This window comes from Sinohyriopsis cumingii, chromosome 2, assembly GCF_028554795.1.
Source record: "Sinohyriopsis cumingii isolate HCF-2022 chromosome 2, ASM2855479v2, whole genome shotgun sequence".
Classification (NCBI taxonomy): domain Eukaryota; kingdom Metazoa; phylum Mollusca; class Bivalvia; order Unionida; family Unionidae; genus Sinohyriopsis; species Sinohyriopsis cumingii.
Genome location: NC_142962.1, coordinates 63,218,172 through 64,371,604, shown reverse-complemented (window position 1 = coordinate 64,371,604; position 1,153,433 = coordinate 63,218,172). Strand labels below are relative to the sequence as shown.

Below are 1,153,433 nucleotides of genomic sequence, written 5' to 3'. Positions count from 1 at the left end.
TTAATACTTTGCAGAGCTCGAGAACAAGATCGTCAGTTTTCTTGGGTTTCTTTGTTATTGATACAGTGGTCCTCAATCTGTCTTTCTAAATATTTTTCGTAACACTCAAGAAAGTGGTCATGGTCATTTTTTAATTTTACCTTTAATATGTAATTTCTCTCATCTAACTACATGCTATCATTTGCATGTGCTATTCCTGATTGACCAAATATTTCTTTTATAATTTATGTTCTTTCTTTGGTGCTTTTTGGTATTTTGTCAGTCATCGGCCGAGTTATGTTCTCCTTTATATATTTAGTACAGGTTTCCGTTTCGCCTCGGGAAATGTCATATCAATGATATTGGTCGTAACGTTTTCGTCGTCAGCAACATCAGCACTTATATTTTTGTGAATTTCAGTCCTAAACTTTCCTTCAGGTGTGCTAACAAAATCTGTTGTAAGAAGACGTCTCACAATCTCAATGTAATATTAAAGGACCCATTATTTTTGGTGGTTCCCGAGACTCTCTTCTGACAACCTTATGGCTTTTATAGACAAGTATTAAAGTTCGGTTGATTCCGATCACGCCCACGTTTGACTGCAGAAAGGACTGTAAGTCAGTAAGTTGTTCTTCGGTATATCAGATGATTAATGGTTTTGATAGATATGTGGCATGAATGATGCCGTAAAATATCTATGCAAAGTGAGTACATTATATGTAGGTGGTTAAGGTGTTAATCGTGTTAGCTTTCTCAAACCATTCTATGTCCTTTCAACACAAAGTAAATTATCTTTTTTCCACTTGAAAGCTAACAGTTACCTTAGTTTCGTGGATTTCTGGTCCAAACTAAGTCTTGCAAGTTCTCGACTTCTGGAACCATCACAGGTGCCACATTCGTCATGGTGATTGGGCAGCTTTCTATATCGATTGCCCGTGATATTTTCCTCGCCGTTTAGTACAATAAAGGCGTTATCCTTTTTCACAGATAGCACTGATTTCTCAGGTGGTATTTCGCTATTTAGAATATTCATAAGATCCTCAACTGCAAAAATTTGCCTCCTGGAAGAAAGTGTATCCCGGGTGCTTGTGCTGGCTTTGAAACGTTTTCTGGAACATTTTCTTTATAGATTGATTGAAGATCGGACATGTAATTATTTTGCTGAACGCTACTGTCCATAGAAGACGGATCTTGAACGATGCTCTTGGAGGTGTCTGTTGCTGTATTTTAAATCACCATATATGTAATAACGTGCCTCCATATGCTTATAATTTGTTTTATATAACAGCTGTACGTAATATCATTTGTTTTGATATGAGAACGTCTTTTATATAAAGTGGTACGTAATACCATGTGTTTTGATATATCCACGTCTTTTATATAACAGTGGTATGTAATATTATGTGTTTTGATACGAATACGTTCTTTATTTAACAGTGGTACGTAATATTATGTTTTGATATGCATCTATTTTTGTTTAACAGTTTAAACTAAGACAATAATGTCCTGAGTATGTGCGAACTATACAATGATTTGGCATGAGGTTTAAATCTTTTTATTACCAGATGACTAAAGTTGTAACAACCATCTAACTCTATTGTCTAGAACACCTTATTTAGCATGGTATAATTGTCGTTACATCCCGTATCCCTGAGCGGAATAAACATTGCAACAAGAAGCTTTTATCCAGTCTTTGCAGAATATGGCGAATAGAGATGTGCAAGACACCCATGTTTTAGTTCATTAAATAATTACTTGTTCCAGCCCAGTCGATGTAATCCATGGGGGCAGTCATAATCGACGACCCGATCATTACCGTGAAACAGTTTTTGCAAATATGTGGAACATCAGAATTATTGTAGATATGAGAGTCTTCGTCACACAAATGTTCACAATTTGAACAATATAACTCTTTGCAAGATTCACAAAAACGAATGCTAGCAGAAGTGCAATTTACGCGACAAGAACCGCCAAAATGCGGCCTTACTAGCTGCGGAAATTTTGCACTTTGCCGCATACATGTAGCATGATGTCCCACCCAGTCACATTATTCTGACAGCAGGCTGACAAGTCCTAACACTAATCTCTTAATGCTGAGCGCCTAACGAGCAGCTGTTAGTACCATTTTTATGTCTTTGGTATGACTCGGCCGGGGTTTCAACCCGCAGCCTCCCACATCCGAGGCGGACGCTCTAACCACTAGGCCACCGGAGCGGTCAGTATGATTTGATGACATTGATTTACAGATCATGCATAATGATTGTAAGTTTGCAACCAATTGTTCTCTTGTTAACAAACTTCATGAAAACAAGGCGCCAAATATGAACACACCAAACACCAATATGTATAGAAGCACAAGGGTGTTTGTCATGTTTACCCTGACCCAGAGTAGCCCAGTTTGAAACATGTATAATCAAGGCAATTCTGACGGGTCATTGTTTGATGTCGAACATTGCCGAAGGCTAGCACTAATCCGTTACGTAAGATTGTTGTGGCTAGAATCGAAGGACCGGACATTGGAGTTGCGAAGTCACAGACAGCCAATTATCACCTAGGTGTCGAAATGTTTCCAAGATCAAAAGAAATTGCCTGAAGAAGTGGGAGTGTCCTAACTTCTTTCCCCTGCAAACAGACAGACAGGTTGAACTGGCCGCTAAGACGATTGGACAGGGGCACAGCGCCACCCAATCAGAATCGAGATGGGGGGGGGGAGACCTTGATTTGGGTAGAATGATATCCCTGCGTTTTCCGGCAAAAGTTAGTTCGCTGAGAGAAATTACCCAGAGAAGAGGTTAGCGTAACTCCGAATAGCCATTCGTTATTGGCGGGAAGATCTTAGAGCGGGAAGGTCTAAGTAGAAAGCTTCAAAAGGTCAGTAGATATTTGTTCGGTCTTTGTGGAATGCGACTGCATTTTAATTGTAGGTCGTATGTATACTTTATTAGTACTAGAATCGTAGTACGAAGAATTACTTTGTTTTGTTAATATGTTTGCATATTTTGAAGAAATGAGTTGATATTTGTAAAGAATTATATAGCTTGCCAGCCGTCGTAAGAGTTAATATTGTAATTTACTATGTGGGTATTTTATAGTAGACTAACACATATGTTCATATGAAGCAGCAGGGAGGGCGAATCCTACAAAATACTTTTCCGAAATACCCCTTCCACGGAAACTATTCCCGATAGAGGGCTTATTTCGACGAAATAACACTTTTATTCAGAAAACGAGACAAAAAAAAATGTCCTTGAAAATGCTTTGTATTTCCGCTGATATAACGCGAGTTACTTCAATAAATCCGACTCGTATCCGACATAATTTCCACGGTGAGGTATCATCGAAAAATCAGGTGTAGTTTGCGCCCCCCTCTGCTGCTGTGAGAAAACATTTTTATGTTAACGGAATTAAATCATTGATAAATAAATAATGGCAAATATCGGAGAAGCACTCACAACTAGATTGGCACGACAACGACTAGCCGCGATTAAAAAATTTATTCCGGTCCATGATTCCGTTAAAGAAAAATTACGAGCAAGACAAGAAGCGCGAGTTGAGTTTGCAACATCTGCGGAGGAATTATTTAAGCCTATTACAGCAGCTACTGGTGAAGTTAAAACTGCAATTGTAGGAAAAACTGATCCTGCTGACCCTACCAAAACAAAACGAGGGTTACTTCAAGCAATAGAAGAACTTAAACAGCAACAGGCAGATGAAGGTGCTGTAGTTGATCCAGGTGCCGCCGGAGTAGTGACAGTTGCTAAGGAAACATTTATTAATAAATTTACCGAAGATGGTATTACTGAGATAAAAAATATTCCACTTACTAGCGTGGATGAACTTAAGGAGTTTTCTACTTGGATTGTCTTAAATTATCCTAACCGGCAAGAATTTCTAAAACCAGGAGCTGCCTCGGGTATGACCCAGGCTGATTGGAGGGATTATGTTTACAAAGTAAACCGAGGTATTTCTCGAATATCTAGCACTGATGATACCTATAATTTTATAAAAACTGGCGTAATTGGGGTTAATAAGGAACTAAGAGACCAACAAATGAAGGCAAAGGAAAAGGAAAAGCAGGCAAAAATTCAGGAAAAGGAAATGAAAAAGCAGGAAAGGGATGAAGAAAAGAAGAAAAAAATTCAGGAAAAGGAAATGAAAAAGCAGGCAAAAATACCGGCGAAGAAAACACAAGCTCAAATCCTGCAAATGACACTGCCTGATCCAGTGCCTGAAATTTCATCACCTGAACAAATGGGGGCTAGCGCTCCTGATGATGATTTTACCGTTCCTGTTTCGTTGCCCACTCCCCCCGATATATCAGAAGAGGAAAAACTGGAAAGGCGAATGAAAGAATTACAAAATGAATTAAAAAATTTAATGGAGGAAAGAGAAAAATTACAAAAAGAAATACCGAAAAAAAGTACCTACTCTAAGGTAGAAAAGATAAAAAAAAGGGAAAAATCTGTAGCTGATGAAATTACTAAAACATTAGCAGAACTAAATAAAATAGGAAAAGGATACACCGGTCGCGGATATAACAACCACATCTGCCCTGATAATATCATCAATGATGTGTCCAGACTAGAAGTTCTCATCGGAGGAAAACGTGCCGGAAACAACTCTCGGGAAATTATAAATGAAGCCGCAGATATCTGTCAGAGACTATTTCAGCGTGGCATTATGGATATCGGCGTTTACCGGGGACTCATTGATGAACTCGCAGACGGTTACCACAGCGACTAGCAAATTTAGTTAGAGAAACAATAATTAAATAAAATGATCGTGCACAATTCTCAACCTAGACACGCTAGCGTGTTACCAGTCCGCGTAGTGAACTCGCGATTACCAGTCTACAGAGCAACCTACGGAGATGGTCTCGGTGATACAGTTACTGGTTTGTTTTCAAGAATAGCCCCTAAGGTGTTACCGATTGCAAAACAATTGTCGATGAAAGCTATTGATGTTGTCAAGGATAAAGCCCTTGGATCTGTTGGTGATCTCGCCGGGAAGGCATTCGCGTCAATCAAGGATAGACTGTTACGGTTAACTCGTAGATCAAAAAAACCGCCACCGGTGAAACTGGCCAGTACTGAACTTATGCCCGCGGACGTCAGTAAAGTAATAAATCAGGCTGCCAATCAAAAACTTGCAGAGCTTGTAACCCAAACACCCGAACAAATAAATACAAGCCTGATATCAGGAAGCGGATTTCGTTTTAGAAGACAATAATTTTATATAATGTTCAAACCTATATCTGATCCAGCGTTCGACATGGATGCACCAACACTAAAAGATGAGTCCGTGCGCGATTATCAGTATTATTCTTATGAGGCAACAGTACCTAATCAACGCGGACGAATTGAATTACGAGTCCAGGATACAAGTAGATATTTCCTGCCCGCTGAAGCATTTCTTGAAGTCACGGGTGAACTTGTAACAAATGTTGACGCTAATACAGAATACGGAGCTAATGTTCGAGTTGGTTTTGTTAATAACGGTATCATGGCGCTGTTCAAAAGTGCTTCATACAGCATTGACGGAAGAGAAATTGAAATAATTCAGGATAATGTCGACGTTGCTACAACAATCCTGGGATTAGCGAGATACTCAGATGATTACACTAGATCAGCTGGTCCGACTATGATGTTCGCTAAGGATAATTCTGATCATCCTGAACACAGATCTACTATTCAAGTACAAACAGCACAAGGCACTGCTATGGACCCGCAACCGGCTGGATTTCCGGCCAGACCAGGTGCTGCATTTCCAATATTAAGGCCTAGTCCAGATTACAATTTAGGTTTTGCTACACGTAAATTAATGTTAAAAGGTGAACGTAGGAGATTTTCATGCGCAATTCCACTGTCTCACATCTTTGGATTTTGCAGACATGTCAGAAAGGTTATTTTTGGAGCCAATCATACAGTTGTACTTAACCGAAAAAGTGATGACGTTGACGCTATCTGGCGAGAAGACGGTGTTGCTGGCGGTAAAGTAATATTATTCAAGCTTGCTTTGTGGATGCCAGTGATGTCCCCATCGATCACTGAAGAGCAACGATTACTCTCTTTCATGGACACAGGTGGTAAATCACTGATATCGTGGTTAACAACATCAACAGATTCCATTCAAGGTGCCGGTGCTGGGCAGTTCACGTGGCACATAGCATCACAACAGGGAATATCAGCGCCGCGACATATTTTTGTTGCACTCCAGCAAAATGCGAGGTTGTCTTCCCAACTACAGAGTAATATGATATTTGACAAACTTGGTGTCTCTGAGGTTTCGCTGCGAATAAACGGGCATCAGGAACCATCCGAGGATATACTGATAGATTATGAGCGAAATGAAGTTGCACGGGCGTATCATCGTTTGATGACATTTATGGGACGTGATCAAAATATTGATACCGGGTTGCAGATATCACAACTGGATTTTACAACGCTGTATCCGATTTATTACTTTTCGCTGGAACATTTGGATCTAACAAAACAATCTGTCGTTGATATACACTTCAAAGCTCGTGTAGGTGAGTTTCCCCTCGGCCCGCCTGCTGGTTTTAGAGCGATCGCTGTCATACTCTCCGATAAAGCAATGCTGCTTGAAGGTGTTGGCGGACGAATGAGGGTCATCGACGCTCCAATCGAGAATATGTAACGCAATTAAAATCAAACTTAGGATATAATGTCATACAGTCATGTTAATGTCACCTTGACTTCCGGTCAAACGAAGAAATTGCAATCAAAGAACGCAAGCACGTGCGGGACATCAATAACACTAAAACGAGATCAGATTACTGGTGGTCCAAACAAGCTGTCGTTGACTAATACTCAGATTAAACATTTTAATAAGGCACTAACAGCAAAAACCGGTATCCGCCTTGATTTCTCTGCTGCAGCTATCAAGGACATGACTAAAACCGGTGGAATATTTCCCCTCATCCCAATACTAGCTGCTGCAATTCCAGGATTACTTGGCGCAGCGGCAAAAGCTGCAGCGTTAGGTGCAGTTGGAACCGCAGCTGGAATGGCACTAAAGAAGGCAACCGGAAACGGGTATAAGAAAAAAAAGGGGAGATCCACTCGCGGATCAGGGCTAAGACTACCAGGAACTCCACCATCATGGTATCCAAAAAAATTCTAACGCCGTTGAGCAATTTTGATTTACTCGATGCTGTTAAAAAATTGCGTATAAAACATTTCAGAGGAGTATTTATGCGAGATCAATTACCGACGCGGCCGAATAATCCAGAAACTGGCATTATCAATCTCGACAACAAAGATGGTCCTGGAACTCACTGGGTTGCTTACGCGATCGATCCACGTGGAATTATCTATTTCGATTCGTACGGTTTAGCACCGCCAACTGAGTTTCTCAGGTATGTCCGCGGAGTGCCTCGCACTCTCAACAGCAGATTTTTTAATATTCCAGTTTGGCAGTCGACGCTACCAACACAAACATTAATTGATCCGCCCATTTGTGGGAACGAGGTTTTAAATGTTCTTGATGCAATCTCAAGAAATCCAGCAACGTCTCCTCATAAAGTAGTGTATGAATATACCGCATCGAGAAATGCTTAGCATTTTTATGCTCGCATTTAAAAAACAGCAATAAGAATAATGGTGGATATTTACGGAAGACCTTTCACAAGAAAAGTAAAACCAGGCACAGATGTTGATCTCTCAAAATATGCGACCCGAGATGAAGTCGAAAATCTTTTGAATCTAGCCGGAGTTGACCCAGATGAAGTTGCTGTTTTTCAGGACAAGCAGGGAAAACTAAAAACGAGCAACATTAAGTTCAATGACATAATTCGCAGAGTTCTTGGAGCTACCAAGGATAACTTCGTTGCATTTAGTGACCACGGCCGGATCAAGGACTCGAATATATCAATCGCAAGCATCAAAGACAGTATTGATAAAGGTGTTGATAAATGTGTGAAAAAAACCGGCGACGTAATGACCGGCGAACTCAGCATGAACGGCAACAAAATAACCGTACTCAGAGATCCATCCTCGAACGACGATGCAGCAAACAAACAGTATGTGGACACAGCCGACAGCGTCATAGATACCAAATTATCCACGTTACGAGCTGAGTATGATGTTCATGTGACCCAGTTTGGAAGACTTCGCAGAAACGTTCTTAACACCGTAGATGAGTTCTTCGGGAAACCTAATGCCGTCAGTATGAAACTCACCGAAATTAAGGAAACATTAGATAACGTAGTAAATGGAATTCCGCAGATAATGGAAAAATTTAATTTAATTAAAATTCCTGCCGGAGTAACCCCAAAAAACCTTGTGTGTACGATAAAATCAGGAAGGGAAACATGGTCACAACAAAACAAGACTATTCCATATACTGCAGATGTTACTGGAATATACAGACTGACAGTACTCTCTGCTGTAGAATTTAAGATATCTACCAGACATGATTTAACTAACAAGTTTCCCCGAGTTGCGTCTGTGGTGATAAACAAAGGAACCAAAGAAACTTTTACGCTGGAAGCCGAAAATCCGGAAGGATTAGCCACAGTCAATTACTGGTATTGTCTGGAATTTGTCGCCGAAACACCTTAATTGGTCACCGGGTAAAGTAATAATGGAAGCATCCGCGTATAGATACAATCAAGTCCGTGAGTGGCAATCTGAGTTAAAAACTGTCATCGACGCGACGTCCCAAAAAGTAAAAAAATACCGCAGACGTATAACAGTGTTAGACGTTATGGTTTATTCAGTATCCGCCGTTGTTGCATCCGCGGGAGTAATACTATCAGCGGTCACTCCAGTGACTGCAGTAGTCGCTGCCACGATCTCTGTTTGTGCGACCACAACCACGGCAGGAGTTTTCGGCATCATAGCAAAAAAAATATCCTCGTGTGCTAACACAAAATTACACGATTACACGACAAAATTAAATACAGCCACGACCGCATATCAGAAATTATCATCGCTGATATCATCATCGTTAGACGCGCAATCCAGCGACGCCGCGTTGATATCAGATTCTGAATTCAAACTAATGTCAGATGCGTACAATGACTATTTGAAAACTAAACAAATAAATAATGTCACTGATGGCAACGCCACAGGAACTGCTTCAACAAATAGTCACAAACACAACACCGGTAAGGACCACAATGATCTCAGTGTCCTCGACGACACCAGAATTCAGCATTAATTTTCGAACTCCAATTGCCGTGAACGAAATCGCGTTGTCGAAGCTCAGTGCGTATCACAGCTGGCCTAATGTCAGAGCGGAATCATTTGGCGGTCAGCAGCCGAATAATTCGTTCGTGTTCGGGAAACCCAGCGCGGACCCACAACAACGTGAATTTGAATGGGATACAATTACGCTACCCACTGGGAGTTATCAGATCGAAGAAATCAACAATGAGATACAACGCCAAATAAAACGAATCACCGGCAAGGAAGCCAAAATATCTATAACAGCTCATGAACCAACGCTGTCTGCGGTCATTGAAATCTCAACACCGGAATACGCCGTGGATATTTATAGCAGCTCTCTTCGAACAGTATTAGGATGGCCACAAAAACAACCCGGGTTCGTGCCGGGTCCGGAACTGCCACCGAAGTCGGATTTCACGACCACGAAGGAAGAAGTACACGACCTTGTCGACAAGGTTGGCGACGATGGTTTTGTTTTATTTCGACCCCAACCACTAATAGAAAAAGTCGAATTCACTGCAATTCACGAAGATGGTTTGGGTTTAGGATTTAATCCGTCCGGGAATCATTATCTCAAGATTCTACATGTAACCGCGATAGAACCTCAGATATTTATTCCGATCAAACAAATGCATCAAGAACAGCTAAAACTGTTGCGGGCATATTTCCAAGATTATATCTCTGATACGACAAGTGGAAACGCTAGCAGTTCTCGCACGAACATTATCACGACCATAGAAAAACTAAACAAACTCGCAGCCGCAATGGAAAAAACAAATCAAATAGTAATTCAAAAATTTCTGGATGATCCCGACAAAGGAATAAAATTTGCGACGTTGTATAATATCCGCGTGGAAGATATTCCTAGTTTTAAATTTCCTGGGTATAACGCACCCGTGCTGCGAGAATCAGTCCGGGATCTCATCGAGGAATCCTACAAAGATATCACTGACGCGTACGCGCGAACAAAACCGCAGCCGGTTATTCTCAAGCACGACAACAGCACTACCGCGGACGGCAGACACATCTCACCCGGGATCGTAAATATCACAGATGTTATTGCGGTCAATCTTGTATGTGACGTCATCGACGGTAGCTACAGCGCTAGCGCTGACACTACTACGACGGCCCAACAGGGGTTTATCCTGTATACGTTCACACCAAAAGACCCCCCCGGTTTTCTGATTGTGCAAGAACCAATCAATGTGGTCTATCTGCGGTGTAATAATCCGTGGTTGTCAACGATAAATTTTAAACTCACCGACCAACGGGGGGGTTTGTTGGACCTGCGTGGCGAGACTGTCTCCGTGAACTTACTGGTGAAGTCCTGAAACTCTTCGAGTTTCCAAATTGGAAATGCAAAGCATTTCTGGAAGAGTTTCCACGCATAGCGTTTCTCTGGCGATGCTAGCATGAGAAACTCTTCGAGTTTCCACGCTCACGCATTTAAAAAAAAACGGTTGTGTATAATGTGTGAATACATTCACGCACGAGTTCATATTCATGATAAGCAAATTCTTCACGAGGCAATAAAAACCGCATTTGGAAACGCTAGCGTTTCTGGAAACTCAAAGAGTTTCTCTGGAAGTCCAAGGGACTTCTCGGAACAGTATTTCCCCGTTAAAATAATCGTTGACGTGTATGGTGACGAAGACTTCTTGTTAACGTCGTCACAATTAACACAGCTACAGCAAAATCATATGATCACAGCTTGGTGTCAACGAGAACAGATTATGAACTATTCTCATTGTTGTATTGATGTTGAAACGCTTAAGCAAATCCTGGAAGTCTAAGGACTTCTCATGTAAAACATTTCGAAAACTCTTTGAGTGGAAAACGCTATGCGTTTCACACACTCTGAAAACGCCCTTGAGAAGTCCTTTGGACTTCCAGAGAAACTCGAAGAGTTTCCACGCTCGGGCAAAAAAAAATAATACACTTTTTTTTTACCGTGGAAATGTGCTTTACACTTAAGCGGGGGGGGGGGGGGGGGCTAGCGTTTCTCAGGTTCTACTTTCACTTTGTGCTGTGAGTCACACGCGGCGGTTTATACTTCCTTGTCGGCCTCGTAGTCACAAATACTAGTATTTTCGTCAGAAATGCAAGGCATTTCCGTGTCTAGATTCTTTATATAACCTTTTAACCGTCTCACCCTGGTGCTAATTAATTTTCGAGTCTCATACTCGCTTGACAATACAAGACGAATCTTCTCAACTGCACGGCACAGTGGAATAAATTCAGATACCTGATTTTCAGTTATCCCGGCAAGTGATCTGTAAATGCGATCTTGCAAACCCTTAATGAACCTATAACACGCAGGGAGATTGTTCTTCCCCGATTGTGATAGCTCATTCAAGGATTCAAAATCTGACATAATTGTTTCAGTGTCTAGTAAAATATTAAAACCTCGCTGTTGTAATTCTTTAATTTCAACAAGTATGGTATTTATATTTTCGTGATTCATATTATTATATATTTTTATATTTTTAATAGAAACACTTTGCATGAGAAACGCTAGCTTTCCAAAACAAAACGAGACAGTCGGAAACATTTATCCCCTGCAAGGGCCTAGATCGTCAAATAACGTTCTAGAACCCCACGAGGACTGCTTCCGACATGACAATACAACATGTAACACGAAACACTTTATCCCCTGCAAGCCTCTAGATCGTCAAATAACGTTCTATAGGCTCAAGAAGACGTGTTTAGTGAATTGACAAGGACAAACATATAACACGTAACTTATCCTAAGGACGGACCCCTCTGACTGCCAAGTGACTCAGAGGCACATTTATTTACAAGACGAGACAGCCCTGGCTTCTAGGATCGAGTTCTCTAGCAGGCCCGGCAAACATTTATTTGACAACACAAACAACCTTTACCTCTGATTCGAGTATCACAGCAAGCAAAGGTACAATGAACATGTAATCTTATCCTAGGAGACGGTACAGAACAGACAACCTTTACCTCTGATTCGAGTATGACAGCAAGTAAAGGCACAATGAACATGTAATCTTATCCTAACTTATCCTAAGACCTTATCCTATGACGACACAAACATACAGGTGGGTCATTTTCTACGGTCAGCAGCAGAGCAAAACCATCCATTGAATCGACCATTGGATGGTGTAAAAACACCCGCCATTGGCGGATTAAATTTATGGTTTTGCTTGCGCTGCTGACTTTCGATCGACCCAAAGGTCTTAGGGAGCGATTTCGTATATAACCCAACTGTTACTTGCGAGTTGGAAATTCGCTCTAGCAGTGGGCGGGACTTGTTTAAAATATTTTAATTGTATGTTTTCTTAAGCGCGGTCATATAACAAGCACAGAAGAGCAAAACAGTCGGATATATTCAGTAAAACGAGGATATTGTTTGTAAAAAAATATATATTCTACGGTAAATAAATGATTACATGTTATGAACTCGATAAAATATTTTATCAAGGTGGCTTTCTCAGGGGAGCAAATCCTCTGATGACGACAACTCTGCAAAGCGTTACACACTCGTGGAGGAGTTATCGTCGTTTGTGTCAGCGATAAGAGTTATATAACAGAATGAAATCTTCTGTTTGAGCTTCTTTGAAAATGCTGTTTTGTGGATCCCGGTTGCGACATGCTGTACAGAAGGTGGACAAATACCGAAATACCTACCGGCGGCGTTTATTGACTGGAATACAATTTCTTCACCTGTAATTGCGTTTATAGATTTAATAGCTCTTCTTGCAACTGTTTTACAACGCCCTGTGTTACCCAGTAGGCAGTTCTTGCTCTGAGTGACCACGCGAAGATTGTTTATAGAGTTATCAAGTATGTTACCGTTAATGTGATCAATGACAAAACCCTTAGGGATCACTCCAAAGAAACATTCATAGACGAAACGATGACATAAATACCTCTTTGAGCACGTGGCAGTAAATCTTAAATAACCAGAATTATCAACTGTACCAACTTGTTTCCTCAGCCTGTAGTTTCTCACTATGCCATCTCGGTTTGCCTCATAATTTGGAATAGTTGGATGTGGAACAAATTCTTGTTCGGGGACGAATTCTTGATTCATTATACTATAAGCAAATCATTTGTCTAATTCATAATTTGTCTGAAAACTTATTTATGTAATCACGCTCCGAGAACGTGTTCGAGTCTGGATTTTTTTTATCATAATACCGTTTTAGTTCTCGATAGCGTTTCCCCCCACACGCTGAACATAATTGCGTTTTTCCTCGTACTCCAATGCCGCATCTGATACACGGTATCGGTCCTAGACTCCCACCGCGGACCTGTTGAGCATGTTGTCCACAGTATTCGCCTCTGCAACGTCTGTTACACGGCTCTGATGAATTTAGTTTGATCCACTTGCATGAGAAATGCTTTGCATGAGCGATGCTAGCATCGCCGGAGAAACTCTTTGAGTTTCCGTTCATTATATATAATATTTTTGTCTATTTAAATACTTGTCTTAATTATAATAATGAGTTTTGAAAGACTATCCAGAATAAAACCCGCAGGCGGTCGATTCGATCTTGACCGGTTAACCACTGATCGTCGACGAAGAGAGTTAAAGGAACTGCTTGGTGTTATCAAGAATGCCAAGGAAGAGTTTCGTCGTGATGGTGCCGCACATGTGTGGTCGACATATAAAATTATCCCCGACACGAGCGTTATCATTGATGCTACCATGAACGATACAATCGCGCGTAACATAATTGGGTATCTCGACGATAGAAGATATTTCATGCGGATAAAATTTATTGTCAAAGTGGTCAACGAAAACGACGATGACACGTGGATTATCCGTGATAAAAATGATCCTATCCTTGACATTAAAAGGAAAACTATTTTGTTGAGCAATAATTCTAGACCAGGAATGTTGACGGGGGTTGATATACCGTATTACGCCAGATCGTATCCAGTAACTGCAGTCGTTTACGGAATATATCCGATAAAGAAACCAAGTGTAGATAAACTCACGCCAATGAAAACATCAGTGGTGTTAAATTGTGTAGCTGAGCGAGTAATGGAACATTTTAAAAACGCAGCACGTGGAAATGGTCTAACTGAGATCAGAAAAAATAAAATAACAACATGGGCTAATCGAGTCAATGATGTAGGGGCCACAATTAAGGATGTTGCCGCGCTAGAAAAATTATTAAGATTTCCTATAACGGTATTATCGCTAACAGGCGAGGAATTGTATAAATCGAAATACAACCGTAGTGGAGCTTCAATAACAATTATTGATCATAACAGCCACGCCTGGACGGAATCAGTTAAAATATTTCCACGCGATCGTGTTATAAGGTATTATTCCGCGGGTATGTTTGATTGTATTTATCAAATGAGTAAAACCGATCCGGTATCGGTATGGTTGTTTAGAAGTTCTGAAGTTGGTGATTATGACCAGTTCGTGACCCCGAACGGAGAAATATATAGAACTGCGGAGTTACAAAATGAAATGAAAGCGCTCACAGAAAAATATTCAACTGAGCAAGTTGATCAATTACTAACTAATTGTTTTACTGTTCCAAGTGTTGCCGCACATATAGCACGACAAAAAAATAATTGGAAACCAACCATGAAGAGTTTTCTCGAGAATGTTCAGCAGAGTTGCATCGAATACGGACACGGCGGTTTATGGAATAGTGTATTTGTTAGTGATAATATGGTATCGGTGGATATGATTGCGTGCTATCCAGGAAGTTTTCTTGGCTATGGCGAATGCGCTGAATACTTTAAACGATTTGGACATCCCACAAATTTAATGACAAGAGTAGCTATTAACGGACCTTTACCTGATTTTGACCTGACTGGATTTGCTCGCGTGGAATCGTTCGAATTTGCAACACGGTTACATCCTATTAATTATGCTTGGTTTGGCAGACATTTCCACGAAAGGAAGTGGGTGCCGTTTCCGTTGTTGCGGTTTATGGTTGACAAAACAATACTAACATCTGTTGTTGTCAGTGAGGGGATTATTTGTTACTCAAAACAAACCTCAGTTTGGTTACCAACTCCAACTGATACTGCGTGTTATTCTGACTTAAAATTAAATTATCCTACAGCGTCTGAAGAAGAATTACGCACACTGGCGTATAAACATGATGAGCGCAACTGTAAAGATCTCGGCCGAAGATTGATAGGTAAATTTACTCAAGGTGGAGCATATGATCATAAACGACATCACAGTCGATTAATTATGGATGAAGAATAATTAAATTTCATTATCGCTGATACTACTGCGAAAGATACATTTTGTAGCCGCGAGGATATAATAATATCATTGCCGGGGATGCCTGGAAAACGATTAGGAACAGTTGTTAGTTATATCGACGGTGATTCAGCTCAGTACACTCATTTGAGGTCCTCTATGCTGGCTTATGTTTCTATAAATTTATTGTCGATGGTGAATAGAGTTCCCTTCGCGGTAAGGGTTGCAACAGATTCGTTTTATATTAACGAAGACGATTTAACAGCGTTAGATTTACCAACATCGGATGATCAATGGGGAACATGGCGAGTAAAAAAGGAAGAGTTGCACGCGTACTGTGAATCAGCTGATGTTGAAATTAAAGATGAATATCGTAAATCAACAACCTTGTCGTGGACAACTTTGTCGTTGCCTTCTGTGTACGATCCAATTGCTAGACACAGAACAGTTTATTTGAACGGACCTGGAGGCTGTGGTAAGACAACTCGTGCAATCGAACTATTTCGCGGTTCTGATTTGGTCGTGCTAACACCAACACACAGACTTGCCAGAGAAATGATACAACGCGGAGTAAAGGCCTGCACTTATCACGGCTTTTTCAAATACAGCGGCGGTACATGGACTCCTACGCGAATGGGAACGAAGTATATCCCGGAGAAAATCATCTGGGATGAAATAGACACTGTGCCGCTGGATACATTACAACGGTTCCTGACGTGGTTGTTAACGAAAAATACCGCAGTTGTGATGTGCGGCGATCATGGTCAACCACCACCATTTGTCGGCGAATCCCCCCACGAATGGTTGAGAACGTTTGTTGATTATTACGAGGAAATGCGTGATGACATCAGAGCGCTTGATGACACATTAAAGGAGTTTAAAAAACTAATTAGGCTACAAACCAATAAAGTCCAATGTGAAATAATGCGTGAAATAATTCCAGAGACTTCATTTGATAACTTTTTAACGGCGTGGAAACCAGATGATTTAATTGTTGCAAGTAGAAAATCAGTCAGAGATACACTTCAGCGGCGACTATTTCAGTTACAGCGGCAGAAATTTCCAACGTTGGAAGTGCCGTTATGTTATAGACCAGATGATACACGATTGCAGAATATTGATGTTGATATTCCCGGAAAACCAGAGAAACAAAATTTAGTATTGAATGATATAGTAACAGTTAACGTCGATGCGGTCGAAGATGCATTAGCAATAAATAAATCACCGTGGACACTAGGATATGCTATGACGATTCATTCAGCACAAGGATTAACTATTTCTGATACAACTGTTTGGATCGTTGATGACCGCATCGAATGGTCAAATTTAGTTTATTTAGCCGTGTCCAGAGTAAGAAAGATGGCTCAGTTACGAAGAATTGTATTAGATACGTCAACGAAGTCAGCCGTTGTTGAGTTAACGCAAAAAGATCAAATAAGAAAAAAATTAGACAGTTACCGACAAAGCGACAAGAAAAATAATAGAGAGTTTAACCTGGATATCAACGCTGTGTTGTCGTTACGTGAGCGTCAGAATAATCACTGTGCGAGTTGTAATTGTTTATTGCTGTGGCAGTATTCGAAAAACGACCCAAGACAATTTACCGTGGATAGAATAGACAGCAATCTCGGTCATACGCGTAAAAATGTAATGCTGACCTGTCTTGAGTGTAATCGACGCAGAGGTGTTGCTGCAGTTATTTAAGCGATCGAGGTGGTAATTGTGTATCCGTGGGAATCACCTGAAGTTGCTCGCGTGTGAATCCACGCTGAGGAGCAGTTGAATCTAATCTGTAGATTGCGTTTCTCCCAGTTGATCTGGTTATGCTGGATATCTTGTGTGTGGTAACACTCCATGTGGGATCGGTTGCTCTTTTTTTTCCTCCTTCTAGTTCGCCTGGTTCGTATAAATACCTAACGGTGACATTACCCAGCAACGGGGACGCTAGCGTCGTTGGCTGCGTTGAAACACGTTCACTGACGCGGGGTATATATTTTTTTGTGATTGCATTTACAGGTCTCATGTTTGTTGTTCTGGTAATTTCATTATTCAGTGCGGCTATCACGTTTGGCAGTCTTGCAACCCATTCACGAGATCTCGTATCGTAAATGAATTCCCTCGCGTACTGGTATCCGAATAATCTCTCAGCGAGTGTTCTATTAAATCGCTCAACAATTGCCTGATCCCGATGAATTTCAGTATGTCCTCGTCGTATGGTAACGTTATGCTGCTTTGTCAGTGATGACACCGCGCCCTGAAATTCCTTGCCAGGATCAACTTGTAATAATCGAGGCCAGCTTAGAGGTCCTCGCTGATAAATTCGTTTAAACGCAGAAGCAACTTCAGCGGCTGTTTTAGTCGCTAACGGTTCTGCTTCTTTGTATCTACTAGCAACATCAACTACTGTTAGCGCGTATTTGTATGTTTTTCTACGGACAGTATCATGAGGCAGGAATAGTATGTCAGCCTGATGAACTTCATTGGGGGTACTAACATCAAAATGTGCAAAGTTGATTTGTCGAGGTGGTGGTAAGTAGATTTGCCATATTGCTTGTTTTGACAGCCATTTTTTGGCAACCTTGCGTGTTACTGATGCCGCGTTGGCGAGTTTATTAATTGCTGCATTACCTCTCCAGTATCCGGCCGGGGAATAATAAATCGCTTCCATTGTTATTAATTATCCAGCGCCTAATGCTAATTTAGATTTCATCGCTGATCTTATTAACCAATTAGCGAGTGACTCCTTAAATGATTTATTTTTTATGGCGCTTAGTGCATGAATTAATTTCACATCCGCGATATGCCTGTCTTGCAGATCTTTACTTCGATAAGCAACATCATGCATGTGACACGCTGCGTCGATAGCGTTTATCGGATACTCTCCCGGTTTTGGTTTAGATTGTTCATCAAGTCTGATATCTAGTCGTGTCCCTGGACCGCAGTAATTGTATCCTGGGAGATGTTTTTCTCCGGGATATTTAGCCCAAGGGGTACCTGGAAGTCGTCCGAGGGTTGCTGCGATGTCACCTCCGCTGACTTTGTCAGGCTTTTTTTTTGAAATCTAAATTTTTTTGTGCCACATCGCGCACACTTACCAGAAAGTGCTTGTCTGTTATTTTTTGTTGTAATGGTTGTTAGATCATTCGTAGGGGTTTGTGCCTTACACTTCACACAATATAGATCCATAATTATTATTCCTTATATACAAATGGAGATCACTGATTTTTCTGCGACGCGAAGGAAAGAACCAGTCAAGCATAATTCAGTGCTACCAAATTCTATCAGAATGATCATCATGGGACCGTCAGGATCAGGTAAAACGCAACTGCTACTGAACATGATAATGAAGTGGATGAAATGGGACAAACTATACTTGATAGCTCCGTCTGTGGATGATCAACGTTGTTATGATGTTATAAAAGATTTTAATGAGAATGCAAAAGCGCTGAGTGAAGACGGCGAGGATGTTGTTGAATTTATAACTGATATTGAAGAAGCTCCGTCCGTGGAAGACCTCGACGGGGAAATAAATAACCTAGTAGTGTATGATGATGTGATGCTGGACAAGCAAAAAAATCCTGCAAGAATATTTTCACGAGGTCGTCATAAAAACACTGATGTGATTTATGTTACTCAGCGTTATACACAAATTCCAAAAGTAATCAGGGATAACTGTAATCTTCTTGCGGTGTTTAATGGAGTTGATGTTCACACGCTGAGAAATATTCATCAAACCTGGTGTAGCGGCGATATGGATATTAATAAATTCAAAAATTTCTTTAGTCGCGCTCAAAGAACCCCGCACGGATTTGTGACAATAAATTTACACGACCCGCGGACACGATACCGTATCGGACTTGATACATTGTATGGTTAACATAAAAATGTTTTTCCTTTGAAATCTTCGACTTCTCACAGCAGCAGAGGGGGGCGCAAACTACACCTGATTTTTCGATGATACCTCACCGTGGAAATTATGTCGGATACGAGTCGGATTTATTGAAGTAACTCGCGTTATATCAGCGGAAATACAAAGCATTTTCAAGGACATTTTTTTTTGTCTCGTTTTCTGAATAAAAGTGTTATTTCGTCGAAATAAGCCCTCTATCGGGAATAGTTTCCGTGGAAGGGGTATTTCGGAAAAGTATTTTGTAGGATTCGCCCTCCCTGCTGCTTATGATTATAGATTTTGCCATTGTTGAATATTTGTAATGTACAGACATGCGTCTGATTTTGTCAGATTGTAGTACGATGAGATTAAATATATATGTGTATATACTGACGTGACGCAATGTATTGATGTCTGTATAACAATTCGCTGATACTGTGTTATTACGCCATTGTTTACCCTGCAAGAAGTGTGTGGGAATTTCGATGTGTATGCATGCGTGGCCGAAACAGTGACAGCTATCTGATGGTTAATAGTCGTTATAGTGTGAGGTGAAGTTCGATAAAACATTTGTTAACGCTTTGTGGTTTTTCACAGGAAGCTTTGAGGGACAGATCAGTTAAAGTTTGGTCCCGTAGTCTCGGATAGAGAGACGGAGGAAAGGAGAAGAAAGGAGAGAAGAAAGGTGAAGTGAAGTCTGGAGCGAAGTTGGAGGAGGAGATAGTAGAGAGGGAAACAGACAAAGGAGGAGTTAGAGGAACGGAAAGAAGGAAGAATCAGCGGGAAGAAATAGATGAGTAGATGCAAGGACAGGGGGAAAATCGAACTCACACTGTAAATCACGGGATGAATTAGGCTGTCACTTGGTCGAGGGAAAGACGAGTGATTGGAAGTTATCGTTTTAAATTATCACATTTATTAAATTGTTATTGATTGAATTTCATCTTCGTGTTCTCTATAATTTAACCGTCGGCATTGCTGACTGGGGGCTCAGAGCTGTAAATCTACATCATCACTAATTTAACTTTCTAACCTAACGAGCCAGGGTGGAACTTTCAATTTAATTTAATTAAATTATATTGGGAGAACCCCACCCCAATACGACAGAACGTCACAGTGTTAGACAGGTATTGTTGCACTTTCTTTCCTTCCAATTATAAATAGGCTTTTAGAGACAGCCAAGAAGCACAAACTGTTCTAAGGGACCAGCCTGTACACCATAGCTGTCTTTAACATTCATATTCATACATATAGTATTTTTTAAGTACGTTTTACACAGAATGTGACCTGGAGATCTGAAAATTGTTTAAAAATTTCTTCGCGTTTCCTGTACATTAGCAATCAGCGATAAAAGTCACTTTTACGAGCTAATTTATATTGCCAAATGTATAATGTAAGCGACCTGGAAAGTGAACAGTGCGAATAATTCTTCACTAAAGTGTATAATTATTAGCATCAAAATGATGCAAAAAAATAAACTGTCTGTATGCATGTAATATTACAAAATTACCACCCATACATGTGCTATCATAGATCAGTTTGACCCACGTACTTCACTTCTGGAAAAACAGAACGTCAAGGTTATACACCAGCCGTCAGCGCTGTTGCTTTTGTTAGGGACTTCAATTCGGTTAAATTAATATATTGTGTTTTGTTGTTTATATTTTATAGTTAATGCACAGTTATTCTTTGTGTTGAGACTGGTGTATAACACTATACAAACAACAATAGAAACAATGTTGTATGACCATCAATTTATTCAGCTAAAGCAGCTTGAAAAAGACCAAGTCACCACAAAATACATGCTGAGTTAAACACAATCATGCACTCCCATTATCTGCATTTAATTTGCTAGTAATTGATAGTAATTGAAAGAGAGAGAGAATATTCATGCATTACACAACAAATACATTGCTCTTATTGTGAACAAAAATTATAATTGACGATCAGGCCAATTTTCTGCCATAAACGCTCAAGTCAAGCTAACTGGTGGGATCGCCAGAGCAGTGCCCTATTTCGAAACTTTTTATACGACACTTCAACCTAACTGCATGACAATCGATCAATCAATCGCAATAATGCAACTGTCGTAAAGAACTGAAGACTGTTATAAATAAAACCCTTGTGGAGGATACAGTTACTTAATCCTAGTATGTAGTATTAGGCATATGTGCCTAGCTGTACCTAATACGGTTTTTAAATTCGTTCGTTTTCTACGACAGAGTTTTTGCTGTCAATGCATTAATTTCGAAAAATTAAATTTTGGACGTTTTTGTGTATATATTTGTTTAACTCTTTCAATTTTTAAAATTAGCAATAAATGCGTACGGTACGTTTAAGATATTCATGCACAATGTTAGTGTTAGCTTGAGTTACAGATCTTGACAGTGGTCAAGGCATATCTCGGACCTTCTTTATTAAAATAAAACCGAATAAAAGTGTCAAATCGACAGACTATTTAAAATACACTGGCAGCGAGACTAATCAGAACATGCATTACTAAGACATTCCTAGCTACCACAGTGGATGCATTGCATATATTCATTGATGGTACACTGATATTGTGAAAGCATTACATAGCTGGAATTTATGCCACTCAAATACATTCTTATTCTAAACTAAAATCTGACCAAGTTTCGTTCAGTTTGGTGTTGCGTCCTCATAATAAACATGACAAAATGTATTATTAATGATTAATTAATTTGACTGCCTACTAATCCTATGTTATGTGAGGATCTTACAGACATGACTAATTAATTTATGCTCGTCGCTGTATGAAATTTTAGTGGATACAATCTGAGAAAGACGATTTCATATTTTTTATTATCTTGGATAAAACTTATAGATATTGAACAGACAAAGTCTACAAAGTTTATAACAAAATTTTCAAACATATATACTATAAAGTAGCCAAAATGATAATGTTTAATCAAATCAATTCGAAACCTTTCATCCGGTCTGCACGTAATGTTTATAGCTGAAAACTCTTTATATGGAGCCCTTTGATCCGTATAACTTTGTCAATTCAGTATCTATCCAGTTTTCCACGTTCACAATGAATTCAACATACACATTTAATTGCAGGTTCAACTGTACTGACTATCTTAATTTGTCCAGAGAAGAGATGCATACACATTTGAAAGGTTGCCTAACAAATTAATATATTCTTTTCCACTCTTCAAAGGGTCAACATATATGGTCATTTTTCGTAAAAAGAGCATAGGACACATTCTGCGTAATTTCACTTACAAAAGGTTTCCATCATATGTGCATTTAATGAACAAATTTTCCTTCACAGAATATAATCGATCTTTTGTTTCGATTTCACAAGAGGCAATGGTTTATTTAGAAATTAACTTCCCTTTGCATGTGAAAATAATTCAAAATTACCCGAGAGCTCTCAATATAGGATCAATTAATGTAATACTGGATAATAATCAATCTTTTCTAGGACATAGTTTTTCCACTTACGAGGAGGGAGGGACATGGTTTTTCCATTTACAAGGATGGAGGGGTTTATTCAGAAATTTACCTGCCTTTCCAGGTGAAATTAATTAAATTAGGATCAATCGAAATTAGGATCAATTACCGTAACCGTACAAATGTCCTTATAAAACGCGGGTCAACCAGTAATCATTTCCATCCAACTAATTGGCCAATTATACAGTTTTCCGGCCCGGATACGACTGAAATAAATCGTCTTTGTTCGACCATTAACATTTTTCATATGACCATAGTACTGACACGTAATAAAGGCTTTTGTTGAATATCTCTGACGATTTAGATGAAAAACTTTAGGATCATTGTTATATTGTTTATTACTGCAGCATATAAGTATCTGACCACATCACTTGCAAAAGGTTTACAGCATTTGTGCATTCAATGAACGCATTCTCCTTCACAGAATATAATCAATCTTTTGTTTCGATTTCACAAGAGGCAATGGTTTATTTAGAAATGAACTTCCCTTTGCGTGTGCAAATAATTCAAAATTGCATGAGAGCTCTCAATATAGAATCAATTAATGTAATATTGGATAATAATCAATCTTTTCGAGGACACTTACAAAGAGGGGGGATTTATTTCGAAATTTATCTGCCTTTCCAGGTGAAATTAATTTTAAAAAATTAAGCATTATCCCACATATTAGGATCAATTACCGTAACCGTACAAATGTCCTTACAAAACGCGGGTCAACCATTAATCATTTCCATACAACTAATTGACAACTTTTATAATTGAATATCTCTGACGATTTAGATGAAAAACTTTAGGATCATTGTTATATTGTTTATTACTACAGCATATAAGTATCTGACCACATCATTGATCACCTCTCATTTTTTACGAAAAGTTTTATTCTTAAGAAAACGTACCCCACTATATAAGTTCTTTGGAGAGACCGTTAGGTTTTCTACATACATTTTATAAAAATGAATGCTTTTTTATTTTGGGCGAGACTTCTTACTGGAATAATTAGTGAAATTTCAAACAAGTCATGCCATATTACGTTGCACTGTTCTTGTCATATTAAATGTATTTCCTTTACCAGACAAATTGTGTGTGATTTAGGACAGAATAATTGATGGTTACCTCAGTTATTCCATTTGTTGATTGCATGAAAAATAAATATGTACACCCTTGACATTCTAGTGTTTTCAATTATTTTAAAAGCAGAATGTATAGGATATTTAAAAAGTCTTTAACTTTTGATTCCCTTATTAACACTGTATAGACTGATTTTTACAAAGTTCCGCGTAATCAATGACAGATATCCAGCTGCAACCGGAAATGGCTAAATTTTTGGGATATATCTGAAAGTAAACGTGAACTGTGTGCCACACAACATATAACTGGTGAATTTTAGTATCTTTTTCAATGTCTTTAGTGAATTTTAGTATCTTTTTAAACGTCCTTAATGAATTTTAGTATTTTTTTCAATGTCCTTAATGAATTTTAGTATTTTTTTCTATGTCAATATGATGCTAAAATAGCACAATAATATATAGGTTAATGGAATCTAAAACATGCATATACATACAAATTTAGTCAATTGCTAAATAACACAAATGTTAATGCACAAATTAGATTAAATAAATTTATAAACTGATATATAAATCAATATGTTCCCGTGTAACTCAAAATAGTTATGCCCTTTACCGTTTCAATAGTAAACCTGCTGAATTTTCAATATGACCATGTCCTGAAAGTTCGCGACATTGTATACATTAGAACTATGAAAAATGATTGGTTTTATTTGCTGTGTTTTCAATAACTCTAAATTTTAATCTTAAATAAGAAAATTAAATTAACGTTTTTTTTACTTAATACCCCATCAAAGTTGTGTACTTCACATATATATGAATGTTCTGTAATGCCTTTAAGCATCTCTCTCGACCTCGAATTATTATTTTCATCCTGCTCCTTCCTATGTTTCTTAAGTACATGAAGCAGCGTTGGTGATCGTAAATGACTCATGCGCTCTGAATGATATGATCAGGTTTTATTACTGATTGTATTTATTTTCTTTTTTTTTTCTTTCTTGTTCTTCTTTGGTGTTGTATCATCTCCTTGCCTTCAATGTGACTTTATTTCATACCCGAACAAAATTACTCACCATCTCTGTTTGAGCAGTGTTTGTTAAAAACGTTTTTTAAAGTATTTTAAAATGTTAATAATGTTGGCTGTATCTGATGCCGAATAGGCATAATTTTTACAACATGAATGCTCCTGATCCTAACAGGCATCTCATGACTTATACTAAGCACTTTAGACTCCTCAGAATTGGCACACCTTGGTCTTTTGTGGTGGAAAAATCGGAGAATCCTAAGGAGATCACCATCAACCTTGGAAGGGAGACCATTTTACTCTCGCGCATACAAAACCAGTGAGAGAACCCAGGACAGTTTATTCCATAACATCTATATGCCAAAAGTAATTTTCTTGATTGGTTGATAAAGCGATATCCCTTGCACCAAACTGTTTTCCTTTCCACCCTTGCCCAAACCGAAAGAATTCTTGCATTTTCCTGCTGTTTTATTTTGTATACCATTTTTTAATGCTCTTTCTTTTGTACTTCATCTTCTGCGTCTCTCCTCTCTATTTATAGTCTTCTTTTACACTACAACATTGCGAAATTTCTCACGACCAAGCCTGCTCCAGCCGTATCATCTTCAACAGCCCTGGTAAAAGATGGACGGCTGGAAGGATACACGGCCTGCGTTTGTTGGGTATTACATAATTTATTTGGTTGAATAATACCCAGACAGTAAAATTATAGACTTCAAACCAAAACTAGGTTGATCAATGTATAAGGTAGTTCACATTACTGACTTAAAATCAGAGATTTTTAAGTAGGTTTTGATTATTTTGGTTTTATCTGATCAGTTGGAAAATAAAAGAGGAAGGGAAACACAGTTCAGTAGACATGGATACCTTTGGTTATATAGTATAGATGGAACAAATAAAACAATTGTTATAAATTTAAGGGGTAACTTATTTGTTAAACAGGGCCACAGTAGCAAAACACACGGGCAAAGGGTTCATTATGATCAAGCATGTCGCATCTGATTGGAAACAAGGTTTTGCTCATAATTTTGCTTTAAGGAGTGCTCTACGAGAACGATATAACACACCCAAGAAACTTGAATATTAGCTATTTATCTCGCACGATTTCTTGTCAAAGCGGCTCTGATTTTTCGATGAATTGTTTTGTTATTGCAAAGACATTAGTCAAGTATGAGTTTTACTTTTTTTCGTAATAGGTTTTACTTATCATGTGAAATATGAACAAACCACCAATCCATCAATCCATGTACCCAATGAACCACATGTACAAATTAACTAATCCCTTACCAAAGCCATGGCCGTAACATATTTGGTACAAAAATAAAACAGATAAAAAGAATACCATGTTCTAACTTGCTACCTGCTGAGCTGATTACCTTCAGGAGATTTGAAGAAAATAAAACATGGGAAGCTCAAAATCTGTCAAGAATATTGGGGCTACTGCATTCTCGCTGAGGCTCGTTACAGATAAATTTAAAACAATAGGTAAATGGATATAGCTATGGGGAGGAAGTGGGTTCCAAGACTAACATTATAACAACTGGACTCACAGTCCTACAAAGTAAGACCACAGGGTCAACCCGTGATATTTACGACATGGGGGATGGGATGGGAGATAAATCCCGCTGCTCCCCCATCGTAACGGTCTTGGTCGATTTCTTCCACTGTTTGACTGTTGGACCTCCATCACTATAACCATTTATCGATAGTCTTAATTTCATGTGTAAGTAGCCCCTGTTGGAAACACAAACTGTTAATGAACGCGAGTATAGATTTAAAGAAATGAGAATTGGTTATTCGCAGTAAAGATTCGGTCAAGTTACAATGAACTCGTGAAAGCATCCAATCCAAGAGTCATATATATGTCAAACCCAACGACACATCCTTTACTTTCAATACTGAGCTTCTACTCAGACCACATGTGCCTATTTAGATAAAGTATTAAAGCCATGCTGTGGAGATTTTCAAAACCTCAGATCGCCTTCCATTGGTAGAAGTATTGTTGGATGCTGATGTAGCTATTACGTTACAGATGGCGAACACCCTGTTTTATGCCTTTAAATAGCTACGTAGCATACGCCCTCGACAAGAATTAAAACGCTTAAAAAAGATTCGAATAGTGATAGGAAATATCTTTTTAACAAAGGACAATATAAAAATGAAAGAATAAAATTATAAAGAATTGCAATTGTAAAAGTTTGATGTTGTCATTTTCTGATTTTGTTTTGGTATAAACCACGATAAACTCATTAAGAAAAATATACCAAAAAAACACCAAACAACAGCAACATTAAACTCATAAATACACGTCAACATCTGAGCTAGGAAAGTATTTAGTACCACGTTGTGTTGTTTGGTTGTTTTCTAATAGCAACTTCAGCACTGTATTGGGTTTTATTAAGCCGAAGAAGTGGAGTCTGATGATTGAAAAGAAATCCACGTAACATTAATAAAGTTTAAATGTGGCCGTACCACGTTATTTAGCTCGATAACCATTCCGTTACATTGTATCAATAAACAAATATTAATATGTTATACTCTAGAGAGATATTATTCCTACAATGTTAGACCTGATATTTATGTTTTGGGCGTCGACGCCGAAAACATAAATATAAGGGTCGAGATCTTACATTGTAGGACCAGAGAGACATGCATAATAAAGTGCGCATATAAATATTTGAAGAAACAAAAACGAAAAAAATAAAAAGAATCACGTCGCGATGTACAAATAGGCACATAACCAAATTGAACCTGGCTAAACTATTTTTTAAGAAAATACGACTTTATAATTTCTTGGACAAAGTTTTAAGGAATTTAAATAAAATACACAAATTTGTGTATTTTATTATATGTACAAATGTTAACATTTGCATAGTGTACAAATTTTCACATGTGCCAATTTCCTTTTGCACTCCCTCAAGAGCTGGTTCAAATGTACTCACCATACAAGTGTTGATAGTCGTGTATATCCGTGGACATTACTAACTGTAAGTATGCAAAAACATGCATATGCAAATTTGGACACGTATGTTACGTGCCACATGCGATTGTAGTATTACATAACAATTACCTTTAAACCATAATATTACACGAAACAGATGGCCGAGTGGTCTAAAGCGCTCTCCGTTACGGATCACTGCCATCTCACCACTGTCTACGTGGGTTCGAGTCTCGGATTCAGCCAATGTGGGTATGTGAGAAAGCTTGCCAGTAGCTTCTCGTGGGTCGGTGGTTCTTTCTGGAGTTTTCCCGGGTTCTTCCTCCACCATTAATACTGGCCGCCATGTATAGCCTATCGTGTGCTCAAATATGGCGTTAAACCCTACAACAACAACAATTACACGAAACAAAATCTTGCCAATACATGTAATTTGATAACAACGTCAGGCATTTAACCACTTCGCTGCAGGGCCGGTGTAACAAGCAAAAGTATACCCCCAGTCCAGAGTATACCTGGGGTTAAAGCGGCCTAGGCTAGATTATACCCGGGTATATTATGGCCTGGGCCAATTTATACCCCTGGGGTATATTATGGCCTAGGCCAATTCATATCCCTCAGGCCAAATTATACCCCATCATATCAATAGTGTTGAGCGATACACAAGAATTACTTAATTTTTCAACATTTTATTGAGGATTCAGCTTTGTCAGGTAAGGTAAGTGACATGTTTCAGTCGTACTCGTAGTCTGTCAAGGTATATACATACAAGATAATATATATATATTATCGCAGTAATTTGTTACACTATCGTAGTAGTGACAATGCACAACAATTTGAGCTTTTTTTGTAGAAAACTTGAAGAAGGAATCAAGAATCATGATACAATATATACCTCACATTCTTCCAGTCCAATTGTAATGATTAACTATTATATTTCCAACACTCCCATCAATGTGTTCTAGTTTTTAAATCACAATGGTATTCTTATTTCTTTAAGCTGAAGCTAAAACATACCTCAGTAAGCTCAGAAAAGGCGGCGATGATTGTTGCTCATGTTTTCCTGCTACAAGTAAATACCAGAACGATAAGTAAATATTAATTTAATATACAAGTGGGGAATATTCTGGCCTGAAGGGGTATGGTCTGGCCCAGGCTATTTTACACCCCCGGGCATAGTTTAGCCTAGGACACTTTATCCCCCGGAGTATACTCTGGCCTGGGCCAAACTAAACCCGGGTTTAATCTGAGCAGGGGTTAATTTGGCCTGCTACACCTGATTGAGGTATACGCTAAAGAAGCTACAGCTTAGGGCCTCACAGTTTGAAGGGGCCTCACAGTCTCGCAGCTTTATTCTCTGTTGACACTTACCAAATAGGGCTTCTACAGCTTCCCAAAGCTTAGGGCCTCACTGTATCTAAACCTGGTTCTGTTTCGCTACCATTTTTTTAATAATAAATCATCAATCAACACGACTGTCATCATAAAAAATTAACAACAACAACAACGACGGCATCAACAGATCCTCGTTGCTTTGTCATTATTATTGTAACCGTCATTATCATTATCGTCGTAATCATCATTATCATTTTATAATTTTCTTTGAATAAGAAACGTAGGTACAAATACCTACTTTCGTATAATTTGACACAAATCGACTGAAAATCCCAAATCCAAAGATATGTATACTAATAATTTATATTCACAGTACATTTACCACCGCTTTTTTTAAACAAAAAATGCTTATTCTATGCAGGTGGTCGCTCAACAAGAGTGCAAAATGCCACATAATGACTAATTTGGTACACAAGATCTTACAAACAACAAAACAAAAACTACCTGGTGATTTAGAAAAGAAAGACACAATGTATGTTTCGCGACACCGTACCATAGGATGTTAAAAAAAGCCACGGTGATTATTTGCCAATTCAGTCAGTTGATCTGTTTACAATTCACCCAGTAAGATAGGAAAATTGGTAATTACTCTCTCTCTCTCTCTCTGGTACATATATTAAGGCAGTAAACATCAAGAATAAACGAGATTTTATTTACTACATCTATTTTTGGGCATCTATTTCTGATGCATACAAATATAAATTAAGGCAGTGTGTATTAAGGATAAATTCGAGTTTATTCTCTCTCCCCCTCTTCTCTCTGATACAAATATTAAGGCTGTGTGCATTATGAATAAATTCGATTTTATTTTCGAGTTGAACGATATTCATTATCTGTCAACGATTACTTTGTTCACAAGTTATTTGGATCACTTCTAAAAAAAATAACAACCCCTACCAACTTTTTCTGTACATAATTTGTCTTAGAAATTGTCTTATCGTGAGTATAAAGTAAGACAAGGAACAAATCTTGTATATATTAGCCATCCGGTCAAAATAGGTCCGGACGATTTGCGTCGAATATCTTAATTTTGTGAAAGGTAACCATATACATTCACCGAATATCTTGAAAAATATCTTCACTTCATGTTAAATAAATTATCCATTTATAAAGTTTTACCCCTGCTACTTAACGCTATATGGTACATTCTTAGTCTGTTTCTTTTTTCTTTACCGTCTTTTGAGTTTATGAAGAAAATATATGCAAAATTATTGAACCGAACAAGACCGAATTTGTATATAGGTACCTTAAAAGGGTTATTAGACCTAATCAGGTTTTGATGACCTTAAGCCCATTGTCACGGGCCACAATTAAGTATCGAGGAAAAGACTGCTGGTTCCGAGCAAAACAGTTCAATTATCACCCAGTAAATCTGATGGTTAAGGTCACAGGCGATAGATATATTGTATTACCATAAGGACGTCATATAGTGAACAGTAAATATCCAATATCTGAGAGACACAACTCTAACCTAATTTGATATGTAGGTCTTTTATGATATTTCAAAGACCTTGTTAAGATATGCATGAAGTAATCAACTTGAGTCAGGCCAACCCTAAAACATACTGACTAATACCCATGGACCGCAAACCAACTGTCGATGGTGTATGGTGTCCCAAAATAGTCCCAACTCATATCAACGGTTTTTGAGGGTGGCAAGTAAGGCGACCGCCCCAGACCCCGCTCCTGAGGGGGGCCCCGCGCTTCAGGCATTAAAAAACCCGTTCTCCACGACCACAAACAGGATTTTTTAAAATGAATAATGAAAAAACTAAATTCGTGCGCTAAATCGCGAAAGTTGATCTAGTCTAGACATAATCAGTGTTTGCAGTTAATCTAGTCTAGACATAATCAGTGTTTGCAGTAGCATGCCAACTGAGATACCGATACTCTGGCCCCTATGATCTTGTATTTATCTGGGGCTGTTCGTGAACATCGTAGAATTATGTGATACTGTATTTGGAAAAGGCATATTGTTTGCATAGTTTGCACTGAAACTATGATTCATATGAGATAAGCGCCAGTATACAATTATATGCTGTTATATCACCTGATATGTTAACAAGTAGGCGTGGTTGACTCCGTTCTCTGGGGATATGCCAGTTGCAAAGTCAAATTATGGCTAGCAGTGGCGAGTACTGTCTCTGCTCTGCCGATTGGTCAGTTAATATAGACAAATTAGAAGATCCAAATATCAATAATTATCACGACAACGTAATGCATGTCATCTTAAATGCAGCTAACCTAAGTATCCCTAAAGTAAAAAATAACCAAAACAAATAATACCATGGTGTAATGAGCAGTGCACAACAGCGCATAAGGCAAAAAAAAAAGCTCTAAATAAATTTAAACGTACCAAAAATTCATTAGACTAACGTCAATACAAAGATAAAGAAAAATTGCTGGAAAATACAATTAAATCAGCTAACGATAAAAACTGGCAAGCTTTCTGTTCTGAATTAAACCTAAATACTAACACAAAGCAAGTCTGGGATAATATCAAAGCAATTAGGGGGGAAACAAACCCATTCAACCCCCCACCCCACCCAAAAAAATTAAGACCGTAAACCGTATTATCTTCAAGCTTTTATAATAAGAAGGTGTCGTTACCTTAACGTACAAGTCTTTAATGCATGTAATGTGGTTCTCGTATGTCTTATAACAAAAATAAGTGTGTCCTCTCTTCTTCTTTAGCTGTATTAATTTGTTCATAAATGTACATCAACAAAGGGTTTTTGAAACAAAGGGTTTCAGCAAACTGGGTGGTACAAAAATGCTATAGTGAATGTATGGATTCAACACTAGGAAGTTACAGGTGTTATAATCCATGTTAAATCCTGAGCAGTTTTGAATCTATAGGACTTCCATTAAAATTTAAGTATGCTAGTCTTAAATTTCTATGTACCAGTCATAACTTAGCGACGGAGACTGGTCGACTTTTCGTGGTATGGCTGTATCTGATAGAATGTTTCCATGTTGTGAAAAGAATCATTCAGGACAAGATGACCACCATTTTATTTTCGTATATAACTAGCTAGATAGCTAGAACAATTGTCCTATATACGGGGTCCTCGATATGCATCAAATGCAAGAATGTGTGTGTGTGTGTGTGTGTGTGTGAGAGAGAGAGAGAGAGAGAGAGAGAGTAAAGAACTCAGCAGAGCAGTCTTACCGATATCTAGTCGAGCATCCCTGCCACCATCCTCCACAAGCTCGGTAACTGACACTTTCGGAGTAATATATTGTTATAACATTATATCTGAAATTTTAAAGAAACTTATTTAATGATATGTAAAAAGTATATTAAAGTAGATGAATGTTTTGATATATTTGACCATTCAATTTAAGTCAGTATGTGTAACCAGCAAATTAAAACAGGATTGTAATGCTCGATTGCAAAATACACTGACAATATCACAATAGCCACGAGGAAATGAAAATGAGCAAACATTTTTTAAACCACTGAAAGGAAAACATAAACCTAACAAATATTATTCTCCTTTACATAGCTACATGAGCAAGAAACACAAAAGTACAAGCACATACGTACAAACAAGAACGTGCACGCACATACATACATACTTTTGTCAATACCTTCCTTTAAAAAAATTATGTTTAACTACTTCTCAGCTTTTAGATATAAACGTAAGGACAGTTAGTACTAACCCTAAATTCTGATGATGCCAGTGGGCATATAATTGGAACTGCACGATGTTATTCCGAAACAATCTGTGAATATTTTTGGAGTTTGAGAATTCACATAATTCTATTAATTGGATTAAATCCATTAAAAGGTTACTCAAGTGTATGCTCTTCATTTATAATAAACACCATTAATATGCTTTATAATATAAAACTATAACTAGGTCATTAATTTTACTAGATTTCAACACATGATGCTGGTGTGAAATTCCTTATGCGTGTTTGTGTGTGTTATAAAGCTTGCCTGGGGCAAACTGACTAGAAATTTTAACTTGACCCTGGAAAATTTGAGTTGTCCTAAACATAATATCACATCATGAGTAAAACATAAGAAATCGTGTTATATTAAGAAAACTTTTATTTGCTTTGAATCTCTGTTGAGCAGCAGGGAAGTTCTACAGACCAGACGGTTCCGCCAAAATAAACCTTCCTACGAGAACTTTCTCCGTAGAAGCCTCAGAAAGCAGAAATAACGCTTCCTACGAAAATTAATTTGCGTAAATTCGTCACCGAGTGCAATTTTTGTGTGCAAAATCAATGATTCTGGACAAGTAAAAAACAAGGATTTTTAGGGGGGGGGGAATTTATTTGGTGTCGTGGACGTTGTCAAGGTTTGGCTGCAAATTTATGAATAAATTTGATCGAGACCGATTCGATACCTACTACGCGGATCATGAAGATTAATCGTAATAAAACCGTGCGGTGTTGCCTGAGCGCGACTGAAGAAATTTTTAAATTTGTTTATGTCCATGTCGCCGTTACACCAAGTCTGATGAATATTTCTCAGCGTGTGAGTATCGACGCCATTGAATACCGATAAGATATTGCAATTGTCCCTAATTACCTTTGGAATCTGCGTATATCGCTGCGTCACGTAAATAACATCGGTATTCTTGTGTCGGCCACGCGAGAATATCCTAGCCGGGTTGGTCTGCTTGTCCAGCATGACATCATCGAATACGACAAGATTATTAACATCGCCATCTAAATTTTCCACTGATGGAGCTTCATTGATGTCTGTGATAAATTCTATCGTGCCCTCGTCGGTATTGTCACTGAATTCCTTTAGCACTTGATAACATCGCTGATCATCAACGGACGGCGCAACCAAATACAACTTATCCCATTTCAGCCATCGCATTATCAAATTTAGCAACAACTGCGTCTTTCCAGAACCAGACGGGCCGATGATTATCATCCTTATAGAATTTGGTAATACCGCATTATGTTTCACTTGCTCGCGTCGCTTCGTGGCGGAAAAATCAATTACATTCATGTTACTAAAATATATGGATCTATATTGTGTTAAGTGTCGCACTCACACAGCTACGTTAAATCCAATCGAAATCGTCACACGCAACAACAGAAATGCAATCGCAGGAGAATGCGAAGTTTGCAAGACACGCAAGTTTAGATTTGTAAAAAAAAAAGTAGAACCGGAGGAGATATCGCAGCCTCCTTGTCAAATCTACCCGGAACTCCCTGGGCAAAATATCCAGGAGAGAAGCATCTGCCAGGGTACAATTACTGTGGACCCGGAACAAGACTCGATATAAGACTCGACGATAATAACCAACCAAAGCAAGGTGAAGATCCAGTAAACGCCATCGATAGCGCTTGTTACTACCACGATCTTGCGTATCGTAGTGGAGATCTACAACAAAGGCATCTCGCTGATATCAGGCTAATTCACGCACTAAACGCGATTCCTGACAAAAGTTTCAAAGAAAAATTGGCAACTTGGTTGATAAAAGGCGCAATGAAAGGTAAATTAGTATTCGGTGCTGGTAAATAATAATGGAGCAGATATATTATTCTCCGCGAGGATTCTGGCGAGGAAAATCAGCAATTGCCAAACTCGCTAAAGCCGCTAAAGTAAAACAATCCACCGCTGAATCGTGGTTATCGAAACAGGCAGTCTGGCAAATATATCTTCCTCCGCCTAAGAAAATACCATATGCAAGTTTCACCGTCAGTGTCCCTAATGAAGTCCATCAGGCTGATTTAATGTTTCTTCCTTACGATACCGTCGACGGAGTCACATATAAATATGTCTTGACAGTCGTTGATATCGCCAGCAGGTATAAGGAAGCCGAGCCGTTATCGAATAAAACAGCAACGGAGATCGCTAAGGCGTTTAGCGAAATTTATTCACGATCCCCGTTGACCTGGCCAAAGCTTCTCCAGGTTGATCCAGGTCGAGAATTTCTTGGCGCGGTTACTTCACTGATGAAAAAGAATAATGTTAAAATCCGTCGCGGTATTGTAGGTGTTCATCACAATCAAGCTATCGTTGAGAGATTCAACAAAACTCTTGCAGACCGATTATCCGGATACCAATACGCGCGTGAATTTATTCAAGATAATCGATCTCATGATTGGGTATCAAGATTGCCTCATGTGATTAACGCGTTAAATAACGAAGTAACTCGAACAATAGCAATGAAGCCTGCAATTGCAATTACAAAATCGAATATACCCCTAAAACGGGATTCTACGATTCCACCTGTGCTAGGTAGCGTCATGGTCAGGTATTTATATAAGCAAGGTGAGGCCGAGGGAGGCAGAAAAAGAGCAACCGATCCAAACTGGAGCGTAACAACACACAAAATATCAGCCGTAACAAGATCATCGGGAAGACCAGCAATTTATTTCCTAGATTCGCTAGCGCCACAACGCGGATTTACCAAAGAAGAATTACAAATAATACCGAAAGATACTCAACTACCGCCAGCGTCACTAATGTGATTTACTCGAATTCTACCTAACTGGGATAATTTTCTTACTCTCGACACGGCTAAATACACTAAATTTGACCAGGAAATTCTATCATCGACGATCCAGACCTGACCGTGCACTGTCAATCCCTGTGATGAATGTATCGTTGTTGCATATCCTAGTTTCCATGGCGATCTTTCTGCGTTTATCGCGTCATTAACAAGATTAATATCAACAAGAATAATATCGTTCAAGACCAAGATCTTTTCCTCTCCGCAGGGTAAAGTAACACTAATATTTTGTTTCCTGGTATCAGCGGGCCTGTAACACAACGGCACCTGCAACGTTGGAAATTTCTCGCAATGCAACTTGAATAACATCTCCTGAATAATATCGCGAACAATTTTCCTGCTAGCAACAATCAGATGATCGGGACGCCACAAATTTAGAAAAATATCCATCGGAGTCTCGTCGATTATTCTTCTCATCACCTCACATTGAAAATTATTCCGTTGTAATCGAATTATTTTTTTGAATTCGGTCAGTAAACTATCATCGGATCTATAATCGGCGTCGATTTCCTCATAATAGTCAACGAAGTTCCTGAGCCATTCATGAGGAGATTCACCATCAATAGGATCTGGCTGACCATGATCGCCGCACATTATCACGGCGGTATTTTTCTCCTCCAGCCAGGTCAGGAATGATTTTAACGTGACAAGACCTACTGTGCAAATTTCATCAAATATTATAATCTTGTTGATGTATTTGTTTCCCATGCGAGCCGAATCCCATAATCCACCGCTGTACTTGAAATAACTATGATACGTGCAAGAACCAACGCCACGTTGCCTTATTTCTCGCGCTAATCTGTGAGTCGGAGTCAGCACGATCATATCAGAGTTTGAAAATAAATTTATCGCTCGCGTTGTTTTACCGCTACCACCAGGACCATTCATGTAGACAAATTTGTTACGTGAAATTGGGTCAAATGCAGATGCAGCCGTCGAAGATTCTTCACATTTATCTCGATGAAATTTATCGCAATCTTCGACATCGGCGTCCTCGCAATAATCTAGGATATCCTCGTTTTTTATCCTCCAAGTTCCCCAAGAGCCATCGGTGATTAAATTTTCTAGCCTACACTGGTATTTCTTATCGATATAAAACGAATCCGTTGCGACCCTTACCGCGATATCAGAAAATTTATTTATCATCGACAGTAAATTTATGCTAACATAAGCGAGCATCGACGATCTTAAATGCGTATACTGCGCTGATTCTCCATCAAGGTAGCTAATTACGGTACCTAACTTTACTCCATCAATGATAATATTCTCTCTGTTGCAGAATATTCCTCGCGATACTGTATCGGCGATAATAAAATCCATCTCGGCGTCGTTGATAAATAACCTAGCGTGGCGATGTTTATGATCAACGGATCCTCCTTGAGTAAATTTACCAATTATTTTTCTTCCGATATCTTTCGCGTTGTCACAATCCGTTGGCAACCACACTTCGGTTTGTTTCCTATATGATATAATTGCCTCGCTCACTGTCAACGACACTAACATTGATGAATGCAGCATATATCTCAACAACACCGTGGGGACCCAACGGCGCTGCGATAAATGCCGACCAAACCAAATATAGCAAATCTTATGCAAATTTTCAGCAAACTCGAATGAAGTGATGCAAGCGAATCCGGTCATGACAAATTCAGGCAATGGCCCGTTAATTGCTACTCTTGTCATCTCGCTGGTAGGATGGCCAAATTTAGCAAAATAATCCGCACAATCGCCATATCCGAGGAAACTTCCAGGATAGCACGCGCTCATATCAACGGAGATCATATCTTCGAAATAATATTTGGTATTCCACAATCCGCCATGGCCGTACTCGATACAACTAAGTTGAATATCAGCGAGATATTCATTCCTCGTAGGTTTCCACGAATTTCTCTCTCTGGCAGCGTGAGCAGCAACAGACGGAACCGTAAAACAATTTGTCAGTAACTGATCAGGATTTGACGAATATTTCACGGCGAGATTTCTCATCGACTCGTGTAATTTTTCATCACGGTAAATATCTCCGCGCGGCAATATAAACTGATCATATTTTTCTTCACTCGAGAATAACCAAACTGATATTGGATCAGACGCGGATAATATTTTGATATATCTGAACATGGCATCGGAATTGTCTTTTGCGGCATCCGTGGAATTTTCCACGGGATAAAATTTAACAGCACGATCCCGCGGAAATATCATTACCGACTGCGACCACGCATGTGAATTATGATCAACAATCTCGATTGGTGCTCCTCGTGATCTGTACGGAGACGAGTATAATATTTCTCCCGATAGCGTTTTCACCGTGATAGGAAACTTAAGTTTCTTACTCAACGCAGCCACATCGTCAATCGATGCACCATCAGCAACTGTCTTCGCCCACGTGTTAATTTTACTCAACCTCAACTGGGTCAGACCAGATCCACGTCGAGCGTTTTTCATATGCTCGATAATGCGCTCAGCCACGCAATTTATCATCGGAGATTCTTTCATCGCAGGTAGATTTTTCATGTCAGGATTATTATTCAGCCGATAAATACCATAAACAACAGCGCTAGATGGATACGCCCTGGCATAATAAGGACCATCGATTCCCAATAACAATCCATGCTTAGAGTTTTTATCAAGAACGACGTTTTTCTTACCGCCACGCACTGGATCTCGTTTATCGCGAATAATCCAAGTGTCGTCCGGCATTTGTGCGATAAATTTTATTCCGAAGATAAATCGCTCTTCTTTATGCGAGTTTTTTATGTGCTCGATTATTTTCTTAGCTCGCTCCAGGTTCATCGTGGCATCAATAGAATTTGTTTTCCAAGTTGACCAAGTATGAACCGCTCCATCATCGAAGAATTCCTTCTTGGCTCGATCAACCTCAGGTATAATATATTCTGCCTCATCAAGATCAAATGCATCCATTATTATATTTTAGACAAATGTTTAAATTATAATGAATAAATGTTCGTGGATACCAATCGGATCAACAAAATCATGCGACAAATCCTGCAGAGGCGATTATTGTGGCGCTCACATATATGCAATTCGACGTGGCAGCAAAGGACCACAGCGATGTTTAGTTTGTCAAGTTGGCACCCGAGGAAAGACACGGTTGTGTTTATCCTGTGGAGGGAAAAATTATCGGGAATTACGAAGATATTACGAAAAGAAATCTTCCTCGGTAATAACATGCGAAGAAGATTATATTAATCGATTCAAGGCAAATTATGATTTAGACAGATAGAATATCATATATGGATCTGAAATCGACGATTCCTGAAACAATCACACACGAGTTTAGATTACATCCAACCATCGAGGGTTACGAGGCGTCATCGGATGGTATCGTCAGAAATGCAAGAATTAAAAAAAATGTTGGTAGGGTTAGCAATTCGGGTTATCTATTGCATAACTTTAGTGGAGTAAGTTATTTATGCCACAGATTTGTTTTCGAGTGTTTTCACGGACCTATCAAAGTCGATCTTGTCATCGATCATATCGACGGTGATAAGCTTAACAACAAACTGTCAAATCTCCGAGCGGTGACTCCGAGTGAAAATTCAAGATTTGGTAATACCGGTGGCGTACGGCGACCAGCTAAAGCGGTTAAATCGGTAAATCAAGAAACAGGAAAGGAGCTTGTATTTGAGTCAATGAGAGCCGCTGCAAAATATTATAATATTAGTCTAGCATCGGTGCATCGTGCGGCAGAAAGAATAATCAACGCGACATTTTCATATAATTCTGACGCTTGGATCGAGTTTTATTATATTTCGATAATATCAGACTCAGAAAGTGAGATCGAAGATTAATTGAATTACAGGATTGTATATATGAATGAGGAAAATATAAATAACATCATCGAAGCCATCGATGAACTGAGAAAAAAAATAAATCTTCCATCAGAGTTGGACGCGAATAAAATTCGATCCGAATTCGAGACGATTGTTCAGGGGGAGCTCGAATACAAATACACGCTACCATCCGAGTACAAACTAATAAAAAAGATCCAGATTGCGATGTACCAATCACTTGCGACAGTCAGCGATGATCAAATCGAGGATTTTGTTAAATTATCGACGCTGGTAGAAAAAGCTAGGTTGATTTTATCAGATGCATATGAGTCGAGAAAAATTACAAGCTCGCGTGTCAGACAACTGAAAAAGCTTGTCGATGAAAGTAAAGTTAGAATCGGAGATTCTTGAATCTTCCTGAAGATTTCCGCAAACAAAAAAAACAAAAATTAAAAAAATATATTAATTTTGAAAATTCCCCCGGATTTTATTTATTTTTTTTGGCCTGTTTTTCCCCGTGGACAGATTCAGGAATCGAGGATTCCCTAATTAAGAATCTGTGATTTTTACGATTTTACCAGCAGATTGATACTTATCGTTTCCCCGCGTATATCGAGCAGATTTCCGTTCTGATCCGTTAGTTTGAAATTTATCCTCGACAACAACCGATTATGACATCGCAGATAAAACGGATTCACTGGTTCTTTTATTATCAAATAACCAGGAGAAGCGCTAGGTGAAAACGAATACAAGATGAATCCCTGCTGCGCTTGATTTGACATTGACGAATCAACATTGTAGCTGCCCTCGACAACATCCGCGTGAAGATAAATCGCGATAACTTCCGTTATATTAACGATGCCAGGAGATATATGCCGTCCACCTTTGGTCGGATCGTTATTGTGTTTGAGAATCAATTCCGATTGTACTTTTTTAGTCCACGCGGCATGTAACTTCGGAAATAACTCATCGATGGTATCAGTGACGGATTTTCTCATGCCATCAAAGTCATAATTGGGGAATTTGAAATTTGGTAGCGTTTCCTCGGTTAATTCAAATACTCTCATGAATTTTTGTTTTTCTCCTGAATTTTTGATCAACTCGAATTTGCTAATAGGAAGAACATAATCGGCAATTGATATATCGTCGACTATCGCCCGAATGAACATACCATGATAATATTCAATATCATTCACAAGTTGATTTAAAATCTTCACTCGTCCGATAATTTCGCTACATGAACCTGATTTATTTAGGATGCATTCATGAAATAATCCCCGCAATAAATTTAATTGTAGTTCATGTTCTTGAATAAATTCGTCGATGGTTCTTCTTACCAAGATACCGTCTATGGGGGCTATTATCCTGTTAATGTTGGTAGCGTCGAAGATTTTCACACCGGGGGGAATTTTAGGAAGAGGCAACCACGAGAGAATTCTTTCGTTAATAAAAGTAAAAGCGAACATTACCAAGTCAAATTTGTGGTTATTCATGAGATTGATGGCGCTGTGGATCAGAGGCTTGTGTTTGTTATCTTCCCTCCATACCTCATCAGTAGTAAAATCTGATTTTTTTGGCTCCGGTTGCTCTGGAGGAGCTTCCTCGTGCCAACCTGGAATAATAAAATCTGGTTTTTCTGGTTTTGCCAGAGGTGCGATTTTGGGCCAACCTAGCACGGTCCTAATCGATGATTGGTAAATATCTACCATGTACGGCGATTTCACTTCTATCATCGACGATAGAGTTGGATCGTGCGAGGATATTTTTATTCCCGGAGTAGCATCGCCGGTTATATTTGATATTCTGGTGGTAAACTCCTTATCCAGCTGATCAATTTCGTAACTGCCTGTTGGTATGCCAACGACGATCCAATCGGGCGTTCCATCGGGTTTGTTTTTGTTGGCAAAAACAAGCGAATTATTTGATAATATTTTACCGAATGACGTCGATCTAACATTGGGCCAGCTGTTGTAGACACGCAGTTGTGTTAGTGCAATTTCTTTGACGCTGATTGGTGTTGAAAAATTTATGCTAAATTCTGGCTTGGTTGAACTTAGCGATATCAGTGTTGTTGTCGGCGGTGTCGTGTTTGTCACGATCTGGGCTAGTTCGGACATTATTAATATTCATTTGTTCAATCTCCGAGTAAATACTGATCATTGCCGAAAATTCTGGATCGGAGATAACGCCATCGTTGAGACTTTCAGAAAGAAACGATGATAATTTCGAGTACGCGTCGTTGACCTGGGATAATTTATTCTTGTACAATGATAACTTTTCACTTGTGCACGAGGATATCTTTTTTGCGATGATATTGAGAACACCAGCGATTGTCGTTGTTGATGAAATTATGATCGTTGCTACGATCGGCGCGATTGTTGTTACCGCGGATAAAATTATTCCAGCACCGGCGATAATTGCACTTACCGCGTACACAGCAACATCGATGGGAACTAATCTACGCTGGTATTTCTTTATTTTTGTTTGATATTCGTCGAGTAGCTTTTTTAGTGAATCCTGCCATGATCGCGCCTGATTGTAACGGTAGTCAGATGCGGTCATTTATGAATCTACGATAACAATTACGGAATTACCAATTATGTTTATATTGGAATACCAACTGTTTTCAATCCCGATAAATATTCGAAAATTACAAAATAATTCACCGGTCCTGTGGTGGTTCTGTCTGGCGGTTCTAGATCGCATAACATATCGCTACCTTTACTTAGCGAAATAATAAAAAATCCAGGGTAGAATTCATGAATTTTACTGCCACGTTCCACTATTATATTGAATTTTATCTCGGAAATCACATATATTCGATATATGCCAGTAATTGGCGTGTTGAAATAAAACCCGATACTGTTTCCAGGTTCCCAAGTATAATTGTATGTCCTAAACACAAATGGCACATTGCAGGGGAGATTTTTTGTTTCTACCTCCTCTGGCATCGAAATACGCGATAATCTTCCGAGGTTCATTGACGATATTTTTGTGTTGATATCGTTAACTTTTGTGGTTGCGTCGAGAAGTTTCGTGTTAATATCTAGAATTTCTCTATCGTGCACTGATGTTTCGACCCTTTTTAATATCATATTAGTTAATATGTTAGCGTCATTGTGATGATTATCCTCGATGATTTTTATTTCATCGTTGATTTTTTTTATTTTCTCATTTATCGATTCACGTATCGCGTTAACCCCCTTGGCAAATTCGGGAGCAACAACATCGCTGAGTTTATTAATTTCCTCGCTGATTTTTTTGTTGAGATCGTCGATTGATGTTTTCTGACCCATCGAGATATTTATTTTGGTAATTTCCTCGTTGATTTTTTTTACTCTCTCGATGAGATCGCTGTGTGTAGTTGAGGAGGCATCGATGAATGTTTTTATATCTTCCTCGAGTTTTTTACCGAATTTACTTGATGTGTCGTCGAGTTTTTTAAGATCATTATTTAGCTTGTTAAATCTTTTTGTTATTTTTTCCTGGAAATCGTCGGTTGATGCCTTATCGGACTTTAGAAGCATCGCCGCTGATAACTCGCTATTGTTTTGTTTTATATCCACGAGATCGGCCTTTGGTGGAAACTCCGCGATGATATCGTTAATATCAGCGATAGATTTTAATACCATCTCCGATTGGCGAGTAAATTGACTAATGTGATCATTATATTCTTCTCGCTTGATTATATCAGCTATTTTCACGTTGCTGGTGTGTAATCTTCCCTCGGTATTCTGAAAAACAGCAACTTCGCCAGGGTCCACCTCTGACAGCGATAGAAGATTGTTAATATCGCTCTTGGTTGCAAATTTTGATGTATCGATGTCGCCTGCTTCTGTTTTTTCCTTCCTGAAGAGGGATCTACCATAAATGTCAACCATGATATTTATCTACGGCGTATTCAAATACAATTTTGTGATAAGGACCGGATGATTTTGAAATTGCATCAAGAACATTAATTGACTCTGGGCCGCATATTGGTGGATCTGCTAATGTTTGTGTTGGAAGAGTCGAATACCAAACCGGAAGTCTCAGTGAAGACACATAGTTGATAAATTCGTTTGGTGGTGCTAATCCGTACGAATCAAAATAAACAACCTCGCGAGGATTAATCGCGTAGGCGACCCAGTGAGTGCCAGGACCGGTATTTGAATCAAGATTTATTATTCCTGTCTCGGTAGGGTTTGGTTTTTCTGGTAGTTGATCTCGCATAAATACGCCTCTGAAAAACTTTATTTTTTTTTTCTTTACTTCGCTGATTAGATCTAAATTTGAGGCTGGTAGGCTCGACTTAGGCCGGATCCGTACGGGGGTCGTCTTAGATAAAGGCCGGATCCCTTTTTTTTACGATATCTTCCTCCGGTAATTTTTCGCATTATTGTGGAGCCTAATTCAGAACCTACACCTCCGAGCGCGCCCAATCCTAGTGCCTTTCCAATCGCCGGAAGAGCTAGTTTCGCCAGAGGCAATAGGAAAGGAAGAAATCCGCCAGTTTTGACCATGTCTCTGATTGCGCCTATGGAAAGGCTCACATGAACGCCAGAATTTGCTGATTTGGCCTTGATAAATCGTTCACGTTGACTTTTGCTCAGCGATAGTTTGTTAGGCCCGCCTTGAATTTGATCGTTTTTCAGGGTTAATTTCATACCGCATCGCTTTGATATCGCTGATTGGAGCTTTTTCATCTGACCCGGGGTCAGAGTTACACTGACGTGTTCGTATGGCATATTAATAATCGCTTAATCTAAATTTGGAATTTGTCACATGTTCTCTACGGGTGCGTCAATAATTCTCATTCTACCACTGATGCCTTCCAGGATCATTGTTCTATCACCGAGAATCACCGCGATGGCTCTTGCTACTTGTCCACCTGTGTCAATTCTGGCTTTGAAATGGATATCAACGACGGATTGTTTTACCAGGTCGAGATGTTCCAAGGAAAAGTAATAGATGGGGTAGCGAGTATTAAAATCCATCTGTGATATTTGTAATCCTGTATCGATATTTTGATCGCGTCCCATGAAACTTAGCAAGCGATGATACGCGCGGGCTGTCGAAAAGGTGGGAAAATTAATTGATATTTCCTCGGATGGTTCTTGTTGGCCGTTTATTCTCAGTGATACGTTTGTTGCTGCGAAATTGTCAAATATCATATGACTGTGAGTTTGATCGTATCTATTTGTGTTTTGGAGAACTATAAAGATATGTCTAGGTGCCGAAAAGCCCTGCTGTGATGCAATTCGCCAGGTAAATATTCCGTTGATATTAATGTCGGTAAAGTCGGTTGTTGTTGTTAACCAGGACATAACGGATTTACCACCTTGATTCATAAATGACAATAATTTTTCTTCCACAAGTATCGATGGAGTTATTGCTGGCATCCACAAGGTAAATTTGTTTAGGATTACCTTGCCTGCATCAGGAACAGTAGCATTGTCTCTCCAGATAGCTCTATCATTACTCGCGGGGTCTCGAATAAACGAAATAGTATGTTTCGCTCCGTAGATAACTTTTCTGAAGTGTCTACAAAATCCAAAAATGTGGGATAGTGGAATTGCACAGGAGAATCTTAAACTAGGACCAACCAGCATAGTTTTCCGCGTGGCAAATCCGAGATTGTAATTGGGATTGGTGTCGATCATTACCGCCATCTGGGTGGCGGGACCGGCACCAGCTGCATCATTTGGTATAGCGATGTTATACTGGATATGATCGGCACTGTCGTTAGTATCCTTGGCGAACATCATACTAGGACCAGCTGACCTGGTAAAATCATTCGAGTATCTGGCCATACCTATCACCGTCGTTGCAACATCAGCGTTATCTGTAATTGATTCAATTTCTCTTCCATCAATCGTGTAGGTGACGCTCTTGAATAAAGCCATAATTCCGTTATTGACAAATCCAACTTTGGAATCTGCTGGATAATTGGTATCATTAGCTCTCCTTAATTCGCCACCAAATTCAATATATGCCTCTGATGGAAGAAAATATCTCGTTGTGTCGTGAACTTGAATTTCAATGCGATTAGGTGCATCTGGTGTCACTGCGTCGTATGAGAAATACTGGAAATCTCGCACGGATGTGTCTCTACCTACAGGCTCGTCCATGTCGAACACTTCGTTTGACACTTGTGCGAACATTTATTATTAAGAATATCATCTAAAACGAAGACCGCTGCCTGAAATAAAACTTGTATTTACAAGATTTGTTTTAGCAACTTCATTTGCGAGATTTGTCTTAGCAACTTCCTGCGCTATATTTGTCTTAGCAACTTCCTGCGCTAGGTCGTTTATTTTTTTATTTGCTGCGTCGTTTATGGCTTTGCTGATTTCGGGTGGCATTTCTCTGGTGCTAGGTAATTTGACGGGTTGTTTTTTGCGCATTAAATTTAATATTTTACTTTTGACAGCATTGAAACCTTTGCTGGCCAAATTGCCAATACCAGAAATGGCAGTCTCGCCGATCTTTCCTATTGCTTTTAATCCGAATTGTTTGATCGTGGGTCCGATTTTAGGTATTATTCGCGTAACGAGACTTCCAATGATATCGCCGAATCCATTGCCGTGGATATATTTGTATACGGGCAATCGAGAGTTTACTATGCGGACCTGTCTTGGTCTGCGTTGATGCTTGTGAACAATCATGTTATTTCAATTATGTTATTTTAATCGATGAGTTCATCAACGAAATCCTTATAAATTTTAGAGTTAATGATGCCACCGCGGAATAATCGCTGACAAATATCTGAGGCCTCGTTAATTATTTCACGAGAGTTATTTCCGGCTCGTTTTCCTCCGATTAATACCTCGAGGCGAGATACATCGTTGACAACACTGTCAGGACAAATGGTATATCCGCTTCCTGTCTTTGGTTCTGGAGATTTCGGTGGCAATGGAGGGGGGGAGGAGCGAAAAGACCGACCTTCGTCACCTTGAAAATAACGAGGTCCCAGATTAAAACGACGCCGCCTACCTTCGCGAAGCATATCCTCAGTACTATAAGTACTTGGTACCGGGGGGGGGGGGGGAGAATATTCCGTTCCTACATCTAATACCGTTCTTTTTGCCTCAGGTGATGGTTCTGAAGGGAGGTGGAAGGAAGGGGGGGGGGGGGAAACTGGGGGATTAATGTATCACTCGCCCTTGTAGATGATGGACTTGTCGGCATCTTTACTGATAATTTGTATTTACCAACATCCGATAAAAATTTTATAAAATTTTCATCAGAATAATCTATTGGTTTTCCTAAACTACCAAAATAAATTATCGCCCGCCAATCAATTTCTTCGACTTTATCAGCAATATCTTTTTTCAAAAATAATCTTTTATTTTCCGGAGAATTATCCGCAGCCATCATAATTCTTGAACCATCGTTACTAAGTAGATACAACATGTTCTTGTTCAAATAATTATCAGCGGATATTCTAGTATCAATTACTGACGAACCATTGTCCGCAGATGGTTTGAATTCGGGTGCAACTATCGGTTCGTCACTCTGATCTTTTTTCCTTCTTGATTTTCTCTCCTTTTTCTGAGGTGGAATTTTTTCTTTTGGTCTAGCTCCTAATTCCTGTGGTTGAATATCTTCTTCCTGTGGTTGAATTATTGGTTCCTGTGGTTGAATATCTTCCTGTGGTATTACTTTTCTCCTTCGTGTTTTAGCTTTTTCTTCCTTCTCCTGTTGTTTTCTTTCCTTCGCTTGCTGTTTTATATCTTCCGCTAGTTGCTTATTATAATTATATCTATCGTCTGCTGCTTCTAAAAATCTTCTAAAAAATGGATCCCTTTCGCTCGCCTGTGTTTTTTCCGCATAAACTTTATATAACATACCATACCAACTATTACGGGTTTTATATTTTCCCCTTCCTATTTCAGTCAAATATTCATTTCGAACACTAAACATATCTTCCGCAAATTGACCAATTCGATCTATGGTATACAGTGTCGAGAGCGGTCGTGATATATTTCCCATCCCTCATCGGTGAAATTTTCTCTTAAATTCTCGATATTAAACTTCCCTTTTTTTACTCCCGGTTTTCCTACTACGGTTTTTCCCTTACTACCTATTTTATAAGCAATTGCAGGTTGTCGCCCTTGTTGTGCTGCAATTGCTAATCGCTCGGGTAATGTTCGTGATTGTTCCTCAATACCTTTCAACATAGGAAAAATTCCCTTTTTCCTAGTTTCCTGATCTTTTTCGTCACCAAATACAACTTGTTCGATTGTTCCGGTCACTGGCTTCAACCATTTCGACGAAACCTCGGAAATTCCATGTTGTACATCTTCGTAACCACGAACATTTCTCTTAAATAATTGTTTTGTCGGAATAAGCTTCTTTAGTGCAGCTAATTGCTCTCGCGCTAATCTGGCAGAATGAGGCTCTCCAACTGTACTAGCTTTCGGACTCATATTATTTTCAAGTATATTGTTTTAATGCGAGGTAAAATTAGGATCCGCAGCCCAACTTTGACAGCACACACGACACCAAATAAATTCCCCCCCCCCCCTAAAAATCCTTGTTTTTTACTTGTCCAGAATCATTGATTTTGCACACAAAAATTGCACTCGGTGACGAATTTACGCAAATTAATTTTCGTAGGAAGCGTTATTTCTGCTTTCTGAGGCTTCTACGGAGAAAGTTCTCGTAGGAAGGTTTATTTTGGCGGAACCGTCTGGTCTGTAGAACTTCCCTGCTGCTCTGTTGGCACCTTAAAGCTGATAATTATAGTTATCCCAAAATATACATGTAAATATACATCAAGATATACATGTTGATTAGAGAGAGTTATAATGAAGATATAGATGAAACAGCAAAAGCAGACAAGTATATGCATATAGAAAGATATAGGGATTTGTAAAGTATTTGGAAATAGCTAGATTTTTGAGAGAGAGAGAGAGAGAGAGAGAGAAGGATCTGTTAGTAATGATATATTTATACTCAAAACTCAAGGACTTGTGATTACATATTTTATCCATTAATTTTACAGACACCTTCACATCAGCGACCTACAAATACTTGACAATACACCTTTTGAGACTGATTTGAGAACAGTTATTTTTGTCCATTTAATTGTCTTTAAAGCAGTATGTATTGAGGATCCTATAATTATCGTGTAAGCAACATCAGGGCCGACAAAGGGGGGGGGGGGGCGGGGATAAATCCACGGGGCAGGGCTAGTAAAGGGCACGGGCCGAACAACACTTTTTAACATCAATAAAAAGAAAATTGTTTGAACAAGAACTAGGAGAAAACAGGGTGTTTCTGACCCCAGGACCCGTGATCGCTCTCTACGGCCCTGAACAACACATAAATGCCACCTGTGGTACAACATTTTTCTAACATGAATCACGCTTTGAGCGAAATCCTCCAGGTAGTTAATAGTTGGAGAGGAGTGCCTTTTATTTCAAAACAAACGGCTATCAAAGAATTTTCACCAGTTGTATTTTAGCACTTAACACCTACTCGATATAGGCAGGAATCCGTGATACGTACAAATATTATCATTATAAAATAACTGATAAGTTAAAATATAAATATTTATTCCTTTTTCGTCAAAGCTTTCTTTAAATAGTAAATATTCACATAATCACGTAAATTTGAGACTGGCCTCAATGTTTTGATTTTTTTAAAATTGGAAAACAACATAATATCGGAACAAAACACATGAACACATAAAAGCCTTTAAGCGTTTCGGAAAAAGTCGTTGGGGGTTGGGGGCGACACACCCGAGGCCAATAGCTTATCACAGCTAAAGGACGAATGTGTATTCACAAATAATAAAATGGCTTTTGACATTGCTTACATGATGGAAATGAAACATACAATAGATGAAATAAACTGTAGTCAAGCGTGCAAAAGAAGGATGCGCTACATATAAACACTAAATAACGGTGCTGATATATGAATTTTGGCGTGATCGCATGGTATTAAACTTGCAGAACATGAAGCATTAAGAACTAAAAACGATCATTATTCGGTAAATTAGCTCACACAGAGTTACTGTATTTTATGCAGACCACAGACGTTAAAGAAATCTTTGGTATATTGTATCCCTCTCTCAGTTAGTTGCCCATGGGTAATTGCCTTATACATTTGAGCTTGTGCCGGAGTCAGGCAAGTGGATTTGTAAATATATATTGCCTTTTTTTCAGACAGAAAGTTCATATTATAATGATCAACATATTTTAAATTATGTAAACATTTGTTTATACCAAAAATATATGTTGTACATCAGTTGTGTGTGTTTATGCTTTAGACGAAGATTTGTGTTAAATATTTAGTATAGTTTTAAATATCTGATATCATTCATCTTTGATTGGAAATTTCAAGATATACAACACAGCAGATAAAGGATTAGAATGAAAGCCAATGGCTTAGAGTGCTCATCTCATTTGACAATACAAATATTTATAGTATATTTGAATATGGCGGATGATATTGAAGTGTAGACAGAGTTAATTCAGTTATATTTATTTTCTAAACAAATGTTGCTTACGTTAAGTGCAACTTGTACAAGGTCGAACATGAAGAATTTTACATCTACCGTACTTCAACCCAAATAAATGTGTCTGGGAGCATGACTGTCGTTATTATTTAATACCGTATTACAATCGTTTATGCAATTGTACAACGAGTCTCGATTGATAGTGCATTCCATTATCGACTGACGAAAGGAAGAAATGAGTTTTAGTTGCGACCTGTTCTAGCGTGTACTGCTGGGGAGTTCATTATAGTACTTAAATCACTACGAGCAATATTACTTAAGCTGCCGAAATCAGAGATATGAGATAGTGATGGCTTCAACCAGATGTATTTAGCATACAAGTATAAATTTGTGGATTCAAGACTTTCCCATCCTAGTTCTCGATGTAAAGCTTCAATAGATACCAAAATTATTTGCCAGCCACGATTTCGGTCTGATTCATGATGTATTTTTCCGAGTTCACTTTTGTAAAGTAAAGTATATTATCCTAAACCACATTGCTTTATTTCAGAATAGACCCTATAAAAGCGGTATATATCATTCCTAAAAAGATTCAATAAAGTTGAATTTTAAGTCTGCGCATTACAAAATGTCTTGACCATGTCTTTCTTTCATGATAGTGCACATTTGTTTGTGCCATCAGCAGTGTTTCGAGAGAAAACTTCAAGATGTATGCTTGAGCATATACATTGGTGGGGGGAAGTGTTTATCAACTTTCTTTAAAATTTTAATGAATTCTGTTTCAGAAATATTACAGGATACAAGTAAATTAGTTGCCCATTAAGAGATTTGTTCCAAGTCAGAGTTGAGGTTTTGAGCAGTTGCTATTGGATTATGTCAGAAAAAAGTGACTTGTATCATCTGCAAATAAAGTTATATTGGAGTGTAAATTCCCACACAATATCGTTCAAATATGTCCCAAAAAAAGAAAGCGACCGAAAATTAATTCTTGGATCTATGCAAGATTTAATATGTGTATGTGTGTTTTGGATTTTAAACGTAGTTTTAAAACATTTCAGTGATATTGATATCTGCACTGTTACAATTTTATAGAGATGTCTAGCACTGGGGCATCATGTAGCAGACATGTAGCATAATGTCCCACCCAGTCACATTATCCTGACACCAGGCCAACCAGTCCTAACACTAACATCTTAATGCTGAGCGCCTAGCGAGGCAGATGCTAGTACCATTTTTATAAGTCTTTGGTATGACTCGGCCAGGGTTCGAATCCGCATCCGAGGCGGACGCTCTAACCCCAAGGCCACGGGATCGGTGCAAGATTTAAGATACCTCCAGTTAGAAAGTAAGCCTGGAAATATCACTCGTTGTTCTAGATATTAAGATACCTCGAAAACCATTTTAAAAGCTTCCTTTGAGGCCTGTCGCTTTCAATTCATCGACGATTCCGTTTATGTCATACGTTATCAAAATCTTTACTTATATCACAACAGTACCATAAAATACAACGAAAATGTCCTTGCTGAAATCAACTGTTTGGCAAAACGTATAATTGAGGTATGTTAGTTGTTAACTATCGCATGTAATAAAGCCAGACTGGAATTGTGCATATTGGTCTGTAATTAGATACACACGTGTGTTTTCTTTCCAAAAATCTTGGAAAGGTGGCGTCCCTAAAAGACTGATTAAAAAATGAACAACAAAATGAGAGGGTGAATTAGTCACCATTGGGGACATAAGCATTACCTATCGAAAAGCTTTCGATAACATTCTGTACTTTTACTGGTGTTTGTTCCATAGAACTAAAACTGACGTCTTTATGTATAGGTAGATCTTTAAGATATACAGTTTGCTTCACACAACAAATTGTTAAATGTTTCAATGTGGTCAACTTCTTTGGTGTTTATGTAACCGTTGAGTTGACGTTATAGCATAGAACATGTACTGTGAGTACTGATGAAGACCTTAATGGCTTGTCGGATTATTGGGATTGTTTGGTTCCGCAGTGAAAGAAATTTAGTACAAAGAAAGCATGGCTCATAAATCTAATAATTTATGTGTCAAAATGAATCAGTGATATTAATACTTGACCTATGAGGTGTTCCAGTCGTAACTGGATAAGCATTATATTTCTAAACAAGACAGAAATGGCAAAACTGTGAAGCTCCAAAACTTGCATTGCATAAATAGTTATACATTGCACTACCAACCAAAACCCACCCGCCCCTACCCCATTATATCTTGTAGCAATGCATTTTCAAATTAAAGTATGCTGCATGACAGGAAAGTCGGTATAATCGAAAATGTCGAAACTTAATGGGAGACCAGGGAAGCTGACAAACATACAATTACTCCACTTATAGAAATGGCATGGGTAGTCTGGATGGACTGGGGTTTCTTCCTTTGCGGAGAAATCTTCAGGAAAGAGAAGCGGCAGCAGTAGAGACCGTCCGATTGAGAAAAATGGTGTGAAAATGAAGCAGATTGCAAGAATAAACGTACGAGCTAGATGTGTCGTATAAAGAGCTACTAAAAGAGACCGTAGAGTTTGTTTTCGGATATTTAAGAAAATGTTTCCAGTTTATAGGAACTAACTAAATGTTCTGTATCAGAGCTATCCTTTATTAATATCTGTAATTTGTGCGTAATAAATTTATAAATAATTGAGATCCCGATTTCGTTGAAGCAAAAAAGTGGAACTTAAGATGACTCAAAAGAAACAAGCATAGCTTATAGAAAAATAGCGCCGAGACAAACCTGGAGTTGCCGGGCATTTTGCGAACCCTCACTTTACATAGAACATATGCACTGACTGTCAAAGTTTACAAATTTGCTTCACCTCTAAGAGATAAATATACATTTCATCTTTATATCCTGCTTCATTACAGATTCTGTGCAGCACACATGGCCACTTAAACAGGGCATAACTTTAACCCAGTGAGGTACGAGTACATATAGCCGTGTTGGGCAGAGACCGTTGGTCTTCAAGAAATACTTTGAAGCTTAGATCCCTCAGATGTGAGAAAGGGGTTTCAAAATGACCGAAAACGACAAGGACGGTCTTTGTTTCTCATAGACCTCCATGGACAGAGGTGCAGCCCCCCCCCACCAAAAAACAAATATGCACATCAAGTCTGATTAGTACAATTCTTTTATTTGGTTTACTTTTCTTTTTCACACATGGCTATACTTTTGCATCACCAGAGATTATTCATAGATGATTTTACATGGATGCTCGTTTGTCGTGAAATGACAGAAATTCGTTAATAATAATATAACCTCGAGCTGTTGGCAACGTGTGATATATTTTAATATTCAACCAGTGTCATGACTAATTTCAAATGAACACGAGTTTTAGACTCTATTTATTACATAACGTAAACATTTAATCGCTTTATGGCGATATTATGTGACGTTGCTAAGTGTTACGACACTGTGGCAAACGACTTTTATGAGATAATATCATGAGGCCAATAAAGTCGGGAGTTGTGCGATATGCACAGATAAAAGCTGTGTCCCTGTGAATCAAAATCGTTGATTCGGGAGTTTGTATCTTTTCGAGACTATAAACATTGTACTGTACAGTCAGTAATCATAAAACTTTCTATATCTCTCAGAGTTACTAAAAAAAAGGGTTGACATGGAGATATATACACACATATAAATGCACGCATGCAGAAGAGAACATCAAGAAGACAGACAGATGGACAGAGATAAACAAATGCACATATTTACATACCCTCCTGGTCGCAGTGCTTCAGAAAGCGTGGACAAAATGGTTATTAGGCAAGAGGAAAAAAATCTATGGTTACCAAAGCCCATCTCTTCCCAAGAGCTACCACTAAAATGAGAAATATTTCTATTGATACATGTATGTCACATTCTCAATGGCTGATTGGTGTAGACGGATTCAATGGCACATAACGATAGAATTTTACTAGGAAGTCAAAATCGGTTCACCTGTACCAATATATTACACGCATTTACACAGAATGGAATTTTATTTTCACTTCGTGGTTGAAAATGTACTTATTCATGCAAAGTACTCAGTATTATTGCACAGTTCTTAATTTAAATTTTGCTAAGTATCAGTAAACGTCAAAGCGAGTTAACTAATAACATACACCAAGATTACAAGTCTCCACAAGTTTCCATATCATAGCACCATACACACAGGTTTAAACTGAGCACAACTCTCTCTCTCTCTCTTTCTCAATTGCAAGTAAGACGGTAACTGCTTGATAGTTAGTTATGCGTATTAAAGGCAGATATAGGAAGCAAATAAAATATACTCCTTGCTAATTCGAGTAAATATCCAGTGACATGGAAATATGTATTTATGGACCAACGTACAATCAGATTGAATAGAATTTCTCACTGAAGTTAGTAACCCATCTAATTCTGGTACACGTCTCACATATTTTTAAATTAAGCAATACTTTCTTCATATAATTTTAGGAGGTAAGACACTCAAGCACTCGGCAGCGAATTATGATTTTAAGGATTTCTTGGCGATCTACATTAAATATTCATCACTGCACTGCCTACTTTTAATGTCGCTCGGTCATTTATTTTTTAGCTATCAAGCTTCTGATAATCATGATATTCTTCGTGACGAAATTAGTGTTATTGTATAACAAGTATCATCACTTAATATTTCCTACAAATGTCACTGTTTAGCATCAGACTTTCAGAAAAGTGTGACCACTTTTAAACACTGTCGCCGAAACTTGTGTAAGCTACGTTTTAATGAACACTGGCCAGATGAAAACATTTTATTAAACATTATTAAATATAGTACTTCCCTTTATCTTCAAACTCTCGGACTAAATGCCTCGTGTGCTGCATAAATAGCAATTCTTCAGATGTAATAATTAGCACAGATTTAGTCCCAATTTCGCTGTATTAAACACGTACGATCAACATATGCCATATATTGTACAATCTTTAAACTTAACTGCAATTAAGATACTTGAGCCTATTTTCATGTCAAAGATAGCTTTCAAATATCTTAGGATTAAAAGAACGCAAATCACATGAGATAGTGACTAAAATAAATATCAAGTTGGAGTTATTTTCTTGGCAATAATTTTGAGCACTAAGGAAAAAAAAAATGATGTATAAGAGCTAGATATACCCCTCCCCCCTTCAGCGCAATGCTGACATTTCAGAGCTGTTGATGCTGGGATTTTTTATGTGCTCAATAAACGGATCAATTTAACTGTAGCACAAAGATTATCTCTAATGATTTTACTACGGTGACCTTTTAAAAAGAACTCAGACGAAAACATCATATTTACCAAAATCAAACAGTATACAATGTGAAATCTCTTAATTAGAATCAGGTAGTTGTGTAAATTCCATCTATCCTATAATCCGTCAGAATGTCAATCGAATTATTACATTACTCTCATGTTTCTTTCACTACGCGAAGGAAAATTATTCCAAACTTAATTATAATAATAACACAATCTCTGTTTTGTTTTTGCGGTGGGAGGTTAGTCATGTCGTCCGACCATTTTCACTTTCTATATTAACCGTGATTTAAGACAATGAAATATATAGTGGACAATCAAGGCCATGGTCATGTTCATTTATGTTATTTAAAAACTGTAGCGTGTCGTCCCCGCAAAACTGCTTGCCTGCAAGTGCACACCTCGTGATGGGTACACATATAAAATTATCGAATTGCACGGGTTTCAATATTGAATGAGAGTTATTTGAAAAAATCATTAACAATATAGAATTTTCAACACATCCCCCCCCCCTTCCAAACGGGACATCCGACACGAACTATTCATAATTTCACCTAATAATTTTATTTAAATTTATTTTTATGCGACCCGTGTAAATTCTATCCACAGCAGCACAAAAAAGTATTATATTATTACTCAGTGTTCTCATTTGCCTCTAAAGCTGAGACGAGTTCGGTACATGAAAGGAATATTTCTATCCCTTTTCAATTATACCTGTGATACGTTTTATGTTTTCAACAGTACACACTTGAATAAACAAGCACCATTCACCATGACACTGTTTATTCGATATTTGCTGAGTACGAATGTACTTTCTTTCTTTGGAAACATGTTTGAACAAATTGCTTCTCTCCGACAGCAAACTGTTGGGAAGGTCCAATACACAGTAGATAAATTTACTGATTGCATCTACCTGTGAATAAAAGTACTATGGCACTACTGTTGGACATAGTACACAATTAATTTTACTATATGTTCTCTACATTTGTTTCTCAGTACTGACCTTTCCACTGTGTGACAATCAATGCAAATCATATGTTAATCTAAAATACCTTCAAAGATGACTTCACGGTGAAGTTCTTGTCAAAGGTTGACCTGCTCTTTTTTTAGATCATTGACTCTCAACATAACAGCATGTAACCAGAACACGTATTTCACTTCCGGATCATCACCAAGGCCTTATTACTCACTGTGCACTGTCGCCAAAATACATACAGACAACAACACCCTGAGCTCATATTATCAAGAATAAACAGTTACCTTTAAATCCCTACCAAAACTGCATAAATAAAACTCTTCTATCACCATCAAAATGAGAGAGGAAAAAATGTTCTAAAAATAGACTAGAACTACATTCGTGGGTACTGAACTGGAAGTATTAATTGTGATGTAATTACTGTTTTGACAATTTCCTGTTCAAACATGACTCCTTTTTTGACAACGAACACATTGTACTTGTTTCGAAACATATTCAGTCAAATTGTTCTACCCGACAACACGTCTCTAGTAAGGTCAGGGGTTAGGTAATTTATTCATCCATACCTCGAATGGATAATTGTAGTTGCCATTTACTGCTGTGAGGACCACCTTGGATTTTTACGAATCAATGACGGAGTGAGAATTTGCTAATGCAAACTATTTCTTTAATTCGCATTTTTTGGATCAATCCAAAGGTTAATCAGCTCGTAGAAATAGTCAAGGTGGTCGGAATAAATCGCAGTTTCTTTTTTGTCAAAAAATTTTCTGCGGACAAAGTGTATAATTTTTCTGCGACAACATACAATCCAATGCATTAGCTGGACTAAGTGGTGTAAATGGAGTTGGTTTGTACCGTATATCAGTAGGTCGCTTTAAGTATATTCTCACATATATATAAATGTTCTACTCGACTAGCTCATTCCTTTCCCCTATAACATAAAGTGAGCAAGTAGAAAACCATGTTGTCTTGATTATGAAACAAAGTAAAATATACAAACACTTTTATCTACATAATCTACACAATACACTATTCGTATCATCTTTAACGTCGTTATATATTCGTGCTTGAATAGCACGTGCTTTATTGCCATTGCATTTTAAAGCCACACAGCAATCGCATTTTGTACATATGGATTAAACGGAAAATAAAAGCATGCCATAGTTCCCCCAAATTAATCATTCTCACAACTTTTGAATTAATTCAATCGGTAATAAAAAATATAAGGTTTCCATGGACGATTAAGATCAGCTTTTCTAAGAACCAGATAAAAAATATAACTGAGCGGTAAATAAATAGATATTAATTTCTAAAAGCGAGGTTAATGGGTTTCAAGTAAGGGATACGAAAAAGATGATAAGCCACAGACAACATTTTTAATTTAACAAGACATTTTTTCCCTTGTAAACCGTCAAAAGCATATGAGTTTAATTAGTAAACATTTCGGATATCATATAAGTATATTGTATAATTTTGTTGCCTTGCAACGGCTTTTGATTTTGTTATGTTGAGCCATAGCAAGACGAAATCATACAAGTTAAGTATAGAGAAAATTTTACAAGGAGTTATTGGATATTGGGACCATGATGAATTAAGACATTACATTTTTAGCACGTAGCAAGTATATGTACTCAAAGCGGGTGATCAAGAAGACGTAGCTTGATAACTTTGGAGGGGGGTTTTCGCCATAATTTATGCATTTTCTATTATTGTATGCTATATATTCTATCATGCAATATTCTATTTACATTTTGTATTAGTTATTTGCTGTAATTCCTAATTTTGCATTATTCTATTTTACATTTTTATGTGTTATGATGCACATTCTAGATGGCATCTTTACATCTGCCAATATATATTTCACTTCTGTCTGCGTGGGTTCCAGTCTCGGGCTCGGCCAACGTGGATATGTGAAAAAGCTTGCCAGTATATCTTCCCGTAGTTCGTTAGTTCTTTCCTGGTCCTTCCTCCACCAGATTTACTAAACAGTCAAGAATAGCCTGTCATGTGCTGGAAAATGGCGTCAAGCCCACACGAACAGCATATTGTGACCTTTCGATGTTTATGTGTATGAGATCGGGGTCGTATACTAGTGAGACACCCTTGCTGAGATAAATGATCAGCATTAAAACAGTACTAATAAAATGCATCTGACGCATTTTTAGGTCAGACACATACGGTTTATTTATTTTAGCTTATGCTAGCCTTACAAAACTGCCTTAAAATAATTAACCTTGCAGACAATAATATAGTCTAACAGCAGAAATAACAAAATATTATATATGACATATCACAACAGAATCAAAGAACAAACAAAAAACAAATATACATGGGCCAGGGGTTAGACCCCTCGAAGTAGGATATGATAACGGTGTGATGCCAATGCTATTGGGAGAAAACCAGCCGAAAGGTGCAGTGCCTAAAGAGGCGACTACGAACCCGAATACCTTTAGATCTGGAAACAGAACGGAAAGAATACTAGAAATGTAATTCAAACCATGTACATATCCATCTAGAAACAAAATAAAAGCTCTAATTCAAAATTATAAATAATTGTTCTTTTTTCTTTACGATTCTTTTTGAGTTTTTTCTCAGAATACCCCCATGAAAAGATCTGAGGGTGCGGAGGGACACGAGCATATAAAAAAGCTTTCATCTTTCGGCACCAGGGGTCACCGCAAGGATCAACAGTTTAACATAGCTGGTTTCCAAGTTGTGTCCACACAAAAACCTCACGGAGAACATAAAGAAAGAAATACTTCATAGATAAATTATTAATGTTAAACTAAATGTATGATCTTCAAAACAAGAATGTCAGCCAGAAAAATGCACGCTGTAAAAATGCAAACTATGAAATATTTTTTTAAATTTAAATATCTTAAATTAAATTTATGTGTAGATAACTACGTGAAATGTGACTTATGCCAGTCCAAACATATATACGGTGCGCACTATCGAACAATATAACAACACACGTATCAAACTTTGGACAGTAGGAAGATCTGTGGCAAGGAGGGAACTGCAATTCCCCTTAATTGTCAAATCTTAACCTGGGGATGGAACGTTAGTTTAACCGAGACCGGAAACCAGACAAGCACAGACCTATACAAATTTTAAACAGAGCAACCCAATTAAAAAATATATAAATTCATATCCAAATTCTTTTTTATTTCTCTTACGTGAAAACAAAATTTACAGACCGGGGGTGGGTGGGTAACACTCACATATAAAAGCCTTTAAAAACTTTAGGTCGAATGGAGAAACCACGACGGTTGCTAGCTTATATAGCCTAGAACTTGAGATGGTCCACATATAAAACACATATTTACTGTAATTCCACGCAGACCCTTGTCATTAAATAAGATTTCTTGTATCTTGTATCCAGTGTCGGATTACCCATTAAGCACACTAAACACGTGCTTAGGCACCAGTCCAACAGAGGCACCCCCCAAAAATAATTAAAAATAATTGTCGATGATAAAATTGGATTAATTATATATGACTCTTTCGATCTGCATGTACGAATATTTTAATTTGGAATGATCGCAACACTAGTAATGTTTCCACCTTTATAGCTTCTACTATTGCTTTTGGGGCTCCGAGTGGCCGAGAGGTCTAAAGCGCTCTCCGTTACGGATCACTGTCATCTCACCTCTGTCATGTGGGTTCGAGTCTCGGATTCAGCCAATGCGGGTATGTGAGAAAGCTTGCCAGTAGCTTCTCGTGGGTTGGTGGTACTTTCTGAGGTTTTCCCGGGTTCTTCCTCCACCATTAACACTGGCCGCCATGTATAGCCTATCGTGTGCTGAAAAATGGCGTTAAACCCTATAACAACAAAAACAACAACTATTGCTTTTATGAGTTTCACATCTTGTAGGAGGGGACAATCATACTATTTTCGGTGCTTAAGGCCCTGGAAGGATTCAGTCCGGCACTGCTTTTATCCCTCTCTCAATTTTGTTGGATTTGCCCATGGGGAAGTACTTTGCAAATTCGAGTTTGCCCGAACTGACTTTGAGTTTGTCGCGTGAGTCGGCAAGTGGATTTGTAAATCCCTGATAAACTCCTGTTATCTATCGATATATTCTTCTCCATGTATACAAATATAGTATACAAATTGTGTTTTGTTTAAGGAGTAAATTGTTCAATTAAAACGATCTGTCTTTTGCTTCTTTTTGCCTCATTTATCGTGCATGCTTATGAAGTCTTTTCCTCCAAACTTCCTGGAAAGGTAATCTGTTCACACCGAGTTCTAACTGCATTGTTGTTTTATGAACAAAGACGAGTATCTTGAAACTTTCTTAGACCATGCTGCTACACTATGAAGTAAGTTTCAATCGCATGTTGCATGACAAGACATTACATTTTCCAGATCGACATACCGTAGGATACGCAGACCTTTCTTTTCATGGCTATTTACGGCTAATATTGACAAAACTGAGAAACAGCGGTAGCTTTAAGTCAGAAGCATTATTTTACATTTCCTACAGCTACTTAACTGCACGTAGAAAATAAACCGCTGGCATCGTGTCGGTCCTTAAGATACGGTTAATACCATCTGAATTTGTGACTAACAACGCACCATCTTAAGGTTTACAGGTGACATCATTTATTGATTTATGTCCGACTTTAACTGCAACGTCTCTCTCTCTCTCTGAAAAGCATGGCTTTTGATTGTAAGAAATAAGTTTCGCAGGATATGTATGGTAATCGTTGTATTGAAGGTAGTTGTTGATGAAACATAGGTCTACTTTATAGACGGTGGTTGGTGGAAACGCTGGTTAAGTAATAAGCTGTGGGGTTTTGGGGTGGGATGGGGAAATTGTGTGTGTGTGTGTGTGTGTGTGAGTGTGTGGATTGTTCTTTCTTTGTAAATCAGATGCATAATAAACGTTACGGCTGCAGTAGTATCACAATAGTTTTTTGAGGCTGCGCTCACAGACCGTCCCTGCTCCCAAACCTTAAACTCCTTTTAGTTTCCCATGAACTGTGCCCCTCTGATAACTTTTTACATGCGCCTGCATCCGTAAAAGTAACTCACGTGTGCCCTGTCACAGAGCTTCTCAACCGCCACGCACTTGAAGGTTTCCAACGTATGGCAAATAGTTCAAAATGGATGATCTGGAGAGAGCGTAGGTTGACCTAGATTAACCGTAAGGTGTGCAGGAGAAGGCGAACAGGAGATATAGTAGGATTAACTGAAGTAATCGTAGGGTGAGCTGAAGTGAACGTATGGTGAGCTTGGAGAGATCGTAGGATGACATAAAGCAAACGTAGGGTGAGGTGAAAATAATATTAGGGTGAACTTGGAGAGACCGTCGTGTGAACATAAGCAATCACAGTGTGAGCTAATGTAGTCGTAGGGTGAGCTTGGAGGGATCATTTGGTGAACTGAATAATCGTAAGGTGATCTGAAGTAATCGTATGGTGAACAGGGAGAGATCGTAGGGTGAACTAAAGTAATCATAGGGTGAGCTGAAGTAATCATAGGGTGAACTTGGAGAGATCGCAGGTTGAACTTGGATAGATCGTAGGGTGAGCTGAAGTAACCATAGGGTCATCTGAAGTGATCACAGAGTGAGCTTGGAGAGATAGCAGGGAGAGGCATAAACTTAGAAAAAATATAATGTTAGTTAATATTAGATTCAAATGGCTGATCCATAAGGTCCTAATTTTTAAGAAATCCCAGCAACCAAACAGTGAAATAAGACTCGACCCTATGTGCAATATTGGAACCAATTTTCTTATTTACAAAAAAGTAATAAAAATTATTCTTGTCAAGTAAACCTTGGTATTTACGGCATGCACAAATAATTCTTCTGGGATTCCTTACGATGCAAAATCAAAGAATTGATAATAATGATGGTTTGGAGAGTTTAAGTGAGGCTAAGTTACAAAACTTATTCTTGGTGAATAGTAAACAAGTTACTGCAACTAGAGTCATCACATGTAACATAACCCTCAGCGTCCACTTATGTAATAACTTAACGTTTCATGTCTGTGCAGACAGTGGCTGACAAATGATGACAAATACATGAAATGGCAAAATATACATAATTGTTTCTATTTTTTCTTGTTCTTGGGGTGGTAGATTTGTAATGACATCATGAAAAATATTCAAAATGGGAAATATTAACCAAGAAAGGCACATCTGGACAACTTAGGTACCATGATTACCTGAATAAAAAATGTCCAAATTCGTTCTGTACAAAGTCAGATTACTTTGGTGATTACTTTTCTATTTGTAATAGGCATGATAAGGTTTATTAAGGCAAACTACCACCATCTTCTCCAAGGTCTCATCATAATTGAATGTAAACTTATGTCTCAATAGAAAAAAAATTTGTACATTTTTACTTTTTTTGGACAAGTCCATAACCATGCCCAGTGCCTACGAACTTTTGAATTAATTGACACAAATTACTCATAATCGGTACGCACATTCATCCGATAGCTACATTATTTGGTCATCATTTGCCCATTTGGGCTTTCTAGTGAACTCATTTTCAATTTGTTTTGATCTCTTCAGCTCACCATATGATGACTCCTGGTCACCTTACTATTACTTCAGCTACCCCTATGATTACATCAGCTCACCTTAAGATTACTTCAGCATACCCTGCGATCTATCCAAGTTCATCCTATAATTACATCAGCTCACCCAACAATTATTGCAGTTCAACCACCCAACGATTACTCCACCTCAGCCTATGATTATTTCAGTTCATCCTTTGATCGCTTCAGCACTCATCCATTTTGAACGATGTGGCTTACCACACCAAGGAATAAGCCCACGCTTGACGCGCCCAGCCTCAGCAGTTCAATATTGCGGCTGCAGTGCTGCGATCTGTGTATACAAAAACATATCCAAGGAGCATGATAATGACTTCCGTATGTATGACTATTCATGCATTCACAGCAATGGTAAATGTCAGGTACTAGTATGGCGGGATTACTGTGAAAAGTTATTGAATAGTAACGACATAGAAACCACAGTCAATATCGAAGCAGTGTGATGCGTTTGAAATCATTTGATACGAACGTACAATAGGCTGTCATTTACAAGTCGGTGTACGACTCTTTAATGACAAGTGTGCAGTGATCTGGCCAAACACCGGCTTGAAGACAATTCTGTTCGAGCAGGAAAGGCTATTTGATGATGATCTGCATTTTCTGCATCCTGATGAGAAGTTCAAAATGTTTTACGAGGCTCTGCCCTGATTTTCCGCCATACTATGATATGCGCAAAGCATTTTACGACTGAGGCTGGTATGATCAAAAACTATCTACTGCTGAATAATCTGGTGTACAAAGTACCTCCTTAAATTAGTAAAAGAGGATACGCCTAAAGTTACGCACACCATCGATTGAGAACATACATGAGTACTACTTTTAAATAAATACTACCCACGGGTACATGAAGAAACGTCGATGGCATTGGAACACAATAGATGCAATAACAAGTGCCTTAGAAAACGTAAACTTTGTAACAGAATATATCATAATGAATATTGTGAATCACACTTACTCACGTTACCAGTTGGAATCGGTGCTCGACCACTACTTAAATATCCTATCGGAGTCATTTCGCGTAATCCGCTTTGACGACCATGTAAATATTGCAGGATGCGGACACCTCTGGGTTCAAAATAAATATTGTTCTTTTTGTGGACTAAACTTTATGCCAATTAATGGTTCAAAAGCTGACTCGATTAAATCGCTTTGTGGTGATCGGTAATAATGTTAATAAGAAAACAAATTTGTATTCGCGATCTTATCCGTGCTACATCCTGCGTGGGGTCATACATACCAGCCTCCACAATACCAACAGTAAATGCATGAACTTTAATTCGGCAGAAAAAGAATATCTTCTTCAGGCTGCTCACATCAGTAAATTCGAACGACGCAACCCTGATATTGCAGTTTATGTATTAACTTTGAACAGTGGCCTTAGGCCGATTCGATTATTGGCACATAAACGCAAACGGACTAAACTTATTGATCTACTCTTGATGATCAACAAGAAGAAGGTGAATGCTTCTGGCGCGGCCAAGAATGCTGTCCCCACTGCGCGGTACCATTAAGTGTATAAAAAAGATTCTCTCCAAATGGTTTACCGGCATTGTAAATACTTTGGAAGTAAGTGCTATTGAAGAAAGTTTTCGTGTCGATGCTGCATGCATGTACTTATCACCGAACGGTTGCTTGACGACCATGAATTACAACTGGGACGGAGTAAGTGAGAAGTCAATGGTACAATTATGCCCAAACCTGGCAAGGTATTTTGAAATTGACAGTTGTGCGACTAAAGATGAAAGTCCTATATGTCATTTAAGCAGACTCCGCGGTTAGGTCAGATACATTACAAGTTGCTGAATAAATACCATGCGACTTTGCCAAACTGTTGTCAGATATGACGGATAAACTGAGCAACCAGTGTTATTTCGCGGACGGGTTTCGAGTCTTATTTAATCGCTGGAGGTTACAGCAAAATGGATACGACAAAAGCTTTGACATTCGTGAATTTTCAACCGCAACTAATTGTTGCATCTGTGTATGTCCCTTTATGATGGATATTTCCTCGAAGTCGACTTGGATTAATCGGACAAATAATGATTATCCACTGGCGCAGAATCGCCATTGGCTCCCCACAAGTGGTAGTCCCCGTGTCAGTGTACACTTGTGGACGATTCCGGTGGCATATTTGTCGAGTGCATAAAGCTAGTTTCGAATTAGCTCAACTATGGCCTATCGTATGTTGTATATGCTGTTGGGACGGCATGTGTCGCAAATCCATCGGGAGTTGCTACTTCGCCAGTGCGCGTTGATAGCCCATAATTTCCAGATGAACACGGATCTGTGAATGGCCCGCACAAAGGAATTTAAAAAGGATAACAAGCTGATGAACAATGCCGTGTTCGGGATAACCCTGGAAAATCTGCGACAGCAATTTCATGTCGACCTTCTCTAGGGCAATGACACTTTACCTCTAGATGAATACCGATCTGTAAAAGCCCCCCTCCTAAATTTGTAAAGGATTCAATCTGATGAACAATGCGTGTTCATGCAGAACCATGGCGATGCTGTACATGGATAATGACTTACGTATATCACAACTAATAACGTTTGCCAGGACGCGGGTGCTACATCATTCACCAACGAGTTTGACACCAGCGAGTACCCGAAGGACCGTCCCAAGCTCCGCACCGTCAATAAGAAATTTGTTAGGAAATTCAAAGACGAGTTCTAAGGAAAGCCCATTGAGGATTTTGTGGGATTGTGACCAAACATGAACTCGATTGCTGTTGGTTCTGGTCTCCCATGTGGCTAAAAGAGTTCATCGGGTTGTGTCCGTGAAATATCTTAAGCATAATAAATATGTGGAGTGCCTTGTGCGACGACATGATTTCACACGAGGCAAATCTTATTTAGTCAAACAGACATTACATGGTCGTATATCGTTGCATCGAAATACAATTGTTTTCACTAAATAACCAAAACCTTCAATTTTCCCTGATGGAATCACTAAATACGCTTACTTTGGCACGCAGATCCCAAAATTGATCTTGGTGATAATTCCGTTTTGTCGGGAATAACTTCTAATTCCCAGGCACAAATGTCCTACATAAAGACAAAGCCTCGCTTGGGCACGCTACTCGTGATAGTGATTTTTTTTCTCACACTGGTTCTAAAAAGTAGCTTGTTGGTTGCCACAGAACACCAATTCGAATATTTACTGCTGAGACAAGTGCGTGCACATGGGAAAACCTGTGAAAAGAGCTACATGTACCATGTTTACGACTCTACGATGCATCCCTTCTTGAATCACAGAACAGTGGTACAATATATACCGTATATACAACACGATGTGATAAATTTGGCTTGACACTAGAGAATTAAGTAATTCTAAAAATCAAAGTGTGAAGCCTGGGACATATGTATATGCATCAGTGAACACATAGCATATAAAATATAAAATAGCATCATATATTGAAAAGATAAGCATCAACCATATATATATATATATATATATATATATATATATATATATATATATATATATATATATATAGAGAGAGAGAGAGAGAGAGAGAGAGAGAGAGAGAGAGAGAGAGATGTGTAGAACTTAATGATGTGGGTTTCTACGTCACGTGACAGAGTATGATATTTCATGTCACTGCGATGAAGTGTGATCGAATTTATGTACCACATATATTTGCCATTCCACCATCCCATCTCTACCGTGGTATGTTAATTGCTCAATTAAGCCATACGACTTAGTTATAAATAAACAGGATGACCATCTGTGTGGATTCCTATGCAGTTTATACGCACTGCTCAATAAAGAATACGGATTTCGTTATAAGTTTTGAAATTGCATCATTAAACTTTATATATCGTTTAAAATACTGTATTTATGGTTTACCTTTTTTAAAGCAATATTTATTGAGTAAAAGAAAGTAATTCAGTGAGAGGGGAAGATTAAGGAAAAAAAAAAAAACTTTTAAATGTCTTGTTTGTTTTTTTAATCTGTTCCTAACTCGAAGTTTTAGAAAAGTGGATTGTCTTTCTAAGATGCGGCCATAAGGCTGGCTTTCTGCGAAAAATATATGTTGTCAGTCTGGATTAAATAACAAAGAAACACTTATTATATGACTTTAAACCAAAAGGATAATGACGTATGATTTTGCTCAAGATCCTATATCTAAACCATTCAGTGAGTACAATAAAGTTATATTCATTCTTACGTTGAAGTGGCGTGAATAAAAATATATTATGTTCGATGTTTGACACGCATTGAAAGTTATAATGGGTATTTACTAGGTGAATGGTTTTTAATGAGTATTTTGCACTTGGTCAGGACGACTTATTAATTTTACATTGCAGGGTAATATTTGCCAACTTCAAAACGGATAAAAGAGTGCATGTAGTGCTTATTCAAAAATCAGAAAAAAGTAGAATATATAATTATTAAATATTTAATGAATAATTTTGTTATCTGTATCCATAACTTCAGTTCGTAACTCCAACACAACTAGATAGTTATGTATGCATGACGGTGTGTAGGTAGGTATTTTATGCTTCACATTAGAGATACAATTAAAAACAGAGTGGAGAATGTCTGAACCTGTACTAAATAATAATTTGTAAAATAAAAAAGCAACAAAGTCCTTTACGTATTATTGATTGATTGACGAAGATGATAATGACGACGACGATAATAATAATTTTAATAATAATAATAATTTTTATTATTATTATTATTATTATTATTATTATTTCAAGAAAGCAAGTTTGGTCTTGTTCACTGTTTGAGAACAGCCTTGTCTTCTGTATATCGTGCGGGTGATCATCTAAACTTCGAACTAGGAAGTTACTCGTGCGAGTTTTTATTGGCTGCAGGCAATCGGTTTGCTTTCCATTCTCAGCGATACAAAACTATACAACCCGAACTAAGTCATTTTTCGCGGAAACGTGTTTGGGAAGATACGACGTGCCTCTGTGCAATTCATACGAAATTAATCATTTTGCTGGATTGAAATGGTGTAATGACGAAGACTGGAATGACAATGGATAGGGACAGGCATAATTTGTGCCTTCTTGTGTTGCTCGTTATGGCGACAGTGACTTCTTGGTGCAATGGCGAGAAAATGATCTTCAAAACCGGCTTTGAATATCAATACACCTTTGCTTCGACGGCTGAATTGGTCAACGTAGGAAAATTCTTGATTAAAGCAAAGGTGAAATTTTAATATAATTTAACGTTCGTATCTATTAGTCTTTCTTCCTTACTTTTATCTCTACTGTCAACTTTATCAAATTTATTTTGTTGGTAGAACAACACTAATATCATTTGTGAAAGATTTAAATATGTACATTTTTAATAGACTTGTATCAGTTATGAGTATGAGCAATGCAGTTTCATTCGTGTAGTTTTATTCACTGATACAATTATATATATATATATATATATATATATATATATATATATATATATATATATATATATATATATATATATATATATATATATAACACCTGTCTTGAAAGACCACCCTTCAGCCATAAAATTACGGTCATGGTCGGTCTCTCAAGACAGGTGGTCTCTCATAACAGGTCACAATGCTATATTATCAATGTGCATTGAGAATATGGTCTCTCAAGACAGGCGATCTTACAAAGCAGTGGTCTTTCAAGACGTGTTTCACTGTATATTTCCTTAACATGGATTGACAACTTCATTTGTAATACGGTTGATAACAAAATACGATATACGTGAGGTGTATTCTAATTATTTCTTATTAAATAAACAAATAAAGCCAGACTATCCTATTCCATTTGAGTAACGGCAAAACATTTCTTCCTTTATTCGGCAAATTGATTCGACATATTAGTAGTATACTCACAAGGAAAAATAAATTCATGCCACGGAGTATTTTATATCAAAAAAGCTAAACTGAATTGGCAATTTTGTCCACGTAATAAGTTCAGAAATGTACTTCCTGAATACTCACATAGCAGAATATATTCTAGAACATTTTTGGCTAAATCTAATACCTTAGATGTACGATGATTAATTCCATTGTAGTGCGTAAATGGGCAAAATGTCGTAAGGCAGCAAATTTTCTTCTTTGATCAAGACCTACCCCTCCCCCCTTCCGTAAGTCCCATTGGAGTAAGACAAATTCATACCACTGGTTGCGGGTTACATGAACGAATAAAACCCTTTCACTCGTACGATAATATCGTTAAATATATTTCAAAATATTTTCTGTAAACTTTATCAGCATAAGGTATCAAAATCGAATGCTGTGTATAACAATAGGTCCATTTACCCCTTCTTCAACCTAGCGGATGTGCAACCTACAATAATCCCCCACGCGTCCAATATAAAGGGACGCTCGCACACACATAAGCACACACAGGGAAATATTAAAAGTCACCATGTTGTATCGACTAAATAGAAGCAAATAATAGCTACCAGTTGCAAGTTTAATAATTCAATTAATTAAACAATGAAATAAATAAAGAAGCAATACATTAACGAACTACTTACTAATAAAGAAATAACTATCTAGTAAGCTTGCTTACTTATCGATCTGTGTAAAAGCTAATTCACCCACTCGTTGAAAACTAATTTTGATTCAAAGTTAGTGTGACAGGTAGAGTAGACATAAAGTATGTATCTTTCATTGTCATATTCACCATACTTTTTTTATTTCTGTTATACCATCGATTTTTCTGACGGCAACGTCCCCCTCCCCCCTCCTCTCTCTCTCTCTCTCTCCACGAAACAAATTACGGTACATACTGGCTCAGGATCCCCTCATTGGTGGTCCATAGGCGTGGGTCAATGGCAAAATATAATACAACTTAGATTGAAGTTTGATCGATTGATTGTTTTCTGTATTGCCTCCCTAGATTACGAAGAGTACAATCAATAGTACAGATAATACAGCAAACATAGAAAGTACAGTTAAAGGTGATAAATACGTTTACAAACAATCATGCTTAAATAAATGCATATGTGGTGAACATTCGCAATAAAACCGTGTGTATATTTCGGTCATAGTAAGTTTTAATAATTCTCCACCTACACAATATAACAGTAGGATTACTATTACATGAACACAGCCATCAGGGTTGCAAGGTAGCTTTAGAGATAAACAAATTATTCTTATTACAAGATTCGTTATCAACTGCAGTTATTGCTGCTTTCATATAAAATTATTGAAATGGTTATCCACTGTGATGATATAAATATTACCAACGATGAAACACACAGAATATATGGTTAATAAACTAAATTATATAGTTACTGGCAAAAATTTAACAAGGATTATGTGAATTATCATCATCGATCAGTCCAACGTTTGTTGTATATTATCTCCACATGAAAGAAACATTTAAAATACATTTGAGATGGAAATGCATCAGCTGTTCATTATTTAAAAGAGTATTCACAAAATCAGTACCGGACATTGAATCTAACTGCATGTACACATGCACCCCAAATTTATAAATAATAATCACACCAAAACATTTCACTGTTGGGTAAGAACGCTACATACAGACAGAAAATGAGAAAATGATCAAGCACTGAGGTGCAGACTGCTTCACAACGAGGAAAGTCAGATTCTTCCAGAGAAGAGAAAAGTTTTATCACAATATTGGCAAGGAGTCAACACGACTCTAGAGATCTCATACTTCCCATATTACCGAGGGAATCAAATCAACTTTAAGCAATAACAACTTAAATCGACTAAGAGAAATATCTTCATAAAGTCTAACTTTCAAAGCATTTCATGTATCATTATCCTCGTAATAGGTTGAACACTTAGTCGGGGAACACCAACCCAAGGTTAACTTACAATGAAACACTTCTAGTTATCAGATAATCTAGGGGCAATAGATATTATGCAAAGAAAAGAAAACACACACACACACATGCACACACGGATATAGCACGCAATCTCTTTAGACACTCATATTAGACTGACACAAGTTTACGGCGTCTAGGTGAAATAGATTTTGCGATATTACAGTATCGTGTTCACCAAATAGTACTAGTATATTTTCATTATTGGGGCCCGTTTTTGAAGAAAGTGGTCCTCTTGTTTTATTTAATTTTGCAGTATATTTTTCAATGTTCTCATGTGTTTCAAGCATTTGCTTAAAAGCTTATATGGAAGGATTTTGGATATTGAATCTGCAAGTGTAAATATAATATTTAGCCAAAAAGAGACTGTGCAAAATGTGCAATTAGTCACTTCCTACAAATAATTCTTTTTCGGACAAAAGTACAATATTCGGACAACAAGGTGCAAAACATTTAGCAAAACTATACCATAAACTTTGAAGTAATATTGCAGTCATAGAACAGATGTTCAATACTTTAGTTCTTACTCATACAGAAAGTGCATTTGTCGTCATCTATTATGTTAATTCTTTTCAAAAGTTTATTAGTGACTATTATTCTATAAATTAATTTAAAATTAAAAGAGGTAAATTTTATATCATTAGTACAAAGGTTCGCCCGGCTATAAATTTCAGACCATACTTATGTTTTTAAAAAAATACTTTTATCCATGTGTCTTGCTTAGCTATGTGTTGCCTCTTTGCCTTTTTAAAAACTCTGTAAATAAACTTCATAGATTTCTTAATTTTTTATCATCCTGATTATCAATCTTGTTTTGAACCAGAAATATTTTTTATTGCATCTTTCCATGATTTTGGAATTTTGGATACTAAGGAGATGTATTAAAAAATATCGTCGTATCCAGTTTTTCGTTTTATCATTTCAAAAGCTATTAAATTTCCATAATCATCAACTAAATCATTAAGAACGTCAATACCGGCTATATTCCAGGATTTGTATTGATAAAACATTCTAGGTGAGAATTTTTTTTTTAAAAACAAACTAAGGGATAAATACTCACTTGCACATTGCGATTTCTCTTTCCAATTCGATGCTGACAAAATGACATCTCTCCATAATAAGCTTATCAAATTCTTACAATTTCTTCCTCCAAAATTCCAAATATTCTTCATATTTCTGAATATAGTTGTATTGAATAGGTTCAGCCACGCCCCATCATCGTTTTCCAGTAATCTTTTAACCCATCTTATCATAACGTACCTAATGAATTAATAAATGTGCGTCATCTTAAATCCTCGCTCATTCTCCGGGGATACTAGTGTATCACGTTTAATCTCTAGCATACGACCCCATAAGCACTTAAATAAGGTACGATTTAGTTCTACTTTAATTTTTGCTGATGGATTTGGATGAGCTGAAAAAGATGTATGAATATGGACAGAACAAGAGTTTTTACAACAATTACTTTACAGTTTAAAGATGCCAAAATATTCTGTAAAATGGGTATAAAATTATAGTGAAATACTAAAATCCAGGAAGTTTTGTTTTAAATGTCACCGGAAAATTTTGTTAAATCTGTAACATTTTCTCTGTGGCGCACGAACAGAAAGCTTACTCAGCTAGTTGGCATTAACCACTTTTTTTTTATTTTTTAAAAAGTTATTATCTTTGGGCCACGTTATGATGTATAGTACTTGTAGACTGAATTGAAACATGAATTGTTATTCACATTCACAGGTCAGGGTGTTAATATTCCTATTGTTGCTTGTGGTCATATTTATTTATTTGAAGAATTTCCTTCAATTTGCTTGGTAAAAACATAAGAAAATCATATAAAATAATAAAACAAACTAAAATCAAAAACAGTAACAAATGCCCAAAAGAAACATAAATGGACTTCAATCCGCGGTTTTGTGACAAGTTGAGATTTTTTTCATTGGTATTTACCCAACAAAAGTAAATTGCGGCTTTTCGAGCAATCACACATTGTTAAATAGTGGCGCCCAAGTACTTTTGATGACTATTTTGCATGCAAAATGGTTATATATACAACTTCTGCTGAATCATGTTGTAGGATGAGTTCAAACGGATCAGCTTAATGTGTGCCTGCTGAAATTAAATGATAACCGAATCTCTGGTGGATGTTATGTGTGCTGTGTGTACAGTACATAACCTAAAATCTTGTCATAGCCAGTTTAGCAAGAAAACTAGACCATTGTAACTAGTTTACTTAGCAAACTGTAAAGATGTTGAACTTGCTTTACAATCAATCAACATGCTGAAGTTTATATGGCAAAGTTTAAATATAAACAAACAATGCAACTTTTGTTCAGTGCGCTGTATAAATCCACAACACAGTATTTTCTGTAACTACTTTACTCTGAGATCGGTACATATATCAGCATCTTTAGTTTGCTTTTATACGAACGGTATGCTTCTGATACATAACTCACACAGTTTAATTATTTCTATCGATTTTTTTTAAAAGTTTTGTACGGTGTTATTTCATCTCATCCAGACTAGATTGTAATCTTTTTATGACTTTTTTCGCCTGTTAATTGTTTTTCCCCAGGAAAAAGCGTGAAATTTTATCCGTTACTTTTTTCGTGTGATTTTTTTCCCCTTTTCCCATGCACGCAGGTCATACAAGCAATAGTGTCTAAGAAAACAAGTTGCATTCAATTAAAAGTTTTTGACCGCATGAAGTAAATCAATTATCTCTGTCTGTCTGTCTGTCTCTCTCTCTCTCTCTCTATATATATATAGAGAGAGAGAGAGAGAGAGAGAGAGAGAGGCGTCAAAATACACACATTTTTCATGGTCTACTATTTGCACTTCAGACGACATTTTGAGACATCAGATGACCATTTTACTTGTAATCAACTTTGCATTCGCAACTTTGAGGTCTATTCTACAGATATATTCGATATTAAGTATCATTTTCAATATCCATCCCGTTCAAGGACTCTTTTCTTCGAACATCTATTTTCAGACTCGCATTGGAAAGAGACGACACTTTTATGGGTTCCACATCAACTTTAACCTTACATAGAACGTTTCTGTGATTGCACAACACTAATTAATCCTTTTCATATTGTTACATTCTTCTGATTTCACACCAAGCTCATATCACCAATACCATATGGGCAAGTAAAATATAACTGATTTTAGGCTATGCTTAAGCACAGGTCTTACACGATTATTATACTATGAACAGTCATTTAATTATTGTTTCCTGTTTTCAAATATTTCTTTTTGCAACAGTATGCAACAGACGGAAAAATGTGGGCGTAAGAAAGCTGCATGGGATATGCACCCCACAAACCTTGCTAGTTACCAGTATAGAGACAGGTGTCTGTTCTATCGTTTTTGGTCAGACCAAGGATGGGACCTGACAGAATCTAGACAAACTTAAAAGGGGAGGAGGAAATGTCCTTCCTTTTCATCCTCTCCAGAGCATATGGAATCGTTCTCAGAGTTCCTCGAGACTCAAAAGACAAAGACAATTCCTAGATCCCAGCAGAATATGGAATTTCGACTTGGTCCTAAAGGCACATAAGAAGATTAGCTGCTTGGAGTATAAGAGCACTCATCAATGCCAGGAGGAGATGGGATCATTCTCTGCAAATAAAATGTAGGCCGTTGGACCCCTGATGTTCGTTCTAACCTAGTCAGTGTTGGATAGGTTATATGCGGGGTCACTCCCAGAGGAAGAAATAATAGGACGGAGAATTATTCCCCCCCCCCTCCACCCGCGAAGTGAGTGAAGGAGGTATGGCATACCATAGCCCGCGGATGTCAACAAGCAGATTAAGCCTCCCCATAAGCTCGTCGGACGGTTCTTTCTTTTGTCCAGAGCCACTTCACCGGTTACTGGCTAATGGACAATCATTGACTGGTTACCAGGCACTGGGCACGGGTCTTCAAGTAGCGGTCACTGATCATTAGATGTCCAATTGTACAGAGATAGGGATTGAGTTGAGCCCCGTCCGCAATTAAATCAAATGCTTCTGACCAAACTAGTTGGGATATGGTCTCTGGGTACTCACACCAGTTCAGGGAAGAGAATCATATCGGCATCCGCCCATCCCCAAGATCCATCTTAATCCTATGGGATGTGGGGGGTGGGAATGTGCATTCATTTTAGGAAAGTAAATTATTTTCCCCATTTATAGCGCTATAGATGTCCAGGCTTTGGTCTCAGTAATACTAGTGTTGTGAGTTGCTGACCCACATCACTTGCTTATGTAGAGTTGAAGAGGACGCAGGGGTGGCATTCTTTCCCCAATGTTGCAGTGCGTCTGAGATGTGCTCTCTTCCTCCTGTCAAGGTTGCTACTTGAGACAGACTCACAACTCTGCGTGACATGAATACTCCTATCTCTAGGTCATCTCCTCATAAGGGGGACATGGTTGGGAACGTCATGCCTCCAAGGGGAAAGAACACGATGAAGATGTCGATACCATTATGGTTGACCCGAGTGAGCTTGTGGAAGAAGAAGCAGATGGTGCTTTTTCCTACCGTTGCATTTTTCCTCTCACCTTCGACGACTCAGACGACGGAGGAGGATGTGATCTGGTCTTTCGATATAGCGGTGAAAGAAGTTTGCTGCCTTCTTTCATTGGATTCGTGTTCAAAGTGTTAGAGGGCAAGAAAATTATCTTCAGTTTGGAGAGACTCTCAGAACTGCCTTAACCCGAGACTTCCTGCTACTCACCCATTCCACTATCGTGAAGAAGCTCTGTCAAAGGTCTTGTAAGGGCCAGGGGTTTGCTAGGCTGTGTACGAGGTGGTATAGTTCTTCCTCTATGCTGGGACTTCAGGTCTCTGCTGCTAGCTATTGAGTGCACTCTGTATCTGGCTGCTTAAGCTTTACTCCTGGGACGCAGGGGCACTGCAAGTGGAAATTTTGACAAGAATTTGGGCTTCCTTTCCAGTTATGATGTTGGTAGCACTGAATCTCAAGGTCAGGATGCTCATCACCATAGCCTTACATGCCGATCTTTATTTTCAGCAGCCTCTTTATGTCTTGTGAAAGAGGAATCTCACTCTCTAGCTTCTCGACAATGCTTGCACTGTCTGTGGATCTGTTCCATCCCTATAGGGAAGTTACCCAGGACACTTCAAAAGTCTGACTGAATCAGAGTAAGAACCTACTTAGAGATGCTTTAATGAATAACGAGACCATCTTCGGACGTCTCATTCACTCTTTGGCATCCAATAGTACCGGTCCTTTGCATCTGATCCTGACCCTTTGAACTGTCCAGGAAGTGTTCCTAGCCTGACTGCCCCTCTGGATCTTTAGCAAAGTTCTTTAAAGGGATGCAGCCCAAGTTTAGGAAACAGCTTCCATTTAAGCATCCTTCTTGCCTGTCTGAAGGTAGACATGGTTGCCATTGAGGCCCATGGAGGACGTTTGCAAGCTCCATCACTATTTCATACGGTCCATGTTATTCCCTCTCTTGTCAAGCACCTCTCCTCCAAACATTCCCGTGGGTGCTTAACTAGCCATCATTAAAGAGGCCTGGTTGAGCTTAATGGGCGATTGGTGCGTCCTCTCTATAATTAAGGATGGATAATATCTTCAGTTCCAGGAGTACCTCCTCTGGCAAGGAACGCCATTTGTTTCCATCAGTAAAATCTGGTGTGATTAAGGGAAGAGGTGATGCCAATTAGCAGAATGGCAAAATAGAGAGTATGCTATATGACCAGTATCGTACCCTCTATTTTTAGATTTTCTTGGTGTCCAAAAAGAACGGAAAGTGTATGACGATTATCGATCATGGGGCCTTAAACAAGTTTCTTTACGATCAAGATAACAGTTCCAGACAAGAATCCAAAGTACTACTGGTTCTGTGACAGAGACCTATTAGAGTCCCTCAGACAACATCTTTCCTGCTGCTGATTCATGATGATCCGACTGGAACTCATTACAAACTGAGAGAAGTTCCATCTCCAGATTTTGTATAAATAAGGATGAATTTCCTCACCAAAAGGGATCAGGGTGTGTCCCACTAGACATAATGATTTTGCTTTTGGAGGCGCTACAAGCCAAGACTTTGTTACTGACCTTGAACTCCATGACAAATTTGTCTACCCAGGGAAGACTGCATTTGAGCCCCTTCTAGTTTCTCGTTCTGGCAAACTGAAAACTACATAGATCCCCTGACAGCGTGGATTTCTATAGGATTAGACTTTCACCACCACTTGAGTTGGTAAACAAATCGTAACTGATTTATGACCAGAGTTCCAAATAATGCCCTTGAAACCAACTTTTATCTGATAACGGATTCATCAGTTTAGGTCTACATCTTCAAGGTTAGTTGTCCATGGAGAAAAACTTCCCTCCTTCTGGTAATAAGAACCGTCTTATTAAACCTACAGCGGCATGTCAACCACGTAAGGAGTCATTGTGTGCTGGTCTCCACAGACAATTCATTGTAGTAGCATACATTAGATGACAAAGGGGCATACATGCTCCTTCTGTGTGTATGGAGGTTTTGAACCTCCTTCACTGGACAACCTCAGAGGAGATTACCCTTCAGGTTGCCTTCAGGTTGCCCATATTGTTGGCAAGAAGAATTTTCTGGCAGACAGTCTGCGAAGGGGAGTCACTCTAAATCTCAAAGAATGGTCTCAAAATCAATCGGTGGCAGAGTCCATTTCGGACTGTAATGAGAAAGTTTTGGTAGACTTGTTAATTTATGTCCCCCATGACCCAGATCATAGGGCATAGACAATGAATTGATCGTACGTGTGCAGGAGAAGAGTTAAGTTGATGACCAGGTGATGCTGTGGTGAATTAAAGAGATATCTCGGGACAGGAACGATCTCTTTTAGTGATGGATTTTGGTGGTCGCATACTACTTTTTCCTTTTTCTACCTTTCATCTTTGTGCAACAGAGCGAATGCAGATTTCCTTTGGGGTCAATAGTTGCAGCACAAAAAGTAGCCCAAGCTGATACCAGCATACAGTGGTAGGTATTCCTTCCATAAGGGTTAGTATATCCTGTGGTACCAGTTTTTGAGGCCATCAGCTTCCTACTGCACATGCTAAGTCAGCAGCATGCTGGTAACAGGAAACATATTACTGACATTAAATGTAGTTTATTGGGTAGGTTGGAATAAAACTAATTTTAATGATGCAATACTTACCTGTCACTATTGTCAAATTCAGTCCTCCCACCCACCACGGATATGCCACTTTTAATCTGTGTCCATAAGGAAGATGGCAGCTACTGCGCATGGGCCTATGATGTGTGGTCAGACTGAGTTTACCTTCTTTCCAGTTCTGAACTGTGTGTTTTGTTGTCCCAAGGGATTTCAGTGTACTCAACTCAAAGAGACTTGTCAAACAATCAAGCCAAATAAAAAAATCATGGTTCTGATTACAATGAAAACAAATCGGTCGGTAGATTGGTACAAATCTTTTTTGGTTGTTGTTAGTTTGGCCTGGATGGATTAAATTGAAGCGTAAAATAGAAAATAAGTTTGTCATTTGCATCCTAAATTAAACTTTGATCTTAGTTACATCCCTTTGTTAATTTGCTTTTTCCTGAATTTGCTTTTTTTCTTTTCCCCCATCTTTTTTTTTCAACACAAAACAATGTAGGGTCGGCAGGAAAAAATAGGGTTCGTCGGTAACAAGAACCAAACATATTTTTTTTTTGTAATTGGTCTTAAGAAAAGGTTATCTACTCGTACAAGCCAATATAAAATGACTGGAAATTCAAATTTTAATAAAAGATAAACAAATTAAGTTTTCTTGTTAAGCATTCAATACACTTTCAAACAGGACATGCTTTGCATTGTCAATAGCATAACCCCACATGCAAGTGTACACACTCACATAATCACAACCGCACTTGTATTTAATTTAAAAATAAATGCATTACCCTTCCAATTAAATGCTTGGAATGTTGCTCTGTTTGCACTCTAGAATGACTAATGTTGATATGTTGTTTGTAGAACAAATTGCTCCACATTGCCGATGAATTTCATAAAGTCAACAACCCTATCAACCAGGAGTTCTAAATGTTAGTTTTGCTTGACTTTGCTCAATTCATTCTTCTCTGAATCACAGCTGAGCTTCATTTTGACATTTTACATTAATAAATGAATTACACTTACATGCTATTACAACTACTATACAATAATATATGAAGTAAAATCCAACTTTACAGAAACGTTTTTGCTGATTATGAACCAGCCGATAGTCTTTAATAAAGAAAGCTTAAACATTATCATTCAAAGCAACAAAGAGTAACAACTTTCATTTCTTTGACATGCATCTCTTTGATTTGGCCGATCTTATTACAGCAGAGAATTTAACATAACTGAGATTGAACTGACGCGAACACAAGGTCATATTCTGCTGACATTTTCATATATAAATCAGGTTACACCGTTCACAATTCTGAAAGTGAAAAGCATTATTCAGAACATATTTTTCTCTAATGATAAATCTCTTGAACATGAAATACAAGGGTTTGTAAAGGGTTACTTAAAATAAGTAGACTACGAATTCCCCCGAAATATGAACCTTCATTATTATTAGTAGATCTTGATTTTAGTCTGAGAGATTGTTGATTAACCTAACCTCATATGATATGGGGTTTTCCACTGATGCAAATTAGTTGATGGGTTCTCTCACAAAGTAGTCTAAACATATCACCCTCGCTATAGCTAGGCTGGTATAAAATATGTGCATGGGTGATTGTTTATCTCTGACGAACTGGCCTTTTAATCAGTTCTAGGACAATCAAGCTGAATAAATTGCACTGAAATAATAGTCTTCCATGAGCATTAAACTGAAATAATAAATGCCAGTCTGCTATCTCATTCACAGCTTGGCTTTAGCAACATTCAGGACCTAGAGGATGGACAGGAGATTTTGCTGAAGGTCTACCAGTTTTCCTTTGCACCAGAGCAGGACCCAAGTGAGTTTATGCAAAATCATGTCAAGGACACACACACACACACACACACACACACACACACACAGTATTAATATTCAAATTGAGAAAAGTATCAATGGTAGGCTTGAAAGATCATGTCATAGGAGCATTCCTACCAAATATGATTGATACTAGCATGGCCATTCTGACAATAAATTGAAAATAGGTTTTCCATAAGGTTTCTATGGAAACCAGCACATTGCTAGAGACCCATATGAGATACAATTTTGATATAGTATGTCGGAAATAATCCAACCAATTTTAAATACAAATAGGCTCAACCGTTCTAGAGACGTTTCTAAATAGGTTTACCACCTGGTTGTGAAGAAAGCCACACCTATGCTAGTGAAAACATTCAAATCACAGATTAAATTAAAGATGTTTAGTTCTGTTCAAAGTCCGATATTTCTCCTATCTGAACACATTACGTCTGTTAGAGAATTTTTAGATGCTCAGAATCAAGTTTGAGTGTAGTTTGCCTGTATGTACCTTTATATTTAAAATACATTGTATGCCTTGTATTTTATATTCTTATCTTCAGGAACAATATTAGCTTGAAAATAATTTTTCCTATGTTCTCTTTGCATCTGAACCATTGAAATCATCTCTTTTCAGGTATAATTGGTCACAATTTAGACTTATCAAAATGGTGAGTTTATCGGCTCAGAGCATTTAATTTTTTCACCTTTCCTTTTTTCATGGATGAAACATTAAACTTGTACACATACAGACACACAGACACACACACACACACACACACACACACACAAGCTTGTCATTAGAATTATTTGCCAAGTGGGCATACTGTTTGTACATGTCTGACCATCCATAAGAATAAAGAATAAATAAGTATGCGTTATACGAATCATTCTGGTAAAATGCTTGCCTCAGTCTATTACAAAAGCTCATTCTAACTTGAGGCTTTCTGTGGACCAATGGTCCAAGGTGGCCATCTTTAGAGATTGCTGACCAGGGCTGTATTATCCAATAGGCGTACTAGGCACTCTGCCTAGGGTCTACAAACACCATATTACTGAAAAGTGTATGTCTATGGCCTTCGAACACCATGTTACTGAAAAGTGTATACCTGTATTTCTTGGGCCTTCAAGGACCATAATCCAGCCTTGTTACTGGCATCCCTGTCATAGGGTTGTCTTGGCTCTACCAATGTATGTGAGAAAGCTTGCCGGTAGCTTTTCATGGGCTGGTGCTTTCATTCTGAGATTTTCAGGGTTCTTCGTTCACCAAATATACCTGCTATCATGTATATCATATGCTGAAAAATGTCATTAAAACCACAAAACAAATCAAACATTGCATGTAAAAAGGTAATCACGATCATTAAGCTCATTGTTGTCAAGTATTCTATTACCCTGGTCAAGGCCTTAGTCAGATGTTTTTTACTCTCTTTGTTCAGTTTGTATAAACATGAATACTGTTGCTAAGTAGTGACTTGAATTGCTGCTAGCATTTGACAAACTAGGCAACAACAAAAGAATGCAATAATATTAAGTTAGTGATTCTTTAGTTGCAAAACAACATAGTTGGTGATTAGAAAATGAGAAGAGTGTACTTTTATATGCTGATTTTTGTAATAAAATTTTGAGGAAGTACAAAACAGTGTAGGGAACATAACAATTTAATAAAAAGACTTGCAGAAACTATTAAGAGACAACATACATTCATATAAACTTTGATTAAGTTAGAAAAACAAATCTCAATTGAAAGGGGGCAATTTACAAGAAAATGCTAAATTATTATGGGCAGTGACTAAAGTGGGAAAGAAGCCAGATATGGCTTGTTAATACAGTGCAGCCTTTTTTTCTGGTATACAATGACTGTGTAATCAAACGTATCAGACTTTTTCAGGGCAAAATATTGCATACTACAGGAAAACTGTTAGCACCAATATTAATTATATATTGATTTTGTACTGCACTAGTTACTATATAGCTCATTTTAAAATTGCAACCGTATTATTTCTTTGAAAATTCAATTTGGCTCACAGGTGAGGGGATGCAGTGTATGTACTCATAACTATAAAAGTGAGTGGGAATGATACGAAGTCCTTGAATTTGGTCTCAAGATCACTGTGAATTTTTACCGTGTGCCCTTCTTGCTTTCATTTGAGGGATTATATTTCCAGCAATTGTTTGTGGAAGAATATTTTTATTTGAAGAAGATTAACGTGTTTCCACACATGATTGATTTGCATATATTGAGCAGTCCTGTATTTTTGTGTGTGTGTAGGAATAGATCTGTATGTTTGGTCTCCTAAATCAGCCAGTGATTTTTTTGTAGTCAGGAAGGAAAATTCAGACAAAATCAACTATCAATTATTATTTTATTTGAAAGTCACTATTTCTTTTGGAAACCTTATTGGCAAAGAAAAACGTTATAAAAGCCATAGTTCTACGGCTTAGATGAAATGCTAGATTACAACAGATACTGTTGCACTTTATTTGTATGATCTGGTTTCAGGTTTTCCTTTGTGATGACTCATCGAGGAGAAATACTGCGAGTCTACCACCCATCTAATGAAGATAATGAGGTCCTGGCTGTAAAGAAAGGGTTTGCTGGTCTACTATCCTCAAAGATCTACACAGAAGAAGAGGTATGATGTAAAAGTTTGCTTTCAATTTTGTTCTTTTATAGAAGAGGGAAAAAAAGAATACTTGGTACGAGACAATAGGGATATATATATATATATATATATATATATATATATATATATATATATATATATATAAAATTAAAAAGTGTATATTTAGTCCCAGAATATTGTATTCAGCAATTTTAATTGGCACCATAGTCATTATTGTGCTGACATGCTGTAAATACTAATACATACATATATACCGGTACATCATATTCAAAGAAGGAAAGGATGCCACCTTAAAAAGTCAAATACGTTTATAAACTCCTCAGAGAATGCAAAATGATGATTTCATTATTTATCACTATTTAATTGCATAGTGAAACTCCACTATAGTAAAACTCCACAAAACGCAAAGGTATTTTTTATGCAAGCGATTATCATGCTGTGTAACTTTTTGTGAAATAGTGCAACAAGTCAGTTAAGTGAAGAAAATGATCCATTTGTATCCCCCCTCCCGGTTATACAGATTTTTTTTTTTTTTTGGTAGGGTATAGGTGGATGCAATGCTTACTGCGTCACTGACACAGTTACTCGGTTACCATCTGAAATCAATGCATGTTAAATATATAAAAAAAAATTATAGTAAAAACACAATGGCTACATATTTAATTTTGTTGCTATTGTTGGTTTTTATGTTATTTTTTAGCACATTATAGACTATACCTACGGCCAGTATAACAAATGGAGGAAGAACCTGGGAAAACCCCTGGAAAGAACCCCCGACCGACATAAAACTACTGGCAATCCCTCATATAAAAATTAGCCCGAGACAGAGGTGAAATGGTAGTGGTCAGTAAAAGCAAGCGCGTTTGACCACTCAACCACCCGTGGCCCCGATATTTAATTTTGAGCAGTCAAGCACGTGTTAGAACGTGTAAAGCATGATTAGTTAAGTGTGTGAGATGTTCCTGAAAATTTGACATCTCGTTCCGTTCTTAGTCGACATCGGATTACGCTACACAGCGCTGTTTTTAAGGCAGTACGACCTTGACCAACAAAACGTAAATATCAGGGTCGATGTGTTAAATTGTAGAATCTCTGGATTTGACCCTTCCTACCCTATTTTTGATATTTGGACATATATGTTAGGGTGCTATCCATGATGCTGTATTTACTGATTGAACATTTCTATGACACGACATGTCTACTTACTCTTAAGTGTACGCTATATTTTATAATTAAAACTATTTATAGTCAAATATTTGTATTTCAATCCAAGATTAGTTATATAGAGTTTCATGTTCGGGGTTTACATGCTGACGTCACTTAGCATAGTTAGTGCTCTATTTTCATTGGTCAATAAGTATTTATTGCCCGATGATCGTTGGTGCTAAATTCGGATTAGTTAATAATAACGGTATATAAAGGAGGTCAGCGTTCACGACCTTTAGGTTATACAAGTTGTACATAGCCGAATGGCCGAGTACGTCTATTATGTAAAGTCAGTCAGCCAGACGACCTTTATCACTCTCCAATCTTTGTCGAGGCGCGAAGTACGAATTGTTCCCTGTGGATACGCTATGACTCAACCAACTTTAAAGTAAGATATGAGTGCGGTAAAAATGCTACTGTAACGTTTTTTACTTTCCTTGCGCAAAATAACACTATTTGGATAGCAGTATTTTTATTTACGAGTTTTGTAAAATACTTGTTTTTGACATCTGAGAATTTCAGTAGAATTTGAATAATCTACATCTTCATCTAAAGTAAATAAGTAAACCCCAACTCTATTTATATTCATTGCGCCTATAATTTATAATGGTAAATGGATTAAAATTAAATTGATACTTTATTCCTGTTATAGAAGTAACAGTATTTGTGTGAAATTAATATAAATAAACATTGTATTCTGCTTGGGAGCAATAATTGCACAAAGATGGGTAAATCATAGAAGCTGTGAATGAGTCATGATTGGGTTGCGCCCGAACCAGAAGACGTGAACTAGGGAACCGCTTCACAAGACAATATATTCACGTGAGATTTTCTTAAGCTTTTACGTACGACATTCGTGCGTTATTACGGGTGTTTTATTAATGAGAATTACTGTACTTAAAATTTTACGTAACTTTAAGGCAAGCCCCATGCAGGCACAAGTGCAAATTTGTGGAGAGCGAGTCAGAGAGAGAGGGTTATTTTGAGATGCGCCCTGACATTCCAATGTAAACTGCACAGTGGGTCTTTGTTTAACAAAACTGTTTAGAACATATTGATAAACATTCTCCGAGAAAAAAACCTACATGTAAACATTAATATAAATATAATAATTGCTATTTTGTTGATTACCCTGAAAAATATAGACAGGTGAGACATTAAATAATCAGTTTTAATGAAATGCCTTCAAAATCATTGCCAAAAATTATCCTGTTATATAAAGTATGTCAGGGTCAGAAAGTGCTAATCACATATATTCCAGAGATAAATTAATATATGGAAAAATCTTAACCAGTAGACAGTTCTTTTTCATAGCTGTTAGCATTTTGTTTTTCATGTTTGCAATGGACAATGTAAACATTTCCACTTCTTATGGTAACAGCAGCTGTCTTTTAATGTTGTAATTGTTTTGGGTCCAACACCATTTTTCAGTGCATAGCAGGATATACATGGCAGTCAGAATAACTGGTGGTGAAAGAACCTGGGAAAACCCCTGTAAGAACCACCAATCCACAGGAAGCTGATGGCAAGCTTTATCAAATACCCACATTTTCTGAATCTGAGACTCAAACCCATGTTGACAGAGATGAGATGTCAGTGGTTGGCAAAGGCCAGTACTTTAGACCACTTGGCCACTGGGGGTCAAGATGTCTTTTAATAAATACAAATAAACCCAAATGAAACAGTTGCTACTGTAGATGATGATGATCATTGTCATCAACATCTTCATTATTACCATAATCTGTGAGATTAATAATAATAATATTATTATTATTATTGTTTTTTTTTGATAGCTGAATTACACTTTCTTCAGGCTTCTATTCTGAGTTTGTAGCTGTCTGCATAAGAAATTTGCAGTTCTCTTATATAATTGTCATATGCTTGCCTTATTTACTGAACAGATTTGAATCTTTTAGTATAAGTCTATATAATGTCTTTGTCTATAATTAAAATGTATAATTTTTAAACCAAGATATTCAGACGTCTTGAAACAGTAGCTCTTGACTCTTTCTTTGTTTTACAGAGCCTTGCTTTGGCATTTAATCTTAATATGCATTTTTTCTTCAAGTGCACTTGTTATAAAAGTAATACTAACAAAAAACACAAAAAGAAGGGAAAAAATGCATCATGTATCACATATCAAAATGACACACCTGGCATTCTTTATGAGCATTGGCATGTTGTTTAATAACATGACAGTAAAAATATCAGATTAATACAAATATGACTATTGACAATTTCTTTCCATCCAGATTAATAAAGGTGCTAATTTACTAGTGGCCAAGTTACTGAACAAAGATGTTTTCACAATAAAGTGAATTTTATGTTTAACTGGCTCATACTTATACAGGTATTTTGACACTTTAGGTGGATGGTAAAGCCTACTGTTTTATCATTATTTTTAATGATAACAAGCATTTGTACAAATATGCTGTTTGAAAATTTAACGAGTTGAAATAAATTTTTGTGACAGTAGTCATACCAGCTTAAATTGTCGACATGTATACCAGATGTCATTGACATGTACATTGACATCAATATGTATATAAAATTTTCGAAGAAAGGAAACCCGGTGAATTTGGATATAATGTTTTTTGCTTTAAAGCTACAAAAAATACAGTCCCCTGTGAAATAGTATAGACAGTCTTTACAGTATTACAAGGAATATTCAGATTGTAGGGAAAAAATGTGAAAACCAACAATTATCTTAGGTTTAGTAGACACCATTTCATTTGAGTATTGCTTATGGGATGAATACCACTGCCATGGGAATGTAAAAGCAAAGAATTATGTCACTAGAGATCTAGGAAGAGGCCATTGACCTCCATGGGTTTAGGAACAGAAGTTTATGAAACTTAACTTGAGGTCACTAAGATCTATGTAGAACCTTGGAGCTAATACAATATTGCCTTTGCTGCATCATATCATAACTGTGAACTTTTCAAATGCATGTTTTTCAATTTGACAATGGCAGTAGATGATATTTCATTACACTTTACTGAAAATTGGTCTTGAAAAAAATTATTGACTATTGTACTGAGATGATTTTGTATTTTTGTATATGTACGTGTACTGTTATACCCCGATTCATGAAACTTGCAGTGGTGATGCATCTTGATGCACTCTCATCACTTAAATGGATAAATTTTCTATCTTTCTTGCTTCACTGACTTTGGTATAATTTTAAAACAAAATAATTTCTCAAGTTCTGCTTATGTTAGAATCATGAAACTAGATGATTGTGTGCATCTTTAATAATACCAAACCCTTACCACAAAAGAATGTCACTGTGACTTATACTTTACAATTTACTGGCCTAGGTTATGTAACTTTGCATTTAGCTTATACCAAATAGGTATTTTGCATCCTTCATATATATTTGCTGAGAGAATGTATCTTGATGAATACTGTGCTCATAAAAGTCAGTTGTGAACACAATGGTATGAAGATAAATGCAGCCAAATTAAAAGCCATGATCATTATAGTAGTCAAGCAACAGTAAAAGTTAAGATAAATGATTTCAGAGTAATGATAAAAGGAATGGATATACAGCAGTCTGAAAATCAAAAACTACTTGGCATCATGATAGACAATATCTTGTGCTGGAAAATACAAGTTGATAAGGTCATTGAAACAGTTAACTGACTTTATCTACTGAACAGAATAAAATCTTTTCTCCCTCAAGAACAGAGAAAGATATTCTGCAATGCATATGTCATGCCACACTTGGAATATTGCTGTTCTGTTTGGGGTAATAGTGTTAGAGAAATTAGGAAAGATTACTGAAATTTAAAAAAAGAGCTAGAGTTATTCTTGATGCTGATTTAGATATACCATCAACAGATCTTTTTAAAACCCTAAAGTGGCTTCGATTTCAGCAGAGAACTCAGTATCAAAAGAGTTTACCTGTTTATAAATCTGTACCTGGTTTGTCTCCTGATTATCTGAAATGCAATTTTAAATTTGTTGAAAATGTACATGAGTATCAACTGAGATGCATCTCAAACAAATTATGTTTACCTAAACCAATTTTAGAGTTTTATAAGAAGAATTTTGCTTTTTTCTGGAACCAAACTATGGAACTCCATACCACCTTAAACAAAGTCAGCTGATGTGTGCCAAGCTTTCAAAAACGTTTTATTCAACATCTACAGAAACAACCATTTGTTTTATTTGTTAATTTAGTTCTACTACCTTTTACAACATTGTTATCATGTACTCACCTGTTTTATGCATGTTTGCTACTTCTGTTTTGTATGAATCCATTATTTACTCATCCTTGATGCCTTGTACATATTTTATTGAAGTAGTAGATCAATTATCTAGTTTTTAAATGCATTTGTTGGCCAATTTTGTATTATATATGTTTATATTTATACAAATGACATTGGAGAAGGCCTCATGGAAGAATGGTCATTGTTAAATGCTATATTAATACTCAGCTGGGGACCAAACCCACAATCTCCATCATCTGAGGTGGATGCTGTAACTGCTATGCCACTAGAGTGGTTGGTTATATTTTGTAATTGTAACTGAGGCTCATCATAACCTGTATTTGAGTCTTTATTAGAATTGGTCCAGTTTTTGCATTTACCTCATGACAACACACATTTTTGGCATGTTATATGACAGTTGGATGCATCCCAGGTACTAGTAAACCCTTGAAACAAAAGGTGATTGTGACCTACATTGTATGGTTAAGAATTTGTGTTTTTGGGCACAGTGATTCATCCATGCTTGACCTGGATACACCCTAGCCTATTCAGAAAGCCCACCCATTCAGACTAAAAATACAGTTAATAGCAGGAATAAATGTGTTAATTTTCTAGGATAAACTTCGATCTTAATTGACTATAGTTAAATATTGTGATATGTTACCCTCCCCAAGTTAGCAGTGTATTGTACATGTGAATGAGTATGGGAATTAGACAATGAACTGCATGCTGCATGTTTTTCATGTAGGCCTCTCTGTACAGGGTTAACCAATTTTATTATTAATGCATGAACTATGTACTGCTGGCTGTCACTTTTAAGTTGCTTAAAGTTTGTGGCTTCATCCAGTAAAGTGAGGCTTCTAGGGGTGGATAATGATAATACCTTTTCAAGCAGATTTTAAGAACCATGATTTAAAAAGAATTAATACAAAAACAATATTCTCAAATTTTATAAACTCATTTTGGTACATTAACATGATATGTCTTATTTAATTGTCTTATGTCTTTTATACCTTGTCACAGTAGGTTGGTAGCTGGTTTTACAATATGTCAGTGCAATACTGCAGGCTGTAAAGCAGCAATTTAAAGTTAAAAGTTTTAAATTAGGAAAAAGGTTAAAAATTTATAATGTAAAGATGAAAGATTGCAAAAGAGTCTTTAAGTAGAAACAATTATTTTAGTCTGAATTTATTTTCCATGTGATAATGTTTACAGTGGCTGTTGGAGATTTGTAAAAGTAGATTTAAGTTATGTAATCGTTGGTTACTTATTTGTTTTAAAAACAATCACCCATTTTGTCATATAGTTTAATGCAGTGTAATAAACAATCTCATTAGAGGAACTAGTCTTGTTGTTTCTGATGGATGGACTGCCATGAAACAGGTCAAACATTGTCTCCATTGAAAGCTACACATATTAACAAATTACTTTGCTCTGACAATTTTGGTGATAGTTATTGCTCTATAGTTTTGTAGGTCATGTAGTATATGAAATAATCTCATTATCAAAACTAGTCCTGCTGTTCATTTTATGGAGTTTTGGTTGTACTGGTCAGAAAAGGTTATGTAATGGCCTTTCATCCAGCATCCATTAGCAGAATTCTGAAATTGCTTTGCTGTTAAACTACTGAGAGCATAGTCACAAAACTTTACAGAAACATTCTTCCACTAAGTCCTCTGTGATATCCAATATGGCAACCATATTGAAAATCTTGTTATTGTTGCTATTTCTAAATGGTGGTCATAATGTCATGTGGTTTCCTCTAGAAGACTTTTGAAGATGTCTAGTTGGTCGTGAACAAAAATGGTGCTGATCTGGCATCTTATGTCAAGTTGGTCCTATATTAAAAATGGCACAGATCTGAAGGGCCCCCAAGGTAACCATCATGAAAATCTTGCTATCACTACTCATTCTGAATAAATGCTTGCATTAATATGGAGATTTAACTAAAAGTTTCTTAATATGTCTAGTTGGTCCGAAATGAAAATGGTGCCGATCTGAGATGCAGTATTGACTGCCTTAGTGGCCATTTTGAAAATCTCATTACTATTACTTCAGAATTGAAGCTCATATTGACAAGAGGTGTTCACTAAAAGACTTCTATTGATTTTTGGGGGGAACTGAAAATGATGCCAATCTGATTACAAGTATGGTTGTCATGGTGGCCATCTTGAAATTCTTATCATAGCTACTCCTAGATAGATGGTGATATATCAGCATGGAGTTTTTACCAAAAGTCTAATTATTATGTCTTGTTTGTCCTAAAATTGAAAATGGTACCAATCTGACATACAATTATGCCACAACACCAGCCACCAGGAAAATCTTGTTATTGCTACTCCTAAATGATAACTCGGCTTGATTGTTATTTTACCAGAAGACTTATTATGGTGTCTAGTTGGTCACGATTGAAAATGGTGCTGGTCTGACATCTGATATGGTCACCATGGCAGTCATTTTGAATATTGTTATTACTGCTTCACCTGAGTGGATGGTGATATTGACATCAGTTTTAAAGCAAAACATTTTTTATTATGTTTATTTGATCTTGTAAGGAAATGATGTCGATCTTACATTCAATAAGGTTTCCATGAGGAACAGTTGAAAATCTCGTTATTGCTACCAAAAATGAATGAATGATTTTTATCAAATTACATCTTATGATGTATAGTTGGTCCTAAAGGAAAATGTGCTGATCTTACATTTATTAGGCCACCAGTTGGTTTCAACACTTAGCATTAAAAAGAAGAAACGGTCTTGGCTGTCTGGAAAATCTTTTTGGCTATTAGAGCATCAGTCCCTTTTAGGGACTATTGTTTATGGATTTCTGTGATACTTGGGTCATATTGTGGTAATCAGCAAAAAATGAACAGATTGATTAACCTTTGTGCTCATGATTTATGTTAGGGTTATTGCCCTTTTTGACTTATGACTGGATGCAGTGTATGGTAGAATTTTTGAAAGCAGCTACCTTCTTAGTGCATATAATGATATCATTAGATACACTTGTTGACAAATCATTCTACGACCGCTTCGGTGGCCTAGTGGTTAGAGCGTCTGCCTTGGATGCGGGAGGCTGTGGATTCGATCCCCGGCCTCTCCACATTATGATTTATTTTTCCTTCATCTGCAATAATTTTTAAGAACAAATAGACCACTCCAGTGGCAGAAGAGGTTAGAGTGTCCACCTCGTATGCGGGAGGTTGTGGATTCGAATCCCGACCGAGTCATACCAAAGATGTATAAAAATGTACTAACAGCTGCCTCGCTTGGTGCTCAGCATTAAGAGGTTATTGTTAGGACTGGTTGGCCTGGTGTCAGGATAATGTGACTGGGTGGGACATCATGCTACATGTATGCGGCATGATGCCTCAGTGCTAGACATCACTATAAACTGTCACACTGCAGACATCATAGCGATACGGCTGAAACATTGTTAAAACTATGTTAAAAATCCAAATCACACACACAAATCATTCTACTCACACTATTTTGAGAAGAGTCAAATGAATTTTCTTCAGTAGATTCATCTTCATCATGGAGTAGTTGTGCAGTGTAGGAGGGGGAGGGGAAATTTACGTGAATAAATTGGGTACCATCCATCATGTTTTATCACTGAAACTGCTTTTATATTATAAAGTTAGGGCATTTATTTATGATTTCACTTACACAAATAGAGTATTTTAATTGAACAATATGTGTCTCTTTCATAAATGTTTTATTACACCAATAAAATATCCCATAACTTGATAAGTGAGGGATATTTTAGTTATTTTGCACTGTATGTTATGATAATATTGTTAATATTTCTTTTGTTCTAGATCAAGCAGAATAATCCTTCAGGCCAGTTGGAATATTCAGCAGAGGAATTTGGTCATGAAGGTAAGAGTGTTTCTGGATGAAGATGATGCTGAAATACAAATAACTTTTGTACCTATGTTAGGGACAAAGAAAACAGTAGCAGAGCTGTTTACTTCTACATTTTGAAAAAATATATATATGGGCTGTGGTTTGAAGTATTGATTTTATTGGTAGTCTTTTTTTGTAAAGAATCCACATGACAGGGTACTATTCATTTCATTTGTTACCCTTTTCAGCTGTAATACTGAAGCACTTGAAAGATTGATATACTGCACACAAAACTAGCATTGCATGTTTTATGAGTGGGGTCATGACATTAGAATCCTGTGAGTGTGATGTTGTGATGAACTTTATACAAATAAATTAATTTAATGGAAATTGATTCAAACTACTGGTGGTATGGAAAGAGGTGTGAACTGTCTGCTAATACTAGATGCTTACTTTGTAAGTTTCTTCTAACCTGTTCATGTTAGACCAGATGTCTTTATTGGCAGTGCTCAAAAAAATCTGATAACCTGATGCCCATGGCCCCTCTAATTTCAGATGGGCTTGTCCTGTATTCTAAGAGAGGTGCCCATTGGGCTTGTTGACAAAAAAATAATCCTATGTGCCTGAGAAGATGTTGACATACCTGCCAAAACACGGGGCATCACTGTCGTATGTGAAATGGGGATCTGATTTTCATCTAACTGTAACATGGCGTGTCTTACTGCAACACAATTTTGTAATACTCCCAAACCTGTAATCTTTGAAATTAGAAAAAAAGAACAATCCACTTTGTACATGCCTGTTACATGTAGCAAAAAAAAAAAAAGAAACACACCACTTTGTGTATGCCTGTTACATGTAACATGTATAAACACTAAACAGTCATGATTGGAGCTGATGTAAAACTATACTCTGGGCAGTTTAAATAGCAGCAATTAAAAAGGAAACTAGATCATGTATAATCCACCATTTCATTTATTACTTAATTGACTGACAATAATTAGTGAGATGAGTCTGAAGACTGCAGTGGGTGAGGCCATTCTGCTAATTTGCATAAGTACGATCAGGATGTGGAACAACCCACTATAGGTAAATCAAAGACATGTTAGATATGTGTACAAGAGTTTTTACATATCATTGCTATGAATTAGAATGTTTAAGCCATATGTATTATAGATTTTTGATAAGTTTGTGAACAGTGGTGATGTTTCTTTGAAGTAGAATTTTACTGCTTATATATAAAATGCAAAGCAATGATCATTTAAATTGTCATAATAGTGTTTAAGTATGATTCAGTTTTGATGCCAAAATAGGCAGCAATTAGCTATCAGCAAAGCTCAACAAAAATAAGTTCATAACTCCTAGTCAGTGGAGTTTTACTTGCAAAAATAAAAAATAAAAATAAAGGGGGAGGCCGGTTAATTCTATGCACATACTGCAAATATATCAACATCAGCTTGGTTCTGATCAGGATTCGTTCAGAGAATGCAGCAGAGCAGTTTGAATACCAGGACCATCCAGTGAGTGTAGTGATGAACACTAATGACACCTGCATTACCTTCAATGCCTATTGAACTTATATTTGAATTGTTGCGATTGCAGCACTTTGTGACAAATAATATGAAAAAAGGGGAAATTTTGGGCATATGGAATTGGAGTCTGGGCTTGTAGAACTTGAGCCAGGGCTTGTGAATTTTTTAAAGTCACTGGATGGTTGTCTAAAAAGATTTTTCTTTGAGCACTGGTTGACAACTACAGACTAGTAGGTAAGATTAACATACTGATTGGACTTTCAGGGTTATGAGTTCTGCTGTATTGGTTAAGCATCACTAAAGACTAGTAGGTAAGATTAACATACTGATTGGATTTTCAGGATTATGAGCTCTGCTGTATTGGTTAAGCATCACTAAAGACTAGTAGGTAAGATTAACATACTGATTGGACTTTCAGGGTTATGAGCTCTGCTGTATTGGTTAAGCATCACTAAAGACTAGTAGGTAAGATTAACATAGTGATTGGACTATCAGGGTTATGAGCTCTGCTGTATTTTTTAAGCATCACTAATTGGTAAGATAACTTTGCTAATACTTTATAAGTTAGTCTTCATTGTGTAAATGCTTCTTACATTGTTTTGCACCATGAAATAACTAACTAGTTAATAAGGTTTGTATTCAACAGGAATTCATTTATTATTTTAATTTTCTTTTAATGAAACACTGGCAAATCTAACATTGCAGTGAAACTGAACACCTGAAGAGTAAATATGGCTGTCAGCTCATCCAGTCTGGTCAAGAAGTGTCGTCAGTATTTTATAATAACAAAAACCCATGCATTATGGATTGATTTCACATGCTTGTAACCTTATAATGGGGACCTTTTGAGTGTATGATTGTTAGGTTGACAGATATTCTGAAATACACTGTTTATACACTTAAAAACTGCAAGAAAATTGGGCACTTGTTTCTTACTATCGACTTTTCTTGATCATGTTGTAGGGTGGGATGCAAGAGAGATGAGGGAGTATTTGAGCAAGCAAATTATTTGCCCTTCTCTCAAGTTTTCACTTGGGAGGCCTCTGCCCATCTCAACTGAGATTTCATCAGGAGAGTTATAGATGCTTGAAATGCCAATCCATGTGTGATCCTCAGTGTCTCATGGGTCCTCGTCCTGTCATATTACCCTCATTGGTTTTCTCAGGTAGCCCATGTGAAAATGGTTCAGCTCTTGGCATCTGTACACTGTCCAGGTTTTGCATTATACAGCAATGGTGGCAACACATTATCTTTGAAGACCTCATGTTGTTTTCAGACTTATTCTTCTCTGCTTCCACATATTTGCATGTAGTCTGCCAAAGCCACACTTGTTTTCACACATTGGTTTCATCATTGATGTGGACTGTATATATTAGTAAACCACCAAGATAGGTGAACTTGTCCATGACCTGGAGGCTTTGGCCATTGACTGTGATAGTAGGCCCTTTGTAATACTTTCCAGGTACAGGTTGGTGCATCACCTGTCTTCTTGATACTGATTTTGAGACTGAAATTGTCAGAATCTGAATAGAAATGGTCATACACTTGCATGGCAGGTGCAGATTTGGTGTTTATGGTACAGTTTTTAGCAGATAGGAGATCACAAACAGTCAGTTCCTGTAACTTTCTTCTTCACCCATAGTCTCCTCAGACTGAACAGCTTGCCATCAGTTTGGTATCAGATTTTGATACTTGTGTAATAGTTAACGAAGTCATCTGTAAGCATGACAGAGAAAATCATACTGAAGGTTGGGGCCAACACATAACTTTGCTTGACTCCATTTTAGTGACTAGGAGTGGTTTAGGTAACTAACCATTGTCCACAATATAAGTGGGCATGCAATCATTAAATTGCTTTTATGATGAATTTCTCTGAATCATATTTTGCCATGATATTCCAGAGGTTGCAATGACAGACTTTGTCAGAGGCTTTTGTTAGGTCAGTGAATGTTGTGAACAGGTTGGAGTTCTGTTCGTGGCACTTCTTTTGGTGTTGATGAGCAATAAACACCATTTTTGTGGTCCCTCATCCTTTCCTGAAGCCACATTGGATCTCAGCAGGATTCTTTGACTGATGTTATGCACAGTGTGATTTGGCAGAAATCTGGAAGGATTTTTCCAGCTATTGACAGCAAGGAGATGCCTTGATGGTTGTTGTAGGATTGTCTTTTGCTTTTCTGCTTGTGTAAGTGGATGATGGATGCATCATTGTACTTCAGGCATATAGTTGCTAGAGTCACATTGATTAGAAGTGTTGAGTCAGTTTATGAGACATGTGAGAGGCTTTGGCTTTGTAGACTTCTGATGGTATAGTTTCTGCTCCAGGTGTTTTGCCATTTGACAGAATGTCAGTTGTTTTCTCTGACTCATTTAGTGTTGAAGGATCAGCAAGAGATATGTTGATTTCCACTTGGGCAGTTGATCATTTGCCTCCTTATTGATAGGTGGTTCTTGATTGAGGATGTTGTTTTGAAGTTATTCTCCTTTGGGAAGTATATCATAACAGTAGATTTATGCACTGGTGCATTGAGATATAATAGATGGATACCTCGGGTATTGGTGTGTGGATTGGAAGTTAGCAGTGTTTCACAATTTTTGGAAGTTGGAGGCATAAAAGTATCCAGTAACACATCCAAGTCAGGGCACAGGTACCTGGATGACAAGGCCTTATGGACTGACAAATAATGCATATAACATTCTTGTACAAGTCCAACTATATTGAGTTATTTGTGGTCTCTGCTAATTTTTTTCTGATCCTGACTTTGTTTCTCTTAAGTTGGGTTCAGAAAAGTAAATTCTTCTATACCACCTTTGATTATCTCATTCAAATGTATCTGGTCACTCTTTTCATGTTTGCAAGTATCTGTTAGATCAGCTGTTAAAAATGCAGGACCCATGTTGCACAAACCTTTGTGGCATTGAAATGATTCCTCATTATATTGAAAACATCTGAAGAATGAATGCCTGTGATAATAGAAATATCTTCCACTGTGTATCATGCATCTTCATCATTTGCCTCTTTTACAGCAGCCATATTCCATAATTCACCAATCACAGACAATGGTTTCCAGAATGTAGGTCATCCACGGATTTGTGACCATCAATTAAACAATTCAACCACCTCAGAATTGTAGGATGTGACAGAGAATTACAATACATAAACATTGTTCAAACTGGCAAGGATATCAGCTGGAGAATATCATATGAGTACCCTGAGTTTACAATTCTCAGCAGCAGAATTGTTCTCCCTGACTGACATTTATCTGTGTTCATCATGCACATATATCAATATATCTTCAAGTCTGCCATGTGACACATGCAGCTGCTGAGCATTTTATGGAATGTTATTTATTCTACCAATTAGCATATTGACAGATTTAAAGAAACAAAGAACTTATAACAAAATATTCAGAATGTTTCAAATTCATTCTCATACTAGTGATAACTCTGTGTGTGTGTGTGTGTGTGTTTGCTATCCATGCAAGCCTTCAGTTCAATCCTAGTTTTTTTGGTATAAGGCATTTTGGTTGATCCATTTATATCCACTCAGAAGAATGGATATCCCTTTATTTTTACCCTAATGCCATCAACATCTAAAGAAGAAAAGGTTTGTTAAGAGTTGCTGATTTCTTTCTTAAAAGAAAACAAACTTCTTTTCATGCATGCCCAGAATGAATATGCTGTGTGAATGGAAATAAATACCAAACTTTTATTCAAATCCTCTTGACAATTTTAAAGATATGGTTAGATAATTTCAAAACATTCAAAGTTGCTTTGATAGCTGCGTTTTCGATGTTGCATATTTGTATCTGGTCTATTACTACTTATATGCATCTAGTCTGTTGCTGATCTACCAGTTCACTGTTGCTGTTCATTCTGGAGCTGTGAAAAAATGTCATTCACAGTTGTGACGTTAAACTACAGTATATGGTTATTAATCAAGATGAATTTATATTATAGAGACAAATGAAGAACGAGTTTAAAAGTCTCAGATTTGTGCAACATACCCTGAGAACTTTAGCATTTCACTATGGCAAGATAACCAAATGATTTGTTTGTAAACTTAAAGTTTTATCAGTCTGTTCTGTCATATGCTAATACACATACTTTTTCATATGCAATCATATTATATCCAGACTTAAATCCAAGCCTTCTAACAGTCAAAACTTAGTCATTTTCAACCAGATATCTTGTTGCATAAAATTGGAATGGACTAAGCACTGTTACAGGTATGTACAATTACTGCTTTCAAAGCTAAGAGCTTGCAAATATGATGATATTCTGTGCATCTGGAAAATCATATATTGTGGACAAAAAAACAGAAATTATCCCTTACAAAAGTCTTAAAAAGTCAAACTTTGATAATAAAAAAATAGAAGTTTTGATGCATTTTAAATTTAATTAAATAGGGTTGTCACAAGCAGTTTGCCTTCCTTTAATCTCCACCAATAATAGAATATCAGTAAGATGGTTCACAGGAATATCAACCTCTCCTGGTAGGTTTAAATTTAATAGGCAGAGATATTTTAGATGTCTTGCAGCTACAAAAAATATATGGTTTTCTAGTTACCACATTCTGCAGTGAAAATTTAGGGTACAATGAATTTTCCACCATTTAAATTTATTTTTGTACCGGGCACCTCTGTGACACGGGTATATAGAGATCCACATATCTGGCAATTCATCTTTTCGTGTAGCACACAATTTCATTAATGCAACTATGTTCTTTAGTTTTTAATGGATTGCCTGGTGCCAGAAAACTTTGTGATGCAGATATTGAGAATCACTTTGTGTTCACAATTTATTATAATATTTATCGCCTGTTCAAACTTGCAACTGAATGCAGTGTATGACAGAATCTTTTGATACAAGTAGTCTCACATTTTTAATGGATCATGAGGGACTTTGTAAAATGTTATGGTCATTTTCTGAATATGCGCATGTCAATAAATTGCTTTCCTCCCAAACAATATTACAAAAGTTATTTCATCTTTTGCATCCTGGTTGTAAATAAAGCTGATCTCACAGATATTCATAGATCGCCATGAAACATGGGAAATATGATCATCTAAATACAAATCACTATGCTCCAATAATTTTTGTTATAGTTATTGCTCTTTTTAATTTGGTGAAGTACCTGACAGAATATTTTTAACACGTGTAGTTGAACTTGTTTCAATGGATTCTTATGAAATTTGGTACATGTTATGACCATTATCTAAAGATGTGCATTTTGAAAAATCACTGCATTTGCAGTTTTAGTCATTGCCCTTTTTGCAGTTGAATGCATTGTACAAGAAATTTTTTGAATGTGTCTTGTATTGTAGTTTTTTTAATGGATTGCTATGAGAGTCAGTCAGGGTTTGCAAGGCACCTTGAAATGTACTTGAATTTTGATTCATACTTGAAAATTTTGTTTACCTTGATAAGTAGTTGAAAATAAGCTTCGGTCCTTGAAAATTATAAAATTAATCTACAAATGCATGTATGAAAATTTCTTTTCATACCATTACGTCATATAATCAAAATAACACTGTTTGCTATTGGGTGGTTAACAATATGTGACCAATCAGATATTTATAATTGCATGCTGTCGTGACCAATCAGATATTTATAATTGCATGAGTTTTATAGAGAGTTTTAAAAAGTGCATGATCTTTTCCAATGATCATTCTTCTTTGTTGATTTATTTTCTGCAGCAGCAGTAAACTTTTGTACTTTAAATCATGGTGAATCAGTTGTTCAAACTCTTGAATCAAAAGATGATGACAGATAGACACGAAGAAAATGGTGACAATTTGTTCTTAGTGTACGTCCAAGCTTCTGATTTTTGGCTTAACAAAAAGGCTGCTTTCCATGGAGTGTACTTATATTTATGTGTAAATGTACGTTAAAATTTTGATGAATGATCATTTAACAGCAGATATAAAAAATTACATGTGTCAACACTGCGGGCAATTTTAAGGTGCTGCGCAAATGCATGCTATCGTGCATCACAGTTATTCCAGAGATTGATTTTGTCTGCCTCGAACAACTTCAGATACTCAAAAATTATGCAAATTGCTATATATGAGGTCGGCCAATGTGTTTTCGTGAAGTATGTTGGAGAGAGAAGGTGGGCTTTGGCAATCTCCATAAACTCCTATCGCTACTGAATATTCAGGAGGCTGCATTCATACCTGCCAAAAGATAAACACATGTATGTGGCATTGAGAATATGGAAGATTTATCTGGGTATTTTTATGCAAGAGCTTACCCATTTCAAGGAAGCCCCTTATCAGGAAATGACAACATTTTCACTAATTCTATAAATGGCCATTGATAAATATACCTAAACTGCACTGGGCATCGAGGTCCTTGAAAAAAATGGATAAAGTCCTTTAATTTTTTTCACCCCAAAGGTGTATGAACCCTGTCAGTACATTATTCATGCTGTATGGATGGGCATAGACAAATCTTTGTTTTAATGATTGTTTTAAGAGTTATTGCCCTTTATGTCTTATAGCTGGATGCAATACATTGCTGAATTTTTTAATGAAACTACTTGCTTGCATATTGTGGTAGATTTTTGTGACACTTAGTACATATTATAGTCATTGTTAAAATATATGCATGTTGACCAGTGATTGTTCCTCCACTGTTTACAGAAGAGTTTATGCCACCTTTTTTTTTTACTATAGACTGTTCTTAATAATGTGATGTGTATGGTACATATGTGGGTGAGATGGTGAGGGTGTTACCTTGTTTTCTGCTTTGTTCATTCAACTTTGATATTCAGAAATTGGAGAAATTGATACACGGTCTTCTTTTCCCATTTACAGGTCCTCATTCAGCAAACTATACTGTCCAGAAGACAGACACTGGAAAGGTGTTCAAGAAAGTCCGTAGCAAATATGACCATCCTATTTCCCATGCTGTATCAAACTTTGAGAAGGTAAAATTAGTAAATGTGAAAAATCATGTTATGCTGTTTTCATTTTTCCATGCTTTATCTTGAATTAATTAGCTCTAGTACATTTTTTCAAGCTTCTACTTGCCACTTACATTTGGTGTTTTTTCTATCCCCTACTGCTATAGCTGAAGAGGATGTTGCTGCTGTACATCCTAATGTTTGTGTCCATCTTAAATAAATTTTAGCCCTGTAACACAAAAGCTATTTAAATTAGAACCATAAAGCACTTAATCAGGTCATAAAATGTAATGATTTAAAGATATTTTCAGGTCAGCAAAGCAGTTGGTAAATGTTTTACACATGGTAGAACTTTATTGGACCTGAACTTGTTTTGATATAACCTTTATAATGCTGTTAAGAGAAAACCATCTCATATGGACAAATTAATCTTGGTAGTTATACATGTATTTACACATTGATGTCTTGATTAGATTTTCAGGTCATTGCAGCCATATTTCAATTTTTTTTATGTACATTTTAAAACATTTTGGATTTTTTGTAACTAGGACCATACTTGGATGATAAAGCAAAAATCACTTGAGGTACACCAATGAAACTATGTAGGCATATTATTATTTTATATATTGATGGTCTGATGAGATTTACATGTCATTAAATATATCAGGGAATCAAAACAATCATAACATTTCATTATGCAAATAAAATTGCACAAGAGTGCAAATGAATATTTAGATATTCACTTTCTCCTAGAGTTGAAGCAATACATTTTGTTTTCACATGGAATTGATAGAAGATTTTACTTGAGTTGTCCTGACACAGACAGTTGTTTCATTAAATAGTATTTTTCAGTAAATATATAAAGAGCTAAGTCCAGATTAAGTTGATGTTGACTACCTGGTATGGTTAGATCTGATGATAAAATAGTTACAAGCACAAAGTGCTATGATTTCTCTGATCTTTTATGATTAATGAGACTTGTTATGCATGAGTGGACATAAGAGGTATTAATTATTTTATCATAAAATCTAACTAGAGTTGATATAACTTGACCCACTGAATTCCAGGAGTTGATAATTAGCATATTGCTTTGGCTCCCAGCGAAAGTAATTATCTAGATATTCATCTCTCGGGTGCACATTTTGGTATGAAAAATATCTTGTCTGTTGCAACACATTCTCTCATTTTTTATATGTTTAATTTACAGATGAAAGTAATTATAAAATATAACAGCACTGCATGTTTTGTTGTTAAAATTAGATGCTTGAACTCACAAATGGCAGTTACCATCAATACTTTATTTGTGACTTTGCCAGTTTTCTGCCATTACAGAGCAATTTTTTGTATCTATGTGAGGTATATATGCTTTATTAAAATAATGAAATTTAAATCTGAGTATGTACATAAGCTGTGAATTTGTTAAAAAATTTAAATTTGTGGTTTTTTCAGTGTTTCCAGTGTACAGATTATTTCCTAAAGGCAACTTTTCACTGATGCTAAGGCAGTTATTATTGGATAGCGAATTTGTGCACAATTTTTCAGCCATTGCTAACAAAAAAGCTGAATAGAGGTAGTTATTCCACATATTTTTGAAACTGTATATTGATACAAGATGCAGCAATATTTTTGCCAATAATATTTGATTTCTTCTGCAATGTAGACACTTCACTTCCATGACAACTGGGAAACAATCCATTCAGTGATGGTGAAAGAAGAGTTGCTGATTCCTGGGGCTTTGAAGTCAGGGTAAGAGAAAAAATCTACTCTGGTTATTATAATTTGTGCACTGCTCCAAAGCTGGCTTGAACTGGTGTGCACAAATTTGAAAATTTTGAGTGGGATGGATACAGAATTAAAGTACGAAAATGCTATAGGTGATAGATACTCTCTGTTGTTAAGAGAACCATTTAGAAGGCTCTTTCTGTTAATATTTTTAAAAGTTGAAATTGTTTTTATTGAATGTGGCAGAGCAAGGATAAATCAAAGTGGCAGAGGAAGGTAAAAAGTCAAGGAAGATGAGAATAGGGATTCTCGCATATTTTGCAGGTAATCAGGGTTAATTGTACTTGCAAATGAAGAATTCCATGAACTACATGATTTACCTTTAATACCATGTTCATCAACATAACATGTGAAACACCCATGACTTAGAGCATATTGAATACAAACAGTAAGCAGATGAATAAACAATGGCCCCAAAAGTCATCGCAGTGACTTATTCTGCATGGGTGACCACACCATAACATGGTAGTTGGGAGCCATAGAACCTGACCATGTTTTAGACTGAACTGTGTTATAAGCAACCAGGTCAGTTAGCTGAAGAAAATGATGCATATACTTCAGAATATTTGCATGGAGGAGGGGTTAGGTAATAAATGCAGGCTCATGTATAACATTAATTGAGTATCAACACTGTGTACTCACCCACAAATCTCATCATATACATTGAATCCACAATACAAGTAATTCCATTGAAATTATGCACACACACAGATTTAAAATATTCACTAATTTTGTCACAGGTCATATAGGTCTGAATTCAGTGGAAAAAAATAGCACAAACACGTAATGAATGATGAAGCACATTTACTTTTCAGTATGTCCCAAGTTGGTAAAAGTTAGTTTGTGTTTTAAGCCACCATTGGTAGTATTCATAAGCATAAACTTTTTCCTGCAAAAAGGTTCTTTGTTTTTTAGTAAAGATTGTAGTCAGTTTTCATTGATGAAGGGTGCATGCATTATTGAAATCACTGCTAAAGGACAGCATTGTGTGAGAAAAATACATATAAAGTTTCAGGAGCCACACCACAATTGTCTTTTATTATTCATACGTAATCTCTTCCATATAATGATAATAAACTTGTTATGTTGTTTTCGTAGTTTTAAGAAAGATTTTTTTTCTTGTACGAGAAAAATACTAGTGTATGAAATTTTGGGAGCCACACCATGACTGTGTTATAACTGAGTTTGTGTTATAATGGAGCACGCTATAGTGGGGTCACACTTTACCATGTTTTCTTCTTATTATTATTATTATTATTATTATTATGGACTACCTCATGACCATCTTCCCTGTGCTAATTGGTTTGACCTTCCTTGAGTATGTTGGCAGCCATATATTAATGTCACACATTGATGAAGTAAATAAATTTTACTGCTTCCGTGCTATATCATGCCCAGATAACTCATGCACTTGCTTATAGCACAGAAGCAGGCGTGGATCCTAAAAAAAATTGTATAGAAAATGCCCCCAAAATGGGCCCCAGCTTGTTGAATGTGAAAAAATCATGATCATGAGTGGTGACTAAAACCTTGTTTTTTAGTTGAAAACAGCAGTTACTGCTCAGAAATTTTAATCATCATTATGAAATTGTTCACAGTGATTCAGAATATCAAAGATGATTTCAACAATGAGTTATTAAAAAGAACAAATATCTTATCTTGAATTCATAGAAATTTTTCTTGCAAGTTTTGAAATTATGGATCAGATTCATATGAAACATAAGATTAATTTGTAATGGACATTTAGATTCTATAGCAACTGTTATAATAGTACATGATTGTTTTAATTTTATTTAATGCTGAGATTTATCTCACTCGTGCTTATGTACAAAGATGCACAATAACATATATTAAATGTTGTCAAAATATACTTATTTTAATTCTGTTTTCTCTACAGGAGAGTAATATTATTGTGCCTTAAGATAGATTTTTTTTTTCTTCACAAAAATTGACCAATAATAAATGCTTAACATAATTAACATGGATGAATCAGTAACTTGGATATTTAAAAGAAACAAATATATTAAAAGTTTTTGATTGATGTAGTTTTGTTGACAAAAAGGTCCTGTGGCAGAATACAAGTTTTAGCAAAACTAATGGCAAATTTGTTTTAATTCCAGACCAAGTCATGTGAATGAATGTATGTACTTTAAAAAATAATGTTATGCATGGACAAAAAGATTTTTGATAAATATGTTGAAGTATGGACTTAAGTTGGTTTTAAAGACTTGTGAGATTTTACCAGTGAGTGGGTCAGTTGCCATAAGTTGGTTAGTACAATATATTTCCTGAAGGTGAAAGTGTATAATGTTGTCTTTATTTTGTGACAAGTTTATCTATGAAAAGGAAAACTTAATTAGAAAAAAAAAATAGTTCATTCACCAGTGCATGTAGCAATTATATAACTAGGGAGGTTTGTAACTTGACAGATTTAATGAATGAATTACCTTGAATTATATCATCAGATGTCAGTTTTTATTCCAATTGCTGAAAATATGAAAAAGATCAAAATGTGTGTGAGTACATCCATCCATCCATCCATCCATCCATACATACATACATATTGCATACATACATACATACAATATGAAATCATGTGCAAATGTTAAATAGTGAGGCTTGACTGATAAGTTTAAGTTGTAAATTAAATTATTGATTGAAAAAGCTCTTCATGGTATTATTTCTAAAAACAGCATTGAGTGTTTGAATTATTACGATTTCTATATTGTAGAACAGGTGTTGATATTTGAATCCTGGCACTTTGAAAGTTTTCATTGCAAGTGGGAGGTTGATGAGAATTGCTTTTTTTTCAGGTTTGATCCATACTTCGCCATGAGGCCAGTGAAAGCTGTAAATGAATTTGAAAAGGAAGGTGTGTATATGTATGCCATTTGTACAGATCTCATTAGTTCCTAGGTCTTGGCCATTATATAAACAATTTTGTCTCAGTCACTAGCAAATTTGGAAGGTAATATAACTTTTTGCCCATTTTGTGTTTGTGCATTCATGTGTTTGTTCATTAATTATGTACTAACGATTTGAATTCTATTTCACATGTGAAAATTGGTATGTGGATGCATCTCATTATGTACATATATGCATGTAATGAGTTAATGGCATGTCAGCACAATACTGGCTATAGTTCAGTCTCACAGGTTGGAAGTCAGTGCAATCAATAAGAATGTGTTCCATTGTCATTGGTCACTGGTAAAGTGTACACTCTGGCTGAGGTTTAGGAGGTATGCATGAATCGCAGATATGTGTCCAATACCACCATATCTCTGCAGTCTGTTCTATATGATAGGTGCAGCTCATCAGTGATGGGTTTGATGTTCTGAAGTATGTTTGTAGAGCGTTTGTTATATTTCCAAATATATGCAACGGAACTGATTTATATAATTATTGAAGTCAATACAGCAAAAATCATTTAGTCTTGGAAAAAGTGCATTCCCAATGATGTTAATTTACAGTGGCCACTTTGGCAGCAAGATTAATCAAGTCAGCAATATATATAAAGCACAGTATCAGTTTCAGCACCTGGTTCTGCCTATTAGTTCCGATTATTCATGCTGGCCAAAGATTTAGATTTTTGTGACAAAAGTTTGCTTAGTGACTCTTTCATACAAATGAAACTTGTATTGGTGTTTGAAGTGCCAGAATAAAGAGAGAGTGAGAGTGTGTATGTGTGGTAGTTAAGGAAAAAAATGTTTTACATGTCAAAATTAGTTGGTATAATCCACAACACAAAAGTGTTACAATGTTGGGAAAGCAATTACCACATTTAAAATGCTTGCAAATTTTAATTTAAATAATGATTTGAAATTGTTTCATAAACTGAGTTTTAGACACATGGCAAAATAATAAGAGTTATAAGTGTAATAGAATTTAAATGTTCAGATAGCCCAGAACTTTAAAGTAATTCAGCAGGTCTGCTAGTGTAATTGGAATCACTGTAAAGGGGTGGGTTTTTTTTATTTTTCAAGGAAAAATTTTGCAGTCTCAGAAAGATTGAAAAAATACTCTTTATCTGGTTTTTCCGAACAAAAAAATTTACTTTTTATATTCTAATATATTAGCTGAATAAATTATATATGAGGAAGAAAATGAAAATAAAGTATTCCAGTTCAAAAGAAAATTCCAGCCCCTATTGTCAATTAAATGGTTTATCCCTTATAGTATCTGAAGGCGAGTTCATTCAACTTGTTAAGTTCAGGCAAGTAAACTGGAGTGAAATTATACTGAATGCCTTGATTCATAAAAGAATATGATAGAACTCAATCAGTTCAGTCAGTTTTGCCTGTCACCCCTGCCGGGATTTCTGTCCTGTGCCATCCCCTCGAGCTGACTCCAGGTGTGACCCATCTTAGTGATGTCTGCCTCAAGGTTGCATCACCAGGTGTTTCTTGGTCATTCCCTTCTCTACTTTTTGGTTGGCGGCTTATGAAGGGTGAGTCCTATCCAACTCCATCTTCTCTTCTTGATCTTGTCCTCTACCAGAAGCTGGGAGGTTCTCTGCCACAGGTTGGTGTTGCTGGTGATATCTGGCCATTGGATCTGGAGAATTTTTTGTAGGCAGGTGTTGATGAAGGTCTGAACCCTGTTTACGGTCATCTTGGTGGTTCTTCTTCAGGTCTCTGCTCCATACAGTAGGACTGACTTCACATTGGAGTTGAACAGTCCGATCTTGGTAGTCAAGGAAATTTCTTTGGAGCTCCAGATGCTTTCACCTTTCCTATCCTTGCCTTGACGTCTGCATCTGTGCCACCCTGCTGGTTGATAATGCTGCCCAGGTACGTGAAGGACTCTGCCTCTTCCAGGGGACTTCCCTGCAGTGTGACTTTGTTATTACTGGCGTAATTGATCTTGAGGATCTTGGTCTTGTCTTTCTGGATGTTGAGGCCAACCTGTGCTGATGTGGCTGCCAGTATGTTGGTCTTATTCTGCATTTACTGCTGACTGGGACAAGAGCGCTAGGTCATCAGCAAAGTCCAGGTCCTCAAGTTGACTCCACAATGTCCACTGGATCCCATTTCTCCGCCCATTGGTGGATGTCTTCATAATCAAGTCGATGGCAAGAAGGAAGAGAAACAGCGACAGCATGCATCCTTGCTTCACGCCAGTCTGCACTAGGAAGCGGTCTGTGTGCTGTCCTGCATGAATGACTCTGCAGGACATTCCATTGTAAGTGTTCTTGGTCAGGTTCACCAGCTTGGTTGGGATGCCGTAATGGCGAAGAAGTTTCCAGAGTGTCTCTTGGTTCATGCTGTCAAATGCCTTCTCATAATCGACAACGTTGATGTAGAGAAGAATTCCACTCCAACGATTGCTTGACTATGATGCAAAGAGTAGCTATTTGGTCCGTACACAATATGTTCTGCTGGAAGCCCACTTGCTTGTCACATAACTGGGGGTCAGTGGCCTCCTTCATCCTCTCCAAGAGGACATGGTTGAGGACTTTCCCTGGTACTGACAAGAATATGATTCCCCTGTAGCTGGAGCAGTTGCTGAGGTCACCTTTCTTTGGGATCTTGTTGAGGTGTCCCTCCTTCCAGTCAGTCGGTATTTCTTCATTGTCCCAAATCTTCTCAAAGAGTGGGTAAAGCATTTCCACTGAAGCCACTAGCACTGCACTGGGGGCTTCAGTTGGGTTGTCATCAGGTCCAGCTGACTTGTGTTCTTCAACTGGGTGATGGCTTTCCTGATCTTATCTCTGGTGGGATTGTCACAGCTTATGGGGAGATCTGCCACGGCTGGGTGGATTTCTGGGGGATTTAGTGGTGCTGGCCTGTTCAACAGTTCTTCAAAATGTTCTGCCCATCTATTCATTTGGCATTCTGTACTTGCTGTGGTATTTCCCTGCTTGTCCTTTATGGGTCTCTCTGTTTTTACTGTACTTGCCGGACAGCTTCTTGGTGATGTCGTACAGCTTCTTCATGTTTCCACTTTCGGCTGCTTCTTCTGCCTCTGCTGCCAGTCCTTCAACGTAGTTTCTCATGTCTATCTTGATGCTTCTTTTCACTTCTCTGTGGGCATCAGTGTCCTTTTTTGTACTTTTACCTCTTTAGGTCTTGTCCTACTGCTGTTTTCTTCTGTTTACGCTCCTGGATTTTGAGCAATGTTTCAGCTGAAATCCATTCTTTCTGCTGGTGCTTCATGGGGCCTAGTACTTCATGTCATGTTGATTTTACTGCCTTCTTAACTTTATGCCATATGTTGTTTGCATTGTCTTCCTCATTTTCAACAAGCTCTTGTAGCACTTGGTACATGTTGTTAAGCATCAGTCTGTATTCTTCTTTAGTTTTTGCATCTTTCAGCAGGCTGTTATACTTTGTTTTCTTCTCTCTTTAGCCCATACAGTTCTTCAGCTTAAGTTTTAGCCTTGTGACAACTAAGTGGTGGTCAGATGCCACATCTGCTTCCCTCTTCACCCTCACATCTTGCAGGGATCTTCTGAACTTCTTGGCTATGCAGATGTGGTCAATCGGATTTTCTGTTACATGGTCTGGTGATATCCATGTGTTCTTGTGGATTCTTTTGTGGGGAAAGATGGTACCCCCGATGACCAGCACTAAAGTCACCCATGAGGATGTTGATGTCTTTGTCTGGGAAGTTCTCTTCTATGTTCTGTAGTCTGTTGTAAAACTGGTCCTTATCTTTTTCTTCGCCATCATTTGTTGGAGTGTAGCACTGTATGATGTTCATCTTTATTTTCTCCTTGTTGGTCCTAAATGTTTCTGTGAGGATTCTGGACCCATGTGGTTCCCATCTTATCAGTGCTTGCTTTGACAGCATGAGGCCCACTCCCTGTGCATGAGGCGCATTATCTTCCTCATGTCCTGAATACAGTAGAATCTCTCATGTCATCATTCTTCTTTGTCCAGATTGAATCCATCTCATTTCACTAATGCCCAGTAGGGATAGGTAGTAGTTCCTCATCTCTGCTACTACCTGTGCCATTGTTCCTGCCTCATATATTGTCCCCACGTTCCATGTTGCGATGTTAATACCCCTGTTTGATTGACGGGTGGTCTCCTTTATGGCTCTGCAGGCTCACGGCTTTCACCACATAACATCATAAGTCTTCTAGAAAAAGACCCTTCCTCTCTCAGGCTTTCAGTTTCTGGTTTTTCTTCTGTTGGCATTTTTGTAGCAAGTTGGATTTTGCAGGGTTGGGTTGCTAGTCCCATACCCAACCCTCCTTTTATTCTTGGGCTTGGGACCAGTAATGGCGGAGTTGATAGAACTCAATCTTTTACCACAATTATGGTGAGTGGCACAGTTGTCAACAACAATGATATCTCCAGAACATAATGCAGGTTGAATGTTCTCTGTTAGAAAATTATCGCCCTGGTTGAAACACTCCAAATATTTGTTTGTATCTGTTGCTTCATGTACGTAAACAACACTACTGAGGCTGATCAAGTTTAGTGTGTAATGCATTGAGCCAGTTTTTCAACAATATCTGTTTCCGTCAGTGAAAAAATATTGCATCAGAAGTCCATGATCTGAGAAAATTCAGAGTAACAAGACTGCCATATTTTTTTTATGATGTGACATTTGATGATTACATCATTTTAAGAAAAATTGGATTTTTTTTGGTTGCTTCTTCACGTGCAGCGGAAAAGCACATTTGGCCATTCTAAACACAGTAAAGTACAATGTTAGTTATCACTGTAGCCTTCACGTTATTTGTTATTTGTTGATCATTTGAATATTCTTCCTGCCTTTTTGGGCATGGTAAATTTGCATTGTTGAGAATTCAACCAAGCCCAGATGAATTTTGCTATATATAATATCTTCCATTTAGGTGACTGGAGGGCTGCTTTATCTGCCCTTTCATTACCCTTAATACCATTGTGATTTGGCAGCCCATAGTACAGAACACTTCTACACTGAATACATTCCTTGGCTGCATTTATTTAATGTTAGGAAATAAGCTCTACTACCTGGAGAATCCAGCAATTCCAGAAGACTGAAATCATGTTTATATATCATGTGGGCAAAGGGGAAAAAACTCTTATCCATTACCTTCACTTATCACTGCTAGGTGTCTATCCATTGACTGGCTGTTTGCCGTTTTCAGTTTTCACTATGGTCTAATCAAACTTGTCCCACATTGCCTCCAAGAAGTATCATTTAAGAGCTTTTTTAAAAAAATTCATCTATACAGTTATGTAGCTGATACCATGTTCTGATGAATCTTTGGGGAAGAAGGTGACACTGGAACATCTCCCACAATACTCACAACAGAAGACAATTTTTTAAAACTTCATATTTCTCTCTCTTGCCTATTTTCTGCAGCAGCAAAAAGGAAGTCTAATCTAAGAACAACAAACAGTTTGTTTATCCCCTCCCCTCCCCTTTTGATGTTTTCTTTCAATGATGGAGATCTCAACAGATTCTATGAAGGCTGAGATCTTAACTCATTAACCCCTGAGCCAAACAGCTAGGCATTCCTCTACAGCATACTTGCAGAGAGATCACCTAGAGCAGTGTTAGCCTTAACAGTGCCTGTATCCCTGAGACTTGCTGATAGCACTTGGTTTATAGATTTTTACAGATGGAGCTACTTGCAATAAATGTTATCTTATTTATGTTCCTTTAATTAAGCTAAAATTTGGCACAGCAGTTCTCAATAAAATTATGTACATAATGGTATAAATTTCATGCTACATGTAGAAATAAAAATCATGCATAAAGATGAAATAAATGATTTTCTTACCAATTTGTTTCTCTTGCCATGAATAATCTATAAAATCCATTATGTACTAACATTGAATAATTAACACTATCAGCATGAAATTCATTCCATTTTATGTACACAGAAATTCTACTTGTCATCTCTCTAGCAAACCTAACTTCGCGTGAATACTCTGTGAGTCTGTTAAGTAAAAGTCTACTCCCAGCAGCTGATTCTCATAATTTTTATCATTTTCTAATCTAAATATTTCCACTATTTTTGCCGCTATCGAAGTCAAATATTTTTCCTTTGTTCAGCAGTGTTCACTCTATCTCTGTAAGCTAAAATTGTATTGGTTAAAATGCCTGCATAATTATGAAATGGCTTGAAATCAACCAATGGATTGTGCTGATTTAACTCATCGTGTGGGATACAGGCCTAGGCTAATACTGCCACTCAGACTCGTTCCTTTGATTCACATTCCATGAACAATTTACCAGCTTTTAGCTCTGTTTTTTATCCTCAGTTTCTGCCCATGGTCATTTATGAAAACAGTCTACCGTGTTAGTTTGTCTTTTTGTTCAGGATCACTTTGTTGACAGCAACTTTAGCTTGATATCCTTCAGAACCACATGGTAAATGAAGAGCCTTATGTCTTTTTTCACATATTCTTTTTTTAGTTATGTAGATCAGTAAGTTTCAGGACTCACGGTACTAATTCCACTCCAATGGTAAACATATGGAAACACTATCATGTTCAAAATTCAATAACTTAAAATTTATGGGTGCTGATAATGACACCTATAATTTTTCGTGCACATCTAACCTTGGTGCAAGCTTATGTGTGGAGAACACCATATGACCCGCGGCAATTTGTTTACATACATGTGCATGAAACACGTGTTATTGATTCTGCACCAAATGAATCAGGTGCTACTTTCAGTATTGAGTACTCCTGAGTCAAGCCTGTAAAAATGCTAAATTTGTATCAGTAGAAATTTGTCAATATTTTTGTTACATTACATATAGGATAAGCTCTCAAAAGATATTTTTCCTAAAATTTTAATTTTCATTATTAACCAATTATGGACCACCAATTCTGTAAATACTCTATTATTTCTTCACCCATTTCTAGACTGGTTCACAGTTCTTCCGTATAATTAGTACCGTGTGTCCTATAACCAGATTTAATTTTTTTTGAAAAAGTTGTATTTTACTCCTTGATATTAGAGCATAATTGTAAGAAAGAATTGGCCATGCTTGTGCATGGATAATAGTGCAATAGCATTATATGTGATACCAATATCTATAGTTAAATTGCATCTGCATTACATGTTGCTGTGTTGTATTGTACTTATTAATGGCTTATTCTTGTTATTAAAATAATTGTTTTCTGCCTTTGTATCTTCATGTTATCTTTCTATGGCATGCATGCTACACAAAAGAAACACAAGCATGCTGACATCAGCAAGTATGACATCACAGGGTATCAAATTACATGACACATTGTATTTTCATCTCTCACTGGCTATAAGACAAGTTTTAAATGTTTTAAATTTCAAAATTGCATTTCTTTTCTTGCTGACTCTCACAGAAATAAGATACAGTGCATCCCTATTCACATCAATCAAACAAAACAACTAAGTGTGCTACATGAGAGGTCAAAATGATAAGAGGCCATTGCCCTTTTGTGACTAAAACAAATACACACACCCATGAAGCATCAAGAGATGCTGATATTCCAAACTTATTTAAACTATCATCACATGTGATTCATGACCCCCAAATGTTAATAAAAAGGTATGAAAGCCAAGGAAGAGTTCCATAAGCTTTATTAAACTGAATAATTAAATAACATAGTGCTACTTTTTAGTATAAAACTATGGGGAAGGGTGAATAAGCAAAGAATAGACAGAGTAACTTCTTCAAGCCTGGTAATGTTCCCCACAACAAGGGGGGGGGGGGGAATGTGTATCAACCCAAATAACACATCAACATGAGGTATGTTACATAAGGACATCAAGAGACAAATTTGAAAAAGCTATCCCAAGTTCCTATAATGCTGACATTGATGTTGGAGACAGAAAGTGTATGCACAAACTGTTATGACTCAAGCTATTAAGTATGCTGGAGGTGGAGAAATGTGTTAAAAACTTTGCTATGCCAAGACAAGTTCATGTCTCTATGCAATATGCAGACACTGATAAAAATTGTCACTGAATACACTACTTGTTAAATTTAAGTAATAGAATTGAATTGCATATTGAAGTTGTCTAATACATAAATATATACCTACATTTACCCAAAGCTCATAAAAAGTTAAGAAAAAGTCTCAAAATCATTACTGTGGCTACTTTCCACTATAAGCAGTGTTAAATTACTTACTTTTTAATATAAAGCTGAAAAAATGCATACATTATTGAACAGAAGAGAAACAAAGCAAACATTGCAATCACTCAATTACAGTCAAAGGGGAGGTAATACACCTTGATTTGGCAAACCAAATAGCAAGCTCTAATTTACAGCTAAATGATTCCTTACTATTACTTGATGGTAAGAACAGAGCAATGTAGGTTTTATAAATAGCTTTTGTTTCAAATATAAAACCATATTTCTGACATGAAGCTTGTTTTCATTTATTCACAACAACATATATGGTGAACAAAACACATATCGCTTAGTGCACGCAGTAATCAAATGCTGAGATTTGGAATAATGTGTTCTTAGACCACAAGTTGCAACACCCTGAGTATGAAGGTTTTCTATCATGGGACTTGGTACATGAAGAAAAAAGAGATCTGGTTTGGTGGGAGAGAGCAGTATGTTCACCATGCAGTTATACATCAAGAATGTTTCAACTGTATGAAGAGAGGTTGGGGAAGAAAATCTGCCTGTGTAAAGAATGCAATACAGATAGGACTTTTGCAGACTTATATTGGGAATGAAGGGTTGAAAACTATTATTTTAAGTGAAAATATCCCTCCCTGCTCCCTCAACAAAAGGAATGCAGAAAAGTTCCAATACTGTTTGCCCAAAAATGTTATGTACCAATATGAGAAACATGCTGAACATAGAATAGGTGTCAAGGAGTTTAATTCTAGGATAAGAAATAAGACCTGTATAATTGATATTCAATGTGAGTTGACATATAATAATTCAATTTACAGGTTGAGGCAATGCAGCATGTGCAGTTTTGTGCACAGTCCTTATTTTTACAATGTTCTCTGCTTTGATCTGCTGAGTGTGTCTCTAAAGTTAAATGATCAGTACTGATACATAAGTGATTGTGAAATAAGTGGCTTACATATAAAATCTCCCCCACCCCCACCCCCTTTTGGGGAATTGTTGCATGTGTTAAATGGTATTTAACCATATAGGCCAATCTATGGGTACCATCATATGAAATTCTGCCATCAGGCCATACTATGCTCTTTTCCCTATGGCCTGAGCTATCTGCTTCCACTCTCCAGTGTATAAAACCATCCCCATCTGTCTTTTGTATAGAATTTTTCTCCAAAATCACATGCAAACCATGATAAAAAGACTCCATTATGATTGTCATATGTAAAAACCACCAAATTGATACCCTGTATGCACGTGGTAACCATGGAAACAACAAACTCCTATTATGGTATAGGTCGCATATAGGACTCACGGTACTAATTCCACTCCAATGGTAAACATATGGAAACACTATCATATTCAAAATTCAATAACTTAAAATTTATGGGTGCTGATAATGACACCTATAATTTTTCGTGCACATCTAACCTTGGTGCAAGCTTATGTGTGGAGAACACCATATGACCCGCGGCAATTTGTTTACATACATGTGCATGAAACACGTGTTATTGATTCTGCACCAAATGAATCAGGTGCTACTTTCAGTATTGAGTACTCCTGAGTCAAGCCTGTAAAAATGCTAAAATTGCATCAGTAGAAATTTGTCAATATTTTTGTTACATTACATATAGGATAAGCTCTCAAAAGATATTTTTCCTAAAATTTTAATTTTCATTATTAACCAATTATGGACCACCAATCCTGTAAATACTCTATTATTTCTTCACCCATTTCTAGACTGGTTCACAGTTCTTCCGTATAATTAGTACCGTGTGTCCTTCACTCTCAGCCAGGATAAGATAATTCATGCATCATTGGAAAGATGAGTAATGGTTCAGAGCAGAAATTCTCCAGTGGAAGCTTGAATCAGCTGTTAGGGCTTCTACACTTGACATTTGTTTGGCTGTAGAGCTCACCTGCTGCCTTGCTTCATTGTGGTATGTGGCAACTAGAGCTGAGAGGAGGGCATTTCATATTAAACCTCTTGCAATGAAAGCTATAACAAATACCTTTTCTTTACAAAAGAGATCAGCTGTGCAGGAAGGTGATCCTAGTAATTTCTAACAGTTCTGTAGTGGTTGTTTACGTCATCAAAGTGAGGGGGAGGGACAAACTGCATGACTTATATGTCCTGGTCTGGGAGTTTGTATGCCAGGGCTTCTGGCACAAGATCAAAGTTCAGATCAAACACATTTCCAGTAGACTCAATGATTTGGCTCATTTTCTGTTAAGAAGGGTCCAGACTCTTCACATGAGTCCTTTGATCTTTAAGTGGATTTGCATACTTGGGGGGCATCTGGCAATAGTTCTGTTGTGATGAGGTGATAGATATCTCCCAGGAAAATCCAGGCAAAATTCAATGTTCTCAAATGACCCTGCTTGCAGGTGTTTCATCCCTGCCCAGACAGACTTTTTCTTTTTTTACACTTGGCTTCTGCTCAGGAAAGACATTCAACCTTCAGTTGTGGAGATAGTCTCATGAGCCATAAAGATCTTCACTTTGAAGGCTTATGAGGGAAAGTGACTCTTTTTAGGGACTGGCAGGTGCAAATGTAACACTATTCCTTTCAGTGGAATGATATCTCAGCTACCTTTGTTCCCTGGCTTTCTGAGGAATAAATTGTAGCTCCTGTCATTACAAGAATATATTGCTCCATGATATTTAACACATTCAGACATCATGGTAGAATATGAAGCAAAAAGAGGCTATGCAGAAAGAATCATTATAATGAGACATTAGCAGGTAATTTTTTCCTTAATATGCATTTTAATCAATTTTCAGTTCCGAAATTCTATTTTACATATTGCAGAAAGCTTGAATTCCTTTTTTGATTCAGACTTTTCACATATGATCCTATCCATTATTACATGCATTAGTTATATGGATGTTAATAGACGTCTTCAGTAATCCATCAGGATAGAAAGGATTTGAAATCTTGTTATGGTAGTATGGATAGATGATTGGCCTACATACCAGTCCAATAATTCTGAGACATCTCCATAGTAATAGAACTTGGGGAGTAGGAATGATGTAGCAGGGTTGTAGGGAATGATAACTGAAAACTGGAGTAGGGTTTGGGCAAATATTCCTTTACTGCAGATTTTAAGTTTTGGTTTTGGTTTCTATGAGTTTTGATAAGTGATGAAGATCAGGGCTGAAAATGTGTTAAGTTTGTCAATCAATTATTCATCAAAGATGTAAGACTCATCATCATTATAATTGTTTCCATGCATGCATTAAACTTATCAGTTTGAAACATGTTACTGTGTGGTGTGGATCCATGCTTCTGCTTCCCCCATCTTGCAAAGCCACGGAGGCTGACTTTCACTGGTTTGTGTCTCAAGAAACTGGTCACTTTTACATCATACACTGTCTCAGAATGTTACAGACATGTTAGCTAATGACCATCACTGACCAGCTGAAACCTTCTCTAAGTGGAAGTTCCTATTAAAAATTTAGTAGCTCTGTGAGCAATTTGTTTACAAGTAAAGTCATTTTGCATAACTTATTCCCATTTAGATATATTTATAAGGAATGCAGGGTGAGTTTATATTTACAAGCAATGCAGTTGAGTTTATTTTTATATGATGCTGAATGGAATCTGCATTTTTGTAGATGTCCATCAATTCAGTTTACAATCATACTAAAATTATTTAAGCTTGAAGTAGGGATCTAAATATTTATATTTCCAGTATTCTGATATAAAGGGAGAGACATATTTCAAATTTCCAAAAATCTATACTAAAATTTATTTCTTATTCAATATTTTGCTGTATATTATTACTAGTGAGCAGTGGGGAAAAATCAGATGTTTTGGGAAGGTATTCAATGATGGCATAGATTGGCCAACTGAAACTCAGCAATGATTGGACAATGTGGCATAGTGAGTTTTTTTTTAAATCAACAGTATTTGATGTGTACAGTGAAGTCTAGTCCATTGAATATCATAAATTGAGGTTTTGTACCAAAGTTAACACTATTTCTTTGATGGATATAATGGGTAAAGTATTGTGAGTTATTTTTTGGGGGGGTGCCACAAAAATAATGATTTAGCCCCATATGGATAACCAGATTTTTTGTTGATGATATTTAATCAATACTTAATCATGAATTTTACTGGATTACAAGTACATTTTACTGTGACAAGTGAATAAACTTTAAAATGTCTTCCAGAATTCCCTGAAATTAGGGCCATTACAAATGGTGAGTTACAGTTCCTGACAAGGACAAGTGTGGATGATTCTCTTTTGAAACCGCTGATAGACTTGACCATTGGCACTATACAGATACAAGTAAAGGTTTGTATGAGGCCTACTCCATACATAGCTAAAGGAATCAATTAAGGGATTAAAAAGATAAAATCATATAGGAATGTTGTTATTTTGTAATTAACAACAGTAGGTAACAAACATGTTTGAATTACAAATGTAATCCTTGTAAGGAGATGTTTGAGGACTGTTTCATTTAAACATACATAGTACCTAGGGAAGACATTTAAAAAAAAAAATATGCCAGGGTACTCTGAGTACTCTTAGAGTTCTAATGGAAATGATACAAAGTTTTAAGTTGAATCTATGGATGACTGCTCCACATTAGTAGAGCTTTTTCTGGGGCTCAAGTGTAATTTTTAACTTTAACATCCCTAAAGTTAAAAGTGAAAGAAATTTGAAGATATATCCATAGATAAAGAAATACCCAATAAATGGTTGTATGGTTAAGAAACACATATCTTTTGTTATACTTGGAGCTATGATGGTGATATCAGAACCCATTATTACCTAGTATTTCATACATAATTCTCTTACTTATCGTATATATTTTTAAAAAAACTGAACAAGTTTAATTTCTTGCTTGATTTTGCCTCTCGGCATATTTCTTTGCTGAGAAATTTAGTTCTTTATATGATTTAAACAAATGTAAGAATGTATTACACTACCTGACATCAGCCATTTAAGGCAAAAATCTACAGACTATACAAATCCCCCAATTTCCACTTGGCAAATATATTTTTAGCTATACTTATCATACATTTGGTATGATGGAGTTTCTCAAGAATTTCTGAGATGGTTTCATTGCTTTAATAGCAGTTAAAAAGAATAATGAAACTAAAAATGAGATTTCTCATGGATTCCTGGAAATTCATTTTTGCCAGCAGAGCACAGATCCCATACCATATGAAAATTTTGATTGGCTTTGGCAATTTTGGTAATTTACAGTTCCAACATAGAAATATATGTCTATATAATTCTTTGCAGGTAAGGAAAGCTCCAGTGGAGAAGAATCTGACACAAGTCCTAGAGCATGTAAATGGAAACTTGAGCTGTGTTGTGAAACAACCGAAGGGAGGTAAATAATAATAATTTGTGAACTGAATGTCAAAAAGTAGCAATGGCAGAACTGTACCTTACTAGTCTCTACTACCAGTATAAATGTCTCAGATTTTTAAAGGCAAGGATGTGCACTTCCTCCTTACTTTTCATTCCAAGCACACATGTTAGGTTTTTTTTAAGGGAGAAGCCATCAGAACATGCAAAATTGACTGTTGTTTCTAGTAAAGTATAGTATAGTCTGTCTAGATGAATAATTTTAATAGAGCAAAAATATTCTTATTTTTTTTTTCCTTTTGGCAAAAGATTTAAATGCAAAAAGAATACAATTCACTTCTTACTGACTTTAAAGTTTAACATTTCATACTGATATGAAATTCATCGCAACCTTTCAAGCCATTAGAGATATATACTTGATGTGTCTCATTTACACCTCATATTAAAAAATTGCAAAAGTTGGAGTTTTCCTCCCATTATTAAAAAATATTACATTGCATTTGTCATGTTTATGCCCCTACCATTTTCCAAGAAGTATGGGGTATAATATTATCTCTGTATCTTGTAATCATGTATGACATGCATTTTATTGGTACCCATTAATTTTTGAAAGTCTTTATATCATTAGATTCAACACAGATTTGATCTGCAGCTTAGTATAAAATCTTGACTGAATTATGGCAGAAAAACAGAATTTTGAATTATAGTCCAATGTTGACCCAGAAGCTTGTCCTCGCATAACAAATTTATTTTGCTCAAAACATTTTGCAGCAGTAAAATTTTACGAAACTTGTCACAGGGCTTCAAGTAAAGAAATTGTACATCAAGTTAGATATTCCATGGCTATTCAACCAAGGTTTCTTTAATTCAGTTATATTTTGGGGGTATCTTGATACATTTATAGTTATGAATAGGTTGTAAATTGCATAGTTGATAGTTTGCTTTAACCTGGCTTATGTTTATTTGCTCATCTAATTTGTGCAAGGTAGTAATTGCAAATATGCATCACATTTCATTTTACAGCTTGTTCAGTTTATTTGAGAGATATTTATATCCACAATTTTAATGCAATTTTAATGTAAATTTTGAGATGAATAACACTCAGACTACATATAGAAATTCTCAGTTTTGAGACAGTAATGCAGCATCGTGTAGCCTGGATTCAGACACAAGTAAGTAGATTTCCAGAAGGATTTTTTATCTGGATGATCATAACATTCTCTTGAAAAAACTTTATGTATAAATGTACCTATACAAATTTGGTGAACAACAGGTAAAGCCAATTGAAGCCATTATCAGTTTTCACTAACATTGACCATGAATGCTTTGTTAAATTGGTCATCTGATTTGTCTGTGAATAAAAATTTACATTGATTTTACATAACTCAAACTTGTATAAAAGAAACCAAGCATTTTATCTAACTGTTTACAAATAGGACACACTTTTTTGACAATCTTTCTCCTTTCAAGTCCTTCAAAGCCCTTCTAGCTCTATATTTGACTGTGACAATAATTTACATTCTTGCTCCTGCCATGATAAAATTCTCTCTCTCTCATGAACCACATCCTGATTTTTTTCCTTCTAGTAATATCCTATTGTAATAGTTGTTTCCTGCTCCTGTATCACATTACAGAGAAACATTATCTTTTCGGTATGCTCTAAACTAGAGATCCATCTCTTTAAACTCTGTGTTTGTGTCTGCTTTCCAACCCAACTTCAAAACTTGATACAAAAATAAACCAAATATCATTGCTAACTTTCACATTAAAATATCTTCCAGTCTTGACAACACAAAAATTGACCTTACAGAAATCCAAAAGTCATTTGTGCCTGTAGCACATCCTTGGCTTATAAAACAACCCAAGGTACTTTTTATTTTGCATGAAGGAAAACATATCTGATACAAATCCTTATATTTTTCATAACTCTTATAAGGAACTTCTTTCTAAATTTAAAGAACAACTAAACAACAATTTATACTGATGGTTCAAAAGGATTTTGAATAGTTTCAGAGATTGGTTTAAATGACCACTTTGCAACTTTTCTTATACATAATGTCTAAGGCAAATAATAAAAAAACATAATATTCATAAATCCTTTAATTTAATAAGTTTGATACTGTTCAATTCTTGGAAGATCTGAAACAGATTCTATGGAATACAGTCCAGATCTTTGAAGATATTGATGATGTTTTATGTACTTGGATGGATCTTTTCATGGAACCAGTTAACAAACATGCCCCTTTAAAAACACACAAGATAAAGACCACAAGCCAGGCTGGGTCTCCCAAGAAATTTTAGATGCATAAAGAAAGAGACCATCTCAAATCTGTAGGAAATCAAGCTGAATATAAAATTTGGAGGTATTAAGCTAATGAAATGATATTTGAAGCCAATCGGACACACTAATAAGAAAATGCTGGATGAAAATAGAAAGAACCCGAAAGCTATCTGGGGAGTTTTTAGAGTTTGGTGAAGGGAAATGTAAGGATAAGATGGAAATTTTATTCCTCAAACATGAAGGCATTTATGCTGGTAATCCATGTGACATCTCAAATATATTTTATGACTTTTTATGTTAAAATTGCAGAAAATCTTAAAGAACCTAAAATTCAACTGATCATCTGGAACTCAAACAGTTTTGTACTAAACAGCTCCCAAACAATATAAAGTTTGAAATTCCTGAAGTGAGTTCTGAATTTGTGTTGAAATAAATTCAGTAAAATAATGATCATAAAGCTACAGGACTTGATATGACTGGACCATCCAGTGTAGCTGCCAGGGTGATTGTTTTGAAAATGTTGTTATTACTACTTCTCTTGATTTGATAGTTGGATTGACATTCTTATATCTAGTTGGTCCTAAATAAAAATGGTGCTGATCAGACCTTAACTATGGCTGCCATAGTAGCCTTCTTGAAAATGATTTTTTATCGCTTCTTCAGAACAGTTGGTCACATAGACATGGGATTTTCACAGAATGACTTCTAATGATACCATAGGGGCATCTAAAAAATCTTACATATCTTGAGACAGATAATTTCAGTTACTTTCTATCCATAACGGTTGAATGGTTAGAGACCAAAGCAAACAATTTGCACTGTAGTTAAATTTATATTTTGAATGTGTCAACTTACATGTGTAAGAAAATGGTGTTAACAAATTTGTTATGTTAGAGTTTCAGAATTATATCAGAGAGGGTTTAAAATCAGCAGTTTAAATGAAGACATGGACAGATGAAGCAGATATATTGTGGGTTTCTGGAAATTATTTATGGTCAGCAGAGCATTTTCCCCTTTGAGGGTCTCTTATGCCATTATGTGCAATGTGTTGCATGGTAGTTAAATGTCTCAAACAATGTTAGTGTTTTGCTGGGTTCGCTAATTTATTCAGAGACAAGCCACAAATCAGACAATGAAGTTACTTGATTTGGAATTCCCTAAGCAAAGGAAGGTGCCTTCATTACCAGCACAGTGTGGGAAACTTGATGTTTTAAAATAGAATAAAATAATAGTATTACTTGTGAAACATCGTTAGTATTGATAAATTTATGGCAGAATACTCTCAAAAGCAAATCATCTTATGTATTTTTTATCTCTATATAGGTTGTACCAGTAGTCAAGATGATTTACATTTAAAAGACTTTGGTTGAAAACAGAATTGTTTGATTTTGTTGCAAAAAAATAGCATTTTATCATCACATTTGCAAGTATCTGTAGAACCTTTAATGTTTTATATTTTTAGGCTCCCCAGAGTTTATTCACTGTTCCATGCATCTGGAGAGAGCATTGGGAAATCTACCCACATCTGAGCTGGAGAAACTTGCTGATTATCACTTTAGACGTCCAGGGTATATTAAATGTTTTCACACTATAGATTTATAAACAACAGTAACTTTTAACTGTCTTAAATCTCTGCACAAATTTTGGTATATGAAATGAATTAGCACACAAATTTGCATGTTTATAGATCAAGTTTCAATCAAAAGGTTCACATAATTGCCATGAAGGGAAAGACTACCTTTTTCTAATACAGAACAGTTATCTGAATAAGTTTGAAGCGTGTCATCATTCATCAATTATATAAAGTATTATATATATGTTTCCTGCTTTTTAGAGAAAAATGGGGTATTAAAGATTTTTTTCTTCTGCCCATACTTCCTTCATCTGTTACTATCACTTTCATGTCTTTACAGTAGCACTGTTAATTATATATTGACAAGATCTCAAATGTTACCTAAATTTGTGGACAGTTTGTACTTGGTAAAAGGAAAGAGATTATTGATTCTGGATTTAAAGTCCAAGATCACTTTTAATAGAAATTAAAAAAATGGTTTCTGCTCAATAACATTGATTCTACATGATGTACAGGTGCATCAGCCACATTTATGGATTGCCTGCATCTGGGATAAGGAAGAAGGACTATTTTGGTGTCAAAAGGCCAAAGGCCAAGGTCACCAACTGGAAGAATAAAATTAGTTTCTGCACAATAATATTAATTCTATTTTACAGACCTGGCTTAAAATTTCTTGTGGTGTATTGGGCATCACATTAAGAGTCATATATTCGTGTTCTAGGTCTCAAACCAAAGTACTGTTTTTTTTTTTCCTTCAGCTTTTTTGATTAGGAAGCCCTTTCAGATAGAGACATAAAACTTTGTACATACAGTTATCAATTCTAAGAGATGAGTGTCACATTTGGGGTTAAATTTTCAAGGTAAAGGCCAAAGTTTTCAGCAGGTGAGGCACAGGACATACATTTACTAAATTGGCTTGTTTGTTTCAGATGCATCTATTAATTGCCTTTTTGAAATTAGTCTAACAAATGAGAATTGTCAATGCGATAGGCAGTGATGTGTAACATCTTGATTTGAAAGCAATTTCTGAAGTTTGAAATAGTTTTTGCTAGCATGAAAACATATATAGCTATCATTTAGTGGTACAGTTGGTTTCAAATGGCATCATAAATTGGCATCTAATGCTGCATTTTAAAATATATTAATACATACAGGTTGAAAAATGCATAAAGAAAGTTTCTATTACATGGGTTGTGCTAATTCCACACCTTATTTGCATTAGTGCATCATTTAATGATCAAGACGTTTGTAATGTTAAAACTGCCTTCATGTTGTCCTAAGGTTTCTTCATGCAGTGGTAAGCAGGTTATAACTTTCCAGTTATTTTTAGTCATTTACTCTTTTAGCAATTGTTTTAAACATTTTATTTGGTATCAAAGAAAGTTCTTCTTTTCCTAAATAATCTTTTTATTAATACTTTTAGAGATTGCCAGTAATGCAGGTGACAGTAATATGTGATTGTTTAAGGTCATACTAATCTCTGGTCAATTTTTGGGGTGCTGAAAGTTTACATTATCAGAGCCTTGAACTTTTGAGGGTGAATTGTATGCATTTTGTTCTAATTAATGGAATAGGAAAAGGTAATATGAAGTTAATTGAAGTCTGTGTAAAACAAACTCAACGTTTTATATATTCTGTGAGTGATCCATATTAATTTCAGAGGCATAAACTGTCTAATGGGTAATACATGATAACACAGATAAACAAAAAATAACAGTGTCAAAAATATGACCAACGGTAAAATCTGTCTTGCGAGCCAACCTCTTTTAATAGCATAAATTGGTCTGTCAAAGAAAAGGTAGACTCTCTAAACAGGTATGTGCAAAAGGACCAGTTTCCAAGCTTGAAATTCAGCAAATATACGTGAATTGTGAAATGAACCAAGGCAGTATTCGTCCAGTGCTAGCATTGTTCTCTTTTTCAGTGGAGGTTCTGCCATAGTTTTATTAAGGTGTTAATGTTATTAGTGATCAGTTGTAATTATGACTTGCAGTTTTGATCAGGCTTTGGGGAAATGTGTCGTATATATATATATATATATATATATATATATATATATATATATAATATATACACACACACACAGAGAAGAATATTCTGCCCAGTGGGTGGTACATAATAACACAGTTAAACATTAAATAGCAGTGTATAAAATAAGTTATATATTGTAAGACAGATTTTCATGTAGACTTGTTTTAAAAAATTCAACTCCAGCTGACATTTATGGAATGGACATCTTATCTTTATTCCTCAAAGACAATAAGTGGAAATGAAATAAGAAAGAGAAATATTGTGGCTCAAACCTTTCAATGACATTGTGAAGAATATAAAAGAGGTTCTCATATTGTGAAGACTGTTAAAGAGATTTTAATATTGTTTGTATAGTTTATGATTGAACTTGTTTGTGACAATTCAGCAAAAATTTAATCTTAGTTTCTTACCTAAAAATGGAATTTTGGAAATTGGAAGGTTCTGTTGTATCAGAAATGTTGTTTTAAAAAAAAACAGATTTATTTTATCTCTGTGAATCAAACTACATCCTTCTCTGAGTCAGGGAGATGCTTTTCCATTTTAATTTTCAATTAATAGTTCATACTTTTATAGATTACATATCTATATTGGCAAACACTTTCTAGCTTTTCATTAATGCATACTGTTCAACAGTCTGTTTTCTTTACTGGTTGTTGCAATATTTATCCATATTTAGTATTTCAAAAAGTGTTTTCATTGGAAAATGAAGTATACACATTTCCTATGCAGCTGACATGGTATATATTTTATGGTCCATTTGCAGATGATCCTTTGCTGTGTACTTCATCATACTACAGTTGACCCACAATACAGGCCCTACTTTTGTTTATGTTAATATTGTTACAATTAAAAGAAAGATGTACCCTGACTTTGTCCTTACACTGCTGATAATAGCTGCTTTATTTCAGGATGGGTATATTTTTATATGTGTGAATAAATGCACTGTTGTAGAGTCTAATGTAAACTGTTAATTTCCCAACATTAGTCTCATAATAGAATTGAACATAAAATGTTAAAGCATTTTTTTATTCTTTATTTGTAAACAATGGTACATCTACTGATCTTCCTGTTAGTAATGGTATTATTTCTGTGATAAAATGACAAAGTTCACACATGTCAAGCAGCAAAATTGTATTTAATATTGTATTGCCTGTCAGTTACTGTTTACCTTTTTTACAAGACAAATTAATAAAATTGTTTAAAAACTAAGATTTATTGTGTTTGTGTGTACAATACTAGCAAGAATAAATGGAGACTGTAGAAACTGCAGTGCTGTTTCTTAATACATAGTGGTGACTGAACAAGAGGCAGAGTTGAACAGCAGCAAAATGCAAAAGCTATTTGGACAGTAAATCTTTTTTCATTTATAGTACCAGTTTAGCCTTGCTCTGTTGATTTGTTTTGTGAAACAGGCCTGTGTTCATAACATATTTTGAGTTTGAAAGTTACTATTTTGCAGTTTCTAACACCAAGGTTGTCCTCTGGTATGAAACAGAAATCTATATAGTTACATAAAATACATAAAAAGTTTCATTTGTTTTGTCAATAACACATTGTGACAAACTGTAATTAAATATATTAATATTCTTTTTCATAAATACAGGGTCAGAAAATGGTCCTTATTCAGTATTGTACTTTGCTATGACCATGTTTTAAAAGATTTGTCCTTATCTGAATTGGCTTACAGGGTTTTCAAATGTTTTGGTTCGATGTGTAAAAATGCAAGGCCAGGTCAACACAATCAGATCAGGTACATACATAAGCAAGCAGGTACATATTCTGAGGTCTACTGCCACTGTTTTATACCCCAGCTTATATAGTGCAATAAATTTTGGTGTAAACAAAAACCAACACATGCAGGTGTTGATTGACTTAATTTATTTTTAGGGTGTTATGTGGATATCATGGTTTGCTGTAGAGCACAAAATTGCAAAAAGCAAGGTAAACATGACAGGAAAATAGAACTTTATTTTTTTTATTGGGCATATTTTTGACCCACATGGTGTGACAAAAAAAATAATGATATCAGTGAAAAAAATAAACCCAGATTCTATGAAGTAGATTTTGAAGGGTACATGTATTTGGTTAAAGGAATGGACAAATTGTTTAAGCCATCAGCTTCTTCGACACTAGACTGTATTATCTATTTATGGCATTGCACATGTGTAGATCATTGCAATCCAGTAGGAAAAGAAATTTTTGTATTCTATAAAATTAGCAGTTGCCTTCAAAGCTTAAATACTTAGGAAACCTAAATGAGGTGTTGGCTTTAAACCACTGAAGTAACTCAAAATATTTTAAAGTCATATTAGATATTTGGCTGAGCAGTATATATTTGGTAGTAAATGTATAGAGTAGATCAGAGCATGTTGACTTTAATAGAATCACATGTTAGACTTTTGAAATCATAAATTAGGCAATATGAATATAAAGAAAGTTGTTATTGGAGAACTTACATTTTACTGTGAAATAGCTTTTTTTTGTGTCGTACCAATTTTTATGGGTTTTATGGTTGCTAGAAACTAAAATTAGGGACTCCATGAACCATGAACCTTCCAAGGAAAGAATAGAACACCTTTACAAATCCATGAATTAAGTTGCAATGGACATGTGATATATTTTCCGAAACCATAAAATTGATACTCATGAAAATATGTGAATTCACAGTATTTGCTCTCATGTTTGAGTTGGGTCATGACACTTTCCAATTCATATGATATAATTTAGGTTTTCATAAATTTCAAGTTATGAGTAAAAAGGAAAGGAGGGATTTGAACTTTCTTTGGATGCGATATTACTAGCCATTTTTTGTTTGTTTAATATTGATTATTGAGGTGAAGAAAAATGTAAAGTATGTACTTAAATTCCAGTAAGCAGTTTAGCTCCTACACAGCCCAGGCAGAGCAGGATGCCATGTTGGATGCTTTGGGCTCCCTTCAAACCAACGCCTCCCAAATGATCCTGTATAAGTACATATTTGATTCTGATAAAGTGGATGAAAGACTGGTACAGAGGCTGCTGGTCCATATCTCTGTCATGGATGAATTGCCAGATCAAGTAAGAGCCTGCTGATTTTTAAAAAATCCTATGTCTGGTTAGAAAGAAAGAAAGAAAATAATGTTTTTTTTTAAAGCTCATTTACATATATTTTTGTGCCCCCAACATACTCATTTTACAAAGCATGGTGCCACCCATGCCATCTGTCCATTCATCTGTCACAGTGTGTTTTCTGCTCATTATTTAGGGAAGTTTCAATAGACTGCAGCCAAATTTGGAATGGATCATTATATTACAAAAATCTTATGCCCCTCTCATCTCCTGCCACTGCTCTCCTGCCACTGCTTCTAATGCTAAGTATTACAAAGCATGAAGTCTTGTAAGTATAATAATATCAAGAAGACAGGAAAGTTCAGTTACAACTTTGGTCAAAATTTGAGTATTGTTGCCTTTGGACCCAAGGCATTACAAACTATATTTGTTTTAAATCAGTGACTTTTTAGGACTAAATGGATATATAAACTAACTTTTAATAGCTGCAATACATTATCTGCTACTATCGCATTGTGTACATTTTCCAAGAATCAAGCCCTCAGTGCAAGCTAAGTATTCCTTCCTCCAATTAGTATATTTAGGCCCAGAATTGGAAGGAATAATTCCAGTTTCATTCTTAGTCATAGTAAGCATATGGAATATCTTCCTCTTTTATCATGGACTTCATATGAGTAACACACGTGCCATGTTTGCTTATTGAAATATGCCTTGTTTGTGTTCTTAAAAGTCTTTTTGGAAAATCATATACACCTCTTCCTTGATAACTTTTGCACAGTTGGGTCCAAAAGCAAATTAGACCACAGTATAAGCGAGAGCATGAGTTACTGAAGTACTTCTGAAAAATTAAGAAAGTGATGCACATCAACAGTTAGAAGAGAACTGGAGAGGTTGGGGTGGGTGCAGGTAAATGGATGGGTGGTTATTTGCTTCATAATCATGTTGGGAATTATTCTTATTCTTTTCTAATGGACTTGTTTGCTTTTCTACATTTTCAAGATAACCAATCTTTGAAAGATTGTTGAAACATTACCGTAAGAGGTTTCAAGACACATTACACATGTATCAGCGTATTACATCACTGCTTTTTGCATGTGAATGTGGATACATTCAAGTCAATTGTTGATTCAGAACAAAACAAGATTCCTTTTTTCAGATGAATGAACAGTTATGTTGAGAACAACATTGAACTTGATTTTCTATTCTATCAGTAAAATATTTAAGCTGCAACTTCACTGCATGTAGTTCTGAAAATTCTGTTTATCCTTAAGGAAACCTCTGAATGACAATTTAAGACTTTTAAACCCACTTCAGACTTTGCCTCTTGCTTCTTCATAATTAACCCTATCTATGAAACTAGAGGATTAGGATGACTCACTGATTAATGTTGGATACTTTAATGATGTTGCTAACTTTAATATTTAAAATGGTATTTTGGTTGTCCAGTTGAAATGAGTTAACTTTGTTACATAGCTGTGATGACTAGCTCTGATGCAGGTAGGATTCCATTCTTTTAATGGTTTTTATTCAGCAACTTGATTTGATACAGTAGATGTAATTATTATGATAATTAAATTCTGTCTACTTTTAATTGATTGACATAAAGTAACAAACACGTTTGTTAGTTGCAGATTAGAACACAACTGGCACAATTAGGTTCTTATGAAAATGTTTTTGGGCATTGCTTCGATGGTCAGTTAGTGCTTTTCATGCTTGAATACAAGAGGGCACATCACATTTATGATGATTATACTGAAACTGAATTAAAAGATAAAACTGAAACATGAATTTCACTTGACAAGACTTGTTTAAATGATATCTATTTCTTAAAGTGTTGGTATCACTTGGCATTACAGACATTTGCACTGATCAATATTTCATTGTATATTTTTATTTATAGTACTGAGAATTTTAAAAAAGAAAATTTAACAAAATATATGACTTCTTGTTTCAAGTGGTAAATTTCAAGCTGTTGATTCTTGGCACTAACTGCCATTTTTGATGATAGAACAAGCATATATATATATATATATATATATATATATATATATATATATATATATATATATATATATATATATAAAGGTTTTGTGTATCAATTTTATTTATGAGTTTATTCATGTTCAGCAAATAGGGCCTACTGTTTTGGTATTTTCTATCAGAAAAAATGGAATCCACACATGCCTCTATGTTATAAGTGGGTTTGTGAGTTATCTGGGTGCACTGAAATGAGGAGAGCTGCATCTTTCTGTGACCATTGAGCATTTTTCTTGCATTATATGAGCTTTTTGGTTCCATTTGCTAATTTTGAAAGGGTTTGTGCCTTGTTTAGAAGTGGTGCTTCTGTTCATTGTCCAGCTTCTTAGTAACTGGTGTTCACGTAAGTATGACATACCCTTGCTTGGTTTCTGGTTATTTTGGTTTTTTGCAATTTTTTCTTGTCACAAGAAGACCACATGGGGTATACCCACCACCTATCTCTTGTGTACTGGTTATTTTAACTGGACTGATCAAGTGTTGGACTTAGCAGGAAGTTGCACACCTAAAGAGGAGGGTGGAAAGGCCCTACTTCCTCATCCTCATCACAAGACAACCCCCTCCATTCAAAGGAGGGCTCTGGATCCCTTCTCAGTTTAGGGAAATCAACTTCCCCTGTTGGGCTAAAACTAGGAGAGATTCTGTATAGTTTGGAGGTCACCAAAAGGCCAAGGTTCCTGGATGTTTAGGCCCATGCTGTGAGTGCTGGTGAAGGATGGATCCTTGGCTGCACAGAAGGTAAAGTGCCTGAAAGCGAGTTGCACTTTCCTTGCATGGATGAGCAGCATCATTTCAAGGTAGACATTGTGCCAGTGATCTTTATAAGCAAGTTATGTCTTCCCAATGACAGGAAAGAGTAGTGATTTTTCCCTTATATAACCAAGGGATTCTTATTTGTAAGATCTTTGTCATCTTATTGGTCTTTAACTGGTTACCTGGTCACCTTTTGCCAGCCACCAGGTGCCAATTACTGGCCACTGAACGCTGATCACCATTATCACTATCACCAGATACCAGCTGTGCCTTTTGAGCAACTGGATGCAGGGCTTTGATTGTTGTTCTGGGGACAGGAATCAGATTGATAACCCTTTGTATATTACTGTTCAGTCCCTTTGAAGTTAGATTGTTAGGTTGCTCACCCACATGGCGGAGGGAACAGATAAAAATCCATCCCTTCCTTATGTTCCTGTTTAATCCTTTGGGCTTTATGGACCCCACCCCCTTACTTGGTAGTGCATCATCTTTCCTGCAATGACATCGTGGATGTCATGACCATGGTTTCAAGGTTATGATGGATATGACTGGCCAAGGACCTGCTCAATCACCTCTTTGTCCAACAAAACGGAGGCAAGCTGACACTCTTTCTTCTTTAACTACATCACTCGATCATAATATCTTAGGAGAACTACTACTACCTCACAAATCCAGCTCTCCCAGCTGAAAGACTTGTTAAAAAGCTAAAAGTTATATATTCACCTAGGTGGTTATCAGGCAGAGTGATCTCCCCTTGTTACATGGATTGGTGCCAAATCCCCAAAATATCTCATTTACTACTTCTGCATGTGCCAAGAAGCATTCTCTCATCACAAGAGATCATGCAAATGCCAGAATCTGCTTAGAAGATATACCCTTACAAGTTTTTCACAAGCCAGAATCCACTTAGAAGATATACCATTACAAATTTTTCTCTTCAAAGGAAAGCATACTCCATCTATATTTCCAACTTTTTCTCTTCCTATGCTGACAAAGTTCTGCCTTTACAATTTTTATGTGCATGCAAGTCTCTACTACCTATAGAAAACTCTTAATACATGTGTAATTCCATTATGAATGGGTGCATACAGGTGAGTGTTTCAGCACCAAGGCATTCTTAGAGTCTGGATGCGCTTGTTCAATGATTTTACTTGATCAGGCCATCCTTGACCCTTCCTATAGGTAGTATTGTAATTATACCTGGACACTTAATTGCTTTATTAGCTTGTCTGCTATTACTAAATTCCAAGTAAAACATCATACACTATAGCATTGCATCACACCCCGAGTTCAAAGTAGGTGCACTGAACTGACCTGTACAGGCTATCATTGAGCCATCCTACAGGTAGTATTGTGAATTGACTTGAAAAATATATTTACTCTTCATTGCTTTCATTAGGACATCTACTTGCGTAATTCATAGTTGTATTCATGACACTTAATTGATTTTACCTGTATGGAATGTCATTGGGGCCTTTTCCTATGGGTAACATTTTCTTATAATGGATATTGTTGCACCTACACCTCTCCCTCGATAACTCATCCAAAATCAATAAAGAAATTGACGTAAAGGCAAAATATGGGGTGGGTGGGTTGGCAGGTTAAAGTGTTGAATACTCAATTTATAATCGTGCTGAGATTAACTGTGAACAAATATCTCTTCATAACGGTGTACTTTGTTTATTTTTTCATAGAGCAACATTAATTTCAGGATAAATTACAGTATATTGAGGAGATCATCAAAAACATTATTCCACATAGTTTCCGTTTGCTTAACACGTGTACCACTTCACACACTGTGTACTACATCACTAATTTGTGTGTTGAATTGGATACATTCTAGTTTTATTGTTTGATCCAAATTAGACAGGTTTTTTTAATACAAAAGATCGACACTCTTTTCGAGAAATGTTGTCGATCGAACGATAGATAGATTTGATTGTGGTAGAAGTAAATGAAAAAAAAATCACAAGATTTAATCATTACAAACATGAATTTAATGGGTCTACAAATTTAAAGCAATGTAAATTTGAACACGATAATACTTGCCGTTTGTGACATGCTTGACAAATATACAATGCTGTAGGGCATTTCTGTGCACTTAAGGTTTCCGTCTCCAATATTGAAGTAAAACGCATACCGAATTCGACCAATTGATGAAAATAAAATACAGCAATGCTTACCATTTGAAAAGAGGCAATTGTCACCAGAATTTTCTGTTTAAAATAATATTAATTTTGGACACAGGGGATACCACCCCTGTGTTTTTTTGACTCATGATATGTCGGCCTATTCTGTGCACAGCATTGAAAAGATGTAATGTTTATCCATCGGGCTATAGAAATGAAATACATTACTTTGGACTGTTTCTGTCAGCAGTTCAGTCGAGTAATCAGGTCAGGTTTATAGCTATTTTTACAAAATTAAAGATAAAAATTCCAATAAATGGCAAGAGATATTAAGCAAACTAAACCGTTCTTGTAAAAAAGTTAGTAAAGTTCAACGTTTTATAAAAAATAACTATTATGTGAAAGAGAAACAACAATGAGTAGGATGTAATATGTTTATGTCTTATTGATGGTGAAAAAATTACTAAAGAATTTATAAACAGACTATACACTGGGGAATTTCTTGAGAATTTATGTTCTAGCGGCAGGTTGACACGTTGGGTAGCAGATGATTTTGTACATGTGGGACAACTTCTTGCAAAATTGGAAACTTGGATTAAAATGCAGTATTGTTTAAAGGTTTACATTTCCCTCTTTTATATAATGTATTTATGGCTGTCACTACCATTTACTGCATATTGCTGTGAAAATTGCCACAAAGAAACTGATTTTTGTGGATACTTACTTTTATTTGAAGAAAGAATTAATGAAATTTCAAGAAGAGTATGGGACTCAGTTCTAAACATTTTAAAGCATGACCCCACAAGATAGTTTTCCCTCACAGAAAATATCAGGTGTTCACTGGAAACAGTGGGGAGCCACTTAAACTGATTCTGCACAAAAGTATCCCTTCATCCAATGGTCTTGCAAAAAATGTGACAAAGATAAACCAGTTTTTTGCTAGCAGCATGTCCAAACTATATTGCCTGTTTTTTTTACTCATACCAGTCATTACAAAAGCAAATCTTGCTCTTCAGAAAGATGCTTCAGTGATTCATATCCTCAAAGGAGACTACATGAGGTACTTGCAAATCTGTTTGCATGTTTCCTAAAACCTGAAGCTGTTACTTAGGCTTGCAGTTTCCTGATTGTGGACTATATGAAGTCAATTATAAGGAAGCTGAGTACTGGCTTGATGATTGTGCAAGAGTCAAGAAAGTACATGGCACTTGAGAAAGGAAAAGGAAGTCATACAACAGATCAAATTTTTTACATTTCATGCAGAGGTTAGGCATTTCTTTAGAGAGGCCTGTAATTTTGTGATTAAAAAATTCCCACTTGGCAGTGAGATTTTGATCCATGCAGAAGTTTTGCAAATCAGTGAAAGACTGCTGTCAGCTGTGGAAAATATTGATTACCAGCAAATTTCAAAATTTGGTGAAAGAAGAACATTTGGATGCACTGAAGACTGAATTCTTCAAATTCCAGATTGACTCATCATTGTCTTCTCTTGTTGATGCAGAGCCTAGGAATAATGTAGCTTGGGGATAAATATTGAAGATAAGAAAGAATAACCCAAACTAAAATTGCAAGCTTAATTTTAAGGTTGTGGCAAGCTTGCTATGTAAGCTTGTGGCAAGCTTAGATTTGAAACCATGGCAAGGTTGCCTAATTGCAAGCTTGTGCAAGCTAGTAATAGGGAAGCTTGCGCAAGTTTGTGTGTGTGTGTGTGTGATTTTGATTTTTAACGTAGCTTTAACACTTTTTCAGTCATATCGCTACGATGTCTGCCATGTGACAGTTTATAGTGATGTTCTTTGCACTGGGGTATCATGCCGCAGACATGTAGCATTATGTCCCACCCAGTCACATTATCCTGACACCAGGCCGACCAGTCCTAACACTAACCTCTTAATGCTGAGCGTCAAGTGAGGCAGCTGTTAGTACCATTTTTGTAAGTTTTTGGTATGACTTGACCGGGAATTGAACCCACAACCTCCCGCATCCAAGGCAGACACTCTAACCACTAGGCCACCGGAGCGCTCTAAAGAGAGAGAATAACCCAAACCAAAAAAAAGCAAGCTTAATTTTAAGGTTGTGGCAAGCTTGCTATGTAAGCTTGTGGCAAGCTTAGACATGAAACCATGGCAAGCTTGCCTAATTGCAAGCTTGTGCAAGCTAGTAATAGGGAAGCTAGCTCAAGTTTGTATTTGGTAAGCTTGCAATTAGCAAGCTTGCATGAGCTTGTCATGTAAGCTTGCTGCAAGCTCAGATTTGAAACCGAGCAAACTTACCAATTACAAGCTTGCAAGCAAAAGCTGACCAAGCTAGCTGCATCAGAAATTATTCTATACATGGTCATATACCTCCATTTTTCTAGCCCTTGATGTGCGAAAAGTATGATAATTTAATATCAAATATTAAAATTAAAATCTTAATATATGGTGAACATTAATTAGCATGAGATCTTTCTGTCACAATGAAAGAAAAGAATGAAGTCATCAAATCATTTAATATTTAATTTAAAAAAGATATAAGAGCATATCAATGGGATCTGTGTGAGGAAACTCTTATACTTTTGTTCTGTATGCCTTTGCAAATGTTCTATTAATTTACTTCCACATCAAAATCTATTTGGGGGAGGCTGGTGTCAGATGGTTAGTTTCCCTTTCTCATCTGTCAAAATGATAAACTATTAGGTGAAAACAAGAACTTTTGCCATTTTAATTACTCTGGACCACCTCTTCTAAAGAAAATCCTCAGAATAAAATTGTGCATCCTCCTCTGCTTCTGGTGTGATTCAAGTATCATCCACTGAAATGATTACAGCAACATGTACTATGTAACTATGTAATTTTTAGTTCAACATTCCAAAATCACTTATCAAGTCCAAAATATATCAGTAAGTGTTATTCAAGATCATCCTTTGATGAGCTCCTAAATTTAGTTTTACCATCCATTTTGAAAGGGCTATGACACATGTCAAACAAATGGCAGAGCTTTATACAAAAAATAAAAAAATAGGTTGAGACTGTTTAGGTACCTTAAGACATTTTGAAATGAAATAACTGTCATCTTCTTTGAAAATGAAAAGAATTAAATGTAACAGCCTCGGAACAATTGTGTAATTTGATATACAAGAGGAAAAAAAGACCCTAAGAATAACGGAAATGAGATTCACAAGGGCACATTTAATTTTATAATCTCGTTCCCCTTTTGTTGATATCTGACAGCACAACATCGATTACTGCAGTTTGGCAAGCGCAGCAATAAATAATAATGATCTTTAGAGTTGTCATATCAATCATTGGGTGAAGCAACATTACAGAGTTGTTGTTGTTGTGGGGTTTAATGCCATTTTTCAGCACACGATAGGCTATGCATGGCAGCCAGTATCAATGGTGGAGGAAGAACCAGGGAAAAACCACCAACCCACGAGAAGTTACTGGCAAGCTTTCTCACATACCCACATGTGCTGAATCCTAGACTTGAACCCACACAGACAGAGTGAGATGGCAGTGATCCGTAATGGAGAGCGCCTTAGTTTAGACCACTCGGCCCCTTGGGGCCCCTAACAATACAGAATCATTTTTTGATATATTTAAATTGTAACAGTGAAGGAGAATGCTGCCACCAATATACAGTCCCAAAAACTGGCAAAATACTACACACTCTTGAGTTTACTCACCAACAAAATAACTCCGTTACTTCTAATTATCTCTCGGGTTATAGGATTGTTTAATACACATACATTGGTTCTGTGTGCAATGAAATTTACAGCATTAAGGAGCTAAATTGTGATGGTTCAACTTTGAAAATTACGCCTAATTTTGTAACACGAGGCTTCAATGGTTGTTTTGCGTTCTTGCCACTCAGATATGTTGTGTGTGTATTTAGAGTTCGTAAACCAGTCTGCTGACTGTAAAAGGGGAAAGTAACCGCTTTTATGACTCTATACTGAATTAAGTCTCTGTCTCGGAAAACCACATCGCATCTTGCATGCTTTTATTTGATTTCTTTTTCAACAAGCGAAATTCACAAAGCTCAATTCTTTTTAGAATGTTGGCAGAATGGGATGCATCTCTCTCTCTCTCTCTCAAAGAAAAACAAAAATTGTAAATATATTTAAATTTTTATTTAGTAAGTAAATAACTGACAACTATTTTTTTTCTTCTCCTGGCAGCAGATTGTCATTGAAACAAATATATGACAATTCTTTCAAAAACTTAATGCCAGAAGTTAATATTACAAGAGTTATTGAGACTATATTTGATGGTGCATACATTGTTAGTAAATAACATTTACGAGTACTTGACATCAGGTATCATGCTGTATTAAATTAGTCTGTAAATAACTTTGCAGTCAGCAATTACTATCTATTTTGCAGGATTTTACTAAATGAAATTCTTTATTCAGTCTTCCATTCTATGACAAAATGACTGCATAGCTATTTAAAAAATTTCCTTAATGCAAAAAAACTCAGTTGTTTCTAACATGTATAATATTTGTAAAAATTTGAAAATGAGAAAAAAATACATATGTATGTAGAAAAAAAATTTCATAAATTGCCTAGGTCAAGAAATAATTCAGTTTGTTTTGAAATATATTAATAATGTTCATAGTTAATTTAAACATAGAGAAATGTTGGAATAATATATTTTATTTATGTATCAGCTAAGTACAAGTAATTAAAGTTTTTAGCATTTTGCAACACTGAAAATGTATGTTATTTAACTCAAGTGCATTATCAGATGCTATAAACAAAAACTAGATTACCACTAACATCTCTTAATTTGACAGTGTAGTTTCTGATACTGAGCGTGATCTAGTCACAACATATATTCTTCAATATTTCAGGAAGTACGGCATGATCTCATGCAGAACTGCCAACTTTAAACTTTCACAACTGATTATTGCAAGCTTGCGCAAGCTTACATCAAGTATTTTAGATTTTGCAAGCTTGCAGACTTGGACAAATTCCTTTGGCAAGCTTGTGCAAGCTTGAACTTAGATTTTGTAAACTTGCAGACTTGGAAAGATTCCTTTTGCAAGCTTGCACAAGCTTAAACTTTAAATTCTGCAAGCTTGCAGACTTCAAAAAATTCCTTTTGCAAGCTTGCTCAAGCTTATGCAAGCACCATTACTAGCTTGCACAACCTCAGCTAACTTGTTGTAAGCTTGCAACAAGCTTTGTCATAAGCATGCAGTTTGGTATGGGAAACATGCTGGCTAACATTGGTGATTGCCTTGAAATGGTATTGGAAAAAAGATTCTGGCAAAGCTGAAAAGAGCCAGAAGAAGTTTGCAGGACAATTAAAATAATACAAAGAGCTGTGTACTGTAAATAGTGTAATATAACGGCACATAGATATGTTTTGTAATGTTATTAATTGATTTTATTACTATTCTAATGTCCACATGGAATTTTAATTTTTCTTTGCTGTGTTGAGTGTACCTAATGTTTATATAGAATCACTCATTTTTTTCCCTCTTGTCCCTAACTTCCCTGGTGGGCAATGGGCATCTCTATATTTTTCATTAAAGTTCCAAGCTGTCAGATTCACAAATTTGAATTTCAGTTTTTTTATTTGGGTGTTAAATAAAGCATACTGTAAAAAGTATTTGTTAAATATTTGGACAATTGAAGATATTCAAGTTTTAAATGTTTTTTAAGGAGATTTTTCATGAAAAAAACTTAGTATATACATGTATGTTTATTGTACCATTACTAGGTTCTTATTAATGGCATGAAGCAGATTTGTGAGACTAGGTGTTTGGGTAAGCAGCAACTGTCCACAGAAACCTACCACAGAACTCTTCTATCACTTGGATCAGTAGCACGCAAACTGGACAAACATGGGCAGAAGGACCAAGCCAGAGAAATTGCTCAGTACCTACAGAATATGCTTGGTTTGCATGGTTAGTGGTATGATTAGAATATCTAAAATAATGATAATTCACTTTTTGTGTAAATGGTCACGTTCATTTGGCTGTATTTGTATATGATTGTTTATTATGTCAGCATTTAGTCTTGTTAGTATGACCAGTGTTTTCAGTAGATGTTTAGTTGCAGCTTGATGCAATATACTGAATGATTTTCATAGGCATCCATATTTGTTTATGTAAATAGATTTCATTGTTATATGAAATTCATGGATTGGTGAAGAGGTCTTCTTGTCTCCACTGGTGCATAATTACCATATATACTCACATATGAAAGAAATAATTTTGGAAAAAATAAAAGCCTGGAAGAATGGGGGTTGGCTTATCCGTGGGCCAAAAGTCTTGACTTTAACATTTTTAAGTTTGTTTGTTGACCACCATAATGGTTGTAAATCTTGGGACACAAGAAAATAATTTTTTCTGTGTCCTATGACTTACATGCATGCAAAAAATCCAATTTTGGTGTCTAATAGTTTGCATGTGCATATTTTCTGATTTCTCCTGCATGACATTAAATAAAGGTAAATAGAGACTTCATAATTCACAGGCTGGTTTGAGTTTACCCAGGGGACCAGGCTATAGTATATTGAATAGTACTGACACAGTGCAAATCATGCTTAGCGTCACTTAAATCCTTGTTTATTCCCAAAAATATTAGATGCAGATTTTGCTTTATTCATTGTTTCTAGTAAATTGCATTCTTCCAGATTTCATTTCAGCTAGATGTGCATTTCTGTTTCATTTATGTTGATCCATGCACACATGAGTTAGAATTTGTTAGTGATACAAAGATCCTAAAAATTGAGGTAATCTTTATGAAAAGGTACATGTGTTTAATTGTGCAAGGCATATAACTGTTATATATCCTTAATATAGATTCTCAAAGATCATCATTGATCTATTTTAGTTTTCTGTTTTGGCTGAACAAAATCATAATTTTCCACACACTGGAAAACTTGTTGTTTCAGCAGCTCCTTTGTTTATAATTGGCAGATTTTGTCTTTTGTTTTTGGACAGCAATGCAGGCCAGTTAATTGTTAAAACCCTGAAACTAACTTATGTTAAGAGGGAATTTTGACTCTAACATTATGACCAAGAATTTTGACCAGTGGCCTTGCCAGTACTTTGAAGTGTAATTGCCTTTTACTCCATAATATCAGCAAGATTACCATAGTTGCGTAAAACGGGGTGTAAGGTCGCTTACATCAAAGCAAACTCCAACTCAGATTAGAGTATTACCATAATTTTTGAAGCTTTACTTCTGAAACTTCGTTATTGTATTAATATTATTAAGTTTAGTGCAGTGGTGCCTATGATTCAAATATGAGGGATGTACTCAGTTCACTGTGATGTACTTCATTCAGCGCAAGTTCCAACCTTCAGTGTACATGTGGTGGCGCCCTGATGTAAATATGCTCACTAACCTAAATGCAATCATTCAACCAAACACTATTGTTGTTTGTTGTTGTCATGCAGAGCTCACATTTGAATGAGTTAGGTATTTACAGAAAACAGAGCATTAAATAAATTTTTTGGCTGTTAAAACAAATTATATTAACTTCCATGTAATAATCATACATGTCAACCTCGAGAGAGGTATATGCAAAATTTTGCTAATATTTTTGTCTCAATAAATGCATTTACAACTTACTATGTGCATCTTGTGATGTGATCTTGGACTTGTGGGTCGGCTTATGCATGGGTCATGCACTTTTTAATGTTTATGCCTATTCAGTTTGGGGGTTGGCATTTAATTACGCGAATGGGCTTATTCTAAAGTATATATGGTATTTGTTTTGTATACGGCTACAATTTTATGTTATGACCTTATATGTCCTTCCATCAATTGTTCTCCTACCAATTTTGATTTTGCACAATAATTTGAGTTGTCCATCAGCAACAGTTAACAAACTTTGTGGATGGCTTACATTTAGAGTAAGTTTTAGAGTGAACCCTATTGATTTCAGATACAGAAGATCAAAAGTCCGGAAAACTGTGGCGGGAGGAAATAAAATGGTTTCCACACAGTAACTAGAGTTTCCCACCATCAGCAGTTACTAAAAACATTATAGATGGCTTGCACTAGAGCTAAGAAAGCACTCTTTTGATTTTGGTGTCAAAAGGTCAAAATTGAGAAAATAGCAACTGAAAGAAAAAAATTATTGCTGCACAAAAATTTGAGTTCTGAGTTCTGCATAATTTACAGCTCCCTTGTGGTCATGATTCCAATGCCTTAATCACTGAGTCATAGTGGCTTCTGGAAGAAATACAGACTGTGGAGCATTATTGAATGGACAGAAAAATGTTCTGTACTTAAGAACAGAAACTTCCTGTGTCCAATTTGGGCATTTTATGGTGGATAAAAATGTATGACATACATTGACCATGGATTAATAAGAATGACAAATTTTTCTCAACCATCTTGTAGCAGAAATGATTGAAAATTTCATGACTGTGTGTATGAGTGTTGTGGAGGTTCTTGGGGGAGAAGAGAATACTGTTTTGGAATGGAAGTAAGGCTATAATACTATATTTCATAACATTTCATTCAACCCATATTGTCATACATTTGATAGGCTGATTCAAATACAATTGTTTATATTTGGTCATAGGTCCATAACCGTACCATGTTTTATTTTATACTAGGCCATGAAATGCAAGATTTTTTGAGAGATATAACTCTGAGATTTCACTGGAGTGAAATACGATAAATATTTTTACACTGCCTGTCAATAGACATTGATAGCATTATGACCAAGAAATTTTAAAACTTGTGAATGACAAGTGTTCTAGTGGTAAATATGACCACTTTGCACATGGACAACTCTGGTTCAAATCCAACAGTGAGAATGTTGCTTTTTTTTCTTCATTTAAAAGAAATTATATACTGTATGCTGTTTTACCTTGAATTTGTGAGGAGAATTATGTTTCTACTTACATTTTCTGTGTGAATATACACAAAACAAGGCGGAACATACTGGCAAACCATTGGCATTATCACAATGGATTCAGTAAGAAATCAGCTTCAGTTTATTGTACATATTGCCTGCCGATATGTTTGAGCAAAAAATAAGACTTTTCTTGCTCATAGTTACTAATGGATAGATTTCATTTTCATCTTGGTGGTGAAAAACTTTTCACCCACTTGGTGAAATATATCCATTATTCATTTGGAGCGAACAAATATCCTTTCTGTATCTCAACTGTGCATTAACAAAACTCATTATAATTGGGGAGAGCTGTATATATGGAATTTCATTATAACTCAGTTTGATGTAATCAGGTCTCTTTGTATGTCTGATAATCCCTTAAAATATGTTTATTCTTTTAATTTATTCCATTCAGACCCTTGGGTATATCGTCAGAAGAGGTCCATTATGACAGAAGAAGAATCCATTGAATATGATACGTTCAAGGTGACCCTTGTTGGAGCTCTTGGTAATGCAAGGCATGATGACTCCTACCAATACATTATATCGCATATGAATGATACTAACTCCCCCTGGATCAAGAGAGCTGCTGTCTATGCTCTGAGACATTACGAACATCAAGGAGTAAGTTTTCATTGTAACGACTTTTGTTATGATATTTTTGTTTAAGAAATACCATGTGAAATAAAAAATATATTTTTTTCAATATCAATTTTGTAGGTCATTTGTACATAAAAATAGTTACAAGAGTTCATGACTGTTTATCACAGTCTTGGTGTACCAGGATCCAATTCGTTGGGAAGTAGGTTTAAATGTGATGGCTTCTAAATTGAACACTATGAAAATGCTTATCAATTCTAGAGTGTGTGAAAAGTGAATATTACATGTAAGTACCACTTTTAACTTAAATAATCTGACCCTCCAGCTTATCTGACACCATATTTTAAAAATTTGTAATAACTTTATACAGTAGAAAAATTATTGGGACATCAAAATGCATACGTACCAGCCATTATGCTTATGGCGTATCATTACCTTTTTTCCCCCAAATTATGTTTTGACAGTTCCGGTGGCCTAGTGGTTAGAACATCTGCCTCGGAAGCGAGAGGTTGTGGGTTTGAACCCCGGCTGAGTCATATTAAGACTTACAAAAATGGTACTAACAGCTGCCTTGCTTGGCACTCAGCATTAAGAGGTTAGTGTTAGGACTGGTTGGCTTGGTGTCAGGATAATGTGACTAGGTGGGACATCATGCTACATGCCTGCATCATGATGCCCCAGTGCTAGACATCACTATAAACTGCCACACTGCAGACATCATAGTGATATGATTGAAAAATTGTTAAAGCTACATTAAAAATCCTAATCACACACACATACACCAAATTATGTTTTACACTAGACTGTATATGGATTAAGCTTTTTTGGGTACATTGAAAAATAAAATAAAAATAAAGCAATAATAAGCTTTTATCATTTTAATTATCATCTCTTTAATTCCAATCATATAAATTTGAGAATATTCTTAAAAAGGTGACTGATGCAGAAGAAAAGCATAAGAGTACTTTCCTTATTTGTTATTTATAGCAACTGTATATGACCCATTTCCAAGAAAACAGACGGGTTTCTTCAAATGTGACCTTTGCCTAACAGATTCATTTTTTTTATAAGCTAGTTACTGAACCAGTCTATCCTTTTAAAGAAAATCATGCCAGATATTAAAAAAGTAAAATGCTGTATGGTATGAGTTGTGGATGTTATGTGATAGAAAATGTTATAGCAGATGGATCTATTCAAACTTCAAAACATGTCAGATCACACAAAGAATTCAAATCAACACTTACAAATGTTCAAAAAGAATATGAGAGTAATGTAATAAAGCACTCTGAGCATCCGACCATGATCATTGCAGAATTCCAGTTCATGATCATTCAGTGAAAGTTACACATGTAGACTAGTTGAAATGAGTGCTGAAGATAAATAATTTTTTGGTATATTTTATGTCTGTACTCTAGTTCTAATCCATGTTGATTTTGCACTTTGTGACTAGAATTTTGACCAGTTGCAGAACCAGTTTAAAGCATAAATGTATCTTTTTATATATGCTGTAATTCTGGCATGTAATATATACAATACACTTTGTATTCCCAAATTATGCTCTTTTGTCACTTATAAGAGCATACTTATGTTATACCTCTCTGGGTGGGGTGGGATGGGGTTTGCACGTATGAAAATGGACACAGAATGAAATAATTAAAGTTGGAGCATAAGCTAAGAAATGCTTTACGTGTACTCAAAAAAATTGTGATTGAGTAGTCAACCCTCATACCGTGAGACTGCTCTCAGTACCAGAATTATTTGAAGGAGTTGTCAGTAGGTAGCAATATGTTCCACAACTTGTGATTGTGCAATTCTCTAAACAAAGTCACTTGCAAACTAGGTAAAGTTAATGATAAAGGAAACACTCTATTTCATCTAAGTACAATGGATGGCATTGCTAAATACAAAGTTAGACACATCAGTCATGTACATTAAATTGGAAAATTTTTGAGTAACATGAAATGAGACCATTAACAAGTGTTGTTAATTAATTGTAACTTTTTATGAATTTATCATTATTGTATATTTTAACCAATTAAAGTGGAGTTACTGATAAATAACTGTTGAATAACTTAAAAATACTGTGCATGTTGGTAAACTTTATCCAATGAAATATCTTGTTGCAATTGGTAGATACCCTCCTCCTTATCTATTGGTTGAAAACATAATTATGGGTAAAACCACTCTTAGGGTATATTAACAAAACTTAGTTTATTAGTTTATTATAAGCCATTTTTTCAAAACTACCATGACTGACACTCTTTAACTTCTTTTTGCCAATCACTGAGGGGAGCAGTCTGTATTCTGTTGCCAGAGAAGCCATTTTCATAACCATGAAAAAGAGGAAAATGTGGACTGAGTCAATCAAGAAAAGCCCCTGTGGCTGAAAATGACAGTGCCAACCCATTATAGCAGAGATATTTGTGATACAGAAGCATTACCCAAAATTGTGGATGTTAACACATATGGTGAAAATGCATAAAATAGACAATATGAGAGAAGTATGAGATTGTAAAGGAGGCGATGTTGGCTGGTATAAAACCAGAAGCTGCAAAGTAAAATATTGTCCAAAAGCAGCCACTGTGACTGGAAAAAACTGTTTATTTTTTTTCTTCTATCAATGAAAACAGTCATATAATGAATATATACCTTGGCTGGGTGCATGCTGAGCTATTCAATGGAAAATGAACAGGACATTTTTTTATGCCATGGATTCTAATCATATGGGATCACCATATTTCTATAACAAAAAAAATGGTGCAGGATTATGCTTTCACACTAAAGGCAGACTGTATGTTATGTTTGTGATACATTCTGTTGTCAAAAATAATCTTTATGTTATGAAACAATATTGATATTAGAACTGGGTCACACCTTCATAGAGAGGTTTATAGAGAGTCATATAAGTATCAAAAAATGGCTGTACATGTATTCAGTGATTAGAAAAACAAACACCAGCAATGCAGCAAAAGTCTTTTTATTTGACTATAATTATGTTGCAGATGTCTTTATTAGCAAGCAAGGATATGATGCAAACTAGTTTATCTACCTAGACCACTACCAACTAGCATCATATTTGCGTGGTACATCCATGCAGAATATGAAAAGAAAGATATTAATTTTCTGTACATAATGTTCATGGAAATTGATAATTTTCTTTAGTACATGAATTATCCTGACAGATAAAAGAAACTATTTTTTTTTTCATGCAGAATTTAGCTCAGGCCTAAGTGTTCAATAACTCATTTCATAATCATACTACAAAAAAGTAAACATTTGTTCTGAGTCTTCTGGGTGCGCAGATTTTCCTTCAGCAATATTTTGATATCTTATTTGAAGTTGGTAGTTTTTGTGGTATGTATTACTCAGATATGATTACTTAACTGACCAGCTTCGGTGCTTGCAACTCTCAACTAGTGTCTTATATTTTAAAGGCAGCAGATGCAATATTGACAGCAGCACTGACAGATGAAGATGAGAATGTGAGATATGAAGCTCTCTTGCAGTATCAGAGCCACCCTCTCTCTCGGATCATCATGCCATTATACACAAGGTAATCCCTGATTTGCCCTTGCAGTTTCAAAATACAGTCGTTTTTGCTTTTATACCCACACATTCCCCCTGTAAGCTTGAAAAGGTCACTTCTGTTAAAAGGAAGCTAAAGTCAATTCTTTGCTGCCATGTTTAATTTTACTGTTTATATTAATAAGTAGGGACTACAGAGTTCTAGATCGCATTACTTGATAGAGTTGATACTAATTTCAGTCCAATCAAAAACCCACTTCCCAATTTAGGTAATAAGGTCTACAATTAACAGGTAAGAAAATGTTTTAAGTTCCTGAGTTTTATATTTATCTTGTATAGTAGATTTTTTACTCTGCCAATGTCTGTGACTACTGAAGAGTTTGAATTGTAAATAATTTTAGTCACCTCTGCAGAAACAAAAGAGAGGGAGATATTAAGATTACTCTTTGCTGGGAGTTTTTACATCAATGATCAGTGTCACAACAGACAAATATAATTTATCTAAACAAAGTTTATAGCAGATACAACTATTTAACTTGTGAAGTGGAAACATTGTATTATAACAAGCACTGAAGCCACAAGTGACAATACAAAGTGCTTCCACTTCACAATTGAAATATTTCCTTATATCTACTAAACAAATGTAGATTTGGTTTTACTATATATATATATTTTAAGGCAAAAACCTTCAATTTGCATGGATTTGTTTTTCCATTCTGCGTAATGTGATTAGCATCTGTATAACTGAATTGATAAAAATAAGTTCCAGAATTTTACAACAATTTGAGGACAGCAACTTTTTATTACAAATTTAGATTGTACATGTAATTGTTTCAGATTGTGCATTATGTGAAATTAATAAAGGTTTTCATGTGAACAGGAAGAGATTTTTAATTTTGTTAACACATTTTTGGCACAGATTGATAGTGAACATTGTTTGGGTGGCAGTACAATAGCAACATGATAACACTCCAACAGACTTCAGAACATAACATCATTAAATAACAGATTTTAATGATCGTGAGTTAACTTGTAAGGATTTTGGCTGATATTTTGTATTATGTTTGCATTCAGTTGTAAATGTTGTGTGTTTGTAGGCTGGCAGTCTATTTTGGTAATAAACACTACTCTGAAATTACCATTATCACTTAACGTTTGTTTGCTGTTAACTCTCATTAATACCTGATTTCTTGGTTGTTCTCAGACTTGACTATGATTGTGGTGACAGTTAAAATTGCTACTTAAACAATTTTATTACTAGATGTGATCAGGATTTTTTTTTAAAAATGTGTACCATTTGTTGTTGAGTGTAATGTGTATATTATACTGTATGAGTGGCATAGAATATTGAATAGCAACAGGTCATGAACTTGCAGGATTCATATGGAAAATGAATAAAAAATTAATACTTGCTGCCTGCTTTTTGTTTTGGGGATCATTTGTATGCATTCATTGGCTATATAAATGTACAACAGCTATTGTTTACCCTGGACTAAGCACACAGGTTGCACTGAAGACAAACACAAAGAAGACGTAATAGCCTTATCCTTATTGTTGATCATTCAGTAATGATTAGATTAACAGTTATAAGCTTATAAGAGTTGACATGTTTCAAAAGTAAGCTAAGATCCGAGTGCAATATTGAATAGTGACACAATTGAAATAAACACTCACATATAGAAAACTTTTAACATCTTCATTCATAAAGAGAAAGATGCAGTGTTAACACATTTTCTTTTACTGCAAGAATCAACATATCTCGCCATATTATTAAATCAAGCTTTTGTTTATTTTGGCACTAAAACTTTGTACAACTTGATTAAATTGGTAAAATTACATTTAAACTTTTTGAAGCCATGCCATGATTGTGCTTCATCTGAATTCATGTTATATTAAAATTTGCTATAGCAGAGTTTCACTGCAGTAGGCAAAACAGAGTTAGGGTTTGCAAGTTATGCATGAGTGTTGTTGCATTGTTTAAATATTTGGTGTGATTATTGAGAAATTACAGTTGTACTCCTCTCATAAGAACACCCTTTCTGCAGCAGGAAAGTTATCTTATGAGAGGATTAGCTTTTCTAGGGAATGGGGATTACACAAATGTGAGAAATAATTACATATAAATTATGAAAAGTGGATCTACTTTTTTAATATTTCATATTTTCATTTTATAATCATGTTATAGAATCAGTATCTTAAATCTTAAATGAGTGTTATTTTAAAGAAAATTAAATCCATAATCATCAGTCATGGTGCAGAACTGTGTTGCCAATAAAATCAGGGTACAATCATCTGGCTGTATCTATCATGGTTCATCCTTTCCATTTTCCCAGTTCTGTACAATGTATAACTAACGATGTATATTTAAATCTTTCTGATCTCAAATTCCTCAGCAATGATCAAAGGATGTCCATCCATTCTTTTTATGAATGATAACATATAATTTATGTTTAAATCTTTCTGACATCAAATTTCTGAACAGTGATCAATGGAATCTTCCTCTTTTTGTTTAATCGAATTGCTTTCACTTTTCCTTTCTAGACCAATAATGTTTGATGATAATTTGCACTTTTTGCAACAACTTGTTCCTTCATTGTCAGTTTGTACTTATGACACATAATGCTGTGCAATTAGAAAGGAAGAGAATTTGTTATATGATTAACTGGTTTTAGTCTGGCTCCCTTTCAAGTACATTTCATAATCTATGAGAAGGAAGGAATTCACATTGGCTAACATCATCTTTGCATTTGGGCAACCAGATGACATGCAGACTTGAGCGGAACAATACTTTGCTTCTTAGCTGTTAGTTTTTCACATCTTGATAATTATCAAAGTGACAAAACCTAACACCTAAAGAACACACACTGTAGGGATAATCTGATTACTTTACGTCTTTGTATGGATTAATGTTACCCTAACGGCATGTGGGGGCAGATGTCAGTGTGTTGAATTTAGGAATTAACAATATTCATGAAATTTTTTTGTTTGTAAACCCCGTTATGTGGCTGTTCAGGATAGGTAAATTTGACAATCTTTGTCATCATTGGGAGGGGTTGACCTCTGATTGCCTGCCCTCCTGACTTTTATTTCTACAGATTAATTTTACTGATGATTGTAATATTTTTTACTTACTGCTCAATATTTTATAAGATTTTTATTGAGTGTGATTTCCTTTATATGGCACTATGTATAGAACTTATGCCCCTGATTGCACATACTCCTGACTTTGGTTTTTGCACCATGATTTTGCAAAGATATGTTGAATTTGAACCAAATTTGGCATATGCTGTTATATTAATGAAATATTGAGTTAAATTTATAGTGTTCCATGACATTTACATAATTTATCATATAAAGCTTTATATTGGTGAGACTCTGAATAAATTCAATTTCCAGCATTCCGTGATATAATTTGTCAGAGTTATGATCCCCGAATGCCTGATTTTCTGACATACATTTTTACAGCATAAATGTACCAAAATGGGTTGGATTTCAACCAGATTTTTTATGCAGTTTTATTAGACCTTGAATTTCATGGAATTATGCTCCCTGATTGTCCATCCTCCAGACTTTGGTTACTGCAGCATGGCTTTTCCAAGGATTGTTGGACATCAATCAAATTTGGTATGCAGTTTATTTTTATGAGAACCTTTAATGAAACTAATTTCTAATTTAATGAAACTAATTTCTAACTTTCCATGACATAATTTACAGCTGTTTTGTGTCATGATTGTTCACTTTCTGACTTTGATTTCTATAGCTCTAGTATTTGTTTGTGAAGTGTTTATTTTGTAAAAGTTAAACAGAAAAGGTATCTAAGTTGCTGAGTAATAGACTGCATCAAATAAGATAGCATAGCTATGCACATGTTAAACTGCACACTACAGTCTGCATAAACCTCATACTTTGGATACATTCAAAGAAGACTCATTTTTTATGTTGCTTTAAGTTCTGTAACAAAGCCTTTTTGATGCTCACTGGCTTTAAAATGCACTAAGAATATGGTTTCACTTCAGTTATAAAGTCAATATTTAGACTGAAGTTGGCTAGCATGCTTCATTCTGAATGGTCATATTCTTCCTTGTACATATAGTGCAGAAAGAAAGAAAAAAACCAAAGAAAACAATGAAAATGGTAAAAAATAAATTTTTCTACACCTTCATAGTAACCCTTACCAAATAATTCTTAGACTGAGCGTGAACAAAATGGATGATGCAGAAACAATAAAGTACCATGGCTGTTAATGAATGTAGATAAGGAGGGGCTGAAGTTTCTCATTCATTTTCTTGCACACCCTCCACATGGAATAATTAAAAACATATTTCAGTATATTGCATTTATATTTAAATTAAAACTTTTGTGAAAATATCAACTTTGTTGTTGTTTGTAGAGGTACGTGTAGTTGAAAAAGCAAAATACTTTTTGAAATATTTGGTGACCTCCTTTTGCCACCGAGCATATGCAGCTACATTTTTGCAACTCCAGCAGGATAAAAGATATTAACTGAAGGAAATAAAATCCTAAAGAATTTTCATACTTTAATGCAATTTATGCCATTTTCCACCCTATTATCCCTTGCCCCACTTGGCCCCATTTGTATAAAAGATTTTGATTTGTATGTACTAAAATCAGAAGCTCACTTTCCATGTAAATTCACATTTATATACAGTATTTGTAATAAAAATTATAAAGAACTTTCTTATTATAATGGGTTATGTAATATTGGCATTCTAATTTCAAATAATCAGTTTAGCAAATCTGGATGTTGTCAAGGTCTTGACATTTTGTAAAAAGCAAGCTTAACTCAGAAAGTAGAATTAAGCAGATCTAATTCAATACCATACTCCCTTGCTTGTAAGCTTTTATCCTCAAAGAAATTACCTGTTTTACCGTCTAGTGTTGTCTGTAACCCTTAATCTTATTCACTTTTGTTTTCAGATGCAGGAACATTTTGTATGGAAAAAAATTAATTTTAATTTTCATAAGTAGCTCAATTGCTTAAATTGCCAAATGAAGTTTAATGAATGAAAAAACTGAGGATAAAAAGACCTTCTGGATTGATGTATGAAAAATCAGAATGAACAAAGATTTGTTGTTGTTGTTCTAGGGTTTAACACCATTTTTCAGCACAATATAGGCTTTACATGGCAGCCAGTATAACTGGTGGAGGAAGAACCCTGGAAAACCCAGGGAAGAACCTCCGACCCACGAGAAGCTACTGAATGAACAAAGATGTACAGATGACAGATGATATGGTTGGTGGTCTAAGTTTGGTACCATTTATCAATATACATATATTCCATAAAGAATCAATATTTTTAACTTATATTCAAAATATCCAATATATTGTGATATTGAAAACATTGAGTATTACACATATTCACTGTTAATTACTTTCCTTATCAGGAAAGTACTTTCTTTGTAGTTGTTGTTGTTCTAGGGTTTAATGCCATTTTTCAGCACAAGATAGGCTATACATGGCAACCAGTATAACTGGTGGAGGAAGAACCCTGGAAAACCCAGGAAGAACCATCGACCCACGAGAAACTATTGGCAGGCTTTCCCACGTACCCATGCTAGCTGAGCCTTGGACTCAAACCCACGCAGACAGAGGTGAGATGACAGTGATCCATAATGGAGAGCACTTTAGACCACTCGGCCTCTCGGGGCCCCACTTTCTTTGTAAGGAATATGAAACCACACCCACTGGAATATAACTATAGGAACTTGCCATAAGCCATAACCCTCTTTCAGCATTTGACTTGAAGCTTCTCATGGAAGAACACATAAGGTTGAGCAGTATCCTTAGTGGAACAACAAATGTCTAGAAATTTAATTTACCCCTCAGCTGTGTAAAATGCCAATTCAAGATATATATATATATATATATATATATACATATATATATATATATATATATATATATATATATATATATATATATATATATATATATATATATATATATATATGTATGTATGTATGTATATATATATACATATATACATATATATATATATATATATGTATATATATATATATATATATATATATATATATATATATATATATATATATATATATATATATATATATATATATATATATACTTGCGTATAAACCCAACAAACTGAATATGTACAAACACTAAAATGTGCATGACCTGCATATAAGCAGACACACAACTCTGAGACATCACAAGATGCATGTGGTAAGTTCTAAATACATTAATTTAAGCTAAACTTATATTAATAAAAATTACACATACTTCTCTTGCGGTTGGCATGCATGATTATTGAAAAGAAATGGTATAAACTTGTATGAAAAGTAATTTATTTAATTTTCTGTTTTCTTAATGTTTCTGCCTAATTCAGGTTTGTGTATAACTTGATCGAACAATGACGACAAGAATTGAGCATTCGTAGGCTGCTGTAACACTACCTCTTCCTTTTCACTCAGTTATTGTTTGTTTATGTGTTATTGCATTAGACATTTTATATCAGTGCACCAATAATTATGTTTTTATTTTGCCTTAAAATTGTATATGCCAAACTCATTAAAATGTGATCCCAGTATGATAACACAATGAACAACAATATGGTTCGTATCACTGCTCGCAATTATGCTACTGAGTATATTTACATGATGGTGCCACCACATGTACATTGGAGGTTTGAACATGTGCTGAATGAAGTAAATTCCACTGAATGAAGCACATCCCTTGGAGTCAAATCATGGGAACCACTGCACTAAACTTTAATAATATCTCCGATGTACAATAATGAAGTTTCAGAAATAATGCTTCAAAAATTATACTTTGAAAATTATGCTAATACCATAAAACCTGAGTTGTAGTTTGCTTTGATGTAAGTGACCTTACTCACCATACCTGTCAACTCTCACGCCAGGAGGGAAAAAAAATTCAGATTTTTGGAATCATTCTACGCCTACCTCCTGATTTCATATCTCCTGATTTTTGCAGAGAACTCCCAATCATTACATTATGTCTTTGATTTTCATTTCTCCTAAAAAAGAAAAGTCCTACATAAGTAGCTATGTAATCCATGGAAGTCATGTTCCATCACTTGTGAATATTGTTGTGACAAAATAATTACTAGAAAGAATTGGCTTCTTCACCAAATAGAATGTTAAGTTTAAACATTATTCATGTAAATTTATTATTTTTTTCTTTACCTCTGTAACAATACAAAATTCAGCAGATAAACCAGAACAAAAAATAAGCCACAACAATAAAATTGCTGACAATTAGTTTCAATCCCAAGAATGATCACATGAATGCTGTAACTTCATATGCAATAGCTCCATTCCCACCAAAGAAACTTTCATGAGTGAACATCTGGCATTTTTATACTGTATATACAAACACTAATTACCATTGTTAAATTAAATGAAGGAATGAAAATATATATTATGTAGCATATGTGTCCTCAAAAAACTAATTTAGAATACATATGTTTTATAGTAAACAATACCATTATGAGTTGACAATAGGGAAATAAGGTTGGATATACGAGGGGAAAATAGTTGCAACATTTGGCGGAGTACCATGAGGCTGCCTATTTAGTTACCTTTTGTTCATTAAAATTTAGTATCCTTTATTCGCCAATCAATTGCTGGTGCTTGCATAACACAGTAGTGTATACCATGGTTTCTTTGAATTATGACAGAGGGCCAGTCGTTTTCACAAAATAGATGCATCGATAAGGATTAACTTTTAATTAGTCGTGCTGGCTTTGTTGCTTGTTCATTCAAGACTAACCTTGGGCTATTGTGCACTTTGGCCACAGCTGACCAGAATATGAAAATAGGGCATGTCCTGGAGAAATGGCATGTCCTTTGCAAATTTCATGCATATATGACCCAGAAGATTGGTCAATATTTAGTGAAAACAAGGCCTAAAAAATGCCATGAAACACCTCTCGAGTTTAGGTCCCAATCTCCCTATTTTTTTATTCAGTCTCCCTACTTGGCTTTTAAAAAGTTGAGAGATATGTGTTACACACCATTTTACAAAACTATGCTAATTGTGCTAATATTATGGAGTGAAAGGCAATTACACATCAATGTACTTCTATAATTGCTGGTCAAAATTCCATCTTAACCGAAGCTTGTTTCAGGGTTATAATGATTAACTGGCCTGTATTGCTGTTGGGAAACAAAAAACAAATCCACCAATTATTAACAAAGGAGAAGCCAAAACATCAAGCTTTCCATTGCATGAAAAGTTATGATGTTGTTTAGCCAAAACACAAAACTAAAATAGATTGATGATGATCTTAGTTGATCTATAGTGAGAATTTTAGTCTTTATTATTACCACTCTTCATGAACATGTAACAGTTATGTTGGTCATGTGCCTTATACAATTAAATGTGTGTACTTTTTCATAAATATTACCTCAGTTTGTAGGATCACTTATATCATTGAAAATGAGTAACTTGTGAGCATGTGATTCAACATAAATGAAACAGCTATTGACCCATTTTATCCTGAATACGCCTGTGGTTATATTATCCCATTTTGTCCTGAATACAACTACGGTCATACTCTACTACGTATGTGTGTAGTGTCTCGAGAAACATGTGTTATACATCACAAATATTTGTGTACTACTTCATCAACACAGGAAATGGTTAAAGCATGTGTGAAATTTAAAAAAAACATGGTTAGAAAAGAACTTGGCTTGAAAATCGATCGATAAAATGATGGACGACACCTCAGATGTAAACATGGATGTTTTTAGCAAGGTAAGCAACATTGAAGTTGACGATTTGGATGATTCTGATGATAATACTGACTTAAATGATAGGTTAGAATTGAATCAAGTTGATGAAAGAGATGATGCATGGCTTCAAGTACTTTTTGACAGTGATTTGGAGAATGAAGCTGACTTTGAAGGCTTTGAAGAGGAATGGGTCTGGGATGATTTTTCACCATGGCAATGTGATGTGGACATTTTTATTCACCATTAAAGTAATATTGTTATTACTCACATAGTGATGATGTGGACTTCAAAATTTGGACAAAAAGTGTTGTGATTAACTGCCTTTATCTTACTGAAAGATTTCTAGGATTAATTTGTGATACATTTTCATGAGAAACTGCACGTTGAAGTACATGTTCTAGAATGTGAAGCAAACAAATTGTTCCAGGTTTTTGTTGTCCAATTTTAGTAAAATTATTATAACTTCTGAACTAACAGTGCTAGAAACTTCAGATTTAGACCAAAATACTAGAAATAGAATTATCTTTATTTTATTCGCATACTATTAGGAGCATTTCATTCATCTTCATGAACAAAAGATTCATGGTAAGTTTTTTAATTTGTTTTTTTTCTTTCAAGTCATATTTCAAAATGCAGTTGTGAGAATGTACATTGGTAAATGATAATAAAACACACATCACTGTGTTGCAAATTTTATTACCTTTTCAGAGATACATATTTTTATGTACTTTAAATAAGAAATAACAATGTTACAACATGTTTAGTAAACATGGTGAAGGTCATCACAATTTCTGCTGCTGCTGCTGTATGAAGCTCCATTTTACCGCAATGTATTTAGAATTGCCTCTCAGGAATCAGGCACTGCAGTTGAAATTGGTAAACAGGATAAAATGTGTTAAGGACTTGCTGAAATGTTATCTGGAAGAATGCAATTTGGTTGAAACAATGAATAAAGCAAAATCTGCATCTGATATGTTTGGGAATAAGTGAGGATTTAAGTGACGCAGTGCATGATTTGCACTGTGTAAGTACTGTACATTATAGTTCAGCCTGGTCTCCCTGGTAAACTCAACCAGTCCACGAATTATGAAGTCTGTATTTGCCTTTATTTAATTTCATGTTGGAGAAATCAGAAAATATGCAAATGCAAAAAATAACTAAGTCAGTCAAAGTACTTTGTAACAGTAGAAAAAATGTTGGGACACAAAAATATTTTTTTTTGCATGCATATAAGTCTTAGGACACAGAAAATATGTTTTCATGTCCCAAGATTTACAGCCACAAAAAGACTTAAAAAGTGTCAAGTTTAGACACTGGCCTGCATATAAGCTGTCCCCCTCCTCTTATTCCAGGCCGTTTTTTTTCCCCAAAATTATTTGGCTTATGTGCGAATATATACAGTGTATATATATGTACTTGTACACACATACATACAGTTTGCCTACAACCATATTTCATACCATTTCCTTGTATCTATTTACAGCTTTTTCTGCCATGCAGTTTCATTCATTTATACATATGTGCATACAACAAGTTCTTCTTGTTTGTTTAATGGTTTTCAACACCATATATTTGCCATATTCTAATTTCATGGTGTTTGTTTTTGTAATCATATTACATGTTTTTTATCTTATAGGTGTTGTCTAATGTTGTAAAGCCCTTAGAGCTTCTAAAGATTAAGTGCTATACAAAGTCCCCATTATTATTATTATTATTATCTAACATGAATAGCATGTTATATTTTCATAGATCTGATGGCAATGGAAGTTACATAGCAGATCCATATGAATCTGGTATTGTTGATATCCAGAATCATCCAGTATCTAAGAGGGGAATTTTAGATGAGGGATTGAAATTTCGACTGGAGGCACCATCAGTTGACTGGCAGAAGCGACTAGGTACTAATGACATTGGAGCATCGTTTGGATTAATTATGGTCAATCTGTTTGACCTAAAAGTTGGTGAGTTTTAATGTTTATGAAATATGCACTGTAAAACAAATTCTAAACAACTATCATCCACTTGGAATGCCTAGGAAGAATAGTATTTTGAATAATTTTTGGAAAGATTCACAGGAAATGAGGCATCAAAATATCTCCACTCCCCGTGTAACAAATGTTGCACAGCACTGGATTAGCTCGGTCCAGGTACTTGTTGAGCTTTGTTTTGGACATGTGATTGAAGGCAAGAAGTGGAGCCTTTCAAACAGAAAAGTTCCTATTTTCATTGGCAAGAATTTGGAACTACCTTGGCTATTTCTGTGAGACAAAATTATTCCTCAGATGTATGCTGTTGCAGTAATTTACAGAAAAATCATACATTTTATTTACCCGAAATTTCTCCACGAAAAATGGAACACATTTTATTTGGATCACCTTGGCTATTTCTACAATTGGGTTGACTGTAGGACTGACCAAGAGGTTATGAATGAAAAAAATAGTTCTGTCATTCATAAGATCTAAGTAAATCCTTGTTTCATAATTAGCTGAAGCAGTCCAAATGACAGCTGTCAACATAAATTTGAGGTATGATCTATGTGATTGATCCCAAAGTTACAATTATAGTTCTTCCTTCACCATTAATACTGGCCGCCATGTATAGCCTATTGTGTGCTGAAAAATGGCGTTAAACCCAACAACAACAACTCTTGAACATCTTAGAGCAAAGTTTTGTTCTTGGTTGTATGAAGACTCTTTACCACTCAGATATTCATAGTATTATGTGTAGTTTCTTAGGATCTTAATAATAACAGACCAACAGACTTAATACAGAAGATTTAGACATGCTAGACAATAGTTGTCTTGTTACATCTGGCTCAGATCAAGAGACATGCTAATACATCAGGCTTATTCAACATTTATGTGAGCCCATGGGGGGATTTATTATGGAAATACTGAAATGTGTAGATTACTTCCATCTTCAAATTATGCTTGGCTTTCTTTGCAATCTCTTGAACATTCAATTCATTCCCAATCCATTTTTGTATTAATTATGCATAACAGAATAGGACTTGCATCAGCTGCAGTGATATTTAGTGAATTTACCATTATTATTTCTATACATGCTATGTGATTATATGACAATATAACAAGATAAATGTTTTTGGCATGCATCAAACATCAATAGACATCTTTCTTAAAGAATATATATATCTTCTTTATATCTTTATGTTGTAGTCCAGAGTTTGAATGTACATTATGCTGCAATTAAACTCTCACCCAAATCATGCATTTTTGCCTTCAACATGGAATTGCATGCTCATTGTCTTTTCCTGATAATACATGGTGTGTATTGTTGGTTTTGCAGGTCTGAAAATTCCAACTCTCATACTCACAAAATTATGTTTGCCTATAACAATTGGTGTTCTTGAAAAATATATGTTACTCTCCAGAATAAAAAACTTGGGTTGTACATTGACATTTAATGAGAGCTGCTTGTAATTTTGTTTGTACTCTTGAAAGTTTCTCATTCATAAATTGTGGAGAATTCACCTTTATAAGACACATTAGACACTTTTTATTCAGTCATGTGACATAGCATTCAGGATAGATGGACAGAGCTTTCAAGACACACCCTCAAATTTGCTAAGATGATTGATTACCTGTGTTCAAATTAAATAATTCACTAGTGTGTCTGGTCAAGGGAGTGACTACCTAAATGTTCCTACAAGAACAATATGGGGCCTCCAGAAAGGCCTTTTGTTCAGGACTCATGGTACTAATTCAGTTCCCATAGTAAATCTATGCAAACACCATGATATTAAAATTTCAATAACTTAAAATTTTTGAGTGCTCATAATCAAATCTATATTTATCAGTATAGATGAAACCTGGACGTCGGCTTCTATGTAGAGGAAAGGATATGAGCTGCAGCATTTTCTGGACCTGCATGTGTTTGAAACATGTGCTTTCAATTCTGCACCAAAGAGTCGGGTGCTAATTTTAGTAATGAGTGTTCCAAATTCAAGACTGTTAAAGGACTGAAATTCCATCAATAAAACAATGTCTCTATTTTTTCACTTACAACTAGGATAAGCTCTCAAAAGATTCTTTTTCCTAAAACATAACTTACATTATTAACCAATCCTGGTCAGCCAAACCCATATACACTCTATTTTATGTTCACCCATTTCCAGGCTGGTTCCCATTTTTCCATAACATTAAGATTGGCCATTGTGGGTATGTGAGAAAACTTGCCAATAGCTTCCTGTGTGTTGGTGGTTTTTCTTCCATCAATTATACTGGCCGCCATGAATAGCCTATCATGTGCTGAAAAATGGCATTAAACCAAAACACAACAGCAACAACAAGCCTTCAGTTTCAGTACTGTTTATGTTTTTGTCTCTCAATCCGTCTGACCATTATCCACATTTATTTCCATGGCAAAACTCCAAATTATGTCAAATAACTCTATGAAATTTTTAATTTGCCACATATTACATGGTGTTGTGGATGTACCTTTTCTCTCCACAATTCTTTAGTTTCAATATTTTTCATTTATCATCTGTTTGTTAATCCATATCTTTATGAAATTTGGTTCCCTTATTGGAATTGTGATATAGGTGTGCCTTTTGCTATTTTCAATTCCTGATTCAACAGTTTTAACATTTTTTGTGTCTGTTCATTCATCCCTCCATTATTCACACTTTGATTACAGAGCATAACAAAAAAAATTCTTCAAGCTACATCTTTGATTCCTAGTGCACATTTTAAACCATTGATCCAGATATGTCTCTTTTGCTTTTGAGAATTCTTCAGTTTAGTATTTTTAGTGTTTTTGTCCATCTATTAATTGTTCTTTCAATTGTACACACACTTTTGGTTCCAGGGAAATGCTACAAGACCTTTAAAGATATCTCTTGTAATTTTATAGCATATATTAGACTAGTGATTTAGATATGCCTTTTGCTGTTCAGAATTCTTTAGTTTCATAATTTTTGTAGTTTTTGTTTGTTTGTTCATTATCCTTGAACATGTGTTGGGTACCAAAAACTTGGATTACTTTATAGGATTATTAAACAAAGTTTAAGATCATGTCTAGGCTCTTAATTCCAATAGCTTTTCCCCTATTGCCACTAGCCTTAGAGTAAAGATACATCTTACCATTGTTATGAATTTACCTGAACATGATCATAAAAATATTGTTTTTAGTTGGTTTAAATGGCACTTGAACACATTATTCAGTTGTTCTGTGGAACATCACATATACATGTCTCTGACTAGCTTGTTAGCACAATTACAGTAAAATCAAACCAATTGACCTTGAGTGCAATTTTGTCAGCATATTTCTTCATTTAAATACAGTTATGTTTTTATTTATCAGTTTTTGCTTTTTTGGACCAAGACTTTATGATGAGCATTTACTATATTTTATTTATCATTATTTACAGTATCAGCCATAATAAGACCATGTGTATGGTATAATAAAGTTGTCAAAAGAGCTGGGGCTAGTCTTATGATCAATTATGTCCTTACTAAATAATATTCCAATATTCTTTGATAGGTTGAGTTTGGGGTCTGGAGTAGGCTTATTAAGCATTTGTTTATCATCAGTTAAATAGGTATTATTTGCACGGTTTGGCAGAAATTGTTGGACCTTGGTAGATGAAATTAGGAAGACATTTACATACATGGATGACCTGATTTGATTTTTCACCATTTTATTGGGGTTGTTGTTAATTTTGGAATTTCCTGGCTGCACTGCAAGCTGACAAGTCTTGCAAACACAAATTAATATGGTTTTTCTTTTCTTCTGTCTTAAATGAGTTATTTATCTGAAGACTCTTGAATACAACTTTATTGAACAAGTGTTTGATTCTTGGTTCATTCTTTCTAATTGCAGCCCTTTCCAGTGGACACATTAAAGTCAACATTCATGATGAGGCATATGCAAGAGTTCATCTTGGAATAATCAGGATGAACTATAATTTTTTTACAGCTAGATTATGCTTCAAAGGAGGTGCAAGTTATAAACTGAACATTTTAAAGGTATACTGATTAGATACGCCCCATTCATTTTAATATGGAATTCGCACAAAAATTATCTTTTATCATCTAGAACAGTTTCCAATAATATGGATCAAATTGTCATAGGTTACAAAAAAATTTTTCTCTCACATTACTAGGTATATGTTCTTTGAATGTAAGATAATGTATCAGAAATTGTATGTTTTTATAATTGAGGTTACCACATGAAAAGCTAATAGATTCAAACCATTTGAAATTTTTTGGCAATACATTGTCAGAATTGATTGAAATTATGAACAGTAGCTTCCAGTTCTATATTTTCAACATGGACATTTTAAGTTTTGTATCTAAAGCAAGTTTTGGGTTTAATTTATATGTCTAGTATGATCCTACTACAGCACAATGGTTGGGGTCCATAGTGCCTGACTTTGATATAATTTTCTAAACCAAACTGTTATAACCAACCAATCCAGTTAGGTGATGAAAATTATGCATATGCCAAAAATGATGGCCCCGGGGTAGTGTGGGGTGGGAGTGATAAAGGCAGACAGAAAAATATGAAATTTTGATGAAATAAAGACAAAACTAGTAGGAAATACACTTACATATTGACAACTTTCATTTGTGTAGTATTATATTATTGAGTCCATAATGTGTTAAGTACTGCACATGTGTATGAAAAATCCATGAATTTTGAGTATAAATCACATGTTATGACATTCATGTTTCTGTTGCATCCTGTTAGGAAACGAAAATAGCATATAAAAAATGTAATCCTCATTTGATCTATATAGCATAGTTAACAAACACATATCACTAAACAGTTCACTAGGATATTGTCGCCCGTAGCTCATGGCTCTAGTTGTTTACATACTACATGAACACCTACTTCAAATGGCATAGATTTGGGTCAGCTGTCATCTTGCCAAGGCTACCCAGGGGAGACTATCAACGTGAACAAATTAAAAAGTTACTTTTTTGATGGCCATATATATGGTGTCATGAAATTGAAAATTTAATTAGTGTTTTATGCTGCTGTTTATATATATATATATATATATATATATATATATATATATATATATATATATATATATATATATATATATATATGTATGTCATTGCTTACAGGATTTTGATCCAAAATTTGGATTCAACATTGTGAAGCAGTTCATAGGACAAATCCAGAAGATTGTAAGCGCTATTAAAAGTGGTGTAGATACATTCACTGCTTTGATAAATGGAGACTTGTCTATCCAAAGTATTGTGGAGGATTTCATTACAGCACTAAAAAATATTCCAGGCAGGGTGAGTAATACATGTTTAATTTAGCTATCCTTCATAAGCAGTAGGTATGCTTTCTCTTTGAATTTATTGTGAAAATAACTGGTTGTTTGAAGTCAAAAGCTCCCTTTAAGGAATTCCTTGACATTTGTTGACAAAAACAATATACGTAGAGATTAATTAGAATCATTTATTTGACCAATTTTACAGGGAAACTCTGTGATAAAAATGGTTGGGATCCACAGCATGCTATCATGTTAGATAATGTATCTTGCAATAATAAATAGCAACAAGTCATTTAACTGAAGAAAATATTGCATGCATAGACATTTGGCTCTCCATGATGGAGTATGGGTGTGGATGGGCACAAAACTATGGGCTTTAAAAATGCAATTACCAACTTAAATCGGTGCACATTAAACAAGAAATATTGAAAACAAAGTGCTTACATACTTAATATATGGTTTTCTGCAGAGAACTGTGCGTTGGTACATATATATTTAAGAAACTCAGAACATGACTGACACCCTGGAGAAAAAAAACAGATTTAAGACCATTAAAAAAATTAAACAATTTTATGTAACATCTGGAATGTTTATCACCACTCTTTCTTTATAAATGGTCATAGTGACATGGGGTTTTCACTAAAGGATTATGATGTCTGGTTTGTTGTAAATGAAAATAGTGCCGATTGAATCCCCAACATACCTGCCAAATCTTGTTATTGCTACATCTACTATAAACAGATTACTGTCATGGCATGGGTTTTCACAAAACTTCTTATCAAGTCTAAATGGTCTTAAGTGAAAATGGTGCCAATTTAACTCAAATATAGCTGTGAGGTGGCCTTCTTAAAAATCCCATGACTACTTTCTAACCAAATCATCATATAGACATGTTGTGTTTCCTAAAGACTTCTTATGATCTTTAGTTGGTCCTAAATAAAAATCTGAGCTGATCAGATGATGAACATGGTGGCTACCTTGAAGATCTTATCACTATTCCTGTTTAAGGAATAGTCATATGGGCGTAGGAATTTCACTAAAAGACTTTTCTTACTATATGTGGCTGGTTGTAAATGAAATTTATGGCAATGTGACTCCAAAAATGTAATAGTTCTCAGAATAGCTACTTCTGAGTGGATGTCCATACCAGCATATAATCAGAGATCCTGAAATTCTTATTCCCAAAAATTAACATAGTGGCCTTATATTTTTGAAATTTAATATAAAATCATTCAAAAGAAATATAATTGCTTACAAACTGTCTTGAGAAATTTTACCCAACAAGAGTATCTTATTCCAATCTTCTCTTTGAAATAAATGGTTATTAATGGAGAAGGTGATGTACTACACTGAAAATGCACAACATATAATTAATGGGTATTTCCTGTAAATTTGGATTATGAAGTTTTACTTGATCTTGTTGCCAAATAAGTCTTGTAGGATGATAATACAAGTTAGTTATTCATGCTAGTCTTCTTAATTTTGGCCTAAACTTCACATATTGTATTCTAAAGTTATCATGTGCTGAAACTGATAAAGCATTGATATGATTTTCATAAGTCATGGAGATAAATATTCACATTTCTTTTATCTTGTGTTTTGAGGCTACAGTGTTTAGATTATTGGGAACTATAATGATCAAATTTGCTTGGTCATCGACACATCTATTGATTGTCCAACAAAATATGACTGTAGTTAAGTTTTGAATTAAGCATTGTTCGCAACATTTTTATTGTTTTTTTTTTACAAAGAAACATCTGCAAATTTGACCTAAGACCACTGATTTTACTTTATTATTTGGCAGCATAATCGATAAACAAATCAAGGACAAGTTTACATAATGATGTTTGATAATCTGATGTCAGGTTGTTTAGAGTATGTGCTTGTCAAAACTATTGACCTACAAAATATGTCACTAAAACACAAGTATTTTTAAGGATCTCTGCTTGCAGTATATAATCATTTTTGTATTAAAATGATGCTGATCCAATCTCCAAAATGGCAATTTTGACAGTGATCTTGAAAATCTTTATATGGCTTCACTTGTGGATAATTGTATCAATATGAGGTTTTCAGCTGGTTCTGAATGAAATTGTGTTCATCAGATAAAGGCTGTCTTGATAATCTTGTTATCACTACTCCTCATGCATGAATAGTGGTATAGACATGGGTTTCTTCCTTAACCCATTACCTCATAGAGTGTATGGCTTTTTAGCCCTTCAATACACATGCGGCTAAGTTACCCAGTGTAGTGTGCTACAAATAGAACACCTTTTACCTATTTGACTCCATACACATGGGCCTGCCTGTTAGCTCTTAACACATGAACCCCTAGCCACGACTTAACAGGGCAGGAGGTAGTAGCCTACTGCCGAGCTCTGTAGCGTTATGGTCGTGCATGATACACTAAAGTGGATGGTATTATAGAAAGGTAGATATATGTAGCTCTACAATGATACCAAATAATCTGGAATATCTAGTTGCACTACAAATATTTAAGAGTCAAGTCCGATCGTTATAGCTGTGTAATTGTTTTCACAGAAGAATTTTTTATGTGCTTAAAATCTTGAGACAACTCAATCACTGTCAAGTCAGTGAAGCCGCGTGATCAACTATAGCTGCCATTTTTCATACTTGAAATTTACAAGTTCTTTTTCTGTGTCTACATCACTAAGTCATCTAAATTTGATAATTTATAAAAACTAATTGCTGCCTACGTCAATATCAGAGCCTTTACCTAAGTTATTGAAGCTTTCATAGTTGTGATTCTGGTCATGAAAACTCTGTAAGTACTGAAAGAAATCCACGACCTCCATTTTGGAGAGTGGAGATTATGATCCAGTTACTTTAAGTAGCAGATTTTGACCAGAGCATAAACAGCGACCACATAATCTGACAGATATGAATGTATTATCAAATAGGTGGTTTTGTCCGAAGATTGCGCTATAAAAACCCGCTCAAATGGTTCATGTTTACAGCGGGCATCAAAAAGGCACTTGTATGCAAATTGGTTATAGGTTCCCAAAGGCGCTTGTAGGTGTATTGGGTAGAGGTGTCCAAAGGTGCTTGTATGTGAATGGAGTAAAGGCATCAATGACGCCATCAATCTTGCAAATAGAAATCACTTAGGGAAATCAAGATAGTCCCTCATCTGCTCAAGCAACCAAGTTGGCAGGTGTTTCACCCCAACCCAGAGTTGCTTAACCTGCAAGTCTGGATCTTATTAAACAAACTCTTCTTTCAACTAGTGTTAGAGAAATCACTCAAGTGAGATGGTGCTCCAGTTTACACTTACAAAGGCAAATGGAAAATCTTCACACAATTTCATGCCCATGAACATATACCACTGCAGGCATCACTACCTCAAATAGCTAACTTCCTACTATGGCACTTTGATGAGTTGTTGTTGTTGTTGTAGGGTTTAATGCCATTTTCAGCACAAGATAGGCTATACATGGCAGCCAGTATAATTGGTGGAGGAAGAAGCCTGGAAAACCCCGGGAAGAACCACCGACCCATGATAAGCTACTGGCAGGCTTTCTCACGTATCAACGTTAGCCGAGGCTGAGACTCGAACTCACGCAGACAGAGGTGAGATGGCAGTGATCCATAACGGTGAGCGCTTTAGACCACTCAGCCACTCGGGGCCCCCACTTTGATGAGAAGCTTTTAGCACCAATGTGTCATCAAAGAAGAGAGGATAAAAACAAAGATCTATCAGATCTTCTGTCTAATTTTTTTTTACATACACGTGTCCAAGATGTTGGCATTTTGCTTAAAGAAGAATCTATAATGGAATACTAACCTGGCTGAACAAGACAACATCTGAACTGCTGTTGTTGTTGTTGTAGGGTTTAACGCCAATTTTCAGCACAAGATAGGCTATACATGGTGGCCAGTATAAATGGTGGAGGAAGAAACCGGGAAAACCCCAGGAAAGAACCACCGACCCACAAGAAGCTACTTGCAAGCTTTTTCACATACCATCATTAGCCGATTCCAAAACTCGAACCCACGCAGACAGAAGTGAGATGGTAGTGATTCTTAATGGTGAGTGCTTAAGACCACTCTGCCACTCAGGGCCCCTTATCTGAACTGCTCTCAACAACTTTGCTTTGCTTCTTGCTTAATGTTTCTTGGCTTATGAAATTAGGTCAGTTGCCATAAGCATTGCATTTGAGCAGAACTGTTCTCTGTCATTATCTGTGTCATGGAATCAGGAGTTCCCAGTCCACTTCTCTAGCTTTTATCTCAGAGATATTTCATCCTAAGAGATTCACCTTGATCTCAGGTGGACTTTTAGCTGTAGTGCAACAGGTTACCTTCCTTAGTAGTCTGACAGCTTCATAAGAATGCGGCTTTATGATTTCCACTGGATTTGCAGGGTAGGCAACCTTTCCTCTTGGAAACCTCTCCCAGACAGATGGAGTCTATTCTCCAGTTGTATTATTTTGAAGCTGTCTCAAATACCTTTGGGGAGGGGAGATGGTCTCTTTGTGATAACTGGATGTATCTCTCTCCATCTCTTACATGTTCTCCTAGGGTATTATCATCAGATAGCATATTTGAAGAAAGACCCATTTTTTTCTAGTTTAGTATGTTTCCTTAATAATTATAAGCAGATGTGCACCAAACAACAATACAGTTAAAACTATAGGATAAGTGACCATTTTGTTCTTATGGATGCACCCCATCCTCTTGCACACTTGACTGTTACCCCACAATAATACAATATACAAATGATTGACCAACTTTCAATGCATTCAACCTTAAAAACAAATCTCAGAGATTTAACATGGCAGTCCATTAAAACCTCCAGGTCTAGTTATGCAAACATTGTAATACACTGCATAAAGGTACATGAACAAATATGGCAGAACCAAAGCAGATTGTTGATATCTGCATCTTCAGTTGATGACCATAATGATTACAAAACTCATGGCATTTGAAGTTAAAAACCATTCTCAAAGAGTTTTCTACCATTCAGGCTTTTTCTTCCTAGAATCTCAGAAGTATAGCTGGTAGATTGTAGCCTTCATTGTCACCATTTCCTACTTTTATCAACAAGCTCTCAAATGCCAGCTTACTGTCTTTCAGATATAGCATAAGCTTAATGAACTCATGTTAGAGTTAGAGATTACTACTTCTATAACAGTTAACATTCACTGAGCAAATTCATCTACTCTAAGGTATTGACCATTTAATTTTCAGGATGGGGATTGGGCTGTGATTTTCTTTTGAGCTGAGAGGTTTTATTTTGTTTTATCTCAAGAGATTATTTTTAGTTATATACTGGATATAATAAGGTGTTATTTTGCTATAAATAAGAGCAGACTATATTTTCCACCTCTAAAACAGTTTGAAATATTTTTTAAAAAACGTCAGGCTTATTCCACAGAACACTAACTTGTTGGTCTATAATTTAATTGCAGTATACCGAGGTACATCTTGAAGTATGTATATTCATAAATATTCTGATACACTTGGAGGGGGGCACCCAGCTCTAATATAGTACATAAGTGGGTGGGTGGGTAGGTAGGTTGGTAAGAAGGTACAGTGGTCACTCTCATATACGGCCACCCCTTCCTTCTGCACTGGGAAAGTGGCCTTATAAGATGAGTGGCCTTTCCAGAAGGGGACTATATTTGTGAGATGTGTATGTGTATATAGTAGAAAAGCTACATATAACTTCAAGCAGTTTATATCTTCATTTTAAAAGTAGCATTAATTATTAAAATGGTCTTATCTTACAAACAGACTTATTTCAAGGTAACATAAATTAATAGTTCGTATTCTTAGGCATGAAATTTGAGTGGGGTATTGTTGGCATCCGCATTACAAAACCATTCAAAAACATTATTTGAGTCTTGGTACATATGCTGTTTCATATTTAAAATAATTATCTTTCCATTTACTCCATTTTCCCACTGCTACAGAATGTTCTCCTTATTTTTTACACTCTTGTTTATTTGAATCTTTCCAACACAAATTTTGAGCATGTGAACTCTTCCCATTGTCATCAAATCGAATAACTTTTATTTTTCTTCTAAAGTATTATTTCTTCATTTACATGCTGACATGTTAAATTTCTGTAATGATTTATTCCTATGTGGCTAATCATACAATACTGAAATTTAATTTTGCACATGAAACATTTGTAAATGAAATGCCATACAGGAAGTAATACATGAACTGTTACATGATTTTTCACTCTTTGTCTGGTACCCTGTTTTGTTTAATGTTAATTGTTTCTCTCTGTGTGTTTGTGTGTGCGCATGTCCACAAAATCTATTTTTAGCCTATCTGACCATGTTATGATCTTGACAATTATGTTGGTTGTAATCGTCAGTTAAAAAAACAATCAGCTGTGTGAAGCCCAATGCTTTTTCAAAACACTACTGACCCCATTTCGGGGGCCCTGAGTGGCTGAGTGGTGTAAAGTGTTCTCCATCACGGATCACTGCCATCACACCTCTGTCTGCATGGGTTCGAGTCTCGGGCTCGGCCAGTGTGGATATGTGAGAAAGCTTGCTGGTAGCTGCTCGTGGGTTGGTGGTTCTTTCCGGGGTTTTCCCGGGTTCTTCCTCCACCATTAATACTGGCCGCCATGTATAGCCTATCTTGTGCTGAAAAATGGCATTAAACCCTATAACAACAACAACAAAAACAACTGACCCCATTTCTATCTGACCATGTTATGATCTTGACAATTAAAAACATCTGTTCGTAATCGTCAATTAAAAAAAATCTGCTGTGTGAAGCCCAAAGCCTTATCAAAACATTGCTGACCCCATTTCCTGCAAATATTGCCATTCATGATATAATAATAACCTTAGTGGTATATGTACTTTACCCAACACTTCTTTCAGTAACGAAAAACTGATGCCCAGAAACAGACATCAGGAAAGATAATTGGATTACCTACCTCACCATAATTAAAAACAGTTCTGGACAAATTAATAATGAAATGTGGCCGGTTATGAGGGGTAAAATTTACATTTGTGCACTAATATGGTGGCTACTGGTCATGTTAGTGGGGTGGCCTTTCTTGAGGGATACTTTTTAACATAAACTCAACAGTGCCAAGGGATTCTGGCCATAAAGAGTGGGTGGACGCTGGTCAGGGGGGACGTTCATGAGGGGGACCACTGTATTGGTGGACGTATATATAGTTAGATTGGTAGGTAGGCTTAACAGTATGTCAGCACAGTATTGGCTATATAGTATTAGCTGGAAGTTAAAATGTTAAATTGTTAAAGGATAAAGAGACAAAATGCAAAATAAACAAGCTTGAATTAGAAAAGAAGACAGCTTCTTGTTAAGATCACTTTGGTCTAAACTTTGTATTGCTTGATAATTAATGATTGCATTGGATGCTGGAGACTTCAAAAAATGAAGCTGAACTATGTAATCATTGATTAAACACTGGTTGTATGACATCATGAATGTTTTGATTAAGTGTTGTAATGTATCAGCACCTATTAAGATCTTCCATCAATCTATTTTGTTTTGCTCATTTGACTGGACCTCGTGGATATTTTTAAAATATATACTCATCATTCTCTGTTTTGGGTCTTAAATTGTGATTTTTATAAACATGCTCTCCCAAGTTTTTCTGTTATCAATGTGTTGCTCTATAATTTCTCATGATAACCAAGAACAGCAGTGTCACAGCATTTAATTAATACATTTTGGTGTAGTTTCATGTTGGAAATACTAATCATGATTATTTTGTTGGGTGTTTTACTTGAGAACAGAGTTATTCCTCTTGTTATATTCAGTTCTTCATCAAAATGTTTTGAGATACATCACAAGTTTAAACATTTGTAGGAGTTAAATAAAATGACTGAGTGTAAACTTTTTGTTTGTTTTAGGTGATGGGCTTAGGATCCAGAATTAATCAAGTGGTAATGCGGCTGCAGCAGATAAGAATTGAGAAGTTGCCATCATTTGTACGGCCTCTTCAGAACCTGGTCAAACACGTCACTGGTTTCATTGACAACATTCAAATGGATGTTATGACATTCTACAATGTATGTCTTCACTGTATATGTATATTAATGCTAACACTTCTAGAAGAGAAGGATATTATTTTTATCCCTGTGTGTCTCTGGCAATCTGTCCATCTGAGTGTCAGTCCATCTGTCCATGACATTTATTTTTGCTTCCCACACTGCTTGCAGGATTTAGATTAAACTTTGTAGGCTGCATATGCTGTTGGTTACATATGTGCAAGAAATGTTTGGAAAACATTAAATTTGATGCATCTAAGATCTTTTATACAATCTGGAATGTGGTCTGTACTGTTAGCTGCCTAGTAACATTATTATTATGGGTAATGAAAGAGCCGATAAAGTAGCCAAACCTGCCCTGCAATCATCTCTTTCAGAAGGGAATATAGCTTGTTCTGACTTGAAATATGTTCTTCATACTTGGCATACTCCACAACTAGTTTTGGAACATCAGACCCACTATTGGAGAGGAGCATCCCTCGTGTAGAAATAATTTGCAGAAATGAGGTGGTATTGCACTAATTTTGTTTCAGACATACATATTCGACTCGTGTATACCTCCAGTATGGTGAACCTCAACTAGAGTGCATACCCTGTCAGTATCCATTGACAGTGGAATACATTCATGGCGAATGTGTTAACTTTGACACATTGAGACCGAAGTATTTTGAGTAAACTTTATGACAATATATCACTTGAGAAAATCATAGTCTTTTTGTGGGAATTTGGTTACAGCATTATTCTTGAACAGTTACAGAGATAAACATTCTAATCTTTCATTGTTCCAAAGCTCTTGCAAGAGGTGGAATGTATGTTATCATATTTATGTAATGTCTCTATGTATTAATTACTTCTTTATTAATCTGACACTGATAACAGCAGATTTAAGATTAAAATATTTTGGGTGAAAAGAAAATACTTTAAATTTAGACTTGAAAGACCAATGCTTTATGAGACCACCTATTATTTAATAGCACTGTAAATGAACACCATTTATGAACTTTGTAAGATTATATGAGAATTTAGTTTCTTCTCTCAATAGGATATTTTCAAATGTAAGATACATATACCACTTTAAGGCAGTGGGTTAGGTTTGACAAAAATGTGTGTTATATATTTTGGAAATACATTTGCCATATATACTTATGCATTCCAAAGGCAAGACTGTGTTCTGCAAAACTATTAATAAGAGAAGGGTTTGTTGTTTATTTTATTACCATTAAAATATTTTGACCTTTTTCTATCTTCAGAGAATAATTGAAACAGTCACAATTATCATACCTCAGTCTGCAACACAGATCTTCCAGTCTGCCAAGGACATAGTTACAAGTTTTGCAGGAATACTCAAAGATCCCAAAACAGCACTTGGAAATATTGGAAAAGCAGTTCTTAAGTAAGGAAAGTCTATTCAGTTAATTTTCATGACAGATAAAGCAACTTGGAAATTACTGCAAATTCTTAGTTATTTTGTAACAATTTAAGTTCGTTGTTTTGTTCAAACCATAAAATGGGTAATTTTGCCAGTGGAAAAAATGCACAGAATGTAGAACATATGAAATATCAGTGGAAAATAAAGGAAGAATGAATGTAGAAGGAATGCAAATAAAATAATGAATGCATTTTGAAGAAAATGGAGAATGCGAATGTAGAATATACAACATAAAATTGTGAATTATAAATGAAAATGAAATGAAACATAGATGCTTCTACTGACTGGATTGAAAAATTTATTACTTTTGAAGTTGCCATTGAACGTCCATGGTCAAAGACTCTTTCACGTAATATTCCATAATTATATTCTTGACATCCATTTAGCAATTTTTTCATTTAGAGGCAGACATTAACAATGGTCATTTATGTGATGACCTCATCACTGGTGATTCTATCTGTAAGGTGATTATTTGCATGAAATATTAAATAAAATCAACTTTGGGAAATAATCTAAATCTATATATTTTCATTCATTGCAGTTGTTTGTTTAGTATAAATTCAATTTTCTCTTCTGAATTTGATGCATTTTCTAGTTTTTTAAAGCACACTTTCAATAAGAGAAGCTAAAAAATTACTGGTTGTCTCCTTTGAATACCCAGAAATATAAAATCCAACTTAAGTAAATGCATTTTTGCTTTGTTCTAACTGAATTAAATTGAAAGAAAACAATGAATGGAAGCACAAAAAAGTGCATAGTCATGAAGCATTTATGAGGCACTAAATGTAAAATAATGCAAACATATCTGGAATGCAAATGAAACAGAAGTGAAATACATTCCACATGCATGTCAAATGCAATTGAAGTTTATATGAGCTGTAAATGGAATGTTGATTTGGTTAAATTACCCATTTTAGGATTTGTACAGCTCTGCATGGCATGCCATGTGTCCTAAATCTTCTACAATTATCAACAAAGAAAGATTTTTTCTTATACATCTTCTTTGCCAAACACTTGAGAATGAAAAAGGTCTTGACCTAGCAATATTTGGTTTTTCATAGTAGCCAATGTTGAAACATTTTTGTGTGAGCATGAATTTTCTATCTCAAGGTTTTGTCTCCCTCCCTAGCAGCTGTGTTAACTGTTTACATGTCTACAAACAATCCTCACATAAAGTCTCTTGATATATCAAGGTTTTTCATAATGTTAAGAGCTCATTTGTTGTTTTCCATAAGAAGAGTCCTCATTCATGGTGGGGAATGACATGGTCTTTACTGGTATACACAGCAGCCTTTTGACCAACAATTTAAGTCACTCTCCAGTTATTGTGTTGAATTTTTTTGAGAGAAAAAGATCGTCAATAATTTCTGTCCAACATTAAGTGTTTAACATGGTCAGTACTGCAATGAAAAATAAAGACCCAGTTTTTACAAATCACTTCAGAGTACCTTGATATAGAATCCTTATAGTACTGGGACTTGAATCCTTTGCTCATGTTGAATTTGTGAAAGAGAGAATTTTGAATTTATAGATATTTGTTTATCTCTGTTGTAGTCCTTTAGTTTCCAAGGCAGTTAGTGGTGTAAATGTTGTAGTTAGTGGCGTAAATGTTGTGCCCATCTACTTTTTGTTTTAAATCAGATTGTATTACATGGTTTAGATAAACCAAATGATTGTTAGGAGGCCTTTATAGTCAGTATACACAATATACTGCTGACATTAGATTCTTGGGGGAATGGAATGGAATGAAGTGAATGCTGGGTTTATTCTGTCAGTGGGTAATTTGGCAGTAACTAAAATGTAACAACAGGGCTGTAAAACTTCTGACATAATATTGTATATAACCCTTTAATTAAAGACTCTTTGGTGGTAACTGGCCATTGAAAGTTGGGGATGACATTGGTAACTGTGCAGACTTCTCTTATTGGGTTTAGTTTGAATATGTATTATATAGTGTCGACATTCAATTCATGGGTAAATAGATGAAATGGAATGAAGTGAATAATTAGCTTTTCTTTCTCAGAGAAAGTAGCATTAATAATCCCATGTCTATTAGTCACTGTAGGAATTGTGATGGAGATGGCAGCCATCAAGATAAATTTAATCAGTCTTCACTCTCACTACTTGAGAACAAAGAATTGTCAGACGAATGTCACTACACGTTATTTTTTTAATACTGAGCAGCATTACGTCCTTTTTTCCAATAAAACATGGTGAAACATAATTAAGGTGACATAATACTTTTGACATAGTCTGTCCATTACCTTTTGTTTACTACCTTTAGTTGCATTAAAGTTTTCGTATAAAATCTTTATTTTTCAGCTTTCTTTTGCAGCATCTCTATTTAAGCAGTGTGTGGGTAGGTGTAGCCACCCCACCCCACCCCAGTTGCATATCTTGTACAGGCTGCAAGAGGACAGATGATTGTCTCTTTTGCAGCATATTGTCCGACAAGGTCTGGGATCTTGCCAAGGATAGACATGCCTATCAATTGGGGAAGACACTTAGGGTTAGTAGGCCCCCTCCCAAGGGAGGTTATAAACAGGTGGAGAGTGAGTCATGTCCTTCCCCTCATCCCCAGTAGGGAAGAGCAATACCCTCCCCATTCTGTTATGTCAGAGAATGAGTTGCACCCTCCTGCATCGGAGGAGCAGCAACCTCTCTTTTCCACTAGTACAGAGAACGAGTTGCACCCTCCCTTCAGGGTGGAACAGCATCTTTTTTCATCCAGAAAGGCAGAGAGTGAATCTTGCACACACCTTCCCCATGAGGTAGAAGCAGAAACCTCTCTACTTGCCCACAGCCTGGTGTGGCAAACTGAAAGTGAGTTGAGCCTCCTGTAAGAGGGATGGTGGCATCACCCTTTTAGTCTGTGGGACCCATTGTTCCCAACAGGATCAAGCTATCCAGTACAGGGGCAAGCTGAGATCTAAGTCTGTCAGATCTGGGGAGGGCTCTTCCTACAGATCTGATTCTCCTGACTGGCCTGTGCCCAGTGACCAGTCATCAGTCACCAGGCACTGGCCATTGTATCCCCTATGGTATGGAGATATGGATCAAATCCCCCTTCTTTCTAGACTGCTGTTTCATCACATGGAACTGGGAATTGGCTTTCAGATGCCAGATTAGGCAAGGGGATTGGATCAGCATTCCACCTTTGCTAATGTCTCCTTAAATCCCTACAGGATATGGGGCCTTCCTCCACAGGGAAGAAATTGGTCCTTCTCTGTAGGCAGCCATGTACTTCTGGACCATGGCCATATGGTAGTGAAGCTGCTGTGAGCTGTGGACTCATCCCCAAACTCTCTAGGCAGGTAGAGAGTCACTCTCACCCATCTGCTGAGTCCCTTGCTAAGGACAGTTCATTATCTCCATGGGAGGAGTTACTGGTTCATGTTCCTCTTTCCCTCTTGCCCAGCAACTGGTGTCCCAAACATCATATTCTGGTGACTAACATTTTATCAAGTTAAACGTTCTGGAGCAAACTCTCAATCTCTTGTTGCTTGCTCACTTGTTTATGATTAAGGAGCTCAGTCAGAGGTTCAAAAGGGTTAAGACTTTACTAGTCCCCCAATCTACTTTGCAACACTTGGTATCTGCATCTAGCTATTATGTCCATACCCTACCTGGCCCAGTGTTGATTTCCACAGGGATGTGAAGTACTGTATTTCATTTAGTTTTTCCTACATAGAAAAATAATTATTAATTTCAGTATACAACAAATTATGTGTAAAACAAATAATTATTATTTTGCGGTACTGACCATGTACAAAAAATAAAGTGATCATACTGAACAAGTTCTATGGAACATATACTTCACTAGAACCTAACAATACATATGTACAAAATAAGCATGTATTTTCTCTCTTATTCTGCCAATTACAATAAAAATAAAAGGACTCAAAGATTTTTGTTGTTATTAGTGAGAGAGAGAGAGACAAGGAGACGGGGGGGGAAGCTTGTCTGCATTTAGAGCATGCTTCTTTGTAGCTGTTATGTTGTGTAATGTTGGCAAAATGATTGTGATGGTTCACACATGTATGACTTAAGGGTATTATTTATTGGTATTGTACGCAGCAATATATATGAGTCCAAATTGTCAAGAAATCAAGTGCAACTTGTATTCTGACAGCAGCAATAACCTCATTATCAAAATGCAATAAAAAATAAAAAAAGTTAGCTTGAAAACACATTTTAGGTAATGTGTGCAAGCATGTGTGTTTGTGTGTGTGTCTGTGAGAGAGAGAGAAGTAAGAAATTTTTTTCTGTGTACAAGACTGTATTTATTTAGGGCGGTTTTTATTTTGTAGCTTTTGCAAACAGAAAAGACTGTTTTCAGTTACTTGATGATTGTGATAATCCTTGAATTGCCACACTACTATATTCCATTTTCAATTAACACCTCTAAATCAACAATTCATTCTTGTTTTAATTACAATATACATTGTCACAACAACCATATGGCTATGCAGTGTTATTTACACGCTAATTAAATATGCTTAGAGCTGTGATTATTCCAGGTGAAACCACATAGAGGACAAGATTTGACAGAAGAGGTAAAATCAGCGAGGCTGCCAGTAGGGAAATGAGGCTTCCTTTAGGGAAATGAAAATCTGTCAATATGCTATCGATGCCATTGTCCATACAGCAGATGTTGTAAGGACAAGCGATCATATGCATTACTTGTAAATCAAACTTGCCAATAAAGATAACAATAGAGGGACATATCGTAGAATATATTTGCAATAAAATGTTAATTATATCCAGGTCAAAACAGTACAAGCACTTAAAAGATATTATCTATATATGAATCTTTTTAACAGAGTCCGTGACTTTCAAACTTATGATAGAAACTGGCAAGTTTTTTATATTTTATTTTTGTATGACTATAATGAAACAATAAGACTAGTTGATCAATGATCTGTGGTCTTCACTTTAGCATGTACCAAGATATGTGTTGTTTTGGATAAGAAAACATCAATGACCTTCCAAACTCATTTAAAAATGCATGTATTGTTTTTGTTATGGTGATGGACTTAATAAGGAGAACCAACTAATGATAATATTTAAGTTTATGTTCTGTGAAGGCCTTTGTCCATTTGTTAATAAACACCAGTAGGTATTGTAATGACAATAAAAGGGCTTATGTATCAATCATTGTATTTTTTCACCAACAATTATTAATTTTTGTAAAAACAAAATGGTAATACGGTATTTTTGATCTTTTTTGCAAACGTAAATCTTCTTAGTAGAAATTTTGTGTCCGATAATTTAAAGGATTTTTTGAAAAATACAAAGTGATATGTATGAAAAAAATATGATACATTTAAATAATTATTATTTTGATCACTGGATTGTGTATGAAAAATTAAAGGGTATGGAAATATACATGAAATTCAGTAGTTCATGTGATTTCCACAGGGACCTGGGCTCACCTTCAGGTCAAAACTCTGGAATCCATTGAGTGAAAATCTAGGTTACTAGCAACCATAGTCTCAAATACTGCCCTTTTTCAGGGCCTCTTTCAGCCTGATGAAAGAGGAATATGTCAACAATGACTTCATTGCTTATTGGAAGCAGTGGCAAAAACTTGTTGGCATGTGTTGTCCTTTTCCATGGCCTTGTCAGCTGAACTTGCACCTCAACATGGAAGTTGCTCTGGATGCTTGCAAGGCTATCAAGCAGTCCTTTCTAATACTCTCAAAAGGTTCTTTCATTGGGACAGATTCTCACTTATGTTCGGAGACTTGATCAAGTATTTTAAGTTACAAAGACCAGTGTCTTGCTCGCTAATGCCTATATGGAATCTTTCTTGTGTCTTGTGTTCTCTTAATAAACCACTCTCTGAACTGTTTGGTGAATCTTCCTTCAAAAACCTTACCTTCAAGATGGTTTTTGTGCTCTCCTTAGTGAAAAGCAATGGAGTGCACTTCATGCCCTGTTTTAGAGCAGGGCTATATCAGGTTCAATAGAAATTATGAAACAGTTTCTCTCTTTTGCCACCTGGTTTTCATTTTTTTTCTCAGCAGAAACCAGCTTCCATCAGTTGATCCACTCTCAGCTGAGATCCCAAGTTTCAGCTGTATCTGTACTGGGGATGATGAAGATAGACTTTTATGTCCAGTAAGGGTTTTGCATTTTTACTTGGCAGGCTCTAAAGGGAAAAGAAAGGGTAGGAAGTGTCATTTCCTCCCCACTAAATGTTCAACTGATATTTCAGCTTTCACCATTTCTGGGTGCATTGCATTAATTGTCAAGAGAGCTTATCAGTCCTTTGCCAATAGGAACCTGCCATTCATGAAAATTAAAGCCCACAAGGTATGAGCCATTGCTGCCTCATGGGCCTGTCTAATGCATTCGTCTTTGGAGGATGTGATGAAAACTGCCATTTGGCATTCTCACACTACTTTCTTCTCCTTTTATCTTTACTGGTTATCTATCCAAAATGAAGGCCTATTCTCCCAGGGCTTGATTGTCATAGCTTAGAAAATTACCCATACAGAATCCAGCCCGCAGTTGTCTCCTACTCTTTAATGAGAGTGTATATTGATTTTGTTTTTACCCGCCAGTTGTGGGACTTTCAGTCTCCCACCAAACTGACAAATTCTGTGCAACAGCGAAGGTATGGCAATGCTGATATTAAAATTTAGTTTTATGGAAGGATAAAACTAATTTTAATGATGTACTACTTATCTGTTCCTGTTGTCAGATTCCTTTTTTTTCCCCATGCTGATGTCTCACTAAGTTCTGCTGTGTCCTATAAAAATATGATAGACATTGTGCATGGGTAATATATCTGTGGGGTGTTCTTGTGATCCAGTGTCTCTGAATCATTTGGTTCACCCTGATGAGGAGATGAATTCTTGTTATGCATTTGGGGTATTTTCTGCCCAGAAAGGTACCAGCTAAGCAACAGCAACAGGAAAGTATTACATCATTAAAATTAGTTCCCACCCCTCAACAATTTTTATTTTTTTATAAATATTTTGGAATTGTTTGGGACTTTATATAAAAGCGATGCTAGCATAATTACTTGAAATCCACTTGATCCAAACAAATCTAATTTAGTAGACATGATTGTATGAATATACATATTAATTATTAGGTTTTTATGGCATTACATACAGTTTTGTCATTTTATATACACTTTATACACAGTTTCATGAAAACGTTTGTCTGTGCAATTTTGCAAAAACCACTTGGCTTAGACAATGATAATTACTGAAATTTAGTAGGTGTGTTTGTATGTATGTGTTAATGGCCTAATTATACTTTTTTTTACATTTAAGTATTGTTTTCTTTTGCAAAATAATTTTTTTTGTGCACTTTTGGGACTGAGAGTTTTTCTCTACATTTGGGACTTACATGTTTTGCAAATGCAGATCTTCAAATTATATTTCCTGTTGAAACAACATAGAGACAATTTCAGAGGTAATTTGGTTCACCATTAAAAGGAAAGTTTGATAATACAAGTAATGCTTGTCATATTAATACAATAATAGATTTATAAAACTCATCATAAAAGATATACATTTTTTTCAGCATCGTTCTGTCTGTAAAGCGATTATTAAGTGCCAAGGACAAATTGCTAGAAGTCATTCCTAAGAAAGGTAATTATATTTTTTAAATGATAAAATTCCTAACTTTAGGTTTTGTGTATGACTCATTTGAGTTATATCAATGAAATTCTTTTTTATGGGCACTATATAAATAGCTATGTATAAAGATTGTTAGTATCTACAAGGAAGAAAGGAAAACCAAAATGCACTTGAATGAAAAATTTAATCCATGTTTGGAAATAAGATTAATTTACCTGGATATAAATTTTACCCTATGTACTATTTGTAAAGAAAAAAAGGAATAGAAAGTGAAAGTGGGATGAAGAAGGGGTAGTTTGGAGAATCTGGTTCTGATTAGGTAAACTGAGAAACAACACAATTGTTCAGTTTATGGTGTCGGCATCACCAAAACCCTAACTCTTGTTATGTGCATTAATTCTGTAAGGACCAGTGTCAGATATGGCAGCATATATGTACTGAAATCTCTTGATTAGCAAGTTGAAGTAATTCATTAAGATTTATATCACACATCTCATTATTTAAACCATTTTTTAAATTTGTTAGATTTAAATTTTGTGTAAGTATATATAATTGATTTATTAACTGATTTTTGAATTGCAAAATACTGAAGTTTGCAGACTAGACTACCATAGTTACACATTGTAGTCATGAATAGAGGATACAGAGATGATCTTGTAAATCATGTACATATGCTGTCAAGATTTGTTCTGAGTAAATTTACATCTTGCTTCATTGATAATAAATTTTCTTTAATAAAATTTCACTGCATCATTTGACAAAAATGATCTATTTTAACATATACACTGTGCACAGTAATCATGCAAGGATATCAATGTACAAAATAAGCACCTTTAAGGGAACAGCAGCAAAGCAACATGAAGGTACAGGCCCCCCCATATAAAGGACATGTGTCTGTAAATTGATCTTTCTTTATATATAGATTTAGTTTTTCCTGGGCAAATACTGAAAATATCAGGTTTATCAGTGTAAAATATGTATCAATTATTGATCATTGATTCAGTAGTCTTTTTTGTGTTTTTACGTTTTTGAAGTACTGTACTTTTTTACTGAAATGTCTTTCAGGTGAATAAATATTTTGCTGGTTTTAAAAAAAAAACTAAACATTTTGTAAAGTCTGAAATATTATTGTTTACGCCAAAAATTTGAAGGAATGGTTTGTATCAAGCTTCTGGTTTATCTTGCATGTCTTATAGTAAATTGCAATACACTGAATTTGATGGATTAAAGCTTCAGAAAAGCATTTATCTTGAAGACTGGTAGCAAAGTTCACATTCTAGCTCATGACCTTCTGTTTAATTGATGTTTGCGTTAAAAAAAATGTTATATGATACTTTTTATTCCAGACCCTGTGTCTTATTGGATGAATATTAGTAATGTGAGAGATGAAGTATCAGAAAAGAGTGATGCTGCTCTTCAGGCTTTAGAGAACTCTGGAGAGGCATGGATTAAAGAGCAGCTCAACCCAGAAGATGACCTTATTAAGAAGTTTACCAATGGAAATTACTCTCAAGTAACTATTTGTTTTATATTAGTTTATATTAGTTATACAGAAATTTTAGCAACATTTTGAAAGTGGTTTTTTTTTTGGCATAGGTTGTGCAGTAATGATCACATTACACCACTCCCTTGATAACTCGTGCTCTGATAACTCACAAACCTGCTTATAATGTGAGGTCAGGCATGGATCCATTTTTTAAACAAGAAAATACCCCAAAAATTGATCCTTATTTGTTGAACTTGCAGAAAATCGCGATTAAAATTGGTAACAGAAACTTTGATGTATCACTCGTTTTATCATCAAAAACGGTAGATAGGACCTGGAAATTGTAATCAACACTATGAAATATCAAATTTAAAAATAGGTCATACAATATTTTACATTTTCTTTCCAAACAACATTCCTAGTACACTGCATTTAACGATATGTAAGGAAATTTCAATCAATGAAAATGTTACTCATGCCAAGTAGAGGCATTACTTTAATAAATAAATACAAATTAAAAAATTTCATTATCAATTGAAATTTGTGTTCTTGTTCTATGTATCTTTTAGTTCCTTTTAAGTGCAATCATCGTAAATCCTCTTGTAATTAAATGTAAAATGCATCAATCTACCATAACAGCTATGTCCGTGAGTGTTTCTCTAAGAACCTAATTAAGTGCTGACCGTGTTTTGATAACTCACTTGCAGAAGTATTTGTTGTATTGTTGCACTGATTTAAAAGCTGGCCTCCTTTGTATTATCATGTTAATTTTGTCTTTTGAATGAAATAAAGGAAATGGAATTAAAAAATTTTAAAAGCACAAAAACCCTACAAACTTAAAATCTAGCGGCCCCAGTCATATGTTAGGTGAACTCACTTCATTTGGTCAATCAAACACTTATAAATGTTATTGTGTATATAACATAAACTACCTTAAATTAACCAACTCTTTCATAGCTGTGATAAAAAATAACAAGACAGCCAAGCAAAACAAATACTTTGTAAAATAAAGAGTTTGATTTCACAGATATGGACCATTGTGGGCAAGTGAGTTTCAGAGAATTCTCGAACTGGCACTTAGACATATCCTCAAGGATGATAACAAGTTTCATTATTAATTCCAATTAATTAACTCATGACATCAATATTGTACTAATGTACTGATTGAGCATTACAAAAATTGAGTTTCAATGTAGATGATTGTCTCATGAAATAAATGTTATGTGTTTTTGAAAAAAAAGGAATCTTGTTTGGTGGTGAATCAAAAGTTAGTCTAGTTCCCTGCTCTGTGGACTCCCAATATAATATTAAACACCACTATGGGAACCAGACTCATCAAGAAAATAAAAAACAGTGATGTAATAAACAGAATTTTTTCTCTTCCCTACACGTGATGGTTGTTGAAACCAGTTGGAACAATCTTTCATATATTGGACATTTTGAAAATAAATGTTATTTAAACAGAATAACAACCAACTTCATTAGAAAAAGCATGCTATTAAAAATTATTATCGACGTTATTGTAAAATGAGGATTCAGTCAATAAACAGCCCAGTTCTCTAATGATTCTCTCCCCCCCCACGGTTTTCTCAATGTCAAAGCGATTTTTTTCAATTATTTTAGGTCCCTCAGTAACTCGTTCCTTGATTATATTGCAGACTATGTTTGTGGACCCTGTTGTGCATGAGTTATTGAGGAAGAGGTGTATTTTGAGCTGTTCAGTAAATGTTGATTTTTCAAAAGTAAAAATATCATGTATTGGAAAAGTTCACAGTTTTTCATAACTGAAAATACACAGTAGCAAATACATGTAGGAAATATGCTACCTGTTATATGGTTGTGCAGCCAGGTGAAAAATCTGGTGGAAAAAAGGAAAATGTATGCTGTTAAGAATTTTAAGAGAAAAAATGCCCCAGCAAAAATAGATTTGAATTTTACTGATAAAAAAAGAATCATTCCAACACCTTTATACTGAGAAGGTTTAATGTCAAAATTGCAAATGTATACCTCAAAATGAAAGTTAGTCAATTTGTTGTATATAATTCCTGGAATTATGAAAATGAGAAACAATAGAAGTTCATCATTTCCCTCTCAAATAAATCCCTGGCTCTTGATAACCTTGATGATGGGTCTAGAGGTACATTCATGTCAACCTGTGGGGAGATGCTAGTATTCAGAAGATGGAGACTCAAGAGTTGACTGTCAGAAGATACAATCAAGAAGTTTGAAGACAGCAGTAAATCAAGCAGAGACTTGTAGCCAGAGCATAGAAACAGTCTTCGGGAGAAATACAATGCAAAGAACAACGAAGTCAAGAGGAAAGATAAGTGGAACTTGCCAACAAACTTCCCAAGATGCAGAGAAAGCTGTAAAATAAATGACTTCTAGACCCTCTACAACATCACATGGTAATTATTAGGAAGATAAACCAATTCAAGCAAGTGTGTATGTGGAATGGATGAAAATATCCTTAGCAAATCAGCAAACAGCTTGACAGGTAGAAGGAACATTTCAGCAGCTTGCTTAGGGCCACCCATAATAGAAGAGGGAAACGATCTGGACATCAACGTAATGCCCATTACTAAGGAAGATGTCTTACAAACAGCCAGGAAAAGCCTTTAACGGTAAAGCCATTGACCCAGACATCATCCCACCAGAAGCATTAAAAGTAGAAACCACAGTTACAGCAGACACCTTGTTTGACCTTTTAAGGAAATATGGGACAAAGAAGAGGTGCCAATGAGTGGAAGAAGGGCTACATTGTCAAGATTCCCAAGAAAGGATACTATAGCAACTGCCAGAATTAGCTCTTTTCTTCCTCACTAGATTCCAGGCTAAGATAAACATGTAAGATTCTGGGCTGGGAAGTCATGTACATGCCAGATAGCTATGCTATGTATTATCCCTGAATATTCCTAGAATGATGTCAACCCTGCATGTAAATATATAGACTTCAGGAAAACATTTGACATGGTGAATGGAAGCACAATCGAGAAAATCCTGCAGTACTATGGCATTCCAGAGAAGATTATCAGGATTATCCACTGCAAAGACATAACCTGTCATGTCATACACAACAAAGGCTTTTGCAGATGACAGTGGACTGTGTCACACACTCCACCACAACCAAATATAGACAGGGATATCGTACCATAGTTCAAACTACCAGCCTGGAGAACAATGTCGGCAAGACAAAATGCCTGTGAGTCAATTCAAAATAGGATGCACAGATTCTCTTAGAGGCAAAGCATTGAGACTGTTGATAATTTTACATACATTAGCAGTATTGTGAACATGTTTTGTTAGAACAAATGATAACATCAAGGTCAGGATTGCCAAGGCATACTAAGACCAGTCTGGAGGAATAATATCATCAACCTGAAAGCAAAGCTCAGACTGTTCAACTCCAACATCAGATCAGCACTGCTTTATGGTGCAGATACCTAGAGATACGCAAAAAACTTGGAACATAAGCTACAGGTCTTTGTCAATACTTGTCACTGATGGATCCTGCACAGATGGTCACACCAAATCCCCAGCAAGGATTATTTTTTTATTGTATGCTTGCAAGAACACAAAAAAAAACATATCTGACACCATTAAGGAACACAGCTGGAAATGGATTGGACATGTATTGCAGAGAGACCAGCACAGCATTACTTCCCATGCCCTGGATTTAAACCTTCAAGGCAAATGTAGAAGAGGAAAACAAACTAGCCATGACTTAGGGAAGAACCATGGACACCAAATTTAAGGCCATCCACATATCCTGGAAGGGGCAGAACAGACAGCCCAAGATGATGACAAATGGAGAGCTGCAGCAAAGGTATTATGCTCCACTGGGGCAAAAAAAGGAATGATGATAATGATCATCATTATCAGATGACAGATGAAATTAGTACTGATTGAAAGCATCTGTAAAGCATGGATCAGTTGAATGCATGTGCAATTCATTGTTTTTCTGCCCAAATGTCATAGCAGACAGCATATTCCATATGAGTGAACTATAACATTATGGATATAAAAAAGTTTCTGATGCAGCAGAGGTCAGGTAAATATGTTGCCACTTGGTAAGCCATTTCCTATTGGATTTAAAGTGTGTAGCCAAAAAGTTGCTAGTACAAACACTGATTTTGGTAGAAGAATTCAGGCACATCTGCACTTTGATGAGATTCTACAAATTTTAAGTCATTTAACCAAGAAAAAGTATCATTCAGTTGATAGGTGATTTGTTGGCACTTCATTAAACTAATCTATGCAGAAAAAGGGGAGTTTTCCACCTACAAATGTTTATGTTTACTTGTTACCTAAACCCTAGTATAATTGATCAATCTAATAAGGTCAGAGCCCTCATTTTATGAATTAGGTAGTGCATACCAGTTAATGGCTTGTTTTTGATGGAATAGTTGATAGTGATCAGTCTTTTTGCTTTATCTTTTACATGTTTTATTTAGCTTATTATACACTATCCATCACATCTCAGCAAACAAAGTTTGGATCATCTAATACTCTTTTGTTTACTTATTGCTTCATGAACCCTTCAAAATATTTTTTGTATCAAGATTAGATATTGTATCTTTTTAAAAATATAGACTCTGACTGTATTTTTAAGACTTGTTCCATTTTTTTAATTACAAATGGTGTCTGTCAATCACATTCTTGTCTGATTATTTGCTCAAAAACTGAAATATCTTGATGAAACTTGTTCACAGCTTGAATTATTAAACCAATGTTCAGGGCCATAGAGAGTGATCACAGGCCCTTGGGTAAGAAAAACTGGGCCTTTCCTAGTTCTTGTTCAATTCAAACAAAAATTTTCTTTTAGAAAATTAGAAAGCTACATATCCTCAGTTCCCCCCACCCCTTTATTGTCAGCCCTGCCATTGTTGATAGGGTTTTTAATCAGATTTGGTATACCTTGCTCCATTAACAAATAGGTTTTTCTGTGAAACTCGAGTTATGCTTAAAGTATCTTTACCAAATGTTGTAGCTGGGTTGCTCAATAGTGGGACAAAGAATCCTTTTGATTTGGTGGAGTTTAAAAGGTCCAATAAAATGATCAATCTTCACATTGGATTGCCTTCATTTGATTTGGAACTCTAATGATTTTGGGGTCAAAAGGTCAAAGGTAAAGATCATTGTGACCAACAGTAGGATAATGGTTAGTGTGCCATAACTAGAGTTGTACCAGATGTACCTTTATCAAACTGTATACAAGTTGCCCTTTAACATTTAACTTAACCTGTTGATTTTGAGCGCCAAAGGTAAAAGGCCAAGACCACATAAACTGAGAAGGTAATGATTTCCATTCAATGTTCTTACATTCTATATTAACTTTGTACATATGCTGTCTTTGATGATACAAAGCAACATATTGATTAATTTTATAAGTCAAAGGTCCAGGTGACTACAATTTGATATAGGGAACAGTTATTATCATATTAATGTTTTTTGACATCACAACAACTTTATGAATCATCACTCTTACATGTAGAAGTTGTGGTTTAGGTCTGTTAAAACTGAGTTATTTCTTCAACTTGTTCTTTCAAAGGTTTCAGAAATGACACAAAAATTCACATTACATGTATTTCATCGATTGTTGAAATATCATTTAATGCTAATTGTGAAGTGTACTTTTTGTTATAAGGACTTTTTTGCATATTTAGTTCTTCCACCAAATTACCCAGTTTTAGAAATATCACTACTACTATATTATCTCAAAGTCCCTTTCTGTGAGTTGAGTATATACAGTGTTTCCCGGAAAGAGACATGGATGTTCTCTGTGAGAATTAACTGAATGATTTCAGGATTCAAATGTCAAAGCCATTATTTCATGACCCTTAGCAAGGCACGTATATGCATTTTTTATTTTACTCATGAAAATCTTTCCATAGAAAATTGCCAGCACAAGGACTTCTAATAAACAAAACCTGGGTAGGAATAAAACAACTCTTCAGTGTATAAAGTTTGATTGGTGTATGTTCTGAATATATACTTGAAATGACAAATATGTGTGCAAAGGTGATTCAAGACTTGTGCATCATTTTCAGTCCAAAATTGTAACTTTTAGTTAAAGAAAATGATGTAGTAGAATAAACCTTTAGCCATACCATATCAACATTTGCACTTCTCCTTGGACTACTATCTTATTGTTTATTTGATATCTTGGAGCATTTTTTAGTTGAAGTTGACATGGAGCTAAACAAAATGACACCTATCTGTTCAGTAGTAGACACTTATTTCTTTATATGTTGCACTCACACTATGATATGATTCACATCTTTTTTAATTAAATCAGCCTTTATCATCATTTATTTTCTCCTGATGAGTCTTTTTTATAGAGTCATGAGCTGGAAGTAGGTGATGTACACTCATCAATGTTGTATTGATCGAAAGTCATTCTAGGACTAAGGTAATCTTACTCCCTTCAAGGTTTATTGGAACATCATTTATTATTATTGCTCCAGGAATAAACTGGCTGTTAGTTTTTAAATTGGAAGTTAGGTTTCACACACAAGATAAAAGCTTTCATTGGAAAAATATTGTGTTGACAGATTTGGTGGTCTGAAATTATCATATTGTATAGTATGATTTGTTTTCTTTTATTAGTGAAACATGCAGCCATTTTAGTTTCTGAAATGATTTCACTGGAAATATTTGATATTGACAACTGGACACTCACACATATTTCCTTTTAGCTACTTGATTGGTTTGCATAATGTCTCCACCAAATCAACTGAGAATTCCTTTTCACTCTCAAAGCATTTTATCATGAACATCATGCAACTGAATTTGCTGAGATAAGTTCAAGTCACAAAAGTGTTTCCAAATGTGAGTGTCATTATTCTAATATTAAAAGTGAAACTCATGGATCTCCCAATACCAGGGATTCTTCTCAGGAAAGCAAATCTATCCACATAAACATCATGAAATTTCCATAAAACAGTGACTGCAGATAGTTGACTCAGTCATTAAATACAGTGGAAGAGGTCTTAAAAACCTTAGGTAATAGTCAAGTCATTACCTGTGGTGGTAACTCATCATATGCTTGACATGATCAGAAAAACAGACCTTTCTCAATTTGACAGTATCATCATCAGTGCTGGAGAAAATGATGCTAACAAGAACATTCATATTAAACAAATTGAAAACCCTTTTTAACATTTTTTGAATAACACCTAATTGGACAACCCAGCTTGTAAGGTTTTCATTTGCACAGTTTTTCCAAGAGTTGTCATTGATGTTTAAAACTTGAATACCTGAATAGAGCAACTATGCAGTGAACATGACCAATAAATGATTGACATTGAAAAAGCTAGTCTGGCTGGATGCTGGAACACTTGATGGTCTAAGGACAGAACCCATTTAAGCAAAATGAGACTTTGACACCTTCTGCATGCTGTAAATGAACATGTACCAATACTTGAAGGCAAATACATTAAATAAAAATATGACCGTGATACAGATAACACTTTCAGTGAACCAGACAAGCCGTTAGGTGTTAACATTTCTCTGAACCTGGTTATGGCAAAGATTCATGCAGACATAAAGGAAAGTTCAATGCATGACTATCTGGAATATGAACACAAGGCAAAATACCATGAAAGTTTATTGGAGCAAAAGATGCAGTAGGCTATTGGCTATAAAGATATTGCCCTGTTTATAACATAATTTCTCAGCTGTTTCAAGACAAGCCTTGGGAACTGTACTGGATGATGATGATGCCCATGTTGTTACTTTTGGGACCTTGGTTAAACATTTTATCTCTCAAACGGATAACTGTGATGGATCTTTTGAAAGTTGAGGTTCCTTATGTGATTGTGAATGTTTAAACAGTAACTACATTCATGTTTCAAGAAATTGTATAAATGTAAAGATGGAACTTAATTCCTTCTTTGACCCTTCTAGTAATATTTACATGAATGAAATATTAGATCTAGGAACTAAACAAAAATGTATATGTTGGAAAATTTCAACAGGGATGAAGAATTGGATCAACAGAAATTGGTTGAATGTCATAGAAACTTTTTGTCTGACCCAATTAATGAATCAACCAACATGAGAAACTGACCACTCAAGAACTTGTAATAAATACAAATATGGAAGAAAATGTGAAAAAATACATATTCCTTGAGTAGGTTCAGTGATCACTTCCCTATTTTCCTTACCTGAAAATCCAACTTAATAAAAGCTGTAAAATCCAAAACATATAGGTCATTTAAACATTATGATGAAGGCAAATGTCTGGAAGATCTCAGTATTGTTCCTTGGAGTAGAGTATCTACGTTAACTTTGATGATGTGGATGATGCTCTGGCTATATGGACCCAACTTTTTATGCAAGTGGCAGAGAAACCTGTACTTTTGGAAACACAGAATAAAATGGGACTTCATCCTGACCAGTTAGCTCTTGACTTTCTAGAGGCTAGGAAAACCCATGATTATTTGAAATCTGTCAACCAACAAGCAGATTACAAAACATGGAGAAATAAAGTCATTAAAATGTTAAATGGGGCAAAGAAAAATCACTATTAGTTAGTGCCAAAAAAATAATTGCAATAAGAATTCTATGTGGAAAGTTTAAACTTGCTAGGTGCAAATAAATATTCCACAAGTTCATCCAAACCCAACAACCTAGCATGGAAGGCCCAGTTATTGATGAGGATATTGAAATGCCGAATACATGCAATGAAGTTCATGTCACTATAGCTTCCAAAATTAAAGAACTCATGGTAATCTCCAGTCATGATGACCTAAGAAATTTCTGTTTAGAAAATATTCCAGCTGACACAAAAGAATTTGTTCACCACAATATCAGATGAAAAGTTATACAATTTTTGCAAACTATTGAGACAGTCATAGCAACAGACCAAGATAATAATGGAGGCCTGAGGGCCACTGGAAATAGCATAAATGACATATGTAATCAAAGCATATCCACCCCAGACATGGAAATTAGCAAAAGTTGCCTGCATTCACAAGTCAGTCAAGAAAGATGTCAATAACTACAGACCCATGCCTAACTTACCTTGTCCAAACTACCTGAAAACATGTTTACAACAATGGTTTAATATACCTGTCAACCTGCAAGTTAATTCCTGAAAACCAATTAGGGTTCACCAAACAAATCTGGGTTCCTGTGAGACAACTTTGGTCTTCCTAATAGATGGATTACTGCCTAATATGTCAAGGGAAATTAGTTGAATTCATGCTAGGTGATCTTAGGAAAGCCTTTGACCTTGTTGATCATGATATTCTTATAAACTGAACATTTATTAACATTACAATTTTACAATTGATTGATTTACATCAGATCTTACAAAGAGAAACTGTATATCAAAATAAATGGCAGTTTTTCTAAGTCACATGTCAAGTACCAAAGGGATCATTCCAAAGCCCACTACTCTTTCTCATTTTGACAAATATTTGGCTACAGAAAATTGGCAACTGTATTCATCTGCTGACCTATATGCAGAGGGCACCACTGCTTCAGATTTCACACAGCTAAAATCAGACTTAGTGATCTCCCTTTAGATATCTGTACTTGGAATAGGTTCTTGTTGTAAGGAAAAGAGAATGGAAGTAATCACAGACAAGGCTAAAATATTAATGATTAATACCCAACAAAAGAAATCAAAGCTTGGAAATAACCATTTGAATCTTAAGTAGAATGAAGTTTGTCTACAAATGGTTTCCCATGACAAAATCCATGGAGTGGTGGTGGACACAATTTGCAATGGAATGATGACATTCAGGTCATACCATATATACATGATTATATGTCAACCATTTTTACCTAAAAGTTTATAATTGCAGAGTAGGGTTCATCTTTTTAGTGAGATATACAAAAATTAAAATCTGATATTACTTTCTTAGCTTGCAAAAGGCAAACTTGTGTTGTTTTCTCAACTCAGAATGTTTTGATAGAGCTGCTAATTAGATAATTCCAGCCCTAATCTTTTTGCATGTAAAAGCAGCTCTGCTTTGTTTTCCACAGTGGACAATCAGTAGCACTCTTGTTTTTCTCTGCAAAGTCTATACCTCCCAAATGACACCTATTTTGTTGTGGTAGTTCTTTGATGTGATTTCAAATACTGTATGAGCAAAGTGTCACTTACAGACTACAACCTCAACCTCTACATAAATAATGGTCCAAGTTTATGAATAGTCATTGTTCTGTCAATTACAGTGTACTTTTATCACTTACATATAGATTCCATACTTCTAAACTTAGGTACTTTCACCAGTATGGGCAAAAGAAAATGTAATGTGTATGATGGTGCATTTAAGTTAAAGGTTATAGATTTTTCAGAGAAAGACAACAGTAGTGATGCAGAACATGAATTTGATGTGTCAAAGAATCAGGTGTGTGACTGGTGCAAAAAAAGTCAGTTCTAGCCGATTGTGCCAGACACCTAACAAAATTCAAATAATGGCAAGCCCTTATGCAAATTGGGAGTTTGGTTTGAACGAGTGGGTTTGATATCAGTGTGTTGCATTCACATCTGATGTCATCTGAAACAGAAGTAGTAGCAATATCAAACATGCTAAGCTTTGATCTCTGGTGGCACCATATCACTACTACAACCATGATATGTTTACCTAAACAAGCCATTCAAGACAAATGTTGCATAAATAGTGGCACAAATAGATTGTAGTTGGACCCAATGAATTTACAAAGGCAGGAAATGTTTAGTGTCAATGGGTTGAGTTTAACTTAGTATCTCAGTGGGTGTGTAATAAATGGGAGGAAAATCCAAATGAGATAGTGTCAGATTTAAGAAATGTGGTATTTCAAATGCAGTGGATAGGACGGAGGATAATGAACTTTTTAGTGATAATCAGGCGAGGAATTCTACTTGGATTATGTTTATGATGACTGGATGACATAGGATGAATTCAGAACTTGTTTTAGTAACTCTGATGATGACAATGAATTCTTGAGATTTGAACCAGAAGATATTAGACAGTGTGAATCACAAAAGTATGTACATTACTTTGTTTATTATCATACTTTTGGAATTAATATATTACATGATACAGTGAATTGCATTGTTCAAGATTACCATTTTTATACACTTATATGACAGATAATTAAATGTATGGATTTATTACATAACGATTTATTATATAAATACCATCATTACCATATATATTGAGACAGGATAAAATAATTATTTTTTCCTGTCCCGGAACTTATGGTGAAACCTTTTATCACCTAGGTCATATGTCCCAAGACTTAAGAAACAAACTAAATTTGTATTGCATTTGTGCCTCCCCCTGCCATGCACGTTGCAATAAAATAGATAAACAAAATGCTTATTTGATAATAAAAATAAAGAAACTAACCTTGTAGTGTAATCATTTATTCCTTTTTTTCAACATGAGCATTAAAGAATAAAATATATCCACATAATCCGTATATGTAGCTTAGGCTTCCTGCTGTAGTGTGCACTGCTTATGTCTGATAACACATGCCATGTTGTTCATTGGCATGAACATTGAGATACAAATTGTTTTTGATTGTGCTTAAAGGTTTGAATATGTTATCTGACTGAAAACTGGATCCAACAAAATTGCAAACAAGAAAACAAGAGGGAAATAATCAACTGATATTTTGAAGACAACTGTCATTCATGCATGGCATGGTGCTAGGTGGAAAATAATCAAGATTGAATTATATCCAGGTCTACTGTATGACAGTATCTCACAAATAAAAATCATTATTGAAAACACATTCGCTTGAGTATAAGTGACAATCTTTTCACCAGCATGGGTTACAAAAGTATAATTAATATTTACCCACAGACATCAATGCTCCTTTGTATTAATTAGTACTACAGATGCCATGTGAAAAAATCCTGGGTAGTGAATAAACACAACTGGCAGTGAGCAGTAAACTTCTTCTTTGAATTTACTGACAGGACATCAAAGACAAGTTTATTTTTATTACAAAGCAAGCCAACTTTGGTTGCTTTTCTTTAATTAAAGGATATCAATACAAAGGTTATTTATTGCAAAGCGAGCCAACATAGGAAGCTGACTATCGATTCTTTTAAGTGCACCGATCTTTTAATTTTTTTTCTTGAATATACAAAGATGGCAGAGATATGGAAATAAACTTTGGTTACTTTTCACCAGTGTTCATGGGAATTTCAGAAATAAATTGAAATAAATTTTAAAGTGACACAATATAGTGCTTCTTGCACGGATGTCCATGACCCAGCTTTTGCCCAGGATATTTGGAGAAAATAAAATCATGTGATGACTTCATGAAGAGAAGCAGATGATGTCACAAACAAAAGGGAAGCAATCAACTGATATATTGAAGACAACTGCTATTCATGCATGACATGGCTTTAGGTACAAAATAACCAAGATTGAATTATATCCAGGTCTACTGTATGACAGTATCTCACAAATAAAAATCATTATTGAAAACACATTCACTTGAGTGCAAGTGACAATCTTTTCACCAGCATGGGTTACAAAAGTATCATTACTATTTACCTACAGACATCAATACTCCTTTGTATTGATTATAACTACAGATGTCAAGCACATAGAAGCCTGGGTAGTGAATAAACACAACTGGCAGTGAGCAGTAAATTCCTTCTTTGAACTTACCAGGACATCGAAGACAAAAGTTATTTTTATTACAAAGCAAGCCAACCTTGGAAGCTGACTTTGGATACTCTGAAGCAATTTATTTTTTTAAGGATATCAATACAAAGGTTATTTTATTGCAAAGCAAGCTGATCTCGGAAGCCAACTATGGATTCTTTGAAGTGTGCTAATTTTTTTTTTTTGTTTTGATTTTTTTGTTGTTGAATATACAAAGATGGCCAAGATATGGAAGCTAACTTTGGTTCCTTTTCACTGGTATTCATGGTAATTTTGAAAATAAATTGAAACAATGGAACAATTTTTAAAGTGACATAATATAGTTCTTTGTCCTCTGACATCAATGAATTATTAGTGTTGCCCAGAAGATTTGGAGAAAATAAAATCATCTGATGAATTTGTGAAGTCCAGAAGAGAAGCAGATTATTTCACTGACAATATGATCATTAACATGGGTGAAATTCTAATGTACTTTGATCGCATTCTTGGATGGACTGACAAAGATGGGGAGGGGTCAAAAGTGTGAGAATTAGACTGGTACAGATTTTTAAAAATCTGACTTTAGTCCTTGCAGTTTCTGCTTCAGGTGATGTGTTGTCTCTAACAATTTTTCACGGTATGAGAAAGCCCCCCAAAAAACATTTATGCATTGAATGTGTGCAGGAGAAGGGTTGTGTTGATGAGATGCTGCTGCAGTGGATTAATGAGTTTTATCTCAAGCAGACAGTTTTTTTATATTTTTAAATAAACTTTAAGTTGGAGTGCATTTTCTGACATCTTATTTTCAAATGATTTAAAAGGTGTCCCACAACTTATGACTTGATAAAAAACGATGTGTTCCAGAACATATAGTGCACAATAAATTCACTTTTAAAATGAATTTATAGTGTCCCAACAAATACAGTGTCCCAACATATACTGTAAATATGGTAGATTAAAATATTAAGCATTATGGATTTCATTACATGAAGATGGACAAAATATGAGCTATTTGTACATATTCACCTCAATGATACATATGTATTTATTTTACATTAGCTTTTTATTTATTTGTCCTCTCTCTTTGTCTATCCATCTATCCAGTTTGACTTGTTTATTTTTCCCAAAGTGCAACTCCGACTGACTGACCATATGTCACCCCTTTCAGACAGATATGAATTGCAAAAAAGCATCTCAAAAAGGGTTATAGAGAAATTTGCTCTTTGTAGCCCTACAGTGGGGTGTCAAGTTATAGTCAAATCATCTTATAAGCAATTATATATGGTATGTCATAAAGTAAGTTTATGTCTGTGACTATTAAGCAAGATAAGGCCATATCTATCAATTAAACATATATTATAACAGCTATATACAATCTTACGTAGACTTTTGTAATGTTATTTGGAGAAACACTTCTGTCAAGAATGTTTGCAAATTAGTCCATTTGCAAAAAAAGAGCTTGCAGACTTGTCCTTCATAATGCTGAAAACATCCTAAGTGCAATGAATGATATTAAAATGTTAACAGTCAGTGAACACATATTTTGAAAAAGGATAGATGGTACTCATTTCAAACAATATAGCCCCATTACATGTCAAGGAACTATATCATATTAGAAATCAAGGCAACACTTCCATCTTAGATTAATTTCAGATGACCATCTTTCCACTTCAAAACCAAATAAATAACTCTTTAAGAAACATTTCAATATTAGTGGCCACTAATTTGGAATAGATTCCAAATGAAATTAGAGAAAGTACAAAATATAAATGTATTTAATTATAATCTAATTTAATGGATGAAGGGTGGAAATGGTTTGATTTGACAAAACCTTCGACTTTGTTATGTCACTAGTTTTGTACTGTATATATATACAACGTACCTAGTTTCAGCATGTTCTTAAAAAGATTTTTGTTTATTATGACCATGTAAGCTTTTTTAAAGTTGTGCATGAAAATATGCATATAATAAATAGAGGTTCACAAGGAGGATTAGTTCCATGCAACTAATTGTGCCACCATCTTTAAAAAAAGATTCTCATTATTATTTTTTTTATTGTTAATATTATTCATGAAGCCAGCAACACAGGTAGAAGTTACCAGGTCATATTCAAATTTAATGAGTCTTCTGAAATTTGTCTCATTATCCACTACAGGAGGACCTGAGGAGACAGATTATTCAAGAGCTAAAGTCCATCACATACGATATTTTGCATCCTTTTAATGATGTCCAGGACCTGGGTGGAGAATTCCTAAAGCAGTTTTTCAAGCTGTTTAATCTTGTGAAAGACATCAAGGAAGCCTGGTCACTCTTGAAGAATGGGTAAATCATCTTGACAGCTAACAAACTTTAACAACTTAAAATAAGTATTTACAAAGGCACAATTGTAGGCATAGTGTTTTTTTTATCTTTGGTTATGCAGAGAACATGGAATTTTGTGGCAATAAGACAATACTCATGCTGGCATGATGTTCCTTTTTTTACCATACTGTAGATCAAGGGGAAAGGCATGTGCTGTTCTTGTGCAGAGATGCCAACATCTCAGATTTTAGTAGAGTTTCTTCATTTTTGTTTTTACTGAAAATTAACACTTTCAATTATGATCTCTTTTTCTCTGATATTTGCTATGTGAGTCTTGCAGTAAAATATTTAAATGTGGTTTTCCATGGTAGGAAAACATTATCACAAGTTCTTTTCCTGGTAACTTGTACATTTATTATTCTTTGTCCCGCACTGCCAGATGCATTTGAAGAAAATGAGTACCTTTCTATATCTTAAAATCATATGGGAACATAGCAGCCAGTGGAACATCACTGGGGAAGAAAGAATAGATTCTGAGCCACAATCATCAATATTTCCTATGTTTGCAAAGTTCTATGACTCGAAGAACATTGCTCATTTAGCATGGTTTGTGTAGGTGACATAAATGAAGCACATAGGGGAAAGCCTGACCTAGCAAGACATCTAAACTTTAAAAAACATGCTGGCCTTGCAAAGGCATGTTAAGAGAAGATGGAAGTTTCATGCAGCACAATGATTTAAACACCCTGATATCAAACTCATATCTCCACATCTTTCTTTTTCCCCCATTTGAGTCCTTGAAAACATTATTCGGATGACTTCCAGCACCATAGGTGGAATAGTTTATAATACATCACATCAGTTTTCAGATAAGGGGAGGCTATCTACAAGTGAAACATTTGCGAGCTGTACATACCTGCAAATGCTGTATCAACATTAGTCATTTTGGAGTGTATGACATCCAGAATGTTTGACACTTCCTCACAGCAATGCAGACAAAGAAAGATTAATTTATGTGCTAAGATAAAGTCAGCATGATCTTCAATTAGGTTTGAAAAACAGTTCCATCCCGTCTCTAATGAGCACATGAATACAAATGATGCTTGCAGACTCTCTACTGAACTATTGAGAGCTGCAAAGACTGCATCTAATTAAGACTATATTCCACTGTCCAGGCGATTTAAAGACAGAAACCCAGTGTATTTTATTTATTTAATGCCTGTGTTGTTGTGCTTATGTGAGTGTGGGCACCTGTGCATGTTGTGATAATTTGGACACAAACTAAGCAATGCATACAAACTTTTTTGGTTTTTATTTTGTAAGATTATTAAATTTTTTAAAAGAAAACATTTATAATTTTAAATTTTAATTTACAGTAATTTGTATAGGCTTGTGTGATAAGGTAACATGTTTTCCATCGGACAATATTGCTTTTTGGGGGTAATGCACATTGTCTCGAGTCTCACCCCCGCCAAAACACTGTTTGGGAATATGGCAGGTATGCATGAGTTAAATTGGTACTATGTCTTTTGGTATCTATGAGTACATGTACTTTCAATGAAAAAGAGTTTTACATAAAAGAAGTGTAATGATGCTATTTACAGCATTGTAGGTGAAAAATGTACCATATAGATTACTCTTAGAATATATGCTGATTAAAACCTTGAATTTTTGGTCACATCTGGCAAACACATCTATTCAAGTCTTCTTGATATATACACAAGAAAGTATCAGATTTAATTGGGTTTTAGAACTGGTATGCTACCTTAACATTGTACATCTTTCAGATAGAAGCTTGACACAATAGCTTTGCATGGACTTAAAGAATAGCAGTTGTTACATATTTAGGCTCTAATAAACAGTAAGAAAGAGTGAAAACAACAAGCTTTGAAAAATTTAACAAATAATTTATTTCCCAGGAAAAAACAATGTAAAACTGAAAAAATAAGAACTTACAGTTTTAAGAATCAAATCCAAAAATAATCCAAGAATAATCCATGAATTAAATTTCAGAAGTCCTAGTAATGAAATGTTCTAATGAATTCAAGTTTGAGTCCCAATGAAAAATCGAAGATGGAAGGCGATGAGGTATACTGTAGTCAGTATGGTGCTGTAGTGTCTACAGTTTTTTGCTGATTCACAAAAAATATTCCAGTGTTTAAATTTCTGAATAAAATTTAAAGAAATGTCTTTGTCCAAGAATTCTGTATGGGCACTCAAATATTTCCAGGAAAAAGAATGAATCTTTTAGAATCCAAATAATTTGAATAAAAATTAAAATGTAACTCCAAACTGATCAAAACAAAATGAACACCTTACATCCCAGTGTTTAGAAGCCTAACTGAGATTATTTCTCTATAGACAGAGGTTATACAGACAAAAATGCACAAAACAGATACCCATATGAGAGTCACTTGATCACATTCCAGAACAATTTAAAAGTTATTCACATGTCTAAAGTCACATATTCCAGTACAGCCTCAATTTCACTTTTATCATTCACACATTAAAAATAAATTAAAAAAGAAGTTGTTTACTTGATTCTCAATCAAGGCCAGGAATTAGGTCAGCAAAAGATACAAAGTTTGGTGTTTATGACTAAACAGTCAAATCAAACTAATTTCTGGAAAATACCAAATTCCTAGTAAATAAAATTACATTACTTTGACATGTAATGAAATAAAATAAAAAAAAAAGATTGTAAAACTTACCAACAATTAAATTAAATCAAATATAAATTAAATTAAATATACATAACACAATGATAAATCCTGTTTCTTTGGCCAGACTCTCAAGTTTGGATGTAGTAGCCTCATTTCAATGAAATGTAAATTTCATGTAGAGTTATTTATTAAAAGAAAATTCTCTAAAGAAAAGTGTAAATTTGAAGGTTTAGTGTTGCTTCCTTTTTGTTATTTTGCACAGCAGCTCACTTGAAAATTTACCATGAATCCCTAAAGTACTTCACTAAATTTGTATGTGAGTTTCTGTGTCCATCTCTTTATTGTAGCTAAGCCAAGGTTACATTTTTGGTCTTGATCTTGTAATCATATGAGGTTCACCTGAAGATACTTAGTTGTGGTACATATTATGTCACTATAAGTGTGTATTATTTCACTTGAACTGTGAAAATAATTAGATGTTAATTTTGGATTTTTCTTATTGGCATGGCAGGTATAAGACAGACTAAATCAGTATCAGAAAATTCATGCTGTATTCCTTAAATCAGTGCCTTACTATCCATATTTGTAGGTATGAAGAAGCAAGGTCAATGGTGGATAAAATTTTTGGTCCAAAGTGTCACAAAGATTTTCCGCGAGACATACGAGTTAGTGGTGGTGGCTGCAGTAAGGATGGTACTTTTCCTGGTCTAGATCAATATGAGCATGGTGGAGTTGATGTAGAGATTGTGGAAGGAAGAGATGTAAGTATATACCATTATTTTCACCTTTGTCATCCTGGCCATAGAGCTTAACAGTGAACTCAAGACAGAATTTGTCTTCATTTCATTTTAGATTACTCACTTAATCCTGAATCAAGCTTTAGGAGATACAAACTTCAAACAAAATTTTGGATCTCACCAAGGAAAAATTTTAAACTTAGTTCAGTTAATTTTGGCAATATTTTTTATTTTGGTGTTATGGTCAGTATCACCACAGCAAAATATTATTCAAACTTTTGCTTAGTATCATCACAGGCCATAAGTTTGCATCCAGATGTGATTGGGAACCATTAATCACAGAAGTTTGACATATCCTGCATATTAATGGCAGACATTTATGTTTGAGGTCAATTGGGTGTAAAACCTCATTGTATCAAGCTTGATTTAAGTATTATCCCATTCAGTGAAATTAGCAGGTTTTATAGAGATGGGTGTTCATCATTCTCTTTGGCCATTACACTTTTTTCCGGTGCATACTATAACTCCAGAACTTTTCAGGATATCTCTCTAGCAGTTGATACACAGAATAAACTATTGGTTGAAATGTTCCTTTGGCTATTCACAGTTCTTAGGTTGTAGTATTTTTACTGTTTTATCTGAACATCCTAGAATAATTCATATGTTCATTTCTAGGTCAAAATGCAAAACTGTTTAAATATCTCCATAAAATTTGATACACATAATAGACTAATTGTGAAACTGTGCCTAATACTATTCACCAAATTATAATTGGTGATTTTTTAATGTTTTTATCACTTTGTATATTCATCCATCCGTCCATCATCATTTTTCACTCTTTTGTGTTCTGAATGAAATTCCAAAACTGTTAAAGATATCTCTTTGAAACTTATTATGCATGTTAGATAATCAGATCAGATATGTAAGGTTATGTCATTAAGATCATGAATGAGTTTAATTATGAGCAATAGCCATGCATGTTAATGAAGTATTCTTGTATTTGATTGGCTGAGCTTGTGAGCACTCCAAAGGCCATATTCTTATCAGATTTTGATCAGCTTTGATATGTAAGTTTATGTCAATGTAATCTTGGATGAGTTCGATTATAAACAACATTGGCACGTATTAATAAAATGATCTTTTATCTGATTGGCTGAGCTTAAGAACTCTCAAGAAAACAATATTTCTTACAAAAAATTTACCACAATTTTGAGAGTTAAGCTATATTATCAAGATCTCAGATGAGTTTGATTTTGATCTATCTTCACTCATATTAATGAGGCAATCTTTCATCCGATTGACAGAGCTTGTAAATACTTTAAAGACCATATTTCTGATGAGACTTTTATCAGATGATATCAGATGCACAACTTAAAATTCCATTTGGAATATGTTTATTTCTGAAATAGTCTGCAGCATGAACTTCCATCAGTGGACCCTGGATGTCTGAGTAGTCTAAGACACTTTCCCTTACAGATCATTTGCACATATCACCTTTGTGTGGGTTTCGAGTTTCAGGCTTGGCCATTCTGGGTATGTGATAAAGCTTGCTAGTGGCTTCCAATAGGTCAATGGTTATCAGATTCTTCCTGCACCAAATAATCTAGCCACCATGTGTAACCTGTCACATGCTGAAAAATAACATTAAAGCCACAAAAACAAAATAAAAATATATTTCCTGTTTATGAACTCTTCAACAGAGCTATCGATTTGAATATAAACAGATATTGTGGTGGTGGGGGGAACCATACTTTTCCTTCCACTCTATAACTTTTGAACCATTTGATATTGGGGGTGGGTGGGTGGATTTGATATACTTACAAATTGTCATTAGCATGTGTGTTTGTGTACCATATTGGTTGTACTATCTTCAAGGTCAAGGTTACAGCTTATTTTTTTAATTTTCCAAGACACTTCCTCTTGACTCTGTAACTTAACTGCTGGTTGAGATTTATAAATGCATCTTTATATACCAATATGTCATCATTTGCAACTCATGTTGAATTCCTTCTTTGGCCTTGTTATAATGTAATTTTTACTTTTTATGGACCTTAAATTTGGAGTACCATCAGCATCTCTTTGGTGAAAGATATTGCTTAGATAGACAGGAATGGCTTTTCTGGATACTTTATACATCAATTTGGCCTTTCTAAGAAATATTCTTTCATGTGTTGTTAAAACCTTTATATTATTCATTGCATCCTGGAAATTATCTATACATTCATCTAGAAGTAAATGGCAAGTCCTCTTTTGGAGTCCTAAAAATGTTGTTATGTTTGAATTAGAGGTACTACCCCAAATTACATTACAATAGTCTGGATATGGCTGAATATAACTTTTATAAAAGATGACCTAACACTGAAGAGAAATGTATGTTTTGATTTTCCTCAGTAGCCAAAGATAAGAATTAACCTTTTTTGAAACATGTTTACCAAGTAATATGAATAGACCAAGTAAGATTGTTATCTGCAAATATACCAAGAATTTTATCCAGAGAGGTCATATTAAGGCTCACATTGTCAAATAGAACTTGGATTTTTTGCTATCTAGCTTTGCTCATTTTTTTTGGCGTAACTATTAGGGCTTTGTTTTTTTTTTCTGTATTTATGATCATACTAATTTCCTTGCACCATACTTGAGATCTGTTGAGAGCATCTTGTAAGTTATTTTCAAGTACCGTTCTGGTTTTACCCATCTCAGACAGTGTAGTATCATCTGTGTAGAGGTTAGTGAAAGAAATTGAAGTTCCAATCTTAAGAGGTAAATCAATGATAAATATGATGAATAACAGAGGTCCAAGGATAGAGCCCTGTGGTACTCCGCAATTAATATTTTTACTTTGAGAAAGTTGACCATTTAAAGATACTTTTTGCACTCTATCAGTTAAGTAAGAAGTAAACCAGTTTAGGGGTTTTTCACTGCATTGATAGATTTTTAGTTTTTCTAGCAAAATTTCATGGTCTACAAGATCAAAAGCTTTACAAAAATGAACTATAATAGTGACTACCATTTCTCCTTGATCTAATGCTTTCAGCCATTTATCAATCAAAGATACAAGTGCAGTTTCACAGGAGTGATTCTGTTGAAAGCCAGACTGATTATCATGAATAAGCTCATAAGTGTTTAAATAGTTGAGGAAAGAATCATGTACATGTTTTTCTAGTAATTTGGAGAGACCAGCAAGGATAGAGATGGGTCTGTAGCTATTAACATCATCTTTTTATGCAATGGTATAACCTTGGCAGTTTTCCATGTTTGTGGAAATTTATTAGACCTAATACTTTCATTGCAAATGAAAGCTATACTCTCTACAATTGCAGGTGCAGCTACCTTTAGTAGCCTTGGTCCAATCATGTCAAGTCCTGTAACTTTACAATCATCCATTTTTTTTATATATTTCAACACCAATCCTGGACTCATTTCAGGAATTTCAAACTTTATATTGTTTGGTAGTTTTTTTAGCACAAAAATGTTCGAGTTCCAGATGATCAGATGAAGTTCTGGGTTCTTTAAGTTTTTCAGCAATTTGAACAAAAAAGTTGTTAAAAATATTTGAGATGTCAGTTGGATTATTGATATAAATGCCCTTACGAGTGAGGAATGAAATTTCAGCTTTACTCTTACATTTCCCTGCACCAAAACTCTGCAAACACTTTGTAGATAGCTTTCTATTTATTTTGGTTTTCATCCAGCACTGTTCTGTAGTGCACTTTTTGGGCTTGTCGTATCATTTTGTTAACTTTATTCCTCCAAACTCTATATTCAGTTTGATTTCCTACTGATTTTAGTTGGTCTTTTTGCTTTAATGTTTGTAAAATTTCTGGGGAGATCCAGCCTGTTTTGTGATCTTTCTTTATCCTGTGTGTTTTTAAATGGGCAAGCTTGTTCACTATACTGGTGAACAGATCTGTCCAAGTAGATAAAACATCATCAATATCTTCAAAGATCTGGACTGCATTCCATGGAATCTGTTTCAGATCTTTTAGGAATTTAACAGTATCAAAGTTTTAAAAGATCTACAAGTAATAGATTTATGGATATTATTTGTTAATTTGCCATTGACTTTACGTGTTAGAAAAAGTGCAAAGTGGTCACTTATACTAATCTTTGGAACCATTACTTCCAAAACATTTTCTTTTGTATTGGTATAAATATGATCTATAAGCATTTTAGAGGTAGATGTTACTCTGGTGGGTTCATTTACTAGTTGCTCCATACCTAACAAAGCAATAAAATTTATCCAATTCACTTTTATTTGATCATTGAGAAGATCTCTATTTATACTGCCTAGAACGTAAAATTCTTTCTCTTCATTTGAAATTTTATCTACTTGAAGTTCAAAATATTCACACCAATCAGTATGTGATGATGGGGGTCTGTACACAAAACCTATTAAATAGGGCTTAGCTTTTTCTGGAGTGATCTGTAGCCAAATGGATTCTATTTCCTGTATTTCTAGGTCTTCCTGTCTTTTAGAAATAGTACCAGCCTACACAGTCAAGACTTTATCTTTAGGCTTAAGGTCACTTTACCTTTGCTCTAATGCCATAATCTGAATTGTGTATGAAACATATTTGCTTTTCATGTTTATCCATCAACCTTTTTGCTAAGGTGTTCAAGACCTTAGTCACATTTCCCTATTGTGTATTTTATGACCTCATCAAGGTAGGCAGGGGTTATAATAACTTAATGAAACTTACTGAATTTGCTTGTTATTTTTATTTTACAGGTTGTTGCACCATTTTCTGGTGTAGCTATACTGTCAGAAAAACCAGATGAGATAAAGATTATAGATTCTCCAGACCTAGCTCTTGGTAGTGTCATTGTGTTGACAAATGTTGCCCCAGATGACAGAATTCAGCATCCAAATGATGCTTCCTACACAAAATTCTATGTAAGTGGTGGCTTACCACAAACAGCAGAGTAGGATGGTTAGATTCAAAATGATTAATTTTCAATTAATGGTAGAGGAGAGTAGTCTTTATGTGATGATTTGATACCCTCTGTTGAACTTGGCTCAAGTTAGGTCAGACGTTACAGAAAGTACATGAGTATGAAATAACATGGAGCCATGGTTTTGGTCAGAAAATAATTTCATATATGCACTTTTATTTCAACTATGTATTTATGAATGCACAGTAGATGAATGGATGACAACCTTTAAAGTCTGTCAGGATAAATAATAAAAAATGAATTGCACAATATCACTGTGCTTTGCTTGATTTTTTAATTATCTATTATGTCATTGACACTCAGAATATCAGGCAAATTTTCAATAAATTTTTTAGTTGTGATTATTAAGGATAGAAAGATGATGCAGACAAAAGTAAATGGAAATAATACAGATATTAGTTAAGTCAATTGAACACAAGGGATAGAACAGTATAATATGTCTTAAAATGTATCCTTCATGATTTTTTGATGATGATGATGGTGGTGTTGGTGTTGGCGATATTTATTTTATATTATCTAAATCTGTAATGATGTATAAAATAAATATAAATGAAAGGATTGATTAAAACATAAATACCAATAAAATCATTGCAAAATTATTATAATTGAGAAAGAGAACCATGATTAGTCATGTTAGCTAGCGTCTCAAGTTTACATGGTTATTGTTTTTGCCAGGACTTTTACACAATGAGCAAAGCCAGAATTCCTTGTCCTAAATATATCAAATACAATTATTCTCATTCCCAGTTTACAAAAGCTTTTTATGTTGTAATAATATCTGGATAAGCTGAAAATGAAATTCCGAATCAGCTTGTTTGTAGTGTCTTGTCATTTAAAGTTACATACCTCTCCCTTGATAACTCATGCACAATTGGGTCCACAGAGACCACACTATAAGTCAGGGTTTGAGTTACCGAGGGACCTCAACAAATTAAAAAAATCTGTTTATACATTGAGAAAACCGTGGGGGGGGGGGCAACTGGGCTGTTTAATGACTGAATCCTTGTTTTACAATCACATCAATAATAATTGTTAATAAAAATGCACTTTTTCTAATGAAGTTGTTTGTTATTCTGTATAAATAACATTTACTTCCAAAATGTCCAACATATGACAGATCATTCCAACTAATTTCAACAACCATCACGTGTACACAAAAACATCTGTGTCTTACGTCACTGCTTTTTGGTTTGTTGATTAGTCTGGTTCCTTGAGTGGTATATAATAGTATACTACCAAGTCTGAAGTAAAATTAGCTGGGAACTAGACTAATTGTTGATACACCACCAAACAAGATTCATTTTTTTTCATAAACTAGCGACATTTATTTCGAAAACTAATTTTATTTTCTATTTTGCAATACAAACAGATATGTAACATATGATGATTAAAAACTTCTTTTGATCTTCTTTTAAATTAAAAAATTAAAAACATTGAATAATTTCCATTGTTCTTTATTTCCATTGCATTCCATTTTCCATTGAGTATTTTGCTTTATTTTCATGTCGTTCATTTTCATTTTTCCATTGTGTAGTTTACTCCCAAAATCATAAATTATTAGGAATAATTTTCTTCAGCATCTTGATTTGTTAAATACTATTGATTTTAATTAGCAATATAAAACATCTAGCTGCATTAAAATCCATTATTCCTACAGGATTTTAGATTAATCAGATGATCTGAAATCAACCCAAATCCAAAGTAACATTTGGCAGAGATGCTAATTATCAAAAAAAGCTCACTGGCTGACAATTTTCTTGCATTATGTCCTCTTGCATCTCTTTGCATGGAAGTTCTATAAAATGCAATTATTACATTAATCAGATTTTCCACTTATTGACAAAGTGAACTAGAAATATGTGCTGACTCGTGTGCAAAAAATCCCTGCATAAATCCAGTTGAATTTATGTTGCTTCTCTGTTCTTTCTATGTTTAGTGTGTTTTTTTATAATGTCAGGAGCAGTTAATTATCACAGTGACTGAGTTGTGTATACATGATTTTGTCACTGTGAAAACTTTTACATATGCAATGCTTTGATCTTGATGGGAAAGCTAAATATCATCACAAAGTATTCTTGTTGACAATCATATTACTATACTCCAAAAACATCTATGTTTATTAACAACTTCATGAGAATCACTTTCAACTTGTAAAACTTAACAGTAAAGGGCAGGACCACTTGCTTTAATTGGGTTGGGTAGGTTTTTAATTTGGGTATGTTTTGACTTGAGTACAGTTTTACTTTTTGGTATGTTTTGGTTTGGGTAGATTTCAGTTTGGGTATGTTTTGGTTTGGTTATGTTTTAGCTTGAGTACATGTCAGTTAGGGTACATATTGATCTGTACTCAGTATTTGTAACAGAGTATCTATTATAGCATTTACTATTAGCCTCAAACTTGATAATTGAAAGCTAGTGTAGTTTTTGTATACTATTCAGGTTGGTAAAGGAGACAAAATAGGAACTGCAACAAAGTCACCCTGTACTGGAATGAATCACATTCATTTGGCAGTTGTGAGAGATGGAGGAGCTGTTGACCCTACAAACTTCCTTGAGTCTAAATTTGTTGAAGCACCTAAGTGGGTACAAGAATGTGATGACATGAAGCTTGTGTACAAGGTTGGTCAATCCTTTGTCTTGATAATATCAAGGTTGTTTCATTTGTTTGATCTGATAAAATTGCACAATACAGCTGTTCTTGGTAAGAGGCCTTCCAGTCCATTAACTGAGTACTATGCAGACTAATTTGAAAGAATAAATGGATGCAGTGGAGCCCTTTTAAACTGAGACAAGGATAGAAACAATTTCTGGTAAAAACAATGTTGATTTAAGTAAATATTTAAATCTATAGGTTTATTATTTCACATGCTTTAGTGTCTGTAATATATAGGTTTCATTATCATTGTATATGGTTTTTGTTAAAGTTTGTTTTTATTAAGTTCCAAATGCTTGTAGTGACAGTTATAATTTTTGGACTGTAAATTTAGTCAACACTGACCTTCTATATCCAAGTACTTGTATCCTCTCTATGACACTAGCTCAAGGTAAATATCATTTGGAAATATTGGTTAAATTTTTTTGAAAGGTGTTTCTGTATGGTTATATATGACCTAAACCCTGAAAAGGAAGCCTATCGGGTTGGTCTGTAAATTATGAAGCACTGTTCTTTTGTATCCAGTAACCCCTACCCTTCCTATGACTCAAAAGGCAAAGTAAGGTCTTTGAAAACTTTGGTTATGTTTTTGATAAAGTTTATTATACTTCTGATACACTTTTATTTACCTAATATCACCTGAACCTATTGAGATATCTTCATGAAACTTTGTATGTTTTTAGATAATGACTAGACATTGAGTCCTGTGAGAAAAAGGGGATCTGTCTGATTGGGATTTGTAGAATTATTGCCATTTATATTATAAATTGGTTCTGTCACATCATTTTCTAGTTAATATCTCCAGAACTGTTCAAGATAAAACTTGATATGTATTGTATCATGATAAGAGTTTTTGCCTCATTAAGAAATTAATCCTATTACATTAGCTGAGTATATTTAATTTATATTTTGTGTTTAACTTTTATTTATAGTTGTAAGTTGTAAACATGTGTCCATGATTGTTTGTTGTAAACATCATGTTTAGATAGCAAGAGTTCAAGGTCAGTCATGTTTACAGTCAGACTAGGTTTTTCCATTGGAAATCTTCACAGTCTGTTGCATTATAGTTGAAGTTTATGAGGTTATGGTTCAAGTGAAAATTTGTATAAATAAGGATTTGATAAATTAATAATTAAATCTTGATTTATATCAGGCTGTCAGATTTAGTTTGAGAGAAATTATTTATTTAAAATGCTCCTTGGAATTACTAAAGTGCTCATTAACTTTTAGATTTATCTACACTACTTTGGATTATTATGAACACATTCAAAGACATGCTGGATTGCATTGTTGCATTATATCAGGACATTTGAGACTATTGGAATTCATTCAGAACATTTGATACTTTTGGACTTATGATAGGACAATTAGGATTTTGGGGGATTTAATTCACAATACTGTAAGTGTCTCTTCAGTTTTCACTTTGTATTGTATAGAACTAAATAACTTGTTGATTTTACTGAAATTGATTGTTTCACTTCTTTCTGTTACTTATTTAAGAGGTGTAACACATTATGAATTCATAAAATGCATGTGTTTTTCCTTCTGTTCTCATTTATGGAAATTATTCCTTATTTTGTGCTCTCCATTTTCTTTAAAATGCATTAATTTCATTTGTGTTTATTCTGCATTTCATGTAAGGTTTTATTTGTTGCCCATTCTGTTTGCATCAATTCTCCATTCTGTTTGTATTTATTCTAAAATAAATTATTTGGTAACTTTATTCTTTTTAGGGTCTATTAGCATTTTCTTGACTGTAGACTCCATCATGGTACTCAACTCCATCATAGGGGTAGGGGCTGATGTGTGAGAGAAGGGGGTATATTTATGTGAGCATATTGTTCAGCATTTCCTCCAGTTTGAAAACTGTTCTTACACTTGATATCTTTTTGAATCTAATTTATTTGAAAATGAAAACGTCACTATTAGGAAAAGGATTTTGTGTGTGATGATTTTAAGAAATTTGTATAGTAAGTTCCTCGATCCTCAACTGTTAATGGAATGCAAAACCATTGACCATATTGTCGTTAAGTCAAGTTTTACTCAGTAATTAGATGAAATTATAACATCATTTTTTTATGATTTATTCTGCTAAGTAAAAAATAAGTAACATTATTTACTAGTCTGTTTCTTTTGTGTAGAATGAAGTTCTGGTTGACAGAGCCTTAATTGGAATAGGTGGAAAAAAAACTGAAGATAAAACACCAGATATTCCTGAAAGTGGAGACAAACCCAAGGAAGTAGATGAGGATAAAAGACCAGGGCAAGATCTGGATGGGTATAAGTGTTAGTATCATTCATCTGTTATTAGCAAATTCACACCTTTGACCACTTGGCAACCCAGGTTCAGGTCCCAACTGGAAACAGATTAACTACTGAAAATGTCAACAGAACAGTGCTAATATATGGTGGTTCATGTGAATATTTCAGTATTAGCATAGCACTGGATACATGGAAGGGAAAGGTGTTAAAGGTAAAAATTATACCACCATGTAATTTTCCTGATGCCCCCTTTATTTAGAAGCCATGGGGAAGATACTTCTCTCCTGCTAATTCTTGACAGCATCACTGCAGTGTCTTCCTTAGTATATGGAAAACATGTTTTCAACTTCTCCATAGCAGTAGAGTCAGTTTTAATCTATCATAGGAGGAATGTTTCTTGGGACAACATTTTATTTTGAGTGGGTCCCCTAACAACATTATTAAATCTTATAGAAACTCAAGGTTTTACTTTTCTTGTATGGCTGCTAAATTTTTCATCATACTTGGTAGGAATGTTTTTTGGGACATACTTTGTCAAAAAATCATCACCAGGGTTGCTCCCATAGCAATAGTGTGGCTTCTCTACCAACCATATAAAAACCTATTTTCAGCTTCTTGTCCCAAAAAGCAGAGCCAGTTTCAATAAATCTTAATAGGAGTCCTTTTTAGAACATGAGTGTGTAATAATTTTGACACTGTTGCTTCCAAGGTAATCAGGTGGGAAGACTATTTTTGATTTTGTCTTTGGAATGTTGAACCATAGGTATTTCAGAAGGGCAAATCTCTCTTCCAATGGGTCATGAAGTAGTTAATATTTTATCATGATATTTCAATAATTTCTGACCGAATTTTCATAAACAGTCTTATTCAGTTCTCTTTGTATTTTAAATAAAATATAATATACTTACTTCTCTAAGTGCCACTCATGTCCCAGGGCTTTGCTCTTGGCTGGGGTCATTTGGGTCAATAATGAGATTTGGTCTCACATTTTGGTTAGCCAATTAAGCCTACTTCCTCTCACCTTCACTGACAGTATGAACTGACCAATCACATATAAGCAGTATCTGCTGATTTTACCTAATTAACAGCACAAGTCTTGGACAAGAAGAACTGTCCATATTCAGTTGAATTATATAGTAACCTTGAACATAAATGCTTAAATAATTTAGTACAACATTTTGTGAAATTTATTGGTTATATTCAATGTCATCAGTACTATCATGCCTGAAAGTTTTCATTAATAAATTGTATCAGATAAGAAATGACTGCTAAAAATGTTGGAGTTGGAAGAGGTCTTCTGCAATTGTGTCACATCTATTCCTTTTTTTAATATAAGTTAGATTAACACATCCTTAACTTATTTTGTTACTACCCCTATGTCAAAACCCTTGGAGATGCCATGGAGTCAATATTCAAGGCGTTCTTTTGGTTAAAATTTCGATTTCATTTCTTATGTTTTAATGAACGTTTTATGAATGTTCAATACAAATTTGGGATATTATATGGCCATTTATAAAACTTTTATTTAAAACTGCAATTATTGCATTGCACTTCAGATACATTCATAAATTGATCTAAGTCTTCCAATCCTATACCACTGCAAACACAAGCTGACTCATCTACAATTTCCTATCACTAAAGGATCATTAAGACCTATTAATACAAGGTTCTTCAATTCCATCTGTAGTGCTACTGCTACTATGGTCAATACATTATCACATCCCAACCACTGCCATCAGAGCCACCCCACTCTGAGATGAACTGCTCAAATATCAAAAGTCATAACCCTATGACACCATATGCCTTGGAGCAGGGCATGACCCAAAGACAGGAATGTCACATAAGAAAAACATGACGTCATATATTCCATACAGAGTGCAAACTGGATGCACAAATAATTGTAAGCAACAAGTTATACTTTTTGACCCAAATGCCAAAACTAAGGACACAATCAAGATGTGGCACAAGGTGTCTGGTAAGATTGTGACTGTAGCATATCAAAACATGCTTTGATCTGGATACTGCTTTACTGAAATTAATAATAATAATAATAATAAGAAGAAGAAGTAATCTCATTGCCCCACCCAGGATATAACCCAGGGTAATGGTGGTATGTGGTTAAAGGGAAGATTCCATAATATAATATTCCAACTATGAACTGAGTGACAGGTAAATTAAATCTTAGAAGAAAACAAAATATAAGGTCACAAACCTACTGTTTGATCATTTAGCCCATCTAGTGATGTATCCCAGGGTACAACACAGTTTAGGGAGAAGACAGAATTTGGAATCAGATAATACTACAGCTTACTTGATGTTTCATTTCTCCAGCCATGGTAACCAGGGGCAGTTAATCCCTTTTATGCTTGCTCCATCTTCAAGCACCAATAGAAGGGTAAATACCTACCAACTCATCATTTCAGCTCCTAGGGACACATCTGTTACAGTGTGGTTGAGAGATTACAGACTGATATGCAGGTGAATGGCCAATGCATAAAGACCTGCACCCATGGAAAGACAGATGTTGAAGTGATTGAGAATTGGATAAAAAATGAATAATAGTCTTCATGTAGATTATACTTTGTATCTAATACATATGTTGTAATAGAACCAGGACATGAAATCCAGAGTTCAAAATTTTGTTGATAGATTCTAAATTTGGTTATGTCAATAAGACATAAATTTTATGTTTTAAAGGTATCAAAAACTACACAAGTGCATATCTGGCCATAATCTATATTCTCAATCTTCTGACTCCTGGACCTGTTTTTAGCTTCCCAGTCCCATTGGGGACCAGGACCTGAGTGACAATATGTGTTCTCTGTACCCTGGTATGAACATAATTGTGCAATCTCTTAGCCCGAAAACATAACTTTAACCAGTTTTATGAACTGTTTTGTGGTGATGGATGGTAAATTATGCTCTGCCACAAAATTTGAAAACAAAGTCTCAGCAAGTACACTTTATCCCATTTTGATCCAGTCCTTAACAAGGCCTTCAAAGTGGATGTGTTTGTTACAGAAATTCAGTTACAGTGTCCTCATGTGCTTGGTGACATCATTTCTTCTTTCTATATACTATATTAAAACTGACTTAATGAAACAAACTCAGGACCTACTTGCCTGCACACACTTAAACTCAGATTTCCAGGTATTGCTGAACTTTTAATATTTCTTGTCCATGTCTTTTAGCATTGGAGAGTTCAAAAATTTTATTAATAGATTCTAAACCTTATTGACATAAATTTTATATGTTTTAAGGGTATCAAAAACTAAACAAGTGTATTTTTGGCCATAATCTATATTCTCAATCTTCTGACTCCTGTACCTGTTTTTAGCTTCCCAGTCCCATTGGGGGACCAGGACCTGAGTGACAATATGTGTTCTCTGTACCCTGGTATGAACATAATTGTGCAGTCTCTTAGCCTGAAAACATAACTTTATCCAGTTTCATAAACTGTTTTGTGGTGATGGATGGTAAATTATGCTCTGCCACAAAATTTAAAAACAAAGTCTCAGCAAGTACACTTTATCCCATTTTGATCCAGTCCTAAACAAGGCCTTCAAAGTGGATGTGTTTGTTACAGAAATGCAGTTACAGTGTCTTCATGTGCTTGGTGACATCATTTCTTCTTTCTATATACTATATTAAAACTGACTTAATGAAACAAACTCAGGACCTACTTGCCTGCACACATTTAAACTCAGATTTCCAGGTATTGCTGAACTTGTAATATTTAGAGCATTGGAATTTTTATATATAAATAATTCCTTATTTGGTTTGGGAATTTTATACTGTTTGGTAGACATGGATTGCAGGTGGGGAGTATTGCCAGGTAGCCTATACTGGAATAGAGATTGTAAATATTCAGAAGCACTATTATTGGATATCCTGTACATTAATTTGGCTTTTCTCAACCATGTGCACTCCAACCATGACCTCACCTCTGTTGATGTTCTACAGATATCAAGGCTAATTAGCTGTTGTCAACATTTATAAAATGGTGAGTTAATTAGCAGCATCAAAAGATGATGTAATTTTCAGGTTCCAGCTTAAAGTTTTTGTTTAAATTGCATGAAACCATCTCACTTGAAGCATCATATTTGACAGCCCGAGTTATAGCTGTCCAGAAATTACCAGTGAAGTTTGCTAATTGTCTGTACAGTAAAACTTGTATTGAAAAACCACTGCTGTGCAAGACCACCTGTCTAGAGAAACTATATTCTCAGTGCACAAACTTATTGATTATATAGTATTATGACCTGTTATAAGAGACCACCTGTCTTGGGAGACCATCATTTTTGGGCAGAGGTATAGTCTTTCAAGATAGGTTCTACTATAGCAAGACCTCATTAAATTTATATTATGAAATTAATGAGTGGGAAAATTGTAATGATTTCAAAACTTAAAGCTCTCTATCCATCTCGGTGATGACTTCGTTGCAATCTAAGATGCTCAGATATATTTTGTTTTTTATTCTCTGACAAATAAGCAGAGGAGAAGAAACACATCATTTATAGCTCTGACTCCTGCATTTCTGTGATTAGGTCTAACATTACACAAGGTTGGTGACTATGATATAGCCCTCAGTGTCCTATATTCTCTCTCTCTCTCTCTTGCAGTAGAGCTTACTGATTCTGTAGGGTGTTTTTTAGATTATGTTAATTGCAGGAAAGATAATCTGTTATTTATGACAAGCTACTATATTTTGGAGTGTGAATAATGCTCAACAGTAAAATGTTATTATAGTCAACACTTTTTACACAGAAATAAGTAGGGTCAAAATATTATTTCAAACTATTATTTCAAATTTGCAAAATAAAAACAGACCTTTTTTGGCAATATTTAATTGCATTTAAAATTCAAAAATTATTTATTAAAAGTTCAGCATGGTTAAATTTCATACATATTTGCCCATTCTTGTAGCATTCAGATCAATTTTCAAGTTGGCTATGCCCTCTCCACAGCAATTCGGTAGCATGACATGAGGATACATATGTATGAGTCTATTTTCCTCCTTCAAATGCTGCAACTCTACAAGTTTGTAACATGGCAACATGAAGATTTTTAAAATTAGTAAAGAACTGAAAAACTTGCATCAGCTATACTGTATACAGTGTATTTTTTTATTTACTGAGCTTGAGCCAGTGACTCAACATGGTGCTATCATTCACAACTTGTTGTAACCAGTCAAATTTCATAAAGGGAGACAATTTATGAGCATATACTTCATCTTATCTAGAAAGATTAGATATGTTTCACAAACAGAATTACTAAATCATTTCAAAATATGACATATTCTATTCCATTGACTTGATAAAAAATCTACATCTCAACAAAATACACTCCTATATATGTGATTCAGTCCTCATCCTAAATCCACTGAAGTCGTCATCTTATCTGCCACAATTAAAGAGTTTGGCAATGTCTGTTGATAATAGTTCATTAGGATTGGCATTGGAGGTGTTAGTGCTTGGATTTTCCCTATCCATCTTTGTGCGATCATTGAGTCAGATCATTTTCCATACCGCTTAATCTGCAATTAATTGATTTTTCATCAGCTAAGAGTTTTTCCCTGAATATACAAATTGCAGCTTGTGTTGCAGACAAGAATGGTACATAGTGGCCATTTCTGGGTGCATAAGCTGTACCCTTTTATGAATTTCAAATGCATGTAATGGTGTAATTAGCAGCATGCAGATTGCTTTTTGATGGAGTCTGCTATTAGGCTTAGATCATCACCTCTTACAAACATAACAGTTGCGTGTTCATTAGTTGATGTGTCTTTTGATTTGCATACCTTGCAAACTATATTAGAACATATTTGATTGCAGTCATATGTACTGATTATGTAGTATCAACATCAGTCATTTGACCCTTGACAATACATTACAATCACCCTGATTGCTACATTATTGCAGGTAAGCTATACAACGAGTAATTGTATGAGAAACATGATATTCAATGTGGAGTTTACAGGTTAAAATTGTAATTTTGTTTGCCATATCCCAACCAATAAACTATCATATACTAGGGTGTGGCAGCCCTATCTCCCTCTTTTAGTCTTGTTCAGTGAGTAATTCATCTGTCCTGCATCAATTTTTGTTTGTGATGTTTTATGAAATTTCTTTTACAGCTGATGCCAACAGTTTGTACAGCAGGGTAAAATCCTCTTTATCGGAGTACAGCAGGAAAAAAAAATCTACGTCTGCTCTATCTGATGCATCTGACAGTGGAAGCAATGGTTTTGGTAAGGAGGAACCATTATTTATCAATAACATAAGCTTTGCATGAAACTGCAGATTATCTGGGATACTTGTGCTTGTTGTAGTTTTGAAATCTACAAGACAGAAGTGCATGATCCTTTAAAATTATGCAGTGCTTTTGAAAAGAAAACTAGCTCGCATGAACGATAATTTGTGTTAATGGTTACATGATGTAAAGTAACCATAAATTCCTTAAAAATGCAAACATTTATTAATTTTTCCTAAACTTCCTATAAAATAAATGTATATTTAAAAAAGAAACATTCTGGTCTGAAATTTTAAAATCGGCAAACTATTTGTTAATGTCTTTTAAAAAGCAATTTGGGTTCAAGAATGGAATGGTTCCACTTGAAAATTTTACTCTTTTGCCATATAGTATGCTTTTCTATATGTATCTTACCAAGAACTATCATCTAATGTAAGCAGATTAAACTATTCTTGATTTTGGAAGAGTCAGCCAAAATTGCCATGTTTCTAGATTCTTTGACAACTGTTCAAGTTTTCTTACATTTGATATTTATATTAAAATGAATTTGTAGCTAAAATAAGACATGGAATCTTGTTTGTAAGTACTGGTACATCGGACTTGGAGGAAGGCCAATATTTGTTGAACACATCATTGAAATGTAGTCAAAGATCTCAGATGTCTTGTTTTGTTGTTGTTGTTGTGGGGTTTAATGCCATTTTTCAGCACAATATAGGCTATACATGACAGCTGGTATTAATGGTAGAGTAAGAGCCCGGGAAAACCCCAGAAAGAACCACTGACACATGAGAAGCTACCAGCAAGCTTTCTCATATACCCACATAGGCCGAACCCGAGACTCAAACCCACGCAGACAGAGGTGAGATGGCAGTGATCTGTAATGGTGAGTGCTTTAGACCACTCGGTCAATTGGGGCCCCTATCTCGTTTTGTCAATCATAACATTTAAGTATTTTATAAAACTATTAATTTCATTGGCCTAGTCCTGTTTATAACACATTCAACTCAAATAGCTGGACCCACCAGATTTCCAGGCACTATATTTTCAAAATTTGTAATAATGTCAAATATTACAAACATTTTATTTGGACACTTACACATATTGTTTTAAAGCTGATAAATCAAAAAAACTTTTGGTTGAACAGTGAACCCTCAGGTAGTAAAGTTGCCTTGATTACATTAATTATCATGTGAATAAACTGAAGGTGTTATCAATAGGCAGCAATACAACATCGAAAACAGCTGACATGCCCCAACACATGATCAAGTGGATCCCTAAATGAGCCTGTTTAAAGGTATTGATAAAGGAAAAATGACTTTTTATCTTGAGACAGTTGGCAGAAGTAATTAATGACTCCTTTTTAACCATAAAATCAAAGGTCATCAGCATTACATGAAGCTAATATGTGATTGCAGGCTTCTTTTATATTAACTGCTGGGGATTATAAATCATGTGACAGTACAGAGAAGTCAGCTTAGGAGAAATCAGGAGGTTCAGTCAGTAGTTTTGACTTCAAAAGAATGAGAATCTTCAATGAGAATGGCAAATTTTTCATTCTGGCACATGTCTATAATTTTCTTATCGTCATGTGGACCCAAAGCTTGGGTCACAATGTGAATAGTTTTCCTCCATTTGTATGAAAATGTTTTGCATGATTTCCAAATCAAGGAACATTTTTACAGGACAGAAACTTGATCTGCAACCATTAATGGGATATTATGTTCAGCTATAAAGCAGGCAAACAGTATCTTGGTATGTATATCTTTATCCACATTTAATGCATATTCTGCAAACCTGGATTTCAGTGATGGCATGTTTGTTGTCATATTTAATATGCTTTTATGAGATGGGGTTTCAACATGACATGTAATGTCATTCTTACCTCCAGAGCAGATTTTAAAACCAGAATATACATGAATGGCAGATTGCATATTCATGTTCTATACAATTGATTCCAACTACTGAAATGTTTGTTTCCATCCATCAGGAGTTTTGCTTGATATTTTGATTACTTAGCAATGGGAGATAACACAAGTTTAGACATCTCTACAAACTTTAAACACCTAAACCAAACTAACCCTGTATTAAAACACTTAAGCTCTTTAGTAGGTCAGTGATAATTGCTACTTTTATTCCAGTCTGAACTATGATCACACACAGAGTATACTCTAATCCATCTGGACAACTTAAAGTACTGTTGTAGAACCTACAATATGGACAGAATCAAATTAATGTTAATTTCTTTATGCTAATTAATCTCTTTTATAATCCAAACATAATCAATTCATTTCTTTACTTTGTTTGGAATTACTACTGATCTCACTTAGTATAATCCATGTTGACAAACTTCAAATGCTGAATCTAACTGACCCTGCTGACAGATTCAGAGGTATGTTTATTGCTTTAGGCTGCTTGAAATTTGGAAGTAATGTAATGTATATCTAGTTTGCATTGTTTGTTATATTTTTAATTCATTATATGCTATGAGCAATGTAAAATTGTATCTAGTAGCTGGCCTTGTCCAAAATCGATGACAGTTTTGTAAATAACATTGTTTTTTTTAATATAATTTTTTATTGAAGGATATATATTAGGATCATTATCTTAAACTGAGTCAAGGGCATTGGTATTTTTTCACATAGCTAGGCCTGGTGTACATGGCATTTGTGGAATGCTTTATTTAAAATTTTGTAAATGACCTTCTAATTATAGCTTAGACTATTCTAGAATAATGAACGTTTGGTCCTCGTCTGGGTTTTCTTTTTATGTTTTATTTTTTTTATATAAATCACTTTTTATAAAAGAATTAGTCATTCATGTGATAACATCTGAGCAGAACCAGTTTTTTTTATTGTTGTGTTAGATTTGATTTGGGCTGAACATTTTTAATCCTGAATTATTCTTCTCTGGAAATGCAATGTACTCCATTATAATATTCTTGGACAGAGAGACTTGGAATTATAATGATATTTTAATAGCAGCAATAACATACCTGTCACTATTGCCTAGCTGTTTCTTTTTTGTGATAATAAGCTGATCCATTTGATCTGAATAATTCCTCATCCTTAGTGGAGAATCATCAGTCATCAATAAAATATGGTGAACTCATGCAGAACAGTCATCTTTTTTAAGGGGATAGGTCAGCCCTATGGACTCAAGCTCTCCACTGCCATTCTTCACACTCCCAAACATCCCCATAGGTACTCACTTGGACCTCTTTTCCTGGATATGGGTGACTCCTTTCCATTAGGAGCAAGAGTCACTGACTTTTGATGCCATTTTCAGAACAAACCTCTCTATCTCTGACCCACATGTTTTTTCACCTGTCTAATTGAGTGAACTTGAGAGAGGAGATACACACTCTTTTGCAGAAAGCGGCAGTCAAGAGGATCCTGAATGACAGTCTCTTGCATTTTACTGGGTTCGCTTGGACCAGGAAAGTTTCCAGTTTTGGGTTTTACCACTTGGAATTGCTTCTGCATCAGTATCACCTGAATCATGGGAATAGTAGTATCTTACCTCTTGTTACTGGGAACCAATTCTCCATTACTTTGACAACTGGTTGATCCACAATGTTCAGTCCCTCTATCAGGATCTGTTTGATTTTTGGTCCATAAGGAACTTGGTTGAGCATTGTACCCAGCCTCAAGAAGTCAGAGGTCATTCCATCTCAGGGCTTTGTTTACATGGGAATGAACTTCCTCATGAACGAGAACTTAGTAAGAGCCCCACAGGATTAAATCAGCACTTCAAGAGCCACAGTGAGCAAAAACATTGTTTACTCACCTTTATATGGATCTCCATGCCTCCACCCAACCCTCACTCCTATCTGTGCAAGAATACATCAGATTCCAGTTAGGGTGGACATTTAGAGTCAGAATGCTTAATTATCCAGGGTTACTGGATTAATAATGAATAATTCCTGCCCCCCCCCCCCCCGATCAGCATTCTTGAAATGAAAGCTGTATTTCCAGTTTTGCAAGGATACATCAACACAGTAAGGGGATGACCAACAGCAAGTCTATTGTAGTGTATCTCCAATGATCAGGAGACTTTCACCCTCCATTATCTTTGCAGTGAGGCATGGAACCTCCTTTGCTGGGTGCCTAGTAAGAGATTATGCTCTGAGCCAGCCACATTACTTGTAAAACAATATTTTAAAGGAAGAAGAAAATATTAGTGGACAGCATGTACTGTCTGGTCAAAATAGTCAACATGAATTAGTAACAGTTTTTAAATTACAACTTGGACAAAAATTGACATACTCATAGCGAATTTATCTATGGTAAGGTACTAACCATTTCATTTTGGGGAGGTGGGGCTGTGATTTTCTTTTGAGCTGAGTTATTTATTTTCTTTGACCTCAAGATAATTATTTTGTTTTCAGACAATGTAATGGATATGATATTGTGTTATATTGCAATAAATCAGGGCAGGATATTTTTTTCCAGTTATTTATAGATGGATTTTTTTTTAAAAAGTGACAGGCCCCTGTCTTAGAACATTAAATTGTTAAATTAAATTAAATCCCTAATATAATTGCAGCATACCATGGTACATATTGGTGTATGTTCAGAATTCACATGTAACAAAATAGTTTTGGGTACCCAACTCTAATGTGTGTGTATGTGTTTGTGGGTGTGTGTGTGTATATATATATATATATATATATATATATGATTCTGGATCCATGAAAGTTAACATTTTTGCTAAAAGAAATTTTTGTGAAGATTATTTTCTTTGATTTCTTCAGGTGCAACTGTAGGAAATTTAATAAAGCAGACTGCAGCATTCCTGGAGAGATTCTCTATTCGACGTCTCAAGATGGGTGAGATCATTTTCCTGCTGGACTCTCTGCAGATGACAGAGAGTCGAGATAAACTTGCTGAACTTTTAAAAAAGGTCAAGGTAACAATGAAAATATTAATTTACAAAGAAATACAGAATGAATTTACAAATTATATGATTGACAGAGCTGAGAGATGTTCCATCAGAAAAGCAAAGACCATTCAGTCACCAATATTAATACAATTCATTAAATTATGCATCATGGATGTACTATAATAATTTAGCACCTGCTTCATGAAGTTGACAGAGCCATATAATTATTACATCTGTCCATCTCTCACTCCATATGCCTGTTATCAATTTTGTTTCCATAAAGACAAATTAAAAACTTTAATGGGATTTGTTGGATTTTAACATAATTTTGTATGCAGCCTTATACTGATGCATAACTGAATGTGCCTCACATGAAAAACAAAATATTTTACTCCCATACCTCATGACTTGGTCATGTTTTGGAATACAGTATTTTCAGTAATTGTACTTTAAAAAAGTAGACTTTCTTGAAGTCAAGATACATGTCCTTAACCTGTGTAAACAGTAAACATTTGTACTTAATGCTTACAAAAAACTCACCTCAGGGCAATGTATACAGTTGACAGTCAGCCTAAAACAAACAACCAACCTTGGACACATTACTTTGTAGACTGACAATAGGTAGGGTGATGTTGTGATAAAAATCCTGTGGGGAAACAAATTTGCATAGGTATGTCAAAGAAAATGTAACAACTCAATTTATTTAGGTAGTAAATCAAGGAGATGCATTTTGAAGAAACCAAAATTATTACTCTTTCTGACCCTGAATGCTAACGTTTTGGCCATCTATATTAAGAGTACAATGTTTTGGCAAATTTATGATCACCAATGATGTTTTTTATGGTAGTTGGAAAATTGTTTAAGTGTGATTACTTTTTGTAAGGCAAAATGCTGAAACAAATGCAATTTAGGGAAGGATGAGTCATTGGCAAAATGAGCAAGCCTAGCAAAAATAAATTTGATTGCTCCTGGTTGAAGGAGTTTTAATTTGTGATGCATAGCAGTTGGGGTAGGGGGTTGGGCATTTTATTCTTTGCACATATTGCAAACACCATATTGAGATTAGATACAACATCCATTAGCATGTAACAACCAGCATCGGGACAATGCAAAATGCAGAGCTTAATTCCAAAAGAAACTAACATCTTTAAACATTCTAACTAGTGTGGCCATTCCTTTTTTCATACTCTCTCCCAGCAGTGTAGATGTAAAAGATTATTTTGCATGCTGAGAAAAAAAATCAAGATTGTTGGGGCCATTCGAATTACAGCACCATCCAGTCTCCAGTGTGTGCAGAGGTGAACTCTAATGACACTTGAATCACCTTCACCCCTCCCCCTAATGAACTGTTAAGAGCAGCAAAGACTGAAGACTATATTCCATTATCCAAGAAAGACAAAACTTGTTGTATCTGGTTTTTATTTAATGTCTTTGTGGTTGTGATTATGTGTGCATATGTGTGTGTGATGATTTTTGACATTGCTAAGTCTGCTGACTTGTCTGTTTCAAAGTATTGTTAATTCATCAGAAAAATCATATATTTTATTGTCTTTCATTCAAATATGAATTTCCAGTTATTTTCTGTTGGCTTTTATGAGTAGATAACTTGTTTTCAGTTCTTGTTTAAATATGACATTTTAGTTTATGAAACCCCCAACACTGTTGGAAGGTATGTTGATGAGACAGTTAGAAAGTTTAATTCCCACTCTTCTTTCTCATCATGTGCAGGAGTTACAGCTGCTGATTATTGATCCCCTGACAAAATTGGCACTTCCATATGCTTTAATTTTTTAATGATTTTTACAAATACTTTAATCAGATTTGGCTTCAAGTTCTATATTGATGGGAACTTGAAAGAATTAGATTTTTAGTGTTCTAGCATGTTCTTCATAAGAGTTATGTCCCTGATTGCCCATCTTCCTGACTTTGGTTTCCATCATAATAAAGTCTTTATTATTATTATTATTATTATTATTATTATTATTATTTTTAGTGTTCTAGCATGTTCTTCATAAGAGTTATGTCCCTGATTGCCCATCTTCCTGACTTTGGTTTCCATCATAATAAAGTCTTTATTATTATTATTATTATTATTATTATTATTATTATTTTTAGTGTTCTAGCATGTTCTTCATAAGAGTTATGTCCCTGATTGCCCATCTTCCTGACTTTGGTTTCTATCATTACCAAGGATTGTTAATTTGAATCACATTTGGTATACAGTTTGATACTGTTGAGACCTTGCATGAATTCATTTTCCAATTTTGCACACCATCATTTACAGGAGGCATTTTGGTTTCTGCAGCAACAACTTTACAGGTGAATTTTGTATTTTAACCAAATTTGGTATGGGTCTTTATATTGAAAAGAGCTTGAATCAGCCTGTTTCCCAGCATTCCATTAGATTATATACAGCATGTACATAGCTGCCAAGTGTTTTGTTTTTCTCATATTTGTCCTGTATTTTGGAGATGAATATGGCTGTACATTATTTTGTCAAAAATCTGTCTTTGTACTAAAACAAAATATTAAATTCAAAATTTCCTTGCACTTTTTTGTCTATAACGGGGACCCAGTGCCATTCTTAGGGTAAATAAATTGATGTTTATAGGGATATAGAGTTTGAAAATATGATTGGTTCATTCAAAATTGAGGCTTCCATGCCAGTCTTTAACAACCACATTCGATTGTGCAAAGCATGTTCTGCTTTCACCTATTTCATCTTCTTCATGTCAAAAAGGAAGAGGATTCAGAATTTTCTCCAGCAATGAAAATAAAACAGAAATGGAAGGACAATTATGCTGTCTTATTTAAATTTGTGAAACCATTGTGGTACCTATGAAATGAAACAGCATGAAAAGCTAATAAACATCAGCTTGCTGCTTCTTCATCAGCCTGAACTTATGTTTATAAATACTAGAGAGAACCTTGATGTGATTGGAAGTTTGTTTTACTAACTTTCTTTTCAAAGGAACCTTTTTATCAGTTGCTAGTGACATGGGAAATTTATTTTGCACACTTTACTTTTTTGAGGCAGTAAAATCACAAAGGATTACTCATGTGCAAGAATGAAAACAGTTTTCTGAATTATTTTATGTTAGGACTTTTTTCTTTACCACACTAGTAGTGAATAGGGCCACCTTACGTACAATGGAAATTAGCATTACAGAGACCCCTGGGCCACTTTACGTACAATGGAAATTTAACATGGCGAAAAATCGTGTACCACTTTACGTACAAGGGGAATTAACATGGGAATAAATTGTGGGTCATTTTACGTACAAGGGGAATTGAACATGGGATTTTTTTTTTTTTTTTTTTAAATTTTTTAAAAAAAGGGTAGGCAATTGAAAAGTCATTCTCTTTTCGAGAAATATGGCTGGCCCTGAAAAGGGCCTTTGGCTTTCTTCTGCTTCTTCTTCTATTTCCTCCATTTCCTCATCCATCCCCTAATCTTTCCCCAAATTCCTTTGTTCTTCCTTTTTTCTTTTTCAGGTAACCAGTCTGGGTGACCCATAGCCCTGAACTTCTCTTGTATCTTGATCCAATTGTTGTTGAGTTTGTCAAAGGCCTCTTTTTCCTTTAAGTTTTCCTTATCCTTTCATTCTTTATTCCACTTGTCTTTGATCTTTTTCACTTCTTCCTCCATTACTTTTCTCATAAGTTGTTCCGATTTCTTAAGCTGGTCTAGGCCTTTTTTGACAAAGGACCACTCTGTCCATTCCATTACGTCTTCCAAAAAGCACCTGACTTCTATCACATTATCCATGGCTTCCTTTAAGTGACCAATCTTTACATACTCTGGATCTGTAAAGCCTCTTAGTCTTTTTACTTCTTCTTCTATCATCTCTTTCACCAGATCCATAGATAATTTTAGGTTGGTCACTTGTCTTCTGATAAAATCTCGGGTAAGTTCATGCTTCCATTCTCGTTCAATCCTTTCCACTGCATAAGCTCCATCCACCATCCAATACCAAATGTCTTTCAACTGGTTAAACAATTCTGTTACAGCTACCATCTTCTTTGTCTTTATTCCGTAGAATGGTTCCAACGATGAACGTGGTGGGTTCTTATAGTGAAAGCGCGGATGTGATGGAAAACATCCCCCTAAAACATAAAATTGATCTTACCTAGATCATGACCAAACATTGCGCGGACGTGAAGGAAAACATCCCCTACTTTCTCATTTCATATAATAAAACCCTAACTATACTCTCCACATACGCTAAGAAATAGTTAAAAAACCCATAATCTACTATTCACACAAACGTACGCGAGCCGTTACAAACACAAACACATACACTCACACTATGAATAAAGAGTTAGTGTTTATATTCACACTACTCTACCTACACACATTGGCAAATGGATAGTTATTTCTTTTCTAGAGTATTGGGTAGCCCTGAAAAGGGCTGTTTTTTTTGGAACTTCATGGACACCTGGTTAATGGTGGCACCTTCCAGGCCTGGCGCCACATACACATCTTGTCCCCCAGTTACTTTTTACCTTTTGGGGGGAGAGAGCAGAGGCAGGATATCTGGCTTCAGAATCCCAATTTTCGCTCTCTGGGATTCTGAAATTTCTTCTTCTTCTCTCCTTTTCCTCCTCCTCTTCTTTGTTTCTTCTCTCCTCCTCCTCTTCTTTGTATTTTCTCTCCTCCTCTTCTCTGTTTCTTCTTTCCTCCTCCTCTCTCATCCTTCCATCTTCCACAATGGCTTCCGCGGCCAGTTCATTCAACAGGCGCCTGGCATATTCCAGATGCACATGAAGTTCCAACAGTTTCACCAGTCTCGTGTTCATTTTTGGTGTTGATCAATCAACAAGGTTAGCTGGACTGCCGAACGAGTTTCAATTTATAGTGAAAGCGCGGACGTGAAGGAAAACATCCCCTAAAAACATAAAATTGATCTTACCTAGATCATGACCAAAGAAACAACGCGCGGACCTAAAAGAAACACTGACTCACTTTTTTATGCTACCCATTCCTATTCTAAAAATTTTTTCATGAATCACTTCAATAGACTATTCACATACGCAAAGCAATCCAATCTAACCCAAAATATACACCTCAATCACCAAAAAAGACATCATTTTAATCTACTATCCATACCAACTTACGTTAGCACTTACAAACACACAATCTTATGCACAAACACACAAACACATACCCTCACATTTTTTAAAAAAGAGTTAGTGTTTATATTCACACTACTCTACCTACACACATTGGCAAATTGATGGTTATTTCTTTTCTAGAGTATTGGGGTAGCCCTGAAAAGGGCTGTTTTTTTTGTTTTTTTGTTTGCTATGGCAATCTTTTTTAGTTTCTAAGAATGCGATGTCCTCTGAGGATAGACTTTCTGGCGATAGGTCTGCTTCTTCGGAAAGAGAAGAAGAACTCTTTGGTGTCGATACGACAATCGACAAAGCCTCTGTCAGGTTCAGGTTGCTGCTGCTGTTGTTGTTGTTGTTGTTGCTGCTGTTGCTGCTGTCTCTGAAGTCTGTACTTCTCTGTCCATTCTTCTTTCTCCCTGTTCACTTCTTCTCTGAAGAGCTCTTCTATCAGGTCTTCAGTGACTTTTAACATTCTCACATTCTCTATCTCTTCTGGCTTCGGTATCAGACTGTGTCTGACCCTATGCAAATTCACGTAGGCTTCGTTGAGCTTAGCTAGTTTGGAGCACATCTTCGTAGGAGGATGAGTTGACAATGGATGGTTAGACTGGAAACAGCCCCGGTTCTTAAAGTCAAAGCGCGGATGTGAAGGAAAACATCCCCCACACGGTTTTCGAGTCGCAACGTTCAGTGAGTGTCATGAGAGGGATAGAGAGAAGTCAAAGAGCATCAATCAAACATTCTTATAGCTAAACAAAAGACAAAGGCATTTTTTTCAAAACACAACATTTTTTATTCAATAATCAATTAACACTAAACAACAACTCTAAAATTTTTTAAACAATAATCCAACATTATAACATCAAACATTTTTTTCTTCAAAACATCAAACATTTTTTTCTCAATTGACAATCTACTTTAAACAGGGCTGACAACGTTGTGAATGAAATTGTGATTTCCACTGTTGGAAATCATTAGGCCATTGATGGACACTACGTTTCCTAGCTTGAGACAAAAGATAAGCATAATGGTCACAAAACCATCGATCTACTTTCACATCGTTTCTCGAAGAAGAACGAGGATCAAAATGAGTCACTAAATGTTCTAAGGAATAGCCCAGGCTGCGATGATGCAGAAAATACACACAGTACTGTCCACACACCAAGGAATCTGTGCCTTGTAATTTCACATTATTGAATCGGGTGGTCTGAGCATTTCTTCTCATAAAGTCAATGATATCGTCTTCCAAAGGGGGCAATCCGTACGAATCGAAATATTCCACACATCCTTCTTGAGGAAAGTAGACGGCTACCCAGTGGGTTCCTGGGAGATGACTGTCGTCTGTGTTGATCACGTAAGCTAAATGGTCTTTAGGTTTGCGATGAGGGAGTTCATCTTTAGCACAGACGACAGGATTCCAAAAAGCTGTATACGAACTGTGGTTCAAAAGGTAATAAAGTTCCCAGGTATCCATGTTTTGTGTTTTTTTTCTTCTTCTTCACAGGTAATAATAAGTCGTCAATTTGATCCTGACTTTTTGCTTGAAAATGTCTGACAAATAACCGTTTCTTCGTTTCGTCTCCTCACTCTGATTCAGGAGAGCTTCGATACAATGGATCTCTTGAGTGGTTAATGGTGGACAAGAATGTTCACGCAAGTCTTTATACCACTGGTACAACACGTCGTTGTCTGAGATGAGACTCCAAGCTTCGTCCAGATACTCGTCCAATTTTTCTTCTTGACTCAACATCAGGCATTTATCGTGTTGAATTTGACTGGGATGATCGTTTTGACATCCATAACAATTTTTCTTGATCAATTCCGTCATTTTTTCCACCTAGTGTTTGGCAAAACAGGAGACTAAATGGGCTTCTTGTTCTGGCCATCTCGATTTCATCATGATCACTTCTTCTTCTTTTTCCACGGTCTCCTCACATTTCATCTTTAAAGTTTCTCCACTAGGTAAAGAGGGATAACAGTCTTCCATGGTTTCTAAAAATCTAGAATGACTTCTCTCAAACTGTTGATTTCTATGGTATTATCGAATTCGGCATACAGGATGACGTTCACTGTCTCGTCCAGTGGCTTTGCAAACTGAAGTTCCACACGAATCTGGCCTGATTTTATAGGGTGGAAATGTCCCTCGTCGCTGCCCTGGTCTGGAGTGAAATCGAAAGCCCACAAAGCATAGCCTCCTGCGTAATCGTCGTACGTAATGCCGTGACTGGTGTTGGTTCCTAACTGGCCGGTGGCTTCATACAGGGACAAGTACGATCTCAAGTAATTGTTCTTGGCAAAGTCAGGTTCGAAAGGTCGGGTACACAAGGTCTTGCCATCGCGACTGACTTCGATTTTCTTCACGTCGAAGTGTTGAAAGTTGAAAGGATTTTTAGCAAAGGCTCCGTTGAAGGCTGAATTCTCGACCATACCAAGGATTAAACATTTGGGTAACTGTCCTTGAAACAGATGATCTTCGGTCGTTCTGCTCAACGTTTGACTGATGTCGTTTCCCACTTTGGGTAGCACTTCCACGCGTCGTATGTAGAGTTTGGCCTCTTCGATTTTGCTTTTAGGAATGCCAGTCTTATCAGTATCAGCCAACAAATGGAAAGCGGTACTGCTGCGATTCAGTCTCAAGCGGACATTGACCCCATTCAGCAAATATTTCTCTTGCAACCACATGTCCAAATGCAAACGATCCATCAGTTCTAAACTCTTCTTATCTACGATTTTGCTTTCTCTTTGCTCAAAGCCGGAATTGCTTTCATCCAATTTGTCGAACTTGGTTGCTTCATCAGGTTCCCACAGCACACAGGCATTGAGATGAGTATCCTTGGCATCTATTCCGTACATCAAGAGATTTTCCAGGTAGGCACGGTAAGGGTATGTATCCATGCTGCTGCTGACTAGTTTGTTATTCAAGTACAAGTCCACTCCACTAAACAAGGAATGCATGAAATTGTTGACGGGAGCTATATTCTCAGTGTCTTCTACTCCATTACCATCCTTATCTAGAACTTTGACTTTCAGGTACAAGTAACTGCTATTCAGATCGATGTAATCTTTGGGCTGTCCTTTGATTTCAAACTCAATGGGAGCGGAATCGGTCAATGAGGAGACGGGGTGAAATTCCACCCACTGGGATTCTTGCATCGTCATCATGGTGGGGGGCATGGCAAACAGATCCAGTTCCATCTTGGAACAAGCGCAAGACTCTCGGTGCATTTTTTCTGTTTTTTTTTTTTGTTCTTTCTCAATAATCGAAAACGTCTAAGTCTCGAACGGTTCTTCTTTTCTTGGCCTTTCTAGCTTGAAGTCTGGTGAAAGGGTGTTTTCTTCTTCGTCGTCTCTTTCTGCCTTGTCCTTGCTGACTGCCTGACTCGGTAGCATGCAGGGCATTTATAGGTGTGTCTCGTCGGCCTAAAATGTCTTTGCCCGTTTGTAGCAAGACATTTTTGCCTGCCCTCATGAAGGCTTCTTTAGGGTTTTGTTTGTCGATGATGACATTTTGGAGAAATTCTTTGCCTTGCGTCAGTGCTGCATCTTTCAAGGCGTGCAATCCGCATGTCACCATCGGTTTCAACACTGGGGCCACCGAACGAAAGGCCGATTTCAGCATATCTCCTAAACCGTGTCCTCGCTGTCGAGCAACCCCTCGGTACACTGGATACATGACTTACGAGTCGTGAGAGAACCGTTTTCGAAAATGGAGTTTCACCGTGACTTTTCCTTTGGTGAATGGAATATTTTGTCCCAAATCTCCTTTTATAGTAATGTTGACCGTGTCCAAATACAACTTGCTGACCGGCAAATAGTGAGGATGGACAAATTCGCGGTGGATGTGGTAAGTGTTTCCACCTTCCTCGTCAGCGTTCACGGCAGAATCCACTTTGAAAGGAATGACACACAATAACGGTACGGAGGTGTGTCCCACCACGTTGTATTCCACCACATCGGAATACATGAACATCAAATTCAGTCCTTGGTTCAGTTCTACTGGGGTACGAAATAACTTGCTAAAAGACTCGTTGTCGTAAACGATGGGTAATTCGCTGTTATTGAGTATGGTCGTTCTCATGTTCATGTCTCCGCCCAACATGTCAAACAATTCAGGACAAAATAAACTGGACATGATTTTACTCCGCTCAAATTTCATCGAGAAGCGACGAGCTACTTTGTGGTACTCCATGGTGACACTTTTGTTGTTGGTTTGCTCCAAAGCTTTCCCATACACGCCATTAAACTTGGCAGCTATGGTGTTGACCAAATGTTGACCACTGAAATAATAGCCTGGGAGAATGGACAAGTGGTAGGTCCACTTTTGAGTTTTGTCATTATAGGTTTTAATGTCAGATATGGCTCTCTTATTCAATTCCTGTTGCAATTGCTCGTCATGAACTTCCACATGAAAAAAATTTTGATTGGGAAGGACATTGAGGACTTGGGTCGGGTGAATCATTTCTACTAAAGCCACTTCCCAATGGGCTTCGTGATCTAAGGGGATGGCCTGAGGTAATTTGGCCGTGTAACAGCACAACGTGTTGTGGGGAAACACCTCCATGGAACTGTCACTGGGTAAGGTTAAGTAAAATTGGTTTTGGTTACTCATAATTCCAGAGTTCTGTGGCTCTCTGAGGGGTTACTGGACGTCAGAGGCGTGTCTCCGTCTAAAATGGGGTTCTGATTGTGGTTGGAGTGGTGACTGACACTGGCACTGGACACAAGGTTCCCGTTCGAGGAGAATTTCAGGGAGGGATTGGGAAGCAGGTAACCGATGCAACTGCTCAATAAAATGGTCCACAATTGTTTGTCTCCTTGTTGCAAACTCAAATTGGCGATGGCTGCCCCGATGACACAATACACCACGAAGATTTGGCAGAAAAAGACGATTTGAGTTTTAGGCACACGTTCTCCGCACCACACCCACAAAGGTTGTTTTTGTAAATCTTGCACAGAAGAACTAGGTGAAGGAGGAGTGGTCGACGTAGCTGCGTCTGCTGTGTGAAAGGGCATGATGGTCACTTCTTTTTATAGTCGATGACTTGCGAAGTGTCGATCCAAGAATCAAAACTGGGTGGATATCCTTTCCAACGTACTTTGACTTCTTTGACACGTCGTTTGCCCACTTTACGGGTTCTGCGTTCGAGAATGCTTTCGATGTCGTACACGTCGTCTTCTTTTTTGGTGACACGTTGTAACTCGGGCAAATAAAACGTTCCTTTGAGCACTTCTGCGTTCATGTCTTCCAATTTATAGACGGCAGGATGACGGCTATGCACTCATCCAGTGACGCGAAACAATTCGGTCGTCCAGTTAGATAAGTAACCTTTGTCGAAAGTGCGTTTGGTTTTGCCAATGGGCACCCAATCTCCTACGGCCAACACTCCACTTTTCTTGGGGACAGCCCTCGTCGGGGACGTACCAAACAGGCGCTCAAACACCAACACTTCGTTCTCGGGAGTCACGTCTTGCGGGGCACATCCGATGCTTCAATGGTAAGATTGGTTGTACGCTTGCACCAGGTGCGGTAAGATGTCGATGTACTTCAGAGTGTGGTGATGCGTAAAATATTTCCACATGCGTTCTTTCAAAGTGCATTGAAAACGTTCCACGATGCTGGCTTTGGTTTCTGGATTCTCGGTGGTAAAAAAATGAATGTCACGTTTCTTTAATTCTTTTTGGAAAGCTTGGTTCAGAAATTCAGTGCCTTTGTCCGTTTGCCATCGAAGAGGGTGACGACCGCTTTGTTTCAACACCCGTTGCAGGGCTCGCACTAACTTGCTGCTGGATTTGGAAGTCAAGGGCACGACCCAGGCAAATTTGGAAAAGACGTCGATGACACAAAACAAATATTTGTAGCCATGATTGTAGCTGGCCAAATGAGAGACATCGGCTAAATCGGCTTGCCATTGATGATCGATGCCTTCCACTCGGGTGCGACTTCTGGCAAACTTGCGTCGAATGGGTTTGTGTAAAGTGTAGGTAGCTTGTTCTTGTAACCATCGTTGCACTTGAGGTAAACGGAGACTTTTCAGTCGCGTTTTGGCAGCACGATACAATTTTTGAACTCCTGCGTAACCTGCAGGATGGGAGGGATCATAGTAAATGCTAGCTAAGACTTTTTCCATTTTTGGTGTGTTTGTGCGTTAATAAGGCACCCACTCTTGGAGGATGCTACTTTTTTTCTCTTGGGGTATTTTCTTGGATTGCAATGCTTTGCGTGTGCGACCGGCAATAGGTGTTGAAGAGGAGGATGTCTGAGCGGGGGATATCGGTTCTTGTTTCACTTCTGTCTTCACTTTCTTTTTCTCTTGTGATGAAGAAGGGGTGGCCATCATCTTTTTAATCCATCCAATTCTGGAGGTAGGTGGTGTTGTTAACTTGCGTACTTTTTCTGGTGGAGTTTGAAACCCTTCTTCTTCTTCTTCTCTTTTTTCTGTCTTGGTCACTGGTAGTGGTGGTACTGGTACTGGTACTGGTGATGGTGCTGGACTTTTCATCAAGGTCTTAAAATCTTTCAGAGTGGGTAAAGCTGTTTCGTCTAAAGCTTTCTGGTGAAAGAGTTGCAGTCGTTGCAAGAGTTGACCGTACTTTTGCGATTTTTCTGTTTCGGACAAATCTTGGCGATCCATCAAGGACTGCAGTTCGTGTTGTAACTGGGACATCTCGCTCAAATTGGGATTGGGAGGTAAATGCGGGGTGCGTTGTTCTTGCCACCGATGGTATTCCATCCATCGTTTGTAAGGCACTAAAGCTAGTTTTCGTCCTTCCATGGGGTTTTCAGGGGTTGATTCTGAGATCTTGGGACTTCCGAGGGCCTTTTTATCTTGCTCCCACCAGTCCTCCCAACATGGTTCCCAAGACTCCTTTCAGTATGGGGCCTAACAAGAGAGGTAAAATACCTCCACATTGCACTAACATCTTCTTTTTTTGACGAATGGGAATTTTCTCTTGAACCATTTGGCGAAGAACGTGACGATGTTTGCCTAAGCATTGTTTCTGGTGTTTGGACAAAGGGATCGTGCCTTTCAAGACGTTCAAACAACATTCGCACACGGTATCGATGACCTCTTTGGAGGCCGATTGAATGAGTTTTTTTCGTAGGGGTGGAGAAGCTTTGGACAGGTCAGATAACATGTCCCCATGTTTGACTAAACGTGGTGGTAGTCCTTTCCTTTTCTTTCCTTGGGGTTTTCTGGAAGGTGACATCTTTGAGTCTTCAGGAGCACCAAAAAAACACTGATACCCTACTTGGTCACACACCTTTTTTTATACTGGAACGCGTCGCCACTGATTGTCTTTACGTCGTATTAGTTTGAGGACAGGCATGACACATCGTGCAGGGGTACGCAACGGACTAAATCGAGCCAGTTCTTGCTTGGACAAATCCAGTAAACTTTGTAACATGCCCGATCTTTCATGGACTTTGATTTTGGGAGAAGGTACTTTGTGAGCAGCAGCCACTGCCACTAAATTGGAGGGTCCTGCCACTGGGGAAGTTCTTTTTGGGGTCATCAACGGAGAAGTTCTTGGTGTGATCAACGTCTCCAAGTACTCTTCAGTTCCTGGTGTCATCAACGGAGAAGTGGACAAACGTGAGGATGCCGGAGACGCAGTCACTGCCGTGGCAGATCGTGGTTTGCGAGTGTAAGGTTGCATCCTGGCCGAAGTGCCTCTCTTGCGACTAGTTTTCTTCTGTGGGCTTTTCTTTTTCTGGGGACTTTTTCTCTGTTTCTTTTTCTGAGGGCTTCTTTTCTTTTTCCGGGGTGGTGGTGTCTGATCAGAGGAGGGTCCCGCCACTGGAGAAGTTCTTCTTCTCGGGGACCTGGTCTTTTTCTTCTTGGGGCTTCGTTGGACTTTTTTCTTGGGTATAACTTTGGGGGCATTAGGATCCCATCTTAAGAGAGAGCGAATGATGACCCCTCCTAGAGTACCGCTCCCTCCAGGTTTCAAAATGATTTGTTTTTTGGTTTGAGTGTCAATGCGGGGATTGGCCAGTTGGACCAAAGCGACTTTGTTTCGATCGAAAAAGTGTTTGGTTTGATGAGGAATCTGAATGATTCCTTGGAGTATTTGACGTGCCGTCACCGTGAACCATCGTAAGACTTCTTTGAGACTAGCTTCTAAGACACGAGCTCGTGTTTGTGGATTTTTTTCTCGACTGATGCCATACAAGGCACGAATCAATTTGACGGGAAGATGCAACTGAAGGGACGTCATGTTCACACTGTGTGTGAGACAGACGAAAAGGGTCTGAGGTTTTTATAGATTTTTTTATGGGGAGTGAAATGAAGTCGAGGACAGAGACGTGTACAGGACAGACCCTCCGTCTTGGCACCAGTGGTGAAACAAGTGAGTACGAAATCGCAAATCCTCGGGGGTCGTAGGTTTCAAATCGACGAGTAAATAGGCGTGTGGCGTTTGAGTGGCATCGTCGTACGCCTGAGTCAGCCAAGGCGTTCCTAACTGTTTGGCTAAGACTTGCACTTGCGATTTATCTCGAGGGCTTTTAAACAAGACCACGTAATGCGCATTGAGACTGATGGTGCGATGGGCTTTACTTTGTTGAAACAAATTTTGGGTGATGTAAACGACACTGGCATTACGGTGATGCCCTTTGCGCGTAAACCACAGTTTAATTTCTTCTTCGTCTTCTCCTAACATGTCGTCGAAAATGACCAAATGGGTTTGACGGGAGTCAGAGACGATGCCGTCGTCTTCTTTAGGAATGCCTTCCACAAACACGATGGAATCGCCTTGACTTTCTCGCAAGAGGCTGTACGCTGATTGCCACTCTTTGTAACACCACACGATTCATTGAGGTGGCCGATCGATCAAATGATGTTTATGTTCGATCAAACGTTTGACGAATTCGGTTTTGCCTGAACCGCTAGGTCCAGCAATGAGCATGTTAAAGGGATGGCAAAGATACAAAGCCTCCCAACTGGCATGATCTAAGTGTTCGTTGATGACTTTGACAGTAGAGGAAGAGGGAGCAGAGACAGCAGAGGTAGCCATAGTGTGAGAAATGTCACTTGTGACATGAAAACAAACAAGACAAGAGTTTATATACTTTTTTTCAGAACACGTTTATTGAATGTTTTCTTTTCAAACATGAATACGAAAGACAAAAATACATAAAAGCCAAAGGCTTAAGTACAAGGATAAAAGGCACATGATAACCATGAACGTGGAATAAAAACAAGTGTCTGTACAACAACATGTTTTGGGTAATGTTCTAACCAGTTCTATAGTAGGGGGTAAGGTCACACAAGTGTCCTCCCGAAAGGGTCTTTCAGGCCTGTCCACGACAGTCCCGTCCTGGGTGGCAGGTTCCTCTGGCACCGTCACTAACACGGGTTGAAAAGTAACTTTTTTCCTTGAACAACTCTCGTGCATACTGGGCCACTTCTTGGGTCCAAGCCTCAAAACCCCATTCTTTCCAGGCACGGACATCTGTCCAATGGGGATGTAAGTCACAAGCTACACACACATCGTCATACACGTCTTGGGTAGCTAAAAGTTGACGAATCTTTTTTTCCTGTTGAGGTCGAGAAGTATCCAGATGAAAACGCAAGGCTTTGAGCAAAAGGAGTTTTTCGTGACCATTTAAGGCCATTGAGGTGGTAAGTACTGATCGTAAAGAGTCCACAAAGAATCGGCTGGTAAACGAAATCCCAGAAAACAAGTCACTAAGACACACACCACTTGTCGTCCCAAATTGAATGGATACAGTTCTTGTAATAATTGGTGGTAATGATCCACGGTTTGAATATGGTCATTGAGTTCCTTCCACGGAATCTGTTCAATAATATGTGACATAATCCGTGGCATGGCAACTTGATTTTATAGTGTCTTTGTTTCGGAAGCAATAAAGGTAATTTCTAACTAAACATGTTCATTCTCCAGTAGGGAATTTAAATGTTACATACTGTAACTGAAACGTCAGAGTTTGTCTAGATGTTTCGTCTTTCTCTAAGCAGATTCCATGTAACAAATGTTGGTAATCCTTTAACTCGTCTTCCTCAATACGTTGCAGTAAGTGAATCTCGAAGTATCCAAAATTACGAACGTCTAGTTCATCATCATTCACACACTGAAAGTGTTCAACAAGGTCTGACCACTGAAAAAATTTCTGACGAATCAATCCTCTTATACCATTCAGGTACCAGTGGTTAAAGATCTGGTGACGTAACGGATGCAACTGTTCTTTACGTTTGACTTGTATTTTGACCAGCTCGCGGTAAATCCTTTCTCTCAACTCCACAGGCAAAGCACGAATGTTCTCTTGTAAAGTATTCATGAATAAGTCAGTCCGTACAAATCACAATCTTCTCATAGAGAGCAAAAGTAATCCACATAGTGAGTAATTTCTGACCACTGCCATTCAGGGTAACGTCCAAGAATGTCACTGAACTCTTTTGATGTAAACGGTCTAAAGCGATATAATAGGATGAATGCACCCTTGACCCAAAGAAATCTAACACACTGGTTGACTTTTTTCACTTTCCTCTTATGAATTTCTCGACACAAAAGTTCTACAGTGACCCATTGAGATTTCACTCTGGCAAACCCCTGCCAAACTTCTTTGTAAATCTTCTCTTGCAGTTCTTTAGGTAATGATTCAATATCGTTTTTGAAATGAAGTTTAAATACTGGTCTCGGTGATGTCCAACATTTGACTTCTAACCAATCTGGTTTCTTCTTTGTCAACGACATGGTAAGTTACTTCAATGTCTCGGTCCCACTAAGGGTAAGTAATGACAATTCGGTGACCATCGAGCATGTTCTACGTAGGCCGAATCTTGCGGTTCCCAGTGGTGAAGTGACACACCGCAACTGAAGCACTTGACTTTATCTCCTTCGCCCAAGTAGAAAAATCCGGCTCTGGCTAATTCTTCGGGGGTCGGTCCTCCCAGATACTTAGGCCATTTTCCTTTGAACGATTGAAGACGATTTTCAAAGTCACAGTATTCCGACAAACGCACAGGGAACGAATATTCGTCTTTCACAGGTTCGTTTCGATGTGGGTTGAGTGACATGGGCAGGAGTTTGCTCAGGGCTGGATGACATCCATAGGGGGGTAGACGTGAAGGTGAACATTCCCCTTTAAAATGAAACTCAGTAAAATGTCCAAGAGGACGAGCGGCATCACTTTCGCATCCCTCAGGTTTGACACGCACAGCATCCCTTTCCATGATAGGGGTAGGGACACTAAAGTTCCCATGATGCTTTACGGCATTGCTAAGGTCACAACATACAGCATCGTACCCATCGCAAGGCTCACAATCGCATTCCACTTCCGAAGCCTCACACTTGAATTGTGCCTTTCTAAACAACTTGTTTTGTGTTTCTCTGAAAGTATTCATCTTGTTCGCTCGGTCTTGGTAGTCACAATGAACTATCGATCTTGCCTAGGGTTCCTTTTTATATACAGACCAATACCGACGTGTCCATACGGTAAGGTGAAATGATTGGGAAGTCGAACTCGCTTCTGGTACACGATTTGATAGACTTTTTCCAAGGGCCAACTGACGATGTGGTGAGTGGGTAAATGTACAATCTTGTTCGGTTGATAGGTGGTCACTTTAAAGTTTGCATCCTCTCCCGATTGCAAGGCTTCTTTCAATACCCCAAAGTTGACCACTCGACTGGTACGATAATTCAGAGTCAGTCCTTTCACTTTGCACGTCGTGTGCACTTCTCCTTGTTTGTCACGGTATTCGTAGCCATAATTTTTGGGACCGCCACTGACGAAACTTAGAATCTTGTCGTCGGGATGCTCGTCTGTCCAGGCTCCTAAACGGTCTCCTTCAATGTCAGGGTGATGTTGAATCGGGTGATGGATGTAAATGCAACTGTCCGTGTCAAAGTACAGGACGCGTTCCCCTAACAGTTCTAAAGCTTCGTACAATTTTAAGCGAGCATGGGCTGTCACGTAAGCCGCAATGATGACATTTCCAAAAGGGTTGTCTTGTACAAAGTCCAGATCTTCTTCGTAATTGGCCAAGATCAAATTCTCTCAAACGATGTCCACGTGTTTCATGTATTTGGTTTTGTCGTGAATCATCTGGAAGTAGCGGGAAGGTTCTGTCAAATATTCCGTCTTGGGTAAACACGGTCGTTGTGCCATTTTACCCCACAAGCAATTTAACATCACTTTGGCAAACGATCGCCTGCCTTCGTTTTTCTTGATGTGGTCTAAAGAGATGACTTCTTGTTCATAGTATTTCTCTTTGAATTGTATTTGGTCTTCGGGAGTGTGACACCAGGAAGGATAGCCACTGGCTTCTTGTTTCAGTTTCAAAAAGGCATCCACGTAGTCGGCGAAAATGCCTTTCTGACTGGGATCACCCTTGTGGTATTGTTGTGTCTTGGGAAAGTGGCAAATTTCGTACACTTCTAACAGTTGGTATCCCATGTCCAGAGCTTTGAACAATTCTACGCTGACCCAGGTTCCCATCAAGGCACATTCTTCCTGGCTGTGATGGCAAGGCTGGTCTTGGTTGCACGTTTCGGCACAAGTACGGCACAAGGGAAACATCAGTTTGCCTTGACAATGGTGAGGTAAGACGGGATGGTATAGGTTCGTGGGAGGCAAAACTTTGCACTTGATCAAGCCTTCGTATTGTCGAATGTTTTTCAGGTCGATGTGTTCCGTCAGCAATTGTGGGTGCCCTACAGGAAAGCGACAATATTTGCACACGTAGAGATACAGCGAACACACATCCAAGTATTTGATTTCTTCTCCTTTCTCTTCGTCGGCTTGGTACAGCAAACAGGTGGCATTGGTCCTTCCTCCGTACAAACTATCCCTCGGGTTCAGCGGGTCCATGAACTGGTAACTTTCCACGAGGCATTTAAACTCGGGATCGGTTTTCATACGGTGATCGTACTCGTGTTCCCACATTTCCACCACTTGGTATCCTTGCTGTTCTAACTTTAGGCGCCGCTGACAAGTGTCCTGGTACAAGTCTTCCATGGTTCGTTGCAAAAACTGATTTCTAGTGCCACGGTCAGGGTAACAGATGGGACATCCGTGAAATAAGCAGCCGTTAAACTCGTACATGATCTTAGGGTTTTCTAAGTCCCAGCCATCAACCGAATACGTTCCGATGGTCTTTTCACCCCCTTCGTTGCAGGCATGCTGAATCCATTTGTCTTCCTTGTCGCACAAGTAATGTAACCAACGTAGGGCTTTGACTGAGTATTGACGCTTGACATAGTTGGTCGTTTGAGGGCTGATGACAGCTACGGTGTTTTCAGGCATGAATCGTTGTCGATACACTAAGGAACACGCTTTGGCAATGGTGCAAGCTTCTTTCAAAGGATCGACCCCTCCGTGTTCCATAAACAGTTCTCGAAATTTTCCACAGCAACGCCGTAAAATGTCCACGTCGGAACGACAATACTTTAGCATTTCTTCCTGAAAGTCGAAAGGGTCCGAGGCGTGAGCCTGGTACCAAGCGTAGAAAGCTTCTCGTTGTTCGGTACGCATGTTGTCGGGGTCGTAATAGTGAGCCTCAGGTAAATGGGGTAGAACAGCATGTTGATTGGCTTCCGTATTGAAAAAGTGTGGAAAGTACCCTTTAGCCATTTCTGTCATTCCAAACATTTTAGGCATTCGACTCAAAGGCATGGCCAAATAGCTCATCGAATCTTTAAACTGCACTTATCCCACTTGCATGAAAATGATTTTGGCTCTGTTCAAAGTGACTTTAGGACGTTCGGTGCCTTGTTCCGTATAGTATCTCAAAAGAAACTGTCCATCGTATCTGGAGAAATTGTGAGCCATCACCGTGGCATGACGATGACAATCTCCATAACGTTCGATGTCCTCTTGGCTCCACGTCTTGTCGATGGGGTCTAAGACCCATTGGGCAAAATCGGCTAACGTGTTCGGTCCCCGAAAGATTTTTTCACGCCCTCCAGGAATCTTGCTGCAGTGAGGGCAATGACTGAAGATAGGTTCTTGAATGCACTTCTCGCACGCTCGATGAGCCACGCAGAAATTAGGAATGTGAATGCCAGTCTCTTGCATGTATTCGAAATCGAAAAAGATGAAATTGCCTTTCTTCTTGTGACCGTCCTTTTTCTCTGGTGGGGGTTGGTATTTTTGCACGTAGCATTGGTGTTCCAAGTCCACGATGTGGTGACAAATGTGATATTTTTTCTTTCCTCGACATACGTGTGCCTTGGCAGTATTGGTACATATGCCTTGTCCACAGGTAGGGCACAATCTCAGGAGTTGACAAGCACATTTCTTCTGTGAACCTTGCGTTTTCAAATATTGTTGGTAACAGGTAGGGCTGACAAACGTGCGCAGACAAGTTGAACAAGGCACTGGTTCTTCGCTCAGACAGGGTGGAGAGGCCAAACATCCTGGGCATTTCATTCCACAATGCTTGTGTTGCTCTCGATTGTTATAACCATAATCACATTTCTCACAGTAATATCTGTATCCCAGGAATCCAGTGATGGTGGTAACGGTATCGAAATGGTCATCGTGATAATAAACATGAATGTATTTTCCGTCCTTAAAATCTTGGCCTCGAAACAACAGAGGCCCGCGCATTTCTTGAGGGTGCACTTTCAAGGTGTAGCGTGGAGCTAGGACATCTTGCAATGTTTGCATCTCAGTAATGCCACAGGGTGCGTCTTTAGACAGACCAGCTTGTTGCAACAGGAGTTCTGCTTCGTTTCGTTGTTTGGCTCGATGGGAACGTTGAATAGTGTTCCAGGTTCTTTTCCATTCTACCGTGTCGTTCTTGTTGGCATAGGTTCGTCCCACCACGATGGCACGAGCTAAACACATCTGGTCATGAGTGTTGTTAATTCGGACGAGACTCTTTTTGGTGTTGCGAAGGTCGTCCACCAATAACATCTTTTTGCGTCCAGTTCCTTGAGGAGGAGAGACGTTGGTCATGTCCAGTGTGGCTTTTCCATCGGTGATGTCAAACTGATCATTAGATTGTTGTACGTGTTGAATCTTGTCCATGACTTTGGAAGCAGTCAATTCTGCAGGGGTTCTAAACTCGATCCAAACAGGGGATTTCAAACCGTCGTGTTGTATGGAAAGTCTCAAGCGATCGTCTTCTTTGGGTTGACATTGTCGCTTGAGTGCAGTGAGCAAAGAATCCCACACCCCAGTGATAAACACTTCTGCTTTCTCTAACGGCACTTCAGCCTTGAAATCTTTAAACTTCACCGTGTATTTGTAAGCCATGGTTCTAAATTTTCTAGAGGAGCGCTTTTCCGTCTCTCGAATGGAATAATACTTTTCAGGGTTGACTAAGGGTGGTGAACTTGGTTTAGAGGTTTCAAATTCTGGTTCACTCATGTCCTCTTCAAAATCACTGGCATGAATTTGTGCCAATATTTCAGCCCTGGTACGAGGCGATAGATCACGTTTCTGCCTCTTACTTTCTTCTTCTTCTTTCTTCTCAAATGAATAGGATCGTTTCATCTTGAGTGCAAAACGTCAAATGACTCAAGTTTAAACACCAGAGACTAATTTATAGTCATGGCAGACCAGCGTATATAAAAGGGTGTGTGTCTTGTCCTTTCACTATTCATTTCACTCTCAAGCCGAGCACAACGATGGAAGAGACTAACCAAATCGAACATTTCGTCAGAGCTTTGCGAGGGGTCATTAGAAAATTCTCTTTAGACCAGCCCACGGACTACTCTCCTTCCTTTCGAGATAAAAGTCAAGATACTTGCTATATCTGTCAGAAGAAAGGGCATTGGTCTTCAGAGTGTCCAGACCGTCAAAAAAGAAAATAAACAGGGGCTAAAAAAGACAAAAGTCAAGATACCTGTTATTATTGTAAAGAAAAGGGACATTGGTCTCCAGATTGCCCAAAAAAGAAACAAGAGGAATCAGAAGAAAAGAGGAATTATTCAGAAGAAGAGAGGGATTCTTCAGAGGAAGAGAGGGATTCTTCTGAGGAAGAAAGAAGACAGGTGAAGAAAAAGAAACAGGAGAAGAAAAGAAGAAGGGAAGAAAGCGAGGAGGAAGAAGAGGAAAAGAGTGTGACGGTGAAGAAATTAAAAAAACAGAGAGACTAAACAAGGAGAAAGAAGAAGTCAATGAACTTTTAATTAAAGTGTTCTGTTGTGAATTGTGAATTGGATTGTAAAAAATGGAGAAAAGAATAAATTAATGATACAAGGTAAGTGTCTTTGAGTTTTGATTTTAAAATAAGAAGCTACACTCATGCACTCATACACAGACACGTACTATAAGGGTAAAATGGGTGGGTTTTTTTTTTTTGAGTTATTGGCAAATTGAAATTGTATTTCTTTTCGAGAAATGTGGGTGGCCCTGAAAAGGGCCTTTTTATTTTGGTGTAGGGGTAAGTTTAACTAATCAACTTTAACTGCCTTAAGCCTTTGCCACGGCCAAGGCCTACTTCTGGACTGCGTAATGTTGATGATGATGATGATGATGATTGGGTTGAAATCACTAAGGGTGGTACGGTAGGCTTAGTCACAGGGTTAACGTGTTTAGCTCGGGAAGGTCGTATTCTCTTCGGTCGTAATAAAGAAGTCTGATACATTTGTTTCAGACTTCTTAACTCCGCTAAAATGTCCAACAGTACCGTGACCATTTGATTTTCACCCTCTTGTTTCTTTGCTGCTACTTCTTCTTGCTGTTGTTGCTGTTGTTTTTTTCTTACCTCTTCTTCTTGCTGCTGCTGCTGTAGGAGAAAAGCTTGTTCCGCTTCCTTTTGTCGTTGTATAAATTTCTCCAATTCTTCTTTCTGTCTCTGTCTAAAATTCTCCACTTGCGGTAATGAAGAAGGTAACGAAGGTTCCGGAACAAATTCTTGCGAGGTAAGAAAATCCACAAAATCCCAATTCACCTCTTCTGAAAGTAAGTCCGGGTTCCCTTGGGCAGTCTCCCCTGCTGGTGCACCCCAATAAATCGTTTTCTGAGTTTCCGTCATGTTGAATCACTGTCGCATAGATTGACTGCACACAAGCGCTAACAAATCTATATAGACCACGTGACGTCACAGACTGCTCTCTTTGGATTGGATGCAGGCTGACTGAATTTTGTAACGCGTGTTCGGATTGGTGAATGAACTCAATCCGTTTCAATCCTACCTCTACCTATAAATAAGCGCAGTTCACTGCATTGATTCACCTGTTCTCGTCGCTTCAAGATGTGGACCACAGTTGAGTCATCCACCCTTGTGTCTTCCTTGATGTTTAGGACGGACATGCTCATGTATGTCCGATCCAAGTGGACCGTTGTCCACAGGACAAACACCAGTCTGTGGATACGTAGGATCTACGTTGAAAGACAAGGATGCCTGAAAAGAGTGCTGATTTATGGGCCAACAGTGAGACGCAGCCTAAGAACAAGAAGAAGACCAATGCGGTGCCATTTATGTTAATGAATACATTAACATAAACCCAAAGGCCCTTTTCAGGGCCAGCCATATTTCTTGAAAAGAGAATGACTTTTCAATTGCCTACCCTTTTTTTAAAAATTTTTAAAAAAAAAAAAAAAAAAAAATCCCATGTTCAATTCCCCTTGTACATAAAATGACCCACAATTTATTCCCATGTTAATTCCCCTTGTACATAAAGTGGTACACGATTTTTCGCCATCAGTTAAAGATGGTGCATTGAATCAATAATGATTGAAAAGACAAGGTGTGGAAAAAGTACCTATAAACCACCTGTGTTGGATGACTTACCTAGAAGGTGCAAGAGTGCAACACATTCATCTTGGACATTAAATAATTATCCAAGTTATTGTCCAGCTTTACTGATGGTTGTAGATGTTGTAAATAGTTACTTATGCATTAAAGTTTTAAAAATCAGTAGTTCTCCCGGAAAATCAGCATTTTTGTCATAAGCAATCAGTATTTTTGTACTCTGGGTTTGGCAGCTAAGCATTTATGTCTCCTGTTTGCTTGTCCTCTTGGTTCTTATCTTTGCAGCATAACTTTAACAGAATGTGTTGGTTTTCAAAAAAATTGGCATTGTGATTTATATTGATGAGACTTGAATGGGCTGGATTTCCAGCTTTTCATGTCATGATTTGCAGGACTTATACCCCTTGATCAACTATCCCTCTAACTTTGGTTTCAGAGGATTTATTTTTGAAGAATTGATGGATTTCAACAAATTTGGCTTGCAGCTTTATACATTTGAGACCTTGAATGAGTTTGATTCTAGCATTCCACATAATCATTAGAAGAGTTATGAGTCATTGGTTGCCTGTTTTTCTTTGGTTACCACGGTATAACTTGACTAAGAAATGTTGGATTTCAACCAAATTCATCAAACACCTTTATATCGATGAAGCCTTGAATGAGTTCCATTTCTAGCATTCCACATGATTATTATCAATGAGTTATGTTCCCCAATTACCCATTTTCCTAAGTTTGGATGGTCATCATAATTTCCTCTGTTTGAGGTTCATTCTGAAAAAATTGTCGTGAGTCGGTTCTTTGCAATGTTCCCATTACTAATAGCTCTTGATTTTACCTGGAATTGATTGAACATGACCTTGTTTTATCCTCACTTCTAGAAGATTGTCATTTTCTTAGGTGCCATAGTGATCATTTCCATATTTAAAACTTAAAAATCCAAAGCTCTAATGCTAGGTCAAAGATGGAAATTGAATTAGGCAGTTTGAGGAATGTTTTAGTTCATCTGTGAATCAAGTCTAAAAATTGATTTATTTAACCATATAGTGGATCCAATCTCCTTTTGTACATGTATATTCCAGGATGTTGCTATATTCCAGGATGTTGCTAGTGATATGATGGCAAGATCTTAAGTGATTCCTAAATGTGCCATCTTACAATGATTTCATAATGCATGCAAAGATGGTATCAGAGAATGTAAAAAGATGCTTACAAAAATCAGTGCCAATCCAGTAACTGAAAATAGGAATAACTATCATAAATATTGAGCTAAAGCTCATCATATCACAATAGAAAGCAAGATGATAACTGAGATTTTATGTGTTTAGGTTGAAATGTTACTCCTCTGTTAAATCAAAATGGAATATGGTTTGAAAAAGCACTGGCAAAAAGCAAAAGCTGTATCAAACACCAATAGAAATCTGATGAAATGTTCACAACCTCATCAGAAATCTAACATTCTCAAAAAAGAATCTGCACAAATGAATTATTCTGTTCTGTCAAAAAGCTGAAAGATAATGTTCTTTTTAAATTTATAATCTGCTAATGCTGAAGATTACAATAAACCTTTTACTCTGAGGGAACTATTTATCCGATGACACTTCATTTGGACCAGATGGTATCCAATGTCATCTTTTGAAACACCTGGTACAGCTCTTAACAAACTAATAACCATTTTCAGTAAAATCTGGGAAACTGTTTATATCTAGCCATCTTTTGAAACACCTGGTACAGCCCTTAACAAACTAATAACCATTTTCAGTAAAATCTGGGAAACTGTTTATATCTAGCCATCTTGGCCATAAGAAACAGTGATCCCAGTACATAAACCTGGAAAGGATCATACTCTCCTTTCTATCCATCATCCCATATCACTAACAAGATGTATTTCAGAATGATGGAATAAATGATAAATGACAGGCTTCTCTGATATCTTCAGTCCAACAAGCTATTATTAGACCTCAGGTATGAATTCAGATGCCAGATAATCACAGTAGACTATCTAGTCAGAATTATTAGAGACATTTTCATAAAGAAATAACTTATAGTTGCTATCTCATTTGACATTGAGAAAGTTTATGATACCACATGAGAGTGTGGCATAATGAATCATCTATTCATTCTAGGCCTAAGGGGCCTTCTACCAGACTTTATAACTAAATCTTGAAGGATCAAAATTTGAAAGTTGTGTCCACCCTATCTAAAAACTATCCTAAGGATATGTGTACCTAGGGGCAGCATATTTTCAGTCTGTCTATTCAGTATCAGAATTAACAGAATACAAAAATGCCTTAGACAAGCATGAACTTACTAGTCCCATTTAAAAAAACCCACTATTTTCTGCATTATGTGCCAACTGCATTTTCCCCCAGCAAATAATTGTATCCATTGACCATATTGTCTGGTGTTGTTTTATGGGTAAAATCTGTACCATTAATTCTTGTTGGGACAATGCCAGGGAAATGTTATAAACTGCTATCTCACTCAAGACAAAGTCTGCTTTCACAGATAAACAAAACAAGGAAAAGACATCGGGTGACTGTTTTCTTCCAGTGAAATGAAAGTATTTTTGACTGAAATGGTTAAGAAACTGAATGAGGACATTCCACCTGAGCAAGTCTTGGACTTTTTTTTTATGGAATGCAGTTTATACAACGAATTTTAATTATTTTTTTAAAAATAGGATTTTACAGTGTAAAATTATCTGGTAATTTATATACATTGCATAAATTTGAACATCTTTATCTTTTATATATTATTGAGTTACATATTTTAAATATTTACTTGGAAGCATTTTATATTTCAAATTTTTGTGCAGTTATATTTTATATTATCTGAGCTTAACTTTTTGTTGAAACTAGGTATCCACTTTTGTACTGAGGTGCCATTAAACAACACGTACACATGCACATGCATGCACATGCACATACACACAGACAGACAGACAGAAAGACACACACACACACACACACACACACATATGTTGATGCATGTCATAAACTCCAGAATGACTCATCTCAGGATGGTGTTTGTTGTATGTACAAGATATAAACTTCTTGCCTTTTCTGATGCACTGCATAAGATCAGACTCCATCAACCAGGAGTTCTAAAATTTAGTTGCTGGGCTGCTGGGCGCTGTGTTTTCTTCTCTCATGGTTCATCCTTCACAGAATGACTAGTTCATTTCATCATGGATTAAAAAAATGAGTTACATTTATGCACTCTATCATGTCCACTGTAAAATTCAGAAGGAAATGTTACTATCACAAACTATCCAATAATCCTGAACATTAAAATGGCTTAAATATTATTGTTGAAGGCAAGGAAGAGTAAAAAAGTTTTGTTTCTTCAACAGACATCTCTTACTTAACTTCAGTAGAATTGGGTTGTTCCACCTTGTATACTTTGCTAATGGAAATAAGCCATTAGGATTCTCCCTCAAAGAATCATTATACAGCATCACATAAGATACTGTTGGTCACTTAAGTAGTCTATGCAAGTATGGTTGTTTATCACTGACTGTTGTACATTTTAATCAACTCTGTGACTCTAAGCTGTACAAAACTGTCCTGAGCATTTAGCATGACTGTTTAATGTTTATACAGGTTCCTGGCACATATTGTGATGTCAAGAAATTTCTCTCACTCTATGTTTTGTTTTGTTGCTAAGCTGACTTGTCATCATTTTTTTCAAAACATGCTGATGTCAGTGGGGTTGAGAGTCAACAATCATGTTTATCATGTGACATGTCATGCTAAGGGAAATATGATGTACTTAGCTACTACTGTACATGTGTTATACATGGCTATGTAGGTAAAATAGATAAATCAATTATAGAAATTACCATACATAATCATTTCTGTACAAAATGCATGGAGAAATATCATAATGGGTTAGGACTATGTTAAATTAATACAAAGAGAGAGAAAGAGAGAAACAAGGAGAATAATTTTGACTAACAGACTATCCTTCCAAATAAATATAATTTATGTTATCAAGGGAATGTCTTTCACACCTTTAGGACTAGATGTTCATGGCAGTAATTTTTGCAATGCATTGTTTATGCCAACAGATATGAATCCATGAAATGGATTTTTCTTTTCCATACTAAAAGGATGCATTTTGTTGGTCATTTATTAAGTCTCTGATGCTTTTTCTAGCTTTTGGTGGACACCAAGCCATGTATGAATCCATACATCATGCCAGATGAAGATCTTCAGGTAGAATTAATGAACCGAGGTTTGGACACTGGAGGTTCACGAGAGCAACAGATCGAAAGACTTGCATCCATTAGCCACAGTAAGTCATATTAGGTGTTGTTTCATTTCTTTTTTATCCCATCACCATTTGTGGATTAGTTTGTAGCACACCAATATAATGTCACACCTCAACACCTTTTGTTTTGATTGAATCATTTGTAAAGATCACCGTGTAGGAGGGCTTGTTCTAAACTTACCCGAAAGTTTAGTCTGGTTACGGGTTTTATAAAACCTGCATTATTTGCTCTGAACTGTATACCAGACTAAAGTACATGTTACTAACCAAGATTGTAATTCTGAAGTCATGTAAATTTCTATTCTTCAAAGGGAGAAATGAAGGATATACGCAGTTAATTCAGTGATCCATACTGTTTCTTTATCTTTGCCAAAAACCACACAAACCCCAACAATGTCATTTATAGAAACTATCTTTAGCAATTCACTGAAGTGGTCAAGTACATTGTCATTGGAGTCAGTCTTTAGTGCATAGGGGAAATGAGGTCTCTTGTCTTTGTTTAAATAAATATTACCATCTTGAAGTTTTCATTGTAGAAATTTGTGTAAGTTGCTTCTTTGATCAGTTATTAAAACCTACAAACCTAGCCATCATCTGTTTGCCTTAGTGCAGTAGGTTACACCCTTTATTTATTGAGTTAATCTCTTTATGTTGTTCTTGAATTAAGCCTGTAACTTTTGTCTCAGTAAATTTATTTGGTCATCAGTGGGATTGATTATGTTTTATTTAAAATTTCATTCATTGGTAAATATATATTCAATATCCATATTTAAAGCCTGATCAAAGCTTCTAATTGGCATTCACAGGATGAGTAAGTATTATCATAGTTATATGTGTAGTTCCTATATTATCATTTAAGTAGCTCTGGAATGTATGGACCTGTGATAAATGGTACCTTATTAAATTGCAATTTATATACTAATACATGTAACATTTCCTCTTCAAATATAAATGTGAATGTTTTATGATGGCTGTATATCTTTATTGCTTTATAACATTTTGTAAAAATTGAATGCAATATTTTTTAAAAGATATGAATAAAAACAATTCATATGCATGTAATTGTGGGCATAAATATAATCAAATGAAGTTAACCTATGGACAGGATAAATAAATATTACCATAGTTAATTTTGCTATTCATATGCTAATACATGTACACTGAATCTTAAAGTGCAAATGCAAATGTTTTATGACAAATTTAAATATTTATTGCTGTATAAAATTATTTTGAAATGAAATGAATGCAATATGCTAACAAGAACTGTGAATAAAGAACAAAATAAATGTACAGTAATTGTTGGTATTTTTCCATCTTAAGCCATGTTGAATCTTGACTTTGAAAACTAATCATCTTGCCCAAACCTGTTATGAATGACCACATGTCTTGTTAGACTGTTTTGTTGGCAGAAGGGATGGTCTCTTGAGACAGGTTTTACTGTAATGTCAAGGTAGGTGGGGTCTGTAACTGTAGACTGCATTCAGTTCATGTGTCAGATGAGCTAATAAACAAAAAGCTACTAAAATGTATAGAAATAACATGGTAGTTGAGGCTTGTATTTGCAGACCATATTATGGACTCAACTGAGAATGATCCAAAGTTTGTTGACTGCATGTACACTGTATGTGGGATATGGGTGGGGGTGAGGTGAGTGAATAGTAAACAGAACCTGAAACATCAAGTAAGAATGTCAGTTTATGTAAATTAAATATATATTTGTTTCACTTCATGGGGTGGCCTTAGTGGTTACAGCATCCACTTTGGATGCAGGAGGTCAAAGGCTCAGACCACAGTTGAGTCATACCAAAGACTTATCAGAATGGTAATAGCAGCTGCCTTGCTTGATGCTCAGCATTATGAGGTTAGAGTTAGGACTGGTCAGCCTGGTGTCAGGATAATGTGACTAGTTGGGACATGATGCTACATGTCTGTGGCATTATGTCCCAGTGCAAGACATCACTATAAACTGCAAACTTTATAGCAATATGACTGGAAAATTGTTAAAGCTATGTTAAAACCCTAAATCAAACACACACCCATTACACCTGATGGTATTTGTGTATTTAATTTTGTAAACACCTTTCAACCAAGATTGTCATACATTTGTTAAAACCAATTTATTTACAGTAGTTTAATTTTTGACACAGTATCGAAGCCAGTATAACTGCAGATACAGAAATGTATTATAATAAATGGCATGATAACAATTACAATTTAAATTTAAAGAGAAATTTGAAAAAATTAGTGAAAATGGGGCCTGGATAGACTTCAGATTTAAATAAATGCAACCATATTCATATAGTTTGACATGATGGTCCATATGAAATACACTCCCCAGTGAACTTGGGGATCTACCAGTAGGCCTGATATGCCCTGTTGCATGTTGTCAGAGGTGACTAATGGAGGTAAAAGTTGTGGTTGAGTGGTTAACATGCTGGACTCAAAATCCTACCATCAGGTGGTAAGGCTCTTGACTCCCCCAGTTATCTTTATTGTCACTAAATAACCTTCTTTTGTAGATGTACCATTAAGTAACCAATCAAACAAACCAATTAATCTCAATATTTATCACTGGGCACCAATTTTTTGCATTTTATCACAAAATGTTAACACCCATTAAACAATGACCTATCTGTGGAAACAATTGGATCCCTTCCTCAGTCCACAGATTTAAGTACCAATCAAAATACAATACACTGTTTTGCCAAATGAACAAAAATTGATACCCACAAAAATAAATAAATCTGTTAGAATCAGATTATGAAGACTAAATGTAATCATAATTTAATGTTCAGTGCTGGATTATATACCTTTTCCGAACATGCAGCAACAAACATTTTTTTATTATGTAGTGCAGTGTGGACTGATAGCACATCCAACTTTAGTATCAGTTTGTTCACTACACACAACTAACATTCAGACACCAGTACATGTAGATGAGATCACTAACAATACTGGCATGTTATTCTATACTTGTAGATAGTTATTACAGATGATTCCTGTTTTATTAAGTTTACTAATAGCTGCATGTTTAAAATCTTCAGGTTGTCCCTTGATTTCCCTGTCCATGCCTGAGACAGACTTGATGTACTGTAGTCTAGATGAACAATGTCTAGGTTTGGAGTGCTGTATCACCATCAATGTCCTTGACTTGCTGCAGATGACAGTACGTGCCTTTGTTCGTTATGATCCTTGTGCCAGTCAAATTCATATGGGCTTCAGTGACTGGGAGAAGACATTTGATGTGTTAGAAGAAGGTATATTCCTATTATATGATACAAATGATTGCAACACTCATGAGTCTAGACTAACGGATGATTTAGCAAGAAAGAGACTCCATAGAATGAAAAGAAATGATGTTATCCTCAAATATATCAAAGTTGACCTCTTTACCCTTTTCCGTTTGCCACAGAATAGTTTTGCATTTTGAGTTCTATATCAACTCCCATGTCTTGTTTTTGTTGCAAGTTTGAAAAAAGGTATTTTAATGCTTTTTGATAATTTGTTTTTACCATTTAATGATTTTGTGTGCATTTGCATTTCAATCTACAAGATTTCCACTGAAAACTCACATGTGAAGCTAGCAGAAGTGAGTGAAATTCCATACATTTGTAGCCTAGCAACAACTATATTATTACTCTGTCAAAGTTTATAGAAAGTTAAACAAGTTTATTTCATATTTTATTCTGTAAATGTGGGATAAGAGCAATTAAACCTCAAGATCTATCAGTCATTTCCATTTAAAACCTATTTTCAAACTTAGACTTTTGTGAAAAACAAGTCATAAAACAATTATTTAAGATTAATTTGCAGAAAGTTCATTGATATTTCTTTTGTTTTTAATATTATTTTGCTCCAGTTTACTTAAACAGAAGTTTATTGTGACTGCTTTGCACTTTTTAAATTTTACCCTATCTACACTCATTTGTCCCAATTTTCCCTCCACTTTGCCATAATGTGATAGGGTACAGAAGTTACTTGTCAAAATTTGAATCTGAGATGGACCTTGGTAAGAGTTGTTTTTGCAGACTCATTTTTAGAGAGATAATACAAGATGATTCACTGTATAAATGATATAGTAAGTAATTTCAAATATCAACATGACCAAATATCTTTGCAGTAGTCAGCTGCCACATTTATTTATTTATCTTACCAACATTTTCTCTTGATGAGTCCATTTTCGTCTGTGAAGGGAAACATGTGCTTATATCTTGTAGAGGTGTTTCTTTGTTTTTTCAGCTGTAATTGATACAGAAATTCTCTTGAAAAGGGAAGAGTTTCAGGTACTTGGAACATGAAAAAAAAAAAAGATTGAAAAATTTAGCAAATAACTTCTGAAAGTTACCAACCAATTGTTGTGTAAATGATTTATATAACCTGAAGAAAACTTCATTAGTTTCAGAATAATGTCAGTTATATGGACAGATAATAATTTCTGATTTTAATGATTGAATAATGACTACACTTTGCTACAACCTTTTTTTCCTTTTGTTTATGACTAGGTTTCGAAGACACCATCATAACTGGAAGCCAGTTAAATTTCCTTGGTGGCTTACAGTTATTGATAAAGTAAGTAACATGAAAGTTAAAATGTTTCAGTCTTTCAGATTTAAAAAAATCTTCACCATTTTATGATATCTGTGAATGTTTTTTTTAAATATTAACTGTTTTATTGATCTGTTTAAGATACACCTAATAGTGAGAGGAGCAATTATAATTTTTGGCCCAAAATAAAATTGGAATGTCTTGAGGGATTGAGGTAAAATTGATTATAATTTGATATGTCCATCATAATTTCTTGTCTAGCCTTTGAGAGAATAAAATGCAGTACATAGTGATTTTGATTTCATTGTTTGGCAGCAGCTTTTTCTTAAAGTCTTGTTCAAGCTAATATTAAAGTTTTTGTGCAGGTCCATAGCACCAAAAACAGCAAGACATAGCATTCAGCTGACTGCCTGTCGACAAGATCAGTAGCATATAAGAATATGGCTAGTCTGCTTGACATAGTCATATATATTTTATGTAAGTGATTGCAATTTATTTATTGCTTTTATAGGTGTATTTTTGAAAGTTAATGTAAAGACAGTAAGGTCTTTTGTACTGATAGTGCACAAAATATGAAGATATTTGTTTAGATACTTGGGAAATACTTTAGGCTGAGCCATTTAATTGAAATCAAATCCTTAGTCATCCATAAGTAAAAGTTTGAAACACTTCATATTTAGTTTCACCGTAACAGGATGACATTTGCCCTATGACCATTTTACATTAAAATTATTATACATGTAGATATCAGATTCGGAAAACTGAAGCTGAAGTGGTTGCAACAGTCGGTGCGGGAGTTTGCAAGGATAGCAATACTAAAGATTGTCCAGTATTCTTCAACCTTCTGGAGGATGCTGTATTGCCAATCCCAGTGTGCAATCCAGATGGTTCTGTTACTTGGCCAAAAGGTTGGTCACATTTCTAATATTGTTATTGTTTTCCTAATTACAATAAACAATGTCAGTATGAAGAGGGTCAGTATTTAACAAAAGGCATGAATATATTTTAGTATAAACCATGAAGAATGATAAGTTGGGAAACAGTGTATTTAAAATTTCCTTCGGTGTTTAGGTCCTTTGAGTAGTCCAACATTGGAAGTCTTGGTATATAAAACCTGAAATTGTCTATTGCTGAAAGCTAATCCAAATGAACTAATTAAATTTTGTGTTGACAATGGAAAATAACCATGAGTAAGGCAATGATACAAGTTTACAAGTTATCACTTGTTTTTGTTACATTGGTTACAACAAGTTTAGTACACTGAACAAGATACAAGTTACACCTTACTAAATATTGATGTATCTTATGGAAAAATATTGACTGCCATATTGAGATCTCTACTGGGTTGGTAGGTTTATCATTGTGACTGAAAGAAGAAATGGTTTTTGCATAATAACTTTTAGTTCTAGATCATGAACCTCAATTTCAAGCTTGTATCAGTCTTGCACTTTACATATGGAAGAGGTCTACTGAGTTTGGATGAAAGGTTTAAGGCAACAGAGCTCCCACTTATGCATATTGTTGTGCAAATTACAGAGATGAGGCACAATATGCTTTCAATGTGTGTATTATTGATGAAGATAAACATGTAGGCAATAAGTGTTTTCAGCATGTAAATACATGTATCAGTATTTATAGGTTACTGCATTTGTATGGGAAAATATGAACGAGTTTTTTTTATGGAATACTGCACGACCTTGGGAGTGCAGTATATCCTTCCGACAAAATGAGTTTATATTTTCCCATACAAATGCAGTAACCTTTTTATTATATGCTCATTTTTTTTATTCTACCTAAGGCTTAATTATATATACAAAATACACTACAGGAAACAATGTAAATGAATGTATGCCATATTCCAAACTAAATATGCAAGTGCATATTTATCATTACACAAGAACTTTATTACTGTGCACATAACTCTGCCCAGATAAATTTGAACTTAGTCGCACACTTGACATAACTTTCGAAAAAAAAATGGTGTGTCTAGTTAAAATTGAAATTTGGAGTCATATTGTGAATGAATGTGCATTGCAACAACTTTTCCATTTGATCTGTAATGAATAGATTTTGGTATTTTTCTCGATTCTAGGAAATTTCATGATTATGGACTGGATTTGTATGTGACAACTCCACATGAAATACATGGGATTGAAGAAGCTAGGGAGAAGTGTGTTGACATCTGCAAATGTGTTTCTGTTTCTGTCATTGAATGTTTGAAATCATAATGTGGGAAAAATATGAAGTCTTTCAATTGCAATTATCAAAAAGATGCTATGGAATTTAATGCTTATTTCATTTTGAGTGCAGTAAGGAGGATGTAATTGCACTTATCATTGAAATTACAGTACAATTTCGAAATGTGTAATCAAGATTGAGAACCTATGGCATGGCTCATGTAATTCGGATTTGCAGAATTAAGAAAGTACATTTTTGTTGCCATTCTTATCATCAGCTAAAGAAGAGTATATAACTTGTCACTTGTATGTTATTTGTAAGGACCTTATCTTGCGTATCTTATATAATGTAGCTAGCCAAAATCCGAAACATCGTATCAATGCGGAATGTGCCATTGCAGCTGGTATGTGGCAGTCCATGAAACATCTGTTTTAGTTCATTCAGAAACAAATTTAAACAACCACAATGTAAAGCACCTCTTATGCGAGTGTACATGATTTGTTTGCAAATCAAAAGTGCTGGCATCTGCAACCATTGTTTATTTACAATTAAAAGTTTTTTCTTTATGCATGTGAATGCTATGTGTATTTGTGTGCGGGTTCAATATCGGGCAATACTGCATGATTCTGACAATGTAAAATTAAGGGGGAAAAAGTGAGTATACAGTAAGAAGTAATATCACAAACAATCCTAAGGATGTTTTACTCAATTATTCAGATATTTTCAAGAAGGCAATTATTCAACTGATTCCTCTTATATGGTAAAAGATGTAAAACAAATGAAAAAATGGTAAGGCTACAAAACAAAGTAGCACCTGCTATAGTAGAGAGTACAGCTAACCAAACTATTAGATCTAATAAATTTCCACTGACTTGCAAACTGCCAAGATAACAACATTGCATAAAGCTGGAACAAAAGATTATGTCAATAACTTTAGGCTTATCTCTGCCCTTCCTTGTCTTTTTCAGATTACTTGAAAAACATAGTTATAACTAAGTCTTAAAATGTGTAACAGAAACAAGTGAAATGAACAAGTTTAGTACAATTGAACAAACAATTTTTTTAAGGTAAAAAGTGAAAAATTAAGAGGAACTTACAGTATTGTGAAATAAATCCAAAATAATCAGAAACATCCTATCACAAGTCTAAAAGTATGGAACAAATTAAATTGATAAACTCTTTACTCTGTGGCAAATGTTATTTAAATTATAATTTAATTGGTTAAATGTAATTTAAGTAAGACAGTGCATCCTTCTCTGGCTCCCTGCTGGGCCCCTCTTTGTCTACTATGGTTCTCTGCCCAGACATGATGTCATTGCAGCCAATATATGTTAATAAGCTAGTAACTAAATTTAGATATGTTGTCATGTTGAACCAATCAGATGACTGAGTTGAAGCATGTGATCAAACATTGTCATTTAGGCATCATTCATCTAAGAATGACATTTTCCGTCAAGGTGTGGATATCATATTAATGATATGACGTATGTTGTCCTGGTTTGTCCTTTCCATGTGAAGAGGAAATTCCATCATATTCAGATATTAGCTGGAACTTGCCTTTGTGATTTACTGTTTCTCATGGACAATGCTCGCGCCTTAAGTAGAATTATTATCCTTATCACTACCATTGAGGCTGTTTTGCTCCGGTTAGGTTATGATTCACATCACTATAATGTACATACCTGCCACATTGTGGCAGATACCAGTGCTGCTGTGGCTGGAATTCAATACCATCTGATCCAACCTTGGGTCAATGGTCCTTTAACGTATGTATCTTGTAGATATATTCAGGTGGTGCCTCACTTTTCAGTGCACACTTGTGTCGATCAATGCCCTATTCCACTTCTTTACTTAGAGATACCATCATACAAATTGGAACACTTCAGAGACGTTGTATAGCTGTTCATGCCAGTCATTCATTTCCACATTCTTTGCTACATTGTCATTTCAGCTGTATCTTCTATTAGTGGGCATGTGAATTCCTAACTGGTTATCAAATACATATATCTAATATTGCTACCTTTAGGCACATCTGGATTATTATGCAGTTTGAAATCTAGTTCATGCATTTTCGACGTTATTGCATTATCAATCATTATTATCTTTATCCTTACATTTCCTTAAATTGGGGGCCTTCGTTAGAGTTACACTGTTCCATAGTCACAGAGCTTCCTTCACTTCCTTTGGGCCATTGCCAAATTTCATGAATTCACAACTTTGCTTTTGACCCCCAATTTGTGTCAGTACTTAAATGTACTCAACCATTATGCCCATATACTTAATACCTGCTTCCTATGGTGTATGTATGGAATATTGGCTGATGTTTGTTATCATAGCAATCCTCAGGATCAGACTTATCAAGTTTTGGTTATCAGTATCTCTATCTACCTCATATCATCCCCTTGCAGCTCCACATACAGGTGTCAGACTCTCTTCACAACCCTACAGACTCCCCCAAGTCTCTCTTCCTGAGGTATTCCTATAGAAACAATTCAGAGCTCGGCTGGTGCAGTGTGCTGTGACAGGATTTGCCCCCATTATGCCAAAGATTATTTATATTTACAATAAAGTTTATATTGAACCTATGTAATGTGTGTTATTTAGATTGATAGTTTAAGTTACCCAAATCAAAATAAATGTAGATATTATTATTATGTTTTGAATACCATAATAAAACAGATAAATGCACTACATACTATATAATATTTTACGAGTAGTTATTCCTCCAGAATTGACTGAAGTAAAGACTATAGTCTGAATATACCTCCTTGTTCATTTGTAACCCCCTCCCCAGCCAATTTAATAAAAGAAACACTTAAATGAGGTAAAAGATGCACAGAATTTAGTCAGTTCAGTCATTGATTTATAATTTCAAACCTGACTATGACCAGGTGGGCCCTAATGCTGTTAACATCTTCACATTTCATTTAAAATGGAAGTTTTCATTCTAAAAGATGACCTTGCTTGCCAGTCATTTCCAATTCATGGACAAGTGTCCATTATCAGTGAAGGAGTGGATGCACAACTACATGTGTATGTACATGAAAAATACTGCGTCATCTGCTTCCGGCAATTACAATGTCAAATCAAGCAAAGGAAGAGAATGACAGCTATAAATTTTTCTTTATGTGGATTTAACAATTGGTATAATTTCTGTGTATATGTACAGTTTCTGGACAAGTCCATTTTCAGTGAAGGAGTTGATGCATGACTACACATGTATGTACATGGAAAATACTATGTCATCGACTTCTGTTATTTACAATGTCGAATCAAGCAAGGAAGAGAATGACAACTATAAATTTGGCTTTACATGGATTTAACAAGTGGTGGAATTTCTATGTACATGTGTGCGAAGGGATATAACTCTTAACTCTCAACCTTATTGTAATTTATGGAATCATTCAGCAGTTAATGAATAGGATGAAATACGTCATTCTGTTGTTGGAGAAAAATGACTCACCTATAAGTATACACAGTATAGTGCTGTGTTAGTATGGAAACTCCATTAAGCATGAAAAGAGCAGACGATGCCAGTTTTTGGGTGCCTCTGGTCACAGTCAGGTTAGAAATTAAATATTAGTGATTGAATTGACTAAGTTATGTGCACCTTTCATCACATTAAAGATTTTCGCTATTAAAATCAGTAGGGGGTACAAACAAATGGGGATTTATGCAAAAACTATAATACTGCAGAGAAAAGTCATAATTTTAACACTAAAAGAATGCCTGATATCCTTTATATACTGGGCTTCTGTCTGGCATATATTGGAATGAAGAAAGCAACGAATTCACATTTTTTTCTTCAAAGTTTTGTTATGTTTTTTGAACTGTGTGATTTCTACATATCTGAAACTGTAGCATTACAGAGATCAAACTTAATAAGTTCACTTAACTGGAGGAGTATTCCTTTAAGCTGATTAAAGTAGGTCACAATGACCTATTTGTTATACTCCAGTGACTGTATAAAGGTTTTGCAGTTCACTCCATTTCTCATACATCATTGACTTAACAGTTAGATTCATCTAAACAGGTAGATTCATCTTAAATATATTTTTGTGTATATTTGCATGGAAATTTCAGCTGCTGCTTGATTGTTTTCTTTATCTTTGCATATGTGTGTGTCTGTTTTGTAGTTAGAACCAGGCCAACTCAGACTGGTGAGGGCAACATTCAAACCTGTACCATTCTGGTCTTAAGTCTGGCAAGCAAACTACTGCTTCTCAGTCGAACAATATACCAAAGACATTATCCTAACCATTTATTTAACCCTTTCCCCCACAGCACCTACCATAGAACTACAACTCAGAATACACTTCTCTTGTTATATAGTACAGGTGTACAATGTGTTATCAATAGAACACTGCCACAGCAGATAGTATCACAGTAAGGCTGCTGAGAAAAAAGTCATATCAATATATACATATTTAATGTTTTCATATTGAGTATTTAGTTCTTATTTTTTCTTTCTAAATAATAAAATTATAAATAGATACATTATTACTAATGTACATGAAGCAGTGTGAGTCCCAGGTTAATGTGCTGTAAATATATTACACTCGATTTTTGGACTTGTCTTGTTAATTCTTAAGATATGTGTTCCTCAGAAATCAATCAACTAGCATGGATTCAGTGGCTCTGTCAGCAAAGAGAATGGCAGGAATTTGCACTTTAGGGGAATTTCCATGTTCTCTTATCTCTAATTGGCTCTTTAGGATTCAAATATTACACTAGCATGTGCTCTTAAATCATGGAACTGTCTAGAAATCTTGTTTTACTTGAGGGATTATTTGCATCAGGTAGGGGATAACAATGCACTGTCTTTGATATGAAGTAGTCACATTCAGAGATGCACCTGTATGTGGGAAATGTTTAGCCAGTTGAGATGGGGGAATGTTTGATTGATGATTCTGTTTTTTTTTTAAATATGTGTTCTTTTAGTTTATTAATGACATTTTCGATCTTGCAACATATTCATTTCCTGTGTCTGTTATAGAAAACATGGTTGCATAACTGTCTTGGATTGTCATTTTAGTGGACTGGAGTACCTATTTTAGTAAAGAGGCAGTGCGTAAAAGACTTCAGGAAAGTGCAAAGAAGACACAAGAAAAACTTCAAGAAGAAGTAATTGCCAGTGTTTTGAAAACCCTAGGTCTGCCTGAGGTGGGTTAATGTAATAGTTAATATAAGGGCTTTACTTAAATTTGCAAAGAAAAGTATAAATTTTGTTGAGACTGGTAGCCATAACAGTGGATATTTCCAAGATCAAATGATAAGCTCCACCCACTTAGTTACTGCTGCTGCAACTCCCAAGCTATAGAGAAAATGGCGGATCCAGTAGTATCAGCAACAGATTCAGTGGACGATATTCTCGGCAGCATTTCTGAAACTTTTATTCCTGATTGCAAGATTCTGTTAGATCATGAGTTAAACTACTACACACAAAGATATATTCATCAAATTAGGATTTTTGATGGTGAAATTGAGTCAAAGTTGCAGCACTTTGCTGGCGATCTATGATGAAGAATGAACATCCTTACAAACTTCAAGAAGACATTTTGTTTGAAGAGGACAATATAAATAAAATTGTCTGTTCTTGCAAATTTAGGCATGCTTATTAATTATCCGAATTTCTTGTATGCCTTCATTTTTTATAATTTAAAAAAGCTTTCATTATCTATTTGTTAAATTTATATCATAAATATACAATTGTCATAAAAAATAAAGCAAGTACTGTTCATCTAATAATTTAATTATGTTTAAGAAAAGAAATATTATTGTTACAATATATAAATGAACAATTTATACAAATTTATCTGAGTGATTGAAGGGAATGTTTTATGTTCTTTATGCTGCATTAATGTGAATCCTCAGTTGAACAGATAAACATTTCGTAAGGATATCATACCAGTAAATTTAAATTAGAGTAATGTTAAACAATGATTTATCATAATCTCTTAAAAAAAGATGGAAATGATTGAAATATGCATGACAAAAATTTAAAATAAATGGCAGGATGTAGATTGCTGTTATTTATAGTCCCAAGCCTAATGAGGAAAAATGAAATATTTTATTACAGTTTCACTTCTTCATAAAGTTAAAATATTTGTTTATAAAAAAATTCATAATAAAATTTTTTGAAAATAATTCAGTTTAAAATTTGAAATAATTGGTGTCAAAATCCAATTTTGCTTATATATATATATATATATATATATATATATATATATATATATATATATATTGATTAGGATTAGGAACAAAAATCCAGAATTTAAAGTATAGAGTGGTGTTTTGTCAAGTTGGCACCAGTTTCAAGTGAAAAAAAAAATGCTCATTTTTAAAATTAAAAATAAAATAAAATCAGCATTATTGAAGCATGATGCAGAAGTCTAATATTCCAAATATAATTTTTTTTTTTAAGTAAGGTAATAAAAAAGACAAAAACAAACATCACATATACACACATTTTGTTTATTGCATCTTAATTTATGACTCCAATATGATATACAATTCAAACATAAGCATGCAATTAGCATACAATTGTATTCTACATTTTCACAAGCACAACAAATAATATCATTATTGTGTATCTGTATATGAAATATGATTAGATATAATGTATCACACACAATACGGATGTTTTTCCATGCTTGTATTTTTCAACCTATTTTTCAGGACAGCTGAATTAATTCTAATGAAACTTTTTATGAATGTTTCAAAGGACACTCTGCCAGAATTTCATTTGAGATGGTGCCCCTTGCAATGGTGTGTCTTCCATACTAGCCATATGGAAAACCAATTTATGATTTCTTTGTCCAGAATGGCTTTCCAGACACGTACTACAATGGATTTTTGTTGCAGAAGAGTCTTTCTGGGCAGATCCAAAGTTGCTTCTGTTGCTGCTTCCTCACTCGGTGATGTTGTAGGAGCAGAGTCAGCAATTGTCTAGTGACCAATAAGGGGCAAAACAGTAAAAGGGGTGGTGTGTCCACTCTTTTACGGTTTGGCCCCAATTGTCAGCTTGCCTGTTTATTCCCTTTGGCCTCAGTTTATTTACTTGGGTGCACCACTGAGAGGATTTTGGCCAAGATCTGTGCCCTTCTGTCCATCAAGACTTGCAGGGCTTTGGAACTGAAGTTGCATAAACTAGTTGCCATAGTCTCACCTGCCAATCTTTCTTGGTTTCCTTCAATCTGTTGAAGGAGTAATCATTTTCTCCAGCAGCATTGCAAGATTATTTGAGGCTTTTGCATAGATGTCATGAAGCATGCTCTCAATGTCCAAGGAACTCTATGCAGAGGTTCTTCACTTTCATAAGGAGGCTTCCTTGGAGACATAGAGGTCATGTTGGAACACATCCCTTCTTGATGTGGCCAATGTTATTTGGGGGGCTAATCCCAATAGTGGCCTTGGAAGAATTGTGCAGTCAGCAACACCAGTCTCTGGCGATCTTAATGGGCCAGCTAATCTGGTGAAGAAACACACACATCCCAAAAGGTCCAAGGCTTTACTCCTAAACAATTTAAACATGCCAATCATCAGAACCAGAATCAGTCCCAGTTTAAAAATCCTTTCTGCATGTCTTTCTCATGATCTGGCCTGATGGGCCAGGTGAGGAAGTCTATTGAATCCTACTCCATCCCTAAGGAGGAAGGGAGTCACACTCTCTTCAGCTGAGTCTCCATTTCAAGGACTTTCAGTTCCACCTGTCCCAACTGATATACAGGAAGATGTGTGCACCCTCTTCAGGAAGGGTGCAGTAGAGAGAGTGGACAACATGTAGAGTCCACTAAAATTTATTTGCAGATCTTCTTTGTTCCAAAAAGAGTTTTGATATTTCCCCTTGAACAAATTTCTTCTGGATGAACAGTTTAAGATGAAGACAACTGCTGCAGTCAGGAATACCTCCAGGCCAAACAACTAAATAGTCTTCATAGATCTTCAGGATGATTATCTTCATATAGTCATATTCCCTGCCCACTAGAAATTCCTTCAGTTTTGTCTATAACTGGACATTTTCTGGTTTGGGCCTCTTCCTTTCAGCTTAAATTCTGATCCCAGAGCCTTTACAAAGATGTTGGGTGTAATAGCAGTAATTTAAGGTACATAGAAGTTCCCATCCTGTAGTACTTAGACAACTGGTTGATGCACATCATCCTGCTGAGGGATATGTATCTCTGTTGGGAGACAGCAACTCGTCTAGGCTGGAGACGAATCTTTTTTTCATGACTGAACAGGAAGACTTTGTTGTCTACTTGTCTCTTCCTCACTCTCCTGGTGAATGTAGGGGATTTAGTTTTCCTAAGGCTTCATATTCTGTCCATCAAACTCTTGCTTCAAGCAAGCAGGAGACCACCCAAGGACCCCTATTCACAAGAATCCCTTCTGATCCAAGTTTCCTCACCATTTGAGATGGTCAAAAAATCAGAAAAGGTTTTGACCAGATAATGATTCATATTCTGGAATCTTTTTCCTTCATTTTCACCAACACCTCAGGCTTGTGGGGCTCATCTAGAGTAGAGTAGAGCAATGCTGCCATGTATGTGGTCTTGGGAATAAACATTCCTTCACATAAACAATCTAGCAATAAAAGTTGTTTTACTAACATTTGAACTGTGTGTCAAACACATAAGGCATCACTGCATCATGGTTTCTATAGACTGTATACATTGTTCCATTATTGTTTCAAACTTTTCATAGAAAATGTTAAATTGGGCCTTTCCATCTGTTCTTTTATCTGCCTGACACTTTCATTTCCATCAAATATCTCCCTTAATAATTATTTGATTGAAATCAAATGAAGTATGCAGCTAGATTTTAGTGAGACCTTGTCCAAGACAGATTGTTAGTATTTTGTCTTTATTTAACTGTGTTATAGCCTCTGGTTATCTGATTCACCTACTTTTGTTTCTACATAATAACTTGCACACTTGTTATCAAATATAATCAAATTTTGGTATGCAGCTGAATTGATGAGACCATGGCTGTGCCTAATTGTCAGTCTTTTTACATTATTGTTTAGCAGAATTATTACCTCACATTAATGGAATCACACACTTCAATTCTCCTCAGTACCTCCTTTAATTAATAATATGATCAAATTCACTATGCAGCCTGATACTTATAGGACCTTTGCTGAGTTCAATTGTCAGCTTTCTGCATTGCTGTTTAGCAGAATTAGGTCTGAATCTCAGACCCTTGGTGTTCACAAGAGTCATGGACCTGTTTGTGGCATGCTTCAATACTACCCGCATTATCCTTGATGCTAAATTTACCAGGATAACATTCTCCAAACATACATTGTTTGTATAAAGAAGAAATCCCATGTTTCTCTTTCTTCACCTTGAATTCCTTATCAGTGAGGTAGAATATAATTTTATTCTGTACAAATACTTCATTCATTTAGGCATTTAATTCAGAATCTGTTTAAATTGAGTTTGCCTTTCTTAGGAACGAGTCTTGAAGATTGTTTCTTCCGTCTCTTGGAAAGTTGAGGCCCTGCAGATCCTTCTGTTACAGTGGCAGATGAGACTTTACTAACTACACCAAATTTTCAAAGTTTAGATTTTGAGAGACACCAGCTCAGCAAATAAGAGGACCAAGAAATGAGTGGTGTTAGGTCCATTCAGGAGCAATCTATGGAAATAACCTTCTTTAGATGAATGCCATAGTGAATATATTTTAATTATGGCCTAAGTTGCTATCTTTTGTACAACTCTGTTGTCATCAATCATCATTAGAGGTAAGGGAAACCAAATCCTCAGATCTCTTCCTCTGTATTTAATATTTCTGAAGTGGTTTCATTGTAGACAAATCCACATTCTAGTCTGCCACAACATGGGCAGGCTGAAGGTCTTTTTGTACTTGCGCTCAGGCTAAATCAGCCAATTCATACAACAACTATCCATCTAATCTCCAGCTGAATTTGTGGCTGTTGGTGTTGACCTCATGTAGACCTCTTTGTAACTAGGTGGATTTCAAAGCTTCTAGTCTTTGTCTCCCCAGTCCTTGATCTGAAAGCCTGGGTACTTGACACTCTGAACTGGAATAGTCTTGATGCAGGCACCTTTCCCCAGACCCCTCTGATTCAGAAGATGAAGAAATTCAAGTATAGGCTAATCTATATTGCTCATCTTAGACCAGAGAAATCTTAGATAATTGACCTTTTAAATCTAGTGGCAGATATTGAAGGGAATTCCTGCCATATGACTTGAAGCTCTTCTAATACATTGGGAGGCTACAGCCATGCCAGCTTGAGGAACAAAAAATTAGGAACCAAAAATTTAAATCTCTCTGCCTATCATTTTTTTAGGAAACCAAGTTCTGCAGTAATAGTGTTCTTTGAGATAATTACCTGATCATAATACAGGTACTCCCTCCCAAACCCTTCCAGCATTTACATTCATGTAAGAACATGCACATTTGCTTCAGTTGCTGTACAGTTGTTGTTATGGGGTTTAACAACATTTTTCAGCACAACATAGGCTATATATGGCAGCTAGTATAAATGGGGGAAAACCCCAGAGGGAACCACCAACCCATGAGAAGCTACTGACAAGCTTTCTCATGTATCCACACTGGCTGAGCCTGAGACTCAAACCCATCCAGACAGAGGTGAGATGGCAGTGATTCATAATGGTGAGTGGTGTAGACCACTCAGCCACTCCTTTACTTCAGTAGTAACTGATGAACGAGTTTGATGTGAGTCCCTCTATTGAAGGCAAGACATCTCTTGTCTGATTTAATCTGTCAGTAAGCATTCACGTCAGCACGTACATTGCTAAAGCAAATAAAAACATGTGGTAAACATCTTTTTTTTTGTTCAGGAGGGCTGGATTTGCAAGGTATATGAAGGACTGCTTACATATTTTTAACTGAATGACATTTTATTTGAAAATGGCAAGATCACTTTTAAATTTGTTTTGGAAGACAGGTTTATTCTGGAAGTTCATTTTCATCTTATTGTTGTTTAGTATCCACCATATTTTTAGTTGATAGCATTTGTGAATCTTCCTGTCTATAATTCTTTTTGCTTTTCTACCTAATAACATATAAAGTGATGTATGGATCCAAAATACCTCAGTACTGAGATAGACATCCATGCTGTCATGGTTGAGCTTGATTTTAAACATTTTGCTATACATTTTTTATTTTTACCACGATCTTGCCCCAGCTTGACTTTTCTATTATTATGACTCTATGGTCTTTAATAGAAAAGAGCAAGAACCATCAAGTTTTGTAAAATTCAACAAATAATTTATTTCTCTAGAATACAAAGTGAAAATTTAAAAAAACTTACAGTAATACAAATTAAATCCCAAAATAGTCAAAACAATTATATCTCCAGTCTATGTGGTGTTTGAAATAGGATCCAGTGCTGAAGTTTCCTACCTTAAATATTCTCAGCATGTTTTTTAATGTTCTCTAATTTTATGGTGTTTGTTTTTGTAATCATATCATTATATATGTTTTTTTATGTTATAGGTGTTGTCTAATGTTGTAAAGCACTTAGAGCTTCTAAAGGTTAGGCACTATACAAAGTCCTCATTATTATTATTATTATTATGACTCGCATTCCTTTTGGAAGCACACATAACATGTATATTATCACATATATAAAAAAAAATTGGTCCCTCAATTTGATTCATATCCAATTTTTACTAAACAATTCACTACAACTATCACAAATAGCATGTGGCCATAGTGGCTTACATGCTTCATATACATGTACTTAAATTGCCCTAGATTTTGGTCAGCTGGAGACAGTATCATCTTGCCAAGGCTACTCAGGGGATGAGGCTATTCATAGGGAAATGAAAGCATGTGAACAAATTCAAAAGTTTAACAAACATATTTACAAGATACCCCATTTTCAATTAACTTGAAGGCAGATATCTGTAGTTTCAAAAGATTGGAAATTTAATTTGCATTTTATGCTGCTGTTGGGAGCAAAAATTAAAATTTCATGGCATAATAAATCTGTCCCAGTCATGTTGGGAAATGCAACAATCCATCAGATTCCATTGCTTTTATTTAAATTTGGTGCAAACTTCCTTTGATGAAAGTTTTTTTGTTGTTATTGAAGATTGTAGTCAGTTTTCTTTGATGAAGGGTACATGTTTTATTGATGTTACTGGTACAGGACAGTTTTGGAGGACCAAACATATGTCCATTTCTTATTGCGGTGGTAAAAGGAAATAACTGTTGAACATTGAGTGAGACTGATTTTTTTTCTTCCATTTGCTTGATATTTATACAGAATGATCAGTGCTTCAAAGAGAACAGTTTTGTTTGAAGTTCCAGCAAAACAAATTCTCTGTACATCTTAAAAACTGAAATTAGCCATCATTTGGTTGATTGTAGCAATTATTGTTTTTGCCTTCTAAAGATGGTTGATTGTAGCTAGTCTGGTAGCATGACTATTGAATAGACCAACAAGTGAGACCACTTAATTTTTACATTTCTGGTAACAGAGTGATGCTGCATTCCATGCTTGCATCAGAAATGTTTGAAAAAATTGTCCAAAAGGTTTTTGTTTTGACAGGGATTACTACAGAAAATGTGAATGTTCTGAATTTGTTCAATGAGTATCCACATATATATAAATTACTAGTGATTGACCAATAGTCTGACACTATTTTGTCTAAAAGACCCTTTATGAGATAGTGCCCAATCCAGTTGATCTTTGCTTCCAGAAATGTTAACAAAAAGTGTTTAGATCTCACAGCAAACAGTACTCAAACCAGATGTCAGAAAAAGGAGATTATGATATAACAATGCACTGTTAAGATGGTTTGTCAATATGGACAAAGAGTTTGTTTATCTAAAAATAAATTCTAGTGCATTTAATATCAAGTTTGCAAGTTCCTTTTATGGTGTGTATGAATTTCATCACTCCAAACTAAATGTTCTATTTACAAGTTTAAATGGCCAACAATGTTGCATTAAAACTTGCCAGATGGTATATTTGTTGCCAGGAAGGAAAATAAATTGCAATTTGCAACATTGGTGAAGCAAGTGTGATCCCTGAACAAACTTTTTACACATTATTTTTTGAACTTTTAAGAAGAAAAAGCTTCTTTTGTGTACAAGAAAAATACATGTACATGAATTGCACGAGCCATGCCATGATTATCTTAGAATTCATACACAATCTCTTCACTAAAATGATAATTAACTTTTTACCTGTTTTTGTACTGTTAAGAAAGAAAGAAAAAGTACATGCATATGAAATTTTGGGAGCTATGCCAAAATCATGTTATATCTGAATTCATGTTATAACAGAGTGTGCTATAGTGGGGTCACATTGTACCACTTTATATTCTGAGAGATCCTATATAGTTTCAGGCAGATGAGTGATTTGAGTACACAATCGTTTTTTCTTGGCTATTTATCTTCACTGAGTTTTTAATAAAATAAGTTTGATAAGCTGCACATTTTAGTCCTTGATGGATACTTTTGTATTTACCTTGGGAGATGATGCATTTATGCCTTTAGTATGTTTAGTTTATCATAATTTTTGATTAAATAGAGTATTAAATTTACCCTTTATGTCTTTCCATTCAGGATCTGCTTGCCGAAACCCCACCCTGTCCAAGGCCAGAGACTATGACCATGGCTGTTCTTTTAGAGGAACTAACTCTGCGGAATCTCTCAACAGATGGCACTAAAGAGGAGTTGATCCAGCGTTTGAAAAAGGATGATCTTTGTAAGATAGATGAGTTTTCAAACTTTCTAGTCAATAGTATGGTGTAGAAATTGTTCCATATTGTGTCATTTTTGCCCATGTGCTAAAACGCAACCTAAAAATTAGGTTTGACTGAAGCTTAGTGCATGTTGATGTAGTGCAAAATTTTCTGATTATTCTTTAATTTAGCTTCATCAGGTACATGTAGAATCAGATATTGAATATTTAGCAATTTCAGCACTTTGAATCTATAGACAATACAGCTGCATGGTGCAATATTGTACTTACCCATGTGTCTGTCAGTTAATATTACTTTCAGTCATATTTTGTATTTTACTAATTTGCTATTATGTAAAATCTGGTTTCTTGAATTTTGCTCTTTGACATCTTTGAATCACAACATTTATATGTCAAAAGGCTAAAAATTATGACCTGTTAGTATTTGTTTTGGTAATTTCTTGTCAGTTTACACTTGTTACCTTTATCTTTTTTTTATATATCTTTTACAGAATTTAATTTATTTATTGTTGATATATTCTGTTTGTTATATTGTATTTCATGCTTACATTTGTTTGGAAGGTTTTTCTTCCTGGGTTTTTGTGCACAGTTTTTAAAGTTTTACATGTGTCAAATTTTATTTCTGATTTTCCCCCTCTTGCCACTATTGGGCTGAGCTGCCATTAAATGCAACAGCAGATACATATTTACATTGTAATTTCTTTCAGCATGTGAACATAATGGAAAGATCCTGTTACTTCCAGAGATTACCAACTCGAGTTTGAATAAGTTGCTATACTACAAGATTGCCAGTGATTGTATGAAACTGACTGCCTGTTTAGAAATAACAATCCCAGCAGTGAACTTCACCAAGGCCCTTTCTACCTCCCTGGAGCTGGACCCATGCAACTTCATTCTCAAGGCTGCTTTTGAAAGCTTCTCCAAAACCTTTATCATGATTGATTATGAATGGGGTAAGCTAGTATAAATTTTAAAATAGAAGATTTAATACTAAAGAATGTATAACTTATTGAAATTGACATATCAGTGTGAACTTTCCTGGCAATTATCTCCTAACTTTTCAAACCTTTGTGGACTTTGACCTTTTTGACAAAAACCTTGTAGGCGAAATTGAACTAAAAGCACTTAAATATAAATGTCAAATCTGATAGGTATATTTATTTATTTTTCATTTGCTGGCCAACAGCCATCTTGTAAATCTTTTTATTGCTGCTCCTTCTAAATGGATTGTCAGATCAACATGGGATTTTCACTTCTTGGTACTAAATGATGATGGTGCTGAGTTTGCATCCAATATAGCAACTTTGGTAGCCATCTTAAAAATCTTGTTATTACTGCTCTTGAATCTAAAGACTTTTTAAGTTGTCTGGTTGGTTCTAAATGAAAATGGTCCTGATCTTACTTCCAATATGGCCACCATGGTAGCCATCTTCAAAATCTTATTGCTACTCCACCTGAATTGGGATTGATATAATAGTTTTTACCTGCAGACTTCTTACAATATCTTTTTGGTCCTGAATGAAAATGGTGCTGCTAGGACATACATTATGCAGGGTTTCCACACTACTGGAAGTCAGGAAAAGATCAAGAGAAAGAATAAAAGCTCTTCAAGATAGCAAATAAAGATCGGAGTTGGGAACAACCATGAATAATTTTCAGCTGCCACATGATTGCAGAAAAAATATGTAATTGTGTTGTAAAGGTGCTTGCATCAACATATTTTTATCGTCAGTCCAAGTACTGAGGCAATTACACTGGTCAAGTAGACTGATTACACTGTTGTCAGTGACATGTGAGCTCAACAAGTTTAAGAGAAAAATAACAAAGCTTATCTTTCCTATTTCCCCTTTTAATATGTAAGTTTAATGAAAATATATTAGGAAATTTGATTTGACATCCAGTGGTATCTCTACTCCACCTAAATGGAAAGTCATAATGACATGGTGATTTTCACCAAAAAGCTTCTTATTGGTGTTTTGTTGGTCAAAAAAAATATGCAAGTTTGACATCCAACATGTCATTATGGTAGTTATCTTGACAATCTTGTTATCACTACACCCTCTGAATAGATGACCATATTGACTTGTGGTTTTCACCAAAGGACTTCTTATGATCTCTTATTGATCCTAAATGAAAATGGTGTCAGTCTAACATCAGAGATGGTGGCTGTAGTCACTGATTTGAAAATCTTGTTATCATTCAAGAACATCAAAGATGGCTCAGTACTCAGCAGTTAAACATAAAATAATATCTTGAAGTCCTTGTCTTGAATTTTTGGCCAGTAGAATCATTTCTTTCCAGTGACTTCTGTTGCACTGAGACATCCTTCAGACTACCAGTATATGCATGCCTTTAGGGCTAACATTAATTGTTGCTTGATTACTAGAGGGAAATAAAAATAAGGTCAGGACAATTGAAAACTAAAAGCGTTTGTCCAATTGACAATTTATTTTCTTGTATTATTGATGAAAATAATAAGAGGAAGTACTTTGAGAAATGCTAACTAAATGTAAAGTTTTATTCCACAACTTTTCCACTGTGCTCTTCACAATCATTAAAAGACTTCTTCTGAAATATTCTATTCTTTGCTTAAAACAAATGCCTAATCTAAATACTCCCTGCTCTTTTAAGTTGTTTATCTTTTCTTGTTTATCATTTTTGTATTTGTTTATTGAAACAAGGTTGCCTGACACTGAGTTAACACAATCTACCTTAATAAATATAACACAAATAAATATCTCATACAAACACACACACTCTCTCTCTCAGACACATGTTGCCAAGCACAAAAGAATATACTCAAGTCCTAACACATAAACAAAATAGGGTGTTGCTCAGATTGGAAAATGTGACATAAAATTTCAATACTCAATAGTAGCTACAGGTTTAGTTGTTGTCTTCTACAAGCATTTACAGTTTTAAAAAGGGACCACTTTTTCTTAAACATAAACAATTTAGTATACAGCTTTACTATTTTGCCATTTGTTTTATTGTATGAAACATTCTTTTTCAAGGTGACTATCTTGATCCCTTCCAATCTGACTTACTCTCATATATCAGCTGTGTAATGTCAAGGTAATCATTAAATATGTTTGTGGAATTAAACTAGATATTTCAGTCATGATCTGTAATTCAGACTTGCAGATTTGCCATATTAGTGTGGATGTAGCCAAGTTATTTTCAGTCAAATCTCCAGTAATCCTATTTTATGACTTTAAGTTAGACTGAGATAAGTTAGACTGAGATAAGTTACACGTGGTAAACACAACAGTTAAATGTTAAATGTGGTTTTAGTATGACCTTTGTTGTTATTAGTCTTCCTTTCCAAATATACCTTAATCCATTAATAAAACAAATCATATTAGTATTTCATTAAAATAATAGACATCTCATAAATTGTATAAAATATATTATAAAATTGTTGATTAGCTTTGATATCTTGTTAATTTTATAAAATTTAAATACTTGATAAGATATTTTGTTTCAGTTACAAGATATTTTATCAGCTGTGTAAGATATCTTAAATAATAATTAAGACATCTGATCAAGTTTGTAAGATACCTTAAAGAAAATAATAAAAATATCTTACAAAGTGTAGAATATATGTATAGTTTTTAAGATATCTTGTACAGTTAATGAAATATCTCATACAATTTATAAAAGATCTCAATTCACTCTGTTTATAAGATATAATTTATCTTTAATACCTTATGAACTTAATCAGATATTTTGTGACCTTTATCAGATACCCTATGATATTTTATAGAATTTATTCCATACCTTTCAAACTTATGAAATATCTCACAAACTGAATAAATCTTATAAACTTTGGGAAATATCTTAAAAACTATTTATCTTATAAACAAAATAAAAGTAAGATATCTGATATAGTTTATCAGATATCATATAAAGTTTTTAATACATCTTAGAAACTTTCTTAGGTTTCTGTAATAAAATTACATATAAGATGTGATGTTTCTGAGATATCTCATTAAGTTTATACAGTAACCAGTTTTTGAATCATTTGATCTGTATGAGGTATCATATAAAATGTATGAGATATTTTAAATAAAATATCCTATTTAATTAATCAGATGCCCCATAATTTTATAATAATTTGTGAATTTTTCAAGATATCATATAATCTTGAAAAAATATCTTATATAATAAATAATACAAATGATTAAATGTTGAAGATATTTTAAAAACAGAATCAAGATATTATAAACTTTCTGATATATCTTCAGATCTGTATATGATATCTTATACAATTGATACAATAATACAAGATAAAATACTTAATCAAATATCCTAAATATTTGGTTGTAACTTGTAAAAATGTTATTATATAAGATATAATGTTCATTTTATAAAAAATCTGTTGTGTTTAATCTGGTATCCAATAAATTTGAAAACATAGGTGATAAAGTTAACGCTTTACCTCACAGTGTGTATGGCTTTGTGGTCAGTGATGTACATGTACCAAAGTTACACAGTGCAGTGTACTATAAATAGAACACCTGTTACCTATTTGACTACATACACTACTGCCTATTGACTGAGCAGTGTAGTATGTTGCATTCAACATCAGTTTTAACCAATTGCATTTTTGGTACACATGTATTATTCATACAAAGATTTAAGAGCAAGATCTGACTGTTCTAGCTGTATAATTATTTTTTATGGAAGAATATTTTATGTGCTTTAAAATCTTGAGAACTCATTCATTATCAAGCCAGTGAAGCCATGTGACCAACCATAGCTGCCATTTCTCATACTCGAAATTTACCAGCTCTTTGTCCATGTCTGCATCACTAAATCATCAGAATTTCAATAAATTATAAACATTCAGTGATGCCTACATCAATATCAGAGCCTTTATCTATGTTATTGGAGCTTTAGTAGTCATGCAAACTCCAGAAAGTACTGAATGAAATCTGTGGCCTCCATTTTGGAGAGTGGAAAATCTGACCCAAACAGTGACCATGTGATCTGACATAATGGTCATTCACATCAGTGAATGTAGTATGTAATAGGGGGTTTTCCTTGAAGATGGCACTACGAAAACCAGCTCAATATGGCTGATGTTTACAGTGGGCATGCAAACATGCTTCCATGAGAATGGTGTACTGTGGAGTCAAAACTCACTTCCATGCAAATTGGGTAGAGGCATCCAAAGGTACTTCCATGAGAGTTGGGTAGCGGCATCCAAAGGTGCTTGAATGAGGTAAAGGGTTAATGATTTTATAAAGTATCTTACATAGTAAATATACCCCAACTGTAGGAGAATTCATCCTACATTTAAGGTGAACTAGAAGATTCTAGAGCATAAGATCCTGCATGGTCCAACCTATAGACACCTTGCCCATGGGCAATGTCCTTATTCTTTTTCTAGTTGCAGTTATTATGGGCAGCTTACACTGATTACATTATGTGTCCCCACTATGGAACACTCCATTTTAATACGAATTCAGAGGAAATATGATTTTGGCATGGGTCCTGAAATTACATTTGTATTTTTCTCATACACATTTTTTTCTTTCTTAAAAGTTTTAAAAGTAACATGTACAAAGTTTCTTATCATTTTGGGCAAGAGATCATATATGAATACAAAACAATCATGGTGTGGCTCATGCAATATCATATACTTGTATTTTTCTTGTACATGGAAAAAGGTTTTTCTTCTTAAAATTACAAAAAATAACTTGCAAAAAGTTTATTCAGTGATCAATCTGGTTTCACTAATGTTGTAAATTGGAATTTATTTTCCTTCTACTGGCAAGAAAATATACTATCTAGTTATTTTGTTTTGAGGGGGCGACTTTATTAGCTGTTTAAACTTTTTTATAAAATCTTGGGTTTGGAGTAGGCAATATGAAAGGAACTCACAAAATTTTGACATAAAATGCACTGAAATGTATTTATTGTTAGATAAACAAATTTTCTGTTCATCTTGACAAACCATCTTAACAGTGCATTGTTATTTTATAATCCACTTATTTTGACATCTATGCTATGAAATCTCCGCAGTTTTAAAAAAGTATAATAGCAGAGATCAACCAGAAAATGCACTATCTTGTAATGGATCTTTCAGACAAATAGTGTCGAACTATCACCTGCTCATGAGTAATACAAATATTTATTTAGACTAACCTTTTGTATGTGGAGGATAAGTAAATTTCCTCTTCTTTTCACTCACTGAATAAAATTCTTCAGAACAATCACATTTTATGTAGTATTTTTAATTTCTGGCACATGCATGAAGGCAGCATCAATCTGCTACCAGAAATGTCACAAAAAACAAAAAAACACATAACCCAACAAAAAAAAAATAATAAAAAAAATATACTTGTTGGTCTATCCAATAGTTGTGCTACCAGGACTAGCTTCAATCAACCAACTTCTAAAGGCAGGAACAGTAACTGCTACAACCTACCAAATGACACCTAATTCATTTTGTTTTTAAAGTGTGTGCAGAAAAAAAGTTTTGCTGTTGTTGTTGTAGGGTTTAACACCATTTTTCAGCACAAGATAGGCTATACATGGTGGCCAGTATTAATGGTGGAGGAAGAACCCGGAAAACACCCGGAAAGAACCACCGACCCACGAGAAGCTACTGGCAAGCTTTCTCACATAACCACATTAGCCGAATCTGAGACTCGAACCAACGCAGACAGAGGTGAGATGGCAGTGATCCGTAATGGTGAGCGCCTTAGACCACTCAGCCACTCAGGGCCCCAAAAAAGTTTTGCTGAAACTTCAAAGAAATCTGATTACCATTGAAAGACCAATCATTCTGCATCAACACTAAGTAAACAAAAAAAAACAGTCACTCTCAATCAATGTTCTACAATTATTTGATGTTGCTGCTGCAATAAGAAATGACCGGTCTTATGCAGGAGGTCATGGGTTTGATCCCCTGCCAAGTCATACCAAAGTGTTACAAAAATGGTACTGACAGCTGCCTCGCTTGGCGCTCAGCATTGAGAGGTTAGTGTTAGGACTGGTTAGCCTGGTATGAGGATAATGTGACTGGGTGGAACATCATGCTATATGTATGTGGCATGATGTCCCAGTGTTAGACATCACTATAAGCTGTCACACTGTAGACATCATAGCAATATGATTGAAAAATTGTTGAAGCTATATTAAAAATCCAAATCACACACACACACACACACACACACACACACACACACACGTGTCAATAAAAATTGGACAAGTATTTGGTCCTTCAAAGCTGTCCTTTGTAATAACTTCAATAATACATGCACCATTCATCAAAGAATGGTGACTAAAACCTTCAGTAAAAAAACTGCCCAAAAATACTTTCATCAGAGGATGTCAGCACCAAATTTAAATAAAAGCAATGGAATCTGATGAATTGTTGCATTTTCTAAAGTGACTGGAACATGTTTATTGTGCTGTGAAAGTTTCATTTTTGCAGGAAAACATTATGCTTTTGATGGCTACCAATGGCGGCATAGGTATCTTGCAAAGATGTTTGTGAAACCTTTTAATTTTATTCACGTTTTCATTTTCTATCAATAGCATCATCCCCTGGGTAGCCTAGGCAAGATGACAGGCCACTTATGTTCATGTACATGTAGTATGTAAACAAGTATAGCTACATGCTATTTGTGACAGTTTTAGTGAATTGTTTAGTGACAATCGGATATAGATCAAAATGAGGACTATCAATTTTTTTTATATTTGTGCTATTTGTGTTTTCTAATTGGATGTGAATCATACTTGAATTTTATAATGTGATGTATCCTTGAATTGATATATTTTTTATGTATATGTACAGTACTTGACAGATTAATAATTTTACTACACAAATATAAGTTATCAATATACAAGTGTTTTTCAGAGTAGTTTATCTTCATTTTATGAAAAGCATGTATTTTTGCGTCCACTTTTTTTACACCCCCACCCCAACCCCTGGCTATAGTTAAGGTAAATGCATCATTTTCTTCATCTGATTGACTTGGTTGGTTATAACACGGTTTGGCCTCTAACACAGTTGTTTTCTATGGACCCCAACCACTGTGTTATAGCAGGGTCACACTATACATTGCAATTTGAGATTTCTTTTTATGTGTCTTTGATTTATTGTGATGGAATTGCCCTTGATCAAGGAATGTTTCTGCTTTTTTCAAACTCTCTAGAGAGCTGCAAGCATTTTTTTCCAGTTATATTAGGTATGGCCTTGGTGTTTTAGTTCTTACCCCACAGGGGTATTAATGTAGGTATTATTGCTGAGAACTTATTTCTAGCTTAGGTAGGTATTTAGCAAATATCCCTTTACTTGCCAAATTTAGTCTGTAGACTCATATTGATTCTGTTTATTGTCTTATTACAGTAAGGATTCTTCATATTACATATTTTTTTATATGTGAATTAGTGTCAGATAGTATTATTTTTTATTAGCAATCATATCAAAGTGTTCTTTTGTTAAATGATGCATTTGTTGCCAGTTCTCTGATAAGCTGCATGACCTCATTTATGTTGTATTCAGTATTATATGATGGCTTTATTATGTTCAGTAAATTTGGTCTGCAGAGTTGTGTTGATTCAGTTTATGTTTTATTACACTAACAAATCTTCATATTTCACATTTCTTGTGCTTTTTTTATCTCAGAAAAGCAGGTCACACACCATTTTTTCGTTTTACATTGTCTACTTCGTTATCAAACACCAGTGCATTCTTGTAATGAGTATTGGATACTGTTCCTTTTTATTATCTTCTAATCAGCAATGTTACCAAATTGGTTTTTCACTAGAGTAGTGACCACTTGTTCTGAAATAAGGTTTGTCAATGTAATTTTATTTATCATCAGTATCATTTGGTGGTTTTATTGCCTTAACTAAATTTGATGGATTTGCATTGATTCTGTTTATTGTTTATTGCAGTAACAAATAATATTCCACATTTTCTTTTAATGTGACTTACATAAGATTCAGCCAATGTGGGTATGTGAGAAAGCTTGCCAGTAGCTTCTCGAGGGTCGGTGGTTCTTTCCGGGGTTTTCCCGGGTTCTTCCTCCACCATTAATACTGGCTGCCATGTATAGCCTATCGTGTGCTGAAAAATGGCGTTAAACCCCACAACAACAACAACATAATTACCAAGCAGTAAGTAAGGTTTACTGTCTTTTGCTCAGTGATATATGTTCCAAGCTTTCAGACTCTGGTGACACTAAAAACAAATTACATTTTGGAGAAACATTCTGGGTCTAACTCTCAATGAGATCTCTTGTCACTCCTCATTCAGTGAAGATTAAGGTGCTTTCCCAAAGGTTTAGTAAGGGCCAGGACATTGTTCTCAACAAACGAGAAGTCTGTCAGAAAAGAAGAGAGAAACCCTCCCCATGGTGTTGAATCCCTTGGGGTATGCATCAAGCTATATGATTCATACCCATTCCTCAAAGAGATTTAAGTAGTTATTTTCAGTGAGATCTAGGCCTGCAATGCAAGCTTTAGGTCAAAAGGCTAGGTCTCTTGTAAACCTTTGCCTTGCATGCCAACCAGTTTTCAGTAGTGTCATTCAACCTGCTAAGGGTGTAATCTGTTGCCCATTACACTTCATTGTTTGTTAAGGAAGCAGAGGTGAGAACATCTTGGCATGTATTTTCCTTGTCCATATTTTGTCAGTGGAGATTGTTCACCTGCATAGAGATGTTGCTCTGGACACACCCAAGGTCTTAAGAACCTTCTGGGGGCCACTGCCATTTTTCCTTTGACTTATCTTAAATGATCTCAACAAGTTGCTAAGTTCATTATTTAGTCCAGGAAACATTTTGTGTCTGTGGTCTGTGAGGCCAAGTGGAGAATCTTTGGGGATTGATGCATTAAGAAATGTGTCAGTCCTAGCTATCCTTCTATGTGTGTAGTGACTGATTTTTTTCTTCCTTTTGAGGAGAATGCTCAAAACAAGTGTCTCATTAATGCCTAGGTGGAATCTTGCATCTTGTGGTCTAACTAAGCCCCTTATAAACCATTGGATTAAGCTTTCTTTGAGAACCTTACCCTCTGCTTGTTTTTGTGCTTCCTTAGCATGTACATGACAAGGGAGCAGCTTGATGGTGTATCCGTAGAATCATGTTGTATGAGGTTCAGTGGAATTATTAGTTGGCTTCTCTTTTTTGTGAAAAGGCTTTTAGCAAACATCAGCTTCCATTGGTTGTTTCACTTTCAGTTGTGATCCCCAGTCTCAGTCATATCTATGCTGGGGTTAATCCAGTTAGAGTTTATTGTCCAATTAGCACATTAAGGATTTGACAACTTTGAATGGGAGAAGAAAGGTAGAGAATGTTTTTTCCTCCACATAAACATGCCAACCTTTATGCTTTTTGCATAAACATTACACTTTTTGTAACCAAATTACATTTTACATTTGACTGTATATGGATTACACTTTGTTGGTACATGAAAAAATGTAATAAAACTAAAGCAAAAAAACTTGTTTTTGTCATTTTTATTTTCATCTCTTTAATTCCACTCAAGAATATTTGAAAATATTCTTAAAAATATTACTGTTGCACAAGACTAGTGTAAGAGTATTTTGCTTTTTTACTACTTCCAGCAAGTGTAATTGACCCATTTTCAAGAAAACAGACAAGTTTCTTCAAATATCAACTTTTTTCAGAGATTCTTTATAATGATAAGCTTGCTTGTTAGTGGACCAGTCTGTACTTTTAAACAAACTGGACCAGATGTGTAAAACGTGCTTTAATGTGAGTTTTGGATGTTATATGATTGAAAAATATGTTAGAGCATATGAATTTTTTACAACTTTAAAACATATCGGATCAAAAATAGGCTAAATCAACATGTCTTGACAAACTTTGAAAGAAGAATATGGGAGTAATATTGTGCTACAGCACTCTGAGCACATGATTGTGTTCATTGCAGAATTCCAGTTCATGATCATTCAGCAAAAGTTACACATGTAGACTAGTTAAAGTGAGTGCTAAACATAACTAATTTTTCAGTATATTTTGTGTTTGTATTCTGGTTCTAATCCATATGGATCTTGCCTTTTGTGACAAGAATTTTGATCAGTTGCAGACTGAACCTGGTTAGTAGCAAAAATAATTCTGGTATTTATTATATAGATAAATGCTATGGGTCATGAACCTTTCTGCCCAAGTTATTCTTTTTTTGCCAATTATGATAGCAATAATTATGATTATACTTCTTGGGGGATGGCATGTATGCATTAAGTGTTTGGCTGATCTTTCAGCTTCCACCCTTGATTGGATTGCTTTTCCTAATAGAAGAGCTTATCAGTCCCTTCTTGAATGTTCATTCATGAAATTAAGCTCCTGAGCTTTTAGACATTGCTAGTTTGGGACCTTGTTATTTCACCAAAGCAAAGGCATATTTTACTTTGGTCCAATTGTCATAGCTCAAAGAGTGACCCTTGTGGATACCATCCAGCAGTAGTCTTCTATTCTACAGGCCAATTGTGGGATCATGTCTCCATCCAAACTAACAAATTCAGTTACACATTAGCAACAGGTTTTGTATAACTGATATTAAAATGTATTTTTTTGGGGGGGGGGCTAACTTTAATGATGTAATACTTACCTGCTGCTAGTGCCTAATTCCCTGATACTGCCATTGTTGTTTTATAAACTGCAATTGCAGCTGAGTGTTGTGGCTATCATACATAAATGAAATGATTGTGCTAGATCAGATTGATAATACATATACTTTTATTAACTATTGTTGGCAATTGATTTAGTTGCATATCTGATAATACACGGTCTACTTTAAATTATGAATTTTTCTCTTCTTTTCCATAGGAGTTGAGAAAACAGTTGACATCTCAAGTAATTGGAAAGTCAGGTAATTTAATTTAACATGGATTCGAGAATATGAATGGTTGGGAATGAATTTGATGGATGGAAACATGGTCTTGAAAATTGCTACTTAATATGGCCAAGTGAAAAGTTAGGGCCATCATTAAGAAACAACCAGTGGACCAAGAATTTTTAATTTCAGTCTTTAAAAAGTAAATTTTGTGGATTTATTTGAATTTGAAAATTCTCTTTGCATTGATCCAAACATCAGTTTGTCATATTGTACCTGTAGAATAATATCTTGATATGTCATATATTGATTTCCTCAACTGGTTTGCTATTTTAAATATTTTAGGAGTGTTTCTGCAAGTATTTAAATGATATGTTAATTTCACAAAGATTGCAATTTTTCTTTTCCTATTGATTTTTAAAATGGTGACCTAATGGACCCAACTCTTTGTTAAATTTGGGGTTAAAAGTGCAGTTTTAAGAGTCAGAGTGAGAAGGTATCATTAAATATATATAGAACTTCAAAGAAAAAATCTTACAAAAAATGGGATTGACATTTTCAGCAGTTTTCCTTAAGCATGATTGCATCTGAAACTATTAACTGTTTCAGACTCTCAACATGTCCAATTTCTAAAGTTCGTGCATCTGGTTGTTTGACTGACCAGTTCTTATTTCTCAGCTCATTGCCTGTAACTCCAGTGTGGATGAGACTGTGCTAGGGGAAATAACCCTGTGTGAGATCTTCCCAACACTTTGGTCATTGTTTAAGTATTGCTAGGATAACACAAGAGAGTCTTTGAAGAGTTTCTTCCAACCTTCTTGTGATCATTTTCCCTTCTTCAGATTTACATATAAGATCTTGTTTGGTAGCCGGTGATCTGACATCTTGGTGATATGGCCTGCCCATCTCTGTGATTTCATCAGCAGAGATTGGATGCTTGTAGTGCCTACCTATGTTAGAACCTCAGTGTCAGGGACCTTGTCCTACTATCTTATTCTCAGGCAGCCCATGTGAAAATGGTTCAGCTTCATGGCATGGTGTCTATACACAAGAAAGATTTTGCATGCATACAGCAGAGTAAGCAATACAGTGACCCAGTAGAACTTGAGTTTGGTTTGCAGGCTGATGCCTCTGCATTCCCACACATTTGTGCATAGTCCTCCAAAGGTTACACTTGCATTGAAAATTCTGATATTGCTTTTGTCATTGACTGGGACTCCACATTACAGTGTATTGCTGAGGTAGGTGAACTTGTCCACTGCCTGGCATTTCTCTGCAAATCTCTTATATTTTCCTGATGCCACACTGATTCTCATCCATGAACCCTTTGTTGATTTGATGCACAAGGTAATTCAGCAAAATTCTGGTTAGAATTTTGGTGGCTATTGACAGTAAGGAGATGCTCTGATGGTTGTGTCAGGATAGTCTGTTGCCTTTCGGCTTGTATAAGTTCTGGTTAGAATTTTGGTGGCTATTGACAGTAAGGAGATGCTCTGATGGTTGTGTCAGGATAGTCTGCTGCCTTTCCGCTTGTATAAGTGGATGATATATTACTGGTATATAGTTCCTTGAGTATACATCAACTGGAAGAGTTCAGTCAGTTATAGACTTATGCTGGTGTAGCATCCAATCCAGGTTCTTTGCATTTGACAACAGATTAATTGCTTTCTCAGTTTCTCAGTTTTGGTCAGGATTGGATTATCAGTAAGTGATATGTTGCTTTCCACTTCAGGCTGTTGATCGACAACCTCCTCACTGATATATAATTGTTGAATCAGGATGTTGTTGAAGTGTTCTACCCATCGTTTTAGTAGCTTTTCTTTGTCAGTGAGTATTGTGGTGCTGTTAGAGCACACATTATTAGAGCTGTTCTTATTGTCTGTGGCATGACACTGTATCATCTTCAAAGCATATAAAAGTTCTTGATGTCATTCCTGTCTGTGTTGGAGTCTCTGAAGGATGTCTAGTTTTCTTTAACTTTTTCAGAGTTTGCCTCAGTTGTGTCTAGTTAGTATCACAGTTCTTCAACAAATGCCATTTTATGTTCTCGTGTTTCAATTTGGAGATGCTGAGGTTGTCTGCTAGCTGAATCTGTATATTGAACCTGGTGACTATGATCTTGTGGTTTCTCTAGCATTCTGCATTCCTGATAGCCTTTGTCACTCAGGCATCCTGCTTGTCTCTCCTCCTGATGACATAATAAGTGAGATGCCGTTGCTTGGAGTGTGGATGCATCCAAGATTTGTTGTGATTTGGCAGGCAAATGAATGTGTTGGTGAATAGAAGGTCATGTTCAGTGCACATCCTTTATTAGGAAAAGTTTGTTGTTATTGCAATTGCCAAAGTTATTTTTGCCATTGATGCCTGGCCATGTTTGGTGATCTGTGCCAGTTCTAGCATTGAAGTCACCAAGGATGATAAGCTTGTCTGCCTTTGATCTGTCAGCAATAAGAGACTATTACATTTACGACTATTCATGTCAAACAAAAAATCTTAATGCAGATCACACTAATGATCATTCCATGGACAGGGGTTTGAATATTCAAGATATTGAATTTAATGGCCAAACTGAGTGAACAAAATTGTTTTGAAAGTGAGCTCCAACACAGAAGATGATACAGTGGATTATAAAGAGCAAGCCTAGAATTCATTTTAAAACTCTTCTGGGATAAATGCCTGCCAATGGTAGCAGGTGTTAAAAACTGCAATAACTAAACAATAGAATTAACATTGAAAACACATTTTCATTGAGTGGTATGCATTATATGAAGACAAGCAAATTGCATAAATGTGCCTGTTGATGCTTATAATTATGTATATTTAATTTTCTTATGTTACCATGGAAATACAGTGTAGGATAAATTGTATATAAAGTTAGAAGATACTTTAGGGTACTAGCATAATTAGTATAAAACTGAGATTGCTGAATGATCCTAAAACATCTGCTTAAAGTTCAAAATCTTGATCTTACTTCTCACTATGGTCCCACAATTTCACTTTATTCTGGCTGGGGAAAGAAGTTACTTTGTCCTAAAATTTGAATCCAGTGTGAACCCAGAAAAGATAATTTAAACAGTGACTGGTGAATTATATATAATGATAATTTATTAAATTTTAGTTTATGCACAACTTGATGATCTCAAGTTATTTTAGGTACATGTTGCTGGTTTTATAATGGCATCCTCTTAGGGGCTTTCATTTGATATATTAATATCAAATTCAATTTGGCATTTTCCCCCCAATCGGACACTCATAAATTATCAGCCTAGCCTAGATTTCGTTAAGATTGGATCAGCCCATAATACATTAGCATGCTGGGATCAGTCTAGTACATAGTTTTCTTAAGCTGGGATCAGCCCAGAGTACACTTGAATGCTGGGATCAGCCTAGCACAGATTTTACTTGAGCAGGGATCAGCCTAGCACCAATTTTACTTAAGCTTGGATCATCCCAGTATGCACTGTAATGCTGGGATACGCCAAGCACCAATTGGGAATTAGTCTTTACATTCAGATTCTAGCCCATGAGTAGCCCCCACAGAGAGAGCCATATATTGTTTAAATATTTTAATTAAGTGTTGATGTTATTTTAGTTATGAGTTGATGTTATAGAATATTAGTAATAATGAAAAGTGGCATTTTTAAGAGAGAAAGAGATAGAGCGAGTGAGAGAAGAGAATAAATGCATGTATTTATGTATTCTATATTTCTTACAATGCCTGCATTAAATCACTTTTTTCATACACTTATTATAATTTTGTGCATAAACATATATATATATATTGCTCAAACTGTTAATAATGTTCTTATCGCCAAAGTCAAAACAGAATACATAGTTGGATGCCTGACTCTGTGCAAGGATACTGAACTTGTATTTCAATAAAACTTGTATACACATAAAAATGGATAACTGACTTGAATCTTTTCTTTGTACTGACAGGTTCATCATTGATAAAGACAATGATAAAAAAGTGTTTGAGGTTGACCTTGGCCTGAGGAGTCAGTACATTGATGCCATGTTTATTCAAAACATTGAGATACCCATTCCCGTGTGTAATGAGGACTTTTCAATAGGAGGTATATTGTTTTGTATGTGATTTCTTTCTTTCACTTGAAGGTAAAGTGATACCTCCCAGTCAGACTACAAGTCAAACTGGGGAAACTGGTCATAATTTTGAGGTGGTCTCATTTTGGAGGATAAGTTTGCTCTTTTACATATGAAATGGACATATATGGTTGTTGTTGTGTAGTTGTTTTTATGGTTGCTATGGTAGGTTTTGAGATGTATTTTTGTGTATGTAATTTGTCAGTTTGAAAGTTTCATTACATGACATTATTGGTTAAACGGTGTTTTAGCAAGGTGGATGTGAATTTCCAACTTGTTTGATTTCATTTCACCCTGAAGCAAAAGTGAAGAGTAAAATGGAATCATAAAAGTTGGAATATTCCCATCAAGACTTCTAAAACTACTATACAGCAATTTTATTTCCATTTTTACAAATTCTTGGCACAAGCAACAAAACATTACCAGTGTTTAACATTATTTATGCTTACGTAATATAGTCCTCTTGACTGAATACAAAAATAGCCATGCACTTGTGAAAGCAGTTAACAACAGTTCTGCATACAAGACACAGAAGTGTCTTCATGCATTTCTCAATTAAAATAAAACATATGGTTTGAATATTATTTCAAGTGGAGATATGAAGTAATGAGTTGATTTAAACCAGAAATTGTTCTGTGACTTACTTCTGAGAAACCATATTTTACATTAACCAGTAATGGTTGGACTCTGTTGAACTTGAACTTGGAATATTTGGATTTCAGGTGACTTACTTGCCAAATTCATTCCATTGGGCTGACATTGTATCCAGATGGAAAATATAATTCCTGAGATCTCTCAATTAATTATGCTGAATCTTTGAAATTTTGTTGTCAGATTCAACAACCTTTTAGTAAGGAGCTATTAAACATAGTAAACTCTTTATCAGTCATAAAGCCATATTTTTATGCAGAAAAACTTTTGTTAAATTCACAAAATAAATAATCACAAAATAAATAATCTGTATAGAGGAAGTACTTGCAGAACAATCTGCATCCTGAATATATAATAGAAGTTGGTGGAAACATTATATCCACGCAGTTATCTGTCACCCATTTACAGGGATGGGCTTGTTAGTATTGTGCTATTCTTGTTATACTTCCACAGGTTTGCTTTTAGGCTGTGTGTCATTGTGATTGCTCTTTTATTGTTCCTTAATCTTATTCACATTGGGAAAGTATATAAATTCCAAATTAGGTTCTTTTTGAAGTTCATCTCATATTTAATCCAAGAGCTACATCTTTTCTTCTGCTCTTAAGTATAATTGTGCTTCTTTAAAGTTAATATTATCTTGCCTTTTAGGGATGAAGAATTGGACCAGTTTGGCAGCAGCCCTTGGTGGGGAATTGAGCAATGAGGCATTCAATTTGCTTCTCAAACAGGCTGGACTTGATGTAAGAGACCCATAGAAAATAGAATACATTATCCGATGATAATAGAAAAAAAGATGTAACACTATTATTCCATTCATCATTCTATTTTAGAAGTTTTTTTGCAGCTTGATATATACTGACCTTATGTATCAAGAGGTACAATTTATCCATATTAGATGTTTGCTTTGATATCTTAGCTGAGTTCATAAAAAGTATGAAAAATAAGTTTTTATAGTATTTATATGTCCTAATTTGTTATTTCAACTTCAAGTTCTGAAGTAATCCTTAAATTTTGTTTGTTCCTTCCAGGTTATTCTCCATGACAGTTCCTGTGTTGCACAAACTGCATCAGATGGTAAGTAACAGTTCCAGTAGTAGACTCTTTATTCCTTTTCTCTGCTGTCTTCAGAAAATGTCATTTTTTCATGGCAGTTAATATAATTGGATAGAATATATGTAGGGAGTTTATTTCTTGACTGTTTTGATGGCTAGTACCCCCTGGCATGTTGTTGAGGTAATATTTCTCTCAGATAATTGTTGAATATTTTGTCTTACATTTTTTTGAATTAATATTTACATACTTTACAGGATCTTAATTTTCTTGATTAAACTAACAGATGTAACATAGCTATACCTGCACCAATGGATCTATTACAAAAATGTACCATTTCTATATTTTCAAAAAATTTGCTCTTTTTAAAACATTCCAGTGGTATCTATCTAGTGTGATCTGATTCTTTTGAATGTATTGAATGACTTACTTGTTTGATAAAAGAATTTGATTTCTAATAGCAGCCAATGAATTGCATTTGTTTTTAAAATTGTATAAAATGAAAGCAGCATCAAAACAGAGTTTTGAGTAATGTGAGTGACTGAATACTGGAATGGTATATATGGCACTTTAAATTAATTTTTTGTGAAATTACTATGCTGATACACACTGTAGCTAACATTTTAAATTATCAGTCTTGTACAAGTTGTGAATATCTTAAAGTCTATCATAAAAACCATTTTCATGAGATCTTTCATGTAACAGTCTTTAAGACAGAGATTTTACATAAGATCTTTGAGTGATCTTTGAGTGACTTTTTTCAAAGATATATTCATAAAAGTGTAAAATAAGGGCAATAACTCCTGACCTCTTGTACTTTATTAAGTAAATCTAGGGGAGGCAGATGGCAGATGGCATAGTTTGAATAAGAAATGGCAATATGGAATTCCCATCCTAATGTACACTTTGCATAGTAGAGTTCTTTTTATAGATACTGTACAGCTTATTTGCCTCTAGTTTCTCTGGGGATTCTATTAATGTAAATTAATTATTTCGACACTTCCTAAAATAAGATTTTCCTTGAATATCCATTGCTTTCTGAAGTCATGTATCTGTGCCAACTTAAAAGATTAAATGCTCAGTATTTTTACATGGGTCATTTCTAAATTGAATGTGGGCAGTGAATATTGTCCTGGTTCTTCAATGTTCCTTCATTGGTCACTTTGTCCTGCTCTTGTATTGAAATTACAGATGTTTTTAGATCACTTTATGATGACTTTACAGTCTCCAGGTTTGGAAGAATGAAATCATACTGTACAAAATCATTAGGCAAATAGATTGGTGCAGAGATCAGGAATGGCAGTGGTGGAATTATTAGTGTTGTTATTGATTAGTGCATTTTCAGTTTCATTATGGTCTCTTCAACTTTTCTATTTGGAAAGGTGTAATCAAGGTCACAACAAATATATTGTATAGATCATAATGGTGTTTAATTGAAGATCACTAACATGTGTAGAGTCTGCGTTGTCATTGATTTATACCTTTTTTTATTGCCAGCAGATAGCTACTTGCTATTGTTTAAGCTTTGTTTTCTCCCTTCTGTTGGTGGTTGCCAGATGATGTTTGCTTACTGTTTTTCCTGTAAGTTATTAAGAATTGAGAGTCAGTAGTTTCTTGTATGCTAGTTCTTTTGTACTTTCTACTGAGGTGTTTAAATAGATAGTAATTTCTGAGAAATGGTTGTCGGCATAATTTACAGTAGAATCACTTTACCATGTGTTTCCCAGAGTGTTGTCTCAAGTTGTGTGCTATGGAAAATTCCTCACTGCCCCCTGTACATTTAAACACCATTGTTCTTAAGTGAAGGTAGGTGATGTAATTTATTTTCTGTAGTGATCATATGGATTTTGTTTAATTTTACAGAGTGCTTGGGAGTTCTGAACATCACAGATATTTTGCCATCAGCCCTGAGTAAACTTGCTCGCTGTAAACTGACAGACAACTGTATTGGTCTGCAGTGCTGCTGGGGACTTAACTTCACTATTCCACTATCTTCCAAGAAGGTCTACTTTGATATTCCCTTTGGATTCAAGCTGGACCCTTGCAAATTCATGTTTGAGGCCTGGATAGGCAGTTATCATCACACAGAGAAACTATTGCAGTATGACTGGGGTATGTTTATACACTGTTATATAGATTCTGTATGATAAAATCTCTTCATTTATTAACTAATAAAACTGAGTGGAGCATGTTTTAATTTGATCTAGTTTCTTTCTTCCATCAACTTTTATATGCCTGTCATGGAAAGTCATACATACATAGCTGCCAAGTGTCCAGTTTTTCCTGTACTTGTCCTGCATTTTGGACCTGAATATGGGTGTAAGTTTATCTTGCTAAAAATAAGTTTTTTAATTATAAAAAAAAATGATGAAAAATTTCCTTGCAATTTTTTGTTAGAACTGGTGCTTGATATTGGTTCCTTTCAATAGAAATGTATTGCATGTATGTAGGAATAGAGTTCTAAAATATGACTGGTTCATTCAAAATCAAGGCTACCATGCCTGTCTTTATCCACCATATTTGATTGCACAAACTGTTGCTGCTATCACTGTATTTTATCTTTGTAATATTCAGCTTCTAATCATGTTGAAAAGGAAAGCAGAATATTCAAAATTTTCTGCACAAAAGATTAGAAAACAGAACTGGAAGGACAATTATGCCATCTTGCTTAGATTTGTGAAACCATCTATTAAGGAGAAAACTTTTTGTTTTTCAAATTGTGTAATGTGATCAAAAAGCTAATAAATATCAGTTTGCTGCTTCATGATCAACAACTCAGCCTGAACCTATGACATATATATAGACCACTCTGGTGGCCTAGTGGTTAGAGCGTCCACCTCAGATGTAAGAGGTCATGGGTTCGAACCCTGGTCGAGTTGTACCAAAGACTTATACAAAATGGTACTAACAGCTGCCTCGCTAGAAGCTCAGCATTAAGAGATTATTGTTAGGACTGGTTGCACTGGTGTCAGGATAATGTGACTGGGTGTAATATCATAGTGTATGTCTGCAGCATGATGCCCCAGTGCCAGACATCACTAAACTGCCACATTGCAGACATTGTAGCAATATGACTGAAAAATTGGTAAAGCTATTTTAAAAATCCAGATAACACACACATACAGAGATGACATATATAAATATCAGAGACAACCTTGATGTAATTTAATTGAAATTCAGTTTATTAAATTTCTTTAGAAATGAACCTACCTATTTCATTTACTGGTGTTGCTGGCAATTTTGTTTGCACACATTTTCCAGACAGTAAAATCATAATGGATTACTTGTGTGCTAGAACAAAAACAGTTCAGTAAAAAAATCAAACAGAATTCAGATCATCAATGAAAAATGGTACATTGGAATAGATAATGATTGGAAAAAAAAAAACACCAAGGTGTGGAAAAGGCTCATATAAACAGCCTGTGTCTGAGTGTGTGTTGCACTGTTGCAACTTCTAAATGGGTACCTGAATGGAACAGGGTGCCCATTCTGAAGGTGCAAGAGTGCAACACAGGCATCTTTAAAATTAAATAATTAAGTAAGGTACTGTCCTACTTTACTGTTGGTTGTAGATGTTTTAAATAGTTGCATTTGGATTAAAATTTTAAAAATCAGTATTTGTTCCTGAAAATCAGTATTTTTGTCATGAGCAGTCAGTACTTTTATACTCAGGGTTTGGCAGCTATGTAAATAATTATATGATCATGCTCTCTGTCCTAACTGTTATTCCATCAGTATTTTATGTTCAAATTTAAAAGCAGATGTTGTAAAATATCTATCCTGATATGTAAATACTATTATATATCCTAATAATTACACAGTAAGTTGGTCAGAGATTAAAAGCACCCTTGCACAAATTACTAAGTGACTGACAATAACTAGGATGGTCAAATGTTACGATTAAGCTAATTTTCATATGTAAAGTATACAAAGTTGAACAACCAAATTAGTTTGAAGTTAGGGAAATCAAAGAATTGTCTTGAAGAAACAAAAGTTACAAGTTGTCCAGAATAATAACCTTTAAGCCATCTTATTAAACATTGTTGGCTAGTTTATGATCACCAGCAATGTTTTTTTTAAAGTTTGATTTTTACTCCTTATATTTTGATTAATTATTTATGCTCAGTTTATTAAAACACAGTCTTGATTCAGAGAAGTATGATCCATTGGTGAAGCAACCAAATCCATACAAAATTTATTTTACAACTCCTGGTTGATGGAGTTTGATTTTGTGAAGTGCAGCAGCAAGGTGGACCATTTTGTGCTTTGTACATATTGCAACCATCATATCAGCATTTGAGATATTATGGTGGATATAACATCCTTAGCATGCAATATTGGGACAATGCAGGGATGTAGAGTTCAATCCAGAAAGTAACATGTTGAAACATTCTAGCTAGTGTGGCCATTGCATGTTTGACACTCTTCACAGTGATACAGATGCAGAAAGATCATTTTCTATGCTGTGAACAGTGATGTTCAGGAAAGTTTGAACAACAGTACAATCTAGTCTCTTATGGAAAAACCATATTTTCCAGGAGGGGAGTTTGAATTTTTGTTTATATATAATAAAAGATTTCCAGCCCTCAGTATCTTGGAAATATATTTTTGCTTTGATTTGTAAATAAAATGGAAAAAAGAACCTATTATATTCATTATATTAGTGAACAAGAAACGTTACTTGAGGTAAGTGAAAAAAAGACTACACTGGTTCCAAAGAAATCTTAGACCCCCCTTAAATGGTCAGTTCCATATCAGTAAGAGGGTGAACTCATAGAGAGGGGGGTGATGTTGGGAAGGTTATTGAAAACATGTTCGAGTCCTTGAATAGCTTGAAAAAGATTGCATCTAGATAAGACAGCTTTCCAAGGTCCATCATCATCATCATCATCATCAGTCTCATGACCTAGTGTGGTTGTTGAGGCACTGTGCTGCTGAACATCTGACCAGTTCCCTCCACTTGTCTCGATCATGTGCCAATGCGTGTGTCTCCGCAAAACTTTTCATGGTCCATTCTGTGATGTTGTCAGTCCACTTTTTTCTCTGTCTACCTCTCCTTCTGCCACCCTGGACACTGCCCTGTAGGACTGTTGTGGATAGACTGAGTGCTCTCGTGACATGGCCATACCATTTCAGCTTTCTCTTTTTGATGGTGGTGAGGAGGTCCTCATATTGGCCTACTTCATGCCTGATGGTGTTACGCACTTCTTCATTTGTGATGTGGTCCATGTAAGAGATGCCAAGGATGGTTCTGTAGCATCTCATTTCAAATGACTGGATTCTTTGTTGTAATTCTACTGTCAGGGTCCATGCCTCACATGAGTACAAAAAGAATGAGATGACTAGAGCTCGCAATAGTCTGATTTTAGTTTTCAGACAGATATTCTTGTCTCTCCAGATGGGTCTTAGCTTTGACATAGCTGCCATTGTTTGTGCTGCTCTTGACAAAACTTCTGTTTTTGATCCATCTTCAGTGAGTATGGAACCAAGATATTTGAACTGGCTCACTGTTTCCAATTCATGTCCTCTGACTTTAATCTTGGCTGAGATTTGTTTGCCACTATTTGTCATCAGTTTTGTCTTCTCAGCACTTATCTCCATGTCAAATCTGGAAGATGTTTCATCCAGGTTCTTCACTAAGGTGGCTAGCTTGTCTTCACTGCCTGCCAGCCCATCAATGTCGTCTGCAAAGCGGAGGTTGGTGATGTTATACCCTCCAATGCTGACTGTCCCACAGTGATTTTCCAGGGCTTCGCTCATGATGCACTCTAAGTAGATGTTGAAAAGCATGGGTGACAGGAGACAGCCTTGACGCACTCCCACTGTTGTCTGGAACCAGTCCCCCACAGCACCTTGGGCAATTACTGCACTGGTAGCCTTGGCATACAGCTGCTTGATGGATTGGTTAATTTTTGACCCATGTTATACTTCTTCATTGCGGCCCACAATGCCTCATGAAACACTCTGTAAAAGGCCTTTTTGAAATCTATGAACACATGACAGATGTCTTGTTGGTGTTGCGAGTACTTTTCGCACAGAACCCTGAGATTGAGTATTTGTTCTGTTGTGCTTCTTCCACTCCAGAACCCAGCCTGTTCTTCAGCGATTATTTCTTCTGCTTGTGGTTTCAGTCTGTTCAAGATGATCTTCAGCATTACCTTACTAGTATTACCTTACCTTCCAAGGTCCAGTGGATTTTAAAGACAGAAGCTTGATGTACTTTTTGTTTAATGTCTGGTTGTCATTATGTGTTTGTGTGTGTGATAATTTATGACAATACTAAGACTACCAACTATTTTTAATATTAAAAGCTTTAAAAAAACACCATTTTATTTCTTTTACTTAAATTCAAATTTCCAGTCCTATTAAAAAAATAACAATGTATATGAGGTTAGTAGGTATTAAAGAGCTTTCCATATTTAAATTAACACATAACACAAACACAAGCAATAGGCAGCTGACAAAAATACCTAGAAACTCTTAATTGTTTGGTGGATTTAATCTTTATGGAAAGGTAAATTATTTAAACAAAAGCTTTCAGTGAAAATTAAATTTGTTTAGTACAATCCAAGCACCAGGTAAATGGCAGACAACAATATCCCAATAACTTTTTTGACTCTCTCAGATACAAGTAACAATGGTGTATGTGAAAATGATACTAATTTTGCCATTGAAAAATATCTCCAACCAAACAATATAGATAAATGATCAGTTTTGATAAACCAATGATCTGTAATAAAATTTCTGCCAATTTCCAAGCCCCTACAGTCAATGTTTTTGAGATAATTTAATCATGTTTCTGCTACTTTGAACATTAGCTTCAAGATTGACAGATCATGGCTTACACCTATGTCTAAAGAAAAAAAATATTTATATTCTTTTGTAACATCAGTGGTTTAAGTAAAAGTTTATTTTATGTCAGTCTTTTAGTCCTTTAGCAAAGAATTGCATGTTGTTAGACACAGGTACTTTGGAGTTAATTTCAGTTCTTTTTTTTTTTAATTTTTGGCAAGTGTTCAATTTAAGAATGTTCTTGTGACCTTTCCAGGTAAACTAGGAGTTCTAAAGATTGGCAAGGGAGATCCAGCACCGATTGAGATCAGGCAAGTTAAGGGTTTGACTTTATATTTATACTGTGTAATAAGTTGATAGATATGAAATTTCCTTTGCAGTGATATCTTGTTTAAATGATACATTTATATTTAAACAAACGTCATGATTACAAGGTGTTTAAACAATCAGCTTGTATATTAAAGCAATGTCACTTAAATTTCCATCAGTCAGAATAGTTAATATGAAGAATACATGTGCATGATAGGCATTCTAAGAATAAATGTGTATGACTTGTTTTCAATGCAAGAATCACTGGTTAATTGGCATCATCCTTAACATATTTTGTTAAAGATTAAAGTTACAACTTTTGAGAAAGAAAGAGTTTTATACCTGATAGTTCACTGCAGATTTTTTAATAAAAGTTTCTGTTAAATACACAAATATTTTTTGTTTCCTTCACAAAATCACTGACTGGTAAACACTGTTGACATTCATTGTAATTATTTAGTTTCACACTTAACTTAATCTCAACAGTTTTCTGGTCCAAGCTTTCCTTGAATCACTTTTATTTGCCTCCGAAGTTGTTCAAACCAGTCTTCCTGTGGCTTGGGTTTTAAGACTGCTAACTGCTTTGCAATACTCATTCAAGTTCAACCCAAGGAGGTATTTCCTGAGCTGGACTTAAGATTGTATTCATGAGTCTCATATTTCTTAGCTGGTGATCTTTTAGCATTGGGAGAAAGTACATGTTTTGGAATTTCACTCCATCTAATCTCTGCCAAATGTTGGATGATTTTAATAAAAACTACTCAAAAGTCTTAATAGATTAACATGGATTTATTTTTATTATATCATCTCATAAAACACTGCAAATTTGGTCTTAAACTTTCCAGATTATTAAAAAAGTGAATTAATTAACAGTCTGTTGTGTACACATGTTAGTCCAATTATTCAGCCCACATCATTGCACTGGCATAACATTTATGGAGATTGCACACCTAAAAAAATTATTTAAAAAAAATTATTTAAATAAAAACTTTTTGTGTTAAAAAAGTGTTAGATTTCAACTATAAAACAGTAGGTGAGGTAGATGGCCATTAAAATGGTATTTTGTCCTATCACCAGTAGAATCATATTTATGCATGTTGGTGTCCATTTGTCATTAAAATGGTATTTTGTCCTATGACCAGTATAATCATATTTATGCATGTTGGTGTCCATTTGTGCATCTTTTCACTTTAGATTAATCTCAATGTTGTTTTTATTTTACCTCATTATCAAAGGTTGATAAAATTGGCCTTGTCCAGCTTCTCCTAACTTCATTGTTTGACAGTATGATTACAACTAATACACACTGTAGGTTTGAGAGGCTTTGTTGTTGTCTTTTCTTTTATTCCCATTTCATGAATATGTTTTAGCTATACTTTTTTATAATATGCTATATTTTTTAATATTATAAAATCAATTCTCTTACAGTTACATGGTGGACCAATATGCAGATGGCTTTATTGTTGATGTGGTCATTACCCTTTGTATTCCTGTGGATGGAAAAGCTTTTTGTTATCCCCAAGAAGGACTCCATGTACTGAATATGGCTAGACTACCTGCATGTAATCTGAAGCAAATCACCAGCATCATGAGTAAGATCTTTACATAAATCTGAGCTAAAATAAAATTATTCCAGTTATTACTATTCCAGTTATTACCACTGTGTATATCTATGCTTCATATCCAATGGAAATGAAAATAATTTTTCAGGTTTAAGCAAGACTTTTAAGACAGGACATACCTCATTTGCTAGATATACTATTTTGTAGAGTTAAAATTGTATACAAAAGGTTTCTTTTTCACTTTTTTATTCTTGCTCTTTTTCTTTCTATATGAATCTATTCCAAATGAAACATTTGCAATGTCAATATTTTAATTAGTTTGCTTATTTTCTGTGCTTAAATCTAAGACTGGAAACAATGAACAAAATTCTGTAGAATATAATACCATGTCAGAGCAAAAAAGTTTAATGTTGCGGAAAGTTGTATTGTATTATTCATTATTGTGACGATATGGTAGTCACCCAAATTTTCATGTCTTTCTGATGCTTTGTAAAACAAGAGAAACATTTATCAAATCAAAAATTTCATTCTTCCTGCCTCATGCATAAATAGCACCCAGTCAAATACCTTACAGCTGCTATCTGTAGTGGTGCAGTATTTTGAATAATTTACCAATCAAATTGTGAAAATACATCTTAGAGATCTTTACATCTCTAAATATACAATTGCAGAAATATAAGTGGCCAAATTTAAAACCCACATTTTTAGACAAAATGTTTTAAATATTTATTTTTAGTTTATTTAAATTTGGTAGAACAGGTTTATATTGGATATAGTAAATTTAGTGCACTTATGCACTTATTTTAGTAGCTAACTTGTGTTAGTAATTTGTCTCATTTGGTTGTAAATGTGCAAAATGTTGAGGTATCCTTCAGTTTGATTGATTTTTGGAGAATCTGTTGACTGTCTTTGGGACAAAATATGATCATAACTACAATTAGTTGACGTTGATAGTATCTTTATTTGGAACTAAAGGTGATAACTTTATGTTTTGAAATTTTTTTTATCTCAAATTACTGGTTTTCCATTATGTATGGTTAGGCAGGTTTAATGCTGGAAATTTTTAATCTAGTACACTTGTTAAAATAGCAAACTTTGTCAGTACCTGATATCACTGTGTCATTTGTGTGCTGAAATTTTGACGGTATCCTTCACTTTATAATTGAATTTGTTATAAAGTCTTCATTTTTGGAACTAAAAAAAATGAGATGTAACATTCTACTTGTAGGCTAGTGCAATTTTCAGAGGGACATCAGATCATTAATAAGTTATGGTTGTAACATATTTAGTTTGGACATCGATGATGTCTTCAATAAAATGTCTGTAAAGAGCCTACTTGATATTTAATCTTGTTTGAATCAATGGCATGTTTGGGCTGTGCATTTACGTAAAATGTATATATGAATCTTACAAATCCTGACGTTTTGTATGCAAGACTAAACTTTTGTGATGCATCACACAATTTGAACAGACTTTTCCTTGGCGGAATGGCTTGTTGACCAGAAGTTGAGTCTGGATGGACAGCTGGGAGAAGCTGGTCTAAAGCTTTTGCTGATGCAGTTGGGTCTGGACAGATACTTGCGTAAACCTTCCTGTGACAGAAAGCACACTCCTTATACACCCTCAGTCAGTGGATGGAACAATTGTAAGTTATCTTTTAAAAATTACTAATTTTGCAGTACCCAAAATTCTGTCTGAGGCAGATTCAATGCAACTATCTTGGATATATACTTAATGCAATATTTCTTAATGTAGTGAAACCTGCCTGTAATAGACACTCAGCATGGGCAGGTGTTTTGCATATTCTTTTCAAAGTTTCTTTGTATCAGTTGTGTAATCAGCCATGCATATAATTAACAGAGCTTTAGATAAGGTATGTATTTGTGTAATTTATTATGTTCATATGACATTGAAAAATCCTTGATTTTGTTGAAAAACTTTGAATTTGGTCAGAAATTTTTTGAATTAATTAGAGCTATACCAAAAGTTGAAACTGAACAAAAATATTACTTTTGAAAAAAAGAATCTTATAAAAATATTATAAAAGTCATAATAAATACATAAAATGGCATAAAACTTGATGGATCAAATGACACAACACTGGTAGTCAGCAGTATATGGGCAATGTTCAAGTTCTTTAAGACAAAAGACTTCTTGGCTGCTTGAAAATAAACTGTCCAGGGATGTATGAACTGGGTTTATGCATATAAAGTGGCTTTTCATAGTATGCAAAAATTTCAAGTTTTAGCATTTTGGCCATTGTTGTAGGCAATTTAACACATTCAAAATTTAATTATTACACACTTGATTAATATCAGATATGCATTTGGGAGAAATTCTGCATGATTCCATTCATGTTTGCATTGATAGTACTGATAACTTTGAGAACAGTCATTCAGCTATGACATATTCTTGAGTGCACATTGAGTTAGCCTTTGTCACTAAGCTGTTCTGTATTTTACCAAGGCATGAAACTTACCAAGATGATCTGTCTATAAATGCATACTTATGACAAAATGATGGTTGACAATCATTTGCATTTAAATGAATTGGGGTCCGAGTGGCTGAGTGGTCTAAAGCGCTCTCCGTTATGGATCACTGCCATCTCACCTCTGTCTGTGTAGGTTCGAGTCTCAGATTCGGCCAATGTGGGTATGTAAGAAAGCTTGCCAGTAGCTTCTCGAGGGTCAGTGGTTCTTTCCATGGTTTTCCCGGGTTCTTCCTCCAGAAATAATACTGGCCAACATGTATAGCCTATCGTGTGCTGAAAAATGGCGTTAAACCCTACAACAACAACAACAACATGAAATGAATATATTCAAGTCATGTGTCATAAAGTCGAGTAATTTCTATGGTTTTTAAGTAAGATAAGGCCATATTCATCAACTAATCATATTTTAATATATTGTTATGAGTCTATGTTCTTAAAATAAGTAACAGAAAAAATTGAAAAGCAACAAGCTTTGTAAAATTCAACAAATAATTTACTTCTCTGGAATACAAAGTGAAAATGAAAGAAGAAAAAAACTTGTGGTATTGTGAATTAAAATCCAAATTCTTTTAGAATTTCAATCACAAATCCTAATAATTTAAATAAACTTTAATGGAAATCCAAATTAAGTCCAATTTTGAAGGTGTTGATGTGCCTGTGGTGTCCAAGAATGCTATTATTCTTTTGATGAGCACTCTGTATTTCCAGAGAAAATGAACTTCTGGACTCAACTGTAATACAAAATTGATTCTGCTAGATCTTAAAGCATGAATGAATAATATTTTCAGTAGCAAGATTCCACTCGACCTCAGTTCACAATTAATCTAATGGGAAATAACCTTATGGAAAGTTCTTAATGTCATAAAATAAAAATGTTAGTTATTATTAGAAAGTCTGTAACTAAAAATTATCATATATTATCTGGAAAATATCAAGTATGCCAGGTATATTGTAGGGAAATTCCAATAACCTAAACCCAGAACCAAATAAACATGCTTATTTCTGCTAATAATGATCTTGATATTAAACTCATACATATAGATTTTTTTAGCTCTGTATTAGTTATTTACAGAATAAAATAAAAATATCAATAATTCAGGTCAAGTAGAAAATAAACTTGATTTTGGATAAGATTACATCCAACATACAATGTTACATTACAATAGCATATAATGAAATAAAATAATTAAAGAAAACAAAAATAACAAACAATGTGAATTAAATATACATAACAATATTTTAAAAGCTATATACAACTATATCTAGATTACTGTAATATTTTTTGGGGAAGCACATATGTCAAAAATATTTACAGAATAATTCATTTGCAAAAAAAGAGCCTGCAGACTCATCTTTGATAATACTGAAAACATCCCAAGTGCAATGAATAAATTAAAATGTTAACATTAAGTGAACTAATATTTTTTTAGAAAGGCCAGACTTATGCATCAAGTCTCAAACAATTTGATCCAATTATATCTAAAGGAACTATTTCATGCAAGAAAACAAATCAACGCTCCCAATTTCAAATCCAAAGAAATCAACGCTCCCAATTTAAAATCAATCTCAGCTAATCACCTTTCATTTCTGAAGCCAAATAAAGAATTCTTTGAGGAATGTTTTCAATATAATAATAATAATAATAATAATAATAATAATAAGGACTTTGTATAGCACCTAATCTTTAGAAGCTCTAAGTGCTTTACAACATTAGACAACACCTATAAGATAAAAAACATATAATAATATTTTTACAAAAACAAACACCATGAAATAAAAAAACATTAAGGCCACTAATTTTGGAACAGAATCCCAAAGGAATAGAGAAAGGAAAATAGAAATGCATTTAATTATAATCTTAATCAGTGGATGAAAATTGGAACCTGCTTGATTTGACAAATACATTACAACTAAAAGTATACATTCTCAAACATTCTACTTCACTGTCTCACTATTTTTGTACTGTCTGTACACGGTATGCCCATATATAAATGTAACTTCTTGTCAATGCTTTTCTTATTGTGTCTGAGACGATGTAATAAATATGTAACTATGCATATAATAAAGGGGCATGAGGATGATTGGTTAAATACAACTAAATTTGTTGCCCTCTTTAAATGAAGTTGTCAAAATTGTAACTGTAGTTCATTCTACAAAGCATAAAGAATTTTATCCTGTCATTAGCTCGGTAAATTTTCAGGTCAGCATCATGAAATGTAGCTAAATTTATCTAATTTATTTCACACATATTTAAAATGAATTAGGTACGTTTAACTACATTTAATAATGCTGACCAGAAAAATGTACTGAGATACAAATGGGATAAAATCTGCTATGCTGTGTGGAATACATTTTATAGTTCTGTCAAACCACTGAGCTAAATACTCTTTTTAAATCTTAATATACAGTATGGTGAATTAGCAGCTTATTTTTAATTAAAGGTGACTTCATTTGGTAGCTGGTGAGCTAACTAAAGGCTAGATTTAAAGTTCAAATTGTCTTAGTTGATTATTGAAATAATATAGTCATCAGTTAATTTAGGCATGAGAAATATGGTCTGTGGGAAGTAGCTCTGAAAAACAAAATTGTTTTCTGATATGATTTTACCATATTTAATAAGAAAGTTCTCTGAAAATATGGGCCAAGGTTGTTGGAGTAGATTTTATCAGCAGCCCTTTTCCAAATAGATACAACTTTTCAGCTCAGTCCATATTTTAATGTCATTAAAACTATCAATAAAATGTTTAATATTGTATAAAGTCCTAAATATTATCAAGGCATCTATATGACTTTGAGAAAAGATATGTGCCAAGTCTATGGTGTTTGAGTTGTGATGACAGGGCTTCCTGTCTGAATATTCAGCTTTATTATAAGGCTGGAAACATTGAAATTTCATTGAACCTTTCATCCCGTCAAGGACTCATTGAGCTGACAGTATATAAGTGATGGTCAGTTTGTGGATTTGCTACCAATGAAGTTTATTTGTAATGTGTCCTGGCGTTTAAAGGTTTTTCTTGTGTTTTAAATACACATGTTAAAGACAATAAAATACTGATTATTGACTGTTTCCTTTTATTGGCCTGACTTGGTTTGATTCCTTCCTAGAGTAATATTTGATGACATTGTTCATGCATGCAGCCATAATGTTGGATAATGTGCTGCTTGTAAACAAAACTATAGGGTCTGTCTCCTGTTGAATAAGGACTTTTGCAATAAATTATGGACATCTGTGCATGGTTACAGATGAACAAAGAGTTTTTTTCAGGTAGAAGGCCCACTGCAATCATATCTAGTATCAGTATGGTTGATAACACCAAGGTTGAGCATGTTGCCAATGCTCAGAATTTCAGAATAGCCATATCTGCAGTCATTTCTGACGTTTTTCCAGTGCTAGGATGACCCTCTATGTTTTGAGTGGCATGATAAGTGAATCACATGACAATAAATAACCAATGCACTGTAAACAAACAGTTGTGGCAGCAACAAGCTCATCTCCAACAAAAGTTATTTAGTAATTTTGCATTTTTTATAAGCCAAATGTTGGCAAAAACATAATCCAAAAATGCACAAGCAGGCTTTTGATGAGGCCAAACTTGATCATAGTAACAAAGTGACCTTGGTCCCCCTTAGCAATGATGATGACTTGCTCACTCAAGCACCATAAGGGATGAATTATAAGGCCTCTTTGCAGAAAGTAATGCAAGATCTCTGAAAGCACTTTTACAAACCTCAGATATATCTCCAAATTAAGCTCAGCAAAATGTTGATTTACTGAAAAATATGTAAATGAGACCAAAGGGAATTTCAAGTGAGAATATAGGAACTCTTTAGATAATATCCACAAAAAATTAGATAACCTAGTATATAAACATTTTAACCTTCCTGACCACAATTTAGATTGTGTTCAGCATCAAATCACAGTAATTGTTTCTTCTAACACAGACTCACATAGTCACACCATTAGGTATAAACATAGAAAACATAATTTTCCTCCCATGATAACTTGGATCTTTAGGTCAGATTTCTTTTCATGGAATTGTCCACTCTCATGAAGGAGCCACAATCCTCCAATAACTGAAATCTCCTTTCTAGGCTAATGCCAAATACAATGACATCACTCATTTTTATGTAGGTAAGTCAAGCAAAGGTTTACATTTTTCTGTAATTAAGTTTCATACTATTTTGTTTTATAAAATACCCTTCTTTTTGCTTACTTTACCTCTACATTTTCATAAAGGGTGGCTAGAAATTCTCAGTTTTACATCCTATATGGCCATAAGATGAATTCAACACATAACAATTAAAAAGCAGAAACAATGATATTTTTCAGCAAGTATACCTTTTGAGTCACTCATTTAAGAAAAAACAAAAGTATGATAAACTGATTCATTTTGGGGGGAATTTGAATTACTTATACAAATTTTGTAGAGACAGGATTTATTATGCAGACTTGACATTATTCATATTTTTCTCCATTATTTTATAGTATGTCCACTGAATTTTGTGAATCTGCCATCTCTGCCAGATAAGTATGTGACGTGCCACATTCCGGATTACTGTACTGGCATTGACTGTTGTGTGGATGTCAAACAGTTGGGGTTGTCATTCAACATCAAGCTAGATATCAACACTTGTGACTACTATGTTGCTGGCTACATTGAAACATATGGATTTAATTTCAGCTTGTTTGATTATGAGTGGGGTATGTTACATCTGTGTATTCCACAAGTGAATGTTAGTTTGATTTAGTTTGGTAGAAAAGGATTTTCAAAGTTTCATCATTGACTTGAAAAATAGATGTAGTACAAAATAAAAATATTATTGAACATAACATTCATTTTTTTATGACTTTAATCATGAGAGTATTGTTTAATCAGATACAATCTGACACCATTTTGTTATAAATGTGATAGTTACATCAATGAGTATTTTAAAGTATCAGTTTTTAAAGGACATTGCAGATTATCTCTTTAATAAGAATTCATACATTTTTATTTTTGTCATTACACTTGTGTATGTGTGTTTATATATGTGGTTGGATGGATTAGAGTGTTCTGTATGAGAACTAGGTGATTGGTGTCATTATTCAGAGCTTGGGTTTGAGTCTGTTTAGAAGAGATCATAGCTTTCTAACTGGTTTGATTTTTCTGTACGTATACCATCCTGCCTAGATACATTAGGCTTGAAAAGTACATAAATCTTGATAAGTTCTACATCCTTTTTGTAAGAAGAGGTCTCTGTGAGGTATGTCTTCAGCTTCATTGCCTTTCGTGTAATTATGTGTTTAAAGTTCATTTCATGGGTGCTGCTGATATTCAGTAATAAAACTTGATAATAGCATCTCATATTACTTTACTCTTAAAACAAATAGGTCACTGTCACTGTAACCTACATTTTATGCTTTACTGACATTGGTTAAGTATTTGTCATTATGATCACATGATAATTCATGACAGACCTATATTCACACAAGCCTTATGAGAAGGCCCTTTCTGACCAGTGCAGCTGGAAGTTGGAATAATATATGTTTACTGAGTGATAAGCTCTCCATATTGATTACAGTACAATATATGTAGTGATATTTTAACAGGTTATATGTGTATTGTACATATGAATGAGCATGAATTATATGCTCCATGATCTTCATGTGAAGCCTCAGCTATATTGGATATCCACTAATTATTGTTGCATGAACTATACTGTTTCTGCTGGCTGTCACTCCAAGATTACTCACAGTCTGTGACTTTCATCAAGGGTTCTTGGGTTGGAAAATGATAATAGCTTCCCAAGCAGATTTTAAGAACAATGATTTTAAAAATGTACATATAAACATTAATATATAATTTTATCAATTAAGCTACCTCTGCTTTGATATCACAGAAAAATGTTCTTTTCTATTGTTTTATATCATTTATAATCATGAAAATTGATTATCTTCTGTTTGTTTGTACATTTCCTTGTTGTTCAAACATATAAACTGGTTTTCTCTTGGTGCTTGTGTCATGTGTTTCTTTTGTTTTTGTAAAGAGCTAAAGAGTTGGATTGCCTTGAAACATTGGGAAACTGATTTTATAACTGCACTGTTATAAGTAAAAACTTAAAATCCTTCTCAACATGTGTGTTTGTATGTGTTAAATCTATCATGCTTGAGTGGATGATTACAATACATAATGATTTATTCTGTCATATTGTGTGTCCCTCGAAACAAGAGTCGACACAATCTTTGTAAAATCCATTTTTTGCACAAAAGCACAAAAAAACATTATACACAGTATTATGGCCGTGGGCAGATGACCTGATTAGATTTTCAATCCAACACAGCAATTTCCAATTTTTATTTATTGATGGGTTTTAAACTTTTTAGTCTACAACTTTTTTGACAGAACCCCTGTACATTCTAATACAGTTAAGCAAAAAACATGTGAGGCAGAGGAATAAAAAATTTGGTAGGAATAAATTTGCATTTATATATAGATCACTTGATTAGATTTTCAAACTATTACAACAGTTTGTATGCACCCATCATAATACAGAGCATATCATGTGACATCTGTCCATCTCTATTCTCTATTTTGTTTCCACACCGCAAATTCTTCCCCATCTACTATTACCAAACTTTGTCACTTATTTAAATGTACCATTGTTTTTACTTAGGTTTGTCCTTTCCAGAATCATATTTAGCATATGTGTCCATGTTATATTGGTACATTTCTAGTTATCTTCTATATTTACACAATATTAAAAGATGGACTGATGGACAGGTGGACTGTGAACTGAACCCACTAATTCACTCAATACATGTACAGCTAGATGGACTGATGGACAGGTGAACTTTAGATATGATACATTATAGCATAAGAAGTAACAGAAAAGTAGTGCACAAAATTTTTAATTAGACAACTATTATGTGATTAATGAACAGTACATATGTATATATCTTTGGCATTCCATGGGTCTCACCTTACACAGCATGAGGTTAGCTGCGGTAAGATGGTAAGATAAAGAAGCATGCCATATCTATGAGGTGGAATCACTAGTATATGACTGAATGACAGCATTGTCAAGACCTAATTGCTGATATGCAGTAACTAACAGGTACAATCACAAGTATGAACGAATGTCAGAATTGTCCAAGCAGCTTTACCTGCAGTATTTGTGAGGTGTTATTGTTAGTATGACTGAATGACAGAATTGTCAGTGTTTTTTGGTGGATTTGCTAGTATGACTGACAAAAATGTATTGAATTGCTGCTGTTCTAAATTGGAGTTGCCTCAGGTTGTTGTGTCAGTAGAGTGATCTGTGGACTGGATACCCAAATGACACTGCATGCTGGGTAGGGAAGAACTGTGTAGCATGCAGAGAGACATTAGGAACAACTTGTATGGGAGAAGTACCTATATTACTATTAGCATGAAAATTACACAATATAAACAAACCAGGAAATATGAATTAATACCAGCTGTATATGTTTTATTTTGATTTGAGTTACTTATACATTTTTCCTGTAATTTCAGGTAAAACAGAGGTTAAGACCATTCTTGGAATTTTTAAATTGAGGTATGCTTTGGTTGATAAATCATTATGTAACAAATTTAAAGTATTTGCTTAATGAAAATTATGTAATACATGTTTTACAAAATACAGTGGAATGTGGTTCTAAATATACATAGACCATGGTATATACTAAATAATGCAAAATCCTTGATAGGTGTGTAACAAACTTTTAAAGTGCCTTTTGCAGATATAAAATATAAAATAGTTTGATGGAAAGGCCTTAATTGTGGGCAGTCCTTATACAATTTAATTCAAATAATTGTTTGAAAATGAAGTGAGGGAAAAGTTACCTCCTCCAAAGTACTTTATACAGTACTTCTTTATGACACAGCCCATGGGAACCATTCAAATGACTCATTTTAAATATGAAGAAGCCTTATGTTGAGGGATGTTTTAACAAATCTGTGTCATAATATTGCATTAAACCACAAAAATACAGCACTTAATGGTGCAAAATGACATTATTTAATTGGCCATAATGAGGCAAGAACTAAAAGAAAGTGAAAGAAATAAAGTAGTAATGATAACAGAAACCTTGATTTATTAAATGGGATCCATGAGAATATGATGTTATAATAGGGGCACCAGTATAGTGGAAGGTTTTTTTATTGTGGGGACCACTTTACTGATCAGCACTGCATGTTGGGATAAAGAACTTTCAAATGTCAACAATTGATGACAGTAAAACGCTATTTTCTTCTTTTTCTGAAAATTCACAAATCTGAGAGTTGGAGTATACTAAGAGCAGTTTCATCTGGTAGGCCAATTGTTTCAGGTTGTTAAAATTAGCATAATGCCATATTGAAAGATTTTTATTTAAACCCTTTGGCTAGAAACAATTTTCATGTGTTAAAAATACAAATAATTTTCTGGGAAAAAAACACAGCAAAATTAAACCTCCTAAAACGAATATTCTGGCTACAGAAGACATTGATGGCCTTTCTACAAACATCAAGCATGGTCATGATTTTGCTGCTTCAAGAAAGGTCCTGCATGATAATCTGGGTCCAGATTGACCAAATGAGGAAATATTAAATTTACTAAACATTTTTCTTGAAAAGACACTTTTTTGTGAAAAAAATTGTCTCCATAGAGGGGAAGAAGTTTTCTTTGGCTTATGCAAATATTTAATATGTAGTTTAATCAGAACAAGAAATATTTACCTAGGCCCAAAAGTTACCTTTTTATGTCAAGTATATTGATTAATATTTTTCATTTGGACCTATTGAAAAGAAGAAATAAATGAGTTTGTTGACTGGATGTATAACTGCCATTCATCATATTAAAATAAAAACTAAAATTAGCAAGGAGTATGTAGACTTCTTGGATGTATAAAGGAAATAACTTTGTATAGGAGAATAATCTGGATACTTGGGTTTATTTTAAAGAAACTGACACTTATCAGTTGTTACATAAAGTCTGTTTTCATCCATGTCATATATTCAGGTACATTGTTAAATTCCAGATTCTGAGGTTCCACCAGACTGGTTACAATGAATAAGACTTTCATGTGCTTCTTCATTACTTTTCACAGGATTGCTAGAAAGTAGTTAGAAAATCAGGGAACATGGGAAAATGAAACACAAGATGTGATTATGTTCATTGTTTATTTCAATAGATATTCAGCCTCAGTATCTAAGTATGCTAGAGAAAAGTTTAGTGATTTGCACACAAAAAATCCTGAAGTTTTGGAATAGTCAATTTGATTACAGCTTAACAAGGGAAGATAAGAATATAAAGGACATTTTAGTGACATTCAAACTACTGAGTGTTAACAAACCTGGTAGTTTATATGTGAATTTAATGCTTGTAAGCTGTGTGATTTTCTATTTCAGACACACTCAAAATCTTGAAAAATAGGTTGAAATTTTAAATTTAACATATTTCATATGATAGCACTAAACATTTATGTACAAAGTGTAGTAAAGATCATTTGAGATAGACTCGTATTGAGCATAACCTCTGTTGGTCAGCAGCTGATATGAGAAATATCAAGCAGTTCCTGGAAAAATCTTTTAGAGCTGAAATTAACTTGGAAATTCCACCTACACTATAACCTCATGCATTTTTATTTTATTATTTCATTTGTTTCATTCTTGTTGTTTTTTCAAGCCCTAATGTCCACTTCTTTTTAAAAAAATAAACTTTGTGCAGGATCAGCGATATAGGTCTGTCTTTTTTATCCCCATTCATTCACTATTTATCCCCATCCATTCACTATTTATCCCCACCCATCAGCCATTGAGCTAGTTTATATTTGCAAAGTGCAGTCCTAACCTATTGACAACAAGTCACCTCTTTCAGACATATTTGATCAGCAAAGTAAAACCTGACTTATTGGAGGGTCAAAGATAAATTTAGCTTTATTGCAGACATATAAAGGTACACAGGTCAACTTAAAGATGGATCACCTTATAGGTGAGTATATATGGTATGTGATCAAAAGAAATGGAAGAAATTTGTTCAGATATCATCCTACTGAGCCAGATTTCTTAGCCAACTGCTTTTGCATTGCTAGATAGATATCAGCCGGGTGAATGATCTTCTGGACCACTTTAGCATCTTGTATGCTTTTTAATTCAGATATGAGAAGACAATAATTGCAACCAGGTTTGTAAAATTTGTGGAATATTTAATTTTGTTTCTTCATGGATGATAAATTACCACGAAATTAAATTCACAAAAAAATGTTTTGCTCAGGTGGAGTGTTAATCATGTTAATTTAAATAGTGTGACCACACAAAATAATACTCTAAAGAAATTTTTTACTCTCAAACCATACAATTTGATTCCTTCAGATATCTTTTATTTTATAGTATTTATCTCTCCATATCAGAATTCCTTTTTCATAATAATATTTCCAAATACATTAAAAGGCCCTTTATTCTGTATATTCCAGATCTCTTTATCTTTGATTAACGTATGAAAATTGTCCCAAGATAGAAAATGTCACCTTGACAAGTGTACATCATATCTGAAAAACACTTGAAATATTCAGAATTCAGTCTGCATAAGCATTTATTTAAAACTTAAAGCTATTTTCTTAGAATCTTATATCAAACCCATTGTTTTTCTTGAGTCCGTGTTAGGGGGTAGTGAGACATAACACTCACCCTTCTGATGGTGGCTTTATCATCAACAGTTTGTTAAACTTTTATTGAAAGATTTTGTTTTGTATAGATTTCCTAAACTCTAGATAATCTCATCATACCCAAAATTAGTCATTCTGAAACTCAAACAATTCAATATATAATATGGCTTGATATCTCCTTTTACCTTGTGGTCAAGTTCACAGTCATAGAAAATTTTCATTCAAGTTTTGGAAGTTTTTTTGCACCTGATCAAAACCTCTGGACAAATTTTCTTCATACCAGGAATAAGTCATTATGACACTAAGACAATTCACATGCTGGCTTGCCCCTTTTAAATTGGTGTCAAGGTCACAATCCTGGAGAATCTGTATTAAGGATTTGGTAAAAGATTTTTCGTTGTTTATATGACTTAAACCTCATGATAGATTTTGTTGTACGTGGCATGAATCACTATGAATTTTAAACAATTCATCCTGTTTGCTTGCCAATTGATCATGGGGTCAAGGTGAGTCATTGAAAAAGTTTTTTTTTTTCAAGAATTATTTGCTTATATTTCCCAAAGCCTCTCATGGCCTTATTCATGCATTGATTTAAATCAATATGAACATGATACAAATCATTCTGCAAAATGCCCACCTGACCTTTGACCTTGGGGTGATGGTCACAGTCCTAGATTATTTTTCTTTGATTTGGTTCAAGGCGAATCACCAAATCATTAGGAAGCCAGAAACTATTAATTCTGCTGCATGCTTGTTCAATATTATGATCTTTTGTCAAGTTCACACATTTTCAGCAATATTTTGATCATAGGCTTGACACAAACACCATGACATTATTGTTCTAAATGGAACCTTTACTTAACTGAATTTTTTATAAAATATTTTTCAGTAATCCGAAGCTTGAGCTGATGCAAGTCAGTACAAATTGTTCACATCTTGGTGAAAACTCAACTTTGTTGTAACCGCTCCAGTGGTCTAGTAGTTAGAGCATCCCCCTCAGATGCAGGAGGTTGTAGGTTCAAATCCCGACTGAGTCATACCAAAGACTTATAAAAATTTAAAATTATGTACGTCCTCGTGCATGAATTTTTCAAATCCAAAAGACACTGTATTTCTGATAATTTGTAATATATTTAAAATAAGGATTGACCATTTTTTAAAATGTTGCTGATGTTTTAGACTTATTATCTTAGGAGGTGATGACAGTTCTTATACTGGTGTGCCCCTTTTACCTTGGGATCAAGGTCACAACATCAAATATTTTGCCAGTGATGTTTAATTAATGTGAGGGAACCATTATACAACATTTTCCTATCTGTAGAAACATATCATATTTGAAGTTTTTGTGTCAGGTACACCATAAAAAAACCACCCAAAGAGAAAATTTTCATCATCGACTTGGGGATCCATGCCTGCTTTGAAAAGGATGGAAGTTGCATCATTGACATCTTAGTAATGAAAGGAACAGAAATACCCCAGCCCCTCTGTGATATGTCTGTAGCACTGGGATCAGGTACTTTTTTAATTTGTTAAAACATTTTTTTTATCCCAGTTCAAAGTGTTTGATCAAAATTTCTATTTTGTACAGAATGAGAAATTTTATCTTTGAAGCAAAAATTGATTGAAGAATGATTGATGATTGAACAGAAAATGAACATAAATGAAATATGAATACAAATGGAGAACTCAAATGCAAATGTAGAATGCAAAACAATAAATGAATAATAAATCTAGTGCAAACATTTTTTCTGAAGGCTTATAAATATCCATAAAACAGCTATGCCAGTACACATTCTCTGAAAATGGGTTTATTTTAAAACAAACAAAAATGGTCCTTTTCTTTTCTACATATTACATACCACATTGCAATGTACATGTAATAGCAAGACTAGTTGTGTTTGTCATTTGAGCTTTTAGCTTTTACCATGTTCACAAACCAAGTTTGTCTTAGAAAAGAGAATTACATTTTTTACTTTTAATTTGTTTGAAAGACTTGGATTTTGGAACCCTTAATTGGGTGTTATTTAACATGAAAATAAAATAAGTCAACAAATGCTCAAAAAATGTACATAAATTACAGATGTTAGAATTTGTGAGTGCATGATATAACAAGTTTTTTCATTCAAAGCATTTTGGTTCAGGATCCCATGTATGTGAGTTTGTGTGTGTGTGTCTGTGTGTATATTTGTGTGTGCACATGGGTTTGTGTGTGTGTGTGTGTGAGAGAGAGAGAGGGAGAGAGTTGTTATATGCTAAACAGAACACTTAATTACATTTACTGTTCACACAAGCTGCAGATTAGTTTTCATAAATATTTATAGTGTATATGGAAAGTAATAAAAATGTTGTTGGTCTGAGATAATTTGCTTTTTTAAACAAATGAAAATAGACATATAAGAAATATTTGAATAAAATCAGAATTCAGCACAACATGGTAACCACATATCACCTTAAGAGAGAGAAAGTTGTTCATAGACATTTAAACCAACACATGTACTTGCTGTTAATGCTGCAATTAGAAATCTACCATTTTGTTATGATGGTTGATGCTATATATTTCTTCATTTCTGTTACATTAAATACAGGAAATTCTTCAACCTTTAATGTAAATTAGGTGGGGCAGAACAGATGGAACACAACTATGTTTTATTTCAGCTAAGGTTCACATGAAAATGTCAAACTTTGTGGATGAATAATACAAGCACATTGTCCAAACTGCCATGTGAAAGATCCACTTTTTGATCATTCTCCTTGATGATTTTTATTGTATGTTTCATGTGATTTTTCTTATTTCAAAATGAAAATGCACACCCCAGGCACAGAGAAGCTGGAAGTAATGGCTTTTGTTACAAGGACAGAGTGTGAGTTTATTTCGCCCCACATATGAGAGGCCCAAAAAGGTCACCGCTTGTATAAGGCCACCTTCCTAACACAAATATATTATATTTTAATGATTTTGTCCTCCCATAAAAAAGACTAGCTAATTGATAAGACCACTTTTTTGCTGTAGAAGAGATGGAACTCTGAATTGATTCATTCCATCAAATAAAGTGCACATTTAATATCAGTAATATAATTACTGTTGCTATTGTATTGCTGGTAGTTTTCTGGGTAGAAAATACCTTGACCACATGACAAGAGTTCATTTTGCCATTAGTGTGAACTAGATGACTGCTTCTGGTCAACCCAACAAATAGCTTTCCCATATGCAATGTCCTTCCATCTTTTCCAGATGCAGCCATTAAGATCTGCTTGAATTCAGCATCATAGAGAAATGGCTTCACTTGATGTTTTTCATTTAGTTTGAGTTTTCTTTTTATGTGCATTATTTTTATCATGATGGAATTACCCTAAATCAAGAATTTATTTTTGCTTGAATTGAGTTCTTTTGAGGGCAGTTAGCATTTAATTCTGGTTGTGTTTGGTATGGCCTTGCATTTAGGTTCTTACTTTCACAGGGGTTTAAGTTTAACTGTTATTGTTGAGATTTATTTATAGCTTAGGTAGGTATGTAGTAGATATCATATCCTTGCCAAATTTGGTCTGCAAACTCGTATTGATTCAGTATATTGTTTTATTAAGTAATGAATCTGTTATATTTCACACTTTCTCCTAATGTGACTTGTGCTATTTTTATTTTGGAAAAGCAGGTTGAATGCCAGTTTTTTCCTTTATGTGGTGTGTTTATTTATTGACCACTATTCATTCTCAGCTGTGCATTGTTTGCATTTAGCATTAAAACATATGTGTATGTTTCAATTCTCTGACACATTTCCTAGGAAAGGCAAGCTCTTGCTGTTTCCTCCTTGTTTTCCTCAGAATAAAATTGGAATTTTCATTTTCTGGGCCCCTTGGGTCTCAGGGATGAATTACTTTAATTTCTTTGGAGACTCTAGGGTTAGAGTGCCAAATTCTAAAGGAGGTTACAAACAGGTGGAGAGTGAGTCATACCCTCCCATTAGGGAGAAGCCTCACTGGGCACTGAGAACTATATGCTGGTCAGTGATTAGTTAGGAAGGATCAGTACTTTCCCCATTATATGAAGACAGAGAACAAGTGATTGTGACTACAAAACGAAAAATGGGTTTTGCACAATAACTTTTGTTCTAGAGTAAATTCTGTGACCAAATTTTTGGATGGCTTGCACTTAGAACATTGAAGAAACATAGCCTTTGGGGTATCATGTCAATGGAGACACTCATGGTAATTCCTATAAGAAAAATTGTTTTATGCACAGTAATATTCAAGACTGGGCACCTTGACCAAAGGTCAAGGTCACTGAGATATAGAGGTCAATAATCTTCAGTCAACCATGCCCTACAAGTCTTTACATATATGAATATTAAAAACCTGGCATAAGGTACACTTCATGATATTCTTGATTTGTTTTCTTTTTCCTCTTTTTCTCATATGCAAATGTTTGCATTGCTATGCATGTAGAAAGAGTCATTTAAGCCATAGCTTTGAAAAATGGTAAAGACAGTGAAGATTGTGATAGGTTTCTTATTCAGTCAAAAATTACTTGAAATATGACAGGTTTACTGTGAGTAAGAACAATAAGTTGATCTGTTAAGAGACTTTGGAAAAAATCACCATGTCCTGTAAGACATGGTTGTTAGAATGATTATAGGGTAGTCAATTGTTTGACTATTTTCAAGGTTATCATCAAGAAAAGAAAGAAAGAAACAAATGTATTTGGAGAACATTAAACTCAGTTGTGGGTATGTGTGATGAAAAATGATATTGTAAAGAACACTAAGTGATTCCTTTTAACACAACAAATTTTATCTTTTATCCACTTAAATAAATGCACACCCAACTTGAGACTGACATAAAATTTGAAGTTAGTTGCTTACAAAATAATTATTCACTCCAATAGGTCTTTAATCAAATTGTTCATGAATAAATGATTGATGGGATTTTTTATTTGAAAACCAGAAGAAATGTTTTATTTCGGTTTTTATAATCACAAATGAAAGAAGTTGTAGTTTTGTTGGTAATATTTTATAATTTATTTTATATAGATCCTTTGAAGTAAGAGAAATATACTTTTTTGGGAAGAGTGGGGGGTTTCTATCACTCATGATGAACTGGAAGCATAGCCTTTGTTTCCATACTGCTGATGAAAAGTATTTGAATTTGTGCATTTGATTTTTAGTGATAAAATTTCAACAGTGTAAACAAAAGATATTTATCATTGGGGAATAGTGACAGAGGAAATATTTTCAGTCATATCATTTGTTGCCACTTAAATATCTCAAGAAATGGAAATATCAGCATTATGAAATGCATTTCCAATTTGCATTTCAAACAAATGGTAGTGATGAAAGAAAATTCAATATGCTATATTAGAATGCATTTCAAAGATCATGAGCCATGAGCAATCAGATGAGTCTTAAAAATGCAAATGTAAATGGGAAGAAAATGCAACACATATTGAAAGTAAAATGAATGCAATGTCAGATGCAAACTGAATGCAAATGAAGTATATATGAAATTTAAATTTTGTATATATAAGAAAACCTAATTCAGGGTCTGTATATGCTCTACCGCTTTTAAGCTGTCATGGAGGGTCATGAAACTTCACAAATCCATGTATTGTTATGAGAAAGTAATTGGTATATTTTTGACATTAATGCATTTTCTGTATATGCATCATGGTAAAGGTTTTCAGTAATTGTGATTGATTGTTTTCCTTTGTATCCATTTGGTAAGAAATCTTCGATACTCCTATACAGACATGTAATAAGCGATATACCATTACAACCAATTCTTTGGTCCACACTTATGGTCATGTCACTATATATAATCATAGTTTCTTGTTTATGTTCTCAGCTTGAATGATGCAGAAGAATGAATGTTTTAAAAGAATATGTTAAGTAATACAAAATCATAGTTTGTTCTCAGTGAAAGGAAAGAAGTAAATTGTTAGTATATTATTGGAAAGGAACTCAACCTGATTAAAATCAGATCTCCACAACTGTATGTGAAGATCTGATGGATACAAATAAGTGGTCATGTTCTGTTGACCTAATGGTTCACCAATCATATCACAGCCTTCAGACTTCATAAAGCATCACAACTCATTCAAATTACTAATGATAACTATCCCTAAAATGAATTTGCAATGCTTTATTTGATAGGCTCCTTAAAATGAATGGAATGAGAATTCTAAAGGTCACATAAACATGAACTTTTATTGGTGTTTCTCAGATCTCCATGTAGGGCTGTGGAGATCTGATTTAAATCAAATTGAATGGAGCTATAATTAATGCTTGGCCTGAAAGCAACAATGTGGATTACTTTACCTCATTAGGCAGACGTTTTTAACTGGCTTAGATAGAAACAAAAATCTATTACTGCTTCATTCTAACCACCAAATACATTAACCTTGTCTTGTCTTTTATATGTTTGCTTCAAGATGCAGCCAGGATGTAAGATTCACTTGACCCATCCAAGACTCACTATGTCCACCCATCTGTCCATCCATTTAAGCATTCACCTTTATTTTTACCTTTAGCAATTATTTCCAATATTTAGAGATGCCTTCCCTTTTTATTTTGAAGGAATCATTCCCATTTTTAATCTTAATGTATGCCATTATGAAAATTCACTTGTCAGATCCTGATTTTCCAATGGTATAAAATTGTAGATAGGTACATTTCATCTTAAATGCTGGTACCTGATTTTAAAACATTTGTGAAAGCATACTAAAGCACTTATATCACTGACACAGTTAAATATTGACCATATAAACTGCGCCAGCTTAATGCTTACACTCACCAGAGAAAATTTAGGAAAGCTCATGAAACAAAATTTGAATGATAAAGAAAATACTTCATTGTAAAAAAGTATGCTTCAGACATTCAAATCAAAGAATTAACAAAGGACAAATAACATGACTTTCTGGTCTTTTCTGAATAGGATTTTCTGTAGCACATGGTGGGAAAGAAAGCTAGGAAGCATGTTACAACTAAAAATCACTGTAAATCAGTGATGTTAAATGCTTAATATTAATTGTTGGGTACAAGTTTGAAGCATTCATACTTGTATGTTCAGATTGTTATTTTATTTTAATGCCTTGTTTCTTATTTGACATTATTATGGGTTCATATTTCTGCTATACCACTTCACCCATTGCCAATAAATTTGTACTGTGGGTGCAGCTTTGGAGTAGTATGTGATGTACACCAGAACTAGGTCGCTCTTACCAACTTTTGAAGATTTATAAAAATGGCTGAAAATTGTGCCTGAGCTTTAATTATATTTATTCGCTGATTGCCACCAAATTCAGGCTAAAGATGCATCATAAGATGGATGTATATTGTGCACCAAAAAGGGCAACTGTAATAGACTTTCCCGGATTTTTTCAAATTCACTGAATATTTTTGTCTAACCCTCTTGTCTGAGCAATAACTATTACACCTACTTATATCAAGGGACCCCGAGTGGCCGAGTGGTCTAAAGTGCTCTCCGTTATGGATCACTGCCATCTCACCTCTGCATGGGTTCAAGTCTAGGATACTGCCAATGTGGGTATGTGAGAAAGCTTGCCAGTAGCTTCTTGTGGGTCAGTGGTTCTTCCCGGGGTGTTCCCAAGTCCTTCCTCCACCATTAATATTGGCATAGCCTATCATATGCTGAAGGGTGGTATTAAACCCCACAACAACAATAACAACAACAATAACTACTTGCATCAAACTTGAGATGTAGTTACATCTTGGAATGAAACATGACTTGTGCATCAAAACTGGGTTACCAATTTTTCAGGATTTAAATAAAATTGGTGAAATTTTATATCTAAGGTTTAATCTCAGCACATATTCACTAACTGTCAATCAAATTTGCACTGAATATGTGTCATAGAATTAACATGTGTTGTGCACCAAAACAGGGCCACTAGTACCTACTTTCCACAACTTCTTTTGCTTGAAAACTGTGTCTAGTCTCCCTGTTGAAGCTGCTAAACACACCTGACATCAGGTTTCTCACTACCATCATGGTGGGTTCTCATTATTATTTTTTCTGCCTTGTTAGTTTTATGTGTTATCTGATGTTCTAAACATTTCTGAAGAAGAGTTTGATTGCTTTTTTTGTTGTAGTACAAACATGCATTTTCTTTGAAAATTTCCTGAATGAAAATGGTCCTGATCTGACATCAAATATGACTGCCACAATAAACATTTTTAAATCTTTTCAGTATTTCTCCCATTTGGATGGTTATATCAACATGGTATTTTCGTCAAGTCTTTTAATGGTGTCTGGTTTGTCTTAAATGATAATGGTGCCAATCTTACATCCAATATGGCTGTCACAGTGGTCAATTTGAATATATTATCACTGAAGATTGTAAGAAATGGTTTAACAAGTCAGCAATTGAAATGAGAAAATGGTCTTATCTTGAATTCCTGGAAATTCTTTTCAAACAGTAAAATGTTAGTCCCTTTGGGCAACTGTTTTTTTGGGGTTGCTTTTAATGGAACTTTTAACATGTTTTTTGCTATATCATGTTGAGGAAATAGGAGTGCCTTTCCCACAAATATACAGAAGGCAACTGACACGGATCGGTCTAGGCATGTATCCAACCTTTGACCCTTGGATTATTAGTCCAGTGCTCTAGCAACAGAGTTACTGCGTCTCTTTTAGAATAGCCGTTACACTTAATCTTAACTGATAACATCTTTACTGACCATCTGTTAATGATATTTAACAGAGTTTTAGTCTTTGAATGTTTTAGGTGTCTTACTGGCTTTTAAACTCTTGAGCATTTGCCTGTAACTGCATAACATAATAGTTTTCCTCAGTTAGGTGTCATGCAAGTTGGGTAATGATCAGAATTTGACTATACTCTATTTTAAAGAGTTACAGCATTTGATTCACTTAGAATAACAATGCATATAATATATTTTGAATACTATAATATGCACATAGTTAAATTGTCTGGTATCAACCAAATTTTCTGAAAAGCTTTATTGCCTGTGATTGAAAATGTGTTGAAGTAAATTTTTAAGAGGACATTTCTAGTTGATAGTTTGTGCTTTTTCATTGATGTTTGAAATGAATTATTTTACTGCCAATTCTTTTGTGCACATAGTATCATACTCCCAATTAATTTGTAGTTTTTGCAAAGTTGTAATTAGATTAAGAGCCTGTTATTTAGATTCAGTGGTACACATCAAATTCACCATGTGATTAGTTTATAGAAACAGTATCATGGAAATATGAAAATTTCTAGATCAGCAGTTTATTTGCATAGTTCATGCAGATATAATTTGACCAAAAATGCATAAGAAATTTGTAAATGCATTGAAAACAATTTGACTTTAAGCATCAAGTCCAAGTTGTGTGGATATTGCTCCTGATGTAAGCACAGTTGATATTGTTTAAGGGTGTATTCAATCAATATGAAATGTGTTATCAATTCAAGTTCCAGATTTTCTGTGCACATTTAAAAATGATTGCACTTGATCATTGTGAGAATGATTACTGAAATAGGACAAATCAAACACATCCTCAATAACATTGGCTATTATGCCATTTGATAATGTTTAGCACAGCGAATATATTCATATTAATGTTAATTTCTGTTGTTAGCTTTGAAAGCAAAGCTTGTTGAAAAATCAAACATTTGTCCTAGATTTGTACATGATTAATACTTCTTTTAAGTTTTGTAAATTTATCCAAGGATATATTCCTATAGTGCTTACATTTTTTCATTTATGTTGGCTTAATTCATTTTTGTATAAGTATGATCAGTATTGTCATAACATTGCAGATTTCTATGGGTGGCTGGGCAACCATGGACTTGCAGGGTTAATTCCTTCTGACAAGCAGTGGGGAGAAGCCATTGATCTGTTTTCTAAGCTTGTAGGACTGGACAAATACTACAAAGACCCTCCATGCTCCAAAAAGGAAGGATTATATGCACCAGCACACAGCGGATTTAAAAATGGTAATTCATTTTTGTCTACAGGAATAAAGAAAGTAACTGTGTGGTAGAAATTTGCCCAAAGCAGTCCCAGTAATTGTACCTTCCAGTATAGAAGTGTCATATATATATATATATATATATATATATATATATATATATATATATATATATATATATATATATATATATATATATATATATACACACCAGTGATGAAAGCATAAGTTGAAATATTCTATGACTGCAGAACTGACATTTATGGACTTTGTGGTTCTAATGCCAGATATTACTATCATTGATTGATAATAACTTCACAGAAATTTAGCTGACCATGCCTTATGGCCAGGTGAACAGATAGTGACTTGTTTACTAAATCTGAAAAGTTTCATTGTGAAAATCCTTCAAGTTAGTTGCCTGGACAATTTCAAACTGTCAGGGACAGATATAAAAAAAACTGAAATAGAAAATTTAAATTAGTAACACTGCCTGTGATTATCCATTGTTGGACATTGTAAATTTAGAGAAAAAGAGACTTAGGACACTATTTCTCCTGTATAAATTTGTTAAGTGGAACAAACTTGTATCACCTATTTGGTCATAGGTAAGACTAATAAATAGCCATATCTGTATATCTTCAAAAATGAAAAATAAATTTTATTGGTTAAATGAACATTTTAAAGTATTACCCTGCATCCAAAGTATGTTGTCCATGATGTATTCATCATTGTCATCTATGTTTGCTGTAATAAACTTCTCAAAATCACTGGACCATTTTAAAATAACACATATCATCATGGTATAAAGGGCTTTAAAGTTTTATACAAATGATGCTAATTAGCAACCATTACTAAAAGTAAAAAAACCTTTAAATGACTACTTCTCATAAATCTTTTTACAGAATTTAATAAAGTGGTACAGAAAACATCATATCATAATTATTTTTTTTGTTTTCTAAAAATCATGCTGATCAATCTTTAGTAATTGCTGCTGTTATTAACTCACCTAGCAATGAAGCCTTGAAAGCTAATTGTAAGGTCCATCATGCATCCACTTTGAGATATAGCTACCATTATTAAAAATAGAGAAACATCATTATAAGTACTGAATAAAATCTATGACCTCTATATTGGAGAGTGGAAAATAATGACCCAGTTACTTTAAATAGCAGATTTCGGCCAGAGCATTAACAGCAACCATGTGATCTGATGTAATGGTCATTCACAGCAATGAATATAGTATCTTATAGGGGTTTTTCCTTGAAGGTGGCACAAAGAAAATGTGCTCAAAATGGCTGATGTTTACAGCAGGCATCAAAAGATGCTTCCATAAGAATGGTATAGAATTGTCAAAAATCACTTGTATGCAAATGGAGTAGAGGCGTCTAAAGGTGCTTGTATGCGAATGGAGTAGGGGCGTCCAAAGGCGCTTGTATGCGAATGGAGTAGAGGCATCAAATGGCGCTTGCATGAGGTAAAGGGTTAATATCCTGAGCAAGTAATTTGAACAAGTAATGAACTCGATAGATGACTGTCTGTGTAAGTTCAGAAGTGGAGATGAGATTACAGCTGTGTGAGAGAACAATAAGAAAAACTAAAGTTAGGTGAACATTTTTTCTTACTTTTGGGGTGTAAACTTATATGTGGCATTCTTTGACTGGATGTTTATTAACTGTTCCCTATTCTATAACTGATTTCCACAAGTTATGATGGACATATTTGTACATGGTTGAGCCATTAAAGAATAGAGTATTTTTTTAGACAGAATTAAACTGTTTCTTTAAAAAGAAAAGAAAATACAGATGAAATAAAGAATGTAAGGTAATATGTAATTTTACCTTTATTTGCACCTTTAAGTGCACGTATGATAAAATTGCATAAGTGACATGGTGCTTATCATAAAGTTCAGACATCAACAACCATCTTTAGTTCTTTTGGTCATAGAGTGATGGACCTCATGTGATGGCCATTTGTCTGTCATCCATTATCCAATGTCCATCATTTGTTGTCTGTCTGTTAGCCTAGGTTTGTTTTCATTGCTCCTCCTAAACAACTTGGAGGATTGCCTTGAAATATTAAACACTTCTTCATCCTAAGCTCTAGTTGTTCCTGATGGAAAATGGTACTACTCATCCAGTATGGCCACACAGTTTTCACCAGAATGTCTAGTTGGTACTAAATGAAAGTGGTTGACTTGGACATCAGGTAAAGTCATCACAGTGACTTTCTTGAAAAACATTCTTATTATGTTCAGTTCTGACATTTGATATGGTCACCATGGGAGTCATCTTGAAATTCTTGTTATCACTAATCTTCAGATGTCTACTTGGCACTAAATGAAAATGGTTCAGTTAGAAATAAGTTTAGATGTCACAGAAGCCTTCTTGAAAATCTTGTTACTGCCACTGCATCTAAATGAGTAAACATATCATGGGATTATCACTAAAAGACTTGTGACGTTGTCCAGTTGGTCCTATATAAAAATAATGCAATCTGATGTCCCATGTGGATGCAGTGGTGTCTATCTTGAAAATCTTGTTATTGCAATTCTTCCTGAACAGAATGTTATACATCCTGGGATTTCCATTGGAAGAGTCCTTATGGTATCTAGATGATTTTAAGGGAAATTTGTATCAATCTGGTGTCCATGGTGGCTGTCTTAAAAGTCTTGTTTTTCCAACTTCTCGTGAATGGATGTATTTTTCAAGATGTATTTTTGCTTATGTGAAGACTTCCAATGGTGTCAAGTTGGTCTTAAATGCCAATCGTGGCAATCAGATATCCAATATGGCTGGAAAACGGTAGCTATCTTGAAAATCTTATGGCTATTTCAGCTAGATGGAAAGTCATTGTGTTTTGCCATAAGACTTCTTATAATGTCTAGTTGGTATTAAAGGGAATAGGTGCCAATCTGGCATCAAGTATGACCACTTTGGCAGCTATCTGGAAAATCTTCTTGTCTTCTTCTAATTTGAAGATCTTTTTGATTTGTTGTTTTCACCACAAGACTAGTTATAATGTCTAGTTTGTGCTGCATGAAAATTGTGCTGATTTGACCTCAGATATGGCTGCCACAATGAAAATATTGGCCCATTGTCCTTTCAAGGACTTATATTGGGCCCAGTGTTGAAGAGCCCATCAGTCAGTGTTTGGGGATAAATGTATGGTAAATCAGTATTTTGGATTCATGCAGAATAGTGGAGATTCAGTGTATGTAGCTGGACTTTTTTTCTCATTTTATTTGTATCAAAATCTATTCAGAATTTGCATGCATGTTAACAGACAGAAACAATAAACCCACTGGAGTTGACCTTTATGCTGAATATTTATCCATGTTTTGACCCTTTTTGTACTCCTGTCATTGCTATGGAAGAAGCATATGATGTTCTTCATGTTACCTATGGGAAAATTCAGGTTTTACCATTTCAGACAAAATGTTATGGAATTAGCCCTATTTGACTTGGAATCTTGCCTTCCTGTTGAATCATATTGGTGGTAGCATCTGTCTTATATAGACATATTTTTAGTTCCTTTTAAGCATTACAGTCTACATGCAAACTATTTTAAATAACATTCATCACCAAGACTATGAGTACAATGATGACTGTTCTTTTCTTTATTTCCAGAGTGCCCAGTTGTCAGCAACTTGCCAGTGATACCACAGTCTGTAGTGTGTAATTTGCCCAACTATTGTACAGGTCTGGACTGCTGTGTAGAGCTTGACTGGCTGAAGCGTTCAGTCCATGTCTATTTTCACATAGACACATGTCATTATGTTGTCAGAGGAGGAATCGAAAAGTTTACCTTTGAGGAGAATATTTTGGATTATAAATGGGGTAATTATCTCTGTTTCTTTATTTATTTCTTATTTTTCTCTTCAAAAACATTACCTGATCACATTAACATAAGGAAGTTGCTCTCTACTACCTCCAAATCCAGCCCTACTCAAAAGACTCCCGATTCAGCCTTTATAAAAAAAAATGTCTTTCCAGCTGTGTAGATCATATAGACAAAGGGAAGTAGCTCTTAGCGATTTAGTCTTTTTGTCTCAGCTAGGTGGCCACCCATATCCTAGATGTAACCAGTTTAAACTTTCACTTCCAAATGTGAATTGTGACTTGAAAAAAAATATCCATTGCAATTTACATTTAATTTTGAACATCCATCAATTGTTTTCCACTGGTATTGCATTTTTTCTGGTGAATTTATTTTTATTTATGCAATTTGTTACTAGTTATTGTCCATGTGATAATTTGTCATTGTTAACATTTGTCACCACTGTGTTATAATGCACATGTTTGCTTTTTTTCTTCTCTCTTTGATTACAGAATTGTCATTAAAGTGCTTTTTGTTGTTGTTGTTGTAGGGTTTAATGCCATTTTTCAGCACATGATAGGCTATACATGGCGGCCAGTATTAATGGTGGAGGAAGAACCTGGGAAAACCTCAGAAAGAACCACCGACCCATGAGAAGCTACTGGCAAGCTTTCTCACATACCCACATTGGCCAAATCCAAGATTCAAACCAATGCAGACAGAGGTGAGATGGCAGTGATCCGTAATGGAGAGCACTTTAAACCACTCGACCACTCAGGGACCCTTCATTAAAGTGCAGTTTCTTTAAAGTCATGAAAGACATGAGACCAACTGGCCTACAGAAAATACTCATCCACGTACTCTTTCAGCATGTATTCACTATGGGAAAAAGATGTTTGGTCCAACATCCTAATAAAGCAATTGAAGGACTGCAAAAAAGGGCACACTCTACATTTTCCCACACTTAAAGTATTAGGCCTTCATCTAAATTCGGAATTGTTGACCATTTTTATGGGGGATGTTGAGAAGTTGTCCCTACCTCTTATAAAACTAACATAAACATTGCTTCACACAACGATAATCTCTTTTGTCAGAATGTCAACATGTGAGTTTGACAAAGCTTGGACCATTTTTAACCAATATTGTCAACCCAATGGCATAATCCCTATTCCTGCCTGTGTATGGAATTAGGAGCATTGAAGTTGGACATGTAGGTTTCCCCTCCAACTTTGCCATCCAGAGTGGCATGCAAGTTTTGTCCTTGCAGCTGACCAACTGGTCCAGTCATTTGGACAATCAATGTATGGTTTCAGAGGTCATGAATTTGTCATCATGGCCTAACAAACAGCACATTACTAAACAGTTTCTGCACCAGTGGTGTCCTGTGCCAAGTATCTTTGGAGATTCCTAATGACCCCAATCACAGCTTAAGAAGCATGGGTCACCAGTATTCTATCCATGTCTGGAGAAATTCCTTCTCTATGCTTGATTCTTGTCAGGGATGACTTGCTCAAAAAAGGAGTCCAGGTCTTGGAGTGTGGAGAGGACTCCTTCAATTAGATGGCCCTCAACTTCAAAAGCTTATGAGGTGAAGTGGTGAGTTGTCAATGGCTGGTGTCATTAATGACATGACACCACTTTAAGCCTCCATTTGCCAACTGGCCAGCTCCTTTCTTTTCCTCTTTGAAGACAATAAGCTAGACTCTGTCACAATCAAGGGATACCATTCAATGATATCAGACACATGGAAGATATAGTATTGGCCACAATAAGGACCGTTCCATCTTTTCCAAATCTGACATGTTGAGGTCATGCTCCCTCACTTTGTTCCCAAACTGGAACCTCTCCCACGTCTTGATATGGCATAACTTGTCTAGGTGCAGGCCCTTGTCTTTAATCTTACTAAAGCTGAATCAGTTATCATGCAAGACTTGCTTCCTGATAGCACTACCTTTGGTTTGTGGGGTGAGAGATCTGCATGTGCTGTCTGTGGATCCAAATTACATGCCTTTCCATTCCAACCTTCTTAGACTTATTAATAATGCAACCTGGTGTTTTGTTTGTGAAAACAGGTTACCATCAATAGGTACCCAGCAAATAACTATACTCTTTCTCTTCTCTTGATTGATTGTCTGAAAGTGGTGAAAATGAAGGATTTGGTATGTGCCCACATATTCTGTCAGAAGTGTAGGGACAACAGTCACAGCATCCATTTGAAAGCTTTGTTCCTACTGGTTAAGGTAGCAAAGCAAGACATAAACCAGTAAGTGCTGATCACTGAAGTAAATGGAGGTTGTTAGATCTGTGTACTCAGAACTACCACATAAGATCATTTAACTGATGAAATATGAGGAATTTCCATGAGCCTAGTTTTCAAACATAATGTCTCATTTTAAGATGCAGTGGAGACAGTTGGCTGGCATGCCCAGACCAATTTATGCCATTTCGTTTTGAGCTGAATCTTGTTGGACAACTAGTAGTTGTTCAGACAGTTATCACACACCATTTAAGACAGCACAGCCTCACTTCTGGTCATTTTGTGTTGCAACTCTCACTGGATTTACCATAGAAACTTTTGAATATAAGGCAATTGCCAGGTGTGGGTTCCCACAGCAATTGCTCTTAGACATGTATAAACACTTAATTTTCAGTTGTGCTTATTTCACATTAGGAGAAGTTCATCCTTTCAGTGGAGCAATCATCATGCTAGTACAAGGTGATGAGGATACAGTTTGGATCATATGCATATTCTCCTCTTCTTGCCTATTCTCCTAATGTTAATTGGATTGAGTATTGTTTTCAGTGCAGAAAGGGTATTTTAGGAAATCATTTCAATAAACATACTTACCCGATCAAAGTACTATCAATCCCTCCCACCCTTTCCCATAAATATGAGCATCATGTTACAGATACCACTCCAGCTTAAATTTGTTGCATCTGGGATATGGGTAACCTTCCTAGCAAAAACAATGGGGTTAATTTGTAGGAGTTACTCTCCTTTGTGTATATGATATCTTTACAGAAAGACACTTTTTGTCTTTCAGGAAGGTAGCAGAGTAATTTACTAATATGAAACTAACTTGTTACAGATTTTCTTAGGAACATAATTTACAACAAAAATTTCCTTTCTCTTCTTTTTTCATTATTATCTATTCCTAGCTGCAAATATTGTTAGAAAATTGTTTTTTAATCTTTTTGGTAAAGAGCATCTCAGTGTACAAGTCATATACTTATCCTTTACAGATACAGTATAAAATGTTTGGCAGAATGGAATGGTTCAGTATTACAGCTCTTGTTTTAGGACTCATTATTTACCAGTAGCATGTTTTACATTTGTTTTAAAAATGTTTCCTTAATTGGAATAAAATGATTGACTACAAAATTTAAGAGTTGAAAGAACGAGAAGAACCCAATAAATTAATGTTTTGATATAACATAATTAGGGCTTTTCTTCCTATGCTAAATTTATTGATACAAAGAATTTATGATGCAATGATTATTACATCTTAATGACAATGAAAAGAAAATGTTATTGTCAAAGGCATAACTGCATTCCTGTGTTGAGAATATGGCATAAATCATCTGGATAGACAATGAGTTTAGTAGGTAATACTGCTGACAAACAAATAGCAATCACAAACTAACAATATATGGATTAGAGTTTTAGCAATTGAATTGGGAGAATTTCAATATAACTATCCAATGAAATTTTGTTTATTTTATCTTGATAGTATTTGTTTGCTTTAGAAGTATTACCCTGACATATTCTGCAAGTCATATTCACATGATCTCTGAACAAACTTTTATGATGTTAATTGGATAACACCTAAATAATTATCTTTAACTTTTCAGGTACAGTTAAGGAAATTGATTTGCTCCATATCTTGAAAATAAGGTGAGAAAATCATGTGGTTTTATTTAATTTTATTTATGAACTTAAATTCAAAAAGAAGATTTAATGTAGAAGACCATCTTTGACTTCAATTCCAGATATGTGTTTTAGTACCCAAATGTATTTGTGGTAGGAATAAAAGAAATTGGGATATATTTTGTCAGAATTTGTCATCCGTGTATACAAATTTGTCTTAAATGTTAACTAATATGATATATTCTTCAAGAAAGGAGGCAGATTTATCACAGGATATTTAGTTTTACTGGTCAAAGATTTAAGAGAACTTATATAAGGTTTTGGTGTGTTCAGTGTCAGTCTGGCACCTTTTAGCAGTTATTTGCTATTGTTTACCCTCCTAAACTACTTGGAGGGAGGTAATGCAATTTTGCAGTTTCAATCTGTGGTCTAGTTCATCCTAAGTGATCATGGGCACACAGTCTTCTGATTGTTGCAGCAATCTTTATCACTATTTCTCCAAAATGGATGGCCATAATGATGATAGCTTTTTACTAAACTTTGTTATATGACACCATATTTGCCAGCCAATAAGTTGATATGAAGTGTAAGTCAAATCAGCAAATTTGGCAAATTTTCCATCCTTCATCCATATGTAAGTCGATGCTGAGGCCAGATCAATACTTCGGATTGTCTTTCACTTCATTCCACACAGCAGTGTGAATTTTATCCTGTCTGTAACTCATTAACCTTTCCAGTCAGGATAATTAAATGTAACTAAAAGTACATAATTTGTTTCATATGATGTATTTTAAATGTATTGTGTACTTTTAGCTACATATAATTGACATGGACTTTTTGCTGCAATAATTCTTACATTATGTAGTTGGCTTTCCATAAAAAATAGCATAGTGGCCATCATGAAAATGTTGGTACTGCTTCTCTTTAATGGATGATTTTATTAATGAGAGAGTTTTGTTTAATACTCTGATTGGTTATAAGTAACTGATGCGAGCACAATGATATGAATATAAATGCAGCCAAATCCAAAGCCATGATCATAGGTAGTCAAGCAAGAGTTAAAATTGAGAAAAATGAGAGTAATGATAAAAGGAATGGATATGCAATAGTCTGAAAATGAAAAACTAATTGGCATCATGATAGACAATATCTTGTGCTGGAATATACAAGTTGATAGGGTCATAAAAAAGTTAATTCACTGCTTTATCTCTTGAACAGAATAAAATATTATCTTCCTCAAGAACAAAGAAAGATATTCTACAATGCATGTATCATGCCACTCCTTCTATCAGGGATAATAGTGGTACAGAAAATCGAAAAAGAGCAGCTAGAGTTATTATTGATGCTGTTTTAGATACACCATCAACAAATTGTTTTAAAACCTTGAAGTGTCTTCCATTTCAACAGAGAAATCAATTAGGTTTTACTAGTCTGCAAATCCTTAAATGGTTTGGCTCCCGATTATCTTAAATGTAATTTTAAATTTGTTAAAAATGCACATATATATGAACTAAGATCCATCTCAAACAAGTTATATTTACCTAAACCAAATTCATAGTTTTATAAGAAGAGTTGTCCTTTTCCTGAAGGAAAACTATGGAATTCCATACCACCTTATATAAAGTCAGCTGATACATGCCAAGCTTTTAAAACGCTTCTGAGTCAACATCTAAAAACAACAGTTATTTGTATAATTTTGTTTAATTTAGTACTACTACTTTTTAACAGCATTTGTTGTCTAAAGACAACTCATCTTGTAAAAACTGTGCATTATATATATCTATGTACAAATGTCATTGTAGAAGGCCTCATGGAAGATTGGTCAGTTGACCAAATGAGCTTCTTCTTTAAATAAAGTCATTGTTATTATTATTATTATTATTATTGAAAATGGTGCTGATCTGATGTCCAACATACCCACCATTGTAGCCATCTTGAACATTTTTGTGATGCTACTTCTCCTGAATGGATGGTCATATTGACAAGGGGCTTGCACCAAAACATATATAGTTGGTCTTAAATGTGAATAGTGGCAAACTGACCTCCACTATGGCAGTTGAAAATGATTCAGCTCTGACCATCAGTATGAATGTGTTTGATAACCAAACTTGCTTGACATTTGTTTCAAGTGATAGGTCACTTAGAACTTTGTTCTTCATCCAGTTGATAAACACATTGATTTTGACCAGTTTTTGTTATTAGTTGCATTTCAATAAACAAGCTGATAGTCAAATAGCACCCATACATTGGTTTCAAGGTCAAAAGTTGACTTTAGTTTCTCTCTGTGATTACTTTGGAGCCTGATAATATGAAGAAGTATGAATGGATTTATAGCAAACCTGATTTGTGGATATATCTGAAGAATATCTTGAAGAAATTTCAATTTATTGGTTATTTTCTGGGGTTTAGAACAAGAATGGCCAGTGAATACAGCAATTGAACCAAACTTAGCAGTTTAGGTAAATTGGCTATAACTTTGTGAAAATGTTAACACAAGCATATAAGGAATATGTTTGACAAAATTAATTTGTGGTTTAGTACTCATCAGATAACAACATTAAAATGGACTCCTTGTTTATTCTTGCCAGTTCTTTTGGACTAGTTGAGTGTTAGTCCCTTTCAGGAGTGCTTATTTTATAAACTCAAAAAACTTGAACATCATAGTCAGCAACAGCTGATGCTTTGAAAGGCTGCCTAAAGAAAACTTATCACAATGAAAGAGGAATTGAGTTTGGTTTTGCCAGACAATTTTGATATAGTATATATTAAATATTATTATAGATGATAGCACTCTTGTACTTAGGGCTTTACAGAAATTTGAGCCATTCCAATTAGTGAAAATTCATGAAAATGATCAGTTTCTTGGCTGCCTAGATTCCAAACAGTTGATGCTTGGATTTCTGAAAATCATATTTTGAGGATAGCAGCTTTGACTATTTTGGAAGGTCATAATGTAAGTGTAATGTCAGAAGCAGTTGCTTTGCACATTTGAATGGATATAGTGAATACCTGTTTACATTCCACTTGGGCATGTTTGTTTGTTTATTTGAATTATTTTACATACAGGGACTAGAAGTACTTTTCTTTGTTGGGTAATACTGTTAACATATTTACAAATAATGCAAGTTCTTTCATCATCAGGTTTATGCTAGAGCATTTGGATGGAGAAAAAAAATTACTTGTTGACCTGGACTTTTCCCTGTGCATGGAGGGCAGCGGACCTTGTCAGTTTGAATTGTCAATCATGAACCAGACCTCACTGCCACAACCATTATGTGACATGAACATGAATTTCAGCATAAATGGTAAGTTCTTTCATTTGATATGTGGAAAATAACAAGTGTGGATTGCAGTGATTTCAAGACTGAACACTATGATCTGAACAGTCATATATTGGGTTTAATCAGTCTCTTACGATGCCTCTGTAAACAGTTGTCTGTCCATGAAGAGCACTTTCAGCAGTCTCCAAAGAAAATTGCAAATATACAGTTGTACATTAATAGTAGAATTTCTGTCAGATAGGGTTTCTCGTTCCCATGCCTTCTATGAGCTAATGCTGACTTGCCACCCCAACCACTTGCAGGCAACCTTCCAGTAGGTGTCAGTGGGTCCTTCATCTTCAAACTGCATTCATCTTCAAACTGCATTGAGCAACCTGTTTCTCCACCTAATACATTACCTAATCACATTCATATTAAGATTGCTCAATTCTACCTCTGAATACCTACTTGAAAAACAAAACTCTTTCTGTCTACATATCATATAGATGAAGGGATGCAACTTTTACAGGTTAGCTCCCCATGTTTCCACTTGTGGCCACACTGGTATCCCAGTTGAAACAAGTTTAAACTTTCAATTTCAGCTGTCAGCAGCACCTTCTTTGATCCTTTGAAAATGTTTACTTAATTATGACCAGTATTTATTTTTGTTGGTATATGAAGTCAAAACATTGTTATACATCATGCAAAATTCCCAGTGAATCTATTTGTATTTTGCAATTATTTATTACTGTTCAATATCATCCATGTCATTTTGTTAAAGTAACATGCAGTTTTCATGGTGAAATTTTGGTGTACTGTTACATATCAATTTACTACACTTCATTGATCATCTTGGTAAATGCAAGTTTGTCTTCATTTCAACAATTTATATATTTATTACATGCAGTATTTTTTTGGGGCTCTTTTATTTCACATTGACTGTGCCTTCCCAAATATGTTTTACTGGAACAGAATTAACTCTTAATAAAGTGATGAAGCATAAATTATAATATTTATTGGTTATTTCTGTTTGAAACTGGATTATGTTAGATTCTTGTGATACTGTACTTTTCAAGCAATTGTTCAAAGATGCTGTTGATGTTCTGTGAAATACTTGTAGCTTAATCTGTCTGTGTATCACATGTGAAATGATTTAAGGACATCCGCCACAAATAAACAAAATATAAAGTGTGTATCACCTTTACCCAGCCGTTCTAAGGAACATTCTGTTTGATCTGGTTTTCTGTGAGCTGAAGAGTAATGTTGATTAACTTCATCTCTTATTTCTTCATACATTTTCATTGCATTTATTTTGGGTTTAATGCCATTTTTCACCACACAAAAGGCTATACATGGCATTCGGTATATCCGGTAGAGGAATAACCTATACAGATCCTTTGAATCATGCCTTTTTGTTACTCATATCAAATATATGCATGTGACCTATCAGATGTGCTTTGTTACATATGTAGATCTTTTAAAATGAGTTTTGTTTTTTTTGTTCAGATTTTTCTCTAACAGAGTGGATCAAAACAAAGGATGTAGATTCAGGGAAGGCCTTAACCTCTTCCCTAATTGCGTACCTTCTGAATGATCTGGGGCTGGCAGACTTGCTCCTAAAGCAACCCTGTGAGGGAACCAAGGCTCCCTACAGTCCGTCACAGAATGGATGGAACAAAGGTATAAAAGGAACCACTGAATGATCTGGAAAAAAACCTTTAAATTACTTTCCAATATCATTTTGTTAGATTTTATTGTCTTTTTTTAGGTTTATTTTCCTCATGGTACTAGTTTTTTTTGAAGGAATTGACAAATTTTGTGCAAATATATCCTTTTAATTTAGCTTTTTTTTCTGAGGAGAATCTGAAATATTCACTGTCACAGAGATGCTAACATCTCTGATTTCATTGGAATTTCTCATTTCTTTTTACTGAAAATATATGCTGAAGTTAAAATTACTTTTCTCTGATTTTTGGCTTTTTCAATTTTGTTTATGTCAAATTACATTTTTAGTGGTATACATTTTCCAAAGTGAGATAAGATGCTATCACTGGCTTTCTTTCCAGTAAGTGATCCATTTTCTACATTTTGTTCTTGTCACTGCTAGACAAAGTAAAAGATGATTGAGTACCAGTCAAAATACTTTAAACCACTAATGAAAATGGAGATCAGTGAAACATTACTGGGAAAGAAAACTAAATAAGATTTATAATCTAAATCAAAAATATTTGGAAGAGTATTCCATATTTATTTTATACATTTGTGCAGAACAGGACAAGTTTTGCAACATTGGTGCAGGTGCCATAAATCAAGTGTTAGCATATTAAAGATTCTAGAATTATTCTTGCAGCACCATGACTTAGATTTATCATTCACATCAAAGTCATATAGACAATGTTTCTTGTTGAAAACAATCTACCTTTGCCAGTGGCTGCAACATGGCAAAAAAGAAATTTTGGAACATGTTTTCTGATTACAGCATAGCTGAAAAATAAGGATGTTGTAGGACAAAGAGTACTGCTATAGTCCAATCCACTGCACAAAATGACAGTAAGATCATGACAGGAATTGAACAGGAATAAGAGAGAAAACCAATTTTGCTTTACCTTGTCCAAAATGCAGAGATATACAGTTCATCTGACAGAAAAATATATGACTTCCTAAAGATTTGTGACATTTATGGGTGCAGTATCAACAGCAGATGTCACAACAATGGCAAATATCACAACATAGTTCTGTAACTGGCAATGTTGCTCTCACATTTGTGTAAATGTTGTAAATGTCTGTGTGTCACTTTATGACATTTTCTGGTTTATGTCACTTACAAGCATCAAGTTCCATTATTATTGGTTAAGACAGAATGCTTCTGCTAGGGGATGCACTTTAAGACAGAATGCTTCTTCTAGGGGATGCACTCTAAGACAGAATACTTCTTCTAGGGGATGCACTTTAAGACAGAATGCTTCTTCTAGGGGATGCACTTTAAGACAGAATGCTTCTTCTAGGGGATGCACTTTAAGACAGAATGCTTCTTCTAGGGGATGCACTTTAAGACAGAATGCTTCTTCTAGGGGATGCACTCTAAGACAGAATACTTCTTCTAGGGATGCACTTTAAGACAGAATGCTTCTTCTAGGGATGCACTTTAAGACAGAATGCTTCTTCTAGGGATGCACTTTAAGACAGAATGCTTCTTCTAGGGGATGCACTTTAAGACAGAATGCTTCTTCTAGGGATGCACTTTAAGACAGAATGCTTCTTGTATTGGATGCACTTTAAGACAGAATGCTTCTTCTAGGGGATGCACTCTAAGACAGAATGCTTCTTCTAGGGATGGACTTTAAGACAGAATGCTTCTTCTAGGGGATGCACTCTAAGACAGAATGCTTCTTCTAGGGGATGCACTTTAAGACAGAATGCTTCTTCTAGGGATGCACTTTAAGACAGAATGCTTCTTCTAGGGGATGCACTTTAAGACAGAATGCTTCATCTAGGGATGCACTTTAAGACAGAATGCTTCTTCTAGGGGATGCACTTTAAGACAGAATGCTTCTTCTAGGGGATGCACTTTAAGACAGAATGCTTCTTCTAGGGGATGCAATTTAAGACAGAATGCTTCTTCTAGGGGATGCACTTTAAGACAAAATGCTTCTTCTAGGGGATGCACTTTAAGACAGAATGCTTCTTGTATTGGATGCACTTTAAGACAGAATGCTTCTTCTAGGGGATGCACTTTAAGACAGAATGCTTCTTCTAGGGGATGCACTCTATAGGTTTATAAGATCCAAAAGATGATAAAGCATAAACTGTGATGTCCATTCTCTTTTAGAATACAGAAACATGCATAACATCAATACTAGATCATGCAATTTTTGCCTGGAAATTCACAATACTTCAATCAGATAAAAACTTATTCACATACACACAATGAAATCTGATTCTTTTGATCAGGTTTATTTGCATTTAGTTTTAAGAAATTTAGGAGTATTAAACTGTTATGATATTGGGTTTCCATAAGATCTCTAAAATGTGAAACTGGAGTTGAAGGTTACACTTGTCATTTTTACTTTCAGTCTGCCCAGCCAATATAGAACTACCCTTTCTTGGAAAAGACATGTCATGTTACATTCCTGACTACTGTACTGGTGTTGACTGCTGTACTTATGTGGACCTGGTCAGAAGATCATTCAGGGCATATGTTCTGTTAAATGCATGTAATTTCTCCATTGAGGCTGGAATAGAGAGACTGTCCTTCAAAATCATGCTGCTTAACTACACATGGGGTATGATTATTATTCCTATGCTTAAGTGAGGGATATTGTGACACCCTACACTTGCCCATCTCTGTCTGTCTATGTTTTCCATCTCATTAATGAGAGGGAGAATTTTCCAAATTGTATAGTTATCATGCACATTGGAAAACTGTCAGTCATCATTGGCTCTGGCTCCTGCCCCTATGGTTCCATGGCATTATACAAAGGTCAGATATGCAAAATGTTCAATTATTATTACGTTTTCAGATATTTTCAGACCAAATGTATATATGCAGCCAATGCAGGGTGATGTGCCATACATATGACAAAGTTTTTCAGGAGGCTGGAGTGAGTAAGTTTAGGACGGTGGAATGGAATATGCAATAAGAAAGCAAGAGAATTTGAAATGTCAAACCATTAGTTATTCTCTGGTTTAAATAGCAGGATGGATGATAAAAGAAAGTGTGATAGAAATGTCTGCTTAATATTTGGATAGTTCAGGTAATTTTTTAAAATTCTTTTATGTGCCTATCAGTAAAGTTAAACATCTTCATATCTATAAATCATACATTTGTATATATCAACATGTTTATGTGTACATTTTGCATGTTGATTTCATTGACATGCATAACTTAGATGTTTCATACTCCCATCATGTGATGGGTACAAGTAAACAGAACCTCACACATCAAGTGCTATCCAGGTTATAATATTATGTTTTGTAAGTAAGTTTCATCCAGAGCTTCGTTTTTATGACTTTTTTCTGCATCAGTTTAAGACTTTTTGCATTTGCATTGTGGAGGTAAAATTACTTCATTTTCTTTCCAGGAAAGATTGAACACATCACACTGAGAAATGTTATAAGACTCTCGTAAGTATAATGTTTAAAGTTGTAAGTATTAAATTTAATTCAACAGTAATTAGGGACCTGTTTTGAGATGCAGGAGCCTGGAGCAATCACCTTTTCAGTCTGCCATTTGTCCATTAGTCTTTCTGTCTGTAAATTGCACTTAGTGTAACCTGTTTATCACTGCAACCCTTACACATAATTGGATGTTGTTTGTAAATGATGTGCCTATTATAGCTATAGCAATGTTTGCATTTTAAAGATTTTGTATTCTTAGGTCTGATTTGGAAAGAGTTGTTGACTTTTTCTATCAACATTTATTTCCAACAGATCCTTGTAACAAGCACAGTTTAAAAATCATTCTAAAAAGATGTGCTTTTTGTGAGTCTTGTCATGTCATCCATTTATAATAGAGTTAGGGACCATAATAATTTATCGTCTTCTCCTGGGATAGGGCCCTTGACAAGACATTTTTTATCTTCTCTTGGTTTGTTGCTTATTACCAGGCATTGCTCTTCAGCCCTTGGACATACATGAATGCCATTGATTTGCCTATTAATTGTACATATGGCTGTTCAAGGTTTCATGTTTTCAGGTCCAATATTATTGGAGTTGTTTATGATTTCAGGTCCAGTATTGTTGGAGTTGTTTATGTTTTCAGGTCCAATATTATTGGAATTGTCATGGTCCAATATTATTGGAGTTGTTCATGTTTTCAGGTCCAATATTAGAGTTATTCCCATTTTCCCATCATTATTAAATCTCCATTGAAGTAGATTATTGTAACCTGCATAGCATAGGAACCATTCAACATGTTCTGATGCAGTTTGTTGTGTAACTTGTCTCAAGACATCAATGTGCCTTTCATGGGTCTTCTCGCACCTACTCTATCTGAAAGGCAGTTTTGGTTCTTGACAATTTATTGTATTTTTGAATGGGGTGTTGCTTGCAAGCAGCATAGCTTAAGAACCATTCAGCATTCTCTTATTCATTCTGGAATGAACACTATATCACAGACTTGCAAGTGCCTTTATAAGACTTGTTTAGTAGAGTTATCTGGCCCATTGATTGCTCCTGTGACAAACTTTGGTTTCTGCAAGATAAGTTGTTGGATTAGAGCTAGATTTGGCACATGGTACCAGAATTAGGAGACTTTGAGTGAGTTTGATTTCAAGCATTCCATAACATCATTGACAGGTGCTATAATTCCTAATTGCCTATCCTCATAATGTTGAGCTCCACAGCATAACATCAAACACATGTTTCTATTTCATTAAATTTGGTATGCATTTTTTATTTTGATGAGACTATCAATGTGATTATACTTAAGTGTGCCACATTATCATGTAGATGAGTTAAAACTGCTGATTTTCTTCCTAGCTTTGCTTCTACAGAATAACATTACTAAGGAATATTGCATTGCAATGTTTTTACTGTGCTGTTAGTATTTGATAAGACATTGAATGAGTTGGATTTGCAGCATTTCACATCATAGAATAGTTCTGGCCCAAAATGGCAGTCTTCTGCAAAATGGTTTTCCAACTGCTCTTTTCCTGACAGCAAATTGTTAATAGTAACATAAAATCACAGAACTATGGCCTGACAAGCAAATTGTTAATGGTAACTTGAGATCACAGAGCCACTGGCTGATAAACTTGTATTATTGTCTTTGATTCCCATAAGTGCCTCATTGTTCACATGAAATGTCATTGGTCATGTAGCTGATTAGTCTTGAGAGCAAAAGAAATGGAAGCCTCAATATCTTATTTGGTGGAAAATATCAAGGGTGGGCATGTGATCACTAAGGCATATATGGGGTTCATGAAATGACAATCAGACTTTTAACTTGGTTATTCTAGTTTAATTTATCAATTTCACTTTCTCCCATAAGTACCTCATGATCCCATGAGATTTTAGAGAGAGGCATCCATTTATAGAATAAATTGACAACAACTAGAAGAAAAAGAAGAAAACTTGCATGTGTTGATACTAAACCAGATAACCCAGAGAACATTGTACATTACATGACCATTATGAACATATGTATGCTGACAAAACCTTTGTACTGAATTCAGTCTTGTTTGTAATGGACTACAGTAATAGAATTTCCTGAAAGTACAGGAACTAGCCCAACCAAATTGTATGCCTTTTAGCACAGGCCACAGAAATAGATGCAGCTCTTGTGCTATGAGCCTGAAAAACTGATGTATAAATACCAGACTTTCTCATAACAGTCTTTATCCAGTTTGATATTGTGCCTTTAGCAACTTTTTATGTGTGCTGATGAATAACTGTATTCAGACTTTCACAAAACTTTGGTGCATTGCAAATAACACTATAAACAAACCACAACACACAATTATTTGTGACCTGGTTTAGATTCTTTCAGCAATGAAGGAATGTGTATTTGTACCATGTTAACACTAAATTTAATGCTATTTGTCTGTATATGGTGAATTGTCTGATGCCTCTGTCCTGTTAACAAAGCAAGCAGCATGACTAACTTCATAGTAATTTCCTGCAATGACAATTGGTCATTGCCTTGTAAAGATTGTACCCAATTTTAACCTTTTTCACAGGCTGCAGAAACTAATGCAGCTCTTGTGCTATGAGCCTGGAAGACTGAGGTATCAGTACCAGACTTTCTCATAACAGTCTTTATCCAGTTTGATATTGTGCCTTTAACAACTTTTTTTATGTGGGGATTGTGTACTGATGAATAACTGTATTTCAGACTTTCACAAAACTTTGAAGGAATGTGTATTTGTACACTGTCAACACCAAATTTAATGCTGTTGGTCTGCTTAAGGTGAAGTGTCTGATGCCTCGGTCCTGTTAACAAAACAAGCAGCATGACTAACTTCATAGTAAGTTCCTGCAGCAACATTTGGTCATTGCCTTGTAAAGAGAGAAAATAGTTAAATACAAGCCACACATCCCACACAAATGAGTACTTTGGAAATGTCATAGGCTTTGCAATGAACACCCCTCTCATAAATCTCTTAAGTTAAACATTATTGCATAGACTGGATTGAGAAGTAAGATTAAATAATGACAAAATTGCAGATCTAGCTGTATTTACAAAACTATAACCTAAACCTCTATCTACTAATTCAGTAAAAACTCTGTAACAAAAGCCACAGGTTAGTCAAGGGGATTAATCTGTCTTTGATTTGAAAATAACATCCAATTTTGGAGATGACCCAATTACTGTTTTTAAGTTGATGGTCTCCATGAATTGATGATGAAGAAGGAACCCCAATTATAATCCTTGATTTTTGATTGCTGTCCTGAGCAGTGAAAAACACCCATCTTCAATCTGAGGAGGGGGTGTCATTATTGTGGATTGCTTGCCAAGTGTAGAATCTCTTGTGGGCATGGCAGCAGAAAAAACAAGGACCAACAACAGCATGCTGGAGGCTTAGAAACCAGGGATGTGTTGGCCATAGTGGTGCCTCCAAAATAAGAGCTCTTTTGTTTTTGGCCAGTTTTTGCATGACTGCTTCAGGCAGACTGAAAGGTGGAAATCAGTAATAACAACTCTATTTCCACTTTAAAGAAAAAACATCAACTGCTATAGCTTTTGGGGATTTAGCCTGGAAGCAAATAAATCCACTTCTTTATGCCCATACACTTTAATGATGACATTAAAGACTGTGGAACTTAACATTCATTCAGAATCCTTATTTATGTTTCAAGACAATCTATCTACATCACAAGTCAGTGTTCCTGGCAAATGAGAAGCACTTAACCAGATACTCCTAATTGCACACCACAGTGAGCCATCATGAGATAATATCTGCAAATTAGAAATATGGTCACCCATTTTGTTCACATATGAAAGTGCTACAGAATTATTCATATAGATGTGCACATAAGCATTTTTCACCTCTGAACAAAGAGATTGTAATGTCAAAAAATAGGCTTTCAGTTCCAAAAAGTTAATATGATACAGTTTTTCCTCTTGATCCCAATGACCACATGCTTCAGCTTTGACTGATTGTATGATTTACTCCCCCACCACCAACCAACAATGTGCAGCTACTTTAAAACTGCAGTGCACATTAGATATTGACCAAGATATACACTGTCTGCTCTCTGCCAAAAGTGACAAATAAGCATAAAATTCACCATTTTATATCTTTAGTGTTTATCTTTCTCATGTTCTAGATCTTTATAATATAAAGGTGCATACTGGTTCGATAGCACCAAGCTTCCCCACAAGTTGAGCCAATTCACGAATAGTGATGTTCTGTTTCCATAGTATGTCACAACACAGCATCGAGACTGTCTGCTTTATCTCAAGTTAGTCTGACACTCATTGTGACAGAGTCAAGCAAGAATCCACAAAATTTATTTTCTGGGTGGGTTTAAACACAGATTTTCTGGGGTGAATGGTTAATCCCAATCCATCAAGTGTATGAACTGTTTCCATAATATTTTACCTACACTGGTAATAAGAATCCCCCAACAAACAACCATCATCAGTGTATGCCACATTAGTGAAACCTTTTTGTCTTAGTGATGCAAAAGCAAATTCAACAGCTTGGTGAAAACATGTGTGCAGATGCCAAACCATTCAGCAAACAGGTAAATTCATTTATTTATCTCCAAACCACATAAAACACAAATACTTCTTATCTATGTTTCTGAGCCACAGGCTTCCTTTAAGTAAATAGATGCAAAGAAACCATTTTATTTGCATGGCATTAACAGCTGTTTTTAATCTTACCATTTTCAAATGTATCTTCTCAACATTTTTATTAAATTGTTTTAAATTTAAAAAAAGTCTCAAAAGACCTGAATGAAAATGTTTGAAAAATATTGTCCAGGTGTGGAATTAACTCTATGAATAATACTGTTTGCAAGAAATGTTGAATTTCAGTATTTATTTGTCTCTCTTCATTTAAAGAGAATTTAATTTGGTTTAGTAAATATATTTGCACAGGTTGCTATGCTAACTCTATTTCATAACCTTGAACAGTATTCAGAATCCAGGCATCTGGAGTAATATTCTGCCATCCTTCAAAACATGCTGAAATATTCCCAGCAACAAAATTGTCTGGTACATGCATTTTGGACACAACACCTACATTTTGTGCCCACAATTGACATTGCATGGCTAATTCTTTATCCAGGGTAGCCATATGGGTGTTTTGGGTGCACCAGTATGGGTGCACCAGTAGACCTAGCAGTGATGTCACATCTTGTTGTTGTTGTTGTAATGGCCAACCTAATGTTGCCTGTCCAATCTGGCCAACATATGCCTTGCTAGGCCTTGCATCTATGGAGGCAGTTGCTGAAGGCAAATGCGCTTGTTTCCCCAACAGAACCTTAGCGGCAGACCTACTGACCTCATCTGTGATGTTTTCTTTGTGTTTCCAACAGTTTTTGAGTATTTCACTCATTAAGCCCATCCCATCTAGGATCTGCCTTGGGCGGTTTGCACTCTCCATAGTCTTATAGTTACAGTCCAGTGAGAACTCAAAAATTTGGGAAATGGCCTGGTAAACTTTGCCTCTGCAAAGGTGCACCCCAGTTTGCAATAATTATTGCTCCCTAATGGCAAAAAAATCATTTTGGCAACACTTTGTTTTGCAGAAATTGTAAATGACTTTGTTACATTCAACATTTTCTTATTTAAGATATTACTTCCAAACTAATAACTTCCATGCAAGCATTGTTCTCATCAGTCACATGACCATTGTCATCTCATCAGATCACAAGGCACTTATGGGGGAAGTGAAATGGAACATTTTTTTTGGAAACAGTTTATCTTAATTTAGTACAACAGTGTGGGACCAAAGTGGATTATAGTTGTTAAATCCAAGGACATTTTTTTGTAAATATATATCTTAATTCAAGGCAGCAATCTGATCCCATGTAAACTTGATCTTTGCTATGTAAAAAATGTTGTGTAGATATTCTTCTCTTTTTGTTGTAGGTATAGTGTCTTTGATCTAGCTAGTGAGAAGAAATACTTGCTGAATCTGAATCTAAGTATATGTTTTGAGGCAGAGACATGTGTCATCAGTGAACCAGTGCTTACAAATGTGAAGCTGCCAAAAGTCCTGTGCGATTGGAACAGTAGTTTCTTAATACCAGGTACACATGAATGTCAACATTTTCAGCCCTAATATTCCCCAAGGCTGGGGGTTGTTAGTCAGTTGTCTGATTTCCACTGTATAATTTAGAATGATGACATTTCTTTGTTTCCTTTTCATTTACAGTATTAGGAATATTGAATCTGGGATATTTGTGGGCAAGACAAGTGTCTCAACCAAATTCATTCAGGTCTTAAAATAGGTCTTGTGTGACGTATTTAACATGAATGAAAACTCATGATTTTAAGGCTTGAAAATTTAATGTTTGTGTAGCAATTGCAAGAACTGAAATACCCCATGAGCTATGTATTAAAAAGTAAAAGTATACCAGTTCATATATGAGTATATGTAAACAGACTAATGATGTATTGATGTTTATGCTTCTGCAACCTTCCTATGCAAATTTTCTGAAACTGAATAATGCAAGAGTTTAAAAGTAGAGCTGTTTCCCATGAGAAAATTGTGTCATAGTATTACTGAAGATACCATGATACATGCTACTGTATGCTGCAGTTATATTAGGGACCACCAAAACTCTAATACTCTGGGCAGAGGCCTGACACTTTTCAATATTTTGGTCTGTCAGTAGTTGGAAAAGTTTCTTGCTCCAATTTATAGCAGATAACACCATTTATATCCATTATATCTGTTTGAAACAGATAAATTATCTTGAGATGAAAGCAAATTAAATGTCACAATTCAAAAAACATTCCAGCCCCCCCCCCTCCAATTTAACAGCTGGGAAACTTTGAGTGGGATGCCAACACCTGGGCTAGATATTTATCAGACAGAGCATGTAAACATAAAACACAGTTACTCAGCAAATGAGAACATATATACTGGACTTGAGAAATTATGCAAAATTCAAACAAAACAATTTCTGTCATGAAAATCTTGTTATTATTCTCTATCCTATAAAGAAATGTATATATTTAACACATTAACCTATGCTAGCAAATGAAAATTACTTTTTTTAAAATTTATGTTTTGATCAGAAAGTTTCTAAAAGTTGGATTTGGCCCAGATACTTTCCTCAACATCCCATCTGGCCACCATGTTTGCCTACATCAGATGTATTAGACATGTGATTAAAGGATCATAAATATAATATTTGTAATATTCAGGTGTAAGTTGTGACAAATACAACTACTTTGTCGTAAGAGAAATACATTTTTCAATTAGTTTGTCATGAAAATATGTTGTTAATATTATTAAAATCATATCAGGATTATTTGGGAATTTCTGTAGTTCCTTACTGACAGAAACTGCTAAAGTATTGGTATACCAGTAATACTGCACACTTCTAGTTATAAGGCATTTCAGCATGGACCTTAGAAACTAGATTGAAAACTTAAGATGCCATCAAGATTAGGATTGGGAGGTTTTTAAAAGTTACATTATGGTTCACATGACTACACTTAGACTTGATTATTAGAATTTTCTCTTACTGAGAGCATAAATATATTAGATATCTTAGAGTTTGAAATTTTTGGCAAGATCACACTGCCTTCATCAGTGACTACTGTTGATTATGTGACTTCAAATGGGCATGTGATACTAGGAGACTGATGTTGATGGGAGATAACTCAAGTCCACTCATCCCTGTTTAGTGCTGGTCTCCACTGTCCTATTTAAGTTGCCTCATTCACCTTTCTTTTCCAAATGTAGTCCTCAGATGGGATGACCTTGGTCTGATTGGGAATGATGAGATGTCACATATTGCTATAGTGTTCTTCTATAACAGGTGACGTGTTCTTCTATAACAGGTGACTATACTGATGTGTCCCTTAATCCTTTTTTTTAACATTGCCTGTTTTCACTTGTATAGTCATTCTTATAATCACTACATTTAATATGAAAAACCACACCACACTTTTGCAAACTTTCTATTTTATTTAGATTACATGCGTATGTTGTTTTCTTCATCTCCTTGTATCAAATGACCATTGTAAGTCAAGTGATCAACAGTAATCACTGATGAAAGCAGGGTGATATTTCTGAAAAGTTTTGAACTCTAAGATATTTAAAATAATGATGCTTTGAATAAGGTAAAACTTCCATCAATCATGTTTAATCCAGAGCATGGAAGCAACCTTTTCAGTTGTACACTCAAACTTGTCAAAAGTTCAAATTTAAAATTTAATATCTTTTTCAAGGAAGATTTGTTTTACTAGTTTAATGCAGTGGAACAATCAAACATGTCTATCTGTTGCATTTTTTAGAATAGTAAATTATGTCAAGAAATAATTCTCATTAGATTCAAATATTAAACTACAAACCCTAATTCTTGAAAATTGAAATATTTACATTCCTTCTACCGAAGATCACTTTAGTAGAATATTAAATGGCTGTTTTGATTGGCTGTTGCTTGTGTTTAATCATAGTACTTTAGACTGTAAAGAGAAAGGTTGGCTTAACTGGAGAAAGGATAAATTTATGCAACCTGAACTTGTTTCAGACTTTTCATTAGAGGGATGGTTGAAAGAAAATGGCTATGACCTTGGTAGACCATTGATGGGTCTCGCAGCCAGTAAGCTGATTGAGGGATTGGGTTTGAGCAGATACCTCCAGGATGTCCCCTGTAACAGATCATCACACACTTACTCACCAAGCACTAATGGTTGGAATAAAGGTAAGAGAAGAAACTAGTGACTAAATGAGTATCAATATAGACTATAGTGTATTTGTCATGTCATTTACCTTCCTTGCTGGAGACCATGATTAGTTAATTTCACTTCATTTGCAGTTTGTGAACAGATTGTTCTTGTTTGTCACCAGCTTTCAGTAACAAAGGTATGTCTGACAGCAAAGGTCCAATTCACGACGATGCAATTTTCATTAGTATTATCAATATTTTTAAGTATATGGCCCTGAATCTCAAAATCCTTTCAGGATTATGATCATATTTCATTTATTAGAAATGATTTTTGCATGACTAAATTCACAATTTTCATCTTACTCTCATGCAAGATAAGCATTATTCAAAAATGATCAAACTACACTCAAACAACTTTAATGAAGGTAATGAAACTTGGCACAGCTGCATTAATTTTGCTCTAAAAGGAATGGCATTCCTATGACATGCAAGACAGCTACCACAGTGGGCAATCTCAGAAACACTGTTATTACATTACCATCTGAACAGATGGTTATTATGACATCAGCATAGGTGTTTTAAAAGAAGGAAATGCAGCTAATGGAAACTTTAATACTGAAATGGTACTGATCTGAACTCTTGAAATATGTGTTATTCACCTATTTCTGAATGGATAGTAATATTGACATGTTTTTATTCTAAAACACATCTCAAGATATGTAATTTATTCTGATTCAGAATTATACCAGTTGGACATCAAGTAATTACATCTTGAAAATATTGTTAGTACTACTTGACATGAACAGATAGATAGCTGTAATGACATGTTTTTTTTTGCCAAAACCTTTGTGGTATATATAGTTGGTACTAAGTGATAATTATGCACTATGCACTATGTTCTCCAGCATGGCCTTTTGACGTGTGCTTTTCAGTCCTAAAGAAATGTAGTGCCAGTGAGGTCTTCAGACTGGTTGCCACAGTGGTCCTTGCAGAAATATCTGTCGGCCTACTTCTTTTGAACTGATTGCTGCAATTGACATTTGGTCTTTTGCTTCTCTTTTTAATACATTCCCTAATAATATTAACATTACATGAATAAGCTAGCTATTTTATTCATGAATCCAATTTTCTTGGAAAGACAAAATCTGAAATAACTCAGTCAGTGATACTTTCCATAAAAAGGGACAAATTTTTCATCTGTCTAGACTTGACTGATACATATTTCCACATCCCTATTCATCTGACCTTGCATGAGTCCCTACTAAGAACACATATATTACTTTTGTGTGACCCCATTTGGTCTGGACATATATCCTTGTAGCTTAAACAAATTAAACAAATTATTAGCTGTGTTGTCACCATATTTCAGTTGACATTGTCAGCATCAAATGTGGCATATCTGGATGACAGCCTCCAAAAATACATAGTAATTTCTATTCTGGTGTATACATCTGACAGAACGAGGACATCAAACAAGTAGTTTCATAGCAGCAATATCTTATCCATTGCTATTGCATAACTTTTACTTTTTTGGGTCAACACATCCACTAACAGAGTGGACAGTTGTCAATAAGACATGGTCCAATCATGCAACTCGCATGGCCATGCATAAAACAGTCATCTTTTTCAATGATAACATGTTAACGGTTTTGTCATTCAAAATGTGACCAGACAAAATTGGCAATATTAAACCACATTCAGTTCTCCCTTCAACGATACTTCATCTAGTATTACATTCATCCATCTCATCTTCCACTTTATGTCAGCAATCCCTGCTTGTTTTCAGTTATTAGTTCTGGTAAGGTCCTCTTGGGTTACCACATTATATTGCATCCATTATGGTTTAAGGTATAATAAACCCCTTGTTTTCAAAATACAATTGGTCAGCTGGTAAGTCTTGTGTGTTAAGTTATAAATCAACTTAGGCTGTACCTCTATTATTAGAAATTCACCATTCCTTTACTTAAATAATTTATTAAGCATCAATTCTATGTTTTTTTCTTTCTAGGTCATATTGCATTTTCATCTGACAGGTGATGCATTATATTTTTGTTGTATATGTCTATATTGCTTCTGGATAACAATAAAGGTCAATAACTAATCTTTATTTAAAAAGAATAGAGCAAGAAGACAGAAATTCCTCATAAGTGAATCATTGCTTACCTTGTGCAAATACACTGGGGTGTATGTAGCAACCAGTACATACGAGTGAATACAATTTTGTTATTGTTCTCTTTCAGATAACTTTTATGTCAGAGAACAATCTGTGGGGAAAGTGTGTCCAGAAGAAGGGATCTTGGGACACTCACCCAGAATGTTTTATATGATCAAAGTGCACACATAAGAATCATTGTACTTTTCAACAATATGGACTAATGAAGTCTGGAATATAGTGGATTCCAAACATATATATAGAGTGTGGAGGACATGTCAATCCCCCTCATAATTTTTTGAATTTTCAGGTTTCTCAGAGCCCCCCAAAAGACCCACTGTAAGAATACTAGTTCTTCAGCTTGGAAGAACGTTCCCAGGTCCCAGGAGCCTATGGGACATGTCTCTATGTCTCTTTTGAGACAAGCAGGCCTCTCCTGCAGGAGGGATGAATGTTTTAGGAGTAGATTGCCTCCACCTGAAAGGGAGGGGGAAGTCAAACACCTCTTATGTTCACATTAACCTGATGCTGCCTTCTTTAATGAAGGAAGTACAGTGCTTGTCTAAGGATAACATGCTGCTGCCAACCGTGAGGAATGAAGTACACTGCTCATCTCATAGTACTGTCTTGCTCCCTCCTTCCTCCCCAATGGATGAGTGATGAAGATAAACTAGGCTCTGACATATCTATATTGCCTGACTGGTCACCAGTTTGTGACTAGTAAACCTTGAACTGTGCTCTGGTTTCTTTAGGACATCTCCATATATTTATGCCCTTTACAGTTTCTCCATGCCTCCTCTAGGACCAGATTTTCATCACCATTTGTGCTGGTGGATGGATTGGGACAGATTCCTAACTGGGGTTCTCATACCTTCACCTGACCCACTCTCTTATCTGTTCACAATTGCACCGATTCTGGTCAGGATGTTCATTTAGAGCAAAAGGGTATAGTTCTCCAGGGTCGCTGGACTCAAGACAAACCATCCCTCCTCATCAGTAACAATCTAGAAATCAAATCCATATTTCTAGTGTTGCAAAGGTGCATTGTCAGAGGCGATAATACTTTAGGATCATTTGACCTAGAAAGCAAATCTTTATTTCTAAAGTTGCAAAAGTACGTTGACAGAGTAAGTGGTCAATGTGTCTGGGGCCCTCTGACAACATGTCCATCATGTATATCTCTGACATCAGGGAGGCACACATGCCACTTCCCTGTGCATGGAAGTCTTGAATATCCTCTGCCAGGCTACCTTGATGTTCACCACATTCTGGGTAAGTAAAGAATGTTAGCAGTCAGTGTATCCAGGACTGGCAAAGCAATCATCATGAAATGGAGTCTTCACCATTTCATAAAATAGTCCATTTTCTCACCATGGGGAAAGACCCTGTTTGACTTCCTTTTTATGCCTCTTTAGTCCCAGACCAGGGGAGCATGGGCAGTGGATGCATTCAGCTTTCAGTGGGATCCTTTGTGTGCATTTACCTTCCACCATTCTGACTGCTACTCAAGTTCTACAAAAAGTCAGAACTTCACTAATTCTAATGACCCCACTATGGCTCCAACAATCATGGTTCAGTGATCTTCTAGACCTGTTGATAGATCAGCTTGGATCTAACAGGAGGAATCTGCTGTAAAAACAAAGAGGCTCCATCCTACACAAAAACCTTTATGTTCTCCATCTTCATGCCTGATTCTTCTTAGGTGATCTATATGCCAGAACAAATTTTTAAGCTGGATTGCCATTTGTATCATTCAGGCTAGGAGATCTTTAACATACAATGTCTATTTTGCCAGGTGGAAAGAGTTCTATGATTAGTGCAGTAGGAAATGCATTGATTCTAGCTATCCCTTTGTAGCTTTTGTTGCTGATTTCCTTTGTTCCTTGTCAAGAAAAAAAATATGTTCATTGTCAGCTATCAAGGTAGAGCTGCCATTTATGAGACACTTCAGTTCTCTCAGGGCTCATAAATTAGCTCAGATTTGTACCTTGCTCTTCTCATGAAGTATTTTGAGCCAAGATGAAATCTATTTTGTGTTTAATTGTCCTAAACCAAAAACTTCTATGGTTTATTGAGTGAGGCTTCCTTTTAGGACCTCACACTCAGGACTATTTTCATGTGCTTTGGTGTACATGAGAAGATGCAGTGACATTCATGCTCACTGGCAGTCTCCAGTTTAATGGCAATTATGATTCCATTTGTTTTCCTTTGTCATCTGATATTTTTAGCCCAAAAAGCATATCTAAATGGTTTTTAGTGACATGGAAAAAGTCACATGGAGTTTATCACTAAGACTTATATCATCCATCTCCATCTTGAACAAATGTTAGAGATTATTGAATTCAGATAGTTGGTTTCCAAAAGGGAGAGGATTACAGGAAGAAAATGCCTGCATCTCCATGGCTTGCTCAATGCTAAAGCAAATCTGATTCTTCTTCACTGCATTTTATGTGTCCTGCTGTTCCAGTGGTGTTCTTTGTCTCATTGTGCTGATCACAGGTCAGGATCACAACAAAAGTAGTACTATTCCTGCATCTATGACACAACAAAAAACTGGCTACTGACAGGGATTCCTTTGGAAAAGCTCCAACTAGAAAAAACAATTTGTATTAGTCTAACTCCCCTATCCCCAGCCTAGCACCTAGTACCAAAAAGAATACAGAAATTACATGGTCAGGACTGCAAACTGGTTTTAACCTTTCTCAAGCTCTCGTTCAGTGTTCTACTTGACCTAGTGATAAGTGTGCCAGAAACAATACCAGTGAAAGTGAATCTTTTCAAATGCTACAAACACGGGTATTTCACCCCTGTCTAATCCAGCTCCTCCTTGATGCCTGGCTTTTTGTCAGGCAAGTTTTGTGAAGAAAGGAATTTCTGCCTGTAATTGTGGAGAGAATCTTGTGAATGAGCCCTCTACATGTACTTAGAAGGCATATGAGGAAAAGTGGCAATTGTTTTCAAGGACTAGCACAAAGTCATCAGCATCCCTTTGAGTTTCTCAGTCCTACAACTAGCAAACTTTTTTCTCAGGCAGTTCAAGGAGACAAAATTAATCAAATGACTATCAAGAGCTACTGCTTTCTGACACTTTCAGGCATCATGGCAGAGAGGATATTGATGATAATAATTATCTATTTGACCGGCTCATTAATTTTTACTTTAACAGACTAAAATCCACAACTGTGTTTCAAAAATGGAATCTCCTGGGTTCTGAAATGGCTCAGTTTGGATAATTTGTGCCTTCAGTAAGAACCTAACTCAAATTACTGTTATACAAAACATGCATTCTGATAACCTTGCCTTCGACATAAGAGCAAACTATATGACCATTCAATGTACCCAAACTCCAGTTCCGATTGGATTCTTCCACAGTCCTAATAATACATACAGGCTTCATAGCAAAGAATGGGCTGCCATCTGGGAGTCATCATATGCTACCTCTTTGATAGAAAGTTTGAGACAGTTACCATGCAAGGATCTGTCTGTGTCCTTAAGCTTTACTTGAAGCATGCAGAGAAAAGTCATGGAACAAGAAAACAACTCTTTCTTCAACTGAAGGCCAGGAAAAATGATATCACCCATCAAGCCCTATTATTGTGGCTGAAGTGCATTCTACAATTTACATCATCTGAAATATCAAAGGATCATGAAAACTTCAGTTCATAAAATTACATCTGTCTCTGGAAACCTTGCTTCAGAATATAAAACTCTGATCTGAGATATAATATAAATTGTTGGCTGGCACGCCAATGTACCTCTCAAAGATTTTCTGTGTAGGATTTTGGTTTGCAGTGAGAAGATTTTAATCTGGTGGGTCTAGTGGCTGCTGCCCAGATGACTGGCAGATCCAGTTGATGTTAGTACATCCTACTCATGGGCAGTAGCTTGGCACATTTGCTGGATTCTGCCATAAAATGTATTGGTAAGAGGAGTTCACTAACTCATTTCTTAACTTGGTATAGTTGTCACACTTGGAGTCTTATGCCTTATGTCACTGGAAATGTTGTTCCATACCAGTGGACCAGTATCTTCAAAACTTTTTTTTAAATACCTTTTTTGGCCTTGGTATAATGTAATTTTTATTTCTTATGGATCTTAAATTTGGAGTACCATCAGCATCTCTTTGGTGAAAGATATTACTTAGATAGACAGAAATGGCTTTTTTGGATACTTTATAAATCAATTTGGCCTTTCTAAGAAATATTCTTTCATGTATTGTTAAAATCTTTATATTATTCATTTCATCCTGAAATTGTCCATACATTGATCTAGAATTAAATGGCAAGCCCTCTTTTGGAGTCTTAAAAGTGTTGTTATGTTTGAATTAGAGGTATTTACCTCAAATTACATTACAGTAGTCCAGATATGGCTGAATATAACTTTTATAATAGATATAAGGAGAATATGTCATCACATTGCACATTATCCTCAAGGATTATTCCAGGTCGTAAAAGGGAATATGTCATCATACTGCACATAATCCTTGAGGGTTATCTCAGGTGGAATAAATGAAAGATAATCCTCTTTATCCCTGTCTTCCTCCTCTACATCTAATACTTTTGAAATATCATGGAAGAAGAACACACTTCAGAAAGCACATTGAATAGTCTCAGCTGTCATAACATACCATGCTGAGTTCAGACATTGGATTGCATCCAGCAGTCATCTGTCATGCTGGCTCTCATTAATCAGGAGAACGTGTCTCAGTAGCTTTTTCCAGTACATGACTTTAACAGTTTGGATTATCTCTGCATCCATGGGCTGAAGTTTTGAAGGTGTATTTGGGGGAAAGTATCAAAATTTTACATATGACAAATCCATTTTTGAGTGTTCAGAACAGTTATCAAGGAAGAGCAGGATCTTCTACTTTCATATACTGGTTTACTTTATTTATTCTTAACTCAATTAGTTATCATGTCATCCATGTATTTCTGTTTGCCTCAGAAATGGCACTCTCAGATTTGTTTTGCTGTATCCCTTAAACACCTTGGGTTGTCTGATTTTCCAATTGCCAATAGCCAGAATAACTTGCACTGGGCAAAACCGAATGTGTCTTGCTTTTTTCCCCACACCTTTACATGTGTCTCTCTTATGTAATAACAGCTATGCTGGTAACATTCTGAAAAACAACCCAGTCCCATCACAGTTGAAAATGTCCTAGCTGTCATCCCATGCATATATCATGAAGTCTTTTGCTCCCTTCCTCTACAACTTCATTATTGATTTAAGCAGATCTTTCACTAAGTACTATTGTGTATGACTTGAAATCTGTATAACCATGCATTATTTGCACTAAAGTGATGTCTCAATTCATCCGATAAAATCATTGCCTTTTCTTGAATTATTCAATCAGTAAGTGGAATATTCTTGGCACAGACAGTGCAAAACCAGTAGCAAATCTTGTTTTCCAAATCAGCATACAGACATCTCCTGGCTATAAACATCTTGCTTTCTCTGGCTATTCCATCACAGTTCCCATTTCTGTAGAATAAATTCCTTACCATTTCATAGTTATGTTTATATGAGTCAATCCAACATCGAATTACTCTCCCCCTCTTCATTCTGTCAGATTACTCTTAATATTTTTTTCTTTTCAGAAGAAATTTTACTATGATGTGATCTACACCAATGTTCAAAGAGTTTTTTAGCATTTAAAGCAAAATGCACTGTGTTTAAAAAAGAAGAGATCTTTGTCACATGATTCATTGGTTAAAGTCTGACACAGTTCAGTTTATGTTCTTGTCTCTGTTGGGAGAAGCAAAAAAGGCTATCATACCATTTTTATGTCATGCAAATTTGTACTGAAGGATAGCTCATCAAGTCCATAATCTTTGTAATCATGATAATTATTGTCAGAGATAATAGCCACTCATTATCAAAGTAAAAATAATTCTACACTTACAGGAATTAAGCCAAAATGCTATCACATTAGTTTTTCATGAACTTCTGCTCATCAATACTGTACTTCTCATCTGTTAGCTTTTTCAATCTCGACAATTATTGACCACCAATAATTGTCAAGATTACAAAAGCTAAGTAGCCAGCAATTATCAAAGTGAGGAAACCTGACAAATAACTATCACATGGCAGTAAGAGATACTCATATTACTTCCCTCTTTATGTCGATTAAAGTTTGGTTCTTTATGAGCATGTTGGAAAAAATATGGTCACTTGTGAGATGTAAATTTGACATTTTGGAACTAATAAATGCTGGCTTCCAGTTGTGTTAGAAGGATTGGCCATCCTAAAGGGGTACTTTTGAACATAAACATTTTGTGCCATGGGATTCCAGCAAATATAAGTGGTAGCTGATGGTGGTGGTGGTGGGGCATTTAAGAGAGGGGTACCAGGATTGTACTGACATGCCATAAAACTTTAACATCCATTCATACATAATTATTATTCCAATGATACTTAACATTCTTCTTTGTTTTCTTTCAGAATGCCCATCTAGTGTTGATGTCTCACCTCTTCCCAGCACATTGACCTGCCATATCCCAGACTACTGCACAGGTGTAGACTGCTGTGTGAATGTGGAGTTAATTGGGAAGTCATTGCACGTATATGTTCTCCTGGACCCTTGTAACTATACACTTACTGTAGGCATAGAGAAATCCATGGTTACCAAGTCCTTAATATCATACAAGTTTGGGACTGTGGAGAATTTCAATCTGCTTGGAGTTGTGAAAATGAGGTATGTAGTTGCAGATCATCTATTAAAATTGAGTTAGTACTGTTGAATAGATCCCCAGTTGGTAACATATGCTTCACACTTTCTTTCAGAACAACATTTTAAACAAGAGTAAATTGTTATGAAATTTTGTTAGAAATTGTTAGATGTTGCTACTTGGAAGAAGTCATGAAACTTGAATGTCTGGTTGGTCCATGTGCCCCTCATGCATTCAGATTTGCCTCCATGAAGGCCATCTTGAAAATCTTATAGATGCTTCCCAATAAGGTCATTAACAAACAATGTTCTGCCCATTTTACCTGGACGATGGGCAACCTGGCAGTTTCTTCTATGTGCAATCACCAAAATTTACCATTTTTAACAAGGCACACTGAAGCGAAGTCAACTTGTAAATCACAAATATAGATACTAACAGAAAGCCTAATTTGTGTTGTGTTTATATGTAATTTTCATGAAAGCATCTTGAGATTCAGTGTATTTAATTCAACTTCCAAACACCATATAAAGTCAACAGTAAATCTGCCAGCTGACCACAAATAAGGTGGCTGATGACGTCATTCGGGAACTATCTATTGTTAATCTTACTGAACTAATACCATGACATGAGATTTTTACGAAAAGACTTATGATATGTAGATAATCCTAAAAAAAGATTGTGCTGACCAAAATGCCCAACATGGTAGCTATCTTGAAACTCTTGTTAAATTGCACTCGTGATGACTCATGCACTGATAACTCACAAACCCACTTATAATGTGGTGTCTGGCATAGATCCTGGGCTTTTATAAAATGAAAAATGGCTCCTATGTGTTTAATGTGAAGAAAATTACCATCAGAATTTGTAAATGAAACTTTGATATATTATTTGTTTGATTGTTGAAAATGGCACTTAGTACCTGAAAAGTTAGAATCAACATCAAGAAATTTGCAAATTTTAAAACAAATTCACGTATTTTGTTAGATTTTATTCAAAAAATATTTCTCAATACATTGAAAATCATAATATGAGGCAAAATAGCAATCAATGAAACATTCTGGTAAATGCTTACAGGTCACAACATTGAAAGAAATAAGCACCCGGCAGTTCAGTATGTCTTGTCAGGTGAAATTCATGTTTTAATATTTTAATTCAGTTTCATTGTAAACAGTGTAATCATGCCAGGTTGTTTTCTGTTAAACCATGAAAAAAGTCAATCGACTATTACATCAATACCCACAAACACTTCTTTCAGAACCTAATTAAGTGCTTGCTGTATTTTGGTCTACAACTTGGGAAATGCATGATGCATTGTAAATATCATTTAATAGAGACCTGTGTTGTTTAAGTATGTCATTGTGTCAAATCAAGCAAGGGAGGTACAATGAAGTAGTTCAGAGGCATGCAAATCCTATCTGCATAAGTTCGTGGGATCACTATTGTGTTTTAGATTCAATCCATTTTATTTGACCAGTTGAACAGTCACATTTTATCTACTTAAATTCATTAATGTATTATATATTAATAAGTAATGTATCTTAAATGTGATCATGGAGAGTAAAGGAATCATGTGAAGGGTGTATTCTTTGAAAAGCTTTGTATCATGGATAGGGTTCTTAATGGCAGAGCAAGATTGAAAATTTGTAGTGAATGCAAAATTGCCAAGTTGACACTGAAGGGTTAGCACAAGGATGAGCAGAAATTTTGTGATTACTCGCATTCTGTTGATTGCGATGATGGGTTCACATGAAAATAGGCACAGACTGCAAATGATACAAAATTAGATGATGCTGTGTACACCTATTTCACACAGCAATGCTAAGAAGTTTCTATGTCTGGAACAATTCTCAAGGCCCATGCTGGGCAGATGGCAAAATTATGGATAATGACTTTGATTTTAATTCAAGCCATGCCTTTTGCTTGAGATTCCTGTGCAGACATGGAATAAAACAAAATTTGTATTTGGGAGAGATACACTAGGTGAATCAGGCTGTGAAATATGAAATGATATTCATCAGGTGTGTCATAAGCTTGAAATACTTATGTTCTCATTTGCACTTTTTAAATAATGCTTTTAAACCTGTTAAATTCATGTTTGGTAATGATCGACTTTTGTGATTTTTTTTAGTTGCATTCTACTGTAACTTTATCTAATGATCAATCAATTTATCTAGTGAGAAAAGAATAAAAAATGAAAATAACCCAATTTTCAGTGTTGTTGATCTTGAAAAGAATGTTTATAAAATTCTTGTTTAATTTTAAATGAACAAAACTTTAAAATGTATTCAAATCAACAAAAAAAACAGTGACATAATACACAATGTGGTTAGTGGTTCACATATTAAGCACACAGAAACCATGTGGAATAATGTTTTTAAGTCTCTTTGATATAGTTTATCCTGAAATTAAAGGTAATTTATAAAGATCAACAAACTACACCATTATATTGAGATATTTGCAGTTAATTTTAACATGAATGAGTATTCAAAATGTCCTGTCACCCCCACCCACTCTACCATTGATTTCCATTCATTTATTCAGGGTTCCCATTCTACTGGGAAACTGGGAAAAAGTTGTGAGAAATGATATATTTTCCTAACTGGGGAAAGTCCTTGAATATTACAATGTCAGCATCACAGTCTACATTGTCACTTTCATCATATGTCATGAAATCTGAGCCATTCAATGTAGAGGTGTGGTGGTGTTTAAATACTATAGCTCCTAATTATTATTTTTCATCAAAAGAAGAAATATCATATTTGTTTTAATGGATGTTTCCAGACAGTGTCATTGTGAACAGTATCAGTTGTGGTGAGACAAAATCTATGTATGTTGCATGTTTTGGAATTGCACCATACTCAAGTGCTCTGTTGGAAATAACACAAAAACAATTGGATATATTACTTTCATTTTGGGAAAGTACTCCTGTGCAAAGCAGGTACTGCACATCAGACTGTCTAGGTCATGCAGCAGATGTTGATCTTGTGCCAAATTTTGAGACAAGTGTGGAGAATAAAATCAGATTTAAGAATCTAATCTGTTTGTGAGTGGACGGACATAATGTTAACTGGGCTGCATTCAATAAATTGCAAAAGAAATTGGAGTTGTAGTGCTGTAGTAAACTGCTGAACATAGGCTCATGTGACCTGCACAGTGCATTTAGAACTAGAATCTAACAATGGATTGGATATATCCCACATGCTGTCAGCACTATGCTTGCTCTGGGGTGATGTACTTACTAGGAGAGATGACTATGTATCTGTCACTGAGCAGAACTAATATCCATTGCCTGTTTGTGCACACTGTTGGGTAGAGAATGTGATCATGCAATAGAAATCCACCTGTATGTTAAGCAATATGTAGAGTGTGTTGAGGAGAAAGAAAGATAGGATCCTGGAGCTAAATATTTCAGTTACAGTAAGAATATGGACCAAAGATAAGTTTGAGAAAGCAAAAGTAGCATTCATTGTGTCTGTAGCAAAACCTGTAGAAAATGTTTTGAAAGTATATCAAACTGACAAACCTATAATACCTTTCTTACAACGATGGAGAGATTTGTCAGAGTGAAATGGACACAGCCTCCTCACCACACAAATTCTGTAATGTTGATGTTACAGACAAAAACAACCACAAAGGGTATCAGCATTGTTGATATAGGATTTGTTGCAGATAAGGAAATAAATAAGTTACTAGCAGAGAAACAAGCAAGTGAAAAGGGCAGTTTTTTATGACAAAGTGTCAAGAATTAGTTTGTACATTTGTACATAAAATGAAAGAAAAGACATCAGTAGTATACACCTTGGTTAAACTTTTTGTCAGGTATTGATCCTGCTCTGATATGTAATACTATGATCAGTGTATAGATAAATTCAGAAGAGTACTAAACATTCTTCAAAGAGTTGATACAAATCAGTGTGAAGAAATCAAAGAGGAGTATAACAAATTTGTACAATAGGTGTGGCATCTATCAGAGTTCAAGGAATTTAGAAAAATGGATGGTATGGTTCACAAACGGTTTTATAACAGTATGACAGGCAAGATGTACAGTAAGTTATGGAATGTAGTCCATGAGCTTCTAATTTTGTCTCATGGCCAGGCTAGTGTAGAACGTGGATTTTCTGTGAACAAAGAAGTTAGTACAGAAAAATCTTTCAGAAGATAGCAAGTCATTGCATGCAGAGTAATAAAGGACCATATAAAGAGTGTTGGAAGATTGAAGGGATTAGTGGTGTCAAAGGAACTCCTACACTCAGCCCAAAATGCCAGGCAAAAGTACCACACTCATTTAGAAGCTCAAAAGACAGAGAAAGAAAGAGAAAAGAAATGTATGAAGAGAAAACTCATGGAAGATGAAGTTGGAACTCAGAAAAGAGATCAGAATACTGGAGTAAAATATTAAGTTGTTGTTTACAAATGCAAACAAAGCTTCAGCTAAAGCTGAACAATTACAAAGCTTTGTTCACATAACAAAAGCCAATACTCTGCACTGAAGAGAAAAAGACAAAGAGGAAGAACTTGAGCCTGTTAAGAAAGATTTACATGAAAAAGTGTATTTGCCTAATAACATGTACCAGTAATGTAACTGATTGGGTATGTTCACCAGCAGAGTTCTACCTTAGTCAAGTTGAACATAACTTGATGGAACTGGTTTCTTATATAAGGATGCATGCATGTTATTGGACATCTTTGTCTGTCAACATTTTACAGTAAATCTCAATGAGCCAAAATGAGTATATAACTGATGTTGAATTTAGATGATACATTTTGCATTTTTTGTAATGTCATGCATGTAGATTTTTAATGTGGAACTAATTTATTTAGAATTAAAAGTTTGAAAGGACAACAAAACTAGTTTCAGTTGTTCATTCTATTATTGTTTTCCCATACCAACATAATACAGTACATTTTGAGTATGTACATTGAAATGACTTAACATGAGAATTTATATGATTTTCAATAGTAAGACCTGTTTTTTGTGTTACATTACATGGTCATTTGTCTGATTCAGGTGTTATGGAAGAGTCTTAAAATAGAAACAGCTTTTAATTTGAATGATGCACATTTTCTAAGCTAAAGTGTTGTTTATTTCCATATATTATTGGCCAGAAATGAACCTTGAAAAAATGAATTTCATCATGAAAAATCTGGAAAAGACCTGGAAATATTTTGTAAAGAAGCATAGGAACCATGTTTATTAGTTTTTGATAGGTTTCTCAGTAACTTGCACCCTCACTTACAGTGCAGTATTTTTGGACCCTGTTGTGTGCAAGTTATCAAGGGAGTGGTGTATAGTTTTATCACTACTGCTTAAGGAATGGTTATATTGGTGCACTATTTTTTACTAAAAGGCTTCTTGGATGTTTAGGTGATCATCAAGGAAAATGGAGCTGATCTGACATCTAGTATGGTCACCATGGTGGCCATATTGAAAATATTTTTATTTTGTTGAATATATTATCTAATCACATTAACATTAGGAAATAAACTCTGCTTCTCCCAAATATATCCCTTCTTAAAAGACACAAATTGTCTTTCTGTTTAATATATGCTCTTCTGTATGTCTTAAAGAAGTTTGCTAGCAATTTGCCTCAAAAGCCACTTGATTTTAGACAAATTTAAAATAATTATTTTTCACAATTTTGAATTTTATTTGATGTTAACTTTTTGATAAAATTTTGTTGGCACAGTAAGTAAAATTGACTTCAGTTAGACCAATTAAATATTGGTAGGCATAGTTGTATTCATAGGTGAATGACCTGGTTTGAGTTTCACACCATTATAAAAGGTTTTAATTTTTTTAACACATTTTTCTAAAAACTGTTTGGACTTGATTAAAGAATTTTGTTACCATCATTAATCTGTAATGCAAAAGAAGTTGAGGTAGAAAAATTAAATTTAGGATGCATATTTGTGTTCATATATAGATGATTTGATTAGACTTTGATGCCATGATAGGAATTTTTAAACTTCTGCATGTATGTACCTTTTGGAACTTGGACATTTTAGTCAGCGGTGAGGACATGCATGTTTACAAATAGATGTAGTCACCATTTACTATTCAAGAACTGTTTTGCATTTTCTCAGACCAAATTAATCTGATATATAAGACCAATTAAAAGTTTTGATGTTTTGTAATCAAAGTAGCCAATACTTCTTGAATGTATCGATTGCAGGTTCAGCATTCTTGACTTGAAGACAGAGAAGACGCTGGTGCTGAATTTAGACATGAGTATTTGTTTCGAGTCACATGGTCCATGTGTTTTCACACAGACAATTTTCAGAGACACTAAAATTCCAAAACCAGGCTGTGACTGGAGTGGCATGTATGAAATTATAGGTATGATTAAAACATGTATGTTTTGTAATGTGCAATTGCTACATTTAATGTTGCATTCATCCATGAAATATAAAATTTATCTTAAAACTGCTGTGTAAGCATTTGTTGGGCATTTTTTGCTTCCCAGAATAATTCATAATTTTATTGAGGTAAACAAGTTTTTCTAAATGTGTACATGGTTTATGATAGCTGAAATAATAAATATGCTGTACCTTGCTCAATTTATGATTGTTTCATTTGCTGTACATCTTCTAAATCTTATCATTAAGGATTCACTATGCAAGATATGTCTAACATTTTTGGTAAAGCCTATAATTTTTCAGATTTTGTTTCCCACTTTCCCACTACTTCTTGCATGCACATGATGAAACAAATAGATAATACAACTTAACATATTTTGTTGACATATACATGGGATATGTTTTTAGGATCTATAATCACTAAAAATCAAACTCTATGGTTGCTTAAAGTTGAAACGGTGTTTCTTTAAAATGTTATTAATCAAAGGTTCTGTTAATATACATGTTTTCCAAACATAAATAATGCAGTTTAAATTAAATTTTATCAGCCTGATGAGTAAATTAACCTGATGGGTACTGTGTGCTGCAACTGACTCTTGTCAGTTTTGGCTTTTCCTTGAGGTTGGTCTCCATGATAGATAGTTGGATTACATACAAGTTGATATTGGAAAGCTTTTGACCTAGCTGATTATGATATTCTTGTCAACAAATTAATCATTTATCAATGTGACAATTCATTGATTGATTGATTTACATCATATCTAACAATGAGAAAACAATGTTTCTAAAGAAAAAACATTTACATGTGAAGTACAACAAGGATTAATCCTAGACCCACTCCTCATTTTCATAAATGATCTGCCACTGAAAATAGGCCTTTGTATTTCATCTACCAACTTACATTCAGATGATACCACCCTTTCAGATTTCAAAGAGCTAAAATCAGACCTAGAGGTCTTCCTTCAGATAGCCTTACTTTGAAAAGATTGCTGGTATATGGAAAATGGCATTAAAGTTAATGCAGACAAGGCTAAAGTATTAATGATTACTACCAAACAAAAGAGAGAAAAATTGGAAAATAATAATTTGAATCTAAGATGAATGAAATTTGCCTACAAATGGTTACATGACAAAGTTCTTGAGGTGATGGTTATGGAATGAATATATTCAAGACATATGTCATAAAGTCAGTTCATGTCCAGTCTGAATAAAAACAGATTTCCACAGTCCTATGTGAATATCTGACAGCAAGTGCTTAGACTTCATGTTCTGGTGACTTATGTTATTACCATAATTGCTAATTTTTTGAGCCAATCAGATGAAATCTTATACCTTTAAGGCTAGGAGACTAGCATTGGTGATCAAGATGCATCAAACGATTATATTCATTTTCAAATTTATGAAATCTGCGTTTTCACTGGCTAATTCAAAGGTCACCAGGATATAACCTCTAAGCAATCACTGTCAGATCTTCACATAGGACAGTGGAGTGCGGATTTAATCAGATTCAATTCTATTTATCAAGATATCTGACAACTAGACATAGGTTAATATATTACATATGCTATATACAACCATACCTAGACTACTGCATCTTTATCTCGGGGAACACTTCTGACAAGAATATTTACAAATTATTCCACTTGCAATAAAAGGACGTGTAGACTCATCTTAGATAATGCTGAAAAGATCCCAAATGGCATGAATGGTATTGTTTTAAGTGAACAAATATTTTTGAGAAAGGCTAAGCTTATGCAGACTCATCTTAGATATTGCTGAAAAGATCACAATTGCAATGAATGATATTAAATTGTTTTAAGTGAACAAATCTTTTTTGAGAAAGACTAGGCTTGTGAACAAAGTTACAAACAATATGGCACCACTGATTTAATTGCAGTATATCTTGGTGAACTATTTCATGCTAGAAAACAAGGCAACACTCCTAATGCAAGATCAATTTCAGCTAACCACCTTTCCATCCTAAAACCAAATAAAGAACTCTTTAATAAAAGTTATAAATATCTGGGTCACTAATTTGGAACAGAATCCCAAAGGAAATTAGAGAAAGTATAATCATAAATGTGCTTAATAATAATCTAATTCAGTGGGTGAATAGAGGAAGCTGTTTGATTTGTCAAATACATACATTACAACTTAAAGTATAAATTAACTAACCTTCCACTTTGTTTTCTCCCTATATTTGGTACTGTGTATACACATTGTACCTAGATGGAACATGTTCATTCAAATTTTCTGTTTATTATATCCCTATATGAATGTTGCTTATTATCAATGCTCTTTCTGTGTGTGTGTGTGTGTGTGTGGGTGTGTGTTTGTGTATGCTCTGAATGTAAATATACATAATATAATAGAGTGCCACAAGGAGGATAAGTTCTGTGCAACTAACTGTGCCAACCTCTTTAAATAAAGACATTATTATTATTATTAGCTGCCACATTTGATGTCAAAATCATACATACTTTAGGAGAAGAATGAACAACCATATGAAGGTTGATTTACACATTTACTAATTTGTATAAATGTCTATAGTCATCAAATTAAAATAAATCATTTACACATGCAAACTTTGTAGCATTAGTTATAATGTTGTAAAAATCATAGTCCCCTGTGACATGTTATGAACATTCATTTTTGTATCTTGATGAACAGCTATGTTTGACTCTGGTTATGGAAGTTAGCATCTCACTAACTTTGATTATTACTGATTTTCTTCCTTGTTAAAAATGGCAGTAGGACAAAAATCTTTTCATAACACTGTGCCGAGTTCTTAATGTCATAAAGAGAAAATTGCCTTTAAAGTGAAATTAAAAATTTGATGCTGAATTGATTAATAATCGCTGTATGATCTATGAAGTTCATTATCATGATTTATAGTTAGAAAAGTCATTCAGAATTAATCAGCCATATTTGATGTTTTATTTTCAAATATAACATTTGTTTTATGAAAGAATGTAATTGTTACTGCCAATGTCTTTGACATCATTCACAAGTACCAATGAAATAAAAAACACTGCTTGGTTTTCAATCTTCTCTTTACATTAATGTAATTGTAGAATGTACATTTGGATGTTGTGGTTTAGATTGTGTTATCTGAGTCACACATAGCAAGATCTTATTTGCTTCAAAAATGCCTTGTAGATCTCACATGGAGCAAGTTCAAAGAGGGCCTGAATGTTGATGTAAATGGAGTCATTGCTGGACCAGTTGTAGATCTTTTTCTTGAGAAACTTGGTATTGCTCCTTTCTTGAAAGAACAGAGATGTACAAGAAAAGATGCCTCATATTCTTCATCAAGAGGATGGAATTCAGGTAAGTAACAGGATCCACAGCAGACCCAAAAAACCTTGAAAAACCTAAAATGTCATTTTGACCTTAGAAACCTTTTAAAAAGCCTTTAAAAAAGGAAGGAAATGTAAAATTAAAATAATGATAAAAAAATAAATAAGAAACTTATTAAGGGCTCTACTGACCTCAGAAACAATGTTCTTTTGCATTCATTTGTCATCAGAAAGTGTGGGAATTATGCAGATTAATAACATGCAGTTATTTTATTCTCATTCATTTGATATACCCATAATAGCATATCATTGTCGGATCAACAACAGATTTAGCATTGCATTTGTCCAGTCTTTGCAAAAATTGAAAATCCATTTGCTTCAACCTTTGATCGGATTAAGATTCTTTGACCAGAAGTGTTTTAGGCCTGTGAAAATGACTAGCAATAGTAAAACTTGTTTCCAGCTGAGCTGGCTTTCAAAACCAGATTATGCAAGATGGTTGGAAAAGGAGAGTGACATTTTTTTCTGCATGATGCAAATTGTGCATGAAAAGATTTATTGTTATGAGACTTGGCAAAAGTGTTTTAGGCTTTCATTCCAAAGAAGCTAAACACCATATACATAAAATAGTGCAGCATCTAAAGATTTTGACTTGCAGGCAATTTTCAGTGTAAGTAGATTTTGATTAATTAATTTTGTATTTTAGTAAGTTACATGCATTGTTTAATTATTAATCTGCTACTAAATGAGAAAATGGCTTTTGATATTATGTAATCGGTCATTCACTTCAATGTAACATGTTTCAATCTCAGTATCAGTATATGTAGGCATGTAAAGTGATCCACTACCTGTTGTCTCTATTGGTTTTTGTTTGTCTTCTGGTATTCTTTTTGTATCAAAATGTCAGAACACATAATTTTTTCAAGTCACTAAAAGAAGCATGTCATAATTCATCAAGAAAAGCAGAATCTTACTAATAATATTGCATGTACAGTCGAAATAACAGTTGCAGTAATCAACAGCAAACACATTATTATCCTGTGGCCAATTGGTTGCTTTCGATGACTTTGTCAACTATCAAGAGTATGGTTCAACCAATCATCTTTAACAGCATTGAAAGGTTTTTAGTGAACATCTAATTAATTATGGTATATAACATAACAAGGTGTATAATCATAGAGGCTTTGACTCCATACAAAATTGACTACTGTATATACATGTTTGTATATTAATTCGACTATAAGTAGACCCTCTCCACTTTGTTGGGCTACAAAAAGTAAATTTCTCTTTGACCCTCATACAAGTTGGGGGTGTATTTTGCAAGTCAGATCTGTCTAAAGGATGACTTTTAAACAGAGAGTCAAAGTTGCAGTTTGAAGAAATAAAGGAGCCCAGCTGGATAGATAAATAGAATGATAGATAGCTAGATAGAAATGAAATATAATGCAACCAGTGCAAGCTACAATTATATTATTGAGTGGAATGTCACAAACAGACTGACAACTTACAGTTTGTCCTTATTAAATCCATTAAGGTCCATAACGTTGACATTTTAAATCCATTTATATGATAGATCCTTGAATTCAGTTATAGGTCACTTACCAGTATAAAAATAGTTTAGAATGATCTGATTCACAATATCCCATAATATGTTAATTCCACACATCTGACAAACAAACAGTGAAAGTTAAATCATCATTCTTTTTGCTCACAGTATCCTGTATATGTCACTATCTAATTATTAAAAGGCACTAAGTCCAAAAATTCAACTTCATAAAATTTAATGTTCAGTTTATAAGATTACAAACAACAGTTGACATATCAATTTTAACTGAGACTGAGATACATTTTGTCTCACTTCTTTTTTAGCACAATATGAGGTATGCTAATGCTGATGTCATCAACATTGTCATCAACACTGTTACATTTTACTTTGAAGCCCATAACTCTGTAAAAGGCAAGACACAGTGTTCTGGTGGAACAAATGTGTAAGAACTCATGAGCCTTTGCCTAGGTGCTGTAATTTAATTTTGCTTTGCTAAGTGTGCTGTTGTGTTTCTTACCTTATTGTATGAACCCTTGGTAAGTGTTTGAAAACTAAGGATCAACCTTGAAATTCAGATTCTGTCAAATACATTCAGAGAAAATGATGAATACCATATTTCATGTTATTTTTTGTACACAAAAAAATAATTATTAATTTCAGTATACAAAAAGTTATATGTAAAAGAAATAATTATCATTTGGTGGTACTGACCATGTACGAAAAATAAAGGGATCGTACCTGAACAAGTTCTACAGAACACATACTACTTGACAACCTGACGGTACAAATGTATGAAGTAAACATATATTTTCTGTCTCATTCTACACTCAACTCAAGAATCTAATTACAATAAAAATAAAGGTACTCCAAGATTTTTATTGTTATTAGTGAACAAGAGAGAGAGAGAGAGGGTTATGTCTCAGTGTGCAAGCTTGTCTGCATTTAGAGCATATGTAGCTGTTACAGTTTGTAATGTTGGCAAAATGATTAAGATGGTTTGAACATGTATTAGTTATGGATATTATTTTTTGGTAAATTGTATGCAATGATATGTAATTCACATTGTCAAGAAATTAAGTGCAATTTGTATTTTTACATTAACAATAAACTCATTATCAAATTGGAATAAAAAATAAAGAATTTGAAATCATGTTTAAGTTAATGCACACAACCGGGCATGTGTATGTGTGTGTGTGTGTGCGAGAGAAAAGGGAGATGAAACAAAATTTTGTCAGTGTACAAGACCGTATTTATTCAGGGTGGTTTTTATTTGTAGCATTTGCAAAGAGAAAAAAAAAAGACTGTTACTTGATGAATCCTCATGTATTGCGGCCCTACTATATTTCATTATCAACAAACACCGCTAAATAAGCAATTCATTCTTGTTTTAATTACGATCTACATTGTCACAACAACCACATGGCTATGCAGTGTTATTTACATGGTAATTAAACATGCTTAGCTTTGAGTAATTCCACTTGAAACCAGATTGAGTACAAGAATCAACAGAAGAGGTCAAATCAGTGAGATTATCAGTAGGGAAATGAAGCTATCTTTAGGGAAATGAAAATCTGTCACTGTGCTATTGAAGCCGTTGTCCATACAAGCAGATGTTATAAGTACAAGTGATCATATGCAGTACTTGTTGTTTGAACTTGCCAATAAAGATAATTGTGGGGTATATCATAGAATAGATTTGCAATAAAATTTTAATTATATCCAAGTCTAAACAGAACAAGTACTTAAAATATATTATATGTATATATACAAATTGATTTAATCGAGTCCGTGACTTTCATATTTAAGATAGAAAATGACTAGGTTTTTATATTTTATGTTTATATGACTATAATGAAACAATTAGACTAGTTGGCCAGTGGTCTGTGGTCTTCACTTTAGCATGTACTGAGATGTAATTTTTCTTGGATAAGAAAACACCAAAGGTCTTCAAATGAACTAATTTTAAAATGCATGTGGTGTTTTGTTATGGTGATGGACTTAATAAGGAGAAATAAGTAATGATAATATTTAAAGATATGGTCTGTGATGTCCTTTGTCCATTTGTTAATAAACACCAGTAGATATTGTAATGACAATAAGAGAGCTTATGCACATGGGCGCATGCAGGATTATTTTGTGGGGGGGGTCAATCAGTCACGGCCAGGAGAGTTAGTATAGTGAGCAGTCTGAAACTAAAGCTAATATTTACTAAGCATTTTGACCTGAATCTTGTGACATATTTTCAGATTCATTTGCATGATTGAACTTGTCATGACCCCCTTGACTTATACTGCGGGTGCCCATGCTTATGCATCAATCATTGTATTTTCTCACCAAGAATTAATTATAAATTTTTGTAAAAACAAAATGGCAATATGTTATTTTTGATCTTTTTTGCAAATGTAAACCTTCTTAGTAGAAATTTGGTGTCCGATAATTTAATGTATTTTTTTCTAAAAATACAAAGTGATATGTACAAAAAATTATGATACATTTAAATTAATTTTTATTTTGATAACTGGATTGTGTACAAAAAATTAAAAGGTATGAAAAAGGATATGAAATACGGTACTAAACAAAAGAGAAACAAGGCAAACAACTTATAAGAATGAAATGGATAGGGGAATGAAACAGGATATTGCCATTAAATATAATGGTATGTATAACAACTAATTCAGAGAAGCAGCACCTTTACTCGTTTTACTCACAGTAGCCTATAAGTGCCACTATCAAATTATTTTCTGGTGCAAAGTCCAAGAATTCATCTTCATAAAATTGAACTCTTCAGTTTATATAACTAGAAACAACAGTTGAGATACCAATTTTAACCAAGAGTGAGATATATTTTTGTCTCACCCCTTTTTTAGCACAATATGAGGTTAGTTAATGCTGATGTCATCGACATCGTCATCAACACTGTTACACTTTACTTTGAAGCCCATAACTCTGTAAAAGGCAAGACACAGCATTCTGTGGAACAAATGTGTAAGTGCCCATGAGCCTTTGCCTAGATGCTGTAATTTAATTTTGCTCTACTAAGTGTGTGTCGTTCTGTTTCTTACCTTATTGTTTGAGTACTAGGTAAGTTTTTGAAAATAAAGGATAAACCTTGAAATTCAGATTCAGTCAAATACATTCAAAGAAAATGATGAATACCATATTTCATGTTATTTTTCGTACACAGAAAAATAATTATTAATTTCAGTGTACGAAAAATTATATGTAAAAGAAATAATTATCATTTGGTGGTACTGACTATGTACAAAAAATAAAGGGATCGTACCTGAACAAGTTCTACAGAACACATGCTACTCGACAACCTAACGGTACAAATGTATGAAGTAAATGTACATTTTCTGTCTCATTCTGCTCTCAACTCAAGAATCTAATTACAATAAAAATAAAAGTACTCCAAACTTTTTGTTGTTATTAGTGAATAAGAGAGAGAGAGAGAGGATTATGTCTCAGTGTGCAAGCTTGTTTGCATTTAGAGTAGAGGCCGACCAAAATTCAGTTTCAGTTTCGGTTTTGGCGCCGAAATTTGGCAAATGGCCTCTTTTGGCATAGTTTCTGTTTCGGCCAAAGCCAAAAAGTTAGCTTTTGGTTTGCTTTCGGTTTCAGCTGAAACTGATATTGACTTTTGGTCATCAGCCGATTATCTATTTTAACTTTCAGAATGCAACGCTAGTGCTGCGTCTCTTACTCTGCTTGTCGGCTGGTCAGTCGGCGCTAGGCAATTATAGGCACTGTTGCATTTCAGTCTGCTCGTGTGTTGAATACAGAGATTTCGAAGTCTGACAATATTGATAAGTTCAGTTAGTTAAACTGTAGCAAATTAATCTGTGTGAAGTAGAAAATTGAAGTTAATAATAAATGGAAGAGTTAACCACCACAAAGAATGTTGAAAAATGCAGTGTGTTATTACTTCACAAAACTCAATTCTGATGCAAGCAAGGTGCAGTGCAAAGAATGCAACAAACTGTTATCACTTAGCAGCAATAAACCAAGACTTCAGACAGTTTCAGGCTTGAAAGGTCATCTTGTCAGCTGCCACAAGGAGCTCCATGGTACGTATCTCAAGAGGTCCATGAAAGACGGAGCAGAGAGTGCCTTGAAAAAGATGATGATGGAAGAGAAAGCGACTAAACATGCATTACCAAATTTTGTACAGACGTCCTTGACATCAGTGGTCGAGAGGAGAATGGTCTGGCCTGATCACCATGTTGCTGTTCAGAGAATTGATAAGTGCATCATGGACTTGATTGTTGTTGACATGTTACCCTACTCAGTTGTTGAAGTGTAGCATTGCATCATGACCCAGGCCTATTTAATAAATCTTGTGTTCGGCAACTTCAGTTTATCTTTCGGTTTCGGTTTTGGTTTCGGCCGAAGGTGTAGTCAAACTTGCGGTTTCGGCCGAAAGTCAATTTATAACTTTTGGTCTGGTTTCGTTTTCAGCCGAAACCAGAAATTTAGTTTTGGTCAGCCTCTAATTTAGAGCATATGTAGCTGTTACAGTTTGTAATGTTGGCAAAATGATTAAGATGGTTTGAACATGTATTAGTTATGGGTATTATTTATTTGTAAATTGTATGCAATGATATGTAATTCACATTGTCAAGAAATTAAGTGCAACTTGTATTTTTACATTAACAAATTAACAATAAACTCATTATCAAATTGCAATAAAAAATAAAGAACTTGAAATCACGTTTAAGTTAATGCACACAACCGGGTATGTGTGTGTGTGTGTGTGTGTGTGTGTGAGAGAGAGAGAGAGAGAAAGAGAGATGAAACAAAATTTTGCCAGTGTACAAGACCGTATTTATTCAGGGTGGTTTTTATTTGTAACATTTGCAAAGAGAGAAACAGACTGTTACTTGATGAATCCTCATGTATTACAACCCTACTATATTTCATTATCAATAAATACCGCTAAATAAGCAATTCATTCTTGTTTTAATTACGATCTACATTGTCACAACAACCACATGGCTATGCAGTGTTATTTACATGGTAATTAAACATGCTTGGCTTTGAGTAATTCCACTTGAAACCAGATTGAGTACAAGAATCAACAGAAGAGGTCAAATCATTGAGATTATCAGTAGGGAAATGAGGTTATCTTTAGGGAAATGAAAATCTGTCACTGTGCTATTGAAGCCGTTGTCCATACAAGCAGATGTTATAAGTACAAGCGATCATATGCAGTACTTGTTGTTTGAACTTGCCAATAAAGATAATAGTGGGGTATATCATAGAATAGATTTGCAATAAAATGTTAATTATATCCAAGTCTAAACAGAACAAGTACTTAAAATATAGTATATGTATATATACAAATTGATTTAATCGAGTCCGTGACTTTCATATTTAAGATAGAAAATTACTAGGTTTTTATATTTTATGTTTATATGACTATAATGAAACAATAAGACTAGCTGGCCAATGGTCTGTGGTCATCACTTTAGCATGTACTGAGATGTAATTTTTCTTGGATAAGAAAACACCAAAGGTCTTCAAATGAACTAATTTTAAAATGCATGTGGTGTTTTGTTACGGTGACATACTTAATAAGGAGAACTAAGTAATGACAATATTTAAAGGTATGGTCTGTGAAGTCCTTTGTCCATTTCTTAATATACACCAGTAGATATTGTAATGACAATAAGAGAGCTTATGACATGGGTGCCTGCAGGATTTTTTTGCACTGGAGGAAGGGTTAATCAGTCATGGCCAGGAGAGTTAGTATAGTAAGCAGTCTGATACTAAAGCTAATATTTACTAAGTGTTTTGAACAGAATTTTGTGACATATTTTCAGATTCATTTGCATGATTGAACTTGTTGGGGGGGTACATGACCCCCTTGACCTATGCTGCGGGTGCCCATGTTTATGCATCAATCATTGTATTTTCTCACCAAGAATTAATTATTAATTTTTGTAAAAACAAAATGGCAATACGCTATTTTCAATCTTTTTTTGCAAATGTAAACCTTCTTAGTAGAAATTTTTTGTCTGATAATTTAATGTATTTTTTTCTAAAAATACAAAGTGATATGTACAAAAAAGTATGATACATTTAAATTATTATTATTTTGATAACTGAATTGTGTATGAAAAATTAAAAGGTATGAAAAGGGACATGAAATACGGTACTAAACAAAAGAGAAACAAGGCAAACAACTTATAAGAATTAAATGGATAGGGGAATGAAACAGGATATTACCATTAAATATAATGGTATGTATAACAACTAATTCTGAGAAGCAGCACCTTTACTTTTGATTTATATTCTAATAGTCACAAGTAATTTAATTGCTTCAATCCTGTTTCAGGCACTTGTATAACAGTGATTGATTTTGCTCACTTTCCTGACTCTATGTTGATAACCTATATTACTGTACTGGTGTAAATCCACTGAGGTTTTTCTTTAGATATTTCATTATTCTTTCTCTACTTTCAGCTTGTCCAGCAGCTCTTTCTAAGCTACCTTCCTTGCCAGACTCTGTATCATGTTTTGTCCCAGACTACTGCACTGGTGTGGACTGTTGTGTTGAGATACGACAAATCCAGAGGAACTTTAATCTATACCTTTTGCTGGATGCTTGCAACTACCAACTAACAGTAGGCATAGAAAAGTTCATGCTGAACAGGACTTTGTTCAACTACAAATGGGGCACAGTGGAACACTTGACATTGAAGAACATATTCCACATAGAGTATGTAAGACATTTATAACCTGAATTCTTTTTAATATCCTTTCTTTAAGACAACAGTAGTATATAGACTTCGCTTTGTTTCATTTGTTTGTCCAACCTATTTTTGAATCTATTTCTAATGTACTCTTGCAATGTTGTGTATACCTTGGGATGTGTTACACACCAAATGTGGGTTGTGCTGATCTACTTTTAAAGCATTTAATTAAAAATAGGCTAAAACTTATTTTTAGAAGAAGACAGGTATTGAAATGGATAGGTCTTACACTGCATTTTATTAATTTTCTGCTCTTAAATAAAGGGAGGGTGCATTAATTAGATTTGGAGCATTAATTAGGGAGTATATGGTTTGTGCTGTCCATGTATAAATATGCTTATTATCAGTGCTTCTGTGTGTGTATGTGTGTGTGTGTGTAACAATGTATTTTGAATGTAAATTTGCATTTAATACAGGACCACAACGAGAAATAGTTCCATTGCAACTAAATTTGACACCCTCTTTAAATAAAGTCATTATTATTATTATTATCCCCTTCCTGGACTTTAAACTAATTTAGTAGGCAGCTTGGTGTTAATGAGTCTGTGTCAGAGTTTGATTTTCAGTGTTGCTTGGGTACATGTTCAGCATATAGGATCATCTTTTAGGAGAGTTATGACCCCTAATTATCAGACTTGCACACTTTCCTTTTTGTGCAGTTACTCACTTCGAATACAGCTTTATATTGTTGACATCTTGACTTAGTTTGAGTTTTCATCATGAATCATATTTGCATCTTTATTTATTTGAGTTGTTGCCTCTAATTGTTGATCCCACCAACTTTTGTTTCCAGACAATAATTCCCTTAATATTAATTAGATTTCAAGAAAATTGTATATACAGCTAGCTCTTTTATTTGTTGTTAACTCTAGCTGAATTAAATATTGGACTGACATATTGTATGTAGCTTTATACTGATGAAACCTAACCTGATTCCAATTATCATTGCTGTGTAATCAGTAGTATCATCCTTTACAAAATGTATCTTAAATACTATACTAAACCACCATTGTCACTTATCATCTTCCTCTGCAAAACTACACACCAAAATCTCCAGTGAAAAGTGGGGGATGACTATTTCTAGAATTTCCTCCTAAAAAATTGGTTTAAAGTAATGTTTGAGATCTAATTCCAGTACCTTTTCACCTGTTGCCATGAAGCTTAAACTGGGGGTGCGGCTTATGCTGAAATGTAATGTGCACTAAAGCTGGTCACTGTGACCTACTTTCCATGAAGTATTAAAAATTGCTTCCAAATTTTATTCACTTCTTGTCTTGGCTGTAACTATTATCCTACTATACCTATTGACATGAAACTTCCTCTGTGTGTGCATTTTAGTATGAATATATATTGTACACCAAAAGTGGGTCATGGTTACCTCCTGTCTGGGAGTTTAAGGTTTTTGACCATTGTGTCAATGCTATAATTCCAATTCTTATTTTACCTATTACAATCAGATATATGCTAAGTGTACATCTTGGGAAGAATGCATTTCATATACCACTTATGGTCACTGTGACCTCTATTCCAGAAAGTTTAATACTGCTAAAAAATTATATCTGTTCTCAAATTTCAACACATTTAAACCTATTGCCAGATACATTTATTGTAGGTGCAGATTGGAATTAGACTGCCGTGCACCAAAATTTTGTTGCAGTAACCTATTTAAAACATGCTTTAGAGATACTGACTCACACTAATGCAGGAGATATTTTTAAGCTTTTGTTCACTAAAACAATTATGCATTTGTCATTTACTGGTCAGGATTTTCCAGTATGGAGTCAGAAAATTCTATCTGATCTAGGAAAGTAGGGCTTACATTAAGGATAAGTTGTTTAAATGAAATAAAACACACTGGATGTTATAAATATCAGCTACAGTGTTTTCAGTATTTACATTAATGTTCAGTCTGATTCATAAGATATGATTTCACATGATTCCATTTAATGTATTCTTTTTTGTACTTTTTCACACCAAAATGGGACTAACAGGGTTTGTAAATGATGAAATGCGTTCTTCCTTTAAAAGTGAAAAATATTGATCAGAAGCAATTATTCTGTAAACGTGCAATTGTGAAATATTTCTGAAATTAGACTTTGAATATTTATCAAGTGTAACTTGGTTAAATTCTGATACATCATTAGAATTTATTTGAAGATGTATACAGATATTAACAGATTTTGTAAATGTTGTATTGTTATTAGATTAACTGATAATTTATACATTCAGTTTCCAGAATATAATTCTGCTCTCATTGAGCATTTTTCTGAATTAATCTTTAATTTTTAGTTTTAACTATACAAATCGTACAGGTTATAATTATTTCAAAATGATTGGATCTAGATGAGGAATCAAGGATCTAAAATTTATCCCAAGTCCTCGAATTTATTCCGTTTTTGATATAACAATAATGTAATCTGAAGATTTATTAATCTCTAAAGAAATCTCATTGTGATTTCAGCTTTGCTATTGAGGACCTACCAACAATGAAGAAGTATTCTGTGTCTCTCAATATCAGTGCATGTTTTGAATCTTCATGTGATATTAATGTATTAGTTGTGAACCAAATGGAGTTTCCCAAACCCCTGTGCAATTGGGAAGGGAGTTTCAATCTTCCAGGTCAGTTTTCCCAAAATTCTGTCATTTTCATTTCTCTGTCTGATCTGAAAGAATGTATTTATTCACTGACTGCAGTCAATGCTTTCAGTTTTATTTTGTTTTCTCAGCTTTATATGAAGATACATTATTCTAGATGAATTAATTTTAATAAATTTTATTAGCTCACCTGCAATAAATGCAGGATATTAATTGCTATATACACCAAGTATCAAAGTTAGTTTCAAGCAGAATCATTAACAGATGTGTACCTTTTTGGCTTGGTGGCAATTTTTTCATTTAAATCCTATGGTATTCTGTTTTGGCATTGGCACTAAGAATAGTTTGTGTTCCTGATAGTTATGTACTTTTTATAAAGATTTCTTTTTACCCTGAAAGGCAGTCAATATATGTAAAGGGAAATAACTGAGATTCTTGTCTTGGGAGGAAATTATGTCAGACTGGTCATCTTATGTCAGATTGGTCATCTTTGCTAGCCAAGTTTCTGATAACCTTATCTACACCTTGGCTTACTGAGCAGATATTACTGTGCTTAGGGTCTGTGAATTTCATTGGATGTGGCACCACTGCATCCAATCAAAATTAAGTTGTTCAAATTTGAACACTGTTCCTACATGGCTGAGACAATGGGAGCACACAACTTGAATGGACTGATAAATAAGTATTACTCGAGTGGTGGTCCATGTTTGTACAAATACCTTTCACTCAAATACAGCTGCAATGGCTACCTTCTGGTACATAGTCATTTTTTCAATTTTAAACTTACAAAGTATCCTTCTTAGGTCAATTGCAACCACCATTTATTGGCAGATCTACAATGCACCACGCTATTAGTTAGTTGGCATTGTATACAAAGGGAGGCAACACATGAAATCTAATAGATGTCACTAGGAAAAAGCACCAATATAGCTGTTCAACCTGCCAAGGTGTAGATAGGGTTATTGGAACCTTGACTAGCAAAGATGAATCATCTCCTTTGATTTGGTTTGTCAGCTTCTGCATAGAACTTTAGACAATACAGATTCTTTCTAAAATACATTACATAGTACCTCGGGAGAGCTACTACTACCTCACAAATCCAGCCTTCCCAGTTTAAATTTTTTTAGCTGGAAAGCTAAAAGTTATCTATCCACCTAAGTAGCAGTTAGAGTGATCTCCCTTGATAGCAGGATTGATGCCAAATCTCATGAATTCACCAGTTACCACTTCTCCTGTACGAAAACTTCTGCCCTGACTTTAACCAGATTCCAGATGGAATTTTAAAGCGGATTTCACTTAAAGCCTAGATTCCACTTATAAATTTTAGGTGGGTTCAAGGCGGATTCAGGGTGGAATACAGCCTGAAATATGCAAATTAGTCCATCTATTACTAGGTGGAATTTGTTTATTCCATCTACTAGGCGGAATCTGTTTATTCTGCTTATTTAGCCTAGATTCCCCTTATTATCACTTTTAGGCAGATTCAGGGTGGAATATTGCTTGAAATTACTGTTACTAGGTGGAATCTTTATTTCTGCCTAATTACATGGAAATATCTGCAGAAACCCCATCCAATAATGAAAATGTCAAGGCAGATTTCAGATGGGTTTTTTAAGCATTTTCTGCCTAAACCATAAAAAATATACTTCAGATTTCTATTATGTATTAAACTGCCTAATGATTTTTAGATATTATTGGGAATCAATGATAAATATTCACAGTAATATTTAAAATGGATCATAAATTTTATTTTGACAGACATTATCAAATAAGATTTAGGTTTTACTTGTCCTAAGGGGCAATGCCATTTTCTTTCTTGCATACAAAATTTAATCCAACATTGCATCACTTAGAAATATTCATTTCATTTTAAAGTTTGATGAGATTTCACACATATTTTGACCAAAACTTTCAATGAAATTATGTTGAGGTCTCACTCAAATTTCTTTGAAATATTTGTGAGGTTTCACAAAAAAATTGACTAAAACTTTTGTAAGATTTCAATAAAATTTTGATTATTATATAGTATTTTACTGAAGTTTTTTTTTTAGTGTTTCAGACATTTCAGCAGGTTTCAAAGAAATAATGGATATGAATTAAACAGGACTTTATTAACCAAGGTGATATTTAAGTGTGCATGAAAACAATTATACTGATGTTGTAATTATATACATCCAAGGCGAGAGAAATAGGAGTTAATACTAATAAAAACAATAATAATAATAATGACTTTATTTAGAGAAGGTAATTCAATTAGTTACATAACTAATCTACCTTGAGGCCTTATATCTGTGATGTACAACATATACAGTATATACAACATGATATGAAGTATCTGACACTAAATAATTAAGTGGTTTTAAAAATCAAAGTATCAAGCCTGGAACATAAGCACAGGCATCTGTGAACACATTTAACATATATAAAATATAAAATATTAATCTGCATAGAAAATTTCAGCCATGAAAATAATGCAAAATTACAGAAAAGCATCCATTTGAGACAATTTGATTTTGAGAAGAAGAAAAGCTAGGAGCCTGCCTTATGTCACTTGTACTGTAGATTGGATTTTTGATTGCACAAACTATGATGCTGTTGTGGTCTCTTGAACTAGTCCTTGTTCCAAAAGCAGCTGCGACAAATGTTTATCATGATATAATAACTCTTATTTTACACTGAATTCCAACACACCAAGAATATTTTGATAATATACACAATAATGCCTCACGAGATTGAAAGTAGATTCTATTTTTCAGCCAAGAAAATTCCACAAAGATATGACTATCTTTGATAGCCATGGATATCTGGCAACAGTTCCCACCAGTGATCTACATGTTGTCCCTCCTTAAATTCTGAAGTTAATCAGTTTGGAGTTATATATTACTTCGAAATCACAGGTGCTCGATGCGAGCTTGATGTTAAGATAAAAATAATAATCTAAAGGAAAAAAATCACACAGAGTGACAAAAATACCTTAGATTACCCCCATGACCCGTTCTGACATAGGACCCTCTCTATCATAATATATAAGAGATATATTATGATAGAGAGGGTCCTAGGTCAGAACGGGTCATGGGGGTAATCTAAGGTATTTTTGTCACTCTGTATGATTTTTTTCCTTTAGATTATTATTTTTTTCTTAACATCAAGCTCGCGTCAAGCACCTGTGTTCGAAATCATCCTGGTTCAATTCTTTGTCCTATTTAGTACATTAGCCACTACTGTGAAGCTCTTTATGGCACAAAAAGCAAAATGCTTGTCCTGGCATTCAGTTTTCATACAGATTGACCAGTTATGTTCCCATCAACTTTGCGTTCAGGGTATTCTCATTGTTGCACATTTTTCAAATGGTTATTCAATCTCTCATCCCACTCAATAATTTGAATTGCCATGTTTAGTAAACATGCTCTTTCCCATCAGTTTCTGTTACGCGACAATTCATTGGGCAATTACAAAATGTTGACCAATAAGAAAGCTTTATGCAATGATCCTCTGTTAAACAATAAATGGAACAAATACTTATTTGAAAGCTCGTTGTGCAATGGGACCGGATAGAGCATTATTTAAAAAAGAGTTTCAGAGACGATATTAAAAAATGGGTCCATATCAAGGAAATTCAGGTCAGGAGAAAAGCAAATTTATGTTTTAAAATAGAAAACAAGATGAAAACTTGTTCGAGGGCTGTTAAATCCAATAGAAGTTAAATAAAAATACAACAACAACAACAACAAATTTGAAAAAGAAATTTAACAAGGAAAGCTGTGGAAAGAAGTTATAAATTGTGCCCAAAATAAACAATAACAATTTAATACTATCAGAAACAGGAAATATAAATGCTGCTGAAAATCATTCAAATTGTACCAGAAACAATAAATTTTATTATATCTTATTGATATTTTTATTGAACTGTCAGTGATATTACAATCACAAAACATCACTATATTTTCGGTCATTTAATTTTACAGACACACAAAAGCCACGTCCTAATTATGCCTTTATTTAACTGATGCAAATGACTAAGTTCTTCATTCCGCCTAGATGTTGGTTAGAAAATAAACTAAGTCCAGATTCCTCCTTTCATATAATAGATGCCAGTGACTAAGTTCCTAATTCCACCTAGATGGTGGGTGGAAAATCAACCAAGTCCAAAATTATGCCTAAAGATATATTTATAGCAGGAATTTGACAAAAGTCCATCTTAGAGTTAGATGGACTCTTAGATGGATTCATCTTTGACTTTTCAAATTTTCCATGTCCGCCTTTGTATTAACCAGATTTTTAACATTTTAGGCAGATTCCGCATGGAGTCTGCTTAACTTCCAGGTGGAATCTGCCTAATCATTTTGTATGGGCATGAGCACACATTCTACAGAAAGAGAGGCTTGTAAAATCCATACAAGCAGCATGAAAGTTTTCTTCCTCAAAACAAGTCAGAGGAATTTTGTCTTCTAAAGGAAGTATACTCTATAAATTTCCAACATTTTTGCTCTTCCTGTTGCTGATGATAAAGTTTCATAAGTTTCTATGTTATCACTTTATTATTTTAACACACCTAGGTGCCTTTGGTACATTCATGCACATGTCGCGATTCCATCCCCTCACATTGCTGTAACCATATGACTGGTGCTTGATATAAAAAATTAATTTAACATTGCTGTATAACTTCTGCTGAGCCAGGATACATACAGTTCAGTTTCTATATTATCTTGTCTTAACATTTAATTTCTAGTTGTATATGTGATGCTTATTTTATCTGTATAGAATGTCATTGGTTTTTTTCCTACAGGTAACATGCATTCTCTTAATGGATATTGTAGCATCTATTTTATAAGCAACACTAATGATGCTTCTGTTCTTTTTTTATGTGTACATTTTTGTGTGTAATATAGCACTTCAGTGATTTTTGCCATCCCACACACATTTTTCTCAAATTTTGCAGGTAGCACAAGAGATATTGGCTTGACTATCTCAAGTTCCCTCATTGTTATTAGATCTTACTATGATAAGTGAAATTCTGCCTTGCAGCCTTGGACTGAGGTAGTATTATTGCCTCTTCCATTGGAGTTCTGTCCTCCTCTTTCCTCTACATCACCTGCTGGCTCTACAGTTCCAGCATCAGGTGATCATTGTCTATGGAAAAACCTACTTTCAATTGCTTCCTCAATCTGACAAGATACTGAAATTTTGGAAATTACATCATCAGTTTAAAATAAAAATGCCTTCCTTCATTTTTTTCTTTGGATATTATGTTTTGATCATGTAATCAATGTTGCATCTAATATATATGGTGATCTTGGATAGGCAGAACACAGCTTACCTTCTCCCACCATGAATCTCACAGGAATATGTGAGAACATGTTTATTGAATGGCCCACTTCATAACATAGAGGCCGAACATACAATGGCCATGGCCATAACAGCCACTATGAATTTGAAATATGTGGAACAAGATGCTGTCTACCTCCACCTTTCTTAAAGATCATCATAGGTCAAGCTACACTCACAACTATCATCATCTAATCTCCTTTTTAATGATTAGGTTGATGGCATTCTCAACAATCCACCAGGGATACATTCCTTCCATCCCTCACAGTCTCAGCTACAGTCGAGGGATATGCAAGGTGGGCAATAAAAGGTTGCAAGGATGTCCCAAGACCTCATGCCACTGGGGAGCAGTCCTACCATTTTTACAACCTTGGAAAACCAGTTATCCCAAACTAAGTGGAAGAGTCAAAGGAGGTCAATCATTTTCCATGAGACTCTTCCTAACTCATATGAGATACTTTCATGGCCCCCTTATCATGCATTTCATAGGGAGAAGGCTGTAATCTTCATTGCCAAATGGGGAAAATTTACCATGATGATATGTGGACCTGACAAGTGGTTTCATGGGGAATCACATTTAGTGCACCTCCTAAGCATTTGCCCAGAGTTTTTTCAGCTACAAAGATGCATTTATCACTTGGTCATGAACCAAAGTGCATTTAGTGAACCTTTTTACACTCTTGGTTTCACATCACAATGGGTTCTAATACTATCCATTGTAGAGACTACGCAGTCAGTGTGGACCAAGAAATGTGACTTCATGTTCCCATTCACATGGCTTCCAGAAGTTGTGTGAATCACCTACAACAGGCTTCAAAATAGCAGGCTAGTTATATTTTGGAGCAAGACCTGATTTCACGTGTTACCCACCTTCTCATTCTCAATCTCCTTGTGAACATGGACATCATCAACCTTGTACCCTTTCAAGATTTTGGTTGACTGGGTTGGAATCAGCCTTTAGGTAAGAATGTCTTTTCCCCAGGAACTAGAATTGAATGAATGCAATGGTTGTTTTGTTGTCTATGTGAAGCAATCCATCTGCTAGAGATTTCCTTCACATTCCAAGTTTTGTTCAGTTGTCAGCAAACATCTTTGTCTTATGTCACTTTTTTGGACAATGATTCTTTGGTCCAAATGGAGGCTGAACCTTGACCATTGAAACCAACTTTCACAATATGCACAATATGAGATTGCATCTCAAAGGCATGGAAGCCACTCTAGACTCATGTTGGGGATACCTCTGCAAGGACAGTCTTCAGCAGTTACAATTGGTATGGATGCAATCAGAGAGGACTAGGGGGAGCAAATCTCTTTCTATTTTGGTGTACCATAGGAGGCTGTTGAACCTACATGAGTTTTCTTTCAGCCCATCAAGTTAACTGTAGTGACTTGTCTCAAATAGCAAAGTGGAAACAAGTGCCCAGATCTTTGTAATCTTGTTTTAAATTTTCTAAAGTGGTGTTGTCAATGACAGATATACATTTAATTTTGATGAATCCTTGGCTTTCTAATATATTGGTGGACCTTGGCTTTCTAATATATTGGTGGACTGATTGTCTTGCAAGAAAGAACTAATGCAAATGGAATAGTCTCTTTATCCCTCAGTAGATGCTTGATGGGATCAAGCTGTGATGGACCTATGGGTGCTAAGTGGAATGTCAATATCCCAACCTTGGCCTCACCAGCACTGGATCCATAAAGACCAGGATAATTTATGCTCTTTCTTTAGAATGGAATGGCCAAATATATACACTTCTCCAGCACCTCAGGTTCTGAAGATGATACAGAAGTCTAAAGAATCAGAGTGTCTTCTCATTTTGTTTACTCCACTCAAATGGGAATCATGAATCAACTTCATCTTGCAACTGTCGAATTGCCATGGAATTGAAATATTCCCTCATCTGCGTTAAGCACCATGATAGCAGGTGTTTCATCCCAACCCAGAGTTACTGAACCTGCACTTTTAGATCTTATCAAAATGTACCGTTAAGAACAAAGAGATCTTGCAACAAGTGATTAGAATCCCTCACTGACATGGCCATCCACCACAGAGGCATATGTAATTAATAGAATATGTTCTCATCAGAGTGCACAAGAGCACTTTTACCAATGTAGGTTCCCCTACCACAATAGCTAACTTCCTATGGCACTTTGATGCAAAGAGTTTTGCATGAATCACAATTAAACCTAATGTTCTGTGATCCCTGGCATACACTGTTATCATGGAAGAGAGAATATTGGACAAACCAAAGACCTATCTGATATTCTGTTTATTTTGAATTTCACCTGTCCAATGACACTGGATCCTTGTTCAAGTGACATTTTTCATGGATATTAACTTGGTTGAACAAAACACGATCTCAACTATTTTCATGACCTTATTCACATATCATGTAAGTCCTGCCTCATCACTGCTTTGCCAATCAGCAGGCAAAATCAGTGAAATTGCATTTCCTATTTGGAAACCCATCTTCATACAGTTCCAACAAGCAGCTGGATCAAGATCACTCTTGAAGCCACACGCTTTCATTCCCAGGAACAGGCTACCATTCATGTGTAGTCAGATATTGGTAATAATTGCTATTCTGGACACTTCATCACAAGGTCATGTACAGAACCCATTGTGAGAACTGAAGTGATATTTCCGGCAGACAGAGCTGTTGCATCAAGGGAGGTCATGCCTAATTTTGTTTTCAAAAGAGGGGAAGGACAATATACCACATGGACACTTTTATCCTGAATAAAGTGGTTATATATACCACATATGGGACTAAACACACACCAGTGAATTTGCTTTACATAAAGACAGCTCACAAAGTTAGTATGTTTGCCATAAACATTGCATATGAGTGAAACTGTAATTATCCATGCCATGGGATGGAGATAGAGATAGAATACACTTCTTCAGTTTTTAATCAGAAATCTTTCATCCTAAAAGGTTCAATTTGATCTGGAGGAACCGTTACCCATTGTGCAAAAAGCTACCTTTCCAGGTTGTTTGAAAGCTTCCTAATGATACGATCATTCTAACTGCCTCCTAGGTGGGCAGAAAACTTTCAGCTTTTTAGTGAAAGAGTTTTAATCTGGGAGAGCTGGATTTGTATGGTAGTAGAAGTTCTTCTAAGGGGTTATGATTGGGTAAGTGTTAAACACATTTTATTTGAAATAAGTGGTATTACTTCAATAAAAATTTCTCATCAAAAGTATTTAGTTAAATATTTTTCTCAAAGTAATTTATACAGTTCTTCATTACTTCTATCTTAAGAGATAAAGATAAGAAAACAATTAACACATTTAAAACATGTATTAATGGGATCTTTGCTGTAATAAGAGGAACATGATAAGCAATATCTTGCAAGTCATGTTCATCCCTTTGATCCTGTTTAATGTTGTTTAAGCTCAACCCTCCAATCAGTATTCACGAAACTTTGGATGGTTGAAGCCAGTATATGCTGTCTTCTAACAATTCCATTTCTTTTTGCTTTTTGTTTATATCATGCACAAGTTTGAAATTTTAAAATAAACAGATTTACAATTTTGCAATTTTGAAGAGACTCTTGCACAACAAACCCCATAGATCTTTAACTTTAAAATTCTGATAGATTTTGTTTGTTGATGAAAAGTTGAAGCACTTTGATATACCATTAATACTGAGAGTACAGGAAAAATGTCAGTGTAGGAGATGAATTATTACCAATCTTGAGTCTGAAACTTTTTCTTAATATCATGAATGACTTTAAATTTATGGGTGTAAAATTTTATCTTTTGGTACAAAACAATTACATTCATGGGTATACACTTTTACAGATTTATCTTTCAAAGAAAATATATATTAAGTGATGAGTCTATGCCTCTACAAAAATGATACTGATATACACCTCCATGGATTTTGAGACAAACAGGCTTAAGTATTTTTCTCAAAGTAATTTATAAGGTTCTTCATTACTTCTATCTAAAGAGATAAAGATTATTATTATTATTATTATTATAAGAAAATACATAACACATTGAAAACATGTATTAATGGGATATTGGTCTTTACTGATGATGTAATAAAAGCAGATAGGTTCAGTCAACAAATTATTCAATACTAACACTTAGCATAATATAAATACAGAAGCATTAAGTGAAGATGATGCAAACATATTTTTGCTTACATGTACAAGCAAACAAGCTTTTTTCCACTGCTGTAATTAAGATTGCAGGGAAGTTTTCCAGTTCTTAAATACTACTATTGAAACATAAAGCTCTGAACAATTAGGGACAAGGATTATAAATAAAGCCAACAATAGTAAACCAAATGTATTCAAAGCATGTCTTTTCCAAATGGAAATAGTTCTGTTGAAGTAAAGCTTCACTTTCTCATCTAGTACAATGTTACTGACACAGTAGTCAAAGTGCAGGAAACATGAAGTAACATCTCCTGATGCAAGCCTGCCTGATCCATGGGAGTCATCTGTTTGTTAACTGGATCTGATGCCATAATTGACACTGTTCTTAACTCATTAACCTCTGGAGGTTTTGTTGTTTTTGCCTGAAATGCAAGTAAGAAACACATTTTGGGGGCTATTTCTGAATACATCCTAATACATTGCCCTCCAAGAGATTTCTGGTTAACCTAATGCCTAGTTGTGTTAGAAACATAATTTTTCATTGGCTATTTCACTTGTGCATGAGCAGAAGGGTAAAAGTTTTTTTTGTGGCTTAACAGACCCATCATTTTCGTACCCAGACCACTCTTTATTCCAAATGCCCATCTTATCCTACTTTTTGCAAAGGTTTGCCTGTCTGAATGTAGTTCAGACCAGACTGCCTTAGATCTGAGGCCAAAAAGTCTAAAATCCAGACACAAAATCGGACTCCAGCCATGAGCGAATTTTTGGTGGAAACAAATTAGGTCAAAAAATTACATTTTTCCCTATGTATTTTGTAGTGCAACTAGAATGTCCAGATTATTTGGTATCATTGTAAAGCTTAACATCTGTTAACCTTTCTTTAATACCACCAACTTTAGTGTATCTTAAATGACCATGATGCTACAGAGCATGGAAGTAGGCTACTACGTCCTGATGCATAAACGAGGCACCAGGGGTTAATGAGTTAATGCATTGAAGGCAGTGGCAATATTTGATGATTTCATAGCACATAGCAAGTAGAGGCTGTCATCACAATTGCAGGAATGGATAATTTGAAACCTTTTGATTCATATATCATAGCCCAGGTGATTACTCAATTAAATTATCAAAGGACAGGGTGAGAACATCTACCCCTAAGCATGTTCATGCATAAGTGGATTATCTTAACACATGACAGTGGCACTTTGAATGGATGTAATTAAAATTGGCTTTGAGATTGCAGAAATGATCTGATGATAGCTTATTCAGGATTTAGTTGTATGCTTGTAACATATTTTGTAATAATAAAGCAATCCTTTGTTCTGCTTGCAATGTAATTTGAATAGAACAGAATAAAAAATCTTGTTTTGTTTATGATATGACTAATATTTGAATGAAACATTGTACTTGCTTTCAGTATGAAACAGTGTTTTATCAGTAGATATTACCTTGCTTTCATAACCCATGTATTGTGTTGGATATTTCAATAAATAAATTGTGATTAACATCATTCATTGACATGTTTTTTTAGAAAAGTGCATACCACATTTGATTTTCTTAAACGTTGTAATTATTTTTGTCATGTTTCTCAGATGTTACACGTTTCATAGGATTACATACGGTTTTGTAGCATTGATTATTATAAATGTATTAAAATACATGTATGCATTGAACAGTAATGAAGGACAAAAACCTTGAGTAATTTTGTATTTATTACTATTGTATCAGTCTGTACATTATTCTAGAAATTTCAAGTTCATAAAATTGTACATGCAGATTAAATCATAATCATTATATTTCCATTGTTCATAATTACATCATGATATATATTTGTCAGCATGATAAATATTGTTTGTATTAAAACAAATGAATGGTGTTTTTATCATCATATACACTGGAGGAGGTGAGGGTGTTCTTTGAATATCTTTTGAGTTCCTGTTTCATTGTAACTTTAAATTCATTGTCTAGCTTGCCTATGAAAGTCATAAAAATTGAATTTATATTATTGCTCTGATGTAGATTCTCAGGATATAGAATTTTACAAAGACAGTCATTATAGTTTTGTAAGTGTATAGTGACTACAGATATTCAAGGATATGTGCAAGGATATGTTTAATGATAAAACGCCCTTGTTATTATGCTGTAGATTTTTCTTTGGACACATGGTTGGAGGATGCAGGTATCCCGGCTGGAGAGAAATTAACTAATCTTCTTGTGTCTCGCCTGCTTGAGGATTTGGGCATTTCCCCTTATCTTAAGAGTCCAGAGTGTCAGAAATCTTCAAGCCCATTCAGTCCTGCTGTGCAGGGATGGAATAAAGGTTTAAGTATATTCTAAAATTATTCATACATAATGTTAAGTGTACATTACTCATAATAGACTTTTGGTTTAAAGTGATCTGGATCTTTAAATTACATCATAAAAACTTAAATATTTTCCTGTACCTCAGTTGTTTGTAGCACTTCTGTATTCTGTAGGATATCGTATTCAAATATATGCCTGTTTATTACCTTCCATCACCACAATTAGAGAATTGTTTTAGACTATCTAGAAGCAAACTGCAAATAGAATATGACCAATTTGACAGAAAGTATTCTTGTAGTAAGGTCTTTAAAATTTACATGAATGATGCACATCAACCATTAATAAAAATAGAAAAATCATTAAATTACTTTTTCCAAAAAGTACTCAGCAGAATTTGACCAAATTAGATGTAAGGCATCATGGCAACAAATAATGATGATGATTTGCAAATCAAATATTGCTTATGATTTTAAAAAAAGAGAGACTTTGAAGCAATTGTTTCCATATATGTGATCAGCAGCATTGAAGAAATTTATACAGAAAACATCCAACTCATCCCAGTTTCTTATCTATGTACTCAAGCAACTGCCTGGCTGTTAGGTAGATGTTGGCCAAGTGAGCAATCTCAGACCCACTTGGGTCTCTTGTTATATCATGGCATTATTACAATATAAGATGCAGAGGTCTGCAATGTATAAAGTGTCCTGTTGAGATGAAAAAATGAGAATGGATACATACCTAGACTTCATCTTTCAGTTGTGGAATGTACTAATTTAAGAAGGAATTAGTGTATCCTCTGTATCTCTCTCTCTCTCTCTCTCTCTCTCTCTCTCTCTGTGCTGATAGAATTAATTCAGAACAGAAAGATCTCTTGGATCAGCAGGTTGCCTTTGTAACATATATAGTAGTGGCTATACACTTAGGTTAGCCATGTTGATGGAAGATGAACTAATAAATAAAATCAGATTTGCATTTTCCAGAATGTTCCTCTGACCTTAGTCTTCCTGCCCTGCCAGACTACATAGGGTGTCATATATCAGCTGACTGTCAGAAAGTGGACTGTTGTGTGGAGGTTCAGATGATTAGTCGCTCCTTCAATGTCCGTCTGCTTATGGATACATGCAACCTCAGATTCTCCATTGGCATTGAACAGCTTCAAGCCAACGTCTCTCTCATAGATTACGAATGGGGTCAGTAATGCATCCAATCAATTTTTGTTTGCCAGAAAATATAAATGGATGGACATCAATATATTCTTTTGTGATGTTAGTTAGAAGTATTGTTTCTTCAAGGGTATTTCTTTCCAAAAAAGCTTAATTGTCAATTGACTTTGATCTTTTAGAATTTCATGTGTTTGTAAATGAAGATGAAAATACAACTTAGAGAAGAAAAATTAAGTTACTTATAAAATACCAAACAACTTTCATGCATTGTCACATACAGTGAAACACTGCTGTAACATGATGATCATGATTGACAAAGTACCCTCATACTGTGTACCTTCTCCATGCAGTATCCAACCAAGTCATTTAACAGAAGAAAATATTACATGTGTATCCTCCTAAGATGGGTGGGTGGGTGGGAGATCAGACAAAACAATGTATTTCCATGATTTAGTTACCAACTAGATGCACATTAATACTTAAACAGTTATTACATATTTAATATTTTTCTTTGGTGCAGTGAACCATTCATTGGTACATACAAATACATGTATAAGTAAATGAATTGTAAATAGTGCCTCTGCTCACTGCCAATTCCATTGTATCCATAATAGCAATTTCATTGAAAATGTACTTAAAGTAGCATAATTTCTGAGTTTCTATTGCTAGTTTAAATAACACACAATACATAGGTTCAGAATAAACTTTATTGTAAATGTAAATAATCTTTGGCATAATGGGGGCAAATCCTGTTACAGCACACTGCACCAGTCGAGCTCTGAATTGTTTCTATAGGAATACCTCAGGAAGAGAGACTTGGGGGAGTTTGTAGGGTTGTGAAGAGTGTCTGACACCTGTATGTGGAGCCACAAGGAACTGATACAAGGTATATAGGGACACTGATAACCGAAACTCGATAAGTCTGATCCAGAGGATTGCTATGATAACAAACATCAGCCAATATTCCATACATGCACTGTAGGAAGTGGGTATGAAGCATATGGGCATAACAGTTAAGTACATTTAAGTACTGACACAAATTGGGGGTCAAAAGCAAAGTTGTGAATGCATGAAACTTGGCTATGGCCCCTGAATTGCTTCTATAGGAATACCTTAGGAAGACAGACTTGGGGGAGTTTTTAGGGATGTGAAGACTTTTCGACGCCAGTATGTGGAGCCACAAGGGACTGATACAAGGTATATAGGGACACTTATAACCAAAACTCGATAAGTCTGATCCTGAGGATTGCTATGAAAACAAACATCAGCCGATATTCCATGCATGCACCATAGGAAGTGGGCATGAAGGATATGGGCATAATAGTTGAGTACTTGTAAGTACTGACACAGATAGGGGGTCAAAAGCATAGCCATAAATGCATGAAACTTGGCAATGGCAATACATCAGGATGGGAGACTTGGGGAGTTTGTATGGTTGTGAAGAATATCTGACACCTGGATGTGGAGCCGCAAGGGGGCAATACAAGGTATATAGGAATACTGATAACCAAAACCCAGCAAGTCTGATCTGAGGATTGCCATGATAATAACATTAGCCGATTTGACAAAGGGGCCCCAGAACAGAGCTGGAACAGTATGCTATGCAAGAAATGTCCCAAATAAACAACATGGTGGAAGGAGGAGAGGCAGGTGGTTCTTCCTGCAAATAATGTTAATTATTAAATGCAGCATCTGCACTGAAAGGAATGCATCTCTACAGGTGTATCAGTTATATGAATGATGCCTAACTGACAATGTTTGATCACATGCTACAACTCAGTCATCTGATTGGTTCAACATGACAACGTATCTAAATTTAGTTACTAGCTTATTAACATATATTGGCTGCAATGACATCATGTCTGGGCAGAGAACCATAGTAGACAAAGAGGGTCCCAGCAAGGGGCCAGAGAAGGATGCACTGTGTATTACTTAAACCACATTTAACCAATTAAATTATAATTTACATTTGAATCCAAATACTTTATTTCTTGCTAATACACTCACACTAACTTTTAAAACATTGTATTTTCTGTAACATATTTGCTGGACATGTCCAAAGGGTCCCACTTTTGACTGATAATAAAATGCATAAATCAGACAATAGAGTTTCTAAAAAAAGAAAGTTGTATTTGTGCTTTAAAAATATTTTAATCGATTTATAAATGGGTGTAACACATTTCATTCAGACCAACACATTATTTGATGCTTGGTTGTGCATGATAGATGGTTGAGAAAACAGCTGTTGGCTATTGTTTACTCTATACTGAATAGTGATTGTCCACCAGATATAATGAGCTCATACACCAAGAAGACTTAAGGGACCAACCATTTCTTGGGGTGGGGGATTTTAATTTGAGCAAGGATTGTTATTTTATCTTCTATCTCAAGATAGTTTATTTTTTCACCCAGAAGAGTGGATATAAAAGGTTTATTTTTATATAAATCAGAGCAAGAATATTTTTTGAAGTTACCTGAGAGCACAAAACAATCCCAGACACACAAACACACTCACTGCAAAACTTAAATAGTCTGGCCTTAATGGCTTTATTATCGATGGTTCAGTAAAAATTTGACTAACAATAATCAGTTGAGTCAGTCACTAAAAGATGGAGGAGTTAACATCATATCTAAATGGGTTTTTTCCCTCGGCTAATGTGGGTCTTTGAGAAAGCTTAACAATAGCATCCTATGGATTAGCGGTTGTTACCAGGCTTTTGCCAGGCTCTTCCTCTGCCAGTTATACTGTCCACCATGTATAGTCTTTTATCTGTTGAAAAGTGGTGTTAAACCCCAAAACCCCAGCCCAAAAGATTACTTGTGATATCTGATTGGTTCTTTGCTGATCTGTCATCCAATATGGCTGCAGTGGCAGCCATCTTTAAAATATTGCTACTGCTAAACCTAAATGGAAAACCATATCAACATCAGTTTTACCAGAAGATTTCTTAGGATGTCTGGTTGGTCCTAAATGAAGATGAATTCAATCTGATAGCCATTATGGCCACAATGGTAGCCATTCTTGTTTTACAATTCCTCCTGAATGTATGGCCATATTGACTTTGGGTTTTCACCAAAAGTCTTCTAATGATTATTTTGTTGGTCCTAAATTAAAATGGTACCAATCTTACTTACAATATGGCTGCAGAGATTGCCATTCTGAAAATATTATGACAACTCCTCTGAATGAATGATCTTATGTACATGAGGTTTTCATCAGAATACTTCTTATGATGTGACTAGTTGATTTTAAATGAAAATGGTCTGATCTGATGTCCAATGAAGCCATGACACCAGCTAATTTGACAATAATGATTTTGCTGACAAGTAAAAATGGTTTCAGTACTCAGCAGTTAAAAAGGTGAAACAGTCTTTTCTTACCGATTCATGGAAATTCTTTTCAGATTAAAGTGTCAGTCTCTTAGATTGACTAGTGCTTAAAAGCCCAGTCCAAAAAGGCCTATTTATGTATCAGTTATTAATTACTAATTACTACTATCATGTATAATAAAAGTAACTAATACATAAATATCAAATTCTAATGTTTTATTGTGAAATATCTATAAATACTGTATCATTGTGCAGTATGTCACAATTGTATGTGAGTGATCATGAAATTAACTGTGACATGCTACTATTTGTTCTATTGAAAAATGAACAAAGAAAAAAAATAAAGCTAGTTACTGAACGTGAGAAAATTCAAATAAGGCAAATAATAATTGGGAAAGAAAACATTCAAAGTAATACTAATCAGTAATATATTTGTTATAACATATAAAGACTGAATACGAGTCAGTGTAACCTATGTGTGGCTTGTGCAAGCCAACTTTGTCATTGTAATCCCTTAAAAAAACATTGCATGAAAGCAATTAAACTTCTTTCTTCTGTTGATCCAAACACTATAATTTGATATCAATGAATTTTTCACATTGATGAAACTGCATCCATTTCTCTGTGCAGATAACTTGTTTTAGCCGTGTAATGGTTGAAATATCAATTACATATTTTTAAAGAAAATGGCAATGTTTTCATCATATAGATACATAATTCAAGGTCAGTATTTACAAAATCTTCATCATTAGATAAAGTCACAGATGAAAATGGTTCAAAAGGATCAGTAGTTTGAAAGATACATAAATTATCCATGTAGAAGATATTGAAAATATCAGAAAACAGGAAATAAAGAGATTTCACTAAAATATTATGAAATGAAAAACATAAAGGATGATGGATAAAACATTATGAGTGAAGAGAAGAAAGAGGCCCAAATATCATATACCTGAAGTTTACCGATAATTGCCAGGGGTAGTTCAGTCAGGAGTGTTTCAGTAATCGCTACAACAATTGTTAAAATTGTATGACACATCAAGCTCTGTTGAGAATGGAGGTATGGGAAAGAATTGTGATTGCAAAGACTTGTATTTGTGTGTGATTATCAAAGCATGTTAAATAATTCTGAGACAGAAAAACAGGTAAAGAAAGGGTGAAAGGTACAGTGCAATTGCTGATTCTTTCCTGATATCGATTCTGCAATCTGTATAATCTGCAATGGTCTCATTTTTTCTATCAGTGGTTTACTTGAGTCTTGGTGTCATAAAATTATATGACTTGCACACCGTGTTCACAGCATCTGAACAGGGAATAGACCAGAAATACTCTTTGGATGATCTTCTAAACATTTTTTTAAAATTCTTACTTTATCTCCTATGCTAAAATGCAAACATTTGTTTCTAAAATAATTTTTACTTTTTTTACAGGAGAAGTAAAGCATATTGCTTTGATGGGTCTTATACGGTTAAGGTAAGACATAATTTCTTATAGAGTGCAGGTTTTGTGAAATTGAAAGAAAAGCTTGTTTCTGGCCAGGGTAAAGGTGTGTTATACCTTTGGTTTTGGATTTTGAGCATGAATCCAGTAATGTTGCCTCAATAAACACTCCACAAAAATGCTTTATCTCTCATTGCTGGTAAATAGTTGTCATTTACCTCAGGCACAGATATTGATGACTTAGAATTGCGTTGAATAACAATTTGACATTTGGCATCTCTGTCTAAGGATTTAGATGTTTTTTGTAATTACATGGTATAGTATTTCCTGGATTTTGTATGTCACTTCCAACATGTGGGCAGGCATGGATCCCATTTTCTGTTATAGAAAATAATAAAATAATAGGTTCTGTATTAGCAGAAAATGAATATAATCTCAAATCTTTTTTAAAATTGGTAAGTGGAATCTTGATATACAGCTCATGTTATTAGTGCAACTGGCTGATAGTGCCCCAAAATTTGGAAGAATCATCATCAAATTTTCAAAATTTAAAGGGGCATCTTATATTTTGTTACATTTCAATTTAAAAATTCTCAATACAATGTCTATTACAATGTATGACAAAATATTGATCACTGAAAACAAATCTTGGTATTATCACTGGTAGCAACACTTTAAGAAATAATAAAAAATTAAATGTCTTGTGAAATGGTGTTTCAGTTGTATGTTTTGATCTGGTTTCAGTGTAATCATAATTAATGTGATATGCTTTATTGCATTCAAATTTAAATGTGTTAATTGACAATCAGAGCAATGCCTTGAGCATTTCTATGAGAACCTAATTTAATGCCAATTGTGTTTTGATCTGCAATTTGCAGAAGTTTCTGGTCTTTTTGCAATCAATTACAAGTAGACCTGTTTTGTATTATCACATTAATGACACATTGTATGAAATCAAGTACAGGAGTTGAGTGCTATGGGTCACTATTTTCATGTGTGAATTCATTTCAAGGCCTGCAAATCTTACCTCTATAAGAGCTATGGGTCACTTTCATGTGTCAATTCATTTCAAGGCCTGCAAATCTTACCTCTATAAGAGCTATGGGTCACTTTCATGTGTCAATTCATTTCAAGGCCTGCAAATGTTACCTCTGTAAGAGCTATGGGTCACCTTCATGTGTCAATTCATTTCAAGGCCTATAAATCTTACCTCTGTAAGAGCTATGGGTCACTTTCATGTGACAAGTCAATTCATTTCAATTCACCAATCAAACACTGTTTTCATTATCATATATGTTACAGAATGGAGAAATCAGCTTAGGACAGACGAGGAAATTTGCAAATTTGGTCAGAAATTTTTACTTCAGATCGAGGAATTTCATGGACCTGATTTTTACAGACAAATGGACAAAATTAATAACTATTGAACAAATTTCTTTTTCTGTATGAAAATATGCACATTACCTCATCACATCAGTCATTTGTCTTTCATACTGATTTTGTATGTAGCAGAATAATTTTTAGCCTTTAGATCATTGCCTGGATTATATTTTGGGCAGTCCTGAACAGTGATGATTTGACACTTAGCAGATCATGTATTGTTGTTTGACCCAGGTTTTCTCTGGAGTCTTCAGAATGGAAAATGTCTTTTCAGTGTTTACATTTTAATATGGCAATGTTAGTACAACTCTGCTGACTCCACAAAAAAGTTTTAATTGTTTCCCGCTTGTGTGTAGATACAGACTGCTGGCTGCCTGCTGGAACTGCTCATGATTGGTACTGTGTGGATCAAATTTCTTATAATTGGCTTTACAGAAATGGCTAAATGCATAGTCTGGTTCCTTTACACTTGATTTCAACCAATGAAATTTCTATTTTCATCCATTATTGAATTTTGTATAATATTATGGTTGTTTAGATTTTGGCATTGGGATATAACACATGCTATGATATCTCAACAAACTTTAAGTATCAAATCTAACCTGACCTGTTTATGTCATTTGAGCTTGTTAATAATGACCAATCCAACCATAATCCATTAATGTCTTTAATTCTTTCCCAATTACTGCTGATTGTACATTTTTACCAACTTGAAACACCCAAGCCAAACTGACAATGCAGAAAGAATCCAATTAATCATTATTGTCTTGTGCTTCTTGAGCTCTTCAGTTATTCAACCATAATCTAGATTCCTTTCCAAATTACAATTGATCATACTTTCTATGACCCAGTGACTACTTTTAGGTTCTTGTTTGTTGATTTAGCAATTAATGAATCATGCTCACCTGCATGCTCACAGCCATGTGATCAAAGGAAGTCTTTACCTTAAATATACTACATTGAAATCAAGGCATATTAAAAAATTGCAATGGAATTTTTAAAATAATGATTCTGAGTATCTGGGAAATTCAGATGAAGGCAGTATTAGTATGCAATTAAAATTATTAACATATATATAACAATACTCAGCAGTTTACCCTAATAATTAAATAATGTGGTCAAGGTTAGCAAGAAACCAAGAAAAAGGTATACATTATAGAGAAATGAGATCAAAAGTTTAAAATGGGCTTAACATTCCCAGCTTGGCATGAAGAGGTTTGGTCAAGGATGAGCAGACTTTTTGCAATTACATGTACTTTTAATAAAACTCACAGCCTAAATATTTTATCAATAAAACAGCTTAGTCTAGTTTTGATATTTTAGTTATATCAAAATAACAAGCTTCTCTAACAAAATAAAGTCTAGTTCTTTTCTGAATCAGCAATGGCACTAGGATGTATCCATGTTCATATGCAAAAGGAAGTGATGTATACTGTTTTTGCTGATACATGTGAAGTGTATGAAAACCTCTTTGAGTAATATTATTAGTGACCATTCAATGATCTCAAATAAAATAAAATTTGTTTATACCTCAGAGCAAACAAATTCATTAGAAAGAGCCTATTTATTTTTATTATAACTCTCATGATTCTAATCATACCTATCTGTCAGGAGCTAGCACGTTGTTATTGGTAACATTAAATCAGAACTGATGTCCTTCGAAAGAGGAGTAAAATAGTGATCTATTTTAGGGCCTGTGTTATTCATATGGTTTATAAATGACTTGCTTGTGTATGCTCAACATTCAAAAACTGATCTATATGCTGATGATATAGCGCACTCCATTATAACGTGAATTTGGATATAATGTGGTCATGGCGTGGCTCCTGAAATTTCATATACATGTATTTTTCTTGTGCACAAAAAAATTTCTTAAGTATTACGAAAATAAACCATAAAACATTGCTTATCATTTTGGGGAAGAGATAGCGTATGAATAATACAAGACGATCGTGGCTTGACTTTTGAAATTTTATATGTATTTTTCTTGTACACGAAAAAGTATTTTTCTCATACATGAAAAATTATTTTTCTTCTTAAAAGTAAAAAGAAGAAAAAACGCATAAAAAGTTTATTCTGGGATTGTGTAGGTCTTCGCCAATGTTGCAAACTGTTTTTGTTTTTCTTAATAGGCTGCAAAACACCATGTGGCTCTTTTATTTGTTGGTGACATTGTTGGCTATTTAAATTTTTATATACAAGTATTGATTTGGAGTGCAGAAATTCAGAGGCCCCATGAAAGGAAGCCGCAAACTGGCTATAAAACTCTCATGATTCAAATCATACCTATCTGTCAGAAGCTAGCACATTGTTGTTGGTAACATTAAATCAGAACTGATGCCCATCAACAGAGAAGTAAAATAGTGATCTATTTTAGGGCCTGTATTATTCATATGGTTTATAAATGACTTGCTTGTGTATGTTCAACATTCAAAAACTGATCTATATGCTGATGATACTACTTGGCACCAGTTTGATTATCATGTTATGACATTGAACCAACAACTGGGAAAATATTTTTGTTAAGTTGATATTGCTGCACACTGAATAATAACATGTTTATCAATCTCTCACAAACCAAAGCAATGTTGCTTTGAACCAGACCAAGAAATATCAGTGTCCAGAAATCCAACCTGAAGAAATCCGAACAAGAATTTGCCTTTTACAGAGGATAAAAATTTTTCTACCACTCAGCTATCAGAAATTATTTTACAGTGCATTCATTCTTCCTTTTGGGACTAGTGCTGCACAATTTTCAGAAATACAACTGATAGTAATGTATAAATGATCCAGCTATATCAAAAAGGGGAAGAAGAAATTATCTTTGAACTTTGTCCCTAATACTTGTATGGTATTTTTAAGTCCAAAGAATGTAGAAGGACTCAGTTGGGATCAACAGCAAATGATTGCTGCAGGACACCATTTCCAAAAACAAATATTTTTAAAATCTCACTTGCTTACTCTGTTGCTATTCTATGGAATAAACTCCCCAAAACCATTAGATCAGAAACATAATGTCTTCAAAACAAAATTGTCGGACCATTATCTCAAAATGGAGGTTTGATTTTAAATATTGAAATACATGCACTCCAGTTTATTCGGGTAATGCATATTATACACACTTTGTGCAATTATACTTAATTCATTCAAGTGCACTTTATTATTTTTTTTATTCTGTTTTGCTTCTGCATATACATGTTTATTAATTCTGAGGGCCTCGGGAAGAAAACTATATTATGATCAGGATATCCTTATAAAGAAATTATTTTTTATTTTTTAATTTTTTATTATCATCATCATTATCATCATCATCATCATCATCATTATTGTTATTATTCCCAACATGATTATAAACTGATTATTCAGCCTTTTAACAACTGGCTCACCTTCTCTATCCACTGTTGATGACCATCCAAATCTCAATTTTTTCAAATCTACCTTGGTAATTTGTGCCTTCACTTATGCTGTTTATGTGTTTGGACTTGAGTTATCAAGGGAGAGGTATACTAAGTAATTCATTTTATCATTGTATATTTTTACAGCTACAACATCTCAGACCTGCAGGCAGAAAATATGTACCAGATAACTTTAAATATGAGCATCTGCTTCAATAATGGGGATAACTGTGTCATACAGAAAACTCTTCTGAAAGAATCAAAAATTACCAAACCAACATGTAGCTGGGAAAGAGGATTTGCCTTGCCAGGTAAATTAGTGTGCATTGTAAGGTACTCTTTCTCTTTTTCTCTTTTTAAAAAAAATGGAAAATGACTATAAGAAATTGTCATAGTGGTCTGTCCTCAACCAGAATGAAATCTAGTCTCCACAAATACTTACAGTGATATGGGTGCATCTGAAATGCTTAGATCTAGATGTTAACATGTTTTTATATAGAAGCTGTGGTATTCAGTAATCCTTTTTTCCTCCATTCATGAAAAATTGCATTACTGCAACTAGCCCTGCATGTTTTAATATATTGCGATGAAACTCAGTAATACTTAGGTCATCACCTGAAGATATGAATGTCAACCAGTCATTTCAGTCCTATAAGTCTTATTTCATCTATTTTCATTGTTTTCCTGTAGCTGATATAGTGTATGATACAACTAGACCGGCATTTTTTATGGATTACTGTGAATACTGGTAATGCAGTGTATGTGAATCTTGTTAGTGTAACTGGTTTCATTTTTTTGTATGGATTGCCATGAAACTTGGGATGATTGTTGTTACATGGAGATACACATATTCATAAATTAATTTGCTACTTTAGTTTTGGGTAATGTTATTGCCCTTTTATCTTGGAGTTTAATGTATTTATGACACAATATCATTGATGTAACTAATCCTGCAGTTTTCAGCTCTACTGGTTATAGACCAGAAGAACTTACAAGATAATGGAATTTTTTCTATTGTCTGTGATCCATCTGTTAACCCTTTACCTCATACAAGCGTCTTTGGACGCCTCTACTCCATTCGCATGGAAGCGCCTTTTGACGCCTCTACAAGATTCGCATAGAAGCGCCTTTTGACGCCTGTGGTAAACTTCAGCCATTTTGAGCTAGTTTTCGTAGCGCCACCTTCGGGGAAAACCCCCCTATTAGATACTACATTCATTTCTGCGAATGACAATTACGTCAGATCACGTGGTCGCTATTCATGCACTGGTCGATATCTGCTATTTAAAGTAACTGGGTTGTAATCTCCACTCTCCAAAATGGCAGCCGCGGATTTCATTCAGTACGTACGAAGTTTTCACGATTAGAATAACAACCACGAAAGATTCAATAAATTAGGTAAAGTCTCTGATATTGATGTAGGCAGCAATTAGTTTTTTTTTATAAATTATCAAATTCAGATGACTTAGTGATATAGACGCACACGAAAACTTTGTAAATTTCGAGTATCGGAAGTAGCAGCTATGGTTGGTCACGCGGCCTCACGGACATGACGGTGAACGAGTTCTCTCAAGATTTTGAAGCACATAAAAAAATTCTTCTGTGGAAAATAATTACACAGCTATAACAATCGGACATTACTCTTAAATTTTTCCACATATAATATATGTGTACCAAAAATGTAAAATGGTTAAAACTGTTGTTAAATGTAACATACACTAAATTGCTTAACAGTTCACAGGCAGGATTTCATTCAGTACTTACGAAGTTTTCACGAGTAGAATCACAAACACGAAAGATTCAATAACCTTGGTAAAGGCTATGATATTTATGCAAGCAGCAATTAGTTTTTTTTATTGATTATCAAATTCAGATGACTTAGTGATGTAGACGCAGACGAAAAACGTGTAAATTTCGAGTATGGGAAATGGCAGCTACGGTCGGTCACGCGGCCTCACTGACATGACGGTGAACGAGTTCTCTCTCGATTTTATAGCACATAAAATATTCTTCTGTGAAAAATAATTACACAGCTATAACAATCGGACTTTACTCTTCAATTTTTCCACATATAATAAATGTCTGCCTAAAACGTAAAATGGTTAAAACTGCTGTTAAACATAACACCACTACATTGCTTAACAATTCACAGGCATGCCTATGCGGATGCGGTCTGCTAGGTAACAGGTGTTCTATTTATAGCGTGCTGCACTTTGTCACTAAGCTCTATGAGGTAAAGGGTTAACACAAGCTTTTTTATGTGATTTTTGAAAGGCTATAAGTCTGAAATTGTAATCTTTATAAACGTAAAGGCTCATTTAAAATAAACCCTATGTGAGATTTTTTTTAACCCTTTACCTCATAGAGTATATGGGTTTTTAGCCCTTTGATACACATGTAGCAAAGTTACACAGTGCAGTGCACTATAAATAAAACACCTGTTACCTATTCGACTCCATACACATAGGCCTGCCTGTTAAGTGTTAAGAAGTGCAGTGTATGTTATGTTTAGCAGCAATTGTAACCATTTGACATTTTTGGTACACATATATTATGTATGGAAAAATTTAAGAGTAAAGTCCGATCATTATAGCTGTGTAATTTTTTTTCATGGAAGAACTTTTTTATGTGCTTTAAAATCTTGAGAGAACTTGTTCACCATCAAGTCAGTTAAGTCACATGACCAACTGTAACTGCCATTTCTCATACTCGAAATTTACAAGTTCTTTGTCTACGTCTATATCACTAAGCCATCTGAATTTGATAATTTATAAAATCTAATTGCTGGCTACATCAACATCAGCCTTTACCTAGGTTATTGAATCTTTCATAGTTGTGATTCTAAACATGAAAACTCCATAAGTACTGAATGAAATCCATGACCTCCATTTTGGAGAGTGGAGAATATGACCCAGTTACTTTAAATAGCAGATTTCAACCAGAGCATAAACAGCGAGCACATGATCTGATGTAATAGTCACTTACACCAATAACTGTAGTATCTAAAAGGGTTTTTTCCCTGAAAGTGATGCTACAAAAACCCACTCAAAATGGCTGATGTTTACAGCAGGCATCAAAAGGCACTTGTATGCAAATCAGGTAGAGGCATCCAAATGCGCTTGTATGTGAATTGGGTAGAGGCGTCCAAAAGGTGCTTGTATGTGAAGGGACTAGAGGCGTCCAAAGGTGCTTGCATGAGGTAAAGGGTTAAGTGAACCATTACATGTTTTATATTTCCTTAAGCAGATTAGGCAAGAGTCCATTAATGAAAATAAACTAATTGGTTGTAGTGGAGAAAGAATCAGCTAGCTGATTTTGTATTTTAAAAAAATCCCATTTGTTAAGTGACTCATTATATGGATGATAATTCACTTATAGGCCTTAAGTGTATTACCAAAGAGCCCATCAATGAAAAATAATTATTTGTTTGTCTGGTGGGTGTGGGAAGAATCAGCTATCTGATTGTGGCCCCCCCTTATTTGTTAAGTGACCCATTACATGTATGATATTTCACATGTGGGCCTTAAGCTTATTACCAAAGAGTCCATTAATGAAAAGAAAATAATTGGTTGGGGGTGGGTAGGGGGGAGAACTAACTAAAGGTGGAGAAACTAATTTATTGTAGGAGGGAGAAGAAGTAACTGGAGGAGGAAAGAATTAGCTAGCCAATTAGATAAGAACATTGTGGGCACTGTATAGATATTACATACCTCTGAGAGAGTGACAGATGGAAGGTGAAGTTGTTTGCATTTGTAATATGCAGTGGAGAGAATGTTGGTATGCCTCTATGTTACTTTCTTGTACTGAGCAAAAGATTTCTTTGGATATTGTTCTTGTGGAAATTATACATAATCTAAACACACAGTTAACCAAACTGGCTGCTCCTCTGTGCTTGAAAAATGAGTCTGAATTAGTCAAAAGTACACTATCTTTAACAGTTAATAAAATAGGGAAATTAAATTTTGACAGACTATACAATACCAGCTTTTGAAAGTACAATGAATGAAATACAAAACATATACAATGTATTTCCCAAAAATGTATAGGCTCTTTTTTTCACAATTTATCATTGAAATACAGGAAGTGAAAAAGACCAAGTGGATCTAGTAGTTTTTTGATAGGTGCACATCTGAACTAAGGCCAAGCTGTGTACTCACATATAACCCAAATTATCAATCATACACCAAACATAATGAGGATTAAAAGTTCTTTTAACAATACCTAAGATATAAAAAGTCTTTTTTAAATAGCTAGTATAACCAGTGAAGAAATCCTGTTAAATTCTTCTCCTTTAAAAATGTAATTCAATGCAAAATACAATACTGTAGTGAGACGTCTTTTCTTACATGAAGAGTAAAGGGAAATAACTGTGAATGTCCTTTGTTGTGTTGTGTGCAAGATACAATCTAATGATTGTAGCAGTGAGTATATTGGTGGTACTGGTAAAACTGTAGAAACAAGAATAAGATCAAATCTCAGTGCTAGTTGACTAGATTAAGAACATCTTTTACTCCATGGCTAACAGTGATTAAAATAATACAGTGGATCATAGCTGAATGGGCCCTTCTAATCTGACATTGTCAAAGAGTGATTTACTTTATGCATTTTAATTGAGCCATTTTTTAGAAAAATTGAATGGGGAGATGGCAGATGACTCATCCCTTTCCTAGCCTCTGATCAGAGGACATTGTTTGAGTAGTGGATAAAATATGAAGAGAAAGATATGGAAAGTAATTTAAAATTGTGGCAAAGAGCACAGAACTTAATAGAGAATGTGGTGTGACCTAACAATCATAGAAATGGCAAAAACCTTGTTTAAAAAATTAATGCTGAAAAATTAAGTCGTGTTATTTCAACCATCTGTTCTGTTCTCAATTCAGTCCACAAATGATCTGTTCTATTTATGAAGTTTCTAGGCATTATGATTAACATTTTTGCTAAGGGGTTAAGCTTCTTTATAACTCTGCTGACCTGTATCCTGGGAAGAAAGTAGTTTCTGTTTGTCTCATTTTTACTTTCTGGTAGCTCATTACTCTCAAACAAAAAGCTCCCAAATTTCATTCTGTTATTGAAAATTATATTCAGCTCATAATTTAAGATGTTTGCACAGGCACACATGGAACTGATATGGTCACTTGGATTGTCCAGAATAAAGGGTTTTTAAAAAAAATACTGACACAAAAGGCATTTTCATAAGGGAGCAGATCTGCACCAATTTCCAATCATTTTGTAAACTTGTCAGTTTTGATGAGTTTGACAGATCATCAGTTTCACCCAGTTAGATTCATTGTCAAGCAAAAATATTGCTGAAATCAGTGTGTTGATGATTTTTAAAAAAATTATTTCTCAATGGAGAAAGAGAATGCAATTGGTTTTGAAATATGTTTTAGCAGGTTTAACTTCTATTTTGCAATATATATATATATATATATATATATATATATATATATATATATATATATATATATATATATCTGCTTGTGTGCAGAAAACTTGTTCAATTTTCAATTTTTTAACATTGTTTAAATTGCAGATTTTTCTTTGAGTCAATTCTTGTTGGACCATAAAGCAGATGGTGTGAAGCTGTTGTCAGGACTTTTATTAGCCAAACTATATGAGACTTTAGGTATTGGTGAATATCTGGAAGAGAATCCATGTCATAGATCACAACAACCATACAGTTCAGCTGTGAATGGATGGAGCAAAGGTGACAGTAAAAAATGTTACATATAATTATAGCTGAGGTTAATGTTGAAATTACATTTGTATTTTTATTGTAAAACTGTTGTAATCTTGAAATGGATGAGAAGGCATCATGTTTGTCACTGAAAAGAATATCATTGTTACAGATACATGGTGGTATTCTTAGAATTTTTACAGTAAATATAAATAAAAATTTGATTCCTCTTGATATTTGAATTGATTTTGATGTACATGATAAAAGGTTTTCTGTCATATTAGTTGAAATAAATATATTTTCTGTGCTACTTGAATTTTAAGTCAGTGGCTGAGAAGTTGACATCCTTTGTTATCCTTTTGCAAATTTCAGATGAAAGGTTGTGTAAATCAGAAAGTCCAGATTGTTATGTACATATATGTATAAAATTGGAAGTTCCAACAGAGAGACCTTTACACTGCTCATTGTAACCTTTAAAGTAAATAGCAAATGCACAAGAAAAGTCATGCAGCCTGCAGCTAATGCCCTAAAGACATGCTCTAATATGAAAGAACAAATTTGTCAATATAGATATTTTTCTTTTTAACATTTACCATCCTTCTAGCTTGTCCTTTCGATGTGCCCACCTCCACATTGCCAGACACAGTGACCTGTCACATTCCTGACTACTGTACTGGTATGGACTGCTGTATGAATGTAGAAGTAATAGGAAGGGGTGTACATGCCTACATCCTGATGGACTCCTGTAACTACAGATTTGTGCTTGGAATAGAGAAAATGAAGATGAATATATCACTGTTAGATTATCAGTTTGGTGAGTAAATAGAGATGGATATAATCAGAATACCAGACTGCTATTTGACAACATATTCAGTTAGATTTGATTTTTATTATTATTGGTTAGATGTTACTCATCAAAAAGTCAAGTGTTTAAAGTAAAATTTCTGATGGTATTGCTTTGATGATTACATTCTCCTGTCTGGGTTCCTAAGGTAAGGGCCAATTTAAACTCCTACCAGCATATGGAGTTGTATGTTAACACTGGTTCAGAATTAATCCTGTAAGAGGCTTTCTTTTGCTTTTTGTTTGGCTTGACCTTCCAACCAGCAAATGATTATGTACCAGAATTATGTGTAGTAATGTTTTATATTATAAACTGTTACTTTCAGAAAGGGGGGCATATACTGTTGATGAAAATTATATTTGTTTTAAAGAACTTTTTTTAAGAACAGTTTATAATTTATGTCAGACAATGGTGAATAGAGGGATATGATCAAATGAAGAATCATTTAGATGCTTTAAATTGAGATTTTTTTTTTTTTTTTACAGAGGTACCTGCTTATAATGTTTGAAAGATAGTATCATGTTTGTATCTGCTTTTGAAGATATTGTTTGTATTGCTTTTAGAGGAATACAATATTGTTTTAGGTGGATATAACCTTTCTAGACAATGGATCAAGAGATAGCCAGATGTTTATATTTCTATCCTGTTTGCATCACGGCAAGGGTATTCATTGTCAGTAATTGTCTAGAAATTGTATAGTGTCAACCGAATTTGACTGGGAAATACTGTCAGAACTGATACATTACTCTTAACATTGCTCTTTCTCTACATGAATATGCTTGTAATTCAGTAACCAAAAGTTTCAGTAATTACTTTATCCTGTATTATATATTTCACTTAAAATATTTATTTAAACTATCATTAGAAAACAAACTTTTGATTAAATTGTAATTTTTTTTCTAGGAAAAGAAGATCACTTCTATTTACTTGGTGTTGTTCGCTTAGAGTGAGTATTCCTAGAAGAAGCATGCATAATGTTGAGCATTGTAGAGTAATTACATTTCCTGGGTTTGGTTTGCTTAGAGTGGGCAAACTTATTTAGCCTTGAGCACAGTAATACCAATGTTTGCTGTCATTTTTCATTAGTAAAAGAAAACAAATATTTTGTAGTCAAGTTTTGTAAAATAATGTATAGATGATTTTGAAACGATTATTTGTAAGGAAAGAGAAGCTTCTATAAGAATCAGATTAAAAACAATCATGTTTGATTGCCATTGGGGGAAGATTTTTCAAAACAGTTTCACATTTGGCTATTATCAGATTTTGATCAGTTATCATTATATCTATTTGTTTCTTATATACAGTTGTTAAAATGCACAAGGCAGCCTAAAAAATCTTGTGAATGGTAATTGAGAAATATTATTTTTCAGTTACAAGATCGAAGAAAAAAGAACTGAGGGAATTTTCATTGTGTCAGTAAATTTGAGCCTGTGTCTAGAGTCAGGTCAAGAGTGCCAGCTGGTTTTGCCAATATTTACCAAGACCATTCTGCCTAAGCCATTATGCAACTGGGAATCTGGATTCTCCATACCAGGTATATTCTACTATCCACACAAAGCTATGCTATGTTTCCTTGTTACTTTTTTTCCCCGTCAAGTAGATTTGGATTAATTTTAAGTGTTTCGTTTCATGCAAAACTAGTAGCACAAATCATACAATGACAGTCCATGATTAGGATCATCATTAGCAATATTTGTTGCAATTAATAGCAGCAAAATCAGAAAATGAGTGGAAAATGTTGTCTAAAATCAGCAAATTCACAGACACTGCCACCATTTATAAAGAAATTGTAGGCTTTGTCATAAATGTTTACCTACATAGACCATTGGGATTTTTAATTCATTGTTAGTGCAACCATGACAAATCCTGAAGAATAGCTCAAAAATATCTGGAATAATATTTGAGGTTATACTTTAAATGTTCTGAAATTTGTTGAAATAACTCAAGTCCTTGAATGTAACCCAATGTCGTGACTCTGTGGTCTTAAACTATATTACAGAAAGAAGTGAAAGCAACAAGTTTATGAAAATTAACAAATGATTTCTCTAACTTGGAACATGCAGTATTGTGAATTAAATCCCAAATCATCGTTCAAGTTCCATCACAAGTCCAAAAGTATAGAGTGTTCTGAAAAAAATACAACATTGAATGAGCTGATGTGCCAGTGTCTTGATGTGTGACAATGATATAATCAGTACTGTCTTTAAATGAATTGACAGTTATCCAAATATAGTGATTTAGTCCAAAATGTTAATGAGCACTTTGTAATTCCAGTGAACAATTCTTAAATATATGAATACTCTCATATTATAAATGGACACAACTAACCACTCTGATTATAGATTCCCAAAGATTATGATACTAAAAACACTAATGAAGACATTGTTGAAAAAACCTTGTTTTATATACATCCTGACTTGGCTTATGCTATATTCTAAGAAAACTCAATATGTTTTTGGGAAAATTACACCAAACTGTTAACAAGTTTGCTTCCAGAATTATCTAAGGTCATAATTAAAGGTAGGTCTTAAATTAAAATGTCAGTAAACATCTTATTTATAATTTATAAGCATGTCAGAAATCACATAGGCTATAACTACTTTACCCTCAATTACGATGGTGAAGCTCACAATACAAATTAAGAATACATAACACTGAAACATCAAACTTTTTAAAATAGAGAAATAATTATGTTCTGCAACTCAGAGCATGGCCAAGTCTGAAACTCACAGAATCTAAAAGTTAGTATGTTTTGTGTCTCTTTTTTGCAATGATGTTGTTTGTCTTCATAACCCATGCAGTTGAAAATATTTAATAGGCAGAATGTCAGATTTCCTCAGATAGGAAAAGCTACCACCTGTGTATCATGAATCAAGATATATTTACCTGCGAATAAAGACCACCTGTGTATACTGATCCATGCTTCTCTTGCATGGTCATTTTAAGGTTGCTGTACACAGGATTGACTTCACCTGCAGACTGAATGAAAGTTGTCTTATAATAAAAAGTCCAGAGTCATATCAACTGTTCATTTGACTTCCCAGTGATCAATGTGTGGAAACAATATAGTTTTATCTATGATCAAGGTCAATAGTGTTGATCTATTTTTGTGATGCTGTCACTCACAGCACCATACAAATGCATATTTTGCCATGGTCATTGGTTGTGTTTTGCAGGTTGTTGTTCATGACAGTGAGTTTATATAATAAAGTTGTTCAGTGCATTATGATTGTGGTTGTAAATGACAGTTGGTCATTCATATCAGAGGTTGCTCAAGACAGATTTACTCTACTGACTTCAAGTATTGTATAAATCAGCATGTTCTTCATGCTTGACAAGATATGTGGAAAGAAAACTCAACAAGCAAACTTAAGAGTATTAAACCCACCATTGAAAAGTGGCATCCCTTATGTTCAGCAGAATGCAGAGATGAGGTGGTACCATGCCATTTTCATATTGGACGTACATACCTGACTCACGAATACTTTGTGAGGGTTGAACTTTGACCAGAATGCATACACATTTTGACCCTATATCTCAAGAACTTTATATCTGTTACCATCATCTCTTCTTTTATTAACATTTTACAGAAAGTTTTTATGTTTTATCTTGTACTTCAATGTTTCAATTTTTGGAAGTGTTTTATCTTCATATTTTTTTGTGCAGTCAAGTTTTATATTTTTCAAACTTTGCCTTAGTTGGCACCATGTAGCTACTATTGTGCTGAGGTATCATAAAAGCTACTACATCCATAATACTTTTCTGTTTGTAGGATTTCATTAATATCTTTCTTTGTTGTGTTTGTAAAGCTTCATATTAGTCACTTTTCTGACTGGCAACAGTGATAATGTCAGTTTCAAAAGATTTGTTAAGGTTATGGTTTAAAGTTTTCAGTGACATTCAACCTCATTGATGTATTCTGGTTTGGGGGATATTTTAATTAAGAACAACGACTGTTCATTTTGCAACTCACTTATTTACCCTTATGACTTTAGGGTGATAGTCACAAGGTTTGTGTTAATGTTGAGATGAGTCATTGTGAAGCAAAGAAAATGAATTTTGTGGTTGAATTACCTGCCTCTAATGGGCCATAGGATGAAAGTCTTGGAAGATTTGCATGATCGTTTTGTTTGAAGTTTCTCATTTAGATGTATTTCAGAAGCCCCATGATGGATGCCCTTTTTATTTGAGATGTTTCATTATAATACGTTCAGTCACATTTATGAGTATTGAGTCAATGCCACAAGATTATAACAAACTCTTGAGTGTTGGCTCTGTGTAGATGCAGGTTTTTATTTTTTATTTCAGGCTTTTCTCTTGAGTCCTGGTTGGATCAAAATGGCTTTGAAATCACAGGTCAGCTACAGGCAGCAGTGGTAGAGACAATGATGGAACAGCTTGGAATCTCCCATTATCTTCTGAAGCAACCCTGCTCTAGAAACTCCTATCCATTCATCCCACAGCAAAATGGCTGGAATGATGGTAATATTTAAGTTTTCAGTATTACAACAATCAAAGAAATTCTTTTTAATTGCTTGGATAAATATCGTTTGTCAAAATTTATTTTGATTCAACTATTTTTATGTTTTCCCCCATTTGTTCAACAGTGATTTAACTTTATTTTTACCATGGTGAAATTTTAGAGCTTGATGATTAGTTCATGACGTTCATTAAAATCATCTTGAATTAAATTTTTCATATACTTTATATGAATTGCAGATTGTACAATTTTGTTATTAGTTTATGCATGGGGGCCCCGAGTGGCCAAGTGGTCTAAAGCACTCTCCGTTACGGATCACTGCCATCTCACCTCTGTCTGCGTAGGTTCAAGTCTTGGATTCGGCCAATGTGGGTATGTGAGAAAGCTTGCCAGTAGCTTCTTGAGGGTCGGTGGTTCTTTCTGGGGATTTCCCAGGTTCTTCCTCCACCATTAATACTGGCTGCCATGTATAGCTACAGAATGTTTGGAGAAAACAGGGCCAGATATTAGCAAATGACATTTACTTGACTTTAAAATAATAATGCAAGTAGGGATATTTCACTCTAGGTTCATAGATCTAAATCTCATGTACATTTTTATTTTTATTTTTATTTCATGAGATCTTTTAGAAGAATAGAAAAAATGTATAAGAAGAAAAAAAGTTTGTGTAATTGACAGCTTGTTTATCTTTTCATTTTTAGAACTTTGCTTTTAATTAGCACAGTATTGTACTGTATGGTGTGCTGTCATCATACTTGCATGTACATACATACATACATACATACATACATACATACATATATCCATCCATCCATCTATCCATCCATTCATGCATGCATACATGCATACATCCATCCATCCATGCATAACTACCTACCTACCTACCTATATACATACATACATACATACATACATACATACATACATATCAATATGAATCAAACTTGTTGGTTTTGTGCACGTTTTTGCAGGACATTATGACAGCAACTCAAAAACGGTTTACAACAAGATACAGTCATGATAACAAGAGACATGATAATAGATCTTTAAGGCAGTATAAGGGAAAAACATTTGACGCTGCTGCTTGAAAGGTGTGGTATATCCTGTAAGGGTTGATAATTCACTTGCCTAATTCAAAATGGCAAGTGAAAGTTTCACGTGGTCATTTTTTGGATCTGATGACTGCTGATCCAGGTCTTAACAGTTCTCTTTAATCAAAATCATGTTCCATCAAAAATAAATGCCTACTTTATTCATTGAAATCCAACTTTCTGCTAGAAATTTGTTTTCAATTTGTTTTGGTCAAGTTCAAACAACTTTTCAGTACTAATGAACATTACCTGATGGAAAGCAGGCTTTTCTAAATTTGTAAGTACTTACGACTGTTGTTAGAATCATCACAGAATAGGATCTGGAAAACAAACATTCACACTATGGAATTTTGGTCATTAAAATCATCAATGTTTAAATTTCTAAAATAGCTGGTTGAAATAGATTTTTAGGGGGGCAAGTAAAGTCTTAGGATACTTCATGACTGAGTTAGTAGATTTTTTTAGATTTTTCAATCCCAGAACTATTAAACATCAGGAGATGATACTCTAAGCATTAGAACAACGTGCTTTTGTAATTACTAGTAGTATTGTAGCAAACTTAAGGCATTTTACAATTAAAGATGGATTTCAACATTTAATCTTAAAAGGCTGCTGCTACATTTACAGTAGTTGTGTATGTGAATCAAACATTTCATTACAATTAAATAAAACTTCTTCAGATAATCTAGCAGAGTGATTTTATAATAATAATAATAATAACAATAATAATAATAATAATGACCTTATTTAAAGAAGGTAACACGATTAGCTAAGAACTAATCTACCTTGAGGCCCTCGTACAAAGGAATTTATTTATTTAAGCTGCATCACTGAAGCCACTGGATATATTGGGTTTGGAAGAAGGAAATAGAGTGGGCATTTCTAATCTCAACTGGAATACTATTCTGATGGGTTTGGAAGAAGGAAATAGAGTGGGCATTTCTAATATCAACTGGAATACTATTCTGATGGGTTTGGAAGAAGGAAATAGAGTGGGCATTTCTAATCTCAACTGGAATACTGTTCTGATGGGTTTGGAAGAAGGAAATAGAGTGGGCATTTCTAATCTCAACTGGAATACTATTCTGATGGGTTTGGAAGAAGGAAATAGAGTGGGTATTTCTAATTTCAACTGGAATACTATTCTGATGGGTTTGGAAGCAGGAAATAGAGTGGGCATTTCTAATATCAACTGGAATACTATTCCAGAGCAGAGTTCCAGAGTATTCCATTACAAAATCTGAGGAAAAACTGTTTTAATACAGTTATTTAAATACATCCATATTGATTCAAATATCATTCTTACTTGGATGTATATTTTTATCTGCAGAATGTAAGACAGAGTCTAATCTAACAGCACTACCTGGAGTAATGTCCTGTCACAGACCAGATCTTTGCACGGGAATAACTTGCTGTGCAGATGTGGAATTGATAGGAAGATCAATCAGTGTGTCTGTCATGTTGGATGCTTGTAACTACAGACTTAGCCTGAAGATAGAAAAACTTACAGTTGAGGTTCATTTCAGGGACTATGAGTGGGGTAAGATATTCAGTTCAAAAGCTGTCATTATTAAGTTAAGAAGTGTAAATTTTCTTTGTTTTCATTATAATTTGTTTGCTGATTGAAGTTCTGACAGAATTGCAAAATTAAATTTATTGATTCCATTACAAACTCTGAGGAAAAACTGTTTTAATACAGTCATTTGAATACATCCATATTGAATAAACTATGATGATGTTCTGGTGGCCTGCTTAAATGCAACCACTTGTTTTTATAGAACTGTGATCAAGCATTTTTGTGCAATTATATTTTTTTTCTTTCTCAAATTTCTAAATGGATTATACCTTGTAGAATATATTTTGATGATTGTTTCATTCACCACATCATTGCTTTCCATCCATGGCAACAACTTCAAGGTGTAATTTTTGATGTTATTAATTTTCACATTTGTGGGCAATATTTTTTCCTTGACCATCACAACTCAATATTTTAATTAGAGCTGTAACAGCATAGCAAAACATATCAAGGAATAAAGCTGTTTTTAATGATTCTACAAAGTCAAGTTCATTATAGAACATTTAGAACATGCCACATATGTAACTTTAGTATCTTGATATTTGTCAGATTGCACACTAGTGGCATTAATTGAATGTGAAGTTTCTTATATAATGCATTTAATAGACCATTAATTTCACACAGGGATGACTATGAAATGATCACTTGTTGCATATTCTGTAATTTGCACCAGTTTGAAAATAAGCTGATCCCTAAAAAAGAGTATTCATAATAGCAGCTGTAAATAAATCCTATTTGCAACATATGCTTCAAGGTTAACATATCATTACATAACCCTTGTTTAGATTTATGGAAACTTTATTGGTACAAATCTCTCTTCATTATTGATTTAAATACAATATCTTTTCTATTCATAGGGAAAGTGAAACACCTGTACTTACAAGGTGTGGTGCATCTTGAGTGAGTACTTTTTGTTTCCTTCATATATATATATATATATATATGTTTTACAGCTTAAAAGACACACAATTTCAAAGTATCTGAAGGATAATTCTTTATCACTTTTAACTATCATAATCGGTTGAAATGGGTGTGAAGAAGGTTAGTTTTATGGTATAAAGAATGGAAGAACATTAAAGTGAAACTTTTAAATCATATAGCAAAGTCATGTACCCCAAAAAAATATTTTTAACTTCTCTTTTCTGTTTCAACATACATTCCACTGCTTGGGCTCTCATTTGCTTTTAGAATGCTTAAAGAGCACATGTAGCAGATTTTAAAGAAAGTGTTTATATTTTGGTAGTTTTATACTGGCTGAAGCCCTGGACAGCACAGCTTTTGAAATAAGTTTGAACATGAGTGTGTGTTTTGAGAGTGATGCCAACAGATGTGTACTCAGTGTCCCAATACTCACAAATGCCATACTGTTTAAACCATTCTGTACATGGGGAACAGATTTTTTCCTACCAGGTAAGTATCTTTCCTTTTATATATTCTTACATTGATTAAAAATGTTCTTGCAGTACTGCCATTCTTGTAATCTGTCATACCCTCTAATTTTTCATACACCATCTATCCATAAAGACCATAATTAAATGTATCATATTGTTTATTGAAAATTTGAATCTTTTTTCATATCAGTTAAATTTTCATGCAAAATTGTTCTACTGAGATTTACATTTGCCAAAAAAAGATAAAAATATTGCCAAATTTGCTTGTAATAGAATAACAGATTAAAATCATATATAGTAAAGGCATTGGTTTTTTTGTGGTTTGTATTTTCAACAATTTTCACCTTGTAATGTAATGTGCTATTACTAAATCAAAGAGAGAAGTTTATATTTCAAATGGCTTTGAAAATATATCTTATTATGTACAATTTAGATACATTGATCAAGATATAAATAGTGATTAGGCTTGAGTAAGTTTTAAATTGAAGTATCAAATAATAAAACAGAAGATTAGGAAATAAAATAAATTGTCATTTGAGTTGAGAAGTGGCTTAAATATTGATGCATGATTTAGGTAAATCAAACAATTAGTATATTGTTTACTACATACAGAGGAGCCTCATTAATCTGGACAACTTCATTCCCAGTGAAAATGTCCGGATTAACGAGTTTTCCAGATAATTGAATCATGCACATTTATATTTACGATGGCATCATACCGTATACATGTACATGTATATGCTAGCTGTAAATGTACTGTATATTCAATAATGGTTGAATTAATGAATAGATCTATTGACTTGTGTTTATTTCACATTATTATAACATGCGTTATGGTAAACTAATTTTAAAGCTGGTATAGCTGATAATGAGCTGATAATTGACATCCTCATTTTATTCTGAAATGAAGCCCTGTACTGTCCACAGCTTAAATCAATCAACTGTATTAATGTACAGCCATCAATAAACTTTGATCGTAACATTTAATTGTTAAACAACAAAGAGGCTTAATGACATACTTAATTTATTAACCATATGTAATGTCAAAAAGCATGGACGATTTGATCCCAATGTGTTTATTTAATTATTAACACCTCTGTCATTGACTAACTAAAACAGATATTGTTTATACAATTGCTGGGTTACAATATGGTCATGCTACTTAGTTTTGCCACACACTTGATCATGTGATCAATTGATAACTTCAACATACCATTAGAATTTGACCAAACAGAGATTGACACACCTCCAAATTTGTGTAGGTGAATCTGTGTTATCCAAATGACTGCATTTTCATATAGGATTTTTCAAATTTTCTTATTTTTGGACAGATTATTTCTGGATTATTGAGACAAGTTTTATAGTAATTGTGCATTTTGATCTCTGCATCCAGAATGCAGATTTCTTGATTAATGGAGCAAATTGATGTTTAGGAATTCCATTCCTGTTGAAGTATGTCTGGATAGCAAGGTTTCTGGAGAAACGGAATCCAAATTAATGAGGCTAATCTGTATATATTATAATCTCATCTGAAAAACAAAAAGCGTGTGTTAACTTCAGGGCTTTTACTAATGCATTTAATAATGAAACAGAAAGCTAAGAAATTAAAGAATCACCATTTGAATCAGCAACAAAATTTCATGTTTGAACTGGCTTTTTATAAAGTACTGTTGTATGATTTGGATACTTAGACCACCAATGTATTGTTTTCTAAGTATTTCTTTGATATCAACTAATATAAAAAAATGGGTTAACTTCTGAGGCAATCAATATTAAAACAAAATTAAGAAAAAAAGAAACAATTACCCAGTTCTGATTGTGAAGAAAGGCATTCGTTCATCTCATTTTAAGAGTTATTGTTTTGTTAATTGTGAAATTGCTTTTATTCTTTAATCTTCTATCTTATTTATCTTTATCAGTAAGGATTTGTAAAGATTGATGCATACAATCTGTTCTTGTCATTAAAATACAGTATCTGATGATGTTCATTACAGCCTTCACAGCACATTATCCTTGGACAATATTGTAATTGAGTATCCTTTTTTAAGTCGGTCACTATATCAAAGAACCATGAGCATTTTAAAATGAGTTTGGAAGTCATTTGACGTTTTTGTATCCAGTAAAAATATCACAGTTGCTTGTAACCTCTCTTTTTCTGAATCATCTGGTAACTGAAGAACAATGATTACAATTGCCTTGTAACCTCTATCTCTCCTTCTCTGTCCAAATGCAAAAAAGTAAATATTTCTTTGAATGAATATGATCTTGTATACAGACACAATGTTGCTTCATCCATCTCTCACTTTCTCTATCTGGAGCAGACACACACACACACAGACACTTTAAAAACAACAAAAGTCTTTTCTTATTATTTTATTTTTTAATGTAATTTGACAGTGAGGTTACTGTTGCTATAAGAATATAATATGCTCATATCTTTGACAACAAGGGCTCATATCATTGCTTACAATTTAGGGCAACTGTAATATACATGTATTGGTAACTTGTAAGCAGTGATATGTGCTCATGTGACTTTGACCATCCTAATAGAAACAATTTTCTTAAAGACATGGAGTGACTAAATTCTGGTATGACAGATGTACTGCTATGATTCAGTTTGCTAAAAGAAATTTTATAGACCATCATTTAAAAATTAATAAAATACAAATGAAATGAGGAGAATTCTGAAAGATTTTACTCCAAACAGAGCATCTGTCTCGGATGCAGGAGGTAATGGGTTCAAATCAAAGACTTATAAAAATGGTACTAACAGCTGCCTCACTAGGTGCTCAGTGTTCAGAAGTTAGTGTTAGGACTGGTTGGCCTGGTGTAAAGATAATGTGACTGGGTGGGACATCATGTTATGTGTCTGCAGCATGATGCCTCATTGCCAGGCATTACTATAAACTGCCACACTGCCGACATCATAGCAATATGACTGAAAAATTGTTAAAGCTATGTTACAAATCCATATCACACACACACTCCAAACAGAAACAGTAAAATCACAAATCTGCTAACAATTAATGTAAGAGTTGTAACTTCCAGTATATCAAATAATAAATTAGGCTGAAAAATATAAAGTCAAAAAATTATATTACCCAAGTCTGAAATCACTATTCCATTTATGTTATGCATGCAGGAAGTGAAAATGATAAATTCTACAAAATAAACTGCAGTGGATCAGATATGTCCATCACCTTTAGTAAATGTGCTGATGTTATTGTTCCATCTCTTAGTTACTTAATCAAAGCATTAGAAATGGAATCTTCACATCTCAACTGATGGCTGCCAAGGTTATATCTGTTTATAAAAATAATTCAGAATCAAATACAGATTATAATTGACCAGTATCTTTTCTGCTAGTCATACCCAGACATGTTTCCAAATATCTCTATGCTTACCTTTTAAAGTACTATTTAATTCTTCCATCCTAATCTGGATTTAAATAGAAACACTCCTGTTAGTCTGCATTCACAAAACTCACTGATGATTAGTTATGTAGTAAGGATATGGGAAATTTGTTGGAACTATATACCTTGATTTTAAGAAGGCTTTTGATATGGAAAGTTGAAAAGTACAAATGTTCTCACTTATCACTCTCAAGGTTGAAATCATACCTGCGAGAAGCCCAAAAGTTGTTATTGGTAATGTTAAATCAAAGCTGATGTCCGTCAACAGAGGATTGATTTTCACAGGGATCTATTTTAGGACTGTATTATTCATAATCTTTATAATGCCTTTCTGCTCTATTTGTAACATCCAAACTGATCTATATGCTGATAATAATATTTTGCATAAGTTTGATTCTAAAGGTAAAACTTTGACAAAACAATTGGGTGAAGATTTAGGTAAAGTTTAATTTTGCTTTGCACTGAATAACATGTTTATCAGTCCACCTACAAACAAACTTATTTGTTGCTTGGAACTAGGCAAAGATTATCAGTGAACAGAGATCCCAGTTTTGGGCTGTGTATTGAAGATAACCTAATTGACAACATTAACATAGGAAAACTTTCAAGCCTTCATGTTGATAAGAATCTATACTCTCGCAAGCAAGTGAAACACAGTTGTTTTGTATTGAAGGAGGAATTTGTCATCTACTGAGGATAAAAGATATCTATCTCCCAACTATTGGAAATTATACTACAATGCATTAATTCTGTCTCATTTTGATTGGTGCTGTAGTCTTGAGGAATACAGATGATAGCAATATTGAAACAATCCACAAACTTCATAAAGGACAGAAAGAATTATCCTAACTTTACCATTTGATGCACCAAATTTTTATTCTCAGAAATGGAATGGAAATGGCTAAAATTTAAATACAGATTATCCTACCATAAAACTGTATTAATGTTTGAAGTTAAGAATGAATGTTGCCCTTAATATCCACATTTTATGATTCAGAGGAACAACACCAAAATACCTAAATTTGGTTAATTTACAAATGACCATTGCAGAACATTTCCAAAACCAAATATGTTTAAAAATGATTTGCTTAATCTGGTGCCCTTTTATGGAATGAATTCTTTATAACCATTAGATTACAAACAAATCTAAATGTATACAAAAACAAAATTGTTGAACAATTTCTTGAAAGTCAGCTCTCATTGTAAATTTTTAAATACGTGCACTCCAATTTATAATGCTAATCCATATCATATATACTTTGTGCTGTTATACTTAATGTACCCAGAGAGCCTTAGGGGAAAGTAGTATATCATAATGGATTTGCCTTCACAAAACAAAGTTATTATCATTATTATTATTATTATTATTATTATTATTATTAAATCACAAAGATTATAAGTGTTATAAAGAGATACACTCAGAATACATGATCTACATATGGACACATTAATGTTTCATCCATCTCAGAACAACACATGTACTTTTTGATACTTTTACATTTTTTTGTAAACAGATTAATGAATTGAGAGCAAACTGAGACAAAAAATATCATGTTTTTTTAATCTTTATATTAGTACTGTTATATAAACATTGTTTGTGTCCAATTCCTGTATTTTTGTACATGGTCAATGCCTCATAACATAAAACATAAAATTGTTTTTATAAATAATTTTTTTCTCCTCTGAAATGAGTAAAAAATATTCTGTGCACAAGATCATACAAGAATTTTGGTTGCTTGTTTCCAAAAAAACTAATGGAGATTGTGTCTCTTGTGAACATCAATTGTATGAATGGTAACTTTTCACAAATATTATTCTCTTTGGGTCACTTATTGATTAACTAATAGGAATATTTTCAAGGATGATTCTAGCTTTATAAAAAAAAATCTATTTAACGAATAGCAGTAACCATGATTGAGCTTGAAGACTTGATTTTGATGCTGCACCATTTAAAGTGAGCTGATGGAAATTAACTTTAAAGTCTAGACTTTAGCAACCAGTAGGTTGATACCCAAGTATGTTGATGATGGCGTGAACAAGTTTGTTTTTAAATTTTGGCAAAATTTCTGATTCTTCTTTTCCTGGTGCCCCCCAAAATCTTAAACCTTTATGAAATTATGTCAAAGAAAACTGATTTGGTTGATTTCTTTAAACAAACAATTTGATCTTAGGAGTATGTGTGTAAACTGGATTTTTAATGAAGCTATAACAATTTTAGTCATACCGTTATGATATCTGCAGTGTGGCAATATATAGTGATGTCTAGCACTGGGGCATCATGTCGCAGACATGTAGCATGATGCCCCACCCAGTCACATTATCCTGACACCAGGCCTGTCAGTCCTAACACTAACCTATTAATGCTGAGCCCCTAGCGAGGCAGCTGTTAGTACAATTTTTATAAGTCTTTGGTGTGACTCATTTGGGGTTTGAATCCATGACCTCCACATCCGAGGTTGGACACTCTAACCTCTTAGGCCACTGGAGTGGTCTATTTGTTCTTAAGAATTATTGCAGCTGAAGGAAAAATAAATCATAATGTGCAGAGACCATATTTTTTGAAGTAAAATACATCCATTAATTTTGTCTATAGTGTTTAGGGATCATGTGTTTTGAAATATCATGAATTTTTGCATGGATGCCTTGAAATCTTTTGAAGTTGACATTCTTTGTGTAGATTTCAGTCTTGACAAGTGGATTGCAGACAACAAAGTGACAAACCTAACAGGAACAGTAGTGACATCCTTACTGGATCACCTTGGAATCTCGAAATTCTTGGGAGATAGAAGTTGTCACAATGACACAACCAAATACACACAGGAAAATGGTGGATGGAAAAATGGTACTATTCAGGATCATATATAACAAAATAATAAGATGAAATTTCAAGAACATTTTTTGAATGCTAGTAAACAATTTCTTGAGGAAAATTAATATAAATCTGTTTAAGTGTATTTACAGGGATCTGAAGTAACTGGACAACTGTAAAACCCCACAACAGCACAATGGTCAGGATCCACAAAGTGTCATCATGTTATTTAAATATATTGTGTAGAATCTAGACAAGTCAGTTAGTAAGGACTTTTCAAAAGATTTGTTACATATCCTTCATTTATTTAAATGGGTACTCACCGACTGCTTGGAATATATATATATAATAGTAATTACATTGAAAATGTGCACCAAGAACTATAATTTCTTTTTCAAATACATTATCTGATCTAATGCCTTAGGATTATGACCAGTGTCTCACAAGTCCAGTCCTGCCAGGCTAAAGTGTTTAACTGTTAAAGCTAAAAGTTATCTGCCCACATAGGTGGCAGTCAGACTGTTATCTCCCCTTGACATATAGGGATTGGTATCAAATCCCATCAGTACCTCAAGCAGCAGAGAGACTGGGCCCACCAACTTTTTCGTCCAACAGGACCATCTATCAAAAACTCTTCTGATAGAAGTTCTTATTTCGCAAAATAAACCCTTCTAGCCAGAAACTATGATGACTAAATCCTCTTTTCTGGCTAACGGGGTTATTTCAACAGCGATAACCAGCCGCTATAAATAATAGTTTCTTCACCGGGGTGACGTTGACGACGACGTTGGTGGCGTAGTCTCTCTGCTGCTAATCATTTTAGGATTTCTGTTGTGAATTAAAAATTCGGGTTAACAATAATGGCCAACATTGGAGAAGCACGTTCTGCTAGACTAGCTCGAGAGCGACTAGAAGCAATAAAAAATTTTCTTCCTGTGCGAGATAGTGTCAGAGAAAAATTACAAGCACGGCAGCTAGCACAAGTTGAATTTGCAACAGGTACAGAAGAATTATTTAAACCCGTTACAACAGCTACTGAAAAAGCTGCTGAAAAAGCTGCAATGGTTACTGAGTGAGCTTTACTGGGAGAGCCTAAGACTTTTGAAGAGGTGGTGGATGTGGAGTAGCGGGAGTGGAGAAGAAGTGAACAAGAAGAACAACGAAGACAAGGTATTCTTCCAGTGCTAAAACAAACTGCTGAGCGGACTGAAAAGATTGCAAAGCGGGCCAAACAAACAAAAAAGTCTTTAAAAGATCTTCCAGCTGAAATAGTTAAAGCTCAACTTCCGCCCGTCGCTGAAGTCGCTGAAGTCTCCGAAGCTGCTGCACCCAAACCAGCAAAGGAAATTGTTGAACTAACTGCGAGATTTGATCCGGGTTTTATTAAATTCCTTGAAAACACGCCAGAAGAAAAATTGCCTGAATTGATGTTAGAGGGTTTATACAACAAAGGAAAATTTTTAGCCGAGAAATATAAGCACACGACTGATGACAATTTTGTTAAATGGGCTTATCGTCTGTACTACGACAAGAAAACGGTTAAATCTAACGATCCGAAATACTCAGCACTTATAGGCGCAATAAAGAAACTTAGCAAAAGTAGACGACAAGGACCTCCACCTCCCTATTCACCGCCACCAGAGAAGCGTCCAGATGAAGGCGATGATGTTCTCGAAGATCTTGGCCTCCTTGAAGCTACAGGTAGTGGTCTTGGTGGTCACATTGCTTGTCCTGATAGCGTTATCAACGACGTATCTCGGTTGGAAGTTCTCATCGGAGGAAAACGAGCTGGAAACAACTCTCCTGAAATTATAAATGAAGCCGCAGATATCTGTCAGCGACTATTTCGTGGTGGTATCATGGATGTTCGTATCTATCAGGGACTCATTGATGAACTCGCAGATGGTTATTACAGCGACTGAAGGTCACAGTAATTTTAGTTAGAGAAACAGCAATTGAATAACATGATTATACACAACGCCCAACCCATTCCAGTCAGAGTAGTGAATTCACGATTACCGGTCTATCAAGTAACATACGGAGATGGTCTCGGTGATGTTGTTATGGGTTTGTTTTCAAGGATAGCCCCTAAGGCATTACCGATTGCGAAACAATTGGCGATGAAAGCGGTTGATGTTGTTAAGGATAAAGCCCTTGGAGCTGTTGGTAATCTTGCCGGAAGGGCATTTACGTCAGTTAAGGGTAGACTGTCACGGTTAGCACGCAGACCTAGCGCGGTTAAACCACCGCCAGTAAAATTGCCGAGCACTGAACTTATGCCCGCAGATGTCAGTAAAGTAATAAATGAGGCCGCAAATCAAAAACTCATATCTCTTGTGACTCAACAACCCGAACAAATTAATACGAGTCTGATATCAGGAAGTGGTCTTCGTTTTAGACGTCGATAATTTTATATAATGTTCAAACGAGTATCTGACCCAGCGTTCGACATGGATGCACCAATACTCAAAGATGAGTCTATGCGTGATTATCAGTATTATTCTTATGAAGCAAGATCAGCCAATCAACGGGGGGGGGGGGGCGAATTGAATTACAAGTACATGATACAAGTAGATATTTCTTACCCGCTGAAGCATTCCTTGAAGTCATGGGTGAAGTTGTAACAGATGTTGTCGCTAATACACCATACGAAGGTATTTTCCAGGTTGGTCTTGTCAACAACGGCATCATGGCACTATTCAGAAGTGCTTCATATAGCATTGATGGAAAGGAAATTGAAACGATTCAGGATAACGTCGACGTTGCCACAACAATCGTGGGATTAGCACGATACTCAGATGATTACACTAGATCGGCTGGTCCAACTATGATGTTCGCTAAGGATAATACTGATCATCCGAATGGAAGACCTGTTATTAGATATTCAATGTTAGCTAACTCTTTTGCAGCAACTAACGATAAATTGCCAGATACTCCAGACAAACCAGCAGCTGTCACAGCTGTCTCGGCGCCAAATCCCGAGTATAATCTTGGTTTTGCTACACGTAAATCGATGTTATCAGGTAATCGTAGAAAATTTTCTTGTGCAATTCCGCTGTCTCACATCTTTGGGTTCTGCAGAAATGTCAGAAAGGTTATTTTTGGAGCCAAGCATACAGTTGTACTTGTTAGAAAAGGTGACGACAACGACGCTATCTGGCGAGAAGGTGATGATCCTGCTGTTAATTCTGGTAAAGTAATATTAACCAAGCTTGCTTTGTGGATGCCAGTAATGTCCCCATCAATCACTGAAGAGCAACGGTTACTCTCTTTCATGGACACAGGTGGTAAATCATTGATATCGTGGCTGACAACATCTACAGATTCCATTCAGAGTGCCACTGGCCAATTCACGTGGCACATAGCATCACAGCAGGGAGTATCAGCACCACGACATATTTTCGTGGCACTCCAGGATCTCGCAAGAGTAAATAATCAAACACACTCGCACATGATTTTTGACAAACTTGCTGTCTCTGAAGTTTCGCTGCAAATAAATGGGCATCAAGAACCATCCAAGGATATAACGATAGATTTTGTAAATAATCAGGTTGCGCGTGCGTATCATCGTCTGATGACATTTATGGGACGTGATCAAAATATTGATACCGGCTTGCAGATATCACAGTTGGATTTCACAACGCTGTATCCAATTTATTACTTTTCGCTGGAACATCTTGATCTAACCAAACAATCGGTCGTTGATATACACTTCAAGGCTGAAGTTGGTGATATTCCCGCTGGTGGTTTTAGAGCGATCGCTGTCATACTCTCCGATAAAGCAATGCTACTTGAAGGTGTTGGCGGCCGAATGAGAGTCATCGATGCTCCAGTGGAAAATATGTAACATTGCTAGCAGCATGTGTAAACAATTAGATCAACATCATATTAAATAAAATGTCATACAGTTACGTTAATGTGTCACTGACTCCTGGTCAGGTGAAGAAATTACAATCGAAAAACGCGAGCACATGTGGGACATCAATAACGTTAAAGCACGATCAGCTAGCGGGTGGTTCAAACAAGCTGTCGCTGACTAAAACTCAGCTAAAACATTTCAATAGCGCGAAGCAGGGCACGACTGAAGTTCGAATTGATCTCTCTCCGGCCGCGGTCAAAGATATGGTCAAAAAGACCGGCGGAATACTTCCATTTCTTCCAATAATTGCTGCCGCGTTAGCATCAGCAGCAGCCGCCGCGGCAAAGGCAGCCGCGTTAGGAGCAGTTGGAACCGCTGCTGGAATGGCACTAAAGAAAATAACCGGAAAGGGAATTTTACACAAGGAAAGTCTAAAAAAAAGACAAACAAGAACACAAAAACAAACAAGACGCCCCCGAAAGACAACTATGCCTCAGCCCAATCGTTTAAAACTTCCAGTGGAACAATACGGAGCGGGTCTAAGACTACCTGGAACTCCGGCGTCATGGTACCCAAAAAGGTTTTGAAAACACTTCCAGCGAGTAATTTTGATCTACTCGATGCTGCTAAACAATTATGTATAAAATCCTTCAAAGGTGTATTTATGCGAGATGAATTACCAGCACGACCGAATAATCCAGAAACAGGAATTATTAATCTTGACAACAAGGAAGGTCCTGTGACTCATTGGGTTGCTTACGCGATCGAGCCGCGTGGAATTATCTATTTCGATTCGTACGGGCTAGCACTGCCAGTTGAATTTCTCAGGTACGTCCAAGGATTTTCAATTCCAGTTTGGCAGTCAACGTTACCAACACAAACACTAACCGATCCTCCGATATGCGGTCAGGAGGTTTTGAATGTTCTTGACGCGATAACAAAACATCCAGCGATTCCTCCTCATAAAGTCGTGCATGAATACATGTTGAAAAATCATCTCCAAATTTAAACAACCCCATAACAGATAATGGTTGATATTTACGGAAGATCAAGCAGATCCAAGGAGCGCCGCGAAGACGTCGATTTATCGAAGTATGCAACCAAAGATGAAATTGATAATCTTTTAAATATAGCCGGGGTTGAACCAAATGAGGTCGTTGTTTTTCAGGACATACACGGCAAACTAAAAACTAGTAACGTTCCGTTGGGCAACATAATTATCAAAGTTTTTGGAGCTACCACAGGCAACATCGTTGTATTCACTGACGGCGGCAAAATCAGAGATTCACTGATATCAATTGCAGCTCTTCGAGATGACACACGAAGAGTCGCAGCGACGCGTGTAGCAAAATCCGGCGACATAATGACAGGCGAACTCAGCATGAACAGCAACAAAATAACCGTTCTAAAAAATCCAGAAGGTCCCGAGGATGCCGCAAACAAACAATACGTAGACACCGTTGACGGTAAACTAGCCACGTTGCGGGCAGAGTATGATGTTCATGTGGGCGCGTTTACAAGATTTCGAAGAAACTATCAAAAAACTGGTGAGGCCGTGGATAAGTTCTTTGGGGCTCCTTTGATCGTCGATGTGAAACTCGTTGATATCAAGACCGACATTGACACGATCAAACAAACACAGCAGGATATCGTATCGGGAATTCCTGAGATCGTTAACAAAACCAGTTTGATTAAAGTCCCCGTTACAGTTACTCCCGGGCATATCACCAACATCGTATTCACGGTATCATCGGGATTCGCAACATGGTCCCAACAAAATAATACTATCAAATACACAGCAACGGTCACTGGCGTGTACAGGTTGTCTGTGTTTTCAGCCGCTAAATTTGAAATCTTCACAACATATCCTTGGAGACATTCCACCGATAAGTATTCGGGGGTTGTAACTATAATACTAAACAGCGGAACCGAAGAAATATTTATACTTGAAGCCGCAGACAAGAAATTAACCGCAACATCCTACTGGTGGTGTTTGGAATTCGTCGCAGAAACGCCTCAATTGGTTACCGCATAATTGAAAATCGCCAGCGATTTTAAATAATGTCAACGACAACGTTGAAATCCGAAACATTTCTAGATGCTCAACAATATCGATATGATCAGGTACGCGAATGGCAATCAACGTTGAAAAACACCATTGACAGATGCGCAACAAAAATAAAAAAATACCGACGCCGTGTGACCGTGCTGGACATAACAGTGTATTCGGTATCCGCGGTGGTTGCATCTGCGGGCGTGATATTGTCAGCGCTAACTCCGGTAACCGCCGCTATCGCAATCCCGATCGCGATTTCAGCGTCAACGACGATCGCAGGAGTTGCCAACATCATCGCGAAAAAAATATCCTCGTGCGCGACGACAAAACTACACGAGTATCAACAACTGTCCAACTCGGCCAGTAGCGCTCACTCAAGGCTGTCTTCATTGATATCATCCAGCGTCAACGACAACAACATATCAGATTCTGAATTCGCGTTGATGTCTAGCTGCTACAACGATTACGAGCGCGCTGCTGAAACCGCAAACGGTTTTCATTTGAAAACCAACAATAACAATAACGATGGAACGACAAGCGTTGCTCGACATAGCCGCGAATACAACTCCGACAAGGACCACAATGATATCAGTGTCCTCGACGCAACCAGAGTTCAGCATTAATTTTCCAACTGCAATTCCAGTTACCGAAATCACGTTGGCACAATTACGAGTATATCACAGTTGGCCCAATATCAGGTCGACATCATTTCACGGACAATCGCCGGATAACTCATTTGTATTCTCGTATAAAAACCGCGACGACGGCACACCAGATTGGGAAACTATAACGTTACCAACTGGGAGTTATCAGATAGAAGAAATCAACAAGGAAATACAGCGTCAAATAAAACGTGTCACTGGAAGCGAAGCAAAAATATCAATCACTGCACACGAACCAACGTTGTCAACGGTCATCGAAGTCTCAGCACCGGGTTACGCCATTGATATATATAACAGTTCAATCAGAACCGTGCTAGGGTGGCCAGCGGAAAAACCACCAGCGATACCACGTCCACCAGAACCTGTAAAATCAGATTATATCACGAATACCATGGCATATCGTGACATTTTCTCAGCTCTTCATCTTGGAGCAGTAATATATGACCCCCAATACCCCCCAGATTACATCCACGTTATGCAACGGATAAAGGACCCAGAATTGGCAGGAGAGTATTATGATAAAAATTTGCAATTCCCCCAGAGTGGGCCATATTGGCGTTTTGCTCCCGCCAAGAGACCTATATCTGAACGTATTCGAATAAAATTTTCTGATATCGAAAACATTTTTAGCGAGATAAACAAATTTTTTAGGGAACAACTTAAACTTCTGCAACAATCTTTTCATGAACATATTTCTGACCTGTATAGTCCACGTGATAAAATTATCAAACATATTGAGATAATAAATCAACTAATTGATGATATGAAATATATTAACCAGCAGTTGGTTCAGCTGGTAATTGATGCTCAGGAAAAACAAAATTTTTTGAGAATATTTGAAATAACAGAGGCCGAATTACAAAATTTTAAATTTCCCGGATATAACGTTCCAGGGATGTCAACGTTGTTATCTACGCTGTTGGATCAATTTTTCAACGATATTCTTGCAGCGTACAAGCGATCATTACCGGAACCTGTTATCCTGGAACACAATAACTCCACCAGCGGTGATGGCAGACACATCTCTCCGGGAATTGTGAATATCACCGACGTCGTCGCTGTCAATCTTGTGTGTGATGTTATCGATGGCAGTTACAGCGTAAACACTGGCGAATCAAATCAAGCCCAGCAGGGGTGTATACTGTATTCATTTACTCCTACACAACCGCCTGGGTTCCTGATTGTGCAAGAGCCAATCAATCCGGTGTTTCTTTGGTGCCACAACCCGACGCTGACAAGAATAAATTTTAAAGTCACTGACCAACAACAGCGACTGTTGGACCTGCATGGGGAGACTGTTAGTATTAATCTGCTGGTGAAATCCTAAAGGATTTTCGTCCTAAGGACTTTCATCGTGAAACGATTTCCATCGTAAAAATACAAAGTATTTTTCAAGGACTTTCAATTAATAATATCATATCATAATAATGTCCAAAAAATCTTCGAATTACCAGAAGTATGATGATGACGAAGATGTCTCCGACAGTGATTTTATTGTCAGTGATGAAGATGATGAAACACAAAGTGTTTGTGAATCACAGTGTGATTCTGACAGTGATTTTATTGACAGTGACAACGACGATGATGATAGAACTGTGGGAAACGCTAGCGTTTCCAACGGCATCATCATCAATGACAGCACTGTCACAATAAATTATATTAAATGAACGCGAATAACATAGCAAATGTATCAACACGTGAAATGTTCCATCGTTGACAAAAGCGCGCTTGAAGAATTCATCCGAAAAATATTTACCGGAAATCATTCCCTGGGAATTGTTAAAATAATCATCGATAAACACGGCAATGATGACTTTTTACTGACAGATTTTCAGCTGAAGCAACTCCGCGAAAACAATATCACGATGATTACTTGTGATGCAGACCAAATCCTCAACGTTGCTCACTCGTGCATTTCATGGGATCATCTTGATAAGATACTGCAGTGAAAATCCTCTGAAAATATTTTATTTATATATATTTTTTTACCACTGACAATTTCGCTGATTTTCATAGGGTATTTGCTAGTAAAAATTAACAAAACAGACCAGCGTCGTGGATTTTGTGGGGTATTTGCTAGTAAAAATTAACAAAACAGACCAGCGTCGTGGATTTTGTGGGGTATTTGCTAGTAAAAATTAACAAAATCGGACAGTTGCAGAATTTTACTATAATATTAATTTTCTCACTGACAATTTTCGCTGGTATTTTGCTATGAAAACCAACGAAATCGGACAGTTGCATAATTTACACAGCAAAAAAAAATATTACTTTTTTTTTTACTTTCGATTTCACTTCCAAGTAGTTGACTTCGCCAAGGAAATCAAGGTGAGGTATTTGCTTCCCGCTGACTTCGTGAATGACTTCGTCAAGGATGACTTCCTCATCAGTGACAAAGCTATCATTGCTTTCTAAATTCTCTGGATTTTCATCCTTGATGCTGTCAAGGGACATACAATGCTTTAATTTCCGGACCCGATTGTTAATTATTTTTTTAGTTTCATACTCAGCTGCCAGTGCCAGCCTGATCTTTTCGATTGCACGTGACAGTGGAACAAATTCATTTATTTGTGTCTCCGCTACGCTGGCCAGCGATTTATACAAATTATTTTGGATCATCTTTATGAATCGATATTGAGCAGGAAGAATATAACGCCCTGCGCGTTTAGCTTCGTATAATGATTCAAAATCTGACAGAATAGTTTCAACATTTAGTAATATTTTAAATCCTTGTTTTTCTAATTTTTGAATAGCATCAATCACATTATTGATATTTTCTTGATTCATATTTATATATATTTTTAAATCTTTAAAATAAAAAAACATCACATCTCGCTGAGTCTCTAGGGTGTCTTATGACATCCTACCAAACTCAGGAGGGGGCGGAAACACTTACCCCCGATTGAGCCCCTAAACTGCCCAATAACAGTCTAGAAGGCCCAGAGGGTGTGTTTGCGAAACGACGAGACATTCCCCATTTGTGAACCTCCTAGCTTACCACTTGATATGCTAGCAAGGCTCATATGGGGATAACACATAACATGTAGTATTTACATCTGTAAAGCTTCTAAATTGCCACCGCATTTTAGCAAGCTTACAACAGTAGTATAACTTATCTTAAGATGGCACAAACACATAGTATTTACAATATTTACAGCAGTTGTAACAATTGTATATATAACTTATCCTAGGACGGTACAAACATATAACTTAATTCTAACTTATCTTAAGACGGCACAAACATATAACTTATCCTAGGACGGTACACAGACAGATGCGGGGTTATATTTCTACATCCAACAAGTTGCACACCCACCCCTGAAATCAACCCTGTTTTGGGGTAAAAGGTTACCCTGAAACGGGGCGATAACAGAGTACGTGTGCAACTTCGTTGGGTTTCGAAACCCCAATATGATATCAGGACGATATTGTATATAAACTGACTGATGCCCGAAAGTTCAGAAATAGCTCAGCATGATTTGTTTAAAACATATTTTCTTAAATATTATCGTGTGGAAACCACAGATGAGCCATAAACCCGAACAAGTGTAATAAAATAACGATATTGTCTGTGAAAAAAAAGATAAATACAAGTTTGCTTTGATTTCATCAAGTACTTTGTCATTCTTGCGCTGTCACCTTGATAGCGTCAAGGGGAAATAAAGGGAAGTTATTTACTTCCTTGTGCAGAAAATCATCTGCTCGCACCTGTCACCTTGACTTGTCAAGGGGGAAATAATTGTATCATTGATTTTCACGCAGTCACTGCAGAGTTATCTCCATTTGGAAAATTCTCGGATTACAGTAAATTATCTAACAATAACGAAATATAATTTTCTGATTATTATATGTTTTTGACAACGCGGATTTAATTATTTTTTCTGCGACTCTTCGTACCGAAGCCCTACAAATACCAAAATGCTTGCCAGCTGCATATGTCGATTGAAATATTATTTCTTCATTTGTATTTAAATTTATAGATACAACCTTCTTGGCTCTTTTATTGTTATAGCCAGCATTCCCAGCCTTGCAATTTTCACTCTGCGTCACTGCTCTCAGATTGGATAAATTATTATTAAGTTTATTATTATCCTTGTGATCAATTACAAGACCGTCTTTGATTTTTCCAAAGAAACATTCGAACACAAACTTGTGATTATAATATTTTTTCCCTCCAGCATTAAATCTTAGATAACCAGAATTTTCAACATTACCAACTGGTTTTTTCAATCTGCTATTTCTGACTATTCCCTGTCGTGATGCTTCATAATTTTTAATGGTTGGATGTGAGACAAATTCTTGGCTCATTATATAATAATGTATTTGTCTAATTTATAATTTGTCTGAAAACCTAGTTATATAATCACTCTCGGATTTTAGCGCGTCTCCGTTATTTTTTTTATTGTAATATCGCTTGAGTTCCCGGTATCGTTTCCTCCACACCCCGCACATAATTGTGTTTTACCCCTGACACCAATGCCACATCGCAGGCAACGAATAGGTCCTGTGCTTCCTCGTTTGATGCTCTGTATATGTTCACCGCAGAATTCCTTCCTACAGGGCTTACCACAGACTGTTACAGATCCAACTTTTAACCATCTGCAGTTGTTCATTGTATATATAATATTTTCTTATTTAAATATTTGTCTTAAATATAACAATGGAGGAGTTTTCTAGGCTAACCGCAGTTGGCGCCCGGAGATTCGATCTTGACAGGCTAAACCCGGATCCACGACGACGGTATCTAACTGATCTGTTCGATATTATCAACGAGGGTAAGAAAGAATTCCGCGACGACGGCGCATCTCATGTATGGTCGACATTTAAAATTATCCGCAACGAGGACATCATCGATGCTACAATGACTGATGCCCGAGCAAAAACAATTATTGATTATATTAATCAACGTGAAAAGAAATATTTTTTCAGAATAAAATTTATTGTCAACGTTGAAGACGATACGTGGATTATCCGTGACAAACTCGACCCTGTTCTTGCTAACGGAAAGACCGCTCTGTTAAGCAGCAATTGTAAACCAGGAATGCTGACCGGGATTGATATACCATATTACGCTCGAGCGTATCCTGTAACCGCAGTCATTTATGGAATATACCCGGTAAAAAAACCAAAAATTGATAAACTCACTCCGATGCGAATGACTGCGTCGACGACTACGTCGTTGGTGTTGAATTGTGTAGCCGAGCGAGTAATGGAACATTTTAAAAACACAAAACGAGGAAACGGTTTAACCGACCTGCGACGTGAAAAAATAACAGCCTGGGGTGAATCGGTTAAGAATACCGGGGCAACAATAAATGATGTTGCTGCGCTATCAAGTAAATTAAAATACTCAATAACAGTAAAAACACTAACCGGGGAAATATTATACAGTTCGAAGCATTATAAAAAGTCAGGAACACCGATTGAAATTATTGATCATAATTCGCACGCGTGGACTGATGCGGTTACAATATTTCCACGAGACCGTGTTGTCAAGTTTTATCGTGGAAACATATACGAGGTTATTTACACGCTGAGTAAAACCGACCCTGTGTCGGTTTGGTTATTTAGGAGCTCCGAAGATTCCGAGTATGATCAATTTGTGAGACCCAACGGAGAATTATACAGAACAGAATTGTTGCACCAACAAATGAAAAAACTCGCAAAAACGTATATGAGAGATGCTAGCGATGAGCAGTTATTGGTTAATTGTTTTACAGTTCCAAGTGTTGCCGCTCATGCCGCCAGAGAAAGAAATTCGTGGAGACCAACCCGAAGTCAGTTTCTTTCAGATATACAATTAAGTTGTGTCGAGTATGGTCATGGCGGGTTGTGGAATACCCGATATGACTACCGGGATATGATTTCCGTGGATATGATTGCCTGCTACCCAGGAAGCTTTCTCAGGAACGGCGAGTGCTGCGAATACTTTGCGCGGTTTGGACACCCCACGAACTTGATGACACGAGTCGCCATAAACGGCAGTTTACCCGACGCTGACCTGACAGGATTTGCTCGTGTGACTTCGTTTGAATTTGCTGCGGGACTTCATCCGTGCTGTTATGTTTGGTTTGGCAGACACTTCGTCGAAAAGCGCTGGGTACCCATGGTGTTGCTGCGATACATGCTTGACAGCGGCATACTGGTATCGTTGACTGTCAGCGAAGCAATCATATGTTATCGACCGCAGACATCAGTTTGGTTGCCAACACCCGAGCGTGTAACTCTCGAAGAAGTTATCGAAGAATGGACACAAGCACGTCCAGAAACTCCTATTGATGCTATCCGCGAAGGAGCTCCTGAAATTCTCAAGATTAGGCTCAAAAACAATGAAATCACAGCGAAAGATCTTGGACGAAGAGTAATCGGTAAATTTACTCAGGGTGCAGCATTTTATCATAAAATGCATCACTCGCGGTTGATTATCGATGAAGCTGAATTGGATTTTATAATCGCCGACGCGGTTGCCAGAGACATATTTTGTAACAGGGAGGATGTGTTCTTGTCCGACGGGAAAAAGTTGGGCACAATTGTAAGTTATATCGATGGAGAATCACCTCAATACACACATTTGAGATCTTCAATGCTGGCTTATGTTTCTATAAATTTGTTATCGATGGTAAATCTATTTCCTGACACCGCAGTCAGAGTTGCCACTGATTCATTTTACATCGACAAGAAATATTCAGAATCACTGACCGATATAATGAAATTCTGCGGCAGAGATGAATGGGGTTCGTGGAGAATAAAAGCCGCGATGTTACACGAGTATTGTGAATCCGCTGATGTTGCAACAGAGGACGATTATTATAAATCAACAATGCCAGAAATATCTTCCGCACCGTCTGTGGATGATCCAATCACCAGACATAAAACTGTTTATTTGAACGGGCCAGGCGGGTCTGGTAAAACAACTCGAGCGATTGAATTATTTCGAAATTCAGATATGATTGTGCTAACACCTACACACAGACTTGCCAGGGAGATGAAACAACGAGGAGTCAATTCTTGTACTTATCACAGCTTTTTCAAATACAGCGGCGGTACGTGGACGCCAGATCGAATGGGCACAAAATATATCAATGATATAATAATTTGGGATGAGATATGTACGGTACCACTGGAGACGTTAAAAACATTTCTTGATTGGCTGCTAACAAAAAATACCGCAGTGATTATGTGCGGCGATCACGGTCAACCACCTCCGTTTGTCAGCGCATCTCCGCATGATTGGCTGAGGAATTTTGTTGATTATCACGAAGAAGTAACTGATGATTACCGAGCACTTGATGCAACGCTGAAAGAATTTAAAACACTAATCAGGCTACAACCGAATAAAATTCAATGTGAAATCATGCGCGAGATGATTCCTGAAACTTCGATGAGTGACTTTTTACGAGTGTGGAAACCAGACGATTTGATAGTGGCGAGTAGAAAGATAGTCAGAGACACACTTCAACAACAGCTATTTCAGTTACAAAAAAAAAAGTTTCCAATGCTGCCAACGCCGTTATGTTATTGACCAACTGATACACGGGTACAAAATATAGATGTTGATATTCCAGGAAAGACAGAGAAACAGAATTTAGTATTGAATGATATTGTGTTAGTTGACATCGATGCAGTTGAGGATGCACTAGCGATGAATAAATCCCCGTGGACGCTAGGATACGCAATGACAATTCATTGTTCTCAAGGACTGACTATCTCTGATACAACTGTCTGGATCATTGATGATCGAATCGAATGGTCAAACTTAGTCTACTTGGCGGTGTCCAGAGTCAGAAGAATATCTCAACTGCAAAGAATTGTCTTGGAAAATCCTTCGGATTTTAAATCAAACAATGAAAACAACAGCATCACCGATGGTGATGTAATAAGAAAAAACTCGCCGGTTACAAACAGAGTGACAAAAAAAATAATCGCGATTTTGATCTTGATGTTGACTTCATTGTTGCGCTGAAACAACAGCAGAATAATCACTGCGCGAGCTGTAATTGTATAATGCTATGGCAGTATTCGAATAAAAATTCAAAACAATTTACCGTAGATAGAAAAGATAACAGTCGCGGTCATACACGTGATAATGTCATGTTGACCTGTCTTGAATGTAATCGACGTCGGGGTGCCAGTGCTAGTTAAGTCACTTTAGTGATTTTGGCGGCAATTGTGTGTCCTCGGGAATTACCTGAAGTTGCTCACGGGCGAATCCGCGTTGAGGAGCAGTTGAATCCAACCTGTAGATTGCTGGTCTGGAAACGCTTGCGTTTCTCCCAGTGGATCTTGTCACAGTGGATATCTTATGTGTGGTAACACTCCAGATGGGATCAGTCGCTCTTCGTTTACCACCTTCAAGTTCACCTGGTTCATATAAATATCTTACAGTAACATTACCCAGTATTTGCTGTTTTTCTTTCTTTCGTTGTAGTGGTATATTTTTTTGAAAAACACCTTGTGTTTTTGTGATCGCGATGGAAGGTTTCATGTTGGTGGTTCGGGTAATTTCATTATTTAGAGCAGCTATCACGCTTGGTAATCTTGCAACCCATTCACGCGATCTCGTATCCTGAATGAATTCCTTCGCGTATTGATATCCAAATAACCGCTCAGCAAGTGTTCTATTGAATCGCTCAACAATTGCCTGATCACGGTGAATTTCAGTGTGTCCTCGTCGTATGGTGACGTTATGTTGTTTCATCAACGATGATACTGCACCTTGGAATTCTTTGCCAGGATCAACTTGTAATAAATTTGGCCATCGTAGAGGTCCTCGCCGATAAATTCTTTCAAACGCAGAAGCAACCTCAGATGCTGTTTTAGTTGTTAACGGTTCCGCATCTTTGTATCTACTGGCAACATCAACTATGGTTAACGCGTACTTGTATGTGCGTCTTCGGATAGTATCATGTGGCAGAAATAATATATCAGCCTGATGAACCTCATTTGGTACACTAACATCAAAATGCGCGAAGTGAATTTGTTTGGGGCGCGGTAGATAAATTTGCCATATTGCCTGTCGGGATAACCAATTTTTGGCAACCGCGCGTGTTACTGATGCAGCGCTGGCAAGTTTATCAATTGCTGCGTTACCTCTCCAATATCCGCTTGGGGAATAATAAATCGACTCCATTATATACCAGTACCTAACGTTAATTTACCCTTCATTGCAGTTTTTATCAACCAGGATGCTAACCTTTCTTTAAAAGATTTATCAGGGATGGCATTTAACGCATGAATTAATTTCACGTCCGCGAGATGGGGCTGTTGCAAATCCTTGCTTCGGTAAGCTACATCATGAGCATGGCACGCTGCATCGATAGCGTTTATCGGATACTCACCTGGTTTGGGTTGATCCTGAGCATCAAGTCTGATATCAAGTCGGGTTCCTGGACCACAGTAATTATATCCTGGAAGATGTTTTTCTCCTGGATATTTAGCCCATGGAGCTCCTGGCAGCGCTGTTAACTTGGCTGCGATATCACCTCCGCTTTTTTTAAAATAAATCAAAATTATTTTGTGCCACATCGTTCACACTTGCCCGTGAGCGCTTGTCGATTATTTTTTGTTGTAATTGTTGTCGTATCCGTAGTTGGGGTACGTGCTCGGCATTTCACACAATATAAATCCATATTATTTTATGATATATCTAATGGAAATCACTGACTTTTCCGCGACAAAGCGACGAGAGCCAATCAAGCATAACTCAGTGCTACCAAATTCTGTTCGAATGATTATCATAGGTCCATCTGGGTCGGGTAAAACACAGCTGTTGTTGAATTTGATAATGAAGTGGATGAAGTGGGATAAATTATATTTGATTGCCCCGTCTGTGGACGATCAGCGATGTTATCAAGTGCTAAAAGATTTTAACGAGAGTGCAAAAACAATCATTGGAAATGCAAGCATTTCTGAGACCGACGAAAACGTAGTTGAATTCATAACTGACATAAATGATGCACCCGGCATTGATGACATCGATGGATCAATTAATAATCTAGTAGTGTACGATGATGTCATGCTGGATAAACAAACAAACCCTGCGAGAATATTTTCCCATGGGCGTCATAAAAACACTGATGTCATTTATGTGACTCAACGGTATACACAAATTCCAAAAGTGATCAGAGATAATTGTAACGTTCTTGCGGTGTTTAACGGAGTTGATGCACACACGCTGAGAAATATTCATCAGACTTGGTGCAGTGGTGACATGGACCTCAATAAATTTAAAAATTTCTTTAGTCATGCTCAACGAAAACCACACGGGTTTGTGACGATAAATTTACATGATCCTCAGACACGATACCGAGTTGGGTTAGATACATTTTTTAACTAAAAATCCTAAAATGATTAGCAGCAGAGAGACTACGCCACCAACGTCGTCGTCGACGTCACCCCGGTGAAGAAACTATTATTTATAGCGGCTGGTTATCGCTGTCGAAATAACCCCGTTAGCCAGAAAAAAGGATTTAGTCATCATAGTTTCTGGCTAGAAGGGTTTATTTTGCGAAATAAGAACTTCTATCAGAAGAGTTTTTGATAGATGGTCCTGTTGGACGAAAAAGTTGGTGGGCCCAGTCTCTCTGCTGCTCCTCAGTTACTACTAATGTTTGGGCTCAGTAGCTTGCTTTCTTTAGAGACCTTGCAAAATTGACATCAAAAGTTTCTTGCACTCAACTATGGAACAAGTAGAAGAGCTTTTCATCTCAGGGAAATATATTACATCAATTGTTTCAACTTTTTCTTGCTCTTTGCTATCTGAGACAGATTATCCATCAATTATCGAATTACAGCTTTCTTGTAAATTATTGATGTCAGGTGTCCTTATATATTTTACTGCATGGGTCACTGGGAAGTGCATTGTATAATATTCATCTTGAGAGACGAGGATGTCATTAACATTGATGCTGACACCATCACCTTCAATAAATTCCTGATGGACAAGTATATTATAGCAGATGGGTCACCAGCCTACAAGTATGCACACAGACACAGCTACAGCTTTGCCACCTCAACTAGAAAAGAAGTTTTTATGGTACTAATATGCCTGATGCTTGAAGCACATGATGTCCAGTCTTCTTTCACTGTCACATAAAAACCATATTGATGCCATTCCAGCTCAGATACTATCTCAAACATTGCAGTAGGGACTGGTTTTTTGGATCCCATATTCCACAATTTATTAGCAACAATAACTTACCTGTTACTAGTGTTGAAAATACTCATCATTCTATGTGAATACATCATCCCACAGAGTGGATAATTGTCAGTATGACATGGTCAACTCGTCACACCTAGTATACCCATGCACAGAATAGTCATCTTTTTCAAGGATGCCATGTTAATGGTTGTATTGTTCACAATGTGACCAGAAAAATATTGCTTTTGCAAGTTAAAACCATACTGTGGTTCTCCCTTCAACAATACTTCATCTAGTGTTACATTCGTCCATCTCATCTGCTGTTTATATTCTGGTAACCCTTCCCTTTATAAGAAATTAGTTGTGGAAATGTCCTCTTTGGTTACCACAGATTCCACCTTTATTGGCTAGAGTACATCCCTCTTTTCTTTTTTGAAAAATACAATTGGTTACAGGTAAGTCTTATGTATTAAGTTATAATGTAACATAGGCCTTACATTAGTAAACAGGAATTTGTAAATCTTTTAATTAACTAATTTATTAAATATCAGTTTGGAATTTCTCTATTTCACTATCATAATTCATCAGGAGTGAATTATTGTTTATCTTGTGGATATCTAATGTATATAGCTTGCAGTATATGCAAACAGGTGAGTTTCACACATGAAATAATACAGATTGTCATTATTATTGTTCTCTTTTCACATAACTTATTCCAGAGATTATTGTCAGGACAGTCTGTGGGAAAGTGTGGCCACAAGAAGGGCCTTTGGAACATTTTCCCAGACTGCCTCACATGTTCAGAGTGCACATGTAAGTAATCATTGCACATTTTGAAAAATATGAACCAGTGAAATCTGGAATCTAACCAATTCCAGACATATGTATAGAGGGAGGAGGAAACATCAATCCCCACATCATCTGAATTTTGAGTTTTTTCTCTCACTGTCCTGCTCAGAGTGTTATAGATGACGATGTGTTACATATTCTCACTGAGGTAGAAACAGCTCATTTAACGTTTCCTATCAGGCCCACCAGCTCCTCTCAGTTGGATGATGATGAAGAGTTCTGGTTCTTTGTTAAGGTGTTATATAAAGTTTGCTTACCTGATGACTGGTGTCTGAAACTCTCAGGTCCACAACTCAAGAGGATCCTTTCCATTTTGGAAAAGATCTCATGGACTCAGCAACAACCATATTTTGTACCTTTTTCTCCATTTTTTATGATTAAGGAGATATCACTGAGGTTTGTGACAGGTTAAGAAATCTGTCAGTGGTGTAGAGGTGGTCTATTCTTCACTTACATTGAGACCTGTGATATCTGCCTTGAATTAATGGGTACTTCCCAGATGTGGCCCATTAAACCTCTCCATTTGGATGCAGATTCATCTTAGGTAAGTATTTCCACTGGATCCCAGGCTCACTTTCCCATTCAAACAATTCAAACTATCAAGCAGAAAGACAGGCTTCTGGTCAGCATGGCTTCCTGTGCTGATCTCTCAGCTACTTTCTGTTGTATGCTGAAGGATGCTGCTCTGAACCCAGCTGCATTACAACATGTGCTGGAAGTTATGGTCAGGGCATCCAGACATTCGTTTTCTGTTACAAAGCTCTATTGGCAGAACATCTGCACATCCATGGTGACATTGTGCTGGACTCTATATCTTCCTTACCCACAGTAAAAACATTCTAATAGTTTCTTCAATGAAAACCAAGTCCCTCTTCAGAGGACTCATCCCTACCATGACTTCACAAGATTTGAGGGATCATCAGCATAGATCCTTCACTCTCATTCAGCCAGAATCATAACCAGGGACAATCCACTAAAATCTTCAAACAGATGCAAAATTAGTCCATTGCACCATGTCAGGTGAGACCTCCTCCACATTGGATGGGTTAAAGGGGTGAACTCACAAAAGAGCCATTAGGTGGAAGTTCTCTGACTTGCCTTTCTTTCCAAAGAAGGGCCCCAAGGACTGTCTCCTGCCATGCATGCCTGTCACAAGTGTTCCTGTAAGTGCTCGTTGAGACCTCTTTTTGGACACTTTGTTAAGCATCACTGATTTTGGATGGGTCCTTCTAGTGTAAGCAGTGGTTTTTGACTTCCATTTTGGGGATAACCCCCTCTATAAATAACCCCCATGTTCTCTCATCTGTTTAATTTGGTGAAATTGAGGGAAGGGGTGCACACCAGTTTCAGAAATGGACAGTCAAGAGAGTCCTGAACTATTAGTCAACATCATTCCACTCACCTAATGTGACTGGTCAGTTAAAAAAGCAGGAGATTTTGTATCATAATTTCCATACCCAGAATATTCACCCAAGTTATGGGATTTGTAGCATCTTCTGCAGTACTTCAATGAATGGCTGATCTACGATGTGCAAGTTCAGTCCATCTTTCAGGATCTGTTCCAGTGTTAGTTGAGAGTAATTCAATTGGTCCTCTTACCCAACTTTGAGTTCATTCCATCTCAGAAAGTTGTTTACATGGGATTAAATTTTGTCATGAACCAGAACTTAGTAAAAGTGTGACACGATCACATATATTGAATCCTGGCACTTCCAGAGGTGCAAAAACCATTGATGTTTGCTTGCCTTTACCTGTCTTTATTAAGACCTTGAATGCCACTGTTGACTTTATTCCCTTAAGATATCTTCATGTGTCACTTCTATATTTTCTCCTAACAAGATGGAAACAAAACAGAGATTCTCTATCAGCTCCGATTCCTCTAGGACCAGGTTCTCATAACTTTTTAGACAGATGGATGAATTGGGGGCAGATTCCTGCATCTGACCCCCACTCTTATTTATTCACTGACATGCAATATTCTGGTTGGGTTTGTCGTTTCAAGTGTGAGGGCATAATTCTCCAGGGTCACAGGACTCGGGATGAATCATCAGTTCGCATCAACAATCTAGAAATGAAAGCCATATTTCTGGCTTTGCAAAGATGCATTAGGGGTTGATGTTCACCATATTCCAGGAAAGCACACATATTAGCAGACAGTCAGTTCAGAACAGGCAAAACAGTCTTCATAGAATGGTCTCTGCTCTGTAACAGAATCAAATTTTTTTAACTATGGGGAAAACCACTGCTGGACTTGTTTGTGGCCAGGCTAAAAAAAAAAAAAATTCCTTCTGTTTCTTGTTTCCTGGTCTGGACAGCGTAGGCAGAGGAAACATTCAGTTTCCAGTGGGTCGTGTATATTCTTGTGACTTCCTTCCATTTGGCTGCTTCCTCAAGATCTACAAAAGTCAAAACTTCCACCTCTATCATTCTCATAGCCCCACTTTGGCCCCGACTTCCATGGTTCAATGATCTTTTAGACCTCTTGATAGATCAGACAAGGTTGGTATTTCACAAGAGCAATCTTCTGTCACAACACAGGTACTCCATCATCCACAGATTCTGTACCTTCATGCTTGGCTCATATACAGCAATCTATCCACCAGAATAAGTTTTTGGACCAGGGTGCCAATTACAGCATTCAGACAGGAGAGCTTTGACATGCAGGTCTACGATGCTAGATGGAGAAACTTCTGTGACTGGTGCTGAAAGAAACACCTTAATCCTATATGTCCCTTTGAAACTTTCATTGATAATTTCCTTTTTTTCCATTCAAAAACTAAAGCTGTTTAGGATCAACTGGCAGGGGCTATAAAGCTGCCATTTCCAACATAGATAAATTCTCTCTGGGCTCAGCAGTTGGTTTGGATTCACATTTTGCTAATTTCAGTAGGTTTTTCAAGCTGCAGTGACATGTCTCTTGCTTTCTTACACCCAAAATAGAATCTAACTTGTGTTTTATGGTCTTTAACTCAAACTCACTGTGAGCCAATGAGTGAGGTTTCCTTCAGGACCTCATTCAAGACTGGAGTTTTACTGGTTTTTGCATTTGCAAGAATATCATGTGAGATGCATGGTGACTGAGGATCAATAGCAATTTCGCATTTGTTTGTCTCCTTTTGCAAGTGGGATTTTTAGCCCCCAAAATGGTTAATTTCATTAGCCCAGTTACCTATAGAGATTCCCAGTCTCAGTTGAATCATTCCTGAAGATGATAAAAGTAGGCTGTTATGCCCGTCACTGCATTTTTTCTGAATGGTTTGAAATGAAAAAAGGAAAGGTAAGAAACGTCTTTTCTTTCCTCCCAATGGCTTTGTTGATATTTCAACTTTCCCATCTCATGGTGGATTGTGACCACAATCAACAGAGCTTATCAGTCTCTTATTGATAGAGACCTTTACTTATGAAACCAACCAAATCATTCTTCCATGGAGGATGTCATGAAGGCAGCATTTTGATTATCCCATACCATCTTCTACCTCCACTCATGAGCACAACAAAGTACAGGTATTTTTTCTCTGGTACCCATGGCTGCAACACAACATGTGGCCCAATGGGAAAACAGCATCCTGCAAGTGGATCTCTCCCTCAGATGGTGAGTATTTTCCATTTTTCTTTGTTTTTGATCAGTTTACTACATCAGCCTACCCACCTCGCAGACAAATTCAGCTCATTCCAATTCAGAAATAGGAGCTTGACATTATGGAGGATGGCCATTTTCCTTCATGATCAAAGTCTGCAATCTGAATCTAATTGCATGAAGTCATTACCAACATTCTTCTTGCTTTCAGTGTCAAGTGATGGAATCTCTGTCTTCTGTACTGTCTCAGCATCAGAAAACTGAACATTTTGTGGGCCAGCCAATTGAATTTAGTGCCAAGGCACTGCAGAGCCACTTGATACAGAATCAACTTGATCAAAGGCAAAGTATAAGTCCTTACCATTTACTGAGACAAATAGGCAAACAGCAATGTTTCTGCCACTCTAGATCAACTTCTTGTTCCAGAGGTCCTGCATCAGTTGATATTTTAAAGACAATCTAGCATTTAAACTATTATAATTGTCTGGTTGAGTTGCTGATTTAATATTATTGTTCAGTGAGGTAATTAAAACATATATTTTCAATAAACCATTCTTTTCACATATTTTCCATGAAATATCAGTATTTTATAAGACACATATGCTAGTGATTCACACGAAAGTCCTTGCATTAAGCAGAGACATTGCAGATCTGTGGATGTCAAAACCCAGTTCAGTAATGCTGGACTAGAGACACCTCATTGACACACAACGTTTGGTCTGGAATGTTGTCAATATAAACTGGATGTTGGACTTGGTCTCAATGGCAATTTTTTAGCAAGCTGAAAACAGTTTATCCTCTCTTACAGTGATATCCACCAGAGGTGTTTTGGAGTCTGTTTCACAAATGACATAAACAATAAAGCTCATTTTTCATTTACATTTCTTTCACTTCCATCCTGTTAAATGAGAACCACAAAACCATGATGAGATCACAAGCATTTTCTTCCAACTTCCATTTTCATGGTGATGTGGAGGAAGTTTGTAAATAGGCCATCTAAGAACTATGCCAGACCCAAAGGTTTTCAGGAAAGAGATCAAAGGAACAGAAAGGACACCTCTAGGACACATCATATTGGGAAGCAGTCCTACAGACCCTTTACACCTGCAATGCCAAAGTGGTTGACAACAAATGGGGACAAAAACAGATAAGTGATCAATTTTGCTTCAGGTTACTCATTACGCTCTCCTTCCAGAAAGAAAAAACACTATTTTCACACTTCTATTATGAAATTTCCCAGTGGAAGAAAGACTCCACTTCTTCTCTGTCAAATGGGAATGAATTTGCCACAACCATCCATGGACCCAGCAAGTAGTTCCCAGAGACCTACCTATCACATTTAACAGCCCTCCATTATCCTGGGTCGCCTCAGCTGTTGATGTCCCAAAAGAACTGTTCAAGGCTAATGTTCTGCAGCAGGAAATGAACAGTCTTTGCCAAAAAAAGAGTAATAGAGATTGTTCACTCTTCAACCATAGTTCAAAATGGAAACACCTATGCGGGTTTTTTATGCCATTCAGACAAGAGACTTTGCAATCAGTATATATCTGCATGATGCTTACCTACAGGCCCCAATTCACAAGTCCTCCAGGAAGTTCTTTCAGTTGCCTTCAGGGATATAGTGTACCAGCTGAGGGATCTCCCTGGTCTTTGCAAAAATTATGGACAGAGTAGTGTCTCACTAAAGGACCATCACCCTATCCATGCAACTACCTGGATGATATACTTGAAATTACCAGGTGGGTTGTATTTTAAATTTTAAATCAATACATGAAATTCCTTGCTGCACTCCTCCTCAGCCTTAGATTCCTTGTCATCAGGAAGAAAAACTGACATCATATCAGTTCAACATTTCATCCAGTTGGGTATGTTGCTGAAAATATACCTGAAAAGAGCACAGTATGTCTCTCTCAAGAATGTGCATTGAAAATCATTTCAGCAGTGGCTTCAGTTCTTGCAAAGAATTGTATCTGATAGCAGCAGGACAACATGATACCATCCCTAGTCATTCAGCTGCACTTTTAATTGATATGGCAATATGACTTACAATTGATTTGTGGGATACAAACTTTTCCCTTTCTCACAAAAGCCATATCTGAACATTTTGGAGTCAATATTCCAGTCAGGTATATCAGAGACTTGGATGCTTCATCTCATACCTTAGGGGACTGAAGAGGACCTCTCTTTAATATAAGGGTATGCAACTCCTTTCTCCTATTACGCATTATCCTGAGGTATTATGATCAGGTAAAATATTTGAAGAAGAAACCAAAATTTGAAGTAGAATATGATTCTCTGAGATAAGGATACACCCTCCAAGTCTCCTCACTGTTACAAAATACTAGGAGAACATGCATTTCACTCCAGTATTAACTGACATACAGATGGAATTTAGTATCAGTCACTAAATCTATGGGGTGGCCAGTCTAGCTGCCAACTTTTAGCTTTTGTAGCTAAAGTATATGTTCAAACAGCCTAGTCAAACATTACTAGATATACACCTTGAATGTCTAGCATTTCTTCAAGTGTTGTGGGTTGCCAGAGAGATCTGGTCCCTTCTTCGATACATTTTCTTGATAATTGTTTCAGGCACAGTTCTTCCAATTAATGCCAGAGAAAAATAATTTAAGAAGAAATATTGTCTTTCCTCTCATCAAAAACAAAAACAAAGGTAGGATTGATGCTTTCTGTGAACTTGGTGACATATGGCACAAGCAGCTTTCTTCATCATTCAATTCTTGTTCATGTTCGGACAGACTGGATGAAGAAGATAGTTCAGTATCAATGCCAACAATCACTTGATCGATATTATGAATCTTGTTCTTTGAAAAATTCAGAATGGCCAGTGAAAGCCATGGTCTCAACTATCAACAACAACTAGATGTTTTAACCCTCATATGGTACAAATTCCAGAAACCACCCTCGTTATTAACCATAGTTAGTATATGACATTCTTCACCGCGCAAACTGTCCTTTTCCTGTCCATTATTGACAAATTAGATCAACTATAATATTGACATGAAGTGCAGATCCATTTATCACTGTGGAAGTTTGTAGTGCTTGTTTACAAATGGACTTATCAACCAATGCAGAAGCAAGTCACATGTATGCAGTGGTAGGGAAAGAGATGTAAATCATTCTCTTGAGGGTGGGTGGGGTTTGGTACTGAAATGTTGTAGTATTTTAAAAAATTGGTGAAATTATAAAGTTTTAGGAGCAATGCCACAATCGAGCTAAATCCATATTCATGTTGCCATGATATGTGTTAATAGCAGAGTTTCACTGTGTGCATGGTACACTTTCATTATTTGACAAAATGTCACATGCAAACCAAATTAAAAAGAATTTGTAATGAAAGTTTGCCTTAACTTGTTTCCTTTGTCACTCTGCCTTTAAAACTGTCTTAATAAACAATCTCTTGGATTCTCAGGATACTCTAAATACATGATTAAATGGATGCATTTTTTGGCAGACCAGTCAAAAAGGGTTTATTGTAAATTCCTGTAAATGTATTTGATTAGGAGAAAATATAATGGATTAGATATTAGTTATTCCTAATGTGCAGAGTCTATACCATTCTCCAAAGCACACTAATGGTCCATAATGCTGCTGCCTATTCCAGTTCCTATCAAAGAATTTACTCAGTACATGACATACCTCAGTAGGACACCAATCCATTGAAGGTGAACACCTCATATCAGATGCTGATAACTTGAATTATTTATAATTCCTAACTTGCAAAATCTTAAATTGCTGAAATATACCAAGTAACTCATAAACTGCAGTATAATATGGATTTCATGGAGTGAAGTTTCAATGAATATCAATTTCCAGGGATTTAGCCCCAGTTTATATAGAGTAACACTGTCAAAGTACATGATGGTATCCATGTACAGCTAGGTAAACTGGAGAGATTAAGTTAGGTACCATGCTTCTGTGCTTAGTGGTATTGTTCATCGATGACTTATTATCATAACCTTAGGATGGATCCACTGTACACAGTGTTTGTTGCTAGAACATGCTGCTGCTTACTTACAGAGTCATGGAAAGCAGAATATAAGATGTTTTTTTTGTATTTGTGTGACTTTGTTTTCTTTTCAGATTGCCCGTCATTATCAAGAGGCACATTTTTGCCAGCTTTACCGGGAACATCTTCATGCTACATACCAGATTATTGCACTGGTATTGAATGCTGCATTGATGTTCCTCTTATTAATAGAAGTATCCATGTCTTTGTGGACTTTGATGTCTGCAAGTACAAGTTGAAACTTGGAATAGAGAATTTCAACGCTGAGATCATGCTGTTCAACTTTGACTGGGGCCTGAAAAAGACTTTACAGTTGCAAGGGATTTTCCAAGTAGAGTGAGTGGAAATGCCTTTAATAGATTTTCATCCATCAACAATTAGTTTTTAGTGCTTTATCTTAAAATTTTTTTTATTGTTGTTGTTGATAAAGCCAAATAAGTGTTATAACTTTCCAATATGATGCATTTCCCTAGAATATTTAGTACAGCATCATTACTACCCAGAATTGAGATACAAGAGTTCTAGACTAATCAATTTATTCATCCATCTCTCCATCCATTCTTCTGTTTGTCCATTAATTCACTCTTCTTGTAACCACCATAGTTTTCCATCCCTTGCACTTGACTGGATTCCAATAGGTATGTAAAGTGCCAATTACATGAAGATTTGACCTTTTTTGGTACCAACATTAGGTAATAGACCTTGATGACTTATAGTTTTTTTTTTAATTGTCCTGTTATTGCCTGTCCTCTGGACTTTGCTTTCTGCAGCATTACTTTACCAATATTTGTTGGATTTAAAAAAAATTAGACCTTCAATGAATTGATTTTTCAGTATTCCACAGCATCGTTTTTAGGAGTTATGGCCCATTCTCCAGACTTTGGTTTATGCAGCATGATATTACTAAAGAGTTTTGGTTTTCAGCTGAATTTGGCAGGTTATGCTGTTTGTTTGACCATCCTCCTGATTTAGGTTTTTGCAGCATTAGTTAACCAAAGATTTTTGGATTGGAATTAAGCTTTTTTATCAGGAGACATTGAATGAGTTTGATTTCTGCATTTCATAAAATCATTTGCAGGAGCTATACCCTCTGAGTGCTGTTCCTTCTGAACTATAAGTTTACTAAGGTTTGATGAACTGGATTGAAATCTGGATTGCAACTTTAAATTAATTTGATATTGGAACAAATATAAAATTCAACTTTCCTTGAAATCATTTGCAGGAGTTATTGCCCCTGATTGCATGGTTTTCATACTACTGAGTAATTTGGAAAAAGTGAGTAGAAAATAGGCTTTTCCAGACGGGGGAAAGCTTTTTAAATTATTGCAAATATTGATCAAAGTAGGGGGAAAACATAATTTTCAGCTGCCACTTGATCACAAAATTTGTAAAAAGAATATATATCTTAGTTGTAATTGAACAGTTCTCGAGTTCATTTTTTTAAGTTCTGACTGTATTTTTTAAATGCAGAATAAAGGCATGAAAAAGACATGAATTGCTAGCCCAAATGTTGAATTTAAATAATTTGAAGTACAAAATGTGTGTATCAGTCATTGTCAGTATATATTGTCAAGTATCCAGACAGCTAGTACAAAAATATAATTAATCAAGGAATACAGATCCTTCTTTGTGAAATGGAGTAGCTGTCTGTCTGCTTTTTGACAATGCAAATATGTTGCAGAATCTGAATACTTTCAGGGTCCACACAAAGGGTTGCTTCAATTGAAATAGTCACCTTACAGTCTGTCATTTCACCTAAAAAGTCCAAGAAAGCAAAGTTCCCTTTGCCTTCTATTGATTTCATGACATTTCCCCAATCTTCATTTGTTTCTATTATTTACATTATAATCAGGGTAAACAATTGACTATTCATAAGTTTTACCTTCAAGAAGAAGACGAGAAGATAGGAAAAGAATTTCCATCTTTCCTAATCAATTTTGGTGCTAATTTGAAGATCATGAATTTCTGAAATTACATTGCTTTCTACATAATTCCTGACAAAAATTCACAAAAGATCCATGAATTACAAGTTAAAAATTGAATTTGTCTAGATGAATCAGAAACAAATTATAACCCATTGGATGTATTCAGGTCCATTAATAATAAAATAATCACTGTCTGATATTTCATCATGATCATCATCATCATTAGTCTCATGACCTAGTGTGCTCGTTGAGGCACTGTGCTGCTGAACATCTGACCAGTTCCCTCCACTTGTCTCGATCATGTGTCAATGCCTGTGTCTCCGCAAAACTTTTCCTGGTCCATTCTGTGATGTTGTCAGTCCACTTTTTTCTCTGTCTACCTCTCCTTCTGCCACCCTGGACGCTGCCCTATAGGACTGTTGTGGATAGACTGTTGGCTCTAGTGACATGGCCATACCATTTCTTCTCTTTTTGATGGTGGTGAGGAGGTCCTCATATTGGCCTACTTCGCGCCTGATGGTGTTACACACTTCTTCATTTGTGATGTGGTCCATGTAGGAGATGCCAAGGATGACTCTGAAGCATCTCATTTCAAGTGACTGGATTCTTAGTTGTAATTCTGCTGTCAGGGTCCATGCCTCACATGAGTACAAAAAGACTGAGATGACTAGAGCTCACAATAGTCTGATTTTAGTTTTCAGACAGATATTCTTGTCTCTCCAGATGGGTCTTAGCTTTGACATAGCTGCCATTGTTTGTGCTGCTCTTGACAAAATTTCTGTTCTTGATCCCTCTTCAGTGAGTATGGAACCAAGATATTTGAACTGGCTCACTGTTTCCAATTCATGTCCTCTGACTTTAATCTTGGCTGAGATTTGTTTGCCACTATTTGTCATCAGTTTTGTCTTCTCAGTGCTTATCTCCATGTCAAATCTGGAAGATGTTTCATCCAGGTTCTTCACTAAGGTGGCTAGCTCGTCTTCACTGCCTGCCAGCCCATCAATGTTGTCTGCAAAGCGGAGGTTGGTGATGTTACGCCCTCCAATGCTGATTGTCCCACAGTGGTTTTCCAGGGCTTCACTCATGATGCGCTCGCAGTATATGTTGAAAAGCGTGGGTGACAGGAGACAGCCTTGATGCACTTCCACTGTTGTCTGGAACCAGTCCCCCACAGCACCTTGGGCAATTACTGCACTGGTAGCCTTGGCATACAGCTGCTTGATGGTATTGGTTAACTTTTGTCCCATGTTATACTTCTTCATTGTGGCCCATAATGCCTCATGCCACACTCTGTCAAAGGCCTTTTTGAAATCTATGAACACATGATAGATGTCTTGTTGGTGTTGCGAGTACTTTTCACACAGAACACTGAGATTGAATATTTGTTCTGTTGTGCTTCTTCCACTCCGGAACCACTCTGTATTTCATCATACAGATGTATAAATAAAGACCCTCTGCTGTGGAAACTGTTGCTGATTTATTAATTTAACTTGTTTTCAAAGTTACCATTTTATGTTATACCCTCTTCTATGGAAACTGTTGCTGATTTTTTAATTTAACTTATTTTGAAGGTTACCATTTTATGTTATACCCTCTTCTATGGAAACTTGCTGATTTTCAAATTTAACTTATTTTCAAAGTTACCATTTTATGTTATACCCTCTTCTATGGAAACTGTTGCTGATTTTTTAATTTAACTTATTTTGAAGGTTACCATTTTATGTTATACCCTCTTCTATGGAAACTGTTGCTGATTTTCAGATTTAACTTATTTTCAAGGTTACAATTTTCAGTTATATAAGAAACTCTTGTGAAGCAATATTAGAAAAGTTGTAGTATTTTTTATAAATGTCTAATGGTATTTAATCAGCATTTTTTCATCTGAGATGAAAATATGGAAAAATTGTAGTGACTGTTGTGAATTTGTGTACCCAATTTTCCCTTCTATAATTACAATTTTTACCCTACTTAATCATATGACCACATACCAAAAATACAGGTTGTATCACTAGAAACAGTTATAACTATGGAAATTCATATAAATTAGGATGTAACTCATTTTAATTTACAGAATAAAAATGTTAACTTTGTTTAAATGCATATGTTGGTATGAAGAAAGCCTTTTAGGCAGGGGTTGTTTTAAATTTGGACATAAAAACAATTTTAAAAAAAGGACTTCCATTTTTGTTTAAATTCCATTATGTCTAGTTGGTGCCTAAATATCTACTATCAATGTAATATGACTATGGACTGTATATTTAATAGATTTCTAGGTACAGGGATGACTCTACTGTCAATCAGGGCTATCTGGCAGCCCCTAGTCCCATTCATGGCCCCTGAGTTTAATCATAATAAGTCAGGGTCTAAGCTTGACTCATTCTTTGGCAATACATGTATTACTTCAGAATCATTGATACTTGTTTTCATTTCATTTGGTTTAATTGTTTAAAAAAAAATATATTACTATAGAAGTCTAAAAATATAATTTTCTTAATATCATTAGCACCTTTTTCAGAGGTGTCAGCAATACTTACCATAATCAAGTGTATGTAAATAAGTCTCCATGATAAAAAAATTATGCTAGATTATCACAACAGCCAATTTTTTAAAAATTATTTCATTATATTGGCTCCATTTTAAAAATGCTTTAAATGAACAGGAAACTTACACCTCAATCATATAAGCATGTCCAAGCAGGATAGTGAACTATTCAATATATAATTTAAGACAATTGTATCAGATTTAATAACTAATTTTGCTTAATTGCATTCATCCCTTTTGATTAGTCAAAATGAAGAAAAAAAATTGCTTGGCATATTATTTCTATTTAATGAAAGTGCTTGATTTATAAAATGAATTGAACAGTTTTAATGGTCTTTTTTTATGGGGTAATGAATTTGTCATTGCAGATTTACAGTCTATGATATCAAATCAGAGAACAAGCTGGCGATTGACCTTGAATTTAGAGCTTGTTTCAGTACAGACAGGGAATGTGATCTCATTGTGCCAGTGTTTAAGAAGGTTATGATTTCGAAGTCGATCTGTTCGTGGAATGTAGGATTCATCAAGGAAGGTATGACTTTTATAGTTTGCTAAAAATGTTTCCCTTCAAAAATTGAAAGCTTGAATTCATTAAATTTATTATCTGTTCTCTCATTTTATTGGCCAAAAGTTATATTTTCCATTGAAGTTAAAATTATATTTCTAATGTTAAATAGTAATAATCTAACTTTATAAGTACAAATTCCTTCTATATGGGACTTTTCTTTATAAAAATCTTTATGCCCATCCATCTGTCTGTCCTTCTATACAGTCTTGATCATAATGCTAGTTCAACAGTTTTTGATGGATTGCCATGAAACTTTATAAATATTTTGCTTTAACATGTGGATTTTGGCAGATCACTTCATTAATTACTTTTTAAATAGAGTTATAGCTCTTTTGTTCTTGTAGCTTAATGCACTGTATACTACAATCTTGTTAACACAACTAGGCCTGCATGTTTTAATCAGTTATCATGAAACTTGGTAAATAGTCAGAGGTTATCACATGTAGATGTGCATTTCAAAAAATCACCATGATCCTGAAACTTTTGGTAGAGTTAATGCTGTTTTTAAGATGTAGCTTTATGCAGTCTATGACACAATCTCATTAGTACAACTAGTCCTGCATTATTTGATGGATTGCCATGAAAACATGACCTTTAGATGTGAATACTGATAAATCATAATGTGTTCCCTCAATTTTTATAAGAGTTATTGTTCTTTTTGACCCACAGCTGAATCTGGTGTATGACACAGAGTCTTGTGAATTCAACAAGTCTCACATATTTCAGTGGATCATTGTGAGACTTGTGGAAACATTACAATCATCATTTGAAGATCAACAGATCTTTTTGCTTGGGTGATTTGGAAAGGATTGAGACTTTTTTTAAAACTTTGTGCCTGATGTAGTGTATGACAGAATCTTGGGAACACAACTAGTCTCACAACTTGCAGTGGATTACTGTGACATTTTGTATATGCTATAAATCCTTTTTTAAAGAGCACATTTTGACAAGTCAATTTGCTATTGCCATTTTTGTTGGAGTTATCATTCTTGATGTCCTGCAGCTGAATGCTTTGTAACACAGAATCTTTTGAATGCAGCTTGTTTTGCAGATTGTTCAACCCTTTCACCAGCAAGTAACTTTGTAAGCAATAGAGCCTTCAACACTAAGTAACTTTGGAGTCATAAAGCAAAATGATTTGTAGATTTTCAAATAACATAACTTTGACAGTTTTTTAAAGCTATCTGTCTCGATTAGGTGTGAAAAAAGGTTAAAATAAAACTTTTATAATTAACTAAAATTTGCATATATGTTACAGCTGTTAAAATACAGGTGTAAACAGGCAACACAACAAGTAATTAACTATTTACTTCCTAGGAAATATGGAAATTCCCAAACATTTGTTCATTTGACCCTAGATGTACCCTTGAATATTTCCAGTAGCAACACAAATCTTGCTTCAAGGTATTTTATTGTTAGAAGTTTGTCAAATTCTTATCAAACTATATCATGAATAAAACACAATTTTTCACAAAGCTGCTTTCTTTTAATCATCAAGTAACAAAGATGATAACACCAGCATAATTAATTAAATTTATAAGAGAATTTATCATTTATAATGTCTGTACATACATTTAATCACTAATGAATGGTCCCTAGCAGACCTCACAGGTAAGTCTTCACTGCCTGTAATACAAAATCACTTGGAGCATACACCTTCAAAGGCCTCTTCATTGTCATCACTGTCACCCACAAATGCATTATACTGCCTCTACAGACATTTTCTCTCATTTTCATTCAACTGTACTAGGTCACAACTGCTAGAATCCACTAATAACTCATAATCTGACACTTCACTCTCAAGTGATCTTGCTTTGAACTCCACATTTTGGATAAAAATTCACTGTTTGGAAAACATAAAATTGCCTTCTTTGTTTGCTATTTCTAGTTGTATTCAAGCTAAACTCAAGAAATAAGCCAAATATGATATCTACATTACAAAGAAGGAAGTTATTAGAGGTATCCTGAAATTTATTTTGTTGGGTTCCATAACTTCAGACTGGTAAAGCAGTTCATAGTATTGACAGACTTACTTTCCCTAGACAGCAAAACCACTCCATGTGGTGAAAGGCTTTTCAATGCTCTGGTTCTGACTCAAAGTATCATAATATATACTTTCTTATATATATGTTCCAACTGCAAACAACACAGAGCCTGATTTGCCATCACAACACACTGGCAGATAAGGTGAATTTTCCCATAGGAAATATTATAAAAGTGAGAGGTTGCATTCCTTAAACTTCACATTTATGACACTTAAGGTACCTAAATAAAACCTTTTTCAGCCAATGCTTTATTTATTATGCTAAAAAAAATGTTGTAAGCATATTTATTCAGTTACGTTATAAGAAATCCAGACAGAAGAAAAAAATGGACAATAATCAGCTCTTGAAAATTATGCAGCTGAGAAATATAAAAAAATTTCTTTAAAAAAAATGATCTGGTCAACATAAAATCATGAAATGCTTCCAGTAAGAAATGCACATTATGTGAACGAATAGTGTTTATTCTATTTAGATTAGTACTTTTTGTGAAGATATATGCTGGTTTGGACATCATTTGGATTTTAAATTGATTACATTGATGTATTAAGCTTATCACTGTTTTTTTTTCTTCTATCTTCTGGAATCACTAAAAGCTTACAGCACATGATGTGATGTCACTCAGACATTAATAATATGTAACTGATATTTCAAACTGAAAACAAGATATTTTAATGATAAAAATAATGGCTTGACATTACTCAGTTTCCTTGTTACAATTAGCTGTTCATTCATTAAATGCAAAATGGGCCTGTAAGTAATAAATATGTGATTGTAAGCTTGTAAATTAAGAAAGAATTAAGCTTTTGATGTTGGGTTGCATTGGCCTCAAGTGCAACCTAAATTTTATCAATTTTGGGAAGTAATTTCAAGATTCACTTTAAACTTGATTCAGCTGTAAACAAAAAGTATAACTGGCTAGTATATTTATTACAATGAGGTGTTTATATCATTGTTTTTAATGTTACTCATGATCTGATCTATGATATGTTTTGTTTAGCCCATCCCAGATCCTCTCAAAAGAGGACACACACTAATGAGAGGCCACAATTTCCTTGCTCCCAAAGGTTGTGCATTGTTTCCATTTTTCTCCTTTACCAGAGAACATGGCATCATTTATTCACAGAGAGAGACCTAATAAACAGACAAACAACTGTACTACATGGTAATAAAGAAATTATATTAATACTAAAGTGATAGATAATTCTACTTTTTTTCCTCAGATTTCTCACTGACAAATTGGCTAAAAGATCTTGGCTTCAACTCAACTGATGATATGACCCAGGTTTTAGCTGATCGTTTGCTAGATGAACTTGGTTTGTCAGATTACCTCAGTGGCCAACAATGTAGAATCAATACAGATTCCGTTTCCAGCAGTGGTAAGTGTTATTCCTGACTTTGACTTGACATATGCTAGTATTTTCTGTTCTTACTCAAGCATCCAGTAAACATGAAATGGCCATTTTGATAGAGTTTATACTAGGCTTGCAGTTTTGGAGTTTGTAAGTGATTCTTTGGTGAAGTAAAATGTGAAATTTACATACCTTATTAAAATAAACAACAGAGTCTTGATTAACTGACTGATTCTGGGTGTTTGAATAGTTGTACTAGCTGCAGAAGACCTGAATGGAAAGACATGAGCAAAATGGTAATGTTCATTCCAGTGGCTGCTTTTTTCAGAAGTGTAGATTCTAAATCATCCATTGCATGACTAGTCAGGTATGCTGACTAGCAGTATATTTTTGTCGGAATTTTTTTTTCTTAGTACTAATTATACATCATATTAAAAAATATTCTAATATTTTTGTGTGTCATTATTTTTCATACACCTTGTACAGTGATGACATGTTTGAGATTTTCAAAAATTAAAATATTTGGAAAATTAATGGAATAATGAATGTATCAGTTACGGTTTTATGTTCCTATAGAAAAGAAGTGAAATTGATAAAAATTAAGTCATTCAGCTCTTATTCTGATCTTTAATTATTTACTCCAGAATGTGCCAGTACACTATCAGTACCACATTTGCCTGACTTGTTTATGTGCCACATGGTGGAGAACTGCTCCAAGCTGGAATGCTGTGTAGATGTGACTATTATCAGAAAATCCTTCAGATTTCACATCATGCTGGACACATGGAACTACCAATTATCAGTAGGAGTGGAGAACTTCATGAGGAATATTTCCTTCCTGAACTTTGACTGGGGCAGCTTTCAGGAGTTTAGCTTTTTTGGTCTTCTCAAAATTAGGTACTGTAATTTTGGTTAGATTTGATTGCTAATTGATGTTTGATATAATACTATCTGTGTGTATTTTAAAAATATGGAATCATTTAATTTGTAAGTAAAAGGGAGGTTTTAAGTATGGAAGTTGCAGTTCTGTTTGGAGTGCTTTCTAGCAATTTTTTTGTTTTAAATCAGCAAAACAGATATTTGATGTTCATATAATTTGTATTTGTCATTTCTGCTCATGTCAAATTATTTAAACTGACCTGTTTTCTAAATTTAGAAAAAATGTCACTTTGCAAGGTATCCCCATACCACAAGAATTAAAATACTTAAAGGTCCATCTCAATCCTTCCACATTATTCCAGATTGCCAGAAAAGCAAGTGCATGGTTATTTCAACCGTTACAACTATCTTTATAGAAACCACAAATGCTTTTGACAGAATCATTTTTCTGAAACTATATTAATAACCATAGTTTGTAAATGTCTGAAAACACTAGATAGAAGAAATATTATTGGTAATATCGTGGTTAATCTTTGAAAAGCTTTTGTCTTGTAGACCAATAAATATTGTTTGAAAAAGTGAATGTTTATACATATAGTGAGGACACAGAGTATCAGTCAAAAATATTAGTTGTGGAGTATCACAAGATTCTGTCCTCAGGCCTGTTTTTCATTCTGTTAATAAATTACTTGCTCAAAAGAGAGAAAATTCAGTTTCTTCCACTGATCTCTATGCAGATGATATGACACTTATATGTTCAAGAAAATGACTTAAAGAATACTGTACACAGATCTGAAGAATACTGGAAGGAAAAAAATCAGAATTTCTACTTCAGATATATTATCTGACTGTAATTCCTTAGGAATATGACCATTACCTAGTAAATCTAGCTTTCTCATGTAAAAATGTTTAGATTTGGTTATGGTACTAAGAACAATCTTGTGCAAAAGCCCATTTATTTTGTTCTGTGAACAGTATCTGCCACCCTCTTCTGAATTTCTCAATGAAGGATGTCAATCTTAAATGGGTCTTTTTGGGACATATGCAGCTGAAGAAATCTTGGACAACAGAGGAGGGACTTTGAACATGATACCGATACAGAGGCCAGTGGAAACGACTTAGTTTCCATGGATCAGCATCACAATTTCTTTCCAATTCAACACTGAAGAATTGGAGTCTTTCTGACAATTGATCAAAGACTTTCACTTGTTGTTTCCAAAATTGTATCTATCTCCTTGAGCTCCATAAAAATAACTTGACCCAAAGTTCCATCATCCACTGATATTTCAAATCAGGCAGGATCAACTACAGAAATGAATTCCATAAGACAACATTCAGTGTTTATCAATGGGACATTGATAGAATGACATTGCAGGCCATGGAATGTTAAACCCTTTTCAGTAAGGATTGATTGGAAGTACTTCAGTAGCACACAATCATTCAGAATATAGTTGCTTTAAGTTTGATGTTGATTTTAATTCAATGTCAGCTCTTCAGAAAGCTTAAAGAGCATATCCTCTTGCACTATGATACACATCAGACATGTGCAAGTCAGTCTCATGAATGGTGTAAATACTGAACAGAGCTGCACAGAACATGCAGGCGAGTGCCTTGACAGCATTGGTATTGGACAAGTCACAGAAAGATATGCAGTACTCATTACTCCCACCTTTTTGATATACCTGATATGTCATGTGAAAAATATTTTATTTCCTAAACCCCCGACACACAGTTTTATTTTGGAAAACATGATTTTCATTAATCTTAAATAAAAGTAAGAAGTAAACAAAGAGATATGTTTTTGGACCACCACTCTCTATGTAGTCTTTATAGCCAGTAAACAGTCTTGCTTAGAGCCCATGTAAAACTATCCATGGGTCAGTTTATACAATATATTATCATTGAGGCAATTCAAATGTAAGGTGGTCACAAATAAGCAACCACTACATCACAGATTACTGTATTAGATGAGAATAGCTAATGTGAAGCTGGTTAAATTCTTTGAAGACTGCTGTGAGATTAACCATTATTCTAATTTGCATAGATACAATGGAACAAGCCAGTCTAATAGAAGTTAAAGGTAAATCAAAGTGTAACATGCTGAGAACAGAAGTTATTGCACATCATCGCCTTGAATTTGAATAATGAAGCCATCTTTATTAAAGCTTATTAACAAGTTTGTGATAAGTGGCCATACTTCTTTGAACTTGGGTTTAACTCCATATATAAAACATGAAGCATGATTAATTAAATTTGTAGTCAGAATAGTGTGTAATTTATTTTGAACACACACCATATTTACAGTATTCATTCTGGAGCATGCAGCATCTTTTGACATAGCATCACCATCCAGCATATTTGAAACTCCCTCACAGGAAGGATGAGGCAATAAGATTTTTTTTTTTTTTAGCAAGAAAAATTCAACAAGATCTTTGAGGAAATTTAAACAACAGTATCATATAGTCATTAATGAGTGCAAGATGAATGCAAATGACATTTGTATTGCCTTTAAACCCCCATCACCACTGCTGAACTATTGAGAACAGCAAAGACTAAAAAAATGTTCCACTGACCAATGGATTTTAATGACAGAAACCTGGTATATACTTTTATTATTTTTTTATTTCATGTGGGTGTGGTTGTGTTTTTGTGAGTACAGGCACATAAGTATATATGTGTGGTGATGATATTGGAGAATGCTAAATCTACCAAGTTTTTAAAAAATATTAAGTATATTAAATACTTTTAAATAAAACGGGTATATTATTTGAATTTCAAGTACTTTTATAATGGCTTATTTGAAGATTTTTTTTAAAAAAATCTCAATGTTGCTTAGTTAGGTCACACCCACTCCCTGGTCTCAAAACACACTTTCTAAGACCCAGAGCCCTCCACCTCAGCACTTTTTGGAATATGGCAGGCATACTTTTTAAAGGAGCACCACAAACCCACGATGAGATCACCAACCTACTCTTTAAAGACTGTGTGGAAGAATTATGTTAGCAGTAGGGCTGTAACGAACATTCGCTTTGTAGCCAAATAGTGGGCCAAAAAGCTATTCGGTATTTGGCTGAATAGTAGTGGACAGACCAAATATGAATAGTGGTCATGTGACATCTGTTTCTGCATATGTGGCTGCTACAGAGAGTGGACTGAAGTAACTCTCTCAGTAACATAATATATGTTGTGGTTGCAGCCAGGCATTGCCTACTGCATGGACCGTGGTATCACAGTGTCAGTAGTCTCATTCTTTGTGTACAGTGACTGAATGTTAATGTTCAGCATTTGAAGCTTGAGCAGGCCAGTTGTTAGTTAAGCTTATTAGTTAATTTTACATTCAATTCAACTTATAGTTGGTTAGTTCAGTGATGGATAAGGAAAGTCCAATTTGGAATTTTTTCAAGATTTGTGATGATGAAACAAAAGCAATGTGCCAGTTGTGCAACGCAGTCATTTCTCGCGGCAGTAGTTCAGTGAAGTCATTCACAACAAATCCACTGAATAACCATTTGTCATACAAACACCTGGATGAGTACAAACAGGTCATAAACCAGAAAGCAGCAGCATCAGCTTTGGCAAGTTCAACGTCTGGCATTCAGTAGATGGGAAGGGCTCAGCAAACACTAAGCAACATTATTAACAAGAAAAAAAGTGGTCTATAGTCAGGCAAGAGATGCAAAAAGTACACTGGGCCATCAGAAAAATGAATGCCATTGACATCTAGCCATACTCAATTGTTGATGAGAGGGGCATTAAAGAACTGATTGATGTACTTGAATCAAGATATGTGCTACCAAGCCAGAAATTCTTCAGAGAAAAAATCATACCTGAGATTAACGATACAGTCTGCCATCAGTGAAACAAAATTTTTTGTGTCTAAATACAGATACTTGGACAGTGCAGACAATGACAACATCTTTCATGAGCTTAACAGCACATTGGATCGATGACAAATTTGCATGCCAAGCTGCTGTCTTTCATTTGTCAAAAGTTTGATGGACAACACACTGGAACTTGACTAGCTGATGCTCTGCTGGACATAATGAATTGCTGGAATATTGAAAAACATGTCCACTTGGTCATATGTGATGGAGGCGCCAACATGGTGAAACTGATATGTGATGCAGATCTTCCCAGTGTTAGTTGTTTTGCCCACACACTGCAGCTGGCTCTGCATAACACCATTCTGACACAGCCATCTGTTGCTGACTTGATAACACTCTCATGAAAGATTGTGGGACATTTTCGACATTCTTCAAGTGTTACCTCAAGCCTTCATGCCATTCAAGAACAACTTGGAGTGCCAAACCATCAGTTACATCAGGATGTAGTGACCAGATGGAATTTGATGTACCAAATGCTGGATTCTTTGATCGAGCAAAAACGAGCTGTATCTGTGTATGTTGTTGAATGTGACAAGAAGAACAACAAGGTGTTATCCATGACAACAAGTCAGTGGGCTTTAACAACAACAATTGTTGCAATTCAGCAGTCATTTGAACAATTGACCCATGAAATAAGCTGCAGCAATTCCTGTTTTTCAATGATCCTACCAGCTGTTCAGTTTATCTTGTTGTATCTTCAGAAAGATGCTTCTGATGAGGGCATCAAGAAGACAGCGAACCAATAGCATCATTAACAAGGCGATTTCAGGCTTATATAAAAATAGCATGTATTGTGGTATCAGCTGGCTTGGATCCACACTTCAAGCTATGTTTTTTGACCACTTTGCAGCAAGTACAAGCCAAGACAGATATTATGACTGCTACATTACTATGCCAGCCAACGTCATCTACAGCTACACTCCAGCCATCTGAAGTTTTTCCTGCAGCTGATGAACAATTGCCAACAAAAAGACAGAAAAAGGGCAACTTTTGGACCTCATGTGATCAGTTGCAGCCTGTTGAGGCACAGAACAATGACATGTCTGTCACCATAGAAACAGAAGTGAACAACTATTTCCCACTTTGTGTCACACTGCAAAGTGCTACCTTTCTGCACCACCTACAAGCGTACCAAGCTAATGTCTCTTTAGTACAGCTGACGATACCTTCAGTGAAATGAGAAGCTGCCTTAATGCTGACAACATGGAATGATTGGTGTTTTCAAAAGCTAATACAGCATTCATGCATTAACTGAAATGTACGTGACAATTTCTAAGTTTAGTTAAATTAGTTCCATTCCTAATTTACACAGATATTGGTTGACTATTTCCCTCTTGTTTGCGATTTTGTTGGCTCCAGTTTTCAGTCGGATAACATGTTCAAACTTTGGAGCACAACCACACACAATTGCTTCTCAATGTTCATGTGAACAATGTGGTGTGTGGTATCGGACATAATTGATACACGCTACAGTATGGAATCCTACGCTTACGGATTTCGTGGAAATATTTTATTCTTAAATACTCATGTTGAAAAAAAGGAATAAATGATAATAACACAAGGTCAGTTTCTTTCTTTTTATTATCAATTCAACATTTTATTTATCTGTTTTATTGCAACGTGCAGTGGGGTGGGGGGAAGCACAAATGCAATACAATTTTATTTCATTTCTTAAGTCTTGGGACATATGACCAAAGTGAAAAAAATGTTTCACCATAAGTTCTGGGACAGGAAAAAAAATAATTATTTTATCATGTCCCAACATATGCGGTAAATACGGTAGTTGAAAAAGTTGTGTTTTAAATTACTTGTTACACTTCTCAACCTTAAATTCCTCATCAACAAGTAAAATATCGATATCATACTAGCTCAATATTTCACCCATATGAGTATGGAGTTCAAAATGCATCTGAACAAAGCATGACTTTCCCAGGAGCATGTATGAAAATCATTTCAACTGTAACTCCAATTTTATTTTAAAGAACCATTTCTCAACTTGAAAATACATTGGCATTTTGCTTGCTTTAGTACATTGTCATCAAACTCTTTACATAAGTTTATTAGAAAGCATAAAAATTTCCATGGGTCCAGGGTTATGGATTCAGAATAAAAATTTGGGTGGGCCACTAGGGGAAGCAGTTTACCTAAATTATGAAAAGTCTTCATTGAATATTCAATTTCTTTTTCTGAATTACTATTTTAGGTATCAAATAGATGATCTTAAGGGAGCTGGGATGTTTCTTCTCAATCTGAACTTGAGTATTTGTCTTAGTGCAAATCAGGACTGTGATTACAACTTTATCCTCTTCAACAATGCCAAGTGGGTGAAGACACAGTTGTCCTTGGAGGCAGGATTCATTGATCCAGGTTTGTAGCATGAAAGAGATGATTTTTATTGTTTCATTATTGTAGAATTGGATTAAAATGACACTGGGATGTTTTTACTCTGCATCTTAGTAATGAGAAAAAGAATTCAAGGTAAAATAACTTTCTTCATGAATATGGTGTAATTATTTCCAAAACATACATGGGTATTATGTTAAATTTTGACAGGATGCTAATTCCAAAAGAACCTAGCACATTAGCTGTTTGCATGAAAATAGGTTTTGATCAATGGACACTAAAAATTAGGCTAACAGAGTAAAGATTTAAGTTCTTGTGATGATTACCAACAGTGATAAGTATATAATTTGTACGAATATTTTATATTTGATTTCACAGAACCACTGCTGTTAGAAAATGTCTCAAGAATAAAGGAATATACCTTAGTACAATATTTTTCAGAGCTATTGGTTGATTTGGAGTGCAAGTCAAAAGGGTTATTTTTTGTCATTCCATCATTTAGTGATAAATGCAGTTAACTGTAAGACAGGATTCCAACCCCTCAATAGAGGGGATTGTTTTTTTGATTACCCTAGCCCTGAAACCATGCTGTGTTTGATGAAGTATTGATAAATAGTTTGGTGTGGTTACTATATATTTATGATGCCAAAAAAGAGCAGAAAAAAATAATTTTGTTATTTTTGTTTAATTAAAGACTTTAAAATTTTCCTTTTTTTTTGCTTGTGTAGGGCTTGTTTTAGAACTGAAAATTTAGATTGCAGGTGGGAGAAAAGATCCTTTTATAAATATAACAGATATTCAGTGGAGAAATATAGTAAGGACTTAAATGTCTTGTCTGTTATTTTCAGTTAATATTTTTTGTGTCATTTCTAGCTCATGACCAGAAGAGCTTAAGAATGGTCTGTTCTCCATCATTTGTTATCCTACCATTAGTAAATATTTGTTATTGCTGCTTCTCCTAAACTATAAATGGAAGACTGACATGAAACTTCACACACACACACACACACACACACACACACACAGACACATGTTCTAGCTGGTCCTAATTGAAAATGGTGCCATTCATATATACAGTAGGCTACCACAGTGTTCATCTTGAAAATCTTGTTATAGCTTCTCCTTCTAAATGGAAAGTGATATCTGCATAATGATTTTGGTAAATGACTTAAGTGATGTTTGGTTGATCAAAAGGAACATGGTGCCGATCTCATGTGCAATAAAGCCACTAGGTTTACATTTGTATCACAAATTTTTGTCACCATTTATCTTCCAATTACCTTACCCCCAAGTGACAAATGATGTTACTACACACAATCATAAGAAGAGAATATGACTTCAGATACTTTTTCACTTGTTTTGGATGCCTTTTTAGAGACCCGCATTGATTTATTTCTTGATGTTCAACTCCATCTGCTATTTGTGACTCCATTAAATCAACTTGTTGTGATCTTTCTGTAAACGCCAGTGGTCATTTTTTGATCTCTTGATACAATATGCAGTCATCATGGAAGAGACCGGCAGTTGCATGTAGGTTTGAACAGTGTCTTTTATGTTGATCAGGAACAATGTTGGACCAAGATCAGTCCCCAGGAGTATGTTAGATGATGGAAGAGGTTATTGATGAGATATAATCCAGTACAACCTGTTGTCCTTGGCCTTGTAGGAATATATCAGTTCACATATGGGTGTCATCTGTGACTTAGTAATGTGCCAACTTGTGTGACAATCTCTGACACAGGACTTTGTTAAAAGCTTGGGAGAAATATAATATTTCCATCTGTATTTAAGTGTCTTTATCCAGTTTCCTGGCAATATCAATGGTCTTGAGTAACTGTGTTTCACAGGACCTTTTGGCTCTAAATTCCTGGTGGTTTTCATTCAGGAGAGTCTTGTTGTCCAGGAGTGGTTCACTGTATTGGAGACTATAATGTGTTCCAGCATTTTTTTATGCAGGAGAAATTAGTATTAAATTTACTGGTTTGTATTTATCTTTATCAAAGAGAGTCAAAATATTAGCATTTTTCAGTCAGATGACATCACTTATGCATGGCCATGGAATATTATTTCCTCAGTCTTTTTCAGCACTAATATTGGCAGTCTTATCTGGATTAGATTGCTGTAGTTGTATGCTGAATATTTTCCCATGATCCCATTATTTGAACTAAATTGTTTGATATTCCTATGAGACATTCTCATCTAAAATACCATGGAACACAGACAAAAGCTGTGGTATTGTTCTTGAAGATGCTAATGTAATTGTTGGTGAATTGAGAATGGTGGCACTTGGATGAGAGGTCTCATTGGGGATTAATTTTGATTGAATAAGCAGAGAAGTTGAAAAACTATGTAAATAATTAGTGCCATCTAACATCACAAACTCTCATTTGACAACAACATCAATGTTTTGGGGGATGTTTTATTCCAGGTATCCATATTGCCAGCAATTGGTGCAGATGCTGGACATGTACTGTGCTGCTAATAATCTTTATTGTGGCAAAAACGTTGTGGTGGAATATGGTGTGTTATGTGATGTATAAGTCAAAGTACAGAATAAGTTGAGTCATTCCTTATACATAAAAGAATATTCATCAAAACAATATGGTTTATACTGTAAACTTACAAAGGAAAGTATATATACACTGTTATGACTTTAGGTCTTACACTATGTAACAAAAAGAAGCAAAACACACAAGTTTAGTAAAATCAACAAATAATTTATAGATACAGATTGCAAAGTGAAAATTCAAAAGGCACTTACAGTATTGTGTATTAAATCCCAAATAATCACAAATATCCTATCACAATTCCAAAGGTATAGAATGTTCCAAATGAATTCCAATAGTCTTGAATGTCCTGATGCATCACAAAGATACAATCCAGAATGTTTTTGAATAAGTTCTCAAAAATCCCAAAGTAGTGTTTTAGTACAAAAAGTCAATGAGCACTTTTGTGATTTCACTGAATAATTTCAATAAATAATGCTTTAGAATTATATCTGAAGACAGCTATAAAATGTTGTCATAGATTCCCAAAGAATGATATGTGAAACAAGAATAATAATTGCTTACAAAATTTGATATTTATACAGACTGTCACTGGACCTATGATGCAACAGAATGTTCTGGAATCTTATTATTTCTGATCTACAAAAACCCTAACTCATGAATATGGTCAGGTCTTAAACTTGAAATCAAGTAAACATCTTTACTTCTTAGAAACATGACAAAAATCAGGTAGGCACAACCCTCAATAATGACAAAAGTCAGGTACACAATATATAAATTAAATATACATAAGATCACATAAATCTAAGCTAGCAGCTTGTATAGATCAGAAAAGCAAGCTGATTAGAAAATGAATAATATTTTAGGGGAAATTTGAAAAGGGGGAAAAGACAGTAACTAAATGCAGTTAAAACTAGTATATCTTTTTTTCTATTGATAGATTTCTCTCTGAAGGAATGGTTAAAGTCCAAACAACTTGACATGCAGTCCAAGTTGGACAAATTTGATGCCACAATCTTACTAGACAAACTTGGTATTCTGAAGTTTCTCCAGGAAAATCAGTGTGACAGATCCAGTCTTGTCTATTCTCCATCTGTAAGGGGTTGGAAGAATGGTAAGCATTGTAGTTGTACATACATTTTCCTCACTAGATAATTCATATCTTCACATGGGAAGTTGCTTCTAACCAGTGAAATGTTACAAATCATACACAGAATTGGATACCATTTCATACATCCATTGTCTGTTGCTAATATATATGTTTTTAAAGGTTTCTTCTTTTGAAGGTACAGTTTTTACTTAGTTATTGCACTTTTCTTTCAATATTGAATCTCCACTGCTGTAAAAGTAGATCCTGGTAATGAACATAGATCAGGTACCTATTGCACTTATTTGGATGCTATTTAAAATGAACATTGTCTGATAGACTTATTTGTTTTGGTTTAGCCTCATTTAGAGTAGTTATGTCCTGCAGACTTTGCTTCCCACATCATCACATAATGATTCCTTGCTGCATTTCAACAAGATCTGGCAAGTAGCTTTATAATGATGAGAGACCTTGAATACGTTTAATTTTGTTTGCTACACGTTGTCAGTTAGATTAGATGAGTTAAGCCCCCTTGAGTTTACTGAGAAATAGTACATTTTGCCAAAGTTGTTGTGGATAAGATGTTGCATGAGTTTATTTACAGCATTCCATATCATAATTAGAAGAGTTATGAATGCTAAATGTCCATCTTCCTCAGGCTTTGGTTTTCCAACACATCTTCTGTTGTTGAAAGTCATGCAATACCAATTATGGAGATTTGTATTTTTTTTTATGCACCCATTCCTACAACTTGAACAGTTAGCTTTAGTTGAATTTATCATGAGCACAGTCTGTTTTGCTTGATGTAGAAGCTTTTGAAATTGGCATTTTATGAGATACTGAACAACTCTGTTGTAGGTTGTTCACAAGTATGATGTTGGAGTTTGCACTGTAATTTCAATTTTCTGAAATTCCAATATTCATATGCAAAAGTGAATATAGATTTTTCTTAAAGTTTATATTGTATGCCAAAGTTTTATCAACAAAGAATATGTACAATGTTCTGAAAAATAAACTGAGGGCAGAAACTTGCTACCAACCTGACAGACAATCAAGTGTTGTTTATTTTTGTTTTTTACAGAGTGCCCTTCCATAGGATTCTTTCCTGATTTGCCCAGTGAGTCAGTCTCCTGTCATTTACCAGATTACTGCACAGAAGTTACATGTTGTCTCCACGTTGGATTTCTGGGGAAATCATTTGAAATTTCCCTTAAAATTGATGAGGGAAACTATTGGATTCAAACTCAGATTGAGAAGCTTAACAAGACCATATTGTTTTCTAATTTCCAGTGGGGAGTGTCACACATATATGACATCTTTGGAGTATTGAAGTTAAAGTAAGTGAAAAGTGTTAAATTAAAGTGCACATTTAATACTTTCCACATACCTGGTAGATCCAGATATTTATGCAGAGGGGAATACAGTCTTTGCCCAGCTACATTCTCAGTTACATATATTAAAAAAGGCAAAACAAATACACAATTTCTTGCTCCCCCAACAAAAGCTATTCAGATGCCATAAAATCATTTAGTCAGAATGTGTGGACTGTTAGTTTTATTTTAACATAACATTTTAAAAAATGTACTTAAGTATTCTGTGGTATTAAACATATTGTATAGATTCATTGACATACATCAGGCATGTGCATACTGTTGCTCATGGGTTGGATCCTGTCCATGACCTGGTTTTATCCACTTATTTGTATCATAGCTTGTGACTTTAAATCACTTATCTGGCTATGTCCTGGAGGAATTAGCACACGTCTGATGTAATTGTTATATCTACAGCATTTACAGCAATTTCCTGCACTTCTTTTGTCTATTTTTGGAACAGTCTCAAGCATACCTGCATGGGAAATGAGCTATCAGGCAATTTATACATTGAAGCAAAAGATGTTTAAAAAAAAAAAACATTTAATATTTACACTAGTCAAAGGAGACCATTATTAGTTGACAATTAATTAAAGAAAATGTACCAGCATTATTTTAATACCAACCACCCCTGCATCCAGAAACAAAGTTTGGGGGATATTCTGGGGTCAGCTTTCTTGCTGACAGATATAGTTCAATCTCCATCATTGTCAAATGTGATATCCAGAATTTAGCTTTAATTAAGACCTAAATGTGACATGTATGGAATCACAAAAAGGAGAGGCAGTTCTTTTATTTTCCTTTCTCTTTGGCTAGTAGATCAAGTGAATGGGATTTATAATCAAGTCAAATGATGCTATTATATGATGATATTTTGTATCTTGTGATTTGTTTTGTTTTATTAGATCTAGATTACCCATATTGTGAAGACCTACAATATCACAACGAGATAGTCATGCAATATCTTGCCTATTTGGATTTGGATAGCTGTACTTGAATTACAGATATTTCTCTTTCAGGTTCACAGTGGACAATTTAAAGAGCAGAGCTAGCTACCTAATTGATCTTGAAGCCAGTCTTTGTTTGGACAAAACTGACTGCATCTTGGAATTATCCATTTTCAAACAATTGCAGCTACCACAAATTTCACTGGACTGGAACAAAAAGTTTAAATTGCCTGGTATGTATCGAACTGAATTACCTTAAAATATTTATATTGCTTATGATGCCTACTTAGTATCGAGAATTACAAAGAATTCTTCACTTATTTGACATCAATCAGTAAGAAGGCTTTTTATGTAGAAGATTCATCAATGTGTACATAATTTTACTTCTTTGCACTGGAATATCTTATCTTGAAAAAGTAGACTGCTGTTTTGTATTCAAATATTAGGCTGTAAAAATTATTACAGTCAACCTTCTCCTGATGGTTATCTGAGTTCATTTGTCTTCTGTTCTCAACGGTCATTCTGATTTTCCCATAACACATTTCCTATATAATTGACATGTAATAAGTGGTCACTTGTCTTCTACAGTCAGCATCTAGGTGTTTCTTCACCCAGCAGTGGTTTCCCTCTACCTTCTGCAGTTAATGGAGCATATCAGTAGTGACATCTCCAAATATGAACATTGATCTTATTTTGTTTGGTGCACAAGGCATGGTGTTTATAATGGTATATTATGTGAATTGATGTTTAAAACATTTCATATTTCGATTGTGCTTACCATAATCCAGTGAAACTCAAAGATATCAGCATGTCAGCTTCGAAAGCAAAGCGGTTTTTATCCTTACAGTAGGTATAATGCACTAGTGATATATCTTATGGTTTAGTAATCTGAGTTTCCTGTGACCCTTACAACCCCATTTTTATATTTTTAGTATCAGAGTTGTTTGTCTATCGAAAAGTTGGAATTCATTGTAGTGGCAGCATAGGTTAGCTGCTTACAAGTTGGCTTAGCAAACTTAAACAATGATACATTGAACCATACCATTATGAAATTGATAGGAAAATTATTATTTTTTGAGTCATTGAAAGTATTACAATTATTGTATCTTTAATCAACTGACAGATGAGACGAAACTACAGCATTGATGAAAGTTGACCTGGTACTTGCCATTTGCATTGCTAATCACATGGCTTCGCAAATCTCACAACCTACATGTCCATGATATCAGAGTTCACATGATATCAACATTAAACCCATTTCCAATGTTGTACAAAAGTTCAAAAATGTTAAAACAAAGTCACACACTGTTTGTAACAGAATGAAAGGACACATAATTCTCAACATATTTTATCTGGAGAACAATGACTTGAACTCTGTTGCTATTACAACAACTTGGAGAATGTCAGACACAACAAGAATACAGGATACCTTGACAATGGTTGTATTTTATCACATGACTATCGTGTTGACATTTGTTCACTGCTTGATGAATCTGGTTTTTTGGTGTCAAATTCAAACTTTTCAATATGCAATAGACTCTGACCATACACCCCAATACAAATTTCCTGATATCAAGACTGGGATGAGAAAATCCAGAGAAAACTCAGATTAATAGTTTAGGTACTACTAACAATATTCCCAGGAAGCTCCACATCTTCCATAGTCATCAATGGTTGCTGAGGAAAGCTGACTGTTGTTTGATCTAGGTGAGTAAACTACTGCTAATAATGATAATGTTATTTGGTTCAAAGTACATAAATTTGTCTTGAATCATGTTTAAGAGCTGAACCTACCTTTAGATCTTGCCTGACCACAAAGGCTATTTTTGCCTTTTCCCATGGGTAGTTGCTGTAGACAGGTTTGGCTGTAATTTATTTATATTCTGATGATGAAGTTTTATAAACTAATTTTCCATTGGAAGACTACTGCAAATTCAGTACTTTTCATTTTGTTAATGGAGTATCAATTTTGTTCATGACTGGTCATGACCAGATGAGCCTGTTATCAATGGCTTTTGTACTTTTTACCTCTGTGAAACATCGCACATAGTGATATCAGTTTCTGAAAATAGCCAGTTGCCCGCTTTCAGACAAGGCGAACCTGCATAATGGCATTCAGTGATCTTTTCCGTGTTAAAAATTTACTGAGAACCATGTACTAGGTGCTGAATTTATTCATCTGAATATAGATGTGCATTCCAATATTTAGTTACAGTGGTGGTTAGACTGTATAAATCTTATATTCAAATTTGATGAGTCTTTATAGAACAGTATAATACACCACTTGCTTGCATTTCATTACCAATACATATACCCTAAATATGTTGAGGTGAAAATTCAAAGGGAACTGCCCCCAATTAAAAAATGTTGATGCAGTATTCTTATAAATGATTAATGTTTTAACATATAGAGAGGGATGTACATGTCTCCCTCGATAACTCGAGGGTGTGAATTACCGAAGGACCTCTAAATTTTGAAAAATTCCACTTAGACATCGAGAAAACCGCGGGGGGGGGTAGATAACTGGGTTGTTTAATGACTGAATCTTTGTTTTACAATCATGTCGATAATAATTGTTAATAATGCACTTTTTCTAATGGAGTTGTTAATTTTTCTGTATAAATAATAATTTTCAAAATGTCCAACACTGAAAGATCATTCCAACTAGTTTCAACAACCATCACGGGTATGTGAAAACCTGTGTATTATGTCATTGCTTTTTTGTTTTGTTGATTAATCTGGTTCCCAATATGGTATTTAATAGTATAATGCCAAGTCTAGAGGCAAGTAGCAGGGAACTAGACTAACTATCGATACACCACCAAATACGATTCCTTTCTTTTAAAAACTAGTGACATTTGTTTCATGAGACAATCGTCTATGTTAAAACTCAATTTTTGTGTTGTTCAATTAGTACAATATTGATGTCTTGATTTCATTGCTGTTGGAAGCAATAGTGAAACTTCTTATCATCCTTGAGGATATCTCAAAGTGCCAGTTCAGGAATTCTCTGAAACTTGCTTGCCCACAATGGTCCATATCTGTGAAACCATGCTCTTGATTTTAGGAAGTATTAATTTTGCTTGATTGCCTTGCTATCTTTGATTAGTTCTGAATGAGTCAGTTAATTTAAGGCAGTTTAATTATGTTACATACACAATAACATTTATAACAGTGGTGGATTGATCAACTGAAGTGAGTTCACCCAACACAGGATCGGGGCTGCTAGATTTTAAGTACATGTATAATCGATTTGCATGCCTTTTAACTTTTCTCTATTCCAAGGATTATTTGATTCAAAAGACAAAATTAACGTGATAATACAAAGCAGGCCAGCTTTTAATTCAGTGCAACAATACAACAAATACCTCTGCATGTCAGTTTTCAAAACATGGTCAGCACTTAATTAGGTTCTCAAAGAAACACTTGTGGTCATAGCTGTTACAGTAGATTGACACATTTTATGTTTAAATACGCATTGCATTTATGATGACTACACTTAAAAGAAACTAATAGATAGAACTAGAACACAAATTTCACTTGATATAAAAAAAATGAATTGGTATTTATCTATTATGGTACTGCCTTCACTAGGTGTAAGTGACATTTTCATTGATCAAAATTTTCTTGAATATCGTTAATTACAGTGTACTAAAAATGTTGTTTGGAAAGAAAATGTAACAGATTATATGACTTCATATTAAAAGTTTATATTTCATAATGTTGATTAAAATTTGCAGGTCCTATCTTTCGTTTTTGACCATAAAATGAGTGATGTATCAATGTTTCAGTTACCAATTTTGATTACGATTTTCTTAAAGGTCAAGAAATAGAGATCATTTTTGGGGGATATTTTCTGGTTTTCAAAAAGGGATTCATGCATGACTCCGCTTTATATGTGGGTTCACGAGTTATCAGGGCACAAGTTATCAAGGGAGTGGTGGATGTAGAAAAGTGACTATTTCTTATATTTTACTTAGCACATAAAATTACACTCTGCTTCATTGATGTGATGTTATGCATGTAGAATCTAGAAATTTTGCATACATATGCCATATATTTCAACAAGAAATGTATCATTGTTTGGTTTTTGTTTGTTGTTTTGTTTGTTGTTTTTTTTGGGGGGGGTTGTTTTGTTCAGGGTTTTCTCGTGTTATGCATTAGTGACTTTATTACCCTTTTCTGATTCTGATGTGTAAGTCTATAACAAAGTTAAGAAAAGAGGAGAGAAAATTTATGTTTATTTCAATGTCAGTTTTACAAACAAATCATAATTTTGAATGACAGTTTAGAACATATAAGAATGCATTATGTTCATAGAGTTATGGTGTTGAAAAGAGCAGCACTGGTTGATTATATATTTATACTACATGGAAAATGCATTTCCGTAATTAAAAGAAATATACAATTACATTTTGTCAGAAAGTATAATTGTATGTATGTACTGATGGAAATAGCAATACAAAAACTGTTTTCCCTAATGATAACAGCCACCCTTAAAACAATACACATTTTACACACAAAAGGTAACTGAAAAGGAAACAAACAGATATAAATGAATATTATTTGTTTGAACACAATTATTTGGGACACACATACACACACACACACACACTATATATATATATATATATATATATATATATATATATATATATATATATATATATATATATATATATATGCATGTATGTATGTATGTATTTTCCTTTAATGTGTAAGTACAAGAGTTTTACTCAATGTAGATTTGAAAACAATACGAAAGGATGACAAAGAAATAAAATGTACAAAATTATTACTGTAAACACTCATATATTATAGGTGATTGTATCAAAAAATTACATTGTGAGGGAAGTGCAAATAAAAACAACATTTTGGCATATATGTTGTGAATTACTACTTGTTACTAAGTGTCTTTTGGTGCTTAGTCCAAAAACAATATGGTGGCAGCCTAGCACAGTGACATCATGTTATATTTTTAGCACTAGGTTTCAGTACAAGCGCCATTACAATTTTCCTGTTGCTGGTAATCTTTGATAGCATACAGTGATACTTTTAGTATTTATGAAACCAAAATTTATTATAGTTTAATTCCACACAGCATCACAAATTTTACCCTATCTGTATATCAGTGAATTTTCAGGTCAGCATCATTATAAAAAAGCTAAAAGTACATAATAAATTTAAAATATTTTGTGTGTAACAAATTAGGTACTTTTAGTTACATTTATTGATCCAGACTGGAAAGGTTACTGAGTTACAGATAGGATAAAATTCATGATGCTGTGTGGAACAAAAAGAAAAAGATGAAGCTGAGGTTTTCATCTGGCCTTATATTATACACAGCATTGACTTATAAATGAAGGATGACTTATGGATGAAGGATGGAAAATTTACCAAATGTGCTTATTTGGCTTATACTGTGCATCGACTTACAGACTGTGCATCGACTTACAGACTGGCAAATACAGTAATCCTCATGAATGGATGATCATATCTACATGTAGTTTTTCTCCAACTGACTTCCTATGATATTCAGTTGGTCCTAAATGAATCTGTTAACTTGACAGCCAATATGGCTACCATGGCTACTATTTTTGAAAACCTGTTGCTATTCCTTCTAAATCAAACTTTATATTGACATCAGATTTTTACCAGAAGACTTATTATCATGTCAAGTTAATCATGGAGTAAAATTGACATCCTCATGGTAACCATATTGAAATTCTTGTTATCACTACTTATAAAGGGAAAGTCATATTAGCATTCAGATTCACCAGAAGACTTGTTATGATGCGTAGTCAATCCTGAATGAAAACTGCAATATGGCTAATATGGCAACTGTCTTTTAAAAAAATAATTATTGCAACTCTTCCATATAGGATGGTCTTATTGACATAGAGTTTTCACCAAAAGAGTTTTATGATATCTAGTTGGTCCTAAATAAAAATGGTGCTGATGTTATCTCCAGTGGCCATCTTGAAAATTTTATTGCTTTCCATCTGAGTAGATGATGATATTAACATAGGTGATCCAAGAATATTTGAGATAGTTTCAACACTCAGCAGTTAAAATGAAGAATTGGATTCCTGGAAGTTCTCTTGGGATGATAAAGCATCATCCTCTGAACAGGTTCTTGTTCTTGTAATTTTTGTTCTTCTGCTGACTGAAAATTCAAAGCTCCTATGATCAATTATCCTTCTGTAGAGACAATGAGACCTTTCTCCAAACCATGAATCTAAGAACCAAAAACAAAATATCATTTTTCACAAAACCATTGAAATGAATACCCATGACAATAAATAAATTCCCATTGTATTGCCTTGTCAATTACCTGGATTGAATGGTGGTATGCAGGCTTTTGTTTTATATTATACCCAATCATTTCATCCTACATTTGAATAAAGCAGACAAGACATATAAAATATGCAATATGAACAGTTCTTTATACATTGCAGGTTTTTCTCTTGCGAGATGGAAACAAGACCATGGCATTTCTAGTGATATAATGAAAGGGCTTTGGACTGACAGACTTCTTGAAGAACTAGGGATAGCTGAGTATTTGTTTCAGCCATCATGTAACAGAAGTAGGCTACCTTATACACCATCCATTGGAGGATGGAATACTGGTAGGTTTACATGTTAACAAGTTTTTAGAGATGCATTATATTGAAGGATCTGTTGTGTTCCAATTCTAGCGAGAGGTTTATACTCTACAGCTTTATGCCAAGATGTACATAATTCATTCATTCTTGTAAGCTGACCCATTCTGCAGCAGGAAAGTGGCTTTATAAGAGGGGTGACTTTTCTAGAGGACAATCATACAGATGTGAGTAATAATTATATATAAAGTGAGAAAGGCATAACTAATTTTTTAATTTAATATTTTAATATAAAAATCAAAGGCATCTTTAGGAATCAGTGTGATAAAACTTACATTAATGTTATTTAAAATAATTATGAATTATCATAAATTATGGTACAAAACCACATTATTTATAAAATCGGGGTACAAATATCTTACTGCAACAATTGTTATCTGTATGTTCCATTTGCCACTGGTATAGAATGTATAACTAATAATCCTTTTTTGAATGTTTCTGATATAAAAAATTTCAGCAGTCATAAAAGGACTTTCCCTCATTTTGCTTCGTCGAAATGCTTTCACTTTCCATCTTAAACTAAGAATGTTTGATGGCATTTGGCACTTTTGGAAAAACTTGTTCCTTCATTGGCAATTTGTAGTTACTACATGAAATGCTCAATGTTTACAAAGGAAGTGAACTTATCACATGATGAATTGGTTTTAGTCTGGTTCACTTTCAAATACATTTTGTGATTTATGTCAGAGAAGTCATTAATATACCAGTTTTACTTTATTGTGACCAGATACCATGCTGATCTGAGCTGAAGAATACTGTGCTTCTCAGTGATTATCTTCTGTCATCTTGATACCGTAATTGCTGGTGTTAATAATAACAATTAAAGGGACAAAACCCAACATCAGAGGAACACACAGCAGTAAAGATGATCGGATTTAACTTTTCTTCTTTGTATGAATTAAATTTGGATACTTTGTTCACATGTCAATTGGAACAAAAATGTTTTAGTTGCAGTGTGTTTAATTTAGAAAGCAACAAATATTCATGAGATTTCTATCAGCAGACCCCATTATGTGGTTTTTGTGATGAGTGCCCTTCCATGAGAGGTATTTTGAACACAAACTCATCAGTGCCAAGGGATTATGGCCATAAGGTGGATGGCTACTGATTATGGGGGCAATACAAATGGGGACCACTAAGGATGGCTTTTTCACCTGGCTTTATCTGTTTTACAGAGTGTCCATTACTTACCAGTCTACCTGATCTGCCAGATACTGTGTCCTGCCACATCACTGACCAGTGTCTGAATCTGACCTGTTGTCTTGATGTACCAGTTATTAGGTGGTCATTTCACCTGGCGTTGGAAATCGATATCTGCTCCTACAAACTTGTAGCACAGATAGAGAAAATGACTCGCAACATGATGCTGATCAACTACAGATGGGGTCAAGTGGAAACAATCTCCCTATATGGGCCACTGAAGTTGGAGTAAGAGGACATATTTTCTATTATAGGTTGTAGAAGATATTTGCTTGAAATGAGTAAATCAAGAGATATATCTCATAGAATGGTGAAAACTTAGTATTTTTATGAGTTTCTAAATCCTGCATGATGTATGCAGTTTACCATTTATGTTATGTTGTGTTCTGCGATTATTCACGCAGAAAATATAAACAGTTACATAATTTTCCTTCCCAAATCACAGTAAACTAGCACATTAAGAAAAAATATAATAATTCATGCTTTGCTGGATTTGAACCTGAGTTGTCTTTAATGGGAGGCAGCTACTTATTTACCACTTGTCCACATAAGGATCTAAAATAGATTCAGGTTTCAGTTATCTTTTTATTGATGCTGCAATGAAAATACTTATCATATTTCATGCCAGTGAATTATCACAATTATTTTACTTGAAAAACTAAGCAATTCATTGCCTGGCATAAAATACAACAATGTATTCATTAAAAATAGAGTGGCTGGTGCTCATTATGAGCCTTAAGAATTACTTGCACACGATGCAATAATATTTACTGTCAAAGTATGTTTGTGAATTCCCTTTAAGATTAACCAAAATCCTTTTAAGATTACTGAAATGTCTGAAAATGTATCATTGAAATCCAGTTTCAAAGTAAACAATGAGATGATGCACAAATTATGATTTATTCATAAGAGAGCTAAAGATCAATAAAAAAATATGTGGGAATAATTTCATTATTTCATAAACATTTATATATTTTGCATTGTAGTTTTTGATGCACCAAAAGAGAAAACTAGTTTACAATTCAGAGTATTTCATTGACTGTTTTGAATAAGAAAAGTATAATAACCTTGAAGAACCACGTGTAAGTTAGGTTAGATTATCTTTATTTCATTACAGGTTCTTATCATTAAATTTTAACATATTTTGACAGTAAAAGCCAAACTAAAAACAAAATGAAAACAACTTGAACATATTTTGTCATAAAAACAAGAACATATTTTAAGATGTTTTAAATGAAATTGGGTCCATATGACCAACACATCTCAAGCCTGCTCTTTTTAAAGTTGTAACAAAATGTTGAAAAGGAAACTAAAGTAATGGAATCCATAATCACTCTGATAAACAGGTGACATGGTCTTGATAGTCTCTTGTACATCATAAATTTTGACCTTCAGTCGGTCGATTCCATACAAATTGCTGTTTCTACATAATAGAGGTTGCAGTGTCAACAGTAGATGATTAGCTCCACTAAGAATACCCATAGAAAACATTATGAGGCACTTAGTAACTTTTGATGATAGATCTGCTGTCAATATCCGATAAACAGTTGGTTAAAATTATGGATAGGACTTTTGCATACTACTGAGGCGACATATGTTTCAGTAGACTGGTCTAAAATTAAAAAAAGGACAGAACTGGAGTTGAAACAATGTGACAGCAATTGTAGTGTTGTAGAAATAGATGGCAGTAATGTAATAATTTGTCATATCAGACAGTTTTGAAGCTGGCTTCTGATTGTTAATGAGAATACTGCAAACCCATTCCATTATAATGACAAGAAATATAACTTTACTTTGAAAGAACACTGGAGATTAATGAAAAGATCGATTTTGTAAAAAAATGAAGTAAATACAATAGGACCTCGTCTCATGGAAAAATGGATCATTTAGAAAAGTTCTTCACTACACTGGGGCAGGGATATTATGTGACACATTTAAATTCTAATATGACATAGGTAAAAGGTAGTTGCATGCAAAGGTTGGTGGGTATCATGTATGTGTTCTGGCTGATGCAGTATCATGAAGTTATATATTGTGCCTTGTTGACATTCTTTGCCTGTGCAAAGTATTGTTTCTGTAGTGGAAAAAAATCTTTGTTATTATACTGCTATTCATTTTAAAAGAACGAGTATGAATCTCAGATTTTTAGTGGTGATTAAGTTCCATGACCAAGAATATAATACAGTGAAAGTTATAATACTTACTTACCATTCTTTGTTTGTTTCCATAATAGAGCATGTGCAAAATACTAGAAGGTAATGGAGACTATAGGTATTTCTGCTATGGGTATGATTTTTACATGCCTTGTGTTACATTGTATAGAAGAGCGCAAGAGCTTGTGACATGAATGGGCTTTTAGCTCTACTCAAGCCCTGCTCAAGCTTTGTTTGCTTTTAAGGAAGCTCTTCTAGTTAGATTATTATCTGACTGTTTCAGATACAGCCTGTATGATTTGACTGGTGAGAAGTCAGTTCTTCTGAACTTGGCAGTACTGATCTGTACCGAAGCAGGAAGATCATGTGACACTCGACTGACCCTTTTGAATCAAGAGAAACTCCCTAAGCCCCTCTGTTCTTGGAATGACACAAGTCTTCTGTCAGGTACATTGCTATACAACATACATAAATAAGATGTGTTATTTATATTGATTTCCATTTTCTTTGGAGGGGTCATATAATACACCTGTCCTTCCATCCATTACACCCATAAAATATTGTCTATATTCCTTCTGAATGGATGGTCTTATCAACATGAAGTTTACACCAAAGTCTTCGAATGGTGTCTAGTTTGTCCTAAATGAAAATGGTGCCAGTTGTACATTGAATTTGATACAATGGCTAATTTGAAATTTATACCACTCAAGAAAACATCAGAGATGGTTTAAACACTCAACAGTTATAAAGAAGAAATTGTCTTATTCACACCTGCGAGCCTCACATTTGGGTTTATTGAGACTAAAGAAGTGTGTTTTGATATTCTAAGGACATATGTGTGACAGAACCTGGAGATCAAACTAGTAGATTGACAAAGTTTGATGACTTGAATATCTTCTAGATTTTTCTTGACATTTATGTGTTTAAAGGCTATTGAAAATAAAACAAGTGCATTTCTTGCTATAATATGTATTTTTTTTATATTATTATAAAACTGTTTGTTTAAAACATGAATCAGATTCAGATGGAAAATGTCAGAGTAATAAATAATATGAGTCAATATATTGTCAATTAAATAAGAATGGAAGAGTTTATACAGTAAAACCTGTTATGAACAACCTCTGCTATGAGTGACCACCTTTCATTTACAACCGCAATCAAAATTCACGGATCAATTTTATTATATAATGCTCGGTCTTGAGTGACACCTCCTGAATGCAGCCAGCAGCCATGATGTCTTGGAAAATATGCATTTCGACACTGCTATGAATGACCCCATTGCAAAAATGATGATAACCTCACTGTCTTTTTATTAATCAATCACCACTTATACCAATCTAAAACAAATAACAACAACAACAAAAACCCCAAAAACAGGCTGGCTACTGATATCTAAACAATGTTTGGCATGCCTATAATGTCTTATATTTTTGGTTGTGAACTAGACTGAAGTACATGTAGATTGTTCCAGCACTTAGCCTGGTTTTCGGCCTTATGTAGATAACGCCTATAATTATGTAAAAGTAAGGCTGGGGACTAGCCTATCCAGCCCTATGAATTACTGTATCTCAAGAACAGAGACAGACACCACTGACCTTTGTATAATCATTTGTGACAATGACTGCTTCAATAGTAAAGATTGTTCTGATAAAAAAAAACAACATAAAATAAACAAAACTAAACGAAAAGGAGTCTGGCTACTGGTATGTAAATTTGGCAAGTCAAATTTATATTGATAGATTTTACATACTATAAACCAGGCTAATGTACATGTCATGAATTGCCATTGTAGTGCCAAAGTTAAGGTAATGGTCATGTATATTTTTTGTCTTCATACATATTGCCAGGGGGATGAGTAAGGTTTGTGTCTATTAAACCAGCTATTGAGAATCATTTCTGGGATTCGATTGATAGTGTTAAAGGCTTGTGAGTTTGTTGCATTTTCCCCCACTGTTACAGTGATTACATCCCACACACCAAGCTATCTATTAAAGTTGGTACAACTGGGTTACACACCTTATTTATAGAGTTAATCTGTAAATGTCTTCTGTGAATTAAGCCACTGACTTTTGTCTCTGAATAAATGATTCTGTTTCTGGATGAGATATTTGTTTCTTTTTATTTCATTAACTATTAGCTTTACAATGACCATGTATAGATTTTTAATATTTTCCCACATCCTAGTCAAAATCTTATTTACAGATGATATTTCAAACGAGCACTAATAATATTACCACCTAGTACCTTAATAACAATGGAAGAACCTCAGACTAAAAAGGGGAAAATTTTAATGCTGGAAAAAATTATTGCAACTAAATATAGTGAAATTTAAAGAGCAGATTACTCACAAAATAATGGTTTAAACATCACTAAAACAAATTTAGGGTGTTGTAAAGAAAAACCATTTCATATGCTAATACATGTACATGTGATATTCAAATCTAGATGAGATTCATCTTTAACGATAGAAGTATATCCTTCGTGCTATATAATTTGTTTTCAGATGAATGCATACAATATTTTAGCAAGAAATATTACTAAAGAATAGAATATATGTAAAGTGATTGTGGTTATTTTTATATTTAAATAGTTCTGAAACTGGACCTTGGAAACTGGTATTTTTGTACAAATGTGCTATGGGAGACCACCTGTCTTGAGAGACCATTTTTGGTTGGCAGAAGGGGTGATCTCTCATAACAGGTTTTACTGTATATATCTCATAGTTTACTGTAAAGATATTTTAAAACATATACAAGCACTTTTGGTTTCTTCATAACATGACAGACTGGTGATCAATCATGACATTCATTGTGATTATTTGACACTTAACAGGCTCTCAGTAGGTTTCTTCTCCAGATATTTGCTTGATTTATGTTGTATTCACAAAGAATGAAGGATTTTCTATCTTTATCAGCAAAAGAATGTGGCGGTGACAAAACAACTATGCTCAACATTCATTGAAGTTCAAACTCCTTGGTTATATTTTTAAGGCTGCTAAATGCTCTCCAGTGTTCCTTTGAGCTAAGTTCACCGTGGTGATGAAACTCCTGAGTAGGACTTAAGATGTTTTCCTGAGCCTTGTCATTAAGGGCTTCTGTTTTCTTTTTGATTCAGGTCCAGGTAATATCTCTTGGCAAGTTTCACCACTGTAAATAAACAAAATAAGGAGAGATTTACACTTCAAATAAAACAATAAAAACATGTACACGATGAAGATCATTTCATTTGTGTTTGTGATGCATGTCGAAATACAAAGGAATCTGGTTGAAATATGTTGAACTGCTTGATCATACACATGGAATGGAACATTGATCATTTTATTATGTCCTTGATCATTTGATTCATGAATCATGACACTGAACTTCTGACTTGTACTCATATTTTCATCTGTTCTGTCTTATTGGAAATCTTGTGCCTGATTGACAGGGCCTGAGTGACAATGTGTGTTGTCTTTGGCATGAAAAAGTGCAATCTCAGAGTCTGGAAATGTAACTTGTGGTACATTATACAGAAAAAATTGAACCAATTAAATCATTATTTTCTAATTTGTCCTTGACCATTTTTGGAAAAGTCACAGTAATTAATTCTTTAGCTTTGCTTACACTTCTTCACTGTTTTATGCTACTTCCTGACCATCCAGAAATGCAACATATTCATTTTTTTTTAAATCTCCATTGGAGTAGAAAAGGTGAAAGAATTAAAATGAATTCAGTAACTATCAAGATGATGGTCTAATGATGCTTTTTTGTCATGCAGTGAAGATCATGTGGATAAAAAGAATTGAATTGATCCACTCCACTATTCACTATGAGACATTTTACAGACATACTTGATGGGTTTAGAGATGACATTCATTTTTAAAGAAAGAAGGACTCCACCAAGTTTCACACATTTTCTGCAAGATTGAAAGTGGATGACTATCCCACCATAACACCTGAACAAATTTTATCAGTGCCATTCATATTAAAATCATGTCAGGATAAATAATTATATAATACATCTGAACCCGTATGAAATTTTCCACATGGATTGGATATGGACTCCATACATACTTTTACAGAAATATCCATATCGACATTTTAATTCTATAGCTGAATGAATCTTAGATTTCAGTGTATCCATATGGAAATGTTATGGATTCCTTATATGTACTCCGTATGGAAAATGGAGATCTGTATGTTGTCCATATCAAATAAAATTAAAATTCCATATGGAATTTGTCAATAATCCATATGGAATTTGTGAATAATCCATATGGAATTTGGCAATACTCCATATGGAATTTGGCAATATTCCATATGGAATTCGGAAATATACCATATGGAATTTGTAAATAGTTCATATGGAATTTGGTAATAGTCCATCCAGTACAAAATTTTCCAGGCATACTTAAAGTGGATTTCAGATGGGGTTTTTATGTGCTTTCTGCCTAAACCATAAAAAATCTGCTTCAGTTTCTGTTAAACTGCCTAATGATTCTTAGATATTACCATATTTACCATATATGTTGGGACACCGTATTTGTTGGGACACCATAAATTCATTTTAAAAGTAATTTTTTTGTGCACTGTATGTTCTGGGACACATTGTTTTTTTTGAGTCGTAAGTTGTGGGACACCTTTTAAATCATTAGAAAATTACATGTCGGAAAATGCACTCCAGCTGAAATTTATTTAAAAAAATATAAAACTGTGTACTTGAGATAAAACTCTTTAATCCACTGCAGCAGCATCTCATCAACACAACCTTTCTCCTGCACATGTACAATCTATTCTTTTGGTACATGAATATTTTTTTTTAGCTTTCTCATACCGTGAAAAATTGCTAGAGGCAACACACCACCTGAGGTGGAAACTGCAAGGACAAAAGTCAGATTTTTTAAAATTTGCACTAGTCTTGCTAATTCTCACACTTTTGGCACCCATCTTATCAGTCCATCCAGGAATGCAATCAAAGTACACTAGAATTTCATCCATGTTAATGATAATATTGTCAGCGAAATGACCTGTTTCTCTTCTGGCCTTCATGAATTCATCATGTGATTTAATTTTCCCCAAATCTTCTGGATGATGCTTTGTCATCCATGTTTGCACATGAAGCACTATATTGTGTAACTTTAAAAACTGTTCAATTGTTTCACTTTATTTTCAAACTTTTCGTGAATAGTGGTGCAAAGGAACCAAAGTTAGCTTCCATATCTCGGCCGTCTTTGTATATTCAAAGTTAAAAAATAAAATATTGGCACACTTAAAAGAATCCATAGTCAGCTTTCAAGGTCAGCTTGCTTTGCAATAAATTAACCTTTGTATTGATATCCTTTAAAAAAAAATCGGCTTCCGAGTCCAAAGTTGGCTTCCGATGTCAGCTTGCTTTGTAATAAAAATAACCTTTGTCTTTGATGTCCTGTCGGTAAGTTCAAAGAAGAAGTTTACTGCTGGCTGCCAGTTGTGTTTATTTACCACCAGGGCTTCTATGTGATTGGCATCTGTAGTAATAATACAAAGGTGCACTGATGTCTGCGGGTAAATAGTAATGATACTTTTGTAACCCGCGCTGGCGAAAAGATTGTCACTTGCACTCAAGTGAATGAGTTTTCAAATAATGATTTTTATTTGCGAGATACCGTCATACAGTAGACCTGGATATAAATTAATCTTGGCTATTTTGCACCTAACACCGTGCCATGCATGAATGGCAGTTGTCTTCAATATATCAGTTGATTATTTCCTTCTCATTTGCGAAATCGTTGCTTCTCTGCTGGTCTTCATGAATTCATCACATGATTTTATTTTCTCCAAATATTGCTGGGTCATAGACATCTGTGCACAAAGCACTATATTGTGTCACTTTAAAATTTGTTCCATTGTTGCAATTTATTTTCAAAATTCCAGTGAATACAGTTGAAAATGACCCCAAGTTTACTTCCATATCTCGGCCATCTTTGTATATTCAAAAAGAAATCACACACAAAATCGGCTCACTTCACAGAATCCATAGTCAGCTTCCAATGATGGCTTGCTTTGCAATAATATTTGTATTGATATTCTTTACAAAAAAAAAAGTAACCAAAGTCGGTTTCTGAGATCGGCTTGCTTTGTAATAAAACTAACCTTTTGTCTTTGATGTCCTGTCGGTAGGTTCAAAAAGGAGTTAACTGCTTGCTGCCAGTCATGTTTATTCACCACCAGGGCTTCTATGTGCTTGGCATATGTGGTTACAATTAATACAAAGGAGCATTATGTCTGCGAGTAAATAGTAAGGATAATTTTGTAACCCGAGCTGGTGAAAAGATTGTCACCTGTACTCAAGTGAATGTGTTTTCAAATGACAATTTTTATTTGCCACATGCTGTCATACAGTAGACCTGGATATAATTCAATCTTAATTTTCCACCCAACACCGTGTCATGCATGTATGGCATCTTCAAGATATTGGTTGACTATTTCCCTCTTGTTTGCGATTTTGTTGGTTCCAGTTTTCAGTCAGATAACATGTCCAAACCTTTGAGCACAACCACACAAAATTGTTTCTTAATGTTCATGTCAATGAACAATGTGGTGTGTGGTATCGGACATGATTGATTCATGCTAAAGTATGGAATCCTACACCACTTATATGATTTCGTGGAAATATTTTATTCTTTAATGCTCATGTTGAAAAAAGGAATAAATGATAACAAGACAAGGTTAATTTCTTTCTTTTTATTATCAATTAAGCATTTTATTTATCTATTTTATTGTAACGTGTGGAGGGGGCAAGCACAAATTCAATACAAATTTATTTTGTTTCTTAAGTCTTGGGACATATGACCAAAGTAAAAGAATGTTTCACCATAAGTTCTGGGACAGAAAAAAAATAATTATTTTGTAGTGTCCCAACATATGCGGTAAATACAGTATTGGGAATCAATGATAAATATTCAAAATAATTGTTTAAATGGATTATTTTGAGAGACATTATCAAATAAGATTTAGGTTTTCTTTGTCCTCATTTTGTTTCTTGCATACAAAACCTAATCCATGATGGCATCACTTATGTCTTTTTCATTTCACTGAAACATTTGGTGAGATTTCACAAATATCTTGACCAAAACTTTCATTGAAATTGTGGTGAGATCTCACTAAAATTTCACTGAAATATTCATGAGGTTTCACTAAAAATTTGACTAAAACTTTTGTGAGATTTCACTAAAATTTTGGGCATTATATAGTATTTTAATGAAGTTTCAGTAGTTTTTCAGATATTTCAGAAGGTTTAAAATTAATAATGAATATGAATTAAACAGGACTTTATTAATCAAGGTGATATTAAGTGTACATGAAAACAAATATACAGATGTTGTAATTATATGACATCCAAAGGCAAGAGATATGGGAGTTAATAATAATAATAATAATAATAATAATATTGACTTTATTTAGAGAAGGTAACTCAGTTACAGAACTAATCTACCTTGAGGCCTTCTATATACACAACATGATGTGAAGAGTCTGGCTTGACACTAAATAATTAAGTGATTTATAAAATCAAAGTATCAAGCCTGGAACACATGCACTGACATCTGTGAAAACATAAACATATATAAAATATAAAATATTAATCTGCATTGAAAAATTCAACTGTGAAAATAATGCAAAATTACAGAAAAGCATCCATTTGAGACATTGATTATGAAAAGAGGCAATGCTAGCTCAGCCAGACATTAGTTGGTAAGGGGTAAATTTTCATCAGTGCATAAGATCTACACTGTGAAAATAAACAATTGAATATTTAATTAAATGAAGGCAAAAGACAAAAGCAGTTTGAAAAACACTTGTATATTAACAGCTTATGTTTGAGTTACCTTTGTCCTATATTGTACAATCCACCAGCCAGCAGCACCTGGCTGCATGTGCATAAATTGACCTAGATTTTGGGCTGCCTGAGACAACAAAGGTAAACTAAATGGGGCTTCCAAGGGAATGAGGTAACTCAAGGGAAATGAAAAAATGTCACCAAGTTTTGAATCCATTAACTATAAAGCTTGTACTTTTGTAAAACACTCACAATTCTGGGGTAGAGTAAGTCATGTAATTAAGATTATTTATATCATATTCAATACAATAAACTAAAATGGAGTTTAATTAAAATTGAAGGTAATTAAAATTAGATCCTTTCAGCATAATGGGTGGAAATGGGGGATAATAATAGTTTTGAATTTTATGCAAGCTTCTTACGTTTTAACCTTGATAGTTCACATACATTTTTGTGAGATGAACCAGCTTCAATTTCCTTCACACCTTATATTTAGTTTCAAGAGATAGTAAATTTATCTTGCATTTTAAGTCACTGCTGTTAGCCATCGTAAGCTTTAAAGTTAGTTTTCTCCAGCAGAAAACAAAACTTGCATGACCCTATTAATTTGTTTCAATCTCCGATAACCTTCAGAAATGCAACAGTTGATCAGAATTTACTGCCTTTATACAAATTTGGTACTGACTTAATTTAATGAAGGGTGCGTTGTTTTTATAAAAGATTTTAGCTGGCTTGTTTTCATGACTGGTGCTTCGTTTTTATAAATGATTGTAGCTGACTTGTTTCAATGAAGGGTGCATTGTTCTATAAAAGATTGTAGCTGGCTTGTTTTGATGAAGGATGCAATATTTTTATATAAAAAAAACTTCAGAAGGCCAAACATATGCCCTCTGCAACAGCAGAATTAAAGTCTGGGGATGACATCAAATAACTGCTGGCTCATCGACATAAATGTTAAGAACACATGCCCTCTGCAGTGACAGAATTAAAGCCTTGGACAACATCAAATAATTGCTGGCTTGTTGAGATAAGTGATAAGAAAACAAAGAATTTGTTCTAGTTGGGACTGCGAGCTTGTGTCGACATGTTATTTTTTTATCTCGATGTCAACATAAGCATAACATATTTGGTAATAATAATAGACCATGGGACTGGGACGTTGTACTTTTGTTGACATAAGTGGGTAGAACTGTATTACTTCCGTTGAATTCTGTGGAGTTCTTGACACAGTAACAGGAACCTGGAAAAACACTAAGAGAAATACAGTAACACCAGTCTTGAGAGACCACTGCTAAGAGAAACCACCTTTCTTAACAGACAAGTTCTCCATGCATATATTTATTGATTATACAGTGTTATGACCTGTCTTGAGAGAACATTATGTTTTCGCATAAGGAGTGGAATTTTAAGACAGGTTGTGGTGTTATAGGAAATTATTATCTCCTCTACCTAGAGATATAAATCTTGGGGAAGCAGGACAAAATAACAAAATCACTTTATACATTATATATGAGGAATATGAAAAACTTTTAATTTCAAATAGAAACTGAATGGAACTCTATTTATGTCACATGATCAATATTAGTCACTTATGAATGCAGTGTGATATTGCTGAAAATTTTGAATTCTTAAGATATATGCACTGAGTATGGGAGGTTACTAATGATCATGAATTATCCAGAAGAAACCTTTTCAGTAGTGTGAAATAGGTTTGTTCTGCAGTAAACTCTAGAAATAATCTTTTAGAGAGGATGAAAGTTACATATCACTCAGCTATTATACATTATTCTTAAATGTATTTAATTCTTCATATTTGTAATACTGCTGCATGATTGTGGTCGAAATACACCTGTAAGTAGCAGTTAAATGATTCACAAACATAAAGGGCAGCAAGAATTTACCATTAGATGCACCATCCACACTTATTATTTTAAAATTGAAATTTTTAAAATTTGAATACACATTCAAAGTGAAGAATGAACTTAGTCTACAATATTTGCATGAATATGTTTCACGTCAGTCTAGGAAATATTCCAGTTGACCTAAGTAGAGATCAGTCACAATAATCATTGTATATGGCACCATGAAAAAATACAAGACATTTTTAAAGAATCAGTTGCTTACTGAGGTGGAACTAATTCAGCTAATACCTTAGATCAGAAACAAACAATAATTATGTTCAAAAAAACATTTATGACCATTATCTAACAAGATTTAAGTTTTCATTCTATTTAAAAGTATGCACTTCCATTACCCAGTTAATGTATATCATGTAAACAACATGCTTGATATATTGAATGTATTAAACTTTCTTTTATTTTACATTTAAAAAAAACATTATAGTTTATTCATTCATCGGAAAACTAGCATAACTGAATTACCTCATGATGTAAATTTGTTTATTATTTGTATCATTGTTCTTAGAAGTTTTTATTTGCATGTTCAATTTAAGTTTCTTCTCATGAAATAAATATTATTATTATTATTATTATTATTATTATTATTATTATTATAGTTAGAGGTTTGCCTTTTGCATCTTGAATCAAAGTTTCATCAAATATACAATTGTACATTTCGGGTTCTTTTGCATTCTGTAATGATGATGTGTTGTCATAAATGCCACAAAAATCTGTATCTTGTTTTTTTCATCTGGTACCATGTTTTATTTAAAGATATCAATGATATATTCAATTTGTATCAGTTTTGATTAGCATGTAGAAGTTTACTGTCAATGATGAGTAGTTCATCAAGTCATAAATAGTGAAGGGGTGGGGATTTAATTAATAATTCAGCATATATGAAGGTCAAAGTTCAAAGTCAAATGAAGTCATAATTCTATATATTTTTGTTGAAAAAGTCAAATTTGACACTAGTCTTCTTAATGGGAAGCATCATACCAAAGTTAATCTTATCCATGAAGTCCTTGCAAAGTTTTTAAGGAGAAAAAAAAAAACTGTAATGGACATGTGACATGAGGGGACGGGGCCCCGAGTGGCCGAGTGGTCTAAAGCGCTCTTCGTTACGGATCACTGCCATCTCACCTCTGTCTGCGGCGGTTCGAGTCTAAGATTCAGCCAATGTGGGTATGTGAGAAAGCTTGCCAGTAGCTTCTCGAGGGTCGGTGGTTCTTTCCGGGGTTTTCCCGGGTTCTTCCTCCACCATTAATACTGGCCGCCATGTATAGCCTATCGTGTGCTGAAAAATGGCGTTAAGCCCCACGACAACAACAACAACAACATGAGGGGACAGGATAATAATAATAGTATCATTGTTATAAGTGTTTGGTATGACTTGGCTGGGGTTCGAACCCATGACCTCCTGCATCCGAGCCGGATGTTCTACCACTAGTTCACAATAATAATAATAATAATAATAATAACTTTATTTAAAGAAGAAGCTTAGTTGGTCGACTGACCAATCTTTGACAAGGCCTTCTACAATGACATTTGTACATATATATATATATAATGCACAATTTTCACAAGATGAGTTGTCTTTAGACAACAAATGCTGTTAAAACTTGATGATGGATCTACTGCTGCAGTGAAATGGAACGTGACAGATAGACATGGTGTTGTTATGTGTCATTACCTTTATTGCTCAGCAGAAAAAAAATGAATAACGTAAATTATCAATATTCATATTGGTCTCAGCACCAAAAAGTATTTAAACACTTTGACAAAAAAGAATCTAAAACTGTCCAATTGATAATAAAATACATTAATGTGTAGAAAAATTTGGTAGACATTTTTTTACAACAAGTTTAATTATATCTCTTTAGTAGTGTCAAACATATAATGCTATCCATTGTCATATGCATTTTCAGGGATGTACACTGTGTAATTTGCTCTTAGTATGGAATTTAAGAACTCTTTGAATGGCTAACCTTGTACGTGATTATTGATGACAATGGTTGGAGCTTAAACTGTTATCTATCTGTCTTTTACACAGCAGTTGAATTTTGTTTAGTTTCTATGGACTGTGTTGGTATCCATGTTCCATGAACACATCTCTGTTTTATTTGTTTTTACTTTAATGTATTTTAATTGTATACATTATCAGTCTTCAGCCTTGATGGTTGGTTGGAGAAGAGAGGATTTACACTAGGTGCTCTGAGTGAGCAAGGGGCATTACTCTTGCTGGAATATCTGGGAGTGGCCCAGTACCTAAAACAACCAGCTTGTGCTATACAGGATAAGGGAACATTCAAGCAGCTTGACAAATGGACAAACTGTAAGTTGTATTTTTTTCTTAAACTTTGATTATAGTAGAAATATAAAAAATTATGTTGCAATGGCAATCTGCAAGTGAAATAATCTACAAAAGAGGCTACATTATTTGAATGTGTTCTGGGCAATTTAGATTAGAATGTAAATTAAAGGTTTCCTTGATATTGTTAGAACAGTTGATTATCCTGAAATATGCTGTAGAGAGTGCCAAAAGGCCATTTCAGCAGACCTTTACTCCAGAACCATGAGAAATAACACTAAATGTCAGAAACAAATGATTTTAACATGTGCATTCTTTTGTGATGGACAGGTCTATCTTTAGTAACTGATGGTCTTTGTAAATAGGTAAGACCCCCAAACCATCAAAACAATATTAGTACAAGTTTAAGGGCTAATTTATCTAACAAGGTTTGCATTTAAATAATTTTCTCAACCACTGCTACTTGTATAGTCACATCAGTAATTTAGTATGTATATGTCATTTTTCATTTGAAACTTAATCAGTGTAATATATATTGCATTCTTCAATGACCTGTCGTAACCTTTGGATTTAATTCAATATACTGGTCACTATGTATAGCTTATTTAACCCATAACAAAATTAACAACAGTTTCTCAGTTTCTTGCAGAATCATGTGCTGTAACTTGGTTTATAAATAATGAATATTATGTGCTATGCATATATATATATATATATATATATATATATATATATATATATAAAAGACCAATTCTTCATGATTCAATGACCTGCATTAACCTTTAAATTTAGTTCACTTTCTCAGACACTATTGTATACACGGTACATATTATAATACAATTAGGTGTATCTTGAACCACTCCACAACTGAGACAAAAGAAAACAAAACAGTCTTGCCACCATTGGTGATTTTCACATTCACACTTGCTCTGGTGATATTTATAAGTTGTAAATGCAGTTTTGCAAGTTACTTACTGTTTGTATAACTGTTATTCTTATTATTACACAGCCTGTCCAGCCTCAGTGAAGCTGCCTGATTTACCTGGTCAGGTAGTGTGTAACTTGTATAACACCTGTACATCAGTGGAATGCTGTGTCCAAGTGCCCATCATAAAAAGAAATGTACAGTTCATGGTCTCTGTAGACACCTGCCAGTTGCGGTTGACCCTTAGTATAGAGAACCTGTCAGTTAATATCAGCTTGCTGGATTACCAATGGGGACAAATGATGACATTCTCTATTCTTGAGATTTATCGGATTCAGTAAGTTGTATGACATTACACAGTGTTTTCACATTTCATGTTTTGTAAATGCAAAAAGTACAGTTTTCCCTTGTTATAACTATATTCTGGTTATAATGCAGTGCTATTATGGAACCCATGACCAAAATATGACAGTATGGGATATTGAAAGAAAACAACATGATGCTCAGTGTTGTATCTTTTAGTCATTATTTCCTTTTCTAAACACTATTATTTGACAAATTAGAATCATTCCTGCTATACTGCTGTTGAGTATATAATGCTGTTCTAACAAAACAGTTCAGTACATGCAATCAAAATCTAATAGCAAGGTTGATATATATATATATATATATATATATATATATATATATATATATATATATATACCTAAAAATTGAAAAACAGTTCAAGAAGAAAAGATAATGGTTCCTATGTTTTGACTTTGCAAAGTCTTCCACAGGGTACATTAAAGAGCTCACAAACATGCATAGAAAGAGCAACACATGCAGAACAAAACATTTGGGCAAAAAAGCAACAAGATCCAGGATAATGAAAATGTCAAAATGAATGATAAAGGATGTAAATAACAGAAGAATTAGCTATATGACTAAAAGGGGACCTAGCATCAGAGTTTAAGGTAAACAAATTTATATGGAAGCTAGAAGTACAATTGCACTGTACTACTTAGCATGGCCTATTTTATTTGTGTCAGTACAAGGAATGAGGTCACATAGGCATTATTGATAGCAATGTTTAATCTCTTGGTTCCAGTCTTTACAGGCAATATATCATTCAGTTTTGAGAAACAAAGAGAGGAATGTAGTTACATTACAACATACAAAGTTCTGGAAAGATATAATATTGGTAATAATAATCAGAGTAATAATTAGTTGATGCCACTGAAGTATGAAGTAGAGTTGTGATGAAGAAAGTGATATGAATAAACCTGATGCATAATAGATTGCTCATTATCAGTTCATCTAATGATTTCTCTAAAGTAGCAGCATTTCATTGTACTGGACAGTGTCTCACTTGAAATAGTTGGTGAATTATTTTTTTTAACCTTGTTACTGGCTTTTGTGATTTTATGTTGGATACATACAACAGATGAGTTATTGAAGGTCACTTAGTAACTAGACTAGTGGCATGTGCTTCTTACTGTGAAATAAGAGCTGGTTTTGATTCTGAGCCACAACATTTAAACTTTATACAATTCCTTCATGTAATATATATATATATATATATATATATATATATATATATATATATATATATATATATATATATATATATATATATATCAGGTCTTCTGAAAGACAGCTGGATATAATATATATCCAGTTTTTGGACCAGTAGGGTTAAATTGGCACCCAAGGAAGTGTCAGTATCAGCCTGAGTTTGTGACAATATACAAAGGACCTCGCTATCCCAAAAGGCATCAACGGATGGTTGAATTCATTCAACAGAAGTGTTATGATACAATATCAGATTTGTTTGCATATCTCAGAGTTATGTGTCCAATTATCTTTGAATTTTATGTGTTGTGATGATGCATAGCATTACAGTATCCAACAGATAGGACAATTTATGTTTGTCAAGTAAATCAGTTACCTTGCACTTAGGACACTTCTATTGTTTTTTGCGGGTATTGTATCTGGAAACAGGTAGAAAAATCATGCAGAACACATATGACCCTGCTATAGCATGCTCCATTATTACATGAATTCAGATATAACATGATCTTGTCATGGCTCCCAAAATTTCATATACATATATTTTTCTCATACACAAAACAAATTCGTATCTTAAAAGTACCAACAATAACGTGTAAAATGTTTATTATCATTTTGGGAAAGAGATTGCATATGAATTCTAATATAAGACAATGATGATGTGGTCCTGAAATTTCATATGTATTTTTCAGGTACACAAAAAAATGTTTTTTTTCTTCTTAAAAGTACAACAACTAACATGCATAAATTTATTCCAGGATGAAACTGGGATTCACCAATGTTGCAAATTGCAATTTATTTTTCTTATAAGTGACAAAAATACACCATCTGGCTAGTTTTCTTTTACAACATTGTTGGCTGTTTAAACCTGAATAATACAATCCTGGGTTTGGAGTGGAGAAATTCAGAGGCATCATGAAAGGAAACCACAAACTTTATATAAAATGCACTGGAATCTATCTATTGTTACGTAAACAAATTCTTTGTTCATATTGACCAACCATCTTAACAGTGCATTGTTATATCATAATCCACTTATTCTGACATCTGACCTGAGTACTATGCTGTGAGATCACTACTGTTTTTTGTTGTTGACATTTCTGGTAGCAGAGATAACTGGATGAAGCACTATTTCTTAATGGATCTTTCAGATGAAATAGTGGTGGACTATTGGCTGCTAGCTAGTAAATAATGTGCTTTTTTTAGACTGATGATTGTATGTGGATGGTAAGTAAAATTCCTCTTCTTTTCATTAATAGAAACAAATCCTTCAGAACACTTATATTTTATTTAGTGATCCCTGTCAGAACAGAATACCTGTGCATCCATCATCTGTTTGCCTTTTTCTAAAAAAAGTTTCTGACATGTGCGTGGAAGGCAGCATCACTCCACTACCAGAAATGTAAAAAATAAGTGGAGGTCTCACTTGTTGGCTGATCTAATAGTCATGCTACCAGGACTACCTACAATCGACTAACCTGTGAAGGCAGGAACAGTAACTGCTATAACTGATCAAACAGCAGCTAATTCCTTTTTTTCAGTGTACCCAGAAAAATAGTTTTCCTAAAACTTCAAAGAAAACTGATTACCTTTGAAACATTCTGTATGAATGCTAAGCAGATGAACAAAACTTCAGTCTCAATCAACGCTCAACAATTATTTGATGTTGCTGCTGCAATCAAAAATGAACATTTGTTTGGTCCTCCAAAGTTGTCATTTAGCAGCAACTTCAATAACACATACACCTTCATCAAAGAAAGCCAACTACAATGTTCAATAAAAGCAAAGAAACTTTCATCAGTGGAAGTCAGCACCAAATTTATATAGAAGCAATTGAATATGAAAGATTGTTGCAGTTTCCAAAGAGACTGGAAAATGTTTATTGTGCTTTGAAAGTTCCCTATTTGCAGGAAAAATGTTTATTCTTATGGTCGCTACCAACAGTGGCATAAAACACAAATTAAATTTTAACTCTTTGGAATCATAGATATCTGGCCACCAATTTAACTGAAGATGGGGTATCTTGCAAAGATGTTTGTTAAACTATTTAATTTGTTCATGTTTTCATTTCCCTATGAATGGCTTCCTCCCCTGGGTACCCTTTGCAAGATGACAGCTGTCTCCAGCTGACCAAAATATAGGCCAGTTTAAGTACATGTACATGTAGCATGTAAACAATTATAGTTATGTACTACTGGGCACAATATTGTACTGAATTGTTTAATGACAATCTCATATAGATCAGACGAGGGCTACCAATTTTTGTATATGCCTTATTTGTGTTTTCTAGTGGGATGTGACTGATACATGAATTTTGTAAAGTCATTGAATTCAGATTTTTGTATTATGTCAGGTACTTAAGGGATTATGGATTGTACTACACAAATGTAAGTTGTAATTCTACCAGTGTATTTGAGACTAGTTTGTCTTCATTTAATGAAAAGCACATATTTTTGTACCTGCTAATTGTCTTGGATGGTTATAATATGGTTCGGTCTATAGGGGTTTTCATGGTTACAACAGGGTTACTGATCATAGCACCTAAAATGACCTCCCTTAGCTCAAATGCGCATGCCCACATACATTTTCCAGTTCCAGATAGTTCACTGTTCTACAGTTGGTTAGCGAAACATAAAGTCAACAAAGGAAGGTATCTTAGCTGTACTACAGATCATTATGGTTAAACCAATGTATCAATTATATTATGTCAAACATCTTTTGTTCATACTAGGAGAATAATTATAGACATTAAATCAGATAATTAGATTCAGTGTCTATACTTATATTATATCAGATTATTAAATAATATTTACTTTCCATACTTAAATGATATAAAATAATTAAATTAAATACACTGTCCATACCTGATAATATAAATTCATTATCCATAATTTCAGATACATTTGTAGGAACATTTTACTCTGCTCTCCGATTTTAAACATTTATTGCACATTTTTGGTTATATAACCTTAACGAAAACAATCTCAACAATTTGCATTTTTCATATGTTGATATATCTTTCTTTCTCAGTTATTTTTGCAAGGCTAATAGTTCATTTATAATATGAGTTAAGAAAGTTATAACATAAGTTCGATAAGAAAATTACAACATGAATGCGATATGTAAGCTGATTTGTAATGCTGAATATTTTAAACCAGCTTTTTTTTTTTAAAAAGAGGAACACAGTATTTTAATGTATTCAGAGGAACTTAACAAAGCAATAATTACATTAGCTATCATAACGATAAATGAGTGTAAATAATGCATACAGAATATTTATTCATATTTGGGTGTAAATATCATGCAATATTCAGATTAAATAACATGCCCAATGATGTTTGTTTTTTGTTGTATCATTTTCTTTTTGACTTTTGAAACATCAAATATCGGACGGTACATGGAATAACTTTCAGCATGATTTTTCTTTGCTTATGCTGACACGTAATAACTCTCAAATTTGCTGGGGTCTTTAGACAACATTTCTGATTGCCACCAGCAAATTCATATAGAACAGTCTTCTTAAAATTAGTTTAATTCTGCTTAACTTTCCTTGCATCAGGTATGTAAGTTTTAAAGATCCAATTACATGTATTTCACATATTCCATCCTATTACGTCGGTTTGCATTTTAAATCAATATTGATCCACATGACCAGATGTAAAATTGCAAACAGTATGATTTAAAAAAGAGACTGCTTCTAAGAACATACTCTACAAGTCAATAATAAATGAATACTCACAAATATTCATATTTGTTGTCTTTATCTACCAGTTGCTCTTTCGAACTTAGCATCATTGTATGCTTGTTTTTAACCAGAAGTTTGTTTATGTAATATACATATGCGAACACACTTTCATTCGAGGATATACATACCCATGCACCAGATGAAAGAAGACAGACATACAGACAGACAGACAGACAGATAGGTGAGAGCCACAAATGTCCTATATATGTATAGTGTGTCTAACATCGATATATCTCCAAATTGTATACTCAAAAATTTCCAACCATTCAAGGAAATAAAATTAAAATAATCAAGGAAACTCGAATGTGCACCTGTCTGTTCAAGCGTGGTTGACATTTGTGCATTTTGAAAAAATCTCAAGTTAGTTCATGAAAAATATAATGGACATTAATAGAAAAGCAACAGTCTAAATCAATAATAAAAAAAACCTTAAGAAGTTATAAATTTTTTTCTCGTTGTCATTCAACCTCCATTAACTGATATGATCGAAGCTGTACAAAATAAACATATTTTCATTATTCTTCAAGCGAGATAAATTGCAAGAACTTTTTACGCATTGATACACTTTCACACAATCAAATATTACAATCTAGAGTGTAAGGTAGTAATGGAAAGATAATGAAGTTCTGAAATGGGCAGATAATATTTATTTGAAAGCTGGTAGCAGCACAAGTAATGAAAAAATAAAAGATGTAAAAATAATTGATCAAATATTGACATAATTTCTTTTTAAGATAATGAGATATCGATCCTGCTTGCATAATGTGAGTGATCTGTCACATTTTCTTAATCTATATCTGACATCTTAATTGACTGAACTATCCGGAAGTGAGTTGCACCGATATGCTGTCTGGTGTTTTCAAGGGCAGATACTAACCATGAAACCCCCTATAATATGGTTAGGTCCTATGGACCCCAACCACTATGTTATGGCAGAGTCACCCTGTCAGTGATGCAAAGAAATACCAAGAGTAAATTAAAATATGGGTGTCATAGTGGAAATGGAGCTTTTATTATAAAAGAAAAAGATATATAGAAAATTATTCATGATCACACCAACACACAAAGCACTGATTATTATGTTATCTGTAATGAATTTAGGTATCAAGAAGTGATGAATATGAATTACAAAATCTTTGCAAATAGATGCATACAATTAGTAACAAGTAGCAGTGATTTAAAAAAATACCAAACTGGTATGTATATACCTATCATTCAGTGATGCTATGGGGCCTTAATTAATTCATAGTTCAGATTAAGTGACATCCAAATTTTAAAACCCAGGAATTCATGGACTCCAAAGATTTGACAATTAGTTGGAGCCCTACATGTATTGTATTGAAAATGTGTGTATTCTGAACTCCAATATTCAATTTTTATGGCTGTGAAACTACCCATATGATTATAATATGACACAATTCATTTTTTTTTAACATATGGCTAGAATTGCATATGTCAGTTGTGCAATCCAATGTATTGTTCCGATAGACTTCCAGTACATGAAGCATTGCTGGAAAAGACTTTTGAACAGAACCTCCTAAGTTGTTGGGATGGTGAGGTTTTCTGTTACAATCAAATTTGCAACTTACATCCCATCCTGGCTGTGCATTAGTACAAAGCAATATGATCAACATATATTATAATCTGAGCAGGAAATATTTCTTTATATTGTCTTTTGAAAACGACCTGTTGGATGGGATCCTTTTTTGCCCATGAAATTGAAAGGTCTCCTCCAAAAAACATGGTAGAAGCATGGAACCAATTTTTTCAGTGTACATCTCATATAACATCAGTACCCATGTTTGAGTTTCAGTTAAAACAATTATTACATCTCAATATAATTTTCTTAGCAGAAACACCCACTGTCTGGTTTGGGCATTTTATAGTAGGTTTAAAAACTAAATTCTGTCAGACATGTCTCAAATATATGACCAATTCTTGATGCTTGATATGTAGGTATACATGCATTTGATTAGTAAAAATTAATTATTTCCAACAACCTGGTACTTTACTTATTTGCATCTCTAGATTTATCTGTGAAGTAGATATTTATCTGATGTATGAATAGCCAAGTAACCTTTACACACACACACATACACACACACACACATGCACTGTCAAAATATCAGAGAATGGCTTTAGCTTGGGTTCACAAATTACATGTTTATAAAACTGCATATATTCATTTAATTTTAGGTACCGAGTAGCAGATCTCAAAAGTGAGAAGATGTTTGAAGTAGACCTTAATTTCTCCATGTGCATGGAAGCTGGGGACAACTGCCAAATGAAAATTCCTGTTCTATCACATTCCAGACTTCCTAAACTTATTTGTAACCTGAAGCTGGGATACACTTTACCAGGTCAGGGATTAACTGTCATTAAAGATAACTAGTATGCAAATTCAGTGTTTTTTCATGTTGGAAAAGACACTGTCTTCCACATTATTTAGTAAAATAAGTTTCATCCTAACTCTGTATACCCACACACTTCCCAAATGTTTTTTCAGATGTATGAATATACTTGTAGACATTATTGTTTTCTTGAATTTTACAAGGTTTTAAACAGTGGACATAATTCTACAGTTGAATAATGTGAGTGTGGTTATATTCATATCAGTATGTTGTATAAGATATTGTTTTGACTTTTTGAACACCCCTATAATTGAGTGTGAATGGAAAAGGGGGATTTAATTCTAGTCTGCATGGTGAAACCAGCCATAGAATAAACCACCATGTAAAGGACACCTGTTTGTACAGGACAATACTTACAAATTGCTTGCCTTATACTAATACATTTCACCTCTTTATAAAGGATGCATATAAACAAACATCAACATTGGTCCCAAGATTGTCCATTATAGACAGATTTCAGTTAAGGTAACAGCACAAAAATTTAAAACTTATTATGATGATTGCCTATAATTATGTCACATGATAATGTAGTATCTGAATGTGCTGTACAACATTTAAATTGTGATGTGTTAGATACAAAAATTGGAGTAAATAGTGGTGCAAAACCTGAAAGATTTATTTGCCCAAATAAAACTTCGCAGATGCATTTAAAATGCATTTCTTTTGCATTAACTTTTCAATCAACAATCTCATTCTTTAAAATTGATCATCTCTTCATTTACCATATTTTATCTTGTTAAATCATGCAGATTTCTTTTATGTGCTTTTAAGAATGGTTTTGAATAAGCATTTGCAAAAGTTACTACAAGACTACACAAGGAAGTAACTCTGATGGACATCTTTATTTAATTAAATTCTTGCATATTAGTACCTAACAAAGGTGAATGATTAAATTTAAAACACAGTTAAGATATTTTTGGGTAAATGGTTTGATCACCAAAAGTAACAAATCGTGTCATCTTTTCTGATAGACTTTTCCTTGTCCAAGTGGTTAGAAGGTCAAGGGCTTTCAAACCTTACAACCCTGACAGGCTCAATGAAGTCACTTCTGATGGAGCAGCTGGGTGTTGCCATGTATATGAGAGAACAGCAGTGTAACAGAATGGAACCACCATTCAACTCCACCAACATGGATTGGAACAAAGGTATTGAGGTTAATAATATTACACTTGTGCATTGTCTAGAAATCAGAGGCTCAATACTCATCATGATACATAGCAAATGTGTATCAGGATGTGTATTGGTTTGGAGACTTTGAAATGATACACATTGCAAGATTAAACTTGTGATGTGATAGATAGACAAAACTTCATATGTGTTTTGTTCTGAGTATACAGAAAGAATGAGTTTGTTACAGCAAAGGAATATGTCCAGGTAATCAGGCCAGGACGTTTTGTTCATATGCCATATCAAATGAGTTCTTTCCCCCACCCCCAACTTATGGTTTTGTATTTATTATGTATTCCCTTTTTATTCACATATTCTTTGGAAATTTTTTAATGTATGCTTTTACAAAAATTAATTTGGCATCATTGGTGTTTCATAAAAGATATTTTACAACCCTCTGAAAACATCCTCACATATGTAACCTGGGCTAGACCTAGATATATAATGTGCAGATGTCTTATCAGTCTGTCTGCATTTGTGATATGGTTGTTTACTCTTTAGCTTTGAAATTTTATTTTTAAAATGTTTTATGGGAAACCATTTTTAAATTTTGTAAAGGACATATGGATGCATTTAATGCTTTACATCATGCAAGCACCTTTGGATGCCTCTACCACATTCCCATGTTTGTTTTAGCAGATGCTTCTACCTGATTTGCATGCAAGCATGTTTGAATGCCTCTGCATCATCAGCATGGAAGTGTGTTTTGACACCTACTGTAAACTTCAGCCTTTTTTTGTAGTGTCACCTTCGGGGGTGAGGGCCTATTAGATACTGCCATCCATGAGGCAAATGACCATTGCATAACATCATATGGCTGCTATTTAAGATTTAGTTGTCATCTGCTATTTAATGTAATTGGGTCAGATTGTCCACTCTTCAAATTGTAGGTCACAGATTTGGTTCAGTACTTTCTTGAGTTTGAATCATTACCATTATGACTATGAAAGCTTCAGTAAGTCAGATGTAGATCCTGATGTTGATGTAGACAACACTGATTTTTGATAATTTATCAAATTCAAATTATTTAGTGATTTAGACATAGACAAAAAGAACTGCTTAATTTAGAAGTTGAGAAATGTCAGCTACAGTGGGTCACATTGCATCACTGGTATGATGGTGTATGTGTTTTCTCAAGATTATTCAAGCCCATAAATTCTTCAGGGAAAAATATTTTTACTACAGTAAAGATCAGATTTTACTCTTAAGTCATTATATATAACAGATGTGTGCAAAATAGAGATACTTGTTAAAATTGATCTTGAGCTTTATATATACTGCACTGCTATAAATTTAACATGCAGGCCTATACATATGTGTCATTTAGGTATCAGGTGTTATATTTATAGAACATTGTACTGATTGACTTTGAGATACGTATTTAAATTGCCTACAGAGCAAATGACTCTTTGAGGTAAATGGTTAAATTGAAGTCACAGAGAAGTGGAGTTTTTTTCCTAAGTTCTCAAATGGAACATAATTTTTGGTCCAGTAAGTGACCAATTTTATACACCTATTTTACTAAACATGCATTCTCAACTTCCAAGCAAATTTCAGGGCAAATTTCATTGACTAACCATTATTATATGCATTCAGTTTTATACAGAAAGCTTATTACTCTATTTTTATGTTTTTATTAAATACAAGAAATTACTGATGTATTGAACTTAAAAGTGATAATTTAAGCATATATTTTTAACAAAACAAAGATTCTGTATCTTTCTAATGCACATACTGGTTTTTTAATATTCATTTTGATATTTCTAATGAGAAAATTCAAAGAATATTGTTCTATTTGCTTCTATTTAGTTTCTTCTTGAAATGTCAAAGAATTTAAAACGTAAACAGATACTTACCTCCATGTGCTCCAGCGATGAAAATGTCTCAACAACATTGTACCAAGATGTAATTCTTCTAAATTTGCATCGCAGTAAAAATTCTGCTGCTCTCTGCAATATGTCTCCCTTTATGTTGCAAATGTTTGTAGTTCTATCTTCATATTTGCTAAACAAATTCAGTTCCTCAGTAATATTACCAGATAAATTGAAAGTTCCTCTACTTAAACTTGCTTCTTAAAAATATATTTTAAAATACACTGCAGACCATATTTTTATAAACTATGAAGCTGAAATGGTTTTAGATGATTTTGGGGTTTTTAGATGACTTTCATTGTGACTGTTCCTTCTCTGTGTTATAAGTGCTGCAGCAGGGAATTATATCAATCGGTGCATGATTCAAAAGTTTTAGTTTAAGGTCCAGATTTCAGAACTTTTTGGCAATTAGCAAAGTCATTTGAACATGAAATGCTGTAGACTTTTCTTTAATTACCTGTCTATAGCTGGGTTGTAGCTATTACCATAAGAGTATCTGGTTCATGGTATAAACCATCTGGTTTCATTGAAGTAACCAGGTGGGCACCAATTTAAGTATCTAATTAAACAGCAGTAAAGTTTTGTCCAAATGAATCTTGACTTGGCAAATATTTCTTATTATTCTAGATTTTGTAAACTTTCAAAAGAAGATGTCAGCATCAAAGTGCTTTGTCTCTCCCTCTCTGTCATGTTTGGTGTTACTTTGTACACCAGCTTTATCTAAAACTCAGTGACACGTTTTGTCCAAAATATTGTTGATAACCTCAATAAATCTAATACATTGGCAGTAGATACCATGAAATACCCATAAATTGCTTGTCTCCATGTACAGCATTCCCCCATTATCCCCAGAGGCAAAAGTGGCCATTAACCCAATCTGACTACATTTCTTAAAAAAATGTGTCTTAACATTTTTAAATAGCTTAAAATGTATATAGGAATAAATCATTCCCAACATATTAAAATTTGCCTATTATTAAATGGTTGTTAACTAGTAATAATAATAATAACAATAATAATAATAATGACTTTATTTAAAGAAGAAGCTCATTTGGTTAAATGTCCAATCTTCCATGAGACCTTCTGCAGTTACATTTGTACAAATATATAATGCACAGTTTTACAATATGAGGTGTCTTTAGACAACATAACACATTTAAAAACTGAATTGGTTATGGGTAAATATAACTTGCTATTTGAGATGGATCTTAGTTCATACATACATACATTTTCAACAAATTTAAAGTTACATTTAAGATAATTTGAGGAACCAATCCATGTATGGATTTATAAACTAGTTAACCCAAAGTATTTCCAGGCTGTGTGTTCCAGGCAATATGGAAATTTTAAGTGTGTGGTACAGAATCACAGGTTAAACATCTGTGTTGACTGCCAGATTAGCCATGTAAGATTAAATGGATATGTAATAATTGTCATGATGCATTGAGTTCTAGTCTAGAAACATAACTAAGATCTTGGTGAATAAGACTAGAAGAAATCTACAGATGCTAATCTGGTACATGAATCTTGAGAGAGCTTGCCCTATTCAACCTCATTTAACATTAGCTGGAAATGCTTATTGCTCTGAATATAACTTAGATAAATCTCTGTAATAAAAGAGAGAAAAATTCAGCTTTATTTTTTAATTTCCTTATTTTACTAGCCTCTTCATAGATGGACATGGATCATGGGTACCCATCCCATATTGACCTAGTGCTGGAATCAATGGTAGAACTAAAAAGGAGATTTTGACCATACACAATAACAACCCCACCACTTCAGAATACAAAAAACCTCGCCATCTCTTATTTTTGTCATACTGTTGAGAAGAAAGACTGATATAATATGAATCTTTTACACATTAGTAACCTTTCTTACATACATATGACTGCAACAAATTTTGTTATTTCATATCAGATTGTAAAAAAGTTCTTCAGGAAATAATCTGTGGGTAATTTCCATTTCTTATCTCTTATATATATTGTAATGTGTTATTGATAAATCATGTCAGTTTCTATATATTTTTATCTCTTTGAAACCCAAAATACTGCATTAAGCTAATAGTATAAAACAATCGAGGTGAAAAGTAAACTAAGGAATGTTTTATATGTACTCAGAACCTGACTGAATAGTCAACCCTCATGGAGTTCAATTGCTTCATTGTCCTTAATTATAATGTTCATTAACTGACAGTGTTTGCAGTAGGCAGCAGTAAAAACAGCTGACATGCTCCATAGCTTATGACAAAGAAGACCCCTATACAAAGTGAACCACAAGCTTCTTTATGATAATTATAAAGGAAAAACAATCTTAAAATTTAGACAAACTGGTAGAATTATTTAATTAATCACTTTGTTAACTATTAAAAGGTCTGGTGTCATCAGCTGATATGTGATTGCAGGCTTCTTTTATACTTTCTGTTGGAAAGTGTGCTGAGAGACATAAAGCAGTCATGCACATAAATTCCTTTCTCTGATTGATTAACTAGAGTTATTATATAAAGTGTTTAGATGTATAAGATGGTAATTATCATTATTATCTCAGTCAGCTTATCTGGATTTACATTTATTTCTGATAAGCAGTCAACATCTCCAACACTTGAGTTTCACAACTAAATGTAGCATCAGTTTTATTCAGTGGCATATTTTTTCCCCTTGGTGACCTCATGTTAGATGCCCATGTAGTCAGTTTAGTCATTTTAGCAAAATTTGAAATTCATTCTGTAGTTAAATGTCTTAACCAGTCAAAGTGATTAAGCTCCATTACTTATTTAGGGTTGTAATTGCTATATTTGTCAAGATTGCTTCAAGCCTTTTTCAATAAAGATATGATATATGGTATACCTACCAGATTTTCACAAATAAGAGAAGATAAATAAATATACATTATTTTTGTAATACATTCTGTTGTCATAGTCAGTCTTTATTTTTAAGAAACACTACATCTGTTAGAACTGAGTCATATTCATAGGCACAGTTTCCAGACTACTAATCACCAGTTTATGGAACCTGGTTTACCAACTTAAACATCAGACTTGCCAGGTCCACTGATGCACAGTGATGACAATAAATATATTAATTTTCCTGACAATACTCAGTTATTTGGGTTGATGATGGTAGATCATATTTAATATCATTTCTTGATTTTTGCAAATTAAAGATTTTAACAAATCCTTTTGATGAAACATATTTTAATTTAAACTTTACAAATTTTAATTTTAGCTGTTATCATTTCAGCCTGTTCTCTGGACATTGATCTTCCAGCACTACCTGACAATCTCTCATGTCATATTGGTGAAAGCTGTACCAGTGTTGACTGCTGTTTGGATATTCCTCTCATTAACCAAGCTATTCAATTCCAGGTTCATGTGGATATTTGTGGCTTTACCATGGCTGTTGGTATAGAGAATTATTCACATAATGTTAGCCTTTTTAACTATGAGTTTGGAAAAGAGGAACATGTCTGGTTGATGGGACTCTTCAGAATTGAGTAAGTGCTCAGAGATTGAAAACTGTATTACAAATTTCTAGCGGTGAATTACATTTTTTAAATTTTGCCATAAGCTTAAGAAAAAGAAAAAAATCTAGATTCACTATGATATATATATATATCAGAAATTTCTAAAGTAGACATAATGTCATATAGCAGACTTGAAGTAAATATCTTCCATGTATGTCTGTGAAGTGGCAAATTTTATGTCGATCTAACAAGAATACATTAGTTGAGACCAGACAACCATTAATTAGATTTATTGAGACAGGCGCGTATCATATCGCCATACTACCGTGTACGGTAATGTTCTTTAGAGGGAGAATTTCATTCCTAATTAAACATTTGTTTATACAGCAGCCAGGCGGACAATTTAGGACAAGGAAAACTTCATTTTCATGGTAAAGTTGTCACAATTGAGAGAACGCAGAAACTCTGTTACTCAAACTACCAGGGTCAAGCTGACCCTGACTTTGGCGCATCTGGAAAAAGTCGGCAGAGATATTTGATTCTGATTGGTACGTTAAATGAGAGGGCGTTTTCCAACACAAAATTTCATAGGTTTTAATATCGCCCGCATCGAATTTTAATCAGTCTAAGCTTTTCCTACAAGAGGGAACCCAAAGGTTACGACTCTGGGAATTTGCAAGAAATTTCCATAAAACTGTTGTCCAAAAGGGGGACGATTGTCGAAAGGAACCAACGAACTAATTTACCGATTAGAGGGAGGAACACTGAAAGCAAAGGTAGTGTGACAATTCCATGTAATTTGTTGATGCCATATATAATGCTTTGCTGAAGTTATTTATTTGTATCTGCATGAATCTTTTTTCTACATTCGGGTAATAATTTGCTTTATGAAGTATAACTGTGTTGAGTTTATGCATAGGAAGTTGTACATTAATCTTCTTTAGATAAGTTTGATGAATTGTTTGAATTTGTCATCTTGTTTGCATAAGAATTATGTTCTAAGAATTTAATACATTATATTAGTTAATATGATTACAGGAATCTGTGTGAATTCGCTGAATTTAGAAGATTTCACGTATGATTAAGAATAAGTGTGTATTGACAGAAATGATCTATTAATTGATTGACATGATGTATCCTATTTATTCACTGTGTAAATTGAGGCTGGCTCAGAACCCCAGGCCTCGTGTATGTGTTAATGTGTAAGGTCAAGGCATAACGAATTAGCCATTTGACTAACTAGTGTCATTATAGGACATGTGGAGTCGATTGATAGCCTTAGCGTCTGTTTAGCACTGATAGTGAAATCTGATAACAAGAGAGAATAATGAAGAATTAACTGTTTCATAAATAATGGGAAATTTAAGTTGTCTCTATTTATATTTATCTAAAAGGGAGAAAATAGCTCCAGAGACGTATGGAACGAATGAGGGATGTTATTCTGAGACCTATACAGAGAAGCATAGAGAAGAGTGCAGTGAGATGTATAATCCTGTGACGCAATCCTGCGACGTATTAATTTCTGAAGACTTATTCTGAGAGTGTCCTGAGACGGATGGTAGAAAGTATCATCCTGAGATCCAAGGGTCTGAACAGCGACAGAGGAAGCAAACAGACTGAGGACGAGCAGGTTATGAAATCGTACAAGACGTTGACTTCGATTGTTCACTCGATCCTATGATGAACTAAATCTATCAGTAACAGATCGGCTATCTTATTTAGATCTATTTGCGTTTTCTTTGTATTTCAGTGAAAGTTAAATTTCTAAAAGCAGAGTACATTCCTGATGTAATGAATTTTCACAGTGTTTGTATGTAATTGATTAAATTGTTTGTTTACATGTACAGGGGCTCGTGTTGGTTTGTTCTATATACCTGCTCAGATCTCTATCTATTCCACCTATAAGTTTCACCACTTATATTTATATTTACTCGAACCGGGCAATAACATCGAGGGCGGTCAACCCCTAGATAACGAAAACCATATATGGAGGGACATTCACTCCCCCCGTGTAACAATGTCAATGGCAAGCATTTTGAATAAAAGTCTGTCTTTTATAAACACAATCTCCCAGATTTGAACGAATAACTAATGCAGTAACATTTACCTAAAACAGTAGCTTAAAATTCATGCTGGTAGATTTAACATTCTCATTTATCATTGCCACACTCAAACACACACACACACACACACACACACACACACACTAAAACTAGGAATGTGTTCATGGATCACATATGCAGTACCACAGTGTATGAAATGTAATTGATGCAAATCATAAGCTCAGAATGTCTGCATGAATCTAAGCCATTCCCAGGTTGAAAGCAATTATAACACCTCCTAAGCTTGTATGGTCTGCTGAAAGTATTATCTTGATCCCTGTTGTATCATTGATTAATGTATTTGCCTTTGAGTATGTATTGGGATATAATCATTTATTGCATGCAGAAAGTGGGAGAGACCATTTTTGTTTAAAATGGTTTCTGTTCATGGCAGTGGAGTGTTGCAGCATCAGGACAGACATGGTAACACACGCATTTTCAATGTTGATCATTGTGTGGTCCCATTCATTATATAGTTGCCTTATTAATGCATTAAGTTTTTAGCAAAAGTGTCAATTCTTGGATAAACTGTGCAATGAACACCTTATAAGCTGTGTTATCAAAGTAGATGCTATTCATAAAGTGATAAAAAGAGCCTTCAGTTTGTTCTGTGTCAAACTTGTCTCAATTTGTTCAATACCAGTGCTTGTAACATCATGCCCTCCAACACTAATGATAATCTTATAAAACTGTGAAAGGTCTGTTTCTCTGATTATATCAAGCATAGGATAAGTTCCCATCCAGGTAACCACTTGACTTTGACCCAAGGTTCAGTACCTCTTTTGCTGATATTAATGATTGCACCAACAATCTCCAGTGCTTGTTTTATGGAAATCGCTTGATGTTTTGGGTGGCTAGATTTTCATTTCTGAGAAGAATCTCTTGACTTGGAAGAGCATAGAGTTTCACTGTTAATAATAGAATAATATTGCTTACCATTGACAATATTTTTGTCACTGGAGCTAATCTCGTGCAGAATTAGTAGTATGATTTTCATGAAAGAATAACTGAGACTGAAGAGAAGTTCTCAGTTGCTATCAATTAAAGCTTATGGCTATCTGTAGCATGGTTTCATTTTTGAATCTCTGCTAGGCTTAATTTAAATGTATCATCACCACCTATGATCTTGGTGATATTTTATTTCTGATTCTTCTTTAGTACACTGAGTCTTTCATTTTCAGTTTTCAAGTTTCAAATGTCTTCCATTATTGTTGAGAGAATTTCAGGATCAGTGGCAGTGGACCCATATTTCATTTCAGTTATTTCTAACAGCAGATTATCTTTGTTTTTATTGAAATGCTTCACATTATCCTTCATCTTAGTCCTTTCTTCTTCAGAGATTAGACAGTGACTCAGTGATTGGCTTAGGTCACATTTTCGGTGGGGGGGGTCTCTAGCAAATCAGCTTTCATCTTTACATTTGAAAATTGTTCAGGAAGCTGGTCATGTTGGTCTTTTGCTGACTGGTAGTTTGCTTCAAACATTCATTTTTTTTTGGTAATTTAGTTTGTTGGGCCATCAATTTTGTAATTTCTTGATGCAGTGATTTATTTTCCCACTTTATGACTGTTTATGTTCTTCTTGTTGCCTTTAGCAACCCCTATCAGTAATAAAGATGTTTCTGGTAGAGCTCCCAGCTGGGTGTTTTCCTCCAGGAGCAATTTGTTATCATTATCTGTTATTAGGGATGTCAACTCCTGTTCATTGCCAAACTCCTGGTGAAGGAGGCCTGGACACAATGGACTGCCTGACTGGATTTCAGAATAGTTTCCCCACATTGATTAGGCCTAGAACCACTAATCTGAAGTCCCTAGGGGGAAAGTTTTATTTTATCTCTAGTTAGTCCAAATTTTTATATCACCTAATGCTATGGGACACTGATTTGATGTGCTACACTGGCCTGGAATATTATTTGATTGCTGTTATGGTTACTATCACAGGTTTTGGAATAAATTTCTTGCACAGTGAGTTGAAATTCAGTGTCAGTCCACTCTTCCTAATAGGATTCCTAAATAAAAAGTTTCTATGGGATTGTAAAGGGTCATATTAACTTTGTAGGCTGTAGATTGCTTGATTAATTTTAAGATGGTGCCATTATGTTTATGATGAATTCCTTGTCCATAACTAGAGCTTAGTTTGTTCTTTCATTAAATGTATGCACTTTACGTTAGAAACTGCTTTGTTTAATGAGATCAACAGAGGTGGTGTCTACATCACTTTTTCAAAACCCTGAAAGTAACTGCAGTCATCACCTGAATTGTCACTACTTTAAGGTACACAAAATTTATACAAATTTTCATATTAAGACCTGAAAAGAGAAACAATTCTCCTAAATATGATCATGTTTAAACAGAGGTAAGTACCCAGCTGACAATGTAGATTTAGTAAAGTTCCAGATAAGGACATTTTGAATAAATAATCCTCCCTAATTAATTTAGGAATGATGGTTAGGAGTCTAATCTCTAGATTCCACTGACATTACAGTCCAGGATATAGTGAGTGTTAGCAGTTATTACATACAAAAAGCATTAATGAATGGTAGGGTCCTGAACTACACACAAAGAAAATAAGTTTTTCCTAAAAGTAGCACATTAATAATACATAATATTAAATTATAAATTGGATTTCCAAAAGTTAGAAATTTTCATCCAATTTGGTAACAAATTTAATGAATGAAACATGTTTATATCTTAAGAACTTGGAATATTTGAGCAGAGCAGATGATGTGCCTTCTGCCACAGTTTAGTCTCTGCGAAGTCTTAGACTAAAGCACCTGGTTCACTGAAGACCTTTTCACCAATTATGTTTCTGACTGAGAAGATATTTGGCAGTCTATTGATAAGTGGAGAGCCTTTTCAGACATTAGCCTGTCAGATCCTGTATATTAAAGAAAAACCAAGAAATGTAAAAGTATTATGTTGGACATAAAATCATCTTGTCTGTATGAATTGAATTAGTAAATTTTCTGCCTTACTGAATTGTATAGTTTTAGGAATTTGGAACTGACAAGGTTTCTGTAAAAATTCAATAACATATCCTTTATCAGTATGTACAGTTCAACTATCTCATGTAATTCTTTGTGACACATTTACATGTATGTGTAAATCTATTTTTCCTGCCAAAATGTTGTTGGCAGCTTTTTATGTTCTCTTAAATGGGGAAACTTTTGTTGTTGGGCCACCATACTACTCTCATCAGAATGAGCATATTTGCCATCTGCAGAAATATTCAGGGCTTGGATCGTGGATTCTGTCCTTTGGTTTGCCCTCAGTACATTTCCCTTTAAATTTTTCTGGATTTCTCTGCATCCAGTAACTTAGAAAAAGGTGTACTATTGAAACAACCTTGTCCCCCCCCCCAATCAACAGAAGAAAGTTCTCCTTGATGGGAAGCTATTCTTTTTACCATTTGTTTGATCTCCCTTATGTCTTTCACTTGCTGACCCAAATTATCACCAATCAAGTTGTCTGTATTAGTAATGCAAATAGTTGCTGGAATTCTATAATTCTTTAGAAGAATTGAAGGTACTTGCTGTTGCAATTGGTAGACACTGGATGATAGTCTACTTTTGTTCATTTTTCCCCATAGAGCTTGTTTAATTTGTCTGAGCAATTAAATGATTTTTTTGCATCTGAATTGCTATGCGGGAGTGACAAATTTGTAATGGCCAAACTAGCTATTATGACAAATCTTGGCATTTTTTAGATTAGATGACAGCTTCATTTTTGACATTGTGTCTTGAGAAAAGAAGCCAACTTCTATACTTCTCCTAACTTTACCCAAATTTTAAAGCCAGTGCAATATGAAACATTTTGTTTGGGCCTTATGTGTATTAACTGCACCCTACCCCACAAAACCCAAGCCCAAGTCCAAGTTTAGTATGGATAACTTTCACCACTCTCTGTAAATATGGCAGATATATCATAATCTTTATATTTTTTTAAGATCAAAATGATAATTGAAATAAACACCAATCAACAATACCAATGATATGTGTTTCACATATTTCTATATGTACCATTGACTGTTGGACTTTATTTGTAATATGTATCCCTCCCTACAGCTTCACTATCCATGACCTGAGTAGCAAGAATGTTTACCTTGTAAACCTGGACATCAGTGTGTGCTGGGATGCTAGCAGGAGTGAAGACTGTGCTGTTCATATATCTGTCTTCAGAAACACTCTCCTACCCAAAATTCCCTGTAATCCTACTCCAGGATATAATATTCCAGGTAAGAGTTACACTCTGTGTATTTGTCTTCCAAAATGCACTTATTTTCTTAATCCTGAAATCCTACACTTGAATATCCTGTTCCAGGTAAGATTTGCACTCCATGGATTTTTCTTTCAAGATGCACTTCTTTTCTTAATCATGTGATCTTACACTTAAATATCCTGCTCCAGGTAAAACTTGCACTCTGTGTATTTGTCTTTCAAGATGCACTTCTTTTCTTAATCCTGTAATCCTACACTTAAATATCCTGTTCCAGGTAAGACTTGCACTCTGTGTATTTGTCTTCCAAGATGCACTACTTTTCTTAATCCTGTGATCCTACACTTGAATATCCTGTTCCAGGTAAGACTTACACTCCATGGATTTGTCTTCCAAGACTTAACTTCTTTTCTTAGTCCTGTGATTCTACACTTGAATATCCTGTTCCAGGTAAGACTTGCACTCCAAGTACCTATATCAGAGAATATCTCCTTACTGTTATCTTGTGATCCTTCTTTGGGATGACTGTTCCTGGGAAGACTTGTATGCCATTGAATGTGTACAGATTTGCATCTTACCATAATCAAGCTATCCTGCAAATAGATAATATTCCAGATAAAATTTACAATCAGTGTAAAGCTATATTCAGAGACACTCTTCTACCCATATTGATGTGATCTGTCATCTGGATATGTTATTTCCAGGTTAAACCTACACTCCAGGTCTCTGTCTTTAAGAAACTACACCTTGATGTAATATTTTAGGTCAGACTTGCACTCCATTTATTTGTCTTCAGAGACAGTGGCATTTCTATGATCTCACTCCTCAGTATAGTATTTCAGTTAAAACTTAAGTTCCATGAATCCATCTTATATGAAGTGAACATCATAGAAAGAAATTTCTTTAGAAAGGAATCTACTGACCCCATTCAGGGAGGTGAACAGCCTTAGGCCAACTTGGGTGTCTTGTTTAAGGAAAAAATTAATATTGATTGAGGATCTCTTCAATAGGTGTTAAGACAGGGCTATGAGGCAATATTTAGGTGAAAAGGGAAGGAATAGAAATATAAGGTAGCATTGGAAGTATAGGTATGGAATAGAAAGCTTTATCATCTACTATTTATATTTTGACAACAATTCTGGAGAGGTGGTACTGGGAAGAAATAAGGTCAATAAATTGCATACATCTAGTATCTTAATATATTTGTTTCCAGATTTCTCTCTTGACCAGTGGTTGCACAGCCAAGGGTTGGCTACACATGAAATTTTGACTGGACAGAATCTGAACAAACTGATGGATGACCTTGGTCTGACTAAATTCCTGAAAACTGACCAGTGTAATGGGAAGCAGTCACCTTACATTCCTGCTACACATGGATGGAGGATAGGTAAAATAAAATTACAATGATCATGTGCATTACATTTTTTTTATCAAGTGTATCATGGAATTAGCTTGTTACATCTGCTTATAATACATATCTAACAACACCATGAAAAGTATCAGACCATCTTCTGTAGAAGAAGCTCATTTGCTATTCAGATAAACTTGAGCTGGGATGAAACCAGGCCTTTAGTGTTTGGTGGTAATATAATTTGGATTTGGATAAACTGATATTTTGAATTAATAAAATTTAAAGAAATGAAGTTTTACATTATAACATATGTGTCATTGTTAATATATGACCAGACAAGTCTTCCTAATCATTAAATAAATCAAATTTCTTTTTCACCTTGCATCAGTACAGTTCCTCATAATATGATATGCTTTATCAAAATGTTGCCTTGTACATGTATGACATGTTGTAATACCATATTCCCCATTAAAGGTTTAAAAAAGTGTCATGAAGTATAAATATAAACTTAGACATATTCATTTTTTCCGCCCTGCCCCCCACCATCCCAGTTTCTTGAAGAATTTGAGTCTTCATCATTATGAAAGAGGATACATTTAAACATGGTAGGAGTGACAGTACATTTTGTTAAAACAAATATGTAAATTGCAATGTCACAATTTTCAGTTGGTGTTTTTTTTTTCATTGAATGGGTCCCTCATAAACTTAATCACCAGACTCATTTTTGTATGTGGTACAACAGGAAGATATAACTTGTGCATGGCATTAAGAAATGTGTCATTATTTGATATTTTAAAGACATTTGATGCTACACCGATGCACTTTTTTAGTGTCCTGCTTTTCCAAATAATGGCAGATTTTGTAATGGCAGTTACGAGTTGGACATATTATTCAATGGCTTTTTCTGTCTCATTTTCAGTTTGTAGAGATTTTGTTTCATTTTCAGATTGTCCACATGACTTGATATTACCCCAGTTGACCTCAGGCATAACCTGTTACATACCAGACTACTGTACAAATGTGGATTGCTGTGTCCATCTAGATAGATTGAACAGATCATTCCAGGTCTATGTCCATATAGACACATGTCATTACCAGCTTACTCTGAATTTGGAAAAACTGACCTTCAACCACTCCCTGCTGCAGTATCAGTGGGGTACTGACCAACATGTCTGGCTGTTTGGACTTGTTAGAATGAGGTTATATACTTTTAAGTACCATAACACTGCTTAATAAGTCTAACAATAAAACATCAATCTTGAACCATTAGTTTCAGTTTATTATTAGATTTATTATTACCCTGAATGTCTCACGGTTATAGTTTCGCCATAGGTGAAATTTCTCCATCACATGATGGAAATTCCATCTTTAGAATGTCTCCAGAGGTTGACTGTGCAAATCTGTTGATTTTTCTGTGTTTGGGGTTGGTAAAGGGTTATAGTGGTTGGAAAGTGTTTAGTTAAGGAACAAAATATCAATGCTATGGGATACTAAATTTTAAATCAATGATTTACTGTTGAGTGAGCAAATGGAAGTTCTCATGCCATATTTTGTTCGCTTGAGGATTCTCAGCTGTATTCTGCTGATCTTGAAGTTCTTACTACACTGCATTATTCAGTGCCACTATGGAAACCTGAATAAGTCATTATATCCAGCTACTATTTAATTCTACATTTGCCTCGTAGGCATGAAAGCAAATAGAGGGTGCTGAATTATTTAAGTGACACACCTTGGCCGATTCTGTACCTCCATGTATATCATTCTACCATTGTTTTCTCTATTCCACCCCCACCCTCTTGCTTCATAGAAAGATTTGTTAAAAAATAATTTGTTTGATTTTGCCATCTTATTCATATGTAAACAAATTGACTGAAACTCACTGCATACATTACACTTTAGACTACAAAAAAGAGCTTTTAGGGTCTTCAGAAATTTAAACTCATAATATTATTTTAAAACAAATAATTTGAAATGTGTAGAGTGTTGAGAAAGATGAAGCAGTGGAGGAAAAATACATTTTTTGAAATATTTTTTGTTAAAGGCATTAAGAATATTTAGTATTTCTCAAATGATAAGTTATGGGGTGGGACTGCTTTGAAATAAGTTAAAGCATGCTATCATTGGACAAAAACTTATAAAATAAAAACTTATCCCTTTACCTCAAAGAGTGTATGGCTTTTTAACCCTTCCATATACATGTAGCAAAGTTACCCAGTGCAGTGTGCTATAAATAGAACACCAGTTATCTATTCGACTCCATACACATAGTGGCCGAGTGGTCTAAAGCGCTCTCTGTTACGGATCACACCTCTGTCTGCGTGAGTTTGAGTCTCGGATTCGGCTAATGTGGATATGTGAGAAAGCTTGCCGGTAGCTTCTCGTGGGTCGGTGGTTCTTTCCGGGTTTTTCCGGGTTCTTCCTCCACCATTAATACTGGCCGCCATGTATAGCCTATCATGTGCTGAAAAATGGCATTAAACCCTACAACAACAACAACAACAACAACCATACACATAGGCCTGCCTGTTAACTGTTAAGCATTGTAGTGTATGTTATGTTTAACAGCAATTTTAACCATTTCACATTTTTGGTACACATCTATTGTGTATGGAAAAATGTAAGAGTAAAGTCTGATCATTATAGCTGTGTAATTATTTTTCATAGAATTTTTTTAATTATGTTCTTTAAAATCTTGAGAGAACTCATTCACTGTCAAGTCAGTGAAGCCACGTGACCAACCGTAGGTGTCATTTCTCATACTTGAAATTTACAAGTTCTTTGTCTGCGTCTACATCACTAAGTCATCTGAATTTGATAATTTATAAAAACTAATTGTGGTCTACCTCAATATCAGAACCTTTACCTAAGTTATTGAAGCTTTCATAGTTGTGATTCTAATCAAGAAAACTTCGTAAAAGTCCACAACCTCCATTTTGGAGAGTGAAGAATACAAATGAGTTACTTTAAATAGCAGATTTTGACCAGCACATAAACAGCAACCACATGATCTGATGTAATGGTCATTCACAGCAATGAATGTAGTATGTAATAGGGTTTTTTCCCTGAAGGTGGCCCTACAAAAACCAGCTCAAAATGGCTGATGTTTACAGCAGGTGTCAAAACAGCGCTTCCACGAGAATGTTGTAGAAGCATCAAAAGGCACTTGTATGTGAATCAGATAGTGTCCAAAGGCGCTTCCATGTGAATGGAGTAGATGCATCCAAAGACACTTGCATGAGATAACAGATAAAAAATTAAACTTGGGTTTATTATGGGAATATAACATCTATTGCCATACAATGATCAAATGATAACTAAAACTGGTTTTGAAAAAAGGTTTGCATTTTTCCATCTTCATCATTCATGACTATTCTTTAAATGAATGAAGATTAGTTTATGCACCATCAGTGTACAGTCTCTGCATTGTCTTGCCATCAGATATTCAAACCATCAATTACAGTTCTGCACCTTGTTCTGAACCTGAATTAAAAGTTTGACAGGGTTCACTCATTACTACTGCTGTATTTAGTTGTATATTATTAGTAATGCTTTCAGCATGTGAAGTTGCTGAGCCCTCTGCTCCATTGCCTTCCAATTTCAAGGTGGATGAGGGCAAAATATGTATAGCTTGTCTGTCTGGCCAGCTGGACTTCTAGACACATAATGTGCAAATTAAATCTACCAATTTGATGTTAGTAAAAGATCTGTTAAAAACCAAGTGAAAAATAAATAACAGTGAATTGTTTCTGATGACCACTCATGAATTATGGTGATATAAGAATGATATCCTAGGCTGTAGTTCAGTGAATTTTCATTTTAACTTCTCAAAATGTAGCTAAAGAAATAAATTCAGCAGCAATTGTATCAACATACAGAGCAACATTACTCAGTAAATAAATCCTGAAAAAGTGTGGGTCTGTGTATATGTAGTCAGCCATGTTGGCCCTGGCATAATGGAATAGTTCATTTTATATACAGGCCAAATAGGAGAACTTTTGCATGCCAAAGGAAAACAAAAATGCTAATTAATTTAAAGAAAACTAGATGATGTAGACAATGTTTGAAATAGGCAAATTAATCTCCATTGTAAGATGCTGACGTGCAAATTCACTGAGCTACAGACTTGGGTATGATTCATGATGCTGAACTTAACAAACTATAACTGTTAGCTGCATTCTGCTGGTGTGGATGCATTTAATTCAGTTCTGGTTCAATCATACCACTACTGAACTGATTTTTCTGCAGACTAATTTCATAAGCAGCTAGCTGTTCGTTGGATACCACAGCCTTGTCTTTTGATTCTGGATCTAGTTTGGACACAGTCATTGATGACAAGTCGTTTGATGATAATCCCTATTCCTATTCAGACCATAATTCACACTGGTCATCAGTGGTTAGATTTTGATGTAAAACTGCAAAATTAATTATCCACAATATAGATAAAAATCAGTTGACAGTGAGCATAATTGTCCTGGTCAGTATATAGTGGCCATGGTGTGCTGAATTTAGTTAAATTTAATTTTTTTTACATGTGATATAAATATCTTATTGTGAGGTTTTCTTTATATTCCATGTTTCATGATCTAAACAACCTTATTAAAGACTAGTATTCATGTATGTCAATGAGTCATTGATTACATTTTGTCTTCCTGTATAAATATAGATTTGTTATGGACATTACCAATAGTATTTCAGATTAATGGTCCTGTAGGCTTGCAGGGTTTCTCACACTGAATTTTATGCATTTTCAGTTCTTGTTAAATGGAGACAAGTTTCAGGACTGTCAAATTTCCATAGGAAAAATATTATAACTTGCATCATTGTCCTTGCAGCTTTCGAGTGAATGATCTCAGCACAGAAAATAATTACCTTGTAAACCTCAATATCAGCATATGTCTGGAAGCAAATGGAAATTGTGCGCTTATGGTCAGTGTACTAAATGATACCAAGCTGCCAAAGATCAATTGTGATTGGAAGCACAATTTTGAGATTCCAGGTACGTGTTCATTTAATCTGATACAAAAGTATATTTATGAAGTATTTAATTACTTAGCTTTGTTTTGATGATGCTTGCTGAAGGATTACATGCCTTTATTGTTTTAAGTGAATGTTTTTTTCACAAATACACATTGTTTGGGCCAACAGCTTGACCTGAACAGTAAATTGCTCAGTTATATTCTTTCTAATCAGTGTGTGGCACAACATTCATCTCATGATGCAGAAGGGTTTATAGTTTATATTTTTCACTTAAAAGCAAACAAAGGAGGTCTTAACAACATGTATATAAACATATGCAAAATATTATCAGTGTGCAGATTGTTTGATAAGGGCTGTTCCATTAAAACACACATGGGACCCAACGTAGGCACATTTAAAGTGGGGTACTTACCCATAAAATGCAATTTAGAATTTTCTCATAATTTTCATATGGACACTATGAAATCAAAGTACCCTGGCATATATGAACTTGGGACAAATAGTAAAGTACATTCACTACCAAAGATAATGTACAGCTCACAACCAATCCTTCATGGTTGGTGGGGAGAGAGAGAGAGAGAGAGAGAGAGAGAGAGAGAGTAGAGAAAATAAAGAACAAACCTCTCTACCATCTTACTGCATGTTCTGGCAGAGTTGCCACAGTATCTCACAGAGATAGCTCTGCACCACCCCTTCTCATGGAGTTGCATCCAATTACCACCATGAAATGGACATGGTCTTCATTAAAAGGGTGTGATTTACTGTTTATGGCTCCTGCAAACATGCTTTAAAGAGGTTGAGAGAGAGAGAGGCACCAATTTATCTACATTGATATCTCTTTCAGGAGCATTAACCTTATTCTTTTATAGTGAACAAACCTGATATTTCTGTTAATTATCAACATTTCCTAGTTCAAGCAAAGATAATATTTGATACATAATGCCAAATCAAATTATATATAGCAATAATATAATGACATTGTTTTGCAAACCGTATTTATACCACATTTTGTGCAATGAACTTTTTTCATATTACCTAGTTATCAGAATCTACAGATATACAGATATACTTATTTCCTTGTTTCTGTTGCTGCTCATATAATATGCTTTTTTAATGTTCGTGTGAAAATCATTGATATTTTACTTCATGCTGTGAAAATACAAATAAAAATTGAATTGATAATAAAATCACATTATAACCTGGATGAAGTGCAACAAAAACATGTTCTGATGATTACCCTATGCATGAGTTCTCATTAACATAGTGTTTGATTTCTTTGGACATCCAATCAGTATTATAGAAGGGTAATTCAGACTTGAGAATGCATTGTTCTGGACATTGCTATATGAACATGCAAAATATCAAAATTTAAAAGCATATTAAGATTTCAGATCTTTTTTTTAATTTAAACATGACTATTTGGTGTTATCAAAGTAGCATTTTGTTTTCTCTTTTAATCACAAACAGTCACAAAATGTCATCCTTGATATATGAAGGTTCATATAGACACTTCTTGAAAATAAATTCGTGTGTGGAAACTAATAACCAAGCACAACAGAATGCATCAACAGTGTTTTGTTTTTTCTTGTCATAAACATGTTAATTTCATGTTCAAACTAATAACCTAAAAGCACAACAGAATGCATCAACAGTGTTTTGTTTTCCTTGCCATAAACATGTTAATTTCATGTTCAAACTAATAACCAAGCACAAGAGAATGCATCAACAGTGTTTTGTTTTTTCTTGTCATAAACATGTTAATTTCATGTTCAAACTAATAACCTAAAAGCACAACAGAATGCATCAACAGTGTTTTGTTTTCCTTGTCATAAACATGTTAATTTCATGTTCAAACTAGAAACCTAAAACCACAACAGAATACATCAACAATGTTTTGTTTTCCTTGTCATAAAAATGTAGATTTCATATTCAAACTAATAACCAAGCACAACAGAATGCATCAACAGTGTTTTGTTTTCCTTGTCATAAACATGTTAATTTCATGTTCAAACCAATAACCAAGCACAACAGAATGCATCAACAGTGTTTTGTTTTCCTTGTCATAAACATGTTAATTTCATGTTGAAACTAAAAACCTAAAAACACAACAGAATACATCAACAATGTTTTGTTTTCCTTGTCATAAAAATGTAGATTTCATGTTCAAACCAATAACCAAGCACAACAGAATGCATCAACAGTGTTTTGTTTTTCTTGTCATAAACATGTTAATTTCATGTTAAATCTAATAACCAACCATGGAGTATGATCCAAAATTTGGATGACATAGATGAAGCCATGAGGGTGTGGACTGACTTATTTATGGATGTAGTATCTAAGCATGCACCACTGAAAGTACATCGAGTAAAGACTGATATTCAACCTAATTGGCTTACTACTGAAATCCTAGATGCTATGAAAACACGAGACAAATTCAAGGCTATGGAAAACCATGCACAATATAAAGTATGGAGAAATAAAATAACAAGTATGATCAAAAAAGCTAAAAAAACTTATTATCAATCATTGCTTGAAAACAAAAAGAGCAACACAAACTCCATTTGGAAAGTCTTCAATGAACTCACTGAAGGAACGCACAAAAAACAGACAAATAAAATTCACTCACGTCTGGTAAATGACACCATAGTCACTGATGAAACTGACATTGCAAATGTTTTCAATGATTTTTTCATCAACATTACCACAAAGTTAAAAGAGCCAGTGATAGAAAACAACTTTAATGAACTGAAAAAGTTCTGCAGCAGTAAAATCTCAAAGGAGGTATGTTTCTCTATCCCACCAGTGTCAAAAAACTTTGTTAAAAAATGTCTCAGTGAACTTGATACCAAGAAAGCTACAGGACTTGATCAGATTGGTCCACGACTCATTAAATCTTCTGCCTTTGTTATTGTAGATAGCATAACATTCATAATTAATTTAAGTATTGCAACCTCATCTGTCCCCAAAATATGGAAAACTGCAAAAGTAACTCCTATTCACAAATCTGGTTCTAAGGATGATACTGATAACTACCGACCAATTTCAATACTACCAAACTTGTCAAAATTGATTGAAAAACATGTCCATGACTCATTCATGTCATATTTAACCAAACACTTGCTGTTACACCCTAATCAATCAGGCTTTAGACAGAACCATTCCTGTGAGACTGCCTTGATCTCCCTAACTGATAAATGGCTTCAAGCACTTGACCAAGGTAGAATAATAGGAACTGTATTTGTAGATTTCAGGAAAGCTTTTGACATGGTGGATCATGAAATCCTTTTGAAGAAACTGAAAATCTACCAGTGTGATGAAAGAACAATTAGATGGTTTACTTATACTTAAATGAGAGAACACAACATGTTTACATAAATAATGTTCTGTCTGAACCTGAAACAATTAGATATGGAGTACCACAAGGCTCAATTCTAGGTCCACTGCTATTCATTTTATTTATTAATGACCTACCACTTTTACTAAGAGACTCAATATCATCTACAGATCTCTATGCAGATGACACAACATTGTCAGACATCCAAAACACAAAGCATGAGCTCGAAATTTCTTTACAGAATGCACTAAACAAACTGGAAAACTGGTGCACATGTAATGGCATGGTGGTAAATACTGGTAAAACTAAAATATTACTTATCTCAACATGGCAAAGAAGGACAAATCTTGATAGTGATGAACTATGTCTGACATGGAGGGATACAAATCTGCAAATAGTCTGTCATGATAGGCTACTTGGTGTTCTGGTAGATAATAACCTATCATGGACTGAACATATCAAACATACCAGTAAAAAAGTCAATTCAAGTTTATGGCTTCTCAGTAGGATAAGACATTTTCTCCCTGAAAGGCACAGGAAACTATTTTATAACAGTTACATACAACCCTATCTGGACTACTGTAGTACAGTATGGGGTAATTCAAATGATAAAAACATAGCAAAGCTGGCACATCTTCAAAAAAGAGCATTTGGGCTAATATCAATCCAGAAAGAAAGCAAGGAAAGTTTAGCTGGTAGGTTAAAAATATTACCTATTAAAGACCGAATCTGTTTGAGAAAAGCCAAATTAATGTACAGGATATCTCAGAATAGTGCTCCTGAATATTTACAATCACTATTCCAGTATAGGCTACCTGGTAATACTCCCCACCTGCGATCCATGTCTACCAAACAGTATAAAATTCCCAAACCAATAAAGGAGTTATTTAAAAAAAGTTTCCAATACTCTGGAACTCTGCTCTGGAATAGTATTCCAGCTGAGATTAGAAATGCCCACTCTATTTCCTTCTTCCAAACCCAATATATCCAGTGGCTTCAGAGATGCAGCTTAAATAAATAAATTCCTTTGTATGAGGGCCTCAAGGTAGATTAGTTTTTAGCTAATTGTGTTACCCTCTTTAAATAAGGTCATTATTATATTATTATTAAGCACAAGAGAATGCATCAACAGTGTTTTGTTTTCCTTGTCATAAACATGTTAATTTCATGTTCAAACTAATAACCTAAAAGCACAACAGAATGCATCAACAACGATTTGTTTTCCTTGTCATTAACATGCTAATTTCATGTTCAAACTAATAACCTAAAAGTACAACAGAATGCATCAACAATGTTTTGTTTTCCTTGTCATAAACATGTTAATTTCATGTTAAATCTAATAACCAAGCACAACAGAATGCATCAACAGTGTTTTGTTTTCCTTGTCATAAACATGTTAATTTTATGTTCAAACTAATAACCAAGCACAACAGAATGCATCAACAATATTTTGTTTCCTTGTCATAAAAGTGTTAATTTCATGTCCAAACTAATAACCAAGCACAACAGAATGCATCAACAATGTTTTGTTTTCCTTGTCATAACCATGTTAATTTCATGTTGAATCTAATAACCATGCACAACAGAATGCATCAACAATGTTTTGTTTTCCTTGTCATAAACATGGTAATTTTATGTTCAAACTAATAACCAAGCACAACAGAATGCATCAACAGTGTTTTGTTTTCCTTGTCATAAACATGTTAATTTCATGTTCAAACTAATAACCAAGCACAACAGAATGCATCAACAGTGTTTTGGTTTCCTTGTCATAAACATGTTAATTTCATGTTAAATCTAATAATCAAGCACAACAGAATGCATCAACAGTGTTTTGTTTTCCTTGTCATAAACATGTCAATTTTATGTTCAAACTAATAACCAAGCACAACAGAATGCATCAACAGTGTTTTGTTTTCCTTGTCATAAACATGTTAATTTCATGTTCAAACTAATAACCAAGCACAACAGAATGCATCAACAGTGTTTTGGTTTCCTTGTCATAAACATGTTAATTTCATGTTAAATCTAATAATCAAGCACAACAGAATGCATCAACAGTGTTTTGTTTTCCTTGTCATAAACATGTTAATTTTTTGTTCAAACTAATAACCAAGCACAACAGAATGCATCAACAGTGTTTTGTTTTCCTTGTCATAAACATGTCAATTTTATGTTCAAACTAATAACCAAGCACAACAGAATGCATCAACAGTGTTTTGTTTTCCTTGTCTTAAACATGTTAATTTCATGTTCAAACTAATAACCAAGCACAACAGAATGCATCAACAGTGTTTTGGTTTCCTTGTCATAAACATGTTAATTTCATGTTAAATCTAATAATCAAGCACAACAGAATGCATCAACAGTGTTTTGTTTTCCTTGTCATAAACATGTTAATTTCATGTTCAAACTAATAACCAAGCACAACAGAATGCATCAACAGTGTTTTGGTTTCCTTGTCATAAACATGTTAATTTCATGTTAAATCTAATAATCAAGCACAGCAGAATGCATCAACAGTGTTTTGTTTTCCTTGTCATAACATGTTAATTTCATGTTGAATCTAATAATCAAGCACAACAGAATGCATCAACAGTGTTTTGTTTTCCTTGTCATAAACATGTTAATTTCATGTTCAAACTAATAACCAAGCACAACAGAATGCATCAACAATGTTTTGTTTTCCTTGTCATAAACATGTTAATTTCATGTTCAAACTAATAACCAAGCACAACAGAATGCATCAACAATGTTTTGTTTTCCTTGTCATAAACATGTTAATTTCATGTTCAAACTAATAACCAGCACAACAGAATGCATCAACAGTGTTTTGTTTTCCTTGTCATAAACATGTTAATTTTATGTTGAAACTAATAACCAAGCACAACAGAATGCATCAACAGTGTTTTGTTTTCCTTGTCATAAACATGTTAATTTCATGTTCAAACTAATAACCAAGCACAACAGAATGCATCAACAGTGTTTTGTTTTCCTTGTCATAAACATGTTAATTTCATGTTCAAACTAATAACCAAGCACAACAGAATGCATCAACAGTGTTTTGTTTTCCTTGTCATAAACATGTCAATTTTATGTTCAAACTAATAATCAAGCACAACAGAATGCATCAACAGTGTTTTGTTTTCCTTGTCATAAACATGTTAATTTCATGTTAAATCTAATAATCAAGCACAACAGAATGCATCAACAGTGTTTTGTTTTCCTTGTCATAAACATGTTAATTTCATGTTAAATCTAATAATCAAGCACAACAGAATGCATCAACAGTGTTTTGTTTTCCTTGTCATAAACATGTTAATTTCATGTTCAAACTAATAACCTAAAAGTACAACCGAATGCATTAACAATGTTTTGTTTTACTTGTCATAAACATTGTTAATTTCATGTTGAATCTAATAACCAAGCACAACAGAATGCATCAACAGTGTTTTGTTTTCCTTGTCATAAACATGTTAATTTTATGTTCAAACTAATAACCAAGCACAACAGAATGCATCAACAATGTTTTGTTTTCCTTGTCATAAACATGATAATTTCATGTTCAAACTAATAGCCAAGCACAACAGAATGCATCAACAGTGTTTTGTTTTCCTTATCATAAACATGTTAATTTTATGTTCAAACTAATAACCAAGCACAACAGAATACATCAACAGCGTTTTGTTTTCCTTGTCATAAACATGTTAATTTCATGTTCAAACTAATAACCTAAAAGTACAACCGAATGCATTAACAATGTTTTGTTTTACTTGTCATAAACATTGTTAATTTCATGTTGAATCTAATAACCAAGCACAACAGAATGCATCAACAGTGTTTTGTTTTCCTTGTCATAAACATGTTAATTTTATGTTCAAACTAATAACCAAGCACAACAGAATGCATCAACAATGTTTTGTTTTCCTTGTCATAAACATGTTAATTTCATGTTCAAACTAATAACCAAGCACAACAGAATGCATCAACAGTGTTTTGTTTTCCTTGTCATAAACATGTTAATTTCATGTTCAAACTAATAACCAAGCACAACAGAATGCATCATCAGTGTTTTGTTTTCCTTGTCATAAACATGTTAATTTTATGTTCAAACTAATAACCAAGCACAACAGAATGCATCAACAGTGTTTTGTTTTCCTTGTCATAAACATGTTAATTTCATGTTCAAACTAATAACCAAGCACAACAGAATGCATCAACAGTGTTTTGTTTTCCTTGTCATAAACATGTCAATTTTATGTTCAAACTAATAACCAAGCACAACAGAATACATCAACAGTGTTTTGTTTTCCTTGTCATAAACATGTTAATTTCATGTTCAAACTAATAACCTAAAAGCACAACAGAATGCATCAACAATGTTTTGTTTTCCTTGTCATTAACATGTTAATTTCATGTTCAAACTAATAGCCTAAAAGTACAACAGAATACATCAACAGTATTTTGTTTTCCTTGTCATAAACATGTTAATTTCATGTTAAATCTAATAACCAAGCACAACAGAATGCATCAACAATGTTTTGTTTTCCTTGTCATAAACATGTTAATTTCATGTTCAAACTAATAACCTAAAAGCACCACAGAATACATCAATAGTGTTTTGTTTCCTTGTTGATAATGGTCCTGGCATTGATTTCTGTTGAAGATCCACTGAAGTTAAGTCTTTATTAGAGACCAATTAATTTTCTAATGGAGATGGTGTGGGAGGGGTAAATGCCTGAAAACAATTGCATTGCTCTTATTTGTAGCATAAAAAAGACAGTACTCCATTCTTTATTTTAGCTGAATCAAATTTAATATGTGATGAAAGAAGAAAAATTGGGGCTGGAAAGCATATTCTAGAACCATAAATAAAGTGGTCAATACCTTACAGTAAACATGCAGTCAGAATTGAACTAGTTCAAAGTTGTGTTTATTGAGCCTCATGACTGTGCCATTACTTCTTAAGGACTATGAACATGGTTCACATTTTTGTGTAAATTCATTTTTTTTTGTTTTTTGGTTTTTAAACTATAATGGTTGTTAATAATGTTTGCCTCTCATCAAGTGAATGTTTAAGTTCAGATTTCTTTGAAAAATAAAAGCATCAATTTCATTATACACTTACTGAATATACAAGACTTCTGAACTTTTTTTTTTTTTGTCCAAATATATGATTGAAGTAAAGATGACTGATTCTTCAAATGTTATCGGCTTTTAAAACACTCTTGACATCTCAGTATTTCCATTGGTGATCTTTATTTTCTAGCTGTTAAAATGTCAGTTATATTTACCAGCCCATCCATGGTGGAGTTGCCTTCAGTGTGCCTGATGAGGCACAGTGGTAACCTGTAGGTATTTAGTCCTCTACTGTGGAGCATTATCATGAAGCAAAACTGGAGGGGAGTGGTTCACCCATCACAAAACATAGGGAATTGAGAAATTGCATGAGATGTATTGTTCCATCATGGACTCCTAATTTGAGTGTCTCTATTCTTTACATATGAGCTTTTGAATCACACTTAAATTTAAACATGTGCCTACTGAATTAATCTAAATTGGAAAGAATAGATATGTATTCCTTACTTGTACTTCATGTGCAACAAAAAATACAAAGGATGATGCTAACTTTATCTTTGATACATACTTTTTCTTGTCATGCACCATTTAATCAGATTTTATAATACATTTGTTCTATTCACCAGACTTCTCACTGCAGTCTTGGTACAAACAAAATGGACTAGACTTGTCACAGCAACTGGACAGTTACATGGTGAGCAGGCTTTTGGAAGAAACTGGCATAGCTGAATACATGAGAAGCTTCCAGTGCACTCATAATGCTCCCCCATTCCTTGATGGCTCCAATGGATGGAATAAAGGTAATTTACTTTACAGGACATTTAAGAACATGACAAAATTTGCTTTGTCCAGAGCAATAATCACATAGATATTGTTTCTGTGTGTGACTTTAACCTCTGATGGATTATTAAAATGTTTAGATATAGATTAAGGTAAATTAACAAACAAAAAAAAACACCCACCCACATGAAATAAGGTGATCATTATAATTAGGGCCCAGCAACAAGATGCTGGTGCCCTATGGTAATCACCTTTTTCATCTGTCCATGTATGTTTTTCTGTTCATACTCCTCATAAGCTTAGTAACCATTGAATAAGTTTAGCAGCCCTTTGACGTAATTCAGTGCCATTTGGTTAGTGAACTATCTTATCCATGGTGATGTACATTGTGCTTTAATAGCAGTAATACATTACCTGTTGTTATAGACTGCTCTGGTAGCCTAGTGGTTAGAGTGTCCACCTTGGATGTGGGAGGTCATGGGTTTGGTCCCCGGCCAAGTCATACCAAAGACTTACAAAAATGGTACTAACAACTGCCTTGCTTGGTGCTTAGCATGAAAAGGTTAGTGTTAGGACTGGTCGGCCTGGTGTCAGGATAATGTGACTGGGTGGGACATCATGCTATATGTCCCATATGTTTAACAGAACATAGGGACTATAGTGACATCACTATAAACTGTCACACTGCAGACATCATAGCAATATGACTGAAAAATTGTTAAAGCAATGTTAAAAATCCAAATTACACACACATACACACACCTGCTGTTGTATCATTACTTGATCTTTTCCTGGCACTAGTCTTAAGTTCAGGGACATTATTCCCAAGTCCAGATAATTGGAGGTCTTAAATTAAAATCTGGTTCCCATTTTGATACCTTAGTCCTCTTCTAGTCATTGGAATATCATCTTTCTTTTCACTGGACTTTGTTTATTTATGCATGTGTCTTCTGGGCGCTAAACACTTCATTGGTTAAGTTGTCTTTTGGCATTTCTGCTGTCAGTCATATCCTTTTTTGCACTGTATTTGTTATTTTCACCCCAGTCATTGCTTTATTTTTCATGGACATGTATCCATACATGTGACAGAACCAGGATTTCAAACCAGTAGATTTACAAAGTTTGATCAGTAGATTGGCTTCTAAATCAGTACTGGATGCATTCTACTTCCTTTGGGATCCTTTGGGAACTTCCATAATGCATATCATCATAGCTCTACTGTGGCCTCAATAATTCTTCCTGACATATTGATTGATCAAGCAAGGTCTTTTCCTCACAGGAGGGGTCTTCTGTTAAACATAGGGGCTACTTCACAAACAATAGCTCACATTCTCCACCATTACGCTTGACTCATCTCAGGTGATCTATCCATGAGCAAATTGTTTTGGGGCCAGGTTGCCATCTGCATCATTAAAGCAAGGGTTTCAACATCGAAGGTCTATGATACCAGGTGGAGAATCTTCTGTGACTGGTGCAGTAGGAAGCATCTTGATCCATGCTGTCCTTCTGTAATGTCTGCTGCTTGAGATTGAGGTGGGTACCTGGCTCACCTTGTGCCCAGGGCAGTGTGTTGCTTGCACTACACACAACAGGTACAGGAACTTTTTCTGTCATTGTAACACAAAATGTGGTCCAGAGAGATGCCAGTATTTTATAACATGGACGTCTCCCTCATAGGTAGGTACATTCCATTTTTGCTGTGTTTGATCAGTTATAATGAGAGAATCAGCCTACCTGCCTAACTGAAAAATTCAACTGCATGATAGCTATGGGTATGGTATTGCTATCGTGTATATTGGGACATGATAAAATGATTCTTTTGTTTTCCTGTCCCAGAACTTTGGTAAAAATAAATTCTCACCTGGGTCATATTTCCAAAGGTTTTGGAAACATATTAACCCTTTACCTCATGCAAGCATCTTTGGATGCCTCTACTCCATTTGCATGGAAGCACTTTTTGATGCCTTCTGTAAACATCAGCCATTTTAAGAAGGTTTTCATAGCACCACCTTCGGGGGAAACCCCTGTTAGATACTACATTCATTTCTGCGAATGACAATTACATCAGATCGCATGGTCACTGTTTATGCACTGGTCAATATCTGCTATTTAAAGTAACTGGGTCGTAATCTCCACTCTCGGATTTCATTCAGTACTATTGTAATTTTCACAATTAGAATCACAACTATGAATGATTCAGTAACTTAGGTAAAGGCTCTGATATTGATGTAGGCAGCAATTAGTTTTTTTAATTATCAAATTCAGATGACTTAGTGATGTAGACGCAGACGAAAAACTTGTAAATTTCGAGTATGAGAAATGGCAGCTATGGTTGGTCACGCGGCCTCACTGACATGACAGTGAACGAGTTCTTTCAAGATTTTAAAGCACATAAAATATTCTTCCATGAAAAATAATTACACAGCTATAACAATCAGACTTTACTCTTAAATTTTTTCACACATAATAGATGTGTACCAAAAATGTAAAATGGTTAAAATTGCTGTTAAACGTAACATACACTACATTGCTTAACAGTTAACAGGCAGGCTTATGCATATGGAATTGAATAGGTAACAGGTGTTCTATTTATAGCATGCTGCACTTTGCAGCTATGCTCGATGAGGTAAAGGGTTAAATTTGTACACCCACCACTGCATGCTGAGAAAAATAGAGCAATAAAATGCTTATTTGATAATAAAATGAAAGAAATGAGCCTTGTTCTGGTATCATTTATCCCCTTTTTTGTTCTTCATGAGCAGTTTATTAAAGACAAAAATGTAACCATCAACTCCATATATGTAGTGTATGCATTGATAGTGTGTTTTGCTTTTGTCAGGTAAGATGACACATTGGTCTTTGACATGAATGTATAGAAATTAATTTGGTTTAGTTGTCCTCAAAGGTTTGAATATTGTTAGACTGAAAACTGGATCCAGCAAAATTACAAACAAGAGAGAGAGAGAGAGAGATACCAACCCATTGCTTGAAGGAACCTGCTGTTCATGCATGACATGGTGTAAGGTGGAAAATAACAAAGATGATATTATATCAATTAACAATATGACAATATCTCACCAATAAAAATCATTATTAGAAGATACATTCATTTTGTTTGCATTGGTTACACAAAGTAGGTTTGAATGTTATTAGACTGAAAACTGGATCCAGATACAAATCACTATTATAGCTAGTTTATGCCATGTATACTGTTTAACCTGTAAACATCAACGCCCATTTGTATCAAGTATGATTAAAAATGGCAAACAAATAGAAGCCCAGGTGTTGTATAAACACACCTTGTATCAAGCAATAAACTCATTGTTTGAACTTACTGGTAGGATATAAAATACAAAGATTATTTTATTACAAAGTGAACTGACCACAGAAGGCGACTTCAGATTATCTTAAGTGTGTTGATTTTTTGGGTTGATATATACAAAGTCAACTGATATAGGGAAGCAAACTTTGGTTCCTTTTTACTGGTATTTATGGGAATTTTGAAAATGAATTCAAACAATGGAAGAGTTTTTAAAGTGACACAATCTAGAGCTTTGTGCATGGACATTGATGACACAACATCTTCCAGAAGATTTGGAGGAGAAAATAAAATCATTCGAAGAATTTGTGAAGGCCAGAAGAGAAGAAGATTTTGCTGGCAATTTGGTCATTAACATGGATGAAACTCCAGTGTACTTTGATCTCGTTTCTGGACAGACAGTTGATAAGAAGGGGGTTAAAAGTGCATGAATTTGCATGACTAGTGCAGATAAAAAGTCTAACTTAAGTCCTTGCAGTTTCTACAGCAGGAGATGTGTTGCCTCCAATGATAATTTTTCACATTGTGAGGGAGCTAAAGAATATTCATGAACCAAAAGGATGGATCATATGTGTGCTGGAGAAGGGTAGGATTGGTGAGGTGATGCTTTAGTGGATTAAAGAGTTTTTTTTATCAAGTGCACAGTTTAATATTTTATTAAAAATAGCATTTAAGTTTGAATGCATTTTCTGATGTGTAAATTTGGAATGATTTAAAAAGTACAATTGAAAAACATGATATTTCCCAGAATATGCAGTGCACAAAAAAATTACCTTAAAAATTAATTTTTGGTGTCCCAACAAACACAGTGTCCCAATAAATAGGGTAAATAATGTACTATTAAAATATAGTTATTTGTGGGGGGATGTTAAACTGATTTTAATTATGCAATATTTACCTGTCAGTATTGTTAAATGCCCTCCTACCACCCTGATTTAACATCCTGGCTGAATCACCATTGGTAATAAATATGACCATTCTATGCATGTTCCCAGCCAGGTGCATGAGTAGTTTGTGTCACAGTGAAAATTCTCCACTCTGCAAGATCACTGACTGGTGACCACTAATGGCATTAAATTTAAGCTTCATAATTCTCACTAATTCTCTGGTACAGATTTCCCTTTGAATCACCTTATGAATGGAGAATATCCTCTCTGTATCAGCATAAACTGGAATGTGGCAATGACAGGACAGCCACACACTGCAAAGAAGTTCTAACCCCAGCTTTTATGTTGCTGGGTTTTTAAGTTTGCTCAAATATCCTTTCAAGCATCCTGAGGAGGTAAAACTTGGACTTGAGATATATTCCTGGGATTCATCCTCAAGGACATCTTTCTCTGTATGGGTCAGATCAAAATAATGGTTGACAAGTTTGATTTAGACTTGAAATAAACAATGAAACAATACATGATGTATTTATGCCTTTATAAACAATGTGTCCCAACATTAAAATTATCTATAATGTGGTATATTTATAACTGATATATTTTACTGGGGACTTGATCTTAATTTTTGTGTATGAAAACTTAAATAGTCTATAAAATACAAAAGATGCTTAACTTTGAAAGACACAGTGCAAACCCAGGACCCTTGCTACTCACTTGCACATGCTTAAACTCTGATATCAAAGCATTGCTGAACTTGTAATATTTTTTAGCTAGTGGTTTCTTAGCTTTGGGAAAAAGCACACATTTTGTCTTTTTGATATGAATTGAACAAAAAATCTAACAGCTACAAATAAATATTTCTTATAAGACAGAAACAGTTAAAACAAAAGTGAAAATACTTAATCTGTTGAGTCTACTCAAATAATTTTGTATGATATATTTTTACATTTTATCTCCCCATTGAAAACTGTTGGTCAATTTTCATAAACTTCAAAGGCTGCAAAAGACATTGTGGACCACCTTCAATCCCTTTATTACTTATTCCACATCAGAAAACAGCCCACATTTTAGCCTTAAATTACCAGATTACAAGAATAAGGTAATCAATTAACAGCTTACTGTGTAGACATGTTAGCTGTTCTTTAGCATTTCTAATCCTATTATTCTGGCTCACATCATCACGCTGGTCCATGTAGTGGTGGAACAGTTCCTGTCCTCTGTAGACTGGTTCTGGCTGGTTTATCTAATGTGTTTCTAGAATTCATTAGAATTCTGTGTTTAGTTTTTTTAACTTTATTAATTAATTATATTTTAATTCTTTTAATTTTCAGAATTAATAGAGTTAAACTATAAAATGGTATGTGTGGTAGACTTTACAATATGTTTCACCTACAACCAGTAGAATCACATATATGTGTATCTCTCTGTTTTCATTGAATTGGACCTCTCTTATGGCCATGTGGTTAGAGCATCCATCCTGGCTGCTGGAGGTTGCAGGTTTGAACCCTGACTGAGTCATACCAAAGACTTATACAAATGGTACTAACAACTGCCTCACTAGGTGATCAGCATTAAGAGGCTAGTGTTAGGACTGGTCAACCTGGTGTCAGGATAATGTGACATCATGCTACATGTTTGCGGCATGATGCCCCAGTGCTAGACATCACTTTAAACTGCTACACTGCAGACATTATAGTGATATGACTGAAAAATTGTTAAAGCTGCATAAAAAATCCAAATCACACACATACTCATTGAATTGAGGTCTATTAGTACATCAGTATAAAAGTGGTTTTCTTTGTGTTTCATCCTTCTAATAGTAACCTTTATTAATAGGTGAATTCTACCCTTTTATGGTTTTGGTTCATTGTTACATATTGATATATTTCTTTCAGCTTTCAGTAATACCTCAAATTGTTGGCAAATATGGGTATAAAAAGACAACATTGGTCCAGATGTCTTGCATACACAGCAAATGTATACACAGATGGATGACTCCTTTGATTTTGTGTCCCAACAAGGTTTGGACATGGTCAAAGGTTGCCAGGCCTATAGTATCAGGAAGAAGGGTCACACCTCTTGCTCTCGTTCTCTGGAAGACCTCTCTATTCTCAGGAGGATGCTATGACACTCCTTGATGTAAGGAAGTGTCAAAGCTTCAGTGAGAGAGGTGTCCAGAGTTAGGAATTACCCACTTCCACCCACTTCTGCTATTGGAGATCTTTGAGTGAGGGGTCTTCATTCCAGCATAGAGAAATTCCCAGCCCCAAATAGTGAGCCATGCCTTCCCAACACAAGTGATACATTGTCATCCTCTAGCACTAGTAGACCTTAACTTAAAGCATGATTTTGTTCATTGGAGTTGGTTTACCCAAAGAGGCTTTTTCAGTAAGGTCCTCATTATCTGAATAGTCATTGCCCTGTGACTGGGTAATATGTCTGGTGACAGTCAGCAAAGATGTGTCACTGGGCACTTGGGTACTGGGTACTTGTCATTCTGAAATGTGTCTAGTGACAGCCATAGAAGGTATGTCACAGGGCACTGGTTATTGGGTACCAGTTTATAGAGGTTCTCAGAAGCATGACCCAAGTTAAACATGCTTATACTCCCTCACTATCATTGGTGAGGGAAATGACTCTGAAATTTTTTATAGGCCAAGAGGGGACCAGACGACAGTAGGGGTGGTCAGTTGTCTCTTCTATGCTGCAGTCCTAGATCAGGGCCATTACCTACAGGGTCTGTTTGCCCACTTGGCCCATTAAGCCTTTATGTTGCACTTGGGTGCCTCCCAAGTTAGATTTCAACAGGGAACTGGACCTGTCTCCCCACCAGGGCTTTCAAAACTTTGGAACTGAAGGTGCAGCCACTGGTTACTATGGCCTTGCATGCCAGTAATATTTTGGATGTTTCCTTCAGTCTACTGAAGTAGGAATCTTTGTTTCCAGCTGCCTTGTGGGGACTGTTAGATGAACATCAGCAATACATTGAGACATGTGCTCTTGATGTCTATGGTGCTCTCTACAGAGTTCTTTTGCCTCCATAAGGATGTGGCCTTTGAGACATCTTAGGTTCTGCTGTATCACAACAAATGCATTTTGCAGGCCACCCCTCTTGATGTGGATATACTTTTTGTAGTTATGATCCCTACAGTGTCTTTGTAGATTTTGAGCAATCAGGAACACTAGTCACTACCAGAGAGTGGCATCCTTCATTAAGAACTAATCAGAGAGATGAGGTTGTATTGTGCCAATCACAAATTGGACACATATACTCAATTCTTGCATAACTTAGTATATGGAAATTAGTATATTTGAGGGATACATTGCTGCTCTTTTTTCCTTTGTCTGTGATATATACACTTTGATATCTAATTTCTATTTTTCAGAGTGTCCCTTTGATCTGCCATTGGTACCCCTCCATAATGGAGTTTCCTGTCATATTCCTACCTCTTGCACTGGAGTGGACTGCTGTGTGGATGTGGAGATTATAGGGAGATCGATCAGGGCCTTTGTCCTCCTTGAGCCTTGTGACAACAAAATGGCAATTGGGATTGAGAAACTTGTGGCTAATCTTTCTTTATCTGACTATAGGTTTGGAGAAGTTGACCATTTCTGGCTGAAAGGAATTTTTAGAATAGAGTAAGTTTAAAACTGAACAGTTACTGTCAGTGGACATATGGTCTTTCACTGTATAATGGCTATGTCATATTTTTGGTTGATAGGATTACCAAATTAGGACACCTTTGTCCATATTCACCAAGATATCATACATTTAAAATCTAGACTCCATCCATTTGATTAGTGAAACTATTATATCAGACTTAAATTTCAGCAAATCAAATTGCTCACTTCAGGATCTAGTTTAAGTCTAGAGTTAAGTTCTATTGATGAAAGCCACACAAGGTCCAAATGTCACCAGTGTAAGTCTTTACATTAGGTCATTGATTGGTCAATTTCAGATTGGTCTTAATTTCAATTTCATTTATTCAGATATGTTGTTTCTAGACTTTGATTTACTGTAAGTCCAGATACAATTTATTTTATGTTAAAACAAGTCCAGATGACATTCATGGACATGGAAAGTTTACTGTAGTAGAGTACTTTCATTATTCAAAATTTATATGGACTGGAACTGTCATCCTAGATGAGTACTACTTGTCAAAATCAATAGAAGACATTTCAACTATTATCTTAATACGTCTCTCATCCACTACATAATTAGTATTGATTTTTATTGATGCAATATCTAAACCTATATTGCCTGTGATGTTTTGAATTTATTTCCAAGCTCTTAAATGGTCACACATTTCCAGTCAAAGAATTTATTTATCTAATTAAGAAACAAACCAATCAAATTTTATGAATGTGATGATTTTCATGGTTAGGTTAAGATGGTGTGTTACAGCTTGAATAGCACCTGAAGTCTCTAAAATAATTCAAAAGATTTAGAGAAACTCCTGCATTTTATACTAATTTTGTAGTTGTACAAAGCAGAACATATAACACTAGCAGGATCCTGAATATAACTGGAAGTGGAGATATGATAATTATAAATTAAATGAATACCAATAATGCCTAGTCAAAAAACTTAAGGTTAATTAAAAGTTCCTGTTGAGAAGGTCCACTTTATAAAGCCCTTTTCTAAAGTGCAATCCTGTATAATAATACATCTATTACTGACTGGGACATCCACTACTGACCACCAGGATTACTTGAAATGTGACAATATTGACAAATATGCTTAACTTACCACTGACCACATAGTGTTGATATCTAAATAATATATTCCAAATGGAACTGGTAAAGTTTAACCATCAGAAGCTCCATGGATCTCGACAACAAACGAGGTCAATACATACATGTAAGAGAGCCTTTTGCCAAGCCAATCAATCCAATCTAACCTCATTTGACTAAGTTTTGTTCCCAGCAGAACAAAACAATCTCCAAAAATAGGTGGTCAGCCTTTCAGTTGTTTCAGTAATCACCAAAGAAGTTGACAAAACTGTTGCATTTAATTATCTTTTTTTAATAGAGCAAATTGTATTATATGAAACAAATATTGACCTTCTAGATGTATCTTTATATATGGATGTAAGCTTGAGTTCATTAGAACTAATGCATAACAGAAAGAAATTGTTCCCAGAAGACTTTATTTTGGTAAAGCTTCTAATCACAGTGGCATGAATAACTGTATTCTGCATGAGCTAGATAAGGAACTCACATCCACATTATTTACTTTGCCAGTCACTTTGATAAGCCATCTTTTCTAGATTCTTGAAATGAAGCAAATGATTGTCCAGGTTTAAAGTGTGGCCCTCCATTGTATTTAATTACAGACCTGTATCTCTTCTCTGTACTGTTGACAAAGTTTTCATAGGCTGATTTTTAAACATATATTTTAATTACTTCCATAAATTTAACAGTTGTTTACCTTTTTTGTCTGCATACCTTCAGCAACATGACATGTCTTGATAAAACATGATTTTTTACTCCCAAATCCCTTGACACAGTTGTGTTTTTAAAAAACAACAACATGATTTCAGTAATCTTTCTGAAAAAATGCAAAACAAAAACTCCACAGCAAACAGTATATGTTACAGTCCTGGTCAGATGTCATATAAAACTATCTTGGAGCAGTTTATACAGTTAATTGCCACAGAGACAATTAACAAGCAAGCTGGTCTGGGATAAACAACCACCATTTCACATATTATTTACTTGATTGACAATAATGAGGATGATGTGCTAAACAATTATAGAAGACTGTCTACTGCTGAATTAGTGACAAAAGTTGCATTCAAAGGAGTTGTAGTTCTAATGTCAAGTATGGAGTGGAAGCATAGATTCTTTTCACTAGAATTTGATCAAAACAAAGTTGCTGTGCAGCCTGAATGTTGACACTTTGGTGTTGATCATTGCTCAAAGAAAGTCTTTATTTAGACACAGACCCAGGGCTGGTGACTTTAAGGAAATCACAAGCCCTGATTCCAACTTACATATGCCCAAAACTGCACTACCTTTTTATACTATTATTTATCACACAATGTTGCAATAACTGCACTTCAAATATGAAAAGATAAAAACAAAATTATATTAAGTTGACTCGTGTGTTTATTCAGAACTCAATATAGTTTATGAAAAGCAATGTTTTCTTCCATGTCCTGAGGTCAGCCATTGTCAAATTGCTCTATCAATGCCCTTATTACAAACTGGATCAGCAGTGTTTATGAAATGTGTCTTGCTTTGCACAGTTCCTCTTTTCACTTTTGAATTTGCTCATAGGTGCTGCTTAATATGTACTGTATAGTCAGTACTGTGTTAGACTTGTGTAAGCTTGAGCAAGGACAGCTTAATTATTGTTCATTAAACTTGAACTTGCGACATCTTGAACAATGCAGTTTATTGCAATTAAACAAGACCATAAATACATTTTAAAAAATCAGGTACTTATTCAAGTGTTTTTGCTGAAATAATGTTGTAGGCAGTCTTTCCTTTTTATCTCATTGCTGCCAGTGGATGGATGATTTTTGATCAAGACTCAAAAGCCATAATGAATTAACAGCTTGTTGTGTATACTTCTTAACCTTAATCCCTTTATGTGGTCACACAATGTTGCACCAGCTTCAAGGACTGCTGGAACAGTTATGATACCTGCTTGACCAGTTCTGGCTAGCTTCTGTAATGCATATATATATCCTGAATGGTATTTTGTCTTACTTCCAGTAGAATCACATATATGTTAAAGCCAAGTGAGTTATAGGTAACCCAGGCAGTCTGTTCCCCATTCTTAGGTCAGTGCATTCAAAGTTTTCTATCATAAACTAAACAAAGAGAAATGCTTTCACCAAACTGATGACCTTTGAGTGGATTTACCATAGCACAGATGTGGCAAGTTTATAGTTAGTGATAGAAATATTATTTTGTTTTGAAAACACTTGTGGGAAAATTTATAGAAAATCACAGGAATGAACTGATGGTTTGCTATTACCACCTAGTGAGACTTATGGAGGGTCAAAATTTTTTTTGTTTTTTTTGACTACATATTACACACAGCAGATTTATGTGTGTCTGTTAGTCTGTCAAAATGTCAGGTTGCACTTAGAAAACTTGCTTGTATATAGCTTAAGTATGAACATGTGTACTATTAAAAAGGACTTTTTTCATTTATATTTTTTCATTTCAGTTCTAGCTCATGAGATCCATTGATAATACAGTTATACACAATGGTATAACATATTTTCAATGGTTTTGTTTACAACAAGCCTAATTATGCTTGTAACATTCAATGTAAGGTTACCTCCTTTGCATTGTGATACACTTTCATGGTTCCTTTGCAAACTGAATTTTGACATGAACATGGGGTGGGGGGGGTGCGTGACAGGTATCTATCATACCCCACTGTACCTGGATTTTTTTTATCATTCTAATGTACCTGGGAAGGGAGTAGGCAGCAGACTTTGATCCTTCAGCCATGTCCCAGGAGGGAGCCTGGCAGGTTTAGATCATACAGGAATGTACCTTGTGGAGTCCAGCAGGTAAAACTAAACAGTTGTTGTTATTGTTGTGGTAGGGTTTAATGCCATTTTTCAGCACAAGATAGGCTATAAATGGCGATCAGTATAAATGGTGGAGGAAGAACCCAGGAAAATCCCATAAAGAACAACCAACCCACTGGAAAAAAATAAACAATATATCAAGCTTGTTTAGTTGGCATGTACATAAATAATGGCTTTTAGCATTCTAATGTACCTGGAGAAGCATGGCAGGTTTAGAATATACAATAATGCACATGGAGAAAGCCCAGCAGGTTTAGATCTTTTAGTAATCTACCTAGGCAGGGGAGGTGAGCTCAGCAGTTAGACTAATCAGTATTTAAAACTTGATTAATTATGACACATGTATCAATGTAGTGAAGAGTGTTTGGGGGGTTGGTGTTGGCAGGTTTTGGTCATACCCTCCTGTACCTAAAGTGACTGGAGTGATAGGTTTAATCATATGGTGATGTACCTGGGGGAGCCTGAAGGTAGACAAAACAGTATTTCAATCTTAATTAATTGCCTCATGTACAGAAACCTATATAGCTATTTACAAGAATGCTTATTATAAACCAGACACTAATATTGTCTGGATTGGTGTAAAATTTCAAGGAATTAAATTAAATGCCAAGACTCAAGAGAACAAGAAGTAGCTGATGCCATTAATAGAGCCCCAAGACTGCAGATTGAATAAGGAAAGAAGAGAAAAGAAAATTTTAATTTTCTTCTAGGACAGTCAATCTCATTATTATCACATGTCAAAGGAATAATTGCAAACACTTTAATGTGACTCCAGCAGCAGTAACAGTGTTTTATAGATCCTTTAAAATCAGATTCTTTTAGCTAACAATGTGATTTATATTGCCCATGGCAGGGGTTGGAATAAATAAACCAAACTTGACTTTATATGTTCTCTTGCTCTACCTTCTAAAATGACCCTGTTTGTATGGCTTAAAATTTCCGATCTGAGAGAAGGCATATCATTATTACCCCCTTAGCTTTAAGATTTCCATTTTTTTCCCATTTGATGAGACTGGGTATTCTTTATGAAATATGGACAGAAAATGATCTCTAACAAATCGTGACATCATAAAGTAATGAACAGGTCTTCCTGACTTGAACATATGGCAATCCAGACTCAGCATTTTGGTTGCCCCTGTGCTCATGGCCCCAAGAGTTGTTGAACCCTGATGCATCCTTCTAAGACAGTATCATAAACCATATAAAATTCTATGTAGAAACAAAATCTTGATCAAAGCACCACTAACTTGTATGTTTACAGTTTCAGAATATTTGATCTGAAGACAGAGGGAATGTACTTGATCAACCTGAACATCAGTGTTTGCTTTGAAGCCAGAAACTCTTGTAATGTTGGGTTCCCAGTCATGAGAAATACCAAGCTGACCAAACGACAGTGCCAGCTTAATGAAGGATTTGCTATAGCTGGTAATGGATAATGAAGCATTTATGTTATTTTACACCCTGCCATTTCTCCATCAAATATGTTACAAGGAATGACTTTCTGTGACCTCCAGGAATCAGCCCTCTTTTAGCTATAAAAAAACATCATACATGTAACAAATGGAACCAACTCTCACTGATTAATTTCCCTTATCCAATACATGGCGAACCATAACCTGGATGTACCTAGATTAAAATTTCTCTTACAATTGTCAGCAGGCCTCTGACCATACAGTTGAATTTACATGTACACCGCTCCCTCGATAACTCGCGCCCTGATAACTTGCGAACCCGCTTATAACGCGGTGTCCGGCGTGGATCCCGTTTTTTTTCAAAAAAGAAAATATTTTTAAAAAATGAAGAAAATCATGATCAGAACTGGTGAATGAAACCTTGATATATCGTCCGTTTTATCGTCGAAAATGGCGGTTAGTGCCCGAAAAGTTAGAATCAACATCGTGAAATTTTCAGGTTTTAATAAGGAATCACATATCTTGTTAGATTTTATCGGAAAAAATATATTCTCAGTTCACTGTAATTAATAATACTGTATATGTATACGGCGAAACAGCGATCAATGAATTATAGTAAATGCTAACAGGTGGCAACACTGAATGAAATGAACACTAATTAAATATGTCTTGTCAGGGGAAATTAGTGTTTTAATCTTTTCATTGTGTTGCAGTGTAAGCAGTATAATCGTTGCATGTTCTCTTCTATTCAAACATGAATAGAGTCAATTGACCGTCACATCGATGCCCGCGAGCACATCTCTGAGAACCTAATTAAGTGCCGGCTGCGTTTTGATCGACGACTTGGGGAAGTGTTTGTTGCATTGTAAAAATCAATTAAAATAGACCTGCTTTGTTTTATCACGTTAAGTCGGTCTTTTGTATCAAATCAGGTAAAAGACGTACAAAAATACAAAAGTTCAAAGGAATGCAAATCCTACATGCATAAACTCTTGTGGTCAATATCGTGTCTCAACATCAATCAATTTAATTGGACCAATCGAACATGGTTTCAGATAGTATGTACTTATTATCATTAAAGTATATATTAATCAGTAATTTATCCTAATCATTTGTAAATGTGATCATGGAGAGCAAGGGAATTAAGCAAAAGGCGTAGTCGGTGAATGAAAAGCTTACTGTCATAGAAAGGGTTCGTAATGGTGAATCAAGATCAAAAGTTTGTAGTGAACTTAAACTTGTTGAGTCGACACTCAGAGGTTGGCTCAATGATGAGCAGAAATTTCAGGATTATTTGCATGAAGTTGATTCTGATGATGGATTTAAACGGAAACGGGAATGCACTGCAAACGACACAGAAGTAGATGATGCTGTGTACACCTGGTTCACACAGCAACGTGAACAAGGTGTTCCAATTTCGGGAACAATTCTCAAGGCCCAGGCAGAGAAAATGGCCAAAACTATGGATACTGATTCAGATTTCATGGCAAGCCATGGATGGTTTTGGAGATTCCAGCGCCGACATGGAATAAAACAAAATTCATTGTCGGGAGAGATACGCTCAGCAAATCAGGCGGCCGCATCTTGTTATCCCTACCAACTCCGAGAGATGCTGACCCGTGATGGATATATAGACGACCAAGTTTATAATTGTGATGAGGCTGGTCTATGCTATCGGATGATGCCAGACAAAAGTCTAGCTACCAGAGATGATACACACAAAAAGGAGGGTTTCAAGCTGAACAAAGAGAGATTAACACTTTTGTTTTTTGTTAACAAAACTGGCACACATAAAATGAAACCATTATGTGTTGGCAAATACAAGTCTCCCCGTTGTTTTCATTACATGAATATGGACACCCTTCCATTTGTATATAGAAATAGTGGAAATGCATGGATGACTGCAACAATATTTACGGAGTGGTTTTCTAAGATGTTTGTCCCCGCCGTCAGAAACCACCTGCGATCCAGGGGCTTAGAGGAGAAAGCTCTACTGCTGTTAGACAATTGCCCAGCAAATATTGTCGTATTCTCGCGTATTTGTATTTAAATATTATTATTTTTTAAAATTTTTTTTACATGTCTGACGTTTAGACCCATTAAATTCATGGTTGATAATGGTTTATCTTTGTGAATTTATTTTTTTACATTTTACTCTATCTATCTATCGATCTATCTATCTATCTAGTGATAGTAGATTTTTTTTTTAGAGCAACACAAGTTTCGACGTTGTTGTTTTTCGATATGAATGTTATCTTTTTTGATAAAAGAAATCTTGATTCATTTTGAACAAACAATAAAAGTAGAATGTATCCAAATCAACACACAAAGCAGTGACGTAATACACAATGTGTTTAGCGATACACATGTTAAGAGTACTGATACCTCGTGGAATAATGTTTGTTTTTACGATCTTTTCAAGATACTTTATCCAGAAATTAAAGGTAATTTATAAAGAAAAACGAACAACACCATTATAAAGAAATATTTACTCAAAGTTATTTTCAGCACGATTATAAAACGAGTATTTAACAATGCAACCCCCCCCCCTTCGCCTCTCTCTATCGATCTCTATCTCTTTATTAGATTTTTTATAGGTCCCTCGGTAACTTGCGCCCTCGCTTATAGTGCGGTCGATGTTTCTGGACCCCGTTGTGCGCGAGTTATCGTGGGAGCGGTGTAGTATCAACCATCAATTTTTTTTATCTATTGCATAGTAAGTCAAATTGTAATTTTATGTAGTGTATACATGTACATGTAATTTGCTATATTAGTAATATTTTTTCAAATATTTCCAGGTACAATATTGTTCATGTGATTCAGTCTCATAATTTCCATTGCATTTTTGCAGACCTCCTTCCTTTCCAAACATTTCATTCATTTAGGCATTGCGTTTCTAATCCATATCAGTCTGATTAATTGGAGAAGATGTCTTTCAAGAATTTCATTATGGCAATAGACTTTCTTCAACTCCTCAGGCTGTTTAGTGTAGTGGCAGATCCTTTATATCTTGGCTGTCTTTACTTGCACCCTCAGCAGATGGCTCTCCTCTCTTGGTGGCACTTGATATCATATAGCAGTCTTCAAGGAAATCAAACCACTTCCTGCTTTTGTCATGGTCAGTAGCTAGTGGACACAGTACAAAAAGGCTTTTTATGTTAACTTTTAGAAGTGAAGGCTATTCTCAATGTTTGCCACATCTGGCAGGATCACATTTGAACAAGGATGGTTTTGATATTGTCAGACAACTCAGTCATATTGATTTGTTTCCTTAAACAGGAGGGGTACAGTGACACTGGACCTATTATGACATGCGAGATCCTTTGTGGGTGTGCCCAATGGGTTGTTTTCACAGATGTCACAATTGTGTACGCAAATACCCATAATGCAATGAGTGCATATCTTGTGCTGCCATTTGAGTCCCTTACTAACCTTTATCTACACGAGTCATCACATATATTAAACATAATAATCTGATTTAATTGTTGATTAGGATATTTACTTAAGCAAAATGATACTTTAGATTATACTTGAAATTATGTGCTCCTATAGCACGAAAATAAAAAACTCTTAAGTTACCTGGCTTATATCGAAAGACAGAAGAGTGAAGTTAAATTGTAACCGAGTATATTTCTATCAAATAGAGATGCAGTTATTTTTAATACAAACAGACAATATTGTCTATTAAAAAATATTTTGTGTGATGTTCCTAAGCTTGTCATCTTGATAGAGTATTTCTGGACAATGATCTACAGAATACAATAATGTTACTGAAATAAAATTTCATTGCATGTGTATTATGCCAGAATTTTTATGTATAAATGCTTTTCGCAAACACGTACATGTGCCAAAGACAGCTCACAAACCAGTTTTAATAAGTAGTCAAATATTTGTATTTGTGGTGGAGATTATGGACATGGGATGGATGATATTGAATGTAAGCGATAACCGTTCAAAGAAATTTTCATCTTCAGTGTATTAAAACGAAACATTTGCCAACCATTATGCTTTTGGCATGGCATAATCATTACACTTTTTTTCACTAGATTACATTTTTCGTTAGACTGTATATGATTACTCATTCTAGGTACATTAAAGAAAAAAAGACAATAAAAGTTGTTTTTATTATTGTCACTTTAACTCCACTTGTATAAATTTGAGAACATTCATAAAAAAGATGATTGCTGCATAAGAATAGCATAACAGTACTTTTCTTATTTGCTATTTATAGCAACTGTATCTGACCCATTTTTAGAGAAAACAAGTTCTTCAGATTTGAACTGTGCCTAACAGATTAATGTTTTTGATATGGTTGTCAGGCAGTGAACCAGTCTATATTTTTAAAGAAAATGGCACTACCCGTATGAAATAATTAGGCGGATTCCACCTGGAACTTAAGCAGACTCCAGGCGGAATCTGCCTAAAATGTTAAAAATCTGGTTAATACAAAGGCGGACATGGAAAATTTGAGAAGTCAAAGATGAATCCATCTAGAGTCCGTCTAACTATAGGATGGACTTTTGTCAAATTCCTGCTATAAATACATCTTTAGGCATAATTTTGGACTTGGTTGATTTTCCACCCACCATCAAGGTGGAATTAGGAACTTAGTCACTGACATCTATTATATGAAAGGAGGAATCTGGACTTAGTTTATTTTCTAACCAACATCTAGGCGGAATGAAGAACTTAGTCATTACATCAGTTAAATAAGGCATAATTAGGACTTGGCTTTTGTGTGTCTGTAAAGTAAAATGACTGAAAATATAGTGATATTTTGTGATTGTAATATCACTGACAGTTCTATAAAAATATCAATAAGATTTAATAACATTTATTGTTTCTGGTACAATTTGAATGATTTTCAGCATCATTTATATTTCCTGTTTCTGATAGCTGTAATTTTATTGTTTATTTTGGGCACACTTTATAACTTCTTCCCACAGCTTTCCTTGTTAAATTTCTTTTTAAAATGTGTTGTTGTTGTTGTATATTTGTTTAACTTCAATTGGATTTAACTGCCCTTGAACAATTTTTCATCTTGTTTTTCATTTTAAAACATAATTTTGCTTTTCTCCTGACCTGAATTTCCTCGATATGGACCCATTTTTTAATATTGTCTCCGAAACATTTTTTTAAATAATGTTCTATCCGGTCCCATTCCACAACGAGTTTTCAAATAAGTATTTGTTCCGTTTATTGTTTAACAGAGGATCTTGTATAAAGCTTTCTGATTGGTGAAAATTTTGTAATTGCCCAATGAATCGTCACGTAACAAAAACTGATGGGAAAGCGCATGTTTGCTAAACATGCCGATTCGAATTTTCGAGCGGGACGAGATTGAATAACCATTTGAAAAATGTACGGCAATGAGAATACCATGAACGCAAATTATATGGGAACATAATTGGTCAGTCTGTATGAAAACTGAACGCCAGGACAAGCATTTTGCTTTTTGTGCCATAAAGAGCTTTACAGTAGTGGCTAACATGCTAAATAGGAAAAGGAATTGAATCAGGATTATTTTGAAGTTATACAACTCCAAACTGATTGACTTCAGAATTTAAGGAGGGACAACGTGTAGATCACTGGTGGGAATTGTTGCCAAATATCCATGGCTATCAAAGATAGTCATATCTTTGCGTAATTTTCTTGGCTGAAAAGTAGAATCTACTTTCAATCTCATGAGGCATTATTGTGTATATTATCAAAATATTCTTGATGTGTTGGAATTCAGTATAAAATAAGAGTAATTATATCATGATAAACGTTTGTCACGGCTGCTTATGGAACAAGGACTAATTCAAGAGACCACAACAGCATCATAGTTTGTGGAATCAAAAATCCAGTCTACAGTACAAGTGACATAAGGCAGGCTCGAAGCTTTTCTTCTTCTCATAATCAAATTGTCTCAAATGGATGCTTTTCTGTAATTTTACATTATTTTCACGGCTGAATTTTCAATGCAGATTAATATTTTATATATGTTTATGTGTTCATAGATGCCTGTGCATATGCTCCAGGCTTGATACTTTGATTTTTAAAACCACTTAATTATTTAGTGTCAGATACTTCATATCATGCTGTATATGTTGTACATCACAGATAGAAGGCCTCAAGGTAGATTAGTTCTGTAACTAATTGAATTACCTTCTCTAAATAAAGTTATTATTATTATTATTATTTTTATTATTATTAACTCCCATTTCTCTTGCCTTGGATGTCATATAATTACAACATCAGTATAATTGTTTTCATGCACATTTAAATATCACCTTGGTTAATAAAGTCCTGTTTAATTCATATCCATTATTTCTTTGAAACCTGCTGAAATGTCTGAAACACTAAACAACTTCAGTCAAATACTATATAATGATAAAAATTTTATTGAAATCTTACAAAAGTTTTAGTCAATTTTTTTGTGAAACTTCACAAATATTTCAAAGAAATTTGAGTGAGACCTCAACATAATTTCAATGAAAGTTTTGGTCAAAATATTTGTGAAATCTCACCAAACTTTAGAGTGAAATGAAAAATACTTAAGTGATGCCATGTTGGAGTAGATTTTGTATGCAAGAAAGAAAATGGCATTGCCCCTCAGGACAAGAAAAACCTAAATCTTATTTAATAATGTCTGTCAAAATAAAATTTATGATCCATTTTAAAAATTACTGTGAATATTTATCATTGATTCTCAATAATGCCTAAAAATCATTAGGCAGTTTAATAGAAATCTGAAGTATATTTTTATGGTTTAGGCAGAAATTGCTTTAAAAAACCTGTCTGAAATTTGCCTTGACATTTTCATAATTGGATGGGGTTTCTGCAGGTATTTCCATCTAATTAGGCAGAAGTAAAGATTCCGCCTAGTAACAGTAATTTGCATATTTGCATACTTCAAGCTATATTCCACCCTGAATCTACCTAAAAGTGATAATAAGGGGAATCTAGGCTAAATAAGCAGAATAAACAGATTCTGCCTAGTAGACGGAATAAACAAATTCCACCTAGTAGGTGGAATAAACTAATTCCGCCTTGTAGGTGGAATAAACAAATTCTGCCTAGTAATCGACGGACTAATTTGCATATTTCGAGCTGTATTCCACCCTGAATCCACCCTGAACCCACCTAAAATGTATAATAAGTGGAATCTAGTCTTTAAGTGAAATCCGCTTTAAAATTCCACCTGGAATCTGGTTAAAGTCAGGGCGGACGTTTTCGTACAGGTAGATGTTAAGTGAAATGCTTGAAAGTGTAGTTGTGGACGTCATATGACAGAAAGTGTTGGAGCAGATGGATCTTTTCAAAGTTCAAAACATGTCAGATCAGAAAAGAAGGACAAATCAATACCGCTTTACATACTTTAAAAGAAGAATATGAGAGTTATATAATACAGCACTCTGAGCACCTGACCATGATCATTGCATAATTCCAGTTTACAAACATTGAGCAAAAGTTACACATGAAGTCTAGTTGATATGAGTACTGAATATAATAGTTTTTCAGCATATTTTGTGCTTGTATTTTGATTCAAATCCATATGGATTTTGCTCTTTGTGACAAGAATTTTGACCAGCTGCAGAACCAGGTTAGTAGTAAAAATGTATCTTTCTCATATGTGCTGTGATTCTGGCACGTAATGTATAGATTACATTTTTTTGCCACTTATGATAGCAATAATTATACACTTATGCCTCTCAGTCCTTTATCTCAAAGACTAATCAGAGAGCTCTGCTTTAACTTTTTTTAAAATAAATTATTATACTCTGATAAGAATAATCAGCATTGTGATACTGGTTCAAAATCAGACTGCAAACCAGACCGGCATTGTCCTGTCATCTTTGCTTACATCATTGTTTCTAGGAATTCCTCAATGGCAATGTATGTCATATTGAAAACTATTTATAAACTTTTTATCCAGTTCTTAGTTTTGTCTAAGTGTGTTGATTTTTTTCAGGTTTCTCCCTCCGAGAATGGTTAGAAAACCAAGGCATGGCTCTTGGTAGTGTGCTACCTGACCTGGTAAAGTCTCAACTGCTGGAACAGCTTGGAGTGGCTCAATATTTGAACACAGAACAGTGTAAACTGAATACCCAGCTCTATCAGCCAAATATTCTGGGATGGAAAACTGGTAAGGAACACAGTATAGTAAAAGTGAAAACAAAAATAATGAAGAAGACTGTTTTGTTGAAATTGCTAGACTGCCTTTTAGCTTTGGCAGTTTCAGATTGCTTCACTCTTAAATGTTTGAGAGTATAATTATCACCTCACCTATAAAACTTTAGAGGGATATTGTACATTTCTTGCTTGTTCATACATTTGTCTGTCTGTGCATTTGATTTTGCTTTCATTATGCACCTAGTACCTTAGACCCTAATTCATGTAGACTCTGTAAAGTGATATGTGGATGCATCCTAGGGATAGTGACTTGCCCAGATCAAAACTAATGGTAGGTCAGTGTAACCTGTTTGTCAAATTTGAATGGCTTTTGCATTTTCAGCTATCTATTCATTGCATCCTCAATAGTTTGGACCCTATTTCACATAATATAATGATAACTGGTATGTGGATGCATTGAAACAAGAGAACTTGACTATACAAAACCTTAATCATTGTTATGTAGTTTTACACAAGTGATGTTTGTATTTTTAGATATCCTTTTATTACACCTATAGCATCTTGAACAATATTTTAGATAAACTCATGAATTTTTTAATATAAATGCATCCCATGAAGTGCTATTCAAACATAAAAAACTAGGTAAACTGTGACACAATATTTACACTTGAATGACTTTTATATTTTTAGCTATAAGTTCATTACACCCGCAAAATCATGGACCCCATTGGACTACATTTTTGAAAGTTGGTATGTGATGCATCACATAGAGAGTAACTTAACCATACCAAAAGTAGGTCACTGTGATGTAGTTTTCAGGCTTGGATGACTTTTGCAATTCCTCAATACCAGTTTGTATATTGGCTTGCCAAAACTTGCTTCAGTTGGCAAGGATATTATTGTTTGCAAATAGATATTTCGTTGTTTAAGAATTTTTGTTCAAGATGATGTGTCTCAAAACTAAAAGTCTGTTTAGGGTAAGACTGTAGGTCATGTTTCTTGGAGCTGAACACAAGTGTGGTGCATTCCTGCTGTAAGGTTTGACTGTTAATAAAACACAATTTAGGGTCCCACATTGACATGCCAGAGTCAAATAGTTAACACATTTTCATCCATCTATGTGTCCATCCATCTATCCACCTGTTAAAAACATCTTTCTCTCTATATAATAAGCCATACAGATCAAAGAAAGTAACTCGCACAGATTTACTCTCCTTATTCCATTGATTTTGATTAGTAACTTTCACTTTTTCATCTGTGTATTGTTTTTTGTTGTTAAATTTTGTAATTTTTTCTCACTTCTTACATCATCTCTGTAATGTAAATTCGCCTACTTGAGCAGTTTGTATTTTATTTATATGCGCTAGTTTGTTTTTTCTTCTCTCTCTCATTACAGAGAGGTCGAGCAAATGCAAGAAGTGCAGACACTTAAAAGTCAAAGAGAACAACCATGAAACATGCTTTGACTAACCAAAATGCTCTTCATCACACACGTGCAGTGTGTTTAATATGGGAAGAAGTTTGGTCTAGTGTTTTGAATGATGGTTTTAAAATGGCCATGCTCTACATCTTCTGAACAAAAAGCACTAAGCAGTCATCCGTATTTGGAATCAGTGACAAGTTTTATTGGAGATGTCAAAATGTTGCCCCCCACCTTGCACAAAGATAATTAAAACAGTTTCTACAGCAACAACCACCTAAGCAATTCCAAGTGATTTCACTCAAGTGATATTGGAATCTTGTACAATACACACAGTACAGCAAGTCTGTTGTCTTAAATGTTGGAAAAACTAGGACCATTTTCAGCTAAATTGACATCCGACTGGCACAAGCCCCTATCCATGCTCATGTATGGAATTTAAAATGTTGAAGCCAGGCTTGCAGTATTATATTCTAACTTTGCTGGCTGGACAGTGCCACAAGTCATATAACATACACTGGCCCAGCTGCCAAGCTGATCCAGTCATCTGGACAATAAATGTATGGTTTTTGTCAATCATGAATCTGTCATCTCAGACTGGCAAACAGCATGTTGTTTTACAGTTCCATCATTGCTTGTGTTCCACATGCCCAGACTGGCTGGCCAGCTGACAAGCTTTACAGTCCATTTTCATGATACTAAAGATTATTGAGCAGGCTTCAGATTTGGAGCAATCAATCCAATCATTTGGCCCAGAATAACTGACTACTCCAGACTGGCATTCCCCAGCCAGATCCTTCTCCATGGTGGACATGACGTGGCTAGCTTTACTAATATATCCAACAGGTAGAACCTTTTATTCATGTGTGCTGATGATTAAGCATTACCTTTGTCATAAGGACACAGAGCATACAAGAGAAGGACTGATGAGGCAGGTGACACAGATTTGCCAGTCTAACCATGAAAAGGACATAATTTATCTTAAAGGAGGCAATTGAAGAAATAGACACAATTTTGCCTGTCAGAATACTTTTCTCCATTGGCAGTTTGCACTCAACTGGCAGTCAGCACTATGTACAAAATGGATATCAATGATGATGATAAACATTCACTATTCAGAATCGTGCCACAGAGATCGCAGAAATTACCATGCATATCTGAAGTAAAATTTGTGAGACTGGTAATTTGAGTTTTACTTTTCTTTCTGTGAATCAGTTGCCTACAATTTTTGCACTGCTATTGGTACAAATCATTAACCAATGTTTATCATTCAGATGTACCTAGCCTTGACAAGAAAATTACATATATCAGTATGTCTGCTCAAGTCTGGTATAAAGTGGACAGACAAGTGTTTAATACCATGTCATAATTTGGATGGGAATGGTGTGTCAACTTCAGAAGAGGGAGAGAAAAGGTTTCTCCTCCCCCAAGCCTCCCATCACCTCTCAGTGACTTGCCATCTCACATGCCTCATGGCAATCCTCCTGTGGGCACCAGATTTCTTCTGTTTTGCCAGATTTATATCAACCTATTTCCAAAAAGATTACATAATCCAAGTTATTTGAGGGGCCACAGATCTTGTTCATCCAGCCACTTCCAGTTTTGTTGTCTACCTTCACGACAAAGATCACAAATGATTCCATTAAGGTAGATGTTTTACAGACTGAGAGAGAGCTTTTGATTGGGAAGCAGGTGCTGAAAGTAGTCCAAAAACCATTCCTATTCCAGACTCTTTCTTGTTGAATAACTTTGCTAAGCATTGTTGTAGTTTGGCAAAGTAGGCAGCTTGGTATTGACGAGACCTTGAATGAGTTTAATTTTGAATGTCAAATTATGACTTAAAAGAGTTATGGTCTCCAATTGTCCAACTTTGCTTTCCACACAATAACTTTCCTAACAAATGTAAGATTTCAACTAAAGGTATTGTACACCTTTATATTAATTAGCATCTACTTTATATGTATGACTCTTTGTATGTATAATAGTAATAATAATAATAATAATGACTTTATTTGAAGAAGTTAATTTGGTCAACTGAAATCTTCCATGAGGCCTTCTACAGTGACGTTGATACAAATATATATAATGCACAATTTTTACAAGATGAGGTGTCTTCAGGTAACAATTGCTTTTAAAAACTCTACAACTGATCTACTGCTACAATAAAATATTCAAAAGGTTTCAAGGATTAGTACATACAGATTCATACAAATAGTAGTAGTAAACATGCACATGCATCAAACATAAGTGGATATATATAGTGAAAAAAGTAGTATTACTGAATTAAACAAGATCATACAAATTATTGTTTCTGTAGATGTTGACTAAGAAGCTTTTAAAAGCTTGGAATGAGTCACCTTTTGTATGGGATTCTATAGCTTGGCTCCAGAAAAACTTGTATATTCCAGCACAAGATATTGTCTATCATGATGCCAAGTAGTTTTTCATTTTTAGACTGTTGTATATCCATTCCTTTTATTATTACTCTGAAATCATTTATCTCAATTTTTACTCTTGCTTGACTACCTATGATCATGGCTTTGGATTTGGCTGTATTTTCATACCACTGTGTTTACACCAATTATATATGTATGTATGTATGTATGTATGTATGTATGTGGTGGGGAGACTGGTCTAAAGCACTCAATTTTACGGATCAATGCCATCTCACCTCTGTCTGCGTGGGTTCAGGTCTCAGGCTCAACCAATGTGAGTATGTGAGAAAGCATGCCACTAACTTCTCATGGGTCGGTAATTCTTTCCAGGGTTTTCCCTGGTTCTTCCTCCACCAATTATACTGGCCACCATGTATAGCCTATCTTGTGCTGAAAAACGGAGTTAAACCCTGTAACAACAACAACATGTTTATTATGTATACAATTGTAATAGCAAACTAGCACAATCCTGGTGATTGTACAAATCCATTTATTTTTAGACATCCCGAAAATGGCAAACCTAACCCTTGTAAAGTCTAGGATTTAACTAACCATGAACATCCTTGCTGGATGCATCACATGGCAGAAAGGTGGCCCACTCTCCAGACATATATGAGGGTGGATCTGGCCTTTTCTAGATTTCTAACCCTGCACGGAGGAGGGGATTTGAATGAGCTGACTTTCCACCATTCCACATTGACATTTAGAACAGAGAAGGCCTTCTTATGCCCTTGACTCTTCTTAAAACTTCGGTTTTACAACAGAAATCTTTTATGGCCCTTAGCCTGCAAATTGATTTTTGCAGGGTGGGGTGGGGTGGTCTCCATGATACACCCACTGCTAACTCTAGTTTTAAAACAGCCTTGCTATCAATGTGCCTATTTAGTATGATGATCTAAATACAATAAACAAAATAAAGAGATAAACTGATTACTTGATTTATTCAAGTGGAACATGGAATTATTTCTGACATTTGCTTTAATCTTGTTTTATTAAGTGTTGTCTACTTGGTTTTTACATGCACAGGTTGAAAGTATTAAGTACAAGGCTAGGTTATAAATGAGAATCTGTATACACATAGGTGCTTTGCACATGCTTGCAAAACTTGACTTTCCTAATGACTTCTCATTGTTATGCACATTTTTTTATTTCTTGGAGAGATGTAAGATTGAATTTGCAGGACAGTTCTGGGACATATATACACCAAGCCTGAAATTTGCCAGGGTCACTTTGTCTTTACTGCTGCTCTTGATACTTAGTGTGCTGGCATGTTCTTACTCTTGTACGCATTTGGACATGTGAGCAGACAGATAGCTGCTGTGCCTTTCTATCCACTTAATTATAGAGTCATGCTGTATGGTGGATGGATGTTGTGGTGGTGGTGAAAAAGTACATTTTTCTGAAATTGTAAGCTACTTTTCATTATATTTCAGTTTGCCCCAGGTTGTCCTCTCGAATAGTTTTACCAGACTCAGTAAACTGCCATGTATCTGACTCCTGTAACAGCTTGGACTGTTGTGTAGATGTAGAACCACTCAGCCACTCCTTCCACTTGTACTTTTACCTAGACACATGTGATCAGATGGTGACTGTGGGAATAGAAAGAATGGAGTTTGACTTAATGATGGTAGATTACATCTGGGGCACTGTCCAGGAAGTGTTTCTTAAGGGGATTGTAAGAATCAGGTAGGATTATAAAGAGAAATAAATGTCTCTGAGATGAGAAAATAAATAATTTTGTATATTTTATGCTGCAATATATACAGAAAAATAACTTTTCAGCCATATCTTATATTTAATACTTTATCTTTGTAATACATGCAGAAATTATTGGATTGTAGTTCCTAGTCCAGAAGTAGCTTTTTTACTGATTTACAAAATCTGCACAGTTAATTCTGTAAGAATATGGACATGTCTTGAACAATTCAGATTTAATAATTCTTCTAGGAGTTGGCAAATTTCACATGCTGTTTTCTTCCAGTGGTTTTCATGTTTTATTTGTATGCTGTCATGGCAATAACAAAATGGGATATATTATATGTGTGTTCATCAAGAATTCATTTTAGTGAAATAGCACAAAAGCAGTCAAAAGCTGTGAAATATTGCATAATTTATCATAGCCATAGGTATATTACCTGATTAGATTTCAAGGTGATTGCATAAGTTTTGGCAGTTTTTTACTACTTTTTTTTAATAACAAAACCATTTTAGCATATTTAGCAATAACCAGTTTAGGTAGAAATTAAGGTAGGATGCATATATTATGCATGTTTTTATATACATGTAGATGACCTTAATAGTTTTTCATGCCATTATAATATATTTTCAAATTGGTCTAAAGTTTTAACATTTTAGAATTTAAATGCATATGATTTTTGAAAGGTTTATTCAGGAGTTTTTCCCAGTTCCCAACAGTCATACAGAATATGCAGAAGACACCTATAGAGACAGTAAGATAAAATAAAATATTTGCCAAGTCAAATAAATAAATTATAGCACTATGGTATACATCTTTAAAAACCGTTTACATGCAATATTAACATTTAATATCAAAGGTTTAACATAATATGCAAGCAGGAAAATACTATTCCTAAAGGAAACTAACACTGCTGCCACAAATGTCTCATCCAAGGTATTTGCCATTATTCTAGTAGAATATGACTTACATATACAACTTACTCAAGATATCTTGCACAGGTATACTGAAAAGGGAAAAGAATAATAGAGAGCATACAAAGTGAAGTTTTAGAATAAATTCTTTTATTATGAGCCTCAATTATATCTGTGTAGGAAACTTGAAATTTTGTCAATGTTGGTCCATTCCATTTCCATCATATCATGTTCCATCCATTGTGAATTTTGTTCCAGTTTAATAATTATTGAGGACTTCATGAATTTAGTATAAAGCTTTACATATATGAAGGCCTCGATCAAATCCAATTTCACCATTTTCCAGTAATGTTTAATTAAGTCATGGCCCATGTTTGACTTAGAATTCTACTCTTAAATTGCTTCATATTAGCAGGGGCATCTGTGATGTAATGACACTATCTAGTTTGCTTCTGTTAAACAAGAACTATTCAGTTTTATGGTATTTAGGATTTATGCAAATGAACCCATGAGAGTAGGAATAAGTTTACATTATTTTCAAATTATAATCTAGTACAACACCAAAAGTATAAAGTTGAAAGACCATTATTCATCTCATTATTTCCTGTACTAAAATTTGTACATGGTTTTTTCTGATGGTTTTAACTGTAAACATGCACAGTTTAAGCTTCAAATCCTAATAGAAAATATCAAATAAATAAAACAATTGTAATAATGAAATAATTGTTTTATTTTTTCTTTATTTTAAGGAGAAAACAAATCATACTTTGACTTGACTTTTTCTATCAGGTTCAGTATAAATGACCTGGCTGGAGAAAAAGTGTATTTGGTGAATTTGAACATTAGTGTGTGTCTGGATGGAAATGCACCATGTGTCATCAACACCCCAGTGTTTGAGAATACCAGACTTCCCAAACCTATATGTGACTGGAATTCTAGCTTTATTCTACCAGGTAATGGCTTGATTCTAATCGCAACATAATTATGAAACTCATTTTGACAGCTGCTCATTAAGAGATTAATTTTTATGAATATCAGTCAGGAGTGGTTCAAATAGGAATTTTGATGTGCTGATATTATCATATACTTTTACTACTTGAAATGTTCATAAATGCTAACAATTAAGTGTTCAGTGGTTTGTGAAAGGGTGGAGGGAGTATTCCCATAGGATGGTACTATCTAAGCCTGTATTTTTTTGTAGGGAATCTAAACTTTTCATGCTGGATTCTATTTCTCACCTAAACAACACTGAGAATCTTTCCCCAGTAACCTTCTTAGCTACTACACACACCAGATCTGCTTATTCAACAGGTTCCAGATCATTAGGACCATTAAGACTTTCTTTGGAGCTTCCCATTGCAGATTTGGTATGTGCCATATGCAAATGCTCTGAACTATATGGACTGAGAGAGGTTGTTGGTGCATTAAGGTGAACTGTACAGACTTACCTTTGCACATAGATATATGTAAACGCATGTACCTAGTAGCCATATATTCACACTGCATATATCATTTTTCTATTCCATTCCTACAATGGTGATACCATTATATCATTTGAATATGTCAAAAACTTATTATATATGTATTTACATACTTTTCATTTATTTCTCACATCCTATGCTCAATTATCATTTTCAGCTGTATCACCTTATATATGTATTTACATACTTTTCATTTTATTTCTCACATCCTATGCTCAATTATCATTTTCAGCTGTATCACCTGTTAATGACCACATGCATTCATAGAATTTGTGTATTACATATATCCAATATGTTTGCATAACAGATTATTCTTTGCTTAAAGCTTGATACTGCACTGAGTCTCCTGACCCACTCTTCTCCCAATCATTCATTTTTCAGGGTTTTCTCTGATTGAATGGACTGTAACAAATGACTATCCTATTGGACAAAGGCTGACATCACTGGCACAAGAGAAACTCATGGAGGCACTGGGACTTGCCCCTTATCTCCTTCAGAAGCCTTGTAATCATACAGTGGACCCGTTTTCTTCAGCTGTGGATGGTTGGAATAAAGGTAAACATGGCTCCACAATTCTGTGGTCTCACTGGACAGCTAATCTGGTGAATTTTCATCTGTCAATGACCTATTGCAGAAAAATGAGAATAATTTTACAATGACGATACAAATAAAAACAAACTAATGATTTTTGTAGAAAGCATACATGTGAGATTTTTACTGCAGCAATCAGGTTAATTCCTAATGAAACTGGTGGCTTTTATACTAAACCAACACTTCCACCAACCCCTCTTTTTTACATTCTTTTTTTGACAGGAAAGAGCTATTTTGAATATTTTCCTGTGACAAGGCAGCTAAAACAATCAATGCATGAATAAAGTTCACTAGTACTATAACAAATTAGCATACTTTTCATCACCCCTCAACCATCTAGATTTTAAGATATTTACCTCTGTTACAGATACATGTAAATATGTAAGCCAAGTTGGCTGCTCATTTGCAGCTTAAGTTACGCATTTGATCTCCAATGCTCATCTAACTGTGACAGGCAGTCACCAACAAGCCAACCCATTTCCAATCCTAACTCAGAGTAAATCTAAAGCACATTACAGATTTAGCTTCTGTGTGAATTTATAAATGCTAGGCTTGTGATAATTAGGTACATGCATTCTTCCTTAAAAATTAGGGAGGTGTCAAAATATGAAACTATCCAGTGAGACCTGAACACAACAGTAATATATCCTTGATCTCCTTTAACAATGCTGACTCATCTCTTCAGGACTACTCCAGAATTAAATAATGTAGGGTGCAGAAAGGCATTTTCTCAGAGGCTGTACCACTCCTCACCCTTTATAGCCACACTCTTGAAGATACACAGTCATCTACGTTTTGTAGTTTGACAAATTTTGCTAGTAGTTTCTGACTTCTTCTCTGTAAAAAGGTCAGACATTTGATTTGTTGGCATCCTGAAACCAGGTAATCCAGTTGGCTTTTTTTGTTGATGTCAGCAGGTCTTCTAATAACTGTAGCTATGGAAGAGCTGAATAAAAGTGCCGATGTACTTATGCGATTGATATCCCACAAATGAAAATGGTGCATATCTTATATCCAGTAAGACCACCATGGTATCCATCTTGGAAGCCTTGTTGTTCCTACTCCTCCTGAATATATGATCATAGTAACATGGATTTTTCACTACAGAACTTATTATGATGTCTACCTGGCCCTGCTTGAAAATTGAACATGATTTTGGATATCAAATATTGCCACCAAGGTGGCCATGTTGAAATCTTGTTATCACCAATGATCCTTAATCATTTTTATTTAGCATTAACCCCATGTTGCTATGACCATCATGATTAAGATAACATGGTGTAAGTGCTAAATAAAAATGATGCCACTAGAATCTAATATGGTTAGAGTGGTGGTGATCTTGAAAATCTTTTTGGCACTAAACCTCCTGAACAGATGGTTGTATCTTCATGGGGTTTCTATAAAAAGATGACTGTTCTGGTAGCCTAGTAGTTAGAGCATCAGTCTCTGATGCGGGAGGGCACAGGTTCAATCCCCAGCTGAGTCATACCAAAGACTTATACAAATATTTCGAGCAGGTGCCTCATTTGGCACTCAGCATTAACAGGTTAGTGTTAGGCCTGGTCAGCCTGGTGTCAGGATAATGAGACTGGGTTTGACACAATTCTAAATGTCTTCAGCATGATGCTCCAGTGCTAGACATTGCTATAAACTGCCACACTGCAAACATTGCAGCCATATGAGTAAAATTGTTAAAGCGTCGTTAAAAATCCAAACACACACACACACACACACACACACACACTAAAAGACTGTTGATATCTATTTGTTTCCAAATCAAAAAGATGAATATTGGACATAAAATATTGGTTGCATTGTGGTCATCTTGAAAATATTGTTATTGATTGTTCTCCTGATCTGATTGCTCTAGTGACTTATTATGTCTAGCTGGTCCTGAGTGAAATTATTGCTGATCTGATGTCCATTATGGCTGCTGTGGTAGCCAACTTGAACATCTTGTTATTATTTGCCCTTTTCAAAGAATTATCATATTGGCATGTGGTTTTGGCTTTTTAACTTATGTAGTTGGTCCTGAAGAAAAATGATGATCATGTGACCTCTCAGAATTTGACAAATTTTGTTAAAGTTACTTGTCCAAAATGTATAGCTTTACTGATTTATTAATTTTAAAAAAAAAAAACAATACCTACTTTCTTCAAAGATATTGTTCTTCCTGTACTAAAATGATGCCAATACACCATCAAAAATGGCTGACCTCAAATTCTTTATGTGTATATAATACCTTAAAGGATACCATTTTTGTGTATATAATACCTTAAAGGATACCATTTTAGTAAGTTTTTTGTGTGTCTTCTTTAAATACCCAGTCATAATACCTTAGGAGAACTATTACTACCTTGCAAATGCAGCCCTCTCAGATAAAAAATTTAGCTAAAAGAGCTTAAAGTTATCTGCCCACCTAGGTGGCAGTCAGGCAGAGTGATCTTCCCTTGATATAGTGATTGGTGCCAAAACCCATGAATATCCTAGTTACTACTTCTGTTCATGCAGAGAAGCATGCTCTCACCATGAGAGATCTCCCAAAAGCCAGAATGAATGTTGATACAAGTTCTTGGAGTTCTCACTTCACAAGGAAAGTATACTTAGTCTATATTTCCATCTTGTCTATCTTTCTATCTCAACAAAGTTCTGCCTTTACAATTTTATCAACACTTAGTTAACTTTACACATTTAATTGTACTTGGGTACTTGCAAAGTTAGCCTATGCAACCTTACAAATGAGTTTGGGCTGCACTTTTAATTATGCTAACATGCAAGTCCCTGAAACCTTTAGAAAAGTCTTTATCTATGTAGAATTGCACAATGACTGGTTACATACAGGTGAGTTTTCTCTGGTAATCTGTTTAGTGTCCAGATGCCATGCTTCATTTCATTTACTTGTATAGGTCATCCTTGAACCTCTCACTGGTAATATGATCAATTATTTTGCTAAATTTATCTGCTATTGTCCAGGCAATGCTGTAAGGCATAGCTACAACAGGTTTATAAATTTTGTTCTATTTGTCTTTCAGATTAGAACATGGGCAAAGCGCAGAAATGCACAACTAAGAACAATGACACTATAACCATACATGCTGATGTGTTCTCAGTGCAGAAGTTTTTGGTGAATAAGGAAAATAATTCAACAAAGTTACAAAACACCAGAAATCTACTCAATCAGAGACAGACCCAGTACCTATGTCACAACCATAGGATCCCCTTTAGGCCTTGCCTTCTCTGGGTTCCACACTACAGCTCTTGATGATAAACAGTGAGCAAACAATCGAAACAAAGTATCCTTTCACTCCATTGATACACAGATTGGTCACATGGATCAAACATCCCATAACCAGTCCAGACATTATGACTCAGATGACATCCTCCCTACAGACACAGACTATTTCCATTTTGATCAGTCAAGGTTTGCTATAAGGATCATCTTCAGGGACAAAGACTTCAACAGAATAAGTTCTCAGAAAATCAGCCTGTCATACAGTGAGTTAAATTCAGTGTATACTGGCAATTATGGAGACTAGTCTAACCCACATACCTCCTCATTGCACTCTCCATTTAAGATGCCACCTCTCATTTCTCTCGACCCTTGGTCAGTAGAAGGAATTCTTTAACTGGTGACTGATTGGAAATCTCTTTTTCTACTTCAGGGCACTCTTTGAGTTTTGCCAGCGACAGACATCAACACTTTTCACCTGGTCTGTCTCAGGCAACTCAAGAGATGTCAGCCTCACCTCATGCAAGCAGAGACAACACTGCTTGCTCTTATGCTCTTGATTTCACTATGTGAAGACTCAGACTTTCCATTGAAGAAGTTTTCTGTCTTTTACCTTGGGAGTTCTGCTGTCCTCTTCCTACCATTTCAATCACCTGGACCAGCATATGTTGATCTTATCTCTTCAAATTACTTCTGCAGTCTTGCAGAATCAGACATTTTGAACCATTTACAACATCAGTTAAAAATACCCTAGCATCTACGATCTCTTTTTCTCACAAAAACACCTTCCATCAACTTTTCATCAATGGTTCTTCTCTTGCCATACATGAGTTTTTCATTTGGAAACTCCATTGTAGCTTTGGGGATGACAAAACCGTACTCTATTTGTAATGATTGAACATCTTTCAATGACACACAACAATAGATCAGCAGTGTGGTAACCCTGTCCATGGTATGTGCATGGGAGTCAGTCTCCTGATTGGCTTGGGTTTTGAACAGATCCACTCAATATATTTTAGCCATTGCTATAACTGCAGCTGCAAATTCACAATTGGCACAATGAGATCTACTTCTCTCCACCTCTACTTGCTTTAAGGATGATCATAAGGCCAAGCTATGATCACAACCATTATTCTCTTATCTATATTTTATTGGCCAGATTGATGAGGTATGCAAACATACCACTAAGAATATGAAATATCCTGCCTCTTAACTGCAACACTGATATGGGAACATTTTGGGAAACCAACAAAAAGAACCAACTGACATTACTCAAACACAAATATCTGATGGGTTGTCCTATTGTAGTCCCTCATGTCAAACACCATGGTTCTTGCAAACCAAAGTGGACAAAAAACAGGAGAAGGGATCGCTAATACCAAAGTTTCTCTACATGGCTGCCTCCATCTCTAAAACAATGACATCCTCTCTACACCGCCCTCCCATTCATCCTGGTAGGAGGAAGGTTTCAATTCTCTGCTGCTAAATGGGACTAGATTTGTCACAATGATCACTGGAACAGACAATTTGTTTCCAAGGGATTCTGCATTACTTTCAAAACACCTCCTCCTCAGTTCAGAGTACCATCAGCTACAACATTCCAGCAGACCTATTCAAAGCCACCACCTTGCAACAGGAAATAAATAACCTTCACAAAAAGGTGGTAGAAAGTAGAAATTGTTAAAAAAAATAAATTCTGCAGGCTTTTATTCCAAACTTTTTTGGTAACAAAGACAAACAGCACTCTGTACCCTCTTATCAACTTAAGTGCCCTCAATCAATTCATTGATGATCCTTGCTTCTCAATGGAAACACCACAGTGTATTTTGAATGTCATTCAAGAAGGAGACTTCACAATCAGAGTGAACATAAAAGACCAATATCTTCATGTCTTGTTCACAAGGTCTTCCAGGAAGTTCCTGTGTTTTGACTACAACACTGTTTATCAATTCTAAGCACTCCCATTTGGACTCAACATTAGTCCCTGGGTCTTCACTTATCTGATGAAGCATGTTATGGCTCATGTCTGGACCATCTTCAAGGTGGCGACATCAAGTTACGTTGACGACATTCTGCATAAACATCAGGTGAGTTAAAAATTAGAAGATAACATAATAACCCTTCTTACACTGCTTATAAATCTGGGTTTCCTCACCAACAAGGACAAATCTAACTTAGTGCCATCTCAACAATTTATTCATCTAGGTATGGAGTTCAACACACAGGTCAAAAGAGTACATCTCCCTCAGAAATGAGTAATGAATATTAGGACAATGGTGGCTTGATTACTCTCAAGGGAATCTATCTGCACAGGAATTCCTTCACCTTCATGGCCTGCTGACCTCATCATCTTAGGTTGCCTCTATATGCATCTATTACAAATGATTCTCATATCCCAGTTGAGGCCAAAAATTTGCACTCTGGACCAACCTCACTACATTTGCACAAATATGAGGTACCCTTTGCAGACTTGGAGTGACCTAACTTGGCTCACAGCAGGTATACCTCTGCAGGTACGACTGCCAGAGGTCACAGTCTGTATGGATGCAAGTACAGATGTCTTGGAGGCACACCTACTGCTGCCATTCCGGGAAGCGAGTGGAGTGTGGTCTTTCCATGACCAGCATCTAAATATCAATATTCTCAAAATGAAAGCCATTTTGAAAGCCTTTGACTGGTGGCAGGAATTTTTATTAGGAAAGGGAGTCCTCATTCTTTCTAATAGCTCTATGGTGGTGACTTATCTCAACAGGCAAGGCAGAACCACGTCCCCAGACCTTTGCATACTGTTGTGGGACTTTCTGACAAGGTGTCATCAAGTTCATCATATTCTGGAAACCTAAATGTAATAGCAGATTCTTTGTTCCAGAACAATCAGCTGAAACAGATGGAATGCTCTCTCCATCCTCTGGTTTTCACTGAGATGTACACCTGATGGGACCAGCCATTGGTGGACATATTTGTGACAAGGTGGAATGCCAAGCTCCCAACCTTTGTGTCAACATGTCCCAGATTCCAAAGCCTGGGCAGCCAATGCACTATCCATAGATTAGAATGATCTGGATGCATATGCCTACCCTCCAACACCTCTGTTTCCAACAGTGATACAAAAAGCAAGTGAATTCCTCATTGCACCTTTCAGATGGGAGAAATCATGGATCAATGACCTCCTCAATCTCATAATGGAAATTCCTGAAAAAATAGTAAATTTCCATCATGTATTCAAACAATTATGATGGAGTTGTTTCACCCTGACCCAGAGCTACTGAACCTGCACATTTGGATCATATTAAACAGGCCCTCATAAATCAACAGTTCTCACAACCAGTAAAGGAGAGAATGGCTCAAGCAGGAAGGCCCACCACTTTGAAAACATGCAAAGGTGAATGGAAATTTTTATACAGTGGTGTAAACAAGAACACATTTTACCAGTTCAGGCATCTGTACCTGAAATAGCTAGCTTCCTCCTCTGGCTTTTCAATGAGAAGCAGTTAACACCAATCACAAAGGTTACAGCTCCATGATCACTGACACCTTTCATCATCATGGAAGAGAGGATATTGGACAAAACAAAGACTTCTCTGGCCTCCTCGCCAACTTATTATACAAGTTCATAAATGTTGGCTCTGTGACGAAAGTAGAACCTGTCATGAATACTGACGTGGTTGAACAAAACACAATTTTAACTGCTTTCAGGGGCATCTTTGGCTCACCTTTCATACAAGACCTGCTTCCTTATCACATTCATTGCAACAGGCATAATCAGTGAAATACATCACCTTTCAGGTGAACTGAATTACATGCAGTTCCAAAAACACAGGTCAGTTTCACTTATGATGTTTCCCTCTTTCATCACTAAGAACAGGCTTCCATCCATTGACAACCAGACCTTTGTACTGAAATCATTGTCGACTCTGGACACTTCCACTCAAGGTAACCTACAGGATCCAGTACAAGCCTGAAAATGGTATCTTAAAAAGATAGAGCTGTTGTATTGAGGGAGATCAATCCTATTTTTACCTTTCAAACAGTGACAGAATGATATATCAGCACAGACCCTTTCATCCTGGATTAAGTGGGTTATTCACTCTGCAAATCGAGAAATAACTCCAACTCAGATGAATTTACTACACATTTCGACTCAAGAGGTTAGAGCCATTGCAAAAAGTTGTGCCTTGGACCAGAACTGTTCTCTGACTGATATTATCCAAGCAGTGGATGGAGATCTGAGTCCACATTCTCCAGTTTTTATTTCAGAGATCTTTCATCCTGAAGGTTTCAACTCACTCTGGTGGGGACATTAGCAATGGTGCAGTAGGTTACCTCTCCAGGTCATTTGACAGCTTCATAAGACACAGCTTCACTACTTCCAATGGATTTGTGGTAGGAAAAATTATCCCATTCCAATGCTGCTCTTAGACCAATGGAAAATTCTCCAGTCAGGTTACCTAGAAGCTGTCTTGCATACCTTAGGGGACCAGAGATCACATCTCAGGGGTAAGGGTATGTACCTCCCTCTAACTCTTATCTGTTCTCCTAATGTATTATGATTGGGTAATGTATTTAAAAAAGAAACTAATTTTTTCTAGTAAAATTTGTTTAAATTTGAAAACTTTCCCGATCATAATACACATACACCCTCCCAGTCTCCATGCAGTTATATCCATATAGAGAGCGTGCCTTATTCTCCAGTAGTAATCAACATATGGGTTTTGCTGCTGATCCCTATATCAGGGGGAGGTCACTCTTCCCGACTGTCGTGTAGGTAAGGGCAGATAGTTTTTAGCTCTTTTAGCCTCAAAATTTTATCTGGCAGAGCTGGATTTGTGAGGTCGTAGTAGTTCACCTTAGCTATTATGATTGGGTAAGTCTTCACAAAGAGACATTTTACTTGAAATTTTTTATTTTAAAATCCTTATATTCTTCCACAAAAAATTCATCCTATATTCAGAAAATTCCCCCTTTTTTCAAATGGAGGAGAGAATTTACCCCCTTAAGTTTAAGTTCCAGAATAGATTTAACCAAACTTACCATGTGGTTTTATCTTGACATTGATTGAAGTTCAATGATCTTCTATCCATATCATGTTCAAGATCCAAGGTCATGACAAAAAAATTTTGTTCTGCACTTGCAGTTATTTTGTGAATATGCCAACTCAGCTATAATAAAAATAATTTTTTTTACCAACTTTGGTATGCAGGAGTTTCACCAAGAATATCATATATGACTACAATAAAAATAGAAACGGTCTTTCTTTGGATTTCTGTAAAAACTGGGCCAGTAAAGCATCAGTATTTTCAGATACCTTTATTGTTTGAGGTTGTTACCTTTTATCTTTTAGTTTAATGCAGTGTATCAGACATTCTCAGTAGTGCAATTTGTTTTGCAGTTTTGCAGTTTTTATACCTGCCTCTATAGTGGTAGAGGTATATATAATGAGTGAAACCTTGAATGACCCAGATTGCATGGAACCGAGTCAAAGTTTTTGTTTAAGTGGTGTTCAGTTTACTAAGGGTCTCAGAATTCACCAAGAATGAGATGCAATCATATATATCCCCTTAGTTTTGACCCAATTTTTATATATGTATATTGTATTTGTGTGCATATATAGATCACGTCTATGTTTACGAAACTGAAACCTAGTTTTTATATTTAGACTGTTCCATTGATCAGCAACCAGCATCACTGCCTGATTTTATTGTATGCCACATTCCAAGATCTTGTACAGGAGTAGAATGTTGTACTTTTGTGGATACAGTGGGCAGGACATTCAGGACTTTCCTTCACCTTGACCCTTGTGCCTACAGACTCAGTATTGGTATAGAGGAACTGCAGTTCAACATCTCACTTTTGAACTATGACTGGGGTAAGTATCTTAATATGTATAACTACCTAAGATTTCACACTATCAAGATTATACATGAATGGAATACACTACATAATGAGATCTCAATTTCAAATATACTAATGCTGGAGATTATAATAAACCTTTCACTATGAGATTAAAGACTTTTGAATGGACCACTGTCACTAAAGCATGAACAGCTGATATCTGCTGTCAGCTTTTGGAACACTTACCTGATACAGCTCTTAATACACTACTAAATATTTGCAATAAAATTTGGCCAACTGGAAATTATTTGCAGTCTTGGCAAGAACCAACTACTCAGATTAAATTAAATTTTAAATGTTGTTCTAAAATTTATGATTAAAGTAGTTTAACCAAAGTATGTTCAATCCTGATTGTTGAATTCTCTGCACCTTAAATGTAATCAAAAAGCTTCCTGACAAAAGTTAATGATCACTATGAAGTTTTACAATGGTAGCCAATTATTAAGCTGGGTCAAGAAAAGAGGGCATCAGGTCTATCATAACAAATAACAGGGTGATATGAATTTGATTTCAATGTGCACTGTTTTCATTGTGAAATCACAATGCATGAGATTCTCTTCAGTTTATACTGAATCACATGTTTAGATTAACTGCATCCAAAAATGTCCACATAATTTACATTGATTTTTGCCATAAGTATCTCTTGGAAAATGTTAAATAATGACCTTCCAAAGGAATATGGATGTATAAGGATCCAAATAAAGTTTATAATTGCTGTGTAACGGTATGTGTAAATGTGTAACCAATCCTAAAAAATGACACGAGTTGCTGAAATAATTGGTTATGTATGCCTACGTGATCTGTATCGCTTTTACTATTTATGTAAAGATGAAACAATTATTAGAGAAGCATTCATAAAAAATGGACATATAGTTGCCATTTTCACTTGGAGAAAGCATATGACACTTAACTGAATGACTTGTTCAACACAGGTCTAAGATGTTGCTGACCTAATTTTGTCTCCAATTCTTTGATATATGGAAATCATAGAGTTAAGGCGGGCACTTCCCCTTCTGAAAGCTATCCTCAATATATATATCATTTTACCTCAGGACAGCTGTTGTTGGACACTTTAATTAATATAGAAATTAACATTGTCTTGAAATGGTTTAATCCAGGAATGTTCATTATGTGTTGACAACTTTCTAATGGGCTATAGATCATAGCACATGCATACTATTGAACATCAACTACAGATAAGCTATATTTCAGCAGAGTTCAGAAATAAACAGGATAAAATGGGTTCAAATTTTTGAAACCTTTTTCTTCGCAACTATGTTGTTTACATCAAATTCATTCATAACCCAAAGTTTCCTTTTGATGGTGGACTTATTCCTGTTGTGGAGGAGACACAATTTTTAGGACTCATTATTGACCATAATTAACTTCCTCTTTATATTAGATATGAAAATGATAAATGTAAAAAAAAGCACATAATTTAATTTCACATGATTCTTGTGACATTGCTTGAAACAAAGAGGGTGAAACTTGCCTTGCTAATTGAAATGACTGCTCTGTAGTACCACTAATATGAGCTCCAATGACAAGCTCAGCCTCAACATCATGAACCATATTAATACTAGATATGTGTTCTGTGAGTTGCCTACAAGAATAAAACCCTTTGTTGATCTCATATGATGTTGCTTGAGGTGAAGAGGATGAAACTAGCCCTGCTACTTAAAATGTCTGTTCTGCAGCCCTATGACATGAGCTCCAATAACATTGTCGATCTCAGCCTTATGAACCATTTGATGCTAGATATAGTTGCAGTGTTTCCTACAGTAATGAAACCCTTTTGTTCATCTGTAACCATGCACAGTTGGCTTTAATTTCTTGCAATAGATCCATGTGCAATGGGAGTCTGGTTTTTAGTTGAGGCTGCAATGCATCAGCTGTCATTATAGTAGCAGCATTGACCAATGCACAAATTATTTGTTGTGGGAAGAAATCACCGTACATTTTGTGAAAAATAAAGGAAACGGTGCTAATATAAGTATGATTGTCTTTTACAGGGGTCATGACACATGAGGGAACATTGATAACTAATAGAAAAACTACAAAAACTTTGTTAGTTACTAAAATGATGAACTAATCACCACTTTGGACTTGCATGCTGACCAGTCATGTGCCCTACGTGTCTTGTGGGGTCCCTTAGGGTACAGAAGGTTCAATGAAATAGGAATCATTGCAAACACAGATTGGGTAACAGATCTTAAGGATTTGCACTGGTAATATGAGTCATTAGTCTGATTGAAACTTGACTTTGGGTTGATTGTGTATCGACCAGTTTGTAAATCTTATCTGTGGACCCTTTACATACATGCCAATTATTATGCTTTTGGCATAATTGTTATGTTCTTTTCACCTAAGTATGTCATATGCTCACTTGCATATAGATTATGCTTTTCTGGTTCATTAAGAAGGAAATAAAAAATAAAGCAATAAAAGTTATGTTTGTCATTTTTATTGTCATCTCTTGAATTCCACCCTTCATATAAATTCGATAATATTCTAATAAAGAAAAACTGCTGCATACGAATAGTGTAAGAGCTAATTTGTTCATTCTAAATTCATATGTACTTTCCTAATTTTCTGTTTGTAGTAACTGTATATGACCCATTTCCAAGAAAATAGATGGGTTTCTTTAATTTGAAAATTTTCATCACAGATTCATTATATTAATAATCAAGTTAGTTAGCAGACCAGTCTGTACTTTTAATGAAAATGGTACCAGATGTTAAGCAAAATGGGCTTATACAGTTTGACTTGTGGATGAAAATTCTTAGGGCAGATGGATCTTTTTAAAATTAAAAACATGTCTGATCAGAAAAAAGGACAAATCAAACACTGAAAAATATGAAAAGAAGAATTTAAGGTTGAGAACATTATTATGCTCATTGCAGAATTTATGGACTTAATGATCATTTGGCTAAAGTTAGACATGTTGACTAGTTTAAGTGAGAATATAAATAATTTGTCAGCATTCTAGAATGAATAGTTTTACCTGCTACAGCTATTTGCAGTCAATGAAACTAAGAAGATGTACCTTTCTGTAGTATAAGAGGTTATAAAATTTAGCTTTTGACCTTATCACAAGGCCTTAATCAGAGGAATAACTTCTGGACTGGAGTCACGTGATCAACTAAATGTTGACCTTGTGACAAAATCCTTCTGTACAATGGTGGAAGTTCCAATCCAGAATCAAGGTTTGCCAAATATTTTGACCTGCTGCAGAAACAGGTTAGTAGCAAAACTGAATGCACATTTTTCATTCAGTGTACTGTAATTATGGCATATAATATACAAATTGCACTTTTGATTCTCAGATCACACCTTTTTGCCACTTATGTTATCAAATATTGTGCTTACTAGTATACCTGTCTCAGGGAGAGCATGTATGCCTTGATTCAATATGCATCCAGGGACTTGGACTTTGTATATGCAGAATGTATATTCTACAAACAAGTTTCAGGACATCTTACCTATCTTTGGAGATTACTATTGATCATTAGTGATGATCGCAGTGATGAGGTGGTATCCATTATTATTAAACATAATACCTGACTGATGCATACTTCCTGAGGGGTGAACCTTTGACCAGAGTGTGTTCCTTAATTTTTTTCCTTGAAAATACCATAAAAGATTTTAAATTTCCTGATGAAATGTATATAAGAACCATTAATTCTGTAAATATTAAAATCCATTAGACAAGTATTTTTTTGGGAGATTAGAGATCTCCTGCATCAATGAAAGTTGATCTCACAGATACCCACAATTACCCAAAATTTGCATTTACCTTATATATACAGTAGTCTTTGTTATGCTGCATGCCATCCACTAATTAAATTGGAATAGGTGGATTATATCAATATCTCATTGAATTACAAAGTTGATCACCTAATTAATTTGGATTATAACTTTTATCGAAGAAGTATAATAATGATACAAATGCATTCATTTTTCAGGAGAGAAGAAGACATTCTATCTTGCTGGAGTAGTTAGGATGGAGTAAGTATTTATTGTAATGAATAGTTTTGTGAAGAGTGTATGATACCAGAATGTTGAACTGCAGAGAGCATATATGAGGTATATAGGAACTCCAGTAACTGAAACTCAAGAAGCATGATCCTGATAAATCTACACAGGATGAATATGAATTAACACAAAGACTTCACTGAGTTTGTAGAGTTGTAAAGAGAGTCCGATACTGGTAATGTGGAGTTGCAAGGGGTTGATGCAGGGTATATAGGGATACTGGTAACTGAAACTTAAGAAGTCTGATCTGAGGATTGCAATTATTAAAATAGTAGTGGATACTCCATACTTGGTTGGAAACAGATATGAAGCATATGGGCGTAATAATTGAATACATTTAGAAATGTTTGGGGTCAAAATCTAGGTCATGAGCGCATAAAACTTACATTTGCTACTTAGAGATGGCCCAAAATTGAATGAAGGGAACACTGACTGTAGTAGATAATAAGACTGTGATTAAGACCCCCATAAAAGGAAAGTAACTATATAATGATAATTGTGAATGAAACTGTAAATTTGATGAAGCAGTGAAACAAAAAACTGACAGACTTTTGATAGACTGTTTATAAACAATATGTCCTCTTAAATGAAAGTATTGAAACACAGTGTTATCGATACAATCCAGTTTAGGCTCAATTTGTAAATGAAAGTGATTTGTTCGTGTGATGCTGCTTTTCATAGTAATAAAGACAAAAATTACATTTAAATGGAACTAGTGAGCTTGGGGATATAAGTATCTGTCATTGGAGTAGGTGGTCTTCAAAGGAGTTAGGTTTAGACCAATATATGATTGATATATGACTTAAAATTACAGAATAAATGATAATAATAATGTATTGGAACAATGAAACTGCTTGTTCCTTATATCTAAAAAATTATTATGTAACATTTAAAACTCCAGGACAATTTTCATAATTTAAAATTCTGTATTGAGCAGATATGATAAAATAAGACTCTAATTTAATGGACAGAGATTGTCATTATAATACGCAGTTAACCAAATTACCTAACAATGAAGAAGAGATGTGTGGCATTTTTTACAATTTTTAAAATAACACTGAAAGGTGCAGTTGTAGAAGCCTTTGAGGTAGGTACCATGGACTACTCACAAGTTTGATATTTTTTGTACATAAATTTATGAAAGGATTACATTTTAGTTGACAATAAATTCTCTGCATCAGAGGCAAAAAGAGTGACAAGTAAATTCTTGTATACATGATATGAACCGGTAATACCTATGAAGCTTTAAAGGGAAGAGATAATGTTCTTGATCTTAAATAGTACAGTATACCAGGATTTTAATACAGATATAAACCTGTCTGATACGGTTAAGGGAGAGTCAGAATGTTGATCAAAAACTAAAATGTACAGCGTTACAAAGCTTAGACCTTAAAAGGTGATTTGGTTATTTAGACAGTTGCATCCAAAGATGAATGGTGAGTTCTTTCAGCAGATTCAACTCAACCATAACTGTATTGATGTTAAATTTTGTATGGGTTGGTCAATTTGACCCTAATGACCCTAACAGTGCACAATGGCTGGTTGGTCAATTGATATAGAAAAAGAATATATATATATATATATATATATATATATATATATATATATATATATATATATATATATGAACAGGTATTAATTTAATTTTCCAAAGAGTAACACTCCATAAAATACAGATACAGTCATTTCAATGTTAATCATTATACTTAAGATCTCTTGTAAAGTGAAAAGATAATGCACGGAGGGTGAACTGCTGTGTTTTATATGATCTGTCAAGCAAGCACCTGGGTGAAAATTCTAATCTATACATGCAAAACCAAAGACTTATGAAAAATAATGACTTGAAAGAGGCTGTCCGATTTGTATGGAAAAGATATAACATTCCATTTGTGCCAAATAAGAGCGACTGACTAGAGTTATCAGAAGTAATTGTTATGCATAAGAGATTGTACATTATGTTTTTTTTAAAAATACATTTAGGCAGGGTAATTTGTTTGCCAGATTGAATTGTATGCCAGGTAGTGTTACAATGGCTGGTTGCAAGATGATTCAGGGTGATCATCTTGGATTTATGTACAGGTCCAAAAGAAGGCATCTTGTTTGATAATTACTACTACTGTTCAAGTTGTCACAGATAGATTTATCTTTATAATTAAATTACCTTGCAGCCACATGGGTTGGCATCACCAAAGGAGGAGGGAAGTAGTGAGGTAACAGTTGACCATGTACTCTTTAGTTCATTTCATGAGAGAGACAATCTGTTGGTGTAAAATTGAACCAAGAAACCTGGCAGAAATTAGTCTCCCCTAAATGATCAGTTGCAGGAGATTTTAACCTTGATTCTCATGTTTGTTACTTTGGCTGCTGGATGCAAGAATGAAGTTATCATTTGGTATGATTTACTGAGTCGGTTTTCTCAGTTGAACCCCATTTCTGATGTATTAGTTATTTTTAGATATTGGAATATCATAAACAGGTACAGGTGGTGTAACCAACTTCACATGCTATATCATTTGTGATTTTCCTGGTGTTAGTGCCTGATCTCATTGTGAGGCAGTTGTTCACCACTATGCCATTTTTGCCCTCTTTTCATGGTCATATGTTATTCTCAGGTCTTATTATGGTGTGTTTACATCTATGTTGGGTGTTTTTAGAAATCCTGCAAGTGGCTTCTTTTTCCATCATATCTTGAACATATTCCATCAGTATGTTATGGATGCTTGTAGAGTGGTGACTTGCTAGGTGCCCAGTTACAGAAATAAGGCCATGTTTATTTAATTCTCTGTGGATGAAAAAGTAATTCTAAAAGTCTTGTCTTCCATCTGATGCCATGTGTGCATCACACCCAGTTACAGCTTTCTTAAAAACTCAACCGTAATGACTTACACTTGCCCAGAACATTCCAAAGTTGTAGTTTTTGTTGTTGTTGTTTTAAGTATGAACTTAACTAGAGTCCTTTCATTTACTGAACTTTTGCAGATAATTTCATAATTGTAGCTGCCACATTATCTGGTATGTATTTGATATGGTGCAGGTCTTGAGACCATTGGTCTTGCTGAAGGTTGACAAGTACCTTCACTGAACACTGAAAGAATGTGATGCCATTTTAAGGGAGACATATTATCAAACCAGTTTGTGATATATTGCATAACAGTTCTTTAGCTTTGAACATTTTGACAAATTAACGTAAACTAAATATAAAATCCACATTAAAACCACATCTTTACAGACATATAAAATTTGTTTATATAAATGACCACTCCTGTGGCCTAAGTGGTTAGAACATCCACCTCATGTGGGATGTAGCGGGTTCAAACCTTGGCTGAGTAATACCAAAGACTTTTAAAAAATGGTACTATCAGCTGTCTTGCTTGGTGCTCAGCATTTAGAGTTAGTGTTAGGACTGGTTGGCCTGGTGAGTAGTTAAGTGGGGTACATTAGCGACAATGGGAATTAGCATTACAGAGACCCCTGGGTCAGATTAGCGACAAGGGAAATTTAACATGGTGAAAAATCGTGGGTCAGATTAGCGACAAGGGAAATTAACATGGAGAAAAATCGTGGGTCACTCTAGCGACAAAGGGAATTTAACATGGAACTATAGTGTGGGTCTGTCTAGCGACAAGGGGAAATTAACATGGGGAATAGAGTTTGGGCTTTTGGGATTTTTTTAAAAATTTTTTTTAAATTTAAATTTAAATTTAAATTTAAATTTTAAAAAAGGGTAGGCAATGGAAAGGCTATCTCTTTTCGAGAAATATGGCTGGCCCCGAAAAGGGCCTTTGGGTTTATGTTAATGTATTCATTAACATAAATGGTACCGCATTGGTCTTCTTCTTGTCCTTAGGCTACGTCTCACTGTTGGTCCGTAAATCAGCACTCTTTTCAGGCATCCTTGTCTTTCAACGTAGATCCTACGTATCCACAGGCTGGTGTTTGTCCTGTGGACAACGGTCCACTTGGCTCGGACATACATGAGCATGTCCGTCCGGAACATCATGGAAGACACAAGCGTAGAAGATTGCACATCGGTCCACATCTTGAAGCGACGAGAACAAGTGAATCAATGCAGTGAACTGCGCTTATTTATAGGTACAGGAAGGATTGAAACGGATTGAATTCATTTACCAATCCGAACACGCATTACAAAATTCAGTCAGCTCGCATCCAATCCGAAGACAGCAGTCTGTGACGTCACGTGGTCTATATAGATTCGTTAGCGCTTGTGTGCAGTCAATCTATGCGACAGTGATTCAACATGACGGAAACTCAGAAAACGATCCATTGGGGTGCACCAGCAGGGGAGACTGCCCAAGGGAACCCGGACTTACTTTCAGAAGAGGTACATTGGGATTTTGTGGATTTTCTTACCTCGCAAGAATTTGTTCCGGAACCTTCGTTACCTTCTTCATTACCGCAAGTGGAGAATTTTAGACAGAGACAGAAAGAAGAATTGGAGAAATTTATGCAACGACAAAAGGAAGCGGAACAAGCTTTTCTCCTACAGCAACAGCAACAAGAAGAGGTAAGAAAAAAACAACAACAACAACAGCAAGAAGAAGTAGCAGCAAAGAAACAAGAGGGTGAAAATCAAACGGCTACGGTACTGTTGGACATTTTAGCGGAGTTAAGAAGTCTGAAACAAATGTATCAGACTTCTTTATCACGACCGAAGAGAATACGACCTTCCCAAGCTAAACACGCCAACCCTGTGACTAAGCCTGTCGTACCACCCTTAGTGATTTCAACCCAATCATCAGAAGTAGGCCTTGGCCGTGGCAAAGGCTTAAGGCAGTTAAAGTTGATTGGTTAAACTCACCCCTACACCAAAATAAAAAGGCCCTTTTCAGGGCCACCCACATTTCTCGAAAAGAAATACAATTTCAATTTGCCAATAACTCAAGAATAAACCCCACCCATTTTACCTTATAGTACGTGTCTGTGTATGAGTGCGTGAGTGTAGCTTCTTATTTTAAAATCAGAACTCAAAGACACTTACCTTATATCATTCATGTATTCTTTTATCCATTTTTTTACAATCCAATTCACAATTCACCACAGAACACTTTAATTAAAAGTTCATTGACTTCTTCTTTCTCCTTGTTTAGTCTCTCTGTTTTTTTAATTTCTTCACCGTTTTTTCCTCATTTTCTTCCCTTCTTCTTTTCTTCTCCTGTTTCTTTGCTTCTTGTAAATAGAATTGTCTTCTTTCTTCCTCTTCTTCCTCTGAAGAATCCCTCTCTTCTTTCGAAGAATCCCTCTCCCGAAGAATCCCTCTCTTCTTCTGAAGAATCCTTCTTTTCTTCTGACTCCTCTTGTTTCTTTTTTGGGCAATCTGGAGACCAATGTCCTTTTTCTTGACAATAATAACAGGTATCTTGACTTTTGTCTTTTTTAGCCCCTGTTTGTTTTCTTTTTTGACGGTCTGGACACTCTGAAGACCAATGCCCTTTCTTCTGACAGATATAGCAAGTATCTTCACTTTTATCTCGAAAGGAAGGAGAGTAGTCCGTCGGCTGGTCTGAAGAAAATTTTCTAATGACCCCTCGCAAAGCTCTGATGAAACGTTCGATTTGGCTAGTCTCTTCCATCGTTGTGCTCGGTTAGAGAGTGAAATGAATAGTGAAAGGACAAGACACATGCCCTTTATATACGTTGGTCTGCCATGACTATAAATTAGTCCATGGTGTTTAAACTTGAGTCATTTGACTTTTTCCACTCAAGATGAAACGATCCAATTCATTCTAGAAGAAAGAAGAAGAAAGTAAGAGGCAGAAACGTGATCTATCGCCTCGTACCAGAGCTGAAGTCTTGGCACAAATTCATGCCAGTGATTTTGAAGAGGACATGAGTGAACCAGAATCCGAACCCTCTAAACCAAGTTCGCCACCCTTAGTCAACCCTGAAAAGTACTATCACATTCGAGAGACGGAAAAGCGCTCCTGTAGAAAATTTAGAACCACGGCTTACACCTACACGGTGAAGTTTAAAGATTTCAAGGCCGACGTACCCTTGGAGAAAGCAGAAGGGTTTATCACCGAGATGTGGGATTCTTTGCTCACCGCACTCAAGCGACAATGTCAAGCCAAAGAAGACGATCGCTTGACACTATCCATAGATCACGACGGTTTGAAATCCCCTGTTTGGATCGAGTTTAGCAGACCCGCAGAACTGACCCCTTCCAAAGTCATGGACAAGATACAACAGGTGCAACAATCTAATGACCAGTTTGACATCACCGATGGTAAAGCCACACTGAAAATGGCCCATGTCTCTCCTCCTCAAGGAACTGGATGCAAAAAGATGTTATTGGTGGACGACCTTCGCAACACCAAAAAGAGTCTCGTCCGAATTAACAACCCTCAAGACCAGATGTGTTTAGCCCGTGCCATCGTGGTGGGACGAACCTATGCCAACAAGAACGACACGGTAGAATGGAAAAGAACCTGGAAAACTATTCAACGATGCGATCGAGCCAAACAACGAAATGAAGCAGAACTCCTGTTGCAACAAGCCGGACTGTCCAAAGACACACCCTGTGGCATTCTTGAGATGCAAAAATTGCAAGATGCCCTAGCTCCACGCTACACCTTGAAAGTGCACCCTCAAGAAATGCGTGGAACTCTGTTGTTTTGAGGCCAAGATTTTAAGGACGGAAAATACATTCATGTCTATCATCATGATGACCATTTCGATACCATTACCAGTATCACTGGATTCCTGGGATACAGTTATTATTGTGAGAAATGTGACTATGGTTATAACAATCGAGAGCAACACAAGCATTGTGGAATGAAATGCCCAGGATGTTTGGCCTCTCCACCCTGTCTGAGCGAAGGACCAGTGCCTTGTTCGACTTGTTTGCGCACGTTTGTCAGTCCTACCTGTTACCAACAACATTTGAAAACACAAGGTTCACAGAAGAAATGTGCTTGTCAACTCCTGAGATTGTGCCCTACCTGTGGACAAGGCATACTTACCAATAATGCCAAGGCACACGTATGTCGAGGAAAGAAAAAATGTCACATTTGTCACCACATCGTGGACTTAAAACACCAATGCTACGTGCAAAAATACCAACCCCCACCAGAGGAAGAGGACGGTCACAAGAAGAAAGGCAATTTCATCTTTTTCGATTTCGAATGCATGCAAGAGACCGGCATTCACATTCCTAATTTCTGCGTGGCTCATCGAGCGTGCGAGAAGTGCATTCAAGAACCTATCTTCAGTCATTGCCCTCACTGCAGCAAGATTCCTGGAGGACGTGAAAAAATCTTTCGAGGACCAAACACGTTAGCCAATTTTGCCCGATGGGTCTTAAACCCCATCGACAAGACGTGGAGCCAAGAGGACATCGAACGTTACAGAGATTGTCATCGTCATGCCACGGTGATGGCTCACAATTTCTCTGGATACGATGGACAGTTTCTTTTGAGGTACTATACGGAACATGGCACCGAACGTCCTAAAGTGATTTTGAACGGAGCCAAAATCATTTTCATGCAAGTGGGACAAGTACAGTTTAAAGATTCGATGAGTTACTTAGCCATGCCTTTGAGTCGAATGCCTAAAACGTTTGGAATGACAGAAATGGCTAAAGGGTACTTTCCACACTTTTTCAATACGGAAGCCAATCAACATGCCGTTCTACCCCATTTGCCTGAGGCTCACTATTACGACCCCGACAACATGCGTACCGAACAACGAGAAGCTTTCTACGCTTGGTACCAGGCTCATGCCTCTGACCCCTTCGACTTTCAGGAAGAAATGTTAAAGTATTGTCGTTCCGACGTGGACATTTTACGGCGTTGCTGTGGAAAATTTCGAGAACTGTTCATGGAACACGGAGGGGTCGATCCTTTGAAAGAATCTTGCACCATTGCCAAAGCGTGTTCCTTAGAGTATCGACAACGATTCATGCCTGAAAACACCGTGGCTGTCATCAGTCCTCAAACGACCCACTATGTCAAGCGTCAATACTCGGTCAAAGCCCTATGTTGGTTACATTACTTGTGCGACAAGGAAGACAAATGGATTCAGCATGCCCGCAACGGAGGAGGCGAAAAGACCATCGGAACGTATTCGGTCGATGGCTGGGACTTAGAAAACCCCAAGATCGTGTACGAGTTTAACGGTTGCTTATTTCACGGATGTCCCGTCTGCTACCCTGACCGTGACACTAAAAATCAGTTTTTGCAACGAACCATGGAAGACTTGTACCAGGACACTTGTCAGCGACGCCTCAAGTTAGAACAGCAAGGATACCAAGTGGTGGAAATGTGGGAACACGAGTACGATCACCGTTTGAAAACCGATCCCGAGTTTAAACGCCTCGTGGAAAGTTACCAGTTCATGGACCCGCTGAACCCGAGGGATAGTTTGTACGGAGGAAGGACCAATGCCACCTGTTTGCTGTACCAAGCCGACGAAGAGAAAGGAGAAGAAATCAAATACTTGGACGTGTGTTCGCTGTATCCCTACGTGTGCAAATATTGTCGCTTTCCCGTAGGGCACCCGCAATTGTTGACGGAACACATCGACCTGAAAAACATTCGACAATACAAAGGCTTGATCAAGTGTAAAGTTTTGCCTCCCACGAACCTATACCATCCCGTCTTACCTCACCATTGTCAAGGCAAACTGATGTTTCCCTTGTGCCGTACTTGTGCCGAAACGTGCAACCAGGACCAACCTTGCCATCACAGCCAGGAAGAATGTGCCTTGACGGGAACCTGGGTCAGCGTGGAATTGTTCAAAGCTCTGGACATGGGATACCAACTGTTAGAAGTGTACGAAATTTGCCACTTTCCCAAGACACAACAGTACCACAAGGGTGACCCTACTCAGAAAGGCATTTTCGCCGACTACGTGGATGCCTTTTTGAAACTGAAACAAGAAGCCAGCGGCTATCCTTCCTGGTGTCACACTCCCGAAGACCAAATACAATTCAAAGAGAAATACTATGCACAAGAAGGCATCTCTTTAGACCACATCGAAAAAAACGAAGGCAGGCGATCGTTTGCCAAAGTGATGTTAAATTGCTTGTGGGGTAAAATGGCACAACGACCGTGTTTACCCAAGACGGAATATTTGACAGAACCTTCCCGCTACTTCCAGATGATTCACGACAAAACCAAATACATGAAACACGTGGACGTCGTTCGAGAGGATTTGATCTTGGTCAATTACGAAGAAGATCTGGACTTTGTACAAGACGACCCTTTTGGAAATGTCATCATTGCGGCTTACGTGACAGCTCATGCTCGCTTAAAATTGTACGAAGCTTTAGAACTGTTAGAAGAACGCGTCCTGTACTTTGACACGGACAGTTGCATTTACATCCATCACCCGATTCAACAGCACCCTGACATCGAAGGAGACCGTTTAGGAGCCTGGACAGACGAGCATCCCGACGACAAGATTCTAAGTTTCGTCAGTGGTGGTCCCAAAAATTACGGCTACGAATACCGGGACAAACAAGGAGAAGTGCACACGACGTGCAAAGTGAAAGGACTGACTCTGAATCATCGTACCAGTCGAGTGGTCAACTTTGGGGTATTGAAAGAAGCCTTGCAATTGGGAGAGGATGGAAACTTTAAAGTGACCACCTATCAACCGAACAAGATTGTACGTTTACCCACTCACCACATCGTCAGTCGACCCTTGGAAAAAGTCTATCAAATTGTATACCAGAAGTGAGTGCGACTTCCCAATCACTTCACCTTACCGTACGGTCACGTCGGTATTGGTCTGTATATGAAAAGGAACCCTAGGCAAGATCGATAGTTCATTGTTCATTGAAGTAACTTACCATGTCGTTGACGAAGAAGAAACCAGATTGGTTAGGAGTCAAATGTTGGACATCACCGAGACCAGGGTTTTGAGGCTTGGACACAAGAGGTGGCCCAGTATGTACGAGAGTTATTCAAGGAAAAAATTTACTTTTCAACCTGCGTTAGTGATGGTGCCAGAAGAACCCGTCACCCAGGACAGGACTGTCATGGACAGGCCTGAAAGACCCTTTCGGGAGGACACTTGTGTGATCTTACCCCCTACTATAGAACTGGTTAGAACTTTACCCAAAACATGTTGTACAGACACTTGTGTTTATTCCACGTTCATGGTTATCATGTGCCTTTTATTCTTGTACTTAAGCCTTTGGCTTTTATGTATTTTTGTCTTTCGTATTCATGTTTGAAACATTCAATAAACGTGTTCTGAAAAAGTATATAAACTCTTGCCTTGTTTGTTTTTCGTGTCACAAGTGACATTTCTCACACCATGGCTACCTCTGCTGTCTCTGCTCCCTCTTCCTCTACTGTCAAAGTCATCGATGAACACTTAGATCGTGCCAGTTGGGAGGCTTTGTATCTTCGCCATCCCTTTAACATGCTCATTGCTGGACCTAGCGGTTCAGGCAAAACCAAATTCATCAAACGTTTGATCGAACATAAACATCATTTGATCGATCGGCCACCTCAACAAATCGTGTGGTGTTACAAAGAGTGGCAATCGGCGTACAGCCTCTTGCGAGAAAGTCAAGGCGATTCCATCGTGTTTGTGGAAAAGCATTCCTAAAGAAGACGACGGCATCGTCTCTGACTCCCGTCTAACCCGTTTGGTCATTTTCGACAACATGTTAGGAGAAGACGAAGAAGAAATTAAACTGTGGTTCACGCGCAAAGGGCATCACCGTAATGCCAGTGTCGTTTACATCACCCAAAATTTGTTTCAACAAAGTAAAGCCCATCGCACCATCAGTCTCAATGCGCATTACGTGGTCTTGTTTAAAAGCCCTTGAGATAAATCGCAAGTGCAAGTCTTAGCCAAACAGTTAGGAACGCCTTGGCTGACTCAGGCGTACGACGATGCCACTCAAACTCCACACGCCTATTTACTCGTCGATTTGAAACCTACGACTCCCGAGGATTTGCGATTTCGTACCCACTTGTTTCACCACTGGTGCCAAGACGGAGGGCCTGTCCTGTACACGTCTCCGTCCTTGACTTCATTTCACTCCCCATAAAAAATCTATAAAAACCTCAGACCCTTTTTCGTCTGTCTCACTCTCAGTGCGAACATGACGTCCCTTCAGTCGCATCTTCCCATCAAATTGATTCGTGCCTTGTATGGCATCAGTCGAGAAAAAGATCCACAAACACGAGCTCGTGTCTTAGAAGCTAGTCTCAAAGAAGTCTTACGATGGTTCACGGTGACGGCACGTCAATTACTCCAAGGAATCATTCAGATTCCTCATCAAACCAAACGCTTTTTCGATCGAAACAAAGTCGCTTTGGTCCAACTGGCCGATCCCCGCATCGACACTCAAACCAAAAAACAAATCATTTTGAAACCTGGAGGGAGCGGTACTCTAGGAGGGGTCATCATTCGCTCACTCTTAAGATGGGATCCTAATGCCCCCAAAGTTATACCCAAGACAAAAGTCCAACGAAGCCCCAAGAAGAAAAAGACCAGGTCCCCAAGGAGAACTTCTCCAGTGGCAGGACCCTCCTCTGACCAGACACCACCCCGGAAAAAGAAAAGAAGCCCCCAGAAAAAGAAAAGTCCACAGAAAACTAGTCGCAAGAGAGGCACTTCGGCCAGGACACAACCTTACACTCGCAAACCACGACCTGCCACGGCGGTGACTGCGTCTCCGGCAGCTTCACATTTGTCCACTTCTCCGTTAATGACACCCAGAACTGAAGAGTACTTGGAGACGTTGATCACACCAAGAACTTCTCCGTTGATGACCCCCAAAAGAACTTCCCCAGTGGCAGGACCTTCCAATTTAGTGGCAGTGGCTGCTGCTCACAAAGTACCTTCTCCCAAAATCAAAGTTCAAGAAAGATCGGGCATGTTACAAAGTTTACTGGATTTGTCCAAGCAAGAACTGGCTCGATTTAGTCCGTTGCGTACCCCTGCACGACGTGTCATGCCTGTCCTCAAACTGATACGACGTAAAGACAATCAGTGGCGACGCGTTCCAGTATAAAAAAGGCCTGTGACCAAGTCGGGTATCAGTGTTTTTTCGGTGCTCCTGAAGACTCAAAGATGTCACCCTCCAGAAAACCCCAAGGAAAGAAAAGGAAAGGACTGCCACCACGTTTAGCCAAACATGGGGACATGTTATCTGTCCTGTCCAAAGCTTCTCCACCCCTACGAAAAAAACTCATTCAAACGGCCTCCAAAGAGGTCATCGATACCGTGTGCGAATGTTGTTTGAACGTTTTGAAAGGCACGATCCCTTTGTCCAAACACCAGAAACAATGCTTAAGCAAACATCGTCACGTTCTTCGCCAAATGGTTCGAAAGAAAATTCCCATTCGTCAAAAAAAGAAGATGTTAGTGCAACATGGAGGTATTTTACCTCTCTTGTTAGGCCCCATACTGAAAGGAGTCTTGAGAACCATGTTGGGAGGACTGGTGGGAGCAAGATAAAAAGGCCTTCGGAAGTCCCAAGATCTCAGAATCGACCCCTGACAACCCCATGGAAGGACGAAAACTAGCTTTAGTGCCTTACAAACGATGGATGGAATACCATCGGTGGCAAGAACAACGCACCCCGCATTTACCTCCCAATCCCCATTTGAGCGAGATGTCCCAGTTACAACACGAATTGCAAAAGTACGGTCAACTCTTGCAACGACTGCAACTCTTTCACCAGAAAGCTTTAGACGAAACAGCTCTACCCACTCTGAAAGATTTTAAGACCTTGATGAAAAGTCCAGCACCATCACCAGTACCAGTACCAGTACCACCAGTACCCGTGACCAAGACAGAAAAAGGAGAAGAAGAGGAAGGGTTTCAAACTCCACCAGAAAAAGTACGCAAGTTAACAACACCACCTACCTCCAGAATTGGATGGATTAAAAAGATGATGGCCACCCCTTCTTCCTCACAAGAGAAAAAGAAAGTGAAGACAGAAGTGAAGACAGAAGTGAAACAAGAACCGATATCCCCCGCTCAGACATCCTTCTCCTCTTCGACGCCTATTGCTGGCCGCACACGCAAAGCATTGCAATCCAAGAAAATACCCCAAGAGAAAAAGAGTAGCAAACTCCAAGAGTGGGTGTCTTATTAACACACCAACCAACACAAAAAAATGGAAAAAGTCTTAGCCAGCATTTACTACGATCCCTCGCATCCTGCAGGTTACGCAGGAGTTCAAAAATTGTATCGTGCTGCCAAAACTCGACTGAAAAGTCTCCGTTTACCTCAAGTGCAACGATGGTTACAAGAACAAGCTACCTACACTTTACACAAACCCATTCGACGCAAGTTTGCCAGAAGTCGCACCCAAGTGGAAGGCATCGATCGTCAATGGCAAGCCGATTTAGCCGATGTCTCTCATTTGGCCAGCTACAATCGTGGCTACAAATATTTGTTTTGTGTCATCGACGTCTTTTCCAAATTTGCCTGGGTCGTGCCCTTGACTTCCAAATCGAGCAGCGAGTTAGTGCGAGCCCTGCAACGAGTGTTGAAACAAAGCGGTCGTCACCCTCTTCGATGGCAAACGGACAAAGGTACCGAATTTCTGAACCAAGCTTTCCAAAAAGAATTAAAGAAACGTGACATTCATTTTTTTACCACCGAGAATCCCGAAACCAAAGCCAGCATCGTGGAACGTTTTCAACGCACTTTGAAAGAACGCATGTGGAAATATTTTACGCATCACCACACTCTGAAGTACATCGACATCTTACCGCACCTGGTGCAAGCGTACAACCAATCTTACCATCGAAGCATCGGACGTGCTCCGCAAGACGTGACTCCCGAGAACGAAGTGTTGGTGTTTGAGCACCTGTTTGGTACGTCCCCGACGAGGGCTGTCCCCAAGAAAAGTGGAGAGTTGGCCGTAGGAGATTGGGTGCACATTGGCAAAACCAAACGCACTTTCGACAAAGGTTACTTACCTAACTGGACGACCGAATTGTTTCGCGTCACTGGACAAGTGCATGGCCGTCATCCTGCCGTCTATAAATTGGAAGACATGAACGGAGAAGTGCTCAAAGGAACGTTTTATTTGCCCGAGTTACAACGTGTGACCAAAAAAGAAGACGACGTGTACGACATTGAAAGCATTCTCGAACGCAGAACCCATAAAGTGGGCAAACGACATGTCAAAAAAGTCAAAGTACGTTGGAAAGGATATCCACCCAGTTTTGATTCTTGGATCGACGCTTCGCAAGTCATCGACTATAAAAAGAAGTGACCATCATGCCTTTTCACACAGCAGACGCAGCTACGTCGACCACTCCTTCTTCCCCTAGTTCTTCTGTGCAAGATTTACAAAAACAACCCTTGTGGGTGTGGTGTGGAGAACGTGTGCCTAAAACGCAAATCGTCTTTTTCTGCCAAATCTTCGTGGTGTATTGTGTCATCGGGGCAGCCATCGCCAATTTGAGTTTGCAACAAGGAGACAAACAATTGTGGACCATTTTATTGAGCAGTTGCATCGGTTACCTGCTTCCTAATCCCTCCCTGAAATTCACCTCGAACGGGAACCCCGGGAACCTTGTGTCCAGTGCCAGTGCCAGTCACCACTTCAATCACAACCAGAACCCCATTTTAGACGGAGACACGCCTCTGACGTCCAGTAACCCCTCGGACAGCCACAGAACTCTGGAATTATGAGTCACCAAAACCAATTTTACTTAACTTTACCCAGTGACAGTTCCATGGAGGTGTTTCCCAAGAACACGTTGTGCTGTTACACGGCCAAATTACCTCAAGCCATCCAGTTAGATCACGAAGCCCATTGGGAAGTGGCTTTAGTAGAAATGATTCACCCGACCCAAGTCCTCAATGTCCTTCCCAATCAAAATTTTTTTGATGTGGAAGTTCATGACGAGCAAATGCAACAGTGGATGGATAGCAATGTCAAATATGACAAGAAAACCCGTACACAAAAGCACACCACCTATCACTTGTTCATTCCCCCAGGCTATTATTTTAGTGGTCAACATTTGGTCAGCACCATAGCCTCCAGGTTTAATGTCGTGTTTCTGAAAGCTTTGGAGCATGTCAACAAAAGTGTCACCATGGAGTACCACAAAACAGCTCGTCGCTTCTTGATGAAATTTGAACGAAGTAAAATCGTGTCCATTTTATTTTGTCCTGAATTGTTTGACATGTTGGGCGGAGACATGGACATGAGAAAGGCCATGCTCAAGAAAAATGAATTACCCATCGTTTACGACAATGAGTCTTTTAGCAAGTTATTTCGTGCCCCGGTAGAACTGAACCAAGGACTGAATTTGATGTTCGTGTATTCCGATGTGGTGGAGTACAACGTGGTGGGACACACCTCCGTACCGTTACTGCGTGTCATTCCTTTCAAAGTGGATTCTGCCACGAATGCTGATGAGGAAGGTGGAAACACTTACCACGTCCACCGCGAATTTGTCCATCCTCACTATTTGCCTGTCAGTAAGTCGTATTTGGACACGGTCAACATTGCTATAAAAGGAGATCTGGGACAAAATATTCCATTCACCAAAGGAAAAGTCACGGTGAAACTCCATTTTCGAAAACGGTTCTCTCACGACTCATAAGTAAGTCATGTATCCAGTGTACCGAGGGGTTGCTCGACAGCGAGGACACGGTTTAGGAGACATGTTAAAATCGGCCTTTCGTTCGGTGGCCCCGGTGTTGAAACCGATGGTGACACGCGGATTGCACGCCTTGAAAGATGCGGCACTGACGCAAGGCAAAGAATTTCTCCAAAATGTCATCATCGACAAACAAAACCCTAAAGAAGCCTTCATGAGGGCAGGCAAAAATGTCTTGCTGCAAACGGGCAAAGACATTTTAGGCCAACGAGAAACACCTATAAATGCCCTGCACGCTAACGAGTCAGGCATTCAGCAAGGACAAGGCAGAAAGAGACGACGAAGAAAACACCCTTTCACCAGACTTCAAGCGAGAAAGGCCAAGAAAAGAAGAACCATTCGAGACTTAGACGTTTTCGATTATTGAGAAAAGAGGCCAAAAAAATGATGCACCGAGAATCTTGCGCTTGTTCCAAGACGGAACTGGATCTGTTTGCCATGCCCCCTACCATGATGACCATGCAAGAATCCCAGTGGGTGGAATTTCACCCCATCTCCTCACTGACCGATTCCGCTCCCATCGAGTTTGAAATCAAAGGACAGCCCAAAGATTACATCGATCTGAAGAGCAGTTACTTGTACCTGAAAGTCAAAATTCTAGATAAGACTGGAGGTGCTATAGACGATGAAGCAGTAGCTCCCGTCAACAATTTCATGCATTCCTTGTTCAGTGGAGTGGACTTGTACTTGAATAACAAACTGGTCAGTAGCAGCATGGATACTTACCCTTATCGTGCCTACCTGGAAAATCTCTTGACGTACGGAATAGATGCCAAGAACACTCATCTCAATACCTGTGTGGTATGGGAAGCTGACGAACCTACCAAGTTTGAAATATTGGAAACTGATGAAAAGAAAGACAACAATGATGGATTTCTAGAACGAAGAAAGAGAATCACGGGAGCCGACACAAGTTTAGAACTGATGGATCGTTTGCATTTGGACATGTGGTTGCAAGAAAAGTATTTGCTGAACGGGGTGGATGTCCGCCTGAGACTGAATTGTAGCAGTGCCGCTTTCCATTTGATGGCTGATAGTGACGGTTACAAAACCAAAATCCTAGAAGCCAGACTCTACGTACGCCGTGTGGAAGTGTTACCTAAAGTGGGAAACGACATCAGTCAGACGTTGAGTAGAACGACCGCCAAGTATCCCATACAACGCGTGGAAGTGAAAACCTTCACCATTCCCAAGGGACAGCGATCCATGATCGAAGATCATCTGTTCCAAGGACAGTTACCCAAACGTTTGATCGTTGGTATCGTCGAGAATACAGCCTTCAACGGATCTGCCGAAAAAAATCCTTTCTACTTTCAACACTTTGGCGTGTCCAAAATCAAAGTCAGTCGTGATGGCAAGACCTTGTGTACCCGACCTTTCGAACCTGACTTTACCAAGAAGAATTACTTGAGATCGTACTTGTCCCTGTACGAAGCCACCGGACAGTTAGGAACCAATACCAGTCACGGTATTACGTACGAGGATTATGCAGGAGGCTACGCTTTGTGGGCTTTCGATTTCACTCCAGACCAAGGCAGCGACGAGGGACATTTCCACCCTATAAAATCCGGCCAGATTCGTGTGGAAATTCAGTTTAAAGACCGAGACCCTGATGAAATGGTGAACGTCATCCTGTATGCAGAATTCGATAATACCATAGAAATCAACAGTTTGAGAGAAGTCATCCTAGATTACTAGAAACCATGGAAGACTGTTATCCCTCTTTACCTAGTGGAGAAACTTTTAGTGTTGGATTATTGTTAAAAAATGTTAGAGTTCTTGTTGTTTAGTGTTAAGTGATTTTTGAATTAAAAAATGTTGTGTTTTGAAAAAAATTGTTTGATGTTATATTGTTGGATTATTGTTAAAAATGTTAGAGTTGTTGTTTAGTGTTAAGTGATTTTTGAATAAAAATGTTGTGTTTTGAAAAAAATGCCTTTGTCTTTTGTTTAGCTATAAGAATGTTGGATTGATGCTCTTTCATTTCTTACTATCCCTCTCATGACACTCACTAAACGTTGCGACTCAAAAACCGTGTGGGGGATGTTTTCCTTCACGTCCGCGCTTTAACTTTAAGAACCGGGTTGTTTCCAGTCTAACCATCCATTGTCGACTCATCCTCCTAAGAAGATGTGCTCCAAACTAGCTAAACTCAACGAAGCCTACGTGAATTTGCATAGGGTCAGACACAGTCTGATACCGAAGCCAAAAGAAATAGAGAATGTGAGAATGTTAAAAATCACTGAAGACCTGATAGAAGAGCTCTTCAAAAAAGAAATGAACAGGGAAAAAGAAGAATGGACAGAGAAGTACAGACTTCAGAGACAGCAGCAACAACAACAACAAGAGCAGCAGCAGCAGCAACCTGAACCTGACAGAGGCTTTGTCGATTGCCATATCGACACCAAAGAGTTCTTCTTTTCTTTCCGAAGAAGCAGACCTATCGCCAGAAAGTCTATCCTCAGAGGACATCGCATTCTTAGAAACTAAAAAAAGAATGCCATAGTAAACAAAAAAACAGCCCTTTTCAGGGCTACCCCAATACTCTAGAAAAGAAATAACGATCGATTTGCCAATGTGTGTAGGTAGAGTAGTGTGAAAATAAACACTAACTCTTTTTTAAAAAATGTGAGGGTATGTGTTTGTGTGTTAGTAAGTGCTTAAGTAAGTTGGTATGAATAGTAGATTAAAATCATGTTTTTTTGGTGTTTGAGGTGTATATTTGGAGTTAGATTGGATTGCTTTGCGTATGTGGATAGTCTAATGAAGTGATTTATAAAAAATTTTAAAATAGTGATGGGTAGCATAAAAAGTGAGTGAGTGTTTCTTTTAGGTCCGCGCGTTGTTGTTTTTGGTCATGATGTAGGTAACATCAATTTTATGTTTTTTTAGGGGGATGTTTTCCTTCACGTCCGCGCTTTCACTATAAATTGAAACTCGCTGGGCAGTCTAGCTACCCTTGTTGATTGATCAACACCAAAAATGAACACGAGACTGTCTAAACTGTTGGAACTTCATGTGCATCTGGAATATGCCAGGCGCCTGTTGAATGAACTGGCCGCAGAAGCCATTGTGGAGGAGGGAAGGATAAGAGAGGAGGAGGAAAGAAGAAAAAAAGAAGAGGAGGAGAGAAGATATAAAGAAGAAGAGGAAAGAAGATACAAAGAGGAGGAGAGAAGAAACAAAGAAGAGGAGGAGGAGAAGGAAAAGAAGAGAAGAAGAATAAATTTCAGAATCCCAGAGAGCGAAAATTGGGATTCTGAAGCGACATATCCTGCCTCTGCTCTCTCCCCCAAAAAAGTAAAAAGTAACTGGGGGATAAGATGTGTATGTGGCGCCAGGCCTGGAAGGTGCCACCATTAACCAGGTGTCCATGAAGTTCCAAAAAAACAGCCCTTTTCAGGGCTACCCAATACTCTAGAAAAGAAATAACCATCAATTTGCCAATGTGTAGGTAGAGTAGTGTGAATATAAACACTAACTCTTTTTTAAGATAGTGTGAGGGTATGTGTTTGTGTGTTTGTGTTTGTGTGTTTGTGTTTGTACCCGCTCACGTACGATTGTGTGGATAGTAGATTATGGATTTGTTTATTGTTTCTTAGCGTATGTGTTTGTGTGTTTGTGTTTGTGTGTTTGTGTTTGTGTGTTTGTGTTTGTACCCGCTCACGTACGATTGTGTGAATAGTAGATTATGGATTTGTTTATTGTTCTTAGCGTATGTGAAGAGTATAGTTTGGGTTTTGTAAGCGCTCACGTAAGATTGTGTGGATAGTAGATTATGGATTTTGTTTATTGTTTCTTAGCGTATGTGGAGAGTATAGTTTGGGTTTTTATTATATGAAATGAGAAAGTATAGTTTGGGTTTTATTATATGAAATGAAAAAGTAGGGGGATGTTTTCCTTCACGTTCGCGCGTTGTTTGGTCATGATCTAGGTAAGATCAATTTTACGTTTTAGGGGGGTGTTTTCCTTCACGTACGCGCTTTAAGTATAAGAACCCACAGTATTCGTCGTTCAAACCATTCTGCAAAGAATAAAAAAAGAAGATGGCTTCTAACCAAATGGACAAAATACAAACATTACAAGACGTTTTAGACAACTTAGGAATGATGGAGCAGATGTTAATAAGACTGGTTGAAGACCATTATTCCTATAGTCCCCATTGTGTAAAGATGGAAATTAATAACTTAAAAAAGGGAAAGGACAAGATTAGTGGTGTCATGAAAGAGATAAAGGAGGAGAAGGAGGATGAAGAGGAAAGAATAAGAATAAGCAAATGGAACGAAAAGATTGAAAAAGAAGAAGAAAATGAGAAGAGGAAGAAAGAAGAGGAGGAAGAGAAGAAGAAGAAAGAAGAGCAGGAGAAAAAGAAAGAGAAGAAGAGAAAGAGTGTTGGAGATAAAATAAGAACTTGGTGGAGAAAAAGAAGAAATTAGAAGCAGAAGAAGAAGAAAACCCAAAGGCCCTTTTCAGGGCCAGCCATATTTCTCGAAAAGAGATAGCCTTTCCATTGCCTACCCTTTTTTAAAATTTAAATTTAAATTTAAATTTAAATTTAAAAAAATTTTTAAAAAAAATCCCAAAAGCCCAAACTCTATTCCCCATGTTAATTTCCCCTTGTCGCTAGACAGACCCACACTATAGTTCCATGTTAAATTCCCTTTGTCGCTAGAGTGACCCACGATTTTTCTCCATGTTAATTTCCCTTGTCGCTAATCTGACCCATGATTTTTCACCATGTTAAATTTCCCTTGTCACTAATCTGACCCAGGGGTCTCTGTAATGCTAATTCCCATTGTCGCTAATGTACCCCACTTAACTACTCTGGTGTCAGGATAATGTGACTGGGTGGGACATCATGCCACATGTCTTTGGCATGGTGCCTCTGTGCTCGACATCACTATAATCTGCCACACTGCAGACATCATAGCGATATGACTGAAATTTTTTTAAAAGCTATGTTAAATATCCAATCACAAATTTTTTAGGATGCTTTACATTTACAAGATCTATAGAAATTTTGCTTTTCATCATTATTTGGCAAAATTATATGGTTTTGACCCCTGTTTGAGTTTGAACTATGTTCTTCAGTTGCATCAAATTGGCAGGATTATCCATGTTGTGTGGACACATTCTAGTAAGTAATGAAGTGTAGCTTTATACATGAATGAAATTCCTGTTTCAGCAACTTTAGAAAGGCAATAGTGAAGCAAATATTTTTTCCAGTGTTCAGATTCAAAGAATATGGTATTCTGCATGTGCAACAGATATGTTAGACTTGTTGCACATGGACTGCAGAAGTTGTGCTGTGTCTTAAAATAATGTTCTTTTTTTTATAAATTTTCTTTATTTTCCTGTCATGCAGTTAGTCATGGTCTGAAAATTATGATGGACCAAAGTACAGGACTGATTTTTTAGGACTCCAGACCTGCCATGTATTACCAGCACTCACCTGTTTGACCATTAATATTTCCTTGTCTGGGTTGTTAATTGGATAGAATGTGCTGTTTGATCCTTAAAATGACTTAAAAGTCATGGAGGTGCACTGATTTTAGCTTTGTTCACTCGTGGGAGACAGGTATTGTATCATAGTATCCAGCAGTTGGATCACCAGTCTGCTGGATAGATCACTGCTTGGCTTATTTGGACCAGGACTACATATGGTCTTAATGGTAATGAACCAGTGAATCAAATACAACATTTTCATGCCCATCAGTTAGTAGTAGTGATTGGATGTAGGTCCCTTTGCTGTTAGAAATACCTAAACTAGCAAATTATGCTAAAATTTACTAGTTTGAGCGTTTTGCATGTTTGATGGTATTCCTTGTGTTGTACTCTACTTCATACAAATTATAAATTGTAATATATTTGTACTTCAGTGATAATTGCTTGTAAAGCAGTCTTTATCTAAAACTTGCTCAATGCCCTTTATGCATCTTTCTTTGTCAGGTTCTCTATTGAAGACCTTTCAGCTGAGAGATTCTACTTGGTCAATATGATGTTGAGTGTGTGCTTTGAGACCAGAAGCTCCTGTGTCATCAAAGTTCCACTTCTACAAAACACCCTGATGCCCAAAGCCCTGTGTAGTGGGAAGCTGGACTACTATGTCACAGGTACAAACAAAACTGAGGTTCACTCTAGTTTTAAGCATTACTGGTGATAGATCAGAAAAGCATATCGATGACCTGTTGTTCTTTGTCTATTATCATTGCCTCTCTGGCTGCTGTCTATCTTTTAGCACAAGATTGTTATTGCTGATCTTCCTAAATTGCTCAGGAGATTATTAATGGACTTTATGTATACATTCACTCTAAGTTCTAGTTGGTCCTGAATGAAATGGTGCTACGTGAACACAACAGGGTCATCTTGAAAATATTGCTATTGCTTTTCCTCCTGAATAAAAAGTCATATCAACATGGTACAGGCACCAAAATACAGTGTATTATATCTACATGGTCCTAAATGAAAATGGTGGTAATATGACATACAATTTTGCCTCCATGACAGCCATCTTGACATACTTAGTTACCAATACCCCTCCAGAATAGAGTATATTGACATGGGATTTTAACCAGAAGTCTTGTTATGATGTTTGGTTGATCCTAATATAAAAACCATGCCAATCTCATTTTTTATTATGGTCCCCATAATGACCATGTCCAAAATCTTGTTATCACTACTTTTGGATGAATGGACATATCGACATATGGTTTTCACCAAAAAACTTTTTATGATGTTTGGTTGGTCCTGAATGAAAATGGTGCTGATCTTTTTTCAATATAGCTTCTATGGTAGCAATATTCAAAATCTTGTTATAACTACTCTGCATAAAAGGAAAGTCATATCAGAAGAGGATTTTCACCAGAAGACATCTTATGGTCTAGTTGAAATGATGCCAATATGATATCCAATATGGCCATCTTGAATATCTTTTTTATCACTACTCTGAAAAGGCTGATCATATCAATATGTAAGACTTCTTTTGATACATGGTTCCCATGCTACCAAGAAAATCTGAAAAAATAGGCTTGTTCCCGAATGGGAGAAACCATTTATTTTGCAAATATTGACCAGAGTGAGGGGAAAATGGGGGAATTTTCAGTCAGCACTTGATGACAGATAAAATAATATAAGTTTTAACTTAACAGGTTGATGATTTAAATTTATTGAGTTCTTACTGAAATGTATGGATTTTATAGAACTCTTTGGTTAGTCAAAATACAATTCCTGTGCAAATATTTGGTTGCTATCCCTAAAGATAGTTGCATAGTCAGTTCAAGCACTCAGGCAATCCACTTGGTCAGACTGACTTGCTACCCCATGTCTGCTCAATATCAGTATTTTTTTCCTATGCAGAAGATAATAAGACCAGTCTGTACCAACATGATGCGATGTCCAATTTTGGTAAATGTTAGAAACAAATAAAGCTTTTCTTCCTCAGTTCCCCTTTCAATATGTTAATGAAAATGTGATGTTGCTTAGGAAAACTTTACTACTTACTTGCCACTGGGCTGAGTAGATAGATGCAAGTTCATACCTTGAAAATATCAGTGTGCATTTTCTCTTCTTAACAGGCTCTGCAGCTCAGCATTTCTTAATGTATAAAATACATCATTTATGGATTACATTTTCCTTTTTGCCAGTCCAGAACATGTTGCAAAGGCACCTGACTTGAACTTGATACTAAAATGGGTTCAGATAATTAACATGTTTAATGTTCATATTGAGGACAGCAGGTTTAAAACCCTTCGAGTATGGTTTTTATTAGGTGCCAGTGTTTTTTAGTAAGAAGTAGTATAGTGATAAGTGTACTGCATTGAGTAAAGCGATAAACTGAGACCTAGATATTATTTTAATTTACAAATATCAGTCTTGTGATTTATATGAAGTTAAATAAGTTAAAAATTTTATTCTGGAAATTTAATATGGGTTGCATGCAAATTTATATGAATTTTAGTATTTATAGTAGCTTCTCTCAAGTGATGCATCCTGTGGTTTAGTACATTGTCACATGTCTGATTCAGATGTTGTAGAAGAGTGTCAAAGTAGAAACAGTTTATTGATTTTAAAAATTTACATTTTCTAAACTCACACTTTTGTTTAATTCTGTTCAGTAAGGGTCAAAACTGAATCTTGAAAAAATTTGTTTCTTCCAGGGAATAACCTGGAAAAGACCTGGAAAGTTTTGTTCCAAAGAGAGTGGGAGCCTTGGTGGTATCTAATGTGTTTTAAATGATAATTGTGCCAATCTTGTATCCATGATGGCAATCTTGAAAATCATGTGATCACTACCAGAGAGTCAGTCCCTTCAGCAGAATCATTAGTTGCCATAAAACTTGATGTGTTTTTGCTTTGAGATAATAACCAGCCAGCTCTCTGCTGATTTTATGTTGTGAAAACTGCCTTTGTAGATATGTATTGTTATGTATGAGACTTGGCTTGTTGTCATATTGTGTTTTCTCAGTGTCTCCGCTACTCCATCTATCCATATTTTCCTTGGTCTTTCTTTTCCTTTAAAGCCTGATGTTTTGATGTTGTAAACTTGAGCTGTGGGTTGTTGGGGGTTCATTCTGATGAGCTGTCCAAACCATTTATTAATTCTTTGGGTATCAGTTTAGTCTATGACAGGTGTTGTTCCAGACATTTCTCTGGTTGTAGCGTTCCTTATCTAATCCTTTTTGATCTTGTTTACTGTTCTTCTCAAGCATCTCATTTCACATGCAGTTATTTTTTTTTGCATGTGGTTCTTGTCTAGTGCCCATGTCTGGCATTGATAGCACAGATTTTGGATGAATATAAAACTGTATTTACTAGTTGTCTTTTTCTTTCCATGGGGATATTTTGGTGTTTTAAGATTGGGATTAAGTGATAATTTACATTATTGGCTTTTTCTGAGCACTTGTTTCAATTTCTCTATCGTTCCATCCTCTATGAATAGATTTGCAAGATTTTTTAATTCTTTTACTTGCTTTAAATTTGTATTATCAATGTTAATGTTTATGTCTGAATGTGTTCTGCTTATCACCATTGTCATGTTTTACTTATTTTGATCTTCATATCATACTTTTTGCAGGTGTTGTTAATGCAAGAAAGACGTGTTTGATTGTGACCAGTCACGTGACTATTACTAGGTTGATGATCATGATATATTCTCATATTCAGTATAGCCATCAGCCTATTCAGCATAGCCATCAGCCTATTCAGTATAGCCATCAGCCCATTCAGTTTAGCCATCAGCCTATTCAGTATAGCCATCAGCCCATTCAGTATAGCCTATTCAGTATAGCCATCAGCCCATTCAGTATAGCCATCAGCCTATTCAGTATAGCCATCAGCCTATTCAGTATATCCATTAGCCTATTCAGTATAGTCATCAGCCTATTCAGTATAGCCATCAGCCTATTCAGTATAGCCATTAGCCTATTCAGTATAGCCATCAGCCTATTCAGTATAGCCATTAGCCTATAAAGTATCACCATCAGCCTATTCAGTATGGCCATCAGCCTTTTCAGTATAGCCATCAGCCTATTCAGTATAGCCATCAGCCTATTCAGTATGGCCATCAGCCTATTCAGTATGGCCATCAGCCTATTCAGTATCACCATCAGCCTATTCAGTATGGCCATCAGCCCATTTAGTATGGCCATCAACCTATTCAGTATAGCTATCAGCCTATTCAGTATAGCCTTCAGCCTATTCAGTATAGCCATTAGCCTATTCAGTATAGCCATCAGCCTATTCAGTATAGCCATCAGCCTATTCAGTATCGCCATCAGCCTATTTGCCATCAGCCTATTCAGTATAGCCATCAGCCTATTCAGTATAGCTATCAGCCTATTCAGTATTGCCATCAACCTATTCAGTATAGCCATCAGCCTATTCAGTATCGCCATCAGCCTATTCAGTATGGCCATCAGCCTATTCAGTATAGCCATCAGCCTATTCAGTATGACCATCAGCCTATTCAGTATGGCCATCAGCCTATCTTATTTTATTCAGTCTTCACTATTTTATTATTAACATTAACTGACCTCAATGCCGATGACAGTCTGAGTCAGGTAAAACCAAAACTGAACTTGAAAATAACTTACCAGATGCTCTTAACAGACTTAAAGTATCTGTTTAACAGAAAGGAAGTATGTATTAAAGTCTATGCTCTTAAAATAATTAACAGAAAAGAGTGAAAGACAACAAGCTTTGTAAAATTTAACAAATAATTTATTTCTCTAGACATAAAGCGAAAATGAAAAGAAAAAACAAAGAACTTATGGTATTGCGAATTAAATCCCAAAATAATCCAAGAATTACAGACACAAGTCCTAATAATTAAAAGTCCTGAATAAAACTCAGTACAAATCCAGAAGAAATCCAAAAGCTGAAGGCGATGACATGTCTGTTATAGCTTATAGAGTGTTGATGTGTCAGTAGTCTTTTGTTGAATCCCAGTAGTAATATAATTCCAGGTTTGAATTCAGTATAAATTCCACAATAATGTCTAATATGACCTATCATGATACAATTATTTTGCATTTGTAAATAACACACTTACTCAGGTTAATCACATTAAACTTGTTTAGAAAAGATTAAGTCTTATCTCTGGCAACAAGAGAAAATCAGAATATAATTTTTTGCAGTATAGGGTCAATTGTTATAAAATTAAATTCAGCCATAGTTGGATTATTTTGATGCAGTTTATGGTAATTCCTCTAATTCAAACATAACAAAATTATTACAAATCCAAATGGGCATGCCATTTAATTCTAGATCAGTGTATAGACAATTTTCAGGATGCAGTGAATTATACAACAGTTTACCATTATATGAAAGAATATTCTTTAGAAAGACCAAATTTATGTATAAAATGTCTAGAAAAGCCATTCCAGTCTACCTAAACAACATCTTTCACCAGAGATATGCTGATGTTATTCCAAATTTAAGGTCTGTTAAAATTATAAATGACTTTATACCAAAGGCAAAGAAGGAATGGTTTAAAATGAGCTTTCAATATACTGGTCCACTGGTATGAATCATTATTTCCAGTGATATAAGACAGGCTCCTGGCATTTCTTGTTTTCATAATCAGTGTCTTCAATGGGTGAAATCTTGGGATGTTTGAACAGTTCTAAGTAACATAAATACCTCCTGCTTTTCTCTGCCTGTACATCTTTTTCACAGAGGAATTTTTCAGTGCAGAAATATATTTCATATACTTTTATGTGCTTTGTTATGCTCATACATGTGTTACAGCCTTGAAACTTTCTTTGATTTTCAGAATAATTTAGTTATTTAATGTTAAGCCAAAGTTGTATCACATTGTGCTGTATTTATTGTACATAACAGAAGGTCACAAGATAGATTAGTTCCTGTAAATAATTGTATTACATTATCTAGATAAAGTTATTTTTGTATTATTATTATCATTATCATTATCATCATTATTTATATTATTATTATTGTTGTTGTTGTTGTTATTATTATGTGCTCTTTAATAATCAGGAATTTAGAGTACATTCAGTTTAATACCTCACAAGAACTGCTTAAGAATATTATTCTGGCTCTTTCTTCATAGTTATTACTTTACTTTTTCACTGCTGACAAATGTTAAAGTTCTGGGTTCTCGATGCAACACTAACTAGCAATTTAATTTTGTTTGTAGACTTCTCTCTTCAAGCTTGGCTTCAGGAGAATGGGCTCCATGTTTATCAGACTCTGACACCCCTGGAAGTGTCCAGGCTTCTGGAGAAAATGGGCATCAGCTATCTTCTAAATGACCAGCAGTGTGACAGACAACAGGTGCCCTTTGTTCCTCAGACAGATGGCTGGAATTCTTGTGAGTTAATTACTCTTCAATACTGAGTGAAGATGACATGCTCTATGATCAGTGGTGATGGAATCAAATACTTTGCTCATATACCATCTTTACCCTGTGTTTATGGATGCCAAAAAATGATTATCTTTTTTATTATATTGCTGAAGCTCAAGGACAAACAAACTAATTCCCAACAAAGCTGTCCATTAGTTTAGGTTTGAGGTGGTGGTGGGAGGCATGATTGGCTGCAGTTTTTGTGTCTGGAGTCAGTTGCATACAAATTGTGTACTTAATATAGATATAATAAAAATTAAAATCTTTGTAGCATATACAACAATTAATTTTGGCATTTTTTATGTAAATAATTTTGTTTCCAAATGAGAAAAGCAACCTACATCAAAAACAACAATTTGACATTGAAATTCAGGTTGTTAGAACTGCTACACCTGATCATCTTAGTTTGTATTAGCAGCTTAATTGGTTGATTGAACAGACATATTCAGAGGATATTGAAGCCCTTATGCAAAGCTGAGAAATATAACTTGCCTTTATTCCTCAATATGGCCTACTCTGATGTACAGCCACAATTTTCATACAGACTGAACTTTCAGCCCATTAATACTTGCATCATAAGGGACCATTGAAAAGTGGCATGTGGTTTTATTATGAGGTGAGAATATTATTACACATTGTACCTAATATAGCTCAGACTTATTGCTGACATCTGAATAAGTTAGCTAATATTCATTTGGATGAAGACTAATCTGTTGTGAGTGTTGTGGTCTGAAGCTGTCTCTCAGGTTCTCTCCCTTGTTTGAATGCTAAAAACTAAATAGCTTTAATTGATAAATATATCTACTATTTAAATTTACTTGCTGTTTGTTAATGCAAACTGTAACTGGTCTTATTAAGTCTGTTGAAAATTTAGTTTAAAAAAATAAAATTACTGACCACAACTGTTCAGAAATAAAGTCTGCATTACAAAAACTGTTCAGAGAAAATATGAAGAGTTTTCTAAACACTTAAGGTGTATGAAAATGTAGTGCAAAAGGGTGTAATTTTAAATTAGCAGACAATAGTTGTCCATTAAATTTAGTTACTTTTGATGATTTGAATAAATTGTAAATAATTACAATTTAAAATATCTTTGTTTAACACAAAATGTTAGCAAGGAATGTTCTTCTGTCAGCCTTTAAATAGCATCATTCTCTGGCATAGTCTGCCAACGTACAGGACTGCTCAGGTGGCCTAGTGGTTAGAGTATCCACCTAGGATGAGGAAGGTTGCAGGTTCAGACCCCAGTCGAGTCATACCAAAGACTTATAAAAATGGTACTAACTGCTGCCTCACTAGATGCTCACCATTAAGAGGTTAGAGTTAGGACTGGTCAGCCTGGTGTCAGGATAGTATTTACATAAAATGATGAAAGTGTTCTGTTAGTAGTTTTATAGCATGTAAGCGGGAATTTCCTTTGAAAACTAGGTCAGTTGTCAAAAGTGAAACAAAATGGCAACATTCTTGTATTCCGATGACAAGTCCGACAAAAGTTTTGAAGGATTTGAAAGTGATGACATTGCAAATGACACTGCCTTTAATGATCAGATTCAAGATGAAGGATCAGACATTAGTATAAGTCCTGTTTTGACACCACCTGACATTTCGGGTTTATCAGACTCTGAGGATGAAATGCATATAATCTTTTCTGGTCAGAACACATGGGACTGTTAAATGTGGATGACTTTACAGCAGATTCAGGGCCAACATTTAATTCAGATGAAGATGCAAGGGAGATTTCTTTTTACAGTTTTTCTCAAAGAAGTATTCTAGCTGTGTAAAATAGTTATGAGAAAAGTAGTCTAATATACATTATAAACACAACAGATATCTTGAGGTATATTTTTTATTATGAATATGTAAATACAAACATTGATTCCTGAGGATCATATTGATTTGTTGGTGGAAATGAGTGGCACAAACTTTGGTAAGTGTTTAAAATAATAGTTTTCATTAGATTACATAGTTTGCATGGGACAAGACTGATATAGAAAATGTAGACAGAATGTGCACTAACTTGAGAAGCTCTCACTCAGGCAGCCAGTATGATGCACTGGAGTTCAGCCTACAAACAGCAGCTAGAAGGCAGGCTGCTTATCAGGCTTGGTAGGCAGGGCAGTACTTGCAGAAGGTAAAGAGTTAAACTCAAGCTTAAGTCATTGACCTCTGTGTGATTTGGACATGTAGACCAAAGTCTATTTTACAAACTTTATATCTGAGCATACTAGTGCAGTTGCTGCATCAGACCATGCTTGTGAACTATTCAGATGCCTGTTTCCCAGTTCGACATTAGCAAATTGTTATCAGTGTGGTAAAACAAAAATTACTGACATTGTATTACAACAAAAAATATCATCCAACTCTCTTTCCTTGGCCTCACTGTCATGAGTTTGAACATTACACTTTGATCATACATTTTGTGAAATATATTAAAGGTTGCAAATGAACACATGTCATTTGTGTGTCAAGATTAAATAACCACCCTCCATTACTTGCCACTAAAACAAACTTGCAGCACAATCAGAGGGTTGCTACATGGGAAAACAAGTTTTGGGATTAAGGTCAGTTATTTACTGGAAGAGTCACACCTCTGCTTGACACTGAAAATTTGCCCATATTCAAGGCTCAGTCAAAAGACTTGTCAACTTCAAAACAAAGTGAGTGCTGCCTTAACAAGCACTGGTAGAAAACGTGTATACAGTAAACAGGTACCTTATGGCTCATTTTATTACCCAGGTAATTATGAATGGGTGGAAACCAAAGTACTTGGGTACCCGTTGACAGCTTTAGTCACTGGAATCAAAATTAGATAGGTTTTGTACATTGATGCTAAAAATATCTTTGACACATAATAACTTTCCTTCTGGACACAAAATGTTGCCCTTTGTCATAAAAAAGTTCCAGGACTGTCTATCAAGACAAATTTTAATCACGATGCTAGATTTGTCTGTTCCTTTTGCCAAGTATTAGTGTCACAGAAATCTAATTGCAATGGGAGTAGAGGGAAAGACATTTTTCTTTCAAGAACAAATCCCTTCTTGTGTGTGTATTGTTATGAACTTTATTTTCATTTAAACTATTACAGCCTGTCCTTATGATATAAAGTTACCTTCCTTGCCAATTGGTGTTGCCTGTCATGTACCCAGTCTCTGTACTGGAGTCCAGTGTTGTGTGGATGTGGATTTCCTCAACCGATCCTTCAGTGCTTTCCTCCTCCTGGATTCCTGTAACTACAAGCTAACTGTGGGCATTGAAAAACTCAACTTTACAAAGCACTTGTTTAACTACAATTGGGGCAGACAAGATCAATTCTGGTTGTTTGGAGCAGTGCGATTAGAGTAAGTATGATCTGAATTATATTGCAGACTTGAATTTCATGTATTATAAATAAGGTGAAGTGAATCTGTATGTGTTAGGTTTATTAATTCATAAAACGTTTATAGAAACCAAGATAGATCATGTTTTATTTCATGATTTAGTGCAAAATTTAAAAACAAAAACCCCAGCTATATGGTGCCACAGAAAATATGTCACTGCATCATATAAAAGTAACATCTGTCATGAGAGTGGAATATGATGATTTATTGCTAATTAGGTGCTGTTTTATCATCCAAAAATGATTTCTCACAGACATTGTGTATTAACATTAAAAATGTGCAATTTACAATACTTAGAGGTACAGTTTAGTGGAGCAGTATCTTTACCTTGAGCATCCTCTTGTTGCCATATTATAAGCTCTTCTCAAGATTGACCATTATAGACTATATCAAGGTAGTAAATTTCTCCTTTGAATACATTCTCTTATCACATTGACATTAGGAAATAAAACTCCACTATCTCTCAAATCCAGCCCTCCCAAGAAGGCAAGAAGGTATCCTTTTCTGTCTATATGCCATATAAACAAAGGGAAGAAACTCTTACTCCTTACTGCCTCTTAACACTGCTAGGTGAATACCCATCAACAATTACCAGTTTTAAGTACTAACAGCATAGTATCAAAAAACCTAGCATAACTTTTTAAACATCTTTGTAATTTCAACCATCCATCAAGAAAGTTGGTATAAAACTGTGTATTAATATATTCTGATCACTCCAGTGGCCTAAGTGGTTATAGTGTCCACATTGGATGTGAAAGGTCATGGGTTCAAACACCAGCTGAATCATACCAAAGACATAAAAATGGTACTAGCAGTTGCCCTGCATGGCACTCAGCATTCAGAAGTTAATATTAGGACTGGTCACCCTGGTGTCAGGATAATGTGACTGGTTGGTATATGATACAACATGTCTCCAGCAGGATGCCCCAATGCTAGACAACACTATAAACTGCCACACTTCAGACATTGTAGTGATATAACTTGGATTGTTAAAGCTATGTTAAAAATCCAAAAACAATATATTTGCTATGTGGTGCAATGAATATTTCTTTAAAATCAATATTTTATGAAATTTGTTCACAGTCATAGATGTTTATCATGACCTTGAACTCCAAAACTATATTGTTGATTATTGTTGCTGGTTTTTTATTTGCACTTGCTGCATATATTTTTTACTTGCTTATAGTACCAGTGTTGTTATTGTGATTTGTGAACACTTTTGGGTTGTTAATGTTCCAAATTTCTGTCATTATTTTCATTTCAGTTAAGCAATTGTGATGAAATGCAGTAAGTGCAAGAAATTTAAAGTTAATGAAGACACCAAAGATATGTTTTGCTTGTGTGAGTTGTTCAATGTCCTTAACTTGCAGTGTCTGTGCATTATGGTCAGAAGGCATCAGGTTCACATTGTTGCAGAAATGCATCAAGAGCAAATAGAGACATGTGAAGCATCAAACTGAATCATGTTTTGAGCTTTCATCGAAAACATGACATTGATTGATGGTGTTGTGTGGGACATCTTGATGGTGACCTCCTTCCTTCCCAATCAAAATAAAGCCAATTTTAAGTCTGAGCTTATTTTTATGGATTTTTTTGGATTGTGAAGACTTATATCAGCATTTTTTATATCATATGTCACAGCTCCAGCTGCCTACCAGTCAGTGCAGCCATTGATCAAGTCATATCTGTGACCAGACACTCAACACTTTAGCAAGCCATGCTGCATACAGGTTGATGGTCAGTAGTATGTAGAAGCATTAGTTTTACTATCAGTCACATTCTACACAGGCAGTTATAGAACCAACAATCCAACCAATAATGATGCATACCATCCAGCTGGGAACAGAGTCAACTCTCCATCTGTCCATACAACATACTTTCTCTCCATCTATAAAGGCAATACAAGCTGTAGCTCTTGCCTGGGTGCAAATCATCTGTTCATAAAATATCAGTTGGAGAGATACCATGTCCCAATTAAAGATGATCACAATTTCCCAATTATGCCTCTGAACACAGAGGTAGTGCCTGATAAGGACTACCCTCCAAAGAGCATGCCGGGAGAACCATGATTACTTGGAGTACTCAGATCCCACAATGGAACAGACTGAGTTTAGCTTTACAGAAGCTGTCAAATAAATATTTAATATGTTGCTGCCACCACCAACTGCAAGTCAAGTCTACAAGGCCAGGGCTTTTGGAGACTTGGATGATGTGGGCAAGTAATCGTCATTCTATTGACTGCCACACTCAGCATAGATAAAGGAAATACCTGCTCATCTTTCTAATAAGTCATCTGGGCAGTTATAAAGCATTCTTGTCTGAAAGCCAGCCACCACTGACATTTTCCTTATGCTGGTATTAAACATATCCAGACATGTTTACCACAGAGCTTCCAACCTTAGATATCAACATTTTGCCAGGGAATATGATGACCCCAGTGTTTCACCAGGTGGATAAGAATGTTTTCCATGCCATGTCTAAGCTTATGTAATACTGTAGCAGCATATTCCATGTTAGGTCTAGCATTGCTAGCCACATTTTGACTTGCCAAAACATTAAGCAGTGATCTTGCATGAATGTCAGCTAGGATTGTTAGAATCATTAACAGGGATGAGCACCAACTTGTGGCTAATGCTCTGACAGTTTCAGGTAACTTAGATTAAATGAGACAAAACACCTGTATTTGCTCATGATCACTCAAGTCACATCATTCCATGCTATACCCTTTAGGTTGCCATTATTATTTGGTGGTAGAATAGAGAAGGTGCAAAAACTGTGTCTCTAATTTGACTTAATACCAGCATTGGTGTTCAGTAGAATTTCAATCAGCAACAGCTCAATAAAGGGGATAGGAAACAAGGTTTCTCTTTTTCCAAACCTCCAAACAACCATGATTGATTGATCACCACAAATGTCTGGCAAACAGCCTTCTAATTGGAGCCAGACATTGTCATTTTCACCAATATCAGGTCAAACTGTTTTTCAAAAACAACAGGAAATCTAAGTTGTTTTGGAGGGGATTCAAATTTAATTTATCCAGCCCCCATTCATTTTTCCTTACCTTTCATGATGGATGTCATTAAGGAGGGCTGTGGAGTTCAAAAGCCAAACTTTCTGGGATTTTACTCCATGATTTTTCTAATGCCCACAGTCAGTGTAACACTTGCACAAGTCATGGGTTTAAGTTGGCTTAACATATACATTGCTGTGATGAAGTTAAAGATGGAATTGGTGCAACAATCAGGCTGTACATAAGAATTAATGAATTTTCAGTCAGTCTAGACCTAACCAACAAATATTTTTGTGCCCCTAATCACCCAACTTCACACAAGTTCTTTTGGTTTGACTACCAAGGAAAACAAAAAATTTCATGCACTTCATTTGGTTTCACCGTTCATCTATGGACAACAGTTTTGTCACTCTGTTCTGGTTGACTTCAACTGTGGTGTATCTGGACAACATCCTCCAAAAACACACCATAATTTCAATTTTGGTGAAGGGCAGGAATGATCATATGTCTCTAGGCTTTTTTGTGATCCAGGAAAAGTCAGATCTCAAACCATCTGAGAATTTTGTCCACCTGGGCATGGGAGTTTCTTACCATTTTCAGTCTTTTCCACCTCCAGCACAAAAGTGTGGTGCAGACAATTGAACTCCTGGAGCCTTTTTCCAACAAAAAGTGGATTTTAATGAAGGAATTTTTACAACTCCTTGGTGTGCTCAGTGCAGCAGCAGATTTCATTTCCCATTTCATGCACCATTTGCAGATGACCCAGTGACACCACATTTTCCAGTCAACTTGATAAGTGAAATATGATCCTGACCAAAGTAGTATTAAACCTACATGAGTGGCACAACAAATAATGACTCATTGCAGGAATCCCTTTGGAGAAGCCCCATCCAGAAGCTACAGTAGGTATGGATGCTAGTTAATGTGGATGGGGACCCCACCTGTTTCAACGCTTTGCCATGGTAAATAATAAGTGTGTTCCAGAGGATTTTGTCTCTTCACATCAGCCTTTTGGAAATGAAGACTTTAGTCAATGATTTACATTCTGGAAGGTTCAGCTCTACAGGAAAGTAGTTTTTATAAGGTAGGGCAACTCGTTGGTGGTGACCTGCCTCTATAAATGGGGTAGGATGAAATCACCCAACCAATGCAATCTGATTTTGAAGTTTCCTTGCTAGTGGACTCAACCAAAGATAACTATCCAGATCAGACACAAGCAGGCACATTATCTTGAAAAGTTTTCTGTCAAGGTCAGGTGGTTCATAGTCTTAATAACACAATCAGGCTTGCAGCTGTCACTCGAGATAGTGATGCAAGACCACATCCTTTCTGTCAAGCATTACTTGAAGTGTGTGGAAAAAAAGTAGTAGGACATGACATATCTCTCTTCCAGTGTAAGGCCAGGAAAGAGGATAAGACCCCTCAAGCCATAGCATTGTGGCTGAATTGAGTAATACACTTAGCATACTCTATAATCTCACAATTTTAGATACATCTCATGAAGTTTTCAGTTCACAGGATTTGAGCAATTTTTGCAAGTCTTGTGTTCAAACGTAACGTTTTTATCTGAGACGTAAAAGAGGCAGTTAGCTGCCATGCATATTCAGCTTTTCAAGTTTTCTTCTCAGATGTATGGACCAGATGATGACCAGACCCATTTGTTGTCAGTAAAACATGCTCAAGGCATTGAGTTTAGAAATTTCACTTGATTCCACTCAACAGAGACAGAACAGAATTAATGATAATATTCTCCACATTAATTTTGATGATGTGGAACTGATAAAGACTACTGCAACATCATCTGGGGTAATGCTTCTAAAAGTGGAAAGAGCCATCAGAATGATCCATGACAGCAGAGTTGATAATGTACACGAATGTGTGAAGGATTTGAAAATCATGGCTATCTATGAAAGAATATGTTTAAGAAATGCTAAATTTATGCATAAAGTTTACAATGGTTTTGTGCTCAGCTATATAAATGATATGTTCAATAAGAGGACAAATAATATCAATATAGTTTCTAGTTTATCAATTCAATGCACTATATCATTCATTAACTTTCTTCTTCCTAAGCCTAAAATGAAATCGTACACAAATAGTCTGGCTTTTGCAGGTCCAATCATTTTGGAACTGTCTAGTTAAAGAAGCATGATCAGTACCTTCATTTCATTATAGATGTTTGAAATAGATGCAATCTAGATAATGGTTATAACCGATTATGGCCAACTTTATGGTACATTTGTGTATGTATATATTATATAAAATGTCTCGGGGGGTGTCAATGAAAAGTTTTCAAAGATGCCTGTTGATGTACATAATACTCTACATGCTGAATACATACTTAGATGCTCTTGTATACACCAATCCATTACACCTTTTTTGTATGATGTTTGTTTCTCAGCTGTATTTAATATATTCGCCTATCCATAGATTATTGAGGGCTGCAAGGGAGATTAGTTTTTGTACCAAATGTGTTACCCTTGTAAAATAAAGACTTTATTTTTATTATTAATTTTTACCTGCAACTTTTATAGGCAAGAATATGTGTGATTTAGATTTTTAATATAGCTTTAACAATTTGAGTCATATTGCTACGATTTATGCAGTGTGGCAGTTTATAGTGATGTCTAGCACTGGGGCTTCATGCTGCATACATGTAGCATGCTGTCCCACCCAGTAACATTATCCTGATACCTGGCTGACCAGTTCTAACACTAACCTCTTAATGCTGAGCACCAAGTGAGGCAGCTGCTAGTACCATTTTTATAAGTCTTTGGTATGACTTGGCTGGGATTCAAACCCACAACATCCCACATCAGAGTTGGACACTCTGACCACTAGACCACCAGACCAGTCAGATACTGGTAAGAAGACTACATTATTTTCTTCATATCTGTGTATGGTCATCATTGGCTATGTGACTGACAGTTGTAATACTCTCATGTCTGGAGGGTGGGTTATCCTTTATGTAGGGAATTCTGACAGTCTTCCCATGCAGGTGTCCATGTAGGAGGCTCAGCCTATTACCTTTTCCATAACATTAATGTGTTTGGGAAATATATTCAAAAGAGAAAGGGAAAGCAAATGTTTTAGTAAATTATATTTCTCCAAGAATATTAAACAATCACAACACCATAAATCCTGCTCCTGCCCCCCTTTCCCTCCATTGTCTCTCCATTGATGTGAAACTTAGCTTAAAACTGGTAAACATCTGAACATCTGGTTGACTGGTATCCAAAGTGGTCATGTCTGTTGGTAACAACAGATAATTTTGCATGCATTTGTTGAGAGATATCATTCATTAGCTGGAATGTGATGTGGAGTCCACTGTAAAAAAAATCCTTTACTATCAGACTCAAAATTACTCTTAGTTGTGGGCTTGAGGGGTTGCATTTAGAAAAGGATCATTAAAATTTCATACTAAAAGTTATCTTAGTGTTGTTTACTTCAAATAATCATGATAAAGGTCAGAAACACATACTTGTGTAGAGTTTGAAAAGGCATTACAAAGGTCTGAATATATATCAAGTTTCAAATCATTCAAAGCTGTATCATAGATGAAATTTACTTTTCAGTATTCAAAAGTATGCATACACTGAAGAGTAAATTTATACAAGATGAGTGTAAGTTCCAATTCACTTGCCTTACAAGTGGCTAAATTAAAGTTTGCCAAGCCTTTTTATTCATAATGGCTACCTGGTAATGTTCTTACAAAGTAACGATTAATTTTCAGAGAGCATGGGGCTATTGTATTCTCAGTTAGTCTGGTATTTAGTAAACCTATTACTACCAGTACAGTATATATTTGACTAGTGTGATATTTATCCCCTCCCTGCTGTAACCACAGCTGAACACGGGCAGGGACACATACATTTTCGAATTCATTGAATGTGTAGACCATGTGCTAGTTGCTTGAACTTCCACAGTATTAAAATGTTGGGTTTTTCTGGTGACTTTATCACATTAGAATAATATAGGAGGAAAATAATTTGTGATCATGTTGAATAATATGAAGGTATTCAGAAATATAAAAAAGAAAAATTAATTTCTTGTTTCACTATCCCTTGTCATTTTGGTTGCAAAGCAGATTTGTATATATATATATATCTTTTTATATATATATCTTTTTCTAATCCAGATGGCTAAATAAGATTTATCCACATTTTTGGAATAGATATAAGGAAATATTTCACAAGTGAATCCACATTTGACAATACAAAATGTTTCCACTTCACATGTGAAATATTTCCTTATATGTAATCAAAAAATGTACAATTTCTTTCTTTAAGGCAAAAACTTAAGATTTGCATGGATTTGTTTCTCCATTCTATGTCAGTGTAACTGACAGCTGTATTACTTAATCATTAAGTAGAGGTTCTGAAATTTACAATAATTTTTGGATGCATGACATATTTAAATTGTGCATATGATGCTTCAAATTGCATATTTTCTCAAATTAATGACTTTTTTAATACAAAAATGAAGAGATATTTATTTTTGTGCACACATTTCCTGCATATTTTGATACAATGCACATTACAGTGTATTGGTATTGTAGAAATATGACAGAACAGTCCAACAGATTTCAGAGTGTAATACAATTAAACAAAAGATTTTAATGATTGTGAGTTTACTTGTATGGATTTTGCTTAATACTTTTGTTTAGTTTTGATTTCAGATGTGAACATTTTTGTGTTAACAAGTTTGCAGTCTATTTTGGTGATAACAGCACACGATTAATTTCATAAATGTATACTAGAGGGGGCAACAGTCTTGACACATTTTAGAATCTCTTCATCCTAATGGAGAAAGAGGAAGGGAGGGGGAAAGAGAGGAACAAAAAAAAAAAAGGAAGTGAAATAAGACTTAATATTGAAATACAAATCTGCATAATGTACATAAGGGAAGATATGCTTCCTAAATAGAAAAAAAGTACTGTTTATACTCACTTATAAGATGATCCCAACTGTAAACTGCACATAATGTGCTGGCAAATCTGGGTCTATGCAGTGTATTAGCAGTAATCAATAGAACAAACACCATAGGCCATGATCTACTGGTGCATTAGGCTTTGTCAGAACAGGATCTTTGTCGTTTGACTTGACTTATAGATGAGTATATACAGTAGTTCCAAAAGTGATATTGCGACTATGTTGATAAAAGTGGTATTGCCACTGTGGGATATCCGTTTTCTCCCACTGATATTTTCAATATTTTATCAAGAAATATAAATATGTATTCATTATATATATATATATATATATATATATATATATATATATATATATATATATATATATATATATATATATATATATATATATATATATATATATATATATATATGTATGTATATATATATATATGTATATATATATATATATATATATATATATATATACATATATAGATATATAGATACATACATATATATATATATATATATATATATATATATATACATATATAGATATATAGATACATACATATATATATATATATATATATATATATATATATATATATATATATATATATATATATATATATATATATATATATATATATATATATATATATATATATATATATCAGTATTCATTACAACAAATTTACAGGATAAGTTTCATTCTAGTTTTATTCTTTCATTTTCCAGCTTTACTATCATCAACATAGCTTCAGAGGCTAAATTCCTGGTGAACCTGACATTATGTGTGTGCTTTGAAGCCAATGACTCTTGCTCCAAAACCATTCCGATTTTCAGGAATGCACTGTTGCCTAAGGTCACCTGTGACTGGAGTCTAGACTTCATCAGGCCAGGTGTGTCATTTAAATACTCTTTTCATTTGTGAAGGATTCAGTTTATTGCGTGGTACCATTTGAAATAGGGATAGTTTTTTTTATAATTATGTGGCTTTCTAGCCTTATCTTTCTGGGTCTGCAGTGGGATATACAGTTTATTGCATGATACCATTTGAAATAGGGACATTACATTTTCTTCCTTTGTAGAGTACCAATGTGAGAAATTATTTTTTTTTTCCTTAAGGATTCCTGCAATTATTTTGTAGCAAATGCAGCTTTATAAAACAGAAAATGTAGATGGTTATTTACCACAGTTTAATGTATAGAAGGTATTCATAAAGACAGATAGAACCAGGTTTGTATGCTATATGCCCTCAGTATTTGTAAAAAGTCCTCTACATATATCCATGTGTGCCAAGAAGATTGTTAGCATGATTGCGTAAAGACTACTTCATGAATACAAATGAATTTAACTAGCATATTGTATGCATAATTAGATGACCCATTTAGATAATTTTCAATCTTTTAAACTTTTGTAACTTTCTAGTCTTATTTTGGGTATTTGAAGTGGGATATACATAAACTTTTGGGGCTGCAGTGTGGTGCATACATATTTTAGAAAAACAAATCAAGGTATTTTTTCTTTTATTGCACTTTCATTATAAATTATGTGTTTTAAATTTGGTAATTATTATCAGACTAAATGTACTACTACTAGTAAACTTTTTTTATGAGTGTGACTCCATTATACTGTACTATACCCCCCAAAAAATTCTCAGGGTGAGCAAACTATTGTAAATATAAAAATTATAATAATGGTAGCCTTTGAATCTGAAGAGCATGGGTTCTATGTTATTGTCTGTGGGAAAGGCAATGGTTCTTTAGCCCTAATCTTGACTTGCATAGTTGAAGACAGATGGAACATTGGAAGTTCATTATTTTTACAGGGATAGCCTCTGACCTGTGGCAACATTCCTGGGCCTCTTCCATCTGTTTCCAGTGTTCATTTTCAAGTTCAATTAATGCTTTGTGGGTGAGGCATGCCAGTGGGTTCGGTCCTGTGCTGTTTTTTCTAACTTCAATTTTTTGAGGCTGCATCGCTTTTGGGTGTCTTTGTAGTTAACCTTGCTTTCTTTGGCCATGTGCCAGTTCCCCAAGGAAGATCTGTTTCGGCAAGCAGGTGCCATCTGATGACATGGCCTGACCAGCAAAGGTGGGCCTTGATCAACATTGCCCCGATAGTTGTTGTCTTTGCTTTATCCATGATTTTATGGTTGGTAACCTTCATCTTGGCAATGGATCCCAAGGATAGAGCAGAGAGCCCATATATGGAATTTCTCCAGCTGCTTGGTGTATCTGCAGAATGCAGTCCAGGTCTCACAGCTGTAGAGCAGAGATGTAAGGACCACTGCATTATATGCCTTCAACTTGGTGGATAGGGTAACATTTTCATGGTCAATTAATCTATTGTGAAGCTTTCCTATGACTGACTTGCTTTACTGGTTCTTGTGGAGATCTTATCAAACAACCCATCATTAGAAATGTCACTGCCTAAGTATTTTAGTCTGTCCACAATTTTCATTTGTCAAGGGTGATGACTGGCTGTGGCACACTGGTACATTCTTATATGTATTATGTATAAAAATATAGTGCATATCAGCAGTTTATGACACAATCTTTTTAATGCAGCTAGTTTCTCCTACAATTTTTTATGGACCGCTATAATGTTTGGTACATGTTAACCTCATTTTAAAATCTTTGTGCTCACTTACTAACATTTGTAAATTATTGCTCTTTTTAACTTGTAGCTCAATGCAGTATATGACAGTTTTGAAAATGCAACTACTCTTGCAATATTTAGTTGATTGCTGTGGAACTTTTTACATGGTATGATGATGATCATCAGATAAGCATGTTGTCAAACTATTGTACTTATAATATTTTCAGCAGAGTTATGTGCTTTTTAGTTCTACTGGTCATAGACCAGAATATATTATGGTCTGTTGTCCATTGTTTATCCTTCTGACTGTTAACTCAAAAGTTTTTTTACCACTACTTCTCCTAAATTCCTTGGAGGATTGACCTGAAACTTTACACACACATTCATCCTGTATGGTCACAATGACATCCAATTTCAAAATTTGAAATCAGACATGGATTTCTTTTTTACTGATAAGTCATCTTCATATAGTTTGGGTTTGAATGTTATACATATGGAGGCAAGTCATTTTTAAACTATATAAAGAACAGGGGTCCTTAAATTGTTCCCATGGAACTCCTTTATCATTGAACAGTAATTTTGATTAAATGATGATGATAACAATTTATTGGTCTTTGTCATGGCGGCTTGATTTAAGTCATGAAGGTGATGAATGACAGCAGATGTATTTTCAAACATCTATGTAGCTATAGTATGGTTAACTAAGACATTCTATGTTTATCATATGGATATAGAATGAAATATAATTATATATAATAGTAGCTATAGTATGGTTAACTAAGGCAAAAGCCTTCATAAAATCAAAGTATATACCTCAAACTGCTTCTCCATTGTCATTAGCAAGGAACAATTAATCAGCTATGTTTGTTAGTACATTCGGACAGAAGTGGTTCTATCTAAATCCAGACTAGGATGGGTGAATTAAATGTTTGTTTGGAAGGTTGCCATGATGATGTTTAGAAACAGGTCTTTTTACACAGTATATATATTGGTTTATAACTACCTTGATTTGATTTTTCTTACCTTTCTTTACATAATTCCAGAATTTGTGACTATATCAATATATTAATGTTCTTTATTTGCAGAATTTTCTCTTAAGAAATGGTACCAGGATATGAATGTACCACCCAGAAATGTCCTGGGAGGTCACATGTTGCTGCGGTTACTGAATGACCTTGGTTTGACTCCATATCTATTAGACCAACAGTGTGACCCTTATGACAACCCTTACACACCAACCAATGCAGATGGCTGGAACATCAGTAAGTTTTGTCATTGGTTATTCATTTAATCTTCTTATTTAAAAATAGATAATATATTATTGGTTTAAAATGTTGCTAATGTCAGGCCATTTAAGCAGATGTTTTACAGCATGACAGTAACAATATTGCTTTAAAGTGTATAAGTTATCATGTGTTCATGCCATCACTCGCTTATCAGATATAAATTTAGAATTTTCTGCTAAAAGTTTATTAGATTTATTTTTTAAAACTAGTATTTAATTATTTTGTACTCTTTTAAGCATGTCCATCAAGAGTTGAAACTCAGACATTGCCAGGGTCTGTAGTTTGCCATATTCCTGCCTACTGTACTGGTGTTCAGTGCTGCATGAATGTGGAACTTCTTGGACGTCACATATCTACACACCTGATACTGGATTCCTGTAACTATCAACTGACAGTCAGCATTGAGAAGCTCTCCTTCAGCATAGTTCTGTTTGATTTTGAGTATGGCAAAAAGACAAGAGTACAGTTGCAAGGGGTTTTTGGAGTACAGTAAGTTAACTTGGAAAATGTTGGAAGATATTTCTGCTGCAGTAATGTAAAACTTGGATATTCAAATGCATCAGATAATTATTTTTTCATTGTTTGAATTTGGGTACAAAACAAATTGTGAATAATTTTGGAGTTGTATTTTTTTAATTTGCTGTCAATGACCACATCAGGTTCATCAGAATGATGAAAATTGAAGTATAGAAAAGCAAGTTATATGTTGTATTTATATCTACCACCAGGAAATTCTTAGTTTCAAAAATTGAAGAAAAAAAAAAATGAATAAGCAAATATATACATTATTCCTATTAGCATTCATAATGAATTATATTGATTGTGTTGTGTATATTTAATTTGTATTCATTTGTCTGTTAGATATTTTTATTCATTATAAGCTATAGATAATTGTATTTTGGACTTGACCTTGTCAAAAATCAAGTTCATTCTCTACCCGAGTCCAGAACAATGGAAATTCCCCATGAAAGGCTGGGTCTACCTGTTGTTTACCATAGATTTTTGTTATAATTTTAGTAACAGACCTTCTAATTATAACTAAGATTTTATCTTGTAAACATTTGGAACCTTCTAGAATGAAATTTTCCATTAGGTTATAATTATTTTTAGAAATTGCTAATTGTGACCTGAGGTCAAATAGAGGACTATATAATTTGGGTTATCCAGAAATAATTTATTCTTGCTATAATATCTGAATATAATCAGTTGTATTATTGATGTGTCCACTGTTTCATTTGGGCTGGAGTTCATTTATTAAAATGATATAACTCAAGTTATTGTTCTCTGAAAATACAAGCTGCTAAAAAAATAACATTTTTGGAAATAGAGAGTTGGATTTGTGGTGAAATTCTTGGATTGTATTATTGTGATTCAACATAAGACTGCTTGCACATCACTATGACACAGGCACATCAACACTTCCAGCACTGGATTTATTTTAGTATACCACTAAAGTTTATTCAGAACTTTAATCATTAGGATTTGGATTAATAATCCTAAGATTATTTGGGATTTAATTCACAATACTATAAATTATTTTTTACATTTTCACTTTGCATTCTAGGGAAATAAATTATTTGTTGAATTTTACAAAACTTGTTGGTTTTCACTCTTTTCTATTACTTAGTTTAAGATGATTTTACTAAGAATATTAGGTTAGTTCCCCCTTTTAAATAAATGAGGTAGATAAATATTTTCATCATTTTGAAAAATTGCCAGAAATTTGAAATGGTCAAGGGAGCATTGGATTATGTTATTACAAAGTTCATACCACATACCACATAATAACCAGTCATGCCATTGTATATGGAACCATATGGGGATCAGACTGACTGATCTATCTGTTTCATTCAATGTTCTGCACTGGCAGTTTTTATTTTGACATTTCACGCAACTGCCTGGCTGAGAGCCAGATATCACACCTAAATGGCGATCAAGATGACCATTCAGTTGGCATTTGATCTAATCAACAGGCACCAGTCGTCCAAACTAGCAAATTCAGCCTTCTCATCTGGTAATCCATGTATTGACAGTATATCACTTGGGATACCATACTTTAAGGGGCATTGGATGTGCCATGCCTATGCCAAGATGGATGTTTCATATGAATATAGATGTATATCATGACATAACTCACATTGGCAGTGTAAGGATATCAGTGATGACTAAACTTGATCAGATCTGGCAATGGAATGGACTGAATTTAGTTTTGAAGGCAGCTGTTGGGGAAATCTGCATGATGCCAGCTTCTAGATGTTTGCCACTGCCATATCTATAAAGTAAAGGCATTGGCAAACTTGGAAGACAAGGAGGAACATCCCTCTTTTTGCTGTGGTCAATGAAAATGAAGAAGTTTTTAATCATTTGTAGAAAACAATCCATGACCCTGGGAACACAAAGTGTGCTTTTAAGAAAGTCAACTTCCATCATCCTTTTTGGCACACTGGTACATGAGCCCATTTTGAAGCTATCACCAGTGAGCATCTAGATAAGAAATTTGTGGTGTTGCATATATCTACTTCACTGTCCTACAAGGTGGATAAGGTAGGCAAGCAGCATAAGAACTGCCCCTTCAGCTGACTGACTACAGTTCTGACATTCAGACCAAAGTAGAGTCGATCATCTGCAAACAGGATCCTCCATATAGGAGGCATTTTAATGAAAGGTATAAAAAACTAACTTTCTTTTTCCCCAACCCTAACTGCTGTTGACCTACCATCCTGACTGCCTGCAGATAGCCTGAAGTTAGTGCCAGACTCCTTCATTTTCATCAGTGTTGGATATACCTTTCTTTACAAAATGAATGGGCAATCCAGTTTGTTTTCAAGAGGCTTCAGATTTAATTTATCCAACCCCCTCTTTTATATCTTGTCCTTTATGCTGGAAGTTCTACTTTTTTGGAGAAAGACTTGGACAAAAATTATAAACTGCTTTAATCACTCCATACTGATTGACTTCTTCAACAATGACAGCAGCATATCTGGACAACATCCTCCATAAACATATGATAAGTTCTATTCTGATGAAGGGCAAGAATTATCTTTGATCCTTTTAGCCCACTTGGAATAAACTGGGTAAATCAGATCTTGAACGTTCCCAGCATTTTGTCCATTAGGCATAGTTTTTTACTACCTGTCTCCCTGACATACATATGATGCAGATTATCGAGCTTGCATAGTCAGTTTCCAACAGGAAGTGGATTACAGCAAGATAGTTTTTGCAATTCCTTGGCATGCTCACTGTAGCAGCAGATCTGATTCTTCTTGGTCAGCTGTTCATGCACCCTTTGTAGATGTCCCTGCTGGCTCAGTGGAAGCTTTCATTGAAGTAGTAGTATTCCCAAGTCAGTGGTACACTGAAGGTTGGCTTATGGCAAAAATCCCACTGGAAGTGTCACAACCAAAATTGATTCATGCATATGCCACTTCATAGGGCTGGGGACCCCATCTCTTTCCATGTTTCAACAGCTAAATAGATCCATACAAGTCAGACAGACTCCAGGCTGGCTCAGTGTCCTGCCTGATTCTCTGTCAAGAAATGGCCAACTTTTTCAGATGGAATGATTCTTTCATAAAATGATCTTTCATCAGATTTGTGTGCTTTGCAGCATCCTTTTGAAACAATGTGGAACCACAGGCTGTCCACCTTTGTCTCCCCAGTCTCAGACCCAACAACATGGGCTGTGGGCACACTGTCAATCATTTGGGAGGGGTTTTGACCTTTGCCCACCCACCCATGGTACTTGTACCAAAATAATACAGATATTGAGGGACTGGAAATGCAAACTGGCTCTTATTGCTCAATCCTTGATCTACTTGATCTTCCAAAGAAAATCCCAGTGAAACTGAATTCAATCAAACACCTATGGTCAAAGGTATTTCATTCCTCTCCAGACCAGCTCCTCATTCATGCCTTGCTCTTGTCTCTCTTCAAGGCTTCAATTGTGGAGAGAATTCTCACAATCTTGAAGACCCTCAGCTTTGAAGGCATATGAAGGAAAATAGCATATATTCAGGAACTGGTGCAAAGTGAACATTTGTCCCTTTGTGTGTCTCAGTCTCACAGTTGACTAATTTCTTTCTATGGATGTTCAAGGAGAAAAAATTAGTTCTGATTACTATCAAAGGCTATTCTTAACAATTTCCAGCACATTCATGCCTCATGGCAGAGGGGATATATGTCATGATAAAAATCTATCAGACCTGCTAGTCAATTTTGACTTCAATTGATTAAAATCATTCTGTTTCCAAAGTGGAATCTGGTGGGTCCAATGGCTGTGACCCATGTGTCCACCAGACTCATTTATCATCAGCACAATCTCCTCATAGGAAATAGCTCAGCCCTTTAGCTGGATTCACCTGTAAACTTTCATCAGTAAGAAGAATTCAGTGATTCTCTTGTATGCTATATATAGGTGTCACAAATCATGTGACCTTTAATTATCTTTCTATAAAATTAGGAGAACAGGCTATCGTTCATATAGGGAATCCAAACATTCTTCCTTCAAAAGTGCCAATGATAGAGATGGTATGGTTAACATTCCATCCATCTGTTACATTTTCTCCTAATACCAATGTAACTGGTATTCAAAGGAGATTGCACATTTTTAAGCAAATTATATTTCTTCAAGAATGTTTACTTAATCAAATTATGATGAAAACCTCCCAGCATCCCCACATAGCCTAATATCCTTCTTGATGTAATGCACAACTTAAAAATAATAATACCTAGCAATAGTCAAAGGGAGGTAATGGGTAAAAGCTTTTTACTTTGCCTATGTAGTACATTAATGAAAATGATTTTTTCAATTTTTGTTAGGAAGGCTGGATTTGGGAAGCAATATCCTCTTATCTTTGTATTATTCTGTTTTAGATTTTTACTGGACAATCTACAGAATCAAAGGATTTTTATTCTCTCCCTGAACCTGACAGTGTGCTTTGAGGCTCATGATGACTGTGCATTCCAAGTTCCTCTATTAAAGAATGCAAGATTACCAAAACCCATGTGTGAATGGACAGCTGGATTTGTCATACCAGGTACATTCATAAATTAGATTTTTCTTTTCATACTATAACTTCTGTTCTATGGTTTATGCTTTACAAAAGTAATAAAGTCATTGAATATCATCTTCTATAATAATTTCTTTAATCTGGTATTTTTTTGGAGGAAAGCAAAGACTGGAACAGTGATGTTATCCTTCTTGCAAATATAAATCTGTTCATACTCTTTTTTTTTTCTTCATATTCTATTTTACTATGCAGATTATCTTGTGGAGTCTCAATTTAGTTTGAACCTTTCCCTAGGTATTTATTGCAACTTTATAATAATACTGAAATGTCTTAAAACATACCATAAATGAAACCCTTGTAGGTAACACCCATATGAAGATAATATCTTAAGATGTACAAGATTATTTGAAAAAAAATTCAACACAAGAATTTTGAATGGTGGATTCTTTATAATAGATAATTTTGCTGAATTTGTTTTTTTTTTTTGTAAACTGTAAAGGATAGTGAGCCTGATATGTAATATTAACTTTGATGCTTTGTAGACTTTTCTTTGGAGGCATGGCTTCAAAAGAGACAACTCTCAGCTAACAGTTTAGGAACTCTTGCCATCTCTCAACTTCTGAGTGACACTGGAATCACCCCCTACCTTCAGGAAGAGCAGTGTAAATTGTCAAATCAGGCCAGTCAATGGCTTTCTGGTAAGTTGTTTCACTCAGCCTACCCAAAATTAATTGTCTTTTAAGTTTATAAGTTTACTCTGTATATATAAATATTGGACTTCAATGAATCTCACAGAAGCCCACTTTGCTCCTACAAGTATTCTGTAATATTGGCTGCTTTGTCATATTGGTATTAAGGGTAAAGAAAGGGCAGATAAAGCAGCCAAAGCTGCCCTGCAATCACTCATTTTCCAAATGGTAGATTCTATATACTGACCTCTGGTATGATATAAATCGGCATATTCTGTATACTTGACAAAATATGTGGAAATTAAACTCTACAAACAAGCTTAATAACATTGAAGTCATCATCAGAGAGCTGCATCCTTCATATCGATTCATTTACAGAGATGGGGCAGAACTAGTGCAGATCGTGTATAGGTATGTGTGTCACACATACCTGACTTGTGCATATCTCCTAAAGGGTGAACCTTAAACAGAGTGCATGCCCTGTTGGCTTCATGTAGACAATATCTTCGCACACTATTTATTTTCATAGAGTTGCATACATCAATCACAGTGAAGTTGAAGTAGTGTAAATGAAATAGGCATTGGTTTGCTGTATATGAACCCAGCAAGCATGTGCTAACAAGTTTCATTGAAAAACAAGGCACAGTGGGTACTTAGTCTGATTTTCCTCTGATCCTGGAAAACAATTTTCAATATTTGGACATTTAAGTTGGGGTGTAGAGAATATTAAAAATGTTGTTGCAAGGGTCAGTGGAAACTTTACCAAGTGGGCACTGGGTTATCTATGTTGTTGTCCTTATAAATGTATGGACATGTTCCTTTTATTATTTCCAAATCATATTGTAGGTAGCATTAACATAATGCCATTGTTGCACCAAAATAAACTATATATTGCATGAAGCATCTAAATTTTTGTTTGTATTTAGCTCTACCAGTCATACAGCATATTTTATGGGATGGTCTGTTGTCTGTCATCTGTTTTTCGCAGTCATTTTTTGTACATCAGTCTCCTAAAACAAATTTGTTATTTGCTAACTTTAAACAGATATTGATTTCCTATGTTGTTTGTCCTGAAAGAATGGCACTGTTTGGACATTCAATATGGCCACCACAGTGAACATCTTGAAAATCCTGTTGTTTCTACTCCTCCTGAATGGGGTTTTAACCCAAAGCCTTTTTATATGTCTAGTTGATCCTGAATGAAAATGGTTCTGATCTGACATCCATTATAACCACCATTGCAGCCATTAGGATGATTCTTTTATTGCTAACCCTCCTGAATGGATGGTAATGTTGACACTGTTTTCACCAGAAAATTTCTTATGACATCTAGCTAGTTAATCATAAATGTAAATGGTGGTGCTCAGACATTAAATAAGGTCATCACAGCACTCCTCTTGAAAATGTTGTGTGTGTCTGTGTATGTGTGATTTGGATTTTTAAAGTCGCTTTAACAATTTTTCAGTCATGTCTGCAGTGTGGCAGTTTATAGTGATGTCTAGCACTGGGACATCATGCTGCAGATATGTAGCATGATGTCTCACCCAGTCACATTATCCTGACACCAGGGCAACCAATCCTAACCTGTTAATGCTGAGTGCCAAGCGAGGCAGCTGTTAGTAGCATTTTTAGAAATCTTTGATATGACTCAGCTGGGATTTGAACCCCCAACCTCCCACATCTGAAGCAGATGCTCTGACCACTAGGCCACCAGAGCGGTTGTGAAAATATTGTTATTGCTACTCCTGAATGAATGGTTATGTCAACATGGGGTTTTCACTAAAAGTCTTCTTAAGATATCTGGTTTGTTCTTCAATGAAAATGGTGCCAGTCTCAGATGTTCAATATAACTATTATGCCAGCAATCTTGAATATCTTGTCTCTACTCCTCATGAATGGAAAGTCATATCAGCATTGGGTATTCACCACAAAACTTCTTATTATGTCTAGTTGGTCTCGAACATAAATGGTGCCAATCAAACATCAAGTATTATAACCATAGTGGTTGTCTTGAAACTCTTGTTATTGCTACTCCTCCTGAAAGGAAAGTAATATCAACATTAAGTTTTCACTAAAAGATTTTGTATGATGTCTATTTGGTCCTAAATAAAGAATGGTGCCAATTTGATATCCAATATGGACATTGTGGCAGCCATCTGGAAATTCTTGGTATGACTTTTCTCTTGAGACTGGAGACCGAATTTGGCTTTTTTCTAAAACTTTATAAGCAAGCTTATATTATCTTAACAAGTTCTATAATAAGTGAGATCTGCACTTTATTATTATCATATCATATTAATATTATATCATTATAATAAGATGACTTTGCATCTGATTGGCTGATCATGTTATCTCTGTAGATATAAAAATATATTTCCTCTTATATACATTACCTGATCATAATACCTTAGGAGAACAATTTCTCCCTTGCAAATCAAGCCCTCCCAGGTTAAAACATTTTTGCTGAAATGCTAAAAATTATCTGCCATCCTAGGTGGCAGTTAGATATAAAGATTTCCTCTTGATACAGGGATTCATGCCAAATCCCATAAATACTTCAGTTATTTCTTCTGCTCATGCTGAGTAACATGCTCTCTACAGACAGAGTAGCCTCACAATTCACATACAAGCATTTGGAAGTTTTCTACATTAAAGCAATTTGGAGGAGTGTTCTCTAGCTATAGTTACCAAATTTTTTGTCTATTTCAGTGACAAAGTTATGTTTTTTAAGCATCATCACTTTGCCATCTTCACACACATCTAGATATGTACCTGCATGGGTTGCTAATGTGTCCCCTCAAATAGCTATAACTGTATTTAAATATGTGAAGGTTTGGTGTGTAAGATAGAAGTTGCATATAATATTGCTGCATAATCTGTGCTACAGTTGGATAGATAGAGGTTAGTATTGGATACTAATCTAGCCTTAAGGTCCACCTCATAGTTATGTATGTGATGCTTTATTAATTTACCTGTTTAGGTAATCGTTAGCCTCTCCTACAGGTACCATTGTCTTTCAGATTGATATGGTAGCATCCACTGCATACCTATCAAGAGTGATACTTCATTGCAATTTTATGTACAGCTATTTCCTTCAATAAAAAGACAGTTATATTGCTGCATAGTTCTGCCATGGTCGAATATATACAGGTAAGTTTCTACATTGTTTAGTCTAAGCAGTTAGTTGGCCTTTCCTACAGGTCACTTAGTAGAATTGCTATTTTAGCATCCTCTTTGTATGTATTAATTGCAATCTATCTGTATTGGTTGCCACATGCACCCTTTTATAGGCAATGTGATCACATGATACAGAAAGCAAGAGTATTGCCTCTTCCTAATTGCTCCACTCAAGTGGGAAATGTCAAGGATGAATGACTTCAACAATCTAGCAGCAGAAATCCCCAGGCAATAGAGATATTTTTATGCTTAAGCAACTACAATGGCATGCATCCTTCCCAATCCAGAGTTATTGGACCTGCATGTTTGGAATCATATTAAACATGCCTTCAAGAATAAACAGTTCTCTCATTAAGTGGTGGAGATATCACTCAAGGAAGATAACCCTTCACTTTTGGAGAATTTTGCACAATGGTGATAGTGTGAACACATTGCACTGCTGAATGCATCAATACCTCAAATTGTTTTGAAGACAAAACAAAGACCTATCTAATTTGTTGTCAAATTTTGAGTTTACACTATCAAAAGCTTTGGCTCCATGCCCAAAGTGGAATCTATCATGGGTGGTAACCTGCGTGAATAAGACACAGTTTGAACCTCTCAATAGGTCTTCATTGGTTCACCTCTCATAATGGCCTTTTCTTTCATTGCCAGAAACAGACTCCCATGCATGGGAAATCAGATTTGTTTTAGTGAAATCACTGTCTACTCTGAATACTTCATCTCAAGGTCATCTATAGGAGTCATGTACGATCTCTGAAGTGGTACTTAAAAAGGACCAAGCTGGTGTGCTGAGGGAAATCCTGCCTCTTCTTACCTCTCAAAGAGGAAAGGGACAAAACATCAGCACAGACACTTTCATCATGAATAAAATGGGGTATTCACTCGTTACTGGTGCAGTCCCTCTCAGAATCATCATAAACAGGACCCCCTATTGCCAAAAGGTTTAGAAGTTTTTATGTCTGTATGTTGCACCATTAAAATATTTTTGTGCATGTGTAAAAATTAAATAGAATTTTTATAAAATTTTATGGAATTTTGATTAGGGTTTATGCACCACCCTATACTAGTGTTCCAATAGACTTAGTTTAGTTAAACCCAGGCTGGTTTATTAAGTCTTCTTTAATTAGTGATCTTTGCCAGAGATCAGTATTGTCTAGTGTTTTTATATGTGATTTGCTATATTGTTTTGTATGCTATCTTGTATTTGTGTTTGGACAGCATTGAAGGATCAAATTGTTATTTGAGTTGTATTATTTTAGCTGGGCTACCTAATGGGAAGAAAACAATTAATTATAGTAATCTGGTAGGACTTGGACTCCTCACAATGGGGTATTCACTCCACATATAAAAAAACACCAGATCAATTAATTTTGTCAGACGAAAGTAAAATAAGATAAAATTGACATGATATAAAGTTTGGAGAGAGTTTACATGAGGTGTGTTCATGCAACACAACAAAATCCTCATTAGTGGAATTGTCAGCTGTTAATTTATGTAATGTAGGTGTGTGGTACTAATGCCACATTGGCTTCTTGTTTCTGCATAGCATGTATCATATCCACATATTAAAAAACTCCCAGATCAATGAATTTAATCTGCTTTTTGGCTCATGATGTTAAGGCAGTTGCTTTGAAATACTTTTTTTCTAGAAAATGGAACAGACAGTTGTAACACTGAAACTAATTAAAAACTGCAGAAGAAGACCGCTTTTTGCAGTAAGTTGCTACAGATGTAATTTCTCTGGTGACAGTTTTGGCAAATGTCTGCACAGTATGGCGGCCATAAAAAGATGACATCTAATATCTACCTTCTGCATATAACCATGTGACATGCAGAGTGCTGTGCAAAATAACAGAGTGGAGTGCAAAAGATCAGTATGACCTTTTCTCCGCTCTGTGGGAGGATGTATTCACAATGAATGGACAGTAAGTCTTCAGCACGAAAATAGGTTAGCTATGCAACAAGTAAGTATTGCATAATTCAAATTAGTTTTACCTCCCTTCCCTCCCCCCAAAAAACATCAATGAATTTGCTATGCTTTTTGGCTCACTATGTTAGAGCAGTTGCCATAAGCATTCCATAGAGAAACTGTTACCTAACTGATATTATCCATGCTGTGGGATGACAGTCAGAGTTCACTCTCCAGTATTTATCTCAGAGATCATTCATTCCACAAGGTTCAGTTAGACCTGGTAGTACCTATTGCCATGGTTCAGCAGGTTGCCTTCTGGGGTCATTCGATAGCTCCATAAGGACATGGTTTGTCTTATGACTTCCACTGAATTTGCAGGAGGGAAAAGTTTCCTTTTCAAAGCTGCTCCCCAAAAATTAAATCATGTTTTCTAGAAACTGTCTTACACCCATAATTTAATGGACCGGAGATGGATACTACAGAGTAAGGGAATGTAATTTCCTCCACCTCCTTCCTATTCTCCAATGGTATTATGATCAGGTAAATTATTTAGGAAGGAACCAGTTTTCTTCAATAATACTTACCTGATCACAATATGCACCCATTTTCCCAGTCTCTTCACAGTTACATCCATATAGAGAGTGTGCCTACCACTCCATTAGTAACTGAAGTATTCACAGGACTTGGCACCAATCTCTTTATCCAGGAGAGATCACTCTAACTGCCACCTAGGTGCAAAAATAATCTTTATCTTTTTAGCTAAAATGATTCAGCCTTAGATGGCTAGATTTGTGAGGTAGTAGCAGTTCTCCTAAGGTATTATGGTTGGGTAAGTCTTACTGAAGAAACATATTTTGCTAGAAATAATTGGTTTCACATCCATTTCTAATAGAGCCTGATAAATAGGTTTATACAATCTAGATTGGACGAGTTTGCTTTTGAGCAACAGATTATGCATATAAAGTATTTATATACCTTTGGAAAGATTTTTGATCAGATGTTAGTAAAATAAGGTAAAATTTATATGATATAAAGTTTTGGAGAGAGTTTACATTACATGTGTTCATACAATATGCAACATAATCTTCTTTAGTCAAATTTCAACTTTTATGTAATGTAGGTGAGTGGTGCTAATGCTATACTGGCCTCTTGTTTCTACATACTACTTGTCATATAAGAGTAAAATGCATTTAAAAGTAAATTTCCTTTAAACTGCATTTTATTTCTTTTTTTTAACGACAGATTGTCCTTTGAATATCAGTCTACCAGCTTTACCAGACAGTGTGTCCTGCCATCTCACAGATAAGTGTACATACTTTGACTGCTGTGCACACATGGACTTTATTGACAGATCATTCCATATTTTTGTCTACATTGATGACTGCAGCCAGAAGTTGACCTTTGGAGTAGAAAAGATGAAATTTTCTGTTTCTCTGCTTGACTTTGAGTGGGGTATGTAGTGAATTTACATCAGATGTATTAAGAAAGTTACTGGAAATAATAATAATAATAATAATAATAATAATAATAATAATAATAAGAATAATAATAATAATATATTATTTTTTGCAAAGCAAATAAACATAATATCACAGGCAGATCCATAACTATTCCGTAGTGGGGTTTGTGCACATGTACAGCTTGTGGTTTTGTTTTGCTTTAGATGATACTTTTCTGTGTTTACTTACATCATTTTGAAGAGTTATATAAGGCCACTAATTGTTTGACTTGCTTAACTTTAGTTTTTACAGAATAACTTTACCAAGGATTATTGAACTTCAACCAAATTGGTTATGCAGCTTTATGTTTACAAGACATCAGATGAATTTCAGCTTTATGCATTGTGATTTAGAGGAGCTGAACTCTCACTTCTCTTTTAAATCAACATGGAATATGGTATGGAAAATCGTTCCCAAACAATCCTTACCAGACATCTCGATAACATTGATCAAAACATTCTCTAAAAACACCTCATGAGAGAACTATTCAGAAAACTTCCATTGAGCCAAAAACCTGAAAGAAAAGGTTCCCTTAAATTTCAAATATGTTAATACTCAATACTACAAATCTTTCACTCCATAAACCTTTGCCACAATTGTTTATTGGTTGTTGCGATTTTGCCACTGAGTGCAGAAAACAGCAACAACAAAATATTTCTGCATGACTGTGGCAGACATGCAACAAGTTTGCCACAACTGTGTGCTGGAGGCTTAATTTTATGTTAAGGATTCCTATATAAAATTCTATGGAATTAATCTCCATGGTATGATTGTGACCATTTCATCTAAAGGAAAATGTCACTGTGACTGACAAAAGAACAATGGCTTCCTCACAATAAGTCAAATTCCCCACTATCTATAGTAAACAATCTTTGTGGATTACTTTCACTGGGATAAAGAAAAACCCCAATGAATTGTTGGTGAGAAGGTTGAATGTCAGAATCACTTTGACTGAAAGAAGATAATTGATTTCTGCTCAACAGCTTGAATTCTCCATCATTAACGGTTACCATACTTCCTGGATACATGTACCTTGCATCTGTGGTTAAGGAAAAGATCTTTGGGTCCAAAAATCAGGGTCACTGTGACTGAAAAAATAAAAAATGGTATGTGCACAATAACATTAATTCTACATCACATACATTGATCAAACATGCACTTGGGGTAAGGAAAAATCTAGCAGTTTCTGGCTTAAAACTCATGGCAACTGTGACTGAATGGAGAAAAATGATTTCCATACAGTTGTTGTTGTTTTGGGATTTAACGCCATTTTTCAGCACACGATATGCTATGCATGGTGGCCAGTATTAATGGTGGAGGAAGAACCCGGGAAAACCCTGGGAAGAACCACCGACCCATGAGAAGCTACTGGCAAGCTTTATCACATACCCACATTGGCTGAATCCAAGACTTGAACCCGCACAGACAGAGGTGAGATGGCAGTGATCTGTAACGGAGAATGCTTTAGACCACTCGGCCACACAGGGCCCCGATTTCCACAAAGTAACATTAGTTCTACATAACAGACCAGTACCAAGCATTATGGATGGCTTGCACTTATATTAAGGAAGAAGCAGTTTGATTTTGGTGCCAATAGGTCAAGGGTCAAGGTAAATGTGACTGAAAGAAGAAAAGTTGTTTTTACACAAAACTTTCAAATATGTATGTAGAGGACCATTAAACAGGGAATAAGCATATAATGTATTGCTTACATTACTGTGTTAACCTATGGTATAATCATGAGTCCAATTAAAAAGTTTTAATTTACATTGGGAATTTTTAAAATATAAGTCATTTTTATAAGAAAATGGTTTTATCCTTTAATTTTGACAATCACAGTTGGATTTATAGCCTGTGGGTGTGGGTCTTCCCAGTTATACCTTTAATCTCAGGTGTTCAGTAGACAACAAATGACCACATTTGTACATTGATCATTAGAAATTGTGAGTTATATGAGGGCTCTTTCTAAGAGTTTTCAGTTCTATCAAATGTGCATCTACTTGACTCACTAAATTCACACCAACATTTTCAAAAGATCCAGCATGTTATTGTTATCTTCATTTTCAATCCTTTCTGACTGTGGCAATTAATTTTAACTTTTGTTTCAGGGACAGTGAAAGATTTCTATTTAAGAGGAGTGATTCATGTGAGGTAAGGTAGTGTTCAGTGCAAGAATTCACATGCATTAGCACTTACACCCACATAAGAAAACTCACATTCATCCGTTTTCTGTCAGAACAGAAAAAAAAATTCTTACATTGAATGTTAATGCTGTGTAAAATAATTTCAGTGCAGTTCTGATATGATTTGAACATAAGTTTTTAATCAGCATGAAATTGCCATTGTTATTCTGATGTGCTATTTTGCCACATGAGCTATTTGTAGTTATTTTTAAAGCAGTAGTTACATCACAAATTGACATGGACAACCTTTCATTTAGGGCTAAGACTTAATGACAATTCAATGATAGAACTTCTACTTGAGTCTAGCCAATTTGTGTTCAGTGTGGCAATTGAAAGATCTGGATCTATATATGGAATTACAGTAAAAACTGACCACAATATTAATGCACTGATCAATTTTATTATATAAATGCTCTCTTATGAGTGACCACCTGCTGAACGCGACCAGCAACTGCAATGTCTTGGCAAAATATGCATTTTGACACTTCTATGAACGATGGCATCGCAAAAATGAGGATAAACTCCACCAACCTTTATTAAATCCCTGTAACAATGACTGTTCTGATACCATTCTGAAAAAAACAGGAATAGGCTAGCTACTGATATCTAAAATTTTGTAGGTCTGCTTATGGTGTTTTATACTTTCTGTTGTAAACCAGACTAATGTACATGTAGATTATTCCCTAGTCTGGTTCCCCGCTTCATATACTCCCTGCATTGTTCTCCACTATTTGTATTGGGGAGAGCAATGCAGGGAGCATACAAAGCAGGGAACCAGACTAAATATACCCAAACTTAGCTACCCAGCATCACTATGAATGACTATCATGAGAACAAAGACAAAGACTGACCTAAATGTAATCAATTGTTACAATGACCACTTGATTAGTAATCATTGTTCTGATAAAAAACAAACATAAAAGGAATAATAATAAATAATATTTTGAAAAAAAGGATTGTGGCTACTGGTGACAGATGCTACAGTCCATAAACCAGGTTAATGTACATGTCAGGAATTGCCATTGTAGTGCCAAAATTGATGTAGTGGTCACATATATTGTTTGTCTTTAGAGTTAATCTGTATTGCCTGGGGGTGAATAAGGTCATTGTCTATTAAACCAGCAGGAGAAAATCATTTGTGGGATTTGATTGATAGTATTCATGACTTGTGATGTTTGTTGTTTGTTTCCCCTGATGTTAAGTGATTTCATCTCAATCACAAAGCTGTCATCTATTCAAGTTGGTGCAACCAGGTTACACACTTTGCTTATAGAGTTAATCCCTGTATGTCTTCTTTGAATGAAGCTGTTGTCTTTTGTCTCTGAGTAAATGGTTCTGTTCCTTGATGAGATAATTGTTTCTTTTTATTTCCTTAATTACAATGCACATGTATAGATTTTTCATATTTTCCCAAAGCCCAGTCAAAACCATCTTTATTTTTGATATTACAACTGATCACTAATAATGTTAACACCTAAAACCTTAATAAGAATGGACAAACCTCCAACTGAAAAGAACAAATTTTAAGGCTGGAGAAAATAGTTATTGTAACTGAAAGAAGTGAAAAAGAGCAAAAAAGTGGTTTAAACGTCGGTAAAACAAATTTAGGTTGCTAAAATATTTGATCTTCAAGTGCAAATGTGCATTCATGTTTAATGATAGAAATATATCTTTATTGCTATATAATTTTTGTTTTTAGATGAATGCATACAATATTTTAGCAAGAACTATTAACTCATTACCCCAGTGGCACCACGTTTAAGCAGCAGGAGGTAGTAGCCTACTGCTGAGCCCTTTAGCGTCAAGGTCATGTATGATACACTAAAGTGGGTGGTGTTATAGAAAGGTAGACAGATGTAGCTCTACAATGATACCAAATAATCTGGATCTTCTAGTTTTGCACTACCAAAAAAACAGAGGGAAAAGCTAATTTTTTGTACCTGATTTTTTTCCACCCAAAATTTGCCCGTGGTCAAAATCCAATTTTGTGTCTGGATTTTAGACTTTTTGGCCTTAGATCTAAGGCAGACCAGTCTCAACTGCACATAGACAGAGACAGGTGAAACTTTACAAAAAGTAGGATAAGATGGGCATTTGGAATAAAAAGTGGTCTTAATACAAAAATGATGGGACTGTTAAGCCAAAGAAAAAAGAACTCCAACTTTTACCCTTCTGCTCTTGTGAGAGTGAAATAGCCAATAAAAAACAATGTTTTTAACACAACTAGGCATTAGGTTAATGGGAAATCTCTTGGAAGTTGATGTATTAGGATGTATTCAGAAATAGCCCCCAAAATGTGTTTCCTACTTGCATTTCAGGCAAAAAATGACAAAAACCTCCAGGGGTTAATGACTTAATAAAAAATATAATATATATATACAATGACTGTGGTTATTTTTGATTAAATTGTTCTGAAAATGGACCATGGGAATGTCTTTTCATACAAATCTGTTACGAGAGACCACCTGTCTTGAGAGACTGCTTTTTGTTGGCAGAAGAGGTGGTCTCTCATAATAGGTTTTACTGTATATACAGTTAATTGTATTAATCACCATTCCAAATTAACGTTTAATAAATGGCAACACATATGTATTCTTTTCTTTCTTTTTTAAAAGTGATTTACCATGAGTTGGTGACAAAGCAGCCACTTATAAGTTGTTGTAACCAATCACATTTCATGAGCGCCTGCTTGTTTAGATCATTACCATGTCTAGATGGTCTCATCAGATAAATAGCCACAGTTTGCCAAAACATTTTGTTCATTAGACATTAGTCACTAGACATATTTTGTCAAAATTGATAGTTCACAGTTGTGTGCTCACAATGTCAGATGAATATACATGACCCACATTTTATTTAGATCAAGTGGCTGGTGATTAGATGTTGTAATGCTGTCTTGGGCATAAAGCAAATACAACCACTGAATATCGGCAGTTTCCCATACTGCTTAGATTTTATCAAAAAAACTGAAATGATGTCATCCATATTTGATGCATATTAATTGATTGTAACATTTGTTTAACATATTAATTATTTATAAAACCATTAAGTTCACAATCATATCCCAAATCTTACAGAAATATGAGTTGCACATAAAGTATGGGGAAAAAATATTTTCATACTCTTGGCTGCCAAGTCACACTGGTATTATGGGTAATGAAAGAGTATATAAAGTAGTCAAAGCTGCTCTTAATCAGATTCCATATACTGAATTGCAAAATATATGGAATGATAACTCCCCAAACAAAATTTAAAATATCAGACCTTGATTAAAGAATGGCATCTCTGGCATAAAACAAATCACTGATTTGTTGGTATTGTCTTAAAAGGAAAGATATTTGACTCATATATACCTCCTTATGTTTAAATTTTGATTCCATAATTTAGTGACTTTATATTTTATATCCTTTGCTTTTATATTCCTTTTACAGAAAAACACCTTTACTTTTCTCATTTATCTTGTGACGTTACATGTGTATGTTTATTTTTTACAGTTCTTTATCTTTGCATTTTTAGAACTTAATTAGTTGGCACCATATAGGCCATGTTGTGCTGATATATTGTTAAACCTTATATACATATTTCCACTTATTTATATGAATTATGTAGTTGGTGTTATTATATTTTTATAGATACTCTATTATTGACCTGCCTATTGAAATGAAGTACATAGTTAGCTTGAACATCAGTATCTGCTTCGAGTCAGCTGGTAATTGTGCCTTCAGTGCAACAGTTCTGGACAATACTCCTTTTCCTAAACTTCCATGTGACTGGAACTCCACCTTCATAATTCCAGGTTGAGCAAAATATTTCTTTTTCTTTTACTGTATATACTTGCTTATAAATTGACTTTTTGAATGAGTTTGATTCATGCAGAGTAGGGGTCATCTTAAAACCATGACATTGAAACAAATTTGACAAATCTAGGGCTAATACTGGAAGCACTAAAGGTTTGCAGTACAAAATATTACTGTCAATTTAAATATTTTTATGTTTTCATGCCACTATTTACACATTCAGAAATGCATATGTGGTATGCATTGTAATTATCCTTATCATGACAATATTCATTACATAATACCTGTATTTACAGTCAAAATGGTTAAATTAAATAGTACTCACTTCAAAGTGTCCATCAATGTTGTTTATAGTGGGTGTTTACTAGCAAGTATATTGCTTCCATTTTCATACAATTTCCAACAACCTGTATTTTTATTAGTATTTGTATTTTGCTGTATAAATGATATATTTGATGCATTAAAATTATGATTTAATTTGTATTTTCATTTGTCATAAGTTAGATTAAATTCCCAAGGGATTTTTCCCAAGTTTGTAGATACCATATAGGCAAGGGAAATAAACTTTTACCCATCACCTCCCTTTCCCACCACTAGGTGGCACCAGTTTTAAACTTTCGCTTAGTACTATTGAGTTAGTTCTACAAGATGTTCCCAAAAGTCTTTGAAAATCTGTACAAATTAAAACCATCCATACAGAAAGTATGTATTTTTGAGTGTGGTATAGCTGTTACTACATGTGATAACCATTAATATTGATTTTTTTAAAATATTGATGTGAATTTTTACAGCATGAAGTTCATGCATACTACTTATATCTTTCTTCTCGTTTTAATAATGAATGATGTTATTGTGAAATTTGGTACACATTGGACTATTGGTTTTGAAGTTTTTCTTTTCTTTTGTAATTTTTATCATTTTAATTAAATGATGACAGAATGTAGCAAACACAAGAGAAAGTCATTGATGATGCACATGAGACATACCTTACATGTTCCAAATGTGTTCATCATCTGCATGAAGTGTGTGCGGTCTTTGGTCAGAAAATATCTGGTGCATTGCGTTGTGAAAGAGCTGTAAAAAGAAAGAAAAATGTGTGAAGTCTTTTTCAGATAAATGTGACATTTTGAGATTTCACCATAAGGTGGTACTGATTGTCCCCTCCATCAAAAATCTGGAGTATGATGCCAACAGTGACATTAGAGAAGCAGTGTTGTTGTCATCCTCAAATTCATCTCAGACACTGCTGGAGCTAAAATGTTTTAAATTTGGAGCAATATCTGCCCATATGTTTGTCACAATTCACAGATTATTTGGACCTTATGGGGGAGTGTCGTCTCCATCCCCCATTTCTAGGCAGCCCACTGTGTACAATTTCCCCCACATGTCTGAGCATATTGTTTGGGTCTGTAAGTTGATTCATTGAAGTACATGGGGCTTTTATTGAATCATGATGATCCATTTCAACTTTTCCTTCATCATGCCATATAGCACCATTCTGGCTGCTCACCAGCAAGTCCAACTGGCATGCTGTACTTATTATCTAGTGACTGTAGATCTGTCACAGTACTATGGTAAGCCATGTCATATACCATATGGCAATGTCATCTTTTGCAGACAGCCAGACATAATAGCCAGCTGGCAATTGAACAAACTGTCCAGCCAGCCAGCCAAACATGTTCAGCCATTTCAACTGGCTAGTCATTTATTTATGGCATATCCTTTAAAGTAATGCAATGGTACATTTAGGGCTCATGGCAATGCCATGTCTATGCCACCAGGAATGTTTTTACAAAGACATTGGATGACTTTGAGTTTTAGGCTACACTGTAACAAACTCAGATATAGGCATGGAATGGACTTAACTTCATTTCAAAACAGGTATCACTGGCTTCTAAATGCCTAACACCACAAACAATAATCCAGGTCTATAAGGTCAAGGCATCAGTAGATCTGGAAGACAAGGAGAAACATCCCTCCTTCTTCCTACTGCCAGAGTAAATGAAAATAAAGAAATTTCATACCATCAGTCTGAAAAATCCATAACCCAGGAAATGCTAAGTCATTTTTCTTGGAAAATCAACTACCAGTCACTTTTCATCACACTTTTACCATCGATCTTCCAACACTAGATAAGAACATTGTAGCAATGGACATGGCTACCTTACTGTTCTTTAAGGTGGGAAAAATGTCTTGCACACCGTCATGAAGCACATACCATGGCAATAGCTTCAAGGTTGGGCTCAGCATCATTAACCATTTTTTGGCTTGCTGAAAAAGAAGACACTGATCATGCCTCAGAATCACTGGCTAGGATTGCCAAGGTCATTAACATTCTATGGCCAACATTCTTACAGTCTTTTCAAAGTGCCAGAAATAATAGTGAATTTGAGGAGTTAGAACTGCAAACTGATTCTGATAGCCCATCACAGTTATTTAATTCCTGTTTAGACCAGTTCCTCCTTCATGCTTGGCTTTTTTCTGGAGAGCTCAGCAAAGAAAACAATTTCAGCTAAGAATTATGGAGAGAATCTCTCAAGCTAGAAGGTCTCAACTTTGAAGTCCTAAAAGGGAATGTAGTGCATGTTCATGGACTAATGCAAATTCATCAACATCCTGTTGTGTGCCTCAATCCCACAGCTGACTGACTTCTTTCTCTGGCTGTTTAAGGGGAAATAATTAGCCCCCGTTTCTATCAAACATTGCCATTCCATGACTTCCAACACTTTCAAGCATCATGGCATGGTAGACATCAGTCATGATAAAGAGCTATAAGACCTGTTAGCCAAGTTTGACTTGAACAGACAAAAATTCCTCACCCTATTTCCAAAATAGAATCTCTCATAGGTTTTGACATGGCTCAATTTAGGTCAGTTAAAGCTTTTAGGCAGAACATCACTGAAGCTACTGTCATGCAAAATATGCTTTTTGATGGCCTTAGCTTCAGTATGCAGGGTGAGTAAGTTACAAGCCCTTTCAGTCAACCCAAATTATTTCCAGTTCATATTGGATGGTTTGGTGTTCCTAATGATGCAGCCAGACTTTGTAGCCAAGAATAGGATGCTGTTAATGGACAGTCAGACTGTCATCATATGCTTCCTCATTATGATAGATGTCAAGAAAAGCAATAATGCAAGCTACTGTATTTGCCCTCAAGCATTTCTTAAAGTGCATAAAGAATTGTAGTGGATCAAGAGAGCAACTCTCTCTCCTGGTGAAGGCCGTGAAAGAGTTGTTGTTGTTGTTCTAGGGTTTAACACCATTTTTCAGCACAAGATAGGCTATACATGGTGGCCAGTATAACTGGTGGAGGAAGAACCCTGGAAAACCCAGGGAAGAACCACCAACTCACGAGAAGCTACTGGCAGGCTTTCCCACATACCCATGCTAACCGAACCTTGGACTCGAACCCATGCAGACAGAGGTGAGATGGCAGTGATCTGGAACGGTGAGCACTTTAGACCAATCGGCCACTCGGGGCCCCGCCATGAAAGAGAATATCACCCATAGAACCCTATCATCATGGCTGAAGTAGGTTATATGCACGATGTACTCTTAAGTCTCAGAAGATCAGAGACATCTCTTAAAGATTAAGTTATCATATTAGAGTGATCTCTGTTAGTCTCACTTCTGAACATACTATTTTGCTCAATACATAATACAAATTCTTGAGAGGTGTGTACAGTCAACCTTCTTAGGTTTTTATCTTCATGAGTCAGCTTCACAGTGACAAGATTTTAATTTGATGGATCCTGTGGCTGCTGCCCAGATGACCATCAGACCCAGCTGACAACTGACAACCTCCTCACAGGCAGTTAGATTAGCACTTTCATCCATAAAATTTATTTATAAGAAGAGTTCATTAATTTTCTTGTAGCCAGTTATAGTTGTCAAAGGTTACATGACCATAGGTTGTGCTGCTCTCACATAAGGAGATCAGCTGTCATTCATATAGTGAATCAAACCATTCTTCTCCTGAAGGATTCACATGGTTGAGGTAAGATACTCAGCATTTCCTCCTATTACCGTACCTATTCTCCAAATGTTAATATGATTACTGAATGTTTTCAAAAGAGAAAGTAAATTATGCTTCTCTGAGAATACCTACCTAAGCACATTATGATTAAATCCTTCTAGCCTTCCTGCAAATGTGAGCATTTTGTTCAATTTATCACTCAGCTTAAAACTGGCGCTACAAAGTGGGTGTTGTTGTTGTTGTTGTTGTAAGGTTTAACACCATTTTTCAGTACAAGATAGGCTATACATGGTGGCCAGTATTATTGGTGGAGGAAGAACCCAGGAAAACCCAGGAAAGAACCACCAACCCATGAGAAGCTACTGGCAAGCTTTCTCACATACCCACATTGGCCAAACCGGAGACTCTAACCCACACAGACAGAGGTAAGATGGCAGTTATCCGTAATGGTGAGTGCTTTAGACCACTTGGCCACTGATGGCCCCTACACAGTGGTGGTAAAAGGGATGTAATGGGTAAGAGTTTATTCCCCTTCTCTGTATGATGCATATACAGACAATATGAATTTTCATCTTTTGGGAAGGCTGAATTTGGGAGGTAGTGACCTTATTTTCCTTTTGGTAATTTCATTAGGTAAGTATTCTTGAGAAACATAATATACTTTAATATATTTTGAATTTTATATATATATAAGATAAGAAATGAAGGGAAAAATTCTAATTGTCTATTCTGCTAATAATCCACAGGCTTTGTATAAATTTTGTATTTTGCAGGCAAATCTGCAGAATATGGTTTGTCCCTCAATGGTAGGGTATTTATATGAAATCAAACTATAATGGGTCATGAAAAGCCAAGAAATAAAATTGAATGAGGTATATTAACAGCAACTTTAAAAGTAAAATTTACACTTATAATGATCTTATTATATATCCATGAAGCTTTGTCACTTTGTGGCTTCTTATGGTGAGATACTACTTGAATTTAGAGTTTTCTTTGAAATTTAATTTCATGATGTTAACAAAATTGTGTGAAATCTGTGCTTTTACTAATTATCTTGTTTTTAATCAAGACTAATTTGTTATTTTATAATTTTGTTTATAAACATTTTGTATATATCAGAGGGTCACTGTGATAAATCAAGTTAATTACACATACTAAATAACAATAAATAGTATTCTTATGGTAAATGGGTACAATCGAAGCATAAAAACATTTTTAAAAAAACACTATTCTTCAAATGGTATCACAGCAGATTACAAACTGACACAGGTAGTATGTCCATTTCAGATTTCTCCCTGACATTGTGGTTTGCAGAGAAGGGATATCAGCAAGACACCATATTGTCTGAGAACCAGTTGTCTGAGTTGATGGAGAGAATGGGAATCACAGAGTACCTACTGCAAGACTCTTGTGTCAGAACAGCAGTACCTTATATACCTTCCATAGCAGGTTGGAGTACAGGTGAGATAGGAGGTCAAATTATCATTCACAACTGAATATATGTTGTACAACATTTGTTTCCAGTCAAAAGCAACATACACACCCTGTGTAGCTTGTAAGGGTAAAGATTTTTTGTTCCACATTTGGAAATGTTTTAGCCAATTTGAAGCACGTGCACCTAAAATTTATATAGGAAAGACACCTGATTTGCCAAAGTGATACACTGAGATACCATTTCACCACTAATATATTGTCTGATCTGTGAAGGCATTACATTATTTATTTCTTTTTCAGCAGTTTCATTGGCTATGAGGTGTCATTCACACATCAGTGCAGAATCAAATTGTTTCATGTGCATTTTTTGTACACACTAATTAGGCTTATATTCTTCCAAACATATTTTCAAGAAAATATTGTATCAATCTATACTGCAATCGGAAGTTTTAAAAAATCTTATGTATCATGAGTCTTACTATGATTTAACTGGTAGAATTGGCATTTGAAGAATTCGGTAGTAACTGTAAGCTCTTGGCATAAGGCATGTAACGTTAGATAGGCATTTAAGGGAGGCAACTTGTGATAGTATTAACCTCTCCAGTTGCAAGTCTTGGACAACTATTTGAATTCACTCTGTGTTGTACAGAATGTTTCAAAATACCAACAAAAAAAAAGTCTTTAATACATTTTCATGTACCTCAATTTACAGATATTTCTTTGAAACATGAAAGGGAAAGAGATAAAAGTGTTGTGCGTACATACAACTGACCTGCCAACCTTATGATTTTGCCGTAAGTCATACGGAATTGACACTTAAAATCATACGGAATTGACACTTAAAGTACAGACTTAAAGTGCAAATTACAGAAGTACATTTGGTGGCATTAAAATCTGGATACTGGCTTGACCTAATATGATTCAGATCTGGGTTTCATATTAGATTGAATGGATTTGGTCTGGGAAGCAGACTAACTTTACAGGAGTATCTCAGATGCTGTAAGCTACATGTATTTTGTGATAAAAAACATCTGCATGATCAATATGGTTTTTTTTTGGCATCCAGCAAGCAACAGTTCAGGATGAAAGGGACAATAAAACTTTTAAAATGTTTAATAGTATAGAAGAATAAAAGTAAATATTCTGATTCTTGGGATTAAAAAAGTATGAAGGGCAACATGCACGTTTAGTGGACATCATGTGTTGATTGTTGTATGTTTCACATGGTGGGAAAGATGATTGCAGTCACCATGGTCTACATGAAATCAGTTTTTTGAAAGGGTTTCTTCCAAGTGAGATATGGCAAGCAGGCATTTGATCTCCATAGGGTTTGCAACTGCAGTTTGTGAAACTGTACTGGAGGTAATTAAGGTTCAAGTAAACTTTTAAAAACTTTTAGTCTTGAAACACACTTCAGGACTTTGAAATGCATGTTTTCCTGGTTGACAAAATCAGTAGATGATATTATGTTACAACTTACTGAAAACTGGTCTAACTTATGGAAGACAAATTAATGCCTTACTTAGTTGTGTTAGGGTTGACAGGTCTGTTACAATGGTCAATCACCAAAAATGCACGTGAACATAATTCTAGAAAGGTAATTTTATACTTCACTTTAAAAATCATGCATCCATCAATCTAATGGCAAGTCAGGAATAAGTGCCATAATACATTTATATATTAGTATAAATATTTGCCAACACCTGAAAAATTTAAAGCACTTGGCATCGTTTTGGTCTTTGTAGCACATTAAAAAAATAATAAAGTGAAAACTCACAAGACCAAAATCCCATGGGACAAAGTAAAAGCTTATGTTCTGAGTGGTTTTAAGTGTACTCAGACTTCACCTAACATGAGATGCAATCAGTTAATGTCCACTTATTTACAATGTAAGGTGTTCAAGTGTATATTTATTAGTGCCTATTAATATAATCATGTTTCTGTTGATATTTACTCAGATGTCATTGAAGTATCACCTTTTTGCATCCATGTTATTGCTATAATTCATTCTTATAGAAATCTTTTCTTTTTAGAATATCTGTGTCAAGTCCACTTGATATTCAGATGTAGCATTTTAAAAAAATGGTTTTAGTACAGAGTCATATTTATTATTGATAAAACTGACTGTTTCCTGTAGGGATGAGTCAGTCCTGCAATGTATAGCTAGGTATTTTGAGATTTTGATATTTATGCGAAGACAACTGATGATCATAGTTACTTAAAAAAAATTTCTCATTTGAAAATCAAGTGAATAAAACTTCACATATCTTTTGTTGGTTTTTGTCAGTGAAAAATGTCAAAATGAACTTGTGAGCTTTGTTTGAAATTCAGAAGCCTGCTGATTGAGAATCATTAGATGTATATTATAAGACATAGCCAGATGATCAGCAAATATACATGAACTCCACCACCAGCACTATATTATAGACAATTAACTTTGAAATCTATTGTTTTAGCTAGGTGTAAGGACTACTGATTTGGCCTGTTTACATGAGCTATAATGTGTGTACTAGGCTTTATTTAACTTCTTAGGATATTGCTGGACCATTGGTTAGACCTCATAACTGGGATTTGGCAGATACTGAGACAAGTTTTGAGTAAGTTCAGTTTAATGGGGTTCATTTCAGTGTAAAGTTAAATTTGCCACCAAAAATTTATTTCATTTTCAGGGGAGAGATGTTTTGGTTTAATGAATAGATATTTTTAAATTAAAAAGGGAAAAATTCAGTGACTGAAAATTGTTTTCATTTTAAGAGAACTACAATTTAATGAGTTGTTGGTCCTGAGGGGCTCACTGTTGATACCATTTCTGTCAGTCATCTTTTGAGGGTCACTATGAAACTACATTGCATTGGTTAAATCATAAAAAATGCACATATATTTGACTAGAACTAGGCTAAATCTATTTTACAAAATTTTCAATTTGAAAGGAAATCAAAATTCAAGCTTTCACAGCATGGATCCTGCCATTAATATTATTTTTGCGATTTCCCCATTGCCTTTTACCATAATATTAGTATTTTCACAAACAATGAGTATGTGTATTCATTATGTATGTCTACTATTTCAGCTTGTCCTCTTGGAATTAGTCTCCCTCGTCTTTTGGGGCCAGTCTCCTGTCATGTGACAAGCCTTTGCACCAGAATGGAGTGCTGTTTGGATGTAGATGTCCTACAGAGGACTGTCAAAATCTTCATGTTCCTGGATCCCTGTGCCTACCAGATGACAATTGGCATAGAGAAACTTACCTACCTCGTGGACCTGATGAATTTTGAATGGGGTAGGTCATTTCCATATAGAATTCTTCTGTTTAAATTTACCTTATGAGAGTAAAATACACTCACCCTCCATTTTTATTGTTTCCACTACAGTAGGAAATTAAAGATTATACTGACCTGTTTACCCATACAGATTCTCCTTTTTTTGTATGGATGAAGCCTGACAAATACTCACTACAGACAGTTTAGTCAAGACTATGGAAAATGGCCACATTGGCAAAAATTATGTCTTAACATTTCGTTCCATTTTTTAAATTTCTTTTTGTTACAAAAAAATATATGTAATCATTATAAAAGAAGTGTTTATTCAATGGTTCCTGTGCAAACTGGTAAACCATTTTCAAGCATTGAAGGAAGCAATCAACAGTTGTTTTTGAAAATGGCAAACAGGCATCATGTGAAGAAAAAATTTGAAGAAGTTGAAAAGTTAAGTGCTAGCTAGAAGTTTCTAAAGATTTAAACAGATATTTGGCCATTTATAAAACAGTCTAACAATGGAGTTCATTCTGTTTACTGTGGTGTGTGTGAATTGGATTTTCTGTCACACATGGTCACCGTGGCAGAAGTGACGTAAAATGACATGTTGAGTGCAAATCCCAGAAGGAATTGGCCAGAATAAAAGCCACAAATAAATCTGTCCTCATTTTGTAAAGCACAGTGTCCAACAGTGAGGAAATGCACAATATCTGTGCTCAAGTGATGATAAGTCAGTTTTTGGCTGAGTTAAATTTGCCATTGAAAACAGCTGATTCATTAAACCAGGATTTAAGGAAAATGTGTCCAAACAGCAAAATCACAGCAGGGAAGGTAAACTATTTAAAAGCATAGTTAGAAAAGATAGAGTGATACTGGTTTTAGGAAAAGGTGTTTCTTTTCTTGGTAAAAGAAAGAGATGATTGTGCAATTTGTCATTGTCATTAAAGACAAAACGTGTATTTCTGGATAAAGTGATTTTCTTGTTGAGTGTGTGTGTGTGTTTGATTAGGATTTTAAACATAGCTTTAAAAAAGAATCAGTCATATCACTATGATGTCTGCAGTGTGGCAGTTTATATTGCTGTCCAGCACTGGGGCATGATGTCCCACCCAGTCACATTATCCTGACACCAGGCTGACCAGTCTTAATACTAACCTCTTAATGTGGAGCACCAAGCGAGGCAGCTGTTAGTATCATTTTTGTAAGTCTTTGGTGTGACTTGGCCGGGGATCGAACCCACTAAGCCACCGGAGCAGTTGATTTTCTTGTTGAACTGTTAGCTTTATAGCTGTGCTTCAGATAGCTGTTAAAAGCTATGGACAGACTGCCTGAAAGAGCCAGGAAAGGGTGAACAGGTCTGGATTATATATTTTTCCCCTTTGTCCTTGTTTGGCCTAATCTTATAGAAAAATTATTCTCTTGCATGCAACAAAAGAGGAAACAAGTTAATTTAAATGTTTTGTTACAGAGTAAATATTGTATAAAAGTCAACATCAATAAATGCAGGGTTAATAGTCTCAGAAAAAAACCTGGTATACTCTTAAATAGATCATCTATATTTAGCGGAGGAGAAATCGTAGAAATTATAAAATCCTGTTCTATATTGGTAAATGCACAACTTAAATATTCTTGACTTCTGAGAGATAATAGTGTTATGTTAAAATTGCTCAGAGGCAAAGTTGTGGGTAAGTCAAGATATAATTTTGCTTTGATTGAGTTCTGAAAGTTATTATTTGCTTGAAAATGGGTAAAATCTGAATTTTGGAGTGCTGGCATATTTTTGGCAGAAATTTCATAAATTGTTTTCCATGAAATATTGTTCCATATATTGTGATAGCCAAGTTAAATTTTTCTGCTTAATCCACCCAAACCCCACCCCCACAACTATGATTGCAGTTGTTACTATTAAAAGTAGAATATTTGCTTGGAAGTCCATTCTTGAAGACTGGATCAATGATACATTGAAAAATGTCTTGCTTGCCTGTCAGGAGTAATGTTGATCAGTTGGTAACATTTCATTTCTTTGCATATTGTAAATAAAAATAGTACAATCATATTGACTATATAAAATGAAAATTTATGATGTTCTTTCAGTATGGATACCCTTTCATAATTTTGAAAAATATTAATTACCTTAAAATATGATAGTGAAGTAAACTTGAGATAGAAACATTGTTTTAGTTTTTAAACATTTGAGTGTGTTATATAATAGTCCCTTTTTAAGTTAATTGATTAATGTTCAGATCCATTTGTATTGAATTAATCATGATTACTGCATCACAGTGTCATTATTTCTTTTTACCCTTTATGGAGTCTGCATGTTACTCTAGTTCATTATGCAATAAATAAATTATATAACCACTTGTCTTGTTTTTATCTTAATTATCAACTGTATAATTTTATTTGAAGAACTTTCATCTCTTTCCTGATGCCTTATGTTTTTATGTCATTAATTTCAGGTCATCAAAAGAGACTGTGCCTGCTTGGTGTTATCTGCATTGAGTAAGACATCAGCTCTTCAAAATATATTCATATTGATACCAGTGTTATTTTCCAGCGGAAAAGGCTTTGTTTATTTCTCGATACTGGGTCACACTATTATAGTTAAACGATATGCCTAAAACACAGAGATTGGATACATTTCAATCAGAAAGTAATGAACAGCAGTTTTGTACAAGTCTTAGAATTTATGCTTATAAAAAGGGTCATAGTTCCATCATTATAATCTAAAATTAACAAAGAAATACATCTGCTGATATAGCGTACTAAGATTGAAATAATTATGTCATGTCCACCACAAATAATACATTTGGGAGTTGTGTTTTTCTAAATAAAACTGAGTCTGAAGTTTGTAAAGTGGGCTTGAGGATTGCAAAGTATTGTTGAGCTTAAGTTATTACCTTTTATTTTTGTCATCATCACTGCAGATGTGAGTGTTAACCCTTTACCTCATGCAAGCGTCTTTGGACGCCTCTACTCCATTTGCATGGAAGCACTTTTTGACACCTGCTATAAATATCAGCCATTTTGAGCTGGTTTTTATAGTGCCACCTTTGGGGAAAACTCCCCTATTAGATACTACATTCATTTCTGTGAATGACAATTATGTCAGATCACGTGGTCACTGTTTATGCACTGGTCGATATCTGCTATTTAAAGTAACTGGGTTGTAATCTCCACCCTCCAAAATGGCAGTCGCGGATTTCATTCAGTAGCTACGAAGTTTTCATGATTAGAATCACAACTATAAAGATTCAATAACTTAGGTAAATGCTCTGATATTGATGTAGGCAGCAATTAGTTTTTATAAATTATCAAATTCAGATGACTTAGTGATGTAGATGCAGATGAAAAGCTTGTAAATTTCGAGTATGAGAAATGGCAGCTACGGTTGGTCACACGGCCTCACTGACATGATGGTGAATGAGTTCTCTCAAGATTTTAAAGCAGAGAAAAAATTCTTCCATGAAAAATAATTACACAGCTATAACAATCAGACTTTACTCTTAAATTTTTCCACATATAATAGATGTGTACCAAAAACGTAAATGGTTAAAATTGCTGTTAAATGTAACATACACTACACTGCTTAACAGTTCACAGGCAGGATTTCATTTTGTACTTACAAAGTTTTCATGATTAGAATCACAACTATGAAAGATTCAATAACTTAGGTAAAGGCTCTGATATTGATGTAGGCAGAAATTAGTTTTTATAAATTATCAAATTCGGATGACTTAGTTATGTAGACACAGACAAAAAACATGTAAATTTTGAGTATGGGAAATAGCAGCTATAGTTGATCACACGGCCTCATTGACATGACGGTAAACAAGTTCTCTCATAATTTTAAAGCACATAAAAAATTCTTCCGTGAAAAATAATTACACAGCTATAACAATCGGACTTTACTCTTAAATGTTTCGACATATAATAGACGTGTACCAAAAATATAAAATGGTTAAAATTGCTGTTAAACATAACATACACTACATTGCTTAACAGTTCACAGGCAGGCCTATACATATGCAGTTGTCGAGGTAACAGGTGTTCTATTTATAGTGCGCTGCACTTTATCACTATACTCTATGAGGTAAAGGGTTAACATGTTTTTATATTGATTTTATGAGTTGAACCAAAATGATAGCTTACTGTGAATTTGCTAATCTTCATGAGGTACCAATTTTTATGGATTTGGTGGATGCTACAAACCATGATTTGAAACAACCAGGTCACAGCAATCCTTCCAAGGAAACCATCTCCCAATCAATGAATTTAAGTACAGACAAATATATCATCTATTCCCAAACCATAAAAGTGGATATCTGTAAAAATGAAAAAAAATCACAATATCTTTTCTAAGGTTATTTGATGTGAATGATTTATGCATACATATTTGTATTTTGATATAATAGGAGACTTTTTAAATACATCCAATAAAATTTCTTACATTTGTAAATGAAAAATAATTCTTTTTCAGTTTTGTGATTGCTGATTGGAGATGGGAGGGCAAATACTTGACGAGTTTGAACCTCAGCATCTGCTTTGAGTCATCAGGGCCATGTGTGATGAACATTCAGGTCATGAAGAATGTCCGCCTGCCCAAATTGCCTTGTACTTGGGACAGTGGCTACTTGAATCCAAGTAACTTTAATCTGACTTCTCTCCAGCCTTTCTCCCCAGTAGACTGAAGAGTTTTGTTTTGTCTTATGTTTTTAGCAATATTAATTTTGTTTTAATTTGTTTGGGATAACTTTTTTGAAAGTTTTTGTTCTTTTAATGGTACAGATTGTCTTGGAAACTACTTCATGGATCATTCTCAGTAGTTCCATCTTGTTTTGAAAACTATGATAGATTAAAAACTGTTAAATAGATTGTGTCATTTAAGTTATTAAATACATTTAACAGCAAAATGTAACATATCTTATATACAATGCAGATAATTATGACATTATTGTTGATGAACAAGTTCAAAGATTGTGGTGATGTATTTTTCATTCATTGTTAGAGTTCTTTGGTGAGATATGAAAGGGTGGTGATGATGAATCTTTAGGAGAGAAAACTGAATATTTGATGTAAATTGAGCTCATGGTATGGCCCTACATTTTAGTGTGTCATATATTGTGTTCTGTCAACAATTGCTATTTTCAATTTCTTAAGAAATAGTAAACCAGTGTAGCCAAATTTGGCAAAACCTATCCTGGTATGAAGACCGTTAAAGATTGCACAACTGATGCCAATCAGCCTTCAAATATGTCAGTCATTACTAAAAACTTAAAAGGTTTAAATAACTTCTCAAACACTGCAAAACAGAATTTGAGCAGTTTTGACAGAAAGCACCATTGGCTGTTACATTTATAGAAATAATGCTGATCTGTCATCAAATATGGCCACTGTTACTAAAAATAGAGAAGATTTTAATAACTTTTGAAAATTGCTCAACAAGATTTTACCAATGATAGCCATCCATAAGATAAGGCTGTTGTTACTAAGCATAAAAACTTGTAAAAACCTCTCAAATCTGCTTAACAGAATTTGACGGAAAATATCCTGACTTGAATGCCCTGCAGATATAAATGATCATAATCCTCCATCAAATATGGTTACTGTTACTAAAAATAAAATAAAAAATACAAAGCAACTTTATATCAGAAAACAGCTTTCATAATATCACTAACTTTGATAGAAAGTATCATAGTGCAGACGCCTTTCGATATAGGGCAAATGATAATGTGTCATCAAATATGGATGAAAATACCAAAAAACACAGGTATCTTGAAACAATTGATAACACATCTACACAGCAATGTTATAATACATTTCTACAGAAAAACATCCTTCTGATCCAGATTTCATGGCCAACTTCTCTTGCATTTGGTTATTTGGCAGATGTCAACCAGGTAAGTGATATCAGGCCCACTTGAGTTTCTTGTTGTATCAGTTTAATATCATGTTTCACAACTCTCAGTGGTGAGACCAAATTTATTCAGTTGGCATTTTATGTGTACTTCAGTCAGGTACCCATTAGCAATATTTACAATATCTCTTATCCTTATTGTTGAGTATTAGTTTTGTTTTTGGCTCCTTTTTCAGATTTTTCTTTAAGCAGCTGGTTAGACAAGAAAGGCTTGCTTCATGTACAGTTACTGCCAAAGTACATACTCTACCAGCTGACAGAGGACATGGGTGTTGGCAGTTACCTTAATGACAAATCTTGTGACAGAAGTGTGTCTCCTTATGGCCCAAATGTTGGTGGATTCTCTACAGGTATTTAGGTGTAATATTATATTTGCCACCAAGATGAATGCATAGATAGAAATCCAGTATTTAACATTAAATTGCAGCACAGTCACCAGAGTTTCAGAATGGCATATTGAAGATTGCTTGCTTATATACATGTGACAGCTTAGGACGAACACAAGCATTTGTATAGCAGACCATTGCCTGGATTATAATTGTGGCAGTCCTCATCACTGTTGATTTTAACACTTAGAGGATGATGCATCATTACTTGATCCAAGTTTCCTCTAGAGTCAGCCTGAATTTTCCTCAGAATAGAAAATTTTCTTTCAATGTCTGCATTGGAATGTGTAGACATGCTGCTAGGATGCTATATAAGCATGCAAATCATGCAGACATTTTTAGAAAATTGTGCACATGGAAAGCAGTGATGTGCAAGAACTCCCACCAATTAGTGCAAAGTTGTACATATAAAAATGCAGTATAAAACTTGTATCTAACTGTTAAGATAAACTGAATCAAAAATCTAAAATCAAAATTAAAAAAGCAGGATACTTATTTGATCTAAATTGCCTCTGCCCATTTCAATGTGTATTTATATAATTATAGGCAAAAGGATGCCTAGAAATCCCTCTAATTATATGTGATAGAAAAATGTGTATACTAGAGGAGTTCTAGGATTGATTCCCTTTTGTCATATTTGTGCATGCAGAAACTTTTGTCCATTTCTGGACTACTCTGGTGGCCTAGTGGTTACAGCATCTGCTTGGATGCGGAAAGTTGTGGGTTTGATCCCTGGCCAACTCATACCAAAGACTTACAAAAATGGTACTCACAGCTGCCTTGCTTGGTGCTCAGCATTAAGAGGTTAGTGTTAGGACTGGTAAGCCTCATGTCAGGATAATGTGACTGGGTGGAACATCATGCTACATGACTGCGTCATGATGCCCTTGTGCTAGACATCACTATAAACTGTCACACTGCAGACATCATAACAACATGACTGAAAAATTGTTAAAGCTACATTAAAAATCAAATCACACACACACATGTCCATTTCTGAAAGGTTAGTCAAGCATGACTAGGCAGATAATTACTGATTCTTTTCAACTTCAAGTCAGTGCTAGTGCAAATATACAAAGTGCATGGCAGAATGAAAATGTGAAGGATGAAGTGGAGATTTTGCCAAATGTGGATGATACTTCTAAAACTATGTCATATGCCAGGTTAGATGAACTGCCAATGAAGGGGTCAAAATATGATTAAAAGTTTAAGAAATCTTGTCTGTTGCAGAATATATATTAGAACAAAACACCAAGATGGATGGTATGTTGTGTAATGATTTAGGATGCCTGTATTTACATGCAATAAGCAGTGACAAAATACATAATGTTTTCACATTTCAAAAAGTAATTTTTTCACTAATAAGAAATCAGTGTCATATTTTTCAGGATTCTTGAAGTGATGAAGCTTGGATATCAGTTACACACTGCATAGATGGTCATAGTGCAGCAAAAGCCATTTATTCAGTGTATAATTAATTTCATGATATAATGTTAATATCTTGTAATTACAAAAACTTAAAAAAAATAATGAATCTGAAGAAATGAAAAACAAACATTTTAACCATTGTTTGCAAATGTTGACAAACCACACATACATGTGCCAGAACCGGTATCTCAAACCATTAGATTTACAAATTTTGATAATTAGATTAGCTTCTAAACCAGTAGATCTTTTTATTGGTGTATGTTTTACATGTTCTATGGGGATTAAAAACAAAACAAGTGAAATTTTAAAACTACCTGGATTGGAGTCTTTTATTCAGTTTTTGGTTTTAATTCTTTTTATTTTCAAAAGTTATAGATCTCAAATATAAAATAGTATGTTCAGTAGATAGCCTTAAAAATTGTATTTTTGGCTTACTGCCATTATAATCACATGTATGCAGGCCAAGAAGGGCACATGAATGCATATTAAGTTCTTTTCTTGTGGTATGAGCTAATAACTAATAATTTCCATCACCATATGATGTTAAGTTAACCAGTCTAAGTGCTTGATCCAAAGGTTTTTAAAAGGTTTTGCAAAATGTTGCAATTGTAGAAGTATAAAAATGAAAGCACCTGCAAAAAACACAGCATAAGTTCTACATAAATACAACATAAGTTCTACATAAACACTACCTCTACAATGTCTGTGTCTTGCAGGTCTTCTTGCACATTGAATTGCATGAACAATTAATACTGCATCAGTTCTACATAGTCACTCTCTCTACAATATCTGTCATTCAGGTCTTATTGTACATAGAATTGATAGTTTTAAAATAGAAAAATTTGTATGCTTATTTTGTTAGTGTCCAGCTGTCCCCTGAATGTTCAACTTCTTGACCTGCCTGGATCAGTCACATGTTACTTTTAATACTTATTCTAATAGTGACTAGATGTCCCTTGAGTGTCCAGCTTCTCACTCTATCTGGATCTGTCACATGTTACTTCTAATACTTATTTTGTTAGTGTCTGGCTGTCCCTTGAGTGTCCAGCTTCCCACTCTGTCTGGATCAGTCACATGTTACATCTAATAGTTATTTTGATAGTGTCTGGCTGTTCCTTGAGTGTCCAGCTTCCCACTCTGTCTGGATCAGTCACATGTTACTTCTAATACTTATTTTGATAGTGTCTGGCTGTCCCTTGAGGGTCCAGCTTCTCACTCTGTCTGGATCTGTCACATGTTACTTTTAATACTTATTTTGTTAGTGTCTGGCTGTCCCTTGAGTGTCCAGCTTCCCACTCTGTCTGGATCAGTCACATGTTACTTTTAATACTTATGTTGATAGTGTCTGGCTGTCCCTTGAGTGTCCAGCTTCCCACTCTGTCTGGATCAGTCACATGTTACATCTAATACTTATTTTGATAGTGTCTGGCTGTTCCTTGAGTGTCCAGCTTCCCACTCTGTCTGGATCAGCCACATGTTACTTCTAATACTTATTTTGATAGTGTCTGGCTGTCCCTTGAGGGTCCAGCTTCTCACTCTGTATGGATCTGTCACATGTTACTTTTAATAATTATTTTGTTAGTGTCTGGCTGTCCCTTGAGTGTCCAGCTTCTCACTCTGCCTGGATCAGTTGCATGATACTTCTAATACTTATTTTGATAGTGACTAGGTGTCCCTTGAGTGTCCAGCTTCCCACTCTGGATCAGGTACATTACTTATACTTTTTCTGATAGTGACTAGATGTCCCTTGAGTGTCCAGCTTCCCACTATGTCTGGATCTGTCACATGTTACTTCTAATACTTATTTTGTTAGTGTCTGGCTGTCCCTTGAGTGTCCAGCTTCCCACTCTGTCTGGATCTGTCACATGTTACTTCTAATACTTATTTTGATAGTGTCTGGCTGTCCCTTGAGGGTCCAACTTCTCACTCTGTCTGGATCAGTCACATGTTACTTTTAATACTTGTTTTGATAGTGACTAGATGTCCCTTAAGTGTCCAGCTTCTCACTCTGTCTGGATCAGTCACATGTTACTTTTCATACTTATTTTGATAGTGTCTGTCTGTCCCTTGAGTGTCCAGCTTCTCACTCTGTCTGGATCAGCCACATGTTACTTTTAATACTTATTTTGATAGTGTCTGGTTGTCCCTTGAGTGTCCAGCTTCTCACTCTGTCTGAATCAGTCACATGTTACTTTTAATACTTATTTTGTTAGTGTCTGGCTGTCCCTTGAGTGTCCAGATTTCCACTCTGTCTGGATCAGTCACATATTACTTCTAATACTTATTTTGATAGTGTCTGGCTGTCCCTTGAGGGTCCATCTTCCCACTCTATCTGCATCAGTCACATGTTACTTCTAATACTTATTTTGATAGTGTTTGGCTGTCCCTTCAGTGTCCAGCTTCTCACTTGGTCTGGATCAGTCACATGTTACTTCTAATGCTTATTTTGATAATGACTAGATGTCCCTTGAGTGTCCAGCTTCCCACTCTGTCTGGATCTATCACATGTTACTTCTAATACATATTTTGATAGTGTCTGGCTCTCCCCTGAGGGTCCAGATTCCCACTCTGTATGGATCTGTCACATGTTACTTCTAATACTTATTTTGTTAGTGTCTGGCTGTCCCTTGAGTGTCCAGCTTCCCACTCTGTCTGGATCAGTCACATGTTACTTCTAGCACTTATTTTGATAGTGTCTGGCTGTCCCTTGAGTGTCCAGCTTCCCACTCTGCCTGGATCAGTCACATGTTACTTGTCAGACATATGTACTGGTGTCCACTGCTGTGTAGATGTACCAATCCTCCAGCGATCAGTCCATGCCTTCTTGGAGATAGATGCCTGCCAGTACAAGCTGAGGGCAGGAATAGAGAAACTAACCTTTGAGAAAACTCTCTTTGATTACAAGTGGGGTAAGTGCATTTATTTGGGAAGTTTTGAAAGGTTATTTTATGATGACCACAGTAAAAGAGTTATTAGAGTATAATGTAATTTAAAGTGGGTTTGCTAAGTTTACATGGTCAGAGTTGCACCCAAAAAAATGTACCAGCATGGAAAAATTATCGGTTTTATACAGGGAAACTCCACAGTAACATGATGGTTATGACCCATATAGAACCATCATGATATGTAATGTACCCATTTAATGCAGTACAGAGATCAGTCAGTCAGTATAAGAAATTATTATATGCTTATTTTTTTCTCTGTTAACTTTACATTGTCAGAATCATTCAGTATTTTATGATATTACACACCTTCATATTGCATTCACATGCATAAAGGAACTACTTTCTATTGTAAACAAACAATGGATGCAGATGCCAGCACTTTTGATTTGTAAACAAATCATGTACACTCACATAGTAGGTGCTTTACGTCTTGACAGGGCCTTACAAATAACATGCAAGTGACAAGGCATAAACTTGTCTTCTTTAGCTGGTAATAAGAATGGCAAAAACATATACTGACAGTTTTACATCCTGAATTTTCTCAAAATGTACTAAATTCTTAGTTCTGCAAATCTCAATTACATGAGCCATGTCATAGGTTCTCAATCTTGATTACACATTTTGAAAAAATTGTACTATAATTTCAAATATATTCCAAGTGCAATTACATCCTCCTTACTGCACTCAAAATGAAATAAGCATTAAAATCCAAAGTGTCTTTTTGATAATTGCAATTGAAAGACTTCATATTTTCCCCACATTATGATTTCAAACATTCAGTGACAGAAACAGAAACACATTTGCAGATGTCAGCATGCTTCTCCCTCGCTTCTTCAATCTGATATATTTCATGTGGAATTGTTACATATAAATCCAGTCCATAATCACAAAATTTTATAGAATCAAAAAAAAAAACAAACTCTATTCATTCCAGATCAACTGGCAATGTTGTTGCAATGCACATTCATTTAAAATAGGACTCCAAATTTAAATTTTAACTAGACACACCATTTTCTCTCGAAAGTTTTGTATAGTGTGTGACTAAGTTCAAATTTATGTGGGATGAGTTATGTGAGCATTAATAATGTTGTTGTTGTGTAATGAGAAATCTGTGGTTGTGTATTTAGTTTGGAATATGGCATACATTCAGTTACATTGTTTCTTATAGTGTATTTTTGTTTTATATAATTAAGCCTTTGGTAGAATAAGAAAATGAGCATATAATAAAAAGTTTACTGCATTTATATGGGAAAATATGAACTCATTTTGTCAGATGGATATACTGCACTCCCAAGCGCATGCAGTATTTCCATCCAAAAAACTCGTTCATAGTCTCTCATACAGATGCAGAAACCTATAAATACAGCATATGTATCCTCTACACCCTCTAGGGTGCAGGAAGGATAAGTGATTTTTAAAGTCACACCCTGTGATGTAAATTAATCGATAAAACCAGGTCACATAATAGTAATAGACATAAAAAATAGAGTTTATTGTTTTAAAAAAAAGATTAATTTTCAACTACCAGTTGATTGATGATGTGACAATTTACTGACAACATGACCAAGTCATGTGTGCATGAAGGTGGCTTTTAAATTATAATTTTTTATTTTCTTTAGCAGTAGCACCCAATAGCTGCAACAACCTTTTCCCAGTAGGATTAACTTTTGTGATTTTTAATTGTTTAATTAGATAATTAAATAAATTAATTTGTGATAAACTAATTTCAATGATGGTTTTGTTTCACTCAGAAGCATAAATGCCAGTTGATTGTGCAAGCAACATTGGGATATCGTTTGCCCTGGACTGAACAAAAACTGTACACACTATGTTGAAGACCAACTACAAAGAAGAATTATTAGCTTGATTGTGGATGGTTAATAAAATTAGTCCAAGAATGATATTTTGCTAAGAAGTGATGTATTCAGATATAACTTTTTGAAGCCCTATTTTTAAAATGTTTTGGGTACAATTGGGAAGTTTAACTGGTCATAACTTACATGATGAGACTTTTCAGTTGCTAAGGAACATGGGATTTATGTTTTAACATAATTAATGAGTAACTTTGTCTTGTTAAACTTCCTCTTCCCAGTGTTTTGCATTTTCTCATAACAATCTGCCTAAAGTTTTTGTAGAGTCTTTATTCATTTTCAGGTACAGAGGATTTTGCTTGGTTGATGGGAATCATCAGAGTCAAGTAAGTTTAACAATACTACTCCTCGATTTGTCATTGTGGTCTACATTTTTGGGGGTGCTATGTTATTGTTCAAATGATTTCTTAAGATTGATTGTGTGAACCAGTGATTCTCAAACTTTTTTTGACCATGAGACTAAAATATAGTTTTCTGAACCTAATGATCATGTTTCCACAATTTGATAAGTTTTGCCACCTTCACAAAAGGTCTTGGTGACCTTCCAGAATGTTCTTGTGTCCCTGATTTGGGTCATGACCTAGGGGCTGGACCACTGGTGTAAGCAATATTTATCTGACTGAGTACAAACATAAAGTGAGAGGAAACATCACTATCACTATAGATCTCTAAGTATGATAGCATGGCCTTTGTTTCATATTTCAGAGTCTTGTTCAGACTTTTCCCTTTGTGAGACAGAATTTTTTAGTATCTGATCTCAAATAAAAAACTTTATGATGATGTACCACCAGAGAAAATGTTGGACTTTTGAGGGAGTGCAGTTCTAGTAATAAAAGACTATGCTAAAAGAGAGCCATTTTCACACACATCTCAGATTACCTTTATATGATGTATATTACAAGTAAGAGCCAGTTTCATTTTATTTCTGATGTTTTATATTCACTTGCAGCTTGCTATGAAAATGGTGTTTTGAGAAAATATAAAGAAAATAAACAGATTTTCTCCATCTTTTCCAGGTGTTTTTTTATTGATACTGCCTATCCATAAACTATTTGTGTATTTTAATTACTTTTCTGGTATAAAGCAACATAAAATAAAGATCTCAGTTCTTTTCACAAAGTTGATAATTTGACTACTGTGTTTTGTTCATATGTCAATAGTGTTTGCACATGGGTGTTGTATGTGTTTTTCTTCACATTTTCTGTAGTATCTTTGTTTCATTTTACATTATCTTATCCCAATAGATTTGATTTTTCATTTAAATTTGGTTTGTTTCATATGACATTTGCTTGTTTCATTTGCACTTTATTTCTTTTGATAGTTGCCTGTTTCAGTTGTGTCTCATCTGTTTTATGGGGGCCCTGAGTGGCGAGTGGTCTAAAGTGCTTACCATTCTGGATCACTGCCATATCACCTCCCATCTGCATGGGTTCCAGTCTCAGGCTTGGCTAACCTGGGTATGTGAGAAAGCTTGCCAGTAGCTTCTCATGGGTCAGTCGTTCTTCCTGGGGTTTTCCAGGGTTCTTCCTCCACTAGTTATAATAGCCACCATGTATAGCCTATTTTGTGCTGAAAAATGGTGTTAAATCCAACAACAACATTTGTTTTATTTGAGTATTTATCTTGTTGTTTTAAATACTTTTATTTGATTTAGTCTTTGCTTGTTTCATTGAAATTTGATATGTTATTTGTTTCATTTGACATTTATCTGTTTTGTCCATATAATGTTTGTTTTATTTGAGAATGGATCTTATTGTCTGAATTTCAACATGTTTATTTTACAATTATGCTTGTTTTATTTCAATTTTTCTTCATTTACTTGCAAGTTATTTATTTAAATTTCATTTATTTGGCAGCAATGGCTTCCCATAAAGGTTGCCTGGAAATAATGTACTGCCTGGCTGAGATTTCTGAATAGTTTCCATAATTGATTTGGTGCAAGACCACTAACTTACATATCTGAATTCCCATTGGGGGAAAGATTTATTGGATCTTCAGTGAACTGAAAATATATATCATCATTTGATGATGTGTAAGACTTGTTTGTAGCATTTCCTGCCAGAAATATACTTTGTTTGCTGTCATGGTTACTATCACCAGTTTTATCACTGGTTTTAAAATAAATTTCTTGAGCAAGGATCTAAAATTCAGTGTTAGTCCAGTCTTTATCATTGGGTCCCTGAATAAATATAGTGTCTGTGGAGTTGTAAAGGGTCACAGTAACTTTGTTGGACTCTTGATTGTTTGATGAATATGTAATTTTAAGATGATACCATTAAGCTTATGATCACTTCCTTCAGTTTGGCATTTCATTCAGATATACATTTAACATTAGAAACTATTATAGAGTTTGAATTTTATTAGAATATTATGTAATAATCTCCATCAGTATTTCTTGTTTGTTTATTTAGGGTTGCACAGTTAGTGTCTACATGACTTTAAAAATCCTGGCAAATTGCTGCCCTCAAGTAAATTGTCATGAGTTAGGTGCACAAACTTGATAAAATCTTCCATTTTAAGCAAAATGACCAACTTACTAGGTTGATTAAGTAAGTTCCAGATTAGTATGTTTTGAATATATACTCCTTTCTGATTCATTTAGGAATGACAGGTAAGAGATTGATTATTAGCTTCCTTTGTAACTATAGTCAAGATAGTGGAGTGTTGGCACTGTTATTACCAGGAATTGTAATTGAGACTGAAACTGTTACACAAGACATCAGTAGAATATTTTGCCAAAAGGTAATAATTAGGAGTCTGATAGTATGGTTCATAGAATTTTGAAAGTTTCTTGTTCACTAAACCTGCCATTGGGCTGAATGTAATTGAACATGACAACAATGATTCTCCATTTTGAATCCAAATGTTCATATCTTATTGTTAAATTTGCTTTAAAAAAAATATCACTAACGATCATTGAATCTGAATGTTAGAGAGAGAGAAAGGATGACTATTGCTTGAAATTTGAATATTGAATACACCTCCAATAATGAGTAAAACTGAATATCCATAGAACAAAGGAACCACATTTTGCCATGTTGAATCTTGCTGCTGGTTGATGTGTTGCTGCTCATCAATCCTTTTTTTTTACTGACCATTGTAATGTTTGTTCCTATATTAATATTTGTTCCTTTATTTTAAAATATTTTTGATTGTTTTCTGTGGAAAATGAGGTATTGACATTTCAATTGGAACCATTACCATATGTTTTATAGTACTTTGGAAGATGTTCCTTTTGTTGTGTACTCCATGTTACTACAGTTCAGTTCAGACCCCACTTTTTGAAAGTCAGTATTGTTACAGTTGGAATAAAGATCAACTGAATCCAGTACTTCTAAATGTACCTTGGCTTCGAACTTACTATGTAGATAATAGGTAGTTTTATTTCAGGATCAATTTGTGTGTGCATGTGTAAAGAAATGAACTACCTTATATTGTTTATTTCCCTCACATTTATTTGTTGTGTCATGGCAAAATTGAATATGAAAAGTTAAATCATTTTGTTATACTTTATTTTCAAGCAACAGTACATCTGATTTTCTTCCTATTATTTATGTCATCCTTTCTGTGTAAACTGGCAATGTACAGGCATGTTTAACAACAAAATGTTCCTTAATATAGTTGCCATTCAGTCTTGATTTATGTTTTTTCCCAAAATCCTGCTGGCACCTCTCCAAATATTGAGCCATGTGCACAAGATAAGCTGTAATTTAAAATGGATAAAGAAAGATACAAAAAGCAAAATGAATATAATTGTTTAAAAACTCTGATTTGTTGCTTCTTCTGAATTTTTAAGAATCTAATACTAGTAGGAACAGAGTATGATGTAGAAGTAGCAGTTGTATTTCTTCATGAACATTGGAGTCTGAAATAAAAGCAGTGCAACAGCAACAAAATGCCAACACTGTGTAATCAATAAAACTTTTGATTAGTAAGTTTTAGGTACAACCACAGCCTTGCTCCATGACCATATTTTGGACATTGTTTGTTCATAAGAACTACACAGTCTGTTTAAATTTCTTCATTGGGCTGGTGTTGGAAATTGCAGAACTAATATGAGCACAATGATCATATTCCTTTTGCAATTTCCAACACCAGCCCCATGTGCAAAGGTAATTGTTTTATGAAATAGGAAATCAATAAACACAATGAATGTAGAAATGTTTGATGTGTAACTTAAATAATAAATTGAGACAAAGAGTCATGAAATAATCAATATTTATTTTTTGGGGTAGAAACTGGGCCCTATTCAGTACAGTCTGACTGATAGTATATTTTGAGGATATCTGTAGTTTTTCCTTCATGTTTTATTTTATAAACCTTTAGCACAATTTTAGGTATATTACCTTTTACATTGTAGTTTTTGATGAGTATGTTTATTTGAAAGGTTTTATTTTCCTAACTTTTACTTTTACAGTTCTCAATCATTACATTTCTAGAAGTTTACCTTATTGGTACTATATAGCCAGTATTGTACTGACATACTTTTAACTATACATACATACGTACATACATACATACATACATACATACATACATACATACATACATATGCTAGCAATGACTAATATTGTCAGATGAAATCAATTATTTCTGAATGCAATTTATTTTGTAATAGGAAAGTTAAATTTGTTCCTCTTGTCATCTTAATTACCTGTTACAGATTGCAGTCTTGACCTCTAGTGTGGTGTGTTTTATGGTTGAATTGATAAAATCAGAGACTCATTTTCTCATTGAAGAAAATTGTAGAAATAAATAATTTAGCCATTCTCCTATGAATTATTATCTAGAAAGTAAAAATAATTCGGAGAAATATGAGATGTTTAAACAATGGTAATGATGGTGATGACTAAAGTTAAATGATAAAGTTGAAAGCATGATCTGGAACTGATTATGGCAGTGCTATTATAATAATGATAATAATAATAATAATAATAATAATGACTTTATTTAAAGAGGGTAACACAATTAGCTAAAAAATAAATCTACCTTGAGGCCCTCATACAAAGGAATTTATTAATTTAGCTGCATCTCTGAAGCCACTGGATATGTTGGGTTTCAAAGAAGGAAATAGAGTGGGCATTTCTAATCGAAACTGGAATACTATTCCAGAGTAAAATTCCATAAACTTGAATTTACTTCTTTACTGATATATTTGATATGTTCAGTCCATGATAGGTTATTATCTACCAAAACGCCAAGTAGTCTATCATGACAGACCATTTGCAAATTTTTATCCTTCCATGTCAGACATAGTTCATCACTATCAAGATTTGTTCTTTTTTCCTGTGTTGAGATAAGTAATATTTTAGTTTATCAGTATTTACCACAATGCCATTGCACATGCACCATTTGTCCAGTTCATTTAGGGCATTCTGTAAAGAAATGTTGAGTTCATGCTTTGTGTTTTGGATGTCTGACAATGTTGTGTCATCTGCATAGAGATCTATAGATGATATTGAGTCCCTTAGTAAAAGTGGTAGGTCATTAATAAAAAAATAAAATAGTAATGGACCTAGAACTGAGCCTTGTGGTGCTCCATATCTAATTGTTCCAGGTTCAAACAGAACATTATTTATATAAACATGTTGTGTTCTCTCACTTAAGTATCAAGTTAACCATCTAACTGTGCTTTCATCACATTGGTAGATTTTCAGTTTCTTCAAAAGGATTTCATGATCCACCATGTCAAAAGCTTTCCTGAAATCTACAAATACAGATCCTATTATTCTACCTTGGTCAAGTGCTTGAAGTCATTTATCAGTTAGGGAGATCAAGGCAGTCTCACGTGAATGTTTCTGTCTAATGCCTGATTGATTAGGGTGTAACAGCATGTGTTTGGTTAAATATGACATGAATGAGCCTTAGACATGATTTCAATCAATTTTGACAAGTTTGGTAGTTAGTATTGAGATTAACTGGTAGGTATCAGCATCATCTATAGAACCAGATTTGTGAATAGAAGTTACTTTTGCAGTTTTCCATATTTTGGGGACAGATGAGGTTACAATACTTAAATTGATTGTGAATGTTATGCTATCAAAAATAGCAGAGGCAGAAGATTTAATGAGTCATGAACAAATCTGATCAAGTCCTGTAGCTTTCTTGGTATCAAGTTCACTGAGTTTTATGCTGGTGGGATAGAGAAACATACCTCCTTAGAGATTTGCTGCTGCAGAACCTTTTCATTTCATTAAAGCTGTTTTCTATCACTGGTTCTTTTAACTTTGTGGTAATGTTGGTGAAAAAAAATCATTGAAAACATTTGCAATGTCAGTGTCATCAGTGACTATGGTGTCATTTACCAAAAGTGAGTGAATTAATTGTATTTGTCTGATCTTTGTGCATTCCTCCAGTGAGTTCATTGAAGATTTTCCAAATGGAGTTTGTGTTGCTCTTTTTGTTTTCATGCAATGATGATTGATGATAAGATTTTTTTAAGCTATTTTAATCATGCTTGTTATTTTATTTCTCCATACTTTATATTGTGCATGGTTTCCCATAGCCTTGAATCATCTCTTGCTTTCATAGCATCTAGGATTTCAGTAGTAAGCCAATTAGGTTGAACTTTCAGTGGTGCATGCTTAGAGACTACATCCATAAATAAGTCAGTTCACACCCTCAGAGCTTCATCTATGTCATCCAAATTTTGGATCATATTCCATGGAACTTTATATAGGTCATTGAGAAATTGTTCTTCATTAAATATTTTGAACGATCTGTAAGTGATAGTTTTGTGTGTATTTTTTTTTATTTCTCTTGCATTTAACCTTTTTTGTAAAAAAAGCAGGATAGTGGTCACTACGACCAACATTCGGTACATTAACACAAGCCACATTGTGTGGTAGGTTGGTATAAATGTGATCAATAAGAGTGCTTGATTTTTCTGTTACCCTTTTGGGCTCATTTACCAGCTGGACTAGGTCTAATGATTCAATACATTCCATCCAGTTGTTCCTTATTTGAGTATTGAGAAGGTCCTTATTTATATTGCCAAGTATATGTTTCTTTCTCCTCTGCAAGATCATTTTCCATTTGTTTCAAAAAGCTGTCATTCCAAATTCCTTTTTACATACACTGAATTCCAAAAGTGCCACCTTTTGTAGCTAAACCAATTAATCAAACATGTAAATAATTGTCTTTGGACCAAATTTGTTGACCTGTTATAAAATGATAGTACCAACCTAGAAATTCTCACAGTAACAAAAGATCCTGGATAGTAATGCAGAGGTGTAAAAACAAAAATAGAAAAAACTTTGTTTCTTCACTTTATAATCATAATATGGTACATTACAATGCAACCACAAAGTATATTTTAAAAAAAAGTAACATATATATAAATTGATAAATAAAATGAAAACACTTTTTGCATATTCATTTTTCAGTTAAATTCCTAATGATTAATGATCATAGTAAATTATCACTGTCAAAACAAAGGTTCTGCATGTGACTGCTGAAGCCACTTTTAATTTTAACAATCAACTATTTTTAGAAGTTCATGAATACTAATGTGGACCACTTGTAGCATTCAAACCTGCACAGAAATGTAAACAATAGGGTCATTTATGGTTGTATTAATACAATGCTTAAATAATGTACCTAAGCATCAAACCTGCAACACTCTGAGTTTTTGAAGTTTTACTGTTTGGTCAGGTAGTCTTTATTAGAACAACACTGAGTTTTTACAGTTTTGCTCTATTGTCATACAAAATAAAACAGATTATCTTATAAGTTTCAAAACAATACATTTCAAATTTCAGCTTCACCATATTTGATCTTCCTTATGCAAGATCTTATCTGGTAAACATGGATATTGGGGTGTGCTTTGAGGCAAGAGGACAATGTGACATCAGCACAACAATCTTTAAGAACACTCAACTGGCAAAACTTCCCTGTACTTTTGACTCTGGTTTCTTCCAGAACAGTGAGTAAATGTATTCAGTTGGTACTTTTATTTCATTGTAATAAGTAATGTTGGCTATGATACTAAGTAGTGTACTCTGTAGTTTTGTAGATGTGAAGGATGCTATTATGTTTATTTAACCTCAAGATTGTGCATCTATGTAGCTATGGGGTCGTCCATTAATTGTGTCAACAAAATGGGGGGAGAGGTTTTGAAGAAGTTTGACAATTGTTGACATGGGGGAGGAGGGAGTTCAAGATAAATTGATGTCAACAATGTTATTTTTTACAATAAGTTTAATAAATCAAAAAATAGGAATTTAGTCGGTGCGTTGGTATGGCACACACTCACTCGCCCATCAACAGCCCACCAGTTTAATCCTAAACCGGTGGAGCTCTTGCCAAGGAAGTCAGTCTTGCATCATCATATTTTGTTTTTACTTGCAAAATCTGTCACCTCTGTGTTACTTCACAAGTTATGTTGAAGAATCATGTTCAACAGCACCGACAATGCGATCTTGGGCCTAGGCAATTACCACATGCTCCTCAACTGCAAAGAATTCAGCCAATACGAGTGGCTGCCAAAAGACAGAGAGAGCTGATGGCAATTATTGCTCATGGAGAGATGTTAAGCACAGAATGGTTAGATGAAGATGATGTTGACTTGTCTGGTGTTTTGGTTCCACAAGAAATTAATGAATCAGCCACTATGCCCATTATAACAATTGAGGAACATTTGGCTTCCCCAAGGGAAGATGATAGAAACTAGAATATAAACTCTCGATTTTTTCATGATTTCAAAGTGTTATAGTCAATTTGAAATCTGTTAAACAAGTAAAAAAAAGGTATTAAAATTTATTTGTAGACCTTTTAATTTCCATGATTCTATTTTTTGCATAAAAGCCAGCCGTATAAAATATTGTTAGTTTGTAGGGGGGGTAAAATTTTATTACGGGGGTCACTGAAAGTTTGACAGTTGTTGACAAGGGGGGAGGGGTGGTAAAAAATTGCCTAAAAATTGTTGACATAATTAATGGACGTCCCCTATGAGACTTAGATCACTTAAATGTTCCTTCATATATTGTCTATGTAAGTATGAAATATTTCTTATCACTTGAAAAGACCAGAATTATCAGTACCATTTGAAGGGCAATCTTTTCAACATTTCTTCTTAATTTTAGAAATCAAATACTAAGAAAATCAGTAAAAAGCAAGGAGTGCATATAGGATGCACACTTGTGCAGTTTTTGCAATATTAATTTGAAAATATGCAGCAAAATGTTGATAGTTATTTTCCGCTCAAAGTGGCAGAAAAAAATGAAGTATTGTTTGCAAATTTATGTAAATAACCCATGCATACCAGTTGATTGCTGGATGCTAAGTTCCAATGAACTGTCTTACCTTTGCATGCCCTGTGCCCAGACATGCCATGTGACTGGAGAAACAAGCAAAACTTAATGCACTTTTTGATTTTTTGAGTCAGGTAATTCCAAAACAATTGACTGAATTTGTTGTGGATGAGCAAAAGAAAAAGAAAAAAGTGAAGAAGTGTTACAACACTTTTATGCCAGCCCATATCAGATTTCTGGCCCATTTCCAAATAAGTGATGGGCTAAACCTATTACCTTTCACATTTTGAAAGGTAGCAGCAGGGAGGGTGAACAGACCACTTTTTAGACAAGTCCATTCATGAAAATAAAGCTTCCTACAAAAATTAAAAATATAAGGTCAATAATGCTAAACCAAAGCCTCTAACTGACAGAGATTTCTCTAATTGGGTTACTTTATTTTTTACGCTTGTGTTTTTGTGTGTTTGTTTACCCATCGGACACTCATTGTTGGTCATCACCCTCCCTGCTGCTTTAGTGTGTGTGTAGTTTAATCATTATTATTGCAATAATGGAATCTCACACAGCTAGATTAACTCGAGAGTGACTAGAGTCAATTAAGAAATATCTCCTCATCCGTGATTCTGTCAAGCAATATCTACAAGAGCATCAAGAGTCTGAGGTGGAATTTACAGAGGATGTAGAACAGTTATTTGAACCAGTTATGAAGGCTACCAAAGGTATTCTTCCCACATTGGAGCAAACCACTAACGCAACTGGAAAAATATCAGAAAGAACTAAAAAAAATAATTATATGAGAACTTCCAGGTGAAATAACTGCTGTTCAACCAATGCGAGAAATACTTAAAGGTATTGACCAAGCTCATGCTGAAATAGGTGATATAAAGGATTGTGTATCAGAACCAAAACAAAAGAAAAAATTGAGTTGATTAATAAATTTACTGACAAAATTATTGCCATTGTAAGAGGTAATTATGCGCACACTAAAGCAGCAGGGAGGGTAATAACAATGAATGTCCATTGGGTATAAAACCCCACAAAAACACAAGTGTAAAAAATAAAGTAACCCAATTAGAGACATCTTGGTCAGTTAGAGGCTGCAGTTTGGCATTATTGACCTTGTATTTTTCATTTTCATAGAAAGCTTTATTTTTGTGAATGGACTTGTCTAAAAAGTGGTCTGTTCACCCTCCCTGCTGCTAAGGTATATGGTAAGGTAATGTATTTTATTTTTGTGACATGTATATGCCAAGAAGGCCCATTTAAGATAAAATGGTGATTTTGATTGATTGTTTGTTAGTCATTTCTGCTGTTCTATCAAACTGCAAGCATTTTTAGACTGAGACTTAAGGCACTTTTGATAAAATGATGCAGAAAATGATGAATTAGACATTCACTGAGTAATTTTAGTTTTTTCACAGAGTAATTTTAGTTTTACATTCTTGATCAATGCCTGCAATAATGATTTGTTGGGCTGAAATATTATGGAGAATAAACCATTTCCATCAATACATGTATTATGCATTTAACACAGACTTTAAATACTAGTACTGGTATTTGTGTTTTTGGTTGGAAATACTGTTAATTATGAATCCTGATGTTCAAATGTGTTTGAAAGATTTTCTTTTCTTTAAATAGTATTTTGGGTCAGAGTACTGATTATTCAATTACATTGATATCATAATGAAAACAGAAGTCACATTAAGAATGTCAGTTGGTGTTCTTTAATTTAGCTTAGAAGTTGTTAGGATGATAAACTTCGTGCACAAGGAATGTCTTTGGAATGATATGTGTAGCAGCCTAATGATTTGTTTCTTTCTCAATAATGCCTTAATCTGCAGTAAATTTTAATAAAGAACACTGATTCTCTACCTCACTTGACTGACCCTCTGTTTTTCATTTGGTATGGGGTACATAAACAAAATTTTATAAAGCTAGATGTAACACTGTGTCATGATTGTAAGGAACTTGTAACTTTTAATTTCCCAAAGATGGCTTAATACAGTTTGGAATGAATGGTACAATTTGCTTGCAGACTTTTCTCTCAGTGATTGGCAGTCTTCAAGGGGAGTGCCCAGCAATAGTCAGCTCAGTTTGACCTTCTCATATCAGCTTCTGGAAGACCTGGGAATCGCAGCCTATATGAAGGACACTAACTGTCAAACTAACAGTCTTCAATATACCCCTGCAATATATGGGTGGAAAAATGGTAAGATATTTAATCATTAAATGCTATTTGATTTTTTTTTCTAAATTAGGTATAACAAAATTCTAACTTTTGTTCTATTTGTAATCTTTGTGCTCTGGTTTTGGAAAATGTCTTAGATATTTTTCTCAAATTGAAAAATAACTCATAAATTTTACAATTGTACTCTAGAGAAAATGTACTGTGAGACATAAAACCAGGAAAATATACTGTGGTAAACTGTTATGCTGACAATATCATACACCTCTGTTACCAAATTTTGTTGGTGGCTTACACTTTAGACAGAGAAAAAGTCTTTTGATTTTGGAGACAAAAGGTCATTGGTCAAATCACTGATTGAAATAATAAAAATGATTTGCAAACAATAAATTTAGCACAACATTACAAACCTGCACCAGACTTTTTGTGGATGGCTTGCTTGAGCAGTAAGGAAGATGCATATAAATTTGGGGTCAAAAAGTTACATGCCAAGTTCACTATAACTGAAAGAAGAAAAATATTTTCTCTAGAGAAATTAAAGTGATTTACACAGAAGACTATACAACACTGTCATGGGCATGATGGTCATAGGTAAAATTTACTATAACTGAAAGAAGAAAAATGTTTTCTGTAGAGAAATTTAAGTTATCTACATGGACAAATATAAAGCATAAGGTGGCTTGTACATTTAATGTGCTATTCATGGTTCTTTTGTTTTTTAAGTGGTTATTGTGTTGTAGATGTGACACTGACGGAATTTAATTATAGTTTAATTATAAAAATAACTTTAATTGAAATGTAAAAAATTTGTATTTATATTTGTATTTAGGATTATGTTAAAGCTATTGTGAAGCAAATTAATAATTCTGATCACAATTAAAATTTTAGCCAAATCTTGCTTTGTTTAGGATGTTAAAGAAACAAAGGACTTTACTTTTAATAAAATAAGTGTATTTCAAGCTAAACACAAGCCTAGCAGAATCAGCAATGTACCTTTCACTAAACATTTTTCTGGTATTATAAAATATTGAAAAGCCATGAACTCTTTAAAGTTAAATAAAAATGTATGTGGATGTTATGCAAGATATATTGGGGCCCTGGGTAGCCAAGTAGTCTAAAGCACGCACCTTTCATGATCACTGTCATCTCATGTCCTTCCATGTGGGTTCAAGTCTCAGTATCGGCTAATGTGGATATGTGAAAAAGCTGCCAGTAGTTTCCTGTTGGTCAATAGTTCTTAACAGGGGTTTAACCTGTGTTCTTCCTCAACCAGGTTTAATGGCCACCTTGTATAGCACTGAAAAATGGCAATAAACAAAAACTACTATGACGTATTGACATAAATATGCAGTCTGTCAAGTGCCCTCTATGGAATTATTACTAACCCAGGAGAAGGACAGACAATTAAAAGGTTAAATAACCCTGAACCCTCAGTCAGCAAAGTCAAATCATCAAGGTGTATAAAATATAAAAATAAGGTGAAAGGTATAACAATTTAATAAACTATATCATGGTATTCAACAATTACAGGACAATTTTTCAATGCAATCACTTATTTCATCACGCAAATTAAAGGTGAGAGTGTTTCCTTCCCATGTCCCTTCTATGTTTCTCATCTGTAACTTCCGCCTTGTGTTCCTTTGTTGTTACTTCTGGTACCCTTGTTTCCATTTTCCTGACCCACCTTGTCTTCTCCTCTCTCTAATGTTTGGGTTGTGTCCTATCCCACCTGGAATGCTTCCTGTGGATTAGAAGGGACATACAATTTTGTCTCCTTGTTCAAACACAGGAGAATTAACACCTACTCACATCCCTTAATAATAATAATGACTTTATTTAAAGAGGGTAACACAATTAACTAAGAACTAATCTACTTGAGGCCCTCATACAAAGGAATTTATTTATTTTAGCTGCATATCTGAAGTCACTGGATATATTGGGTTTGGAAGAAGGAAATAGAATGGGCATTTCTAATCTCAACCGGAATACTATTCCAGAGCAAAGTTCCAGAGCATTGGAAACTTTTTTTTATAATTCCTTTTTTGGTTTGAGAATTTTAGTATGTTTGGTAGACATTGATCATAGGTTGGGAGTATTGCCAGATAGCTTTTACTGGAATAGCAATTGTAAATATTCATGAGCACTATTATTGGATATCCTGTACATTAAGTTGGCTTTTCTCAAATGGATTCAGTTTTTAATAGGTAATATTTTTAACTTACCAACTAAATTTTCCTTGCTTTCTTTCTGGGTTGATATTAGCCCAAATGCTCTTTTATGAAGATGTGCCAGCTTTGCTATGTTTTTATCATTTGAATTACCCTTTACTGTATTACAATAGTCTAAATAGGGTTGTATGTAACTGTTATAAAATAGTTTTCTGTGCCTTTTAGGGAGAAAATATCTTATCCTACTGAGAACCCATAAACTTGATTGCCCTTTTTACTAATATGTTTGATATGTTCAGCCCATGATAGGTTATTATCTACCAAAATGCCAAGTAGTCTATCATGACAGACCATTTGCAAATTTTTATCCTTCCATGTCAGACATAGTTCATCACTATCAAGATTTGTTCTTTTTTCCTGTGTTGAGATAAGTAATATTTTAGTTTATCAGTATTTACCACAATGCCATTGCACATGCACCAGTTGTCCAGTTCATTTAGGGCATTCTGTAAAGAAATGTTGAGTTCATGCTTTGTGTTTTGAATGTCTGACAATGTTATGTCATCTGCACAGAGATCTATAGATGATATTGAGTCCCTTAGTAAAAGTGGTAGGTCATTGATAAATAAAATAAATAGTAATGGACCTAGAATTGAGCCTTGTGGTACTCCGTATCTAATTGTTCCAGGTTCAGACAGAACATTATTTATATAAATATGTTGTGTTCTCTCACTTAAGTATGAAGTAAACCATCTAAATGTGCTTTCATCACATTGGTAGATTTTCAGTTTCTTCAAAAGGATTTCGTGATCCACCATGTCAAAAGCTTTCCTGAAATCTACAAATACAGTTCCTATTATTCTACCTTGGTCAAGTGCTTGAAGCCATTTATCAGTTAGGGAGATCAAGGCAGTCTCACATGAATGTTTCTAATGCCTGATTGATTAGGGTGTAACAGCAAGTGTTTGGTTAAACATGACACAAATGAGTCATAGACATGTTTTCAATCAATTTTGACAAATTTGGTAGTATTGAGATTGACTGGTAGTTATCAGCATCCATAGAACCAGATTTGTGAGTAGGAGTTACTTCTGCAGTTTTCTCTATTTTGGGAACAGATGAGGTTACAATACTTAAATTGATTATGAATGTTATGCTATCAAAAATAGCAGAGGCAGAAGATTTAATGAGTCGTGAACAAAGTCCTAAAGCTTTCTTGGTATCAAGTTCACAGAGACATTTTTTAGTAAAGTTTTTTTATACTGGTGGGATAGAGAAACATTACTCCTTAGAGATTTTGCTTCTGCAGAACCTTTTCAGTTCATTAAAGTTGTTTTTTATCACTGGTTCTTTTAACTTTGTGGTAATGTTGGTGAAAAAAATCATTGAAAACATTTGCAATGTCAGTGTCATCAGTGACTATGGTGTCATTTACCAAAAGTGAGTGAATTAATTGTATTTGTCTGATCTTTGTGTGTTCCTCCATTGAGTTCATTGAAGACTTTCCAAATGGAGTTTGTGTTGCTCTTTTTTTTTTTATGCAATGGTGATTGATGATAAGATTTTTGTAGCTTTTGTAATCATACTTGCTATTTTATTTCTCCATACTTTATATTGTGCATGGTTTCCAATAGCCTTGAATTGGTCTTGTGTTTTCAAAACATCTAGGATTTCAGTAGTAAGCCAATTAGGTTGAACTTTCAGTGGTGCATGCTTAGAGACTACATCCATAAATAAGTCAGTTCACACCCTCAGAGCTTCATCTATGTCATCCAAATTTTGGATCATATTCCATGGAACTTTATATAGGTCATTGAGAAATTGTTCTTCATTAAATATTTTGAACAATCTTTAAGTGATAGTTTTGCATGTATTTTTGTTATTTCTCTTGCATTTAACCTCTCTTGTCAAAAAAGCAGGACAGTGGTCACTAAGACCAACATTTAGTACATCAACACAAGCCACATTGTCTGGTAGATTGGTATAAATGTGATCAATAAGAGTGCTTGATATTTCTGTTACCCTTTTGGGCTCATTTACCAGCTGGTCTAGGCCTAATGACTCAATAAATTCCATCCAGTTGTTCCTTATTTGAGTATTGAGAAGGTCCTTATTTATATCTCCGAGTATAAATGTTTCTTTCTCCTCTGCAAGAACATTTTCCATTTGTTTAAAAAAGTTATCATTCCAATTTGCTTTTGGAGGAAGGTGGCCTATAAATGAAACCAACTAGGAATGATTTTGCATTATTTTGAGAAATTTCGACCCAGATACTCTTAATTTCATGTGACTCCATGTCAAGTTGTCTTTCTGCATTTACATCTTCCCTAATGTATACAACTTCAGCATAATGGCAATTAAATCATTAAGTCAACTCACATTTAAATATTCCACGCACAATTGTTCTATAATAAAGGCTATAACAACAACAATAATATCATGACATCTGATACATACATACATATCCCTAATTCTCTATATAGTAAACTATCATCAACAATATTCCTATGCATTTCCTATGTAACAATTTATAAAAGACACATACAAATATAAAATGCCTAATTATACATGCACAAGGCCAATAATATCTAACTCTGCATAATCCACCCTATATATTCAAATATGACAAGTACAAGTCCTAACACTACTCACTATTAAATTCAGTTCTGTACCACGATGCAACATCGTAGCAGATTACATCATCCACTTTGATTTTTATCCTAACAAATACATACATTAATATTGAATACTACTAATTTGCTATATGCTGCATTATGGCATGTTGATAATTCACCTATACACAGAAGATTAAATTTCTACTAAATTAAATGCACATAATAACGTATAAATCTTACAACAACTAGTTAGGAAAGTGAGACAGATCTGGGCAAAGATATTTTACCTCAGAAGCCTTTGTTCCAAATGTCATCCAAAGTTCCTTGAACTCTTTCACGCTTTTTTATGAGTGCCTATTTTGTTCTTGGAGTGCAGTCCAGTGTCTCTCAACTCTTTCCAAGTCCAAATATGCACTGATTCTTTCCCAATGAATGTAACAGAATAATATCTGGTTGTGTGAGAAACCTGCTCAAAATTTGACTATCTTTGTTCTGATTGGATACCGGTAGTCTCTTTGAAAACTGTCAGGGCACTGATACATTATAATGTCGGGTTTCCAGCCTCTTAAGCCTTAGCCAACTGGTGATATCACTGCTGATTGCAAAACAGAGTTCCTCACCACTGTGGCAAGGTTCTCTTTGAAGTAACTGCGAATTTGACTTGACACAATGGCTAAGGTAGTTTCTTTGTTTCAGAATTGGTCTAAAGTTGTAATATTATATAACACTTATTGACTTTACCCAAAGTACATTGAATTATTATTTCTATCAGAAGACATGTTAAAACATTTGTTAGCAAATTTTCTCACACAACATGACAGAGACATTATGTTTGACATGTAGACATGTAGACAAATTACAAATATCAACTTAAAAAAAACAACATGAAATGATGATTTTTAAAGCATGGTCCATTTAATTAAAATATCAATTTCAATGATTCAATGAGAAAATGTTTTATATGTTTTGCATGTGACAATCAAACTTGTTTTAAATTTGCTTACTTTCATGAATTTGGAGAGTTTTAGTGCAAATAAAACTTTATATCAACTAAACGTATTCCTGTTTATATGGTATTCAAAGCAAATGTGTAAATTTGAATGTTGAGGTACATAAAACACATTGATATGGAAAAACAGTATTTGTGAGATCTAAATGACTTTATAACAAGGTAATATGATTTTTAACCATTATCATTCTCGATGAGAATAAATATTCAAAATTAATGTATATGTGTCATCTACATCAATTGTAATCCATCACAAAGAGCAGATGTTGTCATTAATTATCTTTGGACCAACACAGTTACTTAACCCTTTAACCTACTGCATTTATTACACATTTTCAAGCCATGGTTGTTAAAGCTAACCTAAATCTATACAATCTGGTGAAGGAAGGAATCCTGGCTAATGAATTAACAGCTTAAACACAATGTTTCATTTTGACCAACACCACAATGCCCAAATGTCTCATTTTGATGTTATTTAAACAAAACATGAATAAATTTGTTTTATTCTCAACTTTTATTGCATGAACCATCACATTTCTAATAAAACCAGGAGGAAGGAACAAATAGTATACTTGTCACGGAATGGTGTAAATGTTGTTAATTAAATACATGTACTCGGGTTTCGTTTCTTTTCTCTGTACAACGATACCCGAGGGTGATTATAATATGGTCTATGTATTTCGAAATCGTGAGTACGATTCGTCCTGTGCCACACGTGCAAGGTGCCTTTGATAACACTGGTCAACAGTGAAATCATTACTGACTTGAAAAGGCCCTAATCTGTAGTATTTTGGTGTGCCGAACACGAATATAACCGTGAAAAATTTGTATTGGCTCTCGTTTTGAAGATATTCATATACCTCATTTTCTATGTTTCACTGTGTAAATTTCTCCAGTAGGACTGCAGCAACATCCGGAATAATGATGTAACATTGCATAATACCATCATGCTCACATCATCCACAGTTGATTGCAGCATTTTCTGATGCAATGCAATACTAATGCCATGCGGCTGCTGAAGTAAGTTGACGTCAGCAGTGTACTATACATGTGTAGGCCTATTATACTAATGCCAGGCGGCTGCTGAAGCTGACGTAAGCAGTGTACTACATAAAGTCCAATCAGATAGGTTCAGCATTTAAAATATTTTAGACGTTGTGCGAGACAGTTCAAGCTACTGTTACATAAAACTTATTATTTTATCCATTTACGTACAATAAAGAACAGTAATGCCTCGAAAGTGTGTTAATACCGCGGACAATTTTTGCTATATTTGTGGGGAAGTGACATTTGCCAACCAGAAGAAAAGTATCAATTCTCAAGTGAAGAAGGCATATCATCTTTACTTCGGATGCAAGGTTGGTGACCAAGACAAGCCTTGGGCTCCGCATATATGCTGTGCTACACAGCTTTCACAGTGGTTGAATTGCAAAAGGTCATCAATGCCGTTTGCAGTCCCAATGGTGTGGAGAGAGCCATGCAACCACCTAAATGACTGTTACTTCTGCTTGGTTCCTCCTCTTTCCGGCGGAATAACGAAGCGAAAGAAGTCGAGAATAGTCTACCCAAACATTCCGTCTGCATTGAGACCAGTTCCACATGGTGAGGGACTTCCTATTCCAGAACCTCCAGCAGAATATTCTCTTGATTCATCTGACGAAGACAAAGGTGAGTCGACCTGTTCTTCTCCTGGTCCATCAGCATGCAGTGATCCAGATTTTCACTGTGGTGCATCATCAACCCCACACAGAATAACACAGGAAGAACTAAATGACCTGATTCGTGATTTGGACTTATCAAAGAACAAGGCAGAATTGCTAGGATCAAGACTCCAACAATGGAATCTTCTAGAAGAAGATGTCACAATTACTGCATATCGAAAGCGCCACCAGCAATTGGAGCCTTTCTTCAGAAAGGAAAGTAATCTGATATTCTGTTCCGATATTGAGGGCCTCATGAATGCTTTAAAAATCACTCATGACCCACAAGAATGGAGACTATTTGTGGACTCTTCGAAACTGAGTCTCAAGGCTGTGCTTTTGCACAATGGAAACATTCTTCCATCTATTCCAGTAGCGTATGCTGTCCACATGAAAGAGACATACGATAACTTAAGGCAGCTACTGAATTCCATTGAGTATAACAAGTACAGCTGGCACCTCTGTGGTGATTTGAAGGTAGTTGCCCTTTTAATGGGACTGCAGCAAGGATATACAAAATACATGTGTTTCTTATGCGAGTGGGATAGCCGAGCAAGGGAAATGCACTACATGAGGAAGGAATGGACTCACAGGAAGAATGTAGCCATTGGAGAGAAGAATATCCAACACCCAGCTCTGGTTGAGGCTCAGAAAATCTTGCTACCACCCCTTCACATCAAACTAGGTTTGATGAAGAACTTCGTGAAAGCCATTGACCGGACTTTGCCAGCATTCCGATACCTGCATGAAAAATTCCCTCGACTCAGCGAAGCAAAGATTAAAGAGGGAGTTTTTGTGGGTCCTCAGATTCGAGAGCTTTTCAAAGATGACCGGTTCAACAACTTGCTGGAAGGTGACGCGAAACAAGCATGGAATGCTTTTCGCCTAGTTTCTACAAACTTCCTCGGAAATGTTAGGGCAGAAAACTATAAGGAACTAGTAGAAGACATGTTGATGAAGTATAAGAAACTTGGCTGCAATATGTCTCTAAAGATTCACTTCCTTCATTCCCATTTGGATTTCTTTCCTAGCAACTGTGGTATTGTTAGTGATGAACACGGCGAACGTTTTCATCAAGATATCGCAACAATGGAACAAAGATACCAGGGAAAATGGTCCACTACAATGCTGGCTGACTACTGCTGGACACTCCTCAGAGATGCTCCCGAACAGCTGTACAAGAGACAGGCGAAGAAATCTAAGATGTAGTCAATGACTTGATTTTTTATAGGTAGGCTATTACAGTTGACCTTTTACTATTGGAATGCATTTCGTTATGTAAACATTAATTTCTTGCAGATTACAAAAAAACTAGAGCCAATTTTGCAATTTGACTGTCATATTCGTGTTCAGCACATAAAAATTGATAAGAATTGACTAATTTTATTTCAGTAACATGACTTTTGTAAAAATTTGTTGTCCAGTGTAAGGAATAACGAAAATTCTAAAGGTATAAATACATTACTACATGTAAAGGACCTTTACAATACTAATGGTTTTGGCAGCAAGCGGCCTGCTTAATGGATTCGCACAACTCCAGCTGTAGGGCTGAGTGACTGAGTTTTTGATGGTAGGAATATCCGGGGTGTCCGGTGTTGTCCGAGGGTAGAAATGTCCGTGTGTCCGGAGCGTTTAAGGTGCCAGAGCGTCTAATGTCTAGCGTCCGGAGGGTCCAGAGTGACTAAGGTGACCCAGCTGTAGAGCCGTCAAAGGACCAAGGGGTCCGGAGGGTCTAATATTTCAAGTGTCCGGAGGGTCTAATATTTCAAGTGATCATAGTATTCCGAGGGTCCAGAGTCTATATTGGTTGTGAAATTGATTTGGAGGAGCTGTGGAGCGGATATGGTGCACGGGTGATGGAGTGCATCTCCACACATGTATTTTTAGCTGTATGCTAATTTTGGGTTAGTAAGACCCAGTGTGTTATTCAGGACTGGAAGGATAGATTGTATATCCGTTCTTGTTTAGTGACATATTTTCGCTACCTGAGCGAATACATTTTTTTACTATGTGTAAACACTTACATTGTTTACTATTTGAGTGAACTATATTCATCTTTCCATTATTGAATCATTTGGCTTACATTGTTTACTATTTGAGTGAACTATATTCATCTTTCCATTATTGAATCATTTGTGAAATCATTTATCCTATATTTTAGGGTTACTGAACTAAATTTATTTGTATATTTTTTCCATCTTTGAAACTGTGCGTTTTTTATGTTAAATAGATCCAATATTTGGATTATAAATACGCACACATCTTCATAATCCACTATTCATATAAATCGCCACATTAAATCATATATATGTGTCGTCATTACGTGTTCTGTTGTTAATCCGAAATATCCCACCCGGTTATCTTGTTACAATACTATGATTTAATCTTCTTTGACAATCTGTTTAATTGTTGGTCTTTTCACCCAAAAATTATGGTATGAAAAACCATGAGATTGTATTAATTAAACTTGAGAAAACAGCAGCATACTCTTTCCACATACTGTATTTTTCTTTTAGGTTAAATGTATATAATCTTTCAGTGTTGACTCACAGTAACTGCAAATTGTAGCATTATATTATATAACACGTTCATATTGGGTAAGGGTACAAATAACCCTTGAGTGCAGAAGGACACAGTATGATAATAAATCATGCCTTCTACATAATCTAGTTAATCAAGATTTTTCTCATGATTTTCTTTGCAGCCTGCCCCTTCATGGTTGATTTACCCCACCTACCCAGTAGCTTGGCATGTAACCTTCCCAGCTATTGTACAGGAGTGGATTGTTGTGTGGATGTGGACCTTATTGCATCCTCTTTCAACGTGTACTTGGTACTGGACCCCTGTAGTTACACACTGATGGTCGGAATAGAGAGGCTTAAGACTAATATATCCCTCATCAACTATAAGTTTGGTGAGATTCATTATTTTGATTGGGTTTCTAACAAAATTTGTGAACTAATATCTAATTGATATACTGTAACTACTGGTAAATATAGATGTTTTCCTTGCTATCAGCTTCTTTCAAGGTTTCCTTTGTACTGGAGCTGGTAGCTTTAATCATAATATTGGCATAGAAAGCAGTGATTAGTATCAGCAAGGATGATTGATATATGTTACTTTGTTAGCCTTTCTACTCCAATACAAATATTTTGTTTCGTGTATATTCAGTAAGTACCAGGTCCAGAATTCCTGCAGTAATACACACTCATGCATACACACACATGGCTGCCATAGAAAAGTTCAGTGCAAACATATTTTACTCATTGATTGTAATTGGACATTTCCGGTAAAGGTAATTATCTTGAACATAAATAAAAAGTCAATTTTTTAACAATAGATTTCAGAACTAAATAATAATATTTATGAATCTTTTCATTTTGTTTAGAAGTGGCCATGTTTTTAAAGTCAGATAATGATTACAGATGTTAGTAAATAATTTGTCGACCAATGCAAAACAAAAAGTATTATTTGAGAACAAGATTTTTTTAAAATTTCATCTTTAATGCTGTCATTGATTTGATACAAGGTAAAGCAGGAAATTAGGCAGAATGTTGCTTTATGAACAGAAATTACTTGATTTCAAACTAAGGTTAATCTGCCAAAAAAGTATTAGAGAATTCAAATATATTTCTGTGCCTTATGTTCTACTAGAAAAAAGGAATTAATGTTCTTTCCTTTACCTAAAGTAAACAAATATGTAAGTAAAATTGGAGTTATAATAGGTTTCAAATGCCATGCACTTTACTCATTGAATCCTTGACTTGATATAAATCAAGGGATCATTTATTTGTATCATAAATAAAGCAGGACAATAGTTCCTTTTTACAAATTCAAATATTAATATATTTTGTTGATGGAATATTGTGTTTCAATTTATTATTTCAAATGAAGGATACAATATATTAGAGCTATTAAGTCAAAATTTGCATTTTCAGTGATTGTTCATAATTTTAATCTAATTTATTTCTTCACTTTCTGTTCTTAAATGCACATACTGATCTTGTTTTGTAGGTACTTGGAGCAATTTTTACCTTGATGGAGTCATCAGATTAAAGTATGTAAACACTATTTTTGAATACTTAAATTCTTTTAGAAAATGCTATAAAAGGGGAAATTTTAAATTAATATGTAAGTTGAACTTTATATAGGTTGCATCAATTTAAAATTATATCAACATAAATACTTCAATAATATTGATGGCCAGGGAAACAAGAGAGTGATAAGCTTGAAAAGCAAACTTATCATGTTAAAGCAAACCCCCATTCACAGATTGGCAACCAGCTTAACTTGAAAATACTAATGCAGGGACTTAATCTGACACTGTTTGGGGCAAAGCAGGTGCTGAAACTTTGTGCTATCCATGTCCTTTTTATCATTATTTTGATTTCGATCAGATATGTATCTCTGATGTAACTTATACATGACAATTTTTATATATATACAGAAGAAACAAAGTGATTCAAATCTATTAATAATTTCAATCATATATTAAATTTTTTATGCATTGTTGTGTTTTACAGAAATTATTATCATCTTGTCCTTGTTTCATGAAACAGAGTTTACAAAATTACATTAAGGAAAAAGTAATTGCATATGGAATGATGTTGATTAACTCAACTTAAAATTCATGTTCTCATCAGAGCAGTTTGAAATTCAAGGAATTATTACAAAACAGTGACATTGGTAATCACGCTGTAGCATGAATTAATTTGATATAGATACCCAAAGTAAACCAGTCACCAAAATTTGAAGACATGAACAATCTTAATATTTTATTTAATTTGTGTTGATATTGAGTGACATGACCCATAGTGACTCAGTGGTTAACCCATTGAACTCATAACCAGAACAATGCAGGTTCAATTTCCACTATTAGACCTGCTCAGATCAGCTTAAATTTGGCACAGTTTAGTATTCGTTATGTTGCTGTGTCCCAAAATACACAAACATTTTGGGTGAAACTTTCTTTTTGTGGATTTTTATCAAGCTTAGTTCATCTCTGTTTATATTTATTACACATGTTAAAATAAAAGATCGAACTATCATGCAGATTTAACAATTTATTTGAAATTATCTTCATATAATTCATTAATGAGACTTCATTTTTTCTTCTTTAGCTACAAGATTCTAGATTTTCAAGGAGGGAGGAAATTCTTTGTCAGTGTGAATATCAGTGTATGCATGGAGAGTTTTGGTTCTTGTCTACTGGTTGTGCCAGTCCTAACTGATACAGTTCTGCCAAAGACAAGCTGTGATTGGGCCAATGGTTTCTCCATTGAAGGTAGTAATGCTTAGTTATCTTTGAATTAAATCCATGACTGGAACCAGGCAAAACTGTCTTCATCTTTTAGCATACATGTCAGTTTTGCTCATTCCAGCTTTTCCACTTAGCCTTCTCAACTGTGGTTGGAGAAGAAATGAAATACAATCATTAGATCCTTTACATTTTTTGTCTTGCAACACTATTATAGGCAATGCTTCATTACATAAGAGCCAGGCTATGATAATTAAAACCACACTAATGGCACCAGTTTTTGAATTCTTCATTTTATGAAAGGACTATATCTTTCCAATTAAACCTGCAATAGCTTCCCATTCCCGCATCCAGTATGTTTTGTGTTGTGGAATAGTGAATATTGCCACCTTGCATTTTTTCATCAGTAAATAAAGGAACCTAGATGAAAATTACAGATGATGAAAAATTGTAGGACAGTACAGATTTTATTTTATGAATCACTTAAAAGTTAAGGTAGAATTAATTGATTTAGAATTCAATTAAGGTAGTCCACTTTTGTGAAATTAATTCTTACTGCACAGCTCAGAATGATACTTTTATTTCATTATAATATCATTGATGTCACACTTTACTTAGGTGTACAGAGATGCCAGCTATTCCGATTTTGGCAGAATGATTCCTATTTTTAACCCCAGATTATACCAGTTGAATTACATTCATCAGATTGTAATTTTCTGATGAGATACAATTTCATGTTGGCGAACTGCAAATTAAATACTGGTCTAACTAAATCTCTGAAAGGCTTGTAATGTTAGATTGTAATTCTTTTGAAAGACTATACATGTGTCTCTCCAACTATTTTCTAGATGATGTCATAGATAATGCATTATTCAAGAGAGGTAAGGGATTACATGAGCATGAAGTATTCCAATTTTTATGTTCAGATTCTGATTTTGTAGCTAGCATTCCTATTTTACACTGGTAAGAGGTTGGCATCTCTACCAGTGTCATGGCATTATGATTCAACACTGGCACTGAGAATGTGACTTCTCTTTTTAAATGATGAAAAAGAAATTTTTTATAAAATTTTTTAATTTCAAAAAATTCCTGTGAAAGAAGATGATAAAGACTGTGAAAAGTATGAGACCTTTGGGAATGCTTAATGATTTATGACCAACTATAAATTGGCTGCTTGGTCTTCCTTTTGTGGAAAACTGAAGTGACTTCAGTACTTGGGTCATATGGACAAATGTACACTCTTCAACAGACTCTTTTCTTTGTGTATTTGATAAGAGGAGCCAATGCTCATCAGCCTGTGAAGATATTATGAATCTTTAATTATTCAATCTGTTGTTCTTGTATAGACAAGTAATAACTGGGTACTTTTCCTATACTTGTCTCAGTAAAGACCTATACTTGGACATAGATATTCAGCTAAGAGTAGTGCAAGAAAATACACACCAACCTAAATATTTTAAAGTGATTTTGGATTGATTTCACCCACTGCTATGTGAAAAGAAAAATATTTAAATAAAAATAACAAGTTTTCACAAAGTGAAATACCTCAACATTTCATAAACCTTCATCCTTAAGCTTTTTTAAAGAAAAAGAATCAATTATGTTCTTGCTGTTTTCAGGATTCTCATTGGCTAATTGGTTGTCTGGGAAAGGCTTGCAGTTCAGTGGCACATTCAACACCACCTTGCCAAATATGATTTCTTCACTACTTTTGGAGGATCTGGGTGTTGCCAAGTACCTCAGTAATATACAGTGTAACTCCAGTGCTCATCCCTACATCAAAGCTCCACGTCAGTGGAACAATGGTATATACAATAAAATACAATAAAACTTTGTAAACTTAAGGTGGCACAGGTCAAAATGTTGCACCAGTGGAATTCTTTCTTCTTCTTTTTTTTTGAAACTATAGGCAAGAGATATGTGTGAAGCTGACTTTGGTCAACTATGTGATTATTTAGATGAGCTTTTCTTTTCTTAAAATATGGATGATTTTTATATCAAGCTGTGAGACCTCTAGGAAAATGTCAAAGTTGATGGGAATTTAGTGTTGAAGAGAATTGGGAGTACCATACATTACACGATGTATATGGTTGATTTACTGACAATGCTGACAAAAAAACTTATTTGGGAAGGCACTTTTAATGTGGGTTACTCACCCATAAATGCAATTTAGAATTTTCTTATCATTTTGATATTAGCTCTGTGAAATCAGAGCACCCTGGCATGTATTTTTTAAAAACTGCCTTCCCTGGGTACCATGTATATTTAAATGGAACAGCCCTGAGTAACATATTTCAAATAACATCATTTTAATTTTGTTAAGACACTCTACATTTTCTCAGTGCAATTTCTACATGCCACACATGAAGAAACAAAAATGGATCAGTGAGAATGATATTTATACATTTACAAAACATTAAATACACAATGAGTTCATGTTTCATTTATTCTATCATATATTTAAAAATACTGAAGTATAAATGTGAAAGCAAATTTGTTTGAGACCTTATACAGTACTGGGTGTTTTACCATGGAATTGGCTTCTTTGTCCTAGCATTTATTTTGACTTACACGTGGTTTCTGTCAAGGTGCTTTGTACACCTAAAATTACTACCATGAAGTGATTGATGGTAACCACCAATGACACTTCAATGAAGAACATACATATAATGAACAGTGAAACTCCTCAAAACCGAAAACCCTTGGGACCCAAATATTTTTTTTGCTTTTGAGCAGTTTTTGGTTAACTTATGCTTTTGCAGATGTGAAAAAGTCTCTGAGTGTTTATGTGACAAGAGACAGAGAGACAGAGACAGAGATATAATGCAGTTATGAAAGCTCAATGTTTGTTTGTAATAGTGCACAACAATAAGAAACCTGTTTTTCATTTTATTTTAAATACATGCTTTTAGTGAAGAATTAACTGAACAATTCCTGCTGAAAATTGTATCCTGTCATAAGTTCCTCCACAAAGAAATATTATCCTTGTCCCAAGAAACATCTGAGAAATGAGATACTGTACTTTTATAACATTACTATAAGTCCATTGGAATTATGAATGATACTCCACAATGTTTAAATAGTCCATATAATTCATAATGTTCATAGTTCAGGAGCCTAGCTTGAAGAAGGCATGGATCATTGTCTGTTGTTTCTTGCTTCAGTCTTTAACTAACATGGCTTGTGTTAATGACTCCATTTCTAGTTCCAGTTCAAAATAACAGCCATCATTAGCAATTGCAAAGTTTTTAAAATCTTTTTTATAAGGGTTTCATTTTTTCAGGGGGGAAGGGGGGAATGATATTAGCAGAAAAAAATTCAGTCCTGAGGTTATTCCGATATCCTAAGGTTTCAGGTTTGAGGAATTTAACCACACACACACACACACACACACAGAGTCAAACATGTAATAATGGTCACCTTTGCACTGTGGTCACTTGGCCACAGTGGCCATTCTAATCTGTGTCAGTGTGCATGTCAAGTGTTGGTTTAACCATACATGCCCGGGGGACATTTTCCAGATCTTTGTTTTATGGATCAGACCACTACAGTACTTGTTAGCCATAATTAATCTGTTCCAGCATGTGTCTGAAAAATAGTAGTTAGGTATATTCCAAGTTTCAACTGAGTTTCAGTTTTATGGGATATTTTTTAGAATAAAATTGACATTCAGAATTGAAATTTGTTTTGGTGTACAGAGTTGAGGGGTTTTGGTTTACTGGGGAAAAAAATCATGATATTATCTATTTAAAAAATTGGTCCTGAGGGGATTCCAATGTCCTTAAGTTTTGGTTTGATGTTGAACGAGTTTTCTCAAGATTTTAAATCATAAAATATTCTTCCATTAAAAATAATTAAAGAACTCTCAATATCAGATTTTACTCTTAAACCTTTCTATACATCATGGATGTGTACCAAAATGTAAAATGGTTAAAATAATGTTGAACATATATTACAATGCTAATAAAAACAGTTAACAGGCAGACCTATGCATATGTTAATTTAGATAACAGGTGTTCTATTTATAACACATGGTACTGTGTGACTTTGGTACATTGTACACCTCTTCCTCAATAACTCGTGCACAACAGGGTCCAAAAACATAGACCACACTACAAGCAAGGGTATGTGTTACCGAGGGACGTCAGAAAAATAAGTGTGGTCTCTGCTGACAATACTGGGTGGGGGGCAAGAGACTGGGCTGTTTAATGGCTGAAAACTCGTTTTATAATCACATTGAGAATAACTGTCAATAAAGTGCTTTTTCTGACAAAGTTGTTTGCTATTTTGTGTAAATCACACTCATTTTCATGATGCCAAAAAGATTGTTAACTTATTTGATCTAGTAAAAGGACCTGCATGTGTACAGTAAAATTTTGTATGTATTATGTTACTGATATTTGTTATTGATTAGTCTAGTTCCCTGCTTATTATGGTCAAGCAGAGTTCAAAGCAGGGAGTCTATAAAGCAGGGAAGCATATTAACTGTTGATACACCATGAAAAAAGATTATTTTTTCAAAAAAATTATGACATGTATTGTGTAACAATCATCTATGTGAAACTAAATCTTTGTACTTTTCAGTTAGTAAAATATTGATGCCTTGATTTCATTGCAATTAATAGTGAAGTTTCTTCTCATCCTAGAGGATATCTCTTAGTATCAATTCAGGATTTTTCTGAAACTCTTTTCTTCACAATGATCTGTATCTTTGAAACAAAGTTCTTTATTTCACAAAGTATTCATTTTGCTTGGTTGCCTTGCTATATTTGAGCACATTTATGGTTGAGTAGCTTAATTTAAGGTAGTCTAATTATATTAAGTATGCTATAATATTTATAACGCTGTTCAATTGATCAATTGAAATGAGTTCACCTGACATACGCACATAGGACTTGCATGCCTTTTAACATTTCTTTTATTCCACATCCTTTATTTCGATACAAAAGAGCCAGCTAACAAGATAATAGAGAAGAGACCAGCTTTTAAATCAGTGCAGCAATACAACAATTACTTAAGCTAGTTAGCTATCAAAAAACAGTCAGCATGTTTTTTAGGTTCTCAGAGAAATGCTCGCTGAAATGGACTGGAGATTGACACATTTTACGTTTGAATTCAAGGGTACATTGCATATTTAATCATTACACTTAAACCTAACTAAATGGTAGAACTAAGATACAAATTTCACTTGATAAAAAAAAAAAGATTTAACTGGTTTTTATTTATTATAGTACTGCTGCGAGTAGGAGTAAGTGATATTTTCATTAGTTAAAATTTTGTTAAATAATTGTTATTTACAGTATTATTTATGGTATAATAAGAATGTTGTTTGGAAAGAAAATGTAAAAATGTATGACTTGTTAAATGTTGACAACCTCATAATGATAATTCAAATTTCCAGCCCTTATCTGCTGTTTTCGATGATAAAACTAGCAATATTTCATAGTTTCAGTTACCTATTGTGATCGCTATTTTCCTCAAGCTCAATAATAGGGGTCATTTTTTATAATTCCTTGTTTTAAAAAATGGGATCCATGCCTGACCCTGCAACATAAACAGGTTTTCAAGTTATCAGGGCATGAGTTATTGAGTGAATGGTGTATATCAATTGCCTACAAAGCCATACACTCAATGACATAAAGGAATATCTAAATGAAACTTGGTATACTTATTAAGTTAGTCATCCACAAATGCATTTTGCTATTCATAATTCTTCAGTTTCAGTATTTTTATTGGTTTTATGTCCATCCAGCCATCTGTCCATAATCTATAATTTTGTCTCTGGGGCAGAATTCCCAAACTATTCACAATAACACTTTTGAAACTTTATGCACATATTAAACTAGTGGTGTAGATGTGCCTTTTGCTAATTGCAGTTCTTCGATTATAATATAGATCACAACAGTGGAGAATTTTCTGATGTTAAAAAGCTTGATATCTTCATAGATTATCTCCACAATTGTAACCAGAAACAGCCTGTTTTTAACATTTCTCTTCAGTTCTTTCATATTAATGTTTTGTAGAAATGACATTTCTATCATTAGAATATTGTTTTTCTTTGAATTTCCCATTTTTGAGTTCACTATTGTTTGCTGGATTGTGGAATTTCATTACTGACTGGATTTTGATTTTTTTCTACTGTTCCTTGGTGCAATATTCATACCCACCCCACCCCTTTTTGACCTGGGCATATTTCTTGCGGCACAGGTGGTGTCTTTGTGCTCTGTGTGTTCCAACTGATGACTTAATTTTTTCTTCAACAAGTTTATTCAGTTGTTTCTGCAGTCTATCAACTTGACTTTGAAGTCCACTAATTATCTTCATCAAATTATCAGTGTCAGGAATATTATCTGGTTAGCATGATTTATTGTGGTACTTCATATATATGGGAACACATTGCTGTCATGGGACCCATGCATAGGTTATTGAAGCCCATCTGGTCCTGATCATCATGGTTACTTTGAAGGGAGGTTGATGATACTAGATATGACTAGTATTTATTGAGGGCCATTCTAAGAAGAAAAAAATTCTGAGTCTCCACTGTTTAGATCCCATTCCCCTTGCCACAACAGATTTTTCCTTTGAATTAAAAGTTAAAGTGCATTTCAAACAATCTAAATGAGGTTTTACAACAGATTTATTAGGGCATTTAGAGTCAGTGTTAAACTCCTTGTCAATACATTTTGAAACCGCTTGAAAAAACACCAAGATAGGAATGTAATAAAAATATGTGTACAAGAAAAAAATTCCTTTCTTATGAATTTCAGCCCATCCAAAGTGTATTTTACTGTACAATCCAAATCTCAGGGAAAAATCCTTCAACGGTTGCACAGCTATCAGTAGCAATATTATTATTAGAGTCAGGTGAAATTTCAGATCCAGAGATGGAAAATTCTTCCATCATCAGCATGTGAGCTGCACCAGGATTAAGGTCCCAGTGTCTGCCATTTTTGAATTGGTCCAAACAGAATGTAAAACCATGAATTTCCATTTTGTTGAAAGACACAAAAACTATACATCCAGTTCTCATGAGATTTTTAAATTGCTTACTTAAATTTTAGAAGTAAATTTGAATAGAAAGATTTTAGGACACTCATAAAAACACCCTTTTATAAGAGAATTTCAGAGCCTCATTGGTGCAGGTGCCTCAGGCACAAGCAGCTGTGGTGGCTATAATATTTATATAAAAAAATATGTGTATGTAAATACCATTCACACATCACACTGCACACATGCACATATTTCATGTGTGTCTACACACTTGAACTGATAATATGCCATTGGCGACTAAGTTTGTTACTGCTTCTCCATACTGTGTGTAAAAGTTCTTTCTTCTCCTCACTTTGTGTAAGAATTATTGTTTCTACATACTTTGTGTAAGAAATATTGCTTCTCCATATTGTGTGTAAGAGTTATTGCTTCTCCATACTGTGTTTTGTTCATTGGTTCTGTAAATTCATGGTTCGTAGATATAATCAGTTTTAAGTTGTAATCTATGCATGAATGGAAATTCAATGAAAAGGTAATGTGATTTATGATTAAGATAGAAAAATGGTTTAATTTTTTATAATTAATTGCAAGAAATTAAATTTTTTACTGTTGGCTTTTTAACATAACAGAGTGTCCCATGTTGCCTGATTCGTCATTGCACAGTCTGCCAGCCACAGTATCCTGCCATGTACCACCACACTGTACAGGAGTTGAGTGTTGTGTAGACGTTCCACTTATCATTAGATCTATACATGTCTTTGTGGATATTGATGACTGCAATTATCAGATGACTGTTGGAATTGAGAAACTGGTCTTCAATGTCACACTTTTCAACTATGACTTTGGTAGGTTCTATTAAATCATTACCAATATTGAGTCTTCAGTTTTGATGGGAGTTCATCAATATGGTTACTATGTAGTTAGTAATATTTTAGAGCAGTCATTGAAAACATTCCATTAGACTTGAATGAAATATTTTTCTAAGCAGTTAGTGGGGAAAAAATACATTTGGATTTTTTTATAGATTTGTGGGTCATTTTAACTAAATATAATTGGATCATTTTGTATATGATTTATTGAGCATTTATGTATGTTTTCTCTCTCTCTTTCCATCTCTCTTATACATGCATATACATATATTTCCACATAGGCACTGATTATTGAACTTAATTTAGTTTAACTTTTTCTTTCTTTCTAGGCAAGAAAGAGTACATGGATTTGGATGGGATGGTACAGTTAAAGTATGTAACTAGAGATGGAAGCCATCATAATGAAGTAGACTTTTAAATTGTATGCCTCCCCCTTTAGACTCCTCTTACACCCAGCAGTTTGTGCAGTTCAAAAGCAATTGACATATGTTGGAAACATCATATTGCACTTCTTGATTCCATATCAAACATTCCATTTAGCTGCTGCCTAATCTAATCATCCAAGTATGAGACATACTGGCATTGTGATCTCCATCTGTCCATCCTTGCCATTACAATTGCTTTATAAACAGGATATATAGAAAACTATTGAATCAATAGAACCAAATAGTATATTTGAGATATACTGAGTAGAGATTTGATTAGGATATGATGACAGTGACCTTATTTTTCAAATTGTTAAACACATTATAACTTTGGATTTGTTGAAAACAAAAATTGGTAAGAACAATTATGCAAAAATTTGCTAAAGTTAAATAATGAAATTTAGTGGGCACATTTACATTAATATTAAGATCACCTGATTAGCTTTTTAGGCCACACTCATATTTGAACATTTTGGACTTAGACTTGGTTTAAATAATCTTTTTAACATGATTATGTAAATACCACTTGAGGTAGACAATTGAAATTTGATTGGCTTAAATGTTTGCAGTCTGTTCTTTTTTAAGCACATTTTTTAACTTTTTGGAATTTGTAAAATATTTGACAAAAACCTTGCTAGCACTATTTAGCAAAAAAATTAATTGATGTAGATTAATGTAATTTGTATGCATATGTATACTAACTCAGATTATCATGGCATTATATAAATTTTAAGTAAAACATTTCTCACAGTTTTTATTTTTTTATATTTAGGCTTATGGGGTCTGCAGTAGGTGCATGTGTTTTACAAACACATATCAAGGATTTTTTTATCATTGTAATCCAAGTTGTCACCCTCCTGTCTTCTCCTTTAGTCAAATGTCAATGTTTTGCAAAATTTATCTGTTATGAATGCTGCTTAAATTAAACATTGATATTGATTTTACAAGATTTAGACAAAAATATGGTCTCAAGATCCAAACCCAGTACCATTTATTTGTTTTACTCTGAAAATTTGGTACACAAAATCTCAGCATTTTTATGATTCAACTTGTTTAAATTACATAGAAAATGCACAATGTTATCTTCTTAAAGCTTATTCATATTGATGGGACATTATATAGGTCTATATAAAAAACTATTGGTATCATGCATCCTGTACATTGATACCATCCCATGCCACATAGAGAAGTCACTAGTGCTGAATGTGGTAATAGCAATGACAGTTTTACTTTGTGTCCCTTCCAGTTACATTTCTGGATCAAAAGATGGCATCATTTGTCATCACAATGCCAGAATATTTTACACACAAGTGAACATCAACTACATTGCACAAAATATGAACAAGTGACCATGGAAATATTTTTAAGGGTCACCAGAACAAATATTGGACAGGTTTTGTCCAGAGATGCTAGAAGTGCCTTAGTCACATAATGACTTCTCCTTCTAGACACAGAATGTTGCCTCTTTATATTAAGAATCAGGGATTTTTAGTATCTTGCTTCCATTTTATTCACCTTGCTAGATTCTTCCTTTCCTTTTTTTAAGCTCAATTATCACATAATAAAATCAGTTGCCATGGTTCTCCCAAGGTGATTGGGAAAATATTCTTTTGCTGAAAAAAGTAATTCTTTTTTTATTTTGCTTCTACAGATATAGTTTGGTGCTGAGGCAACGTTTTGTGCAACCAAGAGGGCCTTCATGAAAATTTGGTTCTTAAATATGTATAATTTTAAATCTTTGTTACATTAACATTTTACAACTTTATTTGATATATTCTATGAATCACCATTGCTTGCACAATGAGAACAAAAAGCTGATTTTAAAAAATAGCTATGCAAATTGTCAATGGAACATTCTCCTAAAATCTGAGATGTCAATTGAGATCTCTACCCTAAATACTTGGCTGTCCATAAAAATTGTGATGTCCCATTTTTGACACTGACTTGGATTAGTATCCCTTTATTATTACTTTTGAAAGAATGGCTATGATGATTCCTTTGTTACAGGGATTCTTTCACATACACATAAACTATTAAATTTCATTTCTAAAACTTGCAAATAGTCATTTAAGATGTTTTACTGATGCTAAGAAATAGTTGATGACAATTGAAAACTTGTGTTAATCAAAAGCACAAAATTTAATGCCAGATCTTTCTAGGTCAACTGCTTAGCTGATATTTTTTTAAGATTCCGATTCTGTTTGTAATCACTAGTGATGATCTCCTTGAATTGACATAATGCTTTACTTGGATAACAACTCATTATAAAACTCCATCAGTGATAATCATAAACAAATCCTATTTCTTTGTACAATGATACATGTTGTCACTTTTAATTCATTATTCTGCAGATAAGCTTGTGTTGGTGTCCCTGTTATCCTTGATTATGATGTTTGGATTTCCTTGGGGTTTATTTTACCTTTGATGTTTAGAATTTATTTGTTTCTTGAGTTCAGTATGTGACTCAGAAAGGGTGGAACTGATGTAATGGTATTTAATATGAGTGAAGAGAAGTATGAAGATTGTTGTGTTGTATTTAGTCAAGGTAAACATTTCTTTTTCTTTTAATATAGTTTCAGTATAGTAGACTTGAAGGCAAAGAGGAAGTACTTGATAAATATGGAGGTTGGTGTGTGTTTTGAATCCGAAGGCCCCTGTTTGATTCAGTCAACAATATTCAAGGATGTTGCAGTGCCAAAGAAACCATGCATGTTCAATGCCAGTTTCCTCAATCAAGGTTAGTTGTTGCAGTTCAGTTACACCTAATTTGTATTACTTTCACACTGTACCATTCTCTTCTCTTCCTCCATTGATTATGAATCTTATCCATATATCAATTTCGGATGCTATGTCTCCTTAATCTCTCTTCCTTGTAAGAACTGTCACTTTCTTCAGGTGAGAAGTCAATGGAGAATATAAGTTTAAAGGGCCTTTTTTCTGTTTTCCCTTTAAAAATTAAAGTTTTCAGGTGATGCATGAATGCAGAGGATAAGTCTAAGGCCCAATTTTTTATGTATTAGTTCTTTAATTCTTATTTAAATTGAAGTGGAGGCTGAAATAGAATTATGACTATTAATAGTGATTGGTTGTATGGGATCACCTACCTAACCTTTATTATGTCTAATTAAGCAAAACATCAACCTCTTTGCTGTGCTTGCTGTCAATTGATCTTTTAAAATAAAGTTCAGAGCTTATTGTTATGTTCATTTTGTGCAACTGTGAATATAAATATAATCTTTTGTAAAATGCGTTAATCAATTTTCAACATATTGACATAAATAAATCATGGGGAAGTCTTTTTCAAGTGTTACATGATCGTAGAAGTGGCTTCTATTTAATCTACAATTTACTTTAACAACATTTTTACATTGACTTAAAACATTTAAATTAAGATGTTACATTACTTATTGAGAAGTTGAATATGTCATGTGTATTTTTTAATATATTGGACTGTGATTGGGATGTTCACCAAAAGGTTTCCTGTGTTGGAACAAGGCTTTGCTGTGGACATCAATTATGAATTCAAGAAATTCACCACCTACACCAATAAATATGGTTGATTGTTATTTTCTCACATTTCCAGGGTTAAAAATTTTTTAAAAATTGGATCCTGTTGCTGCTGTTAAAAAAATAAAATTGACATTTAGTTAAAATCCAGATAGCTGAAGTTCCAAAATTAAACAGATGTCATTACATCATATATCAAATAATATAATAAATTTTGAAGAGTAGTGCTCTTTTGATGTAATGAGAGGTATAAAGGCAGTGAAGTGGGATTGAAAAGTACTGCTTGAGTGTCACTGGACAATAGGGTTCTACACACACACACACACACACATATATATATATATATATATATATATATATATATATATATATATATATATATATATGGGAATGTGAGAAAAGTGGTCATGAAGTCATTAGAAAAAAAATTTTGCTAGTGCTCAGATGAACAATTGATATATACAGCATGTCTTATCATGGAGTTTCTGTCCCTGCAGACTTTTCTCTGAGTGACTGGGCAATCAACAAAAGCTTGGACCTTGATAATGTATTGATCCAGATATATACTGTGCAGTTATTTGAAGAGCTTGGAATTGCAGAATATTTACTGGCAGATGCATGTGACCCGAATGGTCAGCCTTACAATCAGACAACAACTTCCTGGAGTAGTGGTAAGCTTTGTGCAATTTTTGCATTAAAGTACTTATGTTTGAATACTAATATAACATATAGACATTTTTTAAAAATGGTTTCTTTATTATGCCAGTATTTAACAAACATAAAGCAAGAAAAATATTAAATGACAAGCGGAAGTAGTTAATTAGCATCAAATATAAAACAGATGAATAGAAATATTACATCTGCTTGTTTTATGCCCTTACAGCTAGCCGTCCATCTATTACCAGTTTTATTTCTGCACAGTAACTCGAGTTGTGCATCAAATGATGTGGATGGCTAGCACTTAGGATAAGGAAGAACCCAACTGACTCTGGGTCAAAAGTCAAAGATCAGTGTCACTGACTGAAAAAGTTAACCTGGTTTCCACACAGAAACATCATTTCTACATCACAGACCTAGACAACACTTGCACTTTGGTTTGGAAGGATCCTGTCAGTTTAGGATCAGATGGTGAAAGGGCAAGATTGCTGTCACAGAAAGTAGAAAAATGGTTTAGAAATGTTGCCTTTTATAATAAAATAGCCAGTGATTAGATGGCTTTCATTCAAGGCAATGAAACATAATAACATTTATTTCTTCAACACGTGTATCTGATTTAGCTGACTTCAAATGAATTGGGTGTTCCACTTTGTGTAGTTTACCTATGCAAATTAGCCTAGTGGCACAGCAATGCTCAAACAAATTGCAAGCACAAAATTTCCCTATTGTCAGTTATTTAATCTCTGGAATAGTGGTTCTTTATTTCAGACAGCCTTTACCTTTTAATTTCCTCTTGTGACAGTTACACAATCAGCTGACCAGTAGTAATAGTTTTCCATTAGCAACAAGTGTGAAGCTATGTGAATCATGGCTGTGTTTACTGCTTAAACAGGTTTCAACCATGTAGCATAGTGTCAAGAATGGTTTCACTGTCGTACTCTGTCTCGTAAGGAAATGCTTTTTTTTATTTGACATGCTGTAATATGCTTAATATATCATATCATAATAGAGAGTTAGCATTTGTTTTCATACAGCATTATGTTACTATCAATTTATAATTTATTTACTATAGTAAAAATTATTTATGCAGGAATTATAGACCAAAGTCTAATTACAGAAAACTTTCAAGTATACCCATGCTTAAGTTGAAACATATGTGAGGCAGCCTCAGACCATCTATTTCATGTACAAGCACTTAGGGCAGTATGCCACTTTTACCATAACAGATTGACCTCAGTTGGTTTTTGCACTCCTTAGTTTAATAAAGTATCAAAGGATTCTTGATAGGCTGACTGGCTCATTTGTTACTAATGCAAACAAACTGACACACAGGAAGTAATGAAAACATGTTTGCATGACTGAGAAAATGGGACATTTTACTTAATTTGAATATGAAGTCTATAAACTAATCATTAGAAGTAACTTTTATGCCATTCACACATTCCAAATTTCTAATCATGAACATTTGTCTCAAATTATACTCAAAACTTATCTTAAAGGAATGGAGACTACATTTTATTAAATCCTTTTTTATGCCATACAATGAACTTTTGCATCCTTATTATAGGTCTGTAGTCCAGCAGCTATAAATTAGTGAGCACATTTTCTTTCAAAGACTTCCTGTGGACTGCTAGGCATTATAATATAAAACCATGAATGCAGAATCCACAGTTCAGATCAATGTGGAAATTTCTTGTAACTCTTTAAAAAAAAAATATTCTATGGTTGATAGTTCTTTTGGTGTACAATACCTGGTCTTGCATGTGATATCAGAGCACTGTGGATTTCAGGAGTAGCAATTTTAACAGCAGTCAACAAAGGATATTACTTGCTGCTGTTATAATATGCTTGACAATATGGCTGTCATTCCTTAATCTGTGACTTCCATTTTTATTTTACAATGTCAGTTTGTGATTTATCAAGTCAGGGTACATATACTTTATTATTACTCCAGTTCCATCATAGTTCGATCCATAGGTAATTAAAACAAACTAAATAGTACAATTTATAGTGCTGGGAGAGGTAGGGAACAAAGAATATGAAATTACTTTTGATAGAAATGATCATCAGAACATTGAACATTATTGATTATAAGCATAATTAGTTTCTAGACTTCCATTCAGATCTATTCAGTTTAGTTTTGCCTGTCACTGCTGCTATTTTTCAGATCTATTAGATATCTATATAGTTTTTACCATATACCATTATTAAATTCACATTATTACAATTCAGTTTGCATCCAGTTTTAATGAAATGCAAGTACCAGCCAAACTTATTTCTCTAACAACATACACATTTTCAAGATAACATTTTTTTAATGCTGTGGTGGTTAGTCACTTTTGTTATGTCTCAAATGTAAGTGCTTTATATATTTTTCCCCAGAAAACAGATAATACTTTACTTGGTTATATTTTATTATCTCTCTCTTTTTTTAAAATCTTTATTTTTTTGTTATCCTTTCCTCAGCCTGCTCTTTGATATCAGAGGGATCACCACTCCCAGACTTTGTTGTATGTCATATTGACAGCCTCTGTACTGGGGTTGCCTGCTGCAGCAAGTCAGCATTTGTTGGGCGGCCATTTTACACTTCGCTGTTACTGGATCCTTGCAGTAAAATTATGACTGTCACCATAGAAAACATGCAGTTTAATGTGTCCCTCATTGACTACACATGGGGTAAGTCATGTTTAACTCATGAGATATCATAATTTTGTGGTTTGACACAAGAGTGAAAACCACAAAAATTTACTCCCCATGCAGGTTTCTTATACTACAGTAAATCATCAAGATTATGAATAAATTCAGATGTGAGGTTTGTTATATATTCTTGAATTATCCACTTGTTTGATTATTTGGCACCTAATCATATTTAATGAATCATTGTTAATTTTGATTTTTGAATCCAGAAAATTGGGTTGATGGAAATACTCCTTATTTGCAGGAAAACAACTTGATAAGATGTAAATCACCTGACTTGACTTTTCTGAGCTTCACATGGATGACCCAAGACATAGCTTAACTCTAAAGGACTTTATTTCTTTGTTGTACTGATACTGAGTAAAGTATGCTATAAATAAATTCTGTTGATGGAAGCAATATATTTTTATATGTTTACATAAACACATAAACGTCACATCATTAAAATAACACCCATCATAAAGATCAGTTTAACAATGCTCTTTCAGTATTGATAATAAGCGTGAGTGTTTGCATTGCTGACAGTATTTTATTATTAAGTACAAGATTCCTCAAAACTTTAAATGAATTGTGCCATCTATTGTAGAACTGCCTTGTTTTTGCATTGCTTCATTTTCATTGCATTTAAAGTTTTGTTTTCAACAGAAAAACAAGAACAGTTTTTCCTCTTTGGAGTTGTCCAGTTAAGGTATGTATATATAATTACTTTCTTGGGTGTTAGTAATTCTGCAATTAATCTGTTAATTTCCTATATTAATGATCCAATAGTTTTTGTAAAGATAACCGACATGGTATTTTTCTGATGTTTGACTATAGAAGATATGTTTATTGATAATGTTACAGCTTTCTTTTGTTTGAATATAGGTGTATCATGAATAGAATCTTACAGCTTAGAACTTAAATTATGTTGTGAAATATTAGTGTCTTATGTACAGGCAACTTAATATGGCTATTGTTAGGTTCACCCACCTTTCAACAAAATAATTGAGTTATTGTGCTAATTTTGCTGATTGAAAAAATATTATATTCTTTAGATTTAATATTAAAGAACTACAGTACGGACAGAAGTATCTGGTGAATTTAAATCTGAGTATTTGCTTGGATCCAAAAGGAGACTGTCAGCTGCATGTAACAATCCTGGAAGATGCTCTCTTACCAAAAGTTCCTTGTCAGCTGGATGCTGACTTTGTCCTTGCAGGTACAAGATGTTTAATAATGTTATTGCCCATAGAGGAATTTGAACTCAGCTCAGGGAAAAAATGGTTTTCGATAGATCACGTTTTTGGCATGAGATTAAGAAAGGACCAAAACATACAAGTATGCAGGCTATAGTAAAAGTTATACAGGCAATGTATTCATTCAGAGCTTACTTTTTCAGTAATGGGTGTCATTTGTTGGAATATGGTTACACATACATTTTAATGGTCATTATTAGCTTTATCTGGATCCTCCTGCATCCATATTTCTTTGGAAAGTAATTATATACATGCCTCAAGAAGTACATAAATCAAAATCAATGGTAAATTATGTGGACATTTTTGGACAAGGTCAACCTAAAGATGTGATCCAGTACAAACTGGTTTGAATGTTACCTGCTGTGATGTCACAATGACATCCTCTTCTCTTGCACAATGGTTTAAATAGCCACTACAAACATGTCTGTGTTCTGAGATGGTTCTACTCTACAAGACTACATTCATAGATTCCTCTGTTAAATTCTGTTTTCAAAGCATTGTTTTCATTCTGGACCAAAACAATTCATGGCTTCTAAAAAACAATTGGATATTGATGAAAGTGATTCAAAACCTACATTAAAAAATGGTCACAATGTTTTTGTAAAGAATACACTGATGAGTATGAATTTATAAAGCCAGGAAAAAATACAAAAGCTTTCTGCAATTCCTGTATTGTGAATTTTCATAAAGTCTGGAGGAATGTTCAGTATACACAGACATGTTTCAGGAAAAAGGCATTCTGACCTTGATAAAGAAGTTAAACACTCTAAGAAATTGTTGGATGTTTTTTCATCATCTGCTGGATCTAGTGCAACTGCATCTGCTATGCCTAAGTCTCGTATAACTAGAGCCAAAGTCATGTTAGTAGGTACTATCACTTAACTCAATCTGCCTTTGAGCACACTGGATACATTTTAAAAGGTTTTAAAGTTATATTTAGTGACTGATGTTACTAAATATTTTCATTGTGGTTGATCAAAAGGAACTACTATTTTTATTGAAAGAATGGGGAATTGCACATTCACTGTTTCTACAGGTGGAAGCAATGATCAAGGAAACTTAAAGATCTTTCCTCTTGTCATCAGAACTTTTGATTCAGTATCATCATCAGTAACATTAGACATTCTCTCAATCCCTGATTGTGAAGGCTGTGCAACAGGTGAAGAAATATTCAGTCTGATACAGAATGAATTACAAGTTCATGACATTTCTTGAGCTGCAGGACCTGAAAAGTGCATACTTCATGTCCCTTAGGAGGAACTGAGTAGTCCTGGACTTGAATTTTGTATGCTTCTATATCTTATACATAGGTGTGTACTGGGTTTTATATATAAATACCTATTTTAAACATGCATAACCAGTATTTAGTGACGTTTAAACAAAGATCATTATGTTTATTCATGCTAACATACTTGTGTTTCACATTTTCATGCTGTATCCCTCATTTTTGTTGGTGGTGTCCCTCAAAATCATTTTCTTGGGTAGGCATGTCTTAGTGCAAGGCATTCAACATTCAGGATTGAATAGATGTGGGTTAAACTATTTTAATAATATTTAGTTATAGAACAATAATTAAAATTAATGACCTGTATTACTTTTTTCTCTTCCAGTATGGATACATTTGTTAAGGAGCAGTTTAAAGCCACATAACCTTATGTCCTCCCTTGATCTTTCCTCACAAACTTAACTCAGATACATGTATAACTCCACAATTTTTCTTTTATATGGGAATTTGATTGAGTATCTAGCATCTGATATAAAATTCCAATTTGCTTAAAATCTAACTCAATCCTATTTATTTTTTGTCACAAATACAAACATTAGTTTTATTTTACTACCTGGAGAATGTTCATATTTGATTAAGCTGTATTTAATATGTCAATTGTGGATGGCTTGTACCTATTTAGGAATAATGGATATCTTTATTTTAAGAATGTTGATCTGTAAATGATATTAAATTGATACTTACCTGTATGTGGACTTGACATGCAATTCTTTACATTAATTTATTTTTTCAGCAATACCTAATTTATTGCTGTAAATATTGATAACAAACAGACAGAAAGTAACTACCTTCAGCTACTGTTGTTCATTCCATATTATTTTCTCATTTCAGGATTTTCTTTCTCTAATTGGCTCATCAATGAAGAAATTAATGTGTCATCCTCACTGTCTAACCTGGATCAAAGTCAACTGTTTGAACTATTGGGAATTACCTCATATCTCCTTGATGACCAGTGTAACAGAACTAATTATCCATATTATTCAAGTTATGGATGGACCAATGGTATAATTTGTTTTATTATATGCTCATTTTTTTCTCCGTTAACTTTACGTTGTCAGAATCATACAGTATTTTAAGATATTGCACTCATGTGCACTTCATATTGCACTCATGTGTGCCCAATAGTGTATTAGGAACTAATTTGTAAACAAATAATGTACACTCATGTAGTAGATGCTTTACATTTTGGCTGATTAAATTTGTTTCTGAATGAACTAAAGCAAATGTTTTGTGGACTGCCACATACCAGCTGCTTTGCCACATTCCACATTAACTTTCTTGATACAATGTTTTGAATTTAGGCTAGTGATAGACACCAGATTTCATAAAAATACAAATAACATGCAAGTAACAAGGCATAAACTCTCTTCTTTAGCTGGTAATAAGAATGTCAAAAATATACTTACAGTTTTACATTCTGAATTTCATTAAAATATACTTTTTAGTGCTGCAAATCTGAATTACATAAGCCATGTCATGGGTTCTCAAGCTTGATTACACATTTTGAAATTGTACTGTAATTTTGACTATATTCCAAGTACAATTACAGCCTCCTTACTGCGCTCAAAATGAAATAAACATTGTATTCCAAAGCATCTTTATGTTAATTGCAATGGAAAGACTTCATATTTTCCCCACATTATGATTTCAAACATTCAATGACAGAACAAAAACACACTTGCAAATGTCAACACGCTGCTCCCTTGCTGCTAAAATCAGATGTACTTCATGTAGAATTGGCAGAGATATATCCAGTCCATAACCACAAAATCTTTTAGAATCAACAAAAATAACAAAATCTATTCATTCCAGATCATATGGAAAAGTTGTTGCAATGTGCATTCATTCACAGTACCAATTAAGGTTTAGTGAGAATAGATGGGGGATCCATTTTTCCATTTCCAGAACCATGAATTCTTTAAGTGGTTTTGGCCAAAACAGTAACCATAAACATTAGTTTTCCTGATATTAAAAATTTTCATTTTCCAAAATTTCATAAGTATAATTTGGAATGCAGAATTTTCACTGAAAATTCATAATAATTTCAAAATCTGGAATTATGGCTGGCATCTCTGTTGCCATGATCTATCTATACCTAAAGCAGAAAATATAACAGCAAAATATGTTAATAAATTTAACACTTAAAATGTTTCACTTAATCTTTTTTAAATTAAGATTGTGTGGTGAACACAACTCTCCCAGGTCTCCCTCAAGAAGCATCCTGTTACATACCTGTGCAGTGCACTGCTGTACAGTGCTGTATTGATGCCAGATGGATCAACAGAGCAGTCAGTGCCCATCTTAAAATCAACCCCTGTGACTTCACACTAACAGTTGGCATTGAGAAGCTGCAGTTCAATATTTCTCTTCTTGACTTTAAATGGGGTAAGTTTCAGATATTATTTAAATAATATTTGATGGTTTAATAGCATTAAATAGAATACCAATCTTTAAACTTTTGCTTCTTCTATAAATTCCTATTATTAACAGTGAAAAGACTTGTGCTAAAGTTTTTGCATGACTTTGATAAGAAAATGTGATGTAATATATTGACAAGTGAAATTGAATTTAAAGTGATCCAAATTTAAAATATATTTGTTAATATTTTATAATTTATCAAAGATGCAAAATAGGTATTGAATAAAAAGACTATTGATGCGATAATATAGGCCTACATTTTGAGGAGTAATTCAAAATGTATAACTAGTATCTGATCCAATATTGAAGGTCTTGATTATGTTATAAAACTGAGGAATTGATTACAATGAACATGAAATGTGATATATAGCCCATTAATATCCAATAGGTTTTGTAATTTCTCAGCCATCTGAAGAGGTGTTGGCTTGTCAGACTATCCATCACATAATTGTATAACTATGTGTCTGTAAAATTTGATTCACTGCACTGAAATTTGATAAACATTTTGGTGCTCAAGCAAAGATGTGCAGATCAACAAATTACTTTGCTTCTGCAATTTCTTGGTTATTGTCTCTTTTTACTTGTATCTGAATGTGACAAATATAAGATTTTTTAATTCATTCCCAAACATAGTAAATGTTACTGTAATCATCTGAGAGATGACCTTTTCAGGAAATCACTGTGATCCTGCAATTTTTCTTTGAGTTATTGGCTTCTTTTTTTGACGTTGAACTAAATGCCATGTGACAGAATCATGTGAATACAGCTAGTCTCGGAAATTTTGGTGGATGACTGTGAAACCTGTTGCATATTATGGTCATCTGATGATGATGTGCATAAGCAAAGTACTGTGTTCCTGCAGTTATTGCCCTTTCTCAGCTGAATGCAGTGTATGGCACAATATTTGCAACTAGTCTCTTCCGTTCTTTAATGGGTTGCAATAAAACGTAGTACATGTAATGGTCATCCAAATGCTGCTTCATTGATTTTGGTCAGTGTTAATGCTTCTTTTGACTTGGAGCAGGATGTAGTGTATGAAAAAATATTGTGAAAGCATATAGTCTCAGTTTTCAGTGGATCATTATAAACCTTTGGACATATTATGGATATTATCATCAGATGTGCTTATTGAAAAATTTCTATGCTTTAATAACTTTTTTTTATAGATTTGTTGTTCTTCTTTGTCCTGCAGCTAAATGCATTGTATGACAGAATCTTATGAATGTATCTTGCAGTTTTCAGTATATTACTTTAAAACTTGCATCATATTATGCTCACCATTTGTGGATGTACTTATTTGATTCTTAGCTGACTACTGGAGAGCTATTGTAATACACCTAGTGGCAGATAGATTCTGCACAGACAAATGCATATACCCATGTACAACCTCACTGAATCTGAACCATTCCTTTCACATCCTAGGTAACAGTTTGGAATATGTGATGTGATTTTGATTTTTTAATGTAACTTTTAAAAAATTTTCAGTCATATCGCTACGATGTCTGCAATATGGCAGTTTATAGTGATGTCTAGCACTGGGCATCATGCAGCAGACACGTAGCATGATGTCCCACCCAGTCACATTATCCTGACACCAGGCTGACCAGTCCTAACACTAACCTCTTAATGCTGAACGCCAAGAGAGGCAGGTGTTAGTACCATTTTTGTAAGTCTTTGGTATGACTCGACCGGGGATCGAACCCACGACCTCCTGCATCCAAGGCAGACGCTCTAACCACTAGGCTACCAGAGCGGTTAGTTTGGAATATGCTTCATAGCACTATTCCCCTTGGGAAGGAGCTGAGGGGTTAATTTTGTGTGTAAATTTTAGATTCATGCTTAAGCTTTTGCATTTAGCTTGGTTTATTTGCATTATGTATTTGTACTGTTACACCTAAATTCATGAAACTAGTTGAGGGGATGCATCATGCACTCTACCCTCATCACAAATTTAAAAGTAGTTCATTGTGACCCATATTTTATGCTTCACTAACTTTTAGTTAAATTAAAAATACAAAAAGACCTTTAGTTTGAAATGGGACCAACGTGTCATTATCAAGATCACTTAAGTCTACCTTTATTTTCTGCAGGATAATTAATGTTTACAGTTGCTACTGGGGACTCCTAGAAGCTTCATTAAGGTGATGTTTGTGGTAGACGATTATACTTTGGTCATACGAGTTATCACTTTTAGACTTGTAGCTTAATGCAGTATATGACAGAATATTGTAAAAGCAATTATTCTTGCTGTTTTTAGTGGATTTCTGTGAAACTTAGTACTTCTTATGGTCATCATCATACAGTATACATGTTGGTCAGTCATTTTACTCCAATCATTTTGGAAGAGTTCTCTGTTTTACTGTAGATTCATTGGCATCATTGGGCTAGGTGTGGAATACCAGAGATATGCATGTGAGCAAACTGCTCACTGTTCCTCTTGTTTTTGGAAAACTGGAGTAGAACATATTTCTTTTATTCTCAGGTATAACACAGAAGTTTTACGTGAATGGAATCTTTCGTATGGAGTAAGTTTACCTTTTATTTTTATCTTATTCTACTGTGACATTATGGTGCACTGTGCAGTTTTAATTACAGCAAATGTAGTAAACATTTTTAGTTGAATGTTGATTTATCTGTCAAATATATCCCCATATCACATTAATATTAGGAAATAAATTCCACTGCCTCTCAATTCCAGCATTCCCACGTACACTTAAATTTTGTCTTTCTTATAACAAAGAAAAAAAAACAATCGCTTAACTATTACCTCTTCTTATCACCACTATGTGAATACCTATCAACCCAATGATACTAGTTTATGCTTACTAGATTCACTTGATACAGTCTACATCATATCAACTGGCCTCTTGACATCCAAGGATATCTTCATTATTTTGACTCATTCATCTTGAAAGTCAATATCATTGTGTGTTAATATATTTACTATATCTTGCAGTCATTGTTTTTCTTTTTTGTTTTCATTATTTGCATGCATTGTTTTATAGCTGTGGACTTTGTTATTCTGACCATTGCTCCAATATGATATTATTAGTGTTTGTTATTGTAACATGTTTAGGCTCGAATAAATAACACAGAAAGAGAGAAAACAACAAGCCAATTAAAATTTAACAAATAATTTATTTTCCTGGAAAAAATTCTTTACAAATGAAAAATTAAGAACTTGCAGTTTCAAGAATCAAATCCAAAAGTAATCCAAGAATAATCCATGAATTAAATTGCAAAAGTCCTAATAATAAAATGTTCTACTGAATTCAAGTTTGAGTCCTGATGAAGAATCCAAGATGGAAGGCAATAACATAAGCCGCATCCTATACAATGTTGTCGTTTACACTTTCTTGTTAATAACACTCCTGTGTTGGAAATCAGAATAAAATTTTTAAGCAGTGTCTTCCAAAAAATTCTATATGAGCACTCTTCAAAATTTCCAGAGAATAAAGAATTAATCCTTTTGAAATCCAAATGATCTGAAGATAATTAACTTAAAAATATGGCTACAACAAAGAAAACAACTTGATACCCAGTGTAAAAGACCAATAACTGAGAAATCTCTCTCTATACATCTCTGTTAAAAGTAACAAATGCGTAATTATGAAAAAATCAGAATTGCAAAATCAAAGTGGGGTCACATGATCGTGTTTATGTCACATACACCAAAAATGACCCTGACAAAATCCCAAAATTTTCTCTAAGAAATAAAAAATAAAAAAAGTTGTTTACATCTCAAACCCATGGCCTCATCATGACCTTGACAATAACCAATCATTTTAAAATAAAGATAGAACTTTGTTTACTAATTTTGAGCCAAGGTCAGCATCCATGCCAACACCTGGTGTTTACGAAAAAAATGATTCAAGTCAACCAATTTTCTGAAAAAATATCTCCAGTGAATAAATTTTTATTACAATAACATGTAAGAAAATTTTAAAAAATTTAAAACTGACAAACAAACAATTAAATTAAATATATATTAAATCAGATATACGTAACACCTTCACCCATAAAATAAAAGATTTATATGATAAAGCTTTCTTTTTACCATAGATTAATTATACATGAGGTTAAAAAGAACTCATATGAATTACACAGTGTACATAAAATAATATATTGTTATACATGGGAAATTCAGAGATAGCCTCGACCTTAGCAGCTATAGGTTTAACTTGTCCATGTCCCACAATATGTCCTAGAAAAGTTACACTAGCATGGTAGAACTCACTTTTTTTAGACAAATTAATTGTCAAACATGCATCTGTGAGTCTGTCAAAGAATTTCTGAATTGTTACTAAATGTTCTTTCCAGTTGTTCTTGTAGATGATGACATAATCAATGTAAGCATGACAATTGTCTAGACCAGAGGTAATCATATTCATGAGACATTGAAATGTACTCGGCAACCGTTTCATCCCAAACGGTATTACTTTGTATTGGTAAAGTCCTTCTGCAGTCACAAATGTCAAAATTTTCTTTGCTCTTTCTGTTAGTGGAATCTGCCAAAATCCTTTCAAATTTGTTGACATACTTGGCATTCCTGTTCTTATCAATACAGTTATCGATTCTTGGCAATGGGAATGAATCTGTTTTTGTCACACTATTCACCTTCCTGAAATCAGTACACATACAGAAAGTTTTATCTGGTTTTGGAACAAGTATGAGTGGTGAACTCCAGTCACTTTTACTGGGCTCTATAAAATCATTCTCCAGCAAATATTAATTTCTCTTTTTAAGTATTCCTGTTTGAGAGGGTTCATCCTGTACAGGTGTTGCTTGACAGGTTTGAAATTTACAAATTCAGTGGCATGGAAAATTTTGTTTGTCCTTGTAGGAACATCTGGAAATAAGTGCTCATATTTAAATAATAACTGTTTAAGTTCATTTCTTTCTTGTTCTTGCAAATGTGAATGTTTCTGGTCTAGATCTTTCATAATTTCTGAATTCTGAATATTTGTCACTCCAATGTTAGTAGAATCTGATGATATTCCTTCACTTAAATCTTCACTGAGTGGGACAGGTACAACTAAATTAATTGCATGTTTAACCTGGATATCTCTTTCAATATACTGGTACTCCTATAATTTATTTTGATTCCAGGAGCACTAATATTATAATTTAACTCATTCATTTTCTTCTTAACTTTGTAAGGGTCATAATATCTAATCTGAAAATTTTTTGAAGAATGAGCAAGAGAGACAGAACTAAATTATTACAAAACTCAAAAGTTCTGTCCATTTATGTTTTGTCAAACCATAACTTCAGACTTGAATTGCTGAATGCCAAACTCCAGCAATATAGGCTGGAAAGTTCCAGACCTAAAATTTGACCTTTGACCCAGTTGGATAGAGTTAGAATGGCCAAATTGAGTAAATGACTTTATCAAAGCTTTTACTATTATTTTAGATTTTATATTCCTCAAGGGAATTGCCTCTGGAAACCTTGTTGGCACACACATAATGGTCAACAGGTATTGGTTACCTGACTTGGTCTTAGGTAAGGGACCAACACAATCTACCATAATTCTACTAAATGGTTCATCAAAGGTAGGAACAGGTTGTAGATGAGCCTTGGGAATTTTCTGATTTGGTTTTCCTACCATTTGACAAGGATGACAAGATCTACAGTATTTAGCAACATCACTTTTGATTTTTGGCCGATAAAAGTGAGTCAAGATCTTGTGATAAGCTTTATTGATCCCTAAATGATCAGCCAATGGAGTTTCATGGGCCAAACTAAATATTTCCTGTCTGTAAGGTTTTGGAAATACAATTTGATAGTTCACTGACCATTTGTCATCAGCAGGTACCTTGAGAGGTCTCCATTTTCTCATAAGAATTCCATTTTTAGTGAAATAACAGACAGGAACTTCAGTGGCTTCTGTTTCACTAATGGTCCTTTGAAACAAACAGGAGATCTCGGGACATTTTTCCTGTTTGACAACAAGTGATTGTCATTTATCACCCTGATCAGAATAAAGAGAATGAGTCGTTAAAAGAGGATCACTGTGATCAATACCTTCTGATTTATCCAAACAAGGAGTGAAAGTGACCTCATCAAAAGCCTGACCAATACACGTGTCAGCTAAAGGAATACTTTCCATATCAACCTCATTCTGAAGAGCTTTCTTTGCCAAAGTTCTGATAATTGCACAAGATGGAAATATATCAGGGAATTCTTTTACAATTGGATTGACTTTCTGATCCAAGCAAGGCTTGTCAGTTACAAGTGGATTAACCACAGCCTTGTCTCCAGCTAGGTCATTGCCTAGTAATAAATGAATACACTCAGTGGGTAAAACAGAGACTGTTCCGACTGTCATGGGTACTGAAGCTAAGTCTGATGACAAATTTACACAATGGAGAGGAACATTAACAAAGCTGCACTCTACTCCCTGAATAAGAACACTGTCATTAGAAGAAGACTTCTCAGAACAAGACAAAGTACCTGACAATAAAATACTCTGAAAAGCTTATGTGTCCATTAAAATTTTAATAGGGATAGGATTGGCCGAATCACCCAAGAGAGAGACCACTAACTGCAGTATATTAGTTATCCACATGCATAATTACTCATTCACAATGGCTTTAGATGTCTATACAGCATTGTGTCCATGAAAAGAATGACATATATACATCTACCTTCTGCACATGACCATGCGACAGAGTGGTGTACAAAAGGTCAAAGGGACATAATGTACATATGTGAGAAAGCTTGCCAGTAACTTCCCATGAGTTAGTGGTTCTTCCACCAATGATACTTATAAATCATTTGCTAAAAAATAGCATTAAACCCATACCAACTGACCAGCCAATCAGTTGTGATGTCCTCATAGTAGGAGAGAAGTTTATCCTTCATACAAGGAATCCAGCCTTTAGTAAAGAGCTGGAGGACTCACAGTACCAATTCAGTTCCCATAGTAAACCTATGCAAATGCCATGACATTAAAAATTCTTTAACTTTAATTTTCTGAGTGCTCTTGATGAAACCTGTATTTATCAGTATAGATGAAACCTGGATGTCAGCTTCTGTGTCAAGAAAAGGATATGAGCCGCAGCATTTTCGGACCAACATGTGTTTGAAACATGTGCTTTCAGTTCCATACAAAAAAGAGTCAGGTGCTAATTTCAATAATGAGGTTTCCAAACTCAAAACTGTTAAAGGACTGAAATTCCATCAATAAAAGAATGTCTCTATTTTTTTCAGTTGCAACTAGGATAAGCTCTCAAAAGATTTTATTTCCTATAAAATAACTTACATCATTAACCAATCATGGCCAGCATAACCCATATATATTCTATTTTATGTTCACCCATTTCCAGGCTGGTTCTCATTTTTCCATACGATTAGTACCGTGTGTTCTGGAGGCTCATACATTTCATTTTTTGATTACTTATTCTCTCCATTGTGACAGCAGAAAGTATTTGATTGTGAAAATAAATTTGTTTGGTGAATAATGTTTCTCCCAGAATACTTATCTGATGGCATTGCTATTAAAACCTCCCACACCTCCTTGCAAATGCAATGTTTTGTCTTTTTGGAGTCACTGGATTCAAGAGGTAGCCAAGTTTATTTCCTAATATTATTGGGATTTGGTAAGCATTCTCCAAGAAATGTTATTTAAGAGAATCATTGCTTTACATACCATACTAGAATTAAATGATTTGTGTAGTTCTTGCTCATAAAATAAATGTTTCTTTCAGAGATAAAACATGGACTGCATCATTAAAGCATTACATGGTACTAATATTTTATCAAAACTGTATTTACTAAAGATGTTATTCCTGTATAATGAAGAATGTTTCCACCTTATATGAAAGAAATCTTCCCTGAATACTATTGCATTATACAAGACACAGTCAGATATTTTAAGTATAATTCAGTTTATCTTTCATGAAATGTAGTTTCAGAATTGTAACACAGATTGTCAAGATTATTTATAAATATTTTATAGTTACAAAATTGATGAGCTGTACAGTCAGGGAGGTTACCTGGTTAGCCTGAATATCAGTGTGTGCCTGGAGGCAAGTTACTCTTGTGTTCTGGTAGTGCAAGTTTTCAAGAACACATTACTGACAAAAACACCATGTGCATGGGATGCTGGTTTCCTCAAACCTGGTGAGTCAAAATTTCTTAAACAATCTTAAATTCTTAATCATAGCTTGCCTGTGAATTGCAGCAAGGTGCTTTGGCTGGAGGTCATGGTGGAAATGCTCCTTTATTTGTGGATTGTATGGGACGTTCATTTAGTAGAGAACTTTTCTGTCTTACTTGAAGCTCCTGCAGGAGTGCATAGGCTATGAAGAACAAAACCTTACTGGTCTTTCATTTTGTATTGGAACAGCCACAACTGCAGCTGCAGTTGGTATGGAGGACCATTTAATTAAGACTTTAGGACGATGGTCTTCATCATGCTATATGTGCTACATCAGAATTCACCCTAACCAACTTCTTTCTGCTCAAGAACAGTTGTGTACATATATTTAATGTCATGTGCTTTGGACACCATTCCTTCCAAATGGATTGTCACCTTCACCCTTGGTGGCTGTCATTTAATATATATTATAATATCAAATTCGACTTGTCATTTTTCCCAAATCAGATACTCATATGCTATACTAATAATGTATAGGTCATACCTGTTTAATACATCTCTTTTACAGTTTAAATAGGAAAAAATAAGAATACTTTCATGCTGGGATCAGTCTAGTTCTATTCCAATATTCTGGGATCAACCCACTATATACTCTTTATGCAGGGATCAGTCTAACTAAGATTTAGTTAAGATGGGATCAGTCCAGAATACACTAGTATGCTGGGATCAGCTTAGCACATTAGTCTGCTTAAGCTGGGATCAGCCCAGAATACACTTGAAATCTGGGATCATCCTAGCAAAGATTTTACTTAAGCTGGGATCGGCCCCGAATAGACTATAATGCTGGGTTCACCTAGCATAGATTGACTTGAAGATGGGATCAGCCCACCATAATACACTAGTATACTGGGATCAACTTAGCACATAGTGTACCTTAAACTGGGATCAGTCCATAATACACTTGATTGCTGAGATCAGCCTAGCAAAGATTTTACTTGAGCTGGGATCAGCCTAGAACCAATTCTACTTGAGCCCAGAATACACTGTAGGGCTGGGATCAGACTAGCACCAATTGGGAATCATGGTCTTGTACATTCAGATTCTAGCCCATGAGTAGCCCCTACAGAGAGAGAGCCAGATACTTTTTAATATTTTAATTAGGCATTGATGTTATTTTAGTTATGATTTTGATGTTGTAGAATATTGATCATAATGAATAGTGGCTTCTTTGATGGAACGTGTGAGAGAATGATGCATATATTCATGTATCCTGTATTTTCTTACTATGCATGTCTTACATCTTTCCACATACAATTCAGTATTTTTAGTTGTACATAAAAGTTGTATTATATTATCACAATAAGGCCATAAATGTGAACCTCCACCACAGGAGGATTTTCTCTCCCAAGTTTAGGGGTGTTCCCTGCCCTTGTCAGCCACTGAAATCTCCCACATAAGCAAATTTGTAAAAGCATTTTTTCCATTTGTATTCTTCATATTTTGGTTTCAGTGTTGTGTTGATACAATAATACTGACTGTGCTCACATAATTGAACTGGCTTAAGCAGGGCAATGCACTGTAGTTTCTAATTTCACCCATTGATCTTGTCAATATGGCTTAAGTTGGCTTCATTGTTTGAAGTTTGTCAAGGTGGATTATAATATGTGTGAGTAGAATTACAAAAGGATTAGAGACATTAACTGCTTATGTTCTGATTCAGTGCTTAATGTTGTCTAGATTGATTAGTGGTTATTAGAATTTTCCCTTACTCAGAGCATAAATATCTTAGAGTTTGAATTTTTTAAATACTATTTTCACATGCTACATGTAACAGGATACACTAAAGTGGTCTTTCTTTTTCCCCTGAAGATTATTGAAAATCGTGATTTTTTAAACACAACTGTGTAAGGGGGTTTGGGGAGTAAAAAATCATGGTTTTAGCATGACACGCTGTATTATCGCAGGTTTGCACTATTATGAACAACTGCATAGCAAAAATTGATATTAAGACCACTAACCTTGATTTAATCCTTTGTTAAGCATGAATGTAAACCAGACTAAAGTACATGTCACTAATTGCCATTGTAATCCATAATGCCTGGAATGAATGAGGCTGTTGTCATTGTCTGTTATACTTGTAAGTGATACATTTTTTTTGTGTTTGTCATTATTATTGAGTGGTGATAGTGATGATAAAGACAGCAACAAAGGTATGTGCAAACGAAGCTTAAAGTCGCAAAGGGTGTGATGGTTTAAAAAATGTGTGTTTGTGCTTCATGTGGAAAATGACTTTAAAACAACAATAGACTCAGACAGTACCAATCTTATGCTGTCAGTGACTCATTTTTCATGCTATTCAGAATTACTTAATTTATATACATGTACATCATCATTTTTAACATCTTCAAAATAACATTCACTGACCTCTGAAAGTTGAAACCTCCAAAGTTAGCACCCCCAAATTTGAAATCTTGTAACATTTATTTATCACAGGTGCTCTCAACCTTGTAATTGGCTAGAAAAGCACCTAAAATAGAATGACTAAAGTAAGGTGCTTCTTACATGCTGACTTCAGTAGTTCATTAGCGGAGCACTGTTTTGAAAAGACCAGGTCCAAGATAGAAGTCCCACATCTTTTTTTTGAATGATGACATATTGGTGCATTGCTGGGTATCTTTTTTGATACCATTACACAGACTATATTTTCTTGTTTATTTTTTTAGTGGCTTTATTAACAGTTGATCCATTTTTCCAAGTACATACTTTCATTCAGTTTTTTAAATATGGTAAGACACGTACAAGTCAGTAAAAGGTTTGTAGAATAGCAATATCACTGATCTCAATAACACTAAACCCATTTTTTAAAACTCCAAGGAATTTATACTTAATTTAGTTTATAAAAAGTTCTACATTTATATTATGCCTAAAAGCCATAATTGTATGATTTACAGTTGAGATTTAACTTTTTGTTTAAATATTAGAATCCAAGTATTCAAATAATCCATTAGCTTCAGTACTGTTTTGGAAAATAATTTCTCTGCAATGCTGTGTTCATGCAACATTTATCTCTTTTGCTGCAGGTTTTTCTTTGACCAAGTGGCTTCAGGATAGGAATGCTACACTGGGATCCCTGTCTGATAAAGTTCTGATCAGCTTCCTGTATGAGGAACTGGGAATTGCTCCATTCCTAAATGAGGATATGTGTAATGAAAATGCAAGCAAAACGTGGCAGTCAGGTAATAACTTTAGAAAAAAAGTGAATCAAGGTAATGAAGACACATTAGCACTTTTCATTAACTTGAAAAGCAATCACTTGCATATTCAGCATCATTTGAATCACAAACTCAGTCCTGCTTTAATACTTCTGAATGTCTGTGACCTTGGGAAAGTAAATCACATCAAAACTCAAACCTGAAATTTGGGTACTTAGTACATTGAATAATTGGCTTGGATTTGAAAAATATAAAATTTGCCAAAGAAATATATTTTACATTATTGTAAGTTTAAAAGTTTACTGCAAAGATATGAGATTAATGTTGAGATAAATTGTGGAGATTCTTTATGTGGATAGTGAAATTCTCATAATTCTGTAAATTGCTAGATTACATTGTCAGATTTGAAAAATAACAAGTTTGGGGGGAATTTTCATAGACAGAAAAAAAATTTATAAATAAAATTGTTGCACAATAGTATAATTGTGATAAATATATTAAATATAGTGCATAAGGCATTGTTGCAGCCAGGACATGCCATTGTAGAATCTGTGCAAAAGGTTCTTCAAATAACTAAATTGAATGTTCCAAAAGTTGTGCAATAAAAATTAACAAAGTGCAGCTATTTCTGATTCAGTTACACCAACCAATCATTAAATGCCTGAATTGCTCAATGATTGTTTTTATGAAAATGTAGAAAATCCATTGATTGATCTTTTCCAATTGCATCAATCACTATACTCAAATCTATTTTCCCTCATTCTCTAAATCCCATATATGGTGAAACTCTGGAATCCTGTGCTCACTAATATCCCATAATATTTCTTTCTTTAGAATAAGTTAGGTATGCTACCAGATTGTACTGCTCCGGTGGCCTAGTGGTTAGAGTGTCCACCTCGGATGCAGGAGGTTGCAGTGGATCGAATCCCAGCCAAATCATACCAAAAACATAAAAATGGTACTAACAGCTGTCTCACTAGGTGCTCAGCATTAACATATTAACCCTTGGAGGTTTTTGCCATTTTTGCCTGAAAATCAAATAGGAAACACATTTTGAAAGCTATTTCTGAATAGACTTGAAAACACCAAATCCATGGTCATCTTTCAATAACATACTGCCTAGTTGTGTTAGAAACATCATTTTTCATTGGCTATTTGACTCGCGCATGAGCAGAGGGGTAAAAGTTGGACTTGTTTTTGTTTGGTTTTTTGCTAAACGGAGCCATTATTTTTGTATGGAGACCACTCTTTATTCCAAATGCCCATCTTATCCTACTTTTTGCAAAGGATCATCTGTCTGTTTGCAGTTCATACTGGTTTGCCTTACATCTGAGACCAAAAAGTCTAAAATCCAGACACAAAATTAAATTCCGACCACGGGCGAATTTTGTGTAAAAAAAAGTCAGGTCCAAAAAATGAGGTTTTTATATCTGTATTTTGTAGTGAACTAGATATTCCAGATTATTTGGTATCATTGTAGAGCTACATCTGTCTACCTTTCTATAATATCATCCACTTTAGTGTATCATGCATGACCATGACGCTACAGAGCTCGGCAGTAGGCTACTACCTCCTGCCCCGTAAAGTCGTCGCTAGGGGTTAATGTGTTAAGAGGTCAGTGTTAGGACTGGTTGGCTTGATGTTGTGGATAATGTGACTGGGTGGGACATCATTTATCATGTCTGTGGCATGATGCCCCAGTGCTGGACATCACTATAAACTGCCACAGCACAGACATCGTAGCAATATGACTGAAAAATTGTTAAAGCTACATAAAAAATCCAAATCACTCACACACTCTCAGACTGTAATGGCCACAATGAAAACATGAAACAAATTCAAGTAACATACTGAGGTTACTTCTACCCAGTATATTAACACCATTTACACCACCCACCCCTGCCAAAATTGGTATTTTCACAAGTCGTATGCTTCCAGGTACATGATATGGCCCTGATTTAGTGTCATTTGTTTTGCAAAGGCAGTAAAGTTTCGTTAAGAGATAGATATGAAACAATGGATAACTGATTCTTTTATCACAGTATCATGCTTAGACCATAAGGTGATAAAACCAACTGCATGGTTGGTGACTCCTAGTGAACAAACCAATAAAACCCACAAAAGTTAAAACAGAAGCCAAAGAGATGTGAAACATCTAATGAAAATAATGAAACCAAAGAAAGAAAAGAGATTCATACACCTTCAAGCAATCATTTCCAAGCTGAAACTTTGCAATAACTGATGACTAAAATAGTTGGCAGGGACATCAGATTATTTGACACGTTTTTAAAAAAATGTGAATAGTAATAAATTATGTTAAGGTTATATCATTTTATTATGAGGTTCACCCATGGTGATCATACACTATTCATTAACTTTTCAAATGAAGGGGGCCAAATTTTTTCAAACCTGGCAGAAACAATAGTTAGAAAATGCTTTGTGTATTTCAAGTAAATATACATGTATAATCTATTTATTTACAGATTTAAAAGCAGAATGAAGTTTGTCTACTGAGATACAATCATTTGAAGGTTTTAGAAAGAAAGTCATATGGCACTGAACATCAGAAGATGTTCATAAAGATTGACAAAAGTATAATAATTACCTAATAAAGAATTACATGGAACAAGTTTTGCATGTTGTTAAATGCTTCACTTTTTTCAACCACAGTGGTTTTGGGAATGTAAAATAGGCATGGTATGCCATCCTTTATGTTGTAAGATGCATCTTGCAGTGTTGTACCAAAGGAGAATGTTTTAAAATGTTTTAATGAATGTGGTTTGTACAGAAAATTACTGACCTTTCATCTTAAGGATTTTGTGCTTTTTTGCCTTTATCTTTTCTTAACTTTTTTGATGCAGTGGGGGCAGGAGTGTATGCAACATCATTATCTTGTATCTTTTCTCTATGTTGGACATCTGCATTTTACTGGAGGGGGCTTGTTCACCTGGGGATTGAACCAAGGTGTTTGGCTTTGCCATTATAATAACTAGTCTTTGCTTGTTACTATATGGCCACAATTGTGTTGATGTACTGTTAAACCTTTGCATACACACACACACACACACACATACATACATACATACTTAGTTACTTACTTTTCATCTTACATGTAGACTGTGCCAGTGAGTTGACCTTACCCATTCTGCCCAGCAACATCCATTGCTCAGTATCAGAGACCTGTACTAGTGTGGAATGCTGTGTTACTGTGGACAACTTAACCAGGAACATAAATACTTCATTATCAATTGATACATGTGGACACTGGCTGACCATTCAGATTGAGAAAATGACAGTGCATCAATCCCTCTATGACTATCAGCTGGGTATGTACTACATGTATTTACCATTGTTCAAAATAATACTCAAAATTATTAAGATAAGAATTCTTCATTTTCAGACTGCATGGTCCCTACATCAAAATTAAAATCTGAAAATATAAGATTATTTTAAACACAAAAGACGATAGGTATCTAATGTACAAACTAGATTAATTGCCTTTCCAAGGATGGGACTTAAAAAAATATTTAAAATTGAGATGAGTGAGGTTAAAAGAAAGTTTGAAGATAAATATACAAAAAAGTATTTTTAAAAATATGGGATGTCACTGTAAACTTTTTGTATGGCAAGCATGATACACATATGAGTATTTATACATATAATATACAGACACATCTTCAACTACAAAATATATCCAGCTTTTTAAGAATGAAATTATGAAGACATTTAAAAAATAATTTGTTCCATCTTTATATAATTCAAGAATTTAATGAACATCATAGTTCCACAGAGATTTCAAGATACATTTCTTACTGTTAGATTTTCTTGTCATCATTGAAAATACACTTTCTCATTACTTCTTTGAAACTGAATACATTATTTACAAACATGGTAGATGCACTGTTCCATCTTGGCAGGCTGATTAGAAAATGAAGACTATTATTGTAACCAGTAACTAGTTTTCTTTTCATAAATTCACTAAAGTTTGTCCACAGCGGAGCACAATACATAGTGCAGCAATAAGATTTGATTAATCTAATTTTGATATTCAAAGAGTAATTTCTGAATTTACATAGAAGAATGTTTGCTTGAGTGCACACAAATCTGTAATGTCTAATCACATCTTCATCATCTAACCCAATGGATTTTAAAATAAGACCAAATATGTATAACTGTTGACATGTGCAAGAGCATGGCCATTAAGAAGTACAGAGAAAGGAGATCACAGTTTGAAAGAAGTTGAATGAAAGACCATGCATGCCAATTTTTGTGTATTAATAGATGATATCATTTTCAAATGTGTACTGTTCACATATCTTTAATAATTTCTTTAAACCTGTGATTGAAGGACTCATCACTGACATATCATCAGAAAATTAAAATTGTTAAAAAAATAACACATTTGGTGTCTCCGACCAAGGTTACAATTGAATTTTTCTACTATATATTAAATAACGAAGGCAAAAGAACACCTCCCGGCCTCACCAATTGGTTACATGGTAGGAGCTGGATACTGTACTTCCCCAACGTACATAGTATAACTGTTTGCCATACCAGTTAACCAAACTTTGAACTGTGTAGATGGGCATTTGAATGTCAAGCAAGTTTTTAAAGAGTGTCCAGTGACTGATCCTGTCAATTGCCTTACTAGCATCTAAAATACATGCAAACACAGGGCCTCCATGTTTTACATAATAGTTTACAGTTTCCTTAAACGCATAGAGTCATATGTCTGTTGAATATTGTATAATAAAACCAAACTGATTATGAGAGATTTTGACTTCACATCATTGTAGTACAATACACTTAAATATTTTCAAAATAATTTTCATAAGAATAATAGGTCTATAATTAATTTTGTCCAGCAAGTTACCAGTTTTTGTTTTCAGTACGAGGATAATTGTATTTTTTTGAAATTATCTGGAATAAAGTTATGTATAAACATACAATTATATAAAATTAACAAAAGGACATGTAGTCTAATATCTGAAAATTTGACATGTTTTACATATACAAAATATGATCCTGGACATTTACTTTTTGTTTGGCTACAGCACATTTGATTTCAGATAACAAGATCTGTTCAGTAAGACTGGAAAGGGCCTTGAATGCTAAAACAACTCCTTATTCAAATCATTTTTAATACCATTGAGTAAGGCATCAAAATGATTTTTGCACATGCTGCATATGTTAGTTTGGCCTTGGTTCCTATCAGTGCAGATTGGTAGCTTACTGGAAGTTGTCAAAGTATTTTGTTTTAACTTGCTTCCAGAATTAATGTTGGTCTAAATTTTCAAATTCATTTGCAAGCATGTCTGTTCTATAATTTACTTCTTCCTTCTTACAGCAGACTGAATCACATATATTACTGGAGTATCTGTTTTAGTTTTGCTTAATATAGTATAAGCCAGTGAAATATTTGGTCTTTCCAGTTTCATCAGCAACTAAGAGAAAACAACACCAGATCTTATTCATCTTACATGTGGTATTTTCATTGATTGTTCTTCCTTTAATAAAATATCTAATTTCAAATATTACTTTTATTAAAGTATTTATTTTGCTAGCTTAATATTTTACTTTAAAGTATGCTGGGATTAATAATTTTTTATGTTACATTAAGCAACATTGAAAATGCAGTTAGAATTATTGAATTAAAATTTGCAAAGAGTGTACACAAAAATACCTGACAGACTCTAAAACAAAACATGAATAATCATTGACAAAGCTAGTATATTTGTGAGAAAGAGTTTGCATCACAAATATTTCATTCGTGTTAATGATCACCTGCCTTAGACAATTAAATATAACAATAATAAAGGTCCTTTATCAGTTTGTGACAAATATAAACAAAGTATTTCATATACAACTAAGAATAAATACCTTTCTGTACCATAATAGGTTAGACTCCTTAGCTTTCGACCTTATCATAAGGCTTCATCAGAAAGGAATCTATTCTTAGTTTTATTGACTGCAAATGGCTGTAGCAGGTAACAATATTCATTTTAGTATTTCACATGTATCTAATTTTTGATATTATGAATGTGAACATTAATAGGAATAGATATAGATATGCAAGTTATGTGCATGTACTGTTTTTAAAATTATTATTTTAAAATTTGTGAAAGTAAGAGATGACAAGATTTATTTTCAATTAGTATTTCCATTATTTAGGTGACCTTTACTATGTTTATTAATTTTATTAATAGTGTATGAAAATATCCTATAGCCTTGTTTATGTGATTTGTAATGGTGATTTTGTTCTTTGCCTTTTTCAGATGATAGGTGAAGTTTTTATAATAATCATTGGCTGGTTTATGTTTGAATATTTTTCTTTAACGTTTTTCACCTTAATATCCCTTACTTAACAGAAAATTTTATTTTGTAATAATTTTTTTTATCGAAAATGATGTCATAAAGTAAGCAGTAAAATCAAGTATATTTTTTCTAATTACAGGAACAACAAAGAGATTATCTTTATATGGAGTCTTCAGTGTCGAGTAAGTAAAGGTTCTGTTGCACAGGATGCACAGTTAGTTAACACATGAATGATTAATTTTCAGGAAAACATGATTTATATGACAAACTAAGACATAAAAAGAAAAACCTGAATTTAGAGGATATGGTTGAACTAAATTATTTGACAAAGCTGAAGAAAGTAAAGAAACTGCTCGACTGGTGGAGCAGAAGAAATTTTTCCCTTATTGGAAAAATTGCTTTGGTAAAATCCTTGATTTTGCCAAAATTTATTCATTTTTTGGGCTGCTGTATTAAGTCCTCCACCCCAAATAGAAAATGAGCTGAATACATTATTTTTCAGGTTTATTTGGGGTGGCAAAAGCAAGATGTTAAAAAGAGTTAGTCTTATAGGTCCCTTTTGAGGAAGGTGGATTAAATATGATTCACTCCTTTATGTGGTATATAATCTTTCCTGAATTAGGAATCTTATACTGAGCAAATATGGTTTATGGCAAAACCTTGTTTCAGAACAAGTATTTGGAAAATTTGGAGGTATGCTGTTATTAAAATTAGGAAAAACTAAACTGAAAGAAATCTAAAAGAATTAATAATATATTTTGGCATGATGTTATTTATGCTTTATCTCAATGGAAAAATGAACCATCAACTGTTCAGGAATACTTGTCTCAAGATAATCATAAATTTAATAACTATAGACAATATTAAATAATACACAAGGTGGAGAACAAATGATATTGTACTAAGCACCTTTGAAATGAAACAAACGACACAAACTACTAATTTTTTACAGTACTTTGCTCTTATCTCAAAGATATCAGTGAAGTGGAGAAAGAAAATCACTTTTGTTAAAGTGGAAATACTTTTCATGTAATACTCGACAAAACTTTGCTCCTTAGGGTAAGAGCAAAGAATAAATTTGTTTTTATAGATCTAATAAAAACCAAGATACAGACACCAAATGGTAAATATGAAACTTGGTCCAGGCAGCAATTGGTGTAAATGAATGGTCCAACTCTTTTGTTTCAGCTAAATTTTGTACAAAGGACGCAAAACTGATTGGCTTTAATTTTAGATTTCTACATAGAACTATTGCCACAAACCAGTTTTTGAACAGGATTAGTTTAAGTAATAATGATAAATGCACCTTCTGTAAGGAGGGAACAGAACAAATTGAGCACTTATTCTGTGAATTTTCAGTTACTGAACATTTTGGAAATTATTTGTGGAATGGATCCAAATTTACTACCCAGATTTTTAAATTACGTGAAAAGATGTCTTCATGGGAAATAAAACAATTTGATGATCTTGTCAGCTTTCTAATCTTGCTTGCAGAATATGTTATATACAGATCTGGCTGTGCATCAAAAATCCCAAATCTCACCTAATATAAAAATTTTGTTTTATTGTACAAAAGGCTGAAAAAATATGTACCAAAGTGAATAACAGAACTGATGAGTTTAAGAAAAGGTGGACCCTTTTGTCAACTTTGGGTTTCACTTCTTAGTTTTCCTTTACTTTTGCATAAAAGAAACAAACAGGCAATGTATTGGTAAATGAATGGTTCTTTAGTACAATATCTGAGTATATACATGTGAATTTGTATGTGCATGTGTGTTGTGTCTAAGTAATGGAACATGAGTACAGCTCAGGATGGAAAATATTCTTAAGGTAATGCCCCATACACCTGGCCAGGTGGAGATGTAGGGGAATATGTAAAATCCTGACAACTTAAGTTCAATAAAAAAAAGAGAAAACAGAAAGAAAAACCCAGATGAGGGTAAAAAATTCATTGTTCTAGAAGAATGAGAAAGTTTGTTATAATAAAACATGTGCCATGCATCATATAGTCTGGGTATAGCTATTTGTGATGTACAAATGACCCTGACCCAAGTGTAGATAATAATCCTAAGTTGTTTACAAAACTGTCACTGATCTTGGACAAGGTCAGCTACAATGTATTATCTACAGTATTACATTACCCATAGATAATAATGAAATAAATAAAAAAAACTAACAAACATTGCAAATTAAATATACAGAACAGAAGATGACACAGAAATAGTCATCTCTGATCAAATTTAGATGCTTTGAACTGGAGTACCACTCAGTCAAGTTCACAACCTCAAATGAAACCACCTCATCATCAGTCAGGTTCAAGGAATGGAAATTGCTAAAGAACCAGTAGGAAGAAGTTTTCTAACCCAATGAAGACTTAGACTCCTGCCATGCATTCCTCTCCCAAACATTCCCATAGGTGATAATCTAGGCCTCTTTTGGGGTTACTGACTTCAAGTTCAGGAACAAACCTGACTATCAAGGATCCTCATAATCTTTCACCAGTCTAGTCTCATGAAATTAAGGGAACAGGTAAATACCATTTTGCAGAAAGGGGCAGTCAAGAGGGTCCTGATTGATCAGCTTCCTCAATTCTACTCCCAAATCTTTAAAATCACCAAGAATAGCTGGAAAGTTTCTATTATAATTGATCTCTTGCCATTAAACCTGTTTATTCTGAAGGAACATTTCAAGATGGAGACCACTTCCTCACTCTGAAATACAATGCATCGATCAGATTGGACAGTCCCCATCAACCTCCAGGATGCCTATTCGCACATTCTGATATTTCCTACACATTGAAAATACCTCCAGTTTTGCTTGCACCAGGTTGTTTTTCAACTGAAGGGTCTGCCACTCAGTAGCATCTTGCCTCTGATTACTGGTAAACTCAATTCACAAGAACTTTGATGACTGACTGATCAGTGATGTTCAGGTTCATTGCCTCCATCAGAATCTGTTCCATTGTTGGTCCATAGTAAGTCAGTTGGGCCTTACACCCAACCTCAAGAAGTCTGAGCTCATCTGATCTCTGGACTTTGTTTATGTTGGAATGAAATTCTTCATGAACTTAGTCCCAGTTCCACAGGATGAGATAGATTGAATCCTGGAAGTTCTAGAGGTGCAACTAGCAAAAACTTCATTGTCTGCTTGCCTTTACTTATCCCTATTTTGAACCTTGAATACCACTGCAGGTCAGGTTTCCTTAGGACATTTCCATACACACTTTTCATGGTCTCTTCTTCTCACAAGGTGGAAATCACAGAAATTCTCCATCAGCTCTGATTGATTAGGATCAGATTTTCATCGCCATTTGAATTAGTTGATGAATCAGATGGATTCCTGAGAAGGGTTCCCATGTATGTATCTAATCCCCACTCCATTCTGTTCACAGATACATCAGATTCTGGTTGGGGCACTAATTTAAAGCTGGAGGGAATGAGTCTCAAGGGACACTGGACACAGGATAAGTCATCCCTCTACATTAACTAACTTGAAATGAAAGCTTATTTCCAATGTTGCAAGATTGCATTGACAGAATAAGGTGTTAATGTGTCATAGTCTCCTCTAACAACATGCCTATCATAACATATCTTCATTGTCAAGGAGGCACACATGCCACTTTTTTGATTTGGAACCTACTTCACTGGGTAACCTCAGACAACATCACCTTCTGAATTTGCCACATTTTGGTGATGAAAATTCTATTAGCTGATAGACTGTGTAGGACAGTCCCCATGGTATGGTTTCTACTGCTCCAAAACAGCCCTTTCCCTTACTATGGGAAATCCTCTGGTGGACATTTTTTGTGACCAGGCCCAGCAACAGGTTTCCCTTTTACATTTCACTTGTCCTGGAAATGAGAGTACAAGCAGTGCTGCATTCAGTTTCCATTGATATCATCAGTTCTTGTGTCATATGCCTTCCCATTGTGCTATTCAAGTTCTGTAAAAAAAGAGGCAGGAGTTCTGCTGGTCACATTATTCTGATAGCTCAATAGTAACTCCAATGATTGTTGTTCATCATTCTTCTAGACCTCTTGACAGATCAGCTGAGGTCTCTACCTCACAAGAGGGATCTTCTGTCACAACACTGGGGCTCTCTTCTCCACAACAGCTCTTAGATTCTCCAACTTCATGCTTTGCTCATCTCAGGTGATCTATCCACCAGAACAAGTTTTGGGAGGATTGCCAGTTGCATCATTCAAACCAATAGTGCTTCACCATCCAAGGTCTTTTATATCAGGTGGAGAATCTTCAATGATTGGTGCAGTAGGAAGCACGTTCTTCCTAGATGTCCATCTAACATCCATTCCTTTTCAAGAACAAAAGATGTTCAGTATCAGCTATCAAGGGCTATTCCAAGACACTTAAATTCTCTCAGGACTCGGCAATCCATTTGGATTCACATCTTGCTGATTTTGTTGAGTATTTTGAGCTGCAGAGACATGTCTCTTGCTTCCTTGTGCCCTGATGGAATTGTTCTTATGTTTTATGGTCATTAACTAAATCCCCCCTTTTAAACCAGTGAGTGAGGTTTCCTTTCAGAACTTTACACCAAAGATGGCATTTTTGGAGTCTGCAAGAAGATGCATGGAGATTCATGCAATGTTTGTTATAATGGCTGTCTCCATTTTAATTGGCATGAATCCATTTCTTTCCTTTGCCTGACAGAATTATGAGACAGAAATTGATCTTAGGTAGCTTCAATGCCTATAGATTTCCATTCTCATGTGGAGATGATCAAGATAGGCTTTTATGACCAGTCAGGGCACTGCATTTCTATTTTGATGCTATAAAGGGAAAAGGAAGGGAAGAAAATGCCTTTTTGTTCATCTTGGGGCTCCATTGACATTTCAGCTTCCATTATGTCATTTTGCATTGTCACCACATCAGAAGAGCTTTATAGTCCCTAACCAACAGAGATCTTTTCTTTTATGAAACTAAAACACATGAGGTTCAAGCTGTCACTGCCTGATGGGCCTAAGTAAATCATTCTTCTTCAGATGACATCATGAAAGCAGCATTTTTGCAAATCACATACTAACAAATCACAAGCATTTTTTTCTCTTGGACCCATAGTTGCAGCATAACATGTGGTCCAGAGGGACACCAACTTCTATAAGTGGATCTTTCTTTTTGATGGTGAATATATTCCATTGTTTCACTGTTTTCTTTGTCAGCTTAAGACATCAAGCTACCCACCTGACAATTTCAACTATGCAATAGCAAGTTTTTTGGGGGAGTGAGTTAAAAAGTAATTTTAATTTACAATACTTATCCATTGCTATTGCCAAATGCCCTCCTCCACCCCCATACTGATGTCCTGACATAATCATCTTCTATGAAAAAATAACTGTTTTAAATACAAAAAAAGCTATGCAAGTTTATCCCTAAAATATCTTCATACCCAATGAATTTTGTTGAAATATGATATTTAGCTGCATTTCCAATAAGCAAGTTGATACTTGTCACTAATGACACTGATTTTAAGATTAAAAGTCTTAACTTGGGTTTTCAGCTATGTTGGCTTGTGAACATGGTGACACAAAGAAGTGTCAATGAATTTTTATCAAATTAGGTTTGTAGATATATCTAAATAATACTGTGAATGATACCAGCTCAATAACTTGTTTTTTTTCCCCAAAAGTATTAATTGCAGATTTAACCAAAATTAGCATTTGGTATATCTTGTCAGGATCTGTGACTTCTGCATACCAGGTGCAAGGTCAGTGGCCAGGACAAAGAATTTTGTATGCACTTGGCATCAATTGAACATGTTTACTGAATCAGATTTTTTTATACCAGATTTGGATGTTGGAATTTCACAAGAATTTCTGAGATGGTTTCAATTTTCAGCAGTTAAAAGGAGTAAAAGAACAGGTAAATAGACTTGTGAAACCTAAAAATTCTTTTTGACCAATCACTTTTACTACAGTTGATGTAATAATATGAGAAAAAAATCAACTGAATAAAAGTGTCATACCTCAAACTGACCTTTACTCATTAGACATTTATTTAAGGAGCCATGAATATCTCTGTATATCCATGGGGGTTCAGTGAATTATTTGGTCAGAATGTACAGTTGTACTTGATATAACCAGTATGAGCCATGCAAAACAGCCATCCAGCTCAATGCAACCCTACACACTCTGTATAAAAGAGCATTGGAATTCATAAGGCACCAAATGGAGATCTGCAAATTATTGATAGCATTCTGTACATCACTCAGCAAAAATAGGACCATTTTGCAAATTCATAGGACTCCAGAAATCAAAATGAGAGCTGAGAAATCAAATAGAGACCTTTAAAAAACTTGTCTACTGTTTGCTTGGGGGCAACCATTTAAGTGATGGTCACTCTTTAAGTGGCTAGAATGTTTGAAATGCTACTGGTGGGTAGTTCACCTTTGACCTTTCAACACAACATAATGCTAAGTATTAGAAGTGAACTCATGCAAAATTGATTGCCGCAGGACCACTGTCTGGCTCTGCTGGGCAGGAGGTTACTTGCATATGGCCTCTCCTACACTATTGTGTTCTCAGCAGCACCTTCATGCGGTGCCCCCTGTTTTCACAGAGCCTGCTGTGTGGCATGACTGAGTGACTAGCAGTGTAACTGGGTGGTCAGACTGAGCTCGTTAGCCTTGGCAGGCAGCCAGTCTAAGAGAAGGAAAACTCTGACTCCAAATCCGGGCAGATGGAGCTCATTAGCCTAGTCAGGCAGTTCATCTAGGAGAAGGAAACTCTGATTTCAAACCCACCAATACCCAGCCATTGGATGATGACTCTGCTGCCTTGTGGATATCTTCAGGAGAAGGAAAGGCTAGAGGAGTAAACCTAGACCAAAAATCCAGAGTTGAACCCCTAAGGCAGCTGGGTGTCAACTATGACTTCCTTCCGGCAGCTCCTGCATCCAAACTGGTGCCAAATGTCATGCTCAGCATTCCTTTTGACCCCACCAGCAAGGACGAGAGGGAGATCCTGACGTCTGGGCAGCCCAGGATCTCCACCCTTCATGCCCAGGCTTGAGCCCTGGAGAGGTCACTCCAGTCTCGCTACTGAGTGAGGAAAAAACACGGAAGCTGGCAGTCTATGGGTTATAAGTCCCACCCAATTGGCATAGGGAAGGGGTGCCATGGGTCAGCTTTGATGGTGGGAGGGATCAACATGTCTGACTGGCCTCAAGCCAGGCAGCCCCCAGTCAGTAAGGTGTTGACCTGCCAACATCTGCCTACTCCAGTGGGTGTCTGGAGCTCAGTGTGTTACTCAGCATACAATCAGATGGAAATTCCACACCAGACAAAAGAAACAAGAAACCAACAAACAAGACTACAGCTCATTGATTCACAATCTGAAAATCTGCCCTCCAGGAAACCAGGCTTGCCTCAAGTAGCACCCTCAGAGAGGAAAACTACACCTTCTTCTCGAAGGGTGGAGAACCTGAGGAGCCCTGCCAGCACAGAGTAGGCTTTGCCATCAAAAGCACCCGTCTGGCCTTGGCTGAGCCTCCCTCAGGGGGGCACTGTCTCTTGTCCATCTGCCTTGTCAGTGCTGCAGGTACTGTTAGCATCCTCAGCATCTATGCCTCCACCCTCACGTTTCAGAAGACAAAGGATCAGCTCTATGGGCAGCTGGATGAACATATCAAAGAGTCCCCAAAGATGAACCACTATTCCTCCTCTTTGACTTTAATGCCAGAGTAGGTGCAGACCACGAGTCACGGCCTACCTACCTTGGACATCATGGCACTGGAAAGACCAATGAAACCGGTCAGAGACTGCTGAAGTTGTGCACCTACCCTGACCTGTACATTACAAACACCTTCTTCAAGTTTAAGCCACAACACAAAGTGTCATGGAAAAACACCAGATCTCATTGCTGGCACCAGCTCAACTTGGTCATCACCAGGCGCTCTACCCTTAACAGCATCCTCTCCATCAGAATCTACAATAGTGCAGACTGCGACTCCAACCATGCCCTTGTGAGCAGCAGGGTACGCCTACAGCCACACACACTACACTGCTCAAAACCAAAAGGTTGCCCTTGCATCAACACTGTGCAGATGTCGGTCCCCTCCAGGGAGGAGGAGTATGTGTCCACCCTGGGCCAGGCTTTCTAGGACCTGCCAGAGCATGATGTCACAGCCAAGTGGAATGCCATGAAGGGTGCCATCTACAGCCCAGCCATGTCCACATTTGGCAGGAAGGAATGGCCTGGTCAGGACTGGTTCAATGCACACCTTTCAGAAATGGAACCAATAATCAAGGACAAATGAAAAGCCTTAGATAGCTTACACAAAAATGCCCCACTGAATGGACAGTGCACAAATTAGTAATGGCAGCAACTGTGTGAAGGAATCCAATGCAGTGCTGAGTCTGGAAACATCCAAGGAATGTACAAGAAGGCTCTAGGCTGTCCAGTGAAAGTTGTGACCCCCCTGAAATCTCTGATGGGAGAGAAGATCACAGACCATGAGCAACAGATGGCCAGATGGGTGGAGCACTACTCTGAGCTATACTCCTGAGAAACATCAGTCACCGATGTGGCCCTAAGCAGCATAAAGAAACTGCCCACCATGGAGGAGCTCGACAAAGCGCCCACCTTAGAGGAGCTCAGCAAAGTAATTGACTCCCTCCCAAATGACAAAGCACCAGGTAGAGGCCACTGCACAAGCTAATCTGCCTCTCCTGGGAGGAAGGAGCAGTCCCCCAAGACATGCGCGACACCACAGTTGTGACCCTTTACAAAAACAAGGGTGACCACAGTGACTTTAATAATTAGAGAGGGATTTTGCTCCTGAGCATCATCTGTAAAGTGTATGCCCGCATCATACTCAACAGGCTGCAGATGCTGGCGGATCATGTGTACCCAGAATCCCAGTGCAGCTTCAAAGCAGGCAAGTCAACAACAGACATGATCTTCTCCCTCCAACAACTCCAAGAGAAGAGCAGAGAGCAAGGTCAGCCACTTTACATGATGTTCATTGACCTCACCAAGGCCTTTGACCTGTTCAGCAGGAAGGGTCTATTTGAACTTCTCGGTAAGATCAGTTGCCCCCCCCCCAAACTCCGCAGTTAATCTTTTTCCATGCTGATATGAAGGGAACAGTCCTGTATGATGAATCCTCCTCAGACTCCTTCCCTATCAGTAGCGGCATGAAGCAGGGCTGTGTGCTGGCACTTACCCTTTTTGAGAACTTCTTCTCCCTGCTCCTCTCCTATGCCTTTGACTCATCCACTGATGACTTATATCTGCACACCAGGTCCAACAGGAGGCTGTTCAACCTGGCATGACTGCGCTTGAAGTCCAAAGTGAGGTTGGTGCTCATCAGGGATATGCTCTTTACAGATGATGCAGCTCTTGTGACCCACACTTAGGATGCCCTCCAGAGACTCGGAGGCCATTTCACTGATGCCTACAAGCAGTTTGGGCTCACCATCAGCCTGAAAAAGACAAATGTCAGCATGCAAGATACCACCATTACCCCTTCCATCAAAATCAACCGTATCACCCTGGAAGCAGTCAACAACTACCTGGGGTCAACCATCAGCAACATTCTCTCACTCGATATGGAGCTGGACAGAAGACTTGGAAAGGCAAACACCATCATGACCTGACTAACAAAGAGGTGTGGGAAAACAATGTGCTGACAAAGCACACCAAGATCCAAGTCTACCAGGTCTGTGTTTTCAGCACTCTTCTATATGGAAGTAAGACCTGGAGCACCTACATGAGGCAAGAGCTGGCTCAGCTCCTTTCATATACAGTGCCTAAAGTGCTTCCTGAAAATCAGCTGGCAAGACCGCATCCCACACAGCAAAATCCTGCAGCATGTACTCCCTGCTAAGCAGATGCTGCCTTCGATGGCTGGGACATGTCCGATGCTTGGAGAGTGGGAGGCTGCCAAAGGACATCCTGTATGGACAGCTGGCCACTGACACCAGAAGAGTCGGCTACCCCTCACTCTGTTTCAAGGATGTGTGCAAGAGGGACATGAAGGCATGCGACACTTCACCCATTGGCTGGGAAGTGCAGGCTGAGGACCAAGGCACCTGAAGACTGATGGTAAGCAAGGGCATAGCAGTCACTGATGTGAGGAGAGGCCAGCTGGTGGCAGAGAAATGTGAGAGAAAGAGGGGCACAGCAGCAACTCATACTTCCCAGTATGTCTGCACCAACTGCAATAGGGTCTGTCACTCGCACATAGGCCTACACAGACATAGCAGATGATGCCAACACCCCAGAGACAGATGGCACACCAAGGACGCTATTCACATTGTCTCTTTAGACTGAGCTGCCAATGATTACATGTAGTTTTTATGCATGTAACTTAGTGCCATTATCATAACACAACATCATTGTTGTGCTGTGCTGTTAATGAAGACATAAACCACTAAGATTTATCTTCATTCATTAAAAAAAACTTAGTTTTGTTGAAGCATACTGTACGAGGTTTCTTTATAGATACTATTTGCACAAAAATAAACCTCCCAATTACAAACTGAGAATCCCTTCTGCTAAAAATGCCAGATTGGGAATTGCACTTCTGTGTGAAAATCCTGGAGAAATCATGGGGCACGGGAAAGGTCAGTGGAAACTTTGACTGTTCAGATTCCTACTGTGACCGCACAAGAAAATGAGCCATGCACTTGTGGTAAATATAGCAAGAACAAACTTTTACATGCAGTGGTTCTTTGGCTTCAAGGTGTCTAACAACACTACTTAGTAAAAATTTTAAGTAAATTTTTAAATCTCATTGCAATCATACTCCAGTAGGATATTTGAACACAACTTTGTCCACAATCTGTCTAACTTTCTTCATGAGTAGGCCAAATTGCACATATTGAATTTGTAGTTTAAAGTTAGATAACTCAGCATATATTCTGCAATTTCCAATTTACCAATATAGATGTCTTCAGACAAAATTACTGTAAAACAGTTTTATTTATATAAGGAATGACACATGAAATGAATCATTTACCATTACATGTTGTAGTGAAATATATAGGGTTTTGAAAGTTAAAACCAACAACTCATAAGGAGAATCTGTGTGCTCCTAACCTAAACTCAGCTATCCAGGTTTGTTGTCTTTATAATAAATCTTTGCCAGTGTTTTTCCCACTCTATGCTAGGCAAGTTCTGTTACTTAAGATTATTTTTCCTTTTCCAGTTTGTACCTTTTATATGTGGTTCAATTGCAGTGAAATTGCTGACATTGATTTTACAAGTTGATTTATCTACTGTGACGAAGCAACTTTTAAGGATTCATGATGGCCATTACAATATACACTCTGCTTTGTGATGGACTACACAAATTAATGGGAAAATGTTGTTTGTTCAGTTTCAGAATTCAGAGTCTGCTGTATGAAAATGCTTTCATTGTCAACATGAACTTGAGTGCATGTCTGGAATCGGCTGGTAACTGTGTGTTATCTGCACCAGTGCTGAAAAATACAAAGCTTCCCAAACCAAACTGTGGTCTGACACAGAGCTACTCAATCAAAGGTAAATTTTGCATACATGAACAAGATGCATGCAGTTTTATGTAACACAATTCTAAAGTGATGAGTTTTATGGATGATAAACTTTTTTTATGTAATGAATATTGACACAGTTATCATAATGACTTGAAAAAATGTCCATTCATGTACTGGTGAAAAATGTAAAATCTTGAACATGCAAAATGGATGCTAGTTATGTTCATACTATGATCTGTGTAGAGAACATATATTACAAATTTCCATTACTTCCTGTGTATCTATTCATATTTCATTTTTCCATTTTTACTCCCTATAAATTGTACAAATAGTAAAATAATTGTATTTAGATGAAATTACTAATTGTCAGCTAGTTTTTATAATTGCATTTATATTTAATGAGGTTATTCTCTTCTTTATCTGCCTTTTGTTGTACTAAGAAGTCTATTGTAAATTTGTATCTGTTTGCTTTAGAAATATAGCTGGTTGGAACATGATCCAAATTTGAACACAAAACATTGACAATATTTTCATCAAGAGTTCTCAGCATTTTCCATCAGTTTTGACCAGTGTTATATAAGCTTATGGATATAAGCTTATGGCCCTTTATAAGCTTTAGTTACACATGCTTAAGCTATCCTTTCTCCACAACTATTTTAATTTATTTGCGTGATTTCAGTGAATCATGGGAATCTTGTCAGACAGACCACATAGATACATAAATGTCTGTTGATGTACTTGTATACTTTGACACTGTGAAAGCTAAGCACATGAAACTTGGGTAAATGATAATTCCATGGATGTAAATTGTACCAACATTTTAGGACTTTCAGTTTCATCCCATGCAATTGGGCTGGAGGGTATGGGTGGTGTCACATAAATTTAAGATACATCCTAATCTATTTTTTCTCACATGTCTGAGAATTTAATTGTGTCTTCTGTAACCAGTGTCAATGCATGTCAGACTGAGACCTCTGAGTCATGATATAGGGTCTTTCCCTACTTCCACTGCCATCACTATCCCTCACCACCATCGCCACTCACCCTCCACCCTAGAAGACCTGGCCCCTGCATGATAACATAACATAAAGAAACCTATGGAGATAAACATCTTCTGTCCATATATTCACCTGCTGAAAAGACACATGTTTGAACATGTAAGTGTCATAAAAACTCCAGGGTTAATCCCTCTACCCTCTTCCCTGACTGGGGTCTAGCTCTCAGCTCATAACATTAACATTTTTGTGAAAAGACAAATTTATATATGCAGTTGGTATAGGCAGGGTCCATCCATTTCCTCCAACACTCTGTTACTGTATGTATACAGTATGTGACAAGACAATTGCTCATATGCTAGAGACACTGGCCTCTATTGGTCCATTCTTGCTTTCAGGGACTTATTCAAGAGGTTCAGACTAAGTAGTGGGTATCAAAATGGTGAAGCCAATGGTATATGTGTTTTTAAAATGAATAATTATAATTTGTTATACCTTCTCCTCACTGCAACCAGCTGTAACATCTTGATTTGATCTTGTCTGTCCCAGGAAGCATGATAGTGAAATCATGCAAAAAGTTCTCAACATAGACCAATGAAATTCAGCATGTATGTCATGCTATTTGAATGATTTTGGGAATTTTTTTAGTAAAGTTTTACATGTAAAATTTTACAGCACAAATATTGTCAGCATGATTATGCAGATTAAAACCTTGGCCTTCGCTATGAAATTTTATAGGATTGTCTGTCCATATTTAAATGACTTGACCTGGAAACCATAAAAGTCTTAAACTTGAGATTGTACTTGAGATTTTTTTTTTGAACAATTAAAAATGATGTAACCTTTGAAAGGTCATTTCATTCATCTGTATGTCCATATGTCTATTCCATAAAGCTTATTAGCAAGGATGCACAAGACTCACTCAACACAGATAAATGAAATTTGGTTAACTTATTTGTATGCATATGCAGATGACCTGGTTAGATTTTGAGGCATAATTTCAATTACTGAAAAATAATTTTACACTTTGGACTTCGACTTATTTGACAGACACCTTCCTAACACAATTACAGATACCTTCCTAACACAGTCAGTTTATTTTGTGTTGCTCCACATGCATAGTGCTGGCATTTATTACCATAATGATAACTTTTAATTTATTTGATAAGGACCTTTAAAATAAAAATAGAGACCAAGAAAATAACATGTTTCTTGTAATTTTTTCTCACTTGGCTTCACACTTCTACAGGTGTAAACGATTGCTTTGAAAACCATTTTAGTGTCATGGTTTCAAAGAAATGAACATTTCCATTTAGCAGTTTTCAAGATTTCCAATTGGATGGCATCATGAGCAGTCTGAACATCATATTTGCCAGTTTAGACATATTAGGCTCTCTTAGGCCTCTTGTTCATTATATATTTTTAAGCTATTCATTTTCAGATATTGACTCTGTGTCTTTGACTCTGTTTCATCTACAGATTTTTCTCTGCATTACTGGCTTGAAGTGAATGGACAAAATTCTAGTGAACCCATCAAACCTCACATTGTCAGATTGCTGCTAGATGACCTTGAAATGGCTAGGTATCTTAAGACCTCTGCCTGTGATATAAATGTCCCTCCATTCCAAGCTGCTGTGGCTGGTTGGAGAAATGGTAAGCTAGCTACCTGGTATCTCATGAAAGCTTTCATTCTTAATAGTGTCAGGTTGCATCTTGAAAACCAACTTGATTGTGCTAGTCCATGCATACATTTGCAGAGAAAATGTAGTTCTTAATGGAATCTAAAAACCCAGCAAATAGTGTTTTTTAGGATTTATTTCTGAACCTTTATTAAACTGTAGTCACCATTTAGCACCAGCTCTTAGCCTGTCTTAAAGGTAACTGTTACATACTTTAGATTGAAAGGTATGCTTTATTTGACATAATTACCACCAGGACACTTTTAAAAAGCCTTATAGAGAATACTTTTCATATATTTGATTTAAACTGTTGTGTGTTAAAAGGATTCATCTATACAACTAATTTGCATGCAGTGTGCAATCCCAGACTTGTTAGCACAATTATTCCCACAGTATTTTGTAATTGCCATGAAACTTCTTCCACATGATGTTATTATCTGAGGATATACTTGTCAACAAATCACATTGTTTCCACAGTTTATGTTACAGTTATTGCCATTTTTCTTTTGTAGCTTAATGTGTTTGACATGATCTCATTAGTACCACTAGTCCCACCATTTTTGATGGATTGCTGTTCATCTTGGTAAAAAATATGTTCATTACTTGTAGATGCACATATCAACAAATCACTTTGCTCCCACAGTTGGTATTTATATATTATGTCCTTTCATCTTGTTGCATAACACATTGCATGATGCACTAGTCATGCAGGTTTTTTATGGATTGCAGTAAACTTTAATAAATATTATTATCATCATCTGAAGATGAGCATATTGACAAATCAGTTTGCTCCCACAGTTTGTTTTTTGAGTTAATACTGTTTTTGTTTTCTAACCTAATGCAGTGCATGATATAATCTCATTATGCCACTAATTTTGTAGTTTTATTTGCATTTTATTTTTCAATTTTTGTGTAGCTAGGTACTTATTTTGGTCATCCAAAGATGCATACATCACTCCCTTGATAACTCATGTCCACATAACTCGTGATCCTGCTTATAACGTGATGTCCAGTGTGGCTCTCGATTTTTCCCAACGAAAATATATTTTAAATATCTTTAAAATATGCTGAATGTGAAAAAATTACGATAAGAATTGGTAAATTAAATCTTGATACATTGCTCATTTTATCATCGAAAATGGTGATTAATGCCCGTAAAGATAGAATCCATATTGTGAAATTTTCAAGTTCTAAATTAGATATCATATATTATGCAAGTTTTTTGTGATAAATAGTTGTCAGTACACTGTAAATAAAGTCTGGTGAAACAGCGATCAATGAAAACTTCTGGTAAATGATGACAGGTGACAACAATAGAATGAAATAAACACCAGTTAAAGGTCGTGCTATGTGAAAGTCACATTCTAATCCTTTAATTCTGTTTCAGTGTAAACATTATAATTGCAACATATTTTGTTCTATGAAAACATGAAAAGAGTCAATCGACCATCACATCGAAACCCGTGAGTACTTCTGTGAGAACCTAATTACATGCCGGCTTTGATATGATCAACAACTTGGGGAAGTGTTTTTTGCATTAAAAAATCAATTAAAAGATACCTGTGTTGTTTTATCACATTAAATATGTCTTTTGTATCAAATCAAGTAAGGGAGGTACAAAGAAAAAATTCAGAGGCATGAAAATCTGAGCATAAGTTATTGTGGTCACTACCATTATCAAAATTCATTTTATTTGACCAATTGAAAATGGTTTCACATTTTTATATGGTGGTTGGAGACACAAAATGTTGACTATGTACAGGTCATACAGTTGAAAAATCTGCAGTATTTTGCTTGGCGGCAGGAGTAACACAAAAAAATTTAACTGACTCTTTTTCAAAATGTGAAGTTACCACCATGTCGGCTAATTCTGCGCATCGGGTAATTCTGCGCAATGATACATCATTTCTGTAAACATTGAATCACATGTTATTTTTGTTAAAAAAATCCATTTTGTATCATGAAAGAACCATCGTACTTTAATTAAGGAAAGGGATATTCATAAATAGTACAAAAATATCCCGCATTTTGACTCGAAATGCATATGAAAATGTGATTTCTAAATGACCCACTCCATGACCTTCTTGAACTGGTAACCATGAAAATCCGATTTACAATGTATCTTTTAGAATCATGCAAATAAATACATTACTTGACTGAACTGCTGCCAGAAACAGTCCAAAGTGATGTATTTAATTTCTATAGCCCGATGGATACACATTACATCTTTTCAAAGCTGTGTGCAGAATAGGACGGCATATCGCGAGTCAGGAAAACATGCAAAGGGGGGGGTTATTAATATTATTTTGAACAGAATATTCTGGTGACAGTTGCCTTTTTTCAAATGGTAAGCATTGCTGTATTTTATTTTCATCAATTGGTCGAATTTGGTATGCGTTTTGCTTCAGTATTGGAGACAGAAACCTTAAGTGCACAGAAATGTCCGACAGCATTGTAATTATTTGTTAAGCGTGTCACAAATGGCAAGTATTATCGTGTTCCAATTTACATTGTTTTAAATTTTGTAGACCCATTAAATTCAAGTTGGTAGTTATTAAACGTTGTGAATTTGTTTTTCATTTTACTTCTACCACAATCAAATCTATCTATCTATCGTTCGTTCGTTCGATCGACAATATTTCTCGAAAAGAGCATCAATCTTTTGTATTTAAAAAACCCCCATCTAATTTGGATCAAACAATAAAACTAGAATGTTTCCAATTCAACACACAAATTAGTGATGTAGTACACAATGTGTGAAGTGGTACACATGCTAGGCGAATGGAAACCATGTGGAATAATGTTTTTGATGACCTCAATATACTGTAATTTATCCTGAAAATAATGTTGCTCAATGAGGATAAAATAAACAATGTACACTGTTATGAAGAGATATTTATTCACAGTTAATCTGAGCACGATTATTAATTGAGTATTCAACACTACAACCTGCCACCCCCACCCCTCTTTGCCTTTACGTCAATCCCTTTATTATTATTATTTTTTTTATAGGTCCCTCGATAACTTGCACCTCACTTATAGTGTGGTCAATGTTTTTGGACCCAGATGTGCACAAGTTATCGAGGAAGAGGTGTATATTGATAAATCTGTTTGCTACTACGGTTTTTGTTATTGCCCCATTTGACCTAAAGCTTGATGCAGTGTATGACAGTGCTTTTGAAGATTTTAGTTTATTACTGTGAAACTTGGTGGTACATATTATGGTCATCATCAGAAGATATGCATGTTGTCCAATGATTGTACTCAGACTGTCTTCAGGAGAGTTATGAATATAATCTCATCTTCATCATGGGGCAGGGATGGGGTGTCAGAGAAATGGAGTGGGGTATAGTTACATGAGCAAATTGTTGCTCACCATTACTTTAGGTTTATTTTCACTGTTTATTTCCAATGCAAGTATTGAATTATGGTGGCTGATTCAAATACTAATAGTAGGAATTCAAGCAATACAATGATGCTTTCTAGCATTTTTTAATGTGACAAATATTTTGACTAATACTGTAAGAGAGCTAGGTAGAAAGCAACAATGGAAGTAGGAAGACTAAAATCAGTGGTCCATAATATAATGGAATAGAACTGATTGCTCAATATGCTTGCCTACATCTACTTAATACCAAAACATTGGAACTGTTTAGAAGCATGAGTGAGTAAAAGGTTAAGTATACCTTCTCACCTCCCTCCCTTTATTCTGTGGATAATGCACATTAGTGTTGCCCATGTCCATCTGTCATGTCACATCCCATCGCAATATCTTTTAAAGGACCTAATGGATTGAAATCAAAATTGGTATGAGGCTCAGAATTATGAAGAACAAGGTGAATTTGATTTTCAACATTTTATGACCATCTTTTACCAAATTATGGTCCCTTTTTGAAGGAAATTTTTTATGTCATAAGAACAAATTTCTTGTTCAAATTTGGTTTTATGATTAAATTTGAATCTATTAAAATTTTCATAAAAGATAATTATAAGATTGCATAAGTTTGAACCCAATAACTTTATATTGCTTACAAAATTTTATATATTTTTTCAAAGTTATTACTACTGGAGTTTAATGTCAGTTTATGGGTTCTCAGGTGATAAAACAAGGAACCCAATAGTATTTCATACCATTTTTATACATAAAGTGGAGAATATTATGATATTGTCTAGCCATCTGTGACCAATTTGGTTTATGCAGAATATAGTTGCCAAACTTTGTGGATAGCAGGCACTTTGGGTAAGAAAGATCCATATTGATTTTTGGATCAAAATGTCTTTGGTCAGGGTCATTGTGACTGAAAGAAGAAGAATAGTTTCCACACAATAATTTGAGTTGTCCACCATCTGCACATACCAAACTTTATGGATGTTTTCCACTTAGGGCTAGAAAGTACTCTTTAGATTTTGGTTGCCAAATGTCAAAGGTCAGTGTTACTTTGAAAGATAAAGTAGTTTGAAAGATAAAAGTAGTTTTCCACACAATAGCTTAAGTTCCCCATCATCAATGATTATCAAACGTTGTGAATGGCTTGTACTTGGGATGGAGAACACTTTTGATTGTGCAGCCCAAAGGTCAAAACTCAAGGTCACTGTGACTAAAAGAGCTTTCTTGCACAAAAGTGAAGGTCACCAGCTTAAGACAAATGTTTTCTGCACAAAAGTTTCATTTGTTGATATAGAGGACTATTAAATATATGACAAGTATATAATGTGTTGTTAAATGTACTCTTTTATTTATATATCAGTACTTTCCCTCTTTACTTACAACACTTTTTGATGCACAGTTCTCTTTAGCTGTGCTCCAAAAGTAATTTCCAAGGTGCCTAAATAATCTGGAAACTTGGTGTAAACATTATGGAATGACAGTACATATATTGAAGACAACAAGTATTCAGACTACAACAACCAAGAGTAGGTCATCACTATCTGAAGCAATGCTGGGGTTTTTCCTACAAGAATACATCACAGCAAGTTGTCACACATGATAAAGTTCTCAGTGTGCATGTTGACAACAACTTAATAATGAACAAGTATGTTAGACATGTAAGACATGTAATAAAAAAGGTCTCCTCTACACTCTGGGTCTTAACATCTCTTCTACACTCTGGGTCTTAATATCTCCTATGGGCAAGTGTAAATTCAACCTTTTTATGGCTTTATCAAATAACAATTACAAAATTCCAAAACAATGAATAGAATTATTTAAGAATTGTACATATTCTGATCAGTTGATTTGGAATAGTTTAAAAAAGTGATAGAAGCATCCTCACTAAATTCTCTTAGCTAAAGAAAACTAAATGGCTACAAGATAAAGTGTGTGAATAAGTGGTTCATTCTTTCTTTCCTCAAGTTTCTTACCTTTTATGTTTACCTCACAATATCTTACTGTTATTGTCCTTCAGTTGTCTTTCATAAAATTTTAAATAACTGAACTATAATGCAAATTTTTGTATATCATAGGGGGTCGCAAGGGGATTTGTTTTGTAAACTCATTGGATTACACACTAAAAATAAAGACATTGTTATTATTATTATTACTAGTATTAGTATTAGTATTAGTATTTTATAAATAGTATTATTAATATGTTTGACCCATTGTTATTTTTTTGTTTTATAAGGACCTCTAGCTACATGATTTTTGAGATTTCATTTAAATTTATCCATTAGCTTTATGAATTTCTAATGATTACAGTAATCAGAATTATCTCAGCTGCTGAATTGATCTTTGATCTTGCACAGAATGTATGTCAGACCTGCGGCTTCCAGATATGACAGATAATTTGACAGCATGCCATGTTTCATCCAAGTGTAACAGAGTAGAGTGTTGCATCCATGTAAACACCATCGACAGATTTATACAAGCTGCAATGGAAATAGACTCTTGCAACCTAGTTATTACAGTTCAGATTGAGAGGCTGGAACATCAGATTTCTCTTGCTGATTATACATGGGGTAAGTTATATAATTTATACAAGTTTTGCAGTTATTTGGATGCAGAACTCTGTAGTTTGTAACTGCTCTTCATTTTTTTAAATGTTCCAAATAATTTGGCATTTTAACATTGAAACTTAAATGCTTGATGCAGTAAAGGTATCATTTATCAATGCAGGCACAGAAATTTAGATCCTCATCAACTCAGATGATGTTAAGTTTACATATTAAAAAAGTATTTCATACTTATGGATTTCAGAAGTAACACTTTGAAAAATTTGACAGATGAATTGAGATGTCATGAAGTGATTTTGTCTTTTTTTCTTTCCTTGATACAGCAGGCTATTTCAGGATAATGGAAATATGATATATGGTTAAATTCTGAAAAGTCAAAGTTCTGTGAATCTAAATATTTGGCTTGAGTTTTTTATTGTTTCAAGGTCTCCAATGTCACCAGCATGAAAAATTTGTGTGTTGCTGTGTATTCTGAGTGATCTGTTTAAATTATCAAAGTTTCACATGATTATCTACCTCACAAAGTTGGTAGGTCACACACACACACACATACACATACACCCACCCTAGACAACCTTTCCATTTCTGATCAGCACATCTTGTTATCTACTCAGTTCATAACAGTTGTATCCCCTGAATGGCACTCCCACAGTAGATATCAACACTACCAGGCTTTGTTGTGTGCAAATATTATGTGCACAGGTCTTGATAATTTGGAGAAAGTTCAAAAGCTGCTTTTGAAGCATAGAAACCAACCATTAGGTATTGTGCTGAAAAATTCCAGAACATTAACTCTTAATTGATTCTAGCTTCTCTGTATGTCTGATGTATTTGATTGGATTTGTCTTCCAAAAGTTTTTCTTTTTGCATTTCTTTATCTTTGTGATTTTAGAACTTACCAATTCATCAGCACCATATAGCCAGTATTGTGCTGATATGCCATTAAACCCTATAGATACATACTGATGCAATTTGTTGCTTACATTATCTCATAGACCCAGATGTGCCTTGTATGGGCTTTCATCAAATCCTCTGACTTAATGGGTCGATATATGGCCATTGACAATTAACATCATTTTACATGATATGTTGCTTGTAACAAGCATAGATCTAAAACCATGTACATATTCTTATGCAATTTGATATGAAAATTATCTCATAGAGTTGCATGTGTTTTTAATGGGTTTAGTTTCATTCTTTATATACTGAGGTGTTTATATACTGTTTCCTGATCTCTTATGCCCAGATGGAATTTTTCTTGTGTTTTATGGTCATTAACCAAAGCCTCATGTGAACCACTGAGTAAAGCATCCTTTCTAGATCTCACACTCAAAATGGTGTTCCTACTTGCTCTTGCCTCCACAAGACAAAGAAGCAAAATTCATGCCTTGTCCATTTACACTGGATGTCTGTTTTATTGGGAATTGTGACTGGTTCCCTTGTCTGCCAAATGAGCTTTCCAGGATCTTGCAGTAGCATCACATTTTGAAGGTTTGAATCCTTCTTTGTAGATCTGATGTGAGCATCCATGTTTCACAAGCATACAGACAAATCTATATGACAATCGAGTGCATCAGACTTATTTTGGAACCAAGAGCCTAATGTCTGTATTTTTTCCTATTTAACTAATAAATCATTTTTAAATGTAATGTGATGATATGATTATTGGGGTGGGGAAGTTGATGCATCTGAATTCTGCAATGTAAATGTCCTTGAGCAGTTTAAAGTTAGGTCAGCTATTATAAATGGTATTTATTTTTTCACTTACAGCAATTAAGAAAATAGTCATAGTGTGGTGGATTAGAGAGGGCTTTTCATTATAGGGGCAGTTGATTAACACCTTGAAATTCTTAATTTAGGGATTTGAGCAATGCTACTTAATTTAGTGTCACAGAAGACTTGAGTACTGCTGCACAAAATAGTGAGGTGCTATGGAGGAAAAAGGCACTGCAGGTAACTTATGTCAGAAAGTAATGCACTGCAGGGCTTTAGTATCATATTGAGCTGTGTTGGAATTTATATGCTGAAGCAAGTAGCATAAAGTACATGACTAGGTTCTTGTTAATCAGACCTTCTTTTCTCTTCAGGCACGGTCTTGAACGTTGACCTAAGAGGAGTCTTGCGACTGGGGTGAGTTTTCCCATTTTTGTTGAGCATACCTTGGCATCCATATGCATGACTATTATACATTCTCATGCCCACTTTCTTGGGTACCTCTAGGTGTTGAGTGCTTCTATGTAATATACAAATTTTAGAAACTTGTTTTATTGTTTTATTTTTCTAAAAAGTTGATTTGTGTATTAATGTTTCTATGAAAACTTCATTTGAGAGGAAATTTTTAGTTTCATCCAAAAAATCATAAATGATAACTAAACCACTATGATACATTTTCTTTAAAAATGTACTTTTCCTGCCAGCATTTATTCTATAGACAAAGAAAATAAGTGGTTTCTGTAACATATTTAAAGCCCCATGTCATAAATGTGACCCAAGCTTTAAAAACATCATGCCAAAAGTTATTCAGTCTTTATATGTTGTTTTCTGTGTAATCAATCTCAAAATTAGTAAAATTTATAGTAATCAGGCCACTGGAATTAACATTTCTACAATTTTTTTCTTTTTTCTTCTTCAAAATTGTCTAATCCAAGTGATTTTCAGTACATCAACATATGTTTCTATATCTCTTATTCAGCAACCCTCATACATAAAGGTCTTAATAAATATCTTCATTCTGATTCTATCATCAGAACCATTCCTGATGAACATTGAAAAAAGAGAATTGAGTTCTTTCAAAATATGTTGTAATTTGTTTGGTATGGATTGGAGCAGATGGCTACTTTTAAACATTGCCAGTGTTTTTAAAAAGTTATTTTGCCAAAAAAAGGGTTAATCAGCTGCCTTGCTAGGTGCACAGCAGGTTAGTGTTAGGACCGGTTGGCCTGGTGGCAGGATAATGTGACTGGGTGGGACATCATGCTACATGTCTGTAGCATGATGCCCTAGTGCTAGACATTACTATAAACTGCCACACTGTAGACATTGTAGTGATATGAAAATATAGAAATCTAAATCACACACACTCACACACACAAAGGGTTAATGTTGTTTTATGGCTAATGTAAAAGTAGATTCCTTATATAATTTTCTATCTTTACTGTCTTAATTTACCTCATTTTATAGAGGTTGTTCGAAAACTTTGAACCCAACACAATACATTCTGCTTGATTCCAGTTAAGATTCATTTCAGTACAAAGTCTTTAGTTTACTACCTTTCATGCTACCTATCTGAATCACTCCTGTTTTTGCAATGTTCATTTTTAAGCCTGAAAATTTAGCAAAGTACAAGACTGAATTTTTGGAGTAGTTTTTCAGGAATGTTTTATGACCCAAAACATAAGAAATGCATCATTTGCATATTAGGATAATAGACACTGTTTATTTTTATATCTTTTACATCACAATTTTTCCTTTGAAGGGGAACTAATATTTGAGACAAATACTGAAGATATGGGGGAGATGGAACCATCTTCATGACATCCACAATTTATATTAAACTTAGTTGAACTGTGACAGTTGCAAGAACAAAGGATTTTACATTCATATAGAAAAAGTAAAGCATATGACAATAGTCACCAAAATTGAAAAAAATTCTAAAACTTTGTAAATAAATGACCAGGTCAGGGAATCAAATGCCTTCTCAAAATCTATTAGTAATAGAAACTCAGAACTTTTGTTCTTGTTTTGTACAATTCAATGGGTCATTTAAAACCCTTGTATCTTCCAGGGATGAACCTGGACTGGTCAGAATTTATTAATATAGTTAAAATTTATTTCAGCACATTTATCTAGCTAATTGCTCTTATAATAAAAGGATTAATATCTTTCCAAAAGAATTTATAAAATTAAACCTTAACACCATCTGAGCCAGGAATATTTTTATTTGGCATGTTTTTAAAACCTTAAAACACTTTTGAATAAGTAACCAGCCCTTCTGATTTATTTTGCCTGTATTAAGTTTAGGAAAATCTGAAAATGAAAGAATATCACAGTTAACTCAACTAATCTCTTGAAATTTATACAAATTTCAGAACTGTACAACATTTTGTCAGTCAGATGAGTGCTACCTTTACAAGTTAAGGGCTTAAGAAGCCTGGCACTGGTAGAAAACTTGGGAAGTATCACTTGGTGATTAAAAATCTAAGATTTGGAAAAGGGAAAAATGCAACATAAATCAAAACTTTCATTGCATCAAACATAGGCTTTACACAGCAAATAACAAATGCTAATATGAATACAGGTTGCTAGAACTTGCATGAAAATGGAAGCAATATTCTTGCTAGTAAATACCCACAGTAAACAACATTAGTGGACTCTTCACTTTGCAGTCCATAGTATTTAATTTACCAACAATATTTTCAAATTATTAATATCCAGATAACTGTAGATACAAGTATTGTGTAATGAATACCTTCATGAAACAGATATACAGAATGCATACCATATACACACTTTTGAATGGAAATAGTGTCATTAAAAGGTAAAAATATTCACAGTATTTGTGTGTATTGCAAACAACTAGAGTTTCCAACGTTACCCCTTGATTTATCAATTCTTTTAAAATATGTTGTGCTTATAAGACAGCCCCTTTTCTACATGAATCAAATTTCTAGTTAAAAGGTTGACTTATAAGCAAGTATATATGGTAGACTAGGAGATAATCTGCTTCCAGGGTTTACAGTGCAAAGCATATATGTGAGAGAAAAGACAATTAAGGTCAGGACTGATCATAAAATCTCCAGTGTTATGTTTCTCTATATCTTTTGTAACTCCTGGTACAAGATTTTATTTAATTTTTATAATTTTTAGTTATGGTTGTAAATTGTACAGAATATCTTTAGTTAGATTTTGCCCACACAACCTGAGTCTTTTAAGAGTGTAAAATTACATAGGATCTGTAAATAGATGCTTACATGTGTGTTGACAGGTAATTATAATAATCTTAATAATAAGACTTAATGGTGCCTTTGGATACATTTCTCATTGGCTGTTGGATTTTAACTGTTATAGAAGAATTCAGTAATTTCCCATTGGTTGGGCTAGGTCACATGAGTAGACAGATTTGATGCAAAATGAGTAGTAATGTTGGTCACATGGGGTATATTATGAAATATAGTTGTAATAGAAAGTGTACATAAGGAAAATACTGAGCAATCAGATTCATTCCAATTTTGGAGTCATCCTCATTTCTTGTGTTCCTGTTGTAAGTTTGCAGATATGTTTTTTGTCATATTTAGATATTACTGGAGAGGAAAAAACATTGGTTTTAACTGTTCAGTACAAATAGAAAGTGCTCATTATTTGGACTATAATATTACTCTGGAATTGATGTGAATTATTTGAAGGAGTTCAGGAAAGCACCATCTTGACAATGTTCTGATTCTTGGTGGACCATTACATTTTTGTTTTTTAAATTTCTATGAAATTTTTCATTCCTTTGGACTTTCATAGAACTTTATCAGGATTATTTTGAATTCACTTCATAATACTGTAAGTTCCTCTCACATTTTTATTTATAACTTTGATAATTAAATTGTTTGTTAAGTTTTACAAAACTTGTTGGTTTTGCTTCTTTCTGTTACTTAGTTTATGAGCATAGATTCTTATCAGTCAAAAGATTTTCATCAGCCTGACTTTTAGCATGCTGATGGACAAAAATTACAACTATAAAAGATATTTACACTTTTTGTAAATATTAAAATATGCACATCATCTCATCAGATAAGTTTTTTCACAGAAATTTGATGCCATTCATGCTCTTCTTATATGTACCACAAGCACTTTTAGTATTTCTTAGATCATCATCTGGATTTTTTAGGTGGCAGTCTTCATCACTGTAGATTTTAACAATTTGGAAATGATGTACTCATACTGGATTCAAGTTTCGACTGGAGTCATCCTGATTTATTCTCAGTCTGAGAATGGAAATGTCCTTTCAGTGTCTACATTAAAATGTGGCATCCTTAGAAAAACTCTACTGATTCCACCAGGTTTGAATAGTTTCCAGCCTGTGTGTAAATTCAGATTGCTATGATAATAATAATAATGATAATAATAATAATAATAATAATAATAATAATATTTATTAAAAAATAATAATAATAATATTTACTTTATTTAAAGAGGGTAACACAATTAGCTGAAGAACTAATCTACCCTGAGGCCCTCATACAAAGGAATTTATTTATTTTAGCTGCATCTCTGAAGCCACTGGATATATTGGGTTTGGAAGAAGGAAATAGAGTGGGAATTTCTAATCTCAGCTTGAATACTATTCCCGAGCAAAGTTCAAGAGTATTGGAAATAATAATCCTTATTTGGTTTGGGAATTTGATACTGTTTGGTAGACACAGATTGCAGGTGGGGAGTATTGCCAGGTAGCCTGTGCTAGAATAGTGATTGTAAATATTCAGGAGCACTATTATGAGATATCCTGTACATTAATTTGGCTTTTCAGAAACAGATTCGGTCTTTAATAGGTAATATTTTTAACTTACCAGCTAAATTTTCCTTGCTTTCTTTCTGGATTGATGTTGGCCTAAATGTCTTTTTTGTGTGAAGACGTACCAGCTTTGCTATGTTTTTATCATTTGAAAATTACCCCATACTGTATTACAATAGTCTAAATAGTGTTGTATGCTAGCTGCCTCTCAGAACTGCTAAAGATTGGTACTGAAAGGGTCTAATGTTGTTTTAATGTCAGTACAATTCTCCACATGAAGCTCAAACATTATACCATCACATCCTTTGTAACTTTAAACCTAATTTGCAGACACCTATGTTGTCATCATTATCACCAATTTCTAATAATGACAGTCAAATCCAGAAAACAAATATCACTTGCAAGTATTATATAGACAAAGAGAAATCCTCATTTAAGGAATTATGGATTACAGTGGCAGTTAGTAACATTTCAGTAAGTGACAGGAGGGATGGCAGACATATCTAGCCTCAGGATAAAAACCCTCCCTTGTGGGAGGTTTACATGTATGGAAAAGTAGATAATCTCTGATTTCATGTTGTGGAAAATTTGTTGATCCAAGCTGTACCCCTTTGAGCATAGTTGAAGATTTTCTTTTCTTTTGAGGAAAGGGAATGTTCAGTATCCACTATTAAAGGCTAAAGGGCAGCCATTTTCTAATACTCAGGATTTCTGTCATAGGGTTGGACCCTCATCTTTCTGATCTTATCAGGCATTTTGAGCTTCAGAGACTGGCATCTTGCTCACTATGGAATCTTGCACATGTTCTTTGGACATTGTCTAAACCGCCTTTTGAACCCTTGAGTGAAGTTTCTTTTAGGAAGCTTGCCCTTAAGGTTTTTTTTTTTCTGCTGTGTTTAGTATCAGGAAGAAAAAGGAGTGAGCTTTCTGCCTTGTTAGTGGAAATGGGTTGATTTTGGTTCAGTGGTAATTATGATTCAGTTTCTCTTCTTTACCAACTTGGGATTCTGGCCAAGAATCAGCTACCATCATTAATTTAGTTCTTAATTAGACCCCCAGTCTTAGTCATATCTATGATAGGGATGATCAAGATAGGCTCCTTTTCCCCTTAAAATTAAGGTTTTCTTGGCTTCTTCTAAAGGGAGAAGAAAGGGTCAGAACAATCTATTCCTACCTATTAATTAGGGTTCTTTTGATATTTTGGCAGCCACTGTTTCCACGTGGATTGCCTTCACTTTCAAGAGAGCTTATCATTCCCTCATAAGAAGGACAGTCTGAATCATGTTATGAGAGCCATTTTTTGGTGGTTTCACACAACATTATCCTTTACCTTTGAGCTTTACAAGCCTTTGCTCATTGGGCCTATATCCTTCAACCAGCTTACAGTTGTGAGAACTCAAGCTATGAGTGTTTATAAGTACAATAGTTTTCCATACTAGATTTGTGGAAGCCGTCAACCTTCCTTCTAACTGGTACATTCAGATTATGTATCACTACTATGTAGTTAGGTTGGGAGGTGAATTTAGCTATGTAATACTTACCTGCTACTGTTGCAAAGATTCCTTCATCCCACCCAGCTCTGATATCCACTAATCTTGATCCATTTCAAATGAGGATGGTATTTTATATGTTGACTGTCACTTAAGAGCCAGGCTGGGATCTTGTACTTTTCAATTCTGGCCCTGCAATCCTAAATTAGAGGAGGGAATAATTAGCTTGAAGTGGATATGATGAGTCTTAGAAAAGGAACACAAGGGAATAGTTGCATGTATTACATAATTAAAATTATTGTCCCACCACTACTGAAAACTAATTATAATTGAACTAAATTTGATCAGCTCCTTTGTGCTAACAATTTCCTGGACAAGTTGAACTGAGTTATGTGCACCTTACTATTCAAACAAATTTTTCTTTCCCCACAATAACTCTCTTATAACTACATTTGGGGCTGCAGGTAGCTGAGTGGTTGCAAGTACTCACCTTTACAGATCATTGATATCTCACCCCTGTCTGCATGGGTTTGAGTCTTAGGATCAGCCAGCAAGGGCATGTTAGAAAGATTGCCAGTAGCTTCCTGTGGGTCTTAAAAGGAGTAAAAGAAAAGAGTGAGAAGAAACAATCTTTGTAAAATTCAACAAATAATTTATTTCCCTAGAATATGAAGTGAAAATGTAAAATGAAAAGGCACTTACAATATTGTGAATTAAATCCACAAGTCCTAATAATTAAAATTCTGAATAAACTTTAGTAGAAATCTAAATTAAATCCAATGCTGAAGGTGTTGATGTGCCTGTGATTGCCCATAGAAAGCTGATATGCCAACAGTCATTTGTTTAATCATGATAATACAATCCAAGAATTAAATCCTTATTTCAAACTTCCATTTAAATTCAAGTCTACATTTCCAAGAATTTTGTTTTGGTTGAGTACTTTGTATTTCCAGAAGAAAAAAAATCACTTGAATTAAATAATTTGAAGAAAAAAATTCCAGCCCAAATAAATTACTGGACATAACATATTAGAATTGATTCTGCCCAGATCTTAAAGCACAAGTAATAGATGTTACCCACAAAATATAATGAAATAATTTTTTTGATAAAAAACCTAACAAACAAACAATGCAAATTATATATACATAACATCAGGATTTTTCCTGGTTCTTCCTCCACCAGATATACTGGCCACCATGTATAGTTTATAATGTGCTGAAAAATGGTTTTAAACCCAAAACAGCAATGTCATTATATTCAAATTGCATTTATTTTGCAGCTGTACATCATCCAGATCTTCAAGAATCTAATTTTCAATCCTTTGATTGATTATTTTTATGGAATTTTATCCTTTGGTTATTCATTGCATCCACAGTGACTGTTAGGGCCATGCTTGACAAGCCGTATATTTGCCCTGTCTTTCCATCTATTTGACCACCACTTCATGCCTTGGTTTCCGGAGCATAAATAGTAATAATATAGGTTTTACAGATCTAACACTATACTTTTAATGCTAATAACACTGCTTTGTTATGTATATTGCTTCCCTATATGAAGGACAATTTTTGATTACACTAGTCTGAGTAACAGCACCAGTAGAAAATAAATAGTTATTGCATGATTACACCTCCATTATTCATTTTTAGATTCCAAATGCAGAGAGATGACATAGCAGGGGTATATACAGTGGACTTGTCATTTAGCATTTGCTTTGAGGCAAATGATGCATGTGAGGCAGTCATACCAATTTTCCAGAGTACCATACTACCCATTGAGAAGTGTAACTTCTCAGCAACATTCTTAAACTCAAGTAAGTAGACACAGGTATTATTTTGAGTCTCTTCAATCTGCTCCTGTTAGATTCAGTGTTGGCAATTGTTCTACTCCTGTGTGGCAAGAGGATTGCAATTGACATAAATAGAATTTTTTCAAGAAAATTGTATAAATATTAAATTTAAACCATTGTAATTAAAGCTACATTGGATTTAGATTTGCTTCCAGTTCTTTGTTCTTAGTGGAAATACTTGAGATGATTACAGTTCATTAATGTCTGAGCTGAGGCACTAAAAACGTGGAGCTTATGTTGTTACATGTTTTGTTTTCATTCTATCTGTTGCTTTTTTGTTTCTGTACAGCAACTGTTGTTTTGTGCCATCTACCTTTATCAGATGTTGTTAACCGCTTACACTTGGGGTAAGAAAGAAACACATTGATTTTTAATTAAAAGTAAGTAACCTTTTTATTTGTGGGTCAAAAAGATCAAAGGTTAATGGCACATTTTAAAAAAATAGGAAAGGTGGTTTCTGCACAATAGTTTCACTTCAGCATCGCAGACATGGATTAAACTGTGTGGCTGGCTTGCACTGGAAGTTAGGAAAATGCCAGTGTTAATTTTGGGATCAATGATGAAGATCACAATGGCTGAAGAATGGTTTCTGCACAAAAATTTCAATTTTTGACCATGTACTTTCACCAGATTTTGTGAATGTGTTACAGTTTTTAAAAAAGAAAGCTGCTTATTTTATGTGTCAAAATTCAAGGTCACTATGACTATAAAAAGAAAAATAGTTTCAGCATCAAAATATGTTATCAGCCATGTACCTTTGCCAATGTTTCTGGACTTGCACATTGGGTAAGAACAACGCCAATTAATAGTGAGTAAAAAGGTGAAAGATCAAGTTCACAAGAGGTCTGTGGTGCACACAGGTTTTATTGTTTTCTTGCCTTTAATTATCAGTTTACTTAACTAGAGACAAAGTGACCAAACTTTATCAGTTTCCTTTAGTTTATCTGGCATTAACTTGTGGTAAAATCTTTTTTCAAATTGGTTGTTGTCAAAACTCTTTTAAGAAATTTTTACATTTCAGATCAACGACCCTTAGAGACTAAAACTTAAAAGTTCCAAAGTGAAGGTCTAAAAGAATATTTTCATTTAAGCAAGAAATTATGTCTCAGTTTTTAGATTCAGCTCTAATAAAGAGACTGTGCTTCACAAGTAAAAGCTGTATCTTTGTTTTTAGGATTTTCACTGTCCAGTTGGCTGGCTGTTGAAGGAGTAAATAATTCATCTGCCCTATCTGATGTCCAGTTTGACAAGCTTATACAAGATCTAGGGCTTCAAACACTGCTTAGATCTGACCAGTGTAACATATCCTCTGAGCCTTTCCAGCCAAACATTCTGGGATGGAAAAATGGTAATGAAGCTTGAAACTGAAGGAAGGAAGGAATATATCTCAAAATAAGAGTATCTATTCAAAAAATTTATTTAAAAAAAGAAGAATCTCAAGATCAAATCTGAAATCTTAACAAGGAGATAAAATATGTATTTAAAGATTGAATATGGGTTTGTATTTAAGAACAAGCTCTATCAATCTGCTTAGAAAATTACTACATAAAGTCGGTGAAACAGGAGATTTGACCAAATCTGCACTTTGTTTTCATTTCATTTATAATTCACTTGTTGAATTCCATTCATCTTTGGGTTTCACTTATCATCTCAGTGATTTTTCTTTATTGTCTCAGAAATTTATTCTGATTTGTTTTTGTATTTTTCACTTCCATTGCTTATTTCCTTTTTGATTGTAATGGAAATTCAGTTACTGAAGTCAGGTTTTTCATGTCAAATATATTCAAGGAAGATAATAATTGCTTTTGTATCTTATCTTATTAAAAGTGTGTTTTAATAAAATAACATAAAATGCTGAGGGAACCATTCACTTCATGATAAGTTGAAGAATATATCTCGGCAAAATAATTTTTTTATTTGTTCAATTAATAGTTTTTCAGATTATGTGCATCTGGATAACTAGCAAACATGCTTATAACAAGAGGGTCAGGCTTGTTTTATTTTTTTCACTAGAAAATACCCCCAAAAGTTGTGGAGGTTGCAGGTTTGAACCCTGGTCCAGTCATATCAAAGACTTAAAATATGAAATTAACAGCTGCCTTGCTTGGCACTCAGCATTAAGAGGTTAGTGTTAGAGCTGGTTGACCTGGTATCAGGATAATGTGACTGGATGTGACATCATGCTACATGTCTGTGATATGATGCCCCAGTGCTAGACATGGCTATAAACTGCAACACTGTTGACATCATAACAATATTACTGAAAAATTATTAAAGCTATGTTGAAAATCCAAATCACACACACACACAAAATTGTTTCCTGTTTGTTGAACATTAGGAAAATCATAATAAAAGTGGGTAAATCAGACTTTGATATATTGCTCTTTTTATGGTTGAAGATGGTGGTTGGTTCCCAGGAATATGAATTAACATTATAACGTTCTAAACCTTTAATAAGAAGTCATAAATTTTCATACATTTTCTTTCTAAACAACATTCTCAGTACACTGTAAATACCATAACAATATTCAACAGAATTTTGATCAATGAAAATGTTACTAATGCCTACTGATGGCAACACTTTAATAAATAAACACCTATTAAAGTTTTGCCATTAGTGAAATTAGTGTTTTAATTATTATTATTATTATTATTATTATTGTTGTTGTTGTTGTTGTTGTAATCTGATTTGTATTGTGGATTCAGACATCAGAGAAACACAAATGATCATCTTAGACTTAAAGAAGTTATTAGACAAGCTTTTATTCAGAAAGAAATGTAGTTGCCATCAGTTTCAACATGGAAATAACTTTTGACACTTCATGGAAGTATGGCATAATAAATGACCTATTCAGTGTTGGTGTTAAGTCCTGCCAACCTAATTTCATCTCCAATTTTTGGAAGGTCAAAATTTATGAGTTGGTGAACCTTAGAGCAACATATTGTCAGTTACTGTATTCAACATCAAAATCAACTCTGTAGTGAAATGCCTTAATACAGGAACTGACTGTTCATTATATGCTGATGATATTTGGATTTACTGTTGATTAAAGAGAATGCACACTCTTGCACATCGACTACAAATTGGCATAAACAAAGTTCCAAAATGGGCAGAAGAAAACTTGTTCAAATTTTCAAAATAAAAATTTCAGTGTATGCATTTCTGCCAATAACCTCATATCCATGATGACCCAAAGCTCTATATTAACAGTTGTCTTATTCCTCTTCCTGGGAAGAACAAATATTTGGGGTTATTTTCAACTTTAAACTAGCTTCTCTTCCACATATTACTTACCTCATGGACAAATGTAAAAAATAGCCCAGTCATGGCAAACATAGATTGTGAAGCAGATCAGAACATCTTGTTTCAGTTATTCAAGTCATTAATAAGATTTAAACTTGACTATGGAATGATTTTGTACAGATCAGCTTGTAAATCTTACCTGCCAATGCTTGATCCAATACAAAGTCAGGTACTTAGATATTGTCTGGATGCATTTAGAACTGCCCCTTCAGGAAGCCTTTATGCTGTGGCAAACAAATGATAACTTTATTGAAAATGGACCTCCTAATCAATCTAAACCCTTCATTTGATGCAGTGTTTATACCCCTGATACAAAACCTTATACTTTTAGAAACCAAGCATCATTTCACCTTTTGAATTCATCCTTACTTTTAAATGCAAAACTCATTGTTAAATATTAAAAATTTCTGCATTCCCAAATTGCCACTATGGTTACTAAAATCTCATAAACAATATTTGACCTTTATGAATTCAGAAAGTCTGCAACTGATCCTCTCCTGTTACAGAGTAAATTCAATGAAATCTTGGTCTCCTATAAATATCTAGCCATGCATCCATATATACAGACAGCTCAAAAGATGAAGACAAAGTTGAAGTTGCCATTGCAACATTCCATTCCATGCTACCCATTCAAACCAGATACATGTATTGGATGGGTATTAATATTTTTTTACTATGGAATTTTACAGCTAGACTCAAAACTTTGAACTACATTGAAATTTCATCATCATTTAGGATTTTGATTCCACATTGGAAGCCTGGCAGAATCTTAAATGAGATGACCATTAATATCCCTGATATTAAAGAAACATGATGTTGTCATACAGACTGGGAAGAGTATTCTATACTTGTAACTGCCTTGTTGCCTTGGCAGAAGTAATGAAAGGGCAGATAAAGCAGCCAAAGCTGCCCTGCAATCACTCATTTCCAAATGGAAGATTCCATTTACTGATTTCAGCTGTTGTATAGATCAGCCTGTTTTACATGGCAAAATATGTGGAATGAAAACTCCACAAGCAAACCTAATGACATCAAACATAATATTGGTGTCATTTGTATCCCTCATATAGAACAAATTGAAGAGATGAGCCAATTGCATATTGGACACACATACCTGACTCAAGTATTAACCTCAGTGAAAGTGTGTACTCTTACTTTGCCCACTGTCAGAGAAGCACATTCATGTCTAGTGTGATAATTTCCATATTGTGAGACAAGTATTTTGACATTAACTGCTTGAAGAAACTGTATGAGGATGTACTACTTGAGAAAGGCTGCAATGTTAAATGGTGTAAACAGCCCATTTAATATCAGTAATACTGTACCTGTTGCTATTGCATAGCTGGCGCTTTTTGGGAGAAAAATACCCACCTGACTAGTGAAAATTCCTTCCTCCCATTAGGATGAACCAGAATTTTCAAGAACAATGGACCATCAGTACATCTCTGGTATGCAAGAAAAGTCCTCTTCATATATTTTTCAGTCACCTTATCGTAACATTCAACACTGTTTATGTAAAAAATATTAGCCAATGCTTTGTGGGTCAGTGAGTGAATTATTAATCTCGTGTGCTATATTCTTCATGAACATTAGAGTTATTCCCTGATTAATTTCAATTAATGATTATTTACTTTTCTTTAGATTTTTTGTAGACAGTAGTTCCGTACACATGGTTTATGTCCTAGCTATTTATTTTTGTCCTAGCTATTTATTTTCCCCTTCTTAGGGTGTTAATTTTTTGATTTGGGTGTTTATTTGTATTCAAATAACAATTTATAAATGGTTATGGGTAGGTAATTTATTTTAATTTCAATATTTTTGCTTTTTGCAGTCTATGGATTTGCCTGGCAATCATTTTAATGACCTTATCTGTATTGTAAATTGTGAGATTTGTTTTGTAGTTTGTAAGCAGGTCAAACACAATTTCTCCATTTCATATATCATGCTTTGTTACTGATCATGGTCTTTCGGCATTTTAATTTCAGATAGCTTCTTTAATTTTTCTGTTATAATTAGCTTTCATAACCTACTGGATTTGTAATCATTTTTAGTAGATCCTTAAGTCTGGTTGATTTAATTATTGCTTTTTCTGTCCTAAAGCTTAGCATTGCTACCTTTTTAATATTTAATCTTTGTGAAACATGCAGGTAAAGTTACTTTTCATTGAATAATTATATTAGCATATATATAATCCATGCTTTATTTAGAAGATTTTGTATATCATTCTTCTTTCAGAATTTTTATTTCAGGAATAATGTTTAAGCAAGGTGTAGGTAAGTGTGGCCACTAGAAATCTCCTTGGGACCCCCCCCCCCAATTTCTTTATCATGTACACACTGTAAGAGGACAGACAGCTGTCCATTTTGTTGCCATTTGGTGTGATTAGATATGGGATCTAGTGGATAGTTGATGAACTACCAAGCTAGGAAGAAGTTATCCTCATCTTCATCAGATGAGTAATGTGGGGACCAGCACTCTTCAGTCCCAGGGACCTATTGTTGGCAATGACATCTAGTCCTATGAGAAATGGAGTGCTCAAACATGAGATTCCTGTAGAGTCCTCGCCTGGTGACCAGTCCCTGTGTGCTAGTCAATGTATGAACAACCTTCAATAGAATTCAACCTTAACAGAAAGCCTCCATTGTTGACCAAAAATAAAAACCTTTAAATTCTCATTGAATACTAAACAGAATTTTATGAAATTTTATAGAAACTTTTTAGCATAAAGGAATTTCAGATTTATAAAATTTGTACCAATTATGCTGATCCAGGATCAAATATATTTTGAAGTTACTAAGAATAGAACTTTTAAATGTTATCTTAGAAACCACTCAGCAGAATTTGATCAGCTTTCACAGAAAGTATATTGGAATAAATGCACTTAATATTGGGCAAATGATACTTATGTTCTATCAAATATAGATAGAGACACAAAACTTTAAGAAAACTTTCAACAACTGATTTCATACTATGTAGAGTCTTGAGTACATGTATTGGAAACAATTTCCACAGAAAGCATGCTGCTGAACTGTATTTATGGGCCAACTGCTACCGGTTGTATTTGGCTGCTGGCAGTTTTCAGCCAGATCAGCAATATCTGGCCCACATGGATCTCATGGATCCAAACAATACTTTATGAACCATCTCATTAAAGTAAAACATCTGGTGACATGACCAGTTGATTATATAATAGAGTCTTGACTTATTTTATTGAATAGTTTTATAGAATAAATTCTATTTTTTCCTTTCAGAATGTAGTGATATAGGGAACTTTACCATGTTGCCACCAGAGGCTGTGTGCCATGTTTCGTCTGACTGCATGAGACTGTCTTGCTGTGTGGAGTCATATGCACTGAGAAGGACCCTGAATATGACACTAGAGATTGACACATGTAGCTACCTACTTAAGTTAAATCTGGAGAAACTTTCCCTACAAGAGTCACTCCTCAACTATGAATGGGGTTGGTAATTTTGTTTTGATTGCTTCTTTATATGATGCTACATGAGTTTTCATTAGGTATGATGCAACCTGCCAAAAGCTGTTTGCATTTTAGTTTTCAATAATTGATCTCTTACAAATACATGTTTACAATTGTATTTGTCACATATGTGTCATTGCTAACTGTTGTGATACAGTGTAACTTAAACACTTTTTATGATAGAACTTTATGACTCTAATGAATATTGCTAATATGAGACGAGTCTAATCATTCTTAATAACTGTCTGTCTTTTGAAAGTTTTCTGTATATAACTAACAGCTTTTAAGTGACTTTTTAAAAGATTTGAAGTCTAATAGAGACTTGTATTTTATTTTGATTACTTTTTACTTTGTATCTCGTTCAATAAATTTCAGAGTTAATTCACTTTAAGGTTTTGTTTGCACATTAATCCATGAAAAGTGAACATCCATTACAATAAGTGGTAGATAATTCTGTATGCACTGCTTCAGTCAGATATAACCTTAATTGATTCATAATTCAGGGTTTTCTTTAGTTGAATATAATTTCTTTTTCAGATGCTATTGATGTGTATTTTCCATCACACCCTGAGTCTAATAAATATATATATATATGCGACTTTTTTGTATAAAGAATCTCCATGAGGAGCTTGTAAATTTTGCAGTAAAACTTAAATTTACAGATTACTATTCCTGGGATTATCCAAATTCTTGAAACAGAATTTTCTCTTAAATTTAAATAATGAGCACCTGAAGTACCAATAGGGAAAAATACATTTTAATCTTTTTATTTTTAGAATTATTGACAATGTAATGTGTTTATTAATATTTCTATCTATAAAAATGAATTAAGCGTTGATTTTTAAAAATTATGTTTTAGGTAAAAGAGAGATTGTCACATTATATGGAGTTTTCCAACTCAGGTAAGTTTTATTAGCTCACCTGGACAAGAGGTCCAGCATCTGTTGTAAATCATCTGTCATCTAACCACATTTGCTACTCAAAGCACTTCAAATAAACCATTGACTCATTAACCCTAGATGCCTCATTTACGCATCAGGAGGTAGAAGCCTACTTCCGAGCTCTGTAGTGTCAAGGTCATTTAAGATACACTAAAGTGGTGGTATTATAGTAGTAAGGTAGACAGATGTAGCTCTACAGTGATACCAAATAATCTGGACTTTCTAGTTGCAGTACAAATTACAGAGGGGAAAATGTCATTTTATGGACTGTTTTTTTTCCACCAACAATTTGCCTGTGGTCCGAATCCGATTTTGTGTCTGAATTTTAGACTTTTTGGCCTTAGATCTAAGACAAACTGGCCTGAACTGCACACAGACAGGCGAACCTTTGCAAAAGATAGGATAAGATGGGTGTTTGGAATAAAAAAGTGATCTGGATATGAAAATGATTGGTCCTTAAAGCAAAAAAAAGAAAAGAGAACTCCAACTTTTACCCTACTGCTCATGCGCAAGCAAAATAGCCAATGATAAATGTTTCTAACGCAACTAGGCATTAGGTTAACCAGAAATCTCTTGGAAGTTGATGTATCAGGATGTATTCAGAAATAGCCCCAAAATGTGTTTCCAATCCGAATTTCAGCCGAAAATTACAAAAATCTCCAGGGGTTAATGAGTTAATTCAACTCGTCACAAAGCACTGCAAAATAAAGTCCTTTTAAGTTTGTGCAAAATATGCTGATATTATATAAAAAATGGTGACTGTTCAATTTAGAAAGAAATATAGATTTTTGAAGGACTGCTGTTCAAAAACCACATGGAATTCTTGTTTGATGATTAGGCTGCATTGTACCTGTCATTCTGTTTTCTAGACACCACAAATCTAGTGGTCAACTGCAGATTTACTGTTCTTCCAATGATAAGAAATTGGATAGTCAGCAGAAGTTATGTGGTCTGATCCTCTGTACTTCCATCCTAATAATCAATGCCATTGCAGCAAGCTAGTTTGTATCGGCTGTATTGCAACTGAATTATTCAGAAGTAACTTCTGCTTTTTCATTGAAATAAATTAGTTAATAGAACAACTATTCCTAGAAACTGCTCCTTCTCCAAAGATTGCCACTGCATTTCTGCTAAAAAATCTGTGTATTTTTAGGCCTTCTTAACATCTGCTGCAGTTCCACTGAAAACTCCAAATATTTTGATTAGTTCTGACCTTACTTCTACTACATATATGCTGTAAAATGTTTATTCTTAGATTCATTCCACTTCAAATCGGCTGAAAAATCTTCATAAATTTTAATCCTCATATATCTAATATATCAGTAAACCTGCAGAAAATGTTTTTGTTTCCCTAAACTCTTCCGCAAATATGCTAAAACTACTGTTTTTCCACCGTTAAGAATTAGTTCCAGAACTGCTAGCATATCATAGATTAGGAACCACATCCTGCCTGGGCATATAGTCATATGAAACTGTTTATTATTTCTGATTGATTAAATATTTATCACATTTTTCAATATGGATTCTGCCAGTATTTCTCCACCGAATGCAATGCTTGTCACATTATACATTAGGAAATAACTTCTGCCACCTCCAAATCCAGCTCTTCATGAGACCCCCCAAAACCCATCTCTGTGTACAATATAGATAAGGGAAGTAACCCGTTCGGATTACCTCCCCTTGCTCACATTCGGTGTCAACCCATATTCTGGATGTTTATCAGTTCAAGCTTTTGCTCAAAACTGTTCCCTGTGCATCCAAACTCCATTTTAATTTTTAATGCATTTTAAATGATCCAGCTGAATTTGTCAGTTGTTCAATAACGGGGCGCTCACCAGTTATTATGTACTTTTGAGAGAGTGACGTATGTAAGGTGAAGTTGTTTACATTTAATACATGCACAGTGGAGAGAATGTTGGCATACCTGTATGATACTTTCATGTAATGTGGCTGACATTTCTTTGGATATTGTACTTATGGAAACTGTACATGATCTAAGCACAGTGCTAACTAAAATGACTGCTCCCTTGCACTAACAAAATCACCCTGAATTAGTCTAAAATACACTATATGTAGCACCTATTCAAACTGTAAAAATTAATTTTGTGCAGCTAGACAATACCAGCTTCTGAAAGTGCAATGAATCAATTACCAAATATGTAAAATGTAAAAAACGTTATCAGCTCTAAGTTTTAAAATTTACTTCTGAAGTCCAGGAAGTGAAAAAGACCAAGTGGAGCTAGCAGTTTTTTGAAAGGGGCACATGATAATAATAATAATAATAATAATAATAATGCTTTATTTATAGAGGGTGACTCACTAGTCAAGGACTGTTCTCCCTTGAGGCCCTCTAAGGAGATTGTAACAATGCACATTATATGAAGATAGCAATAATTACTGTTTACTTTAACATGTTTAGTATTAAAATACTAAATTCCATTGCCTATTAGAAGCACATACATGCTCTTGATATGTCTTCTTAAATTGTCTAATATTTTCAGCAGATTTTACATGTAGTGGAAGCTTGTTCCACATAAATGTACTAGAGTACTGGAAGCTCTTTTTAAATTGTTCTGTTCTTGGTTTTGGTGGTAGAATGTTTCCATGTGATATTAATCTAAATTGGTATTGTGTTGAAAAAAGCCTGAATAAGTCCTGAAGACACTCTTGTACAGATCCTTGTAGACATTTATATAAAAGAAGTGCCTTGAGAAAATCTATCCTGTCATATATTGTGAACCATATGAGTTCTGTAAATAATGCTTTTGAGGGATGATCAACAGATGCATCTAAAATTACACGTGCTGCTCATTTCTGAAGTTTATAAATCCTGTCAAGCTCAGATTTAGCACAGTTTCCCCATACATTAGAACAATAATCCATTGTTGGAAGAATATATGACTTGTAGTATAGATTGCGAGTTTCCTTAGGTAGATATTTTTTGATTCTGCTGAGTAGGGCAATTTTGGATGCAGTGTTTTACAAAGCTTATCAATATGGTCATTCCATAATAAATTATTATCTATGGTCACACCTACAAGCTTTTCATGTTTGACTTTTCTAATGGATGATTATTTATTGCAAGAGATAGTTCTGGGTTCCCTGACTTGTGTAGCTTTTTTGACGTTTCCAGAATCATACATTTTCTTTTACCTTCATTAATTACTATCCATTTTGTTGTGCCCAGTTTTGGACTCTAATAAGGTCTGAGTTTAATCTCATTTGGATAACTTCAGTATCAGAACTAGATGTATACAAGGTTGCATCATCTGCAAACAAATCTGTATTTGTGGATTCATTATTTAATGGTAGATCATTGCTATAGATAAGGAAGAGGAGAGGGCCCAAAACTGAGCCTTCAGGGACCCCTGAATGAATTGTGTGAGTTTGAGAGCTAATATTGCCAATGCTTACTTGTTGAGACCTGTGGTTTAGGTATGATCTAAACCAGTTTAAAGAAGAATTGTTGAACCTGTAACAGTTCAACTTTTGCAGCAGAATTTCATGATCAAAAACATCAAAGGCTTTCTTGAAGTCAAAGAAAACAATCCCAGTCATATCTACATTATCCATTTCCTTCAGCCAAAGATCAATTAATTTAGCAAGTTTGGCATGAGTGGTACTTTCTAAATCCTGATTGCACTTTATGAAATAGAGAGTATGTTTCAAAACATTTATAGACTTGAATGGCTACATGCTTTTCAAATGATTTTGACAATACAGGTAGAATTGATATTGGTCTGTAATTCCCTGGATCTTCCTTTTCTCCTTTCTTAAAGATAGGTGTAACCTTTGCACATTTCAGTGTTTCTGGAAAATTACTGCTCAATATACTTAAGGTTATGATGAGTTAGTGACTTTGTTATTACTGGTGCAACAATTTTAAGAATTCGTGGACCAATACCATCCAATCCAGAGGATTTATTAATATTTACCTTAATTAGCATGTCAAAAACATCAGCTTCACTAACATTAGCTATTGAAAAATAATTATCATCAGGAATTTTTGCTCTTATAAATAACAGAAGAGCATCAAGTTCATTTGGGCTGTTAGTCTGGTTCTGAATACTGTTACTGGAGATACTTATGAAGAAATTGTTGAACATTTCCACAATGTCTTGTACAGATGTTGCTATATCATCATTTTGCTTAAGTCTAGGGGGGAAGATAACTGTTCTTGGGTGGGTTCAGCTCTTTTAGATGTTTACACAATGTTTTGGTACTCTTACTTTCATCAATAGCCTGTTTATAGTAGTTCTCTTTTGCCCTATCTATCAGGTGCTTAGTTTTATTCCTCCACTTTCTATAGCTTTTCATGTCTTTTTTCTTGTGGAAATTATCTCTTAGGTGCCTAGCCTCATTGATCTCAGGGTAATCCACTTGGGTGTAATTTGGTGTTTAACCCTTTTTGTTTTAACTGGGGCATGCTTGTCTAAGGCTGCATTGAAGATCCCATACCATTTGTCTAAAGCAGTGTTGACATCAGCTATATTGCAGACTGATTGGAAGGGTTTGCAAATTAAATCATTTAAGAACATTTCCTCATCAGACTGTTTGAAGTCCCTGTATTGTATTTCAATGTGTTGGCCATTTTTAGATGATTTCGGAACATGTCTAGTTATACAGACTATGTAGTGGTCACTCAGTGCATACACTGGCACATTAATTTCACTTATGTTTTCAGGTTTATTAGTATACACATGATCAATGATAGTAACACTTTTATCTGTTACTCTAGTTGGGGTGTTAATTAATTGAGTGAAGTTGCAAGTTTCAAAGTTATGTATCCATGTTAATGGTGGAGTTTTCATGTAGTCAGTGTTAAAATCACCTAATGTGATAGTTTCTAAATCTTCCTTTAGTAATGCTTTTTTAATTTGCACCTCAAATCGCTCAATCCAATCAGCTGTGGAACTAGGTGGCCTGGAAACTGAACATAAGAGTAGTGGCATCTCAAGACAGGTGGTCTCCACAGTTCCTTTTCCTTGCAAGGTGGAAATCTCACAGATTCCCTATCAACCCCATTCCCTCAAGGACCAATTTTTCACCACCATTTGCTTTGGTGGATGAATCAAGACAGATTACTAATGTGGGTTTCCATCCATGCACCGACCTCCATTCTTATCTGTTCACCAATACATATGATGTGTACCGAGGAGCTCATTTAGAGCCAGAGGGCATAATTCACAATGGTTCCTGGACTCAGGCCAAATTGTCCCTCCACATCAACAACCTAGAAATGAAAGCAGTATTTCTAGCATTGCAAGGGTGCATCAACATGGTAAGGAGCTGATGTATCATGGTCTCCTCATCCAACATGTCCATCATAGCCTACCTAGGACATCAAGGAGGTGCACATGATCCTTCTCTATGCATGGAGGTCTGGAACCTCTTCATCTGGGCAGACTTAGAGAATGTCACAATCTGAGTTGGTCACATTGCAGGCAAGATAAATGTATTGGTGGACAGCCTGTCCAGAACATACCTCACAGAATGGTCTCTTCATTAACAGAGTCCCAGTTTTCACTTTGGGGAAGACCTCTAGTGGACCTGTTTGTGACCAAACTCAGGAACAAACTTCCCTTTTACATGTCTCCTGTCCCAGAAAGCATGGATAGCTGATGCATTCAGCTTCCAGTGGGATTGCCTATTCGCATGTGCCTTCACACCTTTCTGACTGCTATCACAAGTTCTGCAAAGAGTCCAAACTTCCACTGCTCAGATCATTCTTATTGCCCCACTGTGGACCCAAAACCATGGTTCAATGATCTCCAAGACCTCTTGATAGCTTGACCAAGGTCTCTACCACACAGGAGAGATCTCCTGTCACAACATCATGGATCCCTTCTCCACAACAGCCCAGAGATTCTCCACCTTCATGCCTGGCTCAGCTCAAATGATCTTTCTGCCATAAAAAAAAATTTGGGCCAAATCACCAGTTGCATCATTCAAGCCAGGAGAGCTTTGACATCCAAAGTTTATGTTGCCAGGTGGAGAATCTTCTTTGATTGGTGCAGGAGGAAATATGTTAATCCTGTCTGCCCTTCTGTAACTCCCATTGCTGATTTCCTTTTGTTCCTCTGTGAGTCCAACTGCCATCTCCAACACACTTAAATTCTCACAGGACACAGACATCATCTTAGGTCTGCATCTTGCTGATCTTAAAAAAAAAATTTTTAGCTTCTGAGACCTGTCTCTCTGTTGTGCCTACATGGAATCTTTCCTGTGTTCTATAGTCATTAACTAAAGCCCCTTATGAACCATTGAGTGACACTTCCTTTCTGGATCTCACACCCAGAATGGTTATCCTTCTCACTCTTGTTACTGCAAGATGAAGAAGTGAGATTCATGCCTTGTCCAATGACTCTGGCTGTCTCTGGTTTGATATAAATTATGACTCTATTTCCCTTCTCTGCCAGCCAGGTTTTCTCGCAAAAAATCAGTTATCTTTGGTAGCCCCTTGAACCATGAAGATTCCCAGTCTGAATAAAATCTGCACAGGGGATGGTCAAGATAGATTCTTGTACCCTATGCATGCTCTCCACTTATATCTTAATGCCTCCAATGCAAAAAGAAAGGATAGGAAACCTCTCTTTCTCCCTATTAAGGTCTCCGTAGACATTTCAGCTGCGACTATCTCCTGGTAGATTGTCGCTGCAATCAAAGAAGCCTACAAGTCTCTGTGGGATGTGTTCACAACATACGGATGGTGTATTTTTGGCATGAAAATAGTTAGCTAAGCAATAGCAACAGGTAAGTATTGCTTTATTAAAATTAGTTTTAGCCCCTGCAAAAAAAAATCTGATCTTAGAATTTTCATAAATGAATATTATTTTTATTATTTTTATTATTATCATTATTAATATTTTTACTTTATACAGGAGTTATGCATCCTTATTATTCATCTTCCTTTCTATAGTTTCTGCAATATTACTTTAAAAGGGATTATAGGTTTTGAACCTAATTTCGCATTTGTCTTTATATTGATCAGACTTGAATAAGTTCAAACTCAAGCATTCCATGACATTTATAGGAGTTGGGCCCCCAGACTGATCATATTTCCAACACAAGTTCCTTTCTTTAAGGCCCTGCAATGCTGTAATTGGTAATAGCTCTGATCTGGTTTATGATCAAGAACCATTCCATTTAACTAGTGTGATCATCTTTGAGATACTTCTTAAGATGCAAAGATGTGTTATGAAATGTGTAAGATGAATATTATTAACTATCTAAGGAACAATCAAATGAGCATTTAAAACTTTTGTAATCCTTTATTTTCAAAATATTCAAAATGTATTTATCAAGTAAGAATTTTATGAAAATTACTGGGTGAAAAGGAAAAATATTAATGTTGTCAATATAACCATCATCTTTGTCATCATTGTCATCATCATTATCATCCTCACCATCACAGATTCCACCAGTATTATCATCATCATCTTGATAGAATATATTACAAAATTAAAAAACTAGGTACTGGAAATATACTGTTAAAACAGTCTTGAGAGATCACCCCTTCTGTCAACAAAAGTGGCATCTCAAGATAGATGGTCTCTCAGCAGGGGTCATAACACTATATGACAATTTTGATGCTGTATTAAGACTCAGATCTCAAGTTACAGGTATGTTTCCAAAACAGTGGACTTTAAACACAGGTTTCACTATATCAATACATAACAAGCTGTTTATTTGTGCTTTTTCAGTTACACTCTGAACAACATAGTTTCAATGCAGAAAATCAAAGCTGATGTTTCACTCAAAGTTTGCTTTGAAAGTAGTGGTCAGTGTGCTCTAGATCTGCAGTTGTATCAAGGTGTGGACCTTCCCTATAGTGCATGTGACAGGACAAGTGTAGATAATCCATTTCCAGGTAAAATTTACAAAATAAAACATGGGGATGAAGCAATGAGGTAATTTAATAACTGCTTGGATGTGCAAGTCAGACACCCATGATAATATAATTGTAGTTGATGAAGACTTGGGTACAGAATACACTACTATATATATATATATATATATATAGAGAGAGAGAGAGAGAGAGAGAGAGAGAGAGAAAATTTACATATATATCTCAAGACTCAAGACTTAGCAAGCATAAATTTAACAAGCAAACTATTTTTCTCTTATATTTCAACCATGCTTTAATTTTGTGTTGAAATACTAGTATGATATAAATACAGAGGAATGGTTGTGAAATTTTGTGACTGGTATTACATATTAGTAGTCATTGTTTCAGGTTATACTATGGATGTAGTACCAAAGACTGAACAGGTGGGCTTGTCAATGGCACCTATAAGGAAACGCTCTTAGTAATGTTTTGTTTTCCTCCTTCCAGCAAAGTTGGGAGCTGAAAGAGCATTTTTCCCATTCATTCATTTGTTGCATCTTAAAAATATTGGACCTTATTCTGCAAATACATGAAAATTGATATGTGGATACATCTCATGAAGAGCAACTCAATCAAAGTGAGGTTACTGTGACCTAAATTTCATACTTGAGTGACGTTTGTATTTATATAAATGCATTAATTACACCATCAGTACCTCCAACCCATTTTCAGCTACACTCAAGAAAATTGGTCAAAGGATGCAGCTCAGGGGGAATAACTCAGTCATACAAAAATAGGCCATTTCAATTTAATTTATATACTTGAGTGACTATTGTATTTGCAGCCATTCATTAGTTATAACCTCAGTATCTTGGCCCCTATTTCATACCCATGCAGGCTCAATGCATCCTCACTTCAAGTTTTATGAGGTGACCAACTGGAAGCAATCCATTTGCCATGGGTTATATGCCATGTGAGAGGATCCTGGTAGTTGAGTAGTGGAATGGATTGTTGGTTGCCTTTCTGATGCAGCACATTACTTTGACCACAATTTCAATAGATGGGTGGTCAAAATGACATTGTCTGATCCATCTGCTAGTCGTGCTTGCTTCAAGAATTCAGTTTCATTGATCTCTGTACTTTTCAGTGCTTACCACTGTGATCAAAGAAACATTATTGTTACTGGAATAAAAGACTGATGTTGTTGGCAAAGGTAAGTTGGGTAAAGTTTGTTCCATTCTCAAGTATATCAGTCTGCAAACCTCTGACATGAGAAATGCATTAAATCAGCATAAATATCTGTTCCTTTGTTTGTTTCTGAGGTTGGTGTGGAGCACAGGTGACAAATATTTTAGTATTTCATTATGGGAAAAAAACTACAAAGCCATAACCAGAAGAGTTAGGCTGGTCTCAAAAGGACCAGGAATAATCCAACCACAAACTCAGCGGAGGAAACTTTTACAGGTCAGGGAAATTGATCACGAGTTCTCATCATTGATTGCATTGATGAGAATCAAAGCTAGCCAAGTTATTACATTTCATGACAGCTCAAGGACTTCAGGGCTTGACTGGATAGCTAAAGAGTGTGAAGAAAATTAGCTTATGCAATTACTTGTTGAGTGTTCTGAAAAGCTCAATATGACTATTTATTTTGTCTAAGTGATTTATTGAAGTACCTATTATTGGCAAGTTGATTCCTAAAAGCACTTATATCCTAATGTTTGACTGATTCGCATTACCGTCATCAATCAAAGTCAGATTCTGGAACATCACAGTTGACCCTTTCATTCCTAATGGTTTGTGGTGCTTAAACTGCTACAAATATTGCCATGACCAATTTGAAAATGTTTGTAAGAGGAAACCAGTCTGCCCTTGATCATGATCATCCTGTACTGGGAAAATCTTTAGTACAAATTGCCAGGGAGATGATTTCTCATCTTATGGAGACATCTCTGAACAGAAACAAAAGATGGACATCCAATGCATGAAATATAAACACATTAGTTTCCCTGTGGCTAGGAAATTCATGGAAACCTCAGCTCCACTTAACACAGCCATCAAATCATACACAAATTTGGCTAAAGTGGAGAAAAAACCTTCCACAAATACCATCAATTCCCAAACAGACATATATGGCCAGAAAGCAGGACCAAGTTATAAGTCTTGATGTCTCCAATTCTTGTGCTAGCTGCCACCAAACAGAGGGTAAAGCAGATACATCCAGTAAGTGTGAACATATAGCCAATAAGATGCCCAATATTAGAAAATAAAGTTGTCAAATTCAGCTCACAAATAAATCAGCAAACTACTGCCAGTGGTATACTTGGTAGGTTGCACAGCTCTACTTCCAAGAAACTGATTAGATCCAGCCCACAAAAAAGCAGCAAACTGCAGGTGCTATTGAAAATGCTTGCTCCATGCCAATAAATGAATCTGATCTTAACCATCTTATTATACAGTTGCTTGCACCTTTTGTTTTGCTTGGCAACTTTAATGGTCACAATACATTTTTGAGCTGTAACGATTATCAACAAGAGAGGAAAGAAGATAGATGGCTTTGTTTTAGAGCACAATCCTTTCATTTTTCTGATACATTATATACCTACTTACATCCTGCCACAGGATTCTACTTGTCTTTAGAAATGTCCAGCTGCAGTCCATCTCCTTTACTTGAATTCTGGAGATCAACCTATGTGGTAGTGACAACTTTCCAGCATTTTAAAAGTAATAATTTCCATACCTCATTGAGAAATATTTGATCCCCTCTATAAGTCATCTGACAGCTGATCTTCAAAGTGGATTCAATATTGCTATTTACAAAGATTCTTCAGGATGTTGGTGCAGATACAATACAAAAAAATTCAATTTAAATGTGTCAACAAACCTTTGATAATGCACATGAAGATTTTATCAGGAAATGGAAGAAGCTTCTTAAAAATTTCAATTTCATTCCAACCACTGAAAATCTGAATAAATGCTATATAAACTGACTGAAAGTTTGTTATACCATTAAAGAGAGCAAAAAGAAAACATGAAGATCATATATCTCAAGGTTGCAGCATGTCTGTATTGGTCACCAGTCAGGTCATCCAAGTCACTGGTCATTTTTTCATCATAACTAATCCAGTCATATCAGCCACTGGCCATCCCATGCCAATCATTGATCACTGTTCAGTGGTCATCATACTGAGGCCTCTCAGTATTTGAAATCGGGTTTGGATTTAGTTCCCCCTCTCCCCACTCTGTTATCTCATTATATGCAGGAAGTCTGCCCCTTCTTATCTATTATCCCTACCAAATGTTATGAGATATGGAACCCTCCATGTGACTGGAATTGGTCCTTCATGCCTCTATGGGCTACTGGACTCAGACTGGACCTCATAAACTGCAATCAGCTCCATATAAAGTTGTATCAGCCAAGAAAGATGGAGGCATGTTATCATCTGCACCATCCAGAAATGATTGGTGGTCTTGTTTTCACACTCAGTCTTCTTAGTGCTCCTATGTTACAGCCATCTCCAGTGAACATAAGCCCAGATGTTCCCCTTAAGTTTATAGACTTTACTAGATAATGACAATGCTCAGTCTATGCCCATTGATTTCATTGAATTCAGTGTGAAATCAGCCCCATTCATGCCTGCTATCAACCTGTGAGCTGGATGAAGAAAAGATCTTGACCTTTGATAAGGCAGTAAACAAAGTTTTCTCCTCATATCCACAGACTTGTGCCTGAAAATGTCAAGTGTGCAGTCTAAGAAGATTCTTTCCAGTTTGGAGAAGGCATCAGGAACCCAAATTCAACTAGATCTACTGGCACTTGTTTGCTAATGTTTGAGGAAATCTCTCAGCGGTTCTTTCAGACCATTACTTTTTAGATGATGTGCTGGACATCCCTCTACATTGAGACTTATAGTCTCTGCCTTGAGCTACAAGTTACATTCCCTAAAGTGGCCTATTAAACCTCCCCAATTGGATGTTAGATCATTACAAGGGGTATTTCTTTTGGTGTCTGGGCCACCTTCAGATGAAAAGTATCCTATTAACAATTCTCTAATCTATGTTTTTACATCAAACAGATGAGGATTTTAAATCATGGAGTAAGCTATGAACTAAATAATTAAAATTAGTTTACCTAATAAAAGACTACATGCCACTATCAACTTCCAAGACAGAAGCATTTTAATGTCAACTGCTTAAAGAAGCTGTATCATGAGATACCATCTAAGAAAATCTTTAGCTTTTTCAAAGTCCAGTGTAACCCTGCTATAATGCGCCTGGCTTTCGTGTGAATTAGGATATAATGCAGTCGTGGCGTGGCACCTAAAATTTCATATATTCACTTGCACAGGAAAAAATATTTTTTGTTCAATTACATGAAATAATGTATAAAAAATTAATATCATTATGGGGAAGAGATCGTAAAAATTCAAATTTACTATGATCGTGGCATGGTTCCTGAAATTTTAAATATATGTATATATAATTTTCTTGTACCGGGAAAGAACATTTTTTTGAAGTACGAAAAATAGTGTATAAAACATTTATTATCATTTTGGGGAAGAGTTCGCATATGAATTTTACTATAATATGATTATGGCGTAGCATCTGAAATTTAACAATATCACCAGGTTCTTGGAGTGTTATGCCAAAATAAACATTATTGGAAATGTTACTTATTACTGGTCCATGAGTAAAGTCAGTAGGTCATCCTTGTGATTGTCTTCAATTAATTTTGTTTTCAAATCATTGCTCAAACAATAGCCAACATGTGTTTCTTCTTTAACTGTATATACAACCAAGCAGCAGACAATGTGGTGGTTGAAAAAAGATTCTCACAATTTAATAAACATCAAAAAATGAAAGCTGCTAACATGTTTGCTGGGCTTGGTGTTGTTATTAGATGCAGTCAGTTGACCAGTAAATAAAACACAAGTCATTCTCTGCACTTTGTGCAATGATTAGTATAGTTGTTTTCACACATTTCTTTCGATAGTCACAAAATCTGAAGTAAAAGTTATATGCATGCTAAAAGCACGTGTTGATTGTTAATTATTCTTGCTGTAGTCATTTAAAAGAATAGGCATATAAGCATTAATTATTGGAAATTTACAATGGATGATTGTACACGGAAATGCATGAGAAAATTTTAGCAGTATGAAATTGGTACAGACACCGTTCATAGACCCTGCAATGAAATGTGCTTCATCTTTCTTAACCTAATTTTGCTGTTAATTTTTCCCATTGAATTCAGACACATAATGATGTGTGACAAAATTATTGAATAGTTTAAATATGTATGCAATTTTGGCAACGGAATTACATATATTATGGATTAATTGCAAGCCCTGACGGTATGATATCAGATGGTAAGTAAATGGTGTTGATACTCTGTTCATGCTGTATATTAGATGTTGAATTCAGACACAATGATTTGTAGAATTTTTTTTATTGAGTATTGTAAATCTGTGTGCAAGTTTTCAATGGAATTACATGCATTATGGATGAACTGCATGCCATGACGGCACGATTGTAAATGATGTTGATACCCTATTCCTCATGCACATTAGACATGAATACACATATATGTGCCAATGAGTTGTTCTCTGAGAAAAGTAAAATACTGTAAAACCCCGCATTAATGCAACCCTGATATTAACACAATCCAATTTTTTGAACCCCAATTATCACGTTATAGTGGGGTTCCACTCTATGCACTTAATATAACAAACTGCGACCATATATTTTACCTTTATCTTTTATTTTGTATGGATTTTACAGAAATTTAACAATTGTACATTTTTATATTTTATCTTGTACTTAAATGTTTACATTTATTTGGAAGGGTTTATTTCACTAAAGTTTTAGTGCAATTCACTTTTACATTTTTCTAAATATCATTAGTTGGTACCATTAAGCCACTATTATACTGTTGTGCCATAAAACACCACTGCACATACCACACACACACACATATATACACCCTGTTTTTTTCATACTTAAATGGCATTTTTGTTCCAATATGTCATTAGTTATAGCCTCAGTATACTTATGTTTTTTACATACACTCATGAAATTTAGTATGGTGATGCATTTCAACTTGACCTAATTGTACGCTTAGGCATTTTCAGCTATTGGTTCATTATACCCTCAATATTTTGGACCCTATTTCACCCACACTCATGAAAACTGCTATGTAATTTTATATTAATTTATCTGCAGGTGTTTCATTTGACCTTTGGCAACTTAGTCCATGTGATAAGAAGAGTTTTATGCAAACATGTAAGTACATTGTTATTTTATAACAGAATAGGAACTTTGAAATGTTTTATATACATTTTAAAGCTGACTTCCCATAGAACAATTTTAATTGTATATGTTTAAAGGTATATGACTTTGTGATTCTCCTAATAAATAATACTGAAGAATATTTTGTGAAGATATACACCAGACTGAGTTAGAAAAAAGTTGGGTCAAATCTGAGGGAGTCCATGCAAATTACCTGGGATAATGGCTTGTTCATCATGCATAGATATCATCATGTAGCAGATTCAGTAAAATGGTCAGCTTGACACATACTGGTGTAAACAGCTCACTGAGACAACTCTCCCTCAGTATAAACCTCTAGCTGTGGTCCTTTATAACTGCTGAATATGTTATATACCAAATTGCCATATTAATGATCAGAATTTAGAGGAATGCATGTATGCTTGTCAAAAGGTTTGGGATGGGATTAATGAGACAAGTAAGACACTACTTAAGTGTATAATAATAAATATCAGTTTATTACATTATATTTTTTTCACTTTTTGGTATTTGTTCATTCAGTTGTGTCATGAAATTAAGATGTAAAATCATACTTATGACAGAACCAGAATTTAAAAGTAGTAGATTTAAAAAATTTGATCAATAGATGAGCTTCTAAACCAGAAACAAGTGCATTTGTTGTCATAATATGCACTCTTCATACTATAATAAATCAGCAAGTTATAAACGTAAATTCTGAATTATGATGGCAATGTTACAGTAATAAATGAGTCAGTATATTATCAGGTAATGAAAATGGAAGAGTTGTTTATCTTGTAGTTCATGTAAAGATTTTTTAATAACATCTAATAGCATTTTTAATTTTCTTCACAAGATCACATTCTGGTGATAGTGATGACATTCAGTGTGATTATTAAGCTTCATACTGAACATGCTTTCAATAGTTTTCTGGTCCAGATTTTATCTTGAAATACTTTTTATTTTATGAACAATTGAGATTGTCTTCTCTGTATCAGTATTGGGATGTTGTAATGAAAGGAAACTGTGCTGAGCCTGCAAAGTAGTTCTATCTTCAGTTTTCCTCTTGATGAGTTTGTAAGGTTGCTGACTGGTGTCCTCCAAGCTATGGTCACTCCATGGAGGAAGTTTCTGGCTTGAACTTAAGTTGTATTCCTGAGTCTTATCCTCAAGGTCTATTGTCTCAATATGGTTCAGATACCAAAAATCTTAGCATTTTTCACCACTGCAATAAAAAAATAAAAAAGTTGGACTTAGACTTGGAAAAAAATAATGAAATAATTCATAAATAATAATAATAATAATAAATAATAATAATGACCTTATTTAAAAAGGGTAACACAATTAGCTAAAAACTAATCTACCTTGAGGCCCTCATACAAAGGAATTTATTTATTTAAGCTGCATCTCTGAAGCCACTGGATATATTGGGTTTGGAAGAAGGAAATAGAGTGGGCATTTCTAATCTCAGCTGGAATACTATTCCAGAGCAGAGTTCCAGAGTATTGGAAACTTTTTTTAAATAACTCCTTATTTGGTTTGGGAATTTTATACTGTTTGGTAGACATGGATCGCAGGTGGGGAGTATTACCAGGTAGCCTATACTGGAATAGTGATTGTAAATATTCAGGAGCACTATTCTGAGATATCCTGTACATTAATTTGGCTTTTCTCAAACAGATTCGGTCTTTAATAGGTAATATTTTTAACCTACCAGCTAAACTTTCCTTGCTTTCTTTCTGGATTGATATTAGCCCAAATGCTCTTTTTTGAAGATGTGCCAGCTTTGCTATGTTTTTATCATTTGAATTACCCCATACTGTACTACAGTTGTCCAAATAGGGTTGTATGTAACTGTTATAAAATAGTTTCCTGTGCCTTTCAGGGAGAAAATGTCTTATCCTACTGAGAAGCCATAAACTTGAATTGACTTTTTTACTGGTATGTTTGATATGTTCAGTCCATGATAGGTTATTATCTACCAGAACACCAAGTAGCCTATCATGACAGACTATTTGCAGATTTGTATCCTTCCATGTCAGACATAGTTCATCACTATCAAGATTTGTCCTTCTTTGCCGTGTTGAGATAAGTAATATTTTAGTTTTACCAGTATTTACCACCATGCCATTACATGTGCACCAGTTTTCCAGTTTGTTTAGTGCATTCTGTAAAGAAATTTCGAGCTCATGCTTTGTGTTTTGGATGTCTGACAATGTTGTGTCATCTGCATAGAGATCTCTAGATGATATTGAGTCTCTTAGTAAAAGTGGTAGGTCATTAATAAATAAAATGAATAGTAGTGGACCTAGAATTGAGCCTTGTGGTACTCCATATCTAATTGTTTCAGGTTCAGACAGAACATTATTTATGTAAACATGTTGTGTTCTCTCATTTAAGTACGAAGTAAACCATCTAATTGTTCTTTCATCACACTGGTAGATTTTCAGTTTCTTCAAAAGGATTTCATGATCCACCATGTCAAAAGCTTTCCTGAAATCTACAATTACAGTACCTATTATTCTACCTTGGTCAAGTGCTTGAAGCCATTTATCAGTTAGGGAGATCAAGGCAGTCTCACAGGAATGGTTCTGTCTAAAGCCTGATTGATTAGGGTGTAACAGAAAGTGTTTGGTTAAATATGACATGAATGAGTCATGGACATGTTTTTCAATCAATCATGATGTATTAATGCTTTTTTGAATAATTTATCCAGACTTTAAAATAAATTATCCTGCAATATATTGTTAACTGATATATTTTATCTATGGATGAACTTTGTTTATGTGCATGAAAACTTTAAATAGTTAATGAAATACAAAGTATGCTATACTTCTAAAACACAAAATGCAAACTCAGAACCTTTGCTACTTGCACGTGCTTAAACTCTGATATCCAAGTATTGTTGAACTTGAATTATATTTTAGCCAGTGGTTTCCTAACATTGTGTAAAAACACATTTTGGCATTTTCTATAAATTGAACTAAATATGTGTGCGCTGTCCTTAATTTTTCCTCTTAAAACATTTTGAACAATACAGTGACAATTAAACATGACAAAATAAAAGTCAAAATACTTTTTTTTTGTCTGCCAAAGTTATATTTTATGGTTGGTCTCTCCATCTTATTTTCCCCTCTGCCAAAGGTGAGCCAATTTTCATCAAAAGCTCAGAAGATAACCTGATAAACTTTTATTCCTTTATTACTAACAACACCTCAAAAGGATGCCCCATTTAGCTTTAAACACCCCAAATTTCAACAATATGGTACAATTAACAGATTGTTCTGTACATAAGTCATCTGTTCTTTAACAATTCTAATCCATAACTGCTCTGTCAAGCATCATTGCACTGGTCATTGTACTGGTCGAACATGGTATCCAGTTGACTGGTTCTGGCTGGTTTCTGTGATGATAGAACACATAAAAATACTGTGTTGCTAAGCTTCATGTACATTGTTTCAGTCGTATTATGTTATACATTTGATAGATTAAACCATATGAGTAACATTAAAATGATAATGTGACATCGGTTTTTGATAAATATACTAGTCATTTTTAGTATATCACTGCATTGTCATGAAATTTAAAGTGATTGCAAATAATTAATAATCTAAGTCACATAGAAAGTTAATTGTATGATTAACGTGTAGTTTCAATTTAGGCCATCTACCTGATGTTACGGTTTATATCACTAATCCTTTATCATTCACCATTTGTGTCTCAGCATATGTTGCTTACGTAAAGCAGCTTTTAGCAGATACTGTTTATCATTCATTCTTTGTTCATATTGTATCTTACTGTATTTGCTTATCATTCATGCTGCATTCATTTTCCATTCATTTACCATTTGTTCATCATTATGTTGATATTTCAGTTGGGAACTTAAATATTTCAGGGCCTGCACATACAATATGCACACATAATACACTGAAATTCTGTTGTCTTTCTTGGAAATTTGTTGCCTGAAAAGCTATGTGAAATTTAATATAAAACATCAAAATGAAATTTGCAAATTGACACAACAAAACTAAAACATCAATATTCATAATTATTGAATGTACTGGAAAATGTGCCATTTTTGGTTCTGTATTTGAAGTTGCTTTAGTGTTAGTGTTATCCTTTGATGTTTAATTGGTTTCCTTCTTAATTAATTCAATCTGAAAATCATTTTTAATTTCCAAAACTTTACTGTAGAATTTGACCTTACAACAGTTTTTTTTATATTCCACTTTACTATGTTTGCAAATTCATGAATAGCTGTAAACATGTTGACTTACTGCCTCATAAATGCATAACACCTAAATGATGTGCATTTCAGGTATAGTTAGTTGGTTAAGTTTTATTTGATCAGGTTCCCAAATAAGTCTTTTGGAGTATGATAGTAAAATTTAGTTGTTTTTGCTAGTATCTCTTTTCCTTATTTCAGCCCAAGGCTTCACATATTTGGTTATAATGTTATGATGTGTTTACACATACTTTGACACAATATAGTTAAAAACCATGATGCGCTATTAGGGATTGATGTAATGTCAATAACTGTGACAGACACTAAGGCAGTCACTCAGTTATAGGATTTGTGTTGAGTCCAGGGAATAAGCTTTCAAACCTCTTTAGTCTTGTGTTTTATGGATGCAGAGTGCTTAAACAATTTTGAAAATAAAAAAAAGACCAAGCAAGCTTAATCTGCAATACCTGTATTGATTGTCCAACAAAGAAACAAAGTGTGAACTAGACCGTAGTCACCTTGGAATAAGGTTTAGCGAATTACACTTTTATTGATTGATTTACAAAGAAACAATTTGTGAATAAAACCAAGTAACCTCTAAATTTTTCTTCATCAAAGTGCTTATTTTGCAGTTTAATGGATAAATCAGTTAAGATAATTTGAATGATATTTGGAATATCCTACCTATACAGAAATTTCTCATGGATTCCATATAAAATACTTCAGGAATCCATATGGAAGAGATATGGACTGAAAAACTTATGGAATCAGACAATTTATTCCATATTAACACCATAAGTACTTCACAGCAAGTGAAAATTCCATATGGAATAAAGTTGCAGCTTTAATCCATAATCACTTTTTTCCATATGGAAAGTAGGCTCATGTATTATAGCATCATGGAAAATACTATCTGAAGAATTAATAACCTAGACTTATAATCTGATAATGACTGATATCTGACTGGTCAGCATATATGCTGGTTAAAACCTTTAATCTGCCAGACATGTCTGGAAAATAGTGATTTCAGGATCTCTGATACATACATACCCCAGCTTTAATTTAGTATGGCATAATTAGTTTAGAGTATGGTTTTCTTCAGGTAGTATTTTTCCAGAAAATGTATAATACTATGACTGTCTTCAAAGGCCATTATTCCAATATGATTGAATTGTACAGTATTTCTTGCCCATTAGTTAGGTCTACAAGAATATTTGGGGCAGACTGCACATACTAATATGCCTCAAACTATCATTTGTAGTCTTTGGTGAAATTTGTGATGACAGAGGTTGATTTTTGTTGTTTTTGTTTATTTTTATTTTACAAATGCATTGCAGACATGTCTGAAGAGTCACAGATATGAAAAATATAATTTTATTTTTCCAAGTACAACAACTGTGTTACTTCATGTGTATTGTATTCTGAATTTAAGAAAATCAATCATGCTGATTTTTCTGCTTTTTTGACAATACTTTTATTTTTAAAAGAAGTTTTAAACCCCTTGGAAATTTATAATATTGTCCAGAAACATGCACAATACTTTCTACAATTGACAAGAAAAAGATAGTAATACCTGAAGAGTTCTACTATATAATCCTAATTTGTAATATATTTTGTACTTGTATACCATGAGTACCTTTTATGAGTATTGTACATATTAGTATTTATTGTTCAAATAAATTATATATATATATATATATATATATATATATATATATATATATATATATATATATACATTGTCTCTATTTTTTTTGTACAGCCTGTAAAGCAAACTTAACAGAAACAGGGGATATCTGTGCCATGCAACCAGGATGTAAAGAAGCCACATGTTGCATTCCAAATAATTTTATTCATGGAGAAAGAAATGTGTTTCTCCGCTTTAGAATTGACAACTGCACAAAGGAAGTCATCTACAGTTTGGAACGAAAGGAGTGGAACAAAACAACTGCAGGGTTTTCATTTGGTAAGCTGTATGTCATTTGTTAGTGGTGGTTTACACTGAAAGCAAAATGACAGTTTTGGAATGTCAAAAATAGAAAGAAATTACATGAAGGATGGTGAGTAATTGCTCATGTAAATTTATACTCACCTCTCCTGGATCCCACCCCTTAAACTCCTTGATGGTGATGAACTTATACTAAAAGAAGTGTATGATTATTATTAAAGTATCTTCTGTTGTTGACCATAATCCACTGAAAGTTGCAACAATATTTGCTTGCACAAAAATCAGTGGTTTTTGCAAGTGGCTGTTAGTAAAACAAAAGGCAGTAACTATTACAGAAATTGAATGAGGACAAAAATTTGTTGATATGTTTGTCTTAGATAATGACCATAAGAAAAAAGAAAGTACCAAGTTTGACAGTAGTATATAAAGAACTATGACACAAGTTGCAACTCAGAAGATTCTGTCTCACATTGCATTAACCTCCTGGACAAGGAGTTAAATAACTCTAACAGATTTGCAAAAGCACAGAGATTTGTTTGTATATCGGCCGATGACCATTGCATATATAAATTTGTAAGGCAATCCATTGAAAATTGAGCCCCAGACTAAGGAAGGATGGATAAATGCATGACAGAATCTTGTGAACATAACTAATTTCAGTTTTCACTGAATTGCTGTGAACTTGGGAAATAGTATGGTCATCATTTTGAAGATGTGCATATCTGTTAGTGAATATATCCTTTCTTTAACTAGGTAAATTTTCAGGTCAGCATCATTAAATGTAGATAAAAGTACTTGATTAATTTAAGATACTTCATGTGAAACAAATTCGGTACTTTTAGTTACATTAAATGATGCTGACCTAAACATTCACCGAGTTAAAGATAGTATAAAATTCACGATGCTGTGTGGAACGAACTATACTGAAAAGACAAAGCAGAGGTACTGATCTGACCTCATCTTATACTCAGCATTGACTTATAAATGGGTGAAGGTTGGAAAATTTACAAAATTTGTAAATTCATCTAATATACTCCAGATCAACTTATAGGCCAGCAAATATGGTAAAATGTCTATCTAGGAAATATTATGTTTATAATTTGCTCCTCTGAAGCTATGTTTCTGTTGGAATTTACATAATTTCATTTCATTCTTATATAAACTTGTATTTACTAATTATTTAAACATTCATAATGCAAATTTTGCTACTTGTATGCTGACTTGAAAACAATGTTTGTTACTGAATTATTTGCAGATGTGGTGCAAACAGAGAAAATAGGGGACATATTTGAAGTCAATTTTACAGTGAAAGAGACAGCCACATCATACATTTTGAATCTAACTGTTGAAATATGTGGCTTAAAATCAGGTGCTAATGGATGTGAGATTTTTCCACTCTTCCAAAATATTGAATTAGAGCAATCTTCTTGTACTGGAAGATGGCGGAAACGATCTGTGAATGGGTAGGTTGTTTGACTCTTTTCCCAGCTTTTCCTTTACTTTAATGCCAATGCTTGTAATCTTGGAATGATTTTGTTAGTGCATCATTTTGTGATCAATAAGTCTTATATCTTGAATCAAAAATTAAAACTTAGATGAATCACAATTACTCTGAAACATATTACGGGCTCACAAGTCCATAAAGCCTGGTAAGCAGAGGGTATGTTCCTTTGTCTGTATTGCATTGTACATCATCGTACACCAGTATTTGCTGTTAACAGCTTTTTAAAGGTGTAAGTCACTTTGCCCAGAATTTGAGTCCATCTTAATCATCCTAAAATTTGCTTGATAAATAGTTTTCACACAATTAAGTAAAATCCATAAGGCAGACAAATGATATAAAGCATGTGTATTAGATGACTGGTTTGATTTTCATGCTAGTGGTACATTAAAGCAATTACCAGATATCTAAATATTTTAACTTTTTTTGTTCGCAGTACATTAAATTAATTACCAGATATCTAAATTTTTTAACTTTTTATCTCTGTCAGTAATAGATTAGAAGAGTGCATGGCAAGGCATGCTATCCATCATCCATTGTATGTCCATCCATTTAGCATGAGTTTTTCACTACCAGTACTTCTTTTAAACTACCTGGAGGATTACCATTAAACTCTACATGCACATTCATCCCAAGGTTTAGCTGGTCCAAAATGAAAATGGTGCTGTTAAGACCTTTAACATGGCTGCCACAGTAACCATCTTGAAATTTTTTTATAGCTACTCTTCCTTGATGAATGGTCATATCAACATGCGAATAATAATAGACATTCTTTGATGCCTTGTTGGTTGATCTGATGTCTAATATGGTCACCACAACATCTATCTTAAAAATCTTGTTATCATTACTCCTCTTCAAAGGATTGTCATATTGAAATAAGGTTTCCACCATAAAACTTCTTATAATATCTGGTTGATTAATGGTGGTGATCATATATCCAGTATGGGTACCTAAAATTTTTATCAATACTCATCCTGATTAGATGGTCTTATCCAAAAGGGGTTTCACCCAAAAACATTTTGATTTCTGGCTGGTCTTAAATTAAACAATGGTGATGATCACACAACCAACATCAGCCATCCGTAACATCTTTTTATTGCTCAAGAGATATCAGAAATGGTTTCTATTCTCTGCATTTAAAAAGAAGAAATTATTTTATTATAGATTGCTCGAAATTCTGTTTTGCCAGTTGAGTAAAATTCCATTCTACGTAATCAATTTTATATAGATTTCTTTTGTTCTCCAGTGTGGGAAAACATGTTTGAAAGACATGTATTGTTTTCTTTTATTTTATCTACACTGTTGTCCAAGCAGGGACTATTTGCTGATGACAATTTTATTAATATTACATAATCTTTATATTCATAATACCAAACAAGTAACATGTAAAAAATTACTTTTTTATAATTGAATCATGGTAGTCATTTGTTTCTTTGTGAAGACATATTTTTACTCCATTATTAATTTTAGGTTGGATTCCTTCAAGAGCAGGCTGCAACAACTTTTAACTGGAGGGGCAAAAAATGAAGATATTCAAGAATTTATGGAGTCATATAAACTTGATGAGGTAGACTATATGCTATTTACTATCTAGCCATAGATTGAGTGAAGTCCGCTTATGGTATTACCTTGTGTCTGACATGCATCAGTCCTCCATCAACCATAGTGCATTTCTCTTTTCAGGTTCCTTTCAAAAACTTATGGACTAATTTAAAAGACTATTCTCACATGAAGGTGTTTAAAGTTTATAGAAATCATGCCAAACCACCATTAGAACCAATTAGCTACAAAAGCTGTTGTGCATATTACCTGCAGCTGAGTGTTATTATAGCTTCTGAGACTGCTGAGGCTGGCTGCTAGGATGAATACCTTAGCATCATAATAACTGATTAAAGAAACTGACAGTTAAAACATGGTTTATGAAAAGATAAAAGAATTATTGAAATCCATTTCTCTAATTACAAAGTTGAGAGTGGTACTTCTTATAGCAGTCATCATTCACATTTAAATGCACTTTGCACTGTTTATATCCAATGAAAATTTCAATTCTTCTCCCTTCCCTAACACATATATTGCATCTCCCACATTTCAGGAACCATATTGGCCAGTGAATAAGACCCTTGGTGCTAGCATTCCACACTGTGTTTTTTGTTCTAGTGTCTAGAAAGCTGGTAATCATCTTTTCTGCCACGTTCATCCTAAATTCAAGCTGGTTTACTTTTCTTTTCTTCTTCATACTTTGCTTTAATCTGATGATGTGGTGGCTCTTTCATACATATTGGGGTGATACACATTGACATGTCAATCAGAAACCAAGAAAGGTTCTTCTATGATTTCTTTGATTTGCTGGAAGAACTGAATTACATTTGATTCTGGTCTGCAATATCCATCCCCAGTCCCACCCACCCACTTTGTATTTAGGATAATCATCTGCAACTTTTGGACATGTTACATCTTTATGTCACTAATTTGTTTCTTGTCAAGTTGCACTGGATAGCTGTGTGGGATCCTTGTTGTTAAATAAAATATGGACAGTTTTCTTGCCCTTCCAGGTAAAAGACTAGTTTTTGCATAATTTTCATGTCTCTGTTTTTTTAATGTCCTGGCATTTCTTTTTCTGTTTCCTTGGTCCATCCAACATTACAGTCTACCCTGTAGCAAATTCTCAAACAATAATATATATATATATATATATATATATATATATATATATATATATATATATATATATATATAGTCATTCTTATTTTATATTTTTCTCTCAAGATCTTTTACCACTTTAGTCCCTAATTCTTCTTCTGCCATTTTGCCTCTGTCCATAAGGCTTTTCAACATATGTAGACTTGAAAAATTATAAGCATGGAGATTGTCTCTTAGCCAGATTTTGAAGCCTAATTTTGTATCTTTTGCTGGCAGGTATTGTTTATATGAAAGTCTTCCCTATCATGCCTTCATCAGCTGACTGACTTTTTGGAAGGTCATGATTTTCCAGGCATTTCTCCAAAATGGGGTCATAGAAAGGTCTTATGTGGGGAAATCATGTTATGTCTGGACCGCTCCAGTGGCCTAGTGGTTATAGCATCTGCCTTGGATGTAGGAGATTGCGGGTTTGAACCTTGGCTGAGTCATAGCAAATGCTTATAAAAATGGTACTGACAGCTGCCTCACTAGGTGCTCAGCTTTAAGAGATTAGTGTATTTGGACTGGCTGGCCTGGTGTCAGGACAATGTGACTGGGTGGGACATGATGCTACATGTCTGCAGCATGATGCCCCTGTGCTAGACATTACTATCAACTGCCACACTGCAGACATCATGGCAATATTACAGAGTAAACAAGTATTTTTGAAAATGTGTATAGGCAGAAGTGGGGTTGAGTTATGTACAGGTGACCCATAAATACAACAGTTTAACTCAAGGGTTAAATATTGCCACCCATAATATAAACAGAAAAACCATAAAAGATATTCTCAAGAACAAGAACATCTGAACATTTTTTGAGTATATTCAAAATATAGCATCTAGGTATAGACACCTTTCAGGTTTGTACAAATGATGTGGATCTGGCATTCAACATGGCTACTAGAAAAGAACAAATTTCAAACAACTATTCTACAAAACAAAGAAATAGAATTTGACCAAATTCAACAGACAGCATACTCACATTGTAATTTTATCAGTTTATATAAATGATGCCAATCCCAGAGATACCAACTAATTTGGGTGGAATCTTTTGCATTTTGAACTTCAGTTTGCATCATTTCTGATGATTTCTGTCAGATTCCAATGTTCCATGCAATTAAAAACAGAAAGATCTTGGAAATGCTAAATCTAATTGCATGTACCGTATTTTCCGGCATATAAGTCGATACTTTTTGACTTGAAAGTTCGGTCTTCGTCTTATACTCCGAATCGACTTATATATGGATTGTGTCATTGAAATTGTATTGACTTATATATGGATTACAGTATCCGGTATGCTATTGACATTGCTCTATAATCGGCATAATCGAAAACAGGTCACATAGAAGTACAAATTCATGTTAAATTACTATGTCAATAAATTGTCATAAACTAATATGACTGCATTTATATTTGTAAGTTTTGTCATTATTTATTTTGCATTCTGCGTGTTTTTTCTTATTTCTCAAACATAAAATAAAAGAAAACAATTTACCGTACCGGTAAAAACTTCACCGGGCTGCATAGCACACTTACAGTCTATACTCTATAGTGTACTGTACTAATTCAAAGCATATTGTTTGTTCCTAAAAAAAAAGATATGAAATAACTGGTCCATTAATATTTGATTTTCCAGTATAATGTTGGACACACATGAGCAATTACCAGCATAGCTTTTTGATTGATCCAATTGACCCTAAAAAGGGATGTAATCCATATTAACTCTTGCGTTCTATGATTATTTATAAAACAATGTAGATCATGCATTCTACTGAATCCCCCAAATCATATGTTTCTAATTGTATTTGACAAAGTTTCTCAAATAAATTAGGTTTAAACTACACTAAAATCAGATATATAGATGGACTACCAGTACTCATAGATCATCAGTGATCCATGATTTTTAGTTTTGCAATTCAGTTTAAAGCAAATTGTAATGTCAACACTTCACCTATATTCATTCTTAACCAGCTGACGATTCGGTGTCTTTCTTTGATTATACCAGTTGTTGATAAATTGGTCTTTGGTTTCCAACAACAATCAAAGCCAGTTGCCGCAATTGTTTAGACCTTGATATTGGCTTTAGCTACCGATACTAGTCACCATATTGCCGGTACCCCATTGTTCTTTATCATTAATCCGCATCAATTACGCTACCCGTTTTTAATATCAATGGGATTAAGTACAACAGGAAATGATGCCCACTTCCTTCTCTAGATGTAAATAATGAATTTAGCCATGGGTATTGTTTTCATTGCTATAGTACGGGCACATTTTAATGAGTTCGGTATATTTTGATCAATCTTTTCAGTCATAATCATTCATATAAATATCCCCGTACAAATCATACAACTTATCTCACAATGCCTCCCGTCAAATCACACAAGTCTTACACAGCGGCTTTTAAGCTGGAAGTTGTAAAGTTCGCTGAAGAGAAAGGTGGGATTTCACAGATATGTTAAAGTATAATAAAAAGTATTTTTATTTATTTTTTGTTTGCAACTTTTGTTTTCTGTCTCCTCATTTTCTTCACATTTCTGATTTCCCTATGAATTGCCTTATTTCCTTATTGTTAGCCTCACTGAGTTTATCTCATCTGTTGAATCTTGCACTCAAGACTGGTTTCAACTGGAAGGAATAATCATAGCATGCACAGCCACATGGCTCTTGTTGCAGTGGATATCATAATTAAAACAAATATGGTTTAAACTAAACTAAAATCAGATATATTGTGAGCGCGTGCGTGCTTGTGTGTGTGCGCACGAGAGAAAGAGAGTGAGAGATGAAAAAAATTGTCCGTGTACAAGATCGTTCTTTTATTCAGGGCGGTTTTTATTTGTAGCTTTTGCAAAGAGAAAAAAGACAGTATTTTGAGTTACCTGACGATTGTGATAATCCTCATGTATTACGAGCCTACTATATTCCATTATCAATAAACACCTCTAAATCAACAATTCATTCTTGTTTTAATTACGATGTACATTGTCACAACAACCACATGGCTATGCAGTGTTATTTACACGGTAATTAAACATGCTTAGCGCTTTGGCTATAATTGAAACCAGATTGAGGGCAAGAATCGACAGAATAGGTCAAATCAGCGAGGCTGCCAGTAGGGAAATGAGGCTTTTTTAGGGAAATGAAAATCTGTCGACATTTTATTGAAGTCATTGTCCATACAAAATTTGTTATAAGAACAAGAGATCATATCCATTACTTTGTATTCGAATTCGCCGATAAAAATAATAGTGGGGTATATCATTGAATAGATTAGTAATAAAATGTTAATTATATCCAAGTCCAAACAGAACAAACACTTAAAAAATAGTATATATATATATATATATATATATATATATATATATATATATATATATATACGAATCGATTTAACAGAGTCCGTGACTTTCAAACTTACGATAGAAAATGACAAGTTTGTATAAGTTATGTTCGTAACCACAGGTAATAAAATGAACTACAACATGGATGTGCTTTCAATTATAATAAAACAAGCATGGACTGTTTATTCAGCTGTGTCAATTGATAACACAATATAGCAGTTCAGAAGTAAAATCACAAGCATGTTAGCATTGGTAATGCAATTTCACGATTGCCGGTAATATGGAATATCATACAACGATACCATCAATATTCATGCAACCGGAAGTTACTAGTATAAAATACAAAGCCAAGTTATTGACCTGGCCTTGTCTTATACTCCGAATCGACTTATATATGGACGAAGGATGGAAAATTTACAAAATTGGTCAATTCGACTTATACTCCGCATCGACTTGTAGGCTGGAAAATACGGTAGCATGAAAACAATTAAATATTAACTAATCAGAAATATTGCTAACTTAGTGCTCTGATTCACCTCAGAAAGTCATTGATGGCTAATTCAGTTTCCACAAAACATGTGACTTGTAAAGATGCAGCTGTTTAACTGTCCCTGAAGATGACCTTTACTAAAGGCATTTGTATAAATACCCAGTGCTCAAAGAAAAATGTTTTTAGACACAGGCCCAGGGCTGGTGACTTAAATATACTCACAAGCCCTGACTGAATTTGTACAATCCCAGACTCCAATTTCCACATGCCCAAAATGTCCCTTTTTTAAATATTGTCACACAATGTTGTTATAGCTACAGTTTGAATATAAATTCAACAGGATTGAAAAGGGGTTTGAAGGCAATGCAAATATCATTAGTGTTCATCACTACACTCACTGGATCGTTCTGGTGTTCAAACTGCTCTGCTGACTTCTCAGAGTGAATCCTGGTCAGAACTGAGTTGACATATGTCAGTGTGTTGTTTTACTGTATGTGCAAAGAATTAATAGGCCTCCCCCCCCCCCATCTTTGGAAGTGGGGGGGCTGGCGTGCTTCACAAAGTAAAACTATATCAACAAATAGTTCTGAAATTTATTCTTGTTGGGCTTGGCTGATAGTTCATTGCTTCCTATATCGGCTTTGAAAATGAATTACACTTGAACACTATTTGGGCAAATGAAATGATCATGCTTTTCAGTCTATATATGCAGTGAAATCCGAAATTCAGAGAAATATTGCTGCTGTTAACAAACTTGTCCAAAATTCAGTCTGTACCAAACATTCACATATCCTGATGGAATTTGTTAACACATTAACCCCTGGAGGTTTTTGACATTTTTGCATGAAAATCGAGTAGGAAACACATTTTGAAAGCTATTTCTGAATAGATCCAAACACACCAAATCTCCGGTGAACTTTCAATAACATACTGCCTAGTTGATTTAGAAACCTTGTTTTTCATTGGTTTTATGACTTGCACATGAGCAGAAGGGTAAAAGTTGGAGTTCTTTTTTTGTTTTTTGCTAAACAGAGCCATTATTTTTGTATGGAGACCACTCTTTATTCCCAATGTCCATCTTATCCTATTTTTTGCAAAGGCTCATCTGTTTGTTTGCAGTTCATACTAGTTTGCCTTAGATCTGAGACCAAAAAGTCTTAAATCCAGACACAAACTTGGATTCCGACCATAGGCGAATTTTGGGTAGAAAAAAGTCAGGTCCAAAAATGAGTTTTTTTATCTCTATTTTGTAGTGCAACTATATATTCCAGATTATTTGGTATCGTTATAGAGCTACATCTGTCTACCTTTCTTTAATACCACCCACTTTAGTGTTTCATACATGACCATGACGCTACAGAGCTCGGCAGTAGACTACTACCTCCTGCCCTGTTAAGTCGTCACTAGGGGTTAATGTGTTAAGAACATTGTCTCTTGAATGCCCATATTCTTATTTTTTGTTTTACTTCCCTCATGTTAAAGCCCCATAGAGCAAATTTCAGTAAGTTGTTGTTGTTATTGTAGGTTTTAGCACCATTTTTCAGCACAAGATAGGCTATACATGGTGGCCAGTATAAATGGTGGAGGAAGAACCCGGGAAAACACAGAAAGACATCTGACCCACGAGAAGCTACTGACAAACAAGAAGCTTTTGGCAAGCTTTTTCACATACCAACATTAGCTGAGCCTGAGACTTGAACCCACACAGGCAGAGGTGAGATGGCAGTGATCCATAATGGTGAGCACTTTAGACCACCTGGCCACTCAGGGTCCCTAAATTGCAGTAAGTAGGGACCTTTGCAATATTCCACAATGTTATGGTGCATACTGTACTTCAGAGACATATAAATACAGTACAATGTAAGTCAACATATGGAAGACTTCAAGTCTAATTTGCATTATCACAATTACTGATTTTGTGTTCATTATATTAATAGTGTTCTCTCCATAAATATTACAGATAGCAAAGAAAGTGAAGAACTTGATAAACATCCCAATAGATCCAAGTGACACTGGAACAGGTTATCACAGCATCCTGAAATCTCTTGGTTCACACAACCCAACTACTTTGCCTTTCACGCAGGGTTTATCTCTCAGCCAAGGCAGTTCACAAGGAGGTAATCACTCCCATGAAAATCATTAATCAGTAATCTTACTAGAAGTCCAGTAGAACTGGTTGAACTGTGCTTGCTGTAAACATAATTGCAATCTGTTTTCTGAGGTTTTTCTCTATGAACAAATAATCAGTTTTTCATAAAATAATATGGTACAGCAGTAAGTTTTAATTTCAAAACGAGGAAGTATGATATTGAACCAATAGTTCCACACAAGCAAAGAAATTTGTTTTAACGAGAATTTTTTAATTAAGCCTGTAAGTACAGTGGTCCCCCTGACCAGTGGCGACCCGCTTCTTACAGCCAGAATCCCTATGCACCGACGAGTTTTATGTTGAAAAGTACCCCTAAAGAATGGCCACCCATCTGACATGACCAGAGGCCAGCATATTAGTACAAAAATGTAACATGTTCCCCTCAAAAGTGGCCACTTTTGATTTCAAATGTGTCAAGAACCAATATTTAATTCATATTATAAGGTAAGTAATAAGATTATATCTACTGTTGATACCTGTCTCCCGATGTCAGGTTTCCATTACTGGAAGAAGTGTTGGCTAAAGTACATGTAACACTAAGATTAATATTATATCATTATCTATAAAAGCTGACATTTACAGGAAATGGGCTCAACATTGTTATGATAGAGTTTTGGGCTTCACACATCTGTTGAGTTATTCTCTTTGATGATTACAATCAGATGTAATTGTCAAGATCATAAGATTGTCAGCATAGGCTAAATATAGATTTTGTGGATTAACACACACAGTGAAATTAACCTTAAACAAAACAGGGTACCAGACAAAGACCAAAAAATCACATGACAATACATCTATAGCTTCCATTACGAAGAAAACATTTCATCCACGCTACAAAAGTTTCTTCAACATAATTAAATCATATATAGTTAGCAACATCTGAATAAATCATTACCAAACATTAACATGTCATTACATAAATGGAGAAATATTACTTTAGAAGAAAGCTATTCTGCTCAATAACATCAGGGGGTGGGAAGAGGATTTTGCAGAACAATTTTATGTAGAAAAGACTCGAATATAACAATTTTATGCTGAAGAGACTCAAAAAACAGTGTCATAACTGATAAGGAGATTATGCAGCAGCAGTTGGAAAATGGAAAGACAATTATGTACCAAGATTTAAGGGGCCCCGAGTGGCCGAGTGGTCTAAAGCGCTCTTCGTTACGGATCACTGCCATCTCACCTCTGTCTGTGGCGGTTCGAGTCTAAGATTCAGCCAATGTGGGCATGTGAGAAAGCTTGCCAGTAGCTTCTTGTGGGTCGGTGGTTCTTTCTGGGGTTTTCCGGGTTCTTCCTCCACCATTAATACTGGCCGCCATGTATAGCCTATCGTGCTGAAAAATGGCGTTAAACCCCACAACAACAACAACAACAACAACAACCAAGATTTAAATGACATTTTTGAATGGTTTTGCAATGTGCATGACAACAATACCCACTTGCATATCATGCTTAGGTCAAAAATAAGAATTATTCATGTATATTCAGTTGAAATAAGTCTATTCTTAAGACAAGATGAACCTTTTAATAATTAATGTTACTTTTAAACAAAGATATTAAATGAGGATAGTAAATGCTTTGAAGTATGTTGCTTTCTTACTATGAACATCACATATAATTTACAGAAAAATTTAGATTCCCTCTTGAAAGGCCATCCATCTTATAAGGCCACTTTCCCAGTGCAGAAGGGGTGGGGGCATATAAGAAGGGGACCACTGTAGCTATTTCTTCCACTGACCACTTGAGATATTTTCAGTACATACTATTATATGCTTATGTCCAATCCTTTGTTTGAATCCTTTGAATTGAAGGAAAAACTTTCAAATTTAATCCAGTATTGATTCATTGTCATTTTAATGAATTCCTAAGCATTCTTATACATTTTTTTCAGTTAATTCTCTGCAACCAAAGAGACAGGCAGGTCATGTGATATTGTATATGTCACCTACCTTACTCAGTGACAATTTGGATAGAAAGTTATATTCAGACCATAAAACAATGCCTCATCCATTCCCTTTTGATATTGGTACCAAACTATTTATTTTTATGTGCCAGAATAAAAAGAAGGGAAAACATGGAAGCAAGTGCTGCAATGTTCTAATGGGCAATTTGTATGTGTGGCTGCTTTTGTAAAAGATAAATGTAATTTATAGCATATGCTGTTTATAAAGTAATGACGGTAGTCAAATGAGTCAATGCTTATTTTACCCAATCATCACAATATTATACTGTAATCTGAACCAAATTGAAATTGCTATTTTTCACTTTGAAATTGTTGTCTATCACAAGACTGAATATTCCTCATGTGTGAGGACGTGACCTCTTGTGAAAACTGATGAACATAACTTCAGGATGTGTATGCTGTATCAACAAATCACTATGCTGCTTTGATTTTTCTAAGATTTACATGCAGCCTGACTTGGTGTCTGGCACAGTTTCATGATCACAACTAGTCTCACAGTTTTCCTAGATTGCAGTGAAACTTTGTAAATATTACATTTATCATCAGAAATTGTGCATATTGAGAAATCGCTTTGCTCATGGTTGTGCTTCGTTATTAAAATTGTTTTATACTATTATAACTGTTTCAGCTGATCTGATCAAGAGAATGCTGGGCTCTGTGGCTGATCTTGCTGGAAGGACAGGTCAGAAGTTTGTTGTAGGAAAAGGATTATCCAATGCAGGTATCCAACTTCTAGGAGAACAGCTGGCAAATATGACCATTGGAGACTTGGAGGCCATGTTGACAAGCAATAAAATTGATCCTCTCCAAGTATTCAAACTGACGCAAGATTTGATTGACCTAATGAGAGCACTGGTTAGTGGTTCGATTTTAAAGTGAGATAATGACATTTTGTTTTACATATATTAATGCACACTTTGTTTCATTTTGTATTGAGATCATAATTACTTTTTATGTGTCCATCATATTAAAGGTTGCATATAGTGTTGCCTGTGTCTGCCTGTCATATCACATTATGTTATGTCAGGTTGCATCATTCAGATCTCATTACCACTCATTGCCTTTTAAAGGACTTAATGGATTCTAATAAAATTTGATATGAGGCTTTACTTTCAAAAGACCAAAGTCCGGTTAGATTTTCACCATTTTCTGGGAAAAGTTATGGTGTTATGGCTCCTTGTTTGACTTGGAACTTTGCTGTATAATTTCTTACTACTCAGAAACTTTTGAATGACTTCATGGATTAAAATCAACTTTGGTATGAGGTTTTATATTGAAAGAGTTAAGTTTGATTTTTATCACATTTACATGAACTTTTACTGTTTTATGGCCCATGTTTGACTTGAATCTTTACCTTTTAATTGTTTCATGTTGGCTGGGGCATCAGTGTCTATGGACACATTTCTGATTATAAATAAATGAGGCTTTTTCAAAATTAAGATCTTCATCCTTCTTATTTTGTTTCATTGAAAGAGTAATTTCATTGAAAGAATAAATTCATTGAAAGAGTAATTTCTTTGAAAGAATAAATTCATTGAAAGAGTAATTTCAAGAGTAAAATAAATTTACAAAATGTGGCTTGCTTAAGATAGCAATGACTTCGGCTAAATGATTAGTATTTTTTATTGTCATAGGACATCATTATTTATGATATATCACAGAAGATCTTTTGGGCCCAGGTTGTTTAATATACTCTCTACTATTGCAGATTTCTGAGCTGACCAGCAAAGTGATCTCAGGACAGTTTGGCAATATTTTCTCATCCTTTGACCTAGTTCTGAAGGGTGACTTTGGTTTTCCCAAAGTTAGTACCACACTATTTCAAGTCAGCCATCAGATACCTATTGCAGGAATCATTACTGTCACATTTGGTAAGAATTTGTATGGTCCCAACTAGAAATGAAACTAGTATAAAAGTTTATTTAATGAATGTTTATTGAAGGTATTCTTCAGATAGGATTCATATAGTCATTGATGTTAATAAGGGTATCAAATCCATCTATTAATTGTTGCTCCCCTCTTAAAAATGTACCATGAACTCAGTAATCTTAGTCTAATCCTACTCAAAAATAAGTTACCCCCGAGGAAGAAATTCCTGAGTTGAACTTCAGATGTATTGCAGAGTTTCATATTTCTATGCCAATGTTTTTTTAGCATTGGCAGTAAGCACATGTTTAGGCATTTTGACATGAATTGAACAAAAAACAGGTGAGTTGCCCTTAAATATTCCTCTAAAAACATCTTGAGCAATGCATAAAAATTAAACAATATGAAAACTCAAATTACTAACTTGTGTTTTTCAGCAGAAATCATTTTTTGGTCAGTCTCTCCATTTTATGATCTCACTTCTGCCAATGGTCAGCCAATTTATTGAGAGATTCAGAAGCCTTCATAGGCCATCTTAGATCCCTATAATACTTATAATACCTCATAAAACATTCCACTTGTGGCCTTTGAACACTCTAGGTTACAACAATAACGTAATCCTTGTACAGCTTGTTGTGTATACATGATAGTCTTCTTATGCCAATTACTCAAAACACATCCTTTGCAAAGGTACAAGTCTGATTCCCTGTAAACTGACTTCCACTGGTTTCTATAATATGTGGCAAGAACATATATTTTAATGTAAATTTTAAAAAACAGTCATTGATGTTAATAAGAGTATCAAATCCATCCATTATTTGTTGCTTCCCCTTTAAAAAAGCTATGAGAAACTCGTATTCAGACCTGATAAATAATTGTTTTATCTGACACGCATATATGGGTCTTGACCTCATGTTACCATTAGGTATACATGTTGCAATAGGTCTGAAATGGACTTGGAACTTCCATAAACAGTACAATGTAACCTCTATTAAGACTAGGTACCAGGGAGCTAGTTCCCTATCTCAACCAAGTTTTGGAGTACACCATTCAACTGCATGGTTGACAAGGGACAAACAGTTAATTCATTTTCAAAAAGGCATAGAATAGATACATGGAATAATCCCTGCAAGTATTAAAAAGGATGCTGATAACTATGGTTTTGTACAAATGCAGAGCAAACACAATGAGTATCAAGCTTTATTATAACAGCAAAATCTCCACCCCCATCAACTTATTTGGTTCCGTTCCAAAAGTCATGTCAGCTAGCCCATATGTGTCTTTATGATATGAAGTTGACATCAGCTTTTATGACTTTGAGGAACGTAAGAAAAAGCATCGTGTCAGATATAAAGCATATTGGTAATTCTATTGCTGTTTTATGACTTTGATATGACCCCAGTTCTATTAAGTAAATTCAGCATTGCATAGTAGATTTTGCCTTGTTTCTTTCTTTTGCAAAATGTTCCCAAAACTTACTCAGTAAATAAAGAAATATTTGAATTTTTATTTTAATATTTTAATATTTGTGAAAAGGTATTTTGATTAGTTTAAACGTTCATTCCATACAGCACACAGTTTTGTCCACAACCCCCTAATTTTTGTTAAAAGTTATGGTCAACCCACCTTTCAAAAAATAAAAAAGGGACATTGTGTATGTATTTCCATCCAGTTTGATATTAAGGAATGAAACTTGGTGTACTTATGCTATCAGCAGAATGTGTGTCTCTTACCAGAATAGGATTTTTTGTTTAATGGCAAGTTCAAGGATCAATATTTTATGTTTTTATGTTTTCATCACATATTTCCTTTTGCTGTATGACTTCAAAGCCATTTGAGATTAAGGGATGCAACTTGATATACATATATATGTCATCATTAGCAGATGTGACACATGATACATTTGGGGTACTGAACTCATGGACTAGGTTTGGCTCAATATTTTATTTTTTCATCACACATTCACTTTCTCTCTGATTTTAAAGCCATTTGAGATTGAGAAATAAGCTTGGTATATTAATACATCATTGCTAGAATGCATATGACATACAGCAATAGGGGTCTTATTTACAAGGTCAGGGTCATGACTATGTTTTTGTTTTCCATCACACTTTCTTTTCCACCTTAAATCTTAAGAGCTGATTAAGATTAAGAGATTCCATTGGGTATTCAGTATGTAATCATTAGCAAGATGCGTTATGTATATCAAGTTCATTGTCATGAATTTTTCAAGTTACACTTTCCTTTCCAATTTGCTTTAGGAACTGATGGAAACTTAGAATTACCATATATCATTGGTTAAAGGTCAGTCATATTCCACATTGGAGGTCCTATCTTTAAGGTCAAGGTCATATGTCAACAATTTAAAGATCAGTCACATTTGCCTTTGCCTTTTGTATTTGAGGTTGTATCCTCAAGGTCAAAGTCACTGACCAACATTTAAAGTTTCTTTTAGATTCTGCTTTATGCCAAAAATGTTGTTTGAGGCACAATGATGAACCATTGTACACTTATCATTCTCATTTTAATGACATCTCATGCATCACAGTCGAGGTTTTTTATTCAGTGTCAAGGTCAGTATTAAATTTTTCAAATCCCTTATCTATACTTTTCCTCTACTGCACTTTGAGATAAGGCAGTGAAACTTGGTTGCTTTCTTTGGTGCCCAGTAATTTTGCAGTTCTTTTATAAAAATCAAATGTTTAATTTTGTTGAACTTTCATGAACTCAAAATAGATGACAAGGAATACAAAAATTTGTGATGGATCACTGTAAAACTAATTGTACTTGTTATGGTCATCATGTTAGACTTAGTCTTTTTGTCCTGCAGCCTTGTGAGAAAGAAACTTATTTATACATTCTTTTTATGGCTAGCTGTGTACTTTTGAACATATTATGGTCATCTTTTATATATGTGCATATTAACAAATCTTTGTGCACCAGCAATTTTAGTCAGTTATTCCCCTTTTTGACTTACAGTTGGAGGCATTATATGACTAAATTTTGTGATTGCAACTATTCTTGCAGTTTTTAATGAATTGCTGTGAAACTTGGGGGATAGTATGGGCATCATCAGAATTTATGTGTGTTCACCATTCATTGAAAATTAGATGCCCTGATCAGTGAAGATGTGTACATCTCAAGTATACAAGTTATTGTGTTACAAATTTATATTATTGCTAGGCCATGCAGATATATTTTCTTGCTTCATCTAATTTGAGGATTTCTTCTTCAGATATGTTACTCCATCATAATACCATAGGAGAATTACTACTATTTCATAAATACACCCTCCAAGGTTAAAACATATTTTCTGAAAAGCTAAAAGTTATCTGCCATCCTGAGTGACCATTTGATAGTGATCTCCCTTTGATAAAGGGATTGGCACCAAATTCCATGAATATTTTAGTTACTAGGTCTGCTCACGCATAGTAGCATGCTCTCTATAGAAAGAGAGGCCTTGCAATCTACAAACAAGCATTTTGGAAGTTTTCTACCTTAAAACAAGTCAGATGAGTTTTCTATTCAAAGGAAAGTATACTCCATCTTTAAATTTCTAACTTTTCTGTTCTTTCTTTCTTCAGCAACAAAGAAAGTGTTTCTGGCTTTCATTGTCATCAGTTTGCTGTCCTCACTCAGGTACTCTAGATAGGTACATGCATTGTTTTCAATTGCATCCTCTCATATTACTCTAGATGTATGTCTGGTGTCTGGTGTGTGATACAGAAATTTTGTATAGCTGTATAATTTCCACCATTAAAATTTATATTTTAGCATCCACTTTATAAGTATTATTAGCGGGACTCCAATACTCTACCTGTACAGGCCACATGTACCCTTTTACAGGTAATTGTCTTAGTATGTAGCTCTGTATGTACACTCTGAAGCTTGGTATGTAGCTCTGCATGTACACAGGCCATGTTACACCTAAATATATTGTATGGTTTCTTTGTCTTAACGATTTAGGCCATGAGCAAAACAAGACTGACAACCACTCTACATGTGGTGCTTACTCTGATTGTCAATCTACAAATACATATTATTCTTCTATTATGGAGTGAGATTGAGAGAAGTCAAACAGTCATGGTCACCATCTTGCATATCAGAATTACAGGCAAGCTAAATGGACCAATATCCCATACCCCATCCCATTCTCAAGAACTGGACATTGTCATGCCAACCAAGATGCCACTGTTCCATCATGACCAGACTCTGCCAAATACCTCTGATTGTAATGTGTCATGACCACAACTGAATATGCAGTATCAGTCCAGTTTCATGAACCCAAGTTATAAAGGCACTCTCATGGATCAGTCTAACCCACATATCACCGCTAGGCACTTCCTGCATATGATGCCTAGCTTAGTGCCTAAGATTCCAAGAGTTGTCACTTAACTATGTTCACAAGCCTTTGCCACTCAGTGGGTGCCAGCCTGTCTTTAGTGAAGCTATAAAAATCACCATATCCAACTAAGGTCATTTATGAGTTAGTGAGCCACAATCCTCTCCATTCTTCTGCAGCTACTTTGCAAGTAGTACAAGAGACGTTAGCTTCAGCACCTTTATCTAAAAATGACAAACATGCTCCCCTAGTTGTTATTAGATATTATCTGATGCATAAAGACTCAGCTTTATGCCTCGAGTGATGAAGTTTTCTGCCTACTGCCACCAGAGTTCTGTTCTCCTCCTCCTGCTACAACAACTTCCTTGTCCAAGTTCTAGCATCAGTTGATTATCGATTAAATAGAAAAATCTACTTCCTAATTGCTTCCACAATCTGGCAGAGTTGCTGACATTCTGGGTTACTTGTATTGCCAATTAGAAGACCGAAGCATCAACCAACCTCTTTTTCTTGCAAGGATGCCTATATTTGAACTTTAGTACGCAGTTCTGCAAGTCTACCACACCAGTTTTCCATGTGAATACTTCAGCAGTCAACTGAGATGTTGCAGCTTTGGGGTTGACAAAGTCATCTTTTTTACACATGAATTGGACAACAGAGACTACACAATCAGTGTGGACTTGGAAGATGCTTATCTTTATGTCTCCATTCTCACTGCTTCAAGGAAGTTTCTGCAATTAACCTATAAAGACACTGTTTACCAGTTCAGGACATTTCCAGTTGGACTCAGCACCAGTCCATGAGGTTTTACTTGATTGATGGACTGGGCAATGACCCATGTCTGCACCACCACCATGGCAGCAACATCAACTACCTGGACTACATTCTACAAGAATATTACATGAATTATGAGAATGATTCTGTTTTTCCAATGGAGGCTGACACTTTGTCCATTGGACCAACTTCTGACAATCTACACAATCATGAGGTTCCATCTCAGAAGATGGGGCAACCTTACTAAGCTCATGTGAGATATACCTCAGCAGTACAACTGCCAGAAATTACAGTTGATATAGATGTGCACATCGAGGGCTGGGGGTCATACCTCCTCCCATGATTCTGGGGGAGCCAGTGGAGTGTGAACCTCAGGATCCTTATTTGCATATCAACATTCTCTAGATGAATACCATTTTGGAAGCTTTTCATTGGTGGCAGGAGGATCTACATAGGAAGCGAGTTCTCATTCTGTCTGACAACTCCACTATGGTGACTTATCTCAAACAGTAAGGTGGATCCAAGTCCCCAGACTTTTGCATCCTTGTTGGGATTTGCTAAAGTGGCATTTTCAATGACAAATCCACATACAAGTATTAGTGGACTTGTTTTCCCAGAAGTATCAAATAATTCAAACTGGATGGTCCCATCATCTTTCAGTTTCCACTCAGATATGGCGATAGACCAATGATGGACCTATTTGGACAAAGGGTAATGCCAGACTTACAAATTTTGTCTCACAGTCCCGTATCCAAAGGCCTAGGCAATCGATGCTCTTTCTGTAGATTGGAATGGCCTGGATGCAGATGCTTACCCTCCAACACCTCTGGTTCGGATGGTTGTATAGAAAGCAAGAGAATCGGAGTGTGACCTCATCATAATTGCTTCTCTCAGATGGGAAATCTCCAGGAAACTGAGATAGTCCTTCATCTGCTGAAGTAACCATGAAGGCAGGCATTTCATCTTAACCCAGAGTTGCTGAACCTGCACATCTGGATCTTATTTAACATGCCCTCAGGAACAAACAGTTCTCACAACCATTGGTGGAGAATTTGCTCAAGCAAGATGTCCCTCCAAAACAACTGTATGAAGTCATATGGAAAATCTTCACACAGTGATGTGGCCAAAAATACATTAACTATGGCTGCATCAATACCTCAAATAGCTAACTGCCTGCTATGGCTTTTTGATGAGAAACAGCAGCAAGCACAATTAATGGCTACTGTTCTGCAATCAGTGACACATTGCATCACCATGGAAGAGACCTATCCATTCTTCTGTTCAGTTTTGATTACAAACATTCAAAGACACTGGCTCTTTGCCATGGGGAACTCTATCATGGGTACTAGACTGGCTAAACAACACACCATTTGAACTGTTCTCAAGAGTGGCATTCATTAACCTCTAATATTCAGACCTGCTTCCTCACTACATTAATGAATGGCAGGCAGAATCAGCCAAATACATACAGTTCCCAAAAAATGTATAAGCATCACTTTTGACAACCCATTTTGCTATGCCAAGAAGCAGTTCCCATTCATTTTGAATCAGACATTTTTAATGAAATCCCTGTCTACTCCAGACACTTCATCTCAAAGTCATCTACAGGACCCAGTGTGAGCTTTGAAGTGGTACACTCAAGAAGGACCGAGTTTTTGCTTCAAGGGAGATTACTCCTCTTTTTATCTCTCACAGGAGGAAAGGACAACATATGACCACAGACACTTTCGTCGTTGGTTGTTTGTTCCACATATCAGAAAACAACCCCAGACCAAATGAATCTGCTTTGCATCTCACCACAAACATTACATTTGATTGAAACTGTTCTTGGTTGTTATCAGTGCTTTGGGTTGGAAAGCTGAGTCCACTTCTCCAGCTTTTTTCTTCCTAAAAGACTCAAGTTTATCTGGAGGAACCTATAACCATGGCACAACAGGTTACCTTCATAGGTCGTTTGACAGCTTCACAAGGACATGGCTTCATGACTTGTTCTGGACTTGTAAAATCTGTCCCTTTCAAAGTCACTCCCTAACATAAGGAGTTTTTTCTCCAGTCGAGTTATCTAGCAGCTGTCTCACATACCTTAGGGGACTGGACATGGTCTCTCTGGTGTAAGGTGGTGTGTCTCCTGCCACTATTTTCCTATTCTCAAAGATATTGTAATTGGGTAATATATTTGAAGAAGAAACCAATTTTGTCTTGTAAAATATGTTTCTTCACTGATACTTGCCTAATAATAATACACACCCTCCAAGCTTTTACAGTTATATCCATATATAGAGCCTTCTTTTCTGCTCCAGTAGTAACTGAAAAATTTACAGGATTTGGTACCAGTCCCTGTATCAAGGGGAGATCACTCTGTAGCCTGTGTGGGCTGATAACTTTCAGCCTTTTAGCTAAATGTTTTAGCCTGGAAGAGCTGAATTTGCATGATAATAGTTTTTCTCCATAGGTATTATGATCATGTAAGTATTATTAAATAAACAATTTACTAGGAAATATTGATTGTTTGTAAATGAAGTAAGAGATAATCTGAAGAAACTTTATCATGCAAGTTTTTAAATATTAGTATTAAAGATTTACATGGTTAAGCTGATAGGCTGTGATAAAATGTAACATAGCTATTGGCTAAAAATAAGCAGATTAGCAAGTTGTGAAAGTTTACAATGCATTTTCGAATGTAAAGTGGGAATCATTATTCATGTCAGTATTATTTTGCACTATTTACTCTTGGCATACTAAGCTTTGGTAAAAAGTCCAACAAGGATTTATGTGGTAAATGGTATTCACACACAAGATAAACATATATAAAGCCTCAAGCTTTTCTAAGAAGTCTATTGATGGTGTTGTTTTATTCCTGAAATCCTGAAAAGGCTTTTATAATTTCTTTGCCAATGAATTTTGGGCTGGATATAGTATTTTGCATTTTCATTCATTTGTTTATTTGTTCATTTATGCGTATGTTCATTAATTCAAGTGTTTATTAATTTATTCTTATGTTCTCAATATTTTGGATCCTATTTCTCCTACACTCTTAGAAAATCATCCTGTGGGTTCACCTAAAGAAGAATACCTATCAAAGCTTTGTCAATGTGACCTTATGTTCATGCTTCAGTGACTTTACAATTTTCAGCTCTTAGATCAATACACCTTCAATGTCTTTTCATTTACATATGACAATTAGTATGTGCTTACATCTTAACAAGAGTTACTTATTTGTACTAAAACTTGGTCACAATGATCTGATTTTATGATTGAAAGACTTGTATTTTCAGACATTCATTTGTTACCATATATCATCTACACTTCTGAAGTGGATGTTACATCAGAAAATTTGCCATAGCAAAAATATAGGCCACTGTGATCAATTGTCCATTCTGAACCAACTTTCATATTTTAAGAAATTTCTTTGATATTCTTTTAATATTTGAATCCTATTTAACCAACACTGATGAAAATGTGGATGGATCTTGACAAGAGTAACTCAACCATGTCATAACTAACACAGTTTGACCTAATTGTATTCTTTACCGAATTTGTCCTTTTGACCAATTTGATTTATTTTACACACATTTCAGAAACTTTGGCACCATGTACTTTGTATTTGTTTGTCTTAAAGCAGAACATTTTACATTTATTTGGAAAAGTTGAGCAATCTTGAACCTTTGCATTTTTTAACTTTGTAACATTGTTGCCTTTTATCTTTAATTTCTACATATTTACATTTATTTGTTAGATTTTATTTTGCTGAATTTTTTTTCTCTCAGTGTTTTCCTTTTTAATTTTAAACCACACTTTAAATTGGCATTATTTAGTCAAGATAAATATTTTGTACCATTAAACTCTATAATGTGTTGAGTAGCTGCTGTATTTTTATATGTTTGTTCATTACACCCTCAAAGTTTTGGACTTTATTTCACCTAAACTCGTAAAAGTTGGTATGTGAATGCATCTCAAAAAGAGTAACTCAGCATACTAAAAATAGGATACTATGACCTAAGTTTCACACTTGAGCAACTAAGATTTGTGTTTTCAGTCATTTGTTTACTACTTCCTTAATATGATGGGCTTTTTAGATAAGCACATAAAAAACTGAAATGTAGATGGATCGCAAGATAAGTGATCACCAATCCATTCCAAAGCTTGGTCACTGTGATCTAGTTAAGCTATATCCAAATATGCCATTGTTACCATATTTTCATGTTTGAGCAACTAATGCATTTTCTCTTACGCATATGTTACATCCTCAATATCTTGGACCCTATTTTTCCTGTGGTTGAAATTTTTTTATATGAATGCATCTCGGTGAACATAATCCAATTTAAGAATATTTAGAACAGACATCCATTGATCAAGGAAATTGATTTTGCTTTTACTATATTACTATAAGTAGCCTGTACCAGAACACTTAGGAAAATACTATCATGTAAACCTGCTAGTATGATAAAGGTTTTTACTGTCATCATACTCTTCATTTTGGAATAATACAAGATGGATGTATATAAATGCTTTCTTTAATGTTGTTTTACCTTTCTAAACATTCTGTCAGTGTATCTGAACATGGCACAAACAATTTTTATTTACTACAGAGTTTGGTGCTGAATGTTACTATGGACTGGATATAACTCTTGCCCTCAAACTGTTGAGCATGAAAGCACAAGCAGTGTTGACTCCCTTTGGAGGTGTCATGATGTATGGAGAAGTGGGTGTTGGATGTATCTTGTATGCTAAACTACAGTTGGTTGGGTACATCATGGATCTAAGATTCCCAAGTACTGCTGAAATTGGATTCTCAAAGTTTCCACTAGATGTGGGGTAAGTTTGGAAAGGAAGGTGTTTACAAGACAATACTAATAATAATAATAATAATAATAATGACCTTATTTAAAGAGGGTAACACAATTAGCTAATAACTAATCTACCTTGAGGCCCTCATACAAAGGAATTCATTTATTTAAGCTGCATCTTTGAAGCCACTGGATATATTGGGTTTGGAAGAAGGAAATAGAGTGGGCATTTCTAAACTCAACTGGAATACTATTCCAGAGCAGAGTTCCAGAGTACTGGAAACTTTTTTAAAATAACTCCTTATTTGGTTTGGGAATTTTATACTGTTTGGTAGACATGGATCACAGGTGGGGAGTATTACCAGATAGCCTATACTGGAATAGTGATTGTAAATATTCAGGAGCACTATTATGAGATATCCTGTACATTAATTTGGCTTTTCTCAAACAGATTCGGTCATTAATAGGTAATATTTTTAACCTACCAGCTAAACTTTCCTTGCTTTCTTTCTGGATTGATTTTAGCCCAAATGCTCTTTTTTGAAGATGTGCCAGCTTTGCTATGTTTTTATCATTTGAATTACCCCATACTGTACTACAGTAGTCCAAATAGGGTTGTATGTAACTGTTATAAAATAGTTTTCTGTGCCTTTCAGGGAGAAAATGTCTTATCCTACTGAGAAGCCATACACATGAATTGACTTTTTTACTGGTATGTTTGATATGTTCAGTCCATGATAGGTTATTATCTACCAGAACACCAAGTAGTTTATCATGACAGACCATTTGCAGATTTATATCCTTCCATGTCAGACATAGTTCATCACTATCAAGATTTGTCCTTCTTTGCCATGTTGAGATATGTAATATTTTAGTTTTACCAGTATTTACCACCATGCCATTACATGTGCACCAGTTTTCCAGTTTGTTTAGTGCATTCTGTAAAGAAATTTCGAGCTCATGCTTTGTGTTTTGGATGTCTGACAATGTTGTGTCATCTGCATAGAGATCTCTAGATGATATTGAGTCTCTTAGTAAAAGTGGTAGGTCATTAATAAATAAAATGAATAGTAATGGACCTAGAATTGAGCCTTGTGGTACTCCATATCTAATTGTTTCAGGTTCAGACAGAACATTATTTATGTAAACATGTTGTGTTCTCTCATTTAAGTACGAAGTAAACCATCTAATTGTTCTTTCATCGCACTGGTAGATTTTCAGTTTCTTCAAAAGGATTTCATGATCCACCATGTCAAAAGCTTTCCTGAAATCTACAAATACAGTTCCTATTATTCTACCTTGGTCAAGTCCTTGAAGCCATTTATCAGTTAGGGAGATCAAGGCAGTCTCACATGAATGTTTCTGTCTAAAGCCTGATTGATCAGGGTGTAACAGCAAGTGTTTGGTTAAATATGATATGAATGAGTCATGGACATGTTTTTCAATCAATTTTAACAAGTTTGGTAGAATTGAGATTGGTCGGTAGTTATCAGCATCATCCTTAGAACCAGATTTGTGAATAGGAGTTACTTTTGCAGTTTTCCATATTTTGGGGAGAGATGACGTTGCAATACTTAAATTAATTATGAATGTTATGCTATCTACAATAGCAAAGGCAGAAGATTTAATGAGTCATGGGTCAATCTGATCAAGTCCTGTAGCTTTCTTGGTATCAAGTTCACTGAGACATTTTTTAACAAAGTTTTTTGACACTGGTGGGATAGAGAAACATACCTCCTTAGAGATTTTGCTGCTGCAGAACTTTTTCAGTTCATTAAAGTTGTTTTTTATCACTGGCTCTTTTAACTTTGTGGTAATGTTGATGAAAAAATCATTGAAAACATTTGTAATGTCAGTTTCATCAGTGACTGTGGTGTCATTTACCAGAAGTGAGTGAATTTTATTTGTCTGTTTTTTGTGCGTTCCTCCAGTGAGTTCATTGAAGACTTTCCAAATGGAGTTTGTGTTGCTTTTTTTGTTTTCAAGCAATGATTGATAATAAGCTTTTTTAGCTTTTTTAATCATACTTGTTATTTTATTTCTCCATACTTTATATTGTGCATGGTTTTCCATAGCCTTGAATTTGTCTCGTGTTTTCATAGCATCTAGGATTTCAGTAGTTGAATTTCAGTCTTTACTTGATGTACTTTCAGTGGTGCATGCTTAGATACTACATCCATGAATAAGTCAGTCCACACCCTCATGACTTCATCTATGTCATCCAAATTTTGGATCATATTCCATGGAACTTTATATAAGTCATTGAGAAATTGTTCTTCATTACAATTTTTGAACGATCTGTAAGTGACCGTTTTATGTGCATTTCTCTTATTTTTCTTGCATTTAACGTTTCTTGTCAAAAAAGTAGGATAGTGGTCACTAAGACCAACATTTGGTACATTTGGTACATTAACACAAGCCACATTGTCTGGTAAGTTGGTATAAATGTGATCAATAAGAGTGCTCGATTTTTCTGTTACCCTTGTGGGCTCATTTACCAGTTAATCTTAAGGGTATAATACTTGTAGATAGAAATTTTTTTTAGGAAATAAAAAAAGTCATTTTTAGAGGCAATAACAGTTTGGCAGATTACATTAAAATCAACTGCCAGATTATAAGAATTTATGCCAGTTTTCATGCACACTTAGACATTATGAAAATATAGATGAACATTGCCAATATCTGTAAATTTCACAGACACTTGTAACAATTTTCATTTTGTGTGAAATACTATGGAATGTCTATCTGAATATAGATGCCATTAATATACAGAGGTGTTTTAGTGCTAATTATGCTACATTTTTTTACTCTTGCATCTAGAGCAAGATTGTCTGTCTGTCCAACCATCACTCTTTTGTTTCTTAATGTCTCCTGAACCCTTTGAGATATCATTATCAAACTTTATATGCTTTTATGTCACAACTATGCATTGTGTCCTGTAAAAGTTGTCTTTCTGCAGAGTTTTAAGTTACCCCATTTTATATTACAAATTCTCTCAGTCCTTCCATCAAACTCTTGTCTGGTCAATATCTCCAAAACTATTTGAGATATCTCCATGACACATGCTGTATATTTGTATTATGACAAGAGTAGTTAATTATCCCCATGCATTAGTGGGGTATATTGAATGGAATACCCTCCATCTCTCCATCCATGTCATTCCTTAACTCTATCAAACAATAGGGATTTACCATGGTAAAACATGGGAAGTACTTCTAGTTTTAATTGTTATAACTGCCTATAGCACACCGTTGTTAGCAGGAAGTGCCACGATCATGTTACTGTTGACATGCCCTCTTTACAAAATATGGTATATGTATGTATGTTCAGTTGCCTTCTAGTTATTCATCATTTAAGGCAAAATATCTTCTATACCAAACTGCAGATTGTGAATATGAATGTGTGTATGTATGTATATATAAATAGATATATATAGATCCTAAATTTGCTGTACTTGTAAATTCTTAAATCTGACAGCCTGTTCATATTCTCAGATGATGCACTTGTACAATATCTTGAAAAGTATTCTTTATTATTGGCTCAGAGAGAGAAAAATAGATGAAGAACACATGATTTACTTCAGCATGACATGAGGACAAACATGTGCATGGAGTCAGATTTATGGTACATAAGGACACTATGAGTACAGTCATGGGTTGTCAGGATGATTACTGTCCAATTGAGGGCATCTACCATCAACATCATCATCATAGAGCTTTATGCCCTTGCATCTAAACATAAGGACAAACAAGTGGATGAGTTCTACAACCAGCTTCAAACTTAAAGATCCATGCATGGCACAAGCATTTGAAGCATCAATAAGTAGCAGATTTGCACATCTCACAATTCTGGGTGCAGAAAAAATTTACCTAGACTAGTTGATTACCACCTTCAACATGGCAATAATAGGCTCACCCAGCAAGATCCTTGGCAAGCATATCAGAATAAGGAAGCCCTGGGTCACAGCAGATATCCTTGACTTCTGTTATGTGAGGAGAAAACTACGGAGGAAGCAAGAAGACCATGAAGGAGCAGAAAATACAGGGAGATTAACAACAGGATTAAGAAGAGCTTAAAGAAAGTGAAGGAAAGCTGGATAGAGGACCAATTTAAGGAAGTCAAGAAAAGCCTGAACCAGAATAACAGTAAAAAAGGCATGCTGGTTGGTGAAAAAGATCTGACAACAGAGAAACAGGAGAGATCTACCCTGATCCAGGACAAGGCTCATAAAAGTCATATAGAAGATCAAAGATTCTTAACAGATGGACAGAATACTGTTTAGAGCTTTACAACCAGGAGACTTCTGGAGACCAAGTTGTACTAAACTTTCCACTGACCACAACAGAGGTTGACATTGGTATATAGGGCAGAGCAGATAAAACATACACATCTGACCTGCAGTCATCCTTTTCAGAATGGAATATTCCATTAACCAACTTTAAATATTCTATATATTAGCATGTTTGTCATACTTGGTAAAACATCTGGAATGTAAATTCCACAAACTTTGAACATCAAGCACGGTATTGGAGAATGATTTCTGTTGTATAGAGCAAATGACAGAGTGCATACCATACCAGTGTCTATAGACAGTGGAACACATTCATGTCAAGTTTGTTGACCTCCACCGCGTGAGACAGAAGTACTTTGATGCAAACTCAGTGTATGATGATATATCACTCAAGAAAATCTTGGTCTTTTTTAAGAAATGTGGTTTACATAACTGATTTTGAGTACATGCTTTAACAATTTTACATGTGTTACTTTTATATATTATATTCATTTTACATAGTTTGAACATCTTTACACTTTATTTTTTATTTTGTTATAATTCATGTTTACATTTATTTGGAAGAGTTTATTTATGACAATTTTGTGCAATTTTTCATTTTTACAGTTTCAGAGTTTACCTCTAGTTGGATCTCTATAGCCACTGTTGTGCTTAATTAACATTTAGCTCTCATACATACATGCATACATACATACATACATACATACATACGTATTATTACCAGATAAAGTGTTGAAAATATCAAATTATTATATGTTCATTTTTTTCTCCGTTAACTTTACATTGTTAGAATTGTTCAGTATTTTACGATATTGCACACCTTCATATTGCATTCACGTGTATAAAGGAACTACTTTCTATTGTAAACAAACAATGGACACAGATGTCAGCACTTTTGATTTGTAAACAAAACATGTATACTCGCATAGTAGGCGCTTTATGTTTTGGTTGATGAAATTTGCTACTGAATGAAGTAAAGCAAATGTTTCATGGACTGCCACATACCAGCTGCTTTGGCATATTACGCATTAACTTTTTTTATATGTTTTGGATTTAGGCTAGCTATACAGTAGATGCCAGAAAGGGTCCATACAAATAACATACAAGTGACAAGGCATAAACTGTCTTCTTTAGCTGGTAATAAGAATGGCAAATAAATATATTTACAGTTTTACATCCTGAATTTCCTCAAAATGTACTTCTTTTTGGGTCTGCAAATCCGAATTACATGAGCCATGTCATAGGTTCTCAATCTTGATTACACATTTTGAAATTGTACTGTGATTTCAAATATAAGTGCAATTACATCCTCCTTACTGCACTCAAAATGAAATAAACATTAAATTCCATAGCATCTTTTTGATAATTGCAATTGAAAGACTTCATATTTTCCCTACATTATAATTTCAAACATTCAATGACAGAAACATAAACACATTAGCAGATGTTAACACACTTTTCCCTCACTTCTTCGATCCAGTGTAGTTCATGTGGAATTGTCACATATAAATCCAGTCCATAATCACAAACTTTCTTAGAATCGACAAAAATATCAAAATCTATTCATACTAGATCAAATGGAAAACTTGTTGCAATGCGCATTCATTCACAATATGACTCCAAATTTCAATTTTAAGTAGACAAAAACACCATTTTCTTTCAAAACTTATGTCTAGCCCATGACTAAGTTCAGATTTATCTCGGCACAGTTATGTGCACATTAATAATGTTGTTGTTGTGTAATGATGAATCTGCGCTTGTGTATTTAGTTTGGAATATGGCATACATTTATTTACTTTGTTTCTTGTAGTGTATTTTGTTTAATATAATTAAGCCTTAGGTAGAATAAGAAAATGAGCATATAATAAAAAGGTTACTGCATTTGTATGGGAAAATTTTAACTTGGTTTGTCAGATGGATATACTGCACTCCCAAGGTAGTGCAGTATTCCATCAGAAAAACTTGTTCATATTTTCCCATACAAATGCAGTAACCTATAATTATGGCTCAACATTAAGATCAAGGGTTAATGTTTACAGTTTTACTTTCCCATTAAATCTAAAGTCAGGGAAGATGGTGGAATTAAAATTGATGCACTGATTACTTTGTTTTGCCACAAGAGAGTGTGTGACATTAAAATTTGAATACTTTTATTTCATTTGTAGAAGACGTGATGAGATGAACATTTCAGTTCCTATTTAAGGTCCAGCATGATGGCTCAGAATTTTCCATCACACTATCCGCTCTAGAACTCTAGAGCTACTTTGAATTAAGGGATGAATCTTGGTATATGTTCTTTTTATCATTAGCAGGCTTTTGTGTACCACTCTGAGGGTCCTGTCTTTGAGCTTGATATCAAAGTGGTAATGCTTCCATTACATTTTCCTTTTTACTCTTTAATTTTAAAATCATTATAGATAAAGGGATAAAACATTCAATTACTAGATATCATTGTTAAAAGGTGTGCAGTGCACCACATTGGGGTTCCAGTCTTCAAGGTCAAGATGCCAGTTAATTGGGTTGTAGTCACTTTATCCAGTTTATGACTTAACAGCTGTTTAAAATAGAAACTTTATATACTTTCTTTTTGTCAGTTGAAGATGTGTTGTTGTGAGCGCTGGTGTCACACTACCCAAGGTCCACTTTGTAGAAACCTTACACAGAGTTCCCTCTTCTTGCAAGAGGTGTGGATTGGCAGATTGTATCTTCTTTCAAGGTGTCTGCTTAATTTGGTTCTCATTATCTAGAGGTTGATCACCCTCAATATTATTGCCTGGTTTGAGTAAATATAAATATAAGTGGTGAAACTTATAGGTGGAATAGATAGAGATCTGAACAGATATAAAGAACAAACCAACACGAGCCACCGTACATGTAAACAAACAATTTAATCAGTTACATAAAACAACTGTAAGAATTCATTACATCAGGAATATACTCTGCTTTTAGATATAAAACTGTCACTGAATTACAAAAAAAACATAAATATATTTAAATAAAATAGCTGATCTGTTTTACTGATTTAGTTCATCATAGGATTGAGTGAACAATCGAAGTCAATGCCTTGTATGATTGCATAACCTGTTCTTTCAGTTCACTCCACTTCCACTGTAGCTGTTCCTTCGACTTCCGTCTGTCTTGCCTCTTTCAGTCCTCACTCTGTGCGTAGCACATAGATTCACAGATACCTGGAACTCAGGATAAGTACGTCTCACTGTACTTCTCAGAATAATACATCGCAGAATTAATACATCGCACCATATGTTGCAGGAGCTATTTTCTCCCTTTTAAAAATATAAATAGAGACAACCTAAATTTTCTGTTGTTTATGATAACAGGGGCTTGCATAATCCCCATGTCGTTATCAGATCTTACTATCGGTGCTAAACAGATGCTAAGGCTATCAGTCGGCTCCACATGTCCTATAATGACCCTAGTTAGTTTAATGGTTAATTCATCATGCATTAACATTACACATTAACACCACATGAGGCATAATGGTTCCGAGCCAGCCTCAATTTACACAAGTGAATAAATGAGATGCATTACATGGCTTACTACATCATTTCAGTCAATACACACTTACTCTTAATCATACATGAACTCTTCTAAATTCTTTGAAATCACATGGATTCTCATAATTATATTAACTAATGTAATGCATGAAATTCTTAGAACCTAATTCTTACACAAACAAGATGACAAATTCAAACAATTCATCAAACTTATCTAAAGAAGATTAATATATGACTTCCTATGCATAAACTCAACACATTTATACTTCATAAAGCAAATTGATATACAAATGTAGAAATTAAATTCATGCAAATATAAGTAAATAAATTCAGCAAAGCATTAAATATGGCATCAACAAATTACATGGAATTGTCACAACTACCTTTGCTCTCAGTGTTCCTTGCTTCTATCACCAAATTTGATCATCGGTTTTTCTTTCAACAACAGTCCTCTTGAACAACAGATTTACGAGAGAATTTCTCCCAAATTTCTCTCGGGTTCTTCTTTACACTTGTTTTTCTCTTGCAGAAAAGCTTAGACTTATTAAAATTTTTGATGTGGCTATATTAAAACTAGGAAATTTATTGTGGGAAACATGCACCTTATTTAGCGCAACCAGTCAGGATTAAGTATATTTGCTGCCTTTTCCCAGAGGTGCCAAATCTGGGGTCAATTTGACCTTCTACGTTGTCACTACAGGTTAATGGAAATTCTCAATTTGTGACAGTTTTACCATGAATACAAAGTTTACTGAGTCCCTAATAGTCCATCTGGCTGCTGTACAAACAAATGATTAATTAAGAATAAAATTCTATCCTCGAAAAGACATTACTGATTCTGGCAGTATGGCGATTTGATACACGCCTGTCCCCATAAATCTAATTAATTGTTCTATGGTCTCAACTAATGTGTTCTTCATAGATCACCAGAAATTTGCCACTTCTCAGTTGTTATCAACATTTGGGTTAGTATCCTCAAGGTCAAGGCCACAGGTCAATATTTTAAGATTACTTTTGTTTCTGCTTTATATCATAAAAGCTGTTTAAGGTTCAGGAATAAAATATGATACACTTATGCTTCTCAGTTTGATGGCATGTCATGTAACACTGTCATTGTTTTATTTTCAAAGTCAAGGTCACTGTTAGATCTTTTTACCCCTTTTCTGCACTTCTTCTCTAATGCTGTTTGAGATAGGGCCATGAAACTTAGTTGCTTTCAATGTCTCCGCAATAACATTACACTGAATTAAGGGTCACAGTACAATTTCATTATTGTGAAATTTGTGTCCTCATTAAAAAAGGTGAGGGACAAACTTGACTGAATTTGCTTGTTTTCCTGCCAATGAAAGCATGAAGCAAACTTTCACAGATCGGAATTTCTTATTTTCCCATATATCTCTCCCATGTCAGGACATCACCTAGGTTTAAAGAAACTTATCAAAGTCACTGACACTTCAGGTTTTCTACTTTCAGTTTGAAGATGGACTTAGTCCTAGTTCCTTTGAGGTTGGACTTGAATGCCCTGGTCACATTGGAAGTTAATCTACTTTTTATTAAAATCGAAAAGACACTTTTCCGTGGCAAGATTTGGAGTTACACCACACCTGAAATCAGAAAGAACATCATCAATAACATCAAGGAGGAGCAAGATAGCTCACCACCTAAAATGACTAGTCCAGTCCAATCTGTAAGTACCAGATTTAACAGGCAAGGGAATAAGTTTCATCTGACATTTGCCCTACAACTTATAAAAATATTCTATAGAACTTTGATAACCTTGTTCCTTGAAATTCTCATTTTTTGTTTAAAGTAATTTTGATTGAAAGAAAATCCAGAACTTTTCTGCTGCAGAAGACAGTGATGAATAAAAAAATCTTAGCAATGTGCCATATCTAAGCAAAATACTTGTGAATAATTTGTAGTTAAAAGCAAAATATTTGTACACAATTACTCTTTCTTGTACACACTGGAACTCTCACAGTGTACTTTAAGGGAGCAATGATATTTATTGGACAAATTTTAAAAATGTAAAGGCTCCACATTTTTGTAAAGGCTCAAGATTTATTATCATTTCTTATGTTTTCATACACCCCATTTCTTTTATTTAACACTGTTTTCATATGCATTGTGTATAGATTAAGGCTTAACCCTTTACCTAATAGAGCATAGTTACCAAGTGCAGCATGCTATAAATAGAACACCTCTTACCTATTCTACTCCATACGCAACGGCCTGCCTTTTAACTGGTAAACAATGTAGTGTATGTTACGTTTAACAGCAATTTTAACCATTTTACATTTTTGGTACACATCTATTATGTGTGGTAAAATTTAATAGTAAAGTCCGATTGTTATAGCTGTGTAATTATTTTTCACAGAAGAATTTTTTATGTGCTTTACAATCTTGAGAGAACTCGTTCACTGTCATGTCAGTGAGGTCGCGTGACCAACCATAGCTGCCATTTCTCATACTCTAAATTTCAAGTTTTTCATCTGTGTCTACATCACTAAGTCATCTGAAATTTGATAATTTATAAAAACTAATTGCTGCCTACATCAGTATCACAGCCTTTACCTAAGTTATTGAATCTTTCATAGTTGTGGTTCTAATTGTGAAAACTTCGTAAGTACTGAATGAAATCTGCGACCTCCATCTTGGAGAGTGGAGATTACGACCCAGTTACTTTAAATAGCAGATATCGACCAATGCATAAGCAGTGACCACGTGATCTGACATAATTGTCATTCACATAAATGAATGTAGTATGTAATAGGGGTTTTTCCCCAAAGGTGGCGCTATGAAAACTGGCTTAAAATGGCTGATGTTTACAGCAGGCATCAAAAGGCACATAAATCATTAAGTTGTAAAATGTCAAATGTTGCCTAATAAACCAGAGTCCTATCTCTATCTCTCCACCCCACCCCGCCCCCACAATAAATGCATGCATGCATTGTATTTCTTCCATATTAGAGACATTTTATCTTTTATCTTGTAGTACTTCCTATAGCCATTACGGTATTGAGGTGTCATTAGTTGCTAATATATACACACATAAAATGCATATCTAAACTTCTAAAGCACCAGTATTTCCTGGACATGTCCAGTACACAAGCTGAAATAAGCAGTTAATATGAAAAGTCAGAATTTTGATATACTTGTATGGTACCCAAAATTATTGAAACACCATACTGACCGCTCCGGTGGCCTAGTGGTTAGAGTGTCCGCCTCGAATACGGGAGGTCGTGGGTTCGATCCCCGGCCGAGTCATACCAGAGACTTAAAAAATGGTACTAACAGCTGCCTCGCTTGGCGTTCAGCATTAAGAGGTTAGTGTTAGGACTGGTCGGCCTGGTGTCAGGATAATGTGACTTTGTGAGACATCATGCTAAATGTCTGCGGCATGATGCCCCAGTGCTAGACATCACTATAAACTGCCACATTGCAGACATCATAGTGATATGACTGAAAAATTGTTAAAGCTACGTTAAAAATCAATATCACATAACATCACAAACACCATATTGTCTAAATGCCTTAAACACTATTCATGTGAAAGCCCATCTCCAAATCTAGTGACTTTTTTAAATCTTACAATTATTAATTCTCCCCCCCCCCCCCCCCCCCCCCCGGCTCTTTAATTTGCCAACATTAGGCCTACATCAGTGATTTGTGTTGGTTTCTCAGTCCACAAGACCTAAGGGTAATATATTATATATAGCATAGGCCCTAAATTGGAAATTAAATGATATTTAACTGTAAGGTAAAGTTTGAAATTAATTCCATTGCACTTTTGGTACATGAGGGATTAAATGTGTTAATGTGTCATTCAACGATTTTGTTAGGCCTTCACAGTTCCATTGTCTTATGTTGTTTCTTTTGATTCTAGATTTTTTTTGAAAATCATTGAATATTAAAGAAAATATGATGACCAAAATCTTGCATGGGATAATTATTTATGGTGTCTTTTGTAAAATGCTGAGTTTTTCACATGAAAGATTCAGATTAAATGCAGACCAAATTGCCAAACAAGAAGTATACTTGTCATTTTTTGCAATAAATCAGAAAGTGTAGATTATAAGAACAACAAAATAAGGAAAAAGCAGTTTGGTTCATATTTTCTGATTGTGTTATATGATACTCTGAAACATTGCCAAAAATTGCTTATTTGCATCTGTCTCTTCCTGTATGGTTTTGGAGTCCTAGTTGGCAGAGTGGTCTAAGGCACTTGCCTTTATGGATCACTCACACATCTAACCTCTGTCCAAGTCTCAGCTCATCCAACACTGGTATGTGAGAAAGATTGCCAGTAGCTTCCCACAAGTTGGTAGTTCCTTCCAAGGTCTTCCAGGTTTCTTCCTTCAGCAAATAAGCTGTGTACAACATATAGCCTATCATGTCCTGAAAAATGGCATTAAAGACCACAAAACCAGACTAAAACCTATATGGTTCTCAGGACATCAACAAGCTATTGTTATTTCATCTGGATTTATATTGCAAGCATACTTTGATACATCTTGGATAGAATGTTGTTTATTTTCTCTTTGATGGTTTACCTCGCTTATCATAGGTTTTTCTGTTCCTCTTTACCCACCACTTCACACACATCCCTCCATGAATAAATGTTTTCACATTATCTGTTTCAAAAATGTAAATTCTTTCACTCTCCGGATATGTTAGTGAAACTGTGTTACAATGGACCGGAACACATTTGTAAATAAAATAAATGGGTGTATATAAACATAAGTAATGTCAATCATACCTTTTATATATTTTATGTGTGTTAGTTTTTGTCAAGGCCACATAAGTGGTAAGGAAGACAACAGTTAGTTTTCCAATGCTGGTAACAGTATCAACAGTTATGGTTTTAGTAAATGATTTTCTGCAGTTCTTTGATAATGGGCTGTATATGCAGGCCCTGGTCTTGCTGATGATTGTTAATGCCATTCATCAATACAAAATAAAAACCATATTTAATGTTACCTTCCTAATGATGATACTTGCTTGCAAATGTGTACTTATTAAGAAAGTCTTGTTACCCCAGGATGGACGTGGTAAAAGATCAAGTCCTGGCAGACCACAGTGTGATGTGATGCAGCTGCCTAACAAGGATTACACAAACCCAACATTACAGATCTCTGTAGCTGCAGCTGATGACAAGAGCAGTGTTAAGCTCTTCCTTGATGTGGGAACTGTTCCAGGAGGACATGATTCTTTGCATGATTTTGAGCTAGGAGGACAGTCCACAGTTTTAGAAATGGTAATAACTTCCTCATGTTCCATTTTCAATATGGGATAAATTAAATCAAATTAAACATACATGACTTTATAATTATTGAAGTTAACATATTTGCCACAGCAGGATCATGATCTTTATTTAAACATCCCATATTGTTCTTTCAGTTACTAATGAAAAAGATTTTAAAATTTTTATATCAGTTTAAGGATGCAGAAATTTCAACCCTGTACAAATTTCAAAGAGTTAAAGCCCCTGTTTTGGCTCAGACATTTTAGTGAAATACCATTCTTTATATTATAGCATAACAGAAATATTTATGATATGGTTGAGGGAGTATAATGTAATAGGCTTTAATTGCTGAGCAGCAAAAAATTGGACATCTAGAGACTAAATGGTATACCTAAAACACTGGTAATTTTATTTATTGGGAAGTTTGTGAATGATACAAAGGCATCTAGTTTTTCTTATGAGCTGAAGTAATAGTACATCATAATCAGCTGCTGGAATTTTCAAGCTTGAGAGTCATACTCACTAAAAACAATTGCAAGTATATTTTTTTATAATTGAAAGCACCCAAAATTAAATTTAAATTTGCTTTGCAGGTTCTGCACCCAACAGGTGTGCCATTATACTTCACTGTCTATGCTGAAAACAGTCAGGGTGTGAGATCCAGTGTTTCTTGCAGTGTCTCTACATATGATGTCACTCTCCCAGGTGGTCGGTTCGCTGCAGAATTTACTACCACCAGCAATCCTTCAACTCTCAAGGCCTCGGTTGTGGTGAATGAAGACTCCCCCTTAGAATATGTTCATGTGGGAGTTGGTTATGGTAAAAGCATCTATGGCAACCAGCTGGTGGAATGGACCGAGGTTGACTTGAAGGAAAGGACTTCTGATATAAACACAGGTAATAAAAATAATATAATTCATTGTCTATACAGGTGTAATACAGTTAACACCCACTGAAGAGTCAGATTTTTTTACTTACAAATGGACAAAATTCAGTGTAGAATTTACCACCACCAGCAACCCTTCAACTCTCAAGGCCTCTGTAATGGTTTATGATTATGTTAATCTTATTCCTTTGTATAATAATATGTTTAAGTTTTCTTTGTTGGATAGTCTGCTGTATGCTGCAAATGAATGGATATCCTCTGGATTTTAAGAAAGATGACGTTAATTTAAGACCATCATACCACTCTTTTGCACTCAAAATTAAATATAACATATGATGTAAATTATGTTAAATTCTGCATGTAACATGATTGCTCTCCAGTTATTGTTTTATGTGCAACACATTTTCTGATTAGGCACGTCTTTTGTAGGAAGGCAATAGAACTGTCTTGTTTTCATTGCTTCCTATCATAAGAAAAGTGATTGGAGATTAAACACAAGTGGCTGTCACTCATGTGGGCAAAAGATTACTATTGTATATTTTGAAAAGGAATCAAATATTTTTATCCATTGCCAACTTTTTATATGCTTGTTAAAAGATAGATTATATATTATAATGTTGTCTGTCCATAGAAACACCAGTCTATACTTCCATCCGTCTATTACGCGGGTAACAATAATTATATGCCACTTAGTTTTTTGGGGGTTAAGTAAAAAACTAATTATGTACCAAAAGGTCTGAGGTCATAATTACAGTGACAGAAAGAAGAAAAATTGTTTCTGTTCAATGACAGTTTGGTTCTACATTGTAGATCAGGACTAAAGATTGTAGATGGCTTTCACTTGGAATAAGGTAAAAGCCGATTGATTTGGGGACTGAAATGATTAAAGGGTCACTGTGGCTTAAGAGTATAAAATTGTTCCAGTACAAAAACTTCAATTCTCAATCATATATTTTCAAGAAAGTTTGTGGATGGTTTACACTCTAAGTAAGGATGAATCCTTTTTATTTTTTGTTCTAAATGGTGAAAAGTCAGGCTCACAGTGAATGAAAAATGGTTTTCACATCATCATTTTAGCTCTAAATTTTGTACCATGATGAGAGTGAAGATGCATATTGGAGTCAAAAGTTCAAAGGTCAGGGTTATTGTGACTCAGAACATAAGAAGTTTGTACAGACAACCTTTATTCTAATGTAAATTCCTGTATGTCTGCTAAGAAAATAATGTTTCTTGAACAGTATATTTAGTTTAGAACTGCATACATCAATTGAGACCTGTAAGTTTGTAATCTCCAGAGTCAGTCATGCCCTACTAATGCCTATACAACTGACTTTATACAGAGGTGGGCATACAATGTGCATTTCATTGACTTCTAATTTTTATTGGCTCATCTAGCCATATGGCCATGTGAGCTTCTGATATAGCCCTTTGTGCATAGTCCAGCATCCATCAACATTTGCTATTTTCTTGAAAGCCACCAGACCAGTTTTAACCAAATTGGTGGAGAACATCCTAGGATAAAGGCCTTTCAGATTTTAACTCTTTTGATCACAGACCAGAAGATATATTACTGGATGTTTTTATATCCATAATCATTAAGTCCTTTAGCAGAAGATTGTTATATTTATGCCTCCTAAACTACTTAGAGGATTATCATGAAACTTGATAAGAACATTTATCCCATGGTCTAGTTGGTCCTGAATGAAAGTGGTGCTGATCAGATGTCTAATCTGGCTGCCACAATAGCCATCTTAAAAATCATTGCTGCTCTTCCTAAATGGATGGTCACATCAAAATGGGTTTTTAATTAAAACACTTCTTGTGATGAATAGTTGGTCATATAAGAAAATTGTGCTGATCTTAAATTTGATATGGCTGTCATAGCAGCCATCTTGAAAGTCTTGTTTTTGCTTCTCCTGAACAGAAAGTCAGATTAATATGGTGTCATCACCTGAAGAATTTTTATTATATCTCATTGGCCCTGTATGAAAGTGGTGCCAATCACATGTCCAGTCTTGGCAGCCTGGAAAATCCTTTTGTTAAAGCATCTGCCTCACATGCAGGAGGTCACAAGTTCTAACCCTGGCTGAGTGAGACCAAAGACATATAAAGATGGTACTTACAGCTGCCTCACATTAAGAGGTTAGTGTTAGGACTGGCTGGCCTAGATGTCAGGATTATGTGACTGGGTTGGACATCATGCTACATGTCTGTGGCATGATGCCCCAGTGCTAGACATCACTATAAACTGTAACACGGCAGACATTGTAGTGATGTGACTGAAATTTATTTAAAGCTTCATTAAAAATCCAGATCACACACAAACTTTATGTCACTAATTCCTATCCTCTTTAGCTGATGTTCATATCAACATGGAGATTTCACTAAAAGATTTATTATAGACCAGAAGAACTTATGAGATGGTCTTTTGTTTATCATCCTTTTTCTATTGTCTTTTGTCTGTCCATCCATTTGCACAAGTTTGTTGCTGCTACTCATTCCGAACTACTTTGAGGATTGCCATGCAAATGTATGCATAACTTCATCCCATGGTCTTGTTGGTCTGCAATGAACATGGTGCCACTTGGTCATCCAATATGCTCACCACAATGGCTATCTTGAAAATCTTTATATCACTACTCCTTGTGAATGAATGGCAATATCAACATGGGGTTTTCATAAAAAGACTTTTTATGATGTCTAGTTGGTCCTAAATGAAAATAGTAACAATCTGAAATCCAATATGGCCACTGCAATGGCCATCTTGTCTTTCTATTAGCATCAGTTTGTTATGCATACAAGTGACACAACCAGGTCTCCAACCAGAGATTTACACATTTTGATCAGTAGATTTGCTTGTAATCCAGTAGATTTTTTATTAGAATAAATTTTACATTATTCAGGGGATTGAAAACAAATGGATATATTTTGCACCACAAAATGTATTCTCTTCAAACAATAATAAATCAACAACTTTTGAACAGAAAGTGTGATTTAGATTCTGATATTGCAGTAATAACTAATTGCTATGAGTCAGTATATTGTGAATTAATGAAAAAGAAAGAATTGTTTTCTTATAGTTCATTGCAAAGATTTTGTAAAATAAATTCCAATAGCTTTTTTAGTTTCCTTTACAAGACACTGCCTGGAGACCACTGATGACATCCACTATGATTATTAACCTTCACACTTATCAGGCTCTCAATAGTTCTCTGATCCAGATCTCCCCCTGAATTACTTTGTATTTTGCGAAAGAATGGAGAATGTCCTCAATTTCTTAGCATTAAAAAGTTGTGATGACAGGAAAATTATGCTCGGCCTGCAAAGAACTTCTAGCTTCAGTTTCCTGTTGCTGGGTTTGTAAGGATAATACTGCTCTCCATTACTCCAACAAGTTATGTTCACTCCATGGAGACAGTTCCTGTCTTAGATTTAAGATGGATTCTGGAGTTTTATCCTCAATGACTTCTTTCTCTTCATGGCTCAGATCCAAAAATCTGTTGGCATTTTTCACCACTGTAAATTTAATAAAAAAATAAAGAATTATATTGGCTTTAAATAAAGAATTAAAAACACATGATGTATTTATGCTTTAATGAAATATTTTACCAACTTTAAACATATATACTGCAATATACTGTTAACTAATATATTTTAGGGATTAAACTTAATTTATATGCATACCTTTGAAACACACAATGCAAACTCGGGACCTTTGATGCTCACTTGCAGACACTTAGAACTCTGTTATCCATGCACTGTTGAACTTGCAATATTTCCTGGCTGGTGGTTTCTTAGCATTGGAAGAAAGCACACTTTTTGTTTTCTTGCCATGAAATGAACAAAAGCCTCAAGAGCTGTCCTAAAAATACTGTGAACAATACAATAACAATTAAACATGACCTAAAATCTATTTACTTATTTATATTCAGTCTCTCCATCTTATCTCCCTTTCCAGCAGTGGTTGGCTGATTTTCATTAAAAACTTAGAAGATATTATGACCACCTTTTACTCCTTTATTACTTACAACACCTCAAAAGACATCTGGTATTTGGCCTTAAACTCTTCCTATTCCAACAAATTAATATTAATCATTTACCAGTATGTGTACATATGTCAGGTGTTCTTGAACAATTGATCTGCCATGCATCATCACACTGGTTCATTGAGTTTGTGGAACATTTCCAGTCCCCATGAGAATGGTTCTGGCTGGTTTTCTATTGTATTGATAGAACACATAAAAATACTGCATTTGGAATGTTCATTTTTTTATATAAAAATTTTGTCATTTTCTAAAGTGGTAGATTTCAGCTATTCAATGTTTTGAGCATTAGACATCCTTTATAACAGTAATTTTAGCCTACTACTGATAGAATAACATATATGGTTATGGCTACCCATCCTAAACTACTTGAATGTTTACCACAAAACTTGATGCATGCATTCATCCTTTGGTCTAGTTGGTCCTAAATGAAACTGATACCACTCAGACATCCAGTATGGCTACCACAATGGCCATATTGAAAATCTTGTTGCATATCTGACCGAACAAAAAGTCATACATGGCATATTCATCAGAAGACTTCCTATGTCATCTAGTTGGTAGAAATGGTACCAATCTGATATAAAAAAAGGCCACTGTGGTATCCATCTTGAAAATCTTTTTATCATTGCTTCTCCAAAATGGAAAGTCATATCAGCATGGGGTTTCCATTAGAAGACTTCATTTGATGCCTTGCTGGTCCTAATTGAAAATGGTGTAGGTGGCATTGGCAATTAATTAAAAATCTTGCTATCCCAGAAGAATATTATCAAACTGGTTTCAGCATGTTGCAGTTAAAAGTATGATATGGTCTTCTCTTGCATTGCTGGAAACTCTTTTCAGTCAGTACACTGTCAGTCTCTATGAAGGACTCTTGAAAATAGTTGCCATCCAAGCCATTTTTGAGATATTGTACTTGCCCTGAACCCACATGACTTTTTACTTCTATGGGCGCCCCAAGTGGCTGAGTGGTCTAAAGCACTCTCTGTTATGGATCACTGCCATCTCACCTCTGTCTGCGTGGGTTCGAGTCTTGGATTCGGTCAATGTGGGTATGTGAGAAAGTTTGCCAGTAGCTTCTCGTGGGTCAGTGGCTCTTCCCAGGGTTTTCGCGGGTTCTTCCTCCACCATTAATACTGGTGCCATGCATAACGTATCGTATGCTGAAAAATGGTGTTAAACTCCACAACAACAACAACAACTTCTATGGGGGTGGGGCCTAGCTTATTTTCCTAGCTGACAATTGGTATTTCACTATCTACATATCTACATTAAAGAAACTATCCCATGCCACCTGACCTATGCATGCCTTGTGTCTAGACCAGTAGTGTGACAGAATTTAGAAACAGACCGAACTTTTGTACATGTTTTTATTATTTAAAAGAGATAATCCCATGAAAGGAATGAAAGCATTGAGGATGAACAAAAGGAAAATGGTGTTCAAAAGTACTCATGTTTGTGCTTGAAAAACACTATTGATCCTGATATCCATATATGTTTACAAGATGGTTTTTTTTTGTTTCTGCCTTTTGGAGCATACAGTATATTTATACAATTATGTTGATGGTAGGAGTATGATGAAAGCTAAAGGCACAAAAGGACCTACAGTTGCAGTTCTTTAACAAGGCTTAGAAATCTAGCATCTTTGCTTGCTAAGGTTCTGTTATGTTAGCCTATCTACGTCTTGGCAGATATATCCAGTATTTCAGTGCTTAGCACTAGCAACATCTATTGGATTTCACGAGTTGACTCCCTTAGTATGTAATGCCAGCTAATAAATTGGGTGTAACAGTTGTACATCAGCTGAAAATGGTGAAGGCAATTGACTTCAAAAGGATAATTTATAAGTTTACTATTGAAAGTCTGACTACACACCAGAAAGAAGCCATCACAAATATATTTGAGGGAAATGATATATTTGTGCAAACATGGACTGGCAGTGGAGAATCACTTATGTATGAGGCCATTCCAGGTGTGTGCTCCCCTTGTCTCAATAATGGAGGAACAGTGTTCACTTCATTGGCTCCCATTTATATAGATAAAAGAGCACATGGGCCATATTTGACAAACCTAGTCTTTGTCTTGTCTTCACCAGATGAAACACATATATCATGTTTTCCATTGCATCTCAAGCCTTTGTGACATTTTTTTTTAAAAGTGCTTTATAGGTCACATTACAGGGAGGGTACTTTATCATAGTTTGTAAGTGTAACATAGTGTTCAGTGGAAACCAGCTTTATTTTAATTATTCATTGAATATTCTTCTTGTTTTTAGGTGATGATCCCCTGAACCTGCAGACTCTGGAACATTTTACTGGATTAAAGAAAGGGAAACTGGTTGGCCCCATATATGATACTCTAATGAAGATCCCTACATCTGCAGACTGTGCCAGAAAGTGCCTGGATCTCTCTGAGCTGCTATGTCTCAGTTTCAACTTTGACTATGGTACCACTGGACAGTGCGAACTTATGCAAGCCATAGAGGGACATGACCATAAGCTGGCAGAAGTAAATTGTATTCACTTTGTTAGCTGTCTTTCTTCTAAGTGCATATATGTATCTCAGTCCATCAAAGTCACTCTTGTTCCTTTGTTATAAGTAAATATTTACTACTGTGGTGAAACTTAAAAATGTAACTGTATGTCTTTTTGTCTGTTTCCTTTTAGTTCTACAAGAGAGCTACTCAGAATGATCATTTTTGGCAAATTAAACAGCACTAGTAAATTTGACATGGAATAATCTTAACTTTATGTTTAGCTCACCCAGTCATAAGGTGAAGTGAGCTAAGAATATGGCCTGAATCCATTGTATTGATACATCATCAATCAACATTTGCTGATTTCATCTTCTCACAAACTACTGGCATACAGCTCTATCAAGTTTGTAGAAAATTATGCTTGTCAGTTGGTGGGTGTTCTTTTTAGCACATTAGTGGCAACCATCACTAAAAATAGAACATCTTTAAATGATTTGTTTCTCAGGAAACATTTAACAGAAAATTTAAAGAAATTTAACAGAATGGATCCTAGCATACAGTAGCATAAAAGCCTTTCATATTAATAATATCCACCAATCAGTGTGACTGCCATTGTAAAAAATGAACTCATTGATAAGAATTTACTTTTTTAAAAGCAAAATAAAATCATTTGAACAGACATGCAATAAAACCTGTCAAAAAATATGTTCATGTTGCTGATTTGCCATTATACATGTCCACACTTATTTAAAACAATGTTACTGAAAATAGAACTTTGAAGCAATTTCTCCAAAGCTGCTAATATGAATCATCCAAAGTAAAGAGAAAGCTTCTTAGTTTGAAGTCCTTCAAATTATGTACAACTGGTGATAATCTACCATCAAATATTAAAAATAAATTTTCAAAGCATCCTTCAAAAAATACACAGGCTTTCTAGACAACTGCTTATGCATGTGGCTAGTATGCAGTTATTTCAGACCCATTAAGGCTTCATGTTTTATGAAACAAGCCTGCATTGAAAAACTTAATGTATTGAATCAATGGGTCCAGAGATCATAACCAAAACTGAGATGCAGTTGCTTCACAAAATATAGTTTAAATTTTTTCAGATATTATATGGACATCAGACCTTTAAAAACAAAAATCATTCTTATAGGCTGAAACAAGAAACTTATCTGTCTACTGTTTGGTGCAGAATATGTAAGGATCATCTTTTCTGTTTGTCCATTCATCCTTCCACCCACAATCTAATTACCATAACTTGTTCAGCAGATTTTGATGGATTGCCATGATACTTGGTAAATGATCCAGTCAGCACATGAAGATGTGCATATCAACAAATCACTTTGTTCCTGAAAGTTTTGTGAGAATAATTGCTGTTTTTTACTTTAATTTTGAATGCATTGTATGACAGTCTTGTTAGTTCAACTTAGTCCCAGTTTTATTTTATGGTTCACCATGTAACTTGGGAAATTTTATGATTATGATCGGAAGATGCATGTATAAATAAATCACTTTGATCCTGCAATTTTGTTAGAGTTATTTCCCTTTTGACTTGGAGCCTAGTGTAGTGTCTGACAGAACAACTTGGTAAATATTATTGTGATCATCAGAGGATGTGCATATTGATTAATCACAGTGCTTCTGCAATTTGTATGCACCCACCATACAGTGGAGTGTATTATGTGATGATGTTGTCCATCTGGTACCAATTTCATTTGAGCACAATAACTTGAGCTGTCTGCTGACTGCAGTTAATAAACTTTGTTGATGGATTTCACTTAGGTTAAGGAAGAAGCCTATTGATTTTGTGGTCAAAAGATCAGAGGTCAGGGTCACTGGGACTGTAAAATGAAAAATGTTCACAGACCTTGATCAAACATTCTGGAATGCTTGCACTAGAGATCAGCAAGAAGACCCATGTATTTTGCATGTATTTTGAAAAGGTCAAAGGTTATGGATTTTGTGACTGAAGGAAGAAAAAATAGTTTCTGTGAAATAACATAACTGGACCAAACTTTGTTGATGTTCGGCACTTGGGGTAAGCAATAAATCTGCTTATTTTGGCATCAAAATGTCAAAGCTCAGACTCACTAACTGAAGGAACAAAATGTTTTCTGCTCAAAAATGTAATTTCATGACTATGTATCTTCAACAAAGAGTGTGGATAACTTACACTTTGGATAAGAAAGAAGCCTGTCAATTTTGAGGTAAAATGGTAAAAGTCAAAATCAGTGTGATAGAATGAAGAAAAATGGTTTCTGCATTATGATTTTAGTTCAACATCGCAGATCTGAATTCAGCCATGTGGATGGTTTGCACCTGGAATGATATAGAGGCCTGTTGATTTTATGGTCAGAAAGTCAAAGGTCAAGCCCACTGGCTGAAGAATAAAAATTGTTTTCGTGCAATTTTTTAAAGTTATTATTGATTTGTTGCTAAAACATTTTAAGATCAAGGTCACTGTGACTGAAAAAGGAATGCTTTTAGTTCAATAATATTAGTTCAAGAGCACTTTGACCAAAATGTGGAAGGCATGCACTTAATGAAGAGACCTACAGATTTGGAGGTTGAACCCAGGATCATTGTGACTTGAGGACAAATGGGTTTTGCAAAACAACTTTATATTCTTGAACAAATTGCTGGACCAAACTTATGGATAGCTAAAGAAACCTGTATATTTGGAATCTAATGCTAAAGTCATGGTCTTGGTAAGCTAATAAGAAATCATGGTTTCTGGACAGTAAATGTAGTGAATGACCACATACTATAACCAAAGGTTAAGTTCTTTAAGACCAGTTATGTCCCGCTAGTCCATGCATGCAGGATTATTAAACATGGGGCAGGAGTATAAATATCACTTATGGTACTCTTATTGTCCTGTCGCTTGAATATAGGGCTAGAAAGAATCTTATGAATGCAACCTGTCTTGCATTTTTTATGGATCTCTGTGAAATGTGGTACATGTTATGGTCATCATAAAAAAATGCACAAGGTTGACAGAACTTTGTGAATCCTTGAATTCTGTGAGAGTTATAGCCTTTTTAGCTTAGAGCTGGATGAAATATATCATTGTGATGAAATATATCATTCTTTTAATGTTGTTGTTGTCGGGTTTAATGCCATTTTTCAGCACACGATAGGCTATACATGGCGGCCAGTATTAATGGTGGAGGAAGAACCCAGGAAAACCCCGGAAAGAACCACTGACCCACGACAAGCTACTGGCAAGCTTTCTCACATACCCATATTTGCTGAATCCAAGACTTGAACCCACGCAGACAGAGATGAGATGGCAGTGATCCGTAATGGAGAGTGCTTTAGACCACTCGGCCACTTGGGGGCCCTCATTCTTTTAATACATTTACTCAAGAAATGACTTGTAATGTTTAGTGGCTTGCTGTGACATTTAGTGCTTATTATGGTGATAAGAAGAAGATATGCATGACATGTGGACAAGTCACTGTACTCAAAGTATTTTCAGAAGACTCCTGCCCATTTTTTTAGTATAGACCCACCCCTTCATGGAGTAGGGATGATGACACCGATTGGGTACATGTACATGAGGAAATTGCTCACTGTTTCTTAAGTTTGCTGAGATTTGGTTTTACATATTAGCATGAATCAAATATTTTAATGTTTTAGAAAAGACCCTGAATCATGTTTTAACCTACACCCCGTTTACACCAATTGAAGGGGATGATCAAATTTGCTATGATGTTTCACTAGGGTAAGCAGAAAGCAGCGAAAGTTTCAGTATTGCAAGTTTTTCATAAAAGTTTCCTTTCCACTTTATAACTTTAGAGTCCTTGGCAATTAAGAAATGAAACATAGTATACTTATACATCATCACTAGAAGGTCACAGTTTTACTTTTGGGGTTCTTGTTTTTCAAAGTCAAGGTCTGAGGTTAGTATTTTAAATTTCAGTGAGATTCTTATCTCTGTTCAATTTCATATGAGCTGTATAATATATAGAGATCAAATTTGATATACTTACATATCGTAACAAGAACAGTGGATTCCATATTTTGGGTCCTATCTTTAAGATCATATCACAAGTCAGTATTTTCAATATTTTCAAGTTTCTTTTCTTTCTGTTTTATATTTAAAAGCTTCTTAAGGTACAGGATTAAGCCATAGCACACTTCTTTTTCTCAGTTGGATAGCATTTCAGGTGTCATGCTCAAGATTTTATCTTCAAGGTCAAGGATGTTTTTTTTTTAAATGCCTTCTATTTGCCCACTGTGGTAGAATGATCAAATTTGTGGTTACCATTACTTTCCATATCTGCCCAGTAACAGTACACCTTGTCACAGAGATCACATGCAGATTTAATCATGGTTTTCCTATGATGACTTCACTACAGCAGGGGAGGAAACAAATGCACTGAATTTACTTGTGTTATCAGTTATCTTCAAAGGCAAGGTTGTGTTAAAAGGCATATATGGTGGACTGATTGTTTGGTTTTGTAGTTTTGATATGTGTGACATTTGCTTCTTATTTTATAATTACCAATATGTGATTTAACCATTGTCAAATTTTTCTCATTTATTCAGTTTGGACTGTTTTACCACTTTGAGAGACTGAGCATTGGCCATGCTGTGGAGTTCCACTATGAGCTAAACTTGGATCACAACAGATTGTATTTCTTCAACCTGGACATGAAGAACACCCTAGGCTACAGACATATCATTTCAACACAGGGAATCCTGGTTGATCTGACAACTCCAGAGCCAGGTATATCTGTTCACAATTTACTTTTCAGGCAATTTCAGAGCTCTACTGCCAGGGAATAGGAGTGGACAAATCTCACATTTTTTTAAAATGAATTTACACATTGCCATGGCAGTGATATTGAGAAATCTTGCCAGAAAGTTCCAATTCACACAAATGTCCACTGCATATAATCTGGTTTTGATGTTACTTTAAAAGTGGGATAGGTAACTAGAAAAAAACAAATAAAAATGGGAACAACATATCTGTATTTGAATAACAGTCATTGCCTGTAAATCCATGAACTAACAATAACACCAATAGCTGTCACAGAGGGAATATTTAATTGTTTCCATTCTCTTGAACATATATATGTACATGCATGGCAGTTAAGTCTGTTTTCATCATGCTCTCTTGGAAGCAGATATTTAGCTGTGATAATTGCCAGGTATATGGTTACCAATTTCTTCAGAATATTCTACCCCATTTCCCCAACAACCTATTTTTTCAGTGGATTGGGCAAAGTCCCCACTTTCAGCAAATTCCAGTTACATCTGCTTCTTTTGAAACTGCAGTCACATTTGACAGTTGTATTTCACTGGCACAGCTTTGGTGGAGAAAAAGTAAACAAAAACAATAACATAGAAATTAAAGAGAAAGAAAAGATCAGTTCATAAGTTTAGTCATTCCAGCTACCTCAGCAGCCCCTGAGTTTCAGCTCAACAATTTCTTGACTTTATTAAATCTTACTTGCATTTTGGCCCATAGTTGTTCTTAAATCTTCAGAGTGGAGATCTCATTCTTGAAAGATGCCAGGTTGTGAGCCTCAACTACTACAGCTGGTAAAGAATTACAGAGAGGAATTTGTCTTGGAAACAATTTAATAAATTTTAGAGAATAGCTTGATCTTATCCTATAATATGCATGCTAAGTAATTCTGATGCTGGGATATTTGTTCTTAGCTCATTGTTCACTGGAGATTCTTTCTTTTTACCTGAAATGCAGGTAGGAAACATGTTTTTGAGGGTTACTTCTGAATGCATCCAAACACATCTGTTGCAGAGAGATTTTCATTTAGCTGGATTCTTAGGTGTATGGAAGACATCTTTTTTAACCTTTGCTCATCTGTTTCCTGATGAACTAGCTGAAGTCTTATAATCGCTGGCCAGAGTTTTCCATTGGCACAGGGCACTTGAAAAAGCATGAAGCAATATCCTGGAGAACTCAGCTTGAGAACTCTCCACCACCCACTTGTCGAGTAATGAACAGATCTCCTTCTGCAAAATGTGTAACTTCTCCAAATTGGATGGTATGTTTCCAGTTTGAATTCTATCTGCACTTGGAGTGATCAAGAGAGGCTCATTTGCCTAGTTAGGACTTTATGGTTTTATTTGTACTTCTCAATGATTCCTCAGATATTTTGGTTGCCACTATTTCCAGGTGGATTCTCCTCACTATCAAAAAAGTTTATCAGTGTTCTCTTTTATGAAAATTAAAGCCCATCAAGTTAGGGCTATTAATTGAATCACTTGTCTTTGAATGGTGTTATGAGAGCCAACTTTAGGTGGTCTCACACTACCTTCTCTTCCTTTTGTTTTGCATCTGTTGCACAACAGAGCAAAGGCATATTTTTCATTGGGTCTTATAGTGATACCACAACTTGTGGCCAAACCTGCACCAGTCTACAGTAGTGAAAAATCCTATGATAAGGGTAAGTGTGATTGTTTTCTATAGTAGTGTTGTGGCCATCAGCATCCCTAATAACTGTTAAATTATGCAACACAATAGTAGCAGGTAATCTATTACTGCTTTTAAAAGGTAGTTTTGGAGGGTAAATCAAATTTTAATTATGTGCAGCATACCTGATCCCACCTCACTCTGATGTCCTTTAGTCTCACTCCAGGTCAAAATAGGAAGATATTCCATATATTGGCTGTGACTAAGATCTGAAACCATGTTTTTTCAAATATTCTATCTCAAATAACTATTAGAAGAGGGAATAATTAGCATGAACTGGGGGTTAGGAGTCTCAGAAAAGGAAAGCACTGGAAAAGTAGGAGCTAAGTATTACATAATTAAAGTTATTCTTATTCCCTAAAAAGTAATATTAATGCTTCATTAATATAAGTTTACTTTTATTTTTGTTTCATATAACCATTGTTGTACCAATGTGCTATTCAAGTCTACTACATACATTTATATCAAAATCATTAACATGCAGCAGTGAGTTCAGATATGGGAATCTGCAGAATAACAATGACAATTAAATACAGTATTATCATGTAAAATTGATAATTAAGAATGTTGATATCAGTTTCAGATGAAAAATAAGTGATAAATTTACTTCTGCTTGTCTGTCAATATCTTGAGGATTCTATTTGTTCATAATTATGACTCCTATAAAATCCAAATAATTTAAAAGGGAATCTATAGGATATTTTGACTGACAATACTTTCAGAAAAATTCATATTGTTTTTGAGTCTGTGAATTGGCATGAAATCCAATGAAAATTTGGAATTGCACAATTTAGGCTGTATACATATAAATGAATACACTTTGGATGGGTTAAGTTATATTTAATTTTTCAGGAGAAGGTTTGATTGTGAATGCTACTGAAGACAGGTTGGAGACTATTTCCTGTTTAGATGGCATCCCATATGACCGCAGAGACTGGGAAATACGTTGTGTAGGGGTGGACAGTTCAGTTCTTAATCACAGGTATTTGACTGTATTTGTTGGCTCATTAACCTGTTAAAGTTTTTAAAGGGAAAAATGTTATTGTGAAAATTGAAAACAATCCTCAGCAGCTTTGTTGAGTATCAGCTGAAGATTTCTCTTTAATTTGGCAATAATTCAATAAGTGTTTTTGTTTATCCATTAAGTTATCAAATAAACACTATAATAAAGTTAAATTCAAATGTTTCTACATTTGTCTTGCACATTGTTTCTTTGTCAGATAATCGATAAAGGTGTCACTGACTAAGCTTAAATCAAGGGTTACTAGGTCTTGTTTGCACCTTATTTCATTGTTAGACAATCAGCAGGGGTGTCACAGACTAAGTTTGTTTTGTCATTATGTTATCCCAGTTTTTAAAACACACTATATTCACAAAGCACAGGATAGAAGAGGTGTGAAAGCCATTCTCCTGGACTTGCCAAATACAGATAATGGAAAGTGTGTCCCAGGGTCTGTACTGTAGATATTATGTCATCCCACCACATGTATTTTAAACTACATTGTAACATGGTGTGTCATCGCATTATACCTTCCAAATAAAATATGCAAAACCTAGGCCTAAATTAAGAACAAAAAATATTAGCATGAAAAACAAACTTCTATTATCCTACTCCAAAAATATGTTTTGGGACATTATCAAATAAAGCCTTCATCATCTGACTTTACCAGAAATGCATGTCACTTTGACATTATGGTTTTTTGAGTTGGTATATCTCTTGTTTTCAATTAATAAATAATTTTTGGAAACAAATGATTGCAGTAAAATACTGCTGCTGGGTAAAATGCTGATGAACATTTTTTATTGTAAGAAAAGATTTTAAGTAAACAATTTATTTAAGAAGAGACCAGTTAATAATTTAAGGATCATACAAATACTAAAGTAGAAGCAAATCCAAAACTAAAAATTGTCTTTTTTCAGTACACTTATTACTTAGATATATATGTCTTTTATATTTTTTACAACATACTGTATCTTTTTTCAGTGTATTTATTATAAATGTAATAAATATATTACCACCATGTTTATTTATACCAACGATTGTACATGTTTAAGATTACCACCATGTTAATTTATACCAACAATTGTACATGCTTAAGATTCTAGAACTCCCCCAGTACTGTTTAATCTTTACAAATCAGACTTAGTTCAGTTATAATCCTCTTTGTGTAGATTATGTAAATTTGTTTGAATTTTGATATCATACCTTGGGAGGGCTAGAGCGAATTTGTATTTTAATAAAAACTGCACTTACCATGTATGCTTGTAACAATTATGGACTAATAGAAAAAAGATTAATTTATTTTCTGCACCTTTATTTGTTTTTGACTGCATTATGTTGAACAGAGGATGTTGTTGTTGTTGTTGTGGGTTTAACGCCATTTTTCAGCACGATAGGCTATACATGGCGGCCAGTATTAATGGTGGAGGAAGAACCCGGAAAACCCCGGAAAGAACCACCGACCCACAAGAAGCTCCTGGCAAGCTTTCTCACATACCCACATTGGCTGAATCTTAGACTCAAACCGCCGCAGACAGAGGTGAGATGGCAGTGATCCGTAACGAAGAGCGCTTTAGACCACTCGGCCACTTGGGGCCCCTGAATAGAGGAGCATTTACACAAAAGACAACAGCTGTTAGGACCTTATGGCATCTGCTTCTCACCTTGTAATTTTATAAGTGTCATCATATAGGTGGATATATCAAACTGGCCTTATGACATTTTGTTTTCAGTGCAGATGCCTTGTTTGGGTCAGTCCTGTCGGGTTTAATGCAATGACTGTGTAGTAATATTTTAGATGATTTAGATTGACTTGAACAGAATACAGTGTACCTTTGAACAGTAACAGGAGACTCCTTCAGTTCAGGGGCCCCGAGTGGCCGAGTGGTTTAAAGTGCTCTCCATTACAGATCACTGCCATCTCACCTATGTCTGCGTGGGTTTGAGTCTCGGATTCAGCCAATGTGGGTATGTGAGAAAGCTTGCCAGTAGCTTCTCGTGGGTTGGTGGGTCTTTCCGGGGTTTTCCCAGGTTCTTCCTCCACCATTAATAGTGGCCGCCATGTATATCCTAACGTGTGCTAAAAAATGATGTTAAACCCTAGAAAATCAAAAAAACAACAACCTTCAGTTCATGTCAGCTGAGTTCATCTTCTGGTGCCTTTGGTTTGAATTCCACATCATCAGTATCTCCAGTGAAATGCATTAGGCCACAAAACAAATGAATTGCTACATAACTGTCAATGACAAGTGTTCACTATATGGTCCACTGACACAGACACCAGTAAATACAACATAAACAAAGACATGACAATCTTGGATATCAATATTGTGTACACAGAAATAGGACTATCACACTATATCTGTGCTAATTACCTATCATTGGTCTTCTGGCACAATACATACTAGTTGCAGTGTTTATATAAAATATGTTTCATGAAATGTATGTAATAAAAGTGTAATCAGTATAATACTTGTAGACATACATCAGATGCCTACTTGAGATGAGATCTTTTTATGCAATTGCCACAAATGTTGAATGGGTTTATAGTGTTACCAATGTTGAATTATTGCTCCTTTATTAAATCAGTATGGAATATGATAAGGACAATCAATTGCAAAAATACATTCAGTTTTATCAGACATCTAAGAAAATCTGATAAATTGGTTACTATACTAGCAGCAGTTTCAAATACATGGGATGAAACATTTTCCAAACATTTCCAAACAGAAAGCTATACTAAATGTTTGCCATGTAAAAAACCTAAAAATCAGGCTCTTGTAATTTAATATTTAATAGAGACTGAAGATTGCAATAAGGCTTTGATTCACAACAAGTATATGACTCTGTTCATTGAGACCATGACATTCAGCATGACCAGATGACCATCAACTTAGCAAATACTTACCTGACACAGCTCTCAATACACAATTAAATAGTTTTAATACAATCTTGGAAACTGGCCACTTTCTGCCATCATGGGGAGAAGCAACAGTTACTTTGACACCCAAACCTGGCAAATACCATAAACATTTCCAGCTATTGTCTTATAGTAGTAACAGGCTTTATTGGTAAAATTATACAATTAGTGATAAACTCCTCTAATATCAGACTTTGAATGTGGATTCAGATGCTGGAGAAGAAGAAGAATAGTCCATCTAGTTGGACTTGGAACACTCATCAGTGAAATGTTCATAAAGAAAATATGGTTGTTATATTTTACTTCACTTATATGAAGTATTGGTGTTCGCATAGATAAAAGGATATACTTATGTACATCCTCTCTAAATGTCAACCATTCTTTCTTCTTAGATCCTAAGCAACAGTTTAGAATGTATTGCATAGCACCTTTCCACAACTGAGGATTCTAACTTTGTACATATATGCACATGAGTTGTACCTTCTTGGTTAAGTTGTTGCATTTAGCTCAGGTTTTTTGCATATATTTACTGTAAAAATGCTGATATTCCTGGGATCATTAAACTTGGTGATGGGATGCATTTTGATGAGTGCTACACTCTCATCACAAAAGTAGGTTAATGTGACCTATATTTCACACTTCAATGACTTTGTTTATACTTTATGGTTTAAGTTTTTTTCTCAGGCTTATTCTGTATAATACAAATGCACAATAATGAACTTTTAATTTATATGTAGTTCATTCGCTCATATACATCAGGCTTCAATAAAAGGGAGCAGGCAGTGCATTAGTATTCTTTGAATACATCTCTAGCTGAAGAATAAACAATACTAATAAAGTGTAACACTTTAGGAAACTAAAATTGCTCTCGACCAAAGTGTCCTTACTGGTAAAAACCTATTTCTCAAATGATGGATTTTATAACCCTTGCTGCATTAGCTGAAAAATTAGATTTTCTTCAGATAGAAGTGAGATAAGTCATTTTATGACTTTCTGTCCAAATTTATCTGACCTTGCCCCAACTTCAATAAATTTCTCAAAATGTCTTCCTTGGGATTTTTAATATCATATTGCTTGGCTGGTAATGGTTATTTTTCACAGCAGATTCAGCATGCATCAGGGATTGAAATACAGTAATAAAATCTCGAACTTTCCTCAATCAAGTCTGTTCATATCTTGGAGTCAAGTTTGAAGATTTCATCAAATTTGAATGCCAGAATCCTTTTTCCAGGATTAAGAAGTTATCCCTGTGTTAGATTTTTATACTGAAAGTGATATTTGCATATTTTTTAATATCTGTACAAAAAATGTGTTATTGTTGAAAGTATCATAACTTTGATTATGTGAAATCTTAATTTCAGGAGAAATTTAGAGAATTTTAAAAAATGGGACACATATATAATGTATTGCATAGCATGCTGATTGATCTTCATGTTTTTATAAACCCTCAGAAAAATGTGAAGATACCATTATCTATTTACAGACATTTTAGAATTATATTATTTGTCTAACTTAATTTACACATATTTAATCATGAAGTCTATTCAGTGAATGTAAAATCATTTCAGACTTGTTATTGATGGACCCGGGTCAAGAACAGTTTTTAATGGAGATGTAATGCTTACAGACCTACACTACACCAGAAGCAACAACTTTATATCAGGTATATCATCTCAGCCTTGTGCTTTCAGACACCAAATAAATGTTTGTCCGTAGTCTTGATGGGGCAAGATCAACCATTATGTTGGTTCCTGAAGTTGGTCAATTAGCATTTGTGTTTGCAGTGTGCCATTAGATATGATGAGATCAAAATCTGTGTGATCTATATCTCAATTGCTGCTGGCAGATTTTATGTAAATGTAGTTTCTTCTAAATGAAAAAATACCTACATCAAAATGGCAGTTTTTCAGTCATTAGTGTGAAGGAAGAATGTATTCAGTTGTCAGAACTTCTGCACATGCCATCACACTGTTACCGCTTAAACAGCAGATTTAACACAAAGACTATTGATGTTTTCATGCAAAATAATCCTGCAAAAGGTCAGAGTTTGGCTCACTGATGAATGCTGCCATTTTCATAAAGACTGATTGGATGATTGGTTGTCTTTGTTTGTTTAATGGCACTTTATTGTATTATTGGTTACATCATACCAAGGAAATGGGAGCTAAAGTGGAAGCTGAATGCATTTCCCAAGGACACCACAAGGGTGCTGACCTAGGCTGGCCTTACCACTTACTGAAATAGCAATACTTGGATTACAAGTCTGCTGCTCTTCTAACTGAGCTACCATACCACCCTGTATAAAATAAATAACCAGTAGGTGTTTGTGTTATAACAAACAATTATCAAAGTGACATTTGTGGGATAAGCTTGAGAAATGAGCATTATTTCAGTGTTATTAGATTTAATATTGACATGTGAATAGGATGGTTGATATTCAGCTGGTTTAAAATTAATCATGTTTGAGCATCATAGTTTGCAGATAATGTCATTTATCTGGTAATCTGAGAAGAAAATGTATTAACTTAACCTTTTAGAACAGGTATTAAAATATTATGTTAGTGTCATGCAAAGGTAAATTCCACATTAATTTAGTAATCTGCCAAACCAAGATTTTTTTTGATTCACAATAATTGTTCTATAAATAGTGAAATGCATTTAAGGTACTTTTTTATAAGGCATTTTATGATTTAGTGCATCAACATTGCAACTTACAAAGGATCATCCATCTTAAAGACTCATAGCATGGCTTGAATTGGGTTAATTGAAATGATTTTCAATATTTAATTAAATGGTATTTTTGAATTTAAGTTTATGCATATACTTTTTGTTAATTGATATTTTTAGTGTTTATTGTACATTTTCTCTAAAAAAATATTAATTTCAAAATGGACATTCTTACTTCAGCAAAAATGAATGTCTCATTTATCATGCCTGTTATTCAGTGTTTTAACTAATATTATGTTTTATATATGTAGTGCACAGCTTAACTATTTGCCTCATAGTGCATGCCATTAAACTAAAACTCAGTAAACATGTCTCTTGCTAAATTGTACAGTGTGCCATCAATAGAATAGGATGCCACAACAGTATCTAAATACACCTGGCTGGGGTAAACTGCACATTGATATACATGTTGAAAGCTTTCAGACTGAGTTTTAATGCTTTTTGTTTCTTTCTATAGCAAAAGGTTATAAAAAGCAACATTCTAGCTTACATGTACATCAAGCAGTGAGACTGAGACTAGTAATTATAGATTTCACTCTTGGTTTTGTTGGGTTTAAAATGTTGATTGATCAGTTGTCACTATCATTCCTGTGTATACTACTTGGGCTTGCCATGTTCTTTTTTATTAAACATTTTGTTATGATTACTAAAAAGGTTTAGAAACAAGTTTTAATCCTCAAAAATCAGTGTTAGTCTGGACTTTGTGCTTCTTACCTGCAATGATAGCATAAGCCATTTTCATTTTGGGGGATTTCTGATGACCTCACATTTCATCTAATAACTACTACATGCTATTATATTATAGAAACATCCAAAAGGAAACTAGTGGGTATATTCTCAACTGATGGTGCTATGTAACTGATCATGCAAATGGCAGTTGTTTACAGTGGGCATCTGGAAATACTTTTATGGAGAATGGCAAGTGCATGCAGATACATTGAAATGTGGTAGAATCATATGAGTGAAGCATCAAAATGTGCTTGGACTGAAATGCAAATGTGGCACCTAGATGCACTGGTATGTGGGGAAGGGTTAAGAAATCATACTTTTTCAAACATTTTTCCAAATGATAAACATGTAAGTCTTTGGTTGATTATCTTAAATGGCAACTAATCTTGAAGCAGAAACTATTTATAAACAGAGATTCATAGGCAGACCAAACATTCATTTTTACAGGTTTAATATTGTCCTTTAAAAGAATACATGATTTTTTTAAAAACTTTTTTTCCAACATAGCTAACTGGGATGGTATTCATGACAAGGAGACTGGTCTTCTGGGTTACTCCTGGGCTGTCGGAACTCAGTTCTGTGAAGAGTTAATACACTATCATCATGATCCTCACAGACACCTGCTTTCCCAATCTCAGTGGACAAACATGGGACTCATCTATCCCATCCCAGCTCCATACACAGTTCTACCAGGTAAAACAAGTGTTAAGGAAACATTTGCTGTTTTTTATCCAATAATTTGACAGATTTTTCCAATTTGTTTTTGTTGTATTGGATAATTTCTTATTTTGTTATCCTCATATGATGATTCCAATGGATAACAGTGATTAACTGAAAGTCTCTTTTCATGAGATTTAAATATTCTCAGACTGTTTGAAATTAGTTTCATACAACAGTTCATCTCCATATCTCCATGCCAATGAAGTTGTGAGTTCATTTCTTTGTTTATAGCAATTTTTGTGTTCATCCATGTACTAAAGTTATTGCTACTCCTCCTAAACTACTTGGAGGATTGCTATGAAATTTTATACAAATATATTGATCTCAATGTCTTGCTGAACCCAAATGAAAATAGCACTTCTCATACATCCAGTATGACTGCCACAGTAGCTAACTTGATATTTGTATTGCTGTTATTTCTGAAAGGATAGTCAAATATTTATTTCACTAAAATTGTCTTGTGACATCTAGTTGGTCCTCAATGCAGATGGTGCCAATCTGACATCCAGTTTGACCAATTCAGGAACCATCTTGAGGATCTCGTAACTGCTACTTTTCCTGAACAGAAAGTCATTTTGGCATTGGGTTTTTACCGAGAACCTTCTTGTGATGGCTAGCTGGTCCTAAATGAAAATGCAGACATCATAGTGATTTGACTAAAAATTTTAAAGCTATGTTGATATTCCAAATCACAAACCTAATGAAAATTGTTCTGTTCAGACATCCAGCATGGCCTCCACAATAGCCATTTTTAAGATCTAGTTATTATGATTCCTTTTGAAAGGATACACACATCAGCCTGGGGTTTTAATAAAAGCTATTTTGTGATGTCTAGTTGATCATGATTGAAATTGATGCTGGTCTAACCTTCATTATTGTCACCATAGCAGCCATCTTACAATCTTGTTGCTACTATTCCAGAACAGAAAGGCATATCATGAGTTTTTTACCAGAAGACCTTGTATAATCTAAAGTCATGTCACATGTGGTTTTCACCACAAGATGGTGTCTGATTGATTTTTAATGAAGATTGTGTTGATTTGATATCCAGCAGAAACCAGAGTTGTGGGAACCAGATAAGCAGGGACCATAACTACTGTAAATAATGCAAAGGAACCCAGGAAATGAAACTCATTCAATAGGAGCCACATACCAAATATGTTTGGAATCTATCAAATTTTGGTGGAGTTATCATGCAGAAACCAGAATCAAGAGGATAAGAAATACGGAGGTTGTAACTCTTCAAACTGAGACTAAGACCTAGTAAGGCATTGGCAAGGCTATGATACAGTGTTCATACCATATTACATCAAAATATGTTGAATGGTTATTGATTTGTGCTATTTGTGAGCAACATTCCATCTGAAGATATTGTTAATTTTGAAGGGGCACAGCTCTATCAAAAAAGCAGTTGAAGAGACAAGCCCCATAAAAGTCGCATCTAGTCTTCAGACAACCTATGCATTAAATTGCATCAGAGATTATTTAATGGTTCCTGTGCAATGCTGGTTACAAATATATATTGTAATGGAGATGTAATTGGTGGAAAAAGGACAATAACTCCCTCATAATTGCACTTGAAAAGACAAAACTTTTAATAGGAACATTTGCATGTAATAGGCAGTTCACCCACCAAATTGCATCCAGTTATAATTCCAGCTGATGACCCAATTGGTGGTCTAAGGGGTTAGAGCACCTGCCTTTGATGCAGGAGGTTGTGGGTTCAAACTCCAGTTGAATGGTACTAAAGACTTATGAAGAATGGTAATAATAGCTGCCTGCTAGATGTTCAGCATTAAGAGGTGTGTTAGGACTGGTCGGCCTGGTGTCAGGATAATGTGACTGGGTGGGACATAATGCTACATGTCTGCTGCCCCAATGCTAGACATCACTATGAACTGCCACACTGCAGACATCATACTGATGTGACTGAAAAATTGTTAAAGCTATGTTAAAAATCTGAATCAAATACACACAATTCCAGTTGTTACAAACTGATTGCAGGTTTTGCAATCTGATTGGAACTAAACAGCCATGTGATATTTTTTTGGAATTTGTTTACACATCAGTCAGTTCTATGGACTAGTTTTGGTTCCCGGTTTCCAGATCATTTTATTTAAAGCTTTATCTCTATACCATGACCTTGTAATAATAATAACAATGAGCCCTGCACCCACCCACCCACCCCATGATTTCTGATCAAAATTTGCAACCCCCTAATTAAAATTGCCCATTAGAAGTTAAAACAATATAATTGCAGTCCTTTCAGCACTGCAACACTCCTTTAACCAAAGAAAGCACATGGCATGTTTTATAAGCCACTCTACATTCAGAAATTATTGCATTTTGCTTTGACGATATGTTCCACCAGCTGTTGTTAAATGTCAGGGTCATATGATGAGCAGGGGATCTCCCTAAAAATGGACACAATTTTATTTTTGAAAGATGCATAAACAATGACGCTAAAGCAAAACATGCCATAAAAAAGCTTAATGTTGAAGAAAATGGAATAACCTGCTTTAAACAAGAACAAATAAATAGCCATACCAAATTCCTTAGGTCACTTGCATGACCCATTCTGACAATCTACCCTTATAATGCTAATAACACAGTATAAGTATCTACAACTTTTGACATGTGAAGATGGGGCTTGGTATTTTGGTGGAATGAAGTTAGCTAGTGAAAGCAAACTGTGAGCTACCTAATATTGAATGCTTTATTGATGAAATCTGCTAATCTGATGACAGAAAGGAAGAAAATTGGAATTATAAGGATTTAATATCATGGCTGGGAATTTATCAAAGTGTAAAATGTTAATCTAATCACTCACAAAGTTAACATAAAGTCCTTTGGACTTTATTTACTATGTGAGTGTTTAGGTAAAATGGACACTTTGATAAATATCCAACCATAATGATTGAATCCTATAATGTATCAGGACAATGATGCAGGTGACTTTCCATCGAAAGATATGGAGTTAATTGTCAATGGCCATAACTATATAAAAAAGAAATGGAGCAGATGGACAGAATATATAAAAGGCACATATAGGTCTGTAAGACAATGTACCAACTAAGTCATATCTGATTTAGAATATTTCAATGGTTCTTGAGCTAGTCTGGTCACAAGGATCTGCTGTGGTGGAGATAGGGTGCTGTTGGAAAAAGAGCAGTAACTCCATCAAAATGGGACCTGCCAAACAAATGCTTTAAGGGACACATCATGTACCAAACAGCATAAAGTTATGTATTTGGGCTGCTATGCTATTCAGGTTACAAAGAGTGTGAATGGAGAAATAGATGAATAGACAGAAAAGGTGAGTACCATATGACTCCCACATCTGGATACTGGGCACATTTGGGTCCTAATTTAATAAAAAATATTTTAATCTTAGCCAAAGAACATGTTTTAGAAGTGAAATAAAGCCCAAATTGCATGTTTCATAAGTGATACAGTGTTTAATCATTCTGTCATGTGGATTTTTATGTAAACAGTAAATAGAAAAATAATATTTTCAGATGGAACATATTTTGTCACACTCAGAGCTCTGAATAATGTACAGTATGGTGGTCCCCTGTCACTGACAGTCTGCCACACAACACCTTATGTTGTTGACACATCACCACCACTGTTCCATGAAATATTCAATATGAAGTATAATGAAGACACATTTGAGATATTTGCTGAATACAATGTCAGGTAAGATAATATACAATAAAATGAAATTATTGTATTTTCCATTTCTTCTTGGATGACAATTATTCTTCTTTCTGCAAGTATAAAAAAGATTTGATTCATTGTCTCTCCACCCCTAAACAGATTCATAATTACAAGCCAAAGTAACATTATAAGTCTTATCATCTCAGATAATGCAAGATTAATATGTATGTAATGGTGAATTAAAATGAACATTACTGGCTTGGTTTTGGTTTTACATTTCAGTCCATGTGAAAATGTAAAAATATTACAAAACTCAACTTTGAGTATTTAATCCAGGGGTGGGCAAAATAAGGCCCACCAAGGGCTTTCATGCAGCCAGCTAAGGGTTTTCATGTGGCCTAGGAACAAGTCATCATTCGCACTGACTCTGTTTATGTTACTCTGTTTATCAAATAAATGAGCTTCTTTTGAAGTTTAAGTTTAAGTTTTCAAATATTAACAACATATTAACAACTTGAAATTAATTATGATGTTACATGTATTTAGAAAAACCTAAAATTATTTTACTTAATGAACTATGTGGCCTGTGACAAGGTGTAAATTTGTGTATGCAGCACTTGTGCTGGAAAGTTTGCCCACCTCTGATTTAATCTCTTGCCAACTTAATATAAAAAAAAATAAAAATAGACAAAACAGGTAAAATATTCTAATTATAATTTTTTCATACGTATATATCTGTGTATAAGTTGAATAATTTGGGAAAAAATTAAGGCCTGGAAGAAGGAGGGTCAGTTTATATGTGGGCAAATGTGTAAACTTCACAGTTTTTAGGTATTTTTGTTGACTACTGTAATGGCTGTAAATCTTGGGACATGAAACAATAATTTTTCTGTATCCTAAGTCATAGGTATGTAAAAAAAAGTAACTTTCAGTGACCCAACAATTATTAAACTGTTATAAAGTACTATGATTGATTTTGTTATTATTTTGCATGTGTATATTTTATGATTTCTCCAACATGAAGTTAAATATAGGTAAATACAGACTTCATAATTTGTGGGCCAGGTTGAGTTTACCGGGAGACCATGCTGAACTATAATGTACAGTACTTACACAGTGGAAAGCGTGCACAGTGTCACTTAAATCCTTGTGTATTCCAAAACATAGATGCAGATTTTGCTTTATTCATTGTTTTGACCAAATTGCATCCTTCCAGATAATATTTCAGCTAGTCCTTAATAGGTGTTTAATTTACGTTGAATCATGCGCTCATGAGTTACTCATTTTCAATGATATAAGCGATCCTACAAATTGAGGTACGCACATTTATTTGTACAAGGCACATAACCATCATAATTTATATGTTCACGAAGAGTGGAAATAATAAAGGCTAAAATTCTCAGAGATCGACTAAGATCAACATCAATCAATTTTAGTTTTGTGTTTTAGCTGAACTAACATAACTTTCCACACATTGGAAAGCTTGATGTTTAGGTGTCTCCTGTGTTGATAGTCAGCGAATTTGTCTTTTGTTTTGTGACAGCAGTACAGGCCAGTTAATCATTAAAACCCTGAAACTGGCTTGTGATAAGAGGAAATTTTGACCAGTAACTACACCAGTTTAACATTGGTATATACAGTATAAAAATGCCATGTGTTCACTCATTTAAGTTTCTTTCGTGGGAGTGGCACTATAGCATATGGAGTTACAGCATTCACAGTGATCATTCTTGGGATTGAAATTAATTGTGGACTATTTTATTGTTGTGGTTTATTTTTTTGTTCTGTTTTTTAAAATTATTTTTGTATTATTGTACAGGTTTAAAAAATCATTAATTTACATGAATAATATTTAAACTTAACATTCTATTTAGTGGAGAAGCAAATTCTTTATACTAAATTAATTATTTCATCACAACAATAATTCACAGGTGATACAACCGAATATGTAGGACTTTTCTTGTTTAGAAGAAATGAAAATCAAAAACATAATGTAATAATCATTCATTACCTGCAAAAATTGGAAGATATTATGAAATTTGGAGGTAGGCGTGGAGCGACCCCAAAAATTGGGATTTTTTTTCTCCCTCCTGGTGTGAAAGTTGACAGGTATGGTGTAAGGTTGCTTACTTCAAAACAAACTACATCTCAGCTTTTACGGTATTAGCATAATTTTCAAAGCATTATTTCCGAAACTTTATTAATTTATTTTGGAGATACCATAAAAGTTGAGCGTAATGGTGCCCATGATTCGACTCCAAGGGATGTACTTAATTCAGTATGTAAGCAAACCTACAATGTACATGCAGTTGCGCCATTATGTAAATACATTCAATAGCCTAATTGCAAGCATTGAATCAAACCATATTGTTTGGTCCTTGTGTTCTCATGTTGGGATTACATTTTAATGAGCTTAGGTATTTATAATTTCAAAGAAAAGTAAAAACATAATTACTGGTGCACTGTTATAAAATGTCCAATGCAATAATGCATAAACAAATAATCGAGTCAGAAGTGAGAGGTAGTGTTACAGGAACTCGTGATTGCTAAATTCTTGTTATTATACACAAATCTAAATTAGGCAGAAACAATAAGAAAACAGAAAATTAAATAAAATTACTTTTCAAACAAGTTTATACCATTTCATTTTAATAATCATGCATGCCAACCTCGAGATAAGTGAACATGTAATTTTTTAAATACAGGTTTGCCTAAATAAATGCATCTTGAGATACCTCAGAGTTGTAAGTTGGCTTATAAGCGGGCCATGCACATTTTAGTGTTTATACCTGTTCAGTTTGGTGGGTCAGCTTATATGCGAATGGGCTTATACATGAGTATATACGGTAGTTATGGCAATACTAATAACTGTATATCTATTGTAGTTAAGAAAGTAGAAGTATCAGTCACAGTCTAAATATTACTAACAGAACAAGCTACCTACATGAGTTTGTACATTCATAACAGTGTAGAATATATTTGAAAATAAGCCTTTTATAAGCTAGATTATTTGTTTAAATAATTCTGCTATGAAACTATACCTAGATATGTAATCACAATGCGACTCAGTATAGGTTTTATTATTATTCACAGTAGATGTGTTCTTTTAATCATGGCTACAAAGAAGTAGCTATGTAGAGGTATTTATTCTTTGAATAATATAAATGTTTTACAATCCAGCTAAAATTAGAACCTAACATTTATTTTATAGATTAGGCACTGAACCAGCTCAAGACAATGCAATGACATTAAATTCTCTGCTAGAATGGTGATGAAAACATGGAATATTCAGTGTTCAAATTATATAGGTTTCCATGGAATATTGAGTTTTCAAATTATATAAGTTTCCTTTCAATCTTGTGGTCTTGCCATCAGGAGACATAATTCATTTTGTGATCAATATTTTCCTTGCTGACTTTAAAAAGAGATAGTCATTTAACTTGTTTTATCTTTCTTTAGTGACCCTCACTCTAATGTGAGTGAAATAGACTTGTGTATGGGAAGAACCACACGAGACTGTGCCTTGATGAATTGGTTCAGGTATCCATATGGTCAAAATATCAGCCATATATATCAGATTCCTGATGGAGTACCAGCCTGGATCAGGTTGAGAGCTATCAACAATGGTAAGTGTGTACAGGAACACTTATAATCATCTAGGTAATAAATACTTTATTATCAATAGCTTTAACTGTATGAAAATATGTAACTTCAAACTACAGATTTTAAAATAGAAAACAGCACATGACAACATCCACAAAGTACTTAACAAGCAACCTTCAACAAAGAAAGAAAGCTCACAGAATATGTTTAGACAATGAAGCCTTGGTGCCAATCTAACATTTAATTTGGTCACTACAGCAGCCATTTTGAAAATATTGTTGTTGCTACTTCTCCAGGATGAAAAGTCATTTCTTAAAAATATTGTTATTTCCAATCCTATCCTAATGGATGGCTATGTCAACATGGGGTTTTTGCCACTAGACTTCTTACAATTCCTAGTTGGTTCTAAATGAAAATGATGCCAGACATACATCCAGCATGGTTGCCATGGCTATCTTAAAAATCTAGTTGTTCCCACTGCCCCTGAATGGATGATCATTATGATGAAAATTGTTCCAGAATTACATGCAGTAAGGCTGCTATGATGGCTGTCATAAGAATGTTGTTGTCTTTATTCCCCCTGAATGGACAATCATTATGAAATGGGGATTTTGCCAAAAATCTTTGTGTACCACATATTGAAAATCTTGTTATCACTGAAGAATATCAGAGATGATTTCAACACTCAATAGTTTAACTCATTCAGCCCTGATCCCGTCTGTAGGCATGATCTGGTTTGTGCATTCAATGGCCGATCCTGCCTGTAGTCATGGTTTGTTTACTGCATTCAATGGCACATCCCACCTGTAGTCACGATAAATGTGTGTTAGATACAGTGTCTCAGATTGGTTACAAATGGGTTTTTTCAAGAACTAAACAACTATTAAACCAATCAGAAATGATTTTACTTTGATTTGTGGAAATTTTAATTGTTCAGAAGCCAAGGGTTACTATTTGAGAGTAGTTTCATTACACATATTTTGTTCATGAAAAATCATAAATGATGGAGTGATTTTTGATGAGAGCAAATTGAGGAGTTTCTCGGGTTTGATCTTGAAAATATTGAGCAAACTGAGGAAAGATATGTTCAGCAGTTGGATATTTTGTGATAGTTAGCTTTGGACATAGAAGTTTCTGAGATTGAATCATCAGAAGATGAGGATGCTGACAGCGACGAGGATGGAGTTCTTGCAGATAAACGTTGCACATAATTTTGTAAATAGTGTATAAATAAGTTGTGAAAAACTTGGACAAATAGAAAATAAAATACATCGCTGTGTACACAAATTCATTTGGAATAATTGGTGAAAATTTCATGGATTTTTATTGAATATAAGAAGAGAAATTAAGGTAAGAGTGAATGCATGTGCACGATGTTTTCAAACATTTTCAAATATGTAAAAACACTGACAACATTGCTGGGGTTGAATGAGTTAAAGAAAGAAATGGTCTTATCTTGAATTCCTGTAAATTGTTTTTACCTAGTAGAACATCAGTCCCATTGAGGAGCTCTTAAATAGAAAAGCTTGGGAACTAAAACCTGCATTGCAATTTCTTTACCCTTAGAAACTCATTTGTGGGAACAAAAAGATAACATTTATAAAACTGTTAAATTGGGTTTAACTTTTTAATGCAATTTTTTTTTATGGAGGCATGAGGGGAAAAAACATGAAATATTGATTTGGGGGTCTTTTCTTGGGTCATGACTCTTGGTTTGTGGCTGTTTATCTGTCAAGTGTGTCACAATTAACAATAATCTTGTCTCATTTTCAGTGGAACTACGCACAATTGGCCATGCAAACCAAGCCATCATTGTGGACATGACACCCCCAATCCCTGGAGTGGTCTTTGATGGGCCAGTTTTCAGGACAGATCTCATGTTTACTATGAATATTGACTCTGTAAGTTTGGACAGCTTTCTTTATCCAGGTTTATATATGTATTAGTAATATGATTGTTATGTAAAAAATGTAAACCTTACAAGTACTTTGTTGATTTCACTTTTGAGACCATATTACAATAGATGAGACGAAAGTTTCATAACCTAAAAATTAAGAAATGGTTGAAAAATAGCTTGACAAACATCCAAAGTCTTAAGGACAGGACTAAGAAGAGTTATTTATGGGCATTTATGCCCATTTTTGTGGTCTCAGCAGGGCGAAGTGGCATATAACATTGAGCTTGTCCTTGCATGACATACACTCTCTGAGTATATAACTTAATGTACATACATCCCACAGCTCTTGTGTACAACTACTTCCCCAATTTTTCACAAACTGTATTGAAACTTGGTTGATATTACTGAAATATAATCAACTTGTTCACATGATGCTGTCCAGAGTTGTGTTCCTTTTGGTGTTAAATATATCTGCCATATATGATAATTCTTGTGGAGCAAACTCCAAACCATTCATTATGACTTGATATCTTTATAAAATATGAATACTCATATTAGACTAGTGGTTTCAATGTGCCTTATGTTATTAATAATTCTTCAGTTTCATTTTTTTCATGTTCTTTTTTGTCCAGCCATCATCAATACTCTCATTTCCAGGGCAAAACTCCAAAACTGTTTCAGATATTTCTATGAAATTTGGCATCCATATTAGACAAGTGTTTTAGATGTACCTTTTGCCATTCAAAGTTTTTCAATTTCAATATTTATTCCATTATTCCATTTTCTTCTGTTTGTTTCTCCATCTATCCATTTTCCACTCTTAAGTGTATGGGGCAAAACATAAAAACCTCCTTGGTTAAAGAAAGCATGCCCAATACCCAACCAAACTTTACAACAAAATCACTTATAATTAAAATTATTCTTGTACAAAAAGTAAAATTGCAAGAATTGCCAAATTACTTACTTTATGGACAAGATATTATGGACAAGTTCTGTGAAAATTAGGCATGCAACCACCGAACAAATGCACATCAAAGGGTCTTTCTTTTTACCATTAGCTTTTATTTGATATATCTTTTAAAGAATTTTAACATCTGACATAATTATATTTTACATTTTCTCTCGTTAGATAACATGTTTATTTCCCAAAGCTCTTTGCAGTCTTTGATTTTTAACATTTTTAGAATGTCTGTTTTGATGAACTCTATACTGCCACTGTTGTGATGATGTGCTATTAAACCCATTACATATATACACACACACATATACTGTTTGTCTATAAACATTTTTGTTTCTGGAGCATAACTCACACTGCTGATGATGTTTCAATCAGACATAAGTACAGATGTCATGCATGTTGAATAACAGTGTCTGTTGATGCTAAGAATTAACCACATATTGTGCTTGTATGTTCCCATGGAAACAAATTGTAGTAAAATTAGTATGTAAATTGAGAGTGCTGCACCACAGAATACATTCAGGGGACAAGGATGGGATATGTCAAAAATAATATAAATTGTCATAGTGGGAGCACTGGAACAATATATTTTGCTTTAGAAAACAAAGACATTCATATCATCAAATTAGATTCACATATTTCCCTGATTGTATGCAAATACTTCATTTATTTCATCTCAGCAATTTTAAGTACAGAAGAGCTATCCCCATATGAAAGTATTGGTGTTTACACATTAAAGAGCATATATAAAAGCATAAGCAATTGTACAGCCTCACTGAATCTCAACAATTCTTTCTTCCTAAATCTTAGGCAACAGTCTGGAGTTAGTTTCAAAGCATTTACTCCTAATAGATATTGCTATGGTGGCCAACTTTGCACATGTACATAAGTTGAACATTTTTGGTCATGTTTTTATATATTTACCAAGTATATTAGGGTATCATGCTGTACATCTGTCTATTACTAAATTCCTTTCTGCAAAGAAAACTTGAGTTGTCCACCATCTACAGTTATCAAACTTAGCAGTTTGGCTTGCACTTGGGGGAACAAAGAGCCCTAAAAAATTCAGGCTCCAAAGGTGAAGTTCACTGAGTGAAAAAAGTTAAATGATTTCTGCACCATCTACAGTTACCAAATGTTGTGATTAGGTATTTTATGGTACAGCAACATAAGTAATTTATTTAGTGCCAAGGCAATTGAATTAAAGTGCCTTGCCCAAGGACACACAGTATGGTAGATTACAAAGGCTGGTCCAATGGTAAGATTCAAACCCACACACTTTTGATTATGTGTTCAGCATGCTAACCATTGGATAGCTTGCACTTTGGTATGGAAGAATCCTATTGGTTTGGAATTATAGACCTGGACCAAATGTTGCGAATAACTAGCACTTGAAGTAAGGAAAAGGCCCAGTGATAAAGGGGTCAGTGATCAATGTCAATGTGGCTGAAAGAATAAAAATAGTTTTTGCAGCATTTTTAGTCAGTAATTATGTACATTTACCAAAGTTTGTACATGACTTACAAGTTTGTAGTTAAGAAGCCTATTGAAGCTGGAGTCAAAAGGTTCACGGGCAAGGTCACTGACTGGAAGAAGAAAATGTTTTTGCATAGTTCTAAAGCACATACATTGACCAAAGTTTGTGGAGGGTTTGCATCTAGGATATAAAAGAGGACTATTGATTTGGGGGTCAAAATGTCAAAAGTCATGGTCATTGTGGCTCAGAGAAATATTTTGTTGTTGAATAATTGAAACTGTGTTTAAGACCACATACCTTGACCAAAGACGAAGATCATTTAGAGCCATTAGCCAATAATGTTGAGAGTCACTTGTGGGTTTTTTATTATTGTGCACCCTGTATAGATACTGTTATGCCTGGAATCAAAGTATTTTGTAAGGAGTTTCATCTTGATGAATACTACACTATTGTCACAAATATAGGTCACTTTGACACATTTTTTGTTGTTCACTGACTTGTGTTAAATTGTATGTTAAGTTTATTTCTCAGGCTCTATTCACAATAATTATCATACTAAAGCATTGCATACATCTCTGTTAGTACCACACCCTTGCAACAAAAGAAGGTCACTGTGACCAATATTTCACATTTTACTGGTTTATATTAGGCTCTTGCATTTAGCTTATGACCACATGGGTATTTCATACACTTTATACATACTGTTATCCTTATAATCAGCAAACTTACTCAGGGGATGAAACTTTATGGACCGAAACTAGATGACTGTTTGCATCACTGTTAGTACCAACCCCTTGCAACAAAGGATCATCATGACCTTTCCATTTTGTGGGCTTGGGTTAAGGTTTTTCCATTAAGCTCATGAACACCTGGGTGTCTGGTATCCAGTATACATACTGTTATACTTGGAATCATGAAACTTGGTGAGGTGATACATCTCAAGAGGTGAGTTACACCCTCTAAATGAGGCTACTAAGATCCACATTTCATCCTTCACTGACCTTGGTTAAATTTTGTGTGTTGACAGTTACATGCTAAAGCCATTAAACAAGATGGTTGTGCATATCTCTATTAGTACCACACCTGTACAAAAAAGATCACTATGACTTACATTCATATTTTATTCACCTAGGTTAAGTTTTGTGTTAAACTCATGACCACACAGGTTTTCTGCATGTACTGTACTATGATCCTATCTATTATCATTAAACTTGGTGAGGGGATGTTTCTTTATGAATGGTTATTGATAAATCCAGTGAATTATAAAAACTTAACTTCTAACTGAAAGAAATAAAAAGTTGAAGCATTTTAATATAAGCAGAACATGGGAGGGGGGTAATAATACCAGAAAATATTATGAAAGTCAACAAAATAACTAAAAGTATAAGCAAAAGGAAGAACTGGTATTCCAGCCAGAAGACTAGTAGTTTTACTGTAGGTTACAGGAGACTCTCAGAATATCATATATGTAAATGTGGGAAAGACATGTTGGAACTCGGTGCAAAACATAATTCCTCTGTTTAGTTACTTTTATAGAGTATCATAACCAACCTGACTATTTAAATACATTTTGGCTGAAATATGCCATTACATTTTTATCTGTATATGAACATTTTGCCAGTTGTCATAGCTTTCAATGATCTTTAATAACTTTCTTTGGTTAAACTGGTCATAAGTCACTTCTTATATTCATCCTTTGTAGGTTTGTGCCAGCTGGTTTAACTTCTATGACCCAGAGTCAGGGATTGGAAAGTATGAAGTTGGTGTTGGAACTGAACCTGGACTTACCAATATTGTGAATCTAACAGCCTTTGATAGCCATATGCATGAGTCTTGTTTGAAACTGGAGGATGGGCGCCAGTTGGAGCACAACAAAACATATTATACCATGATCTGGGCCAGTAACCAGGGCATCCAGCAGAGAAATACCTCAGCTGTGTCTGATGGAGGTAATTCAATTTGTCCTGCTCTTTGTACCTGTCTGCAAAAGCAAATAGGCAATACTGTTTTTCTTTCTCTTTTTTAATTAGTAAGATCATAATTGCTTATCACAGAAAGTCAGTATATTTTAAGCATTTTAATGTCACAAAAATAAAGGCCCTTACAGAGTTCATTGCAAATAAAGAAGTCACTTATGTCCACGTAGTGTATTTTGCTCATAAAATTGAAGAAAAAAATAAAGATTGTATTAAATATAAAAACTGTTTGTGTTAAAACATAAAGGGGGGAAAACAAATACAAATAATTTGAAAATAACATAATAGGTCACAGAATTAATGGAGGTTACATTTTGATCTTTTCTGAGGGCCTGCTTTGACTGGGATGGATCATGCAGCAAAAAAAGATGATCAGATTATTATGTACTGGCCCTCTTTAACTTTGAATCTGTGCATCCTTATATAGAAACCTGTTAGCTTGATTACATACAAAGACACACAGAATCATATATTATCCAGAAATGAAATGATGTGAATTTATTAATAATTACATTTTGTTGACTTTGATATTAAATTCTTTAGGAAAACTTGTGGGAGTACTGGTTTTCTTTGATCATTAATATCCTGTACTACATTCTACTTAAGCTGGCATTTTGATTTTCTGCCTCCATTGTAATATAACAGAATGTAGCATATGGTGTTACTGCTTCCTCTCTATATATCTGTCCAGTCACTTTAAATCCATTTGATTGGTACACACTCAAACTATTAAACTTTGATCAATAATTTGATATAATTTATCTGCTTATAAGTAGATAACCGAGGCAGTTTTTCAATATGTCTATCCATCTTTTGAACATTTTGGACTTTAAATACATTTTTAGCGTGATTAAAATCCACTATTTTTTAGGCAAATAAAATAATTAACCCTGTGCTTTATGATTAAAAGGTAGTGTAAACTTGTCCATCTGAATGTGTGTGTGTGTGCAAGGACTATGCACAATTTTTCTTACATCATCTAAAATGAAGGTTTCAAACCATTTGATATGATTGGGGTGATTTGCAGATGTGCAGAATGATTTAAAACTTTTGAAACATCTCTTGGTGATGTTGGAGGAAGGGTTGATTGTTGAAACTCACAAGTTTATGCTGGTGTGTTTTGAGCTCCTGTCTTGCCTGTCTCACCTGCTTAAGCAGAATGCTTGTTGCATCCAGGTGAACAATGTTAAAGTTTTTCATTTAAGTCACTTATCTTTCACATCAGCTACTGCTTTCGTCAGAAATGTCCTGTCTTGCTGGTCTCATCTGTTTAAGCAGAAAGCTTCATTCTTCATTATGAATGTTGTTAAAGTTCAGTATCAAAATTTTTGAAAGTCACATATCTTCTTCATTAGTTGTTGCATTTGACTGAAAATTTGGTATAATATTACAATAGGTCTAAAGTTTATTTTGCTGATACGATAGGATCCTGTGTTTTCTGCTTGAGCAGAAATCATGTTTGATCATTGTGAACAGTGGTGAAATCATTTGTTAACATTCTTAAGTAATATGTCTTTGAAATCATTTGCTCCTATTCAACTGAAACTTAAGGTTAATATTAATGTGAGTCATAATGTTTATATGTTGATTTGTAAAGAGTTCCTGTATTGCCCCTCTCTCCTACTTAAATTTTTAGTATAATTAAGTAAAAACCAATTAGGTAGACAAATTAATTTAGTGATGCATCTTTCTGTGCATATGTTGGTGTCTGATTATTATTTTATGTAATAATAGCAATTTTTCAGTTGTCATAAATTTGAGAAGTTTTTGAACTTGTACATTTTATGCTTCTATTTGGAGTTCATTGGTGGAATATTTTATGCAACACATATTTCTAATTTTTATTATATAAAATGCGATGGTAGCCTATCAAGGGTGATTTAAATTTTCTTGGTGTGTTTATCTTCATCAGAGCAAACTATGGAAGCTGTGGCCTTGTTATTGTGGAATGAGTGAAAGTTCCGTTAGTATAATGAGAAAAGTTTACATTATTATGATGGTTAATGAAGTCATTCTGAATTCAATCTCCCTCTTTCTTTTAAAATGTTTACAAAATATGTCTTGTGAACACTATGGGGAATAAAATATATTTGTACTGCAATTGCAAGAAATGAATACATGACAAATTAATCATTTGTATAAGTCTTCAATTTAAAGGATACATTTATGAAAATGTGATGATGATAAAGACCAGGCTTGGAAATTTCTGACATACACTGATGATATTAAATAATTAAGCAAGCAAGCAATGCAACATCACAAGAAAAATGGATCAGCCACATTGGATGAATTTTCATTCTAAAAACTGTATTATTGCAGCCCTTATTAAATACCTATGTCACTCTACTTTTTTATATTCAAGTGACTGTGGACTTGACCCCACCTGTAGAGGGAGAAGTGGTAGATGGGAACCAAAGCAATTTCCAGGACCTTGAGTTCAGCTCTTCCAGGTCAACTGTCAAACTGCAGTGGAGGAACTACTATGATCCAGAGTCAGACATCAATCATTATGAGGTCCAGGTGCAGAGATCAAGGTTTGTAGTTGCTCTTCAAGATTTTACTGATTTATCTTGGTTTTGTTCACTGTAAAGTTTCCGCTGAGAAACCACAATTATAGAGTCAGATATCAGACATTATGAGGTCCACATGCTCAGAGCAAGCATTGTAGTAGCTCTTCAGAGATTACTAAAGCTATATACTGGGCATAAGTCCACTATAAAGGTTCTGTTGAAAAATTGTAATCCAGAGCTCTTCCTACATATTTAGTTGAGTCACCTTCGTAGGAAGTGAGACATAGTCACTTTAAAGTCAGTTCATTAAGGTTTTGGTTAATGCTTTTCATTTGTATATATTACCTAATCCCCTTGATAGGTTCTCATCATACTTTGCACGTACCTTAAGAAACCAAGACAATTAATTCCACAACATTTCTTCTTTTGCCAGATGATCTGGAACTAAGGTCAATTTAAAAGAAACTTGGTTCAGGTTTTTTACTTTTCTTATATTTCCTCAATCCATTGGTGGATTTTCTTTATTCTTTTGATGAATTGTTTCAGAGGCTACCCATTCTGCCAGTGCAATATGATTACTCAAGGCATATGGTAAAATACCCATAATTACTGTACATATGTTTTATTCTTTCTTTACAGTTCAATACATCAACCATAACATTATAATTTCTATTTGAAGTTAAATTGTAATCTATTGACATTGTGGCATATGAATTGGATAGTTAACTACAATATAATACATATTATCTTGTCTGTAAACCGCTCTGGTGGCCTAGTGGTTAGAGTATCCGCTTTGGATGTGGGAGGTCTCAGGTTTGAACCCCAGCCGAGTCATACCAAAGACTGATAAAAATGGTACTTGCAGCTGCCTTGCTTGGTGCTCTGCATTAAGACGTTAATATTAGGACTGGTCGGCCTGGTGTTGGGATAATGTGACTGGGTGGCACATCATACAATATGTCTGCAGTATGATGCCCCAGTTCTAGAATTCATTATAAATTGTCACACTGCAGACATCATAGTGATATGACTGAAAAATTGTTAAAGCTATGTTAAAAATCAAAATCACACACACATCTTGTCTGTAAATTGGCCATTTATCTATGATAGCACTTACTCAATAAATTTATTTACAGCCAAAATCTAACTCATCCAAGAATGAAACAAATCAACTAAAAATAAAGCGTAACAATGTGCTACCAAACTGAAATCACAAGCTCTTCATGACAGCTAGTGACAACCTTGCACAAAACATTTCTGTGCAAGCTAGTATCTGGAACCTTGTAACAAGTCTGCATTGAATGAACTGGCAAGCTTGCATGGTTCTTTATAGCAAACTTGTGCAAACAACATAAAAGAAACATTGCAAGTTTCAGAAAAATTACTGCAAGCTTGTGCAATCCTAAGTTATGTAATAAACAAACTTATGTAAACTTGCATGGACAGACAACAAAACTGTGCAAGCCCTAGTCAAGTACAAAACATGAACTTGCACAAGCTGTCAGATTCAATGCAAGTTTCGTTGCTGTAAAAAACATATTGCATACAGCATGCAAAAATGTCAGAGGTCATTCAAGAATACACATTGTAATGATAAAACTGTTGCAATCACATTAGAAAAGAGATTAAATGTAATATCAGTCTGAAGTAAAATTTAATGAAAAAACTTTCTGAAGTAGATTTATTTTGAAAATAACTGACATTCTTTAAGTAAAAAAGTTTCAATACCATGCTAAGAACTAAAAATTACATGAAAAAGAACAAAGTTCTAAAATAAGAATCAAACTATAAAAAACATCATATATATACATATCCTCAAGAAAGAAATGAAGAAGAAATCACATGAAGTCCAGATGATAGCCATGATAACGACAAGCCTCCATCACATTGTCTCAAAGTACAATTTTCATATTGTCATTTGTATACCTGCCATGACTTGACATGTCACATGAAATACATGAATTTGTAATAGCAAGAATAACTTGCCCATTGCTATTGTGTAGCTCTTTCATGTTGAAAAACTTTGTTCATTTGATGTGAACAGATCCTCACACAGTATGGAGAATTGTCAATAAGACAGTCTACTGGTGGACAACATATGCCCATGCACTGAACATTCAACTATTTGAACTATATCAATGGTTGTGATGTTCATAACATGACCAGAGACATTTTGTTCTCCCTTCAACAATATTTCATTTAGTTTTACATTAATACTACTCATCATTTATAATGACTATAGAATTAACTCATTTGCAGAAAGCAAATAACAAGAGAACGAGGCAAAAAGAGGCAAACACCTCATTAAAGAGGTCATTATGTATTGTAACTCCACAAACAAACAATTTTAGGCAGAACCCATCATGCTACTGTTAAAGCAGGCTGAGAGGATCTCTCAATATGACATCAGAATTTTACAGTTTATTACAAGAGATAAATGGTGACTATAATCCTTTAAACATGGAATGGTTAATCATGGAAGAGATTTGATGTCTATGGTACTACAATAGCATTTTGTTACAAGTACATAGGTGTAGTTTACAGTCTTGATAGGAAGATAACAACACTACTTTCAGCACTATTTTCAAACCAGCTACCTGTTGGTTGCAGTGAGTTTTATCCAACATTTAAAGCCATTTAATGGTGGCTCCATTTAACCTTTGTTTTGTACAACATGAATGATTTGAAAGCATCTTATTACCGATTTCATGTCTCAGTTACACTTGGAAGACATTATGATATTATCTTCAAAACAGAAGAAATAATGCCATTTTGTCGTGCAAAGAACATCTTATCTAGATCAAATACGGGCATTGGAATAAGGTTGAATACCAACAAAATCTATTACATTTTACTTCCTGCAGATGCAAAAGACTGATGCAGCCACAGGAACTTGTTAGTGAAGAAGGAAAACTATTGACTACATCCAGTCCTATTCTACAATTTTGTTTAACTTACACAAGTTGATAAACTTGAGCAGTTTGAAATCTGCTCCATCACTCATTCTCTGCTAATTTCATTTATTCCATCAGTGCTTTCACTCACTGGTTAAATATCTCTGCATAAAGAACAGAATTTACAAATTTGTTTCCCATGTACAATTTAAGGAGAGATGATGATATGATTGTATCTTAAGGGAGATCCCCTCCCTTTATTAAAGAAAAAAGAAGGGGAGGACGAAACAGTCATAGGTCAATCTTTATCAAAACTTCAAAATCTGACTCTCTTTCTTCCTTTTCCACTTTTTTAGATCTCTACTGAAATCAACATCTTTGACAGATGGCACCTCAAGTTGTATAAGCATTAATCTGTTAATTATTTCTGATCATACTCTGCTCCTTTTCTTTGTATCAATATTGTTCTTTGCTTCTTTCTGAAGGGGCATATACATTGCTAGCTTTGTCAACTTGAATATGTTGGGAAACTGATCTTTGTGACTGTTATGTACAGTTTTCACAGATTTATTTCTTTTGGATACATTTACTCCAAAACAGGATTTTTTGTTAGCATAAGGTTCCTTTGTTAAATCAGTAGTTTACTGACTATTATGCCATATTTCTTATCTGTTCCATAATGCTGTACAAGGGTATTTAGTCTATCAAGGCTTGTGCAAACAGAGGTATTAAAATAAATATCTTTACTTCTTAATTTCATTTTTAACCCTTATTTTATTCAATTCATGTTAACCCTGATATGGATACATGAATATTGTTTTGTAGCATATAATTCATAGGGCAAAACTGATTAATTAAAAACAATGAAAATGGCATTATACTTTTAAATTGCCTGTATGTTAATTTGGCTTAGTATTCTGCCCTTTGTACATTTAATGTTGAAATAACCACTGAAAGCGTCATGCCATCTATTTTTTGTCCATCCAGCATGTACATCTGACTTGTATTTAACACCATTTCAGGATCAAAATCACTCACTGGTATCTCCATTAAGACTTTCCCAGCTCCAATAATCTGATACACTTCATAACTTTAAAAATTATTGTCATCATCAATATCATCAGCAAGTATTTGTCAAAGAAAATCATAATGAACCATGTCAGGAATCAGACATTTTGGGTTCTCTAGGTAGCCTGTATTTTAAACATTGCATTTTGTAAAACTTTCTTCAAAAATGTTTCAAACTACACCATAATGCTTATTCCTAGGCATGTTGTGCTATCAAATTTAGTTTCACAACCATTCATGTTGTGCTTGAAGAACCCAGGTGTGAAACAGTTGCTATCTGAAAAACAGATGTCATGACAAGAATGGTTAAATAAAAATGTATACTTCACTAATCACATTTTAATATGTGAGACTTTCAGCAAATTTGCAGGAATACTTGCATTTTACTGTTCTTCAAGCATGCAAGTTCTTAAAAAATTTGCACGATTTGTGCAATGGCACACCCTGACAGTATCTCCACTTATAAATAAGTACTTGACATATCTACTGACTCTTCTGTGAAATCTCTCTCTTGCTCTGCCAATACTTCATGTTTTCTGATTTCTGATCAGTGGTTATTGTTTAACCTGGTTCGGAAAAGTAATAACCACAAATGAGAATTCAATGTAACATATTTCACCATGCAACATAGCGGTAACATAGCTTTCAAATTGACCAAAGAATTCAAGATACAATTCAAAGTAGAAACTTCGCATGAAAGTGGTTTATTAAATGATGAGTAAAGTACTTCATCATACACGTGGAACACATTTAGAATGTATAGTATATGCTGATTATACTTCAGGGTTAAGATAATTAGCATGGAATGAGGGTGGGAGGCCAGATTATGAACCATGTCACCATGTTAAGTTGTAGACGGTGAGTGGATATTCTCAAATACTCTTTCTCAAATAGTATTTTTCATCTTTACTAATAAATATGCATGTCTGTGACTGCAAATGCTGTTTCAGTTGGATTATAATTTTACAGAATAACATGATAAAAAATTATATTCATGACTGCTGAAGACTAAACTAACATGTGTAAGGTAAGTATCATTTTGTATTGATTCTCCCTCTTGTATCAATACGTGTATCGTTTCAGCAAAAAGTATTGATGCATTGATATATCGATGAATTGTTTCACCCCTTATTATCAGACTTTATGTTTCCCTCAGTTTGATTTTGTGTTACATAGTTCAGAATCATTTGCAATCTACCAGTGGAAGTTTACTAAGTAATCATGGTTACCATGGACAAAATAAAGGTCTGTAGTGTTTATATCTTGTTTTACAATACAGTTGTTCAAAGTCTGTGTTGAAATGCATATTATTCCAATAATAATGCTAACTGGTCATGTGTAGCAGGTGGTCACTCATACCAGTGCATTTATATAGTAAAATCAATCTATGCTCAATGATTGTGGTCACAAATGTCAGGTGGAAACATATAGCACAGATTGCTCAAATCAGGCTTTTTTGTAATGCTAAGACAATTCCTTCTTTGGTTTGATTAATGGTTTTTCGTTGCCTTATATTTCTTAAACCCCTTTAACGGATTTTATTCATGTGTGGTTTTAATCGTTATGATGCAAAGACAACTCATTCTGTGACCTGCTCATGTTTGACCTTTGGGTCAAAGTCATAGTCATAAAAAATTTACAATAATGTTTTGATTGTATTGTTTTTCATTTGCTAATAGTTCCTAACCCTCATGATGGATTTTCTTCATGCTCAGCATGATTCATTTTGAAAGCTAAGACAATGCCTGCTGCATACTCTTTCAAACTGTTGACTTTGTGGTAGGGTCATGCATTTTACAGTAGTTTTTTAATTGTGGGTTCTACATGTAGACATGGATTTCTCAGGATGGGGATAGGTTATTGTATTTTGATCTGAGTCATCTATCCAGCTTAACTGCATGGTCTAGGAATAAAGTCCACTAATTAAGAGGTCAGTTATTTATCATGTCCAAATTTTAGGCATACCCAGAAGTCAGCTGTTATGACACATAGGGAAAACTGCACAAATTTTTTAACTCATTATGAAATTTTTTTAACTGATTTTGGGCTTCATAGACAGACAGTGGAGGAAGTGGTATTATCTAGAATCAAATATCAAAAGTGTTTGGCACAAGTGGACAGTGGATGCATCCTTGTATTCCTACAGTATAGTTCCCTGAGTAAACATTGACTGGGAGAGATCAGTCAGTTTCTGTACCATGTGTGAACCTCCATCTTTGTAGACTTCAGCTTGTATAACATGCACACCAGTTGTTTTGACATTTGACAGCAGGCCAGTTGCTTTCTCAGTTTCAGGCAGCTTTGAAGAATTAGCAATTTTTTTTTTATTTCCACTTTGGGCAGTCAATCAAATGCCTCCTCACCAATGGATGATTGTACATTTAACATATTGTTGAAGTGTTCTGCTGATCTTTTTAGTATCTTTTCTTTGTCGGTGAGCAGTATGGTGTTGTTATCACTTAGAATTGGGGATGTTCCTGATGACTGTGCCCTATAGATGGTCAGCAGAGCATGAACAAAGTTCTTCATGTCATTCCTGCAGGCAAGACTGAATATCAACTGCTTTCTTGTCCAGCCATGAGCTTGCAGCATGGTATTTTTGCATTGGATGGTCTTTGCTCTCAATAGCCAGCAAAGTCCATGCCAGAATTCTGCTGAATTGCCTTGCACATGACATTTGTCAAAGGCTCCTGTCTGAGAGACATTATGGTCTCATAAAAAGACAATCACAGACATGGTGTTTGCAGCTTGTCAGCTCCAGGAGAAATGCCAGTAATAGAACTCAAACTTGTACACAACATTCATCAAACAGACTAACTTTTGACATGGTCATTTATGTGGGAACACATGGCAAAATTTGGTCCATTTCTCTTCAACTTGTGACCAGTTCACCTTTTTCAGCAATACACTGTCATGAGCAGTCCATATCAATGATGAAAGAAATGCTAGAATTGCTAAATCATGTGTAATATTTGACATTCGATGCATAAATGTTTGGGAGAACAGGGGCATCAGTCTGCAAACAAGACTGAAGGTCTATGAAATCATTGTGTTGCCAACCCTGCTGTATGCATTCAACACCTAGATGGTGGACAGATGCCATGCCAAGAAGTTGAACCATTTTCACACAGGCTGGCTGAAGAAACTGATAAGGATAAAAGGTAGGACAGTCCTTGACAATGAGGTTCTCATATGGGTAGGCATTCCAAGCATCCACACTCTGCTGATGAAATCACAGCTGAGATGTGTAGGCCATGTCAACAGGATGTCAGAAGAGTGACTACCAAAAAGCTCTTCTGTGGTTAGCTGAAGGAAGGAAAGTAATCTCAGGGTGGTCTGAAGAAATGCTGCAAAGAAAATGTCACACACAATCTACCTGTCACAGTCCTATCCATTCTGGCACTACAGACATTGAACCGAGGAGAATTGATTTGTTCATGTAGAAGTGTGAACCGTGTAAATCTCAGAACTGCAGGATATCTTCTATTGATAAAGCAATACCAGGTGGCATCTCCTGTGCAGTTTGCCAGAGACAGTTCCGAGCACAAATTGGCCTGTTCAGCCACTTACATACTCTACAGAAACTAAACCAGTTAGTGATGTCATGATCATCTTCAAACTCGAAAGATGAACAACAAACTTTGTGAGTCCTGGAATTTTAATGACTGTCCCTGTTTTCTCTTCCTTATTCATTTGTCCATCCCCAATATAATGTCTGTTCATTATCCGTTTGGCCATCCCCAATATCATGTTACTATCAAAAATGAAAATTCTTGGCCTTTGAAATTATTTTATGGCATATACACATTTCATTACTATTTCCATATTTTAGCAAAGAGATATTGAGATATCTTCCATATATCTTTCCATAACCACATTTTCTCTTAAATGACTGAGTTCAAAATCACCTAACACAGTACACAAGTTGCCGATATGGTGATCATCCATAAGAGGAGCATGATTTTCTGACCTCTAGATTATCTTTGAGGGTATCAAAGGTCAGTTGTAATGTTATTTTGTAATAATATTTACTAAACTTTGTAATTGCATTCCTTGTAGGGAAACATATAATATGTGTAGTGGATTTGGGGACTTTACTCCTGGAATACAGAGAGATATGTAACAAAAGCATGGGGGATTTGCCATGGTAAGTCATAGAAGTAGGTTTAGTATTTTAATATTTCAGAATATTATAAAAGTATTTCTTTTAAAATTAAATTTAACATTGTAACTTTTTTGTTTGTTGTAGCAGTGACAGTGGAGAGTTTGAGGTGATAAAAGATTTCACCACCTTCTCAACGGACACCAGCAGTGCATCTTGGCAGAATTTTCACCTTTTTCATCGAGACAGAGTCATGGTACAACTCAGAACAGTCAACAGAGCCCTCAACACTAAGGAAACTACAACTAATGGCTTCATTGTGGACCTCACTCCACCTGTTCTAGTGTACCTGGGGGATGGAACTGTTGCCAGGGAAGATAAAGAGTTCCAGGTGAGTAAAACATTTAGCAAGGGTAGTCAGTTTTCATACCACCTTGGCATATCAGTGTGTATAAATGATTCTGATTCATCAACCAATACAAGGGTGAACATCCAAAGTAGGAAATTATTTAAATTGCATAGATACAAGTTGGCCTTTCTTGAGGTTAATCACACAAATGTGAATAATAATTGCATATTAAGCAAGATACATGTAACTGATTTTGAAATATTTAAGATTTTTATTTAAAAATCACTAATGTGATAATCATTTAACATCATTTAAAATAATTATGAATAATCATCAGTCTGTTCTCACAAAACTATCTTAATAATGATGTTTCAATTCACATTGTCACTGGTAGAGAAATTTAGTAGTTCTTAAAAATATTAAGGAGTGAAAGATGTATAAAATTTAGATGTCTCATGCTCTCCAAAATGTCTATTTTGTCTTTTTTGAGAATGTTCTGTGCTTTGCATGTTTTTTAATTTAGGCATTATTCATGGCAAGGCCATAATCATCATATTCAGTGGAATGTCAAAATGCAGTTTGTAATGGAAGAATTTAACATGTGCAGTGCAAAACCATTCCTAAACCTAGTCTTAAATCAGGGTACAAACATCTTGGCTTTAATCATCATACGCCAGCTATTCCATTTTCCTACTGCTGCAGAATGTTTTCTTTATCTTAGATGATATTGTTTATTTAAGCCTTCTTATCTCAGAGTTTTCAGCAATGATTCTGTAACTCTTCCTCTGATTACTTTCACTATTTATTCTGAGCTGAGAATTATTCTGTTTTACATCAAGAATATTTTGCCCTTATCACAACAACATATTTGTCCTAGAATGACTGTACCACTGTGATACTAATTTCCTGGTTTTACACAAAATAACATGTTTATAAAGGAAGTGAGCTTGTCAGTTTTCATAATATGATACCCAATCCAAAACATTTCATTATCAATGCAAGCAAAAGCAAAAAGGCCTTCTTGACCATTTTTACTTCAAGGTGACCTAACAATGTCATGCTGACTTTAGCCGTACATTACTGCACCTTGCAGCTATAAGCTTTTGTTATGTTGATAATTATGGACAGTAATAATATCCAGTAATTATCTGAGTCTTAAAACCTAACAACTAAGGCACACATGACAGTAAGGATAATGAAATTAATAGATTGCTTCTCCATATGGATTAAAGTTATGTACTTTATCAGTATGCTAGAACAAATATCATTATTTTTCAGTTTAAAAATAGAAAAACAACACTGACATATTGGTCTGTCAGCTCTAATATTTCTACACTTATAAGTGGTAAATTTATATATTTCTGCATTAATATACTAGCTGATGGATGGGTTAAAGAAGTGACCAGCCATGATGGGTAATTTTGAATGTTAAATCACTGATGCAAAGGAGTCCTGACAGTAATTAATAAGTGGCTACTCATCAAGGGAGTTCCTTCAGAGGGACAGTACCGAAGTTAAATTTTAATCATCAGAAATTGGTATTAGAAGGTGCATATAAACAGGTTCTGGAGAATTAAATTTTGCTTGATTGCCAATCTTGCAAATTTTGTAGATAAATTGGCAAATTATATAAAGTAAAGATGCTTGAAACAAAATTTTCAAGACTGGATAAAAAATTATACAAGCAAGAAAATAATGAAGGGAAAAAGGTATCTATAAAAAAATTTAAAGATTTGAAGGTCAGACATAAACATTTAGGCCTGTAACAACCAATTAACAAAAAATACATAAATTTTTAATTTACATTTATTTAGCTATGCAAGTAAGGGTTTATTATAGATGAACAAAATGTTTTGATACTTGCCCAGCTTCTGTGTGTTTGTGTTTGTATATGAGAGAGAAGGGGAGAGAGAGAAATAAAAAGAGAGATCATGAACTTCAGTTACAATAACAAGGTTATTATTTAATTATGATCATAGAACAACAAATTAAATGCTGCATTACAAATTGTATTGGTATTGGTGGGACTGCCATTATGAGTAGTTTTATTATAAAAATGCAGCCTCTTGGGGGCTCTCATCTTATATATTCTAATATCAAATTCAGTATGGCATTTCCCCCCAATTAGATACTGTAACATCGCCCTCTTATAAAGAGGGTTGGTTAATTGGGTTTTGGCTGCATTATCCAGAGGATGACCTCCCTTGATATTATAGCCTGGCAGAAGTGAAAGAAGAATGGAATTTCAACAGAGAACTGAGCGAGAATGCTGGGAAGAAACAAAACAATATGAGCCCCCTTTGACAAGAAAATAACATTTAATCAGGACAAATTAAAACGTTAATTCAAATTCAAGTTAGATTATATAAGTAGAATTTAACAGGTGTGTCCAATTTGGATTTAGTACATCATCATAACGAGAGGTGAAAGAGTGCAATATCTTCACCTTCATTCACTTTAACCATATATCAATGTCTCCAAGTCATCCTTCCAAAACTCTAGGTTCTGCCCCTTCATGGACTTCCTGGTCCTTTTATGCTGACCTTATCCTTCTTTCTTTCTTTCCTGTACTCCTGTCTTCAGACTGCCCCATCCTTCTCTCCAAAAGCTGCTCCTTAAAGGAGAAATTTACCCCATAATACTGTATACCTTCTTTAGACATGTATACAATTCACTTAATCGTTATTCAGAGCCTGTGGCTATCCACACATCATGTAAATTCTGACTTAGTATGGTATAACATTGACCTTGCTTCCCAGTGGCAAGTCTTAAATGACCACGTGAACGACTACTAAGTATTACTGTATTAATTTACATATGCTACTACATATTCGATTACTATTGCATGAAATTCAAAAGAAATGTAACTCACAGCATTCCTTAACTAAAAGATTATCCAAGCATTACAAAATCAGATATAATTAGGTAATTATCATTAACTCATGATGATCTGTATCGTCCTAACAACAAAGACAGTTATTTCATGTAACAATATGAAATCTTACACATATGAACATTTGGATCACATACAATCAATTCTACCAATGGACTAATAACTGTAAAATTAAAAGATAAATTGCATAACAATTCTATCATGAACACTGTCAATGAATTGAATAAATGATATACATAGTATAGAAACCTAGTCATAGCAAACACATTTGCATAAAACAAGCAGTCAAATAATAGAAGATTGCACAAAACTAAACTTGCCTACCTCGTCGCTGTATTTTTTTTCAGGACTTGCGCATCCTAACACTAAACATGCCTTTCCTTTTACACGATGACCCACTGGTCCATTTCTTGTTTCATGAGGAAAGCACTCATCTTTAGGCTTCCACGTAGTCAAGACAAAGTTTCCTGTTCTAGGAAGTTTCCAGACTAAAGAATTTACACTTGGGTCATCACTTTAGAGTCAGATTGCTCTAAAGTGTACACCCTATATTATTCTACCCAATTGTAGGCAAGAGTCCCTAATCTTTCCTAAAGATATAATTTCTTTCATGAGATTTAGACAGCTCAGAATCTGTGTACGACAGTCAGTGACAATTTTCCCTTTGAAAATATGATAAGTGGACATAGGTTCCTACCAAGCGGTTAGGTTGGTAGCTCAAATATTTACTTCTAAAGACCGTTTTAAGATACCTGGGTCAATTTCACTGGGTCAGAAATATTGTTCCTTTGAAGTTTACACTGACATGGGGGAGATGAACGACGAAAGTTCAAAGTGACCTTTCACAAAGACTTCTCTGGCTTAACTGTGATAAGACTTTAATTGCTAAATGCATTCAACTTTAAAATTTCTGTAATTCAAAATTCAACACTTCATAGATACTCATATGCTATACTAATAATGTCAAAGTCATGCCTGTTTAATACATCTCTTTTACAGTTTAAATAGAAGAAAAAAAGAATACTTTTTTCATGCTGGGATCAGCATAGCTCTATTCCACTACTCTTGGATCAACCCAGTATACACTCCTATGTGGGGATCAGTCTAGTATAGATTTAGTTCATATGGGATCAGCCCAGAATACACTAGTATGCTGGGATCAGCCTAGCACATAGTCTACTTAAGCTGGGATCAGCCCAGAATACACAGATATGATGGGATCAGCATAATACGGATTTTTACCTCTGCTGGGATCAGCTTAGCACAGTCTACAGAAGCGTGGATCAGCCCAAAACACACTAGAATGCTGGGAACAGCCTTAAGTACTGATTGGAAATCATTGTCTAAAATATATTCAGATTCTAGCCCATGCATAACCCCACAAAGAGAGCCAGATATTTTCAAATATTTTAATTAGGCATTGATGTTATTTTAGTTACGAGTTTGATGTTGTAGAATATTGGTCATAATGAATAGTGGCTTCTTTGATGGAAAGTGTGACAGAGAATGATGCATATACCCGTGTATCCTGTATTTTCTTACTATGCATGTATTAAATCTCTACACATACAATTCAGTATTTTTAGTTGTGCATAAATAGTGCAGTGTTTAATTATTTCTTACAAGCTTATCTTAGTTTTAATGTTATTTAGATGTAATGGTTCTACAATATTGACGTAGTGATTTAGCCTCACATGTTAATCTTATGATTACTTCAAAATTTCAGAGCTATTCAAATCAGCTGTCCTCCAATTTTGAATTCTATGATGCTGAATCTGGGATTGATCACTTCAGAATTCAAGTGTATCAGCAGTTTGATGGTTCAAAGCTTCAGATTTACCCAGGTATGTAAAATTCAATAGATTTTTTAAAAATATTGTCATTTATACCCTTAGATGTTGGGGTATAGAATAATTCTCATGTTCATGATCTGTCTGTCCATCTGTCTGGCACTCTTTAAAGCAGCAAGTTCAATGGTTTTTATGGACTGAAATTACCTTAGTAAATGTTACGGTCATCAATTCATATTTAGAAATAATTTTGCTTCACAGATCTTTTTTTAGAGTTGTTACCCATTTTGTCTTTTAGTAGTGAATGATGTGATCTTCTTGATGCACCTAGTACTGGAAGTTTTGATGGTATGCCATAAAGTTGGTAAATATTATAGTCATCACCTGAAAATGTGCATATTCATACATGTGAACCTCCCACTTGGAGAATTTTTCTCCAGAGTTTAGGGGATTTTGTCACTCACTGAAATCTCCTGCATATGCAAAATTACTAGTGAAAAAAAAATTCTCCATTTTTTCATATTCTGATTCCAGTGTAGTATATTTATGTTAATACTGCCTGTGATTACATGACTAAACTTGCTTAAGAAGAGCAAGACCCTGTAGTTGCTGATTTCACCCTTTGGTCCTGTTGGCATGGTCAGCTGGCTTCATTATTTTAAGTTTGTCAAGGTAGATTATACTATATGTGAGCAGAAATCATTCAGTAAGGATTAAAAATGTTAACTGATTATGGTTGAGTTACTATAAAGCCCAATCAGCATAAAATATAAGCAATCCTTTGAATCTCTCTGCAAGGTATGTTCTGCTTTAGAGCTTAAAGTTTTCAAAATGAGAAGTTTTGCATGTACAATTGAAAGTAATTTGGACAGGATTAAAGATGTTAATTGATTATGCATTGATTACTTAACCCTTTCAACACTACATACAGGGAAAGCGGTCCAGGAACAATAACTCCCACTCAACACTGTAGACCGGTATTCTGGTCTCACATCCCTATCTCATTTTGGCAATAAATTCTCTGATTGGTCAATGTCTGGGAATCCCCTATAGTAAATATTTAAATTGTACATTGATTCATTTGCATACTGTTTGGATACATTCATACTTTAAGGTAGGTTCTTTGCAAGAAGGTTTTTTTCTGATCTATAAATGGAAATCTTCAAAGTTGCTTAAGTACATCCAAATTGGTGGACTCATCTGATGATGAATCTGAATTATCTAGACACAAAATAATTGAAAATATCATCAATTTTGATCATGTAAAGCTAAATCTAGAAGAGATGGAATGTATACAACAAGAAAGGTGTGATGTTGTTGGCGATAGTGATGATGATGAGGAATTTGAAGGTTTTAAACTTGTCGATGTGTACAAGACATGTGAATTTTGTCAGTGGTCAAAATCTCCATTGGAACATAATATTCACACATTTTCTGAATGTGTAGGTCCAACATGAGTATTTGATGGATCAGGAACACCTCTTGATTTGGTTTGGATTTTTTTAACATAGCTTTAATAATTTTTTATTCATATTGCTATGATGTCTGCAGTGTGGCAGTTTATAGTAATGTCTAGCACCGGGGCATCATGTCACAGACATGTAGCATGATGTCCCACCCAGTCACATTATCCTGACACCAGGCCAACCAGTCCTAACACTAACCTCTTAATGCTGAGCACCAAGCAAGGCAGCTGTTAGTACCATTTTTGCAAGTCTTTGGTATGACTCGCCTGGGGATTGAACTCATGACCTCCTACATCCAAGGCGGATGCTCTAACCCTTAGGCCACTGGAGCAGTTGGAACACCTCTTGAATATTTTCAGCTATTTTATAGCAACTATGTGTTTTCAGAAATAGCAAGATTTACAAATACCAGCACACACCTAAGTGAGAGACTGACCCAAAGGTGTATGGATTGATGTCATGTTATCAGAAATAAAGGCATTTTATGGCCTGTTGATATTGACGGAAGTTATAAAATTTGACAGAGATGAACTGTATTGGTATAAAAATGAGAAATTCTGGCTTCTTGGATCAAATTTCAGAGAAATTATGTCACATGACGGGTTTGTCCAGGTAAAATGCTACCTGCATTTAAGAGATGATACCAGTCAAAATCTTCAAGTGACAAATTACACAAAATAAGATTCATATCAGACCACTGTCATTGGCAATTCAAGTCAGAATATGTTCTAAACAGAGAAATATCAGTGAATGAAGCCATGGTACCATTTTAAGGTAGACTTGGAATCAAACAATACATGAAAGACAAACCGGTCAAGTTTGGCATCAAGTTATGGGTGGTTGCAGATGCAGTGTCAGCATATTGCTACAATTTTGAGGTCTGCCTTGGGAAAAATGGAACTCTTGTGAAAGAAATCTAGGTTTGGCAGCCTGAGTAGTTATTGAACTAACAAGACCTTTGCAAATATAAGGCTATGTCAGCTACAGTGACCATTTTTACACCAGTCCTCATTTAGTAGATTACCTTTTTTGCATAAATACCTACCTTTGTGGCACAGTGCACACAAATCAAAAGGGATATCCAAAGGACTTAGTCTTATCAAATGCAGCAGCAAGACACCTAGCCAGAGGATCATCAGACTGGCTAATGTGTGGTCCATGACTTGCATCCTATTGGAAGGACAACAGAATTGTACACTACCTGTCATCTTTCCATGCACCTGTTGAACCTGATTTGACCACAGCATGGAGAAACAAAGATGGGACTGAGAACGTGCTTCCAGCAATACCAACTGTGCTTGTCTATGCACAGTACATGGGAGGAGTAGACAGGCTTAATCAGAATACAAGGACAAATCATTCCAAGAAGTCTATGCAGTGGTACCAAAAAGCAGAAGTGAAGTTGTGGGAGCAGTCATTGTACAATGCCTATGTTATTGAGAGAACTGTCATTGATCATAATCCTCCTAATAAAAGGAAATGTGACTTGATGTCATTTCGTCTTGATGTTGCCCATGCACTTATTGGAACATTCAGGTCCAAACACCCTTTCAAGCATCACAAAAGTGAAAGCAACAATGACAGTAGACTTGATGACAAAGGCCATTGGCCAACAAGTGCAGATTGTGCACTGTACGCAACAAGAAACATCACAACTATTTGGCAAGCCACCTATGTACATCAATGAGGGATAACCCTTACAAAAGGGCCAAAACAACAATGGCATGAGAGAAGTGTGATGTTCCCCTGTACTGCAATGCTTGCAGCACTTGCTTCCGTGACTATCACACAAATGTATACTTCTGGCAATGATATTTGTGTCTGCACAGGTGTGCATGTACATGTAAATGATGTGTTTACCAAAGAACTGCCTTGGGTTTTTGCTAAATTAATCTGGTTCATAGTTAAAACATGTGTTTTATTTCATATTTATTTCCATTGAAATGAACATAAAACCATGTATACTTCAGTTTTTAAATACCTGTAAAAATATTGTTAACACACTTTTGGATTGGCTTGAATTTTGAGATAACATTGCATTTATTCAAGCCATGGTTTGTAAGAACACCACAGTGGATCAAAAATAGATTATATTTTGCTCTTTAAGCATTTTATTCAACATTTTATAGAGAATACAGTGAAATTTACCTTTAACTTACCTTTGATTTACCTGTATAATCATCTGTGTGAGACTAAACTTGCTTATGAGGATATTTTCAGAAACCTGAATATGTCTTCTTTACAATGGTACCAAATAAGTATTCTTATCACAAGAAATGAAATTTATACAAGTCATTGAAAATATGTTGCCTACATTTATTAAGATCTTGAAAGTTATTTAGTGTTGAATGGTAGTCTTTCCCTTGTAGTTACTTAGTGGTGAAAGGGTTAAGAGCTCAAGTTTTTAAAGCTTGTTGAGATGGCAAAGCTTGATAATATCAAACACCTAATTCTATACAACTAAAATATCACAAAATCCAGTGATGGTTGGAAATGGGAATTTCACAGGTTGCAATAATATTCCAAGGGACATTCATATGCATTCTGCTTTTCCTGTTATGCTAATTTTAAAGTCTGTACAATGTATTGTATAATGTATGTGTTTCATGTGAAGAATCTTATTGACATTAAAACAACATGGACCCAGACAGTACCAATCATGATCAATTCCAGCAGGTAGTTAGCATTCTGAATCTACACACAAGCGGGAAACAATTAAAACTTTTTTGTGGAGTCAGCAGAGTTGTAGTAACATTGCCATATTAAAATGCAAACACTGAAAAGACATTTTCCATTCTGAAGACTCCAGAGAAAACCTGGGTCAAACAACAATACATAATCTGCTAAGTGTCAAATCATCACTGTTCAGGACTGCCCAAAATATAATCCAGGCAATGATCTAAGAAATGCTAAAAATGCTTGTGGTAATATAAAAATAGTGTGAAAGGAAACAAGTGTATGTGAAAAGACTACTTGTTGAGATATTGTGCATATTTTAATATTTTAAAAAAATGTAAATTTATTAAATAGTTGTAAATTTTGTACATTTGCTTGCTAAAAATTGGGTCAGTATAAATACTCCCTCTTTTGAGGTAAAAAGTCCTTACCAAATTTTGGAAATCTCTTGATCTGTTCTGACCTGAGGTGTCTTGTCTATGCATGTTAGTATATGCATATAGACAAATTACTGTTCTACCATAATTTTTTGTTAGGATATGCATATTGACAAATCATTGTTCTACCATAATGTTTGTTAGTATATGTGTATAGCCAAATTACTGTTCTACCATACTTTTTGTTATAATATGCATATTGACAAATTACTGTTCTTCCATAAAAAAAATTTAGTATATGCATATCAACAAATCAATGTTCTACCATACCTTTTGTTTCTATATATATATATACGAAATACTGTTCTACTATAATTTTTGTTAGGATATGCATATCAAAAAATTACTGTGCTACCATAATTTTTTATTCTTACTGTCAATTTTGTCTTAGTACTGTTGTCATTAATAGTCTCATAAATTTAGATAACTTGCAATGAAAGAGTAAATATTATGTTCATCACCTGAAGGTGCACATGGCAACAAATCACTTTGTTTCCACAGTTGTTGTCCAAATATTTTTTCCCCTTTTAAGCTTAATGCAGCATATAACATAATCTTGTTTGTGCTGCTTGCCTTGCATTTTATCATCTTGCATTTTTTTGTGCATTGCTGTGAAACTCTATACACATTATATTTATCATCTAAAGATGCACTTAGTGACAAATCCTTTTGCTCTCATTTGACTTAAAGCTGGATGCAGTTTATGACAGAATTTTCTGAAAACCAAGAGTTTTAAAACACTATTTTGTTTCCTTTGCTAGTTTCACTGTATTTATATTTTCTATGCAACCATCCAGCTATATATACATCCAGTCATTATTCCATTTGTCAATTTAAAGTTTTCATTAAAATGATTTGTCTTTATACCAGCTTGACATATCCTAATGAAAAATTATTTAAAACTTAGATATGTTCAAAGATTTTCATTCATTTCACCATGAAGAATGCACAATAAAGATTACATAATTTGTGAACTGACTAGACATATTAAACAGCTTAACACTCTTAAATGTTCCAATATATGAGTCATTTTACAGAAAAGATCAATACTAATATTTTCTACATTGTCAGGTACTGATGGAGACTGGTACAATATAAATACCACCACTCTGCACCAGTATACACAAACAGGTCTGACTCTTCACAGTAGGGCCAAGTACAGCATGAGAGTGGCAGCTGTAAATCATGCAGGCTTTGTGGCTGCATATGAAACAAGCGGTGTTCTCATTGATACAACAGCTCCTGAGGTAAAAATTAATAATAAAAATGAAAATAGTATTTAAAGATCATTTTCAATTTGCATACAATAATGTACAGGGAAGCTTTCTTAGATGAAAATTACTGGGCCATCTTGATGAACCAATGGCCCATTTGCATGTATTATCAGAAGAATGCAAAATCAAGAATAGCAGTGGGGTAATTTTAAAATTGTATGGACCATCAATTAATCAGATTGACCAGAAAGTTCTTCCTATTGCCATGCTCTGATCAAAACAAAATCATAATTCGATTGGTCATATAGCTGAACATGAATTTACTTTAACAATATCTTAGAGGGTTTTCTTTGATATTGATATCATCCTACCCAATGGATATGCCAGAATGTGTAATGAAAAATTTGACTATAAAGTCATAGATTGCAGGATTTGATCTTAGTGTGTTTAGAAAAATGAATTTCATTTAAATACATTACCTACATTACAGAAGTATCCAATACTTTGCAAATCAAACCCACCCAAGCTTTGAATATCATCAGCTACATCTTTTGGATTGTTTTAGCAGTAACAATACTAAAAAGGTCTTGTTTTGTGGGGCTAGAGGTCAGAGGTGAGTGGTATCCCCTTTAATATAGAAATTAGCATAAAAAGCCCATCAGTTACTACTTATGCTCATGCCTAGTTAGTATCCTCTCACAGGAGGTCTCATAAATACTCTCCATTTTGTGCTTTTCACCACTTGGAGTGATCCTTCATTGCTATCTCATCATTGGGATTTATGCTCTGATCTGCACTGTCACCACTGTTGTTGTAGGGTTTAATGCCATTTTTTAACACAAGATGGGCTATACATGGTGGCCAATATAACTGGTGGAGGAAGAACCCTGGAAAACCCTGGGATGAACCACTGACCCACAAGAAGCTACTGGCAGGTTTTCTCACGTACCCATGTTAGCTGAGCTTGAGACTCAAACCCATGCAAAGAGAGGTGAGATTGCAATGATTCAGAACAGTGAGTGATTTAGACCACTTGGCCACTCAGGGCCCCATCACCACTGTAGATGAACATTTTGCATTTCAAGTTTCTGCTTCATAAGTGGTAAGCTGATTGATGCAATCTGACTACTTGCCCTAATAGCAAATAGTACTTGTAGTTTATTTCAGTACTAAACCTTTTTTGAACTAATCCTAGTAAATGTTAATTTATTCTTTAATATAAGATCATTTCTGATGTTTTTGTGTGGCATTTATCTTAATTTATAGAATGCACTTCACTATAATGAGATTATCATGATTTCACCTGTGTATGTTATTATTTTGCCTTTATGAATTATGGGTAACAATGGGCAGGATTAAGCATGTGGTCTGTATGAAAATTCAGACCAACTAAAGATAATCACCCCACATGTTAACAGTGTTGTTCAGACCATAATTGTAATATTTTTTTTCTACTGGTTGGGAGATCAATTTGGCAACACTTAAGGCCAAAGAGTTATCTTGGCTAGCAAGAGAGCTAATAAGCCCTATTAGAATGATGTGGACACTATCACTATTGCTGTCACTGCTGTCTTAACCACTAACTTTCTTAGGTCTTTGTCACTCAAAGCAAAAAGATCACGAGTTCCTAAAAAAATGAAGCAATCTTAAGAAGATGAAGCAATCTTCAGAACCTTCTACTTATCATTGCCTCTGCCACCATCCAGAGACCCAGAGTCAGAACATAACAGCAGTGAAGAGACTACAGGACCAAGATGCTATATTGGGCCACCTGGACCAGCCCTGTACAACCCATCAGTGCATGTAAAGCCTAATACTGGCTATGATGTTCCTTGATAGCTGGTACCAGAACATAGCACCTGATATCAGCCAATATGAGACCTCATCTGTTCTAGAACCGGTCAAGTCTTGACCTATGCCCTCTACCACCAGGACTAGGTATTATGTTCTGTTTCTTTCACATTCCCAGTTCCAGATTCAAGAAGCAATCAACAGCATCAAGCCATGCCATTTGCAGTCCTGGTTTTGCCATGGATGCCCAGAACAACTGGCACCAGCTTTAGTGAACAAGTCACCTTCAACGTCCAGTGCCGTACCTATCAAAATATTACAGACCAGTAACAGACAAGTCCTTGACCAATCCAATACTGACTAAAGCTATCATCCCAAACAGGACTAAAGCTATCATCCCAAACAGCTGTTACCTTTCTTTGACATCTGGCAGCACTCAAAGTGAACACCTGCAAAGCAATGTGTCCCAATACAATTGGACTCCCCACTTCATTAATTATTCCCAGCTACCTGTTTTGCCAGCATTGTTGTTGCTGGCTTTACAGGAGGCTAGTTTGTCACCCTACATCTCTGATCTTGAAGACATTGCTTGCAAGCATCATCTTTTCTCATTGATCTGATGGTGTCCAGGGAAGACAGCCTTCCATATAGAAGAAGTCTTCTGCTTCTGCCTCCAGAGTTTTGTCAATCTGCTATAGCTCTGCATTTGGCCTCAGAATTCCCACATCCATTGATGTCATAACCAAGAAAGACCATCCTTCATTCAAATGATTCTGAAGGCTGTAGCAAAGGTTAGTCAAGTAAAGATTCTGCTTTACTGAAGTATTTTAGTAAGTGAAATGTTATAAATCAGTACAGACCTCATTGGACAGACACAGTGTTGGTTGGGAGCATGGATGACAAAATAATATTCTTTCATTATGGGAAAACACAACAAGTCAGTACTGGGAGACACCAGTTCTCTGTCTAAAATGGACCAGAAATATCAGTGATTCAGACAAAAAGATTTCGTCCAAGTCAATAAAATTTGGTTACACTTTTTCATTATATAACTGACTGATGAAAAATAAAACATACAAAATTGTTCATTTTATATCGTCAAGAAAGCTCATCAGGTTTTGGTTGTAAGAGCACAGGCTATATAAAAAAAATCATCATGGGCAATTACTTTTTGAGTGAAGCTGGTAGGTTCAATCTGATAATATGCTTAACTCTAAGCATTTTGTGGAGATACCTTAATAGGTATCTCCACATAAGTCACAGAATTCGTGTTGAGATGTTGTAAGATCAAATGATTTTTATGGCTATATTGAGTCTCAGCTGCTTGAAAAGCTTGGAATGTTTTCCGAGTGAAACAAGTTAATATTCACACAAAAAACGGCATGAACACTCACATACTGATATTCAACTGTGCCATTTTGCCAGCATTGATCAAAGGTGAGTTCTTAAATATCCCAGTAGACCTTTTCATCCCAAATCTCTTACAGTGCTTTAACTGCCAGTATCATGGTCACCATGTTGATGACTGCATGAGGAAACCAGTCTGCCTCATATGTGGGCAGGAGGGCCACTGAATCTTTATGCAAAATTAATATCTTATTTGCAACATTGCTATGGTGATTCTCCAGAGACTGCCTTACATGAAAACATGATTATAAAATGAATATTCACTATTAAATGTCACTTTTACCCCCTCACCTCTAGCCCTCCCTTATTTTTCTTATTGTCCAGTGTGGATGGCATCCCCTTCTTAATTTTGAGGTTTCTAGATAACTCATGCCCTCACTTTTAGTGTAGTCTATGTTATTGGACCCACTTGTGTGATAGTTAACAAGTACTTTATATATATATATATATATATATATATATATATATATATATATATATATATATATTTGTGTACATTTTTTTCCTCATATTTCAGTTCCTTTGGCTATATATTGGAGTGATGTCAGGGCAAAAAGAGGAAAAACTCCATGGTCATGTCTGGCAGTCAGACCATGCTGGTATCAAGTGTACCTTCCTTGTTGTTGATCCAGAATCTGGTATTACAGGCCTGATGGTCGCTGTGGGAACCAAGGGTATAAAACTGACTTCTTCACACCATAAATTATAAATAAATACATTTGGGAATATAGTCAGATCACTTGTGTGGAATACAAAATAAATACAACAGATAATACACATTTTTGTAATATCCTAATGAAGATAAGTAGCACCTACAGCTCTATTAAGATGCATTTTAAAATTACACAAGTGCATCAAACATTGCAGTTTTTATTCCAGACATTATGATTCTGTACCACTATTACAAGTATTCAAATAAAAAAACTTAGCTTTTAAGTGAAGCTTTCAAAACTTGTTTGAAATAATTAAATATTTTATGTGAGCTACCATCTAGTTTCATATCTTTGTTTTCAAAATAATCGAAAGCCTTGCCAGCCAATTTATCCTCAAGCACTAAGAAGGCTTTCTGAAGTTCAAACTTTACAGGAATAAAAACTTTAAACTTGTTTTGCAGATTTCAGATTTTTATGTTATTTTAAAATTAAAAAACTTTAGAATTGTCTGATAAATTAAAAATTGATGGTTGTGGTGGGGGATGGTTATAAGCTGCTTCAGAATTTTGCATTAATGTTGCTCTTATTCTGGACTTTGCTTGTTTTGTCTGCTATGTTAATTTAAAAAATACTTTGTCCTTTCTTCATTGAACAGAGAATTCAACTGATATTCTTGACTGGCAAGATATCGAAGCTGATGCAAGGAATGTTTACATTGACAACCTGGTGCTCCAGAACACAATGTTTGAGAATAATAACTTTGATAATGATCCTATCAGTAATGTCTACTATGTTACTATCAGGGCCAGAAATGGTGCTGACCTTTTGAGTGATCCTGTGGTGTCAACACCCATTGTTGTTATACCTGAAGATGTGGCAGGTGAGGAAACAAATAGCCAAAGTTTTGGTAACATTTTTGTTACACATATGGACAGACATATTAGTACAACCACAACCTTGTCCATGTATAGGTGAAGATTTGCTTTAACATTACAAATTTGTTTATTATGCAACATTTCCTCATTAATTAAGTCCAGATAACTCACACAACCAGCTTTATATATCTGTTGTGCAGCAAGTTTCCTGAAATACTGCCATCACTGGATTACTTAAAGGAAAATAGTTGCTGTACAAAACAAAAGTCTCACTTAATTCTTTCTTTCTTTTGGAGGGAGGAGGGTAATAGGCTTCACATGAAAAACTTTAACCTGTGAGGATGGTTCTAGCACTGACCTCTGCATGACAATGCCTCATTTTTCTCTGTAACAAAAGCTCACACACACACACATACAAACATACATACATATATATATATATATATATATATATATATATATATATATATAAGAAATTCACCAGACATTTTTTCAGAAAGTTTAATATGGAAGCCATATATTTATGAAATTTAATATAAAAAACATTAATATACACTGTACATAATTATTAATTATTAAATCTACCAGAAATTGTCATTTTTGGTTCTGGTTTAGCTGCTGCTTTGGGATTGGTATTATCCTTTCATGATTCACTTGTTTCCACTCAAACTAATTATTTTATAAAAAATAAAATTTTCTTTGAAACAATGTGCTATATATTATATTCAAAATACTTTACACAAGAAATAATTATTAATTGACAGCAGAGTTACTACTTCAAAAATACATAACATTTAATTGACTGACATTTCCATCAAAGACAGCTGAGTAGTTTTATTTGATCCAGCCTTTATAAAATCTTAGATGATTATAATAAAATGTTGTTGTTACTCACTCTGTTTCCAAATTCTGACCTAAGTTTCACATATTTTCTTAAAAACTTTGATGTTCAGATACTTCAGATCACTATATAGTTAAAAACTCTGGCATGAGAGCCTGATGCATAAATACTGACCCTGAGGCAGTTGTCTAATTATAGAGTTTTTGATAAGTGCAGAAGATGATCTTTCAAACTTATTTTGTCTTGTGGCAGGTGACAATAGAGTGTTTAGAAAACTGTGAAAACATACTAACCAAACCAGCTTGGTAAATGACACCTAGTGGTGTTCTTATGGTGCTTTTGCTCTTTAGAACCCTAACCAGTCAACACAACTTCTATTCCCCAGTAATTTGGCAAGCAAGCCACATACAATGTGCAACCAGTTGATGCTTAAGCATTCACAAAAGTGAAGATTGTTTTGCTTGACTTTTATTGTCTGTAAATCCACAACTGCATAGTTTCGTTTTTGTGCTCAGAGCTGACTGTGATGTTCCATTTCCACCAGCACAGTCTCAAATGCAGCTATGCTTAATATGTTATCCTTGATTGTCACCAAATACAGTTTTCTGATTGTGTCATGACTGCTCAATAATGTAGTTGTATAAAATTAATTAGCTTGCACCACCAACAATAATTCCACTTGGTGCATATACAGTGGTTAATGTGGTTGTGGTTCCAACCAAAATGAACAGCTGCTGCTGCTGCAGCAAGACCACAAATTGCTCTTCAACAAAATTCAAATTTGTGTTTTGTGATTAATCTGGCTCTCTTGTGATTAAATCTCATAGCTACTTTCTGCTGCAATTATTTTTTACATCGTTAACATTGCAGGTTTATTATAGTTCTTATATTAACCCTTTACCTCATAAAGCATAGTTACAAAGTGCACCGCGCTATAAATCGAACATCTGTTACCTATTTGACCCCATACACATTGGCCTGCCTGTGAACTGTTAAGCAATGTAGTGTATGTTACGTTTAACAGCAATTTTAACCATTTTACATATTATTTACACATCTATTATATGTGGAAAAATTTAAGAGTAAAGTCCAATTGTTATAGCTGTGTAATTAATTTTCATGGAAGAATTTTTTATGTGCTTTAAACTCTTAAGAGAATTCATTCACCATCATGTTAGTGAGGCCGTGTGACCAACCGTAGCTGCCATTTCTCATACTCGAAATTTACAAGTTTTTCATCTGCGTCTACATCACTAAGTTATCTGAATTTGATAATTTATAAAAACTAATTGCTGCCTACATCAATATCAGAGCCTTTACCTAAGTTATTGAATCTTTCATAGTTGTGATTCTAATCGTGAAAACTTTGTAAGTACTGAATGAAATCCGTGACTGCCATTTTGGAGAGTGGAGATTATGACCGAGTTACTTTAAATAGCAGATTTTGACCAATGCATAAACAGTGACCACATGATCTGACGTAATTGTCATTCGCAGAAATGAATGTAGTATCTAATAAGGGGATTTTCCCCAAAGGTGGTGCTATGAAAACCGGCTCAAAATGGCTGATGTTTACAGCAGGCATCAAAAGGCACTTCCATGCAAATGGAGTACAGGCATACAAAGACGCTTGCATGAGGTAAAGGGTTAATAATACAGTTGCATAGTACAGTTATATAAACACTGGCAAGACCTGTCTGACTTATCAACTCCAGGTGCATCTTGCATGTGCACTTCTAACCAGTTACCCTTTTTTACTGGCACAACTGTCATACATTCCTAGAAAATACCTGATAGTGAAATAATTAAATTTCCAGTCATTGTATGTTCTGGTGGCTGAGTATATCATTAGATGATGTCTGAAACAATCATTCTTATTGTCATACAAAAACTTAGATTGACAAGTGTATCCTTGTTGAATATCAGTTGACCAGGTTTTTCCTTTGCTGCTGGCCAAGTCAGTGTTGCTTTAACATAATGGTGAAAGTAAAACCGAGGTGGATGCAGCTGTGAATTCCACTTCATCATTGTAGACAATTTCTGAGCATTTCACACCTGGTGCTGCAGCCAGTGATTGAGCATTTTCACATGCTAATGTAGTCATTCCAAGATGACCTCAAGTTGGTATAGGGTAATCCCAATGCTGAATTTCTATTTGGTGCTTAACAAGATTATATTTCAATGTATACAAGATTTCGGTAATGTTATAGTTGTCAAGCAATTATTGGTCTACAAGTGGACAAAATTATCATCAATGTTAGTATCCACTGTCAGTTGCTCAAACACCCCATTGGTAAATTCTGCAATCTGATCACCATGGTCAGAATTCATCACGTATATCAGTATAATCTTTAGTAGTTGCATGAATAAATGTGAAATAGTTCAAACAGAATTTCATCTTTAGTTATCAATAATATTGATGTTGTATATATGAAAGATTTTGGAAAACCTGTGCCAGGTTTGTTACATAATATTAATCATGGACCAGGCTTATTATTTATAAATGATGGTAGTTGACTCCATCCACTATAATAACCAGATATGTTAAATAAATATGATCGAGACTCATGTGCCATTAATATGTGAGATTAGGTTTATCAAACCATTTATGTTATTTATGTTATCAATATAATTCAGTTGTTTCCTCTTCTTTACTGGTCAACAGTCTATGGTATATTGTAAATGAACTTATTACATATGGTGGTTCAGACACATGAGTGATTTCTTGGTGTACAACATGTTGTCTTTGATGCAATATTAGTTGTATCAACATAGTTTTTGATAAATGCAACCAACACACCAGAGTCTCTTATTCTGCCATTTTTAGTGAGCTCAACCAGGATTTTTGCCACAGCATCTTCTAATTTTATAATAATATCTTGAATGTCAATATTAGAAATTGTAAGTTTAGCAGTTTGATCTTCAAAAATCAGAAGCCCTCCTGGATCAATGCCAACAGCAACAAAAAGATGACCATTTTTGTCCATCCAACTATGTTGAAACTGGTATAGTTGAATGAAACAGTAGTTGTTTATCATGTGTGGTTAAATCATTAACAACTTCACTGTGTGGTGCAAGTCCATACGAGTCAAAATACAAATGTTGAGGCATCACCACATATGAAACCCAATGAGTGCCAGGTCCTGTTGTCAGATATAGGTTGACAATACCGGTTTCACATGTGCATGGCACCATCAATGCAATTGTTGGGTATTAAATACATGCAAGCAACATCTGCATGGATATTTCTTAACCTCATGCTTGCTGTTGCGATTAAGCAACCATGCAAGATTCTTTATCCATAGATAGTGCAATATGAATCTTAAATAAAAATTCAATCTGGAGCAGACATGTTGCCCATGTGGGAAGAGTACAATTGGATAAAATCTATTATCATAAGTAAACACATTAACAGTGATAACAGGGTTAAGTGTTTCAGATTTATTCGGTGTCACCTTAAGGCTGCATGGGAAATTCAATATTTCCAAAAATTAGGTTCACCCAGGTGCTGTTGGTATTTTCAAGACAGGACTTGGCTGATCATTGGCTGCATAAAATACCGATAAAATTGACCATTCAAAATAACTTTGTCAACATTTTTAATGTTTATTACTGACCTTGGCGGAACCCACACTGGCATTGTTTTATAACTGGATCCACGAAATGGTTGATATGGAGAAATATGTATGTCAACTTGGGCACATCATTCAAGAGTTCATACTGAACCTGTATTGGTGTATTTTTCAAAACATGTCAAGAATCTTTTCAATGCCTTTGTCAAATTCATCTTTGATGGCATTGGTGTTGTTTTGGTTTAGGATTTTGTGAGCACCACTGGGAATCCCCGATGTAGGTATTTTAGATCCATCCTTGTCACAACTTAGCAGCATAACCAGATGTGCATTAAGGACAATATCTATTTTAACTCCAGAGTGGTCAGAGTTTTGAAACACCATTGTGATTCCAGGAATCTTATTTGTTAATAGTTGTTGAGCATTTTTGCCTGGTTTGTATGTTGGTTGGATTATTGCCATGTGATTTTCTAACTCGTCACTACACATATGAAATTTTAATGCAGGTACTTGTGATTAGTGTTCTTAGTCACAAACATTCTCAGCAGCTTCAGTAGAAATAGCAAATGCAATACATTTTTGTTCATCAGTATTATTGCTCAAGGTCATCTAATTTCTCAAATATGTTAGCTTTTCTTGTACCTCCTGGTATTTGTATATTACACTCACATGCATTTTGTTTTAGTTTTTGTTACTGCAACTGGTGGTGGATTTAGTGTAAGGGTCCCAATGATTCAAGTGTATTAGTAAGCACAGATAGTAATTGTAGGCCAACTGGATATTTCTAACACATTCACTCAAAATATTTCAGTCATTTTTCAGTATTAGCAAAGCTGTTCTAACCTGGTGCAGATTAAATCAAAATAACTTATCTCTTTTTAAAATTAAGGCACATAAGATCAATCATTTTTATAAAAGCTGCATCCCATCAGTTGTGGATGATGTAATCACACAGTTAGCTTATATAGCAAAGGAAGTATTGATCACTTTCTGCCTGACACTAATGTAGACAGTCTCAATAACATGTATATATTTTGACTACTTTCATGGAATAAGCATCCACTAGTTGCACATTGTACAAGGCTTGCTTGCTAAATCATGAGGGGATAGAGACTGTGTTGACTGATCAGGGTCCAAAAAGGGCAAAGGGAGGCGAAAGCCCCATAATAATACTACTCAAATGTTTAAATTATCCAGTAAAGAAACAAGTGTAATTTAGACCTAGTCACTTTTTAATTAAGCTTAGCAACACCTTTATTGATTTTCCAACAAAGAAACAATCTGTAAACTAGACCTAGCGACCTGTGAATTCTGCTTCATTTTGGTGTTTATATGAAGTTGAATGTTTCAGCAAAACAAAACAACTAGATATACTGATAGTTGAGATAAATTATGACCAATGGGCCACTTTTATTTTTACTTTGTATAGAAAACTGCCAATAAAGAAAAATCAAATTGTGCATCCATTTTATTCATGGATGATGCAACTCTTTATACAACTAGAACTGAGAATGAAAACATTAAATCCAACATGGAATTTTGTTGTCAAAACAAAATGGTATGGTCTTAAACTTTTGGAAACCTAATTGCATGTTGATCATAACTCAGCATTGAAAGTATAGACTCAAATCAGACCAATTGGTAACACAGGAAATAAATACCAGTTAAAGAAGTTTTCAGTGTAATCATCATAAATGTTGCATGTCCTCCTCTGTTCAGATATGGAGAGTCAATCAGCCATCGTAGCACTATGAGCACTTATATAAAAACTTAATTAAATACTTACTCAGGAGCTAATCGGTATTTTTTTTCTCACAAGCTTGAAGGATGGCATGATTTTATATATGTTTTACAGAAATTCATCATATTTACATTTTATCTTATATCTCTGTATGCATCATGTTTACATTTTTTATATGGTTTATCTTTTGAAAGGTTTTTGCACAATTTTTATTTTTTATTTTTATAATTTTTAATTCAAACCACCTGGTTCTTATTGTGCTGATATGCTGTTAAATTTACATATGTACATGCATACATACATACATACATACATACATGCAGGCATGCATACATACAGACATACATACATACATACATACATACATACATACATACATACATATGTTTTTTTGGCACAGTGACATAAGATAACTGATATGATCTATCGCCAGCTGATTATAGTACGTCAAAGGTACCGACATCATAGTAAAATGCAGGTGCAGGATCACTCTAATTTCCAGCTAAAATTACACACCATAGACAATTCCCATGTTTTTGCCTTTGGCTTATTTGTGGATTGTTTATCGACTTTGTAATAAATCATTTAAAATAAGTTCTAATGTAAGGTACACATCTTTGTCTTTTCTCTTTCACTTTGGTCAGTTTATGTTTGTTTTTCTTTTGATGTGGATGCACTGCCATGTACCAAATGTTTTTTATTTGTACATATGATATGGAGTTGTATTCAGTCATTGTCATAGGCTGACTGTTTATCAGTGCAAACATGGAATTGTACTCAGTCATTGCTACCAAAAGGAAGTGTATGAGGATATTTAAAGTTGTTGTCTCTAGGAATTAACAAATGTAATTTGGCTCCAGCAATTTATGAGTAAAATTTTTGCCATGAAGCTTTAGTTTGCTTGTGTTTGTTTATAATGGATATGCTTGTTCTGATACTGCAGCAAAGGCTAGTCTTAGCTTTTTGAGTTTAGCACCATTTTTCAGCACTTGATAGGCTATACTTGGTTGACAGTATATTTGGTGGAGGAAGAATCCTGGGATACCTTGGAAGAACCACCAAACCTTAGGAAGCTACTGGTATGCCTTCTCATATACTCACACACATTAGCCAAGTCAAGTTAAGTATCCAAATCACACAAACTGATTAACATGAATGGTTACATACTTTAGTGCAATTAGTGAGTGCACTCAACTACAGAAGTTTTTGCCTTATGAAGGTATTAATTACATTGACTTCATTGTCATAATAAAGAAGCTTTACAAGTTGGGACCTCGGTCATAACATCATTACCATGATTTCTAATGATAAAAACATAGCAAAGCTGGCACATCTTAAAAAAAGAGCATTTAGGCTAATATCAATCCAGAAAGAAAGCAAGAAAAATTAGCTGGTAGGTTAAAAATATTACCTATTAAAGACTGAATCTGTTTGAGAAAAGCGAAATTAATGTACAGGATATCTCATAATAGTGCTCCTGAATATTTACAATCACTATTCCAGGTCTACCAAACAGTATAAAATTCCCAAATCAAATAAGGAGTTATTTAAAAAAAGTTTCCAATACTCTGGTACTCTGCTCTGGATTAGTATTCCAGTTGAGATTAGAAATGCCCACTCTATTTCCTTCTTCCAAACCCAATATATCCAGTGGTTTCAGAGATGCAGCTAAAATAAATAAATTCCTTTGTATGAGGGCCCCAAGGTAGATTAGTTTTTAGCTAATTGTGTTACCCTCTTTAAATAAGGTCATTATTATTATTATTAGTAGTAGTAGTATTATTATACCATTCTTAAAATCTTATATCTAATTATTTTTGTACAAGAAATAAAAATGCTGTAGTCTGCATTTTTATTAATACATGTATTATTTTGTCTCATCTTTCCTCTTAGGAATTGCAATTGATGGCCTGGGTAACACAATGGAACAGGACATTGACTACCAGTGGGATATCAGCTCTGTAACCATGAGGTTCTCTGGTTTTACCAGTCATCTGCATGGTGTGGCCTCTTTTGAGTGGGCTGTGGGTACAACTCCTGGTGGGGAAGATGTCCTTCCTTTTATACAGTCAGACCTCAGTCATGAAGAAGAGGCAGATGTTCCTGGAAATGGTTTGCAGTTGTTTCCTAATACTTTAACACATTAACCCTTGGAGGTTTTTGTCATTTTTGCCTGAAATTAGAGTAGGAAACACATTTTGAAAGCTATTTCTGAATAGATCCAAAAACACCAACTCCCAGGTGATCTTTCAATAACATACTACCTAGTTGTGTCAGAAACATCATTTTTCATTGGCTATTTGGCTCGTGCACGAGCAGAAGGGTAAAAGTTGGAGATCTTCTTTTTTGTTTGCTAAGCGGAGTAATTATTTTTGTTTCGAGACCACTCTTTATTCCAAATGCCCATCTTATCCTACTTTTTGTTTTATGTCAAAATACAGTCATCTTCAAGTAAAATGCCACTGTAATGAGAGCACTCTCTTTATGTCACACTATAACCAATAAATATCCTGACAGACCTTTTGACCTCCTACTCCATGACAGTCTTTCTTTTTGTTGTCTTATTTTTCTTGCATTCTATACCTGCCCTTGACAGCCAAGGTTTGTGGCCTCGGTTTATATTTTCCTATATTTCACATTTGTATTCTTTGCATGTTTTAAATACATGTAATGAATTTAAGGTCTGTGTCAAACAGATGATTGATTGGGTTCACTTTAGCCTCTTGTTCTAGGGTCATCTTTATTTCAGTTAGTACTGTCTCATGCATCTCTAAGTTGACTTGTATTTTTTCAGTAAACTCTGTGTTTGACAATAATCTTCAGGTATTGCCAGTCATGGTTATGCCCATACCAATCTCCCCCTGGATCATGGTGTTACCTATTATGCATCTGTAAGAGCAATCACCAATGAGGGAAATGTCTTAGAGGCAGTGACTGATGGCTTCAAAGTTGATGTCACACCACCAGACATCTATCTGGACAGGTAAGATATCACACAATTTTAACTGTGGAATTCATCATTTATTTTATAATTAGAGACAGAAATTGGAACATAAATATTAACAATCACAACTGACTCTTCATCTGCAAGATGAATTGCCTGACAGAAATTATTCAGCAGTCACTATATGCATCTTGCGAATAAATTAATAATTTTGTATTGAAAATCATATTATAGGAAAAAATGAGTACATTTTGTTTGAGTATTATCAGCAATTTGTTTTGGGTCACTTTGACTGAACTGGCATTTCTATTTTACATTGTTTATGAGTTGCGTACCTCTATCCTGAAATTGCTGAATGTTCCATGTAATTGGAACCCAGTACACTGTACCCATGTTTTCAATATTAAATAAAGAAAAGAATAGTTAATGAAAATATTATGATATAGTTTCTTAATAGCTCTTCATGTAATGAGTAGGAATTTCATTGAAAATCCATTTATTTAGGACATGTGGCTGGCAGTCTGTTCAGGCTAAAGCATGGCTTTAGAGAAAATTGACCCATTCATTGTCCAATTTTAATTCTTACTGAATGAGACTGGTTTTAGCTAGTTAGTTGCTTTAGTTACTTTGTTTATGTCAGCCATACCCAAAAATGGAATAGTACAAGCTGCTTGTATCAGTTGTTTTAATGCTAAAAAGTTCTTTTCAGGATATTTGCTATATTATTTATGTTCTCAGAAATTGATCACGTAAGAATAAGAATGATGTACATGATTCACCTTTTGGAACCTGTGCACCAAGATTTTCTTTTTTCTGATAGATCAGTACAGTCTATATTCTTCTGTTAATGACAGTCTGTGGAGAAAAAAGAGAAAGACTAAATGTCACACAGAATTAATGGAAATGTGTCATTTCATCCTGACAGTGTATCAAAATAAAACAAAATGAGGCAGGCAGATTAGCAGTAGGATCATGGATTACAGCAAAATTGACACAGGCACACAGGTTTCAGTTCTGTGATATAACCCACTGATATTTGTGGAGAAAAAAAATATGGATGAATTTTCAACTCTCTGGTCATGGACCAGAAGGGCTTATGGAATGGTCTGTTAGTCTGTCACCAAAAGCCTGTCATCTGTCATCCGTTGGTACTTTAGTACAGTTTTGTTATTGCTACTCCTCCTAAACTACATGGAGAATTTCAACGAAACTTTACACACATGTTCATCCAATGGTCTAATTGGTCCTAAGTCAAAATGGTGTCACTCATACATCCATTATGGTCACCATAATGGCCATCTAGGAAATCGTATTACCTGAATGGAAGGTCATATCAACATAGGGTTTCCACTTAAAGACTTCTTATGATGTCTAGTTGGTTCTAAATGAAAATGGCACTGGTCTGAGATCCAGTGTGATCTTCCAGAGTAGCCATCTTGAAAGTTTTGTTATTGCTACTCCTTTTTAATGGATAGTTATATCAACATGGGGTTTTCACCAGAAAACTTATGATATCTATGTGGTCCTAAATAAAAAATGATGCTGATCTGATGGCCAGTATGGCCACCACATAGGCCATCTTGAAAGGGTTGTTATTGTTACTTCTGAATGGAAAGTCTTCTTGACATGGAGTTTTCACCAAAAGTCTTCTTATAATGTCTAGTTGGTCCTAAATGAAAATAATACTCATCTAATGGCCCATGAGGTTGTGACATTTGCAATCTCGAGAATTTTGTTGTCAACTATATTTCCATAATTAATGGTCAAGTCAGCATGGCATTATCTTTAAAATGGACATATCCAATAAAAAATATTCAAAATTCACATTCTTTAACTGTCACAGTTTACACACAAGATGTTCAAAGACAGATCAAATTGGAACAAAACAATGCCTGACAGGTGCCATGCCACTTTGTCCTTTACAATGTTGCTTAGAATACAGATATATATTTTGGTGAGAAAATGACATGTTCTGAGCACTTGCTGTATTTACATGTAGTTTCCAGAGCTCAGGTGATGTTTCTAATTTGTTTTTCATAATACACACTTTCATTTCAAGGTTAAATTTTCAGAACCATTTTAGATCTTTCTATAAAACTTCGTTCACATACTATGCTATTCAGAGTTGTTCATTTCAGATATTTTTAAAATTTTCGGTTCATACAACCATCATTGATACTTTGATTTCCAGAGCATAATTGAGAAACCATTCAAGATACCAGTGAAATTTGGTATACATTTTAGACTTCTAGTCCATATGTGCCTGTTGCTATTCACAAATCTTCTGTTTCTTTACTTTTAATCTTTTTGTCTGTGTTTACATCCATCAATTTTTCACACTTTCATTTCCAGGGCTTAGTCCAAACTGTTTGAGGTATTCCTGTAAATTATCACACACTTTAGACTTTTTATGCAGAATTGTCTTTTGCTATTCATAATTCTTCATTTATGATATTTAAATCTATCTGTCCATCTATCCATTATCCTCACTTCTAAATCCAAAATCTTTTGAGATATCTCTAAGAAATTTGATCCACTGGATAGTAGTAACATAGTATTCAATTGAGAGTGCTGAACTATGGTACTTTCAATAAGTGAAAAAACCAGGGGCATCTGATCTGTCATCTGTAGAAGACTTGTTAAAAAAATACAGCTTGTATAACAGATTTTGACCAGATAATTTAAGGATTATATATTTTTTATCTTTATTATTTTTTCTTTCATATCTTTTATAGAATCTTGACATCTTTATCTTTTATCTTTTGTCTTGTAGAAATGTATGTTTACATTTGTTGGAAGGATGTGTTCCTACAGCTTTTGCAATTTTTCTGTTTACATTTTTAGAACTTAACTTTTAAGTAGCAGTATGTTGCTAGTATTGTCCTGATGTGCCATGCTTGTATATACAGCGTGACCCTGCTATAGCACACTCCTTTATAACACAAATTTGGGTATAACACTTTTATATATATGTACTTTTCTCATACACGAAAAAAAATATCTTTCTTAAAAGTATGAAAAGTAGCATGCAAAACTTTATCATCATTTTTGGGGAAGAGATCATGTATGAATTCTAATATAAGATGATTGTGGCATGGCTCCTGCAATTTCATATACATGTATTTTTCTCGTATGTGAAAATAAGTTTTTCTTCTTAAAAGTGTGAAAAATGATGTGTAAAAAGTTTATTCAGGGATCATGCTGGGTTCACCAACATTGCAAATTTTGATTTATATTCCTTACTAAAGAGAAAAAATACCATTAGTGATTTTTTTCCCTGACATTACTGACTGTTTCAACTTGTATATACATCCTTGTGTTTGGAGTGAAAATATTCAGAGGCATCATGAAAGGAAGCTGCAAACTAAATATAAAATGCACTGGAATTTATCTCTTGTTAGGTAAACCAATTCTTTGTTCATCTTGACAAACCATCTTAACGGTGCATTGTTATATTATAATTGGCTTATCCTGACATCTGGCCTGAGTACCATATGCTGTGAGATCTAGGCATTTTTATTTTTTAACTTTTCTGGTAGTGGAGATCAACCAAAGGAGGCTTTATCTCATAATGGATCTTTTGGACAAAATAGCGTCAGATTATTGGCCACATGCTAGTAATTAACATATTTATTTTGACTGGCCTCTTTATGTGGATGGTAAGTAAAATACCTCTGCTTTCACTCATAGAATTAAATCCCTCAGAACACTCATTTTCTGTGGTTTTCAAAAATTTATGATGCATGCCTGGAAGGCAGCATCACTAAGCCACCAGAAATGTCAGGAAAAGTAACTGATATAATTGACCAAATAACATTAAATTCCTTTTGTTTTTAAAATGTACCCAAAAAAAATTAGTTTTGCTGAAACTTCAAAGAAAATTGATCACCTTTGAAGCACCGATCATTCTGTATAAATACTAAGCAAATGAAAAAAAATCAGCATCAATCAATGTTCTACAGTTATTTGATGTTGCCGCCGCAATAAGAAACAGACATCTGTTTGGTCCTCCAAAGCTGTCCTTTGGCAGTAACTTCAATAACACATGCATCTTTCATCAAAGAAAGCCCACTACAGTCTTCAATAAAAAGAAATAACCTTTCATCAAAGGAAGTCAGCACCAAGCTTAAATAAAAACAATGGAATCTAATAGATTGTTGCATTTTCCAAAGTGATTGGGACATGATTATTTTGCCATGAAAGTTTAATTTTTGTTTACGGTCACTACTAATGGCAGTAAAAAACACTGCAAATTATATGTCCAATCTTATGAAACCACAGATATATCACCATCAAGTTAATTAAAGATGGGGTATCTTGCAAAGATGTTTGTTAAACTTTTTAATTTGTTCAAGTTTTCATTTCTTTATCAATAGCCTCATCCCCTGGGTAGCCTCGGCAAGATGATACTGTCCCAAAATCTAGGCCAGTTTAAGTTCATGTACTTGTAGCATGTAGCATGTAAACAGCTATAGCCATGTGCTACTTGCAACTACTGTAGTGAATTGCTTTAGTGACAGTCGGATATTGATCAAAATGAGGACTATCTTTTTTTAAATAAATACTTGTTATTTGTGTTTTCTAATGGGATGTGAGTCATGCACGAAGTTTATAACATGTGATGCATACTCGAATTCGTGGATTTATTATATACAAGTACAGTACTTAACGATTATGTATTGTACTACACCAATGTAAGTTGTCAATATACATGTGTTTTCAGACTAGCTTGCCTTCATTTAATCAAAAGCACCTATTTTTGCACCCACTTTTATTACCCCCTCCTAGCCTGCCATATTTTAGGCAAATGCATAATTTTCTTCAGTTAACTGACTTGGTTGGTTATAACACAGTTCGGTCTATAACATGGTTGGGTTCTATGGACCCCAACTACCTTGTTATAGCTGGGTCACAGTGTACATACAAATAGTCTTATATTATTTATAATGATTTATCACCATAGAAGATCTTGGACTTTTTACAAGAATGCAGTTAATCCCTTTTGTTCATGGCATCTGTAATTGAACTACTGCTCAGTATATGCACCTGTTGCTATATTGTACTAAGTGCTAGAAGAGCATGCCACAAACTGTTAGTATCCTAGCATGGCTGACTGGGGAAAACTGCCCAATCATATACTTAAATGCTTCAAAATTCAATATTTAGAGTTTATTATTTGTTCATGAAGCATAAAATTATAAACATTGACAAGTTAGTTTCCTATGCATAGTGCTAGGCTTCAAAATGACCAATAATTGTCATTACTGTTTAGAATATTTAGGATTGTTCTTTTTGTTTAGAAAACACTCTTGCATGATTACTAACAAGGACATGAAGTAAATTTGATTCTCAAAAATCAAACTGTTAATTTGGATTCCAAGATTCTAACTTTAGATAGTGATAACCATTTGCAGTTCAGGTGTATTTCTCAAAATGTCTTATATCAGATAGGCTATATAGCATTCAGCATTTGTCTAATCTGCTAGCAGAAGCTGTGATATAGAAATGGAAGCCTGTTTTAGATGAGATATTTTATCAGGTGGTGCTATGAATTGGCCAAATAGCAGTTGTTTAACAGGGGCATCTGGAAACACTTGTAATATGGAGATGTAATGGGTGTCCTAATGTGCTACATTGCAATCTGGTGTAGGCATTGAAAAGTGCTTTCATGGAAATGTGTAATAGTGTCCAGATGAATTTTCATATGGGTAAAGGTTACTTAGTAAATTTTGACCCTATATTTTATGGATTTTATATTTTTCACTTTTATTTTATATTTTATATCCCTTTTAAAGAATTGTAAAAAAAAATTCCTTTTATCTTGTGTGTGTCTATATATATATATATATATATATATATATATATATATATATATATATATATATATATATATATATATATATATATATTATAATAATAATAATAATAATGAGGACTTTGTATAGTGCCTAATCTTCAGAAGCTCTAAGTGCTTTACAACATTAGACATCACCTATAAGATAAAAAAACATATAATAATATTATTACAAAAACAAACACCTTGAAATTAGAAAAACATTAAAAAATAAAAAAAACATGCTGAGAATAGTTCAAGTAGGAAACATGAATAGGTCTTTAAGTTTGTTCTTACAGTCAAAATAAGTGAGTTTTGAGAGCCCTCTTGAATGGGATCACTGTGTCTTTGTGTCTAAATTCAGTGAGCAATTCATTCCACGTTGCTGGGCCCTGGTATGCAAAAGAATGCTGTCCATATGACTTTGTTTTCATAGTGGGAATAATGAGTATACAATTGTCAGAAGAGGAGCATAACTATCTTGCTGGTGTGTACACATGGGTGAGATTGGATAGGTATGTTGGACTAGAGTCCGACAGTGAAACATAGCACAGAGAACAAATTTTGTGTTTGATTCTGGATCAAATGGATAGCCAGTGTAGGGTACAGAGCAGCGGGGAGGTGTGCTCTGATTGCGGTACTTTAAGTATGATGCAAGCAGCTGTGTTTTGAACTTTTTGAAGTTTCTGGAGTAGATATTGAGATGAACCAGACAGAACTGAGTTACAATAGTCCAGTCTTGAAAGTACTAATGAACACACAAGTGTTTTAGTGGCATCAACTGAAAGATATTTGCAAATCGAGCTGATGCATCTCAGCTCAAAATATGCAGCCTTGCATATGTTCATGACATGTTGGTGCAGTGTGAGAGTACTGTCCACAGTAACACCTAGGTTTCGTACTGATTGTGTGAATTTAATGTTGGTGTTGCTTATATTTATTGTTTGAAGTAATGCATGTGAATGAGAAAGTCTTTGTGTTATGATCAGAATGGCCTCGGTTTTATCATCATTCATCTGCAGCTTGTTACATGTCATCCATGATTTCACATCAGTAATGCACCTCTCTACACCTTGGATGGTAGCTTCAACTTCAGTTGGGTGGCTAGATTTGTATATTTGGGTGTCATCAGCGTACAATTGGTGAGACACTGGCCGATGATCTATGACACTTGAGAGCGACTGAGTGTACAGAATGAAGAGAACAGGTCCAAGAATAGACCTCTGTGGAACAACACAACATATAATTTGTGTCCTGTTGACCAAGTAGGACCTGAACCACAGTAAGGCTGTATCATGAATGCCAAATAAGTGCTGGAGACAGTGAAGTAATATATCATGGTCTATTGTGTCAAATGCTGCAGACAAATCAAGGAGGGTGAGGACTGTAATCTTTCCGCTATCCAACGCAGAGGGAATGTCATTAACTACTTTTAGAAGAGTAGTTTCAGTACTGTGGCAAGGGCGATATGCAGATTGTACATTGCTAAAAAGACTGTTTGAATTTATATGAGATACAAGCTGGGATAGAACAACCTTTTCTAAGATTTTTGATATGAACAGGAGATTAAAAACTGGGCGGTAGTTCTTTAAATATATATATATATATAGTAATTTGGAAGGGTTATGTTCATAAATATTTGTTTCAAAATTTGTATCTTTACATTATTAGAACTTAACCAGCACCATATAGCCAGTATTATCCCAATATGCCATTAAACACTACACATACATATATACATATATGTATGAAGATATAGGATGAGTTTGCTTATGAGCAAAATCTGTGCATATCGTGGTAATCTTGCATCTGATTTGCCCAGCTTGTTAACTTGGTTATGAAGCTAATTTCAATTTTGTCTAATTTCTGTAATGAGTGAGATCTGCAGATGTGAGATGATTTTGCATTTAAATGGATGAGTTTGTTGGCTCTTAAGGTCTTGAACCTATATTTCTCATCCAAATTTTGTATAAGGTAGTAATTAGGGTTATATTGCCAAGCTCTTTGATGATTGATTATGAGTAAGAGACTATGCATATCAATTATGCCCATCTTTTTGAAAATAATTTTTATCAGATTATAGTAAAACTGACATGATATAAAATTTGAGAGATTTTAATTACATAGGTTGTGTTCTTAACATTCTTCGTAAGCCTGCATAGCAAAATGTTAGTTGTGCTTTGTAAGCTAGGTGAGTGATATCAGGACTACCCAGACATCTTGTTTTCTTCATTGGATCAGGTGAATAACTGTTTCATACTTACTCCTGCAAATTATTATTATTATTATTATTATTATTATTATTATTATTATTCAGATTGTCAGAACAGCAGGTGGCTGGCAAGTCCTCTGGTACAATTTACCAGCAGTCTACTGACACACTAACAGCTGCATGGCACTTCAGTGACACTGAGATCCTTGATCCTGAGGTGCTGGACAATATTGAGACCACTTGGTATACTGTTGGAACATATCCTCTGGGTGAAGACATCTGGAACATGACTGAGTCACCTCTTTCTCCATTGTATGAGGCCTCACTTCCACTAGGGCAGGTGGTGCCATACCTTGGAGGTAATCATGTAGGGTTTACCTACTTATGATTTATATTTATGAAGTATTTTGATATGATATATTTAATTGTTCATGATCTCCAGTAAAATTTATTTAGATCACTTAAGTATCAATCACTTGAATACTCTGTATCAAAGATTATAACTAGTCCCTGCATAAAACCATTATGCTGTCTTCAACCTCCAAAACTTGAAACTATTGAAAACTTGAATAAAATCATGGACACATGGCATTATGTATACCACCATGTCGGCCAATTCTGCACATAGGGTAATTCTGCACAACAATGTCATTTCTGTAAACATTGGATCACATGTTATTTTGGGTTAAAAATCCATTTTTTATCCAGAAAGAATGATCGTTCTTTAATTAAGAAAAGTGATATTTATAAACTGTACAAAAAAATCTCATATTTCGACTTGAAATGCACATGAAAAGGTGATTTCTAAATGTCAACATGAAGACCCACTCCATGACCTTCTTGAATCTGTAACCTAGAAAGTCTTATTTACTATGTATCTGTTAGAATCATACAAATAAATACATTATATAAAAGATGGAAATATATACATTAAAAAAATTCTGCATCTTAATCCAGCTTTCCAATTTTTCAAAGTTGTCCCACATGTACAAAATCGTCTGATTTGCAACATGTCAACTTTCCACTAGAATGGGATTCTCAAGAAATTCCCCAATGTATAGTCTGTTTCTAAATTCTTTAGTAATAAACACATTACATCCTATTTATTGTTGTCCCTCTTCCACATAATTGATTATTTTTGAAAAATGTTGAACTTTACTAAATTTTTTACAAGATCGGTTTAGTTTGCTTAATATCTCTTGCCATTTATTAGCATTGTTACATTGAATTTTGTAAAATCGGATATAAACAGCTGTAAACCTGACCTAATTACTCGACTGAAATGCTGACAGAACAGTCCAAATTAATGTATTTCATTTCCATAGCCAATTAATAAATATTACATCTTTTCAAAGATGTGCACAGAATAGGCTGACATATCACGAGTCATGAAAACATGGGTGTGCTATCCTGTGTGTCCAAAATTAATATTATTTTGAACAGAATATTCTGGTGACAATTGCTTCTTCTTAAATGGTAAGCATTGCAATATTTTATTTTCATCAATCAGTCAAATTCAGTATGCGATTTGCTTCGATATTGGAGACGGAAACTTTAATTACTTGCACAGAAATGCCTGACAGCATTATATATTTATTTATCTATTTACCCTTTTTAGTATCTATTTTCATTCTGTGAATTACTTATACTAATACTGTGTAGTCACTAAAGTGTACTTCTATGCTTCCAGGAAAACCCAACATTGTGTCCTTGTTCGCAAGGAACAAAGCTGGTTTGACAAGCCATGTGATATCCCCATCAGTTGTGGTTGATCAGACTCCTCCATTGGGGGGCATTGTCAATTGCCCAAAATTTGTACAGGTGAGGTGGTCACAAATAAGTTTGCACATTTTCAGTATAATTTCAGGTACCATTCCAGTTGTTTATCAAATGGCCAACATATATACAGAAATGACTGTCTAGTCTCTGTTAAGTATTTTCCAACTTCCTTTTAAGCCTGCATGTTCTCCTGTCATTTTTTAAAATCTGCCTAAAAATTCATCATGTTGAAGACTAACCTGGTTTCATTTATTTTATTTACAAAATATTTTGTCTTGTTATAGGACCATACAACAATGGAGTGTGAGTGGAGTGGTTTCTTTGATGAAGAGAGTCCTGTAGTCAGGTTTAGAATTTCTTTGGAGACAGACATTGGAGAATCAGTTGTACTGCATTATACAGAGCTTCCTGGCACCACCTGGTCATATACAGTCAAAGGTGGGCAAATTTTATTTCTTGTATGGTGTTGAAGATGTTATGACAGGTTTGGAAATCCATGATCATTAGGTATATCACAGTAATTTCATCCTGCATAGTTATATTTCATCCCTTTTGTTTAGGAATTTTGAATACACTTCTCTCATGATAACTCATGTACAGTAGGGTCCAAGAACCCATCCTGCATGCCTCTGAAATGTGTCTCTGTAATTGTCCTCAGTTCAAAATCTGTAGCTCCAGTTTCAATGAGATTGTGCTAGATGGAGTGAATCTCTGCAAGATCTTCCCAAGACTCAGGAAAATCATGGCAAACTTTGATTGCCCAGAGAAATTCATTGTAACGGTTCAGCAGTTCCATAATGGCATGCTTGCTCATGTTGTGGACAATGCAGACCTACCAACCCTTATGATTTGGCCATAAGTCTTACGAAAATTACCCTTAAAATATGGACTTATGGCATAAAGCAAAAACTATGGAAAAATGATTATTGTAAACAAATCCTGAAAATTTGTTCATCCGTGTTTGATTTGGATCTGGGTTTCATATTAGAATTAGTGAAATTAGTCAAGGAACCAGACTAACTTTACACCAGCACCTGAGACACTTTAAACTGCACCTGATTTTTCATGCAAAGCATCAGCATGATCAAACTGTTGATTATAGACTTTTTCACAAATGGTGTTCAGCAAGAGATGCATGTTTAAGGTATCAAAGTACCAATTGTTTTTCCATATACATCAATGCTAATGTTTTGTGAAATAAATGTGCTTTCTATTCTGCCTTAGCATGCATGTCACACACTGTCATAGAGAAGAAAGTTAGATTGTCAATTTGACAAGGACTACAACCAGGTACTCCATTGCATTTAAGAGAGATAACTCTACTGGAACTAACAGGGCTAAGAGTTGTCTAGTCACAACAGACATTTTCAGCCATGTGTACCACATTTTTAGAAAAAAATAATATAAAATACAATATATGATCTAGATATGAATTAACATAATATCACATGTTGCCAGGAAGCTCAACTTTTTTTAAGCCTAACAAAAAGTATAACTCATACATAATGCACCAATCACAGTTAATTTTTATTGTTTATTTCTGAATACAATGTTCCCTACACCTTAAGCTCCACCCACCTGGGGTTGTTCAATTGGTACCATTATACCTACAGCCAACCTTAATTTTTTCAATAATCTGTGATATAGCTCGGAACTGTACAAGTACCAAGTGTACTTAGTCTCGCTTGTCAAAAACAATTTTTTGAGGTACCAAGCCGTGTCTTATATTAATGTTTATATAATGGTCTTTGAACTATTTCAGCTGCTGTTTTCATATTTGTGCTTTACTACCAAACTATATTTTGGGTGCAAAATGAATCATTTTAACTATGAGCTGTGTTTTACTCATATCAGCACTTATTGAATTTCACATGGGTGATATGGGATAAATCACATTATATCATATTATATAATAACTAGGTCAAAGGTCAATGTACCAAATAGTATTACCTCTCCTACTTCAAAAAGTACAGTCCACCTAAAATAAAGGACTTTATATTTGTTTGGTAGATGCAGAACATAACACCAGAGACAGGTGGACATGACCCAATGTTATTATAAAGTATAAGCTTTGAACACTTTACATTGTCTTCAGATACATGAGGTCACTAATCCCCAGTCCTCACACAAAGGTCAACCTACCCATCCTCTTTGTGACACAAATAGAAAGCTTCCCTCCTTTGTGTAGTGGATAAAATTGATGCAATAAGCCAATCTGACACCAAATATAGTAGATCACAGCTTCTAAGTGGTTATGTTGGATTTGGGGTGAAATTTGAGGAATAAAATACAGAAAAATGCCAAAGATAAACAATAAGTATAGTGAGTCCAATGGAGTTAAGAAAAGGAGCAAAGTGTTCTGCTAAAAGGGAGATGTAGCTTATGATAAAAGAATTAAAGGAGACAAAAGCAGCAATGAGAAAAATGAGAAGTGAAAGTTTGTTGACCTTACTTTGGACAATATATGGAGGCAGTGCCCCATAGGTCCAAGGACAGCCAGAAGGCACCTGTACTATAACATCCCTTACAGGCACCAAAATTTCAGGTGAAGTGGTGTTCATTCCCATCTAATATAAAAGGGTGAATAATGTAGATATGTAGATGCATATGATTTATATTTCTTCTACATAAGAAATCAATAACAATAGGCTTCAGTTAGGTAGAAATATACCTAAACCTAACAAAACATACTTTATCAATTTTTAAACTTGTAAACTTTACTGTGAGAAATTATTAAATTGCTTCTACTTACATTTGCATCAAGACTGAGGGCTAATACAATATTTCACAAATGTTCTCTTTATTTTCATAACCAATCATTGAAAATGTGAGTTTTTATTTCTTGAAATGTTATGTCTGGTGTAAGGGAGATAACTGAATGATATACATAAAGTGTTGTATTTTTATTTCCTTCAAAATATTATTCATTTACTATAGATGAGTTCATGAACATGTGTACTACCTTCAATGCCATTAAATTATCCAAAAATACATTATTGATAAAGTGAGAACCTAAAATTCAGACTTCTATATGTAGTGGAGACCTCAAGAGTGATGTAAGTTTGGTTTCTGAGTATGAGGTGCCTTTTTATATCACATAGTTAATGTTTCTTTACAATGCTGGCATGTGGAGTGCAGCCTTCCATAAACCTGCAGATATGGTCCCATGCCAATCTGGATTCTTGCGATGGGATGCAATGTTTGAAGAACAGTGTGGACTTGAATGGAAGGAATGGGTCATCTGTGACTAATACGGTTATCACTCATGAATGTTTAACCTAATATGGAAATTCCACAAGAATAGCTGGACAGAAATAAATAGAATTAATTGAAAGTCAATAGTAGGTTATAACTGGGCTTATACAAGTGTCAATGGGAAATGTTGACTTAAATAAACTGCTCTTGTCTGTTATTATTCCCTGCTACTTCAACAAAAGGGAATGCAAAAGAACTTATCTAAATAAACTGCATGAATAATTTCAAGGCAGGAAAGTGTACAAAAATGGACAATTAGAGCAGGACAATTAAAATCAAAGTGGGAAGGAATACCATATCTTTAATAAATTACCTAAAATTACTCATACCAGAATATCCTACATTATACAAGTGATCTATCTACAAGTAGATAGAGTGTTCTCTATCCTGGTTTATGGCATGCCTTACAAGAACAAGATAGTTGTTTTTGTACACATGATTTTTCATCTTTTACAGGTAAAATAGTCAATATTTGGCCACAGTCAACTATATTATCTTTACATAACTTATTTTGTTGCATGTATTCCAATCTAGGAGCTGACAACACAGACATAATGGCAGCAGGCAACACAAGTCTATATATGTCATAGCTATAGTTATCAGAAGTCCCCATCCAAAGCCAACTTGTGCTATTTTCTGAAGATTTCATACATTTTATTCTTAAAAGACTTTCAATATTTGACATAAACTGTTCAGCATCCATTTGTTTCCCTTCATCAAACTAGTACAGTTCATAAATGCCACCCACATGTATGTGTTTCTATGGATACACTGTGAGGCTGTTCTTCCCAAGGTATCATGGTACCAATAGTTTTTCCATATACCTCATTGCTAATGTTTTGTGAAATAAATATACTTTCTATCCTACCTTAGCATGCTTGTCACACACTGTCATAGAGTCATGTCATAGATTGTCAATTTTACAAGGACACAACCAGGTACTCCACTGCATTTAAGAGAGTTAACTCTTCTGGAACTAGACATGGGTAAGAGTTATCTAGTCACAATAGACACATTTTCAGCCATGTGTACCACATTTTAAAAAAAATCATAAAAAATACAAAATATGATCTAGATATGAATTAACATTAATCCCACATGTTGCCAAGAGGCTCAGCTTTTTTTTAAGCCTAACAGAAAGTATAACTCTTACATAATGCACCAGTCACAGCTAGTTTTGTTGTTTATTTCTGAATACAATGTTCCCTACACCTTAAGCTCCACCCACCTGGGGTTGTTCAATTGGTACCATTATACCTTAAGACAAAATGGAAAATAAGCCTCTTGAAAAGTGTTAATATTTAACACCAAATAATAAAAAGGAATATTCAGATTTTTGTGAATAAAAAGTGGAAGGACACAATTTTGTTTATTGGACATTATGTGCCAATTTGAGTATGACTCGTGGTGGGAAATATGATTGCCATTGTCATGTGAAATGGAAAAAATATAAGAATTACGTCAAGTTGAGAGATAGCAACAAGCCATTGAGCTGCATAGGGTTTGGAACTTGAGTTTGTGTAACTGTACTAGTGGTAAATAAAGTCTATGCATACTTTACAAACTTTTCAGGTGAACATAATGTCTACTTTTGCTGCATGTTTCGAATGCTGAACTTTTAATTACATTTTCGAGCTTTACAATAAGAGTTTATGATATTTTTTACATCTTACTGAAAACTGGTCAAACTTAGCAAAAAAATCAACTGCCTTACTGAAATGCACTCATCAGGGTTGGCAGGTCTGACAATGGTGGGTGATCTAAACCATTCCCATTTAGCAGTGGAGTCAAGCAAGTCTGTGTATTGGCTCAAGACATCGTCAGTATGATGTTATATGCCATGCTTACTGAAGACTTCTATGACACTGGGATTGACATCAAATACAAGACTGCCAGATTTGGATATTTGTGGGATGGTTACAAATCTTATGCATTGGACATTCAAAGCATGAATGTTATGAAAATATGATACAAATTGCTTTATAAGTTAGTGCATTTATTAGCAAGAAATTAAGTATTCTGATTCAAATGGACTCTAGTAGAGAAATGCCTAGAAAAGTTGCTTCTTTATGCACATTTTCAATGATAGAATAAATACATATGTACTCTACTGACACTATTCAGTTACCAGTTCTCCCTACAAAATAATTAAATATTGAACATGTAATCAATGTTTGAAGTATTTCTTGTTTAATATGCTTAAATTTAAGTTGGTGGCAGGCACTGAAGCCCATTTTTTTACCTGCCCCTTTGTGTTGAATAGCAGAAAGGATACATATGCAATATTTATTATTTATTCAGTTAAGTGAATTGTCTTGATATCGCAAATTAGTTTACATAGATTAATGTAACTTGTGGACCCTTAACTATAATGTTAGTGAGGTTTCACTTTATGTCATCCTTGGCAAGTGTGTTGCACGCACATTGGGCATTTTATCTTCAGGATCTAAGTCTAGGTGTTGTTATGTTGAATCTTCCCTTATATTTTCCTTTCCACTTCCTAGTTTTAGAGCCATTTAAGAATAAGTGGTGAAACTAGGTATATATAACTATGACATGTGAGATGTGTGTTGTATACCACATTGGGAGTATTACCCTTATGATGAAGGTCACAGGTCAGTATGTTAGTCACATTTGCACTTCTGATTTCTAACTTAACAGCTATTTAAGATAAATGAATGAAGCTTGACAGAGTTTTATACTGTCACTAGAATTGTACATTTATGGTCTTATCAAGGTCAAGGTTAATATCTAAAGGTTGTTTTCTTTCAGCTTTTTGATCACAAAAGCTGTCTGAGGCAATTCTCAATTTTGTGACATCTCCTATATTACAGTAAAGGTGTTATTTTCAAAGTCAAGGTTATATATATATATATATATATATATATATATATATATATATATATATATATATATATATATATATATATATATATATTATTATTATTATTATACATTTTTTGGTACCCCTTTTCTGCATTTTTCCATTAAAAAGAGGGCAGTCAAACATGAATAACTCTTCATGTGCTTCCATCAACTTTATAGCTCTGTCTTAAAAGTCATAATCAGATTTTATTATTATGAACATTTGTGACCTCACTGTCATGATAGGTTGTGATACAAATTCACTGAATTTGTATGTTTGATTTGAACTAAGTCATCCACATTCCATTTCATAACACTCACATAAATCATTCAATCCACACATTGGGCTTACCATTGGAGGACATTAGCGATATTATTAGCAACCTCTTGTTGCATCAGATTTTTGTTGTGTCTGCTTTAACATAGGTCACATGTAAGTACCACTCATTCAGGTACCACCAGTTAACATTGGTTAAGGGTTCATTTTTATGTATGGTTACATGTCCCAAATGCAGAGAGGGGTAACTATTATATGGGGACTACAGAGTTAATCAGCAATGCTCTTATATAACTTTTCAGCCCTAACTTCCATCTGACTCTCAGACAAGGTCAGAGTCATTTGAAAAATAGCTTTAAAGTTTTCAATTAAAGTATTTTTTACATCAGCATAAGTCCAAAACCAATACAGGAAGAGATATCATACCTGTAATGTAGCATCAGAAACCACATTGTTTCAAAGTCATGCACCTTACCCTCATTTGCACCCTCAGGTAAGGTCAGGTTCAAGGTTATTTTAATGCAAATACTTACTAGTATCAAGCAGGGGAGTATACAAGACACATCCAAATTACTTGGATTTTCTTTTTTTATATCTAGAGGTTAACTCAGAAGTGTTACATGGAAAGACCTACTACATAAAGGTTGTGGCTGTCAACCAACTAAATCTATCCAGCTCAGCTTACTCTGGGCCAATCACTGTGGATAAGACACCTCCTTCTGCAGGAATAGTGGTGGAACTACTAAGGGATTACAGGGTTAATGTTACCAGTGATGTTGACACAGTGCAGAAAAATTTGCTGGCATGTGGGACAGAGGAAGGTATAGATTTACATTCTCTCTCTCTCTCTTTCTCTCTCTCTCTCTCTCATAGTTGCAAAGGATTGATGTCACCAGTTATACTAACTCAAAGCAGAATAATCTGCAGAGAGACAAATAAAGATGTAATTTATATTTTAGTCTATCCGTCTCTCTCTCTGACTCAAGTTGTTGTTGTTGTGGGGTTTAATGCCAATTTAGCACATGATAGGCTATGCATGGCGGCCAGTATTAATGATGGAGGAAGAACCCTGGAAAACCCTGGGAAGACCCACTGACCCATGAGAAGCTACTGGCAAGCTTTCTCACATACCCACATTGGCTGCATCCTAGACTCGAACCCATGCAGACAGAAGTGAGATGGCAGTGATCCATAACGGAGAGTGCTTGAGACCACTCGGTCACTCAGGGCCCCCTGTGGCTCAAGGGTCTGATGGCTATTTTTATCTATATTTCCCTTTTACTCAGTCTGTCTAATGCCTCTTTTCACTTTGAAATACTGGAAGATTTTGCCTATTTCTTTATAAAGAAAAATTTTATTTACGGTGTTTATTCCAAATTTTCTGTATATAATACATACAATTCAGTGCTTCAGCAAGATTTGAGAATGAATGTGCAGGGCCACAAGTGTGTTTTTCCAAAAACTTAGAGCCTATAGACTAGTTTATGGAAAAAAGAAAAGACATTGGATCCATGATGAAAGAATACAAGCCAAGGAAGCTTGGGCTCATGATCTTGAGATATCCAGTTCTAATTCAAGGAATATCATATCACCTGCCTTAATGGGTAATTTGATCTATTCATTACTAATGGTGTTACAAGCATAGAATACTCCACCATATGGAGATTGATAGTTTCAAAAGATGGAACTATTAGTGTATTATGTGACACCACTTGAATTACACAACTGGCCCTTCTTGCAGGCTTTATTCAAGATAATGGAATAAACAATTTTGGTTGCACAAGTGAATAGTGGATACTAAAACATGAACTCCTTTAGAACTTAAATATTCCAGAAATAAATTTTGACTTCACAGAATATTTCTCAAATTTTGCAGAATGTGAGAGGATAGATTCTGTCTGCCAAGAGAGCTTCACAAGTATTTCTGCTGCCTGGCAACCATTCAGAGATGAAGAATCAAAAATTTCAAAGTATGTACTTTTTATATATATTATTTAATTGTTTTAATTAATATTCAAAATAATTCCTCTCATTTGCTTCTTTGTTAATTTGAATTTTAGATCATTAGTGGAACTATTCTAGTCAATGATTATTTATTCTGACTCCACTTGTTGTTGTTGTTGTTCTAGGGTTTAATGCCATTTTTCAGCACAAGATAGGCTATACATGGTGGCCAGTATAATGGTGGAGGAAGAACCCTGGAAAACCCAGGGAAGAACCACCAACCCACGAGAAGCAACTGGCAGGCTTTCCCATGTACCCATGCTAGCCAAGCCTTGGAATCCACTTGAAGAAGTCAGTTATAATAGTAATTATATTAAGTGTCTATTTATCCATCTCTCCATTCAGGCTTTGGTGTTTACTTAAGATCACTAGGAATTATTGGCATTTCAACCAAATTTAGTATGAAGATTTATATAGTTAACTGCATCTTTGGAGGCCACCCCATAATAACAGTGCAATCCCTGATACAAGAATATTATATTCTTATTTGTTTTTCCCCCCAAAGAAGGCAACATATTATTAGGCAGAAAAGATGGCTTCAGAAAGAGATGTTCCAAGTATTTATCAAATATTGAATGAGCTTTTCAGCGTTGTAGATCATCATTCAATTGTTCATCCTTTCACATTTTGGTTGCTACAGAAGTATTATTGGATCTCAGTTAAAAGAGCTTTGATTGACTGGATCTTGGAAGAGGGAGATTGTCATCATTTGACAATATCATTTAGCAGAATTATAGTCCCTAATTTTCAATCGGACCCACATATATTTTCACAGGATAGTTAATTGTTATTAGAGTACATTCAGATTTGCTGCTGTTCATATTCACAGTTTGACACTTGACATTCCCATTTTGTGGAGTTATCATACATGTGAGGATTTTACTACCAAGATGATGGGTGTCTCCCATCCCTCCTGTCACTCAATGAAATCTTCCATTTATGCAGAATTATGTTTGAAAAAATTTATTCCATTTTTGTTCACACCTTCTTTTATGTGTAGTATATGTACAGTAATGCTGCCTGTGATCATGTGACTGTGAACTGGTTTAAGAAGTTGAAGATGATTTCATTGCTTTTTACAAGCAGCTTAAAGCAACTAACACCATATTGATTCTTGTTGGCAGTGTCAGTTGACTTCAATCAAGTTTGTCAACATGAATTCTACTATGTGTGGTCTGAATGAATTAACTGATTGTGGATAATTACTAAAGAGCTCAATCAGCATAAAACAGTTGGTTTTGCTTTGCTGTTTAAAATTGGTCAAATGTCTAAGCATGTATTATCTCCCAGGTTAAAACACCAAAAGCTAAGCAACCAAAATATCATACAAAATTTAATGATGGATGGAAACAAGAATTTCTGTGATTGGAATGAAGTTAAAAGGCTATGAATATGCATTCTGCCCTTCATGTAAAGCTAATTTTAACATCTTCTGTGGTAGCAGGAATGACATTATGTGTCATATTAAACACATTAAAAGTGAAAAGAAATAAGCCATCACTGAAATCCATGTTTTTGGAGTCTGCCTGAAATGTGGTTAAAGCTGTATGCGCTAAGACACTGTTTGCTAACATGTAGCCAAACATAATCTTTGACTAAACAGCAATAGATCATTTTTCAAGTATAGTCAAATTAATATTTCTTGACTTTGAAATTTGCAAATCTCCCAATTTATCTTAAGCTGGCTTCTTAGTTTTGTCACATGTATGAGTTATGGACTTTGATTAACACACAGACTTTCATTTTTTACACAGTGAGTGTTTTTTATTATCAGGTTGTAATCAGATATTGTGCAGTTTTATTTTGATGACATCTCTGTTTCACATCATTATTAGCATTTTGCATAATCATTGTGTAGAGCTATGGCCCTGATTATCTGAACACTTTCTTTGTTTTAGCCATACTCTATGTCTCTCAGGGCCCTGCAGATTCATCTTTAGTTATTTGGGCCCATTGCAATGATATCATTTGCCAGCAGATCTGACCTGATTTAATCACTATCCAGTTTTGGTGTAGATTAATGTTTGCAAGCATTGATGTATGCTGTCTTTAATCAGTTTTGATTAGATACTCAGAACGGTAATTAAAAGACCTCTAGTTACCTTTTATTCATCTTGAAAAAGCATATATAATCCTGGTTGTGTATTTAAGCAGAATTTATTCCAGATTTAGGATATTTTGGTTTTGAAAATTATTTAGAATGTAACAGTAAACAGTTTAAGCAACGATTATTTTTCTGACGTGAAATGTAAATGAGATGCTGCAAAATGAAAGTTTGGCATTTTGAAAATGTCCAAACTTACAGTCTAAGGAAAATATGCAATACATTGATAGGTACAAAATATAAAAGATCTCTGACAGTCTCTTGCATTCAAAACTTCTCTGCAGGCACAAGTTTCCATATGGAAGACTCCATTTACTGACTTCAAATATTATATGAATTTGCTTGTTCTTTATAATTGGCAAAATATATGGAATGAAAACTCCACCAAGAAGCTTCACAACATTCAACCTGTCATGGGTTTGTGGCTACCCTCATATAGAAAAAGTCACAGAGATGAGGTGGTATTGTGCCAATCGCATAATGTGATAACTATACCTGACTCATACATACTGTACAAAAGGTGAACATTGACCAAAGTGCAAACCTGCAAGTGTCTACTAATAGTAGAACATAATCTTGTTGAGTGTGCCACCTTTTTCTCTGTGAAACAGGTTTTAAGATGTGAACTCAGTGTTAATAACTTAGTGATGATGATTTACCACCAGAGAAAATCATGAACTTTATTAGGGAATACAGGTTTCATAAACAATTTTGACCATACATTTTAAGGATTTTTTATTTGTTACCTTTATTCTTTATTTTATACACATTTTAAGGAATGTTAAAAGATTCACCTTTGCATAATAGTACTTCACATTTATATTTACTTGGAAGGGTTGATCTTCTTAATTCTTTTTGTTAAATACAGTTCTAAAAACTTTGCTTTTAATGAGCACCATATAGCCATTTATGAGTTGAAATATATATATATATAATCTTTCTGAGTGATTTAAGGATGGAGTAAAATGGCATTAAAAACTTTTTATTTCTTTTCTACTTTTCTAATGTGACATTCTGAATGTGCTAATTTATATTTTTCTTAGATATCAGATTGGTGTTGGGATCACATCTGGAGGAACACAACTTAAGTCCTTCTTTGATGTCCCAGCAGAATCCAATAACTATGTCATCAAAGGACTGGATCTATATGGACTCCGACAGGTTATTTCATATCCCCTGATGATTTATAAATCAAAACAGATTTTACTTAAGTGCAGGTTACTTGTTGGCAAGCATATTTGATACATTTTCAGTGATCATTCTAGAATGTATACTTACAAGTAAAGAATAATGCAGTTGTGATGTAATTATTATCCTCATTATTCATATTTTCTTTACAAATTCTTATCACCATAGCATTTCAAAAGTTGTCTTTGTTATGTATGTTAATTTTCAGTTCCCAAAATGTAGCTCAAACAGAACTCACTAACAGTAAGAGGGTAAAAACAAAATGTAAACAAATTAATCTCTTTGTCATCACTGTAAGATCATGCATTAGAGAATGATTGCCTTTTTGACCTACAGTGTTGGTCTATCTGTAATTATCTAGTATCTTGTAAATCCTTTCATCTGGTACTCAGAAAATGTTATGGGATGAACAGTTATCCATTGTCCATTGTCTGATGTTCACAATCCAATGTTTGTGTGTCTGTAAGCAAAAGTTTTTTTTGCTAATTCTATTAAGCTACTTGGAGGATTGACATGAAATTCTACACACACATTCATCCCTTAGTCGGGATAGTCCTGTATAAAAATGGTGCTGCTCAGACATCCAGTATGACTGATACAGTAGTCATCTTAAAAATCTTGTTATTAATACTCCTGAATTAATGGTAAAATCAACATCATTGGTCATATCAACATGGGTTTTTTGCTAAAATACTTCTTACAATGTTGAGTTTAACCTAAATGATAATTTTACCTATCTGATGTCCAACATGGCCACCAATGCAGACATATTCAAAACCTTGTTACAGCTAATTCATTTGAATAGAAAATTATATCAACATTGGCTTTCGCCAGAAGACATGTTATTATGTCTAGTAGCTCCAAAATGAAAATGGTTCTGCTTGGACATTCAATATGGCCACCACAATGCCATTTTTAAAATCAGAATAAGTTTTCACTAGAAGTTTTATTGTATCTGGTTGATCTAAAATAATATGGTCACCACAGTAGCCATCATGAAAATCTTATTGCTGTTCACAGATGGAAAGTCATATAATAATAATAATAATAATAATAATAATGCTTTATTTATAGAGGGTGACTCATTAGTCAAGGACTATTCTCCCTTGAGGCCCTCTTAAGGAGAGTATAACAATGCACATTATATGAAGATGGCAATAATTACTGTTTATTTTAACATGTTTAGTATTAAAATACTAAATTCCATTATCTGTTAGAAACACATACATGCTCATGATATCTTTTCTTAAATATTCTAATATTTTCAGCAGATTTTACATGTAGTGGAAGCTTATTCCACAGAACTGTGCCAGAGTATTGAAAACTCTTTTTAAATTGCTCTGTTCTTGGTTTTGGTATTAGAATGTTTCCATGTGATATTGATCTCAACTGGTATTGTGCTGAAAAAGGCCTGAATAAGTCTTGAAGATACTCTGGTGCAGTTCCATGTAGACATTTATATAAAAGAACTGCCTTGTGAAAATCTATCCTGTCATATATTGTGAACCATTTGAGTTCTGTAAATAATGCTTTTGAGGGATGATCAACAGATGCATCTAAAATTACACGTGCTGCTCGTTTCTGAAGTTTATAGATCCTGTCAAGCTCAGATTTGGCACAGTTTCCCCATACATTAGAACAATAATCCATTGTTGGAAGAATATATGACTTGTAGTATAGATTGCGAGTTTCCATAGGTAAATATTTCTTGATTCTGCTGAGAAGGGCAATTTTGGATGACAGTGTTTTACAAAGCTTATCAATATGGTCATTCCATAACAAATTATTATCTACAGACACACCTACAAGCCTTTCATGTTTGACATTTTCTAATGGATGATTATTTATTGCAAGAGACAGTTTTGGGTTCCCTGACTTGTGTAGCTTTTGTGATGTCCCCAAAATCATACATTTTGTTTTACCTTCATTAATTACCATCCTATTTTGTTGTGCCCAGTTTTGGACTCTGATAAGGTCTGAGTTTAATTTCATTTGGATAACTTCAGTATCAGAACTAGATGTATACAAAGTTGCATCATCTGCAAACAAATCTGTTTGTGGATTCATTATTTAATGGTAGATCATTGATATAGATAAGGAAGAGGAGAGGGCCCAAAACTGAGCCTTGAGGGACTCCTGAATGAATAGTGCGAGTTTGAGAGCTAATATTGCCAATGCTTACTTGTTGAGACCTTTGGTTTAGGTATGATCTAAACCAGTTTAAAGAAGGATTGTCAAATCTGTAACAGTTCAACTTTTGCAGCAGAATTTCATGATCAACAAGATCAAAGGCTTTCTTGAAGTCAAGGAAAACAATCCCAGTCATATGTCCATTATCCATTTCCTTCAGCCAAAGATCAATTAATTTGGTAAGTTCTGTTTGGCACGAGTGGTACTTTCTAAATCCTGATTGAGCTTTATGAAATAGAGAGTATGTTTCGAAAAATTTATAGACCTGAATGGCTACATGCTTTTCAAATAGTTTTGACAATACAGGTAGAATTGATATTGGTCTGTAATTTCCTGGATCCTCCTTTTCTCCTTTCTTAAAGATAGGTGTAACCTTTGCACATTTCAGTGTTTCTGGAAAATTACCACTCATTATACTTAAATTTATGATATGCGTTAGTGACTTTGTTATTACTGGTGCAGCAATTTTAAGAATTCGTGGACCAATACCATCCAATCCAGAGGATTTATTAATATTAACCTTAATTAGCATATCAAAAACATCACCTTCACTAACATTAGCTATTGAAAAATAATTTTCATCAGGAATTTTAGCTTTTATAAATAATAGAAGAGCATCAAGTTCAATTGGGATATTAGTCTGGTTCTGAATACTCTTACTGGAGATGCTTATGAAGAAATTGTTGAACATTTCCACAATGTCTTGTACAGATGTTGCTATATCATCATTTTGCTTAAGTCTAGGGGGAAGGCAACTGTTCTTGCGTGGGTTCAGCTCTTTTAGATGCTTCCACAATGTTTTGGTACTCTTACTTTCATTGATAGCCTGTTTATAGTAGTTCTCTTTTGCCTTATCTATCAGGTACTTAGTTTTATTTCTCCACTTTCTATAGCTTTTCATGTCTTTTTTCTTGTGGAAATTATCTCTTTGGTGCCTAGCCTCATTGATCTCAGGGGTAATCCACTTGGGTGTAATTTGGTGTTTAACCCTTTTTGTTTTAATTGGGGCATGCTTGTCTAAGGCTGCATTGAACATCTGATACCATTTGTCCAAGGCAGTGTTGACATCAGCTATAGTGCAGACTGATTGGAAAGGTTTGCAAACTAAATCATTTAAGAACATTTCCTCATCAAACTGTTTGAAGTCCCTGTATTGAATTTCAATGTGTTGGCCATTTTTAGATGATTTCGGAACATGTCTAGTTATACAGACTGGGTAGTGGTCACTCAGTGCATACACTGGTACCTTAATTTCACTTACGTTTTCAGGTTTATTAGTATAGACATGATCAATGATAGTAGCACTTTTATCCGTTACTCTAGTTGGGGTGTTAATTAATTGAGTAAAGTTGTAAGTTTCAAAGCTACTTATCCATGTTAATGGTGGAGTTTTCATATAGTCAATGTTAAAATCACCTAATATGATAATTTCTAAATCTTCCTTAAGTAATGCTTTTTGAGTTTGAACCTCAAATCTATCAATCCAATCAGCTGTGGAACTAGGTGGCCTGTAAACCGAACATAAGAGTATTGGCTTTGATTGGGCAAGGGTTACTTCGATCCAGATGCTCTCTACCCCAATAGTCTCTAGATCAACACGTCTGTTATAACTAATGGAACTGTCTACATAGAGAAGAATACCCCCACCCCCCATGGATTCCCTATCTTTTCTTTCAAAGTTGAACCCCTGTATTTGGAGAGCCAAATCATCAGTATCGTCGGAAAGAAAGGTTTCACATAGGCCTAGAATATTGACTGATCTAGTTTGCTGTAATATTAACTTTATCTCATTCAGTTTAGGGAGGATGTGTTGAATATTTAGGTTGATTACTTGCAGACCTCTTCTGAGGAGGCCAAATACATGACAATTTTGATCAGAGGATTGATCTTCAGACAAGGTAGTATGCCATATATTGTTTTTAGACTTGACAGATTTCTTTACATTGCCTTGATTATTTACATAAACATATGAAGAAGATAACATACAAGATCCATCTGTTGTACCATGACCACATGTAGTGGATATTTGAGAATGTTCAATATGAGACTGATTTACATACATACAAGAAGACATTGACATATTAGACACTTGGGGGGCCTCAGAGGGAGAAGTAACTTGAACAGTATCACACAGTTGTTTACATGTTAACAAGTTGCACTTTGTACACAAATCAGATAGTGCCTGAAACCTGTTTATAGAATTATAATTATTACATTGAAAAGTGTACACATATTCTAATGCATTTTGTTGCTGGATATGTGTTGCATAGGCCTGTACATCATAGCCTTCTACCTATTGGTATGTGCACAACTTTTGCTTATGTCCTAGTTCATTACAAAGATGGCAGCGAATCTGTTTTCCATGCAGACACCGCTGTGTTACATGACCGTGCTCTCCACAATACAAGCAGTTGTCTGACTCATGCCTAACCCCTTTTATAAGTCTTATGTACTGGTCTATATTCCTAAGGAGCATGGCAGTACCTCTGTTGGACAAGTGGATTTGGTCTCACTGGTACAATTGTTGGTTCACTCGATTGTCTTTGAAGAAGGTCCAGTATTGCGGAACAAAGAGTATTTGGAAATTTTCACACAACATACTTAGGGTGTCATTTAGTTGAGTCATAAGTGCATCCCTTCTTGGCGGCAGACCTGAGATGATTATTTTACACTCTGCGTTTTTGGACCTGATGGCATACAACAAACTTTCATAATCATCCTCAATGCCCTTCAAAGATTGGCCATTACTGTAATTATTGCCACCAATGAGAAGAATTACAGTATGATATGGTGACATATCCATTTCCAATATTTTTTCTGTAATAGTGTTAATAGTAGCACCTCTATGAGTTTTTACGTCAGTTTTATATAACCCTCTTGTTCTTACTCCTTTGATTATTGATGATCCTATGAGAAGAGATCTGTCTTTAACTGTGTTGTTGATTTTGACCAGTGGGGGGTTCAGTTGCATTGTTTGAACTTCTTGATTTCCATGACTAGACTGACTGAGAGTTTGGTGACTGCTGTATTTAGTATTTGTATTTAATTTAGCTCCTTGTTGTGGGTAATTTGAGGTTGTCTTTAGAACAGTTTCTTCAGTACCCGGATTTGATGTCGAATGAGACACATGATGGTCAGTGTTTACAGCATGTGCTTTAGTTAACTTTTGGCTCTGCCCATCTAATACCTGTAGAAGAGACTCATCTTGTTTAATTGGTGTGGTTGCATCTGTTTGTGTGCATAATGATTTTTTTCTAATAGCTGGTTTTGGTATGGTCTGAGTGCCCTGACATGCTTTCTGGTCCTCTGACATGTTTGTGTATTGCGTTGTCTGGGTTTTCTGGCACACTTTTTTGGCACCTGGTTTATCCATTTGAACACTGTGTAGACTCTTTGATTTTAGTGCAGAGAGTTCCTGTTCTAACCTTTCCACTTGGGCCTGGAGAATACCTATCACTACTAAGCACTGTATGGAGGTACAAGGCTGGCTATGGGTTCCATGGAACTCAAAGGAATTTGTTGCACCTATCATAAACTGGGGTCCTGGAGTTTCCTCCACATTGATAGCAATCTGGCTTATTTCATGTAAAGCTGTGTTACTGTTGACTGGATTTGGAAATCTGTGGGCTTCAGGGATGGGTGTTGAAGCCCTTGGCTGAGAGGTAATTGATTTCAATCTGGTGTTGTCTACCATTTGCTGACAAGTGCTGATAAAATAATTTACCCATTCTGTGTAGCCTGGCCCTTGTACATGAATTTTACCAGTTGTTATGTATAGAGTTACTGTGGCAGAATCTGTATCCATGGATTTATAGATCAGTCCATTGTGTGAGTGTCCCTGCTGGAAGTGTAGATTCTCATCCAAGAATTTCTTGATTGTTGGAATTTTGTTGGAGTCAGCTGTGATTGTTATACTCTGCATATTATGTTGGATTTTAAGAAAGCTTGGAATTGAAGAGGAGTCAGCCATGTTGGATTTTGGTGTTACACAATCTTGGTAGGTTGAATCTATTTCAAGTGAATATTTCTCTGCAGTACTGAGTGTGTCTATATCCTTTGTATCATTTAAGAGATCATCTTGGGTAAATCCTGAAAATGAATCTGATGAATCTGATTTGAAATATGAGTAGATCCACTGAGACAGTGAAGAAGTGGCCATATTTGTTTTACTGTTCTTTTGTCTGAATATGCAAAAATGCAAATCTGTACTTATATCCACAGACTGAGTTTACTAAGTTACCCTGCCACTTTTTGCACTGCCTAAATTAGTTGCTGGTAGCACTTATAACTAGTATATTTTCTTCTGTACAGCTGTATTTCCGAATGTTTCAGGAGCTGGTTAAGAGTCTCATACCATGGCGGCCATTTTTAATCTGTCAACATTGGATTCCCACCAAAACACTTCTTACGATGTCTAGTTGATACCAAATGGAAATTGTGCTCATCTGACACCCATGTATGGCCACTGTGGCAGTCATGTTGAAAATGTTGTTGTTTCTAGTACTCCGAAATGGAAAGTTGTATCTTCTACATAGGCTTGTACCAGAAGACTAATTATATTGTCTAGCTGGTCTTGAATGAAAATGGGGCTAATCTTACCACAATACGGCTGCCATGATGAGCATATTAACATTCTGTCAGTAATTCTCTTGAATCAATGGTCATAACTACATGTAGTATTCATGAAACATGTTCAAATGGTGTCTAGTTTGTCTAAAATGAAAATGGTGCCAGTCGTATATGGCTAACAGAGTGAAAATGTGTTAGCTCAAGAATCTCAGGTTTGGTTAAATATTCAGCAGTTAAAAAGAAGAAATGGCCTTATTTTGAATTCCACGAAAATCTTTTTAAGACAGTATAGTGTCAGGCCCTTCTAGGTACTCCTGTCATGGAATTACTTTGAAACTTGGTAAATAGTATGGTTATCCCCTGAATATGCACATATCAAGAAATCACTCTCATTTAGCAATTCTTTTCTTATAGTTGTTGCCCTCTTTTCTCTTGTAGTTTAATGCAGTGTATGACAAAATCTTGTAAGCACAATTAGTACCATAGTTTTATGTATTACTTTGAAACTTTGTACATCTTATAGACATCTTCAAAAGCTGCAGATATTTACAAATCTTTTTGCTCATGTAATATTTTAGGAGTCATTGCCCTTTTCTCAATGCAGCATATGACACCTTGCAATCACAAAACTCCTGAACTTGAGTGCTCACTCAAACTCAGAATGTCACGTGTCTTAAATTTTTTAACTCTAAATATTGCTAGGCAGATGTCTGTATCTAAGTCTACTACTGTTTTGAAATCTCATGTATTTTGGTTAGTTTCTTTTAAGTTATCAAAGTTTTAATTCTCACATCCAAGTGATGATTTTTTTTATAGAAAACTCTATTAAGATGTACCACTAGGGAAAATATGTGACTCTTTGATGGAATACAGTTTGTATGATAAATTTTGACCCATTATTTGATGGATTTTATACTTTTCACCTTTATCTTTTATTTGTGATTACTTTATGTATATATCTATTTGAAATAGTTTATCTTCCAACAATATTTTTTGCAATTTTTTATATTTGCATTTGTAGAACTTTCAATCAACACCACAAAGGCAGTATTTTTATAACATACTGTTAAACCCAAGTACATTCATACATACAGGCTGCTATTTTTTTAATATCCTACATATATTTTAATGACACTCTACTGAGGTCCACGTCTTATTATAAAGTAGTCAAGACTCTAGACCAGAGATCAGGGAAATGAGTCAAGACTCTAGCCCAGAGATCAGGGAAATTAGTAGGAAAAAGTTAACAAGATGGGCATATTGTGTGACATTTGAGTCCTTTGTTTTGTTTTTTATTGGGGGGAGGGGGTTGCATTCATCACCTAAGCATCATCAAAGACATCACTGACTTTTCATCATTTCTATATGTGTATCTGACATATGAATACAGGTCATGTTGAACCACTTCAGGATTCTCAACATTTTTTGCATGAACTGAGTAGAATAAGAACAAGTTGAAAATGCTGTTACTTTCTTTGTATGCATGCACCCAATGACCATATTATTTACAGATAGTGGAATGGAAGAAAGAAAAGCTGTCACCTATTTTTCTGCCATTTGTCTATATTTTTAAAATTTCCTATCTTCATGCCCAGGTATTTGTGACAGTGAAAGGCATAAATGGAGCCAGTCTGGTGACAGTGTCCACTTCTGATGGTGTGTACCTGTCTTACCTGAGCCAAGGACAGGAGCCCCTGTCACACGTTGGGATCTGGGACCACCATCCAGATGCCTTCCACGACCTGTAAGACTGACTAAATAAAAGTATATGAAGACACTTTATTTAGAAATAAGTTTTAAATGCTGGTGCAGTAAAGCTTTAAGGCCTTTCAAGATTCAGTATTATTTTGGTGATTTGGCATATACGACTTTTTGCACATAATGGCGGCATTGTGTCTTTAAGTTTTGGTGTACAGTAAATGGGGAACACAGAAAGATTACCTGCTCAGGATCCTGGGGCTATGATCAGAACACCAAAAGTGCAGAAAACAGTTATGTAGAAATTGACCAGAACATAAAAAGGGAAAATGGCATCTGCAAAAAATTGTCCTCCATCCAAAACAGAAGGTTACTGCCTGCCAATATTTACCCATCCCCCACCCCCAGTCAACCCCTCACTTCTGCATACGAATTTTTCTGGCAGGTTCTTTATTCCAATATTCAGAGATAAAAATGTCAACAAACTTGTATTGACTATGTTTACTTACAGTCACCCTTCTAACCTTGAGTGTTAAGTTTCATGAGTTAAAGTATTCTAACTAGCCTACAGTAAACAACAGCCATTGTGTCAACATTTGTTCATACCTTGAGGTGTGTCATAGAATTTATCTCATCTCAAACTGAAAGGAAGAACGTATTTCAACTTTTAGTCCATGTCTTGAACATGATATTCTAAATTTTTTCAATCACACTGATACTTTTTAACTTCAGAGATTACCAGACAGATTTGACCACACTGTATGCTAAATGGGATATTAGTGGTGACCCCTGTCCAGCCATTCAATCTGAATGGGCAGTTGAGAGACTTGATGGACTTAGGATACAGGACTATCTCAATACATATGGTACGTACCTTCAGATACAAAAGTTTTGTATCAAGTTTACTTTGATAAGAATAATTCCACAACTCCTCTTTTGGGATAAATTGTTCTTTAGCTTAGTAGTGGCTGTGCATAGTCAAAAATATCTTCACTGCTTGCATTAGTTAGGTACATTCAAGCATCCACTGTAAGGCTTAGACATGAGAAGTTGTTTGCAATGGTTGGTATTCTCTGTTATATATAAATTTGTATACCTCTAATTGCAGGTATACCATTCAAGACATAAATCATAATATTTATTGTTTGTTCTCTAATTTTCTTTTTACAGGTAAATTTTCTTAATACTAATGTGCTAATTTTAGGGAGCTAAGAAATGTTTTAATTTTGTCCTCTATCAGATTTGGGGATAAATATAATTGACTAAATTGATTAATAAAATGTGCATGAAAAATGTGACAATACAGTAGTTATGTCACTTCCAGAAATATGTAAATGAAGCCAATCATAAATGTGAAAATTTTAGCTTCCAAATAAACTGCAGTTACTTGTTGATTGACTTTCATTGTGTCATCAGTAGGAGTCCTGAAATACTTAAGATCCTTATTGTACACTTTTGCCTAAAAATTTAAATCACTGCTGCCGACATTAACGAAACTTTCTGTGGAAGAAACTAAAGATATGAATGATAGGTACTACAGTGGAACATGTCCTGAAAGACCACCTGTTGTACAAAAAAAAACAATGTTGGTCTTTTAAAACACATGGACTATCAAGCAGTGGTCTTTCAATTTATACAATTGCTTCCAATCCATTTTGAAATATGGCTGTCATAACTAAAATAAAAGAAAACAGACATTAAATGACTTATAAAATATTTTTCAAACAAAATTTTTGATTTTACCAACTTTTACACCATTTTGGTTTTTGAAGGCCATACAGATTCATGCTAATGATGCTGATCCAATATCAGGTATGCTTCTCCTCAAGTAGAATTTTGTTAAAAATGACTTCTAAAGAAACTCCCAATAGAATTTTGCCAGATTTGAAGTAATTAAATTATTTTGGCGTGAAGGTCTTTCAGTTTTGCACATGATACTGATCTGCTATCCAGTATTGCTGCTATTATGTAAATTTGAAAAGACTTAAAATGATTTCAATATCATCCAATAGAATTTTAAAAAGTTGTCAGAAAGTATCCTGGCATGATGGACTGTAAATTTTATACAATATTCAAAATTGTCACATTGCTGAAATTAAAAAAAAAATTTCATTGCCTTCACCTTATGAACCAGTCAATCAAATAAACAAATTTGATAGATAGCATCCTGGTAACTAGCTCTTTCAAGATTGTTCAAATGATGCCAAACTGCCTCCAATTTAACCTTTTTATTTAAAATAGGATAACCTGCCAGATGACTGCTCAAAAGCATTTCATAAAATTTTACAGAAACCTCCTTGCTTAATGGTCTTTGAAACTGTACAAATGTTGTGCTGTTATGAAAAGTATAAAAACCTTAATTTCTTTATTAAAAAATGTGCAAGAGAATTTTATTAAATTATACTGAAAGTATCCTACCATGAAGTCCTTTTTATAATATAATAAATTATGCTGATTTGCAATCTAATGTTTGCAAAGCACACACAGTACATGATTCTAAAGCAAAACATTCATTAAAGTCACAATATAAGGATGTATAGCAACTTTGTGGACTGTGTATGAATATCGTTTTAAGGGGAGTTTCCTTATTTTTTGTAATTTGTTGAAGAAATTTTGATGAAAATCATTTACACTGTATATAAATAATAATAATAATAATAATAATAATAATAATAATAAAGACTTTATTTTAAGGGGGTGACTCAGTTAGTTACAAATAAGAAACTAATCTACCTTGAGACCCACTATTAGGTACATATAAGATACAAGCTAATAAAAAGACATTTACACACACACACATACACAAGCAACTATACAGTATATAAACAGCTATTTACATAAATGCTACATTGCTGAAGAAATGAAAATGAAGCACAGGAGGTGAGGGGTGTAACATGTACTTAAATGAGTATACCATTTATTTTAAGATTTCTATTGTGGAAGGAAGAGATGCTTGGAGCTGATTTAATAGCATGTGCATTGTTATTTCAAACAAATGTACCTGAAAAATTAAAGCTATTTTTTTAAAGCTCCTTTTTGGCTTGGGTACTTTGAAATTTTGCCCTTTTAATGATCTTGAATTTGGGGTACCAGTGGATTCTCTGTCCTGGAAAATGGTGTTCAGATAAGTGGGGGCAGATTTTGTAAAAACCTTGTATATATTTAGGCCCTTCTCAAATATATTGGTAATACTCTGAATGTAAACATTGCAGTTTGAAAATTTTCTGTTTGCAGATGAAGAATTATTCTACATGTCCTTTCTTGGAGTCTGAAAATTATCTCAGATTCATAGCAGTTGTGTTCCTCTAAATTGCATTACAGTAGTCAAGATGCAGTTGCATGTAGCATTTGTAAAATTAACTCTGTAATGTAATGGAAGAAAAACCTTGAGTTTCTTTAGGAGCCAAAGATAAGAATTTATTTTCTTTGATGTATCATTTATATGATGAGACCATTACAAGTTATTATCTACAAGTATTCCAAGAATTCTATCTAAACATGTCATTTTCAGATCAGTGTTATCACAGAGAACATGAAGCATATCAGTTTACAGTCTTGCTCTATTCTGCCATGTAGTTATCAACAAGACTTTTCTTTTGTCCATACTGAGAAGATGCCCTTTTCCTTGCACAATATCTGAAGTCTGTTGAGGGCCAGTTTGGTCCTAAATGAAAATGATGACAATATGACCTTAAATATGGCCATCATGGTGACCATCTTGAAAACAATGTTTTGCTACTTTTTCTGACTGGATGGTCATATCAACATGAGGTTGGCTTCATATCACATTTGCTTGGTCACAAATGTTAACGGTGCCAATCTTGTGTCAAATAAGTTAGCATTGATGACTATCTTGAAAATCTAATTATCACTACTCCTCGTAAAATGAAGGGTCACGTGGACATTTTCACCAAAATGACTTTTAATGATGTGCACTTGGTCCTCAGTGAAAATGATGCTAATCTGACATCCAATATGGCCACCACAGCAGCCACTTTGAAAGTCTTGTTTTTGCTAAAAAAATGCTTTTGCATCGTGACTACATATTTTGTTTTGTAATAAAAAGAAATCTTTCTCATCAGCATTTAAGTGCTATAACCATTTGTATCTTACATTGTACCCATCCATCCTTCATGATCTTCTCTGGTTATGTTTCCTAAACTTTGTGTTATATCTTCATAAAACATTGTATGCATTTTTATCATAACACGAGTTTGTGCCCCATATAAGATATGACTTTGTCAGATTAGTTCTTTCAGAGTATCTCTATATTTGAAAATTATGTTTACACTTATGTTACTTTAACCATTATAAGATCTTCATGAACCTTGACATCACTAGATAATGATGTGTCTGTCATGCTTTTGACAATTAAATATTTTCCAAACTTTTCAGATATCTTCATTAAACTTTTTAAACATTTTGTACCATGACTAGAGTTTATACCATATGTAAGAAAGGACTTTGTCAACTTGTTAGTTTTAGAGGTGGGTTATTCTGTAAGTACTTTCTGACAGATATTGTTTACATCTTATTTTATCCAGAGCAAACATGTAGGCACACTATGCTTCAGAACAAAAGTAGGTTTATATGCTTTTCCTATCTTTATGTCACTTGAAATTTACTACAACCCATTTAACAACAGCGTGATTAAAAGACAGGTAAAGACCACAACTTCATACATTGTACAGAAGGGTAACCAGTACTTGTATGTTTACATTTTTAATGTCAGAATTCAATAGATATAAGTAAACAGTCCCATCAGTGCAGCATCAATACCACGGTTAAATTATGCCCAAATGTTATTAACCATTTTTTTGTATTTTACTTTCAAGTTTTCTAAACATAAATAATGGTTTGGACAGTTAGGAAGTTTGAGTAATCCACATAGTGTCACAAATTTATGTTCATTTTTTGGCTATTACATTGATTCAGATTAAATGATGATTCAGATCTCCAGCATTCAAATAATAAAGGTTATTGCACCATGTCTTATGTACATTTTAAAATGTATGGGTTGCCACAAAGCAGAAAAGAAATGTTAATATAGCTGAAATTGTTAATTATGGTCAAACATTAGAAATAAAAGAAAATAAAATTCTGTTTTTTGGGGGGATATTGTATTGAGGAAGGTATGTTCAATGTTTCTTTAATTAGTTTCTATAAGTTTGTCACAAATATCAAATTGAGATCATAAAATTGCTGCATATTTCAAAGCAAATTTTTTAAATTCTTGTTTGATTCTGCCTGAGATTAGTATATATTTCTGTTACCAGGAAGGGCAAGTGGTTACAATGACCAGCTACAGTTGGAGGAAGGCCAGCGATACTACTCTCTTCTGCGAGTGAGGAATGCCATTGGATATGAATATACCTTGAGGTCCAATGGTGTTACAATCCACCATGATCCACTGATTGCAGGTCAAGTGTATGATGGAGATGTGGCTGGATATGACCTTGCTATTCTCTCCTCACAACAGAAAGCCATGGCCAACTGGGAAGGATTTGGTATGCCTCGAGAAAGCATTAAGAAAATAGATATTCTGACAGGTAGGTACTGTATTGTAATTTTTTCCACACTCATAACAGATATTAAAAAATTAATTACATCATCCTGACATTTTTCTTAATTATTTTCCCCCATGCATGTAATGGTAGGTGGGATTAAAGAGTGCAAGAAACTAAGCATTGGAGTTGAAAGAGAATCTAGCAGAGAAATTCTTGAAATTATGATTTTTGATTTTTCACTTCCCTGTTTTCTCTGCATATATATGTGTGTATGAATGCATAGTTCTCTGCCACAAAAATAAATATCAAATATGTAATGACTGTTTGAAGTATTTATTGTATCCAATGCATCATTTTAATTGTTTACTGCATCACTAGAGTCCTTTGTTTTAGTCCTTCGTTTTGAACCTCCCACACATCCCTGTCCATGTTATTTAGTTATGACTCAGAAAGGTTACATATGCAATGTTTTCTTCAGATAATTGACTTTTGGGTGTTTCATGATACATTACACAGCATGATAGCACTTTGTGAATCCCAGCTATTGTGTCATAGTGTGGTTTTACGGTATAGCTGTCATTTCATAAACATATTTGTTTCTGGAGCATATCTCAAACAATATTTTACACAAATTTGGCGGTGCTTATGTCAAGAAAGTTGTGTATAGTTACCTTTTGGTACAATGTATTCTTTAGTCAATCTTTTATGTGTAGTTATTATTCTCTGGTCTTAAACTAAGTAACAGAAAAGAGTGAACACCAATAAGTTTAGTCAAATTCAAATAATAGTTTGTTTCACAGTATACAAAGTAAACTTAAAAGGACCTTTCAGTATCGTGTATTTTAAAAGTTCTATAACAGGTCCAAAAGTATAAAGTATTCCAAGTGAATTCCAGTTTTTTTCAGAATAAATTCCAATATTGAATGTGTTAATGCACCACTAGTCTGTAATAGTGTGGATATGCTAATAGTCTTGATGTAACACAATAATATAATCCAAAATGTCTTTAAATGAATTTGCAATATTCCCCAGAAGTGATTTAGTCTGAGAAGTCTCAATGAGCACTTCGTAATTCCAATGAATAGTTTAACTAACCCGTTACCTCATATAGTGGATGGCTTTGTAGGCAGTTGATATACTTGTACCAAAGTAACATAGTGCAGTGCACTATAAATAGAACACCTTTTACCTATTTGACAGCCTAACTGTTATAGCAGTGTAGCTTTTGTTACGTTCAGCATGAATTTTAACCATTTTACATTTTTGGTACACATCTATTTTGTATAGAAAGATTAAAGAGTAAAATCTGATTGTTATAGTTGTATAATTATTTTTCGTGGAATATATTTTATGTGCTTTAAAATCCTGTGAGAACTTGTTTACCATCAAGCCAGTAAAGCCATGTGACCAGCTTTAGCTGCCATTTCTCATCCATGGAATTTATTTGTTCTTTGTCAACATCTACATCATTAAATCATCTCAGTTTCATAAATTATGAAAACTCAGCATTGCCTAAATCAATATCAGAGCCTTTACCTATGTTATTGAAGCTTTCATAGTATAAATTCTAATCATGCAAACTCCAGAAAGTACTGAATGAAATCTGCAGACTCCATTTTAGAGAGTGGAGAATCTGACCCAGTTACTTTAAATAACAGATTACAACTAGAGTTTAAACAGCCACCATGTGATCTGAAATAATGGTCATTCACATTAATGAATGTAGAATCTAATAGGGGTTTTCCCTGAAGGTGGCTCTTTGAAAAGCAGCTCCGAATGGCTGATGTTTACAGCAGGCCACCAAATGTGCTTTCGTGAGAAAGATATAGAGACGTCCAATTGCTTTTCCATGTGAATCAGGTAGAGGCATCCAAAAGCGCTTCCATGAGAGGGGTAGAGGCATCCAAAGGCACTTACTTGAGATAAACAATTAAAAAGCTCCTCTCAAATATATCTGAAACAAAGCTAAAACACTGATTCAACTACACAGATGTTAAAGAAGGAATGACTAATTCTAATATAAACAACCCTAATAAACAAACCTTGGTCACAATAAGAGGACCAGAATGAAGGTCACCTTAATGGAAATTTCCATCAAACTGTAAAAGAAATTTGTGTCCAGAATCTTCAAGGATAAAAATCAAGGCTGTATCAAGAACTCAAAAACAAGTCAACCTTTTTACCCTACATAACATTAGACATGTTGGCCCAAATTCCTACCTTCAGTTCTGAACAAAAGTTAATCACACAATACAAATTAAATATACACAAGAATGTTACCATAGAAACAAAATGTAGCATAAGTACTGGACCATATTGTGGTAGTATAAGTACTGGTAATATAAAATTGCAACTGACAGACCATATGGAGACTACCTTTAGATAACTCTTTGTTTTTCCATTCACTTGTGTGTCTTTCTGCATTGTGTTGATTTTTCTATCAGAATAAAACATTGAAACTAAGATATAAGTTATCATTATACTTTGCATGGATGCTAATATATAAATTCTCATAAAAGTTTGCATGGATGCTAACATGTATATGGATGCCAATATGTCATCATGCTTTGAATGGATGCAGTTAATCTTGAGTGCTTCACAAAGTAGAGCAGCTTTTCATGAAATTAGGCAGATGAAGGAGTGTCAGAAATCACAAATAACAAAATTACTTATTGCCAAATGATTTTCATTTCTAAATTAGAGACTATAGCCTTTTGTGTGTGAATATTCAAAACTCATACTTTTCTCAATATATCTACCTCCCAGTACTGATCTTGACAGGTTCTTATTGAACAGTTACTAGCCCCTTTTGTTCAACTTGGGGATTTTAACTGCCACCAAACACTTTGGGGATACAAAGATATCAGTGAAAGAGGAGAAAAAAGAAGACTTTGATTCAAAACACAATCTTTGCCTTTTAATGTCATATACCTACCTCCATCCTACCACAGGATCCAATTTTTCATTAGATATGACTATCAATTTTATTTGACTTCTCTTAGTTGCTAAATTCTATATATGCATGCTTTTGCATTTATGACAGGTGGTCTTCCAAAATGGTGGTCTTGCATGGCATTTTTTTCTTCTATATTTCATCAACAGCATTTATAAATATAATAACATATCTTTTCTGTTCAGGCAATGCAGGTGTTCAGATTAGCAATGAAGAAGCTATCCCTGGTTACCAAGAGGTTTCCTACTATGAAGTTGCCCTGGGGACAGATAGAAGATTTCCCAAGACTCAGGACAATGTGGTGCCATTCACAAATGTGGGTAGGAACACTTCAGTGACATTCTGGGACCTAGACCTTATTCCAGGCAGTGTTGTGTACTACTTTACAGTCAAGGCTTACAGCCAGTCTTACTCCACTGCGCTTGTCACTTCCAATGGATTCTATGTAGGATTTGAAGGCGGTATCACAGGTGAAACATTCATTTGTCCTTGTAATTAGATATTTGCTCTACAAATGATAATGTTCACCATGTACATGTATGATTATTAGAAATATATAGATCTGTTGACCTTAAAGTCACACAGTGAAGAAAATAACATTATATCATATAAGTTAGTCATTAGACTTAGCTTTCATTTGTCTCATTGTATTTTATACTCAAATTACTTCATATTATCATTCTCATGTCTTTGAAGAAACAAAATAAATGTTAAAGGAAAGCAAAAAGGTTTTTTAAAAATAATATTGATCTGTACAAAGTTATAATTTGTGTAATAATGTATTTCTGCAGCTGAGACCATTGACATGCCCCGCTATGTAAATGTAGACACATACCTGGACATACAGTGGAATGACTTCTCTTCAAAAGTAGATATACTAATGTACTATGTGGCAGTTTCTGACCAAACTGAAGCTCTTAAAACAAGCTGCAGACATTATGTAAGTAAAAGCTATGGCTATTACACACTTAAATTGATCATTATAATAATTTGCAAAAACACATGTATCAATATCTTATTAAACTTCAGCCATATTTAATTTTGAATTTTGAGTTTGCTAAGGTTTAAAATGTTTATGAAGATGACCAGGTTTTTTTCATTTCTTTATGATGTTGTAATTGTTTAGACTTTGATGTGCACTAAACTTTGTTCATAACAATATCAGCTGTAACAGAATATATGATATTAAAAATATTTCAATGTCCTTCTAGTATTTTGTCCAATATTTTACCTAGTTTGTTATAATGACACTTTTAGATGTCATTATATGATTTTTGGGGTCCATTGGGATTCATTATACACAGAATTTACTGTATTTCAGATTTTTAACAAAGTTACTTCTCCATACATGCTGAGATTTGAACCAGAGCAGAGTTGGCAATTGTAAAGTACTGATAATTACCAAATAGCACAGGTGTCACAATATAGTAGTTTCCATGTGCCAGTCTATAGTAGTCCATATCATATTATCAGGTCATATGTACATCAGTTTGTCTGTTACTTATTTTATTTCCAAGCAGAAACATGATTACTCTACAATCTACTTTACCAAACTTTGTGAATAGCTTGCATCTGGATTAATAACAAGCCAATCGATTTTAGGGTCAGGTGTCAAATGAAAAAATCACTGTAACTGAAAGAAGGACAATGGTTTTTGCATTCATAACTTTAGTTCTAGACCATGTACATCAGCCAACATTTGTGGAGGCTTGCACTTGAGGTAAGGAAGAGACCTATTAATTTTGAAATCAAAAGGATCATTGTGATTCCATGAAAAATGGGATTTGCAAAGTAACTTTTATTATAGAGTAAGTTTTTGGGCTTTGTTGATGGCTTGCACTTCGCTAATAAAAAAATATATTGGGAGTGTAAAGGTCTGTAGTCATGGTCATGGTAAAATCTAATAAGAAATTTATGGTTCTGGCACAGCTAGATAAGTTCAAGACTGCATGCATTGAACAAAGGTAATTATCTTTCAAGCAAACCATGCCTTACTTGAGGATTATTAAACACATGGCAGGAATATTTTATGTATATTAAATTTAATTGTTTGTTTGTAAGTTTTAAAAAATGTTATTTTCATTACATGTTATTGTAATGTACCATTGTTTGCTGGACTTGAACTTGTCCAAAATTGAGTTCATTTCTGCTTGAAGTGATTGACTTTATCTTTTTTATTTCATTTATGTAAACAACTAATAAAAGCTTTATTATTCTCTATGTGTATGAGCTTATTATCAGGAGTATTATTGAGGTAAACAAAGAAGGAGTAAATACGTTGATCAGAGTCAGGGTTTTTGAAGATTCCTAAGTGAATTTGTAGGCTGTTGTGTTGTAAATAAACAAGGCTCATTAGATCATTGAAGGTTATTTTCCATTAGATAATGGTTGTTCTTAGAAAATGCTAATTGTGACCTGAGGTCAAACAGAGAACTGTATTATCTTGTGACTGTGAGGATTTTACCAGTTGTGCTTTGACGTCTAGCACTTTAAGTTGTATTATGCTGTGACCAGTTTGGGCTTAATTTATTTTCTATAAATTATTGAATTCATTTGATTATTTTCTCTGGAAATACAAAAGTGCTGTGACACAGATCTTGGATAAAGACATTAATTGGAATTTATACTGAATTCAAACCTGGAATAATATTTCTGTGATTCAACAAGAGACTGTTGACACATCAGCACTTCACAGGCCATAACAAACACTTTATCGCCTTCAATTTTGGATCTCTTTGGGACTTGAACTGAATTTTATTCAGGACTTTTTATAACTAGAACTTGTGTCTTTCATTATTTTTGGATTTAATTCACAATACCTTAAGTTCTTTTGTCTCATTTTTCACTTTGTATTCTAGGGAAATAAATTATTTGTTAATTTTACGAAGCTTGTTGTCTTCACTCTTTTCTATTACTTATTTTAAGAGCATAGACTCATAACAGAAATCATGTACTGATCATAGTAATCTTGTTATCAGTGATTCAAGGTGGTTTGGTCTTAAAATGACTCGTATGCATTCTTATGGCTTGCAAATTTGGTTAACTTTATGACAGCAGTATTTGTGCCCTGCTGGTGGTAATTTTGCTGTGTGCTTCATTTTCTTTTCTTTAATTGCAGATCAATGGTGGAAGAAATACACAAGAAGAGAATTCCAGGCTTTTTAACATATATACAGTGACAAATGTTGGACAAAATACTTTTGCCAAGCTGCAGAATTTAAAGCTCTCACAGGGAAAGACCTACTATGCTTGGGCAATGGGTTAGGAAGAAAATTTGTTTGCTCTAAAATTTAATTAAAGAATTTTTTAAAATTATAATTCAGGGTCATTAGAAGTTCTTTTGACTCTCTCTCCAACCCTCCATTCTTCGTACAGTCTTATAAATGCAAAAATTTAGTCTTGCAGTGTATTTTACTGATTGCTGTGAAACCTGGTAAATATTATGGAATATGGTCATTATATGAAGATATTCCTATTGACTGCCTTTATTTATTATTTTTTGTTGTTGGTCAGGTTCATTGTCCTTACTTTTAGTATATGAATACACCTAGTAGCTATTGTTTGATTGATGCAAAGTTCGGTACATGTAGTGGCTATCACCTGAAACTGCACATATTGTCAAAACATTGATTCTGCAAGTTTTTATGAGTCATTGCTCTTTCTTTTCTCAAGACAGAACCTTATGAGAGCCAGTAGTCTTGCAGTTTTAATGGATTAATGTGTGACACTTGGTACTTATTACTGATAATCAGAAAATGGACATTATGGATAGTCATTGTACTCACCCAGTTTTTGTTAGTATCATGTTAGAGTTTTGGTAGAGTCAGTTTTCCATTGGTTTTCCCTAAGATTTTGTTTGATACTTTTTGCCATTGATATAAAATTGATAATGACCAAAAACTCAATCTTCCTTCTGCTTATTAGATACCTCAGAGACAGATGTAAAGAAGCCCTGGATTTAATACAAGTTGTGACAAAAACAGATTAGGGATCAGACTGAAAGATATTCCATTTATACAGGACTTGAGTAAGATCTAAATTTGAATGGTGGCTTGATTTTATATGGATCAGCTTCTGAATCTACCTGCAGATGCTTGTTTTGGAGCATTTAAAATCCGCATGAAAATACTATTATGTTGTAGCAAATAAACTGTAATGTTCTCAGATGAAGGAAATTGACTCTTCCATTGATTACCAAGCTATCCTTTAATCCCTGCATATGATGTTGAGTTTAGACCAAAATATCAAATCATGTATGATCAAAAATATTGTTCCATCTTGCATAATAAAAAATTCTTCCTCATCTAAGAGCAACAAAAATTGGTCTTGACAATATTGCAAAATTCTTCATACCCAGATTAAAACCATGGCTATAGACTCCACACTCACACACCCCCCAAGCAAATAGTATAGTATTATAACTTGTATGCCACTCCAAAGTTGGCACCTTTTCTTTTGAACTTGTAAAATAAGTTTAGTGTAGCATGTTTACTCACTTATAAGTCAAGTCATAATGCAAACAACAAAGATCATGATCTGCTGTATCATAGTGTGCTTGCAGGTCAGGGTCTCTGTTGTTTGTTCTTCTGACTGCTCCTAACAAACTGCACAGACCCAGATTTACCAGTGAGGGCAGATTTGGGTCTGCATTTTGTAGTTGGACTCATCTTATAAGCAAGTACATACAGTAGGTGCTCTAAAATTTGAACATTTTCTGTTAAATTACAGGAAAAACATTTACACGTAAATGAAGAGATCTATGGATCATTTCAAAGACTATTTCCATGTCAGTTGTTCTAAGAAGCATGAATGATTATCCTATGCTGAAATGTGGCAAAGCTAGGAAAAATGCAGAAGTTGATGAGAGTTAATCGTACTATGCATTAACCAATGCACCAGGTCAATTTATCAAAAATGTTTAACAATAGAACAATCAGTGAATAGCATCATGTTTCACAGAAACATTAATTTATATTTATAAACCACTGCACAGTTTCTCATCATTGTCGATCCTACAAAAGAATGGAAACAGTTATGCAAACAAATTAAACGTGTTCACTGAGAATGATATTTCATATTTAAATGTGCAAAAATATGACACAGCACTTTCATTTTTTTTATTTTATCTTGCGTTAAAAATTACTGAAATATAAATATGAAAATAATTTGTTGGATACATTACTAGCTTGAAATCAACTTTGACCTAACCTTCATTCAAACTGACTTCAGATCTGGAAACAGGCAGTTTCTTATCAAAATGCATTGTATATGGAAACTTGACACTTTGAGCAATTGATAGTATCCAACTTTGGCTGTACTGCAGTGATGATCAAATGGATCTTGATTGTCTGTCAGATAGAGCTGAGATTATTTTGTGCCTGGGTTATTCAGTTATTGGAATAGTTCTTGTCCTGATATTGCAATGACACAACAACTAGATGGCATTGTTTTGTACACACATTGAAGATGAAGACACAAAATCTAGATGGCATTGTTTTGTACACATTGAACATGAAGACAAAAAACTAGATGGCATTGTTTTGTACACATTGAAGATGAAGCCACAAAATCTAGATGGCATTGTTTTGTACACATTGAACATGAAGATACAAAAACTAGATGACATTGTTTTGTACACATTGAATGTGAAGACACAAAAACTAGATGCATTGTTTTGTACACATTGAACACGAAGACACAAAAACTAGATGGCATTGTTTTGTACACATTGAACATGAAGACAAAAACTAGATGGCATTGTTTTGTACACATTGAACACGAAGACACAAAAACTAGATGGCATTGTTTTGTACACATTGAACATGAAGACACAAAAACTAGATGGCATTGTTTTGTACACATTGAACATGAAGACACAAAAACTAGATGGCATTGTTTTGTACACATTAAACGTGAAAACTGATGGATAAATGAAAAGTACAATGAATCACTGTCACCAAATAATTTTTCTGCTATTAATAATGTAAATACATGTAGTCCAGTGATCTTAACATTCCAGTGACTCTTGCTAAGCATATTTTCCAAAATATATTGGTGAAATTTAATATTTAAATTTTTAAAGAAGCTGACAATAAAAAAAGATTCATATAAATCATTATTAAATATAACAGAAAATGTGTAATTTTTTATTTTGCATTTGCTAGTGTTTTAGTGTTAGTAATATATCTCTTTTATTAAATGGCTTCCTCTGAAACTAAATATTTTTTAAAAAGAACAATTTTTTTTCTTTCTAAACACTATTATATATAATTTCCCCATTAATAATATTTTAGTCCACTATACTGTTTTTAAATTTGTTAATATTAATTGAGAACATGCTGACTTGCTACCTTAAGATTATGTGACATCTAATTAATGTTTTTTTTTCCAGTACAGTAAACTTTTATTTGATCTCTAAATAAGTCTTTGAGGATGATGATAAGAGTCAAATTTTTGTCCTTTTTTCTTTATTCAGGCTTAGGCTTCATATTTTTAAAGGTACAGTATTATGTGCTAGATGTGCTAGCACACTGTGACACAAACTATATTGTGTGAGAGACTGATTTAATGTCTATAATAATAACCTGAGAAAATTATACATACTACACAATTATAGGGTTTTTATGAAGTCCATGAGATAAGCTTTCATACCTTTTATGTTTTGTGTCAAGTGTTGAAGCAATTGAAAAAGTATAATGACCAAACAGGCTTAGTTGACGACACTCTGTTGATTGTCAGACAAGGAAACTATATGTAAACTAGATCTGGTCACCTTTGAATTAAGCTTTTAAGATAACATCTTTATTGATTGTCCAACAAAGAAATAATCTAAAAACTAGACCTAGTGACATTTGCATTGTACTTGAATTGCTTGGCATGTTAATGGATAAACAAATCAAAGACAAACTGATATAATGAAATTTGAGAACTCATAGTCTTATGACCAAGGTCCAGTTGCATAGAGTATGTGCCATGAAAACCTTTAATCTACTTGATATATTCAACAAATACAAGGATATCAGGATTGCTCATGTAGTCATGTAGTTACCATCATTTGCAGCATCTATCAGATGGTAGTTATTGATATATGAAAGCTGACACATCCTAAGCTGGTACCCCCCAAAATTAAAACTATGTACAATTTACTTAAAACTAGTGATGATTGTTGTCTATTTTAAAGCAGAATTCCACTTTTGTCTTGCCTGACCTGAATCCAGTTTTCCTCCATATGGTCCATTTTTTTCTGTCATCTCCAGTCTGGTTTTCAAATAATGGTCTGTCCAGCCAGTCCTTGCAATAGTATTTATTCAATATTTAATGGCAATCTTTATAAAGAGCATTCTGATTGGTCAAAAGTTTCTACTATTTCAGTGAATCTTTGTGTGACAGAAAGTGATGGAAATAAGCATGCTTGCCAAACATGTCATCCCAAATTATTGATAAGGACAGAAATGAAACAGTTGGATAAAGGTTTGACAACTATGTGGAAATGGGATTGACTTGAACAAGTCAGTGGGATTGTAGTTGGTCAGTTTGTATGAAAACTGAATACTGGAGGACTAGCATTTTGCAAACTTTGCCAACAAGATTTGAACTACTGTTGCCAACTCAAGCATTTAACATGTTAAATGAGAAGTAGTTGTACCAGTTTGATTTGGAAGTTAGAAAAGGGAGGGACAACATATAGATCACTGGTGGGGAAGTAATGGTATTGTTGCCAGATACCTTCATCTATGTCATCCTTGAATGTTATTGATTCCAAATCAGGCAGAATAAATATAAAAGCATACAATTCAGCATCAGTTATGATCTGATTGCTTTAGGAAAAGTGATACAGTGTTAAAGAAAGATTTCTTAAATGAGAAGGCAGATGCAACCCTGTGTCAAAATATGTGACCTGCAAGTAGACAGTATAAGGATGAGCTTAAAGAAAATAAATCCTTTCATAGAGAATAAAAGAAACAATTGATCCTTCAGCCACAAAATCAATGGCTACATAAGGAAGGTAAATAAAAAATTTCCAAGGCTGTAATAATGCATGCCTAACACATCAGTATCAATAGGCTGTGTTCAATGGGGAAAAGACAAATGAATTTATGTGAACATTTTTAAATAGTTGATGTAAATAATTGACAACTTTAACATGGAAGATAAAATAAACAGAGTTGTTATGAAAAGACAGAAGTGTGATATATGTAACATGTGCTGCAAAATTAACAAATGTTAATTTAACCAAGTTTCTCCTTTTTCAGAATTCAGTGAAATAAGAGCTTTCTATGATTTTCATTTATCTGCCATTTGTCACTGTAGACTGACGGTTCAAAAGATGGAGATAAGGCTACAGCTGCCATTGCAACAGTACATGGCACCAAAAAAGCCTCCATTTTTAAAACCGAAATGACAGCCATAGTCATATCTTGAACTACATTGAAACCTCTCAAAAACACATTTACTTATATTTTTGGATTCCTTCTTGACACTTAAATCCTTGCAAAATCTCACATTATTTATTATTCACATATATATGCTTTAGTTTCAAAACACAAGTTGAGAGTTTTCATTATCAAATAATAACTTGCAAAATCAGGCAGTGATGTCTTACAGGAGAAACAGTTAATGATCAGTCAGCTATTAAAACACATCCCTGGGAATATGCAAGAGTTTGTTTTGTCATTGCAGTTGATGTGAACACCTGCTAATGCAACATGCAATACATTTTTCCTGGAACTATAACACTAGCTACTTGTCTGGGTTGAGGAAGTATCTCAAAAAGCCGTGTCCACTGTCAGTCACTGCATATCTAAAAAAAATTACAGGGCAATGTCATTTTCACTTTTCTAATAGAAGAAGGCAGAATTTACTTTTTTCACCAACTTGGTCACCTACTTTACCTGGTAGTGTGACCCCTGGTATACCACCAAAAATATTATTTTTTAATTTGCTAACATTTTTTGTATCACCATTATGATCAAATTAAAGATTCTTTAAAATAGATGCTGCTAAAATATTGTGATTGACATTAAGATCTGTAAAGTCAATCAATCCATACAATGATTCTCAGTTCCAGGATTTAGGATAGTGATTATACAACACAATTTTAATGTTATGTATAGCAGGAAGACCTCAATATTAAATTATTTTCATCTTAGTTGTGCATGCAAGTGGATTCCATATGAAAAAAAGGTAGAAATTTATGTAAACTCTATAACAATTCTTTAATCTTACAGTTTTATATGGTTTTTAGATTTTTATCTATAAACATGAAAACTTTAAAAAAAAAAAATACTTTAACAAAATGAGAGACTTAACAGCAAGAGATTATGGTGTCATATTAGAAAATAAATCTTAAAGTCACAAGGGAGCCTTTTGAGTCATGGTCAATAGCAATTGTGAGATTGCAGTTCATGATAACTAATTTGTACTGGATACAAAACTTACAGAAATACATGGATGTTAAGTATGTTTTACATTGAAGGTTTGTAACAATACACAGTTTAGGGAAATCATTGAAAGTTAGCTCCTAATGCAGAAATCTAATTATAGGCTTGGACAAGGCTGGAGAGTGTAATATGAGCATGCATGAGTTTACCATAGATGTTACCCCACCCATCAGAGGTCAGCTGAGAGCAGGACCATACTTTGGCATGGTAGGTCATCCAACTAATGTGTTAGAGAAAATTTGTATTAGTATATGCTGTTGAATCTGACTGATATCTTCCAGTTTTATGAAACCATTAATTACATACATATTCAAATTTCATTCTTCTCACTTTTCTTTACAGGATTACAATATAATTTTAGCTTTGAATTTTGTGCCAAATTATCTTCTCAAGCCTGGATTGGTACCTGAAACTTCATACATTTTTTCTATGATCATTTTTCTGTTTCCTATATATCTTGAAAAGTGAATAAAAAGTTCTTTAGATGATTGCACTAGATACATAAAGATGTACAGGTTTTGCTGTGGTATGGTGCAATGAGATCAAAAATGTTAGGAACTCCACATTGCTATTTTTAGTATTACAACACTCTTGCTTATTGATGTGATTAATTGGAATTTGAAAAAGTGTAACTCAAAACAATTATATTTCACAATCTAATCCATTTCAGGCTATATCTTATACACCCAAGTCTGACAGTATTACTGCTTACTGGGAGGGCTATATGGATGCAGAGTCTGGTATCAAGCACTACAATCTGACACTGTTGAAGAGAGATTCCTGTCTGTCAACAAATAATGACTCAATGACAATGCTTGTGTCGAACATCATACTGGCTCCCAATACCACCACTTTCACAATCAGAGATTTATCTCTTTTGGTTGGTACCAGAACTGAATGCCTTTTCTTGTTTTCAGGTGTTCTTTTTGTGAAATTCTCTTTTTTCCAAATATTTACCTCTCTTTAAAATGTGTTTATAATTTTACCTGCTATAATTTAAAAGAATTACTGTAAGCAATAACATTAGCTGGTTTGATAAAGGGCCCCTAGAACAGTGCTGGAATGGTATGCTATGCAAGAAATGTCCCAAATAAACAACATGGTGGAAGGAGGGGAGGCGGGTGGTTCTTTCCGCAAATAATGTTAAAAATTAAATGCACATCTGCATTGAAAGAAATGCTTCTCTACAGGTGTATCAGTTATATGAATGACACCTAACTGACAATGTTTAATCACATGCTTCAACTCAATCATCTGATTGGTTCAGCATGACAACATATCTAAATTTAGTTGCTAGCTTACTAACATATATTGGATGCAATGACATCATGTCTGGGCAGAGAACCATAGTAGACAAAGAGAGGCCCAGCAAGGAGCCAGAGAAGGATGCACTGTGTCTTACTTAAACTACATTTAACCAATTAAATTATAATAAATGGAGAAATTCACACTTCAAATTTATATGCTCCCATCATCAGTAAAATTGCAGAAATTAGTTTTTTGTTTATCTTTAAACTCGTCTCCAGATTTTACAGTTTATATAATTTTACTCAAAAAATGGAAACTGAGGTTTATTTTTCTAAAACTTAAAGCAAGTTTGATTCTTTATTGATTCCATTAAAAGGTACTTCTGTGAAACTTTGTGGAAGCAGAACTACACAAATATACCTCCCCATATCACATTTTTTCTGGACATACTTTCTGCAGTCAATCAATCCACAGTAAGTTGAAGGCCTTAGTTATATCATTGAACATTACTTTGTAAACAGATGTATAATTATCCAATGAAACTGTCATATTTATGTGAAATACAAAGGCATTACAATAGCATGATGACATAGGACATTGTAAACCTCATCTCATCTGGAAATGAAACAACTATACAATTTTTGGGAAAGCCTCTTTCAAGCATTACAAGGAAAACTCATTGTTATACTAGATCCTGACATTTCAGAGATAAGGAGCCCTGTATGAGTTCTGTTTGAATTTGCACACTTCAGAAGGACAAATTTGCAGATAAATATTGACAAATAAACCTTTATAGTAAATACTACAGTTTACTAATGACTTCAGGTTATTCTTCTTTTCTTTTCAAAAAAGAAATCATAATTTAATAACATGAAAATTATTACATTAAAAGTTTTAAAGTCATGGAAATATCAAATGAATTTGAGTACTGGTAAGAGTGAAATCTGCATAAACAGTAAAACATGTTCATCATTAACCCTTTGTTTTAGCAGTAGATTGTTCCATCCATGTTATCACATATTTAGTATACCTTATCATATGTTTTACTTGTGTTTGTAATAACTGATTTACTGTATATGAAGTGTTCTGGTATTGGCTTGCTTATTACATTTTTGCGATTTCTGGAGGTCAAGTCTCCTGAAAGAGGTTATTTTTTGATTTTCATTGGTAAAGAAGAATAATGCAAAAAATGAATTGTTTAAATATGATGCACATACCTGTCAACTTTTCAAAAGCCAGGTTAGGAGATTGACTAAAAAAAAATAGGGAAATTGGGACCTAAAATTGGGAGTTTTTCACTGCATTTTTTAAGACTAATATTGACTGATCCTATGGGTTCAGTATGCATGAAATACTCAAAGGATGCACCATTTCTGCCTGTGATGCACCTTATTTTCCCCAGGATGTACCCACTTTTCATATTCTGGTCAGCTTTCACCAGAATGCACAATAGCTAAAGGTTAGTCTTAAGGAAACAAGCAAGAAAGCCAGCATGACTAATTAAAAATTAATCCTTATCATTGCAATTATTTTGTAAAAAGGACTGGTCCTCCAACATAGTTAAAGAAACCATGTTCCACAGTGTGTGTTATGTAAGCACCTGCAATTGATTGGCAAATAAACCTTGCCCTAATTTGTTGTAAATATGCAGTCTCAAAAATACATGTGGCAACTATTTTTCCCCACATTTTATATCCACCTTATTTCCTTATTCTCAACTTGAAAGACATTTTTATATTGTTTACTAAATAACATATTTATTCCACAAAAAATTTTTTGAGGGCAATGAAGCTGTTTGGTATGTTTCTTCATTTCTTCTTTTAAATTAATAACAATAATACGATACAGTAATGCCAGGTGTTCGCTCATGTAAGTTTCTTTGGTGGAAATGGAGATGTTACAGCATTCACAGTGATCATTCTTGGGATTGGAACTAATTGCTGACAATTTTATCGTGGTTTATTTTTTTGTGGTTTATTTTCTGTTTTTAGTATTGTTGTTGGGCTAAAATAAATCATAAATTGATGTGAATAATGCTTAAACTCAACGTTCTATTTACTGAAGAAAAAATTCTTTGTAGAGTGTGATAGTAATTATTTCACCACAACAGTATTTATGGGTAATAAATCAGAACATGCCTTCTGTAGATTGCATAGGATATATCTATTTATGATGGACTTTTTTTAAGGAGAAATAAAAATCAACAAACATAACATAATAATCAGGAGGTATCTGCAAAAATCAGGATATATTATGAAATCAGAAGGTAGGCTGTGAATGACCCCAAAAATCATGATTTTTTTCTTCTTTCTTCTACTGGCGAGAGAATAGACAGGTTTGGAACCAGTAAAACTAGTCTTGGGTGACCTCTACTATGAGTAACCACCTGTCATTTATGCCCACAATCATGCAAGGATCATTTTGATTATATGAATGCTCTGTCATGAGCAATTACCTGCAGAATGTGACAAGTGACCACAAATATCAGGCAAATTGAGCATTTGGGTACTGGTTTGAATAACTGCATCACAAAAATAGAGATAAACACCATTGACCTTTATTATGTTGTTTGTAACTTAGGAAGATCTGCAGGCTTAGTGCAGATTATTCTAAACAACACTGCTATAAATGACTACATTGGAAGAACAGAGATAAAAACCACTGACCTTTACTCAGTCCCTTGTAAACATAACCACTTAGGAGAGTTGGTTATAAATAAAAGAAACTGAGTCTGGCTACCAGTTCTCTAAAATCTACAGGTCATACTAATATTATTTGTGTGCTGCACACCTAATTAAGATTAAAGTACATGTTACTAACCACAATTGTAGTACCAAAGTCATGTGAATCCAAATTATAATTAACCATTCCTGCTTCAAAGGGAGCAGTCAAGGACATACATAGTCAAATTAATGGTTGATATTATATCTTTAACATTGGCAGTGAACACAATACCAGTAATGTCAAAATGAGAAACTTTCTTAAAGGTTTCAATGTGGCCTTTGAGTATGTTGCTTGGCTTTGGAGTGAATCTATAATGGCTGATTATTATTTTCCAAATTTAATTGTCATTGTAAAATGTTCATGTTTGTTCCTTTTTTTATGTTACATTTATTAAACCTCCAACCCAAACATCATCTGTTCACTGAAGTGCAGCCAGTTACCCACTTTGTTTATGAAGACAATCTCTTTATGTCATCAGTGAATTAAGCTTTTGACTTTTGTCTGTCAATAAAAAAAAATTGTATTTCTTGATGGGTAATTCTATATTCTATTTTTTTTATTTTTTTATTTCATTCATTTGTACATGTATTCCATATTTACCCCAAGCCTGATCAAAATTATTTTAGTGCAGTTCAAATAAATGATAGGTGATTGTTATCATAGCTAAATGTGTGATTCCTAAGCTACATATGAAGTAACTGAAATTTATGGACATGTGAAGCTATAATAAGTGCAGGATAAAACAAATGTTATCTTGTTTAATTTTGCAAGATATAATTAATACATGTACAGTCTGCTCTTCAAATATAAATATGAATGTTTTACAATAGATGTACATCTTTATTGCTGTATAATTTTTTTAAAAATTAAATGAATGCAATATTTTAACACACAGTGTAAATTAAAAAGAAAATGCATGTACCTTAATTGATGGTATTTTTCCTTATGTCCTGTTTAATATCTACCTTGAAAACTGATAATTTTACACAAAAATTGTTGAGACACCATTTATCTCAAGAGATCACCTTTTGTTTGCAGAATGGTTGTTTTCTCAAGAAAGATTTTACTGTATTAAGCAATATTTGTACTAACAAATGAAGTTATTTATTGGCTGCTATTGATGCTATTGACTAATTTCATTGCCATCTTAATACCTCTATCCCTGAATATATATTTTCATTTGGATATGTCACTTAGCTTATATTTACAAGATTAACAGATTCCAAGCTTATATGCCTTTATAAGGTCAACTGTAAATGATTTCAGGCCTGCTTGAACCTAATGTTAATGGGACCATTGGATAAACAAAATTTAAATGTTAAGTCCAAATGGTATGACTGTACAAGTCTTCTTAAAACTCTTTCAGAGCTCAACACCGTACTATGTAAAACTGGTGGTTGTCAATGAAGCTGACCTGTACATAACAGAGATTAGTTCCCCTATTCTGTTTGATGATTCATTACCCACATCTGGACATGTTACGGAGGGTACAGAATTCAAAGATGATGTGGTGTGGTGGGGATCAACAACAAAGGTATCAGGTGAGTAAAATCGAGATGCATTTACACCAGAAAATTAACTTAATAAATTTCTAGTAGAATGTGCTTAACCTTGCAATGTCTACTGACAGTATAACACATTCTTGTTGATTTCCACCCAGTAAGATAGCAAATTTGTAATGCAAAGATAGTTTCACCAGAGTAAACCCTTATATTAGTTAGCTTTATCTTTTATTTTATATAACTTTTCTAGAATTGTACACCTTATTATAATTTATCTTTTGAAGTAAATAGTTATGTTTATTTCGAAGGGTTATCACCCTTAAGATTGTCCAAATTTTACCTTTGCATAATTTTTAAATTAACTTTTAAATACCACTATATAGTCAGCATTGTGCTGATGTGCCATTAAATCCCATCCATCCTTGCATTCATATGTCCCTCTATACCTGTCCAGTTGTTCAAAAGATGGGGACAAGGTTGCAGCTTGTGTCGGAAAACCTCACTGCACTATCTTGATCTGGTTACCATTGCATTTCACAAGTTCTTGCAATCCCAGTTTTATTTAAGTTGTATATTTCCTCTTGGTAACCTCATTTTGAATATATTTGATCGAGTCTTCATACATATATAATCAGAGCTCAAATAATGGTATTCCCACAATTAAATTCCTAAACCAGTTTAAGTGATTTGGCTCCATTACATATTTATTGCTATATTTGGAGTTTTAGTGTCAAGATGCTTTAAGCCTTTTTGAAGGAAAATATAGATTGCCTATCAAATGTTCAGTGGTAAGATCATATGAATAGATGTATATTATTTCACTGATACATTCTGTTGTCAAAGACAAACTTTATATTATGAAACAATATCAATGTTTAAACTGGGTCACATTTGTGGCCATAGTCTCCAAACAGTCTTGTCACCAACAGCAGTATATGCACACACTGAACAGGCTGTCATAGCTTTACAAAAAAAGAAGAAAATCTGACATTAGAAATTCAACTAGAATTCATTCTTCCTTTAAGAGAACACTTTGGCATTATCATGCACACATTTTTGATTGGCACACATAGATATAATGCAACATTGTTTGACTACCTAGTTGATCATGACAATAAAGATATGAATTTTCCAGACATATTTCGGGTAAATTTATAATTTTCTTATGTACGTGAAATATCAGAACAGAGAGAAAAGTAATTAGTTTTTAGTGTCTGGATATTTTGATCATTGGTGGGATATCCAAACTAAATTTTTTGATCATTTTTTAACCTCAGCCAGAGAGCATATCTTTTAACTATTTTAAATTTTTAGTTTTGTCTTTGGTTTTATTTATCATTTAAAGAATACTAACACTGCTATCTGAATATCTACTAAATTTATAATGAATTAATAATTTTCTTGATAAAATTTGTTCTCATATTATGAAAAGAAAAATATTACTAACAATTCTTCACAAAATAGAGATTTTTGCATGAAATCCTGGCCACAAAAAATGAATCACCCCACCCCTACCAAAAATATTGATACAGATTTGTATAGTCTTCTAATGCTGGAAAATATAAAAATATAGAGCATTACATTTGGTAGGTATATAAATAATTAAAACAGCAACCTTTCAAATTATCAATCAATCCATTTTAAATAATGGAATAACAGTTAAAGGGCCTATCATTTAGTAATAAATCCACATTTCATCATTTCTTTTGCTGCTGCCTTTATTTTATCTGTTTCAGCTGCAATAATGTTTTCCCTTCTTATGTTCATGAAGTCATTTAGCTGATTTAAGAGACAGGAGTTAAAGTCATTTGAAATAAGCATACATCTGCCCAAATAACGAAAAATATTTTATATATGAAATATGATCACATTCATGTTTTTCTCCATACAGCTATTTTTGCGTATTTTTTTAAATCTCTACACAACAAAGATAAGGAAAATATATCATCTGTCAAACATAATCCAGACTACCGTAAAGCATTGTCAGACTGATTATTCCCACTTTAAATCACATGACTGTAACAAATCTTCAGATGTTTTAAGAAAACTAAAGTTAAAGTAATGCAGCTACACATTAGTCCCTGTGATTAATATTAAACTTGGAAAAAACTATTACAGTGTGACCCCGCTATAACACAGTAGTTGGGAGCCATAAAATCCGACCGCGCTATATACCAAACCGTGTTATTTGCAACTAAGTCAGTTAGCTGAAGAAAATGTACCCCCCCCAACAACAAAAAAATGTGGGGGTTTGTGGGTAATAAATGTGGGCAGTAAAATACATGCTTTGTTGGCAGTTACCATCTTGAATTGATGCATATTAAATGAGAAATACACCTGAAGTGAAAACAGAGAAAACATAATATAATAGTTTACTTTATTTAGAGAACCATGAATTGGTACATATACGTGAATCCTGTTTATATATAAATGTCTAATGTATAGCATGAATAGAGTATCAACACTGTATACTCATCTGCGAACCTCATCATATACATTGAATCCACAATACAAGTGATTCCATGGAAAATATGCACACACAGCTTGAAAATATTCATTAATTTTGTAACAGGTCATACTGGTCTGAATTCAGTGGAAAAACATAGCACAATCATGTAACGAATGACGAAGCACATTTACTTTAAAGTACGTTCCAAGTCGGTAAAAGTTAGTTTGCGTTTTAAGCCGCCGTTGGCGTAAACTTTTTCCCTACAAAAAGGAAACTTTCACAGCACAGTTAACATGTTCTAGTCACATTGGAAAATGCAAAATTCCATCAGACTCCATCACTTTTGTTTAAGTTTGGTACTGACTTCCTCTGAAGAAAAGTTGTTTGCTGTTATTGAAAGATTGTAGTCAGCTTTCTTTGATGAAGGGTGCATGTGCTATTGAAGTTACCGCTAAAGGACAGCTTTGGAGAACCAAACGAATGCCCATTTCTTATTGTGGCGGCAACATCAAATAACTGTATTGCATGATTGAGACTGGTATTTTTTCCATTTGCTGAGTAACTTTTCATAACAGTCGGTGCTTCAAAGGTAATCTGTGTCCTTTGAAATTTCAGCAAACTATTTTATCTGGGTACATTTTTAAAAAGGAATTGACCATCATTTAGACTATTCTAGTTACTGTCCCTCCATGCCTACTGAATAAACCAATAAGTAAGATGTATTTTTAAAAAACATTTTAATACATTTGTGGTAGTAGCGTGATGCTGCCTTCCATGTATGCATCTGAAAATCAACAAAGGGTCAGTGGACGATAGAGACGCAGGTGTTCTGATGACAGGGATTATTACAGAAAACTTGAGCATTCTGAAGGATTTAATTCTGAGTGAAATGAAGAGGAATTTTACTTACCATCCACATACAAATGTCAGTCTTTGTAAATATATTAATTGCTATCGACCGGCCGAAAATTCGATGAAAGATAGCTTACAAGACAATACCTCGTCCGGTTGATCTCTGTTACCAGAAATGTCAAGAACAAAAAAGCGGATATTTCACAACATACAGAACTCTTGCTAGATGTCAAGATAAGCGGATTATGATATAACATTGCACTGTTTAGATGGTTTGTCAGTATGGACAAAGAATTTGTTTATGTAACAATAGATAAATTTCAGTGCATTTTATATCCAGTTTGCAGCTTCCTTTCATGGGGCCTCTGAATTTCTGCACTCCAAACCAATGGTTGTATATAAAAGTTTAAACAGTCAACAATGTCGCCAACAAATAAAAAAAGCCACATGGTATGTTTTGCAGCCAATAAGGAAAAACAATCCAAGTTTGCGACATTGGCAAAGACCTACGCGATCCCAGAATAAACTTTTTATACATTTTTTCTTCTTCTTACTTTTAAGGAGTAAAAAAATACTTTCTCGTGTATGAGAAAAATACTTTTTCGTGTACGAGAAAAATACATATAAAATTTCAGGAGCCAGGCCACGAACGTCTTGTATTATTCATACGCGATCTCTTCCTCAAAATGATAAGCAATGTTTTACGTTTTTTTCTCATACTTTTTAAGAATTTTTTTGTGCACAAGAAAAATACATGTATATGAAATTTCGGGGGCCACGCCACAACTGTGTTATATCCAAATTCATGTAATAACAGAGTGCGCTATTGCAGGGTCACACTGTATACATATTTCATAATCTAGTTGGCTTGCATTCATTGGTGCTTACATCAAGTCAAAGAGTTTCAGTCTATCAGCACATGTATTAGTAAAGTATTGGTGTATTGCTCAAACATTTAGGCCAAATCAATCAGTCTCATAGGAGAGATGATCAACAAGAGGTCAAATACTGTCCAGCAATAAGCAACATTAATCAAATTTCAGGCAGCAACAGGCCACTCAATTGAGCAGGCAGTTTAATAAAGTGGGTAAGAAGCAAGGTTTCTCTTTCCACATTTTTCCTAACAACATTTGTTGATTTGCCACCCTGTCTACCAACAGACAGCCTTCCAATTGACTTTATTTTCATCAACATGGATTGAAATAATTTTGCAACATGAATGGGCACAATCTGAATTGTTTTGGTGGGGCTACAAATTTCATTAATCAAACCGTGGGTCGTCCCCTCTCATCTTCCCAATTAATGACAGCTGTGCCATCATATTTGGAGTAAGATGAAAGTTTGCTGAACAAAACCTGATTATTACTTGACAAGCAGGTGGTGCAGATTGTTCAGAAACCAAACTGTCTCTGGTTTTATTCCAGGCACATTCTAGTGTAAAAATCCAACAGAAAGTTAAAGCTGTTCATCAACCTTGACTTTCTCAACAAATACATTGCCATGCCAAAGTTCAGGATGGAACAGCATGATTAAAGAGGCTTTCCATCAAAAGGGACAAATTTGTGATCAGCCTAGATTTGATAAAAATATATTTCCACATCTTTATTCACATAGCCTCATACAAGTTCCTTTGGTTTTCCTAGCAATGAAATATATACCCATTTCATGCATTTCCATTTAGTCTCAACATCAGTACATGTGTGTTCACAAAAATTATAAACTACTTCATCATCCTGTTTTATTAAAATTTGTCAAAAATGACTGTAAAATATCTGGATGACATCCTCTAAAAACAAATGGCAAATACTATTTTTTGAAGGCAGGAATGATCTTCTGTACCTTTCTGTTAGTAGGCTTTTTAATGAACTAGGAAACCTGTCCCAGCATTTTGTCCACCTAGGAATGGAGTTTCATACTAATCATAACAGGATCTGTCTACTTCATTGTACATGTGGTACAGATAATGAAACTTGAGCTGATTTCCAACATGGAGTGGATTACAGTGAGAGTTCCTACAACTCCTCAGCTTGTTTAATGGGACAGCAGATCTGATTCTGCTTGGCCACAATTTCTTGTGGACTTTGCAGATGGTTCTGCTGGTCCAGTGACACCCCTTTTCCAGTCTTCTTGAGAAAGTCAGGATCATGTTCAGAATAGTATTATTTCTGTGTCATTGGTCCAGTGATGTTTGCTCATGACATAAATTCCTTTAGGAAAACAATACCTAAAATTACAGTATTTACAGATATCAGTTGATAGGCTTGAGAAACCTGATGCCATGTATTGACATTGTCAGCAGCATGGAGGGCCTGGAGGAAATATCTCTTCACATCAACCTTCTTGAAAGGAAAGCTATAATCAATGCTTTGCATGTCTGGAAGGACCATCTTTACAGGAAAGTAGTTCTCTCATATTGGACAAATGACTAAACCTATACATTCTGGTTTGCAAGTTTCTATGCTGTTGCTCCCAGCTAAATATAATTACACAGATTGTACACATAACTGACAGACTCAATGTTCTGATCAACTTTGTCAAAAAGGGACCAGATCCTTCATTCAGTGTGGTCCATTCATCATTTGGTCTATATTGGAATTTTATGCTTTCATGGTATGTGATGACAGACATTTTTGCAATAAAATGGAATTACAAACTGCCCAAGTTTGTCTTTCCAGATCGACTCGGTCATCGTTCAAACCCGAGACCTCCTGCATCTGAGGCTAACGCTCTAACCGCTTAGTCCACAGGAATGGCCTGTTGATGATAGAGCATCCGAAGATAGGTATGTTATATACAAAAGATTGTGTTTTGTAGTTTGCCTTTCCTATCCTGGACCCAAAAGCCTGGATCTTGGATGTGCTATTAGTCATTTGGGAGGGGTTTTAGACCTTCATATAACCCTTCTCCCCAACTTCCTCAGTCTTAGAACCAAAAATAATAGAGCAGATGAGAAGTCAGAACTGAAAATTGATCCTGATAACCCTGCTTAGACATGTCCTGGATACATAATCTGCTCAGTTTAGCAACAGATATGTCCTTGCTACATGATCTACTCAGTTTAACAACAGACATGTCCTGGATACATGATCTACTCAGTTTAGCAATAGACATGTCCTGGATACATGATCTACTTTAGCAACAGACATGTCCTGGATACATAATCTGCTCAGTTTAGCAACAGACATGTCCTGGATACATAATCTGCTCAGTTTAGCAACAGACATGTCCTGGATACATGATCTACTCAGTTTAGCAACAGACATGCCCAGAGATATTGTGGCATAGCCAAACATGCTCAAACAGTTATGGTCACAAGTATTCCATTCCTGTCAGGACCAGATCATCCTTGACAACTGGTTCTTATCATGGAAGCTCTATGAATAAAGGAATTTCAACCTTTGATCATGGACAGAAATTTGTGAGCTAGAAGGACCTTCATCTTGAAGGCTTATGAGGGAAGGTGGTACATGTTCAGGGACAGGTACAATGCTAGAAACATCATTCCTCTAAGTGCTTCTTTTCTGCGATGGGCTAATTTTTTTTTATACGATCGTTAGGAGAAAGAGAGGTAATCGCTATTACTATCCTAGTGACATGGTCAGGTTTTCTAGCTAAGAATAGGTTGCTGTCACTGGGCAGTGTCTTCATACACTCCCTCTATATTGAGAGAGGGGATTGTGGCAAACCCCTGTCCTTGTTGTTAAGCATTACTTGAAGCACACAGAGAAAAGTAATGGAACAGAAAAACATCTCATTATTTCAGTGAAGGACATGAAAGAGGATATGACCCCTCATTAACAGTATCATTGTGGCAGAAGTAAGTAATAATCTCAGTGTACACTGAGTCATAGAAGACCACAGTAAGCATATCAGAGTAATACCTGCAATCCTCGTATTTAAATGTAACATTTCACTCCAAAATGTAATCGAAGCAGATATCTGGCATGCACAGTTAAGATTTTTCAAGTTTTTATCTCTGAGATCTAGCTTTGCAGAGACAAGATTTGAATCTGGTGGGTCCACTGGCTGCTAACTAGTGACCACCAAACCTAGTTGACCTCCTTTCAGGCAGGAGTTGCTGGATTCAGCAATAAATGTAATCAGTAAGAAGAGCTTATTAATTTTCTTCTTAAGCATATATTGATGTCCTGGACTGTTGGTTGTTTTAAATTCAGATTACTAGATCAGGCCATCCTTCATGGAGGGAATCTAGCCATTCTTCCCTTGAAGGGTGGCTGGGGGTAGAGCTAAGATTCTCAGCATTCCTTCCTATTACCTATTCTCCAAACATTAATGTGATTGTGGAAAGTATTCAAATGAGACAGCAAATTTTGGAGTAAGTTATATTTACCTGATCACATTACTATAAAACCTTTCCAGTCTTTCTGCAAATGCAAGCATACTAGTTGATGTAGCACTCTGCTTAAAACTGGTGTCACCTAGCAGTGGTAAAGGGGAAGTAATTGGTAAGAGTTTCTTTTCTTGGTGTATCTGGTGTATAGATAGAAAAGATGAATTATTTTCTCTTTGGGAGGGCTGGAACTGGAAAATAACAGTTTATTTTCCTAACATTAACGTTATTGTGTCAGTATTTTCAGATAAATATAATATATTTAAAAAGGTACTACCTTAAATCTTAGAATTTTGAAGGGGAGGAGCCAAATTATTTTTAATTTTACTTTATTCAAAAACCAATTTTAATCATACTGACTACAGTAAGTAAGAGCCATAAACATTGGGGAAGAGATGACCATTTTAAACTCAGTTAGTTACAGAACTGATCTACCTTGAGGCCTTCTATCTGTTATGTACAATATATACAGTATATACAACATGATGTGAAGAATCTGGCTTGACACAAAATAATTAAGTGATTTTAAAAATCAAAGTATCATTGGCCTGGAACACATGCACAGGCATCTGTGAACACATAAACATATATAAAATATAAAATATCATCATGGATTGAAAATTTCAACTGTGAAAATGATGCAAAATTACAGAAAAGCAGGCAGTATTTATTGTACTAGAACTGTTCAATTTTCTAAAGATTTCATCCATTTGAGATATTGATTATGAAAAGAAGAAATGATAGGACCCTACCTTATGTTACTGGGAATGTTGTTCCATACAAATAGACCAGTATATTGAAAACTTATTTTTAAAAACTCCTTCTATGGCCTTGATTTGATGTAATTTTCACTTCTTATGGACCTTAAATTTGGAGTACCATCAGCATCTCTGGTGAATGATATTGCTTAGATAGCCAGGAGTGGCTTTTCTGGATACTTTATAATTGCAACCTATTTCCTTTAAATACTTTTAGCCAATATGTGTACTCTCAATCACAATAAATTATCTTTTATTGTCTTATTACTGTTTAGACACACCATTTACATTCTTACATTCCCATTGACCTGGAACCTTCATGTGTTTTCTTAACCATCTCATTAATTTTCTTTTTGTCTTTTATTGCTTGTTGATAATGGATCAGTTTTCATACATAAATCATTTATCACATAACCTTTCTTGTTACGCTACATGGCCTTAAAGTGCTGGTGCATCATAAAACCACAATCAATCAATCAAACATTTTTTTCTGGACCAGTATGAAGTCTATTAGTAACCAATGATAACAAACAACTCATGCAGGGTCATCAGATAAACATTTTGGTCTTCATCAAGTGTTATTTATTTCATGCTTTGTAAACTTAAGAAAAACATATAATCCATAAATGGTCTCTTTTCATTTGTCCGTGATCATCCCATAACATGGATACAATAATAGTCTTTTTTATTATCAACAATGAAAATGAGAAAAACAACTGATAAGTTATGCAATTGAAATAGAGGTTTTCTTCATAATAAAATGTTATTATTAGAAAAGATGAAAAACTTTTCTTGAAGGTAAATAATAAATAATATTGCCTGAAACAAAATATCTATCAATTCTGTTAGTATAATTTAAACTGCCAGATTGTAGATTGTGCAGTAATCTTTATGTATGTAGACTTGGCTTATTCCTGGAATTGGTGATACCATGGTTGATATATGAAATAAAAATTTCTGATATAATGTCAATAGTTATTTACTGTAAAAAATACAGATCATATTTTAAATTTTTCTAAGAGTTGTTAAAATTCTGATTTTAAGAAAAAAATTAAATATTTTTCCACATACAAATTATTTTTTTATAGGTTTTGTCATAAATCAATTTTGTATATATTCAATTTTGGCTCAAGTCATTATTTTACACCACATAGATAATCTTTTATTTCCTCAGTTTTAACGTTTATTCATGAAATGAGGCAAGGAAGAAAAAGGTTTACATTATTAAAATATGTTAGTCTAGTTGGTGCCAGGTACAATACATATATATCTGTGTTTTAGTATTCTTCAAGAAAAGCTTGCTTTCAAAAGAATTATAATTACATTGCTGTAAATGTTGAGTTTTCTTTCAAGGAAGGAAAAAATATTATGCAAGAATTTATTTCTTGCAAAAATATATAAAATATCATTTTCATTGCTGACATAGGAACACATATGACAATTATATTCTTGTATATCTGATATAGAAATAGGATCCTTCATTGACTATACATGCTTATCTTATTCTGTAGGTGTGATTCTTCACCTCCAAAGCCCTATTGGCCCAGCTTGCCCACCCAAATCAGTGTCCCTCACAGACTCGTTAGTGTGGAAGTCCATCAACATGTCAGGTTTTCATGATGCCAGTGGCAAAGCCTGGAGACTGCAGCATCGGGAGGCCAATGTGTTCAAAGATTATGTCCATAATGAGGTCAAAATTAAACTTGCCAGAGACTCTAAAGAGAACTCCATGTATTCCTCCATCTACTACAGGTCTGCTGAGATGGCCTCTGGGGGAACATACGAGGTAAGATTTGGATTTGGAGGAAACTGTTTAGCTCATCTCTACCAAATAGAAGTAAGCTGTTGCCGTAATGTCAGCATCGGCATTGGTGTCCATATAGATTAAAGTATATATTACATAAACAGCATCCTTTCCTAGGTCCTTGACAAAAGTTTTGATTGAGTTTCCTGGCACCTATGCTATGTGGTGGGGGACTGAAAGGTCTAACTTTGGATGTACATGTATATTAGTTGGAAATTCTTAGTTAAGTTTCTGCTTTTAGTTTTATGCATATGTATTTTTTTTAAGTATGTGAAATATTGGATAAAAAATATATTATTACTTTGGGGAAGAGGTTGTGTATGAATTTGAATATGATACAATTGTGGCGTGGGTCCTGAAATTTTAAATACATGTACATGTATTTTTCTTATACCCTGAAAAATATTTTTTTCAAGTACAAGAAATAGTGTGTAAAATGTTTATTATCATTTGGGGCAAGAGTTTGCATGTGAATTTGAATATAATATGATTGTGGCATGGCTTCTGAAATTCAACAATTTCACCAGGTTCTTGAAGTGTTATGCCAAAATAAACATTATCAGAAATGTTACTAACCGGTATTACTGATCCATGACTAAAGCCAGTAAAACGTCTTTGTGATTGTCTTCAATTAATTCTGTATACAATCGTTGCTCAAACAATAGCCAACATGTGTTTCTTCTTTAGCTGCATACACAACCAAGCATCAGACAATGTGGTGGTTGATAAAAAATTCTCACAATTTAATAAACAACAAAAAACGAAAGCCGCCAACATGTTTGCTGGGCTTGGTGGTGTTATTAGATGCAATCAGTTGACCAGTAAATAATGTCCACTTTATTAGCTGGAAATTGAAAGGATATGACATTGTACATGCATTCAGCTTAAAAATCTTTATAAAAGTATTTTTCACATGTTTCTTTCAATATTCACAAAATCTGAAGTAAAAGTTATATGCACGATGAAACCATGCGTCATTTGTTAATTATTCTTGCTGTAGTCATTCAGTTGAGTAGGAATACAAGTGTTAATTATTGGGAATTTATAATGGATAAAGGTAGAGGGAAATGTCCAAGTTTTATGAAAAATTGTTCCAGCTGGTTTCAACAACCATCACGTCTATGCAAAAAAAATCTGTGTATTACGTCACTTTTCTTGATGACTCTGGTTCCCGTAGTGGTGTTTAATATTATCCTGCCAAATTGGGAGTCCACAGAGCAGGGAACTAGACTAACTGTTGATACACCACCAAACAAGATTCCTTTTTCAATTCTTTCGTGAGATAATCGTCTATGTCGAAACTCAGTTTTTGTATTGTTCAGTTAGTACAATATTGATGTCTTGATTTCTTTGGAAGTAATAAAACTTCCATCATCATTGAGGATATCTCTAAGTGCCAGTTCAAGAATTCTCTGAAATTTGCTTGCCCACAATGGTCCATATCTGTGAAATCAAGCTCTTTATTTTATGAAGTATTCATTTCGCTTGGCTACCTTGTTATCTTTGATCACAGTTATGAAAGAGTCAGTTAAATTAAGATAGTTTATGTTACATACACAATAACATTTATGTGTTTGATTGTCAAATGAAGTGAGTTCACCTGACATACGACCAGGGACGCTAGATTTTAAGTTTGTAAGATTTTTGTGTCTTTTAACTTTCCTTTTATTCCACCTAATTTGATTCAAAAGCCATAATTAACATGGTAATACAAAGGAGGCCACCTTTTATTTCAGTACAACAATACAACAAATACTTCCGGAAGTCAGTTATCAAAACACGGTTAGCACTTAATTAGGTTCTCAGAGAAATGCTCACAGACATAGCTGTTACTGTAGATTGACGCATTTTATGTTTAATTACAAGAGCACCCATAGCATTTATGATGATTACACTTAAAAGGAACTAAAAGATAGAACTAGAACACAAATTTCAATTGATAAAAAAATTATTTAATTTGTAAATATTTATTAAAGTACTGCCTCCACTCAGCATAAGTGACATTTTCATTGATCAAAATTTCCTTACATATGTTTAATTGCATTGTACTAGGAATGTTGTTTGGAAAGAAAATGTAAAAAATTATATGACCTATTTTTAAATTTGATATTTCAAAGTGTTGATTAAAATTTCCAGGTCCTATTTACCATTTTCAATGATAAAACAAGCGATACATCAGAGTTTCCGTTACCAATTTTGATTGCTAGTTTGTTCAATTTCAACAAATAGGGATAAATTTTTAGGGTATTTTCTTGTTTAAAAACTGGGAGCCATGCCTGACCCCATGTTATAAGCGGGTTCGCAATTTATCATGGCACGAGTTATCAAGGGAGTGGTGTACATTCAGTTCAATCAAGGAGCCTGAAAGTTTGTGCGATGATATATCTTCAGGAACACTACTACCAGGAATTCATTTCAATAGTTGGTCATTATGGCCCAAATTTATGCTTCACTGATTTGAGTTACACTTTGTATTTGTTAAATTCTCAGGCACAGTTCACACTAGACTCATGACATTTATGATGATATGAATCACTGTTACTACTCCACCCTAGCAACAAAAGAGGCTCATTGTCACCTATATTTTTTCTTTAACTGGCTTTGATTATGATGACCACATTAGTTTTGGGCATGGTGTATGCATATTATCCAACCTAAAAGCATACAACTAAGTGATTGGATGCATTTTGTGATGGGGCTCCAGGTGGTCAAGTGGTCTAAGGCACTTGCCTTTACCAATCACTGCTATCTCAGTCTGTCCATATGGGTTTGAGTCTTGAGCTTGACCAATGTGGGTCTGTGAGAAAGTTGCCAGTAGTACCCCCCTGTGGATTGGTGGTTCTTACCGGAGTTTTGCCAGGTTCTTCCTTAACCAGTTATACTGGTCACCATATATACCCTATCTTGCACCAAGAAATAGCCTTAACCTCCCAAAACAACAACAACAATAGCATCTTGTAAAGTTATAAATCCTTATGGACAGCAGTAGCTCTCAGACCTATATTTCATGCTTCAGTGACTTTATTAACATCTTGAATTTAAAAGATCATTTATTGGGTGCTGTTTATGTTCCAATCATGAAACTTTATAGTTGGATGTGTTTCTGTTAGTACTACAGCCTTAAAACAAAAAGAAGGTCACTGTGGCCCACATGAGAGATAGTCTAATCAGTTTACTAGATGTCCAAGTAAGATTTTACTAGATTAGCTAAATTTATCCAATTGAATTTTGGGTAAGATTGAATAAGATCATTATCCATGTGATTTGATTCCATACTATTTTCCTGTAATTTAATAACAACATCAATTCTGTGCACTGTAAAGCAAGTTACTTCAGTCTGTCATTTTGATACATGGGATTTGGTTGGGCATTGTCCCTGTTTGTTGTTTGTAAGTAAAGTTGATCTAATCAATGCTGATTTTTCTCTCACTTAAGGCTAATCATACATCTGAAAATTACAATGTGGTTGGCTTAACCCTTTACCTCATGCAAGTGCCTTTGGATGCCTCTACTCCATTCACATACAAGCACCTTTGGACAACTCTACCTGATTCGCTTACAAGCGCCTTTTGACGCCTGCTATATAAACATCAGCCATTTTTAGTGGGTTTTTGTAGTGCCACCTTTGGGGAAAAAATCCTATTAGATACCTCATTCACTGTTGTGAATGACCATTACATCAGATCACATGGTCTCTGTTTATGCTCTGGTCAAAATCTGCTTTTTGAAGTAACTGGTTCATATTCTCCACTCTTCAAAATGGTGGTTGCAGATTTCATTCAGTACTTTTCATGATTAGAATCACAACTATGAAAGCTTCAATACCTTAGGTAAAGTCTCTGATATTGATGTAGGTAGCAATTAGTTTTTATAAATTATCAAATTCAGATGACTTAGTGATGTAGACACAGACAAAGAACTTGCAAATTTCGAGTATGAGAAATGGCAGCTACAGTTGGTCATGTGGCTTCACTAACTTGACAGTGAACGAGTTCTCTCAAGATTTTAAAGCACATAAAAAATTCTTCCATGAAAAATAATTACATGGCTATAACGATCGGACTTTACTCTTAAATTTTTCCATACATAATAGATGTGTACCAAAAATGTAATTTGGTTAAAATTGCTGTTAAATGTAAGATACACTATGCTACTTAACAGTTAACAGGCAGGCCTATGTGTATGGAGTCGAATAGGTAACAGATGTTCTATTTATAGTGCACTGCACTGGGTAACTTTGCTACATGTGTATCAAAGGGTTAAAAAACCATACACTCTATGAGGTAAAGGTTAAATTAAAGGTGTGACTCACATTATGTACAAAAGTAAGGTATGGCTGCCCTTATTCACACATGAAAAAGCCCCCCCTCCACTCCCACATTTAAAATTAATTTAATTTATTGCTAAATATTCAGAATTGGATGATGTGATTCTTACTTGTGACAAAGAACAAATTACCAGCCATCTAAAATTTGTTTGGAAGTAAGTCCAAATCTCTGCAGTCCATATTTATAGGTTACTGCATTTGTATGGGAAAATATGAACGAGTTTTTGGATGGAATACTGCATGACCTTGGGAGTGCAGTATATCCATCTGACAAAACGAGTTCATATTTTCCTATACAAACACAGTAACCTTTTTATTATATGCTCATTTTCCTATTCTACATCTGGTTAAATTATATAAACAAAAATACACTTCAAGAAACAAAAAACTGAATTTATGCTGTAGTTTCATCAGTTACACTTATTACTGCACACATAACTCCACCTAGATAAATTTAGTCGCATGCTAGACATCACTTTTGAAAGAAAATGGCACTTTGATTAACTTAAAACTGAAATTTAGAGTCATATTCTGAATGAATGCACAATGCAACAACCTTTCCATTTAGTCTGGAATGAATAGATTTTGTTGTTTTTGTCGATTTTGCTAAATTTCATGATAATGACCAGATTTATCTGTGTCAGTTCTACATGAAGTACATCTGATTTCAGCAATGAGGGAGCAGTGTCTTGACATCTGCAAGTGTGTTTCTGTTCTGTCATTAAATGTTTTGAATCAGAATGTGGGCAAAATATGAAGTCTTTCAATTGTAATTATCAAAAAGACACTATGGAATATAATGTTTATTTCATTTTGAATGCAGTAAGGAGGATGTAATTGCACTTGGAATGTAGTTGAAATTACAGTACAATTTCAAAATGTGTAATCAAGCTTTAGAACCCATGACATAGCTCATGTAATTCAGATTTGCAGAACTAAGAATGTACATTTTGAGGAAATTTAGGATGTAAAACTTTAAGTATATTTTTTGCCATTCTTATTACCAGCAAAAGAAGACACTTTTATGTCTTGTCACTTGCATGTTATTTGTAGGGACCAGCAATTTTATGGCCTGTTTGGTGTCTATCACTAGCCTAAATTCAAAACATTGTATCAAAAAAGTTAATGCGGAATGTAGCAAATCAGCTGGTATGTAGCAGTCCACGAAACATCTGCTTTAGTTCATTCAGAAATAAATGTAATCAACCAAAACATAAAGCATCTACTAAGTGAGTCTACATGATTTGTTTACAAAGTAGTTCCTAATACACTATTGGGCACACATTATTGCAATGTGAAGTGCATGTGAGTGCAATATTATAAAATGCTGCACAATTATGACAACATAAAGTTAATGGAGAAAAAAATGAGCATATAATAACATAAACCAGTTAAAAAGAGCAAGACCCATCAGCACCTGTGTCAGACAGTTCTTGATGATGAGAGCACTGATAAATGTTTGTCATCTATGTCCAGATAATTAAGCCTAAAACTATGCAGGTTTCAACATAATTTATCACAGATATTAAAAACAGTGAGGCTACAGGTTCATCCATTGCCAAAGAAATACTGTATATGAGCAAATTTGTCACCTCTGTTCAGCCAAGTGATATAAATGGCTTTGGATCTGATGGTGCTAGTGTCATGACATGGACTGGCAAGGGTGTTAGAGGAATTGTTCTCTAGGCAACAGACTTATACAAGAGACCCAAAACATGTTGTTTACAGTGAAAACAAGAATAAATCATGACACATTTTGCAGCCCAGACAAGGATTTCTGCAAAACCATTACACATTTTAGTAAACAGAATGTACAAAATTTTGTTTATGGTTTTCCATGACTAATATGTACCAGTTCATGTTGCACTTCAAATCTCATACCAAAACAAATTTCATTTACAATTAATAGCTTTGAGGAAACTAAACATATGCAATTCTTATGATACCTATATTTTTCCCCCAAGATTTCTGTGAAGGCAGCAGATGGAGATGGTAAAGCAGTGACAGGGATTACATTCTGGGATGGTCCTGAGGGCCAGCTGGCCCCATTTGACTATACAGCCCCAGAAGAGACAGACACAGTGTGTGATTGTTGCTTTGATGATGATTCTGCTGTGAGTTCAGTGCATTCACTTTTCCTTAATAGATAAATATACTTTATTGCTATACAGTTACATGTATGGTTTATGAGGTATAATTAATTTGTTTTAAGGCTGGGACAAAAATACAGCTCTAAAAGCATGTTTTCATTACTGAAGTTTACTCATAATAAAATGGGGTTTGAAAATTGCACATTCTCTTGAGTCAGTCAAACATACAAGATGTATTCTTGAGAAACTTGATTTGGAGAGCTGCCTTATGCTGTACCAGTTCTATGTCTGTATTCCTGAGTAAAGTTATTTCAATAGTGGGTTGTAACTGTTTAGATTTTATTGAAAGTATTTTGCAAATAAATAATGAAAGATGAGACTTTGACCACTAATTCAATATTAATCATTTATGTTCCATTTATTGTGGCTTCTTTCTTAGTTATATGCAGTTTTTCCACATTTATTAGGAAATTGTGCTATCCAATAGTCATATGAATGCTTAAAATAGAATGCCTGTTAAATTATGTGCAAAAAAATGAAGAGTTTCTAATTTATTTGGCAGGTGAACTGTTCTTGTGACTGCAATATATACAATAATACAACCAAACCCACTACTACTTTAACCACAGCCACGAGAGCCTCTCTGACAAACATCACCACATCCTGGGTTGTGGTACATGTTCATAAAGAATATGAAAAAATTGAAAAAGTGGAAAAAATTCAATACATGCCACAAAGGTCATGTGGCCTCCAGATTTATTCAGGTTTGTGTTTAATACTGATGTATTGATGTAAATCAATGCATTAAAATGGCTAAAGAATTGAACTGCTTATAAGGTTAGTAAAGAATGCAAGCAGTCATTGAGAATATATGCATGAACAAGATTTAACAAGAAAAGTATTAGTTCTCAAACATGGAAGGTTTCTGGTGGTTACCAGATCAAAAATTTTGAATATGAAGTCATTAGTTTTAGCATTTATTTCAAGTGAGACGATTTCAATTTTATCCGAAATGGAATCAGTTAATTATAAAACACTATTTTTGAATTAATGACAGTGCTATTTAAAAGGAAAGAAACACAGTAGTGGAACTGAGCTATAAAGTATTACACATTTACTGTAAAACCATAATCAAATGCAAAAATATTAAAGAAGCATTCGTGAAGAAATACAGACAAACCTTTATACAGCGGTCACCAGTGTTAGCCATCTTTTAATGCCTCCCCTTCTGCAGAACAAAATTGGCTTTGTAGGAGGAGTAGTTTTTCAAGAGGGGATCACACAACAAATAAATAACAACTATATTAAATATTTAATATTTGTATTTTAAATATCACATGCTTGTTATGGAATCAATATGATAAACCTGTAGTAATATTATTTAAAATAACTACAAATACTAATCAATCACTGTGCAAAACCATTTGAAAATCTTATCAAATAATTTAGGTACAAACCTCTAGCTGTAACTATCATTCTTATTCCATTACATGTTCTCACTGCTACAAAATGTATAAATTATGGTGCTTATTCAATCCTTATAAAAATTTGTCTGCAATTATCATGTGACTCTTCCCCTTTATGGTTAAAAAGTTGATATTTTGCAGCTTACTTCTTCACTGGCAACTATAACAGTAAAACTGAAGTGTAGCTCTTATACAAAATAATCTGTGATTACAAAGGAAGTGGGCAAGTGGTCTGCTGGTTATTGTTTGGTACCCTTTTGAATAATAATAATAATGAGGACTTTCTATAGCACCTAATCTTTAGAAGCTCTAAGCACTTTACAACATTAGACAACATCTATAAGATAAAAAACATATATAATGATGTGATTACAAAAATAAACACCATGAAATTAGAAAGCATAAAAAAGATGCTGAGAATATTTAAGGTAGGAAACATTATTAGGTCTTTAAGTTTGTTCTTGGAGTCGAAATAAGTGAGTTTTGAGAGCACTCTTGAATGGGATCACTGTGTCTTTGTGTCTAAGTTCAGTGGGCAATTCATTCCATGTTGCTGGGCCCTGGTATGCAAAAGAATGCTGTCCATATGACTTTCTTTTCATAGCGAAATAATGAGCATACGATTGACAGAAGAGGAGCGTAAGTTTCTTGCTGGTGTGTACAGTGCACATAGGTGAGATCGGATAGGTATGTTGGACTAGAGTCCAACAGTGAAACGTAGCACAGAGAACAAATTTTGTGTTTGATTCTGGATCGTATGGATAGCCAGTGTAGGGTACAGAGCAGTGGTGAGGTGTGCTCTGATTGTGGTACTCTAAGTATGATCTGAGCATCTGTTTTGAACTTTTTGAAGTTTCTGGAGTAGATATTGAGATGAACCAGACAGAATTCAGTTACAATAGTCCAGTCTTCAAAGTACTAATGAACACACAAGTGTTTTAGTGGCATCAACTGAAAGATATTTGTGAATTGAGCTGATGCATCTCAGCTCAAGATATGCAGCCTTGCATATGTTCATGACATGTTGGTGCAGTGTGAAAGTACTGACCAGAGTAACACCTAGGTTTCGTACTGATTGTGTGAATTTAATATTGGTGCTGCTGATATTTATTGTTTGAGGTAAAGGATGTGAATGAGAAAGTCTTTGTGTTGTGATCAGAATGACCTCAGTTTTATCATCATTCATCTGCAGCTTGTTACATGTCATCCATGATTTCACATCAGAAATGCACCTCTCTACACCTTGGATGGTAGCATCAACTTCATTTGGGTGGTTAGATTTGTATATTTGGGTGTTATCAGCGTACAATTGGTGAGACACTGGATGATAGTCTATGACACTTGAGAGTGACTGAGTGTACAGAATGAAGAGAACAGGTCCAAGAACAGACCCTTGTGGAACACTACAACATAGATCAACTGGGCTTGATTGTATTCAATTTGCAGATACAATTTATGTCCTGTTGACCAAGTAGGGCTTGAACCATAGTAAGGCTGTATCATGAATGCCAAATACATGCTGGAGACGGTGAAGTAATACATCATGGTCTTTTGTGCCAAATGCTGCAGACAAATCAAGGAGGGTGAGGACTGTAATCTTTCTGCTATCCAACGCAGAGAGAATGTCATTAACTACTTTTAGAAGAGTAGTTTCAGTACTGTGGCAAGGGTGATATGCAGATTGTACATTGCTAAAAAGACTGAATTCAGATGAGATACAAGCTGGGATAGAACAACCTTTTTTAAGATTTTTTATATGAATGGGAGATTAGAAACTGGGCGGTAGTTCTTTAAATCGTTATGGTCTAGTGTTGGTTTCTTCAGCAGAGACTTTACAATGGCAGTTTTGAAAAATGATGGGAATTCCCCAGATGAGAGAGAGGTATTAATAACATCAGTTAGTGAAGGCAATACTGGATCTAAGCACTCAAGCAGCAGTGATGTTGGAATTGGATCAAGTTCACATGACTTTGGTGCACTCTTCATCATGATTGTACATACGAAATCTATAGAGACAGGTTCAAATGCTGCTAATGGTTGCTACTCAAATTCTGTATCCCAACTGTATGGTGACGATGAGTCAATTGAAATTGTGGTGTCAAGCTTATCTCTAATGGTTTGTACTTTGTCACGGAAGAAATTTACAAACATGTCCAGAAGGTCGACTGGAGAGAAGGTAGTTGGAAGTGGTGTTGATTTGTTCCTTGACATTAGCTTGTTAGCAATTTCGAAGAGCTCTTTGCAGCTGGAACTTTCCACGATCTTAGTAGTGTAGTGAGCTGATTTCACTGCATGGACTATATTTGTGACATTCTTCTTAGTGACTTCATAGATTTGCTTATGAATAGTAAGTCTGGTGGAAAGCCAGAGCCTCTCAGCTTTACGGCAGTCTCTTTTAGCAGTGTGAAGCTGGTCCCTAACACTGCTATACCATGGAGAACACTTTTGAATTGATACTCTGCACTTGGTAGCTGGGGCATGTTTGTCAAGCAATGAACACAGACAGTTATCGAGTTGTTTTGCAGTAGGAGGTAAGCAAGTTGTTAGGTTAGCTTGGATGTCGTGCATTAGTTTGGTTCTATTTATCATATGGAGGTTTCTCTTAGTAGCAGATAAAGGTGGAGGGTTAGGGACTGATACATCAAGATGGCATATAATGCAGAGGTGATCTGATGTAAGGTCATGAGATACCAGGGAGGACCGTAGAATGTTATCATCAGGTCTATGAAGAATCCAGTTTAAAATGTGACCATGTTTATGGGTGGGCTGGTTAACTGACTGTTTGAGGTTGAAAACATTAATGGAATCTATGAGTTTTGATGTATTTGAGTTTCCTGGACAGTCAAAGTGAAAGTTGAAATCTCCAAGAATAATCAGGTTGCCACCAATCGAATTTCCATAGTCCAGGAGATTTGGAAACTGCTCCAGAGAGAGAGAGTCAGCCAGCTTGTTTTTTCTTCTAGGAGGAGGGTGGTATAGACAGAAAAATTGGACTGACCTTTGCTCCAGTGTGAGTGTGGTTTGGACTATTTCAGACGATGTGTGGTTGAAATTGAATGTCGTGGTGTAGTTAAGATGTTTATCATGGAGTTCTTTGTGATGACAGCAATTCCACCTCTGCGAGAATTACGGGGGAATGACTTGATGGAGTAACCAGTGGGCATTAGATCCACACACTTGGGCTCATCGCCTGATGTTTTTAGCCATGTTTCTGTCAGGCAAAATATGTCAACATTTTGGTCATTGATAAAATTAACTATTTCTGTGTGCTTTTCCGGTGGTCCTACTGACTGGGCATTGAATAATGCAATGTGCAGAGGTATTTCTTGGATAGTTGACACAAAGGTTGATGAATTAATAAGGATTGGAATTAGGTTATCTAAATTAACGGTCAAATTTTTTTTAAATGGTTGTGCCAAAATAAGGGAAATAACTGGGATTCTTCTTCCTGTTCTACGCCGGCCAGCTTTGAAACAACGTTTCTTTTTTCGCTTCTGTTTACATTAAGGTAATGATGAATGTAGTCCCAGTTCATTTAGTCTAGAGCACAATGTAGTGTGGAGAGCCAAGGAGTGATCATTTAAAGCAATTAATGAGGGTCCATCTTAGCATAAACGTGTTGACTGGTGAGTGTCACATGATGGCGATTTGTTCAAAAACAGTGGAGCAAGACAGCTGAGGAAAAGTCTAATTGTTCTCATTTCCAAAACAAGAAAATGAAGAAACACATACGAATTTAACAGCCAATACATAATGAACATAATAACGAAGATGAAAACAGGCAACAAGCACAAATATCATGAAAATGGCACTAAAAATACGGAACAGCTACTTCAAGCTGGTTAAGCGATAGCAGCCATCTTGTCTTCATCCAGTTGCAATCTACTAGAGGGATGCTACAATGGCTGAGGTACCATTTTTATTTTATGGCAGCTGGACATCATGCTGACTTAAGCTGAATAATACTGTACTTCTGATTAGATTTTGTCATCTTTATATAATTATCAGTGGTAATGATAGCCAGTAATTATCAATGTGACAAGACCTGGATGAACACACAGCAGTAAGGGTAATCTGATTACTTACCTTTTTTATATGGATTAAAGTTAGACACTTGTTTGGTATATTGGTACACATTTTATTGTGTTAAATTCCAAAATCAACAAACATCCAAACGATTTCCTCCTGTAAGACCCAATATGTGTTCATTTGTGTGGTATGAATATGGCATATTTTGCACTGATATGCTGGCTACTGTCTATATTAGAGGGGTGACCATACTAGAGGGGTACGTTTGAACATAAACTCGTCAGTACCAATGGATTCATTGTTCAAAGGGGTAGGAAGAGAACCCTAGATAACAAATTGTTGCCCTATATTCTAAAGATTTTGTATTGGTAACTTGCATCTTTTTTTTTATTATTCATTTCATCTTGTACTACATGTTTACTTTTATTTGGGAAGGTTGATCTCCTTTGCAGTTCTTTCTTTTTATATTTTTTAGAACTTATCTATTTTTTGTCACAGGGACCTCAGGTGGCAGAGTGGTCTAAAATGCTTGCTTTGTCAATATGGGTTTGAGTCTCAGGCTCAGCCAATGAGAAAGCTGCCAGTAGCTTCCCATAGGTCAGTGGTTCTTATCAAGGTTTTCCCAGGTTTCTGCACCCATCAGTTATGTACAGCCTATTCTGCACTGAGAAATGGCATTAATCCCAAATAAAGAAAAGTTTTATTGGCATCATACAGCCAGTATTGTACTGATATATCATGGAAAGAAAGAGATTCATAAATTAATAATTTAAGTGATTGAAATGTGATCTAGATTTGCTTTAATTGGATGTATTCTGTCATATTGTTTTGAATAATTAGCCTGCCTGTACCAAGTACAGGGGAGTGTATATTGTAATCCATCATCATTGGTGTTATTTTCAATTACTCATATAATAAAAGTTTTGTTTCACTGCCACTGCTATCATCTTATTCATTAGTTCTTGATGAAACTTAGGCTCTTGCATCATTTTGAACCACCTTGGGGAAAGGGGGTTACTTTGACCTGTTTTTTTCTTCAACATCTGAATTTATATTTTGAGGTTTACCCAAGTATTAAACTTTTGTTTCTTAGGCATATCTCCAGTTGTAGGCATTATGTTTTGATGGAACTTGGGTAGGGTATTTCTAGCATCATTCAAAACCACTTCTGAGAAATGTGGATTGCATGAACCTAATTAATTAATGTTATTTGCACTTGTATTAACTCCAGTGTCAAAGTTTTGTCTTACTGGGAAATCTCCAGCTCTTGGGAAATCCCAGTAGGTATGCAGTGTTTATATAATTTGTTGGGGTGTTTCTTGCATTCATCATAAATCATCACATGCATAAGTTGGTAACATTGTCCTACTATTCTTCTAATAATAACACTGCTGTTTGGAAGTTAACCTCAGTATAAAAGTTGCTTTTAGGGATTGTTGCAAGCATCAATGATTTTTTTTAAGGTTTTGGTTCAAGTTTTCACTTGCTTGTTTTTTTCCAAACCCTTTGACAGAGTCTCATCATACTGGGCATGAATCATTACAAAGCTAAGACAATTCCTTGTACAACATTTTTACTTGCCCCTCTTGGGTGTTAGAAATTTTATGTTTTGGGTTTGGTTAAAGTATTTAATTTTGGTTACATTTTCTAAACCCTTTGATAGATTCTCATCATACTTTTCAAGTCATTATGAAGGTAAAGCAATTCACTCCATGATTTGTTTCTTGTCCTTATGACATTGAAGTTACCTTATGATATTGGAGTCAAGGTGTCAGTCAGAGAAAATTTGAGTTATGGTTTTAAGTAAAGGTTGTTCATTTGCTCACATTTCATAAATCTTGTCATTGATTTTCTTCATACTTGGGACGAATCATTATGAGGATAAGATAATTCATTCTGTGACAAGCATGCTTGCCCCATTGACCTCAGAGTTAAAGTAACTGTCACAGTAAATTTACCATGGGGTTTTGGTTAAGTTTTTTCATTTGCTTATATTTCCTAAGATCTTTTGGAAACTTAGACATATCATTCTGTGACATTGTCACTTGTGCCTTTGATCTAGGTGTTGACACTTTTATTCAATTTGCATTAAAGTTTTGATGAAAGAGTTTTCATTTGCTTATATTTCCTAAATTCCTTGATTCGTTTTCTTCATACTTTAGATGAATCATTATGACACTATGTTGGTTCATTCTATGGCACATTCACTTGCAGTTCTCATCATTTCCATGCATTAAAATATGAAGTAATCTGCAGTTGCTTAGACATGGACAGCCAGACAGTAATGTAATGGAAAATTGTTATGACTGTGTTTGATGTAAAGAAAATAACCTGTTATACAAATGTTATATAGTGATGCTGCAAGATAGATGATAACATGCACAATATAGATCTGTGCCAGGACCTCATAGACAGCTCTGATGGTTAAAGACCAGAAGAGCTTATCCAAAGGCCATCACCTGAAATACATCTGTCCATTAGTACAACTAAACTACTGAGAAGATCACCATGAAACCTGACACACACACACACTCACGAATATATATACATACACACACATGAAAATCATTTTGTCAGTACTTCAGAACAACATGGGGTTTTCACTGACAGGCATCTTATGATACCTATATTTAGTTTGTCTTAAATGAAAATGGTGCTGATCAGACCTCCAAACATAACATGCAGTTTAAAAATTTTACTATAGCTTTTCTAGGATAGATGCTTGTAGCAATATAAGGTTTTCTCTAAATATCTTCTTATGTAATTGGTCCTAAATTAAAATAATGCTGATGAGACCTCCCAACATGAAATCTTGTTATAGCTACTTGTGTCAAGCAGACGGTCATATTGAAAGTTTTAACTAGATGACTTACAACAAGATGGCCATTTTGGTGATCCTGAAAATCATGTTATCACTACTCTTCTTTCAGGCATGGTTGTAACAGGCTTGTATTACAGGCATATTAAGGATGGAGGAGGTGTGATGATTTATGTTTACAAATCTTTAAATCATAGAGGAGTTAATCTTGAAACCAGAGATATTAAAAGGTCTTTTGGCTGAAATCAATCTTTCATCTTCCAACCTATTATTTACTGTTCCATCTGTAAACCTCTAAATTCAATGGCTGACTGGTTAGATGAATTGAAAAAGAAAATGTTAAAGCTCTAAGTATTGATCACAATATTGAAATTATTATAACAGATGACCCAAATACTGACATCTTGAAAACCACTCCACAAAGGCCCTACAGTGTTTTGAGAGTGTATGTGTGATTTAGATTTTTAACTTAGCTTTAAAAAATGTTTAGTCATATTGCTGTGATGTCTGCAGTGTGGCAATTTATAGTGATGTCTAGCACGGGGGCTACTACTTCATGAAGCTTTTAATGAAACTGAAGAAAGAATTTGTCCATAATTCAGCTTTTTAAAAAATAATGGTACAGCCTTTTCCTTGAAGCTCTAAAATCCCATGCACCTGCAACCCCTGAAATAAATTATGCCAGGCATTTGAGATAAAAGCTTTGAAAGTGGAAAGATCAGGAAAATTATATTCCCTGGAGTAACAAAGTAAAACATGACTGAGAAATCAAAAAAGAGTTATTACAAGCTTGAAGCAGTAGCAGAAAACCAGGGTAGTGGTCAAATATGGAAGTATGAGTTAAATCCTAAGAAATCATTTGCTTCTCTGTCTTAACTACAGTATGAAAGTAATGTCTGCAAAATCAATTAAAGAAATCACTGATGTTTTTAATAAATACTTAAACATTTCTCTGTCTTAATTACAGTATGAAAGAAATGTCTGCAAAATCAATTAAAGAAATCACTGATGTTTTTGATAAATACTTAACAAACATTTCTCTGTCTTAACTACAGTATGAAAGTAATGTCTGCAAAATCAATTAATGAAATCGCTGATGTTTTTAATGAATACTTAACAAACATTTCTCTGTCTTAACTATAGTGTGAAAGTAATGTCTGCAAAATCAATTAAAGAAATTGCTGATGTTTTTAATAAATACTTAACAAACATTTCTCTGTCTTAACTACAGTATGAAAGGAATGTCTGCAAAATCAATGAAAGAAATTGCTGATGTTTTTAATAAATACTTAACAAACATTCAGATCAACTGTTTGAGGAAAATGGAAATGTTAAAAATCAAACTTTGTGGAAATAATTAGTGTCAATATACAGACTAATAAAAATCCAGACCTATTTAAATGTGCTAAAGTAATACCCATTTTGTAAGAGTGAAATAAAGGATAATCCATGTATCTACAGGCCAATTTCAGTCTTACCAGCACTATATAAAGCCTTTGAAAAACATGTTAATAACATTGTTTATTCATGCCTGAAGAATAACAATCTTTTCCACCATTTGCAGTCTGGTTTTATGAATTTTTATTCCAGTCAAACAGCCCTCACAAAAATAATTGAAAAATGACACATCATTTACTTTGGTTTTAAAAATGCATTTGATTTAGCAGATTAATGTATCCTTTTGTCAAAATTACATTTATACTATAAGTTTGGTGGGAAAGCCATAAAATGGTTATTTTCTTTTCTTCACCATGGTAGACAGAATGTATTTGTAGTTAAAGCACTAAATCTTTTGAATTTGTTAAGGTTTGTGTTCCACACAGAGTCAATAATGGATCCATAATTATATTTAGTCATTATTAATTACCTCCCATTTACTAGGAAGCCAATACAGACCTGTTTGCAGATGACACAATATTCTATGCTTCTTCTCCATCCATAATTGCCATCCAAACCATGTTCAAGATTTGAATAGCAATGCTTCTCCAAATCAAAATAAGACTAAGTCCAAATTAATAACCAAGGTTCAGAAATTGAATGCTAAGCAATTTAATTTATATCTTAAGAATAATACTTCCGAAAATGTTTCATATGCAGTCATGGACTTCTTGACATTAATGTTAACAGTTTTCATCAGTAGTGTGTGTAGAATAATGTATTTAAATCCCTTTCTTATAGGATAGCACTGCTTGACAAAATTAATTGAGCCATTCCTGATGTTAGAATCCTATATTTTACTGCTGAATTTAGTGCAGAATTATTACCATAATGCATGTGAAAACTGCTCCAGACAAAACTTTGACAGAATTTTTAAAATACAGAAAGAGCAGTACTTGTACTTTTAAAAAAACCTTTTGATTCACCATCTGAACCTCTTTAAAAAAATTAATTGGATGGAAATTGATGTAAGTGATTACAGTAATGTTGTTTATTTACATAAATCTTTTCAGTGGAACTGCGCCATAATAGCTACATGTTTGGCCACATGTCAGGACCAGCCTTGAAAATATTTTTCTTTGTGCCATGAAATTGTCCAAATTAAAAACTTTGGAGCCACTTTTCAACCAAAGGAGCCATTTTATGCCATGATGCAGAAACTTAAATATATGCATAATATTATGTTGGCCCTATTTTTAACCTATATAAACATGACAATAAAAAGTTTTTGCCTGTTTTTATTACATTTCAAAGCAGAATAATAATTTTTAATAAATATAACAATGCCATTATATACACGTGAAGTTCAATGTATAGCATATGAAAAGCAAGAATGAATAAGAATGTTTCTTTATAACTGATTACACAAAATATTGCTTAGGCTTTATGAACAATGTCACAGACACTACATCAATATCTGCCTCATTGTTTTCCAAGATCATTTCTTAAATATCTTCCTGAAATAAAAATTCTCAACACTGGGCCCATTAATAGAAATTGTCATTAAATTTTACAGAGTAGATATACCCATAGAAGTTTGTAAGTTTGTTTTAATCAGATTCTGATTGAACCCACTCTCAGCCTGCAGTAGAACTATGGGCAACAAGTAACCTGGTAGCTGCCTCAGTTGCAGCAGGATATAAGTCTTTGTTTTTCATAGCTAGATTAGCCATATTCTATGTGCTTGATACAGACTAATTTTATAAAGTAAATTTTTAATTCTTCATTGATATAAGTGACTCGGGCCCTTTACAGTCCCTGTAGCAGCATCCTGTGTTACTCAGTTAAGTTCAGACCGCAAAACCTTGTTATCTAAGTAAATAATCCCTAAAAATACTAATGAAAGGAAAGAAGAATTTTTTTTGGCCTCATAGACTAAGTTACTGCAGAATGGACACTCATCAGCTAGTATCTGAGCATATTAATGATAATGAAGTTTGATATGTTCATAAGTAATTGGAATTTTTTTTTTTTTTTTTTCACAGGTTCAGAATCTTTTATTATCGCTTGGTGCCGATTCTTTAATGATTCCAGTCAATTGATGTACACCTCTGCTCTACTTCCCTTCAATGCATCACAGGACTTCCACAGATATACAATGAAGTTCTCAATCACTAAAGAGGATCTTCAGGTAAGTTAGTTAAATACCAGTAGTTGTATGCTTCAGGTGTACTTTCTAAGAGTATATATGCAAAAATAAAATTCTTTATACCGTTTTGAAATTCCCATATAAAACAATTTAATTAATCTGTAGGACCATCACTGGCAAATAAAGTGCTACAGCATATGAAGCATATTGGTGCTTTCCCAGAAAACATCTTGGTAGAAAGGCCTTTAAACATGGGGAAAATGATGCTAGTGTGCTATTAGATATGGATGATGATGCAATAGATAAGAAACATGCAATCAAGAGCATTGGAAGAAAGGTCTACAAAAAGCATCCTACTGGCCTTGAGTCCTTGGCCAACTGCTTTTACATTTTACTAATATGTCAGTTGGGTGACTGATCTCAGGCCCAATTGGTCCTGTTGTTTTACAATTCTTATATTTACATTTTTAGAACTTAACTTTACTGCACTCTGTTACATGGATTGTACTGACACATGATTGATCTCTATGCAGACATGTTTACATACATAAACTGCTCTTAACCATAATATCCCAGTTCCTACCCATCATCCTGCTCTCCTAGCCATATATTCTCAAAACATTTTTAGAAAGAAACTTGAGCATAATATCAAATAAATTTGGATATGATACTTGGACTAAATCTGCATTAAAAAAGTTTAGCATGCTGATATAGGAACAGTTCAGTATATCTTGAAAGTTATTTTCTCACTGAGCTTCAATGGCAGTTTTCATGCATTATATTGAATATATTGTCCAATAAAACCTAATCATTGCTTTGCTTGTTTATACCTTGCTAGAAGAAATAGTAATAATGAGTTTTCAAACATTTTCAAAATCAATATTTGTTTGCATGAAACAACTGTAAAATTGTTTCAGAACACATCCACATGCACATATACTTGTTTCTCATGTGATACACCTTGACTTGAAAAATATTATTTGTTATATAAAAATTAGGAAATGTGATTTTTCAAAGGAATGTTATTTTTAGTTTTAAAGAGTATTAAAAATTACAAAATTCTTTCAGCCAACATGGTGCCTCATAGTATATGCAGATGGAGTGGAACTCACTATGCTTTGTGGCATACCAATCCTTAGCAACAAAACGCAGCTTGTCCTGCATGTATGGAACAGAAATGACTATCTTCCTGAGATACATGACATATTTGATCTTTGGTCAACTCGAGCTACATTTAGAGAGCTGAAGTTCCCCCCACCCACCTTGTGTCGATATGGAGCCCCCTTCAGAGGTGCCACTAATGCCATTGTGAAGTATGAGGCTGGAATTGGTAACTCCAAGGGTGATACAAACATTTTCCCATTTACTGAGGTAAGAAATGTCAACTTTGCTTTGAATTATTTGGGAGTAATTTTTGTGTGTGTGTGTGTGTGTGTGTGTGTTTAATGCTTTTCTAATATAACTTTGCATGCAGTAGTCAAATAAAAGCCCTAGACATTTCCAAACAATTTTTTTTGTTGAGATTCATTAAGGAACAGTTCTGATGGCTGTAATCACACCATAGTTTTATCCAGCTTTAAATGTAATTATATTTGCTCCAGCTGTTTGAAGCAGTGGACATATTGGAAACTGGAACCACAGCAATTACATCACATGGTACAGTACTGACAACTGGATCCAGAAACACACACCCAGGATGGAAGAACAGTGTCAGTTTTTGACAAATTTAACTTGAGAAATGCAGTTTCTAAGTGGAAGTGCACATCGCCCACACAGAGATGAACGTTTGGATCGAAGGAATCCTGAACAATGAATTCCCCACATCTCAGAAATCCAAGGAAAGCAACTATGCAGACAGTGAACAACAACAAATCTGTGTGTGTGTCAAATACTCCTCCTCACAGAATTGTACAAATGCTTGTCAGTGTATTGTATGTAATAGGCTGGCACAATTTTGCAGATGAACCTTGGGTTTTTTGATGACCTGGAGGATGGTGGTAAGACGCAGCATATTATTTCTGTCTGTGGTAAATGGTGATTGCATACCAGCCTGCATATACTTGAACCTAATGCCACAGAGGTACAATTTTATTGTAGAATGCTTTAAGGTGAGGGCTCTTGCGCAATGTGTCACAAAGTAGATTACTGTGTTCTCAGTAATATCTGGCAAAAGTTGCATGTTTGAGGCAAAGCCACACATCAGCATGAAGATCCTAAAAGCATTTAATGCAGTGTTGTAGGCGATTTATGTAGCACGGCTTAAAGTCTGGTTCCATTAAAAGTCCACCTCTTTATCCAGGTCCATAAGACCTCTGAAGGAGGGGGGGCATTTGCAGGATTGTAGATCTGCATCCGGAGCCAGTGCATGAAATTTCTGAAATTGCATGTGGTACAAGGCATTAGCTTTATTATTGATAATTCCTGGAATGTGTTTGGCAGAAAAATAAAAGTTACAAGAAGCTGTACACCATGTAAGTTTATATGCATACATTTTGATCTCTCCTTTTGAAGTATATTCACCGTGGCCATATTATCACATGTAAATTTTATGCATTTGCTTGCCCATTCTGCACCCAAATAATGGCAGCCACAATAGGATACAACTCCCTGAATGCCATAGAGAAATCATCCTCCACAGAAAAAAGCATTTGAAGATCATCAGACCATGCAGCTGCAAACCAGCGAGTTTTGAAATAACCCCCATACCCTACTTTGGATGAAGCATCTGTGCATACTGTAATTCAAAATTGTCCGATGTAGTGGACTGATTGTCAAGAAACATAGAAACTCTATTCCACGAAGCTAGAAATTGGTACCACATGTATAGTTCCTCTCTGCAATTTGCATCTAAGTGAATGTAATGATCGAGTTCCCTGACTTTGGTAGATAGTCATATGAGATATGACACGAATGCATGCCCTGATAGGATAACATGAGTAGCAAATTTTTAGTGGCCCAATAACTGGAGCAGTTCTTGCTTGCAGACACTTTGTTTGTTAAGAAAGTGTTTATTGTAGTTCACAATACGCTCCACTTTATCATGCGGTAAACATATTTGCATTTGCTCTGAGTCTAGAATTATTCCCAAATATTCTATAACTGTACATGGGCCAATGGTCTTGTTTGGAGCTGTAGGAATTTTCAATCTGTTGAAAATTAAAGTCAACAAAGCCATCGTTCTCTCACCACATGCAGAAGGAGGATATATTGTAAGAAAGTCATCAAGGAGGTGCAAGATGACATCAATATCATAATTATCTTTTGCTATCCAACAAATCGCCTGAGATAAGGTATCAAATAATTTTGGACTTGAACATGACCCAAAAGGGAGGCGAACACAAACATAATAATGTCCTCTCCATTTTACAAAGAACAAGTGCCATTGTGAAGGTTCAATGGGAATCTGTTTGAAAGCATCGGAAATGTCAGTTTTGCAAATAATAACTCCCTTACCATAACTCTGAATAATTCGAATGGCATCATTAATCTTGACATAGCTTAGGGAGTATCTATCCGTGTTAATAAGTTCATCAATACTTGTATGCATGTGATCGCCATGGGGAGAGGACAGGTGATTTAAACTCCTGATGAAATCCCAGAATAGAACGATGAAAATAAATGGGGAAAATTTGTAACACATTTGTTTTGACCGAAATATGCATGCTGTGATTCTCAAACTAGAACAGTTGAACAAAAGATGCTGCACGTGACAGCTGGGACTGTTTTGATTGGCTGGCAAGTGATGTATTAATACATCTCATGCATATTAATGCAGGCTATTTGCAGGAATGGTAGTGAGAGGGTCACCTATTGCTGTATATAAATTAATGCTTAAGTAAGCACTTAAGCAACAATATATGCACGTGTGTGGGGTAGGGAAATCCCACCCAAAAGTTAAATTATGTGGGTAGGATGCTTTGCTGAGTTTCTATCTACAGATTTTATCCCAGAGGGTGCAATTTTCCTAATTCACACTGACATATATGACTTATTTTTCTCTAATTTCTCCCAAGGAAATAATGTTGGAAAAAGATGACATTATATCTTTATAGATGCAGGTTTGAAGATAAAGAACATTATATTTTTTAAGGTTTTTCTTCGTTCAAAAAGGACATAAAAAGTTTAATTTGTAACATGTAATCTGTTGTAAACATCAGTTATTGTTTAAAGACCAGCAAAATGTGTTCCTTCAGTTCTAAAACTTTGAGAATTATTGCAAATGTAAGTATAATGACATCATCTACTGTGTTAGTGAGTGGACTTATATGAGATAGGTGTATCTCATATCATTCGACTGCATATGCAAACTGTTTTGCACAAATGGAGGAATGATAGAAATGAAGATCTCTTTTTGTCTGGTGGCACCACATGTGTTATAATTGCATGTATTTGCAGGTGTGATAGGCATTTTGTGGAATCCTGTTTGTCTATACAGTTTTCAAAAGTAAAGTCATCCATTATTAAATATATTGCGAAACCATAGATACATTTAATTATAGGTAAGGCAGGCCAAATAGCCAACCCTTGTTCTGTATACACACACACACACACACACACACACACACACACACACACACACACACACAGCTTAAACAATGAAAGAAGTAGGTAATAGTGTCAAGTTCATAAATGTGTAATTCGTTCATTTCAAATATTTTTGGTCAGATGAAGATATCAGAGTTGGAACTAGTGACTGTTAAACTTGGAATGATCAGTAGGAAAAGAGCCATTTTATTATATATCATTTAATAAAATGAATGGCCAATTCAGTGTAGGTCATATAATGTCATATAGCAACAGTTATTATGAAGACTTTATTTTCCTTTTGGTTTCCAGTGATACTGATATGTTCTCATTTAGAAATTTGTCAGTTTTCAGTTCATTGACTTGCTAATTCTGTTGCAGTAATTTTCTGTATTGAATCTATAATAATTTTCACATTATTTATATTCATACAGGTGTATAGTCCATGTATTCCCTGCACTGATGCCTGCTCTAAGTACAACTGTGACAGAGACTGCAGAAATGAGGTTGTCAGGATTCCCTTCACCCTCTCTGGGCTAAATCTGCAGCCATTGATGGAGATTCAAACTGACAATGGGACAGAAATGACCCGAGCCACTTACTACATTACAGGTAATCAGTAGTCTTAAAATAGAAAAAAGGCCTCTTCCAATCAGCAATTAATAAACTACCAGTTTCTAGTGAGAACATATTTTAAAAATGACTCTAAAAAGAAAGGATATATTTGTTGCATGTGTGCACATTCCCTATATTGTCACTCCAGAGATGAAACTGCACCTTTCCAATTTTCCTTTGCAAAGATACACTTATTTGTGCAAAAGTATTATATATACTCACTTAAGTCACCCACTGCCCTTTTATAACTTTAAAGGTAAATTTCTCTTTGACCTCCCTATAATTTGAGGTGTATCTTGCAAGTCAGATCTATTGAAGGGGTGACTTGCTGTCAGTGAGTCTGAGTTGCATTTTGGAAAAATAAACAAGCCAAACTTGATTGATAGATAGGTAAATAGGTCAAATGATAACAAAACCAATGTAAAATGCAGTTGTATTATTGAGTGGAATGTCATAAATAAATTGACAACCTACAATTTCTTCTAATTAAATCCATTATAATCCATAATGCCTGACATTTTAGATCCATGAATTAAACAATGAACATTAAGTCTACATTTGTGTGATTCACAGTATACTATAAATGTTGCTCTCCAATGTCATCTGGTACAAAGTCCAAGAATTCATCCTCATTTTCTGATCAAGTTTTGAAGTCCACTATCCTTGTCTAGTTATTTTAAATCTATTTAGTCTGGTCATTGTAAATATCATCCAACTCAATTTTCCTGGCTTTGCTGTCATATAGAGGTGTTTAGGTAGAGACTGAGTTTGGGCTCTGTTAGTAACACTATGATCATAAAGTTTTCAAAATCTATTAAAAGCTGAAACTTAACATGTTTCAATTGATTACAGGGAGTTCAAATAAGCACTGTATGTTCATTGGAACTGAGTATGCATTAAACTCATAGCTCAGTTTAGGGGTCATCAAGGGGAATAATAAAGAGGGTGCAGCCTTTACAAGCTCAGGAATTAAGGTCAAAAATTTATTGGAAGATGTAGAACTCTTCTCGGCACTAAAGCAGTACATGTATTAAATTTGCAGCTCAATGAAAAGAATTTTCAACTTGAAAACATTGTCAGTGCTGCCCTTACTAGCCAAGGGCTTATCAGGCCACATGCACTGGCAGAAAACTTGTGAAATATCACTTGGGAATTATATCTTACCTATGAAAAATAAAATAGAAATTAGATAAAAATTAATATCAAACACAGCGTTTATACAGCAAAACAAAACTATAATACAAATACATGTTGTTGGGACTTGCATGAAAATGTATACAATATACTTGCTAGTAATCATTAATGGTAAACAACATTGACAGATACTTCATTTTACAGTGGGTAGTATTTAATCTACTGTAATATTTTTGAACCATTATGATCCCCATAAATACAAGTATTTTGTAATGAATATTGTCATGAAACAGTTAACCACAATGCATACTATATACACATGTCTGAATGGGAATAGTGGCATGAAAACAACAATATTTTGGTGTGTACTTTGGCAGTATTTTTGTGCACTGCATACACCTAGAGTTTCTAACATTACCCCTAGATTTATCAAATTCTTTCTATCTAACGCATATGACCCCCTACTCTGCATGAATACAATTTACATTAACACATAAATAAGTATACATGGTATGTTATACAACACCAGGAGAAATTGTCACCAATCAGATGTAAAAACATTTATGTTTCTTCTATGTTCTAGGAAGGGAATATGTTTTATCCACATTTATAGAAAATTCTACAAATTTAATTGGCATTCGCCAAATCTGATCATTCCATACTACAATGGCTCTGTCAGGTACTATGGTGGTTTTTCTTTGCTAAAATTTGCTTCCTGACTGATCACATCAGTGTAACCATGGTTCAGGCACAAGGGAGGTGGCGGCAGGTAACGAAATATGGAAATCTGTAGGTAATATCCTCAACAATATAGAGACCACTGTTTTGGCAACAAGTCAGTAGGAGATGGTTTTGGTTGCTTGGAAGAAATAAAATCCATCACACATAATTGAACTGCAACTTGATTTTATTATCTTTGGATATTGCTTGCTGTGGATGAGAAGAGCTGCAAATCCTGGTTAAAGGATCTGACTGCAAACATCACTGGGTTGACTAAAATTTTAATAAACTCTAGACTAATAGGTGTTCAGTTAAAAAAAAGAATTTAGATTTAAATTTAAGTTTTGAAATGTTGTGATTCTTATGATTGATAGAAGAGGGGTTAGATTTGCTGTATAGATACAAAAATCAAGCTGTACAACTGATTTTAACACTTGTTTTCTTCCTGAAATCCATATTTTATTCCTGAATAGTTCAAATTTTTTTATTCAGTCAAAGCTGTGCTTGGGTCAGGCCTGTATGACACATCTTCCTCTGATGGATTCTATGTGGATGTCACACCACCTACATTTGATCCAGATATCATGCTGTATATTGATGCAGAGCAAGGGGACTTTACTCCAGTAGAATTCCAGAAATCTAATGACACAGTTAAATCAGTATGGCTGTGTGAGGATAAAGAAAGTGAAATTCAGGTGAGAAGTTTTGTAATATAAGCTTTTAATTTAAGGGTTAATTTACAGTGAAAACTAGTTTTTGGTAACCAAAATTGAAGACTTTCTTTATCTGAGTGAAACACATAGCTTATTTGTCAAAAAGTAAAGCTCTACAAAGATCCTAAATACATCTGAGACATTGGGTTCCATCTAAAGGGGTTGCATCATGGTAGAGCCTTGATGATCTAAATTTTTGTTTTTTTTGAATGAACAGTTTTTGCCATCCTTGATATTACAATATGAACAAGTACAGACTCTGTTTTCTCACATCACAATAGGTGTATGATATGTTTTCCAGTGTGGAACACCATTGCAGGATAACTCCTATCTCACAGACATGATCTTTTATCCTGACTTGTGCACAATTTTGACTGCACACAAAATAGCAAACACTTCTTGATTACCACCACCACTTTAACATTGTTTCACAATAATCATGATGAACATTAACACAGCACATTTGCATTAAAAGAAGATCAGTTGTTGAAGGTAAAGTTTCCTGCAAACAGTCTATTTCATATCATTTGACTGAGATTCATGTATGGCTTCTTGAGTGCAGTTTTGAGTTTTATGAATTTTTTTTGTAAACATTCAGTTTTTTTAAAATTCTTATTTTCATTAATATTTTTTAGAGATTCAAACAGTTCTTGATCAGAGTTGAATCAAGGACTGTTTTATTACATTTTGCCTGCCTTGATCAATCTTATAGATAAGAGTGGACTTTACTTTTTACCTGTTCACATTTGTATCATTGTGCAAGCTATCTGCATGACACAATTTGGATGCTGCCATTTTAACCTCTGTTATTTTAAAGCTAAACTTTTTAAACATTTAGAGTTTACACAGAATAATTCGGTATTGACCTATTTTGTTGTGCTCTGTCTTAAGGTATGGAAATTTAATTTTCAATGTATGTTTTGCTCTTTGAATGTTATATCAATATTCATAATAAATTATTTTCTACTTTGACAGTATCCTTGGCAATGCCTTATGTCTGATGCAAATTTCTGACTCTTCCTATTCCTACACTGATGCATACGATGAATACTGTTAGTCAATGCTCCCAATTATCTGAACCATTCTCTCCATGTCCTTCAATCACTATTCTACTGTATGTTGAGCCATACAGATCCAAAACAATTTGCAAAACTGTTTACTTTGTGAGATAATTTTCATTGAATGGATATTTTGTCTTAAGTTCAGGTGACTTTAATTTGGTAAGATATTTTTTTTTTAAATTTGATACACAAGTTTTGTTTTCTTTTCAGAATTATGAATGGGCTATTGGCACTAGTGTAGGAGGTCAGGAAATTCAGCCTTTCATCTCCACAGGAACAACATCATTGGGCATAAACTCAAGCCTGGAGGGGATATTACAGCATAATACCACATATTATGTCAGTGTGAAGTGCCAAAATCAGGCTAGACTAACTACACTGGTCAACTTTTCTAAAGGTAGGAAATGAATGTATGTTATACCCCTCTTATACTTATCATGCTGGACTAACTACACTGGTCAACTTTTCTAAAGGTAGGAAATGAATGTATTTATACACCTCTTATACATATCAGGCTGGACTAACTACACTGGTCAACTTTTCTAAAGGTAGGAAATGAATGTATTTTATACACCTCTTACACATATCAGGCTAGACTAACTACACTGGTCAACTTTTCTAAAGGTAGGAAATGAATGTTTGTTATACCCCTCTTATACTTATCATGCTGGACTAACTACACTGGTCAACTTTTCTAAAGGTAGGAAATGAATGTATTTATACACCTCTTATACATATCAGGCTGGACTAACTACACTGGTCAACTTTTCTAAAGGTAGGAAATGAATGTATTTTATACACCTCTTATACATATCAGGCTAGACTAACTACACTGGTCAACTTTTCTAAAGGTAGGAAATGAATGTATTTTATACACCTCTTATACATATCAGGCTAGACTAACTACACTGGTCAACTTTTCTAAAGGTAGGAAATGAATGTATTTTATACACCTCTTATACATATCAGGCTAGACTAACTACACTGGTCAACTTTTCTAAAGGTAGGAAATGAATGTATTTTATACACCTCTTACACATATCAGGCTAGACTAACTACACTGGTCAACTTTTCTAAAGGTAGGAAATGAATGTATGTTATACCCCTCTTATAGATATCAGGCTGGACTAACTACACTGGTCAACTTTTCTAAGGTAGGAAATGAATGTATTTTATACCCCTCTTATACATATCAGGCTGGACTAACTACACTGGTCAACTTTACTAAATGTAGGAAATTAATGTATTTTATACACCTCTTATAAATATCAGGCTGGACTAACTACACTCATCAACTTTTCTAAATGTAGGAAATGAATGTAATTTATACACCTCTTATACATATCATGCTGGACTAACTACACTGGTCAACTTTTCTAAAGGTAGGAAATGAATGTATGTTATACACCTCTTATACATATCAGGCTGGACTAACTACACTGGTCAACTTTTCTAAAGGTAGGAAATCAATGTATGTTATACACCTCTTATACATATCAGGCTGGACTAACTACACTGGTCAACTTTTCTAAAGGTAGGAAATGAATGTATGTTATACACCTCTTATACATATCAGGCTGGACTAACTACACTGGTCAACTTTTCTAAATGTAGGAAATGAATGTATGTTATACCTCTCTTATACATATCAGGCTGGACTAACTACACTGGTCAACTTTTCTAAAGGTAGGAAATGAATGTATTTTATACATCTCTTATACATGTCAGGCTCATACTGTAGCAGTGTTAAATGTCTAGATCACATGACAAGTGTGAATATAGCAAATTATTCTGTACTAAAGTTAGGCAAAATTGTTGTAGATGTTGAATACTGCATGAAAATGAATAAAATTTTTAGTATGTACAGACTGTGAAGTCATCTGCCTTGTTGACATAACCAATCTTTAGTGATAGTTGTTAAAATTATATCCAATAATAATGCATTCTGAACATGGCCAAAATTTCCAACAGCATTCAAATTTCTTTGCCTGTTCTCCTAGGTCTTTAAGCATTGATGTGTGATAATGATGAGCATGATCCTTTCTTTTAATACAAGCGAGGGATCAGGATATATTTGTTAGTATGCAAGGCTGAGCAACTTTTTAAATGATAGATTGTTTTTAAAATGAAAAAGTAAATAAACATTATGCATTCCTGACAACTTTCTGGATAGTGGTGATGGGTTTTCACTTACATATAGGTGGGTGGGTGGACATAGGGTATGAAAAAGAGGTACATTATGTACAACTTGCATCAGTGTTATATTGAATACCAGTTTGGTTTGGTTGGAATATTACATGATACCCAGCAAGTTGAAGGTTTCCAACAATTACGAATCACACAAGATCGTGTGTATGTCACGTGACTGGTCATTCTTTTGAGAGGTCACAGGATACAAAATAAGACACTCCCCTAAGCAAAGAGACACCAGGTCACATAGTTCTGCCTAACTGGAGAGAGTGCAGGAGGAAGATGTCTTTTCTGTCCTCATGGAAGCCAACAAGTTTGACACAGAGCAGGCTGATGGGGTACCCCCATCTTCAGAGTGTGGCATTGGACACTTTCAAGGTCTTACTAGAGCACAGTAAAAAAAATTCTATGGGCTCCCCCTGGTGGCTGAGACTCTCTTAAGGAGGCTAATCCCCTATGTGGCTACTCAGGATTTGGGAGACCATCAACACCAGTACAGTATCTTGCATCTACTTCTAGGTCTTTGAAGCCAGCCAAGAAGTGGAATCATCCTGACTGCTTTTAGTACCCATTGGCTAATTTCTTTAAAGCAGATCCAGTCAAAGCAGCAACCCCTTTCCAGAGCTCCCCCTCAGCATGTGAGCCCAAGAATGAAATGCCACAAAGGCCCATGGGAGATGTTCACTCGGCCTTCCTCCCTTTCCTTTAGGCTAGGGTATACAGCCCTTGGGACCTGCTTTCTCCTCTGCAGACCATACTTCTTCCCTTGGTTCCCATTGGTGCTAGACTAAACCTCTTTTTACAAGCTTTGTCAGACATAATGGTTGATGGTTGGATCCTTTCTGTCAGAGGTGGTGTCTGGCTTGGGTTCTGGGATCTCCCTCCTTTAGTAAGGTCCCCCAATGCTTCCTCCAGTTAAATCTGGCCTAGTTAATGGAAGAGGTCCATTCCTTCTACAGGAGGGTGCAGTTAAGAGGGGTTTACAAGACCAATCCCTGGCCCTAACATTCCCAAGTTATCAAGGTTCCCAAGAAAGGGGAAAGTCTCATCTAATTATATCCCTTTAGCCCCTAAACATATTTCTACTGGAGACACCATCCAGGATGAAGACAATGGTCCCAGTCAGGAATGACATAAGACCTTGCAATTGGGCAGCATCCATAGATCTTCAAGATGTGTACCTTCATGTTCCTTTCTTTCCTCCAAACAGGAAGTACCTCAGATTTTGTTTGGATGGGGAGGTCTTCCAATTTGTGAGCTTTGCTGTTTGGCTTGTCCTTTGCACCCAGAGCTTTTACCAGGGCCATGGGAGTATTTGCAGCCAATTCAAGGTCACTAGTATCCCAGTCCTCCAATATTTCAATGATTGGTTGATGCACAATGACTGTCTAGAGTCCCTCAGACTAGACCTGTCCTGCTGTTTTCCATAGTGACCAGACTTGGTCTTCTGTCAAATCCATCTCAAGATTTTGTCTATATGGGTATGAATTTTAACACAGAGTGTTAATCCATGCCCCTCTGGGCAAAACAGACAAGATTCTCTCTCTGCTAGAGACATCTGACACCTCAGCAGACCTTGTTCCCCATAACAGGCTCAAATTGTATCTGATTCAGATTCTACTTTTAATGGTTTGGAAATTGTACAGGAACACCTTGAATAATGTGATTTTTCTTGGTTGAGATTTCCACCACCATCTGAATCGGTGGGCAAATCGGTACACAGCTTCTGATCAGAGTCCCCATGCATCCCCCACTGAAACCCTCTTACCTGCTTGCAGACATGTCAGATTCAATGTGGGGCACTCATCTAGAGCTGGAGGGTCTGATTCTTCAGGGTTCATGGTCTAAGGAAGAATCTGCCTTCCACATTAACAAACTGGCAGTGTTTTTAAGCCTTCAGGGGTGTGTTAAACAAATAAGAGATTTTATGTATGATGGTCTATTCAGACAAAATGTCAGTGGTACCACAGCTCAGGAGACAAGGGGACACACAAGCAATTTCTCTCTGCATGGAGGTTTAAAACGTTTGCTGGACAGTTTAAAAAAGGTATTCCTTCAAGTATGCCACATTCCTGGCAGAAAGAACATTTTGGCAGTCTGTCAAGGAAAGGAAAAATAGTTCTTATGGAATGGTTTCTCCACCAATCTGCAGACTCACTGTTCTTAGGTAACATCATTGTTGGACTTGCTGCCACCAACTGAACAACAGGCTCCCCTTTTATGTTTACCCAGTCCACAACCAGACGGCCTGGGCAGTGGATATCTTCAGCCTGATTTGGAGTCATCTGTTCACTTATGCTTTCCCACACTTTGGGATGATCCCACAGGTCCTACACAAAGTCATACACTCCAAAGCTCAGCTCATATGGTTTGCCTCTCTGTGGCCCCAGCAAATGTGGTCAAACAATATTCTTGACCTAACTGGTTGACCATCCCAGGACCTTACCTCAAAGGAGGGACCTTCTGTCACAGCACAGGGTCTCTCTCCTCAACAGCCCACAGATACTCCACCTTCATGCTTGACTCATCTCAAATGATCTCTCCACATGAAAGGTTTTAAAGCCAAGATGTCAAGTGGATTATTCAGTCCAGGAAAAGATCAGCCTCGAAGGTATATGATGCAAACTAAAGAATCTTTTATGATTGATGTAGTAGCTTTGAGCACAGTTGCAAATTTTCTTTTCTTCCATTTCTAAGAGAAACAATGCCTTGGTTTCTACTATTATGGGATATCAGGAAGCCATTTCTAACACACTAAAATGTTCAAAAGGCCCTGCTGTCAGGACAGATTATCATGTAGAAGACCTGACCAGGTATTTTGAATTGCAGAGACTAGTGTCTTATTCTCAAATGCTTCAATGGGATCTCTTGTGTCTTGTGGTCTCTAAATAGATCCCCTATAAGCCTTTGGGTAAAGCTCCTTTGAGAACCTTACCCTGAAGACAGTTTTCTTGCTTGCCTTATCATCTGTGAGACAAAGGAGTAAGTTCCATGCCCTATCTTTAGAGCAGGACTGTATCAGATTCAGTGGAAATTATTGGTCAAATTGTCTCCTTTGCCAACCAGGGTTTCTTTTAGCAAAAAAAGGGCTTCCTTCTGTCTCTCCACTCCCAACTGAGATTCACAGTTTAAGCCTTATCTATACAGGGGATGTCTGCAATAGACTTTTAAGTCCAGGTAGGGCCCAACGGTTTTATTTGGCAGCCTCTATAGGGAGAAGGAAGGGTGGGAAACATCTTTTCCTACCCATTATAGGTTCATCTGACTTTTAGCTTCAGCCAGTCTAGGTGGATTGCATTAACTATGATGAGAGCTTACCAGTCCCTTAATGATATGGACCTGTCTTTCATGAAAATCAAAACCCATGTGTTTTATACCATTGCTGCTTCATGGGCCTATCTAACTCCTTTATCTTTGGAGGAAGCTGCATTTTGGCACTCTCATACTACTTTCTCCTTTTACCTTTCTCATTAGTTCATCAAAGCAAAGACATTTTCTCACTGAGCCCAGTCATTGTTGCTCAAAGTGGCCAGTGTGGATTCCATCCTAAAGTAATTTCTTGTGCTTCAGTGATGGTGAGTATTCTTTGTGTTGTTTCATTCAGTTTTGGGATCATCAGACCTTAACCAAATTGACAAATTCAGTTATGCAATAGTGACAAATAGGGTATTACTAATATTATAATGTGGTGGGGAGGTAACATTAATTTTAATGACAACATACTTAATGGTTGCTACTGTCAGATTGCCAATCTCCCTATACTGATGTCCTCCTCAAATATATGAAGAGGGCTTTTCACACATGCCCAAGATATATGGAGCTCTCAAGTATGCCTGACCCATTATTCTGGACAATTCTGGTTTACATTTATGGGCGGACTGAATTTCCATCATTTCTTCAGATATTTTCATTCTGAAAAAGTACTAGCTATGCAGTAGCAAAAGGTAAGTATTACATTAGTATAAAATTAGTTTCCTCCCGAAAAAGACATTTTTAAGAGAATGCTGTTTATACAATTATTTTAACTCTTTTTTTAAGGATTTCTTATCTTTTGTTCTTATAGACATAAAAAAAAAAATTAAAGTCTTTTTCCTTTTATCCTTTCAGACTACATGTTTACATTTAGTTATAAGGGTTTACCTTTCTTAAGTTTTTTTGTGCTGGTTCTTTCTATAATTTTAGAACTTACCTTTTAATCAGCAGCATAGTGCCAGTGTTGTCCTGATGTATCGTTAAACCCCATACATATATTTGCCTGACTGAGACTTGTAGAAGTGTTTGAAAATATATTCCCCACTAATTCTTTTGTCACTTTTGCAAATGTATGTTTTCCAAACTTATTTGAATCATGTTGGTTGACAGTAGTCACACAGAGCTAGCAATCATCTGAAAGATGCAAATGAAAAGTGAAGTTTCTTTGTTTAGTTTTAAACACATATCAGTCCTTTTCACCATTTCATAAAGAGATTTTAAAATAATTTGAATTGATTCATGAAGATTTATAAACATTTGTTTGGAGAAAACATTTTTTTCTGGGAATTTTATTTTCATAGGTGTTACAGTTCTGCTGTTAGCTCCAGATGCAAATTTAGTCTCAGCAGAAGTTGTTGGTGCTGAGAACTTTTCAGAGCCAGTAGATCCCCCAACAGCCAAGAAATCTGAGGATCCTACATCCATTGGAGGATCCTGGAAAGTCAGTCCTGATCCCAGTGTCAAGAGATATGGTAATGGTATACTTTTATCTGCTTCAAGATAAACGGTTTTTTGTATGGGGGTGGGTCTTCTGATTTGTCTCTTTTATTCCCTCCACAAAAGAAGCAATTTTATCATACTACATAATCAAATACTTCAACTCATTTTGCCTAGTCACAGCAGTTAGTTAAAGTGTGAAGTAAGAAACTCAGCTGTGATAAATAGCTACCATTTTAGTGTCATTGGTACACTACATTTTTTGTCAAATATTCTTTAATGCAGATTTATGGACAGAAATTGGTTTACCATCTTGAAAAATACATTTGTTTCAAAGTAAAGTTTTGCATATAATTTTGCTTTAAGCAGTGTTTTGTGAAAACAATGTATTTTACACCATAGAGATTTAAAAAGCAGCTATTTATCTTAGCTGGTTTTCGTGTCGGATCATCTTTGTTTGTTTTTTTGTAAACATTTCAATAAATAGATACATTCAGCTGAGGTCTAGAAATACAGAAAGACCCTAAGTAGTCCAAATGCACATGATGTAGGATGGTGATGCTGTGAAATGAAACAAAGATAAATAAAAACAAATGTAATATAGGAGTGATTTGATGAAAAAGTAAAAATAGGGCTTGTAAATATGATGCAATCTTTTCACACATTCACTTGATTTCTTTGCACAATATTTGAGAAATTTCTTGTCAGATGTCCTAGAAAAAAAAACCTGGTTATCATTTTTGTTATGTACAAATGTCACTTGTTGGTCTCTAAAAGCTGAAACTGCTCCAAAGCTGTCACCTCTAGAATTGACAGATTTTCTTAATACAGGGGCTCCCAGCATGGACTAAAATAAACTGTTTATATTAAAATAACTGCAGTATTATAAACTTTCATAGGAAGTGCATAAATTTAATGATTTTTAAGAGAAAGATTTTGATGCTTGCATGGGTGTGGAATTTGTCCTGTCAGTCTTGTAGGTGTTTAATGCATACTTCATTTGCTTGCCAGATTATTGTGTTGGAAGTTCTAAAGATGTGCTTGATGACATTTTCCCATGCACCTGGGTTGGCTACAATACATCTGGAGAAGTAAAGATAAAAGATGGCTACCTGCTTATAGACAATGTCAGGGTGAGGCGTATCTCAGAACTTCGACCCCTTGCATTTGAACCTAATGACACCAGATACCAGGGGGATAAATACAATGTGTACAACATGGAACCGGGACGGACCCAGTTTGTTTCCATACGGCTGTGTAATGAAGCTACCCTCTGTACAGTGAAGGCTGTCAGCTCAGTAGTTGTCACATCACCTGGATCAAAGATGGTAGTATCACACAAAGGAGAAACTGTGGAGACAGAGATAGAAGGAGCAACAGTTGAGAGGCAAAAAAGAGATCTTACTGTAATGAAAATTAGAACACCAGCAGGTATGGTCCCATAATATTGTTATGTTCCCATACCCCATCACAGATGGAGGCACATTGGTTGTGTACTGTCCATTTGTCATCTATCTGTCCATCCATCATACTTTCTTAGACTTTCAGGCCATAACAACAATTTTTATGCATTTGTTTCACTTTGTGGACTTGATTTTATAAATAAACATTGTTAGCACAATTTAGTGGAAACCATTTAAGGTAGATAAATAAAGTTTGGCATACATGTTTGTGTTGGTGTTGACTTTACATGAACTTAATAAAATAAATCAGTTGCTACTCAATAAAGTATTAAAATAAGGTCAACCAATGTCTGAGCACTTCAGATGGTCATGATCAGCAAATATGATTGTTGTGACAAAAAAAGAAAAGTTTTGATATACCTAATTATGAAATGTACCCAGAAGTGTGTCATTTATGGTTCCAAATTTGCTGCTGCTTTAGTATTTTTCTTACATGATCAGTTAGTTATAAAACATCATTTTTCAGAAAACAGTACTTTAGAATTTCATCCCAAAACAGCTTTTTATTCTACTCTGCTGTTTGTAAAAATGAATAATTTACAGCATTCTGACATACTATCACAAAAATACGTGACACCTATTTGACAGGTATTTCCGTAAAGTTGGAATTTGAAGTTTTATTGTAACAAGCACTTGAATATGTCTTAGAGGATGGTAATAAAGTCAGTTGTTGCTAGTATTTTTTTTGTCTAGACTTTACAAATTTCGTTCTAAAGGTATCATGCACTGATACACCATGACACAAATTAATGGGTGTGTCTAACTGTAAACATGAGCAGTACAGATGCTGGGTCAATCATTCAGTTTTAGGGCTTTTGATAAGTACAAGAAATACATTTTCACTCCTCTTTTTTAGCATGATTATTGGCTATAGAGTGTTTAAACAATTAGAAAAACACAATTTCCAGATTTTTCAATTAATAAAAAGTCTTTACATATTTATACTTATCTTGAAATAGTTAAATTCTGGCATTAATGTTTAGTACTGCATTACTCATCATTTATATTTCTTGCAGCATCCCCTTCAAAAGGTTATTGATGCGGTTGTGTTCTAGACATCTTTACCTGTTTCTCTATATCAAAGCTACAAATATCTATCTTCAGGTCTGGAGGAAGGTCAGAGTATTATTGTCAATAAACTGACAGCGGAAGATCTCAGTAAGCAGTACAGGTCTGATGCCTCCATGAACTTTGTCCCATACATCACAAATCCAAATGAAACAATGGACCTGACAGAAAGACTTCTAACTAGAAGGTAGACAGTACAATGCTGTACTAGGACTAAAGAAGTCCTCATAAATGAATTATTAATATTTCACTTAAATTCTTTCAATTTTATCTCAAAAGGAGATTTTTCTTTTTTTTCTCTTGAGTACAATGCTTTTGTTAGTATTAGGATTTTAGAAGTTGAAAAATGAACCTTTGAACATTTGAATTATACATCAAAGAGTCTTAAATGATACTTGCAGAAAAAGAGTTAATACACTATCAGTATTTCAGATTATTGAATCCACAAATTTCACTTCAGAAAGAAACGAATCTTAAGAAAAATCTAAGATGCAAAAAAGTTTTTATTCTCTGTCATTGAATGTTACATTTCATCTTTGTAAACATGCTGGCAAAGAAGTGGGCATTAATATCATAATTTTAGAAAGAAACTGATAAAGACAGAAAATGCACCATTAAGCTAGGCAGTTGTTATTGGCCAGTAATAATATTACATTACAATGTATCACGTTAAGCTAGGCAGTTGTCATTGGCCAGTGATTAGATTACATTACAGTGTAACACATTAAGCTAGGCTGTTGTCATTGGCCAGTAATTTTATTACATTACCATGTAACACATTAAGCTAGGCAGTTGTCATTGGCCAGTGATTATATTATATTACAATGTAACACATTAAACTTTGCAATTGTCATTGGCCAGTGATTATATTATATTACAATGTAACACATTAAACTTTGCATTTGTCACTGGCCAGTGATTATGTTATATTACAATGTAACACATTAAGCTGGGGCCCCAAGTGGCCTAAAGCACACTCCAGTTATGGATCAGTGCCATCTCACCTCTGCGTGGGTTCGAGTCTCAGATTCAGCCATTGTGGGTATGTGAGAAAGCTTGCCAGTAGCTTCTTGTGGGTCGGTGATTCTTTCTGGGGTTTTCCCAGGTTCTTCCTTCACTGTTAATACTGGCCGCCATGTATAGCCTATCATGTGCTGAAAAATGGTGTTAAACCCTACAACAACAACAACAACAATAACACATTAAGCTAGGCAGTTGTCATTGGCCAGTGATTATATAACATTACAATGTAACACATTAAACTTTGCAGTTGTCATTGGCCAGTGATTATAATATATTACAATGCAACATATTAATCTTTGTGGTTGTCATTGGCCAGCGATTATATAACATTACAATGTAACACATTAAGCTAGGCAGTTGTCATTGGCCAGTGATTATTCTATAACAATACAATGTAGCAGTAAAGATTCAGGATTGTCTTTTTACAGCATCACACGTATATAAGAAGGATCATTATTCTTTCTACATGGATATCACACACACACTCTGAATCACCCTAAGTACAATAAGTTTTTGTGCACCTTTTTCACTATTTGTTTAGCATTTTGTTTAACATGCATATAAATATGCCTTGAAATGCAATGTTGGGTACCTTTTATAAACAAATAATGGCATTAATGATAATTATTTCACATTATTATTATTATTATTATTATTATTATTATTATTTTTATTATCATTTCAGGATAAAAAGGGTAGTAAATAGCTTCACTGTGACATCCATAGGACAACTTCCCATGACTGGTCCACTAGACATCACCTACCATCAGGATTCTTCTCTACAGGACACCAGGCTCATGTTGATTCACTGGAACCCAGGTAAATACCATAACACCGTAATTAATCTTTCAGTTTATCACTGACATTATTTAACAGGGTGTAGAATAGAATCTCTTTGTATCTTCTAAACTTTAAAATACTAAACAAAATGAAATTATAACAATAATCTTAGTGTTATTCTGTAAACCTAAAAATTATTGATATAACACATATAATCAAATTAACAATGGCCCAAATGTTGAAGGAATGATGTTTTTATACCCTTCATGGTGACTGTTTGCTGCTGTACTTCAGTCATTAGATACATCCATCCTGAATCCATTATAGCATGATCACATGAAAACTGTTAAACACAGAGCCATGAAATGATATGCACTTAATTGTGGTCACATGTTGATGACAACTAGCTAATTAACTTTTCTAGCCATTACTGCAAGTCTTTAAGTAAATTTTACACATTTTCTTTACACTTTAGATTGTTTTGACAGATACTTCTTTGCATGACTGAACAAAACTCATTTGATTTAGACAAATTTTGAAGGCATTTTGTATTCATATGTTGATGAACTGATTATATTTTCAGGCCACTACGGCATTATCTCTATGTTTTACCATTGTTAAATTCTTTACGGATCTTAAAATCTTTGCCCAGTCAAACAAAAGCACTAGAGGCAGACAAATTAAATTTGGCAGGCATACTTTTATTTATATTTAGATGGTCTGAGTAAATTTTCAAACACAGCTATTTTTCAGTTTGTATAATCTTGCCACATTGTAGAGCATATGATGTTTTCTGTCTTTCCGTCTGTCTAATTTTGCTTCTGCACAATAACTTGAGTTGTCTACATCCAACAGTTACCAAAGTTTATGAATGATTTACAGTTGGCAAGGAAGAACCCCATTGATTTTTGGGTCAGATGCTCTAAAGTGAAGGTCATTGTAACCAAAAGAAGAAAATGATTTCTGCACAATTACTTGAGTTTTCCATCATTTACATTTTCCAGGTTTTGTTTATATCTTGCAGTTTGCATAAGAAAGAACCCTATTAATCTGAAGGTCAAAGGCAAAGGTTACTGACTGAAATAAAGAAAATGGTTTCTGCACAATAACTCTCCATCATCTACAGTTACAAAGATTTGTAGATTGCACTTGGATGAAGGAAGAACCCCAAAAGGTCAAAAGTTCAAAGTCACTGTGACTTTAAGAAGAAAAATTATTGTAGCACAATAACTTGTGTTCTGCACCATCTTCAGTTAGCAAATTTTGTGTATTGTTTGCACTTGGGGTAATGAAGTCAATTAATTTTGGGATAAAATAGATCAAATGTCAGCGTCACTATGAAAGACTAAAATAAATATGATTTATGCACAACAACATTAGTTCTGCATTTCAGATCTGGACCAAACTTTGCAGATGGCTTGCACCTTGGGTAAAGAAAAAATCTGTTGATTTTAGGATGAATAGTCAAAGGTCATGGTCATTAGAACTGAAAAAAGAAAAGCCAATTCTACTCAGTAACATTAGTTTTATGTCACAGACCTGAACCAAACTTTGTGATTGGTTTAAAATTAAAGTTCTAGGTCACTGTGACTTAAAGAAGAAAAATGGTTTCTACAGAATAACATCAGTTATCTACCATCTGCAGGTACCAGATTTTGTGTATATATTGCAACTGGAGAAAGGAAGAAGCTTATAGAATTTTGGGCTAAAATGATTATATACATGTTTTACGAACACATGTCAACTTCTTGCATTATTTGATTTTTGACTTTATCAAGGTAGATGATCCTATTACTGCACACTTAATCTTAAAGAACATTACATATTTTTTTTCCAGTAATCTAAATTGTCATTGATTATAATCAGTGAAATAAGTTCCAATCAGTTCATTAAGATTTGCTTTTCACCAGGATGGTCCCAGGGCTACTATGGAACTTAATGTACCATCTGAGACCAAAAAGTTATTTTCCAAAGAAAATAGAATATATAGAATGTAAAAATAAGGGTCCTAATTGTGGTTGTTTGACCTGTTGTTTTGCAAATCAGGTTTATCCTTCTGTACTTTTAATCCTAATAAATTCTATCATAAATAATGAGTCATCTTATCTTCTGATTTCTTCTAAAACAAAAAGAATTTTGGTGCCAAGTAATCATCATCAGCATTGTCAGTAAAGTTTAAATTTATTCAAATGATTTACAATTGATCTCAAAGACAGCAAGGAAAACCTCAATGGTTAAGTGTTCAAAGTATAACAAAATTAAGAAACACTTAATTATAGTCACAAATATTTTACTGCAGACATCTTCATCATGTAGTTTTTATGCAATATGTATTGTTTGTCTAAAATAATGATTCCATATTGGGGATAGGGATTCAATATAGGCCCAGTGTACTTTCCTGCATGTCATATTAGGTGACTAATGGAGGCAACCTGTTGTCATGGACTACATCCCATGTCGGAGGAATAGTCATTGGGAAATTCATAATAAGGCCTAACCGGAAATCGCCTCGGACATTCGCCTCGGCCGAATATCCCGTTTTTCAGTACTATTCAGAAGTATTCACCTCGGCAAATAATACAACCACAAATGGTTACAAGTAAAATAATTCAATAAATATCGAACTTTTAAGAAAAGGTTTTTAATACATAATAATTTAGTTAATAATAAATTATAATTACACAGTTAATATTCCATTGGACTTCATGAATCATGATTGATGTTAATTTATTTAACTCAATTTCCTTTAGTAATTTCACTAGCATTCCCCAGGTGGCGTAACTTTTCTGCTTCCGGTAAATATTTGAGTGTAGAGACGCCATTTGTAAAAAAATCACACCTACTACTCGGTTCGTGCCTGGATCTGGCAAATAGTACATCCAAATACTCTGAATCGGTACTCGGTGAAAATTATCTACTCGGTTAGGCCCTAATTCATACTTTTATGCTTGGAACCTTACAAAGATTATGGCCTCTGAAGGCAATGGTCAAGAGAATAAAGAATATACTTTTGGCCAAAAGAAAGGCATGCATGTTTCTGGTTGGCCGACCATCTCTGTTTTTCAGTGCAGACCCTACACTTTTTTCCTCCTGTAAAAAATATTTTAAAAAATATTGTAAAAATCCCAAAACTGATTTGTACATCTGAGTTGGTTTAGCTTAGTACTTAGTACATTAAATATACTAATCATTGAAATATAAATAATGATTAAATTTTTAAAAAATACCCCCCATTAATTTTTAAAGTTCTGAAAAATTTATTTGTGCATCTAACTTAGGTATTTGAAGTGCTTAGTACCTTAAAATATACAAATCATTATAATATATGTATTGTTTAAAAATAAATATAAAAATATATTTTAAAAACCTACCTTCCTACCCTAATTTTAAAAAACACATAATTTTTTGCCCTTACTGAAAGCCTGATATGAGAAAAGCAATAAAATATCCTAAATCTCTGTCCACTTTTGGGGCTCTGGTGCAGATGGTAAGTTAGGTGACAAACAAATGTTCTTCATCATAGGAAGACACAAAGAACAAAAAATGAGCAGTGGGAGACATGATCTATAACAGATCAGGAATAAAACGACCAGTGATTTGGAAGAAGCTATTCTGAGTAGAGGGTTTTGGCAATGCATTCTTATCATAGAATCAACCAATGAGAACAAGAAGGTAACAAAGCTCTTGCTTTTTCTCATTGATAAGAAGCTTTCAGGGTTAGCTGTAGAGCTCTTAGGTTTGTAAAGAAACTCAGCACAAGCCAATTATTTGTTGAGTGCAACTATAAAGCTCACTGTTAATCTGCTTTGCTAAAAATGGTTTGTGTAGTCATCAATCAAGTTATCCATGCATATGACTTTGAACTTGTGTCAACATTTCATGTGATCTTACAAATGAGACAGCTGCGATGTGTTTGAAATGCTTAGAAATCTCAGATCTAATGTCGCCAAAGTGAAATGAATGAACATTTGCTGAATTAACAAATTGATTTTACACTTACATATTGATGTTCCACTACACCACTTTGTCTTCATCAATCAAAGCTGTGTTATTAAAAATCCCAACAGATCATTCCCTCCAGTGTTTTAACTGCCAGAAATATGGTTACCACAAAGATGACTGCAAGAAAAAATGTGTGTGCCTCCAGTTTGCACAGGAAAGCATCAATGGATCATCCTACAAAGAGAATTATTTTTTGGCAAATTACATGGGTCACCACTTAAAGTCCAGAGACAGCCCTAATAGGTAAAACATGAGAAAGATCTTAACTTCCGTGAGGCCATAAAGTTTCCTGAAACCATAAAATAACTGAACAGTTCCAGCCTATTCAACACAAACACAACTGGAATGGAGAAGAAATCATCTGGTTGTATCAAGAGAGACCTTACTTAACCATATGGTGAAATGAAATGTACAGTCTTGATGTCTCCCAAGTCCATGCAAGCATCCACCAAAGCCCTGAGGGAAGCAGATACAAACAACACTTCTAACAAAAAACCAGTTGGAACCACACAAGACCACAGAATGTATCAAACCATTGGCCCTAGGGGTAATTGTAACAGTGTGACAAAAAAGATAAGCCCAACACTACTGAAGATCAAAACAAGTTACATCTGGCCTCCAAAAGTGCAGTGAGTCAATGTCTCAGTCATAATGTGTGCTCAAAACTGAACAGAGAACAAATCAATGAATCTACCTGACTTTGAAAAAGATAATCACTATTAAGATCTTCATTATGTAATTGTTGACAAGAATTTGTAACTAAATGAACAGATCCAGGCTTTATGTAAAATAGTAAAGTCTTTGCTATGCTTATTATATCAAATTAACCATATCTGTCATTTAAACATAGGTTAATATACTATACAGTAAAACCTGTCATGAGCGACCTCTGCTATGAGCGACCACCTGTCATTTCCGACCACAATCGTAATGCACGGATCGGTTTTACTATATAAACGCTCTGTTATGAACGACCACCTGCTGAACGCGACCAGCGACCGCGATTTCTTGGCAAAATATGCATTTTGACACTGCTATGAACAACCGCATCGCCAAAAAATCAAAACAGATTGACACCACTGACTTTAACTTAATCCTTTGTAAACACTAGAGCTCGGGATAAATGTAGTAAGCAAACAAAGTGCACATTAAATAACACTGTAGTTGAACAACCATACATCGGGATAAACACCTCTAACCATCATTTAATCCTTTGTAACAAAGACTGCATAAATAGCAAAGATTGCTCTAATAAAGTATTTAAAAATAATTTGTCTTGCTACAGTACCAGTTTTGTGAAATTTACAACTCCAGCGTACGGTGTCATTTGTAAACTGCAGTAAACCAGACTAAAGTACATGTCACTAACCGCCATTGTAGTGCCGCAGTCATGTGAATAGCCAGTAAGAGTAACATCAAAGGGAGTAATGATGGATATACGCAGTCAATTTAGAGGTTTGTATTTTTCTTTATCTTTATGAAAACTCACAAAACGCCGGTAGTCCTTATGTCCAAGTGAGAAATCGTTTGAAAGGGCTTCAGTGTTGGTTTGAGTACGTCGTTTGCTTTCCAGTTAATCCATAATGCCTGGAGGGTGAATGAGCTCATTGTCTTTAATACTAGTAAGTGAGAATCATTTCCAGATTTTTTTAAAATTATTTTTTATTTCTTTTGTTAGTGTTTCACCAAGCCACAATCTGTTTACGTGGGTGCAGATGGTCGGAACATTTGTTTATCGAGCTATAACGCTGTTGATTTAAACTTCGTCTCAGAATAAATGTATTGTTTCTTGATGAGTTAATAATGTCTTTTGGTTTCATTCATTGGTACATAATATATATTTATTCCACAATTCCCCAAAACCTGATCAAAACCGATAGTCTTTGTAACGTCAACACTAATAACAACGGCAGAATCTCCGCTGAAAAAAAGAAACATTTTAACGCTGGAAGAAAGGATTAATGTCATTGAACGAAATGAAAAAGGCGAGACCACTCGCAAAATAGCAGTCAGCTTAAGCGTCGGTAAAACGCAAGTTCAGAATGTAATCAAAGACAAGAAGTCCATTAGAAATGAATGGCAGAAAGGTGCACAAGCACAGATGAAATATGCCACGGCACGACGGACAGTTTACGGAGATCTCAACGAGCGAGTATGGGAGTGGTTTTGTGTTGCAAGGAGTAAAAACATACCAGTAAGTGGAAAGTTGATTCCGGAAAAGGCAATAATTGAGATACATGTTCAGACCAAATAGCTGAGTAAAACATGTCAACAAAAAAGTATAATGGATTTCTTTTAAAAAAACAAGTGAATAAGTGTATAAAATAAGATATATACATCATATCTAACTGTTCATTTTTTGTACATATTAATGTGATGTTGAAATATAAATTTTATTCTCGTTGTTTGATAGATGTATATCTTTATTATATAAAGATATTTTGAGAGGAATGCATGCAATATTTAACAAGATTCATGAATAAAGGATATGATGCATGTACAGTGAGTATGGGTATTATTTATTTTTCAATAATGCTAACTATTGACCCTGAAAACCAGTCCATTTTCACACACCTCTTATGAGAGACCACCTGTCTTGAGAGACCACTTTTGGTTGGCAGAAGGGGCGGTCTCTCATAACAGGTTTTACTGTAAAAGCTATACTGAACCATGTATGTATTACTGCATTGCTGTCTGAGAGAAGCATGTATGATAGCTTGTACAAATTATTCCATCTACAAAAATTAACTTCTTGTCATTCATACCACTGTGAATATTTTATTATGAAATGAAAAAAGTGAAATGCTAACAGTTAATTCATGATTCTTCCAAAAAATGCTTAGGATGTTGCATAAATGCCAACCATTATGCTTTTGGCGTAATCATTACATTTTTTCACCAAACTATGCATTATGCTAGACTGTATATGGATTATGCCTCTTTGATACATTAAAATATAAAATTAAAAGAAGGCAATACAAAGTTGTTTTTGTCATTTTTATTATTATCTCTTTAACTCCACCCATATAAATTTGAGAACATTCTTAAGAAGGTGGCTGCTGTGTGATGATAGCATAAAAGTACTCCCCTTATTTGTATTGATAGCAACTGTATGTGACCTGTTTCCAAGAAAACAGATGGGTTTCTTCAAATGTGAATTTTGCCTCACAGATTAATTTTATTGATAAGCTAGGGAAGTGAATCAGTAGTGTTATAGTATTCTGGAATCTTCAGGTTCATGCTGATGGGAGGACAAATTCTTGTTATGCAGTTGTTGTGTTATAATGAAAAGTTCAAGCTGCCATTAGTAAGAGGTAAATATAACATCATTAAAATTAATTTTACCATCCCAAAAATATGCATATTGTCATCTTTTGTCTTATCCCTTGTTTCTAGGTACTCAAAAGTGGCATGTATCACAGAGATCTTGTTTGGATAATGAGACTCATGAATTTAACAACTCTGCAGAGGGAACTGTGACTGAAAAAGTGAGTATGTAAATATTTGCTTAAATGTAGAATTTACCCTGATTATTTGATGTACTTCCTTTGTAAGGATACTATCCCCGTTGATGAAAACCTCTATTTGTGAACAAAGAGAACTGCTTAGTCTAATGTTTCTGTTATGCTCCATATATGGAAGTGTGCTCAAGTAACCATGCATATGGACCAAAAATTAGAGTCATGCATTGTTTTATGTATTTTTTCCTCCAGGTGTGCAATACAAGAGTTACAGAACCTGAGATAATCAAATTCCTATCAGAACTTGAATTAGACAATAATCAGGATGATGCTGGTGCGAACAGGTCAAAGCGGTCAGTGGAGAATACAACTGACCAGACATTGTCTGTGGAAACCAATCAGACAGTAGACAATCAGACCAGATACTTTACCATGGACACTCAGTTTGCTTTGGCCGAAGTCAATCTACAAATGGTCAATGATCCACCCTACCTAACCAGTGATACAAACCTTGTCATGGAGGAAGACTCAGGTATTTTTATTCATAGCACAGGGATAATTTATAATTATATTAGTTTTTTTTAGGCTGGATTACTTAAGAGAAAATTATTGTAGGAATTGGAAGGCTTCTATAATCCAATTTCTCCAAGATATTATTAACAGATGTAGGTCAGGTTCCAGAATTTGTCTGGCTGAACAGACTTCTTGGCTCACTATAAGATGTTTCTGGTAGATGATAAAAAAAACTCATTTTATTTACTTGATTAATAATTGTTTTGACTGAAATTCATACACAAGTACTGGTTTCATTTTGTATGTAAGACGTATATGACAGTAGGTGGGAAAATGGCCTTGTAGGTTTCTGTAAACAGTATAATATAATCTTTACCAGGGCCATGTACAAGGGAACTAGTTCTGTGCCTCAGTCAGGTCTGGAGTAGGATCATATGGTTTCAAATGTAATAAAAAGAATTCCCATCAAACATGTAAGTAATTTTGAAAAGGCATATTGGTAATTACATATATAAAATGATTTAAAAACCTGAGTAATAGACCAGATGTGAAACTGAACTTAAGTTTTCATGGTAAGATGATTGGGAAGTTGGGATGCAGGGGGTAATAGTATATGGGATTGACTACAACTGTTCTTGATGGAATAAATGCTGAACAACAGTTTACAGTTTTGATAGCTTTGATACAGGCTCACATATTTCCAAAAGGTATGCTACAATGCTGCCACTAGGCTGGTAATATACCAGTACCAAAACTGTTGGTCACAAAGAACCTGTCTTGTAATCATGATATAATTTTGCATGCCAAGTTTCTTCATATCATATTTTACAACTGGAGCTTTTGCCTATACAAATCTACCATGGTGTGTCATGCACCATTTTGTTGTCCTTTTTAATTGTTCTTTATTACCACCTTAGAAGCCACATTAAGCATGTAAATTCTAAGTTAAAATCTATGGCTTGAGTTTAAGAAATCTCCACAGAATTTTGCTAGAAATATTAACACCCATGATGAACATTTTGCTGCTGTGAACAGCATATGGATTTTAATGCTGATTATATTATGAGTTTGTATAATTCCATTCCTCTATCAGGTTATTTCCATCCTGATATGATAAGTGAATTTCTGTCAGATTTCAAGAGACAGGAATATATTTGTTGACATTCTGCTACACATGGAAAACACATTTTCACAATAATTCTTTAAAGCTAGCAGTTGTTTTTTAATAGCAGCAACAACTCACCTGAGTATGCTGTTGCATAGTTTTTACTTATTTACATTGAAAAGTTTAATCTGTTCAATGTGAAAACATCCTCCCACAGAGTGGAGAATTGTCCATAAGACATGGTCCACTCTTGTACCTCACATGCTCATGCATAGAACAGGAATAATTTTTAAGGATGACATGTTAATGATTGTGTGTCACATCTATGACCATTGCAATTTTATGGTGTTGCTTTTGTTTCACCAGATTGCAGTCTTCCTCAAATAAAAAGTCTATAAGTGTTTTATTTATCCTCTCCCTATACTATTTAACATGCTGGTAACCTGGATATCCTTTTAGAAATTGGTTCATTAACCTCTTAGGTTACTAAGTCATACCCATCCTTCAGGGCTATGGTAATTGCCTCTTATTTTTGAAAATACAATTGGTTACATTTAAGTCTCTTGTGTGTGATAAATTATAATGCAAGATAGGCACTTAACTTCATTTAATAGGAATTGATAATTCCTTTAATGAAATACTTGATTAAACATCAATTTTGTGTTTTCTCTGTTTCACCGTTATATTTTAATATGATACAAGTGACAAGTCAAGTTTGCATTTAATTGTTTTTGTGTTTGTCTGCATTGCTTGTATAGGACAATAAAGGTTTAACAATGCCTTTCTTAATAAAGATGGGGCCCTGAGTGGACGAGTGGTCTAAAGTGCTCTCCATTACGGATCACTGCCATCTCATCTCTGTCTGCGTGGGTTCGAGTCTCGGATTCGGCTAATGTGGGTATTTGAGAAAGCTTGCCAGTAGCTTCTCGTGGGTCGGTGGTTCTTTCCGGGGTTTTCCTGGTTTCTTCCTCCACTATTAATACTGGCCGCCATATATAGCCTATCATGTGCTGAAAAATGGCGTTAAACCCTACTACAACAACAACAACAACTTAATAAAGATAAGACAGGAAATTCCTCACTGGTGAGTCATTGCTTTCCCTGTGTAAATACAGTGGGGTGTATGTAGAATGTACAACATACTAGCAGTTAGGTTTCACATATGAAATAATACATGTTGCCATAAATATTGTTCCCATTCAGAGAACTTTTATTTCTGAGAACAGTGTTGGGACAGTCTGTGGGAAAGTGTGGCCCCCACTTAGGTCATTGAAGCACTTGCCTAGACTGCATCACATGTTCAAAGTGTGCACATAATAATCATTTCACTTTCTGCACAATATGAAATCTGGAATCTAGTAGACTGCAGATGTACTTATAGACATTGGAGGAATTGTCAATCCCCCTCATTGCCTGAATTTTCAGATGTCTCTCTTACAGATTCCCAAGAAGCCCAGTGCAAGAAGATGTGTTCTTCAGCACAGAAGAACACTCCCAGGTCCCAGGTATTTATGAGACCAGTCTCTTCAGAGGTTGCCATGCTGTATAGACTTGTGCCTAGATCATCAAAGGAGGGACCTTTTGGACACTCACCCAGACTGTATAAATTGTTCCAAGTGCACATGAAAGAAATGTTGTACACTTTGCAAATTATGGCCTTCTGAAACCTAGAATCAAGCTGATTCCAACCACACCTATCTAGGGTAGAGGAAACTTACCTCCCTTTCATCTTTAGAATTTTCAGGTTTTTCTCTTGCAGGCCTTAATGACTCTACATGAGTCTTAGTCTCTCCAGTCAGAAGAGCAGTCCTTGGTCTCAGTTTATGGGACCATCTTCATCAGCAACCTATGATACCCCTCTAGAAGGTTGGACTGAACATTCAACTTGTCAATCCTCTTGTTAGGGAGGTGGTATGGTGCACACATTATGGCTACAGCAGCATGTTACTCCCTCCTGCTAGGAAGGTGGTGAACTGCACATGTCCAGGAAAATGTGTTGTTCTCTCACACATGTGATGTTGTTCAGTGCTGTCAACACTTTATTCCTATGGCTAGATGTTACTTCCTCCAACATAAGAGATGGTACATCACTCCTAACACTTCAGGGATAGGGTATCACACCATCCTGATGGAAGGGATTAGTACCACACACTACTGAGTGATGAGTCAGCTGAAGATGGAGTATTCTCATGTATCACTCAGCAGCCTCATGGTATGGGGCTAGAGTACTGACCTAGGATTGAGAGTCTCCATTTTTTGTCGCAATGGCATTATCTTAAGAATTGTTGCACATCTACTGTGACACTGTATTGGAGTCCTTGAAGATCTTATTTAACTATGGAAAAGACCTTTTAAGGGCTGCTCCATTGGAAGTGTACACATTCTAGAATGGTTTCATCTTTACCATGGGTTCTCAGGATTTATAGGATCATCACCATCAGTCCTTCACAACTGCTCCTGGCCCATCACAATCAACCAGTAAGTATACTAATGTGAATTGCCCTCAAGCCATCCACCAAGTTCTTCAAACAGATGCAGCCCAGTCTGTAACCTCAAAGTAGACCTCCCTTTCCTACAGCAGAAAAGGGGAGGGGAACAGCCCTTGGGACTTAAGCCTTCTCCTGCTGTGCATCCCTCTCCGAACTGTCCCCTTAGGTGCTTGTCTAAGCCTCTTTATAGAGGTTTGGTCAAGCATCAAGGAAATTGGGTGGACCCTTCCCATTGCGAGGGAGGGTTAATGATTCCAATCTGTTAAAACTGATTTTAGAAGGTAAACACTTTTGTGCAGAAATGGGAAGGGTCCTAATGACTACTCTCCCATTCTATTCATGAATCTTCCTGATTACCAAGAACAAAAGATGGAATGTTTTGCATGATAATCAATCCCTCCCATTTAATCTCATTTCTTCTTGAGGAACCTTTCACAATGGAAACCACCTCCTCAGTAAGAAATGTACATTGTCCACCAGATTGGGCCTTCTCCATTGACCTTCAGGATGCCTATTTGCACATCCCAATATTTCCTCCACAATGCACATACCTCGAGTTTTGCTTTGCCCCAAACGTTTTTCATTTCTGGGTTCTGTTATTCAGAATATTTAAAGAGTCTTGACCCATGTTATTTGATTCGTGTGTGTGTATGTGTGTGTTTTGGATTTTTAACATAGCTTTTAAAATAATTCAGTCATGTCACTACGATGTCAGTAGTGTGACTGTTTATGGTGATGTCTAGTAATGGGGCATCATGCCACAGACATGTAGCATGACATCCTACCCAGTCACATTATCCTGACACCAAGCCAACCAGTCCTAGCACTAAACTCTTAATGCTGAACACCAAGTGAGGCAGTTGCTATTACCATTTTTGTATGTCTTTGGTATGACTTGGCACGACCAACTGCATCTGAGGCGGATGCTCTAACCACTTGGCCACTGGAGCGGTCCATGTTATTTGAGTGGTAATGGCCTACCTCTGATAACCTGGAATACTGATTCTCTGATATTTTGATGACTGGCTTGTCAACAGTATTCAAGTTCATTCCCTTCATTGGGATCTGTTCCATTGTTCTTTCAAGACAACTTAGTTGGGTCTTTTACCTTGTGGAATTGTTACTTATTCCAGTGCAGGACTTGAAGTACTTTGGGATGAACTTCCTGACAAACCAGAACTTAATCTCATTTCCACTAGATCAGATAGATGGAATCTTGGCACTGCTGGAGGTGCTATGAGCAGAAACATTGCTGCCTGCTCACCTTTACCTATCCCTAGTTTGAATGATGCTGCAGACATGGTTCCCTTATGATGTCTCCATATGTGCCCTATACTGTTCCAATTTACAGACATTCTCTCAGCATCAATCCATCTTGAACCAGTTTATCATCACTGTTTGCACTGGTGGATGAATCTGGACAGATTCCTAACTTGGGTCCTTATGCATGCACCTGGCTGCCTGACTCTGTTCTATTCATTGATGCATCAAAATCTGGTTCGGTTGCTCATTAGAGGCAAGGGCGTAATTCTCCAGGGTCATTGGACAAATTGTCCCACAATATCAACTACCATGAAATGAAAGCTGTATTTATTGCTTTGCATCAACAGAATGCCTGATGTGTCATGGTCTCTGCCAACAAAATGTCTGCCTATGTCTCCAGTATCATGAAGATTCACATGTGTGGAGATTTGGAACCTCCTTTGCTGGGTGCCTCAGAACAGATTATCCCCTGAACCAGCCACATTCCTAATGAAAAGATATTTTGGAAGAAGAAGAATGTATTAGATGCATTTTGTCCAGGTCAAGGTCTTTTCACTTCTCCATACAGAGCCCCTTTTCTCACTTTGGTGAAAACCTTTGGTGGACTTGTTTTTAACAGGCTCAACAACTGACATCCTTTTTACATTTCTCCTGTCCTGGACCAGGGAGCATGGGTAATGGATGCATTCAGTTTTCAGTGGGATCATCTGTTCGCATATGCATTCCTACCACTCCAACTGCTACGGTACCTCAGTTCTACAGAGGTCAGAACTTCAACTTCCCACATTGTTTTAATTCACATGGCTTCCATCAGAAGATGCTGTGAGATTCATAGATTGTCTGTTGACACTGGCTGTTTCTAGTTTCATTGGAATTATGAGTTCATTCTTCCTCTGAGGACATCATGAAGGCAGGAATTTAGCAATCCCATGCTGCCTTCTTTTCCTTCTACCTTTACTCATTAGCACAAGTGCAAACATTTTTTCACTGGGCCCCACAGTTATGACTCAGATGAACAATGGCATTGTAGATAGTAAATCTCTCCCTCTTTTGGTGAATATACAAAATTCTTTTTGTTTTTGATCAGTTAACAATTCAGCCTACTCATCTGCCTGACAAATGCAGCTATGCAATAGCAATGTGTAAGTTATTAGGGCTATTAAAATGTATGTTTTTAAGGATGAAACAAATATTTATTATGCAGTATTTACACATCACAATTGCTGAATGCCCTTTTTCCACCCCATTCAGATGTCCTGCCATAATTATCTATCAAAAAGATGACTGCTCTATGCATGGGCATGCAAGATGCATTAGTGGATCATGTCTTATTGACAATTATCCACTCTTTGAGAGGATATATTCATATCAAAAGGTTTCGGTTTTGACATGAAAAGTAATTTATCACATTTTTCCCATTCTTACAAAAAAAATATTGTCTAAAGCAGACAAACAGGGAGATAGACAGCATTTTTACTTTGATGATGTGCTGTTTTGTAGGAACACTTGTATACCAGTTGGAAGCAGAGGACACAGAGTCTGATCCCACTGAGTATTTCCTGGCAACAAGTCCTGCATTAGGTCAGAGTTTATTGACTTCACAAGGAAGGTAATTTAATAAAAAAATGTATACCTAATGGAAAAACACAGTGTGGGTCCAGGGATATAGAATAGGCCTGATGTTCCTTCCTGCATGTCATAGGAAGTGACTAATGCAGGCTACCTGTTTTATTTTTTGTTGCATCCCATGTCTGTGGAGGAGAGATTGTTGCTGGTTTAGCAGAGGAGATGGTGGGTTGCTGCATCTCCAGTGCAACACACTACTTCAGCCTCACCTTTAGGTTAGAAGGGCAGTCAGATTAGCCTGACAAAGATAGGCTTAGTGGGTTTTAGATTAGTGGTGGGACAAAGACCAGTTATGGGAATTATATATTTATTTACAATGTACATTATGAATGGAAACGAATTTAGATATACAGAGTGAGATGTGCAATTCTGACCACCTCACTAAATGATCAATCTTTTATTTAGTGCATAATTTAGGTTAAACAAATTATCTATACACATAGTCGATGTATGCACTAAATACTGCTTTTTCTAATTCCAAATAAAGTATTGAGAAGATTTCCACACATTAGATATCCCAAATTCACCATATATTGTACATATAACAGAGATTGGTTATACTATTCTGTTAAAATTACAGATATGAAATTGTTACATTCACTTTGTCAGATACAGCATTCAATTTGTCAGTCAGAGTTGATGCCACAGAATTATGAATCTATGATATTCACATATGATATATGAATCTATAAAATGGTAATGTTCACATAAACATGGATATATGAAATTACTGCAGTCAGCAATGAAGATGAAGATTTAATTATGAAGATAAGCTATTCAATAATAGATATGATATTATGATACTATTGTAACTTCATGTTATTTATGTAACAAATATGAAATTGAAATTATAAAATACAACACTCAGTGGATATGAAATATCCCTTTCTTACCAGAATAGGGCATACACATTGAGTAAGCTAAAAATATACAAAACTGATCCATGTTACTACATGAACCATAAAATGTAGTGTGCCTTAGTACAAATACCACTACACATGTTATGTATCTGCATCAAAATGACTATACAGACTTACATGACAACTAAATTCCTACATGAATATTTATACAAGAGTAATCACATGGGATTATGTAGTGTTATAATGATGCAGTCCCCCAATATTCCAGAAGTGATCATTATTATATATGCTGTACACGAAAATTAAGTCAAAAAAGTAAAACTTATCGTCACAAATATATCAAGGATCAAATAATGAAAACATTCAATTCACCAATATTCCTTAAAGAACTGAAAGATATCCCTTTGCCAGTAACTGAATTTTTTAAAGACCCATCAGATGCTCTTGACATCTGGATAGATATGTTTACTGACACCCTGCGCAATCATGCTCCTTTTAATTTCAAGATAGTCAAGCAACAAAATCAACCAAACTGGATTACGGTGATATACTGAATGCTATTAAGACAAGGGATAGATTTCATAAATTAAAAGATACTGACAATTACAGATTATGGAGTAATAGTCAAGTCATTGATTCAAAAGGCAAAGAAAACTTATTATTCCACTGAAATATCAGATAGTATTACAAAAAAGAATCCTACAAAAGTCTGGAAAACCTTCAATAACTTGAGAGGCAAATCTGTCAATAACCTGCCATTTACCTGTATTAGTGATACAAATGGTAATATTAAGCAAGAACCTCTTGAAATTGCAAATGCACTCAATGATTATTTTGTGAATATAAATGAAAAGCTTATCCAGTGATGAATTAAATGAACATATTTCTTCAAAACTTAGCAAAGAACAGTGCTTCAGAATCCTTAAAATAAGCCTTTGAATTCATTTTGAATGATTTATACCAACTTGATGTCACAGCAGCAACAGGTCTAGATAGAATAAGTGCTAAATTCCTAAAACTTTTATCTCAAGTGACTGCACCTTCATTTACGTATATCTTCAATCTAAGTATTTCCACAGGTATTTTTCCAAACAGGCTAAACCTGGCAAAAGTAACTTCAATACATAAGAAGGGAGATCTTTCTGACATGAATAACTATAGACCTATATCAGTTTTGTCATCACTTTCAAAGATATTAGAAGGACGTGTTTATAATGGATTTAAAAACTACCTGGAATCATTTAATTTGCTACATTCATGACAATCAGGCTTCCACGAAGGACATACTACACTAACTAGAATGTTAGATGATTGGTTAACAGCAACAGATCAAGACAACCTTGTAGGCACAGTGTTTCTTGAACTTTAAAAGGCTTTTGACCTTGTAAATCACAAAATCCTGCTGAAATAGCTCAGCATATATCAAGTTAACCATGAAAGCTTCACATGGTTTCAATCCTATCCTGAAGGCTGATAACAACAAGTTTCTATTTTAAATAAACTTTCAGATAAGAAACTGATAAAGTTGGGTGTTCCACAAGGATCAGTTCTTGGCCCATTACTCTTTCTGCTGTACATCAACAATTTACCATGTCACATTGAGCTATCCACCACCAACATGTTCACAGATGATATGACATTATATAACATTGGATCAACAGGCCTTGAGATTAGCACTAAATTAAATAAAGAGTTGGTAAAAATAAATAACTGGTGTGAACACAATGGTATGAAAGTAAATGCAGCCAAATCAAAAACCATGATCATAGGTAGTCAAGCAAGAGTAAAAATTGAGAAAAATTATTTCAAAGTAATGATAAATAGAATGAATATACAACAGTCTGAAAATGAAAGACTACATGGCATTATGAACGACCAGATCTTGTGCTGGAAAATACAAGTTGATAAAGTCAATAAAAAGGTTAATTCACTGCTTTTTTCTCTTGAACAGATTAAAATCTTATCTCCCTCAAGAACAGAGAAAGATATTCTACAATGCATATATCATGCCACACCTAGAATACTGTTGTTCTTTCTGTTGTAATAGTGGTTTGGAAAGTCAGGAAAGATTACTGCAATTTCAAAAAAGAGCAGCTAGAGTTATTCTTGATGCTGATTAAGATACACCATCAACAAATCTTTTTAAAACCCTAAAGTGTCTTCCATTTCAACAGAGAAATCAATTAGGGTTTACTAGTCTATAAATCCTTACATGGTTTGGCTCCTGATTATCTTAAATGTAATTTTAAATTTGTTAAAAATATACATATGTATGAACTAAGACCCATCTCAAACAAGTTATATTTACCTAAACCAAATTCAGAGTTTTATTAAGAAGAGTTTTGCTTTTTCTAGAGTCAACCTATGGAATTCCATCTCACCTTATATAATGTCAGCTGACACATGCCAAGCTTTTAAAAAACTTCTTAGTGAACATCTTCAGAAATAATCATTTGTATGATTTTGTTTAAGGCAGTACTACTACTTCCTACAACATTGTTATCATGTACTCACCTATAATGTTTTACACATGTTCACTACTACCATTTGTATTAATCCTGTATGCATTCATCCTTGAAGCTTTCTACATATTTTATTGTAGCAGTAGATTAATTCGCAAGTTTTTAACAGCATTTTTAACACCTGATCTTGTCAAAATTATGCATTATACATATATTCATATTTGTACATATGTTATTGTAGAAGGCCTCATGGAAGATTGGTCAGTTATCCAAATGAATGAGCTCCTTCTTTAAATAAAGTCATTATTATTATTATAATTTATTTATTTATTATTATTATTATTATTATTATTATTGTTGTTGTTGTTGTTGTTTACTATATACAACATAATTCAAACCATAATGTTAATTCAGATAAACATATAACTGTGACCTGAAACAGTCTTTATTAATCAGATAGCATTGTGTTATGTGGAATTGGGTTAGCTTAATGAAAATTTAGGAGAAATTATAAATCCTCTGACATAACAAGTTTGAAATGTCTGGACTCCCATTTTGAACACTGTTGATCCCTACCAGACGTAGAGTATGTAATTGGTGTATCCAATAAAGTTCTCTATCTTTCCAAATAATGTTGGTACACCACTCCCTTGATAACTCGCACCCTGATAACTTGCAAACCCACTTATACCATGGGGTCAGATGTGGACCCAATCTTTTAAACTAGAAAATACAAAAAATATTAATCCTATTTGTTGAACTTAGAGAAAATCGTGATCAAAATTGGTAAATGGAACATTTATGTAATGCTCGTTTTATCATCAAAAACAGTCTATTAGATTGAATTTTAATCAACATTATGAAAGTACCAACTTTTAATAAGAAGTCATATATTTTGTTACATGTTCTTACTAAATGACCTTCTTAGTACACAGCAAATAACTATATTCAATGAAATTTTGATCAATGAAAATGTCACTCCATTTGTGAAGCAAGAAACAAGGCTAATCAACAACAACAAAAAGCAATGACATAATGCACAAATGTTCTCATGTACACATGAATTGATGAGAATCAGAAGCCAAGCAAATTATCACATTTGTGATAGCAGTAGCCAATCAGGGCCCAGCTGGGGAGCCCAGAACAGTCAAAGAACTTAGCTTGGAATAGTTACTTGCAGAGTGCAGATGCAATGCTCAGCCTGACAGTATGCTTTGCTCAGAGCAATTTCTCCTCAAAACTGTTTTATGTAATCAAGGGACTGAGATTGCTGATGTGTGACTGGGATGCATTAAAAACTCAGAATGTCTCCCAAGTGCAATGAATCAACATTTACTATGATGGTAAATGAATTCCCAACTACACTTGCATACTGATGTTTGCTGTGCCACTTTGCCTGCATTGATTATGACTTGATTTATGAACATTCTAGCGGATTCTTTCATACCTAATTCTTTGTGGGACATAAACTGCCAGACGGAAGCATTTAGAAAGAAAACTAGTCTGGCTTCCCCATGTGTGGACAGAAGGGTCACAATGGATCGTCATTCCAGGAGAAAATATCCTATGACCATTTCTTGCACTCTATAAACTGCCCCAAGTAGAAACTCTAGAAGGATATCCAACATGTACATCATGAGAAAGCCCTGATGTTTTGAGGTCAGAAAGTTTGGGGAAGCCACAACTCCTCTTGGAACTGCCAACAAAATCTTATACAAACAATGGCTTTAGTGGAGAATAAACCTTGCACAGATTCTATTAGCACCCAACAAAATTATTACCTTACAAGTGGGTGAGACCAAGTCTACAGTCTTTTCACCTCCCAGACCTGTGCAAGCAGTCACCCAAACTTAGAGTGAAGCATTAGCAAGAAACACCCCCCAACCCATATTAATAGTAAGGAACATGTTAGGTCCAACTCACAAGAAGAGCAGAAAAAACTGCTGGCCCCAGTGGTCAGTGTAACAGTAGCAAAAACATTAAACTCAACACTACTAGTGGAAAATCAGTTAGAAACTGCCCACAGAAAAAAATCAGAAACCACGTGCTGGAATGATAATGCATGCTCAGAGCCAAGCAAAGAGCAAATTCAAGACTAATAATTCAAGACTTCTTGTAGTAACTGATGATTTTAATAAGCTCTTAAATGTTTTTGGATGTCTAGAAAGTATGGAAACTGGAGATCCTTGTGCTACCATGCCAGAGAAAAGTCATAGAAGTCTCATAATCTAAAACAGCTGATAGAATGCAGCAACTTTTCAAGAGATACATGTAAGGCCACTGATGAAATGTCAGTCATCAAGAATAATAAGACTCCTCAGACTCCAGTTAATAGGCTATAGCTATTAAATAGCTATTAGTGTGTCCACACACAAAACTGTTCAACTTTGCTCAGTATATCTTACCCAAGCACTCCAGTCAATGAGTCTTAATATTGACAATCCAATTGAAGTTGCCAGCACCTTATGTTTTGCTTGGCAACTTTAACAGCTACTCTACATTTTATTTAACAGCATACCTTTCACTGATACATTTTATAACTTACTGCATCCTGCCACAAGATATTACTCATCCTTATTTATGACTTGGTGATACATTTTAGTTCACTTTTTGAGGAAAGTGGATGAGAACCTCTGTGGTAGTGACAACTATCCAATAAAAATAGAAGTAATTTTCCCAAATTTGAAGGCAGAAATGGAAATAATAATAATAATACTAATAATGCTTTATTTATAGAGGGTGACTCATTAATCAAGGACTATTCTCCCTTGAGGCCCTCTTAAGGAGTTAGTATTAAAATACTAAATTCCATTATCTGTTAGAAACACATACATGCTCATGATATCTCTTCTTAAATACTCTAATATTTTCAGCAGATTTTACATGTAGTGAAAGCTTGTTCCACACAACTGTACCAGACTATTGGAAGCTCTTTTTAAATTGCCCTCTTCTTGGTTTTGGTGCTAGAAGATTTCCATGTGATATTGATCTCAACTGGTATTGTGTTGAAAAAGACCTGAATAAGTCCTGAAGATATTCTGGTGCAGTTCCATGTAAACATTTATATAAAAGAACTGCCTTGGGAAAATCTGTCCTGTCATATACTGTGAACCATTTGAGTTCTGTAAACAATGCTTTTGAGGGATGATCAATAGATGCATCTAAAATTATGTGTGCTGCTTGTTTCTGAAGTTTATAAATCCTGTCAAGCTCAGATTTAGCACAGTTTCACCATACATTTGAACAATAATCCATTGTTGGAAGAATATATGACTTGTAGTATAAATTGCAAGTTTCCATAGGTAAATGTTTCTTGATTCTGCTGAGTAGGGCAATTTTGGATGACAGTTTTTTACTAAGCTTATCAATATGGTCATTCCATAATAAATTATTTACAGACACACCTACAAGCTTTTCATGTTTGACATTTTCTAATGGATGATTATTTATTGCAAGAGATAGTTCTGGGTTTCCTGACTTGTGTAACTTTTGTGATGTTCCCAAAATCGTATATTTTGTTTACCTTCATTAATTACCATCCTATTTTGTTGTGCCCAGTTTTTGGACTCTAATAACGTTGGAGTTTAATCTCATTTGGATAACTTCAGTATCAGAACTAGATGTATACAAGGTTGCATCATCTGCAAGCAAATCTGTATTTGTGGATTCCTTATTTAATGGTCGAGTCTCGGGTTTGGCCTATCCGGTTATGTGAGAAAGCTTGCCAGTAGCTTCTTGTGGGTTGGTGGTTCTTCCTCCACCATTAATACTGGCCGGCATGAATAGCCTATCTTGTGCTGAAAAATGGCGTTAAACCCTACAACAACAACATTATTTAATGGTAGATCATTGATATAGATAAGGAAGAGGAGAGGGCCTAAAACTGAACCTTGAGGGACCCCTAAATGAATAGTGTGAGTTTGAGAGCTAATATTGGCAATGCTTACTTGTTGAGACCTTTGGTTTAGGTATGATCTAAACCAGTTTAAAGAAGGATTGTCGAACCTGTAACAGTTCAACTTTTAAAGCTGAATTTCATGATCAACAAGATCAAAGGCTTTCTTGAAGTCAAGGAAAACAATCCCAGTCATATATCCATTATCCATTTCATTCCGCGAAAGATCAGTTAATTTGTTTAGTTCTGTTTGGCATGAGTGGTACTTTCTAAATCCTGATTGCACTTTATGAAATAGAGAGTATGTTTCAAAATATTTATAGACCTGAATGGCTACGTGCTTTACAAATAATTTTGACAATACATGTTGAACTGATATTAGTCTGTAATTCCCAGGATCCTCCTTTTCTCCTTTCTTAAATATAGGTGTAACCATTGCACATTTCAATGTTTCTGGAAAAATTACCAATCATTATACGTAAATTTATGATATGCATTAGTGACTTTGTTATTACTGATGCAGCAATTTTAAGATTTTGTGGACCAATACCATCCAATCCAGAGGATTTATTAATATTCACCTTAATTAGCATATCAAAACCATCAGCTTCACTAACATTAGCTACTGAAAAATAATTATCATCAGGAGTTTTAGCTCTTATAAATGATAGAAGAGCATCAAGTTCAGTTATGTTGTTTGTCTGGTTCTGGATACTGGAGATGCTAATGAAGAAATTGTTGAACATTTCCACAATGTCTTATACAGATGTTGCTATATCCTCATTTTGCTTAAGTCTAGGGAGAAAACAACTGGTCTTGGGTCGGTTCAGCTCTTTTAGATGCTTCCACAATGTCTTGGTACTCTAAACCTTTTTGTTTTAATTGGGGCATGCTTGTCTAAGGCTGCATGGAACATCTGATACCATTTGTCTAAGGCAGTGTTGACATCAGCTATATTGCAGACTGATTGGAAGGGTTTGCAAACTAAATCATTTAAGAACACTTCCTCATCAAACTGTCTAAAGTCCCTGTATTGTATTTCAATGTGTTGACCATTTTTAGATGATTTCAGAACATGTCTAGTTATACAGACTGGGTATTGGTCACTCAGTGTGTACACTGGCATATTAATTTCACTTATGTTTTCAGGTTTATTAGTATAGATATGATCAATGATAGTAGCACTTTGATCTGTTACTCTAGTTGGGGTGTTAATTAATTGAGTAAAGTTGCAAGTTTCAAAGTTATGTATCCATGTTAATGGTGGAGTTTTCATGTAGTCAATGCTAAAATCACCTAATATGATAGTTTCTAAATCTTCCTTTAGTAATGCTTTTTGAATTTACACCTCAAGTCTATCAATCCATTCAGATGGCATGTAAACTGAACAGAGTATTGGCTTAGATAGGGTTACTTCAATCCAGATACTCTCTACCCCAACAGTCTCTAGATCAACATGTCTGTTATAGCCAATGAAACTGTCTGCATAGAGAAGAATACCCCCACCCTCCATTGATTCCCTATCTTTTCTTTCAAAGTTGAACCGCTGTATTTGGAGAGCCAAATCATCAGAAAGAAAGGTTTCACATAGACCTAGAATATTGACTGATCTAGTTTGCTGTATTATTAACTTAATCTCATTCAGTTTAGGGAGGATGGTTTGAATATTTAGATTGATTACTTGCAGACTTCTTTTGAGGAGACCAAAGACATGATAATTTTGAACAGAGGATTGATTTTCAGACAAGGTAGTATGCAATGTATTGTTTTTAGACTTGACAGATTTCTTTTCATCACCTTGATTATTTACATAAACACATGAAGATCCATCCAGACAAGATCCATTTGTTGTACAATGACCACATTTAGTGGATGCTTGAGAATGTTCAATATGAGACTGATTTACATACGTACAAGAAGACATTGATATATTAGACACTTGGGGAGCCTCAGAGGGAGAAGTAACTTGAACAGTATCACATAATTGTTTACATGTTAACAAGTTGCACAAATCAGATAGTGCCTGAAACCTGTTTATAAAATTATATTTATTACATTGAAAAGTATACACATATTCTAATGCATTGTGTTGCTGGATATGTGTTTCATATGCCTTTACATCATTGCCTTCTACCTATTGGTATGTGCACAACTTTTGCTTATGTCCTAGTTTGTGACAAACATGGAAATTGTACAAGGCAGACAGGGAAACATTTCAGTGCCTCTGCAATTGAAATTTGATAGTTGATTATTTCAAAACCATAGTTTATCTGATACTTTTATTGACAAACATATGCTAGGATGTTCCTATGGATAAACTTTGGAGATTTTTAAACATAGTAACAAGGTATGATTTTATAACACTTTCAAAGACAACCACAAGAGAGTGCCTAACAATTTCAATGCTAATTCAATAGATGACAATCTGATTAAATACTGTTTATACTGTGCTAAAGCTTGTTGTACCATTTGATAGAGCAAGAAGAAACAGAGATTCCTGTGTCTTTAGCTTAAACTCTCTCTTTCTCTGATATGTGCAATCATTATGGAATGTGGCATGGTAAATCAATGCAGACATAAAATCAGCCATGTTAGACACTTGAAGAAATCTGATACATTGGTCATGGCCCTGCCAGGTATTTCAAACACATTCGCTGAAACAAATTTACAACCTTTTTCATAATAACACTATTCAAAAACCTTCTGCAATGTCAAATATCTGAAAGAAATGGCTCCTTTGAATTTCAAATCTGCTAATGCCAAAACTTACAATAAGACTTTCACTCTCAAAGAAACCACAAAACTCTTTTGATAAAGCCATTATGACACTGCTGGACTAGATGATATCTACTATCATTTTCTGAACTAGAATCTGAGACAGCATTCAGTACACTTATAAACATTATTTTCAATAAAACTGGGAAACTGGTGAATTCCTGCAATACCTAAACCTTTAAAGGACTATACTGACTTCCCCAGCTTCTGTCCTATAATGCTAACAAGCTACATTTGCAAAACCATGCAATGAATGATAAATGACAAACTTCTCTGATATCTTGAACCCTCTAAAATAAATTTTTTTTTTTTTTGGATTCCATGTACACTCCATAAGACATTCAAAGCTACATATTTGATGTTCCATTAATGTCCCAAATTTTACAGAGGCATTATTCACTCATAAAAGCTAGAAAAGGTATATCCTCAGCTGACTAGTCACATTAGTATAGATGGTAACAAAAGAATGGATAGAGCTGGTAAAGAGATCCTGCATTCAAGATTTTCTGAATGAAAGGTTCCATATTGTGACTCGGATCTTTTTGTAAATCAGTATGTTTGACATACTTGGCAAAAAATGTGGAATGAAAATTCTATTAAGAAACTTCTGAACATAAAACTCATCGATGGATAGTGGCACCCTTTGTTTAGGACAAATTGCAGGCATATGTAGCATTGCACTGCTCACCTGTTGGAATGCACATACATGTGGCTGGCTCGTGCATTCCTCCTGAATGGTTAACCTTGACTAGAGTATATACTTTGCCAGTGTCCCCTGACCTTCCTTGGCATCTGTCCGTCTATGGGAGATGATGGTGTAGCTCCAGAGTAAGCTTTTGTTTCTCCTTCTTTCTAGCTCTCTTTTCAGCTTGCTTTATGTTTCTGTCTTCCTCAACTTTTTGAATGCCCTGTCTGACAGCTAGGTGCCAGGTGGAATGGTCATTAACACAGCTCTCCCAGTCATTGACATTGATTTGGCCATCTTCATGTCCTTCTTGCAAACATCTTTGTAGCGCAGACATGGTTGTCCAGTTGGTCATGCACATTCTGCTAACTCCCCATATAATGGGTCCTTGGGAATGCAGCCTGGGTCCATTCTCTTGACATAGCCAAGCCAGCGAAGGCACCTCTCACTGAGAATGGAGAACATGCTGTTCATGTTGGTGCAATTTAGAACCTCTGTGTTGGATACTTTGTCCTGCCACTGGATATGCAGAATGTGCTGCAGGCATATCAGGTGGAAGCTGTTGAGTTTCCTCTCATGTCTCACATAGGCGGTCCATGTTTTGCTGCTGTAGAGGAGTGAGCTGAGCACACAGACTTGTTAGACATGCAGTTTGGTCTTCTTGGTGAGGTTGGGGTTGTTCCAGACCCTCTGGTTAAGTCTGGCCATCACTGCTGCTGCCTTGGCAATCCTGCCGTTCACATCAGAATCAATGGAGAGTGAGCTGGAGATGTTGGACCCGAGGTATGTGAAGTTCTCAACAACTTCCAAGTTGTACCCATCAATGGTGACAGAGAGAGGGGAGTCTGCATCCAGCGCCATGACATTTGTTTTCTTCAAACTGTTGGTCAGTCCAAATTCCTTACAGGCATGGAAGAGGCGGCATACCAGTTGCTGCAGTCCATCTTCCATGTGTGATGTCAAGGCTGCATCATCGGCAAAGAGCAATTCACGGATGAGTACCTCTGTGACTTTAGTCTTAGCATGGAGACAGGTGATGTTGAACAGCTTGCCATCAGCCCTGGTATGAATGTACACTCCCTTGCTGCAGTCCTTGATGGCATACTGGAGAAGCATGGAGAAGAATATGGCGTAGAGCGCCGGCACAAAGACACAGCCTTTTTTGACTCTGCTGATGACTGGGAAGGCCTCTGATGTTGCACCATTGAAGCACACTGTGCTATGCATGTTCTCATGTGACGACAGCAAGCAGTCATGGGGGGCAGCTGATCTTCTGCAGGAGTCTGAAGAGTCCACTCCGAATGACCAGGTCAAATGCCTTTGTCAGGTCTATTAAGGCAATATAGAGGGGCATCTGCTGCTCGCAACACTTCTCCTGCAGCTGGCATAGTGAGAAGATTATGTCTACAGTTGACCTGCCGGCTCGAAATCCACACTGGGACTCTGGGTAGATGCAGGAAGCTAGGATCTTCAAGCATGCCAAGGCAACAAGGGCGAAAGCCTTTCCGATGATACAGAGGAGGGAGATGCCCCTGTAGTTGTTCGGTAGTTGTTGCAGTCGCTATGGTCTCCTTTGTTCTTGTACAAAGTGACGATGTTGGCATCATGCATGTCCTGTGGGATGTATCCCTGTTCCCAGCAGAGGCAAAGGAGTATGTGTAGGGGCTGGAGCAGGCAGAACGCCATCACTTCCAGGAGCCTTCCCACAGGCAAGGCAATTGATGGCTTTTCCAAGCTCTTCCAGGGTGGGCAGTGTCTAGTTCCTTCATGACAGGCAGGTCTGGGATGGTGTCCAGGGCAGTGTCAGTGACGATGTTTTGGGATGCATACAGCTCGAGATAGTGCTCAACCCATCTCTGCAGTTGTTTCCCCTGGTCTGTAATGACATCGCCCATCTTGGATTTGAGGGAAGCAGTCTTGGAAGTGGGGGGGCCTGTCGCCTTCTTGATACCCTCATACATTCCTCTTGCATCCCTGGTGTTGGCAGCTGTCTGTATACTGGTGCAAAGGTTCAGCCAGTAGGTGTTGGTACAGCAGCGGTTGGTCATCTGGGCATTGTTCTTGGCAGTCCTGAGGGCTTGTCGTGTTCTAGGGCTAGATGCAGCCTTGTATGCCAGGAGGGCTTTCCTCTTTGCCTCAGTCATGGGCTCCATCTCCTCTCGGTTGGCTTCATACCAGTCAACATTTTTTCACTCTCTCTTCCCGTAAGCAGTGATGGCTGAATTGTACACAGAGTCATGGGGGTGGGACCACTTGGAGTCGATGGTGTCATCAGGTGTCACTTTGATGAGAGCTTCCTGCAGTTTGCTGATGAACTGCTGTGTTTTCTCTGGTTGCTTGCACAGCAGGTGTTAATGCATGGGTGACCCTTCTTCTTGGCATGGTGCAGCTTCTTGGGTAATATTTGCAACTTGCTGGCCATGAGGAAATGGTTAACCTTGACTAGAGTATATACTTTGTCAGTGTCCCCTGACAGTAGTCCGCATTTATGCTGAGTGTATTTACTTCCACCTTGTGAAAAGTGAACTTACTAAGAACCTTTATGTATGTTGATATGCCACCAGAAAAAAAATCTTGGACCTTTAAAAAATCTTGGTTTATATAGCAAATTTTTAACCATTTTTCGGGGTTATATTTTTTTTAAAGCTTTATATACTTGGAATGTAGAGGATTTTAACATCTTTACCCTTTATCTTTTATCTTGTAGTACTATATCCTTATGTTTTTGGGAAGTGTTTATCTTCCTAAAATATTTTGCATTTATTTTAATCTTTACATGTTTTAACTTACCTTTTAATCAGCACTATATAGTCAGTATTGTGCTTAAATGCTGTTAACCCTATACATGCATACACATGCATGTGGCAGAAAAGAGAGATCAGCTTATGACAGATCAGGAGATCTGCAAAATTTGGTTAGGAATTTTTAGTTCAGTTCAGGAGGCTTTTCTTTGACCTGATATTAGCATGCAAATGGACAAAAATGACAACTATTGAACAAATGTGTATGTATTAAAATAAGTACATAATTTGATCACATCAGTCCTAAATTCACTGTAACTTGTTGCCTTTCATACTTTCCTTGTATAAAGCACGATGATTTTGACTTTTCTTGTGGATTATATTTGTCACAGTCCTCACCATTGTTGATCTCATTACTTAGGATATGATGTATTATTACTGGATACAGGTTTCCTCTGGTGTCAACCTGAATTTTGCTCCGAAAGAAAACTGTTATGAGTGACCTCTGCTATGAGTGACCACCTGTTATTTCCAACCACAATTGTAATGCACAGGTTGTTTTTATTATATAAACACTCTGTGATGAGTGTCCACCTGCTGAACACGACCAGCAACTGAGATGTCTTGGCAACACTGCTATGAATGACCACATCACAAAAACAAGGATAAACTCCACCAACCTTTATTTAATCCCTGTAACAACAACTGCTCATACCATTCTGAAAAAAAGAAGAAAAAATAGCCTGACTACTGATATCTGAAATTTTGTAGCTGTGCTTATAGTGTTTATAATTTCAGTTGTAAACCAAACTAAAGTACATGTAGATTATTCCCTAGTCTGGTTCCCTGCTTTGTATGCTCCCTGTGTTGTTCTCCACTATTCATATATGGGTGAGTAATGGAGTAAGCATACAAAGCAGGGAACCAGACTAATTATTTCCACACTTAGCCTGCATTCTGGCCTATAGTAGAACCCAGCATCCCTATGAACGACTGTATCGTGAGAACATAGACGGACACCACTGATCTATATGTAATCAATTGTTACAATGACTACTTGATTAGTAATGATTGTTCTGATAAAAAACAAACATAAAAGGAATAATAATACAAAAAGAAAAAAAGGATTGTGGCTACCAGTGATAGATGCTATAGTCTCTAAACCAGGCTATTGTACATGTCACAAATTGCCATTGTATAGTGCCCAGGTTGACATAGTGGTTGCGTGTATTGTTTGTCTTTAGAGTTAATCCATATTGCCTGAGAGTGAATAAGGTCATTGTCTATTAAACTAGCAAGAGAGAATTGTTTGTGAGATTCGATTGATAGTGTTCAAGACTTGTGATGTTTGTTGTTTTTCCTTCGATGTTAAGTGATTACCTCCCAATCACAAAGCTGTCATCTATCATCAAGTTGGTGCAACCAGGTTACACACTTTTTTTATAAAGTTAATCTCTGTATGTCTTCTTTGAATGAAGCCAATGACTTTTGCCCCTGAGTAAATGGTTCTGTTTCTGGATGAGATAATGGTTTCTTTTTCTTTCTTTAATTGTTAGACATGCAATGCACATGTATAGATTTTTCATATTTTCCCACAGCCCAGTCAAAACCGTCTTTATGTTCAAGATTACAACTGAGCACTAATAATTTTAACTCCTAGAACCTCAATAACAATGGACAAAGTTCCAACTATAAAAGAGAACAATTTTAAGGTTGAAGAAAACAATTATTGTAACTGAAAGAAGTGAAAAAAAGCAGACCACTCACAAAAAAGCAGTTTAAAGGTCAGTAAAACAAATTTAGATTGTTATAAAGGAAAAGGAGTAATTCAGAAGTGATTTCATATGCTAAAATATGTGATCTTCAAATGTAAATGTGATTTGATGTTTAATGATAGAAGTATATCTTTATTGCTATATAATTTTGTTTTTAGAAGAATGCATACAATATTTTAGCATGAACTATTAATAAAGAATAGAATATATATACAGTGATTGTGGTTATTTTTCTTTAAATTGTTCTGAAACTGGACCTTGGAAACTGATCTTTTTGTACAAACCTGCTACGAGAGACCACCTGTCTTGAGAGACCACTTTTTGTTTGCAGAAGGGGTGGTCTCTCATGACAGGTTTTACCGTACAATACTAATGGGTTTACCATGATGTTTAATTGTTTCTTGCCTGTGGGTGGATTCATTTTTTTTTTCTGCTTAATATTGGCAATATCTTTTTCAAATTTGGGAAGTTCTTCAAAAAATATACTTTACAGGAATGGCAGAATGTATGTTCATGTCCATTTGAACTCGATTCCAACCACTGAGATTCCTGTTTCTATACACTATGGAATTTCATGTGGTATTTCATTTTGTTTAGATTTTGGCATTTTATCATTAGGAGATAACACATTCTTATATATCTTAACCAACTTTAAATACTGAAGCCAAATCAACCCCTTTTATGTTCACTTGAAATCTTTAGTAATGAATGACTAATCCATCCATTATCCATTACATCTTTAATCCTTTCTGAGTTAATTCTGATCACATATAATGCATCTCAACAAACTTTGAACACTGAAGATAAACTAAGAATCTAAGTAATGTTAATTATTTTATGCAGTGTGAGATCTTTAGTAATCCAGCCAAAATCCAATAATGTCTCTAGTCCTGTCTGAATTACTTCTGACACACATAGTATAATCAAGTGATAACTTTTAGGTTATTGTCTCTGAAATTGGTAATTAAAGTCCCCTTTGAACACCATTTAACAGTCATGTAATCACATGAAGTTGTTGTTGTTGTTGTTGTGTGGTTTAACACCATTTTTCAGCACACGATAGGCTATACATGGCGGCCAATATTAATGGTGGAGGAAGAATCCAGGAAAACACCGGAAAGAACCACCGATCCACGAGAAGCTACTGACAAGCTTTCTCACATACCCACATTGGCTGAATCTGAGACTTGAACCAGCGCAGACAGAGGTGAGATGGCAGTGATCCGTAACAGAGAGTGCTTTAGACCACTCGGCAACTCAGGGCCCCTCACATGAAGTCTTTACCATAAATATACTACGTTAGGAAAAAGTGGTGAACATTGTTTTTATAAAAATATTCTGTTTCAGATTTATTTATTTTTTTGAGTATGCAAGTTATTTCATTGAGTGATGGAAGGGATGGGGAAACACCCATCATCTTGGAAGGAAAACCTTCCCAGCTGGGAGGTTCAACTGCATACTTACATACAAAAATAATGGAAAAATTATTACTTTAGAAGGTGTTGTTTCGCTGTTTGACAAAGAAATCTAGGAAATTATATTATGTCCTTTTACATATGCATATTTTCAATATGAATTATAATAATGTTAGATACTGAATTTTGATAGCTATCATATCTGGTGTTTGGGGTTTCTTTTGGAGCACTGTCAGCATTTTATTTGGAAAAGGACACACCAGCTTAGTGCAACTTATCCAAGCTGACCATACAGGTACCATATCTGGAATATGAGTCGTATACTCTACCAACGTCAGGCATTTGTGAAGGATACAGTTAGTTTAAATATGTTTGAAAAATAAATTAAAGATTTATGAAAAATTTAACATGATCATTTCCTGCATAGAGATTAATTTACATGTTTTGGCAGGTTGTTTTTCACACCATGTGTAGACTGTCATGGTAACGTGACGATTGGAATAAGGATGCAGGATGTTCCAGGTGTGACAGAAATAGCTCCAGCAATGTCAGTTATGAACATCTCTGTTGAAATTCTACCTGTGAATGACCCACCAACAGTTTTTCTCTTTGATGATTCCTGGAATTCTTTGATACATGAGGATCCCACAGAACCTGTCATGGTAAAGAGCTAATTTATCCATGTATAATTACAATAATACTTAAAAATCTTGGGCATTGTATTTATTATGATGCAGGACATCATGCACTTTTGTTATTGACAGAATCCAAAATCACATTACATAAGCATATACAGCACTTTTGCAGTTTTTTGCATTTACAATTACAGAACATTAAATCCGTATTCCACACAAAATATTTTAAACTGAGATAATCATTTGACAATATTATTTTGATCTCCCCATGAATAATCAGGAAAAACATTTATCAAATATGTAAACCAAAGCTGAGAAGAAGAAAGGGTGTATCTCCCAGGGGAAGGGGAGAGACATACCACCAGACATAATATCATGTAAGTAAACTCAGGTGATTATGCACATTGCTTGTGATCCACACTATAATGTTAACAAACAGGTAGTAAGTTAACTTGGCACATGCGCTTGCACACAGCACACTCATAAATGACTTAGGAATTACCAGTGTCAGGTATCTCTTGGTCTCAACCAGACAATTTGTGCCCAATCTAGAGCACATTCTAGTCAACTGTGTAACATATTTGTTGGTCTTTCTCTTTTTTATTTGTATATTTTAAAGAATTTTGCAATCTTTACATTTATTTTTTATCTTGTAGGACTATATGGTTATGTTTATTGGAAAGGTTTTATCTTACTCAAGTTTTGTGATTTTTATGTTTTCTAGAACTTAATTTTCAGTGGGATTGAGGATTATGCTACATGCCATTACACACACACAGACACACACACACACACACATATACATACATACATTTTGTCTCAAAAAAAGGTATTTGACCCAGTCATAAGCCAAACAACCACCTGAAGGCTATACATGCTTGCATTCTTGGGAAAGTAAATCTCATTTTTAGAACTTTCATGTAAGTCTGTGTAATCATTTTATTTATTTATTTCATAGTGAGATAATGAAATAAATCAGTAGGAGAAAAGTTATATTGCCACACTGGTGGTACTACTTCTATCACCACAGTGGTGATATTACTTTTGGAACTACTATTTTCCCATTTAAGAAATATATCTGTCCCAGGTCTGTGTATGTTATTTAACCCAAATTTAGATGTTTAGGTAAATTTCATTGTCCTTTTTCTGTTTCTTTTCTCTCTCCCACCCTTACTCTAATGTGCAGATCTTAAAATGTGTCAGCTATAGACATCTAGTGTACACTTCTGCAGTCAGTGAGGTGCCATCAAGAAATTCCTAAACAAGAACTCCAGACAGCAAAAAAGTTAACTTCAAGTATTAGTTTTTTTACATAATTAGTTATCTTCATGAGTCATGGAGCCTGTCAGTGACTGAACTTACATGACCTGTTGATATGTCTTACCCATACAGTACTGTGTACCTTTAATACTCTTTGACAAATAGCACATAATTTTTAGTAAAAAGACTAATGATTAAATAAAGTAATAACATTTTTAAGCAGAAATTTTAAATCACATTTCAATTGTGTCTAAAAACGATGGATGAATATGGCATTGATTAGTGTTGATTGGAAACCAAAATTAAGTGTCAAAGAAAATTGAATACAGCTACTGAGCTAGACTGCAAGCTACACACAAATTTACATTTGAAATAAACCAAAATGAAGTATGAAAATCCATTAATATAAATTCACAATCATTAAAAGATGTTACACTCTGAAGTCAGTACAATACAACTGTTCTTAATGTTTCTAATAATCCACCACTACAGTATCAATCAGTGCATGAAATGCATTAACAGAAATAAAATGTCTTCATTTTCATATGAGTACAATCCTTGTTTTGACAAAATATACAGTTTGAAGTAAATGTACTAATTCTGTAAATATTGCTGTCCCAAAATTATTATAAAATTTTGGCACTACTTTTTATTGATGTAGTAATGCAGCTGTTAACTGGATTTTAATGTAATGGAGAAAACCTATTCAAATTGATGGTTTTTGCCTTTTAAAGAAATATAGTAAAAAAAGGAAAATCTACATTTTTAGGTGATATATTCAATGATTTCACTTGTGAAGTGCAAACATTTTGTATTGTCACTTAACACTTATCAACACTGGTGTTTTCCCAAAACTAAAAAAACTGACCTGCATTTTCTGGGTGGAATTTGACAGTAAGACAATTATTTGACCTAGTTATGAGCTATAAATAACATGTGTATCGTACTAGTTTAAAGTTGACATCAGTAGGGAATGTAGCTTTTAAGTGGGTCATTCAACACTCTGAGGACATTTTCAGTCTTTCACCAATAATTGTTTTACTTGTTCATTACTTATTTTTTACTTCAGGCATTAATGTAACTAGTGATACATTAAAGCTTCTTTCTTTACATACTAGAGTGTGACTGAACATCACTGACAGTATAGAAATTGCCTTTGAACATTTTCAAAGCGTGAGTCAGTGGTGATATTCTTAAACATGACACAGATTTCTTTTAAGATTTCTTTTTGATGTTGTATAAACGCATATTGAGTAAGTAGATGTGCGGTATATAGTTTGTTAAGAGTCATGTCAGTGTTTTCAGTTTGTTTAGAGTTGTAGTTTTTTACCTTTAATTAATAATCATAAATTTCATTGTCAAGATTTGAGAGAGTTTATATAAAATCTTGAAAATCCAGCTGTGTAGTATTTATTTAATTATTACAGTAATTGATACTTTAATTGTATGTAATCAGATCAGCCTTATTACTCTAGTCAGATTTACTTAAAGAAATACATAAGTAATTTTTGTATCCATTAGATTTACAAGGACCAAGGGAACAGCCTTAAGTTCCATGCTGTAATTGGAGCATATGATGTGGATGATGGAGACACACTGACATACTCTGTTGATACTAGAAGTAATGGTAAAACGACCATTGAAACCACAGACAATATTGTCCTGAATCATTTTTCCACATGCAAGGGAGACAAGGTACAAGTATGTTAAGTCAGTAAGAATATATTTGTTAGGAATGTAATGAAATTCATATCATATGAGGTAAACAATCCATCATAAAGAGTTTTCATTCACTCATTCTATTAAGAGCCAATGGCATAGACATAAGATGTCTCAGTACCATATTCTGCCATCTAATTTGTGTGTCCCCTTCTTTAACCCCAAAAATCCCATACCTGTATACCTATATATTTTGCATATCTCCTGTTTCAGTAAAGATCTAGCTGCCAACCCTATCAATATAAAAATGTAGCTGTGGTGATAAAGGTTCAAAGAAGGTTATGAATAAATGCAAAGTTCAGCACTTGCATATAGATGTCTATGATAATACCCTGAAAGAATCATATATATGAATGTTTGAAGCAGAATATTCATTTTCCCAATATCAGCAGTGCCTCCCATCCCTCCCATCACTGTTTTAAAATTCTCGTTTTCTAACCAAAAAAGTATGATATGAAATATTATGTTCAAATGTATTGAATGTGTCCATAGTGGTACCAGTAATTCAGATTTGCTATATTTGGCTATTACAGCATAGGGAAGATATTTATTCAAAGCACTTCACTGAATGGGCAATTCTATAAAAAGAATAGTGAGGGGTTTCAAAACCCTTCATCAACAAAATACTGAATAGTTCATAACTTATGAGTTCTAGACGATGGAGAAATTATGACATGAATGATAAGAAGCTAAATATGCTTGACAATAACACAAAATGGTATTTCTCTAAATATTTATGGACACAGAGAACATCTTTAGTGTCTTCTAAGACCAAATTTTGTGCATCTGTTTTGAATTTTTATATATTAAATAAAGTGTTTATTGTATCAGTCAGTACTCTGCATGCAAGTGATCAGATTTTGTGAATCTCCTGATGTACCATTTCAAGGTGTCACTTGTATGAAGAATTCAAGGTTTAGCACTATTACAATATCTTTCGAGTTGAATCTTTTCCATTAATTAAATAATGTTAAATTTGGGCTACTGCAGTTTGCGCAGAATATACTTGTTGATCTTGACTAACACTGTAACTGCTTAAAAATCATTTCTCATCCTCTTTCCTATGTCCACATTATTTGTCAATTAATGATAAACAATTTACATGTACAGGAGGGCATACAGCATGCAATTAAAATCAGTTAACAAATAGTGAGTGACTTACCCATGGTAGCAATTGTTGGTGAGTAGCAACTAGTATCAACATAAATATAACGACTACTGCTTATATAATGTAATTCCCCCATTTCATCAGTTGTGAACAAGCAAATTTTTTGGGTGGAGGTGGGTATTACTTTCCTTTTTTTTTTCTTGGGATGGGCTATACTTCATTCTTAAAAATATGTAGTAATGTTATATTTGTCATATTCAGTTCTTCACTTATCTTCTTGATTTTAAGCTACAAACAAGATGAAAACACTGTTACTAGGACATTTTATTGACATTAATAAGTAATGAGATATTATATTATTGTAGGTTAGTTCATGACCTTTTAATTGTTACAGATCACTGCCATCTCACCTCTGTCTGCATGGGTTCGAGTCTTGAGCTCCGCCAATGTGGGCACGTGAGAAAGCTTGCCAGTAGCTTCTCATTGGTCAGTGGTTCTTTCTGGGGTTTTCTCGGGTTCTTCCTCCATCATTTATACTGGCCACCATGTATAGCCTATCTTGTACTGAAAAATGGCATTAAACCCTACAACAACAACAATCATGACCGTTTCTGTCTGAATATGGTAATAGATATGACATTGTTCATCTAATATTTCAATTAGAGGCTGTCTTCTAGGACTGATTTACTCTTAATAAGGTCCCTTTACTATGCATGTGAGAAAGACCAACACTACTTGAAAACTAATTTCTTGCTTTCCATTCCTGTATAATTTGAACACACCATTGAAATAAGCAATAATTATGGAAAAAAAAGTACATCGTTGAGTATGGTGTTTGAGCTTGGACAGAGGCAGTCACATGAGAGTTGTCCAACCATGGAACATTATTCTAAAAGACAGGTCCACTAGGCTTTACTTTGTTCTTTTTTCTTTCCCTGTTAATTACAATCAAGTACATAAAATAGAAAGAAAATACTGAGTAAGATTATTTCTCTAAAATGCATAGTGTAACTTAAGCTTAATTGTATCCTAACTTTAAAAAATTTCATTTTTTTAAGAAACATAATTTTGGGGAAAAGAGAAGGATAGATTTTACTGAAATATGCAACAAAAATTATGTTGTCATTTATTAGAAGGATTGCTACAATTTAGTGATTGTACCCACATGTCTAGCAGTTGGTAGAAAAATTAAAGCATTATCTCATCATTTCTCTGGACAGTGTCCTGTTGTTAAATCAAGTGTTAACCTACCTGACATGACCTGGCTGGTTGCAGAGGTCACCTATGAACAAAACCTGTCAAATTTCACTGGATTGGAGATGGTTAAATTTGTTGTGAAGGACAGTAACTCCAAGTTCTCAGATGTTATCACAATTGCAGTTGCTGTGCTGGAGTTCCCATGTCAGAATGGAGGAACATGCCAAGGTAAGATCACTGATAAATGCATAATAAATGTGCATCAACATTTTTGTTTTATGCTGCAATATGTTGCATTAATTATATACCCATCCAAGGTTAGTTGCTGGGTACATTGGTCACCCCTCTTATAAGGTTACCACTTGTGTAGCAGGAAAGTGGCCCTTATAAGAAAAATAGCCTTTATAAAGGGGAAAACACACATCAGTAATAGTTACATATAAAGTATGAATGATATAACTAATTATAAATATTAATTTTTCATTTAAAATATCACAGGCATGTTGTGGAATCAGTATGATAAAGCTTATATTAATTATACTTTAAATAATTACGAGTAATCATCAGTTGAGGTGTAAAACCACCTAGTTAATCAGGGTACAAACATCTGGTTGTAACTACCAATGTCTGCCTATCCCATTTTTCTACTGCTTTAGAATGTATTAACTGAGTAAGTTCATTGGAATCTTTCTGTGCTCAGAGTTATCGATAGTGATAAAAGGACTCCCCTTCTTTTCACTGAGTCAACTTATTTTCCCAATTCCTTCTAAATTGGGAATTTCTGACAGTTTGCACTTTATGCAACAACTTGTTCCTGCATTGGCAATTTGAAGCTATTACACAAAATACGTAGTGTCTACAAAGGAAGTGAGCTTCTCACTTGATCAACTGGTTTCAGTCTGGTACCTTTTCAATCTAAGAGAGATGCCACTAAGTCTAACATACCATTTTTACTTTATGGTGACTGGATGTCACACAGTCTTGAACTGGACATTACTGTGCTTCTCAGCAGTTAGCTTTGTCATTTTGCAGGGATATATTTGTTTCCCATAACATGAGCAGATGCTCTATTCTTTTGGGGCTAGTATCTCCAAGGCTGCTGTGAAGTCACATATTTCCGAATGGAAGACTCAATATACTGACCCCAAATATAAAATGGCATGTTCAGTATTCTGTGTAAATTGTATGAAATGAACTCTCCAAAAACAAACCCATCACTCATATTGAACACTTTGCAAAGATAGATAATACTGTCATGCATGCTTCCTAAAGGATGATCTTTGTCCAGAGTGCATACCATGCCAGTTGTCTATCTTGAAAATATTGTTATCAGTATTTCTGCTGACTGGATGGTTGTTGTGACATGGGATTTTCACTAAATAACTGATAATATTGATGTGTAGCTTCACTTATAAAGAGTACAAATATGTACAGGAAGTGGGTTCTAAATGAAAATGATGTTCATCTGACCTCTAACATTGCACTGACCATCTGAAAATCTTTATTCCTTTGAAACGAATGATGGCATTCACATATGGTATTCACTAAAACACTCCTTGCAATATGTAGATCTGATTACCAACATAGCCACACTTCTGAAAACAGTGATACACTGTTGATGGTTCTGAATGAAAATTGTGCTCATCAAGCCTCCAGCATGACACCAAAGTGGCCATGTTGAAAAACTTGTTGTCCCTATTCCTGTTCAACAATTGGTTACATTAACACTGAAACACCTGCTACACTTCATAATTGGCTCTGAATGAAAATGTTGCAGATCTGAGCAACATATCTGCACTTTTGTGAAAGAGTTTGAAATCCAAAGCTGATTGGCCTTGTGGTCTAGTCATATGTAATGCTTGCATTTTTGCACTTCACTGATTTTTTTTACGTGTACATATACAAATGAATTTTTAGCATATATTGTGTTTTGTTGCATTCCAGTCAAAACAAGTTAATATTCAAAATTGTTATATTAAGTAAGGTCAGAGAGACTCACTCTTGTGAACATGACAACACAAACAAGAATGAATAGGTTTTTAGCAAACCCAATGTGTGGATATATCTGAAGAATTCTTTGAATGATGTTGGTTTAGTAACTTATTTTTTTTTCACCAAAAATATTTATTATGGATTTTATCTTTATACATTGTTTGAGACAAGTTATGTGATCTATCCATGATACCAGGATAAAGATCAAAGACAATGATAAAAAAGTGTGTACTATTATTACAGGTACAGTCTCTTGTGAAAATGATAACTCAACTGTAATTGTAAGAATTATTTTGTTATCAAATTTGATATGATGGAACAAGATTATCTGAGTTGTTTATCAAGGATTTCTGGAAATTCTCTGCAACCAGTAGAGCATAAGACCCTCTGAGGGGCTCTTGTTTTTTTTTTTCTCTTCCAAATTTCACATATTTAAATAATTCCTTACCCAGTTCATTTCATATTTGAGATATATGACCTCCAACCTTTTTCTTTCCCTTTTGTTGTGCACATCTCTCATCCATTAATCATGTTCCTCATTAAGAACCATAAGGTCCAGAATTAGGAAATTTGTTAAATCCCCACCACCTCTGTGAGAGAAGGGTAGATAATATTGTCTACATTTCTATCCATCTTCCATTCATCTGTGACACTATCTTGTGACCACAACTAGTCTTGCAGTTTTTTTATTCATTTTTGTAAAACTTTGTAAATATCATGATCATCGTCTCATGATAGACATATTAACCAGTCACAGCGCTTCCACAATGTTTGTAAAAGTTATTGACTTTTTCACCTTGAAGCTGGATGCAGTGGATTATGGGTATCACATGGGAGAGGTAGGAATATATGTGCATGAGCATTCTCCCAAATTTTAACTGAGCTCATCAACCATCAAATATGCAAAAAAGCAAATTTGTTTTAGCTGTCCATCTCACTTTAATATCATGATACCTATTTTTGCTTTCTAAAATGGGACATTTACAGTTAGTGCACAGTTTCACATTTTAAATCCTGTAGTGATCATAGTCATTGAGGTAAATGAATAATTTTGCAGATATCCTGAGATTGCTTAAATTAAAACAATGCACACCAACATAAACACTGTTGGAATTCTCTTTACATAACAGATGAATAGTAGCTTAAATGTCAGGATCTCTTTGTTTTTCACTTTTTTAATTTACCTTTATGTAGAATCAGAAAATTGGGTTGTTATCTTAATCTACAACCCCTGCCTCTGGTTGCGGCCCATGGGGTCAAAGGGTATCTACAATACTTCTATAGTTCATCATGGGTATGAGGGGGCATATCACGTGTTTGTTAAAACTTGGCATATGTTAATAATACAGCAGAGTAGGCAGGACATAACACGTGTTAGAATTCTTACCTTCATGTTGTTAAATTTGTCAATTTTACTTTTTGGTAGGGAAGTAGTCAGTGTAAAATTTATATTTCAATGATGATATTTTGATGGCTTGTATATTTTGTATTGCAGGTAAAAATGGAACAGCTTACAGCTGCTATGACATAAGACGCATTAAGGACTTTGATGTAAACTATTACTGTGGCTGTATAAATGGCTGGTCTGGTAATTACTGTCAGCATTGTGACAATGATGAGTGTCAAGATGATGAGCCATTCCCTGTATGGGCCATTGTCCTTATAGTTCTGACGTCAGTAATTCTTGTTGGAGCACTTGTTGTTGTTATCCTGTACAGAACTGGGTAAGTTAACCAATTATTTTTGTTTCTTCTGCTCACATATTATCACTTTGTCAATTCATATTTTTTGACAGTGCTAAGTGATAAGCTATTACCTATTTGGCCAACATCCTGTTTAATCTGATTTCAGCAAACCATGTACCTCCATCTTTCTGTCATTCTTTCTATTCATCATTTGGTTTCCACATGATAACTTAAGATTTAGACAAAGTACCTTGACAAATCTCTTGCACTTGGGGAATGAAATCAATTTTTTAAATTAATTTTGTGTGGAAATGGTGTGCCATCAAGATATCTAGTGACTGAAAGAAGAAAAATGTTTCTTGCATTATAATTGCACTTCCCAAACTCTGTGGAATTCTTGTACATAAGGTATGGAAAGGGCTGGCTGATATTGAGGTCAGAGGTCAAGGTCATTGTGGCTCAAAGAAAAACGGTTTTGCAGAATAATTTTTATTCTGGAGTTTCTTTACCAGACTTTATAAATGTCTTGCATAAAAAGTATATTCCACAGTGTAGAAATAGTAGATATAGTAGCACAATTTCCAGCATGAATATATATGAGACATAATTAGCTAGAATGCATTTAAAATTCAAAGTTTGTTCAGTGAAACAGATGGGAAAAGAACACATAAAGTCAATTTTTGTGCAGTCATTGGCCCCAGAAGTAACATTTCACTTGGCAGATAGAGTTTCCTCTGACCTTTACCACCAAATTTTACATATTTTGACATTTTTGTGGTCAAATTATCTAAAAAGGGCTGGAAAAGGTCAGAGGAAACTCAGACTACTTGGTAGATTGCTCAACCTCAGATGTCCTTTGCCTTGACCCTCAAACTGTCTGTGACAGTTGCTGTGTTTTCTTTGAAGAATCTAGTCAGTGTGCAATAGTCTTAGGACAGAAATCAACTAGCTTTGGTCCCTCTGACATGGCAAATAAGTGGTTGTGAACTCAGTTTTGCAAATTTTTCAGGCAGTCAGGGTCTTTTATGATTGAGATATGTATGTCTTATTTACTAACAGTAACCTTTCTGGTGCAAGTGATATGCTTTTAGCTTCTTTGCTTGTTTCATGTGCTATCAATGTGGTAGTTAAAAAGTTGGATAAGCCTTTGAATAAGGCACTTGAACAATTGGCTGACACTGGGTATGCCGCACCGTACATGCTGAACAAACATAAATGACCTCTTGTCATCATGATCAACCCATGGCCAAGCCTTTTTCCAGTTGTCCTGCAAAGTCCAAATAAATTTATTTTTATCATAATTTCTGTCCTTTTTGGATCAGGGATATTTTAATCCATTCAGTGAAACTTGTCTTGAAGCAGAAAAAATTTATGTGGTTGATTCTTGCCTTTCTCTGGTAAATCCATACTTAAATAGAGTTCTGGCATATTTAGAACATATCGTCAGCTGATACTATTGATGCTTAGTTTTAGCTATTGTTTAGAACAGGCAGACGTTTGACTGATGAAGATAAAGCTTAGAGTGGTGATCAGCACAATGCATGCTAAATTTACAGATTTTCAGTAATATTGTACACCACTAGTCTCCCACTTTGAGCAACTTCCACTTGCATCAGTGCACTTTCATGATTCTTTTCAGATGTTTTAAGAATTTAAAAAAATGCATTTTCTTGAATTATAGGAAACAGATAAGAAATATTAAAGGTCCAGTGGGCTAGTACTGTTTACATATGACCAGTCTGTAGATAAAAAGAAATGGTCCCAGACTTTGGACCACCAGAATGTTCAGGCCCTGAATACATTGGGAAATGGCAGGTATTGCCAGATTTTACTATTATTGCTTGTAATGAATTTGTTGTTTTTTTCATTCAGAAATCTAAAAATCAACAAGAGTAAAAGTATATCTTTGAGGTCTCAGAGAGACAGCTATGCAGACATAAAATCAAGACTTAAGAAACATGGATCTCAAATGGTATGATTCCCTCCCTTTCTCTCTTATAAAAAGTAATTAATTAATATCTGATGTCTATATTAGTGATAATTTTTATGCAACCACTAAGATTTATAGGTTACTGTGTTTGTATGGGAAAATATGAACGAGTTTTATGATGGAATACTGCACGACCTTGGGAGTGCAGTATATCCTTCCGACAAAACGAGTTCATATTTTCCCATACAAATGCAGTAACCTTTTTATTATATGCTCATTTTTTTAATCTACATAAGGTTTAATTATATAAACAAAATACAGTACAAGAAACAACGTAAATGAATGAATGCCATATTCCGAACTAAATACACAAGCACAGATTTGTCATTACACAATCACATCATTATTAATGCGCACATAACTCTGCCCAGATAAATTTGAACTTAGTCGCACGCTCAACATAACTTTCAAAAGAAAATGGCGTGTCTAGTTAAAATTGAAATTTGCAGTCATATTGTGAATGAATGCACGTTGCAACAACTTTTCCATTTGATCTGGAATGAATATACCGTATTTTCCGGTGTATAAGTCGATACTTTTTGACTTGAAAGTTCGGTCTTCGTCTTATACTCCAAATCGACTTATATATGGATTGTGTCATTGAAATTGCATCGACTTATATATGGATTACAGTATCCGGTATGCTATTGACATTGCTCTATAATCGGCATAATCGAAAACAGGTCACATAGAAGTACAAATTCATGTTAAATTACTATGTCAATAAATTGTCATAAACTAATATGACTGCGTTTATATTTGTAAGTTTTGTCATTATTTATTTTGCATTCTGCGTGTTTTTTCTTATTTCTCAAACATAAAATAAAAGAAAACAATTTACCGTACCGGTAAAAACTTCACCGGGCCGCATAGCACACTTACGGTCTATACTCTATAGTGTACTGTACTAATTCAAAGCATATTGTTTGTTCCTAAAAAAAATGATATGAAATAACTGGTCCATTAATATTTGATTTTCCAGTATAATGTTGGACACACGTAAGCAATTACCGGCATAGCTTTTTGATTGATCCAATTGATCCTACAAAGGGATGTAATCCATATTAACTCGAGCGTTCTATGATTATTTATAAAATAATGTAGATCATGCATTCTACTGAATCCCCCAAATCATATGTTTCTAATTGTATTTGACAAAGTTTCTCAAATAAATTAGGTTTAAACTACACTAAAATCAGATATATAGATGGACTACCAGTACTCATAGATCATCAGTGATCCATGATTTTTAGTTTCACAATTCACTTTAAAGCAAATTCATTCTTAACCAGCTGACAATTCGGTGTCTCTCTTTGATTATACCGGTTGTTGATAAATTGGTCTTTGGTTTCCAACAACAATCAAAGCCAGTTGCCGCAATTGTTTAGACCTTGATATTGGCTTTAGCTACCGATACTAGTTACCATATTGCCGGTACCCCATTGTTCTTTATCATTAATCCGCATAAATTACGCTACCCGTTTTTAATATCAATGGGATTAAGTACAACAGGAAATGATGCCCACTCCCTTCTCTAGATGTAAATAATGAATTTAGCCATGGGCATTGTTTTCATTGCTATAGTACGGGCATATTTTAATGAGTTCGGTATATTTTGATCAATCTTTTCAGTCATAATCATTCATATAAATATTCCCGTACAAATCATACAACTTATCTCACAATGCCTCCCGTCAAATCACACAAGTCTTACACAGCGGCTTTTAAGCTGGAAGTTGTAAAGTTTGCTGAAGAGAAAGGTGGGATTTCACAGATATGTTAAAGTATAATAAAAAGTATTTTTATTTATTTTTTGTTTGCAACTTTTGTTTTCTGTCTCCTCATTTTCTTCACATTTCTGATTTCCCTATGAATTGCCTTATTTCCCTATTGTTAGCCTCACTGAGTTTATCTCATCTGTTGAATCTTGCACTCAAGACTGGTTTCAACTGGAAGGAATAATCATAGCATGCACAGCCACGTGGCTCTTGTTGCAATGGATATCATAATTAAAACAAATATGGTTTAAACTAAACTAAAATCAGATATATTGTGAGCGCGCGCGTGCTTGTGTGTGTGCGCACGAGAGAGAGAGATTGAGAGATGAAAAAATTGTCCGTGTACAAGATCGTTCTTTTATTCAGGGCTGTTTTTATTTGTAGCTTTTGCAAAGAGAAAAAAGACGGTATTTTGAGTTACCTGACGATTGTGATAATCCTCATGTATTACAAGCCTACTATATTCCATTATCAATAAACACCTCTAAATCAACAATTCATTCTTGTTTTAATTACGATGTACATTGTCACAACAACCACATGGCTATGCAGTGTTATTTACATGGTAATTAAACATGCTTAGCGCTTTGGCTATAATTGAAACCAGACTGAGGGCAAGAATCGACAGAATAGGTCAAATCAGCGAGGCTGCCAGTAGGGAAATGAGGCTTTTTTAGGGAAATTAAAATCTGTCGACATTTTATTGAAGTCATTGTCCATACAAAATTTGTTATAAGGACAAGAGATCATACCCATTACTTTGTATTTGAACTCGCCGATAAAGATAATAGTGGGTATATCATTGAATAGATTAGTAATAAAATGTTAATTATATCCAAGTCCAAACAGAACAAACACTTAAAAAATAGTATATGTATATATATATATATGTATATATATATATATATATATATATATACGAATCGATTTAACGGAGTCCGTGACTTTCAAACTTACGATAGAAAATGACAAGTTTGTATAAGTTACGTTCGTAACTACAGGTAATAAAATGAACTACAACATGGATGTGCTTTCAATTATAATAAAACAAGCTTGGACTGTTTATTCAGCTGTGTCAATTGATAACAAAATATAGCAGTTCAGAAGTAAAATCACAAGCATGTTAGCATCGGTAATGCAATTTCACGATTGCCGGTAATATGGAATATCATACAATGATACCATTAATATTCATGCAACCGGAAGTTACTAGTATAAAATACAAAGCCAAGTTATTGACCTGGCCTCGTCTTATACTCCGAATCGACTTATATATGGACGAAGGATGGAAAATTTACAAAATTGGTCAATTCGACTTATACTCCGCATCGATTTGTAGGCCGGAAAATACGGTATTTTGGTATTTTGTTTCCATTCGATGAAAGTTTGTGATTTTGGACTGGATTCATCAGTGTAAATTATACATGAAATATGTCGGATTGAAGTGGCATGGATGAAGCGTGTTTACGTCTGCAAATGTGTTTCTGTTTCTGTCATTAAATGTTTGAAATCATAATGTGGGAAAAATATGAAGTCTTTCAATTGCATTTATCAAAAAGACGCTATGGAATTTAATGCTTATTTCATTTTGAGTGCAGTAAGGAGGATGTAATTGCACTTATCATTGAAATTACAGCACAATTTCTAAATGTGTAATCCAGATTGAAAACCTATGACATGGCTATGTAATTCAGATTTGCAGAATTAAGAAAATACATTTTGAGGAAATTCAGGATGTAAAACTGTAAGTATATTTTATTTTGCCATTCTTATCACCAGCTAAAGAAGACAGTATATGCCTTGCCACTTGTATGTTATTTGTAAGGACCTTGTCTTCCGTCTTTTATATAATGTAGCTAGCCTTAATCCGTAACATTGTATCAACGCGGAATGTGCCAAAACAGCTGGGTTTTTTTTGCAGTCCACGAAACATGTTTTAGTTCATTCAGAAACAAATTTAAACAACCACAACGTAAAGAGCCTCTTACGCGAGTGTACATGATTTGTGTACAAATCAAAAGTGCTGGCATCTGCGTCCATTGTTTGTTTACAATAGAAAGTAGTTCCTTTATGCACTTGAATGTTATATGTGTATTGTCGCGCGCATTCAGTATCGGGGAATACTGAACAATTCTGACAATGTAAAGTTAACGGGGAAAAAATGAGCATATAATAAAGTGTATTATAGCTATCACCATGTTGTATGTCTGTCTGTACACATTTTCATTGTTAGAGCATAACTCTCAAACCATTCTAGATATTTCAACCATATTTCATATAAATATCAAGCATGTTGTATCCTTCTGATCCTGATACCATAATAGGCTCAGTACATAAAGCTTAATGCCAGCTTCATTGATGTGTAAGGAATTTGGTATGGTCATCCTTTGCTTCAGAGTCCAAGGGAGACTGGGTTGGAATATGAATCCTATTCCATGGCCAGCCTAAAGACAGGGGACAATGCATTCCAGCCAGCAGTTGTGCAGGAGGAAGAGATTCCCCTACCAGATCCTAACACCATTAGTGACACTACATCATCAGCTGGAGTTGACCAGGTCTGGACTGCTTCCTTTTTTTATGCATTATACAAACAAATCTCAGTTTTATTTGCCCCCCGTCATACTCACATAATGGGCATATGAGATAGTGTCATTTATTCTCTGTATCCTATCTGTATGGACAGTTTTCTACATTGAATATTTTTATTGTGCCATGTAAACAAAGTGTAGCATAAGAAGCTTATAAATTGAGATCCTGTACTGTTGAGTTCTAGCATAGGCAAAATCATTGTCACAAGTCATGGGTCAAATCTGCTATGCTTTCTTTTCACCCATTGATGCCTGTTATAAGATTTCCTTGCTTTTCATGAATACGCACAAACAAAAATACATCTTCAATAAGTCAATGAAATAAGCTTGTATATCAACTAAAGTAACCTCTTATTAATAGATAATTGACTGTTTGGAATACAAAATCTGATTGACCCAACCTTTTAGCATGAAAGGTCATAAGTTGGATCAACCTTGTGAGAAAACTTTATTCAGGCTCACATTGATTTGTTAAGTGGGTTCATGTATATTTATAAGCAATAAGGAAAAGTTGGCAGAGGAAACCACAGGTAAAAAGAGAGTGTAGCAGATTTTCACCCATGGCTTGGGATGATGTAGTAGGATTTAAAAAAAAAAAATGCTGGACTCAATATGTTCTGTAGACGTCTTTATGTAAGCTGGGGACTAGGGAGATGTCATCACCATGTGACTCTTGTTTGTAACATGATCAGTCTAATGACAGAATAGTAAAGCCACTGCCATTAAAAGTGACATGTGACCAATCAACTAACCAAAGCTTTGCAAATAATTTGGGAAAATGTTTTTAGTAATAAATTAAATACAACTGGACCTCATTTGTCCACACTTTGTTCATTAATATTATGAGAAAATCCAAACCACAGGCAAATTGCTTATAATCATTAATCAGAACTGTTGATCCCAACATGTTATGTCTCTGAAGAAGTTACATAACTTCAGTGTATATATATTGAGAAAGTCTCCCTTGGATCTGAGACTTTTTGAGACACTTCTTTGATGGACTACATCAACCCTTCCAATTACCATTCCATCCCATATTGCTAACAAGCTGTATTTGCAGATCCGTGGAACGTATGATAAATAATAGACTCCTCTGATATCAAGTTCAACTGACTACTCTGAGATGTATACTAATGAAAATCAGCTACAGACCTGATCAACAATGGGCAGAAGAAATGGGTTCAAATTTTCAAAATATAAAACTGTTTTCATTTCATCCAATTACATTGAATTCATGATGATCCAAAACTCATTCTTGAGGGTTGATTTATTCCTATTGTGGAGAAGACCATAATTTTAGGACTTACTTTTTTTACTGCAAACTAACTTTGTCCACATATTAGATACCTGAAGGAAAATCTTTTTTTTTTAAATGAATTTGATATAAGTTATGGCCAACACAGATTGGTGATGAGATACTCTAGTTATACAATTCTTTGTAAGATATGAACTGAACTATGACTATGTGTATAGATGAAATCATGAATCTTACTAGCAGATACTTAATCCAATGATACACAAGCAGAAACCTGGACTTAACTACAGTGTAGTTAGAACATCACTACAAAAAGCCTCTTTGTTGAAGCAAGCCATCACTTTATTTCACAGATTAACAAAATTAACTCTTCAGTATGTTACCATAATCTCTTCTAATCCATCAAGTCCTGCATATGATGTAGTTTTTATGTCCAATCACCCAATCTTGTGTGTTCAGAAACCAAAATTCATTCCATCTTTTTGGATACAAATTCATCTTCATTCAGAAAGAGTCTTCAGACGTGTTTGGAAATACTGCAAAATTTTGTGTTCCAAATCACCCACATTGGTTATCAAAACTCCCATACAAATATATCTGATCTTTACCAATTTAAAATGTCTTCCACAAATCCTTTCATCAGAGTAACTTTAATGAATCAGAGCATCCTATCATGGTCATACATCCCTATTTGCAGATGGTTCAAAGATGGGGACAAGGATAGCCTCTCAAGCCACTTATTAGATAAAGAATGTGTGTGCAACCCTCTACAGGGTGCAGGTCAGATAAGCAATATTTAAAGCCACACCCTTTATTGTAAATAAGTGGATAATAAAACCAGCCTGCAGAAGCCATAGATAGCACATGCATGAGATAAAGCCTCCATTTTCAAGTTCTGAACTCCATTGAAACTTCTCAAAAAGCAAATTTCATTATCTTTTTGATTGCCCTTTCTGCGCTGAAAACCTTGCAAAACCTGAAATTTGAGAACCCATTAATATTCAAATGTTGGGTCAGGCATGGATTTTTTTATTCTAGGAAATACTGAACAATATGGCCTTTGTTTACTGAACATGAAAATTGTGAGAGACAAAATTGGTAAATGATACCTTAATGTATCCCTCTTTTTATCATTAAAAAAACCCCAGTAGTTAGTACCCAGAAATTGAAATAAAAAATTAAACAAATTTGTAACTTTTAATAAAAGTCATATTTTTAATTTTCCTTAAAAAAAGAAAACAATTCTCTGTATACTGTAAATAACAGTATATGGCAAAATATCAGTCAATTGTAATGTCTGTAATGCCCTCTGGTGACAGTACTTTAAAAATACCAATTTAATGTCTTGTCAAGTGAAATTTGTGTTTATTTGTTAATTCAGTTTCAATGTAATCATCATAAATGCAATGTGCAATCTTGTATCCAGATGTGAATAGTGACAATCAACTGTACAGCAATGACTGCAAGCAATTTGGTACTGAGTGTACTTTGATCTCGTACCTGAAGAAGTGTTGTTACAATCAATTAAAAGCTGACCTGCACTGTAATGTCATGTTAATTAGTCTTATGTATCTATGTATCTAACTTTAATCAGTGGTTTGTCATATTCATTCACAAATGTGATCAATGAAAATAAAAGTAACAAGCAAAAGGTGTACTAGGTGCATGAAAAGTAGGGTTCATTTTGAAGAAGCAAGTTCCAAAGTTTATAGTGAACATAAAATATCTGGAATTTACCTTCAGAGGTTTGCTTAGGGATGAACAAATTGCACTATACCTGGCAAAGAAATGACAGCATCAGAATTTTACTAACATAATGATTTTTTAAAAATGAGTATTGACATTCTTTCTGTAAATAAATGTCACTTTTTTAAAAAAAAGATTTTTTAAAATTCTAAATCTACAGTAACACTAAAATGTATCCACATACCAAAAGTAGTGATGTAATATACAATCTTTATGCTGCCACACATGTGATGATGATACATGGATTCAACTGTTATGCAGGTTGTTTGTAAACATGTACCACTGGATCTGCTTAAGTTAGATTCCTTGTGTAAGGAAAATGGCATGAAGATAAATCCTGAAAAACCATGATTTTAATGAAGATAAAAAAAACTAGTAAACAATACTTGTATATGAATACACAGCTTATGATGTGTGATTAAGATTATTACTGCTGGGAAACTGATAATTTAGGTATGAGGTACAGAAATAGACATGTACCTAAGCTTAAAAATATTCTCTTTTTGGATATTTACTAAAAAATATGCTGTTTATTCATATTGTCTGTGTGAAAGTCTTGACATTATATGTAATTTTTAATTAATAATTGGTTATTTCTTCCCTGCATAGTCACCTCCAACATAAGAGTCTTCCGGGAATTCATCAAATTTTACTCATGAAAGAAATAACTGAAAAATGTTCCCAGTTAGTTCCAGCATGATCCAGAATGAAGCATTCTTGAGGGATACATTGTCAAGGGAATTGTACACACATTATGGATTTTTTAAACATTTTTACTTACATTTTATTTCAGATTACAGTGTAATAGATATATTTCATTATCACATTTTATATGATAGGAATAAAATACTCATGTTTTGTTTTCTTCATATTTTCATCTAGAATGACACTGAAATACAAAATGGCATGGAAGAATCTGAGGTGGCACTAAACTTTGGAAAAGTACCAAATCAGTGGCTGCCAGGGAAATTATTGCCTTCACACAGGAAAATCACTGTTACCAGGCATAAGTGATAAGCTATGGAGCAAGTCCCAGTATCAGTACTGACCAAGTACTAAGATGAGAACATTGAACTATTCACATTTCTTTTAATTACTAATTTGTACATGAGTGATTTTGTTAATATCTGTTGCTTTTTTCTCTATATGAAAGAAAGAAAAAAATTGTATATTTCTTTCGTAGTTAATATTCCATTATATTAAAAGTTTTATATGAGAAGTTCCTTGTTTAAAATGTATTACAACATAATGTATGCTTTTCCTAATCTAAAACTTTAGCTTTTTACATTTCTTACGTAGTCAGATTCAAACATAACTCATTTAAACATTTAAATGCACAAATAGTCTCTTTCTAGCATCCTTTTAAGGTATGGTGAAAAGAAGGTTGTGATCAGATTTAGCATAGACTGAGGCAGTTTTCACTGTCATTACTCATTTTAAATCTTAGTTATTGACATTTGATACTTATTGCTTACAGGAAACATAGTTACAACATTAATTTAATTTAAATGTATTTTTTTTTTAAATATTCCACTAACAAACCTTTTTATCAAAATTTGTATGGTCTCTTTCTAAGATGAAAATACATTCTGCCATTTAAATGTCAATAGGTAACTGATAATATAATGTCCTTGTTTGGCTTCTTCTATAAAGCTGTATTTACTTTCTTTCTGTACATTAATACATATAAAAGAGTTCTGTTGAATTAGATTTTCAAAGTATTTTGTTAAAAATATAATAAGTAACATTTTGTCAAGATAGCAGAAACCTGCAACTGTCTAAAAATATACCTGTAAAAATAATTAAAGCTTGACTATACTGAAAATTCAAGTTCTTAATAATTTGTCATCTGTTCCAAAAACTAATATCAGGAGCTTAGAAAGTTTAAGTGGATGTTGGTTTGATTCAGCAACCATTATGCAGAATCTGGAACATTCTCTGTCATAGAGAATTTTATAATACTATCAATTTTATCAGAAAGATTACTCTTGTAAACATAGGTTGATTGACTTTATTCTTTTCACAATTATTCTGCTAACTTTTTCAGTATATATCTGTTAATAAATCTCTTGCAAAAACTTTTTGTTGTTACATTTTTTAAAATAATAAGATTCAGGTACAGTTTGTATTACCTTTGTTACCATGGCATCACTTTTCCAGATGTCAATAGCCTTGTTTGCCATCAGCAATGTCAAAGTTTTATATTAAAGTGTTTATAAGTTAGATACAAGGGCAACACATCAATACACAAATACAGGTGAGACACTGAGTTCTGTGGGACACTTTATCTGAAAGTGATATCTCTTGTTGCTAACAATTGGGTATAATTTGTGGCAAGTAATATCTATATTTATCAAGTGAGAATCCCACCAAACACTTAATGAAATCTTGGCTAATATTTTAATGAGGATCTCTGTATGTTTTGTGAAAATCGCACATCCATCCACGTTTTGAAACAATTTGATAGGCTAGGCTAGCCCCCCACTGTACTTATGGTCTTAATGTAGCAGAAATATTGTAAACTTCGATTTGTATCTCACCAGGATCTAAGGCCAGGTGACTTTGTGATATAGTCCTACATCCAATATGTTGTTCATAGTCCATCTACATTTATATTTTCTATTTCCTAAAAACCACTGAGCCCTTTTGAATCAAGCTTGGTAGCCATGATCTTTGGGGTATGCTATACTAAATCAAAAAATGGTATCTGGAGTGGTTCCCCTAGCAGTGATCTGGCTTCCATATTGACCATATGGAAGCTGTTTTGCAGCTTCCCCAGAATGACATGGGATGAATGTTTCTTACAACATTCTCTGATCAAAATTGTTGTTCAGGGTTGTTCCCCTGCCAGTGTTGTGGCTCCTTCAGAAAATGAATGGAGAAACCATTTTGACTTCTCTAGACGTTTTGTTCAGATTTGGTAGAAATGTTTTGTTTGGTCATGCTCTATCAAAATTATGTCCAGTGTGCCTGTCTAGCAATAGTTTTTGGCCTCCTTAGTAACAAGGTAGGCAACCTATTTTCCAGTTCTTCTCTTGAAGAGCTGAATCAGTAAACTCTCTTATCAGATTTACTCCCCAAGCTGTGGTGTGGCTTCTTTTACAACCATATGAACATCCTATTTTCAGCATCTCCAAGACAGCAAAGCCAAATCTGACCTAACTTGATTGGATTATTTCTTATGTTATACTGTATCAGAATTCTGTGTGGATGGCACCCCAGTAATTATGTTGCTTCCAAAGCATACATTTGGAAAACTTGTAATTGCTACTTCTTCTTAGCAATGAACATCTCAGCCAATTTTGATTTAACTTGTTAAGTGTGTATCTTATGACATGCTCTTTCAGAATTTTGTCTACCATGGCTCCCTAGCAAAGCTGTGCCTTTGATAGCAAACATATGGAAAACATATTTTTATCTTTTTTGCCAGTTTTTATTAGCTCTACTACTCATGGGCCAAAAAAGCTTTGGGATGACCTGTTGTCCATCATGGATCTATCTGTAAGCACAAGTTTGTTATCACTACTTATCCTAAACTACTTGAAGGATTGCCATGAAACTTTATACACATTCTTTCCATGATTTAGTGATTATAAATGAAAATGGTGATTTTCATACAGCCACTAGGGCCACCACAGTAGCATTGCAGAAAATCTTCTTATTACTCCAGCTGAATGATAGTCATATCAAATTGGGCTTTTCACTAAAAGCCTTTGCATGATGTCTAGTGGGTCCTAAATGAACATGGTGCCAATCTGATTTCCAATATGTCCACCACTGCATGCATATTTACATGGAGTTTTCACCAGAAGACTTAATATTTATGATGACTAGTTTTGACTAAATAAAAATGATGTGGCAGCTATTTTAATTTTTTTATTAATACTTCTGCTGAATGCATAAGTCATATCAATGTCGGGGTTTTATTAAAGTTCTTTTCATGTCCTGCTGGTCTTAAATGAAAATGGTGCCAATATGACATCCAATATGGCCACCACAGCAGCCATCTTGAAAATTTTTTTATCACTACATGTACTTCTGAATAAATGTTCGTATCAGCATGGAGTTTCAACAGAAAGACTTTTAATGATGTATAGTCAGTGATAAATGCAAATGGTGCTGATCTGATGTCCAATATAGTCATGATATGGCATCTTGAAAATCTTGTCCCTACTGAACCTGACCAAAACATAATATTACCAAGAGGTTTTCAACATAAGATTTATTGTAATGTATAGTTGATCATAACTGGAAATGTTGTTCTGGTCATATCTACATGGTTTTATTTCAAATGACTTCTTATTATGTCTAGTTGGTCCTAAATGAAAATGGTGCTGTTAAGACATTCAATATTTACTGTAGCGACCATCTTTAAAATGTTTATATCTGTACTTCTTATCAGCATGAGTTTTCACTAAAAGTCTAGTTGGTCAAAAATTAAAAATGGTGCCAATCTGACTTCCAATATAGCCATCACAATTGCCATCTTGAAAATCTTGCTAATTCTCCTACATGACTGGCCATATCAATATTTTGCTTCCACCAAAAGAATTTATATGGTGTTTATTTGGTCCTAACTAGAAATGGTGCCAATCAGATATCCAATATGACCACCATGGGCAGCCACCTTGAAAATCTTGTTTTTGTTACTCCTTCAAAATAGAAAAATTTATCAATGTGCCAATCTGACATCGATTACAGTGTATGTCCAAAACAGTAGCTAATTAAAACATCTTTTTATTGCTGAAGAATATCAGAGATGGTTTCAACACTTAGCTCCCCCTTGCAGGCTAATGATGAGAACCAAAAATTAACCAAGCTGTAACCATTGTCACAGTGATAGCCAAAGTACTTCAGGACTTGGCTGGAGAGCCAAGAGGTGTAAAATAAAACTTCAGGGCAACTACTTGTAGAATGTAGCTTAAAGTTCATTCTGATATCTAATTCACTCAGAACAGTTTGTGAAGATACCTAATAAAATATATCCACATAAATCTCTCAACACAAGAGGTGTTGTTAGATCTAAAGATTTGGATGGCTTCAGTGAGGCTTGAGATGCTTAAGAATAACAGGTCACAGAACATCTCAAAATTACAATGAAATAGAATATGCCATAACAAGAAGTTAATTCCCAGAAGCATGACAACTGCATAAATTTGCCTGCATCAGTGAATACCAGGTGTTCTAACGTCCCTGTCAACACTTTGGTTCCTTTTCCTTTGCATTGTTTCAACTGCCAGAAATATGGCAACCACAAAGATGGCTGCAATAGGAAACCAGTATGTAACAGATGCAGTTAGGTGGGTCACGATGGAGCTTAGAGAAAATCTCTTGTGCAAACTGCCTGACGGAACATTACTCACACTCTATGGACTGTACTATATGGAAACTAGAGAAGATTCAACATGTGATAAGCATTAACATTTGCAAGGCCAGGAAATGCATGAAAGCCACAATTACATCTTAAAACTACTGCCAGATCCTATGGTAGCATGGCTAAAGTGGAGAAAAAACTTCCACAAATACTGTCTGTACCCTGACCACAACCTCAAACCAAGTTCACAGTCCAAATGCCACCAAACCCATGCTAGCAGCTACTCAAATCGACAAAGTAGTATGCAAGTCAAATAATGAGTGTGACAATGTAGCAATTAAGATTTTAATAGCAGCAATTACTTATCCTGTGGCTGTTAATTTGCTAATCTATTTTCATGCCAAAAACATACCATTTGTATCATGTGAATACATCCTTCCAGAGGGGAGAAAAAGTCAGTATGACCTTTTGGACACCACTCTGTCACATGGTCATGCGCAGAAGGTAGATGTACCTATATGTCATTCTTTTCACGGATGCCATACTGTATAGACTTCTGAAGACCATTATGACCAAGAAATTATGCCTGTGGACAACATATACTGCAGTTAGCTGTCTCTCTCTACAGTGTTTAATAATTCTCAGTGTTACTACTGTCCATTCATTTCTAAAACTGTATTGTAGCCTTTTGTTTCCTCCCTTAGATCTTCATTCTTTGCGGGAATTCTGAAACTACCTCATGTTCTACTTGTGGTGGTGGACACATTTACTTAAAAATATTAACTGACTGGTAAGTCCCTATGTTCTAGGAACAATAACAGGTCCCACTCTGATGTTGAGGACATCGTTTCCTTCAATTTTATTTTCAACTCGATAAAATAGTTATAACTTTGTACAACGCTCACAATGACATTCATGTATTTGCATGTTACCTCAATAAACAAATCGTCAGAAATGGAAAATCTTGTTTCTTTCAAAAAATAAGGAAATACTTCAACGATAATTTCCATCCTTTGTTTATTCATGTGTAAGTTAAGTTTCACAACAACAAGGGTCCATACCACTAATTATAAAGAAGAAAAAAAGCAAAACATGAGACAAAGCATTCTGTGGCCACAAAAAGACCTCATGGGATGCAGACACAGACTGCATCAAGTGCTCCACGTGCACTCAGAAAAACTGTTGCACCATTTGTGATTTGTTGTCTTCCAGCACCTGGAATCTAGTAGATTCAAGGTGTACCTATCAAAGAAAAAAACGGAAGAACATTCCCTCTTCTTTGTCCAATTCTTCTGGCTCTTCTTCCAAATCTCACATGTTAGGACAAACATCTTCAGCAGCTATTGAAGCCCTTCCAGAAGGAATGTCTCAAAATTCAAGAAGCCATTCAACTTCCCCCTGTAGGGAGATGACAGAAAGTTCTCGTGTCCCTAGCAGCATTCCCACTTCACGTAGTGAGCTGCTTCTTCCTGTTGGGGAGGTAGAGCACTGTGACCATGGGTTGCGCCTTCCTGTTAGTTAGGTAGAGCACCACGATTGCAGGTTGTGCCTTCCCATCAGGGAGGTAGAGCACTGCTATAGCGTGTTGCACCCTCCCTCTAAGGAGGTTGAGCACTGCAACAGTGGGTTTCACCCTCCTTGAAGGAAGTTGAGCACCATAACCATTGGTTGCACCCTCTCTTTAGAGAAGTTTAGCACCACGATAGCAGGTTGTTCCCTCCCATCAAGGAGTTTGAGCACCACAATACATACTGTGCCCCTGGCAACATGTTGGCCCATCCGTTAGGGAGACAACACATCGCATCCATGATGCACAGAGTGAAGATGAGGTCTTCTCCATCTATCACTCATCAACTTCATGGTATGAGGACAGGACAGAGCTAATCCCTCTCCCCTCTCTACCAGCCCACCCTGTGCAGGATTTACAATCTATACTCAGGATTGAGGCTAGGGATGGGGACCATTTTGGTGTCCCCCCCAACCCAATTATACCTATGAACCTTTATGGGATGTGGGGCCTTCCGCCTCAGGAACCTTGGTCCGTTATGTCCCCATGGACTACTGGACCTTGCCAGACCAATCAAAGTGATGCTGCATCTCATGTCCCACCATTACCTCACCAAGTGGTTTCCTTTTGAAAAGCTACAGGTGTTACATCATCGAGGGTAGTTAGACGTTCTCATCTCCCCTCCATGTAGGGTTGCAACATAGTTCTCCTACGCCCCTCTATTAAGGGACATAGTGATACCCAGCCACTCTCCAAATCAGAGTGTAATTGACCATGAGGATGATGATGCTCTCTCCATCCTCGTTGACTCCAAGGAGTTTGAAACAGAAGCTGTGGCAATGACACTTTCTCTGAGGCCTGCTCCCTCATCTCAGGTGGATAAAGAAGAAGAGGAGGTCTGGTCCTTTGATAAGGCGGTAAACAAGGTTTACCATTTGTTACCCCCTGACTTTTATGCTCCAAACCATCTGGCACACAGTCCAGAAAGATCCTTTCCAGTTTGGAAAAGATCACTGGAGTATCACCTCAACCAGACCTCTTACTTCTCCACATTCTTCTACAACTGAGGAAATGTCAGGGAGGTTTTCTCAAGGCCATTATATTGCTCAACAACATAGAGGGTGGTCTGTTCCTCACTCTACGCTGAGACCCCTTATCTCTTCTTCAAGCTATTGGGTACATTCCCTGAAGTGGGGTATAAAACATCCTTTGGACACTGATGTGGCCAAAGTGGGTATTTCTTTGGGATCCTGGGCACACCTTCCATCAAAACAATTGACGCCATGGAACAGAAAATCTGGTTACTTGTAACTATAGCCTCACATGCTGACCTTTTCTCAGCTACTTCCTTTAATATGCTGAGAGAGGCCTCGCTGAATCCAGCTGCATTACGTGTGCTGGAGGCTGTGGTCAAAACATCCTGGCATGTGCTATCTGTTGCCATGGCATTATTGGCAGAATTTCTGCACATTCGCCATGATGCTGTATTGGACTTCTAGAAGGTCTTGCTTAACCACAGTAAAGACCTTTTCAGGGCTGCTCCTCAAGAAGCTGAGACCTTCTTTTGGGGCCTCATTCTTACCATGGCTTCTCAAGACTTACTCCATCACCAACATCGATTGTTTACCTCCACTCCTAGTCCACCGCAATTGACCAGGAAATGAGGTCAAACAAATCATCCTCAGGGACCATCTGCCAAATTTTTCAACCAGTATCTGTCGGAGGAAATCTTCAAGATGGAGACAACTTCCTCAATCCAGAACATTCTTCATCCATCTGACTGGGTAGTCTCCTTCTATTTCAGGATGCCTACTTACACATCCCCATTTTTCCTCTGCACCACAATATCTTAGACCAGGAAGTTTTTCAATTTTGGGTTCTGCCATTTAGAATCTCTTCTGCACCCAGTGTCTTCACCCAGGTTATGGGAGTAGTAGCAACCTACCTTTGAATACAGGGAACACTGATTCTTCAGTATTTTGATCACTGGCTGATTCACCAATTTCATGTTCAGTCCTTTCATCAGGACCTGTTCCACTCTTGTTCCACCATAACTCAATTGGGTCTCCTACCCAACCTCGAGAAGTTGGAACTCATTCCATCACAGGACATTGTTTACATGGGGTTGAACTTCCTCATGAACCAAAACTTGGTCCGGGTTTCTCTTAATCAGGTAGGTTGAATCCTGGCTGTCCTAGAGATGCTATGAGCAAAAACCGTTGTATCTGCTCACCTTTATTTGTCCCTACTCGGAACCTTGAACACCTGTCGAATGGGTTTCTTTTAGAATGTTTTCACATGCGTCCTCTACATTTCCTTCTTCTGGGAAGGTGGAAACTTCACAGAGATTCTCTATCAACCCCTTTGGTGGATGAATATATAATGAAGAATACTGTCTCTACTGTGGAGAAACTGGGTGCATGACACAGGTATGCCATCATGGCAAACAGAATGAGTGCTTCAGATGCCATAAATATGGACACAAACAAAGACTTTGTCCATTAATGTATTTAAACACATTAGGAAGCTGGCAAAGAGGAGAATGCCAATGCTTCATTTACACCAAATCAAAATGTACCATGTGAGGCTCTTGACTATGACTGTTCAATGGACACTATTGTAAAATACAAAAGTTAACAGATTTTCAGGGTCTGTATGTGACTTTCAAGATGCTAATATATATGAACATTTAAATATAGAAATAGGATGTCAGAATGATAAAAGTAGTATGGAGACAATCTCAATGAGTACCCCATTGCATGATGACATACATATAATTGTTATGAAACTAAATACAGGTTTTAACATGTACATGGTATAGTGGGAAAAATAGACCAGAATAAGTTAATGTTGTTTTCCAAGGAAATAATATACATGTTTTAGGACTCACTGAAACCAAATTAAATGCTAACCACAATGATGATCTATTTCACTGTCAAGGCTGCAATAAACCATTACACAGGGACAGAGTGACAGCAGGGGGAGGTCTTGTTGTATACATTAGGGAAGATGTAAATGCAAAAAGGCGACTTGACTTGGAGTCACATTAAATTGAGAGTATCTGGGTGGAAATTTTTCAAAATAATGCAAAAGCATTCCTAGTTGGTTTCATTTATAGGCCACCTTCCTCCAAAGCAATTAGGAATGCTAACTTTTTGAAACAAATGGAAAAGTGTTCTAGCACAGGAGAAAGAAAGATATATACTCAGAGATATAAATAAGGACCTTCTCAATACTCAAATAAGGAACAACTGAATGGAATTTATTGAATCATTAGGCCTAGACCAGCTGGTAAATGAGCCTACAAGGGTAACAGAAAAATCAAGCACTCTTATTCATCACATTTATACCAACTTACCAGACAATGTGGCTTGTGTTAATGTACCGAATGTTGGTCTTAGTGACCACTATCCTACTTTTTTGACAAGAAAGGTTAAATGCAAGAAAAATAAGTAAAATACACACAAAACGATCACTTACAGATTGTTAAAAAAATTTCATGAAGAACAATTTCTCAATGACCTATGACCTATATAAAGTGGCATGGAATATGATCCAAAATTTGGATGACATAGATGAAGCTCTGAGGGTGTGGACTGACTTATTCATGAATGTAGTCTCTAAGCATCCACCACTGAAAGTACATCGAATAAAGACTGAAATTCAACCTAATTGGCTTAGTACTGAAATCCTAAATGCTATGAAAACACGAGACCAATTCAAGGCTATGGGAAACCATGCACAATATAAAGTATGGAGAAATAAAATAACAAGTATGATTAAAAAGCTAAAAAAATAACAAAAAGACCAACACAAACTCCATTTGGAAAGTCTTCAATGAACTCACTGGAGGAACACAAAAAGATCAGAAAAATAAAATTCACTCACTTCTGGTAAATGACACCATAGTCACTGATGACACTGACATTGCAAATGTTTTCAATGATTTTTTCACCAACATTACCACAAAGTTAAAAGAACCAATGATAGAAAACAACTTTAATAAACTGAAAAAGTTCTGCAGCAGCAAAATCTCTAAGGAGGTATGTTTCTCTATCCCACCAGTATCAAAAAACTTTGTTAAAAAATCTCAGTTAACTTGATACCAAGAAAGCTACATGACTTGATCAGATTAGTCCATGACTCATTAAGTTTTCTGTCTCTGCTATTGTAGATAGCATAACATTCATAATTAATTTAAGTATTGCAACCTCATCTCTCCCCAAAATATGGAAAACTGCAAAAGTAACTCCTATTCACAAATCTGGTTCTAAGGATGACGCTGATAACTACCGACCAATCTCAATACTACCAAATTTGTCAAATTGATTGAAAAACATGTCCATGACTCATTCATGTCATATTTAATCAAACAATTGCTGTTACACCCTAATTAATCAAGCTTTAGACATAAACATTCATGTGAGACTGCCTTTATCTCCTTAACTGGTAAATGGCTTCAAACACTTGACCAATGTAGAATAATAGGATCTGTATTGGTAGATTTCAGGAAAGCTTTTGACATGGTGGATCATGAAATCCTTTGAAGAAACTGAAAATCTACCAGTGTGATGAAATAACAGTCAGATGGTTTACTTCTTACTTGAGTGAGAGAACACAATATGTTTACATAAATAATGTTCTGTCTGAACCTGGAACAATTAGATATGGAGTACAATAAGGTTCAATTCTAGGTCCATTACTATTTATTTTATTTATTAATGACCTACCACTTTTACTAAGAGATCCAATATCATCTACACATCTCTGTGCAGATGACACAACTTTGTCAGACATCCAAAACATAAAGGATGAACTCAAAATTTCTTTATAGAATGCCCTAAACAAACTGGAAAACTGGTGCACATGCAATGGCATGATGGTAAATACTGGTAAAACTAAAATATTACTTATCTAAACACAGCAGAAAAGGACAAATCTTGATAGTGATGAACTATGTCTGACATGGAAGGATACAAATTTGCAAATGGTCTGTCATGATAGACTACTTGGTGTTCTAGTAGATAATAACCTATCATGGACTGAACATATCAAATATATCAATAAAAAAGTCAATTCAAGTTTATGGCTTTTCAGTAGGATAAAACATTTTCTCCCTGAAAGGCACAGAAAACAATTTTATAACAGTTACATACAACCCTATTTGGACTACTGTAGTACAGTATGGGGTAATTCAAATGATAAAAACATAGCAAAGCTGGCACATCTTCAAAAAAGAGCATTTGGGCTAATATCAATCCAGAAAGAAAGCAAGGAAAATTTAGCTGGTAGGTTAAAAATATTACCTATTAAAGACCAAATCTGTCTGAGAAAAGCCAAATTAATGTACAGGATATCCCATAATAGTGCCCCTGAATATTTACAATCACTATTCTAGTACAGGCTACCTGGTAATACTCCCCACCTGTGATCCATGTCTACCAAACAGTATAAAATTCCCTAACCAAATAAGGAGTTATTTTTATAAAAAAAAGTTTCCAATACTCTAGAACTCTGCTCTGGAATAGTATTCCAGTTGAGATTAGAAATGCCCACTCTATTTCCTTCTTCCAAACCCATTATATCCAGTGGCTTCTGAGATGCAGCTAAAATAAATAAATTCCTTTGCATATGGGCCGCAAGGTAGATTAGTTCTTAGCTAATTGTGTTACCCTATTTAAATAAGGTCATTATTATTATTATTATTATTATTATTATTATTATTATTGTTATTATAATTATAATCAAGACAGATTCCTGATGGGGGTCCACATGCATGCACCCAATCCCCATTCCCATCTGTTTGCAGGTGCATCAGATTCAGGCTGTGGAACCCATTTAGAACAGGAAAATATAATTCTCCATGGTTCCTGGACTCACCTGAATTGTCCCTCCACATTAACAACCTAGAAATGAAAGCAGTATTTCTAGCATTGCAAGGGTACATTGACCTAATAAGGGGCTGATGTGTCATGGTCTCCTCAGACAACACATCTGTTGTAGCCTACCTACAACATCAAGGAGGTCTGAAACCTTTTCTTCTGGGCAGCTTCTGGGATTGCCTATCGCTTATGCCTTCACACCTTTCTGACTGCTACCATAAGTTCTGCAATGAGTCAGAACTTGCACTGCTCAGATCATTCTCATTGCCCCTCTGTGGCCCCAACAACCACGGTTCATCAATCTCATAGACCTCTTGATAGATTGATCCATGTCTCTACCACACAGGTTCTCCTGTCACAACACCAGGGATCCCTTCTCCACAACAGCCCAGAGATTCTCCACCTTCACATCTGGCTCATCTCAAACAATCTCTCTGCCAGAACAAGTTTTCAGACAGAGTCACCAGTTGCATCATTCAAGCCAGGAGAGCTTCCACATCCAAAGTTGATGATGCCAGGTGGAGACTCTACTGTGATTGGTGCAGTAGCAAACATGTTGATCCTATCTGCCCTTCTGCAACTTCCATTGCTGATTTCCTTCTGTTCCTCTGAGACCAAAAGAGTTCAGTATCCAATATCAAAGGCTATTGAGCTGCCATCTCCAACACATTTAAATTCTCACATGGCACAGACATCAGTTCAGATCTTTCTTGCCAATCTTATAAAGTTTCAGAGACCTGTCTCTCACTCTCTTGTGCCCAGATGGAATCAATCCTGTGTTCTTTGGTCATTAACCAAAGCACCTTATGAACCATTGAGTGAAGCTTCTTTATGGATCTCACACTCAAAACTGTGTTCCTTCTCACCCTTGCCTCAGTGAGACAAAGAAGTGAAATTCATACCTTGTCCATTGACTTGGTCTGTCATATCCCCTTACCCATAGAGATTCCAGTCTCAGTTATGTGCAAGGGATGATCAAGATACACTTTCATGCCCCGTGCATGCTCTTGGCTTCTATCTTAATGTCTCCAATTCAAAAAGAAAAGGTAGGAAAAGTTTCTTTCTCCCTATTTAGGGCTCCATAGATATTTCAGCTGCCACCATCTTCTGGTGGATTGTCTTTACAATTAAATGAGCCTTTGAGTCTCTCACCAACTGAGACCTCACCTTTATGAAACTTAAAGCCAATGAGGTTTGAGCCATTGCTACCTCATGGGCCTACTTTAATCATTCCTCTCTGCAGGATATTATGAAAGCATTTTTTGTCACTTCCTTAATCCCTTTCCTCCTTTTACCTCTGCTTATTAGACACAACAGAGCACAGGCATTGTTTCTCTGGGTCCCATTGTTATGGCATGTTATTCAGAGAGACATGAACATTCTTTAGAAGTGTACCTCTCCCTCTGTGGTGAATACATTTAATTTCTCTGTTTTTTATCAGTTTGAAATCAGCCTACCCACCTTACTGACAATTCAGCTAAGCAATAGTGACAGGTACTGCTGTGATTAAAAGTTAGTTTTTTTTGGGTAAAACTAATTTTAATTATGCAATACTTACCTGTCGTAAGAAATATTCGAGTTAAATGAGTTTAAAATTTTATTTAATAAGCATTTATGAATTTTAAAATTTATTAGAAATTCTTAAGTAGCATGCAAGAGGAAATTTTTAAATGCGCATTATTAAAACTTTAGTTTACTGAATACCGCCTTAAGATGGAACTATTACTGATGAAATAGAACAGTTAAAAGGTATTTCATGCTCACTATTTATTCAAAATTTCAAAACTCATTTAGAGTAAAGTCTAATAATGAATAATATTTCATCATGATACTAACTTGGGACAGAACTAAATAATTCCAGAATCTGTCATATTTGTTATTTAATTCTAAAATTTGGCTATCCAATTATTACTGAAGATCAATAAACCAAATAAAGAATGCTGAATTTTGTTTAATATTTGTTTCCATTAACACTGAAAGACAAGAAATATAACAAGAAAACAGAAAGGACAAGTTTCAAGTCTATTCACTTTGTATTTCAGATAAATTTATACTTTTACAACAAAAACTGTAAATACAAAATATTTTTAAATTATAGTTGAATATGAATTACAAAATACCCAAGTTGGACTGATATTACTCACCTGTTTAACATAACGTAACAGTTTATCATCTTTACCATGCTGATTTTACCTATTTTACATAAGTCTGATAAAACTTATTTCCAAAGATAAAGGCTGAAATAATATGCATATTCTCATACTTAAAAGCGAACTCATCCAAGGCATTGATGATATAAACCTATTTTACAAGATTTACTGAAACTGGATAAAAAATATAGTACACCACTCCCTTGATAACTCACACCTGGAGAACTCGCGATCCCACGTATAACGCGGTGTCTGGCGTGGCTCTCAATTTTTTCTAAAGAAAATATATTTTAAATATCTTACAAATATGCTGAACATGAAAAAATTATGATAAGAATTGGTAAATTAAACCTTGATACATCACTCGTTTTATCATCGAAAATGGTGATTAATGCCCGTAAAGATAGAATCCATATTGTGAACTCTGCAAGTTCTAAAAAAGATATCATATATTATGTAAGTTTTTTTAATGATAAATAGTTGTCAATACACTGTAAATAAACAGTCTGGTGAATAAGAGATCAATGAAAACTTCTGGCAAATGCTAACAGGTGACAACAGAGAATGAAATAAACACCAATTAAATGTCTTGCTATGTGAAAGTCAAGTTCTAATCCTTTAATTCCATTTCAGTGTAAACATAATCGCAACATATTCTGTTCTATGAAAACATGAAAAGAGTAAATCGACCGCCACATCGAAACCCATGAGTACTTCTGTGAGAACCTAATTACATGCTGGCTTTGTTTTGATCAACAGTTTGGGGAAGTATTTGTTGCATTAAAAAATCAATTAAAAGAGACCTGTGTTGTTTTATCACTTTCAATATGTCTTTTGTATCAAATCAAGCAAGGGAGATATAAAAAAAAAATTAAAAGGCATGCAAATCTGAGCTTAAGTTCTTGTGGTCATTACCGTTATCAAAATTCATTTTATTTGACCAATCGAAAATGGTTTCACATTTTTATACGGTGGCTGGAGACACAAAATGTTGACTATGTAAAGATCATACAGTTGAGAAATCTGTGGGATTTTTCTTGGATCAAAGAGTAACACACAAAAAATTAACTGATTTTTTTTTTTCAAAATGTGAAGTTACCACCATGTTGGCAAATTCTGTGTGTCGGGTAATTCTGCACAACAATTCGTTATTTCTGTAAACATTGAATCACATGTTATTTTTGTTCAAAAATCCATTTTGTATCAAGAAAGAATGATCGTACTTTAATTAAGGAAAGTGATATTCATAAAGTGTACAAAATTTCCCGCATTTCAACTCGAAATGCATATGAAAATTTTATTTTTAAATGTCAACATGAAGACCCACTCCATGACCTTCTTGAACTGGTAACCCAGAAAATCCGATTTACTATGTATCTTTTAGAATCATACAAATAAATACATTATATAAAAGATGGAAATGTATACCTTAAAACAATACTGCATTTTAATCCACATCTGCATTTTGCTAGAAGTTGTCCCGCACGTACAAAATCATCTGCTACCCAACGCGTCAACTTGCCGTTAGAACATAAATTCTCAAGAAATTCCCCGGCATATAGTCTGTTTCTAAATTCTTTAGTAATTTTTTCACCATCAATAAGATGTTGTAAACGCATTACATCCTATTCTTTGTTGTTTCTCTTCCACATAATAGCTTATTTTTATAACATGTTGAACTTTACTAACTTTTTTTACAAGATTGGTTTAGTTTGCTTAATATCTCTTGCCATTTATTGGCATTTTTATCTTGAAATTTGTAAAACTAGCTATAAACCTGACCTAATTGCTCGACTGAACTGCTGACAGAACCAGTCCAAAGTAATGTATTTCATTTCTATAGCCCGATGGATAAACATTACATCTTTTCAATGCTGTGTGCATAATAGGCCGACATATCGCGAGTCAGGAAAACACAGGGGTGGTATCCCCTCTGTCCAAAATTAATATTATTTTGAACAAAATATTCTGGTGACAATTGCCTCTTTTTAAATGGTAAGCATTGCTGTATTTTATTTTTGTCAATCGGTCAAATTCGGTATGTGTTTTGCATCAATATTGGAGATTGAAGTGACCTTAAGTGCGCAGAAATGCCCGACAGCACATTTGTGTCAAGCGTGTCACAAACGGCAAGTATTATTGTGTTCAAATTCACATTGTTTTAAATTTATAGACCCATTAATTTCACATTGGTAATGATTAACCCATGTGATTTTTTTCATTTTACTTCTACCACAATCAAATCTATCTATCTATCATTTGTTCCATCGACAATTTTTCTTGAAAAGAGTGTCGATCTTTTGTATTAAAAAAACATGTTAAGCGAACGGAGACCATGTGGAATAATGTTTTTGATGATCTCAATATACTGTAATTTATCCTGAAATTAATGTTGCTCTATGAGGAAAAAATAAACAAAGTACACCGTTATGAAGAGATATTTATTCATAGTTAATCTCAGCACGATTATAAATTGAGTATTCAACATTATAACCTGCCCACCCACCCTTTTGCCTTTACATTGATCCCTTTATTGGCTTTGGCTTTTATTATAGGTCCCTCGATAACGCGCGCCTCACTTATAGTGCGGTTGATCTTTTTGGACCCTGATGTGCGCAAGTTATTGAGGGAGAGGTGTATATAAATCTAAGGAGGTAGCACATTCAGCCAATCAGAAGTAAGATCTCATTAATATGTGTAGATCTCACTTATTATAGAACCTAAGACAATGAAAATATAAATCATTTTTTTACCAAGTTAGAGCAAAATCCAATTAAATTTGATGCCTAGAGGGGTAACTAGCTCAGCCAATCAGATATAAGATTACCTCAAAAATATGCATCAACTTTGATCATAAGTAAACTCATCCAAAATACTGATGATATAAGACTAATTAAAAAATAATAGTTGTAAAAGTGTTGAGTCAGACAAAAAACAAAGTCATTAATATGCATGGATCTCACTCATAATAATTCTGAACAGATCTCTTGATGATATAAGCCTATTTATGAAGTTTGATCCAAAATGTATCAAACATACAGTGTCTGGAGTGATAAAAAGATTCAGCCAAATCAAATGTAACTTCACCTCATAAATATGTACAGGTCTCACTCATAAAAAAACTCATCCAGCATCATGATGATATCTGCCTATTGACCAAATTTAATTAAAAATTTTCATACAGCCCAGAAAGCTATTTCTGAGGACTTTTCAAAGAGTTTGCAAGGACTTCCAAAAACGTTTTCATGGAGTGTTTTTTTGCTTTCTACAACTGAAATTTCTCAGTATATTACTTTGTCTATCACTGCATAAATAGGTACAAAAGTACAATATATAAAACAGTATGCCACTGCAGCAATAGGACACTATTCCATCTGGTACATACCCAAGTCATGTGTCATTTGGTCCATCCAATTTTATCACATTTTATTTCTTTAAGCATTATCCTTTTATTGCAAAAATATGTAAATAAAAATATTTAAAAGTTTATATATTTTATTAAATTGTAATATTTTGTATTTTTTCAGACAAATTCAAGGAATTTGGGAAAAATTCAACAAGTTTTTCAACAAAGGACCTTTCATGGTTAAATGTAACTGTTTCAAATTTTTAAGAAGTTTTTAAGGCAAACCCTAAAATTTGAGGATTTTTCAAGGTTGTACAAACCAACATTAAAATCAGGTAAGAAATAGATCAGCCAATTGGATTCAAGATCACCTCATGAATATGAATAGATATCACAAATAATAAAACTAATAGGAAATCTTGATAAAAAAAAGTTTTTGAACAAGTATGATCAAACCAAATCAGAAGTAGTGACTAAAGTGTGGACGAGATCAGCCAATCACATGCAAGATCACCTCAATAATATGCATGGATCTTGCTCTTAACTGTACGCATCTCAGATACCGAAAACTCATCACTGAACTCATCTGAGATCTTGATTATATAAAGCTGTTCTCAACAAACTGATCAGAAATAAGGTTCTCAGAGTGGTAACAAGCTATTGTTGCCAAATACACAATGGATGATGGAAGCCATACCATATGTTTACATGGCTAGGTGAGCTAAAACTGAATGTCATGTAATGCCAATGAAATAAAAATGTGAGCAGGCTAAGTTATAAATAGGGTTAAAATGTTTATCTACCTGAGACATATTTTCATGAATCTCTGATGAAACTAGTACAAATCAACTTGAAATGTTACATAAAAAGTGCATACTGTCTTTAAGATTCTCTCTTTCTCTCTCTCTCTCAGTCACTCTAATATGTAACAGCTCAAATGTTAAGGACACGACACTTGCCTTCAATCAATGCTGTACATATAAAACAATAGGAATTCAGCCCTTACTCATTTAATTGCTGAATGGCATGAGTGTATTATGAGATTTCTAAGTAAGTTCTTTAATTCTCAAGTTTCTGCTCATCCCAGAGATTAGTAGTTAAAAATATACAATATGAAGGAGTAATGTATGGGTAGGATCCATTAGAATTCGTTATTTTGAAAAGGTGGTTTTTGTATGCATGTCAATATGTACTGAACTAGGAACGAATGGCACCTACTATTCTTGACTTGAACATATGCTCAGGATGGTTGCTGTTTTTATTGTAAGTGGATGCTGTCACTGATTACAGACTGTATATTCACTTTGACCCTTTGAGGTGAGTTGTATGTGTTCTATCCATGTTAATAGGGAAAAAATTGTATGAAATTATTAAAGCTTGTGTAAAACTCTTTTCATCCATTATTGAAGCCATTTGCATTGTTAGATGACGAACTAAGTACCATTCATGATGCCCATTGAAGCATACTAAAGTCAAAGCCCAAAAATCAAATCCTGTGAGAGAAGAGTATGCTCTGAAGAGAGACCTGTGGGAGCAAACTGCACTTCTCAAGGATATGTGGAAACAGCCAGCCCAAATTGTGTGTGGGAGGTGCCACATTGAGGCAGCTGAGAAACGGTCTGTGTGTAGGAGCTAACAAGTTTGTGTTAGAGCTAACTGCATTTCCCAAGGACACACTGGAGTCAGCTAACTTGAATTTTGTGTGGGAGTTAACTTTCCTTCCCAAGGACACATGGAGGCAACCAGCCTGATTCTAGTGCAGGAGTTAGCTGCCCTTCCCAAGAACATACTGATGCAGTTGATCCGAATCATATGTGAAGGCTACATTGTAGAAGACTACATTGTGTGTTTTGATAAAATATTAGAGATATAAATGATTTAAATAAATGTACAACATAAAAAAATGTGTGTCAATGAAGTATGCTGCAAGAAATTATAAATTCTATAACAAATAAAGCAAAATATATATTATTATGAAAATGTGCAATGAGTAAAAAAAAAAGAAGTCTGAGCAATTATGAGGCTAAAAGAATTATGCCATTACCAATTTTCACCTTTATGTCTCTTATATTTTGTGATTCTTCTGCACACATCAGAACATTTTATGAGTGCTATGGAGAAATGTTATGGTCTGCAAATGTATAGAAGATAATTAATAAAAGTCTAAACATACTCAGAGAAGGACATCTAGTTTTGCAAAGATGTTTTTCCAAATTTATTGTATGGTAATATTGAAAAAAAAATGCTTTTGTAGAAGAGCCAAGCACTAGATTTGCCATTTTTAAAGCCTTGCTTACACTAATGTTTTGTGCTTCAATATTTCAAGTTAATTTTAAAACCTAATGAAATCTTCTATGTTTGATGAATGTGATTGAGAGGTAATGTGAGCAGAAATCAAGTGGAAAAATAATCAGTCCCTATAATATGTGGTCTTCTTTTCTACTTCTAGTTCTCTAACAGTCAGCCCATCCTCTTCATCCCTTGCTAGCCATTTGTGACATGGGAAAAAGTATACTTCATACAGAGGCACTCTAGTTCCAGCATCATCATCATCCTCTTCTGCCTCTTTCTCCAGCATGATTGCACTTGCACTTCTACTTCTAAATTTCCTCTTTTCTGGTGGTGTTTTTTTCCCATCCTTTGAAGTGGACTTGATTCTCTTTCTGTAACTGTCATCTTCATCGTCTGAAACTTCAGACCTTTTGCTAGCTAACTGCTGTCTTCCTCTACCACTGCTTGGCCTTTGAAGTTGTTGCAAGTGTTTTTTAGAGTATTCATCACTCTTATCATCATCTGACTCCTCCTCGGACTCCTCCTCCTCCTCATCTTCTTCTTCTTCTTCTATGTGACTTAAAATCCTTGCCAATGATCTCCTTGAACCTGACAGCAATGACCTCTCGTCATGCTTAAGTTTTCTATCTCTTTTATTATTAGTTCCTTCATCATTTTTGTCTGAGTCATCATAACCTCTTTCTGATTTTCTTTTTTTATCTCTCATAGAAAGTTTTGAAAGTTTCTTGTTAACATCATCAAGCTTGTCTTCTTTTTTCTCTTTTATCTTCTTTTGCTTTTCTTTTAGTTTCTTTTTTGCAGCCCTCACTCTCTGAATTACTTCATCCCTTGGTATATGTCTTCTCACCTGAACCTTAAAGATAAATACATGCTAGTCATAAAACAACTTTATAATTTGTCTGAGAGTACATATGATGGTATTTATTTAGCATCAGAGATTTACAATGGATGAAGATAGTTTTCAATCCTTCCTTTGTAACTTTTCACTGATCAAACACAAAATTTTTTTTCACATAAATGATTTTCGGCAGAGATGGAATTTGAGTTGACACTTCTACTTCTTTCTCCCTTTCTTTCTCCCATTCTTAATTTTTTTTCCTGTTGTTGATTCAAAACATTTTGTTACTACTTGTTTATAATCTTGGCAAACAATATTCTTTCTTCCACTCTATTAATTTTTTTCTGCTTTTACTGAAACCTAATATCTACCAAGTTCCTCATAAAATACATATATATATTTGACCATATAAGATCAAAGTACAGTATATACTAATGGAGTTCTGTTTGCCTTTGCGCTTGAAAGAAAAGCTTTGAGATTATTTCTATAATCTTATAAACTTCTAAAAATATGCACATTTTCAGATTCAGTAAAGTTGAAATGGTTCATTTTTCAGTGATAGAGAAATATGGTCATATTAAGTAAAAATGAACCACCCTTTTCAAACCAAAACCCCATACAAAAACCAGGAATCTACAACTTGTCCAACACCCCTTGATGATAGATGTCTATCATAGGTGATGGACATTTGTTCTCCTTCCACTTATTCCTCATTCTTCTCCCCCCCCCATAAATGTAATTCCATGTGTCTACGCCTATTTAAAACAAAATTTTACTTTGTTACATTCTCATGGTGAATAGTCAAAATGTTTAACCATCAACATCCCTATGTACACACATGATGTCCTCCCTCCCCCAACCCCATCAGAATGCCATCCAGGTTTACATTTGCTAAAGTTAATACATGCATGATGTCTTCCCTCCCCCCAACCCCATCAAGATGCCAGCCAGGTTTACATACACTAACGTTAATTCACGCATGATGTCTTCCCTCCACCCAACCCCATCAAGATGCCAGCCAGGTTTACATACACTAAAGTAAATATATCCATTTACAGCTTGTTTTACTGGGGCATTCATGATTTACAGAACTCTTTCCTGGCAGCGCAACAGCAATAACAAAGATGGACTGCAATATTAACAGCAATGCAATGGGATGTTCTAGCATTTTCTAATTAGAAAGTACAGCTATTTTAGGTAGAACAAAAATATTGGTTAAGATAAAAACAAATTAAATGTTCAGTTAAACCTGCTCTAACAAACTTCTCTGTAAGATAGGTACAGTTTTGAATGCATCAAAATTGATTCAATGAAAAAAATTAACCCTCATGTAATTGCAACCTCCATACAACAGATAGTTTTAGCTAGACCCAAAGTTGACTATCTTAAATAGGTCACTGTAATTGCTATATAGTATGATTAATTAAATATTTCCCAAAAGAAGAATTAGTTTGTCAAATACAAAGTTTATTGAAAACATACATGGTCTAAAAACCATCCTGCTCCTGGTCCAAAGTTATCATGGCCAATCACAATTTTTGTCAGTGGCCCCACATTTTCTGCATCAAGCTGAAAAATAATATTAAAAAAATCTAAATCTGTGTCAGTATATATTATAAACATACTAATATTATTCTAGTTATTATGCAAGGACCACAAGTAGTCATATTACCATAGTGACGTGCATCTATTTATATACAACTGCTGACACTGTAGACCCAGGTCTAACATAGCATAATGAGTCATAGGATCAAGGTCTATACTGTTTATATGGAATCATAAATATAACCAACTGAGTAAACCATAAACAGCCAATGCAATTTTTATGTGGTTACTTTGATTGTTTATTATGCAAAAATATTATTTTTTAAAGTTAAATAAACTGGTATTTAACAAGCAATCATCTTTATGTGATGTCAGACCTGAGTCTATGCAGTTTACAATCAGAAATGCATAGTAAATAAGCAAAGGAGATTCATCACAATTAAGGTGGTAAGTTTCTAAGATTACTTTTTTAAATTTGTAATTTATGAAAATATTGGTTTTGTACAAAATAAAACTATTGAAACATGTAAATGTAAGTAGCAGAACATTGATTAAAAACTGGTTGACAGTGATTACAGATATGAAATAAAACTAAGAAAATGGGATGTGCAAGCAAAACTATAATTAATTTAAGTAAAAGAAAATTAAATTCAGTTAGAGAGACAATTGAATTACAATCCAATTATTCCAGTTAGGTATTATATGTACAATCTCATGCCTGCAATTTTTAATAATAAAAAGGTTTTATTTTAGACCCTTTTATTAACACTTCCTTGTGCTATCTTACCTCCTCAGCTTATTAACCTGTTTATAATTATCTACATCATAGCACTAACAGCCATGTATGTATGTATGTATGTATGTATGTATGTATGTATGTATGTATGTATCTATGTATGTATCTATGTGTGTGTGTTTAATGTATGTATGTATGTATGTATGTATGTATGTATGTATATATATACGTACATATGTGCATAGATACATACATATTTACAAACTATAAATTAAAAAGATATACAAAAGAAAACTTTAAATTTATAACTGACAGAAGCAGTAATGTTAAACATGAAAAACATAACATGCAACTGATATATCTAGAAAATAAATTATATTTACACTCATAAACTGAATAAGACCCAAATAGTTCTAAGCCTGTGTTAGTGTCTTTCTGAGGACCAAGCTGTGTGAGCGTCTTTCTGGAGACCATGTCCGTATAAGTGTTTTTCTGGGGGTGTCTTTCAAGTGAGTGTCTTTCTGGGGATATTGTCTGTGTGAGTGTCTTTCTGGGGACCAAACCAAGAAAAAGACTCTAGAAGTTTCAATGTTTTTTAAATTACATAAATTTGAAATAGGAAAAAAAAACAAGTTTTAAATCTCTTCAAATTAAGAAAAATGAAAAAGAAAACAATCACAAATCCATTGCTGTCACAAATAATACATTAACTATAATCATAGTGGGATATTCTATTCCTTTTACTGTATGGTTCAAAATGGTATTCCAGCTTGTTTTCCTAAAGGTGTATTAGCAGTCAACAGTGCTTTCTATCCCATGCCTAATTAATAACAGGCATGCTAAAAACTCTTTTTTTTCATACACGATCAATCCATACAAATTGTACCTTTTGCATCCTCCATATTTTGGTACAGAAAAGCTTATCTAACTAAAATTGTGAAACCTGTATGTTCTGAAGACAACAGAAATTAATTTTTGACCTGAAAAATAATGAATACATATAACCAATTAATATAAAGTGCATAACAAATTATAGACAATATGGTATGCATGTCTGGGTCTGAAACAGAATGTGCATACAAAATATGAAGGCTTCAAATCTAGCCATACCTTATGCTTCAGTGAGAGGTTTTACAAAAATGTTTTACATGAATCCTTGACATTTCTAACTTGCAAATAAATCACAAAAACATTTAAAGCAACTAAGACAAATAAGACATTTTTAACAAATATATTTGGTTAAAATAGTTGATACATGTAAAAAAAAATACCTGATAATTCACTGTATGCTTTAAAGGAATTTAGAAGATTTTCCATCAGTATGCATTAAATATATGTACAGTCAACTGTCTGTATAAGAAAAAAGATGGCTTTCAGTCAAATTTGTTCTTCCAACTAATCTGCTTTTGTAAAGTCATGTTTTGACCCATATGTAAATGAGTGAAATATAGCTTAAAAATATAATTCTAGACTGCATATTTAATGTGATATATTTAATCTTATTTGAATTAGTCTTAAAATGTAATCCACATTCATACACTTTAAATATTTTTTTTAAAATTTACATAGGATTGTTTGAATCACTGCAAAAAATAATGTATATGGTCACAGGCAACAAATGCTTTTAAGAGCTACAGAACCAGTCAATGTGTGGTGGTATATCAAATGCTGTATATGTAAAAAAAATAAAGGTTCTTCATTGGTTATAAAAGATACTGCAACAAAAAAAACAAATTGAAAAGAAGATGGTGTATGGGCAAACTGTATGCACTGCTTGGTTTTAACCTAATATGGTTTCAATTCTATTACTGTCACTACAGATATAAATGAGGATATCTCACTGGACTGGATTGTTATATTGGGCAACTATAATGGATTTTTGGGTTAAAATAACAACATTTAATTGTTTAAAAAGTTTCCTCTTAATAAGATTAAGTGCAATTTGCTGACATTATGATATTACCACAAAACCATAGCAGATAAAATATGCACAAGCCCTTTCTTGCCTGTTTTATCTGCCAGTTTGGCTGACTTTGAAATTTTATGAATAAGTTGTCTGCAGTGTAAGTTTTAGATATTTTTTACTTACATCACCAATTTCTAGCTACATTGGAAACAGCTATCTGGAGATTGCATAATAAAATGTTACGTATTTGTTTTTCTCAGCAGTGCTATTAATAATACAGGTCCCCAAGAACCTGCATGTCATAAATTCAAGCACATTGCCTTCAAAGGTATTAGACTACAATTAAGTAAATGCCAGGGATTTTAAATGTGTACAATACTGTATAAAAATATCGCATTTTCCCCTTTTGTCAAACTGTGTACATCTACCAGTATAAAATAAGACCAATAACAGGCTGCATGATGACTATCAATTAGGGTGTTGTATCTTGCATCTTTAATTTGGCCTAGTAATTAGAGCGTCTGCCTCGGATGCGGGAGGTCGTGGGTTTGATCCCCAGCCGAGTCATACCAAAGACTTACAAAAATAGTACTAACAGCTGCCTTGCTTTGTACTCAGCATTAAGAGGTTAGTGTTAGGACTTGTTGGCCTGGTGTTAGGATAATGTGACTGAGTGGGACATTGTGCTACATGTCTGCGGCATGATGCCCCAGTGCTAGACATCACTATAAACTGCCACACTGCAGACATCATAGCAAAATGACTGTAAAATTGTTAAAGCTATGTAAAAAAATCCAAATCATACACACACGCAATTTATTTATGATAATTTTTTTATGATTTTCTTTAATTTCTTTAATTTTCTCAAATGTTTGATTGATCTTATTATGGATGGATCTCTCTGCATCAGGAACAATGTTGCAAGAGTTAGATGAACAATTTTCCTGTGATAATCACATAAACATTTAACTTGGGATTTCATTAACACCAAAAGGGACTGCTCTGATTCTCAAACATTGTGAAAACTGAAGTCTGTGAAGAATGATGAATGGGTTACAAGATTTAATTCCCTTTCTCTACGGCAGTCACTGTACACACACACACACACACACACACACACACACAAACACACACACACACACACACATCTTTCACATAAACATTTCCCAGACATTCCCCATTAAAGGAATAAAGGCAAATGCAATGATTTTATGTGTGCACAATGAACACATTCAATGATGTTGAGTAATGTTTTGACAAATGCAAAGTTTTCAATATATTTATATATAAATTTGGAGCCTCTGTAAATAATCCTGGATTACTTCTCTTTGTCAGTCATTTTGCAATTTGCATTAAAATTCATTTAGCCTACAATATGCACTGTATATCCATACAGAACTTTAAATACTTCTTTATGCTAAGTAGTTTAAAAGGGAAACTGATTCTATTGTGTGAAGTGTGATCAATTTATAATTTCAGCAGGCATTTAAAATAATTCCTTGATACTGTATCTTCAAAATGGTAACTTCAATGCAACTATGCTCATGCAAGAGGTTTAAAGGAAAGTGTTGCTGACTATAAATAACTATTATGAAATCAATATGTGACTTTAGATCACAGGCAACTAATTATTTTATGAGCTATGGAATCAACCAGTGTGTAGTGGTACCGGTATATCAAATACCACATTTAAAAGAAAGAAGGTTGCTCATTTGCTAAAAATAATAACTGGAAAAAAATATTAACACTTTTCAAACGAACCTGCATATGGGTAAACTGTATTTATCAGTAGCCTTGAACATAAAACCATTTTGATCTTGTCAGTTACCACACAGGTTCAACTGGATGACTGGATGTAAACAGGGAGATCTGGATTTTCAATGTGGGCAAATACAAGGGGATTTTGGCTAAAAATGAGGCAGGCAGCATATTATATTTTTTGTTTTTAAAATTTCCTATTGGATAAATAATTCATAAGATGTAGCATGATTTGCCAATCTTACCATAAAGGTATAGTAATTTAGTCAAATAGTTACATTACAGTCTATGGAACTTGAATTAGTTGTCTATGCTCATTTACAGAATTTGCATGACCTTACCATAAAGGTATAGTAATTTAGTCAAATAGTTACATTACAGTCTATGGAACTTAAATTAGTTGTCTATGCTCATTTAGAGAATTTGCATGATCTTACCATAAAGGTATAGTAATTTAGTCATATTTTATTACATTACAGTCTACAGAACTTGAATTAGTTGTCTATGCTCATGTAGGGAATTTGAATCTTCATTACCAGCAAATGTTGGGAGATGAGTATTTTGTTCTAAAGGTAAAAAGTAACAGAAATTATTACATTCATATTTTTTTAAAATTCTTTCATAACACGAATATTCTGTTGCCATGAATGTGATTATATTGTAAGTTGACTGCATTAAATTTATCACATGAATCTTATTATGTAATAATAATAATATGCCACATACTCAGCAAGTTATATAATAGTAACTCACTGCAGCAAGTTATAACAGTATTATATATTGTAACAAGATTCATTAGTATTATGTATGATGAACACAATACTGAGATTATAGTAATGATATAACTACTGACATTGAAATACTCAAAGTTTTTAATATGTGGCACTGCTAGTGTTATTTCACTTTGTGACTTTTTATGATGTGATAATACAATATAAATTAATCTGAATGTTATGTCATAATTTCTATGATACTTAATCCTATATTAATGTTAATTTTGTTAAAGCTATACATATGTATTAATCAGGTGTTATTTTTACAGTACTCTCTCAATAAAGAGTCCTTCACTATAATACATTTTCTGTTATGATGCCAGTGTTTGTGTTTTGCTGTATAAACACTGTTTATGTGCAATGTAATAAAAGTTTTTATTTAATGCATACTTTTCTTTTTCATAAGCCAGATGTAATTCCCAAGTGGTATTCCCCAGATTATCTGCCAGTGCATGTGGGACGATAAACCTGTGGCTTGCAATGGCAGCGCTCACTTTGTTTTCAGACTATCATTTGTTTTGAATGACCCATGAATTTGATACTTGTTCAGTGCCAAGAAAAGATCTACAACATCCTGTACATATTTGATCATAATCTTTTAGCAGAACCCTTTTTATTTCTTGCATGTCAACCCTTTGATCAAGCCACCAATTTGATAATTGTTCAATGCCAAGTAACAAAGGTTGGTTATTTCAACTCCCTTTGATCTTGCAGCACAACTGACACCTGTTCAGTTGCATTCTTTCATAGATTTCACAGACTGTATGGTCTGTCACTTACAGAGTCCAACCTCAGTCTCCATATAAGCACCCACATCTAACAGTAAAAACGAGGAATCAGAGTTGGATGATGTTTACAATGACTATATGATGGTGGAGGATTTCAGAACTTTATCTGGTCAGATGTTTTAAAATGAAGATATGACAGGATACTGTGAATCAGATAATTCTGGGATGTGACTTCTAATAGAATTCATTGATTTATCTTATAAAAGAATATAAAATGTCAAGCATTATGGATTTCTATTGATTTTAAGACTGGAAGGTGGACAAAATGCAAGCTTTCAATTTTATAATTGTACTTTACACTTATTTTGTCTTTATTTGTCCTATCTGTTTATCTATCTATCTGTTCAATTTTGCTTGTTCATTTTTCCAAAGTGCAACTGACTCACTAATGACAAGTCCCCCTGTCAGATGAACTTGCAAAATCCACCCGGACTTAAAGAAGGGCAAAAGAAAAATTAGCTTTCTGCAGCCCTAAAAGGGAAGTGGGGTAACTTATAATCAAGTATACATATATAATACTTTATTATAGAGCAGTTTCACAATGAGGTGGTATACTCCATGACTCCCATGTCATAATAATGGAACCATGTAGATGGTAAGCTAATACATTAATTGCTGTGTGGGTCTTCCAAATTTCTAGGATGGAAATATATTTCTATAAAAATGTACTCTTCCACTGAACCTTGTGTCATTATGTCAAAAATGAAGTCAGGACAGGAAATTGAAAGAATTTGATGGAAATGAGCAGAACATAAAAAGTACTTTACAAAAAGATATTGTAGAAAAAGTGATATAAGTTTATAGAATGCAGATGAAGTATATCTGTTAAAAGAAGTTCTCTCACTTGTCTCTTATTGTTATATAAAAAGATAAAGTAGTGAAACCTGATTATAATAAATTTTTATGTACATTAAACAAAGTATCAAATGTCAATACAATTTATGTTTTTATTCCCTTTCTTTTTCAATTTGTTTGAAAGGAAAGGTTTGCATATTTACCAAGAAATTTGACACAGAAAATTAAATGGAAAACATGTTGGCTTTAAATAGATCTGACAAAGTTGTAATGAGCAAATGCAAAAGTTGATACATTCATATTAATTCCAGGGGCACTCAGAATGAAATGTACAGGGCTGACATGCAGCAGTTGTTGCATTGAGAACAATTGGGTTGCATATTTAACTATATAGTGCAGGCAATCTGTATCTTATGTTCGCTACCAGTTAGCGTGCCTGATGATTATATTTAGCACACCTCTTGTTCAACAGAACCATGTAAACTACTCTCTTCCAGGTAATATACCATATATATACTCATGTACAACAGTTACAAGTTAAGTCAAATTGCAAACAACAAAGACCCTGATTCATCATCACATAATTCATCAGCAGAACAGGGTCTATGTTGTATGATCTAATGATTACTCCTAAGAAACTGTACTGACCCAAATCTGCTGGCACATTATACAATAGCAGATCTGGCTCTGTGTAACTGCAGTTGGACTCATAAATAATCACATATGGCAATCAGTTCATATACATCTAAATACATGCTAACCTTGATTGAGGGGCCACGAGTGGCCAAGTGGTTTAAAGCACTCTCCGTTACGGATCACTGCCATCTCACCTCTGTCTGCTTGGGTTCGAGTCTCAGATTCAGCCAATGTGGGTATGTGAGAAAGCTTGCCAGTAGCTTCTCGAGGGTTGGTGGTTCTTTCCGGGGGATTTCCCAGGTTCTTCCTCCACCATTAATACTGGCCGCAATGTATAGCCTATCATGTGCTGAAAAATGGCGTTAAACCCTACAACAACAACAACAGTAATCTTGATTTATTTTTTTTGTTACATGTGTTTTGTGCTGGTCTGTTTACTTCTCTCTGATTGCACCTGGGGCAACAGTGTTAATTACATAACACCTGTGTAATACAACTTTGCTAGAGGATAATTAAGACAAAACCCAAACCTCATGCAAAGATATGTCATGTTCTAACTAGTTTGCTATGTCAAAATTCAACAGATAAAAAAGTCACTTAAATCAAACACATTTCACTGGCCTTTAGATGTCTGTCATAGACTGTTCCAAACAACATGTGCTAAATTATATTAAAATTAATGATGAATTATCTGTAAATTTAAAAATTTACATAGTATTTTAATTACATAATTTGTAATCTTAAAAAATGCTGTAACTGCAATGAAAAATTGAGCAAGTGAAAGTTGAACTTAAATCTAATTCTTACCACAAATTCATCAATCATGTCTCTCTCAAAGTTGTTCTTACTGTTGTCCAGTTTGAGTTTGTCAGTTTGTCCAGCCGAACCACAAAAACGAATGAAAACATTGGCATCTGTTCCTGCAAACTTCACATCACCGGTTTTTACAGTCACTTCATATTTTATCTTTGTCCCTGTAACAGATATCAGACAAATAAGCATAAAGGACATATTTGTTGCAAGACATAAAGGACATATTTGTTGTAAGACATATAAGACATATTTGATGTAAGACATAAAGGACATCTTTGTTGTAAGACATAAAAAGACATTTTTGTTGTAAGACATAAAGGACATATTTGATGTAAGACATAAAGGACATATTTGTTGTAAGACATAAAAAGACATTTTTGTTGTAAGACATAAAGGACATCTTCATTGTGAGACATAAAAGTATCATTAGAAACTCTTCTTAATTTAAGTTTATTCTATTAATTCTCCCCTGATCAGCCCATGCTCCATCATCACACAGTCTGGTATAGTTTCATTTCATAATAAAAATAAAAAAAATTCATTCACCCGACTAATGTGTGTTAACGCCTTTATATGGCACACACCTCACATCTCATCCTCTTCCAGAATAGATCACTACTGGATGGCTGTTTTGTCTCCCTTAGTACATTAACTTTGAGCATTAATACATAAGCATGTTGACTAGATCCTACATTATATCTATTTAAACAGATAAAATCCAAACAAAACTTGGGGGGGGGAACAGACTTTGTAGCCTCAGAGGCTTTTCACTATGACACCATCAGTATATTTGTGATGCATGCCAAATGCTATCTTGAAACCTGAATTTGTCCTCCATCACTGCAAGTAAAGATGTCCTTAATTTTTCCTCCTACATACTGAGCAAACATCTTCCTATTCTGCACTAAAGCCATTGAAGAGAAAAGACTGCAACAACTGAACTGCAGTCTAAATTGAGTGTAATGCAGTTATCTAAGCATACAGTTTTCACCTCAGTGGCATTTTACCACTGAATTTACATCAATGTGGTAGTGATGCTATCCTGAACAAAGGAGGTAGGTAACCCATTGTGATGAATATGTTAACATGGCTGGCCAACTAGGCTTTTGAGAGTTTATAAAATGTACATAATTCAAAGAAGATATTTGCATTAAATTGTTTTTAAAAGGGTAATTCATTTCATCCTTTCAACTTTATAAGTCTAATTTTCATGGGAATACTGGCCAAATCAAGTCACAAGGTCTTTTGTTTTTGTTTATGACTATATCCATTGAAAACTATTACTTAATAGAAACATGATTATCAAGGTGAGTACATGCCTTATTTATTACTGAAAAATTTCCAAAATTGTAAGATCAGAAAGATTCAATTTGCAAATTAAAATTTGATGAGATTATAAGCAAACTGATGGAAACATACCAATTTATAGATTATAAGCAAACTGATGGAAACATACCAATTTATAGATTATAAGCAAACTGATGGAAACATACCAATTTATAGATTATAAGCAAACTGATGGAAACATACCAATTTATAGATTTGCACAATGAAGCTTGCATGCATAAACAAATCACTTCCAATAAGGAAAATGAATTTAAAAATCAAGCAAAGAACAAGCACAGTAAAATTAACATTTAATGTGTAAGAAGAGGAAAACAAATACATCAGCAAGAAAACAAGAAAAATAGATTATACTATTATAAATTACATTATTCAAAATAATTCACATGATGTGTGGGTATTCCCCTCGTGTCTTTAATTACAATTTCATAATCTGTCATGAAAACCATATAAGGAATGGGTCCACTTAAACAATTAATGAGTTCTGATGGCAATAATTCTATTTCCATTATTTAAAAAATATAATAGTTTCCAATAGCTTGTGTATGTATATATATTTTTTTTCTTTTTTTCCAACCAAACAAGTGAAATAATATAACCATTTTGTGCACCCTAAAAGTGAAAAGGCATAATTACTTTTTCCACCCAAACAAGTGAAAACTCAATTCCACCCACACTACCAATATATACTCACTTGTAAGTTGTGTCCAAGAGCAAACAACATAAACCTTGATCTTTATTATATAATGTGCTGGCAGATCAGATCCATATTGTCTGTTAAACTGCTTACTCCTTACAAACTGCACAGAACTAGATCTCCCAGTGAATAATGCAATGGAAGGTCTGGGTCTGTGAAGTTTGCAGATGGAATTGACTTATACAAGAGTATATATTTTAAGAGCATACAGTAATTATACCATATTCTTTTTCCTATTTATGATTTTAAAAAATCCTTAGAGTGTAATCCTGACTTTTCACATCTCTTTTTATTTTGATGGCTATAATATTACTGCAGTGAATGTTAATACAGTGAAATCCCTTACACCAAAACACCTCTGGGACCTCCAAACAATTTCTCTTTGAAAGGTTTTCAGTACTGAGGGTTTCACAGATGTCTAAAAATATGTCTTTTTCTATGCATATATGCGATGAGAGAGGAAGAAACGAATTATGAGAAAACAATAGTGATTGTGTGTATGAGTAAAAAACCTAAGAAAGCTATTAGTTTTTAAAAATATTAAATGAAAATGTAGCTCTTTTATCCTTTCACTGACAAAGTTTTGTCAGTATGTGCACAGAAAAAACGTGAGGTCTAATCACAATTAAATACGTTATTAGGAGTATATCCACAAATAATTTCTGGTATTCTGTCACAATATTCTTCCACTATCTCTATGTCAAAACTCACATTCTAGCCACAGACACTGAATCCCTTTATAAAGTGGCATGTTTACCAATGTTTTAACCATCATTTATATGCTTTAAAGTCCACAATTGCTATTTCTCTGGCAAAATAATATGCCTTTTCATTCATTATAAGGTCTGACATTGGAATGTTTTACATCCTTGCTTGGCTAAACATTTGTGATAGATGATCATTCAGTTTGTCAAATTTGCAGGCCTTTGTTTTAACACTTTATGATTGTTTGCATCACTGTTGTTTTCAAATTCATTCTTGTTAAATTCTTTATAATGTCTGAAGGAGTAGATGTTCCTATGGCAAATGTTTCCCTAGATTCTGGTGTGAAGGTTTAGGCAAAGATTCTTCCTCACTGATCAGACTAATTTTATCCTATATGGATAGTTCAATACTATGACACTCAACTGGCCTTTCTGACATCTTAACATGAAGACAAATTACTAACATGACTACATAAATATATAGGTATGGAGTGATTTTTACCCATTAAAGTCAATTAAATGAATCTTGATGATCTCTATCATCAACCAAATGCCTGGTTAATAAAGCAATTATTTAATTACCTTTTTATTTAAGAGTATACAAAATGAATACAATTAATCACACTTATATAATAAGCAGATAAACATAGTCTTTCTTAAATTATTATTATTATTAAATAATTCACCTTCAAAGTTGGTTCTTTTTTATGGTACAAAGACTTCAAATCTGCTTATTATCAGCCCTAATCTGTGTCAGCACATGTGTCAAGTATTGTTTAACCTTGCATGCCAATGACACAGTTTCCAGGTTTTCGTCTCACCAATAAGCTTACAACAGTACTTGCTAACTGTAATTAAGCTGTTCCAGCATGTGTTAAGAATTTAGCAGCTAAATTAACTTTCCAAGATTGAAGTAGTTTTAAAGTGAGTGTTTAAGTGTAAAATTGATATCTGAGATCGAAATTTGTTTTACTATTTGGAGTTGATGGGTTTCGTTTGGGACTCAAAAAAGATTTTGGTCTCAAGGGGATTTCAGTTTAATGAAGGTTTGATTGTGAGGGGTTTCACTGTATAATCAATGTGTTCAGCCAATATATGTGGACATTACAATAAAAGCATAATGCTTGCATCAATAATGTGACTGCCTGACTTGTGTACAACTGATCTGTATATATTGGCAATCCTGAATTGATTGTATAAACCATTTCTGGGTAGTAAAAGTCATACATTTTTACAAAAGGTTACCGTAAAATGTTTCCCTAAATAATTAAACACTGTAATTAGTTGCTTCTTATATGTACATCTGATTAACCTAAAAAATTTAAGTCTTTGATGTGTTTCTAAACCATCTTATTAAGCAGTAAAATGCAAATGGCAAAAACAATAAAAAATCTGGCAGCATAAAGGAACAAGCAGAAGATGACTAGAAATTTTGTCCATAGGATACGGATCCCTCCACCCACGGTCAACCTCTATGAGTACTGTGAGAGGAAAAGAGCAGCAACTCTGGTAGAATCTATGCTTGTATGTATGAACATGCAATAGAACATTCAAAATGGATATAAAGGGGCATAACACTAAGAAAGGATAATTTCAGCATTAAGACAGAATGTCAATTATGTCTGCTAGATTTCAGGGCAATTTATCCTATGTTGTTGGAGTAGTTGTATGCAAGAATTAGCATTCTTCCATGTTTGCACCTCATTGATTTTTCATGATAGTATTCTGAAATGTGGATAAAATTACCAAGTTCATTTTGCACACAAATGATTTCAACACTATTTGTACTGACATAGAGCACAACACAACTCATTTGCTAAAATATGCAAATTCTTTTATGCCACAGCAAACTATTGAAGAGTCGATCATTTATAAAGTACCTTCAGTCAATACTGTCTGCTAAGTTTCAATACAGCCCATGAAAAGATTTTGGACACACAAGAATATTGCATTATATTTACTGTATAACAATGTAAGAGGGATGGACAAGCTTAATACTACCAGGTATATGAACATATTCACATTTAAATCACATAAACACACAGGTATATGAACATATTCACATATAAATCACATAAACACACAGGTATACGAACATATTCACATTTAAATCACATAAACACACAGGTATATGAACATATTCACATTTAAATCACATAAACACACAGGTGCATGAACATGAAAAGATATCACTCTGTAAATTGTATAAAAAGAAAATTACACAAAAACTTGTTTTACCTCTTGAACGTGCTGCTAAATAAAAGAATAAAAAATCTAACACCTGTTCATGATTAAGTACTTAATCATTAATCATTGTTGAAGAATTTAATTTAATTTTGGAACAGAAACTTTAAATGAGTTGCAATGAAGAAAAAAAGCACTTTATTTTCCATCTCACTGTGAACTTTTTCCAAAAGATTACTTAACAATTCAAAATTGTTTAGACCAGTATTCAAATAGATCCTCATTAAATCTAAGCTTTTGCTTCTGACAGATCAAAGAGCTGTTAGGCAAGGACGCTCAACGTTCTAGTCCACATTGTCTTTAATTATTTAACTTTGCTTTTTTTAATATGAGTGGTCAATGCCTATAAAAGAATTCGCAAAATGAACCATTGGTGAAACATTTTGTTACTGTTTTGTGTTGAAATACACATGCCTAAAGCAAATAAACTGATAATTTAAACACATCAAAACATCATTTAACTTAATTGCAGATAGCTTAAAATTAATGATTATCAGCTTGAAGTGAAATGACTGTCCTAGTACATACCACCTAAACATAAATAATACATAAATATTAAGACCTGACATGGCATGGTTTCAATTAAACATCATCAAAACCGGTTTAGTAGTCCATGACCTTACCATGTTGAACCAATTTGGGAATGGTTTTTGTGCCTTTAATTTCACGCCATAACCTTCCATCTCCAATGTCTTTTGCAATCCATCCTCGATATACGAAGTAGTACTTTTCTTTTGGCTTGTTGACTGAATTTATTACTACCTATGAAACAAAGCAACAGTCTGGTTAAAAACTTAACTCGACACCCTTGTTCACACCTTGCTCACTATACTTAAACTAGATATGTACAGCAAAGTAAACAATTTAGATACTAGTGAACTACAGGTTTTACAGTCCAGATTAATATCTTTAACCATAACAATATACATGTTTCTATATAACTGCAAACTAAATGAATTAATTCACAAAATTATAATAAAGACAAAGCATTTATAAATGAATGAATGCACAACAAACATTGAACAATCTTTAAAAACAACAGAACACATTCTATAAACTTCGAATTTAAGTACCAACAAATTTTTTATACTTTTTTCATAAAACCATGATAATTCACAGAATTAGATTTTTATTTTTATTTAAATAAATATTTGTTCTATACTTTGTATCACACAAAATAGGCTGTATCTTGTGGTTATTATACCATCTGACATCTTGAAATATACAAACAGAAACCAGCATGAAAGAAAATCTCCATCATCATCATCATTGTCATCAACATCATCATCATCATCATCTTTTGAGGTACAGATTGTCAGTGTATCATGATGTCTGAGATGTTAATTATTATTCTTTTTTACTCTCCCTTTGTATGAATAATCACAACCATTCCACAGATGATCATTAAGTTTTGTCATATAAAATTCTATTTAGAACCTAATTTATGTTACAATCAACTTCCACAGAAAAGCATGTAATATCTAAGTTGATTTTCAAACTTAAATATATAAGCAACCCAATTAATCTTGCAAACTGCACCTGGGAACATGCATTGCAAGCCCTTATTGGCACAGTGAGTGTCTTAAAACAAGGTTAAAATAGGATTGCTATTAGATTAAGCAACTTCATCTGCAATCAAAGCTGCAATGACAAAAATCCTTACACAAATGAAGCTAAATTAATGCTAAATTAATCATAAATGGCATGTAGTCAACATGAATTTACTTTAATTTATAAAATTGGAATTTAACTTAAAAAAACTGTCTATGTTGGCAAATATATTCATAATCCATGTATCTTTTATTTTCCATTAGGAGATAAACTACTAAAATATAACCTGTATAATAAATACAAGACTTAAAATATTATGCTTCTCAGTTCAATCTCTATGCATTATTCTTCCTTCTTGATTCCATATACAAATCAATAACCTAATGATCAAATAAAAGAATAAAGAAATTTAAATAAGAATAAACCATTCAACTAATAAATGATTCAGTTTACTAGATATATCAAAATGATCACACAAAATCATGTGAATAAACAGACAGAAAGATATCCAGATGAGCAAAAGAATTAAGAAAATCAAAAGAAACTGAATGGATAATTTCATTGCTGCTATAGACATTATTATATCAACCAAAGCAATAGATGACCTTAATGAATAACTAAATATTCACAAGAATTGCTAAATATTTACAAATGACTGATACTTTGTTCACACATGTAAACTGTCGACATTTTGCAATACAGGTAAGTTGTAGAGCACTAAAAGTTCATTAACTATTACTCAGATGTTCACTATGGGGTTTAGTCCAGGTGCAATCTGATGTTTAATCCTAGATGAAACACTAAGCACAAAGAGTGCACATTCAAGTTTAATCTTAACTGTACTTAATGTTATTAACAGACACAAAATATCATTTCCCCAGATTGTACTTAATGTTATTAACAAACACAAAAAATCATCATGTCCCCAGACTGTACTTAATGTTATTAACAGACACAAAATATCATTTCCCCAGACTGTACTTAATGTTATTAACAAACACAAAAAATCATCATGTCCCCAGACTGTACTTAATGTTATTAACAGACACAAAATATCATCATTTCCCCAGACTGTACTTAATGTTATTAACAGACACAAAATATCATTTCCCCAGACTGTACTTAATGTTATTAACAAACACAAAAAATCATCATGTCCCCAGACTGTACTTAATGTTATTAACAGACACAAAATATCATCATTTCCCCAGACTGTACTTAATGTTATTAACAGACACAAAATATCATTTCCCCAGACTGTACTTAATGTTATTAACAAACACAAAAAATCATCATGTCCCCAGACTGTACTTAATGTTATTAACAGACACAAAATATCATCATTTCCCCAGACTGTACTTAATGTTATTAACAAACACAAAATATCATCATGTCCCCAGATCACTAGACTTCAAAGCAGATCACAAGAAATTACTCAAGGGAGACCGGATTATAAAGAACATTAAGGGGACTACAAAATGTCCCTCATAAGGATGTAACATTTGCTAATTTTTAACAAAATGTATTTATAAAATATTATCTTACTAATGAAGTGTCCTTTTTGTGGGTTTGTTTTTAAGACGAATCTTCACACTTTTGGATAATATACTGCAACACAATTGATCAGGCTGCTTTTGTTCCATCCATTTCATGTGATCTGACAAGCTATCTAGATAAACAACGCAGTTAAAAATATCATCGGAATATACAAGTCTTATATGTGAGACTGATATATGGCAGTGAGACAAAACAATCTCCTGCTTTAGAGTTTCCATATAAAGTCAGCTTGAATGACATATAGAAAATACACAGAGTTCAGTCATGAAACAAAGATTCATAATAAATGTGTAATGACACACTTGTGAGCTGTGCTAATGTATATATTCCCTGTATGCAAATTTTAAAATGTTCAGTGTTAAAATGGCTGCCAAAAAATTATATCATTCCATTGCATACTGTATATACTTACTTATGAGTCCACCTGCAAACTGCACAGATCCAGATCTGCTTGTGCATAACATACTGGTAGATCTGGGTTCTATGCTGTTTGTTAGGAGTAATCAGTAGAACACACAACATAGACTCTAATCTGCAGGCACATTAGGTTGTTTGCAGTGGGACTCAACTTAGAAGTGACTATATATGGTATACTTTGGAACACAGACTAAAACCATACTCTCTTGAAAATGTTTCATTGAAGATTTATTTGAAGGTGCATACATGCATATCATAAAGTAGCACCAACAGTAATAAACACATATTAGCAAGGTTTTTTCAAGCAATAGTTCCATATCTGCCAACTATCTTGTGGTTGAAAGGGTGGTAATTGCTCACAGTCTAGGTCAATGCAAATGTATACTGAATAAAAAGTTTTAGTTTATATAGTTCACTTGATCTTGCAGACTATATATTTAACAAGAATTCTAAATTTATGGAAAAAAATTTAATACAAATAAATTATTGATTCAAGTACCTAAATAAATCTGTCTGGTCTTGATACAATAACAAAAATGTTACAAGAAACCAACAGTAATAGTTGCTGCCAAAAAGCAATATTAATCCAAATATCACCATCATCATAAACAAACTATATGCTATGTTTTATGACTGTTACCCTATAAATACCACTGTGCTTTGTATTTTTATTTTATTTCAGTAAAATATTTTTTATTTTATTTTTATTTCAAAAACAAAGCCTAGAATAATGCCCAAAATCTGCTATAAAACTTATTTCACAATATAACATTTCTGGATATATTTTGTGATCTTCATTTTCTGTGTCCATGTACTAAACTGCTATTAGCCACAACCATGTTAAATCTTGCCTTGTGACTGCATGTGTGTGGGGGCAGGGGAATGGTAGTACAAAATTGTGTCTTTCATGTTACATGCCACGTCTTGGCAGGTATGAAGTTCTACTAATTTAGCATGGAAACTGAGTTCATGAAAATACCTGTTACAACAAAGACTTTATCTGATCAATGATGATCAACTTGATTAACTATTTTTCATATTATGTCTGAAATGCTGTTTAGTCTCTCCAGTCAATTTGTAAAATTTGGTTACCAGTATCCAGCATTTAATAACTGGTAAAAATATACTGATCACATGACTCATAGTAACTTTCTTGGATAGTTTTCGTCATTGCAAAAATGCTATACTTGCTTACCCTATCAAGATTCCATCCAGGAGCAAACCCACTGCCATCTTGTTCAATTCTTAACAAAAAAGAAATATTTCATGTAAATGCCTAAAGCATAATATATCAAATAATATATGATGAAGTATCCTTTATGTTTACTTTCCAAGGATATTTTGTTAAACTATTAATCTAAATACATATGATCTAATGCAAATAAAACAATGTCTAAACATTTCTGATAAAGGACACAAGCATGTCCCTTTCAGGAATACTTTCTACATATCATATATTCATGAACTCCATGTAAAGCTGTTTAATCTATTTTCAATATTAAACGAAAATGGTGATTTTAATTTGTATTATACATGTATACACTTTACCATTAAGTTTGTACTTAAAAGGAAATCTCCTGACAGAAATAAGTTTAGTGCAGCTGACTTTAATCGTCAGCATTGTGAAAACAATATATGTAAAGCTATTGCATGATTCTAAGATAATTTTGATAATTCAACTTTTAAAAGATTTATTTTGTAACTCTAACCTTTGACCTTAGGACATGTTAAATGTGCATAATTAATCATGATCTATCCCATACCATACAGTATGCAATATAACCCTATACATGTAGCCACATATACATTTATAACCTGAATAGTGTGTTATGTCAATATACCCATATCATAATTAATAATGTAACACATGTAATAACATATGACATCACATGTAAAGTTATAGCATCATGCGAAGGAAAGGTGTAATGACAGAGGCATCCATATGCATTACAAAATAATTTCACTGCACTTGTTCGGAGAATGGTCATATAAAATCAGTATTTTTTCATCATGTAACTTTCATTTGAAATGACCACTCATGTACTATCCTCTAGGTCCATCCCTGATAGTATGGATTAGAGATAAATAAAACAGTTTCAATTTTCTTTTTTATGCTATAGCATATTTTAGAACCAAATCTCAGCTTCTTCATTGTTAAAAAAATGAAATGAGCTTTTATGAAATGCATTATATACAGCATATACCATCTCTGTATCTTAACGATGTAACCCATGTTTCTCATGTTCATAGTGTGTTTCAGTATCACATTCTTTTTCTTCTAGCAAATACTTCAGTATAAATCTGTAAGTCATACTACAAAAAGAGATAAAGTAATGAAAGGAACATCTATATTTAAATGACTGAAGCAATCAGCATAAATCTGCAAGTCATACTACAAAAAGGGATAAATTAATGTAGGGTACATCTATATTTAACTGACTGAAGCAATCAGGAATACAAGACCTACTCCTCAATGAAAGCAAGCCAGTTACAGCTTAAACACTTCTGCACTAATTCAATAAGGTTTAGTTTGATTGGTACTAATAGGATGATGGGTGAATGAAACAAATTTCATAAGAGCTATAGTAGTCATAACAAACCTAAAACTCACCTTATTTTCTTGAGCTCTCCCAGATCAAACATTTTAAATTTAAAATGGTCTACTCTGCCCCTCTCAAAGCATTTTAAACCAGGTGTTTTATCAATTAAATGAATTTTCTTGCTCACTCCTTCAGTACCAAATACAGTCAAAAAAATCTGTGCATCTGTGCCTGCCAATTGTTTATTTCCTGTTATGACCTCCACCATGTAGTCTGCAAGAAGGAAAATATTCAAATAAAAAATGACCATTATGAAATGTGACTTTTTCTCTTTATACGTACTGTGGAACCTGGTCTGTAAGGATCACATGAGGGTTCAGAGAGTTTTTGTCCTTTTTACAACAGATGTCCCTTATATAAAGATGAATTATTCAAATAAACGTAAGAGGTTCAGAAATATTGTCCTTTATGAGCAGGTGACCTTTTGCTAAAGAAATATTCCAGGCAGGTTTTAAAGCATAATATACATATAAGGATTTAGACAAGCTTTGTATTAACATTTATCTGAAAGAAGTCAGGTTTTATTACACTGTTTCCCAAAATCCTCAGGCAAACTTTGGAACATAGAAAAGTCATCATATACAATGTCTGCTAATGTACAATGCAAAGCCAACAGCAAACAGCTAAGAGTGACACATATTTGTCTTTGCATAAATTACCTAACCAGCAAAGCAGGGTCAATGATGCTTATTGTACTTATAATTATCTTTGTCTGAATATACCTCCCCATTTGTTTGTACCAACCTGCCAATTTAAAAGAAAAAAGCACAAATGAGATAAAAGATGCACCAAACTTAGTTCATCTATTGATCTAAAATTTCAAACCTGATTATAACCATATGGGACCCTAACACCTTTATCATATGTTCCTTTGATTCCAAATGGAAGATTTCAGTGTAAAAGATGGCTCTGTTTGCCAGTCATTTCCAGTTCCTGGACAAGTCCATTTTCAGTGAAGGGGTGTATGCACAACTAAATATGTATGTACATAGAGGGAATATACTATGTCAACTGCTTCCAATATTTACAATGTCGAATCAAGCAAAGGAAAGTAATGACAGCTACAACTTTGCCTTTCATGTGGATTTAGCAATCATTGTAATTTATATGTACATGTCTGCAAAGGGATAAAACTCTCAACATTATGGTAATTTACAAAAATATCTGGCAGTTACCAAATATGATTACCTATGTCACAATGTTGTCTGAAGAAATCAACTCGCCTATTGCATACAAACATGGTGCCATGTCAGAATGGAAAGTCCATTATGAATGAAAGGTACAGAAAATGCCAGTGTTAGGGTCACTCTGGTAATGTTCAGGTTAGAATTATAATTCAAGGAATGAACTGACTAAGCTCTGTGCACTCTTTATCACAATACAAATTTCCGCTTTTGAAATTGGTAGAGGGGTACAAGCAAACAGAAAGGTATATTCAGACCATAGATGAATTGTACACACCCTTATCTATCAGCACATTATGTGACATCAGATGTGGGTCGAAGCTATTTACTATAATATCTAAGTGAATAACACATATCCTTATCTGTCAGTACATTATGTGATGGCAGATCTGGGTTGATGCTGCTTACTTTAAAAACTAAGTGAATAGCACACACCCTTATCTATCAGTACATTATGTGACATCAGATCTGGGTCAATGCTGCTTACTATAATACCTAAGTGAATAGCACACACCCTTATCTGTCAGCATATTATGTGACAGCAGATCAGGGCCAATGATGTTTACTATAATATCAAAGTAAATAGCACACACCCTTATCTGTCAGTACATTGTGTGATGGCAGATCAGGGCCAATGATGATTGCTATAATATCTAAGTGAATAGCACACATCCTTATCTGTCAGTACATAATGTGGGTTGATCTGCTTGCTATAATATCTAAGTGAATAGCACACACCATTATCTGTCAGTACATTATGTGATGGCAGATCAGGGCCAATGATGCTTGCTATAGTATCTAAGTGAATAGCACACACCCTTATCTGTCAGTTCATTATGTGATAGCAGATCTGAGTCAATGCTGCTTGCTAAAATATCTAAGTGAATAGCACACACCATTATCTGTCAGTACATTATATGATGGCAGATCAGGGCCAATGCTGTTTACTATAATATCTAAGTGAATAGCACACCCTTACATGTCAGTACATTATGTGATAGCAGATGTGAGTCAATGCTGCTTGCTATAATATCTAAGTGAACAGCACACACCATTATCTGTCAGTACATTATATGATGGCAGATCAGGGCCAATGTTGCTTGCTATAACATCTAAGTGAATAGCACACCCCCTTATTTGTCAATACATTATGTGATAGCAGATCTGGGTCAATGATGCTTAATATAATACCTAAGTAAATAGCACACACCCTTATCTGTCAGTATATTGTGTGGGTTGATCTGCTTGCTCTAATATCTAAGTAAATAGCACACACCCATATTTGTCAGTACATTATATGATAGCAGATCTTAGTCAATGCTGCTTGCTATAATATCTAAGTGAATAGCACACACCTATATCTGTCAGTACATTATGTGGGTTGATCTACTTGCTATAATATCTAAGTGAATAGCACACACCTATATCTGTCAGTACATTATGTGGGATGATCTGCTTGCTATAATATCTAAGTGAATAGCACACACCATTATCTGTCAGTACATTATATGATGGCAGATCAGGGCCAATGTTGCTTGCTACAGTATCTAAGTAAACAGCACACAGTCTTATTTGTCAGTACATTATGTGATAGCAGATCTGAGTCAATGATGCTTAATATAATATCTAAGTAAATAGCACACACCTATATCTGTCAGTACATTATGTGAGATGATCTGCTTGCTATAATATCTAAGTGAATAGCACGCACCCTTATCTGTCAGTACATTATATGATGGCAGATCAGGGCCAATGTTGCTTGCTACAGTATCTAAGTAAACAGCACACAGTCTTATTTGTCAGTACATTATGTGATAGCAGATCTGAGTCAATGATGCTTAATATAATATCTAAGTAAATAGCACACACCTATATCTGTCAGTACATTATGTGAGATGATCTGCTTGCTATAATATCTAAGTGAATAGCACACACCCTTATCTGTCAGTACATTATATGATGGCAGATCAGGGCCAATGTTGCTTGCTACAGTATCTAAGTAAACAGCACACAGTCTTATTTGTCAGTACATTATGTGATAGCAGATCTGAGTCAATGATGCTTAATATAATATCTAAGCATGTCTCTCTACTGAGTAACCATGTCTCTCTAATGAAGGTGTGCAGACTGATATTTATTTTAAAAAATTCAATAGAACTTAATTTTTTGTCATAGTTTTTGTATATTAAATATATTTCATTCAGTACAGAAGGTTTATGCATATGATTTCCACTAACCTTGGAATCTGGACTGGATGATCCAATACTGTATAGCTAGTATGTCACATTTATTGGAGACTGAAGAAATGCAAGTTTTTTATGACATAAATGTTACACTTCCAAGATCACTATTTTGGAATACCACCTGTTATTTAAAACAACACACTTCATGCACTGGTCAGTAAAGGTTATATAATGTCATGACCTCTACTGAAATATAATTCATTGGTGAAAGAAATGGTAGTCTCCCAAGACATGTTTTACTAAATATATATCTTTTAATGACTGCAATTGCATTAGATGCTAAATGTAATGAAGATTCCCATTGGTCAGAATGTAACCATGTGATCAGGATGAGCTGTGTTTATTTCAGTATAAACTCTACAAAGAACTACTTTGTACCAATTTCTATATATAGAATTGTATGCATGGTAAATAATGTAACCAAAGTAAACATTGAAAGAAAGGGCATACACTCTCTATGCCCTCAAAGCAAAATAAAAATGTTAGTCGGTTTCTTTTCTGAAAAGTGAATATACTGATTTTTGATAGAATCAAATAACAAATCTTTGTAACTTTTTCTGAACCAATCATTCTTATTTTGACTATTCTTTTATATAAATCTAGAACAAATGTTGAAAGTATGCTAGGTTAAAGTCTGTTGTGGCACCCATGTTCTGCATACAACTGTTTCGTCTGAAATGGCAGAATTCTGAAAATGTTCGCTAAATTTGCCCTATCAAATAAATTTCATACATGGAGACACTGTACCCATTGACCCATCAATATCTGACATGCCTTCTGAAGTGGACAATATTTCACAAGCTGAATTATCAAGCATTTGAATGAAGCAACTTCACTTTGGTCACTTGCCAGATGAAAAGCAGGATGACCACAAAACAAAATAATTTAAGTCTCTCAAGAAGAAGGATGACCAGAAATCAAAACTATTTAAATTTCTTAAAGAGTAAGATTTCTTAGGTAGATCCCTATCTCAGAACTGGGAAATTCAAAATCTACCAAGAGAAACATTGGGGCTAAAGAACTTTTACTGGAGTTGGTTACAAATGAAATTAAAACTATAGTGTTATATGCTGTGTGATTCATCAACTGACAGTGTATACCTTTATAAATACATTACAAAAAACCTGCTAACAATTATTAAAATAATATCCCTTGGAAATAAGTTTGTTTAGTTTGAAAGCCTTGCAGTTCTACAAGGATGCAAATACATGGCCTCTTAAGCTGTGCATGTAAAGAGCAATTTTGATGACTGTTCTGATGTAACAGCAAGCATACTGCTGGTGTATACTGCTGAATAAAAAAATGTAGTACTTGAGTACAATTACATTTGATAATAAGATGTAAATCAACAATTCATTAGTATTTTTTAACCCCTATATCATATTGTTGGTAGTATCCATTCACCTGAATTAGACTGGTGCAAGTAGTCATTGACATGGGTCAAACTGATGCAAGTATTTATCCACCTTGGTCTGATTGGTGCAAGTATTATTGACCTGGGTCTAACTGATGCAATTATTTATCCACCTTGGTCTGATTGGTGCAAGTATTATCGACCTGGGGCTGACTGGTGCAAGTATTATCGACCTGGGTCTAACTGATGCAAGTATTTATCCACCTTGGTCTGATTGGTGCAAGTATTTATCCACCTTGATCTGATTGGTGCAAGTATTATCGACCTGGGTCTAACTTATGCAAGTATTTATCCACCTTGGTCTGATTGGTGCAAGCATTATCGACCTGGATCTGACTGGTGCAAGTAGTCATCCATTAAAGGTTCAAGGTTTCCTTTAGGTTCTCTAGTTCCTCCCACTTCTTTGAAAAGAACTGGTTGGTTTAGTGTTTTATGGCACAGCATCACAAGTAGGTTATTTAGTGCCAAGGTAATTAGAATAGAGTGCCTTCCAGAATGACACACCAAGGCAGCTGACTTGGGTTGATCCAATGGTAGGATTCAAACCCACACCCTTTAGGTTGCAAATCCAGCACAATAACCACTGAACAGAAAGGTTCCTGCATCCATTAGACACCTCTCATGACTGGCATGAGGGCATATAGTCTGTTCTACATCCCTGAGTCCACAGGGGTTTGAAGACCTACGGATGGCAACACATGGGTTTAGACATTCATGAGGGCATAATCGGCCTGTTATGTATCCCTAAGTCTAATGTTGGTTAAAGACCTACAGATGGCAACACATGGGTTTAGACATTCATGTGGGCATAATCGGCCTGTTATGTATCCCTAAGTCTAATGTTGGTTAAAGACCTATGGATGGCAACACATGGGTTTTGACATTCATGAAGGCACATTGGGGCTATTTTACATCCCCGGACACTGAAGACCTATGGATGGCAACACATGGATTTAGACATTCATGAAGGCATACTGGACCCATTCTATATCCATGAGTCCACAGGTGGTTAAAGACCTATGGATGGAAACACATGGGTTTCGACATTCATGTGGGTATATTGGACCTATTTTACATCCCCGAGCCCTCAAGGTGTTGAAGACCCATGGATGGCAACACATGAGTTATCAAGATTATGTGTCATAAATTACTTGTGATCTAAGCATATAAATAAAAATTTATATGTAAAGGTTCAAAGTATTAAATTGTAAACTGTAGAAGCAATGTTGAAAATTTAAATATAAAGAAGTTAAATATGTTACACTAGGAAAGAAGTCTGAGACTAATTTTTATAAATCACAAACCAACCTATCTGAGTTTTAGTACTAATCTGAGCTGTCAGATCAACACTATTGCTGTAGTGAGGTTTCTCAAAGATAGATATCCAGTTCTGACAGTTGAATACCCATGTTTTCAGTGCCTTCACATCTGTGATCTCAACTTTGTCAAGGTACCATGCATGCTTCTTCTCTTCACCATCATGCTACATGAGAAAACAAATATAAATTATAATTTCAAATATAAACAAATAACTAATTGAATGATTAATTTAATGAATAAATAAGTTGCTGAATGAATCAATTCATGAATGAATGACTCAAAATGAAGGAATGAAACTTTGAAATGGATGTAGCAAAGTAATCTTTCCCAATATTTCTCTGTATTATGGAGTGATGTCCATATTGTTTAACTTCCAACCTTGCTCATGTTCATTGACCTACACCCGAGAAACAGAGGATTACATTTATGACAACACCTTAGTTAATTTTCATAAGGGACTACTCCATCTTAACTTTCTTTTTCTTTTTTAGGGGGTGGGTGGGAGGTGGTGCTATCCCTGGTTGATCTTTTCAGACCATTTAGGGTGGCCCTCCTGCCCTACTTGTTGTTGTATATATGCTATATCTTGTTTTATTTATTTATATATTTCATCTTTGTATGAATTTCATATTTTATGCTTTTGTATATACATGTATCTATTTGGTAGTACTTTCTGGGGATTTTTTGTTTTTGTACATATTGTATTTTTTAATGTAATTGAAAATAAGATGAAGGTCTATTCAAGGCGTTCATCATCGTACAGAAGGTATGTTTCACTCTTTATTGCCCTTCCTGTATGTCTTTCTCTGTTTATTTCTTCTTCTATTGAGGTTGTTTGCTTTGGTTCTATTGTTACTATCTCATTTGCTGTTATCATTGTAGATGGCTGATTTTCTAGGCATTCATCATAGCCTTCCAGGTACATTTTTATCTGTTCCTCTGTTAGACCTGATTGTGCTGGTTGTACTGTTGCAGTTATAGTTGTCACTTTGCTGCTTTGTTTTTCTCTTTGTTCCTTCTTTTGGCCTAGCTTTTTGTTCTATCTGTTATTGTTTCCCTTGTTGTGTGTTTTCCTTCTTAATTATCAACTGTGTTTGTTTCTTTGTTTTTCCTCACATCCTTTGTTTCCCTTGGATTTTGTCTGCTTTTGATTTCTGTATTCCTGTTACTTGTTTCTGTAATTTCTTTTGTTGTTGTTGCTGAACTTGCTTTTGTTCTAGTTGGTGTTGTTGTTCTCCTTGTTGATGTTTTGAGCTTTGATTTTTGTGTGTTTTTTTTGTTTTTGTCACTCTATCTCTTGTTTCTGATTCTCTTGCTGCTGTTGAAGTTTGTTTTGGAAATTTTGTTGGATTTGTTGTTGCCTTTGTTCTAAATTTTGTTTTTCCTCATGGTATTGCTGTTTCTGTTTTACTGCCTCTTGTTTATGATTTTCTTGTTATATTGTTGTTTTTGTCCTGGCAGTTCTTGTTGTTGTTCCTGTTGCCTAATAGTTGGGAAAATTCCAGTGCTACAGTGTAGATTTGTTCATTTTCCCTTCTCCCTGTGTGTGTCTCAGATGTGATTTTTGGGCATTTATGTGGAGTGTGCCCCATCTCTCCACATCTGTTACACTTTCTGTGGTGTATGCATCCCTTATACCAATCTTTGGTCAAGAATCCATGTAGATAGAATGCCCTTTTAATTCCCCTATGTTTTGTCTTTCAATTTCTAGTATTCTAATCCTGTTGTATATTGAGAATCCTTCGACAGTTGCCAATCTTGATTTTTCCACTTTTACGCCAAATTTGTTTTTGAACCGGTCGACCATGTCTTCTAGAGGTATCTCCATGGGAATGTCTGATAAATGGAGTTCTCTTGCCTGCCTCTTGACTTTTTTACGAGTGGTACTGTTTTTTTTACTACTACCATCTCTCCAAAGATGTTTAATTCTCCATAAGGTAGGACCAGCAAATTATCCCTGGGTCTTATTATGTATCTCTCATATCCTTTCCTGATAAAAGAGTATATTTGTTGCAGTATGTCCAGGTTTCTAGTTTTCAGGGCTATTATTACAGTTGATGTAGCAGGTACTTTCTCTCTCGGTATATTCCTCATGTCCAATTCTTGGGTACCTTCCTGATAGTAGCATTCAAGGAATGACCCTTCTTCTGTCTCTATTCTCCTTGTTTTGAAGTATTTTTCCAAGTTTTTTATTGCATTGTGGGCAGCAGCCATGTTTTCTCACTTTCTTTTCGTGAGAACAATTCACTCTCTATGTTTCTTCTTTCCACAAATTTGTAAGTCTTCTTTGTATATTTATATACTTTTGTATAATATTCCATTGATTCCTTGCCTCTCTCTTGAAATAAAGTTGCTGTGTGCTCTTACGAGCAGCCTTGGTTGCCAATAGCTTTCTCATTTCTCTTTGTATGTGCCATTGCCGAAGATAGAATAGAGTTTACTTGTCAAGAAGGAGTATCAGAATCTTAACTTTCAAGGAGTCTCAAAAATGCCAGTAAATCTGTTCTATTTTGGGTGGAAGCAAATCACTGGCACTGTACAGAGTTATTTATACACCTTTATACCCCTTTATACACTGGTATGGTATAGCAGTGTTAGGGACCAACTTCGCATTGCTAAAAGAGACCACCGTAAAGCTGAGAGGCTCTGGCTTTCCACCAGACTCACTATTCATAAGCAAACCTATGAAGTCGCTAAGAAGAATGTCACAAATATAGTCCATGCAGTGAAATCAGCCCACTACACTACTAAGATCATGGAAAGTTCCAGCTGCAAAGAGCTCTTCAAGATTACTAACAAGCTAATGTCAAGGAACAAATCAACACCACTTCCAACTACCTTCTCTCCAGTCAACCTTCTGGACATGTTTGCAAATTTCTTCTGTGACAAAGTACAAACAATTAGAGATAAGCTTGACACCACAATTTCAATTGACTCGTCGTCACCATACAGTTGGGATACAGAATTTGAGCGGCAACCATTAGCAGCATTTGAACCAGTCTCTATGGATTTCATACGTACAATCATGATGAAGAGTGCACCAAAGTCATGTGAACTTGATCCAATTCCAATATCACTGCTGCTTGAGTGCTTAGATCCAATATTGCTTTCAGTAACTGATGTTATTATTACCTCTCTCTCATCTGGGGAATTCCCATCATTTTTCAAAACTGCCATTGTTAAGCCTCTGCTGAAGAAACCAACATTAGACCATAACGATTTAAAGAACTACCGCCCAGTTTCTAATCTCCCATTCATTTCAAAAATCTTAGAAAAGGTTGTTCTATCTCAGCTTGTATCTCATCTAAATTCAAATAGTCTTTTTAGTAATGTACAATCTGCATATCGCCCTTGCCACAGTACTGAAACTACTCTTCTAAAAGTAGTTAATGACATTCTCTCTGCAATGGATAGTGGAAAGATTACAGTCCTCACCCTCCTTGATCTGTCTGCAGCATTTGACACAACAGACCATGATATATTACTTCGCCGTCTCCAGCATGTATTTGGCATTCATGATACAGCCTTACTGTGGTTCAAGTCCTACTTGGTCAACAGGACACCAATTGTATCTGCAAATGGAATACACTCCAGCCCAGTTGATCTATGTTGTGGTGTTCCACAGGGGTCTGTTCTTGGACCTATTCTCTTCATTCTGTATACTCAGTCACTCTCAAGTGTCATAGATCATCATCCAGTGTCTCACCAATTGTACGCTGATGACACCCAAATATACAAATCTAGCCACCCAACTGAAGTTGATGCTACCATCCAAGGTGTAGAGAGGTGCATTTCTGATGTGAAATCATGGATGACTTGTAACAAGCTGCAGATGAATGATGATAAAACTGAGGCCATTCTGATCACAACAAAAAGACTTTCTCATTCACATCCTTTACCTCAAACAATAAATATCAGCAATGCCAACATTAAATTCACACAATCAGTAAGAAACATAGGTGTTACTCTGGACAATACTCTCACATTGCACCAACATGTCATGAACATATGCAAGGCTGCATATCTTGAGCTGAGACGCATCAGCTCAATTCGCAAATATCTTTCAGTTGATGCCACTAAAACAGGTGTGTTCATTAGTACTTTCAAGACTGGACTATTGTAACTCAATTTTGTCTAGTTCATCTCAACATCTACTCCAGAAACTTCAAAAAGTTCAAAACACAGCTGCTCAGATCATACTTAGAGTACCACGATCAAAGCACACCTCTCCGCTGCTCTGTACCCTAAACTGGCTATCCATTTGATCCAGAATCAAACACAAAATTTGTTCTCTGTGCCACATTTCACTGTCGGACTCTAGTCCAACATACCTATCTGACCTCACCCATGTGTACACACCAGCAAGATACTTATGCTCCTCTTCTGACAATTGTATACTCATTATTCCCACTATGAAAACAAAGTCATTTGGACAGTGTTCTTTTGCATACCAGGGCCCAGCAATGTGGAATGAATTGCCCACTGAACTTAGACACAAAGACACAGTGATCACATTCAAGAGGGCTCTCAAAACTCACTTATTTCGACTGCAAGAACAAACTTAAAGACCTAATAATGTTTCCTACCTGAAATTTTCTCAGCATGTTTTTTATTTTTTAATGTTTTTCTAAGTTCAGGTTGTTTGTTTTTGTAATAATATTATTATGTTTCTTATCTTATAGGTGTTGAATAATGTTGTAAAGTGCTTAGAGCTTCTAAAGATATGGGGCTATACAAAGTCCTCATTATTATTATTATTATTAATCTGTCCTTCTAGAGGTAATGGACCTAGAAAATAGTACTGCATATAACCTAACATCACACCAACCAAAATACTTTTGGTAAAATAACCCCAATCAGGGAATAATAATAATAACATCAGAGTGTCAATTCTTTGACATCAATGATTTACATGAATGGAAAAAAAGTAAAGAGAATTCAGTAGAACTGTTGGCACAACATTGAAAGTGGTGGGTAAGTGCTTTAATCACTTGGCTCTTGCACTATGCAATGGTCCAAGGCTCCATCCTCAAAAGGGGCACGAAACTGTGGGGTTATCTTGAGAAAGAGTATAGGCAGGTATGTACCTGATATTTTGTAAGAGTGTGCAAGTTAGCACAGAGAATAGATCTTGATGTGCCTGTTGCTGCAATTTATATTTTCCCTTAGTATGTAAGAGTGTGCAAGTTATCACAAAGAATAGGTCTTGATCAAAGTTTATCTAATTACAGTTCTCATTTTGAAAGAAAGATAAGTTTTCATTTAAAATATCAACATAATAAAATCAGTGACCTAATAAAACTTTTTGATACATGAGGCTTTAAAATATGATCCACTGTAATAAATAGAAGTTAGCAGACAACTGCTAATATAAGAATTTCAAAGAAAACAGATACAAAAATGTTCATTTATGCATTTTTGTTTGTTAATACAATCTTGCTGTTTTCACACAGATATGAATAACAAGGTATGAGAGATTTCATTACAGATATTTATGAAAAACAAACCTCTATGGTTAATATTTGGAGGTTGCCAAGATTAGGTCCCTTGATGTGAAATGTTTCCTTGGATGCACGGACAAAGCAAAAATTACTGCTGCCTCTTTTCTTTACCAATTTTGTTTTGGGCAGCAGTTCAAGACTTCCTTTGACTGTGATGAAAACCTATAAGAAAAATACTCTTTTGTTAACAAGAATTCACCTTCTGGACAATTACTGTTGACAATGAATTGTAGGTTTCTATAAATTACTTGCTAAAACTGATCTCTTTGTAATTTACTTTTATAAACCCTCAATTGCATCAAAGTAGAAATGTTTTCATATCAAATAACAATAAAATTGATTAGAAACTTTTGTAGATACTAGAATAAAAAAGAACCATAACTTTAATAATTTGAGTATTAATAAAATGCATGATGATTCTTATATCACACTACCTAGTTTTTACTGAATATTTCTGTAATAAATCTGCCATGGTGAATCTGTTTTCATTTTTGCTTGAAGATATTTGATATATCATGCTCAGAAAACCGAAGCTAAGTACCTTTCAAAGGACATAATTAAGCAGGTATTGAAGCCATGGTCCTTGGATTATGGCTCTAATGATCTACCAACTGAGCTAACACAAATCCATCCATTCTGAGTGTTTATTTTTCTCTCAAGATTTGTAGATTTATGCAAGTGTACATGCTGTTATCTTTAAAAACAATGTTTCCATTACAATGATAATAATACCTCATAAACTATCATGTGACTGTAAAATAAATTATCTAATGTACACAGAGATTCATTTAAGAAAGCATAATGTAACTTGGTACACATGCAGGGTGACTGAGACCAATCTGCAACGTGTTGACGTAAATATCATTGTAAACACAATATGGCATGATGCCACTATGGTTGTATCATTTTGTTCTATGTAACAACTAATTCAATATTTACTTTTGTAGATTAAGTCTGGAGACAACTGCTTATCTGTTTTTGCTATTACTCAACAAAAGACAAAATTCTCAATAAGTACCTGAAATTTCTATTGGTTTGTTCCACAATCAATATGTTCCCTGTTTATAAAAAGACAGATTCACCCATTGTGTTTGCTTTTGTAGATTTTTCTCCCTGTTTACAGTATGACAGATTCACCCACATTTTGCTTTTGCAGATTATCTCCCTGTTTAGAGTAAGACAAATTCACCCAATGGGTTTGCTTTTGTAGATTATCTCCATTTAATGTAAGACATATTCACCCACTGGGTTTGCTTTTGTAGTTTATCTCCATTTACTGTAAGACAGATTCACCCAATGGGTTTGCCTTTGTAGATTATTTCTATTTAATGTAAGATAGATTTACCCATTCACATACAATCACCTATGTGATCATAATACATACACCTCTCCCTCGATAACTTGCATACATCGGGGTCCAAAAACATTGACCGCACTGTAAGTGAGGCACGAGTTATCAAGGGACCTATAAATAAAGCCAAAACCAATAAAGGGATCGATGTAAAGGCAAAAGGGGGGTGGGTGGGTTGGCATGTTATAGTGTTGAATACTCAATTCATAATCGTGCTGAGATTCACTGTGAATAAATATCTTTTCATAACAGTGTACTTTGTTTATTTTTTCCTCATAGAGCAACATTAATTTCAGGATAAATTACAGTATATTGAGGAGATCATCAAAAACATTATTCCACATGGTTTCCATTCGCTTAACATGTGTACCACTTCACACATTGTGTACTACATCACTACTTTTGTGTTGAATTGGATCCATTCTCGTTTTATGTTTGAATCAAAATTAGACGGGTTATTTTAACACAAAAGATTGACACTCTTTTTTTAGAAACATTTTTGATTGAACGAATGAACAATAGAAAGATAGATTTGATTGTGGTAGAAGTAAAATAAAAAAAATCACAAGGATTAATCATTACCAACATGAATTTAATGGGTCTATAAATTTAAAACAACGTAAATTTGAACACGATAATACTTGCCATTTGTGACACACTTGACAAATATATAATGCTGTCTGGGATTTCTATGCACTTAAGGTTTCCGTCTCCAATACTGAGTCAAAACGCATACCGAATTTGACGATTGATGAAAATAAAATATAGCAATGCTTACCATTTGAAAAGAGGCAATTGTCACCAGAATATTCTGTTCAAAATAATATTAATTTTGGACACAGGGGATACCACCCCCATGTTTTCCTCACTCACAATATGTCGGCCTATTCTGCACACAGCATTGAAAAGATGTAATGTTTATCCATCGGGCTATAGAAATTAAATACATTACTTTGGACTGGTTCTGTCAGCAGTTCAGTTGATTAATTAGGTTAGATTTATAGCTAGTTTTACAAAATTCAAGGTGAAAATGCCTATAAATGGCAAGAGATATTAAGCAAACTACACCGATCTTGTAAAAAAGTTAGTAAAGTTCAACATTTTATAAAAAAAAAGCTATTATGTACTTTTCTATCACAATGTATAGGATGTAATGTGTTTACGTCTTACTGATGGTGAAAAAATTACTAAAGAATTTATAAACAGACTATACGCCGGGGAATTTCATGAGAATTTATGTTCTAGTGGCAAGTTGACACGTTGGGTAGAAGACGATTTTGTATGTGTGGGACAACTTCTTGCAAAATTGGAAATGGATTAAAATTCAGTATTGTTTTAAGGTATACATTCCCTCTTTTATACAATGTATTTGTTTGTATGATTGTAAAAGATACATAGTAAATAGGATTTTCTGGGTTACCGGTTCAAGAAGGTCATGGAGTCAATCTTCATGTTGACATTTAAAAATCACATTTTCATATGCATTTCAAGTCGAAATGCAGGACATTTTTGCACACATTATGAAAATCATTTTCCTTAATTAAAGTATGATTGTTCTTTCTGATACAAAATGGATTTTTGAACAAAAATAACATGTGATTCAATGTTTACAGAAATGATGTATTGTTGCACTGAATTACCCAACACGCAGAATTAGCCGACATGGTGGTAACTTCACATTTGGAAAAACATCAGTTACTTTTTTGTGTTACTCGTTGATTTCTCTGTCACTGAGAAAAATCCCGCAGATTTCTCAACTGTATGATCTTTACATAGTCAATATTTTGTGTCTCCAGCCACCGTATAAAAATGTGAAACCATTTTCAATTGGTCAAATAAAATGAATTTTGATAATGGTAGTAGCCACAAGAACTTATGCTCAGATTTGCATGCTTTTGTATTTTTTCTTTGTAACTCCCTTGCTTGATTTGATACAAAAGACATATTCAAAGTGATAAAACAACACAGGTCTCTATTTATTGATTTTTTAATGTAACAAACACTTCCCCAAGTTGGTGATCAAAACAAAGCCGGCATGTAATTAGGTTCTCACAGAAGTACTCACGGGTTTCAAAATGATGGTCAATGGACTCTTTTCATGTTTTCATAGAACAGAATATGTTGCAAATATAATGTTTGCACTGAAACTGAATTAAAGGATTAGAACTTGACTTTCACATAGCAAGACATTTAATTGGTGTTTATTTCATTCTCTGTTGTCACCTGTTAGCATTTACTATAAGTTTTCATTGATCGCTATTTCACCAGACTGTTTATTTACATTGTATTGACAACTATTTATCATAAAAAAACATACATAATATATGATATCTTATTTAGAACTTGCAGATTTCAGAATATGGAACATATCTTTACAGGCATTAATCACCATTTTCAATGATAAAACGAGCGATGTATCAAGGTTTAATTTACCAATTCTTATCATAATTTTATCACATTCAGCATATTTTAAAGATATTTAAAATATATTTTCTTTTGACAAAATTGGGAGCCATGCCAGACACCATGTAATAAGCGGGATTGCAAGTTATCCGGGCACGAGTTATCGAGGGAGTGGTGTATAATTCTTATGCAATGAACTTACATTTGCTGATGTTCCTGCATTAGGCACATCACCAGTAAACACATCAACTCTGTACAATCTCTCTGTAATAAGAATCTTCTCTGAATCCGTCTTTTTCTTTATCTTGGGTTTTGGTGCTATATACTCTATTCTTGGTTTTGCTGACTTTACCTTGCGTTTTGACTGAATGAAAAAAAAAAAACATCAGCAAAGCAAAATTCATAAATGATACCTATAGTTCATAAAATCTGCTTCAATTACATTGATGTTCCTCAACCCTAAGTATCCAAGAAAGAGTAAAATTACATGTTGCAGCATGCTTTTATCAGTCTTCAATTTTCTAATCAACCACTCCCATCTATGCCACCCCATCCAACCCCTACATTCTCTCCTGTGACGGATCAAGGTTTTGAGTTCATAATGCATACATATAAGATAACCTCATACAAATTAATCTTTAAAACCTTATTTGAGGTCTATAATTAAATGAAGCAAATGAACTTTCATGACACACTACCTAGACAGATGGAATCACCTAAATTAATCTGTTATAACTGTATTTCATAACATTGTAAATAATTTACATGTGATAAAAACTCTGAATAATAAAGTATCATTTTTCAGAATGAATTCTTCATTTTGGCATTAAATGGACACTTACTCTGTGAAGCATTAGGTGTCTTTCATGTTCATCCATACTGGAGCACAAGTAACAGAATTTATTAACTGGAGCTGTGAAAAAGGTAGAAACATTTATTAAGTTTCATGTTGCTAATGCTGATAAATATTGTGTGTTAGACAAATTATATTGTCATTTAAAATTGACTGACTTAATTAGTTCTGCTGTGTACATAACATTTTTGCATACCTGTGATATTGTTAGAGTATGTAATATGTCAGAAATAATGTCAGATTTTAGTAAGTTTATCTCTAATTTTTTTCTGAGATTATTCATGTGCACTGATGCAAAATGCAAATGAAATATTCTCTAGGTTCACTTGAGTAGGTGTTAATAAGTTGCAGATTGTTTAAAATGTGAAATGATCCTGATTATTTATATTTCAAGATTATACATTAAGATTATTATTATTTGAAGGTAAACATGTTTACCTAGATTTGAGTTTGGGACAAGGCCTTTGGCATTCCTAGTGTATCTGCTGTTTATCATGTTTTATTCTAAAGTTTTAGAAATAGACCGGATATTGTTGAAAACTTAAAATGCTCTAGAAATGAACTTTGGACCCTCATTCTGGTCCTCATATTGTGACTTAGGATTTTGTATAAGGGAGAAGTAAACAGAAATTATTTATTCCTACCAAGTTGTGTTCATTTTTTAATTTAAGAGGATTTATTTATTTAAATTATTCATTATATTACAAAGTGTTCTTTGACTTTAATACGAAATCACTATTTTGGGATTATTGTGAAATCATTTTGAGACATTTTAGGATTATATCATTGTGATACATCAAGACTACTAGCACATCAACACTATTCCAGTCTACTGGTACATCAGCACTTTCAAGATTGAAATTCATTTGGAACACCACTGGAATTCAATCTGAATGCTCTATACTTTTGGACTTGTGACAGAATTTTTAGGACTATTTAGGATTTAATTCACAATGCTGTAAGTGCCTTTTAAATTTTCAGTTCATATTCTAGAGAAATAAATTGTTGAATTTTACAAAACATGTTGGTTTTCACTCTTCCCTGTTCCAAGTTTAAGACCATAGAGCTGAACACAGACATAGCTTAGTTCTTGTGTGATATTTTTATATTTTTGCATGGTTGTACAAAATTCAATCTTATATTTCAGCATTTGTCTTTGAGATCATTAGCAGTGTAATTATTTAATTTTTCTGCTTGCTGAATTCTTTTCACATGATCAGACGAAGTATCATTCCAGGTAATGTATCACATGCTAAGGCAATGCCCCCCCCCCAATGTTGTCATTAAAATTGACTCAAATACAATCATTTTCTATGGCCTCTAAATATATACCATTTGCATAAGACACCTGGTCAATATCACCTTCAGTGACTTAAGTATCAAATATGAAAAAGTGTGATAGTCTTTTATCCTTCGTGATTTTTCTTGCTTTGAGTTGCCTCATTTTCCAAGTAATAAAATCAAACATCTTGACGATTTAGTTGATTTCAGACATGATGCAAATGCATGCCAATAACACAAATGTTACTTTTTGCACACATTTTAAGACACCTTACTAATGTTTACCAAAACTCTTAGAGTTTGCGCTGTGCTAAAGCTGCAACATTGCAGGCAAGAGAAAATGCTGGTTCAAAGTGATAGATGAATATCAATGGCTTCAAAGAATAAATAAATTACATTAAATTTAATTGCATCTCATTCCTATTATTTTTCTTATATTATTTTCTGTTGTTTTCTTTCAAACACATTATTTAAGTGGACATTCAGATGCCTCTGGAAATATAAAAGTTCTAGAAGTAACAAAAAATGAAGCATCTAAAAGAATATTTTTGAAATGTGTCCATGAGTCATTGCACATGTTGTTTGTTTATTAGATAGCTGCAGATTATCATTATTCCTATCACAGTCTTACTAATGAGGTACATTACTATATTGCAATTTACCCAAATAGACCCAAAATACTATATTGGAATTTACCCAAATTTACCCAAACATACCTGGAGCACCTATGTATGAGTCGGAATCATCATCTGGAGCATCTTTCAATGACTCAATTACATCAACACTTGTGAACATCACATTTGTGTCTTCCCACCTGCAATTAGTTTTCTCTCTCTCAACCCAATGTGGTGGAGCTGTGAAACAAAAAAGGAAGTAAATTATACCTAACTGAAACATTCCATGCTGTCAGAAAATATCAAAGTTATATCCTCCAATTAATTCAGTTTCAGAGTAAATGATGCCTTACTTGGAATAGACATATTAAGAAGAAAAGAAGAAGAAAAAAAATGTAAATCCCTGGGCCGCCACTTTGGTCATATAATAAATTAATCACACTTTATTTGCATTGTAATGAATAAAAAATACATTATCTTCCAATTTTTGTTTTTATTATTTAAACATAACAGAAATACACAACTTTAAATATAATAACAAAATCTATAGTGTTACGCTCTTCTCTACCATCCCTCAAATTTTGCAACTATAAGTCACATTGCTTTCAGGATTTTTCACTGAATGAAAAGCAAACAAAAATCAATAAAACAGGAAGAGTTTTGACTTTAATTTTGCAGATAGTTAAAAATAAACAAATAGCAGTATGGTGTCAGGTAGGAATGTGGAAGGCTGAAAATCTAAAAACTATTTAAAGAACTAATGAATCTATCCAAATTTTAATAGTTTACTTCTAAAGCTATAAAAAAATAATTCACATGATTATTTATAAACCTGTACTTAAAGTCATAAACTATATAAAACATATGAAACAATGATAAATTTTATTGTAGGTTAATGTTTAACAAAAGTTATTCTCCATTTCCAATATACATAACCTGTACAAGATCGGCTGCAGCTGGATTAGCAATGCTTCAGTGGTCTAGTGGTTAGAGTGTCTGCCTCAGATGCACAAGGTCACAGGTTTGAACCCTGGCCAAGTCATACCAAGACTTATAAAAATGGTACTAACAACTGCCTCACTAGGTGCTCAGCATTCAGAGGTTAAGACTGGTCAGCCTGGTGTCAGGATAATGAGACTGAGTGGGACATCACGCTACATGTCTATGGCATGATGCCACGCTACTAGACATCACTATAAACTGCCACAATGGAGACAACAAAGCGATAGGACTAGAAAATTGTTAAAGCTTGGTTAAAAATCCAAATCATGCAAGCACGCACATTCATATATGTATTCTAGTTTTATCCATAATGGATGTCTTCAAAATCTCATTCATGCTGGCTTGAACTTTAACAGTTTATCTTGTAATAAAATTGGACATATTCTTCAATTTTATATTACAGATTAGTTTTTTCAACAGATAAGAAATACAGTTAAAACAAATGGTCTTTGCAATATTATGTATCAGCAATCCAATGAATACTGAAAAGCAGCTCTCATGATTTTCTGAAAATCACTTGTTGAAGTTAGTAATGATGACAAGCAAACCATTCCACCAATTAAAGTTATTGGATGTTTTCAAAAAACATCTTAATCTCTTAAATAAAATGAAATAAAACTAGAAAGAAGAATCAATAATGAAGATAGAGAATACTTTAAATATGTATTTCAAAGAGGTGGGTAATAAAGTCCAGGCTATATATATCTCAAACATTGATACTGCCAATAAGATTAGTTTTTCAGAATGTTCTGCAGCTGACAGAAATATTTATTCATCTTTTGGATGATGTAAACATGACTTCACTGCATATATAATTAGTAAATGTATTAAACAGAGCAGCTACTTTATTTTTAATGATCATGTCAAAAATTAGATTGGGGTTATTTCATTAACAATTTTATACTTGTGTTTCAAAACTAAAAACTATCTTTACATTTGAAGCTTTTTAAAACATTGTCGTTTATTTAAAAACTATTAAGCTTTCAAATGACAACAAATCTAACTTGACTTAACAGAACATGAAGAAATGCATCAATTAATGCAATTAATATATAACTGATGGTACATTATAAACAAAAAATGACTGAAGTACAGCAGAGTAACTGGTAAATATTTAACAGTTGCAATATAAATATTGTTGTCTTTTTGTTATTTGCATAATGAAATCCTTTTCTTGCAAAACTTAAATGAAAACATACAAATCATAATACCATTTTTTTTATTTCCATCTTAAATATCAACAATATATCCCAAAGATATCATAGAAGATCAAACCATAGTTTGAGATGGAATATGAAGATGAGTGCTCTTGTCACAGACTTACAAAATGGCTGCCCCTTGAGCTCTTGCTTAATCATGCACATCCATTCATTATTACCAAGATCTCTTAATCCAGTGGTCAACATTTTATCTTTATTATATGTCTTTTTCAATGGTGGCTTATATACATTCTAATAAATAAATTGTGCAAAGAGTTACATTCATTAACTGTTTTTTTTATATCTTGCTGAAGGTAGTAATAAGCTGCAAAAATCTCCAAATAAGGAGAGCATGTATTTTATTAATGTTTAGAAAGATGCCCAATCACCCACCACTCTCTTTGGTTATGGAAGCATTTTTAGTAATTAATCTTTTTGAAACCCAGCTGTGTTGTTAGATGTGGTAATTAAAAATCATGATTTTAGTGTGATGTGATGTAACATGGTAGTAATGTAATATAGAGACAATACCAGTTAATATACACAAAATGTCAGTCTGTACATACACATACAACTGATGCAACCCTCGTTTTTCCAAGGCTTTGCCTATTTGATTTATTAGGGATGACGCCAATGTGGTCTATCATCACACTGAACAAAATGGTCAAAACCTTGTTTAAATTACCTGATCTTGGTCTACTTTCTGGATGCCAGTGTTCAATGCCATACTCCAAACATGGATCCAGCTTGGATATCTGGGCTTTCAGTCGATCTAGATTATCTCGTGTATTGTTGCACAAATTTTTCAAACTCTCTGTATATATTTCTGTTCTAATGGGGCCTAAACATGTATTGACCACACCTTTACGACCGGCCGAAAGAGGGCGATACTTCCACGCACTTGCTGTCGACATTTGGGAGTAGTTTTCAAACTATTCAACAAGTTCACTAAACAATAATGCTTTTGTTTTATAAAGTTGCATTATGTTGTCACTTTTAAAGCGAGTCTTTTTGTTGGTATTAAGAACAGATAGTCTTTCTTTACGGCATTTGAGATGCATAAATGTACTCTTAAGAAGAGAAAATCCTGACCGTTATCTAGACCAAGCTGTTTACTCGGTTGTCAACCGGAAATAATGCCGCAGATGAGACTTGTGACCGTAAAATTATACATCTTCATAAATACTCCTGATAATTGATACAATGAAATCAAAATAATATATGCAAGCATCTTTTATTATTACACTTCTCAGATTAAATTCTTTCTCCAAATTATCAACTTTTATCCCAGAATATGCTTTACGACGACCCCAACAAAGGGATCTAACTATGACAATCCTATCGTGCAGAAGAACACTACAAAGAGTTAATTGTATTCAGAAATTGTTCAAATTGAAAGACTAGTAAATAGAAAACTGGATCGAAAATCTTCACCAAGTTAGTTTGCTTATTTCAGATGTCACAGTAATTTGACCCTCTCGACCAAATTGTGTTTCGGATTTAGTTGAATACTGGTCCAGATTTTTGTTAAATTAAATTGTATCTCATTGTTGCATCCAGATTTTTCAGAATTTTTTTTAATGTTGCATGCGTATCTTGAATAATATAGTCTCCTTTAAAAAAAAAATATAAAAAAAAATAATCAAATTCTAAAGATGCCTTGTGTCACTTCTAAGTCTTAATCAGCAATTCCTGCTGTTATGGGGCTATGAGTAGTCCTACATGTGAGACCTCGACGCTGATATTTATGTTTTGGGCGTCAGGACTAAACCATAAATAACATGTTACACGTCTTACATGATGGACTAGGTTTCATATTGAACAGGTCTAGCAATGTAGAAAGCTTTTGGCAAAATATAAGTTATTTGCTGCCGACTGTTCGGATTATATGCCTTCATACAGATCCAAAATTATGTGGGAGTCTGACGAGTAAACACAACAAAAAGTTTAATTAGCTGCATTAATTTTTTTACAAATTTCACAGTTTTTAAAAGGCATGTGTAAAATTCTAATGTAATGACACATGGACTGGATTTCCGTGCCAGTACTACATGAAGTATATTGGATTTCAGCGGCAACGGAGAAGCATGTTGACATCTGCAAGTGTGTATCTGTTCTGCCAATGAATGTTTGAAATCATAATGTGGAAAAAATATAAAGTCATTACATTTCAATTATCAAAAAGACGCTATGGAATAAATTGTTTATTTCATTTTGAGTGCAGTAAGGAGGATTTAATTCCACTTGGAATATAGTCAAAATTACAGTACAATTTTGAAATGCGTAATCAAGCTTGAGAACCCATGATATGGCTCATGTAATTCGGATTTGCAGAACTAAGAAAGTACATTTTGAGGAAATTCAGGATGTAAAACTGTAAGTATATTTTGTGCCATTCTTATTTTTAAAAAAAAATATTTTTGGGGGGAGGGGAACTCTCCGTTTGATCTTTCCAGACCATTTGGAGAAACCCTCCTGCCCTAATATTATAAATTGTTTGTGTATGCTATAGTTTTGAAAATAGCTTTGTATTTTATTTAGAAAAATTTGGAAAAATGTATGTTTTCCTCTTTTTCTCTCTATCTTTATCTTTATCCGTCATTGGTGATTGTGCTGTTGTCGGGGTTTTCAATTTTATTAATGTTGCCTTCTCTTGTTTTTGTTCTTGCTCTTTTGTCCCTTGCTTCTCTTTTTCTTGCTGTTTGTGTACTCTTAGTTGTGGTTTTGGGCATTGTTCTTCCTGTTCTTGCATTTCTTGCTTCTTTCCCTGTTGTTGTTGTTGGTGTCTCACATCTTTTTTTGTGGATCAGCGTTTTGTTTTCCCGTCATAATTGATTGTACTGTTGTGGAACTTTTCGAATTTGTTAATTTTACTTCCTGCTCCTGCATTTCTTGGTGCTGTTGAGGTTGATTTGGTCTTGTTTGTTGTTGTTGTTGTTGTTGTCTCACTCCTTTTGGTTGTTGGTTAGTGCTTTGATTAACTTCTGTTTGCTGGTTTTTCTGACTTTGTTGTTGTTGTTGTTGCTGCTGCTGCTGTTGCTGTTGTCGCTTCATGATTTGAGGGTCTCTAGTCTCTGCTTGTATTGCCTGATTTGTTGGACATTTGAAAGGTGTATGTCCTGTGTTTCCATACCTGTTACATTTTCTGTCGTAGATACACCCTCTGTACCATGATTTAGCTAACAATCCAAATATAAAGAATCCTCTCTTTATGTCCTTCAATTTGTGTTTTTCGATTTCTAATATTTGCATCCCATTGTAAATTGTTGTTAAGGGGATAGTTGACAATCTGGATGAAATCACTTGGATGTTGAATTTTTTTCTTCAAATTGAGCTCCTACATCCTCCAGTGGGATTTCTAGTGGAATGTCTGACAGGTACAGTTCTCCAGCTTGTTTCTTTACTTTCCTTAATATGGGTGTTGGTTTTTTAATATAACTTTCTCTTTCCTTATGCTCATCTCTCCATACGGTATAATTGGTTGTTTCCCTCTGGGTCTGATTATATATCCTTTATATCCTTTGGGGTTAACTGAGTACAAGTTTTTGATGTAACGTGGGTTCTGTACTTTCAACCATCACTGCTGCTGTTCCCGGTATTCTATCTCTTGGTATATGAGACATGTCTAGCTCTTGTGTTCCATCTTTGTAAGCGCATTCAATAAAACTTCCCTCGCTAGTTTCAATTCTTTTGATTTGGAAAATTTTTCCAAAGTTCTTCAGTTCTCTCCTAGCTGCCGCCATTTTATCTCGTGCTGAGTTTACCTTGTAAGATTTCTTTGTAGTTTTGTATTTTCAATGTTTTGTTTCAAAGTATTGTTTACCGTTCTATATACTCCAATGTTGAGTTGTTAGTCTTTTCCCTGGCTACACGTATCCATGTATGAAATCACAGTTTGCTTTGTACATGCCATTGCCGACGATATATCAAGTGGTTTCAAGTTGATATAGAGTGCACCCAAAGTACATCTGCTCTCATCGGCAGTTTGTTTGCTTTCCATTCTTTTTTCCAGCTAAAGGAGACAGTTTGTGCCTTGTAACTTGCATGTTATTTGTAGGTACCCACCAATTTTAAGAAATCTGGCGTCTATCGCCAAAACCCGAAACATTGTATCAAAAAAGTTAACGCGGAATGTAGCAAAGCAGCTGGTATGTGGCAGTCCACGAAACATCTGCTTTAGTTCATTCAGAAACAAATTTAATCGACCAAAACGTAAAGCGTCTGCTACACCAGTGTACCTGATTTGCTTACAAAGTAGTTCCTAATACACTATTGGGCACAGGTGTCCTTCATGTTAGTGCGATATGAAGTTGTGCAATATTGTAAAGTACTGAACGATTCTGACAATGTAAAGATGCAGCCTCTTTGATCTTTGTAATTCCCATATTATTTAAATGGGCAGATTTTATCCTTTTTTAATTCAGTACAATCAATGTGTAACTGGTGCCCTTCCTCAAAGTTGACCGAAAGAATGTTATTTCATGACAAATAAGAGCAGTATGTGTAGTTCTGGTTACCTGAAAAACCCTGCTGAATCTTTAAAAAATGGGGTGGGGGCAGAATTAGAAGATTTGTTAAAATTTTGGGAGAAAAAAAAACAATGGGATGTAACTGTGATTGAAGTTGCATTATTTTCTAGTTTATTCTTTATTTGAATCTCTTTGGACTAAAATAAATAAAGTTTGTAGTGACCTATCCGCCCTACATTTTTTGGCATGGAACAAGAGCCAGACATATTTTTTTATTATTTGGCCGCATCAGGCCAATTGTATCTAGTTTGACAATGTGATTTTGAGACTTCAATCATAGCCATGGGAATGGTTTAGACACAGTCACTGAGGATTTTAACCCTGTTTAACTTACTGTTGGTATTATTAGCAAATATTCCATGAACTCAAACTCAAGCATCAGAATTTCATGTACAGCTTTAATAAATTATTTTTTTTGTGTTAATGTGTGTGTGTGTGTGTGTGTGTGTGTGTGTGATTTGGATGTTTAACATAGCTTTAAAAAAAATTCAGTCATATCGGTACGATATCTGCAGTGTCCAGTTTATAGTGATGTCTAGCAATGGGGCATCATGACACAGATATGTAGCATGATGTCCCACTCAGCCACATTATCCTGACACCAGGCCGACCAGTCCTAACACTAACCTCCTAATGCTGAGCACCTAGTGAGGCAGCTGTTAGTACCATTTTTATAAGTCTTTGTTATGACTCAGCTGGTATTTGAACCCATGACCTCCCACATCTGAGGCAGACACTCTAGTCACTAGGCCACAGGAATGGTCAAAAAGACTATGAATAAGATCCTTAATATAGAAAACTGTTGAGTTTTCAAGTACATTCATATTGTATTTAATAAATATATACCGTGACAACAAGGACTGTTGATATTGTTGTTGTTGTTGTTTAGGGTTTAACGCCATTTTTCAGCACAAGATAGGCTATACATGGCGGCCAGTATTAATGGTGGAGGAAGAACTCGGGAAAACCCCGGAAAGAACCACCGACCCACGAGAAGCTACTGGCAAGCTTTCTCACATATCCACATTGGCCGAGCCCGAGACTCGAACCTATGCAGACAGAGGTGAGATGGCAGTGATCCCTGACGGAGAGTGCTTTAGAGGACTGTTGATATAAAAAATACCATAAAATTATGGTGGAATAAGAAATGGGCCAAGCTGGCCCGATATCACCCATCTGGCTTTAATTTAATAGTTTACCATTTCACTAACGCATTAAAGCTGGCCCGATATCACCCATCTGGCTTTAATTTAATAGTTTACCATTTCACTAATGCATTAAAGCTGGCCCGATATCACCCATCTGGCTTTAATTTAATAGTTTACCATTTCACTAATGCATTATGGTAAAAACTCAATCCTATGTAAACTGTTTCTTTACCATATTCATTGTAACTATTTTTCTAAACTCTGATAAAATGCTTTCCAAAGATAAAGGTAGAAATAATATGTATTCTCATGATATAAAGCTATTTTACAATACAATCCTATTTGTAAAGTTTGATCCAAAATCATTCTCGAGAGAGCTCTAGCTGATATAAGCCATTTATGAAGCTTGGTCCAAAGTGTATGAAAATTACCACGTCTAGAGTTATAAAAAGATTTATCCTAACCATATGCAACTTCACCTTATAAATATGCGCAGGTCTCTCTCATAACAAAACTCATCCAGCATCATGCTGATATCTGCCTCTTGACCAAATTAAATTAGCATTGTTCATACAGCCCAGAGTGCTATTTCAAAGGAATTTTCAACGAGTTTGCAAGGACTTCCAAAAGTTTTCAAGGAGTGTTTTTCTTACCAAACTGATCTTTCTCAATACATTATATTGTTTATCACTGCACACATAGGTACAAAATTATAATAGAACAAAACAACAGGACTAATTAGCACGCCACTACAACAATGGGAAACTATTCTATCTGTTATATACCCAAGTCATGTGTCAGTTGGTCCATCCAATTTTATCACATTCTATTTGTTTATACATTATTTTTATTTTTGTCCACATGTATATACATACAGCTGAGAGTATGAGCAGGAATATGGTTGAAGTTATTTCCAAAGCAGAATTTTATGCTCATGTTTAAACCCTTGATGTGGCTCTTAAAATTAGCTTTTAAAAAGCTTGTGCAGTCTACAGAACATTTATTTTCTTTTTAAATGACACCAAATATAACTTGTTTTAATGGGGAAAAATACATAAAATAGAGCAGATGCTATGTACTTTTTAATTATGACAAAAATGCCGCTGAAGTTATTCCAAAATTAGAATTTTATAATCATATGTAAAGGCAGGATATTGACCTTAAAGTTAAAACTAAACAGTTAAAAGACTTTTGCAGCCAACATAAAATTTATTCAGCTTTTTCATCGTACCGAATATGAATTGATGTATCAGAGGATGAATACATGAATAGAATAATGCAATTAGTATGTATTGACAGTTGATGTAATGGAAGATGAATAAACACATATAATAAGGCAGTTATTTTATATCAACAGTTGATGTAATGGAAGATGAATAAATACATAGAATAAAGCATTTGGAATATACTGATAGCTGATGTAATGGAAGATGAATAAATACTTAGAATAAAGCAATTGGTATATATTGACAGTTGATGTAATGGAGGTTGAATAAACACATATAATAAAGCAATTGGTATATACTGATAGCTGATGTAAAGGAAGATGAATAAATACATAGAATAAAGCAATTGGTATATATTGACAGTTGATGTAATGGAAGATGAATAAATGCATAGAATAAAGCAATTAGTATATATTGACAGTTGATGTAATGGAAGATGAATAAATACATAGAATAAAGCAATTAGTATGTATTGACAGTTGATGTAATGGAAGATGAATAAACACATAGAATAAAGCAATTAGTATATATTGACAGTTGATGTAATGGAAGATGAATAAATGCATAGAATAAAGCAATTGGTATATATTGACAGTTGATGTAATGGAAGATGAATAAATGCATAGAATAAAACAATTGGTAAGTATTGACAGTTGATGTAATGGAAGATGAATAAACACATAGAATAAAACAATTGGTAAGTATTGACAGTTGATGTAATGGAAGATGAATAAACACATAAAATAAAGTAATTGGTATATATTGACAGTTGATGTAATGGAAGATGAATAAACACATAGAATAAAACAATTGGTAAGTATTGACAGTTGATGTAATGGAAGATGAATAAACACATAGAATAAAGCAATTAGTATGTATTGACAGTTGATGTAATGGAAGATGAATAAATACATAGAATAAAGCAATTGGTATATATTGACAGTTGAGATGGAAATGGGATTCAAACGACTTCAAAGCTAAAACTATTCTCATATTTAGTTCTTAGATTACAGCACTTAAGCTTGGTTTAAACTTTTTAAATACTATTCAGTCTGGAAACAATTTATTTAGCTTTTAAATGGTCAAAAAATGATTTTAGTTAATATAACATACATTAAATAAATACATAAAGAAATGTGAGATTACATCATTTTACTGTAGGACATAAAACAAACTTGCTAACTTTATATGTTTGCAGAGGTAAATATTCAATTTATTACTATGTTTCTGTATGTAAGTATTTTCTGTTAGGTTAAACATATTTGTTTCTTTTCTATTAATGCAAAACCTGACTGTAAATGTGCTGTCAATGTAATAATATACTTCTTTATTGTAAATGTATAGTTCCTGGACCTCTTTCAAAGTGTTTGAGTAAATTACATTTCCACGAGAGACTATATATATGAGAGTTACTTTTCTTTATATGTTGTACCAGTTTATTCAGAACTTTAATGCCGTCTCTTTTTATACTTATGAGAAAAGAGAATATGCTCAGGTATTTCAGATTTGCAGCAAGATTTTGAAGACTGGCAACCACACATTCGTCAGACTCATAAGTTTAGTTAAGAAGACGAAGAGACAGAGGAGCGATGAGCGAGTGAAATACAAATATAATATTATACGCTAATCTTTTCGTTCGATATTTAAACAGTTCATTTAATATCTGAAAAGTATTTTTTTAAAGTTCTTAAGATTCCATTTGGGATAATTCTGTTTTTAAATTACAGAAGCATACATTCAATGATAAATGTTTTAGAATTGGTACGCATATACTGTAGAAGTTCATCATTGTGGAGGGGGGATAATTTTATGATTAATCAGGTTTATTTTTCTTAATGCTTATTATCAGTCATAACAAGTTTTATATTTTGGTAATCATCGACGACATTCGAATGTAAAAGGTATTTATTAATAAAAATGTGATAGCAATCTTTGAAAATAAACTTCAAATAAATAAATTCGCTATGTCAGATGCACTTGAATCATTTAGGTCGAAACATCTACAATTACAAATAACAGAAAGTATTAAGGAACTTTGGGTTGAAAAATAAAGGAATTGATACGCCAGGGTGTAAATATAAATGGCAGCATCATCGAAATTTGTTAGTCATAACTACAACAATGGCTGCGGCAATGGCTAAAAGCATATCGTTTACAAGAAGTATCTATTGGGTTCAATTACTTGATCCAAATACTTGTTATGAGGCATAAGTTGGGCATGATAGATTCACGACATTGTTATAGGGAAACACTACATAATTACAGGGAAACACAACATAGTTTGATGAAAACATATCAAAGACACTGGATTACTTGAATGAAAGATTGAGAGAACACGGTTTGGTGATTCGGGCTCTAAACGAACTTCGACGATGCTTAAACGTGATGTGCACCAACTCACCCAGAATATAATCTAGAACCTTAGAACTTGAAAAGAGGACAGCCTAACCTTCCAATTTTACCATCCTTCTAGTGTCGAAGAAAAAAAGGACTGCATATTCACTGTACTTGAGATGAATATTAGTGTGCATGTTGCCTTCACAGAAAGTCTCCGAATTTGTTTCTTATTTAATCATGCAAAATGCACGTGTTCGAAGCACATTTGTACCGAAGGCAACGTGCGGTATTCATTCTGGACTCTTCGCTGAAAATGACACTTTTCAGCACACTAAATAGTACAAATGCTAGCATGCGGCATAATTCCTAACATGCAGACAAAGATAGTACATTGATTTGAATTGCTCAGCGAAACACAGCACTGTATCACATATACGACAAGCATCATTAACATTTCGCAAACTGTCGCAGTCTTGTACTCCAAACCTAGCCAAATATCATGGTTGCAACGTGTAGTTATCAAAGACATTCAGATTGACCACAACACTTCCAAAAGCCTCTGTTGCCGTAAAAGTTAGCATCTTTTGGGACTGTCCTTCAATGTGATGCCATTAGCACACACACACATACACCTTAGACTTGTGCAACTGAGATATGTGCAACTACAACAGTGCTTACAGATCTTTGGCAGAAACCTCACAACAGGCCAGAAGACATTGTCCAAATTCATGCATGGTATTGACTGGAACATCAGACTTTGACATCGACATTAAAGCAAATGGCACTTAAAGAATATGATCGTGTTAGGTAATATAGTGATTGTCTTATCGTGACTATTATACATTAACTAGTATATGACAAACATGTGAACAATATATAATTGTTTTTAAAACGAATATTTTCCTGTGACATTTTCCCAGTGACGTTTTCCCCTAGGACATTATTTCCTGCGTTTTCTTTTCCTACCCTAACCTTTGACTTTATTTCCGCTTACCACTAGACTCATACCCTAAATCTTTTGTTATCATTCATCTTGAATTAAGTGTTTTGGGGCAGTACACCCGGCTAGTTCCATGTGCGCGAAGACTGTTTTGACAATATTGTTACGGTATCATGGTTTTAAACTAAGTAACAGACAAGGGAACAATATAATAAGTCTTATAAAATTAAAAAAATTAATTTATTTACCTAGAATACAAGTGAAAATTTAAAAGGAACTGACTGTATTGTGAATTAAATTGTAAAATAGTCATTACATGTATAAAAAAGTATAGAGTATTCCGATTGAATGTTAGTAGTATTCGAGTGTGTGTGTGTGTGTGTGTGTGTGTGTGATTAGGATTTTTAATTTAGCTTTAACAGCTTTTCAGTCATATCGCTACGATGTCTGCAGTTTGGTAGTTTATAGTGATGTCTAGCACTGGGGTATCATGTCAAAGACATGTAACATGATGTCCCTCCCAGTCACATTATCCTGACACCACGCCGACCAGTCCCAAAATTAACCTCTTAATGCTGAGCGCCAAACTAGGCAACTGTTGTATTCCGAATGCATTCCAGTCTTACAAGTGCTGATGTGCCAGTAACTTAGAATGTGCTAATGTGACAACAGTCTTGATGTATTACAATGATCTAATCTAGAATGTCCTTTAATTCACAATAATTCCAAAATAATGATTTCGTCCTAAAGCCAATGAGTATTTTCTAATTCCAATGCATAACTTAAATAAATAAATCCTCTGAGATTATAACTTATCACAATAAAAAGACTGATTCCACTAGACAGATTTTAAAGTAGGAATGATCAATTCTGATATAAGCATCTTTATATACACCCCACCCCACCCCACCCCCACCCCCACCCCCACACACTTTACCTGTGTCGCAATAACCATATTATGTCGTCTTAATGGAAAATTACTCCAAACCGTAAACAAGGTCAGGTCCATTTACTTAAACTTTAGCGAATCAGCATGACAAACATCAGGTAGACCATGAACTTCCGAGGGGAAAACCAATGTCCTGAATTCAAATATAAGTAAACATGTTTACCTACAAGTGATAATAATCTTAAAATCTATTCTACAGTCATAGACAAATACTAGCTACGTAATTAATAGCTATGTAATATGGTATTTATAAAATAGCCACTACAATCTACGACCAAGGATGACAATTAAACACACAATATTGATATACATAACAATATTCAAACAAATTTACATGATGCCCAGAATAACACCCATTCAATGTTCGCCTCGGGCATTTATTGTACCTAGTCAAGGAGAGTATGTTGGTAGGTATTCAATTAACACAATAAACAGATCAATTAACCATAAAAGGGAATGACGTGTTTTTTTTTTTGGGTGGGGGTATACATCTGATACAAGAAACACCTTGGTAACTGTTATTAATTTTTTTCACTGATACAACCGATTAGTAACAATTGTGGATTTTAGTGATCCGTGGTCAAAATCGCTGACTTCTGTTTAGCAGATTAGCTTGAATTTCGAATTATATATATATATATATATATATATATATATATATATATATATATATATATATATATATATATATATATATATATATATAAACAGTATTTAACACAAAAAACAGACCTGTTGTTTTACAATTATAAATGTTTTAGAGACTGTTATTTTTAAAGAAATTACATTGAAGTCGACAAGTTGGGAAGGTGGCAAAACTGATACAGTAGAAACTTTGGAAGTATATAAAAAAATAGCAATTCTGACAAGCACAGTAGAATGTCCAAGCACCGCTGTGTATTCAACAGACCCAATCTAAAAACTCAACATGCGAAATAGAACTTTCAGCACAATCAATGTGATTCAACATGTTAAATTGAAACTCTTGACATATGACATTAAAATTTCAACAACCGACATGTAATTCAGAAGATACAATCTTAAAAGAAAACGACATCGGACGTCGAATTCTCAACCAGCGCTGTGTAATTCAACAGATGAAATTGAAATAATCAACATGTGAAATTGAACTTTCAACATAAACTCTCTGAACCAATACGTAAATGAGGATTTATCGATGCATGCCATTGAAATTTCAACCACCGCCGCGTAATTCAAACGACACAATCTAAATCCTCGACATAGTAAAAATAACTTTCAATCACTACTGTTTAATTTAACAGATACAATCTAAAATCTGGACCGAGAAAATGGAACTTTAAGTACAAGCATTTTTGATACAACACGTGAAATTGGAATATTCTGAACATATGACATTAAATTGTCAACGGCAACGTTTTGATTGGAGCAGCTTTTGTTCGCTACGGTGCCTCAAACGAAGAGGTCTTTTTGACAAAGTGCCCCCCACCCCTTCCCCCGATGAAACACATATCCAGTACTGAGACTCTTGATCTCTATTTCACATGACCATAGAAATCATGGTTAGACAGGAAAGACATTTAGATTCTAAAAATATCCATGAGTCATTAGTATACAACTTATCTATCTCTGTAAAAAGATTCGTAGATGCCGAATTCACACTTTGAAAGTCTCAACGTCCGGAAAGCAGACAATAGTAGTTACTATACGGTGATAATGAGACGGACCGTCTATAGCCAATGAGTGGTCTGATACAAAAGATTAAAATTACATTAATGGTGAATAGGGAGAAAGAAGTGTCAATATGCCACAACGAAAGTCAATGTGTTAATCGAAATGAAGCATGGATTTCTTCTGAATACAGTTTCTTAATAAACTCTCTGTTGGAAATAGTCTTATTGCAAAGAATGGAACCTGTTATTGGACCGATATACCTTGGGACGCCAACAGTTGCAGATGGTGGTGTTAGTCTGGTCACTTTTAGAGTTGCAGTCAATGTCAGAAGTACAACAATTATATAATAACAGAGAACAATAAAATAAAATAGAGACAGTCATACATATAATTATATTGTTATAAAGGATATATAATATATCAATTTAAATTATACAATTTTATATAGTGCATTGGCATTAAGTCCATTAGGATACAAAGTATGTAACTTATAAATCCAATAAATTTCTTTTATGATTCTATTCAGGTCACCATGCACAATATCTATTGGCATGAAAGACAATTCGAGTAGAGAATGATTATTGGTGTTAAAGTGTGTTGAAATATTAAAGGAAAAATGAGGATCTCTGTAATTTTTTTTTATATGAAAGCGATGATTATTCATTCACTTAGAAACTTGTTGAAGTGTTTGTCCAACATATTGCATGCTACATTTTTTACAGGTTATTAAATAAATCACATCAGTTGATATGCAGTTAGTGTTATCACGTAGCGTAACCAGTCAGGATTAAATATATTTACCGCCTTTTATAACTAGGCGTCAAAATTGCGGTCAGCGTGACTTATATAATTCCAAACAACAGATCTGGAAAATTTCAAATCTGACAGTTCCGATATAAAATCAAAGGTACCCTTCCCTTTTCAAGTCGTCTAACGGTTAAGTAAACGATGGCTTAATTAAGAATCACTTCCTCTCCTGACACAGACATTAGAGTTCATTGCAGTATAACGATTTAAAAAGCACCCGTCCCCATAAATCTAATTAATTGTTATCTGGCCCAAATTAATGTGCTTGTTATAGATCGAGAGAAATTTGCATCCTTACATATATGTTACAGACAATCAGACCAGAATTCAATCGCGATGCAGCCAACCTTATCTGCGAATTGTCTTGTCTTGGGAGGAAGACTAACATTCATTGTAAATCCACTTGTAGAAAAGTAATCAGGATTATAATGACTTTTATGAGAGAGAGAGAGAGAGAGAGAGAGAGAGAGAGAGTTGGGCAAATTTTGAGGCAAGCGTAGTTCCATTTTATTTTTTATCCAGTGTTTTAAATGATGCCAATCTTACTGAGCGATTCTGGATTGCACACGATTTAATTCCACAATATGGTAACAATGACTCAGTTGGAAGTGTTATGCAGAAGAATATGTTTTGTCTTATACATAGAATAACTAACATTGACACCGTTACTGCACATAGCTGACGCTGCCAAAGTAATTGCATGATATGTAACAATATCTTTTGAACATGACGTGGAACGAAATCCTTGAAATATATAAATAGATGTGTATATAAAGAGGCATATAAGCAGATGTATAAATATTTGCTTGTGTATTTACTGTACATATACTTATGACGTTCTTATGTGACCAATTTATTTTTTACTCAAAGATAATTATGTTTGGGGATTTTTTTTATTTAAAAAAAATCATTATATAAATAAAGAAAATAATTGATCAGGCCATTATCTCTGAATTACTAAAAGTCAATGCGAGCTACGTACCAGCTTTCAACCTATCTGATATTTACCTGATGGTTAATCCTATATTCAGTCAACATGTCTTGTGTTACATAGTGTGTGTACCCACGGTGTGTAATGTGTGGGCATGTATTATTATTTATTTATTATCTAAAATGATGGCTGCTTTTTAGTATTGTTTGTATCTTGCTTGCTGAAATTTTCTTCTGTTGCTTTATATCGATTTTTATATATAAAAAAGGGATTACAAAATAAATACTATTACTAATATTGCACTATGAAGTATACGTCAACGCAAGAGGTGGTGTTCTCCCGAGAATGGAGGGACATTGAAACACATCAACAATAATAACATTATTAGATGGCGCAGTTATGTTAATCAGTCTGGTTCCCTGCTTTGTAAGCTCCTTATCGCGAAATGCAACGCAGGGAGCATAAGAATCAGGAAACCAGACCATTTTGTTTACTTCCGTCTGTACTTAGACCCTAGTTTTCGTTTCGGTATCTGGGGCTTGCAAGGCCCACAGAACGTATCTCTCATGTCAGCATGTCATATTTTCGTCCGTTTATTGTCTCATTAGGGACGGGTATGTTCGTGGTAGGAATCGGTGGAGTTGTCATATATCGATGTATGCGCCTTGCCAATGCAGTTGAGCAGTCATTAAATCGCTTTTCGAGAACACTTGGGGAGTTGAAAGCGGAGATTTTGCAACTAGAAGAGAAAGTTGATGCTTTGAAATTTGGGTCGAGAAATTCGGGATTCTATTCTATCCATCCCAGCACTAGTGGAGATGATGATGACGATGCATATGTTGAGGCATATAGCGGGTAAAACGAAAATACAGGGTACTCAGTAAGAGAGCAAGAGGGACAAAACAACTGGTCAAGCTATTTCTGGAATAAAAATTTACATTTTCTATTTGGACTGTTTATATCAGTTTAGGGTAACACTGTCAAATAACGACGTGTTGGGTAGTTCCGACCAATGACATTATAGTAAATTCATTTGGTTATGTAGGTGTTTTTACTCGGATTTGAATGGCAGTAAATTCATTTGGTTATGTAGGTGCAGTTACTCAGATTTGAATGACATTATAGTAATTCATTTGGTCATGTAGGTGCATTTACTCAGATTTTAATTGTTGCTCGAAAATTAAAATTAAAATAGATTAACTAAAGCTAATCCAGTCCTGAATATTGAATGTGCTATTCCTTAATTGTCATAAAAAAACTGTCAGACGAAAATTATTGACTGCTATAGACTTTTACAATGGTAGCCAGGTACTAAACTGGGTAAAGAAAAGAGAACTTTGGGTTTATCATAAAAAAAATAACAGGGTAGTATGAATTTGTTTCAAGTCATGCTGCATTCACCATGACATCACAGCATGTGACATTCAGTCCAGTTTGTACTGTAAATAATGACATTCCAATGGAATATGGATATATGAGGATCCAAATAAAGTTAATAACTTGCCATTTAAAGATATGTGTAAACAGATTCCAACAAATGACACCCAGTACTGATATAATTGGTTTTAAATGTCTACATGGCCTGTATGACTTCTACTATATGATGATTTAGCTACATCAGATGATGTCATATGTCTACCACAGTGGACTCCACATGATAAAGAAACTGTGAAGGGCACTGATGAATTAAGCTCAATAATTAAAAAAAGCAACAAAATTTAAAATATTTACAATCTGTCAAATAAGCTGTTTTAGCATTATTTCAGTCCATTTTATAGAAATGTAATAGATGTTGGTCAGTTTATGCAGTAGTAACTTTTGTGCACATTTAGCCAGTGCAATCCTGCTGCATACCCAGTGCATGAAAGAGTTCCTTGTCTGCCACATCCCACTGCATGAAAGGGTTCATTGCTTCATTCCCAGTGTATGAAAGGGCTCATCATTGCATTCCCAGTGCATGAAAGGGTTCATTGTCTGCTTCATTCCAAGTGCATGAAAGAGTACATTGTCATACATTGTATGAAAGGGTTCATTGTCTGCTTCATTCCAGTGTATGCAGGGCTGAGCAAATTTTTTTTTAACCACTAGTCCAGGACAAGTAGTTTCAGAAAATTCACTAGTCCCACCTTTCTCTTCACTAGTCCCACCTTACTCATCACTAGTCCCACCTTATTTTTCACTGGTCCCAAAATGGTAATCACTTGCCGAGATTTGATGAGACGTATGTGCTTAATCCATAGAAAAAAACAAGCAAAACAATATATAACATAATTATTTCTTAAAAGAATTGAATTTTTCAAAAACATTCGTTGTTATATATTTGGCTTCTTCAGGTTCATGTATATATGTTTTAGCAGATGGATTTGAAAATATGTCCATGTATATGTCTGCCACCTGCACCAGCACTAAGCCAGCAGTTGATAGCTGTGTCTGGGTTAAAGTCTTCAAGCTCTGGTCCATTTGCAGAAATGTTCATTAGCATTTGTAAACTCTTTTGGTTTAAGGAATTCCTTAAAGAAGTCTTGATTAAGTTCATTGAACTAAATCCTCGTTCACACTCAGAAATAGCTACCACACACTCAGTATCCGTCTTACGTTTTATCCCTCCATTTTCAAACAAATTTACCTTTGCCGAATCGCCGTTATTACCTTACTTGCGAAAATAATTTTGCAAACTCATTTTATCCACAGAGTAACTATCAGCTTGCTTGACAACTACTTCTAAAGTGATCATAACATCAATTTTCTGTTTTAAATACGAACTGAAACAGCTCATTAATTAGCGTAATTGTTTTGCTTCAAACACAATGTCACATGTGGAAGAATCATTACTGTCATTTAATCAGTTCATAAAGGAAACCAACACTGATGTCGGTAAAGTACCTTTCATTAATTTAATTACACTGACTCGCTGGATTAAAATCATAGTGAGCCACTCGTTATGATCTAGATTGAGTAAACTCATTGCAACAAAACTGCTTACAACACTGCTAATTGATCATACTGGCTTTCTTTTGTTTGACGTGTTTTGATAGTCGATAATTTGGTTGCTTAGCCCAATATGCAGTCAAGCAGTAAAAGGATGTAAATGTATACATGAAGAGGGGTAGAATCAAGTATTCAGTATGCCCAGAGGGTATGATTGGCCAAATAAAGGCAGATATAGTTATTAAAGCACGAAAATAAGGACTAGCCCGATTTTTTTTAAAAGCACTTGTCCCGGACTAGCGACTTGGAAAATTTTACTTGTCCGACTTCAAAAATGACTAGTCCGGGATGTTGGGCTATGGGATTTGCTCAGTCCTGGTATGAAAGGGTTCATTGTCTGCTTCATTCCCAGTGCATGAAAGTGTTAATTGTCTGCTTCATTCCCAGTGCATGAAATGGTTCATTGTCTGCTTCATTTCCATGCATGAAATGGTTCATTTTCTGCTTCATTTCACTGTGCGAAAGGGTTCATTGTCTGCTTCATTCCAGTGCATGAAAGGGCTCATCATCGCATTCCCATTGTATGAAAGGGCTTATTGTTGCATTCCCAGTGTATGAAAGGGTTCATTATCTGCTTCATTCCCAGTGCATGAAAGGGTTCATTGTCTGCTTCATTCCCAGTGCATGAAAGGGTTCATTGTCTGCTTCATTCCCAGTGCATGAAAGGGCTCATTGTTGCATTCCCAGTGTATGAAAGTGTTCATTGTCTGTTTCATTCCCAGTGCATGAAAGGGCTCATTGTTGCATTCCCAGTGTATGAAAAGATTCATTGTCTGCTTCATTCCCACTGCATGAAAGGGCTCATTGTTGCATTCCCAGTGTATGAAAATGTTCATTGTCTGTTTCATTCCCAGTGCATGAAAGGGCTCATTGTTGCATTCCCAGTGTATGAAAGTGTTCATTGTCTGTTTCATTCCCAGTGCATGAAAGGGCTTACTGTTGCATTCCCAGTGCATGAAAGGGTTCATTGTCTGCTTCATTCCCAGTGTATGAAAAGCCTCATTGTTGCATTCCCAGTGCATGAAAGGGTTCATTGTCTCTTGCATACCTAGTGCATAAGAGAGTTCATTGTCTTGATTCATTCCAAGTGCATGAAATCGCTTATCACTGCATTCCCAGTGCATGAAAAGGTTTATTGTCTGCTTCATTCCCAGTGCATGAAAGAGTTCATTGTCTGCAGCATATTGAGTACATGATAGAGTTCATTGTCTGCTGCATTTCCCATGCATGAAAGGGCTCATTGCTTCATTCCCAGTGTATGAAGGGTTCAGAGTGCATGATGGGGCTCATTGTCTGCTGCATTTCCAGCGCAGATATATAAATGAACAAATGAAATGACTAAATTTTGTGCATTTTCAAAAAATCCTTCATTGTGTTCTTTTTGTTTTTAAAATTGGAAGAGTATACAAACTGCCTGCAGGGGTTGACTAATAAAAAATAAAAACACACATCAGATGAATCCTGTTGTTCCTTGGGCAACGAACCTCACAGTTAAGTAGTCTGAAGACTATGGATTGGTCCACTCTGGGTCTTGTAATGGTTGAAATTACCCATGTGCTGTGGATTGAACCACCCACCTCCTTGTTGACATAGACACATTGTTGTGATTGGATAAAATGAAACTTTTTTCCATGATCCCATATAACATTCATAGTCTAATTTCATTGATTGAGTCATTGACCTTTTATCTGTTTACATGATATTAAAAGTCAGATATGCATGTAAAGAGGTAAGAATCTCATCTTCGGCCATTTTGATAAACCTTTTAACTAACAAGTGTATGAACAAAGGAAAATATTAAATATTCTTTATGAAAATAATACAGATTTTCCTATGTTGATTCAGCAAAATTGTAATACAGTTTGTTTTTGTGCAAGACATTTACATCAGAACATGGTTACTATTTAAAACAGATCACAAATCCAGCTACATCTTTCTTTTATTACCTTTACAGGATGAATATGATGTAAATTTTTGTATCTTTACCATAACCAATGTATGAATCTCCTCATATACATAGTCTGGTCTTGTTTGGGCATTGAATGCATGGAATTTCAGTCACTCATTTCAATCATCATCAGTGAAGTTTTGATGTGACTTTAGTAACCTGAAGCATAATTGTAGATATAAATGTTCATTATATTGACACAAAAGTTACTGTATTGAAACTGTTCTCTGTTATTCCAAAAGGGTTCTGTTTTAATGCCTCCTACACATCCTGGATGTAAGATGGACCCCATTTGTTCCAAGATTGTTAATCAGTGGATCTTCAACAGCTTACCCTGAACCCTCACTTTTCTCGGACTCTGATTCTTACATTTTCCAAAGGTTGATAATAATAAAGCACATGTCCAAAAAGTAACCAAATGAACAGAGAAAATAAACCATATTATATTCAGAAATTGTTAATAGATAAAGCAAATGTTGAGATAAAATGAGAATATAATAATATACAAAGGAAATTAGATTTACATGTATTATAATAAAATTTAATTTCTTATGAAAGTAATGATCTTTCAGCCACTGATGGACTCCCTCATTTCTCACTGGGACCATCAGTTGCCCTTTTTGGGTCATAAGTTTCTGAGGATGCAGGACTCAAAGTGTTGAGATCTTCAGAGAGCTGTCTTGGAACATAAAAATGACACAAGAGTTGATATTGTACTCAGACAACTAAAACAAATGTATAAAAAAAAGGGAGGGGTTTGTTGTCATCAGCTCATAGTTCTTAGAAACGCTTAATCACGCATATTTAGATGCAATATTTTTATCTGGGATGCAGAAAATCACATAGAGTCCTCCATATGCATGAAAATGCTGGATGGCAAATTCAAAGGCTTGCCAGTCCTGCTTCAACCACCTGCTGAGTGGGAAAATGTGTTGATCAGTTGATCATTTTAGCTGTGCTGATATTTACAATGAGAAAATTCAGTGTCTGTAAGACCCCCAGATGTACATGTTGTCATTGTAAGAGTACATCAGAAGAACATGGCTGAATAGCTTGGTGGCAAGTTCAAAGACGTTGACTAGCTCCTGAGTGGAGGGAAAATGTGCTGATAGTTACAGTAACTGAATTCAGTGGTAGAAAGACCCTGTGATGTACACATGTATAAGAATACATCCAATGAACAACTTTAGCTTTCATTATTGTGTTCATTTCCAATTGTAGCCGAATAAGTAATGCATGTGACCTCAAAATCAAGACATATTGAGAGTTTGACAAAATGCTGTTTGCAGATTTGGATAAGTATTTTGGGGTTAAAAGGCAAATTGACGAAGATTGTAATAAAATTCAGCAGAGTGCTAAAGTTGCTAGAACTAATAGTTCGCATGGAACAGAAGAAAGTGTGTGATGCCTAACTTAATGCTTGGATAAAGACCTTTCCTTGGCCTGACATAATTCACTCTGTCTCTAATGGACAAACAAGTGCTATATGTCAGTGGTGTAAAAAAGTTAGAAAATTCATTTGCAACCATTGGTTATTTTCATCTGGAAATTTAGCCACTTCAGGCATGTCCAGTATGCTTCTGATAGGGCACTGCAGCTTTTGCTGGTGGGACTCCTGTTTTTCCCAAAATAGGAGTCCTGGACTCCTAGTTCTAAAATCTTTGCAAGACCTCTGGTTCAGATAAAGTCAGCTTCACATTTTCCGCATGTTTGGGCAAGTGACTGGCACTGGAGTGACTATTTAACATGAATTGTCCCCTAGCATTGACCTGTTTAGTACATACACAAAAACTGTATAAAATGTTTTTTAAATTTTTTGTAAAACTTCAAAATTCCAAATCAGTTTCTCTGGTATAAATATACATTATATATGAAAGTTTGACTCAACTCTTAAGTAAATGGCATTCATCAGGAAATTGATTAGTTTGGTGAGTCAGTCATTACAAAAACTGCAAGTTTTAGCACTATGAAATCAATCATTTTGAGATGACTGCAAAATACAGAGAGGACCTGTTTGTAAATTAAAAATACTAGAGAAATTAAATCATATTCAGCAAATTGAAGATAAAGTTAGAAATTACGTGTGATTGAGATTGTATTTAGACTCTTTTGGTATGATAATTTTCTTTTATTTAATGCACATGGGCTCATGTACATTTTCATTTATGTATAAGATGGTATGTACCTTATATACTCGCTTAAAGTTGAGTCCAACAGCAAACAAAGTCTATTCTGCCGTTGCATAATGCACCTATAGATCAGGGTCTGTGCTGTTCTGCTGTTTACTCCTAATAAACTACTTGACCCAGATCTGCAATTGCATTCTGTTCTGGCAGATCTGGGTCTGTGCAGTTTGCAGTTGGATTCACCTTATAAGTGAGTATATATGATAAATGCAGATTTTAGAAATGGTGCCAGAGCAATATTCATGTATTATAACTTAAATAATACGGGGAGAACAAAATCCATTGTCATGTGGCATGGGGCAATTTAAAAATCCATTGCCTAGGATCATGTGACAAGTTCAAAATCCACTATCTAGCGTTGTGGGGCAAGTTCAAAATCCATGGTCTAGCATCATGGGACAAGTTCAAAATCGATGCACCAGCAGGATGGGGCAGGTTCAAAATTCTTGGTCTAGCAACATGGGGCAAGTTCAAAATATTGCGGGACAAGTGAAATTTAATGTCACTTGCTCAGAATTTCATAAAAAATACAAATTCAAAGTGAAATCTAAGTTTTGCACAATTTTGAGAAAATATTGAGTCCACGACATTTTTTCCAACCCCAGATAATTATTGTGTTACTATTAAATTAGACTACTGTACATAAATTTGACTTTTGTGGTAATAATTGACTAAAATGATATTATTTTTATGGCAAAAAAATGAGTTATATATACATTTATTTCTTATTTCAGAATTGAGATTGATCAGGATGAGGCAGTTCAGATTAGAGTTCCACCAACTGCACAGCAAGAGCAAGGCATGCTCATTTCAGCAGAAGAGTTCTTTGATAAAGTTGACAAATGTTTTGATGGTACAGATGCAGACAAACTAGAAGCGTACAATCTTTTACAAAATAATAGGACAGGAGTATGTATTTTGTATATTAATATATGTATACTAAGTCAATAATGCATTATAAAATGTCCATTAAGGCAGGGGCACCCAGCCTTTTTTGGTTGAGGACCAAAACAGATAAAATGATTAAGGTCGTGGGCTGCATGAGCAAGAACAGTTTAATAAATAAATACAAAAATCTAACACAATTATTGCATGACACTAATAGCAATTATTACATAACACAATTATTACATGACACTAATTGCATTCTCATTACTTGGCTGTAATACTATTGTTAAATAAGATAGTCACATATTGTGGTTGATACATAAAACATCATCAGAAAGCAATCCAGAAAAATGGAATGAGTCCTAATTAAAATGCATGTTTTCAAAAGGACTGCCTACTTGACCCTGGGCTGCACAATTTGAAGGACTGGACTGTTTGTGGGCCATGGGTTGGACATGCTTGTATTAAGGCATTTCAGCAGCGACTGAGCAGGGTTATCAGTTGTCTGGAGCCCTTGGTATTTCACATGCAAATTTGACATTTCACACAAAGGGAATTGTGTATTGCAGGTATATTTATCGATCAGAAGATTTTTAAATTGTGGATATACTGTTAAACATTTGAGTTTTAGCAATGACTGGGTGGGACTACTGTGACCAGTGGATATACTGTAAACATTTGAGTTTTAGTAATGACTGGGTGGGACTGTTGTAACCAGTGGATATACTGCTCAACATTTGAGTTTTAGCAATGACTGGGTGGGACTGTTGTAACCAGTGGATATACTGTTCAACATTTGAGTTTTAGCAGTGTCTGGGTGGGACTATTGTAACCAGTGGATATACCGCTCAACATTTGAGTTTTAGCAATGACTGGGTGGGACTATTGTAACCAGTGGATATACCGCTCAACATTTGAGTTTTAGCAATGACTGGGTGGGACTATTGTAACCAGTGGATATACCGCTCAACATTTGAGTTTTAGCAATGACTGGGGGGGACTACTGTGACCAGTGGATATACTGTTAAACATTTGAGTTTTAACAATGACTGGGTGGGACTACTGTGACCAGTGGATATACTGTTCAACATTTGAGTTTTAGCAATGACTGGGTGGGACTACTGTGACCAGTGGATATACTGTTAAACATTTGAGTTTTAGCAATGACTGGGTGGGACTATTGTAACCAGTGGATATACTGTTCAGCATTTGAGTTTTAGCAATGACTGGGTGGGACTACTGTGACCAGTGGATATACTGTTCAACATTTGAGTTTTAGCAATGACTGGGTGGGACTATTGTAACCAGTGGATATACCACTCAACATTTGAGTTTTAGCAATGACTGGGGGGGACTACTGTGACCAGTGGATATACTGTTAAACATTTGAGTTTTAGCAATGACTGGGTGGGACTATTGTAACCAGTGGATATACTGTTCAGCATTTGAGTTTTAGCAATGACTGGGTGGGACTACTGTGACCAGTGGATATACTGTTCAACAGTTGAGTTTTAGCAATGACTGGGTGGGACTATTGTAACCAATGGATATACCTCTCAACATTTGAGTTTTAGCAATGACTGGGGGGGACTACTGTGATCATATTCAAGTTTCCACAGACTGATTATACTTTGCAGTCATTTCAGTCCATAATATAACTAAAAATTTACTGAAGTTAACTGTAAACAGCTATGCAATTGCATTATCATATTTTGACTCAGAAAGCTGCAAGTTGAAATCATTGCATGTGTCTAAACCATTTTCACTCTACAATATGTTCTATTGCATGACACTGAGAGTTGTTTTGACCTTGGGCAACTGACTTGGAAAATGATTATTTATTGATGCATTGTAATAAAAGAAAACATTGCTTCAAGTTTAAAATATTTGTTCACAACAGCTATTTCAACTTTCTTGGGTCTTGTCACTTTGTGATAGAAGATCTAAAGGCAACACCAATGAAAGACTTTATATCTTTTGTCTAACAGTGTCAAAATATTTACCATAAATATATTTCAAATTCATTAGACTAACTCAGTGAGAAACATTTGTCAATTAAAATGTGGAGCAATTTGAAATAGCATTGCCAAACCATGATCTGTCAAGTTTGACACAATATCAGATATGGTGACAAAACTGTTGCTTTTTGCAATGTTCATCTTTACAGGAAAGTACATCTGTTCATGATATCCCATGTGGCTGACTAATGTTGACTTACACAATTTTAAACACATTGAAATTGTTCCTCTGCTTGGACATAATCCACAAAACATCACATTCACTATCTTAGTTATGAGAAGTGGTCCAACCCATTTGCTTTTGAAACTTCTTAGCCTGACAAACCTATTTGATTGGTTCTAGTTGTTGTGAGTTAGAAAAACTTGGATAGATGTTTTGTCACAATTTATTGACAGTTGTATAGCTATTGTCTTTAATGTTTCCTCTCAGTTTGAAACAGATGCAGAATTCCACTGGAGATTTGCAAAAGCTACGTATCAGGTGGCACAAATTGAGGGAGGAAGAGGAAATGCAGAAAGGAAAAAAGAAATGGTTTACAGTGCAAAAGACCTTGCTGAGAAAGCAGTGAATTTGGATGATAATTGTGCCAATGCTCATAAATGGTATTTACTAATATCTTTTTTAAAAATTGACAGTAATATACTATTTCAGTATCAATCATATGCTCTTAAAGCCCACTATAACATGGTGGACAGGATCCACATACTGCCATCATACTATGTACCGTATCATGCTATATCCTTCCAAGTCAGTTAGCTGAAGAAAATATTGCCCGTGTGTCCTCTTAGCCTTATTAGGCATATATGACCAGTGTGGGTGGGGAATCATGCACAAAACATTGAATGTCTTTTATACAGTTACAGCTTGATGAATATTAAATGAGAATACTTAAAACAATTATTATTTATTTTGTTTTTTTTGTGTGTGTGCAGAAAACCATTTACCACTGCATACATATATGTGTATAAGAAATTGGCAACTTAAGTTTACTCACCAGCTGATCTCATGGTATTCATAATAGTAATTCCCTCAAAAATATGAAAAGAGGAGCATAATTGTTGGAATTTTTCTGCAAGATTCCATTTGGAATCCACATACTTTATTTCTTGCTACCACACTCACAGTTATGAGACACTATTTCTGAAGCATTCATATTTGCTGGATACGTCCAAAGGGTCTGATTTGCTTTACTTACAAGAAAATGAATATATCAGGCATTGGGATTTTCAAAACAAAAACTTGGATTTAGGCTGGAAAAATGATTCAGCTGAAAATTCAGAAAACTGGTCATGAGTATTGTCATTATAATCTACTTGAGTTGAATGCTTCAACAGGTGTGTACATAACTACCTGGACTCATTTGGGAGTAAACCATTCAATTTCATTGGTAAAGTGTGGTGTCTTTAACAACTATTGGGTCATTCTCTAAGAGACAAATACAAAATAATTTAAAAAAAAACAAAATGAAACAAAAATTTTATTTAAAATTATGACTTTGCACTTCTGCAAACCTAAAACAAGGAGTAGCCTTTTCAATTATAATATCAAATTCTCCATTCCTACAGATTAAATTGTTCCATTCCAGTCAGTGGTCCACAACAGTAGTGCTATATACTTGAAACGTTAGCATTACAGTGGGTTGTGTATATGGGAGTGACTTAAAGCTGTTATCTTCGTTACTAACTCTAAAATAGAAAGGATTGTGATGATTAGGGGGTGTTAGTGTTGTGTGTGGCATGGGGGTGTTAGTCTTGTGTGTGGCATGGGGGTGGGAGTGTTGTGTGTGGCATGGGGGTGGGAGTGTTGTGTGTGGCATGGGAGTGGGAGTGTTGCGTGTGGCATGGGGGTGGGAGTGTTGTGTGTGGCATGGGAGTGGGAGTGTTGTGTGTGGCATGGGAGTGGGAGTGTTGTGTGTGGCATGGGGGTGGGAGTGTTGTGTGTGGCAATGGGGGTGGGAGTGTTGTGTGTGGCAATGGGAGTGGGAGTGTTGTGTGTGGCATGGGGGTGGGAGTGTTGTGTGTGGCATGGGGGTGGGAGTGTTGTGTGTGGCATGGGAGTGGGAGTGTTGTGTGTGGCAATGACTTAAACTGCTCCTGACAATTTAAGAGATAAACTTGTTTTAGTAGGTGTGTTTGGTGGTTGATTGAGCAGACACTAATAGTATGTTGTTTTCTTTTAAGTAGCTGGGTAAATTAGTTTATAAATGTGAGAAATTTTTTACACCTCATATTGTTTGTGCTTGGTTGTGTATCCCAGATGATGACTGAGTTAGCTTCATTTGGCTTTTGTTTACCCAGGATTTAGCAATGATTGTATAAGTAACTCACATCCACATTATAACTCTCAGGGTTGGTGTTTTACATTGTAGGACAGTGAGTCCAATTGTTAAAGTGTTAGTCATTGAACCCCCCATATCCATTTACTATAGTTTTAAATTACATTTTAATGAGCTACAGTGAAAGTGCTGCACAACACAGCCCCAATGTTCTTCTTGGCCAATTTTGAGTTTCCCAGCTTTTTCTCTCAAATTTAGTCAAAGAAAGAATTATTTATCTTTAGAAAAACTATACATGTAAACATTGGCTATTTGCTTCTGTCAAAATCTGTTTAATAAATTTTCTAAATAAAATATAAACCCACCATTTTTATTTTGTTTTAAAGACATGCAGCGGGTATTCCTTCTGATTTAGTGTTTACATTAGTTAATTTGCACATGACTCTATTTATAAAGTAGTTCTCTGTACAGTTTATACAAAATTAAATGCAACTGGGCCTGATCACATGGTTATAATCTGACCAACAGAAATCTTCCCTACATTTATTAACTGATGCAACTGCAATTATTGGAATATATTCTCACAAATTATACCACTGCATGCATTCATACCTCAATAGCTAACTTCCTTTGGCTGTTCGACGAGAAACATTTAGTACCAATCTCAACTAAAACCTACCATTCCATGATCAATGGCACACTGAATTATCATGGAAGAGAGGATATTGGAAAAATCAAAGTCCTATCTGATCTTTTGTTCATTTTGGATTGCATGTGTCCAATGACATTGGATCCTTGCTGAAGTGGAATCTGTCATGAATATTAACCTGGCTGAACAAGACATCATTTGAACTGCTCTCAAGAGCTTCATTGGTTCACGTCTCACATAAGTCCTGCCTCCTTACCACTTTGGCAAATGGCAGGCAGAAACATTGAATTCATGTCCTGTTGGTAGACCTGTTTACATGCAGTTTTGACAACATCGGTCAGTATCATTCATGATGGCCCCTGCTTTCACTGCCAAGAACAGGCTGCCATTCATGGGTAATCACATTTGATTAATAATTCCTGTCTTTTCTGGACATTTCATCTCAAGGTCATCTACAGGACCCAGTGTGAGCTATGAAGTAGTATTAAAGAAAAAACAGCCATTGCATTGAGGGAGATCTTGCTTCTTCACAGGTGGAAAGGATGATATGTTAGCCAATACACTTTCTTCTTGGATAAAGTGGGTTATTCATTCCACATATAAGAAGTGACCCACACCAGTGCTTAAAAAATGTTTTTAACACTGGCCCTGGGCTTGTGACTTAAATAAACTCAAAAGCTCTGTCTCCAATTTCCACATGCCCAAAATATCCCCTTTTTAATATTGTTACACAATGTTTCAACAGCTACAATTCGAATATAAGTTCAATAGGGTTCAAAAGGGTTTGAAAGTAATGCAAGTGTCATTAGTCTTCATCACTACACTAGGGACTAGATCGTCCTGGTGTTCACACTTCTCTGCTGGATTCTGTGAATGAATCCTGGTCAAAACCAAGTTGACGTATGTGGATGTCTTGTTTGCAGTATGTGCAAAGAATTAATAGCTCCTCCCTTTTTTTTTTTTGCTGGCATGCTTCACAAAGTAAAACTCCATCAACCTAGGTTTCTGAAATTTATTTTTGTTGGGATTTGCTGATAGCTAATTGCTTCCTAAATTGGCTTAAAAAATTAATTACACTTGAACACTAGCATCTCATCAATTTGTCTAAAATGGGTTGTTCCACTTCCTGATCCTACCTATGCAAATTAGCACAATGATCTCACCCATTGTAGCCTTCAAACACATCTCACAAGATATTGTCTTCCAATTAAGTAATATGTGAAATGGTGGTTTATACCTGACTTCTTTGCCTTTAACTGCTGAAGGGATAGTTTTACACCAACTTCAGTCATGACTGTTAACCGTTTATACATGCTGCATGTAATGGGGATATACTGAAAGTGGATTTTTTTTGTGTGAAGATTACTGAAAATTGTGTTTCTTGAAACACAACTGTGTCAGGCGGTTTGGGAGCACAAAATTGTATTTTTAGTGTGAAATGCCATGCTTCATTTTCAGAGCTCAATTTCTCCTAGGACAGTGGTGATCAGATTTAGATTTCGGTGTTTTATGGCAGGTATGAAAACATCTTGAAAATACATTTACAGATTTCATCAATGCAATTAAAGTTTCTTAAGGCAAATTAAACTTTTTTGTTTCAAAAATCCTGATGGGCTTTGAGGGACCCCAGATGTCAGGCTATTAGATTTGTTGAGCACTGCACACCAGTGAATTTGCTTCACATCACATGAAAAGTTAGGACAGTTGCCATGAACATTTATTATGAGCAAGGTTGTTCTGTGTTATTATCCATGCTTTGGGATGGAGATCCAAGTACACTTCTCCAGCCTTTATCTCATAGATCTTTCATTCTAAAAGGCTCAACTCGATCTGGTTGGACTTACAGCTGTGGCATACAAGGTTACCTTCCCTAGTTATTAGATAGCATCATAAGGAAGCAGCTTCATTACTTGTGTGGGGTTTGCAGGAAGAAAAAAAAAATCCCTTTTCAAGCCTATCCCTGACATATGGAGTCTGTTTCCTTTTTTGTTATCTAGAAGTTATCTTACATATATTAGAGGACTGCAGATGTTCTCTCCGGGGTAAGGGGATGTAGTCTCCTAAGTTATTTTGATCAGGAAAAATATTTGAAGAAGAAACCAGTGTTTCAAGTAAAATATGTAAAATATGTTTCTTTAGTAATACTTACACAATCATAATACATGTACACCTTCCCATATAAGGACTGGGAGGAGAGGGGTTCAAAGACTAACATTATAACATTGGACTCACAGTTCTACAGTGTAAAACGCCAACCCTGAGAGTTGCATCCTGATAGAGAGCTTGCTTCCACTCCAGTAGTAACTGACGATTTCACAAGATAATCACGGTATTACGGTGAGATCACTCTAACTGCCACCTAGGTGGGCAGATATTTTTTAGCTTTTTAGCTAAGAAGCTTTAATCTGGGAGGGCTAGATTTGCAAGAGAGATAGTAGTAGTTCTCCTATGGTACTATGATCAGGTAAGTATTATCGAAGAAACTTATTTTGTTAAAATAATTGGTTTCCCAAGGACACAGACACAGCTTTTCTGGACAGGTATGTAACCCATGACTATTTCATTATGAGTATCATGGTGTACCAACTGAGCTATCACCGCAGTCTATAGACGGTATAGATGGTTGGGAGGCATAATAACCAAATAATATGCAAGCGATAATTATGGATACTATCAAATGTTGGACATGCCAGTTTAGCAGCCAATTATTTAAGCTTAATTGTTAGTCATGTCATTTATTAAATTTACCTTCCAAATATTATTACTAGGTGTACCAAAGGAATGTAATAATTAAGTATTTGTAATGTTTGTTCTGCAAGAGCATGAAAACTAAGTAACTATGTTACTTAAAACTGGGCAAAATGTAAATTTTACATAACAAGTGATTTTCCAAATGTTTTTGCTGGAAGAAGTGGATCCCCTCAAACATCAGTTCATCCTTGCAGTGATTATATATTAACAGTATTGACCATATCTTCTATTGTATCGTGTTACAGCAGATCTGGATATGTGCTGTTGGTCATCAGGATTGTGTTATTTATAGTCAAAGACAATGAATCTTAAGAGAGAGTGCCATTGCATATGTGCTACATAGGCAGTTGTAAGAGAGGGTGTTATTGGGTTTGTGTTGTAAAGTTAAACACAGTTATTCATAAGAGAGTGTGTCATTGGGTTTGTGTAATATACAGTTAAATACAGTTATTCATAAGAGAGTGTGTCATTGGGTTTGTGTTGTACACAGTTAAACACAGTTATTCATAAGAGAGGGGGTTATTAGTAGTTTTTTTTTGTACACAGTTAAACACAGTTATTCATAAGAGAGGATGTCATTAGGTTTGTGTTGTACACAGTTAAACACAGTTATTCATAAGAGAGGGTGTTATTAGGTTTGTGTTGTACACAGTTAAACAGTTATTCATAATAGAGGGTGTCATTAGGTTTGTGTTGTACACAGTTAAACAGAGTTATTCATAAGAGAGGATGTCATTAGGTTTGTGTTGTACACAGTTAAACAGTTATTCATAAGAGAGGATGTCATTAGGTTTGTGTTGTACACAGTTAAACACAGTTATTCATAAGAGAGGGTGTTACTGGGTTTGTGTTGTACACAAACACATTTATTCATATGAGATGGTGTCATTAGGTTTGTGTTGTACACAGTTACAGTTATTCATAAGAGAGGGTGTGATTGGATGTGTATTGTACACATTTAAACAGTCATAAGAGAAGATGTCATTGTCTGTGTATTGTCAGTCAGAGGAGAGGTTGTTATTGGGTGTGTGTTGTATATAATTAAATGCAATAAGTCTTAAATGAAAGTCCATCCTTTGTATATTATGCACACTAAACATGGTCAGTCTTAAGTGCAAATGCCTTTGCATGTGTTTTATACACAGTTATATAGTCTTAAAAGCATGTTCAATTGGCGGGTGTTATACACTCTTAAACATGGTCAGTTTTAAATGTAGCACTGTCTAGTGTTTAATCTTAAATGCAACTACCCTTGGGCATGTGTTTATATACTGTTAAATATGGTCAATCTTAAATGCAACTACCCTTGGGCGTGTGTTTATATACTGTTAAACATGGTCAGTCTTAAATGCATCTACCCTTATGTGTGTGTTTATATGCTGTTAAACATGGTCAATCTTAAATGCAACTACCCTTGGGTGTGTGTTTATATACTGTTAAACATGGTCAGTCTTAAATGCATCTACCCTTATGTGTGTGTTTATATACTGTTAAACATGGTCAATCTTAAATGTGATTGCTGTATAATGTGTTATACATGTATACAGTTAAACATGGTAAATTTTAAATGCTGTACCCTGGTTGTGCTATGCACAGTTAAACAGGGACAACCTTAAATTTAAATACATTCAGTCTTAAATGATTGTGCCATTAGGTGTATGTTGTACACAGTAGAATATGGTCAGTCTAAACTTAGAGTGCCAGTGGGTATGTGTTGTACACAGTTAAATATGGTGAATCTAAACTGAGAGTGCCAGTGGGTATGTGTTGTACTCAGTTAAACATGGTCAGTCTAAAATGAGAGTGCCAGTGGGTATGTGTTGTACACAGTTAAACATGGTCAGTCGAAAATGAGAGTAACACTGGCTGTACGTTATGTGCAGTCTTAAGAGAGTGCCCTTGGGCAGGTGTTAAACACAATCAATCTTAAGAGATGGTGTCATAAAATTGATTATACATGTGCCTCATTAGTTAAGATTATGTATGATTTATTTTCATATCTATAATTTTTTTTTTACAGGTATGCTATTACAGTAGGGAGCCTGGGAGATTATGCAAGCACACAAGAAAAGATTAAAAATGGTTATAAATACAAGGTACTTTCCAGTTCTGTTTCAGATACCAATGAGGCCAATGTTATGGGGATAACACATGGTTTGTTGTGTTCAAATTAGCTGGAACATGATGAGAAAGAGTGAGACTGAGGATTCGGAGTCTTTTCCAAATGCTCTGGCAAAATGTTTGAATATAGCAAACTGTGTGTTATCGTTATTTTTACATTCAGTTGCTAAGCACACAAATGATGTACCAAATACTGACACATGGAAGATTAAATAGCTGTAATACAATACCAGCTATTATTGCATTGTATATTAATAGAATTATATGAATTCCCTCCTCTAGTTCATAAATGGAGGTCTTAGAGCAAAAACAAAATGATCTATCTCATGCCTTATGGTACAGCTTACATGAATTTCAGGGTCCTGAGTGGTCTAAAGAAGTGCCTATGACGGATCGTGAGGATCTTCTGGCCAAACATGATCTTGAATGAGGAACTCTGGCACAGAGCGGGCGCAAGCACCATCGCTGAGACCATTGCAACTCGCCGATGGAGATGGCTCGGCCACGTCTGCAGAATGCCTCCTGACTCATACCAAGGGTGGCACTGAGATAGACTCCACAGGGGAAAAGGAACCATGGCAGACCCAAAGAGACCTGGCGCCAAACCGTGGAGCGAGAACTCAAAGACCAGAGGCCTCACCCTGCAGACCTCCCCCATAACAGCAGCCGACAGACCAAAATGGTGCTCCCTTGCTGTCGCCTCAAGCACCAGATGGCGCAGAGAGGATTGATTGATTCGTTTGATTGAGTGGTCTAAAGCACTTACCTTAATGGATCATTGCCATCTCACCTCTGTTGGCATGGGTTTGAGTCTTGGGTTCGGCCAGTGTGGGTATGTGAGAAAGCATGCCAGTAGCTTCTCGAGGGTCAGTGGTTCTTTCCGGGTTCTTCCTCCACTATTTATACTGGCTGCCATTTATAGCCTATCTTGTGCTGAAAAATGGCATTAAACCCTACAACAACAACAACAACAACCTGATTTTCTGAAACCTCATGCGTCATGGATGGGTGGATAGAGGGTGGAGAGGATTAAAAGAACCCTGCACCATCTCTCTGCATGTCCTGACAGAGTTGCCACAGCATGTAATGGAGAATAGCTCTGCACACCATGCTTTCTCGCTGAGTCACATCCAATGACCACTGCAGAGTGGCTGTGCAGCCATAAGAAAGCTGCCTGGGACACTTACCCTGCCTGCTTGTTGTGCATTGTGTATGCTTACATGGGCAGATGTCTTTTCTGTGCATTATAGTTAGATAATGTATGGGATATTTATTTTTTTTTAAACAGAGAAAGCCACCACCTTATGGTCAGGGGAAAGGGACCTGCCTTCTACTTAGCTTTGGAACTCCCACCATCTGGTGTTGAATCTGTAATGTCTTCCTTTCCCCATGGCTCTGTGAATGAGTTTCCTGTGGCTTTATGGTTTGGTGGAACAAGAAGTTCATAGTCCCTCCTCCTCATCTCCTGCTTTGCTATCAAACAAAAAGGAATGTGGCCACAGCTCTTATCTTCTTGCATCAGTTTGTTTGGAGAAGGAGAGAGAACAAATAGGATAGTTCTGTCTCCCCATCATTAAATGAATTCCCAGATGACCTAGTTTCCTGTGAGTCCCCATCTCTGCTCCACCTTTCAGTTACATGACTAAAGACATGCCTTCAGTCTGAGGTGGGACTGAGCATACACCAACACCTTTACGTCTCTCGGAATAATCCCACAGGTTCTTCACACAGAGTCAGAACCTCCATGTCATGACTTACGCTGATATCTTCTTTTCCAACAGTAATGGTTCAGTGATCTCATCAGCCTTTTGGTATAACCCCCCCAGGAAAATATCTTTGAGGAGGGATCTACTGTCACAACACAGAGGGTCACTTTTGTACAGCAATCAACAAACTCTCTGCCTTCACACCTGGCTCATATCAAATTATCAGCCAAGATCAGTTTTCAAGGAAGGTTGCCAAATGCATCAGACAGGCAAGAAGATAACCGACTTTTAGGGTTTATGATGTAGAGATTATTCTGTAATTGGTGCAGTAGGAAAAGCATTGATCCTATCTGTTCCCCTTTATCTGCAGACATATATTTTGTAATTTTTTTCTCCTGAAGAGAAAAGACTGCTCATTGTCAACCAATAAAGGCAATACAGCATCCTTTTCCGATACTCTTTAAGTTCTCCTCTGTAGTGTCAGACCCCCATCTTTTTCTAGCTTGTGTGCTATTTTATTGTTATCTAAACCTCTTCATGGAACTTAGAGTGAAGCTTCTTTTAAGAACCTTACACTTATGACAATCTTCCTTCTCTTTCTGCTATCAGTAGTAGTGGGGCCCTGAGTGGCCAAGTGGTCTAAGGCTCTCTCCATAACAGAACACTGCCATCTCACTGTTGTCTGTGTTGGTTTGAGTCTCGGATTCGGCCAATGTGGGTATGTGAGAAAGCTTGCCAGTAGCTTCTCGTGGGTTGGTGGTTCTTAACAGGGTTTTCCCAGGTTCTTCCTCCACCATTAATACTGGCTGCCATGTATAGCCTATCGTGTGCTGAAAAATGGCGTTAAACCCAACAATAACAACAATCAGTAGTGAAATTCATGCCTTGGCACAGAAAGTTGTTTACAGTTCAGTGTAACTAAGTTTCTGATTCTCTTCTTTGACGGGGCTCCGAGTGGCCGAGTGGTCTAAAGCGCTGACCGTTGCGGATCACTGCCATCTCACCTCTTCGTGGGTTCGAGTCCAAGGCTCGGCTAGCGTGGGTACGTGGGAAAGCCTGCCAGTGGCTTCTCATGGGTCGGTGGTTCTTCCCTGGGTTTTCCAGGGTTCTTCCTCCACCAGTTATACTGGCTGCCATGTATAGCCTATCTTGTGCTGAAAAATGGCGTTAAACCCTAGAACAACAACAGTTCTTCTTTGACAAGCTTCAGAAACCCTGATCCAGTTGAAATTCCATGTCTCAGCCATATACTGTGGTATCATTTATTTTTGTTGGGCTCAGTTTTTGTGGTTTTGTAAAATAAGGCATTTTCTTGGGTATTTTGTGGTTTTGCCTGTAAAAGTTTGCGTATTAATAGGTATTTAAATTCATGGTTTAACCTCTACAAATATGCAAAATAAAGAATGCAAAAGAATAAAAATATGCCGATGCAAATGGCGGTCACTTTAATGTTTAAAGCATAACTACTACCTGAATGAGCACAAATCAAAGACCTTGCAAGTTCAATGCTTACACAGTGTTTTTGACCAAATGAATAACATCAGTCAAAGCTGACACAGCCAACAACACTAAAAGAATACTTCCATCTCTATGAGCACAAATAAAACACCTGTCAAGATTAATCACTTTTGCCATGTTTCCATTTGAGTGCTCAACACCAAAGAAAGCCGACGCAGTCAACACCACTAGGCCAATCGGTTATTAAAAAAGAACTAAAGTCACACTTCCACGAGTGGTATGCTAAACAGGTCATTGATGCCATTACGGATAAAGATATTACTGGTGATGATCAGCGCACAGTATTAGTAAACCTTGCAAACTCATTAATCAATCCAATTCATGCTGAATGAATAATTGCAGCTCACACATCATTGAAAGATAGGACCTAATTATCAGTGATTTTTTAGAAAGCTGGACTTGCTTAATTCAGCAATTTGGAGATTATTTACCTGAGAAGCATTTGTGAGTACCATGAGACTTGATTGACACAATGTTGATACAGTGTCTTTGTTCAAAAATCTGTAAAGTGTTAGCTTTAATACTCTGCTGTAATTAGTGTATATACATAATGTTTCATTAATAATAGTGTTTCTAGAAATGGTTATAGTATTTTACAGGATTGTTGTTCTTTTGGATTAAAAATGCATGGATAAAATGAAATGTGCTTCCAGAAGAATTTAAATGTTTTAACTTCAGTTGTTCTTGAATGAAAGATCGATTTGAATAAGTATTAAATTTAATTTTCATATACTTTTATTTTGTATTATTTATACTTTCATTTTCAGTATTACTATTGTTTGAATGCTTATGTTTTTTCTGTTTTCTCTCTATCCTTACTTACCTCACATATCAATTTAAGGCAGTGAGTGTAAATTACAGCTATTGGACACCTTATCGAACATGTGCATTGAAACAATATAAAATGATTTATAATTCTTGTTTCAAAATGTTAAAATAAAAAATAAAACAAACACATGTGAAAGCTAATATTTCATTACCAGATTACAGTATTGACCTCAATTTATCAAATACTAGTAGCTGTGTTAATCTCTAGGAATGAAACACTAAGAAATTGGTGGGTATGTCATCATCCTACGTGGCTCATTTTTCACTGGGGGTTTAAATTTCGTGGTTCTGGGCAACAAGGAAAACTTCAAAAATTGGTCCCCCATGACAATTGATGATACTACAGTATATGCTGGGAATATTCAAGACAGACACATTTGCCATGCTCGAGATTTATATTTCAAGGAAGGGTCAGAGCTATCTTTTCTCCCTCTCTTGGGTATCTCATATTTCGGCACTCAGTATCACAAGATGGATTATTCTGAGAATTAAAAAAGCATATCATTCTCTTACTGAGAGATATTTCATGGGACTCAAAGTCAGTGAGGTTAGGACTATTGCTGCATCTTGGAACTTTCTTATCCTTCCTTGGATGATGTGATGAAAGCCACATTCTGGTGATTTCACTCCACCTTCTCATCTACTTTTGAGCAGTGTTGCACCAGAGTGAAGTGTTGCACTGGAGTGAAGTGTTGCACTGGAGTGAAGTGTTGCACTGGAGTGAAGTGATGCACTGGAGTGAAGACATTTAGACATTAAGCTCAAGTTTTTAGGCCATCCTCTAGTCAGTAGTAAAATACCCTACTGACAGCAAATGGTAGGTTCACTCTAACAGTTAATCTTGTGGTCATCAGCCCCAACATAGCTGGTAAATTTATTAATCCATTAATAGTAGGTTGCATATTATTGCTGTTAAAATGTAGTTTTTAGGGGTTTAACTTACATGATTTATGTAATACATGCCCATATATTATTGTCTAATTTCCTCCCTGGTGTAACTTGGGCATTAGGCTGGGATCATATCATTCTTGTTCTAAAACCTCCAATTGCTAAGTGAGGAGGGAATTCACCTTGAATTTGGGAACTAGTGCAAAGAAAAGACATGCCAGTGTAGTAATAGCTGGTAAGTATTTCATACTTAAATTAGTTGTACCCCCCCCCCCCGCCAGAATGAAGTTTTTAAATGGAGACATACTATTCCTTTACTGACAACTCTAGTTTTATGTACTAATTCCAGTTCAGACTAACTTTATATTGTGTGTTTGTTTATATATTTGTAGAGATTTTGCATGTGCCAGAAAAGTATTGCATTTTATTGATACATAGTAATATTGCTCCAACTTGTTATGCCTGCCATAAGGTGGAGCATATTATGTTTTAATGTTTTCCATCTGTCAGTTTCCAATTAATTTTTTTGCGGGGGGGGGGGGGGCATCTTCTACCATCTACAGTTACCAGTCTTTTGGATGACTTATACTTTTGGTAAGGACAAACCCTGTTCATTTTTTTCTTCTCAAAAGGCCAAAGTCCTTGTGACTGAATGTCAAAAGGTCAAAGTCCTTGTGACTGAATGAAGAAAAATGGTTTCTTTACAGTAACTCAGATTCTCTACAGTTACCCAACATTGTGGATGGTTTGCATTTGAGGTGAGGAAGAACCGTTTTGATTTGAGGGTCAAAAGGTCACTGTGACTAAAAGAAGATAAATGTTTGTGGGTGGTGGTGATTGTGCACATTAGTTCTGTATCAGAGATTTGGTGCAAACATTGGGATGGCTTGCAGTTGGAGTAACGAAGAAGCCTATTGATTTTCAAAGTCAAAGGTCAAGGTTATGTGACTGAAAAAAGAAAAAAGATTTCCACATAACAATTAAAATTTATTACCACAAACATCACCAAACACTTGTTTAGGTAAGAAAAAAAGAACCATATTGCTTCTAGAGTAAAACAGTCAAGGTCACTGACTTGAAGAAGAAAAATCATTTCGTAAAACAACTTTCATTCTAGTTCAAAGTTTGTTGAAGGTTTGCACTTAGGCACAGAAAAGGCCTATTGATTTGGAGTCAAACTGTCAGGGTCATTATGAATAGCTTGCACTTAGGATACTACAGAAAGGTGAGAGAGTATTGAGCATAGTAAGTCTATTTAGAAAATAATGGTTTCATCAAAGGTCCAGGTCCCTGAGAGTCATGATCATAGTAAGTCTGTTAAGAAATAATGGTTTCATCAAAGATCCAGGTCACTGAGAGTCATGATCATAGTAAGTCTATTAAGGGGGCGCTCACCAGATAATATGTACTTTTGAGAGAGTGACATATATAAGGTGAAGTAGTTCGCATTTAAAACATGCACAATGGAGAGAATGCTGGCATACCTCTATGCTACATTAATGTAATGTGAATGATATTTCTTTTGGATGTTGTACTTTTGGAAATTTTACATGATTTAAGCACACTGCTAACTAAAATGACTGCTCCCTTGTGTTAAAAAATCAGCCTGAATTAGTCTAAAGTACACTATACATAGCAGCTATTAAAATAGGGAAAATGAATTTTGCCAGACTAGACAATACCAGCTTCTGAAAGTGCAATGAATGAATTACCAAATATATAAAATGTAAAAAAAGTTATTGGCTCTTTTTTATACAATTTACCTCTGAAGTTCAGGAAGTGAAAATGACCAAGTAGAGCTAGCACTTTTTTGAAAGGTGCACATCTGAAGTAAGGCCAAGCTGTATACTCTATAACCCATAGTACACTCATCAATCATACACCAAAATAAAGGGAATTAAAGGTTCTTTGCATTATACCTAAGATATACGAGGTCTTTTTTTAAATAGCCAGTATAACCAGTGAGGAAAGCCGGGGAAATTCTTTTTCTTTAAAATCCTAACCCTATGGAAAATGCGAAACTGTATAGCGCCACCTAAGAAAATAATGGTACTATCAAAGTTCCAGGTCACTGAGAGTCATGATCATAGTAAGTCTATTAAGAAAATAATGGTTTCATCAAAGGTCCAGGTCACTGAGAGTCATGATCATAGTAAGTCTATTAAGAAAATAATGGTTTCATCAAAGGTCCAGGTCACTGAGAGTCATGATCATAGTAAGTCTATTAAGAAAATAATGGTTTCATCAAAGGTCCAGGTCACTGAGAGTCATGATCATAGTAAGTCTATTAAGAAAATAATGGTTTCATCAAAGGTCCAGGTCACTGAGAGTCATGATCATAGTAAGTCTGCTAAGAAAATAATGGTTTCATCAAAGGTCTAGGTCACTGAGAGTCATGATCATTAATCTAAAGAGTTGACCATGCCCAAATATAGTACTATTGAAAACAGGGCAGGTGGTTTTTAATGCTGTGTTCATGATATTGTAATTGTCAAAGATATTCATTGAATCTTCAGTTTATTACATCTTGCTTATAGATATCTATTTTACTATTATTTTGTTATTTTGCTTCTAAATTCTGTCGAAACAATAATGATTTTACATACATTTATGTCTTCCTTTTGTAAAACATGACATTTCTTCAATTAACTTTTCTTTTTCTTCCTGAAAATCTTTTGTAATGGTAAATTCTTCTAACTGTTATCCTTTGTAAGTATTGATCATATATGTAGCACTATATTTATTAGATATTCCATGTGATCATGTAGGTTGCACTGTATTATTTATTCCATGTGATCATGTAGATTGCACTGTATTATTTATTCCATGTGATCATGTAGATTGCACTGTATTATATATTCCATGTGATCATGTAGATTGCACTGTATTATTTATTCCATGTGATCATGTAGGTTGCACTGTATTATTTATTCCGTGTGATCATGTAGATTGCACTGTATTATTTATTCCATGTGATTATGTAGGTTGCACTGTATTATTTATTCCGTGTGATCATGTAGATTGCACTGTATTCAATACTCCATGTGATCATGTATGTTGTTCTGTGTTAGATAACAACATGTGATCAGATGGTGGGAATAGCTATTTCCATTTCCATTACAAGTCCATGAAATCAAATCGTGTATGACAGCCTTTTTATATTTCACCTGTGAATTACTTGCAGTATCCTGCAGTAGATAATTTGTCTTCCGAAAAAAATCTTGAAAAGGTTGGACACAATAGTGACACAACATGGACCATCAAGTGAGTTTGTTTTTCACACATACCATATACCGAGTCTCTTTTTCATTATCTATTTCACAGGAACATATAGAGAAAGCCATTGGTTTGAACCCAAAGGATCCCTCCAATCATTATCTACTGGGAAGGTGGTGCTATGGTGTAGGTATATCCTTTACAGACGTTCCAGATAATCCACCTTAACTAATTTGAAAATAGATTAACTTGTGCCAGGGTACAAAACCTTCATATCACTGATGAGTTTGTACCACACTTCAGTGTTGGACAGAAATGGTGTATTTCTCAAAGTCTAAAATTCTTCCAATAGTGGACAGTTTAAACCCAGATCTACCTTTGTATTATGCTTCAGAAGATCAGGGTCTTTACAGTTTTGTTCCATTTACTGTTTTTAGTGAATAGCGTAGATCCTGCTCTGTTGATTTTCTATGCAGTGGCAGATTTGAGTCAGTGCTGTTTACAGTGTATACTTTTATCACACTGGCAAGTATAGTAAATGATTTAAATAATACTGTGTGCCAGATCTTTGAGAAGCACTTCTTTGTTAAACTCTGAAAGAAATTCAGATACAATATTCAGTTCATAAAATGGGGCAGTCCTTGACTTTACTAGAGAACAATTACATAATTTGCAATTAATGTGAATACATTTTTTGAGAGTTGTCTCAAAAATATTTAATGCATCCCCTCAGAATTGTGGTTCAATACATGTTTTAAAACTTTAAAGTTTTCTTTATTCATAGTTTTATTCAAAGCTTATGACATGCTGTCTGCTTTTCCATTACTAAGAATAGATTTTGCTTGTAATAAATAGACACTTTTCAGCTCAAGTGGTCATAGACAAGAAGAGCTAATTGGTTGGCCTGTTGCCCATTGTTGAAACGTCTTTCCATCCATTAGCACAAACTTGTTATCCCAACTACTTTCAAACTACATTTAGGATTGCCATAGAGTTCCATGCACACATTTATCCCAAGGTCTAATTGAGCCTGAATGAAAATAGTGCTGCTGAGACATCCAATATGCCTGCCACAGGAACAATCTGAAAAATATTGTTATCACTATTCCTTCTGAAAGGATGATCATATGAACATGGGGTTTTCACTAAAACAAAACTTCAGCGATGTCTGATTAGTCCCAGACAAAAATGGTACCGATCTGACTTCCAAATGGCCACCACAGCAGCCATCTTGAAAATCTTGTTACTGCTACTTATGAATAGAAAGTCACATCAGCATGGATTTTTCACAGATGACTTTGTATAGTGTCTGGTTGATCTTAAATGAAAATGATGCCACCCAAATGTAAAGTAAACAATAGTCATATCAACATAAGATTTTCACCAGAAGACCTATGCTCTTAAATAAATAATATATTGAATGGATATCAAATGTTGCCACCTCAGTGGACATCTTGGAAATTGCTACTCATTTCTGAGATGGCCAGTTCTATCAGCTATAGGTGTTCCCCTGAAGACTTCTTATGATATCTAGTTTATACTAAGTGAAAATGGTGCCAGTCTGAAGACTTCTTATGAGATCTAATTTATACTAAGTGAAAATGGTGCCAGTCTAACATACAAGATGACCACCATGATCACGATATTGAAAAATTGTATTGCTACTCCTCCTAAATGGAACATCATATTGACATGGAGTTTTCACCAGAAGACTAAATATGATAGCTAGTATGGTCCTGAATAGGAGTGATGCTAGTATGACCTAAATATGGCTGCCACAATGAACATGTTGAAAATCTTGTCTCTAATTCTTCTGAATGGATCATCATATCATGGTGTTTTCACCATTAGTCTTCTAATTGGGTCTGATTTGCCCAAAAATAAAATGGTGCCTAATTTGCATCCAATATGGCTGCCACAGTTATTAACTTGAACATCTTTTTTCTCTGGAATATCAGAGATGGTTTCAGTACTCAGCAGAAACAAAGATGCAGTGGAATGTCAGTTTCCTCATAGGAATCTTGTCTACATTAGCTCTAATGGCCTTTTGGCCATTATAAACTTGGGAACCAGTTCATGACATTAGAACAACATGACAGAACATTGTTCTTCTTGCCCTAACCTCAAGAACATTGTTTGCAAATGTGGTTCTTAGGTTAAGAGTTTGTGCCACCTCAGAAGTGGGAGTGGATGAGGGCAAAGATAGTGGAAGATGCTGCGTGTTGTTGTCCCATGCATCTAGTTCTGAGATCAGCTGTAGTTGTTAGGGCAAGCACATTTAGTAACATCCAGGAATGTGTACATGGAATTTGGTCAGAATCCCCAAACAGGTCACCCAAAATTGGCCTCGTTCAAGCAGTGCAACAGGATGCAACTCAAATTCTAATCCTAAGATGAATGATTAATCTTGGCGGTTACTTCCCTTAACATAGCTTAAATGCTTCTATGTAGTATATAAAACAATACATCATTTCAGTTGAAAATGTTCATAAAGGTAATTAAATATTTTAACAATGTTTTGTTAATATTTTAATTGGTATTTGCTTGTGATGATAAAAGCAAAACATGTTTATCAATAGTTCACAATTTATGTTTGTAATTTTGATCCTGTTTAATATATCATATTATCCAAAAGCTTTGATCATGTGTAATGTATCATATAATGTACCTATATGTGTATCATATTATCCAAACACTTTGATCCTGTTTAATGTATCATATTATCAAAAAGCTTTGATCCTGTTTAATGTATCATATAATGTACATATACGTGTTTCATATTATCCAAACACTTTGATCCTGTTTAATGTATCATATTATCCAAACACTTTGATCCTGTTTAATGTATCATATTATCGAAAAGCTTTGATCATGTTTAATGTATCATATAATGTACCTATATGTGTATCATATTATTAAAACCTTTCAAGACATAAATATGTTCAGTACTTTGATCCTTAGTTCATAACATAGAGACATTTTTAAAAAAATTAAAATGTACTCAGAAGAACACTCAACTATCATTTAAGTAATTAAATAGGCTTCAAGTCACAGTCTGATTTTTTCAGGTATATATGCTCTCCTGGCTTGAGAGAAAAGCTGCATCAGCCCTTTATGCTACACCCCCTTCATCCACCGCAGAAGAAGCTCTTGCTTGTTTTCTTGAGGTAAGTTATGTGATGTTAACCAATAATTTATAAACCTTCATTAAAAAACATCTCTTTCTCTATCTCTCTCTCTTATTCCATTCTGCTCCCAATCATATGGAGAACTGTCTCTTTGAAATTTATGGATGAAAAGATTTCATTAAAAAATTGATGATTTCCAGAAGCTTATGTATCTTTAAGAAATGCATCATGATTATCAAAGATTTAAAAAAAAAAATTTGGTTCAGTATGTGCTATTTCTTCATCACAGTATGGTGAATATTTTCCCATCAATATGCTTTGGAAGTCTCCCATCAATATGCTGTGGAAGTCTCCCATCAATATGCTATAGAAGACTCCCATCAATATGTTGTTGAAGGCTCCCATCAGTATTCTTTGGAAGACTCACATCAATATGCTATGGAGGGCCCCCATTAATATGCTATGAAGACTCCCATCAATATGCTATGGAAGACTCCCATTAATATGCTATGGAGGGCCCCCATCAATATGCTATGGAAGACTCCTATCAATATGCTATCAAAAACTCCCATCACTTTACTGTGGAAGACTTCTATCAATATGCCATAGAAGCCTCCCATTGATATTAGTAATATGATATGCACACATGTTATTGAGGTGCATTTGTGTAGCTGTGCTTGTGTACACTGTCAAGGTTATATTTCTGATCAGATTTTAATCAGACTTGGTATGTAAAGATCGTCAAGATCTTTGGTAAGTTTGATTTGAGCAGCATATACACACATTAATGATGTTGTCTTAAATTTGATTGGTTGAGCTTGTGGCTTCTCCAGATTATTGATGTGTTCGATTATTTTATTGTTAATATCACTTACGGAATGTCAGGAGATTCAGTTCTAGTAATTTCCTATTGAAACTATTTGTACACATGGTACAGTGCATGCAGTTACTTGCCAGTCCTTTATTAGAAAGCTAATGAAGTAACCTATCATAAGGACTGTTTGGGATCAGCTTTGAAGCAATGCAGAATTCATTATTTTGCAGATTTTTTATATAAAAAAAACATTTAAAAAATGAGAATAGAAAATGCACAATTTTCAGTAAACAAGATATACAGGGTAATGAAATATAACACGAGAGATTATAATGAATGATGTGTCATGTAATGTGAAGAAATATATAAAATAATAATATAACAAGTCAGTATTCTGCTGAAAAGAAAGCCATATCACTATTGGGTTTTCACCAAAAGACTTCTTATGATGTCTATTTGGTTTTAATGAAAAATGGTCCTGGATGGTCATGTCAGAATGGGGTTTTAACCAAAAGTCTTCTTATAATGTCTAGTTGATCCTGATAAAAAAAAATGGTGTTAATCAGACATCCATATGGCTACTGTGGTAGCCATTTTTAACACATTAACCCCTGGCACCCTGTTTAAGCATCAGTAGATAGTGCCCTTCTTCTGAGCTCTGTAGTGTCAAGGTCGTTTAAGATACACTAAAGTAGGTGGTATTATAGAAAAGTAAACAGATGTAGCTATACAATGGTACCAAATAATCTGGACTTTCTAGTCACATTACAAAATACAGAGGGAAAAACCTATTTTTTGTGACCCAATTTTTTCACACCCAGAATTCGCTCATGGTCAGAACCCAACATGGACTTTCCACTGAAAGACTTCATATGATATCTACTTGGTCCTGAATGAAAATGTGGCCTATCTTACATCCAGTGTGGCTGCTGTAATGTCAGTTTTGAGAATCTTGTCACTTCTCTTCATGAATAGGTGGACATAGAGATGGGGGGGGGTATTTCACCAAAAGATTTCTGATGATGCACATATTAATCCAGTATAGTTGACATCTTGAAATCTTCTTGTTACCCAAGAATATTAGAGATGCTTTGAACAATCAGCAGTTTAAAGGAAGAAATGGTCTTGTCCTGGATTACTGGGAAATCTTTTTTGTCCATTGGATTTTGAGTCCATCAAGGGACTCTTGTTCCAGCTAGGTATAATACATTATTTGTCTTTGTATCATTCTGAAACCCTTCACATTGTTTAATGTTGTTTTATGATAAAACAAATTTAGGATGACATCTTTAAATTTTTTGTGACATGCATCTGTCAGTTAAAAAAAGGTAAAGATATTATTTACTTTTTTTTCTTCCTTTCTTTCAGGCAGATAGATTGAAGGCTGGAAAATGGAAGGAGAATTTGCTATATATTGGAAAGGTAATGGAGTAACCTATTACACCCTATGCACATTTTTATTAAATATTCAAAGGATCCTGCATCAAGGTGCAAGAGCCCTGTAGTAATAAACATTTTCCATTCATCCATCTTTCTGTCTCTCCATCTGTTTCTCTATCTGTTCATTTACACTTTTTGCAGCCAGCATAATTCTGCAATTCTTGTACATAATTGAATGTCATTTACCCTGTGACCTCCCCTATGTTAGCAGTGCCCAAAGACCATGGGGCTTATATGAGTACCCCTACTTCATGGCAGGGGTACTAACACAAGTCTGTGTCTCAGTGGAGCAGCCAGGTGTGATTCACACCTGGACCTTTTTCAGTCTATATTTAAAAAATTGAACATGTTCCTTACATAAACTGAAAGAAATTATATAGTCTTTTTATTTCATTGTTGCATATCATTGTAAAAACACTTGGAAAATATTGTTTACCTTCTTTATCCTGTATTTTCTTTTGAATGGTCCACCATATTAGTTCAGCTGATAACCATTTCCATTTTCAACCCAGTTTTTGTGTGTGCCATATAAGGACATTGCTGCCTTATTTGGAATATAATTAGATCGTAGCAAATACGGTATGCATTGGATAACATATTGTGGAAAATCAAATATGACATAGCAGGTCTTATTTTGTAAATCAAATTACCATGAGATTCTTGTGTTATCTATCATGTTGGACAAAATATGGCTAGCATAAACATACCAATATAATTTACCTTATTATAAGCTTAATAACTTTATCAGTAGCCAGATTTACTGAAAAATGGAACTCTACTTTGGTAGTAGATTTTAACGTGTCATCTTTTTGTCCGTGAAAAAGTTTTATTTTCTCCATTATAAGGTATAGAATCAAATTGTAGCCTCAACCATGTTGAGGCCATGACATTGTAATAACCTGAAACCCCAAGTCCAGAACCTTAGGTCCAAACAGATATTACATGATTTAATTTAGCTGATATATCCAATACACATGTAATTGGTTGCCATTTTGCCCAGTGCCTTCCCCATCTTTAAGATGTGCCCCAAAGTTACAGCAGAACCCTAATGGCCAGACATGTGTTAACATTGTATGATTTAATTTGGCTGATATATATGTCTTGTTTAAATCTCATGCACCTAGATATTCTTCTGAATAAATATGACATATTTCATCCACAGTCCACAGCACAAGATACATTAGTAACAAAATCAAACAAGCCTCACCACTCCACTACCATACAGATTTGAACAAGTAACACTATTCAGAATTCTACCTTGAAATTTCTTGGCATAGCAGCCATTATTAAAAGTTATGAATATGAAGCTTGTAATAATTATTCCTGAAATTAACTGATAAACTCTACAATTTATATTGCATTAGAACAATTCAAGGTCACCACAGTCAAAGGTAACAAGGTGCAAACATTTGCTAATGCTTCATACACTAATATATTAGAGCTTGTAAAGTTGCATTTTTTTCATTTTATTCATCATTTTTTTTTTGCAAATTGAAAGAACAATTCTCTTGTTTTCTTTCAGTTAATCCAGCAGTTTAAAATTTATGTTGATTTGATATTCATTGTCTTTGAACTTTTGTGCTTCTGTGTTTCCAGTAAGTAGGTACATGGTACACACAATACTGGCACAAGACCTGTTGTACAAGGAAGAGTGAAATTAGGCATAATTTGTTGTTTTTTATCCAGAAATAAATTCTCACTCTAATGATAAAGAGAACGAGAAGTGTGCAGAATTTCAATTTTTCTTTTAAAGTTCAATTCCCAAGCTTTGCACTTTTGCGCAGGTTTCAAAATTGAATGAAAAGTCTATTAATTGGATTTTTCCCACTGTTAATCCTTGTTATTAAAAAATAATTTATATCTTACAAAATATTGGGAAAATCCACAGTTATCTGTTCTTGATATGTGAATGATGGTCGATTTAGGTTTAAAATAAATGAATTCACAAATACAGAGGAAAAATATGCATGGTTATTTAATGTTTCAATCAATAAATATCCCTGTGTTTAGAAGAGACTGATTTAGAAACATCCAATGCTCTAAATGTTGCTAAATCCAAAAGATAACAGTTATCATGCTACAAAATATTTAACTGAGAAAGTTTTTTAAAAGTAAGACAAATGGTGTTTTTGAGTTTTTTAAAAGTAAGACAAATGGTGTTTTTGAGTTTTTTTAAAGTAAGACAAATGGTGTATTTTGAGTTTTTTAACAGTAAGACAAATGGTGTTTTTGGAGTTTTTTAAAAGTAAGACAAATTGTTGTTTTTGAGTTTTTTAGCAGTAAGACAAATGGTGTTTTGGAGTTTTTTAAAAGTAAGACAAATTGTGTTTTGGAGTTTTTTAACAGTGACAAATGGTGTTTTGGAGTTTTTTAACAGTAAGATAATTGGTGTTTTGCAGTTTTTTAACAGTAAGATAATTGGTGTTTTGGAGTTTTTTAACAGTAAGACAAAGGGTGTTTTTTGAGTTTTTAAAAGTAAGACAAATGGTGTTTTTGAGTTCTTTAACAGTAAGATAATTGGAGTTTTGATGAAATAAATAGGCATACAATTATCTGAAGTATCATGCACATTTGTATATGTCTTTCAGGTTTGGGTATATTAATATTCATAGCAAGCCAACCAAAACTGAGTTGATCAGAGACTAAACCCATAAAATTACAATGCCAGGGCTTTGGGGCACTGCTGGAATAATGGAAGGCACTGGCAAAGTGGATCTATCCACAGCTATTTACAGTATTAAGAACATATGCATACATTTACTTGTCTTTCTTTTACTAAGATTCCAGATTTATTTTGATCATTATTAGAAAAACCATATGCTGTCTGAAGCAGGCAGCAAATGGCTGCATTTGTGTTCTCAGAAAAATACCTGAAATAGTAGGAAGTAAACTAATTTTGCCCGTTCTTGAAATATAACAAAGAAAATTCACGGTGTAGGCACTACAATTTTCTGAAAGTTTACTGATGAAATTTTAAAGAAAAATGTTACTGAGTCATTTTTAAAAAACAATTTTCATGAGAAGTTCAGAAAGTGAAGATGCAGAGCTATCAGTATTCTCAGACATACACATTAGAATGCTTAGCTGTGTACTTTCAAAAACCCAAATCAACCATCATTCATGCCTAGCTGTGTACTTTCAAACCCAAATCAACCATCATTCATGCCTAGCTGTGTACTTTCAAACCCAAATCAACCATCATTCATTGCTAGCTGTGTACTTTCAAACCCAAATCAACCATCATTCATGCCTAGCTGTGTACTTTCAAAAACCCAAATCAACCATCATTCATGCCTAGCTGTGTACTTTCAAACCCAAATCAACCATCATTCATGCCTAGCTGTGTACTTTCAAACCCAAATCAACCATCATTCATTGCTAGCTGTGTACTTTCAAACCCAAATCAACCATCATTCAAGCCTAGCTGTGTACTTTCAAACCCAAATCAACCATCATTAATGCCTAGCTGTGTACTTTCAAAAACCCAAATCAACCATCATTCATGCCTAGCTGTGTACTTTCAAACCCAAATCAACCATCATTCACGCCTAGCTGTGTACTTTCAAACCCAAATCAACCATCATTCATGCCTAGCTGTGTACTTTCAAAAACCCAAATCAACCATCATTCATGCCTAGCTGTGTACTTTCAAACCCAAATCAACCATCATTCATGCATAGCTGTGTACTTTCAAACCCAAATCAACCATCATTCATGCCTAGCTGTGTACTTTCAAAAACCCAAATCAACCATCATTCATGCCTAGCTGTGTACTTTCAAACCCAAATCAACCATCATTCATGCATAGCTGTGTACTTTCAAACCCAAATCAACCATCATTCATTGCTAGCTGTGTACTTTCAAACCCAAATCAACCATCATTCATGCCTAGCTGTGTACTTTCAAACCCAAATCAACCATCATTAATGACTAGCTGTGTACTTTCAAAAACTCAAATCAACCATCATTCATGCCTAGCTGTGTACTTTCAAACCCAAATCAACCATCATTCATGCCTAGCTGTGTACATTTCCTGTGTGTCAGTTCTTGTGGAGTTACAAAAATGTCATTTTTGTTGGAACTGAAATTTGTAGATATGCCCTTAAAGGGGAAAGTGTTTCACAAAAGCATCATTGTTCACTGATTTTATAAATTCCTAGTTTAATGCATTAATTGGAAGATCACACTAATTAAAGCATTGACAGTATTTCACCTATTGGAAGACCACACTAATAAAAGCATTGACAGTAATTCACCTAATGGAAGACCACACTATTAAAAGCATTGACAGTATTTCACCTATTGGAAGACCACACTAATAAAAGCATTGACAGTATTTCACCTAATGGAACACCACACTATTAAAAGCATTGACAGTATTTCACCTAATGGAACACCACACTAATAAAAGCATTGACAGTATTTCACCTAATGGAAGACCACACTATTAAAAGCATTGACAGTATTTCACCTAATGGAACACCACACTAATAAAAGCATTGACAGTATTTCACCTAATGGAAGACCACACTATTAAAAGCGTTGACAGTATTTCACCTAATGGAAGACCACACTAATAAAAGCATTGACAGTATTTCACCTATTGGAAGACCACACTAATAAAAGCATTGACAGTATTTCACCTAATGGAAGACCACACTAATAAAAGCATTGACAGTATTTCACCTATTGGAAGACCACACTATTAAAAGCATTGACAGTATTTCACCTATTGGAAGAAAACACTAATAAAAGCATTGACAGTAGTTACCTAAACAGATGATTATCACTTCCATTAAGTGATGTTTGACATTTTCTCATTTGAATATAAAATCCAGTTTATATATATTTGGCAAGGTTCAGTTTTATGTGAGTCCTTCATGTCACATTTCCAGTGTGTCTTTCATTTATTAAATTCATTTCAGCACACTGCATTTTGAAGGATTTATATGTTAAGAAGTCTTTGGTCTAGATCAGTTAAACATAATACAGCAATATTTGACCATGTTTTTGCCCCTGTTTGACTTAGAATTATGCCTTGTATATTGAACCAAGCTTTACTTGATCGAGGACATCCATGTAATATGCATATATTGATATTTTTATTATAGTGTTACTTAGAACTAAAGAAGTATCCTGAAGCAGTTGAATGGTTGAGAAAGGCAGGGTCCCTCCCAGTTGTAGGTCAAGATGTAAGTCATAAATTTCTCTTCCAAGTGCACTGGATTTTTAAAAAAATTCTCAAATCAGTTGAATGAATTGTAATGAGATATGTTGAAACCTGAAAGAATTACAGTCTCGGAAGTTAAAGCAATTAATCAACATTAAAGAGACGCATCTTTAAATATTTGTCTTTTCACCCACCCATTTATTTATGTGTCAGTCTTGATCAGTTTATTGATTTGTCTGGCAGTGTATGTGTGTGTGTGTATATATATATATATATATATAAAATAAACAACACCAATGTGTAGAATGTGTGACTGGTTTCACTTTATTCCTTCATCAGACTGAATTCAATATCATTGCTTATGTCGTTAAATATATTCTGTTTCTAAGTGATCAGTGATTTAAACAATGTAATCAAGATGATGTCATAGCTTAAAGTTTTACCATGCGTAATGTTTATAAGAAAAACAAATAATTGACATGGAACAATGCATATACAGTATAGATGATATTTTAATACATAAAAATACATAAAACTAGATCTTAAAGATACATATATCTCTGTTGATAACTATATTTAAAAAAATTATGAATAAATAGAGATAAACAGTTTTACTAATATTTTTATTATGTATAATGCACATTTTTTAAATATATTATACCTTGATTTATTATTGACCACTGTTCAATATTTTATCAGAACTCAAATTATATAATGAAAATTATGATGTTCATGATACTTACAGTCATATAAATCAATATTTTATAAATAATTAATCATAATGTATTGAAAATTTATTTATAATTCTCTTCTTTTTTCATTGAATTAGTAAACTTATTTTTATGATATTAGTTTATACTTTCACTGTTTAAGTTTTTCTGTAGATTAGAATAATTTAAAAATATTCTTAAATAATTGTAAAAAGGGGACATAATTCAAATACCAGTCTTAACATAGTTAAAGAACATAACACAATTTTTTTAAAAATTAAAAAAATAAAAAAATTAACAAATGATTAATGAATGTCGTATAGAGTTTTGGAATTTAGACCTTTTGGATTTATATATATATGAATATAAATATATACATTTAAATATACAAGATCATTAAAATTGAAAGAAGTTTTCTCACAATCATGTACATATTCACAATATGAAAGTAGTTTTCCTGTTCAAAATAAGCCCTTTTTCAATAAAAAAAGAACCATCATTTACACCTTCTAGTGGACGAGATATTTATCTCAATTTTTACATTAAAGCAACTAAGCATGAAATTGTAAATAGCAGTCCTAAAAGAAAACTAACCTACACTTGCTTGTAAAAGGACTAAAAATCTTAAAGATTTCCTAATTAATTTGAACTAAAAAAAACATATAAAAAGGGATCATCAACTAAATGTAATAGACCTAGATGTTTGCACTGTTCTTTAATGAAAATACTTCTTTCAATAGTAATAATATGAAAGATTTAAAATGCATTGTGATACCAATTGTGCAACATCAAATGTTATTTATTTGATCACATGCAAAAAATGTGGCATCCAGTATATTGGACAAACCAGTCAACAAATATCTAAATGTATGAACCAACTTAGATCAGACATATAAAAAAAATTGATCAATCATTTTCATCACATGTTTTAACGACAGTTCCCATACTTTGCAAGATTTCTTCTTCCAACCTGTTGTTATAGCTGATTCTGAGATGGAATGTCTGTTAAAAGAGACCTATTGGATTCACCATCTTAATATGGTATATCCAAAAGGTCTAAATTCCAAAACTCTATACAACATTCATTTTTTTAAAATTTATATATAATGTATTATGTTTTTTAATTTACAGAATAACTTAAATAGTGAAAGCATAAATGAATCATAAAAATAAGTTTACTAATTCGTTTAAAAAAGAAGAGCATTATAAAATAATTTTTCAATACATTATGATTAATTATTTCTAAAATACATATTTATATGATAATAGGTATTATGAACATCATAATTTGTATTATATAATTTGAGTTCTGATGAAATATTGAACATTATATTCAATAATATATCAAGGTATAATGTATTTAAAAAATGTGCATTATACATAACAAAAATAATAATAAAACTGTTTGTCTCTCTTATATATATATATATATATATAATCTCTTTTGTCCATTCATATTTCCATCCAGTCATTGAATTGTAGCTGAAAATGATTCACTGATGCCATTATGTCTTAAACTCAGCGTGATATAATTTAGTTTATACAGTATAATCTACCATTCTCAAAGTAACTTACACAAGATAGCCATTAACATGTCAGTCTTGGAGTCTGTTCTTCTAAAATTGCATGCAGCATTATCAGTCTTGGAGTCTGTTCTTCTAAAATTGCATGCAGCGTTATCAGAAACTGCTAATTTATTTCATATTTATGTTGAGGGTTTTTTTGCTGCCATTTGAGTGTATTTTGTATGGAAGGAGCATCAAAATATGCAACTCCTGTCTCTACAGATTCTAAAAGCAGTCAACATTTTTTGGGCACATCCTGGTACTGAAAGACAGCTTAGTCCACTTAGAGTTTGGGGTTAAGGGTTTACCAACCACATAGCCTTTTCCAATGATGTACTTGGACAAAATATGTTGAATAAAATAGAAATATACTACAGTTCTGACAGTTGTATTTAACAAATTCAACAGTAAGTTTATTAACCTCATCCAACCTGCTTCCCCTATTTATGTTCACATCAATTTGTGTTTTTAAATGTGGACCACAATATGGCTGTTGACCTAAATACAGCATTGTCTTATTCATTTACAGGACAAAGAGTCCCAAGAGGAACTTGAGGGCCTCCTAGCCAAGTATGGATCAAATGGATAAATTATGTGCCAAAACAGTTTAGACAATTGTTCATTAAAATTAAACAATTATCTGTTTTGATGATGTCTCACATTACACATCAGTATTAAATACGGGCATGAAGCTTTATATTATTTGAGACAGCTGTTGAAGTTTGATTTTTACATTCTGATTTGCAGGTCTAGTACCTTAGAAATCAAAAACAAAATTTTGAACTAAATCAGTGATTACCAAATTTTGTATGGCTTACCATTAAAAAAGTAGCATAATTTTGAGGTAGGCTTTTTTGTTTGTGTATACGTCACTAGCTGTTCTTTGAGGGTTTTAGTTTATGGTGCATTTTTAATAGCTGATGAGTAAAGCAATAATATGAGAGACTTTTCAGACTTTGTACCTTTTTGTTCAGCAATATTTACCCCAAAAAATTAACATGATGTCTTAATTTACACATGATCTAAAAGCAGGGCTTGAGTTTAAAAGATTAATAAAGCTTTGTAATTTTCATTTGGACTGTGGAGGTGAATAGACCTCAGAATAGGTACCTGAGTTGTCAGTTAAATGCCTGATTGTTGATAAGCAGATTTTACCATCATATCTGTACAGATCTACTGGCTGGTTTGGAATTCCTGTCTTTAAGTAATAGGTGTTTTGATAAACTGTGTATACTGTACTCACATATAAGTCAGGTTCAACATAGACTCGGAATGCCATTGCATAATGCACCAGCAGGCCAGGGTGTTTGTTGTTTGTTCCACTGTTTACTCCTAACAAACTGCATAGATCCAGATCTGCCGGCACATTATGTGATAGAAAATCTGGGTTTATGCAGTCTGCAGTATATATACACAAGTATATTTGGTAGTTTAGAGAATTGATATCTCATCAGTTAATACATACACAGAGTATTGATATCTCATCAGTTAATACATACACAGAGTGTTGATATCTCATCATTTAATACATACACAGAGTATTGATATCTCATCATTTAATACATACACAGAGTGTTGATATCTCATCAGTTAATACATACACAGAGTGTTGATATCTCATCGGTTAATACATACACAGAGTATTGATATCTCATCAGTTAATACATACACAGAGTATTGATATCTCATCATTTAATACATACACAGAGTATTGATATCTCATCAGTTAATACATACACAGAGTGTTGATATCTCATCATTTAATACATACACAGAGTATTGATATCTCATCATTTAATACATACACAGAGTATTGATATCTCATCAGTTAATAAATATAATATTGATATCTCATCAGTTAATACATAGAGGATATCTACATTTTGACATACAGAATATTTCACCAATGAAGTGGAAACATTTTATTGTCACAAGCTGCGAAACCATAATTTAAAATATGAAATATTTCCACTTCATGTGTGCATTATTTGTGTGTAGCTACTAAAAAATGTAGATTTTTTTTATTATATATTTTTTAGTTCAAACACCATTGATTTGCATGAATTTTCTCCATTCTTTGCCATTGTGATTAACAGCAGCATTTTTGCATCAAAACCAAGAAGTTCCTAAATTTTGCAATAATTTTGGGACAGTGACATTTTAGAAATTTTACATATTTACATCAGATTGTCAGAATTATGACTGAATAACATAGAGTAGGGCAGATATTTTTCCTAAATGGTATAAAAGGACATTTCAAAAGTGATATTGCCCGTGTTGTGATAAAAGTGGTATTGCCACTGTGGCAGTATAATTTTTCTCACACATATATGTCAGTATCTCACTCAGGAATAAACAGTTTTAAAAAATACTCATTATACAAGATTCAACATACATATGTTAGACAGGTTATATTGAAAGCTCTTTTCCTTTTTAAAGGAAAATAGTGGTTAGGTAGCTTACTTTCTAAATAAACTTACTTTTTTTTATTTTAAAGTCATTTTTGTGCAATAAAAAATTAAGACAGGAAACTTTAAGCAAATAGTGCTAATTGCATTTTTAGCATCATTACATTTTTCGAAATCTTTAATTCCATCATGCTAGCAAACTAACATTTTGGCGATTTCTGATGAGCAAAGATGTAACTTTTTCTGGTAATGGTTTTATGCTGTCTCAACAAAAGTGATGTATGTTAGCATTTTATGCTATTTTACTACAGAGTAAATGAAGTTTGGTTGCTTTGTCATGAAATTACAGACAAAACAAGTGTGGTTTCATGTTTAAACAATGCAAGGGTCCACTTGTCCACTTACTGCTTGATATCCTGAATATGGTGGCTGTGCTGATACCTGATTTTGGTTACAAACTCTCAGAACAATCTGTCCTGATATTTGTTGTTATCAACAATTATTATATACCTATTATTTTTCTACTCTCATTAAGACTACTTTTCCCAAGGTTGACCTGAAACTTTGTATCAGATGTGCATCTGAGGTGATACAATATTCCATCTGAGATGAGAACACTGAAAATGAATAATGAGAACACTGAAAATGAAAACTAAAAATTACTAGTGCTGTCTGACAGATGTACAAGTAATAATATGTCATGTACATGTATTTTAACAGTAAATAAATTTTGTGTAGCAAGTATTACAGAGAACTGGACCAGAGCCAGTTACAAATCAGTTGTATATTGTCTAAAAATAATTTTCCCAGGACCAATTCTAATTTTACGAAGGGCAGATTTCATTTATGCTGAAGTAACAATTACAGATTTAGTTGAAATTCCTCAAGTCTTGAATTTTCAGAATTAATTAGAAATCAAATGGGGCTTAGAAAGAGTTCTGATTTTTAATAAAAAATATTGGTTATTATAAATGGATTGAGTTCATATAATTTGAATCTTGTGTGCTCGATACTAGTATACCTTTACACTTAGTAACTGATCTCATTGGTCTTAAAGGTATAGCACTTTGTCAGAGATTAAAAGGTCTGTGTATTGCTTCCTTCCAGACATGACATTGTTTTCCACATTAAAAGTAAATATGAATCAAATAAGTATATTTAAGAAAAAGTTTAAAATGTTTGCACAAAATACAGGGCATGCCAACAATAAAACATTTTGCATTGTGCAGGATGCTGACTTTGAAGCCACAAATAAAAATAAAAATTCCTCGTAAGAAAGAAACATAATATCTGCATTTGGCAGCCTATTCACAAGAGCCTGTGATACAGTCACTGTGTACACAATATAATCGCTTTGAAGCCACATGTACAAAGGGTCTAAGAGAATTCATAATTGATGGACCTTAAAGTCTGATCATGAAGCATATATAAAGATCAAGTATAAGGAAGTGACCTCTTTGTAGGTTGGTAAGTGGAGCATTTCCAGTGTAACTAAACCCATATTGAATATATAAACTGCATAGTAGACATTTTTAAATGTTATGATAGAGGTCAAACAGTTTAATACACATGCAAAATAGTTCCATACATTTTGATATATTTTTATGTGTGAAGATTTCTACACCTGATAGTCAGGCTCAAGATTGAACTATTTGGATCTGATAAGGACTTATTTGCATACACTTAAATGTCTTTGATGCATTGCACCAAGCAATATACATCATGCATCTGTCTCATTTGGCACCATAGCAACATTCTGTGCAATTAAAAGTGTGAAAGAAAGAAATATCACATCAGTAGAATGCAGTAGGAATTGCAATTCATTAGTCTTTCTACAAGACATAAAATGGTGCTCATTTTATGGAAAGGCACAATTTTATCTGGCAACAGTCTGTGCCTGACTAAATAGTCTGTTGTAATTTTGGATATATGAGCAATTTTAGTATCTTCAAGAGAGTATTTAGGCAGTGGCCCGATGTTGTAACTAATTTTGCAGCAACATGATGAATAAGACTTGATACTGTCTGAAGATACGAGTAAATGACATTGTGTTTTTGTATTGAACATCAGTTCAAGATGCACAAAATTTACAGTATTTGGGAGATGTAATAATTATTGCCATCTTGTACTGTTGGTTTGCCTGTTGTACCTTTTCTTATTGCCATCTTGTACTGTTGGTTTGTCTGTTGTACCTATTCTTATTGCCATCTTGTACTGTTGGTTTGCCTGTTGTACCTTTTCTCTTATTGCCATCTTGTACTGTTGGTTTGCCTGTTGTACCTTTTCTCAATTCTTATTGACTTTTTATAACAGTTAGTGACATTCTGTGACAATTACTTCATGACATTTTATGACAGTGAGTTTAAGTTATTTCACTACCTAACTGTATATAAACATTATTCCACAATAGTGACCATATAAATAGGTCTCACAACCATTGATAAATTAAGATAACACTGGTTATCACATTATCTTGTTATTCAAAAGTGTTACTTGGTGTATATGCCTCATGTCTGAATATCAAGTACATGGGGGATAATCATGTTATTTAAAGGTCACTGGCTACCTATATTACCGATAGTGTACAAATGTGTGATATTATTATAGTCATAAAAAAGCCGCATTTGTTTTGTATGCACACCATAAAAATGTTTAATTTAGGATTAAATGATCATGGTTGGGTATTTATCGATGTGTAAATTTCACCTAATCATTCACAAAGTAAATAAATCATTTAATCCTTATAATTCCAATTTACTTCCTTTCTAACATCAGGTCAGCAGATTTAACCAACAAAACATTCACTTTTATGTACATCGAAGTTTTCTTTCATTAGCCTCTTAACTGCGATAGAATACATAGCCCTATCTTCACTTGCCAAGGTTCATCGATTTTTTATACAGGGTAGAATGTCATAGCGGGTCATGCCAGTGATATACCGTTATGATCATTATTTTAATATATAAAAAATGGTGTTGCGGTTAAACTAGGAATATTCTTTTTTTTTTAAATTACTCTTTCGTATGGCATGTGTTGTTATAGCATTGTCATTGTTACTTTCTATGCATTTCAATCATTTAACAGCAAACTCTTGTCCAATAATTTCTGAACATTGGCTTCTAACGCCTGCCATATGCCTTCTTCGGCAAAAGGGGTGAGTGTTGAAGTGCAGAAAGGTCTGTGCAATTACATTGTTTTAACTTCTAATGGTCGATTTTAAGCTATGGCTTGTGATTTATGATCAGAAATCACAGGAGTGGTTGGGTGAGAGCTTATTATTATTAGGGTGTAAGGCGTTGATATAGATAAAACTTCACATCAAATGATCTGGTAACAGGGAACCAAAAGTAGACTGCAGAATTTATCGATGTGTCGAAAATTCCAGATCAGTATCATGTGACCATTTACATCCAATCAAAGCGTAGAAAACGCAGTCAATTTATAAAAATTGGAATTATTTAGATTTAAAATCCACTTTTTTAAATGAAAAAGTTATTTGGCAATCTCCATAAACAATTGGTAGTTTCTGCATGCCAAAAACATATATGACATACATTTATCCCTTCTATTCAACCTAGCCATTCAGGTGTTTAATTTCCCCACGTAAATGTCTATATGATATATCTTACAATCTTGAAAATATGGTGCACTATGTTGCATATGGATGTAACCAAGCCAGCATTGATTCCTTTTTATGTGTAATAAATGGAATTTTGAAAATAAATTAAAACAATGGAACAGTTTTGAAAGCGACACAATCTAGTGCATCAAGCACACATATCGATATAAGGCTGAACAGGAAATTAGTTTCCAATAGTTTCTTCAAAATGTTCCTATCTATAGTTTATAGTGTCTTATTTTTTGACAACAAGAAGCATGTACTTCGTCTTATGGGGATAAATGTACTTAATTTCCAGTTGGCATCCTCTATAGGTGTGAAATCATAGCTAAGGGGAAAGAAGTGTTGTATACTTCTATTTTGAGTTATTAAATTATTATTTCTTCTTTACACTTGATAATTTTTGTTCTTTTTGTGCGAGTATAACTACTTTTAATCATGTAATACAAATATGATATTAAAAAAATGTTAGAGTATGGCCGGTGACCTTTAAATTTGTTGTTGCACATAAATTATTTAAAATGCTATAAAGATACTTAAATTTAGAAATGTACTTTGCAGATTTTTAGAACTATTTCTCATAGTCTAAAAAATGGATTTATTGAAATTGTGATGGATTACCAAGAGATCTCTGGGATTTTTTTGTTGGAGCAAAATTGGACCAATTAATTTTACTTTTTGCTCATTCATGGTTATTTATTTTATTGAGAAATTGCAAATCCACATAAGAAGCCATACAAAATGAAGATAATGACCTTTAGCTAACAGAAAAGGTTATATAATCATCATCATTATTTTTTTTTAGTCAGTTAAGGAAACAAATCATTGATGTTTACTACAAGAATTTGAAGTTCTCTAAATTTTATAAGGATGGATGCTTAAACTAATATTATATAAAGAAGGCAGTTTGGAAATTAAATTTTGTGAATGGATAAGTATGTACATTGGTACATATGTTATGTATGGATGTAGAGATGGATGCATGCATGCATGTACGTATGTATGTACGTATGTATATGGTTTAATGGCATATCAGTCAGACTCCTGGCTTTATAGTGCAAAGTAAATTTAGGAATGCCAAAAAGGCCAAAACAAGATAAAGACAAAAATCTAAAATCCTTAAAATTAAGGGTAAGATTGTTTTATATAATCTGCACTATTTTAAATTTTCCAATATCTTGGTGTGAACATCATCAGTGAGTGACTTACACTCTTAGCCTCATTCTATTTATTTTCTCAACATGGGGGACAACTCCTACACAAGACTGTGAAGAGGCTTGTGCCATCAGAAAAAGGGATATGTGACATTTAACATGTTTAAAGCAAGCACCCTAATGAGATGGGCAAGTTTAACACACTCTGAGAATTAAGCAAATTGACACAACTTTTGGCTGCAGATGGTGAACCATCAAATCTAGATAAATTTCACTTAAAAAATACTGTGAAAGCCAGTCTAAATCAGACAAATCAATAACAACAACTTGAATTGAAAAATATTGTAAAAGCCAGTCTAAATCAGACAAATCAATAACAGCAGAAGAAGCATTCAAGATATTATCAAGCAAATTACACATGCAAAGAGAAATATCAAACAGTAAGACACAGAAGGAAGTTTAACATTCTTTATTTTGCAAAAGCTAAAGCAACAAGAAATAGATGAGCGTCTCAGACAAATACAAAATTAAGTTCATACCAACATCAAACAAGAATCAAAACAAAAGCAAAGAGAAGAGATAGAATAAGAAGAGGTATTACACAGAACACTATTTCAAACTTCTGTTGGTTTTCTTGTGTACAACTTGAAACAGGGCCACCAAAAACAAATATAGTTCAAAGTACATCTAAAACAGTGATGAAAAAAACAAAGTAAAAATGTTTGAAACTTTTCGGTGGAAACCACTATCACAACTTAGCAATAGCTGTTACAACCCCCAAAGTGTTGTAGATTTTGTGTATTTATTTACTATTGATATTGCAACTTGCATCAAAAGATTGCCCAAATTTCACCAAAAAGGTGGATCACAAAATAAATTTGAGACAATGTTATCCATAGAAGTAATACAGTTACTAAACAAAATCTTTTACTTATTTAATTCTTAAATGCATATATTTATGTTCCTGTTCCACAGTATGTACATGTAATAAAATAATGGTCTGTGATTATTTCTCATTTTGGTCTCCTGTTACACATGTGCAAATTCAATATGTGTTTATCCAGGCAAAGACATGTAAACAAGATGGATTCATTGTGATTCTGTCTTTGAAAGTGGCTAAAGGCTGAGAGGAAACTTAATTTTGTCAAAATTCAGTATGTATGCTTTTGAGAACCATGACAAGAACTGATTAAATGCAAGTGATGTGTTTTGTTTGCTGATCTACTGAGACAGCTCAATCAATGAATCGGTGGTGACATGTAATTATATTGGATGCATCATGCCAATTAGTTGATTATGAAAATTTATTTTGACTCTATGCTGAATTCACTTAACTATTTACTGTATTTACACAGACATGTCACGTACTGCACACAGCATAGACCCAGATTTTCCATCATATGCTGTACTTAAAATCATTAGTACAGCAAATATTCATAGCCCCCGATTTGAGACATTTTGTGTAACCATACAACTTGGGTCTATCAATGCTTGCCTTTTTTTAGGTATGATTTGGAGTATATGGACAACTAGAGTGACCTTCCCTAAAAAATAGGAGGACACAGATCATTAGTATTGATTACCAAGACAACTGATTATGCAAAAGAAACAAAATGTCCTGTCCATTGAGTATTATTAGTTATAATTTTACCTTCGTTGATCCCTATAGCATTCTTTGTTTATCATGTGACAAGTTTGATCTGAATAGTGAATGACGTTTTAAAATGCTCTTGTATGAACATCAGTTTATTAACATTGTCTTACTATACAGTAATTGTCAGATTTTGAAAATCTCGAACAGCAGTATGTAGTGATAAAATTTATTTACAAAGTTCCATCCATACTCTTGTTTAAGTCAGACTAACTGCGTATTGCATTATGCAACAACAGATCTGGGTCTATGCAGTTAATTACTGGTAATCAGCAGAACAAACATCATAGATCCATATCTGCGGGGGCATTATGCAACAGCAGGTCATGGTCTGTGTTGTTGGTACTTGGACCAGATGTATACATGAGAATATGGATAGTTTTTAAATACAAAAATTATTTTGCTTTGGCAAATGTGTGTTATATACTTATTCAGAAAAGAAGAAAGGTTGTGATAGAATCTGTGGTTTTTGTACATTAAGGTTGCATCAGTGTAGATTACCAAAGGTTGTGACTTAACAAATTTATGATAATTAAATAGTCTTGTTTAATAAATGAAATACAGGTGCACTGAGGTACAAAGAAAGCAAAAACAAATCTACAGCAAGATAGCTTGTATGTTGGTTGGGTTTTTTTCGGGTCATCAGTTCCAGTACACTAAAACAGTTGTGCACATCTGAAAACCATCCCCAATATATTGTTTAGACCTTAGTGTCTTTATTTTGAATAGTGTATGAGTTGTGTCAGGAACAACCTAATATACTGATACAATCTGAATGTAAATGCTGTTTTCTTGATCTAGATGTGCCTCCTCTACCCCATACAGACTGATGTCAATCCATATTTAGAGCTCACAATTGAAACTTTCCTGATAAAACCCATTACAGTGTAGAAATATTTCAATATATATTTTTGGTATGCCAACTTAAAGATACAAGGTGCGTATACAAGTCTTTTCGTCTCATTGACTTTTTTTCAGACAGAACTGTGACCTTTTAAGCTCAATATTTTATCTACATTAGCAGTTATTTGTATCCAGTGATTACACTGCGTTTCTCTAATACTAATCATAAAGTATATGTCAAGATATGGATTTAGAAAAGTACATATTTATTATGGCCGCTTTTCATCAAATGTTCGGGGGGTTTCATTGCCACTAGTTAAGTACATTGAAATTATCTCCAAATTATAATTGTTAAGATGGAGTATTAACTGAAAGAAAAATATGTATTTGTCATCTGATGTATGTTGTAATGGAATATTATATACATCTTGCACAGGATAATTTGAAATGATAGAGTTGTGACAGGCATTATGATCATGTCTCCCTCCTTTCAGTTGTCACAAAAAAATACAATCCATTCCATCTGATACAGATACTCTCTATTTCTCCATTCTTGACTCAACCTTCATTTTTATATCTTCACAGCTGGCAACAGGTCATCTGGATTTATCCTAAAAGATGTTTTCATTCAAACAAGAATATAAAGTATTTATATGGAAAATAGAATAATTGGTTCTCACACCAAGAGAATAGCAATGTAATAACAACAGATTTTACACAATTAAAATTAGTTTTACCCCTCCCCAAACCACACACAAACACACACACACACACACACACACACATATATATATATATATATATATATATATATATATATATATATATATATATATATATATATATATATATATATGTGCATACATACATACATGCATGCATACACATAATATCAGTAAAAAAAAATCTAAATTTAATTTTTAATGTGTACTGTTGTTGTATATTTGTGTATTATCTGTGAAACTGAAGCTTAAAGAGCTTAATATTTCTTGATTTTTTTTTATGTAGAAGACAGTTGATTTTAGTGTATTAGTATAGCACTACAGCAGCAAATATTTTTGGTATCTTGTGACAATTCTTTTCTGCTTTTCTTTGTCAGGGATTTGTTTTTTTGGTCAGTGTAAAATGGGACCAAAAACTTGTACTCATTCAGTGTTATTTCATTTATTTAGAATTACAAATCCACCTAAGAAGCCATAAAAATGAACGCTATTGTGTATGCTTAATATTGTAATTTAGATTGGATCACTAAAAATGTGATATGTGTATAATGTTTTCTTTTCCTCGTTGTAGTTACTAGCTCAGTCCATAATCACTGCTAAATAAAATTAATTTACAATTGTAGTCTGAAAGTCAACTCCACCCTCACCTCCAATTCAAAGAAAGAGGCATAGGGGCATTCCCAAATTTTTGTTAACAAACAAGACACTAGTTGACTAGCATTATTACAAAAAAATATTTATAGTTACAGTTACTTAGGATTTGTAGGTGACAAATTTATACCTGATGTTTGTTAAATAATGCCAGAAGCAATGATTTCATATTGCAGGTACAATATCGCATTCAATTTCATGTTAAATATTTAGTGATCATTCACATCTCTTTGGCAGAATAGAACTGAAAACATATTTCAAAGTTCTATCTATCTATGTATGTGTGTGTGTGTGTGCGCGTGCATGCGTGTGTGTGTGTATACTTCTCATCTCATAAATGTGTTGTCAATACCAAAAATGATATAAGTCTATAAAGGCACAATGCAGTCACATGTCAGCAAATTGAGCAATGAAATGATACCTATTTTCTTACATTCAAACTGTAGTACTGACCATCTTAGACTTAACACAGTCATATTGCGGCAATCATTCAGTTTGTATACTAGTTTAGGCCAGCTTAGACTCAGTACTGCCATTGCATAATCTAATGTCATATCTGGGTCTGTGCAGTTTGTTAGCAGTAATCAGTAGAACAAACAACATAGACCCTAATCTACCAGCACATTATGCAACAGTAGATCAAGGGCCATGTTTTTTCAGTTGGTCTCAACTTAAGTAATTAATGGCAGTAGATGAAACCCATACTTGGTTTTAAAAAGCAATACATCATTATTCTTTCTTTGTGAGATGGCACAGTTTAATATTAACGGATGATCAAGTCATCGCATTAGAATTTCTGTACAAAGTTTTATATAAACAGCTGAATAATAATTACATGTATTTGCTAATATCCATTAATTTCTTGACCACTGTTGACTTTTAGGCTTTAAGCTATCTTATTCTTGTCCTACTAGTTTGGTTGTTAGAGTATAGGACAATTCATATATTCAGGCATTGTGAGTGATCCTTAATTCAAACAGGGTGGAAATTTAGTCCTTTTTCAGTGATCCTAATTCAGATGGGGTGAAAATGTGGCCCATTTTATATGATCCCTAATTCAGGTGGGGTGAAATTTGGCCCATTTTATGTGATCCCTAATTCAGGTGTGGTGAAAATTTGGCCCATTTTATGTGATCCTTAATTCAAGTGGGGTGAAAATTTGGCCCATTTTATCTGATCCCTATTTCAGGTGTGGTGAAAATTTGGCCCATTTTATGTGATCCCTAATTCAGGTGGGGTGAAAATTTGGCCCATTTTATGTGATCCCTAATTCAGGTGTGGTGAAAATTTGGCCCATTTTATGTGATCCCTAATTCAGGTGTGGTGAAAATTTGGCCCATTTTATGTGATCCCTAATTCAGGTGTGGTGAAAATTTGGCCCATTTTATGTGATCCTCAATTCAAGTGGGGTGAAAATTTGGCCCATTTTATGTGATCCCTAATTCAGGTGTGGTGAAAATTTGGCCCATTTTATGTGATCCCTAATTCAGGTGGGGTGAAAAGTACTGAACTAATAGCAGAAATACTCTATGGCTTTGACAGAAGGCATTTAGTTCAAAATTTGTAATATCGCTAGATTGATTAGTCTTTTGAAATGGCTTGCTTCTTATGTTAACAATCATGGTTAGCCAATTGAAAAATGTCAAATCTTTCAAAAACACCAAATATTTCTTTTCTAAAGGGAATAATAAAGTCTGGTACATTACTTCACTTGAGTAGACCTATTGACAATAAAAAATATATCAGAACAAAAACAAATTGTCTTCATCAATTTCTTTTTAACTACATGTACTATATTCAAGACAACATTACTACAGTTTTTGTATTTATTTTCAGTCCATGTTATTGGGACATAGTAGTCACTTTTCTGATGGCAATAGCAACAATACATTGATGCAAACATTTACAGTTTTGATTAAGGTTTTTCATTTGCATCTATATCCAATTTAGGTTCCATTCATACTGGCAAAAATCATTTTGATGACAAGTTAATTCATTCTGTGACATGCTCACTCACCCCTTTGACCTTGAGGTCTACATTACAGTCAACAAAACTTTGCTTTTGGGTTCTGGTTGAAGGTTATATATCACAACCAGTTATTACTGTATATCCCATTTCAACCTCTATAGATGGGGTGGGATGCATATAGTAATCA

At 34.9% G+C, this 1,153,433-nt stretch overlaps 9 protein-coding genes and 1 long non-coding RNA gene across 11 annotated transcripts in view; 8 read left to right on the top strand and 2 right to left on the bottom strand.

The window, feature by feature from the left end:
- Positions 1–53,751, bottom strand: part of LOC149805053 (uncharacterized) — an 85,412-nt gene extending 31,661 nt beyond the window's left edge. The window contains exons 1-2 of the mRNA XM_089933491.1: positions 53,637–53,751; positions 32,341–32,427 (exon numbers count right to left, since the gene is read on the bottom strand). Of these exons, the coding sequence (XP_089789617.1) occupies positions 32,341–32,427; positions 53,637–53,719 (170 nt within the window). The 5' untranslated portion in view covers positions 53,720–53,751. The remainder of the gene's footprint in view (positions 1–32,340; positions 32,428–53,636) is intronic.
- On the top strand, positions 2,362–20,205 carry LOC149805054 (uncharacterized). Its single transcript, XR_016414766.1, has 2 exons — positions 2,362–2,850; positions 19,865–20,205. It is a non-coding gene; the product is annotated as an uncharacterized LOC149805054 (long non-coding RNA).
- Positions 53,752–67,516: 13,765 nt separating the features above from the next.
- LOC149805052 (uncharacterized) lies at positions 67,517–172,765 on the top strand. The gene is made up of 20 exons (XM_089933481.1): positions 67,517–67,869; positions 79,357–79,447; positions 80,081–80,114; positions 81,947–82,079; positions 91,312–91,372; positions 99,693–99,805; positions 101,442–101,527; positions 104,377–104,435; positions 116,761–116,885; positions 117,843–117,933; positions 121,655–121,760; positions 126,667–126,853; positions 137,475–137,661; positions 141,031–141,239; positions 144,650–144,768; positions 155,235–155,446; positions 159,327–159,472; positions 168,615–168,773; positions 170,003–170,145; positions 172,621–172,765. The coding sequence occupies exons 1-20, from the start codon at positions 67,678–67,680 to the stop codon at positions 172,763–172,765; spliced, it is 2,598 nt and encodes an 865-aa protein (XP_089789607.1). The 5' UTR covers positions 67,517–67,677.
- Positions 172,766–202,879: 30,114 nt separating this feature from the next.
- LOC149805051 (uncharacterized) lies at positions 202,880–218,823 on the top strand. Its single transcript, XM_089933471.1, has 5 exons — positions 202,880–202,894; positions 204,961–205,140; positions 207,316–207,460; positions 213,573–213,686; positions 218,442–218,823. The coding sequence occupies exons 1-5, from the start codon at positions 202,880–202,882 to the stop codon at positions 218,750–218,752; spliced, it is 765 nt and encodes a 254-aa protein (XP_089789597.1). The 3' UTR covers positions 218,753–218,823.
- Positions 218,824–245,552: 26,729 nt separating this feature from the next.
- LOC149805050 (uncharacterized) lies at positions 245,553–330,666 on the top strand. Its single transcript, XM_089933457.1, has 24 exons — positions 245,553–245,652; positions 248,673–248,885; positions 250,131–250,197; positions 250,918–251,081; positions 257,387–257,514; positions 265,921–266,062; positions 266,767–267,012; positions 277,873–277,915; positions 281,819–281,955; positions 283,283–283,374; positions 283,663–283,708; positions 285,548–285,796; positions 290,733–290,787; positions 292,214–292,377; positions 293,819–293,992; positions 299,325–299,540; positions 302,353–302,395; positions 306,836–306,996; positions 315,259–315,435; positions 319,037–319,246; positions 320,726–320,822; positions 326,236–326,399; positions 327,861–328,034; positions 330,428–330,666. The coding sequence occupies exons 1-24, from the start codon at positions 245,553–245,555 to the stop codon at positions 330,664–330,666; spliced, it is 3,501 nt and encodes a 1,166-aa protein (XP_089789583.1).
- Positions 330,667–502,455: 171,789 nt separating this feature from the next.
- On the top strand, positions 502,456–644,532 carry LOC149805049 (uncharacterized). Its single transcript, XM_089933439.1, has 32 exons — positions 502,456–502,475; positions 504,184–504,353; positions 505,548–505,721; positions 506,632–506,884; positions 510,518–510,681; positions 519,702–519,875; positions 527,448–527,700; positions 532,879–533,042; positions 540,987–541,160; positions 546,436–546,688; positions 548,402–548,565; positions 549,475–549,648; positions 558,570–558,779; positions 562,771–562,813; positions 584,404–584,567; positions 590,111–590,284; positions 593,403–593,655; positions 602,361–602,524; positions 605,312–605,488; positions 605,749–606,001; positions 610,385–610,548; positions 611,064–611,219; positions 617,545–617,754; positions 619,910–619,952; positions 623,617–623,780; positions 629,045–629,218; positions 632,262–632,471; positions 634,905–634,947; positions 636,926–637,089; positions 638,539–638,712; positions 642,870–643,085; positions 644,513–644,532. Exons 1-32 carry the CDS (start codon positions 502,456–502,458, stop codon positions 644,530–644,532), a joined length of 5,313 nt encoding a protein of 1,770 aa, XP_089789565.1.
- Positions 644,533–644,680: 148 nt separating this feature from the next.
- Positions 644,681–669,054, top strand: LOC149805048 (uncharacterized). The gene is made up of 6 exons (XM_089933427.1): positions 644,681–644,705; positions 645,276–645,318; positions 652,753–652,916; positions 656,279–656,452; positions 666,625–666,834; positions 669,041–669,054. Exons 1-6 carry the CDS (start codon positions 644,681–644,683, stop codon positions 669,052–669,054), a joined length of 630 nt encoding a protein of 209 aa, XP_089789553.1.
- Positions 669,055–669,070: 16 nt separating this feature from the next.
- LOC149805047 (uncharacterized) lies at positions 669,071–1,026,421 on the top strand. The gene is made up of 90 exons (XM_089946893.1): positions 669,071–669,204; positions 670,797–670,982; positions 676,797–677,012; positions 677,366–677,408; positions 680,035–680,198; positions 681,466–681,639; positions 684,092–684,301; positions 684,968–685,010; positions 685,357–685,520; positions 687,674–687,844; positions 689,018–689,227; positions 691,743–691,785; positions 697,224–697,387; positions 700,445–700,600; positions 703,693–703,902; positions 707,031–707,073; positions 718,231–718,394; positions 720,841–721,014; positions 726,783–726,995; positions 729,077–729,119; positions 736,625–736,788; positions 737,999–738,172; positions 743,380–743,589; positions 744,467–744,509; positions 752,252–752,418; positions 758,596–758,655; positions 764,646–764,849; positions 766,087–766,294; positions 767,803–767,899; positions 774,805–774,961; positions 777,588–777,814; positions 778,668–778,830; positions 788,531–788,756; positions 798,008–798,221; positions 801,576–801,791; positions 802,373–802,676; positions 808,984–809,216; positions 813,742–813,922; positions 816,488–816,617; positions 821,124–821,218; positions 823,519–823,704; positions 827,250–827,430; positions 830,851–831,017; positions 832,768–832,895; positions 837,029–837,275; positions 839,665–839,836; positions 848,024–848,267; positions 852,845–852,962; positions 858,559–858,734; positions 862,417–862,573; positions 863,208–863,432; positions 871,475–871,693; positions 872,405–872,564; positions 880,676–880,929; positions 882,261–882,391; positions 882,634–882,787; positions 889,346–889,567; positions 890,623–890,716; positions 893,898–894,015; positions 902,397–902,545; positions 903,232–903,365; positions 907,776–908,048; positions 911,145–911,429; positions 911,751–911,899; positions 914,078–914,219; positions 920,503–920,606; positions 921,070–921,279; positions 925,738–925,912; positions 935,795–936,069; positions 942,379–942,528; positions 943,067–943,268; positions 954,240–954,385; positions 955,412–955,714; positions 959,302–959,479; positions 961,829–962,031; positions 963,321–963,507; positions 969,854–970,024; positions 971,001–971,420; positions 972,557–972,707; positions 974,229–974,362; positions 981,722–981,813; positions 982,039–982,318; positions 988,657–988,765; positions 1,005,842–1,006,052; positions 1,008,807–1,008,980; positions 1,011,333–1,011,537; positions 1,014,797–1,015,025; positions 1,016,859–1,016,958; positions 1,021,151–1,021,309; positions 1,025,226–1,026,421. The coding sequence occupies exons 1-90, from the start codon at positions 669,105–669,107 to the stop codon at positions 1,025,355–1,025,357; spliced, it is 15,549 nt and encodes a 5,182-aa protein (XP_089803019.1). The 5' UTR covers positions 669,071–669,104; the 3' UTR covers positions 1,025,358–1,026,421.
- A 15,202-nt stretch (positions 1,026,422–1,041,623) lies between these two features.
- Positions 1,041,624–1,088,016, bottom strand: LOC149805046 (uncharacterized). 2 transcript variants are annotated; one of them, XM_089946872.1, is made up of 13 exons: positions 1,087,587–1,088,016; positions 1,084,803–1,084,940; positions 1,082,795–1,082,865; positions 1,082,155–1,082,316; positions 1,078,205–1,078,360; positions 1,072,686–1,072,860; positions 1,066,548–1,066,749; positions 1,065,132–1,065,180; positions 1,061,035–1,061,173; positions 1,060,406–1,060,420; positions 1,055,417–1,055,583; positions 1,047,155–1,047,241; positions 1,041,624–1,045,687 (listed from the first exon to the last, which is right to left on the bottom strand). In XM_089946872.1, exons 1-13 carry the CDS (start codon positions 1,087,813–1,087,815, stop codon positions 1,044,953–1,044,955), a joined length of 2,325 nt encoding a protein of 774 aa, XP_089802998.1. In that variant the 5' UTR covers positions 1,087,816–1,088,016; the 3' UTR covers positions 1,041,624–1,044,952. The 2 variants fall into 2 exon arrangements, with proteins under 2 accessions (XP_089802998.1, XP_089803007.1); XM_089946881.1 differs by lacking the exon at positions 1,060,406–1,060,420.
- A 13,891-nt stretch (positions 1,088,017–1,101,907) lies between these two features.
- Positions 1,101,908–1,153,035, top strand: LOC149805045 (regulator of microtubule dynamics protein 1-like). The gene is made up of 9 exons (XM_089946863.1): positions 1,101,908–1,102,276; positions 1,109,278–1,109,452; positions 1,111,880–1,112,052; positions 1,119,146–1,119,221; positions 1,127,511–1,127,588; positions 1,130,471–1,130,569; positions 1,132,713–1,132,766; positions 1,137,896–1,137,976; positions 1,140,759–1,153,035. Exons 1-9 carry the CDS (start codon positions 1,101,996–1,101,998, stop codon positions 1,140,816–1,140,818), a joined length of 1,077 nt encoding a protein of 358 aa, XP_089802989.1. The 5' UTR covers positions 1,101,908–1,101,995; the 3' UTR covers positions 1,140,819–1,153,035.
- The last annotated feature ends 398 nt before the right edge of the window (positions 1,153,036–1,153,433 follow it).

What these genes read in the sequence shown, in the direction of transcription:
- LOC149805046 (XM_089946872.1), bottom strand. Translation starts at nt 1,087,815, where the DNA reads ATGTCGACAGCAAGTGCGTGGAAGTATCGCCCTCTTTCGGCCGGTCGT. An exon ending in GGAGAGCTCAAGAAAATAAG is followed by an intron (nt 1,065,181 to 1,066,547) that starts GTGAGTTTTAGG and finishes TTTTTTGTTAAG; the next exon opens with AATTGAACAAGATGGCAGTG. An exon ending in CTGGATGGAATCTTGATAGG is followed by an intron (nt 1,061,174 to 1,065,131) that starts GTAAGCAAGTAT and finishes TTTGTTTCATAG; the next exon opens with GTAGTAATAAATTCAGTCAA.
- LOC149805051 (XM_089933471.1), top strand. An exon ending in ACATGAAGCTTGTGTACAAG is followed by an intron (nt 205,141 to 207,315) that starts GTTGGTCAATCC and finishes TCTTTTGTGTAG; the next exon opens with AATGAAGTTCTGGTTGACAG. An exon ending in CAGTGGAAGCAATGGTTTTG is followed by an intron (nt 213,687 to 218,441) that starts GTAAGGAGGAAC and finishes TGATTTCTTCAG; the next exon opens with GTGCAACTGTAGGAAATTTA.
- LOC149805049 (XM_089933439.1), top strand. Translation starts at nt 502,456, where the DNA reads ATGATCATGTTTAAACAGAG. An exon ending in CTCCAATGGATGGAATAAAG is followed by an intron (nt 519,876 to 527,447) that starts GTAATTTACTTT and finishes TCTATTTTTCAG; the next exon opens with AGTGTCCCTTTGATCTGCCA. An exon ending in AAAGGAATTTTTAGAATAGA is followed by an intron (nt 527,701 to 532,878) that starts GTAAGTTTAAAA and finishes GTATGTTTACAG; the next exon opens with TTTCAGAATATTTGATCTGA.
- LOC149805050 (XM_089933457.1), top strand. Translation starts at nt 245,553, where the DNA reads ATGCCAGATGAAGATCTTCAGGTAGAATTAATGAACCGAGGTTTGGAC. An exon ending in CCAGCACCGATTGAGATCAG is followed by an intron (nt 290,788 to 292,213) that starts GCAAGTTAAGGG and finishes ATTCTCTTACAG; the next exon opens with TTACATGGTGGACCAATATG. An exon ending in GCAAATCACCAGCATCATGA is followed by an intron (nt 292,378 to 293,818) that starts GTAAGATCTTTA and finishes CAATTTGAACAG; the next exon opens with ACTTTTCCTTGGCGGAATGG.
- LOC149805047 (XM_089946893.1), top strand. Translation starts at nt 669,105, where the DNA reads ATGGAGAGTTTTGGTTCTTGTCTACTGGTTGTGCCAGTCCTAACTGAT. An exon ending in CCTCTATGACTATCAGCTGG is followed by an intron (nt 703,903 to 707,030) that starts GTATGTACTACA and finishes TTCTAATTACAG; the next exon opens with GAACAACAAAGAGATTATCT. An exon ending in TGGCCTCCAGATTTATTCAG is followed by an intron (nt 943,269 to 954,239) that starts GTTTGTGTTTAA and finishes TTTTTTTCACAG; the next exon opens with GTTCAGAATCTTTTATTATC.
- LOC149805052 (XM_089933481.1), top strand. Translation starts at nt 67,678, where the DNA reads ATGACGAAGACTGGAATGACAATGGATAGGGACAGGCATAATTTGTGC. An exon ending in CCTGGGGCTTTGAAGTCAGG is followed by an intron (nt 101,528 to 104,376) that starts GTAAGAGAAAAA and finishes CTTTTTTTTCAG; the next exon opens with GTTTGATCCATACTTCGCCA. An exon ending in TCTGTTTGACCTAAAAGTTG is followed by an intron (nt 155,447 to 159,326) that starts GTGAGTTTTAAT and finishes TTCTAATTGCAG; the next exon opens with CCCTTTCCAGTGGACACATT.
- LOC149805045 (XM_089946863.1), top strand. Translation starts at nt 1,101,996, where the DNA reads ATGTCATATTTTCGTCCGTTTATTGTCTCATTAGGGACGGGTATGTTC. An exon ending in TGTGCCAATGCTCATAAATG is followed by an intron (nt 1,112,053 to 1,119,145) that starts GTATTTACTAAT and finishes TTTTTTTTACAG; the next exon opens with GTATGCTATTACAGTAGGGA. An exon ending in AAAATGGTTATAAATACAAG is followed by an intron (nt 1,119,222 to 1,127,510) that starts GTACTTTCCAGT and finishes TCTATTTCACAG; the next exon opens with GAACATATAGAGAAAGCCAT.
- LOC149805048 (XM_089933427.1), top strand. Translation starts at nt 644,681, where the DNA reads ATGACCAAGTCATGTGTGCATGAAG. An exon ending in ATGGGAATCATCAGAGTCAA is followed by an intron (nt 645,319 to 652,752) that starts GTAAGTTTAACA and finishes TTCAAATTTCAG; the next exon opens with CTTCACCATATTTGATCTTC. An exon ending in CTCTGGTTTCTTCCAGAACA is followed by an intron (nt 652,917 to 656,278) that starts GTGAGTAAATGT and finishes ATTTGCTTGCAG; the next exon opens with ACTTTTCTCTCAGTGATTGG.